This window comes from Bos javanicus, chromosome 18 (genome assembly GCF_032452875.1).
Source record: "Bos javanicus breed banteng chromosome 18, ARS-OSU_banteng_1.0, whole genome shotgun sequence".
Lineage (NCBI taxonomy): Eukaryota > Metazoa > Chordata > Mammalia > Artiodactyla > Bovidae > Bos > Bos javanicus.
The window spans coordinates 15398319-16551751 of record NC_083885.1 but is presented as its reverse complement, the minus strand read 5'-3'; the positions used below and the strand labels follow the sequence as shown (position 1 = coordinate 16551751).

At 39.7% G+C, this 1153433-nt stretch overlaps 6 protein-coding genes, 4 long non-coding RNA genes, 2 other non-coding genes and 2 pseudogenes across 17 annotated transcripts; 5 read left to right on the top strand and 9 right to left on the bottom strand.

Moving 5' to 3' along the window:
* Positions 1-113412: 113412 nt before the first annotated feature.
* On the bottom strand, positions 113413-114249 carry LOC133229842 (non-POU domain-containing octamer-binding protein-like; annotated as a pseudogene).
* Positions 114250-251175: 136926 nt separating this feature from the next.
* Positions 251176-480765, bottom strand: PHKB (phosphorylase kinase regulatory subunit beta). 3 transcript variants are annotated; one of them, XM_061385924.1, is made up of 32 exons: positions 480626-480714; positions 478375-478484; positions 446332-446418; positions 441526-441664; positions 436172-436271; positions 428308-428415; positions 425400-425480; positions 403500-403615; positions 381546-381609; positions 365523-365618; positions 364175-364372; positions 362307-362364; positions 361432-361509; positions 359360-359518; positions 341637-341731; positions 303934-303989; positions 303323-303416; positions 298106-298189; positions 297538-297642; positions 296314-296396; positions 296021-296111; positions 291417-291478; positions 291169-291331; positions 289954-290035; positions 287925-287982; positions 286741-286831; positions 282707-282909; positions 264806-264940; positions 258715-258844; positions 255046-255153; positions 252660-252800; positions 251176-252050 (listed from the first exon to the last, which is right to left on the bottom strand). In XM_061385924.1, exons 2-32 carry the CDS (start codon positions 478424-478426, stop codon positions 251913-251915), a joined length of 3255 nt encoding a protein of 1084 aa, XP_061241908.1. In that variant the 5' UTR covers positions 478427-478484; positions 480626-480714; the 3' UTR covers positions 251176-251912. The 3 variants fall into 3 exon arrangements, with proteins under 3 accessions (XP_061241908.1, XP_061241907.1, XP_061241909.1); XM_061385923.1 differs by lacking the exons at positions 286741-286831; positions 478375-478484 and adding an exon at positions 285714-285804 and having other exon boundaries at positions 480626-480765; XM_061385925.1 differs by lacking the exon at positions 478375-478484 and having other exon boundaries at positions 480626-480703.
* Positions 480766-480773: 8 nt separating this feature from the next.
* ITFG1 (integrin alpha FG-GAP repeat containing 1) lies at positions 480774-776794 on the top strand. The gene is made up of 18 exons (XM_061385926.1): positions 480774-481208; positions 483226-483298; positions 487920-488065; positions 489487-489544; positions 490739-490813; positions 511033-511127; positions 551059-551120; positions 563122-563203; positions 629444-629538; positions 633400-633572; positions 698553-698703; positions 701284-701392; positions 719482-719525; positions 727064-727142; positions 767508-767632; positions 768194-768276; positions 772871-772988; positions 776397-776794. Exons 1-18 carry the CDS (start codon positions 481001-481003, stop codon positions 776454-776456), a joined length of 1836 nt encoding a protein of 611 aa, XP_061241910.1. The 5' UTR covers positions 480774-481000; the 3' UTR covers positions 776457-776794.
* On the bottom strand, positions 567777-567883 carry LOC133231219 (U6 spliceosomal RNA). Its single transcript, XR_009731094.1, has one exon. It is a non-coding gene; the product is annotated as a U6 spliceosomal RNA (small nuclear RNA).
* Positions 712357-793883, bottom strand: LOC133229529 (uncharacterized). The gene is made up of 3 exons (XR_009730565.1): positions 793452-793883; positions 746469-746621; positions 712357-712591 (listed from the first exon to the last, which is right to left on the bottom strand). It is a non-coding gene; the product is annotated as an uncharacterized LOC133229529 (long non-coding RNA).
* Positions 793884-793962: 79 nt separating this feature from the next.
* Positions 793963-879217, top strand: NETO2 (neuropilin and tolloid like 2). Of its 3 annotated transcripts, XM_061385928.1 has the most exons (10): positions 793965-794414; positions 804681-804737; positions 807614-807754; positions 808392-808640; positions 813621-813665; positions 813752-813879; positions 833949-834177; positions 855773-855886; positions 857133-857726; positions 878805-879217. In XM_061385928.1, the coding sequence occupies exons 1-9, from the start codon at positions 794381-794383 to the stop codon at positions 857711-857713; spliced, it is 1578 nt and encodes a 525-aa protein (XP_061241912.1). In that variant the 5' UTR covers positions 793965-794380; the 3' UTR covers positions 857714-857726; positions 878805-879217. The 3 variants fall into 3 exon arrangements, with proteins under 3 accessions (XP_061241914.1, XP_061241913.1, XP_061241912.1); XM_061385929.1 differs by lacking the exon at positions 878805-879217 and having other exon boundaries at positions 793964-794414; positions 813621-813644; positions 857133-862001; XM_061385930.1 differs by lacking the exons at positions 855773-855886; positions 878805-879217 and having other exon boundaries at positions 793963-794414; positions 857133-862001.
* On the bottom strand, positions 862075-885982 carry LOC133229530 (uncharacterized). Its single transcript, XR_009730566.1, has 3 exons — positions 885588-885982; positions 883260-883349; positions 862075-862350 (listed from the first exon to the last, which is right to left on the bottom strand). It is a non-coding gene; the product is annotated as an uncharacterized LOC133229530 (long non-coding RNA).
* A 13720-nt stretch (positions 885983-899702) lies between these two features.
* Positions 899703-900301, bottom strand: LOC133230131 (large ribosomal subunit protein uL22-like). The gene has a single exon (XM_061387088.1). The coding sequence runs from the start codon at positions 900256-900258 to the stop codon at positions 899704-899706; it is 555 nt and encodes a 184-aa protein (XP_061243072.1). The 5' UTR covers positions 900259-900301; the 3' UTR covers position 899703.
* Positions 900302-906993: 6692 nt separating this feature from the next.
* LOC133230129 (uncharacterized) lies at positions 906994-908028 on the top strand. Its single transcript, XR_009730754.1, has 3 exons — positions 906994-907094; positions 907523-907689; positions 907764-908028. It is a non-coding gene; the product is annotated as an uncharacterized LOC133230129 (long non-coding RNA).
* Positions 908029-919397: 11369 nt separating this feature from the next.
* Positions 919398-957169, bottom strand: LOC133230132 (uncharacterized). Its single transcript, XR_009730756.1, has 2 exons — positions 956438-957169; positions 919398-920372 (listed from the first exon to the last, which is right to left on the bottom strand). It is a non-coding gene; the product is annotated as an uncharacterized LOC133230132 (long non-coding RNA).
* On the top strand, positions 956020-968715 carry DNAJA2 (DnaJ heat shock protein family (Hsp40) member A2). The gene is made up of 9 exons (XM_061387087.1): positions 956020-956215; positions 957652-957711; positions 958005-958228; positions 960527-960607; positions 960852-960985; positions 962535-962731; positions 967145-967289; positions 967425-967552; positions 968088-968715. The coding sequence occupies exons 1-9, from the start codon at positions 956138-956140 to the stop codon at positions 968277-968279; spliced, it is 1239 nt and encodes a 412-aa protein (XP_061243071.1). The 5' UTR covers positions 956020-956137; the 3' UTR covers positions 968280-968715.
* A 24121-nt stretch (positions 968716-992836) lies between these two features.
* GPT2 (glutamic--pyruvic transaminase 2) lies at positions 992837-1027734 on the bottom strand. Of its 2 annotated transcripts, XM_061387085.1 has the most exons (12): positions 1027604-1027734; positions 1027107-1027370; positions 1019947-1020036; positions 1017752-1017860; positions 1013303-1013436; positions 1010925-1011168; positions 1006215-1006294; positions 1004446-1004582; positions 999182-999356; positions 997545-997700; positions 996432-996544; positions 992837-995258 (listed from the first exon to the last, which is right to left on the bottom strand). In XM_061387085.1, exons 2-12 carry the CDS (start codon positions 1027347-1027349, stop codon positions 995168-995170), a joined length of 1572 nt encoding a protein of 523 aa, XP_061243069.1. In that variant the 5' UTR covers positions 1027350-1027370; positions 1027604-1027734; the 3' UTR covers positions 992837-995167. The 2 variants fall into 2 exon arrangements, with proteins under 2 accessions (XP_061243069.1, XP_061243070.1); XM_061387086.1 differs by lacking the exons at positions 1027107-1027370; positions 1027604-1027734 and adding an exon at positions 1025971-1026166.
* An 81659-nt stretch (positions 1027735-1109393) lies between these two features.
* LOC133230127 (branched-chain-amino-acid aminotransferase, mitochondrial-like) lies at positions 1109394-1112700 on the bottom strand (annotated as a pseudogene).
* A 9103-nt stretch (positions 1112701-1121803) lies between these two features.
* Positions 1121804-1121930, top strand: LOC133231206 (small nucleolar RNA SNORA11). The gene has a single exon (XR_009731085.1). It is a non-coding gene; the product is annotated as a small nucleolar RNA SNORA11 (small nucleolar RNA).
* Positions 1121931-1153433: the final 31503 nt, after the last annotated feature.

Sequence of the window (1153433 nt, the reverse complement as noted above, 5' to 3'; positions counted from 1 at the left end):
AAATTAGTGAGAGAAGCAAATACAGGGAGTCACAGCCTAATGAAGAAGAAACCTCTTCCTGAACCAACACCTAGGTAGAAAAATTTAAACTGTAACTGACAAATTGCTGGAAGTTCAGTGTGGACAAGTCTGAAAGTTAAAAACTCCAGAGGAACCCAGTCACAGAGGTTCTCCCCAATTTTGTGGCTTTTACCTCCAAAACTTGCCCAGATTTTCACAGTAAAGATCAGGGATGTTGGAATTTACAGACCAAGAATCAAAAACAGCTAAGATTAATATGTTAAGGCTCTAATGGAAAAGTAGACAACATACAAAAATAGGCAATATAAGCAGAGATGGAAATTCTAAGAAAGAATTTTTAAAATGCCAGAGATCAAAAGCATTGTAACAGAAATGAAAAATGCTTTGATGGGCACATTAATAGACTAGACATGGCTGAGAAAAGAATCTCTGAGCTTGAGAATAAGTCAGTGGAAACTTGCAAATTTGAAAAGCAAAGGAAAAAAAAAGACAAGAAGATGGATTATAATATCCAAGAACTATGGAACAGCTAGAACAGATGTAATATGTGAATCATGGGAATACCAGAGGGAGAAGAAGAGAAACAGAACATTCAGAACATAATGACTGAGAATTTCCCACTAAATCATCCCTTCATCAGATGTAAAGAGGAGAACTATATAATGATAAAGGGTCAATTCTCCAGGAAGACAACAATCTTTAATGTGTATGCATCTAACAACAGAGCATCAAAATATACAAAGCAAAAACTGATAGAGCTGCAGGGAGAGTTAGACATATCCATTATTATACATAGAGGTTTAGACATCCCTCTATCAAAAGTGGACAGACTCAGCAAACAGAAAATATTAATAGTAAGGACATAGTTGAACTCAACATCATCATCAAACAATTGGATATAATTGATATACAGAATATTTAATCAAATAACAGCAGAATACATATTCTTCTCTAGTTCACCCAGAACATTTATAAAAATAGACTATATTCTGGCCATAAAGCAGAGCTTAACAAATAAAAAGAATAAAATTATATAATATCTGTTTTCAGACCTCAATAGACTTACACTAGAAATCAAAAACAGAAAGATAGTTGACAAATCTAAAAGTCAGTTCAGTTCAATTCAGTCTCTCATTCGTGTCCGACTCTTAGCGACCCCACGGACTGCAGCACGCCAGGCTTCCCTGTCCATCGCCAACTCCCGGGGCTTACTCAAACTCATGTCCATTGAGTCAGTGATGTCATCCAGCCATCTCATCCTCGGTCATCCTCTTTTCCTCTCACTTTCAATCTTTCCCAGCATCAGGGTCTTTTCAAATGAGTTAGTTCTTCGCATCAGGTGGCCAAAGTATTGCAGTTTCAGTTTCAGCATCAGTCCTTCCAATGAATATTCAGGACCGATTTCCTTTAGGATGGACTGGTTGGATCTCCTTGCTGTCCAAGGGACTCTCAAGAGTCTTCTCCAACACCACAGTTCAAAAGCATCAATTCTTCCGTGCTCAGCTTTCTTTATAGTCCAACTCTCACATTCATACATGACTACTGGAAAAACCATAGCCTTGACTAGACGGACCTTTGTTGGCAAAGTAATGTCTCTGCTTTTTAATAAGTTGTCTAGGTTGGCCATAGCTTTTCTTTCAAGGAGCAAGCGTCTTTTAATTTCATGGCTGCAGTCACCACTGCAGTGATTTTGGAGCCCAAGAAAATAAAGTCTCCCACTGTTTCCATTGTTTCCCTATCTATTTGTCATGAAGTGATGGGACCACATGTCATGATCTTAATTTTTCTGAATGTTGAGTTTTAAGCCAACTTTTTCCAAAATCTAAAAGTACTGGAGATTAAATAACACACTTCTAAATATCACATCTCAAGGAAAAAAAATCTCAAAAGGGGTTTAAATATAGTTTTAACTACATGAAAATGAAAATAAACCATAAAAAGTTGGAAGTGCAATAGCAGAAGTGCTGAAAAGAAAATTACAACATTTAATGCATATATTTAATGCATATATCTTTTATTAGATAAAAATCTATGATCAATAATCCACAATTCTTATCTAAGAAAGTAGAAAAAGAGCAAATTAAATTTTAAAAAAGAGGAATAAAAACAATAAAAAATTAGAGCAGAAACCAATGGAATTAACAGGAAATCAATAGAGAAAAATCAACTGAACCAAAAGATCAATAAAATCAATAAGCCTGTATCTAGGCTAACTGAAAAAAAGAGAGACCACACAAGTTACTAATATCAGAAATGAAAGAATAGCTCCCCACTGGTAACCACTAATTATGATCTTTGAATCCATTTCTGTTTTGTTATATTCATTTGTTTTATTTTGGGGATTCCACATATAGGTGGTAACATGCAGTGTTTGTCTTTATTTTACTTATTTAAGTATTTATTTATGTAAAATAACTTTCCTTCTTTCTTTTTTCCAATTTGTTAAAACAATTTAGTTTTAATCTTCTCTAATTCTGCTTTAAAATTTCTTCTCCTTAAAATTTCCATCTCTCTCTCCATTTTTCTTATTTTCACTGTAAGACTAAAAGTCAAATTATCCTTTTTCCTGCTATCACTATTATTACATTTTAACATTTTTTTTTACTTGCTATCTAAGATATTTGAAGTCTTCTAATAGAAAATAATAATGTAAAATTATAAATAGATATGTGTTTTTCAAAATCACTTTCTGATGTTTTAGTGTTTCTTATGATGTCTGTAATTTTTGTACATAGGAATATAAAGTACGTAAGATAAAATGAAAAGTGATATTGAATAAGGGAGCCAGATTAATTTTTTTTTAATTTAGAAAAGAAATGAAAGAAAAGACATTATTATAGGCCCTATTGATAAAGGGTAATAAAGGAATATTATGAGCAATCCTATGCTCTTAAATTTGATAACCTAGGTGAAATGGACTGATTCCTTGAAAGGCACAAGTTGTAAAAACTCACACAAGAAAAAATAGTCTGAAAAAATCTATATGTATAAAAGAAGTTAAATCAATCACTAATAAACTCCCAATGCAAAATGCACCATGCCTAAATGAGTTCACTGGTAGATTCTACAAAATATTTAAGGCAGAAGTTATACTATTTTCTATGATTTCCTCCTGAAGATAGAAGTAGAAGAAATATTTCTTAACTCATTCTATGAACCAGCATTACCCTAATACAAAAATCCGGCAAAGAAAACTTTCTTATAAAAGAAAGAAAACTAGAAACCAGTATCTCTTGGGAACGTAGATGCAAAAATCTTCAACAAAATATTAGCAAATTCAATCCAACAAAAACAAAAAGAATTATATACCCCAACCAAGTGGAATTATCCCTAATATGCAAGACTGATCCAGCACTGGAAATCAATTAATGTAATCCATGCAACCAAAAGCCTAAAGAAGAAACGCTGCAGAATTTTATCAGTAGATGCAGAAAATGCACTTGACAAAATCCAATATCCATTCATAATGAAAACTCTCAGCAAACTAGTTATAGAGCGGAGCTTATTCAACTTGATAAAGAACATCTAAAAACTTACAGCTAATATTATACTTAATGGTGAAAAACTAGAAATTCTTCCACTAAAATGAAAATCAGGGATGTCCTCTCTCACCATTCCTTTTCAACATCATACTGGGACTCTTAGCTTTATAAGACAAGAGAAGCTAGCTTTATAAGCCTAGCTTAACAAGGTAAGTCCTAGCTTAATAAGTAAGTCTTAGCAATAAGACAAGAAAAGAGATAAAAATTATACTGATTGGGAAGGTGAAATAAAATTTTGTTCACAGATGATTTGATTGTCTATGATTGCTTAATAGGTAACTGACAAAAAAAACTCTTGAATCTAATAAGCAATTATAGCAAAGTAACAGGACACAATGTTAATATATAAAAGTCAATCACTTATATACTAGCAATGACCAAGAGGAGTTTGAAATTAAGGATACATTGCACTGACATTAACTCTCCCCCAAATGAATTATTCAGATGAGTAATACATTCAAATGAATTATAATCTAACAAAATATGTACAAGATCTATATAAGGAAAACTACAAATTCTGATAGAAGAAATCAAAGGAGGAATAAATAAATGTAGAGATATTCCATGTTCATAGGATAGAAGCACTCAGTATTATCAAGATGTCAGTTCTTCCCAACTTGATGTATAGACTAAATGTAATCACAATCAAAACTCCATCAGACTTTGTGAATACAGATATACTGATTATGAAGTTTATATGAGAAGGCAAAAAAACCAGAATAACCAACACAGTTATGAAAGAGAAGAATAAAGTCAGACAACTGACACCATGGAACTTCAAGACTTACAACAAAGTTGCAGTCAAGACAGTGTGGTGTTCATGAAAAAATGGACAAAAGATCAATGGGACAGAATGGAGAGCCCAGAAATAGAACCACATTCAACTGATTTTTGACAAAGGCATATATACACTGGTAAAAAGATACCCTTTTCAATACATGGTGCTGGAACATATGGATATCCACATGAAAAAAATAAATAATCTAGACATTTTACATCCTTCTAGACCTTATAGGGTCAAAAATTAACCCAAAATGGATCAAAGATTTAAAAGTAAAATGCAAGTGTAAAGAACTCTTCAAACCCAACAATAAGAAAATGAACAACCCAATTTAATTCCATGGGAAGCAAGGCAAAGAGAAGGTTGGGGGCCATGGTTTACAGGCCAACAGGCTAGTGGGGATCTCCAACCTCTCCCCAGACCTTCACCCAAGGTCCACATGGGTGAGCATCATTGTCTTCTTGGATTACTGTTGGATCCCAAGTGTCACGGACGATGCCTTGCGTATAGCAGACTGTCCAAAGTGGCGAGGGAGTAGGACGTGGGGATAGGAGAACATTTCTCCACATAAATGCATCGAGAAGACATCTACAAATGGAATAATTCTCACAGACCCCCTGCAGAGGACCTCAGATACCCAAAAGCACAAGAAAGATCTCTATATAACCACATAGGACCAAAAAAAAAAAAAAAAAAAGGAAAATGAAGAGGAGATGAAGCAGGATAGAACCTGCACCCCTGGCAGGGAGCTGAAGGTGAGGAGAGGTTCCTACATCTAGGTGAGTCCCCTCTCCAGCAGGGGGATGACAAAAGAGGAGCCTCAGGGGCTCAGAAGCAAGCCCAGCAGCTGGTTTGTGGCAGACAGGACAAAGTGAGACCTACACAGATAGTCCGTGCCAGACCTGCACGCCCGTCACACAAGGACTGGGTGCTGGAATGTGCAGTTTGCAGAGCAGACCCCGAGAGGGCACTGCTCTTGTCTGTGGAGAGACAACCTGAGAGAATGAAAGTAAGGTGCTCCACAACCAGGAATGCTCGTGGAGGAAGCACGGACCACCGCAGAAGGGAAGCACCATGGCTGAGTGACTTGCAAAGGGTGTGGCCACCATTGCAGCTTCTCTCCTCACACCCTGGCCCCTGCCGCCACCGGCATTAGGGAGGGATCCCACCAGAGCCAGCTCCCACAACCCTGTCATCGCCTCCTCCATTTCTGCCCTCTCCCCCACCAAGCCTGGGTGACATGCTCACCCTGATCACCAGCTACATTCCAATCCCCACCACAGTACCCTCCTGCCTGAGCAGACTGCACGCCCCATTTGCCACCTTGGTTTCTTCCTGCCTGACGGGCTCGTGTGTTCTGGCAACCTCTGAAGCAGACTCTTCTGCTTCAGAGGTGTGTGGGAGGGACATACCACACACACCTCACAGAGGTGAGGCTGAAACCACAGCTGAGCCCAGGGTCCATGAAACTTAAGGAAGAAGAGCTTAAATCTCTCCTCACAGAGAGGAGTTACACCTCTACTGCTGGCTTCCCAAATTCAGCACCTGCAAAATATTCCAAAGGGCAAACAGTGCTCCTGCAGGTGAGAAAGGTCTGGCTTTAGCAGCTGTGGGCTTGGTGGGCATGTACACATGGGAGGTGGGCCAGGCTAGAGTCTGAGGTGCCCCCATACCTCCCACAGTGGGTTCACATACACAATTACTGCAGTCCTGGGACCTGACCCCAGCGACTGTGCCAGTGGCCTGGTGAAAACCGCACCTGAGAGGCAGCAGGGCCAGTTTCCAGCATACTCCAAGTTAAGGTGGCATCAAGAACAGTGCCAACAGCAGTGGACTTTGTGATCCCACACAGGGTGAAAGGGGGCACAACCGAGCACATTCACGGTTGAACAGCTGTAGAAGAATGCTCAGTGGCCTCTCTCCCAGTGGGAGCACTCCAATCCAGCTTACCTCACACCACAGATCAGAATCACAGCCTAGAAACATATCTGGGGGCCTCTAATCCAACAACTAGGGAGCAGACCCCGCTCCTGAAAGGACAGTGACAATCGCAGAGCAAAAGGGAGGCCCTGCTCAGTAATCAGGGCAGGCTCTGATCACCACAACATCAATCTCCTGCCTCGTATCAAGGGAATAAAGGTACAAGCCTCTGAACCAACCTCACCTACTAGGGGGCAGAGGCCAGAAGCAGGAGAAACTAATCCAGCAGCCTATGGAGAGGAGACCACAAACACAGTAAGTCTGACAAAATGAGATGACAAAAAAATATGTTGCTGCTGAAGGAGCAAGATAAAAGCCTACAAGAACAACTAAATGAAGAGAAGACAGGCAATCTACCTGAAAAAGAATTCAGAGTAATGATAGTAATGATGATTCAAGATCTTGCAATAAGAATGGAGGCATGGATTGAGAAGATACAAGACATGTTTAACAAAGGTCTAGAAGAACTAAAGAACAAATAAATAGAAACGAACAATGTAGTCATTGAAATAAAAAATAGAGGATTAATAGCAAAAGAACTGAGGAAGAAGAACACATAAGTGACCTGGAATATAGAATGGTGGAAATGTCTGCCATGGAACAGAATAAAGAAAAAATAATGAGAAGAAATGAGGACACTCTCAGAGACCTCTGGTATACCATTAAATGCACTAACATTTGAACTATACGGGTCTCAGAAGAAGAAGAAAAAAAAAAAGGGCCTGAGAAAATATTTGAAGAGATTATAGTTGAAAACTTCCCTAACACGGGAAAGAAAATCATCACCAAGTCCAGGAAGCAAAGAGAGACCCATACAGGATAAACCCAAGGAGGAACATACTGAGATACATATTAATAGAACTAACAAAAATTAAATACAAAGAAAAAATATTAAAAGCAACAAGGGAAAAGCAAAAAATGACATGCTAGGGAATCCCTATAAGGTTATCAGCTGATTTTTCAGCAAAAATTCTGCAGGCCATGATATATTTAAAGTGACGAAAGGGAAAAATCCACAACCAAGAATACCCTTCCTGTAGCTATGTATAGATGAGAGCTGGACCATAAAGAAGGCTGAGTGAAGATTGATGCTTCCGAACTGTGGTGCTAGAGAAGACTCTTGAAAGTCCCTTGGACAGCAAGAGGATCAAACCAGTCAATCCCAAAGGAAACCAACCCTGAATACTCATTGGAAGGGCTGGTGCTGAAGCTGAAGCTCCAATATTTTGCCCACTTGGTACAAAGAGCTGACTCATTGGAAAAGACCCTGATGCTGGGAAAGATTGAGGGCAAGAGGAGAAGAGGGTGAGAGAAGATGAGATGGTGGGGGGGTGGGGTGGAATAAATTGGGATACTGGAATTGACATATATACACCACTATATATAAAATAGATAACTAAAAAGGGCCTTCTGTATAGCATAGTGAACTCTACTCAATACTCTGTAATGGTCTATATGGGAAAAGAATCTTAAAAAAGAGCAGATACATGTAAATGTATAACTAATTTACTTTGCCATACACCTGAAACAAACACAACATTGTAAATCAACTATACTCCAATAAAAATTTTTTAAAATAAATTTATTATAAAAATGTGCCAAAGACTTGAACAAACACTTCACCACAAAAGATATACAGATGGTAAATAAGCATCTTACCATGCAAAGATGCTCCACACCATATGTCATTAGGAAAATGCAAATTAAAATCATAAAACTTTGTTTTATAGTGGAATAGTCTAATAGTTCCACTACACAGCTATTAGAATAACCAATATCTAGAACATTGACAACACCAAATGGTGATAAGAATGTAAAGCAATAGGAACTCTCATTCATTACTGGCCACTTTGTACAGCCACATTTGTGGACAATTTGAAAGTTTCTCATACCACTAAACACTCTCTTACCATATGATACAGCAATCAAACTCCTTAGCTTTTACCCAAATGACTATAAAACTTATGTCCACACAACCCCTTGCACAAGGATGTTTATGGCAGTTTTATTCACAATTTCCAAGACTTGGAAGCAACTAAGATGTTCTTCAGTAGGTGAGTGGAAAAAGAAACTCTGGTACATTCAAGCAATTGCACATTATTCAATTCTAAAAAGAAATGGGCTATCAAGCCATCGAAAGATGTGGAGGAATCTTAAATGCATTATCACTAAGTGAGAGAAGCTAAAAGGCTACATACTATATGATTCCAACTACATGACCTTCTGAAAAAGGGTAAACTGTCTTCGTAGACAGTAAAAAGATCAGTACTAGAGGATATGGATGAGATGAATTGGTAGAACACACAGGATCTTTAGGGCAGTGAAATCATTCTGGATGATACTACAATGGTGGATACATGACACATATTTATCAAACTCATAGAATGTACAACAGAATGAACCCTAATATAAACTTTGGTCTTTGGATAATAGTATGTCAGTACCAATTAATCAGTTGTAACATACATCATTCTATTGTAGGATTTTAATATTGGGAGAGCCTGTGCATAATCTGTATATGGAACACCTTCCACTAAATTGTGCCCTGAATCTAAAACCATTCTTTAAAAAATCAATTTTAAAAAAGAAATTTTATTCTATATGATTTTTATTAAAGATGAACATATCGTAACAACCCAAAGTCCATAGTTCACTTTAGGATTCACTCTTGGTGTTGTATATTGTATGGGCTTGAGCAAACAACATATGCTGTCATCGTGATACACAGAGTATTCTCACTGCCCTAAAAATCCTCTGAGTTCTTCCTATTCATCTATCACCACCTGCCCCCACCCAGCACTGATCCTTCTACTGTCTCCATAGTTTTGCTTTTTCCAGATTGTCTTATAGTTGGAATCATATGCCATGTAGCCTTTTCAGATTGGCTTTTCCTTCACTTAGTGGTAGGCATTTAAGTTTCCTCCTTGTCTTTTCATGGTTTGACAGCTCACTTTTTTTTAAGCATTGAATCATATTAATTTGTCTAAATGTACCAGTTCATTTATCCTCTCTTCCACTGAAGGGCTTCTTGATTGATTCCAAGTGTTGGCTATTATTAATTAGTTCAGTTCAGTTACTCAGTCGTGTCCAATTCTTTGTGACCCCATGAATCGCAGCATGCCAGGCCTCCCAAAGTTTACTCAAACATGTCGAAGTTTACTCAAACATGTCCATTGAGTCGGTGATGCCATCCTATCATCTCATCCTCTGTCGTCCCCTTCTCCTTCCACCTTCAATCTTTCCCAGCATCAGGGTCTTTTCCAAAGAGTCAGCTCTTCGCATCAGGTGGCCAAAGTATTGCAGTTTCAGTTTCAGCATCAGTCCTTCCAATGAATATTCAGGACTGATTTCCTTGGTTGGATCTCCTTGCTGTCCAAGGGACTCTCAAGAGTCTTCTCCAACACCACAGATCAAAAGCACTAATTCTTCCATGCTCAGCTTTTCACATCCATACATGACTACTGGAAAAACCATAGCTTTGACTAGACAGATCTTTGTTGTCAAAGTAATGTCTCTGCCTTTTAATATACTGTCTAGGTTGGTCATAATTTTTCTTCCAAGGAGCAAGTGTCTTCTAATTTCATGGCTGCAGTCACTATCTGCAGTGATTTTGGAATCCAAGAATGTATAGCATCTCACTGTTTCCATTGTTTCCCCATCTATTTTCCATGAAATAAATTTTCATATTTCATTAAAATTTCATATTTCATGAAATAAATAGTATTAATAAAGCTTCAATAATCATCCATGTGCAGATTTATGTGTGGATATTATTTTTCAAGTATTGATGATAAACACCAAGCAGCAAAGCTTCTGGATGGCATGGAAAGAGTGCATTTAGTTTTATAAGAAATAGCCCAACTGTCCTCCAAAGTGACTGTATATACTTCTGCTTTCCTTCTTCCATGTCATTTACCATATTCACAATGATGATATATTGATTTCTCTATTGACTTAATGTTTATCTCCATAATTCTGCAAAGAGAGACACTATTTTTTGTTCACCATTCTACTTCAATTGGGTAGCACAGTGCCTGATAAAATCCACTCAAAAATTATTTGCTGAAAGAAAAAAGTTATTTTATAGCTGTAAGACACTGTAACCTACAGGTCTCTTTGGAAGTTAGTCTGGGTATATGGAGTGGGTAGCATAAATCAGGAAAACACAAACTTCTACCCATCTTTCTTTCTTATCATTCCATAACCATTGGTTTTCGTGTTCAAGACAGATCTTCTTTGCTGAGGCAGTCCAAGAAAAACCACTTTATCCATACTCTTGGCTTCGTAATGCAATATCAGTTCTTCATCTGTGAAACGGGGATACATCTTCTGTGCCTTATATCTGTGGTCATGCTAGCAGATCTCTTAAGAGACATTCCTGGCCCAGACTATAATTGTGTGATTCCCTGTCCAGAAGGCTGGTTTTCCTACCGGCAAATTTTTAACTAAGTAGATTAGTACAGAGGTTAATTGCACAGAAAATGTAATTTGGAGACAATCAACTTTTTTTCCTCACATGTTTCTGCTATTAGGCCACTGTGTGTGCTTGGATCAAAAATAGCCTTCAAATATTAAGCAATAAAGGAAAATGAGGAGAAATCTAATACCTGAAACATCCATAGTCTGCATCATCCACTGTGTAAACGGGAGAATTGATGTTGCCCTGGAGAGAGCGTGCACCCTACTTGGAGCCATCCCCACACAGGCTGATGAGTGAAACAAACCATCTCTTTTATAGCAATCCCCACCCCATAGCAGGAGAGAGATGGGTGACATACAGACAGACCTCCTCCTTAGATTCATAAACCAGCAGAGCTGGAGAGGACTTGGCGCTCCTTGGCCCAAGCACAAATGTACACGTTTGCTGAAGCAATACCATGTGCTGAGAACTTGAACTCAAGTGTCCATACTGGCAATCCAGAGCCCCTTAGGGCATCATTGCCACAACTCTGGGTAATAAAGGGTTAGAACTGATTTTGCATAATGTTTCTTTCTTGCCTACTAAACCCAAGTTTGCCCCATCAGAAGTGACAAGCAGATATATCTGATCGTGATGCTATCATCAGAATGTCAGGGGAAAGCTTCGATCCACGCATACCTGGAAAGCCTGACATTTGAATCTTACTTTGAATCAAATCAGAGAGTCAGAGGCACTCCATTTTTAAACCACACACCTACATCATGCCTTGAATCAGCAAGACATCTCACTCCTACTCCAGGATTAATTATTTCCACTCAAATGAGCAAAGACTTATGACCTCGTTTGGTCGCAAATCTCCATCATGACATATTTTTGTGCAGGGACTGGGGCAAGAAAGTGTCTCTCCTATCACCATATCCATCCAAGAGGGGGATTACAATTTACCTAGTCTCACATTTAGAAAGTAGCCAAAGAAAAAACATTTTTGTTGGTTTCTGCCAAACATCAATATGAATCAGCCATAGGTTTACATATGTCCCCTCCCTCTTGAACATCCCTCCAACAAAATTCTGTAAAGCCTTTATCCTTCAATTAAAAAATAAATTTATTAGACAGAAAACAGAAAAATTCTGTAAAGCAATTATCCTTCAATAAAAATTTAATTAATTAAATTAAAAAATCAATAAATTAAAAAAAATTTAATGACATTTTTTTCTTCTTTTCCTGGGCAAATCAAGTCAGACATTGGGGTTAGGGAAATAAATATCAGAATGACATCTCTACTGAGATCTCACTTTGCAAATAATTCTGATACAAAGTCATTTTAAATTATTTTAAAAGTATTGAAGTTCAAAAAATATGATTTGGGAACCATGGCCAGAAAGGTCCCCGACAGAAGGGCCATAGGTCCAAGTGTCTAGAGGTGAAAAGTCGCTGATGAATCATTCTCTCTTCTCTCCCTCCAATCCTCTCTCTCCTCTCTCCCTCCCCACCCTGCCACCCACACCAAGTTATTCTGACAGTATGTTAAAACCTAGGAAATGTCTGTTCCACTGAAAGAAATCTAACTTTTTTTCTCAAAAGAAATATATTAAGGTGTATGGACCACTCAGAAGGAATAAAGATATTCTAAATTAAGTAGAGTGTGTGTTTGAAAGTGTTAGTCATTCAGTCGTTTCTGACTCTTTGTAACCCCGTGAACTGTAGCCCACCAGGCTCCTCTATCCGTGGGATTTCCCAGGCAAGAAAACTGGAGTGGGTTGTCATTCATTTCTCCAGGGGATATTCCTGGTCCAGGAATCAAACCTGCATCTCCTGCATTGCAGGCAGATTCTTTACTACCTGAGCCATACCTGCCAGGGTCACTGTTTATAGACAAACAACTAGGATCCTTTATTCTGCTACAAAAACAGTGACTTCTCATTGGATTTCCTGCTGTCGATTTGTGAAAAACATTGCCTGAGTTACCAGCAGGGCTGCTAATTGAAGAGCTGAGCAGATTTTTCCCTGAAAGTCAGGATAACATGGTGAAACTGGGCACATTGCCTCTGTTCCCCAAGCATCCTTTGGAAAGCGTGCTCTTCTTCACATAAATCAAACTTGCACAGCACAGCAGACAGAAGGCTGAAGGTCAAGTGATAAATTCCAAGTGCTAAGACTTGCTTTACTAACTAAACTTCTATGTTCCACTATGCCTCTGTTTAAATGAGGCAAAACTCCAGGAGTAAAGAGCAGTGACTCACAAATTCAGGAAGAGCTAAAGAATTCAGGTCAGGATTGAGGGAAGGATACTCCCTGGCTGGGAACTAGGTACTATTTGTTGAATATTCACAATGTGCAAGATAGACAGATGATAGATGTTTAATTTCACACAGTAATGTGTACACATACATGTATATAAGCGTGTGTGTGTATGTACATATGTTTCAGTGGATCAGTTCAGTTTCTCAGTTCAGTTCAGTTCAGTCACTCAGTCGTGTCCAACTCTTTACAACCCCATGAATCGCAGCACGCCAGGCCTCCCTGCCCATCACCAACTCCCAGAGTTCACTCAAACTCATGTCCATCGAGTCAGTGATGCCATCCAGCCATCTCATCCCCTGTCCTCCCCTTCTCCTAGTGCCCCCAATCCCTCCTAACATCAGAGTCTTTTCCAATGAGTCAACTCTTCACATGAGGTGGCCAAAGTACTGGAGTTTCAGCTTCAGCATCATTCCCTCCAAAGAAATCCCAGGGCTGATCTTCAGAATGGACTGGTTGAATGTCCTTGCAGTCCAAGGGACTCTCAAGAGTCTTCTCCAACACCACAGTTCAAAAGCATCAATGCTTCAGCGCTCAGCTTTCTTCACAGTCCAACTCTCACATCCATACATGACCACAGGAAAAACCATAGCCTTGACTAGACGGACTTTTGTTGACAAAGTAATGTCTCTGCTTTTCAATATGCTATCTAGGTTGGTCATAACTTTTCTTCCAAGGAATAAGCGTCTTTTAATTTCATGGCTGCAAGTCACCATCTGCAGTGACTTTGGAGCCCCCCAAAATCAAGTCTGTTACTGTTTCCACTGTTTCCCCATCTATTTCCCATGAAGTGATGGGACCAGATGCCATGATCTTCATTTTCTGAATGCTGAGCTTTAAGCCAACTTTTTCACTCTCCACTTTCACTTTCATCAAGAGGCTTTTGAGTTCCTCTTCACTTTCTGCCATAAGGGTGGTGTCGTCTGCATATCTCAGTCATGTCCAACTCTTTGTGACCCCATAGACTGCAGCACGCCAGGTCTCCCTGTCCATCATCAACTTCTGGAGCTTGCTCAAACTCATGTTGATCGAGTCGGTGATGCCATCCAACCATCTCATTCTCTGTCATCCCCTTCTCCTCCTGCCCTCAATCTTTCTCAGCATCAGGGTCTTTTCAAATGAGTCAACACTTCTCATGAGGTGGCCAAAGTATTGGAGTCTTCTACTGATGAGAAAAATCAAAGTTCAGAAAAGTTTAGTAAGTATATTGGTTTGCCCTCAAATTGGAACTTGAAGCAAAGACTTGAGTGCAGGTAATTTGTTTCAAGGCGATGCTAGTAAATAGGAGTAAGGGAGAGGGTAGTGATTCAAGGAAGGAAGGTAGCACTAACAGAAAGCTTGTTATTGAGCTAGTTATTACTGTGGGCAACTGTGTCATACCACTGGAAACTCTATAAGGAATTGTGTAGAATGTGCCTCAGAATTATCCCTTCAATGAACAGACATTAATTCCCTGAACTTCTGGGCTCTACCTGCATGTAAGCAGAGAGAGGGTCTCTAGTTTTGGAGGATACCCAGGAGGCAGGAAGGCTGCTAAACTGATGTAGCTGGTCCTCCAGGGAAATGTTGAGTTCAGTCACTCAGTCAGGTCCAACTCTGTGACCACATGGACTGCAGCATGCCAGGCTTCCCTGTCCAGCACCAACTCCCGGCGTTTACTCAAACTCACTTCCATTGAGTTGGTAATACCATCCAATCATCTTATCCACTCTCGTCCCCTTCTCCTCCTGCCTTCAATCTTTCCCAGAACTAGGGTCTTTTCCAATGAATCAGTTCTTCGCATCAGGTGGCCAAAGTATCGCAGTTTCAGTTTCAGCATCAATCCTTCCAATGAATATTCAGGACTGATTTCCTTTAGGATGAACTGGATCTTCTTGCTGTCCAAAGGACTCTCAAGAGTCTTCTCCAGTACCACAGTTCAAAAGCATTGATTCTTCAGTGTTCAGCTTTCTCAATCGTCCAACTCTCACATCCATACATGACCACTGGAAAAACCATAGCCTTGACGAGATGGATCTTTGTTGGCAAAGTAACGTCTCTGCTTTTTAATATGCTGTCTAGGTTGGTCATAACTTTCCTTCCAAAGAGTAAGTGTTTTTTAATTTTATGGCTGCAATCACCATTTGCAAAAAATAAAGTCTGCCACTATTTCCACTGTTTGCCTATCTATTTGCCATGAAGTGATGGGACCAGATGCCATGATCTTAGTTTTCTGAATGTTGAGCTTTAAGCCAACATTTTCACTCTCCTCTTTCACTTTCATCAAGAGACTCTTTAGTTCCTCTTCACTTTCTGCCATAAGGGTGGTGTCATCTGCATAGCTGAGGTTATTGATATTTCCTCTGGCAATCTTGATTCCAGCTTGTGCTTCATAACCAGCCCAGCATTTCTCATTATGTACTCTTCATATAAGTTAAATAAGCAGGGTGACAATATACAGCCTTGACATACTCCTCTTCCTATTTGGAACCAGTCTGTTGTTCCATGTCCAGTTCTAACTGTTGCTTCTTGACCTGCATACAGATTTCTCAGGAGGCAGGTCAGGAGGTCTGGTATTCCCATCTCTTTCAGAATTTTCCACAGTTTGTGGAAAGGCTTTGGCATACTCAATAAAGCAGAAGTAGATGTTTTTCTGAAACTCTCTTGCTTTTTTGATGATGCAACAGATGTTGGCAATTTGATCTCTCATTCCTCTGCCTTTTCCAAATCCAGATTGAACATCTGGAAGTTCAAAGTTCACATACTGTTGAAGCCTGGCTTGGAGAATTTTGAACATTACTTTACTAACATGTGAGATGAGTGCAATTGTGCAGTAGTTTGAGCATTCTTTTGCATTGCCTTTCTTTGGGACTGGAATGAAAACTGACCTTTTCCCATCCTGTGGCCACTGCTGAGTTTTCCAAATTTGCTGGCATATTGAGTGCAGCACTTTCACAGCATCATCTTTTAGGATTTGAAATAACTCAACTGTAATTCCATCACCTCCACTAGCTTTGTTCATAGTGATGCTTCCTAAGGCCCTCTTGACTTCTCATCCCATGATGTCTGGCTCTAGGTGAGTGATCTCACCATAATGGTTATCTGGGTCATGAAGATCTTTTTTGTATAGTTCTTCTGTGTATTCTTGCCACCTCTTCTTAATCTCTTCTGCTTCTGTTAGGTCCATACTGTTTCTGTCCTTTATTGTGCCAATCTTTCCATGAAATGTTCCCTTGCTATCTCTGATTTTCTTGAAGGTATCTCTAGTTTTTCCCATTCTATTATTGTCCTCTGTTTCTTTGTCTTGTTCACTTATCTCTCCTTGCTATTCTTTGGAATTCTGCATTTGGGTGGATATATCTTTCCTTTTCTCCTTTGCCTTTAGCTTCTCTTCTTTTCTCAGCTATTTATAAGGCCTCCTCAGAAAACCATTTTGCCTTTTTGCATTTCTTTTTCTTGGGAATGGTTTTGATCCCTGTCTCCTGTACAATGTCACGAACTTCCATTCATAGTTCATCAGGTACTCTATCAGATCTAATCCCTTGATTATATTTGTCATTTCTACTATATAATCGTAAGGCATTTGATTTAGGTCATACCTGAATGGTCTAGTGGTTTTCCCTATTTTCTTTGCCTTTGCCCTGCTTCATTTTGTACTCCAAGGCCAAATTTGCCTGTTACTCCAGGTATTTCTTGCCTTCCTACCTTTGCATTCCAGTCTTCTATAATCAAAAGGATATCTTTTTTGGGTGCTAGTTCTATAAGGTCTTGTAGGTCTTCATAGAACCGTTCAATTTCAGCTTCTTCAGCATTACTGGTCGGGGCATAGACTTGGATTACTGTGATATTGAATTGTTTGCCTTGGTAATGAACAGAGATCATTCTGTCATTTTTGAGATTGCATCCAAGTACTGCATTTCAGACTCTTTTGACTCTTGACTACGATGGCTACTTCATTTCTCCTAAAGGATTCTTGCCCACAGTAGTAGATATAATGGTCATCTGAGTTAAATTCACCCATTCCTGTCCATTTTAGCTCACTGATTCCTAGAATGTCGATGTTCACTCTTGCCATCTCCTGTTTGACCACTTCCAATTTGCCTTAATTCATGGACCTGACATTCCAGGTTTGTATGCAGTGTTGCTCTTTACAGCATTGGACTTTACTTCCATCACCAGTCACATCCACAACTGGTTGTTGTTTCGGCTTTGGATCCGTCTCTTCATTCTTTCTGGAGTTATTTCTCCACTGATCTCCAGTAACTTATTGGGCACCTACCGACCTGGGAAGATCATCTTTAAGTGTCCTATCTTTACCTTTTCATACTGTTCATGGGGTTCTAAAGGCAGGAATACTGAATTGCTTTGCCATTCCCTTCTCCAGTGGACCACATTCTGTCAGAACTCTCCACCATGACCCGTCTATCTTGGATGGCCCTACATGCCATGGCACACGATTTCACTAAGTTAGATAAGGCTGTGGTCCATGTGATCAGATTGGTTAGTTTTCTGTGATTATGGTTTTCATTCTATCTGCCCTCTGCTGGAGAAGGATAAGAGGCTTATGGAAGTTTCCTGATGGGAGAGACTGACTGAGGGGGAAACTGGGTCCTGTTCTGATGGGCAGGGCCATGCTCAGTAAATCTTTAATCCAATTTTCTGTTGAAGGGAGGGGCTTTGTTTCCTCCCTGTTATTTGACCTGAGGCCAAACTATGGTGGAGGTAATGAAGATAATGTTGACCTCCTTCAAAAGGTCCAACGCGTGCACTGTTGCCCTCAGTGCCCCCAACCCTGCAGCAGGCCACCACCAACCCACGCCTCCTCCAGAGACTCCTGGACACTCATGGGCAAGTCTGGGTCAGTTTCTTGTGGGGCCACTGCTCCTTTCCCCTGGGTCCTGGTGCACACAAGGTTCTGCTTGTGCCCTCCAAGAGTCTGTTTCCCCAGTCCTGTGTAAGTTATGGCAGCTCTGTGGTGGGGTTAATGGTGACCTCCTCCAAGAGGGCTTATGCCATATCCAGGTCTACTGCACCCACAGCCCCTGCCCCTGCAGAAGCCACAGCAAAATGGTAGGAGCGGTGAAATCATGTTTAGAATCAAACCCCATACCTGCCAGAGACACTCAGAGGTCTCAAACATACCTTGCATGCCCCAGGACCCAGAGACCTCACAGGGAAATGTTACCCATGTGTACTGACCTGTCCACCAGGATTACAGCTAAAATCAAAGGCAGAAGTGATGCTGGGCACAAAATCTTGTTAGAGTGACTGATCTGCTGATTTTAAAACCCATGCTCTCTGCACTCTAATGTTATTTTTCTAGGACTAGAGATCAGCAGTATCAGGACACCTGTGCTTCTTAGGTATCCAGTGTTAGCCCACTCCTGCAGGTCCTGCTTTTAGGTAGATGTCAAGCTTTAGCTGAAGACAACTCAACACTTTACCCGGGCCATGAGTTCCTAAGTTTTGAGAGAGAACTCTGGAACAGTTCTTTTGAGGTATACTAAGTATGCAGCTCTTCATCATAAGATGTCCTGTAAGCCCAGGGTGAATGACAGAAAGTCATAAAAATGTGTCTGCACCAGATGCTGAGTTAGATAGTAAAGGAAATTCTAGCTTTAAGATTCTACTCCTTGTATGTGCATATATGGATGTTGACTTACCTGAGAGCAAATTACAATGTTCAGCTTGTTTTTTATCCAGTGATGTATCTTACAGATTGTCTTAGTCAGTTTGGTCTGCTGACTTATAACACAGAGTAAGTGGCTTAATGGCTTCCCTGGTGGCTCAGATGGTAAAGAATCTGCCTGCAGTGCAGGAGACCGAAGTTCAATCCTTGGGTCAGGAAGATCCTATGGAGAAGGAAATGGCAACCCACTCCAGTATTCTTGCCTGGAGAATCCCATGGACAGAGGAGCCTGGCAGGCTACAATCCACAGGGTGGCAAAGAGTTGGACACAATTGAGCGACTGAGCACAAGGTCGTTTAAGCAACATTAATTTCTTACAGTTCTGGAGGTTGGGAATTTTAAGGTCAAATTGCCAGAAAATTCAGCTTCTGGTAAGAACTCACTTCCTGGTTTGAAGATGGCAATCTTCTCCTTGTATCCTCACATGACAGAATTCAGTGAGAGGAAGCAAACCCTTGTGAATCTCTTCCTGTGACGACATTAATCCCATTGCATGAGCTCTCCCCTCATGACCTAATTACCTCCCAAAGGCCTCACCTGCAAACCATCACAGTGGGTTTTAGAATTTAACACATGAATTCTAGGCAGACTCAAATATTCAGTCCATAATGCAGATTAATCATTTTATATTAGCATATGTCTATTTCAACATTTGAATACTATTTTGCTATATAAATAGTGCATGATGTATTTAATCAAATCTTAAATTTACATTGTTTCTAGTTTTTTGCTTCATAAACATGCTTTCTTATATATGACAAGTTTATCTGTAGGATAAACTCCTAGTTATTGCTGAGAAAATTGGCCTATGTATTGGAATTGATGGATATTGCCAAATAATCTTCCCAAGATGTTGAATCAATTGATAATCCCCACAAAACTCTATGAGTGTCTATTTTATCACCTTCTAATCAAAAATACTTCTCATCAGTTTTTTTGTCTTTTGGGAGCCTTCTTTGCCTTCTGACATTTTTCAATTTGCAATGATATTAGGAATTGCTTTTCTTCACTTTGAACATCATAGATAATGACCTTCACACAGTGTCTTCACACTATTTCTATTTGTCTCACATCCATCATTGTACTAATTAGCTTTTTCTGTGTAATAAACCACCCCTAACTTACTGGCTGAAAACAGCAACCACTTATTTAACTCATAGTTCTGTAGATTGGCCATTTAAGAGGGACTTTGACTGGGTGATTCTTCTATCCTGGTGAGCTCACTCTTGCAGGTAGATTCACCTTTGCCCCACGTGATCTCTCCTGCTCCTGGAGACTAGTTTAGCCTTGTTCTCATGGAAAATAGCGCAGAATTTCAAAGAAGGAACTGGATGCATGCAAGATCTGTTTAGACTTGGTCTTACAACTAGCACAATATCAATTCCATCACATCCTATTTGCTAAAGCAAAACTCAAGGTCAGGCAGACCAAGAGAAATGGGGAAAGACCTTTACTATTGACCTTTTTATAGGAGAATTTTGAATTCCCCATTTTAGAATGAAGACATGCATGTTATCTTGGGCAACTGTCTCATTTTACAAATGTGGAAATGAGATTCAAAGTAGATGAGTGACTTATCCAATGTCACACAGCTTGTTAATGAATATATTACATCAGCTCTGTGGTGAGCTGATCCAACTGGACAGTATGGTAAAGGAATAAAACCAATGAGATAACCCAGGGAGGAGGACAAGATGAGCCATTAGTGCTGAAAATAAGGAAAATTTCTGGTTCATCTGCTAGCCCAGGATATGTATTGAAAAACTGCCCAGCCTACACATCAAGCCACATTACCATAACATTTCCTCAGTGAACCTGTTCTTTTTGAGAATTAAATGATTTATAGCACAAAGCCTGCAATTATAGACATCTTTTAAAGACTTCTTAAAGACTGATGGCACAGGTATTGAAACACTCTGCTATGAGCCAATTTGGGCTTTTCAAAACAGAAAAAGAACACAAGGGACAGCAATTTTCAGTGAAATTGTCATTTTTCATTAATCCACCAAGAAGAACGTGGCAGTTCATTGCATGCAATTCCTCTTTGTTCTTTTGTATACGTTTTGATGAGCTTTTTAAAATTCCCTCGGTAAATAGCAGATATAATGGGCTTTTTGTTAAAACTGGGGAGCAACTATGCATAAAATGAAATATGATGAGTTTCCAACAAGCCCAACATCACTGTTAATAGGAGTGTTCACTAACACAGGTTGCACTTGTAGATTTTGCTGAGTTATATTTTTCTACTTCACAGTTCTGATTTGAGATTAAGAAAAAACAAGCTACCCATTAGGAGGAGTACATAGTTCATAACAAGAAAGAACAAAGATCCTTTATGTTAGCTATTCTGCTGAACCTACAGCCTCAGCTGCTTTTGTACCTAACCTCAGGGTTGAAAGGAGTGTGCGAGCAGTTTATGATACACTTTGCCTTTTTTTTTATTTAAAATTTTACCTAGCACCTGAATTCTTATGGTAAGAATTAACACAAAGTAGAAATAGGAATAAATATTCAAAATGAACTTCACTCCTACATCCCATTTCTGTCCAGTTCAAACTCCACTCACTGCCTTAAGAGGTCAACAGGATTTGCCATTTAGTATGCCATTTTTGAGGTATTTTTCTTTGTCTTCACATTTGCAATATAAATATACAAAGGTCTTCCTAGTTTTACAGCAACAGCATTCTCCTCTACATTTTGTACATAAATATTTTTTATATTAATCTTATGTCCCACAGGTCTTTCTGTACTATTATATGTAGAAGTGCATTCTTTTTTCACTGATACATAGTATTTCAAAAAAAGGAAATATCATAATTTTACTTTCTCCCTAGTGGTGGGCCTATAGATTATTTCTGATTATTTTTTACTATTACAAGTAACACTACAGTGAATATTCATGTTGTGTGTGTGTATGAGAGAATGCTTGAGTATCTCTGTAGTCTAAATCCTTGTAATGGAATTTCTGGGTAAAGGGAATAGGCATGTTAAATTTAATAGATTTTGTCAAATTGTGTTCCAAAAAGGGTGCATAAATTATGTTTGTGTTCGGTGCAGACAAGATGGGTCTCAGAAAGCCCTGGAATCAAACATATTCCACCATGTGCTGGGTGGTGACTGTTTACCCAACTGCTGGAAGAAGCACAAGCTGGAATCAAGATTGCCAGGAGAAATATCAATAACCTCAGATATGCAGATGACACCACCCTTATGGCAGAAAGTGAAGAGGAACTAAAAAGCCTCTTGATGAAAGTGAAAGTGGAGAGTGAAAAAGTTGGCTTAAAGCTCAACATTCAGAAAACTAAGATCATGGCATCTGGTCCCATCACTTCATGGGAAATAGATGGGGAAACAGTGGAAACAGTGTCAGACTTGATTTTGGGGGGCTCCAAAATTACTGCAGATGGTGATTGCAGCCATGAAATTAAAAGATGCTTACTCCTTGGAAGGAAAGTTATGACCAACCTAGATAGCATATTCAAAAGCAGAGACATTACTTTGCCAACAAAGGTCCGTCTAGTCAAGGCTATGGTTTTTCCTGTGGTCATGTATGGATGTGAGAGTTGGACTGTGAAGAAGGCTGAGCGCTGAAGAATTGATGCTTTTGAACTGTGGTGTTGGAGAAGACTCTTGAGAGTCCCTTGTACTACAAGGAGATCCAAACAGTCCATTCTGAATGAGATCACCCCTGGGATTTCTTTGGATGGACTGATGCTAAAGCTGAAACTCCAGTACTTTGGCCACCTCATGCAAAGAGTTCACTCATTGGAAAAGACTCTGATGCTGGGAGGGATTAGGGGCAGGAGGAGAAGGGAACGACAGAGGATGAGATGGCTGGATGGCATCACTGACTCGATGGACGTGAGTCTGAGTGAACTCTGGAAGTTGGTGATGGACAGGGAGGCCTGGTGTGCTGCGATTCATGGGGTCGCAAAGAGTCGGACACGACTCAGTGACTGAACTGAACTGAACTGAACTGAACATCTAGGTAATGCTAAATGTGCTAATGCACTTTTAAAAAATATCTTTGAGGGTTTTAAATCATAGTGAATTGAAAATTCCTGGTCTGTAACAGGTATGCAGCTTTCCCTGAAAGCAGTCTAGTTTTGAATAAACTATCCCTGGGGAGCTTATTGGCAATACAGATTGTAGGGCATCGCCCTCAGAGATGTGATTGGGGTGACCTGAAATGTGGTCGCAAAAGTCACACTTTTCAATAAGCCTGCTAGGAGATTTTAATGTGGTTCGTGTTTAGACCACACTTTGAGAATCACCTCTTTACTAGATAAGTCCTATTTCCACTGATGACTTTCTCCTACCAAATAGAATCTCACTTAATATAGATAAATAGATCGCTTCCTATCCTTACTCTTAGCTGTCTGTCTCTATCATTTCCAGCAAGTAAGGGTGAATGAGCCAGGAGCAAGGATGGGTGTATCTGTGCACATAATTTGTTAACCAGGACTTGGAACGTCATAGAACTTGAGAATTTGTTTGTTTTGAGATGGAGAAAATTTTACATAATAAGGTTACAATAATAATAATTGCTCTTGAAGAGAAATAGCCCTGTGTTCAGATGGAAGAAATGCCATTTTTTATCATCACGTCTATAATTCTAAGAAAGAAAAATGTTGTTATTTTGAATTGTAACATGTCTTCTATTGTAAGTAGCATTCCAATTTCAGAGATGTTAAAATAGGAGAAAATATTGGTCCTAGAGTTGACAAAATATAGAAATTTGCATAAGCTATTTGACATGAAAGCAGAGAAATACCAAAATATGTGCAACTACAAAAGAGGATCACCACTGCATATTCTTGGAGGAGAACGTCTTCTACAGGTTATTTGGTTTGCTGAGCTCCTAAATAAGTCAGGGAGGAAAGAGAAGTATGAAATTCTGAGAGGAACACCAGGAGGAGGAAGATAAGTGAGGATTTTGGCTACTGCTTGAAGAAAGAGCAAGAATCTTTAAATACACACACACAAGCACACACATATTCATTCAAACACACACCATCCCTTTGAAATATTCCTATACTGGAAGTGCAATGATATCCCTTTCTCCTTCTTACCAGATCATCAGTGAAGCTGGCACTGCTCATTGATACTCTTTATGTGAGTGAGTTATCTAGGGATACTTCAGTTTTATTTCTCCTTAGGTAGTCAGCAAAGATGAGAAATCTCAAAATGGGTAAACTGAAAGATGAAGAAATAGCTGCTACTGGTATCAGCATTGTTTTTTTAAAGATTAATTTATTTGTTAATTTTAATTGTAGGCTAATTACTTTACAATATTGTAGTGGTTTTCACCATACATCGACATGAATCAGCCACAGGTGTACATGTGTCCACCCATCCTGAACCCCTCTGCCACCCAACTCCCTCCCAACCCCATCCCTCTGGGTTGTCCTTCTTCATACATCAAATTTGCACTGGTTATCTATTTCACATATGGTAATATACATGTTTCAATGCTATTCTCTCATATCATCCCACCCTTGCCTTCTCTCACATCGTCCAAAAGTCTGTTCTTTACATCTGTGTCTCTTTTGCTGTCTTGCATATAAGGTCATCACTACTGTCTTTCTAAAGTCCATATATATGCGTTAATATACTGCATTAGTGCTTCTCTTTCTGGCTTGCTTCACTCTGTATAACAGGCTCCAGTTTCATCCACCTCATTAGAACTGACTCAAATGCATTCTTTTTTATAGCTGAGTAATATTCTATAGTTCAAGCTGGTCTTAGAAAAGGCAGAGGAACAAGAGATCCAATTGCCAACATCTGCTGGGTCATCAAAAAAGCAAGAGAGTTCCAGAAAAACATCTATTTCTGCTTTATTGACTATGCCAAAGCCTTTGACTGTGTGGATCACAATAAACTGTGGAAAATTCTGAAAGAGATGGGAATACCAGACCACCTGATCTGCCTCTTGAGAAACCTGTATGCAGGTCAGGAAGCAACAGTTAGAACTGGACATGGAACAACAGACTGTTTCCAAATAGGAAAAGGAGTCCGTCAAGGCTGTATATTGTCACCCTGCTTATTTAACTTCTACGCAGAGTACATCATGAGAAACGCTGGGCTGCAAGAAGCACAAGCTGGAATCAAGACTGCTGGGAGAAATATCAATAACTTCAGATATGCAGATGACACCACTCTTATGGCAGAAAGAGAAGAGGAACTAAAAATCCTCTTGATGGAAGTGAAAGAGGAGAGTGAAAAAGTTGGCTTAAAGCTCAACATTCAGAAAACTAAGATCATGGCATCTGGTCCCATCACTTCATGGGAAATAGATGGGGAAACAGTGGAAACAGTGTCAGACTTGATTTTGGGGGGCTCCAAAATTACTGCAGATGGTGATTGCAGCCATGAAATTAAAAGACGCTTACTCCTTGGAAGGAAAGTTATGACCAACCTAGATAGCATATTCAAAAGCAGAGACATTACTTTGCCAACAAAGGTCCGTCTAGTCAAGGCTATGGTTTTTCCTGTGGTCATGTATGGATGTGAGAGTTGGACTGTGAAGAAAGCTGAGCGCCGAAGAATTGATGCTTTTGAACTGTGGTGTTGGAGAAGACTCTTGAGAGTCCCTTGGACTGCAAGGAGATCCAACCAGTCCATCCTAAAGGAGATCGGTCCTGGGTGTTCTTTGGAAGGAATGATGCTGAAGCTGAAACTCCAGTACTTTGGCCACCTCATGCGAAGAGTTGACTCATTGGAAAAGATTCTGATGCTGGGAGGGATTGGGGGCAGGAGAAGGGGATGACAGAAGATGAGATGGCTGGATGGCATCACCGACTCGATGGACATGAGTTTGTGTGAACTCCGGGAGTGGTGATGGACAGGGAGGCCTGGCGTGCTGCGATTCATGGGGTCGCAAAGAGTTGGATACGACTGAGTGACTGAACTGAACTGAACTGAGTATTCCATTGTGTATATGTACCACAACTTCCTTATCCATTTGTCTGCCAATGGACATCTAGGATGATTCCATCGTAAACAGTGCTGTGATGAACATTGGGGTACATGTGTCTCTTTCAGTTCTAGTTTCCTCAGTGTGTATGCCCAGCAGTGGGACTGCTGGGTCATATGGCAGTTCTATTTCTAGTATTTTAAGGAATCTCCATGCTGTTCTCCATAGTGGCTGTACTAGTTTGCATTTCTACCAACAGTATAAAAGTGTTCCCTTTTCTCCACACCCTGTCCTGCATTATTGTTTGTAGACTTTTTGAAGGCAGCCATTCTGACCAGCATGAGATGGTACCTCATTGTGGTTTTGATTTGCATTTCTCTGATAATGAGTGATGTTGAGCATCTTTTCATGTGTCTGCTAGTCATTTGTATGTCTTCTTTGGAGAAATGTCTTTTTAGTTCTTTGGCCCATTTTTTGATTGGGTCATTTATTTTTCTGGAATTGAGCTGCATGAGCTGATTATATATTTTGGAGATTAATTCTTTGTCAGTTGTTTTGCTTGCTATTATTTTCTCCCATTCTGAACATTGCCTTTTCACCTTGCCTATAGTTTCCTTCATTGTGGAAAAGCTTTTAAGTTTAATTCGGTCCCATTTATTTATTTTTGTTTTTATTTCCATTATTCTGGGAGGTGGGTCATTGGGTTTTAACTTGATTCGTAAGTAAGGAAACTTCATCACAAGAGCCAAGTGGCTTGTCCAGTATCATACAGTGACTCTGAACCCCAATTAGGATGCAGAGCCTACTTAGTCCTCTTTAAGCAGGTTGGGCTCCTTCCAGAATCAAGGAGTTGATCCTTCTGTAGCTACAAGCAATGTTTATTAAAATTAAATATTAGGTGAAAATTTCTGGACTCCAAGAGACTCAGGACATTCAATGCGTTAGTCTGTCGCCTCTCTTTCTACTCAAACCATGTTAAACAACTTTCATTCGCTGACAGCAGCTATAATCCTCCCCCTTTCCTCCATGTGTCCAAACAGCTGACCCTGGCGTAGGCATGGGTGGTCATGGAAACAGACTTTGGTCACAGTCAAGGATCTACAAAGACGGGATGGCACGCTGAGTTCTCTTGCGATCCCTTTCAGAGGAGAAATGACTGCTTATGATGAGGGTCCAACCGTGAACCTCTGTGAGGAGACATATCACCGTAACTTAGGAGTACTATAGCTCCTGGTACTCTGGGGGCCCCCAGTTTAAGACTCCAACTGTCTTAATCAAGAGGCCCACATCCATAGGTAGTGTGCTAACATTGAATGTGGCTCTCAGCATTCATCCCAAAGGAGCCAAGCCATCAAAAAAACTCCTTCTGTCTTTGCAAATTAAGTGGAATGCTTAATAGTTCACACGAGGAAAATAACAAAACCTGTAAACAGCTCTTTCAGGTTTAACAAGCTGAAGACTTAAGCTGAATGTTTTTTGCAATTTGACAATCAGAAGTGACATCCACACAACAGCGTTGCTCTTCTTAGCAGATCCATCCTTTCTCCACTAATAAATGCAAGTGTCACACGGAATGCACTTATTGTTTCATTTTCTGCAGCATAATGTAGCACTAAATCATCAGCACCCCAGCAGAGCTCTCACAGGCTCCCACAGGATGAATAGTCTCTCCAAAAGGACACGTGCTGAATCTACTGAGTCCATTTTCTTCCTGGGAAGACAGAGGGAAAGAGCAGAGTCACTACAGACTAGTCATACTAGCAGGTCCATGCCTGCTTGTTTGTTTTGATCAACATTATTGAGATATAATGCACTTTCAAAAGACTGCGTCCACTTTAAATGTTGAAGTCAGTAACTGACATGTAACCACACAGCCAGGGTATAGAACATCAGCATCGCCTCAGAAATTTGCTTTCTACCTCTTTGCAGTTAACCCCTCTGTAAGCCACAGCCCCAGGAAATCGTGGACCTGTTTCTGTTGCTATAAATTAGATTTCTCTTTTTTATAGTTTCATATAAATGAAACCATGCCACTTATTCTTTTGCATCTGTCTTTTTCGCTAGGCGTAATGTCTATGAAGTTTATTCCTTTTTATTGCTGAGTGGTTTTACTCCATAACGTGGATGTATCACAATTTGTTCATCCGTTCAGTGGATGATGAACATTTGGATTGTTTCCAGCTTGGCTTATTATAAATAAAGCTGCTAGGAGAATTTGTACATAACCCTTTGAGGGAAAATTAGGTTTTCATTTCTCTTGAGTAGTTATCTGAGAGTGGAATCACTGGGTCATATTATCCTAAGCACATGTTCAACTTTTTAAAATATTGCCCAACAGCTGACAATGTATTTGCACTACTCTATTCTTCTAGCTCCTCACTAACCCTGGGAATTTTCATTTTTCACACCTTCTAGTGGGTGTGAATAGGTATATAACTGTAGTTTTACTTTTGCATTTCCCCAAAGGCTAATGATACTGAGCATATTTTCATGTGCTCTTTGGTCATTCTTATGTAATGTTCAATAACATATTTTGCCTTTTTTTAAAAAAAAAAGTGTCTCATTATGGAGTTGTAAGAGTTCCTCACATGGTCTAGATGTGACCACTTTGCCAAATGTATATTACACATGCTTACTCCTAATGTGTGAGTTGTCATTTTTAATTCCTAAAGGTTTTAGAAGAATTGGGGTTCCTTTTTTGTTTGTAGGGGTTTGGAAAGCAAATATTTTTCCTTCTGATGATGTCTCATTTGTGAGATTTTAAAAAATATTTTGTGTAAAATCAAAACAAGAAATCTTTGTCTGATCCAAGGTCATGCAAACTTTCTCCTGTTTTCTTCTAGAAACTTTATGATTTTAGCTCTGACGTGTAAGCCTATGATCCATTTAAAACACACTTACTAGTTTCTTATATGATTAAATATATACTTTCCATATAACCTAGGAATTCCATTACCAGGTATTTACTTAAGAATAATAAAAATATATGCCACAGAAAGACTTGAATACAAATATTCATAGCAGCTTTATTTATGAGAGCCAAAAGCCACAAACAGCCCAAGTGCCCATCAACAGAAGAATGGATAAACTATTTATACATCCTCACATATATATTCAGCAATACAAAGGAACAAATTACCTGTTGAAAGGTAATTTTGAACAAAATACAATAGAGAAGAATCTTACAGATACTAGGCTGAGTGAGAAAAGCCAGATGCAAAAGATTATATACTATATTATTCCATTTTTACAAAATTCTAAAGAAGGTAAAAAATAACCTAGGGATAGAAATCAGATAAGGTTGGTAGGCAGGCAGTTAGCATTTGGGCAGAGGAAGTTTGGGAAAAGGTATGAGGAAACTTTTGGAGAGATGGAAATGTTCTGTATCTTAATTAATTGGGATACTTAGATTTGTCAAAAGTCATCAACCTGTACACTTAAAATGTGTGAATTTTATTATCAATAATGTTGACTTAAATTTGACACATTAAATTTTGTAATTGTATTAGCCAAGGGTTCTCCAGAGAAGCAGAACAAATTAGGTATATAAAGAGAGATATATAAAAGGAGATTTAATTTAGGAATTGTCTCATGTGGTTATGGAGGCTGAGATGTCCCATGATGTGCCATCTGCAAGCTGGAGACCCAGGAAAGCTCATGGTATAATTCAGTCAGAGTCCCAAGTCCCAAGAATCAGGAAGCAGATGGTTTAAGTCCCTATCTGAGTCTGAAAGTCTGGAAACCAGTGTGCAGAAGTCTGAGGACAGAAGAATGTACATGTTAGCTCAAGCAGAGAAAGAGGAGAATTTGCCCTTCCTTCACCCTTTTGTTCTATTCAGGTCCTCATCAGATAGAGTAAGGCACACTCACGTTGGGAAGGGCCATCTGCTGTACTCCGTTCACCAATTCAAACACCAATCTCTTCTGGAAACACCTCACAGATACACCCAGAAATAATGTTTTAGCAGTTATCTGGGCACCCGTTAGATCAGCCAAGTTAATACAGAAAGTTAACCATCACAATAGTTGTCTCCTTATTGGGGGTGAATTCTATTTAGCACGTCTTCCTTGCTGCTGCTGTTGCTGCTGCTGCTGGGCTGCTAACTCACTTTAGTCATGTCTGACTCTTTGTAACCCCATGGAATGTAGCCCACCAGGCTCCTCTGTCCTTGGGATTCTCTAGGCAAGAACACTGAAGTGGGTTGCCACTTCCTACTCCAGGGGATATTCCTGACCCAGGGATCAAACCCATGTCTCCTGCAGCTCCTGCATTGGAAGGTGGGTTTCTTGTCACTAGCACCATCTAGGAAGCCCTCAAACTTCGTGAGGCCAAGGACCATGTCTGCCTTGCTCACCGCTGGATCCCCAATGCCTATGAAGTAACCAGCAAAGGGAAGGCATTCAGCAAACATTTGTTAAGGGCAGGGAAGAGGAGGAACTTGCAATCTTATTCAGGAGGAACAATACAAGGAGTTAAATAACTTAGTGCAGGGAGAGGACAGTGAAAAAGCTGGCTTTAAACTCAACATTCAGAAACCTAAGATCATGGCATCTGGCCCCATCACTTCATGGCAAATAGATGGGGAAACAATGAGAGACTTAATTTTCCTGGGCTCCAAAATCGCCGCAGATGGTGACTGCAGCCATGAAATTAAAATATGCTTGCTCCTTAGAAGAAAAACTACGAAAAACCTATACAGTGTATTAAAAAGCAGAGGCATCACTTTGCCCACAAAGATTCTTATGGTCAGATCTATGGCTTTTCCAGTAGTCGTGTACAGATGTAACAGTTGCACCATAAAGAAGGCTGAGCATCGAAGAATTGATGATTTCAAACTGTGGTGTTGGAGAAGACTCTTGAGAGTCCCTTGGAGGGCAAGGAGATCAAACCAGTCAATCCTAAAGGAAATCAACCCTGAGTATTCATTGGAAAGACTGATGCTGAAGCTGAAGCTCCAATACTTTGGCCACCTGATGTGAAGAGCTGACTCACTGGAAAAGACCCTGATGCCGGGCAAGATTGAGGGCAGGAGGAGAAGGGGTGACAGAGGAGGAGACAGTTGGATGGCATCATTGATTCAATGGACATGAGTTGGAACAAACTCTGGGAGACGGTGAAGGACAGGGAAGCCTGGTGTGCTGCAGTCTATAGGGCCGCAAAGAGTCTGACATGACTGAGCGACTGAGCAACAACAAAAGGGTAGAATTCACCAAGTGAAAGAGAAACCCAAGTTCAGGGAAAAGAGAAATATATCTGTGAGCTCTAAAGCAATTGAAGAAGACACTGAAATAAGTGAGTTTTTAAAAAGTAATAGATTTGAAAAATAGAAGTATACAAGATGTGGAATTCCTAGTGGAGAAAACTTTAGGAATAAAGATGTAGAAGTAAATGTGTGATAAGTGAAGAGGAAGCAAATTTTCATCTCAAAATCTGCAGAAGAGACCCCCTCCTGCCACTCTACCCCCTACCTCAAATCCAGACCACTATCCTTCTCCACCAACCTGTGCCATACAAAGCCCCCAGGTGCGGCTGTGATAGAACATCCTACCCATGCTGAGAGCAGGGTGACTTTGAACCTCCTTGCTACTGTTCTGTGAGGCCCTGGTGCTCAACAGAGGTCCCAGGCCTGGGGCGCATAGTAGTAAACAGGCTTTCCACTACCGTGCACACCGGAGACAGCAAATTGCAAGCTGAAAATTCATTACATTTGTGAAAAACCTGAATTTATTTAGACAAAAGCAGATGGAGGGGATGGATAATCTTGTTACATTTCAGCATGCTACACTTTATTCAGAAGAAACACAACATAATGCATTATGCGTTCCTTTCTTTCCATCTGCTCCCCCTCTCTGAGTTCAGGTTATTATTAATGTAATGAATTCATCCTGCCTCCCTCTCGATTCCATTAGCCTGTACTCCTAATTAAGTTTTGTTCACACTGTCCTTTTCGACTGCTCAGAAACTCTTCCAATGTAGCTGTTTTCCTCAGATCTGAAATCATTTCTACAAATGAACCACCACTACCAGGCATGTAAAATGTCTTAATCAAATTATATTTTTTTTTCTCAAAGATAGAGAGTTAGCCAGGCCCTTCTGATCCCCCAAACAGTTCTGACAGATTGGAAAGACAGATCATTCAGAGGATTGGGATCAACTTTTGACTTGCATTTTGGGAAGACGAAGTGAGTCATCTTCCTCAGAGTTCATGTGTCTTGATGTTGCTCAGTTCACTATTAGGCAGAATGCTAGCTTTCCCACTCCCCCACTCTGCCCACAACCAGTGCATTTTTTCCCAAACAAATGGGAAATGGCTACAGAAAGTCTCTCAAGGAAAGTCCAAGGAGCAGAGACAGCAAAGACAGATGAACAGATTGTGAAACAATGCTTAGAGGGATTCAGTAACTCAAAGACTAACCCCAGTGCTTCCTATAACTCAAGTCCATGTTCAAATATTGAGTTAGCTAAAAAGTTCATTCAGGTTTTTCTGTACCATCTTCTGGGGAAATCCGAATGAATTTTTGGCCAACCTAAAGCTTACAATTGCCCACGTTTCTGATCCCCACCAAGGATTGTGGGTGTGGTATTGCCACCAACTGCTCTGGCCTGGGGACACAGGCATTTTCCAGGCCTGTTGGTACTTTTCCAAAATTCCTTTAAATCAAGCATGCCTACCTGAGAGAGGGGTCCAGGCTGGCAGCTCAAAGACCACTCCTGGAGTTAAACTGTTATTGGACTGAACATGAGTCTGCTGGAAAGGAGCAAAGCCAATCTGTTGACACCAGGCTGTGGTGAAGGAAAGTACAGTATTTATTTATAGAGCACCAACCAAGGAGAATGGGCAGCTCATGCTTAGAAGACCTGAACTCTCCCATGGCTTTCAGGGAAGAGTTTTTTTAAGGCAACATTTGAGGAGAATGTTGCAGATCCTGGACTTTCTTCTGATTGGCTGGGGTGAGGTAACAGGGTGAGGTTTCAAGAATCTTAATCACCAACCTTCTGGTTCCAGTCAGTCTGGGGTCTATGTGCTTGTGGTCAGAATTTAGTTACTCCATCTCTGAGAGGGAGTTTTAATTTCTGCAACTCAAAGACATGCATCAGATTGTTACATATACATATCTGAAACGATTTGCTTTTCCTTTGTTTTTGCATTCCCTCACATCCCTAATTACTAACTGCTTAAGTCTATTATTATTATTTTTTTTTTTCAGTCTCCGCTTTATTGCAAACTCAGGCTGCATGGTAGACAATACACTGGACACCAGGAAGAGCCTAGGCCGAGGAAGGGACAGGGCTCGAGGCGTGCGGGAGTGCGTTCTAGGCCAAAGGTGAGGGGCTCAGGGGGAGGGCCTTGGCCAAAGGTGTGGTTGGGTCGCAAGAGTGAAGTGAAGTCGCTCAGTCGTATCTGACTCTTAGCAACCCCATGGACTGCAGCCTACCAGGCTCCTCCGTCCATGGGATTTTCCAGGCAAGAGTACTGGAGTGGGGTATGTCTATTCTTTGGGTCTCAAGAAAGGCCTAGACTAAAGCCTTTTTCTACAAATAAGAAATAAGTAATGCAGAGAGATTTTGTATCCAGGAGGGCTCCACAGGGCCCTACTCAGTTTCAGTCCCCTCTTTTCTTTAGTATGCCTAAGTCCTAGGTGGGATCAGGGGCAGGACAAGAAAGGGAATAAAGCTTGGGGTAGAAAAGTCAATCATAAACTCAAGAGAGAAACTCAGTTTTAGGGGGACTTGGTTTCAAAACTCCTGCAGTCAAATCCCAGCTCCGCCCCCAGCTATTAGGGGAACCTAGTCAAGTTACTTTGTGCCTCTGTTTCCTCGCCTATAAAACAGGACTAATGATTCAAACCCACTTTATAGAATTATTGTGAAGATTAGATGCAAGAAAGTAAGAAAAGCACTCAGCACAGTGCCTGACACATCAATGCTAGATAAAGACTGGCTGTCACAACTACGGTACCTGCTGTGACTCAGGGGCTACACAGGGAACCTTTGGGGCTGCAGAATTTGACCTCAGCTCATGCTTGCTTACTCACTTCCACACCCAAAGATTTAATAAGTCAACCTACACCTAAAGCCACAGCAACTTCACCAAACATTAAAGAGAACAGCACATCTCTCTGGGGTCAGTTCCATAGTCCTTCAGCTGAGGAGCTGTCTTTCTGGTGGAGTTATTGAGGAAAATTCCAATGTCATGATGATTCTCCTCCTGGAATCCAAGTCACAAAGAAGCTGCTCTCTGTTCCCTTATTTCAATCCTCCTGGAGGTCATTTAGAGTTTTGCTCAGAACCTCCTCCTTGGGGCACTGCATTCCTTAAGGTGATAATGCTGGTGAAGTTGGTCTCCCTTTTCTTTTGTTCCCAAGTCTGAAGCATGGATCAAGGACAACAGCTGTTCATCTTCTAAAAATCAGTAAGTAAGATCTGCCCCATCTCTTCATGAAGCTAGGACTTGGATCACAGGGAAGCTGATCAGGCCTTTGGTCTTTATCTCTAATTGACTCTGAGTCCCCCATCACTGACCTCTGAAGATGCCAAGCTGAGGCCGGCCAAACGTTGCAGACAATTAAGAAGCTTTCTGGAACTCTTTAGTTGCTGTCTGTCCTGTGCCTTAAGCAAGACCCCTCTCTGACCAGGTGATGTTTTTCCTCAAAGCAGGGTCATAGCAAGCTAGCTGCGTACTGAAGCTGAAGCCAGTCGACCCTGCAGTCGGTGGATAGCAGAGTCACTCCCACCTTTATTACACCCATTGAAAGCTTCCAGAATGACCTCACATAAACCACTGCAGAGGGATTGGCGAGAGAGTTTTTTATGACTCTGCTCCTGGGCTTTTAGGAGAGAGTACATTTTCGCAAACTTAAATCTTCTAAATTGGAGTTGCCACCTTTAAAGGGTGAACTGACCCAATGTCCTTGCTTAGCCAAGAACTTCTTTCGAATGCAGAAGAAAAATTAACACCTTCCTTTTCAGACACTGGATGAAAGAGGCCACTCCTAGGTCAGAAAATTGGCTCAAATCACATCATTGAAGGAATTTGAGTTTATTTTTATAGATAGAAAAATTGCAAAAGGTCAGTGCCTTCTCCTTCCTCCCTCTGCCTCGGTCTCTCACTCATCCATCAAATGTCCATGCATTAGTGCCTCAGAATCTTCCGAGATGAACTGCCCTCAGCCACCAAGCAGGCATGGTCTGGCCATAGTGAGCTAGAAAAGTCACAAGCCTGAAGAAACGTCAGTTCCGGAGAGGACTGGGAGCAACAACTAAGTCAGGACAAAATGTCATGCTCACCCCCACTGGCACCTGTGCCTCTCTGACCCCAACCACGCGACTTGCAGCCCCATTGCTCAGGTAACAGCAGGTGTGAGCAGCACAGGTGGTGGAAAGAAAATAAGAGAATACATCTGATCTGCAAGAGTGTGTGGTCAGGTGGGAATCCAGTCCTAGGAAAACGCTGCATAGACATGGAAGGCAAAACAGCGTGAGATCTAGGGCTTTGGAGCCAGACTCTCTAGCTTTGGACTCTGTCTTTGCATGATAATGGTGTGATCTCCATCCTGAGGGCCTCGCAGATGGCGCTAGGGGTAAAGAACCCACCTGCCAATGCAGGAGATGCAGGATATGCAGATTTGCTCCCTGGGTGGGGAAGATCCCCTGGAGGAGGAAATGGCAGCCCACTCCAGTATTCTTGCCTGGAAAATTCCATGGACAGAGAAGTCTGGGAGGCTATAAGGTCCATGTGGTCACAAAGGGTCAGACACAACTGAGCGACTGATCACTCACACACACACACACACACACACTTCTTGAAAACCTCATGGGATCGTTAGGAGGGCTAAAAATTAGAACCTGTACAAATTGGTACATGCTTAATTTTAAAACTTTTATCATCATTGAAAACTTGATCATCTCATATCACTGACTCCATCAGCTTCACCCTGGGAACAAGATCCAACCACAGTTCACTGTGCCTCTCTCTGGCCTCAGTTTCCCCCTCTCCCTCTTGCTCACTCAGCCCCATGCACACGGGCCTTCTTGTTCAAATAAAGAGAACTTCCTCCCACCCCAGAACTTCCTCGTTGGCCGTTCTTCCTTTCAAATTACTGTCACTACCCCCACCCTACCCTCACTTTACCCAAATTTTTTTTTTTAACTTTACACAATTGTGTTAGTTTTGCCAAATATCAAAATGAACCCAAATTTTTTTTAATAGTGCCTTTCCTGATCATTTCATGTAAAATGAAAACATAGAATTCCTGACTCTCTACCTCCTCACCTTGCTTTATATTTTTTGATAGAATATCCTTACATAGGGACTTCCCCAGTTGTCCAGTGGTTAAGAATCCTCTCTTCAATGCAAAGGACATGTGTTCAATCCCTGGCCAGGAAACTAAATCCCACTTGGCATGGGGCAACTCAACCCTCAACCTGCAATAAAAGATCCCACATGACGCAGCTGAGATCTAGTGTTCTGCAACTAAGACTTAATGCAGCTGAAATATATACATGTTTTTTAAAAAGAATATCCTTGAAACTGTATCACTTTTTTCATTTTGTACCATTCACTGTAGTATCCTCAGAGGCCAGACCAGTATCTGACAAATAATAGGCTCTCAATAAGTGTTTCTTAGTGAAGAAGTGAATGAATGATATAAAAGCACTCGACCAGTTTTAGTGCCCCAACAGCATCTGATTAAGGCCGCTTCTGACGGCGGCCGCAGCTGGGCACAGTCCTGTGGTAGCCCTGACTCGCCGCTCGCTGGCTTTCACCTCGAGCACTCAGATTTCCTTTCCTCACCTAGGGAGGATGGCTTAGTGTTCCACCAAGTCAGAACTCAAGTGTGGCCCCTGAATGTGAGGTTAGTGCTCCAGGGGTAACCTATAGCCACAGTAGGTAGGAGCCACCACTGCTCTCTGTGCCCACGGCCCAGACAGTGAGCTCAGGGGTCTCAGGAAGTCCTGGTGGAATCCAGCCCCAAAGCATATGGTTGCTGCTGCTGCTGCTAAGTCGTGTCCGACTCTGTGCGACCCCATAGACGGCAGCCCACCAGGTTCCGCAGTCCCTGGGATTCTCCAGGTAATAGCATATCCTTATACCAACTTTCCTTCATCTTCTGCCTTGCCCCTCACCTCTGTTCCCTGGGATCACCTCCCCAGTGAGGCACCTCCCCCCAAGTCCTTATCTCAGGCTCTGCTCTGAGGGCATTACCTGACACTGAGTCCAGAAGTAACTTTAAATGTGGTACACATGTGGGGGTGGGGAGATGTTAGCACAGAGCGTGGCCAGGCTGTTGTAGAAAAGCTGAGAGGGCTTTCTGGAGGAAGTGAGCTCTCAGCTTAATTTCTGAGGAAAGAAATGTGGATGGGCAACTTGGGAAATAAAAAGCCTTTTGAGCTACAGGGTTTCAAATCCCAGAGACTTAGAGCAGAGAGCAGAGGGGGAGGCCACCGGGACCTCAGGGCTTCACCCTGGGAGGACGGTGACCATGGCTGCCAGGGTTCATACTTTTCTGTCTTCAGCCCTTCTTTGCAGAGACAGAATTTATAAGCATGCTTTTGCCTTCCTAACAAAAACGTAGTCTCTCAAATCTTATTAACTGTAATGGGAGAAAAAATACCTCTTTTCTTTTTTCTGGAGGTAAGAGCAATGATATTAAATGATCCAGTTTGTCCATTGCGAATACCACTCTGGCCTCTAATGAAGATGCATCTGTGCATAATGTGTGGTTCACACAGCGGGCATCCCTGCCTGGGTGGGGAGTGCTCAGACAGCTCCATGCAGAACAAAACGTTGGATGCAAATGAAGTTCTTGTGAATCAAATATTGCTGTCCTCAGATTCACGTGATTAAGAATCATAGTATCTAATAGGCTGGGCCTTGGCGGAAGGTTCCCCCACAGCCCACCTCCTCTCACTGCTAGGTACTGACAGCCCAGAAGGAAAAACGTGCCCACAGGAGAGGGATCATCAAGGAGTTGCACAGAGGGGACTTTGGGCAAATGAGCATTCTGAGCAGTGTGCAGATAATTGTTCAATTTAATGATAATCACAAACATGCTAAGTGTTTTGTGAGTAGTACCTCATGACAATAGTCCTATGAGGCAGATGCTTTATTGATTTCATTTGTATAACTAGGAAACCAAAGGCCAAGGGGTTAAGTGGGTTGCCCAGGGTCACACAGCAAACTGAGTTTAACATACAACCTGCACATGGATTCACTTCAGTTCACGATGAAGCACTAAAGGGGTTTGTGTGTTTACCTTACCTTTCATACTCATGAAACCATTCACCAAATATTTTTTTAATTATTTGTTTTTGGCTCACTGGGTCTTCGTTGCTGAATGCAGACTTTCTCAAATTGTGGTGAGTAGGGGCCACTCCTGCTGGAGGTGCACGGGCGTCTCACTGGGTGGCTTCTCTTGCTGTGGAGCACAGGCTCTAGAGTGCATGGACTTCAGTAGTGGTGGTGCACAGGCTTAGCTCCAAGGCATGTGGTGTCTTCCCAGACCAGGGACCAAACCCCTGTCCCCTCCACTGGCAGGTGGGTTCTTAAGCATTGGACCATGAGGGAGGTACATCCGAATATTTCTTAAACAGTTATGAAATGCTGGGTACTGTATAATGCCTGATATATAATTACTGCCTAAGTGTTGTAGATGCCTCTTCATGCTTTATGTCTCATCTCTTTTAATTCTCACAGTAACGTTATCCTCATCCCCCACTTACAGATGAGGAAACAGATGTAGAGATGTTAAGTTCAAGTGCAAACTTGCATGGTTAGTAGCTAAGGAGCTGGGAATCAAGTCGAGCCACAAAGTCCCCAGAGCCACTTTCTTGCCTTAAATCTAACTCCTTCCTAAGGAGAGATATTAAAATTCAAACCTGAGTCTTATGATCCAGAAACCTGTTCTTGCTATGATATCACACTGTGACATCGATTCACAAGCAATATTATATGCTTAAACCTGTTGCATTGCTGATCCTGTTTGTGACACCAATTGTCTTGCTGTTCATACTGCTTGCACTGTTCACTGAACCCAGAGTAGGCAAAGCTGTAGCTAAGAGGCTGGAAGAAGACATGAGGAGCCGTAGGAACAGCAGACACATTTACTCTCTACTGATTGGCTCAGCAGCCATAACACATCCTCTCTCCTGGCTGATGCAACCACAGCATAGTCATAATATAGCCATAACATAACCATAACATAACATATGGAGAAGGCAATGGCACCCCACTCCAGTACTCTTGCCTGGAAAATCCCATGGATGGAGGAGCCTGGTAGACTATAGTCCATGGGGTCTCTAGGAGTCAGACATGACTGCGTAACTTTCAAGTAGACAACCTGAGCCACTTCATTTTCACTTTTCACTTTCATGCATTGGAGAAGGAAATGGCAAGTCACTCCAGTGTTCTCGCCTGGAGAATTCCAGGGACGGGGGAGCCTGGTAGGCTGCCGTCTCTGGGGTCACACAGACTCGGAGACGACTGAAGCGACTTAGCAGCAGCAGCAGCAGCAACATAACATAACCATAATGCCTCTCCAATGTAGAAGAAGCAGCAGAAGCCAGGGCTTTTCAGGTGAAGCTTATATACATTTACAGAACAAAAGCAGCCATGTCCAACAAGTCCTTCATGATGCACATGCACAGGATCTCAGCTGTTACATTCCCCTGCAAAGTCATTGTTTACAGAACATGGGACAAGAGGACACGAGAGCATGGGGTGAGATAGCCTGACTGGCAAATCTTGTTAATTTCCCCACACCTGTTTATACTGAAACACACAGTTGTTTGAGCAGTAGTAGATGTTCAGGACATATTAAAATGGCAGTTCCATGCTTTTCACAATTGAACTCTTCTCTTTGGTCTAGTACCCTTGCCAGGGAGAACTCTGACCCCGTGTTCTTCATGTTCCATTCACTCTGTAAGCATGCTGGAAAAAATAGAAAATAATGGCATACCTAGGCAGAATTCCGGAGAAAAGACCAATTCACTTGAACCAAGGGTATATAACAAAGCTTTGACCCACTGGGGACACCAGCTTCCAAGAGAGAACCCAGTATCCCAGGAGCAAGACAAGATAAATGAGGTTTCTCTTCTTGAACTCAAGTCTTACACTTTCATCCCTGCTTTGGACAAATCTTGCTCCCAGGAGCCATCCAGCTGCCTTCGTAGTTCTCTCTTTGGTGGGAGCTCTTTACAGATTCTTCTCTAATTAAGCATCTTGTAACAAACCCCAGTGAGTGCTATTTCAAATGCTAATGTGTGAGGTGAACAAATTAAAGGAGATGAAAAAATGCATCTGAATGTATTTATTTGTAATGATACATGAAGTCTCCTATTTAAGGGAACTGTTTCTCTAAAAGGAAAGTGACCCATCATGATGTCAGTCGTCAGGAGGCTAACTCAGAAGCAGCAGCAGCTCAGGAATTTTCTGCATATAAATGCACAATCAAAGAGCCATCTGCCCCAGATGATAATGATTGAAATTGACATACAATTCCATTAAGTATAATCTTCAAATTGAGACTTTTTCAGGAACAGCATGCAAGAAGAGAGTATGTTAAAGATTTATTATGCTTATGAACTATTTTTGTACAATTATTCAAAACAGACTGGGAGTAAATTATTTTATAAAATGCACTTGAAATGAGTGTGTACATTTAGGCCTTTAAAGTATATGCATTTATTGAAGAACTCTTAACATCCTGCTATTTTATTTGGCATGTGGTTTGTGTTTTAAAATATCAGTCAAGTATTTCTTTGTTTAGGGCTACTTTTCAAGCATTTCTATAAGAAATGTAATAAAAACAAAGCATGGCTGCTAATTCAATAAAATTACATCTGGAGGGGCCCTGATCTCTGGGTGTGTCCTCTATCCATTTTATAAACTGTGCTACATCAAACGAGGGAGGCGGTTGATATAGTTTAAATGTGGATGGAAAATAAGTAAGACAGGCACTAATATCTTTATATATTATTTATAATGCCCTAATCCTCAGGCTTTCAGAAACTTTTAGCCACATTCTTGCGCCATAATTCAAGCTAAACTTCATTCACTTTCGTGTCTGTTCTCCTAGTGAGCATTCTTATCCCTTTGTTTCTCCAGGCAGATTCTGACACTTCCTATTACCTCCTTCACTCCATCACTTTGATCCTGTAGGACTTGAAGGTAATGGAGCCTATTTCTCCTTCCTCTGAAGAGCTAGCCTTAAAACATTACATTTTGATATATGCAGCTAGACTCTTGAATCTCGTCCCCCTGCATGCCTTCTGAGAGCACATCCCTTTTCACGGGGGAAGATCAGTACCAAGGTGGGAAGAGAAAAGCTGCCTGATGTTTCTGCTCTTGTGGCAAGAAATGCTGAAGGGTCTCTGGTATCTTCTACTCCCCAGTTCCTGTGTCCTCAAGGAAATGAGGAACAGTGCTCAGGAGTCTACCTTTGGCCAAACTTTTGGAAGGCTTACCAGTTGCTATCAAATAAATTCTCCTAGAATCAGACATCAGCTTGACTAAGAGAGAATGAAGAGAAAAAGTGAGTTAGGGGTTGTTGTACCACCAGAAGGCAATGGCACCCCACTCCAGTACTCTTGCCTGGAAAATCCCATGGGCGGAGGAGCCTGGTGGGCTGCAGTCCATGGAGTCACGAAGAGTTGGACACAACTGAGCAACCTCACTTTCACTTTTCACTTTCATGCATTGGAGAAGGAAATGGCAACCCACTCCAGTGTTCTTGCCTGGAGAATCCCAGGGACGGGGGAGCCTGGTGGGCTGCCGTCTATGGGGTCGCACAGAGTCGGACACGACTGAAGCAACTTAGCAGCAGTAGCAGCAGTACCACCAGAGGAAAACATGAAGAATGAGCCAGATTATTAATATTTTTCACTTAATATTTAACAAACCAAGGCTTTCCCCTTGCCAAAATTACTCCCTGGGTATAAATCTAGCCCAGATGGAATCGAGAGGTTTCTTTTCCCCACTGAAAAATCTGATTTTTATTGTCTCTTCGCAGTCCTTGAAATTGTCATATGCTCTAAATTTATTCTCGATCTACCCCCACTGTACCAAAACTCAACCTTCTCTTCACTTTACCCTTGAGTTAAATACATTCCCAGTCATTGAAATAGTTCGGAGCATTTCCCACAGAGCTAGCAAGTCTCCTGCTGTTTTTTCCTTCTCTGTCTCATGGTGACTTTAAACACAGAGAAAGAACAGGGATTTGTGACCAAATCAGAAAGTTTGAGCTGGAAGGCTTTGTAAAGAGATCGTTGAAGCCCAAAGAGGAAGTGATGTGCCAGAGTCACAAGATCCGCTTGAGGCAGGTCAGCCAGTATGGGGTAAAGGTGTGTGATCTCTGGGATTGGGCTACCAGAGACCCAAGCCTGCTGCTACCGCTTGTTAACTGAGTGTCCTCATGGAGCCTCAGTTTTTCCATCCATAAATTGGGGGTAATAATTGATACCTACCTGCTGTAAGAATTTTGTGGGGTAAGATAGAGATATAGAAAGACCCCAGCTAGTGTTAGTGGTCAACATATGTCACTACTACAGAATTTCAATTTCTCCTTTTACCACCACAGGATTTAGTGTTCCCACCTAATATTTTGTCTGTAAACTTGGAGAATAAGCCTAGACCAGCAATTTGCCATTTCTTCTGCCCCAAATGTTCTCAGAGACTTTAAATCATGTTCCCTGTTTCCCTTGGTAACATTTCAGATAAGAAAAAAAGGGGAGTGGGCCAAAGGAGAAAGGGAAAAGGAAATGCACTTTGTAGGAGAAGGGCACAGGAGCCGGAGGGGGGAAACAGTGGGCACTACAGCAGCAGACAGAACTCCTTTCTGGATAGAATTTTAGAAACCAACTAATTCAAATTCTTGCATTACATTTGGGGAAACTGAGGCATGGAAATGGGAGAGATGGTGGTGATGGAGCTAAGGACTCAGTTTCCCAATGCCCTTCCCTCTGCCTCAAATGCCTTTCATTCTGCATCACCTGCCTGTACCACCCTCTCACCTAGTTAATGCCTATTAATCTTGAAATCTCAGCTCCAATGCCCCTTCCTTTGGCAAGTCTCCTCAGATCCACCCCCCACCACTGGATCCAGGCCCCGTTACACATTCTCATAGCACCTGCCAGTGTGTTTCATCCCCATCGTCCCATTCCCACCCACCACACAGCACATGCAATCTGCACTCCATAAACACATGAGTCACTGAGGGAGCAGGAAACAGAGCATGTGCTCCATGTGGGATGCTTTTTGCTTCCCTAAAGAAACACCTCCACAATTCATTCATAAAGCAACAGATAGGAACAGCTTCCACTGAGGCATTATCTTTCAACTCAAGGTTCAACTAGGATTCATTAAAGGGAACTTTGTTAATTGTGATGTCCTCCACCCCCGCAAAATCAATGGGGCTCTTTCTCTCCAGCCTGCTGCTCCTTTCAAGGTAATCAGGGCTAGAGAGGACAAGAACTAATAAGCAATTCCATCAGTTGTTCTAGTACTTTATTTTTTTTTTCCTAACACTTGCTCTTATCACCCCAGACATACTTTATGTGGAACAAATTGATTAAAACATAAAACGAGGATTCACTTTCTGTTAGTCTCTGTGCTGTGTAGTTATTGGGATATAAAAAGACCTAAATGGCTTAACTAAATCCAGAAAAAATCCATCTCCTACTGTCTTATCTTCAGCTGTAAAGTATAAACTTCTTGCTGAGAAGGGCGGAGAAAGAGAATTGATATTTATTGAGTTCCTACTACACGCCAAGCACTGGCTGAGACAACTTCCATCATTTATTCACTCAGCAAATACTTGAGTCCTGGGCACTGTTCTAGGAACTGCGGAGTCCACAATGAAAGAGCGAAAGTCCTGATGCCTCAGAGCTTCCAATCCTGTGAATGGGGACAGACAGTAAGCAAATAAAATCACATATTGTCAGATAGGAATTACAGGTATGAAGAGAAATAAAGCAGGTTAAAGAAATAGGAGTGGTGGTAACTTTTTAGTTGTGGGTCAGGAAAGGACTCTCTGAGGACATGGCCCTGGACAGAGACCTGAATGAGATGAATGCAAGGCTTGCGACTATTGGAAAGAAGAGTGTTCCAGTCAGAAGAAGCAGCCAGCACAGAAATCCTGAGGTGGGAAAGTGTTTGAGCTGCTGGAGAGGTAGAGAGGCCAGCATGTGCGGAGCACAAAAAGTGAGACAATAAAGATCAAGACATAGGGAGAGGGAGGTGGATCGTGTCGCCACGCTAAAGACTTTGGACTCTATTCCAAATTTCATAACAACCTTTTGGCAGGTCTTGAGTGAGAGCATTCCATCAGCTGATTTACTTTTCAAATGGTTCTGCCTCATTTAATCATCAAAATAATCTTCAGAGAGAAGTAGCATTAACCTCACTTTATTGATGCAGGAATTGGGTGTCAGTTAAGTTCAGTTCAGTCACTCAGTCATGTCCGACTCTTTGTGACCCCATGAACTGCAGCACGCCAGGCCTCCCTGTCCATCACCAACTCCTGGAGTCCACCCAAACCCATGTCCCTTGAGTCAATGATGCCATCCAACCATCTCATCCTCTGTCATCCCCTTCTCCTCCTGCCCTCAATCCTTCCCAGCATCAGAGTCTTTTCCAATGAGTCGGCTCTTCGCATGAGGTGGCCAAAGTTTTGGAGTTTCAGCCTCAACATCAGTCCTTCCAATGAACACCCAGGACCAATGATCTCCTTTAGGATGGACTGGTTGGACTTCCTTGCAGTCCAAGGGACTCTCAAGAGTCTTCTCCAACACCAAGTTAAAAAGCATCAATTCTTTGGCACTCAGCTTTCTTTATAGTCCAACTCTCACATCCATACATGACCACAGGAAAAACCATAGCCTTGACTAGATGGACCTTTGTAGGCAAAGCAATGTCTCTGCTTTTGAATATGCTATCTAGGTTGGTCATAACTTTCCTTCCAAGGAGTAAGCATCTTTTAATTTCATTGCTGCAATCGCCATCTGCAGTGATTTTGGAGCCCAGAAAAATAAAGTCAGCCACCGTTTCCCCATCTATCTGCCATGAAGTGATGGGACCGCATGCCATGATCTTAGTTTTCTGAATGTTGAGCTTTAAGCCAACTTTTTCACTCTCCTCTTTCACTTTCATCAAGAGGCTCTTTAGATTTTCACTTTCTGCCATAAGGGTGGTGTCATCTGCATAGCTGAGGTTATTGATATTTCTCCCGGCAATCTTGATTCCAGCTTGTGCTTCTTCCAGCCCAGCATTTCTCATGATGTACTCTGCATAGAAGTTAAATAAGCAGGGTGACAATATACAGCCTTGACGGACTCCTTTTCCTATTTGGAACCAGTCTGTTGTTCCATGTCCAGTTCTAACTGTTGCTTCCTGACCTGCATATAGGTTTCTCAAAAGGCAGGTCAGGTGGTCTGGTATTCCCATCTCTTTCAGAATTTTCCACAGTTTGTTGTGATCTACACAGTCAAAGGCTTTGGCATAGTCAATAAAGCAGAAATAGATGTTTTTCTGGAACTCTTGCTTTTTCGATGATCCAGTGGATGTTGGCAATTGGATCCCTGGTTCTTCTGCCTTTTCTAAAACCAGCTTGAGTATCTGGAAGTTCACGGTTCACATATTGCTGAAGCCTGGCTTGGAGAATTTTAAGCATTACTTTACTAGTGTGTAAGAGAGAAGTAGGATTAACCTCACTTTATTGATGTCAGAATTAGGTGTGGGGGAGATTAAATATCTTGCCCAAATTTTAGACTTGCAGTTCTAACTCAGGACAGCATGGCTCCCAACATGAGGCTCCTTACCCTCTCCCACTCTGAGGACAGGACTTGTGTCCTGCATGATTCTCAAACAGTCACAGCAACCAGCATGTGGTTCCTGCCTGGTGAATATTTTCTAAATGAATGCTAAGACTCACCCTTTTGCTAAATCCCTGGGACACTTAGATGTTTGCGTCATTGAAGAGATAAATGCAAAGAATAAAGGGATCTCTATAATCAAAAAAGAGAATAAAAAAATAAGATGTTTTGATCTGTGCTCTATTTCAGGCAATACCCTTTCACTGAGAAACATGATTTTCCCCCCAGTGCTTCAGTGTTTGCCTATTTTGATATTTAAAAATCCATCTTCTACATAGCTCTGTACATACACATACACACACACACACACACCAGCTTTGAAATGAACTTGCTTGCTACTCAGGCCAAAGCTCTATTGGAAATGACACCCATTAAAATCTAGCTGAGTTCTGAGTTTACTCCTGGTGGAAATTCATGCCCAGAGAGCATGTCAAGACTAGAAAGCTATGACTTGGATCTGGTGCCCTTTCTCCTTCTCATACCTGCATTACCCACCATGGAGCCAACCCTTTTCCGAGGGGTGAACTGAAAGAGAAAAGGCTATTTTCAGGTGAGGACACATGATACACCCCACCTCTGACTCAGAACCCTGCACTGATATATCCCAATCCAATCCCAAAGAAGGGCAATGCCAAAGAAAGTTCACACTACTACACAATTGCACTCATTTCACTTGCTAGCAAGGTAATGCTCAAAATCCTTCAAATTAGGCTTCAAAAGTACATAAACCGAGAACTTCCAGATGCACAAACTGGATTTAGAAAAGGCAGAGAAACCAGAGATCAAAGTGCCAATATCCATTGGATCATTAAAAAAAAAAAAAAAGCAAAGGAATTCCAGAAAAACTTCTGCTTCATTGACTATGCTAAAGCCTTTGACTGTGTGGATCAAAACAAACTGGAAAATCCTTAAAGAGATGGGAATACCAGACCACCTTACCTGCCTCCTGAAAAACCTGTATACAGGTCAAGAAGCAACAGTTAGATCCAGGCATGGAACAATGGACTGGTTCCAAATTGGGAAAGGAGTACGTCAAGGATGTATATTGTCACCCTGCTTATTTAAATTCTATGCAGAGTACATCATGCAAAATCCTGGGCTGAATGAAGCTCAAGTTGGAATCAAGATTGCCAGGAGAAATATCAATAACCTCAGATATGCAGATGACACCACCCTAAAAGCGGAAATCAAAGAATAACTAAAGAGCCTCTTGATGAATGTGAAAGAGGAGAGTGAAAAAAAACTGGCTTAAAACTCAACATTCAAAAAACTAAGATCATAACATCTGGCGCCATAACTTTATGGCAAATAGATGGGGAGAAAAATGGAAACAGTGAGAGGCTTTATTTTCTTCGGCTCCAAAATCACTGCAGATGGTGACTGCAGCCATGAAATTAAAACATGCTTGTTCCTTGAAAGAAAAACTATGACCAACCTAGACAGTATATTAAAAAGCAGAGACATTACTTTGTCTACAAAGGTCCATCTAGTCAAGGCTATGGTTTTTCCAGTAGTCATGTATGGATATGAGAACTGGACCATCAAGAAAACCGAGCACCAAAGAATTGATGCTTTTAAACAGTGGTGTTGGAGAAAACACTTGAGAGCCCCTTGGACAGGAAGGAGATCCAAACAGTCCATCCTAAAAGAAATCAGTCCTGAATATTCATTAGAAGAACTGATGCTGAAGCTGAAACTCCAATACTTTGGCCACCTGATATGAAGAACTGACTTTTTGGAAAGACGCTGATGCTGGGAAAGATTGAAGTCGGGAGGAAAAGGGGATGACAGAGGATGAGATGGTTGGATGGCATCACTGACTCGAAGGACATGAGTTTGAGCAAGCTTGGGGAGTTGGTGATGGACAGGGAAACCTGGTATGCTGCAGTCCATGGGGTTGCAAAGAGTCGAACATGACTGAGCAACTGAACTGAACTGACTCTTACCTGCAGAAAAGATTAATAAATGAAGTATCCACATTTCAGTCTCTGTGATGTTCAGTCAACTGAAGAACAACAGTCCCTCTCAGACATTCATGCAATTAGATCAGATCAGTCGCTCATTCATGTCCGACTCTTTGCGACCCCATGAATCGCAGCACGCCAGGCCTCCCTGTCCATCTCCAACTCCCGGAGTTTACTCAAACTCATGTCCATCGAGTCAGTGATGCCATCCAGCCATCTCATCCTCTGTCGTCCCCTTCTCCTCCTGCCCCCAGTCCCTCCCAGCATCAGAGTCTTTTCCAATGAATCAACTCTTCGCATGAGGTGGCCAAAGTACTGGAGTTTCAGCTTTAGCATCATTCCTTCCAAAGAAATCCCAGAGCTGATCTCCTTCAAAATGGACTGGTTGGATCTCCTTGCAGTCCAAGGGACTCTCAAGAGTCTTCTCCAACACCACAGTTCAAAAGCTTTATTCTTCAGCGCTCAGCCTTTTTCACAGTCCAACTCTCACATCCATACATGACCACAGGAAAAACCATAGCTTTGACTAGACGAACCTTTGTTGGCAAAGTAATGTCTCTGCTTTTGAATATGCTATCTAGGTTGGTCATAACTTTCCTTCCAAGGAGTAAGCGTCTTTTAATTTCATGGCTGCAGTCACCATCTGCAGTGATTTTGGAGCCCAGAAAAATAAAGTCTGACACTGTTTCCACTGTTTCCCCCCATCTATCTCCCATGAAGTGGTGGGACCGGATGCCATGATCTTCGTTTTCTGAATGTTGAGCTTGAAGCCAACTTTTTCACTCTCCACTTTCACTTGCATCAAGAGGCTTTTGAGTTCCTCCTCACTTTCTGCCATAAGGGTGGTGTCATCTGCATAGCTGAGGTTATTGATATTTCTCCTGACAATCTTGATTCCAGTTTGTGTTTCTTCCAGTCCAGCGTTTCTCATGATGTACTATGCATATAAGTTAAATAAACAGGGTGACAATATACAGCCTTGACGTACTCCTTTTCCTATTTGGAACCAGTCTGTTGTTCCATGTCCAGTTCTAACTGTTGCTTTCTGACCTGCATACAGGTTTCTCAAGAGGCAGATCAGGTGGTCTGGTATTCCCATCTCTTTCAGAATTTTCCACAGTTTATTGTGATCCACACAGTCAAAGGCTTTGGCATAGTCAATAAAGCAGACATAGATGTTTTTCTGGAACTCTCTTGCTTTTTTGATGATCCAGCGGATGTTGGCAATTTGATCTCTGGTTCCTCTGCCTTTTCTAAAACCAGCTTGAACATCAGGAAGTTCATGGTTCACATATTGCTGAAGCCTGGCTTGGAGAATTTTGAGCATTACTTTATTAGCGTGTGAGATGAGTGCAATTGTGTGGTAGTTTGAGCATTCTTTGGCATTGCCTTTCTTTGGGACTGGAATGAAAACTGACCTTTTCCAGTCCTGTGGCCACTGCTGAGTTTTCCAAATTTGCTGGCATATTGAGTGCAGCACTTTCACAGCATCATCTTTTAGGATTTGGAATAGCTCCACTGGAATTCCATCACCTCCACTAGCTTTGTTCGTAGTGATGCTTTCTAAGGCCCACTTGACTTCACATTCCAGGATGTATGACTGTAGGTCAGTGATCACACCATCGTGATTATCTGGGTCGTGAAGATCTTTTTGTACAGTTCTTCTGTGTATTCTTGCCATCTCTTCTTAATATCTTCTGCTTCTGTTAGGTCCATACCATTTCTGTCCTTTATTGAGCTCATCTTTGCATGAAATGTTCCTTTGGTATCTCTGATTTTCTTGAAGAGATCCCTAGTCTTTCCCATTCTGTTGTTTTCCTCTATTTTTTTGCATTGATCGCTGAAGAAGGCTTTCTTATCTCTTCTTTCTATTCTTTGAAACTCTGCATTCAGATGTTTATATCTTTCCTTTCTCCTTTGCTCTTCACTTATCTTCTTTTCACAGCTATTTGTAAGGCCTCCCCAGACAGCCATTTTGCTTTTTTGCATTTCTTTTCTATGGGAATGGTCTTGATCCCTGTCTCCTGTACAATGTCATGAACCTCATTCCATAGTTCATCAGGCACTCTATCTATCAGATCTAGGCCTTTAAATCTACTTCTCACTTCCACTGTATAATCAGAAGGGATTTGATTTAGGTCGTACCTCAATGGTCTAGTGGTTTTCCCTACTTTCTTCAATTTAAGTCTGAATTTGGCAATAAGGTGTTCATGGTCTGAGCCACAGTCAGCTCCTGGTCTTGTTTTTGCTGACTGTATAGAGCTTCTCCATCTTTGGCTGCAAAGAATATAATCAATCTGATTTCGGTGTTGACCATCTGGTGACGTCCATGTATAGAGTCTTCTCTTGCGTTGTTGGAAGAGGGTGTTTGTTATGACCAGTGCATTTTCTTGGCAAAACTCTATTAGTCTTTGACCTGCTTCATTCCATATTCCAAGGCCAAATTTGCCTGTTACTCCACGTGTTTCTTGACTTCCTACTTTTGCATTTCAGTCCCTTATAATGAAAAGGACATCTTTTTTGGGTGTTAGTTCTAAAAGGTCCTGTAGGTCTTCATAGAACCGTTCAACTTCAGCTTCTTCAGTGTTACTGGTTGGGGCACAGACTTGGATTACTGTGATATTGAATGGTTTGCCTTGGAAACGAACAGAGATCATTCTGTCGTTTTTGAGATTGCATCCAAGTACTGCATTTCAGACTCTTTTGTTGACCATGATGGCCACTCCATTTCTTCTGAGGGATTCCTGCCCGCAGTAGTAGATATAATGGTCATCTGAGTTAAATTCACCCATTCCAGTCCATTTCAGTTCACTGATTCCTAGAATGTCGACATTCACTCTTGCCATCTTTTGTTTGACCACTTCGAATTTGCCTTGATTCATGGACCTGACATTCCAGGTTCCTATGCAATATTGCTCTTTACAGCATCGGACCTTGCTTCTATCACCAGTCACATCCACAGCTAGATATTGGTTTTGCTTTGGCTCCATCCCTTCATTCTTTCTGGAGTTATTTCTCCACTGATCTCCAGTAGCATATTGGGCACCTACTGACCTGGGGAGTTTCTCTTTCAGTATCCTATCATTTTGCCTTTTCATACTGTTCATGGGGTTCTCAAGGCAAGAATACTGAAGTGGTTTTCATTCCCTTCTCCAGTGGACCACATTCTGTCAAATCTCTCCACCACGACCCGCCTGTCTTGGGTTGCCCCACAGGCATGGCTTAGTTTCATTGAGTTAGACAAGGCTGTGGTCCTAGTGTGATTAGATTGACTAGTTTTCTGTGAGTATGGTTTCAGTGTGTTTGCCCTCTGATACCCTCTTGCAATACCTACCATCTTACTTGGGTTTCTCTTACCCTGGGCGTGGGGTATCTCTTCATGGCTGCTCCAGCAAAGCGCAGCCATTGCTCCTTACCTTGGACGAGGGGTATCTCCTCACCACCACCCTTCCTGACCTTCAATGTGGGATAGCTCCTCTAGGCCCTCCTGCACCCACGCAGCCACGGCTCCTTGGATGTGTGGTTGCTCCTCTCCGCCGCCGCCCTTAGCCTCGGGCTTAGGGGCGTGGGGTATCTCCTCCCGGCCACCGCCCCTGACCTCGGACGTGGGGTAACTCCTCTCGTCGCTGCCCCTGGCCTTTTTTATAAAAGTTACATATTTTCTTTTTCACCTTCCATACATAGAAACTTGGTACTGTTTCTCCTTTAATTCCAACAGCTGCTTCTCTACTAAACCAAACCAATCAAAAAACTTCAGGTGCATTTCTTCCAGTAATTCCAATTTAAGACAGTCAGTGCTCACACCTTCAAAGTTGTCGCCTCTTCCTTCCAACATAGCGTCAGTTCGGAGGCCACCCACGCCCTGCCCTCACACAGCTGACACTAGACCTGAGGGGACACTCAGAAGCCAGGTGAGGGGAAGCTCTCACAGCCGTTGTCGGGGGAACAGCCTTCATGCAATAAACATTAATAAATAAAGTAACTTCTGGGGTAAGGAACTCTCCATGGTGCTGGAGTGGTAGTGAGCTAAGTCAGGCTGCCCTTGCTTTCAGGAGCCTGCAGAGATGTCCTGGGGATAAGGCCAAGCATGTTGTCACATAAACATTAAGTTGCAAATGTGGAAAAGCACTGAAGGAAACAAACTAGCATTTCTAAGAGCTTCCAGCAGGTTTATCTAATCTGGGGTGGAGGTACAGAGGGTTCTATGAAAGGATGGGCAGGCATTAAGAAGATGAAGTTGAGACAGAAGGAGCAGTGTAGGCATGGAGCTTTCCCAGGCTCTGAGTCAAACCACTGGGTTTTGTGTATGGGCCTCTGAAGGGCTCAGGTCATTTTTGTCTCAGTGCAGAAAGAATTCAGTGAGAGGCAACGTGATAGATAAGAAGTGATTTATTAGAAAAGGATACTCATGAGGCTTACAAGTGGGCAGGCAAGAGGGCGCCACACCCAGAGAACTTACTGGGCTACAGTTTATAATCAAAGGAAAAGTCTGGAGGTGGAGAAGACTTTCTTTGTCTTTCTTGAGTAGATGTCACGTTTCCATCACCAGTTCCTCCACTAGGTTGGACAGGGCAGTTTTCTTGTATCTACATGGTTAAGCCAAGTCCACAAATTATTATTTTTTACGTGTGCAAAGACCATGGCCTAACTTACTCAGCTTGCTGGCCAGGGTGTGGGTCTTAAGCCACCACTGTTTTATTGTTTGGGGTCATGTCTCATGTTTCTGTTGTATGGTTTTGTTGCTAAGCAGGCCTGCCTGGTTTTGTAGTTAAGCAAACCTGCTTTCCTGAGTAACCATTAACTTACTAACCATTAATGTAAATCAATAACCTATAAGTTATTTTTTTTTCTACTTACAATACCCTAGTGGGATTAACTATTTAATCACCTACTTTGCCCCTTTACTCTATCCTTATGAGGAGGGCAGAAGCAAAGGATCCTGGAGGGCCTGGAGATGGCTGGTATGACTAGGATCCAGAGAGAACGTGGGGCACTAGAGGAGGGAGGCAGAGCCTGGGTCGAGTCTACGCACTTCCTTTGACCCCAGCATTCACCAGATTAAGTGTCGAAGCAGCTTCCAGAGGAAACAGCACAATAAATAGGCAAAAACAGGCTCAGGAAGTCCTAGAAGTTCCCAGGGCCACTGGACAGAAGGGTTGTACAATCCTGCAAGGAGATAAGGATAGAAAGGGATTTGCCAAAGAAAAAGTCATTATCATCACTTCCCCAGGGAGAGGAACTCCAGGTGAGGCTCTCAGGGAACCTGGCCTTGAATAGTCGTTTACGTGTTTACATCCTGGGGCTCCTGGAAGAAATGAGAAGCAGTCATTAGCACAGCAAGCAGCCTTCATCCTTCCTTTCCCATAAAAACACCGTCACCAGAGGATGGAAAATTACCCTGACGTCTCTATATCTCCAAATTGTACTTTGGAGACAGACTGTGTAAGGTAAACAGACCCCGAACCTCCTGGCTAGATTTCCAAGCCAAGGACTAATAAATAACCCTGAAATATACAATCTGACTGCAGCTTTGTTTCGTGGCTCATGGCTTCTGCCCTAGGGAGGACCATGAATTGCAGGGCCTGGCAGATGGGTCAGGAAAGTGGTATCTGCCTGGTGGGTTGAGGACCTGCAAATTAACCCCATAGTGGTGCTTACCTGGGGAAAGACTAACCTTTAAGTGAGGAGTGGGCTTGGAGGCAAGGCCTCCTGGGCATGAAAGAAGCAGCCCCAGCCCACAAAGTGCAGAGATGAGACATTCTCCCCCAGTGAGGGAGCACTGTGAGTCACAGGATCGAAGGAGGAAAACAAGAATTTTAGTGGTGATTGAAAATGCTCATTAGGAGAGAGCCTTGGCGGCAGTAAGTGAGCCCAATTGGAAAGTGAGAAATTTTCATAGTCTGTATTTTTTTTCCTCAGTCAAAAACACTCTAGATTTGCCAAAGCACTTTTGCAATCATTTGTAAATTGGTCTGCCAGGGTCTCCATGAGAATGTTAAATGACAAAAAGAAGAATCAATAACTCATTGCTGACTTGGGGGTAGGCATCCATGTGAAAAACAAGATTCAAAACCCTGATAGAAGGATGCAAAGATGTCAATCTCTTGGGATGAAAAATAGTTAAGCAAAAGATGCCAAATGCCAAGTTAGAGAAAATGATCTAATGCAAGTAAATTTAACATAAGGCAGCTGTAGGTGTTGAAGCCTTTCTTTTTAAATTTGATTTTGTCAGGGACTGCTGATAAGAATTACCTCAAATAAGATTATCAAGAATAAATTGATTCGCACTTAAGCAATGGCTGCAAAAAAAAATTGTGATGTGAATTATAAAGAAAAAACATGAACAACTTTGGAAATAGGAAATTTACAGAGAGTTTAGTACAAAATCTATGTACTGGAAGAGGCATTGTATTTCGGGATGAGAGACTGCTTTTTGGGAGGCAACAGTCACCAGTGTTTATCAGGCGTCAACTATGTACCAGGTACTGTTGTGGGTTTGTGTGTATGTGTATGCACACACATGTGGGTGTGTGTGTGTGTGAAGACAAGTGGCTTTTATCAACACTCAATGAGCCCTGTGCAGTATGATGGTTATTATCCCTGTTTTGCCATGAGGAAACTGTAACACAGAGAGGTTAGCTATCTTATCCAAGGTCACACAGCACATCAGAGTTGGGATTCCAGACTCAATCTAGAGCTGTTGCTATTTGATACTACTTTTCACAATTGTCTATCCATTTGGCTGATGAGAAAGGAAATTTGGGAAGAGCCTAGCTAATATTCCCATGAGAACAAGATGAAGAAATAGCTGGATAGCTTTTCCGGAGCAAACTTTTTCTGGAAAGAGAATAAAATGCTGCAGGAAGAGAGAAGACAGACATCACTGCTGGTATGGCCATCACCAAAGCTGTTTTCTTTCCCCCTGATGCCATTTCAGAGGCATTAAGCCTCTGGTTGCAACTTCAAAAAGAATCTTGGTTTTCCCTAAAAACAGTAATATTTAATAAAATAAATACAAATTGGGGAGCAAGAGAGAGTAGTAGTACTTTTGCATGTTTTTCTCAAGCTCATATAGAAAAGATGAATCCAAGTAATCATTTGAAATATTTTGAAGTAATTACACAAGTCAAAAAGCCAAAACATTCTCTTCTTTTTCAACACACTCTGGCTTCTTTTATGTTTTTACTTTTTGAAATAACAAACCATTCTCTTTTTGTTTCTTTTCTCTGTTAGAAAAGCTGCAAAGCACTTCTCAGGCTCATGCCATGGTCCTCTCAGCAAATTATCAGTGTCTCCTGAAACATTTTCCTCCAAGTTATAAAGGCTGGTACTCAAATCCTTCAAGAATAAAACAGAATATTTTCTTTTTCCTTTTTGGCTTGTGGTCTTATATCACCACTATCTTCTTTTCCCTCTCAAATAAATATATAAATAACATTTTCTTTCCAAATCACAAATGAACTCTTTTCTTGCTTTATTTTAGAAGGAGGATCTGGAGTGATTGTTGAGACAGTTCAAGCCAACAGCTTCCACCAGCAGGTGCCAATGGTCCTCTTTTCTGTGTACTTAATACTCGCATGGCTTTTTCTATGGCTCTTTTGTTATCCAGACCCGCCTGGCAGTAGATGAGGGCATTAAGTCAATTAATTGTGTTTGGATGCTGCCGGCCTTGTGTGCTGTGAGCCAGCAGATGTTTGCAAGCTTGGATGTGAGGAAAGAGTCTCAGACAGGGTTGGGGAGGGGGCCGCAGATTAGATGACTTTGTGGGGAAGGTACTGAAAGAGAACCTGTGGCCTCGGTGTTAATAGAATGGGACATGGAGAAGGCAGGCTTGCCAGAGCCCACTTGGCTCGGTGGGTTTCCTCCCCATGGCCAGCAGCTCAGCAACCCTCTCATGAGATCACGGCTCACTCTCCTTCCTGCAGAGTCATTCTTTCTCTTGCTCTTTCGTTTCCTTAGCCATTCAGAAAACCTTTCATTTCACGCCTTCCTCCCCTTTCTCTCACTTCCCCACTTCCTCTTGTCTCTGTCTCCTTCTCTCCCATCCTCCTCGTGTCATCAGTGTTTTATAGGATACACTCCGTTTGGCTGGCATTTTCCTCCAGGGAATTCATATGCAATCTTTTGTTCTTTCAAGCTGTTTTTGTTTCCAAGAGACAAAATACCAACTTTGTGTCTTTTTCTCTTGTGTGTGACTAATGATAACAGAACAGTTAAGAGCTGTGCATTTGTAGTCTTAGAAAGCTTAAATTAGTACCATTTTTAATGTAATAATTATATTAACATGAATTGTTTGCTTCTAAAAGAAAACATGTGAAAGCAAGTTAAATGACTTAAATTATAGATGTCCGTTGACTAGTAAGCTGTTAGAAAGTAGGCTAGCAATTCTCAGCTGCACTATTTCTGTTGCCTGAATGCTTCTAAGATGACTCCCTAGGCCTTCTAAAAACTAGAGAGTATCTGAGTAGGAGGAAATAGCAAATGACATCAAGGCCAATCAGCTGCATGTGCTCCCATTTCTGATCCCCACTTTCTGTGCTGATTGTCTCTCTTGAAATTTTTGATACAGCAGTTAATATTAGTCATAAGATAAAAGAATATTAAAACCACAGATTCTGCCATAGCTGAGCTAACATTTAATAAATTTTTCTCTGCAGAATGGATGGATAGTTAGATGGATGGATGGTGGATGGAAAGATGTATGAATGATGGATGGATGATGAATAGATAAGAGGGATAAATGATGGGTGGGTAGATGAGTAGATGGTAGGTAGATAAGTGGTTGGAGATGGATAGATAGATGGATGGATGGAGTAAGCAGACACCTGTTGTCAAATTAGATCATATGAAGAAAATTAGGCTAGCCTGTTTACAATTAAATGAGTGCCTTCTCTATGCAAGACATAAAGGTGGTGGATATTTTGAGATAAAGAAGTAGAAGATATGGTCTAAGCCTTCAAAAAGGTTTCACTCTAACTTGGAAATAAGACAGTATATAATTAAACTTAAAATTACATGGTACAGATTGTTCAGAGAAAACTCATGTGGAAAAAACAAAAAATGTACTCAAAGTAAGAGATGGAGTATCAAGGAAGGCCTAAAGGAAGAGACCTGATCTGACCAAGTGTTTAAAGGGCACATTAGGTTTGGACAAGTTGGGAGGAGGGGCTATTTCTAGGGAGTAAAAAATGACATTTGGTGACACCAACTCACTCATTTTTCTTTTACTTATAGTTTTCCACTTTCACAGGTTTTCAGTGAGAGAAATTATAATTTTGTCTTTTCTTTAACTGTACACTCAACCCCTAACACAGTATCTTGCACAAATTAGGATCAATTAATATAAAGAAAGCTGAGCACTGAAGAACTGATGCTTTTGAACTGTGGTGTTGGAGAAGACACTTGAGAGTCCCTTGGACTGCAAGGAGATCAAACCAGTCCATCCTAAAGGAAATCAGTCCTGAGATATTCATTGGAAGGACTGATGCTGTGGCTGAAGCTCCAATATTTTGGCCACCTGATGCAAAGAACTGACTCATTGGAAAAGACCCTGATGCTGGCAAAGATTGAAGGCAAGAGGAGAAGGGGACGACAGAGGGTGAGATGGTTGGATGGCATCACCGACTCAATGGACATGAGTTTGAGCAAGCTTGGGAAGTTGGTGATGGACAGGGAAGCCTGGCGTGCTGCACTCCATGGGGTTGCAAAGAGTTAGACATGACTGAGTGAATGAACTGAACTGAATAGAGAGTGAATGAATGAGATGAACAAATAATCAAGAGTTACATCCAAAGTCCTACCCAGACTGTGGTCTCTCCTTGAGATTTTGGCATAAAATGAAGTCCAACTACATCTAATATGGCTTCATTTGACTAGGCTTTTCCTACATAAAAGAGCCTTGATAGCAAGTTTACAATATGGTTTGCGAATAGGTTGATTAAATAAAATTTGTACTTTAGCAATAATGGAGACAAACCAATTTCTTTACACTTTTTCCATGAGGAAATTTTTCAGATTTGAAATGAAAAGCACCAAAGGGGGAAATGGAGCCATGCTTTGACACAACCTTAATTAAATTACTCCCAGCTTTTTAGAAAAGTCAAATCTATATTTTTGCCCACGGATTGTTCTTCAAGAGGATAGTAACGCATCACTCCACTAGTTTTAGCCTTGCAACCAGCAGCATGCAGTAATTTAATTAGCTGATGTGTCATATCAGCAGTTTAGAGACTGTGATTCTGCTGTCTGAACCAACCAAACAAACCAAAAACAAAAAAACAGGACATTTGATTGGAAAGTGGCAGCTGTCTCTACAGGTCCTGGGCAGTGAATGACATGTGGAGTTTTGCTAATGACTTCAGATCTACCCCAAAAAGTTGACCCCTGAATTCCCTAAAGTCCATCTGTTCTCTAAGTGCTATGCCTTTGGGAAATTCTAGCTCCAAGGCTGGAGAGAAAATTGAGAAAATAATGGAAAGAAAGGAAGGAATGTTATAGGCGAGAAGATCCTGCCTACCTCCCACGTTTGCATATATTTTTCCTCCATCTAGAAGCCTCAGCATTCCCTCACTTTCTTACTTCCCTTTGCCTCTGCTCAAATGTCACCCAGCAGTTCATCCTAGCTATTTTCACACCCTTTCTCCTAACCTGACCTCCTTTACTCCTCACTCCTTATCAGTTCAGTTCAGTTCAGTCGCTCAGTCATGTCCAACTCTTTGCAACCCCATGGACTGCAGCTCACCAGGCCTCCCTGTCTATCACCAACTCCCAAAGTTTACTCAAACTCATGTCCATTGAATCAGTGATGCAATCCAGCCATCTCATCCTCGGTGGTCCCCTTCTCCTCCCGCCTTCAATCTTTCCCAGCATCAGGGTCTTTTCCAATGAGTTGGTTCTTCACATCAGGTGGCAAAAGTATTGGAGTTTCAGCTTCAACATCAATCCTTCCAATGAAGATCCAGGACTGATCTCCTTTAGGATGGACTGGCTGGATCTCCTTGCAGTCCAGGGGACTCTCAAGAGTCTACTCCAACACCACAGTTTAAAAGCATCAATTCTTTGGCACTCAGCTTTCTTTATAGTCCAACTCTCACAACCATACATGACTACTGGAAAAACCATAGCCTTGACGAGATGGACCTTTGTTGGCAAAGTAATGTCTCTGCTTTTGAATATGCTGTCTATGTTGGTCATAACTTTCCTTCCAAGGAGTAAGCATCTTTTAATGTCTTGGCTGCAATCACCATCTGCAGTGATTTTGGAGCCCAAAAAAAGTCTGTCACTGTTTCCCCATCTATTTCCCATGAACTGATGGGACCAGATGCCATGATTTTTGTTTTCTGAATGTTGAGCTTTAAGCCAGCTTTTTCACTCTCCTCTTTCACTTTCATCAAGAGGCTTTTTAGTTCCTCTTCACTTTCTGCCATAAGGGTGGTGTCATCTGCATAGCTGAGGTTATTGATATTTCTCCCGGCAATCTTGATTCCAGCTTGTGCTTCTTCCAGCCCAGCATTTCTCATGATGTACTCTGCATAGAAGTTAAATAAGCAGGGTGACAATATACAGCCTTGACGGACTCCTTTTCCTATTTGGAACCAGTCTGTTGTTCCATGTCCAATTCTAACTGTTGCTTCCTGACCTGCATATAGGCTTCTCAAGAGGCAGGTCAGTTGATCTGGTATTCCCATCTCTTTCAGAATTTTCCACAGTTTATTGTGATCCACACAGTCAAAGGCTTTGGCATAGCCAATAAAGCAGAAATAGATGTTTTTCTGGAACTCTCTTGCTTTTTTGATGATCCAACAGATGTTGGCAATTTAATCTCTGGTTCCTCTGCCTTTTCTAAAACCAGCTTGAACATCAGGAAGTTCATGGTTCATGTATTGCTGAAGCCTGGCTTGGAGAATTTTGAGCATTACTTTACCAGCGTGTGAGATGAGTGCAATTGTGTGGTAGTTTGAGCATTCTTTGGCATTGCCTTTCTTTGGGATTGGAATAAAAACTGACCTTTTCCAGTCCTGCGGCCACTGCTGAGTTTTCCAAATTTGCTGGCATATTGAGTGCAGCACTTTCACAGCATCATCTTTCAGGATTTGGAATAGCTCAACTGGAATTTCATCACCTCCACAAGCTTTGTTCGTAATGAACAAAGGCCCACTTGACTTCACATTCCAGGATGTTTGCCTCTAGGTGAGTGATCACACCATTGTGATTATCTGGGTCATGAAGATCTTTTTTGAACAGTTCTGTGTATTCTTGCCACCTCTTCTTAATATTGTCTGCTTCTGTTAGGTTCATACCATTTCTGTCCTTTATCGAACCCATCTTTGCATGAAATGTTCCCTTGGTATCTCTAATTTTCTTGAAGAGATCTCTAGTCTTTCCCATTCTATTGTTTTCCTCTATTTCTTTGCTCTGATCACCGAGAAAGGCTTTCTTATCTCTCCTTGCTATCCTTTTGCACTCTGCATTCAAATGGGTCCATCCTAAAGGAGATCAGTTCTGGGTGTTCATTGGAAGGTCTGATATTGAAGCTGAAACTCCAGTATTTTGGCCACCTGATGCAAAGAACTGACTCATTAGAAAAGACCCTGATGCTGGGAAAGATTGAAGGCAGGAGGAGAAGTGGACCACAGAGAATGAGATGGTTGGATGGCATCACCAGCTCAATAGACACGAGTTTGAGTAAACTCCAGGAGTTGGCAATGGACAGGGAGGCCTGGCATGCTGCGGTTAATTGGCTCGACAAGAGTTGGACACGTCTGAGCAACTGAACTGAACTGAACTGAGTCTTTCCTTTTCTCCTTTGCTTTTTGCTTCTCTTCTTTTCACAGCTATTTGTAAGGCCTCCTCACAGCCATTTTGCTTTTCTGCATTTCTTATTCTTGGTCATGGTCTTGCTCCCCGTCTCCCGTACAATGTCATGAACCTTTGTCCATATTTCATCAGGCACTCTATCAGATCTAGTCCATTAAGTCTATTTCTCACTTCCATTGTGTTTTACCCTGCACTTATTGCCACATGATGTAGATGCTAGTTTGTTCATTGCCAGTCACCATGATAACAGATAGGGTAAGAACCTTGTCATTTGTCCACGGTATTTAATACTTTACCTTTGCTTGATGATAGAACAGTACCTAGCACACAGAAGGCAGTAAAATTTGTCTAAGGAATGAATTTTGGGGGTTTTCCTTGCTTATTTAAACTCTTCAAAGACCTAACCTGAAAGAAAGAGCTCTAGTAAGACTTACAGGTAGCATTTCTTGAATACTAATTATGTGCAGAACAAACTAAAGTGAACAAGCTTAACCTTAGCAGTCTCTGCCTGCCACACTTTTAGCTGCTATACAGGGATTCTGGACGAGGGAAATTATATGTCAGATTATCACCTTGGCAGCCAGTATATGTTGAAAATAAATACCCACTTGAGCTGAGTGATGATGATGATAAACTGGCATTTAAAGCACTTACTATGTGTTGGGCACTCTTCTGAGGGCTCATACATTTAATTTTCATCATCGCCCAATGAACTAGATCTTGATATTACCTTCATGTAACAAATCAAGAAAATAAGCCAGAGAGAAATAACTCATTCAAGGTCGCATATTCAAACTAATGTCAGAGTCTGGCTCCAAGGTCGTGCAGAAATTCCATTAAAGCAAAAAAAAAAAAAAAAAAAAGAAGCCCAAGGAAGAGAGGTGCTCAGGACAGGAATCCGGGTCGGTTCTGTAGGCCCACAGGCTGGGACTCGGCAGGTGCTGTCATCAGCGTGGAGTTACGGAGGAGCCAGGAACAAGAGCACTCCATTTCCTGGAAAAGCTCATGCAATATTTACAGAGAACTGCTCATTGAAGAGACTATTAAAGGTGTAGCTCTCACCAAAGGGGATGTTTATACCCAATAATCACTAGATAAGTGAAAAAATTCATGCTCCATGGAGCTAAAAACTCTCTCCCAAGGGGGATAGAAAAAGCAGTCCCTAAAATAAAAAAGGACATGTAGGATAATCATTATGCTAAATAACATATGTGAAAAAGCAAAGAAATCACCCAGTCTCTTGAATTTAGCTGAAGACTTTTTTTATTGAATGAGCTTCTTTTACTTGCATCTCAGTGATTTCTGTTTCCACTTGAACTGCCTCAAAAAGAGCAAGTCAAAAAGAAAAGGTACTGGGAATGGAATTCAATAATATTTAAATAGAAGTGAATTAAATATTATTTGATGTGCCATTTCCTGGTTGGCCACACGGAAGTTCCTGGCAGGGTGCTCACTTAGTTGAGCTTCAGGAAACATGTTCAACATGTGTGAGTGTGTGTGTGCACCCACGAGTGGGGATGGGGTAAGGAATAGAAAGGAATAACTCACTTAGTCTGAGCTCTCTACTATGGCCCAGAGGGCAGCTCAGAGGTTCTAGCTGAGGTTTCGTGTCTGTGCTCCTGTCATTTTTCTCAGTCATCTAAAATCTTACTAATTTAAATATTAAAAGTTATTATTGGCTGAGTACTTTCCATGAGCCCAGAACTATAGCTCAGGCTTCCCTGCTGGCTCAGACAGTAAATAATCTGTTTGCGGTGCAGGAGATCCAGGTTCAATCCCTGGGTCGGGAAGATGCCCTGGAGAAGGGAATGGCAACCCATGACAGTATTCTTGCCTGAGAATTCCATGGACAGAGGAGCCTGATGGGCTACAGTCCATGGGGTTGCAAAGAGTCTGACACAACTGAGCAACTAACACTTTCACTTCTCTGATTATTATATCATTTATATTCTCACAACAAATGCATGAAAGAGATGGAGAAATACGAGCTCAGAAAGGTGTCCAGGACTTGCCAAGCCTCCCAACTGTAAGGGTTGCCCTGTAGCAGACTTCACTCCAGAACCTGCATTGTCAGCCACCCCTCCAAGTAGTGTTAAGGGCCCTTTGGGGGTGGCTTTAGCTGGGTTCACATTCCACTTTCAACTCTCAGAGACTGAGGTCAGGTGAGAAGTGAGCTCCTCAAAATGAAGAGGTGGGCTCTTAGACCAGAACAGACGATGTGGGGAGAAGTGACAGATCCACCAGCAGCTGTCACTTACACGTGGCATGGGTGTGTTTGGAATCAGCCTTTCTCTGCACCACCAGCACAGAGATAATTGGAATGCACTCAAGGGACACTGTCCAGATGTGATGGTCTCCTGAGTCCAGAGCATTGCAGCAGGGTATCATCTAAGGACACAAAGACCCCAGAGACAAGCATGATGCTGCTCAGTGATGCCCAAGGTCACTTCCACCCTGGAAGCATGGTTTGTCACCTGCCTCCTTGAGCATCCCCAGAAGATGATCTTGGAGGACCCTGGATTCAGAAATACCAGATGAGTCAAGTTCAGCTACAGGGTCTTCATTTCACTTCCCTTTTGAGATGGAATCAAGCAAACCATCTTAGGTTGGGATCCCTGAGAAGTAAATCCTGAGATGATGATTTAAGTGCAAGTCAGTTGTTTGAGAGGCGATCCCAGGAATCCAGGAGGAAAGGGGAGGGAAGGATGTCAATGAAGGCGTGTATGTGAGCAGGTTCTGCTGGGGGTACTGGGGTCCAGTCCCACTGAGAACCTCAGGGACCACTTAGACTGTGCCTCCATGAGGTATTTATCCACCAACTCTCACCATCACTTTCTGAGTGCTGCTCCCAGGGGCAGCTACCTAACATTTCTACCCTCTGATGGGCTAAGAATGCTCAGGTCCTCAAGGAACACCTCTAGGGGAAGAAGCATAGGTCAGAGAGGTCAGAAGCCATCCGGCTAGGGTTTGTGGGGACTGGACAGGCCCAGGGGAGATGGACAGGGCACCGACAGTGCTGCCCCACAGGCAGAAAACCTCTCTACTATGAAAATACAAGAGCCTGGTGTCAGAGAGAAACTGCAGGACTGCTTAGCCCTGGCCAATTATTGGCCATGCAAAAAGGTAGAATTAGTGTTTAAGAGAAAATACATACCTAAATTTTATTTGAAATTCCATTTTCAAATGTGTTGGTAACAAATTCAAAAATTTAAAAATACTACAGGCTAAATAAAAACATCTGCCAGTCACAGTTTATGCTGCTGCTGCTGCTAAGTCGCTTCAGTTGTGTCCGACTCTATGCGACCCCATAGATGGCAGCCCACCAGGCTCCCCCATCCCTGGGATTCTCCAGGCAAGAACACTGGAGTGGGTTGCCATTTATAGCTTCTGGTAAATAGGTAAGGATGCTTGCTCCTTCCTGCCAAGGGATTTTCCTTCTGTCATCTCATGAGGCCTTTATCATATTCAGAGGAAGAACCCATTTTCTGAGAGAGCTTCCTGCCTAGAGCATGCCTCTGAATTGTCCCACCCAGGAGGCAGAAATCAAGGTGAAGGACTTTGCTGATGCAGGAGTCTGCCAGCTTCACTTGTCTCTCCACCAATAGTTTGTGACCCTCCCACCTCCTGCAGCTGGTTGCCTTAGATCAAAAGCTCCTGGAAGGATGAAGTGCCTCCTCTTTTTTTCACCCACCATACAGAGATGGGAATTTCTCAAGGGTGGGTAGCCACCATCGGTCGGTGCCTCTCTTTTAGTAGCTCTCATACTGGGACACTTCTCTCACGCCTTTCAGCAGCACTCTAAAAAGAAAGGTTTAACAGTCGCCAGGGGAAAAAGATAATGACAGTGGTAGCAAAAATGACTCTCCAAACACCCACAAACTTCTATGGAGGCCGTGGTCAGAAAGAGAGGGCACGACTCACGCCCTCCAACTAAACATAATGGCCGTGCCCGCCCTGTGCTGACACTCTCTGGGTTCCAGGCCAACAAGACAGCCAAGCTCTTTTCTCTCATGGCAGCTACACCTTATTGAGGGAAAACCCCATCCAGACTGGAAAAGCTGAGAAAGCAGCTCCAGCAGGGCGTCAACTAGCCCTGCGACCTCCTTGGCCAGAGGAGGGTAATAACACTCTCTGTCCTGCTCACCCAATGCATTTGTGTCAAGGTCAGACGGGACCAGGGTGTGGAAAGCATTGGGAAACTGGGGCCTTCAAGGTAAGGCACATTCATCACTTGCCTAGTCCATCTCTCCTGGATGAAGAACAATTGCATCTTGAGATGGCACAGGGAGAAGTGGGTGGGTAACATCTCCAGTATTTGCCCAGAGGTTGAACCTTGGTGGGGCGACTGCTTTATCGGTATTCAGAGTTGATAAGAAAACAGACTTCCATCCACAAAGATTCATTGTTTCACAGTAAATTAAGGTATTTCACCCTATTGGTGGTGGTGGTTTAGTTGCTAAGTTGTGTCCAGCTCTTGCGACCCCATGGACTGTAGCCCACCAGGCTCCTCTGTTCTTGGGATTTCCCAGGCAAGAATACTGAAGTGGGTTGCCATTTCCTTCTCTAGGGGATCTTTCTGACCCAGGAATCAAACCCGGGTTTCCTGCATTGCAGGCAGATTCTTTACCGACTGAGCTATGAGGGAGGCCCTCCAAAAAAGAAATTAGTATTGGGGGATCTTAACTAAAGCCTACAGTCTTGTGTTTGGTTGTTTTTAAATGACAATGGGCTTAGTGAATACTAATGCTATTCAAAATGTGAAAGTTGGAAAGCGTTATCCTGGCCACTTTCCATTTCACATCAGAAATTCAAGATCTTGGTGAGAAGAAGTGACTTGTTGGAACTTGCCAGCAAGTGAGGACAGAGCAGGACCGGACCAGGACTTAGGCCCAAGCACGCTTCATAACACATCACAAAATGACCTTCTATACTACCAGCTCCTTTCCACACAGTCCTTGGGTAAGTGCTCAGGACAAGAGCCTTCTAAATGTCAGCCTCCCAAGTGCTCTGGGGCACAATTCAGATTTCAGAGCTCTGAAGTGGGGGCTGGGAACCTGCATTGACAACAAATGCCCCACAGGTTCTTCTGGGATCCAGGCCAGCTTGTGCAACACCAGCCTAACTGGCTTGGGACATGGGTCTTAGCCACAGCTGAGCCTGACCATCTTAGAACACACATTCATGGGTTCCACCTCCAGAGATGTGTCCTCGTTATTTCACCACATTTCAAAAGCTTCCCTGGGTGAGACTGATGTGCTTGACATCATAAGACCACTGCTACAGAGGCCACACACCTGGTTCAAACCCCAGCTGCCCAGTTTCACTCCATCCCCACACCTAAACCCCATGTCTTCCTAGGTGTCCCCCCAACTGCCAGCATCCTCATAAAGGAAGAGTTTGGAGTTACCTTTGCATCCAAGGCAAGACACACATTGTGGATTTCTCAGAACATTCTCAGATATTCCAAGGTTACCCCAGAACACTGCTGAACTGATAGAGAGGCTCTGAATCAAGTCACTTTTTTTTTTTTTTTAGCAACTTCCCTGATTAGGGGTTACTGTGAGCCATCCATTTCGGTGTTCTGCAAAGAGATTATCCAATTCCAGGGGATCAGACTATTTCAAAGGAGCCAAGAAAATAAACACACTTTCTCTGTCTTAAAGCCTCTGCCTCCTTTGAATCTCTCATTTTTAGAATATCTCCACTGATAAGGACAAATGCAATTTTCACCATCAGTGGATCTGAACAGACAATTACATTAAGGCAAATAAGACAGGGTGAGGCCAATGATATAAATCATACTGTGTGCATCTCATGTACAAACAAAGCCCTCGGATGAAAATGAACACTCGAGAAGCAGTCAACAACCATTACTATTTTTTTTTGCATCTAATCAGGATGCAATTTGCATAAAAATGATTCTACCTATCACCTCCACAATTGCTGGCATTTGGAGGTCTAGAGAGAGAGGGAAAATCAATCCATTTTCAAATCATTTTCTCTAAGGAAATTGCTGGACCCTCTTGGGAAGAGGTTCCAGATACCTAACAAAAAGAATGTCCTTGCTGTTACAACACTTCAGGTACACAAGTCTCCTTTCCCATTCGGTCCTCACTGCAACCCTGTGAGCTTGACAAGAGCAATTGTTTCTGTCTAAATTATAATGGAGATCAACTCGAGGTTATAAATTGTCCCACTGTAAGTGTCAGGACTGGAACTGGAGTGTTACTTCCCTCTTCAAGAGACCAGATTTGCCTCTAAAGTCTTTACCCAGGTAAGGAATATCCACCCAACCAGTGATGAGTATCAGCCCAAGCAATGAATTCTCCAAGGCCTGGTATGCTCTGAATCCTCCAGGCAGAGCTGGATGGTGATTCAGAGCTAAGCAGGAGTTTGGAAAGGGACAGCAGAAAATGTACTCAGCCCAAATGAGATTTGCATTTTTGCAAGTGGTATTTGAGCCACCCAAGTGGGGAAGCAAAAGGTCAGGCTCGCAGAATGAACTCTGCTTCAAGCTTTTGTCTGCTGGATAAAGGAAAAGAAATGATATTCAGGAAAGGAGTGTCTGGGAGACGACGGGGAGGATAAGATGGAGTGAAGCCTGAATGTACATGCAAAGAAAGGCAGCATCCTGCTCTTTAAAGTCTCCCCAGTGCTTGGCATCAAAGAGAACAGAGGCTCAAGCTGATGGGCCTCTGAAAAGATGCTGGCGGCTCCCGGGGTGTTTCTTGCTGGCTTCTTACACACAGCAGTCAATGTTTGATGAAGGCCTGGGGTGCTAGCCAAGGTCGGGGTGCACTGGTGTCACACAGCGGAGTAGGCTGTCTGCAGCCCAGCCCACTGCTCGGCCTGTGACAGGCTTCCTCCCCCAGGCTGCTGATGGCAGGGCTGGGGCAGTCCCACTGTGGCTGTATGGAAGCGGCAGGCAGGGGACCAGCGGAAGAAGGGGAGGTTTCCACATTGGGTTTCTGGGGAGATTTCGTTTCCCCAGGGAACCAGGGAGACTCCATGTAAGGGTTCTGCTTTCTGCTGTTTATGTATCACTTCCAGCTTAAAAAATAAAAGAAGACAAAAAGGCATCTGTGGTGGCAAAGAATGCTGGCACACCACTAAGGCCCCTTCTGGCTCTGAGGGTCTAAGATTCTCCCCTTTACAGCAAAAATGGGTCTAATGTGAAGTTTTCCTGAAGTGGGATAAAATTATTCCCAGAGATTTTACATAGTACTTGGGTAAAAAAAAAATCATTGAGCAGTTATACATTAATTTTCGAGTGGTATCCCATGTTTATAGCAACTGATGCTGTTTTTGCATTAATAATATGAATATATGATAGGAAATGTCTTTTTAAAAGTCAACCTATTTATCCCTTTACAAAGTGAACTGTTTTTGAAACCATTCACCTTAGATTGGGACTTAAACCCATGTGCCAGGACTCAAATCCAGCCAAAACCCTGCTTGGGATTCTAACCCACAGTCTTTTCATTAGAATCACTCACCTGGTATCTGGACTTTCTGAGGCTCAGGTTCTTTGTGTCTGAGCACAGAAGGAATTCAGCAAGAGGCAAAGTGAGAGACAGAGACAGATTTATGAATAGAGTACACTTGTAAGAGGTGCAAGTGGGCAGGCAAGGGAGCTCTGCCCCGAGGATTAAGTGGGCCACAATTTCATAGTCAAAGGAAAATGATGAAATCTATTAGTCTCTCAGGCATGTCTGACTCTTTGCTCTCCCCACTGGCCCCCACCAGACAGTAGCCCTCCAGGCTCCTCTGTCCAGGGAATTCTCCAACAAGAATACTGGAGTGGGTTGCCTTTTCCTTCTCCAGGGGATCTTCCTGACCCAGGGGTTGAACCTGAGTCTCCTGCACTGCAGGCAGATTCTTTACCATCTGAGCCACCAGGGAAGCCCAAAGGAAAGGAGGAAGTGAAAAGATCACCTTCTTTAAGCAGACATGAGGCTTACATCACTGGCTCCTTTTTCGTATCTGTCAGGAGAGTGTCTGACCCTATTTGGTTAAACTAGGATTATCATAGCACTTACTCAAATCAGTAGATGGGTGGTGACATTTTCCTTTTACCTAATGGCCTAGGGTTTCACTCTCTATCCATAGTCCCCTACTGGGACTTCTACAACTACCTGTATCCTCTTCTATCCCTATCACTTTCATTACTGAGCCATTGTTAAGTAGCAGTACATGTTGGGCACAGAGAGGGCAAAAAGCATGCAGTCTGATGCCTAGCATTTCGGGATTTGCTGTGCAGCCCCAGGCAGTGGAGTCAGCCCAGCACCAGCATGAAGCCCTTGGAGGGCCCACAGTTCACTGAGACCAGCCGGTCATAGACCAAGTCTCCATGAAGCAGCGGCTACACACAAAGATTCACACCTCCTATCCCAGGGGCAAGGACAGGCTAAAGACATGCCACTGTAAAAGACAGCAACCTCAAAGACCCTGCCGATAAAGGGTGAAGTGGGGGAGGCACTGTAGGGGAAAGAGGGGGAATTAACCTCTTGTGAGCTTGTGTGGACACAAACTCTGCCGTCCAGCCAGGCTATCACTGTCCTATAACCCTACCATCAAATTTCACCCCGATATTTTTATGTTTTCCTGCCAGAAATGACCTCTACTGTTCTGTCCATCTCTCGGAATTCAGGCTCTGCCTCCTCCGTCAAAGCTTCCCTGATCACTCCTCCCAAATGTCCCGGTGCCTCCCATGCATTCTCCATGCACCTATCCAGACTGCTGCAGCCTGCTTTCACAGAGCAGTTATTGCACCCCACTGATGATGTGTGAGATGATTGAAGGGTAGGCTGACTCGACCTGAAATTACATTAAGCCACAGAATGGGAAAGTCTCTGCCTTCTTGCTTCTGCTTCAGTGCATCTGGTTAAGGCAAAATAAAGTCTCCTTTTGGTATTAACAAGTCTGTAACAACTATGATATTTGCTAATCTCCATATTTTTTTTTTAAACAAAGGAAGAGTTTTCTGGATGAGAACCCTCATTACCCATCTAGAATTTAGTGGTATTATTTTGTTTTCCTTATATCTATTTTTGAAGCAAACTGTTTTGTTCTTTTCACTTGAAGTCATGATTATTATTTTATTCTTTTGTCTATCTATTTATTTGGCTGTGCCAGGTCTTAGATTTGGCATGCAGCATCTTCAGCTGCAGCATGGAAACTCTTAGTAGTGGCATGTGAAATCTCTGGCCAGGGATTGAACCAGGGCCTGCTACATTGAGAATGGTGAGTTTTAGCTACTGGATGACCAGGGAAGTCTCAAAATTACGATTTTTAAATTAATGTATTTAAACAAAAATCTAATCAATTTAAAGCAAGTATTATGTGGTAGGGGCTTTCCTGGTGACTCAAACAATGAAGAATCTGCCTGCAATGCAGAAGACCTGGGTTTGTTCCCTGGGTCGGGAAGATCCCCTGGAGAAGGGTATGGCTACCCTGTCCAGAATTCTTGTCTGGCAAATTCATCGACAGAGGAGCCTGGTGGGCTACAGTGCATAGGATCTCAAAGAGTCAGACACAGCTGAGCAGCTAACACTGTTATATGATAGCACATAATAATAATAATACATCTTATATATAGGGTGTGTGTGGACCTGGCAAATATTGGGAAGGTGGTAGGCAGAGGACTGAAGGTTGGAAAATACTACCAAACTTTCTTATGGGTATGATTAATCTGTTCAGCTTCACACGACAGTGGTCGACCAGGGTGAACAGGAGTTAGAGCCTGGTATCAGCCTTCCCAGCTTCTCACATCATTCCTCATTCTTCCACTAAAAATAGTTAGAGTGCAGGTGGCAGAAATGGATACTAACTTAAACAGAAATAACCAATAAGAGCAACAGAAGACAGACAGAGAAGACAAATTTACTATAAGGGAAATGAGGCCTCACAGAACCAAGAGGAGCTTCTAATTAGGGCAGAACCTGAAGACCAAAAAGGGGACACACAAGAGTTTCTCGCAGGACGCAGCCATCGCTGCCATGAGAATCCTAATGGAACGCACAGGTGCGTGTCTCTCTGCCAAGATTAAAAGTTGGCTGCAAAGATCTCACTGGCGAAACCATGAACTGACTGCCAGACAGAGGGAAGAGGGAAAGCACAGCCCTCAGCTTCCACGTAGAGGCGAGGCACCTCCTCCTCCAAGACCGCACTCAATGGAGATTTCACCCAGCCCAGGAAGATTGGGTAGAAGCTGAAACACCCTGGATATGACAAATGTTTACAAATGTACACACATCCCTGCCCAGGCTGCGCCTCTCACCACTGCTCACTTCCCATGCTTCTTCCTCTCTCAATCACCTCTCTCTTGCAATTATATTCAACCTCTCCCTCTCTGTTAGACCTTTTCCTTTGGCCTATTATTAATAACATGTTTGAATCTCTCCTATCATTAAAAAATCCTCCTCTATTCACCAGTTAACCTTTCCCTACAAAGAGTCAAAAGTGTTCTTCACTCACCACCTACACTTCACCACCCACTGCAGTCTGACACCTGCCTCCCCAAGCCCAGCACTGCCCTGGAACCATTATGCTGTACAAAGTCAGCCATGAGCTTCGAGTTACTCACTCTAAAGAGAACATACGCATCTTGATGTCTCTCAGGTGTTAACTGCTTTCCTGAAACACTCCTGCAGCTGGGCTCGGGGCCCCTTTCCCTAACTGTCTCCTCAGGAACTGTTCAAAGCAGGCACTGTGGTCAGAACTGGAGAGACAGTAACGAGCAGGATGGCCAGAGTCCTGCCCTGAAGGCACCAAGAATCTTGTGGGAAGACAAGTAAACAGGACAACACATAACATTTATGTCCATCCATGAATTTCAGTGTTCCTTTTACATAGGCCGTATGCTTCTTTTTAGGATTGTTCTTGCTATTGTGAATGGCATCCTTTCCCCTTTATGTTTTCTAATTTATTATTAATGATATACAGGATAATCAACAATTTTGTGATTTCTGTATTTGACCATATTACTAAACACATAAGAATTAATAGCTTTTTGGCTTGTCTTGAATTTTCTAGGTGGGCAGTTAAATCGTCTACAAACTAGTGCATAAAATAAGTGCTCAAAAAATATTTGTTGAATGACTATTTGTTGAATTTCTGCATCTGTTTTCCAGGAAATATAGACAATCTGATGCAATCTGAAAGTCCTTCAGGAACCTTGCCCTATCGTAGTCTCTCAGCTTTTCTGAATACACTGTATTTTCCTCTACAAATTTTTGCTTCCTCTATGACTTATTTCACCACATTACATAAGCTATGCTCCGATCTTAAATAATTTAGGTAAGTCAGAATTCAAGCAGCATTCTCACAGATAGTAGGGCCTCCGTGGTGAACACACTCCTGTTTCTGAAAGACCTTCCATGTCAAATCAAAGCATCAGGAGTGAGAGTGTTCAGACATTCAGTCATGTCCAGCTTTTTGCGACCTCATGGACTATAACCCGCCAGGCTCCTCTGCCCATGGGATTCTCCAGGCAAGAATACCTCAGTGGGTTGCTACTCCCTTCTCCAAGGGGTCTTTCTGACCTAGGGGTCAAACCCACATTTCCTGTGTTGGCAGGCAGATTCTTTACCACTAGCACCACCTAGGAAGCCCCAAGAGTGAGAAGTAGCCCTCGCCTGCCACACTGCAGATAGATGCTGTGGGGAAATGCCCTGATTTCTCTCAAAAGGCACAGTCTGACTTTCTGGGTCCGCACACCCTTTCACACACAGACTCTTTCCACAGAGAAGAAGCAGAGAAAGGGAATGCTGAAACTTGCCCTGGTGGCAACATCAATCCAGAAGGACTTGAAAAATTTGAGAAAAGCAAACTGTCCTTCCAGAGATGAATTTGCTCTTTTCATATTTGATTTAACCAATCCAAACTTTTAAAAAAAAATCAGTGAGGGCTAGGAAATGGAAAGGAGGCAGGAAAATGAGCCCTTTGAAAAGTCCTCTGGAGAGCCAACTCAGCCTATTAATATTAACACATGGCACCTCTACCCTTGGATGCTTTTGGAGCCGCGTGGACTGGCTCTTGGGAACCCTGCTGTTCCGCGGCGCTTTTTGAATGTTAGTAATAAAACCCACAGCCTCTGAATCAGGAGGGAAAATGTCCACTTTCCTTTGTGCGCACGCTTTCACAGGAAACTGCCTCAGGCATAGAAAAGAAGAAGAAAAACGCTGAGAATTCTTAACCACAGGCTGCTTCTTGGTGAGGAAAATCCTTATTTAAGAATCTTACAGGGTGAAGGATGAACAGGAGACAATAAAATGAAGCTTAAATTCATCTTGGAAAATTATTTCTTTCCGAGAGAGACTCGGTTATGGATACTGCTTGGTGACTTGAAATCATTTGTTCTCAAAGTACGAAAGTGCAGTGAAAGCAGCGTGGCACATCAGGCTCAACACAGAAGATGACTGGGGGAAGAAAGACTTTTATAAATTAGAAGAAAGGAAAATAAGCGCCTCAGCCATTCCCTTAGATACTCGAGGTTTCTTACTAGACAGTCAGACTTGACCTTAAACACAGAGATTCTCCCCACCAGGCATCCCGAATGGAATGGGACTTATTGAGCACTGCACACTCAGCCACAGGGCTCCACCTGGAGCTCTCCAAACCAGCCTGCTTGTCTGCCAAGTTCTCCCAGTCCCTCTCAACCAGCTAATTCTTCCGTGGCTTCAAGGTCAGCTGAGACAACACTTCCTCCAAAATTCTCCCCTAATCATGCAGACCCTGGGGCCACCTTGTGGCATCATCACAATGGGTTATTATTGTCCACTTAGTCATCTGTCTTTTCCCTGTAGATACCCCATCAGCTGGCACTGAATATCTCTCACCTGACAAAGAGCTGGTACATGCTAAGAAACTCAGTAAACTTTGCTGAATGAGTGAACAGGGTATAGACCAGCGTAGCATTTCTGGGGGCAGCAAGTCACCCTCTTGCCTTAGGGCTGCATTCTGTTTGAAATGAAAGTATTTTCAAGGTTAAATATATTCTTAGAGTCACATTTAATTGGCCTGCATCCCAAACACTAAATCATTTAGTTCCAGAAGGAAGGTTTTTTTTTTTCTCCCTCAGCAAATATTTCTTAAAGAAAAGTAGATGAAGAAAATGGAACATTACCATGGAGCTGCAAAGATGTCCAAACCCTGCCGAAAATGTCCCATGGGTTTGCCCACTTGTAGAGGATCTATAAATATTTCCCTCGCTTAGGCTAGTAAGACAAAATTATCTTAAAAACACTGTCTAAACAGTAAGTCGCAAAGGTTTCCCAGTAATTCCTTGCCTTTCCTTACTCTCCTTCCCAATACAACTGGATATGAGATGTCTCTTATTTTAGGGTTACAATGGAAATATTTGGCCTTCTTGATCATCTCTCAAGAAAAGGTAAAACAGTTAAATTTAGAATTTGATTAAAAGAGTCTTTAACCTTTCATTCAGGTATATTTGCTTGCTCAGGCTGCCATAACAAAGTACCAACACCCCCAGTGGCTTAAACAACAGAAATGCATTGTCTCACAATTCTGGGCTCTAGAAGTTTTGAGGTCAAGTTGTAGGCAGGATAGTTTCCTCTGAGACCTCTCTCCTTGACTTGTAGATGGCTTTCTTTCCCCTGTGTCTTCTCTCTGTTTGTATCTGTATCCAAATTTCCCCTTCCTATATGGACATAGGTCATATTGATATAGTACTCACCCTAATGAGCTTATTTCAATTTAATCACCTCTTTATGGACCTTATCCTCAAATACGGTCACATTCTGGGGGACTGGGGGGGTTATGACTTCAACATATGACACAATTCCGCCAACATCAGGGTAGAGTTTATTTCCTTGGATATTTGTGGGCAGAAATGAAAGACACACAGCCATAGACCCATTGACTGCTTATCTTCAAGAGTGAAAAAGGACATGACACCTGTCCATTCAACGTGGGATGCTCTCCAGCAGAACATCCCAAGATGGGCAGAGCAGTGGTTTGATTCTTCTATGGTTTGAATGGTCCTCTTTCCATCACAGTAGGAACAAAATAGCTATAGACATTGGTTTCCCCTTTCCCTTCCATTTCCAAAGAACTGGGATACTGAGAGCAGAGGTAGATGTCAGGGATGGGTGCAGGGTGGACACATCTAGTCCATTCCAGGGGTTAGAAGCCCCTGTTATTAGTGCAAAGCTTTGCTCATGGTGAGGGTAATGGGTTGTTTCTCTGAGGGAAAGTAGAGTAAAAAGTGAACTTTTGGAGGGTGCAGATCACATATGCTCTGACTTTGATTAAGCATGCAGCTGACTGCTTTTAGGAGATAAACAATGTTTAATAAGATAGCCTAAACATCCCATCACTCTTCCTCAAGACTTGGAGATTTTTCTGAGCAGATGAGAAAGCCCACCAGCACCAATGTCACTTACCTTCATTTGCAGGAGCAAGAAGGCTTGGAAAGAAATACCGGAGATGTCCACACGTGTCCCTGTAGTGGACACTAATTTTTCCTTGTGTCTTCTCTCATTTCCACTTTACATGTTCAGATCAGCTGGATTGTCCTTTAGGGAAAATTCTTGATATCCCTGCTACTGAAAATTTACCATAGTTCCTAGCTTTTCGAAAGGTTTTTCTTTCAGAATTACCTTGGATTCTGTGAGCTATTTATATCTCCTGCCCAAACTTTGCTCTCAGATTCCACTCACAAACCAGCTGCTACTTATCTGCTCCTCTTAAATATTTAGCAGACACCCCAAAATCCAGTCTAACTCCTGACCCTCCCCTAACCCTGCTCTAGACACGTTCTTTCAGTTACTCAGGCTGGAAGCCCTGGAGTCATCTCTGATTCCTGTCCATCTCTCCTGTTCCTCAAGCAGCATCTGAGGACCTCTTACTGGCTCTCCTTTCAAGCACGCCCAGAATCTGACTTCTCAACCTCCTTCTGGCCACGGTCACCTTTTGCACCATTTGCTGCAACTGCCTCATACTCAGCCTCCTTGTTTCCACAGTCTCCTCCCCTAGCAGCCAGAGTATAACTTCTAAAATGAAAATCAGAGAGTATCACTCCTCTGTTCAGACCCTCCAGGCTCATCTCTGAACTTAGAGTCAATTCCAAAGTCCCTGCCATGGCCATCCAGAACCCACATGATCTGGGGCCCCTTTTTACTCTCCTCCTAACTCTCTCTGCTCCAGCAAGCACCTGGCGCTGCCTGCCGCCCTGAATCATCCCAGCATATGTCTGCCTTCAGGAGCTCTGGCAGGCACGGCTGACCCTGCAACTACCTCATGTCTCCTCTCTCAATGAAGCCTGCCCTGACAACCTTATCAAAAGTGTCACCTCATCACTCTTGACCCCTTCACCTTGCTCTACTTTTATTCACTCCACATAATAACATATCACTTCTCATGTATGCTATAACTTATTTTTCTTTAATATTTACCGTCTGTTTGCCCACCACCCTTCCCCAACAAGAGACTAATTCTATAAGCTCAAGCATCTTTATTTTTCCCGTGAAGTATCCCAACACCTAGAATACTTCCTGGCACATATTAGGTGCTCAATAAATAGTTTTTCGATGAATAACAATATCCTTTTAGTGAATCCCTTTTAATTTAGTCTAGCCCAAGTCTGTTACTTTGCTTGCAAGCAAAGCATCTCAACCAACAGAGCGCCCTGCTCTGAGCAGAGTGCCTCAAAGGAGAACCTATTATATTTTTCTGCATTGAAGAAGAGATCAAACAGCAAAGATTCATTATATAGCACAGGGAACTATATTCAATATCTTGCAATAAACTGTAATGGAAAAGAAATTAGGGACTTCTCTGATAGCTCAGAGGGTAAAGAATCTGTCTTCAATGCAGGAGACCCAAGATTTTCCAGGAAGATCCCCTGGAAAACAGAATGGCTACCCACTCCAGTATTCTTACTTGGAGAATGCCATGGACAGAGGAACCTGGGGGGTTACAGTCCATGGGGTCGCAAAGAGTCTAACACAACTGAGTAACTAATGTTAAAGTGTCACTTTCTCTTCTAGAATATATATGTATACATGTATAATCAAATCACTTCACTGTATACCTGAAAGTAACACAATATTGAAAATCAACTACATTTCATAAAAAAGAAAAAAATGGATCAAAAGCAAAGAAAAGATACAGACTTTTTGCTTGTCTCTGTAACTGAATTCAGCTCTGACAGAACAGCTGGCCCTTTCTACCTTCTCTGTTGATAGAAACCAGTAGAAAAATCTCTGGCTTTGGAGCTAGGAAACTCTTCTGTGTATCTTGATCTTGCTGTTTATGGATGATGTAAACTTGAACATCCCTAGGCCTCAATTTCCTCACCTCTAAAGCACAGTTGATAAACTCTAAACGTCAGGGTTGTTGTAAAGCTTAAATGAGACAATGAGCGCGACTCACCCAGCAAAGGCCTGGGAGTTGATGAAGGGACCCTTGCTCCTTCCAGTCAGAGTATCTCAACAATGTGACTAAGAGTATGGGCTTTGGGCCAGGCAATCTGGTTCAGATCCCACCTCCACCACTTACATCAATGAAGCTTGGGCACATTGCCTGGCCCCTCTAAGCCTCCACTTCTGCATCTGTGAAACGGGTTATCAAGTGTAGCCTGCCTCAGAGGATGAGCAGAGGAATCACTGAGTTCATGCCCATTCAGTGTTTAATGCAGAATCTGACACATGCAAAGCACTCAGTAAATATTTTTTGCTGCTCTCACTGGGCTTAGTGAATGTTCATTTTCCTCCCTGTGATGAGAACTTCAGCACCTGAGCCAGCTCACTTATTTCTTTTTCTCCTTTGATGTCAGCAATGACACAGGACTTGCCCCAACAACCTGGCTCCCTGGAATATTTTAATAGGATAACAAAAATTGTGTTTCTTGAGCTTTCTCCAGCTAGAGTCCTACAACTCCTGGCCTGGAACTGTCAAAATAAGCCTGAAACACAGGCTTTCTGCCAAATCCTCTTCGGGAGGCAGGGATTTCACATGCAGTCCTTTCTTTCTCCCCGCACCATCCCCACCCCCACCCAACCCAATTCTTCTTGGCAGCACACTGTATCAGCCGTGCTCCAGCGGCCTGGGAAAACAAGAGTTTATTTTAGCTCTCTTCGGCAGAGCACAGTGGTGTGGAGAAGACTCGAGGGTAGAGACACATGAGGATGCAGTTCAAAAATGCATGTGAGAGGCTGCCAGACTACACCGGGGCGCTGGAGGCCAGGGCTATGGCTGCTGTACCCTCACAGCTGACTCGGAGTCACAGCTTCTGAAACCCTGCATGTTGATCAGAAATCAGTGCAGCTAAGGACAGACAAGGGTGCCTCTCCACCTTGGATTCAGTCTTCCAAGGCCATCTGAGATGCTAGGGCAGCAGCCAGCTGCCAAGCCTTGTTGAGGCATCACTGTAACTCCTTTGTCACTTCTGATTTTGATATGAATATTGTAAAACAGAGACCCTCCTGCTTCCTAAGGTCTAGGAGTCAGGAATCTATTCAAACAATTTTGCCCCAGGCTCACAGAAGCACACCATTTCCAGGACATCTGCCCCCTGTTCTGATCAGGAAGGCTGGGCTATCATAGATTAGCATTCCACATGAACAAACGAAGCCCTTTTGGAAACCGCTGTGTTGCACCTATATATTATCAGATGTAAAAATGTAGACCTCTGATTGACACAGAAGTCATTCCCGCGTCACTTCCCTCCAGGCACATGCATTTAGAAATAACTCATTGTCTTCCTCTGGTCTCCTTTCTCACTTAGAGAGGACTATATTGGTCATGACTCTTGAGGGCAGATGACAGAAACCCAGCTGAGCTTAGCATAAGCAAAAAACTGGAGGCCTAGGGGACCCTGTGACTGAGAAGCTGTAGTGGTCCATCTTCAGGCACAGTTCAGCTCAGTTCAGTTGCTCAGTCATTTCCGACTCTTTGCGACCCCATGAATCCCAGCACGCCAGGCTTCCATGTCCATCATCAACTCCTGGAGTTCACTCAAACTCATGTGCATCGAGTCTGTGACGCCATCCAGCCATCTCATCCTCTGTCGTCCCCTTCTCCTCCTGCCCCCAATCCCTCCCAGCATCAGAGTCTTTTCCAATGAGTCAACTCTTTGCATGAGGTGGCCAAAGTACTGGAGTTTCAGCTTTAGCATCAGTCCTCCAAAGAACACCCAGGACTGATCTCCTTCAGAATGGACTGGTTGGATCTCCTTGCAGTCCAAGGGACTCTCAAGAGTCTTCTCCAACACCATAGTTCAAAAGCATCTATTCTTTGGCGCTCAGGTTTCTTCACAGTCCAACTCTCACATCCATACATGACCACTGGAAAAACCATAGCCTTGACTAGTTGGACCTTTGTTGGCAAAGTAATGTCTCTGCTTTTGAATATGCTATCTAGGTTGATAATAACTTTCCTTCCAATGAGTAAGTGTCTTTTAATTTCATGGCTGCAGTTGCCATCTGCAATGATTTTGGAGCCCAGAAAAATAAAGTCTGACACTGTTTCCACTGTTTCCCCGTCTATTTGCCATGAAGTGATGGGACCAGATGCCATGATCTTCGTTTTCTGAATGTTGAGCTTTAAGCCAACTTTTTCACTCTCCACTTTCACTTTCATCAAGAGGCTTTTGAGTTCCTCTTCACTTTCTGCCATAAGGGTGGTGTCATCTGCATAGCTGAGGTTATTGATATTTCTCCCGGCAATCTTGATTCCAGCTTGTGTTTCTTCCAGTCCAGCATTTCTCATGATGTACTCTGCATAGAAGTTAAATAAGCAGGGTGACAATATACAGCCTTGACGTACTCCTTTTCCTATTTTGAGCCAGGCTGTTGTTTCATGCACAGCTGCATCTAAATGTCCAAAAAATATTGCCAGACGTGAGTTTCTCTGTTTACACTCTGGTTTCTTCCATACCCACTCTTCTCCCAGGTGTTCTCTCTTCACGTGCCTCAAGGATGGGTCCCAGCAGCTCCAGTTAAAAGCCTTGTTGTTGTTGTTCAGTTGCTCAGTCTATTTGAGTCTTTTCAAGCGTGCATCTCACCAGTTTGGTTCCCCAGGAAGGAGAATCTGTCTTTGCCAGCATTTCCAGCAAAAGTCCCAACAAGGATTCTGCCATGACTCTGACTGACCCTGGCTGAGTCATACTTGCCCATGAGCCAAACACTGCAACCAGGGGCATGTAAAGTTCTCATACAACCCTTGTTTGAATAGCTGTTATTAACTATCTACTATGTGCCAACTTTAACTACATTATCTCTTTCCAGACAATGAAACATAATTTAAAATGTTAAATAATTTGCCAAACTTCAAATCCCCAAAACGGACCAAAATCTTGGCCCAGTTCTCCTATATCCCATATTAGAGTACCAGTCTCCCTGCTGCTTCAGAATAAGTGAACGCCCATATAATACACATTCCATAAACAGTTTTTAGGCATCTACTGTGTGCCAGGCACTGAGCTAAGATGCCTGTTATGGCTGGAAGGTCGTGGGAGTATTTCAGGCACTAGTTTCTTTAGAAAGCCCCAGCTGGGCCCCTCCTGGAAGACGACCTGGGAGTACCAGGATGAGACATGGCTCATCAGATACTCCCAGGGAGTAGAACTTTTCCAAAGAGGGCTAGGTCACAGTTTTCAACGTTTTCTCTACCTGTCTGACTCACTCTCAAGTTGCTCATCATCATAGGTAAAAAAAAAATGAAAAAAGTGTCACAAACGAGTTTGACCCCAACCATATTTCACCTGTCTCACAAGATATTTTGGCCTACATTGGATTTGTTGCCAATAATGAAGAGACAGGACATATCACAATCAATGTTGTTTCTTTTTAAAAAATTTTTTAAACTGAAGTATAGTTGATTTGCAATGATTCAGGTATACAGCAAAGTGATTCAATTATACACACACACACACACACACACACACACACACACATATATATATATGTTTGAATATGATGAGGGCCTTTTGCTGCTTCTCCCAGCTTCTTTCCCTGCTGCTCAGGCTGCTTCTGAACCCCTAAGACTAGACACCCCAGTCCAAGCACTAGCCTTCTCTCAGAAGGAAAGAAGTCCTCCCCCCACCCCACCCGCTGAGCCTCACTCAGTCCCCAGGGCTCTATATTGGCAGGTAGGGGGCTGGGACCAGTGAGGGGGACGAAAGAAGCACCCAGAAGCAAGTGGCAATGTGGCCAGCTGAGCTGGTAAGATTATCCCAACTTTACAAAGGAGGAAAGTGCAGCTTGGAGAAGTTAATGACTATGACCCTGGGCATGGCCTCTCTGCTTCCATCTCATCTTCAGTATAATGAGAGGAATTTACAAATCTCCCAGGTTTTTTGTGAAATTTAGAAATAGTGTATAAAGTGTTGGCCCTAAGCCTTGTATGCGTTTATTTATGTATGCTTAAGATAATTAGGGATTATCTTGTACCTCAGGCACAGTACTGGGCACGAATTGACAACACCATCGAGCAGACACAGCTCCTACCTGTAGGGAGTTACAGGCAGGGCGTGCCTGTGTGCACGTATGTGCCCATGCATGGGTGTGGGGGGAGGGTGGGGGAAGGGAAGGACCGCTGAGGGGCGTTCAGGAGGCTGACCGCATCACAGTGGCGATAATCTTGGATTCATTGGGGTTCAGGAAGGTTGTGCCATTTCAACATGGGGTTGTTATAACGCAAAGAAAATCAGTTTGACTAGAGTAAAAATGTGCCTGAGAGGAAAGACAGGAGACCGGGGAGGAACCTGGGCCTAGAGGACTGTGTAACTTGTGCTAAAGGAGTGGTATTTCTTTCTAAGGGTAATGGCGAGTTGTTTTAAGCAGGATGGGTGAGGAAGTGAAGAGAAATGGGGGATTCCCTACAATAATCTTCCAAGGAGTCCTTTGGCACCTACAATTTCTCTCAATTTAGCAGGCTAAGCAATTCTGCTGAATGTCAGTCAGATCACACCATGCCTCTACTCAATTCCCTCCAACGGCTCCCCTTTTACCTCGTGTTGAAGTCCTCGTGAGCCTTGGAGACCTGGGCAGTTACCTCCCTGCTCATTTTAGGCAACCCAGCAGCCACACAGCTCCAGCCACCCCAGCTTCCCCCTAGGGCTTTCTGTTTGGCTGCTGCCTCACCTTCAACACCATCTCCTCCTCACCTCTTTGCTCAAATCTTACCTTCCCAGTAAAGCTTACCAGGGTCACCCATATAATACCAAAGACACCCCCCTCCCAGGACCTCAATACCTCTCTGCTTTTATACCCTGCTTGGCTTTTTCTGTAGTGCCCGCCTTCTGACAAACTGTCAGTGCCCTCTGTCCATAGACCATCAGGAATACATCCACAGTGGCTCATCCTCAGTTTATCACTGTTGCAGGTACCAGGAACCATGGGCCATCTTGTTTGGTACAAAGAGCAATAAACTTATCTTGCTCAACTACTCTTGCATTCCTGGTGGTCTCTGACTGGAAGACATGGACAATAGTATAAAAATTCCTGCTTTGTTCTATTTCCTGTCTGCCTCTTCTAGTTCCATGAAGGTAGAGATTTTTGTGCTGTTCTGTTAACTGATACAGCTGAGTGCCTAGAAAATGTCTAACATACAATAGAGGCCCAGTCCATATGTACTGAAGGGATTAATTAACCCAAGAGCAAATAGGATGTGGGGACTGGTTGAGAAAGGGAGGCAGAGAGAAGAGCTACAGATGACCCCAGGCTGGCTTTGGTAATGAGATGGGGGAAATATGTCATTTTCCAAGATTGGGAAGACTAGAAAATGGGCAGATTTGCAGGATGGAGGTGGAGGTGGGGAGGAATTGACAAGCTTGAACTATTTCCAGGCACAGTGTCATCTGCTCATCTTCCTCTGTCAGCCTCTCCCACCGCACTGTGTCACCAACAATTACAACCCACACCCCTGCCCCACCTTTCCCCGGGTGTACCTCAGCCTTTAGTGAGCTTCCCCAGCAGTACAAATAGTAATGCCATTATAACATATGCCAGCCACTGGGCTGAACACTGGACACAGATAACCCTACTCAGTCAACATCCTTATGATTTTAAGGATGGGTAAACCAAGGCACAGGGAGGCTTAGGGAGTTACGAATGGCCAAGCAGGGATTTGAACATAGGTTGTCCACCTCGAGTCTGAACTACTCCAGGACATTCAGCAGCCATGAACCCAGAGGCCAGGAGGAAAACGTGGGTTGAGGAGATGACACTGCCCCAAGGCAAACTTGCTTTGGGGTATAGCAAAGGAACCCATTTTTCTGTCCATGCAACAAACACTGCTCTGTGCCCCAAGGGTAACCCCAAAGGCTGTCCAAAGCCCTCAGAGCCTCCAGGTCTCACTCAGGCCTGTCACACCCCACTACGTCAGCCCTGCTGCATTATGTAACAGGAGGGGACTGGCACCTCAGACATGATGCACCCACTGAGAAATTCACAAAAATTGTAAAAGGAGTGAAGCCCAGCCCTTCTCTCCCCACCAAAGGAGAGCAGCCGAGATCTGAAAAACAGGGTTATTAACTCCACCAGGCACCCGGGTTGCCATGGATACCACCAGCCCAGCGTGAGGCTTCTTCTGCCCCTTAGTCCTGAAACTGCTTTGCTCTTCAGTCCTGACTCATGCTGGGAAAGAGGATTTTTCTCCCCACCTCCCCAAAACCAGTCCTCAGAATACAAAAGGTATTTGAGGACTCAGAGCTGGGAGAGCTCATTGTGCTCCATTTCTTCTTTTCAATCACTGATTTCTTTCAAACTCCTTTGTGCATAAAGCTAGCTGCATTTTCATTAACGTTAGGGTATGTGCGAGCATGATCGTGCACTTAAAAAGTGTGTATCTTCATACCCATGCTGCTAACCTTGGTCTGAAGAAAGGGGACCGAGAAGCAAATTAATCAGTTCAAGTGTCTGTATGTTTGCCTATTACAAAAATGGTCCCTGGTGACCCTGAAACTATATTAAAATTTCAAAAATCAGCACCGTACAATGAAGCTTCACTTTGTTCCTTTAGTGAAGCCCCCAAGTTCCACCACCGAAGAGACAGTCATTGATCCTTGTCTCTGTGATTGATCCCTGAGACTACACACGAAACTGCTTTTGCCAAAATTCTCAATAAACATTTATTAGATAAATATATTTGAATGCTGCTTTTAACTTTTTGAATGCTTCTTACCTTATTTAGGGCTTCCTTGGTGGCTCAGATGGTAAAGAATGTGCCTGCAATGCAAGAGACCTGGGGTCAATCCCTGGGTCGGGAAGATCCCCTGGAGAGGGGAGTAGCTACCCAGTCCAGTATTCCTGCCTGGAAAATTCCATGGACAGAGGAGCCTGGTGGGCTACAGTCCATGGGGTCACAAAGAGTCAGACACAACAAAGAGCAATTTTCACTTCACTTTAATTCTTTACCTCATTTAAGCCTCACAGTTACAAGGAGTCAACAGTACAGTTGTCCAACCCAGGTCAAAGTGAGCAACATAAATGATAACCATTTAAAAGCACTACAGTAGAAGTAAAGTAGAGGATTCCAGAAAAACATCTACTTCTGCTTCATTGACTACACTAAAACCTTTGACTGTGTAGATCACAACAAACTGGAAAATTCTTAAAGAGATGGGAATACCAGACCACCTTACCTGTCTCCTGTGAAACCTGTATGCAGGTCAAGAAGCAACAGTTAGAACAGGACATGAAACAACAGACTGGTTCAAAATTGGGAAAGAAATACATCAAGGCTGTAAATTATTATCCTGCTTATTTAACTTTTATGCAGAGTACATCATGTGAAATGCCAGACTGAATGAAGCTTAAGCTGGAATCAAGATTGTGGGGAGAAATATCAGTAACCTCGGATATGCAGATTATACCACCATTACGGCAGAAGGCTAAGTGGAATTAAAGAGCCTCTTGATGAAGGTGAAAGTGGAGACTGAAAAAGCTGGTTTAACCTCAACATTCAAAAAAACGAAGATCATGACATCCAGTCCGATCACTCCATGGCAAATAGACAGGGAAACAATGAAAACAGTGACAGACTATTTTATTGGGCTCCAAAATCACTGCAGACAGTGACCACAGCCATGAAATTAAAAGATGCTTGCTCCTTGGAAGAAAAGCAATGACCAACCTAGACAGCGTATTAAAAAGCAGAGATATTACTTTGCCAACAAAGGTCCGTCTAGTCAAAGCTATGGGTTTTCCAGTAGTTGTGTATAGATGTGACAGCTGGACAATAAAAAAGGCTAAGCGCTGAAGAACTGATGCCTTCAAACTGCGGTGCTGGAGAAGACTCTTGAGAGTCCCTTGGATGGCAAGGAGATCAAACCAGTCAATCCTGAAAGAAATCAACCCTGAATATTCCTTGGAAGGACTGATACTGAAGCTGAAGCTCCAATATTTTGGTTACCTGATGCGAAGAGCCAACTGATTAGAAAAGACCCTGATGCTGGGAAAGATTGAAGGCAGAAGAAGGGGATGACAGAGGATGATATGGATGGATGGCATCGCCGACTCAGTGGATTTGAGTTTGAGCAAACTCCAGGAGACGGTGAAGGACAGGGACGCCTGGTGTGCTGCAGTCCATGGGGTTGCAGAGTCAGACACGACTGAGTGACTGAGCAATAACTAGAAGCTCACCTTAAATGCATCAATCCTAATTGGACTGATGGATGGGCAGAGGGTCTGTAGATGGAGAGAGATGCTAAATAGCTGGATGGGAAAAGCACTGTGTTGGACAAATCTCAAAGGTCCTTTTGTTCTCGCAAATTCGATGCTTATATATTGATTTCCTCAGCATTTATCAAATATTTACTATAATATAATAAGAAGATAAACTAACATTAGTCAACTGAAAACCACTTAAGATTAACCTTTGCAGCTACTCAGAACTGAGCCAGAGGGTGAGTCAGGGGCTAGCTTACACTGAGGTAGCAAATATCATTAAAATGTTGGGGCTTAAGATGACAAGGCCCCCCCCCCCCCAACAGATTAGCTGGGGGCTTTGCTCAGACATCACCACCTACATTGTCATCTTTTTTGTTCTTAGAGCTCAGTTGACAGCAAACCAATATACTTGCCTGAAGGAAAGAAGACAGTCCAGCAAAGCATAGATGTCTCTGAGGCGCCTTCTTATTTCATCAGCTAAAGCAGTAGAGCCACCTGGCCAAAGAAGAAGCGGGTATGTTGAGCCATGACATTGTCCTCAGGCGGGGTGATGCACAAACTACCCTGGGCTTTCTCTTCTATTAGATGACAAGCTCCTTGAGGTCAGTCTCCATGGGGTTTTCTTTGCCCTAATTATGCAAAATATGAAGCCTAGGAAACTTCCACCTCTCTGAAATTCAGTAAATATTTGTCATTGATAACTGAATCTCTTAATAGCTTTACCCTCTGAGAACAGTAACTCATTTTAAGTACAATAGCCTTATCCTGAGCCTGCTCCAGGATGAAATCCCGCAGATGGTATTCAAGGTGGTTCTTAGAACCTGTGGGAAAAGGGCTTCTATGGTTTTCTTTGCCCGGCTGGATCTGAGGCTCAGCAGTAGGACACCCTCTCTTTCTGGAAGCTCTCTGCCTGACGCTCTGTCATTGTGCCCTGGCAGCAGGGAGCAGGAAAGAGGGAATCATTTAAGGACCCCAGGGCTGGTGTGGAATTTCTGCAAGACAGGCGTGATAATAAAAACTCATTGGAGTGGGGCAATTGGGAGGGAGATAACTAATAGCCGGCAGCATGGAGGGGGAGGGGCTTAAAAGAAACCGTGACGTTTGTTTCCAAGGCACAGACCGCACCTTACCTGTGCAGCCCGCTCACCCCCTGGGCTCTTCCCCTCCACCGGTGTCTTTGTGGCTACTCCTTGCCGTGCTGTACAAAGCCAGCCCCCCTCCCCAGAGGCCATTGAGCCAGATGATTCATGCTGTACAATCTGGTACATTCTGACACTGGCTTCTGTGAAAGCCAGCTTGGCTCTAAAGCTGCAAAGTACAAAGCCCTGCACAGCAAAAGCCAAACAGGTACATAAATGAATCAATACTCAAACACTCAGCACATTCACACATATTTACTACAGAAACACACTGGCTCAGGCTCAATACCTAGGCTCCTAACTGTGTGAGTCAATATCACTCGTCAATTAAAAACGAAAGGAGTTTTATCACCCCCCCTGACACCCCAGACTCCTGGCTCATAAAATGGATTTCAAGTCGGTGTAAATAGCTTGCTTTGCCCAGCAGCTGTGTTCCTGAAAAGTTTCTTGTAAATCAAATCCTCTTTTAAAATGCATGAAACTTTCAGTTTAAAAGGAACCCTGTGATTAATCCTTTTGTAAGGCAAAGAATCCTTCTGTGATATAAAATCACCAGGATCATCTGCCTCCATCTCACTCTTCCTCCTCCACTCCACCCCGCCTGGAGGTCACCTGCCCCCACCCACTCCGTTCCTAAGGTCAGCTTTAGGCATAAATAACATGTTTAAAAGAGGACTTACGTTTTCGTGACTTGGAAGCAAACCAAAGCCCATCTTTTTTAACATGAATCTTACAAACACCCTGAAAGGGTGGCCTGTGGAATATATATCGCTTGTTTGCAGATACCACAATGCACAATCACCAGACATGCTGATGAGCTTGGCTATGAAAGGAACCGGCTGATATTCTCTGAGAGAATGTCTCATCATCTCTTGCTCAGCCCAAAACCTAAGGCAGCAGAGACGCAGTGAGGACACCTTTATCTCCCCACCCTAGTCCATCCCATCTCTGTGTGAAGACTGAAAAATAGATTGAATCATGGAAAATACTATTCTCCAAGAGTCATCAGAAACATCATTCTATAACTTTGCCAAAGGTAATAACCCAGCATTTCTCAATCTTTACTCATCTAAGAGTTTTACTATGCCCATGTACCTACTGCTTATAGTATTATTTACTCAATAGCTCTTGTTAAGTTGACTCCCTACTTTTCCTTAGCCTCATGAGAGGCAATGAGATTTAGAAAAGTGCAAGTTGGGATGTAGCTATATATTTTTGGATACATTAAAATAAATTTATCATTTTTAAAAAATGAGCTCACCCGTGTGCCACCTAAAATCATCCTGCCACACTTTGCCAATATCAGACTAGATGGCCTCTCCTAGGCTGAGTAATGGTGGTCTCAATTCTCTTACCACTGTTTACACACCTGTCTACATTCATTCAACAGACACTGTTGAGTAACTACTGTCTATGGGTGCTGTGCTCGGTATGGGTAATGAGAAAGGAAGAGCCTTTGTATCTCTGGAAGCTTACAAGCGGCAGAGGAACAGCCTAAATCAAAGAGAGTTGTAACACAGTGCATTGTACAAAGATCTGGGGGAGCACAGAAGAGGAGAAATGAACTCTCCCTCAGGGCAGGAGAGTGCGGTAGCTCGGCTTGGAAGGATGGATGAGATTCCCCCAATGGGAGGAGTGAAGGAAAGGCATTCCTGAAGACAGAATAGCTATGTGCAGAGACCAGGGTATGCAGCAGGACAGCGTGGGGTTTGGAGAGCTGAGTGCTCTGCGTGGCAGGACAGGGGGCACGTTTTAAGATCAAACTATAGAGATTTTTATATAGACATTATATATATGCCTATATTTTTTATATAGACATTATATATATGTCTATATTTTTTTATATAGACATTAAGTGATAATGTCTTCAAGGTTCATCCATTTTGCAGCACGTTTCCTCCCTTTTTAAGCCTGAATAATATTCCATTGTATGTTGTTTTGAACTGAATTGGACCTCCCCCAAATTCATATGTTAAATCCCTAATCCCCATGTGACTGAATTTGGAGAAAAGGGCTTTAAAGAGGTGGTTAAGTTTAAGTGAGCTCATGAGGGCAGGACTCTAATCCAATTGGACTGAAGCCCTTGAAGAAAAGAAGAGACACTAGGGAGACAAAGATGCAGAGAAAAACCATTGTGGGGACATGGCTGCTGGCCTCCTGCAAACCCAAGAGAGAAGATTCAGTACAAAGCAACCCTGCTGTCATATTGATCTTGGACTTCCAGCCTCCAAAACTGTGAGAAGATAGACTTTTTTCTTGTTGTTTAAGCCACCTAGCTTATGGTATTTTGCCACAGCGGTCCTAGAAAATCAATAGATGTGTATGAAATGCATGTTATTTATCCATTTATTTGCCAGTGGACATTTGGGTTGCTTCCACCTTATGGCTATTGAGAGTAGTGCTGCTATGAATTTGGGGGTACAAATATCTCTTCAAGATTCTGCTCTCAATTCTTTTGGATAACTAACCAAAAGTGGAATCTCTGGATCATATGGTAATTCTATTCTTAAAAAAATTTTTTTGAGACACCTCTGAGAAATGGAATATTTCCTGCTATATCAGTAAACAATGGATGTCATGCTGCTAAGTCGCTTCAGTCGTGTCCGACTCTGTGCGACCCCATAGACAGCAGCCCACTAGGTTCTGCCATCCCTGGGATTCTCCAGGCAAGAACACTGGAGTGGGTTGCCATTTCCTTCTCCAATGCATGAAAGTAAAAGTGAAATCGCTCAGTCGTGTCCAACTCTTCGCGACCCCATGGACTGCAGCCTACCAGGCTCCTCTGTCCATGGGATTTTCCAGGCAAGAGTACTGGAGGGGGGTGCCAATGGATGTCATAGTCACCAGCAATTGCAGCCAGCATGGATGGTGGGCTGGTGAGCCTGGAGGGAACTCAGGAAGGAAAGAATACCTGCCATCTAGCAGTCATCAGACTGCATCCACTCTCTGTGGTGAGCCCTGAGTAAACGCAGGATGTGAAAACACAGGACACTGGCCCCAGTAAGTTGAGGACTGATTTCAGTAAGCAGAGGAATGATCGCGTCTTCCCACATACAGAGAAGTACCAAATTCCTTAACTTGAGACATCTGGTTTTCTTTCATTTACAATAATCTTTTGATGTTCAGACTACCTTGCCCTTTATTGCAAAGCTTCTGTATAACCTGGCTCCCCAACTCCTCCTCTTTGGAGAATTTCTTTCAGGGTTACTTGAGTTGCTATCTCCCAGGCTTAAAATTCTAAAAATTCCCACTGAACAAAACATAACTCTCAACTTTTCATTGTGAATATTTTTAAGTCCACGTCTCTATACTGTTTTCCATACTGGCTGCACCAATTTACAATCTTACCAACAGTGCACAATTTTATTTCATTGTATGTGGATATCAGGTTTTCCTAACACCATTTGTCCTTTCCCTACTGAGTGGCTTTGGTACTCTTGTTGCAAATCTTTTGACTGTACACATAAAAGTGTGTTTCTGGGTTCTCTATTCCTTTGCTGTATATGCTTATCTTTATGCCAGACAAGACTGCCACTCTATTCTGATAACTGAAGCTTTGTAATATGTTTAGAAATTTAAGAAGTGTGAAATCTCTAACTTTGTTCTAATTTTTCAAGATTGTTTTGGATATTCAGGTTCTCCTGAGATGTCATATGAATTTTAGCATGGATTTTCTATTCCTACAAAACATGCCATTGAGATTTTGATAGGAAATGCATTAAATATGTAGATTGCTTTGAGGGATAGTGAAATATTTAAAAATAGAAAGGCTTCTAGTCCATAAACAAAAGGTGTCTTTCATTTATTTGTGTTTTCTTTCATTTCTTTAGGCACTGTTCTGTAGTTTCTAGCATGTAAGTTTTAATCTCCTTAATTAAGTTTAAGTATTTGTTTCAGATTATTGTAAATGGAATTGATTTTTAAAATTTCATTTTGTGATTGTTCTTTATTAGTGTATGGAAACACAACTGATTTTATGGCTTGCTTTTGTATCCTGCAATTTGACTGAATTCATTTATCAGTTCTAACAATTTTGGGGTAGAATCTTGAGAATTTTCTACAGGTAAGATCATGTTGTCTGCAAACATATAATTTTATTTCTTCCTTTCCAATTTGGATGTGTTTTATTTGTCTTTCTGGACTAATTGCTCGGCCTAGGACTTCTACTACTATGTTGAAAGAAGTGATGAGAGCACCAACGTATTCCTGATGTTAGAAGAATAGCTTTCAGTATTTCATCACAGAGTATGATATTAGCTATGGACTTTTCATATATAGCCTTTTTTATGTTGAAGTTTTTTACCTTAATTCCTTAAAAAAAATTTCAAGAATGTTTTTAGCATAAAAAGTTCTTCAGTTTTGTCACTGCTCTTTTTGTATCAATTAAAATGATTATGTGCTTTTTTTTACCTTCCTACTATTAATGTGGTATATTAAATTGATTGACTTTTGTATGTTGACCCATCATTACATTCAAGATATAAATCCCAGTTGGTCATGGTTATAATCCTTTTAAGATACTTTTGATTTAGACTTCCTAGAATTTTGTTGAGGATTTTTGCATCTCTAGTCATTAAATATATTTTTCTCTATGATTTGGAAGTTTTATGGAGGTTTTGGCAGGAGAAGTTTGTTTGTCTTATCTTAGTGTATCTTTCTCTGGCTTTGGTATCAGAGTAATGCTAAATTCATAGAATGAATTTAGAAGTGTTCACTTTTCTTCATGTTTTAAAGCCTTTATAGCTATAAATGCTCCTCTTAACATTGCTTTCATGCCATCCATAAGTTTTAATGTCTTGTGCTTTCATTCTCACTTATCTTGAGATTTTTTTAATTTCTTGTCATTTCTTCTTCAACTAATTGGTTGTTTAAGAGTATGGTGCTTAATTTCCACATACTGAAATTTCCACATGTGGATTTTTCAGCATTTCTTCTACTATTAATTTCTAATTTAATTCCACTGTGATTGGAAAAGACACTTGGCATTATTTCAAAAGGAGCGATAAGAAAGCCTATTAAGTGAACAATGACAAGAAGTAGAGGGAAAAAAATAGAATGGGAAAGACTAGAAATCTCTCCAAGAAAATTGGAGATATCAAGGGAACACTTCATGCAAGGATAGGCACAAGAAAGGACAGAAATGGTGAAGACCTAACAGAAGCAGAAGAGATTAAGAAGAGGTACAAGAATGCACAGAAGAACTATACAAAAAAGCCTCAATGAGCCAGATAAGCACGATCGTATGGTCACTCACCTAGAGCCAGACATCCTGGAATGTGAAATCAGGTGGGCCTTAGGAAGCATACCTATGAACAAAGCTAGTGGAGGTGATGGAATTCCAGTTGAGCTATTTCAGATCTAAAAGATAATGTTGTTGAAGTGCTGTATTCAATATGCCAGCAAATTTGGAAACCTCAGCAGTGGCCACAGAACTGGAAAAGATCAGTTTCCGTTTCAATCCCAAAGAAAGGCAATGCCAAAGAAAATTACCACACACTGTGCTCATTTCACATGCTGGCAAGGTAATTCTCAAAATCCTTCAAGATAGACTTCAAAAGTACATGAACTGAGAACTTCCAGATGTACAGGCTGGATTTAGAAAAGGCAGAGGAACCAGAGGTCAAACTGCCAACATTTGCTGGATCATAGAGAAAGCAAGGGAATTCCAGAACATTTACTTCTGCTTCATTGACTACACAAAACCTTTGACCATGTGGATCACAACAAACTGTGGGAAATTCTTAAAGAGATGGGAATACCAGACCACTTTACCTGCCTCCTGAGAAACCTGTATGTAGGTCAAGAAGCAACAGTTAGGACCAGACATGGAACAATGGACTAGTTCAAAATTGGGAAACGACTACATCAAGGTGGTACATTTTCACCCTGCTTATTTAACTCTATGCAGAGTACGTCATGTGAAATGCTAGGCTGGATGAATCACAAGCTAGAATTAAGATTGCCAGGAGTAGTATCAATAACCTCGGATATTCAGGGAACACCTCTCTAATGACAGATGGCAAAGAGGAACTAGAGAGACTCTTGATGAGGGTAAAAGTGCAGAGTGAAAAAGCTGGTTTAAAACCGCTGCTGCTGCTAAGTCACTTCAGTCATGTCTGACTCTGTGCAACCCCTTAGATGGCAGCCCACCAGGCTCCACCGTCCCTGGGATTCTCCAGGCAAGAACACAGGAGTGGGTTGCCATTTCCTTCTCCAATGCATGAAAGGGAAAAGTGAAAGTGAAGTCACCAGTCGTGTCTGACTCCTAGCGACCCCATGGACTGCAGCCTACCAGGCTCCTCCGTCCATGGGATTTTCCAGGCAAGAGTACTGGAGTGGGTTCAGAAAATGAAGATCATGGCATCCAGTCCCATCACTTCATGGCAAATGGAAGGGGAAAAAGTGGAAACAGTGACAGATTTTCTTTTATTGGGCTCAAAAATCACTGTAGACAATGACTGCAGCCATGAAATTAATAGATGCTTGCTCCTTGCAAGAAAAGCTACGACAAACCTAGACAGCATATTAAAAAGCAGAGACATCAAAGCTGTGTATAGTCAAAGCTATGGTTTTTCCAGTAGTCATGTATGGATATGAGAGTTAGACCATAAAAAAGGATGAGTGCCAAAGAATTGATGCTTTTGAACTGTGGTGCTGGAGAAGATGCTTGAGAGTCGCTTGGACTGCAGGGAGATCAAACCAGTCAATCCTGAAGGAAATCAACCCTGAATATTCCTTGGAAGGACTGATGCTGAAACTGAAGCTCCAATACTTTGGCCACCTGATGCAAAGAGCCAACTCATTAGAAAAGATCCTGATGCTAGGAAAGTTTAAAGGCAAAAGGAGAAGGGGGAGGCTGAGAATGAGATGGTTAGATAGCATTACTGATCTATGGACATGAATTTGAGCAAACTCCTGGAGATAGTGAAAGACAGGAAGTCTGATATGCTGCAGTCCATGGAGCTGCAGAGAGTCAGATATATCTTAGCAACTGAATAACAACAGCAGAGAATTTAAGATAATATTAAAATGTTAATTAAAGTTTTAAAAGTTGTTTGTGATCTAACAAGTGGTCTATCCCAGAGAACGTTCTGTGTGCACTTGGGAAGAATGTTAATTCTGCTGATTTGGTGTGTTCTATATGTGTCTGTTAGGTCCAATTCATCTATTGTGTTGTTCAAGTCCTCTGTCCCCTAATTGATCTTCTGCCTGGTTGTTCTAACCATTATTGAAAATAAGAGTACTGAAGTTCTCTTCATTTATTGTAGAACTGTCTATTTCTCACTTCAATTTACCAAGTTTGATTCATGTATTTAGGAACTCTGATGTTCAGTGCATATAGCTTTATAGTTGTGCTGTCTTCCTGGTGAATTGACACTTTGTCAGAAAATTCAGAGATGCATGTATTTTTAGGGTCGGTTTCTAGAGATTGGTTTCATTCTTTTGCTTGGTCTGAGTGTCCCTGTTGTTTTGTATGCTTTGTGATCTTTTCTTGAGACTTGTACATTTGACTGAAGAGTAACTTCTCCCAGTTTTTATAGACTAACTTCATGCAAGGGAGGACCTTCTCTAATCAGCCTTCCTAGAGGTTCTGGGACCTCTTAAAACTTTTCTTGGCATGTATATTCTCTGGACTTGTGCATTTCTTTTATTCCAGTACATACAGCTGCTTTTACTATTCTTAATATCACTAAGAAGCTCACCCTGCTCCATTTCAGGAGCTTTCAGTTTCTGCTTCTATTGCATTGCTCTGCCTATAATCTCTTATTCCTCTGATGCCTTTCTCCAGAATTCAGACTCCCTGCTGCTCTGACATGCTACAGTGCTTGCCTGTTTTCAGCATGGTCTCCAAGTTAATATCTCAACTATGCCACTATTGCCATTAGTTTTAATGTCATAAGACAGAAACCAGTTCCTTAGGCAGCTACCAGACAAGCCAGAATATTGAACACAAGTTCCATTCTTTTTTCTCTCCCAAGGGAGGAGCCAGGATTTGGGAGTTTTTCTCCCAAGCAGGCTGCAAAAAACTGGGCAGGAGAAAGGGCTAGAATGTGCACAATGCCACAGACTTTCCTACCATTTCCAGTGGTTTGGTTTCCCCCCTCCTTGGCTATACATTCCCTGGGTTTTCAGCTTTCCAGCTGATTTCTAGAATATTCACAATTGTACTTTGGTCAATATACTGCTATTAATTTGATGTCTATGTGGGTGAATGAGGACCTGCAGCTTTCTATTACACCATCTTGCTGATGTCACCAATTGTTTCTTGATAAAGGCAAAAAGGCAATTCATTTGAGAAATCATAGTCTTTTCATTAAATGGCCTGGAATAAATGGATATACATATGCAACAAGTGAATCTTTACCATCTTTTACACCATATACACAACTTTGCAGATGGGGTTATAGGCAAAATAGTAAAAACAAAAGTTATGAAACATCTAGAATTCATAAGGGAAAATCTTTGTGAGTTTAGGTTAGACAAAGATTTTTTGATATGATACAAAAAGAGTGATTCATAAAATTTCTTTTAATAAATCAGATGATCAAAATTCAAAACTTCAGCTCTTCAAAGATCCTGTTGAAAATAAAATATATTTAAGATGATATATTTTGTTAGTATATTTTATTAAAAACATTAGAAATAAAAAGAAAAGACATGCTATGGACTGGAAGAAAAAAATGTGCAAGGCAAATATTTGATGGAAGATTTGTTTGTAGAATACATATAAACAACTCTCAATATTCAATAGAAAAGAAAATACAGAATCCAAATCTATGGCCAAATGTTTGAACATATACTTCACCAAAGAAGATAAATTGTTGACAAACATATGAAAAGATTTTCGGTATCATTAACCTTTGGGTTAAAATTGAATTAAATTAAAACCTCAGTGAGATACTACTGTACATCTATTAAAATGGATAGAATTAAAAAAAAACAATGTCAAGTGCTGGGGAAGATGAGGAGCAAATGTAGCTTTGAGACATTAATGATGGGAATCCAAAATAGCTTGATCAATTTGGAAAATAGTTGGACAGTTTCTTTAAAGTTAAACCTTTACCTCCCATATGACCCAGTAACCCATTATTATTTACCCTACTAAAATTAAAAAACATGTTTACACAAAAACACGTACATGAATGTTTATGACTTTGTTCATAATCATCAGAAAGTTGAAACAACAGAAGAGTTCTTCAACCGATGAGTAGTTACTAAAGAATGATTCATCCATACAATAATTCAGCAATAAAAAGAATGACAATTGTTTTCCATAACATGGATGCATCTGAAATGCATTACTCTAGGTGAAAAGAGCCAAACTCAAAGGGGTATGATTCTGGGTGCATGATTCTATTTACATGACAAAAATAGGTCTGTGGTTGCTGGGGCTGGGTTTGGGGAAGAATTGCCTACGAAGCAATATAGCAGTGGTTATGTGATTGCATGCATTATTCAAAGCTCATAGGATTATACACTAAAAAGGGGGAATTTCACTATATGTAAATTATGCCTTAGTAAACTTGAGGCATATATTACATATATATATATGCATGTGTGTGTGCTAAGTCACTTCAGTCATGTCCAACTCTGCAATCCTATGGACTGTAGCCCACCAAGCTCCTCTGTTCATGGGATGCTCCAGGCAAGAATACAGAAGTGGGTTGCCATGCCCTCCTCCAGGGGATCTTCCTGACCCAGGGATCAAACCTGCATATCCTGCGATTCATGCATTGCAGGTGGATTCTTTACTGCTGAGCCACCAGGAAGCCCATATATATGCATACGCAAACATATATCTTATGGGAATGCATGCACAAATCTGTTTCATATCCTTGCCAGCATTTGGTATTATTATTATTTTAATCACTCCAGCCATTCCAATAGGTGTGTAGTGATATTTCATTATGACTTTAATCTGCATTTTCCTAAGGACTAGTAGTATCAGCCACTTTTCCATTTGCTTATCTACCTCACAAAAGTGTTACAAGCAGTGTGAAGTACATGGAAACACTCAACAAATTGTATCTGAGTTTGGAGTGGGTGGCTCTCAAGAAATTCTTCATATATGAGGTGGCATTTGAGCTGAGACTATAAGGAAGACAGAGGTTGAGTGTGCAAGAACTTGGGGTAGTAGCATTAGAGCAGACAGGCTACGGGAGTCCAGATTCAGAATAAAAGTAGTGTGAAGTGCATGTGAGAAATTAAGTTGTCAGGTTCAAGAAAACTATGGATTGCATAGGAAATCAGTAATTGTAAGCATAAAAAATGGTCTCAGATTAGGGAAGGCTTGAAAGTCAAGAAGAACATGGGGTTTTTTCCAGAGGTTTTTGAATATAAGATCTTTCTTCTGAAGGTTTTTTTAAGCAGAGTACTGGCATGGTCAGAGCTTTTACTGGCCATAAGTGGATGCCTCGAGAGCATTCCCACAGCAGGTGGTATGAGTAAGATGCTGAAGCCTGAGAGGTATGATGAAGATATTGGGAGGACAGACCAGTACAGACTATCAGAGCCCGACAGGAGGCTGGGAAGAACAAAGGAGGCATCCCAGCCCAATATGCTGAAGGATGAGGAAGGCTCCCATGTGGTTTGAGGGAAGAGCAACCTGGCATGGAGTGCTAGAGTTAGGGCAGGATGCACCTTCACAGGGGGTGGCAGCCTAGCACCAGGTGTGAAATCCTGGTGACAACAGGGCAGCGGCCAGTGTGGGGTGTCAGTGACTGGATGGGGTGAAGAGGTGCCCACGTGGGAAGGAAGGGCAGCAGCAGTGGGAGGCTGGTCACATACAGAAGAACTGGTCAATAAGGATGATAAGGATCATGGAGGCTTGATAAAAGATCCTGGATAAAGATTAAGGATCTTAGGATTGCCAGCTCTCTGCCACATTGCCCATCTCTTCTTGCATGCTGTCTACTTTACCCATTAGAGTCTTATATTAATCCTGGTTGATTCCTGGTCAGATAATTTCAACATCCCTGCCATGTCTGGTTCTGATGCTTGCTCTGTCTCTTGAAATTGTACTTTTTTGCCTTTTGGTATGCCTTGTAATTTTTTTCCTGATAGCCAGGTATGACCTACTGAGCGATAGGAATTGCTATAAATGGATCTTTGGTACTGTGATGGTGAGGTGTGAGGGGAGGGTAAGCACTCTATAGTTCAGGGACTAGGTCTCAGACTTTCAGTGAATCTATGTCTCTGGACTGTGAACTTCACAAGAGTTTCTGTTTTTTTTCTCCCTCCTTAGTAGGATAGGACGGAGAAGGCAATGGCACACCACTTCAGTACTCTTGCCTGGAAAATCCCATGGATGGAGGAGCCTGGTAGGCTGTAGTCCATGGGGTCTCTAAGAGTCAGACATGACTGAGAGACTTCACTTTCACTCTTCACTTTCATGCATTGGAGAAGGAAATGGCAACCCACTCCAGTGTTCTTGCCTGGAGAATCCCAGGGATGGGGGAGCCTGGTGGGCTGCCGTCTATGGGGTCACACAGGGTTGGACACGACTGACGTGACTTAGCAGTAGCAGTAGGATAAGATGACTAGAGTGGACTGGAGTTGGGTATCTCCCTTCCCCAGGTTAGTTAGGTTCTGCTAATACCCCAGCAGGTTATCAGATCAGATCAGATCAGTCGCTTAGTCGTGTCCGACTCTTTGCGACCCCATGAATCGCAGCACACAAGGCCTCCCTGTCCATCACCAACTCCCAGAGTTCACTGAGACTCACGTCCATTGAGGTCAGTGATGCCATCCAGCCATCTCATCCTCTGTCGTCCCCTTCTCCTCCTGCCCCCAATCCCTCCCAGCATCAGAGTCTTTTCCAATGAGTCAACTCTTCATATGAGGTGGCCAAAGTACTGGAGTTTCAGCTTTAGCATCATTCCTTCCAAAGAAATGCCAGGGCTGATCTCCTTCAGAATGGACTGGTTGGATCTCCTTGCAGTCCAAGGGACTCTCAAGAGTCTTCTCCAACACCACAGTTCAAAAGCATCAATTCTTTGGCGCTCAGCCTTCTTCACAGTCCAACTCTCACATCTATACATGACCCCAGGAAAAACCATAGCCTTGACTAAACGGACCTTTGTTGGCAAAGTAATGTCTCTGCTTTTGAATATGCTATCTAGGTTGGTCATAACTTTCCTTCCAAGGAGTAAGTGTCTTTTAATTTCATGGCTGCAGTCACCATCTGCAGTGATTTTGGAGCCCCCCAAAATAAAGTCTGACACTGTTTCCACTGTTTCCCCATCTATTTCTCATGAAGTGATGGGACCAGATGCCATGATCTTCGTTTTCTGAATGTTGAGCTTTAAGCCAACTTTTTCACTCTCCACTTTCACTTTCATCAAGAGGCTTTTGAGTTCCTCTTCACTTTCTGCCACAAAGGTGGTGTCATCTGCATATCTGAGGTTATTGATATTTCTCCCGGCAATCTTGATTCCAGCTTGTGTTTCTTCCAGTCCAGCGTTTCTCATGATGTACTCTGCATATAAGTTAAATAAACAGGGTGACAATATACAGCCTTGACGTACTCCTTTTCCTATTTGGAACCAGTCTGTTGTTCCATGTCCAGTTCTAACTGTTGCTTCCTGACCTCTAGTTAACTAGTTTTTCCTGAGGGCAGGGCTTGTTAAGAACAGAGTGCTCTGGTGTATTGCAAAATGATTTATTTTCCCCTCCCACTACTAGGAGAAAAGGGGCTTTCCAGGTGGCTCAGTGGTAAAAGAATCTGCCTGCCAGGCAGGAGACGTGGGTTTGATCCCTGGGTTGGGGAGATCCCCTGGAGAAGGAAATGGCAACCCAATCCAGTTTTAAAATCCCATGGACAGAGGAGCCTGGTGGGCTGACTCTACAGGGCTGCAAAGAGTTAGACACAACTTAGTGACTAAACCACCACCACCACCAGAAGCAAAAAGGGATTTTTTTCTAGTATTTACTGCGGGAGCTTATTCGAGTTTCTAAAGATAAATCCTCCCCTGGAGTTCAACTCTCAGAGTTGTCCACACTGGGCTTCTGCTGCTAAGTCACTTCAGTCGTGTCCGACTCTGTGCAACCCCATAGACGTCAGCCCACCAGGCTCCCCCACCCCTGGGATTCTCCAGGCAAGAACACTGGAGTGGGTTGCCATTTCCTTCTCCAATGCATGAAAGTGAAAAGTGAAAGTGAAGTCGCTCAGTCGTGTCCGACTCTTAGCGACCCCATGGACCGCAGCCTACCAGGCTCCTCCGTCCATGGGATTTTCCAGGCAAGAGTACTGGAGTGGGGTGCCATTGCCTTCTCCGACACTGGGCTTCTAGCAATTGTCAATTACAGTTGTCAGTTTTCTACCCTGGCACTTGTTCTCTCAGTGGCGAGTCTCTACTGTAGTAAGCTGTGACTTAACACTGCCTGTAATTGCCTCTCTCTCAATTTGGGGGGCAGCAGTTTGTCCTGATTCCAACCACTGATCCAAAAAGAGTTGATTATCCTTCCCATTCAGCTTTCTGCTTCTTATTAGGACAGAGTGGCAATTTTCAAGCTCCTTACATGTGAACCAAAACTGGAAGCCTTTGGAGGCAGATTTCTTATTGTCAGAGAAGGAAGTTAGAAATAGGAAAAGGAAAAAAGTTAGAATGAATAAATAAACATGGAAATAAATACACATGTTAAAGTGTAAATATCAATTCCCCAGTGCATCACTGTGAAGGTCTAAGCACAGTGACACCCTAGCATCAATAAGCACACTGAATCTGAGAATCATTTTTCTATAAAAGGATTCTAGGTCCTTGGAGAAATGATTGATTTCTGGGCTGGAGTGGGGCAGGTACAAGATAAGCCTATGTGCTCAAATATTGATGGAATCATGTCAAAAAAGCACAGAAACCAGCTTAAAGGGACCCCACTTGGATAATTTGAGCATCAAAATGAATGATAGTAACAAACTATGACAATTGGCTGAAATAAGACTTCATGAATCCATACCAATCAGTTCAGTTCAGTCGCTCAGTCATGTCTGACTCTTTGTGACCCCATGAATTGCAGCACGCCAGGCCTCCCTGTCCATCACCAACTCCCAGAGTTCACTCAAATTCACATCCATCGAGTCGGTGATGCCACCCAGCCATCTCATCCTCTGTCGTCACCTTCCCCTCCTGCCCCAATCCCTCCCAGCATCAGAGTCTTTTCCAATGAGTCAACTCTTCGCATCAGGTGGCCAAAGTATTGGGGTTTCAGCTTTAGTCCTTCCAAAGAACACCCAGGACTGATCTCCTTTAGGATGGACTGGTTGGATCTCCTTGCAGTCCAAGGGACTCTCAAGAGTCTTCTCCAACACCACAGTTCAAAAGCATCAATTCTTCGGCACTCAGCTTTCTTCACAGTCCAACTCTCACATCCATACCAATAGACATACTAAATTGAAAGTCTGAGAAGAAATAGAATCTCTACATAGTCTCAAAATATTCACTCTCCAAAAAAAAAAAAAAAAAAGTCAATTGCAAAGGAAAGAATAATAATTTTATAAAGCCTGACAGACAAATGACCAAGGCTAGTCATCAGTGTAGGATGAGTCATAATCATGTGCCATCTGATTTCACTTTCACTTTCATGTGTCATCAAATAAGATGCAATAAGATGAGATATTGTATCACTTCTGTGATATTCCTGCCGGAGATGTGTACCTCGTTTGATCACGAGGAAACATCAAAGAAACCCAAAGTAAAGGACATTTTACAAAACAAGTGGCTATAATCTTCAAAAGTGTCAAAGTCAAAGAAAGATGGTCACTCTTACAGATTGAAGACTAAAGAAATAGAACATGTAATCCTGAGCCAGAAACTTTGACTAAAAGGAACTTTGGACCAACTGGGAAAACTTGAAGGGAATCTGTAGATTAGATTGTAATAATGTATCAGTTTTAATTTCCTGCATTTGATGGCTGCATTATGGTTTTTGTAGTTACTAAAGTATTCAAGGGTAATGGAGCATGATATTAGCAACTTATTCTCAAATGTTTTTACAATTTTCTGTAAGATTGTTTCAAAAATGAAGGCTGCTTGAGTGATGGTAACAGTTGTTCAAATGAGCCCCAGTGAAAATATGAACATGGAGTTATCAGGGAGAGGACAAGAGGATGAGGATGAAACTGGGAAGACTTGGAGACTGTTGTGGGTGGGGGGTGGGCAGCAATAGCAGGTGAAGACTAGGATGATTGTCCATCGTCAGAACTCAAAGACTGAGAATGTATTGGTGCCTTATAAGAAAAGGAAAAGTAGAAATGTATGAATCAGAAAGAAGGTTGAAGGAGGACAAGAATAGTTCGTTTTTTGGATATATTAGATGAGTTGAAAGTAGTTTACAGTCTATTCAGAATCCAGGTCTCTCTGAGGATAATAAGAGATGCTAAACACAAGTAACACAAGTGTGTGTGTGTGTGTGTGTGTGTGTGTGTATGTGTTTGGTGGGGGAAGTAAAGCAGTGTTAAGCTTGGCTTGTCCTGGGTCCACCCTCAGTTACTGAATACGCAGCATTCCAACCATCATTTACCCGTTTCTCTAACACCCTGATTATCCACACCTGTGGGGAATGAGCCTAAATATATAACTGATTACTCTTGGAAGGTTGCCAAGAGTGAAAGCATAAGTCAGAAATTCCCCAAGTTATCTCCAGAGCATTAGTACCTTCTCAGCTCATGCAAATCTATTGTTGCCAAATGATCTGTCAAAGAGCCTGAATGCATTGTGGTGGCACAAATGTGTCCTTTGATTACCTTATTACCTTTAAACGTGGCTTATGGCCCCAAGACCTTATCTTGGCATTTGAGACTCTCTCCAAATGTAATTTTGTAGCCTGATTTCCTCTGCTCTCCTACCGGAGTCCCCACTCCAGCCACCCCTGTCTCTTCCATCATCAAACTTGTCATGACTTTTCCCATGTTTGAGACTTGACTTATCTCATGAGTTGAAATTCAACTCCTTGTGTCCATAGACACATTGTGTCCACTTTGTTAGGCATCTGGAGGCACTGAGTTGATAAAGACACAATTTCTATCCTCAAAGAATTTCGGTCACAGTAAAAATGAAAGATGCTTCTGTTAGGGAGAGGAGGACCTTCCTTATGAGGGCAGATGTGTAAGAGGAGTGGGCACATGGAGCTCAAGAGTGGACAGGTGCTTCATTTTATAATTGTGACTCGAAGACATCAGGCCAGCCCATCCCCAAAGCTCCCATCTGCTCCTGGCTGCTCCTATTGTCTGGAGAACACACACCACACTTTGTCACCCTCTCTAACCCTCGTTCTTTAGGCCTCAACTGAAAACAAACGTTTCCCTCAGAGCAGCCTCTCCTGATCCACCCCTGACATCAACTAGTGCACAGTGAGAGTCTCCAATTACACCTTCTTTCTCACCAGAAAAATGGACAGGTGCATTATAAAGAACTGGAAGCAAAAAATCAGAGTCTCGGAATTTCAGAACTGGAATGGACCTTAGCCTGCCTAGCCCCTTGCGAGACACAAGAAGAAAGCGAGGCTCAGACAGGGAAAGTAATTTATCAACACCACATTCAGATGCTTTGACTGCAAGAAATAGAATTTTCATTTTTATGGCTGAGTAATATTCCCTTAGATTCTGTCATACAAAGTGAAGTAAGTCAGAAAGAGAAAAACAAATATTGTGTATTATTGCATATATGTGGAATCTAGAAAAATACAGATGAACCTACTTGCAAAGCAAAAATATAGACACAGATGTAGAGAACAAATGTATGACCACCAAGGTGGGGGAGGGAAGTGTGGGGTGAACTGGAAGATTGGGACTGACATATACACACTACAAAAAAATAGATAACTAATGAGAACCTGCTGTAAAGCACAGGAGACTCTACTCAATGCTCTGTGGTGACCTAAATGGGAAGAAAATCCAAAAAAGAGGGGGCATATGTATACATACAGCTGATTCACTTCGCTATACAGCAGAAACTAACACAACATTGTGAAGCAACTGTACACCAATAAAAAGCCTTTAGAAAATAGAAATTTCAGCCCAAACTACCTTACACAAATAGAGAGCTTATTGGCGCCTGTAATTGAACAGTCCAGAGGTATACCAAGGTTTAGCTGAGACTTGATCTAGGACTCTAATGATGAGAATTGGGATTAATGTGCGGTCTCTTTCTGACTCTCGTATTATGGTATCAAAATGGGTCCTCAGACATCCCAGAAGTATATACTTCCTCACTGGACTCCGTCTCTCCAATAATCCAACTGGAGCTCCAGAAGTTGGTTTTATTGGCCCTGACTAACCTAGCTTGGTATGTGGTACATCTCAGAACTTATCATTGTGGCGCTGGAAAAGGAGATGGAGACTAACTTAAGGCAAGCAGAGCCTTACCCTAGAGCTGGTGGTAGGATCAGTCCTCGGGAACCTCGTAGCTGAAAAATTGTGGATGCCGTTGTGAAGAGGATAGGAGAATGGAAGTTATGGATGCAATCCACAGCTGACCACAACAGAGGGGTACTGGCAAAGTCCAGGCTAGCAGCCAGGTCTCCCAGCTCTGATTCAGTGGCTTGATCACATTATGGAAAAGCCAGCCAAGGTTTCATGGCACCAAGACATAGCCAGTGGAATTTAGCATTCAAATAATTTTATACTGATTCTGAAACGACAATGCTAAATTCACACCACTCCTCAGACAGAGAGAGAAACTCCTGGATCTGAGTCCAGAGAGAGATGGGATGCAAGAAGAGAGGCAATTTCTGAAAGGAGCTGCAGAACTAAATTAGGAATGAGAAGTAGAGAACTTGGGTAATAATTGTCCCACATGTGCGGCCAGTGGAATTGAATCGGCATATATAATTTAATCTACACAAAGTGAGACAGGTCTTCTGGAAAACTGCCCATGAGCAGATCATCAAGACCGTAATTGGCATATTAAATGAAAATAAAGTGAGACTAAAGGTGAAGCTTTTCCAACCTGAAATGCCCAGAACAATGCAAGGGACTGGCTGGTTGGAGGAGCAGGAAGAAGGATGGCAGGTGTGACTTTTTTCCGGGGAGCCGTGGTTCAGAGCTGGTCCTTCGAGGATCTTTGTGTATTGTATTAGAAGTGAAGCTTGCACAGAATACATTTTATTACCAATAATGTAGAATTTAAGATGTGCTTCCTTTTCCTTGGTTTAACCACAAACACACTGCATTTGCTAATCCTCTTGGGATTTTCAGAGTTCCATAACAATAACCCCTCCTGGCACAGAATACTGTCAACAAATAAGCAGGTGATGACTTACTTCCGGTGATAATTTCACCTTCATCACTGTTAAGTGTTCTCCTGGAGAAAAGGGCTGAAGAGTTACAGGACACTTCTACCTCATGAGGCCCCCCTTAGGGCACATACTCAATATGAAGGAATCTTCCAAAGCCTTGGCAAGGCTCTCCATAGTCTAATACTACGAGACTTTCCAATTCAATCCCTCAGTTCTCCTGTTTGGTCTCTATTGCAACAAATCTGGAGCTAAAAATTTTTCTATACAGTTTCCATTCTTGTTTGATGTGCTGCCTTATATAGACTGTATCTTTCACCTTCCCACACATGTATGAACTAAATGCAGATGATGGCCTCCAGTTTGTGACCTCTAGATTAAAATTCCACCTTTTTGTTGAAGCCTTCTTTGATTCTCAACAAGAGGAGGTGAACACTCCACAGACACCTTATCATTTTGCTAATGATGACCACTCATAACATGTCCTGCTTTGTATTGTATTATTGTGATTTGTGTATCCATCCTTTCCCTTTGATCTCTGTATTTCCAAGACAGAAATCATAGATGACTTATCTCTGTAATACCATGATGCCTAGATTAGATGGGTTTCTTGAAGAAAATTCTTAAAGAAATTTCTTGAAAATTTTCTGGGAGAAAATGTACACAGGCAAAAACTGTGTATGTTTTACTAACTGCAGCACCTCAAAAAACACAATCAGATTATCTCCTGAAAGCTTTGAGGGTAAGAAAATGGGGAAAGACCCTGAGTGTATTCTTTGAGAAGACTCCCTGAAACCTCCCTTTCATTGTTCCCACCCTGGGTCTTTCACAGTAGAGGCTATTTTTCATTCTCAGCTCAGAAGAACCTTCATATATTGAATTACTGTGACCCCAGGCAGTTACTAATCGATAAGATGATTTCAGGCCAGCATTCTTGGTGGCACTAATCATCTGTAAAAGTCATTGTGATGTGACATCCAGCTGGTAACATGCCCTGGAGTGGGTATTCCCAGGAAAGTTGTCTAGATTAGAAAAATAGACCCAGAAGACACTAGTCAGAGAAAGAGATTCTGGTGCTAGGCATCATCTTGGTTCTTATTTTGTTTCATTCCCTTGTGCTGCTGCTACCAACTTATGCCCAAGCTGCTGCTACCAACTTATGCCCAAGCTGCTGCTAGCCAAACTACCCAACCCTGTCCACAGTGATAGTGACACTCTCAGGAGTCAATGGCATACAGGAAAATCTGAAGACAAAATACTCGTAGCTTCAGGAAAAAACAATCAACAGGGCATGTGTGTCATTAAAAGTAAAATGGAATGCAGTGGAGTGTCAAGCACTAAAAATATGTCTGAGAGTTAAGATTCATGGTTTGAAGCTGGCTCCCTTAGTTGAAGAAACTTGAGAAAGTTATCTGACTTCTCTGAGCCTCGGTACACTCATCTGTAAAGTGATGGCAGCAATAATGTCTACCATACAGAGACATTTTGCAGTAGCTCAGCTGGTAAAGAATCTGCCTGCAATGCAGGAGACCCTGGTTCAATTCCTGGGTTGGTAAGATCCCCTGGAGGAGGGCATGACAACCCACTCCAGTATTCTTGCCTGGAGAATCCCATGGACAGAGGAGCCTGGTGGGCTATAGTCCATGGGGTTGCAACGAGTCGGACATGTCTGAGCGGCTACACACACGCACACATGCAAGGAAAGCTCCCAGCACACAATACCTGGCACATAGTAGCACTCAGAAAAATGTTACCTATTGTTTTATCAACTTTATCATCTTATTAGTAAAGTTTCTGGTGCTAAAATTCCCAGATTAACAGCTAAAGAGAGCCATAAGACAGGCTCTTGACCATCATCTTTCCTGGAGCTGAGACACACATATGATGTCCTTTTGCTGCAGGAATGCCTGTTTTCACACACTTTCGGAACAATGTTCCTCATCCTTTTGTCAATCCCAAACTAGTCCAAGAACCAGGGGTAGAACCACCAGTTGAAAAATATGGGGAGGAAGGTTTTCAACTCAGTAAGGCAGTAGAACTTTCTCACAGGACTATCTGAATATGAGACAGACTGCTTCTAGGGGAGTGAACCACCCATTACAGGTAAAGTTCAGCTGCATACATATTTGCTGGAAATACTCTGAAATAATTCAGGCATCACACACAGGAATTGAACTGGAAGACCTTTGAGAACTTGACTAACCCCAGGGTTCAGTGCCATCTCTTTTTTAATTCTTAGCTCATTACAGAAAAATAATATGATAACATTGAAAAGCATCCCAAACAATCATTTCAGCTGGGGACATGCTTTGGGAACAGCATTTTACAAAGCAAAAGATCTCAATACTGTTATCTTTGGCTAATAGAAAAGAATTCCTAGTATACACACTGACACCTATAAAAATCACACTTGAGGATTGAAAGAAAATTCTACTTAGTAAATTCTCATTTTAGAAAGCATTCACTTAATTGCTTAGCTATGTGACCTTGAGTTGAATAAAGTTCAGGAGTCAAATGTGGTCTAAAATGTGTCTGCCTTCTATCTTTTGCACACGTTCTGGCTTTGGAATGTGTCTTTTATCTTCTGGGAAAGATAAAATCGTTCATCCTAATCAGAGCACTTATTAGATGCTGTAGTTTAATAAAGAACTTGTCTGATCTTTGTCCAGGTTTTTGGCAGGAAGATTCTAAAAACCTTGAAATTTCTTGAGTGACAGGAGTGTCTTTGTTATGCTAATAAGGTGGCTAATGGTGGAGCTCAAATAGCTTCAGAATGGTGCTGGTCACCAGAAGGACCAACCAGGTGATTAAAGGGCAGTGACCTCTGGCCAGACCAACCACTAGAAAGAAGAGAAGGCACTGGGTTCAAGCACAAGGTCAAGGATTTAATCAAACATGCCGAAGTAATAAAACCACAATAAAGCCCTGGCCACCAAAGCTTGGCAGAGCTTCCTAGTTGGTAAACATGTTGATATGCCAGGACGGTGACACAGCCTGACTCCGCAGGAAGAGGGCATGGAAGTTCTGCATTCAAAACCCTCCCAGACCTCCCTACATGTATTCTTTTTAGTAAAATTATAATTGTAAGTATAGTGTTTTCCTGAGTTCTGGGAGTCATTCTAGCGAATTATCAAACCTGAGAGGGTCATGGGAGCTCCCAAATTTATAGCCAATTAATCAGAAGTGCAGCCTGGGAACACCCAAGCTGTAGCTGGTATCCAAAGTAAGCACTGTCTTCTGAAAGATATATTCCATGTGTTTAAGCTCCTTTAAAAACACAGGGTAGACCTAAAAATGTATCCACAGTTTATCAGTGGGTCATCCCAGGACAAGTGAAAAGTATAATATTCATCTGGGGAAAGGAGAGGAAGTGAGAGCTTATTTCTCTTTCAGAGATGTTACGAGGCAGATAGAGCCCAGTTGTTTTCTTAATACAAACAAGAAGAGAATGTACTGATATTAACACTGGAAAAATTGCTTGACTGTCAAGGAGATAAAAAAAGAATGGAATCAATAGAAACTGTGCCAAGAACACAATAGCAAGATTGCCTTTCTCTTGGTTATCAACTTTTTAGTGAAAGTGAAAGTCACTCGGTCATGTCCGGTTCTTTGTGACCCCAAGGACTGTAGCCGGCCAGGCTCCTCTGCCCTGTCAGTGGAATTCTGTCTTCTCCAGGGGATCTTCCTGACCCAGGGATGGAACTGGGGTCTCCTGCATTGCAGGCAGATTCTTTACCAGCTGAGCTACCAGGAAAGCCCATCAACTTTTGAGGAGTTTGGTAAAGTTCTAACATCAAGTTATCCAGTTTTTGCAGAAACATCATGTCAAAGAACTCTAAGTTGGCTTTTTACTTCTCTAAATTTAAATTAAAGTAATCTCTACCCTCTTAAATAATGCTGCATATCTGAGGTTTCATAAAATTTGAATCTAGGCATTAATCTGTTCAAAGTTACATAATAAAGCAACTGACTTAGTAGGTGCCTCTCCAGTTCTGTGATTCTTTAGTTTATGTTTAATTTTTAACCTTTTTTATAGTGATATATTTCACATATACAGAAAACTGCACTATTCAGGTTTTCTAATTCTTTTGTGTTTGTGTTCATTTTAGTGAGTTGCATTTTTCTAGAAATTTATTTATTCTTATGTTGTATTATTGGCATTAAATTGTTCATTAGATCCACATATTAACTTTTTTGTATCTATGGGATTTAATGCTCTCTTTCTTTCACATCTGGCATTGGTTACTTGTGCATTCTCTCATTTTTTTTTAATCAGCCTCCATAGGGGTATCAAATATTATTAATCTTAATGACTTAATCTCATTTAATTAACCCTTTTATTTCCTTTCTTCTACTTCCTTTGAGTTTGACTTTTTTTCCACTTCATGCATTTAGATATTTAGTTCATTGATATCAGTCTTCTTTTTTATAAGCATTTAAAGTTGAAGTAATCCCTCTAGGCACAGCTTTAACTATATACCATGAGCAAGTTTTGAATGTAGAATTTTAATTTTCAGTCAGTTCAAAACATTTTTCTCCAAATGTTACAGCATATTTTTTTCTCAATGCTTTTGGGCACCAACATTTTCTGATAATTAAATCAATACTTTAGTGAGAAACTTAACCACGGAGTAAGTACCGCAGGCCCTTGGCAAAACTGTGAAGTAAGGTAGATATATCTGTAGACTTTTCACCTTTTCTGTTTTTTTTTTTTTTTTTCATTTTTGTCTTTTTTTGTGATGAGAACTCTTAGGATTTACTCTCTGAACAATTTTCCTATATGTCCTACAGCACTGGTAACTATAGTTATCATCCGGTACATTATATCCCTAGAACTTATTTGTCTTGTAACTCTAAGTTTTTACCTTTGACCTCCTTCCTCCAATTACCCCTCCCCCCACTTCTTGCCTATGATAACCACAAATCTCTTTTTTTTTTTTAATTTTATTTTTAAACTTTACATAATTGTATTAGTTTTGCCAAATATCAAAATGAATCCACCACAGGTATACCTGTGTTCCCCATCCTGAACCCTCCTCCCTCCTCCCTCCCCATACCATCCCTCTGGGTCGTCCCAGTGCACTAGCCCCAAGCATCCAGTATCGTGCATTGAACCTAGACTGGCATCTCGTTTCATACATGATATTTTACATGTTTCAATGCCATTCTCCCAAATCTTCCCACCCTATATATGGAATTTAGAAAGATGCTAACAATAACCCTGTGTACGAGACAGCAAAAGAGACACTGATGTATAGAACAAATCTCTTTTTTTAATGAGCAAAACATTTCTAATTTCAACTGAGATATCTCCTTTAACCCACAGTCAATAAACCCATGGGTAAAATAGAAGTGTATATCTTAATTTTTACGTATATAAGTTACATTTTTGTAATTGATTTCCAGCTTAAGTACATTAATTCTGAAAACATACTCTGAATTACTTAAATCCTTTAAACTTTATTGAGACTTGCTTGAAGACCTATTAATGCAAGAGATTTATTGTAAATAGTGAATGAGTACAAATGTTTCCTGTGTGGTTTAAAACTATAAGTATCCTGTAATTATGGAGTACTGTACTTTGATTTTAATTTAAAAAGAATTAATCAAATATCTTATATTCTTATGATAATTTGCCTGTTTTTCCAAGCACTCACAGAAGGAAAAATGTTAAAACTTACCCACTATGATTTTAGATTTCTTGTTCTAGCTCTGTAATTTTTCCCTTATACATTTTGAGGCTGTGTTTTTGATTGCATATAAATTTAGAACTGTGATTTTTTTTAGTGATCCAAAAATCTTATCATTTTGAGTTATATCTTTAGTTGGGTTTTTTACTATCTAATCGTATACTTTTTTGACTGGGCTAACCTAGAGTTCATAGTAAACATACACTTGAAGTGAAGTGAAGTGAAAATCACTCAGCCGTACCTGACTCTTTGTGATCCCATGGACTGTAACCTGCCAGGCTCCTCCGTATGGAATTTTCCAGGTCAGAATACTGGAGTGGGTAGCTGTTCCCTTCTCCAAGAGATCTGCCCAACCCAGGGATCAAACCCATGTCTCATGTGTTGCAGGCAAATTTTATACCAGCTGAGTCACCAGGGAAGCCCAAGAATACTGGAGTAGGTAGCCTATCCCTTCTCCAGGTCATCTTCCCAACCCAAGAATCAAATCAGGGTCTCCTGCATTGCAGGCGGATTCTTTACCAACTGAGCTACCAGGGTTTAATGCTTATTATTCATGGATTTCATAGTTGTGAATTTGCCTATTCACTAAAATTCATTTGTAACCACAATACTTGGGGCACCTTCACAGCTATTCACAGACATGCACAGAATGATGAAAATTTTGATTCATCCAATATGTATATTCCTGACTCCATTAGAATAAGGTGATGCTCTCCCTTCTTATTTCAGTTTCATGGTGTAACCAAATGTCCTTTTCATGGTCTATTTAATGACACATTTTTCACATTTTATACTTTTTTGGTGAATTCAATGTCTCAAATGGTCCCCAATTATAGTCTTGAAATGCTATCTACTATTTCTAAGTTAAAAGGGCTGTGGTGTGCTTTACAGGAAAAATATATATGTGTGTGTATTCAGAAATGAATTATAATGCTGTCAGTTGTGAGTTCAATATCACTGAATCAACCATATAGATTAAATAGCATATCTTTAAATAAGAAACACACATCAAAACAAAGTTATCTATTGATCAGTTGATGTAAGTTTTGGCCAGAATCTTGCAGAAACCTAATCCTGTATTTACCCTAAGAACAATGATTCAGTATTTGGTAATTCAGTATTCATGGAGAGTTTATCCAACACAACTACTATGAATAACAATAACCTACTGTGTTTAACTTTTCACAGGCTACTTGGAATTACTATTTATCACTTCAGTTGGAATCCAGAAACTTTGCCATCATATAGGTACTTTACCTTCCCTCCTTTATCCTATAATTTTCATGAGCAGCATCTCTACATACACTGAAAATCCTACTAGACAATGTTACTGTTTTTCTTTTCAGTCATGCACATCTCATATCAAAAATTTACAGGGGAAATCCAGTTTATTACATTTGTCCATATATTTACCATGTCTGTTGCTCTTCCTTCTATCTTGAATTTCGAATTACTTTGGTATCATTTCTCTTCCACCTGTGAAATTTATTTTAGCACTTACTTTAGTGCAAGTATATTGGCAACTAATTATTTTAATTTTCCTCCAACTGAGAATGTCCCTTTTTCATCTTTATTCCAAAAAATTATTAATATCATTTTTGCTAGACCTAGAACTCTGGGCCTTTGAGCACCTTAAAAATGTTATTCCATTGCCTTCTGGCCTCCATGGCTTCTGAACAGAAATATGTAGTCATTCACTTTATTGCTCCTTTACAAGTGATGTCCATTTTTCTGATTGGTTCACTATTTTTCTTCATCTTGGTTTTTAGCACTCTGATTATGATGTGTCTATGTCTGTATTTCTCTGAGTTTATCAGGTTTGACATTTGTGGAGGTTCTTGAGTTTGTAACTTTACATCTTATATCAAATTTAGGAAGCTGTCCATCATTATTTCTTCAGACACATTTTTTCTCACACTATTCTCTCTTTCAGAAACTCCAGTGACACAGTGTTAGACCTTTTGATATGTCTTACAAGGTAATTTTATTTCACAATCTTCCCCCCTCCATTTCTCAGTTTGGATGTTTTCTATTCACCTGTCTTCAAGCATACTGGCCATTTCCTCTAGTCATCTCTACCTGGTATTGAAGATGCTAAGTAAACATTTTATTTCAGTTATCATGCTTTTCATTCTAAAACTTCCACTTTGGTTCTTTTCTTAGTATCTATTTCTTTGTTGAAACTTTTCATTTGTTTCAAGGAGTATTCACCCTTACTTCTTGAAGAAAGGTTTCTCTAATAATTTCAGCATCTGGATCATCTTGAAGAAAATGCTTGCTAATTTTCTTCCTCCTTGTATGTTGTTTTAATTTTTCTGCTACTTTGTATGTTAACTAATTTTAGATTGTATCTTGAACATTTTGAATGTTATATCAAGAGACTCTCCCTCCTGTTTAAATCATAGAGAGTATTTATTCATTTGTTTGCTTATTTGTTAGCTTATTATTCCTTGACAGACAGTAGACCCAATTAGGACCAGTTCACAAATTTTGACCTATCATCTTTTTCACCATAGTAAAAAATGTTTATCAGTTTTCATAGTCAATAGCCAAATAAAAAAAAAAGAGATAGTTACAATTGCAAGCCAAATGGAAAAATGATTAACCTAACAATATAAAATAATTACATACAATTTGGGGGGTTAAGTAGAGACAGACAGTTCACTAAGTTGTGTCCGATTCTTGCAACCCCATGGACTGTAACCTGCCAAGCTCTTCTGTCCATGGGATCTCCCAGGCAAGAATACTGGAGTGGGTTGCCATTTCCTTCTCCAGGGGATCTTCCCGACCCAGGGATCGAACCCAGGTCTCCAGCATTGCAGGCAGATTCTTTACTGACTGGGGTAGGGGGTGAGGGGGTATAAGAACAAGAAAGCAAATAGAACAGGGTGGACGAAGAGTGGAATGATTAAGATTAATGGGGGTCTAACTGGATCCATTCTGCCATGGCTCCCTGGCCCTCACAGGCTCTCAGCAGTCACATGAGATTTTAGGAATGCACCACACAGAATTGATTAGTGAAAGGGTATACCACATAAAACTGATTTGTTAAATATCACCCCTCCCTTACCCTCTGCCTCCAACATATTCCCTAGAGTACTACAGGCAGGGAAGACCTAAACTATTGGGAGGAATCCCTAACACTTTTCCAGAGTAGAATTTGGCTAAGTCCAAAAAGGGTCCCTCTTGTAAGGGTTTTGGGAAACTAGACACTGCAATTTTATTAGTATCGGTGATGTTTGTTTGGAGCAAATTCAGCTCCAGGAGCTGCACAGTTGAATGCAGGAGGAGTTCCACCAATTTCCCCAATTCCTTACATTGTAGCAGCTTGCCCAAAGCCTTCAGTTGTTGGTGGGGTCAATCCCAAGGTTCCATCTGGCATCATAGTGACTGGTCCTGGAGGAGCTGGGGTACCAGCTGGCACAAGAGCAGGGAGCACGGCGCCTCTGTTGTTTATGCCCACAGCACCTCCCATAGCCATCTGACCCATCTGTATCTCTTGCTCTCTCGCGTCAGGGAAGGTTCCCTTGATCCTTCCTGCTGTCGTCGCATCATTTCTTCTTGTTGCCGCCGCATCTCTTCCTCACGGCGCCTGCGCTCCTCCTCCTGCCTGAGCTCCTTCTCCTGCCTGCGCTCCTCCTCCTGCCTGAGCTCCTCCTCCTGCCTGCGCTCCTCCTCCTGCCTGAGCTCCTCCTCCTGCCTGCGCTTCTCCTCCTGCCTGCGCTCCAGCTGCTTTCGTTTTTGCACTTCTTGATTGTGCAGCTCTTCCATCCTCCGAAGTTCTTCTTGACGCCTCATCAAATCCTGCCTCATTAGAATGACCTGGTGCTCATGGCGAGCAGCCTCCATCTCCATCTCCAGCTTCTCACGAGCTTCCTTGATGTTTCGGTCCACTTGGTCCTGCTGCTGCTTTTCCATCTCAATAAGTGCCTTCCAGTGCATGGCATACTCATACTCAAAGGAGCCAGGCTGTGCAAATCTGAGTGGCTGTTCTCGCTCTTAGTGAAATTGCTGATTCTTTATAACCAGCTTCTCTGGGAGTTCCTCTTCATCATCTAACTGGTCCATGGGCTCCACAGTCACAGGTCGAGGAAATGTGGTTAGCAGGAAGGAGCCTTCACTGCATCTGTCCAGAGCTTTCCGAGCAGCTGGCTTCCCTGAGAATTCAACAATGCCTTTTCCTGAGGGCCTGCCTCGATCATCCACAATGATCGGAATAGGTGATGTTGTAAATGAAAGTGCATATATACACGTTTTCATCTACCCAGCCAGTCAATGTCTTTTGGTTGGTGCATTTAATCCATTTATATTTAAAGTAATTATCAATATGTATGATCCTATTACCATTTTCTTATTTGTTTCGGGTTCATTTTTGTCGGTCTTTTCCTTCTTTTGTGTTTCCTGTCTAGAGAAGTTTCTTTAGCGTTTGTTATAATGTTGGTTTGGTGGTGCTGAATTCTCTTAACTTTTGCTTGTCTGGAAAGCTTTTGATTTCTTCATTAAATCTAAATGCGAATCTTTCTGGGTAGTGTATTCTTGCTTGTAGGTTCTTTGGTTTAATCACTTTAAATATACCATGCCATTCCCTTCTGGCTTGTAAAGTTTCTGTTCAGAAATCCGCTGGCAACCTTATGGGAGTTCCCTTGTATGTTATTTGTCATCTTTCCTTTGCTACTTTTAATATTTTATCTTTGTCTTTAATTTTGTCAGTTTGATTACTATGTGTCTCAGTGTGTTCCTCCTTGGGTTTTTCCTGCCAGGGATTCTCTGCGCTTCCTGGACTTGGTTGACTATTTCCCATCCCATGTTAGGGAAATTTTCAGCAATTATCCCTTCAAATATTTTCTTGGGTCCTTCCTCTCTCTTTCTTCTGGGACCCTCTAATATGAATGTTGGTGTGATTGACGTTGTCCCAGTGGTCTCTTAGGCTGTCTTCTTCTTCTTCTTTTTTTTTCATTCTTTTTTCCTATTACCAATCTGGGAAGCCTTCACGACAGTAGGAGTACGTCTTTGGTATAGTTGTTCTCCAGCTTGTGCGTCCCCCACTTGGTGGATACGGGACTTGATTTTAGCGTGATTGCACCCCTCCTACCACCTCATTGCAGCTTCTGCTTTGTCTTTGGGTGTGGGGTATCTTTTTTTGGTCAGCCCCAGCGTCTTCCTGTTGATGGCTGTTCAACAGCTAGTTGTGACTTCAGTGCTCTTGCAGCAGGATATGAGCACACATCCTTCTACTTTGCCATCTTGAAACAATCTCTCTTGACCTACCTTTTGTGGTCTGTGGTTTCAATATCTGTTCTGTTTACAAACTTTTTGCAGTGTTATTCAGATATATTCTATGTGAGTGTCACCCAGGGGCCATTTGGGGACCTGGGTGGTCAACTACCCTCAAAGTTCAGTTCTCAAAGTAGTGGGTTTGCTATTAGAATTAGATCCACACGTGTGCAGCCTAGAGACTGAGCCCATATGTTCAGTCACAGCAATTTCACGGGATCCCTTCCTCAATCTTCCTCCTTTCCACTGTTTTCACACTCTCTGCCAGGACTCCCTTTCCTGCCCTTTGGCTGGAAACCCAGGGCTTTCATCTCTCTGTGAGATGTGCTGTGCACTTCTCACAATAGGGTCCACCTCAAGGGCCAAATAGCTTGAGAACAAAGAGAGAAAAAGCAGTGGGGAATACCCCCGCTTTTCAGACAACAGTTATGTTTAGAAAGAAGGACTCATCTTCCTCAGAATCTTAGATGTCTGCCTGGTCACTGCTGCTACCATCACCCCCTGACAGATTTCACTTTCAAAACTAAGGAGAGAAGGAAAAAAATATAGGAAATTTTCCCCATTCTCTGACTAATAGGGGCTCCTCTTCCTAATCCTCTGTCAAGAAAAGAAGGGTTTCTCTTGGAGCTCTTTTTTTCTTTCTGTTCAGTGAGCATTTCCAGAATTCTAATGCCTTTGAACTAACACAGAATATGATAGAATGGCAGGAAAATCACCAATATATCAACCATACATCAAGTTCAAGTTTTTTCCCCAATCAGCCTGATACCATTTACTTTTCAGAGTCTTCAGAGAGCTGCTCCATCTATTCTGTTCAGGGCTTTTAGTTATATTCAGTGGGAGAAGCAGGATGGAATGTGTTTACTTCCTCTTAATTGAAACTTGGAATGTTTTTGTATATTTCTAAATCCTATATAGATTATGTCAGACTATTTCATTCACTTAGCTTACTATTCCATTTAATTTATACTATCATGCAGGTCTTATTTATACATGTTATTACCTGCTGTACTTACTAACCTACAACTGATCAATATTTAGTTTCTAAATTTTTACTGCTATAAAAATGTTGTAGTGAATACCCTTGTACATATTTCCTCATGTCTGTGTGTGAGAGTTTTTTTTAGAATATATGCTTAGAAGTGTCATTATAGAAAAAAAATTATATCTTATACATTAGGAAATACTCTCTAAAGTAGTTCTGTCAGTTAACACTCCTTCATTCCTTCCCCACATCCTTGTAAGTAAATAGTGTTATTAGATTTGTAAAATATTTTCCATTCTGATGGATGTGAAATGATGTCTTATGATTGTTTTATTTTGCATTTCTCTTGTAAATTATTTTCTGACTGCAAAAGCACATATGTACTATAAAAGTAACATATGCTAATATAAAAAAATAGGAGAGACATAGAAGACACTTTATATAATATATCAGACTATTATAACTGATTATTTCACAGTGCTCAAAAGACATTTAGCCTTAGTGCAATATTTCAATTTTTTACATAAAAATATATTCATGTGTTTCTTATAATTAAGAATTAAATTTTAAAAAGTATGGTTCTTATTGGAATATTTATTTCCATATTATATGTTAGTATGTTTTATGTTTATGTTATATGTTATTACATAGATATGAGTAGACTACATTTGAAATTTAAAATCTTGATTGTTTCTTACTAATCATGTCATAGTGATTTTTTCATTAAAAAATCCCTCTGTAAACATCTCTAATGGTTGCACAAAGGCCCATTCATATAAGTATGTTTATAATTTACTAAATCATTCACCCCTTATGGGAGTTCAGTTCAGTTCATTTCAGTTCAGTCACTCAGTCGTGTCCGACTCTTTGTGACCCCATGAATTGCAGCACACCAGGCCTCCCTCTCCATCACCAACTCCCAGAGTTCACTCAAACTCACGTCCATCGAGTCAGTGATGCCATCCAGCCATCTCATCCTCTGTCGTCCCCTTCTCCTCTTGCCCCCAATCCCTCCCAGCATCAGAGTCTTTTCCAATGAGTCAACTCTTCGCATGAGGTAGCCAAAGTACTGGAGTTTCAGCTTTAGCATCATTCCTTCCAAAGAAATCCCAGGGCTGATCTCCTTCAGAATGCACTGGTTGGATCTCCTTGCAGTCCAAGGGACTCTGAAGAGTCTTCTCCAACACCACACTTCAAAAGCATCAATTCTTCAGCGCTCAGCCTTCTTTACAGTCCAACTCTCACATCCATACATGACCACAGGAAAAACCATAGCCTTGACTAGACGAACCTTTGTTGGCAAAGTAATGTCTCTGCTTTTGAATATGCTATCTAGGTTGGTCATAACTTTCCTTCCAAGGAGTAAGCGTCTTTTAATTTCATGGCTGCAATCACCATCTGCAGTGATTTTGGAGCCCCCAAAAATAAAGTCTGACACTGTTTCCACAGTTTCCCCATCCACTTCCCATGAACTGACGAGACCAGATGCCATGAACTTAGTATTCTGAATGTTGAGCTTTAAGCCAACTTTTTCACTCTCCTCTTTCACTTTCATCGAGTTAGTTTCAGTTTTTCCTTTGAAGGAAAAATAACATGTCAAGGGACATATTTGTCAACTAGCAATACACCAAAGCATTTTACAAATATAGGGAAATTTTGTGTTGTAACTTCTTTTTTTAATATTTTTTTCTAATTTCTTGTTTATGTTTTTCAGAGAGAAATTTCATAAAACAGCCCTTTAATTTGTCTAAAATATAGTTTCATTATAGAGAAAGAGTGTGTGTGTGTGTGTGTACGAGAAAGACAGAGACAGAGGCCACGAGGAGGACAACCTTCTCTACCCCAGCCATTTGTAGGCAAGACAACACAAGTCATTGGCTGCAGTACCTGCATTTAGTCCACTCACTCCATCCTGCAAGAATGTGGAGGAAACTGAAGCTCCAATCTTGCCCAGAAAAATTAATCCATGTCTAAAAAACACAGCATACGCAGCCCATTTTACAATGAGACATTTTAGATCCTTGAGAAATGCTGTTAGTAAAATACTGAACTCGAAATATCATTTTATATTGTATATGTAAAAAAAAAAAAAGCACTAGCTTTTTGCTCCCAGGAAATACATTTTTTGAAACTTTCAAGTCATATGAAAATCTAACACACAACATGTAGTCACAGAAAACAATTCATAATTCTAAAAGCTAGTGTTAAAATTGAACATAGACCCACTTTGCAAAGATAAAAATAATTTGTAAGTTCACTAATGAGAATCCCATTTACAATATTACTTCCAGTTTTTCTATATACATATCTTAAAGTTATTGAGATAATAGTATGTAGATAATTTTTATCTTGCCTTTTTACTTAACTTTTAATGTGAGTATTTTACCTGCTATTCATCACTCCCCATAGCATTATTTTTAATAGCTGCATGATATACTATAATTTACTACTTGCCTTTAGTTAGCTGGAGAGTTCCTCTGAGGCAGGCACTCATTATTATCCCCACTTTACAGATAAGATTGTTGCCCAAGGCCTGGTATTCCATTTCAGAGATGAAAACAATGATCTTTATTGCTGACTGGAATTTCCATAGAAAATGAGAGTCCCAATAATCAGTGTTTTTAAACCTCAGTTACTTTGTTTTAGCTGAGCTGATGTCCATTTCCATGAAGTAGAAATGATAACAGCAGTGGAGTGAGAATTGGCTTTGGTGAGCATCAGAAACAATTGCTGCCTAAAATCAAAATTGTCCCTTCCTAAACCGCACCTGCCCAGCTCAAGGCAAAAGATACGCAGCTGGAGCTTGTAGGTTATTGACTTTGGGAAGAAAAACAAAGGCCCTGCCAGATCTGACATCCAACCCCTCAGCTAAGCTTTGCCAGTCTAAATAATTCAGGCAAAATTAGATTTTTATTTTTACCCAAACTTTGCAAAAGAGCTACCTTGTAGTCTTCAATATTTTCAAGATAATTGCCAAACAGTCTACTTCATTTATTTGGAAAAGGCTTAATTTTATCAAAATGTGATTATTGTTAAGTGACCATTTGCTCTACGCACAGAAATAGAGAGTAAGAAAGCTGGAACTTGGTCTCACTCCTTAAGAAATTATCACACATAACTTTAGGCACTAATATTTTAACATTTTACTCTGGAAAATGTAAAGCATCTACTAAACTATACAGAATAATGTGTGGGTCAGCAAATTGTGTTCCATAGGCCAAATTTGGCCTGCCACACGTTTTTGCCAAGTTTTATTGAAACACAGCAATGTTCATTCATGTACATATTGTCTATGGCTCCCTTCGCACTGCAAAGGAAGAGTTGGGTGGTTGCAACAGAGACCATATGGCCTGAAAACCTAAATTACCGGCTGTCTGGCCCTTTAAAAATTGTCCTGACCTTTGATCTAGTGAACCCCCATAGATCCATCACTAAACTTCAGCAGTTATCAGTTCATGAGAGGTATTCGCTAACAGGTGAGCTTTATTGTGTCAAGTCTCCATTTGTGCTTCTTACAAGGTATTCAATAATTTATACCACATAAATATCACCAGCTAAAAACAGTTGCAACCAGAGGCATAACCACTACATCAAGCAAATGTTTAGATAGCAGCCCGGGATTGCTATCATTTCTTCTTCCCTGTTTGACTGTGTCACTCTGGACTTGGTATGGAGAGAAAGTGAGAGCAACAGAGGTCAAAGCTGAGAAGGCACACAGGGTGCTTCAGAAAGGCATGCAAGCGGTGCAGAAGTGAAGTAAGAATAGAATCCAATGAGGAAATCTCCAGTACCCTCTCTCCCTCACCTCAAGCCCAGAAGCCTGCCCAGCACACACTGCCGGACCTGATTTCAAGAATTTCTTGAAATTCCAAGTATGGAAACTTGGTTTAGACTATGGTGTGTGGAGAAAGAACACAGAGCCCGTAGCCAAGTGCTGGGCTCTGCCGCTAGCTTATTGCAGTGTCGGAGTGTCTTACACCAGTCTCGGGCAGATACGTCCATGGTAGACGCAGTTTGCTCAGAAATCAAAGAGCATCATCCCTGCCTTTCACCACCCCAGCTCTCAAAATTCTAAAGATCAGATTGGGGGCACATACATAAATGTACTTTGCAGAGCACCATAGTTCACCTACACGGTGGATATGAGGAATAACTTGTAGAAACCATCCAAATGACACTCAAGAACTGAGTGAAATGAACAGAAGAGACAACAGAGGGGGACGTCCTTCCTTTGTTTTCCCCTTATCTTTTCACTTTTTTCGATGTGCTTTCAGATGTATGCATTTATTGTCTCTTCAGAACCTGCCTTTAAGGTATATAGGCAATTTATCTAAACACACATCTCCTAGATGAGAAATATGAGGCACTGGGAAGTAGACACATTCCTCGGGGCCACACGGAGATGGCAGTGCTCACAGCGCACGTGCTCAGAGCTAACCAGCGGGACTCAGATTTCCAATTCTAACAATTTCCATCTCTGTCTCCTTGAACAAATTTCTTAACCCCTTTTTACCTCTTATTCCTCCTTTGTAAAACAGGAGTAATACTTAATGAGTACTTCAGATTTCTTTTTCCCCTAATGTGTATCCTGGGAAGAAAAAAGCTCAACACAATTTTTGCTTACTTGTTTGGAGCTTTTTCTAGGAGAGGTATGCAAGAGTGGGAGAAAAGCAGAGTTCTGTCCTCACTCTGGGTGAGTGAGTCAGCAAAGAATCTCACTGTGAATGGCAGAAAAGAATAAATATTCGGCATTTAAGAGATGCTCTGGTTCTACTCTCAGACACAAATTCCAAAACAGCAGCTCTAAAAGATAACACTACTTAGGCTATTAGCTTTGACTTTTGGAAACTTAATCTTCAACCCAAACTTAAGCTAGATGACTTTTAGATTGCCCAAGTAAGGTGATATCTCCACCTAAAAGTTACTAAGGTGTTAGGAATTCAAAGATATCCATGCCCACAGGCCGCTGATCACTGCACCTCCCCAGGCATGCTACCCTCCTTTTGGGAAGCAGAAATTCTACAGGTTCTACCATGACGACACCCAATGCCAGCAGAGGCAGGCAGACACGCCACAGCTGTGACACAAAATGAGCAGGGCTGCAGCCTGGCGCATAAATGGCTAAGCACACAAACCATCAATATCATTCCCATCAACCTTTACGGAGTCACGCCTCTGCATTCTGTTTGCTGTGGTGAGATTTTCTCCTCTTCAGCCTATTATCCTAGCGTTCATCTGTCCTGTCAACACATCATAAATTGTTTATAATGCATCGCTCCAGCACAGCACTGAAGTAATGAGAATAAATAGATCCTGATAGACATATTGCAACCCACCAAGATTGAACTGTTAAACAGCTCATGAATATTTAGGATGTGTTGACGTGTTTCTCACCTCATAAGGTGTCTGGGAAATTTTGCCACATATGAGCATCTGATGTTTGGGGAACCATGGTAAATGAATGAATAGACTGAGGTGGAAATAGATGTGTTGTAAGCTCTGTCACTAACTGGAAAAACTGGCTGTGAGGTTTTTTAAGCAAGTCCCTTACCATCTGTAAGAACTTGTAAGTTCTCTCTGAGGTCTGAAATTCTGATTCTAGGGGAAAGAGGGCCCTCTCGTATGTCACTTCAGTCCTCCCAGCCTCATCTGACTCAGGGCTGCTTGTTCCAGCCTTGGCCAGCACTGCAGTGACCAGCTCAGATTAACTCAGCATTAGCCTCACACGAATACAACCTGAGAGTGCCTGCTTTGGGGCAGGACCTCTATCCTCTTGCCCTGGGACTTCTCCCATTTGACACTGAAGTATGAATGTCCATGCTGCACAGTCTGAAAGGATGAGGTTGTTTAAGCCCTGTAGGTCAAGTGTTTGACCAATGGGAGATGGAGTCTGGCAGAAACTCTTCTCCCTTCTTGAACCAAATGGACTCTTCTAAGAAGCGTGTTTTTATTTGGCCTTGCAGAAGATGACCCCACTCTCTAGAGGGGTTGGTTACACTTACTGAGTGGCGGCCAGCTAACCAAGGCACCCCGACATTGGCCTTCCCCCCATGGCTCACTTTCCTGTCACTCACTCCTGCTCCCTAGAATTTTATTCCCTAATAAAGAAATAGCACATGAGCTTTGCCTCAGGCCTTGCTTTTTTGGGGAAACTAAGCTAAGACATTGGGAATATTTTTAGGCAATGTGCAATTTATAGTCCAGTAGAAACACCCAAGTTCTACACTTGATTTGTGACTGTATTTAGAAAGCAGAGTATCTATCTCTGGCCAATTATTTTTGCCTATCTTCCTTTATATCCACCTACCTAGAGAAAGAAATAAAATTTTCTTCAGAAATTATCTTTAAGTGAGGCAAGAAAACAATAAGACATAAACCTTCCCATCACTGAAACTTCTGAGTGGGAGAAAGCAGCCAACATTCTTTTTATTCATGACTGCCTTGCTTAACTTGAACCCAACAAGACAACTCCTACAACTGGCTCCCTGAGACTTTACTTGCCTTTACCATCACAGTTCCCTGCCCCAGTATCTAGAGTTTTGATATTGGATTTGTCCTGAAAATAATTCTTCCTAAAATCTTTATGCATTTCTATGTGGCCTCACTAGGGTCCTGGTCACAAAAAATAAATAAATAAATAAAATACAAGTTCCAAGAACAGAAAACTGAATTCTAAGATTCTATACAAAATGATCCATGTCTATATATATATCAGGTTATTCTCTTGAGCCCTGAGGACAGTCTCCAAGTTTGCAGTCACATGTGGGTACTTTCGTGTTATTGTCAACTGACCTGCTTTCTGCCTTCTCCTGTCTTCTGTCTTCTTCTGTTATAAACCTGCATTATAAAACCTTCTGTCTTCTTCTGTTATAACTCCCATCTTCTGTTATAAACCTTCATTTCCTGCACAGGTGTGGGTATAGGACCTTAACCTCCCCCTTAGGTTAATACCTTAATTTACCCCTTTTAGTAACTTACCTCTTAGTACCTTAACCTACCCCTCAAGCCAGGAATTTCTCCGGGGATCTGGTCCAAAACAGGTTGAGTAGACGCTTTGGCTGTTTTGTTTTTGGTTTTTTCCTTAACAGAACTTACAAGGAAGATTCCTTTGCCCTGGATAGAAGCTTCAGAGATGTGATCCCAGAGTTTCTAGTAGTGTTGAATGCTGCTAAATAAAGAAACGTTTTCTGGCATAGAAAAGAATGAAGCCAAGATAGAATAAACAAAGAGATGCACAGAGGGAGACAAAGTCTTAGAGTCAAGTCCCCAGGTCCAGTTTCTGAGTTTCAGATTCTCCTGCAGCTCATTTTTATTCTCTGAGATGCCCCAGTATCTTGTTGCTAAATCCCCTTCTTTGCTTAAACTGTCTGCAACGGGGTTTCTGTCACTTGCAATCAAAAGAATCTCAGCCAACATTGATGTATATAAAAACCAAAGCCCTTACTCTATTTTAATATGCCTGGCTATTCTCTTTGCCTTTGTACAAAGGAATGAACTTGGCATGGACCTTCCAGCTACCTGTGCACTAGTTTAAACTGGATTTATGAATTATTTTTAGACCTTGATCCATTACTCCTTTTTTTTCCATGCCACAGAGAGGTTTTATGTGGATACCTGCACAAACCAGAATAAGAAGCCATAGATTTAGATGACAGAGAAAAGTTAACCAAGCCAGTTTGTTCTGCCATGCTAATGTTACATTTCATTCATGCACATGTACAGCAGATGGAAGAAAAACCCAGAGTGTTTAAATTTTATTTTGTCTAATTCAGACACATTGTAAAGTAGGTAGAAAATCCAGGCTTATTCTTTGGATGGAGGATTTTCACTATGGACTTTCATGATCATTTATTTTCATATCTTTCAGAGGCACAGATAGCTGAGTAATTATGCAGCATGGAATACCTAATTGCATTCAATAATTGCATGGAGAGCTGCAGTGCAGAAAATGAAGAGTTACCAAAATAACACGTTGCTTCTGACAAAACGAGAGGAAAGTATAGGTCTGAAAAATATAGCTCCAGCACAAACAGCTGCCTGCCATGAGGCCCATGCCCTTCCTGCTCATCTGGGCAGCTCTGCCACCCATGTGCATGGATGTGAAACCACCCCAGACACTCTGAGCACTGACTCTTGCAGCTAGCATGTCTTTCTCTGAGATGTATTATTTGAATTCTTCTCATACTTGAAAAAGGCTGCATTTAAAAAATCGATTTTCAAGCATCTGTCACTCTAGCTTCTGAAACGTTTTCTTTGAAGATATAAGCACTTCAGTACAGTGCCTCACAGCTACAAAACCGGATGTCTTAGTTATCCAGCTCTGGCAGGCCTGCCAACATGCATTCAGAATCCCTGAAAGCCAAAGTGTTAGTCACTTAGTCTTGTCCCACTCTTTGCAACCCTGTGGACTGTAGCCCACCAGGCGCTTCTGTACATGGAATTTTCCAGGCAAGAATACTGGAGTGAGTAGCTATTCCCTTCTCCAGAGGATCTTCCAGACACGTGTCTCCTGTGTTCCAGGCAGATTCTTTATGGTCTGAGCCACCAGGGAAGCCCCTGGACCCTAGATGAGTCCATTTACTCCAATAAGCAACAGGAAATCAAAATCTTCTGCATTTGTATTGCATTGTCTTTTCAAAGACCTTCCATTTTAAACTTGACTTCTTCCCTATTAAGTTTATAAGACAGGGATGACTGTCATCATTTGATGGAAAAGAAACCTCAGGACCATGAAAAGGTCCAGAATTAGCTAGGACTTATCCTAACTCTAATTTCCTTGAAGAGATCTCTAGTCTTTCCCATTCTGTTGTTTTCATCTATTTCTTTGCATTGATCACTGAGGAAGGCTTTCTTATCTCTCCTTGCTATTCTTTGGAACTCTGTATTCAGATGCTTATATCTTTCCTTTTCTCCTCTGCTTTCCGCTTCTCTTCTTTTCACAGCTATTTGTAAGGCTTCCTCAGACAGCCATTTTGCTTTTTGCATTTCTTTTCCATGGGGATGGTCTTGAACCCTGTCTCCTATACAATGTCACGAACCTCCATCCATAGTTCATCAGGCACTCTGTCTATCAGATCTAGTCCCTTAAATCTATTTCTCACTCCCACTGTATAATCATAAGGGATTTGATTTAGGTCATACCTGAATGGGCTAGATCTTCAGTTTATCTGAATTTGGCAATAAGGAGTTCGTGATCTGAGCCACAGTCAGCTCCCGGTCTTGTTTTTGCTGACTGTATAGAGCTTCTCCATCTTTGGCTGCAAAGAATATAATCAACCTGATTTCGGTGTTGACCATCTGGTGATGTCCATGTGTAGAGTTTTCTCTTGTGTTGTTGGAAGAGGGTGCTTGCTATGACCAGTGCGTTCTCATGGCAAAACTCTATTAGCCTTTGCCCTGCTTAATTCTGTAGTCCAAGGCCAAATTTGCCTGTTACTCCAGGTGTTTCTTGACTTCCTATTTTTGCATTCCAGTCCCCTAAAATGAAAAGGACATCTTTTTTGGGTGCTAGTTCTAAAAGATCTTATAGGTCTTCATAGAACTGTTCAACTTCAGCTTCTTCAGCATTACTGATTGGGGCATAGGCTTGGATTACCGTGATATTGAATGGTTTGCCTTGGAAATGAACAGAGATCATTCTGTCATTTTTGAGATTGCATCCAAGTACTGCATTTCGGATTCTTTTGTTGACCATGATGGCTACTCCATTTCTTCTAAGAGATTCCTGCCCACAGTAGTAGATATAATGGTCATCTGAGTTAAATTCACCCATTCCAGTCCATTTCAGTTCGCTGATTCCTAGAATGCCAATGATCACTCTTGCCATCTCCTGTTTGATCACTTCCAATTTGCCTTGATTCATGGACCTGACATTCCAGGTTCCTATGCAATATTGCCCTTTACAGCATTGCTTGCTTCTATCACCAGTCACATCCACAACTGGGTATTGTTTTTGCTTTGGCTTCATCCCTTCATTCTTTCTGGAGTTATTTCTCTACTGATCTCCAGTGGCATATTGACCACCTACTGACCCAGGGAGTTCCTCTTTCAGTATCCTCCTTTTCATACTGTTCATGGGGTTCTCCAAGCCAGGCTTCAGCAATACGTGAACCATGAACTTCCAGATGTTCAAGCTGGTTTTAGAAAAGGCACAGGAACCAGAGATCAAATTGCCAACATCCGCTGGATCATCGAAAAAGCAAGAGAGTTACAGAAACACATCTATTTCTGCTTTATTGACTATGTCAAAGCCTTTGATTGTGTGGATCACAATAAACTGTGGAAAATTCTGAAAGAGATGGGTATACCAGACCACCTGACCTGCCTCTTGAGAAACCTATATCCAGGTCAGGAAGCAACAGCTAGAATGGGACATGGAACAACAGACGGGTTCCAAATAGGAAAAGGAGTATGTCAAGGCTGTATATTGTCACCCTTCTTATTCAACTTCTATGCAGAGTACATCATGAGAAATGCGGGACTGAAAGAAAAACAAGCTGGAATCAAGATTGCCAGAAGAAATATCAATAACCTCAGCTATGCAGATGACACCACCCTTATGGCAGGAAGTCAAGAGGAACTAAAAAGCCTCTTGATGAAAGTGAAAGAGGAGAGTGAAAAAGTTGGCTTAAAGCTCAACATTCAGAAAACGAAGATCATGGCATCTGGTCCCATAACTTTTCATGGGAAATAGATGGGGGAACAGTGGAAACAGTGTCAGACTTTATTTTGGGGGGCTCCAAAATCACTGCAGATGGTGACTGCAGCCATGAAATTAAAAGATGCTTACTCCTTGGAAGGAAAGTTATGACCAACCTAGATAGCATATAGAAAAGCAGAGACATTACTTTGCCAACAAAGGTCTGTCTAGTCAAGGCTATGGTTTTTCCAGTGGTCATGTATGGATGTGAGAGTTGGACTGTGAAGAAAGCTGAGCGCCGAAGAATTGATGCTTTTGAAGTGTGGTGTTGGAGAAGACTCTTGAGAGTCCCTTGGACTGCAAGGCAGTCCAACCAGTCCATCCTAAAGGAAATCAGTCCTGAACATTCATTGGAAGGACTGATGTTGAAGCTGAAACTCCAATACTTTGGCTACCTCATGTGAAGAGTTGACCCATTGGAAAAGACTCTGATGCTGGGAGGGATTGGGGGCAGGAGGAGAAGGGGACCACAGAGGATGAGATGGCTGGATGGCATCACCAACTCGATGGACAGGAGTTTGGGGAACTCCAGGAGTTGTTTATGGACAGGGAGGCCTTGTGTGCTGCAATTCATGGTGTCGCAAAGAGTCAGACACGACTGAGCGACTGAACTGAACTGAACTGAACTGATCTTAACTCATATAGAGAGAGTGACCTCCCAAATGCAGTATACACACACATGCATACGCACACATACACACACAGAGATACTAGTGGGAAGTGTCAGTCAGTAGTGATCATCTGCTACCTGATTATTTTCCCCTGGTTATGAGACTTTTCCCCATCTTTCTTTATCTTGATCATGGTTAATCCACCGTAGGATAAAAATCTTAGCTGTATTTATCAAAATATAGATACATCTGTGTCACCCTCATTCCTGTGATCATTAGCCCACTCAGTTAACTGTGTGTCAGTCCTCAAGACTTTGCAAAAAAAAAAAAAGAATTCATACCACTGTACTATATTCATATCACCAACTATACCAGTTATTTGAGCCTTAGAATTCCAAGCACTGGTATGTTAATTCCACAAAATTTAAAATATTAATATCAACAAAGAGTTTTAGATAGTTGTTCAAAAAATGATACAGGGAAAAGTGAAGAGAATATGGACAAAGCACTAAGTCACTGAAATAATAAGCAGTTCTCCTCAATCATTATTAAAAGAATGTCACCAAATATTGCCCAAAAGTTTTGCAAAAAAAACTTCAAACCCCCTCTCATAAAATATTTATGTCATTAAGGTGAAATCTAACTAAGGCAGAGATGGCAATAGAAGGCCAGCATCCAGGGTAAAGGAGAATATACCCCAGAAGGGTCTTGATAAGTCTTTGTGATTTTGTACACTATGAAATGTCACCACACAGTAAGAGCACTGGAGAGATGGCGTTCAGAGACCGCTGCCCGCTCTGATAAGACGTGTTGTCTACTAAGGTTCGGGGGTCCTTAGTAGGAGGGCGGGTCTACCATAAATGGTCAGTGGGCCAAGGAAGCTATAACAAACTGAATTCATCGGGTCAGCAGAGAGGAACCGTCTCTGCTGTGCAGATAGTTTCTAGCCAGCTGTTTATTTTCCTTCTGGGGACTAAGAGAACATGCCTGAGAGGCAGTTAGTAACTTCTAACTGCAGAGAAAAGGAAAATAGCTCTGAGTAATTTTGTGAAGAAAATGGGAAAATATGTTTTTGCCTGTAGAAGACAATTAAAAACAAGGGGGGCAGAAAGAGAGAGGGAAAAGAAGAAGAAAGAGGAGGAGGAGGAAAAAGAGAAAGAGCTTCTATTTTCTGCCTGTTTGGGGCATTATATTGTATATATTCAGATTGTCGTAGTTGTTTTTTCAAGTCCATGTTAAGTCAGTAGTGCCAGGACCATGAATAGATTAAGTAGGTGGTTATCCACACAGTGTGATTTAAGGGGTAGGCAGGGCCCAGACTCCAAAATAGTTCTTCCCCTGGCTTGACAGGGCACATTAAGTAGTGATTATTTCAGGTTCCTCTATTTAAATGCAAATAACTCTGGAAAAGATAATACATTATGAGAGTCATTAAGCATCATTGTGATTAGCTTCTCAGATTGCTCTCTCACTAAACTCCTAAGAGATCCTGGTTCAAGATTTACCTTGAACTAGGTACTAGTTAATCATCTTGGATAAGTGCTTTAGCCTCAAAGTGTCTCAGTTCCCTCTGTTATATCAATACCATGGTTTGCCCCATTTGCTTCTCCAAACACTTTAAGAATTGAGTAGGATAATGTATAAGTTATCAAGTAACAAAGACACTGGTGGAGGCATTACATCTAGAATTGGAAACTCTGGGAGCCTGAGGAGGAAGGGCCTGAAAGCCAAGAACTACATTTCAATCTAAGGACCAGTCTCAGACACATACTTATTTTCATTAAAGCTGTGCCATGCCATTCAAAGAAAGAGCTTTTAATTTAGAATCAGAAGACAGTTTTCAAAACTATCAAGCAGGAATATAGACAAAGATTATTAGAAGAAATTTAAGTAATAAAGATTAAAATGGCCAAAACTACTTGAAAACATATCCAGTCTCATTAGTAATATTTTAAAAAAAGAAATTAGAAAAGAAAGATGCCAATTTCACCTATAATATTTTTAAACTATGCTTTTAAATAATAATATTCAGAGTGTTTGAGCATAGAGGAAAATGAGCTGCTGATAGTTGTACAGCTTGGACTATTTAACAATATAGATCAAAAGATCCAGCAATTCCAATCCCAATTTTGGCCATTTTCTTGAAAAAAAAAAAAAAGAATAATATGCACAAACATTTATTTATGAAAATTCTTTTACAGTATGGCTTATAATCATAAAATGATAGAAATTATCTAAATGTCCAGCTAAAATGGTCATTAATTATGGTAAAACCCACAATTATGTACTATTATATACTATTTTGAAAAGCTGTAAAAATATACTTATTGACATAGAAAAAGTACCTAATAGTTTCCTAAGTGAAAAAATATCATGGTAAAACAGTGTACACAGTATTAGATTATATATCTTCTTTCCATCAATCTAATCTATATCAAGCAATATTTATCAAAATGTTAATAGTAGTTTTCTGTGGGCACGGGACTATAAAGTTTTTTTTTCTTCTTTGTTTACCTATATTTCCAAAATTTTCACAATTAGCATTTTTTAAACTTGCAAAAAATATGTTTTGACGCATCTATCAAAATGAGAGAACTTTCAATAGGAATAGAACTTTTTAGATTTGAGGCAAGTATTCCCGGTCTATAAAATGCGGGAAGAGGGCACCACCTACCATACAAAGTTTACAAAACTCTCAGAGCAAAACCATGAGGTATACATGAAGAGTTCTGAAACCCCTAAAGCCCCCTGTAGCATCAAAATGTAAGACAGCAGAAACCTTATCTTTGCCTTTGTCATCTGCTGTTAAGAAAACTTGCTTCAGCACCATGGACAGCGAGGGCACCCAATTATTTTGACCTTTTCTATCCACCAAAGCAAATGAAAGGAAAAAAGTTTTAACCAACTTTTAAGTGCAGAAGTGTGTCAATTAATGCAAGGACTTATCATTTCATTAAAGTGACTGCAGAATTATTAGTCAATTCATTCAGTCAACTGAAATACAACACCTCATAAGTATCTGCTCCTTCTACTTCTGGTGAGAATTGGTGATGGTGGCCAAGTAATCCTATTATATATGGCTTGTTCTATGTAATAGGGAGGAGAATGCTCACAAGGAACAGCAACAACTATCTTTCCTGCTTCTCAAACTTTCTTTAGTTTCTCAACAAAATTTAATTCATTCCTTACATGACCACACATGCATTCTAGAGTACAATCCAGCCACTGATATCATACAATATCACTCACTGAGGGGCCACAGGCACCTTGCAGGGAATAGCAACACACCTCAACTCTCAGACCCCAATCACAGTTCCAGTTCAGCAAGAGGTCTGGTACCAGAGCTAAGAGTAGGCCTGAGCATCTACAGACAGAGGAGAGGTGATGGGATGTCTTCAGAAGGTTATCTGACCTCTGAATCAACCGTCTCCCCTCTCCTGCTTCTATAAAGATCCAAATGTTACCTTTAAGACATTTATCCATTTTACAGATATTTAATGAGCACCGATGGGGCTTCCCAGGTGGCACAGTGGTGAAGAATCCACCTGCCAATGCAGGAGACACAAGAGACACGGGCTTGATCCCTGGGTAGGAAAGATTTCCTGGAGTAGGAAATGGCAACCCATTCCAATATTCCTGCCCGGAATATTCCATGGACAGAGGAACCTAGTGGGGCTACAGTCCATGGGGTCACAAACAGTTGGACACACTGAGCACACATACACACACACAATGAGCACTTCCAGCATGCCAGGTGGTGTTCAAGTCATGTGGGATTCCAGCCATGAAGAAGGAAGATCAGTTCAGCTCAGTTCAGTCACTCAGTCGTGTCCGACTCTTTACAACCCCATGAATCGCAGCACACCAGACCTCCCTGTTCATCACCAACTCTGGGAGTTTATCCAAACTCATGTGCATCGAGTCGGTGATGCCATCCTGCCATGTCATCCTCTGTCATCCCCTTCTCCTCCTGCCCCCAATCCCTTCCAGCATCAGAGTCTTTTCCAATGAATCAACTCTTCGCATGAGGTGGCCAAAGTATTGGAGTTCCAGCCTCAGCATCAGTCCTTCCAATGAACACCCAGGACTGATCTCCTTTAGGACGGACTGGTTGGACTGCCTTGCAGTCCATGGGACTCACAAGAGTCTTCTCCAACACCACAGTTCAAAAGCATCAATTCTTTGGTGCTCAGCTTTCTTCACAGTCCAACTCTCACATCCATACATGACCACTGGAAAAACCATAGCCTTGACTAGATGGGCCTTTGTTGGCAAAGTAATATCTCTGCTTTTGAATATGCTATCTAGGTTGGTCATAACTTTCCTTCCAAGGAGTAAGCGTCTTTTAATTTCATCGCTGCAATCACCATCTGCAGTGATTTTGGAGCCTCCCCAAAAATGTGAAAGTGAGAAATAGATTTAAGGGACTAGATCTAATAGACAGAGTACCTGATGAACTATGGACAGAGGTTCGTGACATTGTACAGGAGACAGGGATCAAGACCATCTCCATGGAAAATAAATGCAAAAAAGCAAAATGGCTGTCTGAGGAGGCCTTACAAATAGCTGTGAAAAGAAGAGAAGCAAAAAGCAGAGGAGAAACGGAACGATATAAGCATCTGAATGCAGAGTTCCAAAGAAGAGCAAGGAGAGATAAGAAAGCCTTCCTCAGTGATCAATGTAAAGAAATAGAGGAAAACAACAGAATGGGAAAGACTAGAGATCTCTTCAAGAAAATTAGAGATACCAAGGGAACATTTCATGCAAAGATGGGCTCGATAAAGGACAGAAATGGTATGGATCTAACAGAAGCAGAAGATATTAAGAAGAGATGGCAAGAATACACAGAAGAACTGTACAAAAAAGATCTTCATGACCCAGATAATCACGATGGTGTGATCACTGACCTAGAGCCAGACATCCTGGAATGTGAAGTCAAGTGGGCCTTAGAAAGCATCACTACGAACAAAGCTAGTGGAGGTGATGGAATTCCAGTTAAGCTATTTCAAATCCTGAAAGATGATGCTGTGAAAGTGCTGCACTCAATATGTCAGCAAATTTGGAAAACTCAGCAGTGGCCACAGGACTGGAAAAGGTCAGTTTACATTCCAATCCCAAAGAAAGGCAATGCCAAAGAATGCTCAAACTACCGCACAATTGCACTCATCTCACATGCTAGTAAAGTAATGCTCAAAATTCTCCAAGCCAGGCTTCAACAATACGTGAACTGTGAACTTCCAGATGTTCAAGAAGGAAAATAAGTCTCTTCTAATAGAGAGTTGGCAGCCTAGTGAAAGTGACAGACAACATAGAAACAAATAAGGTAATAATAAGTACCATACATATAAACAATGGAGTATTACTCAGCCATTAAAAAGAATATATTTGAATCAGTTCTAATAAGGTGGATGAAACTGGAGCCTATTATACAGAGCGAAGTAAGCCAGAAAGAAAAACACCAATACAGTATACTAACGCATATATATGGAATTTAGAAAGATGGTAACGATAACCCTGTATGCAAGACAGCAAAAGAAACACAGATGTATAGAACAGTCTTTTGGACTCTGTGGGAGAGGGAGAGGGTGGGATGGTTTGGGAGAATGGCATTGAAACATGTATAATAACATATAAGAAATGAATCGCCAGTCCAGGTTCGATGCAGGATACAGGATGCTGGGGGCTGGTGCACTGGGATGACCCAGAGGGATGGTATGGGGAGGGAGGTGGGAAGGGGGTTCAGGATGGGGAACATGTGTATACCTGTGGCAGATTTATGTTGATGTATGGCAAAACCAATACAATATTGTAAAGTAATTAGCCTCCAATTAAAATAAATAAATTTAAATTTTTTAAAAATAATAAGTACCATAAAAAAATGGATGAATCATGAAATAAGGAGTGGACTAGAAATGAGGGAGGGGCAATTTTGGATTAGGGGATAAGGGGAGACTTCTTTGAGACCTGACAAATGAGAAGAAGGAAACCATGGAAAATAAGTGAGGGAAAAACATTAGGAAAGGAAAGAGTGAGTGTAGGGGTTCTGAGCTTGGTATGTTCAGGGAAACAAGAAGTTTAGTAATCAGGGAGAGAGTACAGTAAGATGGAGCAGGGAGGTGTGCAGAAGTCAGATCATGTAGAGCCATATTTTGTTGTTCAATCGCTGTCAAGTCCGACTCTTTGCAACCCTATGGACTGCAGCATACCAGGTTCCCCTATCCTTCACTATCTCCCAGAGTTTGCTCAGCTTCATGTCCATTGAGTCAGCGATGCTATCTCCCCATCTTATCCTCTGTTGTCCCCTTTTCCATTGGCCTTCAGTCTTTCCCAGCATCAGAGTCTTTTCCCATGAGTCAACTCTTCACTTTGGTGGCCCACGTATGGAGCGTCAGTGTCAGCATCAGTCCTTCCAATGAATATTCAAGGTTGATTTGCTTTAGGATTGACTGGTTTTATCCCCCTGCTGTACAAGGGACTCTCAAGAGTCTTCTTCAACGCCACAATTCAGAAGTATTAGTTCTTTGGTACTCAACCTTTTTTATGGTCCAACTCTCTCATCTGTACATAACTACTAGAGTTATACAGGCCTAGTATAAAACAAATTGTATTCTACATGCAATGTTTCAAAACTAGGAAGGGAGTATGTCAGGGCTATATATTGTCACCCTGCTTTATTTAACTTATATGCAGAGTATATTGTGCAAAATGAATCACAAGCTGGAATCAAGATTGCCAGAAGAAATATCAACAGCCTCAGATATGCAGATGACACCACCCTAATGACAGAAAGTGAAGAGGAACTAAAAAGCTTTTTGATGAAGGTGAAAGAGGAGAGTGAAAAAAGCTGGCTTAAAACTCAACATTCAGAAAATGAAGATCATGGCAAATAGATGGGGAAACAATGAAAACAATGACCGACTATTTTCTTGGGCTCCAGAATCACTGCAGACTGGGACTGCAGCCATGAAATTAAAAGACACTTGTTCTTTGGAAGAAAAGCTATGACAAAGTGAAAAGCTAGACAGTGTATTCAAAAGCAGAGACATCACTTTGCCTACAAAGATCTGTATAGTCAAAGTTATGGTTTTTCCTGCAGTCATATATCAATGTGAGAGTTAGACCATAAAGAAGGCTGAGCTCTGAAGAACTGAGGCTTTCGAACTGTGGTGCTGGAGAGGACTCTTGAGAGTCTTTTTGACAGCCAGGAGATTAAACCAGTCAATTCTAAAGTACATCAACCCTGAATATTCATTGGAAGGACTGATGCTGAAGATGAAGTTCCAATACTATGGCCAACTGATATGAAGAGCCAACTCATTGGAAAAGACTGTGATTCTGGGAAAGATTGAGGGCAGGAGGAGAAGGGGAGACAGAGGATCAGATGGTTGGATGGCATCATCGACTCAATGGACATGAATTTGAGCAAACTCTACGAGATAACAGGAAGCCTGGAATGCTGCAGTCCATGGGACTGCAGAGTCGGACATGACTGAACTACTGAACAACAGAACAGCACATAATGGGAGACCAATTGGGGGATTCTAAGACAGGAAGTGGCACTCAGACTGTTGAGTGAACATATTTAGGTGACTTTAATGCCCAGTTTTCCAGATTCCTCAATGTAAAATGCAAATATCCTCATCAGAGGCAGCATTTTAATTGAAATCTATTGATCACACCCCCTTTCTCCATTCATTGCAGTCCAGGCAGGGTGAAAGCACATAGTGTCTGACTAGGAGGCTCTGAATGCATGGAGAAGTACTTCAAAAAGCAAAACCACACAAGCACCTGAGACAAAAAAAAAAAAAATTGCCAAGGGCAGACATTGAAGAAAGATCCTCCAGTGAGGCGAGAAAGAGAGATTGTTAAGTTTGGAATCAAAGAGGGCTAAATTTAAAATCTGATCCCTCTGTTCTCTTACTTACTAACATTGGGCAGTTTCTGTTCTTAGAAAATTGGTTACTAAAGCTCATTAAATGTGCATTATTTGCTTTTATGGACTGAACGTGTATGTCCTTCCAAAATATATGCTGAAATTCTGCTCCTCAATGTGATGGTATTAGAAGGTGGGGCCTGTGAGGGGTAATTAGGATTAGATAAAGTCATGAAGGGAGAGCCTGCATGAATAGGATTTGTGCCCTTGTAAGAGTCACAAGAGAGCTTGCTTCCCCTCTCTGTTCTCCCTATGTGCGGATCTAACAAAAAGTTGGCAGCCTGAAACCTAGAAAAGAGCTCTCACAAGAATTTAACTATGCTGGCACTCTGATATCAGATTTTCAATCTCTATAATTGTAAAAAGTCAAATTTTGTTGTTTACAGGCTACCCAGTCTGTAGTATTTTTGTTATGGCATCCCAAAATGACTAAGACGTTTAAAAATCTCAGTCATCTCTATGAATTTCTGAATTAACTACTGTACTATAAAAGCATATTAGGATTTAATTCAATATCATACAATATGCCCAGAACTATGCTAGGTGCTGGATTTCAAAGATGAATCAGACAGCAATAATATCCACCTGCTTTCATGCATGTTTTTTCTCAGAAAGTGATGAAATTTTGGAAACAGTCTTTGGCAAAGAAATCTGAGGCTAAAAATAACAGGATGGATATTTTTTTGGCAAAGAAATCTTCTTAAACTAATAACAGGATGGATATTGAAGCATCTGTAATTGTCTATGTGACTCCACCAATATGAAGCAGTACTGCTTTGGGGGATATCTTCTTATTCTGAATTAATTAGCAAGGTGAGTTGGAATCCACATCTAGTTCTTGGGGATTTGGCAGAATGGCAGGAGTTCTGCAGTGTAAATTGTTTACAACTGATGCTAATGCTTGCTCATTTGATTTAATGTGTAGTGTGCTATTCAATTGCTCCATGGCGGGGAGGAAAGGGGAGAAACCTCTCCTAATAGTCAATCTTATCCATAATTGCAATGCCTGTCTGCCAAATGAATTCACAAGTACCAAAAAAGCAATCGTATGAAACAACGAGCTAAGGAACCTGGAGAAAATTTGCCACAACACGAACAGGAATGTGGATGAAGAGGCAGAAGCTATAGAGGTTGCCAGAGAGAGGCTCCCAGCTGGAGCTGAGGGTCAAAAGTGAGGAGCAAGTTCCAGGAAGAATTAAAGAAAAAGGAACTGAGGTTAATTCTAAAGAGAAGAAGACATCTAACAATAACTTCCCAAGAACTCTCCCATTGATCCCATTTGCCTTTCAGTGCATCACCACAGCTATCATCCCTCCAGGAGGGGAGAGTATTGTTGGGAAGGCACATTCAGGAGCAAATACCACAGTGGTTGTATGTCTGACATCTCTGCCTTTGTTGTCTCAAATAAGCATGTTGGCACCCCAAGCCATAAATTAAAAATCTCAAACATAATTTAGCCACCTTTCCTAAACCACAGCCTTGCCAATTCTCACTAAGGTAAACAAACTCTAGCTCAACTAACTAGGAACAAAAACATGTCTGATCAAAGTCATCTTTCTTCAAAAGTTGGAGCTTTCCATAAAAGTGCAAATTCTGCTTAAAAAGTCAGTTAATGGAGATGGGGGCCAAAATTTCAAGGGCATCTGCTCCTTCATAGTTCACTGCTAAATCTATTTTAATTTCACACCTCTGTATGACAAAATATAATACGACTCAAGTCAATCACTACGAAAGAACAACGACTCAGGTCTCAGGTTAGAAAGTGGGACCATTTGGCCTTGGGGCCACTAACAACATTCCAAAATGCAAAAGGATGGTCAAAGATCTATGGAGTTGATCTTCATAGCTGTTTCTAAGAAATATTTTCCAATCTAGTGAAAACATTGGGGTGGAAATAGAAGCCCTGGAAGTATCATTTGTCTTAGATTATTCTCTGGCAAACGGATTCTGAGATGGAGATTTGCAGGCTGGAAATGTATTAGAGAGTGACTTAGGAATCAGTACCTATCTGAGAGTGAAGGAAGTGGAAACTGGTAAGGGGAGGAGCTGAACTTTGTTGAAAACACAAAAAAGGCCTCAGTTGACTCATGTGGAGCTCTGCTACTGGAATGGGTTGTCCAGTCTGGAGATAAGCAAGATGGACCTTTACACATGTCCTCAGGAGGGGACATGACCTTGGATGAGGGCTTTCTTTGGCTGAGGGCTATTTCCAGAGAGTGACTCAACTGAGAGCGATTGACTGCTTCACCCCCAGAAACTGGGGAAATGGATGCCCCAGTGCCCTCAATCAGTTGCAGAACTGGGCTGCAAGCCAGAGCAAACATACCATCCCTGAAAGCCAGCGGCATGCCTGGGCAGTCCAGGCTGGAAGTCTACCCTCATACAATGCCTTCGAATATTTGAAATTTCCATCCCGCCTCCTTTCCTTAGATTAGATCCTCTATTTTAACTTAGTCTCTGGTTACTGACTGTGTGTATTACCCAGACTGACAACAGTTCCTCTGTCCCCCCTTTCTCAAGTTTCCCTCAAAGAGGAAAAGGCTTCATGATCCAGTGTGTTTGGTTCTCTCCTTACCTCATTCCTCCACTCAGACGGCACTCACAGGGCTCTTGGTATTCTTGACACTGCACTCAGCCTGAGAACTGCAAAGAAGACCCCAGCCCTGTCCTCGAGGAGCTCACAGTCTCCTAGAAGAAACAGTGAAAACAAATTTCCAAAGAGTATAGTAAGAGCAATGATAAATGTCATAAACTTTTTTTTTTTTTTTAGAATCTAAAAGAAGGAATGACCAATTCTGCTTGAGGAAATCAGAAAAACCTGTCCTCTAGGACTGATGTTTGATCTTGGCTTTGAAAAGTGATTGAGACCTGCTGGATGGAGAGGCAGAAGATGGATATGTGAGGGAGACCTTATGCAGAGATGTGAGTAGTTTGGAGTCATTAAAGTTAGGTTAGGTTAGAGACATTTAGGTTTAGCATGGCTTGGACGTAGGATGTGGATGGTCTCATGTCAAGCTAACAAGTTTGGATTTTATTTTGTAAGAAATGGGGAACTAAATAACAAATATTATCTAATACTGCTGCTGCTGCTAAGTCACTTCAGTCGTGTCCGACTCTGTGCGACCCCATAGACGGCAACCCACCAGGCTCCCCCGTCCCTGGGATTCTCCAGGCAAGAACACTGGAGTGGGTTGCCATTTCCTTTTCCAATGCATGAAAGTGAAAAGTGAAAGGGAAGTCGCTCAGTCGCGTCCGACTCTTCGAGACCCCATGGACTGCAGCCCACCAGGCTCCTCCGTCCATGGGATTTTCCAGGCAAGAGTACTGGAGTGGGGTGCCATCACCTTAAATATAATATTAAATAATAATATTAATTTATTAAAATATGTAGTGGAATTATGGAGGAATTATGGGATGAAGGGGGACTTCCAGAAAGGAGGCCAGATAGGAGACTTGAAAGATTTTTTTAAAATATAAATTTATTGATTTTAATTGGAGGCTAATTACTTTACAATATTGTATTGGTTTTTATTATTAAATAGTCCAACTATATAGAATGTAATGAACATCTTGTTCATATCACATAGATTCAATAAGCATTAAACTTTTGGGGAAATTTCCTTTAGATCTTCTGAAAAATAAGAAATAAAAACTCACAAACACTGCTGGAGCCCTGCCTTGTATCTCTCTCCTGGACACACCCCTTCCCTCTCACTTGGCATCCCCAGGTGACCGGCCTGTGACAGGAGACAACGAAAATAATTCAGGGGTGAGAATATAAAGGGTGTTTTAAAGCAATGGCAATTAGAAAGCTGAGAGGATTCAAGAAGCCTTCTAAAGTGTAACTGACAAAATTTAGGGCAAACAGCTTAAATAAAGGAGAGGAAGATTATCTTAGTCTGTTCAGGTTGATATAACAAAATACCACAAGTTGGGCAACTTATAAACAACAGACTTATTTCTCACAGTCTGGAAGTTGAAAGTGCAGGATCGTGGATGGTTCGGTGTTTGGTGAGAGCCTACTTTCTGGTTCGTAGACGGAAACTTCTCACTGTGTCCTCATATGGTGGCAGGGGCAAGGGATCTTTGTAAAGTCTCTTCTATGAGGGCATTAATCCCATTCATAAGGGCTCCACTTTCCCAATTTAAATACCTCCCAAAGTCCCCACCTCTTAATACCATCATCCATGGGAAATACGATTTTAACAGATCAGTTTGGGGAGAGGGAACACAAACTTTCAGAAGGTAGGAAGGAAGAAAGGAGGAAAAGGCAACTCCCATGGTTTTAGCTTTGGTTACAATCTAGCCAGTGACACCACTGGTGAAAATGAAAGTGGATATGGCAAAGCAGATTTGGAGAAAGCAACGAGCAGTTTGGCCTGGGATAGCTCTGGACCTCTAACAAGAAGCGGGGGCCGGACAGTTCTCCTGGTGTTCACACAGGAATGATATTTTGAACTTTGGTCACCTGCACATTGTACCATCTTGTTTCAATTTTTTTCTTTATTGTCAACAACGTACAGATGTAGCTCCTTAGAGAGTTGATGACTAGAACTGGAATTACAGAGTTACAGGGAAAGGAGCATTTGGCACTGGGGATTTGAACATACTGAAGATATGAAGGAATTCCTCTTATGGCTCACTCTCACCAGAGTAAGTCATTTTCATTTTGACAAACATTTACTAATCTCATAGGCAAAGAATGGTTCCCTCATGGTTGTTTGAATTTGCATGTCTTTGATTATACTGGAAGTTACACATTTTTCCATATGTTTGTTTACTGCTTTGCATTTCTTATTTTGTGAATCATCTGTTCATGTCCTTTGCCCATTTATCTAGTTTGGTTTTAAGTGTTTTCATAATCAGTTTTAGGAGTGCTTTATGTAAGGAAACTATTAACCCAATGTCATGTGGCTGGCAAATATTTTTTGTTGGTGCGTTTGCCTTTTCATTTCAGAAATGGCTTTCATTTTTTAATTTAGTATTTTTCATACTTATTCCTCTGCTTCACATCTTTCTGAACTCAACTTCTGAGCAGGGGATGCAAGGCCTTTGGGGTCTGGCTTCTTCCACCTCTAACCTGGTAACTCTTCCCACAAAAATTCATGCTCTAGACACCCTCAACTACCACTTGCTACAAATGAAAAGAAACTCTCTTATGCTTCCAGGACTTAACACATCGGCCCAGAATGCCCTTCCTGCCACCATCAACCGGGATAACATTTAGTCCTTCAGAATCACCTCTAAGGTAGTGTGGTAGAGAGTCAGTGCGTGGGTTCTACAATGAGAGTTCCCGGATTGGAGTCCCGGCTCTGCAACGTGGGCATCTGTTAAGTGAGAATAAAAGTAGGAGTCCCTCAAAATGTAAAGTTATCACATGATCCAGAAATTCCACTCCTACACTTGCACTAACAAGAGAAGTAAAAACAAACCTTCAGACAAAAACTGTTACATAAATGTCCATAGCTATATTATTCATAATATCTAAAATAGAAACAACCTAATGTCCATCAATTGATGACCTGATAAACAAATGTGGTATAGCAATACAATGGAATATTACTCAGGCATAAAGAGGACTGGAGTACAGATACACACAATCATATGGCTGACCCTTAAAAACATCACGCTACATGAAAGAAGTCAGACACATCTTATGTGATTCCACTCACATGAAATGTCCAGAACAGGCATATTCATAGAGAAAGAAAATTTAGATTCGTGGTTGCCAGTAGCAAGGGGTGGTGGGAGTGGAAGGGAAGGTGACAGTTTCTTTTTGAGGTGATAAAAATGTTTGGAATTAGATACTGGTGATGGTTAAGCAACATTGTGAACATACTGAAAGCTGAATTGAATTTGCTTAAAATAGCACATTTTATGCTATGTAAAATTCGCTTCAATTTAAAAAAAGTCACACCTATGCCACAGTGAGATCACGTGGCTAAAGGAGATGATGTATGAGGCACAGAGTGTGGCTGGTCAGCTGCATCAAGGTGTCTGGGCACTTGGCATAGAGGATGTATGCAAAGAGTGAGTGCTACCTCATCTCTCCAGGGCAGAGCTGGGTCCCTAAGCCTCTTTCCCACCTCTAAGCCACCACTTATATTCATAGCAGCCTTTGCTTTACCTGCCTGGGGTCTCCTTATGAAAAGAGCTGGGTGTGTCACCAGTGCCCAGAATAGAGTTTAGAATATATCTATCTATCTATCTATCTATCTATATATATCTATATCTATATCTATATATCTGTTATTGGGCCAGTTGAAAGTTTCCCAAAGTTTCAGAGTCATATGGAAATGGAGCTGGTCTAAATCCCAAAATCATACATGTCTGTTGAGTATGAATCTGGAGGATTAGCTGGAACTCCAGCACTGAGACAGATTATAAATATCACTTTGCAATTCCACTTTTTATTACAGGAGGAAACCAAGACCTTAAAGTTTGTATAATATACTAGGCAACATGAAGGAGAGGGAAAGAGGACTGAATTCAAGACAGTCTCTGAGAATACCCCCACTCACCCCCTATAAGACCATGTTATGGACTGAATTGTGTGGCCCAAATGCAATAAAATTTTAACCGCAGTTAACTGTATTTGGAGGTTGAGCCTTTAAAGAGGAATTAAGGTTAGATGAGGTCACAAGGGTGGAGCCCTGATCCAGTAGTACTGGGATCTTACAAAGAAGAGGAAGTGACCCAGCAACACGTGTGCACAGAGAAAAACCCAGATGAGGACACAGGAAGAAGGCAGCAAATGCAAGCCAAGGAGAGAGACCTCAGGAGAGATGAATCCTGCCAACATCCTGATCATGGACTTCCAGCCTCCAAAACTGGGAGGATCAACTTCTGTTGTCTGAGCCTGTGGTATTTGTTATGGCAGTTATAGCAAACTAATACAATCACCAACAGACTCAGAGTTGTCCTGCCCACAAGAAAGAAGAAGCCCCAAATGATGGATCAAGGTGAAGGTGAGGGCAAAGGGACTGGAGTCTCCAAGCCTTCCTCACCTCTTCCTGTCCTCTTAACCTCTGCTTGGCCCTCATTGGTGTCCTCGCTGGCTATAGGAATGTTTCTCCAGCATTGTTTAGCAAAAGGAGAGCTGGTTCTGGAGAGAGCAAGGGGAAGAGTAAGATGGGACATATCTGAAGGCCCAAACAACGTCCTGCCTCATCATTCAAAGCAGTATCCTCCTTCTCCCAACCCCAGGTGACCTTTTCCTATAAATAAACCCAATAATAGTTTGAGATAGAGGCATTAAATTAAACAGATCATTTCTGCTACAAATTCTCCTTGCTGTCTTAGTAACTTTACATGCCCCAAAATCTTTTATTTTTAGTTAGCACATTTTTTAGAAAGCAGAATTAAATGCAAATCCTTGCAGAGCTTGTCCGACTCCTGTAATGCTTAACTACATAAAAATTTCAATGTATTATTTATATCCAGATATGCTGCAGCTGAATTTCACGTGTAACTGTTCAGAATTCCAAGTTCCTTAACTAGAAAAAAAAAGGCAAAACCTCTTCACTGCTTCACTTGCTTATTCTTTCATCTTTTATTAAAGAGCCTTTTAACATTTTAAAATGTGGCCCTCTTATACACCAGAGACCCCAAATCTTGCTTTAATTCACAAAAGGATGAAAATCCAACACATCTGAAAAGTCTTCAACTGTTTATAAACACTAAGAAAAATGCAGGAACTGTCCCTGTTCTGAATAAGTATTCTTGCATTCAGGAGGACAAGAAACTCTTGACTTCTAAGAGCATCTGTAGTCTGTGAATTTGTACCCTTAAAACCAATTACTTAACTCCTGAGAGTATAAGGACTCTCAAGAATAAATCGAATGGATGGATCTGAGCCTCACAGTCTTCAGGACAGTTAATATCATCAAAGCAGTGATGCTGATGAGAGGTTAACCCAACTCAAAAAGCTCCAGGATGCAGGGAAGGGAACATACCACTTTTCAAGCAGCAGCAAAGCTGTTTTCCAGCAATCATTGAGCAGGACCAGGACCGTAGGAGAGGAATCAGGAAATCCCAACCCCCTTCCCCAACCACCTTCTTTATAGTTCTCTCCATAGGCCTGTTAATGTTCTATTTGCATCTTGGACAGACTGGCCTTTGCTTTCACAGTGCAAGAGACAGACTGACAGATAAAAACAGAGTAAGAGAATCAAAGCCATGCTGCTTTTGAGAATGGACTTGCTTAGAGAGAGAATGGCTCCTCTAGCTATGTTTCTGACCAAGAGGAAGAAGACCCAACTCTAGTTCTTCTTTCTGCTCCAGCCATGTGACCTTATGATGTCACATAATATCAACAACAATATGAGGCTGTCTTCAGTGAAGGAAGGAGATTGTTTGATTTTTCTTGGAATTCTGAGTTCTAAGAATTTGCATTAGGACTGCAGAACACTGCACTAGGAAGGAGGTTAGGAAACTCTTTCCACTCTCCTCGCTGGCCCTGTCCCCTCAAGCCCCAGAAGTTTTAGCCTTTAGAGGCAGTTTCTTCCTTGGGCCCATGAAGATGAGCAGTGGGCTTGTGAGTAGGCTGAATCTCTGAGGAGAAACATCACTGTGCTATCAACTACTCAGAGAACGTTTCCTGGAGGAGGTGGGTTGCAGGAGCAGGCAGCTGTAGAATTTTCAGCAAAGGTGAATGAAAAGGAGCTGAGATGCTGCAGAAAAGCCTAAAGCTCTCAGGGGCTAAAGGGAGAGGACTTTGTTCACAAAGTAGAGAGCGTAGAGAGACTAAGATAGACTACAGCTCTAGAGGTCATCACACCCTGTACCCAGTACAGGACACCAGAGGTGCACGGACTCAGCCAGGAGCTGTCCTTGTGTGGCCAGGCTGGGTGCACAGAGGGGATGCTCAGTGCCAGGGTGGAACGTTATTCCCAAGGAAGGGCAAAGACTTAGGTGTTTCATCCCCACGGCTTAGAAGAGGATGGGCAATGAGGCTGAAAAGAGACCTTCCTGAATCATCAAAGATCATGGGTAAGGGGCAATAAAAAGACCCTATAGCCACAAACGCTCCTATAATAACACAACACTCACATAACAGCTCGTATTTATTAAGTGAATATGTGTTAAGCGGGGCTTCCCAGGTGGCGCTCACAGGTTTAATCCCTGGGTTAGGAAGATCCCTGGAGTAAGAAATGGCAACCCACTCCAATATTCTCACCTAGAGAATCCCATGGACAGAGGAGCCTGGTGGGCTATACAGTCCATGGAGTCGCAAAGAGTCAGACACAACTGGAGCAACTTAACACACACATACATGTATGTTAAGCAGTATACTAAGCACCTTACTTTGTCACCTCATTTGCTCTTCACAAAACTCCCAAGACAGAGATATTAGTACTGCACAGCTTAGATGAGAACCTGGAGGCATGGACGACTCAGTAACTTGCCCAAAGCAACACAGTTAGGAGACTGCCTGGCAGGGGTTTGATTCTACAAGATCAAAGAGAACTTGAGTTTTAATCCTTTTATAGATTTCCCAAGCTTAGTTTTGTTGTTACCTCCTAAAAATAAAAGTGTGTGGGTATCTGTCTGAAGAAACTGGAAGGTGGGAGCTAAAGAGATGCTGCCTTCAGGAAGCCTCCAGGCAAATGCAAGGTGGCGAGGGAAGCCCTGGGGAGAGAATCAGAAAGCCGGAATAGCAGGTGAAGCTGTGTCCACAGCACCTGTTTCCCCAGAATAAAATGGCAAGGAAGCACTGCTTATCACTGGGCTGCTGCAGCATACTAAGCCTGCAAAATGAGAGTTGATTCAATCCTGGTGTTTGGGGGGCTGAATGTTTATGTCCCCGCAAAATCCATATGTTGAAGCCTTAACTCCCACATGCAATGGTATTAGAAAGCGGGTCTTTGGAGGTAGCTAGGTTTAGGTCAAGTCATGAGGGCTCTAACTTTATGATTAGATTAGACCCGTAGAAGAAGAGGAAGAGACAAGCAAGCTCTATCTCCACATACACACTAAGAGGAGGTCAGGTGAACACACAGTGAGGGGAGAGCTGTCTGCAAGCGGGGTCGAGGGCCCTCGCCAAGGACAGAATCTGCAGGCAACTTAGTCTTAGACCAGAATTTTCACCTCCAGAGTTGTGAGAAATAAATGTCTGCTGTTTAAGCCACCTAGTCTGTGGTGTTCTGTTATGGCAGCCTGAGCTGACTAAGACAGGATTCTTGGCTGCAAGCAACAAAAACAAAGGGGATCTGTTGAGGATGTCAAGGCACTGGTGGAATCGGTGGAGCAGTGGGTGTGGGAAAGGGCGGGAAACACGAGGGCACGGACATCAGGAGATGGGCACTGGGAACCCTTTTCACACCTGAGCAGTCTGAGTGGAACACCAGCCATCCCCTCTGTTCATGTGTCCCCTATTCTGACTCCCAGGAAGTCCTATTCCATTGGCCAGTCCCCAACAAACCAAGGCATGGGGAGCAAAAGAAAGGTTCTCTCCTCCTAGGGTTCTGCAGTGGGAAGCAGGGCCTGGAATAAACCCGTCCCTAATGTGGCAAAGGCTGGGAGGGAGGAAACTCCGGGAAGGAATCCGAGTACCACTGGGCAGGTGACTAATTCTCGGTGGTCTAGAGGGAGAAGACACACTCTGGTGCAAATGGGAATGAGCCTGAGCTGGGTGAGTCTGCATGAAAGGAGGGCCCTGTCCTCCCTTGTCCCCTCCTTCCAGGTGCCCAGAGCCTCTGGGACCACAGGAAATCCCACCAAGCAGGGGCACTGTTGTCTGTCTTGGGGAACAGAAAGCCTGGAGGGAAAGGAAGCGAGGGCCAGGGAGCCGCTAGTCTGCAGGAAGCAGCAGGTGGAAACTCCAAGGCACCAAGATGGAGTGAATAAACCCCCTCCAGGGAAACAGGGACATAAAAAGAAATCATCAAATTACCAATTAGAGAGCAACCTTTCCCAGCACCTGGTAGGGTGCCAGGAACACAGAGGCATCAGTAAACAGCAGATCTCTTCTTTTAAAGAGCTTCAGGCAGAGAGTTCCTTCTCCTTCTATTTGCATACCTTTCTGCCCCAGCCTGAGGAAGCCACTGAGGCTTTTTTACAGCTCATTGTTCCTGTTTTCATTTCCGCTTGACCTCCCTTTGCATTTTTTTTTTTTTTTTTCCTTTTCTCTCCAAAGCTGTTAGATGTAGAAGGCAGGGTTGAGGACTGCAGGCAGAGACTGAGGCAGCTGGGGGTAGATAGGGACAAGAGGCATGGACAGACGGTGATGTTGAAAGCTTGGTCTCTGTGCATCAAATCAAATCTCAGAGACAGAATTTTAGGTGAAGTTTAAAAAATAGCTTCATTGCTTTGCAGGCAAAGGGGGACTCAGCAGGCTCCTGTCCCAAAAAACTGTATGTCCCAGTCTGGGAGTGTTTGATGAGGCGTCTTACAGCAATAGCTCAAGGATGGGAATTGCGAACAAGATCAGGTTGTGTGCAAGGACTGCATTCCTTTAATCTAGACTCAGGCAGTCTTCTCAGTGAGCGTCTCTGGTTTCTCTAATCTTGCTTCAGGTGGTTTCTTGGCTCTTCTTCCCTTGACTAGCAACTGTTCAAATCCACCCTTTGGAACTCAGGGAGGGTCCTGGAGGCTGGAGTCTACACTCTTCAAGTAAGAGACAAGGGACAGAAGGGCTTCCATGCCCAGGAGCCCTACAAGGTCCTGCTCAGTTTCAAGCGTATGATGAGCTGCAGGAGTCTGGGGACCTGGCCTCTCTTCCCAGCAATGTTATTGGCCCACCTCCCCACTCCAGGCACTGGGATGCCCCTAACTCAAATGGCACCTTCTTGTAAACAGAAAATAGTATCTTTCCTCCAGTAGATGCAACCCATGGACAGCTTGGCTATCTAGCACATGCGGTATTTCAGCTTTACACACTCATCTGCTGAGTTCATTATACAGCAAAAATCCTGCACAACTGTATACAGAAGCTCTGTTTGGTCAAAGCACATAACTTATGTGTTATGTTATGTTTCCGCTGTTTCCTTGTCTGCAAAAAATAAATAATACCAGCTGCCCAATTTGAGTTGTATATGTGAATTCTTTTACCTTTTTATTATGAAAGATAATGTATAAGCAGAAAAGTGGGTGAAATAAATGTGCAATGCTCCAAGGTTATTTCAGAGGAAAATGAAATGATGCCAGAGAAGGGACCTTGCAGAGTTTAGGTACTAAGTTAACATAACTAGTTATTAAGTCAGAGCCAAGAGTTTTCACACCTTCAGGGAGATAGTTTAGGTTGGCTGTCTGCTTCCTATTCTGAATAGAATCCCCTTTGGGCTCCTTTAAGCAACTTCTATGGCTCCTCTCACAGGAAAAGTTGCTGCTCTGTGGTGCTGCGTTCAGGGAGGAGATGCTGCAGGAGTTGGCTGGCATCTTGCCCTGCACTCCTCCTCCTCCCTTCACCACCAAGTATGACTCACGCTGATATGGGGAGCCTGAGTCTCTCACCCACTCACACACCGAGCAGCTCTCAGCATTGTAGATAAGACTGTATTTGACAGAGTCAGGTTGGCCTGACCCATTGCCTCCAAGATTTGTGACCTGCGGTAAATCACCTTACCTTTCTGTGCCTCAGTGTCCGTATATGTAAAACAGGAATAATAGAATCTAACTCATAGGCTTGCAGCAGATTTACATGTGATAAGCAGTCTAGCTGACAGCATGATCTCATGGGACTATAATTCAATTCTCTTGGTGACCAAGCTCACTGTTCTTGGGTTCCTCATTCTCTACCCTCCCTGGGAAGATGAGCTCTGATAAAAGCCAGCTCCCCACCCTTCCCCTGGGAGGGAGCCACTAAGAGAACTTCTTCTCTAATCACAAAGGTGATTTTTAATGCATATTATCGATCACTTGAGAGGATAAATAGCCATTTGCTGAGCAAAGTCACTTCTAAGCCTCTTGGAAGAACCCTCTTCCCCTTTTCTCTCAGGAAGAGGCTTTTCTCTCAATAAATGCATTTTTCTATGAGGATAAGAAACAGCTCAATAGCAATGCCTATGTCTAGGTTTTATCCAGAATCTGGTCAAAGACAATCTCTTTTCAGATTCCTGTGGAAAACTGTCAAAGACCTTAGGGATACTCCCTCAGATAGTCATGCCAACTCCCCTTAATCATGTTCTGTGTGTGCTAGGACAACCCTTTGTTTTGAGGATATGGGCACTTGACCTTGTATATGACAAATACGTGCACAGTTACATGTGGATAGCTCTGACAGAGATTTCTCCACTCCAGAGAAGCAGAAGATTGCAAAGAATCCTCCAACTCCAGTGTGCCAAAATATCTTCAATATAACTGAGGTAAAGGGGTCCGTGCATCTCAAGAAGGGGGCTCATCCCTGGATGGATCCAGGGCAGTTCTAAGTATCCTGAAATCATATATAACATTTTATCTTATGTGTGATATGTGAGTCATTTTAGAGTTTCCACTGATCCTCAAAAAGATCCACAGCCCTCAAAATATTAAAACAAATGAACAAGGAGTTAGAGGCCACAAAAAGACCACAAAGGATGAGTGAATGCGTGAAGCAGGTCAAGTGGAAAAGGAAGGGCTGAGAGGGATGCAGTGAACTGGAAAGCACACTCACGGTGAAGAACATGAGGCCAAAAACGTGGCTTCTGTGTTCAGTTCAGTTGCTCAGTCATGTCCAACTCTTTGCAACCCCACGGACTGCAGCACACCAGGCCTCCCTGTCCATCACCAACTCCTGGAGTTTACTCAAACTCATGTCCATTGAATTGGTGATGCTATTCTACCATCTCATCCTCCGTCATTCCCTACTCCTTCTGCCTTCAATCTTTCCCAGTATCAGGGTCTTTTCAAATGAGTCAGTTCTTCGCATCAGGTGGCCAAAGTATTAGAGTTTCAGCTTCAAAATCAGTCCTTCCAATGAATGTTCAGGACTGATTTCCTTTAAGATGGACTGGTTGGATCTCCTTGCAGTCCAAGGGACTCTCAAGAGTCTTCTCCAACACCACAGTTCAAAAGCATCAATTCTTCAGCAATTAGCTTTCTGTCACACGAGTGTACGTTCCTCAGTTCTTTGTCTCGTCACAACAAAGATTTGGAACAACGGACATTAAAGCCCTCGGCGCATCACAGCTCTCGGGTCTTGGACAAACCGTGTTACAGCTCTTAGGCAAATCAGTGTTACAGCTCCATTTTATTTAGAAGATAGCAGGAGAGAGGGTGAGAGAGAGAGAAAGAAAAGAGCACACGCACGTGGGAGATAGAGTCCGAGAGAAAGCTCTTTGGCTCCTCCTTTTATATGTTTTTTCCTCCACCTGGGCCTGCCCTATGCAAATTGGGCTTAGCCAGGAGTGCTGTTTGTTCTGTTTGTTCCGCCTGAAGTCTTCACTCTGGTCCTCGGACCTTCCTTGTCTTTTAGCCACCGCCATTTTGGACTCCTTTTCCCTATTCTGCCTACCTAACATTCCCCCCTCAAGAGATGGGAGGCCCAATTCTTTGGGAATAGGGGCGTTGAGGTCTTTCTGGCTACTTCCTGCTGAACTGGGGCAGTGAGGGGTATTGGGCCTCCCCCTCTTGCTAGTCTCAATCCTCAGAGTCCTTATAGCGGTGTCCAAGGCTGTGTGATATTTTCCATGGTCAGCTGTAGTTTTATATCTTTGTTGAACTGGCACTGCATGTTGTAGCTGGTTGACCTGGGCAGAGACAAAACAGGTTAGACAATTGACAGTACATAGAATAATCATAAGCATCATCAATATAGCATAACAAGGACTAGTAGGGACATTGGTCAATTTTAAATTCACATCGCCAGGATAGCTCAAGTCACTCCTTGTTTAGGGATCAGAAGATCTATCTCCTGTCTGTTTGGGAGTACAGTCTCTGTCAAGCTCTGTTGGCTCCTTAGAGTTATCCTGAGAAATCTTATCCCCAGAAACCAGATTTTGGGGGTGTTCATTAGAATGGCACTCATTGGTAGTTCTGAATAGGTATCTGAGATCTCCCAGGGGCTCACAGGTGTATTGAGTGTCCTCTTCTGTTTTCTTCCATGGCTTGACTCATGAGTAGTGAATCCAGGAGTCATGTCCTGGTACCTTGACTGCTGTGGGGGTAGAAAGTACTACAGGGTAGGGGCCCTTCCATGTGGGCTGGAGTTGAGCCTTTGGGGACCCATCTTTCCAGACTTTAATTAGGACTTGAGTTCCTGGAGCATATAGTGGTGACTCTTTAGAATCTTTTGGGTCCTGGTTCATACCCCACAAGCGTATATCCTGTTGGAATTGCCCAATGGTCATGGTATAAGACTGGAGGGTCTGAACCTCTGGATCTAGGAAGAGGTCATTGACATAAACAAAAGGTCTCCCATATAGCATCTCATAAGGACTAAGACCAACCTGTTCCTTAGGGGCAATGCAGGTGCGGAGGAGAGCTATTGGTAAAGCCTCCTTCCATCCCAGGGAGGTCTCCTGGGTTATCTTTTTTATCGCTGATTTTAAGAATTGATTGGCTCTTTCTACTTTTCCTGAAGATTGAGACCTCCAGGCACAATGGAGATAATAAGTAATGCCCAATGCTTTCGAGACTCCTTGGGTGACCTTAGAAGTAAATGATGTCCCATTGTCACTTTGTAATGACCTGGGCAGACCAAATCTTGGAATGATTTCATGGAGCAGTTTTTTTTTTTACCACCTCCTCAGCCTTCTCAGTCCGGGTGGGAAAGCCTTCAATCCATCCTGTGAATGTATCTATCATAACTAATAGGTACTTATACCCTTGAGAAACTGGCATCTGGGTGAAGTCCATCTGCCAGTCCTGGGTAGGCCCCACATCGTTGGATGGGCTGGGCCAGCTGGGGTCTTTGAGCTCCTTGGGAGTTGTTTAATTGGCAAGTGAGACAAAAGGAGACCACCTGTCTTATAGTTGTTTGGAGGCCTGTTCCTCTGAAGGACCTTTCTAGTAGTATTTGGAGGGCCTTTTCTCCTAAATGAGTAGTGGCATGTAAGGAGTTATCCAACTTCCATTGGAGGTTTCCAGGCAGAAAAAGGAGTCCCTCCTTTTGGAACCACCACAAATGATCTTCTTGAAAGCCCTCGCTCTTAGCTTTAAGAGTCTCACCTTCAGTATATGAAGGAGTTTCTGGCAAATAGTCTGTGGAACTAAGGTGGCAATCCCTATTAGGTCATGGTTCTGTAATGCTGCTCTCCTAGCTGCCTGATCAGATGCTTGGTTCCCTCGTGCCACTTCCGTGTTCCCTTTTTGGTGTCCTTTACAGTGGGAGACTGAAACCTCAGTGGGCAGATGGACTGCCTCCAAGAGTCGAAGAATCTGACCACCATATTTGATTGGGGACCCTCGGGTGGTCAAGGGGTCCCTTTCTTTCCAAACAGCCGCATGTGCATGTAGCACCAGAAAGGCATACTTGGAGTCAGTGTAAATGGCTATTCTTTTTCCTTTTCCCAGCTCTAAAGCTCGAGTCAGGGCTATGAGCTCAGCTAATTCGGCTGAAGTACCTGGTTGCAGAGGCTTAGCCTCTATGGTCTCAAAATTGGAGACTACTGCATACCCGGCTCTTCTTTTTCCATCCAAGACAAAGCTGCTTCCATCAGTGTACCAGATTTCCTCAGGATTGGTCAGAGGATCTTCTGACAATCCCTCTCGGGGTTTTGTCCAGTGGTCCAAGGTTTCTAGACAAGAGTGAAAGGGGAGAGAGCCCTCAGGGGTAGGGAGGAGGGTGGCTGGGTTAAGAACCTCACAAGGGGATATAGTGAGGCCTGGATTTTCCATCAGCATTACTTGATATCTGAGGATTCTTTGATCAGACATCCATAAATGGCCTCTCCCATTTAGGAGTTGTTTTACTTGGTGGATGGTAAAAATAGTTAGTTTGCCCCCAAAGGAGAGTTTTAAAGCATCTTCTATGCTGCAATATTTCAAATGCAGGGGGGCCAACCTCGGGAAGTTGGATCGAGCCTCTTGGATAAGTAAGCTACAGGCTGGGGCTCAGATCCCAACCTTTGAGTTAACACTCCCAAGGCTATTCCCTCTCTTTCATGGACATAAAGTTGGAATGCTTTTTCTGGGTCTGGCAACCTCAAGGCAGGTGCCTGAGTTAAGGCCTGTTTTAGTGTAGCCTCTGCCTCCTTTTGAGGAGTTCCCCACATCAGTGGGATTGAATCATCTCGTCCCTTTAAGCTTTCATATAAGGGCCGGGCAATTAGACCATAGTTGGGTATCCAGATTCTACAATAACCAGTTAGCCCCAGGAAAGCTCGCAATTGTTTTCAAGTCATGGGGGAGGGCAACTGGAGGATTTCTTGTACCCGATCAGAGGACAGCCTCCTGGACCCGTGTGTAATCTGAACTCCCAGGTAAGTGACCTTTGTCTCAACCATCTGTGCCTTAGCACGAGAGACTTTATATCCCCTTTCTGCCAAGAAGTTTAGAACCTGAATTGCATGTTGTTGGGCACTTTTCTCATCTGGAGAGCAGATTAGTAGATCGTCTACGTATTGTAATATTTTCTCATTAGGTCCCAGGTCCAGATCTAGGAGATCCCGGCTAAGGGCCTGTCCAAACAGGTGGGGGCTATCTCTGAACCCCTGAGGTAATACTGTCCAAGTCATCTGTTGGTTTTTTTCTCCTGGGGCCTCCCACTCAAAGGCAAAAAGGTATTGGGATTCTTTAGTCAGTGGTATGCAAAAAAATGCATCTTTGAGATCCAAGACTGTAAACCACTTGGCACTGGGTGGGATTTCTCCCAAGATTACATAGGGATTGGGTACTGTGGGATGGAGGGGGACTACAGCTTCATTTATGATCTGGAGATCTTGAACCATTCGCCAGGTTCCGTCTTTTTCTTTACTGAGAGGATTGGGGTGTTACATGGCGAACTGGTGGGGACCAATAGCCCACAAGCAAGGAATTTATTTATTAAAGGCTGTAGTCCCTCCAGAGCCTCTCTTTTGAGAGGGTATTGTTTCCAATTAGGAAATCGAGTGGGATCTCAGAGGACAATGATGACCGGTTCAGCTTGGTGGGCTCGTCCAGGAATCCCCTGGTCCCACACCTGGGGGTTAATCTTGTCTTCCCATAGTTTTTGGTCCCTCTCTATTGAAGGTGTAATGGGTTCTTCAGTAGTAACCAGGAGCTGTAGAGCTCTAGGGGCTGAAAAACTTCCCATCACAAGGGTGGTCCCCAGTTTAGTGAGTATATCTTTTCCCAATAAGGGGGTAGGACACTCAGGGACCACCATAAACTGGTGGGAAAATATTTGTCCATCCCAGCAACAAAGAAGTGCTCGGGTGAATCTTTTAGTAGTTGCTTTTCCTGTAGCACCCAAAATGGTACAGGTTTTGGAGGAGAAGGCTCCGGAGTAGGAGATCAAGACAGAGTAGGTAGCCCCTGTGTCAATCAAGAAATTCTCAGACCTACCTGCCACATCCAGTTGCACCCTTGGCTCCAGCCCCGTGATGGTTGTCTGTGACAGGCAGGCTGACTGGAGCGGGCCGCTTCAGTCCTCTTGAACCATCATAAGGGTAGGCTTGGCACTTGACCTTGAGGCTCTTGGGTCCCGGGGGCAGAGTGTCGCCCAATGTCCCAGTTGATGGCATTTGTGGCAAGCTGTTCTAGGAGACTTGTCACGGTTTGGACACTCTTTGGCCCAATACCCCGCCTGTCTACAGATCAGGCATCTGTCTCGTGCCTTGTCCCTCAAGGACTCGGGGTTTGCCATAGGGCTTCTCTGGAGGGCAGCCAGCATCTGGGCATGCCTTGTCTCTTTCTTTCTCTCCTTCTCCTGGGCCTTGGCCTCCTTCTCCTGTTCTGTTATAAAAGGTATTGGTGGCTGTCTGGACCATCTCATCTAAAGAGGCAGCAGGGTCCTGCTGTTGTAGCTGCTGTAACTTAATTCTGATATCTGAAGCACATTGGGACAGGAATTTGTCCTTTAAAATCACCCGTCCCTTGTAAGAGTCTAAGTCCAGGTTGGTAAACTTTTGGAGCGCCTCTTTTAGCCTCTCCAGAAAGGCAATGGGGTTCTCACTGGGCTCCTGAGTTATTGCTGAGACTGGGCACAGTCCCACAAGTAATAGGCTTCTTTATGTTTCCATGGGTGGACTTCCTTAGGGGTGAGTCTTTCTGAAGCTTATCCTACCCAGAACTGTTACAACCTGAGAGCCAGGCGTCCCTGGGTCAGGGTGCAGATCCCCAGGCAGGCTGAGGCGTGACAGCCTCCTAGAGATCGAATCCCCGGGCAGGTCGAGGTGTGACAGCCTCCTGAGGATTGGGTCCCTGGGCAGGTCGAGGCGTGACGACCTCCTGGGACCCCTGGGACTAGAGGATCCCCAAACAGGTTGAGGCGTGACAACCTCTCGAAGACCGATCCCTAGGCAAGTCAAGGCGTGATGACCTCCTGGGACCCCCGGGACTGGAGTTTGGGTGTCCCCAAGATCTCCAATGTGACCAGCATTGGGTAGGATTAGGGGTTGGATATTATAGAGTATTTCCCTCCCAAGGCCAGCTATTTTCTGATTGTCTCTTCAGAAGATTGTAGAGGCAACCTTGTGGGTCTGGATGGGGCTTAGGAAAGGAGCACGAAACAGGAGGGAAGGGGGCAGAGCACAACCTTTGAAAGAATGACATAGCACAAGGGTATAATGTAAACCAATTAAAATCAATTGGGTCCAAGATGACAAGTCAACTTCAAGTGAACCTTAATCCCCAATCTATAAGCCAACAGACACACCCAGAGGTGGCAGGACAGCTCCAAGGCACAAGGTAAAAGAGGGAGGATGGGTGGTTCCCCAATGGCTGGGATTATCCTCTCACTCATTAGCATATGAATTCCATTCCCTCACAAAACCTAGCCAGGCCTAATACCATGGCCGAAGCCCTTGCCCTCGGCAATGGTTCATACCCTGAAGGGTGACTTCTCTCTGGATCCTAACAAATCTACCTCTTATCGCTTTGTCTCTCAATGAATTTTTGCAATGAGACATCAGAGCCTGAGTTTCATTAGTTTTGGCTGGGCTTGAGTCCTGGGAGAGAGCTGAAGGACAAGAGGAAAAAGCAGTGGGAAAAACATGCCAAGGAATCCCCTTCATAGCCCGCCGGAAAATTTGCTAAATATCTGACCGGTGCTCACAGTTTCATTGGTCTGATCTTTGGCACAGAGAAGAGAAAGGACAGAAGAACCCCCACCGGCTTGGGTAACAGCTACTGGGGCTCAGCAGATAGCGCCTTTGGGACATGCTGAGGAGTAGCCTCTCCAGAGTCCCTCAGTTGTGCCCCTGCTGCCCGCCTGTTCGCGGGAGGTTTGAGGAAACAAGAAAAAGAGATTGTAAAGGTCCCTCCAGCCATAGGAGCGAGGACCTCTTACCTTAACTGGAGGTCTTCTGGAATCTGAGACTGGGCCGCATGAGCTTTGTGCTGAGTTCGGTTTTCGTTGTCCCGGTTTCCAGCACGATGGGCCTTCCCCTGCACTGAGTTTCTTCACCTTCCGCTTCTAGCGCGGGAGCTTCGCTGAGTTGGGCTCCTGCTGTGCTTGGCCTCTTCCATGCAGAGGTTGTTTCAGCCAGGTTATATCCGAGTCACGGCACCATAGATGTCACACGAGTGTATGTTCCTAGGTTCTTTGTTTCGTCACAACAAAGATTTGGAGCAACGGACATTAAAGCCCTCGGCACATCACAGCTCTCGGGTCTTGGACAAATCATGTTACAGCTCTTAGGCAAATCAGTGTTACAGCTCCATTTTATTTAGAAGATAGCAGGAGAGAGGGTGAGAGAGAGAGAGAGAGAAAGAAAAGAGCGCACGCACGCGGGAGATAGAGTCCGAGAGAAAACGCTTTGGCTCCTCCTTTTGTATGTTTTTTCCTCCACCTGGGCCTGCCCTATGCAAATTGGGCTTAGCCAGGAGTGCTGTTTGTTCTGTTTGTTCCGCCTGAAGTCTTCACTCTGGTCCTCGGACCTTCCTTGTCTTTTAGCCACTGCCATTTTGGACTCCTTTTCCCTATTCTGCCTACTTAACACTTTCTTTATAGTCCAACTCTCACATCCATACATGACCACTGGAAAAACCATAGCCTTGACTAGATGGACCTTATTTGCACAGTAATGTCTCTGCTTTTTAATATGCTGTCTAGGTTGGTCATAACTTTCCTTTCAAGGAGTAAGCATCTTTTAATTTCATGGCTGCATTCATCATCTGCAGTGATTTTGGAGCCCCCCCCAAATAAAGTCTGTCACTGTTTCCATTGTTTCCCCATCTATCTGCCATGAAGTGATGGGACCAGATGCCATGTTTTCTGAATGTTGAGCTTTAAGCCAGCTTTTTCACTCTCCTCTTTCACTTTTATCCAGAGGCTCTTTTGTTCTTCTTCACTTTCTGCCATAAGGGTGGTGTCATCTGCATATCTGAGGTTATTGATATTTCTCCCGGCAGTCTTGATTCCAGCTTGTGCTTCATCCAGCCCAGCGTTTCTCATGATGTACTCTGCATATAAGTTAAATAAGCAGGGTGACAATATACAGCCTCGACGTACTCCTTTCCCTATTTAGAACCAGTCTGTTGTTCCATGTCCAGTTCTAACTGTTGCTTCCTGACCTGCATACAGATTTCTCAAGAGGCAGGTCAGGTGGTCTGGTATTCCCATCTCTTGAAGAATTTTCCACAGTTTGTGGTGATCCACACAGTCAAAGGCTTTGGCATAGTCAGTAAAGCAGAAATAGATGTTTTTCTGGAACTCTCTTGCTTTTTCGATAATCCAACAAAGAATTGATGCTTTTGAACTGTGGTGTTGGAGAAGACTCTTGAGAGTCACTTGGACTGCAAGGAGATCCAACCAGTCCATCGTAAAGGAGATCAGTCCCGGGTGTTCATTGGAAGGACTGATGTTGAAGCTGAAACTCCAATACTTTGGCCACCTGATGTGAAGAGCTGACTCATTTGAAAAGACCCTGATCCTGGGAAAGATTGAGGACAGGAAGAAAAAGGGACGACAAAGGATGAGATGGTTGGATGGCATCACCGACTCAATGGACATGGGTTTGGGTAGACTCCAGGAGTTGTTGATGGACAGGGAGGCCTGGCATGCTGTGGTTCATGGGGTTGCAAAGAGTTGGACATGACTGAGCGACTGAACTGAACTGAACAGATGTTGGCAATTTGATCTCTGGTTCCTCTGCCTTTTCTAAAACCAGCTTGAACATCTGGAAGTTCATGGCTTCTGTTTACTTGTACAGAATTGAATCTTGGAGAGAGAATTTTGGGTGAAGTATAAATGAATAACTGTATTGCTTTGTCAAGCAAAGAGGGATATTGCAGGCTCCTGCTCCCAAAACTGTTTGTTCCAACCTAGGAGGATTTGATGAGGAGTTTTATAGCAATAAAACTATTGGGTTTTATTCAAAGGCAGGGTACTGATAAGAGTCAGGGTGTGTGGAGGACCTGCACTCCTTTGATCAGGTCTCAGATGGTCTCATGAAGGGGGCCCCGCCCTTGATGGATGGACTATGGTTTTTCCAGGAGTCATGTATAGATGTGAGGGTTGGACCATAAAAGAAAGCTGAGTGCTGAAGAATTGATGCTTTTGAACTGTGGTGTTGAAGACTCTTGAGAGTCCTTGGACTGCAAGGAGATCCAACCAAGCAATCCTAAAGGAAATCAGTCCTGCATATTCATTGGAAGGACTGATGCTGAAGCTGAAACTCCCATACTCTGGCTACCTGATGCGAAGAACTGACTCATTGGAAAAGACCTTGATGCTGGGAAAAATTGAAGGCAGGAAGAGAAGGGAACAACATTGGACAAGCTGGTTGAATTACATCATCAACTCAATAGACATGAGTTTGAGCAAGCTCCGGGAGCTGGTGATGACAGGAAAGCCTGTTATGCTGCAGTCCATGGGGTCACAAAAGTCAGACATGATTGAGGGACTAAACTGACTGAGGTGGTCTGATGAGTTTCTATGGTTCCTTTAATCTGGCCTCAGGTGGTCTGTTGAAGAGCCCTCAGTTCAGTTCAGTTCAGTTCAGTGTCCGATTCTTTGCGACCCCATGAATTGCAGCATGCCAGGCCTCCCTGTCCATCACCAACTCCCGGAGTTCACTCAAAGAAGAGCCCTAGTTTCTTTAATCTGGAATGAAGTATGCTAACATCTTCCATTGATAGGGTTTTAATTCTGTAAAGAGCTCAAAGATTTGTTATGTATATCCCTTGAAGCAGAACCAAGACTCTGCCCTATGGCTGCACCATTGTTTCCTGGTGCTCCTCCCTTGTTTCTGCATCCCCTCCCTTCCTTGATTAGCAACTGTTTGAAACTGCCCTTTGGAACTCAGAGAAGGTTGTGGAGGCTGAAGCCTCTATCCTATGAACAAGAAACAGGGGACATAGAAAGTCTTCCATGCCAAGAAGCCCCACAGGGTCCTGCTTGGTTTCACTCACCCTTTTGCTTTAATACTCCTCAATTTTGAGAAGAACAGGTGTTGGCCAAGAAAGTGAAAAATCATTGAGTATAGTGATATTAATTATATAAATTATATTAATTATATAAACTCAGCAGAGGAACTTAGTTTTAGTTTTAATCCCCACGTCTATTTCCTCTTTCCCCAAGTCTTTCAGGGAATGGGCCAATGACCTCTCTGGCTACATCCTGCTGAAATGGGGTATAATCCTGCCTCAACTGTGGGGAAATGGATGCTGCTGCTGCTAAGTCACTTCAGTCATGTCCAACTCTGTGCGACCCCATAGACGGCAGCCCACCAGGTTCCCCCATCCTTGGGATTCTCCAGGTAAGAACACTGGAATGGGTTGCCATTTCCTTCTCCAATGTATAAAAGTGAAAAGTGAAAATGAAGTCGCTCAGTGGTGTCTGACTCTTAGCAACCCCATGGACTATAGCCTACCAGACTCCTCCGTCCATGGGATTTTCCAGGCAAGAGTACTGGAGTGGGGTGCCATTGCCTTCTCTGGGGGAAATGGACACTGAATTAGAAATACTGGAATTCCAAGTTCTGGATCTGAGTCTTGTATGCTTAAGATCACAATCCCTTGGTCTGCCATTTTGGTGCAGCATTAAGAAATAGGAGTGGCAACTGAAACTTTAATAGACAAAATAGATCTCATTCCCTGACGAACTCAGAAGAATAAGCCTGAAATCCAATCTGAAACGGGCACTTTGGGGAGATTTTTAGCCAGTTGTCTAATCTTACCTAAGTAGATTTTAACTTTTATATTTATAGCATTAACATACACATAACAGGAGCTATTGACATCTACGTATATATCTCCTCTTTCTGTTAATATCTGATCTAGGGCAATTTGCATGGTCTAAAAAGTCAATAGTTACAAGAGAAGACTTTGAAAACTTAAGGTTGCAGCTACCAAGTTCCAGCAGACATTGCTTTGGAAATGGCTAGTGGCCTCCCAAGTCTGACATAGCTCAGAAAATACAAGTTTTCAAAAGTACAGGAATGCATCTGAAATCACTTCCACAATGGTCACCTAGTTTTACTTTAGAGATCTGCACCGTAGTTACTCCTTTTTGACTTTCAAGTGTATTCCACTTCTCAGTGGCCAAGGTAGATATATAATGCATGTCTGAAAGTTCACAAAACAGGCTACTTTGGTTAGTAAAGTTTACGTTAAACCATGTATAAGACACCATGACTTCCCCATATCTCAATACATGCAGATTCTTTTTCTCATTCTTTCCCTTTTGATTGTTAAGTTTTTCAATAGAAAATATTGACGATCAAATATCTGTCCTTCAATGCTGAGGTGATTCAGCTGTTTGTTCTGGGTATAGATTATGTCCCTCAGTGTGAGGCCTCCTTTATATGCACTTAGTCAAGCCATGTTGGAGAAAAACTGATCCATTATCGCGAACATGTTCAGAATTATGTTAATGAGGAAATGTTGTATAGGCCATACTTTTTTTAAATTTTACCCAATTGTCACACAAGCATTGTACATGTGCTTTTAGCAGGAGGCCTCAAGCAAATAGTGATACATCATGAGCAATTTCACTCTGATAACTTTACTAGGTAATTTTCTTTCATTGTGAACATGAGGGTAAAATTGTGGCTAACACAGTACCTTTCATAAATACAGGCTTCACTTAACAGAACTAGAATTTCATATCTATTGGACATAATCTTTTTCTCTAAAATTACTCTTATCTCCATCAAACACAGCCAAACCAAGGCTATTTTTTTCCCAAAAGAAGTCTGGTCCATTGAGCACGTAGGCTCCTTCCTATTGGCACAGAAGGAATCGCAGACTAAATTTTTAAAAGGCTTCTCAAGGATAGGAAAGCCATACCATAAGCTTGCCATCAGATTCTGCCTTGGTGGATTTCTCTTTTCTAAAAGTCCCCAAAATATTAAGATTCCTGCATATGTCAGGAGATAATCTTTACCACACACCTGATAAGACTGCTTAGGACCCAAGAGTCTCTAATTTCTGGAGGGAATAGGCAGAGAGAAAGGAAAAATATTTCATCTTATGTGAACAGATGACTCATTGGAAAAGTCCCTGATGCTGGCAAAGATTGAGGGCAGAAGGAGAAGAGGACGTCAGAGGATGAGATGGCTGGATGGCATCACCGATGCAATGAACATGAACTTGGGCAAACTCCAGGAGATGGTGAGGGACAGGGAGTCCTGGTGTGCTGCAGTCCATGGGGTCACAAAGAGTTGGGCACAACTGTGTGACTGAACAACACTTAATAAGTGTCTTTTCCTTAAACTAGCTTACAATAGCTAAGAATTTCAATTGGTAGAATAAACCACAAAAATGGTTGCTTTAAGACCAAAAGTCTTCAAGGGAATGAGAATATGGACGTGATTAACTCATGCGGTGGATTTGAAGACCCTGGAGATCTAATGACTATTAGAAGACTGTACCTAGTGGTCCTTGGCTCCAAAGGTAAAAGTGGTGTGGTCGCTTGGAATCAAAGGCCTACTGAAATCAAAACCTCAATGGACAGAATGACTGATGGGCTCAAGAAGAATTCAAGGTATTTCTCACTGGATTAGAAAACTTAAAGGAAAAAAATATATAGGCTCTGAGTTATGAATTTTTATTGCAAGGCATAATGGGAAATTTATAACTGCTACAAAAGAACCTTATTTTTTTGTATCTGCAAGGTAGACATAAGCAAAAATGAGCAACAAAGTCTGGCCCTGTGGGCTATTGAATTCATACTCATTTCTAGTCCTTTATATGAAAATTAGGACATTGAATGCCACCATGAAAACTGGATTGACAATATTTGGGAGGAGCTAGTTGACTGTGATTATTGTAAACCCCCAAATCCCACTGATACCCTGTGTGCAGTAGAAATGTGTCATTTCTACTCTATCTGAAGGTTGTGATGCCTCAGGTAAAGAATGACCCCATCTGAGGTCAGAATGACCTCACCTGAGGTGGTTACATTGCAAGAGGACAGTATTCTCCTCACATCCCATATCCAACATCTCCCATTGCATTTAGGCTGAACTCCAGGTCAATCTAGAGTCAGCTCAAACTCAAAGTCAAATCCAGGAAAAGGGTAAAATTCTAAAAATAACTACAGACTGTGGAAATTCATCAGCAAAATCCTGGAGAAAATGTATTGAATGCATTATGAAGGTACTAGGAACAAAAGGCAGAAGAAGATTTAGTTCAGGCTGCATCCGTCATGTGGATGTGCTCACCAGAGACTGCATTCTGTGCACTCTACAGCTAACTGTGGTTCTAAATGTTTGCCTGTTTGATTGAGTGAAACTGGACTAAATGGTGATCTGCACTGAATGTAGTGTAAATGCCAGAAATTTCTTGGTACAATACAAAAGAAAAAATCCATGGAGAAAGATGAGAGTGTTGGAATATATTTACCATGTATGACCTGCTCACCCAAACCTTTAGTATATTTTTCAAGATGGCACAGAGGAAACTTCCTTCAATAAGGCATTGAGAAATACACTGTAGTTCCTCGTGACAAAACTTGGAATCAAGCTCAGCTCCCCTTTCTCTCCCATCCCACATTTGACTCATCAGCAAATAATGTTGGCTTTGCCTTCATAATACATCCATAGTACAAACATCTCATCACAACTACTGCTATGTCTCCCCTCGATTACTGCACTAGGCTTCTGATTGGTTTCCCTGTTTCTTCTGTTATTTGTCCCCTTCATGCTGTCCTCCAAACAACAGAGTGATCCTCTGCTGTGTCTTTTTTCCAATAATAACTAATTCTCCAATTCTCTGACACCAACTAGATGTCCTACAATTCTATTCAATTCTGACACTAACTATCCAGAGTTAACACAGACCTGACAAGATAAGGCTTCAGTTCCACAAGACTATTTCCACTTCAGAAACCATCTATAAATGGGGTCCCAGGCCGCCTGCACATCTACCTGGCCAACTACACATTCAAGGGTTTCCATGACCCACCCACGTGCTCAGGTTTGATAACTGGCTAGAATGACTCACAGAACTCAGGAAAGCTGAACCTGGGGTTCCTGGGCATGAAAGCCTTTTCATATCCCCCATTTCTTGTGTGGGGAACAGACTCCAGCTCCATGACTTTCCCTGAGTTCCAAACGGCAGAATCAAATAGTTGCTAATCAGGGGATGGGGGGGGGGGGGGAGGTAGATACAGAGACAAGGGAGGAGCAGCCAAGAAATAATTGTGCAGCCGTGGAGTAGGGTCCTGGTTCTGCCTCAAGGGACATACTTAACAATATCTTTGAACTTTTTACAGAACTAAAATCCCCAACAAATGGAAATGTCAGCACTTTTCAATCCAGAAAAACCACCTGAGACCAGATTAGGGACTGTAGGCCCTGCACACACCCTAACCTTACCAGCAATCCCACCCTCGAACCATTGCTATAAAACTCCTCACCAATCCTCCCAAGTGGGGACACAAAGTTTGTGAGGAGCATGAGCCCACTGTGTTGCCCTTTGCCTGGCAAAGCAATAAAGCTATTCTTTTTGACTTCACCCAAAAACTCGAGCAGTTTCATTATAAAGGATACAAATGGAAGAGACGTATAGAGTAAGATATAGGGGGAGACACGAGGTGGAGTGGTATGGAGATTCTGTGCTCTGTCCAGGCACTCCATCTTCTAGGCACATCAATGTGATCACCAACCTGGAAGCTCCCATAGCCAAAATGTGTCAGAGTTTTAATAAAGGTTTCCCTATGAGGGCATGATTGATTAATGGCCATTGGTGAATAAACTCAATCTCCAGCCTCACACTGCTCTCCAGAGGTGGAGGGAATAGGGAACTGAGGCTAGAATTTCTAACCATCTAGTCATGTGGGTGTGAGCAGCTCCTATTCTGAAGGTATGTAGCCACCTCTCCCTCACCCTCACCTTTCCTTGAGTCATCTGATTAGCATACAAAAGACACTTGTATCACTTGGGAAATTCCAAGAGTTTTAAGAGAAAAAGACCAAATACACATGTATATGTATATGTATACATATATATATATATACACACACAGATATATTGTGTATATATTTGGTTTTTAATACATATTTTTTAATTTAAGTCTAGTTGACTTACAGTGTTTCAGGTGTACAGCAAGGTGATTCAGTTATACAAATGCACATATATTATTTTTCAAAGTATTTTCCATCATGGGTTATTACAAGATATTGACTGTATTTCCCTATGCTATACAGTAAATCTTTGTTGCTTGTTGCATATCTATTTTTTAGAAATCTAGTATTCCATTCATCCTAAATCAGACAAGTGGAATCAAAATGTCATAATTCTTTTTAGTTAGGCAAGAATTCATTAATTTTCTAAAATATATATATTATACATATTTATATATAAATATTCAAAAGCTTTTCTACTACACTTGATAACAGCTTGAGAAAGAACATTAAAAAAGAAAAAAAGAGATGGAGAAATTAGAGATCATAAGGTAAATGAGAAGGCAATGGCACCCCACTCCAGTACTCTTGCCTGGAAAATCCCATGGACAGAGGAGCCTGGTAGGCTGCAGTCCATGGGGTTGAGAAGAGTCGGACATGACTGAGCAACTTCATTTTCACTTTTCACTTTTCACTTTCATGCATTGGACAAGGAAATGGCAACCCACTCCAGTGTTCTTGCCTGGAGAATCCCAGGGACGGGGGAGCCTGGTGGGCTGTCATCTCTGGGGTCGCACAGAGTCGGACATGACTGAAGCGACTTAGCAGCAGCAGCAGCAAGCTAAATGAAATGGGAGCATTGAATATGAAACAGAAAAAATGAAACAAATTAGATAAAAGTGAAAGGTCATCAGACTTCCCTAATACCTCAGTTGGTAAAGAATCTGCCTGCAAAGCGGGAGACCTGGGTTTGATCCTTGGGTTCGGAAGATCCCCTGGAGAAGAGAAAGGCTACCCACTCCAGTATTCTGGCCTATAGAAGTCCATGGACTATAGTCTGCTGCTACTGCTAAGTCACTTCAGTCGTGTCCGACTCTGTGCGACCCCATAGACGGCAGCCCACCAGGCTCCCTCGTCCCTGAGATTCTCCAGGCTAGAACAATGGAGTGGGTTGCCATTTCCTTCTCCAATGCATGAAAGTGAAAAGTGAAAGTGAAGTTGCTCAGTCGTGTCCGACTCTTAGCGACCCCATGGACTGCAGCCCACCAGGCTCCTCCGTCCATGGGATTTACCAGGCAAGAGTACTGGAGTGGGGTGTCATTGCCTTCTAGAGTCTAGAATTGGATTCGACTTTCACTTTCACTTTTCTTTCTTTTCAAAAGAGCATCATATAGTTCAGTTTTTTTAAACATGACTGCTCATTAGAAACATCTGGAGCTCTGAAGAAAAAAAGCAATACCTGAACATTTGTATTTTTCAAAAACTTCCAAGATAATTCTGATGTGCATCTGAATTTTAAAAAGTGATTATAGGTTTTTCTATTAGATCCAAATGTTGGTAATATAAAGTTCTATTATTTTTCTGTTGACCAATCATGCTGCTGCTGCTGCTAAGTCGCTTCAGTCGTGTCCGACTCTGTGGGACCCCATAGATGGCAGCCCACAAGGCTCCCCTGTCCCCGGGATTCTCCAGGCAAGAACACTGGAGTGGGTTGCCATTTCCTTCTCCAGTGCAGTAAAGTGAAAGTGAAGTCCCTGAGTCTTGTCCAACTCTTAGTGACACTATGGACTGCGGCCCACCAGGCTCCTCCATCCATGGGATTTTCCAGGCAAGAGTACTGGAGTGGGGTGCCATTGCCTTCTCCGTGACCATAATACAATGGAATTAAGTGAGTAATAGTCATATAATCACAGTAAAAGATGTTTATCAGTTTTCACAATCGAAAGCCAGACAAAAGAATAAAAGATAATTATAATTGCAAGCCATAATGGGAACATGATTAACTATATAAAATAATTACATATAATTTGAGGGGGGGTCAAGCAGAGTGATGTGGTAAGTGGAAGTGCATACATGCACACGTTTTCATCCACCCAGTCAGTCTATATCTTTTGGTTGGTGCATTTAATCCATTTCCATTTAAGGTAATTATCAATATGTATGATCCTATTCATCAAGGAGAAGGGGATGACAGAGGATGAGATGGCTGGATGGCATCACTGACTCGATGGACGTGAGTCTAAGTGAACTCTGGGAGTTGGTGATGGACAGGGAGGCCTGGCGTGCTGCAATTCATGGGGTCGCAAAGAGTTGGACATGACTGAGCCACTGAACTGAACTGAACTGATGATCCTATTACTGTTTTCTTAATTGTTAGGGGTTTATTTTCTGTAGGTCAAGAAAAAGACCAAATATATTTTTTACTAGAGCTGTATCATGTACAACTCTATTCAAAATCTTCATTTCTTTCAGAATAAAAGCCAAATTTCCCAAAACATCCCATATAACAATATATTCTGGCCCCACCGTCCGACATTTAATTTCCTTTCATCCACAAAGGCCTCAGATATGCCAGACAGGTTCCCAGTACAAGCTTCTGCACGGTTGCTGTTTCCTTTGACCAGAAGTTTCTTTTCTCAAATGTCACATGAGTAGTGAAGTCTCATCTGTCCTCCTTATTTAAATTATGACCCTCCCCCAGTACTCCAAATTCCCCTTTGATATTTCACTTTCTTCTGAAATGCGTCTTACTAACTTGCATACTGTATGTCCTAATGTGTTTATTTCTTGACTCCCCCACTAGAATGCATTTATTTCTCCTTGCAGTTATCAGTTTTGCCTCATGTGCTTTGATGTTTTTTTGTTAGGCTCATCAGACACATCAAGGATTGTTATATCTTCTTGGAGAATTTCCCCCCTATTATTATATAATATGATATAATATATATAATACTGTAATATAATAAAATATTTATACTCAATAGTTTCCACTGTTCTGAAGTCTGCTTTCTCTGTAATTAGTATAACTCCCCCAGCTTTCTTTTGAATGGAGTGTTAGGTATATCTTTCTCTATTCCTTTACTTTTTCTCTTTCTATTTGCTTGTGGTGAAAAATCACAACGTAAAATTTACCATCTGAATTATTCTTAAGTATACAGTTCAGCAGTGTTAAATATATTTACAATGTTGTGCAATAGATCTCCAGAACTTCTTCATTTTCAAAACTGAAACTAAACAGAGCAAGATCCCCTGGGGATCCTAGGCAAGGAAGCCTTCCTGTGTTCCCCTCTAGAGAACAGACTCCAGCCCCCAGGACCTTCAATGAGTTCCAAACAGCAGATTTAAGTGAAAGTGAAGTCGCTCATTCGTGTCCGACTCTCTGCGACCCCGTGGACTGTAGCCCACCAAGCTCCTCTGTCCATGGGATTCTCCAGGCAAGAATACTGGAGTGGGTTGCCATTTCCTTCTCCAGGGTATCTTCCCAATCCAGGATTCAAACCCAGGTCTTCCGCATTGCAGGCAGACACTTTAACCTCTAAGCCACCAGAGAAGCCTACATGGACCGTATAGTCCATGAAATTCTCCAGGCCAGAATACTGGAGTGGGTAGCCTTTCCCTTCTCCAGGGGATCTTCGCAACCCAGGGCCCAAACCCAGGTCTCCCACATTGCAGGCAGATTCTTTACCATCTGAGCCACAAGTGATAGTTCCAAGGCCAACCATAAAAGGCCAAAATTGGATGGTGGCCCAATTCCTGGAAATCTCTGCCCCTTCTCCAAAATAGTTGTTATAATCCTTAAACTCACTTTATGAAATTTCCCAGCCCATAAAAATTAACTATCCCATATTTTGGATACTCTCACCTTCTGAGATGGCCCATACTCTCTCTATGAAGTGTCTATCTCTCTCAATTAATCTACTTCTTACCTATCAGTTTGTCTCTCACTAAATTCTTTCTGTGATGAGACGTAAAGAACCTGAGCTTTAGTAATTCCTGAGACCAGGTTTGTGATTTCAGTGAAAGGATAGTGGGTTTGATTCCCGTCTGTGGGTTCAAGTCCCGTCTGAAGTGTGCATTTTCATTGATAACTATCATTCTGCTTTCTGTTTCTATGAGTTTGACTCTTTTAAATACCTTATGTAAGTGGAATCATAAAGCATTTGTCTTTTTGTGACTAGTTTATTTCAATTAGCATTATGTCCTCAGGGTTCATCTAGATTGTAGCATGTGACAAGAATTTCTTTTTTAATATTCCATTGTGTATTCCTGAATAATATCCCATTGTGTGCTTATGCCACATTTTGTTTATATGTTGATTACTTCTCAGTATTTCATTATTTTCAGACTATCATAAATAGAACTGATTTCTTAATTTCCTTTTCTGATTGTTCATTATTAGTGTATAGAAACACAACTGATTTTTATGTGCTGATTTTGTATTCTGCAACTTTGCTGAATTTATTAGTTCTTACAGTTTTTTGTGGCATCTTTAGAATTTTCTACGTAGAAGATCATTGTCATCTGTGAACAGAGATAATTTTACTTTTTTGTTTCCAAATTGGATGACTTTTTCTTTTTCTTGACTAATTGCTCTGACCAGGACTCCAGTACTATGTTGAATGCAAGTGGTAGGGGTGAACACCATTGTCTTATTCCTGATCTTAAAGGAAAACGTTCAGTCTTTCACTACTGAATATGATGCTAGCTGTTTTATACAATTCCTTAATTTTTTTCTATTTGTGTTTTTATATTTAAAATAACTTTTTTGTAGACTACATATAGTTGAGTAGTGGTTTTTTATCCATTCTGATAGTCTCTCTTGCTTAATTGGCTTATTTAGACTATTCACATTTAAAGTGATTATTGAAATAGTTTGATTAATGTCTACAATATGTATAACTTTTCTACTTGTTACACTTACTTTTTGTTTCTTTTTTGTCTTCCACTTTTTCTGCCTTTTGTGGTTGTAATTGACCATTTTATGTAATTTTATCTCCTCTACTGGCCTGAAAAATATTCTCTCTGGAGATGGAATTCCAGATAGAATTTTCTTTTCTTTCAGCACTTGAAAAATATTGTGCCACTTCTTTCTGACCTGCATTATTTCTTTTAGAAATCTTCTGTCATTCTAATTTTTCTTTTTGAATAAGGTGTCATTTTTTTCCTCTGATTTTTAAGAGTTTTTGTCTTTAATTTTCAGAAGTTTAATTCTGGTGTGTCTTAACATGGATTTTGTTGGGTTTATTCTTTAGGGGGTTTGTTTAACTTCTTTCGTCTGTGAACTTATATGTCTTGCCAAATTTGGGAAATTTTTAGTTATTATTTCTTCAGTTCCTTTTTGAACCATACTCTTTTTCTCCCTGCTTTGGAAACTCTGATGACACAAATGTTAAATCTTTTTTTATAGTCTCACAGATCCCTGAGTCTCTGTGCAATTATATTTGCTTTAGTTTCTTTCAATCAATTGTTAGATTCAGCATTTTCTATTGTTTTCACATATTCTCTGTTCTTTCATAGTGCCATTGATACCTTACACAGATTTTTGCATTTTTTAGTTCTAAAATGTGCACTTAGCTATCTTTTTATTTCCTATTTCTTTGCTGATGGCTTCTTTTTTCTTATTAAATAATTCATAATAAATTCATAATTGCTCTTTGAAGCATTTTTTCTGGTTGCTTTAAAGTATTTCTCAGGTAATTCTAAAATTTCTATCTTTTTGGTGTTGACTTATGTCAACTGTATTTTCATTCAGTGTGAGCTTTTTCTGATTCTTCTTGGTATGATGAGTAATGTCTAATTAAAAATTATACATGATATTATTTTAAAGATTTTTTAGTTGGATTTTATGACACTGCTCTGGCAGGAGGAGTAGGGACAGTGCGTTTTTATAACCAGATAGGAAGAGAAGTCTAGATTTCCCTCTTGGTCTCTACTGATATCTGTGCATTGAGGGCTCTTCATTACTGCTGAGTCAGGATGAGAGTTTCCATTTTCCATGCAGTCTGCTTTGGCACTGCAGTAGGGATGGCTTCTTTATCACTAGGCTATAGTGAAAGTCCTGACTTTCCACTATTCCTGCCTTGACACTTCCCAATGAGAAGAGAAGGGGAGCCTTTAACTGAGTGGCTTGCAAGACCATGCTTCCCACATGGTCTCTACTGATACCACAGGGATTAGGACTCATTATCTGTTAGCAGTTATAGGTCCCACATCCCTACTTGGCTTTCCCTGACACCTCGTTTTTGCGGGTAATGGTGGAATACCTCTTTACAGCTTCATGGTGGTGGAAGGCTAGGTTCCCCACTAGGTGCTCAAAGCCTTTGATCGCATGGGTGGGGAAAGGGTCATAATTTTTTCCATGGCTTTGGCTGGAGTAGAGCAGTTACTGCCTGAATTCCTCCTGTCTTGCTTGGCTGCTCTTGTCTGGGACATTCGTTGGGGCTTTTTTTGGTATGCACCTATTATTATTTACAGGTTGCCAGATTCTTCACCTCTAAGTTTGGGATATACGAGGCCAAAGGAAAACTCAGAAAACTCATCATCATGTTTTTCTTTAGGTCCAAAGTTCCCTAACCAGTTTGTCTTCTTCACTTCATGTTTCTGAGTCTTCTTGTTTTTTGTTTTATATATATTGTTCAGGGATTAGTTGTACTTTGAAAGGAGAATATAGGTAAGTATATCTACTTGATCTTCCCAGAAGTGGAAGAACCAATTTGGTCCATTTTTAAACTTTGGTTTTCTCTTATTAATGAGTTGTGAGAGTTCTTTATATTTTCTGAATGTGTCCTTTTTTCATACTTTTTGGTTGCAATTTTTTTCTTTCATTCTCCAGTTTACCTTCTAGTTTTCTTAAGGGTATCTTTTGAAGAGTAAATGGTTTTAATTGTGATGAAATTCAATATATAGATTTTAGAGTGTTTTTTGTGACATATTTAAGAACATTTTCCAAGGTAACTAAGAGTTCATTTTAGATTTTCTTCCAGAAGTTTTATCATTGTAGGTTTTACATTTTAGTCTATAATCTGTTTGGGGTTATGATCCATTTTAATATATTTAATATATTGTGGATATCCAATTCTTCCAGCACCTTTTTCGAGAAAATAAATGGTCATAGATATGTAGGTCTATCCAGACTTTGTTCTGTTTCACTACTGTTTGTATCTGTTTTTAGGTCAGTACCATACCATTTTGAGTCCTAAAGCTTTATAATAAGTCTGGAAGTCAAATAAAGAAGTCTTTTCTCTTTGTTTTCTTCTTCAAAATAGTTTTAGTTATTTTAGGTCCTTTGCATTTTGAGATAAGCTGTTTTTACTCCTAAAAATGCTTTCATTCTAGTAAGATCTATGTAACACAAAATTTGCCATTTAACTATTTTAAGTGTATAATTCAATGTCACTGATTACATTATAATGTTGTATAGCCATCCTCACTAATCTATTAAATAAGTTTATTTCCACAAATAATGCATGCCTGTGAGTTTTGATTGTGATTACACTGAATCTATAGAACAATATGGGAAGAACTGATGTCCTAATAATATTGAGTCTTTCAGTGCATGAGGTATATAATTCTATTTATTTCTGTCAGCAATGTTTTATAGTTTTTAGTACAGAGGTTTTGTATACCCTTAGCCAATTTTGCCCTTAAATTTTTTTTAATATATTTTGATATTGTAAATGGTATCATTTTGAAATTTAATTTTGATTGTTTATTATAAATATATGAAAATACAGATTTTTCCATAGTGATCTTGTGCCCTGCAACTTTGCTAAATTCATTTATTTGCTGTAATAGTTTTTTGGTAGATTCCTTAGGATAACCTACATAGACGATCATGCCATTTGCCAATAGCAACGGTTTACTTCTTTTTCAATGTGGATTCCTTTTATTTCTTTTTTCTTGCCTTCTTATGCTGGCTAAGACCTCCAACAAAGTGTTTGATAGAAATGATGAGAGAGAACATCCTGTTTAATTTCTTATTTGGGGAAGAAAGAATTCAGTCTATTACTATTAAGCATGATATTAATTATATGAGGTGTTTCTATAGCTGTCCTTTATCATATTGAGAAATTTCTGCTGTTACTGTTTTTCTCAGAGGTTTTTGAAACCATAACTAAATGATGGACTCTGTCAAATGATTTTTATACATTTCTCAAAATTATTGTATTTTTTCTTACTTTGTTAATAAATCATACATTTTTTATTTTCAAATGTTTGCATTTTTGGCATAAGAATGTATTGATTTTGAAAATGATATAGAAACCATCTTTGCAGGAAGGAGATTAGATGGGAAAAGCTACCCTTCAAATGAAATTGTCTTTTTTCATTTAGGATAATGCTATCCAAGAGGAACAGAAGAGAACCAGCAGCACTTAAACAACTACTGTGTAATTGAGCATCATTTCTGTAATAGGCAGCAGAGTCCAGGTAGTGATTAGAAATATGTGAAATAATGTTAGATGGAAGTCAATTGATCATTGGAGTCTCTAGGACCAAAACAGATGAACAGCTCTAAGGCCCTACTTGCTCTGTAAGATTAATCATGCTATGCTTCTTGCAAAAAAAAAAAAAAAAATTACTTGAGTCACCATGGAAAGAATCACTTAACTCCTGGACCTGAATCAATTCATAGACCCAGAGCCTCTGGAATAAAGGGGAAACTAGGAAACACTGAGTATGAATACTGAAGTAACACAAATGTATGCTGGAGATCTCCTTCCTTGCCATGGCCAGTGGGACTAGAGGCCAGTGTAACTGATCTTTAAGGAAATGAAAATAGCAGGACCATTCAGAAATTACTGGGTTGGTCTGCCGTCTATGAGGTCGCGCAGAGTTGGACACAACTGAAGTGACTTAGCAGCAGCAGCAGCTGCAGTTCAGTTAAGTCGTTCAGTCATGTCTGATTCTTTTCGACCCCATGAATCACAGCATGCCAGGCCTCCCTGTCCATCACCAACTCCCGGAGTTCATTCAGACTCACGTCCATTGAGTCGGTGATGCCATCCAGCCATCTCATCCTCTGTCGTCCCCTTCTCCTCCTGCCCCCAATCCCTCCCAGCATCAGAGTCTTTTCCAATGAGTCAACTCTTTGCATGAGGTGGCCAAAGTACTGGACTTTCAGCTTTAGCATCATTCCTTCCAAAGAAATCCCAGGGCTGACCTCCTTCAGAATGGACTGGTTGGATCTCCTTGCAGTCCAAGGGACTCTCAAGAGTCTTCTCCAACACCACAGTTCAAAAGCATCAATTCTTCGGCCCTCAGCTTTCTTCACAGTCCAACTCTCACATCCATACATGACCACAGGAAAAACCATAGCCTTGACTAGACAGACCTTTGTTGGCAAAGTTATGTCTCTGCTTTTCAATATGCTGTCTAGGTTAGTCATAACTTTCCTTCCAAGGAGTAAGCGTCTTTTAATTTCATGGCTGTAATCACCATCTGCATGATTTTGGAGCCCAAAAAAATAAAGTCTGACACTGTTCCCACTGTTTCCCCATCTATTTCCCATGAAGTGATGGGACCGGATGCCATGATCTTCGTTTTCTGAATGTTGAGCTTTAAGCCAACATTTTCACTTTCCTCTTTCACTTTCATCAAGAGGCTTTTTAGTTCCTCTTCACTTTTTGCCATAAGGGTGGTGTCATCTGCATATCTGAGTTTATTAATATTTCTCCCGGCAATCTTGATTCCAGCTTGTGCTTCTTTCAGCCCAAGAAAGTACTAAATCTTGCAGACCCAGAATATACTATGGTCCACTGATCAGAGTGCAGACTTATATCATTTTTCCCCATCTCTCTACATTTGGATTTTGTTAATTCAGAAGTGAAAGGCACTCAGTCATGTCCAACTCTTTGCAACCCCATGGACTGTAGCCCACCAGGCTCCTCTCTCCATGAAATTCTCCAGGCCAGGATACTGGAGTGGGTAGCCATTCCCTTCTCCAGGGGATCTTCCCAACCCAGGGATCGATCCCAGGTCTCCCGCATTGCAAGTGTATTCTTTACTGTCTGAGCAATCAGGGGAGCCCAATTTAGATGTTTTAGAACCTGGCAGTTGCAATGATGTTTACATTGAAATAAAAGTTGAAAATTACACTATTAGTTTGAATTCTTCACATCACTGGATACATCCCTCAAAAGCAGTTGTGTTAGTTAGGGTGATTGATCCTAATTGGCAAAAGGAAATAAAAGGGCTGCTACACAACAGGAATAATATGGAATATTTCTAAAACCAAGGGATCTTGAAGGAATCCTCTGATCGATACTCCACTGCTGCTGCTGCTGCTGCTAAGTCACTTCAGTCGTGTCTGACTCTGTGCGACCCCATATATGGCAGTACCAAGCTCCTCCGTGCCTGGGATTCTCCAGGCAAGAATACTGGAGTGGGATGCCATTTCCTTCTCCACTACAGGAACGTAAATCCAGGCACACAAAGAAATTCTATGATCCTTCCTCCTTCCTCCCCAGCAGCCCCCAGTGGGTGTGTGCATGGCCTAAGCCTAACTAATCAAAATCTCTCCCCTTCTCTCTTTCTCTTTTTCTCCCTCCCTGTCATCTTTTACTGGAAAGATACTTGGATGAAAGAAACTGTTGGCACTCAGTCATTCCAACTGTGCTACCCTGCAGAAGGAACCACTAGCTGCTCACTAATATCCATGTGACCAACTTCCACAGTAATGAAGTTGAATATGGAAAGTACAACCCAGCTAGGAACCATATTTCACAGGCTCCATGGTGGCAAGTGATGAAGTTCTCATAAACAGAATGAGCAGAAGGATTCATGCCTCACATATTAAGAAAAAAATCCTCAACCTTGAACTCTTCTTTTTCCCTTTCTGATGACTGGAATGGCAGTGAGCAGAGGGAACTTAGAGGCCATCTGTTTAAAACAGAAGCATTATCATGAACCTGAATCCTTGAATACATGCATAGAGCAAAGTTTCACCAACATCAGATCACACATCTTGGACTGTTAGATGAAAAAAGAAATAAATTTATTTTTTATTATAGCCACTAAATTGGAAGGTCTCTGTTACAATCTTGATACATGGTTTGTAGTTGTTGAGTCACTAAGTCACATCCCATTCTTTGTGACCCCATGGACCATAGCCTGCCAGACTTCTCTGTCCATGGGATTATCCAGGGAAGTACACTGGAGTGGGTTGCCATGTCCTTCTCCAGGGGATCTTCCCAACCCAGGGATCGAACCCTTGTCTCCTGCTTTGCAGGATGATTCTTTACCACTGAGCCACCTGGGAAATTCTGATATATACTCTAATGGTCAATTAATTTGCTTTGATCTCAATCTGATGTTCAGTTCAGTCTTTCTATCAATTCAATGATCTCAATAACTAATGTAATAATTACAATCTTAAATACCCTTGGGGGGGGGGGAAATACTGTAATCTGACTCTAGCCATTGCATTAGCTGGAAAAAAAAAATTAGATAATAGTCCACTGAAAGCAACACTCTATTGATGAGGACTCAAGTTATGGCAGAGACTCCTGGTTGCTGCCAGTATCTGCTCTTCTATTCTCCCACAATAATAGTTCAACTGCTTTTAGTGGATCACACACTATCCAGCTTCCCTTGAAACTAGAAATGGCAATATGACTAAGTTCTAGCCAAGGGGATGTAAACATGTGCAGTGATGTGTGGAGCCCTCAGATCACATTCTTAAAAAGTGAAGATGCCCTCCCCTTACTCTGTCTGGAGTACAAATATGGTGTGTGGCATCCTACACTAGAATATCAGAAGATGAGGGCAACACAGGAGAGAGGAGAAAAATAACATAAAAACAACCTGGGTTTCTGATGCCATGGACTCCTCTGAGAGAAATAAAAGCTTCTATCTAACATAAAACACTATTTTTTGGAGGAGAGAATCTCATTAGGCCAGCCAAAGCAATGTCCTAACTGGTGCATAAATCATGTTCTGAAAGTACAACTGAGACATTGAAAGAGAAACTAAAACACGTGGATTGAAAGTCAGGAGAAGGGCTCTGGCCTCAGTGGGGTTAGTAACTTGCTAGGTGACTTGAGCAAGTCAGACCTCTTTTTGGAGTTTCAGCTTCTCCATCTAAACACACTACTAAGATTAACAGCTGATGAATAAGTTGAGAACTGTGCTGTGTTTAGTCACTCAGTCGTGTCCAACTCCTCACGGACTGTAGCCCACCCCATGGGCTGTAGCCCACGAGGCTCTTCTGTCCGTGGGGATTCTCCAGGCAAGAATACTGGAGTGGGTTGCCATACCCTCCTCCAGGGGATCTTCCTAACTGAGGGACTGAACCCAGGTTTCCCACATTGCAGGCAGATTCTTTACCATCTGAGCCACCAGGGAAGCCTAAGAATACTGGAGTGGGTAGCCTATCCATTCTCCAGGGGATCTTCCTGACCCAGGAATAGAACCAGGGTCTCCTGCATTGCAGGTGGATTCTTTACCAGCTGAGCTATCAGGAAGCCCAAGTGGAGAACATGCCTTGCCAAACACAACAAAGAAGAATAGGCAAAATCAAGTCCTGCCATAGGTAAACAAATCCTTGAAAAACATAAAAAGCAAAAAATAAGCCACCTATATTATAGGGACAGCTCTATACCCTTTCTTCTTCTTCTTTTTTTTTTTTTTCTTTTTTCCTTGGTGCTATTCTCTTAGACATTTGTGTTTTTAAATAAATCTTACAGATTCAGTGCCAAAATCCCATCTGCCTCCTCCTGCTGAGAAGTCATAATGCCATGTTTATGACACCAAGCTCTGTTTCCATGGGGATGATGTGTCAGTGTAATTCCAGCATTATGACTTCTGGGTATGTTTGAGAAGATGGGTGAAGGCAATGAAAAATCCTCGAACATACACATTTGTTGTTATTCTGATAACTTGCAGTCACAGGAATGATGATCCTGAAAATAGAGAGGAGGAACCAGACAGACATCCACTAAGGATGACATCACTTTTCTGACTGTTGAAAAGACCACTTAACCCCCTCAGCCCTTCTTCCTTGAAGTTTTTGGTCTGCTTCATTTTCAATTTTTTGCATGTAATAATTTATAATTATTTATAATGTAAGTATATAATGTAATAATTTGTATGAGGCAACTGTAAGGCTTTTATGTGCTTCATCTCATTGCCTAAATCTTTCATCTGGGTGGGGATAGCATTAAGCTCATCCTGAATAATGGCTTCTATTATTTAAATCCATTATTTAAATTCAGTTTTGCCAAGAATTTGTCACTCCTACTCCATCTGCAAATATGGAAACTTAAATGTAGAGGTTCCTCCTGAAATTTTCCATAGAAAAATGTCATCCATTTAAATGCACACTTTAAGCACTGCAAATTCCTTGAGCAAACAGCTTTAAGCAACCTATCTTTTTTTAAATATCAAAACTAGTTATTTTAAATTTTGATTGTAAAAGTAATTCATTTACTGTAAAAAACCAAACACTGAAAAATCTAAAGTAAAAAGCAGTGTCTACTCAAAATTGATATGTTCCACACAAAGTTTTATCTCCATATTTTTATAGATTTTTAAATATAAAGAAATATCAGCATTTATGAAATAACAGCTATAAAAATTGAATCATACAGTACTGTAGCAGACTGCATTTTCCCAAGAGAATCACAGCAATATCCCCACCCTGTATGCACTTCTGCAAGTGTCCTTGCCCCTTCAATCCATTCTTTCATGAAAAAAGGTTATTTCTCCACCCCTGGAATCTGAGCAAGCTTTTGAACGACTTCAATCAAGAGAATATGACTGCCTTAAGGTTATACTAGTTCTGTGCATAGCCCTTATATAGCCTGGCAACTCCCACTTGCTATTTCTTGGAAGCTGGCCACCAGGCAAGTAGTAGGACTTTCCTGATATCATCACACTCGTAAGGAAGCCCAAGAAGGCTGGAAGATGAGATTCTATGTTGAGAAGTGAAGAAACCAAAGTTCACCAAGGCACCAGACTTGCAAATGAATAAGCCATCTCGGATGTAGATCCTTCCATCCCAGCTGACCCAGCTGATACACCTGGGGTGTCAAGGACAAACCAGCCAGCTGAGTCTTTTTTGATTCCTGATCTACAAAATCAGCACAGTGGAATTTTGCTTTTTAAAATGATTACCCAGAAATTTTTTTAATGAAATGGGAAAATATTAATCATGGAATACTAAGTGAAAAAAAGTTAAGTACAAAACTATAAGTACAGAATGTTAGCCAGCCTTTGCTTGTCTCAGCTACACTGCAACAGTCACTTAAATGGGCTCCCTCAACCAGGCATGATCCCTTTCAGTCCATTTTCTATATAGCAGCCAGACAGGACTGCCTGAATTAAAATGGTTAAACTCCAAAGTTCTGGAGCTGGTTGTAACATAGCAACAGGTGACTAAAGCATATTCTTCAAATATTTTTTGTTAAAATAAGTTAAATCCACATCATCTCTTTTAGTGGTTCTCATATTGAGACAAGCCGGAACCTGGGACCCTTTGCTGAGGTACTGCAGGGCTTGCACCTGGACTCACTTCTCAAGCAACAAAATACAAAGAAACTGAACAGGACTAAAAATAACTGCACGCTTGTTCAGTTAGGGCAAATTCTGGACAAAAGATACAAAGAGACCAAAAAACCCAACTGCCACTTGTGAAGAATCTGGAGCAAAACGAGGGTGCTGAACATGCCCCCTGCACACAGCACCACCTAAGAGGCGGGCAAACCACCTAAACTGTGTCTCTGACCTGACCCCGGACATACCTCTCCCCTCTCCCCATATAAAGAATCATCTTGCCCGCTGTCCTCAGGGAACAAGCAAGCGAGGGAACCCATGGTTTGTTCTCGTTCCCCTCTGCTACAGCAGGGGCATCAATAAAGCCTTGCCTGAATTTCTTGTCTGGCCTCAAGTCAGTTTCTATTGATTGGAGAAAGCCAAGACCCCTGGTCAGTATCAATATTACATGCATTTATCATACTTTAACTCATCCCTAATAGATGTACTTTTAGATTGTTTTTCCTTCTGTTACCATACATTATGCTGCAGTGAATATTTACATATGTACTTATCATTATTTTCAAGGGTGAATGTTTGTAAGTCATATTACTGATCCAAAAGGTAACTCAAAATTCCATTTTGATAGCGTCAGCCTTATTGTATTTCAGAAATGTATTGTTATTCTCAAATAAGGGTTATATGAGAATTTCTCCATTTTTCACACTTTCATTATCTTTGGCCTTATCAACCTTTATAATCTAGCCAATCTGCTAAAACACACATAATTTCAATTTCATTAACCGTTGCTTATATTTTGTAAATTGCTTGTTCATAAAGTATAAATCATTTCAAAGTCATTTTAAAGCTGAGTTTCTTTATATAATCTTATATATAGAAGATGGAGAAGGAAATGGCAACCCACTCCAGTGTTCTTGCCTGGAGAATCCCAGGGATGGAGGAGCCTGGTGGGCTGCCGTCTATGGGGTCGCAGAGTCGGACACAACTGAAGCGACTTAGCAGCAGCATATATAGAAGTAGTCATGTAAGACTCTTTGCAACCCCTTGGACTGTAGCCAGTGAGGCTCCTCTGTCCATGTGGATTCTCCAGGCAAGAATACTAGAGTGGGTTGCCATTCCCTTCTCCAGGGGATCTTCCCAACCCAGGGATCAAACACAGGTCTTCTGCATTGCAGGCTGATTCTTTACCTATTCCTTTTCACCAGTATTTCCATTACTTCTCCCCTTTTAGAGGAGCACAGGCGGAGGAACAGATTTCCCAAATTAAGTGAACTTGTATATAACTATGTGCCTTGAATTGGACAAAAAAAAGGGACAAGGACATGCATCAAGTCCAGGAGAAAACCTTTAAATGCTGTTGCACAATTCTCCGTTAACTTCCTTCCACTACTGCATCAGTCATGAAAACACAGGTTGATAGGAAGAGTCCATGATCTAAATGGCCTGAATCTCTAAGGAGTGTTCAAGACCCTCAGAGTTTGTGTGAGCAAGAAATAAATGTTTTCTATATTGATGCACTGAATTAAACTGTTACTACTGAAGAATAGCCTAACTTATCTAACACAATACACATCTAATTATATACATGCTGTCCAAATGCAGGGTTTGTTGCTTGGCTCCACCCATACCTACATATGTACCAATGCACACAACAAGGGTTATATTGGAAGAAGAATTTAAAAATCTGGTATGAACTCTTCTGTATTTTTCCTTTATGCTCACAATACTATAGCAAATATACACATACACAAACACATGTAAGAATGTATGTAAAGTGGGATTTTACTCTTTGTTTTGCAAAAAAGAAAGTCGACTATTATCCGCTCCTTTTGCACCTTGCATTTCTTATTCAATTATAAGCGCTGGATAAAGTCACCTACTATAGCTCTGATTCACTCATTTCACCAATCGCTCAACAGAATGGAGTATGAATGCAGTAAAATGTACTCAACTAGTCCCCTCTTGACCGACATCCACTTCGATTTGGTGTGGTGCTGTAAGAAACAAGGTTGCAATAACACTTTAATGTCTATATCCACTTACATATCTGCTTTTATTTCTATTGGCATTCTTGGGAGAAGCCTGATAAGGTTAAATGATTTATGTGTTTTTATTTTTAAAATACTGCTATATTACTTTTGCCAAAGGCTATAACACTGCACATTTTCACTAGGAATACGAGAGCAAAATCCCCACACGTATTAGATGTGTAGCTCTTTCTAAAGAATGTAAACCTATAGCTCTTTAAATTTGCATTTTCCTGGCTACCAGTAAATTTTAGCATCTTTTCATGTACTTAATTTGCTCCTCTAAGATCTTTCCTTAGTTGATTATTTAAGTTATATTTTTCTTATTCGTTTAAAAAAGTATTTTGAATAATACAGAAAACCTACCCTTTTCCTGTCATTTGTATTACACTATTTTCCACAATCTATTTCACCCACTGATTTAATCACTTCTATAGCCATACAGGCATCCGGTCCCATTACCTCATGTCAAATTGATGGGGAAACAATGGTAACAGTGACAGACTTTATTTTCTTGGGCTCCAAAATCACTGCAGATGCTGACTGAAGCCATGAAATTAAAAGACACTTGCTCCTTGGAAGGGAAGTTATGACCAACCTCAGTTCAGTTCAGTTCAGTCACTCAGTCGTGTCTGACTCCTTGTGACCCCATGGACTGTAGCATGCCAGGCTTCCCTGTCCATCACCAACTCCCAGAACTTAAACTCCTGTCCATCGAGTCAGTGATGCCATCCAACCATCTCATCCTCTGTCATCCCCTTCTCCTGCCTTCAGTCTTTCCCAGCATCAGATTATTTTCCAATTAGTAAGTTCTTCCCATCAAGTGGCCCAAGTATTGGAGTTTCAGCTTCAGCATCAGTCTTTCCAATGAATATTCAGGACTGACTTCCCTTAGGATTGACTGGTTGGATCTCCTTGCCATCCAAGGGGCTCTCAAGAGTCTCCTCCAACATCATGGTTCAAAAGCATCAACTCTTCAGCGCTCAGCTTTCTTTATGATCCAATTTTCACATCCATACATGACTACTAGAAAAACCATAGCTTTGACTAGATGGACCTTTGTTGGCAAAATAATGTCTCTGGTTTTTAATATGCTGTCTAGGTTGGTCATAGCTTTTCTTCCAAGGAGCAAGTGTCTTTTAATTTCATGGCTGCAGTCACCATCTGCAGTGATTCTGGAGCCCAAAAATAAAGTCTTCATTGTTTCCATTGTCTCCCCATCTATTTGTCATGAAGTGATGGGACCAGATGTCATGATGTTCATTTTTAGAATGTTTGGTTTTAAGCCAACTTTTTCATTCCTCTTTCACTTTCATTAACAGGCTTTTTAGTTCTTCTTCACTTTCTGCCATAAGGTTGGTGTCATCTGAGTGTATTGATATTTCTCCTGGAAATCTTGATTCCAGCTTGTGTTTCATGCAGCCTAGCATTTCGCATGATGTACTCTGCATATAAGTTAAATAAGCAGGATGACAATATACAGCCTTGATGTACTCCTTTCCCAGTTTGGAACCAGTCTGTTGTTCCATGTGCAGTTCTAACTGTTGCTTCTTGACCTGCATACAGATTGCTTGACCAACCTAGACAGCATATTAAAAAGCAGCATGTAAAAAAACAGAGACGTTACTTTGCCGCCTAGGGTTTGTCTAGTCAAATCTACTATAGTTTTTCCAGTAGTCATGTATAGATGTGAGAGTTGGACAATAAAGAAAGCTGAGCACCAAAGAATTGATGCTTTTGAACTGTGGTGTTGGAGAAGACTCTTGAGAGTCCCTTGGACTTCAAGGAGATCAAGCCAGTCAATCATAAAGGACTGATATTCATTGGAAGGACTGATGCTGAAGCTGAAGCTCCAATACTTTGGCCACCTAATGCAAAGAACTGACTCACTGGAAAAGACCTTGATGCTAGGAAAGATTGAAGGCAGGAGGAGAAGGGGATGACAGAGGATGAGATGGTTGGATGGCATCACTGACTCGATGGACAGAAGTTTGAGTAAGCTCTGGGAGTTGGTGATGGACAGGGAAGCCTGGCACGCTGCAGTCCATGGGGTTGCAAAGAGTTGGACACGACTGAGTGACTGAACTGAATTGAACTGATAACCATACAAAGATTATTATAATTTCGTTTATAACATGTAAATGTCTGCGTTTAGTTGAGAAGTTCTCCTTGACTCATAAGTTGCAAGATTTTTTTTGCAGGAGTACTGTGAAGTTGTTTTTTTTTGGGGGGGGGGGTTGCTTTGTTTTATATTGAGCATTTAAGTCATGAGGAATCTATTTTAATTTTTTTCTTTGATTTTTAAAAGCTAAAATAATATGTATAAAAAATACACATTCAAAGTGTGCAGTTTGATAAACTGTAACAATTGTATATGACAAAGTTATCACAGTCAAGATATAGATCAATTTTATCATCATAAAATGTCTTCTTATACCCCCATATGTCCCCTATCCCCAGCTCTAGGCAACCACTGATCTGCTTTCCGTTACTATAGTTTGGTCTTTTTCTAGAATTTTTTTATAAATGAATCATCTACTATCAGTTCAGTTCAGTTCAGTCGCTCAGTCGTGTCCGACTCTTTGCGACCCCATGAATCACAGCACGCCAGGTCTCCCTGTCCATCACCAACTCCTGGAGTTCACTCAGACTCACGTCCATCAAGTCAGTGATGCCATCCAGCCATCTCATCCTCTGTCGTCCCCTTCTCCTCCTGCCCCCAATCCCTTTCTGTGTTTGACTTCTTTCACTTAGCTTAATGTTTCGGAGGTTAATCCATGATATTGAGTGCACTAATCCTTTCTCATTGCAGTATAGAATTTCATAGTATAGATAAGCCACGATTAGCTTATTCACTCACCAGTTTTTGTCTACTGTAGATAGCCCTGCTATAAACATTTGAGAACATGGCTTTTTTGTTGTTGCTATTCCATTGGTCTCTATGTCTATGCTTATGCCAATTTAGATTGCTACAGTTTATAGTAAGCTTTGAAATCAGATAGTGTTAAGTCTTATAAATTGATTTACTTTTTCAAAATTGTTTTAGGTATTCTAAGTCTATTGCCTTTCTATATAGATTTTTCAATTTGCTTGTTACATTTCTTCAAAAAAACCTACTGGTTTTCATCTTCTCAGACCCTGGAGCATCACAGATTGAGGGGTTATGGATACTGAAGGGCCCTAATCTGTTCTCTAATTTGCTCCCTAACAGATTTGCTTTCTTGCCTGAAACAACTAATACATCAGACAAAGTACGTTAAAGTTTCTCAAGACATTGACTATTAACTATAGAAAGACAGTGGTCTCTGAGAGATGAAGAACAAATAAAGTGAACCCTGCAATTACCCTAACTATGGCCTAGAGAGAATTCTCAGGCAGCAGCACAGGGCAGGGTGACCTGGGTGGAGCACAATAGTCTCCCTAAATTGAAGAGAGGACCTGGGGTCCAGAGGGGCACTTTAGCTAGAATTAGCAGAGCAGAGCATTGAAGAGGAGAGAGCAGACTGCAAGGAAAAAGAGCTCCAAAGATCTATGAGAGTTCCAATACTCTTCAACATGTGTGTGAGAAATCTACAAAGGATTAGAAGAGAAAGTCCTCGAGAAGTGTAAAGAGCCAGCGTAGTGCCTGGTTCACACCATCTGGAGTGAAAACTCCAAAATCCTATAATTATAGGAATTGGTAGAATGCTAAAGAGAGCTTGCCTCAGTAGTGGGGAAATTTTGACCCTAAACACTACTCTGTTCCCTGCTAACAAAGCTTAAGATATGACCCAAATTGTTTCCAAGTAACTTAACTGCATCCCAAAATGAAGAACAAATATATTCAAACAAGTACACATTAAACAATAATGTACACAAGGAAAATTTCACAAGGCGTAGGATACATTCAAAAATTAAGAAGAATGCAAAGAAGCAGAAAAAGAAAAATGTAAGCTAAAATGAGGGGGAAAGTTGATCAATCAAACTGACCCAGAAATGACACAGATGATAGAGTTAAGAGACAGACGTATTAGAATATTCATTATGGCTTCTTTCCATATGTTCATGCTGGAGGGAGATTGAGCATGATAAGCATGTGCATGAGAAATATTTTAGAAAAACAAAAATCAAACTGATTTTCCTTTGTTCTATCCTCTTTCTAGTCTCACTTTGGATAATATTTATCATTCTATCTTCATATTCACTTACATTTTCTACTTTCATATCTGTTTGGATTTTATGTCCTTCCGATGAATTTTTAAGTTCAGAAATTGTATTTTTTATTTGTAGATTTTCTATTTGCTTCCTTTTTATATATATACTGTTTTTGTTTCCTCTGCAGAGATTTTCTTTTCTAAGCTGCAATATTTTCATTAATTGAGAATATATTTTGTTTTACTTCACTGAGGATTTTGTAATCATCATTTAAACACCTTGTCTATTAGTTGCGGCAGTTGAATCATCTTGCGGGGAGGAGGGGCAGTCATACTTGATTGACTGAGCTCCTTTTGACAATGTGTCCCATTTTCTTAGTTCTTTGTATATTAGATAATTTGGGATTATATCCTGGATGTTATGAATGTTAAGTTCTGAGCATTTTGGATTCTGTTATTTTTCTCTTATGAGCATTTTTAGCAGAGAACATTCTTACCTGGCTTAAACTTCAAACTCTTGTCTTTGAGCAGCAGCTGTAGCCTCAGGTCAGACATTTTGTATCCGACAAAGTGCTGAGCTGCTTTGAGTCTTCTGCATATGCATAGTTTAAGAGTCAAAATGTGGTTCACACTCCCCCTTCAACTCTCTCCAGTGTTCACAGGATTTCAGCTTCAGTTTTCTGTTTCCCTACAGGTGCTGCGGGCACTGCCGTGTGGACTCACAGAGGAACTTGCTGAGCTTCTTGTCCCCCTTCTCCAAGTAAGTGTGCACTCCCACTTTTAGTCTGCGTCCGTCTGCTTTTCTTCACTCTCCCAAACTTTCAGATAATCACTTTTTGTGTTGTGTCCAGGTTTTATCACTGTTTTCTTCAGTGAGGGGCAGGAGCAGGCAGGTGGTGCAGTGTGGCATTACTTCGTCATAACTGGAACTCTGGGAGAGTCCAGGAAGGACTTATCTTTGGATATGGTGTCAAATAGAGTCAATTACGCTGGATGGCTAATTGTTCCAGTGCATTTAAATAACCCATTTTTCTCATAGAAGTAATCATTTTTTTCATATATAAAATTCTCAAATATTGCTACTTTTTTGTAGCTGCTTCTCTATATTCCTGATCTGTCTATTCCCATGCAACTATTGAGCTGATTTAAATACAGTAACTGTGGCATAACCTTGAAAAGCAAATTCTTCATCTTGATTATTCCTTATGGCTTTCTATGTTATTCCTAGGCATTTATTCTTTAATATATATTCTAAGATTATTCATTTAGCTTTTAAAAAGTATTTGTATATCTAATTGGAATTGCATGATGTATGTACATTCATCTGGGGAGAACTTCTGTGAACCATAAGTCTTCTTATTGAAGAACAAGTTTCTTGGGGATGTCTTTCTTTTATCAGTGACATTTTATAATTATCTTCAAATAGGTCCCATGCCTTTCTTTTAAACCCTGAATACTGTATAAATTTTCATTTATAACCAATGTTATATAACAATATCATTTACAACCAACATTTCTATGTACTGATTTCTGATTCATTGTTATAATATTTATATCTAACCACCTCACCAATTCTGATACCTTCTGAAAAAGCAAATTTTAAAAGTCCACAAAACACAACCTTTTGATTTTTTATATTTATCGATGCCATTAGAAAAAGCATTGTTGCTTTCCCCCATTGTTTGTGCCAGTTTTATTTCATGCTTCATACTGTTGCAGTTTTAGAAACTCAATACTAAATACTAGCCATAGTTGATATCCCCTATTGTCAGATCATATGAAATCAGTTTATTTGCTCTTTAGCTCATTTTTGTGGTTGTTATTATTGAACGATGATTTTGTTTCCTTTTGTTGCTATTTTATTTGCAATTTTGATAGCTACTGAATTTTATCAAATCTCTTTTCTGTATCTGTTGCTAGAATATGGCTATCTCCTTTACTGTATTATTATAATGCATTATATTGATAGAGTATTGACCTAGAATCAATCATATTTAGTCAGCGTTATCATTGTCTTGATTTTAAAATGTCCCTCAAGTGTAAGTTGATACAGCTGCTATGGAAAACAGTATGGAAGTTCCTCAGAAAACTAAAAATATAATTACCATATGATCCAGCAGTCCCAACCTTGGGCAAATATCCAGACAAAACTCTAATTCAAAAAGATGCAGGCAACCCCATTATTCATAGCAGCACTATTCACAGTAGCCAAGACATGGAAGCAACTTGTATGTCCACTGACAGATGAATGGATAATAAAGATATGGTACATTTATACAATGGAATACTACTCAACCATATAAAAGAACAAAATAATGTCATTTGCAGCAACATGGATGCAATTAGAGATTATTATACTAAAGGAAGTAAGTCAGAAAGACAAATATGAAAAACTATGATACAAATGAACTTCTCTACGAAATAGAAACAGATTAACGGACATAGAGAACAGACTTGAAGGAAGGATGGAGTGGGAGTTTGGAGTTAGCAGATGTTAACTATTATATATAGAATGGATAAACAACAAGATCCTACTGTATAGCACAGAGAATTGTATTCAATGTAATATGATAAACCATAAGGGAAAAGAATATTTTAAAAAAGAATGAATACACACACATACTCACATATGTATGTATAAATAAATCACTTTGCTGAATGGCAGAATTTAATAGAATATTGTAAGTCTGTTATACTTCAATTTAAAAATAAATATTTAATAAAATGGCTCCCAAATTTAGCAAAAAGAGCCCAACAATGCTTCTATATTCATAAGCAACATTGGTTGATAGTATATTTTAAGAAAATTATCACCATTAGGTGTTAAGATTATGCTGGTTTCATAAAGTAATGTGGGAGGTTTGCACTTTCCATGGCCTGAAACATCAAAGTACATTGGAATTATCTGTTCTCTAAAGGTTAAACTCATCTTGATAATGAAGCTCTTAATGATAGAACTCAAATAAATTTCTGGTTTTTCCCACAATCATTAGCCTATTCAAGTTTTACAATTCCTGAGTGAAATATAATGATATCTATTTTTCTAGGAATAATATATTTTCTTTAGGTCTTAAATCTAGATGTCATAGACTTTCAAGCAATGTTGCTCTGTAATTTTTAAATTATATCCCCTTGCTCATTTCAAATCTTGTCTGTTTTTGCTCTCTCTCATCTTAATTACAGAGAAGGCCATGGCACCCCACTCTAGTATTCTTGCCTGGAAAATCCCATGGATGGAGGAGCCTGGTAGGCTGCAGTCCACAGGGTGGCTAAGAGGTCGGACACGACTGAGTGACTTCACTTTCACTTTTCACTTTCGTGCATTGGAGAAGGAAATGGCAACCCACTCCAATGTTCTTGCCTGGAGAATCCCAGGGACGGGGGAGCCTGGTGGGCTGGCATCTATGGGGTCACACAGAGTCGACCACGACTGAAGCGACTTAGCAGCAGCAGCAGCATCTTAATTAAGCTTCCAAGTGTTTCTGCTTTGTTGGTTTTTTTTTTTTTTTCCCCAAAGAAACGCATTTCTGGATTTATCTTTCTCTTTTTGTTTTATTATTTAAACTTTTATTTCTATTAATTTCCTTTTCTTAGTCACTCAGTTTATTTGGTTACTTTTTCTAACTTTAAGGGTTTCCCTGATAGCTCAGATAGTAAAGAATCTGCCAGCATTGCAGAAGACCCAGGTTCGATTCTGAGTTGGGAAGAGGAAGAGAAGGAAATGACAACCCACTCCAGAATTCTTGCCTCAATAATCATATGGACAGGGGAGCCTCGTGGGCTATAGTCCATTGGGTCACACAGAATCAGACATATCTGAGTGACTTTCATTCTAACTTTACATGATTAATATTTCATTCTTTTAATAGTTTTATCTCTTTCTTATTTAAAAACTGACCTTTTCCAGTCCTGTGGCTACTGCTGAGTTTTCCAAATTTGCTGGCATATTGAGTGCAGCACTTTCACAGCATCATCTTTCAGGATTTGGAATAGCTCAACTGGAATTCTATCACCTCCACTAGCTTTGTTCGTAGTGATGCTTTCTAAGGCACACTTGACTTCACATTCCAGGATGTCTGGCTCTAGGTCAGTGATCACACCATCGTGATTATCTGGGTCGTGAAGATCTTTTTTGTACAGTTCTTCTGTGTATTCTTGCCATCTCTTCTTAATATCTTCTGCTTCTGTTAGGTCCATACCATTTATGCCAGCAAATTTGGAAAACTCAGCAGTGGCCACAGGACTGGAAAAGGTCAGTTTTCATTCCAATCCCAAAGAAAGGCAATGTCAAAGAATGCTCAAACTACCACACAATTGCATTCATCTCACACGCTCGTAAAGTAATGCTCAAAATTCTCCAAGGCAGGCTTCAGCAATATGTGAACCGTGAACTTCCTGATGTTCAAGCTGGTTTTAGAAAAGGCAGAGGAACCAGAGATCAAATTGCCAACATCCACTGGATCATGGAAAAGAAAGAGAGTTCCAGAAAAACATCTATTTCTGCTTTATTGACTATTCCAAAGCCTTTGACTGTGTGGATCACAATACACGGTGGAAAATTCTGAAAGAGATGGGAATACCAGACCACCTGACCTGCCTCTTGAGAAATCTGTATGCGGGTCAGGAAGCAACAGTTAGAACTGGACATGGAACAACAGGCTGGTTCCAAATAGGAAAAGGAGTACGTCAAGGCTGTATATTGTCACCCTGCTTATTTAACTTCTATGTAGAGTACATCATGAGAAACGCTGGACTGGAAGAAACACAAGCTGGAATCGAGATTGCTGGGAGAAATATCAATAACCTCAGATATGCAGATGACACCACCCTTATGGCAGAAAGTGAAGAGGAACTCAAAAGCCTCTTGATGAAAGTGAAAGAGGAGAGTGAAAAAGTTGGCTCAACATTCAGAAAACGAAGATCATGGCATCTGGTCCCATCACTTCATGGGAAATAGATGGGGAAACAGTGGAAACAGTGTCAGACTTTATTTTTCTGGGCTCCAAAATCACTGCAGATGGTGACTGCAGCCATGAAATTAAAAGATGCTTACTCCTTGGAAGGAAAGTTATGACCAACCTAGATAACATATTGAAAAGCAGAGACATTACTTTGCCAACAAAGGTTTGTCTAGTCAAGGCTATGGTTTTTCCTGTGGTCATGTATGGATGTGAGAGTTGGACTGTGAAGAAGGCTGAGCACCAAAGAATTGATGCTTTTGACGTGTGGTGTTGGAGAAGACTCTTGAGAGTCCCTTGGACTGCAAGGAGATCCAACCAGTCCATTCTGAAGGAAATCAGCCCTGGGTGTTCTTTGGAAGGAATGATGCTAAAGCTGAAACTCCAGTACTTTGGCCACCTCATGCAAAGAGTTGACTCATTGGAAAAGACTCTGATGCTGGGAGGGATTGGGGGCAAGAGGAGAAGGGGACGACAGAGGATGAGATGGCTGGATGGCATCACTGACTCGATGGACATGAGTCTGAGTGAACTCCGGGAGTTGGTGATGGACAGGGAGGCCTGGCGTGCTGCGATTCATGGGGTCGCAAAGAGTCGGACATGACTGAGCGACTGATATGATCTGATTTGATTTAAAAATTGTGATTTCTTTTAAATTTCTTCTCTAATTCAAATGTCTTTCTCACTAAGTTACATCTGACTGCGACCTCATGGTCTGTAGCCCACCACGCTCCTCTGTCCATGAGATTATCCTAGCAGGAATACTGAAGTGGGTTACCACTTTCTTCTCCAGGGGTTTCCTGATCCAGAGATTGAACCTGCATCTCATGCATTACAGACAAATTCTTTACTATTGACTCACAAAAGAAGCCAGTTTTCTTAAGATATGTTTGTTAATTTCCAAGTGATTAAGGTTTTTTTTTTTTTTAATCATTTCACTATTTACCTCTGATTTTATTGGATTATAATCAAAGGGTAGGTTAGAAATATTTGTTGCTGTTGTTGCTTTTCATGGTCAAATCTAATTTTTAAACATGTATGTAAACATAGAAAAACCCTGTTTTGTATCTGAAGGATGTAAAAGTTCTATATATAGTTATCAAATCAAGTTTGAGTGTAATCTAATTCTACTTTAAAAAAAAAAAATTCTTCTTCAAGGGAAACTGAAGCCAACTGAAACAGCACCCAATGACCAAAACTAGAATACTGAGCAACAAGATAAGTAAAATAGGATGGGGTTGTAACCTAAAATATAAAATAAATTTCTATGGGTCCATTCTGATATAAAGAAGTGATTGAATAAATAAATATTTGGCTACCCATTTTAAATATAGCAGTGTGTACAAAATGGATAACCAACAAGGGCCTAGTGTATCGCATAGAGAACTGTGCTCAATATTATGTAACAACCTAACTGGGAGCAGAACTTGAAAAATAATAAATATATGTATGTGCACAACTGAATCATTTTGCTGTACACAGGAATCCAGCACAACACTGTTAATCAACAATATTCCAATATAAAATAAAAGTTAAAAAAAGCCTATCAGTAAATTTTTTAAAAAAGTAAATGGGAGAAAATAGATAGCTTTCCTGATTTTAGCTGATTTTAGCTTTAGCTGAAGCTAAAATTCCAAAACTTTGGCCACCTGATGCTAAGAGCTGATTCATTTGAAAAGACCCTGATGCTGGGAAAGATTGAGGGCAGGAGGAGAAGGGGACGACAGAGGATGAGATGGTTGGATGGCATCACCAACTCAGTGGACATGAGTCTGGGTAAATTCCGGGAATTGGTGATGGACAGGGAGGCCTGGTGTGCTGTAGTCCATGGGGTCACAAAGAGTCGGACACGACTGAGTGACTGAACTGAAGATAGCTTTCCTATGCACAATTCCAAATAATTTATGTGGCCAATCTTACTTTTAAAGACATGGAACAGAGTTCCCACTTCTTAAATGTGGGTTGTGCATAATGACTTCCTTTCACAAAGTTCAGTATGGAAAGAGAAGGAAGAAAGTAACCTTACAGTGGAGAAATATGACAAGAATTACTTTATCCAGTGATCAAGGTTAACATCTACATGAAAAGTCACTTTCATACTATGTCCCCTTCATATGATGCAATGGGATTGACATTTTATCTCTGTGGTATTTCTCCCCAGGAAAGCATAGCTCCAATCTACTCATGAGAAAAAAATCAAGCAAAATCCCACTTGGGTGACACCCCACAAAATATTTGACTAGTATTCAAAGCTATCAAGGTTGAGATGTCAACAGAAATAGCAGAATAAGGACCTGACAAAGCCCTCCCTCCATAAAAGCAAAGAAAAAATACCTAGAAAAACGGTAAAAAAAATTAAATCTCATTAATTTGTGGCATTATAATTTAACATTCCCCACTCCTCAGCACTGTGGAGGACTTGAAAAATAATAGCCTGCATTCCTAATTCAAAAGGGAACAGAATGAGGTTAGACCTCTCTCTCAAAGCCTCATCATCAAAAAGGAGCCATTATATGAATACTATGATGGCTCCCTAGAAGATTTCACTCAAAAAGTTTTATTCAACTTCAAACAAATTAGTCCTGTGCTTAGAGCTTCTCTTTGGAAGGCATTTATCAACTGTTTTAAAATCTTAGTTGCCTGAGGCAGTGGATAACAGATGGAATAACAAACAACAGACTAGCCAAAAAGCTTGAAATAAAAAACAGAGGAATAAGGTATCTATAGGGGCGATGGTGTGATCACTCACCTAGAGCCAGACATCCTGGAATGTGAAGTTAAGTGCGCCTTAGGAAGCATCACTACGAACAAAGCTAGTGGAGGTGATGGAATTCCAGTGGAGCTATTTCAAATCCTGAAAGATGATGCTGTGAAAGTGCTGCACTCAATATGCCAGCAAATTTGGAAAACTCATCAGTGGCCACAGGACTGGAAAAGGTCAGTTTTCATTCCAATCCCAAAGAAAGGCAATGCCAAAAAATGCTCAAACTACCACACAATTGCACTCATCTCACACACTAGTAAAGTAATGCTCAAAATTCTCCAAGGCAGGCTTCAGCAATATGTGAACTGTGAACTTCCAGATGTTCAAGCTGGTTTTAGAAAAGGCAGAGGAACCAGAGATCAAATTGCCAACATCCGCTGGATCATGGAAAAAGCATGAGAGTTCCAGAAAAACATCTCTTTCTGCTTTATTGACTACGCCAAAGCCTTTGACTGTGTGGATCACAATAAAACTGTGGAAAATTCTGAAAGAGTTGGGAATAGCAGACCACCTGACCTGCCTCTTGAGAAACCTATATGCAGGTCAGGAAGCAACAGTTAGAACTAGACATGGAACAACAGACTGGTTCCAAATAGGAAAAGGAGTATGTCAAGGCTGTATATTGTCACCCGGCTTATTTAACTTCTATGTGGAGTACATCAGAGAAACGCTGGGCTGGAAGAAGCACAAGCTGGAATCAAGATTGCTGGGAGAAATATCAATAACCTCAGCTATGCAGATGACACCACCCTTATGGCAGAAAGTGAAGAGGAACTCAAAAGCCTCTTGATGAAAGTGAAAGAGGAGAGTGAAAAAGTTGACTTAAAGCTCAACATTCAGAAAACGAAGATCATGGCATCTGGTCCCATCACTTCATGGGAAATAGAGGGGGAAACAGTGGAAACAGCGTCAGACTTTATTTTTCTGGGCTCCAAAATCACTGCAGATGGTGACTGCAGCCATGAAATTAAAAGACGCTTACTCCTTGGAAAGAAAGTTATGACTAACCTAGATAGCATATTGAAAAGCAGAGACATTACTTTGCCAACAAAGGTCCGTTTAGTCAAGGCTATGGTTTTTCCTGTGGTCATGTATGGATGTGAGAGTTGGACTGTGAAGAAAGCTGAGCACCGAAGAATTGATGCTTTTGACGTGTGGTGTTGGAGAAGACTCTTGAGAGTCCCTTGGACTGCAAGGAGATCCAACCAGTCCATTCTGAAGGAGGTCAGCCCTGGGATTTCTTTGGAAGGAATGATGCTAAAGCTGAAACTCCAGTACTTTGGCCACCTCATGTGAAGTGTCGAGTCATTGGAAAAGACTCTGATGCTGGGAGGGATTGGGGGCAAGAGGAGAAGGGGACGACAGAGGATGAGATGGCTGGATGGCATCACTGACTCGATGGACGTGAGTTTGAGTAAACTCCGGGAGTTGGTGATGGAGAAAGAGGCCTGGTGTGCTGGGGTTCATGGGTCGCAGAGTCAGACACGACTGAGCAACTGAACTGAACAAAACTGAGGGGCTGAAAGGTTGTGCATATGCATAGGGATGCATATATATTAAACAAAAATCTAAAACTTGAAGAAAGTCCTAAGTTCTCACCTCTGGTTGGCTTTGAAGCATGTAAGCAGCAAGTTAAGATGGCAGCAGAGCTGTAAATCACCTGAGTATTGAAGATATTCCTAAATATGCACACAGAGCCCCTTGGCAAATACCCATAGACTTATGGGTTCCAGGCATTTAAGGCTATTTCTGTCCAATTATTAGCTGATCACTGAGAGACTTCAGTGTTCACACATGAGAAATATGTAGAGTTTAGAGACTTTCAGAAAGGTCACTAAACAAACAATGAAAACTACAACAAAAAGCAATAACAAAACCTGAATAATGTAGAAAATCGAATTTTCAGAGTTACCTTATATAATATTTGAAATGTCTAGTTTCAACAACAAAAAGACACAATATATGCAAAAAAATCCATACACAGGAATCCAGAGAAAATTGTCCCTTATGTAAGTAAACATTGAACTTAGTAAACTAAAACTTTAAATCAACTATTCAAGTATGTCCACAGAGGCAAAGTAAACTATGTCTAAAGAACAAAAGGAATAGGCAAATAATGTGTCATCAAATATAGAGTAAAAAAAGTTAAAAGATAGAATTTATAAAAAGAAATAAAACAGAAAATCTTGAGTTAAAAGTATCTAACTGAAATGAATAATTTACTATATGGACTCAACATAAGATATAATGCAGATGTAAGCAAGCAGAACAAGAATTAGTGAACCTGAACATTCAATTCAGATTAATTGAAATAATTCAGATCAATTGAAATTTTTCAGTCAGAGAAATAAGAAGAAAAAGGAATGAAGAAAAATAAACAGAATCTCAAAGACTTGTAAGGATGTTGTGACACCACTGAGCATACAACACACACCTAACTGGAGTCCCACAAGCCTGATGGGAAGCTAGAGAGAAAGGAAAAGGGAAGAAAGAATATTTGAAGAAATAATGAGTTGACAACTTCCAAACTTTGATAAATGAATCTACATAACCAAGAAGCTCAACAAGCTTTAAGTTAAACTCAAAGAGATCCATATCTAGATATTATAATCAATCAAAAGCTAAAGACAAAGAGAGAATATTTAAAATAGCAAGAGAGAAGGGACTCTTCGTTAACATTAGCAAGGGATCCTTGTAAGACTAACAGCTGATTTCTTGTCAGAAATCCTGGAGGCCAAAAGGCAATCGGACGGCTATTGAAAATGCTAAAAGTTAAAAAAAAAAAAACAACCCTGGTAACTAAGAATTCTATATCCAGCAAAATTATCCTTCAAAAATAAAGGAGAATTTTAGGCATCTTCAGATAAACCAAAGAGCTCACTAAAAATTGTGCTCTACAAGAAATACTGAAGGAAATCCTTCAGGCTGAAATGAAAGAACAAAAAATTTGAATTTCATGAAGAAATTAGATGGCCAGTAAAGTTAACTACATAGTTAAATATCAACGACATTTTTTTTTCTTTGTTTGTTTGTATCTGCTTTTCCCCACTCTGATTTAAAGTTTTTAAATTAATTGGGATGATGGTTGCAGAACACTTTGGATACACTCGAAATATTGAATTATATTACTTCAAATGGGTGAACTATAGGTAAGTGAATTATATCTCAGTAAAGCTGTCACCAAAGATATAATAAACCACTGTCATAGCTAGGACATATGATGACAATATAATATGGAACCCCGGATGGGATCCTAGAAGAGAAAAAGGACATTATATAAAAATTAAGGAAATATGGATAAAGTATCAGTTTAGTTCAGTCACTCAGTCATGTCTAACTGTTTGTGACCCCATGGACTGCAGCATGCCAGGCTTCCCTCTCCATCACCAATTCGCAAAGCTTGCTCAAACTCCTGTCCATCGAGTCAGTGATGCCATCCAACCGGCTCATCCTCTGTCGTCCCCTTCTCCTCCTGCCTTCAATCTTTCCCAGCATCAGGGTCTTTTCTATATATTCAGGACTGATTTCCTTTAGGATTGACTGGTTTGATCTCTTTGTAGTCCAAGGGACTCTCAAGAGTCTTCTCCAACACCACAGTTCAAAAGCATCAATCCTTTGGCACTCAGCTTTCCTTATAGTCCAACTCTCACATTCACACATGACTATTGGGAAAACCACAGCTTTGACTAGATGGACTATTGTCAGCAAAGTAATGTCTCTGCTGTCTAAGTTGGTAATAGCTTTTCTTCCAAGGAGCAAGCATCTTTTAATTTCATGGCTGCAGTCACCATCTTCAGTGATTTTGGAGCCCCTGAAAATAAAGTCTGTCATTGTTTCCCCATCTATTTGCCATGAAGTGATGGGACTGTATGCTATGATCTTCATTTTTTGGCTGTTGAGTTTTAAGCTAGCTTTTTCACTTCCTCTTTCACTTTCACCAAGATCCTGTTTATTTCCTTTTCACTTTCTGCTGTAAGGTTGGTGTCATCTGTGTATCTGAGGTTATTGATATTTCTCCCGGCAATCTTGATTCCAGCTTGTGCTTCATCCAGCCTGGCATTTCACATGATGTGCTCTGCACATGAGTTAAATAAGCAGTGTGACAATATACAGCCTTGACATACTCTTTTCCCAATTTGGAATCAGCCTGTTGTTCCATGTCCTATACTAACTTGCTTCTTGACCTGCATACAGATTTCTCAGGAGGCAGGTAAGATGATCTGGTATTCCTGTCTCTTTAAGAATTTTCCAGTTTGTTGTGTTCCCCACAGTCAAAGACTTTAATGTAATCAATAAAGCAGAAGTAGATGTTTTATGGAATTCTCTTGCTTTTTCTATGATCCAACATATGTTGGAAATTTGATCTCTGGTTCCTCTGCCTTTTCTAAATCCACCTTGAACATCTGGAATTTCACAGTTCACATACTGTTGAAGCCTGGCTTGGAGAATTTGGAGCATTACTTTGCTAGTGTGTAAGATGAGTGCAATTGTGCAGCTGCCTTGCCTTTCTCTGGATTGGAATGAAAACTGACATTTTCCAATCCTGTGGCCACTGCTGAGTTTTCCAAATTGTTGGAATACTGAGTGCACCACTTAAACAGAATCATCTTTTAGTATTTGAAATAGCTCACTGGAATTCATCACCTCCACCAACTTTGTTCATAGTGATGCTTCCTGAGGTCCACTTGACTTCATACACCAAGATGTCTGGATCTAGGTGAGTGATCACACAATCATGGTTATCTGGGTCATTAAAATCTTTTCATATATTTCTTCTTTGTATTCTTGCCACCTCTTCTTAATATCTTCTGCTTCTCTTAGGTCCATACCATTTCTGTCCTTTATTATGGCCTATCTTTGCATGAAATATTCCCTTGGTATCTCTAATTTTCTTGAAGAGATCTCTAGTCTTTCCCATTCTGTTGTTTTCCTCTATTTCTTTGCATTGATCACTGAGGAAGGCTTTCTTATCTCTCCTTGCTATTCTTTGGAACTCTGCATTCGGATGGATATATCTTTCCTTTTCTCCTTTGCCTTTAGCTTCTCTTCTCTTCTCAGCTATTTGTAAGGCCTTCTCAGACAACCATTTTGCCTTTTTGCATTTCTCTTTATTGGTGATGGTTTTGATCACTACCTCTTGTAGAATGTTGTGAACCTCTTTCCATAGTTCTTCAGACACTCTATCAGATCTAATCCCTTGAATCTATTTGTCACTTCCACTGCATAATTGTTAAGGGATTTGCTTAAAGTCATAAATGGCCTAATGGTTTTAATTCCCTTCTTTCTTCGATTTAAGCCTGAATTTTGCAATAAGGAGTTCATGATTTGAGCCACAGTCAGCTCCCAGTCTTGTTTTTCCTGACTGTATAGAGCTTTTTCATCTTCAGCTACAAAGAATGGAATCAATGTGTTTTTAGTATTGATCATCTGGTGGTATCCATGTGTAGAGTCATCTCTTGTGTTGTTAGGATTTATGTTATGACCAGTGCGTTCTCTTGGCAAAACTCTTGGACTTTGCCCTGCTTCATTTTGTACTCATAGGTCAAACTTGCCTGTTACTCCAGGTGTCTCCTGACTTCCTACTTTTGCATTCAGTCCCCTGTGATGAAAAGGACATCTTGTGTGTGTGTGTGTGTGTGTGTGTGTGTGTGTGTGTGTGTGTTAATTCTAGAAGGTCTTGTGGGTCTTCATAGAACCATTCAACTTCAACTTCTTCAGCATTAGTGATTGGGGTATAGACTCAGATTACTGATATATTGAGTGGTTTGCTTGGAAATGAATTGAGATCATTCTGTCATTTTTGAGATTGTACCCAAGTACTGCATTTCACACTCTCTCATTGACTATAAGAGCTACTCCATTTCTTTTAAGGGATTCTTACCCACTGTAGTATATATAATAGTCCATCTAAATTAAATTCACCCATTCTGGTCCATTTTAGTTCACTGATTCCAAAAATGTTGATGTTCACTCTTGCCATCTCCTGTTTGACCACTTCCAATTTACCTTGATTCATGGACCTAACATCCCAGGTTCCTATGCAATATTTTTCTTTACAGCATTGGACTTTATTTTCACAAATATACCCACAACTGGGCATCGTTTCTGCTTTGGCTCACCTCTTCTTTCCTTGGAGAAGGCAATGGCAACCCACTCCAGTGTTCTTGCCTGGAGAATCCCAGGGACAGGGGAGCCTGGTGGGCTGACTGAAGCGACCTAGCAGCAGCAGCAGCTTCTTTCCTTCTGGAGTTATTTCTTAGCTCTTCTCCAGTAGCATAGTGGCCACCTACTGACCTGGGGAGTTCGACTCAGTGTCATCTTTTTTCATTTTCATACTGTTCATGGAGTTCTCAAGGCAAGAACACTGAAGTGGTTTGCCATTCCCTTCTCCAGTGGATCATGTTTTGTCAGAACTCTCTATCATGAGCTGTCTGTCTCGGGTGGCCCTCCATGGCATGGCTCATAGTTTCATTGAGTCAGACAAGGTTGTGAGTCATGTAATCAGTTTGGATAGTTTTCTGTGATTGTGATTTTCTTTCTGTCTGCCTTCTGATGGATACAGATAAGAGGCTTGTGGAAACTTTCTGATGGGATGGACTGGCTGTGGGGAATGTGGGTTTTGCTCTGACGACCATGCTCAATAAATCTTTAATCCAATTTTCTGCTGATGGGGGGAGGCTATGCTCCCTCCCTGTAGTTTGGCCTGATGCCAAACTATGGCAGGGCTAATGGTGCAATGGCAACTTCCTTCCAAAGGATGTATGCTCCCAGGACTGTTGTAGTCAGTGCCCCTGACCACACAACGGACCACTGTCAACCCACACCTCTGCTGGAAACTCTGGGACACTCACAGGCAAGTCTGGCTCAGTCTTTTGTAGGGTCACTGCTTCTTTCTCCTGCGTCTTTGTGTGTTCAAGGTTTTGTTGTGTCCTCCAAGAGTCTGTTTCCCCAGGTCTGTGGAAGTTCTATAGTCAAATCCCACTGGCCTTCAAGTCAAATTCTCTAGTGGTTCTCAGTCCCTTTGCCCAGTCCCCAGGTTGGGAAACCTGTTGTGGACCCTAGAACTTTTGCAACAGCGCGAGGACTTCTTTGGTATAACTCTGTCCAGTTTGCAAGTCTACTCTATTGTGTATGCATAGTGTATTTCTTAAGTGTCATCCGTTAATGAGCATTTAAGTTGTTTCCATGTCTTGGCTATTATGAACAGTGCTGCCATGGACCCTGGGGTGCATGTGTTTTTTGGAATTAGAATATTTGTCTTTTCTGGGTATATGCCTAGGACTAGGACTGCTGAATCATATAGTAGTTCTGTTCTCAGTTTTTAAAGAACTGTCTATACTGTTTTCCATAGTGGTTGCACCAATTTACATTCCCACCAAGAAGTATAGGAGAGTCACCATTTCTCCATACCCTCTCCAGAATTTATTTGTAGACTTTTTGTTGATAGCCATTCTGAATAGTGTGAGGTGATACCTCACTGTGGTTTTGATTTTGCTTATCTCAAATAATCAGTGATGTTGAACATCTTTTCACATGCCTATTGACCATATGTATGTCTTTTTTGGATAAATGTTTATTTAGGTCTTCTGCCCATTTTTTGATTGGGTAGTTTTTTTCTTGATACTGGCTGTATGAGCCATTTGTCAGTTTTGGAAATTAATCCCTTGTCAGTCACATAAATATTTTCTTCCATTCTGTAGATCTTTTTGTTTTGTTGATGTGAAAAATCTTTTAAGTTTGATTAGGTCCCACTTGTGTATTTTTGCTTTTATTTCTTTTGCCTTGGGAGACTGATATAAGAAAATACTGCTACAGTATATGTCCAAAAATGTTTTGCCTATGTTCTCTTCTAGGAGTTTTATGGTGTCATATCTTATACTTGGATATCGAGACAAAAACAAACCACCTTGAATTTATTTTTGACATGGTATAAGTATTCTAGCTTCATTGATTTATATGAGTTTGTCCAGTTTTTCCAACACTATTTGCTAAAGAGACTGCCTTTTCTCCATTTTATATTCTTATCTTCTTTGTTAAAGATTAATTGATCATTGGTGGATGGGTTTATTTCTGGGCTCTCTATTCTATCCTAACAATCTGTATTTCTGTTTTTGTGCCAATACCACACTGTTTTGATTACTGTAGCTTTGTAGTATTGTCTGAAGTCTGGGAGGTTTATGTCTCCAGTTTTGTTCTCTCTCCTCAGAGTTACCTTGGTGATTCTGGATCTGTTGTGTTTCTGAGTAAATTTTCAGATTATTTGTTCTAGTTCTGTGGAAAATATCATGGGTGATATAATAAGGATGGCATTAAATCTGTAGATTCTTTTGGGTAGTATGGCTATTTTAACAATATTAATTCTTTCAGTCAACATGGGATATCTTCAATTCTTTGAATAATTTTCAATTTACCTTATTGGTGTTTCATAATTCTCAGGTTTATTCCTACTTTATTTTTTAATGCAATTTTAAATGAGATCTCTTTACTTTCAAATATTTCACTGTCAGTGTTAATGTAAAGAAATTTAAGAGGTTTCTGTATATTAATCTTGTATCCCATATATTGCTGAATTCACTTATTAGCTCTTAAAGTATTCTATATAGTATATCCTGTTATCTGCATATAATGACAATTTTATCTCTTCCCTTCCAATTTCAATAACTTTTATTTCTTTTTCTTGTCTGATAGTTGTAGCTAGGACTTCTACACTATACTGAAACAGAGGTAGGGAGAGTGGACATTCTTATTTTATTCCAGAGTGTAGTGGAAAGACTTTCAACTTTTCACCATTGAGTATTATGGATTTGCCACAAATGGGTTTTATCATGTTCCTTCTATACCGCTTTGATGAGAGTTTTTAATTCGAATGCATGTTAAGTTTTATCAAGTGATTTTTCTGCATTTATTGAGATGATCATGTGGTTTCTGTCTTTTCTTTTGTTAATGTAGTACATAATAGCATTGATTGATACTGAACCACCCTTGTAACTTTGGATTAAATCCAACTTGATAATGGTGTATGACCCTTTTTATGTATTGTTGGATTCAGTTTGCTGATATTTTATTCAGGATTTTTAATCTATAGTCACAAAGATATTGATTTGTAATTTTTTGTAATGTCTTTGGTATCAAGTGATTGTAGCTTCATAGAATGACTTTGGAAATTGTCCCCCCTCTTCAATTTTTGGAATAGCTTGAGAATGAATGAGTTCTTCTTTGTATGTTTGGTAGAATACCCTACTGAAGTCATCTAATCCTGAACTTTTGTTTGCAGGGAGTTTTTTGTTGTTTTTGTTTTCTTTATTACAGAATCTATTTTACTTGTAGTGATCAGTCTGTTCAAACTAACTGTTTCTTTTTGACTCAGTTTTGGCAGGCTGTATGTTTCTGAGAACTTGTACATTTCTTCTAGGTTGTCCAATTTGTTGGCATATAACTATTCATAGCATTCTCTTATGATTGCTTTAAATTTCAGTAGTGTCTGTTGTTTCTTCTCTTTTATTTGGTTCTTCTCTCTTTTTTTCTTAATCAGTCTGGCTGGAGGTTTGGCAGTGTTCTTTATCCTTTCAATACACCAGTTTTATTGATCTGCTCTATCGTTTTTATCACTGTTTTCATTTCCTCTCTAATCTTTATTACTTCCTTCCTTTTGCTGACTTTGGGTTTTGTTTGTTCTTCTTCTAATACTTTTAGGTGGTAGGTAGGGTTGTTTATTTGAGACTTTTCTTGTTTCTCAAGAAGGACCTGTGTCACTATGAACTTCCCTCTTAGAATACTTTTGCTGCATCCCCTAGATTTTGTAAGGTTGTGTTTTCATGGTCATTTGTCTCAACATTTATGTTTTGTCATTCATGCTTTATGATTTCTTCTTTGATTTCATTTTTGACTCACTGGTTTTTTAGCAGCATATTGTTTAGTTTCTCTTTGATCATTTTTTTCTCACATTTTTCTTTCTGTGGTCGATTTCTAGTTATATACTGTTGTAATCAGAATGCTTGAAATATTTGAATGTTTGAAATAATTTATATCCTCTTAAATCTGTGGAGGCTTGTTTTGTGTTTTACTATGTGGTATATTCTAGAGAATGTTCCATGTGTGCTTGAAAAGAATGTGTATTCTGGATTTTTTCTTAATTTATTTTTTTGATGCATCAGTAGTATCCCGTGGATATCAACTAAGTTCAACTTTTCTATCATGTCACTTAGGACCTCTGTTGCTTCATTGCTTTTCTGTCTGGAAGATCTGTCCTTTGATGTCAGTAGGGTGTTAAGGTCTCCTTTCAATATTTCTGTTGGATTAGATTTACTATTGCTTTATTCTTTTAGTTTTTGCTGCTCTGAGAAATTCTATTGTCTCTTTTTCTATTCTAGATGATAATCTTTCTGAGTACAGTATCCTAGGTTTCAGGGTTTTTCCTTTCAGGACTTTGAATTCACCATGACTTTCCTTATTGTCTGCAAAGTTTTTGTAGAGAAACCAGCTGATAGCCTTATGGGGGTTCCCCTACAACTAACTTGTTTTTCCCTCTTGCTGCTTTTAGAATCCTCTTTATTTTTAACTTTTGCCATTTTACTTATATGTCTTGGTATGAGTCTGTTTGAGTTCATCTTATTTGGGACCCTCTGTGCTTCCTATACTTGGATATCTGCTTCCTTCCTTAACTTTGGGAAGTTTTCAGCCATTATTTCTTCAAATACATTTTCAATTCCTTTTTGTCTTTCTTCTCCTTCTGGCACCTCTATTACGCATAGGTTGGCATACTTTATATTATTCCATAGATTTTGTATGTTGCTTTCATTTTTCCATTTGTTTTTCTGTCTGCTGTTCTGATTGGGTTATTTCCAATGTTCTATTCTCTACAACTGGGCTTCCCTGGTGTCCAGTGCTAAGGAATCTGCCTGCCAATGCAGAAGATGCAAGTTCTATCCCTAGGTCAGGAAGATCCCCTGGAGAAGGAAAAGGCAACTCACGCCAGTATTCTTGCCTGGGAAATTCCATGGACAGAGGAGCCTGGCAAGCTACAGTCCATGTGGTTGCAAAAGAGTCAGACAAGACTTAGTGACTAAACAACAATCCTCCATGACACTTGTTCATTCTTCTTCATTATTTAGTGTGTTATTCATTGCTTTTAGATCAGTTTTTATCTCAGCAAGTGAGTTGTCTAATTTTGATTGGTTCCTCTTTATAGTTTCGAGTTCTTTGTTACAGTGCTCTGCATTTCAATCAATTGGGAGTAGTTCCTCTGCCTTTTCATTTTACTTAAATTTCTCTGTCTTTATGAATTTGGGAAAAAACACTATCTACCATGGTTTTGAAGGGCTGTTTTTATGTATGAGCATCTCTGTGTAGACTATATGAACCCGGTATTTTTGTGTGAGAGCTGTTTTTGGTATGGATGCCTGCCGTGTAGTGTGCCAGCCATGATCTCCTTGAAAATGTGTGTAATTGGTGTTGTGGTGACCAGAGCCTGCATCAGATCTTAGGCAGGGCCTCCCCTTTTCTCTGTGGCTAGCACAGCTGTGCTAAGGCAGGGTCTGCTCCCCAGTTGTTGGAGTAGAAGCCCCAGGGGTTGGGTTCGATAAGGCTCTGTTGCCTTGTGTGCTCTGTTGCCAAGGAGGTGAGTGCTAAAGCAAGTGAGGCCTATTTAGTCACAGCAAACCCATGTGTCACCCATGCAGGTATCTGCAGTTCTGCACAGAAACAGCTGAAGTTTGCATTGTTTTCTTCCTTGTGTTTGTCTAGTGCCAAGTTGTCACTGGGGACCAGGGCATTGTGGCTGCAAGAGTTGAAGTGGTTGTGCTTTAGCCTGGAACCTATGTTGCCTCTATGGTTAGTCTTACCCAGGGCCTGTCGGCTCCAGATCAAGTTTCAATCTGCAGTGTGAATGGATGGAACTGGAGCACTCCCACTGGGAAAGAAATACTGCATATTCCTACTCAGGAGCTATCCACTGGAGACACGCGCTTCTGTGATGCTGCCCACCACCTGGTATATGCACTGACAAACTCCTCTGCAACCAGACCCACCTCTAGATCCAGTCCCATTATGGGGCATTGATAATGGGGGACTCCAATGTCAGCCCCACCCCCACAACTCACAAAGCCCACTGTTGCTAGAACCACAGGTCACCGTGAATACACTAACAATGGAGCTCCTAGGGTAGAACCATGCCCAGCCCTACACATGCTAACAATAGTTAGGCCCAGATTACACTCTAGGCCCTCCAGGCTGTCCCACACAGTTAGACTGAATTCTCTCCCAGGGCCCATCTGCTAAAGTCCAAGTTTCCATGACTAGCTGCTGTTGGTACTAGCAGCTCCATTGGAAAGGATGGGAGGTGGCAGCTGTCAGACCAGGTTAACCTCTGTCCCGATTGCTAGCAAGCCAGCAGGCACACATTTCTCATAAGCAGAGTTCAGGTCCTTCTAGTCCTTTTATCCCTCCCAGCAGACCTTACAGAAGGCAAGGGGGATTCCAGAACAAGGGGCCACTCATGTGGACTTTTCCTCTTTCACAGCTCCTTCCCAGGGATGTCAGTCCCTTTCTTATGCCTTTTTTTCTTACCTCATACCCAGTTATGTGGGAATGTTTCTTGAAGCTTTGGTTGAATAAGAGATCTTCTGCCAATTTTCAGTTGGTTTCCTGTGAGAATTGTTTCACACGTAGATATATTTTTGATATGTTTGTGGAGACAGGTGAGCTCTACATCCTCCTACTCTACCATCGTGATCTCCTCTGCAATTATTTTAAAAATCTGTACAACTCTGAGACAGGTGATTGAGGTGCTCACTTTAATTACATTTTTATTGATTCTCCCTTACTTTATGTATTTAGTTGCTAATATTCTTGGTGCACATACAGATTTATTGTGGCATAATACTCCTTATTTATCCTGCTTCGTGCTTTCACCCTTCAATCCCACTTTAATTTCAACAGGACCATTTTAGTGGGTCCAAGCACATGTGGTTTCTACATGACCACAGTAAAGTGGGATCTTTGATATACTTTTATTTATCCCCTGTACTTTTACTTATCACCTATACTCTTTCTTCATTAGCCTGTTTCATAATCACCACTGCTTTAAAACTTCACATGCATCCTTTTTGCATCATCTTCTTCCACCTCCCAGCTCATACATTTGCTGAGTATTAGAATTCCCCCTACTATACCCATTCTGTTTGAAGAATCTTTGCTTTTTTCCTACTTTATATAACAATGTCAGTCTATCCATATCCATTTGCAGATATTCGGTTGTTCACCTCATTTTTTTGTTTCCCCCAGCTGAATTTTTCTATTCTTTTCTCTTTTTTGTGGCCAATCATTTCCTTAGTATATTCTTAGCTGGAGCATATGGGTGATATACTCCAACTTCTTGCATATAAAGAAATATTTTTAGATCCATTTAAAAGTATTCAGTACTTCAGAAGCCACAAGAATCTTGAGGTTTATGAACAATTTAAGAAGTTATTAGTGGAGAGAGATAATAATTTAAACTGGCTCTCTATCCCTTGGTTTCTGCAGAAGGGTAGGAAGACCTATTTCTTTTCCATGAAAGGCACAGACTTTTCTCTTCCATGAAAGACTTAGAAGTCAACCCGTGTGAAGGCTGAAATTGGACATTGCTGGAACTTACCCGCCTGGACCAGCCAGAAAGTGATGCAAATATTAGAGCAATCAGCACAATTGAAAGGGCAGCTGGAGAAGGAGTGTTTAAGACAAATAGAGCGGAGTCTCCACCTGTACTCACTAGGGAAAGAGAGCCAGTCAAGCCTGTCCGGGTGATTGAAGAGATCTCACCAAGCAAGATTTAGTTTTCCAGATAGCCTTCTTTGTAGAAAGAAGCCATGCCTCAATAAAAATAAATTCTTTTCTGGTACCAGTCAGATTTATTTTGATAAATAAATGTATTGTTCCAAGGGCTTGATTCCAAGTAAAGGAGGAGAAGGAAAGAAAAGGGAGAAAAAGGAGCCAGGGAGAAGTTTTCATGTCTGTCTCCATGTGAATCCACTGTAAGAATTTCTCTGTAGGAATCACATCTAACCTGAGATCATTTGGAGAAGGTACCACTTTCAGTTTTCCAGAGAGAATCACCAGTACCTACAGATTTAATACAGCCAGAGAAAGATAAATAGATAAACTTTAGGCCCCCTGACAAACTTAACTGAAGATTTTGCCCCTGGACAAAGGGGGTGACTTATTTCCATATATCCTCTCTACATATTGATGTGCATTCTCTCGGCCCTTTGAGACAACATTCTAGGACCACTGATCTGAGCCCAATGCCTCATGTAATTACATTTTTTTCAGATCTCAAGGAAGAGCCCTTGAGTGTGTATTTTTAATTTTATAAGGTAAGTAAATAAAATATAAGTATTTGACTCTATGTATATGAAACATCTCGGGCAAAGTCATGCGGGTGAGTCCTAGGACCAGTTGGGAGTATTCATATAGTCTTACATGAGGCACTTCATTTCTTCTTATCCTCTAATGTGCTCTCACATCATTTGAATATACAGCATCTGTGCCATTGTTCTCAATTGCATTCTCTGATGGGAAGCTATATGACTTGATCTCTTACACATTATAGGTGTTTCATAAGGATTATCATTTAAAATAAGGGGAAAAGGCTCACTCCAGGGTGCCACATATTAAACATTTTATCTCTTCTTTTTAAAACAATCAGAACTAAATGTTTTTACAGATAATCCCAGGTCTCATTAAAGGGGAGTAAATGTTCACTCTTATGAACACTTTTCAGACTCCTCAATAACCTAACTCATTAACATTTCCCTCTTCTCTTTTCCCATTGTCACATTCCCTCTAGTTTCCTCACCTTTTGAAATTCATCTAAGCATCTCTGTCTTGTGTACCCTTGGCTATGTTCCCCTGACTTTGCGTCCAGAAATAATTTCTGTGGCTATTTATTTAATGTCACCTACTCATGTAGTATCACTAAAAAGACAAAACTTTTCCTATGATGGACTGTCAGGAGTTGATGTCTTTATGTAATTTACAAACTTTGCATTGTGTTTTGAAGAGGGAAGAAATCAACAAAGCTAGGCATTTTTGCCCTTACTTCACCTTCAGGTATTATTTTACTACTGAGAATGTTGAGTCTGCAATTAGATTCTCCTCCTTGAAAAGGTAATGATGCCTCATGAGTGCGGGATTCCATAGCACTTCCCATCTATCCCCCAGCCTACAGGATGGACTGAGATCATTCTAGATTCAGAGCATTAGTTCTTGCTCTCTTTGTGGGTGGCTTCAACTTCATGCTCAGTTCAGTAAGTTTCTTTAGTGTAGCAGAAACCTCACAGGTCAAACTCTGGGTTCCAGGATGGGCCAATTCTAATCCCTTACTTAAGAATATGGATTGGGACTGCATAGAAAGACCCTGAGCTTGAAAAATAATGCATTACTGTGGGCTCTGTCTTCTCAAGGTGACCTGGAGAACAGAAGAAGACAGGACCTGGAATGAGGGAGATGTACAGAGAGGAGCCACAGTGAAGGCAAAGAGAGGATCCTTCTTGGTGACAGCTATGCCTTTCAGCTCAGTTCAGTCACTCAGTCATGTCTGACTCTTTGCAACCCCATGGACTGCAGCACACCATGCTTTCCTATCCTTCACCAACCTCCGGAGCTTGCCCAAACTCACGTCCATCAAGTCGGTGATGCCATCCAACCATCTCATCCTCTGTCATCCCCTTCTCCTACTGCCTTCAATCTTTCCCAGCATCAGGGTCTTTTCCAATGAGTCAGTTCTTTGCATCAGGTGGCCAAAGTATTGGAGTTTCAGAATCAGTCCTTCCAATGAATATTCAGGACTGATTTCTTTTAGGATTGACTGGTTGGATCTCCTTGCAGTCCAAGGGACTCTCAAGAGTCTTCTCCAACACCACAGTTCAAAAGCATCAATTCTTTGGCACTCAGCTTTCCTTATAGTTCAACTCTCATATCCATACATGAATAGGAAAAACCATAGCTTTGACTAAACATACCTTTGTCAGCAAAGTAATGTCTGCTTTTTAAAATGCTGTCTAGGTTGGTCATAGCTTTTCTTCCAAGGAACAAGTATCTTTTAATTTCATGGCTGCAGTCACCATCTGCAGTGATTTTGGAGCCCAGAAAAATAAAGTCTCTCACTGTTTCCATTGTTTCTCTGTTTATTTGCCATGCAGTGATGGGATGGATGCCATGCTCTTTGTTTTTTGAATGTTGAGTTTTAAGCCAACTTATTCACTCACAAGAGGCTCTTTAGTTCCTCTTCACTTTCTGCCATAAGGGTGGTATCATCTGCATATCTGAGATTATTGATATTTCTTCCAACAATCTTGATTCCAGCTTGTGGTTCATCCAGCCTGGCATTTCACATGATGTACTCTGCACATGAGTTAAACAAGCAGGGTGACAATATACAGCCTTGACATACTCCTTTCCCAATTTGGAACCAGATTGTTCTTCCATGTTAATTCTAACTGCTGCTTCTTGACCTACATACTGATTTCTCAGGAGGCAGGTAAGGTGGTCTGGTATTCCCATCTCTTGAAGAATTTTCCACAGTTTGTTGTGATCCACAAAGTCAAAAGCTTTGGCATAGTCAATAAAGGAGAAGTAGATATTTTTCTGGAATTCTCTTGCTTTTTCTATGATCCAACATATGTTGGCAATTTGATTTCTGGTTCCTCTGCCTTTTCTAAATCCACCTTGAACATATGGAAGTTCACAGTTCACTTACTGTTGAAGGCTGGCTTGGATAATTTTGAGGATTACTTTGCTAGCATGTGAGATGAGGGCAATTGTGCAGCTGTTTGAACATTCTGTGGCATTGCCTTTCTTTGGGATTGGAATGAAAACTGACCTTTTCAATTCTTATAGCCACTGCTGAGTTTTCCAAATTTGTTGGCATATTGAGTGCAACACTTTCACAGAATCATCTTTTAGGATTTGAAATAGCTCAGCTGGAATTCCAATACCTCCACTTGCTTTGTTCATAGTGATGCTTCCTAAGGCCCACTTGACTTCACATTCCAGGATGTCTGGCTCTAGGTGAGTGATCACACAATCATGGTTATTTGGGTCATTAAGATCTTTTCTGTATAGTTCCTTGTATTCTTGCCACCTCCCCTCTTAATATCTTCTGCTTTTGTTAGGTCCATATTGTTTCTGTCATTTATTGCACCCATCTTTGCATGAAATGTTCCCTTGGTATCTCTAATTTTCTTGAAGAGATCTCCAGTCTTTCCCATTCTATTGTTTTCCTCTATTTCTTTCCATTGATCGTTAAGGAAGGCTTTCCTATCTCTCCTTGCTATTCTTTGGAACTCTGCATTCAAATGGGTATATCTTTCCTTTTCTCCTTTGCCTTTTGCTTCTCTTCTTTTCTCAGCTGTATGTAAGGCCTCCTCAGACAACCATTTTGCATTTTTGCATTCTTTTGCTTGGGGATGTTTTTGTTCACTGCCTCCTGTATAATGTCATGAACCTCTGTCCATAGTTCTTCAGACACTCTGGTCTATCAGATCTAATTCCTTGAATCTATTTGTCACTTATACTATAATCATAAGGGATTTGATTTAGGTCAAACCTGAATGCTCTAGTGGTTTTCCCTACCTGCTTCAATTTAAGCCTGAATTTTGCAATAAGGAGTTCATGATCTGAACCACAGTCAGCTCACGGTCTTGTTTTTGCTGACTGTATAGAACTTCTCTATCTTTGGCTGCAAAGAATATAATCAATTTGATTTCAGTATTGACCATCTGGTGATGTCCATATGTAGAGTCTTTTGTTGGAAGAGGGTGTTTGCCATGACCATTGTGTCCTCTTGGCAAAACTCTGTTAGCCTTTGCCCTGCTTCATTTTGTACTCCAGTGCCAAATTTGCCTGTTACTCCAGGTATCTCTTGACTTCCTACTTTTACATTCCAGTCCCCTATGATGAAAAGGACATTTTTTTTTTTTTTTTTTGGTGTTAGTTCTAGAAGGTCTTGTAGGTCATCATAGAACCGTTCAACTTCAGTGTCTTCAGCGTTACTGGTTGGGGCATAGATTTGGATTACTGTGATGTTGAATGGTTTGCCTTGAAAACTAACAGAGATCATTCTGTTGTTTTTGACTGCACCCAAGTACTGCATTTATGACTCTTTTGTTGACTCTGAGGGCTACTCCATTTATTCTGAGGGATTCTTGGCCACAGTAGCAGATATAATGGTCATCTGAATTAAATTTGCCCATTCCAGTCCATTTTAGTTCACTGATTCCTAAAATGTCGATGTTCACTCCTGTCATCTCCTGTTTGATCACTTCCAATTTACCTTGATTTGTGGGCCTAACATTCCTATGCAATATTGCTCTTTACAGCATTGGACTTTACTTTTATCACCAGTCACATTCACAACTGGGTGTTGTTTTTGCTTTGGCTCCATCTCTTCATTCTTTCTTGAGTAATTTCCTCACTCTTCTCCAGTAACATATTGGGCACCTACCAACCTGGGGAGTTCATCTTTCAGTGACATATCTTTTTTCCTTTTCATTCTGTTCATGGGCTTCTCAAGGCAGGAATACTGAAGTAGTTTGCGATTCCCTTCTCCAGTGGACCACATTTTGTCAGAACTCTCCACCATGACCCGTCCGTCTTTGGTGGCCCCACACTGCATGGCTCATAGTTTCATTGACTTAGAGAAGGCTGTGTTCCATGTGATCAGTTTGATTAGTTTTCTGTGATTGTGGTTTTCATTCTGTCCACCATCTGATGGATGAGGACAAGAGACTTACAGAGCTTTCTGATGGGAGAGACTGACCGTGGGATAACTGGGTCTTGTTCTGATGGTGGGGGCATGGGTCAGCAGTGGCCTGCTGCAGGGTCAGTAAATCTTTAATCCAATTTTCTGTTGATGTGTGGGGCTCTGTTCCCTCCCTGTTGTTTGACCTGAGACCAAACTATGGTGGAGGTAATGAAGATAATGATGACCTCCTTCAAAAGGTCCTGTGCACACACTGCTGTACTCAGTACCCCTGACCCTGCAGCAGGCCACCACTGACCCATGCCTCCACTAGAGACTCCTGGACATGCACAGGCAAGTCTGGGTCAGTCTCTTGCAGAATCACTGATCCTCTCTCCTGAGACCTGGTGCTCACAAGCTTTAGTTTGTGCTCTCCAAGAGTCTGTTTTCCCAGTCCTGTGTAAGTTCTGTAATCAAATTCCACTGGCCTCCAAAGTCAAATTCTCTGGGAGTTCTCAGTCCCTTTGCCAGATCCCCAGGTTGGGAAATCTGTTGTGGGTCTTAGAACTTTCTTCACTGTGGGAGAATTTCTTTGGGATCATTGTTCTGCAATTTGTGGGTTGTTTGCTCGGCAGCTCTATGGTGGGGTTAATGGCGACCTCCTCCAAGAGGATTTATGCCACAGGCTGTGTGACCAGGTACCTGTGCCCAGAGCCTCTGCCCCTGCAGCAGGCCACTGCTGACTCGTACCTCCACAGAAGACTCAAACACAGGTCTAGCTCAGTCTCAGTAGGTTCTCTGGGTCCTGTTGCGCACACAGTTTTGTTTGAGTCCTCTGAGCGGGTATGGGGTTTGATTCTAAATGCAGTTTCACCCTTCCTACCATCTTACTGGGGCTTCTCCTTTGCCTTTGGATGTGCAATATCTTTTTTTCAGTTCAGTTCAGTTACTCAGTCGTGTCTGACTCTTTGCAACCCCATGAACCACAGCATGCCAGGCCTCCCTGTCCACCACCAACTCCTGGAGTCCACCCAAACCCATGACCATTGTGTCAGTGATGCCATCCAACCACCTCATCCTCTGTCGTCCCCTTCTCCTCCTGCCCTCAATCTTTCCCAGCATCAGGGTCTTTTCAAATGAGTCAGCTCTCCGCTTCAGGTGGCCAAAGTATTGGAGTTTCAGCTTCAACATCAGTCCTTCCAAAGAACACCCAGGGCTGATCTTCTTTAGGATGGACTGATCGGATCTCCTTGCAGTCCAAGGGACTCTCAAGAGTCTTCTCCAACACCAAGTTCAAGAGCATCAATTCTTCGGTGCTCAGCTTTCTTTATAGTCCAACTCTCACATCCATACATGACTACTGGAAAAACCATAGCTTTGACTAGGTGGACCTTTGTTGGCAAAGTAATGTCTCTGCTTTTTAACATGCTGTCTAGGTTGGTCATAACTTTCCTTCCAAGGAGTAAGCATCATTTAATTTCATGTTTGCAATCACCATCTGCAGTGATTTTGGAGCCCCCCAAAATAGGAGTAAGCGTCTTTTAATTTCATGGCTGCAATCACCATCTGCAGTGATTTTGGAGCCCAGAAAAATAAAGTCAGCCACTGTTTCCACTGTTTCCCCATCTATTTGCCATGAAGTGATGAGACTGGATGCCATGATCTTAGTTTTCTGAATGTTGAGCTTTAAGCCAACTTTTTCACTCTCCTCTTTCACTTTCACCAAGAGGCTCTTTAGTTCTTCACTTTCTGCCATAAGGGTGGTGTCATCTGCATATCTGAGGTTATTGATATTTGTCCTGGAAATCTTGATTCCAGCTTGTGCTTTCTCCAGCCCAGTGTTTCTCATGATGTACTCTGCATATAAGTTAAATAAGCAGGGTGACAATATACAGCCTTGACATACTCCTTTTCCTATTTGGAACCAGTCTGTTGTTCCATGTCCAGTTCTAACTGTTGCTTCCTGACCTGTATACAGGTTTCTCAAAAGGCAGGTCAGGTGGTCTGCTATTCCCATCTCTTCAGAATTTTCCACAGTTTATTGTGATCCACACAGTCAAAGGCTTTGGCATGTCAATAAAACAGAAATAGATGTTTTTCTGGAACTCTCTTGCTTTTTCCATGATCCAGCTGATGTTGGCAATTTGATCTCTAGTTCCTCTGTCTTTTCTAAAATCAGCTTGAACATCTGGAAGTTCATGGTTCACATATCTTTTTTTTTGGTGGGATCCAACTTTGTCCTGTCAATGGTTGTTCAGCAGCTAGTTGTAATTTTGGAGTTCTCATAGGAGCAGATGAGCGCATGTCCTTCTACCCCATCATCTTGCCATGAATAGTTCTCTCAGGAGAAGATGAGTGCACGTCCTTCTACTCCACCATCTATGCCTTTGGTTCCATTCTTTTCTGAAACCCAGCTGCATCATTGATCCATGAGCTACCCTGATATCCTTATAACCAATTCCTCTTATTTGCTTTTTCTCCTTGAATAGCTCCAATAGGTTTCTGATCCAACCAGTTAGGTCCTTACTGATAAACATGTGTGTGTATGTCACTCAGTCATGTCCGACTCTATGACCCCAGAGACTGTGGCCCACTAGGCTCCTCTGTCCATGGAATTCTCCAGGCAAGAATACTGGAGTGGGTAGCCATTCTCTTCTCCAGGGGATCTTCCGAGTCCAGGGATCAGACCCATGTTTCCTGCATTGCAGGCAGATTCTTTACCATTTGAGGCCCCAGGGAAGCCCACTAATAGATATATTTAAGTTTTAATGAATTCTTCTCTCCTCCTTTTACCTTTTCCCATGTAATTGCTGGCTTTTGCCTTCATGGTTTTGCTGAGAAAGTACTTGTACATTTGTGTGTTGTATATGGATCTGTATCATTATAGACAAAAGACATATTTACCCTATTCATGAATAAGTGCAGCAAAAGGCATTTCAGAACCTCCCTTTGAAACAGGAGGGATAGGGGCAGGCACAACCTTTAAAAGAATGACATAGCCATTGAGGATATGACAAAACTGATTGGAATCTATTAGGTTCAAGATGGTGGAAGATTTGCTTTCAGTAGACCTTGAACCTCAGTATCTGCTCATTGTAATGCATTAGCATACGCTAAATGACACATCTATGAGCACAATGACAGTTCCAAGACTGATCATAAAAGGCCAAAAAGTGTGTGGTGGCCCAGTTCTTGGAAATCCCTGCCCTCTCCCCCAAATAGTTGGAATTATTTAGCCTCATTAGCCTATGAAATATCCTCATTGGCCTCCCACACATTAGCCTATGAAATTACCCAGCCCATAAAATCTAACCACCTCATATTTCTGGGCCTTTCACCTTCTGAAATGGCCCACATTCCATCTGTGAAATGTGTTTCTCCCAGAGCTACTCTTGCCTTTTGAGATGGACTGCATTCTGTCTAAGGTATATCTCTCTAAATAAATCCACTTCTTAAAACTATCACTTTGCTTCTCACGGAATTCCTTCTGTTCTGAGACATAAAGAACCTGAGCTTCATTAAGTTCTTAGACCAGGTATGCAATCTCAATTAAAAGACAGTGGGTTGAGAGCCAGCCTGTGTGTTCAAGTCCCAGTCTGAGTTTGGTTGGATTCAAATCTCATCTCAGTGTGTTGTTTCATTCCACGTGAGATGTGTGGTTTCTACTTGATGAGCCACCTGCACCCCCTTATCAGATGCAGTCCCTCATCAGCACCAATCTACGTGGAAGTGCAGACTGGTGTCAAAGAATCTGTCATGTTTTTCATAATAAATAAGAAATATGAATTTTATGAGAAATCTCTTGGTTTTGGAATGTTGACTCAATTTGTGTTTAAATATGCAATAGATCAACCAAAAAGCACCTTGCAAAAGTCTGTGGGCTGCTTGAGATCTCTACTGTAGCTACTCAGTGGCTTGCAGAACCTTGCTACTCAGAGTGTGGTGTGAAAAGCAGCAGCACTGGCATCACCCAGGAACTTACTCAGAATGCAGAATCCCAGGCCCACCCCAGACCTGGTGAATCAAAATCTGCTTCTTAACAAGTTCCCTAGGTAGTTTGTTTGCACATGAAAGACTAAGAAATCTTGGTTTAATTCACTTGTTCATAATTGGGCTGCGTTTTGAAATCATCTGAGGAGCTTAAAAAAGTACTGATGTCTCTGGGTCCTACTCCAGAGATTCTGTTTTAATTAGTTCATGATGCAGCCTGGACATTTTCCTAAGCTCCAAAGTTGATTTTAACATGAAGCAAATGTCAAGAACTGCTGCTGTACCACAGACCCCCTACTTCCTCTCACCTCCCAGATAACACACCCAGCAGTACACTCAAACCTTACCTGCTTTGGCCTGTGAGTTGATGACCCTGACTGGAGTCTTACGACTTGACAAGAGTTGCAAATCAAAGGTCCACAAATATTGCCAGAATACAGAAAAACTCTTTTTTTTTTTTTGGTCAAGAACAATGTTTCAAAAAAAATTCAATCTGATGGGCCCAAATTAGAAGACAGTACTTTCCTAAGTGCTAACAAGAAACATCAAGTATGAACATCTTAGAAAACTAAACTATTATGGCCAAAAGCCCTCAATTACACACTATAAAGATTCTAAATACACAAAGCTAAGCCAAGACCTGCACCTTAAATGATCTCAGTCATCTGAAAATTCCAGTCCTTTGAAAATGTAGTCAAATGAGCAACAATAGCAAAACAACCAAGGTTAAACACTGAGAAAATGAACACCTAAAATTAGAGTAAAGGAAATATGTGTTCTTTTCCATTTTGAGACCTAATCATGCACCTTGATCATAGCTTCCACATTCTAGCAACTAAAGCAAGCTTTTCTGTTTGTTCTGAGTGTGTGTGTATAAAGTTCTCCCAGCGCAATCAACTACAAACAAGAAAACAAGCCCACAGTTCTTTACCCTCCCTGTGCCCATGCTCTTTGCAATGTGATGTGGTTTCTCCCCTTAAAAGGGAGGATCTATTGCCACCCTTTGATTCTGGACTTCCTGGTAAGTTTCTTTGGCCATTAGAATAGGCAGAAGTGATGTTGTCCATTCCTGAACCTAAGCATCAAGAGGCTTTGTTCATTGCTTCTCTCTTTTAGGCCCCTGCTTCTGGAATGTGAGCAAGCTGAATTAGCTGAATTCAGAGAAGACCCAAGGCCTTCCTAAACCAGCTCACAGCCAGCTGACTCTCAACATTTGAGAAAGACCAACTGACATCAGCAGAGTCATCTACCTGCCCCACCACTGGACAGAGATTCATTAGCAAGCTTGTGTGTGTGCATGATAAAGTCGCTTCAGTCGTGTCTGACTCTTTGTGACCCTATGGACTGTATCCCCAGGCTTGTCTGTCCATGGGATTGTCCAGGCAAGAATATTGGAGTGGACTGCCATGTCCTCCTGCAGGGAGTCTTTGCAACCCAGGGATCAAACCTGTGTCTCCTGCAGCTCCTGTATTACAGGTGGATTCTCTACCACTGAGCCACAAAGGAAGCCCTGAGTAAGCCTAGCTAAGAGCAATAAATTAATCCATCCATCCCACAGAGTCATGAATCATATAAAAGCTTGATTTGTTTTGGAGTGCTTCGTTACACAGAAATAGCCAAGTGACATACCCACCCTGGAGAATTTTAACTAGACATTAAAATCCCAAAGAAACAACTAGAAAGCAGCTAAGCTAAACTAGAAAAGACTGAGGAAGGTGACAAAGTGAACTACACGGGAGATGATTTCTCTCTCCTTGTCAACCGGGAGTGCACAAGAGCTCCCTTCTCCACATGCTCACCAAAACTTACCTTTTGTCCTTTTGAGAGTAGGCATCCTAGCAGGTGTGAGGTGATATCTTACTGTGGTTTGCATTTCCCTAATGATTAGTGACGCTGAGCATCTTTTTATGTATTGGTTGGCCATTTGCATGGAAGATCTTGCTTACTAAATCCTCCTTGAGACACATGTTCTGGGCTTCCCTGGCGGCTCAGTGGTAAAGAATCCACCTGCTAGTGCAGGAGACATGGGTTCAATCTCCGAATCAGGAGGATTCCCTGGAGAAGGAAATGGGAGCCCACTCCAGTATTCTTGCCTGGGAAATCCTATGTAGAGAGAAACCTGGTGGGCTACTGTCCACAAGTTGCAAAGAATTGGACATGACTTAGGGACTAAACAACAACAATAGAACTGTGTCATGGACATCTGTCTCTTTGTTCACACACACACACACACAGAGTGATGATTCTATAATTGTCTTATCAAAATCATCCCCATCTCCTGAGAGTCTCAGGAGAGAGACTATAGCTCTCTGAATAGAGAGACTATACAGACCTACTATGTAATAGGTCACTGTTGACATTTCTTCACATCGTTTTGAACTGGACACCATCCAGGACAGACGACCTCCCAGAGAAAGAAGTGGTTCCAAATGTTAACAGTGAGTTGAGAGCAGCCCAGATATGTGATCAGGAACATGCAACGAAAGTAATTTTCAATAAGTTCCTGTGAATAGCAATTCTTAGAAAGCTTTCTATGGGATGCCATCTGGACGCATAACTATCACCAGGATGAAACAGCACTGGCTTCCACTCTCGCCGTGCACATGTCTTATAATTATCTATACTCCCAAGTTTTCTGAGTTTTTATTTTAAAAATTAAGGGAAACTTTATCATTTCACATTTGGTTTTCAATACAATTGTAGCACACTTTCTAAAATGCCACGTAATCTAAAAGTAATTTACATGTGAGCTAGGGATATGCCGGATTTTTAGGATATTTTCCTTCTTACTTCCCAAATTGTGCTCTGACTAATCTAGTAGTAAAATTAGTTAAATATTCAACTAGGCACAAGCTGCATGATTAGAGAGGATAGCTGTGAGAGCTGGAAGGAAACCAGGCTGATTTAAAATTTATCAAGAGATCATTTAATTCCATGCAATGAGCATTTCCTGCACTGCCAGGGAACTGGTCATCATTATTCATTAAGACACAACCCGCATGGAGCTAGATTAAGGAGTGATCATTCAGAGACCTCACTAGTTTTTACATACAAATGAGACCCCATGGTCTTAACAGCACAGACCAGCCTCCAGATGGCAATTTCACCTTGTGGGTCATTAAAACAAACCTGTCCTTGGAGCTTTATCCAGCAGACAATGCCTCACCCCACTACAATCAACCTGATATGTGCAGCACGTTGCATGTTGCTGCCTTGATTAGAGTACACCAATCATCCAATTACACGGCATGATTTCTCAAGCCTCTCTTGAAACAAGCCCCTAGAAAACCAGGAGGAAAATCAAATTGAAGGAAGCCCCAGGATTTCAATAGGCTTTAACCACAAAGGCTTTAATTTGTTTATAAGTGAATAAGGGGTGGAAGGGAAACAAGGTTCTTTATTTTCTGCCCAGTCTTTTCCGGGCAGAGACACAGCTCAGCAGCAGAAGGTAAATGTGCCATGTGGGAAAGCCTCCTCTGGCCTTTCCTTTTTCCTTTCCCTCTAGGCTGACCAAGCAGGGTGCTTTCACCTTGGTTACTAACACATAAATCGAGAGGAAGCAGCTCACTTCACTGACTGCATCATTAACTAGCAAGACTGTTCTTTACATTTGATAAAGTGACCTGCAAAATAGATCTTTTGCAGAAAGCATACATCCAAATGTCTCCTTATGAATAAAAACCAAGTGTCCATGAAAAGACTCCTCTGGAGAAACATAACTAGCACTTTTTGGATTCCTGCCCTCAGGCTGACACAACATAAAGCACTGGGTGCCAGTGTTAAATTTCCTCTCAACCTCTCTAGTGGGACCCTGACATTCAGATGGGTCTGTCCTTTGCTTATGGACAGGCAGGAGAGGCAACACAGAGTAAGAAATGATGCTGGACAATTTGATAAAACAAGCTCAGCTTCCAGTTCTTTCCAGAGGACAGGGAAACATGACTGGGAGCATGGACACTGGAAGCAGACCAATTGGAGTCTAAGTTCTAATTTTACCACATTTGGATCTTGGTAAAGCTCTTAAACTGCCCCCTATTCTGAGTCTTGGTTTCTACTGAGGTAGAGATACTCCCTTTTATCTGCTAGATGAAGTCATAATTCATGCCAAGTTTCCAGCACAGGATATGATGCATGAAGAGTATTGAGCCAATGCTGGTTATTATTATTTATCATACTATTTTCCTTGATTTATTCTCCTTTCAGTCCCTTACTGGTGTAGCTCGAGAGCTTTACCTAAAACAACTTCCAGCAGATGGAAGTGAGAAGCAAAAGGAGATCACGTGCTGTGATGATGATAAGGCAGTAATTAAACAGGAATTACCACATAAATTCAACTGGGCAGGAGGGATCAGATAGGAAATCTGGTCTATCCGTTTTTTATCAGAGGAAGAACTGTGCTTGTAGTGATGCTGGAGCTGGAGGCAAAGAGTGTGGGGTTGAGAGGAAATGGGAGCCTCAACACCTAGGGCTTTCACTTTGATTAAGACTCCATTCTTTGCACCACATCCTTCAATGAGAGGAACATTGAACACAGGCTGTGGTCCGAGAGACCCAATTTTGATCTGCTGGCTCCCAGAGGCAGCCATCTGCCACATCTGATTGGGGAGCAGAGATAAAATTACATTGCTGCGGCATCACTTCCCTACTCCCTAAGAAACCCGGTGAAGGATGGCAGGCTGGCTGGCTGTGGCCACTTAGAGGACAGTCCATTCCGTGTTAATGGAGCAGAGACAAGCGGGACAGCAAAACCGGGAGAGATGCATTTTATGTTTTTTTCATGGAGGGACCTCAGGGAGAGACAACATCCCATAGCAATGCTGGTAAAAGAAATCAGAACCATGTTAGTATGGTGACATCTCTATCAGTTTCCCAGACCAGAGGAACAAGGACAATTTTGAAAAGAGAAGAGCAGCCGGAAATAAGAAAGAAAGACTTCCGCATGAGATCACTGCCAAAACGCAGTTCGCCCACAGCACGGAGGTGAAAGCCTTAGTAGAGACAGGAGGTGAAAGCCTTAGTAGAGACAGGAGGCGCAGCTGGAGCAGGAGCAAGGGGGCCCTTGGTTGTAGTCCTTCCCAGAAGCCCTGGGGAGGCGGACAGTAGGGGTGGCAAGAGATGGTGGGTGATCTACAAAGGAGGTGCTCTTCCAGCACTTTTTTTCACACTCTATGTTGACATAGAAGAGAGACATTAGAGGGCATAAGTGTGAAAGCAAGACCACAAAAAGCACAGAGAAAACCATCCAAAGGGGGCATGTGCTTATTACAGGCCCTCTCCCCAACCAGTTCTCCCCGTGTTAGCACCTGCTGACGCTTGCGGCCCTAGCCCTGCTGTTAACCACCGCTGGAACTTATGAGATTTATTTTCATCTACAAGCTAGGGGTGCTGCTGCTTGTTCTGCCTCTGAAATGTTCCGAGGTGGATTCATTTAGGGCTTTGACAGCAAAGGTGCTGTCAGTGTGCTGTTCCTCTCCAGTGAGACACAAACAAGAGATACATAAACCCAGACTTGGGAAATGGAGATTGAGGACCACCTCACCCCCTTCTTCCAACATTTTACAAGTGAGACTGCGATGGCTCAGGAAAGCTGACTGAGTTCTATAAAGTCACACACCCTGTTCAGAGGTGGACCTGGGGCTAGAAACTACGCAGCTTTAGAGGAATAAACCTCTTCATTGTTAACAAGTTCAATACTGAAGTGCGTGTGAATTAATGGGTATCTCCTTTATTGAAGGCATGAAAATCAGGATGATTTTCTTACAGTTGTGACAGCTCGCAAGAATCAAAGTCCTTCCCATATCTGAGAGTCTACCAACCCCCAGAAAACAAAACAATGGAAAAACTGAGTGTCAAAGCCAGCAGGGTTTGCAGAACAGTGTGGACTCGGGGCAGCAGATGCAGCTGGATGACTGTGAGGTGGCTGGGCAAATTCTCAGAGGACAGCAGCTGGGGTTCCCTAGAGCAGAGAAATAAGAACTTCCAGTATGCAAGGCACCCTTCTAGGCCTGCTTAGCTCACACAAAGGTAAGAAGGGGCATGGAGGGGAGTGATGCTACAATGTTGGCACTAGATCACATGGATGTCACGTTCATGTACATTACATCACAGCAAGCCAGCTGTGTATTGCTCCCCCTATTTTACAGAGAGGAGCCTTCATCGGTGGCAGAGAAGGAGTCAGTGTAATGTGTCTGTGTATACTCTTCATCTTCCTCCCCACAATTTAGCCGGAAAAGGATAAATACATAGAGAAACTCAGGTGTGCTTATGAAGCTGACATTTCAACAAACTAAAGGTTGGGAAAAGGAAATAAACATTCTCTGGTGTTTGCACGCATTGCATAGCACAGGGATGGGTGTGATCTTGACAGCTCCTTGCTCTCCTTCTGGACCAAAGGGGCTGCTGGACTCCCTCGTTAAGCAGAGAGCTGGTCATTTGCAGAGTATAGATTTGGAAACTTTCCCAAGAGACAGTTTAAGAAGTCTGGATTCTACTCTGTAAACAGTGGGGAGTCAAAAATGTGTTTCTCGGAAGAAGAGGAGCTGGATTAGACATGATGCTTACAGTGGAGCTAGTCCAAAAGGATAAAACTCAGGTTTGAAAATCTGGTGGGAAGAGGTAGTTGGAGCATCAAGATTAGAGGTGATGAAAGTGGAAAGAGAAAATGAATGGAATTACCTTGGGACCCTACCTTTGAACAGCCTGCATGATTAATCCCCATGAATGTGGTTCTGTAACATGGTTCCATTAGCCTAGAATCTCCTAGAAATAATGGCTTTGAGCTAAAGGGCTGCTGGAGCTGGACTCTGTACCCCAGTGGGCAGCTAGTGAGGAAATCTTCCTGCGAAGGGAGGTGCTGGAGGCTCTCAAGCCCTGGAAAAGTGTCTACTGATTCCCTTAGCCAAGAAAGGCCCATCACCAGGAGTACTTCTTCCAGTCACAGCAGCCAAAGAGTGGGGAATGAATAGAGAGGTGTGCTTTACTATTTCATTATCTGAGTCCATTCCTCCGCTCATGCCCAGATTCTAATCCAGTGGTGGGGTTGAACCACTTAGGTCTGCCTTGCTAGTTTCCTGAAAAATAGGCAGAGTCAGATCTTAATTTGAAGGGACTATTATGAAAGCTCTTTGATGAGTAACATTTTTAAAGTGCAAGAATAGATTTTAAAATTGTCAGTCCTGTTACCCAGACAATCCCTGGGCTTCACTCAGGGCTAATCCCATGCCCTACTTTCTTCACTGATCACAAACAGAAAAGCTGGTTAGAGATATGTTTCTTCCTCCCATACCCAATTACTACCTTGGTTCTAGCTGTCAGGAGACCTTGCTAAAGGAAGGAATGCCATAATTCAGCATTAGCTCACAAGAAAACACGAGTGGGAGTTGAAATCACAAGTAGACAGAGAATAAAGTAGAACCAAAATTCATCATGAAGTCATTTTCGCCTCCCGCACTCCTCTGTGACCCAGACAAGAACCCTTATTTGTAAAGAACATAAAGATTTGCCCTTGTTATGGTTGGTTGATGCTATTTTTAAAGTGTTGGGATGTACATTCCTCTCCTGGAAAAGAGCAGTGTATTTAGAAATGCTCTGATCTTTTATCTACAATCAGCAGAAAAAAATTATAATTTAGCTCACTTTGAGGAAATGGTGTTTGGATCAGACTCCAAAAGCAGAAGATATGGATAATTGGCAATTCTCTGCCTCTAAGAACTGTGATAAATGTCACAGAAGAGCCTTGGCCAGCACTTCAAGAGGTCCCTGGGAAGCCCTTAGGCTTCCCCTGATGGAGACATGGAGGAGGGCAGCTTTTGGAACTGGCTAGTTGGCTTCAGGCACCCAGCATTTCGGTCATAGCAGTTTTGAAAGTGGAAAGTGAACTCTGCAAATGTAGCCAAGCCATCTTAATTAAGGCCAGAGCCTCTTCATTAAAAAGAAATAGTACTTGAGTTCAGAAATCCAATATGAGTTGCCACAATGAATTGAAAATGATGGAGTGCACTGGCTAAATATGCAGCTAAAGACATGTATGAATTTTAGTTGCCTTGTCTTCAAGCTGGTCTCAAATTAAAGGCCAAGTGGCTAACCAGAGGGGCCAAGGGCAGTGGGGTTGACGGTGAGAGCTAGCGACTCTGGCGCTCAGATCAGAAGCTGCACAAACCCTCAATGACCTTGGCCTTACCTGGGCCTGTCCCTCTTTGTTTCCAATCCTGCAATGAGTCCCCCAAATTCTTCCTGATTTCAAGGCATTCGTGTCAGCCCCCTGCCTAAAACCCTCCAATGTCTTCCCACGGCACTTAGACTGAAAGGCAAATCCCGGCCAAGGCCTGCAGGGCTCCCAGTGGTTTAGCTTCAACTCCACCCTCCCCACTCACATCTTCCCGCCCCGCTCTGTTCACCCCATCCCAGCAACGCTGGACTTGTTTCTGCTCTGTGAACACAACCAACTTGCTCCTTTCCTGCCTCACGGCCTTTGCACTGGCAGCTCCCTCCTCCTGGACTGTCTTCCAAACCTTTGCATGGTTGGTTCCCGTCCTTTGGTCCACATGTTACCTGTTCTTGGAAGCCTTTCTGACATTCCCTATATATGCAGTCCCTCCTTGACTATCTAATCACTATCCTGTTTTGGTCTTTTTTATTCAACAAACTCTGACATTACTGTGTTTGTTTATTTTTCTGTTTCTCCACATTAACATCTAAGGCCCTGGAGAACAGAGACCTCATTTGTCTCGTTCACCACTAGATCTCTAGCACCTATAACAGTGTTCAGTTGCTATGCTTAAACAAATGAATAAATCTCTTAGGAAACTCACAATAATAAAAAATCTAGAAAGCTCCACAATCATCTGAGCACATGTGGAAATGCATCAGTCTGGCAATCTTCCCAGGGAATTCTGTGTTCCATTACTGCAGCTCCAGCCTCCCCTCTGCTTAGGCTGGCACTTGACAGAAAAGAGAAGTCATTTGTAGGAAGTCACTTAATAGCAAAAAACAGGTTCTAATTTTCACTCCCCAGAACCACTTACATTCATTGGTACTTTTCACCCAGAGATGCATCCTGCAGTCAGTCCCATTAATATCTTACATAAACAAGCCACAAGAGGTATCAGTCGGAAAGTCTTTTAAATAATGTTTCAAGCAGCCTGAGCACAGACAGTAATTTCAAAGTCAGAGGGACACCACTGCTTGGGAAAGAGCAGCCTGGGATGGAAAGGAGAAACTGGAATTGGCCTCTCCTTCTGCAGTCCACTTATCTACCTGTTCTTCTTACACTTCTATTTAGATGTTGTCTAGGGTGCTGCGTACACCCAAGGAACACAAAGAAGGTGATTTGTCCAGTTAGGATGCAAATTGTGAGTGTGTTCACTGGAGCGTATTTTGTTTCATCTTGAGTCGGTGATCCAGAAAGGCAAGTAGAAAGAGATGAACTAAATGGAGCCAAACTCATCTACTGTGCTTGCTTCCCTTTAGAGTAATTCTAAAATTGTCATCGTCATTGTATTAGTTGCTAAGTAGTGTCTGACTCTTCGGGACTCCTTGGACTGTAGCCCACCACAGGATCTCCCAAGCAAGAATGCTGGAGTTCCTTGCCATTTCCTTCTCCAGGGGAATCTCCCCAGCCCAGGGATCGAACCCACGTCTCCTGCATTGGCAGGCGGGTTCTTCACCACTGAGCCACCTGAGAAGCCTAATTCTAAAATTACAATTCTAAAATTAAAAAAAAGGTAATGGTCTCTAGAAATAAGGGTGTGTGGTCAGTCTGAATTCTCTCCTATGGCTCCCTCCCTGACTAACTTATTTCTGTTGGTTACAGAATTTCCTCAAGGGTGACATGGATGTGTGTGGTACCTCTGTACCTCACACATAGCAAACAACAAGGAAACTATTCAGGAGATGTACAGTAATAGCGATGCCAAAAGTAATGACTCAGCTGTATTTTCCTGGGAATCACGCTGAAGGACAGAGCGGCGCACAGACCCTAGTGTGGGGACTGAGACCCTTGATGGAATTTGGCTGTTTCTGCAGGTATAGAGCTAGGCTGGGGCTGCCAGAGAAGGACTTCCATAGGGAAACTAGAGAACTCAAGGACTGAGGGGCTTGAAACCTCCAAATTCAGTGTCATTTCTTCCCATTGCAGTATGACAGAGGCTTAAGGGCATTTACATAAAAAGTATTAAACTAAGCCGGGTGGCTGACCTTTTTTTTCCTAAATCTAAGTAAAAACCATCTAGAAGGCCAGACCTGCTCAGAAGGGGAGCCCTGTTTTAATCCTCTTCGCCACCATTCAACTAATACTTAAGCACATGCCACATTCAGGACATTCTGTTGGGTGCTACGGACTCAATGTAAACAAGATAAACAAGTTTCCTGCCTCCTCTAGAGCTTTTGTTCTCGTGTAAGTTTGTCTTTTTCTTTTTTAATGCAGCTTTATTTAGATATAATTCACATAACATACAATTCACTCATTTTGGGTGTATAATTTAATGGCTTTTTATATATTCATGGAGTTATTCAACTGTCACCACAATCTATTCTAGAGCATTTTCATTACTTTAAAAGGTAATGTAGGTTTTAAAGGAGTTAATCTCTTAGTCAGTTATGAGCTGCAATCGGGGCCATTGCTTCTCCTTCTTTGGGAAAATGAAGTGAGTAACAGGAGGAGCTCTCTGGTCTCAGGATGCCATGGCAGCTCCCAGCAAAGTGACCCTTAAATTGTGAATTGATGGATGAGTGGGAGATAGCCAGGCAAAAGGAGGGAAATGAGGGCACAAAGTAAGAGGTTTCATGGTGAATCTGAGGAACTGAGATAAGAATTTTGAATTTCATCTTAGAAAAATTTGTTTTCTAATTTTAAAGAGTTTTAAGTCTCTCTGCTCTCCCTTCTCCCCCCGCCCCACCCTCACCATGGTCAGATTTTCATTTTAAAACTATTGATAAATCTCTTACTGATGGCTGGAGAATGGATTCAAGAGAGACAAGTGTGAAAGCAGGAAGGCAGTTAGGAACCAGCACAGAAGTCCAGACACAAGATGATGGTGGCCCAAATTAGGGTGTTGGCCATGGATGTGAGATTTTTTAGGACCTAAATTGAAAGACCTCGATAATTGATTGACTATGGGAGTGATGAATCCCAAGTAAGCTGGTACATCTAGGAATATGGTCATGGAACGAAAACTAGAAGAAAAAGGATTCTAGGATTTAGGAGATAGATCATTACAGGTTTGATATTGGATAGATTGACAATGAAGTGTCCATAGACTGAGCTGTCAAATACTTGAATATGAATCTGATATCGGAGGTGAGATCTGAGCTGAAGACACAAATATGAACTGTTGGACACCGATGCCCTCCCAGGCTGACACCACCCAGGGAGAGACCACAGAGTAGAGAAGGGAGTCTTAGACAAAGCCAAGGGGAACAACTTTTTAAAAATTGAAACATAGTTGATTTACAATGTTGTGTTAGTTTCTGGTGTACAGCAAAGCGATTCAGATGTGTGTATATATATATAGTTATTCATATTATTTTCCATTATGGTTTATTATGGATACTGAATATACTTCCCAGTGCTTGCATGTGTGCTAAGTCACTTCCGTCATGTCTAACTCTTTGCAATCCTATGAACTGTAGCCCACCAGGCTCCTCTGTCCATGGAATTTTCCAGGCAAGAGTACTAGAATGGTTGCCATGCCCTCCTCCAGAGGATCTTCCTGACCCAAGAGTTGAACCTGCATCTGCTGCACTGGCTGGTGGGCTCTTTGTCACTGGTGCCACCTGGGGAGCCCCAGTAGGACCTTCTCATTTATCTATTTTATATATATAGGTTGTATCTGCTAGCTGCAAACTCCTAATTTACCACTCCCCCTCTTTCCCCTTTGGTAAACTTAAGTTTGTTTTCTATGTCTGTGAGTCTGTTTTGTAAATAAGTTCATTTGTATCATTAAAGATTCCACACCTGTGGTATCATATGATATTTGTCTTTCTCTGTCTGACTTACTTCTCTCAGTCTGATAATCACTAGGTCCGTCCCTGTTGCTGCCAATGGCATTATTTCCTTCTTTTTCTGGCTGAGTAATATTCTATTGTGTATGTATACCACATCTTTATCCATTCATCTGTTGATGGGCATTTAGGTTGCTTCCATGTCTTGGCTATTGTAAATAGTACTGCAATGAACACTGAGGTGCATGTGTCTTTGTGAATTATAGTTTTGTCCAGTTATACGCCCAGGAGTGAGATTGCTGGATCATGGTAACACTTATTTTTAAGGAACCCCCATGCTATTTTCCATAGTGGTTTTACTAATTTACTTTCTCACTAATAGTGTAGGAGGGGGGAATGCCAGCATTTTAATGGTGGGTAGAGAAGGATGAGCTGGTAAAAGAGGGTGAGAAAGAGCTTGCAGGGAAGAGAAGGTAAACCAGGAGAGTGCGGTGACCAAGGGACAATGGTGCTTTGAGGTGGGAGAGGCTATTTGTTTAAACACTGCTGAGAGATGAGGCCTAAAGAAAATTTTTAGTGACCTTCAGTTCAGTTCAGTCGTTCAGTCGTGTCCGACTCTTTGCGACCCCATGAATTGCAGCACGCCAGGCCTCCCTGTCCATCACCAACTCCCGGAGTTCACTCAGACTCACGTCCATCAAGTCAGTGATGCCATCCAGCCATCTCATCCTCTGTCATCCCCTTTTCCTCCTACCCCCAATCCCTCCCAGCATCAGAGTCTTCTCCAATGAGTCAACTCTTTGCATGAGGTGGCCAAAGTACTGGAGTTTCAGCTTTAGCATCATTCCTTCCAAAGAAATCCCAGGGCTGATCTCCTTCAGAATGGACTGGTTGGATCTCCTTGCAGTCCAAGGGACTTGACCTTAGTGAGAATCATTTCAGTGATGGACAGGGGGAGGGGTGAAGAAAAAGGAACATGTGCAGAAAGTTTTGAGATATCTGGCTTGAATGGGAGGAGAAGGATAGTGTGGATGAAGGGTCGGGTGGGGCAAAGAAGGAAGATTTAACATAGGAGAGACGTAAGCAAAAGGCAATGCTAATAGGAAGGATAAGAGGGAGCAAGGAGAGACCTACAGAGCAGTACATGTTTCCTTAGTTAATACTCTGCCCTGTTGCCTTGGGTCTCTTAAAGAATAAAAGGAACATTTCATTGGCATAATGTATTTTAAGCAAACAGTTGCCAACTAAACTCCTGTCAAGGATATGGGGCACTGGGCCAAAAGTAGAAGGAATTGTGTTAGGATCACCCTCCACCTCCATAACAGAGAAAATTAATGGCACTGCCCTGCATACCTCTGAGAAAACCACTTAACTAACTGCTGACTCTGCCAGTTTTTGTTATTTACTTCCCTGTTTGATAGAAGTTGAAAAATCACTTGTGTTATTAATTTGTGTAAAACCTCTAGCTACAGAATGCGACTCTAAAGCTATTTTTACAAAGCAAAGTTAAATTCTCAGATTTTTGCTTTCAAATAACTATAGTCATTCATCAATGGTTCTCGTAAACACAAGCTTACAATTTTTTTTACCTTTCATTTTCTAGATAGGATAAACATGTATGGGTTTACTCTAATTCTCACTTCACAGTCATACATAAAATTACCAAAAGAGCCCTTAGTCCCTTTCCTATTTTTCGGACAATCAGACAATTACCTCTCCCCTTAAGGAAATTCTCCACTCATTTTAAATATTTATTATCCACTCTCTTTTCTGTCAATCAAGAAGCATTTATTCAACTTCAGCTACAAGTTTAGTGCTGTAGTGGGTAGTGGGTGGAGACACTCAATTTATTGAGCCCTTGATGAATGTCCTGGGTTCTAAGCAGAAGACCCTTAGTTGGACTGGGGGACTCCATTTCAAGGGAAAGGGAAGCTGCAATGCAGCAGAAGCCAAAGCAGCAGAAATGGAAGAAAATTTCCATTCTTTCCTATTTACAGTAAAAAAGATTCTTCCCCCACTGGGGATACTATTTCAGACTTTTCTTAGCCATTATTGTCATTCAAAAAGATAGATGATAGATGTTGCTGCTGCTGCTAAGTCACTTCAGTCATGTCCGACTCTGTGCGACCCCATTGATGGCAGCCTACCAGGCTCCTCCATCCCTGGGATTCTCCAGGCAAGAACACTGGAGTGGGTTGCCATATAGGCAGATAAAAAATAAAGTAAACCCAAATAAGCTTTTTAAAAAGTTGAGCAAAGTAGCAGCAAGCCCAGATCTGACAGTATGCAGATTTTTGATCTGACCCCAGCTCTGCCACTGAGTGTGCACAAGTGTTTAACCTCTCAGTTTCCTCAGCTGCGAAATGGGAGTAATAATAATGCCTTCACCATAGAATTAGTGTTAGGGTTAAATGCGATAAATCATACCATGAGCTTAGCAGAGGTGTAACCAAAGCTACTGATGGGTATCGTGGGGCGTGTCCCAGGTAGATCCATAGGCAGGCTCTGGGTACATGGCTCCTCAGATTTTCAGTCATCTCCTGGTGCAGCAGACATCCTTCTTCTGGGCTGAGATCTGAGTCTTAAACCATTTTCTCTCTTTGTTCCATTTATGATTTTGTGACTACAGACAGTGAGACAGGCAGGCAAGCAGTTCCACTCCCTGCTGAGGATCTTCCTCCTGGTTCAAGCCAGATGTCAAGTGGACAATTACAGAGAAACAAGGTTGTCAGGGTTGTGGCAGTGGGAACAGGAAGATGTCAGATTCTGAAGACAGAGTAAGAAGACAATGGGACTTGGCAATCAATGCTAAGGACAGTTAAATATCACCACAGATTTGGGGAAATTGCTGACGCCCTAGAGAAGAGAGCTTAAATCCAGAACTGGGACGTGTCCAGAGTGGGGAGGGAAAACAAGTTCTACATAATTTGGACAAGAAAGATTTTGATAAAAGATGGTAGGACAGATGAGTATAAATTTCTAGTGGACAAATAAGAGATACAGCGTATATGTATACACACACGTATGTACGAGTTACGAGGATAAAGTGATAGTTAAGGCAGGAGAGTAGAGGCACCCTTTGAAAGACAGCACTTAGCCACACAGAAAGTGAAAATTTAAAGCAAAGGGACTGATGCACTCAGTAACAGATGGAAGGTGGATTGGTACAATGGCAGATTTGTAGGGACATTCACAAATATGTAGCCCAACTCACTTTAAGGATAAAGAAACTGAGGTTCACAGAACACTGGTGAGTCATTGAATGGTCCGCATCATTCAGAAAATGGGAGGTCACAGGCCTAAGTTCTCGGACTCCCAGTTTTTGTCCATTCCCACAGTTCTAGGCAAGAGACCAGGAAATGGCTATGAGCAAGGTGAATGCTGATTAATACCACCAGAATGAAATTGGTAAGCATGAAGTTCTAAATTGGGGTAAAATCAACTTATGAGTCAAGGAATTATGAATACTAAAAAAAGTGAGTTTCCTTTGTCCTTTGACATAAATCAATGAGAAACAACAAAGCAACAAAAAGCAAAACCAGAAAAATATCTTAAAATGAAATGGAATCTTGTTATCTGGGGGCTGATTAATGATTTCCAGGGCTGAAGAATCATTTCCCTACTTTATTCAGGATAAGGAAGTGGCAGAAAAAAATTGGGTTCAAACCATTTCTTTTTTACTTGAATTCATCATGCTTCTTGTCAGTCCTGAATCATGCATGAAGTTGACGCGAAGGAAAACTTGATTTGCACTGACAAACTTCTGGGTCATAAGCTGTGACAACTTGCAACATCTCCATTAAAAAAAAAAAATTGAATCTGAAGAGCTAGTAATGCATGTTGCATGAAGGATTTCTGATTATAGCACCCATTTTCAGTCTCAGAAAACAAACAGTTCTCTAAATGATCCAACCCCTTCTGAATCAGTCAGAAGGCTCAGCCAGTATTGGAGCCAAAATTGCCACTTAAGCCTGCCCCTGTGCGTTTCCCTGGTGGCTCAGCTGGTAAAGAATCCACCTGCAATGTGGGAGTGAAAAGTGAAAAGTGAAAGTGAAGTCGCTCAGTCGTGTCCGACTCTTAGTGACCCCATGGACTGCGGCCCACCAGGCTCCTCAGTCCATGGGATTTTCCAGGCAAGAGTACTGGAGTGGGGTGCCATTGCCTTCTCCTGAGAGCACAAGAGGGGAGGGTTAATTATCCACCTCGCACTGTATTTCTCTACCAAACACAGGAACATGCCTGGGTGGACGCTTGATGGTGAGTGACTGATGTTATCAACTTTTTTCATTCTCATTTTATCATAGGCTTGAAAGAAGAGTGAAACACACTCACACAGTGAGCTTTCCTGCTTACTTGGTACCCTTCAGTGCATTCCACAAGAGGCAACTGGGACCTGCTTTTTCTGTCAGATGATAATGCCCTCAAGTAATCTTTCTGAAGCAAGGAGGAGGATTAGCCAGGTTCCAGAGTAAATGTTTCTCTCAGAGCAACAGGGGCTCCAGCTCCCTCATTTAGGGAGCTCCCTTGGGTCCACACCATGTTGTTTATAAGGTGCATCACAGAGGAACCCACGCTTTTGTGAAACGTGAAACCAAACCCACGCTTTAGTTGCAGCACAGCAAGAGTCCCCAGCCCTACCTCAGATTTCTCAAATCTTGAAAAACAGATGAGCTTGTTTTCTTCAAGAAGCATTTTTGAACCACTCAAGTAACAAGGTTGAGAATTTTCTAATGTTCATATGTATAAAAAATTTAAATCTTAAATTTCATCTGCCTCTGTGAAATAATTATTTCATCTTCTGAGTGATAATATTGTGATCTGGAATCTGATTGTTCAGACACTTACTATTTGTGGGGCCTTGGATAAGATGCCTAAACTCTGTTTCTCAGTTTCCTTGTATGTAAAATGAGGCCACAAATAGTACCTACTTCATAATATAGAGCTAAAATACTTAAAGCACTAAGCCTAGTGCCTAGGAAGTTAAATCCTCAGTAAATACAAGCTATCATTAGGACCCTTTATTACTCCATTAACCAATTAATCATCTAGTTATCTAGCACTTTCTTCAAAAAAACACCTCATAGATTTATTCTGTTATTGAATTTCTGTTTCACTTTGTCATTTTCTTTTCTCGTGCTTTATTTATGTTTAATTCAAAATTTTTATTGCAATGAGTATTTCATTCATTTATTTCCATTCTCTCTTATTTAGTAGTATGTTTAAAAATATGAATTCTTGTTTAAATATGGTTTTAGCCTTCTTATATGTAGCAATTTGATTATAGCATAGACATTATGAAATTTCAATTTTGGTTTCAAATTTAGAAGAATTTCAAAATTTCCAAGAGGCTTTTATCCTTTCTATTTTGGCTATGAAATGAGAATTTTTTCCCTTTACTTTAAATAAGTGAATGCAGTCATTATTATTTCTAACTTTGAAATGCCTGGAGGCTTTCTTTGGCACCCCAAATTTGGTCAGCTTCAAAATATTCAGGGGAACCAGAAGGTGAGATTTCTATGTTTGAATAAAAATTAAATATTTATATATTCGTCACTATACTATTCCCATGATATCATTATTTGCTTGTAGATTTCACTTGTCTACATTTTTGTTTCTCTTTGCATTTTCAGACACTTGCTTTATGTATGTATCTTGATACTTATACTGGTTAAACTGTTTTTTGTGTTACATTCTTTCTGTCCAAATACCTGGGATAGTTTCTATCTTTTGACAGAATACTGATTCAATAGTCAATGATGGGTGTTTTAGTAAGCAGAGTATGTGTGCCGGGGGATGGTCAGAGACAGCCCCACAGTTAGAACAAGACTGAAGCTCTTTGGCTAGTATATTCGCCCTAGTCCTTGTCATCCCAGTCCACAGGAAGAACACAGAGGGGCAAGAAGGGAGGTTTATGGGCCAGGTCTGTAAGTGGCATTCATTAGTTCTGCTCATAACCCACTAGGGAACATTCCGGGAATGTCGCAAGGCCACCCTCCATGAGAGAGATAGAATGTATGGTATATCTGAGCAGCCATATGCCCAGCTATAATTGTTACCATGGAAGTGAAGAATAGATGTTGTGATAGACAGCTAGCAGTTTCTACCACGATGGGATTTTTTGGTACATTGAATCAGGCCACTTGTATTCTAGTTTCAAACTTAATGCTTTTTTTTACTTTTAATTCAATGTTGTCTAGTAGTAAAGAAGACAGTTACAGTTAGTTATAATAGATCTAGAGACTGTCATTTTTCTTTTATTTTCTATCTGGTCAGTTTTCTGAACATGCCCCACCTTCTGGCAATTTAAAATTACTTTTGTATTTCAAATGGTAAACTTTAAAAAATTTTATTTCTTGATGTATTAACTTTAAAAAATGAAGTGAATATTGACATTTTGCTGTGAAAGATGAGGAAATTCACTCACTCAAGCTTCCTCCTTAGTCCCACTGAGTTTTATTAGCAAGATCTAGAATTTTTGTCCCAGTCCATTAGTCAGGGCCTTCCCTGGTGGTTCAGTCAGTAGAGAATCCATCTGCAATGCAAGAGACCTGGGTTTGATCCCTGGTTGGGGAAGATCCCCTGGAGGGGGAAAGGGCTACCCACTCTAGTATTCTTGCCTGAGAAATCCCATGGACAGAGGACAGAGGAGCCTGAAGGGCTACAGTCCATGGTGTCAAAAGAGTCAGACAAGACTTAGCAAGTAAACCACCACCACTACCATCATTAGTTATATTATGTTAAATTGTGAAGTTTTTCTTTCATCTTCACATTCTTTTCTGTAAATGCATATTGCTTTAATTTTACATTTTAATTAATTGCTTTTATGTATCAAATTTTCTACTCTACTCTTCATATTGACCCCCCCTGGTTGACTGGATTTAGTAAAATATTATTTTCAAGAAAGTGTCATAGTTGCTACAACTCCTGAGTTATTGTATATTTGAGAAAACTTCATTTGCCTTTATAACTGACCGGGAAAAAATTTAGGTTGCCTTTTTTGTGTAACATTGAACTAGTATAGAGAAAATGAGCCCTAGAAGATGATGGATTTTTTTGGTCTGAACTTCTTCAAGATGTTTCTCATTGCTCATCTTATATCAATTTTTTTCTGAAACATGGTGTGTCATCTTTGTCTTTTAATTCTTCCTTATTTATGATAGCTTTGAATTTTCTTTTTTCCTGTATCAGTCATAGCCCTCTCTACCTATGGGTATCAATTCTGTTTATATTGAATCAAACTTGTCCCCCACACCACCCCATCTCTATTCTATTTGCATTTTCGAGTGTTAACAGCCTCAGTAAGGAGGTCAGAAGTCCCCAAGTGGCAGGAGGAAATCAACTGCAAGTGGCAGACTTTCTTCCCTTCTCTGTTGATGACACCTGGTTCTGCCTGAACTTATTTTTCTCAAACACTGAGCTAACCAACTCATTTTTCTTATGGGAATGTTTTTCTTAAGCTATATTAATGAAACCATGTATTTGCTTTGGAATCTGCCTTTCTTCAAATCAGCTCTGCCTAAAACTAATCTTTTTTTTTTTTCTTTTCTCAAATCTGGGGCTGACAATGGCTCAACAAACCAGTATTCATGTCAATTGTTTTTTGGCTGGGGATGACGCACCTGTGCCATTCTATCTTAAAAATGCATATTGTGGGAGAGAGGCCCAGTGAGACTCCCCCAGCCTCAAGGTGTCTCTCTTATCTGATTGGCAGCTCACTAACAGACATAGCTTGGAGAAGGCAATGGGACCCCACTCCAGTACTCTTGCCTAGAAAACCCCATGGATGGAGGAGCCTGGAAGGCTGCAGTCCATGGAGTCCTGAAGAGTCAGACACAACTGAGCGACTTCACTTTCACTTTTCACTTTCATGCATTGGAGAAGGAAATGGCAACCCACTCCAATGGGACCCCACTCCAGTGTTCTTGCCTGGAGAATCCCAGGGGCGGGGGAGCCTGGTGGGCTGCCATCTATGGGGTCGCACAGAGTCGGACATGACTGAAGCGACTTAGCAGCAGCAGCAGCAGCAGCAACAGACATAGCTACAGTCCATGGGGTCACAAAGAGTCGGACACAACTGAGTGACTTCACTTTCACTTAACAGACATAGCAAGTGGGCACTCTTTCTGTCCCCTTCTGATGTCTATGTCAGAAGCTTTCCCAGTCTCTATTATACTTTAATAAAACTTTGCTACACAAAAACTCTGAGTAATCAAGTCTTATCTCTGGCCCCAGATCAAAATCCTCTCCTCCAGAGGTTGTGAATCCTGGCATAACACATGGCTCACAGCCACCAACTTTTACAATCACTGTGGTAATCTCTGATCTGCCAATCTCCCAGATGAAAAAAATAAAAATGCCCAATCCGAGTGTCTACTTCCTTCCTTGAGAAGCCTGACTGTGGCAGTCATGTGGTTTGCAAACTGCACAATGGTGCCTCACTGAGAGGGCAACAGAGTGCCGAAATGCAGTTTATTCTAGGTTCTCTGAGCCACTTGTCCTAGACTGGCATAGGCACATGTCCTTAGAGGAAGGATCTTCTTTGCACAAAGGTACTACTAAACCTTTGGGGCCGAATGTCTCAGAAGGGGTTCCTTTCTCTAATTCACACAGCTGTCACCTGGGCTGGCCATAGCCCTCTGGAAAATAATGTGGGACTGTGGTATGTGTGGTGGGGGAAATTCCACCCTGGAAAGAAATTTCCTGTCTTTTTTCCCCTACATACTGACTCAGCTCTCATGATTCCCTTCAAGTGCATTAGGTTTTTCATAATTTATCTACTGACCCTGTACAGCTTCTGAGCAGCCAAAGGATAGGAACCAAATACAAATTCCAATGAGTCTTTTGTTTTTCTGCTGCTTTCAGAGTTTATGGTATGAGGTTGTATTGCTTCCTTAGTCTGAATGCTGCTATGTTGTTTTGCCAATTCTTTCCTTCTCATTTTTCATTCACGTTTTTAGTTTCCAAGATAGAGTACTTTTATGAATCTGGCTGTGTGTGTTAGTCACTCAGTCGTGTCTTACTCTCTGCAACCCCATGGACTCCACCAGGCTTATCTGTCCACGGAATTCTCCAGGCAAGAATACTGGAGTGGATTGCCACTCTCTTCTCCAGAGGAACTTCCCAACTCAGGGATTGAACCCTGATCTCCTGCATCGCAGGCAGATTCTTTACCGTTTGGGCTACAGGGAAGTCCTATGAATTTGGCTGCATACTACAAATATGAAATTGAAGGAGGAAAGGAACAGGCCAAGCTGACTCCATCTTGAAAAAGAAGGAAACTCCATCTTACCTTCCCAGTGAACTTTGGACTATACGCCTGCTTACACTTTCAGTGAACTTTGGACTGTGTGCCTAGTAGCCGTGGGGATAACTTACCTATGGCCGAACTGGCCTCCTGGTCTGATAAACACCAGATTCCACCAAGATTTCCCATTGTCAAAAAGAATGTGATAATCCCCTATGTAGTCAATCACCTTTGTAATCTTCATGGCACCCATTGGTGTAGGCTACAATGTATAACCAGCTGACCCTTCTGATTATGAATCATGGTTGTAACCGACTGTATCTCCCTTTAACATTTTCCAGGCTAGGTTTAAGGAATTTGGGGATATGGGCTTGAGCATGTACACTTAAGGTATACAAAGTTTTCACAAAAGTCAGCTGGGGACCCTGGGGTCCCTGGCCTGGGGTCCCAGACCTGCTGGTGTAATAAACGACACTCCACTATCCACGCTGTCCTGAGTGAATTTGTTTCCCAAAGGGTTTGGCGATAACATTTGGTGCATTGGCTGGGAAACTCCTCACTTTGAGGAGACAAGTCCTGTTTGGGGCCACACCGAGGCCTCGGGGCTCAGATCTTCTAGAAGGGGGAAGATGCCTCGCCCTTCTGGAATGATTCTGTTTCTCGATGCCCGGACCTTCCAAGTTAAGTGGGCAGTGGATGACAGCAGGAGAATTGAGCTTTCAGCTAAGGAAGGTTCCCACCCTGCGTGGTGGAAGAGGGGGCCTGATCAACTCCTAAGAGAGAGTAGGGAATGCACAGACCATAAACGTCAAGGGAGGTAGTGCAGGTAATGTCCACACGGTCTTGAGTTAAATTTATCAGGCAGTCACGAGAAGGCTTTTTGAAGAAAATTGAATGTCACGTCGTCTTGGGACAAATTATAGCCAGACCTTTGTGAGAGGGCTTTGGGGGGAAGAAACTTGGTCTTTATTGTGTGCTCGTATTCTACTCTCCCCTAGGAGGTGTCCCATCTGCTGTGGAATTCTTAATCCCCTCAGAATTGTCAGGCTAGAAGGAGGGGGATACATAAGTGAGTACGAATTGGCTTTTCCAGAGATGGCCTGGGACGTGGGATATTTAACCCATCTGTTAAATATCCTGATCAACCCCACCAAGGCAAAGTGGACTGTAAAAGTCAAGGGGGAAACAGTCTTGGACCACATGGTGTTCTGGTTTGGTGATGCCGACCAGCCGGTGAAGACACACCAATCCCCCTCCTCCCTCTGGGATCTGGCAGGTAAGGCTCTTCTCACCCTAATTAGGAAGAAGGCAGAATGGCAATTTAAATGTTTCATTGAGTTGAAATATCAGAAGTACATAGGGTACCGAGAACTTCGTACACAGAATGAAAAGGAAAGGTAGAAGAAGGTCCGAGAAGGTAAGCAAGATGGGGGGAAGTGAATCTAAGGCAACTGTACTGGAGTGCATGATTAAAAATTTTAAGAGTACTCTTGCCTGGAAAATCCCATGGATGGAGGAGCCTGGAAGGCTGCAGTCCATGAGGTCTCTAAGAGTCTGACACCACTGAGCTACTTCACTTTCACTTTTCACTTTCATGCATTGGAGAAGGAAATGGCAACCCACTCCAGTGTTCTTGCCTGGAGAATCCCAGGGATGGGGGAGCCTGGTGGGCTGCTGTCTATGGGGTCGCACAGAGTTGGACACGAATGAAGCGACTTAGCAGCAGCAGCAGCAGCATGGGGTGAAGATGACGCCTAACGGCTTCCACATACTCTGTCAGGTCAAATGGCCCTTTATGGGAGTAGGGTGGCCATCAGAAGGCACCATGAACTTAAAAATGGTGGAAGCAATCTATACAGTAGTCACAGGAGAGCCAGGACATCCAGATCAATTTCTACTTATTGGCTTATGGCTAGGGTTAGCTCAAGAACCCCCTCCTTGGATGAGATTCTATATCAAGAAAGGGAAAGGAACAATATTAATGGCACAAAAATTGACTAACAATAAAAAAGAAATTCTGCAGGATTTGGACTGGGACAACTTGCCCCCTTCCCCTGGATGATGACGTGCCCGCCACCCAATGCTCCACCAGGACTGGAGGCCACCTTAATGCCCAATCCAAGGCCAGGTGAAGTTCCTGCAGTAGCCGCTGCTCCTATACCGACTGTCCTGGAGATCATAGAGCCACTGTTTCAGCAGGCTCCAATCCTGGCAGTGGAGACCTCTGGTCAATGCCCCCAGGATTCCAGCTCAGCCGGACCTCCTAGATTGTATCCACCTCTCCCGGTGAGTACTGATGGCAAGAGGAAAGAAAACACAGGAATTAGACAGAGGCTGCACTCCACCAACGGAGAAGGCAATGGCACCCCACTCTGGTACTCTTGCCTGGAAAATCCAATGGACGGAGGAGCCTGGTAGGCTGCAGTCCATAGAGGTCGAGAAGAGTCGGACACGACTGAGCGACTTCCCTTTCACTTTTCACTTTCATGCATTGGAGACGGAAATGGCAACCCACTCCAGTGTTCTTGACTGGACAATCCCAGGGACGGGGGAGCCTGGTGGGCTGCCGTCTATGGGGTAGCACAGAGTTGGACACGACTGAAGCGACTTAGCAGCAGCAGCAGCAGCACTCCACCAAGGAACAAGGGGAAAGAACCCCACTACAGATGCCTCTCAGAGAGCTACAGCAGCCTCCAGTTCAGGACAGAGGCGGGCACTACCATCAGCCCCCTGTAGCCTATTATTACCAGCCATTTTCCTCTACGGATATATTAAACTGGCAGAGACACACTCCACTGCACTCGGGGGAGCCACAAGTCATGGTTAGGCTAATGGAGACTATTTTTCGAACCCAGTGCCCTACATGGGATGACTGGGTCCTTTCAGCATTGAGGAAAGACACAGGATCCTAACTGAGGCCAGAAAATGATCAAGAAATGATTAAGATGGCACCTGAGGGTACTTCAGAGGTGGGCAGAACTAGCCACCCCCGATAGAAGCCCAACTGGGACTATAACACAGAGGAAGGGCGGGGCCACCTGGAGAGATATCAGGAGGCTATTTTACAAGGCCTCAAGGGGGGCCCGAAAACCTATGAATATGGCAAAACCCTCCAAAGTGATTCAAGGGAAACTGAATCACCCTCTGAGTTCTATGAAAGACTGTGCGAGGCCTACAGACTTTATACACCAGGAGATCCAGAGACCTCTGGGTCTCAGATGGTGATAAATGCAGCCTTTGTGTCTCAAGCCTACCCTGATATCAGACATAAACTTTAAAAGTTGGACGGGGTATTGGCCACGACTAGCTCACAAATCATTGAGATCGCTGACAAGGTATTCAGAAATAAGAGACGTGGAGGCTAAGAGGGAAGCTGAGAAAAGACAGAAAAAAGATAATAAGAGGGCAGACCAGAGGATCGTGGTACTGGCCACGGCTTTGGTAAGGCCTCTTCGTGAGCCTTCCCCAAAGCCCACTTCCTCTCTGAGTGGGGGCCAATATCCCAGCAAGCCCTCTACGAGAAGGCCCACAGCCACCCTGCAACAAAACCAGTGGGCCCGATGCCGGGACTTCAGTCATTGGAAAAATGAATGCCCTCAAAATAATGGGGAAAAAGAACTGGCATCGGCTGTTATAGGGCTGGCTGGACTACAGGCTGAATGGGGTGCCAGGGCTCAAAGACACAAGGTCCCGAAGAGCCCGTGGTGAAACTAAAGGTAGGGGACAAAATTATTGACCTTATGGTGGACACTGGGGCAGAAATGTCAGTGGTGACTGAGCCGGTAGCACCCCTCTCAATAAAAGCCCCTGCCATAGAAGGAGTAACCAGAGAAAAGATTATCAGACCATTGTGTTTACCCTGGAAATGCCAAATGAGGGGCATCAAGTGACTCATGAATTCCTATATATTCCTGAATGCCCAGTACCTTTTTTGGGAAGAGACTTGTCATCTAAACTGGGGGCACAAGTGACCTTTCCACCCCAAGAAAGACCCACTCTCTGGGTGTGGGTATTTATTATTTAAACTACCTATTTACTCTCCCTCTCGGTAACCCTTCAAGATGAATTGAGGTTACATGACCCTCCTGAAGGAAATCTGGATGGACTAGACAGCTGAGGGAAGGAACTAATCCGATGATTCCTTGAGGTTTGGGCGGAAAATTAACTCCCAGCCCCCACCCTGGGCTTGCCATACATCAAGCTCCAGTGGTAATAGAACTCAAACCTGGTGCATCCCAGTCAGAAAACATCAGTACCCACTGCTCGAGAGGCTCAAGTTGGCATTTTTCCACACATAAGCAGACCGAAACAGGCAAGCATCCTGATTGAATGCCAGTTGGCCTGGAACACACCAATCCTACCAGTCGAGAAAGAAGGGGGACAGGACTATAAACCTGTGCAGGACCTCAGAATGGTCAACCAGGCCACAGTGACTCTACATCCCACCGTTCCTAACCCCTATACTTTACTTAGCCTCCTTCCACCGAATGCTAATATCTATCCTTGTTTAGAGCTCAAGGATGCCTTCTTCTGTATATGCCCTGCCCCAGTGTCTCAACCCATTTTTGCTTTTGAATGGGAAGACCCAGCAGGGGGCACCAAACAACAGCTCATCTGGACTCACCTCCCACAAGGATTTAAGAATTCCCCCAACCATCTTTGAGGAAGCCTTGGCTTCCAACCCGGACTCATTCCAGCCAGAGAAGTTCAGATGCTGGTTGCTACAATATGTGGACGACTTGCTGTTGGCTGCCAAGAATGGTAAAGACTGCTGGGAAGGAACCAGGGCTTTACTAGAGTGGTTGATGGAGTCTGGCTACCGAGTCTCGAAAAAGAAGGCACAGATCTACAAAGAGGAGGTAAGATATTTGGGGTTTGTTCTGAGAGGAGGGACAAGGCTGTTAGACCAGTTCAGAAAAGAGGTCATTTTGAGAATCCCACAACCAAGAACCAGAGGACAGGTCCGAGAGTTCTTGGGAGCCACTGGGTTTTGTAGGACTTGGATTCTGGGCTATTCCAAGATGGCCCAGACGTTATATGAACTCCTAACTGGATCAAAAGGAGATTCACTAAATTGGACTGAGAGACAGCAACAGCCCTTGAAGAATTAAAGCTGGCAATCACATCAGCACCTGCCTTGGGCCTGCCAGACCCTGCTAAGCTGTTTATGTGACTGAAAAGGACAAGGTGGCTATGGGAGTGCTGTCCCAGACTATGGGGACATGGGACAGACCCGTGGCTTATCTCTCGAAACGGCTGGACAATGTTGCCACCGGGTGGCTGGGATGCTTACGGGCAGTTGCTGTGGTTGCCTTACTGGTCCGGGAGGCAACCAAGCTGACTTTGGGCCAAGATTTGATCGTAAAAGTCCCCCATGAGGTCAACACTCTCCTGTGAGGGGACCCCCATAAATGGCTGTTGACATTCCGGATTACTCAATACTAGGGACTGTTATGTGAGAACCTTGTTACTATTGACCCTTGTCAGGCCCTGAATCCAGCCACTCTCCTTCCTGTGGGAGAAGGTGGGCCCTCACATGATTGCAAGGAAATCCTAGAAGTTTATGCCAGCAGACCTGACTTGAGAGACCTGTCAATCCTGGACCCACACTGGGTCCTGTACACCAATGGCACCAGCCTGATGAAACAAGGACAGTGACTGTTAGGATATGCAGTAGTCACAGAAGAAACCATCGTTGAGGCTAGCTCTCTGCCATCACTGGTCTGCTCAACAGGCCAAACTATATGGTCTAATCTGGGCCCTCTAGCTGTCAAAAGTTAAGAAGACAAACATTTACACCGACTCCAGGGATGCTTTTGCTACTTTGTGTGTACATGGGGCTTTATATAGAGAGGTCTTCTGACAGCCAATGGAAAGGACATTGAAAACAAGGAAGAAATCTTGACTCTATTAGACGCTGTATGGGAACCTGAAAAGGTAGCAGTAATGCACTGTTGGGGTCGCCGAAAGGAAGACACCCACAAGCACAGGGAAACTGACCAGCAGATGAAGCCACAAAACATGCGGCTGAGAAATTTGGGGCTGCTGGTGGGAGGCCTATCAGAACCTTTGTGCTCTCAAAAATGCCTGAGTTAACGTTGACTCTCCCACAGTATACCCTGGCCCAAGATCAGCTGGCTGAAGCAGAAAGGGCCACCACGAATGAAAAAGGTTGGTGGGAACTGCCAGATGGCAGGTTACTGGTACCTGAGGCATTAGCCCCCCACACTGGTGTCTCAGGTTCACTAGGCAACCCACTTGGGACATGACAAAATGGAAGAATTAATTCAAAAATATTTCTTAATTCCATGACTTTCCTCCTTATGTAGACTGTTCTGCTTGCTCAGATGTCAATGCTGCCCCTGGACATAAACAAAAACCTGCAGGAATACAGTTAAAAGGCACTCTACCCTTTGAACATTTAGAAGTGGACTTTACTGAGATGAAACCATGCTGACACTACCACTATTTACTGGTCATGGTATGTACCTTCTCAGGAAGGGCAGAGGCCTTCCCCACCCGAACTGAAGAAGCAAATGAAGTGGCTTGCTGTCTGCTCTGAGAAATAATCCCCAGATTTGGGTTCCCAACCAGTATAGGATCAGACAATGGCCCTGCCTTTGGTAACCGACTTAATTCAACAGGTATATAAAGGTCTAAATATCAAGTGGAAATTACATATGGCATACAGGCCCCAGACTTCCAGAGTGGTGAAAGAACCGACCAAACTCTTAAAGAGACACTTTCAAAATGAATCATAGAGACTAACTGTTCATGGATAGATAGACTTGCTTCTGGCAGCCTTACTCAAATTAAGGGTAACCCTGCATTCCCATGGTTATTCTCCTTATGAAATTGTCTATGGGAGGCCCCCTCCCAGAAGTAAGACAGGTTTAGGCAAATCTGCCACAGGTAAGGGTGGATGGGATTTCACAGCAGATGGAACAACTGGGTCAGGTAATAAATCAGGTAACTAAGTTTGTACAAGAAAGGGTGCCGGTCCCTCTTGGGGAACAGATTCATGATTTTGTGCCCAGTGATCAGGTGTGGGTCAAGGACTGGAAACACAACTCCTTGGCCCCTCATTGGAAAGGTCCATGTACTGTTGTTCTAACCACGCCTACGGCAGTTAGAGTTGCAGGTATCACTCCCTGGATCCACATGAGGGTGAAGACAGCATACCACGCAGACCCAGAGGACATGAGTGGACTACACCAGGGACCCCACTGAGCCCCGTGAAACCAAGATCGTCTTAAAGAAGAAGAGATGCAGCTCTAGAGTCAACTACTGCTTCAAGGACTTGCCAGTATTCTCTTGAGACTACCTACAGTTTCAGCACAAGACCACGTTTTCATTTCATGGGCACATTCCTATGTTGACTTCCATACAAAATCTAACTGCTGGGTATGTGGAGCCATGCCCATGTCTGTCATGGATGGACTCCCATGGTGGGTATCACCTCTACAGAGGGGTTATATGCCTAGCTTATATGATTTTTTGCATCAGGCAAAACAACAAAAATTGAGTATAGAAACTGTAATCACAGCAGCTGCTACCCACTGGTATGATAAAAAGGCCAATGATCTGATGAATGACCATGGGATACATTTTAATTATATTCTTAGTTCAGAAAATGCTTATCAGTATTACATGACAGCCATTAAGTCCAAACGATCAGAAATTAACTGATATTTTGACCAATTTTACTAGATATGGGATGAATACATGTGGATTACCATGAAAAGGGAAACGGGACAACTTGTTAGGATAGCTAAAATTTGCTGGGAACAAGATGTACACACTATTGGATGTAAAAACCAAATGATAGCTAAAAAGATTTTAAAACCAATGGGCTTTCTATGGACAGAACAGTGCTATAAGACCTATAAAGTTACATATGATCCCAGTCAATCCACCCTATGGCCTGGGACAGCCTGGGGATTCAACCCCAGAATCAGGTGGATTGCTTCTAATGGCACCCATTGGTTATGTGGGACTAACTTATGGCCTTTGTTGCCCCCAGGATGGATAGGGAGGTGTACTTTAGGTCTGGCCTTTGCCCATGGAAACATCATGTCAACAATACAAGAGCCTTTAAGTTTACCCTCCCTAAGGGCCAGACGGTCTTGATCAGTTTTCCACTGATATAATTATTTGGCTGCTTTATTTGTTCCCTCATTGGGCACTACGGACATAATGATTAGAGTTGAAGCTCTAACTAATTTCACCCAAAGAGCCCTAAATGACAGCCTAAGAGCTATTCAAGCACTAAATACTGAACAAATACAAATGAGAAAAGTGGTAATTCAAAACACAATGGCTTTAGACATACTTACAGCCACTCAAGGAGGGACCTGTGCTATAATCACAGCTGAATGTTTGTGTATATATTCCTGATTTGTCTGGCAATATATCAGTCGCTCTAGATGACATGAAGGATCAAGTAAAAGCTATGTCTGATGATAATCTTCCTTTTTGGACTTCTGTTCTATCATAGGTAAAGGGTGATTGGTGGAAAACTATATTAACCATTGTTATAGTTGTTCTGTTGGTTCTGTTATGTGGACCTTGTATTCTCCAATGTGTTGTTAACTTTGTATTGTAGAGGATGACTTCATTTACGCAAATATATACCAGGAAGCCTAAAATCCGGTACATCTCAATCAGTGATGCTTGCACTGGAAGTTGAGAGCATCAGAAGGGGGAATGAAGGAGGAAAGCAACAGGCCGAGCTGACTCCACTTTGAAAAAGGAGGAAACTCCATCTTACATCCCCAGTGAACTCTGGACTATATGCCTGCTTGCACTTTCAGTGAGCTTTGGACTATGTGCCTAGTAGCCATGGGGATAACTACCTACTACTGAACTGGCCTCCTGGACTGATAAACACCAGATTCCATTCCAGATTTCCTGATGCCAAAAAGAATGTAATAATCCCCTATGTAGTCAATCACCTTTGTAATCTTTATGGAACCCATTGGTGTAGGCTACAACATATAACCAGCTGACCCTTCTGATTAGGAATCTTGGCTGTTAACCCGATTGTATCTCCCTTTAACATTTTCCAGGCTAGGTTTAAGGAATTTGGGGATGTGGGCTTGAGCATGTACACTTAAGGTATAATAAGGTTTTCACAAAAGTTGGCTGGGGTCCCTGGCTAAAGAGGAAACTGCCTTGGACCCGCTGGTGTAATAAACTGCACTCCACGATCCACACTGTCCTTCTGAGTGAGTTTGTTTCCTAGAGCGTTTAGCTATAACAAGAACAGTTGTAACAGTACAGAGAGACCACATTTAAATCAAGAAGAGCCTGGACATACTGTGGTAGATGAAGCTGGCTGCATACTACAATACTTCTGGGCTCTTCTTGATTTAAATGTGGTCTCTCTGTGCTGTTACAACTGTTTTCACATTGTGTTGACTCTCCTACTTGTATATGCCATCTATTTAATATGCATGCTCATGAAGAACTTTTATCTGATCCTATTCTTTAGAGTTCTGGTAAAAAAAGTTTACTTAGGTAGTCTATAAATGTTGTTTGGTATCCATTAGGCACTGCAAGCTTATCATATATTGGAGATGATATCAAGGTGATTCCACACTCTGATTTTTTAAAACTGAAATATGATCTTTTCAGACTTAAATAAAATGGAAGGAAATCTGGAAAACATCATGTTTCTCAAAATGATGTTCTGGAAATGTGGCTGAATTTGATATTCAGTGAGGAGTTTCCAACAGACATTGCTTGTACAATAAACTTACACAATAAATCTGCCATTGTGATAGAGGAAGCTTTAAATTAGATTTAAATCTTGTCATGCCTGGATAAATGTGCTAATATTTTCAGTCAGTCTCTAGTACAGCTGTTAAAACATTTTGTCTCTGTAGGCCAAATGAGACTTCTAAAATTCATGAGTTCTGTGTTCTAATTCTTTTTATTTTTTGCTCTTCTAATTAGAAAACAATGGCTTCTGTAGAGGGAACATCAAGATTTATTGATCCAAACATATCTTTCAGAACAACAGATTTTAAATTTCGTCAAAACACGAAGCCTATACTTATATCACAGATTCTGAATGCCTTCAGTACTAGAAAACTTCAGGATTCTGCATATGTAACATGTAAGCAGGAAGTTAAAACTCCTATGTGGATTTGCAAATGGTGTTTGCTTTCAGCTAAGACAGTGGCAGATTCCAACAACTTTGTTCAGCTTATCAAAATTTTTAATTCTCAAAAATACAACATAGTTCATTCCCCCTATATTTCAGCAAATATTAAACATTTCAAGTTTTTTATTTCCAGTTGCCCTAGCTATTAAGTGTTTTTTTTGTGTGTGTGTGTAGTAAAGTTTTATTAAAGTATAAAGGAGATAGAGAAAGCTTCTGACATAGGCATCAGAAGGGGGCAGAAAGAGTACCCTGCTATTAAGTGTTAGTCTCCAATTCTTTCCATGGGTTTCAACTTTAAGTTGATGCTTTTTTTTCATGCTTGTTTTATAAACTAGCTGGTTATCTTTTCATAAACTCTCTTCATATATCAAGTGTTCTTTGCCCTATTCCTCTCCTTAACATGCTCTTGACCTCGACAAAATGAAAAGATAACCTACTGAATGGGAGAAAATATTTAGAAATCATGTCTCTAATAAGGGACTAACATCCAAAATAAAGAACTCATACAACTCAATAGCAAAACAAAAAAAGTCTAACTAAAAAATGAGCATAAGATCTGATTAGACATTTTCCTAAAGAAGACACAGATAGCCAACAGCTACATAAAAAGATGCTCAACATCACTATTCATCAGGAAAATGCAAATCAAAACCACCATAAGAAATCTCACATTTGTCAGAATGATTATTATAAGAAAAAAGAAATAAAATTTTGATTCTTTTTCCTTAACATAAAAAATGGAGCTAATGGTGCTTTATTATTTACTCTGAAGAAGTACTAAATTAATTAGATTGGCATGGAGTAATCTGAACTCATTGAAGAAAACAGCAATAACAGTATTTTAGTGGGGAAAATTAGCATACATATAATATGCATGTATTAAATATACTCATAGAGTCTACTCCTATTTATACAATTTACACAATTTGTACAATATGTATACAAATTACAAATTTATAACATACATATTGTATATGTACATTGAATTTGTATACACTCTCAAATTGTAGGTAAGAGTGTGAAGAAAAGTGGATCATAATGCACTGTTGGTGGTAATATAAATTGGTGCAGCAGTCACTATGGAAAACAGTATGGAAGTTCCTCAAAAAATTAAAAATAGAACCATGATTCAGTTCAGTTCAGTTCAGCCACTCAGTCGTGTCCGACTCTTTGTGACTCCATGGACTGCAGCACGCCAGGCCTCCTTGTCCATCACCAACTCCCAGAGTTTACTCAAACTCATGTCCATTGAGTTGGTGATGCCATCCAACCATCTCATCTTCTGTCGTCCCCTTCTCCCGCCTTCAATCTTTCCCAGCACCAGGGTCTTTTCTAATGAGTCAGTTCTTTGCATCAGGTGGCCAAAGTACTGGAGTTTCAGCTTTACCATCAGTCCCTCCAATGAATATTCAGGAATGATTTCCTTTAGGATGGACTGGTTGGATCTCCTTGCAGTCCAAGGGACTCTCAAGAGTCTTCTCCAACACCACCGTTCAAAAGCATCAATTCTTTGGCGCTCAGCTTTCTTTATAGTCCAACTCTCACATCCATACATGACTACTGGAAAAACTATAGCTTTGACTAGAGAACCATCATACAATTCAGCAATTCCACTTCTGGGTATTCACCCAAGGAAAATGAAAATGCTAACTCAAAAAGATACCTGCACTCTCATGTTCACTGCAGCATTATGTACAATAGCCAAGATATGGAATATCCTAGGTGTTCATTGATGGATGAATAGATAAAGTAATATTTTACTGCATATTGGTGGTGGTTTAGTTGCTAAGTTGTGTCTGACTCTTGTGACCTAATGGACTGTAGCCTGCCAGGCTCCTCTGTTCATGGGATTCTCCAGACAAGAATACTGGAGTGAGTTGCCATTTCCTTCTCCAAGAAATCTTCCCGACCCAGGAATCAAACCCAGGACTCCTGCACTGCAGGCAGATTCTTTACTGACTGAGCTATGAGGGGAAGCCCTACTGCATATTATTCAGCCATAAAAGAAAAAAATCTTGCCATTTGCTTCAACATGGATGGACTTCGAGAACATCATGCTAAGTGAAGTCACTCAGAGACAGAGAAACACAAATACTGTATGATCTCTTATATGTGGAATCAGAAAAAAAAAAAGAAAAAGCAAGCTCATAACTACAGAGGACAGACTGATGGCTGCCAAAGGTGGGGGCTGGTAAAAGGGGTCAAAGGTAAAAAGAAAAAAAAAATAAATATGATACATTCCTGAGCAACAACAACCGAGAAAAAGAAGCAGTATATGGCTTTTTATGGATGCACAAACCTAAAAGCAGGATGTAAGTAAATTATCAATTTCAGTTCAAGTCACTTTCCTCTTTAACCATAATATTACAAGAAAACTTACATTGAAATATAAGTCATATTTTAAGTAATGCCCATGCTCACATGTTACCTGTTTCCTGCATTAGTATGGGAAGGGGGTGGGGGTAAGGAGAAAAGAAAAGAATACAGTAAAAAACACATCTATTTTACTCTAAGCCATTTTGTGTACGGTGAAATTATTTTTTCTTCTCAAGAAAATGTCATTTCTTTTTCTTAATATACATTCCAGACATTTTAACTGGATATTTTCTCAAAACTCACAAAGGAGTTTCCTGAAGTATTTTCACTACAGTAAATAAGCAAACAAAAAATGGCAAATCTATATATGCGTTTTTTTAAAAAAATTAAATACATATGTATAAATTCAATATACATACACATATAAAAGGAAAGGAATCTATATATATTTAATATATGTATGTTATATGCATGTTAATTTTCCCCAATGAACTATTTTTATTGATGTTTTTTCAAGGAGTTCAGATTATTTGATGCAAATCTAATTAATCTTTAGTACTTCTTCAAGGTAAATAATAAAGCACCATTAGCTCCATTTTTTATGTTAAGGAAAAAGAGAATCAAATATATAATAATAGAACAAGGTTTCTTGGTCACTCAAAAAAGATACAGCAAACATACAGAGTTCACAAAAAATATAAAGTGATATAGCTCTTCCATGTGTGTGCATGTATATACAGTTAGCTCTCTGTGTTCCACATCCTCAGTTTCAACTAACTATGGGTGGAAAATAGCCAAAAAAAAAAATTTCAGAGTTCCAAAAGGCAAAACTTGAATTTGCAGCATATTGGCAACAATTTACACAGCATTTACATTGTATTAGGAATTAGAAATAATCTAAAGATGATTTAAAGTACACAGGAGGGTGTCTGCAGGTCATGCTGTTTTATAAGGAACTTGAGTATCCGTGGATTTGGGGTCCATGAGGGTCATGGAACCAATCTGCTGTGGACACTGTGGGGTGATTGTACAGTCTGACTTTAGTATTCAAAACTGCCAAATGCAAGTTGTTCTAATTATTGACCATTGGAGATAAAACACTTATTTCAATGATACCACTTTTATTTCCTATCATGTTACTAGCGGAATTTTCTTAAGAGCCAGATTTATGTTCTTTATTTCATCAATTTCTCTGAATCAAATTAAAAACAGTTCAAATGACTAGTGAGGACTTCTCTTTGAGCAATAAGCACTCACAGCATTTACAGCTTGCAAAAGTGGTTTGTAATCTAGTAAGATGATGGTGCTGGACAGAAACCAGTGATTGGTTTGGAATCAGAGACAGTGCAATCAGAAAAGACAGCCTAAAGCAAGAATTCTTGCAGAACCTAGGCGAACTCCTCCTAAACTGGGTCATTTCCCATAGTCTGAATCAACAGTTGCTGGCTTCTCCCTTGTGGATTTTACCTGGAAATGTGGCAGTCTAACACTACAGTCCCATAAGAGAGAAGAAAAATCAGAGTCTGGTAGATTAATGAAATATACATAGATTCTATAATATTAGTTAAAAGTACATAGATTCTGTACTATAGAAACAAATCTCAATTCTTTTCATACCATAAAAGTGGAGGAATTTATCACATAATCTGGACAGTATAATTTATTTCTTAATATTCATTTATTTAGCTGCACGGGATCTTAGTTGTGGCACACAGGCTCTCCTTTGCATCATGCGGGATCTTCTGCTACGGCACGCGGACTCTCTACTTGTGGCCTGTGGGCTCAGCGGTGGCAGCATGTGGGCTCTCTAGTTGTGGCCTGTGGGCTCCGTAGTTGTGGTGCACAGAGATCTTAGTTTCCCAGCCAGGGATCAAACCCTGTCCTCTGCATTGCAAGGTGGATTCTTAACCACTGTACCACCAGGGAAGTCCTTGGAGCTTAGTATTCTTAACTGTAAAACTAGGATAACAATTTCTGTTTCATATGATCAGTATACAGATTTGATAGCATAATTCATGTGAATCACTTAATACATAACAGATTCTGAAAATATTTTTCTCCCTGATTTCTTAAAACAAAAAAGTTCTATAAAGTAAGATTTTACCTTATTATTCTCAGTTTTGCCAACCAGCACACTCTTTGCAAGTGTACCTCAAAGTTATGAGGAATATGCCCGACTCCAGATTTTTTCAAGTGCTCCTGCATCCATTAATTTGATATCAACCTGACTTGTCACTTAAGCTACTTGTCCTTTCTGTCTTAGATCCTTTTAAGACTTTATAAATGGGCTGCATTTTTTGTGACAAGTTTGACTTTTCAGGTGAAACTCCCGTAAGACTAGTGAGAAAAATGACTCCCTTTGGGGTCAGGGCTCAAATTAATGGGCTTCATTGTAACATTCAGTAAGGAAATAACTGATGAAATTTAAATGTTTAACCTACTTTATATGTTTATTAACATTAGCTTAAGTAAATTTGGTAACAAAATACGTGTAATGGTAGGTACCATAGATTCTCTTTCATCTCCTGATCAATTAAATGAAAATATTCAGGAGTAATAAATTCAATATTGAGAATAATGAGAACAAAGAATGTATTCAGATATATTTACTAATTCAGAAATAAAATTTAATGATTTTTAATTTTGTTTTTATGAGTACAAACTAGGTTAACAGTTCATATTATTTTTACTAAGGGCACAAAGAAAATATTTGATAAGGTATAGATTTATTACTTTAGTCCAACCCCTACAGTTAGCACAAATACAAAACCATAATAATGTTTACAAGGTAAAAATTGTACAATAGCTCTGTATTCTAAAATATTACCAATAATTCAGTTTGAGAATAAAAATACCAGCTGGTTGATTTTGCTTTTATGATGCATATTAATATTCTGTTCTAGAAGCATGTTACTTAAAAAGAATTCACCATTTTTTCAATATACTTTCATTCTCGGTATACATTATTCGTTGGAAAATTCATTTAATTGGCAGTAAGGTGGGAATTTAATCCAAAATGAGCAAAGGCCCAATTTGAAGAGTTATGTAGTCAGAAAACATGCAGTGGTAAACTTTCAATTAATAAACTATTACTACTGCTCAGTAAAGATTATTACTGTAGTTGGCATAATCATGAGAACTTATTTTCACTTGATTACAAGCATTTCTTACCATTAGATTGGTTATGGCATGCAAAAAGTCCAATAATTTCACCAAGGGTGTGGCGACCACTTCACCAGCATGGTCAGCCCACTCATTAATGGCTGCCTTGATTAAGCTTCAACACAAACAACACACTGCTGGAAAACCTGTCTTAACAAAGTCTCTACCACGTTCCTCACTAGCTAACCAGACATGGGTCATCATTGCTTGGCTTGACTTCTCCTTCCAGCAGCAGATTCATCACAACCTTTGTCAAATAGCTGCATGTTCCTCTTTTTCCCAGAGGGGGAGTGTTGTAAAAGGAAGTCATGTCATCCTACAAAGGAAAATAGTAAGTGAGTCATCTGAGTTTTTGTTTGTAAAGAGTTGACAGGTAAAATCAGTGTCAGCCGAGAGGGAAAAATAAATTCACAGGAAGATTTCCTTGTGGAAAATATGAGCTTCTTGAGTTTTTCTTTTATTTCTTCTCAGCATATAAAATGAAGACAGCATTTCAGTATTCTCTTTTTTGCTGATAATTTTTATTTACTTAGGGAACCTTTTTATGGGTGAGAATAAAATATTAAACAGACAGCCTGGAAGGAGCTATATCAGGTAGTACACAGCACGAGGGTAGCCTGTTACTCATCCCATCCTCCCAGAATTTAATTTTATAGTCTTCTGGAATCCCTGGCTTCTTCCTGGTAAAACACATTTTAACTGCTAACTACATAAAGGAAATTTATCTCTTCTTAGATATCTTTCTAGTCAGAACTTCTTAGCTGAATTGGTTGAGTAAAAAGTAACATTAATTCCTCAAATAAATCAGACTTCCTCCTGTTTTGTAATCTGTATATCTGTTTTGTAAGTTAAATTATAAGGGATTTACGGATACTTTGAAGAATTGAGAAAAAAAATTCTACAAAAAGCTATTTTCTCTACTTACTTGTTTTTCAATTTCCTTTAGTCGACTCTCATCTTTTTGAAATTCATGAAATGCTTCTTTCACCAGTTTGTCAAGATCTACTTTGTCTTGAAATTCTAGCTCAGGGTTTCTTTCCAGTACAATGGATACGACCATTAGTAACTAGAAGGGACAGACATCGAAAGCCAATTATATGAACCATAAAAGCGACATAGTCTGCATATGTTTTCATTCTTTGCTCAGATTGATGGATGGTCCTTGTATCCCACAGCCTGTTCTGTACAATGATAGGATCATCTATGGATGGAATCTTCCTACCTATACAAGTTAATAACATGAGTTCTGTTTGGAAATCTCCCTTTTTTTTTTTTTTTCATTGTCTGTATCCCTGTAGCTATATGGAAATGTTTTTTAGTCACTTAAATAAAATTGGTAACTTAGAAAAATGACTTTTCTAACCCTGTCACAGTACATAGTACCCTATAGTACCCAAAGTGTCTGAATGTCTCTAGTCTTTAGACCTTCATGTTTGGTGGCAAGCAAGCCACTGTTTGGTGGACCAAAACAGGGTCCAGTGGTGCAGAGGCTGCCTCAGACAGCAAGGCAGACGAGTACAGTGGAGATTTCGGATCTACGCTCACGATCAAATGACTTAAGGCTGCTGCTGCTGCTAAGTCACTTCAGTCGTGTCCGACTCTGTGTGATCCCATAGATGGCAGCCCACCAGGCTCCCCCATCCCTGGGATTCTCCAGGCAAGAACACTGGAGTGCGTTGCCATTTCCTTCTCCAATGCATGAAAGTGAAAAGTGAAAGTGAAGTCGTTCAGTTGTGTCTGACTCTTAGCGACCCCATGGACTGCAGCCTACCAGGCTCCTCCATCCATGGGATTTTCCAGGCAAGAGTATTGGAGTGGGGTGCCATTGCCTTCTCCTGACTTAAGTCTAGCACGCCAAAATGAGTATAATTCTCTGACATCACAGTATTTCTCAGGGGACAGTTATATTTTAAACAATATACTTAACTGTGATTCTTTATGACATGAGCACTATTTGGTTTGTATAAGCTATCTTAGTTTAAGACATCATCCTATTGCTTGGCTACCATATACTTTTATCCTAAGTAGTAATGTTCATTTTATATGACAAACTGTAATATGCAAAATTGTATCGGAGTATACAATGCTTGGTAAAGACTTTCTGATGATGATTATGGTTTCTAGTTTGTACATGAAACAGGATAAAGACATAATTTCCAACTTGGGAATCTTTCTGATATACTTTATTGAAATGTTTCCCAATTAGTACCTGAAAGAACCAAAGGAAACACTAGGAAAAAATCCAGAAGTCACACTGTGGGAGACCTTGGGGCAGAGCTTTAGCCAAAAGAATTTGAAGTTTTGCTCAAGTTCTAAAGGTAAATTTCTTCTGCAAAGAGAATGACCTCATTTTAGGGGCATCTATAGGCATGAGATACCAAAAGGTTAACTGTACAAAGAAGGCAATCACGCTTCTAAAAATCCCATCTTTTCTTCACCCCAGTCTCTGTCTTACTCCCACAAGCTATGAATCTGACTGGCTGATACTCTTACCCAAATTCTGGCCTATCATAGATGAGGCTGAATCTCACTCAGCTGACTGTAGCTCCAGACACGCTGGATTTTAGGAGGTGCCACATCCAGTCCAGCACTCACTGAGAGCTTCGGTATCAATAGGACATATTACCCACCCTCAAGAAACACAGAGTCTGATGGAGACATTCCCAGAGAAACAATGTGAGGATTAGCTATAAATTATATCCATTCAAGGGAGTCTCTATGTATTTGATATAATACTTTAAAATGGCAAAACAATATGTGTATGTGTGCATGCACAGGTGTGTGTATTTTGGCATTTAACTTTACACACAGCAATGATGAGATACAAAATTACAGGCTTTCTCTGTTCACAGAGATGTCTGGAAAGGTGTCCCTCAAAATAATAGTGACAATCTATTGCTAGTGGATATAGAGATATATTTTGGTTTTCTTTTCTATAATTTTTTCAACTATTGAACTTTTCTACAATAGTCATGAGTTATTTCTATAAACAGGAGAAAATGAAAATAAGACAAACAGTAAAAGGTCACATCCTCTCTTTTACAGTACTGTTGATGCACTTACTGTGGGGATGAGTGTGTAGCTGGGAAAGTTGGCCAGTCAGTCTTTCTACCCTGATGGATTTAAGATGTTTGAATTGTTTATGTGCCTCGACTCAAGGGTCAAGGATGGCCATCTCCTCTAGGACTCAACTGGAGATCTGGGTTAGGTGAGGAGTGAATTCCTGGCCTCTTAAGCAGTTTCCTTTATACTGGTTTTCAGGGAGCAGATAGAAAGCATTTCTTCAGCAATCTACATTTTTAAATACAAACCTCCACGACAATCTGTCTGTATTTTGGCTGGTCAATATTTCCCAACATGTCTTCAACAAGGAGAGAGAAATTCATCTCATACATGGTCATATCTGACAGGGTTGGTTGCTGAAAAAAATAACTCAACATTAAAATGCTGCATTGTTACACTCTGGTTCCCGCTTAACAGGAAAATTTTATTCGCTAGTATCTTTTTCAGCTTCTACAAAACCTTAGAGAGCATTTTCAGCTTTATGACTGGATTTTATATATGTCAAACTACTTAAGCTAACCAGCTGACTCTTGTGATAAATTAAACCTCCTGTTTTTAGTAGTTATCTTTCCTATATTAATGTATTTAGGGAAAAGAGGACTGTATTAGGAAACTACTTCAATACACAAAAGTGAAGTGAAGTCAAGTGAAGTGAAGCTGCTCAGTCATGTCCGACTCTTTGCAACCCCATGGATTGTAGCCTACAAGGCTCCTCTGTCCATGGAATTTTCCAGACAAGAGTACTGGAGTGGGTTGCCATTTTCTTCTCTAGGAATACACAAAAGGAATGGCCAAAAATTGAACACATTAAGAATACATACTGCTTTCAGAATTAACACAAGTTGTGCTTGCCATCAGACTTCAGCATCTAAGTCACTTGCTACTGAATTAACATCATTTCTGTGGCAGTCCTTCTGAGCTGGCAGCATAAAAATGCACACAAATAAGTGAAACAATATCATGTGCAGAAATGGTAAGCAAACACAGAAAAAAGCAAAACAAAAAAAATGTTCTCTAATCTCCTCTTTATATTTCATTTAAAACAAGAGTATTGTAAAAATCTTCCATATACTTTCCACAAACCAAATGAAAGCAGAAAATAAACTCAAAAAAAGAAAAAATCTTGGCATGCTGGATAATCTTCAAAGGATGGAAGGAAAGGCTCTAAATGTTAGGCTTGAATGAGGGAGAGCAGATGGAGTCACCAGAATTATTACCAGAGATGAAGAGATGATGAGTCATACTTATTTGCCTTTACCTCAGAGCATGATCTACAGTGAATTTCCTCATACCCTAGAACATGTGTATCTACCTACTATTCAAAATGGGACTAAGCCCATTGTTTCCTTTCAATTAAGTGACAGCAATATTATTTTGCTTGGTGTAATAATGCTTCAGTCCTATATGCAACATGGTCCATCTATTGTATTTTGTATTCAGTACAATCCAACATACTGTCAGTGATTATAGATAGTACCTAATTCAGGGGAAAATGAAGCTGGTGGAGGCATACCTTGTTTTATTGTGCTTCACTTTACTGCACTTTACAGATTTTTGTTGTTGTTGTTCATTTTACAAATTGAAAGTTTCTGGCAGCCCTGTGTTTTTAGATGATAGTTACCAATTTTTAGCAACAAGTACTTTTAAATTAAGGTATGTACATTGTTTTCTTAGATATAACACTATTGCATGCCTAGCAGACTACAGTATAGTGTATACATAACTTTAATATGCACTGGATAACCAGAAAAAATTATGTAATTTGCTTTACTGTGATCATCTGGAACCAAACTTGCACTATTTGAGATATGCCTGCAATTGTAACTGTTTAGATGTCTAGCAATGAGATTAATGGGGTTACAGAAGGAAAGGAAGATCTTTTCATGGGTTCACATCAATGTCCTTTTAATATATCTCATTTGAAAAGTCAGCATAGCTAGTACGCAATATGATAATTAAATCTAGAGAAGAGCTATCAGGCTACCTTATTTTCCAGTCTCTGAAAGAAGTGGAAAGTATAGCAGAGAAGTTAAGAGAAAAGGCTCAGAAGCCAAACTGCTGGGAAGAGGGTCACACTAGGTCAGGTGCTTCCTAGATGTACGACTTTGGGAAAACCACTGAGCTGTGTTTTAGTCTCCTCATCTGTCAAACAGTAGTAATACAGTACCTACCACAAAAGACAGCTGTTAAGGATTAAAGGAGCACTTAGAAAAGAGCCTGGCACTTAAAAATACTTAACACGTTGTCAGCAAGGAGAGACCAGGCGATCAGATAATTAAAAGAAAGTCTGGTAGGCATTAGCGGAGGCTGGGAAAGAAGCAACAGAAGGTTGCAACAGTCCACTGTGCTCAGACACAGGCCTAGTAGAAGCACTAGGACACGAACAGTTGAAGTGGGTCCCTGCCCACAGGAGACAGAGGCGCTCCATACAATGGTCACAGAGAGCACCTTGGGAAGGACTGGAGCACCTATACTGACAACCAACAAAACCAATCAACAGTCTGTGAACAGCATAAAAAATACTTTTAAAAAGTTCTTATTCATTTTTAGAAAAAAATAATAGATTCACAAAGTTCAAAAATCTTAAAGGTTAAAAAGGATTATCAGTGAAAAGCCCAAGCTGTACCATAGACCACAGTCCCTTTCCCCAAAGGCAAAAGAATGCTATCGATTTCTTGTGGGTTCTTTCAGAAATACCCTATGTACATATAAACAAAATGAGTATAGGTGTGTGTTTTAAGAGTATTTTATTTTCACAGCTACAGAGATCAAACTAGTAGTTACCAGTGGGGTGAGGGAAGAGTAGAGGGCAAGATAGGTGTGGGAGACTAAGAGGCACAAACTATGCATAAAATAAATAAATATGCTACAGAACAGGGAATATAGCTGATATTTTATAATAACTTTAAATGGAATATAATCTATAGAAATATTGAATCACTATGTTGTATACCTGAAACTCACATTGTATATCAACTATACTTCAATAAAAAAAGAATACGTTGATAAAGACCTTTATTACAAATAATTTGGCTGATGTTTCAACACTATAAACAGATATAGTACTCCATTTCTGCTGCTGCTACTGCTGCTAAGTTGCTTCAGTTGTGTCCGACTCTGTGCAACCCCATAGACGGCAGCCCACCAGGCTTCCCCGTCCCTGGGATTCTCCAGGCAAGAACACTGGAGTGGGTTGCCATTTCCTTCCCCAAACTCCATTTCTAGAAGGCCTAATTATTCACGTTTGTGCACAAGCAGAATGATTTAAGTGTCAGAATTAAATTAAAGAATTAAAGAGGCTGGCCAGTTGATATAACCTGGAAAACCATTTGAAGAAGGGAATACTAATTCATTCAGATCAAATATCAGTTACCTCTCAGTTAATAAGTGATTGTCTAATGACCTAAAAGTTACTGTACTTTTCATGTTCAATCCAATTTTTAATTAGTAATTTCTAGCCACAGCATTACTAAACCACCTTGTTTCTTCAGACTGATTTGGTTTTTGAACGTATGTTTTCCTGTTTGTGAGGTTCCCTGCCGCTGGCCTATTGCACTTGGTGGTATTTCTACCATCATTGCTATTATTTCTAATCCACCTGAGCAGGCTTCTTATTTTTCTCCTTTCAAGTATCTAAATATTCTTTGAAATAAGTAGAAAGGTCATTTGCAAAGCAGAGAAGGGAAGAACTCTGCTCCTTTGTAGTTGCTCAGTCACTAAGTCCTGTTGACTCTTTGTGACCCCATGGAGAGTGGCACACCAGGCTTCTGGGTCCTTCACCATCTCCTGGAATTTGCTCAGATTCATGTCCATTGAGTCTGTGATGCTATCTAACCATCTCATCCTCTGCTGTCTTCTTTTCTCTTTAGGTCTCTTTAGAAGTCCCTTTTACTGACACAGACACAGTGGGGCTGTACCTGGGGCAAATGCCTCCCGGCTACAATGATTCCATTGGGTGTGCGTTCCAGGATCTGCCATACTCTGTCATAGAACCCAGGGGGGGTTCTATTCAAAGAGCCATCGATCTGCCGCCTGTTCAGCCAACATCTGTAGACCAAAAGAAAATGCCTCAGTGTTGAAAAACAAGCTTGTTCTGACAAAAAGCAGTGCTTTTATATGGATTAATTGTTCCAACAGAATGAGCAATAAAAGCCAAAATCCATCAATGATGCATATCTACCATGTGTTATAGAGGTTATTAAATATTTCATAGTGAAAACAGAACTTGCAGGAAAGGAGAAAATCCCTAAAAAAATTTAACAGGCAAAATGTTATTCTCTAGTAAGTTTCTTACAATTCACTATGTGATCAAATGAGTTTCTAACATGCAATGCAGTTCAATTTAAAAACACAGGAACAGTCAATTTCAAAATAAGTTCACCTGGTCCTTACGTGCAATAAAATGTAAGCTCCATGAAGACATGGGCATTGTATATATAGTTTGGTTACTCCTATATACCTCTCCAAGAAAGGTGCTTAATAACCACCTGATAAGTGGGTGAGTGCTCAAAAAAGTATAATGTATCTAATAAAACTGTTGTTGTTTAGTCACTAAGTTATGTCCGACTCTTTTGGGACCCCAGGGACTCTAGCCTGTCGGGCTCCTCTGTCCATGGGATTTCTCAGGTAAGAATACTGGGGATCTTTAGGACCCAGGGATCAAACCCAAGTCTGCATTGGCAAGTTGATTCTTTACCACTGAGCCACCAGGGAAGCCCATCTAATGAAATTACCTTATTTTAAACCTTATATGCTAATTTAAACCTTATATTTAGTTTTCTACTTAAATACAGCCAAAGTACCAGTGCTAAAATATCAGCTACCAAATCTTACACATCATAATAATTAATACAGAGTCAAAATTCTAGATCCATTATTTTAATGTATTTAAGTTTTAAATCTTAAAAATATAATAGTTACTTCAATCACAAACTGCTAAAGATATAGAATTTTCACAATCTGAAAAGAATAAACAAATGACATAGTAGTATATTATTACAAAAGCTGAAGATAGGAACAAATATAATTTTTTTATACTTGGTATTAAAACAGGCAGCAGAGTAAAATGTGTCATCAACCACAAGTAATGATCAACGATATTTCTAGGTGTGAAACTCATTATGCAGGATACAGTGATCAGAAAAAGACATTGTTGTTCTGGTGAAAGAGGATCGAGAAGTTACATCACTACACAAGTGAGGAGGTAATCTCTTTCGGATGTATAGCTTCTCTTGGTAGGCCCAGATTTGTGTGGCTGGGTTCAGTGCTATGCTAAAGAAAAAAGCCAAAAAGGTTCCTTTGTGATGTTTTAATTTGGATAATGGGTATGCAAACTGAATATTTTCCATGTGATTCTTCCCCTTTCTTCCTTTGTTTGGCAACAACAAAAAAGATGCTTTCAGAGTTCTGTGAAGTTGCTTAGAACAACATAAAAGGTAAAAATGTGTGAATATTCACAGAGCAGGAATTATTTTAGAAGAATTCTCTTATTTTTATCTTTTGACTTTTTACTTAGAAAAAATTTAGGTTTACAGAAAAGCAAAAAAAAAAATGTTCCTCTACTCAGCCTCTTCTACTTTCTGTCATCTTACATAATCAATAGTACAACTATCGAAACCAGGAAATAAACATTGGTAGAATATTACTAATCTTATGGACCGTACTCAAATTTTGCCAATTTCACTGCAAATTTCCTTGTTTTGGTCCTGTGTCCCACCCAGGACCCCACACTGCATTAGTGTTCAGGTCTCCTTAGGCTCTTCTAATCTGTGACAGTTCCTCAAATCTTTATCTTTCACAACTTTGACATTTTAGAAAAGTCAGTTATTTTGTAGAATGTACCTCAATTTAGGTTTGTCAGATGTTTTCTCATGATTAAACTCAGGTTATGCACTGTTTTGCAATACCCAGAAATGGCTGTACCCTTTCTCAGCACATCGTACCAGGGGGTATGTAATGCTATCTTACTACTGATGACGTTAACTTGATCATTTGGTTAAGGTGGAGTCTGCTGGGTTTCACTGTAAAGTTACAATTTTTCCTTTTACAATTAAAAAGTATCTTGAGTGGAAATACTCTGAAATTATACAAATTCCCATTTCTCATCATACTTCCACCCACTAAATCTAGGGGTTCTTGCCTGCAATGGTTATTGTTGTACTTGCCTAATGGTGATCATTATTCCACCAACATTATCATCATTCCACCTACACTTATTAATTGGAATTCTATTGTAAAAAGAGTCCCTTCTCTCCCATTTATCAATTTATATCAGCATGGACTTACGGATCTTTATTCTACTGGATGTAATCCAATGGTATCATTATTTATTTTGTTGCTCAAAATTGTCCCAGCTTTGGTCATTGAGCCTCCTTCACATTGTCTCTGGCATCCTTCTAACACACCTCTATAGTTTTTGGAGCATTTTCTTACTTTCTGGTACAACAAGATGCTTCAGGTTTATCTTGTGTTTTTCCTGCCCCAGCCCTGCAATCAACTACTTCTCCAAGGAATCCTGGTTCTTTCCATTAGAAAGTGTTATTTGGAAATCAGTATCTGGGTACCAGGTTTGCTCACTGCTATTGGGGTTTCACTGCTTCTAGGTTCTCTTAGTGGACAGTTAGGAAAGATCAGGATGTATGCTCCCATATACATACACACATTCTCATTTATTTCTGTATCTATCCATCTTTGTAAAAACTATCAATTCACAGTGATACTTCCAATTCCAATCAAACACCACAGGGAATACTCTAGCCATTCTCCTTTCCTTATTTGTAACTATATATTTCAACATTGAAAAAAAATCTGGCTCAAATTAGCTCCACTATATTGAATTATTTATTTAATCTCAGTGTGTGTATATGTATATGCACCATCTTTGCGTTGACCAAAAAGTTCGTATGGGTTTCTCTGTAAGATGTCATGGAAAATCTCAAACGAACTTTTCAGCCAACCCAATATATAATACTATGCATGTGTGTATAAATTCCAGAATTGCTAATTCCTACCTCTGTGAGAAAAAAAAAATTACTATACAGAGTCCAGGATTTGTGTGTAGTTCTCTTTTTGTTTAGCTTTACAGTGTCTAGTCAATGTTTTCCAAAGGTACTTTGGTTAATTCTTGTCTTCCCCCCTGCTTCAGTGTGGTAATATTATTCATTTGTAATATGGTTAGGGTCAATTGTTACTGTGTGTATTCTATTTTTGGTACCTTCCACATCTGGATTAATTTTCATTAATGATTTATGTTTGGGGAATAATTATTTATGTTTTAGAAATATCACAGAAGTTGGACAGTCAGAGCTATTCAAATGGTCTGAATTTGAAGTATTGCTCTCCCCTCAACCCTACTGCTGTGATCTATTTTTTTCATTCTTTCCACCCTGTTCCCACCCACTCTCTGAAGGTAACCAATTTCACTAGTTTCTGATTTAGCCTTCCTATATTTCTTCTGCAAAAATGAGCAGATATCCTCTTCTTTCTTACATGAAGAGTAGAGTACTATACTCTTTTGTACTTTGCTATTCTCAGGTATCAATACAGCCTAGAGATATTCCCTATCAGTTCATAGAGACCACACTTGTTCTTTTTCACAACTTCATAATCTCCACTGTGTGGACATTTACCACAGTTTATTCAAATAATTCCCCATGTATGAGGACTTAGGTCATGGGCATTCCAAAATTTGCAATTATAGATGATGATGCAATGAATAACCTCGTGCATATATATTCACATTGTTGGAGGCAAATCTCCAGGGTGGGTCCTTAAAAATAAGACTAAGACTGCTGGGTCAAAGGATAAGTGCACATGTAGACTTTTTTTAAGATATTATCAAATTCTCATATAGAAGGGTTGTACTCATCAGCTGTATATGGGACTATCTGTTTTCTCCACAGCCTCAGCAAATGTTCCCCATACTCTTTAACTTTGCCAGTCTTATAGATGAGAAATGGTATCTCAATGTGTTTTAATTTATATTTCTCTAATTATGAGTTAGTTTGAACATCTCTCCAATATTTAAGGTCCATTTTTAACATTTTAAATGAATTGATCAATTGTATCTTCCCCCATTTTTCTCAATTTTTAAGAGTTAGCATTAACTCTTTGTAACACATGTTTTGCTCCAGCTTCTCAGTTGTCTTTTGGCATTGCCTATTTTTTTCTATGAAAAATGCGGGTTTTAATTTTTATATAGTTTTATTAATCTTTTATTGCCCCTAGGCTTGAGTCATAGTTAGAAAGTCTTTCTCATACCAAGGTTACAGAGGAATTTACCCATGTCTTCTTCAAGCTAGTTCAGTTCAGTTCATTCAGTCGTTCAGTCGTGTCTGACTCTTTGTGACCTCATGAATCGCAGCACACCAGGCCTCCCTGTCCATCACCAACTCCCGGAGTTCACTGAGACTCACGTCCATCGAGTCAGTGATGCCATCCAGCTATCTCATCCTCTGTCGTCCCCTTCTCCTCCTGCCCCCAATCCCTCCCAGCATCAGAGTCTTTTCCAATGAGTCAACTCTTCGCTTGAGGTGGCCAAAGTACTGGAGTTTCAGCTTTAGCATCATTCCTTCCAAAGAACACCCAGGGCTGATCTCCTTCAGAATGGACTGGTTGGATCTCCTTGCAGTCCAAGGAACTCTCAAGAGCTAAGTCATGTCCAATTTCTTTATGATTCCATGGACTATATCCCACCAGGCTCCTTTGTCTGTGGGATTTCCCAGGCAAGAATACTGGAGTGGGTTACCATTTTCTCCTCCAGGGGGTCTTCCCGACCCAGGAATTGGACCCATGTCTCCGGCCTGCATCTCCACAGGCAGGTGGATTGGCATTGGCACTGGCACAGGCATTGGCAGGTGGATTCTTTACCACTTCAGCCACCTGGGACGACTTTAGCACCAGCACAGTTTCATTTTTTTAAATGTTTAATCACTAATCTGTTTGAAGTTTATTCTTAAGTACAGTATAAAGTATGGATTTTATTTTATCTTTTCCAAGTCATTACCCAGTTGTCACATCACTAGTTATTTAAAAAGTCTATCTTTGACCCAATGATTTGAGGCGTCACCTCCATCACACACAAAACTTCCAGATGTGATCGGGGGTCTATTTCTGGACTTTCTATTCTGTTCACTAGTTCTGTTTTTCTGTTCATGTACCAGCATCACATTATTTTAATTATAAAGGCTATTAAATACTTCAACTGTCTCTCTTAGGGCAAGTCTTTATGTTTTTCTGGTTATTCTTGCATGTCTGCTTTTGCATAGGAATTTTAGTATTTACTGGTCTAAATCCATAAAACAGCTTGTTGGAATTTTACTGGAATTGTTAGACATCTTTAAAGTCTTCCTGTTTAAGAAAAAGGATGCTTTTCTGTTTGTTCACGTCTACTTTTGCAGAAGACTTTTTTCCTAGATATTTCTAGGCATATAACTATATCACTTTGGAAAGTACCAGGCACACAAATAGCGCTCAATAACTGTTTGCCTAAGTAATTACATTAAAACTGTTTTTGTAATAAAAATAACTCTTCAATTCAAAGCAATCCAAAGTATTTGCTTTACTTATATTCTAAGGTTGGTACAAGTTACATCTAAGACAGTTTACTCTGAAGAAGATTATAGTCTACTTAAAGAGACAGTTACAAGCAAGAATTTAATTAACATTATCAAACTCAAACTTGTGTGCCAAAATGTTGGGAGGAGATGGTGAGTGCTACCAAAGATTAGAAAGGGAATTGACCAAAGTAAAATGAAGTACTACATTCTACACAGAATAATAAAAATTATTACAAACTATACCTGGAAAAAGTATAAAATTCAAATCAATACAAAATTACAACTGAAGATAGACATTTTAATTAGTATCTCTATGTATGCTGCCCATCTAGTATTGACACTTTGCTACATTTTATTTCTTATTAACATCTTACTAATTCCATACACACACATGTATAAAATTTTATTGTAAATCCAGAGTGTCCTGTAAGTAACAAAGGACCGTCATTACCTTCCATTCTGTTGAGGCTGGAGAATATCCAATAGAAGCTGTTTTACTTCACTGGGTGACAGCTGATATAAGTCTCTGGCTGGCTTGTTTCCACCACGGATCTGTAGTTCATACTCCATAGCATGGATGATCCACCTGAAACAAAACAAGGGAAGCATGAATCAGTAACTCTTAAAATAAAATCACCTTGTGCTTCTCATCGCAATGCCCTTAACAGCACTGACCCATCCAAAGAAGAATGAAAAAGGCTATTTAAATTTCCTGAACTTCTGATAGAATTACTTCCATCAAGATTATGTGACATGATTAGACTGTTAAAAATGAGGCCTGTTCTTGCATATGTGTTAAGGTAGTAAAACATGAAAATAAACTTAGGTTCTTACCAAATGAGATTGATGAGTACTAGCTGTCACATTACTATTTTCTTAATAATAGATATATGAAAAAAATAAATAGGATAAAAACTCATTCTAAGAAATGAGCTGTGATATACTATTATATAAATGCTCCTTTCCCAGGAAGGACAAGTATTTCTTACCTATTACATTTATTTTGTAGTCATTCCCTTGTAATTAGAAGGGATAGAGAAGTACCTGCCTTTTAAATACAGAGACACATATAAATGTGTTAGTTAGTTATAACTTAATAGCATATTGAAAAGCAGAGACATTACTTTGCCAACAAAGGTCCGTCTAGTCAAGGCTATGGTTTTTCCAGTGGTCATGTATGGATGTGAGAGTTGGACTGTGAAGAAAGCTGAGTGCTAAAGAATTGATGCTTTTGAACAGTGGTGTTGGAGAAGACTCTTGAGAGTCCCTTGGACTGCAAGGAGATCCAACCAGTCCATTCTGAAGGAGATCAACCCTGGGATTTCTTTGGAAGGAATGATGCTAAAGCTGAAACTCCAGTACTTTGGCCACCTCATGTGAAGAGTTGACTCATTGGAAAAGACTCTGATGCTGGGAGGGATTGGGGGCAAGAGGAGAAGGGGACAACAGAGGATGAGATGGCTGGATGGCATCACTGACTTGATGGACGTCAGTCTGAGTGAACTCCGGAAGTTGGTGATGGACAGGGTTGCCTGGCGTGCTGCGATTCATGGGGTTGCAAAGAGTTGGACACGACTGAGTGACTGAACTGAACTGAACTGATAACTAGTATATTAGAGAACACACTTTATTCAACAGATTTCAGAAGAATCTATTCTTTAATAGATATTTAAATGCTGTTCATAAAGTATATTTTTATTACAGAAACAGCTTTATTATGATTATTTAGGAAAGTATTTATTGAGCACTGTTTGTGTGCCTGGTAGTCATATGCCTGGATATGCCCAAACTATTTCATCATTTTATGTGTAAATAATTTTACTCTTTAATTTGAGAAGCTTTTAGTATTTTTATAGTGTCATCTCATTTCATTTCTGTTATTCTGAGGAAAGAAGTCAGATAAATCAGTTATGCAAATTGAAGAAAACTCTGGAAATAACACTGTGCCTTAGGGAATCAAAACTCTACACACCATTAGGAAAAGCTAGGGAATTAGTTTTACACAGCAGAATCCTATACTTTATCCTTAAATCCTCCGGTGAAAACTGAATAACAGACAGGGACAGGAAAGCTTAGCATCTGGAAAGAATGTGTCTCTATTTACTCAGGTTTTGTCTCAAAAGAGGGGCTGTACAGCCAGTGCACAGGCAGAAACATTAGTTACAGCAATGAAGACTTAACACAGGGAAGCTACTGCACCCGAATATTTCAGTATCTTTCTCTTGATGCACTCCTTTGAAAGACTGCCTACAAGGCTTATCACAGGTATAGAGATGAAAAAGTTAGACGGAAATAACCAAAAATTAAAGTCTTTGTCTTTCTGCCAAGGCTGGCTTGCAAAACTATACTGCTGCATCCTTATGGAGTGACTTTAATGTCTCTCAGTGGAAGAAAATGGTAGGAAAAATGTAACAGTTTCCGGGTTGAACAGTAAGTAATATCAACCAAGCATATCGCCCTGCCCACTTAGCCAGGCCACAGGAGACAAAGCAGTGTGTCCCTGCTCTGTGACTGCTCCAATCCTTCTGATAAGGCAACTCTCACCTCTTTTTCCTATCCTCTTCACTATTCTTCATTGTTGCCATTTCTGGAAGTTAGGCATTTAACTAGCAGGCCAGTTGGATGCTGAGATAGATTATATAGCCATGAAGAAATACTCAAGAATAGGACATAATAATGTAAAATACATACTATTACCACTGACAGTACATGACCAATATTTAATACTTGCTCTTTGGTAAGAACAGTAAAGATGACAAGGTATTTACAAACAACAAAATACATGTTTGTGAGTTTTCTGATACGTGCAACAGAACTTGTGACAGAGTTAAGATGTACAATTTGCACTTCTCTAATCAGCTGAAAAGAAAAATTGGACTAAACTTATATTATTGCCAAACACTAGAATTTATTAGGACTTCTTCATAGCTCAGTTGGTAGAGAATCTGCCTGTGATGCAGGAGAGAAGGGTTTGATCCCTGGGTCGGGAAGATCCTCTGGAGAAGGAAATGGCAACCCACTACAGTATTCTCACCTGGAGAATCCCAAGGACAGAGGAGCCTGGTGGGCTACAGGTTCATGGGATTGCAAGAGTTGGACATGACTTAGGGACTAAAACACCAAACCACCAAAATTTATTTATTTGTTCATCTTCACTATTATGAACTACATTTAGTCAAAATGCTAATACAGACATAAAAGTCACAAGGATACAGTTACTACTTTGGATTTTATTTTGATTTTAAAGTCGCTTATGAAATTAATTCTTACAACATTTCACTTACTGTAAACTGTTCTGTGAACTCTTTAAAATAAAAAATTCTACTTTTAATTTTAAGGTTAGACAGAGTTGTTTTCTATTTATTATTGTATTTAACATTTAAAATTTACATTTGAGGCAGCTTAGTATAATAGAAGCAACATCAAATTTCAGATTTAAAGACCAATCTTTTAAGTCTCCCCAAGCAAGTTAACATCATGAAAAGAATAATGGGGTGAGGGGTATTGTTTTAGATTAACCGTGACTTAAGCGATGTAACAACTAGTGCCTTGTGGGGACCTTTGCAACCCTGATTATTTATAAAACAAAGTCATTCTGGGAACAACCAGAAAAACATGAATAAAAATATTGTAATATTACAGAATCATTGCTAATTGTGTTGGGTGTGATAATGGTATTGTGGTTATTAAGAAAATTTCCTTTTCCTTACTTTTGTTGTTGTTTAGTTGCTAAGTTGTGTCTGACTCTTTTGTGACTCCATGGACTGTAGCCTGCCAGGCTTCTCTGTCCAGGGGGATTCTCCAGGCAAGAATACTGGAGTGGGAGAAACCATTTCCTTCTCTAGGGGATCTTCCTGATCCAGGGATCAAATCCACATCTCCTGCACTGGCAGGCAGATTCTTTACCACTGAGCCACCAGGCAAGCCCCTTCCTTACTTTCGATATATACTTACTAAAATTATGAGGGGTAAAAGTCAAAATGTCGTAGATTTGCTTTATAATCTACAGCAAAAAAAGAAGCAAATACAGTAAATGCAAATTACTAACAATTGCTTTTACTCATTTAAATAATGAGTACATAAGAATTTACCAAATTGTTCTACTATTACACATTGTTAAATTTTGTCAGGATGAAAAGCAAAAACAATAAAGACAGACCTGAATACCAATTCTGTCACTAACCAACTAAGCTCCATTTGCAAGTTATTTTTCAAATGGGCATACTATATTACTATTACTTGTTTAGCTCATTTTATGAAAGTATTTTGAAGAAAAAATAAGAATGTTATGTTAAAAATTGTTAAAAGGCTTTTGAAATTATAGAGTTCAATTTTTATGTTCAGATGTTATGTTCAGATTATGTTAGCAAACTCCTTTTACTTGACTCTCAGACTCAGGCTGGAAGAAGTGCCACATCAATTTAACTTTAGGAGGTACATATCCTCTTTTAAAATAAGTAATTAAAAACATTTTAAAACACTTTTTAAGGTCTTCCCAAAACTTGAGCTATTAAAACTAAACAATATCTATCACATTTACCTTTTAAAACCTTCAATGCCATAAACAAAGATAGCTGCAGATCTAAAAATTTTCCCAAGACTTCTATTCACAAAGTCTCAGCAGTTCTGTGAGGAAATTACAGAAAACATAGTGCTCAGCAGCCACCAAAGAAAGGTGACTGTTTTTCATTGATTTGAGCACAAATTAATCTTATTTGTCAGACTGTTAAAAAAAATAAATCATTCACTAAAAAATATTGGTTAAGTTAATCTGTTTAGCTTGGAATTGTTCAAAAGACTAAACAGAGTTCATATCAAAACAGCTTTAGATATGAACTGTCAGAGACTTCGAGAAAGTAAAAAACCAAGACAGTAAAATCAAAGACATTTTAACCAATTTTTAGAATTACTAATACAAAAGGGCATTAATTCCTTGCATGGGAAAATCTGGTTTCTTACCCTCATTGCTGCTGACAAAGTCACCAAACCTGATTTGACAATTCCAGTGTAAAAGCAGTTAATGCAAAATGGGGAAAGCAAGCAAGCAAGCAACTGTGAAAGGTCAAAAGAATGAAGGTTATCCTTGGACAAGATCCTTATAAATTCAGTCTGTCTAAAGAACCAGGGACATGCTCTACTTGCCAATAAGCAAATGAGAAAGAGGCAGATACACATGACTGACCAGATCAACCTTCAAATGTATCATGGTCTGACTTGACAATGAATTCCTCCACACTGCTAGAAAAATGTGAAGAGGCAAACTAGTATTCCTACATAGTCCTGGGAATTAGCTTGTCCTTCTAAAAACTCTGTGGGATGTGAGGTTGGTTAGCATATTGTATATGTACTGGCATTTTTCTTTCCAACCTGCCCCAATTAAGGAGTGAAATAGAAAATAAAGTTGATGGAAATCTGACATCATTGACAAATCAGAAACAGCTGACATTTTCTGAAGAAAAAAAAAATGCAATAAACAATAGCACTGATCCATAGCAAGAAACAACATTTAAATTAATTATTTTGAGTTTATTTCAAGATACTGAGAAGTATTTGCCACGTTTACTGCTAAACAAGTGAATGACTAACTGTATGCAAGCATTTTACTAAGCTATATGATAGGAAATAAGAAAGTTGCAAGAAGGGATATTTTGTTTGATTCCTATTAATACAGAGAGGGTGACAATTTAATAAGGTAAAGTGAGCTTCCTGTCTGGTAACTGGAGAACAATCACTCACCCACCCCACCTGTGATCTAATCACAACAAAAGAGAGGTAGAACTCTATCATCTCACTTTCTTACCTCGTATCAAATGTCACAAGCAAAGTCCTGTGAATGAGTATCAAACTACACTAATGACCTCAGAGCTGCATTTACCTCCTTTTCCCTATCTCCACAGGCCTGGTACCTGTGACACCAATGGACTTCTCTAAGCACTGGATGGGTGACCCACAGATGCTCCTGTGGGCAATAGAAGACATGCAATGATCCAAGTTGCTTACAGAGGATGACCTGGCAGTATGAAAAGCAGTGATGAAAGAGAGTTGATAACATATATCCTCAAGGGTTATCTCCTGAATGACAGACCTAGAGCAGAAAACAGTTGATTGGAGGTCTTTATGGTAATGGGCCTGTCAGGAACTTGATCTATTTCAACCTGAAAGCTGGAGCACAAATCAATAACAAGACAGCAAATCAAATCATTATCAGACTAGAAAACCAATCCTGTGAGCAGGTTAATTTTCTTCACTGGAGTGCCTGATAGCAGTAATGTCAAAGAAACTGCACTGGCAGGATTAACCTTGGGAAAAAGAGAAAAGAAACATGGTGGTATTAGTTTAGAAATTGATGCAGTGGGTGATGTAAATAAATAAAATTAAAAACCGAAAAACCTGAGAGAGAAAGGGGTTAAAACAGAGAGATATAAGCATATATAGGGCAGGAGAGTTATGGGTAACACATACCATGAGCAAGACAAATATTCTTTTTTTAAAAAACTTATTTTAATTGGAGGCTAATTACTTTACAATATCATGGTGGTTTTTGCCATACATTCACATGAATCAGCTATGGGTGTATAAGTGTTCCCCCTCCTGATCCTCCCTACCACCTCCCTTCCCATCCCACCCCTCAGGGTCATCCAAGTGCACCAGCCCTGAGCACCCTATCTCATGCATTGAACCTGGACTGGCGATCTATTTCACATATGATAATATACATGTTTCAATGCTATTCTCTCAAATCATCCCACCCTCACTTTCTCCCACAGAGTCCAAAAGTCTGTTCTTTACATCTGTGTCTCTGTTGCTGTTTTGCATATAGGGTCATCGTTACCATCTTTCTAAATTCCATAAATATGCATCAATATACTGTATTGGTGTTTTTCTTTCTGACTTACTTTGCTCTGTATAATAGGCTCCAGTTTCATCCACCTTAGAACTGATTCAAATGTATTCTTTTTAACAGCTGAGTAATACCCCAACCAGTCCATTCTGAAGATCAGCCCTGGGTGTTCTTTGGAAGGAATGATGCTAAAGCTGAAACTCCAGTACTTTGGCCACCTCATGCGAAGAGTTGACTCATTGGAAAAGACTCTGATGCTGAGAGGGATTGGGGGCAGGAGGAGAAGGGGACGACAGAGGATGAGATAGCTGGATGGTATCACTGACTCGATGGACGTGAGTCTCAGTGAACTCCGGGAGTTGGTGATGGACAGGGAGGCCTGGCGTGCTGCAATTGATGGGGTCGCAAAGAGTTGGACACGACTGAGCGACTGATCTGATTTGAATACTCCATTGTGTATATGTACCACAGCTTTCTTATCCATTCATCTGCAGATGGACATCTAGGTTGCTTCCATGTCCTGGCTATTGTAAACAGTGTTGCGATGAACATTGGGGTACATGTGTATCTTTCAATTCTGGTTTCCTCGGTGTGTATGCCCAGCAGTGGGACTGATGGGACATATGGCAGTTCTATTTCCAGTTTTTTAAGGAATCTCCACACTGTTCTCCATAGTAGCTGTACTAGTTTGCGTTGCCACAACAGTGTAAGAGGGTTCCTTTTTCTCTGCACCCTCTCCAGCATTTATTGTTTGTAGACTTTTTGATAGCAGCCATTTTGACTGGCGTGAGATGGTACCTCATTGTGGTTTTGATTTGCATTTCTCTGATAGTGATGTTGAGCATCTTTTCATGTGTTTGTTAGCCATCTGTATGTCTTTTTAGGAGAAATGTCTGTTTAGTTCTTTGGCCCACTTTTTGATTGGGTCGCTTATTTTTCTGGAATTGAGCTGCAGGAGTTGCTTGTATATTTTTGAGATTATTTGTCAGTTGCTTCATTTGCTGTTATTTTTTCCCATTCTGAAGGCTGTCTTTTCACCTTGCTTATAGTTTCCTTTGTTGTGCAAAAGCTTTTAAGTTTAATTAGGTCTGATTTGTTTATTTTTGCTTTTATTTCCATTACTCTGGGAAGTGGGTCATAGAGGATCCTGCTATGATTTACGTCAGAGAGTGTTTTGCCTATGTTTTCTTCTAGGAGTTTTAAAGTTTCTGGTCTTATGTTTAGATCTTTAATCGATTTTGAGTTTATTTTTGTGTATGGTGTTAGAAAGTGTTCTAGTTTCATTCTTTTACAAGTGGCTGACCAGTTTTCCCAGCACCACTTGTTAAAGAGACTGTCTTTTCTCCATTGTATGTTCTTGCCTCCTTTGTCAAAGATAAGGTGTTCATAGGTGCATGGATTTATATCTCTAGGCTTTCTATTTTGTTCCATTGATCTATGCTTCTGTCTTTGTGCCAGTACTATACTGTTTTGATGACTGTTGCTTTGTAGTATAGCCTGAAGTCAGGCAGGTTGATTCCTCCAGTCCCATTCTTCTTTCTCAAGATTGCTTTCGCTATTCGAGGTTTTTTGTATTTCCATACAAATTGTGAAAATATTTGTTCTAGTTCTCTGAAAAATATTGTTGGTAGTTTGATAGGAATTGCATTGAATCTATAGATTGCTTTGGGTAGTATACTCATTTTCACTATGTTGATTCTTCCGATCCATGAACATGGTATATTTCTCCATCTATTTGTGTCATTTTTTCTTTCATCAGTATTTTATAGTTTTCTATATATAGGTCCTTTGTTTCTTTAGGTTGATTTATTCCTAAGTATTCTATTCTTTTCGTTGCAATGGTGAATGGAATTATTTCCTTAATTTCTGTTTTCTCATTGTTAGTGTATAGGAATGCAAGGGATTTCTGTGTGTTAATTTTATATCCTGCAACTTTACTACATTCATTGATTAGCTCTAGTAATTTTCTGGTGGAGTCTTTAGGGTTTTCTATATAGAGGACATGTCATCTGTAAACAGTGAGAGTTTTACTTCTTTGTTTCCAATCTGGATTCCTTTTATTTCTTTTTCTGCTCTGATTGCTGTGGCTAAAACTTCCAAAACTATGTTGAATAGTAGTGGTGAGAGTGTATCCTTGTCTTGTTCTTGACTTTAGGGGTAATGCTTTCAATTTTTTTACCATTGAGGATAATGTTTGCTGTGGGTTTATCATATATGGCTTTTATTATGTTGAGGTATGTTCCTTCTATGCCTGCTTTCTGGAGGGTTTTTTATCATAAATGGATATTGAATTTTTTCAAAGGCTTTCTCTGCATCTATTGAGATACTCATATGGTTTTTATCTTTCAATTTGTTAATGTGGTGTATCACATTGATTGATTTGCAAATATTGAAGAATCCTTGCATCCCTGGGATAAAGCCCACTTGGTTATGATATATGATCTTTTTAATATATTGTTGGATTCTGTTTGCTAGAATTTTGTTAAGGATTTTTGCATCTATGTTCATCAATGACATTGGCCTGTAGTTTTCTTTTTCTGTGGCATCTTTGCCTGGTTTTGGTATTAGGATGATGGTGGCCTCATAGACTGAGTTTGGAAATTTACCTTTCTCTGTAATTTTCTGGAAGAGTTTGAGTAGGATAGGTGTTAGCTCTTCTCTGAATTTTTGGTAGAATTCAGCTGTGAAGCCATCTGTTCCTGGGCTTTTGTTTGTTGGAAGATTTCTGATTGACAAATATTCTTATTTTTTATGCCCATTCAGCCTAGTGAATGTTGACATTTGGAGAAGGCAATGGCAACCCACTCCAGTACTCTTGCCTGGAAAATCCCATGGATGGAGGAGCCTGGTAGGCTGCAGTCCATGGGGTTGCAAAGAGTCAGACATGACTAAGCAACTTCACTTTCACTTTTCACGTTCATGGATTGGAGAAGGAAATGGCAACCCACTCCAGTGTTCTTGCCTGGAGAATTCCAGGGATGGTGGAGCCTGGTGGGCTTCTGTCTATGGGGTGGCACAGAGTCGGACATGACTGAAGTGACTTAAGTAGCAGTAGCCGCATGGTGTTAAAGCTGACTGAAGCTATCAATGTCTTTAATCATCAGTTCAGTAGCTCAGTTGTATCCTGCTTTTTGTGACCCCATGGACCGCAGCACTTCCCTGTCCATCACCAATTCCCAGAGCTTTAATCATACTCAACATTTAAATGACAGAAACAACAGTAAAAAGTCAATATAAATGAGTCTGAAATGCTTTAATTTATAAGGAAGTGAAAAAAAAAAGGTTTTGTATAAATCCCTTCTCTTCTTTCTTTTAAAATCATGCTACAAACAGGTGACTTAAAAGAGTAACAAATCCAACAATTTATAAAAAATTTGACACTCAAGGACTCTATAAATGAATAATTTTTCATCAATTTTAAGCAAGTTAAAACCTTTCAGGAATTAATTCAAGGTAAATTTTTAAAAGACACATAAATAGTATGTGCTTGCTGTGAGAAGTATATTAACATGCCCAGAAGCCATTCACTTAAGGAGCTGAGGTCTGAGTGAAATTTATTAAGAATAAAGAGCAATAAAAATATACTAAAAAGATACAAAAATATCTTTTATTTCTTTTTAGAGAGGCACTATCACAAGCTCCACAGACAGGATAACTGCAATTCTCTGAGGTTGTTAAGATATCCCTTGAGTAGAGACAGGGTTCCAAAACCTTTCCATTAATATGGTGGAGCAATGTGGGTAGGCACAGGAGGATTTGTGAGTGTCTACCATGTGTTTCATGAAGTCCTACCAGGTGATGGAGGGGCAAGACCATCTCAGATGGCAGTCAAGAATCCAAAAGGAATTCTGCATCATGGTTTCTATATGAAATGCTTGGGGATCATTCCATTGGGCCTTGAATGAGAATCAACTATGGTGGAAAGGGATACTTCTAGGGTGGATGTTTCTTGTGGGAGCAGGTCTTTGAAAACCTAGAACTGGAAGATGAGTATGTGTGTGTTTGTTGGTGGGGGTGGGTGGGGCATGGGATCCTCCTCCTTGGGATTTGTGGCATGCAAAAAGAAATCCCCAAGATACTTGTTCTCCAAATGCCACAAGAGGATCTCAAATTACCAAATGTCAGACCAATACTGTCTAAGTTTTATCTTTTACAAAAGACCTTCACATTTCTTGCCTAGAACCCCCATAATCTAATGAGGAAGCCAAAGCAGGGACAGCCTCCCTAGTTTATAGACATGACAGCTGGAAGAGGGATAGGGAAGCATGAACTCTGGAGTCATTCACCCTAGGTTCAAATTCTGGTTTTTGGTCTTGCAACCAAGGGCAAGTTACTTTGTTAAATTTTTATAGCATCTTAATATATCTCTTGCACTGCACAAGGGGATAACTTAGAATCAGTTTCAAATCATCCCCATTTTCTTGGTCTCATGAATAAAGGAGGCAAAATCTTATTTTTTATGGTTGTTAACTTGGAACTGTTTGGCCTCCTTAGTGTGCCTTGTACTGTACAATGCTGAACAGTACTGATCCTAGGCTGACTAATGACAAAAACCATCATGAATACTTGAATATAAAACAGGTCATGGGTTGAAACCAAGTAGAAGGGACTATATGGTCTAGGTTTTAGAAAAAAAAAACCAGCAACACAGTAAGGCCTGTTTCCAAGACAAGAGCAATAGTATATGCAAGTGAAAACATGCACAATACTTAAGAACGAAGAACAAGAACTTTGAAATCAGGCAGTATGGGTATAAGTCCCAGTTCTTTCACTTACTGATTTGTAAATAAATTATACCTACAAAAAACCATATAAAAATGTACATGGGATAGAAACCTTATAACTGAAAAACAAGGGAAACTTCCAATTTTAACAAATATTTTCAAAGTCATGTGAAAATTCTACTGGAAAGAAATCATCCATGTAAGTACTATTATGGGTAAGCTGTCAGAAAATTCACAACATGAAATAAATTTTGTGCATATATTTTCTTTATAAAAAAAAAAAAAATTAGACTTATCCCGAACTGACAATGTCCTAGTTTTTAGAGCTGACCCTGTGAGTCCACCACGTGGGGGAAACACACACAGTATTTTGGGCAGAAACCCAAAATACTTAATACCCACAATGGAATACTCTTAATACCCACAATGGAAATATAATGCCACAACTGATCCCAGGACGAGTTTCAGGACAGTGAATAAAGCTGTCTGCCAAATTTCTTCATGAAGCTTTTTTCTATCATGAGATACTAAGTCACATGCTTTGTTCTGACATTTTTATTTTGGGAGAAAGTTTAAGGAAAAAAGAATATTTCTCACAGAAGACATTGAACATATAGAACATTAGATACAAAAATAGGAAGAAAACTATTTTTAGAATAAACTGCAGAAAGTGAAGAGGAATTAAAGAGCCTTGATGAAAGTGAAAGAGGAGAGTGAAAAGGTTGGCTTAAAGCTCAACATTCAGAAAACGAAGATCATAGTATCTGGTCCCACCACTACATGGGAAATAGATGGGGAAACAGTGGAAACAGTGTCAGACTTTATTTTTGGGCTCCAAAATCATTGCAGATGGTGACTGCAGCCATGAAATTAAAAGATGCTTACTCCTTGGAAGAAAAGTTATGACCAACCTAGATAGCATATTGAAAAGCAGAGACATTACTTTGCCAACAAAGGTCCAACTAGTCAAGGCTATGGTTTTTCCTGTGGTCATGTATGGATGTGAGAGTTGGACTCTGAAGAAAGCTGAGTGCCAAAGAATTGATGCTTTTGAACTGTGGTATTGGAGAAGACTCTTGAAAGTCCCTTGGACTGCAAGGAGATCCAACCAGTCCATTCTAAAGGAGATCAGTCCTAGGTGTTCTTTGGAAGGATTGATGCTAAAGCTGAAAGTCCAGTACTTTGGCCACCTCATGCAAAGAGTTGACTCATTGGAAAAGACTGATGCTGGGAGGGATTGGGGGCAGGAGGAGAAGGGGACGACAGAGGATGAGATGGTTGGATGGCATCACCGACTTGATGGACTTGAGTTTGAGTGAACTCCGGGAGACGGTGATGGACAGGGAGGTCTGGTGTGCTGCGATTCATGGGGTCGCAAAGAGTCGGACACAACTGAGAGACTGACTGACTAAACGGAAACACACTTCATTTCCATGCAGAGAATGAAGGTCAGATTTGAATTCAAGAAAGAAAATTATGTTGGATTTTTGAGAGAACATAAATCAGCCTAAAATGCTGAATACACAGTAAAGGGAACACTACTAGAGGCTGAAAAATATAGCATTGTAAGATACTGGGGAACAGTTACTTTCACTCTAAAACTTTGCTTAAGTCACAGCAAAGATGACTACTGCTTTAAGAGTCTCCTGAATAGAACATTTATTACAGAGAATGTGTTTTGGAAGAGTTATAACCTATACTCCTAAATCAGCCTCAGAGAAATGCCTTAACTTGTGATAACAGAGTACTTTTAATGATTGTATGGATATGAAGAATCACATTTCAACTAGAGACAACTCACAAGAAGACCCATTTCTGCATCCCCACATGTAGTCAAAAGTTGAAGTGGAAAATTTTAGAGCTAATAGAGACTGAACAATTAGGATATAATTCACAGTTCTTATAACTGATTTGGAATACATCCTATTAATAATATTTGAAAGGAACTATTTTAAGGGGTAAAAAGGCAGGTCAAATTCTATGCAGAATGAGTTCAATTCTCAATTGAAAGAAAAAGGAGATAAAGAATAGGAAGCTCATCTGAAATATACTCTAATTGAAATTAGGCAAATAGTTTGAAAACTAATAACCTCAACTAAAATAATTTAAATAAAACTGAACACAACTTACAAAGTAGAAATCTCTCACAGAGAGTAACTGACAGTGATTTTATGTATATTTTTCCATATAGACATACATACATACACACATATATATATATACACAATAATTTGATAAAATATGGAAAAAATTAGCAACTTTTTTCACTTAATTTATCTTGGATACTTATAAATGCCATCACTTCATGGCAAACAGAAGGGGAAAAAGTAGAGGCAGTAACAGATTTTTTTTTTGGGTTCCAAGATCACTGTGGATGATGACTACAGCCATGAAATTAGAAGATGCTTGCTTCTTGGAAGGAAAGCTATGACAAACCTAGACAGTGTGTTAAAAATCAAAGACATCACTTTGCCAACAAAGGTCCATATAGTCCAAGCTACGGTTTATCCAGTAGTCATGTATGGATGTGAGAGCTGGACCATAAAGAAGGCTGAGAACTGAAGAATTGATGCTTTTGAATTGTGGGTGCTGGAGAAGACTCTTGAGAGTCCCTTGGACTGCAAGGAGATCAAACAAGTCAATACTAAAAGAAATCAACCATGAATATTCACTGGAAGGACTGATGCTGAAGCTTCAATACTTTGGCTACCAGATGTGAAGAGCCAACTCATTTGAAAAGACCCTGCTGTTGGGAAATACTGAAGGCAAAAGAAGGGGGTGTCAGAGGATAAGATGGTTACTTGGCATCACTGACTCAATGAACATGAACTTGAGCAAACTCTGGAAGACAGAGGACAGGGAAGCCTGGCATGCTGCAGTCCAGGCATGGGGTCACAAAGAGTCAGACACGACTTAGTGATTGAACAATAACAAAAATTTATATGTGCCAGTGTATTAACCTTATCTTGTTACTTGTAATGGTGGCAAAACATTTTATTATAGGGCTAACAACTTATTTGAACTATTTCTTACTTATGGATATCTTAGTGTTATTCTCAGTGTTTGACTATTTCAAACAAGGCTGAAATGAAGACTGCTCTTAAGTATGTCTAAATTTCAAAAATGAGAATTATTGATCAAAGAGGCTTGCAGATAATTCCCAAAAAGCAACTAGTTTTTAATGAAATTTTTTGAAGGAAAAAAATGGGTGATCATTTTACATAAAGTGCTTCAAACTCACATCCAAAATTAAAACTAAGAAATGAAAGGGTATCAACCTAGCAATAAAGGAGAAAGAAAAAAAGTAAGAACAAAAAAGCATGGTAACTAGAAAACAAAATAAAATGGCAGGAATAAGTCGAAATAGAAATGAAATGGCAAAAATATGACATATATATTTCTATTACAAGATAATCTCAGATTAGATTAAAAGTAAATAGAGCATAGATGTTAAATATAAAAGACATACCTAATCAAAATGAAAAAAGAACACTGAAGGTAAACAAATGGAAAACTATACCAAGTTAATAACAATAAAAAAGAAAAAGTAATATTAAAAAGTAATGGTAGGAACATTAAACAAAAGGAATTCATTTGTTATATTTTATACATTGTAATGGGATCATGGTTATGCTTTTTAAAAGTCTCTATGTCTTAGAGATACATACTGAAGTATTTACAGATTAAATAATATGATGGAATCAAAGGAGACTATGGATGAGATGAATAGTAGGGAGGTATGAGTGAAATAAAATCGGCTATATGATGATATTGTTGAAGCTCAGTAATAATATGGGCTTTATTACACTATTTTCTATGCTTTTGTAGATGTTTGAAATTAAAAATAACTTTTAAAAAAATAATTCAATTAGAAAATAAATGACACAAGCAAAATTGTATCATTAAAACTACAAGGTAACATGAACAAAAACAAAGCATTAAAATATAGAAAGCAAAACTGATAAAAATGCAAGGGGAAATTGACAAATTCATAATCAGGAGAACATCTTATAATTTATTAGCAATTGAAGGTCAAGTAGGACAGAAATAGTAAAGATATTGATTTAATCACAAAATTAGCACCTGTATTCCCACTTATTCACCCTCACACACAATCACATGTATTTGTGCCTGACAGAGACTCACTATTGTTCTTTTCAAAGAGCCTATGAACATAGGAGTGCATGTATCTTTTTGAATTATACCTTTGTCTGGGTATATGCCCAGGGGTGGGATTGCTAGACCATATGGTATTAATAATTCTATTTTCAATTTTCACAGGAACCTCTAAACTGCTATCCATAGTGGCTATACCAACTTACATTCCCACCAACAGTGTAGGAAGGTTCCTTTTCCCCACCCCCTCTCCACCATTTGTCATTTGTAAGACTTTTTAATGATGGCCATTCTGACCAATGTGAGGTGGTACCTCATTGTTGCTTTGATTTCTCTAATGATTTGTGATGTTGAGCATCTTTTCATGCGCCTACTGGTCATCTGTATGTCTTCTTTGGAGAAATGTCTATTATGGTCTTTTTATTTTTCGATTAGGTTTTTTTATTGTATGAACTGTTTGTACATTTTGGAGATTAAGCCCTAGTTTGTCACATCATTTGCAAATATTTTCTCCCATTATATAGGCTGTCTTTTTTTTTTCTTTAATGGCTTCTTTTGTTGTACAAAGGAAGTTTGATTAGGTCCCATTTATTTTTATTTCTATTGTCTTGGGAGATTGACTTTAGAAAACATTGGTACAATTTATGTCAGAGAATGTTTTTCCCTATGTTCTCTTCTAGGAGTTTTGTGGTGCCATGTCTTACGTTTAGCTCTTTAAGCCATTTTGAATTTACCTTTGTGCATGGTGTGAGGGTGTGTTCTAACTTCACTGATTTACACACAGGTGTCCAACTTTGCCAGCACCACTTGCTGAAGCGACTGTCTTTTCCCTATTTTATATTCTTGCCTCCTTTTTGAAGATGAATTGACTGTGGGTGTATGGGTTTATTTCTGGGTTCTCTATTCCATTGATCGGCTTGCCTGTTTTTGTATTAATATGATATTGTTTTGATTGTTGTAGCTTTGTATATTGTCTGAAGTCTGAAGGAGGTATGTGTTTTTTATTCCTAAGGATCACTCTAGAAATTCTGCATTTTTTATAGTTCCATATAAATTTTTGTATCATTTGTTCTAGTTCTATGAAAAATGTCATGGATAATTAGATAAGGAATAGCATTAAATCTGTAGATTGCTTTGGGCAGTATTGCCATTTTAACAATATTAGTTCTTCTAACCCAAGAGCATGGGATATCCTTCCATTTCTTTGAGTCCTCTTTTATCACCTTTATTAATGTTTTGTAGTTCTCAGTGTATAAAACTTTCATCTCCTTGGTCAGGTTTATTCCTAGGTATTTTATTTATTTATTTTTTGGGGAGGTGCAATTTTAAAAGGTTGCTTTCTTTTTTTTTTTTTTACATTTGCTGATATTTCATTGTTAGTATAAATGGATGCAGTTGATTCCTAAATGTTAATCTTGTATCCTGCTACTTGGCTGAATTCATTTATTAGACCTAGTAATTTTTGTGGAGTCCTTGTGTACATGTTAGTTACTCAGTCGTGTCTGACTCTTTGTGACCCCAAGGATTGTAGCTCACAGGCTCCTCTGTCCATGAAATTCTCCAGGCAAGAATATCGGAGTGGGTAGCCATTCCCTTCTCCAGGAGATTTTGTTGACCCAGGGATTGAACCTGGGTTTTCCACATTGTAAGTGGATTCTTTACCATCTGAGACACAAGGGAAGCCCTTTGAGTCCTTAGGGTTTTCTATATATAGTAACATGTCTGCATAGAGTGACAATTTTACCTCTTTTCTTCCAATTTGGATACCTTTTATTTCTTTTTTTTGTCTGATTGCTGTGGCTAGGATACATATTCAAATATTTGAGGAACAATCTCCAAATTGGCCATATACTAGGTTACTCTATATGCTCACACACTTGATTTTTTACAATTAGAACATATTTATGTGATATTTGTACAAAAATATGTTTTAAGAAATGAAAAGAAGCACTTATATGCAGTTGTGGCAGGTGTTTTAAACATATTACCTTGTTTGATCTTACATAAAACAATGAAAGTTGGAGGGAGGTTCAGCCCTCTGACCCCAGACTACTGAGATGATGAGCACAGGTCAGGACTTGCACTCAGTTCTGCCCGATCCCAGAGCCTGGTCACATACCTTACTGTGCTGCCTCACACAATGCTTGATGAAGAACATTCAAGATTACCAGAGCCTTACTTTCAACTTCTCCAAAGAGAACACTTATGATTTTAAGGACTAAAATTCAGATTTTGGTGGGAAACAGATGCAGAAGAATATTCTTAAAAGGACCAAATTTTTATCTGAGTGTGTCTTTTTGACATCTAGCTTTACTAAAAAATCATTTTACTCTTAAGGCTTATTCACTTTATAGGAATTTTTACAAGTATTGTGCATAGTGGGGAGTTTTATTTTTTGTTTTTAACATGATACAACTGTTTAAACTTCCTTGTGTTTGATTTTATCAGAGAACAGAGTTACTTCACTACTTCTCATGTGGGAGTCAAATAAACAACGGACTTTTTTTAGGCCACTAGTATTTATTTCTTCATATCACCAGATGTTTTCTCTATGACTTAGGGGAAGAAACACTTTCCTAAATACCCACCAGATCTGAGGCAGCACTTCACTCAGAGACACTGAGGACAACCTGAACAATTCTCTTTATGCAAATGGAAAGTATTTACTCACCCAATTCGTATTTTCAGCATGCCACTGAATAATTCTGGATTATTGGAGATGATCCAGCCAATATGGATGACCAGTTCTTGTTGAATTACTGCCTCCCTCTCATCATGGGTATTACACTTGTAATAGATGATGTTCTTAATCACTCCCGGAGACAAAGGATTAGAGATAACTTCTTCTTCATGCCCAAAGGCACCCAGAGTTACCTATAGGTGGCAGAATTTTATTGTAAAAATTTCCTAGCTACTAATAGATAAAGAAAAAAATTCAAGGCTCAGGATGACTGGCAGGCTGAAATTACTCTATGCAAGCTAGGGAATTAGGCAGAATAACTGCTCCTGCTATTTATTAAAATGGCCTTCAAAGCATGACTCCCATTGGAGTTCATGATGGTTCAGTCTCGTCTAAAATACAAGGGCAGGTTAGGGTCCCAGCTACGGGAATGAAGGTGAGTGGATAAAAGCAGGGAAGGAATATAAATAACTATTATGATAAAATTATTCTGAATGACTTTAGGACCAGAAACTCCTCAGAGAAAACAGTTTTACTTTAGTGAAAAGTCTATACAATTTAGTATTTGAGAGTATGTTCTTCACTTCTTTTACAGTTTCTCATGTGGAAGTTTTTGCTCTTTAACAATACTTTTTCAAAGGTAGGTACAAGGACATAGTTGTAGTGAAGACCCACTTTTCCTGGCACATAGTCAGGTACCCAGTGAGTGCTGAAATACTTTTGGATGTATCTCTGGCCTGTGGAGGGGAATAAATAAGGCTGCCCACAAGCCAGCGAAATGGGAAAGCACAGAGGAAATGGCAAAGAAAATTCAAAGCTAAAAGTGCTGCTGAGGCTGGGCAAGAGGAATAAATACTCTGCCCCCTCTCTCCTCTTGTCTTAGTACTCTGCCACCCAGAAGAGTCTGCATGCAGAAGAGTCTGCATCCCCTCCTTCCTCATTTCCTCTCTCTTCCTTGTACAGGGCACAATTATAAGAGGCAGGAAGAAGAAGAGGATATCAAAGAGTCCTTGTGTTTTCTGACATGAAAGGAGAAAGCAGAATAGAGGTCTTCTGCCCAAATTTTGTGATGGACTAAATTGCTAGTTTGCAACACAAGTGGTACCAACCAGTTAGTCCAAGTGCGATTACTTTTATTAAAATGTCAGCTTGTAAAGAAAAAAACAAACAGAAGCTAAGTACATCATTGCCTCTGGAAGCAATGATGACTAAACCACTATTTCATTCCAGAGAGCTTGAGGTCATCTGAAAGTGCAGAAGTAGAAGTGTAGAAGCAGTATTACTTCAGTTCTCAGGGTGGCATTTCATAAATGAGCAAATGCAAACTTGGAATGCTCCATTTTCATTTCCTCTTTTAAAAGGGTAAGATGCAGTCAGTGAATAAACTCCATACACTTGAAACAGGGCTCCAAACAACTCTGTAACTGACTATTTCCCTGGGAGATGTGCAGGTCTGGTGGACAATAGTCCAGTTACAGCCTCAGGACAGGTTCCAAGGTGCTAGGATTTTGATCTGGGGAATTGAGTCTCAGGATCATAGGCAGCAATCGCCCTCTAGATAGGGCACAGAATGGACATGACCAACTGTAACCACCTAACCCCTCTTCAACTGCCAGATGCCAGTGACCTCAGAGATCTCCAAAACCTTCTCATTCATTCATATGTCACAGAATTAACGATATTTTCAGATATACTACAGGGGCCTAAAATCCAAGGAAAAAATAGCTTCCCAAAGCCTGTTTAGTTTCTTTAAGAGGTGGCTCAGTCCAAGGCAAAAATATAGAACTCTGAGGCTGGATCTGAGGATTGCAATGAGAAAAGGCATCCAATAAGTTACTACCTGTGCCTTGGTCTATTTAGCTGATAAAGAAGGATGAAAATTCTTTTAGTAATTTGGAAAAAACAGAAAATAACATCTATGAAGAGACTGAAATTTTTTCTCAGGAATTTTTTTAGTACAATAATTTTTAGCTATTAAATATTACAGAATAGGATCATTTATTCTTTCAACATTTAAAACTTTGATTTCAAGATGAAATAATTTCAATTTTAATGAACTAAGAGCCCTGAGATATGAACAATGGGTTGATTCCATCAAAGAGGGTTAAAGTTTTTTGCATTATTAAAGCTTATTACATCCCTAGGTTAATTGTCAGGAAGACATGATAAAGCACACATATTCCCAAAGAAGAGATAGAAAGCACACAGCTTTTCACTCCAATCAAATGATGATTCAGCCAAGTAATCAGAGCTTACAGAAAAACAAAAACTGAGCAGCCATATCCCACTCCACATACCCACATGCACAGGCTCAATTCAGCCCACATTCACCAAGTGCCTCGACAAGGCCATGGTGGGCACAAAGGGGTGGTGCTGGACAAGACATGGGCCCTGGCTTCCAGGGCTTTGGTCTACCCTGTGAGAGACACACATTCAAATGAACCGGGATCCAGGGCAGATGGTGAAAAGTCTAACAGGCCTATTTTGAGAACCCAGAGGAGAAAGGGACTGCTAATGGTTTTCTGTGAGCAAGAGCTGGCAAGAGTTGGCCCTGGTGGGAGGGGAGAACCTGGAAGGAGAGGGGGCCCAGAGGGTTAAGAAGGTGGGGAGCCAGTGCATTTCTAATGGGGAGAAGAGTCCTGGTGAAGTAAAAGGAGAATGTGCCCTTCACTACTCCCTGTCATTGCCCCACCTATCCTAAGCCTATCTGCAGTGCTTTAGTAGGTGTCACACCATTTTCTTTGTCAGTATTTTCACTGATCTCGAGTTAACACAGGAGCTTAAAATTAAATCTCTAAGGTGCAGCACAGATATCCTATATCTGTGCTTCTTTAAGACTAGATTTTGCTTGGGGAAGGAGCCTTCTGTAGAAATGCCTGAGCCCTGTAAATGTGGTTGTGAGAGGCCTGCGATGCTGAGACTTGCCAGATTTAAAAGCCAGGGTCCTACCCAGAAATCTTTGTGACTGTGACCCAGAGTCTGAAAATCAGCTACTTACCTGTTTGCCCTGCACTAAAACATTAGTAATGGATGGGGCCAGGCTGTCCACTAGTTTACTTAAAAGACTTGCTGCATGGCGCACCACCGACCTGGGGGCAAAGAAGAGAGCACGCCAGAGGTTGACAAATCTAAATGATGAATGATTGGGCCCCTGAATGGGGGGAATTAAAAAATCTGTACAATTAGGTCCTCGCTTAATAATATGGATGAAACGCTGACCCCAAGACACTGGACCTAACAGCTGAAATCTTTCAGACTGTAGGACTATCCAGAATTAGGGAGGGAGAGCTTCACCCTCACCTCTGCCACCAGCATTATTCCTGCCATTAACAACTTAAAAAGAAAGAAAAGGAAGCCTAACTATCCCTTTGTTAGGGAGTGGTATTGGAGGAGGAATTGATTATTCTGATTTTGTATTTAAAAATTTATTATTAAGACTGTCACGGGTACATGACACTATTCCTATAACCGCTGTAAATCAAGTTTCCTTTGGTGCCTAGTAACCAAATCCCTGGATTAGGGAATTCACTTAGTACTCAATTTTAGGAAGTGATACAATGAGATACCAGTGTTTTTTGTTTTTTTTTTTCCTTGCCAGAATGTTGAAGGAAGTTAATTCACACTACTATTTTAACATTTCTGAAAACGTCTTAGACTGTAAGGAGAACAGATTTTTAAGCACAGCACATGCAATACATAAAACATTTCCCCCCATCAAAAGTAAAAATCCATGTGGAACTTTCAGATGGAGAAAATAAAATAAAAATGTAGGTTTAAAGGTGTTTCCTTGTATTTCAGGATATCCATGGAAGTTGACCTATAAAAAACACATTGCTTAATCTCAACATAGATGAACTAGTAGAAAATTCAGTCATATCTGATAAAGTTAGTGAAACAAACACTTCCTACTTTTAGAGAAGCTTTCACCCACACACTATAAGACCAAAAGACATATTTAACCCTGAGAACGCAAATAAGCCCACACGTTTCAAGCAGCTGGAGTTTCGACAATTTGTGCATGTTACCTGTTTCCCATGTACCAGAAAAGTAGTAATGTGTGGGGCTATAGAGGAAGAAAATTTCTGCGTAAATGCAGCCCCGTAGCGTACCGCCAACCTGGGTGTGTCAGTGGAAAGCCATAAAAGGGAAAATACAGTAAATAAAACTTCCAGGAGTTTGTTCTTTTAAACATAACAGTCAGGACTCTAAATGTTTGCTAATGATTTATCTAAAATACAAGTATTAAACATAAAGTAAAAGTAGGTTTGCTTAACCGAAGATTATAGACCAGCTTTGAAATTTACTGACTAAAAAGCAACATCTATTTGTTTGCATGCCTTACTGTGCTGAGAATTTACAGCAAAAATCTGAGACTTAACCACAGGGTTATTACATAATTTCTTCTTGACTGGAATAGTATATTTACTATAAATTAGAGTGGAAATACTGCTAAGAGATGTTTTGTCTAATCCTTTTATTTTAGAGATTAGAAAACTGAGGTTCATTGAAGTTAAGGGAGTTTCTTATGACATGACACTTTGAGATTTCTTTTTTCAAAATTAGATAATAATGGATGTTAGATTCTGCTAGTAAAACTGTTAGAATTGCTTCAAAAATGCAGAGGGCATGCATTTAGGCATACCTACCCCACTGTGAATGTAAACCATCTTAGCTCAACTTACCTAAATTTTCCTCAGTCTCTGGGAAGAGACTACCTCTGCAGAACATATCAGTTACTTTTTATGCAGTAACTACAATCATTAGGATTCATTAAACTTAAGCCATGAGAGAACTATCTTCTAAGTATATTATACTTTGCTTGTGTTTAAACGAAACACTGGTCTCTTCATGACCCTCTATAACGGAACGAGTTTTCAAAATACAAATTAGAACCTAAAGCACCTTGCTGGGACAGAGGAGGTGCAGGATAGGAAAAAGTCATTAGAACATCATGCCAGTGCATCCTCTCCAGGTTCTATTTCTACAGATGTCTTTACTCCCAGACATGCTTTTAATATCTTAGGAGAGCCAAGATAAAATGCAATGTAGGCAGATCCTTAGAAAGTAGGCACTCACAGTGCTGCAACCTTGGAACTTAAAAGGGGAAATTAGAATGACTAGCCACCTTTAACACTGGTCCATTATCTTTAGGATACTGAATATGATAACACAAGTAAAAAAACATAATGACAAGGACGCTAATACGAACCAAAGTTTTTTGCTGCCAGCTCTTCTATAGACTCTCTCAATGTGATCAGAAACAGTACCTAGACATCGGATAATAGAGTCTTTGTTGAAAAAAGCTTTAATTAAATGCATAACATTTATTCTCCTTAAAAAACCTGAAATAATTAAATATGTAACCCAAATATATAGTGTGAATGTCCCCAGCCCTTGTTATAACGTAGTTTGAGTATATGATTTTGATAAATATTTTATTTCTTGAAATTTATTGTTTTCTTAATATACAATCAATATATTTAACAAATAAAAATGTTATTTTAATTTACTACAGAAAATAAAAAAACAGAATATGGCAAATTGAACAAAATACTGTAGACTCTGAATATATATAACTTCTTCATTTATTTGTTCAAAAAAATGTGATGATTCTGTATATGATCAGAAACCAAACAAGGGTAAAGAACAGAATCTTTATCTTTTTACCCTGAACTTATTTTTACAGCTTTATAGCAAGTTGGATAAAATTATACTCAGATTCTGCAGATGCTTATGATTTTTAATATATAAAGTTTCACAGATTTAAAACATGTAAAGTCTTTTAAATATCTAAGTAACAGATGAATATTATTACCAAGCTTAAAAAATGGTTTGAAAAATAATTCTCTTGACATTTTCATTATAAACTATTTTATATAAATTGTTTTATTTTAAAGCACTACTAAAATACACGTGTACATGCTAAGTTTACCCTTCAGTCATGTCCGACTCTTTGCAACCCTATAGACTGTAGCCCAGCAGGCTCCTCTGTCCATGGGATTCTGCAGGCAAGGATACAGGAGTAGGTGGCCATGCCCTCCTCTAGGGGATCTTCCCGACCCAAGTGAACTGGCATCTCTTACGTCTCCTGCATTGGCAAGCGGGTTCTTTTAGCATGGCTGTCACCTGGGAAGCCTACTACTAAAAGAACCATTCTGAATTCTAAGTTCCTAATGAAATGTTTGCTTTTTAATGATCCCATTGTTTTAAAGTATAAATTCTGATCAACGTCCTCAATATAACTGGGATCCTTTTCACACTTGAGTTTCAAGATTAATTAGGAACAGGAAAGATTCTGTTTGAAATCTGCTTAGAGTTCTTCTTCTGTCTTTATTAAATTAAAAAATTAAGACTGTATAATACTCAAGAAAGTTGTCTCTTAGCTACAGTAATGTAAAAACTAAGTAGACCTTAGTTTCTTTATCTGAATTGTTTATCTGAATAAACAATTATGTTCAGTTCACTACCAGAACTATAAATCTTATTAATTACATTGTTGTTTAGAATATCAACTCAATTTCTAATTCTAACCAAATCAATATGCCTCACTGGACAGAGGACTTTCAGATGAGCCAAAAAGTTTGGGTAGTTAGATATTAAATACTTGAAATGTAGCCTACATTATTCTATATTATAAAATGCCAGAAGTAGACCAGGATGTAGAATTCAAAGATTCCTTAGTTGTAGATTTCAGGGATAACTGGGTTTCAGCCTTAATGCACAGTGGACACAAACACAGTTAAAAACAACTTATTTTCGTAAACAATCTTGACAGTGCGTTCTATTAAATGCCATGTTCCATTCCAAATGGCTGCTGCAGACCATGAAGGAGCTAATTCTTATGGCTATAATGATTCAGTATTGTTCTTAAAAACATACAGAAAATAAAAGTGGAAATAGAAACTGTCAATAAACAACTATGGAGTCATCAGAGGCTAACAGTCACAGGCAGAATCCAGGCTCCAACACCATTAAGATAATCAGACAGACAAACAAGCATTACTGCATGAAAGCAATTCAGGAGTTCATACATCAAACAGTCTATTCCATTCTAGGGGTACGAATGAACATTTTCCTTTTAAAAAACTTTTAACTTTTAAAAATTAAAGAAGAAAGGTATACTAGAGAAGAAAATAACTTGTAACAGTTTAGCGCATGTTCATTATGCATTTCTGATATATGTTCAAAAATAGAGAAGTCTTTTTATTTAAAATGTTCTCTTAGTTAGATACTCTTACCTTCCTTTGTGATGAAGTTGGGGCCTTCTCTTTTGAGCAGTATACCCAGTAGGATGGCTTGGCTAGCCAGACAACTACAGTCCTGAAAATATAAATCACTATGAGTAACTGGAATGAAATGGGTACAAAAATTACCACAGGGAGTAACTAATCATGAAACCTCATGATGCAAAGAGGAAATATTCTGCTATGCAATTGAGAAAAGATAAAATGTCATTGATATATTACCAGGCATAAGATGACATTATACAACTATTTATTTTAGCTACCTTGGAAACAGTGGGTAGACAAGCAGGCTTCCCGGGGTAGTAGAATTTAAAAATCAAATTTTCCAGGAAATAAGATAAGTAATGAATAGAAAATATGTTGTCTCTAAGCTAATTCAGGTGACACTGATGCTGTCACCCTCTGAAAGATTTGGCCAAGTCATTTATCTGCTCCTTTTTTGACTTTACTTGTTCATAAATGGGAGACCACGTTGTTACCGACCCATTGTGGAGAGGAGGATGAAAGAAGGGGACATGTGTAGGCTGCTTATTATATGTGTTATGTTTTATGCCTATTATATCATATTCATGCTTATATAGATTTATAGGTAGTAACGATCAATCACAAGAACTGATATCTGGCAGGCTATATATTTAGCCTACTCAAATTTGGATGGTCCAATAAAATGTCACTGTGCTTATAGCTCTACCATTAGAATTATATTTCCTTTGATAGGTACTATACTATACTATACATCCTCACCTGTCCTCCTCCAAAATGCAAATAACCTCAGGGAAGGGATAATACTAGGCTGCTAACCTAATATTCACATGGATGTAGTTAAAGGATTGCTTTCTTCAGTGACTGGAGAGACTCAGAGCAAACATGACCTAAACACTGAGACAGGAGAGAAGGCCCAGACTGGGAAAAGAAGAGAAAGGGCACTGAAAGAGAAACCTAGAGATCCCCAAAGCAACTATGGTTCTTTAATGGGCTATTTAATACTTTCATACACAAGACAACCCATTTTAAGCATCTTAAAGACATTCACGCTAATATTAGATCATGAGAACTACTTCTCATTACTGCCTCAGTTATAGACAGGCCATCTACTTCCAGGCTAGTTGCTACCTTCTCTGGGAGGACATAAAGCAATATGGTTTGCCCCTGGCAGTTCCTGCTCTGTCAACCTCACTCAGGGTCATGTGGGAATTGCATCTTCCTCACATTCAGTTTTTGAAGAATTTCATGGGTGAGTTTGTTTCTCCATTCAGTCATGGTAACGTCTGGCTTCTGTTCCTGTTCGGGAGCATTGGAGGTGCTGCTTTGTCGTTTGACTTTTGAATGTTTGGGAACTTCTAATTCCTCAAAACTCTTAAATTCTGGAAGCCTAGAATTTAAAAGAAAAAGTTTCATATTTCCTGCATTCCTAATGGAATCTCAAGAAACACAATAAATAACCTAAAGGAACTTACTCTTCTATTTCACTGATTCGTAAGAAGTCAAGTTGTTCAACCACAGCTCCAGATATTAGTGTCTGAAATGCAATTGAGAAAAGATTCACAACTCTTAAATTTATCAAGCAATAACGTTATGATTTATGCACATACTATTCTGTAAGTATACAATACTTGAAAATCAGACAGATTTTCACATACAACAAGCCCCCTGAAACAGAACATAAACATCCAGCTACAAGTTCATGAGTTATAATAAATAGCAGAATCAGATGAACTGTTTCTTCTTTCTATCCTCTTATTTATAAGTTCAATTAAAAACTCAGAACTTATTAAAGTGCTAAAAGACAAAAATTTGATGCTTAAAAAAAACATGAAATATTAAAACTGTATTCAGAAAATATAATGTGAAATTACTCTTTAGATTTGGCTACCATAATATATTTCAAGGCTATCCAAGGATAAGATACTGCCAAATCTCCATTTTTCAGGATCATGAAGTTATTCATTATCTAGGCCAGTGCTTCTCTGTATTCTGGCAAGCAATATTTGGTCATTTTATATCCCATTGTGTGTGTGTTAGTTGCTCAGTCATGTCCGACTCTTTGTGACCCCATGAACTATAGCCCGCCAGGCTTCTCTGTCCATGGGATTCTCCAGGCAAGAATACTGGAGTGGGTTGCCATGCCCTCCTCCAGGGGATCTTCCCGACCCAGGGATCGAACCCAGGCCCCCTGCATTGTAGACAGATTCTTTACCGTTTGAGCTACCAGAGAACCCCTTGAGCAAACTAAATGAGGCCAAACTTGAACATAATAGTTGCTTGTCAGTGGTTCATGTATAAATGAATGATAACCCACAATGATTTTTACCACTAAGTGTCACTTCTAAATATCTGATGAATTGTCAGATAAAAGTGAGAAATATACTCAAAAGGAAACAAGCCATAAATTGTTACTTTAAAAATAAGGTAATTCTTTAATCAAAACTGTGTTACATATATTACTTTTTCTATTTTCTCCTGTTCATTTCAAATGTGAAGCCACAGGATTTAGGGAATGTTACTCTTGTTGGTTAACCACCAGAGATGTGCTGCCTTCTCTTCTAGTGAAAATTCATAAAGTAGATGATCAACAAATATCCACTACAAATAGCAGAAGGAACATGTTACCAATCATACTAAAGCCTCCTTGCAGAGTCTGAATGAGACAGGCCAATATGCAACTAATTTGCACATTTTTATGTGGCCCAGCCACAGTCTGTGCCTGGGCAGAGGGCAGTGCCAAGCAAAACTGAAGTCTACAGAGTGGTATTTCCTAAGATGCAGACTTACCCCTAAACATCTTGCTCTACAGTTAACTAATTTATTAGACAAATATTTACTGAACACATATATGCCAAGCACTATGCTAGGTATTAAGGATGTAGCATGAACAAAATGCACATAATACACATTAATTCAGCCCATAAAGTAAATGCTACTCTGAATTAACAGATAAGTTGTAGATTTCATTAATAATCTACAGAGTTTTTGATTTAAAAAATTTAGTTGGTTGCAGAGGCTCCTAAATTATTTTTAAAATTGAATTACATTTGTAAAATATTATATGTTATAGATGTACAATGCAGTGATTCATAATTTTTAAAGGTTATACTCCATGTGTAGGTATTATAAAATCTTGGCTAGTTTTATAAAAAAACTATTGCAATTATTTTGCTAGGCATTAATACTTTAGTTCTGATAGTAATTAAATAAATTAATATTGACAAATATGTGTCAAATGCAATACAGTATTCAAAAAGGTATCCTGTCAGTGATATTCAATTATATCCCCCAAGGCCCTCTCCAACTGAACATACCACCAAAGACTGTTCTCCATCCCATTATTCTGAATCCCTATCTTGCCTTATCTTTGGTTTTGCTCTCCTACTAAAATAAGTCTCATGAGATCAGGAACTCTGTATATTTTTTTTTCACCATTATATCTCCACTGCTTAGAGAGGGCACTCAGTATTTGTTGAATCAAGGAACCAATATTTACATATTTCTTACAGAGAGAACAGTAGTGAGCAGAATACTCTGGGAATGCAGAGATGAGTAAAGCCTGGACTAATAAGAGTTTTCAATCCACACAGGGAAGCAGGCTTAAGAAACTAGTTCTACCTAAAATAAGAGCTATAGCAAAGCTCAAGGAAAATGCCACAGAAACACACTGGAAGGAGAAATTAATTCCAGACTTGGAGACTTCACTAAAGAGGTGAGATTAAGTTATAAAATTAAAGTGTATGACTTAGAAAGAAAAAAGAAAAAAAGCAGTTCTAGAATAGAGTAATAGCATGAACAGGGAAAAAAATAAATCACATTAAAGATTTGGAAAGTACTCAGTACTCTTGGAGTGGAAAGCAGGACTGAGAATTAGCTGCATGGAGACATGTCCTGGGTGATGAAGCTAGGAAGTGATGCTGAGGCCCAGTGATGAGAGAGACTATAGATCATGGGCTGAAGACATTTGAAAGAGCCTTAAATAAAGGCCCAGAGAAGTACACAGGTGCCATTTCCATTTCCTATACTAAAGAGAAGACAAAGGCTGGTTCGAGGGTGTGAGGGGTTGTTTAATGGGTATAGTGTTTCAGTTTTACAAGATGAAAAGAGCCTTATTCTCTGGTTAAGACTGTACTCAATGGTTTAGTGCATAGCAGAGAGCAGAAGATATAAAGATTAAATAATAGTTTAAGTAAAAGACTCATAAATGAATTGATTAAAAATTGGAAAGCTGTCATTTATGTCCAAGATGTAGATACGAACAAAGGCTTCACTGCTTAGTGATGAGAAGCTGTTATCCATTGCTCTGACTTTCAAAGTGCAGTGTTGCACAAACTCACGGTCTAGCATCTGTGCTGTTAGGATTGAGCCACTTGTGTTGCCTATGTGAAAATAATCTGTACTGTTGTAAGTATCCTATACAATCTGATAATGTACCATTTCATTGTCTTCTGAATCTGCATTGGTAGAAAGCAACAACTGAGAGATGTTTCTGATACTATACAGAACAGTGTAACACCCTGGCTCCTTAACCCAACCCTGCTCTCAGGACATGGAAGCAAAATGTACATCCTTCAAGCAGAAGGCTAGATGTTTATTTTCTGGGAACCTGAAAAACCCAGAAGAAAAAAACACCCAGATATTGGCACCTGGGGTTTTCCCCAGCAAAACTGGTCCTTGCCACTAGCCCACCTTATAAGTAAATTCACCATGACAATGATCCTTGTTCCCAAACACACAGCTTCCAATAAACTTTTTATTCTCTCACTCTTAAAAATAAAGGGACATTTGGCAAAACTAATACAATTTTGTAAAGTTTAAAAATAAAATTGTAGTTGAAAAAAAAAATAAAAAAAAATAAAGGGATAGCTGACAAATGACTCCAACATGAAAGACTGAGCCCCCTGAAAACAGAGAAAAGAAACCTGAAAGAGATAATGTACAAAAGAAAGATTTCCAAAGCTATCCTGTTAATATTCTTAGAAGGATAAGACAAAATATAATATTCAGGAAAAAAGGACAACATACTATAAAAGAGAAAATTAAAAACAAGATAGCTAAAACACAAACATCAGCAGAGGAGCTACATGCTAAATATCAAGGAAATTGCCCCAGAAAGCATTACATACAAAACGACAAAACAAAAAATAAGGGGAAAAGATAAAAACTTAGATAAAAATCAATTGAGTATACAAAACACAAGCAATGGTGAATGAGAATGTAAACATGCCATTTACCAGGTTACTTACATAGGTCCCTCTTTATAAATTTTCCTCTTTCTTACTCAATACTGTGCACCTACCACATAAAAGACTATGAAATGATCACAACTTTTTAATGGAAATAAGAAATTTAAGCCCATAATGGACTATAATTTGGATAGTTTATGTTAATGGTCATAAAAGGATATTAAAAAAGAAAAGTATCCTCTCTGGTCTGAGTGATTCTGCAGAACTCGCCTTTAATGTTTGGTAAGACTTCAAAGCCCAGTGATGTTGAAAGAAAGGAGGCTACTCCAGGCAGAGGAAATGGAGTGAGCAGAAAGGGGCAGAACCTCAAAAAGCTGAGAACACAGTAATTAAGCTGTATTGGCTGAAGCAGAAAGAATGTTTAGCAGGAGATAATTGTAGGCAGAGAGTCTGCTATGGCTAATAGGGAACCACAAAAGGATTCTGTTATTTAGGAGCTGTGAAAATAAAGCTGTAAAATCTGAATGGAACAAGCATTATCTCCAGGTTGGATGTCACTGTAGGGTAGGGAAAAGAGCACTGGACCATGGAGTCAAAGAACCTGAGATTATACAGGTCACTTCACCACTCTGGCCTCCAGCTTCCTCAGATGCAAAAGTAAGGTAAGAGATGACCTTTTAAAGTCTAAAATTCTGATGGGAAACCAGTGCAATTGCTCAAGCATCAGATGGGAAGGATCAGATAAACAGGGTGGTGACAACGTGAATAGGAAGGTAGACAGAGAATAAAACATTCAGACAAAAACCTTACAAAGAATATAATTAAGAAACATAGTTGATTCTATGGATTAATTGTGCTGGAAAAAGAAACACTGAAATTCAGAAGACTACCTGTAGACGATCAACATGAACTTTGACTCCTCCAATCATTCCTTTCTTAAACGCTGCCAGCATATCTAATATGGGATTGAATCGGCTACCTCTGAAAAATATAAACAGATAAAATGTGCATATTAACAACAGAATGAGAAATTAATAATCTAGTACTAAGTGCCCTTTATATATGCAAACCACTCTGTTACATGCTGAGATGGATATAAAAGTGTAAGGAGGCCCTGCTTCCAAAGGGTTCACAGTAACAATGGCAGCGAGATGCATGCACCTCACTTCTTTCATCAGCCTACCTTATATTGTCTTCCCGGATGAGAACAAGGAAAAGTGGACGTCCATGCATTTTCCAGTATTGCTTAATAAACTGGAGTGCATTCTGTTAAAACAAAGAATGAGGTAGGATGTAATGGCACAGTATCTGAGTTGATCAGGATGCTTAACCATTAGTGGCAAAGAGCCAACAAAACTCTTACATATCCAGATAATATCACAATCAAACTCTGGATAAGATAGACTACTTAGGGGTAGAAACGTTCTAATAACACTCAGGTTAAGCTAGAAATCATTTTGACTTTAAACTTTGTTCTTAAAAATAATCAGATCACCAGATCACACATGTCTTAAGGTTGCCTTGTTTGCTTTTTTTTTTTTTTTGAGGCCTAACAAATACAGTTCAAGAGTAGTCTCAGGGAACGAAAATCAACCCAAGGTTATCATCCAGAAGATTAATTCTCACTCCATAATTTATATTACAGTAGGTAGAAGAGATTGGGCTGAATCTATATATACCATCAGAAACATGGAGAGTTCTTTATTTGATTCAATTTCTATAAGCATCATTATCACATCAAACACACACATAACATTTCACTATGTACCAGGCACTATTCTGAGGGCTCTGCATGTATTAACTCCTAATCCTCAGGACAGTCCTGTTCAGTTACATAGATGAGAAAACAGGAACACAGAGAAGTTAACTAATTTGTCCAAGATCACACAGCTGGTAAACAGTGGAGTCAAGATTTTAACAAGTAAATCTGGCTCCAGACTTCATGCTCTAGGCCATGACTCTAAGCTTCTCTACTCTGCAAATGGAAAAGGGAATGAAGGAGATTTTAACTGACTGGGTATTATGAGTTAGATGAGGTTTTATTTGAAATTCTTCATAAATAAAATCATTTTGCTAACTCAACTTTGTTCAAAAAGAGATAAATTTACTGTTATATGAACCTGGTTTCCAAAACAGTTTCCCCTCTGCTTTTACAATATATATATATATAATCCTTTTATTCCATTTGTAGAAGGTAGAGCAAATAAAGTCATACAACTTTATATAAAACAGAATACATCTATTATTCTAAGGCTGCAAGTAGTTTACCTCCCCAAAACTATGCAGATGTTGTTTAACTTTCATATTTGATACTGTGTTAATCCAGTAGCATAGGCCCAGGAGCACTTCATTTAACATATGATAGAATCAGTAGAAACAAAACCATCCCCTTCAATTAAAAGGCTACCTTTATGTCATCTATCAGCAGCAAAACATCTTGAGACATGTAGAAATCACTAAGGTCAAAGATGATAGGGTAACAAACCACAGTCTTTCCTAGAATGCGATAAATCTGTAAGCAATAGTAAAAAAAAGTCATATATCCACACACACATATATACGAAACAGACGAAAGGCAAAGGTACAATACTACAGTCTTAAAAATTAAAACTGATGTTTATTCTGAATAAGCAAATAATCTTATAAAATCTATATAATATCAAGAAATTTTAGTTTCTTAATTGAATCAGTATGCTGATAAAGTAGTTCACCTCTATTGTAATGGAAAAAATCTGAGTAAATACTACTACAATCAGATATCTTACTATGCTTAGAAGTAACAGTGAGATGGTATTTATTTTTAGAAGAGTTCATGATAGCATACAAAACTAATTATTTACTTGTAGAAAATAATAATTGAGATAATTAGCACAAGTATGATGAAACGTGCAAATGGATGCACAACAGGTCAAACATCATTCTAGTCTGTGGTATTACAATCTGAAGACTGCTCTATAAGGAAATTTCATGAGCACCTTTGATGTACCAAGGCAGCCAATAGGTCTATCTGGCCTTCCGCAGAGTCCTAATTTTTCATTGACACCCAGATGGAAATAAGCCTGTAAGACACAAATATGTAAATCAGAGCCAGACAAATATTAATGCTTTTCGTTTTTTTTGCCCCACCTCAACTACTGCCCTGCTAATTTCTGATTTTTCCAAAGAGGCCAGGGAAAACTTTATTCAACGGACTTGCAGGAAAACAAGACAGCCAATGACATCAACTTAGATTCTGGGGCACTGGGAGATTTGAGAGTGAAACTTTTGAGATCCATTTAGCAATATTCTAAAATTCAGCACTGTTCTTATATTATCATGTCATAAATTTACAACTTGCATGGCTCTACCTGATTCACACAAGAACACAGAGAGACAGATGCTTCCTATGTGATAAAACTTTTCACTATTTAAAATTTAAAAAATCAGGGCCACATAACTTCTACTAGATTTCCACCTTCAATTATTTCCTACCAACAAGAAAATATCTTTATTGCTTTTTCTGATTATATGAATTTTATGAAAAATTTAATTCATATCCTACAAGGGAATGATCCTGTTACTCTCTCAATCCCTTAGGCAACAACTCTTTTACTTTGGCATGTGTTAAAAGGAGTGTAATTTATTGTTTGATCCCTAAGAAACACTGGAAGTATAAAATATGGTTACAAATTTTTAACAGTACATAGATAAATATATATCCAAATCATACACACACACACACGCACACACATGCATATATTTACATAAATGGGTTCATATACTATATAATCTGGTATTCCAGTTTTTTAAAATTAGTATTGTTCTTTTCTACAAAGTAAAAACAGACCTAGAATGAACTAGATGTTAATCAGTGCCAGAGGATGAGTGCTTAATCCAATTAAGAGGTCTCCTTACCATATTTAAAACTAACATGGATTCACCTGATGAAGGTAGCTCCCAATTTTTTGTTATTTCAAAACCAATTCAGTAACCACCTTTTGTCAGTGTAGTATTACTTCTGCAGGATAATTTCCCAGACTTGATAGAGTCAAAGAGAATATACATTCTCTTTCAAACATAATGCCAGGTTGGTCACCCTCCAGAAATAATGGACCAATTACATGTACATTAACAGTGCACAGGCCATTTTTGTCGCTCTCTTGGGTCACAATGATATTTCATTTTAAACAACTGTATTCAAATATTTTGTGGTTGACCATTTTCCTATATATTTAATAGCTATTTGTATGTTCTATACATTTTTTCCTTTTATCAAATATTTTACTCGATTTGCTCATCTTCAATGTTGTTATGAAATGTGAGAATGACAGCATATTAATTCAAACATCATTTCAGCATGTGGTATTTCAATCTAAACAATTTTCTGCTAGGAAATTTCACAAGCACCTTTGATGTGCTGCTTGTTTATGCCACCTACAACTAAATTTATTTAAATGTGTCAATCACTTCCTTAATGGCTTTTTGGCACTGGTGTTACTCTAAGATTGGACTTTCCCTTCCAACAGTTATAAAATGTTCTAATTTTTCTTTTAGTAATTTTATATTTAATCACTAAAAATATTTAAATCTTTAACCTGTCTGGAATTTATTTTTGTACCTGAAGAGAGGCAGAAATCTAACCTAAATTTTTTTAAATGTAAAATAAAACCAACTGTCTTTACACAATCTACTGACTATGATTTGAACTGATTTCAAGTATCAATCTCAACATACACAAAATTAACACCATCACCAGAGCTCTCTGTTCATTTTGTCATGATGCACACATGTATGTCAGAATTAGGTCTGTCTCTCTCCTTCTGCACTGACTATACCTAGAGAATAGCACCCCCTGAGTTGGCACTGTGCCTGGCATACAACTGGTGCTCAAAAAATACTTGGTGGATGAATGAGAAAGCAAGTTAACGTCCTCTGGAGCCACATGTACTGTGCATATTAATTCTGGAATAGTAGTGGTTTTAGACAAAGCCAACTAGACAGAAAAAGTTCTCTATAAAGCATTTTATTGTATAGGCTGCACTGAAACTGCCAGGCACAGCACGAGATGGAGATATCCTTCCTTTGTATTTACCTAGGTAGAAAGGAAATCTTTAAATACTACTCAATTACATTAAAAGCAGCTTCCTTAACTTCCTGAGCCACAGAAGGTCTATGACAATTAGGTAATCAGATGCAGAATGCTCTCTGTATTACAGGACGCAGATAATACTGTTCCTATGTTATATACATTCACACCATTTAATGTGCGGAAACATACAGTAGGGACAAAACCACCCAGAAACCCAGAAATACTTCATTCTCTTGGGTTGGCCAAAACTTTCGTTCAATTTTTCTGTAAGATGACTCTAGTAGCACTTAGTTGTCTAACTTCATTCAAAACAACTGCTGGATTATATTGTGACAGCTGTCATATCAGTGTGCATAAAAAAAAACAACTTAGCAAATTGGTCAATTTTTGTGTAGCCATTTTAATACTGAGGATGGAAGGGGAAAAAAAGGCAACATTTTCAGCCATTATGCTTTATTATTGCAGGAAAAGTAAAAACACAACCGAAATGCAAGAAAATGTTTGTGCAGTGTATAGAGAAGGTGCTGTGATTGATTGAACGTGTCAAAAGTGGTTTCTGAAGTTTCATGGTAGAGATTTTCACTGGCTGATACTCCACGGGTGGGTAGACCAGTTGAAGTTGATTGCAATCAAACTGAGACATCAACTGAAAACAGTGTTATACCACACAAGAGACAGCCAACATACTCAAAATATCTAAATCAAACACTGAAAATCATTAGCACCAGCTTGGTTATGTTAATCATTTTGACATTTGGGTTCCATGTAAGTTAAGCAAAAGAAAAATCTTCTTGATCGTATTTCCACATGTGATTCTTTACTTAAATGTAACAAAAATGTTCTGTTTTTAAAACAAATTGTGACAGGCAATGAAAAGTGGATATAACTGTACAATAATGTGGAAGGGAATAGACTGTGGGGCAAGAAAAATAAAACCACCACCAACCACACCAAAGGCCAGCCTTCATCCAAAGAAGGTTACACTGTGTATGTGGTGGGATTGGAAGGGAGTCCTCTATATGAGCTCCTTCAGGAAAACAAAATGATTAATTTCAATAAATACTGATCCCAGTAAGACAAACTGAAAGCAGCACTCGACAAAAAGCGTCCAGAATTAGTCAATAGAAAATGCATAATCTCTCATAGGATAATGGAAGACTGCATGCTTTTTTGATGACCAGGTAAAAACTGCTACAACTTGGCTGTGAAGTTATGATTTGCTGTATTTGTGACATTGCACCTTCAGATTTCCATTTATTTTTGTCTTTAAAAATTCTGTTAATGGAAATAATTTCAATTCCCTGGAAGACTGTGAAAGGTGCCTGGAAAAGTTCTCTGCTCAAAAAGATAAAAAGTTCTGGGAAGACAGAATTATGAAGTTGCCTGAAAAATGGCAGAGGGTAGTAGAACAAAATGGTGGCTACGTTGTTCAATCAAGTTCTTGGTGAAAATGAAAAAATGTGTCTTCTGTTTTTACTTAAAAATTCAAAGGAACTTTTTGGCCAACCCAATAAGTCTTCACTTTGTAACAGAATGCTTGCTACCACATCTGTGATTCCTCAGCACCTTGGACTAACATTTATCATAGTACAATCAAAGTGGATTGTCATTAACAATTTTTTTTCTGTCATCTCACGAGATTCAGAATTCACTGACTGAGAACACAGGCAGGGTCATTTTGTCTACGTGCCCCATATAGTGCTCTGCGTAGAGCAGGTATTGCTGATGAAGGAATAAAACGCCACAATCGTGTCATCTAGAGCCATGTTGGTCTTTTAAATCTTGACTGCATGTTGTCTGGTAGAGTATAGACTCTAACGGAAAGAGTTGTTGATATAAGTTTGGCCTGAAAAAACAGATTCAGGTTAATTTGCTTTGAAGGCATGTTTATCAAAGAATAATAACCTTTGTTACCATTCTCTGGAGCTTTCAGTGAGAGACCTTAAAAGTGTATCAGTAAATACAGCCTGTACCTGAATGATAAGTGCACAGTGTAACAGCCTTGGATTTTCAGACCTTCCATGCTGCCTCCTCTCCTTACCTAGGGGATCCTTACTTTCCTCTTGGACTCTTTTTGCCTCTTCTACCACGAAACCCAGCTTTCCACCATTTACTTCTTAGTGTGATTTTAAAGTGTTAACCTCTTCTAGGGTTCCTAGCATTTTCAGCCGTTATCTCTTTAATTACGGCAGAAAAATTCTAAATTTGTTAAGGACTTTTGAAGAGCTGGTGCTCTGGGTTACCTCTGGTTTTGTGGCCAGTGGGTAAGGTCCAGTCTGATTAGCAACAACAGTGGGGCCTTGCATTTTCCCTGCAATGTGCACCTCACTTCTCGAAACTTTTATTCTTTTTGTAAAGTCAAGGCTTTAATCAAAAACATTTATATCAACTTTATTGACTTCACTTTGATCACCTGAACAAACCAAACACTTCCACCAAACACTGTGGAAATTTTCCTGTATTGCTTTTAACAATTACCAAATAAAAACAGTCGTTTATTAAATAATTAGTGGAGATCAACAATTTCCTGTCCCTAATGAGGAGGAATATTTCTAAACTCAGGCACTTGTGGATACATCTGTAGAGCAGTGCATGCAGAAGGCCTCAAAGTCACCACTTTTAATTCAATCCAGTAGGTATGTAACTGTATCAAAGATAAATTCAGTTGTCACTTTACAATTATATTGAGAACCAGCAAACCAAAGAAGATAGGAATCACTTCAAAGAGTAAGGCAAGAGAAAAAGGGCAGTAGTTATTACCAACAATATTTAGGTGAGAACATTTCTTTAATAGTTAAAGGGAAAATCAATCAAATGTGAAGGTTAATTTGATACACCACTACTAATATTAAGGTTAATTTGTTATTTAATTGGTCAGTCCAGGTTAGTAACAACACTTTAGCAAGGAGTGGAATTAACAAGACCTACGAATATAATGCACACACACAATGCAGTTGCTTTTTAGTAACAATGTTTGATAAAGTGGGTTTCTCAGCTTAATCAAAGACTTTTGCATCAATGACCTTATTTTAGAATTGGATTTTAGCTATGCTTCTTAACTATAAGTAATCATCATGCTCTAGTACCTCTACAAAGGAGACAGTAAAGAAACAGCATCACTTACTTTCACCAGCTCCTGCTGGGCCCAGATCTGAATGGGTTCCACCTGTTGAGGAGTTTGAGTCTGAATACCATATGTGTTGAGGAAAACTTGAAGGCTAGAAAACAAAAGGAAAAAAAGATATTGCATTTATTAAAAACAATGATGAAGGGGGAGGAGAAAAGGTGAGAGACTGTGCTAGCTGGGAATGTCTTATCATGTGTTAAATACCAGCAATATGTCATCTGCACTGAAATCCACAGGCCCTCTTTGTGGGGGCGGCGGGGGAGGTTCTTCACAGAGCATCAGATGTGAGCTCTGGTGGCTGGCAGTGAGGTCAGTACTAACTTGGGGGGTGATCCCCATAATCTGTTTGCATTAATTTCTCAAAACTATATGCTGGGCAACACTGGCACAGGTCACAGACTTTAATATTTGCACCATCTAAAACAAAATTGTTTTTAAACATGAAAATGTTGTTCTGACACTTAAAGTGACATTAGTGACATCCTAGAAACCCTGTCAAGGGGTCTATGAAACTAATTTCTACCACCATACACAATATTATAAGCCTAAAGCAATCAACCCCCTTCCCTCTCTGTCAAAAGAACATACCACCCATCTGGATTTCATACCGTTGGCTTTCTGCTATGAGTGCTACATAAACAACCAAATCATTTTCCAGTGGACCCTGTAATACAGAATAAGAGAGGGGAACATTTTAAAAGATCTGATCGTCACTGACAATAAGGAGAACCAAGGACAACATTAGCCACCTCTAAGCAGTTCATTAAAATGACAGACACCAGCTGGCTCTAAGCAGTCTCCTCTCCTTCCTTCCTCTCCATTTGCCTACTAATCAATTTGATGGTGTAGACAGAGTAATGGAATACCAAGGAATGGAAAGCCATAAATCTCACCACTGCCAGAGGGCCAGAGGGGCTAGACTTTCAGGGCTATTTTGAATGATGCATAAGAGTAGTTTAGGGACTGAGAGTCATTTTCCATCATTTAACTATGACGGGAAGAGTAGGAACTAAAAATAAAAACCCAACTTACATATTCTCTAAAAAAAGTGACTGTGAGTTAAAATTGCTCATTCGACATCTTCACCGCAAAAAGCTTTCCCTTTTTTTATTAGCCAATTTTCCTTGGGCACCTTATACATCAAAATAGCTTTATTCTAATATACAGCTTCTACAGTAGAGAATGAACTACCCAGTTGACTATATAATTAACACTGTGTTTGTTAAATACAAGCTGTTGGGCTTAATAGTTCTAATCAAACATAGTGCTGGACATTTATTATTCTTTTTTGTGTGGAAAAGATTCACTGTAGCATATATTATGCATTGTTAAAATGAACCCAATTTTAAACTTGTATATAATTAACATTAAGAAGCACCAATAAACTACAGTATTAGGCTCTGAAAATACTGATCAAACATAATTTCTTTATAGTAATGAATCCAACATTCCCAATAGTATGCTGTAAAATGTTTGATTTACCATCAGTCAGCTTCTCTCTATGGTATTCAATATGCCACTAGAATTTACGTGTGACAGAACGCAAGAAACACCAGAATACATATATCAGCAGTAAATAACATACAGTAGAAGGATGGTTCTCAGAGTCATCATGAAAATGCCATTTCAGGCAGTCCTCAATGTGATTTAAAAGAACAGATGAGAGAAAATATGATGGAACAACCCCACAAAAACAAATACACATTAATAATGCTATAAATTCTATTTTTATTTGATAAAAACTTTAAAAGTTGATGTTACTCAAAAAGATGAGAAAAAGTAATTATTCAGAGTCTCAAGACTTCTAACAAATAAAAACATTAAAATTTATTTTTCTTGGATGAAATTTATTCATCAAAAGGAGAAGTAAACTTATGGTGTGCCATTATTTTGAGGACAATTGGAGTTTTTAAATAAAAAGCAAGTGAATACATCTATTTGAATGCAGACATTATTCCAAATAAAAGGTAATTTGTAGATCCTAACTGGCGATTAGGTATCTTCTTTTCGAATCACAGGCCCGTTTAGGACAATGTTGTTTCTATTTGCATGACAGAGCACTCAGATCTAAAATGCCTACTACAACATGTTGAATCAGAGTAAGCACCTGGTTAGGGAACTATTTGATGGTTGAAGAACACTTCTATTGTGAAAACAGCATTTCAGAAACTTCCAATTCACAAACCATCTACCATAATGAGCTTAGGGTTTTAACCCTAGCCCAAGTAGGACCCTTCACCCCATTTCTTTTCACAGAAAAATTTTTGCCATGATCAGTCCCACCACAACAATTCTCTTCCAAGTGACAAAGTTGGAACTACTTTTCTCTGTATTTTCATAATTCTCTTCAAATCACCAAAATTGTTGTCTAAACCAATGAAGTCTGTTGAAAACTTCCTAATAATAATTAACAGATTCTATTTCTGAATGGTATTATTCTTCATAATATTATAATACTTTCTGCTTTTAGGTTCACAAAGTATGTAAGAATACATACACACACACATACACACACACACACACACACACACACACACAAATATTCGAAGGACTCCAAGATGGCACAGAGGTAAAGAATCTATCTGCCACAGAGTAGGAAATAGCAACTCCAGTATTCCTGCCTGGACAATTCTATGCACAGGAGAATCTGAAGGGCTACAGTCCATGGTGTCGCAAAGAGTCAGACACAACTGTGCAACACGACTGTGCAAGTCAGCATGCACCCATACATACTCAGTGACTCCTCTCACATAGAATACACAATGTCCTAAAGTGATGGTTACTGTTGCCATTGTTACTTTTCAATCCTGAATGTTGCTATAGAAATGAAAAGAGATGGGACTACTTCCTAGTGGTCCAGTGGTTGAGAATCTGCCTTCCAATGCAGGAGAGGCGGGTTTGATCCCTGGTTAGGATCTATTAATAAGATCCTACATGGTACAGAGCAACTAAGCCCAAGCAAGCCAGTTAGTGAGCCTGAGGAACTAAGACCTGATGCAGCCAAAAAAATTTAAAATAATTATTTAAAAAATGAAAAGAGAAGAAGATTAAGGTATTTTATCAATTACTTTATCAATTATGGTATAAGGGAAGGGCTACAGGATTTTGGTGACAAAATTGGTGCAAATTAGACAATCTCACCCTCTTCCACCACCACCCCCACATGCATACACACAGACACCCTGTTTAAAACTCTTCACTGAATTCCCATTGTTCACAGAATAAGAACCAAGCTGCTTACAACAGCCTACAAGTCCTTACATAGTCTAGCTCCAGCCTACTATTTTCTCATTCTATTCTCTTCTTCACCACATTTTGGCCACACTGGGGTCTCTCTGTCCCTTGAACATGCCAACTATGTTCCTATCAGAGGGCCTCTGCTCTTGTTGCACTCTTGCTTGGAATGTTTTTCCTTTAGATTGTTGCATGCAGGTCTCAACTATCATCCCTTCCTTAGAAAGGCCTTCATGTTCTACCATGGCAGCCCTCCTCTGTTACTTTGCCTTATTTGTCTGCTTCACAGTACTTGTCATTTCTAGAAATTACTTGATTTTATTTACTTATATGTTCACTGTTATTCATCCCTACCAGAAAACAACTCCCTGACGGCAGGCAACTTGATCTATCCTGTCTATCGCTATGGCCCCAATGCCAAGAAAACATGCCTGCCACACAGTCGGTGCTTCCTATCTGATGAATGACTGCCCAGGCAAGTTTCTCTATGTTCTTCTATGTTTATGTAAAATAAAAAATGAGAATAATGGTATAGGAGGCCTAACACAAAGGCAGAGGATCAAACAAAAGAGGGCCAATAGAAATATTTACGAACCTTGATCTGCTAAACAAATGATATTTATACTATTATTTGCTGTATGACTATATCAATTAACCTCGCTAAGCCTCAGTTTCCTCACTGGTAAATTGGGATAATAAAAGTATCTACACGGTTTTGAGGATAATACATAACATACATAAGCACTTAACTGCATCTGACATGCTCTTTTTTCTCAATATAATATACATACTTTATTTTTTATTGAAGTGCATAACAATTTAAATAATGCATATTATTATTTAAATTATAGGTATACAATACGCTGCTGCTGCTGCTAAGTTGCTTCAGTTGTGTCCGACTCTGTGCGACCCCATAGACGGCAGCCCACCAGGCTCCCCTGTCCCTGGGATTCTCCAGGCAAGAACACTGGAGTGGGTTGCCATTTCCTTCTCCAATGCATGAAAGTGAAAAGTGAAAGTGAAGTCGCTCAGTTGTGTCCAACTCTTCTAACCCCATGGACTGTAGCCTACCAGGCTCCTCCGTCCATGGGATTTTCCAGGCAAGAGTACTGGAGTGGGGTGCCATCGCCTTCTCCAGGTATACAATATAGTGATTCACAATTTTTAATGGTCATATTCCATTTATAGTTATTATAAAATATTTGGCATATACTCTTAAGTGTTTAAAAAACATTAGCCCTTTTATCAATCCAGTAACATGACCACAATCTTGGATCACTGTTACAGGCTTTCTGGACTTTCTGCTTCACGTTTGCTTCTGCCTATCTTTTGTACTTTATGGTCAGGTTAATTTTCTTTTATCAGTGATTTTCACAAAGGAGGTGGTCAAAAAATATTTGTTGAATGAACGAAGAAAAGGGAAGGAAGGAAGGATGGGTGAGTAACAGATTTTTATGTCATGTTTAGGATATCACTTTATACTTCAAAACCAGTATTTCCCAAATAAAGCCCCAACTTCCTGATGATCTTCACAACTTCACTGCTCCCTGAAGTGCCCTGCTTGTGTCCCCTCTGTTTGCTTTAGAACACACCATTAAACAAACAAACATCATGTTCATCTCAAGTTTCTGTGCACTGTCCTATCTTTGGACTGTTCCTTTCTGCTTATCCAGTTTCTGACTCACTCTTTTCAACCTGGTCCCCTCTACAGAGTCCCACAAACATCAGGGTGCTAAGACTACAGTCTATCACCAATAGCAGATGATGTCTGTCAGAGTCACCTGTCTTCTCTCTGCCAGGGCTTTCTGCAAGCTTATGAGTGGTCTGTATCAATACAGAGTGCACCTTTGAGGACCCTCTCATGCTCTTTTCTCACTTAGCATGTACTCAGCACCTTATACCTAAAGAAGGCAGTTGGCACCTATTTGGTAATCTGGAAGAATATTTTTTAAAATAAATATTGTTACATTTTTATTAGCAATACAAAAATCTTCCCCTCAGCATAAAAATAAATATTTGCAAATTTAAACAGGATATCTCTAACTAAGGGAAAGAATCCTAACTAAATGCACACATATTTTTAATAAGCAATTAAGGAATGTATGAGCTTTCCTGGTGGCTGAGTGGTAAAGAATCTGCCTACCAATGCAGGAGATGTGGATTCGTTCCCCGGGTAGGGAAGATCTCCCTAGAAAAGGAAACGGCAACCCACTCCAGTATTCTTGCCCACATAACATAAAATTTACTATCTTTATCAGTTTTAAGCATACAGTAGAAGAGAAACTTTTATAGCATACCTTGCCCATGAGCTGGGCACTATCTATATTAATACTGCAACCCATCTTGCTCAAAATTTTAAACTATGGTAATTAAAACACTGCACATACATCTGTCTAGATTCTAGTTTTCAAATTACCCAAATCAGATCAAAGAAAGTAACAAGGCTAGATTTTCAGCTAGGAGTTATAAATAAAATAGTAAAATACAACTTTCAAAGAGTATATAGAGAAACTTAAATGTGAATGTACCCTAATGGTTTCCCTTCCCCTCTTCTTTTTCAAATTTAATTTTAATAATTAATATAATTCAATTATTTGGATCATAGAAAAAGCAAGAGAATTCCAGAAAAACATCTACTTCTGCTTCATTGACTATACTAAAGCCTATGACCATGTGGATCACAAAAACCTGTGGAAAATTCTTAAAGACATGGGAATACCAGACCACCTTACCTGTCTCCTGAGAAACCTGTATGCAGGTCAAGAAGCAACAGTTAGAACCGGACATGGAACAATGACTGGTTCCAAACTGGGAAAGGAGTATGTCAAGGTTGTATATTGTCACCCAGCTTATTTAACTTATATGCAGAATACATCATGCAAGATGCTGCCTGGATAAAGCACAAGCTGGAATCAAGATTGCCAGGAGAAATACCAATAACCTCAGATATGCAGATGACACCACCCTTATGGCAGAAAGCAAAGAAGAACTAAAGAGCCTCTTGCAGAAAGTGAAAGAGGGGAGTGAAAAAGTTGGTTTAAAACATTCAAAAAATGAAGATCGCATCCAGTCCCATCAGTTCAATTCAGTTCAGTCGCTCGGTTGTGTCCGATTCTTTGTGACCCCATGAACCGCAGCACGCTAGGCCTCCCTGTACATCAGCAACTCCCAGAGTTTACCCAAACTCATGTCCATTGAGTCAGTGATGCCATCCAACCATCTCACCCTCTGTTGTCCCCTTCTCCTCCTGCCCTCAATCTTTTCCAGCATCAGAGTCTTTTCCAATAAGTCGCTCTTTGCATCAGGTGGCTAGAGTATTGGAGTTTCAGCTTCAACATCAGTCCTTCCAATGAACACCCAGGACTGATCTCCTTTAAGATGGACTGGTTGGATCTCCTGGCAGTCCAAGGGACTCTCAAGAGTCTTCTCCAACACTGCAGTTCAAAAGCATCAATTCTTTGGTGCTCAGCCTTCTTTTCAGTCCAACTCTCATATCCATACACGACCACTGGAAAAACCATAGCCTTGACTAGATGGACCTTTGTTGACAAACTAATGTCTCTGCTTTTTAATATGCTGTCTAGGTTGGTCATAAATTTCCTTCCAAGGAGTAAGCGTCTTTTAATTTCATGGCTGCAGTCACCATCTGCAGTGATTTTGGAGCCCCCCAAAATAGTCAGCCAGTGTTTCCACTGTTTCCCCATCTATTTGCCATGAAGAGATGGGACCGGATGCCATGATCTTAGTTTTCTGAATGTTGAGCTTAAAGCCAGCTTTTTGACTCTCCTCTTTCATTTTCATCAAGAGGCTTTTTAGTTCCTCTTCACTTTCTGCCATAAGGGTGGTATTATCTGCATATCTGAAGTTATTGATATTTCTCCCGGCAATCTTGATTCCAGCTTGTGCTTCTTCCAGCCCAGCGTTTCTCATGATGTACTCTGCATAGACGTTAAATAAGCAGGGTGACAATATACAGCCTTGATGTACTCCTTTTCCTATTTGGAACCAGTCTGTTGTTCCATGTCCAGTTCTAACTGTTGCTTCCTGACCTGCATACAGGTTTCTCAAGAGGCAGGTCAGGTGGTCTGGTATTCCCATCACTTTCAGAATTTTCCGCAGTTTATTGTAATCCACACAGTCAAAGGCTTTGGCATAGTCAGTAAAGCAGAAATACATGTTTTTCTAAAACTCTCTTGCCGGTCACATCACTTCCTGGCAAACAGATGGGGCAACAATGGAAAGAGTGACAGGCTTTATTTTCTTGGTCTACAAAATCATTGTGGACGGTGAAGTGAAGTGAAGTCACTCAGTCGTGTCCGACTCATTGCGACCCCATGGACTGTAGCCCACCAGGCTCCTCCGTCCATGGGATTCTCAAGGCAAGAATACTGGAGTGGGTTGCCATTTCCTTCTCCAGGGGAATCTTCTCTACCCAGGGATCGAACCCTGGTCTCCCGCATTGCAGGCAGACGCTTTAACCTCTGAGCCACCAGGGAAGCTCCTATAGTTAAAGAGTGGACCATAAAAATCAGGTTTTACTTTTGCTTATAGAAGTAGAACAACTCAACCAAAGTCATTCAGAAGCTTTACTGCCACTGGATCAAGTAGAGCAAGAGAAGACTGTTAGCAAAGATCAGTAGGATTGGATTTTAGGAGCAGGCAGTGGGAAGAATGTGAGTCTTTTCTCGGATAATGGCACAGAAAGATGAATAGATTCTATTTACATCTTATTCATGGAAATAGCATGAAAGCCTATTAACAAGAATTACATTATCTTGTTGATTACGTTTTGTAGTCCAGTTTAGAAAGTCAAGGAATTATATCTCAAGAGTCTGCTGTATGTACTGTCACAAAAACTCCAGTTTTTAAAGATGAGGAAACTGAGGTGAAGAGAGGTGAAATAATATGTCAAAGGTCACACATCTAGTCAGGTAGAGCTTAAACCTGACTGCAGATATGTCTAAATCTAAAGTCAATGTGGTGCATGTCAGGTATGTGTTTCATGAATTATGTGCTGCTTGCAGCTGTGGTTTGTATTAGTCAGGGTCCTCCAGGGAAACAGCCAACAGGGTGCATGCATGTGTGTGTGATTGTGTGTGTAAAGAGCAGGGATTTAATGTAAAGAACTGGTTCAGGCAAACATGGGGTGTGTGTGTGTGTGTGTGTGTAAAGAGAAGAAAGACATATAAAGAACTGGCTCAGGCAATTCAGGAGTCTGACAAGTCCCTCGATCTGCCAGGTGAGTGGACAAACTGGAGACCCCTGAAAGGGATGGTGTAGTTCTAAAGGCCAGGAGGCTTAAATATCCCATTCTAATCTAAAGGCAGGAAAAAAGCCAATATTTCAGTTTGAAGGCCATGAGACAGGGAGAATCCACTCATACTTGGGGGAAGGTAAGAGACTCGTTTCTTTTCAGGCCTTCAGGGATAAGGCCCACCTACATTATGGAATGCAATCTGACCTGCTCACTCTACTGATCTAAATGTTAATCTCATCCAAAAACACCTTAACTCTTTTTTTTTTTTTTTAAATCTTCCAATTTTATTTTATTTTTAAACTTTACATAATTGTATTAGTTTTGCCAAATATCAAAATGAATCCGCCACAGGTATACATGTGTTCCCCATCCCGAACCCTCCTCCCTCCTCCCTCCCCATACCATCCCTCTGGGCCGTCCCAGTGCACCAGCCCCAAGCATCCAGCATCATGCATCGAACCTGGGCTGGCAACTCGTTTCCTACATGATATTTTACATGTTTCATTGCCATTCTCCCAAATCTTCCCACCCTCTCCCTCTCCCACAGAGTCCATAAGACTGTTCTATACATCAGTGTCTCTTTTGTTGTCTCGTACACTGGGTTTTGTTACCATCTTTCTAAATTCCATATATATGCGTTAGAATACTGTATTTATGTTTTTCCTTCTGGCTTACTTCACTCTGTATAATAGGCTCCAGTTTCATCCACCTCATTAGAACTGATTCAAAAGCATTCTTTTTAATGGCTGAGTAATACTCCATTGTGTATATGTACCACAGCTTTCTTATCCATTCATCTGCTGATGGACATCTAGGTTGCTTCCATGTCTTGGCTATTATAAACAGTGCTGCGATGAACATTGGGGTACACGTGTCTCTTTCCCTTCTGGTTTCCTCAGTGTGTATGCCCAGCAGTGGGATTGCTGGATCATAAGGCAGTTCTATTTCCAGTTTTTTAAGGAATCTCCACACTGTTCTCCATAGTGGCTGTACTAGTTTGCATTCTCACCAACAGTGTAAGAGGGTTCCCTTTTCTCCACACCCTCTCCAGCATTTATTATTTGTAGACTTTTGGATTGCAGCCATTCTGACTGGTGTGAAATGGTACCTCATAGTGGTTTTGATTTGCATTTCTCTGATAATAAGTGATGTTGAGCATTTTTTCATGTGTTTGTTAGCCATCTGTATGTCTTTTTTGGAGAAATGTCTATTTAGTTCTTTGGCCCATTTTTTGATTGGGTCGTTTATTTTTCTGGAGTTGAGCTGTAGGAGTTGCTTGTATATTTTTGAGATTAGTTGTTTGTCGGTTGCTTCATTTGCTATTATTTTCTCCCATTCTGAAGGCTGTCTTTTCACCTTGCTAATAGTTTCCTTTGATGTGCAGAAGCTTTTAAGGTTAATTAGGTCCCATTTGTTTATTTTTGCTTTTATTTCCAATATTCTGGGAGGTGGGTCATAGAGGATCCTGCTGTGATGTATGTCGGAGAGTGTTTTGCCTATGTTCTCCTCTAGGAGTTTTATAGTTTCTGGTCTTACGTTGAGATCTTTAATCCATTTTGAGTTTATTTTTGTGTATGGTGTTAGAAAGTGGTCCAGTTTCATTCTTTTACAAGTGGTTGACCAGATTTCCCAGCACCACTTGTTAAAGAGATTGTCTTTAATCCATTGTATATTCTTGCCTCCTTTGTCGAAGATAAGGTGTCCATATGTGCGTGGATTTATCTCTGGGCTTTCTATTTTATTCCATTGATCAATATTTCTGTCTTTGTGCCAGTACCATACTGTCTTGATAACTGTGGCTTTGTAGTAGAGCCTGAAGTCAGGTAGGTTGATTCCTCCAGTTCCATTCTTCTTTCTCAAGATCGCTTTGGCTATTCGAGGTTTTTTGTATTTCCATACAAATTGTGAAATTATTTGTTCTAGCTCTGTGAAGAATACTGTTGGTAGCTTGATAGGGATTGCGTTGAATCTATAAATTGCTTTGGGTAGTATACTCATTTTCACTATATTGATTCTTCCAATCCATGAACATGGTATATTTCTCCATCTATTAGTGTCCTCTTTGATTTCTTTCACCAGTGTTTTTATAGTTTTCTATATATAGGTCTTTAGTTTCTTTAGGTAGATATATTCCTAAGTATTTTATTCTTTCTGTTGCAATGGTGAATGGAATTGTTTCCTTAATTTCTCTTTCTGTTTTCTCATTATTAGTGTATAGGAATGCAAGGGATTTCTGTGTGTTGATTTTATATCCTGCAACTTTACTGTAGTCATTGATTATTTCTAGTAATTTTCTGGTGGACTCTTTAGGGTTTTCTATGTAGAGGATCATGTCATCTGCAAATAATGAGAGTTTTACTTCTTCTTTTCCAATTTGGATTCCTTTTATTTCTTTTTCTGCTCTGATTGCTGTGGCCAAAACTTCCAAAACTATGTTGAATAGTAATGGTGAAAGTGGGCACCCTTGTCTTGTTCCTGACTTTAGAGGAAATGCTTTCAATTTTTCACCATTGAGGATAATGTTTGCAGTGGGTTTGTCATATATAGCTTTTATTATGTTGAGGTATGTTCCTTCTATTCCTGCTTTCTGGAGAGTTTTTATCATAAATGGATGTTGAATTTTGTCAAAGGCTTTCTCTGCATCTATTGAGATAATCATATGGTTTTTATTTTTCAATTTGTTAATGTGGTGTATTACATTGATTGATTTGCGGATATTGAAGAATCCTTGCATCCCTGGGATAAAGCCCACTTGATCATGGTGTATGATCTTTTTAATGTGTTGTTGGATTCTGATTGCTAGAATTTTGTTAAGGATTTTTGCATCTATGTTCATCAGTGATATTGGCCTGTAGTTTTCTTTTTTTGTGGGATCTTTGTCAGGTTTTGGTATTAGGGTGATGTTGGCCTCATAGAATGAGTTTGGAAGTTTACCTTCCTCTGCAATTTTCTGGAAGAGTTTGAGCAGGATAGGTGTTAGCTCTTCTCTAAATTTTTGGTAGAATTCAGCTGTGAAGCCGTCTGGACCGGGGCTTTTGTTTGCTGGAAGATTTTTGATTACAGTTTCAATTTCCATGCTTGTGATGGGTCTGTTAAGATTTTCTATTTCTTCCTGGTCCAGTTTTGGAAAGTTGTACTTTTCTAAGAATTTGTCCATTTCTTCCACGTTGTCCACTTTATTGGCATATAATTGTTGATAGTAGTCTCTTATGATCCTTTGTATTTCTGTGTTGTCTGTTGTGATCTCTCCATTTTCGTTTCTAATTTTGTTGATTTGATTTTTCTCCCTTTGTTTCTTGATGAGTCTGGCTAATGGTTTGTCAATTTTATTTATCCTTTCAAAGAACCAGCTTTTGGTTTTGTTGATTTTTGCTATGGTCTCTTTTGTTTCTTTTGCATTTATTTCTGCTCTAATTTTTAAGATTTCTTTCCTTCTACTAACCCTGGGGTTCTTCATTTCTTCCTTTTCTAGTTGCTTTAGGTGTAGAGTTAGGTTATTTATTTGACTTTTTTCTTGTTTCTTGAGGTGTGCCTGTATTGCTATGAACTTTCCCCTTAGGACTGCTTTTACCGTGTCCCACAGGTTTTGGGTTGTTGCGTTTTCATTTTCATTCGTTTCTATGCAAATTTTGATTTCTTTTTTGATTTCTTCTGTGATTTGTTGGTTATTCAGCAGCGTGTTGTTCAGCCTCCATATGTTGGAATTTTTAATAGTTTTTCTCCTGTAATTGAGATCTAATCTTACTGCATTGTGGTCAGAAAAAATGCTTGGAATGATTTCTATCTTTTTGAATTTACCAAGGCTAGCTTTATGGCCCAGGATGTGATCTATCCTGGAGAAGGTTCCATGTGCGCTTGAGAAAAAGGTGAAATTCATTGTTTTGGGATGAAATGACCTATAGATATCAATTAGGTCTAACTGGTCTATTGTATCGTTTAAAATTTGTGTTTCCTTGTTAATTTTCTGTTTAGTTGATCTATCCATAGGTGTAAGTGGGGTATTAAAGTCTCCCACTATTATTGTGTTATTGTTAATTTCTCCTTTCATACTTGTTAGCATTTGTCTTACGTACTGTGGTGCTCCCGTGTTGGGTGCATATATATTTATAATTGTTATATCTTCTTCTTGGATTGATCCTTTGATCATTATGTAGTGACCTTCTTTGTCTCTTTTCACAGCCTTTGTTTTAAAGTCTATTTTATCTGATATGAGTATTGCTACTCCTGCTTTCTTTTGGTCCCTATTTGCATGGAAAATCTTTTTCCAGCCCTTCACTTTCCGTCTGTATGTGTCCCCTATTTTGAGGTGGGTCTCTTGTAGACAACATATGTAGGGGTCTTGTTTTTGTATCCATTCAGCCAGTCTTTGTCTTTTGGTTGGGGCATTTAACCCATTTACATTTAAGGTAATTACTGATAAGTATGTTCCCGTTGCCATTTACTTTATTGTTTTGGGTTCGAGTTTATACACCGCAAAAACACCTTAACTCTTATCCAGAATGTTTGACCAAATAGGTGAGCACTTCATGTCTCAGCCAGGGCGACACATAAGATTATCCATCATATGAATGTCTTACAATCACGAGGAGCAATTGTTGTTTTTCAGTGTCACTCAGTCCTGTCCAATGCTTTGCGACCCTGTGGACTGCAGCACACCAGGCTTCCCTGTCCTTCACCATCTCCTGGAGGTTGTTCAAACTCATGTCCACTCATGTCGATCACTCATGTCCAGATGGTGATGCCATACAACCATCTCATCCAATGTCATCCCCTTCTCCTCCTGCCTTTAATCTTCCCCAGCATCAGAGTCTTTTCCAATAAGTCAGCTTTTTGCATCACGTGGCTAAAGTATTGGAGCTTCAGCATCAGTCCTTTCAATCAATATTCAAGGCTGATTTCTTTCAGGATTGACTGGTTTGATCTCCTTGCAGTCCAAGGGACTCTCAAGAGTCTTTTCCAACACCACAGTTCAAAAGCATCAATTCTACGGCACTCAACTTTCTTTTATGGTCCAACTCTAACACCTATACATGACTATTGGAAAAAATCATAGCTTTGACTATATGGACCTTTGTAAGCAAAGTAAGACTCTGCTTTCTAATATACTGTCTAGGTTGGTCATGGCTTTTCTTTTAAGGAGCAAGTGTCTTTTAATTCCATGGCTGCAGTCACTGTCCACAATGATTATGGAGCCCAAGAAGAGAGAGCCTGTTACTTTTGCCATTGTTTCCCAATCTATTTGCCATGAAGTGATGGGACCAGATGCCATGATCTTCGTTTTCTGAATGTTGAATTTTAAGCCAGCTTTTTCACTCTCCTATTTCATCAAGAGGCTCTTTAGTTCCTCTCTGCTTTCTGCTATAAGGGTGGTTCCATTTGCATATCTGAGGTTATTGATATTTCTCCTGGCAATCTTGTTCGCAGCTTGTGCTTCATCCAGCCCAGCATTTCGCATGATGTACTCTGCATATAAGTTGAATAAACAGTGTGACAATATACGGCCTTGACTACTCCTTACCCAATTTGGAAACAGTCTATTGTTCCATATCCAGTTCTAACTTGTTTCTTGACCTGCATACAGGTTTCTCAGGAGGCAGGTATGGTGGTCTTGTATTCCCGTGTCTTTTTAGAGAAGGCAATGGTACCTCACTCCAGTACTCTTGCTTGGAAAATCCCATGGACGGAGGAGCCTGGTAGGCTGTGGTCCATAGGGTCGCTAAGAGTCGGACACGACTGAGCAACTTCACTTTCACTTTCATGCATTGGAGAAGGAAATGGCAACCCACTCCAGTGTTCTTGCCTGGAGAGTCCCAGGGATGGGGGAGTTTGATGGGCTGCTGTCTATGGGGTCACACAGAGTCGGACACAACTAAAACGACTTAGCAGCAGTAGCAGCAAGAATTTTCCAGTCTGTTGCAATCCACACAGTCAAAGGCTTTAGCATAGTCAATGAAGCAGAAGTAGATGTGTTTTTGGAATTCCCTTGCTTTTCCTATGATCCAAGGGATATTGGCAATTTGATCTCTTGTTCTTCTGCCTTTTCTAAATCCAACTGTACATCTGGAAGTTCTTAGTTCACATACTGTTGAAGCCTAACCTGGATGACTTTGCTATCATGTGAAGTGAGGGCAATTGTGCCGTGGTTTGAACATTCTTTGGCATTGCCCTTCTATGGGATTGGAATGGAAACTGACCTTTTCCAGTCCTGTGGCCATTGCTGAGTTTTCCAACTTTGCTGGAATATTGAGTGCAGCACTTTAACAGCATCGTTTTTTTAGGATTTGAAATAGCTCTGCTGGGAGGGATTAGATCTCATAGACAAGAGTGCCTGATGAACTATGGATGGAGGTTTGTAGCCTTGTACAGGAGGCAGTGATAAAAACCATCCCCAAGAAAAAGAAAAGCAATAAGACAAAATGCTTGTCTGAGGAGGCCCTACAAATGGCTGAGAAAAGAAGAAAAGTGAAAGGCAAAGGAGAAAAGGAAAGATATACCCATCTGAATGCAGAGTTCCAAAGAATAACAAGGAGGGATGAAAAAGCCTTCCTAAGTGAACAATGCAAAGACATAAAGGAAAACAATAGAATGGGAAAGACTATAGATCTCTTCAAGTAAATTAGAGATACCAAGGGAACATTTCATGCAAAGATGGGCACAATAAAACACAGAAATGGCATGGACCTAACAGAAGCAGAAGAGATTCAGAAGATGTAGCAAGAATACACAGAAGAACTATACAAAAAATATCTTAATGATCTGGATAACCATGATGTTGTGATCACTCACTTAGAGCCAGACATCCTGGAGTGTGAGGTCAAGTGGGCCTTAGGAAGCATTACTATGAACAGGGAGCAGAGGTGTGAGCAAAAGCCTTTGTGTTCTACCAAGAGTCCCTCTACATTCTCTTGAAATTAGGTTCAAAGAAAACTAAACTCCAAGTGGTGTGTACAAAACACCTATTTTCTTATCTCCTTTTTGATAGAATTTATTTCTTAAATTCTTGGCAATTAAGTTTCTTCTATTAAATAATGTGTACAGTATGTAAAAAACGTAATTCTTATTTTTGCAACATTGTATTAAGCCCTGGTATAAGCAGCTTTATTTTTAACATGCTCTATGCTGCATAAAACAATCTGTGGCTGGTTTGAATGGATCTTTTACTGAAAGAAGAGCATAGGAGGAGGGAAAGAAAAGAATAAAAGAAGCCAACAAATAAACAGGTCACACCCCACACAAGCTGGTCTTGCCTCAAGGGCAGTGCATTTGAAACATTCTCTGCCTCTGCTGCTGGGGCCTTACAGAAACTTATTTACGCTCATTAGCCTTCATCAGTAGGTCCTGCCAACATCCAGCATTGTTTCATTACACTCATTTTTCAGCAAAACCTCATTAGCTGAAGAAACCAGGCAGATGCTTTATATTAATACATCTCAATTTCAACTGGAGACACCACAGTCGCAGTAGTTTTGCCACAAGAGCCAAGTAACAGGTTACAGCAGTTTGAACACAAGGCACATCCTGACTCCAACACCCTGGCATCTTGTTCTGACATTTTCAACCAAGCCAAAGTAGCTACATGGAGAAAATTAATAGGGAAGCAGAGGAAAGGCAAGTGGAAATACCTGACAAATAACAACAATAAGCATAGTTAAAAAGCTAAACCTGGCTTAAGAGTGAAGCTGGCCAGGGATAAAATGGCCCTTTAGGACCCCTGTATTTATACACTGAATTAGTGATTATACTAGCTTTTAAGAGGAAAACTCATGAATATTAAAAAGTATTCCCAAACCTCAGACATATAGTTTCAAATGTCTGAATGAATAAATCAGGCAATGTTTTTGGAAAGCAGTCCTTTCAGTGACTGCAATTACCTTGGAAGAGAATACTAATCATCACTTTGTCACAACAAATTGATTTGTAAAACTGTTTTCACTCCTGTCTAAGCACATGCTGTAACTGGATGCTTCTGCATTTTTATCTTAAAGAAATGACCAGGCTAAAGGTCTTGTCTATTTTCTCAAAATAATGCTAAAATGACTACATGGGCCCAGGTGGAGAAACACTGACTCATGATGTTCACATACTAGAGAACTGCCAATGCACAGCTCCAAGTATGAGTGGAAATGAACAGACAGGCCACATGGACCTTCAGTACAATGTGAAAGCCACCTAAGAAGAGAGGCTTTGAAGAGTAAAAAGTATAAAAACCTGTGCTACCTTCTCTTTCAGCACTAGATGCTCTTCCCAAGGACAAAAAGACTGGGCTAATTAAACAGAGAAAGGAGAACCTGTGATAAGTTTTATAGCTGCGGGGTTAGAGATCCAACAGTTACACAGAGGAATCTAGCAAGCTCTAGAATCCCATGAGCTTTTAACTGTATAGAGCCGCCTTCACTGGTTGAGGCCAGATTATTTCTAGAGTGGATTCTCAACTGAGGACCTGACTGCAGAGGACACATGCTACCATTGCTCTCAGCAGAGTAAACCTAAATGTCTTCCATATTGATGAGATCACAACTCAGCAAGTCTGTGTACTACAAATTCTCCTGCCTTAGACGGTTTATTTACTTGTTCATTCCTCCAGGTATCATGGTAGGCACCAGGCATGGCAGAAAGACTGATGCAATGTTATTCCTATTCTTTAGGAGCTCACCATATAACAGAGAAGGCAAACCATATATGGAGTTTAGTAGAATAGTAAATACAATGCTATTAACCAGTGCTTTGAAGGCAAGGGAGGGAGTAGCTAATTTAGTCTCAGAGAATGGAGGAGAACTTTATAGAAAAAGGTATCTGAGCTGTAAGAATAAAACAGATAAATGTAAAGGGTGATACAATATAGTAACTGGAGATAGGCCTACTTTAGATTGATGGTCAGAAAATAATTCTCCTGGAGGATGTCATTAAATCTGAGACTGGCTTCAACAGCAAAAAGGAACAAGATCTAGTAACAAACACTCAGGCAGAATGAACAGCAAAGGCCCTGAGAAGAAAAGACTTGAAGTGTTTGAGGAACTAAGAGGAAACTAGTGTATTTGGAGCATAACAGGCAAGCAAAAGAAAAAGGAATAAGGGTGGAGTTAAGGCCCAAAAGGGGCTTCTAAGGCAACAAGGGATTTGGCTTTCATCTAAGTGGAATGAGAAGCCACTAAAAGAGTTTCAAACAATGAAAAGACTCAATGTAATTTACATTTTTAGAACAACAGTAATAAATACATATATAGTGCCTACTGTAGGTCAGATTCTGCCCAAGCATTTTATCTATATTAACATACATTATAATGGCTACTATATAGACATGGTTTGCAGAAGGGAGAGTGGGCACAAGGATATTCATGGAGGGCTGCAGTTGAAAGATCAGAGTGGTTGGAATGAAGGAGCAAGTGAAAAGATTTCAGGAATATTTAGGACACAGAATTGACAGGACTGGACTGGGAGGGGGACAAGTAGTGACATAGATAGGTACAGAGCAATCAAAAATTACTTCTAAGTTTTCACAAAGTTCAAAGAAGGGAGTGTTCAATGGTGTTGAATGTCTGAGGACAATGAGACTAAAATCTGAAAAGAGATCAATGGATACGTCAATTAGGAGGTTGTGATTTTAGTAGATCAGTGGTATAAGCAGTCAGACTGCATATAGGTAGTGATTGGAAGCTGAAGAAATGGAGATCATACAAATATTTTTCTAAGATGTTTGAAAGAAAGGAAGAAGAGAACATGACAGAGGGGCACAATTGAGGATTTTTTTTTTTTAAGGTCAGGGATAATTAAACATCTCTATAGTTGAGTGAGTTAATGCCTGCAATTCAAAAGAAAAGATCTATTCATTACTAGAGGCATCTCAACATTACTAGAATACATCAGTCTAGTTTTTTCTTATTGAAGTACAGCTGAATTACAATATTATATTAGTTTCAAGTTTACAACACAGTGATTCAAAATTTTTATAGATTATACTGCATTTAAAGTTATAAAATATTGGCTATACTCCCTGTGAAGTACAATATATCCTTAGAGTTATTCATTTTATACATAGTAATTTGTATCTCTTAATGCCCTATCTCCGTTAGCCTAGTTTTAATCTTTATTATCACAGACGCTCCTGAGAACTTAAAAGTCTATCTCCTACTTTTAACAATTTTTATGCAGTTGCAAGGAAGGGCTCATGCTTGGCTACACATAATTATTTCTTCATTGCCACCTTTAACTCATATATTTAGGCTAACCTGATTAGTTTCTTCAGTTTCTGATTAATGATAGAGGAGTCATAATCAGTGTTCAGTCGTCTGGCCTTGCCAGTGTTCCTTTCGCTCTCCAAATCACAGGCTCCCACGATGAAAGATGTTTTAAATAAGACTGAGGAAATAATAAAATGCTCACAAAAATAATTAAGAACAACAAAATCTGAAGGTTTTTTCATGAAAATTCATAAAATGTATCAAATTATGTGAAATTTATATGCTTTATAGGAATATTGCCTAAGATCTTGTAAGCCAATGAAAGTGACTTTCAAAAGAGATATTTCCTAGGCATTATATTCTGACATCTCTAATTTAATAGTCTGAAGAAGTATGGGATGCAACAGGATAATGTAATCTGAGAAAATGCAACAGGCACTTAAGTTTTATCTATGCCAAATCAAAACCATCAATACAGGGCTAATTTTTAAAGTGGAACTATCTTACATATTTTTTAAAAAGCACTTGTCCAAATTAAAACACTGACTTGCATGTGTATAGGGACAGTCTTAATCAAAGACATACAAAGAGATAAAAGGAATTTAACAGGTCAAATACTCAAAATTTAATTTTTTTAAAATTGGATATAATCTAAAACATATATTCAAGTGGCTCCTTACTTAATGAAGCTAATCCTTCCTTTATATTCTTTCCAACTCTTCACAAATTCAAATCTTAACTTCTGAAAAATAGCCCAATAATAATGTTTAATCCACAGACATTATAAAAGTTCATATAAGAAGTATTTTAATATATAATGAGCATTAATAAGGTCAACCTCTGAGTACTAAAAAAAAAAAAAAGTGAAAACACTTTCTAAGATAGGAGAAAACAAAGGTATGACAGAAAGTAAACGTGGTTTCATATTCCAGCTGGTGACGGGTTGATAAATGACTATCTGTTGGCCTAGCTATAGAAGCACTATGCTAGTTATTGTGTGGAAGATGCACTAGTAAAAGACATGCCTACTTCAGACTATCTCTCTTAGTCATAATTAGGGACAATGAAGACATAGGAAAACAACATTAATAAGTCTCACTGACGATGATTCTTCACTTAAACAAACTTTAGTCAAGCTCCTGAACCTCCTCGTAGGCTCATCAGTGTGCTTCCTTATAAAACTCAGTTTCAGCAAGAGTCCTAAGTCAGTTTAACTAGAACCCTCACCATCTATATCTATTTGTTTACCTTCTGTATGTGTTCATATTTCTCATCTGTTTCCATCCCCCAAGTGATATCTGATCACCCTGGACTGTCTTAAACAAAGAATCTTGTTGGCTGCTGGGTTGGGTTAGACAGAATCCCCCTTACCTGTGATATTTCCTCTGAGTAATTTTCCATCCACTGACCCCAACCCTGCTCCTTGGCTATAAATTCCCTTTTGCCCATGCTGTATTTGGAATTGAATCCAATCTCTGTCCCCACTGTAAAATCATACAGCAGTGGTCTCTATACCTGTTGTGATGGTCCTGAATAATCTGCCTATCATTTTTATTAAGTGTCACTGAATAGTATTTTCTCTAATTTTGTTGTTGCTGTTTAGTTGCTAAGTTGTGTTCTACTCTTTGCGACCCCATGCACTGTAGCCTGCCCAGTTCCTCCGTCCATGGGATTTCCCAGGCAAGAATACCAGAGTGGGTTGCCATTTCCTTTTCCAGGAGATCTTCCAGACCCAGGGATCAAACCCACGTCTCCTCAATTGGCAGTCAGGTTCTTTATCGCTGAGCCATCAGGGAAGCCCATTTTCTTTAATACCATGCAGTAAATGTGCACTTTGACCATGGTATACATGGCTCACCAGCCCACCCTGCAGGACACTGGGTTCCTTCCTTGCATATATACCTGTGTGACCTCGGACTCTCACTTTCTGAATCTCAGTCTCCTGACCTATTTTGAGGGAATAACACAAGATGCTCTTGATAATCTTACTATTCTCTTAATATACTTTAAATATTCTATCATGTATGTGGAGTACAGTCAATAAACAAAATGGTTTTACAGTTTACATAGATACATTTGAATAAAAAAATAAAACATTCCCCAATCTAGGCTAAGGTCTATAACAATACATTCAGATCAAGGGTGTGTTAGGAAAGTTTCTAGAAAGTGATTTTCATTTTTATGATTTTTATGTGGGTATGAAAAATGGTTTTATCTTATAATCTCTTGCCTTATTTTTATTAGCTAACGAATGCTACAGGATATAAAATATTTAATTTAGGAACAGAAAAGTAGGTACAGACCTTTAGATGGAAAGCAATTTAGTCATATCAGCAGTTTCTTAAAAATGTAATTCATGTCAATGTATGGCAAAAACCACCACAATATTGTAAAGTTTAGCCTCCAATTAAAATAAATAAATTAATTTAAAAAACATTAAATCTTAAACAGCCCTTATTAGGATGAAATGAAAGTCGTTCAGTTGTGTCTGACTCTTTGTGACCCTATGGACTATAGAGTCCATGGAATTCTCCAGGCCAGAATACTGGAGTGGGTAGCTGTTCCCTTCTCCAGGGGATTTTCCCAACCCAGGGATCAAACCCAGGTCTCCTGCATTGCAGGTGGATTCTTTACCAGCTGAGCCACCAGGGAAGCCCAAGAATACTGGAGTGGGTAGCCTACCCCTTCTCCAGTGGATCTTTCCAACCCAGGGATCGAATGGGGGTCTCCTGCACTGCAGGCTGATTCTTGTCTCCTGCATTGCAGGAGCTCAGTTCATAGAGTTAGTAAGCAGAAGAAATCAGTTTTAGAGTTAGGCCTGTACGACGCAAAGCCACTATACTATACACCTCCTTAAAAATAAAATCTATTACATACATATGTAGTATTCTTTAATCTTCAAGAAAATAATTCATTTAAAATTTTATACACCTGTATTTTCAGAAAACAAAGTATGAAACCCTTTTTTCTTCATTAATTTGAAAAATGAGAGATCAAGTGTATATGTTTTTAGCTCAGATCTGTATAAATATGTACATGGTATAGTAAATAAGTACTGATTTTCTTTCTAAATTTAGAAGCTTTAAGCTCTTACACTAAAAAACATTTCTTTCATATTGGTCTTTTCTCCAAAGACTGCCAAAGCAGATCAATCCATTTTAATTGGTATATTAAATGTGCTAGTTAACTTCTCAGATTCAAAGCTTGGGTGTCAATGAAAATGATAAATGTGAACCTGAATTCTCTCAAGCGTGCTTCAACACACATGATCTGCTCTATCATGATGATATGCCATAAATGTAAAATACTGCTTCAAGAGGCTGACCAAAAATACTCATATTTTATTCAGTACAATGGCAAAAATACCTGTAACTCTCTAAGGACCTTGTAAGAGCACACTGCTCCTCAGGAAGGAGGCTCCCAGGGTGGCTCCTTGTAATATGAATCATTAAAAAAGAGAGGGTTAGAATAGATACAAAGAATATACTTTTCTTCAAAGATCAAAAAGACCTTTAAAACTTTTTGAAGATTCAAAAATAAGAAAAAAGGGAAGTAGGAAAGTCCCAGGTAAATTCATAAATTTATTTATGTTTATGAATAAACAGGATTCTTTTCTCAGAGTAAAATGCCAGGAATATAAGTAGGCTCAGTGTGTTCAATCATAAGAGGGCACAAATTGATACTTGTAGTAGATTCATTAAAACAATACTAGATCATAAGTATTAGATCAAACATAAGAACTAGATCAAACAGGACCCTGCACATCTTTATTCTGGATAATAAACCTTGTTTTCTTGCTTTGGACTATTTTACTTCTTTTACATTTCAGCCATGACTATAAGAAGTTTTCATCTTGTAGATGAAATCTTTCATTATATCTCATGCCTATTATTGGAACTTTTAATTTTAACAAGTTCAGTGGGTTAATTAGAATGATGTTATTATATTTAATCTTTTTTTTTTTTAACTTGAAATTTAACTTTTCTCAGGTCTGGATGCCTTTGACAAAGCATTTAATTTTCATTGGCTCTGGTATAAATACAAGTTAATAGGAGCCTTTTATTTCCCTTAAAGACTGAAGATAGTATTCCTGAAGAGAACTCATGCAGACTAGGCTTTCAGAAGCATTTCTGATGCCTTGACTATTTTATGCTGTTTCATTATGATAATCATACGAACTTCTGTTCAGCACTCAAATTCATTCCCATGCTTGTAGATAATTTTGGGTTTTTGGTCCCACACAAGCACTTTCTTTCTTTGCCAAGCTAATGAAGTAGAGTTTTTTTTTTAATCCTTTAAGTAGAAATTATGTCTCAAACTAGTTAAACTATTTCAGAGCCTTAGAATGAACAAATAAAACTGAGCTTCATGCAAAATTTCCCTAAATCACCTTTAAAGATTAATAAACCTTTAAAAACTGTGAACATATCTGAAACAAGAATGTAAAAAAGGGAAGCAGGTATAAATCCATATTTAGGAGTGCTATATACATATCTACTAAATTAGGATAGGCTTATAACCTGTCTTGGACTGCAGCACACTTACTTCCTGAACAGATGGTCTCCCACCGTTTAATCACTCTTTAACTCCCTACAATCTGGCTTCTGAGCACACTATTTACTAAAATCACTCAAAAGTTACCAGTAACCTAGATCAGGGAAGCCAGCAACAAAAGTGCTAGGCAGAGATTCATGAATAAGATTCAGCCAAATAATTTCACAGATTAGAGAACTGCCCTTCATAAATCCTAGGAGACCTTCTCCAGATTACACTAAGGTGAATCATGCAAGGTCTAAACACCAGCACTTGAATTTCTGCCAATGCTGTGCTGTTCTCCCCAGCCAACTAGTCAGTCAGCTTTCTTGACCCACTGTCTCAGAGTTAAGATCCTTTACACTTTCAATCCAGTGACACTGTTTTACCTTCTTGTTAGATCCTTATCGGGCCCTTCCTTGAACATTCCTTTACTCAGCCATCTGCATTACTCGTACCCTGACTTTCCAAAATTGACTGCTCTCATAGTTTCAGTTCCTATCATGAGCCATGTGCAAGAGCAACACAACCTTGTAACTTTTCATTAACTGCTGGGTATCTCAACTACCATGTTTCTATGAAATCTCTACTATTTATATTCTTGAATATTAAAACAGTATTTTCAGATCACAGTGTTTTTTTCTGTGACTCTTCCTTTGATAGTAGAATGGCTTATTTATGTAACATTTCTACTGTACTCAGTATCTATTTCAAGAAAATTCAGTTCAGTTCAGTTTTTTGCAAATTGCTTTAAAAATGAAGAAAAGAAAACCAATTCCTGGCTGGTCTTATTCTATTGCCTGTTAAACATGTTAGTTTCAGACTGAATCCTGCAAACATTTAGAAAGATATTAAGTTTGCTTTCCTATTGAACCAGGAATCTTCTGTATGTTGATTAGTATAACACATACTTCAGAATAAAGCTCATTTGCTACAGAACTCCAGAAAGCCCCCAGCTGCTATAAAAGGACGTCCTTTTAGCGTTACCTTATCCCCAGTGGAAAACCATAATGCAGAATACACTGAATATGTGAAATGTACACAGTCAGCTGCTTACAGTTTCTTCCAAATATGAATGAGTAGCAAAGGTTTGAAACAAATACAGTCTCCAAGCAACTTTCCTCATGTTGACACGGTTAGAGGCTCTGTAGTGTGAACAGTCTAAGTCTCATTCACAGCTAATCAGCAGATAGCTGGCACCAGAATTACCTAGGCAACAGAAAATGATGGGCCCCCCGAATAGGAACAAGTTAGGGTAAAAGAAGGGAGGGCAAATTCTCAAATAAAGCAGCTTATAACCTCTAAATATTATTTTCCTTTGGATAGGAAGAAGGAACTCCCTAATAAAATTACTGTTAGACTTGTGGACTTGGTCTCATCCCAGTACTAACAGGGAAGAAGAAAGTGACAATTACACCTTTTAAACATGATAAATGATATATATTATGAATCTCAACATACATTTTGCACAGATATAACATCTTTCCACTTAATTTTTCAGATCATTTCCAAAAGCCTCTCAGTGTCCTACAGCACAGGTGAAATGAGTTTTCTGTGATGTGGTATTAAGCTAGGTTGTTCAGGAAGCAAAATATTTCCTCTGTTAACTCCTTCATACCATTACAAAAATCACTGTTTCCATGCTTGACACCCCTTTCACTTTTCCTTCTTCAGTTTACAACTTTGTATTGGTTCTGCCACCTGACAACTGTACGACCTTGGAAAAATCACCAAACCTTTCTGAGACTTACACTATCAATCTATAAAACAAGTATAATAATATTTATTTCAGAAAAGCATTAAGTTCTGACATAATACATATAAAACAGTTTGTACAATGCCTGTAATCATTAGATGGCAAAAATCAATAGTGGTTTTCTATTTCTCTCATTTCCTTTCTCTGCTGCTGCTGCTAAGTCGCTTCAGTCGTGTCCAACTCTGTGCGACCCCATAGACGGCAGCCCACCAGGCTCCCCCATCCCTGGGATTCTCCAGGCAAGAACACTGGAGTGGGTTGCCATTTCCTTCTCCAGTGCATGAAAGGGAAAAGTGAAAGTGAAGTCGCTCAGTTGTGTCCAACTCTTCGAGACCCCATGGACTGCAGCCCACCAGGCTCCTCCATCCATGGGATTTTCCAGGCAAGAGTACTGGAGTGGGGTGCCATTGCCTTCTCCGTTCCTTTTTCTAGCCCTGTAAAATACCAAACTAGTCTAATAGAAGACAAAGAAGAATAAGACACATGCCCTACTCTGAGGACCCCTGCCAGAGAGGCAGGCGTGTAAACCAACTACAATGACATGATACATGTTAAAACATGGAGAAAGAAATGGCAACCCACTCCAGTATTCTTGCCTGGGAAATCTCATGGGCAGAGGAGACTGGCAGTCCATACGGTCACAAAAGAGTCAAATTATTTTCAGGGAGTAATTTACAGTATGATTAGATAATATGATGTTTTGCATAATTTATCTTTTCCAAATCAAACATGACATAGGAAAGTAGGGGTAAGTAGAGCAGGCACTGTTACTCTATCTACAAAAAAAAAAAAAAAGAACAGATTAACAGTTTGGTGTAAATTATCTCTTTCACATGTTTCTTTACCAAGTTGGAAAATTTGGTATTTAATTTACTTGGTTTCTATCTACTTGATTTGCATCTACTTGGGGCTATCACAACTGTTCAGTGAACATCTACTCTGCTCAAATCCCAGTGTTAGGTTCATCAGCCAAGATCTGAAGAAGCACAAAGTGTGGCTGGAGAAAAAGATACTTAAGAGAAACAATGAGAAACTAGCATGGGAAGTGAGGCTTCTAGTTCTAGACAGTGGTGTGAGCACTTACACTGAATTCTTATTCTTCTGCAGACCCCACAGAAATGACCATATAGATGCTAAAAATAAACAAAAAAGACTAAAGCCATAGCAATAAAGAGAAAAGGGGGCAAAAAATAGGACATTTCAGCACATTTCTAGTGTAAAAGATGGCAAATAGAAGTGCATTAATGAAGAAAGCAGAGCAGAAGAAGCCTATATCGCCAAACTATTCCACTCAGAGCATCACCATAATGCTGCCAGAGGTATGGGAGCTGATCCACCAAAAACAGGGGTTCCGGAGCGGCACCTGGTTTGCAGATATAATGGAGGGCTGATGGGAGAAGTGGGGCATGACAGAGAACTGATTAAAGGCCACAGTGGCTAGCCTGAGGCCCCACACAAGAACCACCATCAGCAATAAAACGAAGTTCTTCTCTCTCTTTTTAAATATTTTACATTATCTTTTATTTATTTATTTTTGGCTGCATTGGATCTTCGTGGCTGCACACGGGCTTTCTCTAGTTGTGGTGAGCAGAGGCTACTCTTTATTGTAATGTGAAGGTTTCTCATTGCAGCGGGCCTCCCTTGTTGGGAAGCATGGGCTCTAGACACGTGAGCTTTAGTAGTTGAGGCATGGCAGGCTCAGCAGTTGCAATGCACAGGCTTAGCTGCTCTGCAGCATGTGGGATCTTCCTGGACCAGGGATCAAACCTGTGTCCCCTGCATTGGCAGTGGACTCTCAAATACTTGTTCTTTTCCTATACTAAACAAACTGGCTGGGGTGAGTTAATGCTTCCAGTCTTGGCCTCATTTGGCAAGGGTGAGGAGGGGCATGTTTGTTCCCCACCAAGATCTCCAAGAGACAAACTCTTTCTTACCTCCTGTTGGGACTGGGGGATGGGGGGTACCACTTAATACACGGAGAATAATCAGGCCATCTATTACCTAATATATCACTGAACAAAGGAGGATCACCAGGTATGTGAAAAATAGCCAACAGGAAGAAAGCAAAACACTACATCAATAAAACAAAAAATTACCTTGGGTATTATGTCTACAAATTCGCTAGACACAGAAAGACAAATATTGCATGGTTCTACTTATATGAGGTATTGAACAGACAGATTCATAAAGACAGAAAGTAGAATAGAGGTTACCAGGAGCTGGAGGGAGGGGAGTAGAGAGAGTCATTGTTTAAAGGGTACAGAGTTTTTGTTGGAGATGATGAAAAAGTTTTGGGTATAGATAGCAGTGATGGTTATACAACATTGCAAATTTAATGCCACTGAATTGTACACTTATGAATGGTTAAATTGGTAAATATCATGCAATGCATATTTTACCACAATAATAACAAAGATAAGGATCAGTCAGGAAATTCAACAAATGGTGCTCTAACAACTGGATATCCGCATACAAAGAATGGAGTTGAATGCCTACCATTAACTCAAAATGAATCGGAGGTGTAAATATAAAAGCTAAACCTATAGAATTCTTGGAAGAAAACACAGGCATAAGTCTTTGTGACCCTGGATTAGACAATGGTTTCTTAGATATGACACCAAAAGCATAGCAACCAAAAAAGAAAAAACGGATAAATCAGACTATCAAAGTGGAAATTGTCTGTGCTTCAAATGACACCATCAAGAAACTGGAATAGCAGTTCACCAAATGGGAGGGAATATTTTCAAATAATAGAAGGAACTCATATGTAGAACACATAAAGAAAAATTACAAAACAATAATAAAAATACAAAGAACCCAATTTTAACATGACCACAATATCTTGAGATACTTGCCCAAACAGATACATATACATATTCCTCCCAAAACACACAAAAAGATGCTCAATGGCTTTAGTAACTAGAGTAACTAGGGAAATGCAAATCAAAACCACATTTTACACACTAGAAGACTATAATCAAAAAGATAACAATAAGTAGTGACAAGAATGTAGAGAAATTGGAGCCCTCATACACTGCCAGTAGAAGGTCAAAATGGTGCAATCACTTTGAAAAACAGCCTGCCGTTCTCAAAATGTTAAGCATAAAATTATCAAATAACTCAGCAATTCCATTATAACCAAGAAAAATGAAAACAAGTCACACACAACTTTGTGTACCAAATTTCATGGCAGCATTAGTTACAGTAGTCAGAAAGTGGGAAAAACCCAAATGTCCATCACCAGATGAATGGATAAATAAAGGGTAGTAAATACACACAATGAAATGTTATTTGGCCACAGAAAGGACTGAAATACAGATGTACGCTCTAACAATGTTTTCTATGAACTTAGAAAACATTGTGTGGAGTGAAAAAAGCCAGTCACAAAATACCACACATTATATGAAATCATTTATATGATATACCCAGAATAGAAAAATCCATATAGACAAAAAGTAGATTTGCAGTTGCCTAGGGTTGGGATAGGGAGAGACAGGAAGGTTGAAGAAAGTAGAGAGTGACTGTGGAGAGTGACTGGGTCATGAAAATATTCTAAAATTTATTGTGATGAATATACTAAAATCCATTGATTTGTACACTTTAAATTAGTGAACTACATAGAATGTAAATTTTATCTCAATAAAGCTTCTACTAAAAATAAATGTACAGGACATCCCTGGTGGTTCAGTGGTAACGAATCAGCCTGCCAATGGAAGGGACATTGCCAATGCAAGGGACATGTGCTCGATCCCTGATTCTGGAAGATCCCACACACTGTGGAGGAATTAAGCCCGTGTGTCACAGCTACTGAGCCTGTGCTCTAGGTCCTGCAATTCACAAACACTGAGCCCTCGCGCCCTAGAGCCTGTGCTCAACAACACAAGCCTCTGCAATGAGAGGCCAGTGAACTGCAATGAAGAGTAGTGCCAACTGGCTGCAATGAGAGAAAGCCTGTGCGTAGCAACAAAGACTCAGTGCAGCCAAAAATAAAAATAAATAAATAAAATAATTAAAAAATAAATGTTTAATTGTTGTTCAATAAATGATAGCAAATATTTTTAAAAAATTATTCTACAGAAAAAGACTAAGGAACAGAACAAATCTTAACTCTAATTTTTATTCACAGAAAGACTTATGAAGATTAATTATCCATGAAAAAGGGGGCAAGAAGGAACAAGACTCATATAACTTTTAATTATTTACCCTGAACATAATCCAATGGATAATGAGTCAAGAACTGTGAGGGCTAAAAAGAAGGCAGTGGACTTGGCTGGCTAACCCAACCTCAGGACCTGAAGGATGGCAATGTGGTGAGATTTCTAAGATCCAATACATACCGGGCTGAGCACTGGACAGGCCTGCAGCCTGAAATAACCAACAAGCATAGACCCAAAACATAAACACAAAAGTCTCTTCTCCCTGTCTAAAGGACTGGGAAACAAGAACCATAACAGTGACCAAGTGGAAAGATCCAACTCTGGCTCCTCTACTTGAGGGTTATCAGTTGGCCATTCTGCCTTCACCAGTAGCATCAAAGCCCTGGTGGGCCCACCTAACCTCTGCTTTACAACCAGTGCACTTGATGGGTCAGTACAACTGCAGCATCAGCAAAGAAGCCCCAGTGAATTGTCATGACCCCTACTCCACAAATCAGGTTTTAGTGGGCAGACCAATTCATCCATGATAGCAGCGGTAAAGCTCCAAGGACCACCCCAACCCTCACTCCACAACCAGTACACCAGCATGGAGTTTTGCAGCCTATAGAAGCAGCTTCACAGCAATGACAAGACTACCCAACCCCTGATCCACACCTAGAAACCAGCAAGTGAGCTGATACATCTGAGCTGATAATAACTGCATCAGCTGAGTTAGTTATCTCCTGGTCTTCCACCCAGGGGCATAAGTAGACTTAGTCCAAGAGAAATGGAATATTATATGTAGAAGAACACAAAATTGAATTGGCAAGGGATTTCTCAACAGCTTCCCTTGTGGCTCAGCTGGTAAAGAATTCACCTGCAATGCAGAAGACCTGAGTTCGATCCCTGGGTTGGGAAGATTCCCTGGAGAAGGGAAAGGCTACCCACTCCAGTATTCTGGCCTGGAGAATTTCATGGACTAGTCCAGGAGGTCTCAAAGAGTCAGACATGACTGAGCAACTTTAACTTCACTTCACTTCTCAACTGAAACTATGGAGGCCAGAGGAAGTACACAATAATTCTTACTGAATTAAAGAAAACAACCGTCAATCAGGAATCCTGCATATAATGAAATTATCCTTCAGAAATGAAAGGGAAATAGACATTATCAGACAAAGGAAAACTAAGGAATTTGCTAAAATACCTACTCATAAATAATGTCTATAGAAAGCTGTGCAAACAGAAAGAGAATTACAGAAGAGGGCAGGGACATTCAGAAAGGAAAGAACAATGAAACAGTAGAAGTTGAGATAAGCACATGACTTTCTCTAAGGGTTACATTTACATTATTCAGATATTTAGAGTCAGAGGTGAAAATCGATCTGGTTTTGTTTTAAAAAAAGACTTTTCTGGAAATGGGGAAACTGCGAACTGGTTAATACTCCCAAACGTAACACAACTGCATTGGGATATCTTCTGTATTATTTCACTTTTTACACAATGCATCTATGTAACTTTCACATGTGGGCAAAGGAAGAGACTGTATTGGGCTTGGATTTTAAAGGACTCTGTGTGAGAGGCCAGGGTTTCAGGATGAAGGTTGTACTACGAATGGAGGCCTGGGAGTGAGTGAATAGTAGATCAGCAAGTCAGCTGAGACTGTAGTACAGGAATGGTTGGGAGACATTTGCAGAAATTGCAAGATGTAAGTGAAAAACAAGGAGATGAAGTGACTATGTGAGGATGTGGAATTTAGACTCTACCCTGTAGGCAACAGTGTGTCATGGAGGGTTTTCAGGAAATGAGATAAATGAACTCATACTTTATAAGATCCTGTGTTCTCAAGCACAGAGAATAAACAGGAGGAGTGATTAAAGACAGAGATTATTAAAACCATGCCATTGAGTAGTAATGAAGCCTGAGTGATATGTGGCAGTGGGAATAATTATGAAGAAACAAATGGAGATGCTTCTGTGAAGGCAAAGCCAATGTGATAACCACCTGAAAATAGAGCTACCGGTACAAGAAGACAGTCCTTATCCAAGACAGGGGCTATGAATACAAAGAAGATAAATTTGGCATCAAAAATGTTGGGTTTCTTTTTTTTTTTAAACTACTTTACTGAGATATAATATATAACTCAATGAGTCGGACTTAAGCATACACCCAGAAACGCTGAGTTTTGCTACTAGATCTGTGGAGTATGATCACCAGGTAGGTAAAACTTAAAGTTTAGACAGCAGGAAAGACGTCACGATTAAAGAAATAGATTTAGATATTTGCATAAGTCCACTATTTCCCATGACATACCTTCCTCCCACATACACCTTTAAGCACACACAAACACTCAAGTTCAACACTGAGAACCTCCTATATAACAGGTGTTAGGGCACTATGACAGATCCTGAAGCTACAGAAATGAATAAAACATGGTCTCTGATCTCTAGGAACTTATATTGTAAGTCTGCAAAGGTTTTCTTGTTATGTTTTCTTTTGGTCAAAATCTCACAATACTATTAAGTATATCTGCTACTGCTCACAATGCTTTTCTTTCTGTTCCTCTAAACCAGCGTTTCTTTCTACTTTTCTTTCTACTCCTCTAAAGCTGGAATTAAGATTGCTGGAAGAAATATCAACAATCTCAGGTATGCTGATGATACCACTTTGATGGCAGAAAACGAAGAGTAACTAAAGAGCCTCTTGGTGAGGGTAAAAGAGGAGAGTGAAAAAGCCGGCTTAAAACTCAAAGAAAAACTAAGATCATCGCACCCAGACCCATTACTTCATGGCAAACAGAAGAGAAAAAGGTGGAAGCAGTGACAGAATTCCTCTTCTTGGGTTCTAAAATCACTGCAAATGGTGACTGAAGCCATGAAATTAAAAGGTGGTTGCTTCTTGGCAGAAAAGATATGACAAACCTAGACAGCATATTAAAAAGCAAAGACACCACTTTGCTGATAAAGGTCCATATAGTCAAGGCTATGGTCTTTCCAATAGTCATGTACAGATGTGAGAGCTGGACCATAAAGGAAGTAGAGCACTGAAGAATTGATGCATTCGAACTGTGGTGCTGGAGAAGACTCTTGAGAGTCCCTTGGACAGCAAGAAGATGAAACCAGTCAATCCTAAGGAAATCAATCCTGAAGATTCATTGGAAGGACTGATACTGAAGCTCCAATACTTTGGCCACCAGATGTGAAGAGCCAACTCACTGAAAAGATGCTGATGCTGGGAAAGATTGAAAGCAGGAGGAGAAGAGGGCAATGGAGGATAAGATGGTTGGATGGCATCACTGATTGAATGGACATGAATTTGAACAAATTCCAGGAGATGGTGAGGGACAGGAAAGCCTGACAGGCTGCATTCCATGGGGTCGCAAAGAGTCGGACATGACTTGACAGTTGAACAACAAAAAAAACCCCTTATTTATATAATGGTATTTTATTCTTCAAGTAACATCAAGAGAAAACAGTGATTTCTGACTAGTGGGAGAGCAGTGAGGAGGTTCATCCCAAATGATACCATAGTTTCCCAACCTTGATTTTAATCCCAGCTACAAAAGCAATCCCCTTTTCCTAAAATTAATTTGCTAAGAGTAATGTTAATACAATCAACAGCTCTCAATTCAGTCCTCAATGTTTTGGATTTATAATGTGCCAATAGCCCCATGCATACTTGAAGGAGGGACCTTTCTAAAGTTCTAACACACTCCCTGCTCTCTGGATTCTGGAAAATTTCCTTCTGCCATAACCTGCTGTGAAGGAATAAGCTGGTCCAGAAGGCCTGGGTTGTCTAAATCCTGAAAATTCCCAAGAAAGGCTTTCAGGATGAGTATTCTGGCTTCCTGTAAGGTTCTGTCAGATAAGAGTGTTTCCGCATGCCAAAGGCCTTGGGTCATACTGTACCAGTGTATCTAGATAGTTTATGTCAATAATGTGATTTACAGAGAACATCTGCTGCTTCTCTGAGGGGTAACGAGAGCTTAAATAACTGAGGGCAATCATACAGGTGCTACACGTTTATATGACTGACCCCTAAAATAAAAACCCTGGACACTCAAGTCTCAGCAAGATTTCCTCAACAAGATTTCCTCAGCAAGATTTCCTGATTTGCAATACTTTGCGTATGTTGTCACACATCCTTCCTGGGTAATTATGTCTCACATGATTCCACTGGGAGAGACCATTTGGAAGCTTGTGCCTGGTTTTCTCAGATTTGATTTGTGTATCTTCACTAATTTTATCCATTCTATCCTTTTTTTTTTGATTAGGTTGGTGCAAAAGTAATGGAAGAGTTAATTCTCAGGTAGGTTGATAAGGAGTCCGGGGTCCCCAAGGAAGAGGAGGAACAGGTACGGAGCCCTCTAGGAGGAGAAAAGGACAAACTTCTTTTTTTCTACGTTCCTTGTCACACATTTTCTACATTCTTAGTCACATAAAACATTTTGTTCTTTAAGCCCAGAGTTAATGATTACACAACAAAACAACTCATCTTGCTCAAAGGTATGTTTTTCCTTAAATTCTGTACCAATGATTGATTATATAACAATAATGTATCCTGCTTAAGGACATGTTTCTCCCTCTTAAGAACCTTCTGACCAATCCTGTTATCTTAAAATCTTTATTGTGGGAGTGGGTATGGTAAGACCTTTACAACCTTGAGACATTCTTTTGATTTATTCTTAATAACCAATTGAAAAAGTATATAGTTCCCTTGCTAAGACTAGTGAGGGGCATTCTCTCTCCCCCTTCTGATGTCTATGTCAGACCTGAAGCTAAATCCTCTTCTTTGGAGATCAAGAATCCAACATCAACATCGTTCACAGTAAGCTATCAGTAATTGTGGTTTTTCATTGTTGAAATTTGCCATTTGATATTGGAATACATTGTAAAATAAATGTGGTTATGTTATACATCATTTTAATGTGCATTTCTTGCTTTTTTTTTTGTTTATGACATTACTTTCAGCTTATTTTATATTTATTTTAGACTAGGGAAATAATGTTAGACAAAAAGCAAACTCAAGTGATTTTCTCATTCAAGTTCAAAAGGGGTTGTAAACCAGTGGACACAACTCACAGCAACTGCTATGTACAGCACAGTGGACGTTCAAGAAGTTTTGCAAAGGTGATGAGAGCCTTGAAGATGAGGAACACAGTGGCCAGCCATCAGGAGTTCACAATGACAGATTGAGAGGATCATGGAAGCTGATCCTCTTATAACTACAGGAGAAGTTGACCAGCATTGGCCATTCTACAGTCATTTGGCATTTGAAGCAAACTGGAAAGGTAAAAAGCTCAATAAGTGGGGGTGCCTGGTGACCTGACATCAAATAAAAAAAATTGTTGAAGTGTGGCCCTCTCTTATTCTGTGCAACAATAATGAACCATTTTTCGATCAGTTTGTGATGTGCAATGAAAAGCGGATTTTATATGACAACCGACAAAAACCAGCTCAATGACTGCTGCTGCTGCTAAGTCGCTTCAGTCATGTCCAACTCTATGTGACCCCATAGACGGCAGCCCGCCAGGCTCCCCCGTCCCTCAGATTCTCCAGGCAAGAAAACTGGAGTGGGTTGCCATTTCCTTCTCCTATGCATGAAAGTGAAACGTGAAAGGGAAGTCACTCAGTCATCTCCGACTCTTTGCGACCCCATAGACTGCAGCCTACCAGGCTCCTCTGTCTATGGGATTTTCCAGGCAAGAGCACTGGAGTGGGGTGCCATTGCCTTCTCCAAGCTCAATGACTGGACTGAGACAAAGCTCCAAAGCACTTCCCAAAGCCAAACTTGCACCCAAAGAAGGTCATGGTCACTGTCTGGTGGTCTGCTGCCCATTTGATCCACTATAGCTTTCTGAATCCCAGTGAAACCATTACATCTGAGAAGTATGCTCAGCAAATTGATGAGATGCACAAAAACTGCAAAGCCTGCAGCCAGTATTGGTGAACAGAAGGGGCCCAATTCTTCTCCACTACAATGCCTGACCACATATTGCACAACCAATGCTGCAAAACTTGAATGAATTCGGCTAAGAAGTTTTGTCGTATCCACCACATTCACCTGACCTTTCATCAACTGACGACCACTTCTTTAAGCATCTCAACAACATTTTGCAAGTAGAACTCTTGGAGTTTGTTGAATCCTAAAGCACAGATTTTTATGCTACAAGAATAAACAAACTATCTCTCACTGGCAACAATGTGTTGATTATAATGGTTCCTATTTTGATTAATAAAGATGTGTTTGAGCCCAGGTGTAATGATTTAAAATTCACAGTCCAAAACTGCAATTACTTTTTCACCAACCTAATAATAAAACTGTAAGTGTAACAGCTTCTGAGTCCTGACAGTCCTTCCAGTGAATCACTGGGGCAAAGAGTGGTCATGAGGACCCCTAACACAGCTTCCTTTGAAGTCCGAGCTGTCTCTCTCTCTTTTTTTAATAAGACTTCCCAAGATTTAATTTTTTAAACCAAAAAATGGAGAATGATCTCTTGGTGGCTCTTTAAGGGAAATTTAACTACATAAGATTTAATCATTTAAAATGGAATCAAAACACTGGCTTCAAAGCTGTACAGGAGAAACTCTAGCTTTTTTTATATCTCTGCTTCTCATGAGGTGGAATACTTCTTGGACACTCTGGAGAAGAGGCATTTTAAGCCCTTGCAATACTTCTGTTTTATTAACAGATATTTAATATAAAGAATTAAGCAGACTTTTTATTGATATATAATTTACATATAGTAAAGGCATAAATGTTAAGTGTATTATTGGGTAAGTTTTGACAAATATATATACCTCTATAACCACCACCCAGAGATCAATGGTTAGAGTATTTCCACCACCCTAGAAAGGTTCGTTATACTCCTTTTCAGTCAGCCACTCCCCTGCCCCACTGCAAGATAACCGCTGTTCTGACTTTTAATATCTAAGTGTAGTGTTGCTTGTTCTAGTACTTCCCATAAACGTAATCATGCAGTAGGTACTCTTGTGTCTAGGAGATGATTTAACCATATTACTTAAATCAACAGTTTACAATTTTTGTTTCTGATTAGTATTTTGTTGTATGGATATACAATATTTCTTAACCATTCACCTGTTGTTTAACCATTTGGATTGTCAGTCGCTAAGTCATGTCTGACTCTGACTCTTTTGTGATCCCATGGACTGTAGCCCACCACACTCCTCTGTCCATGGGATTTCCTAGGCAAGAATACTGGAGTGGGTTGCCAGGAGATGTCTCTTATTTCTGAGAAATGTCTGAACTTTACTACTCTACATATTTTTCTGACATTTGGCAGGATCAATTCCCACAGATCAGTTAATTCCAGGATCTGACTTAGTTAATCATGATTGAAAGGCCACTGACACCAGCATTTCAAGTAGAGAGCCATGTCTGACTTCATATTTCACCAAGCCAAGTCAGCTAGTCCCAACAATGTCTATGAGCATGCTATGTCTTGGCTACTGCTTACACAGCTGAGAAAGTGGCAAAGGCACCTCACTATTTTATATACTACCACAACCAAGCTCCCAGTAGGGTAGAGCAATGACACCTCCCACCAATTTTCTGCTGCCAGCCCTTCCTATGATCTCCCTGTCAGAAACATACAACCCTGCACAGATGTAATAATCCCCACTTGGCTGCAAGAGAGAAGCCTCTGTCCTGGCCCTAGAAAAAGGCTCTTAGATAGGATGTAGCTCCACATGGGAGGCATAAATGATTTCCATATAATAAGTACACTTAGAATAAATGCTCTATAAAATTCACTCTCACTCACATGTACCCTGATTTTTTGAGTGGGCAAGAGCATTGCAAGTATATTGTATGTAAAAAATTATACATAACCCACGGCCCTCATCATATGTGGCAAGCATGAAGTAAATGTTTTAACTATTCATTATGTTAGCTGTGTGCTTTGATGTAATCTGGTTCCTGCCCCTATACCTCAAATCTGTGACCAACAGGTCACTTTATATTCTAAAAAAGGCCTTGAGATTTCATCACCCTAGAAGTGGGTCACACACGCTATGTAAATGAAACATACCAGTCTTAAAATGGCTCAGAGTCACAGCACTAGGCAATATGAAGTAAAATACATTCCCACTTTCCCATTTCTTCAGGTAAAATTGCATGTCTCAAATACATCCAGAATGTACACTTGTACTGCAGTGAGACAAGTGTTAAATAAGGACAAAGGCCAAATCTCTTCCTTATATGGGAACTAATAGATCAGCATAAAATCTCTACCACATATTAACACAGGCATTTTTATGTTCCTGAGAAAATCTTAACATTTACTTAAAAGTCTCCCCCAAAGTTTTTCATCTATAAACCACTCATAGTAACTAGATGTTTTGTTGAGGACCAGCAAAAGCAGCAGAGAAATAGTGTGAAAGAACCTACTAATGAGGCTAGGTGGCTTTCCCTTTCTCTCATTAAAAGAAGCATTTATGTGTGTGTGTTTGTGTATTATACATATATTTAAAGTAAAAGGAGCATTTTATAATGCTAATTTATAAGCATATTTTCTGTTACCGATGATGCTATTCTTATTAAATACATTTTAACTGCTTGGAATCCCAGGCACATACTCAGGTTCATTCCCTCTCTCCTCAGGCAGTTTCAACAATCCACACAACATTTTCATTTTAACAGTCGTCATTACTGGTATCATTTAATACTTGAGGGTATGCTCAAGTCAACATCAATCTTGCTGATCCTGCAAACACTTATTTTGTTGACACAACACAGTCTGAATCTATAGCTCCTAAATGTAAAAAAAATTTTAACTATTCCTTTCCCTGACATGTCACCAAGTACTAAGATCAGCTCTGTCCATCACTTAGGCCTATCACAGAGACACATCACTAGATAGACATCAAGCATGGGGTGGGGGGCGGGCGTTCATGTAACGGTGCCATCTCATCTGTCCCAGTGCTACCCACACATAAATCTTCTCAAAGACATTTGCTACTGTAAAGTCAACCACTGTGAAGGTGAAAATGTTTACCTGTGAGACATCTTGTTGGAAACATCCGACTCATACCTTCTCATTAACAAATAACCTTTACCACAAGTAAATCTTAACTAACCAGAACAGAGAAATGCCTTGCTCTCACAAGGAACAATAAAAACCCATTTAGAATAAAATTTATGCTTTAATTAAGCTTTAACTGTCTGGATGACTCTAAATCATAAAATAAAATCTCTTTACCTGATTGGAAAACCTCATGCTCACATTTCGTTGATTCTGTAGAGGGACAAAACGCTGAACAGGATCAATGTCTTTAGGACTAATTAATTCATCAGCTGAAAAAAAAGAAGGGAAATTACTAGATCAACAATGTATCTATACAACACTATAAACCAACTAGACCTAACAGGTGTTTATAGAACACTCCATTAAACAAGAGCAGAATATATGTCCTTCTCAATATGCAAGCAACATCTTTCACATACCAGACCATAAAATAAGCTTCAGTAAATATACAGGATTTAAATCATACAAAGTATATACTTCAACCACAATAGAATGAAATTAGAAATCAATACCAGAAAGAAGTCTGAGAAGTTCACAAACTAAAATTAAATAATACATTCCTAAATAACCAATGGGTTGGAAAAGAGAAAGTAGGAAATACTTTCTAATATACTTTCTGATGATGATTGAAAAAGAAGACACAACATACCAAACTGTAGGGGATTTAGGTAAAGCAATGCTCAAAGGGGAATTCATAGCTGTAAATGTATATATTAAAACAGAAGACTCTCAAATCAATGTTATATTTCACATTAAGACAACAGATGAAAAAGAGCCAAGTAATCAAAAGCATGCAAGAGGAGTATAGTATCAGATCAGATCAGATCAGTCGCTCAGTCATGTCCGACTTTTTGTGACCCCATGAATCGCAGCACGCCAGGCCTCCCTGTCCATCACCAACTCCCGGAAAACAGAAGACTCTCAAATCAATGTTATATTTCACATTAAGACAAAAGATGAAAAAGAGCTAATTAATCAAAAGCATGCAAGAGGAGTACAGTATAAATGAAACCAAATAGATTCTTGAAAAACTCAAAAGTTGACAAACCTTTAGATAGACTAACCAAGGGAAAAAAAAAAGAAGAAGACTTAAATTACTTACTCAGGAGTGAAACTAGGAACATTACTACTGATTTTAGGAATTCCAAGAGAATATTCTCAAAAAATGTATGCCAACAATTTAGATAACCAAGATAACATGAGCAAATTCCTAGAAATACATACACTACAAAAAATGATTCAAGGAGGAAAAGAAAATATGAACAGATGTTTAACAACTAGTGACTGAAACTTTTCACACAAAAAATGTCCAGGATCATGTGGCTTCACTGATGAATTCTATTAAACAGCTAAAGAAGAATTAAAGCCAATCTCCCACAAAATTTTACAAAAACGAGTAGAGGGATACTTTCCAACTCATTCTAAGAGGCCATTATTACCCTAAAACAGAAATCAAAGACACCACAAGGAAAGACAATCACAAATCAAAATCTCTTCTGAATATAGACACAAAACTACTCAATAAAAACACTAGCAAACATACAAAAATTACTACATACCATGACCAAATAGGACTTATCCTATAAATGCAAGAATGGCTTAACATCCCTAAATCAGTTATTGCAACTCCCCATATCAACTGAAAAAAGGATAAAAAACTACATGACAATCTCAGCAGACACAGAAAACATTTGACAAAATTCAACATCCTTTCATTATGGAAAAAAGCTTTCAGCAAACTAGGGATAGACAGGAACTTCCTCAATCTGATAAAAAGGCATCTATGAAAAATCCAATCACTAATGTCATCAGTTCAGTTCAGTTCAGTCGCTCAGTCATGTCCGACTCTTTGCGACCCCATGAACCACAGCACGCCAGGCCTCCCTGTCCATCACCAATTCCCGGAGTTCACTCAGACTCACGTCCATCGAGTCAGTGATGCCATCCAGCCATCTCATCCTCTGTCGTCCCCTTCTCCTTCTGCCCCCAATCCCTCCCAACATCAGTCTTTTCCAATGAGTCAACTCTTCTCATGAGGTGCCCAAAGTACTGGAGTTTCAGCTTTAGCATCATTCCTTCCAAAGAAATCCCAGGGCTGATCTCCTTCAGAATGGACTGGTTGGATCTCCTTGCAGTCCAAGGGACTCTCAAGAGTCTTCTCCAACACCACAGTTCAAAAGCATCAATTCTTCAGCGCTCAGCTTTCTTCACAGTCCAACTCTCACATCCATACATGACCACAGGAAAAACCATAGCCTTGACTAGACGGACCTTTGTCGGCAAAGTAACGTCTCTGCTTTTGAATATGCTATCTAGGTTGGTCATAACTTTTCTTCCAAGGAGTAAGCATCTTTTAATTTCATGGCCGCAGTCACCATCTGCAGTGATTCTGGAGCCCCAAAAATAAAGTCTGACACTGTTTCCACTGTGTCCCCATCTATTTCCCATGAAGTGATGGGACCAGATGCCATGATCTTCATTTTCTGAATGTTGAGTTTTAAGCCAACTTTTTCACTCTCCTCTTTCACCTTCATCAAGAGGCTTTTTAGTTCCTCTTCACTTTCTGCCATAAGGGTGGTGTCATCTGCATATCTGATGTTATTGATATTTCTCCCGGCAATCTTGATTCCAGCTTGTGCTTCTTCCAGCCCAACATTTCTCATGATGTACTCTGCATATAAGTTAAATAAGCAGGGTGACAATATACAGCCTTGACGTACTCCTTTTCCTATTTGGAACCAGTCTGTTGTTCCATGTCCAGTTCTAACTGTTACTCAATGGTAAAAGAATGCTTTGCCCCAAAGATCAGGAATCAAGACAATAATGTCTGCACTTGCCACTTCCATTCAACTTTATACTGGAAGTTCTAGTCACAGAAATAAGGCAAGAAAAAGTAATAAAAGGCATCCAGAATGAAAGGTAGAAGCTACAGTAATTAAAACAATGTGGTACTGCCATAAAGATAAGAGATCAGTGGAACAGACGAGTCCAGAAATAAACCCTTCCATTACAGTCAACCGATTTTTGACAAGGGAGCCAAAATAATTCAGTAGGGAAAGAATAGTTTTCTCCCCCACACAAAGTACTAGGAAAGGGAATATACAAAAGCAAAAGAATGAAACTGGATCTCTTTACACAAACTACAAAAATAAAGGCAAATTAGATTAAAAAGCTAAAAGTAAGAGCTAAAAGTATAAAATTGTTAGAAGAAAATATAAGAGTAAATCTTTGTAACTTTGTATTAGATAAAATTACATCAAAACATATGTAACAAAGAAAAAATGAGATAAACTGGATTTTGTCAAAATTGTAAGCTTTTGTGTCTCAAAGAATACCATCAAGAAAGTAAAACAACAGCCCAAAGAATAGGAGAAAATATCTGAAAACCACATAATTTGTAAGTGACCTGTATCTTGAACATACAAAGAACTCTTACAGCTTAACAATAAAAAGACAAATAACCTAATTTAAAAATGGCTACAGTATCTGAATAGACATTTCTCCAAAGAAGATTTACTGTAAACATATGAAAAGATGCTCTGACAGTATCAGTCATTTGGGAAATGCTTATCAACACCACAATGAGATAGATAAAACCTCATATCCATTAGGACAACACCAAAAAAAAAACAAGAATAAGGGTTGGGGAGGACACAGAGAAATTAGAACCCTTATACACTGCTGGTTGGAAGCCAAATTGGTATACCTACTTTGCAAAATAGTTTAGAAGTGCTCCAAATATTAAACATAGAGTTACTATAAGACTCAGTAATTCTACCCCTAGGAATCAGGGTAGGAAATGAAGGGAAATAAAAACATATGTCGAACAATAACTTGTTCATGAAAGTTTATAGCAGCATTATCATATAGTCCATAGGGTCACAAAGAGATGGACATGACTGACTGAATCTCACTTCACTTCACGTGGCATCAGACTTTACTTTCACAACCAGACACATCCACAACTGTGCGCTGTTTCCACTTTGGCTCAGCCTCTTCATTCCTTCTGGAGTCATTTCTTCACTCTTCTCCAGTAGCATATTGGCCACCTACTGACCTGGGGAGTTCATCTTTCAGTGTCATATCTTTTAGCCTTTTCATACTGTTCATTGGGTTCTCAAGGTAAGAATGCTGAAGTGGTCTGCCATTCCCTTCTCCACTGGATCACGTTTTGTTAGAACTCTTCACCATGACTTGTCCAACCTGGGTGGCCCACCACTGCATGGCTCATAGTTCAATCAGTTAGACAAGGCTGTGATCCATGTGATCAGTTTGGTTATTTATTACATGATTTGAGGTATATATAAAATGTCCAGAATAGGCAAATCTATAAAGTAGACTAATGACTGTCTAATGCTGGTGGAAGGATGAAGTGATTAAAGGTAATGTGGGGAATGACTGATAAAGGGTATAGGTTTTTTTGTAAGGGGTGATGAAAATATTCTAAAATTGATTGTGGTTATGGTTGCACCCCTTCTCCTGCCCCAGCTAGCTCTAATGGTAAAGAACCTGCCTGCCAGTGCAGGAGACATAAGAGACTTGGGTTCGATCTCTGGGTTGGGAAGATCCCTTGGAGGAGGAAATGGCAACCCACTCCAGTATTTTTGCCTGGGGAATCCCAGGAACAGAGGAGTTTGAAAGTGAAAGTCGTTTAGTCATGTCCAGCTCTTTTCGACCACATGGACTATACAGTCCATGGAATTCTCCAGGCCAGAATACTGGAGTGGGTAGCCTTTCCCTTCTCCAGGGGATCTTCCCAACCCTGGGATAGAACCCAGGTCTCCCACATTGCAGGTAGATTCTTCACCAGCTGAGCCACAAGAGAAGCCCCAAAATACTGGAGTGGGTAGCCCTTCCCTTCTCCAGCAGATAGCGGGCTACAGTCCATGGGGTCTCAAAGAATCGAACGTGACTGAAGCGACTTAGCACGCATGGTTGCAGAAGCCTGTGGATATGCTAAACACAACTGAAAGGTAAACTTTAAATAGGCGAAATGTTTGTAATTTTAAGTCAGCAAAGTTGTTCTAAAATCATGAGTTTGCAGTCTCAGGAAGAAAACTAGATCCTTGAGGGAAGACAGTGTTTCCTAACCCTAAATTCTGAAAGATGTTTCTAAGATGGAGCATTTTTTAGGGGGCACTGACCAGCATAAGGGCAATGTCTTTGACTGCTGTTATAGTATAATATGGAAGCTCTTTTCATGTTTTAGTTCCTTATGGTAACTCTGGATAAAATACAAAGATACATGGAAGACAATTTAGTGTGTTTGGGAGGGGTGGGTGAGAAGAAGGTACTAAGTCAATGTTCTCTGCTGTTTTCCGCTCTAATGTACCTCAGAGAGACCCAGTGACACCTGGGGCTCTCTGTAGCATGGATTCTCTGAGGGCCTGGAGGTGACTATGCTGGGAAGGAGCAGTGTGGGGGGGAGGATCCTCAAATTTAATTCTGAATAACCTCTTTGGTGTGCAAGTTGGCAGTATGTATGCAAATTTAAAGCAAGCATACTCTCTGACCCAGCAATTAGCATATCTTAAAGTTTCTGTTATGCTCAGACATGTGAAAGTTAACTGAATAATAAATCAAAAAAAAAGAATCCAACTTCTCCTAAAATGAGTCAGTAGGTGTTTATTTTTACTGCAATTAAACTATGAAAATGCTCATTTCATTTTGATCTTCAGTTCTATGCTGATTATATAAAACAGGTTGTTATGCGATAGCCTGGATGGCAGGGGGGTTTGGGGGAGAATGGATACATGTCTATGTACGGCTGAGTCCCTTTGCTGTTCACCTGAAACTATCACAACATTGTTAATCAGCTATACCCCAATAAAAAGTAAAAACATAAAATAAAAACAGGCTGAGTTTTATACATATTTATCCAAGCATAATATTAAAAAAAATTACAGCCCATCTACCATAGCTTTTTAGGTACTGTTTTTAGGCAGTGAATAATTCTGAAAAACAAAGGAGGGAGTCAACCACAAAAATGATAGTAAATTCTTTACAGCTTTGGGACTGTTTCCCACTGTATTTCTATCCTGGGGCAATTTCAGGGCACACGTACAATGTTATCTAGTAGACAAAAAACAAAGGTGTCCTTAGAAACTCTTGGAAGATATTTTTCATAGTGATAAAAACGAAAATAATAGAATAGTAAGAAAACGGAGGAGAAACAGCAGCAGAACAGCCACAGAAGCCACCACAGCCACTGCTGCCTCTGCAGCAGCAGCCACAGCATCATTTTGCGCTTACTCCATTCTTGGCATTGTTTAAGCATTTCACATACATTAATCCTCAATACGCCCTTATCTTACAGATGGCAAAACACAGGCATTGGGTGGTTAAGCAACTGGCACATGGCTAGAAAATGACAGAATTTCGATTCAAACATAATAGTCTCTTCAGAGTCTCCTGACCACATATTAATCTTGCCCTTTAAGAACAATGATATTCTATACGATGGAAAAGATAACCAAGAGGTGGAAACAGTAAACAATTTAGGCCTTGATATGTCATCCTTTTCCTACCCCAATCAGGGAGTGTATTATAGGATATTCTCTCTCTCTGAAAAAAATATACTTTTGCAATTTAAACCAAGTTAACATGGGCTTGATTATGCCAAATATCGGCATGTGATTTCAATTTATTAATATTAGTTTAGTTTATGCTGCAGGGTTGATTAATACAGTGATATTCTAAATAGTAGCATATTATTTCCCCTTCTTATTTGTCTGATCACTGAGATGTGAAAAAATTTTCATTACCAACAAGCATTTTACATAATTAATGTTTCACTGTCATTCTATAGAAATGAATTGTATCTTTATTGTTATTTATAAATGATGACAGATAAATTAAGAAATCTTAAATCCTTGGAAAGCATAAGTGCTAATTTATTAACAGTGATATGAATCAAATAGACAACCAAATCTTGAAAAAGCTTATTTCTTTGCATTTCCTTCTCATTTCTCTTTTTGTACTATACCTGTATATCTAGCTTCATGTACCAATTTATACCACCTGTTCATCTATAACCCACAGGCTGTATGATTCTTATTCATGTCTATACCACACTACCTAGCATAGCACTGGCATCTGGTAGGCGCTCAAGAGACTTATTAAACAAAATAATAAATTGGTGGGTTAACAAATCTGGATACATTAATTGCCACAATCACTAATTTCCATATGGTAAAAGTGATAAATACCTTAAAAGATCAAGTTAAAAGACATTCCTCCCCACCCTGTTAGGGGAAGCACGCTGACTGAAACCGCCCACCCTGGCCAGGCCCTTTAGTAACCATTCGCATGGGTTGTTTCATGACAGCAGAGCCTGGTAAGGCATACGGAACTAATAAGCCACCATCAACCGGAAGAGTTCTGGAAAGGTCAAAAGGAGATACCGCGTGTCTGTCCACTTTCCAGAATCCCTCTCGCTAGCATCCATCTTGGCTGAGCGATGCGTGCACCACCAGGAAAGACTCTGAATTAGAATAATTGGCCAAAGACCACGCGGAAACTAATCCCATCACCATAAAACCCGAGACTGCGAGCCATGCTGCAGAGCAGTTCTCCTGCGTTCCCTTACTCTACTGCTCTCCGCCCGGGTGCCCTTTCCCAATAAAATCTCTGGCTTTGTCAGCACATGTGTCTCCTCGGACAATTCATTTCCGAGTGTTAGACAAGAGTTCAGTTTCCGGCTCTGGAAGGGGTCCCCCTTCCTGCAACAACCCTACTGCATTGATTTTTTATCATTCAGGAGGCAAAAACAGAGCTCCTCATTGCTCCAACTATGGCACTGGTTTTCTGGTAAGATCCCTGAAAGAACTCACACCTGCCCAACTACAGAACATTTTAAAAAAAGAAACAAGGATAAAAGAGCAATGCCTTTTACATTTGACAATACAGTACCAAATCTCACAGAATCAAGTATTTCTATTAATATAAATAGGGACAGCTGTTTTTAAACCTTTAGAAGACAGATTAGGTTCATTAATATCTACATTTTTATACACAGAAAAGGTTTATGAAATATAATCTTGGTTTATCTCAAACAATAATTGTTGAGGGTAAAAACAAAAAATCCTTAGCTACAGTGATACATATTAGCAATTCATATATTAAGAAATGAGCTATGAAAAAAAAAAGAAAATGTAGATCCTCAATCTTATACATTATACCAAAAAATCCCAAATTTATATAATGTTCTTAACTCAATTAACAGGGATCTAATACATAAAGATTTTAAATTTACTTCATCAAAAAACAGCACAAGTTGGGGACTTCCCTGGTGGTCCAGTGACTAAGACTCCAAGCTTCCAATGCAGGGGGTTGGATTTAATCTCTGGCCATGGACAGAGGAGCCTGGCGGGCTACAGTCCATGGGGTTGCAGAGAGTCAGACACGACTGAGAGACTAAGCACAGCACAGGAAACTAGATCTCAAATGCTGCAACTAGGACCCAGGGCAGCCAGATAAATAAATAAGTATTTATTAAAACCACAACAGCAGCACAAGCAAAGTTTAAGGGCAAACTAGGAAAATACTGAGAGGTTAAGTATACCTAATATATAAAATATTCACACAGACTGATGATAAAAACTATAAAACCAAGGTTAAGTGAGCAAAGTAAATAGGTAACTCAGAGGACACAGAAATGACTGAGAAATATGTTTTTAACCATCAGCATGCAAATAAAAATAGGATACAAATCAGTATCTTAATATGCTAGTAAAATTTTTGCTTTTAATGAGCACACTTAATGCCACAAAGGTTATATGTGACACACTGCCGTGGAGACTTCTGCATAAATCAACAGTTTATCAGTCATGGGCTGCATAACCTTGGGTGAGTTGCTAAATTCTTCTGAGCTTCAGTACAGCATATTATACCCATCTCATAGAGAAGACAGGAGGATTTCTTAGGATAATATTTGTAAAAGGAAGAGCACAGACTATGACAGATTTTAAGGCAGTATTATCTCAGGGCAACAGTCTGACAATATATACATAGAGTCTTCTCAGGCTTGAGGCATCACTGGCTTCATGTTCAATTTTACTAATATATTCAAGGGTAGGATCAAAAACTTATATACAATTTTTCTAGCTCTAGTAGCAATTCAAGTAAAAATTTTAGTTTTAAGAAAGTCATGGAAGAAAAATCTTTCAAGGTGCAACTTTTAAAGCAAAACTCTATTACATGTACTTTCAAGATGTTAGTGATGCCTACTGCACAGAAATCCTACTTTAGGTCACTGGCAATCTCATGGATACAATGAAAAAGATAAAAAAAGTGCTAAGAAATTGATGTCTTTCTGCTTGAAGTTTCCTGGAGGGTGATAGCTGGGAAAGCTCTTAGCAACCACAATGTAGAAATAAACCTGTATATTTTTATCTCTTTATCACTAACAAAACTGTGGGTTACACTGAGCAAGGTGTCAACTGTATTTGAATTTCAACAGACCAATGAAAATCAAGACCTCAGTTTCTTATGTCCACATGCACACTAGGGGGCACTTGATCACTAACTTGAAACAGATTTCCAGGCTCAATCAGTGGTTTTTATATTTGAGGTCACTTGGTCAAGAAATATCATGAATAAAATCAAATACAAATGGACTTGTCTTAGTTACAGACATTGGGATTAGAATAAGCAGCGTATCAGAATAACTAACCTGCCCTCAGAAAGAAAGAAAAATATTTCCTAGGTTGTCACATTTGATTCTTATTGTAAAGCTACTGTGTATCAATCACAATGACTAGCAGGGAGAAGGCCTCTATAAATATCAGCTGGTTCACTGAGTAGATGAATGGTTAAGAAGCATCTAGGGATGCATTTTCTCCTTGTGATGTTCTGTGACTATCAGAGTACCTATAAAGAGAGCCCATATGCATCCTTAGTTGCCTGTTTAACAAGAACTATGAAACATGTTTTCACAAGTACTATTTTCCAAATGGTGGCTGAAAGGAGGAAGGAGGGTAGAAAGAAGGGCATGAAGTAGAAGAATCATTTAAGTATGTATTTGTCCCACAGTAAATGCTTCAGTATATTTTCTCGTCAATCCTTAAAATAAACTGATGATCAAGAAGATAAGAAAATTCAAGACACTTAAGCAGTAAGTGGTAGAACTTCTTTCCAAATCGTAAACTGTCTAGTTCCTAAGTTCATGGCCCCCAAACTCTTGATCTTTCCACTACAGTCCAAGATAAACATAAAGAAAAGGAAAGAAGGAAGTGAAACTAGAGGGAGGAAGAAGTGGATGAAAAACAAAGTAATGTCAGAGAAATAATCAGTACCACACGTTTAAAAGTTTGGTGGGTGCTACAAATCATTTAAAGTATAGTTTCTACTGGAAAATGAATTGAGTTCCAAAAAATGACTTACTAAACAACTTTAGGAACCCAAGAATTAAAGTTTGGGAACTGCATATGCATATAATATTTTAGATATTTTAAAATACTGCTTTGTCTATATCATCATTTTAAAACTCTCTTGTTGACACTTACAGGAAATTAACACCCATCCTCAAAAGAAAAGAATCCTTTGTGAAATTCAAAAAAAAATTTTACTCAACTGAATATTTTAGGACTTTGCATGCATTGCAATGGGAAATAGATGGGGAAACAGTGGAAACAGTGTCAGACTTTATTTTTCTGGGCTCCACAATCACTACAGATGGTGACTGCAGCCATGAAATTAAAAGACGCTTACTCCTTGGAAGGAAAGTTATGACCAACCTAGATAGCATATTCAAAAGCAGAGACATTACTTTGCCAACAAAGGTTTGTCTAGTCAAGGCTATGGTTTTTCCTGTGGTCATGTATGGATGTGAGAGTTGGACTGTGAAGAAGGCTGAGCGCTGAAGAATTGATGCTTTTGAACTGTGGTGTTGGAGAAGACTCTTGAGAGTCCCTTGGACTGCAAGGAGATCCAACCAGTCCATTCTGAAGGAGATCAGCCCTGGGATTTCTTTGGAAGGAATGATGCTAAAGCTGAAACTCCAGTACTTTGGGCACCTCATGCGAAGAGCTGATTCATTGGAAAAGACCCTGATGCTGGGAGGGATTGCGGGCAGGAGGAGAAGGGGATGACAGAGGATGAGATGGCTGGATGGCATCACTGACTCGATGGACGTGGGTCTCAGTGAACTCCAGGAGTTGGTGATGGACAGGGAGGCCTGGCGTGCTGCGATTCATGGGGTCGCAAAGAGTCGGACATGACTGAGCGACTGATCTGATCTGATTATAAATTATAAAATTATTCTTTTTTATCATTAGCTATTGTTGCTAACCTCTTACTATGCTTAATTTATACATTAGACTTTATCATAGCTATGTATAGAGAAAAACATAGTACATAGAGCATTTGGTACCACCCATGGTTTCAGGTATCCACAGGGGAGTGGGTCATAGAATGCATACTCATGGATAAGGGGAGGGGGGCTATTATTTATTAAAAACACAAGCTCAAGTCTGGAGGTCAGGCTTTTTTTTTCAAGGCTAAACAACTGATATGTTAGTTTCTCTTTAAAAAATATTGAGTAAGAAAATATATTACAGTTAAATAATGGTTTGGGGGAAGTTTTAAAGTTATCATTAACTGTATGTTATCTTACATTATTCTAGTTTAACCTCAAAAAATTTTCAATCTAAAGATCATGATTTTCAAATGACTCTTATGTGATAAATATTCTTAAGGTTATTTATGCAAAAAAACTCAAAAAAGTACATGGCTTTCTACAGACTCATATGAACATTTTCTAAACTTTCAAATGTAAACAAAAATTAAAGGTATAACTAATGATTATTTTATTCTAAGACAAGTCAAATGTTATATCTGAAATAACATTTTATTTGGTTTAAAACACCATGTTTGTGGTTCATTTACCTATTTCATGGCAAACATTGATTTTCTAAAAGTCTAAAAATAAAAAAAATTACTGTAATAATTAACTATTTTCTAAGAACACAGTGGGTAGTTCAGGTCTTGGGCCAGAAAATAGCATAATGAGTCTTTCTGCTCTAACAGTGAAATAAAAGTCACGTAGCTTTGTTGTATATTATTCATTAAGGTATGTGTGTGTTAGTTGCTTAGTCGTGTCCAACTCTCTGCAACCCCATGGACTGTAGCCCACCAGGCCCCTCCATCTATGGGATTCTCCAAGCAAGAACACTGGAGTGGGTTGCCATTTCCCTCTCCAAAAGGAACTAAAGAAAGAAAGAAAGTGAAGTCACTCAGTCGTGTCTGACTCTTTGCGAACACATGGACTGTAGCCTACCAGACTCCTCCATTCATGGAATTTTCCAGGTAAGAGTACTAGAGTGGGTTGCCATTTCCTTCTCCATCATTAAGGTATACATAGAGCAAAATATTAAATTTCACCTGAATTAGTGAAGGCCATATATTATAGAATATTTTTAAAGGTTTTAAAGGTTTATGTTCTATTATTTCCATAATTCCAATTAATTGCCCACAAAATATTGTTAAGCAGATATCCAACTGAGGGTCCTTTAATGAATAAATAAGACTTTGTTCGTAAATGTGGTGGCTGGGATCTTAACATCCATAGAAACTGGATGGTTCTTAGCGAGGGCACAGGGAGGGGCAAGAATACAACAGTCAAGAGCAACTAAATGATTCAATCTTCCGAGATCTTATTCATTTTAACCACTGAGTTGTTAACCAGATGACACAGAGCTAGGTCAGAGTGCTAATTAATATGCAGCATCTCTTTTTTTTTAGCAGGAGATAAGAATGTGGTTTCATAGTTTGCAACACCACTTTTGCAGGTTCTCTACTGCCTTTTTAGAAGTACAGCAGGAAAAAGAGAAATTGACTATTTCTTTAAAGATTTTCTTTTTCAAAATGGTCATGAAACAGAGATAAAGGCATGACCTGGACTATTTCTGTTCACTCTGATCTTAACAGAAGAAAATGCTATCTCCATTCAAAACCTGTCTACATTTAATACATTTATTTTGGAATAACGAAAGTCCAATTTTTTTTACTGATTGATATTTTCAATCCTCTTTATTTTTAAAGCTCAATCTGCTTATGTAGAGTATGGTCAATTCTATATTCCCAATTAATTAGCCTTCTTACTTTTATCCTGAGACTCTGCTCAAACAGCAATCTTTCTAGCTGTATCCATCCCAGGCTGGATATATAGCAAAAAGCAGGATGAAGGCAGTGTAGATCTCAAATTATAGCCAGGTACCAGTTTTCAGTCTCATATTCACAGGAAAATTTCATCATGCTCACATGTAATTTCCAAGTATAGTATACAGAAACTTATGATTCTGATGTTAAAATTCTTGTCTTAGATTTACTATTCCTCTTCCAAAATATGTTTTATTTAGCTTAATATCAACAAGGCTCCTTTGTATTCATGATAATAAGATGGAAATAAAATTCTAACTAGAGACAACCTTAGCAACTTGACTTGATTCTAAGAAAACTACTTCATGTATAGATTTTTTTTTCATGTGTAGATTTTTTTTTCTTTCAGAAACTCATAGCAAAATCTGTATAAATAATATAAATTCCTTATCAAAGAACTGTCCCTTTAGAGAAGAACAGTTTTTAACAGGCTCTTAAATTAGCATTAAGTAAATATGGAGACCCAGAAAATACAGTTAGGAAATGAGCAAACTGAAAACAGCAATAACTTAATTTTCTCTTCTTTGGTTAGCTTCTGTTTGCTCCTATAATATCATTTTTTGCATGCATGCTCAGTCACTAAGTCATGTCCGACTCTTTGTAATCCCACGGACAGTAGTTGACCAGGCTTCCCTGTCTGCGGGATTTCCAAGGCAAGAATACAGGAGTGGGTTCCCATTTTCTTCTTCAATATATCATTTGTGTAAAGCTTAAATCGGGAATCTGGACTTTGAAATATTTTCCCCTAGTGGAATGTAAAAAAAGAAACCAAGATGATTACTCTTACAGCACCAAGAAATTCAGGTTTTAGGCAGTAATGCTAAGAACAGCAGAGACAATAACAGTGTTTGACGCAGTAAGCGTTTCTTCTGGTGCAGGTGTTTACAATCAGCCTGCTTCACAGACTGTTTGCCATAAAAGAATTCTGACTAATATGATCACCTTTTTAATGGAAACACTAATAATGTTAAAAATTTTATCAAGGAATGGCACAGGCAGATGCATAAAGCCTTTCTGTGTTCATTAAATTAACCTTCATTTCAATGTGTCCAAAGATGCTTAAGCTAAAGTTTTAGGACAAGCTGAAAAATAATTCTTCAAAAGATTATGAAGAATGGCCCCATTATGCCTCCCCCTTACTGAGTAAACTGCCAACATGTATTTATTGGAAAGAAGAGAACTTTGATATACCTGATTTCTTTTGCAAAGTGGATGATAGAGCTATGACCAAGCATGGTTGTTATACTAAGTCAGAATTGTATTACATTTACAAAAGAGACTACAAGTTTCCATAGCCTTCTGCTAGGAACCTATACAGTAAGCTAAATGCAGCGCCTAAATGATCATAGTGGTACCCACACACCTATTTGATTTTCTTCCCAGAAAATGTCCATCGTCATTCAGTGCAATAGACATATTAATATACTTTTACACGATAAGAAACTCCAAGATGAAAACTCCCAAACTCATTCTATAAGGCCACCGTCCCTTGATACCAAAACCAGACAAAGATTTCACCAAAAAAAGAAAATTACATGCCAATATCACTGATGACCATACATACAAAAATCCTCAACAAAGTTCTAGCAAACAGAATCCAACAACACATTAAAAGAATCATACACCATGATCAAGTGGGGTTGACTCCAGGGATATAAGGATTCTTCAATATGTGTAACTCAATCAATGTGATAAATCACATTAACAAATTAAAAGATTAAAAACCATATGATCATCTCAACAGATACAGAGAAACCTTTCAACAAAATTGAAGATCCATATACAATAAAAACTCTCCAGAAAATTGGCATAGAAGGAACCTACCTCAACTTAATAAAGGCTATATACAATAAACCCACAGCAAACATTATTCTCCCTGGTGAAAAAGTGAAAGGGTTAATCTCTAAGATCAGGAACAAGACAAGGGTGCCCACTCTCACCACTATTATTCAATATAGTTTTGGAAGTCCTAGCCAAGGCACTGAGCAAAGAAAAAGATATAAAAGGAGCCCAGAGTGGAAAAGAAGAAGTAAAACTCTCACTGGTTGCAGATGACAAACATCTATACATAGATTTTTTAATATATTTTTTATACATGTATAGATGTTTTTCTATACATAGAAAACTCTAAAAAATGTCACCAAAAAAACTACTAGAGTTAATCAATGAATTTAGTAAAGTTTCAGGATATACAATTGATACATGGAAATCCCTTGCGTTCCTATACATTAACAATGAAAAGTCAGAAAGAGAAATTCAGGAAATAATCCCATTTACCACTGCAACAAAAAGAATCAAATGCCTACAATAAACCTACCAAGGGAGACAAAAAAGCTGCATATAGGACACTATAAGACAATAATGAAAGAAATCAAGGACAACACAAATAGATGGAGAGATATACTGTATTCTTGAACTGGAAGAATCGATATTGTCAAAATGACTATGCTGCTCAAAGCAATCTACAAATTCAGTGTAATCCCTATCAAACCACCAATGGTATTTTTCACGGAACTAGAACAAAAAAATTCACAATTTGTATGGAAACATAAAAGACTGAATAGCCAAAGCAATCCTGAAAGAGAAAAAGAGAGCTGGAAGAATCAACCTTTCTGACTTCAAGCTATACTACAAAGCTATAGTCATCAAGATAGTATGGTACTGGCACAAATACAGAAATACAGATGGATGAAACAAGATAGAAAGCATAGAGATAAACTGATGCACCTATGACTATCTTATTTTTGACAAATGAGTCAAGAGTTTACAATGGAAAAAAGACATCCTCTTCAATAAGTGGTGCTGGAAGAACTGGACAGCTACATGTAATAGACTGAAATCAGAACACTTCCTAACACCATACACAAAAATAAAGTCAAAATAGATTAAAGATTTAAATGCAAGGCCAGAAACTATATAGTTCTTCCCTGATAGTTCAGTTGGCAAAGAATCTGCCTGCAATGCAGGAGACCTGGGTTCAATTTCTGGGTCAGGAAGATCTGCTGGAGAAGGGCTAGGCTACCCACTCCAGTATTCTTGGGCTTCCCTTGTGGCTCAACTGGTAAAGAACCTGCCTGCAATGCAGGAGACCTGGGTTCAATCACTGGGTTGGGAAGATACCCTGGAGAAGGGAAAGGCTTCCAACTCTAGTATTCTGGCCTGGAGAATTCCATGGACTGTACAGTTTATGGGGTTGCAAAGAGCTGGACATGACTGAGTGACTTTCACTTTTATTTTTAGAGGAAAACATAGGCAAGAAGATTCTCTCTGACCCACCTCCTAGATTAATGGAAATAAAAACAAAAATAAACAAACGGGACTTAATTAAACTTAAAAGCTTTTGCACAGCAAAGGAAACTATACACAAGATGAAAAGACAACCCTCATAATTCAAGCAAATAATTGCAAATGAAGCAAGTGACAAAGATCTCAAAAATATATAAGCAGCTCATACAGCTGAATATCAGAAAAACAAATAATCCAATCAAAAATGGACAGAAGACATAAACAGACATTTTTTCAAAGAAGACGTACAGATGGCCAGTAAACACATGAAAAGATGGTCAGCATCACCCATTGTTAGAGAAATCCAAATCAAAATTACAATGAGGTAATACCTCACACCAGTCAGAATGGCCAACATCAAAAAAAACCCCACAGAGAATAAATGCTGTAGAGGATGTGAAGAAAAGGGAACTTCCTGCACTGTTGGGTGGGAATGTAAACTGACATAGCCATTATGGAAAGCAGTAGGAAAATTCCTTAAAAAACTAGGAGTAAATCTACCATATGACCCAGCAATCCCAGTACTGGGTATATACCCTGAGAAAACCACAATTCTAAAAGACCCATGTGCCTCACTCTTTAGTGCAGCAATATTTACACTAGCCAGGACATGGAAGCAACCTAGATGTCCATCAACAGATGAATGGATAAAGAAGATGTGGTACATGTATACGATGGAATATTACTCAGCCATTTAAAAGAACAAATGAGTCAGTTGTAGTGAGATGGATGAACCTAGAGCCTCTGATACAGACTGAAGTCAGTCAGAAAGAGAAAAACAAGTATATTAATGTGTATATATGAAATCTAGAAAAACGGTACTGATGGACCTAGTAGAGAATGGACTTGTGGACACAGCAGAGGAAGGTGAGAGTGTGACAAACTGAGAAAGAAGCACTGACACAGGTAAACTAGCATGAGTAAAACAGTGGGAAGTTGCTATACAACACAGGGAGCCCAGCTTGGTCCTGTATGCTGACCTAAAGGGGTGAGATGGGGGAGGCGAGGGAGGCTCAAGAGAGAGGGGTGGGTGTGTGCTAAGTTGCTTCACTTGTGTCTGACTCTATGTGACCCCATGGACTGTAAACCCCCAGACTCCTCTGTCCATGGAATTCTCCAGGCAAGAATACTGGCGTGAGTTGCCACACCCTCCTCCAGGGGATCTTCCCCACCCAGGGATCCAATCTGCATGTTATGTCTCCTGCACTGGCAGGTAGGTTCTTTACCACTAGTGCCATCATATATAATTATGACTGATTTGTGTTGTATAGCAAAAACCAACATAACATTGTAAAGCAATTTTCCACCAATTAAAAAAAAAAAACTCCCTCTTAACAAGGCCTCTTAACAGCATGATACACCACCCAAATCCAAAAGAAAATGCCAACAAAGACATACTTATTTCTAAAATCTTGATAAGGGAAAAAAATAAATTCCCAGTCTTCTTCACTTACCCAGGAGTTTTGCAATGACATAAAGGGCTTGTCCCCAAAGAAACAGTTTTCCATCACGGCCACAGTTGCTAGGGAATCGCTTCTGACTACCAGGGTTTCTTTTTTCATGCTCTACAAAATCAGCTGGCACATAATAGTACTTTGGTATGACAGGATAACCTATGGAATTTAAAAAATAAGTATTTAAAGTATAACAAAATCAGTGTCCTCCCCAAATTTTCCCTTCAAAGACAGAAAGGTTGTCCAATAGAGTATAGGAAAATTTGACTCTTTTCAGAAATTCTCAGTCAATAATGTGGGAAAAGTTTCTTTACTTTAATTGGAACAGCATATGTTATAAGTTAGTCAACTTATAATATAAGTTGTACATAATCTCTTCTAACAACATTTAACACCTTTAAGTGAATCAATAAATATAAAGTATGCAAATATTTAGAGCTACAGAAGAAGCTATTTGTAATAGGATTAGTCTGTGGAAGCTTTACAAATGAGATACTATATAATCTTAAGTGAAGAATTATAACCCCAGCAATTGCTGAGAGCAAAGAAATCCCCATTTTAAACATTAAGCCCATTATTTACCATTCAGTATCATTGAAGAGAAAAAAATCCATCTTCCTCCCATGACCAACCCATTTAAAAACATTTTTTGGTAGAAACTAAAAGTGATTTAAGACTAGAATCTCTGTGGATGATTTCAATAGGGGGAAAACCAACTTTCTAATAGTGCTACAGAAGACTTCTTGTATCATCAGCCCACAGTGAACTTAATTTTTCTAATAATACTGCACAGATTTCTGTAAAATTTGCTTCTCTATTCATGAACCAATCAACAGGGATACCTCTGTCTAAAACCAGTAAAAAGGTCTAAGAAACACAGAGAATAGTTTCAACATCACCCTTTCAATAGGATGAAGCCTAAGTGTGATACACAAACTATTACCTCAATGCATCAATGATTTTTCACTGAATACTAAAAGACCTGATTCAGGGATTTTAAATATATTCATTACAACATTCATTACATTATGTCTCACATTGGACTAGAGGTTATTTGGAGCATAAAGACAAAAATAACTTGTTTTAAACATTAATATTTATTTGAAATTCAATGTTTTCCATAATCATTTTACTACCTTAACATTATAAATATCTTAAAGGGTGAGCACATAATATAATGACTCTAAGATATTTGTGGAAAACCCCGAAGAATATCATAAACTTCATGTAAGACAGGAATGGGGCCTACTGCTGTGATTGCCAGTTTTTGCATCATGTCTGCAAGACCATCCATTTTTTTAATCAACACACCACAATTTTGAAGTTCCAGATGTTGTTATTTTAATAATCCATCCAAACACCAAAGATATCTGGAACTTTTCCTTTGGAATTTTTTTTGAGAATTAGTTTTTGATTCATACAGAAAAATCACTTATGTTCCTTTATGGTCCCTGCTAGTGCTTAACTGAAACCAATACATTACTCATAAGCCTGGACCTTCTGACCATTTCTAAAATAGTAAATCCATTATCAAAGAATGACATTTAGAACTATGGCAGACATTTATTTCAAAATAATGTGTAAAAAGCCCTGAAAAAATCTCCAAAGAGGAGGCCAAAATACTCTTGGCAGTGGTAGGACTGTTAGGCCAGAGCGGAGCCTCCCTAAGTGGCCCTCTAAAGGGGGCAGCATTTGTGAACAAAGTATTTCTGGTGACATGGATAAAAATTAGTCACTTTTTATTATCATCATATTACATACAGTGAAGGAGTTTCACAGTAGGTAACAGATGAAGAACCCTGCGCACCTGGCAAACCACTGGGTAGTAACTATAGCCATGACCTCGTAAAATTCATCTCCATCTCCATCTTTTGTCTAATGAGCTCCTTTTATAAAAAACAAGTTTATTAAACAAGTTAAGAGATTATTCATTCTAATCCATTTGCAGTCCCATTCATTTTTTCAATTGAATATATACTGTTTTGTTTAAAAGGCAATCATTTATATACTTCAAAGGAACATTAAGGAAACATTGGTAGAAAGACTGTCTTGAAAAAGCATCCCAACTATACCTTCTGTGGTGTGATGAAGTACTGGAGTCAGAAGATCCTGATACTCTTTTACTTGCTTGGGATTGCCTCTAAAAACACCTAAAATGTAAAATATAAAATCCAATAGCATTTGAGCTCAATAAGCACCACAGAAATTTTGCCTTAGAAAAATTACCCCAATTGGAATTATTTTGGTAATTTTATATGTAAATAATAAAATGGAAAAAGGTAAAGCAAATAAATATATATGATAGTTTTCTGGGACACTGATTTTAGAAGATCATGTTAGCATTTAGAACTAAAAATTGAATTTTAATTGCAATTTCTCTGTTCTTCAGTGTAAATATTATAGACAGACACTCACAATGTCATAAATTGCACTGTTCATAATTCCTATGCATAAAAATTATTTGTAAAGATGAAAATATATTTATATCATTTTTAAAATATTTCAAATATTTTTTAAATTCCTTAAATGATTTAACATTAACTCAGAAAGCAGAAAGGTAAGTGAAAGTGAAAGTGTCAGTCACTCAGTTGTGTCTGACTCTTTGAGACCCCATGGACTGTATAGCCCTCCAGGCTCCTCTGTTCATGGGATTTTCCAGGAAAGAATATTGGAGTAGATTGCCATTTTATTCTCCAGGGGATCTTCCCAATCCAGGGATCGAACCCAGGTTTCCTGCATTGCAGGCAGAGTCTTTACCATCTGAGCCACTAGGGAAGCCTTAAATGATTTAACATTAACTCAGAAAGCAGAATAGCATATAAAAATGTAAAGTAGTTAACATCACTAAGTGCAGTCTATTTTGCTAGCTGAAAGGAGTCATACTTTATTTCTGCTCTTCTTTAAACTACTTCTATCCTACAGTTTAAATTTCAGGAGAAAAACTCACCATCAATCATCATGTAAAGGAAAAATATGGGAAATTCACATTCAATGCCATCAAACAGCTAAAACAGAAAACAAAACATTAAAAATTTCATGAACAATTATATTAGAACAATGACATTAATTAGAACACTTGCATCATAGGAAAGTTTCTTGTAATAAAAAAACTGGACTGATTTTATAAGTACTTCTTTAAAAAAAAAATTTCTCAGAATTCTTATTATTCAAAAACTCATTCATTTATTAATCCATCACACAGTAGTCATTCATTCAGTAATATTTACTTAGTACTTAGTAATGCCAGGCATCACTAAACAGAGGGCTATGGATATAAAAAGATAGAAAATCTGCCCTAGTGGAGAAACAGGCATGTAAATAAAACAACTGCAGCACATTACAAAATGTCTATGTATGGTATATATCAAGAGTCAAGAGCATGAAGCATCTGAGCCTGCCCAGGGTGTCAGGAAAGGGTTTATAGGAAAGGAAATGCTTCAGTTAATGCTTGATGAGTTTCTCTGGGGAGATGAGCTACAGGAACTCCACAAAGAAAAAAGAGCAGTACAAACTAGAGATGCATTAAAGGGCAATGTTTGTTAAAGAAACTAACAGCAATTCTGTTTTCCTGGAACAAGCAAAGAAAAAGTAATGAAAGCTGAAGTCCAACTAGGACTAGCTCAACTAGTCCACAACTAGAACATACCATGCTCTTTAGAAGTGACAACAAAGACAGAGGCAACAGGAGGCAGGTAGGGAGGGGTTTGGAGTTTTTTTTTCTTTTTAATGATTTTCAACCTACCCCATGAAAGCATAGTCTTCAGCAATGTGAATGGATGCTTACTTTTCTGGGAGGTTTTATAATCTTCTGGGAAGCTTAAAAACAGCTAGAATAAACGCAGATGTAGGGTATGTATGCATGCTCAGTCACGTCAGTCGTTTCTGACTCTTTGCTACCCCATGGACTGTAGCCCAACAGGTTCCCCTGTCCTGGGATTTCTCAAACAAGAATGCTGGAGTGGGTTGCCATTTCCTTCTCCAGGGGATCTTCCCAACCCAGGGATCAAACCTGCGTCTCCCATGTCTCCTGCATTGCAGACGGATTCTTTATCGTTGGGGAAGCCTCACTTTGGTGGCGGTGGAGGAAAAAAAGGAAAGTGATTTACTCTGAGATATTTGAGGCTTGAGGCTACACTCATGCAATAGAATCTCCCATCTTGAAATATCTTCATTCTTTGAGAACTTGTCCATGTTCTCAATGGAAAATGATGGATGAGGGATCAGAGGACATTTGGCAAGTATTTAAGAAACGGACTCCCCAAGGGTCTTTTACTGAAGTAGCAGGCAGTTACTACTGTATATGTGTTTGAAATACAAAATCTTTAAAACTAAACGTTTAGAGGAGTGTATTTTAGAGGGAAGTGAGTAAGTGAAATAGAAAAAGAGCATCTGCTTAACAGATTGAAAATTAGATCACAAATAGATATTTTCTATTATCTTAGACAAATGGTATAGTAGGCAGGCAAAATTTGAAAGCTCAAAAGAAAAATTACTCACTCAATGAATCAGCATGGCCCAGTATGAGCAAATGGGCCTTCACACTAATGTTTATCAAGAGTTTACTACGTGCCAAGCACAGTTCTAAATACTTTTATATACATTCATTGATTTAATTCTTATAAAACCTCCATAATATAGGTACTAACATTATTTTTACCAATGAACAATATTATATACAGAGAGGTTAATTAACTTGCCCAAGGTCAGACAGCTAATGAGTGGCAGAGCCATAACTCAAAGCCAAGAAGTCTATCTCCTGAAACAGTGTTTTTTGATCATTCTGTTATGCTACCTGATATGGAATATTTTTGATACCTTAATTTCAGCTGGTTTGTAGTAGCGTCTGTTGGGATCTTCCAATGATGTTCTATATCCATCTCTCAAGAAACGCTTAAATCCATATTTTCCTTTTAATTTTCTAATCACTTTATCAAGCGTCTGGCTAAAGAGAACTTCATCATCCAAGGCAAACGCAGGATAACTGATGCAGGGGAGCAGGGCAGCATCTGTGTTCTAGGGGCAAGAAGAAAAAGAAGGGAATAGAAGTGCCTATAGTGATATGATCAGCACAGCCCAAGAAGAACCACAGAGATGAAAAGCCACGAAGGTTATCTAACTGACAGTGAGACTGCTGTGCTTCAAGGGACAGACAGGTGTTTATATGGCATGGTTTAGTGAACCTTACGAAGGAGATAAAACTTCATGCAGTTATAAGAAGTATTTTCAAGGTTCAACACTGGACTCAAATTTTAGTATATTACATCACTGTGTAAAAATTTTCACCAATAATTAATCATTACAACTAGTTTGTCATAACAATTTGTTCATAATAGTGAAAACCAGAAAACAATCTAAATGTCCAACAATTGGCTGAGTAAAGTAGCAGCCAATAAAATTTATATTATAGAAATGGTTACTACACAGAAACTTGTCCATTCAAAGAAACAGGTTATCAAGCATTATGAATAATATTCCTCCAGTTTTGTAAAATAAAAGTATTACATGTGTATATAAAAATACATACAAATCCAAATGTATCACCCTAAGATTATAATTGAATAGTGGAAAATGAGTGGATATATTCTTATTATTTGCTTGTTTGTAAACTCTATTTGTCTATCATAATCTTCTATTACTTCTATAAAATAGTTATCTTAAAATAACTAAATTATTCCATTTGGGGTGTTTTCAAGAATAGAGCCCTGAATAATCCCTACAAAAATTGGCAATCAGGTACTATATAGGCATATAAGAGTTTATCAGATAAAGAAAAAGGTGAGTAGAATGAGAGAAAAGAAATAAGGAAAGCAATTCTATTCAATAGAAATTTAACTTAGGAAAAATATCTTTCTACATTTCTAATATATAATAAACATGACCAAAAAAAAATTCATTTTGGTATAATGTTACTACTTCCTCAAAAAGAAAAAATACATATATAGTTCTCTACAGCTCTACAAAAACTGAAAGAACAGAGCAGCTTTCTCCTCTGCTCTGCTCACTTCCTGAACACGATCTCCACAGGCCAGAGTAGTGAGTGGCAACACTCTCTCTTCTTACCTCTTCTACCAACCTCCAACACTTTGGAGCACTTTCTTGGATAAAGAAAAAAACTACACAACAATCATAAACAACGGTTCATATTATTATAAAAATATCTCACATGAGATCTTGATTCTCTGGGTAATAATGAGCACAAAGTCTGCCGGTTGCGATTGTGGGCATCGATATCCACAAATATAACTGACCAAGAACAGCCCTGGAATGAGAGAGAAAAAAATTGTCCTATATTAACATAAAAGAACTTGTAGACAACTGGGCAATCTGACTGAACTAAATTTCACATTATAAATCAATCTTACCTTAATTTACAAAAATAATAAAATTAAAAATACAAAGACAAGCAAAGAAAAGTTTACAAAAATATTAACATTGGTTGCATTTGAGAGTGGCATTACAGAAGATTTTAATTTTTTAAATACCATCAAGTATTTCTCAGATTTCTTGCAATAATATACTACTTTTATAATTATAAAAAATAAGTGTTATTATTTTTTTTATATGCTCAATAGAATATTTATATGAAAGGAAAAAATGGGATGCAAAACCAGGCAGTATGGCTCCAGAATCCACATTATATTTTCCCCATCCTGTCAGTTTTCTTATAAACCAAAATGTATTTATTACCAGATAACTAATAAAGGATATTTCTTTTAATAAAAATAAAAAATAGTTTAGCTAACACTTGTAACAAGGAATTAAGAACTAATTTGGATTCACAAAATCTGAATTGTACAGACCTAACAAAGAATGATCAAACTAAATGAATTTAGGTATCTAGAATTTCCGATATAAAAACTACTTGATTAAAATATGAAGACAGAAGAATCTCAAATAAAAATGTACATAATACTTGCCGTTATTCACTATGTGTAAGGCAATGTGTTTTGTGCTTCACATGGATTATCTCGTTTAATCTCCTTATGTGGACATTAGTGTCCTCATTTTACTGAAAATGATGCTAAATCTTAGTATAACAGAAACAAAGGTTCAAAATTAAGTCTCTGACACATAAGCCTTCATCTTAAGTTCTACATTAGGTAATTTCCCACACTAAAAATTATCTTTCAAGTAAGAACCAAAAACCTGAATAAAAAAAACCAAGTGAACATAAGAACCAAAAGCTTTAATAAAAAAACCAAGTGTAACAAAAATGGTAACTGGTCTCCTAACCAAGTTAAAAAAAATTTACTCCTTAGCCATTAGTGCTTTCCATCTTCAATAGTACAGCAGTTAAGTAAACATGGCTTTGTCCTTTTATTAAGAACCTAGATATTTTGAAAACACAGAGAATGAAATTGGAACACAGAGACTGCTTCCATTATAAGAGAATACTCAGAAAAAAACATGAGAAGAGGAAGAACACTATCACAAATTTTATGTTGCTTCATTACCTTGCTCACCAATTTCAAAGATGCATTTGCCGTGAAGATAAAATACACTGACTGAAATACAAATCTAGCTCCTAGAACCAAATATCACACTCACTCTGTGTATGAATATGGGTTAACAGGAAAATGTACACAGTATTAGCTCACAAACCAAAACGATTTCTCAATCCTAATATTATTTCTTAAATTTCTCTTAACTCTGACAATAAATGAACAAGGAATGAATGAGGCTGTCTCTCAACCAGATCAATGCTAAACTGTCTTTCTATTATTTCCAAGTCCCTACTTTTCATCCCTACTGTCAAAATTGAGTCCAACAATCCTTCATGCAGTAGCTGCCACTGTCAAGAGTAATGTGCCCTCTGCTTTGAGGGCACGAGACAGAACGCGACCTCTGATACCAAGGAGCTCACCCAGGTGACATACAGCCGTAAATCAGATGAATACCAAACAAAATAGCACTGCACATGGCAATACATGACTAAGTACCAGGTGAGTGAACAAACGCTAAAGTTTACAGCAGAAAACAACACAGCGAGCTTGGGGTACTTCATGCAAAAGGTGAGGACCAGAACCACGATCTGAATTTGGGGGCCAAGGGGAGCAAGTAGAGCAGTTAGAACAAAAGTATAGAGAAATAAATGTGTATGAGACGTTGGGAGTCAAATGAATATACAAAAGAATGGGATTTATTTATCCTTAGGCTGATAAATAAAGTTAATTCCATGTCAAATCAGTCTACCTTGAATTGAATTTTTTTAAAGATGCAATCTAAGTAGGATAATTTATAAGTAAGGAAGTGAAATGGCAAATTTGGCAATTCTTGTCATCATTTGATTCATATAAACAGCCAATTTCTATTCTCTCTCTCTCTCTTTAGTTGCTAAGTTGTGTCCGACTCTTGCAACCCCATGGATTGTAGCCTGCCAGGCTCCTCTGTCCATGGAATTCTCCAGGCAACAGTACTGGAGTGGGTTGCCATTTCCTTCTCCAGGGTTCTATTTTCTAGTCAGGAATAAATCGTTTATCTACATTCACCAAAGCACTTGTTCAGACCTCTTCATCTGCCAGCCTCTAAGAAATGTGTGCAAAAGGAAAAATAATCCATAATGCAACCATATTTTTACACTAAGATCAAAGGCTATTAAACGATATTATTTGATTGTCATTTAAAAACAGCACCACAGCTTTTAGGTATATGGCCTGGATTTACAGAAGAATAAAATTCACCTAAAAAACCATGAGCATCTATTTCTATTCAGAAACAAATTTTTAAAAAACTCACCAAGGAGGTCTACATATGGAATCAATTATCACCTACTTTAAATTATCAGACACATTAATTTTAGGCCTGCAAATTTCAAAGGAAGCTAGGTATGTCGGTATTGCTTTGAACACTCCACATAATATGAGCAGTCTTTTTAATCATCACCTCTGAGATTCTGACCTCAGCTCAATTTGTCAGTCTCTTGATCTTTCCAGTTAAAGACAGGAATACGAAAGGATGCTTATATATATATATATATATAAACTCCCGAGTATCTGATTAACTTGGGATATTTTATTTTCATCTTTCACTTCCTGAAATTAAAACTATGCTGTAATATCCTGACTCTATTTAAAGACCATAGTTTAAGACTGACAGTTCAAACTTTACTTCAAAACTGAGTTTCTCTAATTGTTTTCTACTATACACATTACACAATGATTCAACCTGACTTGAGTTCCAGTGGTTCCAGTGTACTAAACCATCTATTCAGGCCTCCATGACCACAACAAACACTTCTGAGATGGTACCTATGACCAAGGTGGCATCTAAACTAAAACAGGCTGGGACCTGGGACCTATGCTGCAGTGCTGGGACCTGGACAAAAATCTCCTCAAGCAACAAAACACAAAAAAACTATAAGAGACTAAAAATAACTGTGCACAAACAACTGGGATAAATTCTGGACAAAAGACACAAAGAAACCAAGAAACCCAACTGCTACTTCTGAAGAGCTTGGAGCAAGATTAGGGCACTGAATGCATGCTCCCTGCAGACACCACCACCAAAGGGGTAGGTAAACCACCTAAGTCACCCCTCAGGCCTGATCCCTGGACACACCTCTAACGTAACCACATATAAAGAACCAGTTTGAGGCCCCACAGGGAGTGAGCAAGGGAACATGTTACTTGTTCTTGCTCCTCCCTGCTGCAGTAGGGAACCCAAAAAAGCCTTGCCTGAATTTCTTGTCTGGTTTATGATCAATTCCTATTGATTAAGGAGGCCAAGAAACCTGGTAGGTAACATGACCATAAGATGATCCCTTTATTTTCAATTGAAAGTGAAATGATTTAAAGTACTGCCCAGGCCTTTTTTCCCATCATTAGCCATTTCTCTGAACCTGATCTAATGCGCATACTATCCTCAAAGATAAACCAAGATGAAACTGATCAGTATATGTACCATACATGACCTTATCTATTCTCCTGGAGATAAAACCACATCACCATGATCAGGAAACTTTCTTATCTAGTTCAGCATTATAGGCTGTCCTATAGCTCTTTGGCACAGCCTAGAGACATATTCTGCAGAAATGACTTTTACTGATGGAAACTGCCCCTCTCTACTATGGCTGTGGTGGAAGTGGGCCTGTAAATAGCCAACTTTTACTTATAGGCCAAACAATAGATTCCAGCAACCCCTCTCACCGGAGGAAATCCTACTCACATATTCTTAAAGGAATTTTCAGGCTATAGAGGGAGATGAACCTGAGTGTTAATTCTTAGGGTTTTAGAAGAACAGAGCTGAGACTCAGACTCAAGAATCACAAAAATGTTGCTGATGTCTGTGACATCTGCTAAGTATAAATTATGATTTATTTAAGTACTGTCAAATATCTATATATCACTATATCCATTTATATATCACTACATATATGGTCAAATACGAATAAATTTCTAAATGCTCAGTTCAGTTCAGTTGATCACTGTGTCCAACTTTTTGCAACCCTGTGGCCTGCAGCATGCCAGGTTTCCCTGTTCATCACCAACTCTCAGAGCTTGCTCAAACTCATGTCCATCAAGTTGGTGATGCCATCCAACCATCTCATCTTATGTCATCCCCTTCTCATCCTGCCTTCAATCTTTCCCAGCATCAGGGGCTTTTCAAATGAGTCAGTTCTTCGCATCAGGTAGCCAAAGTATTAGAGTTTCAGCTTCAACATCAGTCCTTCCAATGCATATTCAGGACTGATTTCCTTTAGGGTTGACTGGTTTGATCTCCTTGCAGCCCAAGGGACTCTCAAGAGTCTTCTCCAACACCACAGATCAAAAGCATCAATTCTTTGGTGCTCAGCTATCTTTATGGTCCAACTCTCACATCCATACATGACTACTGGAAAAACCATAGCTTTGACTAGACAGACCTTTGTTGGCAAAGTGATGTCTCTGCTTTTCAATATGCTGTCTAGGTTGGTTATAGCTTTTCTTCCAAGGAGCAAGCGTCCTTAATTTCATGGCTGCAGTCACAATCTGCAGTGATTTTGGAGCCCCCAAAATAAAGTCTGTCACTGTTTCCACTGTTTCCCCATCTATTTGCCATGAAGTGATGGGACTAGATGCCATGATCTTACGTTTTTGAGCGCTCAGTTTTAAGCCAACTTTTCTACTCTGCTTTTCCACTTTCAGCAAGAGGCCTCTGTTATAAACTTACTACAAAAATTAAATTGATCAAATTTTATTTTCTCCCAAACAAAAATATGTTTTGAAAATAGTTTCAGAGTAAAGATTTAAATGATGAGTCCTTTTTCTTTAAACTAAGGCAAATCTGATAATTTTTTTAAAAATTATTTTTTAATTGAAGGGTAATTGCTTTACTGAATTTTGTTGTTTTCTGTAAAACATCAACAGGAATCAGCTACAGGTATACATATGTTCCCTCCCTCTTGAACCTCCATCCCATCTTCCTCGCCATCCCATACCTCTATGCTGATACAGAGCTGCTGTTTGAGTTCCCTGAGTCATACAGCAAATTCCCATTGGCTATCTATTTAACATAGAGCAATGTAAGTTTCCATGTTACTGTCTCTATAAAAAGAAGGAAGGAAGTGTAGAAACACATAATAATGAAAGTTAAAGGCATATTCCATCCAACAATTCCCAAAAACAAAAATTAATTTTTGTCTTTACTCAAACACCAAAGCACACAAAGGGCAAGAATTCATGAAGTAGATACCTCCTTCAGAAGATCAATAATTAAGAAGAAAATGGTGTGGTAAAAAGGTAGAAGTTTCCATTTATAAAATAAATAAATCCTAGGAATGTAATGTGAACTAAATGGACTGGAATGGACAAATTGAATTCAGATGACCATTATATCTAACTACTCTGGGCAAGAATTCCTTAGAAAAAAAGGAGTAGCCCTAACAGTTAACAAAAGGGACCTAACTGCAGTACTTGAGTGCAATCTCAAAAATGACAGAAAGACTCTGTTTCCAAGGCAAACCATTCAGTATCACAGTAATCCAAGTCTATGCCCCAGCCGCTAATGCCTAAGAAGCTGAAGCTGAATGGTTCTATGATGACCTACAAGACCTTCTAGAATTAACACCAAAAAATATGTTCTTTTCATCACAACGGATTGGAATGCAAAAGAAGGAGGTCAACAGATAAGTGGAGTAATAAGAAAGTTTGCCTTGGAATACAAAATGAATCAGGGCAAAGGCTAACAGAGTTTGGCCAAGAGAAAGCACTGGTCATACCAAACACCCTCTTCTAACAACACAAGAGGCGACTCTACACCTGGACATCACTACATGGTCAACAGCTTTATGGGCTTCCCTGGTGGCTCAGAGGATAAAGTGTCTACCTGCAATGCAGGAGACCCAGGTTCGATCCGCGGGTTGGGAAGATCCCCTGGAGAAGGAAATGGCAACCCACTCCAGTATTCTTGCCTGGAGAATCCCACGGACAGAGGAACCTGGGGGGCTACAGTCCACGGGGTCGCAGAGTCGGACACAACTAAGCGACTTCACTTTCTTTCTTTCTATATTCCTTGTAGTTGAAGATGGAGAAGCTCTACACAGTTAGCAAAAATAAGACCGGGAGCTGACTGTGGCTCAGATCATGAACTCCTTATTGCAAAATACAGACTTAAACTGAAGAAAGTGGGGAAAACCACTAGGCCATTCAGGTATGACCTAAATGAAATCCCTTACGACTACACAATGGAAGTGACAAACAGTTTCAAGGGATTAGATCTAATACAGTGCCTGAAGAACTATGGATGGAGATTCCCAACATTGTACAGGAGGCAGAGATCAAAACCATCCCCAAGAAAAAGAAATGCAAAAAGGCAAAATGGTTGTTGAGGAGGCCTTACAAATTGCTGAGAAAAGAAGAAAAATGAAAGGCAAAGGAGAAAAGGAAAGATATACCCATCTGAATGCAGAGTTCCAAAGAATAGCAAGGAGAGATATGAAAGCTTTCTGAAGTGATCAATGCAAAGAAATAGAGGAAAATGACAGAATGCGAAAGAGCAGAGATCTCATCAAGAAAATTAGAGATACCAAGGGAACATTTCATGCAAATATGGGGACAATAAAGGACAGAAATGGTATGGACCTAACAAAAGCAAAAGATTTTAAGGAGAACTGGCAAGAACACACAGAAGAACTACACAAAAAAGATCTTAATGACCCAGATAACCATGATGGTGTGATCACTCACCTAGAGCCAGACATCCTGGAGTGCAAAGTCAACAGGGTTTTAGGAAGCATCACTATGAACAAAGCTAATGCAGGTGATGAGATTCCAGCTGAGCTATTTCAAATCCTAAAGGATGATGCTATGAAAGTCCTACACTCAATATGCCAGCAAATTTGGAAAACTCAGCAAAGGCCACAGGACTGGAAAGGTCAGTTTTCATTCCAATCCCAAAGAAAGTTCAAAATACTGCACAACTGCACTCATCTCACATGCTAGCAAAGTAATGCTCAAATTCTCAAAATTCTCCAAGTTAGGCCTCAACAGTACATGAACTGAGAACTTCCAGATATACAAACTGGATTTAGAAAACGTAAAGGAACTAGGGATCAAATTGTTAATATCTGCTGGATCACAGAAAAAGCAAAAGAATTCCAGAAAAACATCGACTTCTGCTTCATTAAATATGCCAAATCCTTTGACTGTGTGGATCACAACACACTGCAGAAAATTCTACAAGAGATGGAAATATGAGACCACCTGACCTGCCTCCTAAAAAAATCTGTATGCAGGTCAAGAAGGAACAGAAATGCAGATGGAACAACAGACTGATTTCAAACTCAGAAAGGAGTATATCAAGGCTGTATATTGTCACTGTGTTTATTTAACTTATATGCAGAGTACATACATCATGAGTAATGCTGGGCTGGATGAAGCACAAGTTGGTATCAAGATTGCCATGAGAAATATCAATAACCTCAAATATGAAGATGACACCACTCTTATGGCAGAAAACAAAGAGGAACTAAACAGCCTCTCAATGAAATTGAAAGAGAGTGAAAATGCTGGCTTAAAACTCAACGTTCAAAAAACTAAGACCATGGCATCTGGTCCCATCACTTCATGGCAAATAGATGAGGAAACAATGGAACAGTGACAGACTTTATTTTCTTGGGCTCCAAAATCAGTGTGAATGGTGACTGCAGCCATGAAATTAAAAGATTCTTCCTCCTTGGAAGAAAAGCTATGAGCAACCTAGACAGCGTATTAAAAAGCAGAGCCATTACTTTGTCGACACAGGTCTGTATAGTCAAAGTATGGTTTTCCCAGTCATCATGTACAGATTTGAGAGTTGGATCATAAAGAAGGCTGAGCGCCAAAGAATTAATGCTTTTGAGCTGTGTTGTTGGAAGACTCTTGAGCATCCCTTAAACTGCAAGGATATCAAACTGGTCAATCCTGATGGAAATCAGTGCTGAATATTCATTGGAAGGACTGATGCTGAAGCTGAAACTCCAATACTTTGGCCACCTGATGCAAAGAGCCAACTCATTAGAAAAGACTTTTATGCTGGGAGAGATTGAAGGCAGGAGGAGAAGGGGACCACAGAGGATGAGATGATTGGATGGCATCACTGACTCGATGGACATGAGTCTGAGTAAGCTCCGAGAGTTGGTGATGGACAGGGAAGTTGGGCATGCTGCAGTCCATGGGGTCACAAAGAGTCGGACACAACTGAGCGACTGAATTGAGTAATGCTAAGTTACTTTTTATTTGCAAAACTACTTTCTGAGTTAGTGCCAATATCTCTATCTTTTTCAGTGAGGAAGCTAAGACTTAGATAAATATCTAGCCAAAGTCACAAGCTCACTGGAGGAGTAGGAGCACACAGTGATCCTGTCTTGACCCTGAATACAATTCCATTCCTTTATGCCAGATTCCTACTCCACTCACACAACTCCTTTCATCCATCCTTATCTGTCTGCTGCTGCTGCCGCTGCTAAGTCACTTCAGTCATGTCCGACTCTGTGCGACCCCAGAGACAGCAGCCACCAGGCTCCCCCATCCCTGGGATTCTCCAGGCAAGAACACTGGAGTGTTGCCATTTCCTTCTCCAATGCATGAAAGTGAAGAGTGAAAGTGAAGACGCTCAGTCGTGTCCAACTCCTAGCAACCCCATGGACTACAGCCTACCAGGCTCCTCCTCCTCCTCCTCCTGGCAAGAGTACTGGAGTGGGATGCCATTGCCTTCTCTGTTATCTGTCTCTATATATATAAACATATATTCTTTAAATATTTATACACACATATTATACTCACACACAGATATTTAAAGAAATATACTGAGAGTAAGTCAGGGGTAAAAGGAAATTAAAAGAATTGAAGGATACATGTAGGATTTCCATGAGTATGGTGACTCTTAAGAGAGAGAGAAATGTGGTTATAAGCCAAGGGATCAAAGCCAGAGGACCAAAAGTCTCCAGAAGAGGCATAGTATTAATTCTCATCATTTTCAATAGGCTCATACACCCCCACATTTTTATGAGCTCTTATCCCTCCATTTCTCTAGCCACAGGTCTTGAGAGAAAAAAGAATGTGGAAGAGAGTGATTTAGAGTCATGTCTGAGGCACCCAGAACAAGTAACTGCTTCTGTCTAACTCCAACTTGAAACTTTCTTAAATGCAACATTTGAGGTACATAGTATTATAATTTTCATAACAAAATCCATGTCACATTTTACATGTCTAAGTTCCTAAAATGTATCTTCATTGATTTGATTAGCATTGAATAGCTTAAGGTTAATTATGATATTAGTTGGACACTTCTTCTGCCCTCCCATTAAAAAAAAAAATTATTTCTAGTTGAAGGATAATTGCTTTACAATATTCTGCCATATACTAACATCAGCCACAGGCATGCATATGTCCTCTCCCTCTTGAAACTTCCTCCCACCTTCTACCACATAAGACACCTCTATGTTGTCACAGAGCACCAGTTTGAGCTCCCTGAGTCATACAAGAAATTCCCACTGGCTATCTATTTATTGTTCAGTAACTCAGTAGTGTCTGATTCTTTGCGACTCCATGGACTGCAGCACGTGAGGCTTCCCTGTCCTTGACTATCTCCGGGAATTTGCTCAAACTCACATCCATTGAATCAGTGATGCCATCCAATCATCTCATCCCGTCATCACCTTCTCCTCCTGCCTTCAATCTTTCCCAAAATCAGAGTCTTTTTCAATAACTTGGCTCTTCACATCAGGTGGCCAAAGTATTAGAGCTTCATCTTTAGCATCAGTCCTTCCAATGAATATTCAGGGTTAATTTCCTTTGGGATTGACACGTTTGATCTCCATGTGGTCCAAGGGACTCTCAAGAGTCTTCTCTAGGATCACAGTTCAAAAGCATCAATTCTTCAGTGCTCAGCCTTCTTTATGGTCCAACTCTCACATCCAATACATGACTATGGAAAAACTATAGCTTTGACTATACGGACCTATGTCAGCAAAGTGATATCTCTGCTTTTTTAATACGCTGTCTAGGTTGGTCATAACTTTTCTTCCAAGGAGCAAGCATCTTTTAACTTCAGGGCTGCAGTCACCATCTGTAGTGATTTTGGAGCCCAAGAAAATAGTTTGTTACTGTTCCATTGTTTCCCCAACTATTTGACATGAAGTGATGGGACCAGATGCCATGATCTTAGTTTTGTGAATGTTGAGTTTTAAGCCAGATTTTTCACTGTCCCCTTTCACCTTCATCAAGAGGTTCTTTAGTTCCTCTTTGCTTTCTGCCATTAGGCTGGTATCATCTACACATCTGAGGTTACTGATCTATTTTACATATGGTAGTTTATATATTTCCATGCTCCTCTCTCCATTTGTCTCACCATCTCCTTCACCTCTGTGTCCACAAGTCTGTTCTCCATATCTGCATCTCCACTACTGCCCCACAAATAGGTTAATCAGTACCATCTTTTTAGATTCCATATATATGTGTTAATATACGGTATTAGTTTTTCTGATTCTGATTTACTTCATTTTGTATAATAGGTTCTAGGTTCATCCACCTCATTAGAATGGACTCAAATGTGTTCCTTTTTACGGTTGAGTAATATTCCATTGTATATATGTACCACAGCTTTTTTATCCATTCATCTGTCAATTGACATCTAGGTTGTTTCCATGTCCTGGCTATTGTAAATATTGTTGCAGTGAACACTGGGGTACATGTGTCATTTTCAATACGGTTTTCTCAGAGTATATGCCCAGTAGCAGGACTGTTGTGTCATATGGTAGCTTTATCCCTAGTTTTTTAAGGACTCTCCATATTGTTCTCCACAGTTACTGTATCAATTTACATTTCCAGGAACAGTGCAAGAAGGTTCCCTTTGCTCCACACCCTCTCCAGCATCCACTGTTGATAGATTTTTTGATGACGGCCATTTTGAGGTGTGAGGTAATATCTCACTGCAGTTTTGACTTGCATTTCTCTAATAATGAGTGATACTGAGCATATTTTTATGTGTTTATTGGTCTTCTTGTCTTCTTTGCAGAAATGTCTGTTTAGGCCATCTGCCCAACTTTTGATTGGGCGGTTTGTTTTTCTGGTATTGAGTTGTAAGAGCTGCTTTTATATTTTGGAAATGCTTTGTCAGTTGTTTAATATGCAACTATTTTCTCCCTTCCTGAGCACTGTCTCTTCACTTTGTTTATATGCTTCCTTTACTATGCAAAAGCTTTTAAGTTTAATTAGGTCCCATGGTTTATTTTTATTTCCATAACTGTAGGTGGTGGGTCATAGAGGATCTTGCTGAGATTTATGTCATGGAGTGTTCTGCCTATGTTTTCCTCTAAGAGTTTTATAGTTTCTGGTCTTACATTTAGGTCTTTAATCCATTATGAGTTTATCTTTGTGTATGGTTTTAGGGAGTGTTCTAATTTCATTCTTTTACATGCACCTGTCCAGTTTTCCTGGCACCACTTATTGAAGAGAGTATCTTTGCTTCATTGCATTTTCTTGCCTCCTCTGTCCAAGATAAAGTGTCTGTAGGTGCATAGGTTTATCTCTGGGCTTTCTATCTTGTTCCATTGGTCTATATTTTTGCTTTTTCTTCTTGACATTATCATACTGTCTTGATGACTGCAGCTTTGTAGTATAGTCTTAAGTAAAGAAGGTTGGTTCCTTCAATGCCATTCTTTTTTCTCAAGTTTGTTTTGGCTATTTGGGGCCTCTTGTGTTTCCATACAAATCGTGAATTTTTTTGTTGTAGTTTTGTGAAAAATGCCATTGGTAATTTGATAGACATTGTACTGAATTTGCAGATTGTTTCTGGTAATAAAGTCATTTTCACAATATTGATTCCTTGTACCCATGAAAATGCAGTATCTCCATCTTTTATATCATCCTTGATTTCTTTCATCAGGGTTTTATAGTTTTCTGTACACAAATCTTGCTTCTTTGGTAGGATTATTCCAAGGCATTTGATTCTTTTTGTTGCAATGGTGAATGGGATTTTTCTTAATTTCTCTTTCTGATTTTTCATTGTTAGTATATAGGGATGTAAGTGATTTATGTGTATTGATTTTGTATCCTGCAATTTTACTAAATTCACTAATTAGCTCTAGTAATTTTCTGATATTTTTAGGGTTTTCTATGTATAGTATCATGTCATGTGCAAACTGAGAGTTTTACTTCTTTTCTAATCTGGATTCCTTATATTTCTTTTTCTTCTCTGACTGCTGTGCCTAGGACTTCTAAAATTATGTTGAATAACATTGGCAAGAATGGGCACCCTTGTCTTGTTCCTGATCTCGGAGGAAATACTTTCAGATTTTCACCACTGAGAATAGTGTTTGCTGTTGGTTTATCATATATGGCCTTGACTATGTTCAGGTAGATTCCTTCTATGCCCATTTTTTGAAGAGTTTTTGCCATAAATGAGTGCTGAATTTTGTCAAAAGCTTTTTCTGCATTTATTGAGATTATCATATGGTTTTTATCTTTCAATCTGTTAATACAGTATATCACATTGATTGATTTGCATATAATGAAGAATCCTTGCATCCCTGGAAAAAACAGAACTTGATTATAGCATACTACCTGTTTAATGCATTGTTGGATTCTGCCTGCTAGAATTTTGTTGAGGATTTTTGCATTTATGTTCATCAGTGATACTGGCCTGTAATTTTCTTTTTTTGTGATGCCTTTGTCTGGTTTTGATATCAGGGTGATGGTGGCCTCATAGAATGAGTTTGGCAGTGTTCCTTCCTCTGCAATTTTTTGGAGCAGTTTGAGAAGGATAGGCATTAGCTCTTCTCTAAATGTTGAATAAAATTCACCTGTGAAGTCAGTTGGCCCTGGGGTTTTAGTTTTGGGGAAATTTTTAAATCACAGTTTCAATTTCAGTACTTGTCATTGGTTAGCTGATAATATTTATTTCTTCCTAGTTTAGTCTTGGAAGTTTGAACTTTCCTAATAATCTGTTCTTGTCTTCAAGGTTGTCCATTTTGTTGGCATATAGTTGCTCATAATAGTCTCTTATGATCCTTTATATTTCTGTGTTGTCTGCTGTAACCTCTCCTTTTTCATTTCTAATTTTGTTGATTTGATTCTTCTCCCTTTTTTCTTAACCATCTCACTAATGATTTGTCCATTTTGATTATCTTCTCAAAGAACCAGCTTTTAGTTTTATTAATCTTTACTATTGTTTACTTCATTTCTTTTTTATTTCTGCTCTGATCTTTATGATTTCTTTCCTTCTACTAACTTTGGGGTCTTTTTGTTCTTCTTTTTCCGGTTGTTTTAGCTGTAAAGTTACATTGTCTATGTGATGTTTTTCTTGTTTTTTGCATTGCTATACTTTCATCTTAGAACTGTTTTTGCTGCATTCCATAGGTTTTCCATCACTGTGTTTTCATTGTCATTTGTTTCTAAGAATTGTTTATTTCCCTTCTTATTTCTTCAGTAACCTGTTGGTTATTCATAAACATATTGCTGAATCTCCATGTAATTGTGTTGTTTAATCTTCATGTGCTTGTGTTTGTTAGTTTTTTCCTGGTAACTGATATGTAGTTTCATAGCATTGTGGTCAGAAAAGATGCTTGACACAATTTCAATTTTCTTAAATATACTGAGGCTTGACTTGTGACCCAAGATGTGGTCTATCCTAGAGAATGTTCCATGTGCACTTGAGAAGAAAATGTATTCTTCTGCATTTTGATGGAATGTCCTGAAGATATCAATTAGGTTTATCTGATCTACTGTGTAATTTAAGGCTTGTGGTTCCTTATTAATTTTCTGTTTTGATGATCTGTCCACTGGTGTTAAGTGGGGTGTTAAAAGCCCCCTACTATTATTATGTTACAGTCAATTTCCCCTTTTTTATCTGTTAGTGTTTGCCTTACATACTGAGGTGCTGACGCCTATGTGTTAAAACAATATTTTAAATTGTTATGTGTTCTCCTTGGATTGATACCTTGATCTTTATGTAGTGTCTTTCTTTGTCTCTTTTAAGATTCTTTAGTTTAAGGTCTGTTTTGTCTGATATGAGAATCGGTGTCCTGTGTTTAGTTGCTCAGTTGTGTCTGAATCTTTGCAACCCCATGGACTGTAACCCGCCAGGCTCCTCTGCCCATGGGGATTCTCCAGGCAAGAATACTGAAGTGGGATGCCATGCTTTCCTCCAGGGGATCTTCCCAACCCAGGGATTGAACCCAGGTCTCCTGCATTGCAGGCAGATTTTTTACCATTTGAGCCACCAGAGAAGCCCATGAGAATTGTTACTCGGGCTTATTTTTGATTTCCATTTGTATGGAATATCTTTTTCTACCCTCTCACTTTAAGTCTGTATGTGTCTCTAGGTCTGAAGTTGGTTTCTTGTAGATAGCATATATATGGGTGTTTTTGTATCCATCCAGTCAGTCTGTGTCTTTTGGGTGAAGCATTGAATCCATTTGCATTTAAAGTAATTGCTGATATGGGGCTTACCAGATGACACCAGTTGTAAAGAACTTGCCTGCCAATGCTAGAGATGTAAGAGATGTAGGTGTAATCATTGGATTGCGAAGACCCCCTGGAGAAGGGCATGCCAACCCATTCCAGTATTCTTGCCTGGAGAATCCCATGGCGAGAGGGGTTTGGAGGGCTACAGTCCATAGGGTCGCAAAGAGTTGAATACGAATGAAACAGTTGAGCAACTGACATTTTCTTAATTGTTTTTGGTTTGTTTTTGTAGGTTTTTTCCTTGTCTTGTGTTTCCTACCTATAGAAATCCCTTTAGCATTTGCTGTAAAGCTGGTTTGGTGGTGCTTAAATTCTCTTAATTTTTGCTTATCTGTAAAGCTTTTGATTTCTCTACCAATTTTGAATGAGATCCTTGCCAGGTAGAGTAATCTTGGTTGTAGATTTTTCCCTTTTGGTACTTTAAATGTATCCTGTCATTCCCTTCTGGCCTGCAGAGTTTCTGCTGACAGATCAGCTGTCAACAGCATGGGATTTCCCCTCTATATTACTTGTTGCTTTTCCCTTGCTGCTTTTAATGTTCTTTCTTCATGTTTAATCTTTGTTAGTTTGATTAGTATGTGTCTTGGTGTGTTTCACCTTGCATTTATCCTGTATGGGTATCTTTACAAAAATTGCTAAATAAAATTAGTCTACTTCTTGATCCAGAGTAATAACCAGTATTACTGCATATTATTCTTTCCATTTACAACTCAATCCATGATCACTTGATTAGGTGCAGAAATCAGTTAAAAATTTAAGGCAATCCTCAGGGTTTCCCTTTTATCTCAGAGAAAATGAGATTTAGACAAATGAATACAGTCAGTTGAGGGTTAAGCTAGTATCCCAATTTCCAATTCCTTGGCTGCACATCTGAAGCAAATTTCCCCTCTGCATGAAATATACATCTATATACATTAAATTGAAACCAACAAGGGAATTGACAAGTAAAATATTTAGTACCTAATGCAAGGAATATATAAAAATGTTGAAAGTTGAACAAAAGACTAGAGAGAGAAGCTACTGAACTTGGAAAATGAAAATTCTTCATCAAGAGTTTTATTGTTAAATTAAGCAATCTTTTTTGTTAGAAAACTAAAATTTAAGAAGCAAATTATATTCAAAGGAAAGGTTGTTCAACCCTGGGCTGCTACATAAATTTCAGACATTCTCTGATCATGATGAATGAATTGGTTAATAAATGGCCAAGTTAATTAAACATGCAAATCAAAAAATGAAGTTTGTTGTTGCTACTGCTGTTTTTTTACCTGGTTGCCAAAGAGGTTGAATCCATTAATTGCTTCTAGAGCTGCTTTTGCTAAGCCAACAGAGCTAGAAGAGAAAAGGGAATACTTTATAACTCTGATGTATTTGTCTATAAAAGAATAACTGTTATATGATGAATATTCACAAGCAAGTATTTTTATTAACACTTATAACAACTTCCCAAGAATAATGTCTAATAGACTTCAGTCTGACATTTCACTATGTTAATTTTTCTTCCTTATAGTTAGTGATCTCCAAGGAAAAATATTTCTAAGTTCACCATGATCTACACAAATGTTCATACTATTGATGGGAGTAGTCTTAATTCCAGTATCACTTATATTCAGTAACTCAAGGGAAAACAATGATTATGTTTAGAAGAAAGTGTAGTATGATGATATTTGCATGGTAATATCAGGCCGGGCATCATCATTCAGATCAATGAATAGAGCTTTTGTCATGTCAATTCTGAGCCCTAGAAAAGATTTTGTATATCACACACTAGCCACAGAGTATGGTTTAATATACCCATTCGAATGCTCTTTGATTAAGGCCCAATGAAATGGCATTATTTTATGCTCACAGATCAAAGGATCATCATACCTCTGATTTTTTGCTATATTCTTCTCTTTGTAATAAAATGTATACTTCTTTGGCCTCTCAGATATCTAATAGTGCTGAAAAATGGGAAGACCCAAATTTCATTAAAAATATGAAACTGTCATCTTATAAATATCAACCTTTAAATATTTTAGATCTAATATCTAGTTTACTTATTGCAATTTTTTGTCTTTTTCTCAAAGCAACTGCATATTCCATTAATCATTTTTTTAATGATTTTTTAAAATTTTATTTTATTTTTAAACTTTACATGATTGTATTAGTTTTGCCAAATATCAAAATGAATCCACCACAGGTATACATGTGTTCCCCATTCTGAACCCTCCTTCCTCCTCCCTCCCCATACCATCCCTCTGGGTCATCCCAGTGCACCAGCCCCAAGCATCCATTAATTATTTAAAATTAATGATCTGTCATCATTTCTTTAAAGCAGTGATTATTAAAGTGTAGTTCCCAGAGCAACAGCATTACCTGGAAGCTTGCCAATTCTCACTGCTTTCTGGGAATGGGGTGTTAACAAGCCCTCCAGGTGCTTGAATGCACTTTAAATCTGAGAACCACTATCCTAAGCTATTCGTGTTATCACGATCTACATTTTCTATGGGCTGTTTACATGAAATGTTTTCAAGTAAGCATTAATTTTACTACAGAATAGTAACTATTTGGGAAACGTTTTAAAATATGTGAATGGGAAGGAATATAGCTAATGTTTTATAACTTTAAATGAAACAGAGCCTTTAAAAATTGTGAATCACTGTGTTGCATACCTAACACTTACATAATATTGTACACAAACTATACTTCAATTTTTATAAAGGATAATTAATGTATGGAGATAGTGATCAGGTGGAAGGTACAGTGAGGAAAACAAAAAAATTGTAATTCAGTGTCCTACCTAATTGACACACCTAAGAAAATTTTGACACATTAACTCTCAGGGGCCTATTTTAAGTATTAAAACATCTTGGAATTGATAAAACAACGCAGTTTATAGCAATAAAGTGAAATCCAGAAACTCAAAGATGAGCTAAGAGAAAGAAAAGATTTTTTTTTTAATTATGTAAGTTAAAAGTACAAAGGTAAGTGACTTAGACTACAGGATTTTATCCACAGGTGATATAATCACAGATACAGAAAATCCTTCAGTTCAGTTCAGTCACTGAGTTGTGTCTGACTCTTGGCGACCCCATGGACTATAGCACACCAGGCTTCCCTGTCCATCACCAACTCATGGAGCTTACTCAAACTCATGTCCATTGAGTCTGTGATGCCATCCAACCATTTCATCCTTTGTCGTCCCCTTATCCTCCCACCTTCAAACTTTCCCAGCATCAGGGTCTTCCCAAATGAGTCAGTTCTCTGCATCAGATGGCCAAAGTATTGGAGTTTCCACTTCAACATCAGTCCTTCCAATGAATATTCAGGCCTGATTTCCTTTAGGATGGACTGGTTGGATCTCCTGGTACTCCAAGGGACTCTCAAGAGTCTTCTCCAACACCACAGTTCAAAAGCATCAATTCTCTGGTGCTCAATGGCAACCCACTCCAGTACTCTTGCCTGGAAAATCCATGGACGGAGGAGCCTGGTAGGCTACAGTCCATGGGGTCGTGAAGAATCGGACATGACTGAGCGACTTCACTTTCACTTTTCACTTTCATGCATTGGAGAAGGAAATGGCAACCCACTTCAGCATTCTTGCCTGGAGAATCCCAGGGACGGCGGAGCCTGATGGGCTGCCGTCTATGGGGTCACAGAGTTGGACATGACTGACACGACTTAGCAGCAGCAGCAGCTTTCTTTATAGTCCAACTCTCACATCCATACATGACTACTGGAAAAACCATAGCTTTGACTAGACAAACTTCTGTTGGCAAAGTAAAAACTCTGCTTTGTAATATGCTGTCTAGTTTGGTCATAACTTTTCTTCCAAGGAGCAAGCATCTTTTAATTTCATGGCTGCAGTCAAAATCTACAGTGATTTGGGAGCCCCCCCAAATAAAGTCTTTCACTGTTTCATTGTTGCCCCATCTATTTGCCATGAAGTGATGGGACTAGATGCCATGATCTTAGTTTTTTGAATGTTGAGTTTTAAGCCAACTTTTTCACTTTTCTTTTTCACTTTCATCAAGAGGTTCTTTAGTTTTTCTTCGCTTTCTGCCATAAGGGTGGTGTCATCTGCATATCTGAGGTTAGTGATATTTCTCCCAGCAATCTTGATTCCAGCTTGTGCTTCTTTCAGCCCAGCGTTTCTCATGATGTACTCTGCATATAAGTTAAATAAGCCGGGTGACAATACATAGCCTTGACGTACTCCTTTCCTGATTTGGAACCAGTCTATTGTTCCATGTCCAGTTCTAACTGTTGCTTCTTGATGTGCATACAGATTTCTCAGGAGGCAGGTCAGGTGGTCTGGTATTCCCTCTCTTGAAGAATTTTCCACAGTCCTTAAGAATCAACAAAAATATACTATGTAGATGATACCACTCTAATGGCAGAAAGCAAAGAGGAACTAAAGAAACTCTTGATGAGGGTGAAGGAGGAGAGTGAAAAAGCCAGCTTAAAACTCAGTATTAAAAAAACTAAGTTCATGGCCTCCAGTCTCATCACTTCATGGCAAATAGAAGGGAGAAAGGTAGAAGAAGTGACAGATTTCCTCTTCTTGGGCTCTAAAATCACTGTGTTTGGTGACTGCAGCCATGAAATTAGAAGATAATTACTTTTTGGCAAGAAAGCTATGACAAAACTAGACTGTGTTAGAAGCAAAAATGTCCATATAGTCAAAGTTATGGTCTTTCCAGTAGTCATGTACAGATATGAGAGCTGGACCAGAAGGAAGTCTGAGTGCCAAAGAATTGAAGTGTGGTGCTGGAGAAGACTCTTGAAAGTCCCCTGGACAGCAAGGAGATCATACCACTTAGTCTTAAATGAAATCAACAATGAATACTCATTAGAAGGACTGATACTGAAGCTCCAGTACTTTGGTCATCTGATGCAAATGGTCAGTTCATTGGAAAGACCCTGATGCTGGGAAAGGTTGAAGGCAGAAGGAGAAAACAGCAACAGAGGATGAGATGGTTGGATGGCATCACCAATTCAATGGACATGAACTTAGGTAAACTCCAGGAGATGGTGAGGGACAGGAAGTCTGGCATGCTGCAGTCCCTGGGGTCATGAAGAGTCGGACATGACTTGGAGACTAAGCAACAACAAAGTCCCAAGAGACAAATTCACTATCAAAATTAATTTTATTTCTACATACTAGCCATAGACACTTGGAAATTTAATGTTAAAAATAAGTATCACTATAACATGAAATAACTCAAAATATTTTAGCATAAATTTAACAAAATATGTGCAAGACCTGAACACTGAAAAACATTTCTGAAAAAATTAAAAAGACCTAAACAAAGAGATGTCGCACATTCATGAATTGGAAAATTGAAGATCATTAAAGTATCAGTTATCTTCAAAATGATCTATTGATTCAATGCAATCACAGTCAAGTATCAACAGGCATTTTTTGGTAAAAACTGACTAGCTAATTCTAAAATAAATGTGAAAATGTCCTGGAACAGTAGAAAGGTTTTCTTTAAAGGAGAGCAAATCTGAAGGACTACTTCAGAGGTAAAAGAGCTCCACGATAATGCTGGTAAAAGAAGACATTTCTGAAAAGATACAAAGAAACTGTGTAGGGCAGAATAGTTTTTCTTGGACTTAAATAAAGCAAGTTGTTCCTTAAAAAAACATGTTGAAGGACATCTTGATTTCATGACTTAGCATAAAGCAACAATTACCAGTGCAATATAGTACAGATCAGGGCAGACATGTAAATCAATAAGACAGTCTAGAAACAGACCCATATACATGATCAAACAGCTAGGTAAGTCAATGTGGAAAGAATAGCCTTTAATGGTGCTGGAATAGTAAAGTATCTATATGGGGGAAAAAATCTCAATCATTGCTTCATACTACACAAAAGTAATCTGAAATAGATCATAGACTTAAATGTAAAAGCTAAAACTATAAATCTTTTAGAACAAAACCTAGGAAAAAACTCTTCACAATCCTGAAGTGGAAAAACTTTCTAAGACACAATAACTAATCATAAAAATTTTGATAAATTAGACTTCATCAGAATTAATATCTGATCTTCAAAACATGCCATTAATAAATGGCATGCCATTTATTACCTGCCATAATAAACATGCCATTAATGAAATTAAAAGGCAAGTTGAATTCTGTAAAAAAAATTTGTAAAAAAAGAAAAAACCCATATCTCACAAAAGAATCTAAAATATATAAAGAACTGTTACAACTCAGTAAGAATACAAACAACCCAATTTAAAAATGAGAAAAAGATTTTAACAGACACTTCAAAATGCAGATAATGAAAGTAAATGGTACATGAAAAGATGTTTAATAAAATTAGTCAACAGAAAAATACAAAAAAAAAAAAGAAAAATACAAATTAAAATTACCACATACTCATAAGAATAATTTAAAAATTACGAACAATACCAAGTGTAGATAAAGATGTGGAGCAACTGCAGTTTCTGCCATTTGATGGCAGGTATGAATGGTAGGAATGAAATGGTAGGAATGAAAAATGGTAAATTCCTTTCAAAAAACAGTTTGGCAGTTTCTTAAAATGTTAAAACACTTATTATACAACTCAGGAATTCTACTCTTATGTATTTTCCAAGAGAAATAAAAATATATATTAACAAAAAGAGCTGTATTGAAATGTTCACAACAGCTTTATTTTAATAGCCCAAACTGTCAATAAACCAAATGCTCATCAACAGAAAATAAACCAAAGTGTGGTTTATCTGTATAATGGGATACTATTTGACAACAAAAAGGAACAAAGAACTGAAAAAAATAAATAAAATATATGAAAGGGAAGTTGGAGTAGACATAATTTTCCCTATTCCTCTAAGTACAATTAAGAACCCCAGACATAAAATAAGAGACTTGCCTGTAGCTCAGACAATAAAGAATCTGCCTGCAATGCAGGAGACTCAGGTTCGATCCCTGGGTTGGGAAGATTCTCTGGAGAAGGGAATGGCAACGCACTCCAGTATTCTTGCCTGGAGAATCCCATGGACAAAGGAATCTGGTGGGCTACAATCCATGGGGTTGCAAACAGTCACATACGACTGAACAACTGCTACTATTACCACTAGACATAACATAAACAAATATAAAAAGGCTCCAAAAGATAGTGAGAAGGCAGCCTGCCTAGGAACCTCAGGATTCCAGGAACAGCAGTATAAGGAGTCTCCTGAGTTTCCCTTTTGCATTTTTTTTTTTTTTGCCTCATATATATACCAGACTTAGAAGTGAATAAACCAACAACTAGGAAATACAGGTAGATACATATAGAAAAATACCCAGCAAAAGCCAATGGACCAGGAAAAGAGCAACCTAGCAAAATGGAAAACTTTTAGACCATAACCAGTCAAAAAAACTGTGACTCTATCCCCACCCACTCCGGCACACACTGAGTGGGAAATTCAGATTTCTATGCTCCTGAGACTATAATGAGGAACTGCACTCAACATCCAACCACCTCAATTGTGGTGGTGTCAGAAAAACCCAAGGACGAAATCAAGACCTGCATTCCCAATGGATGGTAAAAAGTCTCCATTCTCACATCTCAGTGTCAGTGGATATCACATGGAGAGCCTAGACTTTCATTCCTACCCACCAGTAAACAGGTGAATTGCCCCTTCCTCTGGGGATGGCACCAAAGGAAATCCAGTGGACAATTAAAACTCACATGAATGCCCAACTATAAAGAGGCCACACCTTTTTCCTTGTCATGTAAGTGGAGGTCATCTGGAAATTAGTACTGAGGTAATAATACTTCTACCTCCCAGACAGGGAGGTTAATTGAAGCCTACTGGGGAGCTAGACCTGACGACCCAGATCCAGCAGTAATGCAGAATCTCTATCTTGGGTGTCAACAACACACAAAAAACTGGCAGTAATGTGGTGATGTGTTTACCTTCTTCCCCTGCCAGAGTGGTGTCAAAAAATACAACTAAAATAAAAAATAAAACCCACAGTCTTATAATATCTTAAACGTTCATCAGTTCAGTTCAGTCACTCAGTCGTGTCCGATTCTTTGCGACCCCATGAACCACAGCACACCAGGCCTCCCTGTCCATCACCAACTCCCGGAGTTTACCCAGACTTATGCCCATTGAGTCGGTGATGCCATCTAACCATCTCAGCCTCTGTTGTCCCCTTCTCCTCCTGCCCTCAGTCTTTCCCAGCATCAGGGTGTTTCAATAAGTCAGTTCTTCGCATGAGGTGGCCAAAGTTTCAGCTGCAACATCAGTCCTTCCAGTGAACATCCAGGACTGATCTCCTTTAGGATGGACTGGTTGGATCTCTTTGCAGTCCAAGGGACTCTCAAGAGTCTTCTCCAACACCACAGTTCAAAAGCATCAATTCTTCAGTGCTCAGCTCTCTTCATGGTCCAAGTCTCACATCCATACATGACCACTGGAAAAACCATAGCCTTGACTAGATGAACCTTTGTTGACAAAGTAATGTCTCTGCTTTTTAATATCCTGTCTAAGTTGCTCATAACTTTCCTTCCAAGCAGTAAGTGTCTTTTAATTTCATGGCTGCACTCACCATCTGCAGTGATTTTGGAGCCCAAAAAAATAAGTCAGCCACTGTTTCCACTATTTCCCCATCTATTTGCCATGAAGTTATGGGACTAATTTTAAAAAATCACTCATCATATCTAGAACCAGAACTATTCAAAATGAATAAAATCTATCTATCTGTATCAATACATACTTATACTGAGACAAGAGAGATGTGAAAATTAACAAAGACTTTAAAGCAGCTGTGATGAAAAGGCTTCAGTGAGCAATTATGAGTATGAGTGAAACAAATGAAAAGAAAAAGGCTCAGCTATGAAATAGGAAATCTCAGCAAAGTCTTTAGAACTGAAAAATACAATAATCAAAACAAAAAGCTTAGTGAACAGGATGAAGGAGACAGAAGAAAGAATAGCTAACCTGAAAGATAAAACAATAGAAATTATCTAGTCTGAACAAAAGAGAGAAAATAGACTTAACAAAACAAATAAAGAGAATCTCAGAGACCTGTGGGAGTTTAACAAAGGTTTATCATTCATGTCACTGGACTTACTGAACAACAGGAAAAAAAAAAAAAGGACAGAGCTTTAAAAAAAAAAAAGCATCTGAAACAATGGCAGAAAATTTCTCAGTTAGCAAGTGACAAAAAGCTAAGTGAAACTCAAACAAAATAAAATAAAAATACCCTTTCAGGACACATCATAACTTCTAAAAACTAAAGAAAAATCTTGACAGTATCCAAAGAAAACATGTCTACAGGGGAAAAGCAATTAAATAACAGTGAACTGCTTATAAAAAAACAAAACCCAAAACCCCACAAAGCTAAAAGAATGTGACATAAGAGATTTTAAGCATTAAAAGAAAGAACTGTCAACCCAAAATCTTATACCAGTAAATATATTCTGTATATTTATTTATTTAAGCAAGACATTCCCAGATGAAGGAAAAGTAAGAGGTCTGTCATAAGCAGATTTACCCTAAAAATATGGAAGTAAGTTCTCAAAACAGAAAGGAAATGCTAGATAGTTAGAAAATGGTAAATAAAATTACTGGCAAATACAATAGGCTTTTATCCTGTTGAGTTTTATTTTTTTTACTCTATTTTTAATTTAAATTTATTTATTTTAATTAGAGGCTAATTACTTTACAATATTATATTGGTTTTGCCATACATCAACATGAGTTTTATAAATTATGTTTGATAGTTACAGCAAAAGTTATAACACTGTGGTTCTAAATGTATATGGAGGAAATATTTAATATAATTAGATTATAAATGGGGGAGGGTAACAAAACACATATGAAGGTAAAGTTTCTATAATCCCTCTACCTGATAAAATGATGACATTAATACACTGAGTACATATGTGTATATAATAATACCTAGAGCAACCACTGAAAAGCCATAAAAAAGATCATTCAAAACCGGTATAGATAATGTTTTAGAACAGGAAGGTAGGAAAAAGAAAACAGAGAAATGAAAAAAAAAAAAAGAGAGAATAAATACAAAAATAAAATGGCAAATGTAAACCAAAACATATCAATAATTACATTCAACGTAAAAGTCTAAACATGGCAATTAAAGATTGGCAGAGTTGACATAAAAACATGACCCAACTGTATACAAGAAACTCTTTTTGAATATAATAATGTAGACAGGTTGAAAGTAAAAGGATTTAAAAAAGAAGTATCATGTAACCATCAATCTCAAATGAAAGCATATTTTCAAGTCCCAACCCAAAGAGACAGTATTTGGAGATGGGGCCTTTGGAAGGTAATTAGGCTTAGATTAGGTCATGAACTAGGTCATGAATGTGGAGCCCCTATGAATGATGGAATTAGTATGCCTGAGTCACACAGCATGTGGGATCTTAGTTCCCTCACCAAGGATGGAACCATGCCCTCTACAGTGAAAGCATGGAGTCTTAATCCCTGGACCCCCAGGGAAGTCCCAGGATTAGTATTTCTTTAAGAAGAGAGACCACAGAGCTTGCTTTGTCTCCCTCTCTGTCATGAAAGGACATGGCAAGAAGGTGATGATCTGTAAATCAGAAGAAAGTCCTCACCAGAGAACAGAGATGTCTGGCAACTTGATCTTGGACACTTTAGACTCCAGAATATATAAATTCCTGTTGTTTAAGCTTCCCAGTCTATGGTACTTTTTTTTTAGCAGGACAAATCAATGAATACAAGTCTATATAACAGGAGTATACATTTTTTTTTTCAAGTGCTCACATCAACATCAAGAGATCCTATCTTGGCCATAAACAAAATCTCAAGACTATAAAAGAACTGAAATCCTACTGTACTCTTTAATCACAATGGCATCAAACTAGAATCAATAATAGAACAACAACAGGTACATCTGCCAACACTTGTAAAGAAAACAATATATACCTGTCTACATAATCCACATGAATGAAAGAAGAATCTCAAGTGAAATAAAAAATACAATGAATAGAATGAAAATGAAAATATAACATCAAAATTTATGTAGTATAACTAAAGTAGTACTAAGGGAAATTTACAGAACTAAATGTATGTATTAGGAAAGAGAAAAGCCTCAAATCAATTATCTAATCCCAATGTAATTGAAGCCAGAAAAAGAGCAAAATAAACCTGAAGCAAACAGAAGGAAATAACACCGATAACAGAAAACAATAACAATTGATACACCCACACCCACACACACACAAAAAAAAAACAGAAAAAAATCAGTGGAACAAACAACTGATCTTTAAAGGGCTAAAGAAAATTGACAGAAGCCTGACAAAGATATAAGACACAAATGACCAATATTAGGCATACAACAGGAGATAACACTACAGACATTGTAGGTATCAAAAGGATAATGAGCAAATACTCTGAACAATTCAACATACATAGATTAAAAGGAATGAATCAATTCCTGGAAAAGCACAAACTTATCACTACTCACTCAATATGAAATAATTTGAATAGCCCCATTACTGTTAAGAAGTTGAATCCATAATTTTCAAATGGTCAAGAAAAACCCTTTCCATACCTATATGATTTCATTGAAGAAATCTATCAAACATTTAAAGAAAAACTGACACCAATTCTACACAATCTCTTCCAGAAAATAGAGGGGGAAAATAACACTTCAGAGTTCATTTAATTGAAGCTAGCATTACTCTGAAACTCCAGTACTTTGGCCACCTCATGCAAAGAGTTGACTCACTGGAAAAGACTCTGATGCTGGGAGGGATTGGGGGCAGGAGGAGAAGGGGACGACAGAGGGTGAGATGGCTGGATGGCATCACCGACTCGATGGACATGAGTTTGAGTGAACTCCGGGAGTTGGTGATGGACAGGGAGGCCTGGCGTGCTGCAATTCATGGGGTCACAAAGAGTCAGACACGACTGAGCGACTGAACCAAATTGAAGCTACCACTACAGAGTAAAGTGAAAAATAGTGATAACACCAAATGCTGGCAAAGATTCAGAGAATGACATCATACATTGCTAGTAGGAATGTAAAGCAATATGGGACTCTCAAAAATAGTCTTGCAGTTTCTTTAAAATCTAAACATGTAACTACCCACCAACTGAACTACTGGACATTCATCCCAGATAAGGTCATAGTCATTTACAACTATGTTTTCTTCTAAGAGTTTTATAGCTTTAGTTCTTACTATAGGTCATTGATCCTTTTCCAGTTAATTTTTGTATTATATACTGCACAAAGGAGGGACCCAAATTCATTCTTTTGTATCCAGTTGTCCCAGCACCATTTGCTAAAAAGACTATATTCTTCTCTATCAATTATCCTTGCAACTTTGTCAAAATCAACTGACCATACATGTATGGGTTTCTTTCTAGATCATCAATTCTACTGCACTAATATCTGTATCTCTTGTTATACTTGTACCACACTATTTAATTATTGTAGCAGATTACTGTAACTATAGGAAGCTCATTACTGTAGTAAATTTTGAAGTTGCAAAGTGTGGATCCTCCAACTTTGTTCTTTATCAAGCGTTGTTTTGGCTATTCTGAGTCCCCTGCATCTCCATGCAAATTTTAGGATTAGTCTGTCAAATTCTAAAAAAAAAAAAAAAAAAGATTTCTGAGATGGATTACACTGAACACCCCTGGAGTAGGAAATGGCAACCCATTTCAATATTCTTGCCTGGGAAATTCCATGGACAGAGGAGCCCGGTGGTATAGCGCTATAGTCCATGGGGTGGCAGAGAGTCAGATGTGACTGAGCACACACTGAACACAGGATATCTTTCCATTCTTGTATGTGTTCTTTAATTTTTTTCAACAATATTTTATTGTTTTTGATGTACAAGTCTTGCATTTCTTTTTTTAATCCCCTCTACTTTTAAAGTGAGGAATCTTAAGTTCTGAGAGATTGAATGTAAGTGACTTTCAAATGCATCCTTATTTTCTCTTTGGTGAAAACTCTGTTCCCTACTACAATATATGCAGACCATTTTACCCTGGTTCTCAAGAACAACTAAGCAAATGATCTGGCATTGTTTCCCAGGTGACCCTAGTGATGAAGAACTCACCTGCCAATGGAGGAGATCTAAGAGATGTGGGTTTGATCCCTGGGTCTGGAATATCCCTGGGAGGAGAGCATGGCAACCTACTCTAGCATATTTTGCCTAAAGAAACCCATGGACAGAGAAGCCTGGAGGGCTATAGCCCAAAGAGTCACAAAGAGTCAGACAAGACTGAAGCAACTTAGCACGCACACACTGTTGACTCAAATCTGCAGTCCAGCATTTCACTTTCACTGAAGAAGTACCTCACACTTCCACAGGTTGAACAAATTTCAAAACAATCCACATGGTACTTGCTAGTATACTTTAGAGAAGGGGCATGGTCTCTTTTCATAGCCAAAGTCACTTTAGAGAAATGACAAGGCCTACAACCTGGAGGAAAAAAGTCCAAATGAAGAGTATGTGCTAGTTTAAAATATGTCTGCCAAATCTTTGCCTTCTATCAAAAGGTGGAGTCTAATTCCCCTCACTTATCTTATTGACTCTAACAGATAGGATGTAGTGAAAGTTATGCTGCATGATTTCCAAAGCTAAGTCATAAAAAGATACAGCTTCCACCTGGCCTGTGGGTTTTGGGATACTGAACCTTGGAACCTAGCTACCACAATGTGCAGAATCTGTATGGAAAAACTTCATATAGGTCTTCCTGCTGAAGTCCCAGTCAACACTCTGATACCCAAGTAAGGAAGTCTTCAAAGTTGACTCTAGCCCCAGCCACAACTGATGGCATGAACATGAGACCCTAAGGATGAACCACCATAGTTAGCCTAGTCAACCCCCTGAACCATGAGAGTTAACAATAGTAAAAGATTGTTGTCTTGCTGTTTTATGCTTCTAAGTTTGGGATGCGTTACTTGAAACAGTAGGTAGCAAGAAAAGAACCTAAGGCAGGTTTCTTACCGTACATGCACCCAGCACAATCATACCTAGCCTTGAATAGTCCAAATGGAAACCAAACAGTACCTGCATAAGAATTTTAATTTCTTAGAACCTAAGGGTTAGAAGAGCCATAGGAATCATATACTCTGACAATGCACGCAGAAACATCGCTGCCAATTGATTTTATTGCTTAAGGACGTGTTCTCAATGCCCAGGGAGCTCTCCCTTAGTCCCCAGTGCACAAGGTTCTAGGTTTAAAAACGGTGCAGAAAGACAGCGGAGGGATGAACGTGGAAACTGTCCTCTAAATAAGGCAATACAAAAGAAAGAAACATTGGATCTGGATTATAGTAAAGGTCAAGTTCTCACCATTTCAATTTTCTTTACCAATGCAATTGGTTGAATAACTGGACTTAATTGAAATTCACAAATATGTTAATTCATTATTGACTGGTTATTTAAATCTTTGGCAACAGCAAGCTATTTATGTGACTATTACCAACAGAGCATTCACCAATTTGGTTCTTTAAATGTGTTACCTTACATTTACTTACAGGAACTAAAATAAAGTGTTTACCTGGGAGATAGTTTTTAATAAGGTGATTTATTGCATAAATGAAAGCTTCTCTAGAAAAGATAATGGGTTTGGACTAGGTGATTTAAAACCCACCATGGAATCCAAAAAATTAACTGGCAAGCGTGGAAATTAAATTCACAATCTCATATTCATTAACATTATGCTTTAACTCCCTGAGGTGCCCAATCATACTTCCTGAAAAAAAAAAAAAGACTTTACAGTACTATGGTTTTAATAGATGTTCATGAATTGTTCACTACAGGAAAAATACATAAAATGAAGCAGAATGGATGGATAACTGCCTGTATTATAGCTCAATGACTAGAACATCAGAAATGACTTAAGAAGGGTAAGTAGTTACTTTAAATAACAAGTACTATATGAAATAAAATGGTCACCAAAAGAATCTTAAACTGAGTAAAGTGGTGCTATGATGGTTACTTATCAGATATTTTAGCGATAGCCTTCTTTATTGGAAAAGCCTAGAGAATAGAATATAAAATTGTATTCCTCCCTACAAAACCCCAATAATCTTTCCTTCTGGATATATATCTATTATGGGCTTCCCTGATAGCTCAGTTGGTAAAGAATCCACTTGCAATGCAGGAGACTCCAGTTCGATTTCTGGGTTGGGAAAGATAGCCTACCCACTACAGTATTCCTGGGCTTCCCTTGTGGCTCAGCTGGTAAAGAATGTGCCTGGAAGGTGAGAGACCGGGGTTTGATCCCTGGGTTGGGAAGATCCCCCGGAGAAAGGAATGGCTATCCACTCCAGTATTCTGACTTGGAGAATTCCATGGACTGTATGGGGCTGCTAGGAGTCAGACACGACTCAGCAACTTTCACTTTCATATGTATAATAATCTTTCCATTTGGGCATTGTTGTTCAGCTGCTAAATCGTGGTTCAGCTGCTAAGTCATGTCTGACTTTGCAACCTCATGGACTATACAGTACACCAGGTTTTCCCTGTTCTTCAGTATTTCCCAGAGTTTGCTCAAATCATGTCCACTGAGTCAGTGATGCCATCCAACCATCTCATACTCTGTCGTTCCCTTCTCCTCCTGCCCTCAATCTTTCCCAGCATCAGGGTCTTTTCCAACAAGTCGGCTATTCGCATCAGGTGGCCAAAGAACTGGAGCTTCAGCTTCAGCATCAGTCCTTCCAATGAATATTCAGGGTTGATTATATATCTGTATTACTATGTTATTACAACTTTCCTTTTTGCTTTCCAATAGCCAAAAAATTTAAAGTTAGGTTTGAGATTCAATTCATATTTTATAGAGGACTCATCTCTTCTCCACCTGTAATGCAGGAGACCCCAGTTTGATTCCTGGGTCAAGAAGATCCCCTGGAGAAGGGACAAGCTACCCACTCCAGTATACATGGGCTTCCTTGGTGGCTCAGACAGTAAAGAATTGGCCTGCAATGAGGGAGACCTGCGTTTGATCCCTGGCTTGGGAAGATCCCCTGGAGGAGGGCATAGGGACCAACTCCAGTATTCTTGCCTGGAGAATCCCCATGGACAGAGGAGCCTGGAGGGCTACAGTCCATAGGGTTGCAAAGAGTCAGACATGACAGAGTGACTAAGTGCAGCTCATTTTCTTCTCCAAAACAGTTTTGGCTTAAAGTGTTTAAAGGTAGCCCCAAGGAGTAAAAACAGCCTTACTTAAATGAGGAAGGGAAATTTTTAAATTAAAATACTGAATTTAACGTGAACAGCTAAAAAGACCACCTGGATATGTAACTCTGGGGATTAAGAATTAGTGTTATACTTTTTGCCTGTGGATACCACTGAGTAAGCATCATTGACGTCTTCCCCCTCCACTGCCACCATGTCTAAGTCAAAGCCTCTCAAAGAGCCTGAACAGCTGTGGAAGCTCTTCATCAGAGGACTGAGCTTTGAAACAAATGCTGAGAGTCTGAGGAGCCATTCTGAGCAATGGGGAACACTCACAGACTGTGTGGTAATAAGGAAGCCAAACACCAAGTGCTCCAGAGGCTGCGGGTTTGTCACACATGCCTCTGTAGAGGAGGTGGACACAGCCATGAATCCAAGGCCACACAAGGTAGATGGAAGAGTTGTGGAACCTAAGAGACCGTCTCAAGAGAAGATTCTCAAAGAGCTGGTGTCCACTTAACCATGAAAAAGATTTTTGTTGGTGGCATTAAAGACACTGAAGAACATTACCTGAGAAATTTTTTTTTTTTTTTACCTGAGAAATTATTCACAATAGTAGAGGAAAACTGAAGTGACTGAAATCATGACTGACCGAGGCAGTGGCAGAAAGAGAGGCTTTGCTTTTGTAACCTTTGATGACCATGATTCCATAGACAATACTGTCATTCAAAAATACCACATTGTTAATGGCCACAACTGTGAAGTGAGAAAAGCTCTATCAAGGCTTGCCTAAGCAAGAGATGGCTAGTGCTTCATCCAACCAAAGAGGCCAAAGTGGTCTGGAAACTTGATGGCAGCCATGGTGGTGGTGGATATTGGTGGCAGCGGGGTGGCTATAACAGGTTTGGTAATGATAGAAGCAATTTTGGAGGTGGCGGAAGCTACAATGATTTTGGCAATTACAACAATCTATCTTCAAATTCTGGACTCATGAAAGAAGGAAACTTTGGAGGCAGAAGTTCTGGCTCCTATGGTGGTAGAGGCCAATACTTTGCCAAACCAGGAAACCAAGGTGGCTATGGTGGTTCCAGTAGCAGCAGTACCTATGACAGTGGGAGAAGGTTTTAATTACTGCCAGGAAACAGAGCTTAGCAGGAAAGGAGAGCCAGAGAAGTGATAGGTTACAACAGATTTGTGACCTCAGCCAAGCACGGTGGTGGCAGGGCCTAGCTGCTACACAGAAGACATGTTTTAGACAACACTCATGTTATGAGCAAAAACCTTGGGGACTGTATTTGTGATTAATTGTGTAATTGGTTATTTTAGTTTCTGTTTTATGGAAAGTATAAAGTATTTCAATAAAGGGTTTTAATGTAGCTTTTTTTTTTTTTTTTTGCTGTTGATTGCTAAATGTAATAGTCTAATCATCATGCTGAATAAATACGTTTTTTTAAAATGTGCTGTGTAAAGTTAATCTACTCTGAAGCCATTTTGGTAAAGTATCCCAACAGTGTAAAGTCAGAATTCTTTCAGGGTGATGCCAGGTTCCACTCAAATTTATTTACAACCTGCTTTGGTAGAGAAGCTTTTGTCTTCAGAACCTTGTTGTAGTTGAACTGACAGTTACTGTGTTGTGACCTGGAGTTCACCTTTAAAAGAGTCACCCATGCAAAGTCATGGAGTTTTTTGGTTATTAATGACTGCTGGCACATCCTATGCAATATATCTAAATTGAATCATGGTACCAAATAAAGTTATAGATGGGAATGAAGCTTGTATATCATCCATTATCAGGTATAATCAATACAAAATTTAATATCTTCAAAAAAAGAATTTCTGTTATAATAAATAGGTAACTAATACATGAAGGAAAATGAAATTAAATCAAATAATATTAATATAAGATTCTGAAATGTAAGGAAATTTATTAAAAGACTTAGAGAATAAACAGAAGAAAAAAGGAGAATTTAGTGCTAGACACCCTAGGAGAAACTAAAAGGAGTATGTTGTTCAAGGAAAAGTCAGATCAACAGAAAAATCAGGAGAGCAGGGAATGGTTCCTCAGGAAACATTCAGTTACACTGAGTTTGGAGCAATGGTTTCTTTTACCAAATCCTAAAGAGGACGAGGATGCTGCAAGAAATGGGTTAAATGGTTAAATGTAATGAGATCACTTTTTAGAAAAAAGTTCTGAAGCTTATCTAAGAAAGGCTAAATAATTCAAGAATTTGGACTAAAACAGATACAGGCAAACCTGGGGCTGAAAAGGGCAGATTAGGAAGCGAATGACAAAGGCATTAGGCTAAATCAAGCTTTACTGATTGCTAAGCAAAGATATCCTTGAAACTTAGCAAAACGTCACCAAGGTGATACACCTTGCTGTTCTTTCAAACTTTAGGAAAACTTTTTAAGACATTAAACTACAACATGATACAGTAAAAATCACCTAGAGCCAGACATCCTGGAATGGGAAGTCAAGTGGGCCTAAGCAAGCATCACTACAAACAAAGCTAGTGGAGCTGATGGAATTCCAGTGGAGCTATTTCAAATCCTGAAAGATGATGCTGTGAAAGTGCTGCACTCAATATGCCAGCAAATTTGGAAAACTCAGCAGTGGCCATCGGACTGGAAATGGTCAGTTTTCATTCCAATCTCAGAGAAAGGCAGTGCCAAAGAATGCTCAAACTACCACACAATTGCACTCAAATCACACGCTAGGAAAGTAATGCTCAAAATTCTCCAAGCCAGACTTCAGCAATACGTGAACTGTGAACTTCCAGATGTTCAAGCTGGTTTTAGAAAAGGCAGAGGAACCAGAGATCAAATTGCCAACATCTGCTGGATCATCGAAAAAGCAAGAGAGTTCCAGAAAAACATCTATGTCTGCTTTATTGACTATGCCAAAGCCTTTGACTGTGTGGATCACAATAAACTGTGGAAAATTCTCAAAGAGATGGGAATACCAGACCACCTGACCTGCCTCTTGAGAAACCTATATGCAGGTCAGGAAGCAACAGTTAGAACTGGACATGGAACAACAGACTGGTTTCAAATAGGAAAAGGAGTATGTCAAGGCTGTATATTGTCACCCTGCTTATTTAACTTCTATGCAGAGTACATCATGAGAAACGCTGGGTTGGAAGAAACACAAGCTGGAATCAAGATTGCTGGGAGAAATATCAATAACCTCAGATATGCAGATGACACCACCCTTATGGCAGAAAGTGAAGAGGAACTCAAAAGCCTCTTGATGAAAGTGAAAGAAGAGAGTGAAAAAGTTGGCTTAAAGCTGTCTGATACATATATGCATGACATTGAAAGTAAATTCTAAGATTATCACACACAAAAAAAGAAAAGTTATTTATTTCTTTTTATTGAATATATATGACAGGATGGATACTAACTAAATGTATTGTGGTAAGCATTTAACAATATATGTAAGTCAAAGCTTTATATTGTACACCTTAAACTCATAGAGTGATTTTGTCAATTACTATATCTCAATAAAAGTAGAGAGTCTACAGAAAAAAAAAAAAAAAAAAGCTCAACATTCAGAAAACGAAGATCATGGCATTTGGTCCCATCACTTCATGGGAAATAGATGGGGAAACAGTGGAAACAGTGTCAGACTTTATTTTTGGGGGCTCAAAAATCACTGCAGATGGTGACTGCAGCCATAAAATTAAAAGACGCTTACTCCTTGGAAGAAAAGTTATGACCAACCTAGATAGCATATTCAAAAGCAGAGTCATTACTTTGCCAACAAAGGTCCGTCTAGTCAAGGCTATGGTTTTTCCAGTGGTCATGTATGGCTGTGAGAGTTGGACTGTGAAGAAAGCTGAGCGCCGAAGAATTGATGCTTTTCAACTGTGGTGTTGGAGAAGACTCTTAAAAGAGTCCCTTCGACTGCAAGGAGATCCAACCAGTCCATTCTAAAGGAGATCAGCCCTGGGATTTCTTTGGAAGGAATGATGCTGAGGCTGAAACTCCAGTACTTTGGCCACCTCATGCAAAGAGTTGACTCTGATGCTGGGAGGGATTGGGGGCAGGAGGAGAAGGGGACGACAGAGGATGAGATGGCTGGATGGCATCACTGACTCAATGATGTGAGTCTGAGTGAACTCTGGGAGTTGGTGATAGACAGGGAGCCCTGGCGTGCTGCGATTCATGGGGTCGCAAAGAGTTGGACACGACTGAGCGACTGAACTGAACGAACAGTAAAAATAACTTTGGATTTTGAAGCTGTCCACTCGGAATTCAGTTCTGGCTCAATTACCTTTTGTATTGTATCACTTAAGGAATGGAGGGGGTAAAAAATCACAAAGTCTTCTAAACTTAAGTTTCCTCCTGTGTAAAAAGGCAGTAATGCTTCCTGCCTGGACTAAATAAAACTTACCCTGTAACTGTAGTGCCAGGGTTTAAAATCACTACAGAACCACTGGGCATGGATGCTGAAGGGGAAGCCTCTATGCTTAGAACACTATGTGTATGGGTTTTCGGGACCCAGGGCAGTAATCATTTTTGACCAAGATGCAGTTTAGAAGGGACGTGCACTGTGTGTGGCAAAGGAGGAAAGGGACATTTACCAAGTCAGTGAGCACAAGACCCTAGTGATCGTCAAGGCAACAGATTGTGCTCTGAGTCCTGCTAAGGAGAACTGCACAGCACAGAGACAGAGATTGGCAAAGAAAGTTAGAAGGCAAAGGGCCATATGAGTACTTTTAGCAAGAATTACTATATACCATTTCAGGCTTTTCAAAATTATGAGAATAACTTAAGAATATAACAAGGATATCACATTAAGCAGTCCTTGGATCAGACCCAACTAGGCACTAGGATCAGATAATTAACTAGGATTGGATAGTTCTGGGAAGTCTTACAGTTATAGACTAAGGTTGGGACTTAATCCCTACTGGTAGCAGCTCTACATTCGACTCCTGGGCATAAGCACAGAAAGATACTGGCCTCCCACCACTACTGCCAACACTACATTCCATGAGAGCCATAGGGCTCAGGTCTCCTGCAGTTTCAAACTAGATACTGTGTCAGCAGAGGTGACAGATCTGAAACAGGCCTGTGAGTATCTGAGCTAAGAAGCATTGTGAAAAAAAAAAAATTTAAGTTATTTACAGCATTATACCATGGAAAATTAGAAGATGAATGTTAAATATATAAAATGCACCATCCAAAGCTAAATAGCAAACTTCATTTCCCATCCGTTTGATAATTGCTACAATTAAGGTTAATTTTGCATGCAAAAGGTAGCAAAGAACATCACTTAATGATTTTCCAAGACTTGAAATAAAATCCTTAATGATTCAATTTAAAGACTGGAACCTCAGTTACAGGAGAACAAGTTGGAGTCTCTCTTTTTTCACTGTTGTCGTTTAGTTAGTCCTGTCTGACTCTTTTGTGATCCCATGGACAGTAGCCTGCCAAAGGACTTCCCAACACCCTCACTTTCTAAGATTAATGCTAACTTTTACCCAAGAGTCTTTCTGAGTTTAACAGCTTTTATAAACAGAAAAAACTGTACTCTAAATATTTTATACCGAAAATGTCAGTGGGACCACACTGGCATATATTAAATAGTTATTAAAAAGCAGAAAGGGACCTGATAAATAACTACTGAAAAGGTAAATTTTTAAAAAATTACCTTTTCCAATCTTATAAACTTTCTGTCTTGAATTTGACTGATAATTTGAAATGCTGAGAACTTACAGCTGAAATATAATATTTTCTTGCTATATTTAGTATTTGCCTGAATTTAATGTCTGAATTATTTCTCTCCTTTATTGTCTTCCTTACACATTGTTACTATTCTACTCTGTATAAACATGCCTCATATGAATCATAAAACTTATAGAAAGTTGAATGTTAGTTGACCACAGTTAAATGAAAAATCCTTTTTATTTCAATCTTTGTTATTAAAGTATTCTTAAATGTGTGAGTGTACTTTCATTTCAATGTTTACTTATGCATTGTTCAAATGCTTTATAAATATCAATCATTACAACTTCATCAAGTAGAATGCATTATCATCTTCATTTTATACACGAGGAAAACTGAGGCAGAGACGTTATACAGCAAGTAATCTGGAGCAGATTTTAGTTTTCTAAATATCTTAAATCAACTTAATCTTTTTGTGTGTGATTAGTCCTTCTATTCTGGAGAAGTCAATGGCACCCCACTCCAGTACTCTTGCCTGGAAAGTCCCATGGACAGAGGAGCCTGGTAGGCTGCAGTCCATGGGGTCGCTAGGAGTCGGACACGACTGAGCGACTTCACTTTCACTTTTCACTTTCACGCATTGGAGAAGGAAATGGCAACCCACTCCAGTGTTCTTGCCTGGCGAATCCCAGGGACAGGGGAGCCTGGTGGGCTGCCGTCTATGGGGTCGCACAGAGTCGGACACGACTGAAGCAACTTAGCAGCAGCAGCAGCAGCAGTAAATATACTAGCGGGCAGTCCTTCTATTCAAAAAAGTTATTGAGCTGCAGATTCCTCTTAACCAGTGTTTCGTAAACTGTTTCTCTACTTCATTTAAGTCTCGATGATCTAAACTGACCTACAGCTGATAACCTTTAGATTATTAAACGTTTTAGTGTGAAATGGATAGGACTAACTGAGCTCTACTTTTTAGTTAAAACAAAATATAAAGGGTGTGAGTATGTCTTGTTGGGATAAAAATCAGCTCTATAACACAAAAAGGAATTTTAGATGCGATGCATTTACAACTGCTGTTTGGCAATTTTAATGTACTTGACCTTTCAAACAGTGTCATTTAAAAGAGGAAAAAGAAAATGACTTGGTTGAACAGAAAGGTCAAGTCTTAGACTGAATACTGATATGCATGTCCTGACACGTTGTGAAGCTGGCAAAAACACTCATATGCTCTTTTCCTGCATCTGTTAATGGGTACTGAGAGGAGACTCTTCCTTTAATTTTAAGTGAATTTCACTTGAATTATATTAATATGTAGAAAAATAGAGAGATGAAAACTACACAGAAACCAAAGTTCCAACCTAGTTCTTTGATTTTTATTCACATTCCACACATTCAAATTAAAAATAGAAAACAAAACACTCAGAAATCGGCAAATTACCTCGAATGCAGCTCTGTGCTGCCATTATTATATTTGCTTCCTCTTTCCCAGACACCGAAGTCAGGCACCCGGTAAACTCTTTCTACACAAAATACAAGGTTCTGAATAAAAGAGACCTAAAAGAAAAAAAATGAAACATAAGGACACGTGAAATAACAGGACCTTTAGATACTGATATTCAGATAATAATACTTGGAATCTAAAATGTCAGATGTTAAATAAGTCTAAAACTTTTGAGATAAAAAGGTATTTCTCAGTTCTAAAATGAGTCAATCTCATGTTAGATCAACCTAGAGTCTTGAGTCTATTACTCCTAGAATCTAATCTTCCTCCTGCCTTTCCTATATAGCTATAAATACCCATTTTCACACACTGTAAAGCTTACAGTTCGAGATGGGCCCAACCAATAAGCTGGGAGTCACAGCTTTTATGTAAAGATTTCAGACATCTGATTAAATTTATATTTTCAATAGTAACTATGGAAAGCAAAGATTATAATCAGTTCTTACTTAATAAAAGTTTATTCATGTTAATAAAAACACTATCTTATGTGGGCTACTAGTCCTAATTACAGGGTTTTTAATTTAGTCATCATGTTTGATTCAATAGAGAAAAATGAATATGTGCACCTGCCTACCCTTTATCTCATTATCCCTTTTAAGTGGCAATACATATTCCTCCACCTCCACCCTACACACCTAATAAATAACATGTATGTACTTTTAAGAATGACACAATAATAACACTAAAAACCAAGGTAAGGTTCCATCAGCAGACTAGAAATGACAAATCATAGGAAGAGAGAAAGCAGTAGGAAAGAACTGATTGAGAAATCAGAGCAGAGGAAAGAAAACATAGCCTCTTAAAATGATTCTCCCCTGTCTCTAAGTCTCTAAGCCCAGAGTCAACAAATACATTGATCAAGAGTAGATTAGGAAGCAGTCTAACCTAGATCCTCTCACAAGGGATGAATGGCTGAGGCAGCTGAATCCATGACCTTTTCATTCTCAATCCCAACATAGAGGTATCTGCCCTCAGAGCCTAGAACGGCTCACACGTTTCAGTGAAGGAGAAAGCACGAGGATGCTGGAGCCTCACGGAAACATAACAGAGCCATCTAGGTTTCAAAACAAACACATCTATCCCATCACTTCTCTATCAAAGAATGGAGCATTACACGCCTCCAGTAAACTTTTTCTTACTTCAAATATTGGGGAGGGTCTTCCCAGCTTTCCCAGTTTCTTGTTACCTTACCTATTTCCCTGAGGTAATAAAAAACTTGGTGTACTTTCCTAAAACCAGGTGTCTTCGGTTTTCCCCTGGTCTTTAGAGTTATTCAGATTCTATAAAACTTATAGGAAATACTTTATACTTGTCAGGTCCCCAGGTTAAAAGCTTTGAAACCATCTAAATCCTCCTTCCTCTGATGACAAATTTCTCAAGTATATAGTCCATATATCTGCTTCTTTCCCATCTTAGGAGGATGTCAGGACCAAGACTGGAGAGACCCACAAGCAAAAACAGGTAATCATGGTTTCCTAGAGCAGAGACTCAAGAGCAGAAACTGCTAAGGAATTAGTGCTGGGGTATTAAAACCTGTACTATAATCGATGACTTGCTAGAAGCTCACTTAAAAACTCGTGAAAGTTAAAAAACGCCCAGGGGATCCAGTTTTAAGGGGGGGTCCCCACAATACTGTGAGGTTTACCTCCAAGAGCTCAATCAAGTTCCCATAGAAAATATCCTAGAAAAAATCCCCTCTGGTTTGCAGCAAGCAGAGAGGATAAGGAACAATTTTGAAATACACCAAAACATTCTGTTTTTCTTAAGACAGTCTTCGCTCACGGGAAACCCGTTAACCAAAGCCAGACCTGCTGGGCTATGAACCCTCCTGGGGTTATTACATAAATAAGGTACCCTATAACCTTTTCAAAACACACAAAAATTGATATCTAAAACTTATTTGGTCTTAAACCTTTCTTCAGATAAGGAATTATGGACCAGCATAACTTTTATGAACTCAGAAATAAATATTTCTTGTACTTCACACACATTTAATACTGTGCTTTAGTAAAGACTGGACACTTAGAGGAAATAAGCATTGGCTAGAACATGAAAATAAAGATCACAACCATTTCCAAGTCAGGGTATTTTATGTACTAATTTCAATTCTGACTCTAGTTTATGTACCTAATGTTGTTAGTCCTTTGCTCTGTCTTCACACCAATTTCTAATTTGTGCTACCTTGCTTTGAAGGCATATATCTTTTGGATACTTTTGGGGAAAAAAAACTGTAGAGAAAGATTTCTAATCTGAAACATGTTTTCTGTGGTATTTTCTGAATAAGTTTAGCTTATGTATAAAATAATAAATCAAATATCTGAAATAGTCTCAAAACAGATCTAAATGTCACTGAAATGTAATTACATTTGGGAGATAGTGAACTGGTGTAATGATGTGTTAACAGAAAATTCTTAATGGACTTCATAAAACTTAAGGTATATGCAGTAAAAAAAAAAAGTAACAAATTAGCAATTAAGATGGTCTCAAATTGATTATGCATTTCATCTATGTGAGCATGACTGTGTTGTTTATGGCCACCAAAAAAATTTAAACCTTATAAACCACAGGATAGTGGGGAAGTTAGTTCCACGGTGGCATTTATGGACCAAGGTTTCTTCCACCATTTACTCTATAATTCTCTGGGGGTTTTCTGAGGATGAGGGAAGGAGCAGGCAAGAGAAGAGAATTTACTTTTATCTACTATCCACACCAATTCATGTTTTCCTCAATTCACATTATCAGTCAAAATTTCTTCAAATACTGCCTTTCCTCAATTCTCTCTATCCTTTTCATCCTTGGACCTCATTCTATCAATTATTCTCAAACTTTCTTTCATATTTGCTATCTTTGGACATTCTGGATAATTTCCCAAGAATTATTTTCCAGTACATAAATTTTTTCTTCAACAATGTCCAATCTACTCTTTAATATGTTCATTAATGTTTTAGTTGTTCATATTTATCATTTCTAAAAATATTATTTCTCTCTAGTATATTTTTTATTCCAGCACTTCACCCAGCTAATTCATACTACATTTAAATATCAATCTCAATGAGGATATTTCCTGGAAGAAAAAAACCTCCTTGATTCCCTAAGTCTGGATGAAATATCTATCTTATTCATCATTTTACCCTAGCATCTATCATTGTTTCTTATACATAGAGGTTCTTCATGAAATATTTTAACAAAATTGGCATATAATTTACACATCTGTAAACACTGACAGAAAAGCCACTGATGAGTTATTCTTGTAACGATGTTATACTATTACAAGTTATAACTGCAGGCACATCCAGTTCTAAAGACCTTTCATCCAGAGATTTCAAAGAAAAGATAATTTACGTCATCCTAGTAAATATACTCGGAGAAGGCAATGGCACCCCACTCCAGTACTCTTGCCTGGAAAGTCCCATGGACAGAGGAGCCTGGTGGGCTGCAGTCCATGGGGTCACGAAGAGTCGGACACGACTGAACGACTTCACTTTCACTTTTCACTTTCATGCATTGGAGAAGGAAATGGCAACCCACTCCAGTGTTCTTGCCTGGAGAATCCCAGGGACGGGGGAGCCTGGTGGGCTGCAGTCTATGAGGTCGCACAGAGTCGGACACGACTGAAGCGACTTAGCAGCAGCAGCAGCAGCAGTAAATATACTAGCAGGCTGCTTGGCTCAGATGGTAAAGAATCTGTCTGCAATGCAGGAGACCTGGGTTCAATCCCTGGGTTGGGAAGATCCCCTGGAGAAGGGAGAAGACTACCCACTCCATCATTCTTGCACGGACAATTCCATGGACAGAGGAGCTTGGTGGGCTACAGGCCATGGGGTCACAAAGAGTTGGATATGATTGAGTGATTAACATCTTCACTTTTAGCAAATATACTGAAATAAATTACATAATCTATGCTAGTCCAGAATACTGCAACCAACTGAAAAATAATAGCCATTTTTCAATACTGTTATAAACCAAATAATACAACTTGATTTAAAATACCCATAAAGGCCTTTACAAATTTTTAAGTGAGCAAAGTAGAATTCTCATGATACAGTAAGCAGAAAAATACTAAACTCTTAAGATAACCCAGGCAGGCAATGTGGAGACACTGAATAAAAATAAAGGTATTTCAGAACTGGAAACCAATATCCTCAAAGAATGTTACTCACAAATCAAATACCTGAATGCAAAATTTAGCACCTCATCATTAGCGACTTCATTTCCACAGTAATTGAGAATCTGTGGCTAATAGTAACAGAATCAAAATGTACTAACGTTGTAGAACTATGATTAAGGAACAAAAGAGATAACAGGTTACTGCAAAGGTTATTCTGTCACACTGTGGAATATTAATGGCACTTTTATGTTTAACTCTTAATGAGAAATATAGGAAGATTATATATCCTAAAGTGAAAGTAAAGTCACTAAGTCATGTCCAACATCTTGCAAACAAATGAACCGTAGCCCACCAAGCTCCTCCATCTATGGGATTTTCCAGGCAAGAATAGTGAAGTGAGTTGCCATTTCCTTCTCCAGGGGATCTTCCTGACCCAGGGAAGATCCTTATGTATCTTAAGTAGCACTTAATTACATGGAAAAGGAACTGTTCAAAATTTTAGTTACTTTCTCATGGAAACTTACGTTACCATATGTAAAATAGATAGCTAACGGGAAATTGATATATGTCTCAGGAAACTCAAACAGAGGCTCTATATCAATCTAAAGAGGTGGCATGGGGAAGGAGATGGGAGGGAGGTTCAAGAGGGAGGGGATATATGTATACCTGTGGCTGATTTATTCTGACAGAAAACAAAATTCTGTAAAGCAATTATCCTTCAATTAAAAAATAAATATTTTTTTAAAAAAGAAAATAAAGGAAAAAAATTTAATTACTTTCAGAAGTTCTTGCTTTCCGCTTACAGTGTTGCTGTTGTTCAGTTGCACAGTCGTGTCTCTTTGTGACTCCATGGACTGCAGCACACAGGCCTCCCTGTCCTTCACCATCTCCTGGAGCTTGCTGAAACTCATGTTTACTGAGTCTGTGATGCCATCCAACCATCTCAGCCTCTGTCATCCCCTTCTCCTCCTGCTTTCAATCTTTCCCAGCATTAGAGTCTTTTCCAGTGAATTGGCTCTTCACATCAGGTAGCCAAAGAATTGGAGCTTCAGTCAGCATCAGTCCTTCCAATCAATATTCAGGATTGATTTCCATCCTTTGATCTCCTTATAGTGAGGGGACTCTCAAGAGTCTTTTCCAACACCACAGTTTAAAAGCATCAATTCTTCAGCACTCAGCTTTCTTTATGGCCCAACTCTCACATCTATACATGACTACTGGAAAAACCACAGCTTTGACTATACAGACCTTTGTGAGCAAAATGATGTCTCTGCTTTTTAACACACTGTCTAGGTCTGTCGTAGCTTTTCTTCCAAGGACCAAGTATCTTTTAATTTCAAGGCTGCAGTCACCAGCCATTTTGCAGTCACCAGTGATTTTGGAGCCCAAGAAAATAAAGTCTGTCACTACTTCCACTTTTTCCTCTTCTATTTGCCATAAAGTGATGTGACTGGAAGGCATGGTCTTAGTTTTTTGAATGTTGAGTTTTAAGCCAAGCTTCCTCACTCTCTTCTTTCACCTTGTTCAAGAGATTCTTTAATTCCTCTTTGCTTTCTGTCATAAGGATGGTTATCATCTTCATATCTGAGGTTATTGATATTTTTCTTGGAAACCTTGATTCTAGCTTGTGCTTCATCCAGCCCAGCATTTTGCATGATGTACTCTGCATATAAGTTAAATAAGCAGAGTGACAATATACAGCCTTGATGAACTTCTTTCCCAATTTGGAACCAGTCCATTGTTCCATGTGCGGTTCTAACTGTTGTTTCTTGACCTGCATACAGGTTTCTCAGGAGACAGGTAAGGTGGTCTGTTATTCTCATCTCTTTAAGAATTTTCCAGTTTGTTGTGATGCACACAGTCAAAGGTTTTGCCATAGTCAACGAAGCAAAAGTAGATGCTTTTCTGGAATTCTCTTGCTTTTTCTATGATCCAACAGATGTTGACAATTTGATATCTTGTTCCTCTGCCTTTTCTAAATCCAGCTTGTACATCTGGAAGTTCTTGGTTCATGTACTACTCTTGAAGCCTAGCTTGGAGGATTTTGAGCATTACTTTGCTAGCATGTGAAATCATTGCAATTGTGCAGTAATTTGAATATTCTTTGGCATGGCCATTCTTTGGCATTGCCCTTCTTATTTCAGATTATTACAGTAATTTGGACTAATTATGAAAGTTAAATTTTATGCTATAACTCAAAAATGATCACTCAAAATGTGCTTTACAGCAAACACAACAATGTATTTTTTTTCATTTCACCAATATGAATAAATTCTACTTCATAAGAAGTCATTTTACTGTTCAAAAGAAATCTTTTCTAAAATGGATACTTTCCAAGGAAGCAAGACATTCCTTATATGTAATTCTAAAGTAATTGTAACACTGTTTAACAGATTAAATATATTATTATAAAAATTACTGATATTATATTCCTTTCTTCTAACACTTCAAATAAAGAAGTAAATTCATATTAAGCAATGACCATTTTATGAATTTTAGATAACTTGTATTTTCCAGTAATAAGTAAAGAAGCCATTCCAGCTTGTTGTTGTTCTTGATTTGCTAAGTCATGTCCAATTCTTTGTGACCCCATGAACTGGAGCGCACCATGCTCTCCTGTCCTTCACCATCTTCCAGAGTCCTGCTTACTATGCCTCATAAAATTGTCATTTGAAAAACTTTATCAGCTTTACTACAGTAACAATTAGCACTTGTGAGTATGTCTGATGGTGACTCTATTTTTTATTTGGGTAAAGAAATCTGCACCAATATACTATAGTCACCATTATAATATATATATATTATCTTGAATTGAGAGGCTATCACAATAACAATTAAAAATCCATTTTAGTCCTATGACTACCATTTAAATATCCCATCTCTTCTATATCCTATCAAAACCACACAAGCAGGACTTCTCTGGTGGTCCAGTGGTTAAGAATCCACCTGCCAATGCAGGAGCCACAGGCTCTATCCCTGGTCTGGAAGGATGCCATGTGTCCTGGGGAAATTAAACCTATGCTTCACAACTACTGAAGCCCATGTGCCCCAGAATCCGTGTGTCACAACTACAGTGTCCACACCGAGAGCCTGTGTTCCCCAACAAGAGAAGTCACTGCAATGAGAAGCCCATGGACCACAGTGAAGAGTAGCCTGCTACAACTAAAGAAAACCCACACACAACAACGAAGACCCAGCACAGCCAAAAAGAAAGTTTAAAAACAAAAATTTATTAATTAATTAACTTAATGGAAAACACTTAAAAACCAAAACTAGCAAACAAAATTCAATTTTAAAAATTTCAGAAGATAAATATGAACCAGAAACAAATTTTTATGTGTGGGAAACATTTTTATTTGGTCAATAAACCATTATTTTTAACAATTCAGAGAGTGGCTTAGAAAAGAGATCAAGAGATCATCTATACCAAATATGTTTTTTCAGGTATGTCCATTTTTAGCAATGATCGGAAATCATTTATATTAATAAAAGATCTGCAAGGCCCTCTTTTCCAAATACTAAATAAAAAAAATCTGAATCCTCTCCAATGCCTGGAAATTCAGCTTAGATCACAGCAACCCAAACTAGGTATAGTACTTCAAAAAAGGTTTACCCATCTGTGAGTAATAATTTGCATATTAAATAACAAGTAATGATAATAAATCATAACAAAAAATCATAACAAGATACCTCTAAAATAACTTTAAAACAGTTTAAATTATATATACATAAGAATGACCGAGAGAGAGAGATGGATTATCATTTGAGGTATGAATAATGTGAAAGTTTTGAGAGAGAAAGAGAGCATGGGATGGGAGTGATATGTGGCACACAGAATGGTAGCACTGAGTTTGAGTTAAGACAGTGAATTTGACTGGACTAGTCTTCTACAGGACAATCTTCCACCAACAGGTCAACATTTTGTCTATTTTAAAATATCTGTATTTATCAGTGACTAAGTGACTAAACTGAACTGACTGACTGATCAATCTATATATTGGTTGTGTATATGGTTGGCTTGTTGTTCAGTCACTAAGTTGTGTTCAACTCTTTGTGACCCCATGGACTGCAGCACACCAGGCTTCCCTATCCTCTACCATCTCCCGGAGTTTGATCAAGTTCATGTCCATTGAGTCAGTGATGCTATCTAACCAACTCATCCTCTGCAGCCCTCTTCTCCTTTTGCCCTCTATCCTTCCCACTATCAGGGTCTTTCCCAATGAGTCAGCCCTTTGCATCAGCTGGCCAAAGTATTGGAGCTTCACCTTTAGCATCATTCCTGCCAATGAATATTTAGGAGATTTAGTTGATTTCCTTTAGGAGTGACTGGGTTGATCTCCCTGCTGTCCAAGGGATTCTTTTGAGTCTTTTCCAGCACCACAGTTCAAAAGCATCAATTCATATGTGCTCAGTTTTTTTTTATGGTCCAACTTTCACATCTGTACATGACTACTGGATAAACTACAGCTTTGAATATACAGACTTTTGTCAGCAAAGTGTTATCTTTGCTTTTTAATATACTGTCTAGGTTTGTCAAATCTATCGTTGGCTTGCTGCTGCTGCTGCTGCTAAGTCGCTTCAGTCGTGTCCGACTCTGTGCGACCCCATAGACGGCAGCCCACCAGGCTCCCCTGTTCCTGGGATTCTCCAGGCAAGAACACTGGAGTGGGTTGCCATTTCCTTCTCCAATGCATGAAAGTCAAAAGTGAAAATGAAGTCGCTCAGTCATCTGACTCTAGTGACCCCATGGACTGCAGCCCACCAGGCTCCTCCGTCCATGGGATTTTCCAGGCAAGAGTGCTGGAGTGGGGTGCCATCGTTGGCTTAGGAGGCATTAAATCTCTTTAAGACATGACCACCACCACAACAAAACAAAATGAGGTAAAATAGACTTTCTTTAATCAAGAAAAACTGAGTTATGGGGTGAGAGAAAAGGGTAAGAGAATATCTCAAGCAAAGTAATTTCCTGATTCTTATACACTTACACTGTGAAAACTCAACACACTGTAAATGAACAAGCAAAGAAAGCAAACAACCATGTACAATAAATAAGGTGGCTGATAGCCACACGTGGCTGACTGCCATCAACTAGTCCCAATTGAGATGAACTTTCAGGGTAAAAATTTTGAAGATCTACCACAACATAAAGAATATATAAAATATATCATTAATCATTTCTATTTATTACACATTAAAATAATGACATCATAGATATATTGCATTAAATATATTATTGAAATAAATTTCATCTGTTACTTTGATTTTAGCTACTAAAAATATTTAATTACATATGTGGCTCACATTCTATTTTGATTGGAGAGCACAACTATACAGACTGGAAAAAGAAATAAATGCTTTCCCCATCTGCCTGTTCAGCTGGAGGTGGCCTTACAATAGTTCTGACCAACAGGCCTAAGTTGATGTCTCTTGGGGACTTTTGGAAGGCTTTTGATGTTTCTGACAAAAACGGCTACTTCTGATTAAAAGTAGCTAATACATCAACTTTATCAACCTTCCCCTCTGCTTTCTGCCATGATGCCAGTAGTTAGAGGAGCCATTCTGAGATGATGAAGAGAAGAGAAACTAATGGACCAAGGAGCTAACCATTTCCAACATTGCATTATATGAGAAAAACAAGCACCTTTCATTTAAGCCACTGCAGTAATCCCCAACAGACATAGGATGAAACAGTCTATTATTTTATAATGAACTATGATGTTAGAAGGGCCAAGATGAAAGAAAAATTTCAGATATTCATATGACAAGCTTCATTAAATATGACAACCTTAAATTTATTCAATAACAGCCATATAGCCAAAAAAATTAAAAGCATTTCTATGTAATCACTTCATAGTTTTGTGTTAGTTTTTTAAAAAAGTCAGACACTAATTTGGACATAACCAAAAATTCATTGATTGTGAAATCAGTGAAGTGACAAGCAAATATCAAGGTAATAGCTGAATTCTAAGAACTTCTCAAATATACCATTAAAAATGAGTATAAATATTCAGCAAAACAAACTGTATATCAATACTACTGTTATAAAAGACACAATGCCTAAGCAAAGTCCTGGCTTACAATAGGTGTTCACTCAGTATTTGAGAATAAGTGAACAGTAGGCATTTAGTCCCACATTTCTGATACATGGTACAGAATCTCAGATGGCCACTAAATGTGCTGTTTACAGATGTTTAAATGTGATTAAATGTTTGCAGAATATTGGAGCTTCTTTTTTAAAAAACTGAGGTATAATTGATGTAACAATATTATATAAATATCAGATATACAATTGAGTTATTTTTTATTGCAGTTATAAAAATACATTAGGGTTAACTGAGTTTATAGAAAGAGTAAACTGCAGGATAAAAAGCTTTTGGGGGGAGTGAGGTATGAATAGAAAGTTACATTAAAAATAATCACAAATGGGAATTCAAGTCAGAGAATAGCAAAGATCTCAGAAAAACTAGTCATCCATAAAAGCAATAGGAATACTGACAAAAATCATACAAATCAACTTTTCCAGAACTCTGAAACTTAAACAAGAGCTTGTCACAATGCAAGGAGCATTAAATAAAGAAAAATGACTGAAATCTCATGTAAGTAGACTAAGCATAGGAATGTATTGAATTGCTTTATTTTCTATTCCCTCTCCCTTGCTTTATTGTAGCCTCATAGTAGTTGTGAAAATTAGCAGACTAAAGCCACCAGAAGGAACAAAAAAGGTATGGAACTCACCCAAATCACTGCCTTGGTAAACTGTCACTATTTGAAGAGTCTGACAGCTTCCTGGATACATTCACTCAGAGAGGTTTTCTTTAAATGATCTGACCTGGAGCTTGTACAATGCATACAGCCTTTCCCCTAGGCATATATTACATAGCTGCCTAGGCATAATGAGTGCAACAATTTAATATTTAAACTATCTAAAAACTTTCTTTTTAAAAGATGGGCCATGAGAAGTCCACAGTGGGCTGTGTAAATCTCCAGTACATTCCTGGGAAGCCGTAAGGATATGCACGTGTGTACAGCTGTGCTTCCCTCGCAGCTTATCTGGTAAAGAATCCACCTGCAATGCAGGAGACCCCAGTCCAACTCCTGGGTCAGGAAGATCCCCTGGAGGAGGGCATGGCATTCCACTCCAGTATTCTTGCCTGGAGAATTCAATGGACAGAGGAGCCTGGTGGGCTACAGTCCATGGGGTCACAAAGAGTCGGACATGAATGAGCGACTAAGCACAGCACACAGTTGTGCTTATAATTAGAAAAGACCTGAGACATAATCTCACACCTCCATCTGAACTTAAAGCTTTGCAAAACTAGGAAGCAAAGGTTAAAGGAGAGTTACACATATCTACAAAGAACTAAAGATGATTTGGTGAGAACAACATCTCACTAATAGGGAGAATCAGTAAAGATGTACAAATTACAGTAAGGAACCAAAATTTTAAAAAATGAGTTGAAAAGGTTAATAATAAGAATTGTATTCAATAATTATATCAAATTATTGAATTCCATAATTATACTAAAATCACTCCAAATTATTCTTGAATTACCATGGAATGAAATTACAAATCAGTAACAGAAGAAAATTTGGAAAATTCACCAATATATGAAAATGAAACAATAGCCTGCTAAACAACCAAGGGGTCAAAGAAGACATCACAAGGGAAATTAGAAAATATATTGAGATGAATGAACATAAAACTGTAATATAACAAAAATAATGGGATGCAGCTGAGCAGGCTGGAGAGGGAAATTTATAACCACAAATGTCTGTATCTGAAAAGCAGAATGATCTCCAATCAATAACCTCATCTTCTACCTTAAGAAGCTAGAAAAATAAGAGCAAAATAAACCCCTTCAAACCAGAAGAAAGGAAATAATAAGGAGCACAAAGGAAATAAATAAAATAGAAAACAGAAAAACAGTAAATCAGTAAAACCAAAAGTTGATTCTTAGAAAACATCAATAAAACTGATAAATCTTTATCCAAACTGACCAAGTAAAAGAGGAGGTATGATTTAAATTACTAAAGTAAGGAACGGAAGAGGAGATATTAAAGCCAACTTTGGAGGGAAAAAAAGGATTCATAACCTAGATGAAATGGACAAAGTCCTGGAAAGACACAAACCTCCAACACTGACTCAAAAAAAAAAAAATCTGAATAGACACTGAAACAATGATCAAAAATCCTCACAGCAAGGAAACCCAAACCCAGTCAACTTCAGGCTTCACGGTGGCTCAGATGGTAAAGAATCTGCTGCAATGCATGAGACCTGGGTTTGATCCCTAGCTCAGGAAGATCCCTTGGAGGAGGAAATGACAATCGACTACAATATTCTTGCCTGGGAAATAACACTGGCAGAGGAACCTCAGAGGCTACAGTCTAGGAGGTTGCAAAAGAGTCAGACACAAATTAGTGACTAAACAACAATAGCCAGCTTCATCAATGAATTCTACCAAATGTTTAAACAAGAATTAATACAAATCCTTCACAAAATCTTCTAAGAAAGAGGAAGAAATGCTTCCTAACCAATTGAATGAGGACTTTATTAAACTAATACCAAAGTCAAAGATGTTATACAAAGAAACAAAAACAACAAAATATACACCAATATCCATTAAGAGCACTGATGTGAAAATCCCCAACAAAAACTAGAAAATGGAATGAAGCAGTATAAAAAAATTATCTTACATGACAAAGCAATATTTACCCACCACATATTTTAGGTTGATTTAAAATAAGAGAATTTGGATTACAGTCAATAAGAACATATAAATGATGAATGTGAAGATAAAAAAGCAAAAAAATTCCAAATCCAAGTTCAGTTCAGTCGCTCAGTCGTGTCCAACTCTTTGCAACCCCATGGACGCCAGGCCTCCCTGTCCATCACCAACTCCTGGAGTTTGCTCAAACTCATGTCCATTGAGTCAGTGATGCCATCCAGCCATCTCATCCTCTGTCATCCCCTTCTTCTGCCTTCAATCTTTCCCAGCATCAGAGTCTTTTCCAAGGAGTCAGTTCTTCACATCAGGTGACCAGAGTACTGGAGTTTCAGCTTCAGCATCAGTCCTTCCAATGAATATTCAGGACTGACTTCCTTTAGGATCGACTGGTTTGATCTCCTTGCAGTCCAAAGGACTTGCAAAAGTCTTTTCCAACACCACAGCTCAAAAGCATCAATTCTTCGTAATTCAGCTTTCTTTATAGTCCAACTCTCACATCCATACATGACTACTGGAAAAACCACAGCTTGGACTAGACAGACCTTTATTGGCAAAGCAAAGTCTCTGCTTTTTAATACACTGTCTAGATTTGTCATAGCTTTTCTTCCAAGGAGGCAAGCGTCTTTTAATTTCATGGCTGCAGTCACCATCTGCAGTGATTTTAGAGCCCAAGAAAACAAAGTCTCTCACTGTTTCCACTGTTTCCCTATCTATTTGCCATGAAGTGATGGGACCAGATGCCATGATCCTAGTTTTCTGAATGTTGAGTTTTAAGCCAGCTTTTTCACTTTCCTCTTTCACTTTCAGCAAGAGGTTCTTTGGTTCTTCTTCACTTTCTGCCATAAGGGTGGTGTCATCTGTGTATCTGAGTTTATTGATATTTCTCCCGGCAATCTTGATTCCAGCTCATGCTTCATCCAGCTCGGAATTTTGCATGATGTACTCTGTATATAAATTAAATAAGCAGGGTGACAAAATACAGTCTTGACATACTCCTTCCCCAATTTGGAACCAGTCTGTTGTTTCATGTCCGGTTCCAACTGTTGCTTCTTGACCAGAATACAGATTTTTCAGGAGACAGGTAAGGTGGGCTGGTACTCCCATGTCTTTAAGAATTTTCCACAGTTTGTTGTGATCCACACAGTCAAAGGCTTTGGTATAGTCAATAAACCAGAAGTAGATGTTTTTCTGGAACTCTCTTGCTTCTTCTGTGATCCAACGGATGTGAGCAATTTGATCTATGGTTCCTCTGCCTTTTCTAAATCCAGCTTGAATATCTGGAAGTTCTCAATTCACGTACTATTGAAGCCTCACTTGGAGAATTTTGAGCATTACTTTGCTAGTGTATGAGATGAGTGCAATTGTGTGGTAGTTTGACCATTCTTTGGTTTGAACATATTTATAAAAATAGTAAAAGGGATAAGGAAAAGGACAGAAAAAAAGAGATAAAAAGATATCGGACAAAGTGTAAGGGTTGAATATACAAGTAGCTTGGTAAAAGAAAAAGAAATGCAGCACAAACAATATTTCAGTAGACCCTAGGTGAGAACTTCCCAAATCTTATCAAAGATATTAAACTAGAATATTTGAAAACTTCCACATGCCCCATGGAGGATAAATACAAAGAACAGCACAGCTAGCACATCTTAGTGAAACTAATAAAAATCAAATACAAATTTTAAAGCAGCCCGAGTAGACAATATTTTCATAAAAACAATGGAATTCAAGCTGATTTATTAACAAAAACAACGGAAGCCTAATAACAACATATTTAAAGTGTTGAAAGAAAATATCTGTCAACCTAAAATATATTTAAAATTAAAATGGAAACAAAGATATTAAAAAAAAAAAATAAGGAATGGACAATGATCCCAGACAGAATATCCCAGGAAAGAAAGGTGATTGTCATAATGGTACATGGGTAGGTATATGTACAGTTGTAAAGAGTCTGTCTGCAATGCGGGAGACCTGAGTTCAATCCCTGGGTTAGGAATATCCTCTGGAGAAGGAATTGGCAACCCACTCCAGTATTCTTGCCTGGAGAATCCCATGGAAAGAGGAGCCTGATAGGCTAACAGACCATGGGGGTCACAAAGAGTCGGACACAACTGAATGACTAACACACAGGTATATGTATATGAATGAATATACAGTTCAATATTGATGTAAACATCAATAATATTGAGATTCTGTTCAGTTTAAAAATACATGTAGTATTAAAATAAATGCAAACAAAACCACAATAGTAGGTAATAAGTAGGTACGTAGAGCTAAAATGTGGTAAGGTTTTTAAATCATCTGTAAAGCAGAAAGCTAAGAAGAACTAAAGAGCCTCTTGATGAAAGTGAAAGTGGAGAGTGAAAAAAGTTGGCTTAAAACTCAATATTCAGAAAACTAAGACATGGGATCTGGTCCCATCACTTCATGGCAAATAGATGGGGAAACAATAGAAACAGTGAGAGACTTCATTTTTTTAGGCTCCAAAATCACTGCAGATGGTGACTGCAGCCATGAAATTAAAAGATGATTGCCTCCTTGGAAGAAAAGCTATGACAAACTTAATAGTGTATTAAAAAGCAGAGACATTGCTTTGCCAACAAAGGTCCGTCTAGTCAAAGTTATAGTTTTTCCAGTAGTCATGAATGGATGTGAGAGTTGGACTATAAAGAAAATTGAGTGCCGAAGAATTGATGCTTGTGAACTGTGGTGTTGGAGAAGACTCTTGAGAGTCCCTTGGATGGCAAAGAGATCAAACCAGTCCATCTGAAAGGAAATCAGTCCTGAATATTCACTGGGAGGACTGAGGGTGAAGCTGAAACTCCAATACTTTGGCCACCTGATGCAAAGAACTGACTCCTTGGAAAAGACCCTGATGCTGGGAAAGATTGAAGGCAGAAGGAGAAGGGGACAAGAGAGGATGAGATGGTTGGATGGCATTACTGACTCTACAGACATGAATTTGAGTAAGATCCAGGAGTTGGTGATGGACAGGGAAGCCTGGTGTGCTGCAGTTCATGGGGTTGCAAAGAGTTGGATACGACTGAGCAACTGAACTGAACTGAAAGCAGTCAAAGTATAAATTTGAGTAGACTCTGAAGTTGCTGTCCTTTCCTAGCCACTATAAAATAACAACTGGCATAACAACAAATTCAATAAATCAAAAAAAAATGTAAGAAGGAAAAAAGGGTACAAAGAATATATAAGGCCAATAACAAACAGAAAGATAAAAGACTTAAACCAAGATATATCAATATTTACATTAAATGTATATGAATTAAGTACTCCAATTAAAAGAAAAAGATTGCCAGACTAGATTTAAAAAATAATAACTATATGATGCTTACAAAAGATACCAGATACAAATAAGAACACAGTTTGAAAATAAATGAAAGTTTTAGAAATGCCATACAAACACTAATGAAAAGAAACTGGTCTCTCAAGATAAATTTTAACAAAGAAATTTAATAGGAGTTAAAATGGGATATTTCCAGCTAAAAAGTACAATAATTTCAAATCATGTGCCTGTAATTTTATAAAAACAAATACACATACATATGTGTGTATATATTATACATACTATAGATACAACATACATATTCATGTACAAGTACACACACATACATACATACTAATAAATCAGAAAGTTACAGAACTAAATGGAGAAAAATAAATTCACAATCACATTTGCAAACTTAATGAACATATCAGACAAAAAACGTACAACATGTAAAAGATGAGATGAGCATAACTAACGCAGTTTACCTAAGAAATGTATAAAGCAATTTAAACCTAGTGGCATTTTTGCCATGTTTCTATGACACATTAACCAATAACTACCATAGACTGCATAACCTGTTTCCTTATTTCATCCAGGTATTTGCTCAAAAGCTCTTTTCCAGAAAAGCCTGTCCTGATAAACTCTACTTAAAACAGTTTTATGGTTTTATTTTCTATTTTCCCCCTTACATGCTTAAAAAAAATTAAGTATCACTTCTGGACATTATAGCCTATATTTAAATATTTATTAATTCTGTTTTCCTTATTATAATACAAATTTCATGGCATTATAGACTAATATCTTTTTTCACTGCTATATTCTATTTGGTCTATTTTAGAAACTCAATGTTTGCCAAATAAGCATGGTTCATGCAAGAATGCATGACTGAGTGAACGTGCAAAACATGAATAAACAGGCAAACTCTGAGTCAGCCTGGTTGCCCTCAATACTTGAACATGAAGATGTCACATGACATGTGTCACTCATATCTGTACAGAATAAGCGGAGATAGAACACTTTCAATAGAATGAATGGACTCTGGCGCCAGACCACATAGTTTAAATCCCAGAGCTGTCAATGACTATTTGTGTGATCCTGGAAAGTTACTTCTTGACTCTCCATTATTTTCATCATTTGTGAAAGGAAGATAATAACTATACCAAGTCGATAGTTTTGTGACGATTAAAATTGTTTATATGTGCAAAGTACTTTGAACAATGATAGCAAGTAATAAATGCTATTATGTAAGTGTTATGTTATTATGTTAAGAGTTAACTACTACTATTATCATTGTTATTACTTCCTATAAATTAGAGAAACAAGAATAATAATACCTTTTTATTCTTAGAGGAAAACATCTATAAGTAGTTTTGAGTAACCTATTCATTTTTGTGTGTACATTGTTGAAAAGCACGAACTAAGAATACCTTGTAACACCTTAATAATTATAGAGATTTATTCTATTAAAAGACAGAAACCCTCAAGTTCAGCTTGAAAACCATTTCACATCAAAAGATAGCCTGTAACACAAAAGTACCCACACAATAAACAGAAGCAAAAAAAAAAGGTCTGCAGTATTTTAAGGAGAAAACATGCAAAAAAAGCAAAAGTCAAAACTCACTAAATAATAAGTTAAAAACCTATCTTTAAAATTAAAGTCTCAATATATAAGAGAAAAAAACATATCTTAAAGTATCTAACAAAGGTCACCTAGAAATCATTGCTTAGTATGCTGGCTCCCAATCAGACCCAATGCCTGCTATTTATGCCCTGTGCAGTCCCCTCTCACGTTGATTTAAGACTGACCAATGTAATAAAGGATACTGTAAAATGATGGAGGGTGACTTCTGAGACTAGGTCGTAAAAAAAGCACTGTACTTCCATCTTGCTCTTTGGAATCACTTTCTCTGAAAAAAGCCACCTGACATATAGAAAAGGCACTCAAGCAGCTCTATGGAGAGGCTCTGGCCCACAACCATGTGAGCGAACCATCCTAGGGCCTTCCAGGCTCAGTAAAGCCTTCAGTTAACTGTAAATCTGGCTGATTATTTGAATCCAACTTATGAGAGACTCCATGTCAGCAACACCCTGATTAGTTTCTCCTGAATTCCTGACTCACTGAAACTATGAGATAATAAATGTTTGCTCTTTTAAGCCACTAAGCTCTGAGGCAATTTGTTACTCAGAAATAGGTAGTTTATATAGTAAGAAATTAATTCCACATGTCATCCAATCTAAAAGCATTTGAAAAGATCTTCTGGGTTTTGATGGTAAAGGCATCTTTGCAAAATAAAAAGGAAATGGCACATGATACACAGTTGGCAAAAAAGATTTTTCCAGGTTTCATGTTAAACAGACACCTACAGATTTGTATAGTATTTTTATGTAGAAGGCTTACAACCTACACACTTCTACCAAAGAGCTAAAGAAATAATCATCTGACCATTCTTGAAAAAACAAGGCTTCAAACATATTTATCTAAAGGAACTGGACTTCGCAGGATCATTTGACAAATTTCCATCAGTACAACTGGTTCTATGACCACTCCAAATGTTATCCCCAGTTAGTTAGTTATGCCCTGTTAGTTATCCCCAGTTAGTGTTATCCCCTATTTCCACTTAAATTTTAAGCTTGTAGAAAAATGTTTGAGGTTTCTGTTTTTAAAACTGACATGATACTGTGACTTGTGATCAATCATTCAGTTCAGTTCAGTTCAGTTCAGTCGCTCAGTTGGTCCAACTCTTTGCGACCCCATGAATCACAGCACGCCAGGCCTCCCTGTCCATCACCAACTCCCGGAGTTCACTCAGACTCACGTCCATCAAGTCAGTGATGCCATCCAGCCATCTCATCCTCTGTCGTCCCCTTCTCCTCCTGCCCCCAATCCCTCCCAGCATCAGAGTCTTTTGCAATGAGTCAACTCTTCGCATGACGTGGCCAAAGTATTAGAGTTTCAACTTTAGCATCATTCCTTTCAAAGAAATCCCAGGACTGATCTCCTTCAGAATGGACTGGTTGGATCTCCTTGCAGTCCAAGGGACTCTCAAGAGTCTTCCCCAACACCACAGTTCAAAAGCATCAATTCTTTGGCTCTCAGCTTTCTTCACAGTCCAACTCTCACATCAATACATGACCACAGGAAAAACCATAGCCTTGACTAGACAGACCTTTGTTGGCAAAGTAATGTCTCTGCTTTTGAATATCCTATCTAGGTTGGTCATAACTTTCCTTCCAAGGAGTAAGCATCTTTTAATTTCATGGCTGCAGTCACCATCTGCAGTGATTTTGGAGCCCCAAAAAATAAAGTCTGACACTGTTTCCACATCTATTTCCCATGAAGTGATGGGACTGGATGCCATGATCTTCGTTTTCTGAATGTTGAGCTTTAAGCCAACTTTTTCACTCTCCACTTTCACTTTCATCAAGAGGCTTTTTAGTTCCTCTTCACTTTCTGCCATAGAGTCATATAATAGCATAATACTAGAAAAGGGACATTAAAAACATACAGGCATTTTCCCATCTCCATTTACAATGATTTAGCAGATATAATCTAACACACAACATACAATTAACATTTTTTAATAGTTTAATAAAAAATAAGAGCAAATCCAAAATGTAATAGGAAAGACAAAATTTCACCCTTTGTAAATCTTTACTTTCAAAGTGTTCTTTAAGACTTAATAGTTTTGGGGACATCAAAGTCTAAAAGGTCCCTTATTTTATTAAAGAATTATGAATCTTTTCATATAATGAAGCCTTTCCACAAAAAGGAAGGAAAAATTAAACACAAAATAAAATCTCATATTTTTCCAGTAGTCATATATGGATGTGAAAAAGACTATAAAGAAAGCTGAGGGCCGAAGAATTGATGCTTTTGAACTGTGGTGTTGGAGAAGACTCTTGAGAGTCCTTGGACTGCAAGGAGATCAAACCAGTCAATCCTAAAGGAAATCAGTCCTGAATATTCACTGGAAGGACTGATGCTGAAGCTGAAACTCCAGTACTGTGGCCACCTGATGTGAAGAACTGACTCATTGGAAAAGACCCTGACGCTGGGAAAGATTGAAGGCAGGAGAAGGGGACGACAGAGGATGAGATGGTTGGATGGCATCACCGACTCGATGGACATGAGTTTGAGTAAGCTCCGGGAGTTGGTGATGGACAGGGAAGTCTGGCATGCTGCAGCCTAAAGAGTCACAAAGAGTGGGACACAACTGAGTGACTGAACTGAACTGAACTGATGGGGGTATGTGAGGTTCTTTAATGTTAAATAAAATAAGTTTCTCGGGAGCCATTACGAATGATACAGTTCCTGCTTCTTTTAATCGACTTTTAGGTTATTTATGGAGTATGTCATAGAATGTAACATAGAATACCATGTGGTAGTTCATTACTTTGCCCCCTCCAACAGATATAAATGAGTTCTCTCTATTAATAAACAGAAGGACTGACTTAGGTGAACTTTGTATTTAGTTAATAGATATATAAGATTGGTCTGATTCCCAACCCCTCCCCTACCCAAAATATTTGAGCACCACTATTTCACAACACTATAAAAACTGAGAACTAGTTGGATGAAATAAAAACATGCAGTTCTTTGATAAATAAAACAGAAGAAACCATAAGTAGTTACTGTTATTATTATTATTGCTTCTTTATTATTTAGCTATATTTCTAATTAGGTTTTACTTATGTGTATTAAAAAGGCACAGTGGATGTATAAGATTATGAACTACTGGTGGGCAGGGCTACATGTACCAATTTCATAGCACCCCGAGTGCAATCCAGCGATGACTTTACTGTTTAGTATGATAAATTGTTCTTCGTAGGAAAAAATAATAACTAATATATAACTATATAATATATCTACTCTTTGATAGAATTCTCACTGTATATGTTGGTGGTTTAGTCACTAAGTGGTGTCTGATTCTTTGTGACCCCATGGACTGTGGTCCGCCAGACTCCTTTGTCCATGGGATTTCCCATGCAAGAATATTGGAGTGGGTTGCTATTTCTTTCTCCAGAGGATCTTCCTGACCCAGAGATCAAATCCATCTCTCCTGCATTGCAGGCAGACTCTTTACCGCTGTGCCACCAGGGATGCCCTTCTCAATGTATATACCATCTCAATAATAATAGCTTTTTACTTCAAATGTGACACAATTCAAAATATGTTAGCATATGGGTCTGTCTGTATGTTTTTTCAAGCATTAGGGCCTATGAAAAATTTCTCAACTTTGTGATAGAGTTATTTTCAAATTTCCTAATAAGAATAAGAACATGATATTTATCTTTTGAAAAAAATTAAGAACTCTACTGAAGTCAAACAAAAATAACAAAACATGATAAATGAATTTTTACTATTAAAAGGATGGGTTACAAAAAGCAACAAAAGAAGAGAAGACAATAATTCTGAGAAAATCTGGAAAGGCTTTTATTTTTATAGCTACTAAAATTTCTGAAAGTTACAAGGTTTTATTTCAGAATACCTGAAATAGAGCCTTCACAGTAGAGTTTTACAACTGTTACATATTTTGTTTATTTTTTAAAGTGCTTTGCATTGATAATATAAAGACTTTTCAGCTGAGCATTCAAAATCCCTTATCTGACTATATGAATTTAAGAATAACCCAATTTACACAATTAAAAATAAGTTTTAAAAAGTAAAAGAAAAAAGGTATTCTCAGAGATGAAATTTAGCACTACAAAATTTGGGAAAATCATACCTCATCAGTGTTGTAGATAATCTGGAGTCCTGAGGAAATCATTTCCACAAGGTAAAGGAGATAGAGGGACACTGCATTTATCTGAAAACCAACAAACACTACAATAGGTTAGAGAAAACCAAAAAAATACTACAGTACAAAATTAAATGTAAAAGCTAAAATTACAAGTCATTTGCTCTTGTAGTAGCATATCTAACTGTTTTCTTTCCTATGAAAAACTAAAGGAGCTGTGGATTTAGGTCATAATAAAAATCTCAGCTTTGTATATAAAACTCTAAAATCCTCAAATTCACTGTGATGGTTAAGCTGATCAGGGGTATTTTTATGACATTTGCTTTCTAAGATTTATATTGAAACTGTAGATTTAAGCACTTCTACTCTGAAATAGTTTTGTCCCTTGGGCAGCTATGTAATGTGAATCCAATTTAAGTGCAGGTAAATGAAAAATTATTGGACAGTAAGACATTAGGACTATGCCACCATAAACAACAGGTAGCACATCCTGTATTCAGAGAACACAGAACTTACATCAGCAACTGTAGGAATATATTAATCAAACATTTAAAATATATTTATGAAAAAAGTATTCTAAAAATGAGGCTCTTTCTTTTAGTTTATTAGTCTATTAAAGATAAACATTATATGCTCTAAACAAAACAAACAAAAGAAGACAATAATGTCCCCTTTAACCAAAAATAAATACTCTCATAGAATTCTGAATGGGCTATATACATTTTCTCGAGGAAATAAGCAGTGAAAGATAAATAGCACAACATGGACAAACCTTGAAAACATTACACTAAAAGAAAGAAATCAGTCACATTAGACCACATGGCATATGATTCCATTTATATGAAATGTACAAACTAGGCTTGTTCATACAGACAGAAAGTAGACTGGTAATTGCCTACAGTGGCGGTCTTTGAAGGAGTTGAGGAGTGACTGCTAACAGGTACTGGATTTCGCTCTGGGGTGATGAAGATGTTCTGCAATGTTGAAAGTTGTATACTTTACATAGGCAAATTGTATATTATATGAATTATATCTCAATAAAGTTATCCAATAAACAAATACATGAGAAGCAGTGAAAATTTTTTATTTAGCCAGGAAACAGTTAACTTGAGGTAAAAACAAAGAGGAGGTAAGACATAATTTTCTTATCATACAATTCTAACCCAGAAGATTATTATCCACTAACAGCCTTGCTGCCTTGTGCCTTCGCTGACTCTCCTCCAATCCTTTCTGAAAAACGGACAGAAAGTTGGGGCAGAAAATTATTTGTGCCCTAGATTCCTTGGATAAAGCAGCTGTGTGCCACCGGGGCCTGCCAGTGGGGGTAACTCTCTCAGGAATCAGGACTATCCTGAATGTCTCTTGACTTCCCAGCACTCAAAGTCCAGTTGGTTTCAGGGTCTTGTCAAGGTCCAAGTGGGTCACATAAGAAAATGTAGGATTCTAGTTTAAGGCGTTTTATAATAGACCAACATTAACTCTTAAGTGACTTTTCTCAGAACATAGTAAGCAAGAGCTTCATCCCATTGGGTCACCCAAATATTCTCATAGAGCACTGACACTGGCCTGTCAGAAATGATCTCAAAGAAATTTCATTTCCATGGGGAGGGAGGACAAAGGAGGGTTCAGGATGGGGAACACATGTATACCTGTGGCAGATTCATTTTGATATATGGCAAAACCAATACAATATTGTAAAGTTAAATAAAATAAAATTAAAAAAAAAAAAGAAATTTCATTTCTATTGACAGCCAACTACAGCAATATCTCAAAGAACTCTCTACTATGATTTTTAAGAGGCTTCTGTGAGAAAATATCAGTAAGTGGCAAAATGTATGGGGCTTCCAAATAACAGGTTGACCAGCATTTATTTGAAACCTACTATGTGCTAGGCACTAAGTTTAAATTCTGAAATACAAAAATAAATGAATTGTTATCTTCTAAAAACCCTATGTCAAACAGCAAACATATCTGTGAAAGCAAAAGGTATAGAAAACCTAATTATTTGAAAAATTATGAGACAGCTGAGCAACTACATATTTATATAACATTAAATCTCCATAGAACTGGTTACAAATAACCATTAAGAGTTTCTGCTGTGTAGAAATGGGGACACTGAACTTTCTGTGTTTCGAGGAGTCATTCTAAAGTAAGACATTTCAGATCTCTAGAGAGAAAGGAACTCTAAAAAGGAGATACTCGTATTTTAGTAAGGAATATATGAATAGTAAGTATTCTATTCTAAAGACAACAGAACCAAACGCTGAAGAGGAAGAAAATCCATTAAAGATAAATAGCATATATAATACTTGTATACTAGAAACAAGGCAAAGGGGTACACAGATGTGAGAGAAAAAATGAAAACAAAATATGAACCTTTACAGTGTATTGTTAGCATATAAAATTTATATATATATATATAAAATGTCTTTTGGAATTATCATTTCAGTGGTATGTTTTTTGCATCATTGAAGGCTGATGTATTAGAAATGGACTGTCACGTAACAAAGAGTTCTGATTTGTTGTTATATTACTGTCAGTTGTCTTTTATTCTCTGGTTCCTAAATATTGAAATTCCTCTAAATTTGATAATGAGCACAAGCTTTTGTCACTGAAAGAGCTGTAGGATCCGTTCTTCTAGAGAGTAGTATTATAATCCCTCCAGCTGCCCTTTTTGCTTTTGGACCAAGAATGCAATAATATTTAATGTGCAATCACAATAACTAATTCAGTTCCACTGGGATTTCTTCATTTCATGGCTGATTCTCTACTTCCATTTTGAACAATTTAAGCTTTAAAAAATGTAAATCTAATTTTTAAAAAATGTAAATAGCCTCAAACATTCTATGATATAGAGTAAAAATGCAGAAGAAAATGTGTAGTCTTCTCTTTTTACCTGAAGATGACCGTATTCCTCATAGGAGAGGATCTCATCTCCTGTATGTACATTGAAAATGGAGTGAAGACATGTTGTTGGGCGTGGATCCTGCTTAAATTGCTGGACCTGGAATAAAATATAAAATTTAAATGATGCTACTAATTCACATTGTAATCCAAAATCAGAGATTATATATTTTTCAAGAGACTTTTTAATGGGGAAAGCTACAGCTTACAGACAAGGATACAACAAAGCAGAATGTTACTTTTTCTAAAGAAACAAAATAGATAAAATTCATGATTATTAATGTAATATAGTTAACATGACTGTTAAATACTTAACTGATACTTCACAAACAACTGACGTATAATAGGAAGCTTGTTAATGTATTAGCATTGACTTTTGTAATGTTTTCCATCTTATTTTAGAGTCAAATAATGGTTTCCTCTATGGGACTGGATTTCAGAGACTGTATCCCACTGTACTGCGCTTTGGAAATGCTTCCATGACATTCAATGAAAGAGAGCTTAAGGCCACATTCTAATTCAATAAGTTTTCAAAACACCAAATGCTTTTTCTTTCTCCAAGATTTACAAATTGATACCATGCTCCTGTCAACATGTTTTCATTTCTTTCACCACACATACTGTCATTACTAAGGCACCAATTCCAAGAGAATATAGGCCATATTTTTACTTATTAACTCAACATAAAATTTAATCATTTTTGAATACTCATTAAGTATTAAATGACAAAAGGAGACAAACTCCAAAGACAAGCAGATATTAATTCAATTTTGCAAAAATCTGCTAATAAAGTTATATGCCAAGTATGTCTACTACTAGTTCCCTGGAAATATAAGATGAATAGGAACAAAGAATGAACAGAATGACACATCGGTTCAGTTCAGTTCAGTTGCTCAGTCGTGTCCGACTCTGTGACCCCATGAATCGCAGCACGCCAGGCCTCCCTGTCCATCACCAACTCCCGGAGTTCACGCAAACTCATGTCCATCGAGTCGGTGATGCCATCGAGCCATCTCATCCTCTATCGTCCCCTTCTCCTCTTGCCCCCAATCACTCCCAGCATCAGAGTCTTCTCCAATGAGTCACACTTTGCATGAGGTGGCCAAAGTACTGGAGTTTCAGCTTTAGCATCATTCTTTCAAAACAAATCCCAGGGCTGATCTCCTTCAGAATGGACTGGTTGGATCTCCTTGCAGTCCAAGGGATTCTCAAGAGTCTTCTCCAACACCACAGTTCAAAAGCATCAATTCTTCACCACTCAGCTTTCTTCACAGTCCAACTCTCACATCCATATGTGACCACTGGAAAAACCATAGCTTTGACTAGACGGACCTTTGTTGGCAAAGTAATGTCTCTGCTTTTCAATATGCTGTCTAGGTTGGTCATAACTTTCCTAGCAAGGAGTAAGCGTCTTTTAATTTCATGGCTGCAATCACCATCTGCAGTGATTTGGGAGCCCAAAAAATAAAATCTGTCACTGTTTCCACTGTTTCCCCATCTATTTCCCATGAAGTGATGGGACCAGATGTCATGATCTTCGTTTTCTGAATGTTGAGTTTTAAGCCAACTTTTTTACTCTCCTCTTTCACTTTCATTAAGAGGCTCTTTAGTTCCTCTTCACTTTCTGCCATAAGGGTGGTGTCATCTGCATAGCTGATGTTATTGATATTTCTCTCAGCAATCTTGATTCCAGCTTGTGCTTCTTCCAGCCCAGTGTTTCTCATGATGTACTCTGCATATAAGTTAAATAAGCAGGGTGACAATACACAGCCTCGACATACTCCTTTTCCTATTTGGAACCAGTCTGTTGTTCCATGTCCAGTTCTAACTGTTGCTTCCTGACCTGCATACAGGTTTCTCAAGAGGCAGGTCAGGTGGTCTGGTATTCCCATCTCTTCCAGAATTTCCCACAGTTTATTGTGGTCCACACAGTCAAAGGCTTTGGCATAGTCAATAAAGCAGAAATAGATGTTTTTCCGTGATCCAGCGGATGTTGGCAATTTGATCTCTGGTTCCTCTGCCTTTTCGAAAACCAGCTTGAACATCTGGAAGTTCACGTTTACGTACTACTGAAGTCTGGCTTGGAGAATTTTGAGCATTGCTTTACTAGCGTGTGAGATGAGTACAACTGTGCGGTAGTTTGAGCATTCTTTGGCATTGCCTTTCTTTGGGACTGGAATAAAAACTGACCTTTTCCAGTCCTGTGGCCACTGCTGAGTTTTCCAAATTTGCTGGCTATTGAGTGCAGTCCTCTCACAGCCTCATCTTTCAGGATTTGAAATAGCTCAACTGGAATTCCATCACCTCCACTAGCTTTGTTCATAGTGATGCTTTCTAAGGCCCACTTGACTTCCCATTCCAGGATGTCTGGCTCTAGGTCAGTGATCACACCATCATGATTATATTGGTCGTGAAGATCTTTTTTGTACAGTTCTTCTGTGTATTCTTGCCACCTCTTCTTAATATCTTCTGCTTCCATTAGGTCCATACCATTTCTGTCCTTTATCGAGCCCATCTTTGCATGAAATGTTCCCTTTGTATCTCTAGTTTTCTTGAAGAGATCTCTAGTCTTTCCCATTCTGTTGTTTTCCTCTATTTCTTTGCATTGATCTCTGAGGAAGGATTTCTTATCTCTCCTTGCTATTCTTTAGAACTCTGCATCCAGATGCTTACATCTTTCCTTTTGTCCTTTGCTTTTCGCTTCTCTTCTTTTCACAGCTATTTGTAAGGCCTCCCCAGACAGCCATTTTGCTTTTTTGCATTTCTTTTCCATGGGGATGGTCTTGATCCCCGTCTCCTGTACAATATCAAGAACTTCAGTCCATAGTTCATCAGGCACTCTATCAGATCTAGTCCCTTAAATCTATTTCTCACTTCCACTGTATAATCATAAGGGATTTGATTTAGGTCATACCTGAATGGTCTAGTGGTTTTCCCTACTTTCTTCAATTTAAGTCTGAATTTGGCAATAAGGAGTTCATGATCTGAGCCACAGTCAGCTCCTGGTCATGTTTTTGCTGACTGTATAGAGCTTCTCCATCTTTGGCTGCAAAGAATATAATCAATCTGATTTCGGTGTTGACACTTTGGTGATGTCCATGTGTAGATTTCTCTTGTGTTGGTGGAAGAGGATGTTTGCTATGACCAGTGCGTTCTCCTGGCAAAACTCTATTAGCCTTTGCCCTGCTTCATTCCATATTCCAAGGACAAATAAAAGCAATGAGTTTCTTCTCCCTTTGAAAGATATAAATGATAGTATCTGAGTATTCATGATCTTGACTTGTTTTACTTCGCTAAGGAAGCGCATAGAACCATACTCTCTTTTCCATCTTCAAGTTTCTTTTCATCCTTAAAGTATTGTCTTAATAAGATCTTCTCTAATAAAGTCCCTTCTGAACCAAAACTAAAATTCTTTCCTCTGGACTCCCATACCAGGGTGTTTATCCTTTATTTATTTCTCTAGTGTTTCGTTTTTATTAGTTTTCTGTATCTCCCACTATCTTTCAAGCTTCAAGAAGTTATACTCTCCAATATGGCAGGCACTAGCTATATGTGACAAACTGAACTCAGTTCAGTTCCGTTGCTCAGTCACGTCCAACTCTTTGAGATCCCATGGACTGCAGCACGCCAGGCATCCCTGTCCTGCACCAACTCCTAGAGCTTGATCAAACTCATGTCCATCGAGTTGGTGATGCCATCCAAACATCTCATCCTCTGTCATCCCCTTCTCCTCCCACCTTCAATCTTTCCCAGCATCAGTGTCTTTTCCAAGGAGTCATTTTTTCACATCAGGTGGCCCAAGTATTGGAGTTTCAGCTTCAGCATCAGTCCTTCCAATGAATAACCAGGACTGATTTTCTTTAGGATTCATTGGTTTGATCTGCTTGCTGTCAAAGGAACACAGGAGTCTTTTCCAACGCCATAGTTCAAAAGCATCAGTTCTTCAGCACTCAGCTTTCTTTACGGTTCAAATCTCACATCCATACATGAATACTGGAAAAACCATAGCTTTGACAATACAGACAATTAAATAAAATTTAGAAATTCAAGTTTTCAGTCACAATGGCCCCATATCAAGTGCTCAAAAGCCACATGTGACTAGTGGTTTCTCTGTTTTCAATACAGTAACACAGAACATTTAGATCATCACAAAAAAATTTGACAGTACTGTTACAGAGGGCTAACACACCTTTCCACCCCTCCAAGAACCCTACATAAACACATGTTATGTTATGCATGCGTGTTCAGGTGTGGCCAATTCTGTTGGACCCTATGCACTGCAGCCCACCAGGCTCCTGTGTCTGTGCGATTTTCCAGCTAAGAATATTGAATTGTGTTGCCATTTTCTCTTCCAGGGGACCTTCCTGATTCAACTCACATCTCCTGCAGCTCCTGCATTGGCAGGTGTTTACTTTTACCACTGAGCTATCTGCAAGCCCTCCCTAAGGTTGAAATCAACAAAATTAAAGTCAGGAACTATCAGCAGATAATCAGAAATGAAAGAATGAGGGTAAAGGTATGGATGTACACACTCCACCTATGTAGTGACCAAGCTATCCTATGTTAACTCAGAAAAGGTGAGATGGCTACCCCATCTCAGTGTCTGAAACTGCTGGTAACTGTCTCAGGGTACACAAATATAGAAATCAATGTGGTCATTACTTTCATAGTACCATGACTATTCTCAAAGCATTGAACATTTTTCTGGGCTCTTAAGACAAAAATGTTGTTAAATTAAAACAGAATATATTTTGCCCACTTGATAAGTATCTAAATGGATAAGGTTTTATTAGTTTAATAAAGTGATTGCTGCAGGTGACAAAGCAGTGTTTGTCATTTGTCTTTAAGACACACAAGTACCCAGCATGAGAATTTATAATCAATGATTGTGCCCGAGGAAAGGTAACTATTAAATGATCAAAGATGATCAAACAGTGAATTATATAATTATGCTTTGAGTTTTAAAGCTGTAATAAGACAATTTAAAATTTCAGGGGAAAAAAAGACCCACATTCAATAAGCTTTGAAAATTAATGAAGCATATTGTATACAAAATATAGACGAAAAGTACTCTTGAGAGCAGCCAAAATCAGGAGGATATTAATTAGTATTGTATGATATCTGGCATATGGCAAGTAAAAATAAAGAATTATTTATTGAATTAAGAATTTCTAGATTAAAAGAAATCTGGAATAATGTTTTTTCCTTCTTGCATTTTATTTAGACTTTTCCTCAAAATTTTAATCACTGTGAATAAGCAAGTTTATCATTCAGGAAAAGGTACTGAGTATTTTGTGATGACAAAATACTCTTAAAAACATCCTTAATTTATAGACTTAAAATATACACTGAGGTAGGAAAATCATCTCATAAGGGAATCCAGGAAGAATAAATTTTATAAAAATTTAATGATTTCTCATGAATTAGAAAGTACTTAGGAAGCATTTTCAGGAAATAAATTTTTTATGCAGACAATTAGGGACAGCAACATTCATAGCACACTGTAAAGCAGATCCCTATTTTCTGAACTATGAACTGTAAATTGAATCCATTTTGAAATCTGAATGCTCCTCTTTAAGAAATATTAATAAAAATAGGTATATGAACACCTAGAGGTAAAAAATAACTAATGTTAATAGTAGAAATTAATACAAGCACAAAGAAAATAATAGAAATTAGATTGCTCTATATTCTTCAAATCAAGGAGAACTATTCACTCAAATAAATTAAAACATCCCATTTAGGTAGTATTATTAGAAAATACATCAGGAAGCATGCTTTACAATGAGAAGCAAAAAATTTTCACTAAGTCATTATTTTACGTCAGAAGATGAGCTTTAAGGTCAAACAGCACATGAACATTACAAATATGCTTTACTTTAGTTTTAAGGGAGGGCCAAAAGATAAAAGTACACATTTAAAAGTATGGTAACAATGTCTACTGCTATGAAATCATGAAGGAAATAGTGAGCACCGAGGTGAAGGTATGCTGCTGCTGCTGCTGCTAAGTTGCTTTAGTCATGTCCGACTCTGTGCGACCCCATAGATGGCAGCCCACCAGGCTCCGCCGTCCCTGGGATTCTCCAGGCAAGAACACTGGAGTGGGTTGCCAGTTCCTTCTCCAGTGCATAAAAGTGAAAAGTGAAAACTGAAAGTGAAGTCGCTCAGTCGTGTCCGACTCCTAGAGACCCCATGGACTGCAGCCTACCAGGCTCCTCCATCCATGGGATTTGCCAGGCAAGAGTACTGGAGTGGGTATGGTGGGAGGTAATTAGTTGCGTACATGGTTTAGTCTTACTGAGTCATATGTGCATTGTAGCAATACCTTCTATTCCTACTGTAAGGTTATGGGGTTCAAGAAAGATTATACCAATAACAGTGTTTTAAAATTTGTAAAATTCTACATTATGTAGTATGCAGAAATACCAAATGTGATCCTAATGTGATCTGTACCTTCTTACAACTCACGTAAGTCAAAAAAAGATAATCCTTTGTAATTTAAGGAATTCAAAGATAGCTTAAGTTACATTCAAGTTGTATTCAAAAGAATACCAAACTATGAATACTTGTTAGTAAAGTTGAATAATATTTAGAAAAGGACATTAACAAGATTAAACAAGTCACAAAGAAAAAACTTTATAGTACATCATTTTCTTCCTTTTCAAAAACAATTATAACTTAAGTATGTCAACCGGGTTAGCAAGCACATGAAATTCATGGTTCACACAATGTTTTCTCGAGAGAAAAGGTGAATTCATACACATTAAGCATTCATGAAATGATAAATGTGAAACAAATAGTAAACTTCTCACACTTAGGAAAAAAAACTTTAATCACAATTACTTCAATATGTTATACAAATTTAATTCAAATATTAAATGTCAATATGACATATTACTTTATTTCAAGCATTGAAAAACCTTTATAATAATGATTTGCAAAGTCAAATCTCAGAAGACAAATTATGGGTTTTTCATATATCTCTATTATCAACTTGTGAATAAATTTACTTTCTGCAAACTAATTTTTTTTGTTGCTGTATTTTGGTGACAGAATATATAGGATTTTTTTTTTTTTTTTTGCATTTTTGACTTCAGGTCAGGTCTTAAAAAATGTGCTATCACAAAAACTTAATATAATATCCATATGATACAGATATACAAAATATTAAGTGATTAAAATTGCCTGTATTAACTACTGAAGTGCATCTTTACTAATAAATCATCAAACCTGGGAGTGGTCGTTGAGGAACCATGATGTAAATTTATTAACGTACTACAATATATTAGGACCTGGAAACACAGAGATGTAGGTAAGTAGGGGGAATATCACATTATATTTGTATAGAGCTTTATAGTTTAAAAAGTTTTATTATGTACATTGTTTAATTTCCAAAATAATCCTGTAAAGTCTGCTGTTTTCTAAGCCTTTAATTCCTGCCCTCTTTATATATAAAAGTGAATGAATTATTATATTTCTAAACTAAAGTTCAATTAGAGTAATGACATGTACAAAAGGAATTTTGATAAGGATTTTCTTATTTAATACAATACTGGTTAGAATTATGCATATCATGAGGTTCTTGGGAAACTATTTGAGCAAACACCAGATGCAAAATACAAATTTAAGCCCATATAACAGTTGCCAATCAATCTTGCTTAAGCTATTTCTTCAATTTCAGTATTTCAAAACCCTGGGCTGGGAAGGCAGAGCTGTTTTAATCTATCTAGACTGCCCCCAGGATGTGGCTTTACCTTTTGAAAGTACATCCTTCTTCAGAAGATGCTATTGCTATACTGGTTAAATTAATCCCTCAGGACGATGTGAGAATTTCAGTCCATACCACAGTGTTTTACCTTATCGGCCTGACGCATGTAGCAGTAGAGAATTCCTCTCATACATTTTATAGCCGAGTGCTCCAGCTCATGGGTCCTTCCCTTGTCATCATCAATGCGCCTGGGTGAGAGAGATAACTCATGAAACAAATTGGAAATGCATTTGAAAAGGAAGCAGAGCTTTTGATAATTAAGTATTTATCTGGCTAATCCTATGTTCTGGTAACAGCTACTAATTCTGTAACAGTGAAGCTTCATTTTCCCAGCAGATGTAGAAATGTTTAAAAAAAAAATCTCATGATGAAATTGTACAAATTTCCCCTTGTCTTAAGGAAGTAAGTCAACTGTGTTAAAAATAGTGTATAATATTTTCAACACTGACTTGGCTGAAACTTTAAAGGATATTTCTATATTAGAAAAATCTACCAATGGATTTTTTAAATTCACCATTTACAGAGCACGGGCAACTTAAAATACCAATCCCTTTAGGTTATGCAATGATCACTTGGATCCAAAGAAGTGTAGATTAAGGTAGGCCCATGTCTCCTTTCTCTGCTATGTGCTTAACAATGCCAGAATGGGCACTTCAGTCAGCAGTGCCTTCAATCAAATGCATCCAGGACGATACTGATGTATTTGGGCATCAAGTTTTACATTCTCAGGTCTTAGTTTAAAATCAATTGACCACAGTTTACAACTCCTGCTTTTAAAAAACAAAAAACAGCTGACACTTAAATATTAAATCAGGTTAAGCTGTTTTTCAATCTTTAAGTTCCTTTTTTATTATTGATCAGCGGCCTTCAAAAAAGATGTTATCCACTCTTGAAAAAATAAAAGTAGCTTATTCATTATTTTACTAAATCATAAGTAAAATATCTAACTATCATCCTCACTTGACAAAAAACACTACCTGTTCCCCATAAAAAGTAAACTATCATTACTTCCTCTTTCAATTACAGATCTCATATACCAGCAGTGGAAAGAACGATGATCATTTTAATACAGTATGGTGAATGTCAGTAAAAATGTCTATTTGTCACTAGAACATAATTCTTCTTTTCACATGCAGGCATTAAAGTATAACTAGTGTGATTCTGCTCTGTGATCTTTTTTCCCATGATGTCAGAACTAAGTGTTAACAGGCAAATTATGGAGTGGATAACTTTGGACTTGGCACTGATAAATGAAGGAAATAGCACATCTGGAGTCAAATGAACTCAATGAAATGTTCTGCATATAATTCCCACTTCATAAAAAACAAAGAAGTAATTCAGAAAGAAACAAAATCCAATTTTTCTAAAATTACCTTGACTGCAATTTCTCTGCCCCTAATTTCCACAAGCATTAGACCAAGACTAAAATATCCCACAATAATTTAGCCACAATAAAGAATTCTTCTATTTTAATGATGTTTTTATTTCTCCTTTCCTTAGCAAATAATAGTGGTAACCAGAAGAATATTTCTTTTCTGACTTAGCAAATGAAAGAAAAGTTGCATTTGAGTAAAAACATTTAGGCAACTAGCATATATCCATTTCCTCTCCTAAGATTTAAAATGAACCTTTTCATCCAAAATAATTCCTCTATTTTCCACCAAGAACTAGTAGGCTTTACTGATATACATTCAAGTTTTAATATGATCTCAATAAAATGTTTAATTTAAAAAAAACAGATACGTAATTTTAACTGATCACAAGCCATGTGGAGATGTTGACTGAATATTTCTATAATATTTAAGTCTTAAGTTTATATTTAAATCAAAACTTAAAAATACGTAACTAGTGAAAAACTAAACACTTAAATCCTATCACTGGTGCATTATTTCCCCACAGCCAAGTTTCAGGGAAAATAAAATGAGAATACTGTTTGGTCATGTGACGTGACTGTTTACAAGGACTAAGCTAGGGCCACCTGTTATATTTAACTCCTAAAATAGCAATAAATCTGACACTGAGAGGGAACAGGCCAACATCTTGCATGAAGTATTCCTCTCTCTCTCTCTTAGACAGTACTGCAAAGTATCTTACCAATACCTCTCCTTGAGTTTTTCTAACATATGCACATTTAAACAGTCTAAAGTGCTTTTTCAAATCAATACTCTTAAAAAAAAAAAAAAAAGCTACTTTTCTCAAACATAAAAAGTAAAGAAAACTAAATTCCATATTTAAACTCTAAATTAAAGTCATGCTTTTTTTCTAGAAGTAAGAACAAAAAATGCAAAAACTTAATATAATACTTTTTAGTATAGCATAAAGTACAGGTTTGGGGCTTCCCAGGTGGCTCAGTGGTAAAGAATCCACTTGCCATGTAGGAGCCGCAGGAGACATAGCTTCAATCCTTGGGTCGGGAAGTTCCCCTGGAGGAGCAAATGGCAACTCATCCCAGTATTCTTCCCAGAATACTCCTATGGACAAAGAAGCCTGGTGGGCTAGAGTCCATGGGGTCATAAGAGGGTCGGACATGACTGAGCAACTGAGCACACATGCAAAGTATAGGTTCAAATTGGATGAAACTGGAGCCTATTCTACAGAGTGAAGTAAAGCAGAAAGAAAAACACCAATACAGTATACTAACACATATATATGGAATTTAGAAAGATGGTAACAATAACCCTGTATATGAGACAGCAAAAGAGACACTGATGTATAGAACAGTCTTTTGGACTCTGTGGGAGAGGGAGAGGGTGGGATGATTTGGGAGAATGGCATTGAAATATGTATAATATCATATATGAAATGAGTCGCCAGTCCAGGTTCGATGCACGATACTGGATGCTTGGGGCTGGTGCACTGGGATGACCCAGAAGGAGGGTATGGGGAGGGAGCAGGGAGGAGGGAGGAGGGTTTAGGATGGGGAACACATGTATACCTGTGGCGGATGCATGTTGATATATGGCAAAACCAATACAATATTGTAAAGTTAAAAAGTAAAATTAAATAAATATATAAATAAAGGTTTTGTACAATTGACTAGTTTTAGAAACAATTTTAACCTAAATCATGTAAAGCAATATAATTATTTATAAAATAAAATAATTATAATAGTTATAATTATATAACTAAGTATAAATTTTAATTATATTAATTATTATATTTATACAGAATTATAATGCAACATAGATATAATTATAAAGTAATATAAATAGATATAATTATAATTAGAAATAATGCAATATAATTTTAAACAAAGGTATATTCAGTACTACAACTTGATATGTGTAAAAGACATCTTAAAAAGTAAAACATACTAGTAAGCATTTCTTTCCTCCTCTAACATAAAACAAAATTACAAAGTGAAACTATAATATTGCCTTTAAGAAAAACAAACTATGTCAAAGTCTATTTTACAAATAAGCTATTTCAATGCCTCTTGCTTTTATCCAATTATTTAATTAAATCAAACCATACTCCTAATGTAAATGAAATACAAATGTGCATAAAATAATTATTTTAAGTCCTCAGTACACATGTACATACACACACATTCAAATAGAACTGAGGTTTCAAGAGATTGTTTACATGACTGATTGAAAACTAATGCAATTAGAAAAATCAAATTACTTCCATTTTAAAAAAATTAATGACTTCATATTATGCATTCATTACCAATAAGAGATAGATATAAATCCTAGCTTAATTTTTGACAAATTTTTCCTAATGTTATCTATATGATTTCATCAGCATTTATAAGTAGAATTGGAAACAGAATTCTACTAATTTTACAACATGGGGATTATCTAAACAAATCATCAAAAAAAAAAAAAAAACCACAAAAAACAAAAAAACAAATCATCACAGCTTAATACTGTGGATAAAAACGGCTTCATCCTAATTCTGTGGTATGTACCCTTGTGTTTCTCCAAACAGAAGACATTTTGTTTGCTAGTAAAACAAAAAGTTGTTACTTTAACTATATAAGATAAATTATCCAGGGAGTTAGTAAATAGATAGTGTCCCCAGCAAAGATCGGACTTTAAATTCTCTATCAGATTTTTGAAGGCTTCTGGGAAACGGCCTGTACTCTTGTATTTTTTTAAGCAATTTTCCCTGAACACTTTATTCAGAAAAATTTCAAATCTATATAAAAGCTACAAAACTGCTACAATGAATAAAACTCTGCTCTTCACATGGATTCAAGAGCTGATAAAATTAGCTTGAATTCTTTATCTATAATTTATTCTCTGTACTAACACCATACATATTTCAGAAGTATCCCTTAAAAACAAGGACATTTGCCTATATGACCATAATATCATTATCACGCCAAGGAGCTAATAGCATGGACATAGTGTCTAATATATACTGAATATCAAATACAATCCAATTATCCCCAAAATATACTTTGGTTCTTTTTAATGCATGATTCAATCAAGGTTCACACACTGCATTTGATTCTCATAATCTAGCCATCTTCATACCTATTTTCTAATCTTCTATGATTACATTTTTAAGAGACCAGGCAAGTTGTCTTATAAGTAGCCACAATCTGGCTTTGTCTGACTTTATTTACGGTAGCGCCATCTACACATTTTGATAAGAAGTAGATATGGGTGATGTGTTGTATCAGGAAGCACCTATCTAACATCAGTGAAACACATCAATGATTTAAGACGGAGTAATCATATTCATGTTAAGGATACAATCTTCAAATCAGAGGCACATGCATTTACTACCTTCGGAGAATTAATATTCAGAAATCCAAGTTTTTAACAGTTAAAATGTATCACTACTGACTACAAGTCAAGACCCACATCGGATGCTATCCATATATATTATTATATATTATAATATAATTATACAATATTATATATATTATAAATAAATAATGAAATAAAATAGATATTAATAATGAAAAAAGAGAACTTCTGTATTGTGAAAAGGTTTATTTTTCTTTTACTTTATAAGAATTTTCTGACTTAGTGATATCCCAATGAAGTGCAGTTAGAAAAACACTAAACTGGGGGAAGGAAGGAGAGGAGTTTTGGTCCTGGCTCTATCATTAACTAGGTGTGTCATTTGGGACTACTCTGTTAACTACTCTAGGCTCTAGTTTCATCATCAATCACTATCAATTTCCTCTATGGTCAAAACAAATCAATTCAATGAGAATGGGCAATTCATTCTATTAAAGACTAAAGCTGATTTACAAACCTAGAGATGAGAAATGTTAGTCACAAAGTCATAAAATGTTACAATTTATCTAATGTAAACGCTCAGGAAAACTGAAGGGTTTAGAGGCTGAAAAGAGATGTGAACAGCTTCAGGTTACACAGTGACTCAGAAGCAGAGCCAAAAGATAGCTGTCCAGTTTGTCTTGGGCCTACAAAACCCTATTACCCAGACTTGGAGTTACAAGGAGAAGACATACCAGCTTACCTGTATGCAAGAGCCAAAGCCCAGGCACCAGCAGCACAGTACAGACTGTCATGAATCTTGGCCTTCTGATCATTACCACATGTTTTAGTGGGAAAGAGACCTGTGGTTGGACTTTGATACAGCAGCAATGTTGACTTGACTGCAATTGAAGACAAGAAAAAGAATGAAAAAAAAATCTATTTCCCTTGAGCTGAAACTCCTGAACTTTTTTAGTTTCTTTATCCTACAATTTTGTTCTTTCTAAACTTAGCTGCAGCATAAAACTTTTGAAAACGTAGAAACAACTCTGGGTAAATAATTCCAGCCTAGGTAGGGATCCACCTGGCATGAAGGGGTATTTTCATTTTTGAGTAAAGAATTCAGCTAATTGGCACATAAAAAGTCTTTAGCACATCCCTGTTAATGTCAGTAAGTGTTATAAGGCAATATCAGATACAGAAAAAAAAAAAAATTAGCCAAAAAACTAGGTATACTCTCAAAAATCAGTTCAATAGGGAAAAATAAAGCAAATATATAACAAAGAGTTGCATACATTTGCTAAATCCAAAGATACCTCAATTCTAAAGAGGCCAGAATCCTGGTTTTCACAGATGACTAATTTGTGCCTGGCCTTCAGAGCAACGTATTCCTCTTATATATGGCACAGGTCAAAGATATGTTTAACATTTCAAAATTGAATTGCATCCTAATATGACATGAAAATAGTAAACAAGTAATTATTTTATGAACATTCCACTTAAGTTAAAGAAGTCTGGAATCAAAGTTTTCTAGTCATTGCTCAATCTGCACAGGGATATTTCCAGGGCCTGCCATGCATGCCAAAGTTCTCAAATCCTCAAGTCCCTTATCTAAAACGGCTAGTACAGTAGGCCCTCCATATCTGCAGGTTCCGCATCTGCAGATACAGAAAACAGACTGTATTACTCTTTATAAAAGAGTCCTAAAATAGAAAAACAGTCACACTAAAATGACATTTCCTAAAACCTATTTTATTCCTGTCTAACTATAAATGGATGAGCAATATTTTTCTCTAAAATAAATTAAGTTACTCTAATCTAGACTGGCATATGTCAACCAATTTAGAACAGTTTTTCAAAGGTTTAAAGTACTCTGTTCCATCAGAGATTAAAGAATTAAATTTCTTTTTCTTTTTCTCAGACTAAACTGACATAATCATTATCATGTCTTTCAGAATACCTAGGTATTTATTATTTTTCCCAGAGAAAAAAAACTGGTCCTCACACTGCAAAGTAAACAGCTGACACTTCTTTTAAAAGGCAGTTTAATTTCTTTAGTTAGTTATGGCTACAGAGATAAGTGGGTAAGAATCTTGAACACAATAAGCTGAACTAACGTTTTTAAGATTTTTTTTAATGCGGACCATTTTAAAGTCTTTATTGATTTGTACAATATTGCATGTGTTTTATGTTTTAGGTTTTTGGCCACAAATAACGTAGAATCTTAGCTCCACAGTTGTCCGCTAGCTATATGTGACAAATTAAAATTCAGTTCAGTTCAGTCGTTCAGGGTGTCCAACTCTTTGTGACGCCACGACCCGCAGCACACCAGGCTTCCCTGTCCTTCACTATCTCCCGAAGTTTGGTCAAATTAATGTCCATTGGCTCAGTGATGCTATCTAACCATCTCCTTGCTCTCTAAGGGGCTCTCAAGAGTCTTCTCCAGCATCACATTTTGAAAGCATAAATTCTTCAGTGCTCAGCCTTCTTTCTGGTCCAGCTCTCACTTCTGTACATGACTACTGGAAAAACCATAGACTTGACTATACAGACCTTTGTGGGCAAGTGATGTCTCTACTTTCCCTATCTATTTGCCATGAAGTGATGGGACCAGATGCCATGATCTTAATTTTTTGAATGTCAACTTTTAAGCCATCTTTTTCACACTACTCTTTCACCTTCATCAACAGGCTGCTTAGTTCCTCTTTGCTTTCTGCCACTAGGGTGATGTCATCTGTAAATCTGAGGTTATTGACATTTCTCCCAGAATCTTGATTCCTCCTTAAGCTTCATCCAGCCCAGCATTTTGCATGATGTACTCTGCATAGAAATTAAATAAGCAAGGTGACAATATACAATCTTGTTTTACTCCTCTCCCAATTTGGAACCAGTCTGTTGTTCCACATCTGGTTCCAACTGTTGCTTCTTGATCTATATATAGGTTTCTCAGGAGGCAGGTAAGGTGGTCTGGTATTCTCCTCTCCTCAAGAATGTTCCACAGTTTGTTGTGATCCAGTCAAAGGCTTTTGTGTCAATGAAGCAGTAGATGTTTTCCTGAAATTCCCTTGCTTTTTCTATGATCCAGCGGATGTTGGCAATTTGGTCTCTCATTCCTCTGCCTTTTCTAAATCCAGCTTGAACATCTGCAAATTATGAGTTCATGTACTGTTGAAGCCTAGCTTGAATCATTTTGAGCTTTACCTTGCTAGCATGGTAAATTAGCACAATTTTAGCAAATTAGCACAAAATTAGCACTATTTTGCAGTAGTGTGAACATTCTTTGGCATTGCCTTTCTTTGGGATTGGGATGAAAATTGACCTTTTCCAATCCTGTGGCCACTGTTGAGTTTTCCAAATTTGAGGTATATTGAGTGCAGCTATTTCACAGCATCATCATTTAGGATTTGAAATAGCTCAGCTGGAATTCCATCACCTCCACTATCTTTGTTCGTAGTAATGCTTCCTAAGGCTCACTTGACTTCACACTCTAGGATGTCTGGCTCTAGGTGAGTGATCACACCACTGTGGCTGTCTGGGTCATTAAGGGTTTTTTGTATAGTTCTTCTGTGTATTCTTGCCACCTCTTCTTAATATCTTCGCTTCTGTTGGGTCCATACCATTTCTATCCTTTATTGTGCCCATCGTTGCATGAAATGTTTCTTTGATATCTCTAATATTCTCGAAGAGATCTCTAGTCTTTCCCATTCTATTGCCCCTATTTCTTTGCACTGTTCACTTAAGAAGGCTTTCTTCTCTCTCCTTGCTATTCTTTGGAACTCTGCATTCAGACTGGTTTTCTCCTTTTCTCTTTTGCCTTTCACTTCTCTTCTTTTCTCATCTATTTGTAAGGCCTCCTCAGACAACCATTTTGCCTTTTTGCATTTCTTTCTCTTGGGGATGGTTTTGATCACCATCTCTTGTACAGTGTTACAAACTTCCATCCATAGTTCTTCTGGCACTCTACCACATTTAATCCCTTGAATCTATTTGTCACTTCCACTGTATAATCGTAAGGGATTTGATTTCGATTATAACTGAATGGCCTAGTGGTTTTCCCTACTTTCTTTAAGTCTGAATTTGCAATAAGGAATTCATGATCTGAGACACAGTTAGCTCCAGGTCTTGTTTTTGTAGACTGTGTGAACTTTTCTCCATCTTCGGCTGCACAGAGTACCAATCTGATTTCAGTACTGACCATCTGGTTGATGTCCATGTGTAGAGTTGTCTCTGGTGTTGTTGGAAGAGTGTGTTTGCTATGATCAGTGTGTTCTCTTGGCAAAATTCTGTTAGCCTTTGCCATGTTTCATTTTGTAATCCAAAGTGAAACTTGCCCGTGTACCTGGGGACTTCCTACTTTTGCATTCCAGTCCCCTGTGATGAAAAGGACATCTTTTTTGATGCTAGTTCTAGAAAGTCTTAAAGGTCTTCAAAGAACCATTCGACTTCAGCTTCTTCAGCATTAGCAGTTGAGGCATAGATTTGGATTACTATGATACTGAATGGTTTGCTTTGAAATGAACAGAGGTCATTCTTTGATTTATGAGATTGCATTCAAGTAGTGCATTTTGGACTCTTTCGTTGACTGTGAGAGCTACTCCATTTCTTCCAAGGGATTCTTGCCCACACTAGTAGATATAATGGTCATCTGAATTAAATTTGCCAATTCCCATCCATTTTAGTTCACTGATTCCTAAAATGTCAATGATCACTCTTGCTATCCTGTTTGACCACTTCCAGTTTACCTTGATTCATGGACCTAACATTCCAGGTTCCTATGCAATAGGAACAATAGCTCCACAACCAGGAATCAGAGCCACACCCTGCGCACTGGAAGGCAAAGTCTCAACCACTGGACCACCAGGGAAGTCTCTGAAATAATGTTTCACATGATGCAGACACAAACAAAAAAATCCTTCTCCTCGGTGAGAGAAATCAAATTTTATATTTGACATACTAGGCCACATAAATGGCATAAGAAGCAAACTAACAAAAAAAAGCATCCCCACCTTACCATCTGATGAACAAAAAAGAGCCCTATATATATGTATCTCTAAGCTGCTTACTCATATTAAAAAACAGAACTCGCCAGGTTGATCTTGACAAAAACAAAAGAGCAAGCAAAACAAACAAACACGGACCTTATACCAGTAACAGTATTGAGACTGCCTTTTGCATCTCATGAATTAGAAATGGATACAAAAGATTCAGGACTACACTGTAACTTTGTATAGGTAAATGAGCAAGGAATACTTCTACAAAATCTTTGTGTAAGAATTATTCAAGAAACAGCCTCTAGTTCTCAAATCTGTTAATGTTTTGGAAGGCTAAAAGGACACAGAAGACACTAGCAGCAGTTTCAAACTTATTCAAGGGACAGATATGACTTGCCAGATTCCATTTATAGTCTCCATATCAATATGCAATTGGAATATACAGCTGTCCAAGCACTGAAACTATCCCAACACTCAAATGAGAGGTCATCATCCATATAATGTATGTAATTTAACTAAGGCAGAATAGATGTTAATCATAGCTACCTAAAGACTTGCTTTCCTCAGGTTTAGCTTACCAATTCTGTAATAGTGATCCAGTTTATCCCACAGAGTTTCATCAGATCTCGGAAGATTAATGCTTTTCAGAGGTTCATAAACTGAGCCTGAAGGAAAAATGAAAAACCCATCAAGTCCAGTTATTCTCACCCAGGTAAATGAAAAAACTTCTAAACAAACGAAGAGGCATTATTTAACAATCTAATCTTCATTTTTATAGTGAATTATCATATTTCACTGTTGTCAAATTTTGGATGAGGAAAGGAGAAAGAAAAAAATACTTGTAGTTTTCCTAAATGCTACAGGATATCCCCACCCTCACTCCCAGCTAACTCATGTGCATACTGGTCCTAGCAGCTCAAATATAACCAATACTCCTATGGAAGTATAGTAGAACAATAGCTCCAGTTCCTTCTGAGAAATATATCTACTTAAATGCCCTGAAATGCAAACCTTACTCCTTATGCTCATGCTTTACCAGGAAGTTTTCTGTCCCAGGATAATATTCCTGAACCCCCAAATCATCCACTTCATGAGTATTCAAATATTGTTCATACTGAAAGCCTGAAACTTCCACTTTCTCCTAGACAGATAATACCTGCCTTATTATCTAGATTGTAAGCAGAAACCATTTCTACTTCTCAGCCATGGGAACTACAGCAAGGCGATAACAGAGCACACTGCTCAAAAGCTACAGAATACCCATTAATCATGATAACCTGTCATAAAATGGATACAGAAAATTGTTCACTTGACAAGGGCACTTTCTCAACTTATGACTGAAAGGCAGACATTTGACCCTTCAGCCATCAGAATAAGCAGTGTCTCATTCTTGTTATAAGTACTCAGAAATTATAAACATCTCAAGGTCACAATTAATCCACCTTGGGATGCAGGTAATGCATGTCATATAGCCTAACAAAATACTAGAAGACTGAACCTATAATTTATTGGGGCAGGGGAGGGGGTCATGTTGGTAGGCATTAAGAATCAATTTTTGAAGAAAATTAAAGCATTTATGTTTGCAAAATTGCTATGTTCAGTATGCTAGTTTAAAGCCAAGTTATGTTTAAGGGAGGTTTAAGTTTTGTTTAGGGCAGGTAAGGGTTCTCTGGTGGCTCAGATGGTAAAGAATCTGCCTGCAATGTGGGGACCCAGGTTCAATCCCTGGGTCAGGAAAATCCTCTGGGGATATCCTCTTCAGTATTCTTGCCTGGAGAATTCCATGGAGAGAGAAGCCTGGTAGGCTACAGACTACAGGGTTGCAAAGAGTTGGACACACCTCAGTAACTAACACTTACTTTTTCAAAGTAAAGAACTACACATTCAGGCAACAGCCCCATTACCTTTCGTTAAAAATAGAGATGTGGATGAAAACAGGGAATATGAAATGACTTGCATGAAGATATTTTTCTAAAATAGTATTCATAATGACACCAACCAGAATGGTCCCATAGTGAAATATGGAAAGGACTACTAACGTAGACAGGGAAGCATCAGGACTGCAAAGGAGGCAAGGGTCCAGACATGCTCTCTGCCTTCCCACATTCAATTAGCGCTGCTGCTGCTGCTGCTGCTGCTGCTAAGTCGCTTAGCTCTAGGTAGGTTTAAGTATACTGGCAGTAATGGGCAGCGTGGCAGCTAGGGAGGAATGCTGGCCTGGTAGGTGATAAGCTCTGGGGGCAGGGGAGGTCTACATATTATCCATGAAATTCATCCATAATTAATAAACTAAAATCAGGTCCAAATCATCACATTTAAACTTTTGCATATGGATACACAAAGACTAAAGGGAACACATTTGCTAGACCAGGATGATGTTGGCTCAGATGGTAAAGGAACCATCTGCAATGCAGGAGACCCAGGTTCAGTCCGTGGGTTGGGAAGATCCCCTGGAGAAGGTAATGGCTACTCACTCCAGTATTCTTGCCTGGAGAGTTCCATGGACTTGGTAGAGGGACACTGGCGGGCTACAGTCCATGGGATTGCAAAGAACTGGACATGACTGAGCAACTAACACTAATGACAGTGGAATGATTTGTTTTTACTTAGATTTATTTCTATTTAACTTGTGGTGAAATGATTTGCTTTTATTTAAAGCACTATTATATAGCTAATGTTGTGCTTTATATAAGAAAAATAATCACCAGAAGATGCATATATATTTTCATTACAATTAGGTAAATAATACATGTGCATATGGATAAGGATTGAAACAGAATATGCAAAACTGAAATCTGCATTATAACGTAGATGAATTTATTTTAAAAGATTATTTTAATGACATTGTATTCATGGTTTTTAGAGTGAAAGAAGAAAAATTTCCCTTAAAAGCCCCTTCAGTTCAGTTCAGTTCAGTTCAGTAGCTCAGTCGTGTCCAACTCTTTGTGACCCCATGAATCGCACCACGCCAGGCTTCCAGTCCATCACCATCCCTGTCCACTCCCGGAGTTCACCCAGACTCACGTCCATCAAGTCAGTGATGCCATCCAGCCATCTCATCCTCTGTCGTCCCCTTCTCCTCCTGCCCCCAATCCCTCCAGCATCAGAGTCTTTTCCAATGAGTCAACCCTTCGCAACAGGTGGCCAAAGTATTGGAGTTTCAGCTTTAGCATCAGTCCTTCCAATGAACACCCAGGACTGGTCCCCTTTAGAATAGACTGGTTGGGTCTCCATGCAGTCCAAGGGACTCGCAAGAGTCTTCTCCAACACCACAGTTCAAAAGCATCTATTTTTTGGTGCTCAGCTTTCTTCACAGTCCAACTCTCACATCCATATATGACCACTGGAAAACCCATAGCCTTGACTAGACAGATCTTTGTTGGCAAAGTAATGTCTCTGCTTTTGAATATGTTATCTAGGTTGGTCATAACTTTCCTTCCAAAGAGTAAGCGTCTTTTAATTTCATGGCTGCAGTCACCATCTGCAGTGATTTTGAAGCCCCCCAAAATAAAGTCTGACACTGTTTTCACTGTTTCCCAATCTATTTCCCATGAAGTGATGGGACCAGATGCCATGATCTTCATTTTCTGAATGTTGAGCTTTAAGCCAACTTACCTCCCCCCAAAGACTAAAATGATTCTATCATCTAATGTTTCTCAGTAAAATCATCCATGGAGATTCTTAGAAGCAACATTAAGTATACAACATTGTATATACTTAATGTATGAACAAGTATACATTAAGTATTACGTCTGGGAAATTAAACTTTCTAAGAAAATAAATACCCATTCTGTAAGACTGAAAGAGATGTTCAAAGCAAAGCAGAAAAGTGTAAAAATAAAAATCACCTAATTCACTGAGAATCTATATATTCTTCTACAGTTCCTTTCTATATCTTCAAAGAAAGCCCACAGTGAATTAAAAATAGCTAAGTTAGACAAATGTCAACACTTTAGTGATCACCACTGTAATGTTTCTGAAGTAACTGCATAAAATTAAGTAAGGATGTTCCACAAAATTTATGGTGTCCAGTACCACAAATCTGAAGTCAAAGGAAAAGTCATGAATGGAAACATTTTAAACAAGAATTAGACATCTGGAAAGCATCAATACCAATAAAAATATGAAGGAGAAAGCAATCAACAGTGGAGCACCAATTCCCAAAGTCAATGAAAAAAGATACAAAATAACAGAAAAAATTCTAACAAATGCTTAGAGTTCAAAATGAAGTGAATTTTTAAAATATAAATATTTATTTTCCTAATTTTTCTTATTTTAATTTTGCCTAAATCCAACACCACAGAGGAAGACAAAACTTATCAGTTATCAAGTATGTAAAATGGGTTTAAACATGTCAACCCGATTTTTTACCTGTCAGTTCCCTTTGTATTAGAAAAATACAATCTACCTCTTCATTTCATAAGACATTATGTCAAAGAGACAAAAGATAACAAAGAAGATGAAGCAGAAATTGTTATTTGAAGGGACATATTACAGCTTTATGATGAAAGAAGAAAGGACTATATACTAACAAGATTAAAGAATGAGTTGCCTCAGACATTTCTGTGAGAAATGTATAGTATTATAGAAAGAGTATAAACTTAACAAAGGTATAAGCTTTTTGAATTTTGAACTATAAACTCAGAAGGTTTCTGAGTGTTAACTGAGAAGTTTTCAAAATCACAAAATAAAACTGGTAGTTCAAAAACAAACTCTTAAAAGAATAAAAAAGATGACTAAAAGGAAATCAAGGTGGAAAACTGAGCCGCAAACCAAGACAACATCAAAAGTGTATTAATTGAGCATCTTACTTTTCTATTATTCAAAGAACTATAAGATATATAAATTATTATTAATCAAGACTTTGATGATCCCTAAAATAGCTTTATCATTTTTCCATGTAAGATGGTAGACTAAGATAGATACCATTATTTATTCATTCAGTTAACATATACAGTGAATACATAAGACTCTGGGGCATACATCTAGCAGGCTACAAAGCCTACAGATTAGGAAGAAAGGTAAAATAATGTTTTGAATAAGATATATATATGTGTGTAAGATACATATGTATATAAGATATATTATACATATATATGAATAACAAGGTAGAGTGGTAAGTTCCTTAAAAGACAAAGGACAGGAAAATTCAAGTCCCCTGTGGGCCTCAAAGAACAGAGAACTTCTGCACTGCAGTTGATAAAAATAACTAGCAATTACAAATAATTACCAAAAAAAAAAAAAAAGCTCCAGAGGCTTCCCAAGTGGCTCAGTGGTAAAGGTCCGCCTGCCAAGCAGGAAACACAGTTCAATGTGTTGGGAAGATTCCATGCAGAAGGAAATGGCAACCCACTGTAGTATTCTTGCCTGGGAAATCCCATGGGCAGAGAAGCCTGACGGGCTACAGTCCAAGGGGTCACACAGTTGGGTACAACCTAGTGACTAAACAACTACAACAAAAATTTTAAGGTGTGCATTTTTTAAGGTGTATATATTTTTAATGTGTATATATCACATATACACATAATATTTAACAAATAAAGGATACCATACTGTATTTCTCATGGAAATACGTCCTTTTTTCCCCTACCTCATCCCACTTGCCCTCTTCTGTCCTCAAAACCGTACATTTTCCTATGTCTCAAACATGTAGGCAAAAAAGGAGTTTGTCCTTGCTTGTTTTATAAAAGTGGGATCTTGACAAAGTCTATCCTTGCATCTAGCTCCTTTCATTTAACAAAACACAAGGAAATCGCTAACGGTGATGGCTCTTTCTCATGGATGCTATATATTCCAAGGCGTTGATATACTACAACTTATTCCACTAACTTCTCATCAGTGGGTATATAATTTGTTTCCTATTTTTACCATAACAACAATAATGCAAAACACAGATACACAAAGATATAGCCAGGAATATGCTAGAATAGTTAGAATTGGCTGGAGAGTTAAATTTTATAGGGATTTTGGGAGTAGTTGTGAAACATAGCTATAACTACATATTAAATTATATAAAATTAAAATTATTAAAAACAATAGTGATAATTAAACCTCATCACTTCCTATTTACTACATATGTGCTTTTGAGGTTATTTATACCTATATAACTGTACACTGGAAATACTATGTAGTAGCATGTTAATTACAATATATCTCTTCCAAACTCTGCATTTAGTGATGTCACATAGAAAAGTAGTACTGAATTAAATGATTAATGAACTTTTTACAATAAATGACAAATTGCATCTTTTAAAAGTGCTAAAATAATTCACATTTGTACCAGAAATATAAGTACTCTATTCTATTAAAAGCTTTTCCAATTGGATAGAAGTAAAGAAGTAGCTGACTTTTACTTAATTTTCATTTCCCAGACTGTTAGTGAGCTTGAGAATCTTTACAAACTGGCCATTTGGATTTGCTCTTCTGTGAACTGCCAACATCCTGTAGCCATTTGCTATTGCTTTATCAGTGTTTGGTCAATTTCTGAAAGCTCTTTGTATACTTTGTGTACTATTTTACATTTTCATTTCATATATTTTCCCCTGATCAATCATTAGGACACCAATATTAAGATTCAAAGGTGTATACACACACACACACACACACACACGTAGATATATAACAGTCAATCTATCTCTTTCCTCATTTGGTTCTAGTTTTCTTTTCTTTTAAAAAGCTTTCTGCTAATACTGAGGTGACAAATATAGTCACTGAAATTTTCTACTAAGTTTTTCTTAAGGTTTTTATAATGTTGAAAAAAATAAATTTTCCCACTTAACTACTTTATCCATTGATAAGTTGGTTTCTGAACTACTTCTAAAGTGAGCAGTAGTTCACAGCAGCACTACTTACAACAGTCAGGATGTGGAAGCAACCTAGATGTCCATCAACAGATAAACAGATAAAGAAGTTGTGGTACATATACACAATGGAAGCAAATGTGAGTCAGCTGAACTGAGGTGGATGAACTTAGAGCCTGTTCACAGAGTGAAGTAAGTCAGAAAAATAAATACCATATGTTAATGCATAATTAATGTGTGTAATCTAGAAAAATGGTACTGATGAATCTTCGCAGGCAACAAAAGTCCTTAATAGTCAAAGGGACAGTTTTCCCAGTAGTCATGTACAGATGTGAGATTTGGACCATAAAGAAGCTGAGCACTGAAGAATTGATACTTTTAAATTGTGGTGCTGGAGAAGACTCTTGAGAGTCCCTTGGACTGCAAGGAGATCAAACCAGTCCATCCTAAAGGAAATCAACCTTGAATATTCATTGGAAGGACTGTTGCTGAAGCTGAAGCTCCAATACTGTGGCCACCTGATATGAAGAGCTGACTCACTTGAAAAGACCCTGATGCTGGGAAAAGACTGAATGCAAAAGGAGAAAGGGGCAGCAGAGAATGAGATGGTTCCACAGAATCACTGACTCAGTGGACATGAATTTGACCAAACTCTGGGAGAAACTGGAACCTAGCACATTACAGTCCATGGGGTGGCGAAGAGTTAGACATGACTTAGCAACTGAACAACAACATCCAGAACAAATAACAAAGATGCAGACATAGAGAATGGAATTGTGGACACAGAGACGGGGAAGAAGAGGGCGGGAAGAATTGAGAAAGTAGCACTGACAGTATACACTACCATGTGTAAAAATACAAAGCTAGTTGTAGCTGTTGTTTAGTTACTAAGTTGTGTCCGACTCTTTTGCAACCCCATGGACCGCAGCCTGCCAGGCTCCTCCTGTCAGTGGGATTTCCCGGGGGGTTCCACTATGTCCTTCTCCAGGGGCTCTTCCTGACCCAGGGATTGAACCAGTGTCTCCTGCATTAGCAGGAGGATTCTTTACCACTGAGCCATCAGGGAAGTCCGATACAGTTAATGGGAAGTTGCTATAATACACAGGGAGCCCAGCTCCATGTGCTGTGATGACCTAGAAGGGTGGGTGGGGGGTGAGAGGCAGGCTCAAGAGGGAGGGAATACATACACGTTGTTGTACGGCAGAAACCAACACAACCACTGTAAGGGAAATATCCTCCAATTAAAAAAAAAATGATTACATGTGGCACACTCCCCGAAATAAATAAATAAAGTAGTAAATTCTATTATTTTTAAAAAGATCAAATTGGTCCAATTTTTTTTTTTTAGGTTACAAAATATTTGATAGAAAGAGCCATTTGTCCTAAATTATAAACAGAGAACATTTCAAATTATGGGATTAAAATAGACCATTTCCTCTTGAAATAATACAACTTAATTTTCAAAAGCTATAAAGAAACTCTATTATCTAATAATGTAGCATTTGGCCTACTTACATGCAAGATTTCAAACCCATCATGGACATACGATATTTAAAAGCAGCTTAGCAATAATCAGCTTCATGTGCAGTTACATTAATGTCTCTAAAACTCTCCATTACTTGAAATAACATATTGATTTTTTTTTAAAAGTAATGTATGTGGCACTCAATACTGCATACTGACAGAAAGTTAAAATGACTGAAAATGCACGACTGACTGAGCATCATTTATATATATTTTCAAGCAACTTTGAAATTTAAATTAAATCATTAACTTGAGATGGTAATTTTTCATCTTACCATTTCCTTTTACTCCTCCACTGATAAAAACTAGAAGGTGCTACTATACAAAGGGCAGGTTATTCTAATAACATTCTCACCTTTGTATCCCTAATGTCAGTACTAGTAAGTTTTCAATCCAAATATTTATAGAATTGAACTAAGTGACCCACATGATTAGGGGAAGGCCTTCTTGAATTCTAGAGGCATTCTTACAGTACCTGTAAATACCTTAAGTACAGTTCTTCTTATGACATTTTATTTTCACTATTAGATTACTATGTTATACTACACTGGAAGCCAAACAAGAAACAGGGGCCGTATCTGCTGCTGCTACTGCTGCTAAGTCGCTTCAGTCGTGTCCTACTCTGTGCGACCCCATAGACGGCAGCCCACCAGGCTCCCCCATCCCTGGGATTCTCCAGGCAAGAACACTGAGTACATAGTAAATAGTAGTGAGAGTTTGATAAGAAGGAGGGAAAACAGGAAGAGAAGATGACCAAAATAATTTTCCTGAAAAATGTGTTTTCAGAGAACTTTTGATGACTAGTTTACATTATTCTCATGGGCTACACTATTTCTTGGAACTATTCCATCCAACTTGGAATACACTATACATAACTCAGTATTTTGAGCATCTTCAAGATCACCAACATCACCTTCTAAAACAAAGAAACAAATTATTTTCTTTATTGTTCAGTTTCAGCATGCACAGAAATTTCAATGTGTCCCCAGCAGAGGAATGAATATATTATCACACCTCCATTCAGTGAAGAACCTTGAAAGAGCCTGATCTGTTTATAATATCACTAAAGATCAAAAAAACATGCTATGAAAAACTAATGTCATAGAACAAGACGGTATAACATATTCCCTGTTGCAAAAAGAAACTTGCATGTGTGATGTTTACAAATGTACACGCATATGTATTTTTTAAATATTTTAAAGAATTTTTTAAAACCTTTAAGAATATGCACCAAAATGTTAAAAATGATTAGTACTAGGGAGAGGACAGTGACTTTTACTCTACTTCTTAAGAATGTATTTATCACTTGTACAATTTATGATAAGAAAGGGACATTTTGAATGCACACTATTGATACTCTGCATTGTGAAAGATACTTTATATACATTGTCCAATTTCATTATTCTCACAAAGGAATGAGGTTGGCATTAAATTGAAGCACAAAGCAGTTAGTAAAAGGCAGTCCAAATCTGAACACGGGGTTCTCTAAAGAGAAACTTTTTGTGTGCTCTTCATCCTTTACCATGAAACTTCATAAAAATGCTTGGCTAAGAAGAGTTAAGAGCTCTTAATCGGTGTTTTCATTTTCTGCTTTAAACAACAGATTATTCCAAAATTAGATGTACATGTATATACACATACATGTATTCTTTAACTTACATAACCCCAACTTATTATCACAGTTCATCTGAAACCTCAACTTTTTAAGTCTAAGTTTCTGCATGGAAAGTTGGGTAAGAAACATATTTTAAAGGTAAAATAGTAAATGGCAAATGTAAAATAACAGAACTTCATAAAAATAAAGTAAAATTTGCCTCTTCAACATATCCAAGTAAGATGTGAAAAGGCCACTCCACTGTTCCCACTTTATTTTTAATAAAAAGGTATTAAGTTCTTCCAGTGACCTTTAAGGAAGGAGCACAGCCTATAAAATCTATTTAAGGATATTAAATCTGGTTGATGTTTCAGGTGTTGACCTTATGAATACCAATCTCTCAATTAGCTATTTCATTTTCCTTTCTTATTTATAGTCTAGTAGAGTACCTCACCATAATATACCATGAATGTGTATGATTTCTGTGAGGTCAAACCTGTATTCCAACAGTTCTAATGTTTCTGAAAAGTTTCTGGAATTCCTTTTATGAAAAAAATGCATTCAGAAAAGGCACAGTTATTAAAATTTTTCAACAGTAGTTGTCTCATTCACTGTTATAACCCCAGTGACAACAGTGCCAGGACACAGTGAGCACTCAATAAATATTTACTGAACAAACAGAATTAATATCTTTTGATATCTAAAATATGCTGAGTTACTAGGAATCCGTTGCAATGAATAAGGTGATTCATTACAACAGATGAAGTAAAGTAAAACTCACTGGTCAATAACCTAAGCTGTGACCATACAGTAATTCAATTTGTTCTATTCTTCTATTTTAATTTATTCTGTTCTATGATTCTATTGCTCATAAAGAAGGATCTCAACGAAAACATAAAAGGATATGATTTAAAACTGAACAAATGTATACAGCTTACAAGTGAGTCACTTTATAAAGTATAATACTTAAAACTGAACATATAAGATTTCTCAAGAGACACCTATCGTCATTATTTCATGCTTATGTTACAAGTAAAATTTTTCAATTCCAAGCCTCTAAGTCTTAAGTGATAGCATCTTAGATACATATGAATTGAATTATAGGGAGGGGATGAAGAACTTCACTATATACCATTCCCAAACTCCACAATATTTAATTTTATTAAGTCTTCTGTTATTATAGCAATAAAAATATATGTCATTAGGCATTTTGATGTGTCATATGTTATTCAAAGCAAGTCTTAACAGAAAAAATAATTTCAAACTATTCAGAATTTGGAAAGATGGAAATGAACCATTTTCCTTTATTATTTCCACTTTGGTGAATCCTGATCTGCATTTTTTGTCTTGGCAGATATGAGCAATGCATTTAATATTAGTGTTGCTACTACTAATTATAAATTGCCCTGATAATACTTCACAGGGGAAGTTTGAACAGAGGAAGTCTTGAATGTTAATTGAAAAAAATAACAATAAACTATAAATTAGCAAAGTAAGCTAACCATAATAATAAAAATATTCTAACCAGAAATAGAAAATTAGAAATACTTCTGACAGTATAGAGTTTGTCAACAATGAATGCTAGTTAATTTTCTTCTCAATTTTCTTCTCATCAAAATGCAGTAAAGTTTAGATCACTGGCTAAGTAAAAAAGGGCAGAGATATTTTTACCATTTTCTATACTATACCATCAGACTGGTAATTTGATCTAAAGCTGTCTTGAGAGTCTGTGTCAATAAACTGTCTTCTGTGAACACTCACATATAATAAAAACATAACTGATGAAAGGTTCTTGCATGGAATTCAATCACACTTTTTAGAAGCCAACTTTTATCAAGTGATATATGATCCTAAGATTCAATCAAGTAAAAAATGGGGTTTCCCAGCTCTCCATTGCCCTTCCTTCTCTTCCGCCTAGAGTGTAAGGAAGCTCCCGGAAAGAGACTGTCATAATACCTAGGAGGTTGTGGAAAGAACATGGGCTATGAAAACAGACAGACCTTGGCTACAGTCACAGCTATGTCCACAGCTTTCTACACTTGGGCACTCTCTGAGCCAGGTCTTCTCATCTGTAAAGTGGGGGGAAAATTACTTAACCTCATTGGATTGTTGTGAGAATAAATGAAATATGTGAGGTATAGCACTGGCATAGTGTATATTAACCACTTATTGTTTTCCCTTCTCCACTTTTAAACTTTTGAATCTCCTCCAGCACTTAGCATAGTATTAACCACAAAATTAGAAATCAAAGAATTTTAATTAGTTGGCTTTGTCAGGTTAATATTAGAATCCTCTTGATCAATGCAAGGATGGATGCCCCACAGAGTGATTTTAAATTTTCAACTTAAAATCAGTAATTAAGAAATGGCGAAAAGCTGAGTGAAATTTGAGCTGTGTGATATTAAAGTACCCTTGGATTGCTATACATAATTTAATGTCTATGTGCAGAAGCCATAGGAAACCAAGATTAACACTTTCTCTAACAATGCTGGAGGAAAGAGCATAACTGAGAGTGGAAGAGCAAAAGCTCCCCTGAAGTATGACCCTGTACTACACAGGAGTGATGCTAACAGGTCTTCAATAAAATTTCATATCCAAAACCAACAATTATTTCTGAAGCATGATTATTCAGTATTAACTTTAATTTCACTAACAACCTCCATGGCCAACTGTCAAACATCCCCCCAAAACATGCCATTTATATAGGGAGACAAAACAAATTCAAGACCCTTGGCAGCAGAATCAAATCTGTCATTAAGATGTGGGGCTGGCTCAAGATGGCAGAATAGAAGGATGTGTGCTCATTGCCTCCTGCAAGAGCACCAAAATCACAACTAGCTGTTGAACAACCATCCACAGAAGGATGCTAGAACCCATCCAAAAAAGACACTCTACATCCACAGACAAGTAAGAAGCAGCAATGATATAGGAGGAGAGGCAATTATGATAAAATCAAACCCCATACCTGCCACGTGGGCAACCCACAAACTGGAGAACAAAATATCAAAGAAGTTCTCCTACTGTGGTGAAGGTTCTAAGCCATATGTTAGGCTTCCCAGTTGGGGATGAGGAAACAGAGACCCCACTCTCGGAGGGCAAAAACAAAATTTCGTGTGCAGCAAGACCCAGGGGAAAGGAGCAGTGACCCCATAGAAGACTGAACCAGACCTGCCTGCTCATGTTGGAGGGTCTCTTGTGGAGGTGTTGGTCAGCAATGGCTTGCCATGGGGACAGGGGTACTGGCAGCAGCACTCCTGGAAGGTGCCCCTTGGCAAGGCCCTCTTAAAGGCTGCCATTAACACTACCATACAGCCCACAGGCCCCAGGGCTGGGTTGCCTCAGGCCAGACAAATTACTGGGAGGAAGCACAGTCCCACCCATCAGCAGATAACTGGATTCAAGTTTTACTGAGCAAGGCCCTGCCCAGAGCAAGACCCAGTTTTTCCCATTAGGAAGCTTACATAAGCATCTTAGTCTCATCCACCAGTGGGTAGATAGAAGAATAAAGAAGAACCACAACCCCACAGCTGCCAGACAGAAAAACCCCAGAAAGTTGATCAGGATTAAAAAAGCAGAGGGTTATGGAGCAGATAAAGGGACAACATAAACCCCCCAAAAAACAACTAAATAAAGTAGATATAGGCAACCTTCCAAAAAAAGAATTCAGAAAAATGATAGTGAAGATGATCCAAGATCTAGGAAAAAGAATGGAGAAGACATAAAAAACGTTTATCAAAGACCTAGAAGAACTAAAGAACAGAAATGAATATACTAGAAGGAATCAATAGGAGAATAACTGAGGCAGAAGGAGAGATAAGTGACCTGGAAGACAGAATGGTAGAAATCACTGCCACAGAACAGAGTATAGAAAAAAGAACGATAAAAACTGAAGACAGCATAAGAGACCTCTGGGACAACATTAAATGCATCAATATTCACATTATAGGGGTCTCAGAAGGAGAAGAGAAGGACCGAAGAAAATGTGTGAAGAGATAATAGCCGTAAACTTCCCTAACACGGGAAAGTGAAGTGAAGTCGCTCAGTCGTGTCTGACTCTTCGTGACCCCATGAACTGTAGCCTACCAGGCTCCTCCCTCCATGGGATTCTCCAGGCAAGAGTACTGGAGTGGGTTGCCATTTCCTTCTCCAGGGGATCTTCCCGACCCAGGGATCAAACCCAGGTCGCCCTCATTCCAGGCAGATGCTTTAACCTCTAAGCCACCAGGGAAGCCCTCAACATGGGAAAGGAAAGAGTCAACCAAATCCAGGAAGTGCAGAGAGTCCCAGGCAGGATAAACCCAAGTAGGAACATACCAAGAAACACAGTAATCAAACTGATGAAGATTAAAGACAAGGATAAAATATTAAAAGCAACAAGGGAAAAACAACAATATACAAGGGAAACTCCTATAAGGTCACCAGCCGATTTCTCATTAGAAACTCTATAAGCCAAAACAGAATGGCACGATACATTTAAAGTGATGAAAAGGAAGAACCTACAACCAAGAATACTCTAATCAGCAAGACTCTCGTCCAGATTTGACAGAGAAATCAAAAGCTCCCAGACAAGCAAAAGTTAAGGGAATTTTAGCACCACCAAATCAGTTTTATAACAAATGCTAAAGGAACTTCTCTAGGCATAAAACATTAAGAGAAGGAAAAGAACTACACAAAATAAACCCCAAACAATTAAGGAAATGGTAATAGGATCATACATTTTGATAATTACCTTAAATGTAAATAGATTAAATGCACCAACCAAAAGACATATACTGGATGGATGGTTAGATGGTTAGATGGATGAAAACATGTGTTCAGTTTTCAGTTCCACTTACCACATGTGTTCAGTTCCACTTACCACATCATTTTTTGTAACCCCCAAATTGTATGTAATTATTTTTATATTGTTAGGTTAATCATGCCTCCATTATGGTTTGCAACTGCAATTATTATTTATTTTTTGTCTGAATATTGATTGTGAAAACTGATAAACGCCTTTTGTTGTGACTATGTAACTATTATTTGCTTAATACCACTGTATTATGATTGGGCAACAGAAAATAACAGGATTCTATATCACTAAAACTACCATTTAATAGAAAAATCTGTAATCACATTTAAAATCCAGAATATCAGAATTATCTTGGGATTTTCTGAAAAATATAAGTGCTTAGGTATTGCTTCTTTTTCTCCAAAGCTCCAGATGTGTTTCTAATGAGCAACCATGCTTAAAAACAACTGGATTATTTATATGATGATATTTTACTTTTATCTAGTTTCTTTCAAATGGGAAGTGCTCCCATTTCATTTAGTTTGTTTTCCAATTTCTCTATCTCTTTTTTGGTTGTTTTTTTTAAGCCTTTATCAAGCTTCTGTATATATAAATACTTAAACAGTATGTATAATATACATGTTTTAGAAAATTAAAAAAAAAAGACTTCTCCAACAAATTAAATGTGATTTGGTTAAAAAAAAAAAAAAGAAGCATAGGATGCATATTAGGCTATTGAACTCACGTTATAATGAAGATATTAAAACACAAATTAACCAACTTTCTAATACATACATTTAAAATTATAGACCTGGAATACTATAATAGGCATCCTTTAAGTACTAAATGTTTTCATCAAGAAATACACTATTCAAACTATCTAGTTTGGCTTAAATGTTTCATGTCTATTCTAAGCGTAGCTTAGCTGTGCGGTATTTTTTATGGGCTATTAGTTTTTTATGGAATACAAAACTGAAAGAATGTAACTCTGGGTGAATATTAAGCCTATTAAAATTGTGCTGAACTTTAATTTGCATTATAATTTAGTTGTAAGAATTTTATAGTAAAAAAAATGGAAATGACAACTGGAGTCATGACAATGGATATTTAGGTATTCGGTATAAGATATTCAGCTTATACTATTACAAATGGAACTAAACTATACTGCAACATGAAACCACAGTAAAAATCAGCTTTGAATTTGCTAGTTTTTTGCAGTTAATTTGAAGACCATTTGCTGTTTCCTCTCCTTTTCAAACAATTATATCTATTACTTAGAGCACCTACCCTCAATTTTTTGTTCATTCTATAAGAATGAATCCTATGAATCTTATCTTATAAGGATGCCTAGAGGAAAAAATACTTTTCTAAAGGTATTATAAATTCCCTGTCTACTGGTATTATTCTGCTTGAAATGATAGACTACATGAGATATGAAAGAGGCCAGATCCTGGACACATCACGACTCCCACAACCATCAGACAGGGGCCTACGCGAAGATCTTCAAGTAATCAGCACTTCAGTTTATGAAAGAAATAGCTGTGGAAAATAAACTGGACTGAAGAAAATAAATTTAACTTCTACGGCTTACTAAATATGCCTCTTAATTTCATTCAGTTGGCTAGGCAATTCCCTGAAAACAGAAGCAGTCATTACATCCTGAAACAGAGCTGGCCACTGAAATGAAGACTATAAGATCCCCTGGACAGACAGTATCAACTAATATAATATAATAATCAACTTTCTATAATTAAAGAAATAAGTAGGACTCCCCTGGTGTCCACTAGTTAAGAATCTGCCTGCCAATGCAGGGGACATGGATTTGACCCCTGGTCCAGGAAGATTCTACATGCTGTGGAGGAACTAAGCCCACGCACCAAACTACTGAGCCTGCCTTACACAAGAGAAGCCACCGCAATGAGAAGCCTGAACTTCGCAAGGAAGAGTAACCTTCACTCCTGCTGCGGCAACTAGAGAAAACCAGAGCACAATAATGACTCAGCATAGCCAATAAATAAATTAAATTAAGGAAATAATGTACGGTAATAACACTAGACAGAAATATAAATAAGATCCACTCACCTCCAATAACATTTGCTGTAAAATTTAACTTTTGTTAATGTATAGCAACAGGCTCAAACAAGAGTCCCAAACCAGCAACCCAAATGCCCTGCAAAGCTGAGTAAAAAGGATTTGGTCCAGGTAAAATCAGGTCAGAAGTCAGAATCTGGAGAATACCAACAAACTGGTAAAAGAGACCCATTAGAGCAAAAGGAGGGCTTCCCTCATAGCTCAGTTGGTAAAGAATCTGCCTGCAATGCAGGGACCCTGGTTTGATTCCTGGGTTGGGAAGATCCCCTGGAGAAGGGAAAGGCTACTCACTCCAATATTCTGGCCTAGAGAATTCCATGGACAGTAGTGTCCACGGGGTCGCAAAGAGTCTACATGACTGAGCAACTTTCACTTTCACTAGCAAAAGGAGGCTGTAGAAACAATCACTGTCACACATAGGAACTGCAGGGTCATGCCAAACAGGAATCAGTGATGCCAATGATAACAAATTTATCCAAAGATGATGTTTAAGATTGGGAACATGACAGACCTAATTCAGCACCCAAGATTCAGAGCCTAAAATATAACACAGAGAAGACATGAGGACTGCTGCTGAACAAGTATGGTGCTATTGAGAGACATTTCCCCCCAAAGTGTAGTCCATCCACTAGCACACTAGCAGAAGGGCCTCCCTGGGAGGTTGCTAGAACTACTGACTCTCGCGACACATGCCAGACCTGCTATACCAGAATCTACATTTTAAGGAGATCCAAGGCTCTAAGAGGTAGTTATTTCATCTTGTAAAAATCATGAAAGGGGAGGGGAAAAAAGAGAAGAAAATGGGATCAAATAGCAACTTTATTGTCTTAGGAAAATCCAACTCCACACACCCTTGAATCTAATGATGCAAACCAACTAAAATAGCTTCAGCGGAGCTCAGTCGCTCAGTCGTGTCCGACTCTTTGCAACACCATGGACTGCAGCATGCCAGGCCTCCTTGTCCATCAGCATCCCAGAGCTTACTCAAACTCATATCCATCAAGTGAGTGATGGATCCAGCCATCTCATCCTCGGTGGTCCCCTTCTCCTCCCGCCTTCAATCTTTCCCAGCATCAGGGTCTTTTCAAATGACTCAGTTCTTTGCATCAGGTGGCCAAAGTACTGGAGTTTCTGCTTCAGCATCAGTCCTTCCAATGAGTATTCAGGACTAACTTCTTTAGGATGGACTGGTTGGATCTCCTTGCAGTCCAAGGGACTCTCAAGAATCTTCTCCAACACCACAGTTCAAAAGCATCAATATTTTGGTGCTCAGCTTTCTTTTAGTTTAACTCTCACATTCATACACGATTACTAGAAAAACGATAGCTGCGACCAGATGGACCTTAGTTGGCAAAGTAATGTCTCGCTTTTAAATATGCTGTCTAGGTTGGTCACAACTTTTCTTCCAAGGAGCAAGCGTCTTTTAATTTAATAGCTTCAGTCACCATTTGCAGTGATTTTGGAACCCCCAAAATAAAGTCTGTCACTGTTTCCATTGTTTCAATCACCATCTGCAGTGATTTTGGAGCCCAAGAAAATCAAGTCAGCCATTGTTTCCACTGTTTCCCCCTCTATTTGCCATGAAGTGATGGTACTGGATGCCATGATCTAAGTTTTCTGAATGCTGAGTTTTAAACCAACTTCTTCACTCTCCTCTTTCACTTTCATCAAGAGGCTCTTTAGTGCTTCTTCACTGTCATTAAGAATTGTGTCATCTGCATATCTGAGGTTATTGACATTTCTCCCAGCAATCTTGATTCCAGCTTGTGCTTCATTCACCCCAGCATTTCTCATGATGTACTCTGCATAGAAGTTAAATAAGCAGGGTGACAATATACAGCCTTGACGTACTCCTTTCCCGATTTGGAACCAGTCTGTTGTTCCATGTCCAGTTCTAACTGTTGCTTCCTGATCTGCATACAGATTTCTCAAGAGGCAGGTCAGGTGCTCTGGTATTCCATCTCTTGAAGAATTTGCCACATTTTGTTGTGATACACACAATCAAAGGCTTTCGCGTAGTCAATAAAGCACTAGCAGATGCTTTTCTGGAACTCTCTCATTTTTTATATGATCCAACGGATGCTGGCAATTTGATCTATGATTCCTCTGGCTTTTCTAAATCCAGATTGAACATCTGGAAGTTCTCGGTTCATGTACCGTTGAAGCGTGGCTTGGAGAATTTTGAGCATTACTTTGCTAGTGTATCAGATGAGTGCAATTGTGCAGTAGTTTGAATATTCTTTGGCATTGCCTTTCTTTGGGATTGGAATGAAAACTGACCTTTTCCAGTCCTGTGGTCACTGCTGAGTTTTCCAAATTTACTGTCATATTGAGTGCAACACTTTCACAGCATCATCCTTTAGGATTTGAAATAGCTCCACTGGAATTCCATCACCTCCACTAGCTTTGTTCATAGTGATGCTTCCTAAGGCCCACTTGTTTTCACATTCCAGGATGTCTGGCTCTAGGTGAGTGATCACACCATTGTGGTTATCTGGGTCATGAAGATATTTTTTGTATAGTTCTTCTGTGTATACATGCCACCTCTTAGTATCTTCTGCTGCTTCTGTTAGGCCATACCATTTCTGTCCTTTATGGAGCCCATCTTTGCATGAAATGTTCCCTTGTTATCGTTAATTTTCTTGAAGAGATATCTAGTCTTTCCCATTCTATTATTTTCCTATATTTCTCTGCCTTGATCATTGAGGAAGGCTTTCCTATCTCTCTTTTCTATTCTTTGGAACTCTGCATTCAAATGCGTATATCTTTCATTTTCTCTTTTGCCTTTCATGTCTTTTCTTTTCTCATCTATTTGTAAGGCCTCCTCAGACAACCATTTTGCCTTTTTGCATTTCTTTTCCTTGGGTTATTCTTTTCACTGCCTCCTGTGCAAAATCACGAACCTCTGTCCATAGTTCTTCAGGCACTCTATCAGATCTAATCCCTTGAATCTATTTGTCACCTCTACTGTATAATCATAAGGGATTTGATTTAGATCATACCTGAATGGTCTAGTGGTTTTCCCTACTTTCTTCAATTTCCGTCTGCATTTGGCAATAAGGAGTTCATGATCTGAGCCATAGTCAGCTCCCCATCTTGTTTTTGTTGACTGTATAGAACTTCTCCAACTTTGGCTGCAAATAATATAATCAATCTGATTTTGGTATTGACCATCTGGTGATGTCCATGTGTCTCTTGTGCTGTTGGAAGAGGGTGTTTGCTAGGACCACTTGTGTTCTCCTGGCAAAGCTCTGTTGGCCTTTGACCTTCTTCATTTTGTACTCCAAGGCCAAATTTGCCTGTTACTCCATGTATCTTTTGTATTCCCGTCCCCTATAATGAAAAGGACATCTTTTGGGGTTGTTAGTTCTAGGAGGTCTTCTGGGTCTTCACAGAACTGTTCAAATTGAGCTGCTTCAGCATAGACTTGGATTACTGTAATATTGAATGGTTTGCCTTAGAAATGAACAGAGATCATTCTGTCATTTTTGAGATTGCATATAAATACTGCATTTCGGACTCTTTTGTTGACTATGAAGGCTACTCCATTTCTTCTAAGGGATTCTTCCTCACAGTAGTAGATATAATGGTTATCTGAGTTAAATTCACCCATTTCAGTCCATTGGATCATCCACTGGATCATCAAAAAAGCAAGAGAGTTCCAGAAAAAACATCTACTTCTGAATTATTGACTACACCAAAACCTTTGATTATGTGGATCACAACAAAATGTGGAAAATTCTTCAAGAGATGGGAATACCAGAGCATGTGACCTGCCTCTTGAGAAATCTGTATGCAGGTCAGGAAGCAACAGTTACAACTGGACATGGAACAACAAACTGGTTCCAAATCGGGAAAGGAGTACGTCAAGGCTATATATTGTCACCCTGCTTATTTAACTTCTATGCAGAGTACATCATGAGAAATGCTGGGGTCGATGAAGCACAAGCTGGAATCAAGATTGCTGGGAGAAATGTCAATAACCTCAGATACGCAGATGACACAATTCTTAATGACAGAAAGTGAAGAAGCACTAAAGAGCCTCTTGATGAAAGTGAAAGAGGAGAGTGAAGAAGTTGGTTTAAAACTCAACATTCATCGCTTCTCGGCCTTTTGGCTAAGATCAAGTGTAAAACTCAACATTCAGAAAACTTAGATCATGGCATCCAGTACTATCACTTAATGGCAAATAAATGGAGAAACAATGGATACAGTGACAGACTTTATTTTTGGGGGCTCCAAAATCACTGAGAAGGGTGTCTGAAGCTATGAAATTAAAAGACGCTTGCTCCTTGGAAGGAAAGTTATGACCAACCTAGACAGCATATTTAAAAGCAGAGACGTTACTTTGCCAACTAAGGCCCATCTGGTCGCAGCTATGGTTTTTCCAGTAATCGTGTATGAACGTGAGAGTATAAAGAAAGCTGAGCACCAAAGAATTGATGCTTTTGAACTGTGGTGTTGGAGAGGACTCTTGAGAGTCCCTTGGACTGCCAGGGGATCCAACCAGTCCATCCTAAAGGAAGTCAGTCCTGAATATTCATTGGAAGGACTGACGCTAAAGCAGAAACTCCAATACTTTGGCTACCTGTTGCAAAGAACTGCTGCTGCTGCTGCTATGTTGCTTCAGTCATGTCCGACTCTGCGTGACCCCATAGACGGCAGCCCACCAGGCTCCCCCATCCCTGGGATTCTGCAGTCAAGAATACTGGAGTGGGTTGCCATTTCCTTCTCCAATGCATGAAAGTGAAAACTGAAAGTTAAGTTACTCAGTCGTGTCCAACTCTCAGCGACCCCATGGACTGCAGCCTACCTACCAGGCTCCTCCGTCCATGGAATTTTCCAGGCAAGAGTACTGGAGTGGGTTGCCATTGCCTTCTCCAGATGCAAGGAACTGAGTCATTTGAAAAGATCCTGATGCTGGGAAAGACTGAAGGCAGGAGGAGAAGGGGACCACAGAGGATGAAATGGTTGGATGGCATCACCAACTCAATGGACGTTGAGTTTGAGTAAGCTGCAGGAGTTGGTGATGGACAGGGAAGCCCAGCACGCTGCAGTCCATGGTATCGCAAAGAGTCGGACACGACTGAGCTACTGAACTGAACTGATAACTTCTATTTTTATAAAAATATAAATATGTGATTTCTTCCATTTTCTGCTCAAGGGAAGCAAACATCAGTACACAGAAACTGCTCAAGATATTTAAGCAAGGGGCAAAAGGAAGTCAGAGACAATGCAGTTTGGCCCTGGATATGCTGTCTAAAGTCAAAGACCAATCAAGAATGCCCTAATCAAGTCCTAAACTTATTAACACTAGGTTCACTATTTTCCTTCATTTATCATACTACTTTTTTGAATTTGAACTTTGTACCTTTCTGGACTTGACCAGTGGGGTAAATATGTTTGGTGTGAAAATATGTTCTATTCAAAAATAAATGGAAAATAAAGCACTGAAGCAGAGTGGTACATCAGAGAAGAAGGTGGAAAAGTATCCAACAGTGAAATATGCTTAACAGTAGAATCCAGGTTTGAATTTTATCCTTTGGATAATGGAGAACCACTGGGGAGGTTGATGTAACGGCTTCCAGTGAGATGATCCAAACTTTAGAAAGATAACTGTTGGCAGTATGAAAGATTGCAGAAAAGTGGTGAGTCCTAGACACAAGAGTCCATTTTGGGTTAAAACATTCATCCTAGAGCCTTGAATTAAGATAGTGACAGCAGGGATGCAGAAAAGAATGAATATTCAATAAATATTTAAAAGGTAGAAAAATTTGACTGAGGAAAGGCTTATATTTGGTACACATCTTAGGCACAAATATCAAGATCATATAGAGTAATACAGGAGGAGAATCTAGTGATAAATTTCTTATCCTTAGTTTTTTATTCCTTTAAATAATAATAATTAACCTTATATCCTGCTAGGATTTTTTTTTTAATCCTTGCAGTCATTGAGCAAATGCTTATTATCAAAGCTACAAGCCTATTGAGAATTGGGATTAGGTGAGTATTAACAAGTTAATTGTGCTTTATTGAGTATTTTCATGAAAACAAGATAATATACCAAACATGAGGATCTCAGAACTGATAGAAAAACAGATGAAAACTCATAAAAGGATTCCACAAAGCAAAGACAATTACTGTCAGAACTATGTAAATTAAGAAAATAAGCAAGTATTTTGAATACCTCTTTATTACAGATATTTAACATGGACAATTCATTGTTATCAGGAGACCATTTAGAAGATGTTTAACACAAAAAAAGGTAAAGGTCTAAAATCAACTCGCTTATATGAGCCATATTTAAAAGGCTCAATCTGAATGGAATAAATCCTTTCAAAGCAAAAATTATATGTATCAATAGAAATGATCAATGCTTTCTACCAATGCCTAGCATAATACCAAATGACATGTTTAAAAAGTAAAATCTTTAGAAGTTATTTTTAAATAAGATATATTTTTAAAGTGTCCTTAGAAGTATGAAAGTTGGAGATGTCATGCAGTGGGACATAAATATTACACTACGTCATAAGCAAAGCCTAACGAACGATTAATGATGAACAGTGCATTTTCTCTAGAGCTCCAGGTTTCCTACTACAAATTCCTAGGTGAAGTCACTGAACAAACCCATAGCTCCAAAATGGTCAAAACCTAACAGTGTTGCCCAGTTTGGAATCAATCAGCCACGGGTTGCTTTGTTGTTCAAAACTTATCTCATATATTGTTTTTGCTTAAAGAGAGAGAATATATAGTAAGGCCACCTACATTAAGATAGCATGGTCTACAGTCAAATCATATACATACAAACACCACACACACCCCTGCACACAGGCTGCTTGATACCTGAGCCAAATTTCCATCCTTGAAATAAATATAACAGTAAATGCTTCTATCAAAATGTTTAAAATCAAACATCACAGTAAGTTTATCAGTGCAGTTCACTGACCTTAATTTTTAACCTGATTTGCACAACTGTCATTTGTTTACACAGATAAAAATTCATGACAGAAACATATTCAGAATACATGAAAAAAAGAACATATGAAACCGAAATCAGCGTAAACTAGAAGCTGTTAAAAAGCTTAGAGATAAATTATTAAAATTAATAATCAAAAAGAATAATCTGCCCTATATGTTACTGAACAACATAAGTCCGTGTGCCTGACACACAGTAAGGCCAAATAATACTAAAACACTGGAGTCCGGAAGAGAGAAAGGTTTATTACTGGGTCATGCAAAGAGATGGGTGGCTCATGCCCTAAGAATCTCAAACTTACTGAAAGCTTTCATCAAAGAGCCCTTTAAAAATCAAAAGGTGAGAAGGGCATGGTTAGTTGTTTTGCAAACTTCTTGGTGTCATATTTGTTCTTGAAGTTAGGTCACTGTCAGGTAACAATGTTTCTGTAAACCTCTACCAAAGAATGTTACTCTCTGTCCTAACAAGAAAGGGCCAAGTCTCAAGGCACAGCTTTCACCTTCCAAGGTCCTAGTAGTGGTTAAGAGGAGGCGGAGCTCAGCTGGGAGCTCCCTCAGGGCCAGATACCCAGACTCTGCCCAGCAGTCATCTCTGAGGGAGCCAGGTGCCCAACATAACTGGCCCTAGGCTCCTCAGGCCACCTGTATACTGGGGACCAGGTCCCACAGACTGTGACCCAGCCAGACTGCCACTGCTATTAGGCAGCAGAGATAGGGATAGGGGAGAGGTTTACCACTGTCTCAAGGCCTGGGCCAAGACCAGTGGATGGCCTAGGTGAGGGCTCTGAAGCCCTACAGAACACAGCCCTAAGCTTGTTCTCTGGGCCCCCAAGCTCACCCACTGGCCCAAGTCTGGGTGAGCTGGAGAGCTTCCCAGAGAAGGTCAGGATCCTCCTCTTACCTCACTCTCCACCTCACAACCACCACTCCATTGTTGTCTAACTCCCCTCACTAACTCATTCCTGAACAGTTGGAGGCTTGTAGGTGGGGCCCACAGCTGTGCTGTCCAATAGCTGAGCAGGACCACTAACAGTCGCTCACTGACAGTGGCTGCTAGTGGGCAGGACGCACTGAGGCAACAACCAATGGCTGAGCAGGACCCACTGCCTGGTGACAGGGTGCAGAGTAATGAGGCACAGCAATGGCTGCTGTACTAAGGGCTGAGCTCACTGTGCTCTGTTACATACAGACTAAAAACTCCACAGAAAAAACAGTCCACTGACTGAAGCAGCCAAAGTCATCTTTTCAGCATACTAGTGATTTATAACCATAATCAACCATCAGGTATCTATGATCCAAATTCAAAAGTTAATGTAACCACATTGAAAAAAATACAATTTAAATATATAAAAATTTCTTCAGTGGCTCAACTGCTGGAAGAGGATAGAAATGCAATTATGAATACAAGTCAAACACCTGAGAAGAGTATGTTTTCAAAACATACAAGAAAGAGAAAGAACACATATATGAAGGACTATCCAAAGCTCAACTGCCCAGCCCAACTGCCAACTCTGGGCCTGTTCTTGCCAGTCTACATTCACAGCTTTAACCACAGACTAAATCTATCACACCAATAATAACATGACAGTTCATCCTAAGACCAGGGCTTATATTTGAAAAAATTCAAGTCCTATAAGACTTGAATCTTAAATGGTTGAAAAGGAAGGCCATGGAAATGGTATGAGGTTATTGATAATGAAGTGCAACAATTAAAACAATAAGCTTTAAAAACTTTTATAACAAAAACTAATTGATGTATATTTTCAAAGACAAAACTAATTATGTAAAGTTTGAAAGACGACAACACATATATCAGAACCCATAAAAATAGCCAAATTCAATTATATACATAAAAAGATTCTCACTGATTCTGGAAGTCCCTATATCATATCTGTTCATCAATAAAAAGCAACGTCCTCAAGAAATTTGTGAAATATGAACTGAAAGAGAATCAAGAAATTAAAAATAAACTAGTTGTTTTCAAACGACTAAGATAAAGTCTCATCATTGTTGGTAAAAAGAAACAAATAAAAGCTATAGAAAAAAAAAAAACTAAAACAAAAACCACCAACGTTTTCACCTTTTTAAAACAACTGCGAATCAAGGCAGCCAAGGCCAATTGTGACAAAAATAAGAACAAGTGCAAATTTATTAAAAACATATCACAGAAAATTACAATTAACAATCAAAAAAGTGTTTATTGAATTTTCAAGACTAAGTATATAACATGTGAGTTACAGTTTTCTTTTATGTGTTTTCTAGTCTAGGATTACTTTCAAATCTCTTTGGGTCTATCTTCAAGACTCAAAAAAAAAAAAAAAAAGACATATCTTAATGATATCTTAATTTTGTAAGTTTTACCAGTAAAAACAAAGAAATATTTACATCTCCTACAAACCCAATATCTTCTAACAGGTGAATCAAATGTTTATATCTCTTTCAGCCTAAACCGAGAAAGATATGGCAGCTCTTAGTGTGGTCTTCAGAAACAGAATGGTTAACCTCCACTTTAAAATATGTACAAATAATGTAAAAATAAGATGTAAATCTATTTGCTAGACATAGACACAGAAAATTTTCCTGTATTAAATTTGGCCACATTCTAAAAGTTACTCTGCTGAGTCAAAGATACATACAAAAATGGTAGATGATCAAGGTGGCCACAGTTTCTGAATCTAGACTGAATCTGTTCTGATGACAGTCAGTATTTGTGCTTTCACTGTCATTTATTATCAAAGGACTGAGTGTCCCATATGCCTAACATTGCTACTCTTAATTGCTAAATGTAGAGATAGGAACAGAGAGCATATGACTTCCACCATGAGGCTGCTCCCTGCCTTCTTACCACTTTCCAACTTATTTGCATAATAGCCAGAAGATCTTCATAAAATATTACTCAAGTCTTATCACTCTGTTATTTCAAATTTTCCATCGTTTTCCCTTCCAATTACAGGAAAATTCAGGTATTTTCAAGCCTCCCAGCACCCTCCCCCTCACAGTCATCCTCTCTTTCCCATTATTGTCATTCATAATGTTTTGTCCTTTAAGGGTATTGTTCTCAAATATCCAGCTCTATCTACCCCCAAGATCCTATACTAGGACACTCTTTACCCCAACTTCTCATTTGACTCCTATATCCTCCAGCTGAAATGTCACTTTCAGAGATGCCTTCTCTGAAGCCCCATGCTAATCCTGCAGAAAACACAGAGCTGACAAGTGGTGCTTGTCATCCAGTCGGAGGAATAACAGGATCAGTTCTTTATTTTAGAAAAATAAAAGCTTGTAGAACAGACTAAGTAGAGAGGTGGTACAATGGGAGGTGATGGCTATACGTAGCAAAGTTAAGTAGGAAACAACTACTTGTTAGAGACTATAGGCATGCAAAAGCACTGAAGCCACCTTTAACTTTGCAAAAAGTTCCATCAGGTTATAAGCTCCTCTTTAAGACCTTTATCATTTACCAGTATCTCTAAGACTAGAATTAAGACTGTCCTTTGGTATCCACCAGTGATTGGATCCAGGACCACATCACCCCTGCCAATGACACCAAAAACCGTGGCTGCTCAAGCCCCTTAAATAAAACAGCATGGCTGTGTCGGCCTTCTGCTTTCTCAGACTGTAGAGCCAACAGAGGGCCAACTCTATTACAGAATTTCCACAACATCAGAGAGGTCCACTAAACATTAGTTAATTTGACATGAGTGAGTGAGAGAAGAGCAGTGAACATTTCCAAGATGCAAGCAATAATCATTCTACCACCCTAATGGCAGGAAGCAAGGAGGAACTAAAGAGGCTCTTGATGAAGGCGAAAAAGCTGGCTTAAAACTCAACATTCAAAGATCATGGCATCTGGTCCCACCACTTCATGGCAAATAGATGGGGAAAAAATGGAAACTGACAGAATTTATTTTCTTGGCCTCCAAAATCACTGCAGACAATGACCGCAGCTATGGTATTAAAAGATGCCTGCCTTGGAAGAAAAGCTATGACCTAGAGAGCATATTCAAAAGCAGAGGCATCACTTTGCCAACAAAGGTCCATATAGTCAAAGCTATGGTTTTTCCAGGAGTAATGTATGGATGTGAAAATTGGACCATAAAGAAGGCTGAGCACTAAAGAATTGATGCTTTCAAAATGTGGTGCTGAAGTAGACTCTTGAGAGTCCCTTGGAAAGCAAGGAGACCAAACCAGTCAATTCTAAAGGAAATCAACCCTGAATATTCCATTAGAAGGACTGATGCTGAAGCTGTAGTTCCAAAGAGCCAACTCATTGGAAAAGACCCTGATCCTGGGAAGGACTGAAGGAAGGAGGAGAAGGGCGCAACAGAGGATGAGATGGTTGGATGGCACCATCGACTCAATGGACATGACTTTGAACAAATGCCAGGAGATTGTGAAGGACAGGGAAGCCTGGCATGCTGCAGTCCATAGGGTCGCAGCGGACACCACTGAACAACTGAACAACAAATGACAGAGAAAGAGAATGAGCTTTAAGGTCAATAAGATTGATGCCAAGATAGTTAAATAATATCATATGGCTTCCATTTCCTAAATCTTATAAGATGTCAGGGCAGGACATAGTAAGAAGAGATCAGAGATCAGGCAGGAAACAATTTACAAGTGCTCCTCAAAATTCAATCCTACATGAAGGGAACCCATAACATACCCAATATAAACCAAATATCTCTTCTAATTGTATATAATGATGGCGCTCCTTGCTGTCTGATAAGAGTTTCCATGGAAACGCTCAGAAACAATTTCTTTAGAGCTGCAATGATTACTGACAAAAATGAACAGACTTAGATTAAAACAAGTGGTAGATTCTGTTTTAATCTGATTCCATCCAATTGTATTTTATCATGACTAGCCTTCTTAATCAAGTAACTTCCATGAGTTTATGTCAAAATAAGGGAAAATGATAAGCAACCATGTTTGCTTTTGTAAAATCAGTCTTAAATACCAAACCAGCAGTATTGTTAAACACACGTTTTTAGGAAAGATAAAAAATAGAATTTATTGGGCAGCTACTAAATATCAAGTGTTTTTTTAATTAATTTATTTTAATTGGAAGCTAATTACTTTACTTAGCTTAAAGCTCGACATTCAGAAAACTAAGATCATGGCATCTGGTCCCATCACTTCATGCCAAATAGATGGGGAAACGGTGGAAACAGTGGCTGACTTTATTTTTCTGGGCTCCAAAATCACTGCAGATGGTGACTGCAGCCATGAAATTAAAAGACGCTTACTCCTTGGAAGGAAAGTTATGACCAACCTAGACAGCATATTAAAAAGCAGAGACATTACTTTGCCAACAAAGGTCCGTCTAGTCAAGGTTATGGTTTTTTCAGTGGTCGTGTATGGATGTGAGAGTTGGACTATAAAGAAGGCTGAGTGCTTAAGAAATGATGCTTTTGAACTGTGGTGTTGGAGAAGACTCTGGGGAGTCCCTTGGACTGCAAAGAGATCCAACCAGTCCATCCTAAAGGAGATCAGTCCTGGGTGTTCACTGGAGGGACTGATGTTGAAGCTGAAACTCCAATACTTTGGCCACCTCATATGAAGAGCTGACTCACTGGAAAAGACCCTGATGCTGGGAAAGATTGAGGGCAGGAGGAGGGGATGACAGAGGATGAGATGGTTGGATGCTATCATCAACTCGATGGACATGGATTTGGGTGGACTCTGGGAGTTGGTGATGGACAGGAAGGCCTGGTGTGCTGCGGTTCATGGGGTCGCAAAGAGTCAGACACGACTGAGCAACTGAACTGAACTGAAGTGAATTACTTTACAATATTGTGATGCTTTTTGCCATACATCAAAATGAATCAGCCACGGGTGTACATGTTTCCACCCAATCTTGAACCCTCTTCTCTCCCCACCCTAACCCTCTGGGTTGTCCCAGAGCACCAGCTTTGAGTGCCCTGCTTCATGCACTTAATCCTCACAATAATCCCTTCAGGTAAGTTTTATGACCCTTATATTTATAGAGAAGGAAACCAAGTCTCAAAGATGTAAAGTAAGTTGCTCAAGATCAAACAAATAGTAAACAGAGCCAGGATTAGATTCAGGAATAGTTGAACACAAAATGTGTATGCTTTCCTTAGGCTCTTAGAAGGTGCCACAACACGTAACAGTTCAGGAACCTAAGGCCAAACAAAAACAAAAAAACAAAACAACAACAAAAAGAAACCCTCATTAAGTAGTTGACTATTATATTAGGCTGAAAATAAGCCTGCTATATAAGTGACCAAAAAGAAGAGAGTGTCAGACACACAAAATTAAAAATTGAGTTCTGCCCAGAATATACAATAAAATTTGACCAGGTATTGATATGCCCTTCAAAATGAAATGAAATTAATCAAAGAGCCCAGAAAGAAGTAAGTAATGAAAAAAACTCAAGTCACATGCTGATAAACTCCTTTAGATGCTGATAAACATACAGAGCCAAGATAGAGATAAACCAATGATTCATTGTAGGGTATGATTTTTTAAATTATCATCTAAGAATAAAACTAAAAATGCTGAGACATTTCTTACCTCATCACAAAATGCCATAACAATTACTACAAATACCTGAACTGTAATGTCAATTACAGTGATTGCTCTAGCCGACCAACTCTGCTAACCTAATATAGAACTGCAGTAGTCAAATGAGAAACGGAAGCAGTCTAAGTTACTGGATGCTACACTCTTTACCTAGTAATTAATTAATTCACTTTGGTTGTGGAATTTGCCTATAAATTCATTGACCTGTATGCTTTGCCCAGAGGTTCTTTAAAGAAAAACCTGGACATCGAGATCCAGTTTTGGATTTTAGCAGTCAAAATAAAGAAAGCATCTTCAAGCACAGCACATACTGACACATTAGCAGTCACAGCACAACTCAAGCACGCACACACAGAAATGAAGGACACACTAAATTCAATAAAGAGTAGAAATAAAAAGAAACATAGCAGAAACAAATCCAGCAGGAATAAAGAGGGTTGGAATGCATAAAATAATCTAGGTATATTTGAAACTAATTTTCCAAAATGAAGATACTAGCTTTCACTTTTGGCAACAGTGAATAGTTTCTAGCCAAAGGTACTAAGGAAAAGCTCAGCTATAAACCCAAGACATGCTTTAAAATGATTGTTAAATGAAATCACACCATTAAACACTCTCCCACAATGATAACATCCAATGAACTACAATAGCAAAAAAACAAGTCATTTCCAACATATATGCAGTATTTCCAAATTAGTAAATAAACTATGCAAACCACTCTATTTAACAGACAAAAGTTTTTAAGTTTTGGTTAGAGAAACCCCAAGTGCCACTATTGAAAGTAATTTTTATGGAATCCATCTTCTAAAATGGTTTATAATGATTAAGTTTGGTATTTTTCTATTTTGTTTCTTGGTGCATTCTATTTCAATTTAATAATATGGTACTAGAAAAACTTCTTGTATATGGCTTTAAACACTGTGTAAGTTGCATAGTTCTTAGGTTTTGAAATTTTCAGGTATACTGATACATAAAAGTATACCTTTAGCATTCTATTTCCCCATAACTATTGAATGACTCTGCCAGTGCTGAAAATCCACCAGCTCTTATTAGGAAAGCCAAGATGAAAAACAGAGCCTGGTGCTTAAAAGAAGGTGCAGTTCAAAGATAGATGTCCTGATGTTCTCCTAGTTCAAAGATCAAATCAGAAATCAATTGGTAATGTTACATATTTTGTCATTTAGCAGATGACAACTAAAGACATGGATCATTTTCCTTCCTTAAAGTATAAGCTTTGTTTTCTTCTATTTGTGATTCTTCTCTAAAGTATTTTCTATCTGTTCTTCAAGAATTTTCCCCTTCATCTTGCCAAAACAGGATTTGAAATACAAATCTAAATAAGTGTGTGGGGGGGGGATGGGGGGGAGAGGAGGGAGGAACCACTTCTAAATGGTTATAGTGAAGTCAAAAACAATTTTTCACTGCTAACTGGCTCATCTCACATCTACCTACCTGTTCATAAGTCCTGAGGCTTGAATATTCTGCTTAAGGCACACTAAAGACAAAGCTGTCTCTAGCCAATGGGCTTTACCCAGTGTTCAAGCACAGAACAGGTTTCAAATGGCCCAAGGTGATTCAGTCTTCATTTCAGCTCCATGGCCGCTTAACAAAGTTCTATTTAGGATACATTCAAAGGCCTGGGTTCCTAATGGGAATCCATATGTAGTATTTTCTGACTGCGTAGACCTTTTCCAGATTTTTTTTCAAAACCCAGAACATTCACCTGGGAAACAATTCCCCAGCTTTAATCCAACTTGAAAATGGTCTCTAAGAGCCTGTGCACCAACACCCCCTCCAAGCTAAGGAAGCCATGGGATAGAAGACAAACCACAAGGCCTTAAAAGGTAATAGTTTCAGGACCTGGGCCAACTGCTTCAATTCTGTGGGCTTCTCTTTCCTATGAAAATGCATATAAAAATACCTACTTCACAGGGAGTTAATGAAGAGAAAATAATTGGAACGTTGATCAAAAATTTCTAATTTATAAAATTTATTTTGTTATGCAAGAAGACAAAAATTACTGAAGAAGCATTTTATCTACACAGGTGACAATTAAGGCTCCCAGATACTGAGGAATGGCCCCTGATCAAACAGTGTTAAGGCAAGGGCTCCACTCTGCACTTCCCAGGCCTCTTACAGCACAGACCACATTCAACACACAGTGCAAACTTGAGCTCAACAATAACAGAAATGGTGCTCAGGCTTGGGCCCTCCAAAGAGAAAATAAAACCAAAATGATATCATATGGTGAGAGCAACCTTCAGAGACAAATATATTTAAAATTACTGAATGACCCTTTCGGGGTCTACACACTTACCAGACCTTAAGAAAGCTGGTGAAGGGACGACTGGATCAGGTGAGCTGGCCATTTCAAATTGTTGACTCTAATCATAAGCGTCGCAGGCTAAACTATAGCAATTTTCAAAACTGTTTAGTGAAGGTTAGAAGCAATCAGCGTTAGATTAATTGAAAGCAGTGTGAGCAGTTATTAACATGATGCAGTGTGCAACAAAGGCAATAATTGAGGTTCATTATAATTTTATTTTCTCCTTTATGACTAGAAAATTTGATTTTCTTTGCTTTGATAAATTACATTTGCTTATATGGATGAGGCAGGAAATATATAATGGCCACTTATTAAACATTACATAAGAGCAGCATCCTCTCTTGAGCAGTGAAGTGATTATGCTACTATGTAACAATGGCTCAGAACTTTGCAGTGGTGTATATATCTGAGTCAGGTTAGTCCAAGCTTCAAACAAAACTCAGTTTATATGCTCCTCTAAAAGTAACAAACAGAATCTGGAGAACTCAATGATTCACTTAAGAAACTTTACAGTCTACACAGTTATAGAAGACTCTGAAACCTCAACTAATTTGGAGGGATCTCCAATGGTATCTTTTACTGCTATGATGTAAACATATAGGAACATCCAACATTTATACAATGTATTCAGCTACTTTGTACATGAAAGTGGATTTAAGTGACCACATTCAATAATAGTTAAATTTGAATTTTTTTTTCCTCAGTAAAGACAGAGAAGTTGGTTTTCAAAGCTGACTGTTAAGACATGCAGTTCAGAGGAAATTAAAACTGGAGAAGAAAATAAACCCTATACGTGTATTAGAGGAAAAGAGAAACGCTGCAAAAATATACGTTGAAGGTAGGGCTCAGTTTCCTGTAAAAAAACTTCAGTTACTCTCTTTGATGGGATATTATCAACCCAATAAAACTTTTTATAGCCCAGACTCATTGCTAGTGGTCAACTAAATAATTCAATATGACACAAAAAATTTGAGATAAGTTATTAGTTTTAAACTTATTAGTTTTTGAAAAATTCTCTCATACTTCAGTGGTAGTTTTGCTATAACCCTAAGTAAATATGTGCAGAACTATTTTTAAGGTTTAAAACAGAATGAAATAAGCAAGAAACCCTGAATTTCTCCTGTATGATTTATTAGACACTTCAAAAAAAAAAAAAAACAAGCTAAGCACTCTGTTGTTTGCACAACAGACAACTAAGAACTTCATAAATGGGAAAAGCCAAAACATAATGGGGGTGGTATTAGCTGTAAAAAATAACAACAAACTTCTGAATACCAATGCAAATGCAGAGTTAGCTTTCCTAGAGCTGTGTTTTACAGTTATTAGATTATCAACTTTGACCTTAGCTAACTAATTTATATAGTAACAACAATAACTAACAACTAGTAACAACAATCCTTCAAAGGGAAGATTCTTAGTTGAAGATTTGGTCATTCCACCATCTTTCCTGTATACAGGGGCACTTCTTAGCTCGAGATTACATCCAGCCAGCCAGGAATAAGAAGTTTCAATCCTGGCTCTCAGATGAGTTACCAGCCACAAGTGCTAACTTCAAAGTCGTGACTTTGCAATTTGAACAAGTCAGTTCAGGACACTCGAACTGTTATAACTGCCTGCGCAGCGTCTTCTGATCTAGGTGGCATCGGGTTTGGGAGCCACAACTGAGAACTAGGTGTTCTGGGGCCACTTGCCCAAGGGAAGGGGCCCACTTCCTTCTGAGCCTTAACTATGCTCAGCGTGACATCCTTCATTGCCTGAGGCCCCGTCCCCCTCAATTTCTGCCACGAAGGTACCTGGCTAGAGCTCAGAGCTTGTGATGTAAAAAGGAGATACAATATAAGGCAACAAGCAACCGCCGGTTTTCTAGGATCAGACCCTAGTCATAAGAATGAAACGCTCTGACTTTCTTCTGGGAGGATTACAGGCACGAACAGCAGGCTGTCGAATGTGGTCGCCGTCTGATTTCTAAGTAAGAAGACTCCAAACTAAGTCGGCACCACCACCTATTTTTCGAGGGGGAGCACACGCGAAATATAGCTGGGGAAGCAAAACGGAGTAAAGGTGGGGCCACCACCTAATGGGGGAAGACATCAAGAGGAAGTCAGGGACCACCGTCTGCTTTCTAAGGAGAAACTCGCGGGCACAGGTTCATTCTAGGACCCCAATCTGCCTCCCGCCCAAAGCGCTAGAGGGGAGCACCCCTGTGGTAAGAGGGAAGGGGTGGCGTCCCAGCCAGCCAAACCTGAGCGCTTGGTCCGGGCTCTTCGCTCCAAGACCTTCCAGCTCACTTCGGCCATGAGCCCCGCCATCGCGCTCGGGCCGCCGCCTTGGCCACCACCCCCGGGGCCGCCTGTCAGCTCCGCCCGGCCGGCCCCGCCCCCCCGCGCGACACTGTCGGGAGGCGCACCGGCCGGAAGTGAGCTGAGGGCCCGCTTCAACCTAGCTCCGCGGCCTCCCAAGCGTCAGAGGGGCAGCCCTAGGGCAGAGTAAGAGGAGAACCGGCCGCGGTCGTACGGGCGTCGGAGCTGCGCTCTTTCTCTCTCTGCCGGCGGCACGGTGCTTTCCGGCTGCCGTTAAGCGCGGCAGTGGGCCGGCGGGCTGGGGCGGAGGGGCTGCCATGGCGGCGGCGAGCCGGCTGCCGGACTCTTGGGTGCTTCTGGCCCTGCTGCTTGGGAGGCTCGCGCTGCTGGGAGTCGGGCCGGTCCCGGCGCGGGCGCTGCACAACGTCACGGCCGAGCTCTTTGGGGCCGAGGCCTGGGGCACCCTGGCAGCCTTCGGAGACCTCAACTCTGACAAGCAGACGGACCTCTTCGTGCTGCGGGAAAGTCAGTGCTTGCCTGGCCCCTCTCTGTCCGCGTGCCCCTCCCGGTGTTCCCCACGCCCCTTGCCTGGGGGGCCGGTTCTCCTGCTTTTCCCGGCCCTTCTGTGGCAGCCCTATCTTTCTCCCTTTATCTCCAATTTCCTTGACAACCGCCCCCCCCCCCCCACCTTTTTTTTTAAACTGTCTTTTCCAAACCCGGATCTTGGCTTCACCACTCCACAGTTTGACCGCACTAGAAACACCCCAATTTTTTTGTTTTGTTTTCTAGAGAAGACCGCGGCCTTCACTCAGGCACCCCGCCCCCTTCATAGAATCACCTGCCTTCCTGAGTCCTTCCTGATCCCCAGGAGTCTTTCTAGCTTTCTGTACGTTCCTTCTCAAGGCCCCTTCATTCCTATCTGCCTTACTTCCTCCAGTCTCCCTTCCTCTTTGATGAATTGGAAAAGGTGCAACTTGATAATTTCCTCTGGTAAAGAACTTCTCCCTACCTCCTAATTAATCTGATTCACCCTTCACTCCCTTTGTCTGGGTCCCAGCTTTCTTTGAAACTACTTTTCCTTCCCAAGAACTAAACACTCCACAATTAACTCACGTATTTTGCAGGCACCACTAATAAATAAACCCAGTGTCTCTTTAGAAGAGGATTCTCAAACTGCAGCTTTTTCTCCATTCTGAGCTGCCTAGTCTTGTGTGCGGAAGACCTCCTTGCTTTGGCCACCACCCTCCTCTTCCAAATCTCTGCTTTATTTTCCAGCTTAAGGTTCTTGGGAGTTCTTCGCTTTAACCATCACTAAACTATTTTTTGGTAAATCTTGATGCTGACAGTGGGCAGTAGAGGGTCTCAGAATTCTTGAGTACCCAGAAAACAGGTTCTATTTAAGGTCAAGGCTGTGAAAGAAGGAAGTGAAGCACTTATACAAAGCTTGACAGGATCTTGGCCCAGATCTCTTGGAGTCCTTTCTGGGACCCCAGAGCTTCTGGTGGACCTTGGACTTTGGGTATTTCCCCTATTTTTATATGACTCCATTTACTGCAGGAGGGGGGCAGACTGCCTAACCCATAGCTACTCCATCCCAAGTGGAGAGAGACTCTCTGTTTAACTTTAAAGATGACATGTGTTTGGCTAAACAGTTTGAAAAGTGTGTTCCAATGAGTGCTCACTGAACTCCAGAAATGCTTGGCTGGGGGGTGAGGGGTGGATCTATAGGAGCCAGAAGGGACTGGTCTTGGAGGATTCAGGTTTTTTTCTGCTTAAATATGAAATCACACCCTTGTTACTAGTCAAATGCCTACAGTAAGAAGTTACTGTGTTCTTGGTGTGACGCATCTGTGCAGTGAACTAAACAGCCTTATAAGAGGTCGAGTTGTTATGTTTGGGTAGGGTATGACTTAACACAGGCATATTCTTTATATGCTTCCTAATTTAAGTCAGTTGATCTGACTCCTAGGAGGAGGGAGGACCAAGTTTATTTTCCATGTTCATCTTTCTAGTTTCTCTGCTGCTTTGAATATTGAATTTGTTGTATACTATTAGGAATCACCTTTCTGTTAGTGTGATAGGACCATCCTTGGTAGGGCAGACAAACTGGAGTAAAATAAAAGTTTTCTTGTTGAAAACAAGGCCCAGAAAGCTTCTTGTGACCACTGATTGGATGTCTTAATGGGAAGCATTTTTCTTTTTTTTTTTTATTTATTTATTTTAATTAGAGGCTAATTACTTTACAATATTGTATTGGTTTTGCCATACATCAACACGAATCCGCCACGGGTGTACACGTGTTCCCAATCCTGAACCCCCCTCCCACCTCCCTCCCCATACCATCCCTCTGGGTCATCCCAGTGCACCAGCCCCAAGCATCCTGTATCCTGCATGGAACCTGGACTGGCGATTCGTTTCTTAAATGATATTATACATGTTTCAGTGCCATTCTCCCAAATCATCCCCCCCTCCCTCTCCCACAGAGTCCAAAAGACTGTTCTATACATCTGTGTCTCTAATGTTACATATTTGCCTCTTTTAGGAAATGACTTAATCGTCTTTTTGGCAGACCAGAATGCACCCTATTTTAAACCCAAAGTAAATGTATCATTGAAGTAAGTACAGATGTGTGTGTTTCTGTAAAATTGTCATTGTTGTAATAACATGCAGTAACCAATTGCATTGTTTTGAAATCAATTTTACTCTAATACGATGTCATGATAGAAAACCACTAGTTATGAGGTATGAAGCAAGTAACTTGTTAGGAAAATTAGTTAACATACAAAAATTTAAAGTTAAAAAATAAATAATTTTGAGTGGATCCAGGTCTGTTCCTACATAAGCACCTTTCAGACCCTTGTGATCTGACATGCTTTCTTAAATGTCTTAGGGATTGTCCCTCATCCTGAGTGTGCCTGTGGGAACAGCCTGCTCACAGGCTCTTCAGGTCAACTTTGCGGTCTGAAAGAGGAGTTTGCTATGGGGTCAGTGACTTCTGTTTTAATTTTTTCCTTTATTGACTGGTAGGTGGTGACTGCTAGGGGACTAACTGGTTACTTTTGAGGAAATTCCAATCAAACTGAATTTTTTAAGTTTTCAAATAATAGCCCTGTTTTATATATATATACATATATGACTGGCTTTGCATGAAACACAGTGACTCATTCAAAGTGAGCCAACAGTTTTGAAATTACAAGAAGCAAGGATTGAATCGCTGTCTGGAAGAAGAGATGAGTCAGTTCAGGCTAAAGTGGCAGCTTCTAGAAAGTTATGGAACTTGAGCTTGACCTTAAAATAGGTAAAATTTAGCTGAGGGCTTTCAGTTTTCAGGATACAACATTAACAAGAGGTGGCAGTAAAAAACAGTATGTTGTGAAGAAAAGATGAAAAGATTTGCCTGACAGAAGTAGAGGGTACACTTTGGAGAGAGATGGACTAGGAAGATGAGATCAAGTCAGACTAAACCATCATAAATATCAGAATTGACCTCAATCCCATGAAAAATGGAAAATCATTACAGGTTCTTGTCTGAAGGAAAGATGATGAAAACGGTATTTTAAGTTGTCTGATTTACTTGTAAGTCATGTGCAGGATGAATTGGTATGTAGAAAGATCAGATATTACTTCAGAAACTATTCCAAAAATTTAAGAAGTTCCCATATGGCCTAATGAGTCCTGAAATTCTTTAATATTTAACTTAAATTCAAACATGGAAGATTAGAAGTTAAGGCAGTTTATGGGCTGTTAAAGACTTGGGTTCCACAGAGTGTTGTTGTTGTTGTTGTTGTTTTATCCCAATTAATTTCTTTTTTTTTTTTTGATTAATGTCATTTTATATACTTACAAATTTAGAAATTCTTGTATTTATTTAGTATACTTTTCAAAAAATAACTGTCCTTCACTGATTTTTCCCCTACTCCTCTGTTCCTCTCTCAAATACAACCACATTTAAAACTTTGAGCTGTTTTGGTGTTTATTTCCATGTTTCGGGGCTTTCCTAGTGGCTCAGAAAGTAAAGAATTTGCATTGTTGCACTCCTTCCCAATCTGAACTCTCATGCCCTACGCCTTCTTCAAAGTCACTGTTTGGAGATTTTTCCCTTTGTTATTCTTTGTTTGATCCCTATTTCTTAGATCGTGTACCATTTTGTTCTTTGCTTCTTCATTTACTTCACTGGAGTGTATCCTTCTAGAAGTTTGAAAATGGGTATGTCCTTCCATTTCCAAAACCTTTTTCTATTCACTCTTCAATTGACCTATAAATCCATTGCTGTTCTTTTTCCTAATCATTCAAATATAGCTTGTTTTATTTTTAATTTTAGAAGCTATTAGGGTGTCTTCTTTATCCCTTTTTTCTGAAATTTCATAGTATGTATTGGTATAGACTGTTTTTCTTTTATTATTCTGGGCAGTAGGTGGGCCCCTTCAAGTCTGCTCTACCTGGGAGATTTTTGAAATGTTCTTATTTCTCTGATTATGTTTTTGTTTTCTCTTTAAGAAATCCTTTCTAGTTGGTTACTGGATTGCCTAACTCCATCCTTTATTTCTTTATTTCATTTGTGTCTGTCATTTTGTGGGTTTCCTCCCACCCCGGCATTCTTAATTTTATCTTGGGCCTTTTATTGGATATTTTTATGTTAGCTGTCACTTGAAGTGCAAGAAGGTTTATTCAGGGGGGAAACACAATCCATAGGCAGACGGTGGGCTGCCTCAAATCCAGGAAAGGCCGTCTGTTATATTTCTTAATCTCCAAGAAGTTTTCTTTGCTCTCTTATTATTCTTTTGTCTTAGCATGCTGTTCTTTTTTTTTTTTTTTAATGGATATATTTTCTTCTCATGTCCTTAAGTATAGTTTTGAAGCTTTGTTTTGTTCACTATTATCTGTTTGTTTTTTTCAGATTCGTTATTGCTGTTTGTTTGGCTCTCTTTAATATTCAGTTTTCTTTAAAAGGCAGGTAGCTCTTTATTAAACTTTATTAAGAATAAAGTACTAAAGAACTCATTGGAAACTCTGCATGGTGGGATTTGTCTCTTGCCCTGTGGATATGTTCCTGACTGACGGGCATCCTAGGGATTTGGCAGAGCTGGGATCAAAGGTCCATCTATTCCTTTTGTTGACTTTCCATTAACTCCCTGTTTTTAGCCTTAGACCAATATCTTACCATCTCCTGCAACTTAAATCTCTGACATCTGAAACTTTCCAGAAATAAACTAGTTGATGCCTTGCTGAGAAAGAGGGAAAAGGAACCATCACAGACCTTCAGTTAAATCTCTTTTCAGCCTTATGCTTTATTTTTGTCATCTGGTATTTCTGATGACTCCACATTCTAAGCTTTTCAAAGGTTCTTCAAGGCAAAAAGCTTCTTGAGCCTTTTCTCTAAGCACTTCAAGCTAAAGTGTATGTAAGCTATACAGTTGACCATTGAATGATATGGGTCTGAAACACATAGGTCCACTTATATATATATTTTTTCCACTAAATCCGTACTGCAATACTATGCTGTCCACAGTTGGTTGAATCTGTGAGCACGGAACCGAGGGTGTGGAGGACCAATTGCAAAGTTATCTGTGGATTTTCAACTGCAGCTGGCCAGTGTCCTTAACCCCACGTATTCTTCAAGGGTCAGCTCTTGTTTCCTTGCCCCCTGTTAAGTCAATTAGCATCTCTCCATCTGCTGTGTCCTTTCATGATCTCTTTGTCTTTGAGGGTTATGCTTAAAAAAAACAAATTTCATTCTGTATCATTTTAGTAGGTTCTTTGGAAAAAAGAGATCAATGCATATCACAATCTGTTATTTTTTAAAGTTCAAATTCCTATTTTTAGAGCCATAAGTCAATTTTAGGAATAAAACTGGTTAGGATAAGTTCCCATCTAGTCCTTTGTAATGTATTCCTGTCTATTTCAGGGTAGCTTTTGACTGTAAATCATGGATTTATTTGAACAAGTATTCCTGTCAAGTATGTGCAGCGTATGCATGACTGCACATCGTATATACACAGGTACACAACAGGGGTGTGCACTTACATACAGCTTGCCGCATAGCAGCATGTGCAGTTACAGTGTCATCAGTTTTAAAGACCAGCTATTTTTCAGGGAAAGCTTAAAGTGTTTTCAGAATACTTTGAGGAAACTGGCATTACAAAAAGTATTTTATCATAATGAGAATCCATTTTAGAGGACAACACAACTGAATTTGAATTCCAGCTATTCCATTTAAGTAGCTCTTTAACTCAGAAAGCAACTTAATTGCTCCAAACCTCAGTTTCTTGGTCTATTCAATAAGAAGAACAAGACCTATTTCAGGTAATGGAGATTATCAGATAATAATAGTAGCTGTTAAGCACTTGATATAATATCTGAGACATAGTAAGTAGCTGCATTAAAATAAAGCTATTATTATATATTTTTTCTAAATCTTATAATTATCAGTATTTTCCTCATTTCACCCTAAGTAAAACCTGTTACAAATTTTTTATATTCATGATGTCATTTTGAAAATAATTATTCATAGACTATTTGGAAACTGTCTTGCTATTTGTTCTTAAGTAGAATTAAATGTAAATTGAATTTAAGGCCTAATTTTTGGTTGAGTCACTCAAACAACATTATGACCACACTCTAGAATGTCTTTTTAAAATTTTTCAAGGTTAATATAAGCCATTCTAGAATATTTTATTATTAAAGATGTAGAACTAGGTATGTATGTCTTGATAGTTTATTGCCAGGTTTGGTCAAAAGGAACATATTTTTCATTATGAATCTTGAAGACCTTTCAGAAATAAAATGATTATTTCAAATCTGCATTGAAATCCAAAATTAAGTAATTTTTAAATAATATCTTGTATAAAATGACAGTGCTACTCATTGGTGCTTTAACAGTTGATAATCAGCCTCGGTTTGTATAAACACCATTCATGGGTCCTGGTATCTCTGACAGAAGAACTAGGCGAAAGGACTAAGTCAGTGCTTACACATAGAACTGCACTTCCTCTTAATAAATATTTCAGCTTTTTCTCATTTCTTAAGACTCTCTGCATTCATCCTGAATTCTTTCATAGTCCAAGGAAACCTACCTGCATGAAGGATGATAAGCTATTAAAGAAGACAATGAAATTAATCAGTTCTGTAAATTTTTGTATTTTGCATTGAAAATATTTTTGCATAGTATAAAAGTGTCCTATTATAGCCCTACTGGAATGTTTGTTTATTAAAATGTTTGTTTGTTTGTTTGTTTAGTAATTACAGTGCATTGATAACCAGTGTAGTCCCAGGGGATTATGATGGAGATTCACAAATGGATGTCCTTCTGACGTATCTTCCCAAAAATCATGCCAGTGGTGAATTAGGAGCTGTTATCTTCTGGGGACAGAATCAAACATTAGGTGAATTTGTTTTAAGTGTCTTTAATATTTGTCACTGGATATTAAAGGAAAAACATGCCTGGTATTCTTAGGTAAATGTAACAAAAATAATGTTCAAAAATTAGTTCAAAAATACAGTTCTTGTGTGTCAGTAATGGCCTCTAAAAATCTTCTTAAAAGTCTGTTTTCTGATTCTCCTTTTTCAGCCTAGAAGTGATCTGCAGTCAACTCCAGGGAACAAAATCCATTCTTGTTAGCTTAAGGAAGAGAAATTTATTAAAAGGTTTTTATGCTTTACAGAGTTATTGGGTTGGCTGAAGAACACACACTAAGTTGAACTTTCAGGAACAATTCTCAAAGCCTTTGAAGAAGCTACTGCCCTTTTACCATCAGAAAGCAGTCAGTTGCACAACAAGTGCTCCCTCAGTACTTAGAATTCAGTGATCAGACGTTTAAGACAGAAATGGCAGGAACACAGCCTTCACGCCATTCCTGCCTTGCAAAACCCGTAGTGTATCTAATTAGCAGGGCTTACATTTTATTCAGAATCTTAGATGCAAGGATGTCTGAGAAATGCTGTTTTTGGTTTCTGGTCTCCCCAGTACAGGAAAGCACAAAAAGGTTAAAGGTTGAGAGTCTGTCTACCATGCGTGCGTGCTAAGTCGCTTCAGTCATGTCCAACTCTTTGCGACCCTGTGGACTATAGCTCCCCAGGCTTGTTGTCCATGTGATTCTCCAGGCAAGACAGTCTACCCTATCTTCCCATGAATCTTCAAATCTTATCTGAAAAACCAGTTAATTACACCTGAATGGGCAAATTTTTTCATAGAACCAGATTTCAAGGACTGAGGAGAGGAGAGCATGGACATTTTAGAATCAAGTAGTTTTGCACATATTGGGTTCTTTACAGCAAAGTCTTAATTGACAGTTGCTCTAGTGGTAAACCGTATATAAAGAAGACTCATGTAAGAGATTTGCAGAATGAAGACTCAAAAGGAAGTTATTATAGTGCTGATATCTTCACTGTAGTATGAAATGAAAGTGGTAGTCTCTCAGTCGTGTCCAGCGCTGCGACCCTGTGGACTGCAGCCTGCCAGGCTCCTGTGTCCAGGCAGTTCTCCAGGCGAGAATACTGGACTCAGTTGCCATTCCCTTCTGCAGGGATCTTCCATACCCAGGGATTGAACTTATGTCTCCCATATTGCAGACAGATTCTTTACTATCTAAGCCATCAGGGAAGCCCATAGACTTTCCCAATAGTTTATCTTTAAAAACTTGATGTCCACTTAAGTTATAGTGTCTCATTAGTGATTAATGGTGAAAGTTGGAATTAGTTAGAGATGAATCTTGGAAAAAGTGAAAGATTATTCTCGTCCCTGAGTGCAGATATAAAAAAGAATATAAAATGCCTGTTCATTTATGTATTTTCTTTTCTTTTACAGATCCTAGCAATATGACCATACTCAATAGGACTTTCCAAGATGAACCACTAATTATGGAGTAAGTATGTGCTTGCTTCCCTTTAGGTGATTTTAAAGTTAGAAACATAAAATCTTTCACGTAGGAAACTACTTTGCTCATTCGTATTGGCTCTGTGTTCATTCTCCCTTTAAAGCTGATAGGGGCCTGCCCTCTTAATTATATGATATTTACTTGCCATGATGGAAGAAAGAGAAAAATGAAATTCATTATTTTGGAAAAAGAAAGAAATTTGTCTTTTTGGTAATAGCTTTGAATGTGTCCATGATGGATCTTTATTGATCCTAGCCATGTCATTATTCAGAGAACTAAGATAACTGTTTTTGAATAAAACTGTTAGTGGTTGATTGGCAGATATGAAGGGTAGAGGATTTCCTCTAGTGACTTAGAACTATTTCTATATTAAGGAAAAACTTTGTCCTTTTTTACAGCTCTTGCTTAGTATTATCATTTATCTCCTTGAAATAGACTCCTGTACCAACATAAGGTTAATTCAAATAGCTGTTAGGATTCTGATAATGATATAGATACTGTCTTGGGGACTAAACAATGTACAGCCACATTCTTGCTTCCAGTGCTGCCTTTTGTACAGGTTTTAAAATCATAGTTGTACATCAATAGGTCAGTGACTATTAGAAGTTTGAACTTTAATCCATGGATTAATCTTTGAAAGGTTCTCAGCTTGATTTATTTTATAATTAGGTGTTTTTTCATTGTTGTTAAAATATTCAATGGCTAGTATAAATTTTTACACCATCTTAGGGATTACTTTTGTGGGTTATTTCCCCTAAGCCCATCTGACTAAATAAGGAGGAGGGTCATGATTCTGAAATTAGTCTCCTTGTTACTCAGAGATAGGCTAGACTATGCAGAGGCTACAGACAACACCAAAATCTCACAACAGAAGTTTATTTCTTGCTCATACTGCATGTCCATTGTGTGTCACTGATAGTCTGTGCTCTTTTGCTAGAGCTCAAGAGTGTCTTACAGGCCCTGTCGTCTGTGGAGCTGGGCCATCTGAAACACATTTTTAGTGCCAAGGTGGCTAGAGGGTCCACTAACAAAAGTTAAACTCGTCACTTCTGACATTCAATTGACTAGGCAACAGATACTGTTGTATGTTTACCACACCTACGCAAAGTTTGTTTTCTAATTAAATTGGAAGTGAGAATTTAATAGAATAGCTGCTTAATGTTTTTAATGTTTTCTTTTCAGCTTCAATGGTGACTTAATTCCTGATATATTTGGTATCACAAATGAATCCAGCCAGCCACAGATACTATTAGGAAAGTGAGTAAATATGATTATAACCATGTAATTAATTGTACATGTTGGTGATAGAGGGACTGTGTGTCTGTATGAACTGATTGCTTTTACCATTGGGGAGGAAACCCTATCTTATTGGAGACCTTAATTTTTAAAAGGACATTTGGTCAACATATAAATTTCCTCAAACAGTATGGATTTGATCTGTCACTGGTTTCTGTGTAGAGCCAGTTTAATCATTTTATCCCTCTGGAAATTAGAGATATGAACTTTGCAAGTCCCCATTTAAATATTGGTTCATTAGATGTTCTTAGAAATGGAAAGATTTAATCTGAATACTATGGATAGCTGCCATCTTGATTGATTTTCCACCTTACTCATGTTAACTCCCATATGTTTACTGATAAGCCTTGTTCCTTCTGTGTTCAAAGAACAATTAATAATTGCCTGAAAATGTAAACATTTCTCTCTAAGCTCTGGAAACTTTTCCATGTATACTCTATCCTTGACCAGTATGTGTGCTTGTGTATATCCAAGAATGCCACTCTTAGGGAAAACTGCCTGTTACCTTGTGATTTGAAGATTTCCATTATAGTTCCTCTGGATTTGAATAGCACTGTCCTCCTAACACAAGAATTGATGATAGCAAGATACTTTTCATGAGATACCTTCAACTTGGTTAATGTTTTCTATATTTGATGAAGTACACATTTTAAGAGTACAGAATACTTTTTTTTTTCACTTTCCAGCAAGTGCAGGGAACCATCTTTATCAATTTGTCTTCCCAGGTACTATAAATCTAATGAATTTTCCTTCTGTGTTTTGGAGAAGTAATGTATTTTTATGATTAGTTTTCAAAATGAGATTCACAGGCACAAAGATGAGTAAATTGTGGAAATTTGAGCTATTCTGAGACGAAACGATCACATTTTCTGTCCCTTTTCTTTTAAAGTTCTCAGTAAAGAATAAAGAATATGAGTGTTTTTATGCTAGTCATAGTGACCTTTTAAAGACTTACTGTGACTCTTTAATGAGAAACCCGTTTTTCTCCTCAAACTTTGAAAACTGTCTGGAAGAGCACACTGCTCAAGAGAGCAACCGAATGTGGCTCTTGCTTTGCCTCTGCAGCCACGCCTGAGAGGCACTGAGTGTGCGTGTGGCGTGGGAGCCACAGGCCATTCCCTGCCTGTTTACCTTGGGTAGGCGTGTGATGGAAAATGTGGTGGTGATTCTGGTCTGGTGTATTTTATGGCAATCTGTTATTTTATGACAGTCTCCATTTTAGTGACAGAAATACTTGGAATATCTTTAATATGATATGGCTTGACCTTATGAAATTTAAACTTATGAAACAGTTATTGTAGATAATTGAAAAATAACAACTGCCTAGAAAAAAATAACTACCTGGATATTATGTGATAATGTCAGAAATTATTTATTTGTTCTGAATTCTACATAGTGTTTTTGTCCTCTGATGCTTCTTTAAAAACTTATTCTGCCTGAACATATATTCACTTTTACTCTTTTACACATTATACTCTGATATACTACAGTATACTGGAGTAGTACTCTGCTGTTTCAAGATATTTATCATTTAAACTTCAGTTACAGATTAAACAATAGTGGCTAACCCTATTATAGGTAACAAGTTTGTGTCCAAGATTTGTCCTGATACGACCTTTTAAAATGAAGTTATGTAAATTAGCAGCAAAGAATTTCTGTCAAGAGCATTGTTAGGATGACTATAGCTAGCATTATCATGATTTAGACAAAAGAAAGCTGAAGATTTCTGTATTGGGGCAAGCATTAATATGTTACTAAAATAAGATACATGTATTTAGTCATATCCATTTTATAATTTATAGACATATGATTAGGTGCATAAGTTAAAAAGCCATTGGTATTAACATTTTGGACTATTTGTGTGACTTCAGTTTGGCAGTGCACTCCTATCTATCAAGAAACCTAATCTACCTTTTGCAGCTTAAATATTGTGCTTATTTATGCCTGACCCCAAGATTATCTTAATCAAATTTGACTCGAACCTAAACTTCTGGAAAATTTTGCAGGGATCTTTGAATAGAGCGCTAAGTATTCCCATGGGATTGTGCTGAAACGCCCACGGCGTAAGTGGCCCAGTATAGGCATGGAACATGGAAAAAGGAGACTGCCCACGGATAAAACTAACATGATCTGGACCAAGCATGCAGGTGGTCAGTCTAAGCCAGCAACAGAGAGAGGTAGAAGAATCCCTTTTACTTGGTACAGTGGGGTTATCTGATAAGGACAGAAATGGTGCTAAATCTCCTATGTTAAATGTGCAAAGGTGAGGCTTCAGTTTGCCCCTCCACCTCACTTCATAATGACTTGAAATAATGTAATAATGTGCCACATTATTTAGAAATAACACCTAGCTAGTAAGTGTTAGAGCAGCTTTTGCAATGATGTGAGGTTATCGTTATTGAGCATTTTCTGTAAAAGGGTATTTGAAACTGATGTTGCATAAGCATTCAGAATGTTGTTTTTAGTACTGACGTGCAAACACTTGAACCTGTGATTTTAATCAAAGCCAAATGTAATGTTGGTCTGTTCAGATTTTCTATGATTCATATACAGAATTCAAACACATAACTGGGTCAGACCCAAGGTGTACACCTGGGAATATTAACGTAGGTATGTGACAGACTTTTGCCATACTCTTTACTTCACAAGCATCTGCTTGAATATTTTGAATGAAATATTAATGGCACTGGAAGCAGCCATTTCTAACTTAGTTATGTGGGTGGATATTTTTCCTCCATTAGCAGAAAAAACTATCTTCTATTTAAATATAGGTATTTAATCTCAATTCAGAAATCCCTTTTTTGTATGTAACCGTGTAATCTTCTCACATTATAATCAATGACTGATTTATTAAATCACCATTCATTTTTACTGCTGATTTTGTTTGCTTGCTGGAGCATTACAGAAAATACTGCCAATATTTATCTTAATGAAATAATATATTTTTCATGTAAATCTATTATTTAGAAAAAAATATGAAAATTAAGAGATTTATAACACAAAAGGAAACCAAGTAAAAGCTCTCAAGAGAGCTTTTAACTTTATTATCAGCATCAATACTCATAATCCTAACAGAAAAGCTAGCTCTGATATGATTCATATTTTCTTAGAATTCCCCTACCAGCCCCTTCTCTTTCTCACCTTATACACCGTTTGTATTTTGAACATCGTTGTTTAAAGAAATCTATTAGGACTTGAGAAATAAGTTTTTTATTGGTATTTGCATAGAAACAGAGCATCGGTTTTCTAACTTTTCTCTTTTCCTAAAGAAACTTTGCTATTGGAGATGAATTCACTAATTCTCTCTTTTCTCTTCTAGACCTTTTTTTTTTTTTCTTTCCTCTCAAAACTAAGCCACAGAAATAGTGAAGAGCTTTAGCCTGATGCCTTAGAATTGTACATGCTGTCATTATTTCCAGTGACATGTTACTGAAGGATCCATAATTTTATTTCCTGGAGTCCTATCAGAAGCTTTGGGGAGTCAGTTAAATGACCCCTGATTCCCTGGTGATTTATCATACTGCTTTGTTTTATGTTCTGGTTGGCAGTGTTGTGTGTTAAGTGAACTTTTGATTTCTTCTAAGCGAATTTAAGATGTTAGTCTTAAGATTTACTCACTGTTTTTAGTTAAATATTACATTTTTTAGATGTGTTTCCTTTGTAGTAGTCTTTCAGAAAAAGAGCTTCTTTTGAGTTTCTGTGTGAGTAAATTCAACAATAATAGTTCATGAATATTGATGAATTTAAAAGTGTTTTGAATTCAACATATTTCTATTAACATATATCAAAAAATGTGTTTCCTTCTTTGAGATGAAAGCATTTTCTTTTACTTACTACTTATTGCATATGTAACGAGCACAGTTAGAGCACCTTATGTATAGAGCAAATTTTGAGTAAGCTTGGTATATATTACCATTTCAAATTTAGGTTAAAGTGAATCAAAATAATTTGTAATTCCTGAAACTGCAGGTTAAGTCCTCTTTCATTAGCATCCTGTTGCATGATTTAAGTATGCATATGCTGTTGAGAATGCCCTACAGGTACTTGGTTTTTAACAGCCTAGGCTCTGAGCTTCATGCAGTTCCCTGAGTTCCATAGTAGTCCTGAGTAGAGATGGGAGCCTGTGGTTCTCCTCAGACTTCCAACTCTTCCGTTTCCCTGACCTAGGATTTCTCTCAGGTATAATATTACCCTATGGACGTAGGAACTTTTGGGCAAAGTAAGGATATGGCTCAAAGAAATCTCCACGTTCTCTTTTACGAATGTAAGATGCTGTTTCTTAGAGGTCCTAAAGATTTATCTGGTCCATCCCACGCCTTTGATTCTAATAGAGGTCCAAGAGTAAATGAATAACCCATCAATCATTTACCAGAGTAATTCTGTTCTCCAGAGATGCTTCTTTTCCCACTCCTCTCTCATGTATCCAACTGTGCACCATGCCCCTCCTGAGGAGGCGTACTTCAGGTTGTACAACTTACTGTGCTCTGTAAGGCTTGGGGTTGGATGGGGAGCAATGAGAAGAAAGAAAATCTCAAACAAGCCTATTTGTATTTTTAAATAACTACTTAGTAACTCTGGAGTTGGCAGTTTGCATGAACTGTCTCATGTTTTTCTCACAACAGATAGCTATGTAGCTCAAGGAGCCAGGTAATTCAAAGGATAAGTGACCATCGCAATATATAAATAAATGGCAGATTTGGCATTTGAATCTTGGTCTTCCAAGATTGTGCTCTTGGTCTTCCAAGTTTGTATTCTTGCCTTCAGTTATGTACAGCCATTACCATTGTTCTCATTACAGGGGGCCTTGGTGGTGCTCCAGCATGGTTAGCTTAGAATTCCTCATAGCATAGTGGTTGTTTTCCAAGAAGGAGCAATACAAGCGGTGTAGACAGAAGCTGGAGATCTCTTTAAGGTCCAGTCCTAGCAGTAAAACAGCATCACTGCTGCATTCTAATCAAAGAACTAGCTAATATTCTAGGGAATTTGAGGATTATGGACTCTACCTGTTGATGTGAGCACGTCTTAATTGAAATGTACAAGAGTATGTGGGATAGGAAATACTCTGGCCATCTTTGGAAACACAGTATAGTGGGCTGTGTTTATTTACTTTTATGATAAGTGAAGACTTGCAAAGGAACTTGCAAACACAGATCATTTAAGCAGTTAGATCCTCAGGTTTCATAGGCACTCCTACCTAAAATTGATGAGCCTGAGTATGTACCCATTATCACAATAACTTTCTTCTTTTTCATATAAGAATGCCATATTCCTTGAGGCTTCCCTAGTGACTCAGCAGTAGAGAAACCACCTACAATGCAGGAACCTCAGGAGACATGGGTTTGATCTCTGGGTTGGGAAGATCCCATGGAGGAGGGCATGGCAACCCACTCCAATATTCTTGCTAGGAGAATCCCATGGTAAGAGGAGCCTGGCTGACTATGGTCCATAGGGTCACAAAGAGTCAGACACGACTGAAATGACTTAGCACACCATACTCCTTACCCTTCCTAAATCTCACAAATGGTACATTTCCAGGGGAGTAAAAACCCATAGAGCACCAAATACAGATACGGTAAACTAATAGAATCTCCAGATTTTCCTCTTTCATAATACCTTCAGATGAAGCTTAGTAGCAAAAAGAGCACTTTGATCCACATTTAAGATGTTCTGAACTCAGGCGTGCTAGAGAAGGGTTGTGGGAGTATGACAGCTTTTGTAAAAAACTTGGCCTCCTCCATTCCCTAACTACTGTCAAAGAATCTAATAATTACTGAGAGAGGGTCCTGGGAGAGCATAGCAAAGAGTATCCATGCTGCTGCTGCTGCTAAGTCACTTCAGTCGTGTCCGATTCTGTGTGACCCCAATAGACGGCAGCCCATCAGGCTCCCCGTCCCTGGGATTCTCCAGGCAAGAACACTGGAGTGGGTTGCCATTTCCTTCTCCAGTGCATGAAAGTGAAAAGTGAAAGTGAAGTCGCTTAGTCGTGTCCGACTCTTAGCGACCCCATGGACTGCAGCCTTCCAGGCTTCTCAGTCCATGGGATTTTCCAGGCACGAGTACTAGAGTGGGGTGCCATTGCCTTCTCTGAGAGTATCCATAAGAAACGCCAATTTCAGTAGAGCCAACCTTTTAGCTATTCTTAGTACTTTGTCCCTAAGACACATAATTAAATGCAAAGAAGGTACTTTTCATGCCAATGTAGTTTTGGATCATGACCATGATTGTTTCAGGTGTGACTGGAATGTTCTCAAGGACCACTAAACCTATGGATAAAACTTTTACATAATTTATTTCATTTTTGGTACCCATTTGTTGTAACATAGTAGCTAAAATCTATTTTATCAAATCATATCAAGAAAATTCCATTTAAAGTCAGATATCTTATTTTGTCTTATGAAACGTTTATTCTTTTCTTTCTCGTATTGATAGAAAATAAGCTTACATGTTGGTTCCATGAGTGAAATAATTTTTGGTAGTGTATACCTTTTTCCCTTATTAAACTCATGGGGGAAATGTGGTATGTCTAAAGAAATAAGAAATAAATGGTATTATTTCTCATTTTTATAATTCAGTTCAGTTGCTCAGTTGTGTCTGACTCTTTGCAACCCCATGAATCGCAGCACACCAGGACTCCCTGTCCATCACCAACTCCCAGAGTTCACTCAAACTCATGTCCATTGAGTCGGTGATTCCACCCAGCCATCTCATCCTCTGTCGTCCCCTTTCCCTCCTGCCCCCAATCCCTCCCAGCATCAGGGTCTTTTCCAATGAGTCAACTCTTTGCATGAGGTGGCCAAAGTACTGGAGTTTCAGCTTTAGCATCATTCCTTCCAAAGAACACCCAGGACTGATCTCCTTTAGAAAGGATGGATTACTTTTCTCCAAAAAGCCAGATTCCAGAGTTCAGTATTCACATAAATTTAATCAACTAATACATTTTTATCATACTACTATATTATAAATTATTTTAGCTGTACTTCACATTGCATTGCTTTAAGTTCATTAAAGATAAAAAACATGTTACTTTACTATCTTATAACCTGTTATGAAAGTTGTTAAATCAATTTTATCAAAATTACCTTGTTTTAATTTTGACTGCTTTTAGTAATCTTTCCTATAATATATGTGTACTTTTCTCAGCAGTTTTTACGTTATTCCTTGAAACACGTGTTAACATATTTATTTTAATTGAAAAAAAGAGATCAAACTCTTAACACAAAATAACCTTCATTTGGAGGTTGTTTTGACAGTGAGGACTGGATTTGTTGGTTGTATCTTACGGCAAACATTTTCCATAAGTTGAATAAGGTAAATTAGCAGCTCTAATTTTTTTTTTACTTTTCTTATGGAAAAATTTAAACATATTGAAAGGTGGAGCATATGGACAGTGAATTTGCAAGTAATATACCAACTAAACTCAGCAATTCTTGCCCAGTCTTATTTCCGTCACAACTTTTCCTTCATTTCCCTCTCTCACTCCCTCTCCTGACATTTTTTAATCTATAAATATTTATGTATATACCCCTAAAAAATAAAGGTGTTTAAAAAATACATAATCACAATGTATTTATCATACCTAAAAAACTAAGTTTAATTTAATATTAAATTTCCAGGGAGGTTGTAATGAACACAGATGAACAAGATTTCTTAATATCTGTATCCAATAAAGATGAAAAAAATATAGACTTTATGCTGAATATAGACTTTATAGTCTTTATAGACTTTATACTGTCTATAAAATATAGACTTTCTACTGTCTCATTTTAGCAATGTCATGCTATTTAAAGATAAGTAAAATTCTGAAAGAGATGGGAGTACCAGACCACCTGACCTGCCTCTTGAGAAACCTATATGCAGGTCAGGAAGCAACAGTTAGAACTGGACATGGAACAACAGACTGGTTCCAAATAGGAAAACGAGTATGTCTAGGCTGTATGTTGTCACCCAGCTTATTTAATTTACATGCAGAGTACATCATGGAAAACGCCGGGCTGGAAGAAGCACAAGCTGCAATCAAGATTGCTGGGAGAAATATCAATAACCTCAGATATGCAGATGACACCACTCTTATGGCAGAAAGTGAAGAGGAACTAAAAAGCCTTTTGGTGAAAGTGAAAGAGGAGAGTGAAAAAGTTGGCTTAAAGCTCAACATTCAGAAAACGAAGATCATGGCATCTGGTCCCATCACTTCATGGCAAATAGATGGGGAAACAGTGTCAGACTTTATTTTTTGGAGCTCCAAAATCACTGCAGTTGGTGATTGCAGCCATGAAATTAAAAGACACTTACTCCTTGGAAGGAAAGTTGTGACCAACCTAGACAGCATATTAAAAAGCAGAGACATTACTTTGCCAACAAAGGTCCATCTAGTCAAGGCTATGGTTTTTCTAATGGTCAGGTATGGCTGTGAGAGTTGGACTGTGAAGAAAGCTGAGAGCCAAAGAATTGATGCTTTTGAACTGTGGTGTTGGAGAAGACTCTTGAGAGTCCCTTGAACTGCAAGGAGATCCAACCGGTCCATCCTAAAGGAGACCATCCTAAAGGACACCTTGGCCACCTGATGCGAAGAGCTGACTCATTGGAAAAGACCCTGATGCTGGGAGGGATTGGGGGCGGGAGGAGAAGGGGATGACATAGGATGAGATGGCTGCGTGGCATCACCGACTTGATGCACATAAGTTTGGGTGAACTCCGGGAGTTAGTGATGGACAGGGAGGCCTGGCGTGCTGAGGTTCATGGAGTCACAAAGAGTCAGACAGGACTGAGCAACTGAAGTGAACTGAAACTAATATTTTAAAACTCCATTCATCTCTTCAAAAAATGGATTTCCAGTAAAGTTTTACCTTTAAGAAGCTATCAAAGCATGTGCATTTTCATCAGTTGTACAGTAGTACTTAAAATAACCTCAAGGAGAATTTTTTTTAAACACCTGGATACATGAAGCCAATTTAAATACCAATTTGAAGACGTACATTTCTTGGAGAGACATGATAGAGTGATCACTGAGAACACCAGATATAAAAACATTTTTACATTATCATAAAATTTTGTAAGAAAATTTAAAGTACAAGCTCAGGGATAAAAGGAAGAGTTTTTTTATGTGGTTTATGGGGTATGTGTGGATGGTGGTGGGTAGCAGTCAGTATGGTATCTATATTCCATATTCCACTGAATACATTTTTAAGGATAATCATTTTTATTTTTTTATTGAAGTTTAATTGCTATACAGTATTGTATAGGTTACACATGTACAATATAGTGATTCGCAATTTTAAGTGTTATATGCCGTTTATTGTTATTATAAAGTATTGGCTCTATTCCCTGTGTTGTGTAATATATCTTCGCTTTATACTTAATAGTTTGTATCTCTTACTCCCCTGCCACTGTATTTCCCTCCTCCTTTCTGCTCCCCACTGGTAACCACTAGTTTGTTCTCTGTTATATTTGTGAGCCAACCTCCTTGTTTTTTATTATATTCACTAGTTTCTTATATTTTTTAGATGCCATATACTAGTGATATCTTAACATTGTTTATCTTTTCTAACACATTTTACTGGGCATAATGTTCTCTTAAGTTTCGCCTTTTATAGATAAGTAGGTATTCCATTGTGAGTATATGTGGTTATGTGTGTATACCTCTCTCACACACACAAGCACACATAACATAGATCATATCTTTATCTGTTCATCTGTTAGACACTTGGGTTGCTTGCATGTCTTGGCTTTTGTAAGTAATGCTGTTATGAACATGTATCTTTTTGAATTAGTGTTTTTATTTTTTTAAGATGTATATATATCTAGGGGTGGAATTACTGGATTATATGGTAGCTCTATTTTTATTTCTTTATAATTTTTTAAATTTAATTTGTTTATTTTAGTGAAGGCTAATTATTTTACAATATTGTAGTGGTTTTTGCCATACATTGATATGAATCAGCCGTGGGTTTACATGTGTTCCCCATCCTGATCCCCATCCCTCAGGGTCATCCCAGTGCACCAGCCCTGAGCACCCTGTGTCATGCATCAAATCTGGACTGGCACTCTATTTCATATATGATAATACACAAGTTAATAAATTTTATGTACGTGTTTATTTATTTTTGGCTGTGCAGGCTTTTCTCTAGGTGTAGTGAACGGGGCTGCTCTCTAGTTGTGGTGTGTGGGCTTCCCTGCAGCAGTCTCTCTTGTTGTGGAGCACAGGCTCTAGGTGCTCGGGCTTCAGTAGTTGTGGCTCTTGGGCTCTAGAGCACAGGCTCAGTAGCTGGGGCACAGGGGCCCAGCTGCTCCATGACACGTGGAATCTTTGCAGATCAGGGATCAAACCCATGTCTTCTGCATTGGCAGGCAGGTTTTTCACCACTGAGCCACCAGGGAGGCCCAACTCTGTTTTTAATATTTGAGAAACCTCCATACTGTTTTTCACAGTGGCTATACCAATTTACATTTCCACCAACAGTGTGCTAGGCTTCCCTTTTCTGCACATCCTCACCAACATTTGTTATTTGTTTTCTTGTTGATGATAACTATTCTGACAGGCGTGAGGTGATGTCTCATTATAGTTTTGATTTACATTTCTCTGATAATTAGCAATTTTGAGCATCTTTTCATGTGCCTTTTGTCCATCTGCATTTTCTCTTTGGAAAAATGTCTATTCAGTACTTCTATCGCAGTCAGACACGACTGAGACACTTTTACTTTTTTTTTTGTCTTTGATTAATTGACTGTCAGTACGTAGTTTTATTTCGGGGCTGTTTTGTACCATTAGATATGGTTTTAGAAAAGGCAGAGGAACCAGAAATCAAATTACCAACATCCGCTGGATCATGGAAAAAGCAAGAGAGTTCCAGAAAAACATCTGTTTCTGCTTTATTGACTCTGCCAAAGCCTTTGACTGTGTGGATCACAATAAACTGTGGAAAATTCTGAGAGAGATGGGAATACCAGACCACCTGACCTGCCACTTGAGAAATCTGTATGCAGGTCAGGAAGCAACAGTTAGAACTCGACATGGAACAACAGACTGGTTCCAAATAGGAAAGGGAGTATGTAAAGGCTGTATATTATCACCCTGCTTATTTAACTCATGAGAAATGCTGGACTAGAAGAAACACAAGCTGGAATCAAGATTGCCGGGAGAAATATCAATAACCTCAGCTATGCAGATGACACCACCCTTATGGCAGAAAGTGAAGAGGAACTCAAAAGCCTCTTGAGGAAAGTGAAAGAGGAGAGTGAAAAAGTTGGCTTAAAGCTCAACATTCAGAAAACGAAGATCATGGCATCTGGTCCCATCACTTCATGGGAAATAGATGGGGAAACAGTGTCAGACTTTATTTTGGGGGGCTCCAAAATCACTGCAGATGGTGACTGCAGCCATGAAATTAAAAGACTTTACTCCTTGGAAGGAAAGTTATGACCAACCTAAATAGCATATTGAAAAGCAGAGACATTACTTTGCCAACAAAGGTCCATCTAGTCAAGGCTATGGTTTTTCCTGTGGTTATGTATTGATGTAAGAGTTGGACTGTGAAGAAAGCTGAGTGCCGAAGAATTGATGCTTTTGAACTGTGGTGTTGGAGAAGACTCTTGAGAGTCCCTTGGACTGCAAGGAGATCCAACCAGTCCATTCTGAAGGAGATCAGCCCTGGGATTTCTTTGGAGGGAATGATTCTGAAGCTGAAACTCCAGTACTTTGGCCACCTCACGCAAAGAGTTGACTCATTGGGAAAGACTCTTGATGCTGGGAGGGATTGGGGGCAGGAGGAGAAGGGGACGGCAAAGGATGAGATGGCTGGATGGCATCACTGACTCGATGGACGTGAGTCTGAGTGAACTCCCAGAGTTTCATGATGGACAGGGAGGCCTGGCGTGCTGCGATTCATGGGGTTGCAAAGAGTCGGATACGACTGAGCGACTGAACTGAACTGATAATCATTTTATTTTAAAAATATCAATAATTCTAACAGATTCAAGTATTTACATATTTTATAGCCATTTGTGGTTCAGATATTCAGTCTTGTCTGATTCTTTGCAACCCCTTGTATTATAGTTTGCCAGGGTTCTCTAAACATGGGATTCTCTCAGCAAGAATACTGGAATAGAGTGCCATTTCCTCCTCCAGGGAATCTTCCCGAACCAGGGATCAAACCCACGTCTCTTATGTCTCTTGACCTGGGAATATATTTAAGACAATGAAAATATTTACATTGCTTTCTTAGAAATGAGCTTAAATGTATTAAGGGATATATCTGTGTTTAGTTGCTCAGTCGTTCCTGTACGAGTCTTTGCGACCCTTTGGATTGTAGAATGCCAGGCTCCTCTGTCCATGAAATTTCCCAGGCAAGAATCCTGGAGCAGCTTGCCATTTCCTCCTCCAGGGGACCTTCCCGATCGAGGGATCGAAGCTCCATCTCCTGTGTCTCTTGCATTGCAGGCAGCTCTTTACCTGCTGAGCCATCAGGTTTTTCCAAATTCTTTTAGAATCTGTTTGAGCAAAAATGTTTTAAAACGGCTGGACTAGGCAGCTTAGAGAAGTGTACTAGACCCATACTGACAGTAGAGCCATCTCCTAGTAACTGCTTTTACCCGAGTATCATAAAACGACTCAGTATAACCTGATCGTTGAAAAGTGGGTGGAAAAAAAAAAAAAGAAAAGTGGGTGGATTAGCAGTCATTTCTAAGAGTTGTTACTATAGGCAACTAAAAGCTACAGTTGACATTAATTACATTTAAATTCATTCTTTGACAAATGCTATTCTTTGAAATTGAGGGTGATGATGCCCAGAAATTAACACTTTGACATAATTATGTTTCCTGTGTGGCGATGGCAGGGAGGAGGGTGGGGGACAAATAACTGAAATTTTCTACACAGGTTGAGACATCTTAACAGATAGATTCATCTTGGCCCTCAGAACTGCCCACTTTTTCATCTCTGCTGTTTTTTTCTTTTGTCATCAGAGCAGTTTGCATCTGTGACCTTGCCCTTCAAATGGAGTTGAGGAAATTACAGTTTATTTGGGTATAGTTGCTTTAAAAATATGGTGTCTGCTTTTTTGTTGTTGTTGTTTTGTTTTTACTATGCTGGGTTTCTGTTGCTGTGCAGGTTTTTTCTGGTTGCTGCCAGCAGGGGCTATTCTCTAGGTGCAGTACATGGGCTGCTTATTGTGGCAGCTTGGCTTTTTGTGGAGCCTGGGCTCTAGGGCACATGGGCTTTGAAAGTTGTGGCATGTGGGCTCAGTAGTTGTGGTTCCTGGGCTCTAGACACAGGCCCAAGCAGCATGTGGAATCTTCCCAAAGTGTTGAACCTGTGTTTCCTGCTTTAGCAGGTGGATTCTTTTCCACCGAGCCACCCGGGAAGTTTCCTTGTATCTCTCTCTTAGTGAAAAACTATGTTGTGTACAAAAAGCAGCATTAAAGGCAAGAGGAGAAATGAATTTTATTTTCAGCTACTTAAATTTTTAAAAAATTTAATTCTGTTAAACAACTGCAGATACAGTTTTCAGTAATCTTAAAATGTACCACAAAAGAAACAGAAGCTCTTTCTCTCTCCCCACACTTAGGTTTGATAAGTCATCAGAATGGTAAATAGACACTATTTGTAAAATAGACACTTATGGATAAAATAAACTATAAGGACCTGCTAACTGCCTTTTAAGAGATATTAATGTAAAAAGTATAAAATTTAAAATACTGTCAGGAACTTTAATATTGATTTGAAATGTTCAAGATAGCAATATTACAGTTGATGTTTGAGTAGGGGTTGCAAACTCAAATGTCTGATGGGACCCAGAAGGAAAGCAAAGTGAGTGAACAGTTTGGAAAGGCTGGACCTTGACCTGCCTCCAGGCACTCGCTATGTCTGAAAAGGACCAGTTGGTTGCCAGACTTTATATTTCAAAAGAAGCTGGAAACCTTAATTTTTATTTGAAATGTGATTTTTAATTTGTTATACTTCTGAATTCAAACTTTTTAAAATAATGTGTAGGTCAAATAAAATATATCTTTAATCTGTATTTGGCCCATAGTCTGCCATTTTATACTGTTTGCTGTATCATTACTCTACATTCTTCATTTGAAATGTATGTTTTGTTAAATAGCTCCTAGGAGAAAATGTCAAAAATTAGTAATTGAGGTTTTCCAAAATTCTAGGTATAACTTATTTCAAAGCAAACCTATGAAAAATTCTGTGATAAATTAAATCAATAACTGTTTGTGTTTTAATTAAAAACAGCCACATGATTAGCCTCATAGAGCTCATCTATGTAAAAGTTGTGTTTTGTTAATTTCCTTTTGGCCTATATTTACAAGCTTGTTGGGAACCTGAGAAAACTCTTCTGAAATGACTTTATGTTTAATTTTTCATAGACTGTCTAGCCTGAGTCTGATATTTTTGAACGTAATTAGAACAGTATAAAAAGACAAAAAGAGATGACACTGAAAGATGAACTCCCCAGGTCAATAGGTGCCCAGTATGCTACTGGAGATAAGTGGAGAAATAACTCTAGAAAGAATGCAGAGACAAAGAAAAAACAACACCCAGTTGTGGATGTGATCGGTGATGGAAGTAAAGTCCTATGCTGTAAAGAGCAATATTGCATAGGAACCTGGAATGTTGTTACATCCATGCTGCTGCTGCTGCTAAGTCACTTCAGTCGTGTCCGACTCTGTGCGACCCCAGACCTCAGCCCACCAGGCTCCCCTGTCCCTGGGATTCTCCAGGCAAGAACACTGGAGTGGGTTGCCATTTCCTTCTCCAATGCATGAAAGTGAAATGAATCAAGGCAAATTGGAAGTGGTCAAACAGGAGATGGCAAGAGTGAACATTGACATTTTAGGAATCAGTGCACTAAGATGGACTAGAATGGGTGAATTTAACTCAATAACCATTATATCGACTACTGTGGGCAAGAATCCCTTAGAAGAAATGCAGTAGCCATCATAGTCAACAGAAGAGTATGAAATGCAGTACTTGGATGCAGTCTCAAAAACGACAGAATGATCTCTGTTCGTTTCCAAGGCAAACCATTCAGTATCACAGTAATCCAAGTCTGTGCCTCAACCAGTAACGCTAAAGAAGCTGAAGTTGAATGGTTCTATGAAGACCTACAAGACCTTTTAGAACTAACACCCAAAAAAGATGTCCTTTTCATTATAGGGGACTGGAATGCAAAAGTAGGACGTCAAGAAACACCTGGAGTAACAGCCAAATTTGGCCTTGGAATACAGAATGAAGCAGGGCAAAGACTAATAGAGTTTTGCCAAGAAAATGCACTGGTCATAACAAACACCCTCTTCCAGCAACACAAGAGAAGTCTCTACACATGGACATCACCAGATGGTCAACACTGAAATCAGATTGATTATATTCTTTGCAGCCAAAGATGGAGAAACTCTATACAGTCAGCAAAAACAAGACCAGGAGCTGACTGTGGCTCAGACCATGAACTCCTTATTGCCAAATTCAGACTTAAATTGAAGAAAGTAGGGAAAACCACTAGACCATTCAGGTATGACCTAAATCAAATCCCTTATGATTATACAGTGGAAGTGAGAGATAGATTTAAGGGCCTAGATCAGATAGATAGAGTGCCTGATGAACTATGGAATGAGGTTCGTGACATTGTGCAGGAGACAGGGATCAAGACCATCCCCAAGGAAAAGAAATTCAAAAAGGCAAAATTGTTGTCTAAGGAAGCCTTACAAATAGCTGTGAATAAAAGAGAAGAGAAAAGCAGAGGAGAAAAGGAAAGATATACCCATTTGAATGCAGAGTTCCATAGAATAGCAAGCAGAGATAAGAAAGCCTTCCTCAGCAATCAGTGCAAAGAAATAGAGGAAAACAGTAGAATGGGAAAGTCTAGAGATCTCTTCAATAAAACTAGGGATACCAAGGGAACATTTCATGCAAAGATGGGCTCAATAAAGGACATAAATGGTATGGACCTAACAGAATCAGAAGATACTAAGAAGAAGTGGCAAGAATACACAGAAGAACTATACAAAAGAGATCTTCACGACCCAGATATTCACAATGGTGTGATCACTCACCTAGAGCCGGCCACCCTAGAATGCGAAGTCAAGTGGGCCTTTGGAAGCATCACTAAGAACAAAGCTAATGAAGGTGATGAAATTTCAGTTGAGCTTTTTCAAATCCTGAAAGATGATGCTGTGAAAGTGCTGCACTCAATGTGCCAGCAAATTTGAAAAACTCAGCAGTGGCCACAGGACTGGAAAAGATCAGTTTTCATTCCAATCCCAAAGGCAATGCCAAAGAATGCTAAAACTACCACACAGTTGCACTCATCTCACACACCAGTAAAGTAATGCTCAAAATTCTCCAAGCCAAGCTTCAGCAGTATGTGAATCGTAAACTTCCAGGTATTCAAGTTGTATTTAGAAGGCAGAGGAGCCAGACATCAAATTGCCAACATCCGTTGAATCATCAAAAGCAAGAGAGTTCCAGAAAAACATCTAGTACTGCTTTATTGACTGTGCCAAAGCCTTTGATTGTGTGGACCACAAGAAACTCTGGAAAATTCTTAAAGAAATGGGAATACCAGACCACTTGACCTGCCTCTTGAGAAATCGCTATGCAGGTCAGGAAGCAACAGTTAGAACTGGACATGGAACAACAGACTGGTTCCAAATAGGAAAAGAAAAGGAGTATGTCAAGGCTGTATATTGTCACCCTGCTTATTTAACTTATATGCAGAGTACATCATGAGAAATGCTGAGCTGGATGAAGCACAAGCTGGAATCAAGGTTGCCGGGAGAAATAGCAATAACCTCAGATATGCAGATGACACCACCCTTATGGCAGAAAGTGAAGAGGAACTAAAAAGCCTTGGTGAAAGTGAAAGAGGAGAGTTAAAAAGTTGGCTTAAAGCTCAACATTCAGAAAACGAAGATCATGGCATCTGGTCCCATCACTTCATGGCAAATAGATGGGGAAACAGTGTCAGACTTTATTTTTGGAGCTCCAAAATCACTGCAGTTGGTGATTGCAGCCATAAAATTAAAAGACGTTTACTCCTTAGAAGGAAGGTTGTGACCAACCTAGACAGCATATTAAAAAGCAGAGACATTACTTTGCCAACAAATGTCCGTCTAGTCAAGGCTATGGTTTTTCCTGTGGTCATGTATGGATGTGAGAATTGTGCTGTGAAGAAAGCTGATGGCAAAGAATTGATGCTTTTGAACTGTGGTGTTGGAGAAGACTCTTGAGAGTCCCTTGGACTGCAAGGAGATCCAACCAGTCCATCCTAAAGGAGATCAGTCCTGGATGTTCATTGGAAGGACTGATGCTAAAGCTGAAACTCCAATACTTAGGCCACCTCATGCTAAGAGTTGACTCATTGGAAAAGATTCTGATGCTGGGAGGGATTGGGGGCAGGAGGAGAAGGGAACAGAAGACGATGAGGTGGCTGAATGGCATCACTGACTCGCTGGACATGAGTTTGGGTAAACTCCGGGAGTTAGTGATGGACGGGGATGCCTGGCGTGCTGCGATTCATGGGGTCGCAAAGAGTCTGACATGACTGAGCGACTGAAGTGAACAAACCATGAGTATGTGCTTAAAAAGAATGTAGAAGTTTATTGGGAAGAAGTTACTGTTTGTACAACACAGACCCTTTGCATAGAGAAAATATTCTCCTGTTGAATGCTTATTCTTTTCCCCTGATTCCACCTGCAAATAAGAAATTGTCCAATTATTTCCATTTCCAAACTTGGCAAACTAAATTCACAGGTGAACATTGTTTGCTGTCTCCTTAATCGGATATTGGGTTGACAATTAAGGTGGACTTAAATACCTTTTAATTGCTCTTCAGAGGCAGCTTGTCTGGGAGTCCATGTTGGACTGGAACATAGTACTGTGAAAAAATAGCAAATTCTCACTAGAAGTAGAGAAGAATAGGACATGCTACTTGAGACTACAGTTCCGTTCAACGAGTATTTGGGAGCCAGGTCCTGGTTAGGCATCAATTCAAACTATGAAATCAGGATACCTTGGATACACTCTCAGAGAGTTTCTCTATAACTTTGATCCAAACCAAAGTACTGTTAGTGGAGAAACATATAATAATGAAACAGAGAAGAGTAAAGACCTTTTGGAGGAAGCTGATTTATTTAGAGCCTTGACCAATGGGAATGCCTTTGACATTGGAATATTCTTCATTGATGGGGAATTATGGGGGCATGATTTTGTTTAAACTTGCTCTTCTTTCTATAGTTCCCAATAGTCTACAAGTGTGACCTTCCTGATTTTGACAAATGTACTAAGGTTATATTAGATGTTAACATTGGAGAAATTTAATGAAGGGTATATGTAAATTTTGCACTGTTGGTTTTTTAGTGAGGTAAAATTCACATCACATTATTAAAGGTAACCATTATTGCGTACAGTTTAGTGATATTTAGAACATTTACAATGTTGTGCAACCATCACCTGGTTTCAATGGCTTTTCAGCTCTCCAAAAGAAAACCCTGTATCCACTGAGCACTCACGCTCCCTTTCACATTTACGCCCGCACTTAGTAACCACTAATCTGCTTTCTGTGTCTAGAATTTTTATTACAGGTATTTCATATAAACAAAATCATAAAAGATATGACCTTTTGAGTTTAGTTTCTATCACATAGCATGTTTTAAAAGTCCATCCATATTGTACCATTTATCAGCACTCTGGTTGTTTTTATGACTAGATATTATTTTCATTGTATGGCTATGACAGTTTGTTTATCCATTCATCCATTGGTGGATATTCGGTGCTACTGAGATCATTCATGTATCAGTATTGGTTTGAATACCTCTTTTTCAATTCCTACGGGTATATACCTAGATATAGAAATGCAGAGTCAAATGGCAATTCACTGTCTGACTTTTTGAAGAACTGCCAAACATTTTTCTGTGACTAAAGACCGTTTTGTAGTTCCACCACCAATGTTTAAGAGTTCCTATTTCTTTTAGCATTTTGACTCATTTGAGTTAATTTTTGGAATATGGTATGAGGTAGGAGATCTAAACTCATTCTTTTGTGTGGCTCAAAACTTTGGAATTAATATTTTTAAAAAATAATTATCATTCTCCACAGTCTTGGGAAAGTATCACTCATGAAAATATCAAGTTACTTTTCTTACACTTAAAGAATTAAAGATAGTAATAAATGTAAGAGCTGAAACTATAAAACCCTCAGAAAAAAAGCATTTGGAAATGGATTCTTATACCTGGTAGTAAAAGAAAAAAGCTACACAAGTTAAATTGGATGAATTGGATATATCAAAATAAAAAGATTTTATACAGCATAGGACACTGTCAAGAGACTGAAAAGATAGTGTACAGATTGGGAGAAAATATTGGCAAATCATGCACCAGATAAAGATCTAGGATCTAGTCTACATAAAGAATTCTTATAGCTCTAAGCAATAAATTACTCAGTTTAAAAATAGGCACAGAATTTGATTAGACATTTCTCCAGAGAGATACAGCTGTCCAGTAAGCACATGAAAACATGCTCAAAAATAGGCAAAGAATTTGATTAGACATTTCTCCAAAGATGTACAAATGGCCATTAAGCACATGAAAACATGGTGAACATCACTAGACATCAGGAAAATAGGAATCAAAACCATAAGAATCTTTCAGGATACCTATAATAAGAGGAAGGGATAGTAATAAGTGTTTACGGTGGAATGGAGATCTTGCAGCACCCATACATGGCTAGTGAGAATGCTGGATGATGAAGCCACTTTGGAAAATGGTTTGACAGTTCTTCAGAAAGTATGGAGTTGCCATGTGACTCAGGAATTCTACTCTTAGGTATACTCAGAAAAATCAAAAACATATGTGTATGTCCACAGAAAAACTTGTACATGAATATTCGTAACAGCATTTACTTTTACTAGCCCAGAGAGGAAACAAGTCAGATGCCGATCAACATTTGCACACAGTAACAAAAAAATGTTTTGAAATTAGATTGTGGTGATGGCTGCACATACTACACATGGTGAACATACTCTAAAACCACTAAATTGTGCACTTCAAAGGAGTAAAGTTTAGAGTATATAAAAAAACTAAGAATAAATAAATTTTTAAAATATCTCGCTTGCAGAAATTTTTGTTTTAAAGCAGTACTCATTTGCTGTTTACCCTAAGGAAAAAAAAATTTCTTTTTTTTTTTTTAGAAATTTATCATGGCATCCTGCATTGACCACTAGAAACAAAATGCGAATTCCACATTCTCATGCATTCATTGATCTGACTGAAGATTTTACAGCAGGTGAGTTGCACATAAATGTAAAAATGTCTTTTTGGATGCCAAAAACTGGTGAGATATTTGCTGTGTTCCTAGTAAACATTTTCTGTTGAATTGAACATTGAAAACAAAATGTGAAAAGGGTACAAGGAAGTCAGTGATATCAGGAAAATGTAAAAAGTACTGGATATAATAAAATATACCTGTAGTTCTTTTTTGCTATTTGTTAATCATATAAAAATTTGAATTACTGATTAATAAACGCTGTATATTTAATTATGAGAAAAATGTTTAGCTTATGTATTAAAAATGGCAAAGATTGATTTTAATTTTTATTACAAAAAATGTTGAACACAGAAAAGTAGGCAGAATAGTATGATATACACATATTTAATCATCACCTAGCATCAACAATAATCAGCATATGGCTAATCCTGTTTCATTTGTATAATCACCCATGATCCCCTCCCACCTAAATAAATTTATCATTTCAAACATTTTATCATTTCATTTATAAATATTTCGATCTGTAGTCATGTCCATCTGTTTGCAACGACGTGGGCTGTAGCCGCCAGGCTCCTCTGTCCATGTAATTCTCCAGGCAAGAATACTGGAGTGGGTAGCCATTCTCTTCTACAGAGGATCTTCTTGACACGGGGATCAAACCTGGATCTCCTGCATTGCAGACAGACCCTTTCCTGTCTGAGCCACTAAGACAGGTTGTTAATTTTTAACAACCACAAGATCATTTTCGAACTTAGAAAAAAAAATGAACAAAATTCTCTTAATTTTTGTTGTTCAGTCACTAAGTTCTAAGTCGCTATGCCTTGAGACTCCTTACACTGCAGCAGGGCAGGCTCTTCTGTACTCCACTGTCATCTCCCAGGGTTTGGTCAGATTCATGTCCATGGAGTCGATGATGCCATTCAGCCATCTCATTCTCTATCACCCCCTCCTCTTCCTGCCCTCAATCTTTTCCAGCACCAGGGTCTTTTCCAGTGAATCAGCTCTTTGCATCAGGTGGCCAAAGTATTGGAGCTTTAGCTTTAGCATCAGTCCTTCCAATGAATGTTGAAGGTTGATTTCCTTTAGGATTAACTGATTTGATCTCCTTATAGTCCAAGGGTCTCTCAACAGTCTTCACCAGAACCACAGTTCAACAGCATCAGTTCTTTAGCATTCAGCCTTCTTTATGGTCCAACTCTCACATCCGTACAGGACTACTGGGAAAACCATAGCTTTGACTATGCAGATGTTTGTTGGCAAAGTGATGTCTATGCTTTTTAATATGCTGTCTAGATTTGTCATATCTTTCTCTCCAAGGAGCAAGAGTCTTTTAATTTTGTGGTTGCATTCACCATCTGCCCTGATTTTGAGCCCAAGAAAAGAAAACCTTTACTGCTTCCACTTTGTCCACTTCTATTTGCCATGAAGTGGTAGGACTGGATGTGATGATCTTAGTTTTTTGAATGTTGAATTTTAAGCCAGCTGTTTAGCTCTCCTTTTTCACTCTCATCATGAGACTCTAGTTCCTCTAGGATTTTTGCTATTAGAGTGATATCTGCATATCTGAGGTTGTTGATATTTCTCCTGGCAATCTTGATTCCAGCTTGTGAGTCATCCAGCCCGACATTTCACATGACGCACTCATCAGTTCAGTTCAGTCCCTGAGTCGTGTCCGACTCTTTGCTACCCCGTGAACCGCAGCATGCCAGGCCTCCCTGTCCATCACCAACTCCCGGAGTTCACTCAACTCATGTCCATCGAGTCAGTGATGCCATCCAGCCATCTTATCCCCTGTGGTCCCCTTCCCTCCTGCCCCCAGTCCCTCCCAGCATCAGGGTCTTTTCCAGTGAGTCAACTCTTTGCATCAGGTGGCCAAGTATTGGAGTTTCAGCTTCAGCATCAATCCTTTCAATGAACATCCAGGACTGATCTCCTTTAGGATGGACTGGTTAGATCTCCTTGAAGTCCAGGGGCCTTTCAAGAATCTTCTCCAACACCACAGTTCAAAAGCATCAGTTCTTTGGCGCTCAGCTTTCTTCACCATCCAAGTCTCCCATCCATACATGACCACTGGAAAAACCATAGCCTTGACTACATGGACCTTTGTTGGCAAAGTAATGTCTCTGCTTTTGAATATGCTGTCTAGGTTGGTTATAACTTTCCTTCCAAGGAGTAAGTGTCTTTTAATTTCATGGCTGCAATCACCATCTGCAGTGATTTTGGAGCACAGGAATATCAAGTCAGCCACTATTTGCTGACTTGTTTCCCCATCTATTTGCCATGAAGTAGTGGGACCAGATGCCATGATCTTCATTTTCTGAATGTTGAGCTTTAAGCCAAGTTTTTCACTCTCTTCTTTCACTTTCATCAAGAGACTCTTTAGTTCTTCATCACTTTCTGCCATAAGGGTAGTGTCATCTGCATATCTGAGGTTATTGATATTTCTCCCAGCAATCTTGATTCCAGCTTGTGCTTCATCCAGCCCAGCAGTTCTCATGATGTACTCTGCATATAAGTTAAATAAGCAGGGTGACAATATACAGCCTTGATGTACTCCTTTTCCTATTTGGTACCAGTCTGTTGTTCCATGTCCAGTTCTAACTGTTACTTCCTGACCTGCATACAAGTTTTTCAAGAGGCAGGTCAGGTGGTCTGGTATTCCCATCTCTTTGAGAATTTTCCACAGTTTATTGTGATCCACACACTGAAAGGCTTTGCATAGTCAATAAAGCAGAAATAGATGTTTTTCTGGAACTCTCTTGCTTTTTCGATGATCCAGCAGATGTTGGCAATTTGATCTCTGGTTCCTCTGCCTTTTCGAAAACCAGCTTGAACATCTGGAAGTTCACAGTTCAAATGTTGCTGAAGCCTGGCTTGGAGAATTTTGAGCATTATTTTACTAGCATGTGAGATGAGTGCAATTGTGCGGTAGTTTGAGCATTCTTTGGCATTGCCTTTCTTTGGGATTGGAATGAAAACTGACCTTTTCCAGTCCTGTGGCCACTGCTGAGTTTTCCAAATTTGCTGGCATATTGAGTGCAGCACTTTCACTGCATCATCTTTCAGGATTTGAAATAGCTCCACTGGAATTCCATCACCTCCACTAGCTTTGTTCATAGTGATGGTCCGAGGCCCACTTGACCTCCCATTCCAGGATGTCTGGCTCTAGGTGAGTGATCACACCATTGTGATTATCTGGGTCATGAAGATCTGTTTTGTACAGTTCTTCTGTGTATTCTTGCCACGTCTTCTTAATCTCTTCTGCTTCCATTAGGTCCATACCATTTCTGTCCTTTATTGTGCACATCTTAGCTTGAAATGTTCCCTTGGTATCTCTGATTTTCTTGAAGAGATCTCTAGTCTTTCCCATTCTGTTGTTTTCCTCTATTTCTTTGCATTGATCTCTGAGGAAGGCTTTCTTATCTCTCCTTGCTATTCTTTGGAACTCTTCATTCAGATGAATATATCTTCCCTTTTCTCCTTTGCTTTTTGCTTCTCTTCTTTTCACAGCTATTTTAAGGTCTTCCCAGACAGCCATTTTTCTTTTTTGCATTTCTTTTTCATGGGGATGGTCTTGAATCCCTATCTCCTGTACAATGTCACAAACCTCTGCCCATAGTTCATCAGGTACTCTGTCTATCAGATCTAGTCCCTTAAATCTGTTTCGCACTTCCACTATTTAATCATAAAGGATTTGATTTAGGTCATACCTGAATGGTCTAGTGGTTTTCCCTACTTTCTTCAATTTAAGTCTGAATTTGGCTATAAGGAGTTCATGATCTGAGCCACAGTCAGCTCCCGGTCTTGTTTTTGCTGACTGTATAGAGCTTCTCCATCTTTGGCTGCAAAGAATATAATCAATCTGATTTCAGTGTTGACCATCTGGTGATGTCCATGTGTAGAGACTTCTCTTGTGTTGTTGGAAGAGGGCGTTTGCTATGACCAGTGCGTTCTCTTGGCAAAACTCAGTGGAGTTTTCCTTGTAACATTTATTTAAAAGACTTGTCATTTCCACATTGAATAGTCTTAACTACTCCTGTCAAAATTCATTTTACCATATACTCAAGGGTTTATTTTGGGGTTCTGTGTTATTTCACTGATCTGTATGGTCCCCTATCTTTATGCTAGTACCACACTTTTATTTACCAAAGCCTTGTAATATATTTAATAATCAGAAAATGTGAGTCTTCCAGCTTCCTTCTTTTTCTGCATTGTTTTGACTCTTTGAGGTGGTCCCCTGAGATTCTACATGAATTTTTGGACAGGTTTGTTTTTTTTTTTTCATATATATAAGAAGTGCCATTGGAGTTGTGATAAGGATCATTCTGAATCTGTATGTCACTTTGGGTAATATTGCTATCTTAACAACATTGTTTTTCAGTTTATTAAAATGCAATGTGTTCTCATTTATTTGTCTTCTTAATGATTTAACATTGTTTTGTAGTTTTTATTCTACAAGTCTTTTACCTTCTTGGTTAATTCTTAAGTATTTTATTCATTTTGACCTATTGTAAATGAAATATTTTCTTAATTTCCTTTTTGGATTTTATGTTTTAAGTGTATAGAAATGCAACTGATTTTTGCATGTTAATTTTGTATCCGGCTACTTCTCTGAATTCATTTATTAGTCCGAACGGGTTTTGTTGGGTTTTTTTTGTAGAATTTTTCGGGTTTTCTACATATAAGTTCATATCATCTATGAAGAGAGATAATTTTGCTTTTCTCTTTCTAACTTGGGCACCTTTTGTTTCTTTTTCTCTTATTTATTGTTCTTCCATTTTTTTTTAGCCAGTTTTCAAACAGTTCTAATCTGCTTTTACAATTTTATTTTTATATAGTATACTAATTGCAAATGAGTGAGGCATGCCCGGTGGTTCCTAAAAGTAATAAAATTTCCTTCCTTCAAAAGTATTTCATCATTAATCTCCTAAAATTTATTTGAAAAGCAAATAAGCTAATAATATTTTATAACTGAAACTTCTTATTATGGATGACTATAAACTTTATTAGAGTGTTTTCATTATTAAGATATAGTTTGCAAAGTTAAGAAAATTTTAGTGTTTGAACTTACTTTGGATTTCACTTTTTGAAACATACTAGGTCACAGATTAAGCCTTTTGCTCTGTAAGTTTTTCATGGTTCTAAGAGTTTAGGTTCCTGAACAAGAGCTCAGATTGGAAAGAGGAGACTTTAAAAAAAAGAGGTTACTTTTATTGTGGCATATAAGTATGCTGAATCATGTGAAAACACAAAAATAAGGGATTTTGTACGTTGTCCTGGAAATTGTCTTAAAAGCTTGTTTTTTCAGTATAAGGATATTCTGTAGTTATCGGCTCATGTTCTGTTATCTCCTTCCATTTAATATTAGACTTCCCTCAACATACTGACTCTGCCTGTAATTAATTTTTTAATTATTTATTAGTTATTTTCAGCTGTGCTTGCCTTCTTTGCTGCACTTAGACTTTCTCTCGTGGTGGTGAGTGGGCTCCTCATCACTGTGGCTTCTCTTGTGGAGAGTGTATTCTAGAGCATACAGGCTTCAGCATTTGTGCCTCATGGGCTTTAGAGTGCTGGCTCAGTGGCTGTGGCACATGGATCTTAGTTGCCTTGTGGCATATGGTATCTTCCTGAACCAGGAATTGAACCGATATTCAGTTCATTGTAAGGCAGATTCTCAGCCATGGAAGCCCAATAATTTTTTTTTTTTTATAAAAGAGTAATTATGGTTATTGTCAGATGTTGGAAAATATATCCGAAAAGATAAGATATCTCAATAGATTTTTGTTTTATTTTAAAATGATGTGATTACAATTTATTTCATTACAGCAATTTGAATATCCAAAAGTAAATGCATATAATTTCTGTAAAGCATATTTTTACTTACTGAACTACTGGTGAACTTCACTAATTTATTCAAAAAAACTGTGACTGCTCTGGTAATGTGAACACAGATATGTGATTTCAAGATGTATTCTTCAAAGAAATAACACCAAGACATTTTTAGTTCTGCTTTATTCTCCCATCCTGCAATCAATATCCAAGAATGAGGAATGAAAGGGACTATGGATAGAGCTGCTGGCCTTAAGTACAGCTGTAAAAAAGGTGAAACCTTTCCTGAGGTTCCTTCATCCATACTATTCTTGGCCTCTGACCCTTAGGGCCTCTGGTGACATTATTCTCTTTCCTTCAGTCAGCTGATGCTCTTAATCTGACCCCCAATTGCCCTGAATTTTTCACAACATTGATTTCATCCTTTGCAGTAAACTTCTCTCTTACCATTTATCCCCAAAAAATCTTCTGCTGGGTATCTGCATAGCCTGAGTGGTAAACCAGTGAAAACAGGATACAACTTTGCTGCTGCAGATTTTCCCTGGCCACAGCACATGAATTTCAAAAGAGGCCTCAAGTCGCATGAACACTGAGTGATATAAAAATAATTACCACTTTGTCAGAGTCAATGGGAAGATATTTTGTGAGGGGCGGTTTTCTCCTCTGCCACTTAAATCAGACCTCCTAGATGACTACAGTGCTACTTGGTTTCCACATAGAACCAGAGTAGACAGGATGAACCCGCATATTTCAAAGCCCTCCTAAGTGGGTCTTTGTCTTCTTCTCTTCTTTGGATTCATCCTGTGCATTCTGCTGAGGCCCTGGCCACTCTTCTATCAGAAACCTTCCCTGGTTCCTCATTATTTATCAGATGCTTTCTGAACTTCAGTTGTATCTTCTAAATGTCCTGTCCTGCCTTTCTGGTCAGTTGTTTGATTACACGCAAGATGAGCTGAGGTTGTTTTGTTCTGGTTGGTTGGTTTTACATTCCACATATAAGAAATCATATGGGTATTTGTCTTTATCTGTCTGACTTATTTCACTTATCTTAGAAAATGCCATTAAAATAGTTTTGGTGCTTTTATGTTTTTGCACTGAAATCTTTGATCCAGTGGAATTTTCTTGTTATTTTTGTTATATCTTTCGATGCACGTCTCTCTGAATTGATAGTGGTAAAAAGTCTACCTGGCAAGGTGGGAGACACGGGTTCAATCCCTGGGTCAGGAAGATCCTTGGAGGAGGAAATGGCAACCCACTACAGTATTCTTGCCTGTAAAATCCATGGAACAGAGGAGCCTCAGGGAGCTATAGTCCATGGTGTCACAAAGAGTCAGACATGACTAAACATGCACTGAGCCAGAGGGTTCTTTATTCAGTAGCACAGACCTCTTTCTAATTTCTGCCTTGTTATTGAGGAATTAATTTCTGCACTTACTTACTTGTGTCCTGCCTTACAGAGCATGTGTGCCATCAAATCCTTCTTACAGGTTTGCTGTAAATAAAAGGAACTGTTTGAATCATTGGTCATTTAAACAAGATATATTTATTATAGTTAAAAGTAGACTTTCTTTAAAAGAAATATCATAAATAGTGGCATTAAAATTTAAACAAATTACAACATAGGAAACATAACCTTTGTTTTCTAGAATCAAAACTCTATGCCTTGGGCAGGTATTGGAGAAACAGAATTTAAACTTCTCAGTCAAAAGTTTTTATCTTAGTCTCTTGAAGGTTTTAATTTATTAGTTAAATATTCAGTTTTTCTGGATATTAACGCATTTCTCTTCTAGCAGAAGTGGCAACTGGGACAGCCTAAGGATAAGCTTGTATGTCCTGAAGGATTTGGAAGGAAAGCTCTTTCTTTGTGTCTTCTCTGAGGTTTCTACACCACCATGTTGATGGCCCTTATATATTAGGTGCCTTGCTGGTATTTGGCAGCTGGGGACCTCCTGATCTCTTCTGGCTCAGTCAGAACTTCATAGTCTTCCCTGGCTGACTTGATCGCCTTGAATCTAATCTTGTTTTAGTAGATCCCTCTGAAGCTCCACCTCTTCCATTCAGCCTTCTCACTTGAATTGTCCATTGTTCTTCCTTTACTATTGAGTTCATTTACTTTGCACCATAGTGGCCCATGAAAGATCCCCTGGCCCTCAACTTGATTATGGTCTGTATTCACCACAAGTGGTCTTAAGTCCCTTTGCTATGCGTGAAAATCAAGGGAAGTTTGAGAGTACTAGGTTAGACCCTGTATAATTTGTTTCTCTTCTGTGAGAATAACCATTATACATACCCCTGTCATCTCAAAAAGACAGGCTCCTCCCTGAATTCCAATAGGAAGCAGGGACTTTAAATTCTTTCTAGCTAATGACTCAAAAATTGCCAGTTTTAGAAATAAGCTGAATATTGGCGCTTTTTTTTTTTTTTGCCATCCTATTTGATAACCCTAATGTTTGCCAAGGCCAGCAGTTCTCTAAATGTGATCTCATTCTCTCCCAAGTGCGCAATAGAGTTTTTCAGAAATTTTAAAATATAATGATTTTATCATTCTGACAGCATGTGTGTGCTTATGTACTCTTATGTTTTAAAAATGTTTCAGTATTAAGGTTTAATATAGTAAATCATGTCAATATTGTATCAATTAACAAAACATCTTTGGGGTCCCCTTTAAGAGTGTGGAGAGATCCTGCCACCAAAAAGCTTGAAAACTGCTGCCCTAAGCAAATGGATGCTTCTAGCTGACTGGGGTCACTGTGCAAAGTAATGAGAAAGAGTAATGTAATATCCTTCATACATACATACATTTATCAAACAAAGATAAGATCTTGGTTGTGGCAAGTGAGATAGATCATAACAATCCCTCTAAGCATTCCCCACCCCTCCTTCTTATTCCTGCCAAATAATTATTAGGGTTCTAGCGTCTGACATGCAGCCAAGTAGAGGAATTCAAAGGCTGATCTATTGGTGAGGTGTTCACTTCCTTCAGATGGATTCTCAGAAGTAGAATTGCTGAGTCGTATGGTAGTCCTGTTTTTAATTTTTGAGGAACCTCTGTGTATTTTCCATAGTGGCTATACCAATTTATAGTCTTACCGGGAGTGCCCAAAGGTTCCTTTTTCTTCACATCCCCACTAGCATTTGTTAATCTGTTTTTGATGCTAGCCATTCTAACAGGTATGAGGTGATATCTCACTGTAATTTTGATTTGCATTTCAGTGTTTCCTGGAAATTTCTTTAATATCACAAATACTTTTTCACTAATTCATCAGTTTCAGTAGTTATTTACTGAGCCACTGCTCTGTGAGGCGTTATACCAGAAACCACGGGTTCAAAGATAAAAAACATTGCATTCATGCTGTATTTAGAAGTTTAAACTTGATTTTTAAGCACATTAATTTCTGTCTTAAATGTTTTAAAATTCAACAGAATTTCAGACCCAGATACACTTTAACACTTGAGAGCATCATTCATTTGTAGTGCATTTATGGAGCTGTACAAGATTCCTATATTTCTTTCCTTGCACACCCATGCTAGTCTCATCACTCCAAGAATCATCTGCATTCTGATGACTCCCAGATTTATATCTCCAGGTGGTACCTCCCTACAAATTCCAAAATCACATATCCAAATATCTACCAGCCATAACTACGTCTGTGTCTCATAAGACATTTCAGACCCTGTTTCCCAGACTTCTACCTCCTCAACCAATAATCTTCCCATCTCCCTCAGTGGCAACCCTGTCTTTCCAGTTCCTCAGTCAAAATGCTAGAGTCATCCACACCACCTCTTTCTTTCACACCCAACATCAAGTCTGTCTTGCAATATTCTTCATTCTACTTTCTGAATAAATCCACAACCTGACCACTTTCACCACCTCCACTGTAACCATCTTGGTCCAAGAAAATGTCATTTCTCACCTGTATTATTCTAGTTACTGTTCCCGTGCTTCCACCCTTGTCCTCCCACACCCTGTTTTCAACATGTGAACTGCTGTGATCCTTTAAAAATGAAAATCAGGTCATATGACTCTTCCTAAAGTTTCCCAGTGTTTTTGTTGTTGTTGTTGTTGTTTTTACATTTAAAGAACTAGCCAAAGTCCACAAACTGGCCTAATAGGCCCCACATACTTCGGCCCACAATGACCTTTCTGACTTTCTATTTTATTTTCCCACTTGATGCCTTGCAGTGAACATGTAAACTCCTTGCTGTTTCTTAAACACTGCAAACAAGCTTGGGATGTGTGGCTATTTTCTCTACCTGGAATATTACTCCTCTAGATATCCATATCACCTCTTTCAACTTTTTTCTCCAGATTGACTTTAGTGCCGTCACATCTTCACTCACCTGTCATTTTGTTTGCCAGTAAGGCCTGCTGTATCTGAAATTACAACTTTCAAGCACTCCCCTTTGCTCTTTTCTTTGCTTTCTTTTTTCTCAAAAGCACTTTCACCTGCTGAAATACTATCCACTTATCTTTGCTCTGTCTTCTCATACTGTATCATAAGTACCATGAGGGCAGGGATTCTTTTGTTGTTCTGTTCACTGTTGTCTCTTCAGTGCCTGGAACAGTACCTGACACCTCATAGGGGTTTGATGGATGTCTGTTGAATAGTAACAATTTGGGCAGCAGATCAGAATCTGAAGACAGATAGCATGTTTTTAGCTGCTCATACTATCCCTAGTTGGTAGGCCTCATTCAACTAAAGATTTAACAGCCTACAAAGGAAGCTCTTGATAAAAATTGTGTTTGTTTCCAAAAATTCAACTGTGTATGATTAAATGGGTTTTTTGTTTTTATTTTTTAAACACCACAAAGGATTTCTCAGAACTATATATAAAACTTAAGCACTTTGGCTCTGGGAATTTTATCTAAGCAGATGTAGAAAATAATGAATACATTTCTCAAGAGTTTTGTCCATTTTTCTAAAAACACAAATTAAACTGTTTGAACCCTTGAGATAACATAAGGTTATTTTATAAATTGCTTCTTAATGTATCAAGTTAGAACTGATTCAAATCTGTTCTAAATCATGGTTGATCTTTATCAGCAAAGATGAAGAGACCTGTTTACTAAAAACTGAAGTTGTCTTTGATACTATCTGATAAGGATTGAGAGCACAACAGAGACATAGTATTAAGAAATGTCTTTTTTGTAAGCCTCCTGTAACTTCTCTGATGCTTTCACACATTTATACCTGAATATTTCTGAGAGAAACTTTTCAGAGATATTTGTCTTTTGTAACAATATTGCACTTGCTTATCTTATAACTATTAGTACCTATTATTTGTACCTGGTCCTAATCCAGGGATGTCCTGGTAGCTCAGGTGGTAAAGAAACTGCCTGCCATTCAAGAGACCCGGTTTCAATCCCTGCATCGGGACAACCTTCTGAAGAAGGGAGTGGCAACCCACTCCAGTATTCTTGCCTGGAGAATTCCATGGACAGAGGAGTCTGGTGGGCTGTAGTCCATGGGGTCGCACAGAGTTGGACACAACTAAGTGACTAACACATCACACCATCCCTTCCTCATCCCTCCCTGCAAAAGTCTATCAAATCTGCTGTAATTTTATTAATAGTTTTTATCTGAAAGTCAAGAATTAATAATAAAAATAAGCACTACCACTTATTTTAGTACTTAAAATGAACTTGACCCTAGTCTAAGCAGTCTATGTGTATTCACTTATTTAAATCATCATAACAACATGATAGAACAAAAAAACCCCAGTGCTTATTGATGTAAGCGTTAGTGACATTTTATTACTTACAGGAAGAATTCCATGCTCCTCATTATGGCACAAAAGGATCTTCTTGGTCTGGTTTCTGCCCAGTACTCCATTCTTAGTTCTCACAAACCCCCATCTCTTTATGCATCATGCCCAAAATGCTCTGAATTCCCCTTGCCCTCCTTTCATCTAGCTGACTTTTACATACCCTTTGGCTCTCAACTGAGACCTCTCTTTTTTCTGGGAAGCTTTCTCTGAACCCCAGTGTAATGGCTACTACTCTGTAATAATTGTTTGATCACTTGTGTATTTCTTCTTTAAAAGCATCAGCTCTTAAGGAGAGTGACTCCTCTCTTCTCCGTTTTAGTGCCTGCTTCTGACACAATCCTGGTGTCTAGTGATACTTATTTGAATGACTAAGGAGGGAATGAAAATGAAAGAAAGCCAGTTGCTAAGGAAGACAGTGTACTATTTTGGTTAAGAATGGGGGGTTTGGATCCAGTAAATCTGGACTCCAGTCTGGCTCTTCTACTACCCAGCTAAACAAATTCTTTTGCCTAAGCTTCAGACTCATCTGTAAAAATGAGAATGTAAATATTAATAGTTCCTACCTTGTAAGGAATAAAATTAGAGAACACACACAGAGTATCCAGAACAAGGCGTATAGTATAATATGGTAATGTGCTCTGTCTCTCAGTCCTGTCCAACTCTGTGGTCCCATGAGCTATAGCCTACCCAGCTGCTCTGCCCATGGAATTTTCCAAGCAAGAATACTAGAGTGGATTGCCATTTCCTACTACAGTGGATCTTCTCAACCCAGACGCGGGCTCGAACCTGTATCTCTTGCATCTTCTTCCTTGTCAGGCAAATTCTTTACAACTGGTGCCACATGGGGAGCCCATAACACAATAAAGCTAGCTGTTATTTCATTCCATTTTAATATATGAACACGTAAAACTAAAAAGCTATCTGCTTATCACTGTATTGTTTTTGACAATAAAAGCATGCATACATACATAGCTACATAACCCACTGACAGATTGCTTAATATCAAGAGATACAAGGCATACTATTATATGTGGCCTTCAACCCCTGAAAATATTAGAAAAAGTAACTGGTGTAAAACAGTTGGATAAAAATACAACTGTCATATGAGATAAAACAAAATCTGAACTTTTTATAGAACTGTGAGCCTAAGTATAGTGTATTAAAAATGTAGTTTTTAAGTGTATGCTGCATGAAATGGAAAGAGACTTTATTATAGCTGGTAACAGACTGAAAGAATGTGAGGTCTCTGAACTTGTTCTGATGGAAACTAATGTCTACTGATGTATGTCTCGAAGTGTTTTTTCTTAAAGAAGGAAAATGTGGTGCTCTGTTAAAATTCACTTAATAGTATTGCTCCATTTACCCTTTGTCTCATTTTTACTGAATCTATTATCTATTAATAGACAATACCAATTAGTTTGCTTGCACCTTGGTAACATTTCTCATACTCCCTGCAATCTGTCAGAGTAGGCCTGGCCCTGAAAATTTGATCTGTGAAGCAAGGGAAACACTTAGCTGAGCTGATTGAAAGTACAGGAAGAGAAGCTCTTTCCTTCTTGATGTTAAAAAATTTTCCCATTGTAGGTTTTATCTAGCCTGATCCATGCATGTGGTTTGGAGAATTGAGCTTCTCTTTCATGAATGTTCACTGAAACCTTGGCGTATAAGCTTTCCATGAGTATAGAAAGAGCACCAATGAAATCATATTAGCTCTTTAATGTCACTAGGGCTCCATTTGATACACTGGAGAAGGAATAAGTGGGACTTTGATATTATGGTTATCATTCTGAACAGAATGCTTGCCTGCAGATTAAATTCTTTACCTGTCAGGAAGAATCTGATTTATTTGAGGGCATTTTTGCCTTGGTTACCTTGTTCGGTATCTAATTTGTTTTCAGGGAGAGGAACAGGAAAGGCAAACTGAATCAATTTAGTATTTTCTTCTTAGAAATATATTGGCTTGGTTATATTCAGGCTTTTATAAATTATCATTATAGAAAGTAACTGCTAACTGAAATGAGCAAATTTATGTAACAGCTAAGAAAAATGGTACAAATTTGTAAGCTTGAGTTATTAATGATTTCCTTCTTAAAGAGGAAGACTTAAAATGATTGAAGAAGTTTAGTGACCTATGTTTTGCTTTCATGTATTTCCAGAATTGAACTGTACAATTTGTACTCTCTCCAATATTCTAGCCTGGAGAATTCTATGGACTGTGTAATCCATGGTGTCGGCAAAGAGTCAGACACAACTGAGCGACTTTCACTTTCACTTTATATTATTAATTCAGATCTTTTTTCTTTTCTTGCCTCATGCTTTTTACCATTTCTTTGTTCCTCAGCATTTCTAAACATACACTGGGAATGACGAGAGAGGAAATTAAAGTTTTTCATGTTTTCTCTATTTTAAGTAATTGAAGGGGATGTGTGGCAATGCTGTTAAGAGCAGCACAGCAAAAGTCTGAATTTCAGGCTAGCCAACTGTGTACGCTTTGTTAACTATGGGATCTGATGTCTCTTATCTAGGGACTTACCAAGATAAGTAAGAAGGGACTTAAGAAGATAAGACATCAATGAAGCATTAAAGAGTGATGAAACTTTTACTTAAAAGTGCTTCTAAACTGAAAAGACAAGTCATTGATAAGACTGCAATCTTATGTAAAGCCTCCCACCTCGATGATGTTTCAGTTCTTTGCTCAGTGTTTTCCTTTTATCCTCTAAATTATCCTCTAAATTAGTTGATAGTTTCTTAAGCTGAGTACAGTGTGATCTTAGCCTCCTTTCCAACTTTATCTTCTGAAGACCTCTGCTGATATCCACCCTTAATATCCACCCTGCTGAAGCTAAACTAAAGTCATCTTTTTCCTGAATGGGCTTTCATTTTCCTCACTACCATGGCTTTGCTATGCTATTTCCTCTACCTAAGAGTTTCTCAGTCATGGCATTACTGACATTTCGAGCTGGTTGATTCTTTGTTTTGGGGAGCTGTCACCATCTAAATAGTAGTGATAACCAGAAATGTCTCACACATCGCCAGATGTCCCCTGGGAGACAAATTTCCCCTGTGAATTATTTCTGCCCTGTGTTTCTGTAGTCTCCTACTCTTTTGAGGTGTTTACCACTTAGCTACACCCACCGTCTTACAGTTTTCATTACTGACACATACCAGATTTCTGGTTTCTTAGAGACATAATTCCTCCCAAGCAGTTGTCTAGCTCCTGCCATCATTTTAGCTGATTTCATTGTCAACAGAGATGACCTAGCCCAACATAATGACCTCCTCACCTCAGCCACCTCAGTTCATTCCCTGTGCCTTATAAGTACCAGAAAATAAACTGTCCCTCAAATCACTAAGCAGATATCCCATTCCCCTACCCCACTTCCTATCCTTCTAGGATGCCTACCCAATAGGACCTTGGGTTCTTGGACCTTGTTCTTGTTCTTGGACCTTGTTCTTGGACCTTGCTGAGACTCCTAGCCACTAACTGACCCGTCTAATTTATGTCCACCCATCCCCTTTCCAGCTTGGGCTTCCCTCTCTCTCCATGCCACATCATTACAAACATCTCTAGCAAACAACACTTAACTTCTCTTATGCTGTGATGCTCAAACCCTGCTGCTGCTAAGTCACTTCAGTCGTGTCTGACTCTGTGCGACCCCATAGATGGCAGCCCACTAGGCTCCTCTGTCCCCGGGATTCTCCAGGCAAGCATACTGGAGTGGGTTGCCATTTCCTTCTCCAATGCATGAAAGTGAAAAGTGAAAGTGAAGTTGCTCAGTCTTGCTCAACTCTTAGCGACCCCATGGACTGGAGCCTACCAGGCTCCTCCTTCCATGGGATTTTCCAGGCAAGAGTACTGGAGTGGGGTGCGACTGCCTTCTCTGGCTCAAACCCTAATCCTAAGTAAACTCAATCATCTACAGTCTTTCTCCAAGAACAACACATTATAGTCACTGAGTTAAGAGATTGTCCCTGATCTCACTTTCAGCATTCTAAAGTCAAACCCTCATTTTACTCTGTTTCATAGTTGCTGAACTTTCTTTTCACATTGTCACGCTTTGAAATTGAAGTCTCCTTTCTCATCTTGATACATGTCAGTGGTCTCTCTGTCTCCCTTTCTTCTCTCATTCTTCCCTCCATCCTGCTACCCTTGGAGCCAAAACAGCACACACATTTTAAGAACCACTGACAGTTTTTATCTGTGCCCGTTTTGGCGTTTAGCAGTGTACTTCCTCCAGATGCAAATGTAGCCCACTCTTTTCACCCCTGCCCCCACATAGTTAAGAAAATAAAAAGGGACAGTTAGTTCAATCGCTCAGTCATGTCCAACTCTCTGCAGCCTCATAGACTGCAGCACACCAGACTTCCCTGTTGATCACCAAACCCGGAGCTTGCTCAAACTCAAGTTCATCAAGTCGGTGATGCCATCCATCCAACCATCTCATCCTCTGTCGTCCCCTTCTCCTCCTGCCTTCAGTCTTTCCCAGCATCAGGGTCTTTTCCAGTGAATCAGTTCTTTGTATCAGGTGGCCAAAGTATTGGAGCTTCAGCTTCAGCATCAGTCCTTCCAGTGAATATTCAGGATTGATTTCCTTTAGGATTGAGTGGTTTGATCTCCTTGCAGTCCAAGGGACTCTCAAGAGTCTTCTCCAACACGACAATTCAAAAGCATCAATTCTTCAGCGCTCAGCTTTCTTTAAGGGACAGTTGAGTGTTTTCTAGTACTATCACATGAACTAATGAAATATCATTAGGAAAACCAAATAAATTGAGTCAGTAAATATCTTAAACTTTAGGCATTTACCAGAAGACTGATACAACAGTAACAGATACAATAGTAACAGATTATGTTGCATGGTTTGATATTTCATCACACCTGCTTTCTGAATATAGTATGTTCTTAATTTGATATCCAGGGTTGGATACTACTAATGACAAACACAGTACAATAATGTGTAATATTTTCTGCAAAAATGGAAAAAATTTTTTGAAGCTCAGCTTTTCTGACAACATTTTGAAATAGAATATTTTCATTAATAGAACTCTGCTAAGTCACTTCAGTCATGTCTGACTCTGCGCGACCCCATAGATGGCAGCCCACCAGGCTCTGCCGTCCCTGGGATTCTCCAGGCAAGAACACTGGAGTGGGTTGCTATTTCCTTCTCCAGTGCATAACAGTGAAAAGTAAAAGTGAAGTCGCTCAGTCATGTCTGACTCTTCGCGACCTCATGGACTGAAGCCTACCAGGCTCCTCCGTTCATGGGATTTTCCAGGCAAGAGTACTGGAGTGGGTTGCCATTGCCTTCTCCTAATAGAACTCTAGAATTTCATTTTAAACAATAGTCAGTGCCATTAGATACTCAGCTCTTACTGACTGTGTAATAATGAAAATAGAAGTACGTATTTTGCTTCTGTTAGAGTGCTTTACTATACTAATAAACCTCAAATAGTAATGCTTAATCACATAAAAAAACAGCTTTCAGTCTTTGTTAATAATTGACAGAATTATAATGACAATTTAACTGTTAATAGTTACTTTTTCATGGGTTTAGGTTGTAATGTAGACTTTTAAATCAAGCTTGTTTGCTAGGGCACTTCACCTGATTTAGAATGTGTGTGACCTCCTATGTCTTTTAATCTGAGTGACAGTTTATGACATCCTTAGGCAGCACACACATTATCCCGATAAGCTTAAATGATTGTGGTTAGCTATTCATATTTTTAGTATCCAGTGCAGTTTGATGTAGAAATGGTTTGTCTGAATTACTATCTAGTCACATTCAAGATGAACTAAGTCAGTTACTATCAATTATAGTTCGTTTATTATGAACTGAAGTCTGTTAACAAATGTTCTGAACCTTGAAACTATTACATTGGTTCAATTTAAGAATAATATAAAATTAATATTCCACTTATATCATTTAAAAATCTTCAGGATGCTTATGTTTCTCTTAGTTGAGATTGTCTGTGATCATAAGACTGTTACTTCTTACTGTATGTTAGCATGCAAAACAAAAAGGTCTGAAAGGAAATGGTCAGTTGCACTGTTCCTACCTCTTCCCCTAAAACCAAGAGAACTAAGTTTCCATTAATCTTTTTTTTTTTTTTTTCCATTTTGGAAGTCTGGCTGAAATCATGGAGTAAGAGGAAGCTTAAATTTTTAATAACTGGAGATCTAATTTTACTCTTACAGCACCTGGGATCTCAGATATCTTTCATAGGGGTCAGGTGCCTTGAGAGTATTTAGAGTGCTTTTAGTATCCATGTTGAGAAATACAAAGTAATTAAAATGAGGGGTAAAATGAGCTAAAAGCACATAAGATGACTTTTTACAAGTTAAGAGATCATCTTTTACTTTTCCATTTCCAGTTTGATTTTTTGAAGAGCTTCCGTAACAGTGCTTCTGGCAAGTAGTGAGACTTGTGCCATTCCACTCTAAGAAAACACACAGTGCCAGGGACCTGGGATCCTGTTGGAATTCCAGAAGAGAATGTGGGCTCCCCACCCCTGGAGCCTTTACCTGAAGTGAAATGCAATTTCATTTCTGAGATAAACCAAAGTGAGATTAGTCTGTGTCACTGAGTCAGGATATTATAAAACAAAGCATTTTATATACCAAAGTATGTAAAATGTTTAATATCTCAAAGTATGAATCCTAATCCATTTTCATAAGCAAGCTTATAATTTACCTTGGAGTCAGTTTAAGAAACTTAAAAGCTATATATTTTAAATGACACTGACCTGTTAATGATGTTATAGTTACCTCTAGCTTTATGAATTCCCAAAACAGAAAACAGCCAGATTTTTGATGATTTGTCATTATCTTACATTTAGTGACTAACTTTCCATTTATAGTAACATAAAGTTACTTTTTCTTAACAAAGATTTTTAAAGTTTTATTTATTCATTTTTCATTTCTATACATAACATAAAATATACCACATAACCATTTTTAAGTGTACAGTTCAGTTGTATTAAATGCATTCATAATGTTGTCCAACCATCACCATGGCCTTAACTCTTAACCATCTTATAAAATTGAAACTCTATACATATTAAACAGTAACTTCCCTGTCTCCTCTTCTTCCAAGTCCTTGGCAAGCACCATTCATTGGAGAAGATTAATTGGAACAGACCTTGATGCTGGGAAAAATTGAAAGCAAAAGGAAAAGGGGCTGGCAGAGGATGAGATGATTAGATAGCATCACTGACTCAATGGACATGAACTTGAGCAAATTCTAGGAGTTGGTGAAGGACAGGGAAGCCTGGCACGACATAGTTCATAGAGTTGCAAGGAATCAGACGTGACTTGGCGACTGAACAACAACAAAATGATAATTCTGTTTTTAATTTTTTGAGGAGCCACCATCGCAGCAGCTTTATCATGTTTTATTCCCACTAACAATGCATAGGGTTCCAGTTTCTCCACATGCCTGTCAGTATTTGTTATTTTCTGCTTTTTTCCATAGCTATCTTTTAGTTGCTAAGTCATGTTCAACTCTTGTGCCCCCATGGGCTGTCCTTTGTGCATTTTTCAATCAGATTGTCTGTGTTGTTGAGTTTTAGGAGTTTCCTATCTATTTGCTTTACTATATCTTTTTTTTTTTAATATTATTTTTAATTGAAGGGTAATTTGCTTTACAATATTGGGTTCATTTCTACTGCTTTACAGTATTGGGTTCATTTCTACCATACATCAACATGAATTAACCAAGAGTGTACATATGCTCCCTCCCTCTTGAACCTCCCTTCCACCTCCCACTCTTTCCCACCCTTCTAGATTGTTATAGAGCCCCAATTTGAGTTCCCCAAGTCGTACAGCAAATTTCCATTTGTGCACAAAGTCATTAACACAGTGTGTGAATGAAATGGTGTATTTCAAACAGTTATGAAATACCAATAAAATACAAAAAAAAAAAAACCCTAAGAAGTAGCCACAAAGAAATTTTGGAGCTAAAAAGTACAATTACTGAAATGAAATTCACTAGAGGAATTTGAAGGCTGATCTAAGCAACAGAGGAAAAAACAGGTAACTTGAAGATAGGGCAATGAATATTACTGAATCTGAAGAACAGAAAAAAAAGGACTGAAGAAAAGTGAACAGAGCATAAGAGACCCATGAGACATTATAGGAGTCTCAGAGGAAGAAGAGAGAAAGGGGCAGAGAGAATATTTAAAAGACCAAATGGCAAAAACTTGCCAAATCTAATGAAAGATGTGAATATAAACATCCAACAAGCTCAATAAATTTCTAAAAAGATAAATTCAAAGAGACTCATACCAAGACATTATAATCAAAACTTTCAAAAGACAAAGGCAAACAGAGAGTCATGGAGCTATGTGAAAGGAAATTTTAATGCATTTAGTATGTACTTTTCATGTTTAATCATTACTGATTTCTACTTTAAGAAAAATATATTTATAATTTAACATGTGAAGTTTAGAGACTCCTTTAATTCTGTAATCTTGAGGAAATTTATTGCCCTCTCAGAATTATTAGTTACTTCAAATTTCATATGGCTAGAATGGGTATATGAACAGTTTTTGTAACTGTCAGTTGTACTTTATGTATTACATTAATATGCTTTACTTAACATTTATTTTTGAATGAGATAGAGGCCTTGAATATGTCTCATTATTTTAAGAAGTTGCTTTAACCTAAAATTTCTTAGTGACTTGATTGTTTGGTTTTAACTTACTCTATATAAAAAGAGCTTTATATACTATAAAATAACATGTGTTGGTAGTGACAAAAAGTTCTCAGAGACAAGGAGCTCGGCTCATTTGTGTTTATCCCATACCTAATTGAATGCCAAGCACATAGGGGAGGCTTAAAAGGTTTTGAATGAGTAGGTAGATAGACATGAAAGAAATTTTAAAGATCATTTAGTCTTATCATACCATTATAAAGGCAAGGAAATGAAGCCTGGGGAGGTTCATATTTTGCTTTACTTTTTCCAATTTATTGGAATTATTACACTTCAATCATTTTATCACTACACTGCTCTAGATTCAGCAAAAATATTCTCTTCCAGTATGTCTCGAAAATGATGCATAAATACCATATATATGGATTATCTCATTAAGTCCACTTTTATTCTAGTCTGCAGAAAGTTCCTGACTGGTGCTTAGAAAAACAAGTTAAGAATAGAAGACAATACAGAAATCAAGAGTTTCTAGCCTAGATGGGGAATACTGCCTACTGTTTGCTTTTGAGTAGCTATGAGTTTAAATAATCTTAAATAACTAATTTTTATGTTTAACTGTTCTGCTCTTGGACTTTTAAGAGGAATAGTCTGCTAAACCCTGCTGACCGTATATATTGTTTTGCAGTTCAGTCTGACATAGCAGTTACCAGACAGACTAACAGCTTCTACTCATAAATTTTAGATTATTCATCACCATGATTGAATTGTCCCACTTAAGAAATAAATTACTTTCAGGTTGAATTTGATTTTAAATGTCTAGCCACTATTTTTGTGAGCAAGATTGGGGTTTCTTCTCTAACCTGGGTCCTTAAATATGAGCCCGTCATGTGATGAAAACTAAGAATTCTGTTAAAAATGAAACAACTAATTAGAATTCCAGAAAAGATACATTTGGTGGGAAGGTCCTTTAGCATCAGTATAGATACTCAGAAATACTAGATGCCATGTTTCACTTGCCAGAAGAACTGGTTTTGGATAATAGTGATTGTGAAGGCAGCTTCTAAACAGCAAGTATGACATCTTTATAAGTTTGTAATATACACTTAGTGTGTGTATTATATTAATAATATAAACTTTACCTAACATTTGTTTTTGAATGAGTAGACATGATAGGAAAGTAGACATGATCCTTTCTTAAGATTAGAAAAAATCAGGATTTGGAAAAGGGACTAATGGAAGTAAATAGCTTTATTGTATAAACCGAATGTATGCAGGTTAACTTCATTGCTCTAAGAAAAATCGTCAGGCCAAATGTAGTTCTAAAATTTGTATTATAAAGCCTTCGTTCAAGAAAATTAACTTTAATGAGAGTTAATGGAAAAATCTGAAAATCTTAGTGATGATTAATGCCAAGCTCCTGCACTCCAGTTTTTTTCCATTATTAAGTATTATCATCTCTAATGAAATCTTTACCTTCTGGAATCTAGAGGATTCTTCTGGAAGGTGGAGTGTGTTCTCATATTGGAATTTTAAATTAATGTGTGTTAACGCATAGAAATACTGCAAGATTGGAAAAATTAAAACTGCAAACTCCCCCAGATTCCTTAAGACCCTGATCTCATAGGAGTAGAGGAAATACGTGTCTTCAACTGAGATATTCATAAAACAGAAGATAACTAACTTAACCATAATTATCTTCACTATATTTCTCTTAAAAATTTAACATTTAAGTTATAAAAAATAAATGCCCTATAATAATAAATGCCTTATGATAGTAATCTGACCCAGCAAATCCACTACTGGGTATAAACCCTGTGTCTGTGTATGTGTGTCTTTGTGTGTGTGTACTTAATTGCTCAGTCATGTCCAACTCTTTGTGACCCCACGAATGTAGCCCGCCACGCTCCTCTGTCCGTGGAATTTTCCAGGCAAGAATACAGAGTGGGTTGCCGTTTCCTACTCCAGGGAATCTTCTGACCCAGGGATCAAACCTGCGTCTCTTGCATTGGCAAGTGAATTATTTATTACTACCTTGAAAAAACCATAATTCAAAAAGACACACACCCCAGTCTTCATTGTAGCACTGTTTACAATAGCCAGGACATGGAAGCAACCTATATGTCTAGTTTACAAACAAATGGATAAAGAAGGTGTGGTACATATATACAATGGAATATTACTCAGCCATAAAAAGGAATGAAGTTGGGTCATTTGTAGATACATGGATGAACCTTGAGTCTGTCATACAGAGTGAAGTAAGTCAGAAATAGAAAGACAAATATCATATTAACACATGTATGTGGCATCTAGAAAAAACAGTACAGAAGAACCTATTTGTAGGAATGAAGGTACAGATGTAGAGAACAGATGTGGACATGGAGTGGGGGTTAGGGGAGTGAGCTGAACTGGGAGACTGAGATTGACATGTACACTACCATGTGTGAAATAGCTAGTGGGAAAAAACTGCTGTACAGTTTAGGAGCTCAGCTCGTTGCTCTGTGGTGACCTAGTGGGTGGGAATGTGGGGGCTGGGTGGGATCGAGGTCCAAGAAGAACAGGGACATATGTATACATATGGCTGATTCACTTCATTGTACAGCAGAAATTAACACAACATTGTAAGGCAACTATATCCCAGTTTAAAAATAATAACATATCATGTTCTCTCTTGCTAATCTTCATCAAATGAAAATTATAACCCCCTTAAACTCAATTTCAGGACGCTTTCAGGCTCTCATCAATCTAACTTTTTTTTTATCTTACAACAAAAGTTCTTCTGATAATGATTTGACTGATAAGGGAAGCAGGGTGGGAGTAGGTTTGTTTACCCAACATTAAGGTCCTTCAGTCACATATTAATAATAATGTGTGTGTGTGTTCCAGAGTGTGGTGTCTAAGTCTCTAGTCAGAGCTCTGCTAAACATGGAGAATCTTCATGTAGGGACCAATGTTTCAGGATAGGAAAGAGAAAGAAAGGGAAAGGAAGTCTAGATAAAAGTTTATAAACTTAAAAAGTGAAATTTTAAAATGATTTCTGGAAATTTAGGCTTCTTCTTTAGGATAGTATCTTGTGAATGAGGACCCATTCAAATACATTCCTCATATCATCTACTAAATTAGTGCATTTGTACAGAATATTACCTGGCAGCATTGTTTGATATAGGGAATCTAGGAAATAGGGTTGGTTCTTTGTGAACAAATATGTAATCAAAGTAATAATCTCTCAGAGGTTTTAATCTAGTACCTGAAATTAACTCTGCAGACATGTTTTAAATTTTTTCCTCATGCTGCTTAAAATATTTTGAATTGTTTTTCAATATTTTTCAAGTGTGATTTTCCATATTTAAAAATTATATTTCTGTAGCAACAACAGTTGGCTGGAGCTAACTAGTTGCCATCCTCTTTGGTCAGTAGTGACCTGTTTTTCATTTCAGTTCAGTTCATTTCAGTTCAGTTCAGTTGCTCAGTTGTGTCCGACTCTGCGACCCCATGAATCGCAGCACTCCAGGCCTCCCTGTCCATCACCAACTCCTGGAGTTCACCCAAACTCACGTCCATCGAGTCGGTGATGCCATCCAGCTGTCTCATCCTCTGTCGTCCCCTTCTCCTCCTGCCCCCAATCCCTCCCAGCATCAGGGTGTTTTCCAGTGAGTCAACTCTTCACATGAGGTGGCCAAAGTACTAGTGCCTCTCAGTTCCCTTCCTCCTACTCTTTCTCCCATCCAGATAGCTGTAGACAGTTTGTATGCCCTGTGCCCTTCTACTATTTGATGATCTCAGTTGTAGCGGAACCTCTTAAGTTAGATCTTCATGCCTCATAGCATTTGAGTTGATGACCTCTCAGCTTCTGAATGCAATTAAACTCCTGCTATGAAAGGGAAGAGTTGTTGGCATTAGCTGGTTTATCTTAATGACTTCAGCAATCTGATGGCTCAGATGGTAAAGAATCTGCCTGCGATGCAGAGACCTTGTTTGATCCCTGGGTCAGGAAGATCCCCTGGAGAAGGGAACAGCTACCCACTCCAGTATTCTGGCCTGGAGAATTCCATGGACAGTATAGTCCATGGGGCCGCAAAGAGTCAGACACAACTGAGCGATTTTCACTTTCCAGCAGTCGTATGTCCTTTGGTACACTGTTTTATGAACAAGTGGAAGCAGATGAAAGATAATTTTATTCTATACTCTTATGCTGCCCTTTCACTAGTGTAACTGGAACTAAGAAAGACAAGACAGTACTACAGAACAGATGTAAACATGAACTTGGCAAATTCTCCTTGTTCAAACATTCTTTGTGAAAATGTCTGATGGTTCCAGAAAATACCAGTATTTTATTACCTGTGTTTTTTCCCAAATGAACCATGAACTTCTTTGGAAATACAGTGACTCTCAACATTGAAGGAGAACTTCTTCATGTAGGAACTCTAAATGACATTATGAATATTTCTTTTTAAAAATTTCCACTGTAATATTTGTCTTAAAAGATCGAAATGTACTGAAAGAATACAGTGCCAGAAATCACAATTTTTAATCTCTTCCTTCATACCACAGTATATCAAAAGGATTTTAGGTGCCCATTATTAATGATTTATCTTTGTTTTGATTTTTCCTAACATGGTTTAGTTCGCGTAGTTAAACTTACAATTCAAGTTTCTAAATTCCCAAGGCTTCCTTTGGATGCCAGCATTAATCAAAGGGTTCTTCATTTGAAAGGAAGACTGTGCTGCACTTGGCAATGATTCAAATGCAGTAAAGCTTGGTCCTTTCAAACTATGAGTGGAGATAATTGAAGCATAAACCATTTAATGTTTTTGCACACACTTGACTGTGTATTTTGAGGAGAAGAAAGTGCATGTACATTGACTATTTTCACTATTTCACTTGTTAAAAGAATCTAATGAACAAGGATTCAATTGACTTTGGGACTTATATCTTGAATTTTTCACTAACTCATAATGCCGTCTTTTGATACAGCTGATTTCTTCAAATGAATGCCAGTGATGTCAGCTATCATCATAATATTTCTGTTAGCATTTTAATATTAGTTTTCAAAATGAGAAAGGCAAACCCATATCCAGAATATATAGCTTTACTCCTGTAAACTGAGTTGTTGCCACTTCTACAGTAGATGAGATCCAGTGTAATCGCCATATCCCCAACTCCTTATTGTTTCTCATTCTGCACCCCATCTTTTCTACCCACTCCTCAACCCCTACCCTCACAGTATAGTCTCATACTTACTGTCCTGGTTCCTGTCAGTGCTTGTTAGCTAGGTACTGCACTTAATTCAGGCTGTAGTCCCTTTCTCCCTCAAATGACCATCACATTCCTAGTCAAGTTATCTTGTACTGAACCCATTTTTGGTTTAATGGCAGCAGAGAAGATGGGACAGACTGCAGGAAGTGAGAGCAATGTTGCCTAATGGGGTAGAAAATTTTTTCAGCAAGAGAGCTAGCCTTTAGGGGTAATTTCTCCATCATCTTCAAATGAGAGAATGTTAGCCTTTAACAGTCCACTTCTGAAGGCTCTGAAAATCCATTCAAGTGAATCTGGGGATTCAGGATTTTCATATTATCAACTAGGTGTTCCTATCCCATGGGTCTAGTATCATTTTTTACTGTCTAAGGCTCTAACCTTAATATAGCAGACCTGCTTAAGTTGAGAATTTAACCTTCTTGTCTATAGCCATACCATCGTGAACACACCCCATCTTGGAAGATTAGCTAACCTTGATACTAATCTTAATTATTAAGCTAATCTTAATACTAATCTTGATTAGTACTTGGATTTAACCTTCAGAGCTCTTCTAGGCCCTCACTCAGAGTTCTTCTGCTCTTACCATTAAGACCATTAACTTCTGGTCTTATTTCCTTGCCCTTCAGGATAGAGGTAAAAACCTCTTGTTTTGCTCCCCAAGAGGCTTTCCTTGCCCTTTAGGATAGAAGTAAAAACCTCTTGTTTTGCTCCCCAAGAGGCTTTCACACTTAGCTTTTAATATTTATTACTTATGCTCAGGCTTTGTATCTTTCCTGTTTCCTGAGTTGAGCTTTGCAAAAGCCATCTTAATTCTACTGTCTTTATTTGTCGTTGTGCAGTCTTTAAATTGTGTCCAAATCTTTGCAGCCCCATGGACTACAGCATGCTAGGCTCGCCTGTCCATCACTATCTCCTGGAGTTTGCTCAAATTCATGACCATTGTGTCGGTGATGCTATCTAACCATCTCACTTTCTGCCACCCCTTTCTCCTTTGGCCTTCAATCTTTCCCAGCATCACAGTCTTTCCAGTGAGTTGGCATCAGGTGGCCAAAGTAATAGAGCTTCAGTTTTAGCATCAGTCCTTCCAATGAGTATTTGGGGTTGATTTCCTTTAGGATTGACTGATCTCCTTATGGCCCAAGGGACTCTCAAGAGTCTTCTCCAGCACCACAATTCGAAAGCATCAGCTCTTCAGCACTCAGCTTTCTTTATGGTCCAACTCTCACATCTACACATGACTAATGGAAAACCTATGGCTTTGATCAAATGGACTTTTGTATACAATGTGATGTCTCTTTTTAATACACTATCTAGCTTTGTCATTGCTTTTCTTCCAGGGAGCAAGTGTCTTTTAATTTCATGGCTACAGTCCCCATCCACAATGATTTTGGAGTCTAAGAAAATGAAATATGTCACTGCTTCCACTTTTTCCTCTTCTGTTTACCATGAAGTGATGGGACTAGTTGCCGTGATACTAGTTTTTTGAATGTTGAGTTTCAAGCCAGCTTTTTTATGATCCCCTTTCCCCCTCATCAATAGGCTCTTTTATTCCTCTTCACTTTCTGCCATTAGGGAGGTATCATCTGCATACCTGAGGTTATTGATATTTCTCCCAGCAATCTTGATACCAGCTTGTGATTCATCCAGCCCAGCATTTCATATGATGTACTCTGCATGTAAGTTAAATTAAGGAGGATGACAATATACAGTTTTGAGGAGTCTCAGTGACATGTCATAGCATCCGTTAGTTTTATTGAGTACATTTCCTTTAATTTTATCGTGTACAATACTCTTAACCGTATAGGATGGTAAGAACTTTATTGCTTTGTTGACCAAAATTTTTTTCAAGCTGTTATTCTCATTCAGTCAAACTCTGAGGCATTATTCTGCATATTGAGTTGTTATTAAATAATTGTCTCAATTTTTATTTCTTTGCAAAATGAATTATTTTTCTGTAACTCCTTTATATAATTGAATGATGAAATGAATTTTTTAAAATATCTGATTTATAAGGTACTTCCAGTCCCTCATCTTACTTTACTATTTTTCAAAGTCTTATTAAATAACTAGTGAAGCTGTGAAAATAGAATCAACAAACATCGTGGGAGTAGCAAGAAATGAGCCTAGAAATGTAGGTAGGTAGGCTTTCACCTGACAGATGAGATTTACCCTATATCCTGGAAGAGAAAGAATGAGATCAAATTTGCACTTTTCTATTTTAATCATGCTGATGACAGTGTGAAGGATCCATGGGTGAAGGAGAGAAGATTGATTGTAGGTATGTCATCTTGCAAATCACAGATACTGTTTGGGAGTTTTCCTAGTGGAGTATGGAAATAAACACTTCATTAGGAGTATATGATTAAACAGATTAAAGAAATTACCATTACAAAAGACTATATTTCAGACTTTCCTTATGGTATAGTGGATAAGAATGCACCTGCTGATGCAGGGGACATGGGTTTGATCCCTTACCTGGGCATATTCCACATGCTCCAGAGCAACCACGTATATGTGCCACAGCTACTGAACTGTTGCTCTAGAGTCCGAAAGCTGCAACTACTGAGACCATACGCTCTAGATCCTATTCTTTGCAACAAGAGAAGTTCATGCAACACAAAGAAGAGTAGCCTCCACTTGCCCCACTTGCAGCAACAAAGACCCAATGCAACCAGAAATAAATAAAAAGTCCAAATTAACCAAAGATTAAAAAAAAAAAAAACCCTACATATTTGTATTCATAGGCAAAGCATCTTTAGTGTGGTGAAAATAAATGTAGAGATATTTGCTACATTGACATAGACAATTGTTCCACTTTTCAGAGTTAGTTTTGGGTTCAGCTGGGCTTCCCAGGTGGTGCTAGTGGTAAAGAACTCACCTACCAATTCAGGAGACTGAAAAGATGCAGGTTCCATCCCTGGGTTGGGAAGATCCCCTGAAGGAGGATATAGCAACCCATTCCAGTATTCTTGTCTGGAGAATCCCTATGGACAGACTAACCTGGCTGGCTACAGTCCAAGGGTTGCAAACAGTCGGACGTGACTGAAGCAGCTTTAGCACTCAGGCACGCAAGCAGCACACACAATAATAAAGTTAACAAGTTACTTAGCCTTCAGAGGGTTCTATGAAAATCTTTATCATTATGATTATTACATAAATCAGCTTCATTAAATTCGTATGAAGCCTTTACAGAAAACATATGAATGATAGTTTGCTAAACGTATTTAATGGGATGAAAAAGAAAACCTTTTCTTTGAGATAGTCATGATCTTTATAACACTTTCATCTTTTAAAAGTGTGGAAGGATGTCATTTTAATATTCCTTTGAGTCAGCTCATCATTCTAAAACTTCCATATTCATTAAATAAAATTGGCATTACACAAAGGTAATAAATGATGCTGCTAGAGTAGACTTGCAGATTACCTGGCCTTTGCATTAATAGGTTGTTTGATTTGAATGTCAACCTACTGTTTTTCAAACCATCTTTTTTAAATTCTTGCACTTTTTAATAACACTTTTTAGTTGAAATATATGGAAATAATTGTACTACTTAAAATTTGAAATACAATTTATTGCTCAGTTAACATGTGTGCTAATGATTGTAGGTGCTGTAATACTATTATTTAAAATAATGCTGAAATTCAGTGGAGACGCAGACATAGAGACCAGACTTGTGGACAAAGTAGAGGAAGAACAGGGTGGGATGCTTTGAGAGAGTAGCATTAAAACATATACATTACCATATGTGAAATAGATTGCCAGTCGGAATTTTCTGTGTGACACAGGGAGCTCAAACCCAGTGCTGCATGACAACCTAGAGGGGGTAGGATGGGGTAGGAGGTGGGAGGGAGATTCAAGAGGAAGGGCAGATATGTATACCTATGGCTGATTCATGTTAATGTATGGGATTAAACCAATACAGTGCTGTAAAACAGTTACTCTCCAATTAAAAATAATAATTTTTTAAAATAAATTAATAATACTGAAATATGACTATGATAAATAGTAAAGTGTTGCTTTTAGAGTGAGAAAGCAAAAATGTGATTATGATTAGACTATCTTTTAAAAAAATATAGCCTGTCTTAAAATGTGTAAGATATAAAAGTAGTACACATAATTGTTTTTAAAAGTAAAGAACAGAGGAGGAACAAGATGGCGGAGCAGTAGGTGGATGTGGAGTACATTTCTCTCCACGGATACATCAGGAGTACACCTTCAGACACAGAAATGCATGCAGAACACCAGCTGAGAGTGGACAGGAGTACCTGACCAGTGGAAAAGAATATATAGAACCATGCAAAACTTGGTAGGACAAAGGAACTAGGGGGAAAAGGGAGTGAGTGTTAGTAGGACTGGACTGCCCTCAGTGGGTGGGGGAACTGAAGCAGCAGTCCGATCCCCACATCGGGGCAAGTGTCTGAGTCAGAGGAGAAACATTTAAGGCTGAGAGTGAAAAAGCTGATCTGTGAAAGCCTAAATGGAATGAGAATCAGAGTACTTGCTGCAGCCATACATAACCCCGGACAAAAATGCTGGTCCCCTGGAAGGCGCAGCAGCTGGGAGCTGGAGTTTAGGGATTGTGGATCAACCCCAGGGTGAGGGCTGCTGTTGACTGCAGAGAGACAGATTGAGGGGATGTGAAGTAGGAGTTCGTGGTGGGAAATGCTAGTGGAGGAAAGCCAGGCAGTCATGGAAGCAAGGCAGTACTGCTGAGTCACGCATAGGGGGTGAAGCCATCACTATAGCCTCTCTCTCCCCACATGCCAGCATTGGCAGCTGAACAAGAGAGAGGCTGGCCTATTAAATGCCTGATGCATTTGAGTACAGAGTAGGACCCCACCCAAGGTGCTCCTCCAAGTGACTGATGCACCAAACTACAGAGTAGGGCCCCACCCAGAGTGCCCTTTTAAGTGCCTGAAGCGCCAGTCTACAGAGTGGGACCCCAGCCAGGAGGGCCCCCTCTATGTGCCTGACTCGCGAAACTACAGAGAAGGACCCTAGGCAAGGGAGCCCTCTAAGGGCCTATACAGGCAGAGCTAGAGAGAAAGTTTGGCCCAAGAAACCTTCTGATCACCAGCTACAAGAGGCTTGGAAAAAGACCATAGGGCCATAACTCCTGTGGCGGAGGCAGTCCTTGTCCCTGCACAGTTGGTACCGCCAGAGTCCCCATGAGCCAAGCAGCTGCACCACCTGCACGCTCAACTCTCACTGAGGCAGAGCTGCCACAGGCAAAAAAGTCTTGCCTCTATGCACGCAGGATAGCTTTGGTCGTGTCCAATTCTTTGCGACCCTGTAGACTGTGGCCTGCCAGGCTTCTCTGTCATGGAGGGGGCTTCTCCAAGAAAGAATACTGGAGCATATTGGCCAATAGTGATTGCCATACCCTTCTAGAGCACTATATTTCCTACTGCCCTAGCTGCCAAACCCCCTGAATACCTGGTGCTGCCAGACCCCTGCAACCCAAGCAACTGTAGCACATTTACACCTGGCTCTCACAGGTTAAACCCAAGTCCTCTGGAGCAGCCTTAGGAGGAAACCGCTGTGGACGACCCACATGTAGAGGTGGAAATAAAACCACAGTTGAAACTCAGGGGCAGTGTGGCTAAGGAAGAAGACCCAAAACATTCCCATCAGCTGTACAGTTCGGTTCAGTTCAGTCGCTCAGTCATGTCCTACTCTTTGCGACTCCATGGACTGCAACACACCAGGCCTCCCTGTCCATCACCAGCTCTCGGAGCTTACTCAAACTCATGTCCATTGAGTCAGTGATGCCATCCAACCGTCTCATCCTCTGTCATCCTCTTCTCCTCCCGCCTTCAATCTTTCCCAGCATCAGGGTCTTTTCAAATGAGTCAGTTCTTCACATCAGGTAACCACAGTATTGCAGTTTCAGCTTCAGCATCAGTCCTTCCAATGAATATTCAGGACTGCTTTCCTTTAGAATGGACTGATTGGATCTCCTTGCTGTCCAAGGGACTCTTAAGAGTCTTCTCCAACACCATGGTTCAAAAGCATCAGTTCTTCAGTGCTCAGCTTTTTTCATAGTCCAACTCTCACATCCGTACTTGACAGCTGGAAAAACTATAGCTTTTACTAGACGGACCTTTGTTGGCAAAGTAATATCTGCTTTTTAATATGCTGTCTAGGTTCAAGCCGCACATTAAATCCACACAATCAACTAGGTAGACTCTCTGTCCATGGAATATATAAAAGGCCATTGAGAGCTCCTACAAAAGAAAACATACTAGTTCTGATAGCTGTGGACATTGGCGGCCGAGAACACACAGGAGTAAGACCAGATTAGAATCTCAGCTGCGTCCACAGCAGGTCCAGGGACCAGCACAGTATTGGAGGTCATCCTAAGGTGGACTGTGACTCCCAGCAAGGCAAAGAACTCTGACAGCAGTGATTGAACAAAAATATTTATTATTCCTTTTTTTTTTTTTACTTGTTCTGTAGATTCTTTTGTATTTTTTTTCCCTTTTTTCCCCTTCTCTTGTAGTTGTCGATTTTATTAGCACTAATAAACCCAGTTAAACTTTTGAGCTTTTTTTTTTTTTCTTTTTCCTCAGTCACATTTTTATTGTTTTCATAAACCTCTGCTTCTGTGTTGGGCTTTTGCAGGTCTCTGCAGTTTTCCTCTTTTTGTTTTTCTTTTTGTTTTTTTGTTTTTTTTGATCTCTTTTAAAAATTTTAATTTTTAATTTTTTAAACCCATTATTATTTTTTCTACATTTATTCCTAGTGTTCTTTTCCCCTTGCAGTTAATCTTTAATGTATAGAAATCTTCCTCTATGTCTATTTAATTTTGCGTATCTATTCTTTCCTTTCCTCTCAATGTATTTGTTAGTTTTGTTTGCACTGCTTTATTCCCCACTTGGCACCTTGCTTTAGTTTTGTTTTCCAATTTGTGCTTTAGTTAGTTTTGTTTTTAACTGGTAAATATAATTTTTTATTTCCTTTGTTCACTGGGTCAACCTACTATATTTTTGTTGGACTGTGTTGACTTTGCTCTTGGGTGTATATGTGTATATTCCATTATTTTAATTCTAATTTGCCTGATTTTCTAACTGCCATTTGTCTGTGGTTCATCTTTGGTTTCTCATTTTTGGATATTTGTTTTAATCTCACTTAATGCCATAACAAACCACTTGTGGAATCTTTGTTCCCAACCAGAGATCAAGCACTGAGCCTTTGGAATGGTAGCACTGACTACAAGACCCTAGACTACCAGAGAACTAACCCTAGGGAGTATCACATAGTGAGAACTCACACAAAGGAAACCATGTGAATACAAGAACCAGCATCACCCACCCACCAGTAGCACCCTGTGCAGTAGCCCCTCATCTGAACAACAAACAAAAATACAAATCCAATATCAGCAGACAGGATTACCACATCACTCAGCCTTGCCCATCAGAGGAAAAACAAACAAAAACTCAGCACAGATCTCACCCTATAGGAAGCTTACACAAACCACTGCACCAGCTTTAGGGGGCAGAAACCAAAAGGAAGGAAGAATTCAACCTTGAAGCCTGGGAAAATTAGACCTCAAACACAATAAGTTTAAAATATATGTAATAAAATAGCAGAGAAATACTACACACATGAAGGAACAAACTAGAAACACAGAAGTCCAAATAAATCAAGAGCAAATAGGCAAAAAAGAATTCAGAATAATGATAGTAAAGATGATGAAAAACCTTGAAAGCAAAATGGAGAAAATGCAAGAATCAATTAACAAAGACCTAGAAGAATTAAAGAATAAACATGCAGAGACAACACAGTTACTAAAATTAAAAATACTCTAGAAGGACTCAATAGCAGACTATCTGAACCAGAAGAATGAATCAGTGAGCTGGAAGATAAAATGGTGGAAATAACTTCTGAAGAGCAAAATAAAGTAAAAAGAATGAAAAGAGCTGAGGACAGTCTCAGAGACTTCTGGGACAATATCAGATGCACCAACATTGAAATTATAGGGGTCCCAGAAGAAAAAGAGAGAAATGGTATGAGAAAATTTTTGAAGAGATTATAGTTGAAAATTTCCCCAACATGGAAAAGGAAATAGTCAAGCAAGACCAAGAGGCACGAAGAGTCCCATACAGTATAAACCCAAGGAGAAACATACCCAGACACATACTAATCAAACTAACAAAGACTAAACACAAAGTAAGAATATTAAAAGCAGCGATGGAGAAGCAACAAATAACATACAAGGGAAATCCCATACACTTAACAGTTGATCTTTCAACAGAAACTCTGCAGGCCAGAAGGGAATGGCAGGATATATTTAAAATACTGAAAGGGAAAAATCTACAACCAAGATGAATGTACTCAGCAAGAATCTCATTCAGAATTGATGGAGAAATAAAAAGCTTTTCAGACAAGCAAAAGTTAAGAGAATTCAGTACCACCAAACCAGCTTTACAACAAATGTTAAAGGGACTTATATAGTCAAGAAATACAACAGAAGAAAAAAGATCTACAAAAGCAACCCCAAACAATTAAGAAAATCACAAGTAATCAATAATTACTTTAAATGTAAATGGATTAAATGCTTCAACCAAAAGACACAGACTTGCTGAATGGCTACAAAAACAAGACCCATTTATATGCTGTTTACAAGAAACCTACCTCAGACCTCATGACACATATAGACTGAAAGTGAGAGGATGGAAAAATATACTCCATGCAAATGGGAAGCAAAAGAAAGCTGGAGTAGCAATCCTCATATCAGACAAAATAGACCTTAAAATACAGAAGATTACAAGAGATAAGATAAAATGATAAGATCATTACACTACATAATGATCAAGGGATCAATCCAAGAGGGAGACAGAACAATTGTAAATGTCTATACGCCCAACATAGGAGCACCTCAATACATAAGACAGACGCTAACAGACCTAAAAGGGGAAATTGACAGTACTGCAATAATAGTAGGAGACTTCAACACCCCACTCTCACCAATGAACAGATCATCAAAACAGAAAATTAATAAGTAAACACAAGTCTTAAATGATACATTAGATGAGCTGGACCTCATTGATATATTCAGGACATTCCATCCAAATGCAGAAGAATACACCTTCTTCTCAAATGCACATGGAATATTCTCCAGGATAGACCAAATCTTGGGTCACAAATTAAACCTCACTAAATTTAAGAAAGTTGAAATCATTTCAATCATCTTCTCTGACCACAGTGATATGAGACTAGATATCAATTACAAGAAAAAAACTGTAAGAAACACAAACACATGAAGATTAAACAACATATTTCTAAATAACCAACAGGTTACTGAAGAAATCAAAAGGAAAGTCAAAAAATCTCTAGAAAGAAATGACAATGGAAATACGACAACTCAAAACCTATGGGATGGAGAAAAAGCATTCCTGAGACGAAAGATAGCAATACAGTCCTACCTCAAGAAACAAGAAAAACATTGAATAGACAACCTAAATTTACAGCTAAAACAACTGGATAAAGAAGAACAGAAAAGCCCCAAAATTAGTCGAAGGAAAGAAATCATAAAGATCTGAGCAGAAATAAATGCAAAAGGAATGGAAGAAACATTAGTAAAGATTAATAAAACTGAAAGCTGGTTCTTTGAGAAGATAGACAAAATTGACAAACCTTTAGCCAGACTCATGAAGAAAAAAAAAAGACAAAAATCAAATCAAAATTAGAAATAAAAAAGGAGAGATTACAACAGATAATTCAGAAATACAAAGGATTATAAGAGACTATTATGAACAACTATATGGCAATGAAATAGATAACTTGGAAGAAATGGACAGATTCTTAGAAAAGTTCAATCTTCCAAGCCTGAACCAGGAATAAATAGAAATTATAAACAATTACAAGCACTGAAATTGAAGCTGTGATCCAAAATCTCCCAAAAAACAAAAGCCCAGGACCACATGACTTTACAGGAGAATTCTTTCAGATATTTAAAGAAGAGCTATGCTGGATCATCGAAAAAGCCAGAGTTCAAGAAAAACATCTATGTCTGCTTTATTGACTATGCCAAAGCCTTTGACTGTGTGGATCACAATAAACTGTGGAAAATTCTTTAAGAGATGGGAATACCAGACCACCTGACCTGCCTCTTGAGAAACCTATATGCAGGTCAGGAAGCAAAAGTTAGAACTGGACATGGAACAACAGACTGGTTCCAAATAGGAAAAGGAGTACGTCAAGTCTGTATACAGTCACCCTGCTTATTTAACTTCTATGCAGAGTACATCATGAGAAACGCTGGGCTGGAAGAAGCACAAGCTGGAATCAAGATTGTGGGAAGAAATATCAATAACTTCAGATATGCAGGTGACACCACCCTTATGGCAGAAAGTGAAGAGGAACTCAAAAGCCTCTTGATGAAAGTGAAAGAGGAGAATGAAAAAGTTGGCTTAAAGCTCAACATTCAGAAAACGAAGATCATGGCATCTGGTCCCATCACTTCATGGGGAATAGATGGGGAAACAGTGGAAACAGTATCAGACTTTATTTTCTTGGGCTCCAAAATCACTACAGATGGTGACTGCAGCCATGAAATTAAAAGACACTCCTTGGAAGGAAAGTTATGACTAACCTGGATAGCATATTGAAAAGCAGAGACATTACTTTGCCAACAAAGGTCCGTCTAGTCAAGGCTATGGTTTTTCCAGTGGTCATGTATGGATGTGAGAGTTGGACTGTGAAGAAGGCTGAGTGCCAAAGAATTGATGCTTTTGAACTGTGGTGTTGGAGAAGACTCTTGAGAGTCCCTTGGACTGCAAGGAGATCCAACCAGTCCATTCTAAAGGGGACCAGCCCTGGGTGTTCATTGGAAGGACTGATGCTGAGGCTGAAACTCCAATATTTTGGCCACCTGATGCAGAGAGTTGACTCATTGGAAAAGACCCTGATGCTGAGAGGGATGGGGGGCAGGAAGAAAAGGGGTCGACAAAGGATGAGATGGCTGGATGGCATCACTGACTCAATGCACATGAGTTTCGGTGAACTCCGGCAGTTGGTGATGGACAGGAAGGCCTGGCATGCTGCTATTCATGGGTTGCAAAGGGTGGGACATGACTGAGCGACTGAACTGAACTGAAGGAAACAAATCAAAGAAAACATAAATAGTTGGAGAGATATTCCATGTTCCTGGGTAGGAAGAATCAATATTGTGAAAATGACTGTACTACCAAATGCAATCTACAGATTCAGTGTTCAGTTCAGTTCAGTTCAGTCACTCAGTCATGTCTGACTCCTTGTGACCTTTGTGACCCCATGAATCACAGCACGCCAGGCCTCCCTGTCCATCACCAACTCCCGGAGTTCACCCAGACTCACGTCCATCGAGTCATGATGCCATCCAGCCATCTCATCCTCTGTTGTCCCCTTCTCCTCCTGCCCCCAATCCCTCCCAGCATCAGTCTTTTCCAATGAGTCAACTCTTCGCATGAGGTGGCCAAAGTACTGGAATTTCAGCTTTAGCATCATTCCCTTCAAAGAAATCCCAGGGCTGATCTCCTTCAGAATGGAGTGGTTGGATCTCCTTGCAGTCCAAGGGACTCTCAAGAGTCTTTTCCAACACCACAGTTCAAAAGCATCAATTCTTCAGCGCTCAGCCTTCTTCACAGTCCAACTCTCACATCCATACATGTCCACTGGAAAAACCATAGCCTTGACTAGACGAACCTTTGTTGGCAAAGTAGTGTGATCCCTATCAAATTACCAATCACATTTTTCACAGTACTAGAACCAAAACTTTCACAATTCATATCAAAACACAAAAGACCCCAAATGGCCAAAGCAGTCTTGAGAAAGAAAAATGGAGCTTGAAGAATCAACCTTCCTGAGTTCAGATTATACTACAAAGCTACAGTCATCAAGACAGTATGGTACTGGCACAAAAACAGAAATATTGACCAGGAGAACAAGATAGAAATCCCTGAAATAAACTCATGCACCTATGGGTACCTTATTTAGACAAAGGAGTCAAGAGTATACAATGCGGCAAATTCAGCCTCTTCAATAAATGGTGCTGGGAAACCTGGACAGCTACGTGTAAAAGAATGAAACTGGAACACTTCCTAACACTATACACAAAGATAAACTCAAAATGGATTAAAGACCTAAATGTATGACCAGAAACTATAAAGTTCTTAGAGGAAAACATAGGTAGAACACTCAATGACATAAATCTCAGCAAGATCCTCTATGACCCACCTCCTAGAGTAACAGAAATAAAAAACAAAAGGAAACAAATGGGACCTGATCAAACTTAAAAGCGTTTACCCAGCAAGGTGAAAAGACAACCCTTAGAATGGGAAGAAATAATAGCAAATGAAACAACTGGCAAAGTATTAATTTCCAAAATATACAAGCAGTTCATACAACTCAATGCCAGAAAAACAAACAGCCCAATCAAAAAGTGGGAAGAAGACCTAAACAGACATTTCTCCAAAGAAGACATACAGATGGCTAACAAGCACATGAAAAGATGCTCAACATCACTCATTAGAGAAATGCAAATCAAACCTCACACCTGTCAGAATGGCCATCATCAAAAAGTCTATATACAGTAAATGTTGGAGAGGTTATGGAGAAAAGGGAATGCTCTTGCACTTTTGGTGGGAATGTAAATTGATATAGCCACTATGGAAGATGGTATGGAGATTCCTTTAAAAACTAGGAATAAAACCACCATATGACCCAGCAATCCCACTCCTAGGCATTATACCTTGAGGAAATTGAAATTGAAAGAGACTCATGTATCCCATTGTTCATTGCAGCACTATTTACAATACCTAGAACATCAAAGCAGCCTAGATGTCCATCTACAGATGAATGGATAAAGAAGTAATGGTACAATGGAATATTACTCGGCCATAAAAAGGAACGCCATTTGAGTCAGTTCTAATGAGGTGGATGAACCTAGAACCTATTATACAGAGTGTAGTAGGTCAGAAAGAGAAGGATAAATATCGTATTCTAACACATACATATGGAATCTAGAAAAATAATACTGAAGAATTTATTTACAGGGCAACAGTGGAGAAACAGAGAATAGACTTATGGACATGGGAAGAGGGGAGGAGAGGGTGAGATGTATGGCAAGAGTAACATGGAAACTTGCATTACCATATGTAAAACAGATAGCAGCAAGAATTTGCTGTATGGCTCAGGAAACTTCAGGTCTGTATCAATCTAGAGGAGTGGGATGGGGAGGGAGATGGGAAGGAGGTTCAAAAGAGAGGGGATATATGTATACCTATGGCTAATTCATGTTGAGATTTGACAGTAAACAGCGAAATTCTGTAAAGCAATTAGCCTTCAAAAAGATAAATTAATTAAAAAATATAAAATGTTTAAAAAGATGCGTTTAATTGCATCATTGTGTAGGGTAGCTGCTGCTGCTGCTAAGTCACTTCAGTCGTGTCCGACTCTGTACAATCCCAGAGACGGCAGCCTACCAGTCTTCCCCGTCCCTGGGATTCTCCAGGCAAGAACACTGGAGTGGGTTGCCATTTCCTTCTCCAATGCATGAAAGTGAAAAGTGAAAGTGAAGTCGCTCAGTCGTTCCCGACTCCTAGCGACCCCGTGGACTGCAGCCTACCAGGCTCCTCTGTCCATGGATTTTCCAGGCAAGAGTACTGGAGTGGGATGCCATTGCCTTCTCCAGTGTAGGGTAGCACTGATCCCTAAAACATATTTTTGTTGTTTCATTCTATGATTGTTACCACTTTCAATCTACCAGAAAGAATATGCAGGTGGTCTTCAATTGTCTTGTTTTCTTTGCTTAGGATGACATATTCATTAGGAAAAGTGGGACTAGCTGTGGAACTATCAATTATCATTATAGAAAAATATTTTTTTTAGCTTAAGAGACCTATCTGAGATTTTAATGGTACTTGTAAAAACATTGCTGTAATAAAATGAACTAGAATTATGAAAGAAAAAAAAAGTAAAGAACGCCTTTGAATGACTAGTACTAAATGCTCCCTTTAAATGCATTTTCTTTAATTGTATTAATACAGGGTCATCTGCTTTATTTTCTTTGATGGATCAAGCATGTTAAAATAAAGTTTACAGACTTTGCTGGTGTCCAGCAGTTAAGACTCCACAATTCCACTGCAGGGAGCACAGATTCCATCCCTGGCCAGGGAAATGAGATCCTACATGCCATGTGCTTAGGCAAAAAAAAAAAAAAAAAATACTGATAGCATTCCTTGTTGAACTTGCAAGGAGTCACATCACCCATCATTGATGTTGCTTAGATCTAGATCTTATAAACTGTCAATAAGCATCATTTGATATACATAAATATGTGTATATATATAAAATTTAAAATATGTTTAAATACAACTGTATAATTACTGTTTTATGTATTGTATTTCTTCCGGTTTAAATGTACACATCAGTAACAAAGCTTACAATTCTGTTATTTTCCTCCTAGATTTATTCCTCACGACATTGTCTGCTTCTAGTACCTTCCAGTTTGAGATATGGGAAAATTTGGTAAGAAATCTTTTCTTTTAAGCATTTTTAAATGATGGCTTTCAATGAAAAGCACACAGTTTTAGAAAATAAAATGAAAGTAATCACTTGGTCGATTGATCTCAACAATAAATAGAACAGTTTTAAGAGCTTTTGGTTGCATTGCTGCATTCAAACTGCTGAATATTGCTGAAGGAAATGATTCATTCAGCATCAATTCCTCTGCAGGTTTTTAAGCATGACTGCCAATTAAACCAATCAGTCTGCCCTAATGCGCATGTTAACAGGGACCCTGCTAGGCTGTCAGCTGGTGAGAGAGGTGCCTGTCATTTAATTTGTCAGCATGATGGTTTGTTGAAGAAAACCCCTTTTAAAAGACTTATTTTTCCTCTTTGCCTTCAGGCTTCTATTAAAAAAAAAAAAAGAACAACAGTCACTAAATTTATTGCCAAGTTGACCAGGATTAACGAACCTTCCCCAGTAATTTTTTGAATTGCAAGTAGAATATTCCCAAACTGTTGTCATGGTTTTATTTTATTTTTAGCTTGAGGTAGATTATATGAAAGATGAATTAATGCAGAATAGACTACCCCAAGTTTTAAAATTCAATTATGGGTACAAAATAGAGGATAGGATTTGAGGACAGGCCAAACTGGCCAACTGAGTGACATTCATGAAATAATGGTCAAGTATTAAACCTCACTTTTCTCATGTGGGAAACAGAAGTAGAATGTCTGCTTCATAGACTGTGAAGATTAAAATGAAACAGTGTTTGTAAAGTACCTGGCACACAGTAGACACTTGGCGAATTTTAGTTTGAGATCACTTGATTTCCCAGCTTTTTACTCTAGATTGTCTCTTATTCAATCCAGATTAAACCCATTGCATTTTAAGAGATTTTTGTTAAAGTACTCATGAACAATAAATAGATCTTAAAAAATGTAAAGCACAAGCCCATGGAAGAAGATTCATTATTTGCCATCTCTTATAGCAGAGTCATAACTCAGATTTCTTCATAGGAGGAAACTAGGAAGAGGGAAAGAGCTTTGTTTAGATAAAATTAGGGCTTTTGAATATTACTAACTACACCCCAACTAAGCAATCTGATCTTTCTTTCTCTTTTAATGAGGCAAGGAGAAAGAAGAAAGACTTCTACACTGGAAAGATTTATCTTTGTTTAATGTACATCTTTTAAAAATATAGTTGTATTTGTGTTTCTGATGATAGATATATGGTTGTTATATTCTTAATGGTTACTGTATATGAAATCTTCCACTAGTAGGGGATATTCATTTTTAGGTGACCTTGAAATCAAGTGAATCTTGAGGTTTTAGAAAGTGAGAAAATCAGTCATTTTGATGGATTATTAATATCCATCTGGGAGAGAAAAGCCTCATTATTAATAACTATATATTTATATAATCAGGGACTATTAAGTATTTTATTTCCTCTCAGCCTAGGCTGATTTAAAGGTAATAAAATGAAGCAACTTTCACTGGAGAAAAATCATGAAGAGACTAGATTTTGGAGAGGGGATCTTTTTTCCCTTTGTTATTTTTTTTAAACAAAATTAATAAATTGTCTATTTGCCAGTAGAGACTAAGGATTCTTCTTGTGGTAAAATAGCTGGATCCACACGGTATTTGTGTTATCAGTAATATAAAACTCATTAGTACAAATTAAGGAGAATGTAGACTCAAAATTAACTAGTTCAGATTAAGTTTTGTAAAATGGGAGAATCATTTTTTAATTAGTGACTGGAGAAGTTGCAGTAACACATTCGTTGACCAAAAAGCCTTCAAAACATAAAAAGTCGTATTAGCTAGTAGAGGAATATGAGCTGCAGCACATCTTTTTAGTCAGCTGTGGTGTGCACAGCCACGGTAGATGCTCTGGGAGATCAGAAACTAACCGAAGACGAGGACGAGGGCGAAGATCTGAGTGTAGGCAACTCTGACTGATGTGATGAGATGTACTAACTCCATGTTACAAGGAGTTAAGAAACAGAGCAGTTGCTTCCATTTGGTAGCAATAACCATAATAATTCTTCTAGCTATGAACCATAACAAAGTTCATACATAACTCACAATTGCCAAAACATGGGAAAAACCTAAATGTCCATTGACAGATGAATGGTTAAAGAAGATGTGGGGGGGAGGGGGTGTGTGTGTGTGTCTGTGTATATATATAATGGAATCTTACTCAGACATAAAAAAGAATGAAATACTGCTATTTGCAGCAACTGGAGATTCTCTACTAAGTGAAGTAAGTCTGATAGACATACATGATATCACTTATATGTGGAATCTAAAATGCGGCACAAATGAATTTACCTATAAATCAGAAATAGACTCACAGACATAGAGATCTGACAGAGTGTGGTTGCTAAAGGGGAGGACTGGAAATTTGGAGTTGTTAAATGCAAACTATTACATTCAGAGTGGATAAACAACAAAGTCCTACTTTATATAGCTCTGTCTAATCTCCTGGGATAAACCAAAATGTAAAGAATATTAAAAAAAGAATGTATATCTGTATATAATGGAGTCACTTTGCTATACAGCAGAGATTGGCACAATACTGTATATCAATTCTACTTTAATTAAAAAAAAAAAAAAGAAGGAAGAAGAAAAATCATCCAGCCTAAAAGGGCCAAGACTGAAAATTTCTAACGTAAAGGGTGGTGGGTGTTTATTCATGGGTTTTGATTTGCCTTTCTTCTCTTAACTCTTTCTGTTCATGATACTTCTCTGTTCTCTTCCTTGTTTCTAGTCCTACATTTCTAATCATTTTCTTGATATATCTCTTATCTAAAATAATTTCTTTTCCTGCTCCCAATTAGACCTTCCTTTGTGTTTTCTATTACCTTTGTGTTGGTAGGCATTCTGTGTTCTCATATCTATCCCTTATCTGTCCCTAGCATTCCACTCCTTTAATCATCCATCTGTTTCCCTGGATATAGTAAATTCTACTTTTTTCCCCACCTCCAGATTTTCCATCTGATACACAGTATCCAGAGTAATTGCAACAATGAAAGCTCTATTTATCTCACTCTCAGTCCTAAAACCTTTAGGACTTAAGCTTCTCAATAAATTTTTAAAAGATCAAACTACTTAGTTTAGGAGTCAAGGCCTTTGCTGATCTTGTGTAAAGCTATTCTAATCCATATTCTGGCCCAAATCAGCCACTTTCTACTCTATGTCCTCTATTTCCTGTGCATATCCTTTCCCTACTCTTCCTTTTCTTTCAGCCACTAAAATCCTGTTCATCTGCATTAGCCATTTCAAATACCACGTCTTCCTTAAAGCCCTCCCTGATGATCCTGAGTGGACCAAATGGAAGCAACTGCTCTGTTTTTTAACTCCTTGTAACATGGGGTTAGTACATCTCATCACATCAGTCAGAGTTGCCTACACTCAGATCTTCGCCCTCCTCCTCATCTTCCGTTAGTTTCTGATCTCCCACAGCATCTACCGTGGGGCTGTGCACACCACAGCTGACTAAAAAGATTTGCTGCAGCTCATATTCCTCTACTAGCTAATACTGTTTTATATGTTTTTAGGGCTTTTCGGTCAATTAATCTTACTGCAAATTGTCCAGTCACTAATTAAAAATGATCCTCCCATTTTACAAAACTTACACTTATGACAATTCTTACAAAACTTACAACAATCATTTTATTGTTACAAGAATTGTTATGAACATAGGAGTGCCTATATCTTTTTAAGTTATAGTTTTGTCTGGGTATATGCCCAAGAGTGGGATTGCTGGATCATCTGGAGCTCTGTTTTCTGAGGAACTTCCATACTGTTTTCCAGTGGCTCTACCAATTTACATCCCACCAGCAGTGTAGGTGGGTTCCCTTTTCTCCACGCCCTCTCCAGAATTTTATTGTAGACTTTAATGATGGCCATTCTGATTGGTGTGAGGTGGTCCCTCATCATAGTTTTGATTTGTATTTCCCTAATAATTAATAATGTTGAGCATCTACTGGCCATAGGCCAGATGATTCTTTATTGTGGAGATCTGTCCTTTAACTTGTTTACCAGTATCCCTGGCCTCTGTTCCCTTAGATTCTAGAAGCCACCTCCCACTTGAAACAGTCAAAATATCTCCATACGTTGCCCAGTGTCCTCTGGAGAATAAATACACCTCAAGTCAAGAACCATTGCTTTATGAATAAAGATGTAGATACAATGATAGTCATCATATGTTGCTTCGTGATCATTTTTAACATTATAAATATGGCAGTCTAAATACTAAATATTAAAACCTGCAGGCCAAAGCATAGGTGGTCATCCATGAAAGGATACTTATTACAACATAGCACCTGTGATTAGAATTCAAGCACAAAATGTCAACTCTCCTGTCAATGGCAGTGTGTTTAGCTGCTTCAGTGATGGATAGCAGATATAATAGTATTACTACTAGCATTCCTGGTCAATAATTGTTAATGTTGACTAAGTACATATTTGTGCATATGCTGAACTAGTAAGCACTTTATATGCATTATTTTCCTCATCTTCACAAAAACTTTGTAAAAGTTCATTTTATATAAAAGTAAACAGATGCTTGGAAACGAACAGAAATCATTCTGTCGTTTTTGAGATTGCGTCCAAGTGCTGCATTTCAGACTCTTTTGTTGACCATGATGGCTACTCCATTTCTTCTAAGGGATTCCTGCCCACAGTAGTAGATACAATGGTCATCTGAGTTAAATTCACCCATTCCAGTCCATTTTAGTTCGATGATTCCTAGAATGTCGACGTTCACTCTTGCCATCTCTTGTTTGACCACTGCCAATTTGCCTTGATTCATGGACCTGACATTCCAGGTTCCTATGCAATATTGCTCTTTACAGCATTGGACCTTGCTTCTATCACCAGTCACATCCACAACTGGGTATTGTTTTTGCTTTGGCTCCATCCCTTCATTCTTTCTGGAGTTATTTCTCCACTGATCTCCAGTAGCATATTGGGCATCTACCAACCTGGGGAGTTCCTCTTTCAGTATCCTATCGTTTTGCCTTTTCATACTGTTCGTGGGGTTCTCAAGGCAAGAATACTGAAGTGGTTTGCCATTCCCTTCTCCAGTGGACCACATTCTGTCAGACCTCTCCACCATAACCTGCCCATCTTGGGTGGCCCCACACAACATGGCTTAGTTTCACTGAGTTAGACAAGGCTGTGGTCCGTGTGATTAGATTGACTAGTTTTCTGTGATTATGGTTTGTGTGTCTGCCCTCTGATGCCTCTTGGAACACCTACCTTCTTATCTGGGTTACTCTTACCTTGGACATGGGCAAACCATTGAATATCACAGTAATCCCAAGTCTATGCCTCAACCAGTAACACTGAAGAAGCTAAGGTTGAACGATTCTATGAAGACCTACAAGACCTTTTAGAACACCCAAAAAAGATGTCCTTTTCATTATAGGGGACAGGAATGCAAAAGTAGAAAGTCAAGAAACACCTGGGGTAACAGGCAAATTTGGCCTTGGAATACAGAATGAAGCAGGGCAAAGGCTAATAGAATTTTGCCAAGAGAACACACTGGTCATAGCAAACACCCTCTTCCAACAACACAAGAGAAGACTCTACACATGGACATCACCAGATGGTCAACACCAAAATAAGACTGATTATATTCTTTGCAGGAAAGATGGAGAAGCTCTATACAGTCAGCAAAACAAGACCGGGAGCTGACTGTGGCTCAGATCATGAAATCCTTATTGCCAAATTCAGACTTAAATTGAAGAAAGTAGGGAAAACCACTAGACCATTCAACTATAACCTAAATCAAATAGATTTAAGGGACTATCTCTGATAGACAGAGTGCCTAATGAACTATGGACGGAGGTTCGCGACATTGTACAGGAGACAGGGATCAAGACCATCCCCATGGAAAAGAAATGCAAAAAAGCAAAATGGCTGTCTGGGGAAGCCTTACAAATAGCTGTGAAAAGAAGAGAAGCAAAAAGCAAAGGAGAAAAACAAAGATATAAGCATCTGAATGCAGAGTTCCAAAGAATAGCAAGGAGAGATAAGAAAGCCTTCCTCAGCGATCAATGCAAAGAAATAGAGGAAAACAACAGAATGGGAAAGACTAGAGATCTCTTCAAGAAAATTAGAGATACCAAGGGAATATTTCATGCAAAGATGGGCTTGATAAAGGACAGAAATGGTATGGACCTAACAGAAGCAGAAGATATTAAGAAGTGGCAAGAATACACAGAAGAACTGTACAGAAAAGATCTTCACCACCAAGATAATCACAATGGTGTGATCACTCACTTAGAGCCAGACATCCTGGAATGTGAAGTGAAGTGGGCCTTAGAAAGCATCACTACAAACAAAGCTAGTGGAGGTGATGGAATTCCAGTTGAGCTATTTCAAATCCTGAAAGATGATGCTGGGAAGTGCTGCACTCAATATGCCAGCAAATTTGGGAAGCTCAGCAGTGGCCACAGGACTGGGAAAGGTCAGTTTTCATTCCAATCTGAAAGAAAGGCAATGCCAAAGAATGCTCAAACTACCGCACAATTGCACTCACCTCACACACTAGTAAAGCAAGGCTCAAAATTCTCCAAGCTGGGCTTCAGCAATACGTGAACTGTGAACTTCCAGATGTTTAAGCTGGTTTTAGAAAAGACAGAGGAACCAGAGATCAAATTGCCAACATCCACCGGATCATCGAAAAAATAAGAGAGTTCCAGAAAAACATCTATTTCTGCTTTATTGACTATGCCAAAGCCTTTGACTGTGTGGATCACAGTAAACTTTGGAAAATTCTTTAAGAGATGGGAATACCAGACCACCTGACCTGCCTCTTGAGAAACCTATATGCAGGTCAGGAAGCAACAGTTAGAACTGCACATGAACAACAGACTGGTTCCAAATAGGAAAAGGAGTACGTCTAGGCTATATATTGTCACCCTGCTTATTTAACTTCTATGCAGAGTACATCATGAGAAACGCTGGGCTGGAAGAAGCACAAGCTGGAATCAAGATTGCCGGAAGTAAATATCAATAACCTCAGATATGCAGATGACACCACCCTTATGGCAGAAAGTGAAGAGGAACTAAAAAGCCTCTTGATGGAAGTGAAAGAGGAGAGTGAAAAAGTTGGCTTAAAGCTCAACATTCAGAAAACGAAGCTCATGGCATCTGGTCCCATCACTTCATGGCAAATAGATGGGGAAACAGTGGAAACAGTGTCAGACTTTATTTTTGGGGGGCTCCAAAATCACTGCAGATGGTGATTGCAGCCATGAAATTTAAAACCTAGATAGCATATTCAAAAGCAGAGAGATTACTTTGCCAACAAAGGTCCTTCTAGTCAAAGCTATGGTTTTTCCAGTGGTCATGTATGGATGTGAAAGTTGGACTGTGAAGAAGGCTGAGCGCCGAATCATTGATGCTTTTGAACTGTGGTGTTAGAGAAGACTCTTGAGAGTCCCTTGGACTGCAAGGAGATCCAACCAGTCCATTCTAAAGGAGATCAGTCCTGGGTATTCTTTGGAAGGAATGATGCTAAAGCTGAAACTCCAGTACTTTGGCCACCTCATGCGAAGAGTTGACTCATTGGAAAAGACTCTGATGCTGGGAGGGATTGGAGGCAGGAGGAGAAGGGGATGACAGAGGATGAGATGGCTGCATGGCATCACCGTCTCAATGGACATGAGTTTGGGTAAACTCTGGGAGTTGGTGATGGACAGGGAGGCCTGGCGTGCTGCGATTCACGGGGTCGCAAAGAGTTGGATACGACTGAGCAACTGAACTGAACTGAAACAGATGCTTACATTAGAACTAGCTTGCTCAGACCTCAAAACTGGAAACAGTGAAGCTAGACTTTGAACTAGGTAGTCTTGTTTCTAAAACTTGGCCCTTTAAATCATTGCACAGACATTCCAGAAACCAATTAGGTGAAAGAATAGGCAAAGGACATAATTGTGGCAGTGAGTTGACCCAGTTTTGAATTGAAGGACTACAGTGAAGGCCAGTAAGAACAGCACAGTACAGAACAGGACACAGTGTAGTAGATGAGTCTGAAATAGCAGCCCATGAAAAAGTATTTGCAGCTCAGAAGCACAGCACTGACATTATAAAATACCTGCATAGAAGTTAAATAAATAAGGTGACAATATACAACCTGTCTTACTCCTTTCCGAATTTTGAACCAGTCCATTGTTCCATATCTGATTCTGACTATTGCTTGTTCATCTGCATACAGGTTTCTCAGGAGACAGGTAAGGTGGTCTGGTACTCTAGTCTTTTAAGAATTTTCCACAGTTTGTTGTGATGCACACAGTCAAAGGCTTTCATGTAGTAAGTGAAGCAGAAATAGATGTTTTCCTGGAATTCCCTTGCTTTTCATGATTCAAGGAATGTTGGTAATTTGATCTCAGGTTCCTTTCCTCTTCAAAACCCAGCTTGTATGTCTAAAAGCTCTCCATTCACCTACCCTTGAATCTTAGCTTGAAGAATTTTGAGCATAACTTTGCTATCACATAAAATAGGTGCAGTTGTACAATAGTTTAAGCATCCTTTGATATTACTCTTCTTTGGGATTGGAATGAAAATTGACCTTTTCCAATCCTTTGACCACTGCTGAGTTTTCCAAGTTTGCTGACATATTTGAGTGCAGCACTTTAACAACATCATCTATTTGGGTTTAAATGGCTGGAATTCTATCACCTCCACTAGCTTTGTTCATAGTAATGCTTGCTAAGCATTGACTTCACCCTCCAGAATATCCAGCTCTAGGTGAGTGACCACATCATTGTAGTTATCCAGGTCGTTAAGACCTGTTTTGTATTATTCTTCTGTGTATTCTTGTCACCTTTCCTTAGACTCTTCTGCTTCCATTAGGTCCTTGCCATTTCAGTCCCTTATCATGTTCATCCTTGTGTGAAATGTTCCCTTGATGTTTCCAATTTTCTTGAAGAGATTGCTAGTCTTTCCCATTCTGTTGTTTTCCTCTATTTCTTTGCATTGTTCACTTAAGAAGGCTCTCTTATCTCTCCTTGTTATTCTCTGGACTTCTGCATTCAGTTGGGTATATCTTTCTGTCTCTCTTGCCTTTCACTTCTTTTCTTTGCTCAGCTATTTGTAAAACTTCATCAGGCAACCACTTTGGCTTCTTGCGTTTCTTTTTGTGGGGGGTGGTTTCAGTCACTGCCTCCTGTACAAACTTACAGGAGTTTGTATAAACTTATGTCCATAGTTCTTCAGGCACTCTGTCCACCAAATCTACCATGTGTGCAAGCATACCTTATTTTATTGTGTTTCACTTTATTACACTTCACAGATAATACTTTTTTTGTTTTCCATAAATTGGAAATGTGGCAGCCCTGTGTCAAGTATATCAGCACCGTTTTTTCTGATAGCATTTGGTCACTTCATGTCTTCTATGTCACATTTTGGTAATTCTCACAATATTTCAAACTTTTCCCATAGGATTTAATTTGTACTATTGTTCTTTGATGTTGCTATTACAAAAATATTACAACTTGCTAAAGGCTTGCAATGATGGTTAGTATTTTTTTTAACAGTAAAATATTTTTTAATCAAAGTATGTACATTTTTTAGGCATAATGCTATTGCACACGTAATAGAGTACATTGTAGTATAACTTTTACATCCACTAGGAAACCAGAATATTCTTGTGCCTTGGTTTATTACAATACTTAGCTTATTGCAGTGGTCTTAACCAGAATTTGCCTGTATTTCCAAAATATCCCTGCATCTGGAAACATTTCTAAATATATTTTATTATGTTTAACAGAACTTCACAGGAGTAATTTATTCACTTGAGCCAGTAGAATAGGTTGATATTCAGCTTTATGTAATATGCGGCTGATGTATTTTTAGAGTGGTTTTTCCATTCATTCAAGAAGAATTGTGTCTTCTTTGTACCTGATGCTGCAATCTTTCTAGAATGCAAATTCATTTGACACTTCATTCATAAATTTGGCGACTTTGATGCATCTTTAGTATAACATCAGGTACTCGGCAAGACTAGAGGGGTATCCTAAGTTTTAAGACACTTACATATATAAGATTTCCATAGAAAAATCTTTTAAAAATGTATCAGATACTTTAATAATGGTAGGAGAAACATGTTTCTGCCTGTGAATGATGAAGAGTTAAAATGGCTGGTAGACTGCCTGTCACAAGACAAATGTTACTTACTCATGTTCCTCAGGCATTTAGTCTTAAGCTTTCTGGGTAGCATTGCTGGTCTCTGAAAATTTGGAGATGATTTCTTCAGAAATAACTTACAGATCTGCAGTATCTTTAGAGGAACAAAGGAGAAAAATATTTTAAATTTTTAAAATATTTTTAAATCCATAGTTTTCTATATGAAGCATGTAAGAATCAGGGTTAACACATCAAATAGTTAAAAGAGAAATCAGTGGTGGGAGAAGAGCTTTAAAACTAAGAGCTCAAAACCCAAATGCAGTGTTTTGGTTTATTTTTCTTATGTTCTAATATAAAATTATAGAAAGGAAAGACAATAATTTAAAGAATATTTTTGTAAGCCAGACGGTCTGTTTTGGTAAGAGGACCTGAAGCAAAAGATCTCTGATGAGTTCTTTTTTGTTTAGCTTTAGCTTAGCCACCTCTGGTTTGGACACATCAGCTATTGTACTCCTTTGCTCCCTTTCTGATAGTGTTGGTAATGAATGCACCATTAAAGATGAATGTAATTCTCATCTAATTTGAATATCTTTACCTAATTAACCCCTAGCAAAATCTTCTTTCTTGAAATCTGTAAAATATAGTATCTTTCCTACTTACTCCTACCACTTATAAGTCTGACTTATATTTTATCTTCCAACTGGACTGTCAGCTCTTTCTGGTAGAAACTATTTTATATACTTCTTTGGACTTCCCTTGTGGCTTAGCTGATAAAGAATCCACCTGCAATCCAGGAGACTAGGGTTTGATCCCTGGGTTAGGAAGATACCCTGGAGAAGGGAAAGGCTACCCACGCCAGTATTCTGGCCTGGAGAATTTCATGGACTGAATAGTCCATGGAGTTGCAAAGAGTCGGACATGACTGAGCGACTTTCACTTATATTCCCAAAACCTTCCTTGGTACTTGAAAGTAGGAGACACTCATTCTGTCTGAAATTATGATGATGATTTAGGAAAGAGTGCTTCCCAAGTGGTGCTAGTGGTAAAGAACCTACCTTCCAATTCAGGAAACATAAGAGATCCCCTGGAGAAGGAAATGGCAACCCACTCCAGTATCCTTGCCTGGAAAATTCTATGGACAGAGGAGCTTAGCGGGCTCTGGGTCTCAAAGAGTCGGACACAACTAAAGTGACTTAGCACACAGCACACACACATCATACCTGACGGTTTCACAGAGGCTCATTGGTAAAGAATTCACATGCCAAGTAGGAGTTGCGGGTTCAATCCCTGGGTCAGGAATGTCCCCCAGAGAATGAAAAGGCAACCCACTCCAGTATGCTTGCCTGGGAAATCCCATGGACAAAGGGGCCTGGTGGGTTACAGTCTATAACGTCGTAAAGAGTCAGACCCGACTTAGTGACAGAGAGTAAAGAGAGAGAGAGAGATCATACCTGAACTGACAACATGGAAAGCACATCTCCAGATGCGCATCTTCAATTCACAGCAGTTTCTTTCATCTTATGATAAAAATGGAACAGAGAAGTGGGATAATTTTTTGGAGTACAGAAGTCTTAAGTTGTTTATTTCCCTGCTTTCATTAAAATACTTTGTTTCAGAGGACCTACTGTATAGCTTAGGGAACTCTGCTCAATGTCGTATGGCAGCCTGGATGGGAGGGGAGTTTGGGAGAGAATGGACGTATATGAATGGCAGCGTCCTTTTGCTGTCCACCTGAAGCTATCACAACATTGTCAATCAGCTATACTCCAATATAAAATAAAAAGTTTTAAAAATAATAGTAAAATACAGTAGTAAAATTTTAAAATGCTTTGTTTCACATTTGAAAAATGATCTAATCCATAACTTTCTGCCTCTAACAGGATGGAAATTTCTCTCTCAGTACTGTTCTTGAAAAACCTCAAAATATGATGGTGGTGGGACAGTCAGCATTTGCCGACTTTGGTAAGATTGTTTTTGTCTTTGAAAGTCTCCGTGTCTCTCTGACCTAGTCATATTAATTCTCTATATCTGAAAATAACTTTAGTATCTTCAGATCAATTACAGATATAAAAAGATGCCTATCATAGGATTGGGGCTTCCCAGGTGCTTCCCAGGCACAGTGATAATCTACTTTCTAATTCAGGAGACAAAGGAGATTCAGGTTCAATCCCGGAGTCGGGAAGATCTCCTGGAGTAGGAAATGGCAACCCACTCCAATATTCTTGCCTGGAAAATCCCTTAGACAAAGGAGCCTGGCAGGCTACAGTCCATGGGGTAGCAAAGAGTCGGACACAACTTAGCAACTGAGCACACACATACACGCATTGTAGTATTATAAGTGACATATTTTCAGGTCTTTCCTATTGGGCTGGCCAAGTTCCTTCAGTTTTTAAGTAAAAACACATTGCCGTTTTTACCAAGAACTTATTGAACAGCATATTCTCCTTTTTGTTCCACTACCTTCTGCCACTTTTCAAGCAACTTCATAATTCCACTTTCCCAAAACTTTTTTTTTGAACAAAGAACTCTTCTATGTGCCTTTTACAGTCTTCCAGGGAATTGAAATTTTTTCCTTTAAGAGAATTTTGTAAAGACTGAAATAAATGGAAATCCAAGGGTACAATATCTGGTGGATACAGCAAATAAATCAGAACTTCCCAGCCAAGCTGTAACAGTTTTTGCTGGGCCTTCAAAGAAACATGTGGTCTTGCATTATCCTGATGGAATGTGTGTTTTATGCTGACTAATCTGGATGCTTTTCTTCAAGTGCTGCTGTCAGTTGGTCTAATGGGGAGCAGTACTTGTTGGAATTAATTGTTTGGTTTTCCAGAAGGAACTCATAATAGAAGACTCCCTTCCAATCCCACCACATACACAGCATCACCTTCTTTGGATGAAGACCAGCCTTTTGTGTGGTTGGTGGTGTTTCCTTGCACTTGCTTCATGATCTATTCTGTTCCCTGTTATTGTACACTATCCACTTTTCATTGCCCATCAACAGTTTGTTTTAAAAACAAAACGTTTTTGTTATATTTAAGTAGAGAACTGCATGCAGAAATATGGTCAGTGTTTTTTTTTTTTTTTTCACGTAGATGGAACTCAAACATGAAAGCAGTAACCACAACCAAGCTGGTGCAAATGATTTCCAGTGCTTGATTTGGATTATTATTTTTATTTATTTATTTATTTATTTTTTGGCCACCTTGTGGAGCATTCAGGATCCTGGATTCCCACCCAGGGATCAAACTCATGCTCCCCTGCTTTGAAGTGTGGAGTCTTAACACTGGACCTCCAAGGAAGTCTTGATTTGGGTATTTTGAGTATGTCAGTTATCTCACGTGAGGTATTACATTGATTGTTCTCAGTTAATGTCTCTATTTGATTGCTGTCAGTGTCAGCAGATCTACTAGACCATGGCTCATTGTCCAATGAGAAATCTCTAGCATGAAATTTGCAAACCACTTTTGACGTGTTCAGTCAGTCACAACACCTCGATACACTGCACAATTTTTTTTTTTTTTGCTTTTCAGCTTGTTTTTACCTTTCTTGAATTAATAAAGCATGATATACCAAAAATGTTGCTTGTTTTCTTCCATCTTTAATATTAAAGTAGCTACACAAAAATTCACCAATTCTGATGTTTTTTAAAATGCACACTGATGTGACAACTGTCACAATACAATTTAACAAAATTGTTTCAAATGAAGTTAATGATAACTAAGAACTACTAGACCCATCTTATGGAAAAAGCTGAAGGACTATTTTGGCCAACCCAATACAATAAAGAACAATTTATGATGTGTGTTTAAATTGCAGTTTGAATTTAAGGGTCTCCTCTTTGCAGAAGTAACCTGCACGGGCCGGCTTGTCGACCGGCCGCGCCCGAAAAAAATTTAAAAAAAAAAAAAAAGAAGAAGTAACCTGCAAAACAAGAATACCTACTGAACGTTCTCAACTAGTGATTACCATAACATTTTTATGTAGATCCACGTTATGAAACAATGAAAAAAAAATGGAAAAACTTAACCTGACCTCTTGAAACTACTGAATATTAAAAAACATTTGTGATTTACATCTGAATTCCAAAGAAGAGTACTATTTGTTATAAATCTCTGTATTCCATAAGAGTCTACACAATACATCAGGTTTAGAACTTCCAAAGCATACGTGGCTCTTTCATAATTTGTTAGGGTTATCATCAAAAGGATTAGTTAGATGAAAAAATGGTCTAGATAGCCACTGCTAAGAATCCACAGCTCACTCCCATCCTGTTTTTCCTTCATTCTACAAACAAACACCTCAGCCTGTTCCTCAAAATGCAAGTGACACCTTCCTACCTAGAAAGGCTTCAGTTTCTTTATTTATAAAATGAAAATGAATGTAACCACCTCACGAGGCTACTGTGAATAACGTAATGTGAGTAAAGCACAGTGTCAGGCCCACAGTAAATACACAGAAAATTATTGTATAATCTGAGTCTTTTTGTTGGAGATGTTTGGTCTTATTGTTGTTGCTGCTTTTTGCTCAACTGACTAAATCAACTCATTGTTTGGTGTCATAGAGATGTGTCCCATGGCAATTAAAGCAGGAGGTTTGATAGTGTTACTTGATGAAAATTTCAACATGAATCTTTCTATTGTACTGTATTTTATTATTACATTGAACATTACTTTGCTCTTGAGCAGATTTCTGGGGCCTGATTTATTATCTTTAATGCAAATAGTCAAGTGATAGGATACATGCATTTTTCTTTTAATTTGCTGGTAGACTTGATTAGATGGATTAATGACAGGTCTCTAGGGGAAAAAGTTTATATGCACTATGTAATTCTCAGAAGACTAATAGACCTCCCTTAACCTGCAGTTAGGATCCTCCAAATCACAGATATTTATTTTCTGACTCTATGTTTTATATGATGAAGTGCTTTGCCTATAACAAAGTTTTAAGTAACTTTAAAGATTTTTTTAAATTGTACTAATGATAAACATAGACATTTACCTGTTTGTAGTGTTTCAATGTGCAGAATATAGGATATAGTTAACTAAATATAACTTTCTCCCCTGTTTTTCTTAACTTTATGTTGTATATCAGTAAACTTTTAAATATATCAGTAAATTTTAAATAAAGAGCCCACACTGTCTTCTTAAATCTTGAAATATCTTTAGCTGGGTATTATCAAAAACAAGACTACTTTTGACTCCAAACAGATGGCGTTGAATGAGGTTATGGACATTAATATATAAACATAGGCACTTTCCTGTACATTTGAGTGTCTGTGATTTGCATCCTGCCCTCCATCCCCCACCCCTCCCACTCCTTTTGAACCAAGGTGCAAGGAAACTTACTGACAGCCAAAAAGGCAGCAAGATATCAGAAATTTGCCATTTCATAGGGGAAAAAAGAAAAGCACATGCTTTAATAAATGATATAGCTCACAGGAAGAATCCTATGCTGAAAGGTTTTTTGGGTTTTTTTTTACTTTTTTTTTTTAATGTTGATTTTATTTTATTTTTATTTTATTTTTTAACTTTACAATGTTGTATTGGTTTTGCCATATATCAAAATGAATCCACCACAGGTATACATGGGTACCCCATTCTGAACCCTCCTCCCTCCTCCCTCCCCATACCATCCCTCTGGGTCGTCCCAGTGCACCAGCCCCAAGCATCCAGTATCGTGGATCGAACCTGGACTGGCGACTTGTTTCATATATGATATTATACATGTTTCAATGCCATTCTCCCAAATCATCCCACCCTCTCCCTCTCCCACAGAGTCCAAAAGACTGTTCTATACATCAGTGTCTCTTTTGCTGTCTCGTATACAGGGTTATTGTTACCATCTTTCTAAATTCCATATATATGCGCTAGTATACTGTATTGGTGTTTTTCTTTCTGGCTTACTTCACTCTGTATAATAGGCTCCAGTTTCATCCACCTCATTAGAACTGATTCAAATGTATTCTTTTTAATGGCTGAGTAATACTCCATTGTGTATATGTACCACAGCTTTCTTATCCATTCATCTGCTGATGGACATATAGGTTGCTTCCATGTCCTGGCTATTGTAAACAGTGCTGCAATGAACATTGGGGTACACGTGTCTCTTTCAATTCTGGTTTCCTCAGTGTGTATGCCCAGCAGTGGGATTGCTGGATCATAAGGCAGTTCTATTTCCAGTTTTTTAAGGAATCTCCACACTGTTCTCCATAGTGGCTGTACTAGTTTGCATTCCCACCAACAGTGTAAGAGGGTTCCCTTTCCCCCACACCATTCTGACTGACGTGAAATGGTACCTCATTGTGGTTTTGATTTGCATTTCTCTGATGAGTGATGTTGAGCATCTTTTCATGTGTTTGTTAGCCATCTGTATGTCTTCTTTGAAGAATTGTCTATTTAGTTCTTTGGCCCATTTTTTGATTGGGTCATTTATTTTTCTGGAATTGAGCTGTAGGAGTTGCTTGTATATTTTTGAGATTAGTTGTTTGTCAGTTGCTTCATTTGCTATTATTTTCTCCCATTCTGAAGGCTGTCTTAAAAATATGGAATGCTTCACGAATTTGCGTGTCATCCTTGCGCAGGGGCCATGCTAATGTTCTCTGTATCGTTCCAATTTTAGTATATGTGCTGCCGAAGCGAACACCTGAAAGGAGTTTTTAAATGGCTCCCAGCTCCCTTAAGTTGTCTAGGAACAGAAGTTTTTTGGGTATTTTTTTTAACCTATGGTGAAGTTTTTAGCTTCCAATATAAAATACTTTTTAAAAGATATCAAAAAACCTACTCTAAACTTAGGCTGTACTGGTACAGTAAAAGAGAGGGAGAGAGGGCGGTTTGAAATCAAACAAATCAGGAATTTTTTCAAATAAAACAAGGAAATAGGTACTCATACTTATGATAACATTATCTTTTCCCTTTTGTAAGACAAAGAAATACTTTCCCAGAAATTAAATAAAACTATGAAATTTTACACAGGCAATAAAAATAATTATCGAATTCTTTTAGGAGGAAAGAGCAGAAAAGTATGTTGTGCAATATGATTATCTTAAAAAAATCAAACTAAGGACTTCCCTGGTGGTCCAGTAGCTAAGACTCTGGGCTCCCAACGCAAGGGGCCTGGGTTTGATCCCTGGTTTGGGAACTATATCCCACATGCCACAATAAAAGATCCTGCATTCCGCAGTTAAGACCCTGTGCAGCCAAAGAAATCATAAATATATTTTTTAAATAATCAGAATAGTATGGAATATATCAATATAATAATAATGGTTGTGTTAGAAGTAGGATGATAGGTTATCTTATTACCTGTTTTCCAAATTTTCTGTTGTGTGGTTAGAATAAGCCCTCCAAGAAAGAGAGTATGAATAGAGTTTTACAAGAATAAGGACGAAGTAAAAGGATCACTAAAAGGTGGTCAAAAAGTTTTAATGATATTTAAAATGTGATGCCCAAAAGGTGGCATTTATAGAGCTCTTTAGCAGTTCTTGAGTCATAAAAATCAGCCAATAAATAATTGCTGCTGGTGGTTACTAGCTGGGCCCTGGCCTCACGCTTGGGATATCTGCAATCCATAAATGCCTCTACTAATAGTTAATCGGTCATCTTCTAGGAAACATGTTTTGTGTCAAACTATTACATCACCCTTTTAAACTGTGTGTTAAAGTTAAATGTTTTTCTAGGTACACTCAGAATATCAAAGTCTAGAATTTCAACAGATAAGGTAATAGTTCTTTATTAAACTACATAGGACAAAAAAGTCAAGAAAAGTAAGGGTTATTTTTTCTATCAAAATATTACATACAACCAGATTTAGAGAAAACATTAATTTTGTATGCAGTGCCAAATATAGTAGAAATCAATGAAAATCTATAAAACTGAAGGGGGAACAGAAACGTTAACAGAATGTCAGAATTTCCTATAGATTGAATCATATTTTAAATTTCACAATATACATGGATTTATATATCCAAATCTAACTCTTGTGTACTGGCTTATCATAAAGGGATCACACTTTATTCTTCAAGTGTGGGAAGAATACTGGCATGTTGACAAAGCCTGGGAATTATCAGTCAGGCCTAAATAATCCTAAAAATAATAAAGACGTTAATGAAAACAAAACTTTGTCGTCTATGAAAGTAACTAACATATTTGCAAAGTATTGAATCCCTTAAATTGTGCCATGTATGATTGAAACCAAATCTTATTCAGTTGAGTATCCCAGTTGCCTAATACAGTAAATAATGAACAACATATAGTAAAGTAAAGGAGAAAGGGAGCAAAACCCCACAATCAGATTATTTTATAAAGTTTTTATGCTGCTTGATAAAAATTCAGAGTTTAACTGCAAATTAACCATAAGGTGTTAGTCGCTTATTCGTGTCCAACTCTGAACCCATGGGCTGTGGCCCGCCAGGCTCCTCTGTCCATGGAATTCTCCAGGCAAGTATATGGAGTGGGTAGCCATTCCCATCTCCAGGAGATCTTCCCAACCTAGGGATTGAACCCAGTTCTCCCACACTGTGGGCAGATTCTTTATGGTCTGAGCCACAAGGGAAGCCTAGGTATTTTATTATTTTTGATGTGATGGTAAATGAGATTGTTTATTTAATTTCTCTTTTTTGTTGTTGTTTATGTATAGAAATGCAAAAGATTTCAATATATTAATTTTGTATTCAGCAACTTTACCTAATTCTTTGATGAGCTTTAATAGTTTTCTGGTATCATCTTTAGGATTTTTAGGATTTTCTATGTATTTTCTATGCATGTCGTCTGCATACTGAAAGTTTTACTTCTTCTTTTCCAATTTGGAATCCTTTGGTTTCTTTCTCTGATGACCATGGATTTGCCATGCCTTCCGAATCTACGTTGAATAATAGTAATGAGAGTGAATATTCTTGCCTTGTTTCTGATCTGAGAGGAGTACTTTTTGTTTTTCACCATTGAGTGTAATGTTTGCTGGGTTTGTTGTGTATGGCCTTTATTATGTTGAGGTAGGTTCCCTCTATGCCCACTTTCTGGAGAGTTTTTATCATAAATAGGTGTTGAATTTTGTTGAAAGCTTTTTCTTTATCTGTTGAGATAATCGTAGTTTTTATTCTTCATTTGTTAATATGATGTATAACATTGGTTTGCAGATATTAAAGATCCCTTGTATCCCTGGGATCTCACTTAATCATGGTATATGATATTTTTAATGTATTATTAGATTCAGATCACTGGTATTCTGTTGAGAATTTTTGCATCAATGTCATCAGTGATACTGGCCTGAAATTTCCCTTTTTTGTAGTATCTTTGGTTTTTGTATCAGGCTGATGTTAATCTCATAGAATGAGTTTGGGAGTGTTCCTTCCTCTGTAATTTTTCGGAAATCGTTGGAGAAGGATAGGTGTTAATTCTTCTCAAAATCTTTGATAGAATTCACCTGTGAAGCCTTTTGCTTCTGGACTTTTGCTTGTTGGGAGTTTTATAATCATAGTTTCAGTTTCAGTGCTTGTGATTGTTCTATTCATATTTTCTATTATTTCCTGGTTAAATCTTGAGAGATTGTACCCTTCTAAGAATTTGTCCGTTTCTTCCAGGTTGTCCATTTTATTGGCATATAGTTGCTTATAGTAGTCTCTTATGATCGTTTGCATATTTTTGTTGTCCATGTTAACTTCTTTTTCTTTCTGAGTTTATTGATTTGAGCCCTCTCCCTGTTTCTCTTGATGAGTCTGGCTAAAGGTCTATCAATTTTATCTTCTCAAAGAGCCAGCTTGTAGTTTCATTGATCTTTTCTGTTGTTTTCTTGGTCCTTGTGCCTGCCTTTAATTTCTGCTCTGATCTTTACTGCTTTCGAGCTACTAACACTGGGTTTTGTTTTTTCTCTCTCTAGTTGCTTTAGGTGTAAGATTAAGGTTCTTTATTTGAGATTTTTCTTGGTGTAGGGTTGTATTTACATAAACTTCCCTTTAGAAAATTGCTTTTGATGCATCCCATAGGTTCTAGATCATTGTGTTTTTGTTATCATGTGTCTCTAGGTATTTTTTAATTTCCTATTTGATTTTTTCAGTGCTCCATTATTTGTTTAGTAACTTACTGTTTAGCCTCCTTGTTTCTTCTTTTTTACAGTTTTTTTCCAGTAATTGATTTCTTTTTTTTTTTTTTTTTAACTTTACAATATTGTATTGGTTTTGCCATACATTGACATGAATCCGCCATGGGTGTACATGTGTTCCCCATCCTGAACCCCCCTCCCACCTCCCTCCCCATCCCATCCCTCTGGGTCATCCCAGTACACCAGCCCCGAGCATCCTGCATCATGCATCGAACCTGGACTGGCAATTCGTTTCACATGTGATAATATACATGTTTCAATGCAATTGTCCCAAATCGTCCCACCCTTGCCCTCTCCCACAGAGTCCAAAAGACTGTTCTATACATCTGTGTCTCTTTTGCTGTCTCACATACAGGGTTATTGTTACCATCTTTCTAAATTCCATATATATGCATTATTATACTGTATTGGTGTTTTTCCTTCTGGCTTGCTTCACTCTGTATAATAGGCTCCAGTTTCATCCACCTCATTAGAACTGATTCAAATGTATTCTTTTTAATGGCTGAGGAATACTCCATTGTGTATATGTACCATAGCTTTCTTATCCATTCATCTGCTGATGGGCATCTAGGTTGCTTTCGTGTCCTGGCTATTGTAAACAGTGCTGCAATGAACATTGGGGTACACGTGTCTCTTTCAGTTCTGGTTTCCTCAGTGTGTATGCCCAGCAGTGGGAATGCTGGATCATAAGGCAGTTCTATTTCCAGTTTTTTAAGGAATCTCCACACTGTTCTCCATAGTGGCTGTACTAGTTTGCATTCCCACCAACAGTGTAAGAGGATTCCCTTTTCTGCCACCCTCTCCAGCATTTATTGCTTGTAGACTTTTGGGTCGCAGCCATTCTGACTGGCGTGAAATGGTACCTCATTGTGGTTTTGATTTGCATTTCTCTGATAATGAGTGATGTTGAGCATCTTTTCATGTGTTTGTTAGCCATCTGTATGTCTTCTCACCCTAACTCATTCTATGAGACCACCAGTAATTGATTTCTAATCCAATAGCGCTGTTGTCAGAAGGGATGCTTGATATGATTTCAGTTTTCTTAAATTTACTGTGACTTCATTAGTGACCCAAGATCTGATCTATCCTGGAGAATGTTTTGTGTACACTTGAGAGGGAAGTGTATTCTGCTGCTTTCGGATGGAATGTCCTATAATTATCAAGTCTGTCTGGTCTAATGTGTCATTTAAGGCTTGTGTTTCCTTATTAATTTTCTGTCTGTCCATTGGTATAAGCGGGTGTTACAGTGCCCCACTCATAATCTATTTTACACAAGTATTTTAAAAATCAAATGCCTTCAAAGAAATGGATGACTTTATTACAAAAGAGGTTGTATAGGGTAAAGTTATAGGTATTGTGCTTTCTGGGCTTGGTTTCATTTTTTTGTTTATTTAAGACTACTTTTCATTCCAAAGACTTAATAATGAACTTTTGGTTTTTGTTTTCTATAGTTGAAAATTGGCTGCTCTTTTGTGAAATAGCCTTATTTTTTCACTAAAAGGGACCCTGAATTCCAGCTGACATTTAGCAATAAAAGAAGTTTCAGATTTTCCCTCTTAAATATACTATAGCACCTTCAGAACCAGTCAGAAATTATCAAGTAGATGTAAATACAATATACTTCAATATATGAAATATGGTTAACTAGATGTAAGTGCTGGATTCAAGGAATTTGAAATATAATTCATAAAATATCTTGACTTTTATAGTACAGACATATCAGCTCAGTCAAATAGTTGATTCTGTTCTTTAAAACTGTAGGGATCAGTTTTTCTTCCATTCAGCTTTTTTCCTGTTTTGTGCTGAAAGATGTACAAGATGTTAACCAATTCAAAAATACCTTTTTTTTGAGTGCTTACTCTTTAGAATATTCTAGATGCTTGGCATGTAGCCATGAATGAAGCATATAAAAACCTTGCTTTCATGAAGTTTAAATTCTGTTGGAGAAGGAAAACAGTAAGAAGTTAGTATTTTTATAAAGTGTTAAAAGAGTTTTGAACAGATAAAAGTAGTGTAAGAAACTGAGAAGGCCTATTTTCTATAGCTGATTGGAGGTCATATTTGACCTTCAAGTTAATTGAAGTCACAAGAGATCTTGGAAGAATGTTACAGAGGAAACACCTAAATGTATGTTCAAGGTACAAAGAGAAGAAAGGCATTTGGCCAAGTCTTAGGGAATTGAGAACCAAGGTAAGAAATTTGGGTTTTATTCTAGATATAATTGGGAGCTTCAGGGGAACTTAATAGGACATGTAATTAATCAAGCAGTATTTTGGACATAAGTTTGTGATGTCTGTTAGACACTAGAATGTTATTCATGTGGGAAATAGAAGCTCTGAAGAGACAGAGTTGGATATCAGTATGTCCTTGTTTAAATACCTTTTAGAAGGTGGTTAATGGATAAAGAAGTACCTTACCAGAGTATCCCACCTTTCTTCCTAAAACTAAAATTGTTACTTATTCCAGCCACAGTGGCTGAGTGGCTTCTTTGATGTTCCTCAAACAGGCCAGGCACAGTTTCCCCCTAAGGGCTTTTTCCTTTGCATGGAATGCTCTTTCTCTGGATATTCCTCGTGGTTCAACTCCCTTACCACCTTCTAGTCCCACTTAAATGTCACCTTCTCCGGACCTTCCCTGACCACTCTATTTAAATTTGTAACCCCTGCTGTGACACTCCTGACCCCTTTCTCCCTTTACTTTTTCCATTGCATTTATCACTATCTGACATATCACGGATCTGACATCACATCTACTTTTATTTATGTACTCCATTGGTGTGTTTTGTTCACTGTTATATCTCTTGCCTTGGAACAGTTCTAGTCACATTGTAAACACTCAATGAATAATTTTGAACATGTAACTTAATTTTTAAAATATCTTAATTTATTTCACCATTTAGTTTTTAATAATTGATCCCAAATTTAAGACATGTCTTAAATATCTTCAGCCATAATCCTAAGCCCAGACTTCTTAGTGCCATTCACATGATGAGGACAGAGCTAACATTACTTTTGCTCATTCTGATTAAAGTTAGGTGATTGAATTAAAAATTGTTCTAAATCTCTAAAATAGATGGATGTTGATTTCAGTAGGAGACTTCCTAGGTCCTTGTAAATTTTAAATATCAGTCTTTGTGTTTCCATTTTTCTAATTCCTGAATGCTGACAACATACATTACCTGTACTGTTTATATTATTTAACATTTAAAGAGAACATTGTATATGCACGGTTTCTGAATCTTCATAGTGTCAATTTGTTCTGACATGATCAGAGTAAGAGCAACCAATTTAAGTAGTTCTCTCTAACCTGGCAGCATGACCTACCCCTATTTCACCAAAGAAAAACAATACAATTGTAAATTTTTGATAAATCTGAAATATTTTCTATGCACACATTGCCATATGACATGGGAAGTAAATAGGCATTCTTAGAATACTCTTCTAATGTGCATCTAGTTCATTAGTGTTTCCTTTTCATTCCATGTCACTGTGGCTATTGCCTTGCAATGGTTGCCATAGCAAAATTGATTAGTCCCTGAGTTTTATTTGTGACAAAGACTATAAGACATCTATCATTGTGAGTCACAGATGCCAGATGTGATTTTGATAAATATTTTGAATGCTTTTTGATTGGAAATGGTAATTTATATACAAATTATAAAATTGCTACTTCTGAGTCTTGATTTTATACATACTCAGTATTCAAAGCAGACTAAGCTGTACTCCTTTTATTTAAGATTACAAATATGAGGAAAAACTAGGACCCTGAGTCCATGAATTTTTTTTTGTTTAAATTTTATATGATAGATTCTTGCCTTTCTAGGTAAGGGGGTTTGGGGGGTTTTTTTTTTGTACAGCTATCTTTCTTTCTTACTAATTCTCAAAGTTATACTGTTCTTTTAATTTTTCGAAGGTGCATGGTATTATGAGTATATAATTATTTCTTTGAAAATTAAATTTAAAGCACTTAAAGAGTCCGTAAGATAGTGTTATATTTTACATTATCACATTACTGTTCTGTAATTTAGCAGGTTTTTTTTTTTTTTTTTTTTTTAAATTTAAGCTAATTGGGACGCTTGTCTCTCTAAGCCTGCCCTAATTAATAGAATGGATCTCTGATAACTGGAGCAGTCCATGTAACTGATCTGTGAACTTCATCATGCATTTATCTCTTTGTTGGTTGATTGCCACAATATTGGGGAAATGGTTACTGCAGGATCTTTCCAATTCTTAGACCTTCCAGTTACATACAGCCTGGGAAAGACTAATAGTGAAATTTATTCCTCTCTGATATCTTACTCTGGGGGGAATTCCCCCAATCAGAGCAGTAGAGAGTAATATACCATCAGAGCCTGAGAATAAATTGTGAAGATCCCCTTTCTAAATGTCCTACGATATTTTCAAGTAACCCAGGCTTCCATTTCAACCTTATTTTCTTTATATCTCTGCATTTTCATTCTGTGTAAATACCCCATCCATAGATAAGCAAAAGCAGAGATGCACATCTTGGATATAGGTACGTATACAGCTCTCTGTGCTTAACCTTCACCCCTAAAGAATTGAGTGATGGGTTGGATGGATCAATATGTGGTGGATAGATGGATAAAAGCACCGTTTGCTACTTATTCCTTGTCTGGAGCAATCCATTCCCTTAATGAGTCTCACAAAGTCATCAGTTTTTCTATTCTGTTCCATGATAGCAAGTCAGTAGCCTTTTATTTCTGTTGTACTAATAGACAAATGGACATTATCTATACCTAACTTGCCCCTGCCTATAATTATACCCCAAATAACTAATGTATTCTTAGTTAATCAATAGAAAAGTTTCAAAGTTTTGTTAATCAAGGACATTAAGGATTTAGTAGTTAGTACTTTTCAAATATTTGTTTACTTCTTTTTCATAATACTTAACAGTTTCTTATTATTTGGCAGGAACTCTTTTACACATTGTGTGTTTTACCTTCATCTCAGTTAATCTTCCCAAAACTCGCTGAGGTGAGCAAATTATTTATCCTTGATATACAGGTGTGGTAACAGTGGTTCAGATGTTAAGAAACTTGCCTAAGGGGACAAAACTAAGAAGTAGTAGAGCTGGAATGTGATCTTTGGCTCTATCTCACAAATGGTGAGGCACTCCTTCTGCGTTAGTTCTTAAAATGTGTGAGCATCCTTTGTTGATGTTCTCCAACAGTGACCTCTTGGTAAGCCCTTTTTGGTTTTTTAAAACCATGTATCATGTTGATAGTGAATCTTTTCCTTCTGCTCCCTGCAAGATGGCTTTTCCCTTATTACTTTCGGAATTTTTATACTGTCTGACATTTTATGATTATCCATCTCAAAAATTTAGTTTTATATATGTGTGTGTATATGTATATATATGCGCATATATATATCAATAATTATAAAATATATAATATTGTGGATTCCAGAAAATATCAAAACCAGGCATTGGTAATTTTGATATAGAATTCACTATGTAAAAATATCTCTTGTATTAAGACAGCTCTTCAGAATATTTCTTTATCAACTAGATAAACTTATAGTTTTTATTCAGATGAAGTCATTCGGCTGTTGAGTTCTGAGAACATGTGGGAGATCATTTCCTAGAAATTAGCTCCTTGATTTCTCTTTGATTTTTTTCCCTACCCTGGATGTTTGCAGTTTTGCAGCCACATATTTGTATTTTCAGACAGTTTTTAGAACTCTGGCTCACTTCCAAATTGTGACTCATCATTTGAAACCAGGATCTCTCCAAATTTATGTGAACAAATTCTTTCTTAAACATTCACTAATACAGGTATAAACATTCTTTACGTCATATCCTAGTTCATATTTTTTTAATCAAGATTTTTTTTGGCCTTATACAGATTTCTTTTTCTATTCTCCTTTGTTTGAAGTAGCAGTCTTTATTTGAAAGATCTGCTTATATCTGGGATGTGTTAAAGATGTCAGTTAAGTCTCCTGTGTCTCATACTTCTTATAATCTTCTTAAAATAAGCTGCTAGTTTTAAAAGTGACATTTATCACAATGAAAAGTTAAGGCAGCAGAGAAAGGAATGTAGTAGATGGTTTAAAAAGAACCTCACTGTTTGAAATCAACCACCAGTAAAAGTGGTTGAGGGCTTATAGAGTAAGTATATTTTTTACTTTAAATCTATTGCAATGTTTATAGCAATTAGTACTATTTTCCTACTGAAGATTTGTCATAGGCTTTAGATCCACATAGATCTAGATTCAAATTTCATTTCTGGGTAAGTCATTCAAACTCTTTAACGAACTATTTCCTTATATACTGTGAGGTTATCACTAGGTTGTGGTAAACATAAAATGGTCTTGTAGGTGCTTTAGAACCTTGGCATTACATGCTGAATAAATGTGAGCTCCAACAATAATAATGTTTTAGACCATTTACTTAGAGTTTAATATCTTCTTTATTCAATATATTCTTTAAAAGATGAAAGAGTAATTCACAGTCTTCCTGTAGAGCCTTTCTTCTTAGCACTCTGCCACTTCCAGTACATCTATCTAAACTTCTTCCTCTGCACTGCCTTATACTCCTCAAACCACTAAAACTCATGGAGTTTTAACCTCCTTCATATCTCCTCAAACTGTCTTACCTCATGATTATTTCTTTAACTCATCTCTCTCCTACCTTACTGTGAGATTACTGACCTAACTCCATTCTTGTACCTCTCCAAACCATTCTTCACTCTGTAGTGCTGCTTCTACACAATCTGAAATACTAAAAGCCTTTAATAGCTCCCTGTATCATTATGATAAGGTCCAGTCTTTGCTATGGTACATAGGCCATTTTGGATCTGGCTTCTTATTACTTATCTCTAACAAGATTTCATTATTTCTGGAGTTATTTCTCCACTCTTCTCCAGTAGCATACTGGGCACCTGCCAACCTGGGGAATTCATCTTTCAGTATCATATCTTTTTGCTTTTTCGTACTGTTCACGGGGTTCTCAAGGCAAGAATACTGAAGTGGTTTGCCATTCCCTTCTACAGTGGACCGTGTTTTCTCAGAACTTTCCACCATGACCGGTCCGTCTTAGGTGGCCCTACGCAGCATGGCTCATAGTTTCATTGAGTTAAACAAGGCTGTGGTTCATGTGACCAGTTTAGTTAGTTTTCTGTGTTCTTCAGTATTCTTCCTTTGAGAATTCAGTATTTTTGCCTTGAGAACCCATGAACAGTATGAAAAGGCAAAAAGATATGATACTGAAAGATGAACTCCCCAGGTTGGTAGGTGCCCAGTATGCTCTGGAGAAGAGTGGAGAAATAACTCCAGAAAGAATAAAAACACAGAGCCAAAGTGAAAACAACACCCAGTTGTGGATGTGACTGGTGATGGAAGTAAAGTCTGATGCTGTAAAGAACAATATTGCATAGGAACCAGGAATGTTAGGTCCATGAATCAAGGTAAATTGAAAGAAGTAAAACAGGAGATGGCAAAAGTGAACATCGACATTTTAGGAATCACTGAACTAAAATGAACCTGAATGGGCAAATTAATTCAGATGACCATTATATCTACTACTGTGGGCAAGAATCCCTTAGAAGAAATGGAATAGCCCTCATAGTCAACAAAACAGTCCGAAATGCAGTACTTGGGTGCCATCTCAAAAATGACAGAGCAATCTTGGTTCGTTTCCAAGGCAAACCTTTCAATATCATAGTAATCCAATTCTGTGCCCCAACCACTAATGCCAAAGAAGTTGAACAGTTATATGATGACCTACAAGACCTTCTAGAACTAACAACAAAAAAAGATGTCTGTTTCATCATAGAGGACTGGAATGCAAAAGTAGAAAGGAGATACCAGGACTAACAGGAAAGTTTGGTCTTGGAGTACAAAATGAAGCAGGGCATAGGCTAACAGAGTTTGCCAAGAGAACACACTGATCATGGAAAACACTCTTCCAGCAACACAAGAGACAGCTCTACACATGGACAGTACCAGATGGTCAATACCAGAATCAGATTGATTGTATTCTTTGCTTGATTGTATCCTTTGCAGCCGAAGATGGATAAGCTCTATACAGTCAACAAAAACGAGACCAAGAGCTGACTATGGCTCAGATCATGAACTCCTTATTGGAAAATTCACCTTAAATTGAAGAAAGTAGGGAAAACCACTAGACCATTCAGGAATGATCTAAATCAAATCCCTTATGATTATGCAGTAGAAGTGACAAATAGATTCAGGGATTAGGTCTGATAGAGTGCCTGAAGAACTATGAAGAGTGGCACATGACATTGTTTAGGAGGCAGTGATCAAGACCATCCCTAAGAAGACGGAATGCCAAAAGGCAAAATGGTTGTCTGAGGAGGCCTTACAAATAGCTGAGAAAAGAAGAGAAGCAAAAGGCAAATGAGAAAAGGAAAGATATACCCATCTGAATGCAGAGTTCCAAAGAATAGCAAGGAGAGATAAGAAAGTCAGCAAGGAGAAATAAGAAAGCCTTCTTAAGTGGTCAATACAAAGAAATATGGGAAAACAATTGAATGGGAAAGACTAGAGATCTCTTCAAGAGAATTAGAGATACCAAGGGAACATTTCATGCAAATATGGGCACAATAAAGGACAGAAACGGTATGGACCTAACAGAAGCAAAAAATATTAAGAAGAGGTGGCAAGAACACACAGAAGAACTATACAAAAAAGATCTTAATGACCCAGATAACCATGATGGTGTGATCAGTCACCTAGAGCCAGACATCCTGGAGTGTGAAGTCAAGTAGGCCTTAGGAAGCATCACTATGAACAAAGCTAGTGGAGTTGATGGAATTCCAACTGAGCTTTTTCATATCCTAAACAATGATGCTGTGAAAGTGTTGCACTCACTATGTCAGCAAATTTGGAAAATTCAGCAGTGGCCACAGGACTGGAAAAGGTCAGTTTTCATTCCAGTCCCAAAGAAAGGCAATGCCAAAGAATGTTTAATCTACCACACAATTGTACTCATCTCACACACTAGTAAAGTAATGCTCAAATTCTCCAAGTGAGGCTTCAACAGTACATGAACTGAGAGCTTCCATATGTTCAAACTGGATTTTGAATAGGCAGAGGAGCCAGGGATCAAATTGCCAACATCCACTGGATCATAGAAAAAGCAAGAGAATTCCAGTAAAACACATATTTCTGCTTCATTGTGCTAAAGCCTTTGACTCTGTGGATCACAACAAATGTGGAAAATTTTTGAAGAGATGGGAATACCTGTCCACCTTACTTGCTTCCTGAGAAATCTGTATGCAGGTCAAGAAGCAACAGTTAGAACCGGACATAGAACAACGGACTGGCTCCACATTGGGAAAAGAGTACGTCAAGGCTGTATATTGTCACCCTGTTTGTTAATTTCTGTGCAGAGTACATCATGCGAAATGCTGGGCAGGATAAAGTACAAGCTGGAATCAAGATTGCCAGGAGAAATATCAATAACCTCAGATATGCAGATGACACCACTGTTATGGCAGAAAATGAAGAAGAACTAAAGAGCCACTTGATGAAAATGAAAGAGACGTGTGAAAAAGCTGGCTTAAAAATCAGCATTCAAAAAATGAAGATCATGGCATCTGGACCCATCACTTCATGGGAAATAGGTGAGAAAATGATGGAAACAGTGAGAGACTTTATTTTGTTGTGCTCCAAAATCACTGCAGATGGTGACTGCAGCCATGAATTTAAAAGACGCTTGCTCCTTGGAAGAAAAGATATTGCAAACCTAGATAGCATATTAAAAAGCAGAGACATTACTTTGCTGACAAAGGTCCTTGTAGTCAAAGCTATGGTTTTTCCAGTAGTCATGTATGGATGTGAGAGTTGGACCATAAAGAAAGCTGAGCAGCGAAGAGTTGATGCTTTTGAGCTGTGGTATTAAAGAAGACTCTTGAGAGTCCCTTGGGCTTCAAGGAGATCAAACCAGTCAATCATAAAGGAAGTCAGTCCTGAATACTCATTGGATGGACTGAAGCCAAAGCTCAAGCTCCAGTTTTTTGGCCACTTGAGGTGAAGAACTGACTCCTTGGAAAAGACCATGATGCTGGGAAAGATTAAAGGCAGGGGAGAAAAACAGGACAACAGAGGATGAGATGGTTGGATGGCATCACCAACTTGATAGACATGAGTTTGAGTAAGCTCCAGGAGTTGGTGATAGACAGGTAAGCCTGGTGTGCTACAGTCCATGGAGTTGCAGAGTTGGACACACGATTGAGCATGAGCAACTTAACTGATCTCAACAAGATTTTACAGAGACAGTACAGTTCTCGAAATATATCATATTCCTTTTTCTATTTTACTTCCAGGCCTTAGTATGTGAGATTCCCTTTTTCCTCCAAACTCCTAATCCCTAATCATCTTTCAGGTTTTAATTGTTATTTTTCTAAACACTAACCGCAGTGCCTGGCACATAGTAGGCTCTCTGGAAGTGTTTGTTAGATGGGTTTAAAAACAGCCTCTCTGCTTGATTAAATGATTATATCAGATGCAGTTTCAAGTTCAAGTCACTAATACATTTTTGCTCCTGTTGCATGTACTCTGTTTTAGTACTTTCCATATTCTGTTGCGAGTATATATATGTTTTTTTGTTTTACTTTTCTTTTCACCCATAACTTGATTTCTTTGGAGACAGAGAACATGGTTTTCCACATTCTTATTTGAATGTCTGGAATATTGGTTGGCACATTAGTAAATGCTTAATAAATGTTTAATGAATAATTTCTTCAAAAGGAGTCTGCTTAAATACTTTTAAATTTTTAGCAGTTTTATCAGAGTATAACTTGCACACTGCGAACGTCTCCCATTTTAAGTGTAGAGTGTAAGCTTTAATAGACTGTGATAAAACTGTAACCGTGACTACGATCCCAATTTTAAAACACTCTCATTAATCCAGAGTTTCTTATGCCCATATTCTCCTAGACAATCCAGCCCCAGACAACTACCAATATGCCTTTTTTTAAATTGTGGTATTAATAAAATCTATATAAACATGCAATTTGCTACATTAACCATTTTAAATACACAGTTCAATGGCATAAATTATATTCACACTGTTGTGCAGCTGTCTATATGTGCTGTTTGCAACACTTTATCATCACTGCAAACAGAAACTCTATGCTTATTAAGCAGTCATTGCTCCCTTCCGCCAGCCCTTAATAACTTCTAATCTACTTTCTGTGTCAATGAATTTGAGTACTCTAGATACTTCATGTAAGTGGAGTCCTACAATATTTGTCCTTTTGTGTCTCGTTTATTTCACTTAGCATAATGTTTTCAAGGTTCATCTAGATTGTAGCAGTTATCAAAATAAATTAATTTCCCTTTTGATTATCCATTCATCTGTTGATAAACTTGAGTTCTTTTCTCCTTTTAGCTGTCATGAATAATGCTGAACTGGAGCTTGGCATATTATTCTACCATTACTTCCTTCTTAAATTATGTGAAGTAGTATGTCATTGTTTTTTTCATTTGCATTTCTCTTATGTCTAATGATGTTAAGCATCTTTTTTTTCCTTTTCATGCAAGATCTTTACTTGCAGCATGTGGCACCTTTAGTTGCCAGCTGTGGAATCTTTACTTGCAGCATGTGAACTCTTAGTTGCCACTCATGGGATCTAGTTTCCTGAACAGGAATCGAACTCGGGAGCCCTGTGTTGGAAGCTCAAAGTCTTTGCCAGTGGACCACTAGTGAAGTCCCTTGAGCATCTTTTCATGTGATTTTAGAGTATTTGTGTAAATTCTTTGGAGAAATGTCTGTTCAAGTGCTTTGCTCAGTTTTTAATTAGATTGTCTTTTTGTTGAATTGTTGGAATTTATTATGTATTCTGGATGTTAAACCCTTTGTATGAATATTTTAATATGCGTGTTTAAATGTGTATGATTTGCAAGTATTTTCTCCCTGGGAATTAACTTTTCACTTCATAATAATGTCTTTCAGTGCATCAAATGTTTTAATTTTGATAAAGTACAGTTTCCCTGTATTTTCTTTTCTTCTTCTGTTTTTATTTTCATATGTAAAAATCACAAATAATCTGGGCAGTTACTGAATGAAGATTAGGAATAAACAAACACTCGATAAAACAAGAGGAGACTGAACCAGAAAACTAAACCATTCCAAGCACAGCACTGAAAAATTCTACTAACAATACTTGGTTCACTCTCCTGCTTCCTCTCTATGCTCTAGGCTCTCCACTGAGCCAGGACACCACTTGCCTTTCTTCGATGCTGCTCCTGTCTCTTCTGCTGAATTCAAGCATTTAACTTTGAGATGGTACAAATTCCCCAGATAAAGTCTTTGATTCCCCTGGCAAGGTCCTGCAGAAAGATTTTGACACTGTCAGTCATCTCTTTACCACCCAAACTATCAAATACACAAAGGAGTGAGAAGTATGCTCAGATCTTTCATCAGGAAGGACCCTGCAGCTTCACTGCCACGGCTCTGGCTCCAGCTGGGCCCCTTGCCCACTGCCTGCCGGCTCAGTTCCTCTGAGCCCCTCCACGCCTGGGCACGGTCAGGATCAGGGCCGCTGCACCCACACTGAATCCCGATTATTTTAAGCTTCCTGTGAAAATGGTTTTCCTTCCCAGTATTTGATTTAGGAGTAGGCATGTGACCGGCTTTTGACCAAAGAGACACCTGGGAAAATCTGCTGGGAGACTTCTAGGAAAAACTTCGCCACTCTTGACACTCAAGGTTTCTCTTCTTTCACTAGACATGCACTGTCTAATATGGTAACCACAAGGCACAGGTGGCTATTTAAAATTAAATTAATTAAAATAAAGTGAAATTAAAAATTCAGTTCCTCAGTCACACTAGTTACATGTCAAGCACTCGGTGTTCGCCAGGGGTAGTGGCTGCCATATGGGACAGTGCAGACAGAGTATTTCCATCATTGCAGAAAGTTCTGTTGGATTATTATCCTACTGGATATTATTGGATATTATCCAATATTATTCTATTGGATAAGTGCCTGGATATTTTCAGTTTGAATTTTAAACAGTGGTAGCCATCTGAAAAGCACTGAAATGGGTTAGGGATCGCAAGTGAAAATGGAGATAACCTGAGGTTTTGAAAGGTTGGCATCCCTGATAGTTCAGTTGGTAAAGAATCCACAATGAGGAGACCTGGCTTTGATTCCTGGGTCAGGAAGATCCGCTGGAGAAGGGATAGGCTGCCCATTCCAATATTCTTGGGCTTCCCTTGTGGCTCAGCTGGTAAAAAATCCACTTGCAATACAGGAGACCTGGGTTTGATCCTTGGGTTTGGAAGATCTCCTGGAGAAGGGAAAGGCTACCCACTCCAATATTCTGGCCTGGAGAATTCCATGGACTGTATAGTCCATAAGGTCGCAAAGAGTCAGATAGGACTGAGAGACTTTCATTTCACTTCAAAAATCTGTTATCAAATCCAAGTCACAAAGATTTTCCCCTCTACTAAGAGTTTTATAACTTTAGCTCATGTTTGTTTGAATAATCATCTAGTTTATATTCATTTTTCCACTTTGGTACAATATATGAAGCACAAACTAACATATAGAGTTCAACAACATGAGGTACCTTCTCTGCACTGTGAAAAATATGTCACTTTTTGAAGTGTTAATAGTTAATTATTTCACCATATCTTTTATTGGGAATCCCTGGTGGCCCAGATGGTAAAGAATCTGCCTGCAATGTGGGAGACTGGGCTTCAATCCCTGAGTTAGGAAGATCTCCTGGAGTAGTGTGTGGCAGTGCACTCCAGTATTCTTGCCTAGAGAATCCCATGGACTTGAGAAGCCTGGCAGACTACAGTTCATCGGGTCGCAGAGTTGAACACAACTTAAGCAACTTAGCATGCACGCATCTCTTAATACCAGATAGAAAGGAGTCTTATCATTCAGTGCTACCCAATATTAGAAGTGAAAAAAAATTGACTCATAACTTAAAGGAATCTTTTAGCAACTTTATAGTTGATCCTTCTATCTATAGAGAAAAGTATGGTTAAACAGTAAAGTTACGAACCATAAGGACTCAATTGACAAACTTTTTAGACCTTGAGTGAAAAAAAGGTTGAAATTGTCTCCCATTTTTATGATCAGAAATCCTTTTCTCTGTATCACAAGGGGACTTTAATCTTTAATTCACTGTTCATTAACTTACTTTCTGTTTGGGATTATGTTGTAAATTCTATCACAAATAACTCAGGAACTGTAATTTTTGCTATTTTACTCTCTGAAACATGTCAAAATAATACTGATCCTTCATATTTGTACATATAGACTTCTGAGAAATGCAGGCTCTCCCTCAGACGTTGTTGTTCAGTCCTTAAGTTGTGTCTGACTCTTTGCATCCCCATGGACTATAGAAAGTCAGACTCTCCTGTTCTACATTATCTCCCAGATATTGCTCAAATTCATGTCCATTGAGTTGATGATACTATCTTACTGTCTCATCCTCTGCCACATCCTTCTGCTTTTTCCTTCAGTGTTTCCCAGCATCAGGGTCTTTTCAAATGACTTGGCTTTTCACATTAAGTAGCCAAAGTATAGCTTCAGCTTCAGCATCAGTCCTTCCAATGAATATTCAAGGTTGATTTCCTTTAGGATTGACGGGTTTGATTTAGTTGAGGGAAGGACTTTGGACTACTGTGATGTTGAATGGTTTGCCTTGGAAAGCAACAGAGATCATTCTGTCATTTTTGAGATTGCAACCAGGTACTGCATTTCTGACTCTTTGCTTGACTATGAGGGCTACTCCTTTTATTCTAAGGGATTCTTGCCCCCACAGTAGTAGATGGTCATCTGAACTAAATTTGCCTGTTGTTGTTCATTTTAGTTCACTGATTCCTAAGATGTCAGTGTTCACTCTTGCCATCTCCTGCTTGACCACATCTAATTTACCTTGATTCATGGACCTTATATTCCAGGTTCCTGTGCAGTATTGTTCTGTATCACATTGGACTTCACTGTCACCACCAGGCACATCCACAACTGAGCATCATTTCCACTTCAGCCCAGCAGCTGCATTGTTTCTGGAGCTATTAGTAATTGCCCTTCACCCTTCCTTGATAACATATTGGATCCTTCTGACCTGGGAGGCATATCTTCCAATATCATATCTTTTTGCCCCGTTATATTGTTCATGGGTTCTTGTGACAGGAATACTGCGTGCTTTGCCATTCCCTCCTCCAGTGGACCACATTTTGTCAGAACTCTTCACTTTGACCCATCCATTTTGGGTGGCCCTGTATGGCATGGGCCTCATACATTATTTTATTCAATTCTTAAGCAGTAGGTACAATGTTGTTTTACAGCCAGCCTGTCTCAGCCTCTAAGAGCTGATTGCTAAATTTTCAGATACAAGTTTAATAAAATTAGATACTAAGTTTCATAACTTAAAATCACATAAGTTATGTTTGAAGCAAAAGTAATAAAAAACTTTAGGTATCATATCCTATTTACCAGAAATTCTGTCAATCAAAGATTTTCCTCTACTTTATAGCTATTATTAGTCTAACTTTAATTTTTATTTTATGTTATAGTTGATTAATCATGTGTTAGTTTCTTATGTATCTGTTCCTTTTCAAATTCTTTTCCCATTTAAGTAATTACAGAATATTGAGCAGAGTTCCCTGTGCTATAGAATAGGTTCTTATTGGTTATCTGTTTTAAATATAGCAGTGTGTCCCATGTCAATACCAATTTTCAACCCATCCCACCCCCACAACACTTCCCCAGTAGCCATAAATTCATTCTATCAGTCTGTGAGTCTGCCTCTATTTTACAAATCAATTCATTTGTATTATGTTTTTTAGATTCTGCATAGTCATATCATATTATATTCGTCTTTTTCTTTCTAACTTAGTATGATAATCTCCAGGTCCATCCATGTTGCTGCAAATGCAATTTTTTTTTTTTTGTTAATGGCTGAGTAATATTCCATTGTGTGTATGGACCACATCTTCTTTATCCATGCATCTTTCTGTGGGCATTTAGGTTGTTTGCATGCCTTGGTTATTAGAAACAGTGCTGCAGTTAATAATATTCTGCATGTATGTTTTCAAACCATGTTTTTCTCTGGATATATGCCAAGAGGTGGGTCTACTGGATCATATGGTAGTGCTATTTTTGTTTTTTTAAGAAACCTCTGTTCTGTTCTCCATAGTGGCTATACCAATTTACATTCCTGCCTACAGTGTAGGAGGGTTCCCTTTTCTCCATACACTCTCCAACATTTATTGTTTGTAGATTTTTTTTATGACAGACATTCTAACTGGTATGAGACAATATCTTATTGTAGTTTTTTATTTGCATTTCAGTAATAGCAACATTCAGCATCTTTTCACATGCCTCTTGGCTGTCTGCATGTCGTCTTTGATGTTTATTTAGGTCTTCTGCCCATTTTTTGGTCTTTTTTTATACTGAGCCACATGAGCTATTTGGAAATTTTGGAGATTAATCCCTTGTCAGTCACATTATTTGCAAATATTTACTTTAATTCTGGGGTTCATCCTATCTGTGGTTTCCTTTGCTGTGCAAAAGCTTTCAGTTTAACCAGGTCCAATTTTTTATTTTTGTTTTTATTTCCATTACCTGATACAACAGATCAAAAAAGATACTGCTGTGATTTCTGTGAAAGAATATTCTGCTTATGTTTTCCTCTAAGAGTTTAATAGAATCCAGTCTAACACTTAGATCTTTAATCCATTTTGAGCTTCTTTTTGTGTATAGTATAAGGGAGTTTCCTAATTTCCTTCTTTCACATGTAGCTGTCCAGTTTTCCCAGAACCGTTTGTTGGAGAGACTGCCTTTTCTTCATTGAATGCTCTTGCGTCCTTTGTTGTAGATTAATTGACCATAAGTGTGTGAGTTTATTTCTGGACTTTCTATCCTATTGTACTGATCTACATTTCCTTTTTTAGTGCCAGTGTTGTACTGTTTTGATAGCTGTAGCTTTGTAGTATACTCCAAATTCAGGGAGCCTAATTCTTCCAGCTCCGTTTTTCTTTCTCAAGATTGCTTTCTCTATTTGGCGTCTTTTGTGTCTCCATACAAGTTTTAAGATTTTTTTGTTCTATGAAAAATGCCATTGGTAATTTGATAGTAATTGCAGTGAATCTGTACACTGCCTTGGGTAGTATAGTCATTTTCACAGTGTTGATTCTTCCAATCTAAGAACATGGTATATCTTTTCATCTATGTGTCATCCTCAATTTCTTTATCAGCACCTTATAGTTTTCTGAGTGTAGGTTTTTTGCCTCCTTAGGTGGGTTTATTCTTAGATATTTTATTGTTTGTGATATGATGGTAAATGGGATTGTTTCTTTAATTTCTCTTTCTGAACTTTTGTTGTCACTATATAGAAATGCAGTAGATTTCAGTGTATCAATTTTGTATCCTGCAGCCTTAACAAATTCATTGATGAGCTCTAGGAGTTTGCTGGTTGCATCTTTAGGACTTTTGATGTATAATTCCTTTTCTTTCTTTTTCTTCTCTGATTTCCAAATCTATGTTGTATAAAGTAACAAAAGAGAACACCTTTGATTGTCTTGTTCCTGATCTTAAGGGAAATGTTTTTCAGCTTTTCACCATTAAGCACGATGTTGTCTGTAGATTAGCCATTAATGGTCTTTATTATTGTTGAAGTAGGTTTCTTCTGTGCCTACTTTCTGGAGAGTTATTATCATACCTGGGTGTTGACTTTTGTTGAAAGCATTTTCTGCATCTTTGAGGTGATCATATGCTTTTATTCTTTGGTTTGCTAATGTAGTGTATAACTTGCATATATTAAGAAATCCTTGCATCCTTGGGATAAATCTCGCCTGATCATGGTTTATGAATCCTTTCAAAGTAGTGTTAGATTTGGATTGCTAGTATTTGTTGAGGATTTTTGCATTTGTGATCATCAGTGATACTGACCTGTAATTTTCCTTTTCTGTTGTATCTTTGGTTCTGCTATCAGGCTGATGTTGGCCTCTTACAATGGGTTTGGGATTGTTCCTTCCTCTGCAATTTTTGGAAGAGTTTAAGAAGGATAGGTGTCAGCTTTTCTCTAGATCTTTGATGGAATTTGCCTGTGAAGCAGTCTGCTCCTGGACTTTTGTATGTCGGGAGCTTTTTAACCACAGTTTCAGTACTTCTGGTTGATCTGTTGATATTTTCTACTTCTTCCTGGTTCAGTCTTGAGAGATTGTACCTTTCTAAGAATTTGTCCATTTCTTCAAGGTTGTTTGTTTTATTGGCATATAGTTGCTTGCTGTAGTCTGTTATGATCTTTGTATATATTTTGTGTCCATTATAACTTCCCCTTTTTCTTTCTGATTTTGTTGATTTGAGCCCTCTCCCTGTTTTTCTTGATAAGTCTATCTGAAGGTATATTGATTCTGTTTATCTTCTCAAAAAACCAGCTTTTAATTTTATTGATCTTTTCTATTGTTTTCTTGGTCTCCACGCCATTTATTTCTGCTCTGATCTTTATGCTTTCTTGGCTTCTGCTAACTTTGAGTTTTGTTTTTGTTCTTTCTCTAGTTGCTTTAGGAGGGTTTTGTTATTTTTCTTGTTTCCTGAGGTAAAATTGTATTTACATAAGCTTCCTTCTTAGAACTACTTTTGATGCATCCCACAATTTTTGGATCATTGTGTTTTTATTTTCATTTCTCTCTAGGTATTTTTTTATTGCCTCTTTGATTTCTTAATGATCCATTGTTTATTTAGTAGCATAATGTGTAACCTCCATGTGTTTGTGTTTTTTACTTTTCTTTTCTTTTCTTTTTTTTTTTTTTACTAGTAGTTGATTTCCAATCTCATAGTGTTACTGTAAAGAAAGATACTTGATACGATTTCAGTTTTTGTAACAGATTATTGACTGGAGATGTATTAATACATCTTTTGTTATTCAAACATTATTGACCAGAGACATATCAATACATATTTAGAGAGTGATACAATTAATATCACCTTGCAAAGTTGTTAGAGCTTAAAATCTTTAAGGTTCATTATACAACTTAGAATTTTCATTATCATTCACAGTTTGCTCCATTAGATTTCTGTTTCAGCCTTGAGTGCAATAAATGCATTTTTGCAATAAATGCAAATTTATTACCATAAAATTTTCAAAAACTGACACATTGTGAAATTTTTTGTGAAAAACAATTTTTCAGTGAATTTTATGCAGATACTTTCACAGATTATCCAGTCAACATATATACTAGACATACTAGACTTTATTTTTCTGGGCTCCAAAATCACTGCAGATGGTGATTGCAGCCATGAAATTAAAAGATGCTTACTCCTTGGAAGGAAAGTTATGACCAACCTAGACAGCATATTAAAAAGCAGAGACATTACTTTGCCAACAAAGGTCCGTCTAGTCAAGGCTATGGTTTTTCCTGTGGTCATGTATGGATGTGTGAGTTGGACTGTGAAGAAGGCTGAGTGCCGAAGAATTGATGCTTTTGAACTGTGGTGTTGGAGAAGACTCTTGAGAGTCCCTTGGGCTGCAAGGAGGTCCAACCAGTCCATCCTAAAGGAGATCAGTCCTGGGTGTTCATTGGAGGGACTGATGTTGAAGCTGAAACTCCAATACTTTGGCCACCTGATGTAAAGAGCTGACTCATTTGAAAAGACCCTGATGCTGAAAAAGATTGAGGGCAGGAGGAGAAGGGGACAACAGAGGATGAGATGGTTGGAAGGCATCACCGACTCAATGAACATGGGTTTGGGTGGACTCTGGGAGTTGGTGATGGACAGGGAGGCCTGGCGTGCTGTGGTTCACGGGGTCGCAAAGAGTCGGACATGACTGAGCGACTGAAGTGAACTGAACTGAACTGATATATACTAGTGTCTCAGAAGTAGATGGTTCTTCAGAATGTAGTTCTGATACAGACGATATGAATATTAGACCAACAAAAGGACAAAAAACCTTTGTGACCGATTCTAATATGGAAAGTGAAAATAAAACTCAGTCTGGAGAAGACTTTACAGGTGTTTTAGGTTAATGCTGAGTCTATTTAGATGAATACTGAATGTATTAACCCACAAGTGTTAGTGAAATAACAGAATTAATTCTGGGCTGGCCAGTATAAAATTCATCAGCCACAGGCATTAGTTTCTGCAGAAATCTCCCAGTCAATAATGAGTTAAATTTAATGAATCTCACATTGTGGCCCAGCATGTGATCAATCCTGGAGAATGTTCCATGTGTACTTGAGAAGAATGTGCATTCTGCTTCTCTGTAAATGTTGGTTAAGTCCAACTTAATGGATTGTTTAAGGCCTGTTTTTCCTTATTAATTTTCTGTCTGGATTATCTATCCATTGATGAATGTGAGATGTTAAATTCCCTCAGTATTATTGTGTTACTGTCAATTTCTCCTTTTACAACTGTTAGTATTTGCCTTATGCACATGTACTCTATGTTTGGTGCATATATACTTACAATTGTTATATCTTATTGGATTGATCTCTTGATCATTATGTAGTGTCCTTTGTCTCTTTTAACAGTCTTTATTTGAAAGTTCATTTTGTCTGATATATGAGTATTGCTACTCCCACTTTCCTTTCATTTCCACTTGAATGGAATACCTTTTTCCATCCTCTTACTTTCAGACTGTGTGTGTCCCTAGATCTAAAGTGGGTTTCTTGTACACAGAAAATGTATGGCTCTTGCTTTTATATCCATTCCACCAATCTGTGTCTTTTTGTTGGAGCATTTAATCCATTTCATCTAAGTTAATTATCAGTATATATGTTCCTCTTGCCATTTTGTTAATTGTCTTGGCTTTGTTTTTGTAGGTCTGTTTTTCACCTTCCTCTTTTATTCTCTTCTCTTTTGATAAGATGACTAACTTTAGTTTTATGTTTGGATTCTTTTTGTGTAGGTATCTTTTGTAGAGTTTTATATTACCATGAGATTTGATACAGCAGTCTGTATATAAATAATGGTTTTAATTTGCTGGCCTTTAATGTCAAATGCATTTCCAGTATCCTTCATCTGTGCTGCCCTCTTCTCACAGTTGCTAGTTTTGATATCATATTTGTATGGAGATGATTTCCTACCTTTATGTTTGCCTTTACTGATAAACTTTTCCATTCATAATTTTCTTGTTTCTAGTAATGGTCTCTTCTTTTCCACTTAGAAAATTTCCTTCAGTATTTCAAGCAAACTTGGTCAGGTAGTGCTGAATTCTCTTAGCTTTTGCTTGTCTGTAAAGCTTTTGATTTCTCCATCGAGTCTGAATGAAGGCCTTTCAGTGTAGAATATTCTTGCTTGTAGGTTTTTCCCTTTCATTACTTTAAATATTTCGTGCAGTTGCCTTCTGGCCAGCAGAGTTTCTGCTGAGAAGTCAACTGATCCTTATGGGAGTTTGCCTGTAAGTTATCTGTTGCTTTTGCCTTGTTAATGTAAAAAAAAATTTTTTTCTCTTTAGTATTTGTCAGTTTGATTGCTATGTGTCTCAGTGTATTCCTCTTTGGGTTTATCTTGCTAGGCACTGTCTCTGCTTCCTGTACTACGGTAACTATTTCTTTCCTGTGTTAGGACAGTTTTCAGCTATTTTCTCTTCAAATATTTTCTCAGGTCTTTTCTTGCTCTGTTTTCCTTCTGGAATCCCCATAATGTGAATATGGGTGCATTTAACGTTTTCCCAGAGGTCTCTTGTGGGCTTCCCTCATAGCTCAGTTGGTAAAGAATCCGCCTGCAATGCAGGGCAGCCTGGTTCAATTCCTGGGTCTGGAAGGTCTGCTGGAGAAGGGATAGGCTACCCACACCAGTATTCTTGGGCTTGCCTTGTGGCTCAACTTGTAAAGAATCCACCTGCAATATGGAAGACCTGGGTTTGATCCCTGGGTTGGGAAGGTCCCCCAGAGAAGGGAAAGGCTACCCACTCCAGTGTTCTGACCTGGAGAATTCCGTGGACTGCATAGTTTATGGGATCTCAAAGAATCGGACGCAACTGAGTGACTTTCACTTTCAGAGATCTCTTAGCCGGTCTTCGTTTCTTTTCACTCTTTTTTCTCTAGTCTGTTTTGCAGCAGTGCTTTTGTGATTTTGTTGTTTTTGTAGGAAACTCACATCCTTCTACTCTACCACCTTGAGGCCACTCCTTAGCTCCTGTATTTAGATCAGTTCATTTTTAGTCAATTTTCGCACATGATATGAGTTAGAGATCCACTAGATTTCTTTGCATGTGGAAATCTAGTAGCCCCAGCATCATTTGTTCAAAACTCTTATTCCCCCATCAAATGGACTTAAAATGCTTGTTCAGTTGTCCTTGGATATGTGTTTATTTCTATATTCTCAATTCTATTTTGTTGGCCTGTATGTCTGTCCTTATGCCTGTACCACACTGCAGTGTTTTTTTGTTTTAATTGAGATATAATTGACATATAACATTTTATTAGTTTTAGGTATACAACATAATAATTTCATACACACACAACACACACACATTGCAAAATATTTATAACAATAACTTTAGTTAACATTTATCACCACACATAGTTATATTTTCCTGTGTTGAGAAGTGTTAAGATCTATTCTCTAAACAAATGTCAAATATACTATATGTCAAATATATATATATATATATATATATATATATACAAATGTCAAATTGACTATATTCACCATACTGCACATTACATTCCCAGGACTTATTTGTAACTGAAACTTTTTATCTATTGAACACCTTCACCCAATTTGCACATCCCCTACCCTTGCAACCACCGGTCTGTTCTCTGTATGTCTGAGTTCAGCCTTCTTTTAGATTCCACATGTCAGTGAAATCATATGATATTTGTCTCTCTCTGTCTGGCTTATTACACTCAGCATAATGGCCTCCAGGTCCATCCATGTTGTCAAAAATGGCAGAAATTTCATTTTTTTAATAGCTGAAAAACATTTTATTGTATATACAGTAAGTCCCCTCCATATTGATCCTTCAAGTTGTGAACTTTCAAAGTTTACGATTCATGGGGTCGCAAAGAGTCGGACACGACTGAGCGACTGAACTGACTGACTCATTCTTAGAACATGAATTGTTCAACCATTGGTACAATTCTAAAAAACAAGGACAAGATCATGGAACATGGGAAGTTTGTTATGCCTGTGGTCTGTGGTATAGTCAATAATGTCAAAAGAACCTTGAAAAACTGACTGAGGAAATGGAGAAATTTTTCAGTGTATGGATGCAGGATCAAATTAAGTAGAATCCCAATGAGCTTAAAGCTGGATTCAGCAGAAAGGTAAAAGCCTTTCAGTTCAATTCACTTCAGTCGCTCAGTCGTGTCTGATTCTCTGCAACCCCATGAATCACAGCACACCAGGCCTCCCTGTCCATCACCATCTCCCAGAGTTGACTCAAACTCACATCCATCAAGTCGGTGATGCCATCCAGCCATCTCATCCTCTGTTGTCCCCTTTTCCTCCTGCCTCCAATCCCTCCCAGCATCAGAGTCTTTTCCAATGAATCAACTCTTCGCATGAGGTGGCCAAAGTACTGGAGTTTCAGCTTTAGCATCATTCCTTCCAAAGAACACCCAGGGCTGATCTCCTTTAGAATGGACTGGTTGGATCTCCTTGCAGTCCAAGGGACTCTCAAGAGTCTTCTCCAACACCACAGTTCAAAAGCATCAATTCTTCGGTGCTCAGCTTTCTTCACAGCCCAACTCTAGACGGACCTTTGTTGGCAAAGTAATGTCTCTGCTTTTTAATATGCTGTCTAGGTTGGTATAGCTGTGCTTCCAAGGAGCAAGCATCTTTTAATTTCCTAGCTGCAGTCACCATCTGCAGTGATTTTGGAGCCCCAAAAGATAAATTCTGTCACTGTTTCCATTGTTTCCCCATCTGTTTGCCATGAAGTGATAGGACCGGATGCCCTGATCTTAGTTTTCTGAATGTTGAGTTTCAAGCCACTTTTTCACTCTCCTCTTTCACTTTCGTCAAGAGGCTCTTTAGTTCTTCTTCACTTTCTGCCATAAGGGTGGTGTCATCTGTTTATCTGAGGTTTTTAATATTTTTCCTGGCAATCTTGATTTCAGCTTGTGCTTCATCCAGCCCAGCATTTTGCTTGATAGATTCTGCATGTCAGTAATTAAATAAGCAGGGTGACAATACATACCCTTGATGTACTCCTTTCCCTATTTGGAACCAGTCTATGTCCAGTTTTAACTGTTGCTTCTTGACCTGCATATAGATTTCTTGGGAGGCAAGTCAGATGATTGGTATTCCCATCTCTTGAAGAATTTCCCACAGTGTGTTGTGATCCTCACAGTCAAAGGCTTTGGCCTAGTCAGTAGAGCAGAAGTAGATGTTTTTCTGGAACTCTCTTGCTTTTTCAATGATCCAGCGGATGTTGGCAATTTAATCTCTGATTCCTCTTCCTTTTCTAAATAAGGCTTGAACATCTGCAGGTTCACGGATCACATATTATTGAAGCCTGACTCGAAGAATTTTGAGTGTTACTTTGCTAGTGTGTGAGATGAGTGCAATTGTGCAGTAGTTGGAACATTCTTTGGCATTGCCTTTCTTGGAGATTGGAATCAAAACTGACCTTTACCAGTCTTGTGGCCACTGCTGAGTTTTCAAAATTTGCTGGCATATTGAGTGCAGCACTTTCACAGCATCATCTTTCAGGATGTGAAATAGCTCAACTGGAATACCTACGGCCCACTTGACTTTACATTCCAGGATGTCTGGCTCTCAGTCAGTGATCACACATCGTGGTTATCTGGGTCATGAAGATCTTTTTTGTATAGTTCTGTGTATTCTTGCCATCTCTTCTTAATATCTTCTGCTTCTGTTAGGTTCATACCGTTTCTGTCCTTTATTGTGCCCATCTTTGCTTGAAATGTTGCCTTGGTATCCCTGATTTTCTTGAAGAGATCTCTAGTCTTTTCCATTCTATTGTTTTCCTCTATTTCTTTGCATTGATCACTGGGGAAGGCTTTCCTTGCTGTCCTTTGGAACTCTGCATTCAAATGGATATATCTTTACTTTTCTCCTTTGCTTTTCACTTCTCTTATTTTCTCAGCTATTTGTAAGGCCTCCTCAGACAACCATTTTGCCTTTTGCATTTCTTTTGCTTGGGTATGTTCCTCTCACTGCCTCCTGTGCAGTGTCATGAACCTCCATCCATAGTTACTCAGGCACTCTGTCTATCACATCTAATCCCTTGAATCTATTTGTCACTTCTATTGTATAATCATAAGGGACTTGATTTAGGTCATACCTGAATGGTCTAGTGGATTTCCCTACTTTGTTCAATTTAAGTCTGAATTTGGCAATAAGGAGTTCGTGATCTGAACCACAGTCAGCTCCTGGTCTTGTTTTTGCTGACTGTATAGAACTTCTCCATCTTCGGCTGCAAACAATATATTTAATCTGATTTCGGTATGGACCATCTGGTGATCTCCATCTGTAGAGTCTTCTCTTGTTATAGATCCTTGATTGCCAGCATTGGGAGTTGGAGGCTTGAATTGATAGAGCACCAAGGATTATTAGAGCAGTGAAAATACTCTGTATGATATCATAATGATGGCTATATGGCATGATACCTTTGTCTAAACTCATAGAATATACACCAAGAATGAACTTTAATATAAACTACAGGCTTTGGGTAATTCTGTGTCAGTGCAGGATCATCAACTTTGACAAACGTACTGAAAAGGGCGATGTTAATAATGGGAAGGCAGTGAACATGTGAGGGCAGGAACTATGTGGGAAATGCGTGTATCTTCCACTCAATTTTTCTGTGAACCTAAAACTCTTTAAAAAAAAAAAAAAAGGTCATACTTCCTGCCGTTGTGGTTCAGAGTGTTTTATACATGTCAGTTAGGTCTAGTTGGCTTTTTATTGTTGTTAAAGTACTCTGTTTTGTTTTTTATCTTCTGTTTAGATGTTCTGCATTAGACAGTGGAGTGTTGAAATCTCCGAGTATTATTGTAGAGCTCTGTTTCTTTCAATTCTTTGAAAAATTGTTTCTCCTACATTGAGACTCTGTTTTGGGGGTAATATGTGATTACATTTGTTTCATCTTCTTGATGAATTGACCCTTTTGTCAATATATAATGTCCTCTTTTGTGTCTTGCAACAGAATTTTTTTGTTTATATTGTTTTACTTAAAGTCTGTTTTCTCTGATACTAACATAGCTCCCCAGCTCACTTCCGTTAGTATTTGTATGGAATGTCTTTTGCAGTTCTTTCCCATTCAGCTGATGTGTGGCTTTAGAACTACATTGTGTCTCTTGTAAACAGCTGTACGGTTAGACCTCTTTTTTTTAATCCATTCTGCAAATCCTTTTGATTAGCGAGTTTAATTGATGAAGAAATGTCCTCATTTCTTTCTTATTTGTTTAGTTGACTTGTACTGAACTATTTTGCTTCCCTTCTCATTTTCTTCTGCATATGTTTTATAGATTTTGTGTGTTTGTGTTACCATGGGGATTACATTTAAGAATCTAAGGTTGTAACATTATAACTTGAATTGAAACCAACTTAACATAGCATAGAAATAAATTGTGACCCTCAGTGGCAATTAAAACTGCTTTACAGTTGTGAAGGAGATTAAAGATGTTTATCTTCTAAGGAAAAAAAATGCTAATTAGCTCATTAATTGTACAGCTAAATTACTAAAATTTGAGATACTTTTTTCCATGGAAATTTCAAAGTAATCATGTCTAGGGTGTTTATTTTTCAAAAGGATATTTCAAATTAGTCTATATATTTCTGAAATGTGTCCTTTTTAATGATTTTAAACTCACCTGTTTATTAATATTTAAAATATTACAAGTTATGAAATAATCTTAAAATGAGTCTCTCAAAAATACATATTTCAATGAAAGGTGAGTACAGACAGAAGTTGCAGAATACCCTAATTAGTGGTATTATCGATGTCCATTTTAATTGGAACTAATTTTCATCTTCTTTGGAAGTAACACATTCATTCATACATTCCCGAAGAATCTAATTGACCATTAGCCTTCCCTGCTTTCAGGAGTGATGTGTCTTGGTTTATGTAAAAGCTTCTGTCTTTGACATTGTAGCATCAATATTAAACTCCTTTGAGTATTCACCATCCTTAAAAAATTGCCATTTATTGATACAAAAGCTAAAAATATAGTCTCTGGAGTCAGGCTGCCTGGGTTGTAGTCTGGTTCTGCCTCTCACTAACTCAATGATTATGGTCAGATTACTTAACCTCTTGGTACCTGTTTCTTCTGTTAAATGGGGTGGGGGTGGGGAATAGTATAGCATAGTGACAGAATAGGGGTTTTATGACGTTTAAAAGAAATAATACAAGCATAAAACTTAGTTTTTGTTCAGCTGCTAAGTTGTGTCCAACTCTTTGCAACCCCATGGGTGGCAGCACAACAGGCTTCCCTGCCCTTCACTGTCTCCCAGAGTTTGCTCAGATTCATGTCCCTTGACTCGGTGATGTTGTCTAACCATCTCTTCCTCTGCTGCCCACTTCTCCTTTTGCCCTCTATCTTTCCCAGCATCAGGGTCTTTTCTGGTGAGTCGGCCTTTCTCATCAGGTAGCCAAAGTATTGGAGCTTCAGCTTCAACATCAGTCCTTGCAGTGAATATTCAGGATTGATTTCCTGAATACTGGAAAAACCATAGTTTTGACTATACAAACTTTTGTCCGCAAACTGATGTTTCTGCTTTTGAATATGCTGTCTAGGTTTGTCATAGCTTTCCTTCTAAGGAGCAAGCGTCTTTTCATTTCATGGCTACTGTCACTGTCCGTAATGATTTTGGAGCTCAGGAAAATAGTATCTGTCACTAGTCCCACTTTTTTCCCCTTCTATTTGCCATGAAGTGATGGGACCAGATGCCATGATCTTAGTTTTTTTAATGTGTTTTAAACATAGTAAACACTCAGTTCTTAGTAATATCATTATCATCAAAATTTAATATTTACAAGAAAATGTTGGGTTAATGTGTACATTTTATAGATAAAGAAACTGAGACTGAGAAATGGTAACTTGCCCATAGTCACACTGTTAACAAGTAATAGGTGAAATTTGAACCAAAGTCCTTCTAACACCTAAGCCCATGCTCTTGAAAACTATACTCTGTCCTTACTGAAAGTAGTCTCTTGTTAGCCTTTTAGAATGGCATATGTGGAATCTAGCCGTTTCATTTCATGGATGGAAAAACTGAATTATCCAAGCACCTTGGTAACTGAACAGTCTTACAAAGCCAAATCTTTCCCATTCGTAATTTACTGTCCTTTTTACTGCCTTCAGACATATCTATGTTGACTGAAAAAAAATACACAACCCAGTAGTTGAGAATTATGTTTTATTTGGCAGACAAAACTAAAGACTTGAGCCTGGGACATAGAATATCAGATAGCTCTGAGAGACTGGTCCAAAGAGGGAATGGAGGAGCCAGGATATATGAGTTTCTGCAAATTCCAGATAGTCAGTATCTTCAAAAGATTACTGTTAATTAAAGAAAACCAGATATCGCAAGTTAAACAGTTTAGCACTTTTCTATATATGGGAAGATGCAAAAAGCTGGGCTCACTAAAACCATTCCTTTGTTAGGAACCACAGCTATCTGGGGCCAGTATCCTTTGCTTTTCTCATCTTGTATCTCCTCAGGGTACACCCTTGGGGGAGGCTGCAGCTTCTGACTGCTAGATGGTGGGCTTCTGGTTTCTATCCTGAATTCCCTCAGGCCTCACCTCCAGGGTGACCATATTGTGATGGCTCCATAATTGTAGCATCATTTGTTTACCTATATGGCAGGCAATACTTTTTTCACTGATATCTTCCTATTCTGAGAATTCTTTAGAACAGATTTCATCATATACATTTTGATTGTGATATATGCCCAAATTTAAAATGCTGAATATTTGCATCTACATAAAACTTCTGAGTATAAAGACTTTTTCTTGATTAATGAAACTGATTTTATTTGTACTATCATTTTATGTTTCCTTATTTTTACCAAAACAAGAGTTTGAGCCATTTGGCTGCACTTTTTGCTTAAGTGTCGATTTTCATGTTTAAATATATTTCTGTTCTTTTGATGTTAAGGCCTTATTTCAGATGCAGGATTTTACTTATGGAAAGAGGCTAGCACCCTCCTTTCCCTAATGTATGGAGTGGATGTTAATAATTGTATAATTCAAAAAAATAGGATTTTTTTTGAATTCTTATTTGTTTTTGAATTTCAAATTATAGTTTTGACTTACTGGGAAATTTATCTTAATAGGTTATTTTATATTTTTCTGCATTTTACCAACATGGTGTTAAATAAAATACAGTTTAATTTTTAAATATATATTCTAATTTTTAAAACATTATTAATATGAATATTCATTTAATATTCAGGAACATTATAGAAAAATTATACTGTGTCCATATATAGTTAAATAACCATACAGTGTTTGTCAGACTCACAGACATAGAGAAGAAATTTATGTTTATCAGAGAGTGGGGTTGGGGGATGGGATAAATCAGCACCTTCAGTCAGTTCAGTCACTCAGTCTTGTCCAACGCTTTGCGACCCCATAGACTGCAGCACACCAGGCTTCCTTGTCCATCACCAAGTCCTGGAGCTTACTCAAACTTATGTCCATCAAGTTGGTGATGCCATCCAACCATCTCATCCTCTGTCATCCCCTTCTCATCCTACCTTCAATCTTTCCCAGCATCAAGGTCTTTTCCAGTGAGTCAGTTCTTTGCATCAGGTGGCCAAAGTCTTGGAGTTTCAGTTTCAACATTAGTCCTTCCAGTGAATATTCATAACTGATTTCCTTTAGGATGGACTGGTTGGATCTCCTTGCAGTCCAAGGGACTCTCAAGAGTCTTCTCCAACACCACAGTTCAAAAGCATCAGTTCTTTGGCACTCAGCTTTCTTATGGTCCAACTCTTACATCCATACATGATTACTGGAAAAACCATAGCCTTGACTAGATGGACCTTTGTTGGCTATAATGTCTCTACTTTTTAATATACTGTCTAGGTTGGTCATAGCTTTTCTTCCAAGGAGCAAGCATCTTTTAATTTCATGGCTGCAGTTACCATCTGCAGTGATTTTGGAGCCCAAAAACAAGTCTGTCACTGTTTCCATTGTTTCCCCATCTATTTGCCATGAAGTGATGGGACCAGATGCCATGATCTTTGTTTTTTGCATGTTGAGTTTTAAGCCAGCTTTTTCACTGTCCTCTTTCATTTTCATCAAGAGGTTCTTCAGTTCTTCTTTGCTTTCTGCTTTAAGGGTGGTATCATCTGTGAATCTGAGGTTATTGATATTCCTGCCTCCAATCTTGATTCCAGTTTGTGCTTCATCCAGCCTGGCATTTCACATGATGTAGTCTGCATATATAAGCAGACTGACAGTGTACAGCCTTGACATACACCTTTTGAATTTGGAACCAGTCTGTTGTTCCATGTTCAGTTCTAACTCTTGCTTCTTGACCTGCATACAAATTTCTCATTCAAATATTTCCATCTCTTTAAGAATTTTCCACAATTTGTTGTGATCCACACGAAGGTTTTGGCATAGTCAGTAAAGCAGAAGTAGATGTTTTTCTGCATTTTAGGATTAGCACCTTAGGATTAACACCTTAGGATAATTAGCACCTTAGGATTGACAGATGTACACTTCATATCAAATAAATAAATAAGTGCTACTGTATCACAGGTAACTATATTTAATATCTTACTATAGCCTACAATGGAAAAATCTGAACAAGTGATATGAATCACTTTGTTATATTCCAGAAACTAAGACAGCATTGTAAATTAACTATACTTTAATTTAGAAAAAAAAATGGATCAAGAAATTTATGATTAGGAAAGCTAAAAGAATTAATTTTAGAGCACAGTTGATTCATAGACTTTAAATTCTGTCTTAAGAATACAGCTCCCAAAGTACAGTAAACAAAGCATTGCCTTGTAGAATGTTTTAGAAACATTTCTGTCATCATGTACCCTCTGGTGAGTGGGCTAATTTGGACCCTCTTTATTCTTATCTCCCCACTCACCAAAACAGTTGGCATTTACCTCTTATTTGCATAAAACAAAGGGAGATTTCAGAATGGGAAATTTAATAAATAGGTCATTATTTTGTTTTCTATCCTTAACTAGGGAAAAATTATTAAAAATAATAATAATGAAGCTGTTCAACATCACTAATTGTTAGAGAAATGCATATCAAAACTATAATGAAGTATCATCTCACACCTGTCAGAATGGCCTTCATGAAAAAATCTGGAAACACTAAATGCTGGAGAGGATGTGGAGAAAAGAGAATCCTCTTGGGAATGTGAATTGGGAATATAAAATGTTGGTGGGAATGTAAATTTATACAGACACTATGGAAAATAGTATGGAGGTTCTTTAAAAACCTAAAAATAGAGCTACCATATGACCTAGCAATGCCACCCCTAGGCACGTACCCTGAGAAAATCATAATTCAAAAGGCCACGTACCCGAATGTTCATTGCAGCACTATTTACAATAGCCAAGAGATGGATGCAGTGTAAATGCCCATCAACCAGTGAACGGATAAAGAAGATGTGGTACATGTATACAATGAAATATCTTTGTTATTTAGTCACTAAGTCGTGTGTGACTCATTATAACCCCATGGGCAGTACCCCACCAGGTGCCTCTGTCCATGGGATTTCCCAGTCAAGGATACTAGAGTGGTTTGCCATTTCCTTTTCCAGGGGATCTTTTTGACCCAGGGATTGAACCTGCATCTCCTGCATTAGCAGGTGAATTCTTTACCACTGAGCTACCAGGGAAGCCCACTACAGTGGAATATTACTCAACTATAAAAGTTAGGAACAAAATTGATCCATTTGTAGTAATGTGGATAAACCTACAGTCTATCAATACAGAGTGAAGTTAGAAAGGGAAAAACAAATATCATATATTAACACATATATGTGGAGTCTAGAAAAAAATGGTACAGATGATCCTGTTTGCAGCATAGGAGTAGAAATGCAGATAGAGAATGGCCATGTAGACACAGGAAGGAAAGGAGAGGGTGGGACAAATTGGGAGAGTAGCTTTGACACAAATACAATCAGTCAGAGTGTTAATCGCTTAGTCGTGTCCGACTTTGCAGCCTTGTGGACAATAACCCACCAGGCTCCTTTGTCCTTGAAATTCTCTAGGCAAGAATACTAGAGTGAGTTGCCAATCCCTTCTCAAAGGATCTTTCCGACCCACAGATTGAACATAGATCTTCTACATTGCAGGCAGATTCTTTACCACCTGAGCCACCATGGAAGCCCATATATATAGTACCATATGTAAAATAAATAGCTAATGGGAAGCTGCTCTGTAACACAAGGAGCTCAGCTCGGTGCTCTGTAATGACACACAGGGGTGAGATGGTGGGGTGGGAATTGGGAAGGAGGCTCAAGCATGAGGGGATATATGTATACATAAAGCTGATTCACTTTGTTATACAGCTGAAACTAACACAACATTGTAAAGCAGTTATATTCCAGTGATAATTGTTTTTTTTTTAAAGCACATAGTAATCAAAGAATCAGTATATTCAGCAAAGCAGAAAATCATCAGTAGATAAATATCCTGGAGACACTATTGAAACTTGATAGATATTTAAGCACTGAAATGACAAGGAAAAATAATTTATCATTTCTAAAAGAAAATTATTAGAATTGGCAAGAGAAAAAGAAGTCATCATGAAAGTTTATAACCTATAACCTGACCAGCTACTCACAAAGCCTAAATCTATGTTAAAGCAAATTTAGTTAGCTTTCTATATCCTTGACCCTATCTTGTAATCTCCAGCATTACCCTGTCTGTTAGGAACCACCAGTATCTTATTAAATAATTATAGTTTTTCAGTTCTGATCATGTTCATATTCTTTCACAATATATCTTTATCACTGAAATTCTGTGAAGGCCCTGGTACTTTGTAGGCTCATCTTTAATCACCTAAGTATTTTAATGCATATTTATAGGAACATAACTTGAAAATCAACCTGGATGCTGTTTAACATCTGAGGAAAAATATGTAAAGTTATATATATACTCATAAATTTGCAGTTTATGTTATTTGAAAATGAGTATTTTGAAGAAACTAAGTGTATACTTTCCACGTGATAATGTGACTTGTTCTTTTTTTCCTATGTGTGTATGGGTGTGTTTTATAGCACCTGTGTCTTCTTACCACAGTTTGGTTCATGAGCATTTCAAAAAAAAAAAGAAATCAAATATTTCCATGCATGCCACCTGTTTTTTGTACTATGCATTCATTTTAAAATTCTGAATTTTCTTTCTGTAAAAAATGTAATCTTGCTATTATATTATAATCATTTTGTATCATACTCAGTTTATTTCTGTGCCATGATGTCTCTTACATTAATGATGTGTTCTTCTGAAAAATATAAAGTGGTATACTTCATATACAATAAGTCCCCCACATGGAAATGAGTACCATTCCAAGAGCATGTTCATAAGTCTGATTTGTTCATTAAGTTTGACAAAGTTAGCCTGGATACCCAACTTACACAATTGGTTATATAATACTGTACTGTAATAGGTTTATAATACTTTTCAAATAATACATGAAAAACAAACACAAAAATTAAAAAAAAAAACAAAACACATTTTTATATAGTACTATGAAAAGTAATAGAGTACAATAGCCTGCATACAGGGACTGGCTTCCAGTCAACACACAATAAGAATTACTGACTGGAGGAGAGGAACGAGGTGGGTGGAAAATAGTAGAACTGAAGGATCATCAGTAATAGGAGACAGAGGACATACTGTTGTTTCACACATGCCTGACATTGTTGGAATGGAGAGTTGCATCTTTGGAAATTCATAACTTAAAGGCTTATAGATGTATGGGATTGTATTGAAATGTATGTATTATAATGGAAGTGATAAGGAAATGTTTTTTCTATTTTAGCATGTGTATTTCCAGCTTTATGTTGATAACAACAAAAATATATAAACATGAGTACATTATCTGATGTATGTCTCACATGTTTTTTGACAAATGTGATGGAAATGGTGCTACTTCTACCTATATTCTGGGTCTAATTTAGCAGGAAATGCAGTTTTAGAAATTTCGTATAGGAATCGTTCAGCATTGGGTCCCACATGTTAAAAGTTAAGGAAAACCTTGAATTCTGTTTAGACTCTTCTGCCATTAATTAGTTGTGTTACTTATAATATTTATATCTTGAGTATGCTGTGGCCATCCATGAGTAAATTTTCCAGATGATGGAAGGAGTCATTTTGACTTACTCCCCTTTTGAGCTGTCATGACATGTTCTACTGTGTAATTCAGAAATCACTGATTTATTTTTATTACTGAACTCAGAGTTCCAGGGTATTGATCAACATATTTAGTAATCTACTTACCGTTTTTTTTTTTCCCCATCTATAGAGTATTATTCATCAGATCCTAAATTACCGCTTTCATTTTTCATGATCAAATGTTTCAGTTTCCTACTAGAAGCAGTAAGTGAGTCTTGAAAGTGAAAACTCTGAAGATAAAGCACTCTGTTCTTCTGGTAGTTATGCATGTTTTACTCTCTTGCCTATCTGCTACACCAAATATACCACTGTCCTAAGTACATACAGCGTACCACAGTGATAGAAGGGGTATATATAAAAAGTGTACTCGTTTAGGATTGTTTACTGCTCTGTCATTTTTCCCAAGTTATTTCCCCAACATTTAATTCTCACAATGACCCCTTTCTATGTTCCTTTTGATCATTTTACAGATAAACATAAATAAAACAAGAGACATTGAGATTCTTTTCTGAAAATGATGGATCATTCACTAAGTTTTGTGAGACAGCTGGATATAACCATTTGTAAAAAAGAAAAAATAAAGTACTGTAGGATCATTGTTGTTTAGGCACTACGTCCTGTCCAACTCTTTGGTGGACAGACCCCATGGACTGCAGCACTCCAGGCTTTCCTGTCCTTCACTGTCTCTCAGAATTTGCTCAAACTCATGTCCATTGAGTTGATGATGCCATCCAACCATCTCATCTTCTGTCACCCCCTACTCCTCCTGTCCTCAGTCTTTCCCTGCATCAGGATCTCTTCCAATGAGTTGGCTCTTTGCATCAGATAGCCATAGTATTGGAGCTTCAACTTCAGTCCTTCCAGTGAATATTCAACGTTGATTTCCTTCAGGAATGACTGATTTGATCTCTTTGCTCTCCAAGGGATTCTCAAGAGTCTTCTCCAGTAACACAATTCAAAAACATGAGTTCTTTGGCACTCAACTTTCTTCATGGTCCAACGCTCACATCCCTACATGACTACAGGAAAAATCATACCTTTGACCATCCAGACCTTTGTTGACAGAGTCATGTCTCTGCTTTTTAATACATTTTCTAGGTTTGTCATAGCTTTCTTCTAAGGAGAAAGTGTCTTTTAATTTCATGACTACAGTCACCATCTGCAGTGATTTTAGAGCCCAAGAAAATAAAATCTGTCACTGTTTCCACTTTTTGCCCTTCTTTTTGCTGTGAAGTGATTGGACTGGATGCCATGTTCTTAGTTTTTTGAATGTTGAGTTTTAAGCCAACTTTTTCATTCTATCTGCATTTCCAAGGTTATTGATATTTCTCCTGACTGTCTTGATTCCAACTTGTGAGTCATCCAGCCTGGCATTTTGCATGATGTACTTTGCATGTAAGTTAAATAAGCAGGGTGACAGTATAAAGCTTTGTCGTACATCTATCCCAGTTTTTAACCAGTCCATTATTCCATGTCCGGTTCTGACTTGCTTCTTGACCTGCATACCAGTTTCTCAGGAGACAGGTAAGGTGTTCTGGTGTTCCCATCGCTTTAAGCATTTTCCACAGTCCATTGTGATCTACACAGTCAAAGACTTTAGCATAGTCAATGAAGAAGTAGACAAAATAATAATGTTCTTTACATTAAAAGGATTCATACAAATTGGCAGCAGGAAAAAAAAAAAAACCAACAAAGAGTGTTCGTCTGTGTTCTCTTCCAGCAGTTTTTTTGTTTCAAATCTTATGTGTAGGCCTTTAAATCCATTTTGAGTTTGTTTTTATAAATGAAGTGAGGAAATGTTCTAATCTTATTCTTTTATATGTACCTGTCCAATTTTCCCAGTACCACTTATTAAAGAGGCTCTCTTTTCTGCATTGTATATTTTCATATCCTTTGTCTTAGATTAATTGACCATATATAGGGGGTTTATTTCTGGATTCTTTCTTCTTTGCCATTGATCTGTGTCTTTTTTTAATGCACTGTCATGCTGTTTTGATGACCGTAGCTTTATGGTATAATTTGAAGTTAGGGAGCATGACACCTCCTCCGATCTTTTTTTTCTCAAGATTGCTTTGACCATCTTTGTTTTTTGTGGTTCCATATAAATATTAGGACTATTCTATGAAAAATATTACGGGTATTTTGATAGAGATTACATTAAATCTGTAGATTGCTTTGAGTACTATGGATATCTTAATATTCTTCCAATCCAAGCACATGAAGTATCTTTCCATTTCTTTGCATCATTTTCAAATTCCTTCATCCAGTGTTTTATAGTTTTCAGAATACATGTCTTTTATCTCCTTGGGTATGTTTCTTCCTAGGAGTTTTATTCTTTGTGACATGATTATAAATGCGATGTTTCCTTAAGTTCTCTTTCTGATAGTTCATTATTAGTATATTGAAAATTGATTGATTTCTGTATATTAGTCTTGTATTTTGCAGCTTTACTGAATTCATTTATTTCTAATAGTCTTTTGGAGGAGACTTTAATGTTTTCATTATTTAATGTTTTTCATTATTTAATGTTTTCATTTATTATTTAATTATTAATTATTTATTATTTAATGTTTTCATTATTTAATGTTTTTCATTATTAATGGTATCATGTCCTCTGTGAATAATGTCAGTTTTACTTATTCTCTTCCAATTTGGATGCCTTTATTTCTTTTACTTGGGAGAAGGCAATGGCAACCCACTCCAGTACTCTTGCCTGGAAAATCCCATGGACGGAAGAGCCTGGGTAGGCTGCAGTCCATGGGGTCACTAAGAGTCAGACACGACTAAGTGACTTCACTTTCACTTTTCACTTTCATGCATTGGAGAAGGAAATGGCAACCCACTCCAGTGTTCTTGGCTGGAGAATCCCATGGACGGAGAAGCCTGGCAGACTACAGTCCATGGGGTCACACAGTCGGACACGACTGAAGCGACGCAGCAACAGCAACAGCAAATTTCTTTTACTTACCTGATTGCTGTGGCTGAGACTTCCTGTACTGTGTTAAATAGAAGTGGCAAGAGTGGGCATCCTTGTCTTGTTCCTGGTTTTATGAGTATGATGTTAGCTTTGTGCTTGTCATAAATGACTTTTATTATGTTGAAACATGTTTCCTCTATGCTACTTTGATGAAAGTTTTTATCATGAGTGGATATTGAATTTTGTCAAATGCTTTTTCTGTATCAATTGAGATGATTGTGTGATTTTTACACTTTTCTAGTGTGTATTACACTGATTGATTTGTGAATATTAAACTATCTTTGCATACCTAGAATAAATACCTCTTGATCATAGTATGTGATTATTTGTATATATTGTTGAATTTTATTTATTAATATTTTGTTGAGGATTTTTGCATCTATATTCATCAGAGATGCTGGCCTATAATTTTCTATTGGAGTGTCTTTCGTTTTGGTGTCATGTTAATGGTGGCTTCATAGGATGAATTTGTGAGTGTTCCACAAACAAATTCTACTATTCCTCATAGTAGTCTCTTATGATTCTTTATATTTCTGTGTCGTCTGTTGTAACTTCTCCTTTTTCATTTCTAATTTTATTGATTTGAGTGTGTTCTGTTTTTCCTTGATGTCTGGCTAGCAGTTTGTCTATTTTGTTTATCTTCTCAAAAAGCTAGCTTTTAGTTTTATTGATCTTGGCTACAGTCTCCCTCATTGTTTTTTCATTTATTTCTGTTCTGGTTTTTATAATTTCTTTGCTTATACTAACTTTGGGTTTTTTTGTTGTTGTTGTTGTTGTTGTTCTTCTTCTTCTTCTTCTTCTCTTTCTAATTGCTTTAGGTGTACAGTTAGGTTGTTTATTTGATGTTTCTCTTGTTTCTTGAGGTAGGCTTATATTGCTCTAAACTTCCCTTGAGCAGTGTTTTTACTGAATCCCACAGGTTTGGGGGTTTTGTGTTTTCATTAACATTTGTTTCTATGGATATTTTTATTTCCTTTTTTATTTCTTCAGTGATCTGTTGGTTATTCAGAATCTTGTTGTTAGCCTCCATGTGTTTGTGTTTTTTTTAATGGTTCTTTTTTTCCTGTGGTTGATATCTAATCTTACAACATTGTGATCAGAAAAGATACTTGAAATTATTTCCATTTTTTTAAATTTACCCACACTTAATTTGTGACCCAAGATGTGATCTATCCTGGAGAATGTTGCATGTGCACTTGAGAAAAACATTAAATCCATTGCTTTGGGGTGAAATGCTCTGTAGATATCAGTTAGGTCCAACTGGTCCAATAATTTAAAGCCTATATTTCCTTGTTTATTTTCTGTCTGGATGATCTGTCCATTGGTGTGAGTGGTATATTCAAGTCCCTCACTGTGATTGTGTTACTGTCATTTTCCCCTTTAATAGTTGTTAGTATTTGCCTTTGGAGAAGGCAATGGCAACCCACTCCAGTATTCTTGCCTGGAGAATCCCAGGGACTGCGGAGCCTGGTGGGCTGCTGTCTATGGGGTCACACAGAGTCAGACACGACTGAAGCAACTTAGCAGCAGCAGCAGCATTTGCTTTATGTATTAAGGTACTCCTTTGTTGGGTGCATATATATTAATAACTGTTATGTTTTCTTCTTGGATTGATCCCTTGATCATTATGTAATGTCCTTGTTTGTCTCTATTTTAAAGTCTGTTTTACTTGATATGAGTATTGCTACTCCCAGTTTCTTTTGGTCTCTATTTCCATGAAATAACTTTTTCTAGACCCTCAGTTTCTGTTTGTATGTGTCCCTAGGTTTGAGGTGGGTCTCTTGTAGACAAAATATATAGGGGTCTTGTTTTTGTATCCATTCAGTCAATCTGTGTCTTTTGGTTGGAGCATTTAACCCATTTACATTTAAGATAATTATTGCTAAATATGATCCTGTTACCATTTACTTTGTTGTTTTGGATTTGCTTTTTATAGGCCTTTTCTGTGTTTCCTGTGTAAAGATCCTTTACCATTGTTGAAGAACTGGTTTGGTGATGCTGAATTCTCTTAGCTTTTGCTTGTTTGTAAAGCTTTTGATTTCTCCTTCGCATCTGAATGAGATCCTTACTTGATAAAGTAATCTTGAATGTAGGTTTTTCCCATTCATGACTTTAAGTATATCCTGCCATTGCTTTCTGGCCTGTAGAGTTTCTGTTGAGAGATCAACTGTTAGTCTTATGGGGATCCACTTGTATGTTATTTGTTGCCTTTCCCTTGCTTCTTTTACTGTTCTTTGTGTTTAATTTTTGTTGCTTTGATTAATGTGTCTTGGCATGTTTCTCCTTGGGTTTATCTCATATGGGACTTTCTGAGCTTATTGGACTTGAGTGGCTATTTCCTTTCTCATTTCTCACGCCCTTTCCTTTTGTCTTCTTCTTCTGGGACGCTCATCATTCGAATGCTGATGTGCTTAACATTATCTGAGAGATCTCTAAGGCTATCCTAATTTCTTTTGTTTCTTTTTTTTTTTATTTCTTTGGCTCTGCTTTATTTATTTCCACCATTCTATATTCTGTTTTTCTGCTTTAGCTACTCTATTCTTGGTTCCCTCTACAGTGTTTTTAATCTTATTTGTTGTATTATTCATTGCTGGTTGACTATTCTTTATTTTTTCTAGGTCCTTCTTAAACATTTCTTGCATCTTCTCAATCCGTGTCTCTAGTCTGTTTATGTAGATCTCCATTTTGTTTTCAAGATTTTGGATCATCTTTACTATCATTATTCTGAATTCTTTTTCAGGTAGGCTTCCTATCTCCTCTTTAGTTTGGTGAGTTTTTATCATGTTCCTTCACCTGCTGAATATTTCTCTGCCTTTTCATTCTGTTTAGTTTTCTGTGTTTGAGGTCTACTTTCTGCAGGCTGAAGGATCGTATTTCCTCTTAATTGTGGAGTCTGCTCCCTATGGGTGATGTTGGGTCAGTGCCTTGTGAAGGTTTCCTGTTTTGGAGAACTTGTGTCTGTTCTGGTGGATGGGGCTGGACCTTGTCTCTCTGGCAGGCAGTGCAATGTCCAGTAGTGAGTTTGGGGGTATGTGTGGGTTTGGTATGGCTTTGGGCAACCTATCTTTTAATTTTCAAGTTTGTGTTCCTGTTTTGCTAGAGAATTAGCATGGGGTATCTTTCACTGGAGCTTGCTGGCTCTTGGGTGGAGTTTGGTCTTAGTTTAGGTATGGAGGCTTTTGGGCAGGCGCTCATCTATTAATGTTCCCCAGAATCAGGAGTTCTTTGATGGTCCACAGTCCTGGAGTTTAGCTTCCTGCCTCTGGCTTTCAGTCCCAGCCTCATCAAGACTTCTTAGTCCACACAGCACAGAAGAAAAAACCCCTAGGTTAATGGTGAAACAACTCTCCACAGCCAACAACATCATAGAGATTTGCAGAGTATAGAGAAGAGAAGAGGGAGGTAGAAGAATGAAGTGTCAAGGAGAAAAGGGACAGTCAAAAGGGAAGGGAGCAATCAAGACAATAATCAAATCCCTAAGTGAAAATGGATACTAAAAATTAGACTATTAAAGATTAAAAAATTAATAACAAAAGATCAAAAAGAAAAAATTAAAAACCCAGAATAAAAATTAGACTCTCAAAAGTGCAATATGAAAAAAGAAAGATCAAACACAAAAATTAAAGAATATGAAATTTATTTCAAAAATAAGGGTTATTTTTTTTTAGGAAGGTAAAAGTAGGCTATAAAAGTAAAAGTTAAAGTAATAAAGGACCATATTAGGACAATAGTAGGGTAAAAGCAAAAAAGGGAGGGAAGAAAGGGTGGAAAAATAAGAATAAAAAATTTTTTAATCTTAAAAATAATAATGAAAAATTTTATAGGAGGCAGGGAGTATATATACAGTGGTAATGAGATGAATGTTCATGTGATTCCTCCATTTTTCTGCCCCAGTTGAGTTGCCTACTCAGAAGGTCCTCCAGTATATTTAGGAAGGTCTCTGGAGCTGTTCTAGGCAGTGGGGAGTCAGTTCAGTCTCACATATACCCTTGTTCAGACTTGTACTTGTTCTCAAAGCCTACTGTTGCCCCTAAAGTGCACAGACTCAGTTTAACTGCAGAATTTTAATCTGTTGCACCTGCCACTTTCAGGACAGATCCCTCCCACCTTCTTTTCTTTGCTCACCTTGGGCTCCTCTGCTTGGAAGTCTCCAGGGTCTATCTCTGCCCTAACCCTAGGGGGCAGAAGTGGCCATTTATTCATGCTTTCTTGCTCTGTTGTGCTGTGGAGAGGGAGGGACACTGTAAACTCTGCTGGTGCATATGGGGAGCACTCGCAGTGGCTGGACCAGGTGGGAGTTGCCATAGCCCAAGTGCACCTCCCAGGGCCAAGCTGCTCAGGCTTCCAGGTACGCCATGAGGGCACAGTCCCAGGTGAGCCATGTGTCTCCTCAGGGGAGTTGGTCTCAGGCTGTGACACTCCCACCAGATTCAAGCCATCCAGGATCCCACGAAGATGTGAGTAGTGACTGGCATTCAGCTCACACTTGATGACAGATGCAGTTTCTGGGGCCAAGATTGCAGCGGTCCCTTGCCTTTTACCTCTCTGCCTCCAGGTCTGTAAAGGTCAGCTGACTTACCCCACTTTGGTATTTGATAGAGTGTGATCCTTTGTTCAGTTAGCACACCAGGAGTCAGCATGCAGCATTAGAGCCTTTCTGCAGGAATGGTCTTTTATTTCTGTGAGAATCCCACGGTTTTCCCTGTTCTATCTGTGATATGACATTCCCCCTCAGAGTGTACTACTCATGGCATTCCCCGGGACAACCCAGCCCTCGCCTCCACACCCATCCCCTACTTGCTTTGGGCACACTCAAGCATGTGATGCACTTCTCGTCTGGAAATTGCCATTTGGTGATTTCTGTGGTGCATTTTTTTGATTTTGCTTCCTTCTGAGCTTCTTAAACTCACCACTGACCCTACCTGTGAGACAGTTTCCTATTATGTGGAAACTTATCTTTCACAACTCCCTTCACAAAACAGATCTATTTCCTGAAAACCTTTGTCATCCTTTTTGTCTTTATCCTTTGCCCTACCTCATTCCAAGGAGATTGGCTTCCCTCTCTGGACATCTGGAGTCCTCCGCCAGCATTCACAAGTTGTTCTCTGGGAGTTACTCCACATGCAGATGATCTTTGTGGAGGAGATGTATTAGTGGGAGAGAAAATGGTCTCCCCATGCTATTCCTCTGTCATCTTGGAACCGCCCCCTGTTTGTAGACGTTTTGATGAAGGCCATTCTGACCTATGTGAGATTATTCCTCATTGAACTTTTGGTCTTCATTTCTATAATAATAAGTGATGTTGACCATCTTTTCATGTGTTTATGAGCCATCTGTACGTCTTCTTTGGAGAAACGACTGTTTAAGCCTTCTGGCCACTTTCTGACTGGGGTCTTTGGTTTTTTTGATATTTAGCTACGTGAGATGCTGGTACATTTCAGAGATTAATTCTTTGTCAGTTGTTTCATTTGCTATTATGTTCTACCATTCTGAGGGTTTTCTTTTACCTTGGTTTTAGTTTCCTTTGCTGTACAAAACCTTTTAATTAGTTCCCATTTGTTTATTTTCATTTATTTCCATTACTTTAGAAGGAGGTTCATAGAAGATCTTGCTGTGGTATATGTCAGAGAGTATTCTGCTTATGTTTTCCTCTAAGAATTTTATACTTTCTGGTCTTATATTTAGGTCTTTAATCCATTTTGAGTTGATTTTTATGTATGGTATTAGGAAGTGTTGCAGTTTCATTCTCTTATGTGTAGCTGCCCAGTTTTCCCAGCACCAGTTAATCAAGAGGCTGTCTTTTCTTCATTGTATATGTTTGTCTCCTTTCTCAAGGATAAAATGCCCATAGGTGCATGGATTTGTCTCCAGGCTTTCTATCTTGTTCCGTTGGTCTATATTTCTTTTTTCTTGTGACAGTACTATACTGTCTCAATGACTGTAGCATTGTAGTAATGGGTGAAGTCAGAAAAATTGATTCATCCAGGTCCATACTTCTTCCTTAAGACTTTTGCTATTCAAGGTCTTTTGTATTTCCATACAAATTGTGAAATTATTTGTTCTAGTTCTGTGAAATACCATTGGTAGTTTAATAGGAACTGCATTGAATCTATAGATTGTTTTGGGAAGTATAGTCATTTTTACAATATTGATTCTTCCACTCCGAGAAAATGGTATATCTCTTCATCCGTTTCTGTCTCTTTAATTTTTTTCACCAGTGTCTTACAGTTTCTGCATAAAGGTCTTTGTCTCTTTAGGTAAGTTTATTCCTAAGTATTTTATTCTTTTTGTTGCCATGGCAAATGGAATTATTTCCTTAATTTCTCTTTCTGATTTTTTACTATTAATGTACAGGAATGCAAGGGATTTCTGTGTATTAATTTTATATTCTGTGACTTTACTATATTAATTGATTAGTGCTAGTAATTTTCTGGTGGCATCTTTATGGTTTTATATGAAAAGAATCATATCATCTGTGAACATTGAGAGTTTTACTTTTTCTTTTGCAATCTGGATTCCTTTTATTTCTTTTTCTTCTCTGATTTCTGGGGCTGGGACTTCCAAAATGATGTTGAATAATAGTGATGAGAGTAGGCATCCTTGTCTTGTTCCTGATCTTAGAGGAAATGCTTTCAGTTTTTTACCAGGGAAAATAATGTTTACTGTGGGTTTGTCGTACATGCCTTTATTGTGTTGAGGTATGTTTCTTCTATGCCTGCTTTCTGGAGAGTTTTATCTTAAAATGGGTGCTGAATTTTGTCAAAAGCTTTCTCTGCATCTGTTGAGATGATCACATGATTTTTATCTGTTTGTTAATATGGTTTATCACATTGTGATTTGTATATATTGAAGAATCCTTGCATCCCTGAAATAAAGCCCATTTGCTTATTTTATATGGTCCTTTTAATGAGTCTGTTTGCTAGAATTTTGCTGAGAATTTTTGTATCTATATTCATCAGTCATATTTGCCTGTAATTTTCTTTTATTTTTATGGTTTCTTTGTCTGCTTTTGATACCAGGATAATGGTGGCTTTGTAGAACGAGTTTGGGAGTTTTCCTTCCTTTGCAATTTACTGGAAGAGATTGAGCAGTTTAGATATTAGCTCTCCTCTAAACTTTTGATAGAATTTGCCCTGGGTTTTTGTTGGAAGATTTTTTATTAAAGTTTCTATTTCCATGCTTCTGATTGGTCTGTTCTTATTTTCTCTTTCTTCCTGGTTTAGTTTTGGAGGCTATACTTTTCTAAGAATTTGTCCCTTTCTTCCAGGTTGTCCATTTTAATGGCATATAGTTGCTCATAGTCATCTCTTATGAGCCTTCGTATTTCTGTGTTGTCTGTTGGAAATTTTCCTTTTTCATTTCTGGTTTTATTGATTTGAGTCTTCTCCCCTTTTTTTTTCATGATGGATCTTGGTAACAGTTTCTCAATTTTGTTTATCTTCTCCAAGAACCACCTTGTAGTTTTGTTGGTCTTTGTTCTTGTCTCCTTCATTTCTTTTTCATTCATTTCTTCTCTGAACTTTATGATTTCTTTTTTCTACTAAACTTTGGGGGTTTTTGTTCTTTTTGTAGCGGCTTTAGGTGTAAGGTTAGGTTGTTTATTTGATGTCTTTCTTGTTTCTTGAGATAGGCTTGTATTGCTATAAACTTCTCTATTGGCATTCCTTTTACTGCATCCCATAGGTTTTGAGCAGTGAGGCAGTGGCACCCCACTCCAGTACTCTTGCCTGGAAAATCCCATGGACGGAGGAGCCTGGTAGGCTGCAGTCCACAGGGTCACTAAGAGTCGGACACGACTGAGCGACTTCATTTTCACTTTTCACTTTCATGCATTGGAGAAGGAAATGGCAATCCACTCCAGTGTTCTTGCCTGGAGAATCCCAGGGATGGGGGAGCCTGGTGTGCTGCCGTCTATGGGGTCGCACAGAGTCGGACACGACTGAAGTGACTTAGCATAGCATAGCATAGCATAGGTTTTGAGTGGTTAGTTATTTACATTTTGATTTCTTCAATGATCTGTTACTTATTCAGAAGTGTGTTGTTTAGCCTCCATGTGTTTGTGTTTCTTACCTTTTTTTTCTTCCCCCTGTGGTTGATGTGTAATATTACCACATTATGACCAGAGAAGATGTTTGAAACGATTTCAATTTTGTGTGTGTGTGTGTGTGTGTGTGTGTGTTTAATTTACCAAGGCTTGAATTGTGGCCAAAGATGTGATCTATCCTGGAGAATGTTCCGTGTCACTTGAGAAAAAAGTGAAGTTTGTTGTTTTTAAATGAAATGCCCTGTAGATATCAACTAGGTCCAGCCAGTCGGTGTATCATTTAAAGCTTATGTGTCCTTTTAATTTTCTGTTTGGATGACCTGTCAGTGCGGTATTAAAGCCTCTCACTATTATCATGTTACGTCAATTTCCCCTTTGTCAGATGTCAGCATTTGCCTTGTGTGTTGCAGTACTCCTGTGTTAGGTGCTTATATATTTATAATTGTTATATCTTCTTCTTGGATTGATCCCTTGATCATTATGTAGTGTCCTTCTTTATCTCTTTTAACGGTCTTTGTTTTTAAAGTCCATTTTATCTGATATGAATATTGCTACTCCTGCTTTCTTTTGATTTCCATTTGTGTGGACTGTCTTTTTCCACCCCTTCACTTTCAGCTGTTTATGCGTCTCGAGATCTGAGGTAGGTTTCTTGTAGACAGAATATATAGGGGTCTTGTTTTTGTTTCCATTCAGCCAATCTGTGTCTTTTTATTGGAGCATTAATCCCATTTACATTTAAGATTATTATTTGTATGTATGATCTTGTTCTAGTTTATTATTTGGGGTTTATTTTTGTAGACCTCTTCTTTTTGTGTTTCTTGTCTAGAGAAGTTCCTTTAGGGTTTGTTGAAGAGCTTATTTGGTGGTGCTGGATAGTCTTTAACTTTTCCTTGTTGGTAAAGCTCTTGATTTTCCCTTCGAATCTGAATGAGATCCTTGCTGGATAGAGTAGTCTTGGTTGTAGGTTTTTCCCATTCATCACTTTAAATATGTCCTATCATTTCCTTCTGGCCAGTAGAGTTTCTTTTGAAAGTTCAACTGTTAGTCTTATGGGGATCCCCTTGTATATTCTGTGTTACTTTTCTCTCACTGCTTTTAATATATGTCCTTTGTGTTTAATTTTTCTTAGCTTGATTAGTATGTGTCTTGGCATGTTTATCCTGTATGGGACTCTAGGATTCCTCGACTTAGGTTTGTATTTTCTTTCCCACGCTAGGGAAGTTTTCAACTACAATCTCCTCAAATATTTTTCAAGCCTTCTCCTTTTGTCTTCTTCTAAGACCTCTAATGATTCAAATGTTGTTGTGTTTAATGTTGTCCCATAGGTCTCTGAGATTGTCCTCATTACTCTGTGTTCTTTTTTTCTTCATTGTGTTCTGTATCAGTTATTTCACCATTCTGTCTTCCAGCTCACTTATCCTTTCTTCTGCCTCAGTTACTCTACTGTTGATTCCCTGCAGTGTATTTTTAATCTCAGTTATGGCATTGTCCATTGTTGATTGTTTATTCTTTAATTCTTCAAAGTCCTTGTTAAACATTTCTTGCATCTTCTTGATCCATGCCTCTGGTCTGTTTATACATGCCTCCATTTTATTTTTAAGATTTTGAATCATCTTTACTATCATTACTCTGAATTCTTTTCCAGGTAAATTGTCTATTTGATCTTCATTTGTTTTAGTCTTGTGGGTTTTTACCATGTTGCTTTATCTGCTGAATGTTTCCCTCTCTTTCCATTTTGTTTAGTTTACTGTGTTTGGGGTCTCCTTTCTACAGGCGGCTGCTGCTGCTGCTGCTGCTAAGTCACTTCAGTTGTGTCCGACTCTATGTGACCCCATAGATGGCAGCCCACCAGGCTCCCCCATCCCCGGGATTCTCCAGGCAAGAACACTGGAGTGGGTTGCCATTTCCTTCTCTTAATACGTGAAAGTGAAAAGTGAAAGTGAAGTCAGGCTGGAAGGTTGTAATTTCTAATTGTGGAGTCTCCCTCCCCTTGGTGAGGTTAGACCAATATCTTATGAAGGTTTCCTGGCTGGTGGGGTTTGTGCCTCTGTTCTGTGGATGGAGCTAAATCTTGTCTCTCTGAAGGGCAGTGCCTTATCCAGCAGTGTGTTTTCGGATGTCTGTGGCTTCAGTATGCTTTGGGCACCCTGTCTGCTAATGTGAAGGGTTGTGCTCCTATTTTGCTGAAGGATTGGCATGGTGCATTCAGCACTGGAGCTTGCTGGCTTTTGGGTGGAACTTGGTCTTAGTTTTGAGATGGAGGCCTTTGAAAGGGCTCTCACATATTAATGTTCTGTGGGTTTGGGAGTTCTCTAGAGGTCCAAAGTCCTGGAGTCAAGTCTCCCACCTCTGGGATTCAGGCCCAGCCCCTTACTTTAGGACCAGTATTTCACAGGCCACATAACACAGAAGACAAAACCCTTAGACTCGTGGTGAAATAACTCAACAGCCAAGATCACCCAGAGAGATTCACACATTTATAAAGAGAATGAAAGAGGGGAAAAGGAGAAAAACAACCAAACAAAATAAAGATAAAAAGAAGAGAGAAGAGAGAAATTAAGCCAATAACTGAACCCCTAAATGAAAATTTATACTAAAATTTAAGACTCTGAAAAATTCAAAGACAAAAGATTAAAAAAATCAAAAACTTTAAAGAAATAATGTAGACTCTTGAAAATACAAGCTCAAAAATAAAACATCTAAAAGAAAAATCAAAAACAAATCAAAGCCATGGAATTTATTTTAAAAATAAAGTTTCTGTCCTTTTTAAAAGAGGAAAAAGTAGGTTATAAAATATAAAACTTAAAGGAATAATAAAGAACCACTTCTGGACAGTATGATAAAAAATAAAATGGGGGCAAAAAGAGGGGAAATATATAAAAAGTGGTACTGAGAGGAGTGTCCAAGTAATTTGTCCGTTTTCCTGTTCTAGTAGATTTGCCTACTCAGAAAGTCCTCCAGTATATTTAGGAAGGTCTCTGACCCTGTTGTAGTCAGTGTCGTGGTCTGCTCAGACTCAGCTCTTGTCTTCCTCCAACTTGTATTTGCTCTCAGAGTCTACAGTTGCCCCTAAAGCACAGTCTCAGTCCAAATGCTAAAATTTTAACTGCTACAGCTGTAACTTCTGGGCTTGTTTTTCCCTTCCTTCCTTTGCTCACACAGCCCTTGGTGTTCCACTTTGGGTTTAGGCCTACCTTTGATTTTAAGTCTGTCTCCCACGTCTGTTCACTGCCTAACCATGACTGGGCAAAAGCAGCCGCTTATTTGGGTTCAGTTGCTCAGTTGTGCTGGGGTGAGGGAGGGGTTCAGCAGACACCACTAGAGTGTGTGGGGAGTGCTTGGTGCAACTGGGCCACATAGGGTGTCACCACAGTCTGGGGTGGGTCGTGCACTTTCCCAGGGGAGTTGGTCTCAAGTTGTGGGGCCCCTGGCAAAGCCAAGCTGCTTGGACTCCCAGGAAGATGTGTGTGGTGACCCACATCCACTCACAGTTTGGTGGTAGTTGTAGTCTCTGGGACTGAGATCATAGTGGGCCCCTGCCTTCTCGCACCTCCTTCTCTGCTTCTGGGGCTTTAGACTGCAGCTGGCTCGCCCCTCTTTGGCATCTGCTTGGGCATGGTCCCTTGTTCGTGAGCACATAGAATCAAAGTATAGCATTTGAACCTTCCTGCAGGAATGATCCTTTGTTTCTCTGCCAGACCCAGAGTTTTCCTGGCCTGCCTTTGCTGTGCTGCTCCAGCCCCCTCAGAGTATCTTCATGGCAGTCAGCCCCGGCCGTCTCCCTGAGGCCCAACCACTGAAGCCTAGGGCCTCTGCACCAGTCCGCCACTCACTGCAGGCAGACACGAGCATGTGAGCCACTTCTCATCAGGGAAGTGCCACTTGCACAAACTCTGTGGTGAATTTTCTCTGTTTTGCCTTCAGAGCACCTGTCTCACTATTCTGCACTCCCCTCTGAGGTTCCGAAGCTCCCCCCTGATCCCACCTGTGAGGGACTTTCCTAGTGTGCAGAAACCACCCCCCCTACCCCCACCCCCCCCTGCTTCACAACTCCCTTCCTCAGGGTGCAGGTCTCTATCCTGAAATCCTTTGTCTCCCTTTTAGTCTCTATCTGTTGCTCTACCTCACTCCAATGAGATTAGTTTGCCTTTCTGGAAGTCTGAAGATGTTTAGAAGATGTTCTGTGTGGACTTGTTCTCCACGCAAGTGATTTTTTTATTTGTGGGGAAGAAGGTGTTCTTCATGTCCTGTTCCTCCACCATCTTGAAAGTCCCCCCTACATATTTTCATACTTGTCAACCAAAACAAGAGATTGAATATAAAAGTAGTATGGAAATCAAGCTTTTCTATATTACCAGGCCAGATAGTGACAGTCTTATTGCAAAATGTTTTTATTTCAGAAAAGTTATTTTTTTCCTGAAAATATTAGTTATCTTTACATTTAACATATTTATGGTTTGTATTTTTACTTAAATATTTAATTATTTTTTAGTCTTAGTGTCAAGTATCCTCATAGAAATACTCATACATATAACCCACGTTAACAAAGCTTGTTGGGGTTACCCACTCTTTAAGAATATAAAGGGTTCTTTAACTAGTTTGAGAACTACTCCTCTATGGAGATTAAAATAAAAACTTTAATCATATATAATCTATGAATCAGTAATTTCCATTTTAGGAATTTATAACCTCTTAAAGATGAGACATTATATGTGCAAAGTTATTCGTTGTTGGATTATTTTGATTACCAAAATATTGAAAACACATCAGTAGCACCACTGACTCGATGGACATGAATTTGAGTGAACTCCCGAAGGACAGGGAAGCCTGCCATGCTGCAGTCCATGGGGTCGCAAGGAGTCCAACATGACTTAGCAACTGAACCCACAACAACAAGAGAATTAGCTATACTGAGATACATGCATAAAATGTAATACTACATTATATATGAGGCAGATATAAATGTATCAGTGTGTAATGTTCTCAAAGATATATTAAATAAAAAATTCAGGACTTCCCTGCTGATCCAGTGGTAGAGAATCGACCTATGAATGCCAGGGACACAGATTCGATCCCTGGTCTGAAAAGATTCCACATGCTGTAGGGCAACTAAGCCCATGTGCCACAACTGCTGACCCCGTGCACCCTAGAGCCTGTGCTCCTTAACAAGAGAAGTCACAGTGATGAGAAGCTTGCTCAGTGCAGCTGCAGAGTAGCCAAAACTCACTGCAACTAGAGAAAACTCACACATGGCAACAAAGACCCAGTGCCGTCAAAATAAATATTTTTAAAATTCAAGGTACCAGAAAGTATGTAGTGTATACTACTGTTTGTACAAAATTATTTATATTAATGGTATATGAATATGCACAGCCTATGTGGTAAAGAATACACAAGATAAACTGCTTTGGTGATTGCCATTGTAGAGGGATGCTGGGGACAAGAGGTGGAAGGAGAATTTCTGAAAACCTGACTGCATGTCACAATCCTAAAAAAATATACAGAAACAGCTGTACCTATTCCCCATCAATCCTAATATTTTAAAATATTTTTCAGTTTTTTTCCCTAAAAGTATATGTCTAATTACTATTTAGGAGTTAAGCCAGATTTAAAATCTAAATCTAACTGCTCTTAGTTCTCCCTTTTTGCCATTACATTAAAATCTCCATATACTCTCACGAAGTGCCAAGACATTCACCAAAAACAATTATTTTATGTATAGTAGTAATTGTTTCACTGCAGTCATGATTTGACCTGCCCAAGAGATACACAGCTTCCCTGGGAGCTCAGACAGTAAAGAATCCACGTGCAGTGCTGGAGACATGGGTTCAATCCCTGGATTGGGAAGATCCTGTGGAGAAGGAAATGGCTACCTACTCCAGTATTCTTACCTGGAGATTTCAAAGGACAGAGTAGCCTGTCAGGGTGCAGTCCATTGCGTTACAAAGAGTCGAACACAACTGAGAGACTTTCACTTCACTTCACTTCAGTCAGTTCAGTTCAGTCATTCATTCATGTCCTACTCTTTGCGACCTCATGGACTGCAGCGCATCAGGTCTCCCTGTCCATCACCAACTCCCGGAGTTTACTCAACCTCATTGAGTCGATGATGCCATCTAAACATTTGATCCTCTGTCATCCCCTTCTCCTGCCTTCAATCTTTCCTAGCATCAGGGTCTTTTCAAATGAGTGAGTTCTTCATATCAGGTGACCAAAGTATTGGAATTTCAGCTTCAGCATCAGTCTTTCCAATGAATATTCAGGACTGATTTCTTTTAGGACAGACTGGTTGAATCTCTTTGCTGACCACAGGATTCTCAGTAGTCTTCTCCAACACCACACAGTTCAAAAGCATCAATTCTTCAGCGCTCAGCTTTCTTTATAATCCAGATCTCACATCCATACATGACTACTGGAAAAACCATAGCTTGACTAGACAGACCTTAGTTGGCAAAGTAATGTCTCTGCTTTTTAATATGCTGTCTAGGTTGGTCATAACATTTCTTCCAAGGAGCAAGTGTCTTTCAATTTCATGGCTGCGTCAAAATATGCAGTAATTTTGGAGCCCCCAAAAATAAAGTCTGTCACTGTTTCCCATTTATTTCCCATGAAGTAATGGGACCAGATGCCGTGATCTTAGTTTTCTGAATGTTGAGTTTGAAGTCAACTTTTTCACTCCCCTCTTTCACTTTCATCAGGAGGCTCTTTAGTTCTTCACTTTCTGCCATAAGGGTGGTGTCATCTGCATATCTGAGGTTATTGATATTTCTCCCAGCAATCTTGATTCCAGCTTGTGCTTCCTCCAGCCCAGCGTTTCTCATGATGTACTCTGCATAGAAGTTAAATAAGCAGGGTGACAATATACAGCCTTGACATACTCCTTTCCTGATTTGGACCAGTCTGTTGTTCCATGTCCATTTCTAACTGTTGCTTCTTGACCTGCATACAGATTTCTCAGGAAGCGGGTCAGGTAGTCTGATATTCTCATCTCTTGAAGAATTTTCCACAGTTTTTTGTGTTCCACACAGTCAGAGGCTTTGGCATATTCAACAAAGCAGAAATAGATGTTTTTCTGGAACTTTCTTGCTTTTTTGATGATCCAACAAATGTGCAATTTGATCTCTGGTTCCTCTGCCTTTTCTAAAACCAGCTTGAATATCTGGAATTTCATGGTTCATGTACTATTAAAGCCTGAGTTAGAGAATTTGAGTATTACTTTGCTAGCGTGTGAGATGAGTGCAATTGTGTGGTAGTTTGAGCATTCTTTGGCATTGCCTTTCTTTGGGATTGGAATGAAAACTGACCTTTTCCAGTCCTTGGCCACTGCTGAGTTTTCCAAATTTGCTGGCATATTGAGTGCAGCACTTTCACAGAATCATCTTTTAGGATTTGAAACAGCTCAACTAGAATTCCATCACTTCCACTCGCTTTGTTCATAGTGATGCTTCGTAAGGCCCACTTGACTTCACATTCTAGGATATGTGGCTCTAGATGACTGATCCCACCATCGTGATTATCTGGGTCATGAAGATCTTTTTTTGTATAGTTCTTCTGTGTATTCTTGCCACCTCTTCTTAATGTCTTTTGCTTCTGTTAGGTCTGTACCATTTTTGTCCTTTATTATGCCCATCTTTGCATAAAAAGTTCCCTTGGTATCTCTAATTTTCTTGAAGAGATCTCTAGTCTTTCCCATTCTATTGTTTTCCTCTATTTCTTTGCAGTGATTACTGAGAGAGGCTTTCTTATCTTTCCTTGCTATTCTTTGAAACTCTGCATTCAAATGGATATATGTTTCCTTTTCTCCTTTGCCTTTCACTTCTCTTTTTTTGGTAGCTATTTTTAATGCCTCCTCAGACAATCATTTTGCCTTTTTGCATTTCTTTTTCTTGGGGATGGTCTTGATCACTGCCTCCTGTACAATGTCATGAACCTCCATCCATAGTTCTTCAGGCACTCTATCAGATCTTTTCCCTTGAATCTATTTGTCACTTCCCCTGTATAATCATAAGGATTTGATTTAGGTCATACCTGATTGGTCTAGTGGTTTTCCCTACTTTCTTCAATTTAAGTCTGAATTTGGCAATAAGGAGTTTATGATACATGTACCGGTCACTTCACTTCAAGCAACACACAAATGGGCAAACGACAACTTTGATTCAGTCTCAAGAGCTTGAAGCAAGACACAGACTGAGTCCTAAATGAATAGTGGACTATGATTAGCAAAAGTAGTTTGTTATTAATGGAGAACGTGATCAAGACAGACATAGGCTATGTGTAGCAACCTCTGGTGTTAGTGAGGACTAGCAGAAGTACCTGAGAACAATGGTTCAGTCAGAGGGCATAAGCTTTGCCCCACCCTCAGAGGTTCTTACAGAGAAGGCAATGGCAACCCACTCCAGTACTCTTGCCTGGAAAATCCCTTGGACGGAGGAGCCTGGTAGGCTACAGTCCATGGGGTCCTGAGGAGTCAGACACGACTGAGCGACTTCACTTTCACTTTTCACTTTCATGCGTTGGAGAAGGAAATGGCAACCCACTCCAGTGTTCTTGCCTGGAGAATCCCAGGGATGGGGGAGCCTGGTGGGCTGCCGTCTATGGGGTCACACAGTTGGACACGACTGAAGCGACTTAACAGTAGGAGCAGCAGAGGTTCTTATTCATTAGTTCTGGACAGGGGCGTAACATTTCTAGTAAGTTCCTAGGTGATGTTGAGTCTGTGGGACTGGGAGCCATACTTTGGGAATACTGCATTAAAGAACCTGTGGTTTACAGTGTTAATGGGTAATCTGGGGCCAGAACAATGAGTTGTAATTTGATTAAATGATTAAATGATACCACAGGTCAGTTAATTTCAAGATACTGAAAATGTTATGAATGTTTAAGAGGAAACATAAATGTCACCTTGCTCATATCTATCTTCTTTGTCCTCTGCTTAATTAAAACCAGAAAAATTATTACATCAAAATTCATTATAGTCCATTTTGATGGAACCTATTTTAGTGTTTTCTTGATTTTTAAAATTAAAGTTTTGGGGAAAGTCAGTTTGAATCATATCTATCTCATTAAAACTATCTGTTTCAGAGAAGAATTTCGTTTGAAATTTGGTTAAGGTTAACATCAGATGGAAATTAACATGTGGTTAGTGTGAACTTTAGTCTCTAGCAGTCCTGACATTCAAAAGGCCAAATTTTATGTCACATTTTATAAAATGAGTGAGTAGAAATGTAATTCCTTCTGTTACAATTTCACTTGAACCTTTGGGAAGTAATTTATCTCTCAAAGAAACCTGAGATATGTAACATGCTGAAATCCTAAGGAGAAGACAGTCTGAAGTTAATAATTCCTGGGACTTCTTTAAGAAATGCATGCTAAGTTCGCAGAGTGGTACCTCTATCAGCATGACTTTCCTCATAGTCACATTATTTTTCAGAGAATTTGCGTATTACTAGTTCTTAGCCTTGTGCCTCTGACTCATATGAATCATTTTCCTGAAACTACTTTCTTCCTCAGGCTTATTAAAAAAGTAAAAAATTCCTGTCGTCTGAGGTTTAAAAACAAAAAAGATACATAGATTGTAAAAGACACAGGCTGTGAAAATATTCTAGATTAAAGGAGACTAAAAATAACTGGAAGGAGATCCAACCAGTATACTAGAAGGGCTGAATATTAATTGGAACAACTGATGATGAAGCTGAAGCTCCAGTCCTTTGGCCACCTGTTGCAAAGAGCCAACTCCATGGAAAAGACCCTGATGCTGGGAAAAATTGAAGGTGAAAGGAGAAGAGGGCAGCAGAGGATGAAATGGTTAGCATCACTGAGTCAGTCCATGGACATCAATATGAGCAAACTCTGGGAGATAGTGGAGGACAGAGGAGCCTGGCATGCCGCAGTCCATGGGGTCGCAAAGAGTTGGAAATGACTTAGCAACTGAAAAACACAGCAAAAATAACAACTAAATGCAATTCTACCCCTAGACTCTGGATCCTATGTTAAGAGGGTCAAAAATGCTACAAATGACATTATTAGGTCAATGAATGAAACTGGAATATAGATATAGTACAATAGATATTGTGTGAATTAATAGTTGTACTATGGTTGTTTAAGAGAATATCCCTATTCATAGGAAATGCACACTCAAGTATTTATGGGTGAGAGGCTATAATGTATATAATTATGGTTCAGAAAAAACAATGATTTCACAGAGCACACAAATGATCAAATAAATGGCATAAAATGTTAACAGGTCAATCTGGTTAAAATGTGTTCAGGACTTCTTGTACTACTTTTATTATTCAAGTTTAAGTTTAAATAACTTACAAATAAATTTTTTTTTAAATGTAGAAAAGTGAAACGTGGAATTTAAAAGTTTGTTGCCTTTAAGAGAGAGAAAATTTCCTTAGGACATGAAGTTGGAATCTCAGAAATCTTTTCTATCACTGAGGAAGTGATGTGTCAAAAAATAGCGCTTAAAGAGTCAACATAAGGAGCACCTTCTTTGATAGAGTTCTAGATTTCTATGGCCATATCTATAAAATATTACTGATAATTCTTACAAAAAGGCATGTTTATGATGTTATGATATGAGTTAGTTATATGTTTAACAGAGGTTATTTGCCAGTATTAAATTTCAGCCAAGTCATGGCCAAAATACTTGGGGGAAATAGGAAACTACTTGGAAGAAAGAGAAACTAGGAGAAAAGAAAAGTGTAAATCAGGATCTAATCTGAGTATTTTGCCTTTGGGGTAAAAATGAAAGACAGAGACTTGTTAACTGTCTTCTGATTAGTCCCAGAATAATCACAATAAATGATTTGGCTTTTAATGAACCTATGATAGGAAGACCCAGTTTATAAATCACATTTTGCATTTAATTCTTACTTGGTGAGCTCTTGTTGTTTTTTTGGTTTTTTTTTTTTCTAACTATGATATATGTTTCTGTCCTTGGAAAGCCTTCTCCTTTCCAAGTATTCCTGCCTAGAGTTGCATCTCTCTTTCAGTAGCTTTCACAATAATTCAGATGTACTACTGTCATATCACAGATGTTTTCTATACTTCCGTTATTAATTCAACGGTTTTATTTAGTGTTGTACTCCTATAAGTAAGGGTTTGTTATCACACAGAGTATTACCTATGAGAATCATAAGTAAACCATGAAATTAAATCAAAGAAACTCATTTTTCACTATGCCTTTTCCTTGCTGAGGTCAGCTTCCATTGGCTAGCTTTTCATCTCACACAACCTAAATTTTTTTTTCCTTTTGAATACATTATTGGATACTTGATAGACTTGTTTTAGTTATATATATCTCTTAATATTGGTACTTAAACCTACACAAAGAAGGACTTCTTTAATTGTTAACCCTTATATAGCCATCCAAGTGAAGGAACTACCTACCTTGGCACACATTAAATGATACATTAAACCATTGCACATAAATCCATATTTATTCCAAAGAAAACAAAATAAGGCCCTAAATTTAAAAGCTACATGATTACTTCGTTGTGTGAATGTCCCTGTAGAGATTTAACTCTATGACATCAAAATTTGTAAGCTTCCATCAGGTAGGGGCGGTAGATAGGAGGGAGCACTAGAGGAAATGACTCCAAGTTCCTCAGTAACATCATCTCTGGAAGTCTTTGCAGACCATTGTACAGCTGTTTAAAAATCAGCCGGTTGGAAATGACGAGTGTATTCCCTTCATTTGCTTTTGTGTGTGTGTGTGTGTGTGTGCGTGTGTGTGGTTTTAATATTTTTTTAATTTAAATTTATTTATTTTAATTGGAGGTTAATTTGGTTTTGCCATATATCAACATGAATCTGCCGTGGGTGTACACGTGTTCCCCATCCTGAACCCTCCTACCACCTCCCTCCCCGTACCATCCCTCTGGGTCATCCCAGTGCACCAACCCCAAGCATCCTGTATCCCGCATCGAACCTGGACTGGCAATTTGTTTCTTATATGATATTATACATGTTTCAATGCCATTCTCCCAAATCATCCCACCCTCTCCCTCTCCCACAGAGTCCAAAAGAATGTTCTATACATCTGTGTCTCTTGCTGTCTCACATACTGGGTTATCTTTACCATCTTTCTAAATTCCATATATATGCGTTAGTATACTGTATTGGTGTTTTCCTTTCTGGCTTACTTCACTCTGTATAATAGGCTCCAGTTTCATCCACCTCATTAGAACTGATTCAAATGTATTCTTTTTAATGGCTGAGTAATACTCCATTGTGTATATGTACCACAGCTTTCTTATCCATTCATCTGCTGATGGACGTCTAGGTTGCTTCCATGTCCTGGCTATTATAAACAGTGCTGCAATGAACGTTTGCTTTTTTATTGATAAAAATATACTGGTTCTTTTTAGAATCTAGATTGCAGAAAGCTTTATAACTCTTGAAATTTATGCTGTATAAAAGACACTTGAAAGTATATGTAAAGACATCCAAAATAAGGCAAATAATAATGGGTTACTATTGACATACTTAGTTTCCTCCCATGGCAGCAATGATAATTGTCTGAGTCACAAGCTACATTTTTTTAAGTGATGATTTTAACATTAAAGCCCTGAAACAAGGTGTTTTTCCAACATTGGATAAATATTTAACCAAAGAAAAGTGAGCAGTTTAAAACCAGTCATGTCCAGGTAACAGATAGCAAGGGCCAGAGTAATTCTTTAATTGAATCACATAAACTACAAAACCATGCATCAGTCAGATTCCTCAGTTTATCTAGAGTGATGCAGACTTTGAACAAATAGGAAATTTAATCTGTTATGTAAGAGCACCATTTTGTGGCCATTAATGAACTTTTTATGTTTCTTTTGGCAGATGGAGATGGAAACATGGATCACTTGCTGCCAGGTTGTGAAGACAAAAACTGCCAGAAAAGTGTCATTTACTTAGCAAGATCTGGAGCAAAGCAGGTATATCTACTTGTTTTTTAATGTAAGTAAGGTTACAATCTTGGAAAACAATTTCAGAGGTTAGAAAAGTATTTGAAGAATCAGAAAAGAGAAAAAACAAAATAAGTTTACTTCCTCATTTTAACTTGTTGTTCAGTCACTAAGTCGTGACTGACTCTGCGATTCCATGGACTGCAACATGATGGGCTTTCCTGTCCTTCACTGTCTCCTAAGTTTGTTCATACTCATGTCCATTGAGTCAGTGATGCCATCCAACCACGTCAGTTCTCTCCTGCCCCCTTCTCCTGCACTCAGTCTTTCCCAGTATCAGGGTCTTTTCCAATGAGTTGGCTCTTAGCATCAGGTAGCCAAAGTATTGCAGTTTCAGCATCATTCCTTCCAATGAATATTCAGGACTGATTTCCTTTAGGATTGACTGGTTGGATTTCCTTGCAGTCCAAGGGACTGCCAAGAGTCTTCTCTAGCACCACAGTTTGAAAGCATCATTTCTTTGGCATGCAGCCATCTTTGTGGTCCAACTCTTATCATACATGACTACTGGAAAAACCATAGCTTTGAGTATACTGCCCTTGTTGGCAAAGTGATGTCTCTACTTTTTAATATTCTGTATAGGTTTGTCATAGCTTTTCTTCCAAGGAACAAGTCTCTTTTAATTTCATGGCTAAAGTCACCATCCCCAGTGATTTTGGAGCCCAAGAAAAAAAAAATCTGTCACTGTTTCCACTTTTTCCCCTTCTATTTGCCATGAAGTGATGGGACCAGATGCCTTGATCTTTGTTTTATGAATGTTAAGCTTTAAACCAACTTTTTCACTCCCCTCTTCCACCTGCATCAAGAGGCTCTTTAGTTCCTCTTTGCTTTCTGCCATTAGAGTGGTATCATCTGCATATGTGAGGTTGTTGATATTTCTCTCAACAATCCAGCTTGTGAGTCATCTAGCCCAGCATTTCACATAATGAATGTACTCTGTGTATAAGTTAAATAAGCAGGGTGACAATATATAGCCTTGACATACCTCTTTCCTAATTTTGAACCCAAGTAAGGTCTTCATTCTCCTTAGGAGGACTCTTGTGTTCATATCAGCTTTTCTCCCATTAGTCTGTCTTTGAGTGTAATTCTCAGGCTCAGACGTGGCACCTTACTTTCTATATGACAACCAACACTCTGCCTCCATTTTAACTTAATAAAATGAATTTAAATCTATTTTTGTTGGTTTACTGAGAGAAAAAGTACTGCAATTGGAATGTATTGCAATGATTTCTCATAAAGAAAACCCATTCCTGTTTTTAATATTTATTTATTTATTTGACTGTGTGTGGTCTTAGTTGTGGCATGTGGAATCTTTTGTTGCAGCGCACAAACTCTCTAGTTGTGAAATGTGGGCTTACTTGCTCTGTGGCATGTGGGACTTTACTTCCTCAACCAGGGATTGAACCCACGTCCCCTGCATTGCAAGGCAGATTCTTAATCAGTGGACCACTAGGAGAGTCCCAAGAAACCCATTATTGATCCTGCAGTTATATGGTCTGTTAGCCATTTATATGCTGGGAATATGGTAAGATACACGATAACTATAATAAAGAATTATGTAGAAGAACACCATTTCTAGTTTCAAGGCTAATCTTGTTTTTATTTGTGATGTCTAGATCTATTTGGTTCTTTTATGCCAACTATTCTTGTAGCTTGTTGAGAAACAATTCAGTATCTGATAGTCCCAGCAGAGAATTAATGTGAGAATGATAAAAAAAAATTTTTAATGTGGGAATGATAGTTTATGACATTGAGAATTTTTCCATATTGATAACACCTGAAAGGAAACCAGTAATACAGTAGTAGAATTAATTATATTTTCTATTTGGGGGTAAAAAAATGATAGAATGACATCTTGATTTTTATAGCCCTTATGGGTAGGAAGTATCACCTTTCATACTAAGACACTAGAGAAAAAAAATCTTCAAATCTTCCTATAGTCAACATTCTAAAAACATTTAACTCTTAAACCCATAATCTGTATTATCTTGAACTTTTTGAAAGTTTTGAATCGCTGAAAATATTAGGTCAAGAAACTCCTCATCATTGGTTCATAGCTGTAAATATACCTAGTAATTGCAGCCTGTCTTCAAGTGACAGACTACTATATTTTCAAATTATGCAGTCATCTCTCTCTGGGAAGATAAATGTCACAGTTCTTTGTTGACTGTTAAGAATGTCACATTAATGAAAAATCTTTTTACTTCTTAGACCTTAATACATTTACCTTAACAGAAGTACTTTATCTTCATTAATAAACTGTCATCCTCTTCAGAAACTTGAGATAACTCTACATTTTGTGAAATTTCTCATCCTCTTCCAAAATAAAAGCAGCGATTTTTTTCAGTCATGTGAAATGTTAAAACATTTTGATGATATACAATACTTCTGCTTTAAGAAAGATTGAAAATTTCATTAGATGCATATCAGTTTTTTAAGCTGCTTGTTTTCTGTACATTTGCCTTTATAGTTAAGCCATATTTTTCCTTTTTCCTTGGCAAACTGTGCTTTCTTTGAATACATAGAAAACGTTTGGGATGTTCTATATACTAAACACTTTTCAAGAATTCACTTTTTATGTAGTTTGGCTTGGAGCCACGTATATGAGCCACCTGCTTACAAGGAAAAAAATATCTGTGGGCATGTTTGACCTCCTGTCATTTCAAGCCAGCTGCACCTGCTTCTATTTAGACATCTTTAGGTTATGTGCCAGTATCTAGCAATAGTAACTATTGTTAGTTGTGGACACATCTCTAATTTTCATGTATTGATTTCCAGTCTTCAGATTTTTAGTTCAGCTAGGTTATTAAAAGTAAAGATTTGGGCATTCAGAAGAGAACAGGCTTTACCAAAGCTCATTTTGAAATGAACCTATTTTCTGTGTTTTCTTCATTACAATCAGTAGAGAAATAAAGAATTTATGTAAAATGTAGCTTCCAGCTGTTTTGGCAACAAAGCTCATTCTCCTGGGCTGGGACGGCTTGTCAGGGCTAGTATTGTTTGGAAAGCCTCAGAGCTGCTTGTTTCTGAGTATGGTGACTAAACTCATCATCATGTATAAGAGGCAGAGCAGAACAAGGGAGACTCTGTCATGTTCTAATTTTCTTCCTAAACTGGTCCTTCCAAAGGATATCAGTATTAGATATTACGATTTTTTAAATATTCATTTATGTTTATACTTTCACTCATCATATATTCTGTTTATTCATTTGTTTAATTTTATCTTTTTCTGAGCTGCATTGGGTCTCCATTGCTACACACAGTCTTTCTCTATTTGCAGAAAACGGGGCCTACTTCTCTAGTTGTGGTGCATGGGCTTCTCATCGTGTTGGCTTCTCTTGCTGCAGAGCACAGGTTCTGGAGCATACAGGCTCAGTAGTTGTGGCTCACAGGCTTAGTTGCCCTGCGGCATGTGGGATCTTTCCAGACCAGGGATTAAACCAGTGTCCCCGCATTGCAGGGTGGATTATTAACCACTGAACCACCAGGGAAGTCCCCAACACACGTTTTTAAATGGACAGTTCAACTAAATGTTTGATAATATCATTTCAATCCTAAGATTCCATATTCTGTGAAAAACTTTTTAAGGTTCTATATGCTAGTTCAAGGAAAGATGACTACTGATAAATTTTAAGGTAGACTTATTTTTTTTAGAGTGTCAGTTACCTACTTATCAAAGTAAATTATAGTACTCTGCCATTTTACAGAGATACAACTTAAGAAAGATGATACATATCTTGAGGATTTTTTGTGGATCATTTGTTTTACAAATGGTGATTTTTTTTTTTCTAAAATGACTATAATGTCTAATTTTTTTCTCTTAATCCACAGTGGATTCCTGTCCTACAGGATTTTAGCAGTAAGGGTACACTCTGGGGCTTTGTGCCATTTGTACATGAACAGCAACCAACTGAAATACCAATTCCAATTACCCTTCATATTGGAGATTACAACATGGATGGCTATCCAGATGCTCTTGCCATACTGAAGAATACATCTGGAAGGTATGGAAATTAAGTCAAAAGGAGAAATATGTGTAAGATACCTTCACTATGACACATTATACCTGAATAGCACCTAAATAAGGTACAGTCCCTTAAATAAGGAACACAGTGAATTCAGTTTCTGTTTTTCACATGGTCCCTGAACTTCTCCCAGCTGCTTAGAATACCTGTTCTTATTCTATTTTATAGACCAGTGAAAGGCATATTTTCACTCAACAAGCTTGGTCTTTAAAAGGTCAAAATTTTTATAAGCAAATGACTCAGTTACATTTTGAGTCTAAAGACTATGGATGTCACGAGTTCAGCCTAGGCTTAACTCGGTCCAGCCATTTAGCACCTGTGTGACTTGGGCAGCTTACCTAAACCCCTCATTGAGAGTAATAATTGCACCTCTGTCATGGAGTTATGGTGGAAAAAGGTGAGTTAAAAATAAATGAAGCAATTAACAAGATACTCATCATATGCCGACTTATACTATCAGTGAATGTTGCCTTACTGTTACTTGTTTTATAATGGTATCCAGAATTCACACATGACTGTTGATAATATTTGTAAATACAAAATTGTTTAGTACATTTATTGCATTATCACTAATTTTGAATGTTGTTGCTATTTTTTCACCTTAAATAGAAGTACCAGTAGCTAAACCAATGTAGTTAAATTCACAGTCTGTTCTTGGCAGATTCTATTAATATGACTCTTCTGAAATTTTAATGCCTTATTGTATTTTTCATATTGCAGTTAGTTGTGTTTCTTACTCCTTATTCTTTCTTGCCTCTTAAATCATACCTATCCATAGTTTTCCTTCTGAGCATTAATTCATTTTTTGACTCTGGAATTTGTGATAATTCAGCTCACATTTACTACCAGGCTCATAATGTAATACAACTGTCCTGGGGAAAGAAACTAGACTATTGTTCATTTCAACATAAAACAATGTTATCTAGAAATGTGATTTTTAGGAAACCATACATTATCAGTGATTATCCCTAAATATTTATAAAATATTATGACGAATTGTACTTTAACTTTTCTGAGGACCTTGATTTGAATTATAGTCACTCTGAGTTGTATTTACAGAATTTTCCACAGATATAAGCATCATGCTCTGTAATGCAGAGTAGTATATACCACTCATCACCTATGTGTGAAGCACATCTGATAGAACCAAAAGAAATCTCTGAGTTGAATGTGATTTTTCTTCCTTTTAAATATATAGTGCCCTATAAAAGCAAAGAAATGTAAAAATCGCTTTAATTTGAACATTTACCCTATTCAAAAGAATAAGAAATTACATCTCAAATTCATTTAAGTCCATGATTACTTATTCTTAGAAAAACATTCAAACAATTTATATTTTGTCATAAAAGTTTTTTTATCAACATTTTCTCCTTCAAGCCATCAAATATTTAACTTACCTTTACCATTCAGTAATAATGACAGTGAATTGAATTTGCATGCGTTGTGTCCAACTCTTTGGGGCCCCCATGGACTGTAGTCCACTGGCCTCCTCTCTCCATGGTATTCCCAGGCAAGAATACTGGAGTGGGTTATCATTTCCTTCTCCAGAGGATCTGACCCAGGGATCAAACCCACATCTCATGTGTCTCCTGCATTGGTAGGTGGATTCTTTGCCATTGAGCCACCAGGGAAGCCCATAAATAATAATAATGATATCAGCAGCTAATTCAGTAGTGAACACTATGGCTCTATAAGAAACATTAAGTAAAAGGCAGTCATAGATTCTTAGAGCTTTTATAAAAGCAGCTGTTTAAAGCCCGGGGTTTCTTTTTTATTCCTTTGGGATAGATGAGAATTGAAGGATAGATTTCATTGCATCTCAGTGTTCATTAAATCACTAGATGAGAAAGAGTCCTATACTTGAGAGATGCGTGTCTAGGAGAATTCAGCATAATACATTCTTTGAAACATAAAAGAAGGAAAATAAGACATAGTGTGCATTATAATCCTTTTCTACTATTCAAATTTTGTTGAAAAAGCATTTTATAACTTTTAACTGATTTCAGGACTGCTGTATTGCTAAGAAGTCTTACAGGGTTGCAGTTTATATTTTTAAGGGCTGCTACCTGGAGAATTCTTCTTTTTTTCTGCAGATTTTGAAAATTAGGTAGAGATTAACTACACGGATGAGACTAAAAATCCACAATATGTGTTTCATGAAAAGAAGTTCTAAAACTGTGGCTTGTAAACTTGTATTTTTTTGTTTTCAGAGGAGAGTTGCTGTTTGGGCCTATGTTTGTTTTTTATTTTTTATTAAAGGTCTTAATTGTTTAAAGTTAACCTTTAAAATCATATTACATGAAAAATCTCTATTAATGACATTTATAGAGGCAGCAAGTGACTCTAAACAAAACAGTGTGGTCTGAGATCAGCCATTTTATCATCTGTCATCAGACACCACTGACTGAAAACCGTGGTTTTTCCCTTGGATGCCCTACTGCCGCTCAGTTGCCCTGTGTTTACTGTAATCTTCTGTGTGTAGTCATCTTATCTTACTTGTCTGAATTTTCTTCTGTTTTTTTTTTTTTTTGAGAGAAGAAGAGCAAAGTTAGAATGAGATTATTCCATACTGTGCTGTTAAGCTAATAATAATTCTGTTTTTATAAGTTTTTAATTTTGTATATAAGGAAAATTAATAAATGCAATATATTCCTTGTCAGTTAATGCCAGGAATAAAAAAAAAAGGGCTTTAGTTTATAAAGTGTTTTTCATGCATATTAGTTCACAATAATTTTATAGGATGGTATTATCTGCATTTGGTAAATACTGGAGTGGGTAGCTGTTCCCTTCTCCAGGGAATCTTCCCAACCCAGGGATCAAATCCAGGTCTCCCACATTGAAGACAGATTCTTTACCAGATGAGCCAACAGGGAAGCTCAAATATGGAAACAGTCTCACATAAGTCAGATTGCTTGTCCAAGATCACACATTTGCAGTCAGGACTCTAAGCTTATAGAATCTAAATCGTTTTCCTTTCCCTGTAAGAAAAAAATTTAGAAGGAAGTAGTAGATAACCAAAATAATACATTTTTAGCAGAGGTTGGAGATGATGATTTGAGCAGACAGTAAAGGTCACTCTGACAAGAGAAAGAAGAAGCAAGCTAAGGACAAATAAATAAAACCCATAAACTTTCTGAGAGTCACTGTCAGAAGGGCTTCCCAGGTGGCTCAGAGGTAAAGAATCAGCCTAACAATGAAGGAGACATGGGTTCAATACCCGGTTTGGGAAGATTCCCTGGTGAAGGAAACAGCAACCCAGTCTAGTATTCTTGCCTGGGAAATCCCATGGACAGGAGAGCCTGGCAGGCTGCACTCCATGGGATCGTAAAAGAGTTGGACACGACTTAGCAACTGAACAGTAGTAGTTAGAGGAGATTGATCATGTACAAGCATGTGTTCTCTTTTGTTAGTTAATTTGTGTTTTGTTAATTCGGAAACCAGAGGTATAATTTGGGTGTGTTGGTGGTATACATTCAAGCTACCCTTATGAAAGACTGAAAGATAACCAGAAATAGGTTGGGATCTGGAACTCTGTCAAAAAGAATTACTGGGCACTTTTGCAGATATTAGCTAATTACCCATTCAATATAATCTGCATTTTCATCTTGACCCTCAGGTTTTTAGAATAATTTAAGTTCATATTGATACCCTGAGTCACCAAAAAAAAAAAAAGGCTCTATTTTGTTTCAGATGTTCTGCTTTAGTAGGTAAGGAGATTGATGGTACAGATGCCTTATCCACTTCTCCGTTTCTAGCCACTGTTATTTTTCATTTTTATTATGAAATGTAACAGGATTTATCATGCTTTTTAATTAAATCCAATATGTTACTAATTTTATGTTTTACACTTCAAATGCTTCACCATAATCTTTTTTAAATGAAGTTAATCACAGTCTTTTCCATGAATGTGAAGATGTAACAGACTTCCTAATTTACAATAAAAGAAAAAACTTACACAGAATAAATCTTGATAGGCTAAGTCACATATTTCCATCTCTTCAAATGATTACTTCAAATGGGAGGACAGCCTGTTTCTAACATTACAACCTAGATTACTAAATCTTAGGATCTAAATCAGTAACTAACCCTTAGTTAATGAATAATAACACTGGGTAGGGAAGTTATCTGCATTCACAGCTTATTGAAGACAAGAATATTTTAATAAATTTGCTTAGGGTGTTTTATAGAATTATACATAGGGGTAGAGCAAGGTTGATTTTTTTAAATGTTTCTTTTTCAAAATTAATAAAGATACTGAATACAAGGATCATATTCACATACTTTGGACTTAATATATATATAATAATATATATAATATATTTATATTACTTCCTCCTAAGCAAATTATTATAAAGCCTCCAGAAACATTCAGTATGTGATTTTTTTTAAATCAGTTTTTACAATATAGAATATCTTATCAAGCTTAAATTTACTTTCATTTTTACACTATTTCTGATTGCACTGTCTTATTCAGTAGATTCTATACCTCAAATGAAGGAGAATACTAAATTAGTCCAAAATTATATGGCAGAATAAGAAATTTACAGTGTGTTTGAAATCGTACCCTGGATACCTCATCACTGAAGAACTCACACTATTTAATCACTGAAGAACTCATACTATATTTACTCACAAACCGATTTTAGCTTCAGTAGTTGAAATTTGTAAAGATAAAATTTTTCTACAATAAGGTTGCCTATTCTTCTGCCCTAGTGAATATCATATTACAATTTTTCATCCCATACTAAAATGAAACAGGATTTACTAATTAATTATTAGGGAAAAAATTATGTAGATGATAAAGCACTGGCAGTCTCTGTTAATTCCTAAAAGAATATATATTAAATATTATTTATTGGCAATCAGTTTTAATCACTCTCTCAATAATTACTCCTGCATATTGAGTTTATTGTCATGATGTTGCATTCTTCTATAATTTTTACATTTCCTTTGAATCCATAGGTGTAGGCCCTTTGTGTTTGTAATTTTATTTACCTGTTATATTTTATTCATCAGAATTAAGGCTATTCTATTTTATTATTTCATTAATATCTGTGTTTTTGTTGTTGTTATAGTTGCTTTTAAAATTACTCCTATTTTCAATGATAACATGGGTTTTTTCCTAAATATTTTATTTCTGGTTCTGTATTTAATTCCTTCCCTTTTTTGCTTTCTTTAGATTTATTTTTGTTTTTCTTTTAGTTTATTTCATTGAATACTTAAGAGAATTTCTCCCATTTTCTTATTTTTTAATAAATGATTTTAAGACTATTTTCTATGTACTTTGCCTCAAACCACGTATTTTGATAATTAGTGTTTTTATTGTTCTCTTCTTTTGTATTTATTTGAAATTTCTCTTAACCCACACATTATTCTGGAAGGTTTTTCAAATGTTCATGTAAATATGTTCGGGGAGTTGTTTTGTGTTGTTTTCTTACTGTTTGAGTCTGTTGTTTATTGTTCATTAAGGTTATTGCATTGCAGACATGGAACTGTCTTGTGCAATACTTTCTAACCTTCTTGAGAGCTTTCTGGTAGTTTGATAGATAACTGAATGAATGGTTATTTGAAATATCATTTGTGTTAGTTGTGTTATTTAAGTCTTCTATATACCCTTATATATTTTTATCTATTTTTAAAAGTATATTAATCCTCTGCTATGGAAGTATATGGTTGTCAGCTTCTTTATCAATTTTTAATTTATGGACTGCAACCTTGATTACTAGGTGCATAAGGGTGTGTCCTCTGACTTCTTTTGTTAATTGTGAACTATCTATTTTTTTTCTTTCCTTTTTTCTTTTTCTTTAATGCTTGCTTTGAATTATTCTTTGTGTTTTTTGGGTTTTTTTGTGTTTTTTTTTTGTGTTTTTTTGTCATACTGTAATCTCTGGGCTTCCCTGATAGCTCAGCTGGTAGATAATCCACCTGCAATGCAGGAAACCCTGTTCAATTCCTGGGTCTGGAAGATAGCCTGGACAAGGGATAGGCTACCCATTTCAGTATTCTTGGGCTTCCCTCGTGGCTCAGATGGTAAAAAAAAATCCAGCTGCAATGCAGGAGAGTGTGTGAGTGAAAGTCACTCAGTCATGTCTAACTCTTTGCGACCCATGGACTGTAGCCTCTCAGGCTCTTCTATCCCTGGAATTCTCCAGGAAAGAATACTGGAATGGGTTGCCATTCCCTTCTCCAGGGGATCTTCCCAACCCAGGGATCAAATCCAGGTTGCTATGCATCGGACCTGGGTCCATGGGGTTGCAAAGAATCTGACATGACTGAGCAACTAACCATAGCACAGCACATAATCTCTATCCTGTTTCTTTTTCTTAGCATTTACTCTGCATACATTTCTACCCATTTTAGCTTCTATATGGCATTTTATTTTGGAAAATTTTGCACTCAATAAAATGCAAAAATGTTAAATATACAATTTGATGAGTTTGGCTAATGTTTACACCTGTGTACCCGGTACTCCAGTCAAAATGTAAAATGTTTCTATGACCCTAGTTAATACCCAGCCTCGTCATACCCAGTGTTTTTGATTTCTATCAACAAAATTCAGTTGTACCTGTTTTTGAATCCCAGAACATTACTGAGAGTAATTTAAAAAGGCCCCCTCACAAAAGAGAAATATCATATTTACACATCAGATACTCAATATTCTCTGTAGAGAACAGACTTTCTTGATCTTTCAGCTTGATCTATATAATTATATGTTATTTATCTGATCTATAAATTGGACACAATTTCAATCAAATTCCCCATTCACTTCAGAAGAAATTTATATTTTCATTCTGATATTTATATGTCAAAAACTAGATTAGCTCGATTTTGTTGTTTAGTCGCCAGGTCATGTCCAATTCTTTCATGACCTCGTGGACTATAGCCCACCAGGCTGCTCTGTCCGTGGGATTTCCCAGGCAATAATACTGGATTGGGTTGTCATTTCCATCTCCTGGGGATCTTCCCGTCCCAGGGACCAAACCTGCATCTCCTACTTGGCAAGCAAGTTCTTTACCACTGAGCCACCAGGGCAGTCCATTAGCTCAATTAAAACCTGGGTTAGTCAGAATGCTTGAAGAAACAACAAGGTGGAGGAATCATTTCTGCCTGACTTTTAAGACTTCTTGTGAAACTGCAGTAATGAAGACACTGCGGTATTTATGTAAGAATACATATAGAGAGCAACGTCTGAGTCCAGAAATACAGCTGTACATATTATAATCAACTAATTCCTTTTTTTTGCATAGGCACTAAGGCAGTTCAGTGGAAAAGGTATACAGATGGCCAGTAAACATATGGAAAGATATCCAATATCACTGATAATTAAGGAAATGCAGTTAAACCCATATGATACACTTGATAATACCCCCTAGAAGTGTTGCAGTTAAACAAGGCAATAACACAAATGTTGGTAAGGATGTAGAACAACTGGAACTCTTACACATTTTTTATTAAGAATGTAAAATTGCACAGTCATTTTGGAAAACTTGCAGTTTCTTATGAGGTTAAACATGTACCTTTCCTGTGATCCAGCAATTCCATTTCTAGGTTCTTTTGTGAAAGAAATTAAAACTTGAGTTCACAAAAAGATTCTGAAAGAATATTCACAGTATCTTTATTCACAGTAGCACCAAATTGGAAGCAAAACAAAGGTCCATATCAAGAGAATAAATAAACAAGTCATGGTGTATTCATACAATTTAATAATGCTTGGCAATAAGAAATAATAATAAATTGCTGAAGAAGGATAGTTAGCAGCGTGGATGAATCTTCAAAACCGTAGGTTAAGTGAAGAAAGGACCATATGATGGGAATTTTAAAAAACGGAATGTATGAATCTCTGTCTTAGTGGATAAAAAGCATATACTGTGGAGCCTAGATTCAAATTCTGTCTCTGTTATTACCTGTGTGATCATGGCAAATAACCTATCTCAGTTTTAATATCTGTTAATGAGAAAAACAATAATACCTACCTCATGAGGTTATTGTGAGAATCAAATGAGAATTTGCATCACACATGGCATAGCATAGCATGAATTCTATGTAATGTCTGCTATTATTTTAATTATTAGTATATTATTATATGGTCAAATATACCTTGATTTATCCTTGCCATTTTATCATTGTATTCATCATTTTCCTTATTTTTTGCCTTCTTTTGGATCATTCAAATTTCTGTTCCTTTTCTAGTTCCTAAGATGATTTGTATATTATAAATCTTATTTCTATTATAGTTGTTACATTTCTTAACAAACTATTAGAGACAAACTGTCCTTAAGATTTTTAGCATACATTCAATTCTCTTTCACCTACCCTTTCTTTCATTCAGTGATGTCATCACCATGTTGATATCATTTAGGACTCATCTGTTGATATGTGTGTTTATTTTCACATTTTATTGTTGCCATTATTTACAATTGGCTGCAAAGTTTACTGGTTTCTTTGATCACCATTGAACACATCCATCTTCCATTCTTTCTTTGATTCATCTGTTATTTTTCTGGGTATGTTGGCAAGTAATTTTATCAAGGAGTTTGTAGGTTTTTCTGAGACCTTGCAGATGTGAACATTTCTTTATTTTCCTCCAGCCTGCCTGCTAATCTGGAGAGTATAGGATTCTAATTTTTTTGAGTGTATGCTATGTTGATAAATTTCATTACTTTCATTACACTGTTGCTACCAAGATAAATTCCAATAAGCATTTCCTATATAATTGATGAGTACGTTGCCAACTTTGATTTTATATAAAATTATACTATTATAAGTGTGAGGTTGAGACCTATAAGTATGATATGAGACCTATAAGATCTTCTAGAACTAACATCAAAAAAAAAAGATACCTTTTTCATCATAGGGGACTGGAATGGACAAGTAGGAAGTCAAGAGATACCTGGAATAACAGGCAGGTTTGGCCTTGGAGTACAGAATGAAGCAGGGCAGAGGCTAACAGAGTTTTGCCAAGAGAACACACTGGTCGTAGCAAACACCCTCTTCCAACAATACAAGGGACAACTCTACACATGGACATCACTAGATGGTCAATACTGAAATCAGATTGATTATATTATTTGCAGCCGAAGATGGAGCAGCTCTATACAGTCAGCAAAAACAAGACCAGGAGCTGACTGTGGCTCAGATCATGAACTCCTTATTGCAAAATTCAGATTTTAAATTGAGGAGAATAGGGAATACCACTAGACCATTCCATTATGTCCTAAATCTAACCCCTTATGATTATACAGTGGAAGTGATAAAAGATTCAAGGGATTAGATCTGATAGAGTACCTGAAGAACTATGGATGAGGTTCATCACATTGTACAGAAGGCAGTGATCCAAACTGCCTCAAGAAGAAGAAATGCAAAAGGCAAAGTGGCTGTCTGAGGAGGCCTTACAAATAGCTGAGAAAAGAAGAGAAGCAAAAGGCAAAGGCTAAAAGGAAAGATATAGCAATCTTAATGCAGAGTTCCAAAGAATAGCAAAGAGAGATAAGAAAGCCTTCCTAAGTGAGCAAAGAAATACAGGAAAGCAATAGAATGAGAAAGACTAGAGTTCTCTACAGGAAAATTAGAGATACCAAGGGAACATTTCATGCAAAGACTGACACAATTAAGAACAGAAACAGTATAGACCTAACAGAAGCAGAAGATATTAAGAAGATGTGGCAACAATATACAGAGGAACTATACGAAAATGATCTTTATGACACACAAAACCATGATGGTGTGATCATTCACCTAGAGCCAGACATCCTAGAGTGCAAAGTCAAGTGGGCCTTAGGAAGCATCACTACAAACAAAGCTAGTGGTGATGGAATTCCAGCTGAGCTATTTCAAATCCTAAAAGATGATGCTGTTAAAGTGCTACACTCAGTATGGCAGCAGATTTGGAAAACTCAGCAATAGCCACAGGACTGGAAAAGGTCAAGTTTTCATTCCAATCCCAAAGAAAGGCAATGCCAAAGAGTGTTCCAACTACTGCACAATTGCACTCACCTCACATGCTAGCCAAGTAATGCTCAAAATTCTCCAAGCCAGGCTTCAACAGTATATGAACCATGAACTTCAAGATGTTCAAGCTGGATTTCGAAAAGGCAGAGGAACCAGAGATCAAATTGCCAACATCCGCTGGATCATCAGAAAAGCAAGAGAATTCCAGAAAAACATCTACTTTTGCTTTATTGATTACACTAAAGCCTTTGACAGTGTGGGTCACAATAAACTGTGGAAAATTCTTCCAAGAGATGGGAATACCAGACCACCTGACCTGCCTCCTGAGAAATCTGTATGCAGATCAAGAAGCAACAGTTAGAACTAGACATGGAACAGCACTGGTTCCAAATTGGGAAAGGAGTATGTCAGGGCTGTTTACTGTCACCATGTTTGTTTTACTTACATGCAGAGCACAGCATGCAGAATGCTGGGCTGGATGAAACACAGCTAGAATCAAGGTTGCAGGGAGAAATATCAATAACCTCAGATATGCAGATGACACCACACTAATGGCATAAAGCAAAGACGAACTGAAGAGCCTCTTGATGAAAGTGAAAGAGGACAGCAAAAAAACGTTCAAAAAACAAAGATCATGGCATCCAGCCCCATCACTTTATGGCAAACAGATAGGGGAACAATGGAAACAGTGACAGACTTATTTCCTTGAGCTCCAAAATCACTTCAGATGGTGACTACAGACATGAAATTAAGACACTTACTCCTTGGGGAAAAAGCTATGACCAACCTAGACAGCATATTAAAAAGCAGACATTACTTTGCCAACAAAGGTCCTTCTAGTCAAAGGTATGGTTTTTCCAGTAGTCATGTATGAATGTGAGAGTTGGACCAAAAAGAAAGCTGAGCACTCAAGAATTGATGCTTTTGAACTGTGGTGTTGGAGAAGACTCTTGTGAGTCCCTTGGACTTCAAGAAGATCAAACCAGTCCATCCTAAAAGAAATCAACCCTGAATATTCATTGGAAGGACTGATGCTGAAGCTCAATCTCAAGCTCCAGTACTTTGGCCAACTGGCCAATGGTTAGAACTGACTCACTGGAAAAGATCCTGATGCTGGGAATGATTGAAGGCAGGAGAAAGGAATTATAGAGGGCAAGATGGTTGTATGGCATCACCAACTTGATGGACATGAGTTTGAACAAGCTCCAAGCTGGTGATGGACAGGGAAGCCTGTCATGCTGCGTAAGTCCATGGGGTTGCAAAGCGTCAGACACAATTGAGCGGCTAAAATGAACTGATACTTTTATAAAGCAGATTAAGCTTCTTAACTTTTAAATCATCAACGTATACAGTTACCTCTTACAATTTTGGGGGAGATACTAGAAAAAGAAAAAGCATTCTGGAATATGTACTTCCAGTCTATGACATTTCAATCAGCTTCCTTCCTAGAATAACACCCACAAAGTTTTATCACCTCTCAGTAGCAATAACAGAGTTCCTTTACAAGAGCATGGAAGATTTTGAACTTCTATGTTTGTAATTCTTACCAGCTGTATAAATTAGACTAATGGTGGTAGAAACTGATAGTATGGAATCAATTTCCCAACCTGACAGAATCAAAAATGCCTCTTCATGAAAAGGATAAAACTTTAATTCAGACCTCTCTGTTACGTTATATACTTGCAGTCAGGTATATTAATTAAAAGAGAAATAAAACACAAGTGAATTTTCCTTTTCAAAAAAATTTTTATTGAGGTACCATTGGTTTATAACATTGTACAGAGTTCTTGTGTACAAAATTATATTTCTGTTTCTGTGTACACTATAGTATGCTGCTGCTGCTGCTCCTAAGTCGCTTCAGTCGTGTCCGACTCTGCGACCGCATAGACGGCAGCCCACCAGGCTCCCCTGCCGCTGGGATTCTCCAGGCAAGAACACTGAAGTGGGTTGCCATTTCCTTCTCCAGTGCATGAAAGCGAAAAGTGAAAATGAAGTCACTCAGTCGTGTCCAACTCTTAGCGACCTCATGGACTGCAGCCCACCAGGCTCCTCCGTCCATGGGATTTTCCAGGCAAGAGGACTGGAGTGGGGTGCCATTGCCTTCTCCACACTACAGTATACTCACCACCAAAAATTTAGTTTCCATTTGTTATCCACCATAGAATTGATACCCTTTAGCCATGTTACCTTCTGCCCTCCTTGCTCCTTCCCCTTTTATAACCACTACTCTATTCTTTGTAGCTACATTTTTGTTTGATTTGGTTTGACCACTTATCTCCGTCTTTTGTTTGTTTGTATATTCCATATGTGGTGGGTGCTTTTGTGCCTTTCCCATGTCTGTGATCTCCTGAGTCACAAGCTTCATCACCACAGAGAAAGAAAGGCTTAAGGGAGCCAAGGTCGTGGGCATCCGTTCTTTGTCCCTTGTTTTCTGGTTCCTGGGCACCACCTTTGCCCAAGGAGATGGGCTAGAGTCTTGGGTGCCTCTACAACTAAAGGGGTGGGATTCTAGGCCTTTTGCCACTGCCGCCCAGACCACCACAGCAGCCAGGAAGCCAGAGTCATATGTGCCACTTCCCCTGCTACTGCTGGGTTCCCTGGTGCTGTGGTCTCCACTTCATTTTTCGCCCTTACTCACTTCCTCTATGCATTCTAGTTCACCCACCTTTACATCTACAGATGTGTGAAATTCTCTAGAGTCCTGGTGTGTTGGGCAGAGGCACCTTTGTTGAATTGTGGATGTTTTATTGGTTTTTGGTTGAAGGGTAGAAATAAGGGAGCATTTCAGTCCATCATAATGCTGATACCCTTTTTTTCCAATTTTTGACAGCATTTATCCCAAACGGAATTTGAGTTTAGGGTGCATTACAAAATACATTTCTTACATATCACATGAGGTTAAAAGAAAAGTTTATTTCTAAGTGCAGCTTAGCATGGAGATTAAAAAAAGAGCATGGCCTTTAATCTTCATTTAAATGCCAGTGCTTAGGAGCTCTGTTTCCTTCAGCAGTGTATTTAGCCTGTCTGTATATCTGTACATCCATAAAATAAGAATTAATATACCTACCTGCAAGTTTCTTGTGTGATTAAATGAAATACTATTCCTTCCTCTTCCCTTCAAAGCTTACCTTATTAAGAACATTTAAATTAGAATGTCAACAACATGAATATCAACTTTAATTCCAAAAGATCTATGACAGCTAAGTGACTTCTTACCACTAAGAGAACACAGATTGTCAGAGAAAGGACTGATGGATATTTTATTCCTGTTAATTTTATACCACAGCAGCTTTCAAAGGAAACTTAAAAGATATTAGCAAAAAGTTTTCTTGTGTTGATTTTAGGAGATAACTTAAAATAGCCCAAGTCTGATACTCATTTTACAGGCTTTGTCCCTAAAGCTGAGAGATTAAATGCTACTATTTTCAGTGGTGTTACACATGAATTAAACAAAAAACATAATAGGTCTCTGGTATAACAAGACCTATCTTTTTATAGATAAATGGATTCGTGTATTTTGGTCTTCACTGACTTTTTTCACTTATTATAGTGTTTTCAAAGTTTACCTTTTTTGTAGCTTATATAAATACCTCTTTCCAGGTATGGATATACCACATTTTATTTACTCAAGCTTCAACTGATGACTGAAACAGTATTGTAGAAGAGTATTGAGAATAACAGTGGATTGTATATTAGTGTATTACCACAGACATAGCATCACATAAAAACACAAATTCACTCTTGTCACAATTCTGGAGGTCAGAAGTCTGAAATCAGTTTCACAGGCTACAGTCAGAGTACTGGGAGTGCTGGTTCTGCTGTTAACTGAATTTCTTCATTTGTCTTTTCTAACTTCTCAAGGCTGCCAGCTTCCCTTGACTCATCGCCCTTTCCTTCGTCTCCATTGTCAAAGCCAACTATTAGCATCACTGTATTATTCAGAATTCTCCAGAGAAACAAAATCAACAGGAAATAGATAGACATTGGGGGAGGGGAGAGGAGAGATTGAGAGTTTTTGGTTTTTTTTTTAAGGAATTGGCTCACATGATTATGGACTAAGAAGTTCTATGATTGGCAGTTAGCTGGCTGAAGACCCAGGAGAGCCAATATGCAGTTCCAGTTGATATCTAAACCAGGAAGGTTGATAGTTTAAGTTCCAGTCCAAATTCCAGCAGGCTCAAAACCCAAAAAAAGTCAGTTTTTCAGTCTGAGTCCCAAAAAGCCAAAAATAAACCAATGTTCTGACTCAACAATGGCACGAAGAGTTTCACTCTTACTCAGCTGTTTTGTTCTATTCATGTCTTTAATTGATGGGATCAGACCCACCTACATTAGAGAAGGTGATCTGTTTTAGGAAGCCTATCAATCTGTATGTTAGTCTTACCCAGAAACACCCTTAAAGACATGCCCAGAATAATGTTAAACCAAATATCTGAGCATGGCCCAGTCAAGTTGATATATAAAATTAACCATCAAAATCTTTTCCCTTTTCTTAGCTCTGCTTCCATTCTTCTACTCCCTTTTATAAGAAACATTGTGGTCTCTGTAGAGTGAATAACATGGCTTCTCAGGTGGGCCCAGTGGTAAAGAAACTGCTTGCCAACACAAGAGACATAAGAAACAAGGGTTCGATCCCTGGGTCAAAAATATCCCCTGGAGGAGGGCATGACAACCCACTCCAGTATTCTCATCTGGAAAATCCCATGGACAGAGGAGCCTGGTGGGCTTACAGTTCATGGGGTTACAAAAAGTCGGGCATGACCAAAGCAACTGAGCATGCACATACCATGATCTAAGACCCTCTGACTCCCTAAAGATAAAGTCTCATACTGCATGCAAAATACACTCCATCTCATCATCCCCCAAAGTCTCAATCCATTAGTGTATCAACTCAAGTCCAGAATGTCTTTTAAGCTTATCAGCTCAAAAGTCGAAGTTCTCATCATGTAAATTATCTAAATTAGGCACAGGAAATGGCAACCCACTCCACTATTCTTACCTGAAAAATCCCATGGACAGAGGAGCCTGGCAGAGGAGCCTGGGAGGAGCTCCAGGAGTCTAAGAGCTGACTCATTGGAAAAGATCCTGATGCTGAGAAAGATTGAGGGTAGTAGGAGAAGCGGGGGACAGTATGAATGGTTGAATGGCATCACCCACTCAATCAAAGGACATGAGTTTGAGCAAACTCCAGGAGATGGTGAAGGACCGGGAAGCCTGTTGTGCTGCAGTTCATGGGGTCACAAGGAGTTGGACATGACTTAGCATCTAAACAACAGCAACAAGGCTACTGGGGTAATTAATATTACGGCAGAATTACTCTTCATTTATGGATCTTTGAAACTAGTAAACAAGTTATTTGCTTCCTGAATACAGTGGTGAGACAAGTAATAATTACAGGTATTGCCATTCAAAATGGGAGAAAACTAAGGAACAAAGGAGTTAATGGTCTCAAGCAATTACAGAATCCAGCCACACACATACTGCTTTTGGTTTTAGGGGCTGAGTCTAATCCTCTATGGCACTCAGCTCCAACCAAGGGCCTATGGCTCATCTTCTTTTCCTAAAGGGTAGTTCATGTTTTCAACTGAGTAATTGATCAGCTTCTTTCCTGCCTGTAGAATTTGTAGACTCTTAACAACCTTCTTTCATTTCATTCTCTCTCTGTTCCTTTCCGTGCAAGCTGGCAGTATTTCTGGTAGCATAGCATTCTAAAAATCTTGGTGAGTCTTCTGCATGGGTCTAAGCAATTCTCTCCATCAGACAAGAGCCTTCTCTCCAAATCTTTCTTAAATAAACCTGTCTCCATTTTTGGCTTCTGAGATGGCTGATGGATCCATGAGTTATAAACCTAATCTCTTCAGAGAGCACTATTTGTAATTGAGTTCTTTGATTTTTTGATCCTTCCAAGACATTAACAACATTTTATCCATATATGTCTTTGACACTTTCTCCTGAACATGTTTTCCTGACTGAATTTCCTAATTTTTATATCTTTTCAACCTACATAGGCTGATGATTTCCCAAATCATCAAGTTCTGGTTTCTTTGTGATTAACAGTCCTCCCCTCAGTGTTTTTCCTACCTGTCACATTTTTTTTTTTTTTTTTTACAAACAGTGAGACCAAGTTTTTCCTTCAAAAGTCTTCTTCAAAATCTTTTCAGTTAAGTGTCTACATTCATCACTTACAGTTCTGCCTCCCATATAATTGTTGGACACAAGTCAGCTAAAGCTTTCTGTTTCTTTATAACAAGCATCATCTTTCCTCCACTGTCCAACAGTAAGTGCCCCCTCTTTTTGAGCCCTTATCAACAGAACTTTTAATATCTTTTTCTACCAACAATCCGTTTATGATGATTTAGGTGTACTCTGTTAAGGTATAGTGTTTTTTTTTATTTTTTATTCTTACCCTTCACCATCAGTCTTTAACATCCATATTTGTACCAACCACAATCTCCTCAAAGCAGTTTAGGCTTTTTCTATTGTGTTCCTCAAAATTGTTCCAGCCTCCACTGGTTACCTAATTTCAGAGTCACTTCATGTTCTTAGACATTTGTTACAGCACTACACCACTTCCTGCACCAAAATATGTATTAGTTTCCTATTGCTATTGTAACAGACAAATATAATGGTTTAACAATGCAAATTTTGCAGCAGAGCTAGAAGTCAGAATTTCTGTATAAATCTTATAAAACTAAAACCGAACTGTTAGTAGGGTTACTACTTTCAGCTTCTAGAAGCTGTCCTTGTTCTGCAGAGACCCACATCAGCTATTCTGTTGGTGCCACACACATCACCTTTTTTCCCCTCTGCTTCTGCCATCACGTCACCTCTGACTATCTTTGCCTTCTTCCTCTTGCTCATAAGGACCCTTGTGATTACATTGGACCCACCTAGATAATCATGTAAAACACAGGAAAATCTCCATACTTCAAGATCCTTAATTTGACCCCTTCAGAAAAATTCCTTTAGCTATGTAAGCTAAGATATTCAGAAGTTCTAGGAATTAGGATCTGAGCATCCTTGGGTGGCCATTATTCTGCCACAGGTTGTATTGGTACATTTTTCTCAGGATAATTGATAATGCTTACTGAGCATTGCTAATGTATTCTGGTATTTTTCTCAGTTTTAAATATGATATTTCATATTTGATCCTCACTACTATCCCAGTAAGCTGTTACTACTATTATGCCATTTTGCAGATAAACTGACGTTACTATAGAATGAACTAAACACACAAGATGACATATTAGAGATGACAGATGTTCTTTAAATGCTATATTTTCAAAACCTAGTAGAATAGCCAAAACAATCTTGAAAAAGTAATGGTGGCAGTCTCAGACTTCCTGATTTCAAATTTCACTAAACCATAGTAATCAAAACAGCTTGAAACCTGGTATAAAGACAGACAATACAATAGAATAAAAAACTTAGAAATAAACCCTCACATATATGGTCACATGATTTTTGACTGAGATGCCAGACTATTCAATAGGAAAAGGACACTTTTTTCAATAAATGGTGTTGGCAAAACTGAATATCTATATACAAAAAAGAGAAACTGACCCTTTACAATATATATAAAAATTAACTCAAAGTCTATCAAAGACTTAAATGTAAGTGCTAAAACTATAAAACACTTAGAAGAAAATCTGGGATATCTTCATAGCTAGGTATTTGGCAGTGATTTCTTGCTTATGACACCAAAAGCAAAAATAGACAAATGGAACTACATCAAGATGAAAATTTCTTGTGCTTTAAGGGATACTATCAACAGAATGAGAGAAAAATTTGCAAGTCATATATCTGTTAAGGGGTTAATACCACAATATATAAAGAATTCCTACAAGTCAGCTACAAACCACCACCATCACCCTCCCCACAAAAGACAATTAAAAACTAGGACTTGGATCCATATTCCTCCAAAAAAGATATGGTCAATAAGCACATGAAACAGTGTGGTAGGGAAATGCAAATCAAATGCAAGATACCTCTTCTCATCAGTTAGAATAACTATTTTTTAATAAAATAAATTAACAAAAAAAGATAAATAAAATTAACAAATTTAGGTAAGGATGGAAAGAAATTGAAACTATTGTGTGTTTCTAGTGAAAATGTAAAATGGTGCAACTGCTACAGAAAATAAGGTGGTTACTCAGTTAAAAATAGAGTTGCCGTATGATCCGACAATTCGCCTTCTGAATGTATAACCAAAAATTTGAAAGCATGGACTCTGTTCACCATGTTCATAGAAGCTTTATGCACAGTAGCCAAGATGGAAGCAGCCCATGTGCTCATCAGCAGATGAATGGATTTTAAAATATGATTTTTACATATGTTGGAATATTATTCAACCTTTGGAAGGAAATGTTGACACATGTTACAATATGAGTGAACCTTTAAATATTATTCTAAGGGAAATAAGCCAGTCACAAATGGAAAAGTACTATATGATTCCACTTATATGAAGCACCTAGAGTAGTCAAATTCATAAAGATGAAAACTAGAACAGTGATCATCGGGTTGGGAGGAAGAGGGAAAGGAGGAAATAGTGTTTAATGAGTACAGAGTTTTAGTTTCTGAAGATGATAAGTTTTCTGGAACTAGAGAGTGATGATGATTGTACAACAATATGCATAATGCCACTGGACTGTACACTTTTTAAGTTGTTAAAAGGTAAATTAGGTATATTTTCCACAGTTAAAAAACATCATTGAAAGTTAAGAGGGTTTTCTTCAATTGCAAAAGTGGAGGCAGTAAAATATGTTGTCTAAGAGAAAAAAAAACCATCATACCATGCGGTGGTTTCTTCCGTAATAACCTTGAAATACCTAAAATATTCTTTGAAGCAACTAAACTTTTGTCTGTTTTCATTTTCTTATATCCTTATCTTCCTTTCATATCAGTTCGTCAAGTATTTTTTTTTTTTCTTTTAAGCAAGTTATACTTATTCATGTATTCATTCACTTGGAAACTAACTAGTACTGGACATTTTTTTCAGATGCTAGAGATACAAGAGAAACAAGAAAAGATAAAGCCCTTGCTCTCATTGACCTTTATATTCAGTGTTTAGCACTGAGGCCAAGATGTCTACTTTAACATGTTTGTCAAATAAGGCATTGCCAAAGTAATAACATTTGAGATTAAGCTAAAATGATAAGAAGGAGATAGCCACATAAGAACTACTGACTGCATCATAAAACTTGGTCATTAATTTACTCATAGAACAAATTTTATTAGGGGTATAACATGTTCATGGCCCAGTCTGGAAATAATATCAGCCGAGAGCTGATACTGTAATGGAAAAAAATACTGCAGACAAATACATGTAGATATAAGCTGTAAGAAATAAGTGCCACGAAAACAAAATTAAGCAAGCAGTTGTGTAACCAGATAGGAGTGGAGGACAGCTAAGAGGTGGTAGATAATTTGGGATAATAGAAATCAGATGAGACTTTTCTATGGCCATGATATTTAGCTGCTCACTGAATGCAGTGGTCAGGAAGCCTTGGGAATATCTAAGAACATTCTAAGTAGAGGGAAAAGGTCCTGAAAGATCATGTTCAAGTGTTCAGGGAAGTGACTGGCTGGAGTCAGTGATCCAGAAAATAGTAGGAAATGAGTCCAGAGAAGTAGCCTTGGGACAGACCATTTACAGTTTATGGGCCATGGAAAAAGGCTTTGGATTTTACTTGAGGTATCATTGGAAAACACTAAAGGTTTGGACAGAAGCAGGATTTGAATTTTTAAAAATCATTCCTAATTATTCTTGTTGCTGTTTGGAGAATGCATTTGAGGTGAATTTGCTGAAGATTTGAAAAAGGGAAACCAGTTAGAAAGCTGCTGCAGAATTCTAGACAAGAGATAATGGTGGATTCAGATGGTATCACTGAAGTTGTGGGAAAGTGATACGTTTTGCTGTATACTTAAAGGTAGATCCAATAGGCTTTCCTTATGAATTAGATGTAGAGTCCAAGAGAATGAGAGGAGTCAAGGGTGACTCCTTGGTTCTTCCCCTGACTGAGTGAGCAGGAGTACCATTTCCTGAAGTGGAAAGCAGTAGAGGAGAGGCAGTTCGGACACTGAAAAAAAGAATGTGTATAATCTGCTTGGAATGTGTTTAGGTTGCAATGTTCGTTACTCATCCCAGAGGAGTTGTTGCGTAGGTAGTTAAATATGCAAATATGTAGTTCAGGAGTGATGAAGTGAAAAAAAAAGTGAGGAACAGTCCGCTTATATATAGTATTTAAAACCTTAAGGCTGAATTAGATATTTTAGGTAATTTGTGTAGATAGAGAGGCAGACTGATAGCTGAGCTATCAGGCCCTCCCACATTTATAAGAAAGGAACAAAAATTAGCCAGCAAAGGAGACAGGAGATCTGGCCAGTGAGGAAAACCATCACAGTGTGGCTTTCAAATGAAAGTGTGTCAAGGGGTAGTAACTGATCTACTATTAAAAGTTGCTCAGAGTCTGGATAAAACGAAGCTTGAGAATTCACCCTTAGATTTAGCAACACAAAGCTCTTAGTAATTTGGACGAGACTGTTTTTAAAGTATTAAAGTCCAGTGGGAGTGGATTCAAAAGTAAATGAATGTTTCCAATTTCAGATAAGATAGGATAATCAAAGTGCATCTTTTATCTCCTAAAAATTAAACATAAAAATATATAAAGTATGAAAAACAGTTATTATAAGACTCTGAAAGACAAAAGGAGATAAACTGGCTAGGACCTATTTGTAGTTAGTTGGGAGTTTGGGTTGGTTTTTCACTTGTTTTTTTTATTTCATAAATATATCGTGGCCTGCCTGACACCAGAGTAACCTGAAGTTCAGAAATGCCATTGAGCAAAGGCAGAACAAAAAGCCCTAAGACTCTCAAACCAGAGGACTGGGAAGATGGAGAACTTGGACAATAGAAATTCCCAAATATGTTATTTCTCACAGGTTAGGAGGCTGGAAGCCTAACATCCAGGTGCAGTCTGGGTTGGTTTCTGGTGAGACCTCTCTCCATTACTTAGAAGCAGCCACCTTCCTGCTGCACTGTCTCATGAACTTTTCTCTTTTTCTAGTGACTCTTCCTCCTTTTATAAGGATACCGGTCTCCTATAGGGTTAGGGTAGAGACCATAAGACATCATTTTACCTTAATCATCCCAAAGGGTCTATCTCTAAATTCAGTTGCATTTTGTCTTAGGGCTTCAACATACGAATTTCAGGGGTGAGGGGGACATGATTCAGGCTAAAACATCTGCTCTACTCCAAATGAGCACCATGACAGAGCCACCACCCTCCTCACTGGGTGCCATGGAAACTGGAGAGTGGAGCTTTCTGAAATATGTCGAATGTGCATTACGAGAGGCATTCCTCTGCTTCTACTCATTTGGTAAACAGACTGAGGCAAACCCTGTAGAGCATTCCCACCCTCCCTAAATGAAGTGGTGTACCACTCTCTCGAGTGCATTAGCAACTTAAGAATGGAGCGTTATTGACCATTCCCACCCAACTATAACAAATGTCATCAAAGAGTCAGTGCCCTGTCACCTACTAACAACAGAATGGAGAAAGGATTAAGGAGAGGAGAGAGCTGGAGAGATTCTTTAAATCTGCGTTTGAAGTCATGGGTATGCCTGTAGGTAGCCATGTGTGAAAATGACAAGGGTCAACACAGGGTAACTTGATAACTGAACTACGATGTGCAATACTGCCTAGGTTCAAAACGGCCCCTGGTAGCAAACAACACAGCCCAGGAGAACAATGCAGTAGTAGTTTCAAAATCTAAGTTGACACTGACATAAAATTCCACAAAAGTGAATTGAAACATTCATTCTGATTAACTTCTATAAAACGATTTCCAAAGAAAGGCAATGCCAAAGAATGCTCACACTACTGCACAATTGCACTCATCTCACACGCTAGTAAAGTAATACTCAAAATTCTCCAAGCCAGGCTTCAGCAATATGTGAACTGTGAACTTCCTGATGTTCACGCTGGTTTTAGAAAAGGCAGAGGAACCAGAGATCAAATTGCCAACGTCCGCTGGATCATAGAAAAAGCAGGAGAGTTCCAGAAAAACATCTATTTCTCCTTTATTGACTATGCCAAAGCCTTTGACTGTGTGGATCACAATAAACTGTGGAAAATTCTGAAAGAGATGGGAATACCAGACCACCTGATCTGCCTCTTGAGAAATCTGTATGCAGGTCAGGAAGCAACAGTTAGAACGGGACATGGAACAACAGACTGGTTCCAAATAGGAAAAGGAGTACATCAAGACTGTATATTGTCACCCTGCTTATTTAACTTATATGCAGAGTACATCATGAGAAACGCTGGACTGGAAGAAACACAAACTGGAATCAAGACTGCCGGGAGATATATCAATAACCTCAGATATGCAGATGACACCACCCTTATGGCAGAAAGTGAAGAGGAACTCAAAAGCCTCTTGATGAAAGTGAAAGTGGAGAGTGAAAAAGTTGGCTTAAAGCTCAACATTCAGAAAACGAAATTCATGGCATCCGGTCCCACCACTTCATGGGAATTAGATGGGGAAACAGTGGAAACAGTGTCAGACTTTATTTTTCTGGGCTCCAAAATCACTACAGATGGTGACTGCAGCCATGAAATTAAAAGACACTTACTCCTTGGAAGGAAAGTTATGACCAACCTAGATACATATTCAAAAGCAGAGACACTACTTTGCCAACAAAGGTTCATCTAATCCAGGCTATGGTTTTTCCTGTGGTCGTGTATGGATGTGAGAGTTGGACTATGAAGAAAGCTGAGCGCCAAAGAATTGATGCTTCTGAACTGTGGTGTTGGGGAAGACTCTTGAGAGTCCCTTGGACTGCAAGGAGATCCAACCAGTCCATTCTGAAGGAGATCAGCCCTGGGATTTCTTTGGAAGGAATGATGCTGAAGCTGAAACTCCAGTACTTTGGCCACCTCATGTGAAGTGTTGACTCATTGGAAAAGACTCTGATGCTGGGAGGGATTGAGGGCAGGAGGAGAAGGGGACGACAGAGGATGAGATGGCTGGATGGCATCACTGACTCGATGGACGTGAGTCTCAGTGAACTCTGGGAGTTGGTGATGGACAGGGAGGCCTGGCGTGCTGCGATTCATGGGGTCGCAAAGAGTCGGACACGACTGAGCGACTGATCTGATCTTATCTGATCTGATACTATTGAACAAGGAAAATCTCAAAAAGACAATTGATAGCTGCCAACAAGAAGATAACACAGATATTGGAATTATCTAAAATGTTTTACCAATTGCCTTAAAAATGCTTCATCAAGCAATTACAAAGCCTGTTGAACTAAATAGAAAAAAAGCAAAGAAAGGGAAGTGGTAAAGTAGACCAAAATGGGAATTTTAGAATTCAAAATTACATTCACTGAAATTTAAAACTCACTGAATGCTTCAATAGCACAATGGGTATTACAACATAAATAATTATTAGTAGACATTATCTAGCCTGATAACAGAAAATATGGATTGAAGACAAGATGAACAGAGCCTTACAGTTTTGCGTGATAGTAATAAAATATATAGCTTTCATGTCATTGGAGATCCAGAAAACAACAGAAAAGGATTCAGGACTGAAAAATATTTGAAGAAATAATGGCTGAAAACAACCCAAGTTTAGTGAAAGATACAGACTGAAGAAAGTAAGCAGACTTCACACGCGTTGCGTGCATTGCATGCATGCTAAGTCACTTCATTTGTGTCCATTCTGTGTGACCCTGTGGACTAGCCTACCAAGCTCCTCTGTCCGTAGGATTCTCCAGGCAAGAATACTGGAGTGGGTTGTCATGCTCCTCTCCAGGGGATCTTCCCTACCCAGGGATCAAACCCACATCTCCCGTGTTTTGTGCATTGGCAGGCAGGTTCTTCATCACTGGCACCACCTGGGAAGCCCCTCATAAACAGCTTACACCCAAAGAAGTCCACATATCATATTTAAACTTTTGAAAACTAAAGATGAAGAAAAAAATCATGTAAATGATCAGAGTAAAAGGAATCATTACCTTTAAAGGAACAGTAATTCAACTGACTATAAAAAAGATGGGAATACCAGATCACCTGACCTGCCTCCTGAGAAATATGTTAGAACTGGACATGGAACTACATACTGATTCCAGATTGGGAAAGGAGTACGTCAAGTATTGTCACCCTGCTTTTTTAACTTATATGCGGAGTACATCATGAGAAACGCTGGGCTGGATGAAGGACAAGCTGGAATCAAGATTGCTGGGAGAAATGTCAATAACCTTAGATAGGCAGATGACACTACCCTTATGGCAGAAAGTGAATGAAAGTGAAAGAGGAGAGTGAAAAAGTTGGCTTAAAACTCAACATTCAGAAAACTAAGATCATGGCATCTGGTCCTATCACTTCATGGCAAATAGATGGGGAAGTAATGGAAACAGTGAGAGACTTTCTTTTGGGGGCTCCAAAATCACTGCAGATGGTGACTGCGACCATGAAATTAAAAGATGCTTGCTCCTTGGAAGAAAAGTTATGACCAACATAGACAGCATATTAAAAAGCAGAGACATTACTTTGCCAACAAAGGTCGATCTAGTCAAAGCTATGGTTTTTCCATTAGTCATGTATGGATGTGAGAGTTGGACTATAGAGAAAGCTGAATGCCAAAGAATTGATGTTTATGAACTGTGGTGTTGGAGAAAACTCTTGAGAATCCCTTGGACTGCAAGGAGATCCAACCAGTCGATCCTCAAGGAAATCAGTCCTGAATATTCATCAGAAGGACTGATGCTGAAGCTGAAACTCCAATACTTTGGCCTCCTGATATGAAGAACTGACTCATTTGAGAAGACCCTGACGTTGGGTAAGATTGAAGACGGGAGGACAAGGGGACAACAGAGGATGAGATAGTTGAGCATCACTCACTCAATGGACATGAGTTTGAGTAAACTCCGGGAGTTGGTGATGGACAGGGAGGTCTGGCTTGCTGCAGTCCATGAGGTCACAAAGTGTCAGACATGACTGAGCAACTGAACTGAACTGAACTGATATATTTCTTATCAGGAAGCATGGAGACTAGGAGGAATTGGCACAACATTTTTGAACAGCTGAAGAAAAGAATAGTAAACTTATAATTCTATGCTTAGCAAAAATATTCATAGTGATCAAGGTGAAATAAATATATTCTCAGTGGACAAAAGTCTGAAAATTCAAAAGCAGCATACCTTATGAAAAACATTGTTAAAAGAAATAGAAATGAGATTATTTTCTTAATTTGTCTTTATGATAAGATTGTTGTTAATGTTTAGAAACAATATATTTTTGTAATTTTATGTCCTACATCTTACTAAATTCGTTAGTTCTAATAATTTTATGCCATTTTTAGGATTTTCTATATGTAGTATTATGTGATCTGCAAACAGTGAGTTTTACCTCTTCCTGTCCAATTTAGCTGCCTTCTATTTCTTTTTCTTTTCAAATTACTGTGGCTAGGATTTCCAATCCTCTGTTGAAAACAAGGGGCAAGAGTTGACATCCTTGGTCCCAATCTTAGAGGAAATGCCTTTAGCTTTTTGCAACTGAGTATTATATTAGCTGAGGACTTCTCATTTACAGCCTTTATTATTTTGAAGTATGTTCCTTCAGTACCTACTATTTTTATTTTTTATTAGCATAAATGGGTTCTAAAATTTGTGAAAAGCTTTTTCTGCACCTATTGAATGTTCATTTGATGTTTATTCTTCAATTTGTTAATGTGGCATTATCACATTGACTGATTTGAGCATCACTGACTCAATGGACATGAGTTTGAATAAACTCCAGGAGTTTTCATCCCTGGGATAAACTCCATCCTTTTCATCCCTGGGATAAATCCCGCTTAATCATAGTATATGATCCTGTTCAGTTCAGTTCAGTTCAGTCGTTCAGTCATGTCTGACTCTTTGCGACCCCATGAATCGCAGCATGCCAGGCCTCCCTGTCCATCACCAACTCCCAGAGTTCACTCAAATTCACGTCCATCGAGTCAGTGATGCCATCCAGCCATCTCATCCTCTGTCATCCCCTTTTCCTCCTGCCCCCAGTCCCTCCCTTTTAGTTATTGTTAAATTCAGTTTGTTAATATTTTGTTCAGGTTTTTTGCATCTGATCGTCAGTGACACTGACCTCTAATTTTATCTGTCTGATTTTCATAGTAGTGTAATACTGGCCTCAAAGAATGAGTATACGTGTTCCTTCCTCTTCAGTTTTTCGAAATAATATGAGAAAGATAGGTATCAACTCTTCTTAAATGTTTGGTAAAATTCACCTGTGAAGCCTTCTGATCCTGGACTTTTGTTTGTTGAAAAATTTTTTAATCACTGATTCGATATAATTACTGGTGATTAGTCTGTTCATATTTTCTATTTCTTTCAGTTCAGGTTTGATAGATTGCATGATTGTAGGAATTGGTTCATTTCTTGTACCTTGTCCATTTTATTCCTATATAATGTTTATACTAATCTGATCCTTTGTATTTCTGAAGTGTCAGTTGTAACTTCTTCCCTTTCATTTCTGATTTTTTATGTGTGTGTGTGGGCCTTCTTTTTCTCATGAATGTGGCTAAAACTTTGAAGAAGAAACTTATAAAGACAGAAATTGCAAGGCCACGGTGAGCTGGCAAGAAGTGTGCTTGTTAAGCAAGGATTTGTGGGGTCTGAAATTGTTGCATAGTTACAAGGGGGAACCTTGAAACAATAAAGTTGCTACTTGTGGTGGTTCCAAATACATCAGGTGGTGTCCTTGGTTTTGATACATTTCAAAGAAAATTTAAGTTATTAGTGACACAGGGATATGTTTCAGATCCTCAATGAACAAATGACTCCATTTTTATATGCCTGAACTATGATTATTTCATTATAATTTCAATGTGTCATCAGATGTAAGTGGGGTATTAATGTCCCCCAATATTATTGTTACTCTATTACTGTTTCTTCCTTTGTCTTTGTTAGTATTTGCTTTATGTATTTAGTTGTTCCTATATTAGGTGCACATGTAGTTATATATTCTTGTTGGACTGATCTTTTGATCATCATGTAATTCCCTCTTTATCTCTTGATACAGTGTTGGTTTAAAAAGTCTTTTCTGTCTGATACAATTTCTGCTACACGGCTTTCATTTCACTACCATTTCCATAGAATACTTTTTGCACCCCCTCCGTTTCAGTCTGTGTGTGTCTTTAGATCCAAAGTAAGTCTCTTATAGGCAGCATATATGCAGGTGGTGTGTTTTTTATGCATTTAGCCACTCTGTGTCTTTGGATTGCAGCACTTAGTCCATTTACGTTTCAAGTAATTATTGATAATGATGTACTTACTGGTATTTGCTCATTGTTTTGAGGGAGGTGGAAGAGGGTTGTTGTAGTTTTCTTTGTTTCTGTCTTTATTTGTTCCCTTCTCTTGCAATTTGATGACTGCTTTTTATGTTAGTGATTATTTTATTATTTTATGTTGCTGATCTCTTAAGTTCAAACACATTTTAACAATCCTACATTTTCATTGCCCTTTCCCACACTGACTGTTTTTCACATCATATATTACATCTTCTTGTGTGTTTATCCCTTAACTACTTATTATAGAGATAGATGAATTTACTCCTTTTGTCTTTTAAACTTCCGCTATCTTTGTACATTGATATACTACTACCTTTACTGTACATTTGCCTTTCCCAAGAAGACTTTTCCTTTCGTAGTTTTCATACTAGTTGTGCTCTTTTATTTCCAATTAGTAAAAGCCCTTTAACATTTCATGTGAGATCAGTTTAGTGGTGCTGAACTCGCTTTGGCTTGTCTGTAAAACTTTATCTCACCTTCAAGTCAATGATAGCCTTGCCATATAGAATATTCTTGGTTTTAAGGGTTTTTTCATATTTACTTTGAATATATCATGCCATTCCCTCTGGCCTTCAGAGTTTCTGCTGAAAAATCAGCTGATTTTCCTTGAAGCCTCATATGCAACTGGGGCTTCCCTGGTGACTCAGATGGTAAAGAATCTGCCTGCAGTACAGGAGACTCGGGTTTAATCCCTGGTTCCAGAAGATCTCCTGGAGAAGGGGATGGCTACCCACTCCAGTATTCTTGCCTGGAGAATTCAATGGGCAGAGAAGCCTGGCAGGCTATAGTCCATGGGGTCATAAAGAGTCAGACACAACTGATCGACTAACACTTCATATGTAACTAGTCCAAAATTACATATACTTTGTATGTAACTAGTAGGTAAAACATGCTTTGTATGTTTTAACTGATTAAAAACAGTCCCTTGCTGCTTTTAACATTCTTGATCTCTAATTTTTGCATTTTAATTATAGTGTGCCTAGGTATGGATCTCTTTGGGTTAATTTTATGTGGTACTTTCTGTGCTTCCTAGACCTGATATTCACTTACCAGGTTAGAAAAGTTTTCAGCTATTATTTCTTCAAGTAATTTCTCTGCCCCTTTCTTTTTCTGCAACCCCTATAATATAAATTTTAATATACTTTATGTTGTCCCAGAAGTGACCTTGTATAGGAGTTCTAGCAGCATACATCCCTCTATGTGTCTTAGGTATATGTTCTAGGGATACCCCATTTATGGACTTCACGGGCCCTTCTCTTGTGGCAGGCTGACTGTTATGGGCATGCTTATGGACAGAGCTGTCCCCTAGACCAGTTAGCTGTCAGACCCTGCCTCCACGGGAGGCTGCCTTCCGCTGGTGTGCAGGTCCACATTTTGGAACTGCTGGCTGTACAGCCTGGAGAGTCCTGTGGCTAGTTCCAATCTGGTTATTTGTGGGTCCCAATCCCTGGGTGGCTGGCTTCAGGATTCACATTCCCATGGTTGGCACCAGCCCACTGGTGCCAGGATGGCTGGCTGAAGGGCCTACTGTTCTCAGATTTAGGGCCAGCCTGCTGGTGAGCAGAACCAGGTCTCATGGCAGCTGTTCTGGGACTGGAGTGACCTGTTGGTGGCTGTAGCTAAGTCCATGGGTGGCTGTCTTCAGGGTCTGGGGTGTCCTGTGGCTGCTACTGGCCTGCTGGTGGGCGACACTTGTTTCTGGGATGGCTGGCTTGTTGGGACTTGGAGAGACCTCAAGTTGTGCCAGCCTGCGAGGGCATGAGGCTGTGTCTCCACATAGCTGGCTACTTGATCTGTGCATTCTTGACACTGGTGCTCACTAGCTGGTATGTATGTAACCCCGAGCACTAATATATTAGTTGGAGTAAACAAATGATGCTTTGTCAGCACCATGTTATCGTAGTACTAGCTTCCAGGAATGACTGCCACCAGCATCTGTATCCCCAGGACTAGTCCCATTGGTGCCTACTTGTCCAGGAGGCTCTCTAGGATCAGTGAGTATGTATAACCCAAGCTCTTTTCAAATTACTGCCTCTGTGCTGGGTCTTGGAACATGAGAGATTTTTTTTGCACCCAAGAGTGGAATCTCTGTTTTCCTGAGCTCTCCAGCTCTCTAGTATGGAAATACTACTAACCTTCAGTGCCAGATATTCTAGAGCAGGGGTCCCCAACCTCTGGGATCTAATGCCTGATGATCTGAGGTGGAACTTACGTAATAATAATAGAAAGAAAATATACAATAAATGTAATGTGTGTGAATCATCCCAAAACTGCCCCCCACCAAGTTTATGGAAAAATCGTCTTCCACAAAATCAGTCCCTTGGTGCCAAAAAACTTGGGGACTGCTGTTGTAGGTTATCTTCTCAGTGCAGTTTCAGTCTGGGGAGCCCACCTGGAGCTTGGGCCCTTCCCTCCTTGTGGAGAACCTCTGCAATTTTATCTTTAAATTTGTGGGTCATCTGCCTACTGCATAGGTCACTACTATACCACGTCTCTGCCTTCCCCCTAATCTAGTTTTTCTTTCTTTGTATCTTTAATTGTGGAAAACCATTTTTGCTAGTCTTCAGGTCATTCTCATTGATACTTGCTCTGTAAATAGTTCTAATTTTTGCTGTGCCTCTGGGAGGAGTTGAGCTCTTCATCTTCCTACTCTGCCGTGTTGGCAACTCCCCTCAGAATACATATTCTTTTCACGCAAACACATGGGACACTTACCAGCACAAAACAAACCTTACCATATTTACTTGTACAGCATAGGACCATAGTGAAATCAAAACTAAGAATCAACTAGTGGTAACAAGAATATCTCTAAACACTTGGAAATCAACCACACTTCTAAATAATAAGTGAGTCAAATAAAAAGACTCAGGAAATTTTTAATACATGTTGAACCAAATGAAAATGAAGTTACAACTTTTTCATGGGATTGTTTTTCTGCTGTTGAGCTGCATGAGCTGCTTATATATTTTGGAGATTAATCCTTTGTCAGTTGCTTCATTTGTTATTGTTTTTTCCCATTCTGAGGATTGTCTTTTCAGCTTATTTATAGTTTGCTTTGCAAACGCTTTTAAGTTTAATTAGGTCTCATGGTGTATTTTTGTTTTGATTTCCAGGTCATAGAGGATCTTGCTATGATTTATCTCAAGAACCATCCAGCCTATGTCATCCTCTAAGTGTTTTATAGTTTCAGGCCTTACATTTAAGTCTTTAATCCATTTTGAGTTTATTTTTGTGTATGGTGTTAGGAAGGTATTCTAGTTTCATTCTTCATTCACGTAGCTGTCCAGTTTTCCCAGCACCACTTATTAAAGAGCTCTCTTTTCTTCATTGTATATTTTTTATTCCTTTGTCAAGATAAGGTCTCACAGGTACATGAGTTTATCTCTGGGCTTTCTATCTTGTTCCAATAGCCTATATTTCTGTTTTTGTCTGTTTATGTTCTGTTTTTCCATACTGTCTTGATGACTGTAGCTTTGTTGTATAGTCTGAAGTCTGGAAGGTTGATTGCTCCAACTCCCATTTTTTCTCAAGATTGCTTTCAGTTCAGTTCAGTTCAGTTCAGTCACTCAGTCGTGTCCAACTCTTTGCGAACCCATGAATTGCAGCTTGCCAGGCCTCCCTGTCCATCACCAATTCCCGGAGTTCACTCAGACTCACATCCATCGAGTCAGTGATGCCATCCAGCCATCTCATCCTCTGTCGTCCACTTCTCCTCCTGCCCCCAATCCCTCCCAGCATCAGAGTCTTTTCCAATGAGTCAACTCTTCGCATGAGGTGGCCAGAGTACTGGAGTTTCAGCTTCAGCATTATTCCTTCCAAAGAAATCCCAGGGCTGATCTCCTTCAGAATGGACTGGTTGGATCTCCTTGCAGTCCAAGGGACTCTCAAGAGTCTTCTCCAACACCACAGTTCAAAAGCATCAATTCTTTGGTGCTCAGCTTTCTTAACAGTCCAACTCTCACATCCATACCTGACCGCTGGAAAAACCATGGCCTTGACTAGACGGACCTTTGTTGGCAAAGTAATGTCTCTGCTTTTTAATATGCTGTCTAGGTTGGTCATAACTTTCCTTCCAAGGAGTAAGCGTCTTTAATTTCATGGCTGCAGTCACCATCTGTAGTGATTTTGGAGCCCAAAAATATCAAGTCTGACACTGTTGCCGCTGTTTCCCCATCTATTTGCCATGAAGTGATGGGACCAGATGCCATGATCTTCGTTTTCTGAATGTTCAGTTTTAAGCCAACTTTTTCACTCTCCTCTTTCACCTTCATCAAGAGGCTTTTGAGTTCCTCTTCACTTTCTGCCATAAGGGTGGTGTCATCTGCATATCTGAGGTTATTGATATTTCTCCTGGCAATCTTGATTCCAACTGGTGCTTCTTCCAGCCCAGCATTTCCCATGATGTACTCGGCATATAAGTTAAATAAGCAGGGTGACAATATACAGCCTTAATGTACTCCTTTTCCTATTTGGAACCAGTCTGTTGTTCCATGTCCAGTTCTAACTGTTGCTTTCTGACCTGCATACAGATTTCTCAAGAGGCAGATCAGGTGGTCTGGTATTCCCATCTCTTGAAGAATTTTCCACAGTTTATTGTGATCCACACAGTCAAAGGCTTTGGCATAGTCAATAAAGGAGAAATAGATATTTTTCTGGAACTCTCTTGCTTTTTTGATGATCCAGCGGATGTTGGCAATTTGGTCTCTGGTTCCTCTGCCTTTTCTAAAACCAGCTTGAACATCTGACAGTTCACGGTTCACATATTGCTGAAGCCTGGATTGGAGAATTTTGAGCATTACTTTACTAGCGTGTGAGATGAGTGCAATTGTGCGGTAGTTTGAGCATTCTTTGGCATTGCCTTTCTTTGGGATTGGAATGAAAACTGACCTTTTCCAGTCCTGTGGCCACTGCTGAGGTTTCCAAATTTGCTGGCATATTGAGTGCAGCACTTTAACAGCATCATCTTTCAGGATTTGAAATAGCTCAACTGGAATACCATCACCTCCACTAGCTTTGTTCGTAGTGATGCTTTCACTTGACTCCACATTCCACGATATCTGGCTCTAGGTCAGTGATCACACCATTGTGATTATCTGGGTCGTGAAGATCTTTTTTGTACAATTCTTCTGTGTATTCTTGCCACCTCTTCTTAATATCTTCTGCTTCTGTTAGGTCCATACCATTTCTGTCCTTTATCGAGCCCATCTTTGCATGAAATGTTCCTTTGGTATCTCTGATTTTCTTGAAGAGATCTCTAGTCTTTCCCATTCTGTTGTTTTCCTCTATTTCTTTGCATCGATTGCTGAGGAAGGCTTTCTTATCTCTTCTTGCTATTCTTTGGAACTCTGCATTCAGATGCTTACATCTTTCCTTTTGTCCTTTGCTTTTCACTTCTCTTCTTTTCACAGGTAGCTATTCCTATTCAGAGTCTTTTGTGTTTCCATACAAATTGTGAAATTATTTATTCTAGTTCTATTTTAAAAAAAATAGGTAGTTTTGTGTGAATTGTACTGAATCTGTAGATTGCTTTGGGTAGTATAGTCATTTTCAAAATATGGATTCTTCCAATCAAGAACGTAATATATCTCTCCATTTATTTGTGTCATCTTTGATTTCTTTCATCAATGTCTTATAGTTTTCTGCATACAGGTCTTTTATCTCTTTAGGTAGGTTTATTCCTAGTATTTATTTTTGTTGCAGTGGTGAATGGGATTGTTTCCTTAATGTCTCTCTCTGATTTTTCATTGTTAGTTTATAGATATGCAAGGGATTTCTATTTATTAATTTTCTACCCTGGGACTTTACTGTATTCATTGATTAGCTCTAGTAACTTTGTAGTGGCATCTTTGGGGTTTTCTACCGTATACTATTATGTCCCCTACAAACAATGAGAGTTTTAATTTTTCTTTTCGAATCTGGATTCCTGTTCTTTCTTTTTCTTCTTTGACTGCTGTGGCTAGGACTTCCAAAATTATGTTGAATAATAGTGGCAAGAGTGGGCACCCTTGCCAAGAGTAAATTCCTAATCTTAGAGAAAATGGTTTCAGTTTTTCACCATGGAAAATAATGTTTGCTGTGGGTTCATCATATATGGCCTTTATTATATACATAATGGAATATTCAGTTCAGTTCAGTCACTCAGTCATGTCCAACTCTTTGCGACCTCATGAATCGCAGTACGCCACACCTCCCGGTCCATCACCAACTCCCGGAGTTCACCCAAACTCATGTGCATCAAGTCAATGATGCCATCCAGCCATCTCATCCTCTGTTGTCCCCTTCTCCTCCTCCCCCCAATCCCTCCCAGCATCAAGGTCTTTTCCAGTGAGTCAACTCTTACTCAGCTATAAAAGGGACACATTTGAAACAGTTCTAATGAGGTGGATGAACCTAGCTTCTGTTATTCAGAGTGAAGTAGGTCAGAAAGAGAAACACAGATATTGTATAGTAACACATATATATGGAATCTAGAAAGATGATAGCTGATAAACCTATTTGCAGGGCAGCAAGGGAGCCACAGACACAAAGAACAGGCTTGTGGACAGTGGGGAAGGAAAAGGCAGGATGGCTTAAGAGAGTAGTATTGAAACATACGCATTACCATGTGTAAAACAGATAGCCAGTGGGAAATTGCTGTTTGACACAGGGAACCCAAAGCAGATCTCTGTGAGAACCTGGAGAGTGGGATGGGGAGGGAAGTGGGAGGGAGGTTTAAGAGGGAGAGGACATATGTATGCCTATGGATGATTCATGTTGATGTAAGACAGAAACCATCACAATATGGTAACGTTATTATCCTCCAATTAAAAATAAAATGTAAGAAAAAAGAAATCTCCAGATCCAGATAATTTCACTGGCAGAATCTATCAGCCCTTTTTAAGAATAAATAACTCTACACAATCTCTTCCAGAAAACAGAAGGTAAGGAACACGTCTCAACTAAATTCATTTTAGGAGGCTAATATTTTCATGATACCAAACAACACAGAGACTGTACACATACACACAAAGAAAGAAAACTACAGAGTGATATTCTTCATCAACAAAAAGGCAAAATTGCCAAAGTATTAGCCAGTTGAATCTGATGCTCTGACACCAAATAGGTATCCAACAATTCAGTCCTTTTCTGACAATACTGTTCCAGGTAGTTAGTATAGCACAATACATATTTAAGGTTTCTCTTAGGTCAGTATCTAGTCCCAGATGTCCAGGGTGCCTGGCATTCTCTCTGACTTGGTTATGAATTTAAGTTTCGACAACATCCTCACCTTTCATGTTTGATAATTTTGTAGAAACTAAGCATGCTGCTGCTGTTGCTGCCAAGTCACTTCAGTCGTGTCCGACTCTGTGCAACCCCATAGATGGCAGCCCACCAGGCTCCCCCGTTCCTGGGATTCTCCAGGCAAGAACAGTGGAGTGGGTTGCCATTTCCTTCTCCAATTCGTGAATGGGAAAAGTGAAAGTGAAGTCACTCAGTCATGTCCGACTTTTCGTGACCCCATGGACTGCAGCCCACCAGGCTCCTCTGTCCATGGGATTTTCCAGGCAAAAGTACTGGAGTGGGTTGCCATTGCCTTCTCCAAGAAACTAAGCATAGAACTCATTAACATTTTATTTTCACTGTTACAGGTTATTATAAAAGATACAAATGAATGACCAGATAAAAAGGCACATAGAGTCCCAAAGGGTCCTAAGCATTGGACCCTCTGCCCCTGTGGAATTGTGGTACGCCACCTTGAAAGCACCCAGATGTGTTCAGCAACTTGGAAGCCCTCTGAATTCAGTTGTTCAAGGCTTTTATGGAGGTTTCGATTTTTTAGGCATGATTGATTAAATCACTAGCCATTGGTGGATGAGCTCCTGTCCTTCTACCCTTCCCTGAATTTCCAAGGCTTTTTCTTTCTCGAAACTAGTCACCATCCTGAAGCTATTGAGCCTCACCACCACCACCACGACCCCCCAGTCATCTTATTAGCATTAACTCAGATATGGCTGAAAGGGGTTTGTTTGAATACCAAATGGCATTCCTGTCATGCAGTCCAAAGGTTTGAGGAGCTCTGTGCCAAGAACTGGGTTCAAAGGCCAGATGTATATTTCCTACTACAACAAAGAATTCCATCAGTGTAGCAAAAGAATAATAACATCGTGACCAAGTAGAGTTTATTCTATGAATTCATTGTTTGTTGTTGTTCAGTCACTCAGTCATGTCTAACTCTTTGCGACCCCATGGACTGCAGCATGCCAGGCTTCCGCCTGCTTCACTGTCTCTCAGAGTTTGCTCAGATTCATGTGCATTGAGTTGGTGGTGCTATCTAGCCTTCTTATCCTCTACTGCCGCCTTCTCCATGTGCTTTCAATCTTTTCCAGCATCAGGGTCTTTTACAGTGAGTCGGCTCTTCACTTCAGGTGACCAAAGTATTGGAGCTTCAGCGTCAGTCATTCCAGTGCATATTTAAGATTGGTTTCCTTTAGGATTGATGGGTTTGATCTCCTTGCAGTCCAAGGGACTTTCAAGAGTCTTTTCCAGCATCACAATTGAAAAGCGTTAATTCTTTGGCACTCAGCCTGCTTTATGGTCCAACTGTTACATCTGTATGTGACTACTGGAAAAACCATAGCTTTGACTAGACAGACCTTTGTCAGCAAAGTGAGGTTAGTTTAATATTTTAAAAATTCTTCTATCCCATTTAATTCTCTAAATGAGGGGGAAATAGTATCAATTAACATAGAAAAGTTATTTGACAAAATTCGTGATTAAAATAAACACCTCCTAGAAACATGAAAATACAGGAAACTTCATAAACTTGGTGAAGAACTATAAAAATATCTATAGCTAACTTTATACTTAATGGTAGAAGGCAGACTCATTCTGTTACTGTGTCCAGGCTCACTCTGCTCACCACATGATGGGCAAGTAAGTCAGGAGATGAGGTGTTGAGGCAAGGAATAATGACTTTATTCAGAAAGCCAGAAGACTGAGAAGATGGCAGACTAATGTCACAAAATAACGAGTTTCTTTCATAGAACATAGGTTTGGGGGGGAGGTGAGGAAGTAAAGTAAAAAGGCCATTAATCTTGCAAACATGTCCTGGAATGGTCAGCCTCAGGGAGGGACTGTGTTAATTTCTTCTTTCTTGCAGCCATTCACAGGTGGACAGGATCAGGATGTCTCCCTGAACAAGGGCACTTTGTTCTAACATTCAGCCAGAGAAGCGGGGTTCCCCAAGGCAGGATATTATGTATAGATAGTATCTGTTTACTGAACAAAAGCGAAGGGAACCAAAGGTTAAAGTAAAAGAAACAGATTCTCCCCTATAACAACCCTTTGTTTTTAAGATTGAAAACAAGACAAATATGTATACTCTCTTGTCATTAAACATAGTACCAAAAGTCTTACCCAGTGCAGTTAGGCAAGAGAAGAAAATAAAAATCATAGACACTGGAAAGGAAGAAAAAATTCCCTGTTGCAGGTGACAGGAGTGTGTAGAAATTACAGAAATTTTAGAAAATAAAATTTAAGTGAGTTTTGTAAGGTTGTAGAGTGAAAGATCAATACAAAAAACTAATCTTATATATTAGCAATGATTGGATGGAAAGAAATTAATAGCACAATACAATTTAAACTAGAAAAATGAAGTACTTAAGTACAAATTAATTTTGTAAATATATGCCAATGACTCCAAATGCTAATGAAAGAAATCATAGAAAACTGAAGAGATAAAACACTCAGATCAGTGGAACAGATTAGTGTTATACAAGTACATGTAACTGATTCTTGATGAGAAAAGCAGTAGCTTTTCAGTCTTCTCAATAAATGGTGGTGTTAGGGGAGGCACACTGACAAACCACCAGCCCTGGCTAGGCAACATAGTAACCATTTGCATGAGTGGTTTTAGAACAGGAGGCCCTGGTAAGGAACATGAAACTAATAATCCACCACCAACTAGGAGAGTTCAGGAAAGATCAAAAAGTGACACCTCCCAGAATCCTTCTCACTGGCATCAGCATCCATCTTGGCTGAACAGGCACCACCAGAAAGGACTGAGTCAGAATGATTGGCCAAAGACATCCCGAGAACTAATCCCATCACCATGAAACCCTAGCCATGTGGCAGAGCAGTTCTGGGTTCCCTTACCCTCCTGCTCTCTGCCCAGGTGCCCCTTCCCATGAAAATGTCTTGCTTTGTCAGCAAAGCAAGATGTGTCTCCTTGAACAATTCATTGCCGAGTATTAGACAGGAGCCCACTTTCAGGCCCTGGAAGGGGTCCCCCTTCCTGCAACAGCGCTGGAACAATTGGATGTCCATAAGCAAAAAAAAAAAAAAACCTCAACCTAAACGTCACACCTTATACAAAAATTAACTCAAAATGGATTACAAACATCAATATAAAATGATGTAAAGCTTTTGAAAAAAAACATGGAAAATCTTTGTTAATTGAGGAGCTCTTAGATATGATATCACATATGCAATAAAAGGAAAGAATGGTGATTAATCTTTATCAAAAATTCAGATCTTTTGCTTATGCAATTAAAAAAAAAACAAGCCACAGACTTGGAAAAAATATTTTCAAATCCTATATTCAGAAACAATTTGTATTCATAATGTATAAAGAACTCTAAACAGTACAAAAACAAAATTGAGAATGTAGCCTGATGCCTAAGTTTTTATGAGGTTTAAACTGGGAATAAACGAGTTATGATTTAAGACTTTCATAAGTATTCACCATTTCTGAAGTTACTCTCTTATTATGGATTGGACATAGCTGTGTTGTCAGTAATATTTAGTGTGATGTTAATTCCTATTAGCTGATAATAATCACTGTTTCTACTCTAGTTGCTGGGTTATTTTCTCCTCACATATGGTAGGTATCTCCCTTCCATTGCCACTACTGGTTTTTTCCCTGCAATCGCATCATTAAAGATTCTGAAATGAGTTTCACAAGTATTTTCTATACAGAAATAACATTTTTTTATCTAAGCCTGAGTGTTACAGAAAAGCAGTCAAATTGTTTTCCAGGCAGGAATAGAAAGAACAAGTGCGCTTGCCTCATGCATACTCTTCTCTCAGCCCCTCTCCCATTTCGGCTCTGGGCACCAGTGTATGCCATCTGAAATATGGAGCAAAGCAGCAGTAAGTTCCTGGTCTGATTATGAACCTTACTAATCCTAGTCATGATGTCTGGAAAGGAACATTTGTAAATGACTTCTTCCATTCAATTGGCAAATTTCTACCACTCAAAGAAATCCAAACTTTTTTCTCATTTTTGCTTCACATCATTTAGATACAGCTGAGACCTCTGAATACTGGGTTCTACTGTCTCATCTTTGTGTCTCTTACTGACATGTAGTATGTACTAACACTCCTATACACAGAATCTCCATTTGTAATCTCTCTTAAATAGGTTTGTTTGCTTTAAACAAAGACTGGAAACAGTACTCAGGACCCACAGATGAACAGATTTAAACTGTAGCTCCCTTCTAGACAATAGGAGTATCAGGAAGCAAGGAGAAGATAATTTGAATAAACACTTGTTATAAAGTTGAAACAAATTTCTAATTTTGTGATACACTTTAAAGGTGATCTATTTGCCTAAGATATTCTTTCCGATTATAACAATTCTTAGCTTGAACTGGAAACATAATCTCTCTCCTAAATCTAAGAGCTAGAATAAATACACTACATATCACACAGAGCCATCTCTTTACAGCATAGGAAATGTAAGTAACATTCTTCAAAACACTGTTTTGTTATTGTAGTCTGTGTTTCATGCACGTGTGCTAATTCTTCAAAACTCACCATGTATTTTACATTATGCACATTTGAATATGATCTAGCCACATTTCATTTGCTCAGTAGCCATAGGAACCTAATGGCTACTATATTAAATAGCACAAGTCATCACATTCTTTGCAGCTTGAAAATTCAAGTTTTTAGTTATAAAGCCAATTTTTTTATTAGCATTTTAAAATGTATGTTAAACTGCTACTGCTAAGTCGCTTCAGTCACGTCTGACTCTGTGCGACCCCAAAGACAGCAGCCCACCAGGCTCCCCCATCCCTGGGATTCTCCAGGCAAGAACACTGGAGTGGGTTGACATTTTTTTCTCCAACGCATGAAAGTGAAAAGTGAAAATGAAGTCGCTCTGTCGTGCCTGACTCTTAGCAACCCCATGAACTGCAGCCTTCCAGGCTCCTCCGTCCATGGGGTTTTCCAGGCAAGAGTACTGGAGTGGGGTGCCATTGCCTTCTCCGATGTTAAACTGGTCATATCTAAAATTTTCTCTTTAAATTTCTAGGTATTATGTTCATTATAAATATATTTTTGTAATATTTAAATTTTGTACTTGGGAAATAAAAATACATGGATTATGTTTCTGATAAAATTAGCAAACTAGATTTAACACAGTTTTATGTCCATTACAACCTATGTAGCTCAGTTGAATATACTATAGAATGAGTGTAAGCTATGACAGTATTAGTGATAACCACCAGCATTCAGTAGACTCTTATTGTGTTGACAAAAGATTCCAAATAATAATAATTCTATCCATTTTAATATTAGAAGTGTATACATAGAATCAGTGTACATTATGTTATATGCAGTCTAAGTTTTCTTCATCTTATTTTGGTAATGCTAGTAATATACTGTGGTCCTAAAGATATTTTCCTATATTTTATCATAAAAATTTAAAAGTTTTTCCTTCACATTCAGGCTCTTAATGAGCCTGCTGCTGCTGCTAAGTCACTTCAGTCGGGTCCGACTCTGTGTGACCCCATAGACGGCAGTCCACCAGGCTCCCCCGTCCCTGGGATTCTCCAGGCAAGAGTACTGGAGTGGGTTGCCATTTCCTTCTCCAATGCATGAAAGTGAAAAGTGAAAGTGAAGTCGCTCAGTTGTGTCCGACTCTTCGCGACCCCATGGACTGTGGCCCACCAGGCTCCTCCGTCCATGGGATTTTCCAGGCAAGAGTACTGGAGTGGGGTGCCATTGCCCTCTCCTCTTAATATGCCTAGTTATTTTCTAATTATATTCTCTTATTCTTGGGTAAAAGAATTGTCCACCGCTGACAGTAACACCCCATTTGTCATCTACCAAGTTTCTCTGTGTACATGGTTCTGTTACCTTGCCTTCTATTCTAGTGCCATACCTGTCAGTCTCTATACTCATTTTGCATTGTATTAATTATTATAGCCCTAAAACAAGTTTGATATCTGATAGAGAAAATCTTTCCATGTAATTTTTTATCTAAATTGTCTTGGCTATTCTTGCTCCATTTTTTATCCACATAAATTTTAGAATTAATTTTTCTTATTTGACCATAAAAACCTCTGTTAGGCCACTGATGGATTTGATTTCATTGTACTTAAAGATTAACTTGTGAAAAGCTAGCATATTTGTGGTGTTGATTCTTCTAGTTTATCCATATTTTCTTTAAAAATTGTTTAGTAATGTTTTTTCATTATCTTCCTAAAACTCCTACACATCTTTTATTGGATTAACCCTTGATAACTTACAGATTACATTGTTACTGTGAATGAATTTTTTTCTTTTTTATTTGTTTTTTGGACATGCCATGTAGCATGCAGAATCTTAGTACCTGACCAGGGATGGAACCCATGCCCCTTGCAGTGGAAGCCTAGAGGCTTAACCAGTGGACTGCCAGAGAAGTCCCTGAAGTAGATTTTTTTTCTATAGATGTTCTTTTTCTAGGCCTATTATTTTTTTTTATTTTTGTATTATAATTGGTTTACTGTGTTGTATTAGTCTCAGTTGTACTATAAAGTACCGTCAAGTGATTTAACAGTACATGTACAGATATCCATTCTTTTTCCGATCCTTCTCCCATAGAGGTTATCACAGAATATTTTCCTGTGCTAAACAGAAGGTCCTTGTTGATTATCTTTTTTTTTCTTTTTTTTATAATTTGGCTGTGTAGGGTCTTAGGCATGTGAGATCTTCATGACTGCGTATGGGATCTTTCATTGCAGTACGTGGGCTCTAGGCTGTGGCACTCAGCTTCTCTAGTTGTGTTGCACGGGCTTCCCTCTAGTTGTGCACAGGCTCCAGAAAGCATGGATTCAGTAGTTACGGCAAGCTAGTTTAGTTACCCTTCAGCATATGGGATCTTAGTCGCTCACCAAGGGATCAAACCCACGTCCCCTGCATTGGAAGACAGATTCTTAATCACTGGATCACCAGGAAAGCCCCAGATTATCTATTTTATATATAGTAGTGTGTATATGTTAATCCCAGTCTCCTAATTTACCCGCTACCTTTCCCCTTTGGTAACCTAAGTTTGTTTTCTAAGTCTGTAAGTCTGTTTCTGTTTTGTAGATAAGTTCTTTTGTATCATTTTTTTAGATTCCACATAAAGTGATATCATATTATATGTGTCTTTCTCTGACTGACTTCATGTAGTATGATGATCTCTAGATCCATCCATGTTCCTGCAGATGCCATTATTTCATTGTTTCCATGGCCAATATTCCCTTATATACGTGTACCGTGTCTTCTTTATCCATTCATCTGTCAGTGGACATTTTTGTTGTTTCCACGTTTTGGCTGTTGTTAATAGTGCTGTGGTGAACATCGGGGAACATTATCTTTTTGAAGTATGGTTTTCTCCTGATATATGCCCAGGGATTTGGATCATGTGGTAGCTCTATTTCTACTCTTTTAAGAAACCTCCGTGCCATTTTTCCTTAATGACTGTACCAATTTCCATTCTCACTGGCAGAGTAGGAGAGTCACCTTTTCTCCACATTCTTTCCAGCATTTATCATTAGTAGCCTTTTTGTGAGGATGGCCATTCTGACTGGTATGAGGAAATACCTCATTGTAGTTTTTTGAAGCGACTTAGCAGCAGCCGCAGCAATGCTTAGCCACCTGGACTTCCCAGGTGGGACTAGTGGTAAAGAATCCACCTGCCAATGCAGGATGTGCAAGAGATGTGGGTTTGATCCCTGGATTGGGAAAATCCCCTGGAGGAGGCAATGGCAACCACTCCAGTATTCTTGCCTGGAAAATCCCATGGACAAAGAAGCCTGATGGGCTACAGTCCATGGCACTGCAAAAAGTTGGACAAAACTAAGTGACTAACACAATGCTTAGCCATGTTGAGCACCTTTTCATGTGCTTTTTGGCCATGTGTATGTCTTTGGAGAAATGTCTACTTAGATCTCTTACCCATTTTTTGATTGGGTGATATTTTTTTTTTGATTGAGCTGCATGAGCTGTCTGTATATTTTGGAGATTAATCCTTTGTCAGTCACTTCATTTGCAAATATTTTCTCCCATTCTGTGGGTTGTCTTTTCATTTCCCCTATGGTTTTCTTTGCTGTACAAAAATATTTAAGTTTAATTGGTTCCCATTTTATTTTTGTTTTTATTTTCACTATTCTAGGAGGTGGATTAAAAAAGATATTGCTGCATTCTGTCTATGTTTTCCTCTAAGAGCTTTAGAGTATTTGGTCTTATGTTTACATTTAGGTCTTTTACATTTTGAGTTTATTTCTGTGTATGGTATTAGAGAATGTTCTGATTTCATTCTTGTACGTGTAGCTGTCCAGTTCACCCAGCTACATATTGAAAAGACTGTCTTTTGTCCGTTGTATATGCTTGCCTCCTTTGTTCTATACTGATTGACTATAGGTGCATAGTTAATTTCTGGGCTTTCTATCCTGACCCATTGATCTATAAGTCTGTCTTTATGCCAGTATAATACTGTTTTGATTATTGTAGCTTTATAGTATTGTCTGAGGTCAGGGAATCTGATTCTTCCAGCTCCATTTTTCTTAAGATTGTTTTGGCTATTTGGGGTCTTGTGTTTCCATACACATCTTAAGGAACTTTTTGTTCTGTATCTGCAAATGATGCCATTGGTAATTTGACTGATATTGCTTTGAGTCAGGAGATTACCTCAAGTAGTATAGTCTGTTTTTTCTTTTTTTTTTTTAACTTTGTATATAGTCTTTTGACAGTATTGATTGTTCCAATCCAAAAACATGATATATCTTTCCATCTATGTTATCATTATTTCATCACCATCTTACAGTTTTTGGAGTACAAGTCTTTTGCTTCCTTAGTGGGATTGTTTCCTTAATTTCTCTTTCTGATTTTTCATTGTTAGTGTATGGAAATGCAATGGATTTCTATGCATTAATTTTAACATACTTTAACTTTATCAGATTCATTCATGAGCTCTAATAGTTTTCTTGTAGCATCTTTAGGATTTTCTACATAAAATATTATGTTAGCTGCAATTAGTGACAGTTTTACTTCTGTTGATTTTCTAATCATTATTGGTATGTGAGCAAACTGCTGAATTTGCTACATGGATCTTGTATTCACCAATCTTATTTTATTCTCTTATTTTAATAATTTGTATATTATCTTGGGCTTCCCATGTATATTTTCATTTCATTTGAAAATGAAGATAGTCAAGGCTCTTAGTATACAATTGTTTTTTCTCTTCTTTCTTTTTCTGGTCTTATTGCATTGGCCAACTTTCATTATAGTGCTGAGTACTAGTGGTGTCATCTGGAATCATTGATTTGTTCATGATCAAACATGTTTTATCCAGAAGAGAAATTTATTTTATAATATGTAACAGAAGCTGGCATGATTTACTGGAAGGCTAATATGGCATTCTCTGATTTGGTAGAATGTATTTTTTCTAATAAACACAAATTATAGATATTTCAAAAATAAAAATGTTTTAAATATCCATAATCACTTTTCCCAGAGATGATCACCATCTGCATCCTGAAAACGGCAAAATTATTCTGAAAATCCCTTAAATCATATGGAAGTTAGAAGAGCTATGTGAAAGTCGCTCATTCGTGTCCGACTCTTTGCAACCACATGGACTATACAGTCCGTGGAATTCTCTACCCACTGGAGTGGGTAGCCTTTCCCTTCTCCAGGGGATTTTCCCAACCCAGGGATCGAACCCAGGTCTCCCGCATTGCAGGCAGATTGTTTACCAGCTTAGCCATAAGGGAAGCCCAAGAATACTAGAGTGGGTAGCCTATCCCTGCTCCAGGGAATCTTCCTGACCCAGGAATGGAACCAAGGTCTCCTTTATTGCGAGAAGATTCTTTACCAGCTGAGCTACCAGGGAAGCCCATAAGAGCTATAGAGAGAAGTACATGGATCTGGGCAGTTCTCTCTGTACATTTATACTGTGAAATGAAATAACAGAAGAATACATATGAAAATATAATTCTTTAGCCTGTTTTCTATACTTTTATTGTTGTTACTGCACAACAGATTATATAGCATTCTCTCACAATGCACCAAGCATTATACACATAGTTGAACTCAGGATGTTAAATGTATATGGATCAATTGCAGTATTTACATGATTTACTGACTTGAGCACCTGTGCTTCTGTAAGACTCAACTCCTTCATATAAAATGTACTATATTTTATAAATACCTATTACTATATATTTACTTAATAGCATTTTTGTTTATATTCATATTTAACATTTCAAAAATGGTATACTTTGTAATAACAAAAATTAAATAAATATAATAGCAAGGGAAAGACCTAGGATTCTCATGTTCCAAGAAAATATATTGTCTATTCTAAATCTTTTCAGAAGATGGACAACCAGTGTCAGCTAAACAGTAGAATAATAAATTGATACATGCTCAATTTCATGTGGGAAATTTAGCAAAAAATTTTTGAACATGAATCTAATCAAGGGAAACAAATATGATATATAAAATCTATGTCAGCCAAGCTTTTAAAATGCTGTCGTTCATAGGTCTTAGAAACTCCTTCCTCCTTTCCACATAAGTGAACCTCAGAAACCAAGTAAAATACCAAATGAGAGTGATACATAATGATCATTTTTCATATACTGTAGAGTTTGATATGGTTCTGAAGAGTGAAAGAGAATCATGGATTGCCTGAATTCAAATTCCCTTTGCATATAGCCATTATAGTTAGGGTATTTAAACAGACTTACTCGGGTTTTTTTCCTACAGTACATAAGCTGAACTCATGGCCTTTCCCACAGTAGATACAGTCTCTCTACATCTTCAGCAACTTATTGTTTGTTAGCATGAGAATCACCATTTATTAGTGATATTTTCTATAAATTTTCATTATCATAGGTATGCTATTACTCCGATGTTTTAAATCCATCGTTATCCCCAAAAGAAAATTTTGTCTCGAATTCAGTAATGGTAAAGTAAATTTGAGTAATGAGCTTAAATCTTAAATTGGGTCACTTCAGGTCACTCAAGGCCAAGAAAGACCTGACATAAGAAAAGGTTTTAGCTTTATAGAAGCACTAACTGTTTTACATCTGCTTTTTCTTTCAGAGTTTTAGTTAATTATCTTTATTTTTTGTCCTCTGCTTAATAAAAGGTTTAATAGGTGATTATGTATACATTCCTGGTTTAATCTTATTTTAATTATTTTCACTGATGGGATAATTCCCTTTTTTTAAGGTATGTAATTACCTTAACACAGCATGTTGTCAGGCTTTTCCTAAAAATGAAACTGTAGTTGGTTCTTCTATCTCACAGGTATTCAAGTACAGAGGATTTCTTACCTTTCATGAACCAATGAATATTTCATAGATTTTAGAATATGGTATAAACATGAAATATAGCTGGTGACAGGACAATTTGTTTTCCTTGATTGAATTTTATTAGTATCCCCAATTCTAAATGAATCTGACTGGTATTTATCTAAAATACTGATGACTCAACTTATCCAAAGGAGTCACCTTGTTAGAAGAAACATTTCTTTTTTTTTTTTTTAATTGAAGGATAGTTGCTTTACAGAATTTTGCTGTTTTCTGTCAAACTGCACCATGAATCAGCCATAGGTATACATATATCCCCTCCCTTTTGAACCTGCCTCCCATCTCCCTCCCTACCCCACCCCTCTAGGTTGATACAGAGCCCCTGTTTGAGTTTCCTGAGCCATACAGCAAATTCGCATTGGCTATCTATTTTGCATATGGTAATGTAAGTTTCCATGTTACTCTTTCCATACAGTTCACCCTCTCCCTCCCTCTCCCCATGTTCGTAAGTCTGTTCTCTATGTCTGTTTCTCCATTGTTGCCCTGTAAATAAATTCTTCAGTACCATTTTTCTAGATTCTGTATATGTGTGTTAGAATACGGTATTTCTCTTTCTCTTTCTGACTCACTTCAGTTTGTAATAGGTTCTAGGTTCATCCACCTCATTAGATCTGACTCAAATGTGTTCCTTTTTATGGCTGAATAATATTCCATTGTGTATATATACCACAACTTGTTTATCCATTCATTTGTCGATGGATATCTAGGTCGCTTCCATGTTCTAGTTATTGTACATATTGCTGCAGTGAACAGTGGGATACATGTGTCTCTTTCAATTTTGGTTTCCTCAGGGTATATGCCTAGGAGTGGGATTGCTGGGTCATATGGTGGTTTTAGTCCTAGTTTCTAAAGGAATCTCCATACCATCTTCCATAGTGTCTGTATCAAATTACATTCCCACCAACAGTGCAAGAATCTTCTCCATGAAAAGATGCTCAACATTGCTCATTATTAGAGAAATGCAAACCAAAACTACAATGAGATAACACCTCACACCAGTCAGAATGGCCCTCATCAACAAGTCTACAAACAGTAAATGCTGGAAAGGGTATGGAGGAACATTTCTTTAATAATGTTTAAAGCACTTGAGAAGTTCTTCTGTAGGAATTGGCTATATGGAGAGTGGTTGCTAATGGGGATGGGATTCTTTATGAGGATGATTGGAATTTAGTAGGGTTGATGATTGTACGGCTTTGTGAATGTACCAAAGACTGCTAAATTGAACACTTTAAAATGATGAATTTTTTGGTAAATTGTCTCAGTTAAAAATAAGTCAATTAAAGAACCAGACTCACAAAAGTCTCACTGTTTTATATATACTTTTTTTTTTTTTTTTTTTTTGGTATAAATATTCCAACTCTTTGCAGCCCTATGGACTGCAGCACACCAGGCTCCCCTGTCCATCACCAACTCCCGGAGCTTGCTCAAACTCTTGTCCATAGAGTCAGTGATGCCATCCAACCATCTCATCCTCTGTCATCCCCTTCTCCTCCTGCCTTCAACCTTTCCCAGCATCAGGGTCTTTTCAAATGAGTCTCATTGATTCTTTGCATCAGGTGGCCAAGTATTGGAGTTTCAGCTTCAACATCAATCCTTCCAATGAATATTCAGGACTGATTTTCTTTAGGATTGACTGGTTTTTTCTCCTCAATCAAACCAGATCAAACGAGATCAAATATCTCACTAACCAACATATTTACTGACCTTAACCATAATACTAGGGCTTCCCAGGTGGCACTAGTAGTAAAGAATCCGCCTGCCAGTGCAGGAGACATAAGAGTCATGGGTTTGATCCCTGGGTCAGGAAGATCCCCTGGAGGAGGAAATGGCAACCCACTCCAGTATTCTTGCCTGGAGAATCTCATGGATAAAGGAGCATGGTGGGCTACAGTTTATAGGATTGCAAAGAGTCAGACACAACTGAGCATCTGAGTACATATAGCACACAACTGTAACACTTAAAGTTTACACTTACTGCTCACACTGAAGAGTCACCATCACTGGGAATGTCAGAAGATTCAACATCTTCTGAAGGCATCCTCAAAGAGGATCCCAAAACTGTCCTCAACAATGACATTGAAGTAAGTATAGAGCATCACGAGGAGCTTGCTTGGAGGACACAAGATTTGTGCGTGCTGTGGGATGATTCTTTTATAAAAATCAGTTGTAGTAACTTATTACATTCAGTTTTTCTTGTGCAGCAATCCCAGGCTACTCTGGGCCTTGTGAGGTATCTCACGAGGCAGCGCAGAAAAGTATTTGGCCCTCCTCAGAGTCAGGCTCTTCACAAGGGTGCCAGTAGACTGCATCTCCATTTTCCTGTGCTTCTAACACGTTTGCTGCTACTGCTGCTGCTAAGTCGCTTCAGTCGTGTCCAACTCTGTGCGACCCCAGAGACAGCAGCCCACCAGGCTCCCCCGTCCCTGGGATTCTCCAGGCAAGAACACTGGAGTGGGTTGCCATTTCCTTCTCCAATGCATGAAAGTGAAAAGTGAAAGTGAAGTCGCTCAGTCGTGTCCGGCCCTCAGCGACCCCATGGACTGCAGTCTTCCAGGCTCCTCCATCCATGGGATTTTCCAGGCAAGAGTACTGGAGTGGGGTGCCATTGCCTTCTCCGCTAACACATTTGATTACTTCAAAAATAGAGGACCTGAGGAGAAAGATGACCGTGCTTAACAATAAATTAAGCTTTTAGTGTTTATTTTCTTGTTAAAAAACATTACCTATTATCTTTTACTTTAAAAATATTTATTGAGGGCCCATTCTACTGAAGCAGATTCTGAGTGCTGAGGATACAAGAGTGAATGAGAGAGATAAATTTAGGAAGAGTAGATAGTCAACAAGCAAATCATAAATAAAAATATAAAGTATTGCTAAATCTGCACAGTGAATTGAAGTAGGTGATGTAGAGTGACTGGTAACTACAAGAAAATGTTGTTTCCTGCCTACTACAAAAATCTACATACAAATCAAACTACTTAAAACCCTGCCCACCAAGAGATAAGCACTGTTACCCTGGCTGCGTATCCTTCCAAACCCTGCTCTGTGTGCTCAGGAGTATGTATAAAGATGTATGTGACATTTTGTATATATTGTAAAACAAAATCATACTGCTTTTTTCATTTAACATATTATGAACTATTTTGCATGTCAGTAATACTACTTTTATAATGCTGTTTTATAAAATTATAAAATATAATTATAAAATATTCTATTTGGTTGATTTAATCAGTTTTCAGTTATTGGATGCTTGGAGTGTATTGCATAACTCAAAAAATCACATGAGAGGATGTCGTATTTAGCTGATGCATACATAATTAAAAATATTATTCATTTATAATGTTGAATGATACAAGTTTCTCTCCATAGCTGCTAAGATACATACTTTTCATTTTTCTGGTTTGGTTTGTTGTTTGGGGTTTGTTTGGTTTTTGTTTGTTTTATTGTTGTTTTGACTGCATTGCAAGGCATGTAGGATCTTTAGTTACCCGACCAGGGATTGAATCTAATACTCAAGCAGAAGTGTAGAGACTTAATCCCTGGACCACCAGTGTAGTCCTGGGTGTTTTTTTTTTTTTAATCTTCTATCTACCCCCTGGGTACAAGGCAGAATCTTCAGCTGTTGACTTCTTTCCCCTGTATTTCTTTCCTCAGCTATTGCATTCATATTTACAGCACAGGTTTCTTAAATTCTAGTTGATAAACCCCTAGATCTTTATCTCAAACCTTGTAATCTCTGCCACATGGCTGTCTGACCATCCCCCAAGTCTTGTCAGAAACCAAACTTAATCATACCTGCTTGACTCTTCAAATCCAACTCTTCCTCATAATTTCACTATTTATTACAAAGATATCATCATGGCCCCAATCATTTTAGCCTAGAAAAGTTCAATTACCTTTGACTCCACGAAGCAGGAACAGTCTTCTTTCATAATGTAATTTTCAGGCATCTTTTCCATCAACACTGCCACCTCCCTAGTTCAAGACACTTTCTGCTTAGCCTGAATTATTATTTTAACAGTTTCCTTCTTGATTTTTTTTTTTTTTAATTTGGTAACTGCTTCCTTTCAATTCTGCCTGTATCCTCTGGATCTTGCTCCATCAATTATCCCCACTTTGTCTTCAGAATCTTCTCATACTACCCTCTTTTCCCTCCAATCTTTATTTAAATATGTACAAGTCTCCCTAACCTTAAAGATGTTTTTGTGACTCTGGACAGCTGTCTCTACCTTATTACCTGTAATTTACCCTTAATCTGCCACAGTCTGGCTTCAGGCCATCCTACTCTACTAAACCTCTCATTCTGTCCCTCTAATTGATAAATCCAGTAGATACTTAACAGTGTTTGTGTCACCCAGTTTTTGTCCACGTTTGCTGTTGATAACTTACTCCTAAAACTTTTCTGGTTCTCTCTATATTCTAACTATTCCTATACCATCTCTTCTGAAAACTCTTCTTCACCTTGGCCACTTTAAATGCTGATATTTCTTAGGGTTCCATGCTCAGCCCTAGTTCTCACTCTGCATATTCTTCGCCTACTTTGGCCACTTCAGTTACCGTTTAGAAGCTGAGCACTTCTACATCCTGGGGTCTGGGCCTCACGTGCGTGTATTACCGCCTAGTGCATCTTCCCCTGGGTGCTCTACCAATGGCACCGCAAACCAAAAACTATCTTCTCTTCCCTAAAACTGTTCTTAGTTTTCTGTTTATCTCAGATGGTGTTACCATCATTCACCCAGTCATTCAGATCAGAAATATTGGAAGCCATTTTTCATTTCCCTTTCATTTCATCCTTCCCTTTCCCCTCATCTAGCTCATCACTGCATTGTACAGTATTCACAACTAAACAAGAACTAGTGTAATTTCCTAACCAGTCTTTGTTCCTCTGTGTATATACCTCATAAGTTGTGCTGTGTCCATGAATTCCTTACACTGAAAGTCTCAATATTCTGTTTATATCATTACCCAACTAACAAACAAAAGGACCATTATATTTCACTTTACATAATTTAAAACACAAATATAATACATGGAAAGAAAAATGTTGCAGTGGCCACCAAATTAGCTCATGTAAGGAATGCCTTTGACTAAAGATAAAGTAAAACATGACAGGATCTTTTCTAGCCACTTATTTGGCAGGAGCTTACCAGTCAGTCTTTCATCGTATTAAGTTTGGCCTTTTCAGTTGGCCTTGCTCTGCTGAAGATGCTTGCTTCCTCTTTTCATTCAAGAAATGTTTACTTTTTGCCCACTGACTCTCATAGCTTAGCTGCTATTAGGGCAATAAAAGTGTTGCTTTGCCCAGAGCTCAAGTGAACTTTACTCTGGACATTATCATCTCTTTTCATATATGTATATACACATCACCTATACATATTACCTTAGCTTAAGATTTAGCGTTTAGCATTTACCTTAGCATTTAGCAATAGCTGGGCAGCATGGATTTCAGAGCAACAAATCATAAAAAGAAATATTTCATTCTTTTTAGAGAATTCTTAATTGACTTATTTGTATCTCTTCTTAATTTGTTTTTTTTTTCTGTGTGTAGAACTGCCTTTCTTAATATTTACACAGAAAGACAGACATATCCCCAAATTGAAGCTCCTTTCCTTCCTTGTGAACCTAGGCTGATAATGAAATTGGAGAATTAAGAGAAAAAGAGTTATGGACCATCTAGAAACGCAGAATTCACTGGGTATAGAAATGACTAAAGTAGACCCACAAGCTCTTAGAGCAGCCAGGAAGAAAATCAAGCTTAAAAGTTAAATGGTCCGTCAGCTACCTTTCTTAATGAGAAATAAGACAGATGCACACAACATATTAACAGTAACAGCTTAAAATAACCCAGTTTTTCAAGTGGTATCCAGTTTTATAGCCATGAAGAGACATTAAAACCAACCTCAAGGCTGCACACTCAAAGTGTAACTATTGGCCTGTTCAGAGAAGAGGCATCTGATACTGTGCATTTTGCATATTATGTCACTTAAACATTTCCTATGGATATTTTTTGTGGTTTAAAATTTTCTGCACACATTGTGTGAAATGGAGAAGACAAGTGTCAAAACCATTGAATTTGTACTTTTTTTGGGGGGTGGGGGTGGTTTGTTTTTGCCGTGCCGTGCAGCATGCAGGATCTTCATTTCTGACCATTGCTCCCTGCAATGGAAGCACAAAGTCCTAACTACTGGACTGCCAAAAAACACCTTATTTTTTATTAACAGCTTTACTAGGCAGTAATTCACTTACTGTGTACAATTCAGTGGCTTTTAGTGCACTCACAGAGTTGTGCATGCATCACCACAATTTTAGAACATTTTCTTTGTCCTAAAAAGAAGCAACCTGCCTTAGCCATAACTCTCCAATCTCACTAGCCCTAAGAAATGACTCATTTTATCTCATATTTGCCTATTCTTAGCATTTCATATAAATGCAATCATATAATATTATTACATAGTAGTCTATACCTGGCTTGTTTGACTTGGCTTGTGTTTTCAGGGTTCAAGTATATGGTAGAATCTATCAGTACTTCATTTGTTGTTGAATAATATTTCATTGTATGGATACACCACATTTCATTTAGTCATCAGTTGGTATGTTTTCAAGTTATTTCTACTTTGGGGCTATTTTGAATAACAATGCTGTGAACGTTCATATACAAGTTTTTGTGTGGACATGTTTTTGTCCTATTAAAATATACATAGAAATGGAATATACTTAGAAATAGAACTCTTTGTTGAACCATTTGAGGAACAACCAGACTGTTTTCTAAAGCATTTGTACTGTTTTACATTCCCGTCAGCTATGTATGAATTCCAGTCTTTCCATAAACTTACCAGTGTTTGTTATTACCTGTCCTTTCTATTGTCGCTATCCTAATAGGTATGAAGTGTTCGCACACTGTGGTTTACAGTTTCCTGGTACGTGATGAGGTTGAGCTTTTTGTGTGCTTACTGGCCATTTGTGTATCTTGCTTGGATATTTATCCACTTTGATCCTTTACCCATTTTTAAAATTGAGTTACTTGTCTTTTTATTGTTGAGTTATAATAATTCCCAACAATATGTGTGTTGGTGAGTATACTTCTTCTCTGTCTATTCTGTTCCAATGATCTGTTTCCCACCTTTGTGGCAGTACTACATGTTTTAATTACTGTTGGTTTATAATGAATAGTGAATTAGTGTAGTATAAATCCTCAAACTTTATTCTTCTTTACCAACATCATTTTGGCCATTCTAGGTCATTAACATTATCTGTAAATTTCAGGATCAGTTTTTCAATTTCTCAGGGAAAAAGTCTCCTGAGATTTTGATTGACATTACATTGAATCTGTAAATCAATATGGGGATAATTAACATCTTAATATCAAATTTTCTGCCCAATATCAAGTCTTCTGCCCATAACTGCTATGTGTGTGTATGTGTCCTTTTTTTTAAATTTAGGTCTTTAATTTTCTCAGCAGTATATTATAGTTTTCAGTTTACAGGTCTTGTGCATCTTATATCACTTTCCTAAGTATTGCATTCTTTATTGCGTTCTCATTCATACATTTGTACTGAAACTGATGATTGTTGTTTGCTAGTGTATAGAATGGAGAAGGAAATGGCAATCCACTCCAGTGTTCTTGCCTGGAGAATCCCAGGGACGGGGGAGCCTGGTGGGCTGCTGTCTATGGGGTCACACAGAGTCGGACACGACTGAAGTGACTTAGCAGCAGCAGCAGTGTATAGAATACAGTTGACCTTTGTATATTGATCTTGTATTCTGCCACCTAGTTAGCCCTATGTGCTTATTATTTCTAGTAGTTTTTTGTAGATATTAATAGGATTTTCTAAATAGGTGGTGAGAAAATTTATGAGCAAAGACAGGTTTTTTTTTTTCTTTCTTTCCAGTCTTGTTAGCCTTTTATTCATTTTTCTCACCATTTGCAATAGCTAGAATGCAATACAATGTTGAATGGACGTGGTGAGGGTAGATATCTTTGTCTTGGAGGAACAATGCTACTAGGAGAACAGCATTCAGTCTTTTTTTTTTTTTTTTTTTTTTAATTTTATTTTTAAACTTTACAATATTGCATTAGTTTTGCCAAATATCGAAATGAATCCGCCACAGGTATACCTGTGTTCCCCATCCTGAACCCTCCTCCCTCCTCCCTCCCCATACCCTCCCTCTGGGTCATTCCAGTGCACCAGCCCAAGCATCCAGTATCGTGCATCAAACCTGGATTGGTGACTCGTTTCATACATGATATTATACATGTTTCACTGCCATTCTCCCAAATCTCCCCACCCTCTCCCTCTCCCACAGAGTCTGGAGAAAAGGGAACTCTCTTACACTGTTGGTGGGAATGCAAACTAGTACAGCCACTATGGAAAACAGTGTGGAAATTCCTTAAAAAACTGGAAATAGAACTGCCTTATGATCCAGCAATCCCACTGCTGGGCATACACACTGAGGAAACCAGAAGGGAAAGAGACACGTGTACCCCAGTGTTCATCGCAGCACTGTTTATAATAGCCAGGACATGGAAGCAACCTAGATGCCCATCAGCAGATGAATGGATAAGAAAGCTGTGGTACATATACACAATGGAGTATTACTCAGCCATTAAAAAGAATACATTTGAATCAGTTCTAATGAGATGGATGAAACTGGAACCTATTATATAGAGTGAAGTTAGCCAGAAAGAAAAACACCAATACAGTATACTAACACATATATATGGAATTTAGAAAGATGGTAACAATAACTCAGCATTCAGTCTTGAACTGTTAGTATGATGCTCATTGTATGTTTTCTGTAGATGCCTTTTATCACATTGAGAAACTTCCTTCTGTTCCTAGTTTGCATTGGGAATGGATATTGGATTTTGTTAAATATTTTTCTACTTTTATTGAGATGATCATGTGGTTTTCCTTTTTTTTGTTTATTAATCTGCTGAATTAAACTGATTTATTTTAAAATATTAAAGCAACTTTGCATTCCTGCAGTATATCCTACTTGATCATGATTTTTTTATCTTTTTACTCTGTCTGTAGTCCTCACTTTGAGAGATACTTAGTTCACTGAAACATGTCCATGTCAGAATCATGTCGTATCTTTTCATGGTTCTTTGGATATCATGAAGCAGAGACATGATTTCAAAATGCATGAATTTGAGTGAACTCTGTATCGGGCAAAGCATAATCTGAATCTACTGTTGAATTTGATTTTCTAGAATTTTGTTAAGATTTTTTATATCTGTGTTCATGAAGAATATTGGTCTATAGTTCTCTTCATAATATCTTGGTCTAATCTGATGTATATAATGTGGCTTCATGGACTATTTTCTCAAGAGTTTGTGTAGAACTGTTATTATTTCTTCTCTAAATTTTTGGTAGAATTCATCATTCAAACCATTTTTACCTGAAGTTTTTCAGGGTTTTTTAGAAGGCTTAAAATTACAATTCAGATTTCCTTATCTTCTGAATTAGCATTGGTTGCTTGTGGCTTCCAAGGAATTTGTTCATTTCATCTAACTTATCTATTATATTGGCATGAAATTTTCATAACATTCCTTTATTATCCCTTTAATATCAGTAAAATCTGTTGTGATGTTAACTGTCTCATTTTTGTTATTTGTAATTTCTGTCTTCTCTCTTTTTTAAAAAATAACCATTCTAATTGGAAGTTTATTAGTTTTAAAACTGTTCTTCCCAAAGAAACTGACTTTTGGTTTTATTGATTTTTACTGTTTTTCTGTTCTTTACTTCATTGCTTTCCTCTTTGTTACTGTTTCCTTTCTTCTACTTATTTTAAATTTTATTTGCTCTTATAGGTCGAGTTTCTTAGGATCATTCATGTGAAATCTTTCTTCTTTTCTAATAAAGTGTTTAGTGCTATAAATTTCCCCTTAATACTGGTTTAGTGACATACTGCAGATCTTGCTGTGCTGTCTTTATTTTCATTCACTTCAAAGTACTTTGTGATTTCTCTTCTGCTTTCTTCTTTTGCTCATATTAATTTAGTGGTGTTAAATTTCCAAATATTTGGAGATTTTCCAGATATCTTTTATTGATTTCTTTTTTTTCTACTCTTCCAGTTTTATGAGACATAACTGACATATACTGACATTATGTAAGTTTAAGGTTTATGGTATTATTTGATAAATGTATATGTTGGAAAATGTTTACTACATTGAGGTAGTTCAGTTCAGTCACTCAGTCGTGTCCAACTATGCAACTCCATGGACTGCAGCACACCAGGCTTCCTTGTCCATCACCAACTACTGGAGCTTAATCAAACTCATGTCCATCAAGTCAGTGATGCCATCCAACCATCTCATCCTCTGTTCTTCCCTTCTCCTCCCTCCATCAATCTTTCAAAGCATCAGGGTTTTTTCCAGTGAATCAGTTCTTCACATCAGGTGGCCAAAGTATTGGAGTTTCAGCTTCAACATCAGTCCTTCCAGTGAATATTCAGGACTGATTTCCTTGAGGATGGACTGGTTTGATCTCCTTGCAGTCCAAGAGACTCTCAAGATTCTTCTCCAACCACAGTTCAAAGCATCAATTCTTCAGTGCTCAGCTTTCTTTATAGTACAACTCTCATATCCATACGTGAGTACTGGAAAAACCAAGGCTTTGACTAGATGGAACTTTATGGACAAAGTAATGTCTCTGCTTTTTAATATGCTGTCTAGATTAGTCATAACTTTCCTTCCAAGGAGTAAGCGTCTTTTAATTTCATGGCTGAAATCACAATCTGCAGTGATTTTGGAGCCCAAAAAAATATTCTGTTTCCATTGTTTCTCCATCTATTCGCCATGAAGTAATGGGACCAGATGCCATGATCTTAGTTTTCTGAATGTTGAGTTTCAAGCCAACTTTTTCACTCTCCTCTTTCACTTTCATCAAGAAGCTCGTTAGTTCTTCACTTTGTGCCATAAGGGTGGTGTCATCTGCATATCTGAGGTTACTGATATTTCTCCCAGAAATCTTGATTCCAGCTTGTGCTTCATCCAGCCTGGCATTTCACATGATGTACTCTGCATGTAAGTTAAATAAGCAGGGTGACAATATACAGCCTTGATATACTCCTTTTCCGATTTGGAACAAGTCTGTTGTTCCATGTCCAGTTCTAACTGTTTCTTCTTGACCTGCATACAGATTTCTCAGGAGGCAGGGAAGGTGGTCTGGTGTTCCCATGTCTTGAAGGATTTTCCACAGTTTGTTGTGATCCACACAAAGGCTTTGGCATAGGCAATAAAGCAGTAGTACATATTTTTCTGGAACTCTCTTTTTTGATGATCCAAAGGATGTTGGCAATTTGATCTCTGGTTCCTCTGCCTTTTCTAAATCCAGCTTGACATCTGGAAGTTCACGTACTATTGAAGCCTGGCTTGGAGAATTTTGAACATTACTTTTCTAGTGAGAGATGAGTGCAATTATGCGGTAGTTGGAACATTCTTTGGTATTGCCTTTCTTTGGGCTTGGAATGAAAACTAACCATTTCCAGTCCTGTGGCCACTGCTGAGTTTTCCAAATTTCCAAATATGGTGGCATATCGAGTGCAGCACTTTCACAGGATCATCTTTTAGGATTTGAAATACTTCAGCTGGAATTCCTTCACCTCCACTAGCTTTGTTCGTAGTGATGCTTCCTAAGGCCCATTTGACTTGGCTGGCCAGGATGTCTGGCCCTAGGTGAGTGATCACACCATTGTGGTTATCTGAGTCATGAAGATCTTTTTTGTATAGTTCTTCTGTGTATTCTTGCCACCTCTAATATCTTCTGCTTCTGTTAGGTCCATACCATTTCTGTCCATTATTGTGCCCATCTTTGCATGAAATGTTCCCTTGGTATCTAATTTTCTTGAAGAGATCTCTAGTCTTTCCCATTCTGTTGTTTTCCTCTATTTCTTTGCATTGATCACTTCAGAAAACTTTCTTATCTCTCCTTGCTATTCTTTGGAATTCTGCATCCAAATGAGTGTATCTTTCCTTTTCTCCTTTACCTTCCACTTCTCTTCTTTTCCTAGCTATTTGTAAGGCCTCCTCAGACAACCATTTTGCCTTTTTGCATTTCTTTTTCTTGGGAATGGTCTTGATCACGCCTTCCTGTACAATATCACAAACTTCCATCTGTAGTTCTTCAGGCTCTGTCAGATCTAATCCCTTAATCTACTTGTCACTTCCACTGTATAATCGTAAGGGATTTGATTTAGGTCAAACCTGAATGATCTAGTGATTTTTCCCTACTGTCTTCAATTTAAGTCTGAATTTTGCAATAATATATTATCTCCATAATAGCCATTTTCTTCTTAATATGGTTAAAATGTTAACTCATAGCAGCTTTCTTGATGGCTCAGATAGTAAAGAATCCATCCATGCAGGAGATCTGGGTTTGATCCCAGATTGGGAAGATCCCTTGGAGGAGGGTATGGCAATCCACGCCAGTATTCTTGCCTGGAGAATCCCCATGGACAGAGGAGCCTGGCAGGCTACAGTCCATGGGGTCTCAAAGAGTTGGACACGACTGAGCAACTAAGCACAGCACAGCACATAGTATTATTAACTGTAGTCACCATGCCATATGTTGGATCCCCTGAACTTAATCATCTTATAACTGAAAGTTGGTGCCCTTTGACCAACAGCTCCCCATTTCCCCCACCCTTCAGCCACTGGCAACCACCATCCCACTCTCTGTTTCTGTAAGTTCATACCACATATAAGCAATATCATACAATGTTTGTCTTTCTGCATCTGATTTATTTCACTTAGCATAATGTCCTCTAGGTTCCTCCATGTTGTCACAATGGCAGAATTTTCTTCTGTTCTTTAAGGCTTAATATTCCAGTATATGTGTATACCACATTTTCTTTATTCATTCCTCCATTAATGGACACTTAGATTGTTTTCATATCTTGACTGTTTTTGCTACAACAAACATGTGAGTTCAACTCTCTTTGAGTTCTTGATTTCAATTATTTTCAATATATATCCAGAAGTGGGATTGCTATATGGTAGTTCAGTTTTTAGTTTTTTGAGGAAACTTTGTATTTTACATCTGCTTATGTCATTAACAGCATATTGAAAAGCAGAGACATTGCTTTGCCAACAAAGGTCCAGTATAGTCAAAGCTATGGACATGACTGTTTTTCCAGTAGTCATGTATGGATGTGAGAGTTGGACCATAAGGAAGGCTGAGTGCCGAAGAACTGATGCTTTTGAACTGTGGAGTTGGAGAAGACTCTTGAGAGTCCCTTGGACTTCAAGGAGATCAAACCAGTCAATCCTAAAGGAAATCAATCCTGAATATTCATTGGAGGGACTGATGCTGAAGCTGAAGCTCCAATACTTTGGGCACCTGATGCAAAGACCTGACCATTAAAAGAGACCCTGATGCTGGGAAAGATTGAAGGCAGGAGGATAAGGGGATGACAGGACAGAATGGTTGCATGGCATCACCAACTCAATGGACATGAGTTTGAGCAAGCTCCAGGAGATGGTGAAGGACAGGGAAGCCTGGCGTGCTGCAGACCATGAGGTTGAAAAGAATAGGACGCAACTGAACAACAAAATATCATTAACAGGCCTTCAAGGTGGCTCACTGGTAGAGAATCCACCTACCAGTACAGGAGACACAGGAGATGAGGGTTTGTTCCCTGGGTTGTAAAGATCCCCTGGACAAGGAAATGATCACTCACTCCAATATTCTTGCCTGGGAAATTCCATGGTAGTGGAGCCTGGCAGGCTACAGTCCATGGGGTTGCAAAGAGTCAGATATGACTTAGCAACTAAACAACAATGTCTTTAACACTATACTGTGTTGTTTAATTATCAGTTATCTTTAAAGAGACTTAAATAACAGGAAAATCTTTTCTATTTGCCTGCATATTTCACATTTTCACTGCTCTTCATTCATTTTTGTAAATGCACATGCTCCTCTGATGTTTTTTTCTATCTGCCTGATAGATTGTCTTTAACATTTATTATAGTACATAAGAAAAATATTGGCATAAATGAGTATATATGTATTATTATAGGGCTTCCCTGGTAGCTTAGACAGTAACGAATTTGCCTGCAATGCAGGAGACCCTGTTTTGATCCCTGAGTTGGGAAGATCCCCTGGAGAATATGATCCACTTCAGTAGTCTTGCCTAAAGAATTCCACAGACAGAGGAGCCTGTTAGGCTACAGTCCATGGTGTCACAAAGAGTCAGGCACGACTAAGTGACTAACACTTTCACTTTCATGTATTATTAATCGTTTAGTTAAAGAAACCATACATTAAAAAGCAAAATAAAAGGCTGGAGTGACATGTTTGGAACATATCAGAGTAATAACATCACATATAATAATAACAGCAGATATTGAAAATATTCTTTGCTATGTTCTGGGCACTATATTAAACCATAAACCATTTATCATTTATTTTCTCGTTTAATCCTTACAACAGCCATTTTAGGTAATGTACTGTTTTTACCCTCGTTTTACAAGTAAAGATATGAGAATCCCAGGTAGGGGCTAATGCTCTTAACAATCAGAGATCTAAATACCAATAATTAAAAAAATTAAAGTGCCAGTTCTTAAATATGAATAGATAATAAACATAAAGGTAATACTCAGCATCTCTCATAATCAGGAAAGTGAGATAATTTTTCATTTACCCAATTGGCAAAAATAAGCAGTGTTACTAATATTGGCAGGATAAGAAAGATACACTTATATACTACTAGACGTATAAATTGGTACATTTTTTAGAAGACCATTTAGCTTTCCCCATTGATATTTAAAATATGCATATCCTTTGACTAGATGACTTTATTTGGAAACCCTTATACAAATTTTCAATGAAAAATAATGTGTGTGTGTGTGTGTGTGTGTGTGTGTGTGTAAGCAGTATCAGGGTGTTAAAACCAAATGATGACTTAGCTATATAATGGAGTAAGCATTGAAAAGGACACGCATGTGTGGAAACAGGCAGCTTGATGTTCTGCTGCTGAGGAATATAAATTGGTACAACTTGTCTGGGGGGAATGTTCAAAATAGACATCAAAAGTCCTCATTCGGATTGTATCCCTTTTCCCCATGTGTATGCTATATTATTGAGTAGAAAGAAAAATACTGCAGAATCATACATATAGTAGAACTCAATTGGGATTGGTTTTTGTTGTTGTTGTTGTTTTTGAAGGATATATGTACTTAAATTTTCTATGTTCCCAGAAGAAGGTTTGGAAAGATGCTCACTACATTATCCCTGTAAAGAAAAGATCTCAACTTTTTTAATGCCTCTATTGCTTAAATTTTATAATAACTTTTGAAATAGTCTTTTTTTTTTTTTATATTGGTTGTAAGTGTGTAATTGCCAAAAAACATAGAGCAATTGACTCAAAGAAGCAAGACCATTTCCCCCGAAGGGTTTCCAAACCTAATGAATCAGTATTGTGTCTTCCTGGGCTTAAATGGAATTTTATTTTTTATAGATGTGGGGCTCTACCTATAGGGCTCAGTAGAGCTTAAAAGAACTGAAATTTTTCAGACCGCATGTTGCTGAATATAAGACAAACCTGTTTAGTGAGCATGTAGCCAAGAACTGTGATATGTAGCATTTGTAATCTTTGCAAATTCATATCAGAAGTTAAAATGACATATTAAATTATTCAACTGCGATTAGAGTTTTTGTTGCAGGTTACATTGTGTATTTGAAACTATGGCTAGAGTTGTAATACAATAATGAAATCCTTGCATCCCATTTTGAAAAGGGAAACCAGAGGCAAGTGCTCACTCAGAATGTTGCCAGTGTGATGCACTGGTCACAGAAGATTGTAGAAAGGCTGCACTGGCTCTCCAGTGGTTAAGACTCAGTGCCTTCACTGCCATGGGCCCAGGTTCAATCCCTGGTCAGAAATCTAAGATCCCACAAGCTGCATGGCGTATCCAAAAAGAGAAAAGTCACCTTTATCACTGGTTCTAATGTTTTAATATTATTTAATAACAAAATAGAGTAGTCTTCATTTCTGTGAAATATACAGTAAAATTGTTTAGCTAGAAAGGTAGGATGGGTAAATACCTGTAAAAAGGTATTACGCTGGTGCAGAAATAATTGCAGTATTGCATTGTTGAACTTTGCCATTTGATAGTGGAATATATTCTTATGGAAAAGAAATGCAAAAAAGCAAAATGGCTGTCTGGGGAGGCCTTACAAATAGCTGTGAAAAGAAGAGAAGTGAAAAGCAAAGGACAAAAGGAAAGATATAAACATCTGAATGCAGAGTTCCAAAGAATAGCAAGAAGAGATAAGAAAGCCTTCTTCAGCGATCAATGCAAAGAAATAGAGGAAAACAACAGAATGGGAAAGACTAGGGATCTCTTCAAGAAAATCAGAGATACCAAAGGAACATTTCATGCAGAGATGAGCTCGATAAAGGACAGAAATGGTATGGACCTAACAGAAGCAGAAGATATTAAGAAGAGATGGCAAGAATACACAGAAGAACTGTACAAAAAACTTCTTCACGACCCAGATAATCACGATGGTGTGATCACTGACCTAGAGCCAGATATCCTGGAATGTGAAGTCAAGTGGGCCTTAGAAAGCATCACTACGAACAAAGCTAGTGGAGGTGATGGAATTCCAGTTGAGCTGTTCCAAATCCTGAAAAATGATGCTGTGAAAGTGCTGCACTCAATATGCCAGCAAATTTGGAAAACTCAGCAGTGGCCACAGGACTGGAAAAGGTCAGTTTTCATTCCAATCCCAAAGAAAGGCAATGCCAAAGAATGCTCAAACTACCGCACAATTGCACTCATCTCACACGCTAGTAAAGTAATGCTCAAAATTCTCCAAGCCAGGCTTCAGCAACATGTGAACCATGAGCTTCCAGATGTTCAAGCTGGTTTTAGAAAAGGCAGAGGAACCAGAGATCAAATTGCCAACATCCTCTGGATCATAGAAAAAGCAAGAGAGTTCCAGAAAAACATCTATTTCTGCTTTATTGACTATGCCAAAGCCTTTGACTGTGTGGATCACAATAAACTGTGGAAAATTCTGAAAGAGATGGGAATACCAGACCACCTGATCTGCCTCTTGAGAAATTTGTACGCAGGTCAGGAAGCAACAGTTAGAACTGGACATGGAATAACAGACTGGTTCCAAATAGGAAAAGGAGTTCATCAAGGCTGTATATTGTCACCCTGTTTATTTAACTTATATGCAGAGTACATCATGAGAAACACTGGACTGGAAGAAACACAAGCTGGAATCAAGATTGCCAGGAGAAATATCAATAACCTCAGATATGCAGATGACACCACCCTTATGGCAGAAAGTGAAGAGGAACTCAAAAGCCTCTTGATGAAGGTGAAAGTGGAGAGTGAAAAAGTTGGCTTAAAGCTCAACATTCAGAAAACGAAGCTCATGGCATCCGGTCCCATCACTTCATGGGGAATAGATGGGGAAACAGTGGAAACAGTGTCAGACTTTATTTTTCTGGGCTCCAAAATCACTGCAGATGGTGACTGCAGCCATGAAATTAAAGACGCTTACTCCTTGGAAGGAAAGTTATGACCAACCTAGATAGCATATTCAAAAGCAGAGAAATTACTTTGCCAACAAAGTTTCGTCTAGTCAAGGCTATGGTTTTTCCTGTGGTCATGTATGGATGTGAGAGTTGGACTGTGAAGAAGGCTGAGCGCCGAAGAATTGATGCTTTTGAACTGTGGTGTTGGAGAAGACTCTTGAGAGTCCCTTGGACTGCAAGGAGATCCAACCAGTCCATTCTGAAGGAGATCAGCCCTGGTATTTCTTTGGAAGGAATGATGCTAAAGCTGAAACTCCAGTACTTTGGCCACCTCATGCAAAGAGTTGACTCATTGGAAAAGACTGATGCTGGAAGGGATTGGGGCCAAGAGGAGAAGGGGACGACAGAGGATGAGATGGCTGGATGGCATCACTGACTCGATGATTTGAGTCTGAGTGAACTCTGCGAGTTGGTGATGGACAGGGAGGCCTGGCGTGCTGCGGTTCATGGGGTCGCAAAGAGTCGGACACGACTGAGCAACTGATCTGATCTGATCTGATCTGAATACTCCATTGTCTATATGTACCACAGCTGTCTTATCCATGTAACATAAAGGGACATGAAGGAATGTAAATATTAGAAAATGCCTAATACAGGAGTATAATCTCACTATTTACTAAAGTTACTTCTGTATTTAAAGAAAATATTTTTACATGGCATGGTGTTGCACTCCATAAATAAGAGTGATGATAGTATAAACACTTTTACTAAGATTGAACTGGATGGCAGGAATTGTTGTAAGTGCTTTGCAGTCAGTATTTCATTTATTTTTTATAACAATTCTATAAGTACTTATTACTCAGCTTACAAATAAGGATCTGAGTCTTCAAGAGGTGAAATAACTTTTTTGAGGTCACATAACTGCTAAATGACAGAAACATAATTTGAATCCAGGTAGTCTGATTCCAAATCCAAATTAATAAGCACATTGCCTATAAAATAAAATTTTCAAAAGGGAGGACTTCATAGCTATGCAAAATACAATACTTTTTTTTCCCCTTTTATCTGAGAGGTGCTCAGCCTACTATCCATCTGGGAAGCTAAAATTCTATCATTGTAGACTTACTGCTTTGGGTTTGTAAGACTTCAGGATGTCAGGAATCTCCAGTTAAAATGCAAGTATTCACCTGAGAAATTATACACATCTAATGGGATTATGATAGTGTCCAGGAACTCAGTAATGAAACATGGGTTCACTGGCTGTGGAGCAGCAAAGGAGAGCAGAGAGATAGACTTGGAAACCAAACAAGGAGAGAGAGAGGCCAACAACTGACTAACCTGAGGATTTTTGCCAAAGGCTGAAAAAGGATAGCCAACAATTTAAGCTTTTTATGGCTCGGGACAGCAATTATTAAGACATTGAGGTTTTTTTCTTATTTCTTCAGTATAGACCATTTACCATCTCTTTGATTCTAGGAAATACAGCACAGCTGATGCTAGTCGGCATTGATATGTTTTATTATTAACTAAATACCTCTCCTTTGTCTCACAGCAATCAGCAGGCCTTTTTACTGGAGAATGTCCCTTGTACTAATGCAAGCTGTGAGGGGGCGCATCGTATGTTTAAAGTCTACTGGGAGCTGATGGACCTAAACCAAATCAGAGATGCGGTGGTTGCCACCTTCTTTGACATTTACGAAGATGTGAGTTCAGAGCTCTTCTGTGTGTTCAGAATCTAATTGCCTTCTACCTTGTCTCACTCTCACTTCACCCTATTTAACCAGACAATAGATGCGATAATGAAAGCAAACGAGTTAATTAAAGAAAACCCCTTTTAATGTTAAATGACAGAAAGAACAAATTAATTGATACCACTGGCTGATCAGAACAGTGAAATATGAAAGCGTCTTTATCTCATTTTATGCCTGTTTAGATGAAACCACTAGAGAATTATGCCCATGGCAGTTGTGCGTGTGCTCAAATAGAGAAAACAACAGCCGACAGATGACAGACCCTTAAACCTGAGCAGGATCACAGAAGGATGAGTTCAGTGTGTACTCTCTCTTAACCTTGTGAGCTAGAGGTGGCATCTATTGCCCCAGATTCTTGTGACTGTCCTCAGTTCCAGGTGGCCTGGGAAAGGCACACAGGGTCCTGGTTTTCTTCTTTCTAATGTCAAAAACCAGTTTTGGGGGAAAAAGTAAATTCTGATAAAAATGCGTTAAATTCCAGAGTTAATATGTCACAAAATATCTTTGTAAAATAACTTGATTATTTTAAAAAGTTAAATCTCCATCAGGACAATTATGTCCAACACGAACCCAGTTGGTTTTGTTTGGCTTTTTGTAGGAGGCTGATCTTCAATTACAAGTATCTTCCAGGTGCTTGTTTTCCTCTGTCTGTCTGCTACCAACTCTTGTATTGTTTCACTTTTTATAAGCAATTTCCAAGCATAAAAGTAATTGGGTAAAAATATAATGAGGAAAAATCAGTAGAATTAACTATAAATCAGCTTTTAATTTCTGTACATAAAACCACAGATGAAATTTAAAACTGCATCTAAATCTAGGAGATAAATTAGCTATGAAAGAGTTAAATAATTAACATTCTTAACATGCGTGTGTGTGTGTGCTAAGTGGCTTCAGTCAGGTCCAACTCTTTGTAACCCTATGGAATGTAGCCTGCCAGGTTCCTCTGTCCATTGGATTCTCCAGACAAGAATACTGGAGTGGGTGGCCATGGCTGCTTCCAGGGGATCTTCCCAACCCAGGGATCAAACCCATGTCTCTTATATCTCCTTCAGTGGCAGACAGATTCTTTACCACTAGCACCACCTGGGAAGCTCACATTCATAACAGGCTGTGCTGTGCTTTGTCACTCAGTCGTGTCTGACCCTTTGCAAGCCCATGGACCGTAGTCTCCGCCAGGCTCTTGTGTCCTTAGGGAGTCTTCAGGCAAGAAGACTGGAGTGGGTTGCCATGCCCTCCTCCAGGGTATCTTTCCAACCCAGGGATTGAACCCAGATCTCCAGCATTGTAGGTGGATTCTTTATCATCTGAGCCACCAGGGAAGCCCACATCCATAACGGAAAAAGGATTTATTCAAACTGATACAAGTCACCAGAAACTCCCACTGGAAAAACAACATGATTAAGTCAGTTTACAGAAGAAAAAAAAAGATGTGAGTAAAAAAAAGCTAACATGAAATATGGATCCTCCCTGTAGCTCAGACGGTAAAGAATCCGCTTCTAAAGAATTCTATTTAGAAAATAGAATCTGTTTTCTAAATCCTTAACAATTACAATGCAGGAGCCCTAGGTTCGATCCCTGGGTTGGGAAGATCCCCTGGAGAAGGAAATGGCAATCCACTCCAGTATTTTTGCCTGGAGAATCCCATGAATAGAGGAGCTTGGCGGGCTACAGTTCGTGGGGTCGCAAAGAGTCAGACACGACTGGGTAACTAACACTAACTAACTAACATGTGAAAAGATATGATAAATGATTGATCTCATTAAGAGTTAGCAGAATGAAAGTTTAAATGAGCACCTTTTTTACCCCCAATAAAATTAGCAAAGCTTTCCACTTTTTTAGGAAAAAACATAAGAAGCAGCGCAAATGAAAAGTAACCTTCTTTCCCTGATGATTGGAAACACTTCGGTAGTTCATGTCAAAGGCCTTTAAAAATTAATACATGGGGCTTCCATAGTATATCAATGGTAAAGAATCCTCTTGCCAATGCAGGAGACATGGGTTTGATCCCTGATCTGGGAAGATCCAACATGCTGTGGAGCAACTAATCTGAAGTGCCACAACTACTGAGCCCATGCTCTAGAGCCTGGGAGCACAAGTGCTGAAACCTCACAACCTAGAACTTGTGCTCCACCACAGGAGAAGCTACCACAGTAAGAAGCCTGTACACCGCACGCGACTGGAGAGTAGCTGTGTGTGCAGGCTGTCTGCAGTGGGAGAAAAGCCCACACAGCAACGGAGACCCAGCACCATGAATAATAGAGAAATAAGTTTTATTTTTTTTTAATTCATGCAGATATGCCTGGAAGGAAATACACAAGAGTAACATTTATCCTCAGAGATTTAAATTACAGTTTTTTTTTTAAATTTTATTTATATTTAATATTCTAGGTTTTATATTTTTAATAGTATCTTTATTTTAAATATCAAGTTGAATAAGTAAGGTCTGTATTTACATGATAAACATGTCATACGTTTTCATCATTTTTTTCAGTCAGTCCAGTAGTTTCTTACCATTTTTATGTTTTTTTCCAGGGAATCTTGGACATTGTAGTACTAAGCAAAGGGTATACAAAGAGTGATTTTGCCATCCATACCCTAAAAAATAACTTTGAAGCAGATGCCTATTTTGTTAAAGTCATTGGTGAGTATTTGTTTTATATGCTTTATTATTAAGTATTAACATCTGATTTTGTATTCTGTCAATGCACATTTTCCAAAGAGTAAAACATGCTTCTGTGTAACAACTCTCCAAAGCAGACAGATCAACTTCAGTACAACACGACCACCCTGTTCAAATTTGCCATCTGTCCCACCAGTGGCTTTTTCCTTTCTGATCCAGAGGCTGTTCAGGAATACTATTGTCACATCTGCTCCAGTCTGGAACAGTTCCTTTTCATGCCCTTAGCAGTTGTAAAGAATACAGGCCTGCGTTCTGTAGTGTAATCCTCTTTCTTCCTTACCCAGTTCAAGATACACATTCTTTACAGAAACGTCACTACATGGAATTTGGTGGAACCTATGCTGTGGCCTTTCGATGCATCATGTCAAGAAACACATGACGTTGCCCTGACCCACCACCATGATGATACCCTTGATCATCTGGTCATCTTGATGACTGCTAGTTTTCCCACCTTAAAGTAACTTTTCCCCTTTATAATTAGTGTTTTGTGGAGAGGTATTCTGATACTTAATGTACTTTCTGCATATCAAATTTTTACCAGTTTTAGAATCCATTGACAACTCCTGCCTAAATCAGCCTTCTATATGACTGTTGTCAATGAGTAGTTCTCTGTTTCCAGGGCTCCTGCATTTTTCAGTTGGCATTCTACTCTACATCTGCCATCTCCTCCACCTAACACTTACGTTCATCATAGAGATCCTGAACATGTTGTGTTAAGTGTGTGCCTGGGTATTTTATTTTCTTTGACATGATTATAAATGTCACTGTGTTTTTAAGTTTAGTTTCCACATACTTCTTTTTAGTGTATAGAAACACAGTTGATTTTTGTGTGTTGATCTTATACACTGCAACCTTGCTCAACTCACTTATTACTTCCAGGGGGATTTTTAAATTTTTATTCTGTGTAACTTTATTTTTTTCTAAACTTTTTATTTTGTATGGGGTATAGCTGATTAACAATGTTGTGATAGTTTCAAGTGAACAGCCATGGGACTCAGCCATACATACACAAGTATCCATTCTCCTCCAAACGCCCCTCCTATCCAGGTTGCCATAGAACATTGAACAGAGTTCCCTATACTATACAATAGGTCCTTGTTGGTTATCCACTTTGAATATAGCAGTGTGTACATGTCCATCCCAAACTCCCTGACCCTTCCCCCACATCCTTTCCCCTGGCAACCATAAGTTCATTATCTTAAGTCTGTGAGTCTCTTTCTGTTTTGTAAGTAAGCTCATTTGTATCCTTTATTTTTAGAGTCCATATAAGGAATATATGGACACATATAAGGCATGTCATATGATATTTCTCCTTCTCTGTCTGACTTACTTCACTTAGCATGACACTCTCTAGGTCCATCAGTGTTGCTGCAAATGGCATTATTTCGTTCTTTTTAGTGGCCAAGTAATACTCCGTTGTATATATCCACCACATCTTCTTTATCCATTCTTCTGTCGGTGGACATTTAGGTTGTTTCCATGCCTTGGTTACTGTAAACAGTGTTGCAATGAACACTGGGGTATATATATCTTTTCAGATCATGTTTTTCTTCAGATATATGCCCAGGAGTGGGATTGAAGGGTCATATGGTAACTCTGTTTTTAGTTTTTTAAGGAACTTCCATACTGTTCTCCATAGTAGCTGAACCAATTTACAGTCCCACCAACAGCATAGGATGGTTCCCTTCTCTCCATACCCTCTCCACCATTTATTGTTTGTGGGTTTTTTGATGATAGCCATTCTGGTAGGTGTGAGGTGATATCTCATTTTAGTTTTGATTTGCATTTATCCAATAATCAGAGATGTTGAATATCTTCTCATATGCCTCTTGGCCATCTATATGTCTTGTTTGGAGAAATGTCTATTTAGGGCTTCTGCACAGGCAGAAGGATATAAAATTATCCTTCTATCTGTGCCCTTACTGATTCCCACAACAGCACAGATCCATAGAATGCTCTTCAGACAGGAGACTTTCTGTGCTACAGAACTGGAGGGGTTCCCTAGCTCCCCTGAATCAGAACTAGCTCCTAGCTCTAATTGTTTTCCTCTTATTCCTGTCAGCTTTTAGAGCTTCTCATTCTGATTCTACTAATACTTAGCACAAATTTCTAACAAACATATGTGAACCGGTATTTCCTTGGATTGTTAAAATTTTAACAGTATCTTCACCTTTCACTTCCCAAATAAGATGAGACCTTTCAAAAGCTTTTGTCCCCTGCCTCCTTCCAGATTTTGTTGAAATAATGTGGAAATTTATTTCTGAATGATTGACTTAGTTTTACCTTTTTTTTTTTGAAGGATAATTGCTTTACAGAATTTTGTTGTTTTCTGTCAAATATCAACATGAATCAGCCATAGGTGTACATATGTGCCCTCCCTCTTGAACCTCCCTTCCATCTCACTCCCCATCCCACCCCTCTAGGTTGATACAGAGCCCCTGTTTGAGTTCCCTGAGACTTCACAGCAAATTCCCACTGACTATCTATTTAATATATGGTAATGTAAGTTTCCATGTTATTCTCTCCATACATCTCACCCTCTCCTCCCCTCTCCCCATGTCCATAGTCTTTCTCTGTGTCTCTTTCTCCACTGCTGCCTTGCAAATAAATTCATCAGTACCATCTTTCTAGATTCCATATATATATATGCGTTAGTATGCAATATTTCTCTTTCTCTTTCTGACTTACTTCACTCTGTATAATAGGCTCTGGGTTCATCCACCTCATTAGAACTGACTCAAATGTGTTCCTTTTTTAAGGCTGAGTAATATTCCATTGTGTATATGTACCACAACTTCTTTATCCATTCATCTGTCAGTGGACATGTAGATTGCTTCCATGTTCTAGCTATTGTAAATAGTGCTGCAATGAATATTGAGGTACAAGTGTCTTTATCAACTTTGGTTTCCTCAGGGTATATGCCTGGGAGTCAGATTGATGGGTCATATGGTGGTTTTATTCCTAGTTTTTTAAGGAATTTCCATACCGTCTTCCATAGTGGCAGTATCAATTTACATCCCCACCAACAGTACAAGAGTGTTCCCTTTTCTCCACACCCTCTCCAACATTTATTGTTTGTAGGCCTTTTGATGATGGCCATTCTAACTGGTGTGAGGTGATACCTCATTGTAGTTTTGATTTGCGTTTCTCTAATAATGAGCAATGTTAAGCATCTTTTCATGTGTTTGTTAGCCATCTGTTTGACAAAATTCAGCACCCATTTATGATTAAAACTCTTCAAAAAATGGGCATAGAAGGAACCTACCTCAACATAGTAAAGGCCATATATGATAAGCCCACAGGAAACATTATTCTCAGTGGTGAAAAACTGAAAGCATTCCCACTAACATCAGGAACAAGACAAGGGTGTCCACTCTCACCACTGTTATTCAACAAGTTTTGGAAGTCCTGGCTACAGCAATCAGAGAAGAAAAAAAAAAAAGGAAAGGAATCCAGATTGGAAAAGAAGAAGTAAAGCTCTCACTGTTTGCAGATGACATGATACTGTACATAGAAAACCCTAAAGATAGTATCAGAAAATTACTAGAGCTAATCAGTGAATTTAACAAAGTCACAGGATACAGAATCAATACACAGAAATCACTTGCATTCCTATATAGTAACAATGAAAAATCAGAAAGAGAAATTAAGGACTCAATCCCATTCGCAACAGAAAGAATAAAATATCTAGGAATAAACGTACCTAAGAAGACGAAAGAATGTATATAGAAAATTATAAGACACTGATGAAAGAAATCAAAGACAACATAAACAGATAGATAGTCCATGTTCCTGGGTAGGAAGAATCAGTATTGTGAAAATGACTATACTGCCAAATGCAATCGACTCAGTGCTATCCCTGTCAAATTACCAATAGCATTTTTCGTAGAACTAGAACAAAATATTTCACAACTCATATGGTTTTACCTTTTGTACCTTCTATTTTCTAAATCCTTAACAATTTATAGCCGTGTTAGCAATGATCGTTTATACTTAACAAGTTACTAGCTTTACTGTCACCTTATACTTATATACTACATGTTTGCTGCTGCTGCTGCTGCTAAGTCGCTTCAGTCGTGTCCAACTGTGTACGACCCCATAGACGGCAGCCCACCAGGCTCCCCGTCCCTGGGATTCTCCAGGCAAGAACACTGGAGTGGGTTGCCATTTCCTTCTCCAATGCATGAAAGTGAAAGTGAAGACGCTCAGTTGTGTCCGACTCCTCGTGACCCCATGGACTGCAGCCCACCAGGCTCCTCCATCCATGGGATTTTCCAGGCAAGAGTACTGGAGTGGGGTGCCATTACCTTTCTTCATTCAAATTCTGGAGTGTTTCTTCAAGAGATTTTCAGAAAGGTATACATAGGTTAATATATTTTCAGAGTACTGGTATGTTTTAAAATATCTTTTATTAAGCATAGAATTTTTTAATTTAAAAATTTTAATTTAAATTTTTAACTTAATTTAAAAAATGAATGAAAGATAGGTAATCAATAACAGATAAAAAGTTTTCTATATACAGTCTAAAATAATGTCTAAATGACAAGAATGACTGAAATGGGAGTCTTTATTTCACATGTGCTATTTGATTATGACATTTGCTTTGTATTCATGTGTTTTAAAGAAACAAAAACTAAAGACATTTTCAGAGAAATGAATGTGAATAGCCACCCATAATCCAGGCAAGGATTTTTCATTTCAAATGTTACTAAAACCATTATACAGTATTGACCTTTAGTTTTGACTTTCTATCATTCTTCTCCCCACCTGTACATTTATCTAGTGTGACAGTATTTATGCACAATTACTGCAGTTTTCTTTGAGTTTTGGCATTTGTGTAAAGTAGTTAATGTAAACTGAATCACAAAACCAGAAGTGAAAGTTTTATACTTGAAATATCTTTAAGTATACAAAGACATAATGTAAAGTGTGGTTTGGCATGAAATGTTAAGGTCCTGAGCATTGTTGTTTTAAGGAAAACTTACAGATTTTACATCCCATTGGTCATGTTTTAAGCTAATTTAATGCACATAGCTCATTAAACATTTTAATTGCAGTTTTTCATTTAACTGTGACTAGGCTGTCTTCTTCATTTAACTGTGACTAGGCTGTCTTCTTAAATTTCATTAATCTTTGGTTTTTAAAGTCTAGGGGTATTAGAAATTACTTTTTAGAACAGTTTATTCAAAGGGGTATTATAAAATGCTATAATAAATCTCTTTAGACCTTTATGATGTGGTTATAAATACTAATAAATTATAAAAGTTGATGAAGTTGTTAAAAATCCTTAAACTAGACCTGGATCAACCAAGGTCACCTAATTAGTAGGAAAACATTTATTGACAACTTAAAATGAAAAACATTATGTTTAGATTTGACAGGAAACAACAAAATTCTATAAAGCAATTATCCTTCAATTAAAAAATAAATTTTAAGAAAAAAAAATGAGATACTTCAAAACTAAAGAGTTAAAAAAGAATTCTTGATATCAAGAAGCTCACAGTGGCCAAAAAAAAAAACCACACAAATAGTAGGAGGCTGAAATTACATACCGGTATCTGTCCTGTTGGGGCTTCCAAGTTGGCTCAGTGGTGAAGAATCTGCTTGCCAATACAAGAAACATGTGTTTGATCCCTGGGTCAGGAAGATTCCCTGGAGAAGGAAATGGCAACCCACTCCAGTATTCTTGCCTGGAAAATCCTATGGACAGAGAAGCCTGGAGGGCTTCAGTCCATGGGGTCGCAGAAGAGTCAGAACACCAGCTTGTTCAGTCGCTCAGTCAAATAAACTATCAATAAGAATCGATTAAATTATGTTGTATCCATACTGTTTTGTTGTTCAGTTGCTAAGTCATGTCCGACTCTGCAATCCCATGGATTGCAGCACGCCAGGCTTCCTTGTCTCTCACCATCTCCCAAGAGCTTGCTCAAACTCATGTGAGTGATGCATTCCAACCATCTCATCCTCTATCGTCCCCTTCTCTTGCCTTCAGTCTTTCCCAGCATCAGGGTCTTTTCATTAAGTAAACAACAACAACAACAAAAGCTATGCTGTTAAATTCCCCTTTCCCATAATGGGCCCTTTTATGTGTTTTAGCTGTTCCCAGTTTTTGTTACAGTTGCTTACGAAAAATGTTTTACTGTACTTATGTGTGCTCAGACACTCACTCAGCAATGTCAGACTCTTTGCGACCTCATACCTGATGTGAAGAACTGACTCATTTGAAAAGACCCTGATGCTGGGGAAGATTGATGGCGGGAGGAGAAGGGGACGACAGAAGATGAGATGGTTGGATGGCATCACCGACTCAATGGACATGAGTTTGAGTAAACTCCAGGAGTTGGTGATGGACAGGGAGGCCTAGTGTGCTGTAGTCCATGGGGTCGTAAAAAGTCGGACATGACTGAGCAACTGAACTGAACTGAACTAAAATGATCAGCCCCCAGGTTCCTTTGCCTGTGGGATTCTCCTGGCAAAAATACTGGAGTAGGGGGCAATTTTCTTCTCCAGGGGATCTTCCTAACCCGACATTTCCTCCTCCAGGGGATCTTCCTGACACCAGGATCAAAACTGCAACTCTTACATCTCCTGCATTGGCAGACAGATTCTTTACCACTGGTGCCACCTGGGAAGGCCTTTATTATACTTATAGCCATATGTTTTAAACAAAAAATTTAACTGTTCCACTTGTAGGAATTGAGCTTTTACTATAATAATAACTTCTACCTTGGAACATTTAGGAGTTGTTTGTTTTGTTTTGTTTTCTAACTAAAGCAAAAAGGATGGAATTTTTGTTTTGATGTCACTGAGGAAATTACATTCTTGCACTGATTTAATTCACTATTGGTACTTTTTAGTTGTTCCTCAGCTTGACATTTGGAGTCTTAAAATAGTAATTTCAGAGTGACGTTTATAAAAACATTTCCTTTTGATTATGTAAGAGACTTTTAAGGCATTATTCTTTTTTATTTGTAAATTTTTAATTTGGTATTTATTTTCCTTTTTCATTATAAAAATAAGGCAGCCTATTGTGAAAACATTTGAAAAGTCTGGAAAAGTATTAATATTTTTTAAAAGCTATGATCTTTTTACCACTTATTAGATACAACTATTCTGAACACTGAGCATTCTGGTAGTTCCTAAAGTTTCAAAAGTACCTGCAACAATGAAAGCTGATGCTTTTCAATCCTGGAATCCATAATGATAGAATCTATAATTTATTTTAAAAGACAAACAAGAGTAGCTAACATTTATTGTTTATCATGTGCCAGGTCCTCTGTGTATTTTGCATGTGTTATCTCATATACCTATACATGATCATTTTTAATGACAATATATGTGAAGTATAACTTTTCAAAATATTATAATCTTACATATTCTATAAGGAGAAAGAGAAAGTACAAAATTTAGCTTACAAAACAACAAGTTATACCTCTGGTTCTTTTCTTCATTTCTGAGTTTAGAGAGCATGTATCATCCATGATCCAGCCTCATTCATTCAGACTCTGCCTGTTCAAGGCTCCCACTTTTCTAGATAATTTTCTTGTATGTGAGCAGACTTATACAAAGTGAAAGTGAAGTTGCTCTGTCATGTCCGACTCTTTATGACCCCGTGGACTGTAGCCTACCAGGCTCCTCAGTCCATGGAATTTTCCAGGCAAGAGTACTGGAGTGGGTTGCCATTTCCTTCTCCAGGGGATCTTCCCAACCCAGGGATCGAACACAGGTCTCCCACACTGCAGGCAGACGCTTTACTGTCTGAGCAACAAGAACCCTTTAAAACCAGACTATTTCCCTCTGTGCCAGGTCAGAGTATTAAGCACCCGAAGCAAGATAGATCCCGTTTGGAATGATAGGATTTGGAAGCTTTTGTAAACCTTATAAATTATTTTAAAACAAGGAAAGGTGAAGTGATTTGCATTGGCTCACACTTAATGGAATATCCTATACTGCATGATTAGAAAGCCTAAAAAGAGCTGAACTTCAGGTTTTTAGCCAGTGTTAGTATCAGGTAGTTACTTTCGGATTTGTTCTTGGTGAGTACTAATGACCTGTATAGATTTTAGTATGATTAATCTGATATGTACTGAAACTGACAACAACAAAAATCCTGTTAATAACAGAAGATGAACTACTAACACATATAAAATGTAGGCTGTATTGTGTTTCTCAGCAACATTTGATTCAGTTCTTTGTTTTTGAAGAAATTACATCTAATTATAATATGTTTAAACATTAAAGCTATGTTTAAACCATACTGTGAACCTGTCACATTAATATACTGACAAAGATGAGAAGAGAAATGAAAATAAAAATTTTCCTTTTATAGCCTATTATTTGAAGAAACCTAATGCTTTTCAGGCTTTTTAAAAATTGTATTAGTTCCAGGGAGAAAGACAGTAAGATGTATGTATGTGAGTAGGTGTGTTCCTTTTTTTCTAATGGTAAAACTAAAGGAGGGTCACAGAGGGATTTAGAGAGAAAGCCAAAGCTAAGTAAAATTTCAGTGTTCCTTAACAAAAGCAGTAGTATAATGGCTGAAAATAGCCAAAGACATTTTTTTTCCTGCCTTACGTCAAACGTACATAGTGAGTGCAGCCCAGAAATGATACAGTCTAAATATGCCTTTCCTGCTGCAGTGCCCATATGGATGTCCCTGGAAAAAAAGTCAGGTTGTTTCATAGTGAAATAATAATTTCAGGCTAAGAACAAGTTAACCTTTGTTTGGGAGTTCTGCATTCCTAATTAAACAGTTAGCAATATTATCAACAATATTAAACAATAAACATTCTTAAATAGTAACATTAAGTTATTAACAATAACATTAATTAATTGTGTTAATTAACACAATATCTGAAGGAATAAGTATTATTCCTTCTTGTGTCTTTAGTTGCAAAACCCAAGGAAATGCATATTCTATCTGTATTATGTAGACAATTTTTTATAAGACATATATGTGTGCAGACACACCTCAGAGATACTCAGGTACTTGGTTACAGATGGCTGCAATAAGTGAGTATCGCAATAATGTGGGTTAACAAGCTTTTTGGTCTCCCAGTGCCTATGAAAGTTATGTTTATATCATGCTTTATTAACTGTTCAACATCATTATGTCTTAAAAAATTATAATTGTAATTTAAAAATATTTTATTGCTAAAATATGCTAAGCATCGTCTGAACTTTCAGCAAGTCATAGTAATAACATCAAATACCGCAGATCATTGTAATAAATGATAAAGCTTGAAATATTGTGAGAATTACCAAAATGTGACACAGAGACACAAAATGAGCAAATGCTGATAGAACAATGGCCCTGACAGATTTGCTTGACACAAGGTTGCCGCAGATCTTCAATTTATTTTATAAAAAACACAATATCTGAGAAGTGTAATAATGCAAAGCTCAGTAAACCAAGATATACCTATATAATATATATGACATATGTATGATATGTATATCTATGATACATTTAAATCTTCTCATTATGACCCTGTTTCACACTATTACAGTGTGAAACTTCAAATTTAATAGAGGAAGTCTTGTTAAAAACAAAAATAGATACAGGAACTCAATTTTTATCTTGCTATATATAAAATGAAAGAGACTCATGTAATTTCAAATAAATACTCTCAACTGTGCTAAACAAAACACAGACATTTTATCTTGTACAGAAAATAAAATAATTCAGTGGTTCATTGATTTCCCATCTTATATAAATATAGGAAAATGTGTTTTTTAAATGAGTTAGTGTCTAGTGACCGCATGGTCTTTCTAAAGAGTGTCATTCCCTTTCTGACCTTGAGTAATGTACTGGCCCAAGCTTCAGTTTCTGCTCTTGAAGAAAAATGGGTGGGAGGAGGAGGGTAATTAGACTTACTTCACAGCCTTGCTATGAGGATTAAGGTAGAGCATATATGAAACTTCAGCATATGAACTTTGGGGGCGGGGTGGTACACACATTCAGTCCATGACAGTGGATTATAGTAAGTTGGTAACAGTATCTGGATAGTTCGGTTAAAGTGATTTTTATTTTCTCCTTTTTCCTTCTCTATATTTTTAAATTTTTTCTCGAATAACATATGTTATTATAGAAAAGTATTCACAAATATATATAGTAAGTGAATGGTAGATTAGTGGTAGCTTTGGGCCAGGGGCGGGAATGGGGCATGACGGCTGAAAGGTACAGGGTTTCTTTATTGTGATGAAAACTGATTGTGTTGATGACTGCACAATTCTAGGAATTTACTAAAATCCACTGAATAGGACCCTTTGAACGGGTGATTGCTCTGGTGTGTGAATTATATATATCTCAGCAAAGTTGCTATAAAAATGAATGTATGAAGGGAGTTTTGGAAATACTGTAGATCTGTTTATTAGCACTTACAGTCACTATATCCAGTATCTTCTCCCACATTTGCACATTATTGTCTTCACTTTGACTGCTACTTAGTTTTTCTCAGTGAGGATCTATCTTATGTAGCAAGCATCTGTTGCTGTCAACTTGGAAGAGGAAGATGTACGCATGTAAAAATATCTAAAGAACAGTGAAAAGAACTTTATACTCAAATGTTAAATGGAACTATATGTATATAAGATTATTAAGATCAAAGAAGTCTTCTGTGAAGATGATAGTTGAGAACCTAGATCCTTGACAGATGGTTAAGGTTTGGAAAAACCAAAATGAGTAGTGGTATAACATTCTAGGAAGGAGAAGCCATGATCATAGTAATAAAGAATGAGCAGATAGAAAGAAGTAGAAACTAACTCACCTCCATGTACTGTGTTGAAGATTAATAAGAGAGAATATTGATAGTATCATTGATAAATGGGCACCTATGGCAAAGAAAAGATTTTGTCAGTGACCCAATAACTACAGAGACTTACTGAATTAATCAAGATTCTCCAGAAAAACAACATCAATAGAATACAGAAAAAGAGAAAGATTTATTGTAGGAAATTAATTCATAAAGTTATGGAAGCTGACACGTCCAAAATCTGCAGAGCCAATGCCCATTTTGAGTCACAAGGCCAGCAGGCAGCTGTAGAACCAGGAAGAATGGTGTCCAGTTCATTGGGCAGGAAAAGGTGGTGTTCTAGTTTGAAGACCCATCAGGCAGGAGGCTTCTTCCTCAGGAGACGTCAGTCTTTTGTTCTGTTCACCTGGGTGGATGAGGCCCGCACATTATGGAAAACAATTCGCTTTACCCAGTTTACTGATTAAATGTTAATCTTATCTGAAAACACCCTCACAGACACACCTAGTTGGCACATAAAATTATGTCACACTTACTATTTAAATTCTTCATCAAAAAAGTCTGTGATCAAGTGTGCTGATAAAGAAGATGAATTTTACAGCAATGTTCAGAAGGAAAAAATAGATGTTCATTAAAAAAATTGATGTTCTGACCTGAGGGCTTTGACAAGAGTAACCACCTAGGAGTACAGACATCTAGGTGTGAGCTGACAAGACAGTGGAAATACAGTTGTAGCAATAGGTGTTCAGGTGTATAGCTTGATAAGATTTTACACAGGTACCTTCCCTTATAGCCACACTCCAATCAAAATAAAATATTTCCAGTACCCAAGAAGGGCCCCTTCCTTATATTCCCTGCAAAAGTATAACCACTGTTCTGATCTCTGTCACCACAGTTTTTCCTTTTCTAGCTGTCACATAAATGTAATCATATAGTATATACTCTTTGTGTCTGACTTCTTTTATTTAATATTATATCTCTGAAATTCAGCCAACATATACATTTGTAAATGTAATCTTACTGAACATATTTGCCTTTGTCTTTTTTTTTTTTTTAATTTTAGCAAGAGAGTATAAACCCTCTTTCATGTCAACACTTAGAGGTCTCTCATGCTTTAATAGCTCCATGTCATTCCATAAAACTATAGATGTTCCATAATTTATTTAGCATTTTCACTCTTAGTGGACACATAGGTAGTTTCTAATATTTCATATACATGAATTTGATGAGTTGAGAGGCTGTGTTTTTAGTGTTAATAGACAATACTAAGTTACCTTTCCCAAAAATCACAGACATTTATATCCGACCAGCATAACACTGTCCAGTTTACCACATATCATCTGAGCGCACTGAATTTTTATTTCACTAAGAAATTTGGTTTTTTAAAATTTTTCACCATGCAAATGGTAAAAAAAATACAGGAGTCTATAATAGTGAAAAGTAAGTCCCTTTTGCACCAGTGTTTCCCAGTGGTCCAATTCTTCCCGCCCAAAGCAACCTCTTCTTTCTGTCTGTCCAAGATATTTTATGCACTTAAACAAGCACATGTGTTTATATGCTTTTATTTTACATAAGTGGTAGTTCTAGACTTTGCTTTCTCCATTTAACAATGTATCTTAGAGATTATGCCTTAACAATATAGTCTAGAGCTACCTCATTGTTTTAACTATCAAACAGTATCATGTAGTATGGATACTGTTCATGTTCATGGGTTCTCAAAAAATGGAGAAGAGGGCCGCAAAGGATGAGACAGTTAGATAGCATCACCAACTCAGTGGACGTGAATTTGATGGTGAAGGACAGAGAAGCCTGGCGTGCTACCGTCCATGGGGTTGCAAAGAGTCGGACATGACTTAGCAACTGAACAACAACACTATGAATACAACATAATTTAATCAGTTCTTATTGATACCAGTTTATTTTCATTCTCTTGTTATTATAATTAATACCTGTAGAATAAATTCCTAAAAATGGAACTACTAAAAAATAATATATGTACACTTTTAAAATAAACTCTGTTGAACTCTACATGTAGAAAAGTGTACATAAGTACGGAGGTCTACACGTTTCGACAAAGTAAATATACACATGTAAATACACCCAGATCAAGAAAAGCATGATACCAGCAACCAGAAGCTTCCTCATGCCCACCCTTTCTGCTAAGCCCAGTTCACCTGAAGGTAACCAGTAATTTAATTTCTAACACTTCAGATTAATTCTGCCTGGTTTTGAATTTGTAAGTATTTTTTATTTTAACAGATGTCCCTTCATGAAAATTTGATGTTGACACTGCTACTTCTATATAGGAGAATTCATATTTCCTAACACCTTTACCAACCCAAAAGATTATTAAACTTTTTGAGTTTTGCCAACTATAAAGTGAAAAGTGTTGTCTTATTTCACATTCTTCTTACACTGAGTAAAGTTCTGCATCTTTTCATATGTTCAAGAGCCATTTGTACTTTTATTTCTATAAATGGGTCTGTCCTTTTTCATTTCCTTAATGATTTATACCATAGTATATATTAATCTTTTGTGATATATTTTGTAAATATTCTTCATAGTTTATCATTTATCTTTGCTTTTGTTTTCCCTACAGACATTTTTATTGGTCTTTCATTTTTTCCTTTCTGTTAGGGTATAAAATTGATTTTTTTTTCCTGACTAGTGAGGCTGAGTATCTTTCATCCTGGTTTTTTTTATTATTTGTACTTTCTCTTCTGGATATTGCTTCTCTATATCCTTTGTTTTTATTAGATTATCATCTCGTCATCCATATCTAGAAGCTCTTTGTATGTTAGCAAGTATCTCTTTGTATTTTTTTTTAAAGTTCATAGCCCCTTGTCATTTTTTTAATTTTATGGTATCTTTTATTTTGTAACAGCTTTATTGAGATGTAATTTACATACCATACCGTTTGCCCATTTCACGTATACAATTCAGTGGCTTTTTGCATATTAACAGAATTGTGCCAATATCACCACAAACATTTTCATCACCACAGAAGAAGCCTATACCCCTTTAAAAATTTTTAATTTTATACTAGAGTATAGTTGATTAACAGTGTTGTGATAGTTTCATGTGTACTGCAGACTGATTTAGTTACACATGTATCTATTCTTTTTCAAATCATTTTCCCATTTAGGTTGTTATACAATATTGAGCAGAGTTCCTGGTCTTAGACAGTAGGTCCTAGTATAGCAGTATGTACATCTCAATTCCAAACTTTCTATCCCTTTCCCTCTCTGCCCCGCCCCGCCCCCCCCCCACCCTGCTCTCCTGGTTCGTTCTCTAAGTCTGTGAGTCTGTTTCTGTTTTGTAAATAAGTTCATTTGTACCAGTTCTTTTTTGATACTGCATATAAGCAATATCATATTATGTTTCTTTCTCTGACTTCACTCAGTATAGCAAAAACTAAAAATAGAGCTACCATATGATCCTGAAACCCTGTACCCTTTAGCTGCGACCATCAATCCCCCAGCCCCAGCCCTCGGCAACCACTACTTTCTGTATTCATAGATTTATCTGTCCTGGATATGTCATATAAATGGGGTCATATAATATGCGGTCTTTTGTGACTGACTTCTTTCACTTGCCATAATGTTTTTAAGATCCATCTTTGATGTAGCATGCATCAGCACTTTATTCCTTTTAATTGTCAAATATCCACATGAATTGTCAAATATCAATATGAATATTCCACATTTTGTTTATCCATCAGTTGATAGACATTTGGATGATTTCTACTTTTTGGCTATCGTGAATAATACTGTTGTGAACATTCATGTACAAGTTTTTGTGTGGACATATATTTTAATTCCTCTTGATATATACCTAAGAATGGAATGGCTGGGTTAAATGGGATTCTTTGTTCACCTTTTTAAGGAATTGCCATTTCCAAAGCAGCTGAACCATTTTGCATTCCCATAGAAATGTATGAGTATCCAGTTTCTCCACATCTTCACCCAAATTTGTAATCTGACTTTATAATCATACCCATTCTAATGGGTATGAAGCCTGGTGTGCTGCAGTCCATGGGGTCGCAAAGAGTCAGACACAACTTGGAGACTGAACAACAACAAAATGGGTGAGAAATGGTATCTCATTTGTTTGTTGTTTAGTTGCTAAGTCTTGTCCAACTCTTTGCGACCCCATAAGACTGTAGCCCACTAAGCTCCTCTGTCCATGAGGTTTCCCAAGCAAGAATATGGAATGGGTTGCCATTTCCTTCTCCAGGGGATCTACCCAGGGATCAGACCCAGGTCTTCTGCAGTGGCAGGAGAATTCTTCACCACTGAGACACCAGGGAAGCCAGTATCTCATTATGGGTTTGTTTGTTTACAATCTTAACCTTTTAGTGTGTGCAGTTAAAAAAAAAAACAACGTAAAATTTACTGTCTTAACCATTTTTAAGTGTTCAATAGTGTTGTCTATTTATATTGTTGTGAACCAGATTCCAGGACTTTTTCATCTTGTAAATTTGAAACTCTGCACCCATTTAACAGCTGTCCCCTCTCCCTCCCCCTAAACCCTGGCAACCACCATTCTACTTTTTTTCTCTGAATTTGACACTTAGATACCTCATGTAAGTGGTATCATACAGTATTTGTCTTTTGATGACTGGCTTGCTTAGCATAATGTCCTCAAAGTTCATCCATGTTATAACATGTGACAGGATTTCTTCCCTTTTTAAAGTGAATAATATTCCTTCTGAGTGTATACCAAGCTTTGTTTGTTCATTCATCTGCCGCTCTTGTTATTGTTCAGTCTCTCAGTCAGGTCTGACTCTTTGCAACCCCATGGACTGCAGCATGTCAGGCTTCCCTATCCTTCATTACCTCCCAGAGTGTGCTCAGATTCACTTATCTGCTAATGGACATTCATTTGGGTCGTTTCCACCTCATGGATATTGTGAATTGTGTACATTTCATTGTGATTTTGCTATACATTTCCCTGATCACTAATGATGCTGAGCCTCTTTTCATGAGCTTTCTGTATCTCTATATCATCTTTGGAGAAATTCCTATTCAGATCCTTCGCCCATTTTTTAACTGGGTTGGCTTCTTATTACCGAAGCACATGTGTGAAGTCACTCAGTCATGTCCGACTCTTTGTAACCCTGTGGACTGTAGCCCGCCAGGCTCCTCTCTCCATGGGATTCTCCAGGCAAGAATACAGGAGTGGATTGCCATTTCCTTCTCCAGGGGATCTTTCCAACCCAGGGATTGAACCCAGGTCTCCTGCATTGCAGGCAGATGCTTTATCCTCTGAGCCACCAGGAAAGCCAACTGAAGCATAAGAGTTCTTTATTAGTACTGTCTTTGCCCAGTGTAATTTTCATGTTATGAATCAAAGTCTAACTTTATTTTCCTCCAGGTAGCCAACTATCCAGTACCATTTATTGAATAATCCATCTTTTACCTTTTCTAACAAGCATTTATTGAGCAAATACATTTGGCTAGGCCCTAAAAACATGATAAAAATTATGCAGAACTTTCATTCTGGTACAAAGACAGACTTGTGAGTAAATAGTGTACTGTTTAGCAAGATGTTTTAATGAAGGCTTAGGGAAATCATTTTAGGACAAGTGAAAAATAAGTACTAATGTCTGCCTAGAGTTGAACCCATGGCTGATTCATGTCGATGTATGGCAAAAACCACTACAGTATTGTAAAGTAATTAGCCTCCAATTAAAATACATAAATTAATTTTTAAAAAGGAGAGGGAGAATTAAGGTCATAGAGTGAGAATAAGAGAGTGAGAACTAGGCACTGTGCTGGGGTAAGGAACTTAAACATTAAAAACTGATTTGGAGGTATAAAATATTTTTTTCACTGGTTCCTCAGGTCATATTTAATATAAACGCTCTGTAGTAAATAAACAGGTGATTTCCTTTGTGATGAAATATGTCATTCATTGTTTAATGCCTTTGCATTTTATATACCCTTCCCAAGTATAAGACTTCTGTTAGAATGATTATCATTTCACATTTGTGGAATATGAATAAACATATAGAACCATTTTCCTATGGATATATTTAAACTAGCCAGTAATCACAATTATTATTCATACAGTTCATTACTGAGCGGTATTATCAGTTATTTTCCTTTAATTTATAACATATAGAATATTTACTAGCACATAAAGTGTGCCCTCTTATAAAGAAATTAGTTTGCATGAGGTGCTAGTAATATAGTCATGTTTCAAAGCTTATATTAGTTATAGAAAGAATATTCAGATATCCTTTGTGGTGGTGGTTCAGTCACTCAGCTGTGTCCAACTCTTTTGTGTCCCCATGGAAATAAGCAAGTTGACAATATATACAGCCTTGACATGCTCCTTTCCCAATTTTGAACCAGTCCGTTGTTTCATGTCTGTTTCTAACTATTGCTTCTTGACCTGAGTACAGGTTTCTCAGGAGGCAGGTAAGGTGGTCTGCTATTCCCATCTCTTGAAGAATTTTCCACAGTTTGTTGTGATCCACACAGCCAAAGGCTTTAGTGTAGTCAGTGAAGCAGATGTTCTGCAATTCCTGTGCTCTTTCTATGATCCAGTGGATGTTGGCAATTTGATCTCTGGTTCCTATGCCTTTTCTGAATCTAGTTTGTCTTGTACATCTGTAAGTTCTCAGTTCACATGCTGTTGAAGCCTGTCTTGAAGGATTTTGAGCATTACCATGCTAGCATGTGAAATTAGCACAATTGTGTGGTAGTTTGAACATTCTTTGGCATTGCCCTTCTTTGGGATTGGAATAAAAACTGACCTTTTCCAGTCCTGTGGCCACTGCTGAGTCTTCCAAATTTGCTGGCATATATAGTTACGTTTTCCATAAAGGTTATCAAGGGTGCCTAAATTCTTTGACCCAGAAAATTTGAATAGATAAATGGTAACAATCTGGTTTGAGATATGAAATATTAAATGTTCTATTTGGTTTTTTTCAATATAAGTTTTAATTGGTTTGTACTTCTCTGTCAGATTCTAAGTCATCCTTGGAATGTAGCTAGCCAGCTGGGAAACAGGGCCAACAGGTATCTTATATATCCATGATTAACTATATCACCTATATATTTCAAAAATGGCATCAGCTTAACTGCTTAATAAAGGCTTTTGAAATAACTGGCATAAAGTGAACACAGAAATTTAACTTACTCAGATCTAAAGAAACTGGGTTGATTTTTACTTGTGATCATGAATCAACAGGGCATATTAATAGATTTTAGGGGGAAATTAGAGCTCACTTTAAATATAAGCTTACGTTATAACAGTAATAACAGGCTTTTTTAAATTTTTCCACAGTTCTTAGTGGTCTCTGTTCTAATGACTGTCCTCGTAAGATAACAGTAAGTAACCTTAATTCTTAGTTGTAAATATTTCTGTTAAAGTTCTCTGCATGATAGATACACACAAAATAGTTGTTATAGGCTAAATCAAATTGATGTTACTTTTAAAAGTGATTAAAATGTCCTTCATTGCTCAAGTAAAGTTTACTAGGAATAAAGTTCCTTTCCTAAAAACTTTCTCACCTCAAGGTTTATTTCCTTAATGAGTCTTCTCTGATACACTTGGAAAAATGACCACAGCTCCCATCATTTCTGGGCATCCTGCTGCCGTTTCACATGTGTAATACTTGGTCACACTTTATCTGTTCATATTTAATGCATTTCCCCAGACTGTAATCCCTTGAGGTCAAGAACCATGCCATCTTTGAATACCTCATTCATAGCACAGGGTCAAGCATATAGTAGATAAGTAATGAATTTTTGGTATAATCTTAATATTGACTTGCTGTCTAGTGGAATGTTTCCATGAAATAACAAAATGTGAAAATAGTAAGAAACTGTCAATTCACTTAAATTGTAATGAGAATACTAAATTTTATTTAAAAGCATGAGTGCATTCACAGGTGTGTGTATGTGTGTGTGTGTTGGTATATTCTTGTTTGAGTCCTTGTAGTAACCTTTGTTACATAAGGAATTACCCTGAATTTAAAGATGAGAAAACTTGAGGCTCAGAGAAATAAACTGTCCAAAGTCATAGAGCCATTAAATAGTGTAACTAAAACACAGAACTAGGTATTCTGATTATAGCCTCATATTTTTAACACACCTTTAAAGCATTGCTTCATCATCAACGTCCTGTGTATGGTTGGGAAACGTCCTATATTTAACACATTTGGAATCCCTGACCCAGAGATTTGCATGCAAAGATTTAATCTAGACTCTTCTTGAGAGCAAGACCTCTGGAGAAATGAAGACTGTCAGAAGAAGTTGGTCTGTGAGTTGTGAAGCAAAGATGGCCCAGATTGAAGCAAAAGGGCCATGCCTTTGTATTCTGCATCAATCAGACATTGCATGCAGGCAGTCCCCAGGAAGGGGTTATAATTTGTACAGGCCAGCTCCCTTTGGCTGAGAACAATTTTTAGGTTAAGAACTCAGCTGTGAGCTATCCTCAACCAATACTTGGAGCAGCTCAGGGAATACTGTCTCACTCCTAAAGGGGACGTCTGTCACCACAGCCACTATGAGTACCACATGAGTACCTGGTCAGACATATCTGCTTTCATATCAAAAATGTGGACATATCAAAGGGGAGGTCTGAGGAGGAGAGATGCAGAGGGTACATGGGAATTCTTGGTACTTTGCACTTAATTTTGCTGTGAATCTGAAACTGCTAATAAAAATAATGTCTTTTTTTTTAATTAAGTTCAAGTCTGACTAACTGGAGGCCAAAGATTAACTTGGCTGTTCAAGAATTGTCTACCCAGTTTGTGAAACATTCAGACCCTTTGTTCCTCTTTTCTCTGATAGTCCCATCATGTGGCTCTTTCATTACCCTAGTCAAGCAAAGTTTTAGCAGAAAAATTGGTAGAAAAGGCCGTTCGCTTAAGGCAGGTTATATTTCTGAGATCACTAGTGCTCCCATTCTCCATATCTTAAATTTAGGAGAACAGAGTCATTGAGAAAGTCACGTAAGTAAAGTGCAGCATGCAAAGCGGCTCTTACAGTGGTCATCTTAGCAGTCCAGCACCTTTGGGCTTTTCTGCAGGTGATACACCTGCCTCCCACTCACTCATTGATTACTTTATTTGAAGTTCAGATCCTGTTGAACTGCCCTTCACATCTATCATTTTCCTTCCCCACTTATCAGTGATCACAATTTTGTGGCAAACTAAAAGAAACAAATATACACTATTCTACCCCAGTTTTCCATATATCAAACGTATGCCCACTTGTGAAATTATTTATTTCATGATAAAGGGGGCCTTCTTGATATTGCTTTGATATCAGATCCACTTGATCATAGTAGAAAATGTTATGATAGATATGACCCAGTATGAGACTAAGAGGAAAAGGTGCATACCATATGGTATTCTTACCACTTGAGTTAAATCATGAATTGAATAAATACTGTTCTGCTGCCTATATATTCCCAGCTGCTACAGGCAACCTGTCTGATACATGGAGAGAGGAAAGAATATTTAAGTCAGCAATTAGTCTCACCCAAATTTCTTTATTTCCAGATTCCTTCATTTTCATTCAACTTTAGCTACTCACTCCCATGTCTAACCTTGTGCTTTGTTTGCTTTGTGTTCAGTCGCGCAATCGACTGATGTCCAACTCTTTGCAACTCTGTGCGCTGTGGCCCACCTGGCTCCTCTGTCCATGGGATTTTCCCAGCAAGAATACTGGAGTGGGTTGCCATCTCCTCCTCTAGGGGATCTTCCCAACCCAAGATCAAACCCGTGGCTACCTGCTTCTCCTGACTTGCAGGTGGATTCTTTACCACTATAATGATAAACCTTATCTACCAGAAATGTTTTACTTTTGAAATCTCAGTGCCACCATGTTTAACTCCCATAAAGCACTATGCTTTTACTCTACCTGCCTGGCAAAGTTACACCCCTGGGTTAATCCAACTGTCTGTTTTGTTCACTCCCAGCTCTAGGCTATTAGGCATTTCTAAAGAAAAATATACAGCCCTGAATGTTGTCCCCACCACTGACTCATTGTCGTGAACCTCAAATGAGTATTTCTAATTGTATCATAGTGTTACATGGATTTCTGGACACCTTTTCTTAGGGTACTTTCAGGATTTTCTCTTTGTCTTTGATTTTCTACTGATTTGAGTGTGATAATGTATAGATATAGGTTTTTAGGTATTTTTCCTGTTTGGTATTTTCTAAAAACTTCCTGGATCTGTGGTTTGGTTTCTGTCACTAATTTTGGAAAATTCTTATATTATTTCCTCAAATATTTCTTGTTCTTTTTTCCCGTTTCCTTTTGGTAGTCCCACAATACATATGTTATACTTTTGATAACTGTCCCACAGTTCTTAGATAGTCTGTTCCAAATTTTCATTGGTTTTTCTCTTTGCAATTCAGTTTTGGAAGTTTCTATTGATATATCTTCAGGCTTGCTGATCCTTTCCTCATCTGTATCCAGTCTACTGATGAGCTCATCAAACGCATTTTTCATTTCTATTGCAGTATTTTTTTGTTTGTTTGTTTGTTTCTTCCAAACTTTAAAGTCTTTATTTTTTATTTATTTATTTTTTAACGTGGTTTGGATCTATTTTTTTAATTTTATTTTATTTTTAAACTTTACATAATTGTATTAGTTTTGCCAAATATCAAAATGAATCCGCCACAGGTATACATGTGTTCCCCATCCTGAACCCTCCTCCCTCCTCCCTCCCCATACCATCCCTCTGGGTCGTCCCAGTGCACTAGCCCCAAGCATCCAGTATCCTGCATCGAACCTGGACTGGCAACTCGTTTCTTACATATTATACATGTTTCAATGCCGTTCTCCCAAATCTTCCCACCCTCTCCCTCTCCCACAGAGTCCATAAGACTGCAGTATTTTTTATTTCTACCATTTCCTTTAGATTCTTTCTTGGCATTTCCATCTCTCTGCCTATATTAACAATCTTTTATTGCATATTGTCTACTTTTTTCCATTAGAGGTGTTATCATATTAATCAGTTATTTTAATTTCTGGTCTGATAAATCCAGCATTCCTGCCATATCTGAGTCTGGTTCTGATGCTTGCTTTGTCTACTCACACTTTGTTCTCTGCCTTTTAGCATGCTTTGAAATTTTTGTTGAGAGCCAGACATGAGGTATTGGGTGAAAGGAACTGTGGTAGATCAGCCTTCATGATGAGGATTTATGTTTATCTGCTAGGAGCTAAGACTGTGTTACTGTTTGCAGTAGCTATGCTGTCAAGAGACAGAAGTTCCCTCTAGCATCTTTGTTTTTGTCTCTATTGTCTTTGTGTCACCCTACAGACTTCTCTTAAAGGGATCAGAGGTCTTCAGATCTTTTAACTGTAATCTCATTATTAGCAACCCAATTGATGTGGTGGTGAAGTATAAAACTATGGTAGGAAAAGCATCCTATAATCCTCTGATTAAATCTCAGACTTTAGTGAACCTGTGTCCCTAAGCTGTGACTTGCACAAGTGCTTCTCAGCTTGCCCTCCTCTACAGGTTAAATAGGAACTCTCAAACTAGTTCACACTGATTCTCCAGCAATGTTTCAATCACAGTTTAAGTGTTCCTCCCAGTACTGGCTCTAATTTCACTCTTCTGCTTCTGGGCTTCTGCTCCCAATAAGCTGTGATTCCTAAAACATGTTAAATGCTATGATATAAGGGGTAAGAGGGCTTTCCCAGTGACTCAGTGGTAAAGAATCCTCCTGCCAGTGCAGGAGATGCAGGTTCAGTCCCTGGGTCAGGAAGATCCCCTGGAGGAGGAAATGGCAACCAACTCCAGTATTCATGCCAGGAAAATCCCATGGACAGAGGAGCCTGGTGGGCTGCAGTCCATGGGATGGCAAAGAGTCAGACACAACTGAGCAGCTGAGCATGCATGCCTCCCAAAGGGTAAGAAACCAAACACATAGGCTCAGGTATCAGTCATATCATATCCAATGGTAATGCAGAGTAAAGATTGAATTACTCATATGTACATAGTACAGAGCAGCAGTTCTCAAAACTTCTTAATCTGAAGACTCCAAATAGTTGTTCTTATGTGAGTTTTGTTTATCAGTTTTCTATTTGAAATTAAAACTGGAACAATTTTAAATATTTCTATTAAATCATTTTAAAACAATAAAACCATTACATGTTAACCTCTGTTTTATTAAATAATAATTTCCTGAAATTCAACAGTGGCAGTTACTTAAGTTAGTTGTAATGTGGAATTTGAAGCTATATCAGTGAATTTTTCCAACTCTGTCACATAACTTACTGGTTATTTAGAAGTCTGTTGTTTAATTTCCACTCATTTATTAATTTCTCATGTTTCTTTCTGTGGTTGTTTTTGTTTTGTTTTGTTTGGCCACACTGAGTCTTCATTGCAGTACAAAAGCTCCTCATTGTTGTGTGTGGGCTCTGTTACTGATTTCAAGTTCAATTCTGTTGTGGTGAGAGAACAAACTGTAAAAATTTCAGTACTTTTACATTGATTGGAACTTGTTTTATGGTCTAGTGTATGTTTCCCCTTAGAGAATGTTCCTTGTATGTTTGAGAAGAGTATGTGTTCTGCTAAAGTTGAGGAGTGTTCTAATCTACAAAATCTATTCTAGTGTTGGCCAAGTCTTTGCTTCATTGGTCTATCCATTAATGACACTAGTGAATTATTAGTAATTATAAGAGTATCCCCTATTGTTATCTATTTCAACCATCAATACCTCATATATTTGAGAACTCAATTAGGCACATTTATGTTTATAATTTTGTCTTCTTGATGCATTGACTCTTTAGTCATTATAAACTCCCATTTTATGTCTCCAATAACATTTTTATGTTAAAGTCTGTTTTGTCTGATATTAATATGGCTACTCCAGCTCTTATTTGGTTACTGTTTCCATGGTACATCTTTTCCATGCTTTTACTTTCAACCTATTTGTTGTAAAAACATTTGTTTTTAAAGTGTGTCTTTTATAGACAGCATATACTTGGAAGATGTTGTTCTATCCTGCTCATCTCTGCCTTTTGATAGCAGTGTTTAATCTATTTACATTTACTATAATTACTAGTAAGGTAGGTTTATGTCTGCCATTTTGCTATTTTGTTCCTTAGTGTTGCTGCTGATTACCCACACTTGTTACCAATGGGGTTTTTGGACTCCAGGGGTCCTTGTGCCACACTTTGAGAACTGTTATATGGAGGAATCATGTCTGGATTTCTGGATTCTTGTTTTTCAATGTCAGAGTGACTGGTGCATGGTGGGAAGTTAATTTCAGCTCTAGGCCTCATAACAGAGACTTGTTTATATGATTTTTTTAAATTGACTGTAGGAAAAAAGAAAAAACTTATAAAATCTGTAAAATAAGATATTATAGATAGGAGTATGAAATTTCCAAATGTGAATTAGAAAAAAATATTCAGGAATTTAATTGGGAAGGTTCACAAAATACAGTACTTATAGCCTAAGATACCAGTCTTCCAGTACAGAAACTAGACCATGGGTAATAAAATGAATCTGAGGTTACAACACTGTGATGAATATAGTCTCACGAGTATTATCTCTAAGCCTCACTGCAATGAGACAGGTTTAAAATATTAAAGGGTACCATAAATATCACATTTCTCTGACCACTGTATCACAAGAACAAGAATGTTTCCAAATGCTTGTAATCTGTATTTTGATCTAAGATTATACAGCAAACTTTGGAAAGTTTTATTTAGATTATGTGTGAACTTACTATATGTTAATCAATAAAAGTGAATGGCTTTTCATATATTAAACTTGATGTATATTTGAAAAAAAATAAAATAAAATAAAATATTAAAGGGCATTCACCATTCCAAAGAAACAAACCCATAAGAGATGAAATATTTTGCGTTAAGTATATATCACATTAGTGATGTTTGTTACTAAGCATGTGAAGTAATTTACAGCTAGTAGAAGTGATAAATGTTTGTATTTATGCATTGGGTGACATATATAAGAATGCCATGTTTATCATGGCAAAAAAAATGGAAATGAGTGTTGATCAACAAAAGAATGAAAAATATTTGTGCTATAATCATCCAGTGGAGTACTCCCCACCTGTGCATCAGGTGACATACATAAGAATGCTATGTTTCTCATGGCCAAAGGAAATGGAAACAAGTGTTGATCAGCAAAAGAATGAAAAATATTTATGCTATAATCATGCAGTAGAATACAACCTTGAACTATAGTACATGCTTAATCATGGATGAGTCTCACATTAATGTATTTTTTAAACAGTCACAGAAGGATACATAAAGTATGGTTCCATTTACATAGAAATTTAAAAGAGGCATAACCAAATATATTTTAACATTTATATATATGATAAAACTCACATCTTCCTTAACTGGAAAAGAATGTATTCTCTAAGTCTAATGCAGGATATAAAATGTTTTAGAACAACTCATCAGTATTTTTTATTCTATTAGGATTACAGTGGATGGATTTTATTTATATTTACTGGGAAAATATAAACTATTCCAGTTCATTCCTGAAGGGAAAAGCAATGCTATAGTCAACAGAAATGTCATAATAAAACTACTTAAGGTGGGACCAAAAGTAGTAAAGAAAATTCTTCCTAAAATATTCATCTTTATGTAATAAGGAAGAGACATTATTAGATTTTAGAACTATCCAATAAAATCAATGAACTATATAAATAAAATTATCAAATCATTTAAAGTTAAGCATTTTCTACTAATACAAGGTTTTTAATAACCATAACACTGGTTATCTATTTATGAACATGTTCTCTAACTGCTATCTAATATGTAAGAATTTTATATAGAAGTATTTACTTTTTGTAATAGATTTGCCTGAAACTTCCGATGATGCACTTACTTTCCAAGGCTTAACTATTTCTTTTTTATTGTAGCCCTTTGGAGTAAATCAACCTGGACCTTACATCATGTATACAACTGTAGATGCAAATGGCTATCTCAAAAATGGTTCAGGTAAGACTAGATATGCATAACAGTACATTTAATCAGTATATTGGGTTGGCCAAAAATTTTGTAACATCTTCCAGAAAAACCCAAACAAACTTTTTGGCCAACCACATATTAACAAAGTAAACTGAATGGCAAAAATTTCATTGTGTTTTCACACTCTTTATAAAATCTTCACTTTTTATATTATACTTTGTCTTTCTGTATACTTACATAAGTAGATTACAAAAAGTCCTCATGACAAATATATTAAAACTAAATTCTTTATATATGCCTATTGTATGGAGCCAAATCATTGTCCTTATTTTTCAGTTGAAGTAACAGAGATTAGGAATGATTACTTGAGACATCTTGATCAAAGTGGTGAATTTGTTAACAGAGCTCATCTTAAAAGAAGTAAAAATTAGGAATTCAATCTACTATATTAATCCTAGTTTTTTTTATATGTCGAATAGAAACTGGAATATTATACAAATTTATATAATATGTAAATTGTTTTGATATGTGACTATAAAGAAAAATCTTGTTTTACATTTGAATAAAGGGAAATGCAATCAAAGCAAATGGGAAATAATACAAAGCAAAGGATGTCTGATCTTAACAGATGGCTTAGCTGACTGAGATAAGGTCCAAACATTTCAATTCTCTAAGAAGGAAAAGGAATCCTAACATACACGTATGCTTCTTTGAGACTGCTAAATTCCTAACCGTGAAGAAGTACATGTAAACAGAGTTATTGTTACTCCTCCATTTTTAAATGAACTAAATTAAAAAGAACTCAGTATATGGCAATTTTCATTTTATATAATTTTATTAAATATGCCAGAGTGTACTTCATTTTAAGCTAATTGCACACATTTAACACTGTCATCATGCTACTTCATCAGCACAGAAACATTCCATAAAACAAGAACTGAAAAAGTCAAGGAGAAACTGACAAACTCAATCACAGTCTACCCTTGGACAACACGGGAGGTCAGGCGCGCCGACCCTGTGCGGCTGGAAACCCTGCCTGTGATCTATAGTTGGGCCCAATTCCTCCATATCCTTCAGTTCAGCCAAGTGTGCATTCTGTAGTACTGTAGTATTTACTATTGAGAAAAATCTGCATATGAGCAGACCTGAGCAGTTCAAACTTGTGTTATTCAAGAGTCAATTGTATAGTCAAATATGTTGATACACCACTGTCAGTCAGAGAAACAATCTGGATATAGATGATTTGAATAAATTACTTATTTACACTTTAAAACATATGTATATTAAACTATACAATAGATTCCAGGACAAACTGGTTTTATTTTTTATCAGCAAACTCTTTTAGACTTCTTTTTTAAAAAGTATTTATTTTACTTTTGCCTGCACTGGGCCTTGGTGTGGCACACCGTGGTGCACTTGCTCCAGAGAGCATGGGCTCTGTGATGGTATCACAGCTGCCCCACAGCATGTGCGGTCCTGGTTCCGTGATCAGGGACTGAACCCATGTCCCCTGCACCAGAAGGCAGATTCTCAACCACTGCACCACCAGGGAAGTCCCTCTTTTAGACTTTCAAGATGCTGATAATTTCAGTTCTAGATTAAATGTTTCAGAATGCAGAAAAAGATGAAGTTATTCATTCATGTTATGAAGCTAATATAACTTCATAAAGCTGATATAATTTTATAGCTAGTTTACAAAGCCACTCCTGTATGGATCACAGCCTTGTCATGGCAAAGGGGCTGCCGTAACTCAATGAAACTATTACCCATGCTGTGCAGGGACACCCAAGATGGATGGGTCACAGTGAAGAGTTCCGACAAAACATGCTTCACTGGAGGAGGAAATGGCAATCCACTCCAGTAGTCTTGCCACTCCAATCCGGAGACTACTGGAGTGGATCAAAAAGCAAAAAGATATGACACCGGAAGATGAGGCCCCCAGGTCAGAAGGTGTACAGTATGCTTCTTGGAAAGAGCGTAGGGCAATTACTAATAGTTCCAGAAAGAATGAAACGACTGGGCCAAAGCAGAAAGAATGTCAGTTGTGGATGTGAAAATGATGGTGGTGAAAATACAGTCCAATGCTGTAAAAACAATACTGCATAGGAACCTGGAACATTAGGTTCATTAAACAAGGTAAATGGGATGTGGTCACGCAGGAGATGGCAAGAGGGAACATCAACATCTTAAAATCAGTGAACTAAAATGGATGAAAATGGGACGAATTTAATTCAGGGGACCATTGTATCTACTACTATGGGCAAGAATCCCTTAGAAGAAATGGAGTAGGCCTCAGAGTCAACAAAAGAGTCCTAAACACAGTACTTGGGTGCAGTCTCAAAAACAACAGAATGATCTCGGTTCATTTCCAAGGCAAACCATTCAGCATCACAGTCAGCATTACAAGTCTGTGCCCCAACCATTAATGCCGAAGAAACTGAAGTTGACCAGTTCTCTGAAGACCTACATCAGTTTCTAGATCTAACAATAAATGTCCTTTGGTGTCCTTTTCATCATAGGGGATTGGAATGCAAAAGTAGTAAGTCAAGAGATACCCAGAATAACAAGCAAGTTTGGCCATGGAGCACAAAATGAAGCAGGGCAAAGAATAATAGAGTTTTGTCAAGAGAACATGCTGATCATAGCAAATACACATTTCCTATAAGCCAAAAGATGACTCTACACATGGATATCACCAGGTGGGCAATACAAAAATCAGACTGATTATGTTATTTGCAGCTGAAGATGGAGAAGCTTTATATAAAGTCAGCAAAATCAAGACCTGGAGATGATTGGGGCTCAGATCGTGAGCTCTTTATTGCAAAATTCGGCATTAAATTGAAAGCAGGGAAGAGCACTAAGCCATTCAGGTATGACCTAAATAAATTCCCTTTCGTTTATGTAGTGGAGGTGATGAATAGATTCAGGGGATTAGATCTGGTAGACAGAGTGCCTAAAGAACTATGTATGGAGCTATGTAACATTATACAGGAGGCACTGACCAAAGCCATCCCAAAGAAAAAGAAATGCAAGAAGGCAAAGTGGTTGTTTGAGGAGGCTTTACCAATAGCTCTAGAAAGAAGAGAAACCAAAAGCAAGGGAGAAGGAAGATATACCCAACTGACTGCAGAGTTCTAGAGAATAGCAAGGAGAAATAAACAGGCCTTCTTAAATGAACAATGCAAAGAAATAGAGGAAAACAATAGAATGGGGAAGACTAGAGATCTCTTCAAGAAACTTGGAGATACCAAGGGAACAGTTCATGCAAAGATGGGCACAATAAAGGACAGAAACAGCAAGGACCGAACAGAAGCAGAAGAGCACTGAAGGCTGAGCACTGAAGAAGTAATGCTTCCCATCTGTGGTGTTGGAGAAGACTCTTAAGAGTTCTTGAAATGCAAGGAGATCAAACCAGTCAATCATAAAGGAAATCAACCCTGAATATTCATTGGAAGGACTGATGCTGAAGCTGAAACTCCAATACTCTGGCCACCTGATGTGAAGAACTCATTGGAAAAGACCGTGATGCTGGGAAAGATTGAAGGCAAAAGGAGAAGGGGGCAGCAGAGGAAGAGGTGGTTAGATAGCAACAACTCAGTGGGCATGAATTTGAACAAACTCCAGGAGACAGTGGAGGGGAGAGGAGCCTGGCGTTCTGTAGACCATGGGGTCACAAGGACTCAGACACGACTTAGAGACTGAGCAACAACAACAATACAAACTCAGCATATCTAAAACCCAAAATTTAGCCCACTTGCAAGCTATCAATCAAAAATGCTATCAAAAATACTATTCATTTAATTACATTTTGAAAGAATTTCTTAAGACCATCAATCAGGTGATTATCACAGGAATGCACTGATGGTTTAAAATGGGGGAAATTTCTTTATTTTCATAACGGTAGATCAGTTTTTTAAAGACCTGTCTTTTTTTTTCATATAATAATATATTATTTAAATATTTTCATGTCCATATAGCTAGTTATGGATTAAAATTAGGATTTTTTAAATTTTTTAAATTGAGGTATAGTTATAAGTCAACTATACTTAGTGTTATATTAATTTCAGGAGTACAATATAGTTATGCAGTGTTTTTATACATTATATTTCATTTAAAGTTGTTCTAAAATATTGGTTATATTTCCTGTGCTGAACATTATATCCGTGTATCTTATTTGTTTTATACCTAGTTGTTCTTAACTCTTAATTCCCATCCCCTCTATTGCCCGTCACCTCACTGCTCTTCCCTCTGGTGGTGATAGTGGTTTAGTTGCTAAGTTGTGTCCGACTCTTGTGACCCCATGCACTGTAGCCCATCAGGCTCCTCTGTCCATGGGATTCTCCACGCAAGAATACTGGAGTGGGTTGCCTTTGCTTCTCCATGTCCCTCTGGTAACCACTAGTTTGTACTCTGTATCTATACATCTGTTTCTCTTTTGTTGTATTCGTTTGTTCTATTTTTTAGACTCCATATAAGTAAAAACACAGTATTTGTCTTTCTATGACTTATTTCTTTTTTTTTTTTATTTTCCTTGTTTATCTCTTTTATTTTTTTTAATGAAGATTTTTTTTTTGATTTTTATTTTATTTTTAAACTTTACATATTTGTAAAGCATAATACCCTCAAAGTCCATCCTTGTTGTTGCAAATGGCAAAATTTCATTCTTTTTAGTTCTAGTTTCCTGTGAAATTGTTTTACGTATGGATACAGTAACTGGATAATTTGCTCCTTTTTTCCCAACTGTAAAGATAACTAAAGATATATTTGATATATTTTAGTGTGCTTAAATGAATAATACTTCACAGGAAAAAATCTAGAAAGATACTCATCAAATTGTTAACATTTATCTTGGGAGAGCAAGATTTCAAGAGATTCACGTCCTATTTGTTAGATTTTCATAACTATTTACTACTTTTAGTGCTTTTTTTTTTTAAGGTAAATTTTATGCAAATTTAAACCTACCAAAATACTCTTAAAATTAGATACAGAAAAAAAATTTTTAATAGGGATTGTTGTTCACAATATATATTTATTGAACTTCTGTTACAAGCCAGGCATTGATACCTAGTAATATATCTAATTAGATGTTAAAAACCCATTCAGTGATATTTACTACTCCTTGCTGTTTTTTTAAGCGAATGGAACAGTATTTCCCTAATGTGATTGCCCAAAACAAAAATGGAACTTCGGGTTTATTCTCACTCCATTAAATATTTACTTCTTCCCTACACTGGGAAGGAATCTGTAAGCATAAAAACAAAGGAGAAAATATCTATAGAAAAACAAATACAACTGAATGAATAAGTCAAATAAATGCATACATTTTCATGGCCAAAAATAAAAGGCTGTAGCAAACTGGGAAAATCTAAATGTCCAAAAATAGAGAAATAATAAATTATGACATTTTATTATAGTTTCCAGCCTATGAAATATTTTAGAATAATTTTTGATGAAATGAACAGATGTTTAGGGTCTAACACTTGGGAAGGAGGCATATCTGTGTGCATAATCTAAATTGTATGAGTGTAGATGTTTTTAGTATACCCATGTGTAGGGAAAATATAAAAATAAAATGACATATAGAAATGTTACTAGGATTATCTTTTGGTTGTGGGATTTTCTTTATATAGTTTTTGCATTTTAGTTTAGTACACTGATCATATGTTGCTATGAGAAATATATTTAATTTGAGAAATATGTTAATAAATAATCATAAATATTTTAACCATATGCTATATTTCATGCATAAATATACATTCTAAACAGGGAAGTAGCAGTTAATTAAGGAAGTACTATTGTGAAAACCTATGCCAAATTTTAAAGGATGAAATTTCTACTTTAAATGTTAATTAAGCATGTTGATGGGCTTCTCTGATGGCTCAGATGGTAAAGAATCTGCCTGCAGTGAGAGAGACCTGGGTTTGATCCCTGGGTTGGGAAGACCACCTGAAGAAGGGAATGGTAACCCTCTCCAGTATTCTGGCCTGGAGAATTCCATAGACAGAGGAACCCGGCAGGCTACAGTCCATGGGGTCACAGAGTCAGACATGACTGAGCAACTTTCACTTTCACTTTTCAGGCATGTTGGAATCTAAAGAAATTGGTTAAGCCATACCTTCCAACCCATCCTGCCCCACTTGTAGAGTACTTTCTACTCTAGGAAGAGAACGACCACATAAATAGCCCTGGTTTTCTTAAAGAGCAGCTAAGGTCACTACTCACTAGTGGGTCATGAAATGATTTTAATGACTTTTGATAAGGACTTTATATTTAATAGAATAAAAGGTAAAAAATATCAAAAGTATCCCACATTAGTGTTGTTTCATGAAAGTTTTAGTATGTGTTTGTGTTCATAAGTGGTGATGACATGAAACTTAGTTTTTATTGTGGACTGCGGTCAAAAATGTTTGAAAGCCACTGTCAGAAACAGTAACTTGCCTTAGTGTTATTCAGAAAAGGCCTGGCCTAATTATCCTTTTTGCTTATAGACAGATTTTATCATTATTACCAAGTATTCTGTGGTCCTACTCTACTTCCTGGCAAAGTCAATAGCTAAATGTTATTAGACAATTATATTACAGAGGAGTCGTTAATTTTTTAAATAACTGTTTACTACTTTTATAAATTAGCTAGAAATCTACAATAAGGACCCAAATTTCTTAAATAATATTAAAGAAGAACTTAGTAGATAGGAGCATGTAGGCCAGATTGTGTGCATTAGTGAGTTGTTGGTCATTTCTAAATAATAACATTATTAGACCAACAAGTATTTTTCTACCTCTTAAATTGCTTATTTAGCCCTGCTGTTATAAAATTATTTCCCGTTAACATATCTGAGAAAAGCATTAGTAACCTTTACCTACTATACACCCTTCATCATAAGCCTCAAATATAAGAGCAGTTAAAATATATAGCAGACTGATGTAAAAGAAGCACTGAGAAAAAATGATTTGTTGTAACACATAATAAGTAAGCACTTTGTCTTTCTAAAATTTTAACCTTTCAGGTTTCTCCATTTTAATAAATAGCTGTCAATTAATTACATCTTCCAGTGTCCAAAAAAATGTATTATTCTTTATGTCCATTTCTCACCTACATATTTTCTGAAATTATCTCCAGAGTATAGTCATGTTCCATTTATCCACAGGTAATTATCTATAAAAGAATTTTTTAGTCCTAGGTCATTTTATTTTAATCATTCATAATATTTTAAATTGTCATACCCAGAAATTTTAGCTTGAGTAATACTTAATCAGGCATATTTTTGTGTCAAAAACTGTAATTCATAACAAAAGAGAATGGAGTTATTATGCCCTGCTGGGTTATCCATGACACTCTTCTTATCTTAAAGAATGAATTCTTCTTACAAGAAGAATCATTCCCTTTCCTTAATCTTATACCAACTTAAGATCTGATAGGGACTGTCAATTCCACAGAGATTAAGATGAGAGCATGGCTAATAATGATTTTTTTTTCAGTGGAATGAAAGAGAAAAAGGGAGGGAGGGAAATATGAAATAGCTCGTAAACAGTACTGATATATCCTCTTTATTTAATTGTAAGTTGAATTTATAAGTTAATTAATTATAAGAAATGCAGAAAGTCTGAGAAACTGCAAGGGAAGTTTACAAATTATTCAGCTGTTGAGCAGTTAAAAATCCCATCTGCACAGTACAAGTGAGTCAAAGTCATATTCGGGGAAACCAAAAGAAAGAAAATAAGAAATTATAGTGTCAATGAAACCAAAAAATTTGGTTCATGAAATTCTATTTATGAACTGAGTTCTAGTATTATAGATACTAGACTGTAATACTAATACTAAAGGGAAAACTACCACATAACAGCTTTGAGAACAGAAAGTGGGGGAAAGAAGATAATTTGTCTATTCTATGCTTTCTGCTAGCAAACGTTTTGTCATCCTACAATGTGTAAATTACTCAGCAAACTCTGTCTACATGTCAGTATATTTGGTAAAGGAATTTAATTAAAATCTCACTCATTACTCAGTAATACTATTCCTTCTCATTCCTGAGTCTTACTTAAGGACTATTGTCATTAGCCATGTTTTCCTCTAACTTCAAGTTATGCACAACAGGAACCATAGAAAGCTGCTAAGAGCTACAGTGAAGATTTAAATTCACAAATATATTATGTATACAATGGCTGTTACATAAGAACCACTCAGTATATCCTGAACAAATGCAAGAATGAAATAAAATTCTGGAGATGAAATAGAATGGCATTTGGTAAAAAGGGGAAAAAAAGAAGGTATTTGGGGAAAAAAAAACTAGATTTTGCATCTCCTTAATTAATTTTTCACCACTCCCTATCTTAAATTCATTAGAAATACAGTATAAGGTAAAGTCAAATAAGTAAATTTAAAGAAAGTACTAATTTAATCACAAATTATCTTTTTAACAACTTCCTCATAAGTATTTCCCTTTTTAAACTAGCTCTACCCTAAAACAAATTGTAAATTTTTATCCTCTCATATGTTTTTTCCATTATTGATCTGGACTTTCTAGACCACAAAAAAACAAATGTATGTTACAGACCCATAATGATAATGCGCATACTCAACATAATGCCTCATAGGTCCCCACACTACTCCCACAAAGACCTAAATCATGGATCAATATTTTCTCATCTTCCCATAATCTCTTGACATTGCTCTCTGTAAATTTAGATAGCAATTGCCTGAACAGTTGTGCTCAGTAACATAGAGATTAGTTTCTAGAATGTTGAGATCTCTTAGAAATCTAGTTTCTTGCTTTTATATCCCAAAGTGGCTTCCTACTGCCTAAGAATCAAGGGTTTTCATAATTGAACCCTAAATTACCTACCAGCCTTATCTTTTCCCTTTATGCATCTGGTACATATCCAGCTTGGTTTCCCATTTATCCAGCTTCAGAGACATTCCAAAATAAAGGCCTTTGTTCATGTTTTCAATCTCTAACTCTTCCCCATTCTTATATCTCAGAACTTCAAATGTGACAATATCAGCACCATCCCATTGGCTCTCAAAACTGGAAATAAACTCTCTTTCCACCAAATGTCAATAGAATATTATCTTGTACTTCTCCTTACAACACCTACCACACTCTACCTTGTATCATTAGTTTTGTCTTATCTCCCATGTACTGTAGGTACACTGAGGAGTGTATTTTGTATTTATGTGTGTTGCCCATTCTAGGACATCCAAATAGTTGTTGAATGAATGATTACATAAAGTCAGTACTAAGACTTCCATTTCTTTAAAATAAGATTTAAGGCAGAAAACTTTACCAAAATCGATTTAAGTGACAGTTCTTAACTGATTATAAACAAATTTTTAAAAATCTAACATAAAGTAGTGGGATTAGTTCATAAAAACTGAATTAAGATTACTAGAGCTATGGATGTTTATTATAAAGCCCCTGCCTTGTGCTGGACACTATTCAGACCCACTACATGTCATCTCATTGGACTTCACAGTAGCCTTACTAGGCAGTCCTCATTCTACAGCTGAGACTCTGAGAACTAAAGTAATTTAGCTGTGTCATTCAGCTGTTAACTAGTCAAGCTAGATTACTCAAGACTAACTACAAACCCACACATTCTTAACAGTACTCCAGTATTTTTAAATGTCATCTTGTCCAAAGCTTAGCATATTCTAAAAAAGGAAATCATCCCTAACACTTTGTTTCATTTCTATTTAAACTATGGTAACTATGTAAAGTGAAATGGTGGCTACAATTTAACAAACACAGCTTTGTTTTATGATGCTTCTGTTTCTTTTTTATTGCTATGGGCTTATGATTTTTGTACTTCATGATCTTTTATTTTTCATAATGATTTCAGAAACAGCACTTGGGTAATGGGTACATTCCTTGCTTTCTGGGATGTTGCTGAATTCTTCCCTGCTCAATACCACCTTACCACTACACATAGGCTGAAGAAATAGAGCAAAAATCAGAACCAGACTCAGATAAGTCACAGATTTTGGAATTATCAGATGGGAAGGATACAATAATTATGATTAACATGTAAGGGCTCCAATAGAAAAAGTGGACAACATGTAAAAACAGATGGATAATGTAGGCAGAGAGATGAGAATTCTAAGAAAGAATTGAAAGGAAATGCTAAAAATCAAAATAGTGGTAACAAAATTAAAGAATGCCTTTCTTTGATGGGCTCATCAGTAGAGTAGACATGCACAAGGGAAAAATCAGTGACCTGAAGACATGTCGATAGTAATTCCCCAACCTGAAATGGAAAAACAAACCAAAAAAAGAATAGGGGAGGAAAACTACAACAGAACATCCAATAACAAATTCAAAGTGAAATATATATATATATAGTTGGAATATAAAAGGAGAAGAAAGGACAGAGCATAAAAAATATTTGAAGAAATAATGTCCAAGAATTTTCCAAAATTAATGACTTACACCACAGTCCTAGGAAGCTCAGAGAACATCATACGGGATAAATGTCAAATCTACACCAATGCATATTATAATCAAACTGCAGAAAACCAAAGACAAAGAGAAAATCTTAAGAATAAGCCAGAGGAAAAAAATACCTTACATCTAGCAGAATAAAGGTACAAATTACAGCCAACTTTTTGTCAGAAACCAATGCAAGCAAGAAGGGAATGAAATATTTGAATTGTTGAGAGAAAAAGCTATCAACCTCGAATTCTATGTATAGCAAAATTATCTTTTCAACATGAAGGAAAATAGACTTTATCAGACCAACAAAAACTGAGGGAAGCATCCTCAGTACATTTGCTACCTAAAAATAGTTAAAGAGGTTCTTCAGGGAGGACTATGACAGGTCAGAAACTCGTATCTACATAAGAAAGGAATAAATATACTCCGAGAAGAAATAAATGATGATAAAATAAGCCCTTTTATTTCTTCGTTGATGTAAAAAATAACTTTTAGACTGTTTAATGATAGTAACAGTGCACTGGGTGATGACAGCATATGAAGAAGTGATATGAATGACAGCAGTGTCGGAAGAGATCGGAGAGGGAATTGGGAATACTCTGGTATTTATTTAAATTAGTCCTTTCCATTTATTTAAATGACAATCAGGATATCCTTACCAACAGATTTGCATAATAACCTCTTTCAGAGAAACAATAGTAGGTTATAAAACTTAAATATACTTTATCATTATATTTAAATTTACCACATTTATTTGTTCACTACATATATTTATCACAGCCTCCCTGGTAACTCAAATGGTAAAGAATCTGCCTGCAATGTGGGAGACCTGGGTTTGATCCCTGGGTTGGGAAGATCTCCTGGAGGAGTACATGGCAATCCATTCCAGTATTGTTGTCTGGAGAATTCCATGGACAGAAGAGCCTGGCAGGCTACAGGCCATGGGGTCACAAAGAGTCAGACACAATTGAGCAACTAAGCACAGCACAGCATACTTTTATTGGTGCTTCCTTGGTACCGATTTACCGGTCCAGGGATAAATGCAGGGGACATGAGTTTGCTCCTAGTCAGGGAACTAAGATCCCATGTGCCACAGAGCAACAAGCCCCCGCACCATTACTACTGGAGCCCACGTGCCACAACTAGAGAGTCTGTGCACCATGAAGATCCTGCATGACACAACGAAGATCTCACATGCCACAACTAAGACCCAATGCAGCCAAATAAATATTTTTGGAAATTGTAATTATAATTATGTATATTGTCTGAGAATGGGGGCTATGCATACAGCAAATTGCACAGTGATAGTGGTTTGCTGTATGAAGATTTTTTATTGTTATTCAAAAAATATTTATTAAACATACAAGTACAGCCTATAACCCTAGATACTTTTAAAAAGTATGAAATACAGTCAGGGGCTTCCCTGGCGGCTCAGTGGTGGAGAGCCTGCCTGCCAGTGCAGAGGACACAGGTTTGGTCCCTGGTCTGGGAACATCCCACATGCAATGGAGCAACTCAACCCGTGCACCACAGCTACTGCACCTGTGCTGTAGAGCCCAGGAGCTGCAATTATGGAGCCGTCCTGCCAAAACCACTAAAGCCTGTGCACCCTGAGCTCCTCAGCAAGAGAAGCCACTACAGTGAGAAGCCCACAACTGGAAAGGAGCTCCCACTCACCACAACTAGAGAAAAGCGTGTGCAGCTACGAAGACCCAGCACAGCCAAAAATAAGTAAAAAGATTCACAGTTCACATTGAAATATATACGTATAGTCATTATCCTCAAAAAGCCTACAGTTTATTTGGGGAGTAAAATCAAGAAAAAATAAAATGATAAAATACTAATGAAAGATGAAATATTTGTAGAAGACTAATAACTTTCTGGAAGATGACTGACTTCAGTATTCACAGATGTCTTCTATGAGACTTAGGTGTCTAGAGTACAATAATGAGAAAGGACTACAACTCCATATCATTACCTACAAAACTAACCAGAAATCTGATATTCTTCTCCTTGGTTTGCCTGAATAACTTAAGATGATACTTTGCCAAGTGCTGTGAATGTGCAAAAATATTAAGACATGGTTACTTTATATTTCAAATATCAGGAACTTTATATTTTAAGAACTAGACATATGTTTTAAAATATCTTAAATAGGAATTACAAAGCAATAAGCATCGAATTATTGGCAACAATAAGTGTGACAGGAACTCAAAGAAGGAAGAGGCCATTGTAGACTGATTTACAGGTGACATTTTTGTGAGGGAAATCATTTGAAGAATTGATGTATAATATGGATAACACTAGAAAAGTCAAAACGTGAAAAATGTAACTTTATTAGTGAAAGTGAAAGTCGCTCAGTCTTGTTCGACTCTTTATAACCCCATGGACTACATACAGTCCATGGAATTCTCCAGGCCAGAATACTGGAGTGGGTAACTTCCCTTCTCCAGGGGATCTTTCTAACCCAGGGATCGAACCCAGGTCTCCCACATGGCAGGTGGATTCTTTACTAGCTGAGCCACCAGGGAAGCACAAGAATACTGGAGTGGGTAGCCTATCCCTTCTCCAGCGGATCTTCCGGACCCAGGGATCGAACCGGGGTCTCCTGCATTGCAGGCGGATTCTTTATTAGGAGTGACTCAAAAAGGATTTGTCAGTCAGTCAAGAAAATCTTATTCTATTTGTTAAAATCTGTTTTGTACACACAAAAGCTATCATATCTTTGAATATTTCCTTTTTATTTTCATAAGTGCATTGAGGAAAACTCTAGAAGCCTAGATAGATGTTCCCTCTGGTTTTATTTAGTTGCTTCAGTGTTTTTGTGTCACTTGGCAAATGGCCTGGAACTTAGTTCAGTCATTGGTCTTTACACAAAATATTTATTATTTTAAAATTTAATTCAGTGAGCAGTTTACTAACCATTATGATACATTTTACTTAATTGTGTATGTTTATAAAAAGTATCCGAAAAAGGCAATGGCACCCGACTCCAATACTCTTGCCTGGAAAATCCCATGGACAGAGAAGCCTGGTGGGCTGCAGTCCATGGGGTTGCGAAGAGTCGGACACGACTGAGTGAATTCCCTTTCACTTTTCACTTTCCTGCATTGGAGAAGGAAATGGCAACCCACTCCAGTGTTCTTACCTGGAGAATCCCAGGGACGGCGGAGCCTGGTGGGCTGCTGTCTATGGGGTCGCACAGAGTCAGACACAACTGAAGTGACTTAGCAGCAGCAGCAGCATAAAAAGTATCAACTTAGAATATGAATGCTACTTATTTCAAGATTTTATATTGTTTTAAAAATCAATGAACAATGTAAAATAGACCTGATTGCCCATTTGCTAAAATATATTTTAAAATGAACGAGAAAGAAAAAAAGTGAATGAAAAATCTCCATTTAACAAGTACAGTATTGGAAACTTGTGGTTTCTGGACCAGCATGTAAAGAGCTTAGAAATCATACTCCCATCCTCCCCTTCCACCTCACCCCACTCCCCCTAACACCCACCCCCACCTGCCAAAAGATGACCAAAATGAAAATCAATAACTCATGTTAGATCCATTAGAGAATTGAAGACATGGGGCAAACCCTGCCCCAACACTAGAAAGACAGACAAATGCAGAGAATGACAGCTTACCAGAGCAGAAGCTACAGCTAGGACCAGCTACAGGCAGGAACACTTAAAGTGTAATTCTGGAGACTCAATTTGAGAGGTTAAAAAATCCTGCCCTTGGGGACCCAAACTTTCATGATTCTTACCTCAGTGAGCCACACAAAGTTCTCAGGGTCAATATCTAAGAAAAATTCCCTTGTGTTTCTGTCAGAAAGAGAGAAAATTTTGTTGTTGTTGTATAGTCATTAAGTCGTGTCTGACTCTTTGAGACCCCATGGGCTTCAGCATGCCAAGCTTCCCTGTTCTTCACTGTCCCCTGGAGTTTGCTCAAACTCATGCCCATTGACTCGGTGATGCCATCCAACCATCTCATCCTCTGTCGCCCCCTTCTCATCCTGTTCTCAACCTTTTCCAGCATCAGAGTCTTTTCCAGTGAATCGACTCTTCACATCAGGTGGCCAAAGTACTGGAGCTTCAGCTTTTGCATCAGTCCTTCCAGTGAATATTCGTGGTTGATTTCCTTTAGGATTAATTGGTTTGATCTCGTTGCTGCCCAAGGGACTCTCAATAATCTACTTTAGCATCACAGTTGAAAAGCATCACTTCTCGGCGCTCAGCGTGTTTATGGTCAAACTCTCACATCTGGAAAAACCATAGTTTTGACAGTATGGACCTTTGTCAGCAAAGTGATGACTCTGCTTTTTAATACACTGTCTAGATTTATCATAGCTTTTTTCCCTAGGAGCATGCTGCTTTTAATGTCATGGCTGTAGTCACCGTCCGCAGTGATTTTGGAATCCAAAAATTAAGTCTGTTGCTGTTTCCATTTATTCCCCATCTGTTTGCCATAAAGGGATGTAACCGGATGCCATGATCTTGGTTTTCTGAATGTTGAATTTTAAGCCAGGTTTTTCACTCTCCTCTTTCACCTTCATTAAGATGCTCTTTAGTTCTTCTTCACTTTCTACCATTAGGGTGGTATTATCTGCATATCTGAGGTTGTTGATATTTCTCCCAGCAGTCTTGATTCCAGCTTGTACTTCTCCAGCCCAGGATTTTGCATGATGTACTCTGAATATAAGTTAAGTAAACAAGGTGACAATATACAGCCTGACATACTCCTTTCCCAATTTGGAACCAGTCTTTTGTTCCATGTCCGGTTCTATCTGTTGCTTCTTGATTCGCAGGTTTCTCAGGAGGCAGGTAAGGTGGTCTGGTATTCCCATCTCTTGAAGAATTTCCACAGTTTATTGTGATCCACAGAGTCAAAGGCTTTAAAGTAATCAATGAATTAGATGCAGATTTGTTTTTGGAATTCCCTTGCTTAAGTTGGAAATTTGATCTCTGGTTCTTCTGCCTTTTCTAAATCCAGCTTGTACATCTGAAAGTTCTTAGTTCATGTACTGCTGAAGCCTAGCTTGAAGGATTTTGAGCTTTACCTTGCTAGCATGTGAAATGAGTGCAACTGTATGGTAGTTTGAGCATTCTTTGGCATTGCCTTTTTTGGGACTGGAATAAAAACTAACCTTTTCCAGTCCCGTGGCCACTGCTGAGTTTTCCAAATTTGCTGGCATATTGAGTGCCATGCTTTAACAGCATCATCATTTAGGATTTGAAATAGCTCAGCTGTAATTCCATCACCTCTACTAGCTTTGTTCATAGTAATGCTTCCTAAGGCCCACTTGACTTCACTCTCTAGGATGTCTTGCTCTAGGTGAGTGACCACACCATCATGGTTATCTGGATCATGAAGATCTTTTTTGTATAGTTCTGCTGTGTATTCTTACCATCTCTTCTTAATAGCTTTTGCTTCTGTTAAGTCCTTGCCATTTCTGTCCTTTATTGTCTTTGCATGAAATGTTCCCTTGGTATCTCCAGTTTTCTTGAAGAGATCTCTAGTCTTTCCCATTCTTTTGTTTTCCTTTATTTCTTTGCATTGTTCATTTAAGAAGGCTTTCTTAACTCTCCTTGCTGTTCTCTGGAACTCTGCATTCAGTTGGGTATATCCTTCCCTTTCTCCTTTGCCTTTCGCTTCTCTTCTTTTCTCAGCTATTTGTAAGGCCTCCTCAGACAACCAGTTTGCCCTCTCGCATTTCTTTTTCTTTGGATGGTTTTGGTCACCATCTCCTGTACTATGTTATAAATCTCCGTCCATAGTTCTTCAGGCACTCTGTCTACCAGATCTAACCTGTTGAATCTATTTGTCACCTCTACTGTGTAATCATAAGGGATTTGATTTATGTCATACCTGAATGCTCTGAGATTCCCTGGTGGCTCAGATGGTAAAGAATCTGCCTGCTATGCAAGAGACCTGAGTTCCATCCCTGGGTCAGGAAGATGCACTAGAAAAGGAAATGGCAACCCACTCAGGTACTCTTGCCTGGAAAATCCCATGGACAGAAGAGCCTGGTGGGCTACAGTCCATAGGGTCACAAAGAGTTGGACACGACTGGGTGGCTTCATTTTCACATGCATACCTGAGTGGTCTAGTGGTTTTCCCTATTGTCTTCAATTTAAGTCTGAATAAGGGGAAAAATAAACATTTTCAAATACTCCCAGAGCTACTGTTCTCCTTAACAAGGGCCTGCCCTCGAGTGTAATTATTTTACCAAAATGTAGGCAACTTTGTTTTTACCAGAGCCTGACTGACTTGATGGAAATGAAATATGCAGCTTGAGCCCTCTCCAGTCTCCCTGCCTCACCTATGAGGATGGACTGGAGGTAGAGAAGCACTAGGAAAGTCACAGCCCAGGGCCATAGATTCACAAAAAAACTGAGACCTAATCTTAGGACTGGAGAGCACTTATCCTCCCTTTACATCTTACCACCACATCAATCAGGTTCCTGTATAACAACAGGATTACAGCTGAGCAAGGTAAAGGAAACCCAAAAATAACAGAAGAGACAATAACAAGGACATGAGAGGAAATTTTAGCCTCTGACACCTACAGTTACAGTAACCAGTAAATGCAATCCAGTTCATAGTCAGGTAAACATAAAAACTAAAGGCCTCTTTATCTTAGTTCTTTTTGCTCGAAACATCAGCTCCAGCTTTCAACAGAAAATTACAGGACATGCTAAAAGGCAAAAAAAGAAAAACTGTACTTTGAATAGACAAAACATTAGACCCAGACTCAGTTATGACAGATTTTGTAATTATAAGGCTAGGAATTTAAGATAATATGATTAATATCCTAAAGGCTCCAATGGAAAAAAACTGAAATGCTAGAAAGCAAAAACACCATTAACAGAAATGAAGAATGCCTTTGATTGGCTCAGAAGAAGCTTGGACATGGTCAAGGATAGAATCAGTGAGCTCAAAAATGTGAATAGAAACTTCCCCAAAAAAGGGAAGTGAAAAAGGAATACAAAATATAGTACATCTTAATGAATATTCAGGTATGAATTGCTACACTAATGGCCACAATGACTCATAATAGTCTTGTTCCACATTCACTCTGTTTAACCAAGGGGACATCAGCAAACATGACACAAACAGATCCTTGATAAACTCTTAGACTTTGAGACCTACCTTTTTAGAATGCCGCCCTGAAGCCTGCCCAGTCTAGTCAGCTTAAGAATGAAAGATTGTAAAGAGAGAAGCCTACTCAGGCATTCCAACTGACCTACCAGCTGAATGCAACCATGTAAGTCCAGCCAATCCACAGAATCAAGAGAAATAAAATGGTTAGGGTTGTAAGTCACTAAACTTTGAGTTGGCTTGTTATACAGTAATAAATAATCACTAAAAATAATGTATTGTTTGCTTAAGAGCCAAATATGAAAGAATTTACAGAAATGGACCTATCAACATTATTAAAAAAGTACGTTTGGGAAGTACAGTAAATACTAGTACATTTGAATAGACAGTAAAAGGAAAGAAGTATGGAGAAGGAGAAGATGAAAACTTAAGAGTTTAAGAGAACATGCTTACTGATATTCACAATTTTAATCACATCCTCTAGGGAAAAGGTACATGTGAAAAAAGTGACTTTAGTAAAGGAAAATTTATAAGGTATTTTGGGGCTTTGTGTCTATTGATACCCAAGAATTGCATCTATACCTCTCTGCAAGTTGACTAACATGTGACATCTACCTACTCTAATAAACATTTACTTTTAAATCACATTTCATTAAATAATAACCTATCTTGCAATTTGAAACTAAAAAATGGCTGCCTCTCACCTTTGGTTTATAAAGTAGTCATGTGTCGTTTATCCCTATATCAGAACTAAACAGTTTTACTCCCTTCTGGTTTTCATCACCACCAAAAAAGAGTTTATAGCAAAACTCTGTGGCCTGTTGGTTTGCCTCTCAAAGGGGTATAGATCTCCAACTTGAAAAATAAAATGCACTAAAGCACAAGTCAAGCTATTCCCATTAGCTCATTTATACCACATTGTCCACTTTGGAAATCAGAGTTTTATCTTTTTATTCCAGAGAATGACAGCTGAAATATAATAGCACATAATCTCAGGAAGGTTTACCTCCTTTATACAACTCTGTAAAGGAGAGCAGACCATTAAATTAGACCTCCACAGGCAATAACACCCAATGCAGTTCAGCTTTATGAGAGCTGTGGATATGTTTTATTTTTTCCCTTTGCATTCTTTTTTCATGCATTGACAATGGCTTTTATCATTCCTTCATTAGATGCTTATGTGCATTAGGTTCTAGAAAAGCAGTTATCAAAATCAAACTACTCAGTTACTTAAGAAGCTAATGAACCATTAATTCTACTCTTTCATATATTCCCAAAAGAGTCTAAAATATATGTCACACAAAAATTTCTACATGGATATTCATAGCATAATATTCGTATTCATAATAGCCAAAAAGTTCAATAAACAAACCAAATGTCCATGAACTAATAAATGAATAAACAAAATGTGGCATATCAGTAAATGGAAAATTATTCCATTAAAAACATGAAACATGCTATAACCTGGATGAACCTTGTAAAACATTATTCTAAGTGAAAGAACTGAAGTGAAAGAAACCAGATACAAAAGGCTTCATATTACATGGTTCTGTTTATATTAAACGTCCTAGAAAAGGCAAATCTGTAGAAATAGAAAGGAACTGGCAGTGTGGGGTACCAAGAACGGGGCTGGAGAAGAAATGGGAAGTGACTGCTAATGGGTACAGGGTTCCTTTCTGGAGTGATAAAAATGTTCTGAGACTAGTGGTGACAGTTGTACAACCTTGTGACTAGAGTAAATACCACCGAATTGTGTACTTGAATCTGGTGAACTTTATATGTGAACTATACATCAGTTTAACAAAAGAAAAGGAACGAAAATACTCACATTATAAATTTATAATTGGAAAGCAGGTTGACAGGTAAAGCTTGAATCAGGATTTTAGCCTTCCTCATTTATTCCAAATGAGAAATCAAAAACTTCTATGAAAAACCGGTGTTACGGTGTTTTTCAGGAACTAATATCAAGTTGAAATTCAGCCTAAGAAAAAAACAGAAAATATGAGGAATGAATAATCAAAATAACAAGTAACATTAGTACAGTGCTTTGCAGTTTTTAAAGCACTTTTATATACATTAAAAGTCAGTTCTGTTGTTGTAATTACCTCATAAAACTGTTCAGTAAGTGGTATTGTAATTCTAATTTTATAGATGAGGAAACATTCAAGTTACATTTTTCTGTTGCTATATCTTTAAGCACCCCCAAGTCAAGATTTGCCTTTTTCATCTCTGTTAAAGGCCTACAATGTACATTCAACAAATGTTAAGGTGAATGAATAAACAGGTAAATTAAGGCTTAGAGAAGGCAAGGAACTTTCTAAAGATCAAACAAAGCAGGGTCCACTACTGTCTTTGGCATTCAAATCCTGTGTGCTTTCCATCATATCACATCACAGGTCTCCTCTGTTAAGGAAAATATCTGTTCAAGTTCCAACCTTTAAGCTGGTATCAAAGTTATTTTAATTCAAAGCCAAAATGGAGGTCTTCAACAGCAATCATTTATATGGCATATTAGTAAACCTCAAGAAAAACTAAACAGTTGTACACATTATATTTTGTTATTTACTATCAAACCTTCAGGTAAGTAAAGCAGACATTTACCAGATGCCTGATATGTGTCAGCCACTATGTGAGCCCTGGTAATGGGGCATTCAGTTCAGTTCAGTTGCTCAGTCATGTCCAACTCTTTGTGACCCCATGGACTCAGCATGCCAGGCTTCCCTGTCCATCACCAACTCCTGAAGCTTGCTATAATGGTTGCCATCCAACCATCTCATCCTCTGTCATTCCCTTCTCTTCCTGCCTTCAATCCTTCACAGCATCAGTATCTTTTCAAATGAGTCAGTTCTTCGCATCAGGTGGCCAAGGTATTGGAGCTTCAGCTTCAGCATTAGTCCTTCCAATGAATATTCAGGACTGATTTCCTTTAAGATTGACTGTTTTGATCTCCTCACAGTCCAAGGGACTCTCAAGAGTCTTCTCCAATACCACAGTTCAAAAGCATCAATTCTTCAATGCTTAGCTTTCTTTATGGTCCAATTCTCACATCCATACATGACTACTTGAAAAACCTCCAGCAAAGAAATGTCTCTGCCTTTTAATATGCTGTCTAGGTTCGTCATAGCTTTTCTTCCAAGGAGCAAGTATCTTTTCATTTCATGGCTGCAGTCATCATCTGCAGTGATTTGGGAGCCCAAGAAAATAAAGTCTGTCACTATTTCCATTGTTTCCCCATCTATTTGCCATGAAGTGATGGGACCGGATGCCATGATCTTAGTTTTTTGAATGTTGAGTTTTAAGCCAGCTTTTTTACTCTCCTCTATGGGATGGGGCATACAAATGAAGAAGTCACTAGATTGGAAACACCTAAGCACCTGTTCTTTTTATTCTTTTTTTTTTTTTTCATTTTTAAATCATTTTACTGTTTATACCGTAGTCACACTTGAATTGGCAGAACTGTTTCCATGACAGACCAGAAACCTGTTATGCAAGGAAAAATAAGTGAAGGTTTTCCTAAAGCTTAAGGAGAGACGTCCCATAGTAACTAACACAAGAATGGCTATAGCGATCTCAGACAATGGTGCCAAGGTGTGTGAGCAGGTAGGAACAAAGGGTGCTCCAGAGTGGCTGGCCTACAAATGTGTGTTGGCCTGAGAGCACTGCTGCTTCCTAATGGGATTTTCTTATTATGTTATTTTTTAAATAATGAAAGTATGATAATACATTTTCAGGAGATTTGGAAAATACAGAACAAAGTTACATATAGTTTCACTGTATATTACAATTATGTTCTAGGTAGATAAATGAAGGTTTTTAGTTGGAGTTTCAATATCAAACTCTCAAAATTAATAGGACAAATACACAGAAAAGTAGAAAGATATAGTAGGCCTGAAAAGCACCGTGAACCAATTCAACATCATTAAGACTTCTACAGCTTTCACACAACAGTAGGATGCAAATTCTATTCAAGTCCCCATAGACTGTAAACCAGGGGACGCTGGAACGTATCCAGGGACATAAAACAAGGTACCACGTTTGATGGTCTAAAGGCTGAAACCATACAGAGTCTGTCCAGTTATCATTGTGGAATTATGTTAGAAATCAGTATCAAAAGACATTTGAAAATAACTTACATATTTTCAAGTACAATGTGACATTTACCAAGAGAGACCTTTGATTTAGCCATTGAAAGCCTCAATAAGTCAGAAGACTGAAAAAACACAGAAGGTGATTGCAGAGAAGAAAGCGTTTTATCAAAATGTGAAATTAGTATCAAAGATACTTTTTTAAAACCCAGGTATTTGGAAATTAAATGTCCACTTTTAAACGATGGGTTTATCTAAGAAGCCAGAACAAGGAAAATTAGAAAATATTTGTAACAGAATAAAAATAAAAAGAGAGTTGACCAGAATTTTTTGCATGCAGCTGAAGCTGCTCAATGCAATTAAATACCATTTGGAGTCTTGAATAAGGTATGAAAACAAATAATGGACTCTAGCATAGAAGTTTGTGAAATTTGAATAAAATCTAATAATACTGTATCACATGGTAATTTACTTTTTTTTTTTTTTAACAACATAGTATTTCTCCATATTCTCAGAATTGGACTAGAAGTTTCAAGCCTCATTCAAAAAAAAATTTTTTTAAACCACTAAAATAAACTTTCTAGGCTTTCAGCAGGGATATTAGATGCCAAAATACATGGAACTATATCAAAGTTTTGAGTGAATATAATTTAGAAATCTAGCATTCTATTCATTCTAAGTCAAACAATTGGAATTCTAAATGTCATAAATTTTTTAAGTTAGGCAAAAATTCATTAAGTTTTCTAAAATATATTATACATACTATTTATGTATATGTGTTGTGTTTACAAAAGCTTTTCTACTATGATTGATGAAGACCTAAGTACCTGTTCTTATGGAGCTATTTTCAGCCTAGTAAGAGATTCTTCTACGTGTTTCATCACTTTATCTTTGTCAGTTATCTAGAAGCTGGGTTCAGAAATAAGTCAGAATACTCCAAAGGATAGTCAATGGATTCCTTTACTCGCCATTAAAAGCCCCCCATTGACTACAAGGAAAAGAAGCCAACCACTATTTTAAGAAATTTTCCATAAATTGCTACAATACTGACTTCTGAAGCCCAGGAATTCAGCATTTAGGCATGTAGCTTCATGAATTCTCGATGCAGTGTTTACTTACTGAAAATACAGGCTCTTTCTTCTGGATCTACGTTCAAGAGTGCCTGGTAACACCACATACTTTTTAAAGATCTTAACTACTTTCTATACATGGATTATGCCTTTTTATGAAGACACCCTATTTCTTATTTTTAAGATGATTACTAAGTAGGACTATTAAAAACCAAAGAGTATGTATACAGTTACATTAAATTAACATGTGTCTTAGATTTATAATTTGATCACAAATTGATTAAGCTGATTCTCCAGTCAACAGAGTACCTGATATATAGCAGGTGCTTAAAATCTATAGAACAAACAAGCTAATTAATTAATCACAGGCTTTAATAAGTAAGTGATTAGTGAGAATCCATTTACACTCTAAACTAGGTTTTCTAAAAGTAAAAAAAAAAAAAAATTTGTCTTAGTCATATAAACCAGTTGAAGATTTTACCATCAAGCAGAAAACTGCTTCATTTATATTTTCTGTATGAGTTGCCATACATTTAATTTAAATCAGTGAATTTTAAGACAGAAATAAGAAGACAAGCTATGATTTAGTGAATGTTTTAAATGTCAAGTGTCTGTAGCCAAATTTTAAAATTAAACACCAATATTTTTATTATTCTCAGTCAAAATTTTTTTGGCTTCTCTTTCCAAATCTATGCTGTCCTCTTTTTTCCCCACTTCTGAATTCTGGTGTCACATTAGAATATGATGTTAAGAAGCACAAGTAAGTTTAGCCTGTTGACAATAAGTAGCCTTTCTTATGACTTTTCTATATATAGGAATTAGCTGTCTCCCTAAAACTGACTAAACACTTCAGCAATGAATTTAAATATTCAAAGTTGTCACTGTTTTAATACATTTTATCAGTTTTCTCTGACTGCTATTATTTGTTGATAATTTATTATTTAAAAAGTGATCATCTGTATATTACTGGAAATCATCCTATTATAACAGCTATGGTGTTTTAAATTTTCCAGAAATTTGGGACAGTGGGGTCTCAGATCAACTCAAATATTTTTTAAGCCACAAAGGTCACCTCAGATTTTGTAATTAATTTCACATAATTAGAATATATATATATATGTAACATCTGACATACAGATTCTTTTTCTGTGAAGTTCACATATAAGTTGTTTGAAACTTTTAAAATATCAGAAAAAAAGATTATATTATCATAGTAGATTATAAATAATTTCATTGCTAGACTTTTTCTGGCTAGGATATCTGATCTGATTAACATTTACAAATGCCATGTTGACTGGAATGACTACGTAAAAAATGTTACAGATTTCCAGATCATATCCTAGGACCCCACAAATACAGAGATCCAAACAGTAAAAGAAATGAGCAATGGGCATTGGTGGTGGAGGGGGTGCTATTTTGTCATTATATAGAGCATTTTATACAGCAGTAAGGCAAATATCAGTGCTTTTCTTCCAGCTGAATAAAAAGGATCACAGGTAATGATAAAGAGTGTGGAATTTGGAATTAAGCTGCCAAAGTGAAAATTCCAGCTCCATCATTTAGTAACTGTGTAGTTTTGATCAAAACATTTGACCTCTTGATTTCCTCACAATAAAGATAATTGATACTATAAATGCTTTTTATGTATTATTATAAAATTGCTCAAAATTCTTATTTATAACTGATACTTTACCTTTAAGTAGACTATCTTTCTGTACTGGTATCTATGTGGTATAAATTGATACAGTATCTCAGGTTTGACACATTTGGAGGGTAAAAGTTCTTTGATTCCTTCATTCATTGAACAAATATGTACTGAGGGCCTAATATATGTTAGACCAATTCTAGACTCTTTAGGTAGGTTAATAAAACAGACCAATTTCTTGACCCTCATAGAGATTACATTCTAGTAGGTGAAAAGAGGCAATAAATCATATAAATAAATAGTTACGATAAGTTATTTAATACTATGTAATAGTTAAGAGGTGATATCTACTCTGGGGGGAATAAAGCAGGGTAAGAAGGATAGAGGAGTCATCAGATTTATGTATGGTGGTCAGAATGGGCTTCTTTGAGAAAATGTCATTTGAACAAAGATTTGAAGACTATAAGGGAATCACACATGGTTATTTTAAAGAATATTCCAGGTAGAGGAGAAAGCCAGAGCAGAAGCCCTAAGGTATTCCTGGAATCTCCAAGGAACAGTGAGTGAAGAGACCCATGTCTTGCAGTAGAATGAAAGAAGGGGATTTAAGGAGTAGAAAATAAAATCTGAGTTAAATGAGGGAATGTAAAGTGAAACAGTATAGGAAGAACGACAGCTAACACAGGGAAACTGATCAGAAAACTATTAAAATAATTGTGGTTAGAAATGATGGTTAATAGCCATGGAGGTAGAAATAAGTGTTTGGATTGTGGATGTTTGGGGATTGTGTATGGATCAGTGGTAAAGAATCTGCCTGCAATGCAGGAGCTGCGGGAGACTCGGGTTCTATCCCTAAGATAGGGAAGATCTCCTGGAGGAGGACTTGGCAACCCATTCCAGTATTTCTGCCTGGAGAATCCCACAGACAGAGAAGCATGGACAGTTACAGTCCATAGGGTCACAAAGAATCTGGCACAACTGAGCACGCACACACAGTGTTTTTAAACCACGGAAGTAAGAGATACTGAGCTTAAAACATGGAATAATAGGTTGGATATAAGAACTTAGAGTTCAAGGATTGTAATTCTAAGCTGGAGTTATAAATTTGGGAGTATTAGGGACTGACCTAAGTTAAGTTGGCCACACAAACTCTTAGGTTCTTTTTGAGGTAAGTTTAGTCAAGGAATTCATTGTCACCAACGATTAGCAGCAACTTTCCTTACATGAAAGAAAATCTCAAACCAATTTTGTGCAAATAAAGATGTTAAATATAGATTCATTGCCAAGTAGACACAAAATTGTTACTATAATCTTTTACATTACTTTGGATGAATGGTTTGCTCATGGGAGATGAGACTATATATTAGTGAAATTAGAAATTTTTTGGAGAAGAATGAAAACAAATGTAGCATACCAAAACTTACGGGATGCTGCAAAAGCAGTAAGTACTCAGAATTTTATGGCTGTAGAACTATGTTAAAAACAAGGAAGAACACCATGTCAACAACCTAACTTTAGACTTTAAGGAACTTGAAAAAGAAGAGCAAACTAAACCTAGAGCCAGTAAAAGGAAGGAAACAATAAAGATTCAAGCAGAGATAAATGAAATAAAGTGCAAAACAGTAGACAGAATCACAGAAATCAAAAGTTTGTTTTTTGGAAAACCAACAAAGTTGACGCTCCTTTAGCTAGGCTGAATAAGAAGGAAAAAAGACACAAATGAACAAGGGGACATTACTACCAACCTTGCAAAAAATGAAAGGATTATAAGTGAAACCGTGAACCAATTAATACATCAACAAACTAATTTAGATGAAATGGGAAAAAAATTTAACAGACACTCACTGGAAGGACTGATGCTGAAGCTAAAACTCCAATACTTTGGCCACCTGATGTGAAGAACTGGCTCATTTGAAAAGACCCTGATGCTGGGAAAGATTGAAGGCAGGAAGGAGAAGGAGAGGACAGAGAATGAAATGGTTGGATGGTATCACCGACACAATGGATGGACATGAGTTTGAGTAAGCTCCAGGAGCTAGTGATGGACAGGGCAGCCTGGAGTGCTGCAGTACGTGGAGTTGCAAAGAGTCAGACACAACTGAGCAACTGAACTGAACTGATGCCTATGTTGACTCAGAAAGAAATAGAAAATCTCAACAGACCTAAAACCAGTAAATAAACTGAATCAGTAATCAAAAGCCTCCAAACAGAAAAATCAAGGATCAGATGGCTTACTGGTGAATTCTTCAAACCATTAAAAGAAAAGTTGGCATGAATCCCACCCACACTCTTCTAAGAACTAGAAAAGGAGGGAACGTTTCCTAACACATTCTATGAAGCTTATATTACATACATATCAAGCCAAATAAAGATGCCACAATAAAACAAAAACTACAGACCAGTATTGTGCATGAATATTGATGTAAAAATCTTCAGCAAAATGCTTACAAGCCAAGTCTAACAGGACATTATCATAAACTGATCAGTTGGTCCCAGGAATGCAAAGCTTGTTCACATAAGAAAAATCAGTTAATCCATCCCAGTTATAGAACTGAGGGAAAAAAACAAATGATCCTCTCATGTGTTTTCATTGGAAAACCATTTAACAAAATTCAGTACCATTTCTTGATCTAAGAAAAAAAAACTTGGAATAGATGAAAACTTTCTTATCTTTCATAAATATAAAGGTCATTTATGAAAAACCCACAGCTGACATCATCCTCATTGGTAAAAAACGGAAAGTATTCCCCCTGAGATTAAGAACAAGACAAGGATGGCCACCTTCACGACTGCTATTCAACTTTGACTGGAATTCCTGGATAGAGAAATTAGGTGAGAAAAAGAAATTAAAACCATCCAAATTAGACAACAAAAAGTGAAACTTTTTTCACTTTTTGCAAATACTATGATTCTATATAGAAAACCTCTTAGAATGCACACACAAGAAAAACCTCCAGAGCTAATAAATGTATTCTGCAAAGTTGTGGGGTAAAAGGTCAACATCCCTAAATTAGCTGTGATTCTGTACACCAGTGAGCAATTCAAAATGGAAATCTTTTTAAATTGTTCAATCTACAGCAACTCCAGAAGAATAAAATACCTAGGGATAAATTTAACCAAGGAAGTGAAAGACTTATCCACTGAAAGCTATAAAACATTGCTGAAAGAAATTAAATAAGACCTAATAAATGGAAAGACATCCCATGTTCATGGACTAAAAGACTTAATAATGTTAAGACAGCCATATTCACCAAAGTGCTCTATATATCCAGTGCTATCCTTATCAAAATTCCAGTGTTCATTTTTGCAGAAATGTAAAAGGCAAAGTTCAAACTCATAAAGAATAACAAAGGGCCCTGAAAAGTCAAAACAATATTGAGAAAGAAAAACAAAGGGGAGGAGCTATACTCCCCAAGTTTAAAACTTACTTAATCAACTGTGTGGTGCTGGTGTAAAGGTAGACATACAGACCACTGGAATACAATTGAGAATCCAAAAATAAACCCAAACATCTCTGGACAATTAACTTTGACAACAATGGTGCCAAGGCACCATTAAATGGATATGATGCCAAGGCAGGTAAAAACCCAGGTAAGACAGTAGGAACTGAGAGAGGGAATCAGAGGGCAGACAGACTTAAACCACAATCACAGACCACAGCCTTGTCTAGCTCAGTGAAACTAAGCCATGCTGCGTGGGGCCACCCAAGACAGACAGGTCATGGTGGAGAGGTCTGACAGAATGTGGTCCACTGGAGAAGGGAATGGCAAACCACTTCAGTATTCTTGCCTTGAGAACCCCATGAACAGTATGAAAAGGCAAAAAGATAGGACACTGAAAGAGGAACTGCCCAGGTCGGTAGGTGCCCAATATACTACTGGAGATCAGTGGAGAAATAACTCCAGAAAGAATGAAGGGGTGGAGCCAAAGCAAAAACACCACCAGTTGTGGGTATGACTGGTGATAGAAGCAAGGTCCAATGCTGTAAAGAGCAATATTGCATAGGAACCTGGAATGTTAGGTTCACGAATCAAGGCAAATTGGAAGTGGGCAAACAGGAAATGGCAAGAGTGAACATTGACATTCTAGGAATCAGCGAACTAAGATGGACTGGAATGGGTGAATTTAACTCAGATGACCATTATATCTACTACTGTGGGCAGGAATCCCTTAGAAGAAATGGAGTAGCCATCATGGTCAACAAGAGTCTGAAATGCAGTACTTGGATGCAGTCTCAAAAACGACAGGATGATCTCTGTTCGTTTCCAAGGCAAACCATTCAACATCACAGTAATCCAAGTCTATCCCCCAACCGGTAACGCTGAAGAAGCAGAAGTTGAATGGTTCTATGAAGACCTACAAGACCATCTAGATCTAACACCCAAAAAAGATGTCCTTTTCATTATAGGGGACTGGAATGCAAAGTAGGAAGTCAAAAAACACCTGGAGTAAAGGCAGATTTGGCCTTGGAATACAGAGTGAAGCAGGACAAAGGCTAATAGAGTTTTGCCAAGAGAATGCACTGGATATAGCAAACATCCTCTTCCAACAACACAAGAGAAGACTGTACACATTGACATCACCAGATGGTCAACACCAAAATCAGATTGATTATATTCTTTGCAGCTAAAGATGGAGAAGCTGTATACAGTCCGCACAAACAATACCAGGAGCTGACTGTGGCTCATGAACTCCTTATAGCCAAATTCAGACTTAAATTGAAGAAAGTGGGGAAAACCACTAGACCATTCAGGTTAACCTAAATCAAATCCCTAGAGTGCCTGATGAACTATGGACGGAGGTTCATGACATACTACAGAAGACAGGGATCAAGACCATCCCCAAGAAAAAGAAATGGAAAAAAGCAAAATGGCTGTCTGAGGAGGCCTTACAAATAGCTATGAAGAGAAGAGAAGTGAAAAGCAAAGGAGAAAAGGAAAGATACCCATTTGAATGCAGAGTTCCAACGAATAGTAAGGAAAGATAAGAAAGCCTTCCTCAGCAATCAGTGCAAAGAAATAGAGGAAAATAGAATGGGAAAGACTAGAGAACTCCTCAAGAATATTAGAGATACCAGGGAACATTTCATGCAAAGATGGGCTCAATAAAGGACAGAACTTGTATGGACCTAACAGAAGCAAAAGATATTAAGAAGAGGTGGCAAGAATACACAGAAGAACTGTACAAAAAAGATCTTCACGACCCAGATAATCACGATGGTGTGATCACTCACCTAGAGCCACACATCCTGGAATGTGAAGTCAAGTGGGCCTTAGGAAGCATCACTACGAACAAAGTTAGTGGAGGTGATGGAATTCCAGTGGAGCTATTTCAAATCCTGAAAGATGATTCTGTGAAAGTGCTGCACTCAATATGCCAGCAAACTTGGAAAACTCAGCAGTGGCCATAAGACTGGAAAAGGTCAGTTTTCATTCCAATCCCAAAGAAAGGCAATGCCGAAGAATGCTCAGACTACTGCACAATTGCACTCATCTCATACGCTAGTAAAGCAATGCTCAAAATTCTCCAAGCCAGGCTTCAGCAGTACATGAACCATGAACTTCCAGATGTTCAAGCTGGTTTTAGAAAAGGCAGAGGAACCAGAGATCAAATAGCCAACATCTGCTGGATCATGGAAAAAGCAAGAAAGTTCCAGAAAAACATCTAGTACTGCTTTATTGACTATGCCAAAGCCTTTGACTGTGTGGATCACAATAAGCTGTGGAAAATTCTTCAAGAGATAGGAATACCAGACCACCTGACCTGCCTCTTGAGAAACGTGTATGCAGGTCAGGAAGCAACAGTTAGAACTGGACATGGAACAACAGACTGGTTCCAGTAGGAAAAGGCGTACATCAAGGCTGTATATTGTCACCCTGCTTATTTAACTTATATGCAGAGTACATCATGAGAAATGCTGGGCTGGAAGAACCACAAGCTGGAATCAAGATTGCCAGGAGAAATATTAATAACCTCAGATATGCAGATGACACCATCCTTATCGCAGAAAGTGAAGAACTAAAGAGCCTCTTGATGAAAGTGAAAGAGGAGAGTGAAAACGTTGGCTTAAAGCTCAACATTCAGAAAACTGAGATCATGGCATCCAGTTCCATCACTTCGTGGCAAATAGATGGGAAAACAGTGGCTGATTTTTTGGAGGGGGGACTCCAAAAACACTGCAGATGGTTGATTGCAGCCATGAAATTAAAAGACACTTATTCCTTGGATGGAAAGTTATGACCAACCTAGACAGCATATTAAAAAGCAGAGATATTACTTTGTCAACAAAGGTCTGTCTAGTCAAGGCTATGATTTTTCCAGTGGTCATGTATGGATGTGAGAGTTGGACTATAAAGAAAGCTGAGCTCCAAAGAATTGATGCTTCTGAACTGTAGTGTTGGAGAAGACTCTTGAGAGTGCCTTGGATTGCAAGGAGATCCAACCAGTCCATCCTAAAGGAGATCAGTCCTGGGTGTTCATTGGAAGGACTGATGTTGAAGCTGAAACTCCAGTACTTTGGCCACCTGATGCGAAGAGCTGACTCATTTGAAAAGACCCTGATGCTGGGAGAGATTGAGGGCAGGAGGAGAAGGGGACGACAGAGGATGAGATGTTTGGATGGCATGACCGAACAATGGACATGAGTTTGGGTAAACTCTGGGAGTTGGTGATGGACAGGGAGGCCTGGCATGGTGCGGTTTATGGGGTCGCAAAGAGTCAGACATGACTGAGCGACTGAACTGAACTGAAGCCAGGGCACCGTTAAATGTATATGATGCAATCTCAAAATGTCAGAATGGTCTCAGTTTGCCATTCATCCTCACAGTAATCCAGGTCTATTCCCCAACCACTGATGCCAAAGAAACCAACACTGACTGGTTCTATAAAGACTTACAACACCTTCTAGAACAAACACTAAAAAAAGATGTCCTTTTCATCATAGGGGACTGGAATGTAAAAGTAGGAAGTCAAGAGATACCTGGAGTAACAGGCAAGTTTGGCCTTGGAGTACAAAATTAAGTAGGGCAAAGGCTAACAGTTTTCCCAGAAGAACACACTGGTCATAACAAACATCCTTTTCCTCCAACAACTCAAGAGATGATTCTACACATGGACATTACCAGATGGGCAGTACAGAAATCAGATTGATTATATTCCTTGCAGCTGACGATGGAAAAACTCTATACAAGATCTGGAGCTGACAGTGGCTTATTGCAAAATTCAGGCTTAAATTGCAGAAAGCAGGGAAAACCACTCAGCCTTCAGGTATGACCTAAATCAAATCTCTTATGATTTTTCAGTGGAAGTGATAAATAGATTGATGGGATTAGATCTGGCAGACAGAGTGACTGAAGAACTCTGGATGGAGGCATGTACACTGTACAGAGGCACTGACCAAAACGACCCCAAAGAAAAAGACATGAAGAGGGCCAAGTGGTTGTCTGAGGAGTATTTACAGGTAGCTGAGGAAACAAGAAATGTGAAAGGCAAGGGAGAAAGGGAAAGATATAGCCTACTCAATGCTTGGGAAAGCCCAGAATGGTGAAGTAGAAGGATATGTGCTTATCTTCCCCTTTAAGAACAAAATCACAATTAGCTGTTCAACAGCCATCAACAGGAGGACGTTGGAACCCACCATAAAAAATACCCCACGTCCAAGAACAAAGGAGAAGCCACAACAAGATGGAAGGAAGTGGGTACATTCACATTTAAAGTCAAATCCCATACCCACCGGGTAGGTGACCCACAAACTGGAGAACAATAATACCAAAGAAGTTCTCACACTGTTGCAATGGTTCTAGGCCCTGCATCAGACTTCCCAACCTAGGGATCTGGCAAATAGACTGGGAATCCCCAAGAAATCTGACTTTGAAGGCCAGCAGGATTTACTTATAGAACTTACATAGGACTGGGAGAGAGACTCTTGGAGGGCACAAACCAAACTTTGTATGCACCTGTATCCAAGAGAAAGGAGCAGTGACCCCACAGGAGAATGAGACAGACCTGTTTGTGCGTGTTTGAGGGTCTTTTGCAGAGGCATGTGCTGCCAGTAATTTGCCACCAGGACAGGGGCACTGGCAATAGCAGTCCTTGGAGGCACATGTTGGCATAAGTCCTCTTGGAGGTTGCCATTAGCCCTACAATAGAGCCTGTAGACTCCAGGACTGGGTCTTCTCTCGCCAAACAACTAACAAGGAGGGAGCACAGCCCCATCCATCAGCAGGCAAATGGATTAAAGATTTACCGAGCATGGCCTTGTCCACCAGATCAGTTCAGTTGCTCAGTCGTGTCCAGCTCTTTGCGACCCCATGGACTGCAGCATGCCAGGCCTCCCTGTCCATCACCAACTCCCAGAGTTTACTCAAACTCATGTCTTTTGAGTTGGTGATGCCATCCAACCATCTCATCATCTGTCATCCCCTTCTCCTCCTGCCTTCAATCTTTCCCAGCATCAGGGTCTTTTCAAATGAGTCGGTCCACCAGAGGAAGACCCAGTTTTCCCCACTTCCCATCAGGAAGCTTGCACATGCCTCTTATCCTCATCCGTCAGAAGGCAGACAGAAGAAACAAGAACTACAGTCCCACAGCCTCCAGAATGAAAACCACAATCACAGAAAACTAACCAAAATGATCACATGGATCAGACGTGGGTACTCAATGAAGCTATGAGCCATGTCATGCAAGGCCACTCAAGATGGAGAGTCATGGTGGAGAGTTCTGACAAAACATGGTCTGCTGGATAGGGAAATGTCAAACCACTCCAGTGTTCTTACCTGAAGAACCCTCATGAACAATATGAAAAGGCAGAAAGGCGTGACACAGGAAGTTGAGACCCCCTCCCCTAGTTGGTAGCTGTCCAGTATAATACTGGAGAAGAGTGGAGAAATAGCTCCAGGAAGAATGAAGAGGCTGAGCCAAAGCAGAAATGACACTCAGTTGTGGATGTATCTGGTGGTGAAAGTAAAGTATAATGCTGTAAAGAACAATATTGCATTGGAACCTGGAATGTTAGGTCTACGAGTCAAGGTAAATTGGGATGTGGTCAATCAAGCAGGACATGTTAGGTCTACGAGTCAAGGTAAATTGGATGTGGTCAATCAAGCAGGACGTGGTCAATCAAGCAGGACATGGTCAATCAACGTCTTAGGAATCAGTGAACTAAAACCAAAGAAGAAATACAAATGACCAACAAGCAAAGACATTCAACATCATTGGTCATGAAGGAAGTGCAAATCAAACCACAGAATTACCACTTTACAATCATTGGGATGGCTTTAATGAAAAAAGAACAAGTGTCAATGAGGATGAAAATATAAGAACTCTGAATCATTGCTAGTGAACATGTAAAATGGCAATTTCTTAAAAAATTAAACAGAATTACCATATATTCAGCAGTTTCATTGCTAGTTTAATAAATACCCAAAGGAAATTGAAATCAGGGTCTCAAAGTGGTATCTGTACATCCATTTTCATAGCATTACTCAGCCAAAAAGTGGAGTCAAGCCAGATGTCTATATATGGATAAATGGATAAGCAAAGTATTTTAATATACAAGGAATATGAGGCTTCCCAGGTGGTGCTAGTGGAAAAGAACCTGCCTGCCAATTCAGGATACATAAGAGATGGAGGTTTGATCCCTGGGTTGGGAAGATCCCCCGGAGGGGAAGATTCCCTGGAGGAGAACATGGCAAGCCACTCCAGTGTTCTTGCCTGGAGAATCCCATGGACAGAGGAGCCTGGTGGGCTACAGTCCATAGGTTTGCAAAGAGTTGGACACAACTGAAGCCAACTTTGCATGTGCACACACACATAAGGAATATTATTCAACCATACAAAGGAACAAAGCACTGATACTTGCTATAGTTTATATGACCCTTGAAAACATTACTATAAGTGAAAAAAGGCAGACACAAATGATCATGTCTTACATGACACATGTGGAAGAGACAAATCTGTAGAGACTGAAAGCAGGTTTGAGAATACCAGGGGAGAGGAAATAAGGAGTTATTACTTATGTGAGTATGGAGATTAATGAGAGCTGTGGTTATACAATATTGTGAATACACTAAAGGCCACCTAATTTTATACTTTAAAATGGTTAAGTGTGTATTATATGAATTTCACCTCAAAAAAACAAAGAATAGAATGAAAAGGGTGCTTTCATTAAAAGCTAGTGTTTGTGTAAAGTAGTACAATCTATTTTTAGAAATCAGGTTTTCCCTTGCATGTATTCATCCCCATGTCCCAACACCATTTGTTGAAATGATTTACCCAATAAATGCTCCATCCTCTAGTATTCCGTGTATAGGAATGTTAAGAAAATAATTTGGAAGCAGACAAATATTGGGATGCAGAGATGTTCACTAAAGCATTATTTATAATAATGAATATTAGGAGAAATCCTTAATATCCATCAGCAAAATGTTAATTTTAAATTATGGAATAAGAGGATACTATGTAAACAATGAAGTTATGTTTCTTATAACATCTGTATAGATACACTTTTATAAAAATAATTTTTAAAGGCTTGTGTATTGTCTGTCTTTTAACTGTTATCTTTGGTTTTCTTTTAATGGGATTTCAGTGTTCCAATAATCTTTCTCTCCGCATATCTATTTTTAAAAAATGTTAATAACATGAGAATATTTATGAAATAACATTGAGTGAAGGGCAGTAATACTAAAGTGTGTTAATGTGTTTACTTGTTCATGCACATGCCTAGGCAGAAAATTACATGATTAAAAGTATGCTAAAATTTTTTAAAAGTATGCTAAAATGTAACTATGTCTTCATTTTGAGATTTTTTGATAATTTATTTTCATTATTCTTTTTAATAGTTTTTAAGTTTTCTTAGGAAATATAGTTTTATTTGGAATTTATGTTCTATGATCTTCTTAACAGAGTATTGATAAATGTTTTTATTTGGTTCTTTTCAGTGAGGTAGTTATAGAGAAACGGTTTATAAGTCTAGTTTGATGTCTATTAAGTCAGTCTTTGCTAAGTATAATGAAATATGTATATATTTAACATTTACTTTAACAGTGTTTACTATATTTGAAGCACTCTTTTAAGCATTTTCATTCAATCAGCTAAGTCTACAAGGCAAAGTAATTCCATACCCCTTGCAATAACTATATTGCTTTATAGTTTTACATACATAAACTTTATTAACAGTTATCCCTAAATTTACTGTTCCTTTTCATTATACCTTTCTCTTACTAACATAAGAATTATATAAAAAATTAGATATATATACTTTCCAATGATTTCATATTTCTGGGTAACATTAGTAGATGTTTAGCAGATTCCATAGCAGATTATAGTATTTAGATATTAAGTAACCCTGTCATTTAAATAGTTTGTTTAATTATGTTGAAAATACCTAGCAAGTAAATAACAGTCTTTAAAAGTGAGTTATAATAGGAGAGATTGATTTTTGGAATGCCAGTGTAAGGACTTCATGAACCTGCTGTCCCCTCCCCCCACCAATAAGCAAACAAAAAAAAAATGCTGGCTAAATAATATTAACTATTTCAGAACTCTGGAAATTAACCAAAGCCACAGAATGTTCTGAGCACTGTCTATCCGGGAGGAACTCCTGATTCTTAAGACGGCAGGGTCTGGGGCATTTTAACGTGAACTGTTTCCATCCCACCTCCCCTGTCTACTAAATGGTGCAGCAGCCATAAATAGCTAGGAGCCTCACAGTCAGTGGACAAGACTGACCTTTGGAGCCCCATTAAAATTCTCATCCCTATAACACTATCAATATTTGTCTAAACTAGCAACTCCTTAGGAAATCTCCATTCTCAGAATGTTGGGGCTATCAGATTTGACTCAGAGTTCAACCTAGCACGGGGGAAAAAAAGCCCAATCCCTCCAAAACATTACCAAAAACAATAGTGTGTTGGCAAAATCCCAGATGTAGTAAACAAAAGCCTGGCCAAAACATAAAAGGAGGTCCCAAGGCACTCGACAACCATAGGCAACTTGAAATGCTGGAACATCTTCTTGGACATCTAAAAACGTGCCTAGAAGGGAAACTACCTCATTTAATACATAGCTTGATTATGCTACCTTGAGGCACTGCTCAAGCAAGAAATGAAAGCAAAAGCTATCTTGTAAAAACACATACACATTAAAAAAAAAAAAACAGACAACAGAAAATGTGCACAGTGATGTTAGACTTAGTTAAAAGAACCTGTGAATTGGCTATTATAAACATGCTCAAAGACCTAAAGGAAACTAGGATTAAAAAACCTAAAGTAAGCATGACAACTGTGTCTCACTAAAAGAAGATACAAATAAGAAGTAAAGATCATTTTTAAAAATCAAGTAGAAACTCTAGAGTTGAAAAGTACAATAACTGAATCAAAAATTTCTGTAGAGTACGCAACAACAGATTTGAGCTGGAAAAAGAATTGTTGTTCAGTCGCTAAGTTGTGTCCAGCTGTTTGTGACCTCGTGGACTGCAACACACCAGGCTTACCTATCCTTCACTACCTCCCAGAGTTTGCTCAAACTCAAGTCCATTGAGTTGGTGATGCCATCCAACCATCTTATCCTTTGTCATCATCCCCTTCTCCTCCGACCCTCAATCTTTCCCAGCATCAGGGTCTTTTCCAGTGAATCAGCTCTTTGCATCAAGTGACCAAAGTATTGGAACTTGAGCTTCAGCAACAGTCCTTCCAGTGAATATTCAGTTCACTGGTTTCATCTCCTTGCAGTCCAAGGACTCTCAAGAGTCTTCTCCAGCACCACAATTAAAAAGCATCAATTCTTCAGCATTCAGCCTTATTTATGGTCCAACTCTCATATCTGTACATGACTACTAGAAAAATCATAGCTTTGACGATATGCACCTTTGTCTATATGCATCACTATATGCAAAGTGATGTCTCTGCTTTTTAATATGCTAGTTAGGTTTGTCATAGCTTTCCTTCCAAGAAGCAAACATCTTTTTAGCAATCCTAAATATAGGTTAATTGCAAGTTTACAGAAAGAAAAAAAACCCCTCAGAACCTGTGAAACCACCATCAAACATACCAATGTATGCATAAAGCAAGTCTTAAAGAGAGAGAAAAGTGAAAGTGGTAGTCATTCAGATGTGTCCAACTCTTTGCAACCCCATGAGCTGTAGCCCGCCAGGCTCCTCTGTCCATGGGATTTCCCAGGCAAGAATACTGGAGTGGGTTGCCATGCCCTTCTCCAGGGGATCTTCCCTCCCCAGGGATCAAACCCAGGTCTCCTGCATTGCAAGCAGATTCTTTACCATCTGAGCCACCAGGGAAGCCCAAAATAGAGAAAGGGGCAGAATAAATATCTGAAGAAGTAATGGCTGAAACCATCCAAATATGATGAAAAACACTAATCTGCACATATGAGAAACTCAACAAACTTAAAGTAACTCAAAGAGTCACCACTGAGACACGTAAAGTATGAAAAATAGAGACAAAAAGAGACTTCATAGCAGCAAGAAGGATGCAGTTAGTTACATGTGAAGGAGCCTCAACAAGATTAACAGCTGACTTCTCATCAGAAACCACAGAAGGCAGAAGGGGATGATACATTCAAAGTGCTGAAAGCAGCGGGGGGGGGTGGGGGGGGAACCTGTCAATCAAGAATTCTGTTGGATTGGCCAAAAAGTTCATTTGGGTTTTTCCATAAAAGCAGAGAAACCCAAATGAACTTTTTGACCAACCCCATATATGTGCCAAAGCTATCCTTCAAAGAAAGGTTATGACCAACCTAGATAGCATATTGAAAAGCAGAGACATTACTTTGTCAACAAAGGTCCGTCTAGTCAAGGCTATGATTTTTCCAGTGGTCATGTATGGATGTGAAAATTGGACTGTGAAGAAAGCTGAGTGCTGAAGATTCGATGCTTTTGAACTGTGGTGTTGGATAAGATTCTTGAGAGTCCCTTGGACTGCAAGGAGATCCAACCAGTCCATTCTAAAGAAGATCAGTCCTGGGTGTTCTTTGGAAGGACTCATGCTACAGCTGAAACTCCAGTACTTTGGCCACCTCATGCGAAGAGTTGACTCATTGGAAAAGATTCTGATGCTGGGAGGGATTGGGGGCAGGAGAAGGGGACGACAGAGGATGAGATGGCTAGATGGCATCACTGGCTCTATGGACATGAGTTTGGGTGAACTCCGGGAGTTGGTGATGGACAGGGAGGCCTGGAGTGCTGCGATTCATGGGGTCGCAAAGAGTCGGACACAACTGAGCGACTGAAATGAACTGAACTGAGATAAAAATAGAATTCATCACTAACAGCCCACTCTTCAAAAATACTAAAGGGAGATTTCCTAAGTGATTTACAAAACAACTGCATAAAGTAATTACAGATTTGTGTTGATGGGCTGAATATATAAAAACATAAATTTGTATAATAACAATAACACAAAAGGGTGGGAACTTTGGAGCAAAGTTGTTGTTATGTGCTAGGTATTAAGTTATTTTGTTAAGTTAATATGCTAGTTGCAGTTCCCAGGGTAACCACTAAGAAAACAGCTCAGAAAATATATAATAAAAGAAACTACAGAATTAAAATGCTGTAATAGAAAACAATTAAAAGAAAGCAGCAATGGAGAAATAGAAAAGTTAAAAAGACATACAGAAAACCAATAGCAAATAGCAGGCAAAAGTCCTACCTTATCAGTAATTACATCGAATGTAAATGGAATAAATACTCATATCAAAAGGCAGAGATCAGCAGAATGGATATTAAAATATGACTCAACTAGGTGCTACCTGCAAGAGAAACACTTAATATTTAAAGATATAAAAAGTTGAAAGTTTTAAAAAATGGGATAAATTGTACCATGAGAGTAACCAAAAGAGTTGAGTTTCTCTAGCTGCAGACTTGCCCCCTCTCACTGAAACTAGAGAAAGCCCATGCACAGCAAAGACCCATTAAATATAACCCATTTAAAATATATATCTGGAAATGAAACAACACTCCTAAAAACCCAGTGGGTCAAAGAAGAAATCACAATAGATACTAGAAAATAGGTGAATGAAAAAAAAAAACAGCATACCAAAATAAATGGGATGCAGCTAAAGCAGTTCTTAGAGGGAAATTTATTATACCTAGAACAGTCTGAAATCAATAACCTAACCATCTATTTCAAGAAACTATAAAAAGAACAGCAAATTAAGCCCAAAGGAAACAGAAGACAGGATATAATGAGAGAAATATGTCGGGGACAGGAAATCAGAGAAAACCCAGCTGAACCAAAAGTTGGGTTTTTTAAGAGTAACCAAATAGACATACCTTTAGCTAGACTGTTCAAGAAAAAAAGAGAAGACTCAAATTACTAAAATCAAGAATGAAAGACAACTATAAACTTTGAGACCTAAAAAGGAAGCTACAAAAATGGCCAATAAGCACATGAAAAGAAAACAACATTAGTTATTAGGTAAATGCAAATGAAGGCCACAATGATATACCACTTCATAACCACTAGAATGGCTGTGATCAAAAGATAGAGAAAATGTTGATAAGAATATGGAAAAACTGGAACCCTCATATATTATTCTTACAACTGTGGAATGATACAGCCATTTTGGAAAACAGAAGTTGACACAAAAGCTTGTATGTGAATGTTCACAGCAGCATCCTTCATCAAGAGCACACACTACATGATTGCATTTATATGAATCTCCAGGATAGGCAAATGTATTGATATAAAAAAGTAGACTAATAGTTACCTGCATCTGGAAGAGCAGGGGTTAGAAATAGGAATAATTGCTAATGGTTATGGCATTTTTGGGGATGATGAAACTGTTATAAAATTTGATTGAAGATACTCAGAATCACTAACTTATACTTGAAATGGGTGATTTTATGAAGTGTGAATTATTTCTCAATTAGCTGTTATCTTTAAAAAGTGAATTATTACTATTTATTATGAACCAGGCATTTCATTTCACATTTTTATCCTTATAAAGGTAAGTTATAGAAACCTAAATTTTTAACATTTTATAATTTTAATATTTGATAGAACAGTGTCTCCAAAGATGTATTGTTCTTTTTTCTTTTTTAAAAATAAATTTAGCTGGACAACTTAGCCAGTCGGCACATTTAGCTCTCCAACTACCATATAATGTACTTGGCTTAGGTCGAAGTGCCAATTTTCTTGATCATCTTTATGTTGGTATTCCACGTCCATCTGGAGAGAAGGTGAGTAAAAATTTACAAGTAATCTGTTTTTTAATATTTACTGTTCAAATATTGAATCTAAATATTTTCATTTCCTTTAAAGAATTTTAAAAATTCACTGGTAGTGACTGATCTAAGCTTATCTTACATACAGAACATTATAATTTGAAAATATACCTTAAGACTTCCTACCCCTCTTCCCTGCTTTTTCTCATCATTTTCACCATCTAACATACCAAATATTTTTATTTTTATTACTGTCAGACTCCACCTCAACTTGAATTTTAGTTCCAAAGCAGCATTTGTACTTAACACTTTGAACAGTGCCTGCTACAAAAGAGTGTTCTATAAATACTAGTTGAATTAATGTATCCATAAGACAGAAATATAATCCTTCCCTGAAAAGATGAAGAAATTTTTGCAAATAGGAGCCCTATTTGGAACCTTATATATATAAATTTAGCTTAATCCATACCTAGGATTTCAATTTATTAAAGAATACGTAAGCTTTTTCCTTATTTAGAATAATCATGTTTTTAAAGTGTACTGAATGTTAAATGTTCTTAAATATTCTTTTTCTAGTCTGTACGAAAACAAGAATGGACTGCAATCATTCCAAATTCTCAGCTAATTGTCATTCCATATCCTCCCAACGTTCCTCGAAGGTAATGTCCTTGCTTGAATTGAACTTGGTAAAAATACTGTCAACTCTGAATCATAGACATCTTTTTAAAGCTCTGTTTCTGTTGTGTTCCTATGAGTGTCATCAATTAAGTTTGCTTACAGCAAACTTTAAATGGCTAAACATACCTATACATAAGATCCCTGACATTTTCCATGAAGAACAAATTAGACCTTATTAGAAAAACAGCAGGTTAACTAGGGATTTATACATGTTCTGATTAAATAAGCTGGTCTTCACTTATTAAATAAGCTGATCTGATGCGAAGAGCTGATTCATTTGAAAAGACCCTGATGCTGGGAAAGATTGAAGGCGGGAGAAGGGGATGACAGAGGATGAGATGGTTGGATGGCATCACCAACTTAATGGGCAAACTCCGGGAGTTGGTGATGGACAGGGAGGCCTAGCGTGCTACAGTCCATGGGGTCGCAAAGAGTCGGACACGACTGAGCAATTGAACTGAACAGAACTCAGCTTACTGGCCATAAATTCTACAATTTTAGGCTGCTGAACTTCACAAGCAATGATCTTTTTAGCAAATGCTTTGAGAAGTGGTTTATGTCCCACAGTGGTTAGGCAGAAATTTTGAAGTTCAACACACCCAGGCAAGAAACTCAAATCTACTGCTAGCTGACTAAAACAGGAAGCTATTCCTTGTTGTCTCTGAAGGACTGTACAGTCCATGGAATTCTCCAGTCCAGGATACTGGAGTGGGTAGCCTTTCCTTCTCCAGGGAATCTTTCCAACCCAGGGATTGATCCCAGGTCCACTTGCAGGCAGATTCTTTACCAGCTGAGCCACAAGGGAAGCCCTTCTACACTGTAGAATGGGAGTAAAATACCTGCCTTACAAGGATGAGGATGAAATGTGCTTAACACAGTACCCAGCATATGTTGTTTTCGGTGAATTATAGGTATTTTTAGCCTTACTAGCAGAAGGCAATGGCACCCCACTCCAGTACTCTTGCCTAGAAAATCCCATGGACGGAGGAGCCTGGAAGCCTGCAGTCCATGGGGTCGCTGAGGGTCGGACACGACTGAGCGACTTCACTTTCACTTTTCACTTTCATGCGTTGGAGAAGGAAATGGCAACCCGCTCCAGCGTTCTTGCCTGGAGAATCCCAGGGACAGAGGATCCTGGTGGGCTGCCGTCTGTGGGGTCCCACAGAGTCAGACACAACTGAAGCAACTTAGCAGCAGCAAAACATGTTCCTTTTATAATGTAGCATTTAATTCTAAATCTTTATCTGTTCATTTTTCTTTAACTTATTAGGTTGATTCCATTATTTCAAAAAGTAGGTGATAAAGGTATTCATTAACACTTAAATTTCATTGGGAAAAATAGAACTTGTTATTAAGGTCATTCTGATGTCAATATGAAAAAAATAACCTATGTGCCTAGTGGCTTATTATATTTCTTCTCAAAATACACGCTACACTGTTTTCTTCTTCCAGTTTTATTGAGATACAATTGACATACAGCACTATGTAAGTTTAAGGTATATGGCATTATGATTTGACTTAGTTACATCATGAAATGATTATCACAGTAAGTTTAATGAACATCCATTATCTCACATAGGTACAAAGTTAAAAAAACAGAAAAAATATTTTTCTTGTGATAAGAACTCTTAGGATTTACTCTTTTAACAAATTTCATAAATAACATGTGGCAGAGTTAATTCTGTTTATTGTGTTGTACATTACATTCCTAGTATTTGTTTATCTTATAACTGGAAGTTTGTAACTTTTGACTGCCTTCATCCAATTCCCTCCCCTCATACCTCCCATCCCTGGTAACCACAAGTCTGAGCTTTTTCTATGATTTTTTAAAAATAATATAACTGACCTACAACACTATGTTAGTTCCTGTTACACAGTATGTTGTTGTTTAGTCACTAAGTCATGTCTTACTCTTTGTGCCCCATGGACTGCAGCATGCCAGGCTTCTCTGTCTTTTACCATCTCCCAGAGTTTGCTCAGACTCATGTCCATTGAGTCAGTGATGCCATCCATCCAACCATCTCATCCTCTGTCGTCCCCTTCTCCTCCTGCCTTCAGTCTTTCCCAGCATCAGAGTCTTTTCCAGTGAGTCAGTTCTTTGTATCAGGTGGCCAAAGTATTGGAGCTTCAGTTTCAGCATCAATCCTTCCAATGAATGTTCAGGGTTCACTTCCCTTAGGATTGACTGGTTTGATCTCCTTGCTGTCCAAGGGACCCTGAAGAAGCTTCTCCAGCACCACAGTTTGAAAGCATCAATTCTTCCACACTCAGAATACAGAATACAGTGATTCGATGTTTCTGTACATTTCAAAATGATCACCACAGTCAAGTCTGATTACAGTCTGTCATCAAAGACATTACATAATCATTGACTATATTCCCCACATTGTACATTTCATATCCATGACTCATTTACATTGCACCTGGAAGTGTGTCCCTCTCAGTCAACCCCACTCATTTCTCACCTTCCCTCTCCCCTCCCTCTCCCCTCTGGCAAACACTTATTTATTCTCTGTAACCCTGTTTTGTTATGTTTGTTCATTTGTCTTATATTTTTTAAATTCCATATAAATGAAATCATACAGTATCTTTCTCTTTTTTCACTTAGCGTAATACCCTCTAGGTCCATCCATGTTGTCACAAATGGCAAGATTTCATTCTATTTTATGGCTAAGAAATACTCCATTGTGTGTATGTGTATATGTATAAATGTGTGTATGTGGAAAGAGAGTGAGGACTCACGTTCTTCTTTATCCCTTCATCTATCAATGGGTACTTAGGTTGCTTTCACTATCTTGACTATTATATATAATGTCGCAGTGAACATAGGGTTGCATGTATTTTTTCTAATTAATGTTTTCATTTTCTTTGGATAAATACCCAGAAGTGGAACCAAACTACTTAAGAAAACAACTCTATTACAGCATTATGTTTGAAATAAGATAACATCAATAATGCCAGTTACGGTCTGAGTTCAGACCTTTTTAATGAGTCTATTAAAATTTTGAAATATATAACAAAATGAATCTACACAAAAAAACTATATGAATTATAGTACTTCTAGATCATGTAATATCATGACGTAGAACAATCTCTTAAAAAGAGTGGTAAAATAAAAGACAATAAAGGGAAAATGCACTTAGAATATATATAATAAGCAATGATTTGTGATTTTAGAAGATAACTATGCATATACATTTATATATATAGATAGATACATAGATAAGAAACTGAGAAGAATGACTGCTTCTGAGTAAGAAACTGAGTATTGGCCTTTTAGTATTTTTTATTACCAAAATTCCTTTATTCATTTTTAATCTATTTTTAAATTAAAACCACCCAAAAAATCTCATGAAAGGACTTTTTCTTAAGTATGAAGTAAGGTACTGAGAATAGTTAACCTCAACTAATTAACAGTATTTAAGGTTTTCTTCCTCTGAGTTTCTGGGAAATTCTGTTATAGCCTTTATTCAATAAGCTCAACATTCTTCATGTTTCTCTTGCTCTTTCTGAAAAACAAATGTTCCTTTCAAATTTATGTACATAATAAAAACCAAATTGATTTTAGTTTGAGGTATACTTTGAGATTTATTGACGAGAGGCTAACTTACAGATCAGTAAATTTAATTATCCCCAAATAAGTCAATCACTGCTTGCAATTTATCAGAATAATTCTTACCTTTATTAAAATTTAAAATGAAAGTATATCCATTATCTATTTTCAGAGAAAACAAAAAGTTCTTTACATATAACCACCTGCAGTGTTGGTGATACAGACTTCAGTTTTAGGTTTTTCATGGTTTTCAAGGGTTTTGAGGGTTTTATGTGGACTGTTTTAGAAGAAAGAGCTAGTTATATTATTTATGCTAATGCTTGTATATTGCCATTGAAGGACTAAAATCATTTTGTAAGAAGTCTCACAGTGCCATTGTAATATTGTAAACCTTCCAATATGACACTTTGCACAAGTACTTATCTACACCTGGGGGACATAGGGTTATTTTACTTAGTCATAGTAAACGTGAATAGGGGTCAAAAACTAAGATACAGAAATCTTATCAAAATCATGTGACAATTTAACCTTAAAGTTCAAGGTTTCAAATTCAGCAAGTCAAACAAGACATAAAAAGAATGTCTAAAATTGCCCAAAGTACCCTTAATAAGTTTGTCATAGAGGTGCTGGTGGTTGTTCAGTCACTAAGTCGTGTCTGACTCTGCAACTCCATGAACTGTATGCAGCACGCCAGGCTTCCCTGTCCTTCACTATCTCCTGGAGTTTGCTCAAGAATAATTCTCACAGGAGCAAGGAAAAGTATCAAAGCATCTCAATCAAAAATTCTTTTCTGTTTCATTTCTTTAAGTAAAATCTGAACTCTGCTGGTTTGTCAATATTCTTAACCCTATATAATTTTAATTGCTTTTGTTTTACTTGTAATGAATTGGATATAGGTGGAAGAATTAATGAATGACTGAACTGATTATTAATTAATAAGAACTTTTGCTTTTTGGTCACAATAGAATTTTGTTATTTTTAAGTTAAATGTGTAATTTTAATTCTTCTCTTTTCATCTGCAGTTGGAGTGCCAAACTGTATCTTACACCAAGCAACATTGTTCTACTTACTGCTATCGCCCTCATTGGTGTCTGTGTTTTCATCTTGGCGATAATTGGCATTTTGCATTGGCAGGAAAAGGTTTGTTCACTTAAATGAAATTTTGATTATTTATAATAGTAATATGTTGCTTTTTTAACATTTTTTAAATTAAAAAACTATCTTCAACTTTTTCACATGACTAAGATTTTCTGATTTTTCAAGTTCTGTCCATATTATTGATGATAATTTCTTTCATCTCCTTAAGTTACTAATGTCTCAGTGATTCCTACAAATCAAAGAAAACTATGTATTTTAAAATTTTGATACTACACAAAAGTAATAAAGTGAATACCCTCAAATCAACAGGTATATCAAAATGCTTAATTAGAAGTAATTTCATAATGGCCTTAAAAACAATAATCATTTCTTAAATGAACCTGTGTTCATTATTTACTGTTAATAATAAAGCCATGGACTTTTCTTCCAGGGAATAGTAGCTATCTGTTTATAAACAATTAGAGCAGAGAGAGTTTACGTGGGAAGTATCAGGGTGATAAACATCCTTGCCATCTATTAATAGCAGGCATGCTTTGCATTAAACAAGACTGATTTCTGTTCTATAGTATAACACCATAAATAATAATTAAAAACAAAACTCCAGACGTATAATTTTATATAATGTTAATGAGGAGAAACAAAAGGCTTTCATATAAATTTATTAGTTATTTAGATATAAAGAGGAAAAGTTAATTTCTATTTGTATATGAATTCATTACACAACTAGGAGGTTCCAAAAATGTTCTCCAAAAAGGGCTTCTTTGTCACAAAGATGTCTTCCTTTTTTGCACCTATTCCCTTTAGACTGTTATGCTTATAATGATCATTTTTTAACTAAAATTACCATCTGTTTTATGTTACCAGTTTTAACTATGAAAGAGAATATATTATTGTTCTAATAAATGTTCATAGGTTTGTCTGTCCAAAAAAATCACTCCTTCCATATAAAAAATGATAACAAAGTTACATATTCAGTTGCAACTTAAGAAGATAGATCATGGCAGAAACCAACACAACACTGTAAAGCAATTATCCTCCAATTAAAAATAAATGTTTAAAAAAGAAGAGGTAAGATCAGAGGTGACCCTAATTTACTTTCATCTGAAGTTTCAGAACATAGTATGAAATATTATATAGCTCTAGACCTATGAAGGAAAAGAAATTAATTTTATTAATTTTACAATAGGTCTGATTACAGTATAAACAGACTCACAATGATGATACAGTGGCTAAAAACTAAAGTTTTAAATACAAGAATGGATCGAAATACATATTTGTAAACTGCCTCTTCCTGTGGTACTGTGGTTCTTCTTCCCCTTGGACCACTTCTCTTTCACCTATTGGCTGTTCTTTCTGCCACAGTGTCTGCCCTATGCCCTCTTCTTTATACACATTCCCCTGCCACTTTCAGCGCACTTCAGTCACTCAGTCTTGTCCGACTCTTTGCGGCCCCATGAACCCCAGCATGCCAGGCTTCCCTGTCCATCACCAACTCCCAGAGTCCACCCAAACCCATGTCCATTGAGTCAGTGATGCCATCCAACCATCTCATCCTCTGTCGTCCCCTTCTCCTCCTGCCCTCAATCTTTCCCAGCATCAGGATCTTTCCCAATGACTCAGTTCTTTGCATCAGGTGGCCAAACTACTGGAGTTTCAGTTTCAACATCAGTCCTTCCAATGACCACCCAGGACTGATCTCCTTTAGGATGGACTGGTTGGATCTCCTTGCAGTCTAAGGGACTCTCAAGAGTCTTCAACACCACAGTTCAAAAGCATCAATTCTTCGGTGCTCAGCTTCTTTACAGTCCAACTCTCACATCCATACATGACCACTGGAAAAACCATAGCCTTGACTAGACGGACCTTTGTTGACAAAGTAATGTCTCTGCTTTTGAATATGCTATCTAGGTTGGTCATAACTTTCCTTCCAAGGAGTAAGTGTCTTTTAATTTCATGGCTGCAATCACCTGCCACTTTAGTTTTATCTAAAATCATGGCATGAGCTATCCTCAGATATGCCCAGCCTTCAGTTCAGTCGCTCAGTCGTGTCCGACTCTTTGTGACCCCATGAACCGCAGCATGCCAGGCCTCCCTGTCCATCACCAACTCCCAGAGTTCACCCAAACCCATGTCCATTGAGTCGGTGATGCCATCCAGCCATCTCATCCTCTGTCGTTCCCTTCTCCTCCTGCCCTCATTCTTTCCCAGCCTTCATCTCTCTCTAAAGCTCCCTCCTTCCAACTGTCACCATGACACTTCTACCCAGATCGATTACAAACAACTTAAAACTAGTTTCTTTCTTACTCACTACAGGATTTACCAGTTGCCCTCCTGTATGTGCCTTCATACAATCTCTGAAGCTGACTCCACTTCTGAATTCCTTACATCAGTACTTTAATTTAGTTGAGTTCAACTCCTTGTTACATCCTCCCTGTCCTCCCAAATTCCATTCTCTCCCCTCCACTCCATTTATCACAATGCTGCCAGATTACTCATCTTTTAGTCTTAATCATGTCACTCCTCTGCTCAAAAACCTTTGGTGCCTACCCCCTGCCTAAAATGTGTAACCCATTAGCCTAGCCTTCATGGTACAGTCTTCTTGTGACTCCACCATACACTTTTCCAACCTTTCTCTTACTAGTTGCTTCCATACATCCCATGCTCCTGCCAGATTTCCCAGGATTTTCCTGCTCTTCCCCCATCTTATAGTGAATGTCCCTCTTAATTTCCATAAATGCTGTCTTTCAAAGCTTTCCCTTTCATCATGCCAACCAAAAGTAATCTCTCAGAATTTTGGTAACATTTTTCAGCTTTTATCCTGAAAGAGTTACTGCTTATGTTTTAGTAACATTTTTCAATTTTTATCCTGAAATAGAGTTATTTAGTATGTTTTTAGTATGTTTTTCATTCTAGGCTTTAATAAACTCCATGAGAGCAAGATATAAAACTGAGGAGTTTTCTAATCCCTCAAAATTCCAAGTACATGGGACTTAACCTAGTGGTCGAGTAGTTAAGAATCCATCTTCCACTGCAGGGGGCACAGGTTCCATTCCTGGTCAAGGAACCAATATCCCAATGCAAAATCAATAGGTTAACCCCAAAATAATTAATGCACTTTAATATAATTAGATTCAGCAGTATTAAGAACGGGAAAAATGTAATAGTTGATTCCATTCTTAAAAATCTAATGTTTACTCCTACTTTCAAATAAATAATATATAACAAACTAAGCTTTTAAGGAACAATGCTTGTTGGTTTTTTAAATTCAATTTAAGAGATCATTAATTATAGAATAACTAAACTATAAAAATATTTCATAAGATTATTGCATAATAAAATCACACTTTTACCTACTAATTGCTGAGGGCTTTTTTAATTAACCATTTCATATTTCAGAAAGTCTTTGACATTTTCTTATCATTTATAAACCAGTCTAAAATTCTTTTTCAGAAAGCAGATGATAGAGAAAAACGACAAGAAGCTCATCGATTTCATTTTGATGCTATGTGACTTGCCTTTACTACTGCATAATGGAACAGCTATTCACTTGATTAACTGAAATGCTAAACTTGGCTTATAGAATAAAATAGGAGATTTTGACTATTACTGATAAATGATACATCCCTTGGTAATTATTGGAAAATGTTCAAATAAATATGGCCTGAATGTGTTACAAGGTCTTTTTTTAAAGTACTTTGTTTACAGTAGTTTGGTTCTTTTTTCACTTGTGCTGTACATTTTTTTCCCTTTGTGGAATGTGTTGCATGTACTCAGGTGTTTATGTATTTATAATCTTATTAGAATAATGATGATGGGAAAAGACGTGTAAATAAAAATTATTTAAATGAGCAAGGTTTTTTGTGTTCCACTTGAATCAGTCTTGCTTCTTAGTCTAACAATGCAAATTATACTTCTGTGACTGTATCATAGGTAAGTTCTTAACCGTTCACCCTCATGATAGCAGGTGAGGGGTCTTTCACTGATGTCATACAATATAGTGGTTGGGTACTCTGGCTTTGGAACCACAGTCAGGCTTGCTTTAAACTCTTGGTCACACCATTTACAAGCTGTTTGCTGAACTTGGCTAACTGCTTAAGCCTGTTTTCTTGTTTATAAACAGAGCTAATACTATTACACAGTTGAGTTATAATATACATTAGATAGGATAATGTATACAAAGTACATAGCTTGGTGCCTAGCACAGAGTAAGGTTTCAATACGTGGTAGTTGTCGTTACAATTATTCTTAAATCATTTTTTACAGACTTCTGCAACTAATTATCAAAATATATAGACTTCATAGGATTTTCTTTTCAGGTATTTGGAAATCATAGTCTTAGGAAAGCCTAAATTCTTCATGGTTGACACCCTATATAAAGGTTTATTACTTTCTTATATTAACTGAAAATTATAATACCCTTCAAGAATTAATGTGCCCCAGTAATTTTCATTTGAACATAGATCCTTATCACATGGTAGTGAAAAGCATTTGATTTCTTGAAACATCTGGGAATGCAAATCTTCAATCACATTTCTATTCTCAAACGCTTGTAAGAGTCTGTAATTTACATTCAGACTTCAATGCAAATTTCTGTGAACTTCATCAAAAAGTTGCATCTAAGTTTATATGTCAGTGCTAATAACTTCCTAACATGCAAACGAACATATGATGGATATAAAATATAAAAACTTGTTTGAAAACAATTTTGTTCGTGTTATTTTTTTTTCTTACAGTTTACTGAGAATGGCGTGTGTATAAGTGGTTTACTTTATGTACCTAAGCATGGCTTTGTTCACCTAAGTCTTCTAATAAATATTCTGTATTGAAACAAAGTAGTTTGGGGAATGTGTAAATAATTACTTTGGCCCATGATAAGCCTTAGAGGTTATGAGGTCCACGCTAGACAGGCATCTCCCAACTATAATACCCAGTTAAATTCACTAAACCTTCATCAGCCTATAACACTGTGCCAGGCTCTGTTTTACACTGTCCTTAAAGACAGGTAGGTTTAGTATCTATTATCTGATACAGCATGAGTTTTAAAACTCATTGCAGTCAGAGTCTATGAGGAATAGTGTTACAGGCAAATGAAATATTAATGACAAAAATACAATCAGTGACTTTTTGTTTCTGTATCTTGATACTAACCTTCAATGCAACATCAATGCCACTCATTAAGGGACAGCAAGTAAATGTCACAAGGGTCAGCTGAATTAAATACAGCTGACCCTTGAGCAAAATGGGTTTGAACTGCACAAGTCCTCTTAAAAGTGGGTTTTTCAGTACTTATGTACTGCAGTAGTACACAGTTGGTTGAATCTGCAGATGCAGAACCTCAGATACAGAAACCCAACAAGAAAGTTACACTTGGATATTTGTGTAGAAGGTCAGCACACACACTGTTCAAGAGTGTAGTGGAAAGAGCACAAGACTTTGAGGTCAAACTAATCAGGATTCAGAGCCTAACTCCCATTTTGTGACTTTTAGTCAATCACTTTACCTCTTTGAGCTCTGGTTTCATACTGAGTGGTACCCACCCTAAAAAAACTGTTTTAAGTAGCAATATGTGCACAGAAGATACTTGAAAAGTGCTGGTTCTTTTCTTCTCTCCCACTTCCCATTGCAGAGACAAACAATAACTTAACATTTTGACTCTCTTCCACTGACCTATACTTACATAATCCTCCTCCTCTGGGGAACTAGGAGTAATCAAGACTTAATAACCATTTGAAGATAACAATCACATGCAAACTTTTTTTTACTGTGCTTCAGTTTACCGCATTTCACAAATATTTTGTTGTTTTAAAAACTGGATGTTTGTGGCAACCCTGCATTGAGTAAGTCTATTGGTGCCATTTTCCAACAGCATTTGCTCACTTGATGTCTCTGTGTCACATTTTGGTAATTCTTGCAATATTACAAATTTTTACATTATCGTTATAGTGACTTGTGATCAGTGGTTTTTTTTTTTACATTACTATTATAACTGGGGTTTGTTTTTTGTATTCTTAAGGTATGTACATTGTCTTTTTCTTTTTTGCTGTTTTTTTTTTTTAATTTATTTTTTGCCACACCATGGGGTATGTGGGATCTTAGTTCCCTGATCAGGGGTCCAACCTTCATCCCCTGCATTGGAAACATGGAGTCTTAACCACAGGGAAGTCCCTAGGATGTACAGTGTCTTTAAAAAGACATAATGCTATTACATAATGCTATACTGTATAGACTGCAATATAGTGTAAACAATGAGAAACCAAAAAAGTTCATGAGACTTGCTTTACCATGATATTCTCTTCATTGGGGTGGTCTGGAACCAAACCCATAATATCCTCAAGACATACCTATACTTGCAAATACAATAAATACATTGTTGTTAACACACCATTTATTTGGGCTAACCCTTTATATTTCTCCATCTACCAGCCAAAAAAACTATTTATTTTCAGAAACTTAATTCTCAAATAGTTTCTCCAAGAAGGCCTCAGGATTAAAGATAATAACTTATGAACATACTTTTTATACTCTCCCTACTCTTGATACAGTAGGAAGCTATTACAACTAGATATACCTAGAGATTCACCCTCAGATTAAATATCCATAAATCTGTGACGTGCATCTCTACTAAAGACAATGGTTACTAAACCAGCAAAGGTAAAAATGAACTGGCATCAAAGATACAGCCTTTTCAAGCAGAGAAATCCAATAGCAAAATGTTTCAAGATAGAAGAAAAATAAAATCACTAAGGATACTAGATTAAGTTATTTTGGAAAAACTAAAAATAATTTTACATATCACTAAAAATAAGATCACCAAGATAAATTAAGACAGATTTATACAAAGGTCCAGTGAATTCATATAGTAATTGCAAAAAAAATGAGTTTTATTCCATGTTTCAATTTTTTTTTCCTTTTGTTCTTTAGAAGATCTTAAAGAATAAAAGTCAGGAAATATTAATTTTTACAAATAGCTAGAACTGACTACTCAAAACTCAAAAACTTGAAATGTGTCCAAGAGACCCTGATTACTGAGGCTTAAGTTATGATTTTTGTTCAGCTGCTAAGTCCTGTCCGACTCTGTGACCTCATGGACTGCAGCATGCCAGGCTCCCCTGTCCCCTACTATCTCCTGGAGATCGCTCAAATTCATGTGCATTGAGTCAGTGATGCTACCTAACCATCTCATCCTCTGCCACCCCCTTCTCCTTTTGCCTTCAATCTTTCCCAACAGCAGGGTTTTTTCTGAGTCGGCTCTTCGCATTGGTGGCTAAAATATTGGAGCTTCAGCATCAGTCCTTCCAATGAATATTCAGGGTTAACTTCCTTTAGGATTCATTGATTTGATCTCCTTGCAGTTCAAGGGACTCAAGAGACTTCTCCAGTACCACAATTGGAAAACAATTCTTTGGTGCTCAGCCTTCTTTATGGTCCAACTCTCACATCCAAACCATAGGTTTGACTCTACAGACTGTGAGCAAAGTGATGTCTCTGCTTTTTAATACACAATCTAGGTTTGTCATAGCTTTCCTTCTAAGAAGCAAGTATCTTCTAATTTCATGGCTGTCACCACCATCTGCAGTTTTTCTGCAGCCTAGGAAGATAAAATCTATCACTATTTCCACTTTTTTCCCCATCTATTTGCCATGAAGTGATAGGACTGGATGCCATGATCTTAGTTTTTTGAATGTTGAGTTTTAAGCCAGCTTTTTCACTCTCTCCTCTCTCACCCTCATCAAGAGGCTCTTTAGTTCCTCTTCACTTTCTGCCATTAGAGTGGTATCATCTGCAGATCTGAGGTTGTTGATTACCTCCCAGAAGTTTTGATTCCAGTTTGTGATTCATCCAGCCTAGCATTTTGCATAATATACTCTGCATAGAAGTTAAATAAGCAGGGTGACAATATACAGTAGTCCTTTTCCAATTTTGAACCAGTCAGTTGTTCCATGTCCAGTTCTAACTGTTGATTCTTGACTCATACAGATTTCTCAGGAGACAGGTAAGGTGGTCTGGTATTCCCATCTCTTGAAGAATTTTCCACAGTTTGTTGTGATCCACACAGCCAAAGACTTTCACATGATCAATGAAGTAGATGTTTTTCTAGAATTCCCTTGCTTAGCAATTTGATCTCTGTGCCTCTGCCTCTTAAAAACCAGTTTGCACACCTGGAAATTATCTCAGTTCATGAACTGCTGAAGCCTAGATTGAAGGATTTTGAGCATAACCTTGCTAGCATGTGAAATGAGAGCAACTGTACACTAGTTTGAACATTCTTCGGCATTGCCCTTCTTTGGGATTGGAATAAAAACTGACCTTTTCCAGTCCTATGGCCATTGTTGATTTTTCCAAATACGCTGACATATTGAATGTAGTACTTTAAGAGGATCATCTTTTAGGGTTTTAAATGGGATTTTAAATAAGCTAGGATCAGATCAGATCAGTTGCTCAGTCGTGTCCGACTCTTTGCAACCCCATGAATCGCAGCACACCAGGCCTCCCTGTCCATCACCAACTCCTGGAGTTCACTCAGACTCACGTCCATCGAGTCAGTGATGCCATCCAGCCATGTCATCCTCTGTCATCCCCTTCTCCTCCTGCCCCCAATCCCTCCCAGCATCAGAGTCTTTTCCAATGAGTCAACTCTTCGCGTGAGGTGGCCAAAGTACTGGAGTTTCAGCTTTAGCATCATTCCTTCCAAAGAAATCCCAGGGCTCATCTTCAGAATGGACTGGCTGGATCGCCTTGCAGTCCAAGGGACTCTCAAGAGTCTTCTCCAACACCACAGTTCAAAAGCATCAATTCTTCGGCGCTCAGCCTTCTTCACAGTCCAACTCTCACATCCATACATGACCACAGGAAAAACCATAGCCTTGACTAGACAAACCTTTGTTGGCAAAGTGGTAACTCCTTAGTATAACAGTGAACTAATGAGCTTCCCTGGCAGGTCAATGGTAGAGAATCTGTCTGCCAATGCAGGGAATATGTGTTCAGTCCCTGGTTGGGGAAGATCCCACATGCTACAGAGCAGCTAAGCCACAACTATTGAGCCTGTGCACTACAGCCCAGGAGCCACAATTACTGATACCAACATGCTCTAGGGCAGTGCTTCCCAATGAGAAGCCTAAGCACTGCAACTAGAGATTAGCCCCTACTCACCGCAACTAGAGAAAAGCCAGCGCAGCAATGAAGACCTAGCACAGTCAAAAATAGTGAATTGGGATGACCCAGAGGGATGGTATGGGGAGGGAGGTGGGAGGGGGTTCAGGATGGGGAACACATACACCTGTGGCAGATTAATGTTGATGTATGGCAAAACCAATACAATATTGTAAAGTAATTAGCCTCCAATTAAAATAAATTTTAAAAAAAGACCTACCACAGTCAAAAAATAGTGAATTAAAGTTAACCAGCCCTTGTGACGACTTGCAGCCTATTTGCATCACCTAGCCAGTTATTTTAAAATACTAATAAAACAGATAATAGATTAGGAGTGCTCTTGGTCAACACTTGTACTGAAGAAAGGAAGGAAGCAAAACTGGGCAGAGGTAGAAATCAAGTTGTGATGCATTCTCAGTGAAATGCCTCATACAGTGCTACAGTGAGTATTGAGATAGGATGCCTACCTCTGTTTCCTAACCTGTCCTAAGTTAGGGTAAGAAGGCTGGGCATTTATACCCACCACATTCATCAGTTATTGGCTATAGGCTGTCCCAAGAGCCTCTGTCAAGGAAAACAAAGCAGGCAGAAATAACAAACATCAGAAATGATAAAGAAGATCTAACTATAAAGTATACATTAAAAATCGGAAGAGGTTAAGAACAATTTTATACCAATGAATTTGAAATTTAACAAAACAGACCAATTCCTATGAAAACATACTAAAACAGATTCAAACAGAAAACCTGATTACTTCTCTGGTAGGTGCTATGATGTCCAGATCCTCCTTCAAAAATAAAGAATTTATTATCCTAATTTCTGAGAGTGCCTTCGATAGATGGCTGTCAGCCCCTTTGGGGCACTGCATTAGCTAAAGAGAGTAGACTCAACTAAGATCACTCCTCTCTTCTTGACACAGAAATCCTAAATGTGTATGAAATAAATATATAAAGCAAAACAGACACATAAGGAGAAAGAGACACACCCCAATTTAGGTTGGAAATGTCAATTCCCTTCTATAGTGAGTAATAGAAAATGTAGGCAGGAACTCAGAAAATTTAGAGATGACCTGAAAAGCATTACCAATCAAGTTAACCTAATGAAGTAGAAAACACTTCAACAAGAGCAAAATACAGAGTTGCCGTACATGCACACTGAACATTCACTAAAAGAGATACTAATCTGGGCTATAAAAGAAACCTCCCCAAATTTAAAAGCACAGAAATTATACAAAGGTCCTCAGACTAAAACTGAACTAAATTAAAGAGACACCTGGAAAACACTCAAACATCAGAAATTAATGCACTTTAAAATAACCATGGGATTAATGAAGAAGTTGCAAAGGAAATTTTTTAAAGTTTTTAACGAAATAAAAATACAACATAAAATTTGTAGGAGACAGAGAAGGCAGAGCTTAAAGGGAAATGTATAGCATTAAATGCATATATTAACAAAGAAAAAAGATCTAAAATCAGTAACCTAAGCTTCCACCTTAACTAGATTAAAAAAAAAAGATTAAATCTAAAGCAAACAGAAGATAGAAGAAAATTATTAAAGCAGAAATCAATAAAAAGATGGCTCTTTGAAACGATCAACAATATTGATATACCTCAAACCAGGGGAAAAAAGGAATAGACACAAATAACCAATATAATGAACGAAATGGAAGACATCACTACAGATTCCACTGACATTAAAAGCGTACTTTTTTAAAAATATGAGGAATTATCTATGCCCATGAATTCAATAAATTAGATTAAATGGACCAATTCCTTAAAAGATTTGTTGTTGTTCAGTCACAAGTCATGACCGACTGACTCATTGTGACCCCAACAGATTGTAGCATGCCAGGCTCCTCTGTCCTCTACTACCTCCCAGACTTTGCTCAAATTCATGTCCAGAATGTTGGTGATGCTATCTAGCCATCACTTCTCTGCTGCACCTTTCTCCTTTTGCCTTCAATCCTTCCCAGTATCAGGCTCTTTTCCAGTGAATCAGCTCTTTGCATCAAGTTGCCAAAGTACTGAAGCTTCAGTTTCAGCAACAGTCCTTCTAATGAATATTCAGGCCTGATTTCCTTGAGGACTGACTGGCTTGATCTCCTTAAAGTCCAAGGGACTCTCAAGAGTCTTCTCCAACACCACAATTGGAAAGCATCAATTCTTCAATGCTCAGCCTTTTTTATGGTCCAATTCTCACATCTGTACATGACTACTGGAAAAATCATAGCTTTGACTATATGGACCTTTGTTCGCAAAGTGACGTGTCTGATTTTAATATACTGTCTAGGTTTGTCAGAGCTTTCCCTGAGTAAACATCTTTTAATTTCATGGCTGCAGTCACCATCCACAGTGATTTTGGAGCCCAAGAAAAGAAAATCCTTCACTGCTTCCAATTTTTCCCCTTCTATTTGCCATGAGGTGATGGGACTGGATGCCATGATCTTAGTTTTCTGAATGTTGAGTTTCAAGCCAGTTTTTTCACTCTCCTCTTTTACCCTCATCAGGAGGCTTTTTAGTTCTTCTTCACTTTCTGCCATTGATACAAACTACCAAAACACACGTAAGCAGAAATCAATAAACACTATATCTATTTTTTAAAGTTAAATTTTCATATTAAAAACAAACTTTCCACCAAAGAAAACTCAATGGAGCAGATGGTTTCACTGGCAAATTTTACAAACATCTAAGAAATAATACCTATTCTATCCAGCATCTTGAAGAAAAAGAAGAGGAAGGAATATTTCATAACTCTTTTTAAAAGGTCAATATTTTCCTAATGCTAAAACCAGACAAAGACATTATAAGAAAATAAAACTACAGGCCAATATCCCTCATAACACCAATATAAAAATCCTCAACAAAACAGTAGCAAATTTTGTGCACAAATACATAAAATAGATAATATATCATTACCAAGTGTTTTTCATCCCAGAATGCAAAACCAGTTCACTGTTTGAAGGGGAAGAAAGCAATATAATTTACCATACTATTAAGTCAGAAAAACCGTTTTATTCTCTCAATAGACACAGAAAGATAATTTGACAAAATCTAACATCCACTGTCAATTTTTTTTAAAAAACTAAGTAAACTATGAATAGAACCTCCTGAACCTATTAAAGGGAATTACTTAAAAAAGAAAAATAAACTACAGCTAACACATACTTAATGGTGGGAGACTGAATGCTTTCCCTCCAAGATTAGGAACAAGGTAAGGATGTCCTCTCCCACTGATAATTTTTACCATAATACAGGAAATCTTTTTTTTATATCTGTTTTAATATAAGGTCTTCTGTGTACGAGACAGCAAAAGAGACACTGATGTATAGAACAGTCTTATGGACTCTATGGGAGAGGAGAGGGTGGGAAGATTTGGGAGAATGGCATTGAAACATGTATAATATCATGTAAGAAACGAGTTGCCAGTCCAGGTTCGATGCAGGATACTGGATGCTTGGGGCTAGTGCACTGGGACGACCCAGAGGGATGGTATGGGGAGGGAGGAGGGAGGAGGGTTCAGGATGGGGAACACATGTATACCTGTGGTGGATTCATTTTGATATTTGGCAAAACTAATACAATTATGTAAAGTTTAAAAATAAAATAAAATTTAAAAAACAAAGAAATATAGTTGATTTACCATATTGTGCTAGAAACCTTAATTAAAGTAATAAGCCAAGAAAAGAAAAGAAAAGGCATACGGACTGGAAAGGAAGAAATAAAACAGTCCCTATTAGCAGATGACACAGTAGTCTAGAAAATCTATACACACACACACACAAGCTCCTAGAACTAAGTGAATTCAGCAAGTTCAGCAGGATACGAGGTCAACACAAAAAATCAATCATATTCCTATATAAATGCCATGAGCAACTGGAAATTGAAATTCTTTTAAATATCACTTAAAATAGATCCCCAAAATGAAATTCTTATGTATAACAAAGCATGCATAGGATCTATATGCTGAAATCTATGAAAGAGCGATGGAAGAAATAAAGGAAGACATAAAAGTAAAGACACTGCGTTCATAGACTGGAAGATCCAACCTAGTAAAGACGTCAACACTCCCCAAAGTGACCTATAGATTTAACAACATCCCTATCAAAATTCCAACAGTATTTTTTGGACATAGATAAGATGATTATAAACTTTATATGAAAGAGTAAAGGAGCTAGAACAGTTTCAAATAATTTTGGAAAAGATGGCAAAGTTGAAGGTCAAACTCCTGATTTTAAGACTTATTATGAAGCTATAATAATCAGGATAATGTGGCACTTGCAAAAAGACAGACACATAGATCAATGGAACAAAAAAGAAAGTCCAAAAATAATCCCACACAAATAAAGCTGTTTGATCTTTGACAAAAGTTTAAAAGTAGTTCAGTGGAACATGGTCTTTGAAATAAACATTACTGTTAGAATATTTGGTCATATGGCAGTTCTATTTCCAGTTTTTTAAGGAATCTCCACACTCTTCTCCATAGTGGCTGTAATAGTTCGCATTCCCACCAACAGTGTAAGAGGGTTCCCTTTTCTCCACACCCTCTCCAGCATTTATTGCTTGTAGACTTTTGGATCGCAGCCATTCTGACTGGCGTGAAATGGCCCTAACCCTAACCTTATTGTGGTTTTGATTTGCATTTCTCTGATTATGAGTGATGTTGAGCATCTTTTCATGTGTTTGTTAGCCATCTGTATGTCTTCTTTGGAGAAATGTCTACTTAGTTCTTTGGTCCATTTTTTGATTGGGTCGTTTATTTTTCTGGAATTGAGCTGCAGGAGTTGCTTGCATATTTTGAGATTACTTGTTTGTCAGTTGCTTCATTTGCTATTATTTTCTCCCATTCTGAAGGCTGTCTTTTCACCTTGCTTATAGTTTCTTTTGTTGTGCAGAAGCTTTTCATTTTAATTAGGTCCCATTTGTTTATTTTTGCTTTTATTTCCAATATTCTGGGAGGTGGGTCATAGAGGATCCTGCTGTGATGTATGTCGGAGAGTGTTTTGCCTATGTTCACCTCTAAGATTTTTATAGTTTCTGGCTGGGCATACACACCAAGGAAACCAGAATTGAAAGAGACACATGTACCCCAATGTTCATCGCAGCACTGTTTATAATAGCCAGGACATGGAAGCAACCTAGATGTCCATCAGCAGATGAATAGATAAGAAAGCTGTGGTACATATACACAATGGAGTATTACTCAGCCTTTAAAAAGAATCCATTTGAATCAGTTCTAATGAGGTGGATGAAACTGGAGCCGATTATACAGAGTGAAGCCAGCCACAAAGAAAAACACCAATACAGTATACTAACGCATATATATGGAATTTAGAAAGATGGTAACGACCACCCTGTATGTGAGACAGCAAAAGAGACACAGATGTATAGAACAGTCTTTTGGACTCTGTGGCAGGGGCATGGGGGGATGATTTGGGAGAATGGCATTAAAACATGTATGATATCATATAAGAAGAAAAATAAATAAATATAGCAGCATGTAAAACAAACAAACAAAAAAAAAGAATATCTGGTCATCCGTATGCAAAGAAACGGAGAAGGCAATGGCACCCCACTCCAGTACTCTTGCCTGGAAAATCCCATGGATGGAGGAGCCTGGTAGGCTGCAGTCCATGGGGTCGCTAAGAGTCGGACATGACTGAGCGACTTCACTTTCACTTTTCACTTTCATGCACTGGAGAAGGAAATGGCAAACCACTCCAGTGTTCTTGCCTAGAGAATCCCAGGGACGGGGGAGCCTGGTGGCTGCCGTCTATGGGGTCACACAGAGTCGGACACGACTGAAGTGACTTAGCATAGCATAGCATAGCATAGCATGCAAAGAAAAAAAAGAACCTTGACCTAAACCTCACACCTCATAAAATAATTAACTCAAAATGTATTATAACCTTAAATGCAAAACATAAAACTATCAAACTTTTAGAAGAAAACATACAACAATACCTTCATGAACTACAGTAAGCAAAGAGTTCTTAGAAATAAGACCAATAGTATGATCCATAAAAGAAAACAGTCTAAATTTAAAATCATTTTCTTTGCCAAAAACACTTTCAAGAGAATGAACAAGCTACATATGCAACGGAAATATTTGCAAATCATATATTCAACAACAGACATATCCAGAATGTATAAAATGTAAAAGAACTCTCAAAACTAAATAACCCAGTTTAAAAGTGAGAAAGAATTTGGACACTTCCCCCAAAAAAGATATATGAATAGCAACTAAGCTCATGAAAAGACACTCAACTTCATTTGCTATTAGGGAAATGAATATTAAGACCATGGAAAGATACCACTACATGCCTATTACTGTACCAAGAGACTTGCATTTGTTTCAGTTTTAGTAAAGAGGATTAAACATAAAGTAAACATCTTTCAAAATGATATTCTGGCTTTTAAGAAAAAGATACATATACGTTAACAATGTTATTCTAAAATATATCATTACAGCCTAAGTTTCTCAAGTAAATGGATGACCAGAAATCTTCCTGATAAAGTTGAAATACTTAAGCACTGTTAGAATATAACGTTTCTTAAAATTTTTCTTGCTTTGCAATTATACTAAGCAGAAATTTGAAAACAAGTTTCAGTTCAGTCGCTCAGTCGTGTCTGACTCTTTGCAACCCCATGAATCACAGCACGCCAGGCCTCTCTGTCCATCACCAACTCCCGGAGTTCACTCAAACTCATGTCCATCGAGTCGGTGATGCCATCCAGCCATCTCATCCTCTGTCGTCCCCTTCTCCTTCTGCCCCCAATCCCTCTCAGCATCAGGGTCTTTTCCAATGAGTCAACTCTTCCCATAAGGTGGCCAAAGTACTGGAGTTTCAGCTTCAGCATCAGTCCTTCCAATGAACACCGAGGACTGATCTCCTTTAGGATGGACTGGTTGGAACTCCTTGCAGTCCAAGGGACTCTCAAGAATCTTATCCAACACCACAGTTCAAAAGCATCAATTCTTCGGCACTCAGTTTTCTTCACAGTCCAACTCTCACATCCATACATGACCACTGGAAAAACCATAGCCTTGACTAGACGGACCTTTGTTGGCAAAGTAATGTCTCTGCTTTTGAATATGCTATCTAGGTTGGTCATAACTTTCCTTCCAAGGAGTACGCATCTTTTAATTTCATGGCTGCAGTCACCATCTGCAGTGACTTTGGAGCCCAAAAAAATAAAGTCTGACACTGTTTCCACTGTTTCCCCATCTATTTCCCATGAAGTGATGGAACCAGATGCCATGATCTTCGTTTTCTGAATGTTGAGCTTTAGGCCAACTTCTTCACTCTCCTCTTTCACTTTCATCAAAAAGGCTCTTTAGTTCCTCTTCACTTTCTGCCATAAGGGTGGTGTCATCTGCATATCTGAGGTTATTGATATTTCTCCTAGCAATTTTGATTCCAGCTTATGCTTCTTCCAGCCCAGTTTCTCATGATGTACTCTGCATAAGTTAAATAAGCAGGGTGACAATATACAGCCTTGACGTACTCCTTTTCCAAATTGGAACCAGTCTGTTGTTCCATGTCCAGCTCTAACTGTTGCTTCCTGACCTGCATACAGGTTTCTCAAGAGGCAGATCAGGTGGTCTGGTATTCCCATCTCTTGAAGAATTTTCCACAGTTTATTGTGATCCACACAAAGGCTTTGGTATAGTCAATAAAGCATAAATAGATGTTTTTCTGGAACTCTCTTGCTTTTTGCACGATCCTGCAGATGTTGGCAATTTGATCTCTGGTTCCTCTGCCTTTTCTAAAACCAGCTTGAACATCTGGAAGTTCACGGTTTAGGTGACATCATTACCACATGACCCGGTTTTGACTCCCTGGAGATAAGCCTTCTTCAATATCATTGGCACAGGGATAATTTTGGTCTATGACTGTATGGACTGAACTGCCTTTCCCCCCACCCAAATCCTTATGTTGAAGCTCTAACCCAAAATGTGATTATATTTGGAGATAGGGGCTTTAAGAATGTAATTAAGGTTAAATGAGGTTATAAGAGTAGGATCTTAATACAATCTGACTGATATTCTTATAAGAAAAGGAAAAGACATGAGTTTGTGGCTATGTGAAAACATAGCAAGAAGTCTGCAGTCTGCAAGCCAGGAAGAGAGGTCTCACCAGAAACCAACCCTACTGGTACCCTAATATTGGACTTCTAGCCTTCAGAACTGTGAGAAAATAAATTTCTATTGTGTAGGTCACCTAGTCTATAACATGTAGTTATGAGAACCCAAGCCAACTAATTCAATAAACTAAAAAATATCTTCCTCTTTTCCTTCCTTTAAAAACCCCACTGAAATCTTCATATACTGAACTCTTCATACAATGAGATTCTATATGATTTTGCTTTTCACTAAATTTCATCATTGTAGTCATACGTGCACACTGTATGTGCACATACAAAAAAACAGTATAAGACAACCCCCCCCCTTTTTTTTTTTTTTACTACAAATAGATTTTCTATGTATCAGTTTGGTTATGTGTCAATTCCTATATCTTCCTTAGTTATGGTATATCTCTGTATTAGTCTGCTCAGGCTGCAGTAACAAAATGTTATAGATTAAGTGACTGAAGCAACATTTATCTTCTCACAGTTCTGGAGGCTGGAATCCCTGATTAAGGCTCTAGCCAATTTGGTTTCTTGTAAGAGGGCTTGCAGGCTGCTGCCTTCTCATCAGGTCTTCACCTGGCACTTCCTCCATGCCTGTGCTCTCCGCTGTTTCTTCTTATAAGACACTAATCCCATCGGGTCAGAGTCTCACCCTTATGACTTCATTTAACCTTAGAGGCCTAATCTCCAATACAGGCACACTGTTCAAACCACAACACATGTATTTTGAGGGAAACATTCAGTTCATAACCATCTCTAAACATAACCTGCCTTTCTACGCTATCATTTAATAAAATATAGAGCTCCCAAACTCCAGCAATAGAGAGAGACAATAAAAATCTGTTTGGTACATAAACACGGAGATAAAATGCAGCATTTTTAAAGTAAGTCAATGCTCCACAACACCATTCAAGTGCTACAGAAGACTTGGTCAGAGAAAACAAAATGTAAATTACAGGAATGATCTTGAGGAGTTTCAGAGGCTAGATCTATGCCTGAAAGATCAGGCAAGGTGCAATGAAAGCAGAGTTCTCAATCACCTGGGCACTGGACGTAATCTGGGAACAGATTGGGTGCTACTGGGTGGTCTTCCGGGGAAATAATATTTCAAAAACAGAACTCCCCAGCTGAGAGAGATGCAAACGGCTTTCCTTTTAATTTAGTCAACATATGGTCACACGGTAATCTCAGCTATGATCTGTGCTTTACCACATTCTGTGGAAAATCTACTGTAGACAATTACATCCAAAAAATAGGTGTCTTAATAGGTAGCCACAAAATGAACATTCCCAAAACATTCCTTGGGAATCTACTCCCCAGCCAACATACTACAGAAAAGACTTCTTGCTGCTGTTGCTGCTGCTAAGTCGCTTCAGTCATGTCCGACTCTGTGCGACCCCATAGATGGCAGCCCACTAGGCTCCCCCGTCCCTGGGATTCTCCAGGCAAGAACACTGGAGTGGGTTGCCATTTCCTTCTCCAGTGCATGAAAGGGAAAAGTGAAAGTGAAGTCGCTTAGTTCTGTCCAACTCTTAGCAACCCCATGGACTGCAGCCTACCAGGCTCCTCCATCCATGGGATTTTCCAGGCAAGAGTACTGGAGTGGGGTGCCATTGCCTTCTCCAAAAGACTTCTTAGGTTTCACCAAAATGTTACTACCGGTAAGAGGTACTAGACTAAATAAAACAGTACTATGTATATACTTTGTTTTAACTACAGTTGATTTAATCTGTCCCCTTTTATCTTCAACTCAACTGCCAGATTTATCTTTCCAGAATTCCACTGCTGCACTATTAAAAACTGCCCCTCTGGCCTCCTGAGTCAGGTATAAACTCCTTCACCTAGCAAATAAGTAAAATCCCCATAGACAAAACCCACCATATTCAACTTTATCTTCACTACCAATCACCACATTTGCCCCCAAAAAGATGCTTGCTGCTGCTCCTTGCCTGATGTGAAAGCTCTTCTTCCCTCTCTCCTCTCCACTTGGCATCCACAGCCTTTTCATTCTTTGTGTGTTACCTCCTTCACGAAGCATTCTCTGATGACATCATACACACATGGATTCTTTCGTCAGGCAATAATTATGCATTCAGAACCATTATTCCAAAGACTTCCCTCATGGTCCTGTGGTTAAGAATCTGCCTTTATTGGCAGGGGCCCCGGGTTTTTGACTCCCAGTCAGGGAACAGGGGAACTAAGATCCCACATGAAGAGGGGTAACAGAAGGCTGCTAGCCACAACTACCGAGCCCTTGCAACGCAAGGAAGACCCAGCAAAGCCAAAGAAAAAGAAAAAGTGCATTTAAAAAAAAAAAAAAAAGAACCATTATTCCAGAAGCTGAGAGGGCTCCTTCCTCCTAATTCTTTTTGTCCACCACTGTCTGTGACTTAGGTTTAATAATCTTAATACTGTCCTAGTCTCTCAACGAGTCACTTTATTCTATCAGTGGAAAAGGCTCCTAAAATGCTTTATTTACTAGTTGGTTCTTGTGTGCAATATCAATTTAACTGTTGGTAATTTGTCCTTAGGAAGCCAAATATACACATCATGTATCTTTCATGGCACATGGTGAAGGGCTACCTTAATATTAACTGATGTTAAATATGCTTTCACTTGTAGACCTTGTTAATACTTTCTGAGGGATAGAAGGAAAGAGTTTCAGTTGCCACAATTTGTCCTTAACTTTAACTTGTTAGACAAATATTTATGGAGTTCCTACTATGTGTCAGATACAGGTATAAATATTCTTTTACTCTAGGGCCTTAATCATGGGCGTTTCCCCAGCACCTGTCACAAGCAACTTGTTTAAATAGTGCGGTAAATGAGACTCAGGTGATGAACAAATTAGTAGTAGATGGGCAAGGTAATTTCAGAGCATGATAATCACTACGGAGAAAATAAAACAGAATTAATACCACATACTATGCAGCTGTTTACAAATGTGGAGATTTCGTTATCAGCAGAGTCAAGTGACACTATCCGCATGGCTTGGTGGTAAAGAGAGTATTTCTGTAGTCAGATGTGTTGGGCTCACCACCCTGCCTCCCTCCCTGTGTGGCTCTGAACAAAGAACTTAACCTCCCCCGCCTCCTCTTTCCCATCCCGCATGAGGTGAATCGAGGATTACAGAGTTGATACGTGAAGAGTTTGGTGCTGTGCCTGGCAACTCGGGAAGCGGGTCGGTAACTGCTAGTAAACATTACCGTTGGTCACGTTAACTCACCTGATGCTAAAGGCAGGTGAGAACCTCAGGCTCGCTCGGTCCCGAGCCTCGCCCAGGTGCGCGCCCGCCCGCCGAGGCAGGTAGTCGAGCAGGGCTGAGGAGGGCGGAGTTCTGACCTTGAATTGAGGTCCTAGGAAGTTGAGGGGTCAGGGCCTCCTCTCCGTCTGCCAGGGCAGACGGAGGTGGGCAGGCGGGCCAGGGCTGCCGAGTCCAGTGGGCGGCAGAGCCCCATCCCTCCCTAAGGCGGAAGGCCTCGAGGACTCGGATCTGCTCACCCCGCGCCCCGCGGGGGCAGGGGACAGGCCGAGCTCTCCCTCCGCGCCCGCCTCTCAGAGCGCGGGCGAGGCGCCGGCGCCCCAGACCTCCTGGCCCCGCCCCCAGCCCAACGGCGGCCCGCGGGGCGCACCGCCCACCCAGGGTGCGAGGCCGCGGGCGGGCTCGCCTGGCGATTGGCCGGGAGGGGTGCGAGGGGCACACGGGCGGGGGCGGGGGCGGGGGGCGGGCACATGCGCGCTAGCAGCGCGGCCGGCACGCGGCGCTCGCGCTCCCAGCTTAAATGAGCCTGGGATCCCAGCGCCCCGCACTTCACCCGGGTCCGCGCTGCGGCCGCAGGCGGAGCGGCCGGTGCCGGTGCTGGCCCTCGCGTCCGCGCTCTTGGGCTCCCAGGCGGTCGATGGGACCTAGCGCCGTGAAGCAGGAGGCGGCGGCCGTCGGGGGGCTGGGTCAGCGCGAGAGCCCGCCGGGGGGCTCGGGCATGGCGGGCCGCAGGACCTGAGTCCTGCCCCGCGGGGAGCAACCTGGTGGCGGGCGATGGGGACGGAGCGGGGCTGCAGCCGCGCCGAGCCGTGAGCGCCCCGCTGCCGCCGCCGCAGCCGCCGCCGCCTCATCGCCGCCTCGGCCCCTCGCGAAGCGCCGGGCCTCTTGGGATCATGGCCCTGGAGCAGCTCTGCTCGGTCCTCAAAGGTAAGCGCCCTGGGCCGCGGACGGCGCCCCCTGGGGGCGAGACCGGCCTCTTCGCGTCCCTGCCCGGCGCCGGGCGCCCGACGCGCCCCTTTGTCTGGCACGAGCGGACCGCGGATCCCCGCTCCCGCCGGGATCCACTTGTTCCCCGAGCGCTTCTTCCCAGCCCTCTGCGTGTGCCTTGGCGGGGGACCCGGGAAGCGCATCGGGACTTGGCGGCCCGGCCGGCCCTGCGAGCCGTGCCCTCGCGCTTCTTCCTCGGAATTCCGTACATCGCTTTGCAAAGTTGTAGGGTTCGTGTGAGTGGAGCGAAGGCCGCTCTTTTCAGCATTAGTAACAGAAAGTCAGTCCCAGCGAACAATAAAAAGCCCAACTGAGGCGTCGCGGAGCGGTTCGAAAAGCCCCGCGGTAGCGGGCGGCGAAACGGCCTTGCCCGCCGGCCGGGTCCCACCTGCTGTGGCCACGGAGGCTGCGGCACCACTGCGGGCGCCGCGACCCGGCCCGGGCCGGAGACGCTGCTCTGGGCTGCGCCCCGGCGCTTCCCGGGACCTCAGATACCCTGCCGCCGCTGTCTGATTCTTTCTGATTTGTTGTACCGGGAAATAAAACAGTCGGCTTGCCAAGTACACAAAGCTCCAAAACATACTACAGCTGCTTTGCATTTTCCAGGAGGTGTAATATTAGATTAAAATTTATGTACATGGATAATTAAGATTGTGATTCAAAGTTGTTTCTGAAAATCGAACTGAATAAATCCTTTTTTTCGGCCCTCGGAGGAAAACACCACTACCAATAAAGGGCTTCTCTTTTCTGCTACTGACTTAGATTGAAAACTGAATAGCTGTGTATTTGTAATGTTACGAAATATTCTCTTTTTCAAAATATAAGGTAAGGCGTTAAGGCATTGACTAGCGGTACTATATATCGCTTTTTATTGTGTCTTAATGTTTGTACAGTGAAAAATGTTGCGTTTTTCCCACCCATTAACACTTTTGAATTTTGTTTTACTGGAAAATTCAGTTTAATTTCCATTAAATTTTAATTGCAAAAATTACTCCATATATTTCTAAATTTATAATTGAGATATCAGCAATTTAGCTATCCACTGTATATGTATAATTTGTACAAAGGTAACCTAGGACTTTGTTTGGCAGTCACTCCATAAATCATTAATGATTTCCTCATTATATTAAAATGTTAAAACTCTAAAATTAATTTCTGTAGTCTTTCCTGTCTGTAATTCCCAATTTACATCGCCATTCCTTGGAAATTAAGATTTTGTTTTACTTTTTCAAAATAAATCATTCGCACAGTAGGGTTTGTGATAGTGCTCCTTATCTGAATTTGCTTCGTTGTCCTCATTCCCTTAGGATGTTCAGTATAATAAGCACATTCTATCTGAGTAGCCCCCTCTGGGGAGAAATCACGTAGATCTGTTATACAGCTTTACCTGCAGAACTTGACGAAACTGAGCTGGATAGGACGGAATCTCTGATACTCCTGGAATGGTGAAGGGTTTTGCAGCTTTTCTGCCTTTGCGTTTGTCGTTGGTACACACTGCCCTCTCTGGCCACCAGCGTGAAGCATTTAGTGTTTGCACCTTTCAGGAAAGGATTCTGTGGTTGATGGCAGAGCTACAGTGGAAACAATGAATTTCAGTAATACCTGGCTTTTCTTTTCTTCATGTTATGCAGCCTACTATTTTTACATGCTGGTGTATTTTTAAAGCTCAGACTAACTTGTTGTTAGGCTTACTAGAGAGAAAGCAAGCTATTTTTAAGTCTTCTAAAGTTCATGGATATGTGCTTGTACATAGGAGGAATCCCTCTGGAAAGATTCAAGAAATTAACAAAAGTTGATTCTGAGAAAAAGATCTAAGAGACTGAGAAATAAGAGTAAAAGAAAGACTTTCGTTTCACTGCCCGCCCATTTGTATCACTTTTTTTTTTTTTAAACCAAATGCATGTGTTACTTATACAAACATTGGTGTTTTTAATCTTAAAAAATTACATTTTAAAAAATACTGGCTTTTTCTGGTGCTTCCATTCATTGTGTGCACCAGTGCATGAAAAAGTAGCTCTTAAGGTGTAAATTGTTTCAACTTTGAAGAGGTTCTTATCAGAAGCAGTTATTTAACATCTGCATAATTACAGATATTACCTACCAAAAGCCTTGTTTTGGAATATTATGGTCAGTTTCTACTAAAACAAATCAGCCATAATGGGTGTGTGGAATTTTAAGTAGAAGGTAATTTTCTTTAAGATGCCATTGATTCTTGGTTTTACTTTCAGCAGTAAGAACAAAAGGATAACTCTGCTAGGCTTTTAAACCTTTCATATATTGTTAAAACTGAATAATTCACTTTTAATGGTTTATGATCACTCCAAGTCTAATAAAATTTGACTTGTCTTTTATCAAAATTAAGTATCATGGTCACATGAAAATATTAGGCTTATAAACCCATTTTTCACTGTTCATATTCATTCTGCAGACTTGTGTCAGGAGAATCCTATACTCAGTTATATTTAAATGTGTATAAACTGTGGTTAAATTTATGGTGTTACAGTGTGTAACTGGCACTGTATTTTAAAAATCTTATTTGAGACTGTGACAATAACTCGTGTCCTGCATGCTTAAGTCTTTTTCAAGAAATTAAACAATACAGAAAAGTACCATAATGAAAAGTTATCCTTTAAAGAGGGAAGTTTTTAAAGATAGATAGCCTTGATAAAAGCTAACTTTATTCCCCCCTCACCAGGAGTTAGAGAAAATGTTTTATTAGTATAGTTGAGAAATCTGACTAAATGATGGTTTTATTATAATTTGATAGTTTGATTACTTGAATCCAATTATCTGTTTTGAAACCAAACTGACCTTTTAGGAAAAACATACAGTGCTGTAATACACACACATGCACATTACAAGTTCAAATCAAAGCCATTTTTCAAAGCCCATTTAGGAATAAGATAGAAAAAAGATTATTATATAAGTAAAGTTCATTATCTAAAATTCTGAAGAATAATTCAAGTTCTGCTCTTGGTTACTACCCATTCAGCACAATCCCCTGTCATTTTAAAATGTATGATTCTTCAGAATAATTTATTATTTTTTTAATGTGTCCCTGGGGCATTTTGAGATCCCACTTAGTGTGATCTTTAAGTTGCAAAGGGGAATCCTAAAAGGTTTCCAAACTCTCCTTAACGGAACTCCCTCAAAGGAACTCTTGGTGGAGGGAGGAGAGGTAGGTCTCAAAACTCAACACAAGCGAACAGGGTTGCTTTGATTGCTGTGGGGCCTCACCCTCTCAGTCGCTCATCAGAGTGACCCAGATTAACTGACACGTATTAGCATATTTGTTCATAATTACAGGGTGTACTAATCTGAAGGTTCAATTTGTCCTAGTCAAAATGAGATTAAAATATATTGGTTTAAGCATGCCCAGAATAATATATTGGAAATTACAGTGTTAGTGGGTGAGAAGACATCAAAAATACTCATCGAAATGTGACCTGGTCATGTTAAAATCCAATGGTAGCTGCTGTGGATGTCTGAGGAAGATTCCAGTATGATTAGAGCATACAAGTATACTGCCATCTCCAGAGCGTTTTGACTAACGAGAAGGTTGTCACATTCTGCAGGCAAGAAAAAGCATTTCTGCAGTGATGCTTTCTTTGAAGTAATTGGCAGTGTGATTAGCATGAAGAGGTTGGAGTGATCCCAGAGTTCTTCAAGCTCCATCTTCCTTCTTAACTAAAAAGTAAAATTGAGTTTGATTAAATTAAGGTATTTTTTTGTTCTTTGGAACAAAAAGTTACTACTACCTCAAGTATATGGACTCCAATTGAACTCCATTCTGCTTCAGAAAACAGATGCAGGGAGACCAGGTAGGCAGTTGTTACATTATGGGATCTCATGATAAGTTTACCAGACCTTACCTTTACCGCTTAGATGCTGAAAACAGGAAAACTTAGAAAGAGGTATGTTTAATTACTAACAAAGGTAAAGGGAGTTAGCTTGATAAAAGTAAGAGAAGTAGCATATCTGAAAAAGAAAGAAATCGATTGTTTTTCTGTCCCCTCATGCTCAAAAAAAAGAAGCTGGGTCACCTGTGTGCCTATTCTTAACCAAGTTTGTGGTTGTTCATTTGTTAGTGTGGCTATCTGTGCTGTATGTTGTAGTGACAAAGGAGGTATAACCAGGATTATGCTTAGTCACTTCATATATTCATCTAATTTTGAGTGCTGTTGTGGGCCAGCCAGTCTTCTAGTCACTAAAGATGCATAAGTGAATCAGACAAGTCCCTCTTTCTAGTAGGAAGAGACAGATAATAAGAAAATAGTGGATAATATAAGTAGTAATTGAAATGCTATTTATGCATTTATTTATTATGTATTATTTATGTATTTATGTATAAAACAAGATGAAGAAGAAAATATGGAGCTTCTTTAGCAGTCAGAGAGCCCTCACAAGACTCGAATAACAGGAAGGAACCAGCCATGCAGAGTGTGAGTCTAGGCAAAAGGAATAACTAGTCCCTAAGGCAAGAATTAGCTTGGTGTGTTGTGGAAAGAAGGCCTGTGTAGCTGTAGATAGCAGTCGGAAGGTCAGCGGGATGGTCAGGACATAGGACTTCTGAAGTCAGAGTAAGAAGTATGGATTTATTCTAAATGGAATGGGACTCTGTTGGAAGATTTTATGAAAGGCTGTGATGTGATCTCATCTATGTTTTGAATTGATCACTGGCTGGTGGATACAGAGTAGATTATACGGGACTATGGCAGAAGTAGCCAGTTTTCTTCCAATATCCATTTTACCTTTCAGTGGATCTCTGAACTTTAACCACACAATCACCCAAAATAAATACTAGATTTTGCAGTTTTCCTTGGGATTAGGTGTGGCCATGTGACTAAGTCTGACAGTTACGTGTGTGTTCAACTTTGGGGGAGTGGTGGTGTTTTTGTCACTCAGTTAGAATTTTTATTTTGACATCATGGTAGATTCTAAGCAAATGTTTTTAAAGGAAGGAGGAATGCCCTGTGGCATTTCTTCATTCTTGCTAAGTGTAATGCAGGCATGGTAGCTGTAAAGATACAGTACCTGGCACTCCAGCATCTGTACTGGCCCATCAGATGACCTTGGGAATGAAGTCATATACAACTGAACAGTAAGATAGAAGAAGCTTAGCCTCTTTGTTTCTTCCAGTAGACTATCACTCTCCTGTTGAAGTTGTCTTTAAAGTGTGGTTCCAGGGCCAACAGCTTTAGCATCACTAGGGAATTTGTTATAATGCAAGTTTTCAAACCCCACCCCAGAATTCCTGGATCAAAATCTCTGGAAGTAATGCCACCCCCACACACACAAGTCTGTGTTTTAATAAACCTTACAGATGAATATGATCCACGCTAAAGTTTGAGAACTACTGTCCTAGTGATTTATTTCTCAAACCTGGAAGAACTGCTGAGTAGGATGTGGACATTTTTAATCCTTGATATATGTTACCAGATCAACCTCATCAAAGCTGTGACAGTTTACAGTCCAGTGACAACATAAGTCAGTTTCCTATATCCTGACCAATACTAGAATCTGTATTTTTATATTAGAAAGGCTGAATTTTTCCATTGTTTTTTCTTGGCACTTTAGTGGCATAATCTTTTTTCCCATTTATTTGTAGTTTTTATTTATGTTTTGGTCTTTTGTGAATGAAGTTGTTCCCTACCCAAAAGTATGAATTCACCTTTCTTTTCATTCTACTATTAAATTTTCTATTTAGCTTGAAAAGGGGATCTACTTTTTTCCAAATAATTAACAAGGTATCCCAGAACCATTTATTAAAACTGCCCTCTCACCAAGTATTTCAAATATTATATAAATCATAATAAATTCTGGGATATATATGTCTGTTTGGGGCTTTTTTCTTTTCTTCCATTTTCTAACCTAAAAGCCCGTTGAGAATAAGGACCATGTCTTTTTGTTTCACTGTAGTTCCAGGGACTGAGTCAACTACCTGTAATGCAGTGAATGCTAGTAATGTTTGTTGACAGATACCAGTTTCTTCCTCTACCATTGCTACATTTTATAATTCTTGTAGCTTTATAGTAAGCATATTATTTTTATGAATTTTTTAATATTTTCCTTGGCAAACATGGAAACGTCTTTAAGATGACCATCAGAAGCATTTTAAGTATCTAGAGAAAAGCTAAGATTTTTATTAAAACATCATTAAATATTATCTGACTTACTGGGAAGAATTGTTACCTTTACAATTGTTTCATTATCCAAAATGTATTCTCTATTGTATTACATTTATTTACTTGTTTATTTTAGTCTTATGCTCTTCCCTTAATAGGTGTAATAGTTTCCTGGTAATTCTCTTGGGACTTGTGGGTTTTAAAATAACATTGTCTATAAGTAATAGTTGTGCCTCCTTTCCAGTATTTATTGCATTGGCCAGAATTGCCACTATTAAGTAACAGTGAAGAGAATAGACCTGACCTTGATTTTTATTTGATTGAAAAGTACAGCCTTAAACTGGAAGGTCTGGAGACAAGATTGCAGGTAGAATGCTAATAACAGTGATTTCAGGGTTAAAAGGAGTAGCTTGGAGGATTTGTGTTTAATACCTTGAATAGCACCTGTCTTTATCATTTAGGCCTTCAAGTCAGATCTGTATAGTACCCTATGCTAAACTCCAAAGTCAGAGGTGAGAACGTACATGGTGGGTACGACTTTTTTCAAACATGAGATCACAAGCAATTCTCTGCGTGACTATACTTTGGGGTTGTGGAGTTTAGAATCTTTATTTTGGCATGGATTTCTTTTCTTTTTTTTTCTTGGCATGGATTTCTGCTTTAAAGAATCAGTGCTTCCTGGGTACGTTGTTTTTGAATTCGAAGTGTGAAATTTTTCTGGATTTGAGAAATTATTGACCCTTTGGTAAGATATAGACGGGAACAAGTGACACATAGATCGGGACTAAGGACAGAGCAGAGCGCCGCAGCACTGCTGCATGTACTAGGTAGTGCCAGTGTTTGGCATCAGTGGAGTTTGTTTTAATATCTCAGCCTGATTATAGCAAGCAATTTGCAAAGATCCTATTGTACAACTGGGAGAAACTATGTTTATTATGATACAGAATTTAGAATGATTAATCGTTAGAACTGTATCACCACAGCTATCACTATATATTTCTATCCCCAATTGTTCAAACTTGCCTTATTCATTCCTTTTATTTAGTGGCATAGTTCATTTGGTTGTGAGTAGTAACATTTGGGGAGGGGGATTATGAGCAACACCCTATATAAAGTAGAAGGAATAAAAGGTTATTTGGTCTAATTTATTTTTAATATGATTTTTCTACCTCAGTTGTATATTGTGTGCAAATTACCTAAATCATGTTTTAAAAAGACATGCTCTTTTAAGTCATTATATAGTGTAATTTTCCAGGCACAATTCATCTTTTTGCCATAGTTTTACTGTTCTCCTGGTTTTGATTTATTGATTTCTTACTTTCCCTTTCTGCCTGACTTTGTATTACTTACATACTGTGAATTACAAATGTGAGAACTGGTAAATTGTTGTGCCTGTGAATCAGGAGGAAAGGTACAATGAGCACAAAATTTTGACCAGTTGTATACCATCTGAATGGGATGATATTCCTTGCGAAATAGTGTCCTCTATCAAGATTCATTGATACAGTTGTGGTATTTGCTGAATTGTCAAATATCTGTTATTATTCTAGTTTGTTTTTCTTTTTTTGGCCGTATCTCACAGCTTGCAGGATCTTAGTTCCCAGTCCAGGGATTGAACCCAGGCCCTCAGAGGAGAAGGCTCAGCATCCTAGCCACTGGACCACTAGAGGATTCCCTAATTTTTCTTTTTGGTCAGGAATCTTCTGTGTTTTGTTTTTGTCTTTTTAAATAGTGTTTCAAAACTCCATTCTCCTAACTCTGATCCAGTACAAAGATGTGAAGAGTCTGGAGGAAGGAGTGTTCCTACATAGCGTGAGATCTTCAGTACGACTAGCAACCAGAGAGAAGGAGGAGTAATTAGAGTTGTTGCAAGTTGACAGAGGAGACAGAGGTCAAGGAGGATACAGCTAAAATGAAGATGTATATGCTTAGATTAGAAGATGTAAACAGCACAAGATCCCAAGAACTCTGTACATTGGTGACTTTGGGGGGTAGATGCCTAGTGCATGGTACTGAGTGAAGAACGGCTTGGCCATCTGCCAGTCCCTTCAGTAGCCATCTCTTCTGTGCCTCCATCTCCATCACCCCTAAACATCCTTTAAGTTACCAAATGCAGTTAACACTACATCTGAGTCGTAATCATGTCATAAATCTCTCCTCCTTCCCATTTATATTACCACTGCTCTGCTTCAAGACCTTAGCGTCTTTACTTCCTAAATGACCTCTCTTTTTAAAAATTTAGATTCCACACCATCATCAAGATAAGTGATCTGAAACACAAATGTGATAATGTCACTGTCTAGTTTAAAAAATGAAAACTCAGTTATTTCTCCTTGTAGTCAAAGGTTTAAACTCTTTAGCATGGCATTCAAGGCTTTTTACAATCAGATTTCATCCTACTGTTTGTTTTTTTTTTTTTTTGCCTTCACTGAGTCTTTGTTGCTTTGCTTGGACTTTGTCTGGTTGCAGCAGGCTGCAGCCACTCTTCATGTCAGTGCACAGGCTTCTCATTGCCGTGGTTTCTTGTTGTGGAGCACAGGCCCTAGGCATGCGGGCTTCAGTAGCTGCAGAAGGCAGGCTCAGTAGTTGTGGCTCACGGGCTTAGTTGCCTTATGTGTGGAGTCTTTCCTGGCCAGGAATCAAACCCATGTCTCTTGCACTGGCAGGCAGATTCTTACCCATTGCGCCACCAGGGAACACCCTCATCCTATTTCTAACCTGATGTATCCCTTTTCCCCTCCACATGCTATCTGTACTATCCTACTCAGAATTCACTAACACTTCCTAGGTAAGTTTTCATTGTCTAAGCTGTTTCTTTCTCCCTATCCTGGGTAGAAGTTCTATTAGGTTTCACTAGAATAGATCTTTTTTCCCTGAAGTTTTCCTCACTCTGTTCCTCTTAACCCCCAGCAGAATGAACAAATGGTTCCCTTTTCTGCTTCCATTGTGTTTTCCATGTAACCCCTGCTAAATTCTTTTTCACCTTGTAGATTGTCTTTGACAATACGTTGACTCCTTAAGGATGAAAGTTTGTCCTAATATCCATGGTTTAGCAGAATGCGTAGCACATATAAAGGGTTCTGTGCAATGTGCATCATCTCATTTCATTTTCACAACAGCCTGTGTGGTTGGTGTTATTAGTACAACATCCCCATTTTACAAATAAGTAAACTGAGCTGAAAAGGTCTCACAACTGGTAGAAATCAAAACTTGAACCCCAAACCTAGATCCACCTAACTCCTGAAGTCCATTCTCTTATAACTGTTTTGCTTTATCTCCTACTTTATCTTTTGCTTTATCTTTGCTTTGTCTCCTGCCTTAATCTGTGCATCCTCTGTGCCTGCTATCCAGTAGGTACTCTGACATGCTTCCTGACTGATTGAATGAAAAATAAAAACTCCAGTTCACACAGGAGGCTGATAATGTGGCTTTCATTGAAAGAGTGAAAGATACCAGTACACCATTCTTAAAAAGAATGTGTTATCGTCAAAACACAAACATACAAAACAATATATTATTCATTGGGGATCAGAAATGTTAAACTTGGGGGGAGGGGAGAAGCTCCATTTTCTAAATAGTGCTAGCTTTTGTAATGAAGGACACAGCTATAGAATGTCTTGAATTGATTTCTAGGAGACTGCTGCCCCCTTACTTCTATTTTTATTAAGAATGTTCTCACAAGTCAAATAATCTAATTGAACTTTTACTGGCATAACATATTGCAAAGCTAGCCATAATGCATGTAAGGTCTGAGGAGGTAGAGTGCAGTAAATATAGAATAATTGGGATCAGCACAGTTCGTTGTACAAGAAAAAAATGGTATGTATTTTTGCATCCATCATAAATTGAAAATGTACTTATTAGTGCTTGTATAAATGAGTGTGATATCAATTGTATTTTTTCTTGGGTTGTCTTGTCAAATAGTAACTCAGAACATAACAATTAATAGTATTCAGTGTGAATGTTAGTAAGAAATAGGGGGGTTTAGTATTTTTTTTTTTTGTCATCTGATTTTTCTCATAAACTTGGTAAAATCTAATACAGATTCAACTTTTTAACTTATCTTCTCTTATTTCTCTAGTGTTGTTAGTAACAGTACTTGTAGTGGAAGGAATTGCTGTGGCCCAAAAGACCCAAGGTAAAGAATTTACAATGCTAATTTACTACATGTTCAGAGCAGTAGGATGGCTTTTTGGAAGGATTACAACTTTTGAGTACTATTTCCATAATCCCTCTGGGGTGTTTCAGTGACCTAAGGCTTTCTGTCAGTCTATCAGCTTTAATTCAGCCAGGTTCAGCTGCAGTTAACTAGAGTAAATTGTTAACATAAAATCTTAAACTGATAAATTTTAAAAATTGACATAACTAGTGACTCCTAGAACACTATGGATTATGTCCAAAAATAAGATTCATGCTTTATCACCAAGCAAAAACAAAAATCCCTTTTTTCCAGTGTAGACAAATGAAACATTTCCATCAATATCTTATTCAAACCCCTGAGGACATGTTCCAGTTATTGTTTATGAAAGAGGATTAGCTAGAATGATGTTTGAGCCAGATTTCTATTTCAGAGTTTAGTACATTTCCTAAATAACCTGACTTATTTTTATTTTCATCAAAGTTATACATACACCTGACAAAAATTAAAGCATTCTAAAATGTTAATTAGGAAAAATCAGTCTACCAGCCTCCCAAAGCCCACTTCTCCATGGTAGTCTACCAGCCTACCAAACTGCTCTTTTGGCTGATTCTTTTGGTATTTTCCTGCATATTTCTGAATAACAAAGTATATGGTTATTCTCAGTTATTTCAGTTTGAAGTAGTAGATAATTTTCCCACCATGGAAGATAAGAATTTAGCTCTTTTTTGCACCTACTCTTCACCTAACTTTTGCACCTAACTACACATAAATGTTCTTTTTAACTTTGCACCTGCAGTACCCACGTCAGTATTTTTACAATTCTGGTTACATCTGTTCAAGTCACCACTGGGCTTTTTCATATGAAAATTTTATCTTTGGTTGTAGGTTGTAGGAAATTTTTCTTTCCCTTTTTTCTTGTTTAATTTTTAAAATTCTCTTTTCTCCATTTTCTCTCCTGTCTTTAAGGAATTCTTATTTGGTTACTTTTTTTTAAAAAAAATCTTTTCTATTTTTCCATTTCTCATTTAACTGTTGTCTTCTCAGTAGTCTTCATTGAGACTTCTAAACCAAGAATTGGAAAACTTTTTCTATAAAGGGCCAGATAGTAATTGTTTAAGACTTTGCAGGCCATTATAGTCACAGGAGCACCTACTCAGCTCTGCAGCTGCAGGGTGAAAGCATGAATGGGCATGTATTTATTCCACTAAATTTGATTTTCCAGTAACAGGCAGCAGACCAGATTTGGTCCAAGGCCATAGTTCATGGAAAGTGAAAATGTTAGTCGCTCAGTGGTATCTGACCCTTTGCAACCCCATGGACTGTATGTAGTCCACCATGGAATTCTCCAGGCAAGAATGTCCATTCTCCAGAGAATCTTCCCGACCCAGGGATCAAACCTGGGTTTCCTGCATCGCAGACAGATTCTTTACAGTCTGAGCCACTTCTGCTCTAAACTTTTTTTTTTTTTAATTCTATTTTTAGAAACTTTCTTTTGTTTTCTAAATAATCTCTTTGTTTCAGAGTATGCTGTGTTCTTGTGTTATAGATATGCGTTTGACCCTTGAACAATGCAGAGGCTAGGGTAAGAGTTTAGGGTTAGTCAGAAACCTGCCTGTAGCTGCTGGCGCCCCTCCGTGTTTGAGGTTCTGCATCCTCACATTCAGCCAACCACAGACGAGCACCACGTGCATCCACGTGGTCCAAAGGCCAGCTACTCCCTTGTTCTCTGAGAAGATTAAAGGGTAGTTTTGTTTAGTGCTTTTTTTTTTAAGTATTCTATAATCTCTGCTTCTCAGAGTCGCTTTTTTATTTGTTTTTAATCTGTTTTTCATATTGGAGGCTTCCCTCTCATGTCTGGTGCTCCTTGAGTGTCTCTCATAGTTATGAAAGGAGCACGCAGATCTGCTTGTTAGCCATCTGCAAGTGTAGACAGGGCTTCTTTACTGCTACCTTTCCTGGTGAATGATTGAATCCACCTATGAATCTTTTTCTTTGGACTCATTAGTTTCCCCAGAAAAGGTTAAGATTCCATTTCCTGCTTAGAGGCTCTATATCTGACCAACAGGCCTTTGGGGAGTTGAGTGGGGGAGGAGAAGGGGAGTGTGGTTCAGCATGTTAACATTCACCTCATCTCCCTGTTTTCTTGTTGGTATTTTCACCCTCTGCTGTGCCTGATGTTCCCTGGTCCAGCAACCCTGTTCACTTTCTCCAAAGAAATAGTATTATTTTCTGATGCGGTGATAGAGCATCATCTACCTGGTTTGTGGAGTGGGAGGGGGTATTAGGAGTCAAACTGATTGCAGACTTTTAACCAAGCCTCATGTTTTTAAAAATACCCAGCTTCACCACTTCCACCCCCACTTCTAGAGATACCTACCACTGCCAGAAGTTATTATTGCAGCCACCTATTTGTACTTACGGGTTTATGCCCTTTAAAAAATTATTTACTGTTGTTTAAGTGGGCTTTGAAGAAGGAGCAGAGCTAAATGCATGTGTTCAATCTACAAGCTTTAACTAAAAATCCCTTTGCAATCTTTGAATCTTATTTCACCTTGAGTTAAACTAAATACAGAGGTACCATACCTGAGAGAAACTCCTGGAATTCTTTTATTTTGTGTCAGAATTGAATTTTATAGAGTTTTACTAATTTATCAGATTCTCCCACATGGTTTTGCCTTTGTAAAATCTAAGCATTTTATTTCCCTGTTGTTTTACATGGCAGACTTGTCCTCTAGAGCAAATGCTTCTGCTGTATTCAATCTGTTATGCTAAATTTGACAATAGTTCTTAAAAATTGCTTGTGTGTGTGTAACTCAATTGGCAGTTGTTTGGGGAAGTTGTAGGGGAAACTAACGTTTTAAATTTTCCATAAGATGGACAAAATATTGGAATGAAGCACGTTCCTGCAACCCAGTGTGGCATTTGGGTTCGAACCAGCAATGGAGGTCATTTTGCTTCACCAAATTATCCTGACTCATATCCACCAAACAAGGAATGTATCTACATTTTGGAAGGTATTTGACCAATTTCTATCTTTCATTGGATGAATGTTAACTTTTTTTGTAAAACTAAATAATTGGTTAAATGCTCTTTTTAAACCAATTTGAACAAAATTTAAACATGTATTTTAATTAAATCCTAGTCATTATAAATATTTCTTAATACTGCCAACATTAACAAAATAATGGTTGAAGTTTTATAAGAATTTTTAATCTCCTAAAATAATAATTAACTAGATGCATCAGTATATATGAGAAACTTCTCTGATAAGAAACTTACACTTACTGACATCTCTTATTAGGCTTTATGAAATTTATGTCCATGGTTATATTTTATGTTTCTTTCATTTCTTGTTTCATCATGGTACATTGTATCTCATGAATCAAGCATTAGCTTCTCAACTCTTAATTTTGAGCATTCCGCTACATTTAACTAATTTAATATATAGCATATGCCAAAGGGAAAGATTACTATAATTCTACAGATAGCATTAACATACAATATAACAGTTATTATGAATTTTATATATAATAACAGTATAATCCTCATCTATAAAACAGTAACAGAGCAGTTGTGCTTTTCTCACTGTGTCAGGACATTTTTACTTTTTCTTGTTCACATTGCCCTGATTTACTTACTCTTTCTTTCTAGCTGCTCCACGTCAAAGAATAGAGTTGACCTTTGATGAGCACTATTATATAGAACCATCATTTGAATGTCGGTTTGATCACTTGGAAATTCGAGATGGGCCATTTGGTTTCTCTCCACTTATAGATCGTTACTGTGGTGTGAAAAGCCCTCCATTAATTAGATCAACAGGGAGATTCATGTGGATTAAGTTCAGTTCTGATGAAGAACTTGAAGGACTGGGATTTCGAGCAAAATATTCATTTATCCCAGGTAAATAACTTATTGTTTCAGTAGCAAGATCTCACTCTGGTTTTAGAATCTTAAGACTAGAAAACAGAAAATCCAGTCAAGTTTATCAAATAAAGGTTTTTTAAAAATTACCAAGATCAAAGGGAAATCAGCCCATGAATAAATATTTAATAAAAATTAGAAATAGAGCTGTATCACTTGAATTTTGAGGCACATCATATATGGTATTACATTATTTCTTAGATTTAAGTTTTATAGCATATATCAAGGCCAAAGACATCATAATAAACACATTTTAAAAGTAATTCAACAAATTTGTCTTTTCATGATCTCTACCAAAAATTATTTTGGCAGGTTTTTTTCCTTTGGAATGGTTGAATTAAACACTTATTTGAATAAACAGTCCCTAGAAAATACTGAACAGTAGAAAGAATAGTGCTCTGTACTTGGAGGCAAAAGATCTGGGTTTGAATCCTTTCTGTGCCACCTGCTAGCAATAAAATTTAGTATTAAGCTTGGACTTGTGCCTGAGCATTGCTGTTGATAAGACAAGAATATCTTCGTGAGGCTGCCATAAGTAATTACCAGAAACTTGGCAGCTGAAAACAGTGGTAATTTATTCTCTCAGAGTTCTGGAGGCCAGCATCCAGCAGGGTCACTTCCCTCTAGGAACTCTAGGGGAGAATCCTTTCCTAGCCTCTTCTTCCTCTGGTGGCTGCCCCAGCATTCCTGCACCTGTGGCCTCATCACTCTGATCTTTGCCTCCATCTTCACATCCCCCCAATCTTCTCAGAATGCTTAGCTTAATCACACCCTTTGCCTTAGAATGTAATATTCACTTTTTCTTAACCTTATAAGGTAATAAGGTAGCCTTTTAACCTTATAAGGTAATAGTCATAGGTTGTGACAGTTGTAATGTCACATATCATCATATATTTGGGTGGTGGGAGAGGGTCTCCATTCAGTGCAGTCTACCCTTCTTACCTACCACAGAGTTATGTGGAAACACTTTGTAGTCCTCAGAGCCTGTCCACTGTAAAAGTATGCATATCCCTAATGCAGAAGCCCAAAGATACACTAGTTATTACTCCTGTCTTCAGAGAACTCACAGACTTAACAAGATGAAAAAGTAACAATGTAAGAATCATATAATCTTTGATGTTTTTATGCAAGAAATTTACTAACTTAAAAAAAAATTTTAATTACAACAGCCAAATGAAAATATCATAACCATATCACCCTATAAATAAAAACCAATATAAGCAATATGGTATGTATCACTTCAGATGTCTTTATCTTTTTATTTTATTTTATATAACAGAGATCATGCTATTCTTTCAACTGTGTTACCAGTCTTTTTTTTTTCTCCTGAACAATATATTCAGCTTTTTTCCCCCTGTTTTAAGTGTCACTTCAGATTTAAGTTCTTAATGTCAAAATGATAACATTTTCAGAAAGTGAAATTTATACTTTTTTTTTTTTTAGAAATTTTAGGCTTATAGCAAACTGAGTAGAAAGTACAGAGTTACGGCATACCTTCTAACCACCCCCGCACACACACAGGCAGTGCTGAAACCTAAGATGAACATCCAGCACCCAGGGTACATTTGTTACAACTCAGGAACCTGCAGTGACACACATCATCACCTAAAGCCTGCAGTTTACATTAGCGTTCACTCTTGATGTCGTACATTCTGTGACTTTGGACAGATATAGTGGTGTAATGATGTATCTACCAGTACATGGTCATATGGAGTATTCCAGCTGCCCTAAAAGTCCTGTGTGCTCCGTGTATTCATCCCTCCCACTCCAGCCCTGGCAACCAGTGATCTTTTTACCGTCTCTATAGTTGTGCCCTTTCCAGAATATCATGCAGTTGGTATCCTACAGCGTGTAGCCTTTTCAGATTGGCTTCTTTCACTTAGTAATATTTGTTTAAGGTTCCTCTGTATTTTTCATGGCTCAGTAGCTTTTCTTTTTTTTAGTGCTGAGTAATATTTCATTGTATGAATGTACCACAGTTTGTTTGTTTATTGTGTAGAAGGATATCTTGGCTGCTTTCAGGTTTTAGCAACCACAGATAAACCTGCTATAGACATCCATATGCAGCCATTTGTGTGGACAAGTTTTTAACTCATTTGGCTAAGTACCGTGGAGTGCAATTGTATCATATTAAAATTTGTCTTAAATTTTTCCTTAAATGGAGAGTGGTGATGTTTGCACAGCATTGTGAATATACATAATGCCACTGAACTGTACACTTAAAAATGGATGAAAGGGTAAATATTTTACTACAATAAAAATAAATTTTTAAATTACAAACAGGTGTCTAAAAAATTTGAAAATTCAGATAGACATATAAACTTGTCAGAATGAAAAAATTGCTAGTCTAAAATATCTTAGACTAATTAGCCTATTTAAACCTATTTTAATTGACAGTTTTTATATGTAACTGATTGCTTAATTCTTGTTCTTTTTTTTTTTTTTTTTGCCATGCTGCATGGCATGTGAAATCTTCATGACCAGGGATTGAACCCATGCCCTCTGCAGTGGAATCTTAATCTGCACCAAATCTTAACCATTGACTTTCAGCATGATTATCAAAGTACATGTTGAAAAAAGTAGGAAAAATTTTAGCCTAAATTTAGAATACATCACAGAGACTATTCTTTTTTAACTAAACCCAACCTCCCTAAGTAAAAGAAAGTAACAACACTTCACCAATTTTGCAGAGATGTGTCAAAGATAAATCTAAATCTTAACCAGCATTAGAGTAAAAAAATCATAGCAACTATCTGGCAAGTGAATCAGAACTTCACACGTAGGCAAGAATTCTAGGGATATTGTCATTGCACTAAAATTGTCAGAGTTATTCCAGTTACTTCCAGGAAGTAGGAACCCATTACGAGCCTCTGCCTCAACAAATATCACCAGTAGCTCAGAGAATTTCATGTATTTAAAAGATACTAGTTTCTCATCGTTAGTAGGTTTCATCCACATTCACAAATCCCTGGACAAAATTTATTTTATAAATATGGCTTAAATAACTAGACAGCCATGATTTAGCTATTTATGAATTACCTATTTATTTTGACCTTTTTTTTCCTTTAGTAGTAAGATTGTGGCATCCTCACCCATGTTATAAAAGTAACACAATAGAGAAAGAAAAATTGTCTAGAGAATTAGAGCTAGTCCTGATTTTGCCATTATATTATCCAAAATAGTCATCATCTCTCTCTGATTCAGTTTCCTCATCTATAAAATAAAATATTACATGATCTTGATGTTATTGTTATTAGCATAATATTAAACATAAGTATGTAGAAACTCTGAAGTACTATAAAATGCAAATGTAAGGTAATTAGTCTAGAAATCTTAAACATTTTCTTTTTATTTTAATGTGTCTATATTTTAACCATAAACCATATGAAGTTGCTCTCATGATACATATAATAGAAGAAAAAGAGCTGCTTTTCTTCCAAGCATCTTTACATATAAAGATGCCTGGCTTTGTTTTTTAATATTTTTAAAAGCATTGTTCAAATGATTAAGATACCTTTTTTTTTCTTTCAGGTAGTCTAAACATATTTGCAAAAACCTGACTCTATGTAAGACTTTTTTATATAATGTATTTTTGGTGCTGAAGTATCAATTCAGTTAATTGATTTAGTTATTAAAAATCAAATACCTGACCAATTTAATTAAATCAGTTATTTTAATATAAACTATTGATTGTCAACTTTCTGTGAACTATTTCACAGGGAAGAATATACTGTATATCATTTAGTCTTCTTTCTTTTTACTGCCATTGTGAAAATACAGCTCATTAAGCTACTACAGTGGGCTTCCCAGGTTGCTCAGTGGTTAAGAATCCACCTGCCAATGCAAGAGACGCAAGAGACATGGGTTTGATCCCTGGGTCAGGAAGATCCCCTGGAGAAGGAAATGGCAACTCACTCCAGTATTCTTGCCTGGAAAATTCCAGGCAAGACAGGGGAACCTGGTGAGCTACAGCCTATAGCTTAGTCACTCAGTCTTGTCCAACTCTATGACCCCATGGACTGTAGCCCACCAGGCTCCTCTCTCCATGGGGATTTTCCAGGCAAGAATACTGGGTTGGGCAAGCTGCCTTGCCCTTCTACAGGGGATCTTCCCAAACCAGGGATTGAGCCCAGGTCTCCTGCATTGCAGGCTGATTCTTTACCGTCTCAGCCACCACGGAAACCCAAGAATCATAGAGTGGGTATCAGGCCTACCTGATTCCCTGAGTTACCAGGGAAGCCTGGGCTACAGCCTATGGGGTCACAAAGAGTTGGACATAACTGAGCACACACACACACAGCTACTACTATGGTGAGGAGGAGTAAATTATGTGTAACATAAAATTCACTGTTTTAACCCTGTTAAGTGTACAAGTCAGTGGCATTGAGTACATATACAGTGTTGTGCAACCATAGCCACTGTCCATTTCCAAAACTGTTTTGTCATCCCAAGCTGAAATTCTGTCCCGATTAAATACTTAACTCCCATTACCCTATCCCTACAGCCCCGTGAAAACTATCTCTATTAATTTGACTAATCCAGGGACCTCAATAAATGGAGTCTTACACTGTCCTTAACTGTCTGACTTATTTTACTTAGCATAACGTTTCAAGACTCATCCATGTTATATAGCATGTGTTAGAATTTCATTCCTTTTTAAGACTGGATAATATTTCATTGCAGTCTGTATCTTTCTACTAGCTACTGCAGTTGAGAAAGAGTTGTGAGTTTCAGGTAGCATAAATAAGTTATTAATTCATAATGTGATCAAAAATGTAAGCATTATCATTTTTAAAAACATCAATCCTATAAGTGAGCAGTGCTTTGTAGTATACACCAATGAAAGCTTTCTCTTGCTTTGTTGTTAAATGCAGCATTAGATATAACATAAGACATTAAGCCTTAAATTAACTCTAAAATATCTCGGTGCCAATCACTTTCTTCTTTTCTCTGTTACAGATCCAGACTTTACTTACCTAGGAGGTATTTTAAATCCCATCCCAGGTTTAGTATATTACCTCTTTTTTTTTCTCTTGGCATCTTTGATTAGTCTTATTTTCCTTTGAACATCATTCATCTGTTCTTTCTAGACTGCCAGTTTGAGCTATCAGGAGCTGATGGGATAGTGCGCTCTAGTCAGGTAGAACAAGAGGAAAAGACGAAACCCGGCCAAGCGGTTGATTGCATATGGACGATTAAAGCTACTCCGAAAGCTAAGGTAGTATTAAGTACGCAGTCACTTCTGAGGATGATATAATAAGATGTGATTTGTACATTGTGTTATTTGGTTCATGCAGATACCTACTGGTTAGTTAAACTGATGTTGCAACTTTTTTTAAATTTTATTTCAGTCACATTATTGAACACCTAACATAAGCATTGTTGTAGTTAAATAAATTACAATATAAACTTTAGGAATATTACACATACATTAATATTCTTATTTTAAGATTCTTAAAATCTGTGTATTCCTAACCAGACAGTACAGGTATTGATCAGTGTGATCATAGATTCATAAACATCTTTATGAGGAGGTAAAACAGGCCATAAGAGGTTGAAGTGTCTTGTCAGAGATCTCAGTATTGGTTATAACAGTGTCAAAACCAAAACACAAATTGTCTTAGTTCTTAGAACATTGAACATTAGAACTTAGAACATTGTCTTAGTTCTGTGTTCTTATCATGCTGTCCTCTGCTAATCGTGTAGAATTTTTTTTGGAAAGTACCACAGGGAAGGATGCTTTTATATAACTGACAGATTGAGACTGGTTCCTAACTACTACTGCTTTTTGCTTTTAATTTGTACTTCTGGGAATAGTAACAGTTAAAATTGTATTTATTGTATGTATAATGTAAAAAGAGGAAAAAAAAGTGAGGGTAAGAGAACAAACCTTTAAAGAATTAACAAAAATTTAAAGTTGCTGGTAATGTGATGGATTAGATGACCTGAAAACCTACCTGTTACAAAACACCTAGAAACATTAAATAATATGTAATAGACATCCTTTTTAAAGCATAGATAAACCCCCCAAAAGAAGATAATTCTTATTAACTAGAAGTGCAAGAACTATAAACCAGAGCAATAAGCTGAAAACTGCAATTGATGGTACAAATGCCAAATGCCCCTTGCTGATTTCAGTAACCTGTGACTACTCAGGTGAACGTGCCAGGAGCCTGATATTACCCACACGGAGACAAATAAAAGGCCTAGGGTTCATGTGGCCTTTGCAAGGTTCACCACATAAAGCTGGAACCCACAAAGGGAGATGGTCGCCATGAAATGGTAAAAAAAAGTCTTCCATGAGCACAAGTTGTAACAAAAGAAGCTTATCTTTTGGGGCTCAGTCTCAGGATGGGGGTGAGGCTGAGGTCTCCCCTGACAGTTGATACCTAGAAACCTATCTTTATTAGTTTGGAGTGCAAATTTATGTTCCATGCTCAGCCCAGGAATCACTTAGCCCCAAAATGAATAAAATGGTCCTGGGCTTATTACACCTTTTGACTCATCTGGCACAGATAAATACAAATAGCCATGTAGGCCACAAGATTGCCATAGATAAAACAATAGACCCCCGAATTAGCGTCTAGGTGAACGACTCACCGCAGGTTGAGTTAGCAGGCGTAACAGCAGGAAGTTCCTTAGATCCCCAAGATCTGAAGTGTTTTAAATATCCAACAAGTAGGTATCAAAATATGAGAAAGAAAAATACCAAGGAAACTTTAAAAATAACCGAAAAGATCTTCCTCAAGTAAAAAGTACAGTATTGAGAGATAGATTTGAGAAAATAACCCAGAAAGTAGCTTGAGGATGGGAGACAGTGGCAATTTATTAAGAAAATTGTAAGAAATAACAAAAGGCATTGACATATAGTGATTCTCAAAGCAAGGAAAAAAAGTGTTACTTGACCCTGAGTTACAATCGGCATCACAGACAATACAAATATCTCCAAAACATCTAGAGGGAGAAGAGACTGCCTAGAAAGAATAACAAAGGAATAACCAATAGCAAAATAGAAGCCAGAAAGCAATAGAATAACATCTTCAAAGTGCTAAGGGAAAAAATTAACCAGCAATCTGAAATTCGAACATTCCATGTCCAACTAAACTGTCTTTCAAGAATGAGGGCAAAATTAAGGTATCGGGGGCAAAAATAATCAAACCAAGTGCTACGGTTAAAATCCAAATGTATCTGTTTTAGGTTAACTACAGAAAATTTTGAAAATACAAAAACCAGAGAAATAGATACTAAAAGAGCTAGTATAACTATTAAAATTGAAATCAAGATGGTCACTAATTCATAAGGAAGATATATTTTAAATTTTATGTATTAATATAGCCTCAAAATACACAAAACATGAATTGACAGTTGTCAAGGGAAAATTGTGACAAATCCACAATTATAATGTGTAATTTTTTTAACCTCTCAATAATTTAATCAAACATGCAAAAAAAATTGTCAAGGCTTAGGTTTAAACATCACAGTGTGCCTAATGAAACATGGTATCCTAACTCCCAACATTCAGAGATTTTACATTCTTTACAGGCATGCATGAAACATTTATGGAAACTGATCCATACACTGGATGGAAAAAGGAAGTCTGACATACACACCAGTGCTTGGTATCATACAGAGCATTCTCTGACAAAAGTACAATTAAATTAGCAACCAGAAACCAAAAGATAACTTTAAAACCCCATATGGTACTAGTAAAGTTGGATAGTTGCTTGTAGATCAGTGAAGTTAGAACCATCTTCATACCATACATACACAAAAATAAACTCAAAATGGCTTAGAGACTTAAAACAAACTTTGAAACTCCTAGAAGAGAACATAGACAAGCATTCTCTGACATAAATCGTACCAGTGTTTTCTTAGGTCAGTCTCCCAAGGCAATATAATAAGCAAATGGGACCTAATCAAACTTACAACCTTTTGCACAGCCAAGGAAACCATAAACAAAATGAAAAGACAAGCTACAGAATGGGAGAAAATATTTGCAAATAATGCACTAACAAGGGCTTAATTTCCAAAATATTCGAACAGCTCATACAACTCAACAAAGAAACAACCCAAGCGAAAAATGGGTGGAAAGCCTGTATAGACATTTCTCCAAAGAAAAAATATAGATGGCCTGTAGGCTTGTGGAAAAGTGCTCAACATTGCTAATTACTAGAGAAATGCAGATAAAAACTACAATGAGGTACCACCTCACACTGGCCGGAATGGCCATCATTTAAAAGTCTACAAATAACATATACTAATAAGGGTGTGGAAAAAAGGGAACCCTCCTACACTGTTGGTGGGAATGTAAGTTGGTGTAACCACTACAGAAGAGTGTCCTCAAAAAACTAAAAATAGAACTACCATGTGATCCAGCAGCCCCACTCTGGACATATATCCAGATAAAACTATAGTGGGTTCCTGTGTTCCTGCTGCTGCTGCTAAGTCACTTCAGTCGTGTCCGACTCTGTGCAACCCCATAGACGGCAGCCCACCGGGCTCCCCTCCCTGGGATTCTGCAGGCAAGAACATTGGAGTGGGTTGCCATTTCCTTCTCCGATGCATGAAAGTGAAAAGTGAAAGTGAAGTCGCTCAGTCGGGTCTGACTCTTAGTGACTCAATGGACTGCAGCCCACCAGGCTCCTCCATCCATGGGATTTTCCAGGCAAGAGTACTGGAGTGGGGTACCATTGCCTTCTCCGTCCTAGCAGCACTATTTACCTTAGCCAAAACATGGAAACAATGTAAATATCCATCAACAGTTGAAAGGATAAAGATGTGTTACATGTATGCAATAGAATACTACTTGGCCATAAAAAAAAGCAAAATAATGCCATTTGCAGCAACATGAATGGAACTAGCTATTATCATACTAAGTGAAGTAAATCAGAAAAAGATAAATACCATAGGATATACTTACATGTGGAATATAAAATAATACACAAATGAACCTGCCTGCAAAACAGAAACAGACTTACAGACATGGAGAGCAGTGGAGAACAAACGTTTGATTGCCTAGGAGGAGGGACAGTGGGGCAGAGATGGAGTGGGAGTTTGGGGTCAACACATGCAAACTATTACATGTAGAATGGATAAACAACAAAGTCCTACTATATAACACAAGGAACTATATTTGATAGGTATAGTTGAGTTAAACCATAATGGAAAGCAGTGTCTTTAAAATGTGTATGTCTACATATACACACATGCCTATATATGTGTATAACTGAATGGTACAGCAGAAATTAACACTGTAAGTCAACTTCAATTTTAAAAAAATGTTCAGAAATAATAATATATCATCTAGTAATTGATACATCACAGAAGAAATTAGAATGAAAATTTGAACACATTCATAAAAAAAAACTTAGCAATAGTGAAAATACTACATATTGTAACTTGCAGGATATCCCTAAGTGTACTTTAGGGAATTTGTGATCATAAATACTGATTTTAGAAGAAGAAAAAGATTTAAATTTAATAAGCTGAAGAATCCAAAGAAAGGATAATAACAGAAGACCAGAGATAAATGAATTTCAAAATTTACAGAAAGGAAGACTCAACAAAACCAAAAGCTGGCCTTTTGTTTAAAAAAAAAATAGCAACAAGCATACTTCTGGCAAGAGTAATGTAGAAAAAAGACAATATTAGAAGCGGGAAAGGTCATTCACTCAACTACAGCTGATTTAAAAAAGAAAAAAAGCATTGTAAGACAAACTATGAAGAATACTTGCTGAACAACAGCAGCAAAGAATAGCATTTCCTCAATAAATAACAAAGGGAAAAAGAAAACCAGCAGGGGAGTGTACAGATTAAAAAAGTACAAGTCAAATGGGTTTGGATTCAAACAAACTACAAAAGGCAAGGAACATTAAGAGACAATTAGAAGTCTGAACACTAGAATTTGATACTAAGAAATTATTCATTTGGTTAATAATAGTATGAAGTTATTTTTTAACATCTTTAACCTTATATATGAAACTAATTACACATAAAATGATATCTCTAGAATTTGTCTTAGAATAATATGTGAGGCAGAAGTGAAAGTATGAAGGGTGTGAATGTGAAAGTTGCTTAGTCACGTCCAACTGTGCAACCCCATGGATTATACAGTCCATGGAATTCTCCAGGCCAGAATACTGGAGTGGGTAGCCTTTCCCTTCTCCAGGGATCTTCCCAACCCAGGGATCGAACCCAGGTATCCCGCGTTGCAGGCAGATTCTTTACCAACTGAGCTATCAGGGAAGATAAAGCTAAAGTTAGGGAATGGGTAAAATGAGTTTATGACACTATTTTGTCTGCTTTTGTGTGTTTGAAATTTTCCGTAATCGAAATACTTTAGATTGTTCTTTGCTAATATATTTGTGAACAGTCTAAGTGAACAATTTACTGAAATATATAATGTATGTGTATGCGTACATGTTTACATACATATAATTTATCAAAGTCAAAGAAATAGAAAAGCTAAATAAACTCTTAACAAATTGACAAAACTGATTTTGTATTAGATTGGTACAAAAGTAATTGTGGCTTTGCATTGTTAAACTTTGCCATTTGATACTGGAGTACATTCTTAAATAAATGTTGTATTATAATCATTTTAATATGCATTTCTCACTGTATTTTTTGCTAATGACTTTATTACTTGCTGTTTATTTTAGACTATAGAAATGATATTAGACAAAAAGCATTTTTGAGCAATTTTCTTATTTTGAGTTCAAAATGGGTCAAAAAAGCAGCAGAGACAATTCTCAACATCAGCAGTGCATCTGGCCCAGGAACTACTAATGAGCGTACAGTGCAGTGGTAGTTCAGAAAGTTCCACAAAGGAGATGAGAGCCTTGAAGATGACCATAGTGGCTGGCCATCAGAAGTTGATAATGACAAGTTGAGAGCCATCATTGAAGCTGATCCTCTTAGAACTACACAAGAAGTTGTCCAAGAACTCAACATCAACCATTCTGTGGTCATTTGGCATTTGAAGCAAATTAGAAAGGTGGAAAAGCTTGATAAGTTGATAGCTCACGCTGCTGCTGCTGCTGCTAAGTCGCTTCAGTCGTGTCCGACTCTGTGTGACACCATAGACGGCAGCCCACCAGGCTCCCCTGTCCCTGGGATTCTCCAGGCAAGAACACTGGAGTGGATTGCCATTTCCTTCTCCAATGCATGAAAGTGAAAAGTGAAAGTGAAGTCACTCAGTCGTGTCCGACTCTGTGCAACCCCACGGACTGCAGCCTACCAGGCTCCTCCGCCCATGGGATTTTCCAGGCAAGAGTACTGGAGTGGGGTGCCACTAACCACAAATCAAATGAATTGTTGTTTTCTCTTATTGTACTCAACAACAGCAACCATTTCTCAGTTGGATTGTATATGACAACCAGCAAGGACCAGCTCAGTGATTGGACCAAGAAGAAGCTCCAAAGCACTTCCCAAAGTTAAGCTTGTACCCAGAAAAGGTCATGGTCACTGTTTGGTGGTCTGCTGCCAGTCTGATCCACACAGCTTTCTGAATCCTGGCAAAAGCAATCCATCTGAGAAGTATGCTCAGCAAGTCAATGAGATGCACCGAAAACTTCAATGCCTGCAGCTGGCCTTGGTCAACAGAATGGGTCAATTCTAATATATAGTGGAACTACATGTAATCTTGTTCTGTATTTTCCAAGTCTACTGTAAATGTGCTATCATACTTTCATAACGTAAAAACATAAAAATTTTATAAAAATGAGCCTTGTTTTTCTCCATAATATCTGATTCTGACTACATGTTGCACAACGTGCTTCAGAAGGTGAATGAATCAGAGGTTTTGCCTCATCCAGTGTATTCACCTGACCTCTAGCCAATGCACTGCCACTTTTTCAAGCATCTTGACAACTTTTTGCAGGGAAAACACTTTCATAACCAGCAGGATGCAGAAAATGCTTTCTGAGAGTTTGTTGAATCCTGCAGCATGGATTTTTATGCTACAGAAATAAACAAACTTGTATCTTGTTGGCGAAAATGTGTTGATTGTAATGGTTCCTATTTTGTCTAACAAAAATATGTTTGAATCTAGTTATAATGATTTAAAATTCACAATCCAAAAATGCAATTACTTTTGTACCAAGCTAATACTTAAAATATGATAACAGAAAAACTGCCCTAATTAGATTTTACCAAATATTTAAGGAACATGCTATATAAAACTGTTACATAAACTGTTTTAGAAAACTGAAGAAGAACTTTCCCCAGCCTGTTTTATCAAAACTAAATAGATAGCATGAGAGAATTTTAAAACAGAGACTTATTTGTAAAATGAAGGAGAGAGAAAAAGACCCAAATGACTAAGTAGCAACAAACTAAACCTAACAAGTATTTTTTAGAAAACTTGACCAAAGATGGGCTTATCTTTGACATTTGTGGACAGCTTACTGTGAGAAAATAGAAAATCAAATGATATGGTTTAGCATATTGACACATTAAAGGAGATAAATCCACATACATCAATAGATGCAAAAAATCAATAAAACTTAAAATCTATGGATGAATGAAAATCAGTAATTCCAACATAGGATATATCTTCAGCATGATGAAAAATATCTTCTAAAATCCTATAGCAAACATCATAATGGTGAAACCTTAAAATCATTTTCTTTAAGCTTATGTCTATTGCCAGTACTTTATTTGGTGGTGGTCAGTGCAACAAATGAATGCAGTGACGGATTTTATTTTCTTGTCCTCCAAAATCACTGTGGATGCTGACTGCAGCCATGAAATTAAAACATGCTTGCTCCTTGGAAGGAAAGCTATAACATACCTAAAAAAGCAGAGACACCACTCTGCCAACAAAGGTCCATATAGTCAAAGCTATGATTTTTCCACTAGTCATGTACAGATGTGAGAGTTGAACCATAAAGAAGGCTGAGGACAAAGAATTGATGCTTTCAAATTGTGGTGCTGGAAAAGAGAATCCTTTGGACTGCAGGGAGATGAAACCACTCAATCCTAAAGAAAGTCAACCTTGAATATTCATTGGACAGACTGATGCTGAAGCTCCAATACTTTGGCCACCTGATATGAAGAGCCAGCTCATTGGAAAAGCTTCAGATGCTGGGGAATATTGAAGCCAAAAGGAGAAGGGGCAGCAGAGGGTGAGATGCGTCACAGACTCAATGGACGTGATTTTGAGCAAACTCCGAGATAGTGAAGGACAGAGGAGCCTGGTGTGCTATAGGCCATGGGATCATGAAGAGTCGGACATGACTTAGCGACTGAGCAACGTGACAAGAGAAAAAAAGTTCATCAATTATAAAAATAAATTGCTTTCCAAAAGTAATTTGAAAGTAAAACACAAAATCATACCAGGAAGTAATTTTTCAAATTATATTGAAATACAGAAAAGAAGACCTACAGAAATGGGGGAAATCAGAGAGACATACACCATTTTCATGTATGAGAAGATGGAAATGTTTATTCCCAAATTAATCAATTTAAAATTACAAGCCAAATCCCCATAGGGCTTTCTGAGGGAACTTAGCAAGCTAATTCTGAAATTCACATAAAGAGGAAAGGGTCCAGAAGAACCATGACAATTTTGAATAAAAAGAAAGTGAGAGTACTTAACCTTTTGAGATGATACTGTGGTGGTTGGATAGAATGCATTTATCACTGGGGTATGCAAACTGATAAAACTGAATAAAGTATCAAAACATAGGACCTCGTATGTATGGAAGCTTAGTATATAATATTATAGCATGCTAGATCAAAAGGAAACACTTAATAATTGATGTTACAACAATTGACTATTGATGTGAGATAACCTGTTTTGCACTTGGCATAAATGTTAAAACTAAAACTTCTAGAAGAAAATACAGGAGTATAGTTATGTAACCTTTGGCTGGGAAACAGTTTATTAAAAACAGAGAAGACACAAAGTACAAACCATAAAGGTAAAATTTATCAATTTTATTCCCTTAAAATAAGTGACTTATAGAATCAGCCAAGATACTATAATCCTACTGTAGCTTATGGCTCTTATTATAACTGAAAACTAGATCGAGTACAGAAAGCAATTGCATGAGGATTCTGAAAAGTAACCATTAGAAAGTGGGTTGGAAGGGAAGTATTCAAAACTTGAATACTAATACCCCCTTTTGGGGTTAGTATTCAACTAACCCAAACAACAAACTACTTGTGGGTTTTTTCTTTCTCTTTGTAGAACAGACAGCAGGTATAGACACAGAAAGTTTGCTAGCCAGAACACTGAGAGAGGGGCCCCCACAAACTGCATGGGGCTTCCCTGGTTGATTTGTTTTTTTCCCCTTACTAACTCTGCCCAAGGTTAGCACCAGTCACAGCAGCTATAGTAACAACTAAAACCCCGAGAGAAACCCCATGTCCTAACTGGTGGACTTTAGGAGAACATAAGGTGATGTATGGAGGAAATTCCCATTGTTCTTGTTTTTTTTCCTCTTTGTGCTTAGTCACTCAGAACTCACAGCAAATCGGGAGACTAAAAACTGAGGAAAATTTATCTTTCTAGCCAGCAGAGGAACCAGGAAGAGGGAACCAGGTTATCCAGAGAATGAGAAGGAAGCCTTGGAGAGCAGGGAGCTAGAGAAAGGAAGGTACTAATTCTGGCTTAGCCCTGAGCTACATATGCACGCAGCAGGCCCGCAGAAACACGGCAAAGGTATTGAGGACCACAGTGCATTGTAAACACTGCCCAGGTGCCTGAGCAGGGTATGCCTCGGGCAAGTCTGCATGGCATAGCAAAGGCCTTGACAACTGAACCAGCACGTGGAACTCACACCCAGACAAAGAGGCAGTACATGCAGCCTGAACCGCACTGAGTAGGCGTCCTGAAAAGCAACAGAACTCAACATTTTCCACAGGTTTTTAAGGACCCAGAGTCTCAATATTATATTCAAAATGTCCAGGATATAATTTTTTAATTACAATATAAAGAACCAGGGAAATGTGATTATTTCTGAAAGGGGAATACAGGAGATCCCAACCCTAACAGTAGTCAGATGACAATTATCAAAAGATTTTAAATCAATAATGTAACCATGTTCCATGAGATAAAGGTAAACATTCCTGAAATGAGTGAAAAGATAGAACTTAGCAGAGAAGTAGAAACTATAAAAAAGAACCAAGTGGAAATTTTAGAACTGAAGAAATACATCTTAAATTTTTGAAGAAATTATTCAGTGTGTGGGCCAATATAAGAATGAAGGAAAGGCAGTAAACTTCAAGAGGGTTCAGTAGAAACTACCTAATCTGAATTGAGAAAAAAAGATTGAAAATAAATTATGCAAAAGCTTTAGGGACCTGTGTGGACAATTTCAAAAGATGTAGAATTCATGTAACTTAAGTACCAGAAGAAGAGGAAAAGATGTTACAGAAAAAACATTTGAAGAAATAATTGCAAAAAATTTGGTGAAGGACATAAATTTACAGATTCGTGAAGCATAGCAAACACTAAACAGGATAAAAAACAAAATACAAAGCCTAGTCATATCAAATCAAATTTCTTGAAACCAAAGGTTGAAAGCTTTGAGATCTGACAGAAATTATGCATTATATAAGGGAACGACAATTTAAATATTCAGACTATGGATTTCTCTGCAGAAATTATCAAACCCAAAGACTGTGTATCAAAACCTTTAAATGCTGAAATAAAGAACTGTAAAATTCAGAATTTTATATCCAGCAGAAATATCTTTTCAGAAATGAGGGCGAACGAAGACAGAGCGCCAGCGAAGACAAAGAATTCATTGCCTGCTGTTGCTGTGAAGTTGCTTCAGTCGTGTCCGACTCTGTGCTACCCCATAGCAGACATGCTATAAAAGAAATGCTAAAGGAATTTCTTTAGATAAAAGAGAAATGGCACTAGAATGAATCTTCAAATATCATGAATGAAAGTGGCGAATATGGTAAATAATTATGGTAAATGTAAAAATACAGTGTACAGAAATGGTAAATAATCTGATATAAACCATTTTACCAATATCAGGAACAAGAGAGGATATCATTATAGACCCTCCATTAAAACAGTGGACCTTTCTGTGCCCAAATCGAATGTCTCAAATGAAATGACAAATTCCTTAAAAGCCTCAAGCTGCCCAAACACATCTAAGAAGAAATATGTAATCTGTATGACTATATATTTGTAATGAATTCACAGTTTAGAACTTTCTTACAAAGAAAGCTCCTAAATGGATACACAAATTACATCAAATATTTAAAGAAGAAATGATGCTGATTCTTCTTAGTCTCTTCCAGGAAGTAAAAGAAGAGGAACACTTCTAAACTCTTAAGACAAGCATCACACTGAAACCACCAAAGACATTATATGGAAACTACTGATCAGTATTCCCCCTATGATGTTTTGCTTGATAATAGGAAATACATATATTTGGTGTTCATCCCCATTTCTGGCACAGAGCTCACAAAACCCTTGAAATTTCCTGAATGGTAAGAGCAGTGAGAGCATCTTATGTTAACAACATTTAGTCTCTTATTCTCAGTTTCTGAAAATGTTTCAGAGCCTTTATAAACCTGAAGTGGGTGTGTTGTTATTAATAACAAGCTCCTTTCAACTACAAGTGAGTTTATTTTAACGAGGTGACTTCTGGAAATCCATTGAATATGGAAGCTCATTACCAGGGTAGCCAGTAATCTTGTAAGTAAACTGATGTTCTAAGTCCTGTAAGCCACTTTATTAAATTAAATTAAACTTTTAAATTTAAACTATTAAACACTCTATTAAACTAAATTAAAGGAATCCAGAAATTAATGCTTTTGAGCTGTGGTGTTGGAGAAGACTCTTGAGAGTCCCTTGGACTGCAAGGCGATCAAACCAGTCAACCCTAGAGAAAATCAATCCTGAATATTTTTTTTAGAAAGGCTTATGCTGAAGCTGAAGCTCCAATACTCTGGCCACCTGATGCGAAGAGCCAATTCATTAGAAAAGACCCTGATGCTGGGAAAGATTGAAGGCAGGAAGAGAAGGGGACGACAGAGGACAAGATGGTTGAATGGCATGACTGACTCAATGGATGAGAGTTTGAGCAAGCTCCAGGAGATGGTGAAGGACAGGGAAGCCTGGTGTGCTGCAGTCTGTGGGGTCACAAAGAGTCAGACACAACTGAACAACTGAACAGCAAGAATGAGACCTTAGGAAACTCAGACTTGTAGTGAGTCAGTATCACGTGACAGCCTGACCTTGTGTTTGGCCTCTGAAGTGGAGGCCATTACCCTGGGAGTAAGCCCTTAACCTTTGGAATCTGATGCTGTCTCTGGATAGCTGGAGTCATCACTGGATTGAATCGTAGGACACCTAACTGATATTTGAGGATTGCTGTTGTAGTGGGGGTATGCAGAGCAAAGACCCACATGTTGGAATTGGCATCATAATTGTTACTCCAGAAAATAGATACAAAAATCCCTAACAAAGTATTGGCCAGTCTAAATCAATATATTAAAAAGTATAATACGTTGAAAAACTATAACCAAGTGTGGTTTATCCCAAGAATGCAAGGCTGATTCACATTTGAAAAATCAATATGATTCAATATGTTAAGAAAGAATGCTACATGATTATCTCAGTTTGTTAAAAGAATCAACACCCATTCATGATGAAAATATCAGAAAATTAAGAAGAGTGGAACTTCTATAACCTGATAAAGGATGTCTACCAAAATGTACAGCTGACACCATACTGAATGCTTTTTCCCCTCAAAATTAGCAACAAGATAACTGCCACTGAACACCATACTGGAAGTTGTAGACAGTGAAACGTGGCAAAAAAACTATTTTTCCAGATGACATAATTATCTATGTAAAAAATTAACATGAAATGTACCCTCAAAAAACTCCTGGAATAAAGAAGTCAGTGTAGCAAGGTTGGATAAAAGGCTGATAGATAAATGTCAGTTGTATTGTTTTATATGTAGTTGATACTTGAATAAGATGTGTTTGAACTGCACTGATCCGTTTGCACAGAGATTTTTTTTTTATGGATAAATACCTACTACTACACCATCAATGGTTAGTTGAATCCACAAATGTAGAACCAAGGATACTGTGGGATGACTGTGAAGTTATACATGGATTTTTGACTTCAAGGAGGGTCCACGCCTCTACGTCCCATGTTGATCAAGGGTCAGTTGTATTGTCTGATTGAATATTTGAAGAATGAGCAATTGAAGTTCAAAATTAAGAAAGCAGCAATACCATTTAAAGTAGCCCTTGCCTCCCCCCACCCAAAAAAAAAAAAAAACACAGTCTCTATAAACTGCAGAACCCTGATAAAAAATTAAAAGACGTGAATAAATATGTGTTTTCATTCCAATCCCAAAGGCAATCCCAAAGAATGTTCAAACTACCATACAATTACACTCATTTCTCATGCTAGCAAGATGATGCTTAAAATCCTTCAAGCTAGGCTTCAGCAGTACATTAACTGGGAACTTCCATATGTGCAAGCTGGATTTAGAAAAGGCAGAGGAACCAGAGATCAAATTGCCAACATCCATTGGATCATAGAAAAAGCAAGGGAATTCTAACAAAACATCTGCTTCATTGACTACACTAAAGACTTTGTGTAAATCACAACAAACTGGAAAATTCTTCAAGAGATGGGAATACCAGACCCCCTTACCTGACTCCTGAGAAACCTGATTGCAGGACAAGAAGCAGCACTTAGAACCAAATGTGGAACAACAGACGTTCCAAATTGGAAAAGGAGTACTTCAAGGCTGTATATTGTCACCCTGTCTGTTTAACTCCTATGGAGAGTACATCATGCAAAATCCTGGACTGGATGAGTTATAAGCTGAAATTAAGATTGCTGGGAGAATTATCAACAACCTCAGATATGCAAATGAAACTACTGTAGTGGTCTAAAGTGAAGGGGAACTAAAGAGCCTCTTGATGAGGGTGAGAGAGGAGAGAAAAAGCTGGTTTAAAACTCAACATTCAAAAAACTAAGATCGTGGCATCTGGTCCCATCACTTCATGGTAAATAGATGGGGAAGAAGTGGAAACACTGACATTTTATTTTCTTGGACTCCAGAATCACTGTGGATGGTGACTGAAGCCACGAAATTAAAAGACAACTTGCTCTTTGGAAGAAAAGTATGACAGAGCTAAACAGCATATTAAAAAGCAGAGACGTCACTTTGCTGACACAGGTCTGCATTGTCAAAGCTATGGTTTTTCCAGTAGTCATGTACAGATGTGAGAGTTGAACCATAAAGAAGGCTGAATGCTGAAGAATTGATGGTTTTGAACTGTGGTGCTGGAGAACACTCTTGAAAGTCCCTTGAACAGCAAGGAGATCAAGTAAATCCTAAAGGAAATCATCCTTGAATATCTACTGGAAGGACTGATGCTGAAGCTTCAATACTTTGGCCACCTGATGTGAAGAGCTGACTCATTGGAAAAGACTGATGCTGGGAAAGATTGAGGGCAGGAGGAGAATGGGGAGACAGAGGATAAGATGGTTGGATGACATCACTGACTAAATGGACATGAGTTTGAGCAAACTCTGGGAGATAGGGAAGGACAGGGAAGTCTGATCTGCTGCAGCTCATGGGGTTGCAGAGTTGAACAGAACTTAGCAACCAAACAACAGCAATACTGTGTATACCTATTGAGGTGGACTCAGTGGTGTTAACAGAAGTTCTTCTGAAATAGATCTGTATAAACAAGCACAGTTCAAATTAAAACCTCTGCTATGTTTTTGTAAATGTAGACAAACAGTTTTTAGAGTATAATGAAAATGCGAGGAATTACAAAAGCCAAAACAATGTTCAAAAAATACAGATACTCACTACCTGATTTCAGATCTTCAGTAACCAGAACAGTGTGGTACTGACAGATGACAGACACAGAGATCAGTGGAACAGAACAGAACTCAGAAAAGGATTCACACAAATATGATTTATTTTTTTTAGAAATACAATGTCAGTTCAGTGGATAGTCTTGTCTTCAACAAATGGTGCTAAGAACAACCAGATAACCATATTTAAAAAAAAAAAAAGAATTTTAACCTATACCTGTATTTATACCTTATATTAAAAATTAACCTAAACTGGATTATAAACACAAGTAAATACTGTAAAACTTTTAGAAGAAAACATAGGTGAAAACTTTGGGTTAGGGAAAGAGTTCTTAGATAAGACATCAAAGAAGAATCTCTTTTAAAAAAACTATAAATTGAACTTCATTAAAATTAAAGCTTTTCCTTTTCACTGTTGAATGAAAAGAAAAGCCACTAAGAGAAAATATTTGTAAATCACTTGTCAAAAGATTTCTTTAATCCAGAACTCAAAACTCAACTATAAGAAAAGTACCTAATTTAAAAATGAGTAGGAGATTTTGAACAGGCACCAGAGAATATTTCAGCATTTGAAAACTGTAAATTAAAACCACAATGGAATAGCTCTCTACCTCTATTACAGCACTAATATTTTAAAACAGACAATACCAGGCTCTGGGAGCTATATAGAGCAATTGGGAATGTGGTAAGACTCCTGGTAGGAATACAGAATGATATAGCCATTTTGGAAAACAGCTTGGTGATTTCCTATAAAGTTACCATGTGAGTGAGCAGTCTCCTGGCAGGGTAGCCAGGAGAAAGGAAAACATGTTTACACATAAAAAAACTTGAATGTAAATGTTTACAGTAGCTTTATCCATAATAGACAAAAACTGGAAACAGTCCAAATACTCTTCCGTTGTTAATAAACTGTGGTACATCTGTGTAGTGAAATCTATTCAGGAGTAATGAGATACAGACTGTTGGGGAGGCAGGTGCATAGGAGAATCTCACATGCATTGTGCTAACTGAAAGAATCCTGACTCAGAATATACTATGATTTTATTTATATGAAATTATAACATTTATGGGAAAGGTGGAAATATAGGACAGCAAGAGACTGGTTGCCAGGAATTAAAGTTGAAGATGGATTTGGACTGCTGAGGAGCTGGAAAGGATTTTCGCAGGCGGAGGGTGATGGAACTGTTCTTGATTATGGTGTCTGTCACTTGACCCTGTGCATTTGTCAGAGAATTTTATATTACTTGAGATGTGATTGAATGTCTTGATGTGACCAAGTATCAACAAGGATTGAAGAATGGAGATGCTCTCAACTTGCTTTGGGAGAATAAATTGCTGCAACCACTTTGGAAGGCCATTGGGCATGCCCTGGTGAAGATGAAGATGGTCACGTCCTATGACACAGCAGCCACGCTTCTAAGTGTACCCAGGTGCTCACTGTGTGAGAGCACAGTCAGAACGCAAGCATGTTTACAGCAATATTTAATATTTTAAAAACTGCAAGCAAGCTAAATGTCCAAAAGGAAAATGGATAAGTAGTGACTTATTTTGACAATTGATACAAGATTTTAAAATACACAAAAATATACAAAAATACTATATGTTTTTATAGATACATAAATTTAAACGGAGAAGGCAATGGCAACCCCACGCCAGTACTCTTGCCTGGAAAATCCCATGGACGGAGGAGCCTGGTAGGCTGTAGTCCATGGGGTCGCTAAGAGTCGGGCACGACTGAGCAACTTCACTTTCACTTTCCACTTTCATGCATTGGAGAAGGAAATGGCAACCCACTCCAGTGTTCTTGCCTGGAGCATCCCAGGGACAGGGGAGCCTGGTGGGCTGCCGTCTATGGGGTCATACAGAGTCGGACACGACTGAATCGACTTAGCAGTAACAGCAGCAAATTTAAAAGTCTAAAAATGTACATAGTAATTATAAAAATTATACTCAAAACAGGGAATGTAGGAAAGATAGTAGGAACATAGATGGCTTTAGTTGTACAATTGACCCTTGAACGACATAGAGGCTAGGGTCACTGACCACTCGCAGTTGAAATTCTGAGTATAACTTTATAGTCAACCCTTGGTATCTGAGGTTCCACATCCTCAGATTCAACCAGCTACAGACTGTATAGTACTGTGAAAGAAAGTGAAAGTGTTAGTCACTCAGTCATGTTCATCTCTTTGCAACCCAATGGTCTGTAGCCCTCCAGTCTCCTCTGTCCATGGAATTCTCCAGACAAGAATACTAGAGTGAGTTGCCATTCCCTTCTCCAGGGAATCTTCCCAAACCAGGGATCGAACACAGATCTCCCACATTTCATGCAGATTCTTTACCATCTGAGCCACCAGGGAAGCATAGTGTAATACTATAGTCTGTGATTACTGAATACCACTTAAATGGACCTGCATATATGAAACCCATGTTCAAGGCTCAGCTGTACACAGAACTGAACTGTACAAGTCCACATATATAGGTTTTATTTGGTAAATATTATAGTGCTATAGAATCTGCAGTTGGTTGTGTCTGTAGACACAGAACCACAAATACAAAGGTTGCACTATAGGACTTGAGCACCTGCAGATTTTGGTATCCAGAGCAGGACCTTCCTAGAGCCAATTACCCATTGCTACTGAGGGATGACTGTGCAGAGGTGAGGTGGGTTTGTGGGTTTTGGGGGTTTTTTAATATGTAATAATTATTTAAATACTTAAATTAATACTTTCAATGTGGCTCTTTTATAAAATAGCTCATGAAGAAATGATTTTATATGCATATGTTTTTTAGGAATGTAACCTAGAATGTTAAATATTGAAGAAGGTTACTTTTAATATATAAAAGTAAATTAATTTTTTAAAGTTAACATAAAAAACACTTGACATGGAAATTGGATCAAAATTTTTTAATTGGGTTCAACTAAAAGAGTAAACATGATTTCATTTTAAAAGAGAAAATGTTAAAGACCACAATAACCCTTGAATACTCAAAATGGGGTAAACTAGTTTACAGGTGATATTCAAGAAAAATTCACTTACATATAAAAATCGGTATTCGCATTTAAGTAGTGTTTTAGTTTTATCAGTGGCCTTTCCATAAAAATAACAGCTTTCTGAGGATCTCATTGCATTTCTTTTGCAGTCTTTGGGGCCTCTAAAAAAAAGCGTCCTTTTCCCCATTGGAGTTATGAACCAGTTGAGACAGTGGAGCTTCAGAATAGCCCTTTTATTGTAATAAAGGCTAGGAAGCAGCTTATAGTGAGACCTGCTAATTCCCTACCCACGAGGTCCACCTCCTACCTAAGCCTAGGCTGGAACATCCCACCCGAGGAAAGTGCATCTACAGAAGAGACCCGCTTACCCAGGTCACTGTTATTCTCATTCATTGGTCCAGGGAAGGAGGAGAGGAAAAGTGACCAAATACCATCCCCGATCCAGGGGACTCTCTCCACTTCCCTGGGAGGGTGTAGGAGTAGGTAGGAGGCCAAGAGTGTTTATGTTTAATTAAAGATCTTCTGCAGTCTGGATGAGAGAAGAGTAATTTGTGCCCCGATCCACCCATTTCAATTTGTTAGCCTCATAATGTTAGAAATATTTTCTGAAAATTAGTTGAATTAAACTATTAATGTCAATATTTAACTGTATTCACAATAGGAAAGAATGTTATTTTTGTCACATGACTTACTTAAAACTTTGATTTTTAAAAGTTACATATTTAAAGTGCATTTACTATGGCCTTACACAAGTATGGTGTTTCTTTGGATTTAAAAAAAACAATAGAGAGTAAATACTTCAGACTTCTTGATGGTCTTCCTGATATTCAGCTCTATCAAAACTAGGTTTTACAAACCTGTTCACTTTTTCATTGATTGCTCTTCCTAAGCAAGAATTATACTGAATAGCACATTGACACTCTCATTGGAAGACCATACAGTCCAACGGAGAAGACAAACAATAACGAATATTAGTGATATTCACCACCAGACAACCATGAGCAGAATGTCCTGGTTATATAAATGATGGAGACAGGAATGAAAACAGATTGTATATTTTAAACAAACATATTACTTCTGTGTTAAAATACATTTATGAGGTTTTGTGAAGTTTTGAAATGGAAGTACATTACCAGTAATTTTGCTCATGAAAGTGGCAAATTGGTCATTTCAAATAAGCCAGAGTTACTGGTCAAAATTTAACTCAGATATATTTTTGAGTTTTTGTTCTTAGTTTTATGTCATCAAGGTATTTGTGGGGCAGGGGGGAATATGGTTTTGTTTTATGAAGCCCTTTAAATTACAGGGTAGGTGTGTCATCATACTGCTGCCTCAGAGATAGCAATCAGCAAGGTGAATACCTACTAGACATCTCCAGTGGCAATCAAAGAAATCTTTATTCTTCATTCATTAAAGTTTTACTTTGGTTGTAGAGTCACATATGAACAAGCTTTAGGTTCCTTATGAGCACTATATCCAGAAAGGAACCATGTATGTGAAGAGTGTGTGTATGTGTCGTGCATGCGTGCACACACATGAAAGGCATCCCAGGGAATGTGAAGACCACACATCTTAATAAGATTCAGACCAGCTTAGGTTCACATCCTCACCCTAAGTAACCTTGGGCAAGTTCCTTAGTCCCCGTGAGCCTTAATTTCCTCCCAGCCCTTAAAGAACAGTACCTGTTTCACTCTGTTCTTTTGGAGATTTTGCTCAAGGTGTTTCTAAGCCTAAAGTCTAATGGAACTCTTCAAATAAGAATGCACATTTTAAGAAGACTTGAGTGCTGGGTAGCAGACTGCCTATGAAATTTGAGGAAAGGGGATACTAGGCAATAGAATGCTAGTGCTTATTTTGAAACTCCAGTTTAAATCTTTGCGACTAAAAATTTAGAAATTGTTAATCTATGGAGTAAAATCATAAAACCACTTACATGTGCAACAGTAGGATAGTGGGTAAATAAATGACATCATAGGAATGATTACAATTATGAAGCGATAGGTAAGTTCTGATGTGTTACAGCAAAAGCAGAGTGTGTGTATCTTAAAATTAAGCTCAGATTTTAAAAATGTGAAAAACTAAAAAAAGTTAATAGTAATTGTCAGAGTGAAAGAATTCTGAATGTTTCTTTTATTTTCCCAGTTTGTCAGTACCGTAAGATTGTTTTTATAATAAGGAAAATATGTACGATAGTCATGCCTCGTGAAGCAAAAAATTTCTCTTTATAGACAAAACGTTTGCAAGCTTTAGGTTCCTTAACGCTTGGTTCCATTGTTAAGACAATCAAAGAAACAGAACATTAGTCTTAGTTCTTTTACCTTCTTAGGCGTCAGCCTTGTATCTATTGTTTTTTCTGTCAGCTGTTATAATTCAGTTCAGTCCATGTTACATATTGATTGGATAATAGGACTAGAAAATTAAAATGAATGTCTTTTTAAAAGCACTGTTTTTCTTTGTTTTAATGCTACAGATTTATTTGAGGTTCCTAGATTATCAAATGGAGCACTCAAATGAATGCAAGAGAAACTTCGTTGCCGTCTACGATGGAAGCAGTTCTATTGAAAATCTGAAGGCCAAATTTTGCAGCACTGTGGCCAACGATGTAATGCTTAAGACGGGAGTTGGGGTGATACGCATGTGGGCAGATGAAGGTAGTCGGCTAAGCAGGTTCAGAATGCTCTTTACTTCCTTTGTGGAGCGTAAGTAAATACTTTCTATAGCAGTGATGTTTTTATATACTCATTTACTCAAAATACAGTTATTGAGCATTTCCTTTTCACAAAGACTGCTAGTCACAGAATGTAGAAGTAAGTAGGTCTTAGTGTGTATTCTTAAAGAATTGACTGTCATGGGTGAAAAAAAGCATAGTAATGCATAAATTGCAACACTACCAGTTAGAAAGATATATAGTAGGGACTGCAAAAAGTGGAGACTTCTCTCAGGATTTTCAAAATTAAAAATAATTATCAGTAGTATGAATTCATCTTGGTAAATAATTGTGAATCCACCAAACCATGCTCCCCAAAGATTTAGATAGACTGTTTTCTTTTTTAAATTTTTTAAAGTAATTTTAAGCTTATAAAAAGTTGTAAAATAGTAGCGTTCTCCTGTGCCCTTCACTCAGATTCCCCTAATGTTAACGTCTTACAATACCATAGTAAAGCTGAATGTTAACACTGATGCAGTATTATTAACCAGTATATAGACCTTACTCAAAACCCACTAATTTTCTCATTAATGTCCTTTTCTGATCCAGAATCGCACATTGCTTTTGTCATGTCTCCTTTAGTTTGCTCTGTTTGTGGCACTTTCTCAGTGTCTAATGACCTGAATGCAGTTGAAGAGCACTGGCTAGCTACTTAGTAGAATGTCCATCGGTTTAGGTTTCTCTGATGTTTTCTGTCTCGTGAACTGAGGTTATACGTGTCTGTCAAGAATACAATAGAAATCACATTCCACCTTCCTCAGTACATAATGTGGGTTTGCCTCACACTAACTTGGATCATCTGCCACATTTGTACACTATAAACTTAACAGTTTTTCTTTTCAAATTAATAACTCTGAGAGTATGCAAATACCCTTTTTCTCACTAATATTAGCATCCATTAATGGTTTCTGCCTGTAACAACTACTACTATAGTATTTACTTCAAGGTGGTTTTCTGTTTGCATCATTCTTTCTACATTTGTTAATTACAATTTTGTGAGGAAGAGCTGTTCTTTCTCCCACATTTATTTATTCTATTTGTGTCACTATGAGCTCATGGATATTTATTTTACTCTATTATATATATATATAAAATTCTACAATAGCATTTACTTTGGTGCTAAACATCCCAGCTTTGGCTATTGGGAGCTCCTTCAGTTTGCATCCTGTACTCTTTGGGTAAGCCTGTTATTTTTTAATCGCTTCCTTTTCTGATACAGAAGGTAAGAATGAACCAGGCTCAACGTTTGTTTTCTCTTTTGAGCCTTAGAATCAACCATGTTTCCAAAACACCCTTTCCTTCTCTTCCAGTGAGAAATCTGACTCTGATTATCTACAGTATATTTACTTGTTCAATTCTAGAATATACATTGGGCTTCCCTGGTGGCTCAGACAATAAAGAATTCGCCTGCAATGCAGGAGATTCAGCATCAATTCTTCAGTACTCAGCCTACTTTATGGTCCAGCTCTCATATCTATACATGACTACTGGAAAGACCGTGGCTTGTTGGCTTTGTCAGCAAAGTGGTGTCTTTGCTTTTTAATACGCTGTCTAGGTTTGTTATAGCCAAGAAGCAAGCGTCTTCTAATTTCATGACTGCAGTGACCATCTGCAGTGATTTTGGAGCCCAAGAACAGAAAATCTGTCACTGCTTCCACTTTTTCCCTTCTATTTGCCATGAAGTAATGGGACCGGATGCCATGATCTTAGTTTTTTAATGTTGAGTTTTCAGCCAGATTTTTCACTCTCCTCCTTCACCTTCATCAAGAGGCTCTTTAATTCCTCTTTGCTTTCTGCCATTTGAGTGGTGCTAATCTGAAGTTGTTGGTATTTCTCCCAGTAATCTTGATTCTAGCTTGCTACTCATCCAGCCTGGCATTTTGCATGATGTACTCTGCATATAAGTTAAATAAGCAGGGTGACAATATACAGCCTCAGCGTACTCCTTTCCCAATTTGGAACCAGTCTGTTGTTCCATGTCCAGTTCTAACTGTTGCTTCCTGACCCTCATACAGGTTTCTCAGGAGACAGGATAGATGGTCTGGTATTCCTATCTCTTAAAGAATTTTCCACAGTTTGTGATCCACACTGGCAAAGGCTTTGGCATAGTCAATGAAATAGAAGTAGACGTTTTTCTAGAATTCCCTTGCTTTCTTTATGATGCAGTGAATGTTGACAGTTTGGTCTCTGGTTCCTCTGCCTTTTCTAAATCCAGCTTGTACATCAGGAGGTTCTCGATTCAAGTACTAGTGAAGCCTAGCTTGAAGGATTTTGAGCATAACCTTACTAGCATGGGATGTGAGTACAATTGTCAGGTAGTTTGAACATTCTTTAGCCCTGCCCTTCTTTGGAATTGGAATGAAAACTGACCTTTTCCAGTCCTGTGGCCACTGTTGGGTTTTGCCAAATACCCTTCTAGAATGGTTCTATACATTTTTAAATTATGGTAAAATATACCCTAAGCCGTTTTTAAGTGTACAGTTCAGTGGCATTAAGCACATTCACAACATCATACAACCATCACCACTATCCACTTGCAGAACTTACGTAACATCCCAAATTAAAACTCTGTACCCATTAAATAATAACTTCATTCCCTATTCCCCCAACCCCAGGTAACCTCTATCTTACTTTCTGTTTCCATGAATTTCCCTATCCTAGAGACCTCATATAAATGGAATATTTGTCCTTTTGTGTCTGATTTATTATACTTAGTATGTTTCTAAGAATTTCAGTCCTTTTTAAGGCTGAATACTTTTCCATCTTACATATACATTTTTGTTTATCATTTCGTCTGTTGATGAACACTTCGGTTGTTTCTGCTTTTGGCTGTTACGAATAAAGCCACTGTGGATACTGGCATAGAGTTATCTCTCTGAATCTCTGATTTCAGTTTTTGCATATAGGTATTCAGTTTTTGCTTCTAGGTATATAGTATACCTAGAAGTGGAATTGCTGGATCATATAAATAGTGTTTATTTTTAAGTTTTTTATTTTTCACTGGAGTATAACCAGTTAACAATGTTGTAATAGTTTCAGGTGAACAGCAAAAGAATTCAGCCATACATGTACATGTTTCCATTCTCCCCCAAACTTCCCTCCCATCTAGACTGCCACGTAACCTGGAGCAGAGTTCCTTGTGCTGGACAGTAGGTCCTTGTTGGTTATCCTCTAAATACAGCATTGTGTACATGTTGATTCCAAACTCCCTAACTAAATATGGATATTCTATATAGAATATTAAAATTTAACATCAGAATATTAATGGCATCCCACCCCAGTACTCTTGCCTGGAAAATCCCATGGATGGAGGAGCCTGGTAGGCTGCACTCCATGGGGTCGCTGAGCGTCGGACATGACTGAGCGACTTCACTTTCACCTTTCACTTTCATGCATTGGAGAAGGAAATGGCAACCCACTCCAGTGTTCTTGCCTAGAGAATCCCAGGGACGGCAGAGCCTGGTGGGCTGCTGTCTATGCGGTCGCACAGAGTTGGACATGACTGAAGTGACTTAGCAGCAGCAGCTGTTTTCACAGCAGCTGTTCCATTTTACATTCCCTCCAGCAATGCAATAGGGTTAGTCCCCATCCTCACCAAAACCTTTTTTTTTTTTAACAGTAGCCATCCTAATGGCCATATGAAGTGTGATTTTTTTCATTTGTGATTCCAATTTGTATTTTCCCTAATGATGACTGATGTTGAGTATCTTTTCATGCTTCTTGGCCACTTGTATACCTTCTTCGGTGCATACCTCATTTTATTGCACTTCACAGACACTGCATTTGTTTTTGCACGTTGAAGTCTTGTGGCTCCTCTGCCTTGAGCAAGTTGGTCAGGACCAGTTTTTCAACATTTGCTTACTTCATGTTTCTGTGTTACATTTTAGTAATTCTCACATTACAAACTTTTTCATTATTGTATGTATTATGGTGATCTGTGATCAGTGATCTTTGATGTTATTATCGCAAAAAAATTATGACTTCCTGAAAGCTCAGATAGCAGTTAGCATTTTTTAGCAGTAAAATATTTTTTAATTAAGGTATGTGCATTATTTTCTTAGACATAATAGTATTATGTACTTAATGCATTACAGCATAGTGTAAGCATACCTTTTATATGCAATGGGAAACCAGAAACTTTGTATGACTCGGTTTGCTACAATACTTGCCTTATTGCAGTGGTCTGCAAGTGTGGCACGCTTGTATTTAGTCCTTTACTCATTCTCTAACTTGAGAGTGAAAGTGTTAACCACTCAGTTCATGCCTGACTCTTTGTGAACCCATGGACTGTAGCCCACCAGGCTCCTCTGTTCATGGAATTCTCCAGGCAAGAGTACTGGAGTGGGTAGCTATTCCCTTCTCCAGGAGATTTTCCCAACCTAGGGATAAAACCCAAGTTTCCTGTATTGCAGGCAGTTTCTTAACCATTTGAGCCACCAGGTAGGTTCTTGGTTTTTTGTTAAGTTGTAGAAGTTCTTTATATATCCTGGATATTAATCGCTCATCAGGTATATGATTACAAGCATTTTTTTCCCATTCTGTGCATTATCTTTTCACTGTCCTGATAGTGTACTTTGAGAAAACAAAAATTTGATGTTATCCAGTTTGTCTATTTTTTCCTTTTTGTCTATGCTTTTGGTGTCATAATCAAGAAATCATTGCCAAAGACAGCATTATGAAGCTTTTCCTCTATTTTTAAAAATATTCGCTAGCAAGTTTTTATAAATTTCTAGTATTATATGTCTTGTGTATACAGTGTTATATTTTTATTTTTGTATACACTGCAGCATCGTCACCACCAAAAGTTTATTTTGCGCCTGTCACTGTACAGTCGGCCTCTTTTACCCAGTTATCCTCCCCACCCACCATAACCACTGCTGTGCTTTCTGTAACTGTATGTTTGGTTTGGTCTGCTCTTTGTGGTTTTTTTTTTAAATAATCCACATATGAGTGAAATCCTGTGGTGTTTGTCTTTTTCCATCTGATTTATGTCATTTAGTGTAATACCCTTTGGGTCTATCCATGTTGTTGCAAATGACAAGCTTTCATCTTTTCTTACAATTGAGTACTAGTGCATTTTATATATACATATAGACCACATGTTTATCCATTCATCCACCAGTGGGGCTTTGGTTCTTTGGAGATCTTGGCTATTGTAAATAATGCTGAGATGAGCACAGGGGCATAAATCTTTTTAAATTAGCATTTTCTTATTCTTTGGATAAATACCCAGAAGTGGAATAGCTGGATCATGTGGAAGTTCTGGTCCTTAATTTTTTGAAGAGTCTCCATACTGCTTTCCATAATGTCTGCAACAACTTACGTTTCCACCAAAACCGTATGAAGGTTCCTTTTCTTCACATCCTCTCTAGCACTTGTCATCTCTTACCTTTTTGATAATAGCCCTTCTGACTGGTGTGAGGTGGTATCTCATGATTGTTTGGATTTGCATTTCCCTAATAATTAGTGAAGTGTTAAGCATTTTTTCATGTGCCTGTTGGCCATTTGTATGTCTTCTTTGGAACAATGTCTATTGAATACCTCTGCCCATTTTTTAAATCTAGTTCTTTGTTTTTTGGTTGTTGAGTTGTATGTGTTATTTCTATTATTTTATATATTAACCCTATATTGGATATATGATTTGCAAATATTTTCTCCTATTCACTAGGTTGCATTTTCATTTGTTGATGGCTTCCTTTCCTGTACAAAAGCTTCTTAGTTTGATGTAGTCTCACGTTTTATTTTTGCTTTTAATTCCTTTGCCTGAGGAGACATATTCAGAAAAATGTTTGCAAAGACCAAGAGCAAAGAGTGTACTGCTTGTTTTCATCAAGGAGTTTCTGGTTTCAGGTCTTACATCCGAGTATCTCATCTGTTTGGAGCTGACTTGTGCGTGGTGCACGGTAGTGATCTGGTTTCATTCTTTCTCATGTGGCTGTCCAGTTTTCCTTGAGCCAGTTATTGAAAAGACTCTTCTGTCTCATTATATGTTCTTTGCTTCTTTGTTTTAAATTAGTTGTTCATATACGTGTGGGTTTATTTCTGGGCTCTCAGTTCTTTTCCATTAGTCTCTGTGTCTGTTTTCTGCCAGTAACATGCTATTTTGAATACTGTAGCTTAGTAATATAATTTGAAATCAGGGAGTGTGATACCTCCAGTTTTGTCCATTTTTCTCAGGATTGCTTTGACTATTTGGGGTTTTTTATGTTTCTGTATAAATTTTACAGTTTTTTGTTCTGTTTCTGAGAAAATGTCCTTGGAATTATGATAGGAATTGCATTGAATCTATAGTTTGCTTTCGGTAATTTGGACATTTTAATAACGTTAATTCTTCAGTCCATGAGCACAAAGTATATTTCCATTAATTTCTGTCTTCAGTTTCTTTCAACAATAATCTTACAGTTTTCAGTGTACGGGTCTCATACCTCCTGGGTAAGTTTATACTTAAGTGTTGTATTCTTTCTGTTGTGATTGTAAATGGGATTCTCTTAACTGCTTTTTTGTTAGTTCATTGTTAGTATATAGAAATGCACCATATTTTTTATATTGATCTTATACCCTGAAACTACTATATTCTTTTTATTATTTCCAAAAGTTTTTTGGTGAGTTTTTTAGAGTATTCTGTGTATAAAATCTTGTCATCCACAAGTAGTTAGTTTTACCTCTTGTTTTCCAATTCAGGTACCTTTTATTTCTTTTTCTTGCATTATTTCTCTGGTTAGGACTCCCAATACTGTGTTGAATAAGAGTGGCAAGATTGGGCATTCTTGTCTTGTTCCTGATCTTAAAGGAATAGCTGCAAGTTTTCATCACTGAGTATTGCATTAGATATAGGTTTGCCATATATGGCCTTTATTATATTTTTGGCACATTCCTCCTATACCAATTAAGAGTTTTTTATCATAAATGAATATTAAATCTTGGCAGATGCTTCTTCATCTATTGAGACAATCATGGTTTTTATCCTTCATTTTGTTCATGGGGTGTATCTTATTGATTAGTTCATGGATGTTTAAACACCCTTGCATCCCTAGGGTAAATCCCACTTGATCATGTTGTATGATCTTTTTCATGTGTTGTTGTATAGTTTGCTAACATTTTATTGAGAACTTTTGCATCTGTGTTCATCAGAGATACTGGCCTATAATTTTCTTTGAAGCATCTTCCCTGGTTTTGCTGTCAGTGTAATGGTGGCCTAATGGGATGAGTAGGAAGTATTCTCTCTTCTTCAGTTTGTTGGAAGAGATTGAGAAAGATAGGTATTAAATCTTGAATGATTGGTAGATTTCACATATAAAGCCATCTGGTCCTGGAATTTTGTTTTGGGGGGGAATTTTTTATTATTTTGACCTCTTTACTAGTGATCAGTCTATTAAAATTTTCTGTTTCTTCATGGTTCAGTCTTGGAAGGTTGGATGATTCTAAGAATTTTTCCATTCTAGGTTGTCCAATTTGTAGTCATATAGTTGTTCATAATATTCTCTTGTCACCCTTTATATTTCTGTGGTATCCTTGTTATTTCTCCTCTTTGATTTATCAGATCCTTCTCTCTTTTTTTCTTAGACTAGCAAAAGTTTTGTCAGTTTTGTTTCTCTTTTCAAAGGCGCATCTCTTAATTTCATCTATCTTTCCTGTTGTCTTTTTAGTCTCTATTTCACATATTTCTGCTTTGGTTTTTATTACTTCTTGGTTTCTACTGACTTTGGACTTCGTTCATTCTTCTTTTTACAATTCCTTTAGACATAAGGTTAGACTTGAGACTTTCCGTGTTTCTCAGGGTAGGCCTGTATAACTGTAACTTTCCCTTTCAGTATTGCTTTGGCTGCATCCCCATAAATTTGGTATGTCATATTTTCATTTGTCTTCACGTATTTTAATTTTTTGTATGTGATCTAATTCTTACACTGTAGCATTTGTTTAGCCTTCACATATTTGTAGATTTTCTCAGCTGTCTTCTTGTAGTTGATATCTCATCTCACACTTTTGTGCTCAGAAAAGATACTTGATATAATGCTATTCTTAACTTTATTGACATTTGTTTTGTGTCCCAGCATATGGTCTGTTCTTGACAATACTTCTTGTGCACTTGAGACGAAAGTGTATTCTCCATTTGGATAGAATGTTCTGTACAAATCTATCTAGTCCTTCTGGTTTAATGCGTCTATGTTAAGTGCATATATATGAATAACTCTTATTATGTCTTCTTGATGAATTGTCCCCTTTATCATTATATGATGTCCTTATTTGTCTCTTGTTACCTTTTTTGGCTTGAAGCCTGTTTTTTCTGACGTGAGTTTGGCTACTGCTTTTGATGGCTACCATTTGCTTGGAGCATCATCTTCCATCCCTTCACTTTAAGCCTACTTGTCTTCAGAGCCGAAGTGAGTCTCCTGGAGGCAGCACATAGTTGGGTCTTGCATTTTAATTCACCCAGCCACTCTGTGACTTTTGCTTGGTAAATTCAGTCCATTTACATTTAGCATGAATATTGATAAATGAAAATATAGTACTGCCATTTCATTTTCATTTTTCGTTTCTGGTTGTTCTGTATGCCCATTGTGGTTTTTTCCCTTATGTTTCTGTTTGGAGCTTTTCTGGGATATTTTTTCAGTTTCGTCTTTTTATGTTTTGTTGTTACTGTAAAGTTTGTATAAAATGTCTCATAGTTAAAATATCCTTTTTTCTGTTGACAGCATCTTGTTTTTACTTGCCTATATGAGTTCTGACCTTTTCCTTCTCCCCTTTTATGTTTTAGGTGTCCAAATTTCTCAATTATTTCTTGTTACGAGTTTGTTACCAAATTGAAGCAGCTATAAATTATTTTTATAAATTTTTTCCCTTTAACCTTTTATCTATGATAAGTTTAATATTCTGATGTTAGAGTTTCAGTTTTCCCTGTCACCCTACTCAAAGTTTTGTATACTTTTTCCTTCTCATTTCAGGTAGAAGAGGTCATTTCCTCGTTTTTTTGTAAGGCAATTATAGTGTTGATGAACTCTCTCGGGTGTAGTTTGGGGGAAAGCTTTTATTCTTCATATTTGAGTGATAATTTTGCTGAAAAGAATATTTTTGGCAGTTTTTATCTTTCAGTATCATGTGTAGGATATGCCACTCCCTCCTGACCTGTGGAGTTTATTCTGAGAAGCCTGCTGATAGCTTACTTTGTAAATTAACATCTTTCCCACCCGCCACCATCGCTGGCTGGCTGCCTGTAAAATTCTTTCTCTGCCACTGAGTTTCAATAGTTTTAATACAATGTGTCTTGGAAAAGGTCTTTCTGCATGGGGTAATTAAATGTTCTCTTAGTTTCATGAAATTATATATCCAGTTCCTTCCCCAGTTTGGGGAAGTTCTCAGATATTATTTCTTGAAATAAACTGTTCTTTTCTCCCTCTGTTCTCCTTCTGGTATACCCATTATCCTAATGTTGCCCTTCCTAGTAGACTTAGTTCTCATACAATTTCCTCATTTTTTTAGTCTTAGTTCCCTCCTTTTCTACCTGTATCATTTCTAGATTTCTATCTTCAAGCTTCCATATGGCCTGCTGTCTTTCCAGTACTTTCTTCATCTCATTTGTTAAGTTCTTCAGCTCCAGAATTTCTTTTCTAGAGTTTCAGTCACTTTTATAAAGTATTACTTCTGTTCATTAAGTTTATTCCTGAACACATTGAACTGCCTTTCTGAGTTTTCTTGTAGCTGGTTGAGTTTCTGTCTGACGGTTCATTTGAACAGTCTATCAAATCTCATTGTTCTGAGGCAGAGTTTGGTTTCTGGAGACCTTTCATTTTCTTTTTGTGATACCATGTTACCATGGTTCTTCATTGTGCTTGATGAGTTGTTCCCCTTCTGGCACATTTGAAGTACCAAACATCTTTCTTTTTCAGTAAAGCTTCCCCCAGCCCACCCTACTTGATTCTAAGAATTCTACAGGTTGGAAATCAGAGGCCTTTCTCTGGTTTTTCAGTAGGTGGCGCTATAGCACCAATTTTGGTTTCTCTACCTGAGCTGCCTCTGGTTGTATTTGAGAGTTGGCACTTTCCTTGTCATTTTCTTTGTTGTCATTGTGCCTCAGTGGTCTTTGGTGCCTTGATGCTGCTGGCATTGACGCTCGGGGCACAAGGATCACAGGCACTTCACGTTTGGGATCTACCGAGTTGCAGGCTTTTTTACTGTGGGAGTACGGGGAGGGGAGAAGGGGAGCTGGAGTGCAGGTGTCTCTGCTGTGACCAGGATTGTCTGGTTTCCAGGCAACACCACTGCAGGCAAGAGGAATGGGGTAGCAGACCCCCATGCCCTTGGTTCCCTGTGGCTGTGAGTGCCACTGCAGCCAAAAGGCTGGTGGTACGTGGACCACCTCCCCTGCTGCCACCAGCTTCTCTGGGGTTGCTGGCTCTGCCGTAGCAACAAAGTGGTGCAGGCAGTGATTCTGCCACTGCCTGGATTCCACCTCCTGTTGGTGTTCCATTGTACCCACCTTTAGGTATAGACATGTACAATTCTCCAACATCCTGGTCTGCTGGGCACAGTTGAGTTATGGATGTTTTACTGGTTGTAGACTGAAGGAAGAGACAGAGGGAGCACTTGAACCATCATTAAACTGACTGTCTCCATGTTTTCTTTTAAAAATTTTATAGTTTTCACTCTTACATTTAGGTCTTTGATTCATTTCAAATTAATTTCTTCAGCTTCATTCTTTTGCATGTGAATATACAGCTTTCCAGAACCATTTCTTGAAAAGACTGTCCTTTCCCCTTTTAATCGTCTTATAACCCTTGTCAAAAAATCAGTTGACCATATATTAATACATGTGACAGTTTATTTAGAGGCTCTTTATTCCATTGATCTATTTGTCTATCCTAATGCCAATTACTTTGATTACTGTAGCTTTGTACTAAGTTTTGAACTTAAGAAGAATCTTCCAACTCTGTTCTTTTTCAACTTTGTTTTAACTATTCAGGGTCCCTTGAGATTCCATGAATCTTACAATAAGTTTTTCTATTCTGCAAAAAATACTTGTGGAATTTAGATAGGATTACAATGAACCTGTGGATTGCATCATCATTTGTTCCTTTCTAGTGTATAGATATGTGACTAATTTTTGTTGATTTTTTGTATCCTACAATTTTGCTGAATTAATTTGCTCTAAATATATGTCTGTGTTGTGGTCCTTATTTTAAGTTTACCATTTGTAAGATCATGTCATCTGCCAACAGAGATAACTTTATAGTTTCCCTTCCAATTTGAGTACTTTTGTTTCCTTTTCTTACCTAATTGCTCTGGCTAGTACAATATATTAAACAGAAGTGAAAACAGACATTCTTGTCTTGTTCCTGATTTTAGGGGGAAAACTTTCTACCTTTACCATTGAGTATGATGCTAACTGTGGGGTTTTCATATATAGCCTTTATCATATTGAAAAAGTGGTCTTGTGTTCCTTCTTTATTGAGGTTTTTTTCAATCATGAAATGGTGTTGAATTTTGTCAAATGCTTTTTCTGATTCACATGAGTTGATCATGTGAGTTTTTCCTCCTTCATTCTATTATTGGGGTGTATTACATTAATTGATTTTTATATGTTAAACTATCCTTTATATCCCACTTGATCCTCACATTAAAATGTTGCTGAATTCAGTGCTAGTATTTTGTTGAGGATTTTTGCATTGATATTCATAAGGGATGTTGGGATATTGGTCTGTAGTTTTGTTTTCTTGTTTCTTTGTCTGGCTTTGATATCAAAGTAATGCTGGCCAATAAATGAGTAAGAATTGATCTCACCTCTTCAACTTTTTGGAAGAGTTTGAGGATTGTTGTTAATTTTTCTTACGTGTTTGATAAAGAAGGCATCTCATCTAGGGCTTTACTTTGTTGAAACATGTTTGATTACTGATTCAGTCTCCTTGCTGTTTAGAAATCTCTTGAGGTCTTTTTTCCTTTTTGTCAGTTTTGGTAGATTGTGTGTTTCTAGGAATTTGTCTGTTTCATCTAAGTTAGCCTTTTTTTGGTATACAAACTGTTCTTAGTATTCTTTTCTAATCCTTTTTATATATGTAAAATTTATACTGATATCCCAACTTGCATTTCTAATTTTAGTAATTTGAGTCTTTAATCTTTTCCTTAGTCATTATATCTAAAAGTCTGCCTAGTTTGTTGATCTTTTCAAAGGGCCAAGATTGGTGTTTTTTATTTTCTCCAGTTTTTTCCCCCTCTATTTTATTTTTCTCTAATCTTTATATTTTAATCCTTCTGACAAAGACATGGAACTTTTGAGTTTGGGGAGTCTGTTAATTTATTGAGTAAAATCAAAATCATTGTCAGACATTAAATTTGGTTCAAATTTGGCTGATGTCCATTTGCAGCAGAGATGAATGGAGGGGAAAGGAGGACAGTGATGCTGGCAAGGGGACACTGAACAAGACTATCTTCCTTTAATTGTAAAAGCAGGTGTCACACAGCCAGCATGAGTCACGTAGCACAGAGGGGGACGTGAAATTTAATAATCAGTGATAAAACCAACATAAGTGAGAATTTGGAAGAGAGAGGCCACAGCTTTCAGAGGACAAGATGCAGCAGAGGCTGTGTGGAAAACAGCATTGGGTACAGAACTGCTGGCTCATTCGGGGAGCACGGTGATCACAGCGTAGCCCTCTGGTGGAGTGACTTGCTCCTGGGTGTGCTTTCCACAGTAGATCTGATCCTCCACAAAGAAATGACCCTTCTGTTTCAGATTGGTGCCGTAGTTGGTGCACACGTAACACTCGGGGTGGCGGTGACGGTCCCGCAGCTTCACAAACACACTGACAGTGCCGGTGCCACGTTTGTCGTACATGAGCAGCTTCTGGGCATTTCTAGTCAATGTAGCCACTTTGGTGACTGGAGCCTTAACATTTCTGAGTCCTGAGGGCTTGTTGGGATCCCCTTTCTCCTCAGCCTCCAGGGTTTCCTGCAAAACCAGGAATGAAGTGGGCTGTCTCAGAGGCTCATTTAACTCATGTTTCTCCAGAAGCATCTTGTAAACTTCAGATTTTTGCCAAAGACAAGTCTGCTTGGAAGCTGAGAATGGTCTAAAGCTCTGCGTTCATCTGCCTGCTGGCTGCTCTTTGACTCCAAGGTGTTGTTAAAGTTTTAGATATTTTCAGAGGAGTAGACGCTAACTGGGTTGTTGCACTGGTTTGTGACGACCCTGGGGGAGAGCTGGAGGAAGGTGAGGTGGTAAAGGGCAGAACTCTGGTTTGGGGTGCTTCCTATGTATAGGATCTCTTGGGGTTCAGAGGCTAATTCATCTTCTTTGAGTGATGTTTCCCTTCCTATGTCACCAGAGGAGACCATATTTCTGTTCTGTTGCTACTGTGAGAGTCATGTTGTCTGTGCAGCCCTTGATTTTGTTCTGAGCTTCTAAGTACAACATATTGCTGGTATTTTCCCCATCAGTGGCTGTGGTTACATCTCCAACACATACATTAGCTATTGCAGCCTTGATTCCAGGAATGACCTGGGAAATGAGGAACACCTAGTTTGCTCTACTTTTTCTGGTTCTCTATGATTTGAAGTCTTTCTCCTTAATTGTCTCTTTTTTTAAATGTAGGCATTATGGCTTTAAATTTCCTTCTTATCACTGCTTTCACTGCTTTCTATAAGTTTCATATGTTGTATTTTCATTTGTCTCAAGGTATTTTCTAATTTCCCTTGTGATATCTTCTTTGAAATGTTGGTTAAGAGTATGTAGTGTAATTTCCACATATTTGTAAATTTTCCAGTTTTCCTTCTATTACTAATTTCTTGTTTCATTTCACTGTGATTGGAAAAGATACTTTGTATGATATCAATCGTTTAAAATTAAGACTTTCTGTGGCCTAACATATGGTCTGTCCTAGAGAATGTTCCATGTGCACTTGAGAAAAATATCTTCTGCTCTTGTCAGGTGGGGTTTTTATGTCTGTTAGGTTCAACTGGTTTATAGTACTGTTCAAGTCCTTTATTTCCTTATTGATCTTTTGAGGGTGTGGCCCTCACAGCTTGTGGGATCTTAGTTCCCTAATGGGAGACTGAACCTGGGCCCTTGGCAGTGAAGAGTGCAGAGCCCTAACCACTAGACCACCAGGGAATTCCCTCCTTATTCATCTTCTGTATGGTTTTATTCATTATTGAAAGTAGAGTATTGATGTCTCCAACTGTTATCATAGAACTGTCTAATTCTCCCTTAAATTCTAACAATGTTTACTTCTTATATTTTAGGGCTCTGGTTTTTGGTCCATATACGTTTATAATTATTATATCTTCTTGGTGAATTGACCCTTTTATCAAGGTACAGTGTCCTTCTTTGTCATTTGTAACAGTTTTGACTTAAAGTCTGTTTTTGTCTGATACAGGCATATCTTAACAGATACTGCATTTTTTACAAATTGAAGGTTTGTGGCAACCCTGTATGTGTTCAGTTACTCAGTCACGTCTGACTCTTTGCAACCTGGACTATAGCCCACCAGGCTCCTCTATCCATGGTGTTTTCCTGGCAAGAATACTGGAATGGGTTTCCATTTACTCCTCAAGGGATCTTCCTGACCAGAAATCAAACCTGTGTCTCCCACATCTCTGGCATTGCAGGCAGATTCATTCCTGCTGAGCCACTGGGTAAACCCTATGGCAACCCTGTGCTGAAAAATCTACTGGCAGCATTTTTCTAACAGTTGCTCACTTCACACTTTGATAATTCTCACAGTACTTCAAACATTTTCACTATTATTGTTTATGGTCATCAGTGATTGTTGATGTTATTGTTTTAAAAGACTTGCTTAGATAATGGTTAGCATTTTTTAGCAGTAAATGTTTTTAAATTAAGGTATGTACATTGAGTTTTTTAGATGTACTTGTGCACTTAATAGTCTACAGTAAAATATAAATGTAACTTTTATATGCACTGGGAAACCAAAAAATTCATGTGAGTCCTTGAATAATTGCTTCATTGTGGTAGTCTGAGGCCAAACCAGCAATATCTCTGATATGCACCTGTATTTATATCACCATCCCAGCTCTCTTTGGTGTCTATTTGCATGGAATATCTTTCTCTGTTCTTTTCCTTTCGACCTAATTGTGTCTCTGGATCTAAAGTGAATCTCTTATAGAACATCATATAGTTGGATCTTGGTTGTTTTTGTTCCTTTTCTGCTAACCTCTGCCTTTTAAATGGAACGTTTAATCCATTTACATTTAAAGTAGCTACTAAGGAAAGACTTCTACAATTTTGCTATTGATTTCTGTATGCCTTACAGCTTTGTTATCCCTCATTTCCATCATTACAGTCTTTTGTGCTTAGTTGATTTTTGTAGTGACACATTTGCATTTCCTTCTGTGTATATATTCCTCAGACATCTTCCTTGTGATTACAATATATTCTTTAGACATCTTCCTTCTGATTACAAAGGAGATTTTATCTTTTTTCTGATTGCTAAAGTCTTTAAAGGTATCTTTATTATTTTATGAGCATGTGGGAGCTTTTTCACATTAAAGGATGTTGTAGTTCATGTGTAGACACACAGACCCAGCTTATAAGTGGAGAAACTTTGAGAACAGATTTTAGAATTCTTCCCTTAAAAACTTGATATGTGTGTGTGTGTTTTAGTTGCTCAGTCATGTCCGACTCTTTGCGACCCCATGGGCTCCAACCCACAAGGCTCCTCTATCCATGGAATTCACCAGGCAAGAATACTGGAGTGGGTTGCCATTCCCTTCTCCAAGGGATCTTTCTGAATCCAAGCCGGGTCTCCTAAACTGCAGGTAGACTCTTTACCATCTGAGCCACCAGGGGAACTCTTGTTAATTCAGATGAATTAATCCTCACAAGGCAAAATGGTTCTGTGTTTTGGGAAGTGACTTATCAGCAGTTCCTAATAATTATTTTGTTGACTTTGCTTGTAAGTGCAGATCATATTGCATTAGCTTTGACAGAAAACTGCTTTCACACCATCATGTTTTTGACTTGGTTTTGAATGGCCCTTAACTTTCGTGTACATTTAGGCAGGACTGATTCGCCTGTTTAACAGGTTGCTTTCCTCATAGTCATCTCCTGAATGAAGAAAGTTGGCATATGAAAATTCACCCAAACTTCCTGGATATAATTACATGTATATGTTCACATTATATATATATTTTAAAATAAGTGGCATATCTTATCTGTTGTCCTTATGGGACAAAGATATTTTGTATCCTGACTGATGAATATGGTATAATGGTAACCTATATGATTTCTGCAACTTCAAAGTTAATACATATTTCAGTACCCTAGTAAGATATTATCAGTTATTTTTCTTGAGAAATGTGGGAATTGATAATTTTACCCTTTAGTTATAATTTCAAGGTATTATATTAGTACTCCCTGGATTCTGTGTTAAAATCATGTTGTATGTGACCATATACAGGCTTTATTATAGCTGAGCTCTTCTAAGATCTTTTTGAATTGCCAAATGGTCAGTTGGATTATGAAGTTAATTTAGCCAACCAGCCTTCCTACCTGCCTTCCATTCATTTATTTAACTTTTACCATATGAAGTGTTTGCTATGAAGATACAAAAATGGATGATACAATCCCTGTCCTAAAGGATCTTACAGTCACTTAAGTGAAGTGACATATATGCAAATAAAATAAATATAGAATTGACTACAACAAAGACCATTTAAGACAGAAAACAAAGTGCTTTCTTATTAAATAGCCAGGTTACTTCGGCAATATTGTTTATGGGCAAGTAGTCCTTGCAGAAAGGTCCTTTGAGTTTATCCTTGAGGGTAGGTTGATTTTTTACAAGGTAGAAATGTTAAGTGAGGTTGTTATTTTCAAACAGAGTTGCTGTAATGGAAAAGGTATAGAACCAGAGCTAATTTGGGCCACAGGAAGTAGTGGGAGAGAACAGAGAAAAATGAACCAGGAATGGTAGATTAAAGCTAGAGCTTGAAGACCTTTAAGCTAAAGGCTGAAGTTAGACTTCATGTTAAAGGCATTGGGGAGTTTTGAAGGATGTTATTCTAAAAAAAGACCTATGCTTTTATTGGGGCATGGAGGCTATTTGGGAGGTTACTTCTATGGTTGAGGTGGGAAACCAGGAAGTTCTGAATCAAACAAGTAATGGGTTGAAAGAAGAGTTGGGGAGACACACTCCACAAGGATGCAAAGTCACAAGAGAGTGACTCAGAGGTACTTAAAACATGGGGCCTCACTGACTTGGAAAATGAAAATTGAACAGATAAAAGGAGGAAATGGTGAGTTATTTTGAGTGTAGTGAATTCTTCCAGCAGTGGGGAGTCAAGAGTTCAGCGGTGGTGTTTGCCGCAAGTAGACCGTGCTGTTGCTTCTGTTTGACCTATAGATACGACCTCAGTTTGTTTCTAAAAAGTGTTTTATTTTGAAAACTTTCAAGCTTGAAAAATAAAAAGCAGTCCAACAAAGGTCGTTTCATTGTTTCAAGTAACTACAAGTCAGCACTTGATACAAGGATGTAGTTAGCAGGAAAACCTTTTAGCCTTCTTACTTTCTCCTCAGTGCCTGTACTCCCAGCCTCTGTGCCCACGCTGCCCAGGACAGGGTCCAGCAGCCGCGTGTGGCCGGTGAGCACCTGTAGTGCAGCCAGCCTACACCGAAATGGGCTACAGTTACAGAGATATATACCAGATTTCAGAGACTTGGTGTGAAATAAGAATGTAAAATATGTTCTTAAGAATGTTTTATATTGATTACATGTTAAAATGATAGCATTTTGGATATTGTTTCAGGTTTCCACAGCACCACCCATATGTTAGCTGATTTCTAGGACCAGCATATATTCATTTTAGCAGCTAAGATTATTACAGTGAAAGGGAAAAGACTGCCTTTGAGTTTGGAGAAATCCTTTCACAGGGATTATGCTCACCCCTCCCAGGAGGGGCACACCGAACATGTTCATTTCTCCAACAACCAAAAAATACAGTAACCTGTTCAATATTTCTGCCCAGAAAAGCCGACTTTAGAGATTCAGCACCCAAGGTTTTTACTGGGGACTGTTCACATAGGCACTCTCTGCCTTGAATATACCAAAAGTCTAGACTCACAGAAGGAAAGCAGTTGTTAATATTTGGCATAAATGATATTAACACAAACTAGGCACCACGAACTACCCTTGTCAGTCAGGGAATGGAGGAAAGCCAAGTTTCCAGACGCCAGCTAAGGGCCACCCTTGCACACAGACCCTTCTAAAGGCAGCAGCCTTGGTCCTGCTGTATCAACTTTCTGCACAAATACATTAGGTTAAATAAACTATCAGTGGCTTCCCTGATGGCTCAGAGGTAAAGAATACACCTGCTAATGCGGGAGCCACAGGTTGCATCCCTGGCTCAGGAAGATTTCCCTGGAGAAGGAAATGGCGACCCACTCCAGTGTTCTTGCCCAGGATATCACCTGGACAGAGGAGCCTGGCTGGCTATAGTCCATGGGATCACAAAAGAGTCAGATAGGACTTAAAGACTAAACAACAGTCAGTAGAATTAATTCCACCTGTTTCTTTTTAAAGACTAAGATGGCTACTTGCTCTCATTCTTGACTCACATTATATTTATTTTGGGTAGCAGTTGTCTGAATCTTATATGTAAAGTTCTAATCTAATGTGTTTTAGTTGTTTTCTCTGTAAAACTAATGATTTCTCTTTAATACAGATCTAATAAGTAAACAGGTGACACACCTCCTTCAAGTGCTGTGTTTATCCTAATCATTAAAGTCCAGACTAATTGAAGGCTACAGTGGGCTTAACTCCATATCCCACGGGTAGCTTTATTACCCAAGAACAAAAAGAAACACCCCTCCAAAAAAATGTGTGTGATCAAAAGAAAAGAATTTTGTGAACCCTGATAAAACAAAAGTTTCCATTTTAAAATGTCCACTTGATAAGCACATTTGAGAGCTTCAGTATTCTTTTCACATACTTGTCATTAATTCACATTGTTAACTGTCTTTTGTTATTCTCCAACTTGTTTAGTTGCTAAGTTGTATCTGAGCTTTTGCCACCCCATGGACTGCAGCACACCAGGCTTCCCTGTCCTTCACCATCTCCTGGAGTTTGCTCAAACTCTTGTCCATTGAGTCAGTGATGCCACCCAACCATCTCATCCTCTGTTGCCTGCTTTTCCTCCTGCCCTCTATCCTTCCCAGCATCAAAGGTCTTTTCCAATGAATCAGCTCTTCGCATCAGATGGCCAAAGTATTGGAGCTTAAGCATCAGTCCTTTCAATGAATATTCAGGATTGATTTCTTTTAGAATTGACTGGTTTGATTTCCCTGAGGTTTGATTTCCTTGTATTAACTCTAAACTGTTAATGGTTTGTAATTACTATGAATCCATCCATGAATATATTTCCCAGGAGATTTATATAAATGCATTAATTCTGCATTAGAGGTTCTCCTATCTATTCATTGACTGTAGACTGCAGATGTGACTAAAATAGTACAACTTGGCCAAAATGCATAATACAGAATAGCAACCAGGATATGTTTGACTTCTTCCCAAGCACTGAGTTCTAATATATACCTTACTCTTTAAGGAAGGGAATGGCTTTAGGAACGTGATTTCCAGGACTAAAACTGTGAAAGCAGCAGAAGATATTTTTGTTAGAATAAATCCATAATGTGATTTTCAGTGACATATTGCCCTAGGTCCCCTGCAGGCTTAGTTGGAGGACAGAACCATCTCTCAGCATCATTGCCACATCTCATCAGAAGTAGAGGGAAGCTAGAATGGCAGCCCCCTCCCCTCTCCTGCACATGACCCAGCAGTGAGTACAGGGGAAAGGAGAAAGTCCTCAGGCTGCAAGCAGAGAGCAGTTCATAACTGGCAGTGTTTTTGCTATTCTCTTTGTCCTTTATTTATGTAATTCAGCCATTTTATATAGTTTAGAATTGAAGCATGTCATTAGCAACCCATGTCAATAACTGATACTTGCATTCTCATCAGGAACAGTTATGCTTGTCCACTGAAAATCCATAAAGCTTAATACATTTGTGATTTTCAATATAACTCGCATTTCTACAAAACAAAAGCTGACAATATCATTGTTTGCACTGCTTTCTAATTGCTTTAAATAATGTGGAGAGCAGTTATAAAGAACTCTATGATTAAAGGAAAAAAAGGGTACTTTCCACTCACTATTCAATCAGTAAGAAACACTGAGCAGGAAACCTGGCTTTTTGCCACTTTTGAAGCTGTGAAGAGCCATCAAGGTACTGTCACATAATGTTTTGTTGATAAACTATAAGAACGAATAATAGTTTGACTCAGAAAATCAGAGTACAATGCTGTTTATAACTTAACTCACTTTGTCTTGAAAACAGCTTCCTTGTATTCCCACTTGTGAACTGGATAAAATAGATAAAATAAGAGCTCAATGTGTAATATGATCTAGTATATAATAGAATTGTGGTATGATAATTAAACAACAGAAAACTCCAGTTTTTAGAAATGAAGAATGTAAAAATACTATATATTCTTTAGGACATCTGTTATATTTTAAGGTATACACATTTGTGTGATACAGTTTTATGACATATATGTCACAACAGAAGTGGGTACACCTGCTAATTTTGTAATTGACTAAAATACCACGCTACATCTTCATTGGCTTTTCTGTCCATCTAACAGCTTATTTCTGTATCTAATATTTATTGTCCTTGTGATAAGCTTTGAGACCATTAAGGATTTTTAAAGAATTATACCAAATATGAAATTCAATGGCATATATTCTATATGTCTACTGTTTAAAAACTTTTTTTTTAATTCCAAGGAGTGCTTTTTTATTTTGTCTGTGGTCATCCATTCATCCTTCAACAGACTTTTGGGTTGCTTTCACCTTTTGGCTCCTCTGCATTATATTGCTGCAGTGAACAGCAAGTATCTGAGTCTCTGCCTTCAGTTCTTAAGACTATATACCTAGAAATGGAAATGCTGGAGCTTATAGTAATCTATATAAATTTTTGAGAACTATTTACCATTTGCAATACTATTTACCACAGCAGCTGCACCATTTTACATTCCTACCAGCAAAGCACAATGGTTCAGTGTCTCCATGTCTTCACTAATATTTTCTTTTACATTTTGAAAAAAATGTTCTGTGTACTAGTTTCATAGGACCTGTATCAAATACGGTTGAGCCCTGAGTAACAGGAGTTTGAACTGTCAGGTCAGGTCCAGTTACCATGACATTTTTCAGTAGTGAATACTGCAGTAGTGCACGTTCCACGATTGATGCAGAGGGGCCGCCTGTGGGCCTTGAGCATCTGCACATGTTGGTGTTGGCCACAGGTCCTGGAACCAATGCCCCACCGATACCGAGGGCTGACCATATATTCATATTGTTATTACACTAAAAGCAATCTTTTGGTGCCCGACCTTGGTAAAAGTTTACATGAGTCAGCATCAGAGAATACGGGGCTTTGTCTTATTGTTTGTGTAGTACAGAGTATATTCACAGAAAAGCCTTTGAGATAGGATATTGACTTTATAAGAGCAAATGCAAAATAAATCAGGATGTTACCATCTGCATGCTTTCTCTTCTTAGCAACAAAGTTTTCTTTTTTTCTCCAGCTCCCTGTACGGGCAGCACTTTCTTTTGCCATAGCAACATGTGCATCAATAATTCTTTAGTCTGTAATGGGATTCAAAACTGTGCATACCCTTGGGATGAAAATCATTGTAAAGGTGAGTCTGCTGGTGAAGGATAGCCCTTAGAGGTGTGGCCATAGCCTTTCACTAAGAAAAAAATCTCTTTTTCTACAACTGTACTTGGCATAACTGCTTTGGCAGAAGACGTGTAAAATCAAGGTTATCCTTAATGAAAAACAGACCCCTGGCATGTGGTAAAACTGAATATTATTCTCAATAAAAGCAATTTTTATAGACTGTATTTTTTACCTAAAAGTTGTCCATAAGTTAATTATGGTCATTTATATTGTAAAGATACCTTATTGTCATAATAATGTAGATTGTAACCTACAATATTCTTATTTTTAAAATTAAATGGAAATACTATTTAGTAAAATTCAACTGATAGATTCAGTCTTACAGTGTAAAACAGACTCCTTATAAGGACTGCATTTTTTATTCCATGAATTTCCTATGCTGTATTTCAGTATATATTCCCTGAAAGAGAAATATGCCTTGGGGTAATGCTGGTTATCACTGTTTCAGTACTACAGTTTATCTCCCCTTTATTCTCCCAAGAGTTCAATAAGTAACTATGGAAAGTTAATGTATGATATTGCTATCGTAAGTACTTGAGAGGAAGTATTTTCAGGTAACCATTCAAAAACAGTGGACCATGGTTGTAAACATATCTGAGTGGGTCAGTGAAATAATTTTTGTTCTCCTTGCTTATGGCCATCAGTAGGAATACTATGGGTTAACTCAAATCTGCCATAGAGCAGAAAGCAAAACTTGATACAACAAGAGTGTTTTGACATTTTCTATATTCATGTATTACTTTGATTTGCAAACTGTATGTGCTTACGTGTTATTGTTGTTTAGTTGTGTCTGACTCTTTGCGACCCCGTGGACTGTAGCCCACCAGGCTCCTCTGTCCATGGGATTCTCCAGCCAAGAATACTGGAGTGGGTTGCCATCTCCTTCTCCAGGGGATCTTCCTGACCCAGGGATCAAACCTGCGTCTCCTGCATTGGCAGGTGGATTGTGTGCCACTGAGCCACCAGGGAAGCCCGTGTACTCACATACCTTCTGAGTAAAGAACCAAGTCCTTTTCCTTTTTTTGTAGTCTGTCTGGCTGCCTTATGATTGGTTCGTTTTATTTTGTTTAAAAACCTAATCTTAAATTGCATTTTCTGTGTTGTATTTGACCCAGGTGTTCTGCTTTACCTAAAAATATTTTGCCAATTTGTGACAGGAATCATGAATGAATTTTCAAAGTCTCATTGTTTTTCTTTTTCTGCAGAAAAGAAAAAAGCAGGACTGTTTGAACAAATCACTAAAACTCACGGAACAATTATTGGCATTACATCGGGGATTGTCTTGGTCCTTCTCATTATTTCTATTTTAGTACAAGTGAAACAGCCTCGAAAAAAGGTCATGGCATGCAAAAGTGCTTTTAATAAAACTGGGTTTCAAGAAGTATTTGATCCTCCTCATTATGAACTGTTTTCACTGAGAGACAAAGAGATGTCCGCCGACCTGGCCGACCTGTCGGAGGAACTGGACAGCTACCAGAAGACGCGGCGCTCCTCGACGGCGTCGCGGTGCATCCACGACCATCACTGCGGGTCACAAGCACCCAGCGCCAAACAAAGCAGGACCAACCTCAGTTCCATGGAGCTTCCTTTCCGAAACGATTTTGCACAACCACAGCCAATGAAAACGTTTAATAGCACCTTCAAAAAGAGTAGCTACACTTTCAAGCAGGCACATGAGTGCCCTGAACAGGCCCTAGAAGACAGAGTAATGGAGGAGATTCCCTGTGAAATCTATGTCAGGGGGCGAGAAGATTCTGCACAAGCATCCATATCCATCGATTTTTAATCTTCTACTGAAGGTGACGTTAATTATTAAGTATGTACGTATGCAGCCTACAGAGCATCCATATTGTTTTCAACAGCCAACCCTTTTCTCCTGTCAGAACTAGAAAGACCTTCATTTCGCAGTAATGTAATGGTGAAGTTTTTATTATCTCAGGCAGTCTATATGTTAACCCCACCAAGAAACTTGGTCCATGCAGTAAAAAACAAAAAATAAGCATCTCTCGCTCAGTGTCCTACAAACAAAGCTCCAGTTACATAGTAGCATCTGGAGAGGGGAGCCGTGGTGCTGCGCCAGGCTCAGCCGCCTGCTGGTGTTCGCAGCAGGAAGACGCTTCTTGATTGATTCAGCTCTGTCAAAATTTTGATCCCACAATAAGTTTAAACATAAGATTTTTCTTCACATTCCTTTTACTTTTTCTTTTCTCTAAATTTAATTTGTTTTAGAAGCCAGTAATGTTGCCGTTTCAGTTTCTTATATAAATGGTTAACGTTTCACATGTATTTCAGTATAGGCATTTGTTCTAGAATTTGTCAAAATATAACTAGTTACTGTTGTAAGTGCCAGTTAAGACACAGAATTATGTTTCATCCATCTGTTTCTTGAGTAATTTCCATACTGCTGCCTTTTAATTACTGGATCCTTAACCTTTATTTTCTGTGATATGGTTTAGCACCTTTAAGTCATATTTTGTTTTGGTTATATTATACTAGAAAGTTTCATAATCCTGGGATGTATGCACCATTGCCAGTTACGACTAAAAACTTAATTAAAATTTTTTGAAATTTCCCAGGTTTTATCACATTCAGTGATGGCCCATTTTTTCCCGTGAGTAAAAAGTCATTTAATTCATTTTGGGGGCGGCCTATCATATTTATTTCCAGTGTTACTCATTACTAGATCTGTGTTTCCTATTTTTATAAAAAGGTTATTTTACTCCCTTTGTATTGGTTTGTCCTATAGCATATGGTAACCAAGGTTGTATGAGAGTTAAAGGAAAATGCCTAAGCAACTGTTTAAGCCTTTAGATTGCTTCTTACTTGGGACAATACATTTTTCTAGTTCTTACCAAGAATAACAATTTCCACTTTTTTTTAAACTGCACTTTTGACCTTATTTTTCTTATGGTATATAAACAATAATTTATAAACATGATATACAAAAATCATTGTGTTTTTTTAGACTTTTGATATTATTTGATACTGTACAAACTTTATTAAATCAAGGTTAAAGACCTCCATGACAGATTTCTTTTCAGTGTTCACAGTAGCGGCTTTGTATACAAATATGCTGTGATGGAACTGCACACTATAATTTATTGTAAAAATCTTGGTAATGTGTACATAAGCTTTTGTTTCCTCTTGTTATTGCACTTAGTTTATGATAAATTTTTCACTGGTATCTGTTGATCTAAATCACTACACAAATCTGATAATTAAAATATACATTGTTACAAGATTCTTCAATCATATTATTTATAGCACTGAGATTTAGGATCTTAAGATATATGTGGAAAGGAATCCATTTATTGAATTATGACTAATACAGGCATGACATTTAAAAGATAAATTCTCATGTTTGATATTTTGTGTAGTTAAATTTTCCATGAAACGAGAAATTAAAGTTTCACTGGATTTCGTTGACTTTTTAAAAATATCACATCTTTACATTTTCTCAGATTAATGAAAACTGTGACCTTAAATATGATATATATATATATAAAATACTCCTTCAAAATGCTTATTATATCACATTTTTTTAATAAGTATATACTATCCAGAAGATAGGAAAACTTACACATAGTATTGTCTTAAGTTTTTTTAAAACTCAGTATAATTTCCAATTTTAAAAATACAACTTGGGAAGGTAAAGACTTAATGAATGTAGTATTCAGTGAACTAATGAACCAGAGCCAGATTAGATAGTTAAATCCTTTCAGTAGTTTTGTTGAATAGGCATTTTAGTAGATAACATGCCAGACAACATTTAGTAAATCCTTAATATAATAACAACTGTGATCTCATTCTTAGTGAAAGGGAAATTATCACATTTCCTATGTAAAATTATATTCATTAAGAAAACAAATACATCTCTAACATCTGTAGTAGTAAATAATACAATATGCTTAAGTAACACTTGTATTTTTATTTTTGAAATTTGTGTCCTACTCTCTTAAAAGGGCATGAAGGGGCCTACAAAATACAAAGCTGTCAAGGAAGACATTTAACATTAAAACAGCACAGAAGTACATGGTTTCAGACCACTAAGAAAGTAAAGCTTGGACAAAAAAATTGTTTCTAAATTTTCCTGCTTCTAAAGCAGTTTTTGTTTTTCATAGTAGAAAATTCAAACTTACCTGCAAGAGGCTAGTTTTCTCTTAAACTAAAGAAAGGAGGGTCTTAATAGTGAATGACATTTCTTTGTAATTTAAAGAAAATGAAAAATACACAGAGAGGCCTTAATGGTAAATACTAACCCAGTGAAGGCACATCTCAGTGTGGCCTAGGGACACTGGTTTCTCGTCAGTTCACCTGCAGGGATAGAAGTAAAGAACCAGAGCATCAGTAACCACACCAGCCTGAGACTGCCATATGTTAGTCTCTGAGCTGTGGGTGGTATCAGATCGCATTTATTTCTTAGTCAAACATTTGGCAGTATACAATATGAAGAGAATGGAACTAATAAATTTTAGGCATTATTACCAGAATAATGCTCATTGCTGTATATATAATCTTTCGTCTTTGACATCAGTGAAAAAACTGCAGATTGTTTACTAATGTGAAAGCCATAAATTTTAGTAATTTAAGAAAAAATTTAGCCATCTTGTGGAAGTTATTACACCCTTCACAGAGAATATGGTGCCCAGTGTTAAACACAGAACAAAAAAGGTGAATCTGGAGGAGTGTGTGCAGCTCAGGAGCACATCTGTTAGGCTGTTGATCCCAGATTTACCACAAGGTGTCAACCCCCAAGTGCCCTCAGATTGCAGGAACCCTACTAATCCCAGCATCTAAAGTACGGAGGAATCAAGTGCCATGTACCTTTTGTGAGGGGAAACGTTTGACAAAAAGCAAAGGATTTTTCCACGTTTCCAATCACAAAAGAGATCAGAAACACTTCTTTGACTTGGACTTGTTAACAGCTTGTGTCAGTGTCTCTGTCACATTTCATGTGATTATTAGGCGTTAAAACAACCTCCTAAATGCCTGAACATTTTTATAGCGGTGCTGTTGTCTGGTGAGGATGCTTCCTTGTTTCAGGAGTGTGTCAGCTGATGAACAGGATAGGAAAAGCCTAGTTGTGATCATAGGAATAATTCTCAATCCAAGGAGAGTATGCTTTCTTCAGAATGTTGTTCATGATCAGAAGGAATCTTGAGATTTGGGTTTTTTTAAGATTCAAGAAAGATTATCTGCCCCAGTGTTATTGATGAGAATACTGAAGCCCAGAGAAAAGAAAGTAGTTCCCCGTGTCTCAGACCTCGATCAGCACCCTTCCCTTGCTCTCTGCTGTCTCCCTGCTTTTGCTTGCTGTACGTTTTAAAAGCCGCTCCAAACAGCAGCCCAGATGATTCTTGTAAGCTTGTCAGTTATTCTGGTTTAAAATGTAATTTATTCTACATTTTTTTCCAAAGCATTATATTTTACTTTTTTTTTCCTGTAATACTTTGTTATTCTTCAATTTTGTTGCCATGATTCCTTGGCACCTGCAAATTCTGGAAAACAATTACTCTTTATTCTTAATAAACAATGTTTGTTAACAATTTATAGCCTTGACACTAGACAGAAAGAGCTTTCACTGGTTTGCTTTTGTGATCTTTTCTGAATCTAAAGGAAACAGTGTACAATCTAGAAATTAAAACACGTGTGTGTGTGCGCTCTTTGTTGAGTTTGGAGAATGATTTGAGTTGTGAGCTAAATAATATGACAGGTTGATCTTGGATATCTTTTTTTAGCTTTCTGCAAAACCAGTTGTCCATGTTTTATATACCTCTACTAATAACAAACTCATAATTCTGAATGTGCTTTTTTTTAAAGCAGCTTTTACTTATATTTCTGTGATTGACTTAATGACTACAAAAGCCCGAGAAACTAATGACTGAGGTGCATGTTTAGTATGTGCTGTCTTGAGTATATTCTTCTGAGGCAATGATTTTTCTTTAAGAGGTGAACTTCCAGACCGTATAAGACTTCTTATATGGATTAATATAGTATTAACTTATTACTGGATTTGATACTTCACAGTAAAGAATTTGGTCCTTAAACTGGAAATAAAACTTGTTATTTGATTCTTTACTTGCCTCAATTTCCAAAATCTCTAAAAGTGGCAAAGAATCCTAATTTCCTTCCCAGGAAAAGTTGGCATTTCCTATCCAGTCACATCCAGACTAATCATAGTTATGATAAAAAATAAAATCATTATATTTTCAAGTGAATATTCAAGGGAAGAACGAAAAAAGACACGTTTAGTCTTAGCTTGCCTGCAGGTTCCAGGCTGCTGCCTCCAGTCACTGCAGTGACCGTGAGGTCTTTCGTAGTACAGTGGGCTGTCAGAACACGCTGTCTGTTGAGGGACAGGATGCGTCGGTAGTGGCCACAGCTTAGTGAGGATGGGGGTGTGGGTCTCATGAAAGGGGCACCCTGAGGAGAAAGCAAAGGAAGGCAAAACCTCTTGAGTTGTGCAGTCACACAGATCAAGGAGCCAAAGAAGAAGAAAAGAAGGGTAGTTATCACTGCAAATAGTCACAGAGCAATTTTAGTGTTATTTAGGATCAGGAAACAGCTTTTATCTAAAAGTTGTCTCACTCTCCAAGCTTTGTCATACTCTGTAACATCTGGTGCCTGCAGGTCACTGAGCTGGTACATTCCTTCTTGAAATATTTGGAGTATCTGCTGTTTGCTAGAAGGAATTTCCATCAAAAATCTCGATATTGAACCATGCTTTTCAAATCGTGTTCAATGCTTCCATTGATGACTTCATCTGGGATTTGTATTAAGCTTTGTATTAAGCCGTGTTTTGGAGAAGCGTTCACAGGTTTTGAACCCAAAAATAGTTTTGTCAGTCTGTTACGTGTCATGCCCCAAGGACAATTTAGCTCCGAAAATGTGCACAAGTACTCGCTGCAACTAACTCAAATGTATGGCCTCCGCCTTTCGCATTCATTGTCTGAAAGCAGCCTTGCATTCTCAATCAGTTTTTAATATTAAAAAAAACCTTGTGATAGGAGAAAAAACCTTCTAAGGTGGCTCGCATGGATCCTTGCTTCCCAGTATTCACAATCCTGTATCGTCCCCTCTCCTTGAACGGGAGCTGGAGCTAGTGACCTGCTTCTAATGAATAGAATATGGCAAAAGTGACATGTCTCTTCCGAGATTAGGTGACAGAAAGACTTTGTCTTCTGTCTTGCTTGCCTTCTATTTCTGTCATGCTTTCCTGCTCTGATGGAAGCCAGTTGCCGTGTTCTGAGATGCTCTGTGGAGAGGTCCATGTGACAGGAAACCGGGGTTTCCTGGCAACAGCAGAGTCCCCCAGTCTAACCACATGCAAAGAACTGAATCCTGCCAGCAACATGTGATGGGTCAGGAAGGGGATCCTCCCCTCACTAGAGCCTTGAGATGACCACAGACAACACTTTGATTATAGCTTGTGTGGGACCTTGATCCACACCCAAATTACTCAGAAACCCGAGATAAATAAGTCTTGTATTAAGCTGCTTAACTTAGAGGTAATTTGTTATGCAGCCATAGATAATACGAAGCTGGAAAAGACAGTGGCGGTTCCCAATTTTCACTCCTGGGGTAAAAGTATTGATGAAATCTAACATGATGTTTTATGTTTGTGTAAGAACTATCAGTGCAGTGGGCACATCTTAAACCTGGCATCATGGAATGAGGAGAGCTGGTGTTCCTCTTGCATGAGTACAAGTCAGCCATTTTAGCCTCCCAACCACCAGTAAAAAAACTTAGATCCATTCCCTCTCAAGTATGGCAGAAGATACTGCAATTTGATTCTGCATTTGAAATGTAAATAAAATTACATTAAACCCTAACTCTTGAATAGTGTCCCTTTTAAATCACTCATCAAGTCTCCTTTGAGTAAGGTGAATCTCTCTTAAAATGAATAAAGGATAAAATTCTATTCAACGTCTATATAGTAGTCCCATAATTTAATCAAAATCTTTCATATTTCCAATCATATTCACACTCAGTTTCCTAGACTGCAGAGTTAGTATCATTAGCCCACTTGCAAATGTGATCCTTGGGAAAACTGACTAAGAAAAGCAGTGGAGCCCCACTTTGAAACTTTGAAAAAAAGTTGGAGGGGACTGCACTAAGAAATAAATCTTTCATGTCCAGAGCCACCCTACAACCCAAATTGAGAAATATAACCAAAACATTTGGTTATATTTATTTCTCTATACAGAGATTTTTCTGTTGTGATGAAAAATAAACTGATTTCCTGGAAGAGAATACTCTTTTTTTTTTTTTCCCCACTCTGGTCAAAATGATGGAAAGGCCAGACCAACTCCACAAAGTTTTTTCTTTGTGAAATTGTTTTCACATCTGGCTGACAGCCAGCCACAGCTACCTGCTACAAAGATAAAATTGTATCTTTTATTGTATCTGTGTATAAATATTTCCTTTGAATTGGAAGCTGCTATTGCTGATTTTGTTTTGCCCAGTGGGTAGAATTATGTCCTAAATCCTTTTCTAATGTGAATGCGTCAGACCTTAGCCTCCAGAAATAGGGTAGTACCTGTTGCTTTGGAAGCTTGACGTTTTACCCTAATCTCTGCAAGAGAGGCACCAAATGAATCTAGTCTTCCCGTTTGCCATTCTTAATTGCTAGATGGCAGACACTGACTAGGCTTGAAGTTTTATGGCTTTTTCTGCAGGATTGGGAAAAGGGCCTACCTTTCTGCTAGGAGCCTGTGGTTTAAAGTAATCTACCACACACATGCTGTCCAAAAACTCCCCTCTCCTGCTATAGCTCCCTCCTTTCGTGAGGATACAGTGTTTGGTTTTATCTTCCCATTACCCACACTCACAGATTTTTTGAGGAAATACTACAACACCAAACCAGGTTCTCTGAAGAAACTCCCAAAGTTTGTCCATGAAAATGAGGGAACTTCTCTGATTGGTACAGATCAGTGCTAGGCTGAGAGGTGTACAGAGCGACTGCCTTTATCAAAAGCCACGTCTTAAAGGATATGCCAGGGAATGCTTCTATTATTTTATAAATATATAAATATATATTTTAATATTTACATATATTTTACACATGTAAATATATATGTAGTTTGTCATGCAACATGTATCATGTGTCAGCCATGTCACACAACATGTGAGGTCCTAGTTCCCCGACCAATTGAACCCACACCTCCTACATTGGAGGCAGAGTCTCAACCACTGGACTGCCAGGAGTGTCCCAATACTTCTGTTTCAGGCTGACACTTTCACCTCTCCACCCTAGAAAAACAGCTCGTTTCTCTTCCTCTCATCAGATAGGCAAAGAAAGCGCTTGCATACTTTTTAATTACAGGCAGACATAAACCTACAATTCTAGAGTATTGATTTGTTGGACCGTAATCTACACACTGAACTGCATTTGGCAGCATGCCGGGTGTGTCAAGTTGGAATTTAATGACAACGTCTCAGTAGCAGCCCCAGAATTTTGTACAATACCACTGTCGAATACTAATGTAACAGTAGCCAGAAAACAAGTAGAGAAAAAAGCTGCTTTCTCAAGTTACCTTTTTTTCTCTTTCTTGGATATGGAGCAACTGAAAGCAATTAACTATTTCATGGAAACTTCATCTCATAAAGAAACTTCAGTCAAAAGCAAACCGTGGTCATTGTTGCTATGTTCATGGAACTTTATCAATCAACCAAAGGCAAGTTCATTTTTGACACTTTAAAACATTAATTATACTGCCTACTTATGAAGTTTTTTCCTGAAGAAGTTATCAAGCAATTTTACCTTCTGAAAATACAGATGTCAGAAGTATTGTGAATGACATCACCATGTGATCACATTTCTGGTTCTCATCATTTTCAAAATGGAGTTCCATTTCCTTTTAATTAGAAAGAAGAGTAATAAAATCTAATTTTGAAAAAATGACCTTTCTTATCCTGAAGAATGGGATTTCTCAAACTCAATACTGTTAACGTTTTGGGCCACATGATCCGTCATTATAGGGGAACCACTCTGTGTGTTATAGGATGTTTAGCGGTGTCCCTGACCTAGGTTCCAATAACACCACCCCCATTTGTGACCATCAAAAGTGTCTCCAGGTATGCCCAAGTGTCCCCTGGAAAGAGGAGTCAAAATCAACACAGGTAAGAACCACTGCTATAAAGAGACTGAAGGGCTTTTAAAAAATAACTAAAAGCTGTTGAATTCTATGTTGAAGAAATACTTCACCTACTCAGCCATAAAAAAGAATTAAATTTTGCCATTTGCAATGATATGGATGAACCTATCAAACTCAATGGCACCCCACTCCAGTACTTTTGCCTAGAAAATCCCATGGACAGAGGAGCCTGGTAGGCTGCACTCCAGGGGGTCGCTAGAGTCGGACACGACTGAGCGACTTCACTTTCACTTTTCACTTTCCTGCATTGGAGAAGGAAATGGCAACCCACTCCAGTGTTCTTGCCTGGAGAATCCCAGAGATGGGGGAGCCTGGTGGGCTGCCTTCTATGGGGTCACACAGAGACTGAAGTGACTTAGCAGCAGCAGCAGCCATCAAACTCATCATTGGTATAGAAGGTATGATGCTTAGTGAAATAAGCCAGAGAAAGACAAGTACTCTATGTTATCACCTATATGTGGAATCTAAAAAGTAAAAATATAACAGAAACACGCTCCCAGATACAGAGAACAAACTAGTGGTTTCCAGTGGAGAGAGGGATAGGGAAGGGGCGTGACAGGTAAGGGATAAAGAGGTACAAACTACTATGTATAAAGTAAGCTCCGAGGATATGTTGTACAGTGCAGGGAATATAGCCAATATTTTATAATAACTTTAAGTGGAGTACAAAATTTAAAACTTTGAATCACTTTGTTGTACATGTGAAAGTAATATTGTAAATCAACTATGTTTCGATTAAGAAAAAGAAATGTTTCAGACTTCTGAAAAGAGGTGAAGAATAGTGAGCACCTACATGCCCAGAACACTGCTTAACACCCTCCCGGTTTTATTTCCTTCCTTCCTACCTCATCCCCCAGAGGTGCTGAACTGGGTGTTTATGCATACTGTGTATGTATTATACATATACTATGTATATTATTAGTTAGAAGTTGCATACTCAGGGGACTCCCTGGTGGTCCTGTGGTTAGGACTCCACACCGCCAATGCAGGGGCTGCGGGTGTGATCCCTGGTTGGGAACTAAGATCCCACACGCTGCACAATGCAGCACAGCCAAAGAAAAATAAATAGAGGAAGCTTAGTTGCTCAGTCATGTCTGCCTCTTTGTGATCCCATGGACAGTAGCCCACCAGGCTCCTCTGTTTATGGGATTCTCCAGGCTCCTCTGTTTATGGGATTCTCCAGGCAAGAATACCGGAATGAGTACCCATTTCCCATTGCATGGGAATCTTCCCAACCCAGGGATTAAACCTGGGTCTCCTTGCAATGCAGGCAAGTTCTTTACCATCTGAGCCCCCAGAGAAAGTGGTGAAATAAATAGCTAGGTAAATATTTAATAATAAATAAAAGCTTCCTGCTCTGGTCACTTCTTCAGTTCTTCATTGTCTTGTGAAGAATCTAATTAAAAACTTTTCTTTAAAAAGTTACATATTCTATTTCTCACTTTTGTGGTTAACATTCACACTTTCTCATGTGTATGTAAGTCTAAAATTATATTTCTACTGTCTTTCTGAAAAGAACAAGAGTCTGCCTTATCTGCATAACTCCTTTTCCATGTTGCATGTTATTTTATTTCTGTGCTGTTCTTTATGTCTCAAAAAAATGGTCCATAGTGACCAATTTTTATAGTGAACAGACTTCTCTCCATGCCTCCTGATTCATTTGCTCTTCATATCTTCTTGCATCCCAGACCTTACTACTGGAATCACTTCCCTTCTGCTTTCCTTTTGAAGTTATTTACTGACACTCTGCCTAGTAATCTGTCCGATTTTTACTTTTCTAAAAGAAAAATCAACTTCTTCCTCATGATTTGTATAATTTATCCAGGTATAAAATTGATATTGACAGTAATTTTCTCTCTGTGTTTATTTTGTGAGTATCTGGCTTCCTTTCTAAATCTAAATTCCTTTATCTATCAGTATAACCTGTCTTTTGCCTCTTACGTGAAGTAAAGTGAAAGTCACTCAGTCGTGTCTGACTCTTTGCAACCTCATGGACTATACAAGTCCATGGAATTCTCCAGGCCAGAATACTGGAGTGGTGGCCTTTCCCTTCTCCAGGGCATCTTCCTAACCCAGGGATCAAACCCAGGTCTCCCGCATTGCAGGTGGATTCTTTACCAGCTGAACCAGAAGGGAAGCCCTTTCCCTCTTAACTAATTTTATAATATTCTCCACTATTTTGCCATCACTGTGATGCATTATGTCTACATACGGATTCATTTTTGTATTATTTTTATAATATGTGGGCTTCTTGAATCTGAACATATATGTTTTTATCATTTATAGAAAATTCTTTGTCTCTTAATCTCTTAGTACTCCCAGTTCTTCATATTTTCCATATGCTACATATTCTATTTAGCCATATCTATCTTCCGTTTAACTCATGGTAGTTGGTTTTCTTGGGTTCCAATGAGTCCTTAACTTGATTATATTGCTTATTTCTAGAAATTCTATTTAGTTTTTTTCTAAATAGACCTGCTCCTTTTATGGTATCTTTTTCTTTTCCTTTGTTTTTATTCTCTTTTCTCTTTTTAACAATTTCATACATATTTTATATTCTGTATTCCACAGTTCCACTACCTAAATTTCTTGAGGGTTCTTGTTGCCTCTGTTGACTAATGCAAATAGTAGTTGGTTTGCTTGGGTGATTGTTAATTTTCTTTTTATTGTCAGTGCATCTACGAAAAGGCATTGTATCTAGGAATTTGATGAAGGCTGGTGTGAGGTATATTTCCTCCAAAAAAGATTTGCATTTTGCTTCTCTGAGATACTCCCAGAGTACTTTCAACCAGGATAAATTTAGATTAATTTTGCATATTGGGATTTTCAAAAAAATTATAAAATTCTTTTTTACTAAAATATAATTTACATTCAATAAAAAGCATATGATTTGTGTCTAGTTGGATGAGTTTTCATAAATATATGCACCCATATAGCCACCATTCCAGTCAATATATAAAACCTTTTTGTTAGGAATTTGCTGGTGGACCACTGGTTAAGACGTGGGCTTTCACTGCCAAGGGCTTCAGTTTGATCCCTGGTTGGGGAACTAAGATCCCACAAGCCACTCAGTGTGGCCAAAAATAAATAAAACCTTTGTTCTCATCCCAAAAGACTCCCTTGAGCCCTGTCTCCTAACCCCTGCTAACACTGATTTACTTTCTGTCACCATAGTGTTGATTCATATTTCCTAGAGTTTCATATAAATAGAATTGTGTGTTAAGTATTCTTGTGTGTGTACATTTTTTTAATTCAAAATAATGTTATTCCCATTCATCTATGTTGTTATATATATCTTGCTGCTGCTGCTGCTAAGTTGCTTCAGTCGTGTCCGACTCTGTGCAGCCCCATAGACAGCAGCCCACCAGGCTCCCCCGTCCCTGGGATTCTCCAGGCAAGAACACTGGAGTCCTACCAGGCTCCTCCGTCCATGGGATTCTCCAGGCAAGAGTACTGGAGTGGGGTGCCATTGCCTTCTTGGTGAATACTTTTTATTACTTAGTAGTATTCCAGAGTTGACTATGCCCCAATTCATTTATTCTTTTTTTGATGAATGTATTGATTTCAATTTTTGGCCATTATGAAGAATGCCTCTGTATACATTCATGCACAAATCTTTCTGTGGATGTATATGTTTATGTCTCGGTCAGTGTCAAAGGGAGTTTCCAGGATGACACTAGTGGTAAAAAACAAAAAAACCTGCCTGCCAATGCAAGAGATGTAAGAGATGGGTTCGATCCCTGGGTCAGGAAGGTCCCCTGAAGGAGGAAATGGCAACCCACTCCAGTAGTCTTGCCTAGAGAATCCCATGGACAGAGGAGCCTGGCAGGTTGCTGTCCATAGGGTTGCAAAGAGTCGGACATGACTGAAGAAACAAACACAGTATCAAAGGATAGGATTGCTAGATCATATGTAAGTTCACATTGAACATTTAAAGAAATTGGCAAACTGTTTTCCTAAAATTGCTGCACCATTTTACAACCTCACCAACAATATATGAGTGTTCCATCTGCTGTACATGCACATGAACACTATAATGATTAGCCATTTTAATTTTAACCATGTTAATGGGGATGATATCACACTGTTTTAATTGGTATCTCCCTAATGACAATTGATGTTTGCATCTTTACAAACACTTGCATATCTTCTTTAGTCAGCTTTTATATAAATATTTTGCCAATATTTTAATTAGATAGTTTTATTATATGTAATATATATGTATACACACAAACATACATATATCCCAAATATAAGTCCTAAGTCAGATGCATGTATTATAAAATTTTCTGGGTTTTATTCTTTTTTTCTATAAGTATTTTAAACAGAATAGTTCATATTCTGTGTTCATGGATCCCGTTATCTAAACTTTCAGTTGATTGCTGCTGCTCAATAGAAATGCAGTTGATTTTTGTGTACTAACTTTGTAACAATCTTGTAAAACTCATCCTAGTGGTATTTTATAGATTCCTCTTGATTTTTTATGTATACAAACATAACATCTGTGAGTAAAAGCAATTCTAGATCATGTCATTTTATCTTTTTCCTGCCTTATTACACTGGCTAGGACCATCAGTAAGATTGAAATAGAAATGGTGAGACTGGATATCCTGTTAATGGTTTTCATCTTAGGAAGAAAGCATTCAGTCTTTATCAGCATTTAATTTTATTTAGATATACATTTTTCATAGATGCCTTTTATCAAGTTGAGGAAATTCCTTTTATACCTAGTTTGCTATGAGATTTCGCATACATAGGTGTTGAATTTTATTAAGTATTTTCTCAGCATCTATTGAGATGATCATGTTTCTCCTCTTTTTATATGATAAATGACATTGCTTGATTTTTCAAATGTTAAACCAACTTTGCATTCCTGGGACATGTTTACTTGGTTACAATATATTATACTTTGCACATACAGCTAGATTTAATTTCTAATACTTGTTAAGAAGTTTTTGCATCTGTATTTATGAGGAATGTTTGTTTTAAGCCTCATGATATGAGTTGGGAAGTAATTTACTTTCTTCTGCATGTTCTAATTACATGTTAGTGTAATTAGAATTAGTGTTGCTGCTGCTGCTGCTGCTGCTAAGTCGCTTCAGTCGTGTCCAACTCTGTGCGACTCCATAGACGGCAGCCCACGAGGCTCCGCCATCCCTGGGATTCTCCAGGCAAGAACACTGGAGTGGGTTGCCATTTCCTTCTCCAGTGCATGAAAGTGAAAAGTGAAAGTGAAGTCACTCAGTCGTGTCAGACTGGTAGCGACCCCATGGACTGCAGCCCACCAGGCTCCTCCATCCATGGGATTTTCCAGGCAAGAGTACTAGAGTGGAGTGCCATTGCCTTCTCCGGAATTAGTGTTATTCATCCTTAAATGTTTGATAGACTTCACTAGTGGAGCCATCCTGCCTGATGTTTTATTTGTTTAAGGATTTTTAATGGGAAATTTATTTTTTTAATTGAGATAAGGTTATTTAATTTCTTGTTTCTTCTTAAGTCAGCTCTAGAATTCAAGGAATTTAAGTATTTAGGTTGTTGATTTTTTTGGCATAACATTTTCTTATTATTCTTTAAATATCTGTAGAATCTGCTGGGATGTCTCTTCCTTCCTTCTTGATAATAGTAATTTGCATCTTTTCTCCTTTGTTTTAATCAGTCCAGTTAAAGGTTTACAACTTTCTTCATGTTTACCAAGGCCCAGCCTTTGGTTTATTTTATTTTCTCTCTCATTTGTCCATTTTCTAATTTCATTGATTTCTATTTCTGTACTCTTGTTTTCTTCTTTCTATTTAATTTGGGTTTATTTTGTTATCTTTCTAGTTTCTTAAGGTGGAAGATTAGATCATTGATTTTAGACTTTTCTATTATTAGTGATGTTTCTACTACTGATTTCCAATTTAATTCTTCTGTGGTTAAAAAACACATCTTGTATGATCTCTGTCATTTTAATTTTTAAAAACTCACTTTATGGCCCAGCATAGGTCTCTCTTGGTAAACATTTCATGTGAAATTTAAAAGGATATATGTTCTGTAGTTGTGGGTATATTCTAAATCTTAAAAGCAATCAGAAAAAGAGGCTGATTATATATACACATATGTGTAATGGTCTAAACAAATAATTAGATGGTTATAATCTTCATTACATCATATCTATTGCTTTTCAGTCATTATTAAGATAGGTGTTTTGAAATCTCAAATTGTAACCTAAGACTTACCTATTGCCCCGTTCACTTCTGTCTGGTTTTGCTTCATGTATTTTGAAGTTCCCTTGTAAGTGTACTCATTTAAGATTGTCTTCTTGTTGAATTATTATAAAGCTCTCCACTTTGTGCCTGACAACATAACCACTGTTGTCCTCTACATTGTAACCCTGGCAGTGTAGACCATTTACATACAATGTAATTTTTTGTGGTTAAGTTTTAATTTACCATCTTGCTAATTTCCTGTGTGGCCCATCTGTCCCATATCCTCTTTATTATTTTTCTCTTTTTCTGATTTCAGTGGAAGTCAGAAATAGATTTAAGGGACTAGATCTGGTAGACAGAGTGCCTGATGAACTATCGACAGAGGTTCCTGACATTCTACAGAAGACAGGGATCAAGACCATCCCCAAGAAAAAGAAATGCAAAAAGGCAAAACAGCTGTCTGAGGAGGCCTTACAAATAGCTGTGAAAAGAGAAGCGAAAAGCAAGGAGAAAAGGCAAGATATACCTATTTGAATGCAGAGTTCCAAAGAATAGCAAGAAGAGAGAAAAAAGCCTTCCTCAGTGATCAGTGCAAAGAAATAGAGGAAAATAATAGAATGGGGAAGACTAGAGATCTCTTCAAGAAAATTAGAGATACCAAGGGAACATTTCATGCAAAGATGGGCTCAATAAGGACAGAAATGGTATGGACCTAACAGAAGCAGAAGATATTGAGAAGAGGTGGCAAGAATACACAGAAGAACTGTACAAAAAAGATCTTCATGACCCAGATAATCACGATGGTGTGATCACTCACCTAGAGCCAGGCATCCTGGAATGTGAAGTCAAGTGGGCCTTAGAAAGCATCACTACAAAAAAAGCTAGTGGAGGTGATGGAATTCCAGTTGAGCTATTTCAAACCCTAAAAGATGATGCCGTGAAAGTGCTGCACTCAATATGTCAGCAAATTTGGAAAACTCAGCAGTGGCCACAGGACTGGAAAAGGTCAGTTTTCATTCCAATCCCAAAGAAAGGCAATGCCAAAGAATGCTCAAACTACCTCACAGTTGCACTCATCTCACATGCTAGTAAAGTAATGCTCAAAATTCTCCAAGCCAGGATTCAGCAATACATGAACCATGAATTTCCAGATGTTCGAGCTGGTTTTAAAAAAGGCAGAGGAACCAGAGATCAAATTGCCAACATCTGCTGTATCATGGAAAAAGCAAGAGAGTTCCAGAAAAACATCTATTTCTGCTTTATTGACTATGCCAAAGCCTTTGACTGTGTGGATCACAATAAACTGTGGAAAATTCTGAAAGAGATGGGAATACCAGACCACCTGACCTGCCTCTTGAGAAACCTGTGTGCAGCTCCAGAAGCAACAGTTAGAACTGGACATGGAACAACAGACTGGTTCCAAATAGGAAAAGGAGTACGTCAAAGCTGTATATTGTCACCCTGCTTATTTAACTTCTGTACAGAGTACATCATGAGAAACGCTGGGTTGGAAGAAGCACAAGCTGGATTCAAGATTTCCAGAATTATCAATAACCTTAGATATGCAAATGACACCACCCTTATGGCAGAAAGTGAAGAAGAACTAAAGAGCCACTTGAAAGTGAAAGAGGAGAGTGAAAAAGTTGGCTTAAAGCTCAACATTCAGAAAACGAAGATCATGGCATCTGGTCCCATCACTTCATGGCAAATAGATGAGGAAACAGTGGAAACAGTGTCAGACTTTACTTTTGGGGGCTCCAAAATCACTGCAGATGGTGATTGCAGCCATGAAATTAGAAGACACTTACTCCTTGGAAGGAAAGTTATGACCAACCTAGACAGCATATTAAAAAGCAGAGCCATTACTTTGTCAACAAAGGTCCGTCTAGACAAGGCTATGGTTTTTCCAGTGGTCATGTATGAATGTGAAAGTTGGACTATAAAGAAAGCTGCTGCTGTTGCTGTTAAGTCGCTTCAGTCGTGTCCGACTCTGTGCGATTCCATAGATGGCAGCCCACCAGACTCCCCCATCCCTGGGATTCTCCAGGCAAGAACTCTGGAGTGGGTTGCCATTTCCTTCTCCAATGCATGAAAGTGAAAAGTGAAAGTGAAGTCACTCAGTTGTGTTCGACTCTTAGCAACCCCATGGACTGCAGCCCACCAGGCTCCTCCATCCATGGGATTTTCCAGGCAAGAGTACTGGAGTGGGGTGCCATTGCCTTCTCCGAAAGAAAGCTGAGCACCAAACAATTGATGCTTTTGAACTGTGGTGTTGGAGAAGACTCTTGAGAGTCAATTGGACTGCAAGGAGATCAGTCCTGGGTGTTCATTGGAAGGAATGATGCTAAAGCTGAAACTCCAATACTTTGGCCACCTGATGCGAAGAGCTGACTCATTTGAAAAGACCCTGATGCTGGGAGGGATTGAAGGCAGGAGAAGGGGACAACAGATGATGAGATGGTTGGATGGCATCACCGATTCAATGAACATGGGTTTGGGTGGACTCCGGTAGTTGGTGATGGACAGGGAGGCCTGGCATGCTGCGGTTCATGGGGTCGCAAAGAGTCAGACATGACTGAGTGACTGAACTGAACTTATTTCTTTTGTTTTAGGTTTTTCCCCACCATTATTCCTTTTTTATCTTGACCCTGCCTGCCAATGCAAGAGATGTAAAAGATGCAGGTTCGATCCCTGGGTAGGGAAGATCCCCTGGAGGAGGACATGGCAACCCACTCCAGTATTCTTGCCTAGAGAATCCCATAGACAGAAGAGCCTGGTGGGCTACAGCCATAGGGTCGCAAAGAGTCGGACGCAACCAAAGTGACTTAACACACACACAATACCTTATTAGCTATTACAGCTTTGCCATTTTTTAATGGCTTGCTCTAAGGTTTACAATATACATTGTTAATTTATACAGTCTATCTTCAAATAATTTTATTTCATTTCAGACCTAATGTCAACCTGACACCAGAAGCATTTATTTCCCCATTTCATCTTGTCTACTCTTATTATTATACATTTTATCTCAGTAAGGCCCACAATACATTATTATTACTTCAGCTTAATCAATCATGTTTTTAAAATTTTTTTCAGAAAGGGAAATCTCTTGTATTTACCCACACATTTGCTATCTCCTACACTCTTTCTTCCTTTTTAAAGATCCAAATGTCTGTCTAATATCATTTTTCATCTGCCTGAAGAATTTCCTATGCCATTCATACTACATCTCATAGCATTTACTTGTCTAAAAATCAGTATTTTGGAAAATAAGTTTGCTGGCTATGTAATAATTCTAAGTTGACTGATTCTCCTTGTCTTTTAGCATTTTAAAGATGGATTATTATTGTCTTCTGGCTTGTATTGTTTCTGACAGGAAGTCTGTGGTCATTCAGTATTTCTGTATATAATGATCCTCTTTTTTCTGACTACTTTTAAGATTTTTCTACTTTTCACTTAATCTGCATTCTGGTGGAGTCCACAACCTCTGCTGACCCTGTGGATCTCTAGAGAGGCCCAGCAAAGCATCAGTTGGAAGTCTTGGTTACTTTTGTGTTTAAATATGACTAACTGACTTGGTCTGTAGTAAACTTGTCACAGTATCATTTACATTTGCAAATGCCAATAAATCAAGCCAAAAGGCTGGGCACTGCACATTATTGTTTATCTATGTGAATATTCAAAAAACCTACTTCCCTATATTAAAGAAACACAGAATCTGACAATTATTAAAGTAGTAAACAGACATTTTATTAGGAACTGTTACAATAGAGGAAAAGAGACTTCAGTGTAGAACTGGGCTCAACTCCAAATACAGCACGATATAGTGGTGATTTGTAACTATGGAGTAGGTTGAGGCTCAGTGGATGAAAAATTACTAAAACATCAAGGAGAAGGCCTAGTTAAACAGACTTAAACAGGATTCTTTGTGAGGGCAGGGTAAGGTGATAAGACATCATCTGGAAAATGGTGCAGATGTGAGGAATTTGATCAGAGATTGAGAGTGATCAGATATCAAGGATGGAAGGTTTTCTCTAAACTAGCTCAGAATGATTCTTGAGACAAGCAGGTGATGCAGACCTGACAAGGACAGATGCCAAGTTGGGGCCTAGAGATCTTAGAGGAGACTGAATAAAATTTAGTCAAGGAGGGAACCTCTGTCATTAACAATAGCAAATACACATCTCAAGTATACACAGAACTTTTTCCAGAATAGACCACTTACTAGGCCACAAAACAACTCCTAACCAATTAAAGAGGCTTGAAATCATGCAAACAATCTTTTCTAACCACAATACAATGAAACTAAAAATCAATAGCTGGAAAATCTACAGAAATGTACAGATTAAACAACACACTGTTAAACAACCAAAGGGTCAAAGAAGAAATCACAAGAGAAATTATAAAATGTCTTGAGACAAACGAAAATGAGAGTACAACCTACTAAAATGTATGAGATGCAACGGAAGCAGTGCTAAGACGGAAGTTTATAGCTATAAAAGCTTACATTGAAAAGGATCTCAGATCAACTACCTAACTTTACACCTCAAGAAGCTAGAAAAAGAAGAACAAACTAAACCCAAAGGTAGCAGAGAGAAAATAATAATAAAGATTAGAGCAAAGGTAAATGAAATAGAGGGTAGGAAAAAATCTTTTATTTCTTCTTACAAATTTTGTGAAACTAAAAACCTTAAATTGGTCACCCTCTCTCAGCCTTTCTGTCCTAGAAAATTCACACCACAAGTATATTAGCTCTGTTTGCTCAACTTGATGATGAAATACTAGACAAACCCCAGAATCTATTAAACTGCCCTTGAGCCCCTTACTCCTTGTTTTTTCTGTGATGTTCATAGGACACACTGCTCTTTTCTACTAGTACTGTACTGAGAACTCAAATAAAAGGGCACATGTAAGAAATAACAAATCCCAGATTTATCAGCACTGAAAGGAACTAAGCCAGAAGGCTTCTTGTAGTGCTCTGGGCAGTTTTTGGAAGGAGGAGGAGAAGGACAACCTGATCAGAAGGTAGGCAGACTTTCCGAACAATAGGAAGACTTGAATCACAGAGGGATTCCTGAAGCTGGCAATGAACAAGGAGCCTGCTTTGTGTTTGAGTAACTGTGAGCAGCCCTCTTCTTGTAGCTCCTCCAGGCAGGAAGGACTGCACAAGCCTCCTTGGAAGGTCTCACTCACCCAGGCATGTTTTTTAAAAAATTCTGTGATGATAAAGGGAGTAGAATGTGGGTGCCACATTATTAATTCTGATTGCTCAGAATATGCTTATATACTTTCATACACATCCAGAATCTAGGATCTCACACCATCACACCTTTTCATAGTGCTGAGCTGGAGATGAAAGGGAATAGAGCAAGTGCCAAGGAAGCCAGAAGAGATGAAAGGATTCATTTCTTCAAATAACTCCAAAGACTTGAGAGACTCAAATTCCGCTTGATGGAGTGAATGCTGCAGATCACATCAGCAATCAATAAGACAGAGTGTATCTCCAGAGAGCTTTGAATAGGAAAACAATGAGCCCTAGCCCCGCAAAGTTGGGGCTTCTTTGATCTTGGTCATTATGTTGGGAGTGCTACCCCACTGGGGAGACTGTTCCTTCTCAACCAACAGAATGGGCAAAGTTTTACAATTGATCACACAACCACCTTCACACCTTTACAAAGAAAGCAATTGTATTAGTCAGGACTCTGACTTGGATATAACACAGCCTGATATAAATCAGTTAAGTAAAAAATGGAAATTTATATGACTCACATGGATGGGAAGAATATAGGAAAACGTGCACAATACAGAAGTTCTGCAGGAACCTGGCTTCAGAGGCAGCAACCTGGGACCTGACACTTCCGTCTCTACACACAGCTGCTTCCCAGTGTTAATCTCATTCTCTCTTCCTGTAAGCAGGCTTCCTGCATATGGCAAGTACATGCTTACATTCTCTCAGCACCTTTGTTTCAAAGGTAAAAATGTCCCAGGAAGGAATGTCATGGGCTGATTATTGTACCACTTCCTGAAGCCAGTGGGTCAGCATATTCTAATGGGCTCGGTCTTGGTCACTTGCCTGCCTCGTGGTGTGCATGGACACCCTCACCTGGAGGAGGAGGAGACTTTCCTAAAGGAAAAGGGTGTGTGGGTGCTTTTACTGGGAGAGCAGAGCAGACATACTGAGTGGCTGTGGTACAACATGATGCTCTATCTGCTCTTGGGTGCTTTTTGTCTTTTATCTTCCCCACACTTCCCACACAAATGGCATTAAATAATGTCCTGGATGCTTCATTTACTACTTAGGGCATGCGGTTGGTAAAAAAAATTATTCCCAAGACAAATGGATGGTAACCCAGAAGCCCAGAATTGAGATGAGAAGTTGCCTAAGGAAATTCAGGGAAAGGGTTGAGAGAGAGGCATGGAAAAAGCATAAGATCAGGGCAAACTTTAATATTTATTGAGCACTTACTAAGATTTATTAAGTGCTTACTCTGTTATAAACTTTACTCTGCCTTTTCTTCACACCTCTATTTCACAGGTGATATAACTGAAGCTTAAAGAGGTTAATCAACATTCAGAGGCCACACAGCTCCTACCTGACTGTGTAAGGGGTTCCAGAGCCCATTCTCTCAATCAGTTTTCCACATTGCCTCTCAGGTGAACTAGATGTCAAAAAGACTGGAGGTTAAGCAACGAATGGGTGGGTTATTGGAGTGGGTGCTTTTTACTTTCATATATTTTCTAGATTTCTTTTCATGAGTGTATATTACTTCCATAATTAAAAGCACCTTGTGCAGAAAACAGTGGCACTTGGGCTATGGCTGTGAATCTGCTCTGAACTCACTTCCAAACCCTGACAAACTTTCTTTCCCTAGCTCTGGGCCTCAGTCCTAGATCATATCTGTGGCTGCTGACAGCTCAGATTTCCTGGGATCTTTGTCTGACCTCCACTCCCAGGCTTCCCTGGTGGCTCAGATGGTAAAGAATCTGCCTGCAATTCAGGAGACTCAGGTTTGATCCCTGGGTCGGGAAGAGTCCCTGGTGAAGGAAAGGGCAACCTACTCCAGTATTCTTGTCTGGAGAATCCCATGGACTGAAAAGCCTGGTGGGCTGCAGTCCATGGGGTTGCAAAGAGTCAGGTACAACTGAGAAACTAACACTTCCCAGGCAAGCAAGGGGACCAGTTTCTGGAACTAAGTTAGGTGAAAAGACTGGATCCATGGATGCAGAATCCAAAACAGAAAGGAACCAGATCAGATGGTCCAGGAAGCCAACAAGTTCCAGGCACAGAGTCCAAGGCATGGGACGAGGACAACCACCTGGGGTGAAGGAAGGGCTGACAGAGACCAGGTGAGACAGCCCAGCTGACGCAGGAGAGGCTGCCACTCAGCCAAGCTGAGGCAGAGAGCTCCAGCATCATGGACACTGCCCTGCCTCCATCTGCACCCTTTCCTCTGGGGAACTACCCCTTGCCCACTGCACACAGTGTCAATAGGGCCTGTCCCTCCCGAGCAGAGTGTTAGAAGGACTGAGGACAGATGAAGCGCATGCTTGCTCATGGGGACACGTCACTGTTTCTGATGTCACAGCCCCAGAGCTGTGCTCCTTCCCATCTGACCCAAAGACTGCTTCTTCCACTTTTCCCTCAGTTTGCTTAAGTTCGCCAAAGTCAGTCTCTCTTGCTTGTAACCAAAGAACCCTAATAGATACAACTCTGTTTGAATAATATAATTTTGCTCTGACAAATTAATAATCACTTAGTCCCACTGAGTGCCACGATCTGTGCTGAGCACTGCCACACGTGCAGTCGCTTCAGTCTTGTCTGACTCTTTGAGACCCTATGCACTGTAGCCTGTCAGGCTCCCCTGTCCATGGGATTCTCCAGGCAAGAATACGAGTGGGTTACCATGCCCTCCTCCAGGGGATCTTCCCTACCAGGGATTGAACCCATGTCTCTTAAGTCTCCTGCATTGGCGGGTTCTTTACCACTAGCGCCACCTGGGAAGCCCCAACACCCTTCTACCGAGGTCCGAGCCAGTGCCCAGGATCCCACAGGACCTCGTGTGTCCTCGTGGTGTCCCCTTGAATGTGAAACAGCCACATTCGGGTGTCAGTTAGTGACAGCATCGGTGAATGGTGCTGCAGGATTCGTGGTCGCTGAAGATGTAACTCCAGAACCAAAGACAGTTTCAGTCACTCAGAGCTTTGTGTGGATTTTTATTTAAAGTGAAAATGAGAGAAAAAGCTCTGACCTAGATATCAGAAGGGGACAGGAGAGCACCTGCCTCACTAGTTTAAGCGGGGCTTGTATACTTCTCAACTGGCTGCTGAGAATAGATAAAAAGAATACCTCAAGGTTGTAAGAGTTCCAGCAGAACTTTCCCAAGGCATGCGTCCTGAGATAACTTTGGCACAAGATTAGCCAGGGAGAACAGTTCCGGCAACGTCCCTCGGCTAGATATACTGTTGCCGTGTAATCAGGGATCTGAGGCTTGAGAAATAGGTTCCCAGTCAAGATTTGTTACAATTATAATCATTAACACAGAGCCCAAGAAAAGCATTTCCATGAGTAAGACATTGTGCTGTGTGATTATTAGTTCTGCCACCTAAAGAAAGGCCAGTTCTTGGACAAAATACATTGTTGCACAAGGCTTAAAGGAAAGCATGAGCGAACATGTTCCCCTCCTCCTTAAAGGGGCCTAAGCTTTCACTCAGGATGTCCAAGACAGCTGGAGATAGGACTGTGGGCCCGGCAGAGGAGACACTTCCTGGGGCGGTGCCTTAAGGTGTTAGAGAAGTTCAGCTGAGTCTTGAAGAAATCTTCATCCCAGCACCTAGCAAACAAGATGGAGGTGGGAAAATTTTGCCGATTGATTGATGATTGCTCCCAGGGCTGGCCCACAAAAACAGAAATTTCTCCTCACCTGAGCCAGCCAGTCTCCAAGCAGCCCTGGCCAAAGAAAGGGGTGAGGTGCCCAGACTGAGAGGGTGGAACTCGAGCTTGAGAGGCCGCCCCGGCACTGGAACTCAATTTAGAGTTCCTTCCTCTGGCCTGATTTTAACCTCCATTAGCCAATTTGTCTCCCGTTTCCACCTCTCTTCCCTCAGACTTTTCTCCTTATGCAGATGCTGATCCTGCCTCCTCCTGACTCCCTGGCAGAGAGACCCAGCCCTAGGCCCTCCCCGAGTCCTTTCCTTAAGGTTGGTGCCAGCTCACCTGAGCCCGCCAGGTGGGCCTTGGGCCACAAAGAGGGGAGTTCTGAGGAAGTCATTAGTCTTCCACAGGGAACATTTAAATGTAATCTTCCCTTAAAACGTGTCTTACTGAGAAAACTGGTTCAGACTGAAAGTAATGTGACCAAATGGAAAAAACTTTTTTAAAAAACAAAGGTTACAAAAATATCAGAACTGATAGTTGCACAATGACACTCAAGAGGGGTGGGAAATTCAATTTTAGATGTAACTCAAAGTAATACTCACACGTTTCCCCCCATGCCAGCACAGCACTGGAAAGTGAAAATGTCACATGGCTGGTGGCCATAAACAGACTCTGGGTGCCCTGAACCAACAGCCAGCCCAGCATATCCACCAGCAGGTCAGCCCCATCTGGTGCCCAGTGGTCGTCTCCCATCAAATGATCCCATTTTTTTAAGCCAGTATCATTTCAGTCTGAGGCTGAAACAGCCAGTGGAGGAAGGGACACTATTGAGATTTTAATCTCACTCACTGGGGGTAAGGAGGAGTTGGCCCCCTTCTCCAAGGCACTGCCCTCTTGGACCAGAGGGAGGCTCACCTTTATCTCTACCATAGGCCTTTATGAATTATCTTAATAATCATTCATTACATAAGCAAAACATGTGAGTTTTAGCAAATGAAAATGTTGACAAGCAAAAGTGTCCAACCACTTGTCCAACCAAGCACATGTCCAACCACTCTGAGATTACCACTCTAGCTCTTTAGTGTGTAGCCTTCCAGATTTTTTTCCATGTACGGAAAAACTACAACAAACCTAGACAGCATATTAAAAAGTGGAGACATTACTTTGCCGACAAAGGTCTGTCTAGTCAAAACTATGGTTTTTCCAGTAGTCATGTATGGATGTGAGAGTTGAACCATAAAGAAGCCTGAGCACCGAAGGACTGATGCTTTTGAACTGTGGTGTTGGAGAAGACTCTGGAGAGTTCCTTGTACTGCAAGAAGATCAAACCAGTCCATCCTAAAGGAAATCAATCCTGAATATCCATTGGAAGAATTGATGCTGAAGCTGAAGCTCCAATCCTTTGGCCACCTAATGCGAAGAGCTGACTGACTAGAAGACCCTGACGCTGGGAAAGATTGAAGGTGGGGGGAGAAGGGGACGACAGGACAAGATCATTAGATGGCATCACCCATTCAATGGACATGAGTTTGAGTAGGCTCCGGGAGATGGTGAAGGACAGGGAAGCCTGGCATGCCACAGTCCATGGGGTCGCAAAGAGTCGGACACGAGTGAGCAACTGAACAAAAACAACAGCAGATTTGTACATGAATTGTTTTTACCGAAGTGAAGTCACATTTCACATTGATTCTTTCTCTCAACTTTTGTTTTGAAAAACTTTCAAACCTTTAGTAACTTGAAAAACTAATATAACAAGGATCTGTAAGAATTTCATCTAGAGTCATAAGTTGGCACCATTTTGCTACATTTGTTTTGTCTCTGTCTCCCATACCGATATCCAGATGTAGATAATGTATGCCTCTATATACAGATATCTAGTTAGTGAGATCTATATAGATAAATATAGCAATGCAGATATATAAATACATGTTAACCGTATGGAGTAAGTTGCACACAGCACAACCCTTCCCCCCTAAATACCTTAGCATTTCTCCTAAGAACAAGGATAGTCAGCTACACCACTGCCATACAATTACCACACTCACAAAATTTAACACTAATATAATACTATTAACTAATATATAGCCCATAGTTCCCTAATCACCCAATACTGACCTTTATAGTTAGTCACAGGTTGAGTTCTTTAGAAACCATACATATCGAGATGGAGTTTGGGGCACAAGATGCTTATCAGGCATCTTACACCTGTGAAAGGGAGCAGGCAGAAGCAGGATCAGGCAGAGGAAGAAGTTGAACTTCACAGTCCTGGCAAAGCCTCTTTCTACTCTACGGGGAAACTCTGGAAGGAGAACTGCCCAACAGCGTGTCCTGTATGGAGCCAGTCACTCCACAGGGCTGCCCTGGGAAGGGCCTGGCCTGGGGGCAGGAAGCTCTCTCGATGGAGCAGCTCCAAGGTGCCAGCTGCTGGCCACCCTCTGTGGTTGGGGAGCACACCTCCTGATCTCCTAGAGATGGACCTGTGATTCCCTTTAAAGTCTGGATCCAGTCAAAGGTCACTTATTGCACTAACTTGTCACGTCTCTTGTGTCCTTCACTGTAACACTTCCTCCACTATTTTTGTCCTTTAGGATATTAACACTCTGAATGGCCCAGTCAGTTGTGTTGTAGAATGTCCTTCAATCTGGATTTGCCTGCTACAGAGTTTCCCAACCTCCTTTGTTCAGCCAGCAGTCTCCTTTTCATTTTAATAAATTTCATGTCGTGTAACAGCCAAACTGATCAGCCGATTCATCCAACTGGTATCCAATCCTGGACCACAAACTGCATCTGGTAGTAACGGTCCTTAGGTCTCTTTCCATCTAGCACAGTAGTCTTTTCATGTGAGTAAACCTCGCGGAGAGACCAGACTGCATGGCCTGCAGACCCCGTCCTCTGAGCTGTCTGACTGCTTCCGTGTGGATGCTCTACCCTCTGACTTCCAGTGATCAACCCATTGGGCTATCATAGGTGGTGATGTGGACTTTGTGAAATACATATTATTAATACCTGATCAACGTGCACTCTGAATCTTGAACCAGGGGTCTCTCACCAAGCTGCCAGTGCTCACCGTCCCCTCTCCTGTTTTTACAGCTCCCTGTCCTCTTTCAGTATTTACAGACACTGATGTGCCCAGTCACACCCAAGCTCCCAGTAGGGAGCAGCAGAGTAGGTGTCAGGGAGGAGGGCAGCCGTGTTCCCACCCTGAGTCTGTCCTCACCGTTGTGTGTGACTCAGGTAACACCCCTGACCTCTCCTCTCATGGAACACACAAATACTCCTTGCCCAGATTAAGCCAACTTTCAGAGAAGGTCACACAACAGCCTGCTCCTGCCACCCCTGCCCAGCTCGCCCTCCCTCCAGTGACTGGCAGGCCTGAGCTCAAACGGCAGGAACAGAAAAAAGGCTTCAGACCCCCAAGGCTGAGCTCCAGGAGCCTCAGCTGGAACCTGCCACCGGCAGACTGACTTGCGGTCAGGCCAGGCCACCTTAGATTAGAAGAGGCCCCTCCAAGTTCAGAGGAAGCAACCCGCACACGCCAAGGATCCCACACAGACCAGGTGTGAAATGACTGAGAGGAAGCCGCAGTGTCGAGCTCTGGGGCCCAGGGGAAGTCCATTCCTCTCTCTCCCCAGAGTTTTAGGGGGTGGGGAGACTTGAAATGAGGAGCTACTGAAGTCTCATAACCGGGATTCCCGTGGTTAAATAGTGTGAATATTTTCCCTGGTGGAACAGCCCTTTGCAGGTTTGCCGACCAGAGGCCCTGTGGCCTGGTCAGATCTGTTCGTTTAGCCAGTAGCGGGTTGCTGCTTCCATGGGAGCATTAGTGCCATGTACCTCCTCTCCAGTGGGCCACAAACACCACCACTCTCTATTTTCTCAGTTCAGTCCTGTGCTCAAGTTCACTCCCTGCCCAGTCCCTGGAGGAACTGAGATTGCAATCCCAGAGGCAGGCGCTGCTCATTTTAACATGTCCTCCAGGCAGCAGGTGCTGGCCCCAGGCTGAGAATGGAGACTCCGGCCCCCAGAAGGGGACTGCTGCTCAGGACTGCAGCCTGAGTGCCCTCAGCTGTCTGCACCACCTGTGGTCTCATTCCTGGAGATTCATCCTTGAGGTTAAGTGCTGATTCCCTCAAGAATGGAGGAGACCTATTTCCTCACTAACAGTGTGGTATAAATTGGTTCATCAAATATCAGGAGAGAAAAAGGAAGGACACTGGCATCTATTAAGAGTTTGCTCTGTGCCAGGTACTGGGTATACCATCCCAGTTAGCTTCCCTGACACTGTAAGATAGATGTTATCACACTGTACAAACTGGAAAACCAAGACAAATTCGCTTCCCCTGAATTGCACAGACAGTAAAAACACAGCCAGTTTTGAACTCTGATCTACACGAGAAGCTGTGCTCCTTCCTCTCCCCATACCATGCCGCCCTGAGCACCTACCGTGTGCTGGACACAGAGCGAGACACAGCCTCTGTCCTCAGCCAGTTCCCAGCCTGGCAAGAGGAGTGTTAGCTTGTGAGTGTGGCCTGCACTCTGCCCTTTCTCCTTCACCCGAAACTCAAGCCAAGGTTTTTCAAAGACTGGCAGCTACCATTGGCAGGACATGAGGTGATTTTAGGTGAAACATAACATGAACTATTTTGTTTCAGAAGCTACATATTCAGTATAAAAATATAGGTACTTCATAAATACATGTTTTCCAGACATTGCTGCAGATGAGGCCCCAGGGGTTGGCCCTGTGAGGTCCATGTAAGGCCAGAGACAGGAGAGGAAATTGCTGCTTGTAAATCAGTGGGACACTGTGCCCCTTCCGGACAGCGGGTCCTCACCATCTCCTCCAGGCACCTGCCCCTCCCGAGGTTGCTGAAAACAAGACTTCCTCTTCAAGTCCAGGACCCCTGCGGCTCACTGCGGGCCACATCTGGTGACCTCTCTCCCGGACTTGTTCCCCAGCCTGTTTCAGCTCAGGGAGTTGGTTTGGGAGGGCAGCCAGGTCTCTCGGGCACTGCTTCAGACCCAGCACAGCCAAGGGGGGAGTGACAGTGCAGGAAGGACTCGCCACTGCCCTTTGCCCAGCTTAGAAGGAGTCACTGAGAATTTACCACTCCCAGTCCTGGGACCCTAGTCATCAAACATGTGTGCACACACATGCATGCAACACGCATGCACACACATGTACATATGCACTCCAGCCCTGCCATCATCACTCTTTAGCAACCACAATACAACTAGGACAGCATTCTGGGAATTCAAGACTCCTTGGAAAGGGAAATAGCTATAAATGATTGAGAGCAGTTCTCTTGATAAGAACTCATCAGGAGGCAGAGATGTCAGTTAATTAAAAGAATAAATTGGGGTCTTCTCTGGGCCAGGGCATCACCACCAAGCCAAACCAGTGCCCCACAAACTGTGTGATTCCCAGAGCCCTTTGCAGACACTTCCTTTCCGGAAGGAAGGGAGAGCTGTGCTCCCATTGCCAGGGTTAAGGAGAGGAGAGAATAAAAGAGACAGTCAGAAGGACAGAAAGACAAGGCAGAGAGAGATGCTTCTTAAAAATTCAGCTCAGAGGAGAGGCCATGTAATCAGACTAAGAAGGGCTGACATTTCTCAAGCACTTGCCTTACAGCCCCCAGGTCCTGTTCTAAGCCCTATAGCCATATTATCTCATGTAACCTTCACAACCACCCTGTGGGTTGGTTCTGGTATTTTCCATTCTCTATTTTACAAACAAAGTAACTGAGACTCAGATGGGATAAATTATTTGCCACAGGTCCTACTGGTGAGAAGTAGAGGGAAGGTCTACTTTCTGTGGAGACTTTGGAAACTCTAAAAAGGGCCTAACCATGTTGTTTTGTTTGAAATTGCAGCATTAAAAAGCCCCATTCTTTAAGACCAAACTCGTCAAAAATATCTTACTAAATTACAAACAAGAAGGCTGAGTGCCGAAGAATTGATGCTTTTGAACTGTGGTGTTAGAGAAGACTCCTGAGAGTCCCTTGGACTGCAAGGAGATTCAACCAGTCCATCCTAAAGGAGATCAGTCCTGGGTGTTCATTGGAAGGACTGATGCTAAAGCTGAAACTCCAGTACTTTGGCCACCTCATGCGAAGAGTTGACTCATTGGAAAAGACTCTGATGCTGGGAGGGATTGGGGGCAGGAGGAGAAGGGGACAACAGAGGATGAGATGGCTGGATGGCATCACTGACTCGATGGACATGAGTCTGAGTGAACTCTGGGAGTTGGTGATGGACAGGGAGGCCTGGCATGCTGCGATTCATGGGGTCGCAAAGAGTCGGACACGACTGAGCAGCTGCTCTGATCTGAACCCCATTTTCAGTGCTGAAGACCTCCAGGCTGAGTCTGTAGGACTGAGTTGGAGCACAAAAGCAGAGACACCATGTGATCTTGGGGCTTCACATGGCCTAAGAAGAGCAGTCTGTACCCTGGGGTACACCAGGGAGGGCTGCAGGGCTCCCAAAGGGAAGGCGAGCCAAAGGCCCCCACACCCCAGGATGCCACAGCTGTGGCCCCACCAATGTCCCAGTGGTGCGGCAGGAGCCTCCCCGCTAGGCCCATCACAGCTTCCACTGGCCACCTGCATCTCTGCAAGCAGTATGCCTGCCGGGAGCAGGGAGGGTGCAGGGAGAGACCCTGTCTGTGAGCTCCGTTCCTCCCAACTGCAGGAAGGCAGGGACCGCTGTTTGTTTCCGCAGCCAAGGGTGGGGGAGGGGCACCGGCACGGTGCGGCATGGAGCGGGGCGTGGTGCGCTGTGGGGGAAAGCGAGGAGGACGGTCGCTTTTGGAGACAAACTACGAAATGAGCTCAGAGTAAAGCAGAACCATGCATTGTCACCCAAGGGAGACGCACCCTCAGTCCACAAGACCAACCCTGAGTACTAATAACATGTCTAAAGACAGACTGTCTCTGTCACAGCAGGGTGGCCAGCTCTGAAAGCATAGGAAAAGGGAGTCACCGACAGACCAGCCTCTCCTGAGCAGTGTCCAAGGGAAATGGTGGCTCCATTTCAGCTGATCAAAAATAGAAATGGTAACTAAGTCAAAAAGAGAAAGACAACATACGATATCACTTATACATGGAATCTAAGAAATGACACAAATAAACTTATTTATGAAACAGAAACAGGCCCACTGATACAGAGAACAGATCTGTGGTTGCTACCGGAGTGGGTAGCCTTTCCCTTATCCAGGGGATCTTCCCAACCCAAGGATTGAACCCAGGTTTCCCACATTGCAAACGGATTCTTTACCAACTGAGCCATCAGGGAAGCCCTCAAAAAAAGGGGGGGAGTAGGGTGGGGAATTTGGGATTAGCAGAAGCAAACTATTATATGTAGGATAGATAAACAATAAGGCACAATATAGCACAGGGAACTATATTCAATATCCTGTGATAAATCTTAATGGAAAAGAATATGAAAAGAATGCACGTATAACTGAATGACTTTGCTGTATAGCAAAAATTAACACAATATTGCAAATCAACTATACTTCAATAAATATTTTGGAAATAAAAAGTCATTACACAAAAAAAAAAACAAAAGTAAAACAAAGAAATGCTTGACTTCAGAGGTTCTGGAGGAAGGTGGGGCCACATTGGGAATGGTGGCTGACTCAGACCACCATTGACCACCCAATGTGCACAAGTCATCGCTGCATGCCCACTATGACCCTTTCTGATAACCAGGCCTGCCACATGACTGGCCAACAGAAGGAAAGGCTCTGGTTCAGGCCCCATAAACCTCTGCCAGGCAGTTATAATTCTCACCAGTGACTAACCAGTGGATGTGTATGATTCTGCCTCCCTCTTCTGTGGCTTTGGAGGTGTGGGTCAGCTTCCCTGAGTCCTATGGGCTTGAAGACGCTGACCAGATACAGATTCTGAGCTCTGAGGGCGTTGGACTAGGGGCTATGGGAAGTCCACCAAAGGAAGAACTACCCTATAGATTCAGCCTCTCCCCCAGTGTCTGCAGGCACATTCTCTACCCAAAGTGGGTGCTTGGTGTAGGATGGATGAGAGACAGATGGACACACAGAAGAACATAAAAGTTACTGCAAGATTAACTAATCTCCTGGCCTCAAGAGCTGAGACTTGCTCACCATGTGGGACAGCTCCTTGGCTGTATCTTTGTTCTTTCCTCTCCCCAATGTGCCCAGCCCATTTGATCTGGAATCCAGCAGCAGGGTTGGGGCCAGTGAACTTCACAGAGTCGGGAGAGGAGACTGTCCTCCTCACTGGAGGTCACCCCTGTCCAGCTCTAGAAAGGAGGAGTGGGTGGGATAGGAAACCCATTCCTCAGGACAGTGCCCTGCTTGAAACCATGCAACTCAGATTGGGACTTGAACCCACAGACTTTTAACTGAGATCACACACCTGGTCTCAGGACTTAGTAAAGCTCATGTTCTTGCTGTCTTATTACAGAAAGAATTCAGTGAGAGACAAAGTGATAGGTAAGAAATGGATTCATTTAGAGAGAAACACACTCCACAGACAGAGTGTAGACCATCTCAGAAGGTGAGAGGCCCTGAGACATGGGGTAGTTAGTTTCTAGGGACTGAGTACAAGCTTCCTCTGTCCATGGAATTTTCCAGGCAAGAATACTGGAATGAGGGCCATTCCCTTCTCCAGGGGATCTTCCTGACCCAGGGACTGAACCCAGGTGTCTGTGCATTGCAGGCAGATTCTTTACCATCTGAGTCACCAGGGAAGCCTCAAATAGGCTAATGGGTTGGGAGGATTATTCCAACTATTCTGGGGAAGGAGGGATTTCCAGGAATTGGGCCACCACCTACTTTTTGGCCTTTTATGGTTAGCCTCCGAACTGTCATAACTCTGGTGGGTGTGTTATTTAGATGCTAATGCGTTACAATGAGCAAATAATGAGGATCAAGGTCCACTGGAAGTCAACTCTTTTGCTTTCACGGACCTCGTTGGTTTTAACCAGTTTTGTCATGTCCTCTGGCTATGTCATTCTTTTAAAGTTGTGCCCTGCCCCCTTCCCTCCTGTTTCATCCTGAGAGCCACATTTCTTGGGCAGCCATCTTCTGGGACCGTCTGTGGCTAATAACACAAGAGATAGGAGTTTTTTAGAATTTGTTTGTTTTGGTATACAGCATGAAGAAGTCTCCACCAAGCTCTGGACATTGTCCAGGCAGTCAGCATGGACATACGGCAAATGGTTCTGAAACAGGAGGGAAGAGGGCAGGGCACATCCTTTGAAAAGATGAACATAGCTCAAGGACAAAACAAACTGATTAGAATCAAATGGGTCTGAGATGGCAGACAAGTCAACTTCCACTAGACCTTGATCCTGAGTATATGCTCATTGTAACACATCAGCAAGCTAAAAGACACACCGAGAGGCACCGTGACAGTTCCAAAGCTGACCATCAAAGACCAAAAATTGGGAGTGGAAATTGGGCCCAATTCCTGGAAATCTCCACCCTCTCAACTGCAAATTGGCACTTACCAAGAGCACTGCCCATGACTGAACAACAAAGGCATTTGCCCCCTGCTTCTACGGAGATTGAACCCCATGCTGCTCTAGCTGTTGACCTTCAACAACCCCTGAGGGAGTTCAGGGTGGAGTGAGGCACTCTGTGCTCCAGGGAATCTGGTGGGATAGGTCTTCAGACAGTTGGATGTTTTAGGAACAGATTTTATGATCTCAATCCTTGCATCTCCTCATATCTAGAGAAGCACTAAATCCCTTCATGGTGACATCAGACCCTCATGACTAACAAAAAACCTTTTGTAAATTGAGTGCTTCATGGTATTGAACTCCCCCTTCACCAAAACCTTATATATTGACCTTTCCATACTGCTGCTTTGGAGCGGTCTCTCAGAGCCATCTGAGATGCTGCCTCCCGGGCTGCAGTCCTCATTTTGCCCCAAATAAAACTTAACTCACAACTCTCAAGCTGTACATCTTTTTTCAGTTGACAACCGCTTCCCCAAAACAGTTGGAATAAGCTTCTCATTCATTAGCCTATGAAATTACCTGGCCCATAAAAACTAACCACACCACCTGCTGAGGCCTCGTTTGCTCTCTGGAATGGCCCACACTCCTGTCTGTGGAGTGTGCTTCTAAGGCTGCACTTGCCCTCTGAGATGGCAAACTCTGTCAGCAAAGTGTTTCTCTCTAAATAAATCCACTTCTTACCTATCACTTTGTCTTTCACTGAATTCTTTCCCCAATGAGACATCAAGAACCTGAGGCTAGGTCCTAAAACCAGGTCTATGATCTCAGTTGGAAGACTGTGGGTTTGGGCTAGCTTTGAGTACAGGCCGCATGGATTCAAATCCCAAACTGAGGGAAATGGTTTCAGATTCTGCCCAAGGCAGTTCTCAGTCTGTACCTGACAACACCTTACCCAGAGCAGAAACAGGCACCCCAGGACCAGAGGATAGAGAATCAAACTTCTCAAACCGTGTTCACTTTCATGATTACCATGGTGTTCCCCACCCTTCCCACTGCCCCATTTTTTTTCTGGACTGTTCTACGGGTGGAAGGAACTGGGAATTTGGAGTTCAGAGACCATGGTTCCAGACCAGTCAGGGCTTCTGGGTACATTTGTATGCCTTGTACCCCCAAATAACTGGCAGATCGACTTCTGCTGCCAGCTGTGTGTCTATAGGACTGAGTTCATCCAAAGGTACTGATACCAAGCTGGACCCTTTGACCCCCATTTCTTGATTACAGGAAATACGCGTCATTCAGCCTCTACGACCTTCCATGAGTTCCAAGGAGCAGGTTCAAACTGTTGCTAACCAGGGAAGGGAAAGAATGTAGAGATAAGGAACAGTCAAAAGAGATAATAGTGCAGCTTTGGGGCAGGGTTCTGACTCCCCATCAAGGGATACACATATGAATATCTTTGAGTTGTTTGGAAGATACTGAAACCCCCACCAGTTCAGTTCAGTTCAGTCGCTCAGTTGTGTCTAACTGTTTGTGACCCCACGAATCACAGCACGCCAGGTCTCCCTGTCCATCACCAACTCCCGGAGTTCACTGAGACTCATGTCCATCGAGTCAGTGATGCCATCCAGCCATCTCATCCTCTGTCGTCCCCTTCTCCTCCTGCCCCCAATCCCTCCCAACATCAGAGTCTTTTCCAATGAGTCAACTCTTGGCATGAGGTGGCCAAAGTACTGGAGTTTCAGCTTTAGCATCATTTCTTCCAAAGAAATCCCAGGGCTGATCTCCTTCAGAATGGAGTGGTTGGATCTCCTTGCAGTCCAAGGGACTCTCAAGAGTCTTCTCCAACACTACAGTTCAAAAGCATCAATTCTTCGATGCTTAGCTTTCTTCACAGTCCAACTCTCACATCCATACATGACTACTGGAAACTATAGCCTTGACTAGACAGACCTTTGTTGGCAAAGTAATGGCTCTGCTTTTCAATATGCTATCTAGGTTGGTCATAACTTTTCTTCCAAGGAGTAAGCGTCTTTTAATTTTATGGCTGCAGTCACCATCTGCAGTGATTTTTGAGCCCCCAAAAATAAAGTCTGACACTGTTTCCACTGTTTCCCCATCTATTTGCCATGAAGTGATAGGACTGGATGCCATGATCTTTGTTTTCTGAATGTTGAGTTTTAAGCCAACTTTTTCACTCTCTTCTTTCACCTTCATCAAGAGGCTTTTTAGTTCCTCTTCACTTTCTGCCATAAGGGTGGTGTCATCTGCTTATCTGAGGTTATTGATTTTTCTCCCAGCAATTTCAGCCCAGCATTTCTCATGATGTACTCTGCATATAAGTTAAATAAGCAGGGTGACAATATACAGCCTTGATGTACTCCTTTTCCTATTTGGAACCAGTCTGTTGTTCCATGTCCAGTTCTAACTGCTGCTTCCTGACCTGCATATAGGTTTCTCAAGAGGCAGATCAGGTGGTCTGGTATTCCCATCTCCACCAGGTGGGAGAAATTAACAAAATGCTGCCCACAAGACCAGTTGTGGGTACTTTCCTCCCGCTTACCTCACCACCATCCAATCAGAAAAATGTCCTCAAGCTGAGCATGCCCTCTTTGAACCATTACTATTGATATAAAACCTCTCACTACACGCTCCAGGTTAGGACACAGGGTTCTGAAGGTATTAGCTGCTATACCTCCCTTTGCCTGGCAAAACAATAAAGCTATTCTTTTCTGCCTCAACCAAAACTCTGTCTCTGAGAATTAATTTGGGCTCAGGGCATAGAAGCGGATTCAGCTTCAGTGCCATATGAGCTGGTAGGGGTCAAGGCCCTCCCATTACTCAGCTGTGAGGGTTTAGGAAAGCCATGGCATCTTCTCCAGGTCTTAGCTTTCTCACCTGTAAATTGGGGGTAATGTTGATACCCTGACCAACTCCAAATTCACTTTCCTTGCTGCACAACAGGTCAATAAATCCTAGAGACAGAGTGTTAAGGCAAGGAGTGTGACTTTATTGGGAAAGCCAGCAGACCAAGAAGATGGCAGACTAATGTCTCAAAATAACCAAATTATCAGGGTCTGGATGCCAGATTCTTTCACAGAAGAGAGACGAAGGGAAGTTGGGAAATAAAAGGGCAGACTAGAGGAAGAGGTGGTGAGGAAGTAAGTTAGAAAGGGCTATCAATCTTGAAAACCACTTCCAGGAATGGCCAGTCCATGGAAGGAATGTGTTAATATCTTCTTTCCCGTTCAGTTCAGTTCAGTCACTCAGTTGTGTCTGACTCTTTGCAATCCTGTGGACCGCAGAATGCCAGGATTCCCTGTCCATCACCAACTCCTGTAGCTTGCTCAAACTCATGTCCATCGAGTCAGTGATGCCATCCAACCATCTCATCCTCTGTCGTCCCCTTCTCCTCCTGCCTTCGATCTTTCCCAGTATCAGGGTCTTTTCCAATGAGTCAGTTCTTTGCATCAGGGGGCCAAAGTATTGGAGTTTCAGCTTCAGCATCAGTCCTTCCAATGAATATTCAGGGCTGATCTCCTTCAGAATGGACTGGTTGGATCTCCTTGCAGTCCAAGGAACTCTCAAGAGTCTTCTCCAACACTACAGTTCAAAAGCATCAATTCTTCAGTGCTCATCTTTCTTTATAGTCCAACTCTCACATGACTCCCAGAAAAAACATAGCTTTGACTATATGGACTTTTGTCGGCAGAGTAATGCCTCTGCTTTTTAATATGCTTACTAGGTTGGTCATAGCTTTTCTTTCAAGGAGTAAGCATCTTTTAATTTCATGGCTGCAGTCACCTTCTGCAGTGATTTTGGAGCCCCCCAAAATAAAGTTTGACACTGTTTCCACTGTTTCCCCATCTATTTCCCATGAAGTGATGGAACCAGATGCCATGATCTTAGTTTTTTGAATGTTGAGTTTTAAGCCAGCTTTTTCACTCTCCTCTTTCACTTTCATCAAGAGGCTCTTTAGTTCCTGTTTGCTTTCTGCTATAAGGGTGGTGTCATCTGTGTATCTGAGGTAATTGATATTTCTCTTGGCAATCTTGATTCCAGCTTGTGCTCCATCCAGCCTGGAATTTCACATGATGTACTCTCTATAAAGAAATGCAGAAAAGCAAAATGGCTGTCTGGGGAGGCCTTACAAACAGCTGTGAAAAGGAGAAAAGGAAAGATATAAGCATCTGAATGCAGAGTTCCAAAGAATAGCAAGGAGAGATAAGAAAGTCTTCCTCAGTGATCAATGCAAAGAAATAGAGGAAAACAATAGAATGGGAAAGATTAGAGATCTCTTCAAGAAAATTAGAGATACCAAGAGAACGTTTCATGCAAAGATGGGCTCAATAAAGGACAGAAATGATATGGACCTAAGAGAAGCAGAAGATATTAAGAAGAGATGGTAACAATACACAGAAGAACTATACAAAAAAGATCTTCACGACCCAGATAATTACGATGGTGTGATCACTCTCCTAGAGCCAGACATCCTGGAATGTGAAGTCAAGTGGGCCTTAGAAAGCATCACTACGAACAAAGCTAGTGGAGGTGATAGAATTCCAGTTGAGCTATTTCAAATCCTGAAAGATGATGCTATGAAAGTGCTGCACTCAATATGCCAGCAAATTTGGAAAACTCAGCAGTGGCCACAGGACTGGAAAATGTCAGTTTTCATTCCAATCCCAAAGAAAGGCAATGCCAAAGAATGCTCAAACTACCGCACAATTGCACTCATCTCACATGCTAGTAAAGTAATGCTCAAAATTCTCCAAGCCAGGCTTCAGCAACATGTGAACCATGAACTTCCAGATGTTCAAGCTGGTTTTAGAAAAGGCAGAGGAGCCAGAGATCAAATTGCCAACATTTGCTGGATCATTAAAAAAGCAAGAGAGTTCCAGGAAAACATCTATTTCTGCTTTATTGACTATGCGGACTATTTCTGCTTTATTTGACTGTGTGGATCACAATAAACTGTGGAAAATTCTGAAAGAGATGGGAATACCAGACCACCTGACCTGCCTCTTGAGAAATCTGTATGCAGGTCAGGAAGCAACAGTTAGAACTGGACATGGAACAATAGATGGGTTCCAAATAGGAAAAGGAGTATGACAAGGCTGTATACTGTCACCCTGTTTATTTAACTTATATGTAGAGTACATCATGAGAAACACTGGGCTGAAGGAAGCACAAGCTGGAATCAAGATTGCTGGAAGAAATATCAATAACCTCAGATATGCAGATGACACCACCCTTATGGCAGAAAGTGAAGAGAAACTAAAGAACCTCTTGATGAAAGTGAAAGAGGAGAGTGAAAAAGTTGGCTTAAAGCTCAACATTCAGAAAACAAAGATCATGGCATCCAGTCCCATCACTTCATGGCAAATAGATGGGGAAACCGTGGAAACAGTGTCAGACTTTATTTTTGGGGGCTCCAAAATCACTGCAGATGGTGATTGGAGCCATGAAATTAAAAGACGCTTACTCCTTGGAAGGAAAGTTATGACCAACATAGACAGCATATTAAAAAGCAGAGACATTACTTTGTCAACAAAGGTCTGTCTAGTCAAGGCTATGGTTTTTCCAGTAGTCATGTATGGATGTGAGAGTTGGACTATAAAGAAAGCTGAGCACCGAAGAATTGATGCTTTTGAACTGTAGTGTTGGAGAAGACTCTTGAGAGTCCCTTGGACTGCAAGGAGATCCAACCACTCCATTCTGAAGGAGATCAGCCCTGGATGTTCATTGGAAGGATTGATGCTAAAGCTGAAACTCCAATATTTTGGCCACCTGATGCAAAGAGCTGACTCATTTGAAAAGACCCTGATGTTGGGAAAGATTGAAGGCAGGAGGAGAAGGGGACAACAGAGGATGAGATGGTTAGATGGCATCACGGACTCAATGGACATGAATTTGAGTGGACTCCAGGAGTTGATGATGGACAGGGAGGCCTAGCGTGCTGTGGTTTATGGGGTTGCAAAGAGATGGACACGATTGAGCGACTGAACTGAACTGACTGAACTGAACTCTGTATATAAGTTAAATACAGCCTTGACAAATTCCTTTCCCAATTTGAAACTGGTCTGTTGTTCCACGTCCAGTTCTAACTGTTGCCTCTTGACCTGCATACAGATTTCTCAGGAGGCAGGTCGGGTGGTCTGGTATTCCCATCTCTTGAAGAATTTTCCACAGTTTGTTGTGATCCACACAGTCAAAGGCTTTGGAATAGTCAATAAAGCAGAAATAGATGTTTTTCAGGAACTCTCTTGCTTTTTGATGATCAAAAGATGTTGACAATTTGATCTCTGGTTCCTCTGCCTTGTCTACATCCAGCTTGAACATCTGGAAGTTCACAGTTCAGATACTGTTGAAGCCTGGCTTGGAAAATTTTGAGCTATATTTTGCTAGTGTGTGAGATGAGGGCAATTGTGCACTAGTTGGAACATTCTTTGGCATTGCCTTTCTTTGGGATTGGAATGAAAACTGACCTTTTCTAGTCCTGTGGCCACTGCTGAGTTTTCCAAATTTGCTGGCATATTGGTTGCAGCGCTTTCACAGCATCATTTTTTACAATTTGAAATAGCTCAAGTGGAATTCCATCACCTCAACTAGCTTTGTTCGTAGTGGTGCTTCCTAAGACTCACTTGACTTCACATTCCAGGAAGTCTGGCTCTAGGTGAGTGATCACATCATCATGATTATCTAAGTCATGAAGATCTTTTTTGTATAGTTCTTCTGTGTATTGTTACCACCTCTTCTTAATATCTTCTGCTTCTGTTAGGTCCATACCATTTCAGTCCTTTATTGTGCCCTTCTTTGCATGAAAACTTCCCTTGGTATCTCTAATTTTCTTGAAGAGATCTCTAGCCTTTCCCATTCTATTGTTTTCCTCTATTTCTTTGCATTGATCACTGAGGAAGGCTTTCTCATCTCTCCATGTTATTCTTTGGAACTCTGCATTCAAATGGGTATATCTTTCCTTTTCTCCTTTGCCTTTCTCTTCTCTTCTTTTCACAGCTATTTGTAAGCCCTCCTCAGACAACAATTTTGCCTTTTTGCATTTCTTCGGGATGGCCTTGATCACTGCCTCCTGTACAATATCATGAACCTCTGTCCATAGTTCTTCAGGCACTCTATCAGACCTAATCCCTTGAATCTATTTGTCGTTTCCACTGTATAGTCGTAAGGAATTTGATTTAGATCATACCTGAATGGTCTAGTGGTTTTCCCTACTTTATTCAATTTAATGATCTGAGCTACAGTCAGCTCCTGATCTTGTTTTGGCTGACTGTATAGAGCTTCTCCATCTTTGGCTGCAGATACAATCAATCTGACTTCAGTATTGACTATGGTGATGTCCATATGTAGAGTCTTCTCTTGTGTTGTTGGAAGGGGATTCTCTTCTTCAGGATCCTGACTTGCTGAGAGATCAAGGAACAACTTTCTCAGCTTCCTTTTCCTTGATCCCAAGTTTACAAACTCCTTTCCTGCAGCACTGATGGACAGGGTCATATTATCTCCCTGGGAGCTGAAGAAAGGTGAGTGACTGTTAACTTTTGTTAACACTCATGCAGGTTCTCTGAGGCAGGCCATTACGTATAAATATATTTTCAAAAGCAAGAAACAGTTCCAAGACAGAGTCAGAATTGGCTCTTCCCTGCAACAATACTTGTTCTGCCCACTTGACAGGCATAGGTCAGTGACACGTGGGACCTCAGTGTTTTGTGAATCATGAGGATGCTGGCCCACTTGGGCAGGCCCTCCTCCAGCGCTCTCCTATGATCCCACCCTGGCCTCCTAGTGTGCCTGGACCCTGGTCCAGCTCCCCTCCGGAGACCTGGCAGGGCTCTGGGACCCTGCCCCTGTTGTATCTGCTCACATCCCTATCCTTTTATTTCTCCTTCAAGACATCTTCTCAGTTTACTGTTAATTTTCTTAATTGATTCATATTTTCTTAATTATTATAAAAGTAATCAAATGTCCTGGTTAAAAAAAAAATGCAAACAGCTCACTGAGATAGAAGATGAAAAGGAGAGGTTTTCCTTTTCCAAGCTTCTCAAGCCCCTCCTGTATCAGTAGCTTCAGTTCAGTTCAGTTCAGTCACTCAGTCGTGTCTGACTCTTTGCGACCCCATGAATTGCAGCACGCCAGGCCTCCCTGTCCATCACCAATGCCCGGAGTTCACTCAGACTCACGTCCATAGAGTCAGTGATGCCATCCAGCCATCTCATCCTCTGTCGTCCCCTTCTTCTCCTGCCCCCAATCCCTCCCAACATCAGTCTTTTCCAATGAGTCAACTCTTGGCATGAGGTGGCCAAAGTACTGGAGTTTCAGCTTTAGCATCATTCCTTCCAAAGAAATCCCAGGGCTCATCTCCTTCAGAATCGACTGGTTGGATCTCCTTGCAGTCCAAGGGACTCTCAAGAGTCTTCTCCAACACCACAGTTCAGAAGCATCAATTCTTTGGCGCTCAGCCTTCTTCACAGTCCAACTCTCACAGCCATACATGACCCCTGGAAAAACCATAGCCTTGACTAGACGGACCTTTGTTGGCAAAGTAATGTCTCTGCTTTTCAATATGCTATCTAGGTTGGTCATAACTTTTCTTCCAAGGAGTAAGTGTCTTTTAATTTCATGGCTGCAATCACCATCTGCAGTGATTTTGGAGCCCCAAAAAATAAAGTCTGACACTGTTTCCCCATCTATTTGCCATGAAGTGATGGGACTGGATGCCATGATCTTCGTTTTCTGAATGTTGAGCGTTAAGCCAACTTTTTCACTCTCCACTTTCACCTTCATCAAGAGGCTTTTTAATTCCTCTTCACTTTCTGCCATAAGGGTGGTGTCATCTGCATACCTGAGGTTATTGATATTTCTCCTGGCAGTCTTGATTCCAGCTTGTGCTTCTTCCAGCCCAGTGTTTCTCATGACGTACTCTGCATATAAATAAGCAGGGTGACAATATACAGCCTTGACGGACTCCTTTTCCTATTTGGAACCAGTCTGTTGTTCCATGTCCAGTTCTTTTTTTTTTTTTTTTTTTTTTGTGCTAACACGTGAAATACATTTACTAATTAAGACAACCAACACTTTTATTTGCATTTATTTTTTGCGGCATTTATTCCTGGGCCATAAGTTTTTGTTTCTTCAGTTTCTTCTGGGATATCTTTTTCTTCTGTGCAACCTCCTCTTCTGGTTTAGGAACAATCTGTTCTTTTTCAGTAAGGATCATCTCAATGTGGCATGGAGAGCTCATGTAGGGGTTGATCCAACCGTGAGCTCTGTAAGTCCTGCGCCGCATCTTGGGGGCTTTGTTCACTTGGATGTGCTCAATGACCAGAGAATCTACATCTGAGCTCTTAAGTTCAGCGTTACTCTCTGCATTTTTGAGCGTGTGTAGTGAAAATTCAGCACTCTTTTTGGGCCGCCGACCCTGCGTCCAGCCCCACTGTTTAGCCTGTGCGCACCTACCAGCTCCACCGTTGTAACGACGGAATGGCACACATTGTTTCTTTAAAGTGACATCCTTCAGATACTTGGTGACTTTTCGGATATGCATACCCTTTATGGCCTGGGCAGTTTCACGAGTGTTCTTAAAGTGAACATGAAGATTTGAACATCTTGATTTGCATGATTTTGTGGGGTTTTCTGGGTCAAGTGAATAGCGCACCATTTTTAGGGGTCACCTCAGGCCGCTTACCGGAAAAGCCATGTCCAGTTCTAACTGTTGCTTCCTGACCTGCATACAGATTTCTCAAGAGGCAGGTCAGGTGGTCTGATATTCCCATCTCTTTCAGAATTTTCCACAGTTTATTGTGATCCACACAGTCAAAGGCTTTGGCATAGTCAATAAAGCAGAAATAGATGTTTTTCTGGAATTCTCTTGCTTTTTTGATGATCCAGCAGATGTTCGCAATTTGATCTCTGGTTCCTATACCTTTTCTAAAGCCAGCTTGAACAACTGGAAGTTCACGGTTCACATATTGCTGAATCCTGGCTTGGAGAATTTTGAGCATTACTTTACTAGCGTGTGAGATGAGTGCAATTGTGTGGTAGTTTGATCATTCTTTGGCATTGCCTTTCTTTGGGATTGGAATAAAAACTGACCTTTTCCAAAAAAAAAAAAAAATGCAAACAGCTGTCTGAGATAGAACATAAAAAGGAGAGGTTTTCCTTTTCCAAGCTTCTCAAGCCTCCCCTGTATCAGTAGCTTAGCATCCCAGCTAACTCCTTGTTCTCTCCATACAGCCCAGGGCATGAGACAGTCTCTGCTTGCAAGGGCCCTACCCTGCCCTACTCAGGGAAATTGGCTTGCACAGGCAACCTCACCAGATGTTTGTGGGGATGGAAGGCATATACACCACTAGCCCCTCAGCACAGAAGTCTGAGCCCCCATGCTCATCTCTGGGCAGCAAGGTGACCAGCATCTGCTGGGTGCCTGGTGCTGCTGCCCATACCCCAGCACTGGGGGGAGAAGGAGTAGGAGAGGGGGCTCCTGGCACTGTGCCTGCAAGGGAGTTGCTGACTGGGGTGGTTGACAGCTTTTTCTGAAATGCCAATAAATCACCAATCTCTGCCTGGCTCACTAGGATAGATTCCGTCACTTAAAAACTCTAATCCTCAGAAGCTCATCACCCCCTATCCAGTGTCTTTATGTTCCCATGGCAGTTGACAAACATAAGACCTCTGGTTGGTGGTGTCAATTATAAAAATATATGCACAACCTAAAAGTTGAGTTATATTTTATTCAGTGGAAGTTTCTAGGACTTCAAGCCCAGGAAGCAGCATCTCCAAAAACCCTGAGAGAACTGCTCTGAGAAGGCTAGTTGTGCAGCCAGGTTATAAAGAAGTTTTGCAACAAAAGGCAAGTAGTAGAAACAAAAGATTAATTAATTAAAGCTAACTAGTTCCAAAGAATAGCAAGAAGAGATAAGAAAGACTTCCTCAATGATCGATGCAAAGAAATAGAGGAAAACAACAGAATGGGAAAGACTAAAGATCTCTTCAAGAAAATTAGAGATACCAAGGGAACATTTCATGCAAAGATGGGCTCGATAAAGGACAAAAATGGTATGGACCTAACAGAAGCAGAAGATATTAAGAAGAGGTGGCAATAATACACAGAAGAACTGTACAAAAAAGATCTTCACGACCCAGATAATCATGATGGTGTGATCACTCACCTAGAGCCAGACATCCTGGAATGTGAAGTCAAGTGGGCCTTGGAAAGCATCACTAGGAGCAAAGCTAGTGGAGGTGATGGAATTCCAGTTGAGCTATTTCAAATCCTGAAAGATGATGCTGTGAAAGTGCTGCACTCAATATGCCAGCAAATTTGGAAAACTCAGCGGTGGCCACAGGACTGGAAAAGGTCAGTTTTCATTCCAATCCCAAAGAAAGGCAATGCCAAAGAATGCTCAAACTACCACACAATTGCACTCATCTCACATGCTAGTAAAGTAATGCTCAAAATTCTCCAAGCCAGGATTCAGCAATACGTGTACCGTGAACTTCCAGTTGTGCAAGCTGGTTTTAGAAAAGGCAGAGGAACCAGAGATCAAATTGCCAACATTTGCTGTATCATGGAAAAAGCAAGAGAGTTCCAGAAAAACATCTATTTCTGCTTTATTGACTATGCCAAAGCCTTTGACTGTGTGGATCACAATAAACTGTGGAAAATTCTGAAAGAGATGGGAATACCAGACCACCTGACCTGCCTCTTGAGAAATCTGTATGCAGATCAGGAAGCAACAGTTAGAACTGGACATGGAACAACAGACTGGTTCCAAATAGGAAAAGGAGTCCGTCAAGGCTGTATATTGTCACCCTGCTTATTTAACTTATATGCAGAGTACGTCATGAGAAACGCTGGATTGGAAGAAGCACAAACTGGAATCAAGACTGCCGGGAGAAATATCAATAACCTCAGCTATGCAGATGACACCACCCTTATGACAGAAAGTGAAGAGGAACTAAAAAGCCTCTTGATGAAGGTGAAAGTGGAGAGTGAAAAAGTTGGCTTAATGCTCAACATTCAGAAAATGAAGATCATGGCATCTGGTCCCATCACTTCATGACAAATAGATGGGGAAACAGTGGAAACAGTGTCAGACTTTATTTTTGGGGGCTCCAAAATCACTGCAGATGGTGATTGCAGCCATGAAATTAAAAGACACTTACTCCTTGGAAGAAAAGTTATGACCAACCTAGATAGCATATTGAAAAGCAGAGACATTACTTTGCCAACAAAGGTCTGTCTAGTCAAGGCTATGGTTTTTCCTGTGGTCATGTGTGGATGTGAGAGTTGGACTGTGAAGAAGGCTGAGCGCCAAAGAATTGATGCTTCTGAACTGTGGTGTTGGAGAAGACTCTTGAGAGTCCCTTGGACTGCAAGGAGATCCAACCAGTCGATTCTGAAGGAGATGAGCCCTGGGATTTCTTTGGAAGGAATGATGCTGAAGCTGAAACTCCAGTACTTTGGCCACCTCATGCGAAGATTTGACTCATTGGAAAAGACCCTGATGTTGGGAGGGACTGGGGGCAGGAGGAGAAGGGGACAACAGAGGATGAGATGGCTAGATGGCATCACTGACGCGATGGACATGAGTCTGAGTGAACTCCGGGCATTGGTGATGGACAGGGAGGCCTGGCGTGCTGCGATTCATGGGGTCGCAAAGAGTCAGACACGACTGAGCGACTGAACTGAACTGAGATATCTAATTAAAGTTAATTAAAGAAAACTAGATATCTCAAGGAATTTAACAATTTTCTACACATGGAAAGATGCAAAAGTCTGGGCTTACTGAAATCATTCCTTTGCTATGCACCTCAGCTATCTGGGTCCAGTATCCTATGACTTCACATCCCGAATTTCCTCTGAGATCACCATAGGGAGTGGCTACAGCCTGGTGGCTGCTAGATGTCAGGTATTTGCTTCCTTCCTAAGTTCCTTTGGACCCACCAGCTCACTGTTGGTGGTGGCTGAAATTGCTGATGACTGTGACATCCTTTGTTTACTGATATGTCAGGAAATATTCCATTTCTCAGAGGCATCACATCTGCAGACCTTTGGCCATGGGACTGGGCATGAAGGGTGAGTGTACTCTCTCTGGGTCTTTCTAGGATATAACCACTGGCCAGATGTGCCTGATTTCTGGTCCCAATCTGTCCTGGCTGCAATGAAATCTTGAATGGAATGCTTTCCCTGGGAGAATGGCATTGAAACATGCATAATATCATATATGAAATGAGTCGCCAGTCCAGGTTCGATGCATGATCTGGATGTTTGGGGCTGGTGCACTGGGACGACCCAGAGGGATGGTATAGGGAGGGAGGAGGGAGGAGGGTTCAGGATGGGGAACACATGTATACCTGTGGTGGATTCATTTTGATATATGGCAAAACCAATACAATATTGTAAAGTTAAAAAATAAATAAAAATTTATAACTCAAAAAGAAAGAAGAAAAGTGAAAGTAAAATAAATAAATAAATAAATTTACTTAGAAAAAAAAAAAAAGAAATGCTTTCCCTTTCTTTATCTCAGTTTCCCCATCTTTACTAATCAACATTGATTGAATTCACTGTTTTACTTGTAAATACAGTTTATTTGGGAACTTCCCAGTGGCTCAATCAGTAAAGAATCTTCCTGCGACGCAGGAGACATGGGTTGGATCAGGAAGATCCCCTAGCGAAGAAAATGGCAACCCACTCCAGTATTCTTGCCTGGGAAATCCCATGGACAAAGGAACCCAGAGGACTACAGTCCATGGGGTTGCAAGAGAGTCAGACACAACTTAGCAACTAAACCCCCATCAGTGGCTCAGAGGTATAGAATCTTCCTGAAATGCAGGACACCCAGGTTTGATCCCTGGATTGAGAAGATCCCCTGGAGAAGGAAATGGCAACCCATTCCATTCAGTATTCTTGCCTAGAGAATTCCATGGACAGAGAAGCCTGGCAGGCTACAGTTTATGGGGTCTCAAAAGAGTTGGACATGACTTAGAGGCTAAACAACACTTTATTTATAATATCTTTGAGTCCTGATACTCATTCCTTAAGGCAGGTACTCACTTTGTCCTTGTCCTCCATGTTGTTACAAATTTTACAACCTGAGGCATGGAGAGGTCAAAGGGCATCCCTATAGGGCACAAGACCAGTGGGTGGCAGAGCTACGGTTTGAGCAATCTAAGCACAGCCCCCATGTTCTGGCTTGCCGACTCAGGAGGCCAAAAGGGGAATTCTTCAGTCCAGCAGGAGCCCCAGGTCCTCTTTTCACAAGGGACTTGGGGGATGAGGAGAGAGAGCAAGCCTTGGAAAGCACTTGCCAGCTTCATACCATTCAGGGAGGCCCATGAGTAGACGAGGAAGGCTGGGGACCCTCCAAGCTGTGGAGTGAGAGCCCCCAGGGGCTTTCACAGACAACACAGGCTTGGGCCCGGAGCAATGGCCAGAGGCTGGTTCGTAGACATCTTCACCTCCCCCACCCCTCACCCCAAGATGGCTGTGGCCACCTTCCTCTTAAAATCTCAAAGCCCCAAAGTGAAACAGGAGGGAATGGGGCAGGGTACAATCTTTAAATACATCTAAGATGGTAGATGAGTTGATTTCCACTAGGCCTTAAGCCTCAGTATACTCTCACCGTGACACAACAGCAAGCTAAGTGATACACCCACAGACGACATGACAGTTCCAAGGCCAACCATCAAAACCCAAAAGTGGACAGTGCCCCCATTCCTGGACATCTCTGTCTCTTCCTCAAAATAGTTGGAATAACCCTTCCACTCATTAGCCTATGAAATTACTCAGCCCATGAAAACTAAGCACACCATATTTAAGGGCCTTTCACCTTACAAGATGGCCCACACTCTGTCTGTGTAGTGTTTCTCTCTAAATAAATCCACTTCTTACCTATCACTTTGTCTCTCATTGAATTCTTTCTACAACAAGATATCAAGAACCTGAGCATCATTAGGTCCTGAAACCAGCTATGTAATCTCATTTGGAAGACTGAGGCTTTGGCTTAGGTTTTGGCGAGGTCCAAATCCTAATCTGAGGTGAACAGTTTCAACAGGGCCAGCCCCGCCAGTCACCTGAGCATTTCCCCCTAGTGCAGTGGTCTGGGGCTTCAGCTGAGGATGCAGCCTTTGCTCACTTGTCCTTCCCTGGGGCTCTTTTGCAGGCAGGGGGACCTACGGGCCCTGCTGCCGAGGAGGGGGGTGACAGCAAGAACTAGTGGCCCATCAGGGCTGTCCCCATCCCCCCAGACATGTCTCGAAGGGAGAGGCCCAGGAGGCCCTGGTCACTGGTGCAGATGGAAAGGACTCCAGTCCCTGTCACATACACACCTCCTGGGGGAACCACGCTGAGGACTGTGGTTTCAAGAGAGAGAAACCTGAATCCAACAAGCTCCAGAAGAAGGGGGTTTGTTGGAAGCTACTGGGGCTTCTCACCACTCATGCGCCTCAGGGACAACTAGAATAAAAGACTCAAATACTACAGGGTGGGGCCCACCCGGCCCTGCCCTGTTGCTACATCTGTCTTCCCGACTTCCTCCACACGGGAGTGACCTCAGATGGCCTCGGCCAGCAGCGGCCTGAAGCAGGGTTTCGATTCCTGGCCAGAGGCTGAGTCCAGGCCACAGTGGTGAGAGCATCATATGCTGGTACTAGACCAGTGGTCAGTGATCAGGCCTTGGCTCTTTGGCTTTAAGGAAAAGAATTCCCACAAAGACAAAAAGGAGTGAAACAAAGTATTTATTAGGACAAAAAAGAGTACAGCACCTCTGGATAGACATACAGGCAGACTCAGAGAGAGCTGGGCCCTCATGGAGGTTTAAATCACTTTCTTTGGGGTTTCCTTTGGCCAATTATTTTGATTTGCCTGGTTCAGAGTCCATATTTGGAATATCTCGATCTTCCCATGTGTGTAGGTGCATCTCTTAGCCAACATGGATTCTTCTGAAGAGGCCTATGGGTAGTCATCATCACTTGCCTTTTGACCATCAGGGAACATTCATTTCTCCACATGTGTAGTCAGGGAGGTCTTCTGATTTTGAGAAAGAGAAATACGTGGTCTCTTATCTTCTATCAGAGCAGGGCCCAGACTCCTCTCCCAATTTTCCTGCTATTCTCATCTTGAAGTATTAATCCATAGGGAACAAATCTCCAATTGCTCCTCTAGGGTGAGGAGGGGGCCCGTCAACCCCCAGCCACAGGAAATACAAGGCTGCCACAGCTCCAGCCATCACCAGAGGGGGACTGCTCCCTTGCCTTACTTCCAGCCTGTCAAATCCAAGAAAGGGGCTTTGATTGGCCAAGCTCGTGTCAGTAGCCCATTCCTAGCCCAATCAGGTTGCCGAGAGGGCAGGACAACATGACATAGGCAAAGCCATTGGCTAGAGAAGGAAACTGGAGAAGGAGACTCACTGAGGGCCAGGAAGTCAATTCAGTTGTTTGTATCTGTTACACCTCTGTGAGATTTCATTTCCTCACCAGTGAATTGATGCCGATGTCAGTGACCACTTCATGGGTGGTTGTGGTTTAATGATAAGATAGTGAAGTAAATAGTTTGGTGCCTAGAAGTAATCCACAAATATTGGCTTTATTATTGTTGATGTTAATAGGATTTGCTGTAGCTAAGTGAGGAATAAGGTTCCCACTGAGAAGGTTGTGGGTGGAGCAGGGCCTCAGCTGTCGGTCCTGCCTGAACCCCAGTATTCTTGACGTCACTCGCCCATTAACATGCCCCAGGCAGCAGAGAGGAGGGCTCCCTCCCCAGCTGAACCCCACCCCACCCCCATCTCAGTTTCTTGGTCATCAAACGGACAATAATCCAGACTTGTTTTCCTTTGCTACAGTTGCGAGCAGCAAGCATGAAAGCCTGCGAAGGGAAAACTGCAACGTCTTACTAACAGTTTATTGTTGTTATTAATTATCAGCTCCAGAAAACTGCTGGGATTATGAGCGGGTATTTTCCCCACGTTTCCTCTAAAGGCCATTACAACGAGGGAAGCCAAGCAGACTTAATTTGCTAATGCCAACCACTAAATTATGCAAAACCAGATCTGCTAATGAATTTCTCCCCTCTGGCTGCCAGTGCTGATTAGTTTGGGGTGCCTTGTTGGAGGGAGAGGCAGGGAAGGGGCCCAGTGCTCAGCTCCCTCTTCCACACCCAGGCAGCCTGCACACACCCCCTGGATGAGGGCCTCTTAAGATGTGACTCCCTACCCGAGAGGCCTCGAGGGGGCTGAAGAGCTTCTTTGGTAATTCAAGATGGTTTTCGGTTTCTTCGGTTTGAAAAGAATCTCATAGCTTATTTCAGAGGAAGAAAAAGAACACCTTTGAATTAAATGTGAGCCCACAAATGACTTCTCTCTTTCTCTGCTTTATTTCTGACGACTATTTATAGATCTGAGTCCATCACTGCAAATGAAGGACCTTTTCATTCTCCCTCAGCCTCCACTGCTCCCATCCCAGCTTGTGAGGATGATGGTCATTGAGGGGCTCAGCTGAGGCTCCCCTCCTGACAAGGAGCTCCTCCAGGAGAGGGGTGGGGCTGCATGCCCAGGGCCAGGTGAGGCAGGCACAGGCCTCATATCCACCTGGTAAGTCATGGCAAGCTAAGGAAAAACTCTTGGCTTACTTAGGCCAAAGAAGGTAGTTTATCAGAAGGATGCAGGCAGCTCACAGATGAAGAGAAAGGCCTGAATGACCTTTCCCAGCCTTGGAAAGGGCAGGAGCGGGGCAGCCTGGGGACCCAGGTGACAGGGACTGTATTTTCAAGGCGCAGTTCTTCCCCAAGGAAATCCAACCAGTCCATCCTAAAGGAAATCAGTCCTGAATATTCATTGGAAGGACTGATGCCGAAGCTGAAACTCAAATACTTTGGCCGCCTCATGCGAAGAACTGACTCACTGGAAAAGACCCTGATGCTGGGAAAGATTGAAGGCAGGAGGAGAAGGGGACGACAGAGGATGAGATGGTTGGATAGCATCACCGACTCAATGGACATGTGTTTGAGTAAATTCTGGGAGTTGGTGATGGACAGGGAGGCCTAGCATGCTGCAGTCCATGGGGTCGCAAAGAATCAGACACGACTGAGTGACTGAACTAAACTGAACTGAGATACTCCCCAGTTGTTCTTAACTGAAGTGGTTCAAATCCCTCAGTGCCAACCCCGTGTGTGACCTTGGCTGGGTTTCTGACTCTGTCTGGGGCTAATTTATTCTGTGAAATGGGGCTCACAGAGCCTTTCTCCCCACCTCTCACAGTTGCTGTGTGTATAACCCAGATGCCAGCTGCAGTTAGACACTGTTCTTTGAAATTTAAATTAAATTGGCTAGGACTTCAATCCCTTGTGAACAGGAAATCCAATATTTTCCCCCAAGATTTCTGTGACTCCCTGGGGACGGCTGCACTCAGGGCCACCCCCTGCCCCTGCTGGCCTCTCCTGCTCATTTGTATCTCACTCCTGTGGCTGTTTTGGCGTCTGCTCAGCGCTGATCCCCACGTGCAACTCAGCACCTCCCTAAAGGCTCCCAGGAGACATTTACGTGTGAAATTTACTGAAAATGGGGGCTGGGGAAGAGGAGGTTTACTCGGTCAATCACAAACAACCACATATAGCATATTAGACTGTTTTCAAAGACACAGAGAGGCAACGTAGCCTAGTGGTTAATAGCTCAGGCACTGGGAGGGGGCCCGTGGAGGCTCAGATCCCAGCATTGCCACTTACTGGGCATGTGGCCTAGAACAAGTGACCTCATATCACTTCCCTACAGAGTGAGGATTAGAAACTTCATGATGCGTGTGTGTGTGTGTGTGTGTGTGTGCATGCACGTGCACCACTTATGACACGCCCAGGACACAGTAAGTCGTATAAGGGTTACGGACTCTTGTGAAGAATCAGCCTCCTGCCCTCTTGCCTGGCACTGCCCACCCCACCTCCTTTCCTCTCCTCTGTCCCAGTCCCACCTGAAGTCTCCTTGCATTTCTTATGTAGAGCAGTAGGATGCCTCTTTGCTTCACTGTCACCTTCTAAACCAGGATATCACCTTCCACCTCTGAACTGTTTTATCAAGGGCTTTCCTAAAGTTGGTCTCCTCCTTTAGCAGTGCCAGTCGTCAAAATAATTGTTTCATATTCAATGCATGAAGAGTGTATAAATGTGAAAACGCTTTGAAAACCCCAAAGTACAGCCCACAGATGAAGCGTCATTTACCTGTTTCTACAAGTACCCATTTTGTGGACAAAGCTTCCTCGGAGGTACCTAAGTTTCTCTTGGCTCATGTTACTGACATCCATCTCTTCCCATTGTTGGTCATGAGTAAGATGGTAAGGATTTTTCTGAAAGAATCCTTTTCGGGCTCAAAATGAACTCAGTCCCCTGAAACTAAACAAATCTATCTCTAACCACCCCTTCCCAATTTTTAAACTTCTTACTGGAAAATAATTTACATAGGGAAAGTCATGTCGTCAACTTTCACACCTGCACCACCAGCCCTGCGCTCAAGACACGGACAATGACCCACTCCCAGAAGCATCCCTGTGTTTCCTTCCATCTGACCCCAAAGGGAGCCCGCCAGCCATCCTGACTGCTACCAGCTCCCTCAGCTCTGCCTGCTTCTGACCTTTACATGCACGGAGTCTTACCTTGTACATGATACTGCGTCTGGCTCCTTCCCCACATGGCTGTGAGATTCACGAATATTCCTGCAGGTCCCCGTTGCTGCACAGAACTCTCTCCTGCGCAGTGTCTACTGCTGATGAACACTGGGGTAGTTCCCACTGCTTTGGACATTCTAGTTGTTTTTCAGCACACATATGGATGTATTTCTGTTGGGTATATACCTAGAAGTAAAACTGTTGACTCACTGGTACCCTTGTGTTCATTTTAAATAAAAGTTGCCAAGTATTTTTCTTCCCACCTTCTTTTCTGAGCATCTGCTCTCAGACCACATTCTGTGGGTCATACCCTAAACAGCAGTGCTGGGATTGGAGTCTATGCTCAGAGGCTGACCTCCTAACCAATAGGCCACACTGCCCTCCCATGTTTCTGAGAACAAAGACTGTAGTATACAACAGAAAGTTGTGTGTAGATTGCAATGTAAACCTCCATGTGCAGTGGGCATGTCTGCTCTTCACTCCAAAAGGAAACACTACCACTCTCTTCTAAGGTTGTTTGCTATTCAAACATCCTGGAAATGACCATCTGGAACGTGCAGTGGGCATGTCTGCTCTTCACTCCAAAAGGAAACACAACGTGCAGTGGGCATGTCTGCTCTTCACTCCAAAAGGAAACACTACCACTCTCTTCTAAGGTTGTTTGCTATTCAAACATCCTGGAAATGACCATCTGGAAAGAACGCAATCAGTGCCTGTGCTCACGAAATGTGCAAAGTACGAGAGACCCTAGAGGATTATCTCTAACACCCGGCTCCTCGGCCTGGAGGCTGGGCTCTGGCCACCTGCAGCATCTGCTGCCTCCGTCCCCAGCAGAGGTGCTCGGGGTGTAACACAGCCGGAATGCCTGGGAGCTAGCCTGGAGGGGTTGCAGTGCCATGTGGAAGACACCAGCTGCTGCCACACTTGGGGGCAGGGGGCACACCAAGGCCTCAGCCCGGGCCCTGCAGGGCTCTCCCCATCTCTCCTCTGCCCTCTGCCTCCCCCTCCTTCATCTCTGCTCCCCTGACCCTCTCTTTCTCCCTGTACTATACCCTCTCTTCATTGCTGCTTCTCCTTCCCTCCTTCTTGCCTTTCATGTATCTCTCTTACTTTCCTTCTCGTGCTTTCTCTCTGGATGATTTTATCTCAGGGACTGTGAGACTTTAAAGGACAAACTTTAAAAAACAAATTAAACAAACATGAACCACAAATGTGAGGAAGCAAGAGAGACTCACCCACAATCCCCCACCGTGAACACCAACTCCAGAGTTTTATACACACACATGTCCGCACCTATCAACACACTTCCTACCAAATTGGGATCCTAAGTAGACAGAGCTCACACTTCCTGGCTACTCCAGAGAAGAGGAGGCTTGTGGAAGGAGCTAAAGGAAGGCTTTCTTCCCCTTGAGAAAAAGAATGAGAAGGAATCCAGGACCACTGCAGACTGCCCAGAGCGTTGAACTTCCAGGGCCCAGACAATCCTAAGCCCCCTCTCCCAGCCCATTCCTGTCAGCAGGGTGAGGCCAGGGGCAAAGTCAGAGAGAGGCCTTGGCAGTGGGGGGTCCCAGGACTGGCCTGGGGCAGAGAACCACATGTGAGCCCTCAACCCAGAGCAGAGGCCAGATCAGAGGCGTGTGTTGGGGGCAGGAAGGTAACAGGTCTGGTACGTGTGTGTGCACATGCTCACACAGCAGCCACTGGGGTCCCTGCCACGGCCGCACAATTCTCTTTTCTTTGACTCAACTCTGGACTGATTCCCACCCTTTGATGTGTCTCACCTTCGACCCTATTGCAGGCTGGGCTGGAAGGGTAGCCTGACTAAACAGACCGGGGAGACCTCCAGGGTTGGCCTGGGGCCTTTGGATTGTCTCTACATTTTCCCTGTTACAAACGTTCCATTTCCAACGTTCCTGAAGGATAAGGATTGTTACAAGAAACTCAGACAGCAGCCAGTATCACAGAATGTTGGACGTTCTCCCTACCCTCCCCTTCTTCAATTCCACTCCCCATGAAGGTGACCACCAGAGACAGCGGTTAATACCCTCTCAGAGTTATCCCTCACAGAAACCAAAATATGAGCCCACGGGACATTTTGTTCCCAGCGCACTGGCCTGCAGAGTTCCACAACTTCCCTTTCACTCACTCATCAAGGCTTCGGAGGCATTTTGCCAGGTCAGCACACACAGAGCTGCTTCGCAGTCGAGAGGGCTGCTTAGAGAGAGAACCCCGTCAAGATCTGGCAGGTAAGAACTATCAGTCTTTGCACATCTGCGTGTCCTGGGCACTGTTCACAGCCTGAGCAAGACGCAGACAGCCCCATGCTCACAGTCCCCACCTTCCAGCTGTGCGGCCCTGGAGAGGTCACTCGACCTGAGGGCCTGCCCGTGGTGCTGTGGGGATTAAGTGATCCTCTGTGTGGGAGGCTTGGCAGAACCAAAGCGTGCACGACTGTGGGAACCACGACAGTTACCCCAGAAACAGACAAGCGAGGGGAGGAGTGGCTGGAGGCATGCAGCCTCTTCACTCCGCTTGTTTCCAGTTTTCCACAGTGTTCTCATTTATTCCACAAACAAGATCACTTTCCTCCTGATGCACTTATCAGATCACTACGTTTGGAGTGTTAGTCTGAAAAAGGCTGTTAGTCTGACCACTCTCTGTGGTCACCTCGGGCAGCACTTGGGGTCCCTGAACCTTGCCTTCTGTCTCTAAAATGGAGAAATGGAGAAATCAATCCCATCCCTCAGCCGCCTAGATGACAGGAGAAACTTCCTATAGAAGTGCTCTGTAAACTGAGGTCTTGTGGACCTAGGGGGGAATTGTGTGGGGTACAGGCTGTGCCCCACTAGAAGGTTCCCTCTTGTGAGGATAGAAACATGGACTCAGTAAATGCTAGCTGCATAAACGAAGAAGTCCCTAGAATATTTAGCAAACGGACAGGAGGGAAGAGGAAATGCTGATCACACCTAGAGTGTGTCTCCTGCCTTCTCTCCTCTCCCTTCACTCTTTCCTCCTTCCCTCCCTCCTTTCCTCCTTTTATTCAACACAGTGTCCTGACTTTTTTAGGGGAAGAAGAGATTAACAATGACACTAGCTGACAGCTCCTCCATATCGCACACATTTTGTGGTTTACAAAGCACTGTCACATGGTCACATGCTTTCTCTTTTGACCACTGAAATTCAAATTTAAGTAGGCCATCCAGTGTTTTGTCTGACAACCCAATACCCAGCCTCTAGGAGACCTCCCCTCAGCTCCCACAGGCCCGACCCAGGGCCTCCCAGTGAGATAAACTCCCCTTCCTGGTTCATCTGGAGTTCATTGACCCTAAATATTCATTGGAAGGACTGATGCGGAAGCTAAAACTCCAATACTTTGGCCACCTGATGCGAAGAACAGACTCATTGGAAAAGACTCTGATGCTGGGAAAGATTGAAGGCAGGAGGAGAAGGGGACGACTGAGGATGAGATGGTTGGATGGCCTCACTGACTCGATGGACATGAGCTTGCGCAAGCTCTGGGAGTTGGTGATGAACAGGGAAGCCTGATGTGCTGCAGTCCATGGGGTCGCAAAGAGTCAGACACGATTGAGCAACTGAACTGACATTGACCCAGGCTTCAGAAATGGCCCAAGCATCCCCCACCTGCCCAATGGCTGTGAAGACAGCCCTGTGCCAGACTCTTCGGGGTGAGATGACCTGGCAGGGTCTGCCCTGGAGAACCTCAGTAGGAGAGGAAGGATGCATCTATGAGCAACACTGTTAACAGGCGGCAAGTGCCAAGTACATCCATGATGTGGAAACTGAGGTCTGAAAAAGAAGTTACACAGTCTAAGTGTGAAAGCCATGCTATGATTCCTACACCACTTTCACTATGCCTCTCTCTTTCTGAAACGTTCCCCTTCCCTCCTGTGCCCTCCTACCCCTTCTCCTTCCCAGGCTTCCCTCTAGACCACCATCGGCACCCCAAATGCTTGGTTCTCAGTGCTTCCCTTCCTGGAGGGCCATTCGTTCTCTTTGAACCCGTGTTTCATCAAGTGTCTTTCGTGTGTCAAGCCCTGGGCTGGACCGCTGAGATCACCACGTGGGTCCTGACGCAGCGAGAACAGCGGCGTGTCCTCTCTCCTTTACCCTTCTTCCCTCCCGCCTTGCCTTTCCTTCTTCTTTCCTTCCTCCCTCCTTTCTTCTCTCTTTCCTTTCTCCATCCTTCCCTCCAACCCTCCATCCAGTCCCGTACTCCCTGCCCACCGCCTAAGTGCACCTCTGAGCCCCTTGCTCTCATGAGGCTTTCAGGAAGACCCCTCGCTGCCACAGAGGAGGGGATGTACCCTCGGTTTTCTCTCCTCGTTTAGTTTCAGAGCAAAGAAAGAGAACCTCTAACCTGAATGAAACGAAGGGCGTTTTCCTCCTGGTGGCGGAGAATCATTTCACAAGCCAGCGCGCCCTCTGGTGGCCAGAGTCGGGGCCCAGCCGTGGTTGCGTTACCCCGACGAGCTCCTGAGGCTGGGCTTCCCGCGGCATCGCTCCGCCCTCGCTCCGCGCCCCCGCTCTCCTGGTCCCTAGGTGCCACCCTCCCGCGGGGTGTCCCCCTCCGAGACCACCTCCTCCTGGAGCCTTCCGCTGCAGCCCACCTCAATTCGGGAGTCAAAGGCGGCACTCGTACTTGGAGCTTCCCACGTTGTAACAGTGTTGCGCTCCCACGGAACTGGAACCGGGGGTTCACCCAGGCAGACCCTGCCAGGTCGTCTCACCCGCCAGAGAGTCTGGCACGGGGCTCTGTTCACAGCGGCTGGGCTAGGGGTCGGGGGTGGGGGATGCTCGGGCCATTTCTGAAGCCCAGATCAATGAATTACAGATAAACCAGGTACCAGGCGTCACTGGGAGGACGTGGGCCAGGGCTTGCTGGAGCTGAGGGAAGTCTCTCAGAGGCTGGGTATTAGGTTGTCAGATAAAACATAGGACATCCCAGTTAAATTTTAATTTCAGATAAACATAAATGAAAAAAACATTTTTCCCCCTTTGGTTTGTTTAAGTTCCAAATACTGTAGGGTGCACACATACTCAAGCTAAAAAATGTTTTTGTTGTTCGTTTGAAATTTGAATTTAAGTGATGTCCTGTAATTTATTTGCTAAAGCTGGCGACCCTACTGAGTGTAATGGCCATATGGAGCCCATCTGGACAAGGTGGGGGCGAACTAGAGGGAGGCTGGGCAGACAGATCCCCAAAGGAGCCTGGGGCAGGTCAGGTGTGGGGGGGGGTGGGGGGCAGTGGTCTGAGTCTAAATCCTGCTTGGGACCACACAGAACAGTAATGCAAACTTCACATTTTTACATGGAATTTACATCCACATCATGGTGGTGAGGTGTGGGTGAAAACAAGGAGAGCCTTGTCTGTTCTCAAGGTTCTGCTCAAATGCTGACCTTTGCAATCCCCCCTGCTTCCCTGGGACTGTAATCACACACCCATTAGCAACATTGTTACCAGCCAAATACAGATAGACTTTACCCATGTGGGACTTGAGGACTGAAAAAAGTTATACAATGTAAAAGCATCAGTTCAGTTCAGTTCAGTCCCTCAGTCGTGTCCGACTCTTTGTGACCCCATGAATCGCAGCACGCCAGGCCTCCCTGTCCAGCCCTATCATTCCTCCACTACTTTCGCCATTCCTCTCTCTTCCTGAAGTTTCCCCTCGTTCCTGTCCCCTCCCACCAGTGGCCCTCCCTTCAACATCTTCAAACTTGTGTCTGCTGGGCACACCAGCACATACCACAACCAAAATCACCTAGAGCGTATCATCAATAATTGGTGTGAAACGAATGGATGTCAAGAGGAAAAGTTGTAGCATGGGAGGGCTACCTCCAGGCCTACCTTGTAAGGCAGGTAATTGGTGTCAAGTCCCTAGAATGATACCTGGCAACCCAGTCAGTGCTCTGTAAACCTCAGCGCCTTCTTCCGTGACAGCTGTTAAAACACTGATTCCTTAGGGGCGTAGCCACTGATTTTTCTCCTGGAATAATATTGCATTCCACTGTTTTCCCACCTTTGATGGCACCCTTTCACAAGACATTCTGGGGAGATTTCCTTTGCTTTCTGAACAAGGTGAGTCTTGAGAACACAGTGTGATCTCACATTCCCTCAGAGAAACAATCTCCTGGCCTCATTTCCCGGTGACCATGGCTGTGCATCTATGTTTCTAGCAGTATTAGAGCTCGTTTATAATGATTTACAGTAATTACATTGGACAGGAGTTTGATGGCCATTAGGCCTCTTTATTTGGCTGAAAAACATTTGAAGCGTGAAGCTGTGTGAAAGAATCAGCGCCAGCACCATCACGAAACATCCTTGTATTTGGAACCAATTTAGAGTGTCATTTTTGATATCGCAAATTATCCATCTTCGGATTCCAAGTCCTTGGTACCTGTGCTCTCTTGCTCTGGTATCGGGAGGACAGCCAGCGGCTGCAGGCCTGCCCCGGGAGTGAGCAGACAGGCCAGCACCAGCCCTGGGAGCTGAGTTCCCAGGGGACGCTGGGTCACCTAACACTCGGCATTTTCACCAGCATCATTCCACCTCCCGTGAGCAGCAAGGCCCTAGGATAGCTGGAAATGCCATCTAAAGTCCTACTTCAGTGTCCGCTCCTCTTCCCTCCACTCACAGAGTGAAAGGGTAGCCAGGACTGCCACCGGCTGGTACACGTCGATGCCGGCTATTTGGGACTGGCATTCATGCCAGACCTGATGCTCAGTATTTGAATATCACTCAAGCAGAATGGCCATGGAACTGGCTGTGAAGAATCTCTCAAGCTGTGACTATACCATGCCAAAAATGCTGGTTTGAAAAGTGAAAAATTAATAACAGGCCAGATGTTTAATATTCCACAATGACAAATAGAATGTATTTCATCTAGATGTTTCTGTGTAAATATACTCTGGCTTTTTTTCAGATCACTGCAACCTGCCCACACCAACACCTAAGAGATAGTTTCATATGTGTACATTCTTATAAACACAGGAAAAAAGTGGATTCTGCCCAGGAAGAATTGAAGTAAGGCCATGAAAGTGCAAGATTGACCCACGGCCACTGCCATTATCGTGACTGCCCCTGGAAGGGCGCAAGGGCCCCTCCACTCTCTCCAGGGCCCCATGGGAAAATGTCTCTTTCTAAAAGCAAGAACAGCAAGTGCCATATGGTTTGTTTTACCATCATTTTAATGGGAAAGAACAATAAGGGAGCGATTACTGAGCTGAGGAGCTAGCTGCCTGGGCCTGGCAGGTCCGATTCATTTATCCTCCTTTTTTTTTGGAAAACTCAGACTGACTTTAATGATGAGAAATAAAGTGGCTTCCAGCAGCCTCTCTCCACACTAATGGAGCCTGGGCACCCTTTCTTTAAATAGACATTGAAATATGCAAGCGTATCTATGTCATATGAACACCCCTGGACCGAGTTTTGGACACTTTAACTGCTCTTGGTAATTGGATTCTGTACAACTTCAGCCATTTTCCTGTCTCCATTTGCTGGGTGAAATTCATTGTTTTAATATTCACAGTAAACTTAAGGTTTCATTTCACAGAGAAAACCTATGAAACAGAAACTGGAGATAAGGATGGGAAAACTACTTTAGTGTTTGCATGGGTGACTTTAGCATTTCCCTCTCTTTCTGCCTCTGCCTGGGCTGGGGGAGTGCTTATGGGGCCAGCAGACATTGATGGTTTCAGGTCATCTGCTCCCTGTTTCTTCCAAGGCTGAGACGGGAAGCCATTTACCTGAGCCTGGGGAGGGTGATGGCTTCAGCCTCCCTCCAGAGAGATGGCACAAACCTGCAGGCAGGTGTCCACCTGAGTGCCCTGGTCCGGAAGCCAGGGTCCAAGGAGCAGGGACCAAGGGTTTAGTTAACTGCGCACCCTCAGTGCTGACCACTGTCCTCACCCCAGCTGTGGACAGTGGATGCCTGGCTTCCTAGAGCCCGCTACTCTCTCTCCCTGGTACTTTCATCTCCACCCACAGCCAGACATTTCCTCTGAGCCTAAGAGGCAAAATTCCTACTGCCTTCTTGACATCTCCACGTGGATGAGTCAAGCTCAACACGTGCAAACCAAACTCCAGTGCTTCCCCCACCTACTCCCATTCCAGTGCTCCCTGTCCCAGGGAACTGAAAGTCCCAGAAACCTGAAAGTTCACCTGTGTACTTTTGAAATTATCCTTGTCCAACCTGTGTCCCTAAGAACAGATCATGTTGTAATGACGCTGGCATACTTCCAACCTCCAGGATCTACATGAAGAAACCAGGGAAATCCATTCTTCTAGGCAGGGCAGGCTGGAAATGCCAGGAAGGTAGAACACTCCAGGAGCAGCCTTTAGCCACTAACTGATGACACTCTGATTCTTCTGAGCTGTGTGTTTTATCTCATTTCACCAAGCTTCCTGCAGGATTAAGCTCCAGTTGCCCAAAGGCAGGATGGGCTTCACCGACTTGCAATGTGCATGGGACTCCGTTGTTTAAAGGGCCCTGCGCTTGACTAAACACTCTGCTGCTTTCATTCTGAATTTCTCAATAATTTATGATTACAAGGCCTCACATTTTCATTTGTACCAGCCCTGCAAATTGCACAACTGGTCCTGCTAAAAAGGTAGCTGGCTTGAGAAGACACTGGCTGCATTCCCTCCTTCCTTCCATGTCTCTCTTCCCTATTCACCTGTTTGTATTTCCTGAGCCCAAATAAACTACTTGACATGAAGTCCTTGTCTCGGGGTCTGCTTCTGGGGGGAAGCTGACACTGACGTATTCATTTCTCCAGAGTCTGTCCACTGCCCTTGGTTTATCCTCACCTCACCATGACACTGTCCCTCCTGGACTACTGCAGTGGCCTCCCAACTGGTCTCTCCATGTCCACTTCATTCCCTCCAACTCCTTCTCCACAGTAGCCAGAGGGCTGGTTGGTGGGTGGGTTTGAATATAAAGTTAATCATATCACTTTCCTGCTTGAAACATTTTAAGGGTTAATTGCTGAAGCTGGGTGATGGTATTAGGTACCATAAAAGTAATTATGGTGCCAAACCATAAAAGTAATGAAGGTTTCATACCCTGAATTTAAATCATTATAACTAGGCTCAACACATTTAATTAATCAAAATAGGAACCATTACAACCATCACATTTTTGCCAATGAGAGATAAGTTTATTTCTGTAGCATAAAAATCTGTTTCAGGATTTGATGAACTCTTAGAAAGCATTTTCTGCCTCATGCTGGTTGTGGAAGCATTTTCCCTGCAAAAAGTTGTCGTGACGCTTGAAGAAGTGGTAGTCAGTTGGTGAGAGGTCAGGTGACTATGGCAGATGAGGCAAAACTTCATAGCCCAATTCATTCAACTTTCAAAGCGTTGGTTGTGCATTGTGCGGTCGGGTGTGGTCTTGGAGAAGAACTGGGCACTTTCTGTTGACCAATACCAGCTGCCGTTGTTACATTTATCAGTGCATCGATTTGCTGAGCATGCTTCTCAGATGTAATGGTTTCTCTGGGATTCAGAAAGCTGTAGAGGATCAGACAGGTAGCAGACCACCAAACCATGACCTTTTTTTTGGTACAAGTTGGGCTTTGAGATGTGGTCTGGAGCTTCTTTTGGTCCAACCACTGAGCTGGTCATCAACAGCTGTCATATAAAATCTACTTTTCGTCGCATGGAATGGTTTATTGTTGTTGCATAGAATATGAGAAGACGACTCTGGAAAAGGACTTTTTTTTTAAATTTGTGGTCAGCTCATGAGGCTCCCACTTATTGAGCTTTTTCACCTTTCCAATTAGCTTCAAATCCCAAACAACCATAGAATGGTCGACGTTGAGTTCTCGGGCAACTTCTCATGTAGTTGTAAGAGGATCAGCTTTGATAATGGCTCTCAATTGGTCACTGTCAACTTCCAATGACCAGCCACTATGCTCCTCACCTCCCAGACTCTCATCTCCTTTGCAAAACTTCTCAAGCCACTGCTGCACTGTACATTCATTAGCAGTTCCTGGGCCAAATGTGTTGTTGATGTTGCAAGTTGTCTCTGCTGCTTTGCAATCCATTTTGAACTCAAATAAGAAAACCATTCCGATTTCCTTTTTGTCTAATATAATTTTCATAGTCTAAAATACATAAACAGCAAGTCATATTTCATTAGTAAAAAAACATAAAGCAAGAAATGTACATCAAAATGATGAATAACATAACCACATATCTTTAAGAAGGTATTCTAATATCAAATGGCAAAGTTCAAAAACAACAATTACTTTTGCACCAACCTTAATATATAGGAATCTGTGATCTTTTTCTTTCTACTTCTGCATATATTTTTAAAACTCTATAATAAAAGTTAAATGAAAAATAAAGTCTCAATCACTTCTCAATGCTATTATGAGAATAGACAAAATCACAGTGCCCTATGAGGCCTGATGGGCTGACGGCCCTTGTTTTTTTGCAGTCTGTACAGTAGCTGTCCTGGCCTTTCCCCTTACATGTACTGTGTTCTTTTTGGCCTCAGGGCCTCTGCCAGGAATGCCTTCTCTCATAATCTGTACTCCCAACAGTTACCCAGCCCCTCTATTTCTCAGATTTTCCTCATATGTAAAATAAGAATGATACTAGCTTTTACAGCACAGGATTTTCTCATAGTAGTATTATTAGGATAAAAGTGCCTGGAACAAAGAAAACACTCAAAAAACAAAACAAAACAAAAAACCACCAGCTAGTAATATTGTAAAAATGATGCTGCTTCCTCTGGGATTTGAGTAACACTGACGATCCAGGAAGCCTGGTCATGTTTATTCTGAGTTCCCTCAGTGTCTGCACCTCAAGAAGATCGTAGGCCTGCCAGCTGTTGTCTGCCTCCCACTCATTATGGTGAGAATCAAGTTAACTTTAGAGATATCGAGGGCCTACATGCATGAGGCATGATTATAGCATGCTTAAGGGACCCAAGAGGAGTTATATCACTCAGTGAATCAGAAGCCCCAAGGTTCTGCCAGCCTGCTTAACTGGTTTCTTCTAGCTGCTGTTGGCCTTTGATTGGGCAGCCACACTTCCAATCAAGTTCAACCTGAGATTATCAGAATTAACCAGATGTCAAACACTTCCTGTCTGATTCAGCCAGCTTCTTGACCTTCTACGTGGCTCTCTGATTATGAGATTGAAGTGAAGTGAAGCGAAAGTCACACAGTCGTGTCTGACTCTTTGTGATCCCATGGACTGTATAGTCTGTGGAATTCTCCAGGCAAGAATACTGGAGTGGGTAGCCTTTCCCTTCTCCAGGGGATCTTCCCAACCCAGGGACTGAACCCAGGTCTCCTGCATTGTGGGCAGATTCTTTACCAGCTGAGCCACAAGAGAAGCCCAAGAATATTGGAGTGGGTAGCCTATCCCTTCTCCAGAAGATCTTCCCAACCCAGGCATCGAACCGGTGTCTCCTGCATTGCAGGCAGATTCTTTACCAACTGAGCTATGAGGGAAGCCCTGAATGAGATTGATACCCTTATTAAAAAGACCCCAGAGAACTCCCTTGTCTGTTTGGCCATGTGCAGTTACAGGACAGCTGTCTATGAACCAAAGAAGCAAATCCTCACCAGACACCAAATTTACTTTAATCTTGATCTTCTCAGCCTTCAAAAAGGTGCGAAATAAATGTTTATTGTCTAAGCCAGCTAGTGTATTGTTATAGCAGCCTAAATGGACTGACACAAGTACCAAGTGCCTAATAATGTCTAGTTTCTGTGCAAACCTTTTGAGATCATCCCAAAGTTACTATTCTTAGAGGTTCTAAGGTTCAGAAGAGTCTGGAAACCTGCTCCAGGTCCCACCAGGAAGATTCAAAACCAGATCTATCTGGCCCTAAGCCTAAATTCTTTCTCCAGGGTTCAGCAATTCTCAAACTCAATATTCCTAGGCTCCCTACACCCACTGCTAATTCAGTAAATTAGGAATTTGTATAAATTCCCAGGCCTGGGTATTTGTATTTTTAAAGTCCCCTGTGTGACTCTGAAGATCATCTAAGTTTGAGGACCATTTGTGGGGGCCACTGTATTCCCCCAAATCCAAACAAAATGGCCCCATGAGGCTGTTCATGAGCTGGGCCCAAGTTCACCATTCACTGTAAACAATTAGTTAGCCACTGTATTTTACATCATGCCTGTCTTATTTCAAATCAAGTCTTTCGACATCTAAACAGAAAAAGTCCTTTATTTATTGACCAAATCCCTGTCGTAAGACAGCATTTGTTCTGTGACTACATGCACTGCAGACCCCTCTGGTGCTGTGCCCTCTCTCATACTGTAGCTGCCGAGAAACAGAAATTGAGCATCTTTCATCTTATCTGTACAGAAAGACACATAATACATGCCTCAGCCCAGCACACGTGGCTTGATAGGAAGAGATGTCTGCCTTGTCATCCTCCAAGATTAGTTCCTGGAGTTCTAGAGGCTCCTTTCTGGCATGGAAGTTAGAGCAAGAGCAGCTTTAAAGATACAGTTTTATGCCCTCAAAGGCATTAATAGACTGGAATCATGTAGGAGCTTTCTAGAACAGAACCATGTCTGCAGTCAGAGCTGCGAGTATGAACCAATTCAGGAGAGAAGTTGCTGCTTATGAATAGGGACTTGCTGAGTTTATAAATGGATTTTTTAAATGAACTTCTTGTCCCACCTCTGATTTCAGGACTGGAGCGTGCTAGATTATGCTTCTAATGCCTTTCCCAATTCAAAAATTATGTTTACAATAAGAACCACTTTTAATAAGTCAAGGAATTTATCTAAAGACTTATTTCATGCAGACTGCATTCCTCTCTATTCAAACACTATAACCCTCTTGTTCCACTACCTTCTACAGAAAGCCTCAAGGAGCAATCACTAACTTAATAGCTAAAATAAATGTTTAAATTCTCTGTATTAAAAATAATAATGTTGCTAAATTTAAACTTTAAAAAAAATTATTGGCTCTCCTGATAAGTCTCTTTCCTTCAGAGTTGGCCAGAAAATATATTTTAAATGCCCCCACAGAGTTAAAAAAAACTCACTAGGAAAGGCAGACACATGATTCTGACAGTATAAATGATGATAAAACTTTTTAATGAAGAGCAAAACTCAGTCAATTATCTCCTGTCTGTTCTATGCCAGGAAATGTGTTTGATCTTTTCCCGGTGATTTGTGTTGCTTCTTACTAAACTAATTCGGTTTGCCTGATCAAGACTGTATGTTTACCACCTTCATCAGTGGAAGTTAACTTAGTTCCTACATGTATGGGGATGTCCCTGGTGGCTCAGTGGTAAAGAACCTGCCTGCCAATACAGGAGATACAGGTTCAATCTCTGGGTCAGTAAGACCCCCTGGAAAAAGAAATGGTACTGGGAATACTCCAGTATTCTTGCTTGGGAAATCTCAAGGAGCATGGTGAGCTACAGTCCACGGGGTCACAAAAGAGTCAGACATGACTTAGCAACTAAACAAGTACAACTCCATGTATGGTGGAGACGAATAATGTATGGAGTGTGGTTGGCCTTGCTTGTCTGGACATCATATCACTTGGACTTGGGGACCAGCGACACACTAAGTACTAGCCCCAGGTTTTAGCCACTGTGACCTTTTCGCTAGGGTCACTAGACTGCCACTATATGGACATAAACCAAAGGCACATTGAGGAAGGGACTTGACTGAGCTAGGGATGGGGAGACGTGGAGGCGTTTCACCGAGAGGGGACTTTGCAGCCACACCTTGAAGGATGACTAGACCAACTGGCTGATCACGTCTCAGAGACTGAATAGCCAGCCAACTGCGGCACAGCCAGTGCAACCATTTCATGCTGCAGAGCCAGTGCAGTTGAATTCTCTCTCCTTGCAAAAGTCCTCTCCTCTGAAGGAAAATGTTACTGGCAAGAGATTTCTGCTGGCACACATCCTCAACTTTCTAATTCCCAGTCTCCATGATTTCCTTTGCTCACCCAGTGGACTGGCTCAGGCAGCACATCCGTGGCTGTGGTGACAGGGAGCACTTCCCTCCCGTTCTCCTTGTGATTGTCCATTAGCACAATCAGCCCCCAGGCAGGACAGGACCCTGCGGGCAGCTCTCTTGTCAGCTTGACTGTGTCCCCCTGCCCAGTACTCATTTTCAGCTACTCGAATCTTTCTTAAGTCTACCTACAACCAGTGTCCTGTGCAGACTCGGGAGAAAAGACGTCCAGTGGGCCACCAAGGTCTTAGGACTCGGGGCTGAGTCTTGGTCCAGGCATCTGAAAAGTGGTGATCTCTTTGGTCAAGGCTCCAAAACCATTTCCAAATGGTACTCCTTGTGTGTGATGGGCTCCATTTTAAGAACACTCAATTTATGAAAACCTGAATTGACAAAACAAATACCTCAAAGGCACATATGTTTGACTCTACATTCAGGCAGCTTCTTCAATCTGAGATTCTTGTATTTCATCAAGTCTGACTATTCTTTTTCTGTAGGGTCATTTCTCTTGTTGCTTAGCTATCTCAGATTCTCAGGGGTACTAATTTTTTTGTGATTGTGTCTGCTGATATTCTCTAATGGTCTATGAATTTCACATGTGAGCTCATCTTTCCCAGGGGAGTTGTGTGTGTGTGTGTGTGTGTGTGTGTGTGTGTGTGTGCACATGCGTGTACACACACACACACACATTTTCTCACATGTTATACCCTTGTGTGCATGCTCAGTCATGTCTGATTCTTTGCAAATGTCTGTGTGTATGCCCTCACACATGTTCTATGGACTGTGGTATGTGAAAATGGCCAAACAGAGCAAGTCTAAGTTCTTCTTTGCTGGACACCCAAGTATTTCACCTGTCTGTGGTTAGTTTCTCTCAATTTATTGGCTCTATATTGCTAAAACAAGCAGGAAGAGTAAATTTGGATTCCACATCCTTGCATGGAGAAGGTTTGGGGTTTCAATTTCTCAAGAAGCTCCCTTTTTTCCATCCAGAGTCTTGACAAGATAAACCCCCATGCTAGGGCATGTGTGTAGTGTTTTGGGTTCCCTAATCACAGAGATGCTGCCATTTCAAACCCAAGTTTACACAGGTGTCAATTCCAGGTCCCCACCACTTGTGGTTGAAGGCCATGTCCCTGTCTGACTGTGACCAATGAACTGTTTCAGTCAGTATCAAGGTCCACTGTCCCTGGGCCATCATGGCACTGACTTTCATGAGCAGCAATCTCGTGTGAACTCCTCTTCATTGCTGGCACCCAGGGAAATCTGTTTATTTTGTGCTTGCCCTTGAATTTGAACTTTTCAAAAAATATTTTATGTTACTATTTAAAGTGGGCTTCCCTTGTGGCTCAGCTGGGAAAGAATTCGCCTGCAATGAGGAGACCTGGGTTCGATCCCTGGGTTGGGAAGATCCCCTGGAGAAGGGAAAGTCTACCCACTCCACTATTCTGGCCCGGAGAATTCCATGGACTGTATAGTCCATGAGGTCACAAAGAGTTAGGCACAAGTTAAAGCAAGAGGGTGGACTCCACATTAGTTCATCATACTGTATACTGAAATCCAAACCAGAAGTAATACGTTAATGGTAAAATAGTTCAACAAACAATTACAGAGGGCCAGACAGCTTCACTGATGAATTCTACCAAACACTGAAAGAAGAATTAATACCAATCCCTCTCAAATTCTTCCAAAAAATGGAAGAGGAAGGAGTACTTCCAAACTCATTTCTCAAGGCCAGCATTACTCTGATCTCAAAACCAGTACATCACAAGAAAAAAATTAAAGATCAATATCCTTCATGAACATAGATCCAAAAATCTTTAGCAAAATATTATCAAACTGAATTCAACAATATGTTAAAAGGATCATATGACAGAAGCAGAAGATATTAAGAAGAGGTGGTAACAATACACAGAAGAACTGTACAAAAACGATCTTCACAACCCAGATAATCATGATGGTGTGATCACTCACACTCACCTAGAGCCAGACACTGTGGAATGTGAAGTCAAGTGGGCCTTAGGAAACATCACTGTGAACGCTAGTGGAGGTGATGGAATTTCAGTTGAGCTATTTCAAATCCTAAAAGATGGTGCTGTGAAAGCACTGCACTCAATATGTCAGCAAATTTGGAAACCTCAGCAGTGGCCATGGGACTGGAAAAGGTCAGTTTTCATTCCAATCCCAAAGAAAGGCAATGCCAAAGAACGCTCAAACTCCCACACAACTGCACTCATCTCACACACTAGCAATGGCACCCCACTCCAGTACTCTTGCCTGGAAAATCCCATGGATGGAGGAGCCTGGTAGGCTGCAGTCCATGGGGTCGCTAAGAGTCGGACATGACTGAGTGACTTCACTTTCACTTCTTACTTTCATGCATTGGAGAAGGAAATGGCAACCCACTCCAGTGTTCTTGCCTGGAGAATCCCAGGGACAGGGGAGCCTGGTGGGCTACCATCTATGGGGTTGCACAGAGTCAGACACGACTGAAGCGACTTAGCAGCAGTAGCAGCAGCACACACTAGCAAAGTAATGCTCAAAATTCTCCAAGCCAGGCTTCAGCAATACATGAACCGTGAACTTCCAGATGTTCAAGCTGGTTTTTAGAAAAAACAGAGGAACCAGAGATCAAATTGCCAACGTCTGCTGGATCATCGAAAAAGCAAGAGAGTTCCAGAAAAACATCTATTTCTGCTTTACTGACTATGCCAAATCCTTTGACTGTGTGGATCACAATAAACTGTGGAAAACTCTGAAAGAGATGGGAATACCAGACCACCTGACCTGCCTCTTGAGAAACCTATATACACGTCAGGAAGCAATAGTTAGAACTGGACATGGAACAACAGACTGGTTCCAAACAGGAAAAGGAGTACATCAAGGCTGTATATTGTCACCCTGCTTATTAACCTTATATGCAGAGTACATCATGAGAAATGCTGGGCTGGAGGAAGCACAAGCTGGAATCAAGATTTCTGGGAGAAATATCAATAACCTCAGATATGCAGATGACACCATCCTTCTGGCAGGAAGCAAAGAAGAACTATAGAGCCTCTTGATGAAAGTGAAAGTGGAGAGTGAAAAAGTTGGCTTAAAGCTCAACATTCAGAAAACTAAGATCATGGCACCCGGTCCCATCACTTCATGGGAAATAGACAGGGAAACAGTGGCTGGCTTTATTTTGGGGGGCTCTAAAACCACTGCAGATGGTGATTGCAGCCATGAAATTAAAAGACGCTTACTCCTTGGAAGGAAAGTTATGACCAACCTAGACAGCATATTAAAAAGCAGAGACATTACTTTGTCAACAAAGGTCTGTCTAGTCAAGGCTATGGTTTTTCCAGTGGTCATGTATGGATGTGAGAGTTGGACTGTGAAGAAAGCTGAGCACTGAAGAATTGATGCTTTTGAACTGTGGTGTTGGAGAAGACTCTTGAGAGTCCCTTGGACAGCAAGGAGATCCAACCAGTCCATTGTAAAGGAGATCAGTCCTGGGTGTTCATTGGAAAGACTGATGTTGAAGCTGAAACTCCAGTACTTCGGCCACCTGATGTGAAGAGCTGATTCATTTGAAAAGACCCTGATGCTGGGAAATATTGAGGGCAGGAGGAGAAGGGGATGACAGAGGATGAGATGGTTGGATGGCATCACCGACTCAATGAACATGAGTTTGGGTGGACTCCGGGAGTTGGTGATGGACAGGGAGGCCTGGCGTGCTGCTGTTCTCGGGGTCACAAAGAGTCGGACACGACTGAGAGACTGAACTGAACTGATACCATAATCACACGAGATTTGTTTATGAAATGCAAGGATGGTTTAACATTTGTAAATCGTTGTTATACACCACATTATCAAAATGAAGGATTAAAATTATACAATCATCTCAATAGATACAGGAAAATCTTTTGAGAAAATCCAGCATTCCATTTATGATAAAATCTCTGAACAAGTAGGTATAGAGAAAATATACCTCCATATGATAAAAGCTATGTAAAAGACAAGCCTATAGTTAACATCAAACTCAGTGGTGAAAAGCTGAAAGTTTTTCCTCTAAGATAAAGAATAAAACAGGGGTGTCCATTTTGCCACTCTTATTCAATGAAGTTTTAGGGGGGAGGAACAAAGTATTGGAAGCTCTAGCCATATCAATCAGAAAAGAAAAAGAAATAGAAGATCTTCAAATTGTAATGGAAGAAGTAAAACTGTCACTATTTGCAGATGATATGATACTATATGAGGCCATCCCTGGTGGCTCAGTAGTAAAGAATCCACCTGCAACGCAGGAGTCTCAGGAGACAGGTTCGATCCCTGGCTTGGGAAGATCCCCGGGATAGGGGCACTCCAGTATTCTTCCCTGTGGAATCCCATGGACAGAGGAACCTGGAGGGCTACAGTCAATAGGACTGAAAAGAGTCAGAAGCTACTGAAGTGTCTTGGCATGCACACATGCATGATACTCTACATAGAAAATCCTAAATATGTCACAGAAAAACTACTAGTGCTCATCAATAAAGCCAGAAAAGTTGTAGAATATGAAATTAATATGCAGAAATCTGCTGCATTTCTAAACATTAATGACAAACTATCTGAAAGAGAAATTAAGGAAACAATCCCATTTACAAGGTATCAAAAAGAATAAAGTACCTAGGAATAAATCTACCTGAGGAGATAAAAGACGTGTACTGAGAAAACATTAAGACACTGATGAAATAAAATGAAGATGACATGAACAGATGGAAAGGTATACGGTATTCATTAATTGGATTAGTTAATAGTTTAAAATGACCATACTACCCAAGGCAATCTACAGATTCAATGCAACCGCTAATACAATATCGATGGTATTTTTCACAAAAACCCAAACAATCCAATCAGAAAATGGGCAGTAGATCTGAATAGACATTTTTTCCAAAGAAGATATACAGATGGCTAACAGATATATGAAGAAATGCCCAACATCACTAATTATTAAAGAAATGCAAATTGAAATAACAATGACGTATTACTTCACCCCTCAGAATGACTATCATCAAAAAGTCTACAAATAACAAATATTGGTGAGGATGTGGAGAAAAGAGAACCCTGGTTCACTATTGATGGGAATGTAAATTGGTGCCACATAATGGAAAATAGTATACAGCTTCCTCAAAAAACTAAAAATAGAACTACAAGATGATCCAGCAATTCCAACCCTGGGTATATATCCAAAAAAACCCCACTAATTTGAAAAGATATATGCACCTCAATGTTCATACATTTATACATACAATGGAATATAACTCAGCCACAAAAAGGAATGAAATCTTGGGACTTCCCTGGTGGTCTAATGGTTAAGAATCAGCCTTGAAATGCAGGGGATGCAGGTTCAAACCCTGGTTGGGGAACTAAGATCCACCATCCCACATGCCACGCAACATGGCCAGAAAAAACAATGTGTGGACCTGGGAGAGATTATGCTCAGTCAACAAGGAGAGACAAATGCTGTATATGTTCACATATTTTTAACATAAGAAAAATTAAAATATAAATATAATAGAGCAGAAGCAGACTCTTCGAATAAATTAGTGGTTACCAGTGGTGAGAGGGTTTCTGAAAAGAGACAATACAGAGAAAAAGGATCTTAAGGAACAAACTACTAGGTATAAAATAAATAAGATACAGGATGTAATGTACAGCACACGGAATATGACCAATATATTCTAATAACATTAAATGCAGTATAACCGATAATAATATTGAGTCATTATGTTGTATATTTGAAACTAATGCAACATTATAAATCAACTACACTTTGTAGTTCTACCAAGTTAGATCTTAGGGTTGTGATAGATTTACCACGGCAATGTAGGATATTAAGAATAGGAGAGATGAGGTGAAGGGTTTGTGGGAACCCTCTGTAGTATCTCTGTAACTGTTCCGTAAATTTAAAACTCTTCTTAGTTTATGAAGCCCATCTTCCCCTCTAAAAAGGATGGCCAATATATGCTTTCTTCTGGATCTCTGATCAGTTAGAGACTAGGCAGAGTCTGCTCCTTTTTGGATGTATGGGTAGATCAACCTTGAGTATCCTTATTTCTCAACATTTTTGCCCTTTAAGTCATTTTTCAGTTCAATTCAGTTCAGTCGCTCAGCAGTGTCTGACTTTTTGCAACCCCATGGACTACAGCACACCAGGCTTGTCTGTCCGTCACCAACTCCTGGAGCTTACTCAAACTCATGTTCACTGAGTGTGTGATGCCATCCAACCATCTCATCCTCTGTCGTCCCCTTCTCCTCTCACCTTCAATCCTTCCCAGTATCAGGGTCTTTTCAAATGAGTCATCTCTTCCCATCAGGTGGCCAAAGAATTGGAGCTTCAGCCTCAGCTTCAGCATCAGTCCTTCCAATGAACATTCAGGACTGATTTCTTTAGGATTGACTGGTTTGAACTCCTTGAAGTCCAAGGGACTCTCAAGAGTCTTCTCCAACACCACAGTTCAAAAGCATCTATTCTTTGATACTTACCTTTCTTTATAGTCCAGCTCTCACATCCATACATGACTACCGGGAAAAACACAGCCTTGACTAGATGGACCTTTGTTGGAAAAGTAATGTCTCTGCTTTTTAATATGCTGTCTAAGATTTTCATAGCTTTTCTTCCAAGGAGCAAATGTCTTCTAATTTCACAGCTGCAGTCACCTTCTGCAGTGACTTTGAAGCCCCCAAAATAAAGTCTCTCACTGTTTACATTGTTTCCTCATCTATTTGCCAAGGAGTGATTGAATGGGATGCCGTGATCTCAGCTTTTTGAAACTTTTAAGCCTGCTTTTTCACTCTCCTCTTTCTCTTTTATCAAGAGGCTCTTCTTCTTCCCTTTCTGCCATAAGAGTGGTGTCATCTGTGTATCTGTGGTAACTGATATTTCTCCTGGCAATCTTGATTCCAGCTTGTGCTTCATCCATCCTGGCATTTTACATGATGTACTCTACATATAAGTCAAATAAGCGGGGTGACAATATACAGCCTTGACATACTCCTTTCCCAATTTGGAACCAGTCTTTTGTTCCTTGTCCGGTTCTAACTGTTGCTTCTTGACCTGCATACAGATTTCTCAGGAGGCAGGTAAGGTGGTCTGCTATTCCCATCTCTTGAAGAATTTTCCACAGTTTGTTGTGATCCACACAGTCAAAGGCTTTTGCATAGCCAATAAAGGAGAATAGATGTTTTTCTGGAACTCTCTTGCTTTTTCGATGATCAGATGCTGGCAATTTGATCTGTGGTTCCTCTGCCTTTTCTAAATCCAGCTTGAACATCTGGAAGTTCACGGTTCACGTACTGTTGAAGCCTGGCTTGGAGAATTTTGAGCATTACTTTGCTAGCGTGTGAGATGAGTACAATTGTGCGGTAGTTGGAACATTCTTTGGCATTGTCTTTCTTTGGGATTGGAATGAAAACTGACCTTTTCCAGTCCTATGGCCACTGCTGAGTTTTCCAAATTTGCTGGTATATTGAATGCAGCACTTTCACAGCATCATCTTTTAGGATTTGAAATAGCTCAACAGGAATTCCATCCCTTCCACTAGCTCTGTTGGTAGTGATGCTTCCTAAGGCCCACTTGACTTCACACTCCAGGCTGTCTGGCTCTAGGTGGGTGATTACACCATCATGATTATCTGGGTCATGAAGATGTTTTCATATAGTTCTTCTGTGTATTCTTGCCACCTGTTCTTAATATCTTCTGCTTCTGTTAGGTCCATACATTTCTGTCCTTTATTGTGCCCATCTTTGCATGAAATGTTCCCTTGGTATCTCTAATTTTCTTGAAGACATCTCTAGTCTTTCCCATTCTATTGCTTTCCTCCATTTCTTTGCATTGATCACTGAGGAAGTCTTTCTTATCACTCCTTGCTATTCTTTGGAACTCTGCATTCAAATGGGTATATCTTTCTTTTTATCCTTTGCCTTTTGCTTCCCTTCTTTCTCTGCTATTTGTAAAGCCTCCTCAGGCAACCATTTTGCCTTTTTGCATTTCTTTTTCTTGGGGATGGTCTTGATCACTGCGTCCTGTACAATGTCATGAACCTCCGTTCATAGTTCGTCATGCACTCTGTCTATCAGATCTAATCCCTTGAATCTATTTGTCACTTCCACTGTATAGTCATAAGAGATTTGATTTAGGTCATACCTGAATGGTCTAGTGGTTTTCCCTGCTTTCTTCAATTTAAGTCTGAATTTTGCAATAAGGAGTTCATGATTTGAGCCACAGTCAGCTCCCAATCTTGTTTTTGCTGACCATATAGAGCTTCTCCACCTTTGGCCGCAAATAATATAATCAATCTGATTTTGGTATTCACCATCTGGTGATGTCCATGTTAGTCTTCTCTTGTGTTGTTGGAAGAGGGTGTTTGCTATGACCAGTGCGTTCTCTTGGCAAAACTCTGTTAGCCTTTGCCTTGCTTCATTCTGTACTCCAAGGCCAAATTTGCCTGTTACTCCAGGTATTGCTTGACTTCCTACTTTTGCATTCCAGTCCCCTATAATGAAAAGGACACCTTCTTGGGGGTGTTAGTTCTAGAAGGTCTTGTAAGTCTTCATAGAACTGTTCAGCTTCAGCTTCTTCAGCCTTTTTGGTCGGGCCACAGACTTGGATTACTGTGATACTGAATGGTTTGCCTTGAAAACTAACAGAGATCATTCTGTCGTTTTTGAGATTGCATCCAATTATCTTTTCTTAATTTTCATATTTCTGTTGTTGGTCTTTACTGCTTAGAGAAGTCCCTTTAGTATTTCTTGTAAAACCAACTTAATGGTGCTGAAATCTTTCAGCTTTTTCTTGTCTGTAAAACTGTTTGTCTCTCCTTCAAACCTGAATGACAGCTTTTCTGGGTAGAGTATTCTCAGTTTTAGGCTTTCTCCTTTCATCACTTTGAATACATCATGCCACTTCCTTCTGTTCCACAAAAGTGCTATGGAAAAGTCAACAGAGAGTATTTGGGAGTTCTCTTTTAAATAACTAGTTGCTTTTCTCTCCTGCTTTAAAGATTCATTATCTTTAATTTTTTCCACTTTAATTTTATTATGTCTTGGTGTTGACCTCTTTGTGTTCATTTTGTTTGGGACTCTCTGTACTTCCTGGAGTAGATGTCTGTTTACTTTCCCGGATAGGAAGTTTTCAGCTGTAATTTCTTCCAATAAGTTCTCTGCCCCTTTCTTTCTTTTTTCTTCTTCTGGGACCCTTATAATGTGAATGTTAGTATTCTGACATTGTCTCAGAGGTCTCACAAACTATCTTCATATTTTTTAATTCTTTTTTTTTCTGTTCAGCTTGGGTAGTTTCCACTACTCTGTCTTTCAGTTAGCTCATCTGTTCCTCTGTATTACCTAGTCCTTCTAGTGTATTTTTACTTCAGCTATTGTACTCTTTATCTCTGTTTAGTTATTCTTTATATTTTCTAAATCTTTAACTTCTCACTGTGTTCATCTATGTGTCTCTTAGTTCATTAATCATTTTTATGGTCACTACCTTGAACTCTTTATAAGGTAGATTTTTTATCTCCACTTCATTTAGTTCCTCCAGGATTTTGTCTTGTTCCTTCATCTCAAAAATATTCCTCTGTTGCCTCATCTGGCCTGGTTCTCTATGCTTCCTTCCATGAATTAGGTAGTTCAGTTCCATTTCCTGACCTTGGAGAAGTAGCCTTAGTAGCAGACACCCTATGGGGCCCTAGAGCACTCTTCCCTCTAGTCAGCAGAGCTATATGCCCTAGGAGGGTCCTCTATGTGGGCTGTGTGGGCCCTTCTTTTGTTATGATGGGGCTGCCTGCTGTAAGTGTCCTGGTAGACAGGACTGGCCACTGACCTGGTTGGCTGCCAGGCCCTGCCTTTTGTGATGGCTTCTGGCCCATGGGTGGGAAAGACCAGGTTCCACCACAGCTGACTATATAACTCAGTGTCTTGGGCCCGATGCTGGCCTACTGGTGGGTGGGGCAAGGTTTCAAACTAGATGACTAAGCAACTCGTGAGGTCCCAGGACTGGTGCCAGTTCACTGATAGGCAGGGCTATGTCCTGGAGCAACTGGCTGTAGGGGCCAAGGGAATCTTGGTGCTAGTGCCATCCCGTTAGTGGGCAGAGCCAGGTGTCAGGATGGCTGGCTCTGGCACCTGGGGTCCAGGAATGGTACTAACTCACTAGTTTGGGGGGGGGAGGCTCGGTCTTGGGGTAACTGCTTATGGGGTCCACTCGTGAATGAGGTTGGGTCCCAGGACTGCTGCTGGCCCATTGGCAGAAGGACTGGGTCCTGGGCTCATGAAGACCCACTGGAAGGTATGCAAGCCCCTGGAGATAATAGGCTAGAGGGAAGACTCCAAAATGGCACTTGTTAGCACAGTGCTGTCATGGCAGAACAAATCCCCCCAAAATGGTTGCTGCCAGCATCTGTGTCCCCAGCGTGAATCCCAGTACCCTCCTATCTCTGCAGGAGCCTCTCCAAGATGAGCAAGTAGGTCTGACCCAGGCCTCTTCCAAAGCACTGCCTCTGCCAGCACTCAGAGGGTGTGAGCTTTGGGGAGTGTCCTTTCAGAACAGTGTGTTTCCTGCAGCCCTCCTGCTCTCCCACACACTCCTGCTGGCCTACAGTGTTAGAAGTCCTGGGGGCTTGTCTTCCTGGTGCAAGATCCCTGGGCAGGGGAGCCCAATATGAGACTTGGGCCCCTTACTCCTTGGGGACACCTTTGCATTTGTGATTATCTTATTTGTGGGTCCCCTACCTGGGGGCTAGTGTCTTGACTATGGTGCGTCTCTGTTCCTTCTACCTGTCTCACATTTCCTTCTTTATATTTTTAGTTTGGAAAATCTTTTCTTCTAGTCTTCAGGTAGTTCTCATAGAGGGGGTCTCCATAAATAGTTGTAATTTTGGTGTGCCTGTGGGAGGAGGTGAGTACAGGCCCTTTCTACTTTGCCATTTGGTGATGCCTCTGTCACATCCTTTTCTAAAAGACATTTTCCCCCATGTTCAAATTCTTTTAGTGAAATTTTTTTGCTCTATTCTTATTCTCTGAAGAAAGATGTCAAAATTGCCACTATTTGGAGGGAGTTTCAATTTCTCACTCTCTTTCCTGGATTAAAAATATGTTCTCTAATGTCTGTATTGATTTGGCAAAAATCAGCCAAGATCTTCCTTATGGAGTCTCATAGTTTAATTTTAATAACAGAAGTATTATAAACCATAATGTTGAGAATAGAAGTTTCAACCAAGTGACCCATAAGCCAAATCTGGCATGAAGGTTTGTTTTGGTAGGCCCCACGTAATTTTAAAAAAAGTTAATTTCTCATGAAAATTTGGAATTTCACATTGTCTTGAAATAGTAATTCTGTCAACATAAGACTCATATTTTTCTTCTTTTTTTTGTTTTTGGCCATGTGACATGTGTGATCTTAGTTGCCCAATCAGGGATTGAACTCATGTCCCCTACGGTGGAAGTGTGGCATCTTAACCATTGGACGACCAAGGAAGTCCCAGGACTCTCATTTCTATCTGGTTACAGCTAGCTGGACCTGAAAAAGGGCTTCTTCATTTTGTTGATATTTAAGTCCTTCCCATTCCAGAATTCTTGCCTGGAGAATTCCATGGAGGAGCCTGGTGGGCTCCAGTCCATGGAGTCACAAAGAGTCAGACACGACTGAGTGACTAACTTTCACTTTCACTTTTCAAGTCCTTCAGAATGCCACAATCCTCATCTACCCAAATTGTAGGACCCTCCTTGGAAGAAAAGCTATGACCAAACTAGACAGCACATTAAGAAGCAGAGACATTACTTTGCCAACAAAGATCAGTCTAGCCAAAGCTGTGGTTTTTCCAGTAGTCATGTATGGACGTGAGACTTGTACTACAAAGAAATCTAGGCACCGAAGAACTGATGCTTTTGAACTGTGGTGTTGGAGAAGACTCCTGAGAGTCCCTTGGACTGCATGGAGACCCAACCAGTCCATCCTAAAGAAAGTCCTGATATTCATTGGAAGGACTGATGCTGAAACTGAAACTCCAACACTTTGGCCACCTGATACATAGAACTGACTCACTGGAAAAGACCCTGATGCTGGGAGAGACTGAAGGCAGGAGGAGAAGGGGATGCCAGAGAATGAAATGGTTGGATGGCATCACTGACTTCATGGACATGAGTTTGAGCAAACTTCGGGAGTTGGTGATGGACAGGGAAGCCTGGCGTGCTGCAGTCCATGGGGTCGCAAAGAGTCGGACACAACTGAACGACTGAACTGAACTGAACAGTTCACCCCATTTGCGCCTCTCTGCAGCTGATTAAATTTCCAAGTCCTGACCTAGAATACCAAATGCCTTCTTGTCTAAATGATTTTCTTTGGAGTATCATAAAGAGAAAGAGAAAATAGTTAAACATATGAAGCAAAATGAGCCCTGTGCAAACCCTATAAAACCAGGTTAAAATAATCAGTTTACACATTTGTAGAATAAAGTAATAAAGAAATTAGCAACTTATTATAAATGTACTAATTTAGGGATAGTACTATTGAAGCTGCCAACCAAAGTTTGGGGTTCTTGGTACTCAAGGCAAGAAACAAAGTCAGTTCCCAGGATTCACCTTTGCACTTGCTGTGGGATTCAACACAGTCCTTAGACTTTAAATTACATGCTGAATGTTTTTCTAAATTTGAAGTATAATTATGACTGGAAAACATCAGTTCACAGATGATGAAGTAAGGTCAATGGTGTTGAAAGAGGGAAAGAGAATGAATGAATTTTCTGCAGCCTTTACCATAGTGACAGTACACTTATAGACAAAGCCTGCTCGGGGCGGAGCAGCACAAACAACGCAGAGATGCGTGCTGCCAACCAGTGTCTCAGACCATGTTGGACACTGGCTTTTTAATGTCTATGTCATGAACAGAACTTTACATATTTTCACTTCTTTCCTAAAGGCTTAATCTTTGCTAATATTATGGGCTTCCCCAATGGATCTGCAGTAAAGAAACCGCCTGCAGTGTAGGAGACACAGGTGACATGATCCCTGTGTCATCCCATGTTCGATCCCTGGAGAAGGAAAGGGCAACCCCCTCCAGTATTCTTGCCTAAAAAATCCTGTGGACAGAGGAGCCTGGTGGACTACAGTCCAAAAGGTCGCAAAGAGTCAGACACGACTGAGCACACACATGCACACATACACGTGATAATACTACATAGTAAACACAAATGGAAAAAAGAAAGAAACTGAGTTTTTCAGCCCAATAGAATGTATATACTGTTTCTTGTTTAGTGCAATGAAATTAATTTTGTCTTAAGCATTTCTAAATAATTCTGCCACATCTTAGAGCCCTGAATCAAGAGTCATACACACTATGTATTGGACTTCTCTCTAAAGCAGGAGTTGGTAGAGATGTATCTGGAAAGGCTTGAAAGAAGGAAACCACAAAGCCTAGTTGTCCCAAAGATAGATAGGACCAATAATGAGCTGGGGAGACATAGGTGGTTGCACTGCCCACACCCCAAATCGTTCATCTCCTGGGACCAAGACTTGATCCAGCTCACTTTCTGGGCCTTCTCAGATGTTCGCTTAGGGCATTACCCTCCAGGAGCAGACAAAGAACAGATTTTACTGTCCTTGGGTTCAGGTTTGCCAAATACTCTGCCCCCTTTAACCCTATGAATTCAGATACAAAGAGGAAGACTGATTAGTCTTTAACTGAAAGTTAAATGCTGACCAGGTAGAGCACTTCTAATGGATTTTCCTTTATACAATGTAATAGGAGGAGGCTGATATGCTGGGGCCAGAAGGGAGGGGGCCAGATGTAGATGGAGGGAGGGCCAACTGAGAAATGTCCCAGAACAGAAGCCTAAAAGAAATGCTAAGAGATTTTACCATAGCAGAATAATGACCCCTTTTACCTCTTGGCTCTTTATCCCCTCCCCATCTACATCTATCCCAGACTAAAACAAAAGACACCCTGATTGAAGACTGGTAGCTTGTTGGGGAGACAAGAGAAATGGAGAGAAACCGATGAAGGTTTAGACACAGTGAAAACCGAGGGAACGGGGCTGAATGCTGTCTGATGAACAATGTGGAAAGAAACATGCTAAAACCTCAGAGTCTGAGAACAAATCCACTTGCATCCCCCTATGTGGAGAAAGTTGCAAAGCCCCAGAGAGGCAATGACTGCAAAGGAGTCTGGGCGTATGTGGCTTCAGAGAGGTACAATTCCTGCCCAAAGCCCAAGCACAACAATGAAAGCAGCAGCAACGCTGCCATTCTCTACAGGGTGAACTTGGCTACATGACCTGAAGGGACCAGCAGACGGGGGAAGCATGGTTTCATGGACACCTAGTAGGCAACAAAGAGGGCACCCCAACTTTGTGGTACGACAAAAGCCCCTAGAGCTTAGACGTAACCACAGGAAAAGGAGGAACTCCATGTTTCCACAACCTTGGTCAAACAGAGGTCTCAGAGATTGAGTTATAGAGCAATAGAAAAAGTTCTGTTTCTTGCCCACTGCAAAATGTAAACTGCTCTGGTCTTGGCCAAAAATGATAGCACTGCGAAGCTGAAATCATAAAACATTTGTAGCAACACACAACCATGGTCAATGTATCTGAACTGAATAATGTGTGGTGTTGCACTGCTTATCGGGAATGAGTGATTTATTTTATGATCCAAATTTTAAATCCCTTAATACGCCCCCGAAGGGGTGCTCTGGTATGGAAAATTAAAAAGGAGTGAATAACTAATGAATGAAAAAGACTACAGAAAAAGTAGAAACTGTTTTATTGAATTTTTTTCTAACATGAATTGCTTTGACCAGAGAAGGTAGATTAGTAAACCAATCTGTTCCTAGGTACAATTTTTATTAAGATTTGGTGGAAAAAGAAAACTGCATTCTATGCAATTATTTGTGAATAAAATGTATATATGGTTACATGTACATAGAAAATGCCTGAAATTATGCATGAGAGTGTTATTAACAGAAATAGCCTTCTAAGGAAAGGCTCCGAGAGTCTGGAGCAAAGGAAAAGTAATATTTTATTCGTGAATATATCATTTTAATTTAATTTTAAAGTAACCTTTTTCCCTTCTTTTATTTTTTTGGTTGTGCTGGGTCTTTAATGTGGCATGTGGGCTTTCTCTAGTTGAGACATGTGGGCTTAGTATTTATGGCACATGGGCTTAATTGCTCTGCAGCATATGGGATATTCCTGGACCAGGAGATTGAACCCATGTTCCCTGCACTGGCAGGCAGATTCTTAACCACTGGATCACCAGGGAAGTCCCCCCAAAGAGTTTAAAATTAATTAATATGGGAATATAACATATTTAGAAAAATCTATTCACTTACTAAATGTGTATTTAGTGTCTACACTATGCCAGGTTCTTTGCTAGGAAATAGAGAAATAAAAACATAAGTCACAAACCTTACCCATTAAGAGCCTAAACTCTGTGGAGTTTAACATTCAAGTTAAACATACTCTAGTGTGGTAAATGCTAAGCAGATGCACAAGTCAAGAAATTGGTGGGGCATGCTGTTTTCCGCTACCTGTTTTTATGGAGCATTATATTTTTGCTTTACACGTGTGAATAATGTTTCAGTGTAACATACAGTGGTCCAACTCTACTCAGCACCAACTGTAAGCATTTGCCCGTGGTTCTCACCCTTCCCTTTTTTTTACACCTCACAACAGATCGGTAAGCTATTACTTTCTTTGTTGTCTGCAAAAATCAATCTAGAATTCAGCCACTGATAAATATCTGGCACCAATAACACCCTGGACATCTCTTGCCTCAGTTCAGTTCAGTCGTTCAGTCGTGTCCGACTCTTTGCAATCCCATGGACTGCAGCATGCCAGGCTTCCCTGTCCAATATCAACTCTCGGAGCTTGCTCAGACTCATGTCCATCAAGTCGGTGATGCCACCGCCAACCACCTCATCCACTGTCGTCCCCTTCTCCTTCTGTCTTCAGTCTTTCCCAGCATCAGGGTCTTTTCCAAGGAGTCAGTTCTTTGCATCAGGTGGCCAAAGTATTGGAGTTTCATCTTAAGCATCAGTCCTTCCAGTGAATATTCAGGACTGATTTCCTTTAGGATGGACTGGTTTGATCTCCTTGCAGTCCAAGGGACTCTCAAGAGTCTTCTCCAACACCACAGTTCAAAAGTATCAATTCTTCAGCACTCAGCTTTCCTTATAGTCCAACTCTCACATCCATACATGCTGCTGCTGCTGCTAAGTCGCATCAGTCGTGTCCGACTCTGTGCGACCCCATAGATGGCAGCCCACCAGGCTCCTCCATCCATGGGATTATCCAGGCAAGAATACTGGAGTGGGTTGCCATTGCCTTCTCCATCCGTACATGACTACTAGAAAAACCATAGCTTTGACTAGACGGACCTTTGTTGGCAAAGTAATGTCTCTGCTTTTTAATATTCTGTCTAGGTTGGTCATAGCTTTTCTTCCAAGAAGCAAGCATCTTTTAATTTCATGGCTGCAGTCACCATCTGCAGTGACTTTGGACCCTCCAAAAATAAAGTCTCTCACTGTTTCCATTGTTTCTCCATCTATTTGCCATGAAGTGATGGGACTGGATGCCATGATCTTCATTTTTTTGATTGCTGAGTTTTAAGCCAACTTTTTCAGTCTCCTCTTTCACTTTCATCAAGAGGCTCTTTATTTCCTCTTCACTTTCTGTCATAAGGGTAGTGTCATCTGCATATCTGAGGTAACTGATATTTCTCCCAGCAGTATTGATTCCAGCTTGGGCTTCATCCAGCCCAGCATTTCACATGATGTACTCTGCATAGAAGTTAAATAAACAGGATGACAATATACAGCCTGACATACTCCTTTCCCAATTTGGAACCAGTCTTTTGTTCCATGTCCGGTTCTAACTGTTGCTTCTTGACCTGCATACAGATTTCTCAGGAGGCAGGTAAGGTGGTCTGCTATTCCCATCTCTTGAAGAATTTTCCACAGTTTGTTGTGATCCACACAGTCAAAGGCTTTGGCATAGTCAATAAAGCAGGAATAGATGTTTTTCTAGAACTCTGTTGCTTTTTTCATGATCCAACAGATGATGGCAATTTGATCTGTGGTTCCTTTTCCTTTTCTAAATCCAGCTTGAACATCTGGAAGTTCATGGTTCATGAACTGTTGAAGCCTTACTTGGAGAATATAAGCATTGCTTTGCTAGTGTATGAGATGAGTGCAATTGTGTGGAGTTGGAACATTCTTTGGCATTGCCTTTCTTTGGGATTGGAATAAAAACTGATTTTTCCAGTCCTGTGGCCACTGCTGAGTTTTCCAGATTTGCTAGCATATTGAGTACAGCACTTTCACAGCATCATCTTTTAGGATTTGAAATAGCTCAACTGGAATTCCATCACCTCCACTAGCTCTGTTGGTAGTGATGCTTCCTAAAGCCATCTTGACGTCACATTCCAGGATGTTTGGCTCTAGGTGGGTGATCACACCATCATGGTTATCTGGGTCATGAAGATTTTTTTTTTTTTTTAGTTCTGTGTATTCTTGCCACCTCTTCTTAATATCTTTTGCTTTTGTTAGGTCCATACCATTTCTGGCCTTTATCGAGCCCATCTTTGCATGAAAAATTCCCTTGGTATCTCTAATTTTCTTGAAGAGATCTCCAGTCTTCCCCATTCTATTGTTGTCCTCTACTTCTTTGCAATGATCACTGAGGAAACCTTTCTTATCTTGCCTGGATTATTGTAATAACCTCTTAACTTCTGCCCTTATTGCTCTTCAATCCATTTGCAATGCGAGAATTGATGCTTTTGAACTGTGGTGTTGGAGAAGACTCTTGACAGTCCCATGGACTACAAGGAGATCCAACCAGTCCATTCTGAAGGAGATCAGCCCTGGGTGTTCTTTGGAGGGAATGATGCTAAAGCTGAAACTCCAGTACTTTGGCCACCTCATGCGAAGACTTGACTCATTGGAAAAGACCCTGATGCTGGGAGGGATTGGGGGCAGGAGGAGAAGGGGACGACAGAGGATGAGATGGCTGGATGGCATCACTGACTCGATGGACGTGAGTCTGAGTGAACTCCGGGAGTTGGTGATGGACAGGGAGGCCTGGCGTGCTGTGATTCATGGGGTTGCAAAGAGTTGGACACGACTGAGTGACTGAACTGAACTGAAAATACCCTTTGAAAATGTCCATCCCAGCACCTTGCTTCCCTGCTCAAAATCTTTCAATGTCTTCCCATCTAATACTATGTAAAGGCCAAAGTCTACACAAGGAACATAAGGCTCTGTATGTCCTGTCTTGCTTTACCTTTCTAACTTTGGCACACTCCTTGGCACACTCCTGTCACAGGATTTGTACATATGCTGTTCCTTCTGCTTGAACTGGAATGTTCTTTCCCCAGATATCTGGCAGATCCTTCCTTCTTCATTTATATCTTGGCTTTACTTAAATGTCACCATCTAGGGAGGTCTTCTCCGGACATCATATCTACAATTTCAATACTATATCCTTCTCCCAACATTTCTTATTCTCTTTCTCTGCTTCTTCTTCTCTGAAGCACTGGTCTCTATCAAACTTAATATATATTTTACTTACTTATCTTGTTTACAACTAGAATATAAGTTCCATGAGGATAGAAGTTGAATCTGGGTGTTGTTCACTGACTTTTTTTCCCCAAGTGCCTAGAACGGTGTCTATATAAATATTTCACTTAGGTATTTGTGAAATGAACAAATGGGTGAATACATGAATATTTTATACAAGGAATTCATTGTTATTCATTATCCATTCCACAGATAATTGACTGCTTTCTTTTGAAAAATATTCTCTCATTGACCAAACTTTACTCAGATTCCCCTGAACTTTTTTCAGCTCAACTTGACTTCCAGACTTCTATGTTCATCTACTGCATTGTCCAATTTAAACAAGAATCCTGATAAATCAGTTTAGCCAGAATCTTCCATCCTGCATACCTCATCACCCTCTATATCTTAGCAGCTTCCTCAACCACTACGATCTCTCAGATGATGTCTGATCACCCTAGGCTGCCTTTACCAAGAAGCCTGTTAGGTCAGTTTAGCAGAATCTCCCGTTACCTCTGATGTTGTTTCCTAGTAATTTTCTACCCACTGATCCCCACTTTGCTCCTTGACTATAAATTCTCACCTGTCCATGCTATATTAAGAGTTGCTATGTCCCATCTTTCTCTCTCACTGCAAATTCTACCCAGTGGTACAATACCAATTACTACATTGCTCTCCCCTCCCTTGCCCCCTGTAAAGTTTTTCTTACTATGGCTAACTGTCATTTTAACACTTTACCACTATGTACAAAGCACTTTTTAAAGTAGAGGAAATAAAACAAGCAAGAGAGATATAATTTCTGCTCCCATGAAACTTACAGAAAAGTAGGAAGTGATCTTTAAATTACTTTCACCCTCAGAAAACTTACTGCACAACAGGACATGAGAACCATGACTTTGGTCTTTGCACAATCTACAGATGGGCATTTCCTTTAGCCTAATAGAGCATCCTGGAACCTACAATTACAGTATTTATACAATTATAGTTATAGTTGCATCTCCCATCTCCAAAGAGCAATTGAAATCTTTTTATTAGTGATAAACCACATTCACATCTCAATGTTCCTCCAATTGTGGAATCCAACTGCTGGAAAACACAGCAGTGTTGAAGCTATCTTCATGATGATTTCTTTGAGGAAAGAGGCCATGACTATGGTACCTGGTAGGAGTGAGCGCTCAATAAATGTTAGAATGTTAGTTGCTGTTACTGAGGACCACTTCAGCAAAGGAGAATAGCCACAACTCGTGGACTTTTTGAAGTTGTGGAGCAATTTTTAGAGGACTAACAACTAATTTTTAAAATTTAATTAATCCTGCTAAGAAAAGAGATAAAAGAACTCTTACAAGAAATTCTTGCAGGAGTTGAGGTGGGGCACTTCACTTCAAGTCACCATTGGCTTTTTAGATAACGAGAGCTATTCATTCATAAACCTTATTAGTCTGCAAGCCCCCTAATCTGGCTGGGAAAAAAAATTAAATAGTTAGATTTGCTGAAAGAAAATTTCAGCATGGAATCTTCTTTCCAAGGAGACACAGACTTTAACAACAATCATTTCAGTGAGTTTTATTGCTCATGGAGATCCCCCTAAAGAGTATTCTATTGTGATTTCTTTTAGAGCAAAAAGAGGGCTTCCATCGTCAAGGCCAACAATCTTCTGGATTTCTTCTATGTATTTTTCCAGTTGGACCTGAGTAGTTTGTTTCTTTAGAAGAATAAATCTGCTAGCCAAGTTCACAGCTAAACCACAGCTGAAGAAATGTCTCCATTACGTTGACCTAGAATTCTAGGATATCTGAAAACAATACCTTCTGTTCTTAAGAAAATTTGAATTTTTCTTTTGATTAAAGCAACTTCCTTTAAAAATTAAGCTATCAAAAATAAACTCAAGACTTTTTACACCCTTGTAGAATACTGCTGAAGAATTTGATCCTATTTCCTGAAATTGGTAAATAAAGAATAACTTCTAAGGTATTTTCATCTCTGGGATAGATACATATCTTAGTTACCAGATAACAGGTCAATTGTCCATCAAAAAGAGCTAATTAAATAAATCATGGTACGTTCTCACAATGTATGTTGCTACAAAAAAGAATGAAGAGTTCAAGATGGTTGAGTAGAAGGACGTGTGCTCATCTCCGCCTGCGAGAGCTCCAAAATTGCAACTAGCTTTGAACAACCATCAGCAGGGGGACACTGGAACCCACCAAAAAAAGATACCCCATCTCCAAAGTCAAAGAAGAAGCTGCAGTGAGAAGGTAGGAGGAGCGCAATATCGATAAAATCAAATCCCATACCTGCCAGGTGGGTGAACCACAGACTGGAGAATAATAATACCAAAGAAGTTCTCGCACTATTATGAAGGTTCTGAACCCCCTGTCAGACTTCCCAGCCTGGGGATCCGACAAAGGGACTGGGAATCCCAGGGAATCTGGTCTGCAGGGCCAGTGGGTTTTGATTATAGGCCTTCCAGAGGACTGAGGGAAACAGAGAGCTCAGTCTTAGAGGGCACAAACAAAATTTTGCATGCTCCTAAACCCAGAGGAGAGGACCAGTGATCACAGGAGACTGAACCAAAACTCCCTGCTAGTGTTGCAGGGCCTGGGTTGGCAGGGGCTCACCATAGGGATGGGGGCACTGACAGGTCCCTCTTGGCATAAATCCCCTTGGAGTTCACCATTAACCCTACCACACAGCCCTAGGCCCCAGCGCTGGGTCACCTCAGGCCAAACAACTACCAGGGAGGGAGTGCAACCCCATCTATCACCAGATAATTGGGTTAAAGCTTTACTGAGCAAGACCCTGCCTACCAGAGCAAGACCCAGTTTTTCCTACCACCAGTCCCTCCCATCAGAATGGTGGAAATCACTGCCAGAGAACAGAATATAGAAAAAAGAATGAAAAGAAATGAAGACAGCCTAAGAGATCTCTGGGACAACATCAAATGCACAAACATTCGCAGTAGAGGGGTCCCAGAAGGAGAAGAGAAAGAGAAAGGTCCTGAGAAATATTTTTGTTTTCTAGGAAACTATTTGAAGAGATAATAGCTGAAAACTTCCTGAATATGGGACAGGAAATAGTCAACGAAGTCCAGGAAGCACAGAGTCCCAGAAAGGATAAACCCAAGGAGACACACACTGAGACATATAGTAATCAAACTGACAAAAATTAAAGACAGAGATAAAATATTGAAAGCAACAAGGGAAAAATGATAAATAACATACAAGGGAACTCCCATTAGGCTACCAGCTGATTTCTCAATAGAAACTCTACAAGCCAGAAGGGAATGGCACGATATATTTAAAGTGATGAAAGGGAAGAACTTACAGCTAAGAATACTCTACCCAGCAAGACTCTCCTTCAGATTTGTTGGAGAAATCAAAATATTTCCAGACAAGCAAAAGTTAAAAGAATTCAGCACCACCAAACCAGCTTTACAACAAATTGCTAAAGGAACTTCACTAGGAAGGAAACACAACACAAGGAAAGGAAAAGCCCTAAAGAAAATAAACCCAAAACAATTAAGAAAACAGTAATAGGATCATACATATTGATGGTGGTTTGGTGGTTTAGTTGCTAAGTCGTGTCCGACTCTTGCGAACCCATGGACTGTACTCCTCCAGGCTGCTCTGTCCATGGGATTTTCCAGGCAAGAATACTGCGGTGGATGGCCATTACCTTCTCCAGGGGAATCTTCCCAACTCAGGAATCGAACCCAGGTCTCCTGCATTGCAGGCAGATTCTTTACCGACTGAGCTATGAGGGAAGCCCATACATATTGATAACTACCTTAAATGTAAATGAATTAAACGCAACAACCGAAAAAGACATTGGCTGGGTGGATGAAGCGCATGTATGCACTTCCACTTACCACATCACTCTGCTTGACACCCCCTGCCAAATAGCATGTAATTATTTTATATTGTTAAGTTAATCATGTTCCCATTATGGCTTGCAATTGTAATTATCTTTTATTTTTTGTCTAGTTATTGATTGTGAAAACTGATAAACATCTTTTACTATTATGAGAGAAAAAAAGAATGAGGAAAATCTCTATGTACTGATGTGGAAGGATTTTGAGGATTTTAGTTCAAATACAGTACAGAGCAAAGCATATATTTATAGCATTATACTTCTATATTAAAAAGAAGTGGAGATAAGAATATAAATTTAAATTGCTTGACTTGTATAAAAAAATGATGGAAAGACAAGAAATACAGGCAATTGGTATGAGGTAAACAGGGGTGAAGAGGACAGGGATGGAAGCAAGATTTCTCCTTGTATAATTTTGAATGACATAAATATATTAATTAAAATAAATTTTAAAATAACTTTATTGTCACCAAGATGTCTACATTCATAAATTCATAGGTATAAGAACATTTAAGTTGAGATAGATGAAACTGAAGAATAGGTGATTTGAAAATCATCTAATGAAATGATTAAATGATTATAATCATTTAAGTCTACTCATTCAGCCTACTCTAAGGTAGGCTGAATCAAGTTTTCTTTTTCTTTCTTTCTTTTTCCTTTAAGAAACTGATAAATCCTTCAGACCTAGATATTTAAAGAGAAAGTGTTAGGACTCTTGATTACGCTAGAATTGGAAAAATAGCCAACATCTTTTGATTTAATTAAAGTTCTGCAATAAACCGTCCTGGAAAACCATTTTCCATTCTGGAAAAACCAAAGCTATGGTTTTTTTCCAGTAGTCATGTATGGATGTGAGAGCTGGACCATAAAGAAGATTGAGTGCTAAAGAATTGATGTTTTTGAATTGTGGTGTTGGAGAAGACTCTTGAGAGACCCTTGGACTGCAAGGAGATCCAACCAGTCTATTCTAAATGAAATTAGTCCTGAATATTCATTGAAAGGACAGATGCTGAAGCTGAAACTCCAATACTTTGGCCACCTGGTGCGAAGAGCTGACTCACTGGAAAAGACCCTGATGCTGGGAAAGATTGAAGGCAGGAGGGGAAGGGGATAACAGAGGATGAGGTGGTTGAATGGCATCACCAACTCGATGGACATGAGTTTGAACAAACTCCGGGAGATGGTGAAGGACAGGGAAGCCTGGTGTGCTGCAGTTCATGGGACTGCAGTGTCGGACATGACCGAGTGACTGAACAACAACAACAATAAACCATTCAAGAGTTTTCATAGCCAGATCACACCAGATTTGAATTGGAAAAAATTTGAAGTAGTAAAAATTTAAATTCCTGTCGATTGGGTCTAAACTAATTAAGTCTGAAATTCTTCCTCTCTGCCCTCTGGAATTCACTGCCCATCAAAATTCCCATAGCCTCAACTCCTATGAACTTTGCCTTCTTATTCAGATTGAAAGTGAAGCCCTCTTAAACTGTGACTGTTTTTCCTCCTTTCCCCTGGGCCTAGAAGGTGACTTCAACCACTCCCCAGACTTTGAAAGCCACCTGGATAACTGTTGCAAAATTTCTATCCCAGCCTTGACCTCTTCCTTGAGCTCTAAGTGATTAATTAGATTTGATTCCTTAGTCTACATTTCTAGTCAGATACTGGAATTTCAAATTTAACTCTGCCAAAATATTTAATAGTCTTGATTCATACAACCACCAAATCTGCTCCTTCCTTAGCCTTTTTCATCTCTGTAAATGATTTTACCACCACTTTCATGCCTCAAATAAAAATATGAAATCATTTCAATTTTTCTCATCTTTCAAACATCTATTACTATATCAAATCCATCCCCCTATAGGACCAGGACCCCATAATCCATTGATAGTACTACATTCTGATATCCACAATCAAACATTATCATCTCTCCACTATACACTTTAAAAGTCCTTGTTCCATTATCATAATGGTCTCCACTTTGCTAAATCCAGTCCTGGTGTGGTTGAAAGATTGTTGGGTTCAGAGTATTAGAGGGAGTGGAAAGATAAGTGGTAATCAGTGAATGAGATTAATGAGAGTTTGGCAATGACAAAGTTATAAAACCACCAGAGTAAGTAGCTTCATGGCAATGGAGGACAAGACCATTGAATGTGAGTTCAAGGAAGTGAGAGGCCAAGGTGTTAGAAGGGTCATTTACACATGTTTCAAGCTAAAGATTAAGACAGAAGTGAAGCTGGAGAGTAAACAAACCAAGAGCTACAAGAGAAATAAGAGGAATAATAAGGGTCAATAAACTGACAATCAGGTAGTAAATGATGTTATCTGGTGACTAAAAACTAAAGGCTTTATGTTTTCAGGAATGTGGGAGGGAGAAATACCTGGAAATAGCAATGAGATTCATCCATATTATCTGGGAAAGATTGAAGGCGGGAGAAGGGGACGACAGAGGATGAGATGGTTGGATGGCATCACTGACTCAATGGAAATGAATTTGAGTAAACTCTGGGAGTTGGTGATGGACAAGGAGGCCTGGCATGCTGCAGTCCATGGGGTCGCAAAGAGTCGGACACAACTGAGCGACTGAACTGAACTGATACCAAATTCATTCACGCCTCTCCATTTTTACCGTTGGCATCCTAGTCCATACTGTCTGAATTCCTGCAATTGAGCTTCCTAATTCCATACCTAACAGGGAAGCCCTGATCCTTGTGTACCAACATTTTATACTGTGTGTCTTTGATACTGTGATTTGTTTTAACCTGATGAAATGTACTGAGAAAAAAGGTATCTGATAAGAAAATTAAGCTGACTTCCAGATTGTGACTACCTTAATGACTAAGTCAGAATTGAATGAACTTTCTGGATTCTGTTCATTTACATTGTTTAATTAGAAGAAATTCTTAGCAACAATTTATTCTGATTAAACAATGTTAAGACCTTTAAGTACTATGTCTAGGAAAAAGATTTGACACTTCAATGTCACTATAGATTTTGGATGATTTTCCTAATTTATATTATCAATTGTTTAATAACAAATTGATGCTTTTGAACTGTGGTGTTGGAGAAGACTCTTGAGAGTCCCTTGGACTGCAAGGAGATCCAACCAGTCCATTCTGAAGGAGATCAGCCCTGGGATTTCTTTGGAAGGGATGATGCTAAAGCTGAAAGTCCAGTATTTTGGCCACCTCATGCGAAGAGTTGACTCATTGGAAAAGACTCTGATGATGGGAGGGATTGGGGGCAGGAGGAGAAGGGGATGACAGAGGATGAGGTGGCTGGATGGCATCACTGACTTGATGGACGTGAGTCTGAGTGAATTCCAGGAGTTGGTGATGGACAGGGAGGCCTGGCGTGCTGCGATTCATGGGGTCACAAAGAGTCGGACACGACTAAGTGACTGAACTGAACTGAATGAACTAAGGTATGGAAATTTTATTTTTAAAAAACCCACACTTTTAGAATATTTTCAAGGCTATTGCCAAGCCCTTTGCTAATTTTTCTGCCCTCCTGCTGAGTATTAGCCAATCATTCCACGTCCTTTTCCCATCTCAGCAGTGAAGTGAAAGTGAAAGTTGCTCAGTCATGTCTGACTCTTTGCAACCCCATGGACTATACAGCCCATGGAATTCTCCAGGTCAGAATACTGGAGTGGGTAGCCTTTCCCTTCTCCAGGGGATCTTCCCAACCCAGGGAACGAACCCTGCTCTCCCGCATTGCTGGCAGATTCTTTACCAGCTGAGCCACACGGGAAGCCCAGAATATTTTAAGATTTTATGCCAGAACAAAAGCATGTGTTCTTCAGGAGTAAATTGACAAAATGAAAATATTAACAATATTCTAGAAATGTATCCTATGAAAGCAACTAAGAATACGCACAAAAATTAGACTATAAGGCAGTTCATAGAAGCATTGTTTACAATGTTAAAAAAAAAAACATTGTAATGTAAAAAAACATTTACTATGTAAAAAAAAACTATAACAATCTAAGTATTCAAAAATAGACTATTTTAAAAAATGTAATGCCTTCCTCTATTTCTGATCAGTTCAGTCAGGACCTCTGGGAGGACATTGGAATCTTTAAAAAGTTCCTCCAGGGGTTCTAATGTGTAGTTACTGAGTAAACTATCATAGGTGAGATTAGCAAGTCTTAAGTTATATACCATCAATGTGTTGAGGGAGTCCTCAATTTACATCTAAACTGCAGCCTAAACTGCAGCCCTTCCAACTCCATTCTTATAAACCCACTGCTTACTCAACATTGCTCCTTGAATGTATGATAAGCATCTCTAATTTAACATGAATGCTTATTTTTACCATTACACCCCAGATTTAACTCTATCGGTTCCAAATTCAAAATATATCCAGAATCTGACCTTTCCTCAGCAACTTCCACCTCTTCAACCTGGGCCCAAGTCATTCCTCCCTTGGGTTTTATTAGAATAGATTCTCAACACAGTTACTGGATGCATTTATTTGTTTAATATTTATTTATTTGGCTGCACTGGGTCTTAGTTGCAGCATGCAGGACCTTCGGTCTTTCTTTCAGCATGTGGGATCTAGTTTCTTGACCGGAAGCCAGGCCCCCTGCATTGAAAGCTCACAGGCTTAGCCACTGGACCGCCAGGGAGGTCCCACACCCCATTTAAAATGTCACTTAGTTTGTTTCTCTTCTGGTCAATCTTGTTAAAGGCTTCCCATCACACTCAGAGTAAAAGCCAAAGTCTTTACAATGGACCTAACTGGGTCTTTGACAACATCTCTGACTTTAGCTCCTTGTACTATCTCCTTCACTTGCTGTCACCCAGCCATCCTGGCCTCCATCCTCTATAAAGAACATGCTTTACAGCAGGCATGTTCTGCCTTAGGGCCTTTTCTTGCCCACTGCCTGGAAAGCTTTCTCAAATATTCCTGTGGCTAACTCCATCACTTCCTTTAAAGTTCAAATGTCACCTTATCAATGAAGTCTTCCCCAAATATTGTAAATAAAAATACTGTCCAACCCCAATACTTCCTTATCTTTCTTCTTTTTCACCTGTTATACCATGTATTTACTTGTTAGTTTACCTCCTGTCTTCACCACTAGAATGTACGTTCTGTAAAGGAAAGGATTTTGTTTTGTTTATGATTGTATCCCTTACCCTAAAAAATGCCCAACACAAAATGGGTCCATAATACATATTTGTTGAATGAGTGGATAAATATACAGACATATTTTCCCCATTATTTGTCCCTAAACAAATGCTTTAACTTTCCAGTTTGTCTGCTTACTATACCATTGCAATGATATAAGCAAACTGAAAAGTTAAATGTGCTAATTGACAAGAAAGGTTTGACGTGACAGGGTTTAACAGGTTAGCTGTGGAGCTATACAATGATGTACACCATATGTATATGTGTGTGTATATAAATGTATATATGTGTGTGTATATGTGTACATACACACATATATATTTAGATATAGATATATTTGATACTTAAATGTCAGTATAGATTTTGGATGATTTTCCTAATCTATATTGTCAATTGTTTATTAACAATTGTTCTAACACTTAAGGTATGGACATTTTATTAAGCAAACCCACAACTTCAGAATATTTTAAGATTATATGCCAGAACAAAAGCATGTGCTCCTCACATGCAAATTGACAAAATGAAAATATTAACAGTATCCTAGAAATGTATCCTATGGAAGCAACTAAGAACATGCACAAAAATGAGACTGTAAGGCAGTTCATAGAAACACCGTATTGTGTATGTACAATATACACACACATATACATATATACCCTATATAACCACGCTGCACTATTACTAAACAATCTAGTTCAGGAACTGCAAGGAATGCAGATTATCCAGCCATCCAAACTCCACAATTTTTTTTCTCAGAGTACCAACAATCATCAATTCTAATTGTACTAACATCCTCATGACAAGGGTATGTCTTCTGTATACCCTGACAAATATTTCAACTGGCATCATCTGCTCTGTACATTCAAAACTAGTTAGATTAAAAAAAAAATTAAAAAAAAAACAAAACTAGTTAGATTTACAGAACATTCCACACAATAGCAGAATAAACATTCAAGTGCACACACACATGCACACACACACACACACTAGTTAGGTAAAAGGCAGAAAGCAAAACTACTGTCTGAACTGCCTGAACCATATATTTACTGCTGCTGCTGCTGCTGCTGCTAAGTCACTTCAGTATATTTAAGACTATTTAAAAGCATGGACCTCATGGTACTGTATTCACTTAGTTGTGAACAATATGAAGGGCCTTTCTGGTTCCTACAGTCTCTCCCTAGTCCTTCTCCACCTCCACCCCACTCCCAATCCCACATTACACAAGCACAGTAAATTTAAAAAAGAAAAAGAAATTGAACAACAATATAAACCTGGCAGAAATCTGAAATCACTCCAACTTCAAACTTTAAATCACTTGCCTAGTGAGAGCAGCCCTCAGATGCACTGTGACTCAGCATTTTATGATGCCTGAAACATGAAATGAGATAAAGATCTTGTTCCCTTCACGGCATTAGCTAAATATGGAGCTAAAATAAATGAGCTATCTTAAAAATACAAAGTCAGTGGCTGAAAATGTTACAGTGCTCACCCTGACCCAGGTTTGACTCAGTATGTGATGACAGGGAGGAGAGCATGTGTCAGCTGAAGCACACAGAACTCTTCTGAAATAACTTGTTGACCTATAACATTAGCAAATAACAATGCTGACTACAATTAATGCTCAGAAATGGAGGAATTATTGTAAGTAAATGAAAATAAAAATATGAGCTGTGACAACTGATTTAAGTCAGGTAGTAAAGTAAATCTGACCTGGGTGGGAGTGGTGGTGGTGGTGGGACTTACCCAGCTATTCTTCACTAGAAAACAGAAGCTAAAATCTAACCAAGGGAAAACCTTTGCAAAAAAAAAAATTAAGTAAAACTGAAACAAATAGAAGTTTGACTCTTTATGGACAGAAAGAAAATAAGATGAAAATAAAATAATGAACTATACAAAAGTTGCAATTCAGACAAAGTTTTTAGTTCATAATCTCATGTGGAACAGGAATGGATGAAGGAAGGAGAGAATCTGGTAATCAGCAAGCAGGGAGAACTGGATAGCCGAGATCACCAAGAAGGACTGAGGACTATTCCACATAGGCAATGAAGTTGGGAAATGAAGTTGGGAAATCCCACTTGGAAAGCCAAGAATTTAGATAAAGACAATGAATAGAGATGTGGTGACAGTTTATAGGCAAATGGGCAAAAAAAGTTGCTAATACTTACTTGGTTTTAGCTCCTGTTTTCAGTACTGTATATCAACTTTTTTAATCATCAGAATAAGTCAATGATATAAAAACTATTAAACCCCATTTTACATGTGAGGCAACAGCCTCAGAAAAGTTAAGTAACTTGCTCAAGGTCATGTTGTTAATAAATGGCAGAGCCAGGCTACCAGCCTACGTGTTTTAACTCCTCCACAACTTTATATTGCCTCTTATGAACCACTCAAAATGTGAAAAGGAAGTGGAGGAATTGAAATTATCGGGGCCTTTACTGCATTCAAAACTAGACCATCTGCATTCAAAAACAGAAGAGTGAATTTCCCCTAAGGAACCTACTAATGGAGCTCAGACTCACAGCAAAATACCATTCAAGTTCCACAAGCCACGGGTAGTGGGGATTCAAATAAGAAAGCAATGTTCAACTGGTTATGGAGTCAAGAAGGACTTCACTCAAAGAGCAGCATTTTGGTCAGGATTTGAGAAAAACAGAAGAGTTAGGTGAAAAGAGAATCATGACTTCAATTACTCCCCAGGGTTTTCAGGATAAATTTCAACTCCTTGGCTTGGCACTCAAAGCCCTCCAAACTAGGTCTGGAGGAATGCCAGGGAGAAATGGTTATCCTAAATGAGATGCCTATGCTGGAGTCTTTATTACTATACTAGATCAGGTTCCAAAGGATCGGAAGATGTTGTTTTTTTCTATCTTCATAAATCATTAGTGAGTTTAAAAGCTAGGCATTATGACTTATTCTTCTGTAACACTCCCCTCCACCAGGAGACCATACATCTTAGCACGTGGTAAACAGTGAAAGTCGCTCAGTCGTGTGGGACTCTTTGCGACCCCATGGACTATAGAGTCCATGGAATTCTCCAGGCCAGAATACTGGAGTGGGTAGCCTTTCCTTCTTCTTCAGGAGATCTTCCCAACTCAGGGATCGAACCCCGGTCTCCTGCATTGCCGGCGGATTCTTTCCCAGCTGAGCCACAAGGTAAGTCCATGGCTAGGTGCATGGCAAACATTTTCTGAACCTAAATCATGGGCAACAATCATCAGATGACTATGCGCCCAACCAGGCTGCTGCTACCATCTAGATCTCTGACTGACTAATTTTAAAGTTATTATACACCAAGTAAGAGACTTAGGCACTTGATCCAGATGCAAGGGGTGGAACTTGTGCATCTAGATGCTACGAACCAACTGTGAAAGGACATGGGACAATGGTGAAAGTCTAAACAGTCCCTTAAAAATTTGCCTGCAATGCAGTAAACCCAGGTTCCATCCCTGGGTAGGGAAGATCCCAAGGAAAAGGGAATGGCTGCCCATTCCAGTATTCTTGCCTGGAGAATCTCATAGACAGAGGAGCCTGGCAGGCTCCAGTCCCTAGGGTCGCAGAGTCCGACATGACTGAGCCACTAGGCTCAAATGCAGATTAGGAATTAAATGAATTCATTTCATTACATGTGGGGATGTGACCCTGCCTTAAAAAATTATATGTATACACACACACAGAGTATTTATAAACGAATGATTTCCCTTAAGAGACTGTAAGTAGGGGGTATGGGGGAATACATTAAACAAAATCGGCAAAATGCAGCTAACCGTTGAACAGTTTAATACACTACTTTTGGTGAATGCTTGAAAATGCCCTAATAGAAAACACCATTCAAGTCCTACAAGATGTTTTTTATCTTAAGCCCGGAGGGAACCAGACCCACAGGGTCCGCGCGCGGCATCTTTTAACTCTGAGGACGACCTCCGCGAGCCCGGAACAGACTTTCTCTACGGCGGGACTGGAAGTGGACCGAAGGGGCGGGCGTGGGCCGCATCGGCTTCTTCATCCTTTCAGTACCCCCAATAAATGCCTCTGGAGAGAGCTAATGTCCCTGAGAGCCCCATGAAGAGTTAGTTCTCCGGGTTTCTACTCTGGACCTCATCTGGCGGCCCATAGCTTCAATCTAGAAGAGTACCCAGCATGCTTCCTCACCACCCACGACCCCAACGGTCCCCTGCGCTCGCGGCGGGCTCTGCGCAGCGACGTCACGGAGCGCCGTGCGTCAGGTCAAAGTTTAGCCCCACCTCCGCTTCCTCACTGTCTCCGCCTGCGCTGCCGCCACCTCTGCCGCTGCTTAGGGCCCGGTTCCGCTCCTCCTCCTTCTCCGCCTTCTTTCCTGAGCGCTGCCCGGCCGGCCGCCATGGCGAACGTGGCCGACACGAAACTGTACGACATCCTGGGCGTCCCGCCTGGAGCCAGCGAGAACGAGCTGAAGAAGGTATTGGGGCGCGGGCCGGCTGGGCAAGGTGTCAGGGGCGCGGGCCTGCGCGACTGGGACGGCCAGGCCGCGCTGCGGGGCAGCCCGCGAGCCGGCAGCGGCCGGCCCAGGCTGGGGGCCGGCGGCGAGACCGGCCCGCGTCGTGCCGCGCACTCCGGCCTCGGCTGACCTTGGGCCGCCGTCCCCGCCCGCCCGCCCGCAGATGCAGCAAATAAAACCCACCTCTGCGCAAACACTACGAAAATGCTTCCTTCCTCCCTCCCCCGGCGAGCGCCGGAGGCCGGGCGCTCCCGGGAGGCAGCTGCCTGCCTGGCCTTGCTCATGCGGAGGTCACCACCCTGGAAAAACAGGTTGGACCAAGGCGCCCAGCGCATCCTAGCCCCAGGAGAGGAGCTGACCACGCCGCGGACGTCGGCGCCCGAGCCGCATTGGGACTGATTTGGGGCCTGGTGGAGGGGTCGAGGCCGCCCCCGCTGGCTGCTTGGGGAAGCTTAGGGATGTTTCCTGGGAGCCGCGGCTGGGGAGCTTCTCCGGCTTCCTCCCTCGCTTGTCGATCCGGAGGTGGCGTGGGTCTGTGTTTGGGTGCATTGTTCTGTAGGCAGGTAACCCAGATGTTCTCTACCAGCTTCAGGAAGAAGCCATGGGTCCCAGCCAAACACCTGAGTGTACACTGACTAAAAATAAATAGAAGGCCTCATTATCGCTCTTTGCAGTGCTGCGACTCTTTCCTCGCAGGATTTCAAAGCATTTGAGACGTTTAAGCCCCATAGCATCTTCACGGGGCTTAGAGTATCCGGATTTGTAAGCTTAGAAAAATGAGAATGCTTCTTAGGCAGTGGGACGGGTGCAGTTCAGAGTAAAAGGACTTCCTGTTACCTTACCGGAAATGCTGTTCTCTATTACATAATTCATCTATCTGTGAATGAACGCTTAAGTGGTTTATAGCTCAGTCACCCAAATGTATGCAGCTTCGCGAAGACTGAAGTCACGCCAATTGAGACCACAGTCAATTCACCGTATGAAAATAAACATGACATAGGAGATTGTCTTGGATTTTTCCTGATACTACAATTAGAGGAGCCATCATGAGCCTGGATTCTTACCTTAGCTTAATTTTTTAGAGTTTATTGGAGTCTTCTTGGTGTGGTTACTGGCCATCAAAGACGTTTGACAACAGTAAAAATATGGGATGTTTCAGTGTTTTGTTTTTCTCTGTGGTTTTGTTTTATTGTTTGCGTCTGTCTTTAGTATAATGTGTTTTCTAATGTAACTACTGTTTACTTTGTTATTAGTGAGTAAATGGTATTAAGATGGGAATGTCCAACAGTGCCGATGGAAGTATTGCTTCTCAGAAATTTGGATGTGAAAGTTAGTACTCAGCAGGTCTTTAAACTGGTCTTTATATGTAACCTTTTTTTTTAAATCTTTTATTGAAGGCATACAGAAAGTTAGCCAAAGAATACCATCCTGATAAGAATCCAAATGCTGGTGACAAAGTAAGTTATTCGAGACTTTTTTCCCCCTGAGATTTTTGTTTTAAACTTAAATTGCCCTTTTTGGACAAAAAGGGAATGTTGTAAGGAAAGTCCACTTATGCCCGTAGAGCACGTTTTTATGTTAATATTTTGGACTTCATAATAGGGATACTAACATTCTGGGTAGTGGCAGTTGGTAAATAGGACCACCTGTAACTTTTTTTAGAATTCAATGAATTCTAGATTCCTGTAGCCTTTCCCTAGTCCTTTATTTGAAAATCCAACTGTTTTCCTTTTTCCCTTTTTGTTCATAGTTCAAAGAAATAAGCTTTGCATATGAAGTACTATCAAATCCTGAGAAGCGCGAACTATATGACAGATATGGAGAACAAGGTCTTCGGGAAGGTAGCGGTGGAGGTGGTGGCATGGATGATATTTTCTCTCACATCTTTGGTGGAGGATTATTTAGCTTTATGGGTAATCAGAGCAGAAGTCGAAATGGCAGAAGAAGAGGAGAAGACATGATGCATCCACTCAAGTGAATATCTCTTTTTTTCTTTAAAAATACTAAGCACTTTCTTTCCAAGTAGAAGTATTCAGTACAGGAGAGGAAAAGTATCAAAAAATATTCTGTCTTTAATCAGAAAAAAAGTCTTCCATTTGCCATACTGTCCTCATAGGATGACTAAGTTGAATTTAATAACCTGGGTGTTGGTATTTGGTGACAGATCTTAAAGGATGGTTAGTGTTTTTACAGAATGGGAAGGTGGTTTTGGTATATGCTTCTGAGGCTTCTTGTTTTTAAAATTTCAATTAAGATTCTTTTCTCTGAAGTATTTAAACCTTCTGAGTTAGTTTTAATTTAAAAACTTAGAAAGTGAGTGACCATCCGACTGGTTGGTTGACATGTTACAGTCACGTATTACTTGATCCACAGTGTGAGCTCTCCTAAATTGATTTTCATGGAGCTTGCTGGCTTCAGGCCTGACATTAATCTGCCAGCATATGAATGGTATCTTACCTTAATCTTAGACTGTGAACCCAAGACGAAAATAGCTATTTTACTTTGCACATTCTGTGAAATCTTTTATCTGTTAATTTTTCATGAACCAACAATGGTTTTACTAGCAAATGCATGACACTGAAGTTCAAGTGTGTATTTAAAATGTTTCGTATTATCTAGTTTATACATTTGAGTAGATAAGGGGACTGTAAAGCATGATTTGTTAAAATTTTCATTACAGTGTTTCATTTTGGATGTCTTTATAATATTGCATTCCGTGATTTATTTATTCATTCCCTTTTCTATAGGATGTTACCAGTTTTTTCCCTATAATGAATAGTGCTGCCGTATCTTTATATACAGCTTTGTCTCTCGTTGGTAGGGATTCCTGAGGTGTCAGTGTTTTGAGGCTGATAGATAATACAACTATATTGTCTTTAGAGGATGTGTCAGTTTAGCCCCACTGGTGGAGAGTGCCAGCTTCCCTAGACCATTACCCGCATTTTTCTTTCTTCGCCATGTTTATTGAAATAACGATTTTTCTTGCTGACCTCTTATGTAGTGATGTTGCATACTAATTGCGATTTAATATGTAAGGCAAAGAAGACCTACCTATCATGTAAATGGTTAAAGGTTCTTAGGAGGAGGAAGATAAAAGGCTGATGGAACCAAGTACTTTGGTCTAAGGTCTAGATATGCCGTAGTTTAGAAGTGTTGGTAATGTTTTGACCTTAAGTGCTTTATTCTTACACTATTTATAATGTACAAAAATTTTAGCTTCCAATGCTGCAGAATAATGTAGGTGCTTTGCCAGGTAGTTTTAACTTTTTTGTTCCTTTATTTAATTTTTTAAAAAATATTTTTGTTCCTTTGTTTTAAAGTAAATTGAGCGACTTCACTTTCACTTTACTACTAAAGAAGATTTTAAAACACTATGAGAAAAAAAAAACACACTATGAGAAGGGTAAAACCAAGTTAAATGCAAGCTGTTTTCAAGTTGTAAATGAATATTTTTGAGACTTTGATGTAAATAGATTTTTTTTTTTTTTTTGAGGTTTATTTGAAAATGAATGGTCCTGCAGTTCAAATATGTTGTGTGAATAAAAGCAAGTTGGGGTTTATCAGTTGGGATTTTTAATAGGCTTTTTATCTGGACCATTTGGGGGTCATGGACCCCTTTGAAATTTTTGTAAAAGTTGCTCAAATTTTGCTTGTAATTCTTTGGGTTTTTCAGACATTGAAAGCTTGTAGGCTTTCTATTTGGAAACCCATTCTCTATTACAGTATAATAAAGCCAATTTTTTTTTTTTTTTTTTTAAAGAGATAGCCAATCTGAGCGTCTCCCAGAAATTGTAATATAACTTTGTAGCCTTTCTGAATTGTCCTTGAAGGAGACAGAGGCTTACAAGTAGAGCATGGACTCCGGAGCTAGACTCCGTGTGTGATCTTGGGCCAAGTTACTTAAGCTCTCTGTGCCTCAGTTTTGTCCTCTAAAATGAGGATAATAATTTTGCTTCATTCAAAGGGTTGGATTAGGTGAAGGTTTTGTCTAAAGCTAGAAGAAGGTGTAATGTTTTGAATTTGTGTAGTTATCAGCTTTATCAGAAAATACAGCACAATCAATTATTGGCTTGATCCTTTACATTCTGGCTTTAAGTATTTATAGCCATAAACAATTTGAGCTACAAAATAAAATCTCACTCAGTTGACTTAATGTAAGGTGTTCTTGAATTCTTTGTTTAAAAGGTTATAGTGAAATTAGCTGTATCAGCTAATGCTTTCTTGTATTTAAGACAACTTGGCAAAATTTGGATCTAATTCTTTTCTCCACAGAGTATCTTTAGAAGACCTGTATAATGGCAAGACAACCAAACTACAGCTTAGCAAGAATGTACTCTGTAGTGCATGCAGTGGGTGAGTGTGTTTCCTGGTTATGAAATACATTTCCTCTGTTGTTTGAGTAACTTGTTGAGTCTATATCAAATAAAAATTATTCATGATTTCAAACTGACTACCCAACCCAGAACAGTTTCTGATACCTCTGAAAGTTGGTTAAAATTCCAGTCTTTGGGGGTTGAAGATGAAGGTGAAAAGCACAATTCCCATTTTTCATGACCTAGGGGGGAAAACGTCTAATTTATACTTTTGCTTGCTTTAGCCAAGGTGGGAAGTCTGGAGCTGTTCAGAAGTGTAGTGCTTGTCGGGGTCGAGGTGTCCGCATCATGATCAGACAGCTGGCTCCAGGGATGGTGCAGCAGATGCAGTCTGTGTGTTCTGACTGTAATGGAGAAGGTACGCATGCCAGTGCTTCTCTGCCCTTCTGTTGGAATGGATTGGGGGTGCAGAAATTGGAGAGGCTTACAGTTTTTCTTTTTCAACGTGTTTTTATATTCATCGTATTGTAAAAGGTAGAGAGTTATTTCTAAAAATGCAAAGATATTATTTCCTTTTGCATAGGCCCAGTGAACACCGATAAACAGTAAATTTATATTGTGTTGAGTGGAATGTTAGTCTTTTTCCAAAAAGATGGGCAAAATTTTTTGTCCTTTTGGATTTTGTTGTTGTTGTTTACTTATGCTTTATGTATTAAAAGGTAAAAGGGAGACAGCAAATTGTTTAGTTCTCATTCTGATAAGTAGAGAATTTTACTGTAAACTTTAGTTAGCTTTTGAGGATAGATTGTTATAATTGAAGCTTATTTTACAGAAGTAAATATTTTAGGTTTTTGTAGGTTAATGGTTTTTGAAACTGCTACTCTTCTACCCTTTTAGCCCTTTTATAGCCACAGACAATATGTAAATAAGTGGGCATGACTGTCTTCTGGATAAACAGTATTTACACAAACAGGCGTGCCCAGTTTGGCCTGTGAGCCTTAGTTTGCCAGCCCTGTTCTAGAGCGGTGCTGTCCAAAAGGATTTTTCTGTGCTGGAAAGGTTCTGTGTGTGTGATGGCTACTGTAGTCGCCACTAGCCACCTGGATGTGGTTGAGGAACTGAGCTTTTAATTATTTTAAACTTAAATAACCTCAGGTGGCTAATGGCTGCTATATTGGACAGTTCTAGAACACCCTTTTCCAAATTGCTTCTGAAAGTGACAAGATAATTTTGAGAAGCCACATATTATATTTCCCTCCTGAAGAGTCTTAGTGCATTTTACCTTATTAAAGTTGCTGACATTTCCCACTCAAGAAATTGGAGTTGACTGAAATCTTTTCCCATGTGCCATTACCATTTTAAGGAACTGGTGCTTTGCAGAACATACCTTGCAGAAGCAGTGTTCCTAAAGTCATTTATATGTCACCTAAGCATTAAAGTGTGCCAATAATCAGACATTAGAAATTGATGGTATTTTTTTCATGATATACTATTGTATGACTTCAGTTTTATTTTCTTATACCACTGATCAAATATTTCAGAATACATGGAAGAAAAAACTGTTGGAGTCATAAAGGATGTTTAAATTTTTATTTGGGTTGTCGCTCCATTGTTAAATTTAAATGAAACTAAGACAAAAAATGAAGCATTTGTAGAAGTTCTAGTGTCTGACCACCCATTTTGTTTGCTTGATCCTCAGGCTTTGTTTTAACTTTAGGAAGTAGTGTCAGGAGGTAAGATAATGTTATTTAAGATACTTTATACTCTGGAATAGAGTAGCTGGGTCCTTTAGGTAATCTGCAGTAAGATGTGAGTTCTGTTCCTAAGAACGTTCATGAAAAGTTCAGGTAGCAGTTTAAAGAAGTACAGGAAATTTATTTAGTGAATAAAGGTGTTATCAGGACCTGTCTTACTTAAGAGTGCAATATAGTACCCTTGCTGGAAGTTTGAATGACCTCTTTTTCCAGGAGAGGTAATTAATGAAAAGGACCGCTGTAAAAAATGTGAAGGGAAGAAAGTGATTAAAGAAGTCAAGATTCTTGAAGTCCACGTAGACAAAGGCATGAAACATGGACAGAGAATTACGTTTACTGGGGAAGCAGACCAGGCCCCAGGAGTGGAACCAGGAGACATTGTTCTTTTGCTACAAGAAAAAGAGCATGAGGTAATTTCCTTTTTGTTTTATTTTTGCCTCAGAGGATCAGAAATGGGTCTTGTATGCAAGATACAGGTTGGTGATGGTTTTGTTGCTAAATCGTGTCCGACTCTTGCGACCGTGTGGACTATAGCCCCCCAGGCCTTTCTGTCCATGGGATTCTCCAGGCAAGAATACTGGAGTGGATTGCCATTTTCTTCTCCAGGGGATCTTCCCAACCCAGGAATCCAACCCGGATCACCTGCATTGCGGGCAGATTCTTTACCTACTAAGCTATGAACGAAGCCCAAGATACAGGTTAGATCAGTTTGAGTTCCCTGAAGTAGCATTGAATATAGATGAAGTTGTTAAGTGGTTTGGCTGAGTTCATAAGAACTGACTTGCTTAGTAGACCAGCAAGACAGGTGCTGTCAGAAGGAGGAGCTGACCTTAGTCCCAGCTCTGCCGTTGACTGGCACTGTAACCTTAAGTAATCCTGCTGTGTCTGTTCCCCCGTTTCCTTGTTTATGAAGATAAGGCATTGGACCAGATAACGTAGGCAGCTTAGTTTTCACCGTGAGCTCCTTCGACGGTCGGTGAGTTGGTGACGGTGTCAGTCCTCAGTACTGCTTTGTTGATTTGTTCTACATAACTGGGTATCCATGTGAGCTTTTCTTGAAAAAAAAGTTCTTCAGTTTTAAAAACATTGCATTTTAAATTTCTCGTTCTCTTTTTGGGGGTAGGGGAGGGCAGGGGCGTCCTGTGGCTTGTGGGAGCTTAGTTCTTTGACCAGGAGTTGAACCTGTGCCCGCTGCAGTGGAAGTACTGAGTCCTAACCACATGACTACCAGGGAACTCCCTGTTTTTAAATTTCTGACTGACTCAGTATTGTATCTGTTAACGAAGGGTCTTCAACCCCTGGACCTTGAGTGGGGCTGTATATGCTGCTCCCTATCATTCCCCATGCTTGCATTACTGCCTGAACATTGTTACACCACCTCCACCCCACAGTCCAGGAAGAACTCACAAAACTGGTGCCCAAACGTTTGGGGACTGCTGTGTTAATGTACTTGGGAAAATGAACTGAGCTAACAGTGTGGTCTGGAGTATGTTATTTTGATTACACCATTGCATCTGTATGTTTCACATGTGCCGTGGAGTATATTATAGACCTTTTCATTCATGAAGAACATGCATGGAGCTTTGGTGCCCACCTAGTTCTTGAATGGCTTCCCTGGTGGCTCAGACGGTAAAGCGTCTGCCTGCAATGTGGGAGACCCGGGTTCGATTTCTGGGTCGGGAAGATCCCCTGGAGAAGGAAATGGCAGTCCACTCCAGCACTCTTGCCTGGAAAATCCCATGGACGGAGGAGCCTGGTGGGCTACAGTCCATGGGGTCACAAAGAGTCAGACACGACTGAGCGACTTCACTTTACTTCACTTAGTTCTTGAATATAGAAGCATTTGACAGAATCCTGGCTTTGTATTTGATTGCGTTGCTATTTTGAGTTCCTTTGGAAGTCTAGATCACAAGTCAGCCACCTTTTTTAGTTCACAATAAAATTTTCTCCCATATGATGGTGATTTCTACAAATAAATTTTTAAAATTCCTCAGAATCCAGTAGAGAATAAAGCCATATTGAGATGCAGATTCTGGGAATTTGATTAGATTCATTCCTTCACTAGACTGGCTTACTACTACACTAGCCTTTCTCAAGGAATGGTAGTCAAATTTATTGCCTCAGCAAATATGTGAAAGTGAAAATCTATGAATTGCAATATATCTTGTCCTTTTGTGAGTATTGCCAAACCTACCAATGACAAGGGTCCCTAGATTGCTTTTTTTTTTTTTCCAAGGAATAATTTCTAGAATTCCATCTTATGGGTTGAAATATTCTGTAAGTATATTGGGTTTTACAAAATAGAAATCACTGTTCTTAGAGACAAGAGACTTAAGTTCTGGCTCCCATGTACTACTAGTTTTGATTTCCCTGGACTTGGCTTTGCATACTTAAAAACAAAACTCATCCGTCAGAAAGATAGTGTAGAATCAAATGAGATAAAGAATAACCTGCTCTTCTTTCTGGGAACTGTGAGGAGGCATTTGGAACTAAATCAGCCTCTAAAATTATTGGCTACAGTGGAATTGCATGGAATTTCTAACAAATAGCAGATGCTGCTGCTGCTAAGTCACCAGTCGTGTCCAACTCCGTGCGACCCCATAGATGGCAGCCCACCAGGCTCCCCCGTCCCTGGGATTCTCCAGGCAAGAACACTGGAGTGGGTTGCCATTTCCTTCTCCAGTGCATTAAGAAAGTGAAAAGTGAAAGTGAAGTCGCTCAGTCGTGTCTGACTCTTTGCGACCCCATGACTGCAGCCCACCAGGCTCCTCCGTCCATGGGATTTTCCAGGCAGGAGTACTGGAGTGGGGTGATAGCAGATGCTACTGGTTGTCTAAAGTAGAAAATAGACGATGATAAAGGCTAGAATGGAAGTTCATCTAGTAAGAGGTCAAAGATTTTTCCTTCTGGGTTTTATTGACTGGTAACGTAAATTTGAACCCAAAATGAGATTTAAGCATCTTGTTTAATTTATACCACTGAGAATATTCTAAACCCTCTTAAGAAAAATTGACTAGTTTGAACTAGTTCATGAACAAGCTTGTATTTTGCTTGGGGCTTTTTGTTTAAAAATTGTCAACACTTGTAGGAATTGTGAGGCCATGAGATCAGGGTGGCTTCTGTAGCTTGAAACAGAATGTAAATCTTCTGATAAAAAGTAGTGCAATTTTGAGAGTAATGTGTATGCATGTGTATCATTTTTCAGTATAGGTATGTGTTTGTTTTTGGTAATTTTGCTGTCATAATGAAGTTGTACAGCAAAGAACCACAGTGGTGGGTAACATTGGGTGATACTAGTCTCTCCTCTATTTTTCAGAAATTATTTCAGCTTTTAAGTGTTTTATTGTCTGGTCCTTGGTAATCTCATTAGTCTTGTTTTTCAAAAATTTCCTGGCCATGTGCCTGTTGATTTTCTGTTTGAATTTTAGCATCTAATTGTCTAATCTAACCACCCTTGCTGCTGGCCCCCTACCTCACAAGAATCAACCCTAATACCTTTTTTTTTTTTAATTAGTTTGAGTTCCTCTATCCAAGAACATAGTATGTCTTCTTGCTCCTTCTAATATTGCTTTAACAAAATGATACTTGGTTAAGGATGGTTCCTGGAACAATAATATAATGAGATGTTCAGAAACACTTTCATTTTACAAATTTGCAAAAGCATGAAAAAGTCCTGCATTAAAGAAACCTTACTTAAATCAACTTTTCCTCCGATTGTAAGAAAGACGTCAGTAAACTCATTGTAGGTAATATAAATTCAGTGGTTCTTAAGCTTTAGTATACGTTCTAATCCCCTGGAGGGCTTATTAAAATGACAGATTGCTGGGCCTCACCTTCATAGTTTCTGATGCAGTGGGTATTGGATGGTGCCCAAGAATGTTCATTCCTAACCAGTTTCCTGGTGCTGCTGAGGCTTCTGGTCCAGGACCAATTGTCAAGATAATGGTTTGAGATTAACTTTACTCGTAGGTAAGTTTAGGAGGATAGTTTAGGAAAAGAGTCTATCTTTCAGATTTCCTTTTCCTCTGAATTAACCAGCCAGCCTTACTCTTTGGAAGAGAGGCTATTGAAAAAAATCTAGGTGACTGTTCACTGCAGTTAAGTTTATTTCAAGTTAAATTTCAAAAGTTAGTATAGATATTTGAAAATTCTAAGAAGCAGAAGTTGTAAGTTGGGTATGTGTGAAATTGGATGTATTTTTTCCTGCATGTTGAATGCTCAGAAACATTTTTTAAAATGCTTGTTGAATAATCTTTGCATTACATAGTCCATAGGCTTATAGTGCATTAATAAGCCAACTTCCATTAGCATTTGGTTTGCATTCACCTAAGCAAGTTTTGTATCTTAGGTTAGGTAAAACTTGTTCGTACTTAAACGAAGTGTGGGATTTGAGCCCTTTTACTGGTTGAGCTGTTTTAGTTGAGCTTGGGCCTTCCCCTTCCCCTCTTAGAATCATGTCTGGAGGAAATTCCAGGTGAACCTGTTCTACAGAATCCCACTGGGCCTTGTACACCTTTTCCCTCATGGTTCAGAAATGGGCCATAATTGTAAAATATACTTGGTTCTGTTTTTTAAGCTTCAGCTGTGCCTTATGAGCCATTGTATTCCCAATTCCAATTCTTTCATGATCGAAGTTTCTAGCGTATTACTTCTGAATAGCTAGATTTCCTTATATATATTGATACATTTAGAGAACTTAGGGATGGTGGCAATTTGACCTTTGCAGTAAATGGTAGAATTAAGGTTTTGAATTGATTCAAGTAACACAGCACAACAGAGCATGCCTCCATAGTCCCGCTATTTCTTGTTTGCTTCATTTGTAGGTGTTCCAGAGAGATGGGAATGATTTGCACATGACATATAAGATAGGACTTGTTGAAGCTCTTTGTGGGTTTCAGTTCACATTTAAGCACCTTGATGGACGTCAGATTGTGGTGAAATACCCCCCTGGCAAAGTAATTGAACCAGGTAAATCTTGATTTTTGTCTGATCTAAGATTCTCTGTAATCTTCTACAGTGGGTGACTCTCAAAAAACATTTATTATTGAGCACTTTCTTGGGTAAAATTCTTAATATCTTCCCCTTTATTTACTCAAATAATAGGATGTGTTCGTGTAGTTCGAGGTGAAGGAATGCCACAATATCGTAATCCCTTTGAAAAAGGTGATCTTTACATAAAGTTTGATGTGCAGTTTCCTGAAAACAACTGGATCAACCCAGATAAACTTTCTGTAAGTATTAGGCAACAGATGACTTAAAGGTTAATGATAGTTGTTTCTTTGTCACTTACCATTTGTTTTGGGTGCTAAGATTAGATCACATAGTTTATTAATTTGAGTGATTGATGGTCTGGCCTCATTGTTTTCTAAAATGGAAATAGCTGATGTGAAAGTTTATGGGGCCAAGTCGGGAATAGTGAAGGCATAAGCAGACGGTGTGAGATGGGGGTAGGAGGATTGGGACTCTGGAGAGCAGATCTCTTACCCCAGCTTAGCATCTCCTGGTCGTTCATGCAGGAAGACATGTCTAATGTGAAGTTTTCCAGTGTTTAAATGTTAGCGATTAAATCTGTTTATTGTTTTCTAATCAGTAGATGGGCTGCACAAAAGATGTCTTGATTTGGTCTGTGGGTCATCCATTTGTGATCTCTGGCTTAAAGTGCAAAGGTTTTAACTGTCAAACATACACCTTGGATTGTATCAAAAGGGAAATTGATAGTAGATAATGATCTTCAAGCTAATCTTATTTTTGTTCATTTTCATGAAGGAATTAGAAGATCTTCTGCCATCTAGACCAGAAGTTCCAAATATTATTGGAGACACTGAGGAGGTAGAGCTTCAAGAATTTGATAGCACACGGGGCTCAGGAGGCGGCCAGAGGCGTGAAGCCTATAATGATAGCTCTGATGAAGAAAGCAGTAGCCATCATGGACCAGGAGTGCAATGCGCCCATCAGTAAACTCTGCAGACAACTTGCACAGGGGGGTTTTCTCTCCACATTGGCCTGGTTTGTTTGCCGCAATCCAGCTGGAGGGTCTGGTCAACCCAGATGAACTGATGGACATCTGTTGGTCTATGTGTAACTTTTAAAATTGATATAGTATCTACAGAGTGTATAATTTAAACTAACCACAAAGCTTTACATCTTCATTTTGACTGTTCTATAGCAGAATAAAGCACTTGAAAGGAAACAAGACTCCCTTTCACACATGGGTTATAAGTTTCAGTCCTGATATTTGTGCTTGATTTTTATCAGTTTTGTGTAGATTTTATGTTTCATATTTTAAATTCAATTCCCACATTGTAAAGTTTGTGTACAGTTTGTCCTGAAGCTTTGTGTTTGGCTGCACCTGCATAAGCTGCTACAAATAGAATAAAGAATCTCATAGCCTGTGTCTATCATTTAGATGCATGGGAAAATGGGCTTTGCACACAATGGGTTTGGAGCTGACTGGGAACAATGGAAAAAATATCATTAGCTGAGCTGTGTTTGTAAAGTTTTGGGTGGGGTCGGGGTGTTTCTTTTTCTTTCTTTCTTTCTCCCCCGCCCCCACCTGTTTTTTTGGTTTTTTTTTTTTACCATCTTGTGAAAGGTTTCTGGAACTGAATAATAAAAAGCAGTTGGTGTAAATTACTCTTTGTCTCAACATTTTTAGAAAGAAGAACATATTTTGAACTGTAAAATCTTTCCTTAAGGACATAATTTGAACTGTAAAATCTATCCTTAAACTGGAGAATGTATCCTCGTTTTGGTTCTTAAACAGTATTTAAAAACCCATTGGCCTGAAGCTTATGCCTCAGGCTCATGCCCATTTTATAGTTTCAAAAGACAAGAGAAAGTTTGATATATTGGTAGAAACGGGCTTTATTGGCTTCAATTAATGCTTTGTAGAGTCAAGGACATCTAAGTTATGTAACTCATGATCCTGAGTACTGGGGCCAAGTTAACCTGGCCTCTGTATTTCCGCACCCAACTCTGTTTAAAAAAATAAGGTAACAGCAAATCAGTATTAGAACCATGTCTGCATAGAACCTGTTAAGATGCTCTGTTTTCATTAAATGTTAAGTTAAAGATTCTCTTGTCTCCATTAAGTTGAATATTTGAGACTGGGGGAAGCATTGATTACTACTCTTTTACAGAAAGGTAAGACTCTTAGGCTGGTATGAGAAAAATCAGGTAAAACTACTATGAAAAGGATGTACTGCTTTTTCATTTTCTATTATCTTCTTTTCATTTCCAGAGTAGATATTTTTAGAACACACTTAGGGAAAAAATAGATGAGTTGTAGATACGTTTGTAAAAGACAAATGGGAGAAAACTGAAAATTAAAAATTTTAAATATGCCATCCCTGAGCCTATTTGTAGTACTTGTAGTCTATTTCTAGGTCTTCTAGAACCTGAAGAAAGAAAAAGGTCCTGACATTAATCAAGGCCTGTGAGGTTTAAATTATTGCCCTATCCACTCTACCTCCATTGTACAAAAACTTTCACAACCAGCCTGGGCAAGATGCAACAGCGTAGTAGTTTTGTATCCAAGGTTACTTCCCCCACAACACTTTAAGCAAAAGAAATGCAGTGGCAATACAAAGTCTGTAGCCTTTCCAATAAAGGTTTGTAAAACAGTTGTACAGTGTAGTCTTTCTTTCAGTTCTATCCAGATTTTTGAATTGTAGTAGTGAACTATGTGAAAGTTGCTACAGTCGTGTCCTACTCTCTTGTGACCCCATGGACTATACAGTCCACGGAATTCTCCAGGCCAGAATACTGGAATGGGTAGTTCCCTTCACCAGGGGACCTTCCCAACCCAGGGACTGGGCCCAGGTCTCCCACATTGCAGGTAGATTTTTTTACCAGCTGAGCCACCAGGGAAGCCCAAGAATACTGAAGGAGGTAGCCTGTCCCTTCTCCAGGGAATCTCCTGACCTAGCAATTGAACCAGGGTTTCCTGTATCACATGTGGATTCTTTATCAGCTGAGCTACGAGAGAAGTGAACCATGTAGAAGGGGAATAAAACCTTGTTAAGGTTATTTCACTGAAGCTACTGGCTCTGTTGTAGAGCATCTGTCTAAAGAAAAAGCATGTATCATCAGTACAAAGAACCTTTTACAACAGCTTTATTGAAATACATTTTATATACCTTTAAATCTACTTTTTTAAAAAAAGTACAGGGAATTCCCTGGCTGTTCAGTGGTTAGGACTCCATACTTCCAGTGTTGGGGTCTTGGCTTCAATCTGTGACTGGAAACATATCCCTCAAGCCACATGGCCAAATAAAAGGTGTGCAATTCAGTGGTTTTTAGTGTATTCACAGATTTGCAACCATCACCACTGATTCCAGACCATTTTCATTACCCCAGGAAAGGAATCTTAAGTCTGTTCGTATTTGCTCCTCATTCCATTCCCTGCCCCTTTGGTGCAATCTCTAGTTTCTAAGTATTTGCCTGTTTCAGACATTGTCTCCAAAATGGAATAAATAGTATGCGGCCGTTTGTGACATGTTCATTTAGCAGTTGATCGCTGTCATAGCATGTATCCATATTTCATTTTTATAGCAAAGTAATACTCCATTGTATAAAATACCATGTTTGTTTACCCATCCATCAGTTGGTGAACATTTGAATTTTTTCCATTTGGAATAATGCTTCTATGAACATTAACATACAGATTTTTGTGGGGGCATGTTTTTAAGTTCTTTTGCATAAATCTAGGAGTGTAATTAGTGGTTCACGTGGTTTAATCTTTTGAAGATCTGTCAAACTTCCAAAAAGTATGCACCATTTTACAATACAATATTTGAAGACTTCAGTTTTTCCATGTAACAACCAACATTTGCTATATTTTAGTATAGCTGTCCTAGTGGGTATGATTTGCATTTGCCTAATGATGTTATATTTTAAACATCATTTCATGTGCTTACTGACCATTTGTGTTTTGGGAGAAATGTCTATTCAAATCCTTTTCCCATACTTTATTCAATATGTTTTCTTATTCTAACATTTTTCTGTTCCAGGACACGATATTACATTTAGTCATATCTGCATAGGCTCTGCTTGGCTGTAACAGTTCTCAGAGTTTCTTTATTTTTGATTGATGACTTAGAAAATTTTGAGGAGTCAAGTATTTTATAGAATGAACAATATAATATTAGTATTACATATGTAAAAGTTGATTCTAACAGTACTAGTTGCAGGAATGAATCAGTGTAATGCCTAAAAGAAAAACCTGTTTCTTCTATTCAAAACACTCTGACACTACCTGGAGTTAGACTCCACAGGTTAAGGGTTCAGGTCCCACAAGACTGCCTGATCTTCAGACACTAATCACAGTTCCAGGTTGTCATTTGTACTGACCAAGTGGTTATAAATCATGGGTACCCAGAACCCTCTCCTCAGTTCAATAATTTGCTAGAATGGCTCATAGAACTCAGGAGCACCTACCAGATTAGCGGCTTATTACAAGTGATACAACTCAGGAACAGCCCAATGGAACAGGACATAATCATTGTTCATTGACGACTGAACTGTCTCAGCCCTTCTCTTTCCCAGAGGTCTTGGGGCGAGATGGAAAGGTCCAACCTTCTTACCATATTGTTGGTTCCCTCTGGTAAGCCCCATCATTAACATAAACTCAGGAGTGATTGAAAAGGGCTTGTAATAAAAAGATACTCCACTAACTCCTATTGGAAAACTCCAAGGGTTTAGGGAGCTCTGCCAGGAACCAGGGATGAAAACCAAATACATTTTTCTTATTCTATCACAATATCACAGTGTTATTTTGTGAAACAAAAGCTGCATATTACAAACTCTGTCAAGGCACATGTGTAAAAGTTATTTCTAATAGTTTTGCATGAATGAATCCATGTGGTATTACTTTGGTAGAAACCTTGCTTTTATCATCTGCCAACTTTCTGCTGAGTTGTTCAATTCTAGTATAAATGAATGGTAATATCCATTGTTAACCCATACCCACGTGGGAAAAAACCTAGGTCAACTAGTGTACAGTGCTAAGCATCGTTTCTTTTGCCTTTAATTTTACAGACTCTATTTTCAAAGTTATTTAGGCCAACACCTTTGCCCCACCCCCTTCCTTGAGAACTGTTTCGTATGTTTGTAATACCGTTAAATTATGTGCTTGCCTTCTACGAGCATTCTGCATTCTATCCTAGGTGCCACCCCACCACCACCTCCTAAATGATTTTTAGAAACCTCCATACAGGGATACCCTGGTTGTCCAGTGGTTTTTAGGACTTCACTTTCACACTGAAGACATGAGTTCATTTCTTGGTTGGGGAACTAAGATCCTGCAAGCTGCATTGCATAGTCAAAAATAAATAAATTCTGGGTTCCTCCCTGGTGGTACAGCGGTTTAGAATCCACCTTCCAAAGTGGGGGACATGGGTTTGATCCCTGGTCAGGGAACTATGATTCCACATGCTGCAACTAGAGAGCTTGTATGCCACCACTAAGCCTCTAGAGCGCGTGTGCCACAAAAGCCCGTGTGCTGCAACTACAGAAAGCCTGTGCCCTGCAACGGAGAGCCCACGTAGTGCAGCAAAGACCCAACACAGTCAAAACGTGTGAAAACCTGCATACATTAAAGGTCACTCTTTGTGCTGTGCAGTTCAGTATGTTTTGACAAGTGCATAGTGTCATGGATTTACTGTTATGCTATACTGAATTAAAAAATCCTCTGGACTTCGCCTATTCAACTCTCCCCACTCCTGAACCCATGACAAACATCTACTGTTTTACCTTTGCCAAAATTTTATAAAATTAGTCATATAGTATGTAAGCTTTTCAGTCTTTCACTTACTTAAGGTGTGTTCATATCTTTTTGTGGCCTGATAGCTCACTTAATATTATTTTTTTGTTGGAGGATGATTGCTTTGCAATAGTGTGGTGGTCTCTGCCTACATCAGTACGAATCAGTGATAATTACATATATATACATGTATCTCCCGTCCCTCATGAGCCTTCCTCCTCTCCCCTAATCCACCCGTTAGGTCGTCACAGGGTGCCAGGCTGGGCTCCCTGTTACACAGCAGCTTCCTGCTACTTGTCTGTTTTACACATGATAGTGTATATATGTCAATGCTACTTTCTCAATTTGTTTAATTCTTACCATTGCTGAAAAAGTTTTCATTGTATGGATGTATCAGTTTATTCATTATCAGATATATGATTTGCAAATATTTTTCCCATTCCATGGTTGTCTTCACTTTCTTGATAGTGTCTTTTGAATTTAACACAAAGTTTTAAATTTTTCATTAACTCCAGTTTATTTTTTCTTTTGTTACTTACATAAAATTTTCAACCAAAGTGTGTTAAAACTGTGTTTAACACTGGAGATGACCTTACCAAAGGTCATCTTCGTTGCGAAACAGTAGCTTCTTTTTTACATACAGCAGTCATCTGGCTCTGGCTGGGTGTATGTAAGACATTGTAGATCTTATTTGGTAATTGATAATTTATTTGGGAATCCACATGAAGGTACCGTTCAACAGTTACATCAATTAGGTCTTGAGTATTTTGCCCCAAGTACTGATTATACTCACTCATTTTCTTTGTTTTTCCTTCTAGTTTTATTGAAATATAATTGACATACAGTACTGTATAAATTTAAGGTATGACAACATAATGATTTGACTTTCATACATTATGGAATGATTATTACAATAATTTTAGTGACCACCCATCATCTCATATAAATAAAAACAGTAAAGAAATGGACAAAAATAATTTTTTCTTGTGATGAGAACTCTTAGAATTTACTCTCTAAACTTTTATGTAATGTGTAGCTGTGTTAATGACATTACATCCCTAGTACATTACAACCCTACTACTTATAACTGGAAGTGTGTACCTTTTGACTGTCTTCATCCAATCCTTTCTCCCCACACCTCTGCCTCTGGAAACCACAAATCTAATCTCTTTGTCTATGAGTTTGTTTGGTTTTGAAGTATAATTGACTTGTAACACTATGTTAGTCCCTGGTATACAACATAGTAAGATGTTTCCATACATTTCGAAATGATCACCATGATAAATCTAGTTGTCATGTGTCACCATACAGAGGTGTTACCACATTACTGTCTATTCCCCACATAGTGCGTTCCCCGCAATGTACATTTCCTATCTGTATTCATTTATTTTGTAACTGAAAGTTCATTACCTTCCTCTCCTTCATGTATTTCTCTCATCTCCCAACCCCTTCCCCTTGGCAACCAGCTGTTTATTCTCTGTATCTATGATTCTGTATCTGTTTTGTTATGTTTGTTCATTTGTTTCTTAGATTTCACATACAAGTGGTTGCTGTTGTTCAGTTGCTCAGTTGTGTCCGACTCTTTGCGACCCCATGAACTGCAGCTCACCAGGCTTCCTTGTCCTCCACCATCTCCTGAAGCTTGCTCAGACTCGTGCACTGAGTCAGTGATGCCATCCAACCATCTCATCCTCTGTCGTCCCCTTCTCCTCCCGCCTTCAATCTTTGCACATGGTGTATGATTCCATGTGTGGAATCATACACTATGTCTTTTTCTGTCTGGTTTATTTCCCTTAGCATAATACTCTCTAGGTCCATCCATGTTGTTGCAAATGACAAGATTTCATCCCTTTTAGTGGCTGAGTAATATTTGTATATTTTAATACCTATATACATATATATGATATATATACCATATCTTTATTCATGAATATATATTCTATAGAATATGAATATACGTATACCAATCTTTATCTATTCATCAATAGATAGGCACTTGGGTTGCTTCCATAGCTTAGCTATTATTTTTAAAATGTTAAATTAACATAGGGGTACATATATCTTTTCAATTTAGTGTTTTTGTTTTCTTTGGGAAAATTAATTGCTGGATCATGCATATGGTAGTTGTAGGTTTATTTTTTTGAGAACTCTTCATACTGTTTTCCACAGTGGCTAGTAAACTTATTCATTTTTCTGCCTTTCTTTGCTTATGCCACACATAGTAAGTTATCCATAAACCCAATCTTCCTTTTTTTGGCTTACTAGCTCACAAGTTTTTATAGTCTTTTATTATTAAGTAAGCAGAGTTTATATTAATATAAATAGCTGGAGTTTGATTACAAAAAGATGCATGTTCTCTAATAATAAACACTTCTTGGAATTCCCTGATGAGCCAGTGGCTAGCACTACGCACTTTCACTGCCAGGGTCTGGGTTCGATCCCTGATCAGGGAACTAAGATCCCATAAGCTGAGCAACTCGGCCAAAATAATAATAACAGTAAAAACTCCCAAAGTCTTGTGATTAATTCATCTCCAGTTGCAAGGGATTTGAATAAATTCTGAAGCCCACATAATCTGATGCAGGCTTCTAGAGAATATTATTAGCATAATTCTTGTCTATAATTTCTGAAAGTTCAGTTAAATCTCTATCAAAGTGGGACAGTTGGGTCAAGCTAAAGATGCCAGAAGACTTGACTTCTCAGCTCTAGGAAGGGAAGTGCCTGAGAAAGCTCTTTAGCCAGGGTAGGTTAACCTTCCATCAATGATGTACTTTAGTCTGTGTGTGAACAGCTAATTCCTTCTTGTGAACCACAAATTATTGTCTTTTCTGTTAGGAATGCAGTACATAACCATTAAAAAAATCAAACCTTACAAAACTATGTGACTTAGGAAAGTAAGTAATGCAGCGCTCCCATCCAATCCCGTGTTTATGAGACTACGAATACAAATGGAGTTATCTTTATTCTTCAAGATTTTTAAAAATGCATATAGAACCAATTGTAATTCCCTGGTGGCTCAGCTGGTAGAGAATCCACCTTCAATGCGGAAGACCTGGGTTCTGATCCCTGAGGTGGAAAGATCCCCTGGAGAAGGGAACAGCAACCCACTACTCCAGTATTCTGGACTGAAGAATTCCGTGGGCTATACAGACTATGGGGTTGCAAAGGGTCAGACACCACTGAGCAACTTCCACTTTCACTTTTTTCATAGAATCAAATCTCCCATCTTTAATCCTCCTCCCAGATGCAACCGCTTTTTACCATTTTCTCATGTGTTTATATAGAAATTGGATATAACTTATTTTACAACTTTCTTTTGGTCTTATTCCTCCTTTGCTACATTTGCATGTAATACATAAAGATCTATGTTTTCTTTTTAATGATCTCAAAGTTCTATTGTTTGAACCTTTATTCATTTTCCTACTGATAGATAATGAGATGGTTTCCAATTATTTATTACAATGATATGCATAGGATCTTCATAAATATGACTTTGTGCATTTGTACACAATGCACAGATTATAAAGTTAAGCTTCTAATGCAAAGAGCACTGGCATATAGTAGAACCTAAATAAAAATTTACTAAATGAGAGGTGTGCCTCTGGATCTCCTGAACCATAAGATCTGAAGGATCTAAAATAATGACCTAAATCCCTGAATAGGAACTCCAAAAAATAATATATCCTTGTAGGAAGTAGATTTCATCTATAAAAGATCTCAGCTGACATCCTTTTGAAACTTACTACTACTCTTCTGTGTTTTTGATGGGCTTCCCTGGTAGCTTAGACGGTAAAGCATCTACCTACAATGCGGGAGACCTGGGTTCGATCGCTGGGTCAGGAAGATCCCCTGGAGAAGGAAACGGCAACCCACTCCAGTATTCATGCCTGGAAAATCCCATGGACTGGGGAGCCTGGTGGGCCTGGTGGGCTACAATCCATGGGGTCGCAAAGAGTTGGACACGACTGAGCGACTTGTGTGTGTGTGTGTGTGTGTGTGTGTTAGTCGTACAGTGTTCACACTATCAATTTCTCAAACAGTTCACCACCAAGGACCTTATGCTGAAATACTATTTTGCTTGCCAAATTAGTCATGATGACCCACATTTTTACTTTATTAAGGTGCAATTTTCCATCTTGAAGGCTATAATGTAACTCACAGTAAAACCAAATCTATAAAATATGAATGCATATTTTAAAACATCTACTTGAGAGGACACAAGTTTTAGTTAAGGAGAAAGCCTTTATATACCACCTGCTGAGGCACGACAGGTACTCCTTCAAGGACACATTCCACTAAAGACAGTCCAGTATGTCTTTAGCCTCAGGTACTAATCCCAGTGCCTTTGGGAACCGGACTTCCCATGTGGGTAACTGGTTTCAGCTGGACTCAAGTCTTAAAGGTTCTGGCCTTGCTCAGGCATCTGAAAGGTGGATTCTACAGAGCTCACCAAGAGGGTTGAGCTATTTCCTCAAAGGCACATCTCTTGTCCTCAAAAGCTGATCTCTGTCCTCAGTGCTCTGAATGACCAGGCTCTGCAGACAAGCCTATCAATATGGATGGCTGTGGCTGAACAGGGCAACATGGTGACACCCCGGCCCATTAACCTTCTCACCCTATCAATCCAGGAATGTCTTATGTAAAGCTCCTTAGGTTCTAAGTCCTCTCTCACTTGATCCTAGACATCAGTCCGTGGCTAATTACCCAGAATGGTCATCCTAGGAAAGACAGGCAGTGTTGGATAGTCCCTGTATATCCCAACAGTCTAGAGATATCCACTATAATGACCTGCTTTGAATACTTCATTTCTTGTTATCAAAAAAAAAAAAAAAAGATTCAACTATTGGTTAGGCGCTTGTCTTAGCTGATTGCTTCAGAGATGGGAAAGTTCGAGGATCAATTATGAAGAAGCAGTGCTCCACTGGCCATCACTCCTTTAGAAGCCCTCTGATTTCTCATTTTGAGAATGGCTCTGGCCTCAAAAAGTTTGTTCATAGAGCTTCCTTGTTCTTCTTTGTATTTATTCACAGAGGACTATTGACTACATTTTTTCAACACAAGATTCCTTAAATTATTTAATGTTTGGTCCATGTATAATCTTTAGAATGCCTTTGCCAATGGTATACATTTTTGTCTGACCAAGACATTTCAGAACAGGTTGATTAACTTTCTGCTTACACTGATTAGTACACATTTGCATCTAAGACACCTTGTGGTTGCAATGAACAAAACAATACAGTTGTAAGAAGCAGTGAGGAACACCTGAAGGAGGGAGAGTCCATAATATATAATATATTGTATTGTTTAAGGTCCAAGAGTCTTGATCTGTGAACAATCATGGGTCCAGGGGTCTGCCTGTTAAGAGTTAACATAAAGAAATCAATGCTTATAAAGAAGAAAAACGTCAGCACACAAGCTTCCCAGTGTGATCTTTATACTTTTTCAAGGTCTTGAATTTGAACTCCTGGTATAGTAGAGAAAAAATTTTTCCTTGTTCTGTCCATGTAGACTGGATTCCAGGCTGCTGTTCCTGCTGCTGCTAAGTCACTTCAGTCATGTCCAACTCTGTGCGACCCCATAGACAGCAGCCCACCAGGCTTCCCCGTCCCTGGGATTCTCCAGTCAAGAACACTGGAGTGGGTTGCCATTTCCTTCTCCAATGCGTGAAAGTGAAAAGTGAAAGTGAAGTCGCTCAGTCGTGTCTGGCTCATAGCAACCCCATGGACTGCAGCCTACCAGGCTCCTCCATCCATGGGATTTTCCAGGCAAGAGTACTGGAGTGGGTTACCATTGCCTCCTCCAATCAGGAGTGTTAGGGACTTATAAAAGGATTTTTAGGTATTTTGGCTACCTTCTTTCAATCTTCTCCCTCTGGGTATTTATACACTGGTTTTCCTCTAAAGCCAAGGGTCAGAAAACTATAGCCCATGGGTCAAGTCATCGACCACCTGTTTTTGTAAATAAAATTTTACTGGAACACAGCAATGCTCTTCTTTTCCATATTTTCCATATTGCTTTTGTGCTACAATAGCAGGGTTGAGCAGTTACAACAGAGACCATGTGGTCTGTAAATCCTAAAGTATATACTATCCTCCCCTTTATATGTAAAATTTCCTTACTTCTACTCCAAGGGGCCAGTACCTTCTTCACCCTCAGTTCTTGTGAATTAGAGCTAACGGTGAGTTTTTTTTTCACTTGGCAAACCAACTGAGTCCTACCTGACACAAGGCTGGCCCAGTTCTAGAATCACTCTGCTCCCGGAATGGCCTAAATCACACACCCAGAGCAACGGCTCTAGTTCATCCCCTTCAGAGAAGGACAGGAAGTATGTTCTTCTGACCAGAAGCTGCAATTCGTTTTCTGTCAACAGGGTCATATATTTGAAATTGGGAGTTCCCAGAAAATCCCAGATGCACGGTCGTCATCTGATGATGCCTCATTTTATATACATGTTGACAGTGGAATATATATGTGTGTATATGTTTGATGAGAGGGAGGTAGTGCTGTGGACGAACAGGCTTAGCAGGATGGAAGCTTGCTGTCTCTCTCTACATCTCAGGGTACGGATGGTGTCCTAACTGCCAAACAAAAGCTTGGAATGACTGATATGTGCCTGGCTTAGGGCTTAGTGTTTTGTATGTGTTACATCACACGAACCCTACAATAACTCTGTAAGGTGGAAATTATTACTGCCCCGGTTTATGAGTGAACCAACCAACCAATGAGCACTCAGTCATGTCTGATTCTTTGCGACCCTATGGACTGTAGCCTGCCAGGCTCCTCTGTCCTTGGGATTCTCCAGGCTAGAATACTGTCATGGGTTGCCATTCCCTTTGCCAGGGAATCTTCCCAACCCAGGGATTGAACCTGGGTCTCCTGCATTGCAGGCAGATTCTTTACCATCTGAGCCAAAGGGAAGCCCCAAGGAAGCCAATTCTTAGAGATATAAAGAAATTTCAGAAAGGTCACATGGCCAATAATGAAGATAGGATTCCAATTCAAGTCCAAACTCCAACACCCAGGTTCTTCAACATGATGCTCTACAACCAAGTCAGCAAGCCTGTAAAAGCAGCAGCTCCCTCTCCACCCTCCCACCGTAAGTCCTGGGTGGGGCACCCACTGGGCTGGTGTTAGTCATGTGCCATCCTTGAACCAATCACTGGGGTTAGGGGCACAACCTGGGTCCCATGCTCACCTGTGAGCCTGAGGTGGGACCATTCTTACCTAAATGACATAACCTGGCCTGTGGCAGTAGCATATTTTCACACTGAAGGGTTCAGGACTGGAAGGTGATAGCATTTGTGTGATTGAGAAACATCAACTGTCCACATTTTTGGGGAGGAGGGCAGGGAGAGGCCGGGAAGGAGTGTGCTGCCTCCACTTCTGGTTATTGTGCTTCTGTCCATTGTCATCTGTGATCAGCTGAAATGTTGGGAGGTCAACCCTAGAGGACCCTTCCTGACAAAGAGATGTGTGTCTGTCAGGGATACAGCCTGTGCGGCAGCACCCGCATTAGGATCTTGACAACCTCCGAGGCAAGTCAGTGGTTAAATGTCTTGGTCTCCTTCCCTGCAATCTGGTGAGAATCTGATCCAGCTTTCAAAGCTAGTCAAAGGGTCAAAATAACTACAAGACAGCCTACAAAATAACAATGTAGCAGAAAGAATCACCTGTAGGCTAAAACCTGCCAGTGAGTCATAAGGAAACAAGTTTTCCCCTAACTAGAGTCTGATGTGCAGGCCCATCCCTCTGCCCAGCACCCAGCCCAACCTCCCACTGCACAGAACCTCTAGATTGACACAGTTATCACTGGCACATGTCTATAACTTCTATTTAATCTATCGTGGTCTGTCTTGGTAAGAGGGTTTCAAAGATTACAGGCTCAGTTAAATGTTCCTGGGTGTCAGGCATTAAACAATGGGGCTGTGTGCCCAGCTGTTTTGTACTTTCATCGCAGAAAGCTGAAATATGAAACAAGAGATGGGCTCAGCTGCTAAGTTCAAGGACGAGGGTTGCTTTCCAACACACACACACACACACACACACACACACACACAGGCTCTCGGTAGTGGATAGGTGACCAGCTCCCCCTGGTGCTTAAACATTTTTGCATCTGGAAATCCCTTTCTGGGCCTCTATCTTGGGAAAATTATGACTGTGCAAGAGTCAGTGTAAGAATATTCATTGAAAGATTCTGATTGTAAGGAATTGAAAATAACCTGAACGTTCTTCCATTAAATTTTGATGCATCTATTCAATGCATAGCATGTAGTTGCTAAAAAACAATGTTGTAAAGAGTGTTTTATGGCTATGTTAATTATATAATAGAAAATGATGTTTCACTATGATATTTTTAAAATATATGCCTGTTGATATATGTCAGAGACTAACACAATATTATAAAGCAATTATCCTCCAATTAAAACCAAATTTCAATTTAAATAAAATAAAATAAAATAAAATATATGCCTGCATAACTGTTCTGATAGGATGTACATGAAACCGAAAATAATTATTTTTCTCTGCATTTGAAGGTTGCAGGTGTTTAAAAAGATTTTTATTATGAAAATATACAGAAAACTCAAATAATAAAATGAACGTCTCTACATCTACTATTAATTATCATTAATCCAAATCATTAATTATCATTAATTATCATCAATATTTGGCCACACTTGCTGCACTTATTTTTTCCAATAAAGAAATACATTTAGTCTTAAAATTTATACTACTTTGTTGAATAGTAATATTTTCACACCTATTTTTTTTTCACTGGCCTCTCTTTTCTAAAGTATTTTAAAGCAAATGTCAGACACCACTGAATGTTATTCCTATATACTTCAACATGCATCGTGACATTTCTGGGACTTTCCTGGTGGTCCAGAGGTTAAGAATCTGTTTTCCAATGCAGGGGATGCGGGTTTGATCCCCAGTTGGGGAACTAAGATCCCACATGCCCCGAGGCAACTAAGCTCCCAGGTCATAACTACAGAGCCTGTGCAGCGCCAAAACTGAGCCCGCACGCTCTAGAGCCTGTGCTCCACAACTAGAGAAGCCCATAGGAGAAAGCCTGCGCAAGGACAAAAAAGGGAGAGGGGGACATTTCTTATGCGTTTGCAATGCTGTTATCACATCTAACAAATTAACAATAAACCCTTCCATTTCTGCATTATCTGCATTATATTCTCATTTCCATGAGTGATTTTCTTTTTCTTTTTCTTACCTGTGTTTTCTAATTTTTTACAAACCAATATAAGAACACTTATTAAAAAGCAACCATTAAAAAAATTAGAAATCCTTTGATTTACACATTTTTTCTTAGGAACATAGATTGCATTCAGCAACTAAATGTGAAATCTGATGAATACAGCAAAGCTCTAAAGACAAATAAGGGTTTGCAACTTTTTAGCAGCTTGATGATTTTTTAAGAATTCTTCTTAAGAATTTGCTAGCTTAAGTATTTTAGGGCAGAAAAACATTATGAGGGAAAATCCTTCATCTTTAAGAGAGAGACAGAGACATGGAGACTGAAAATTAGACACAGAGCAAATGAGAGAGATTGATTTCCATAATCAAATACTAGTCAGGTACATCACTATCTCAAGGTTAGCCAGGAGACTCCTACTCCTCACTCAAAAATCACATTCCTACCTTTAAACAAAACTAGCCCCAGCCTCACTTACTGCTCTGATGAACCGGGCAGCAGTTGTGGATAGCTGTGGTTGCACCATTTCCTCCTCCAAGTTCCCTTTACTAAAAAGTAAGCTGAGTGAGCATCTGTAGACCATACATGTGTATATATATATATATATATATATATACACATGAAACTCTTTCCCCCTAGTCTTTCCTTATGTGTACACTAACATATGCTTTGCCTGCAGCAATAGGAACTTAACTCCAGCTAACTTGGCCAAAAGGGAGACTTTATTGGCTCCTAGGATCCAATAGCATGGCGATCCACTCCAGTACTCTTGCCTGGAAAATCCCATGGACAGAGGAGCCTGGTAGGCTGCAGTCCATGGGGTTACTGAGTCGGACACGACTGAGCAACTTCACTTTCACTTTTCACTTTCATGCACTGGAGAAGGAAATGGCAACCCACTCCAGTGTTCTTGCCTGGAGAATCCCAGGGACGGGGAGCCTGGTGGGCTGCCGTCTACGGGGTCACGCAGAGTCGGACACGACTGAAGCAACTCAGCAGCAGCAGGATCCAATAAATTAGATAACCAAGCCACGGGAGCAGTGGGGATGTAGCTGGGGACACTGAAAGCAACTGAAGCAAAAGGGCAAAACCCATGAAGGCCTTTGGACTGTGAATTCTCATCCCTGATTCTCTCTGAATGTCAGTTTTATTGTCTCATTAATGAGCACTTTCCTCTATGAGACAAGATCCATGTTTACCTTTAGGGCTTGAGTTTTCTTTTATAAAAATAATTTAGCCTTTCAAGAATTAGACTCGGGGTTTCAACTTGGACAATCCTGTGAATGGATTTACCCACCTGCAGTCTAGGGGTTGCGGAATCACCTTAGAAGGCGCAGACTCACTTTAGAAGGAGGGAATCCTCTGATGTAGGGGGAGAATATTCCCAGGATAGGGTGAGTCTGATCAGACAATACCAAGACTGCCCTATGGATGGCGATTGCAATTCTACTTCAGTTTAAAAGTGGACCTTAGATGACTCTTCAGGGCAGTAGCTACAGAGGTACTAATCTGGATTAACAGTTGCATGACATTCTTTTGGAGAGATACACAAATCCTTCATCAGTGTGTGTGTAAGTTCCTCCCCTCTTTTGCTCTGCTGGCATGAACATTCTTGAACACAGTCGTAGAAAAGTCAATTAACTACCAAGTTAAGAAGAAAAAAGGGGGAATTTTATTCAAGCCAAACTGAGGATTATAACCTGGAAAGCAGATTCTCAGAAAGCTCTGAGAAACTGTATACCTGCTAGAAGTTGAAGGTGCAATCATATACATTTTTGATACAAAGGAACTGTAAGGATGTACCTGGGAACTTTGAAAATTACATGCTATTTTACATAAAGTTCACCAAGGATACAGAGCCCTTATACAAAGTGAGCAGCAAGTCATGGTGACCCCTTACTGATGCCCTACAGAGCTGGAAAAGAACATGATTCTTTTAAGAAGTTACACTGCTAGTGTCAGAAGGCAGGGGAGAGAAAAAATCTTTCCAGTTGAGCCTGCTCTCCCATCTTTGAGGAGCTTTAGTTAATGTGCAGTGAAATGCACACTGCACATCAGGGAGGGAGGAGGAGGTCCAAACAAACACACAGAGAATTGTGTTTAATTTTTCTTGTCCTGCCTTAAAATAGAAATTTTACTTCATATATATATATACACATCTTTCACAAGTGGGAAAATGTCCAAGGATAAATTCCTAGAGGTGAGATTTCTGGATCAAGGGATGCATGTATTTCCCGCTAATAAGTTTTTGTTGAGTTATAATTTATTTGCAGTGAAATACACAGATTGTAAGTGGACAGCTGTATAAGCTTGGACAAATGTAACCCACAGCCCTCTAGAGATACGAAACAGGAAACTTTTGCTCCAGGCTATGATGGATTAACAGGCACTAGATTTACTCAGAACCTGGAGGAACAACCCCACGTCCGAGGTCAGGGGCAGCAGCCAAGAGGAGCTATCACACGCCCAAGGTCAGGGACGGCAGTCTAGAGGAGCAACCCCACGTCCAAGGAGCGGCGGCTGCGTGGGCGCAGGAGGGCCGAGAGGAGCTACTCCACTTTCAAGGTCAGGAGGGGCGGTCGTGAGGAGATACCCCTCATCCAAGGTAAGAGAAACCCAAGTAAGATGGTACCTGTTGTGAGAGGGCATCAGAGGGCAGACACACTGAAACCATACTCACAGAAAACTAGTCAATCTGATCACACTAGGACCACAGCCTTGTCTCACTCAATGAAACTAAGCCATGCCGTGTGGGGCCACCCAAGACGGGCAGGTCATGGTGGAGAGGTCTGACAGAATGTGGTCCACTGGAGAAGGGAATGGCAAACCACTTCAGTATTCTTGCCTTGAGAACCCCATGAACAGTATGAAAAGGCAAAATGATAGGATACTGAAAGGAGAACTCCCTAGGTTGGTAGGTGGCCAATATGCTACTGGAGATCAGTGGAGAAATAACTCCAGGAAGAATGAAGGGATGGAGCCAAAGCAAAAACAATACCCAGTTGTGGATGTGACTGGTGACAGAAGCAAGGTCCGATGCTGTAAAAAGCAATATTGCATAGGAACCTGGAATGTCAGGTCCATGAATCAAGGCAAATTGGAAGTGGTCAAACAGGAGATGGCAAGAGTGAACATCTACATTCTAGGAATCAGCGAACTAAAATGGACTGGAATGGGTGAATTTAACTCAGATGACCATTATATCTACTACTGTGGGCAGGAATCCCTTAGAAGAAATGGTCATGGTCAACAAAAGAGTCAAAAATGCAACACTTGGATGCAATCTCAAAAACGACAGGATGATCTCGGTTCGTTTCCAAGGCAAACCATTCAATATCACAGTAACCCAAGTCTATCCCCCAACCAGTAACGCTGAAGAAGCTGAAGTTGAATGGTTCTATGAAGACCTAGAAGACCTTTTAGAACTAACACCCAAAAAAGATGTCCTTTTCATTATAGGGGACTGGAATGCAAAAGTAAGAAGTCAAGAAACACCTGGAGTAACAGGCTAATTTGGCCTTGGAATACGGAATGAAGCAGGGCAAAAGCTAATAGTGTTTTGCCAAGAGAACGCACTGGTCATAGCAAACACCCTCTTCCAATGACACAAGAGAAGACTCTATACATGGACATCACCAGATGGGTCAACACCAAAATGAGATTGATTATATTCTTTGCAGCCAAAGATGGAGAAGCTCTATGCAGTCAGCAAAAACAAGACTGGGAGCTGACTGTGGCTCCAATCATGAACTCCTTATTGCCAAATTCAGACTTAAATTGAAGAAAGTAGGGACAACCACTAGACCATTCAGGTATGACCTAAATCAAATCCCTTATGATTATACAGTGGAAGTGAGAAATAGATTTAAGGGACTAGATCTGATAGACAGAGTGCCTGATGAACTATGGATGGAAGTTCGTGACATTGTACAGGAGACAGGGATCAAGACCATCCCCATGGAAAAGAAATGCAAAAAAGCAAAATGGCTATCTGAGGAGGCCTTACAAATAGCTGTGAAAAGAAGAGAAGCGAAAAGCAAAGGAGAAAAGGAAAGATATAAGCATCTGAATGCAGAGTTCCAAAGAATAGCAAGGAGAGATAAGAAAGTCTTCCTCAGCGATCAATGCAAAGAAATAGAGGAAAACAACAGAATGGGAAAGGCTAAAGATCTCTTCAAGAAAATTAGAGATACCAAGGGAACATTTCATGCAAAAATGGTCTCAATAAAGGACAGAAATGGTATGGACCTAACAGAAGCAGAAGATATTAAGAAGAGGTGGCAAGAATACACAGAAGAACTGTACAGAAAAGATCTTCACGACCAAGATAACGATGCTGTGATCACTCACCTAGAGCCAGACATCCTGGAATGTGAAGTCAAGTGGGCCTTAGAAAGCATCACTACGAATAGGGCTAGTGGAGGTGATGGAATTCCAGTTGAGCTATTCCAAATCCTGAAAGCTGATGCTGTGAAAGTGCTGCACTCAATATGCCAGCAAATTTGGAAAACGCAGCAGTGGCCACAGGACTGAAAAGGTCAGTTTTCATTCCAATCCCAAAGAAAGGCAATGCCAAAGAATGCTCAAACTACTGCACAATTGCACTCATCTCACACGCTAGTAAAGTAATGTTCAAAATTCTCCAAGCCAGGCTTCAGCAATACATGAACCGTAAACTTCCAGATGTTCAAGCTGGTTTTAGAGAAGGCAGAGGAACCAGAGATCAAATTGCCAACATCTGCTGTATCATCGATAAAGCAAGTGAGTTCCAGAAAAACATCTATTTCTGCTTTATTGACTGTGCCAAAGCCTTTGACTGTGTGGATAACAATAAACTGTGGAAAATTCTGAAAGAGATGGGAATACCAGACCACCTGACCTGCCTCTTGAGAAACCTATATGCAGGTCAGGAAGTAATAGTTAGAACTGGACATGGAACAACAGACTGGTTCCAAATAGGAAAAGGAGGACGTCAAGGCTGTATATTGTCACCCTGCTTATTTAACTTATATGCAGAGTACATCATGAGAAACGCTGGGCTGGAAGAAGCACAAGCTGGAATCAAGATTTCTGGGAGAAATATCAATAACCTCAGATATGTATATGAAACCACCCTTATGGCAGAAAGTGAAGAGGAGCTAAAGAGCCTCTTGATGAAAGTGAAAGAGGAGAGTGAAAAGATTGGCTTAAAGCTCAACATTCAGAAAACTAAGATCATGGCATCTGGTCCCATCACTTCATGAGAAGTTGATGGGGAAACAGTGGAAGCAGTGTCAGACTTTATTCTTTGGGGCTCCAAAATCACTGCACATGGTGATTGCAGCCATGAAATTAAAAGACGCTTACTCCTTGGAAAGAAAGTTATGACCAACCTAGACAGCATATTGAAAAGCAGAGATACTACTTTGCCAACAAAGGTCCATCTAGTCAAGGCTATGGTTTTTCCAGTGGTCATGTATGGATGTGAGAGTTGGACTGTGAAGAAAACTGAGTGCCGAATAATTGATGCTTTTGAACTGTGGTGTTGGAGAAGACTCTTGAGAGTCCCTTGGACTGCAAGGAGATCCAACCAGTCCATCCTAAAGGAGATCAGTCCTGGGTGTTCATTGGAAGGACTGATGCTGAAGCTGAAACTCCAGTACTTTGGCCACCTCATGCGAAGAGTTGACTCATTGGAAAAGACTCTGATGCTGGGAGGGATTGGGGGCAGGAGGAGAAGGGGATGACGGAGGATGAGATGGCTGGATGGCATCACCGACTCAATGGCCGTGAGTCTGAGTGAACTCCAGGAGTTGGTGATGGACAGGGAGGCCTGGCGTGCTGCGGTTCATGGGGTCGCAAAGAGTTGGACACGACTGAGTGACTGAAGTGAACTGAACTGAACCTCATGAAGAATCCTGTGTAACTGGACCCAGTGTATTTTTATTTCAGAAAATGTGTGACTGCAAAAATAAAAAGGTTACCACTGACCAAAAAAATATCCAAATAACTCACCTGTGTACTTTGTCTAGCAGAATATATTCAGCAGTCCTGGGAAAGAGGCCTCACTTCCTCTACATGTCATTTTCATACTGTATCTAGCGTGCCAAGAGCGTAATTTCCCCTTGATTTAAACATGTATTGAACATGTATCATATCAGCACTGCTCTAAAAATTAATCAGACTATCAAAGAAAGTAATCAATAAATAAACTACTTGCCTTGAGCTACGCTAAGTTACACACACACACATGCAAAACACCCACATTTTCCTGTTCGGTGCTCACCGTCATCCCATTATTCCACAAGCGGGTACTATCAGCCCTGTTTTGCAGACGGCAATACTGAGGATGAGTGATCTCACAGCTGCTAAGTGCTAGAGCCAAGGTCAAGGTGCGTACCATGATCTGCTGAGCTCTGAACTCTGCCTCAGAGACAAAGTCCCTGGAGGTTCATGGAAAAAACCTACTCCTGAGCATGTTCCACAATAAGCCATGACACAGGAGCCAGGGAGGAGAATACCCTCTCTATGCACAGATGTATTATGTGGCATTATTTTTAAAAACCAAGAATTTATGTTATCTAAATGTTTAAGCGTGTAGCTAACCAATAGTTAATATGGCTATTTATCCATAGAACTCATGAAGTAGCCATCCAAACTGCTCATCAGGCACTTTAATCATGTTCTAATGTTGAAGGGGAAAAATTAGGATCCAAACACACAGCCATAAAAAATACCTTCAGGAAGAGGACAGTAAGGAATGTTAGGGGAATTCCCTGGCAGTCCAGTGGTTGGGACTCCACTCTATCATTACTGAAGGCCCAGGTTTGATCCTGGTCCCAGAACTAGGATCCCAAAAGCCATGCAGCACAGCCAACAAAAATGAATGTCAGGCTTGATTAATTCTGGAGGATTATAGGGGATTTAAAAAATTTCTTCCATGACTTTATTTTCTAGTTTTTCCACATGAATATCTTTACTTTGATAATCAGAATATTTTTTGTTTTAGGCTTATTTAATGTATACTTCTGTGCACTGACCTAAGCATCACTAGGATTCTGGACGTTTTTACAGTTTTGAAATTGAATATCGTCCAAAGGACTTCAAGGTTATGCACTCAGAGCAAAGACAGACAAAACTGGGGAGGAGACAAAAGAAATCATGAGAGTCAACCCTCATATTTATGAACTGAACCAACCTCAGATAATTTTTTTTTCTAGAAAATTCCAAAAAGCAAAAGTTGAATTTGTTACACACCAGCAACTATTTACGTTGTATTTACAACTATTCACATAACATTTACATTGTATTAAGTATTATGAGTAATGTAGAAATGCTTTAAAGTATATGGGAGAATACATGTAAGTTATATTCAAATACTGTACATTTTATATAAGAGACTTGAGCATCCCCAGATTTTTTGTATCCTAGGGGATTCTGCAACCAATCCCCCCTTGGATACCAAGGGATGACTCTTTATCTTCTAATCTTTTTACTGATTGATTTTTAAAAATTGTAGTTAACTTACAATATTAGTTTCAGGTGTATAGCATAGAGGTTCAGTATTTTTATAGACTATACTCCATTAAAAATTATTACAAAATAATGGCTATAGGTCTCTCTGCAGTACAGTATATCCTTGTTGCTTATCTATTTTATATGTAGTAGTTTGTATCTTTAATCCCATCCTCCTGTCAAGTCCTTTCCCCTACCCTCTCCCAGCTGGTAACCAGTAGTTTGTTTTCTATTTTGCTATGCACATTCACACATTTATATGTATATATACCATATCTTCTCAAGCCAATCATCTTATCATGGGCATTTGGGCTGTTTGCATGTCTTGGCTATTGTGAACAGTGCTGTAATGAACATTGGGGTGCATGGATGTTTTTGAATTAGTGTTTTCATTTTTTTCCAAATATTATATCTAGGAGTGAGATTGTTGGATCATACGGAAGTTCTAGTTTTCGTTTAGTTTTTCTTTTGTCTACGCCACACATCTTGCAGGATTGGACCTACAGCAGTGAAAGCACGGAGTCCCAGCCACTAGGTCACAGGGAATTCCCATTTTCAGCTCTTTGAGGACCCCCCCCGCCCCCTCGCACTGTTTGCCATCGTGGCTGCACCATTTCCATTCCCACCAACAGCGAGCAAGTGTTCTCTTTTCTCCACACCCTCTCTAGCATTTGTCCTCTGTAGACTTTTTGATGATAGCCATTCTGACCAGCGTGAGATTTTTTTTTTTTTTTGCTTGCTTGCTTTTATCAACATAGAGAGCATATTTTCATGTATCTGTTGGCCATCTGTATATCTTCTTTGGAAAAATGTCTATTCAGGGTTTTTGCCTATTTTTGAATTTTTTTTTTTTTTTTACATTGAACTGTATGAGCTGTTTATAGATTTTGGATATTAACCCCATGTTGGTCAAGTGATTTGCAAATATTTTCTCCCATTCAGTAGGTTGTCTTTTCATTTTGTCAAAGGCTTCCTTTGCTGTGCAAAATCTTTGAAGTTTAATTAAGGCCTATTTCTTTTCCTTTGGGACACAGATCCAAAAAAAATTGCTATAATTTATGTGAAAGAATGTACTGCCTATGTCGTCTTCTAGGAGTTTTATGGCTTCGGTTTTACATTTAGGTTTTTAATTCATTTGAGCTCATTTTTGAATATGGTGTGAAGGAGGAAATGTTCTAATCTTGCTGTTTTACATTTTCTCCTGCATCACTTATTGAAGTGACCGTCTTTTCTTCACTGTACATTCTTGCCCCTTTGTCAGAGATTAATTGACCATAGGTATGTGGGTGTCTCTTATTTTTTTTCAGTAGGAGAATGAAATCTCAATAGGAAACTCTAGCTGACCTGTTCCTCTTAAGGAAAAGAACTGGTTGGGTACCTAGCAGTAAGTTTCTTTTCCTTTTTCTTGAAGAGTCTCCTGGCTCAGTGGCAGGATGAAGGCTAAAAGCAAGACCTCAGAAGGCACTGTGGAAAGAGTAGGGGTGGGTAGAGGCACCCCAACTTGGTAGAGAACAGAGTCAGCCTCTCCCTCCTATGCATCACCCATATGCTTCTATTAAGCCCAGCACCACTAGGTGGATGGGATTTGAGCAATGAACCATTCAGTGGTCATTCCATCCATAGGTTTTTTGAGGACAGTGACCACCTCTTATTAGCTTCTGATTCCCCATTCCCCAGCAGTCTGTGGGCTTATGCTAGGTCCTTATCAAACATTCAAAAGCTTTCTAGATGTGGTGAGAGCAAACACTATACCAAAATAAAATTTAGAGCATGGCCCCCCGACCTGTTAGGAACTCGGTCACACAGCAGGTGAGTGGTGGGTGAGGGATGGAAGTTTCATCTGCCACTCCCCACAGCTTGTATTATCACCGGAACCATCCATCCCCATCATCTCTTGCATTACCGCTAGAACTTTCCCTCCCCTACCACACATCCGTGGAAAAAGCGTCTTTCACAAAACCAGTCCCTAGTGACAAGGGAACTACTGCTCTAGAATAACTGTATCTCCCAATATTGTCTATTTAATAAACCCTTTGCATAATGCACTACACAAAGTTTGCTCACCAGACAAGATGTACACTTCCTGGGGTATGTGTGCAAGGACAGTGTGTGTGTGTGCAGAGCATCTCAGTCCCCTGTGTTACCAACTAGTAATGACTTTCAACCTGCCTTGAACACACCTCCCCCAGCTTCCCTCTGAAGAGCCACCTGTGGTAAATGAGGTTTGTGGGTGCAGCATCACCTCCACCCCTCATTCCTATGGGTAGCAGCTTCTCCTCCAAAGGCCCTCATGGGGCTGGCAATTCTAGGCCCTTCTCTACCTCTGCTCATACACAGGGCCAGCCAAAACACTCTATTCTCAAAGGCCACAGTTACTATTGAGGGAAAGGCATGTGGACCAAGGCAGAGCCCTTCTATGATATTTTTCAATATAGCCGGACAGGCAGGCAGGCTTTGCTCTTAACAGTATACATCAAAACTAAAGTCAGCATCCCTCCAGGATTTCAATAAATTCCTTTTACATGACCCAATAAATTCTCTTCCGCTTAAGCTACTTTCAGTAAGTTTCCAAGCCTTCCACCCGAAAGAATCTTACTTTTTAAAATTATATACATTTCCAGACTATCTTTAAAAAAGAAGTTTCAGTTTTAAGTGAAAAATAAAGTTTTGAATTCCAGAACCACACATTAAAATTGATGTGGGTCTGGGAAAGCCTGGGGCAATGAATGAAACCCCTTGTCTGGGCAGCTGCTCCTTACCCCCGGCCTCAGGGCTGTTTCTCCAGCTCCCCCTGCCTGCCTGGGTTCCCCTGCGAAGCTGCTGCTAGTTCTAGTTCGTTTCACTCCCATGAGAAAATCAAGGTCTGTTTTCATTTGAACAACATTCTATTTTAAAAGAATACATAAGCAATAGAAAGTAGCCCAGGGTCCTTAGGGTTGATGCCTAAGAAGAAATGGAAACCGAAGGGCTGTGACTTAGCAACATAAGACTTCAGGTGTAAAATCAGTGACGTCCGTTTGGTATTCAAAATACAAAGAAAGTTAAACACAGTCACCATTTTGGACATATATTTTATTGTTTAGAAATTTCCATCAGAGCTATCATGAAGTACCTTTGTCAGGAGATGCCTATGAGAATCCAGACTGGAAAACGGACATGTAGGCCTGTCAGCTCTTCCTGCAAATTCACAAACACGGGGACAACCGGTCTGGCCACAAGGTCATGGACTACCACAGTATAGCCCAGCATCCCCCCAACTCCTGTGCAGACCTAGATGAACAGCAGAAAACCTTACACGTACAGATTTAAAGTGCAACCTCAAACGACAAACAGCTTACTCTGGTGGTGCCCAAACAAGACACCACAATCTGCAGAAAATCACATCTATCATGATCAGAGTTCCTACCTGAATCAAGTTAATCTCCTAAACCAGCTAGCTGACCTTATTAAGTATTTACTTGTTTTTAAAAGCAAACCAATGTATATGGCATCTTTTTTAAAAAATCATGTAAACGTTGCAAAGTTTTTAGGGGTTACTTATAATCTGAAGAGATTCATTTAAAAAAACTACTGGACTTGTTAAAACTACAAATACTAACCCCAACTCCCCCCCCATGAAAAAAGCAATTGTTACAAAAATATAGAAAATATACTAGCATCTACTATTTAACCTTTTCACCAGAAATCTCAAGCTCTGGGATACATCCTGGCTTATATACCATCAACAAGCACAAGTGCAACTTTCTCGAAGTTTTAAGGAAGAAAAAGTTCTAAAACATTCCCTTTGTTATTTGAGATTGTGGCTACTTTCTTCATAGGGGCTGTGATGCTAGTGGACAGGGGCAGTCTGAAATTTCCTACTGCATCCCATGCATGGACCTGGCGTGGAGATTACAGGACAGGAGGCTGCTTTCAAAGCTCACTCCTTTAGCCTCTTCAGATTTCTCTCTTGGGTCCCTTCAATTCCACTTTAGGACTTGCTGGATCCCCTGACTCCTGAGCTGGCCTTGGCTTCTCAGGGAAGCCCACCAGGGACGGCCCAGAGAAGAAGGCATAAGCCTGCTGCGGCCTGAGGTGCCTACTTCTGGGGAGTGTGGGTCAGGCTCCCCACCCAGGTTTGCTCATGGCAGGGAAGCTGCAGGCTTGGGGGATCATCCCCCACCCCTACCCCCAAAAGATGACTGATGCTATGAGCCTGCATATGAGCCTGCTGGAGGGGAGCCAGCAACAGATGTGGAGGCAAAATACTTTACTTATAGAACACTTTTATAAACTTTGAATCGGATCACATGTTCAGAGCAGCCATGCTACCAGGCACTTGGACCAATTAAGAGCTAGGATAGGGACCAAATTCCGCTTGGTCCAAAGAACAAACACTACAGGAGGGGCATGTGGTTTAACTGTCTTCATGTCTCTAAGGATACCCTCCTTCACTAGGACATTTTCTGAGTTTCCTTGTTCTACTATTGCCTAAAAGCTCCCTGAAGCCCTTGGGTGAGGCTGGCTGTTGGGTAACAGTGGGATAGATCCACACACCATCAGGCAGAATCCCCCATGACTGAGATATTGCTGGGCTGATGAACCCCGTGCTCCTGGAGCTCAGGGAGACCTCAAGATGGGTGTCCCAGCCTAAGAAAGCTCAAGAGAACCCTTCACCTGCAGCTCCCCTGTGGGCAGAGTCCTCACTACCTGCTGTGTGCTCCCGGATGGAGGCCTGGTTCACCTTGGAGCCTGGCTCACACCCACGCCTCCCCGGCAGGACCTTCTGGCCTTGGCCATAATCCCCACACCCACCACCCCCTAGCCTGGCATCTTGTGCTGCTACCCTCACCATTCCTGTCTGAGAGCAGGATGCCTGCCTCCAGGTCAGAAGGATGGCCCTCTCTGGGCCTCCAGTGGACTCCAGGCTCTCCTGTTTGAAGGAATAGATTTTCACACCGCTAAGGGTTTTATTTCACAGATCACAGCGGTGAGTTTGGGATTTCCAGTCTTCATCATGGTTAAGTTATACATTTCCTAATGCCTTGTTTCTGCAAACCTGAAGCAGCTCACCCAACACACCCAGGCTGTTTTAAACCCCAAATGAATTTTCCACAAGCAACAACAACAGACTCACATATGCTGAGTGAGTCCCCTCTACTTTGGCTGCATCAAAGAAACAGGGCTTCTGAGGCATCCCGATTCACATTTGCTCAGAAGAGAGGTGCTCCCAACATCAAGGCACAAAGAAAGAAGTGTCCTGGGGAAAAATGACGATGAAAGCGACCAGTGACCTTCATAAGGCCTGAGGCGGAGTCGCTGCAGGAGGCGAGTCTGGGCTGGGCTGGGCGGGCGTATCAGGAGGCAGGCCGAGGGCCCAGTCTCCCTCTGGGGCCCGAGGAGTCCTCACGCATACTCCTCCAGGAACTTTATGTGAAAGTCCTTCACCTTCTGTAGAACCGTCTTTAGTTTCTCCACCGGAGGAAGAATGGTCATTCTGTCAGGAAGGAGAAGAGCATAGTCGGACACGAATTGCTCTGGAGAAGGGGACAGGGGTGAATCTGGCAGGTCCCTCCTCTACCTGCAGCTGTGGAAACCCACAGTGCAGGCAAGCTTCCTGGGGAGGGACAGGCCCTGGACAGCACCTGGCACTCGTTGAACCACTTTCCATCATTCACATATTTTTTTAGCCAACTCATACATGTGAACAAATGCAGTAAGCTGGTGGCGGCATCTCAGCTTACTTAACCCATCCACCCATAATCACAGGAGGCCCACCCAACACTCTGAAAGGTACACAGAACTTTTCTCTGGAGCCGCCCCTACTCCAGCTAGACAAGCCTTTCCCGTCTCCACTATCAGTCTCATAGTGAGAACCTTCAGTCACAACTTCCCTCCAAACGAATCCCCAAGTTGCCATGGTAACTAACTCCTCCCTCCAATGCTGTCAACCTGCTTTCCATCCCTAAGGGCAGCTCTCAAGAAGTAACCACTTCTTGAGTGAGCCACAAATTGCCAAGATGAACCCAACTAGGGTGGAAAGGCTATCCACACACATTTGTCCATTGAGGGGCACTGCCCATGACCTTCACTGACTCAAAACTCGGCCCCAGGTGCTAAGCCCAAGACATTTCTTTTTTTTGACACCTGCTGCAGGAAACATTGGAGAGGCTTTTCAGAAACAGACCTGGCCTTGGTGGGAAGCCCTGGCTGAGCTGTTCAGCTGACCTGGTAGAGTCCTGTGCCTGTGAAAGGCGGCACAGCAATTTCACCGTATCTCAGAGGCAACATCTCAGCAGGTTTTTGGCTCAGTGGACAAGCTACTGAGCTCCTGGATGCAGACTGATACATCATGGAGTTGAAAAGGGACAAGGGGAGAAAAGAAAACACAGCACTGGGAACACCGCAGAAAGCTTGTGATAGATGGAAGCAGTGGAGGGGGAGACAGTGGTCAAGGAGATGACCGTGGAGTCCACCCACAGTCTTCCTTAGTCCCTGGGCAGGGTCTCGGCTATCTCTGCGGCAGGACAGATGGGAGTGGGATGAGTGCACAGGGGCTTCACACATCTCAGTCTCTGAAGTTGCCTTGCTGTTAAGAAGCCCAAGTTTCCCAAGACAAACCAGGACCCACCCCTCAGGGGTACCTGAGGGTGGAACCAGGCAGTGGTACCTGAAGTGGTAGGTGCCTTCCCTCTGCCCGAAGCCGCTGCCAGGCACGACACAGATGCCCGTCTCCTCCAGGAGCTTCATGCAGTAGAACATGTCAGGGGCCATCTTATGGGCCTGCGGGGACAGGGCAGAACTTAGGAGTCATTCCCGATTTCACACTGCACAGACACACCATTACAATCTCAAAGCCCAATATGCTTGACATGGTGGGTTCTTTCCCAGGGCAGGGCCCCTCCGCCCTCTCTTCCTGCGAGAAACAAGGCAGGACCCTGGGTACGCAGGCAGCTGGGGCCGGGAGCAAAGAGCCCAAAGGCCACTTTGGGACAGCTGTGGGCTGTGGGGCTCCTGCTGTCCCCTAGGGAGTGCCAGCCCGAGTCCTGTGTGCCGTACCCCCACAGAGTAGCTCCCCAAGCATTGGCCTTGGCCTCCTACACACCAAGCCAGGGCCCTGCGGTCTGTGCCCAGGGGAACCTTAAGGAACAAGCCTCTCGGGGCCCTGCTGATGGTGCTTCTCACACTTCAGTTTGCACAACCAGGCCACCTCTTAAATAGATTCTTGGGCTCCAACACCAGGGATTCTGATTCAACAGGCTGAGGGATGGGGCCTGATTTTGAATGTTTAACAAGGTAGGTTAGGGGGTGTGAGGACACTTTCAGAGATACGGCTCTGGCCCTTGATCCTCAAACCAGGGTCAGTGGCACCACCTGAGAACTTATTGGAAATGCAGAACCTTGGGCCCCTCCACAGACTTCCTGAACCAGAACTGCCATTTTTCACAGGGCCTCGGGTGATCCATGTACACATTCGAGTTTGAGAAGCGCTACTGTAGGGTACGGTGGCCAGGCAGAGGAGACAGCTCTTGATGCTTCTCCAGTTTCTATTCAGTTTTAAATGCATCACATCACACCTGGGTCTGCCCTCACACCCACCCCATCACCACAGCGGCTGCAGGGCTGGGTCTCCGGGAGCCCGTTATCTTTATCTGTTAAGTACCATCTGACCAATGGATACACCAAGTTCAGAGCCTCAAGGGTCAGCACTCATGCTCCTCAAGTCAAGAAAGAGTTCCAAGTGAACCTGCTGAGAGAGCCAGCCCGACCCGGCACCTCTGACCTGAGCTGCCTCCATGGCTTTCGCAGGGATGAAGATTCGAGGAAAGGCGTACATGGCCCCCATCAAGGGGTTGCAGTGAATTCCTGGGACTTGGTTAAACATGTCTTCTGTCAGTTTAGCTTTTTTGGCCAAATTACCCAAGACGGACTCTTTTTCCTAAGGAGACAGAGAAAGCATAAGAGTCAGCATCTCCAGATACCATGGCTCCAGACACTGAAAACCATCCCTTCAAACTAGGGCGTCCGGGCAGACTGGTGAAAGGCAAGCTGATGTGTGCTTGAGCAGCAAACCAGGGAGGCCGGCAAGACACGTGTCCCTCTGCAGAATGTCCTCCACAGACACTCAGCCCATGGGGTGGCCATGGGCCCTGGGCAGGGGCACATGAGTCACAAGTAGGTCCTAAGTAGCTTGTGTCATGGGTTCTACTCTCGTACCAAGACGTCATTTCCGAAAACAAGAAAAACCAGCCCCTCCCCATCAGCCTGAATGAACTTGGCCCTGGACGGAACATCCTAGAACATGCTTCCAGGAGACAGCCCCACCATCTAATTCTGGGGAGCTACCCTTCCCCCAATCCATGTGACGTGCTGGGGCCATGTGAAGTGCAGGCAGAGCACATCAGGGACAGGCTGGGAGCTTGGCACGCGGCCAAAGATGCAGCAGGCAGCCCAACACTTGTGCAAGCACTGCTGGACCGGGGGTGAAGCGGTGTGCCCTGCGGATGAACGAATCACAGAACACAGCATGTACACGCAGTGGGACGTTGCCCTGCCTTCCAAAGGAAGCACATTCTGACACACGCCATGGCAGCGACAAACCTCAAAGACACCGTGCCGATTGAAATAAACCAGCCGCGAGATAAATGCTACACATGAGCTGCCTAAAGCAGTCATATCCGCAGAGACAGAAAGTAGATGAGAGGTTACCAGGGGCGGGGGAAGGGGGAAATGAGGAATTCTTGTTTAATGGGTACAGTTTGAGTTTGGGAAAGGGTTCTGGAGATGGATGCGGGTAATGGTTGGACAACGTGAATGTACTTTATTCACTAAACTGTTCAGTTGAAAAAGATCAGAGTGGCAAATTTTATGTTCTGTGTAATTTGCCACCATTTAAAAAGAAAGATTTTGAATCTAAAAGAGCTGGGAGCTGACTTCTTCAATAAGTTCCATTTGTGTTTAAACTCGTTAGAGTTGGGTTTTTGTCACCTGCGGTTGAAAGGGTCTGTCTGCATCACTTCAAGCTACAAGGACATCTGGTTAAGCCACAGGCAGGTCTGCGGTCTAGAATCAATGGCATGCTCATCCATTCCCCCCTTTTACTTTAGTAACAGAATCATCACCCCCTTCCCTGCCCGCTGTGTCCTCAGGACATGAGGCCATTCCCTCTGAGCGCCTGCCCTTCCGTGGTGCTCACAGGTGAGGAGGAGGAAGAGGTGCCCACACCCACCATGCGCACAGTCCTCCCACTTCAACCAGCTACACCCTGAGACTTAGCCTTACTGGGGTGGGTCAGGCACCATGTGGAACCACAAGCGTGCCCTGGAGCTCATCTGGAGACAGGCTGGCCACGGAGACTATGTATGGTGAATGCCGGCCACAGCAGTGATACGGACAGGCCATGGGACGCAGCCGACTCACCCTGCTGAACTGCTCGAAGGATTCCTCTCCTGGCACCGGGGGGTTCACAACGATGTCCATGGCAGCCTGCCCAGACACTGGCGGGCACAGACGCACCGAGAGCAGCTTCACCAGCTGGCCCTTGATTTCAGGGTGCAGGTTGATCACCTCCATGTAGCCTCCTCTGTAGCCACACCTAGAATGTCGAAGCGGGAGAGAGGACCCACCAGTCACAGAGAGACCTCTACTAAGTGCACCCAGCCGGCCAGAATCTCCTGTAACCAGCCCCATGCCCAACACTGAGCTGCCAGGTATGGCCAAGTTCTTGCCAATGGAAAGTGAATATAAGTGACATGTGCCAATCCCACATCACTTCCTTAAAAGCATGCAGTCTTGTTCCTTTCTCCCACTTCCTAAGAAAGGCAGACACCAGAGCAAGAAGCCTCAGTGCTAGAGATGATGCCACATGTTGAGAAGACAGAGCCAGCCCAGCAGCCTATCTTTGAATGACTTCGTGGGGTAAAGCCAGTCCCAGACTCCCCCTGCCTCTGAACTGTTATCACAGAGACACACTTCCACCTTGTTTGAGCCACTGGAGTTTTGTTTTTCTGTCATTTTCTTTCACCCTTCTAGATTGTCAAGCCCCTGCTTGAGTCATATAGCAAATTCCCATTGGCTATCTATTTTACATATGGTAATGTAAGTTTCCATGTTACTCTCTCCATAATCTCACCCTCTCCTTCCTCCCCTCCCGCCATGTCCATAGGTCTGTTCTCTGTGTCTGTTTCTCCACAGCCACACTGAAAATAAACTCATCAGTACCATCTTTCTGGGTTCCATATACACGCATCAGTATGCGATATTCACATTTCTCTTGCGATATTCACATTTCTCTTTCTGACTTACTTTGCTCTGCATAATAGGCTCTAGGTTTGCTCACCTCATTAAACTGACTGAAATGCATCCCTTTTTATGGCTCACTAATATTGTATGTATGTACCACAGCTTCTTTATCCATTCATCGGTTGATGGACATCTAGGCTGCTTCCATGTTCTAGCTGTTGTAAATAGTGCTGCAATGAACATTGGGGTACATGTGTCTTTTTCAATTTTGGTTTCCTCAGGGTATATGCCTAGGAGTGGGATTGCTGGGTCATACGGTGGTTTTATTCCTAGTTTTTTGTAATAAGCCATTATCAGTTCAGTTCAGTCACTCAGCTGTGTCCGACTCTTTGCGACCCCATGAACCGCAGCACACCAGGCCTCCCTGTCCATCACCAACTCCCGGAGTTCACTCAGACTCACATCCATCGAGTCAGTGATGCCATCCAGCCATCTCATCCTCTGTCGTCCCCTTCTCCTCCTGCCCACAATCCCTCCCAGCATCAGAGTCTTTTCCAATGAGTCAACTCTTCGCATGAGGTGGCCAAAGTACTGGAGTTTCAGCTTTAGCATCAGTCCTTCCAATGAATACCCAGGGCTGATCTTCAGAATGGACTGGTTGGATCTCCTTGCAGTCCAAGGGACTCTCAAGAGTCTTCTCCAACACCACACTTCAAAAGCATCAATTCTTAAGCGCTCAGCTTTCTTCACAGTCCAACTCTCACATCCATACATGACCACTGGAAAAACCATAGCCTTGACTAGACGGACCTTTGTTGGCAAAGTAATGTCATTATACTTAGGGTCTATAAGTCTTCTATAGTGAGCCGCTGTACTTTGGGGCCTTTTGGTTATAGCAGCTTAGCCTGACTGCTAACTAGTATCATACTAGCTCTGCTCGAAAGGGGCATATGATTCAGGCCAGGCACCGCTTGCACAGGTTCAAGAAGTGGGCATGTGAGCAGCAACCTGAGGATTTTGCTTCAACTTTCTGATGCCTGACAAAGCGAATCCAAAGGAAAGCAGAGCAGGGAATTCCCTGGCAGTTCAGTGGTTAGGACTCTGTGCTTTGACTGCCAAGGGCTCACATTCAATTCTTGGACAGGGAACAAGATCCCATAAGCTGCATGGTGTGGTCAAAAAAAGGGAAAAAGAAAAAAGAGGAAAAAAAGGGAGAGGGGGTAGGAAAGCAGAGCTGAGAAAGAAAACAGGACAAAGCCAGGAGTAGAGAGAGAGACCCACTGACATTTTTAAGCCCCCTGATTCAACTTTACTCCTTGACTTTTTACTGATATGGATTTTTTAAAAATTCATTTATTTTTAATTGAAGGATAATTGCTTTATAGTATTGTGTCGGTTTCTACCAAACATCAACGTGAATCAGCCACAGGTCTACCCATGTTCCCTTCCACTGGAACATCTCTCCCACCTCCACCCCCATCCCACCCCTCTAGGTTGTCACCGAGCCCTGGCTTGAGTTCCTTGAGTCACACAGCAAATTCCCATCGGTTATCTACTTTACATACGGTAATGTATGTTTCCATGTTACTCTCTCCATACATCCCACCTCTTCTTTCTCCCCCTGACCCTGAGCTGCGTCCGTAAGTCTGTTCTCAATGTCTGTGTCTCTGTTGCTGCTCTGCAAAAAGGTTCATCGGTACCATCTTTCTAGATTCCGTATACACGTGTGAGTCTATAATATCTGTTTTTCTCTTTCTGACCGACTTCACTTTATATGTGTTTTTTTTAAACCCTCTTTCATGTTGAGCTTCTGTTACTTATTGCCAAAAGGATCCTGACTGATACAGAGTCAGATCTCATGAAAATAAGCTGAAATCATTAACAAAAGCAACAACAACAAAAAACAACTTTCAGAAGCAAATCCGCTCCATTAGCCATGCTTCCTTCTCTGGACTGTGACTGATAACATTCAGACTAATGACCACAGAAATAATGGTATCAGCTACCTTCTTCTGTATGTGCACCACACCCACCCAACTTCAGACCAGCTGATACGATGAGAACTCAGCAAAACACTTTTGGGATCAGGCTGTAGAAAGAACTGGCAAAGACTGAGCCCCATCTGATCCATCACCTGGCCTTTCCAAGGCAGGAAGATAAATTCTGGCCTCTTGGAAGGGATTTTCGTAACAAAAGTTGAAAGAAGAATCTTCCTGCTTTACCCTCTGCTCATAAGCAGAAAATCAAATTGGGTAAATCAGTCCGAGCCTAGGAAATCAGGATCTAAGGGCAACCAACTCGGGTTACCAATATCCAGAGTAATCAATATCACAGATGGAGCGATGGGTAGGTATGTAATAAACACACTTGAGTTTGAAAAATGAGTTAATAGAGAACATATTTGTTTAAGAAAAGCAATATACAGCACATGAAAGTTTAGCAAGGAGGCACCACAGCTACCAGGGTAAACCAGAAAGAACAGCATAAACCAACTCCTGCACACAACAAATACAGCCAAGAACAGCTGGGCAGCCATCCCAGGGGATAGCTCCTTGCGTGTGTGTGTGTGTGTGTAAGTCACTTCAGTCATGTCCGACTCTTTGCAACCCTATGGACTGTAGCCCAGCAGGCTCCTCTGTCCATGGGATTTTGCAGGCAAGAATACTGGAGCGGGTTCCCATTTCCTCCTCCTGGGGATCTTCCTGACCCAGGGATCGAACCCGTGTCTCTTACATCTCCTCCACCGGCAGGCAGGTTCTTTACCACTAGCACTACCTGGGAAACGCCCTTGACCTGGTCAATATATTTCTTGGAGCTTCATAGTTACACTGGCCTCCAGACCCTCTCCCCTACCCTGACACCTGGCACACAGTACGACTCCCACATGCTGGGGAATGAACGTCCTTGGCTGTAAATGCACGGGCCTGGCCATCTCAGTCTAGTTTGCAGCTTCCTCCTCTCTGCCCCTAACTTTTGAGCAGTGACGGCCGGGCCCAGTCCCTGGACCTCTTCTCTAACTATACTCCTCCCAATGAGATGTCTAGGCTCGGAGATCTAACTAACAACTCAAACACTGACATCTCGTAAACTTCAATCTCCAGCTGGGTATCAGCCCTGAGCCACAGACTCACATATCCACCTCCATCTGGACATCCAACAGGCATCTGCAAATTTTACACATCTAAAACCAACTTCCAAATTCCACCCCAAAACCTGCTTCACCCACAGACATCCTCATCTATTGAGGGCAACTCTATGCTTCCTGTTGTTTGAACAAAAAACTTGGGAGTCATCCTTGACTTCTCTCTCTCACACCCTCCTTTTCGTCAGGCAACACCCATCAACTTCACCTTCAAACATACCCAGGATCCAACATCTCCCCACGTTTACCCTGGCCCCAAGTATCTCCCCTGGACTCTAACAGCCTCCTGACTTGAGTGCTTGCTTCTTTCCTGCCCTCATCACGCAGCAACCAGGAGAAGTCACACCTCTGTGCAAACCCTCTAAGGGCTCCCATCTCATTCCGAGTAAAAGATGACCTAAGTGGCCCAGGCGCTCTGGCCTCCTGTGACTTTTTGGTCTCAACTGCGCCACTTTCCCTCTCACCCTTTTCTAGTCTCCTTGCTGCTCCTCGAACAGCTGCTCCTTCCACTCAGGGCCTTTGCAGAAGCGGTTTCCTTAGACGTCTGCATAGCTCCCCACCTCCCCTCCCTGGGTCCAACTCTTTAGTGACCAGACGCCGCCTCCCTGCATTCCTACCTCTTCTCTGATTATTTCTGTCTTTGACACATCGTGTTCATTTGTCTATTGCCTCTGACCTCACTAGAGCATGACTCTGAGGGCAGAATGGGTGTGGTTTGCTCACTGCTGTAACCTCACTGTTGAACTTCTGAACTCATAGCAGATGCTCAATAAATATTGGCTGAATGAAGAAAGGGTTGAAGCTGACGCTCTGGCCCCACAGGTCACAGGGTGCTCAGGCAGGGTGCATACAGATCTCCCACACACACAGCTTGGCCACTGGCCTGACAGCATTTGTTCATTCAACCTGCCATCCCTGCCCCTCAGAGTTCAGTCACGTGTCAGCAAGGGTGACAAAGCTGGCAGAAAACACTAGGGCTGGAAGCCGCTGCAGGTCCTGTATTCATTTTCGTCACAGCCTTATTTTACACGAGCCCTTGCATAGGGGATGCCCTCACACCAGTGCACTCCCCGTGGGGAGACATGGCCTGCCTCCTCCTGCTTCTTAGACCAGCTGCGGCTGTAGACGAGAGTAGCCACCTCTGTCCAGCAGGTTGAGGCGGGGCAGGGTGGAGAAGCAGTGGGACCAGGCAGCCCCGGAGCAGCGGGAGGGAGGCGGGCAGCAGGTTGAGGCGGGGCAGGGTGGAGAAGCAGCGGGACCAGGCAGGCCCGGAGCAGCGGGAGGGAGGCGGGGCACATACTCGCCCATGTAGCCCTTGGAGGTGGAATGGAAGGAAGCGAGCTCCACGTTGCTGGAGTACTCAGGCCCCATCTCATAAAGCACCTTCTTAAAGGAGTGGAATTTGCAGTCCGAGGAGTACACGTTGTCCTGGTACACCTGCAGGAGGGGACAGGACAGGGACAGTCAGCCACGTGCCCCAGAAGCTGAGCCACCCGGGCTGCAGCCTGGGCTGCCTGCAGTGAAGCTGGCCTTAGATATCACATCTAAGCCAGATGTGCCCAAGGGAACCTTCCAGAACAAGCAAGGGCTGGGGGGGGAGGGCACGGGCTGGATGCCCACTGGATTCTCCCACATTAGCCCCACATAGTCTCCAGATCTCCTTTCTGCCTCATGTGCCAGTGACACCCGGCTGGCCCGAGCAGGCTTTCCTCCCAGAGCGTGACGCTCACCCTGTCAATAAGATGAGTGCTGAAAGCAGTTCACGGACCCGTCCTCTGACCTCCCCATCCGAAGAGCTAACCGTGCTCCTCAGTGCTTCACGGCACTCACCCAGCTTTCCATCCACCATCACCGTCATTCTCTCCTCCCTGGACTGAGCAGCGCCTACACCTCTTGTCCCTCCCCGTCTATACAGTCTAGCAGGCACGCGCTCCATCTGCCCCGGGAGATGAACTTCCCATGCCCAGTTTGGAGATCAGGGAAACCGAGGCTCTCTGAGGCACTGTAGGTCAGCAGGAGGGTCAGGCCAGCTCAACCTTCAACAAGCCAGGCAGAGCTCCCTCCCCTCCCCAGCTCCTCCATGGCCTCTCCCTTCCCCATTCACCCCCCCTCGCTTCCCAGACCCTGAGTGAAGAGGTTCGTGCACCAGGTCACTCTACTGCCTCTTCTTTCCTTTAGAAATGAAGACTTAAGTATCTGCTATTGATCACAGCAGTGATTTGGTGGATAACCTCTGTGGTGGGGGGCTGCTAAGGAGCACAGAAATGAAGCTCACGTGCTAGAAGCTATGACTAACCAGAAATCACGCAGAAATGAAGTGAAAATAGGATTTGACAGGTCTTTAATTGCTTCTTGCAAAGCAGGAAAAGAATGGGCAGGTTTGTCTCCAGATCTAGGGTTCAGGAAGCAGCGATTCTGGGGTTGATAAGATTCCCCTCCTCACAGGACACAGCATTCAGCCCACCCAGCACCCACTCTCCCTTCTTGAGAAAGGGGCCCTTGATTTGCTTCAAGGAACATCCTCCCCAGCTCTCTATCTGCACATTTGGGGGCATAGGGGGAGCCCCCAACCCTTGCCTAGGGCCTGGTCAGTCTGCATATTGCAACCACTGGGCCAGAATAATCAGTTCAGTGATGGGTGTTTGACCTAAACTGCACCAGTGAAGCTCAGTTCTGAGCTTCGTTGAAACGACCAGGAAGATAAATTCTGTTTCTAGGCTGGGAAGATAGCAGGCCCGTGTTTGAGGCCAAGGCAGCAGGATGGAACAAGAGGAGCTGGAAGATACGATTCGAGTCCCTGGATCCAGCCCCAATCCTGAGATCCCACCACCGCGTTAAGTTTAAAGTAGTTTGGGCTAGATTTTTGAAACTTATAACCAAAATTCCAAACCAACATGGGATGATTTCAGTCACAGTCTCACAGGTTGTTTAACACTGAACATCCTCAACCTTGTTAGAATCTCTCCTCCGATATCTAGAAAGTTCTTTTGTCTATAGAACAACAGACCTGGTTCCCTCCCCCAGAAGAGAAAGCACACCCTCACCTCTGAGAGCCCAGGCTGCTCTTACCTCATCAGCCAGGAGAAAGAGCTTCTCCTCCCAGGCAAAGTGAATCACATCTTCTATGCACTTTCTGCTCTGCACCTGACCTACAAAGTCCCAAACAAAAGCAGAAGGAGGTTGTCAGGGTGTTTCATTTGTCCCTAGGTGAGAATTCCAACCAGAATCACTCAGATGTCTGTGTTCCCTCGTGATCTTACAGGACCACCCTCCCTAGCTGCTGTCAGCCTCCAGGGAGCCCCTAGGGTCAGCTCCGTCCCTCTGACTCACTTAAGCCAGGTATGTGTAGGGAGTTGTGTTTCACACCCAACTTTCTTGTTATTCTTCTCAGAGGTATGTGTGTGGAGGGGGAGGAGGATATATGTGTATTATTCTGTGCTAGAGGACAAGAAGACACGGACGTATCATAAACAGCAGGAAAATAAAACCAAAGGAGCTAAATCATCCAGCCCCGCTCCCCTCCTCCCCCCTCAGCAGCCACACCATGAGAAATGCACCGGCCATACCTTCTCCCCACACAAGCTCCGTGAGGCAGGGACAATGTCTCTGGCCCAGCACCGACCCTCAAAGCCGGCATCCAGCAGGGCCCTCCCTAGTAAGCACAGGGGAAGAAGTTCTAAATGAATGAATGAGCCTGCCTACCAGCTCTGGCTTCTCCAGTGACCATGTGGGAGCTGTGCCTGCTGAGGACGCTGGCAGGCACCCACGGTGTCCCTGCCAGGGTCTCCCTTCAGGGCTGGACTCATCACTCCATCCACCTTAGAGAAATGAGTGCCGGCAGCAAAATATTCACCCACCAGCTCACAGGAAATACTGCAGGTTTCAGTGGGGAAAGGAACAAATGCCTCAAGGTAGAAAGGAACCCTTTCCCAGACTTCCTGGGGCCCACAATGATGTGGCCCTGGGATGGTGGACTGGCTCACACAGCTTCTGGAAAAGTACTAGGCAGGCCTGCTGATGCTCACAAGGACATAAATGTGCACCTATGGGTGTTACATGTATGTATATTATCTACGTATGTCCTACGTATGTATGTATGTGCACATGTATTACTGACATATGTATCTACATCTTCATGCAAAGCAGTATGGAGAGTATATTACCTTTCTGTTAAAAATAAAAATAACTATATTCTTACCCATGTAAGAATAACAAGACTAAGTCTTAGAAAAATATATTGATGTATCTTATAAGAGCATGGTATGATTCAGCCAGGATTTCAGACATAATCTAAGCCACAAACCAGTTCCTTTACTAAGGGACCAACCTGTCCCTGCCAAACAAAGGCCGAGCAGGCTTCCTATGAAGCAAGCTCACGCTCTGGGAATTAGGAAGGGCAGCGCCCCTGGATGCTACAGGTAATCAGCTGCTGTGCCCATAGACACAGGGGCTGTCCATCCTGGCAGCCTGTCTGCCTACCACATGCTCCTGGTCTTCCCTTCCAGGGCTGCGATGCCACCAAGTGTACCCTGTTAGAATGCAAGCAAAGGTGTGAGCATCCAGAGTATCAAAGGTGTTGAGCAGGGTACATAATGCCAGTTTAGTTCAGTTGCTCAGTCATGTCCAATTCTTTGCAACTCCACGGCCTGCTGCACACCGGGCTTCCCTGTCCATCACCAACTCCCGGAGCTTGTTCAAACTCATGTCCATCAAGTCGGTGATGCCATCCAACCATCTCATCCTCTGTCATTCCCTTCTCCCCCCACCTTCAATCTTTGCCAGCATCAGGGTCTTTTCCAAAGAGTCAGTTCTTCGCATCAGGTGGCCAAAGTATTGGAGTTTCAGCTTCGGCGTCAGTCCTACCAATGAATATACAGGACTGGTTTCCTTTAGGATTAACTGGTTTGATCTTTCAGTCCACGGAACTCTCAAGAGTCTTCTCCATAACGCCAGGGGGAGTGCAAGAGCCGGGCCTCAGGAAGCCAGCAGCCCAGGAGAGGAAACGAGACCTGCTGTGCACAAATAATCCCCCATGTGACAGATGCAAACTGTGGGACAAGGACAGAGCTTATTTCTCTCCAGTGCCTGGGACGAAGCAGTCACTCAGAACAGGCCTGTGGAGCAGAAGGAGCCACATAATCTCCAGAGGGCAGGGCATGCCTGTGCCCAGCAGGGGGAGACGTGTGCACACCACAGAGAAGACGCAGCTTTGCTAAAGGCCCCAAAGGCTGCGGAGGGGTCTTCCAAGTGCCCCTTGCCAGAGGGTGGGCCAAGGGAATGTCCCACACACTAATGGGGATACCTGTTGCTTACACCAGCCCAGAGTCCTGCCCTTCTCTGAGCAACAGCACACAGCTGTCCTAGGGGAACTCCCTCTCTTTAAACTCCACCAGGGACAGAGACCCAGCCAATCAGTCTCAGTGATTTAACTAGGTCAGGCACGGGCAGGTGTCCCAGTGTGGGCCAACAGAATCTGGCCCGGGGCTTCAGTTGAAACCAGGGGTGAGGCGCCCTGTGGGGGACGCTCAGCTGCTGGGCACTGACTGGACCTGTGGAAGGCCACTCCCAGGATAGGTGCTTCCTGAGGATTCCAGCCCAGAGCAGAGCTGGGTCATGGCCTGAGGTTCCCATGACGACGACGTTGATTCAAGCATGCTGCTTTACCCTGGACTTCACAGGTCCACTCCCTTCAAGCCTCAAGGTGAGTTTCTGTCTCGAATCCCAAAGAGCCCTGTTAGCCACTAATATCCCACTCCATGTCGACACCTTTCAGACAAAGTGGTCACAGTGTGTGGTCCAGACGAGATACATGGTCATCACAGGTAGGTCTCCATTTTCCATCCTCCATCCTCCAATAGCTGCTTTTCACACATTAAGACCCCAGAGGGGAACTGCCTGGTGGTCCAATGGTTAAGACTTGATGCTTTCACTGCTGGGGTTCAAGTTTAATCCGTGGTCAGAGAACTAAGATCCTACGGCTGCGTATCACAACCAGAAACTAAAAAAAAACCTCAGAGAGCAAAACTAGCCTAAGCCTGCTTGTAACTTATTTTTTAGAAAAACTGCTTGTTGTTGTAGTTCAGTCGCTAGTCTCGTCCGACTCCTGCAACACACCAGGATTCCCTGTTCTTCACTATCTCCCAGAGTTTGCTCAAACTCATGTCCATTGATGCAGTGATGCCATCCAACCATCTCATTCTCTCATTCTGTTGCCCCCTTTTCCTCCTACCCTGGATCTTTCCCAGCATCAGGGTCTTTTCCAATGAGTCAGCTCTTCACATCAGGTGGCCAGAGTACTGGAGGTTCAGCATCAGCTTCCAATGAATATTCAGGGTTGATTTCCTTTAGCATTGACTTATTTGATCTCCTTATAGTCCAAGGGACTCTCAAGAGTCTTCTCCAGCACCACAGTTCAAAAACACCAGTTCTTCAGTGCTCAACCTTCTTTATGGTCCAACTCTCACATTCGAACATGACTACTGAAAAACTGCTTATATTAATACCACACTCACATGACCCCCACTTTGACCCCAAATAGGAAAGTCTCTGGTGCAGTTACTTCTCCCCAGACAGCCAGAAGATATATGTAAGCTTCTGGTCAAGAAGTTACCAAGCCTACGATATAAACTAGGTATACAGAGTATTTCCTAAGATATAGGATCTACTACTCCAAGTTTGGGGCCAGTAGCATCAGCATCACCCAGGAGCTTGTTAGAAATGCAAATTGTCAAGTCCCACTCCAGCCTGATTATATCAGAATATCTAGATGTAGGGCCCAGCAGTTGTGTTTTTAACAAGCTGAAGTTTTAGAAGCATCATCCAAGGGCAGTGCTTCTCATCCTCAGTTACACAGAATATCGATGCCTGAGCCCCTTCTCCAGGGATTCTGGGGTGTGGCCTGGCCTCTGGCATTTTTAAAAGCTCCCTTTTTGATTCTAATGTGCAGCCAGGATTGAGAACTCAGCTCTGTCATTTTCCTACAGTACCCTGGTTAGGTCCCTCATCCCTTCCCCCAAGCAGTCGGTGTGAATAAACCAGGCGAGCAGCTGCGCCCATTTTCTGCACCCAGGAATTCAAGTGGAGCTTTCAGCTGATTGAAGCATCATTTGATGTTCCCAAGGAGCAGATTCCACAATCAACTCCACCACGCTTTGGCCCTGACCCAGTTTATCTCAACAAAGGAGGAGAGAGGAGCCCTTGTTCTCGGCATCCAAATAGCATCTGGGGCACATGAAGCCAGCAGCCTGGAAAGATCAAAACAGCCAGAACTGTGCATTTTTTTTGTGAAGAAAAATATGCAAAATTAGGAGAGCTTTCCAACTTCTGGAAACAGGTTTTTTTGGTTTGCTTTTGTTTTTAATATGGCATTTCCTTTTCAGGCCTCAAAGTACACAGTAATGCTGTGTCAAAGAAAAACAAAAACGCACACACCAGCAAATCTAAAAACTGGTTCAGAAAAACAAGTAGGAGTAAGGGTAAAATTAGGCCTATAATTAACGGTGATGATTTGTGTGTGACCTCAAAGAGTAGGTTCTTTGTACATGGACGAACAGGAAAAAGAACTGGTCTTAATTACAATACAACCCTGCCCAGGAAAATGCCTGTATTCCTAAGATGGCTGGCAGCCAACTTTATGATCTTATGTTAGCAAATCTGGAGTTGGATTGGGAACCTGGGAGCAAATAAGACTTCATTATTTCTTAGCTCTTTAGTGTCCAGACATCCAATACACCAGCCACCCTGCTCCCCAAGAAACTGGCGAGGAAGTAAAGCACAGACCTGTGGGGTTCCCGGGGTTGATGATGCACAGCACCTTGGGGTTACAGTGCTCTTTGGCCTGCTGCACGGCCCGCCGGAGCTCGTTCACATTCAGGGCCCAGCAGTTGTCCTCATCCAGGTAATAGTTCACCTGGATGGCATCGAGTTCGGAGATGACCGCTGAGTAGAGTGGGTACTGCGGGATGGGGATCATCACGCCTGTCCGTGACTTGCCGCCCCCGGAGACCAGGATCTTCAGGATTGTCTGCAACAGAGAAGTCACGTCTTACAGGGTCACTGCTACTTTCCACGCCCAGGGGCTGAACAGCGGCAGAAGCCAGAAGACCCCAAACCCCGCCTTTCACCAGTCACCCAGCGCCTGCCTCCAGCACAGCCACACGTGGGTTTCTGAACTCCCCTGAGTCTACCTCTCCTCCTCTGTAAAATGAGGTCTGCTACGAGGAATAAGCAAAATGTTTTAAAGCTTTTAGCACAATGCATGGTACCTAAAGACTTAATACCTGTCAGTATTTTTAAAAGAGGTCTTTTAAAGAAGTAGCCCAAAAACTAGACCTGCTCAGAATTATTGTGACCTCACCCCTGAAACTCATTATATATGTCTGGGGTGCAGCCTGGAATCTGTCTGATCACTAACTTATCAGAGCCCAAGACTTGGAAAGACCAGTGAACAAAGGAGTGTGAAAATGGGATAAAATACCCAGCTTCTGCCACCAGGTGGCGCTTCAACCTGGCTGTTTCCAAAATTGAATGAGCCCTAGGTTTACAGGATTCCTGAGAAATCAGGCCTGAGGAGTCCTGTGGGGCATTAGTGGGGGTGGCAGTAATTCACTGAATTAATAAGCCCAAACTCTTCTGGGTGAGTTTTACTTTTCTAAGCCTTACATGAAGACTTAGCGCCTTTCTCAGGCTCAGTTCCTTGCTACAACAATGCCAGTGTAACGGCTTGATTCTTTTCACTAAATCTTGAAGACTCTTCCCCACACCTGCCTCTGGAACCTCTACCCATACCTGGGCTTCTCTGGGAATGGAGAGGCGCCGTGATGGCAGTGTACAGTGGAAGATGCCGTGGCTGGGGGCCTGAGTCCAACACTAGAATCTCCAGTGCCTCGAGAGGCTCTTAACAGCAGGCAGACCACCTAAGGTTTCTGGGCCTCAGTTTCCTCCCGGGCTCAAGGAAGAGTTTAATGCACTTGAGAGGCTTCAGCAAAGAACGAAATCATTTAATAAACATCCAAAACAAGAGCCTTGGAGGTCAAGAGACACAGACAAACATAACTTATTAAAAGAAGGGAGGACAAGTGAGCGGATGGCCCCCAGCACTGACTGGGCGTGGGGGGAGGGTGCTGGAAGGAAACAGGCTGCAGGTGAACCTCAGACCACAGGTTCAGCCCCTTCTCCTATCGACCCCTTGATACCAGCCCCTCTTCACCTCATCCACGGCTGATGCCCAGCCCAAGCCGCCTCTTCTCTTGTCTCCTAAACACTCTCACATCTACTATGCTCCCTCCTGCCACAGTTTAAGCTTAAGAACCTAAATCTAATTATGACCCTGTCTGCTTCAGATCCTTCAGTGGCTCCCACGGCTCTTAGGACAACAATACCTTAGGACTCAGGCTCCACCTGCCTCCCAGCACGTTGCTGGTAACTGCCCCTCCCCACGTGTGCTTGCCCCGCAATGCCCCATTTCCAAACATGCAGCCTCCTTCCAGCCCAAGGCCTCGGCACATGTTGACCTTCTGCCCTGAATCTGTCCCTCCCTGCCTCCCTGAGTTCACATCTACGCAGTCTCCAGATCTCTATCTGCTCAGCCTTCCTTGGAGAAACCTTCCTGCCCTCACCAGCCCAGGTCAGAGTTCCTGCTGCTCCCTTCTGTTAACACTTTGTCCTCATCCAGAAGAGAAACTGAAAGCTTGCGATCTGACATGTATTTATGTGCTGTTAGTGCTAGTCGGATCCAGTACTGATGTCTAAGCAGAGACCAAATGTGTTTGGTTCCCCATGACTTCCCCGCACCTGGCACAGTGCCTGGCAGAGGAGAGACAGCATATATGCTGAGTAAGAGAAAGGCTGATGCCAGGAAGATCACTCTCAAGTGCCCCGTGACTTCTCCCAGCTGGAGGAGGGAAACTGAGGCTGCAGGAGTGTCCAGGTTCACAAAGACTGAACACAGTAAGGAAAGCAGGCTACCATTTCTCTAAAAGCTGCACCACTTCTCTAAAAGTTCAGGTGGGGCAGACAGCAGGGAGCAGAGGGTGACCAACCTCTCTGCCCAGGCCTGTCCCCCCTTTCACAGCCCACAGGCTCACGCATCGGCCCTAACGCGCAAGGCTGTTCATGTGGGTGAACAGTGAGCAACAATGAGCCGCTCCGACACGTACAGAGATGCCGTCACTAGCTCCAGTGGTCAGGTAAATGTTATCCGGGTCTGCAGGCACACCGCCATCTCTCCTGGTGATGTAGGCAGCTACATCTTCACGGATACAGTTGACGCCCTGGCTAGCACTGTAAGAGCCTGTAAGACAGCAAGCAAGACAGTGACTAGAGGGAAGATCTGGCTCCATGCAGTCTGAGATATCCATATAATTAACTGGGGGTGGGAGGCTGGGGGAGGTCAAGGAGTCTCAGTGGTGCCCTATTCCCACGGCTCTAGGTTCTGGAATTGTGGCAAGCTGCTTAACCACCTGTCTGGGCTTCATCCACCCATCCTGTCATCCCTCCACCTACCCAAGCGTCTGCCCACTCATCCAACCATTCGCTCATCTGCTATCCATCCATTCATCCACACACCCACTCACCTGCCCGCCCACTCACCCACCCATCTGCCCGTCTGTTCATCTACCCACCCGAACCTACTTATACTTCAAGCATTATTCCAGGCCCTGACTTCTAACCAGTTAAATGGTGCTCATACCTGCTCTACCCACCCTGCTTGGCTTTACATGCCTTCCGCGACAGCACGAACCATTACAGCTGGGACTGCTATGGTTTTATCACTGCTGCCTACACACGGTTCCAAAGAACTTGACAGAAGGGTCACCCCAAAATGGCACCACCTGCCATCCCAGGAATCTAGAGCCCTGACAGGCACTAACCACAGGTTCTTTGGGGCTGCTGGGCATGACGCACCTACCCTCACCCTATGGCAACAGCATGCTCAGGCCGCCAGTTAGGAGCCAAATCCAAACCACCAGTTAAAGTGAAGTTCAAAAACAGCGGTGACCACTTTGGGCTTGGGAGTATTTTCGGCAAAGGGGCACACAGGGGCCTTTTGTGGCGCTGAGAGCGTTCGTTGTCATGATCTGGGCACGGGTTACACAGGCGTGCACGCACAGGTGCTGTACATTAGTATCTGTGCATTTACTGTAGGCATACAAATGTTTTCAGGATGTCAGGCCACTACTTACGTTTTTGAAAAAAACTGAAAATAGGTGCCTGCACATGCACAAAATCTTTCTAGAAGGAGACTCAAACTGGCGAGGCGAATTCTCCGGGGACATGAACCAGGAGGCTTGGGCTCAGAAGTGGGAGGCAGATCTTTCACTCTATATTCTTTTATCCCATTTGAGTTTTATACCACATTTAAAGAAAACCAGCCAACTTCCTCCTAAGGACTGCAACAGCACCACCAGGAGGCGCCCGGTTTAAGGGCCTGTGTAGCACTGGGCTGGCCTATCCCCTCGGATAATTGTAAACTAGGGGCGGGGAGTGTAGCACTGGGCTGGCCTATCCCCTCGGATAATTGTAAACTAGGGGGGAAGTGTAGCACTGGGCTGGCCTATCCCCTCGGATAATTGTAAACTAGGGGGGGGAAGTATAGCACTGGGCTGGCCTATCCCCTCGGATAATTGTAAACTAGGGGGGGAAGTGTAGCACTGGGCTGGCCTATCCCCTCGGATAATTGTAAACTAGGTGGGGGAAGTGTAGCACTGGGCTGGCCTATCCCCTTGGATAATTGTAAACTGGGGGGAGCGGCACCACTCCTCTAAGAGTTCAGGTGGCAAACATTAACACGCACCAAATCTGGGTGGAGAGTAGAGTCCTGTCACGTTCTTTGGGGGCACTCGAGGGCATCTGCAGACGCCACTGTTAGAGAACCCTCCTTCCACTGGGTGTCTTGATATTTCCTGGGCTCCCGAGCCCAGAAAGCTTCCCGTGCTGTTTCCCTCTGCCTTCTTTCACTGCCCTCTGCTCCACTCCATGGGGCCTGGCCACTTCCACACCAGCTAAGCCTCCTCTTCTTCCTGCCTCTAGTTCATCTGCTTCCCTGCATTCCCAGGCCTTTCCCCACTAGCAAGCTCTCTGTTCCCGCCGGCCACAGGCTTTCCATCTTCTGTTTTGTTCTGAGGTACCCTGATTCTTCAGAGCTCAGATCTAGACTCTCAAGAAGTCTGAGAAATGGCTTCACCCCAGCCTTTCTGATTTCTCCAGTTACCTTCCACAGATGAATCCTTGCCTCCCCATGTTGACTTGCAGGCAGGAACCATCACCTATTTCTTCTGTGCATCTCTGCAGCACCTACCCCCAGCTAGGCCCGCCCCACCACACTCCTGTGTAGGACACTCTGCCCTGAACCCGACGGCAACCTGCCTCCCACAGTCCACAGATCAGCGACAGCTGCCAAATCACCCAGCGTCATCGCATCCAAACCCCTTCACTCAGTCACACTCAGCTCCTAAGCCTCAGGGCCTTTGCACACACCATTTTCTCTGTCTGGGATTCATTAGCAGATACTCTTACTCATCCTCTACATGGACTTGAAACACTTTCTCCTTAAACCCTCCCTCTCTATTAGAATCCCTTGTTCAAACCCCATAACTGTCTGCTTGTTCACCAGGAACTCATGAAAACTGGGAATTATGTTTTTGTCTTAATTCTTTTCCATGTTTGTTTCTCCCAAATATGACAGCGAGTCATGAGCACAGAAACTCCACCTGCCTTCCCCAGTGTCCCTCAGGGCCTAGAGCAGTGCCTGGTCCACAGCCCGGGCTCCAAGAGGGGCTGGAGGAGGGCGTTCTCTCCCATCTCCCGCCACCCCCAGATGTGTCTAGGTTTCACCTCAACCCCACTTAAGATTCAGGACACAACCTGAGAACTGGATTACTCAAACAAAAAATAAATGAAGCCCCAATAAAAAATAACTTTAAAGGGCATGATAAAAACACGTCCAGGTGAGCCCCTTTATAATCCTTCCTTGGGTCAGGGTGGCCCTGGGCGTAGCTTCCGTTTCCTTCATTTTTGTGGACAGTGCTCAGGTTACCCAAGCCTTCGCTGACAGAGCGCCACTCCCATTGTTCCACCCTCTGCCAGAACACTGCCCTTCCTCCCACAATGGGCAGAAACAGGTAGTGACCGCCAGGGTGGGGCTTCTCCACACGTGACGAGCAGCACAAACAGCAACTTGCCTGCAAGCCCAGGAGGTGGGTACAAAGTATCTCCTAGTTCAAGGATGAGGAAAGAGGCTCAGAGAGCACTTCCCTCACCCATCCTGCTGAGCTCCTCATACAGAACGCAGACAGGCCTGACTCACATGGACATGGCCTCCCCACATCATTCCCCCAGCCCTGCCTGGCTGACACAGAAAAAACTTGTTGATGAGGCTTGTCCCTGGAACAAGATCCCTTCCCAGTTCCCCAGACATTCGCGCAGACAGCAACCCCCCTCCCCCCACCTCTGGGTTGCGCTTCCTGGAGCCTCAGGCCGAAGGCCACGGATCTCTGAGAAGCGCCTTTGTCCTCTGGGCCGGGCAGAGGGTGCAGAGGGAAAGAGCCTGGAGGCCGGGCCTCTGAGCTGTGGCGCTGCCCTCTGCCAGCTTGTGGTTTAGGCCTTGCCCCACAAGGTGTTGGCCCACACCCCACCCAGGCTGGCTGGCAGGGAGGCAAAGGGCGGCGGGCCCCTTCCTGAGAGGGACACACGAAGGACACAGGCTTGGACGGAGGGCTGGTGGGGTGATCACAGCCAGGAAGGCTAAGCCTAGTGATGTCCATAAAGGGACAGAGCAGAAAGGGGAGGGGAAAGGCGGGGAGGTGACGGAGAGGCCGAGGGCAGCTGATACCCTGCTGAACGAGCCACAAGAATCCCTGTCCCAGGTTTTGGAACATTCAGGCAAGCTTCCTAAAAAGCCCTGTGGACAACTTCTCCTCAGGACAAGGGGAGCCGGATTCCCTATATATTCCACTGGGCAAAGGAATGAGGCAAAAATAAACAAGAAAGAGAACATGAGATGAGAACAAAGAGCCAGCCGCCCAGGGGCTGGAAATCCACCTCAGCAGGGAAGGGAGAGAAGATGCCTTCACATCCACAGGGCCTCCCCACTCAGAGCCCCCTGGGGCCGGGCGTGGGCTCCGGGCACAAAGGGGCACAGGCCGGTGTCAGGAACACAACACACACGTGGTGGGTAAAGGGGGGCACCTCCACAGCAAGGAAGCCACCAAAGGGGGCCACAGCGGAGTGAGAAGCCGGACCAGCTGGGCAACGTACATCCTTCTGGCCTCCCGGCTCAAGCTCAACCTTCTGCCCTGAGGGTGCGGTGGGCTCAGCGTCACAGCTGGCTCCCCCTGGAAACCCCAAATCCTGCCAAATGCAGACTCTCGAGCCTGAAGTGCCCCCAATCCACCAAGAGACAGCACTGACCCCATCAGCTCGGCAAACAGGAGGCTCACAGAGCACGGACAAGGAGAGTATTTTTCCCTGACTCGGCCTGTCGGCCACCCCACACACACTCACACACTCGCTCAACGCATAACCCGCCGTGAGGGGCCCGGCCAGGCCCATGCTGGGAACACACGTTCTTTTCACGCCCGCTGGGACCTGGCAAGTCGGGGCCTCACCCAGGCTGTTCCCGCCGCAAGCCTGTAGGATGCGCCGGGCTCGTTTCTTAGCATCTTCTGGGAAGCTGGGGCTGTCCAACAGGTTCGGGTAGGTGCACAGTGCCATTACCTGGGGGAACAGAGGCGTGGGCTGGGCTCTCCGCAACCTCCCACCCCAGAGGGGCACAAAGGATGTCTCTGAGGGGCAGTGTCACCGCCGGACTCTCCACGAGGGCCCCCGCCTGTGGGGAGGGTCTGGGGACGGGTGGGGAGGAGGATGCTCTGCAGCGGAAGGGAGATGGTGAGAGGCAGGGTCCCTGATGACCTGGGCTCGGGCCAAGGGTGGGCCACCAGAGGAGCCAGGGAACAAAACGAGGCTGCTACTCGGCCCAGCTCCTCCATAAAGGCCAGCGGCTCACATAGCCAAGGCCATAGAACCAGGGGTTCCAGAGCAGGGAGCTGGGACTGAGCAGGCAGGTACACCCCAGCTGACAAGACTGCAGAGACCCCCCTCCTTACAGGCTGAGCGCCCCCTCATGCCCCGCCCCCACCCCTGCTCACCATCACCCCCTTTCCTGGCCAGAAGTGAAAACCGAGTCAGCTTTTTCACCTCTGTAACAGAGAAAATCACCCTAACCTCACAAATTAAGAGGATTACGCAAGGAAATGTTTGCAAAAGTGTCAGTAAACCCCCGCTCAGCAGGCAAGTCTAAGCTGGAAGCTTAGGAGCAGTGCCAGGAGCAACGAGATGAGGTGGGGCTCACGGCTCTGACACCAGCTGGGGGCTTCGGGCAGGCTCAGGCTTCTTGGAGCCTGGCTTTGCCTCAAATAAATTTGTGCAACGGGTGGTGACCTGGCTTGCCCTCCCGCTCTGGGGCGCTTATGAAGGCTGGAGGAAGCCAGCACCAGGTGGCAGAGGCTGGGTCCGCTGTGGCCAGCAGCAGGGCTGGATCTGGGAGTGTGCCAGCCAGTCAGAAAAGGCTGAGGCAACAGGAGCCTGTTCACACCCAGAGCCCCAGGCACGTGTGGGGAACCTCTGCAGAGCGAGGCCACTTTGGACCTCTCCTCTCCTAAGCTATGTGCTTCCAGGACAAGCTTTCAGGACAAGCAGGATGCTCTAACGTCCTCCCACCTCCACCTCCCGCGCAGAGCCACTCTGTCTGGTCTGATCCACTTCCTCATCATGGGCCCAGCTTGAGGCCTCTGACACTCACAGGCAGCTGGCACACTCCTGAGTCAGCAGCAATGCCACGGGAGTCCATTCAGTGGACGTTCCTGAGGTCATCACCGGCCTCAGTTCTTCTCCCCATACCCTGTGTGAATTCCCTGAGGGCCTGCAGGCTGAGGCCCTGGGGCCCCCAACACCTGCCATCCAGAGAGCAGGGCAAAGTTTGCCGCTCCTGTGTGCCAGCCCCTGCAGCAGGAAGTACCGGCAGGAAAGGAAGACCGGGGTGTTCAGCACTCAGCTTTCCTGCCGGCCTCAGCCTACGAACCTTAACCACACAAAGACCGAATTTTGCTCCAGTATTGGCCCCATTTCCTCTCTAGGAAAACGCCTTCCCCACAGCTGGTCTCCAGCCTCTATCTAGCAGATGCTGTGGCACTCTCCCACCTTTTCTTTCCCCCAAGCCCACCAATCTCACAAGTTGGGCCCATGCAGCATCTTTGCAGTTGGCACTCAAACTGAAACACGGAAATGTGCCTCTTGAAGGCCGTCATGTTCATCATCTCATGGAGGTCCCCAGAAGTCCTCTGTGGCAGTGCTCTGGTGACTTCCACTTGTCCAAAGCCACCCAGCTGATCAGCAACAGAGCCAACACTCAAATCTGGGGATTCTCACTTGGGAAACCATATCTAGATCCCCACGCACCACCTCCCAGCCTTCATCTACTCTCTGATGCCCTCAGCAACCCAGGTCCGAACGCAGCATCCAGGACCATTCACCTGGGAGTCTTGTACACTACAGCGACCTCAGAATGGGCTTAGGGATTTTAGACAGCCTTGGAAGGAAGGGGAGGAGCCTGCTGGAGAGAACCAGAGGAGCCATCAGGCGCTGGAGGGGGTTGCTGCTTCAGTGGCATCTCCCTGTGGGATTCTAGTGCCTGCTGGGTCTTGAGGGGCTGGACAGGCAAGGAGGAAGAGGCAATTTAATAGGCTTGGCTGTCAGGTTGCCTCCCTGCTACCCCAGGGGCCTCGGTTCCTGAGGGCCAGCTCACCTGTCGCAGGAAGGTGATTGGCTGCTGGCCCATGGCCTGGGCATCCCCGATGTTGGCACGGATGACCTCAGTGAACGGTTTTTTGATACCCTGAGTAGAGAGAATGCAATAGGTGGTTACTTAGGGATTCTCAGACCCTCGATTTCAGAAGCCGAGCAATGGTCAACAGGACATTAGTAAGCAGCCCTATTCTGAGCCTTGCCAGGTGCCAAGCGCTTCATATGCTTGGTCCCATTTAACCTTCACAACCACCCCCATGAGGAAGGGCTTGTATTAATCCCATTTTATAGATTGGGAAATTAAGGCTTCAAAAGGTTATCCACTTTCTGAGAAGGCTAGAAGAACTTCCCTGGGCTGCCAGAGAACCCTGAGGCAGCTATAGGTCCATGCTGACCCTGGGGCAAATGCGGTGGGAAGGAGGGAGGGGGTCAGCAGCAGAAAGCATCAGGAGAGGGTTCCACAGCTGCCAGCTCCACCTCCACCCCTAAGTGATTGATGGGACACTGCAGCCAGCCTTCCTGCCAGAAGACACTGATCCGCAGGGACCTCTCGGGGGTCATTCTCTTGCAACCCTGTCTTTGAAAAATGAAGAATGTGGACTGAGCTTCATACTGAAAAGAAAAAAAAAGCATCAGGGATAAAGATGTCTGGTTGAAGAGCAAAAGTGAGGCCACTGCCTGAGCAATGTGTTTACACAGAGCAGAGATGGCAGAGAGAGAAGGAACTCGGAAACCGTAGCAACAACATCGCTGGGAAGTGACTATGGGACACCCTGGCTGCTGCAAAGGAGAAAATATGGTTTGGAAGGAGAACTGTGGGGATCTGGAAATATGGGAGCTCCACACAGTTCCCTGATAAATCCAGAATTAGCCACTATAAGAGAATCAACCGCAGGTTCAAGAACCTCCCAGAGCAGCTGAAAGGATTATCTGAGACAAACAGTATGAAAGCACTTGGCAGAGTACAAATATCATGTTACAAAGCTGGACCAGGAGCAGGACTGCAAGGGTCACCGTGGGGGAAGAAGGCGGTGCGGCAAGGGGTGGCCTGCGCGGAATGGCCACCTTCCCATCTCCAGCTGCCCTGTTCCCAAAGGCATGCTAAATACAAATTTTAAGGGTACAGTTCTATGATTCTGATACTTGTCTTCTCCGTTTCACATGTGTGAATAAAAGCAACTTTAGAAAACGTTCCCCTTTTTAACTCAGTAAGACACACCTTAAAGTAAAGACCAGTGGGCTTAAGGAATGAACGCAGCTGCCAAACAAGCTTTCTTGACTCTCATTTGCCACCCCTAAGCCCTCCCATATGGAATTCTCCAGCTGCTTTAGGAGCCAGGAGGCACAAGGGGCTGAGGAGGGCACCCCAGAAACAGCCCTGTGCTGTGCTCAGTCACGTCGAACCCTTTGCAACTCTCTAGACTGTAGCCTGCCAGGCTCCTATGTTCATGGGGATTCTTGAGGCAAGAATACTGAAGTGGGTTGCCATGCCTCCCTCCAGGGGATCTTCCCAATCCAGGGACTGAACCCACATCTCCTGCACTGCAGGCAGATTCTTTACCATCTGAGCCACCAGGGAAGCCTGGAGGCAGCCCTGGACTTCCATAAACCAGGCCTAATGAGTCGAAAAGCTCTGTTTGGGTTGAAGGGGGTAGAATTCCCTTCTGTCCTTTTCACCAAGTTCTTCAGGGCTGGCAAATATGGAAAGACATCTCGGGGTAGGGGGTGGGGGGTGGCAAGGAAGGGGGTAACACTGCCTACTGCCCAGGACTGGGCCAGGGGTGAAGTCAGACACCCTGGAGACAGGCTGCAGGGCGTGTGGCCTCAGGGCTCATCCCACAGGCTGAGCAACCCAGGCCACTGTGTGCAAAGGGTAGGACTCCCCCACCCACACTGGCCTGAGCTCCTGGCGTGGGACCCTCTGTTAGTCTGACTCCATCGCCATGGCCCCCTAGCCTGGCCAGCTGAACTCAGGTGATTTCCATGGTGTGGGCACAGTCCACTCTTTGGTGGGGAGTAAATCTGTTCACGGTCGAGGGTAGGACATATACCACAGCTGTGGGCCCTGGGCCAGCCCCATGGAGGGAGAAAAATAATCAGATCCCTGGATGTTCCTTGTCCCCTCCACCCTGCACTGCTCAATCAACTCAAGCAGCCTGGGAGTATGGAGCATCTCCTTTCTTGGGTCTGGGTACCCACAGGCTCCAGATACTTTGCTATGATGGATGAGCTAGTGGGTGGGAAACTGCCTCCTCTGAATGGACTGGGCTGCCCAGCTAAGGGCCACCATACAAAGGAGACTCCTGTATCTATGTACTTGAGTTCTACGTGGGTTGGGAAATACCAAGGAGCCAGGGGCAGACTTCTGCCCACAGTGACTCATCCAAGTCTGGCAAGCACACCCAATGGAGACCTCACCTCAGCCCTGCCCCCAGGAGCCAGCCAGGGCAGCACGTAGCTTCTTAGTTCCAATTCCTAGCATCCTAGAGCCCACGTGTCTAACTCACCCACACACATCCTGCCCAGAGCTGCCTCACCGGAGGGCACTGAGATGAGATCCATCGCAGGGGGGCTCCCTTCCCACCATTCAGGTCAAGAAAGGCTCAGGGAGCAGGCCCCCAGGCTCTGGAGATGGCATATTTCAGAAGGTGTTATTGGGAAGGAAAAAGGAAGGACAATGATAACGCCTTTATCATTGTTATGACTGTCCGTCCCAGTTCATAGGTGCAGCATTCGAACAATGGACAATTCCAACAGGCACAGGCATTTTCCTCAAGGTAGGGGTGGCTCCTGTCATTTCATGCGACATGCCAGTGGGGAGGCTTGATAGGATGGTTACTCCCCAGAGAACCTCCCTTTCATTCACGAAAACTTATGAATCATGCTCTGTGACAGGAGTGGGCAACATTGGAGAGGCCACCACTTTCAGAGTGCTGGCTGATGAAGAAGCAGGCTCAGAGAAGGGAGAGAGGGCACAGCTGGCCCCAGGCCAGAAAGGCCATGTGAAAAGACCTCAGGACCAGTGAGCAGCACTGGGGCAGACATGAAGTCCCCCAGAGGGCTCCAGAAGGAAGTCTCAGAGACAAACCCGACTAGCCTCCAGGGTCCTTGAAAACAGCTGCGCTGCATAGCAGAAGAAACGAGACTCAGCACAGGGTCTGGCCCTAGCCAACGTGACAAACAAACCTGGAAGAAACTGAGCCAAACCTACACAGGCCTGAGATTAAGAGAAGGTGGGAACTCCAAGGGCTGAATTTTCTAACCACGGAAGCGGGGAAGGCTGGACGAAAGGCTCCTGAACTGTGGGAGTCTGTGGGAGGGTCAACCGTAGAAGCAGAGATTTGCAGGGCAGAGCAGGGATGAAAGGTGAATGAGCTCCAAACAGGATAATTTAAGGCAGCAAGCCTAAGCTGCAGGCAGGAGGGAGCCAATCCTACAGAGCGCATTCCTAAACCCAGAGACTCAGAAGGAAGGCAAGGAAAGAGGGACCCTCGGCACCTCTCCTCCAGGCAACTCTCGTCAGCTTGAAAACAAGACCCTGAAGAGTTCTGATTGGGAAATTCCCTGGTGGTGCAGTGGCTGGGACTCCACGCATACACTGCTGAGGGCATGAGTTCAATCCCTGATTGGGAACTAAGATCCCGCAAACCACACAGCGCAGGCCAAAAAAAAGCCACAAAAAAAAAAAAAAAAAAAAATGAGAGCAAAACTAGCCTTTGCTTTCTCATAAAGTTTTTTTTTTTTTTTTAGAAAAACTGCTTATATTAATATAAACTCACATAACCTTTTGACCTAAAACAGGAAGTCTCTGGTGCAGTTATCTCTCCCCAGACAGCCAGAATCCTGATAGGGTTCTAGCTATTCAAACCATCATCACTAACCATCTCCAACTCGTCTTCAGTGGAAATAAATTGGCCCTATTTTACAGAGGAATAATTGAGGCCAAGGTGTTCTGAACGATGCGAAGCCCACAGCACATAAAGGCAAAGCCCAGGATGCAGGTCCCTGGTGACTTGGGCAAGGCGGATGGATGGAGGGTTCATCCAAACGGAAGCCTATGTTACAAATTTCTTTTATTCTACGCTCTAAAGAAAATAGCCTATGAAATTTGCTTGTGCCTCACACATCCAGAGTTTCCACTCTTAGCTAACTATCAGCAGGTGCTCCAGCATTCTCCATTTTCATCTGTTTCTCGGTGCAGCATTCAGTGATTTTAATATATTCAGTGTTTTCCTTCATGAATGTTTTGCCCTGACTCTGTGTACTTTTTACAAACAAAAGCCATTCCTGTCTCCACTTATGTCAACCTCCTTTCCTCCTCCCATAAAACGAGGGAAAAGGAAGTAGGTTGAGGAAGAACTGACAGATCTTTTCAAAACTCCTACTAATGGCAGTTTATTTTTAAGTGCTGCTCCCAGGGAACACCAGGATCTGAAAAGCTGATAGGTACTCCCCCTTGGAGCTGCTGTCAGGGAGAAACAGGGCCTCCCTGACAGCACACAGACCAGGCTGGAGGAGAATGGCCCCTTTCACACGCTCTTAGCCAAGTGCCCCTCCTCCTCAGGCTCTCCTGAGCATTTTCCCCCTCTCCTACCACAATGGACGGGACTTGTCTGGCATGCCACGCCACAGGCAAAAACCAGAGCCACGTGTCCAGCCAAACAGCCGGTACTGTTAGCATAGCACCTGGTGAAGTGATTCCATAAGGCAGTACAAGGCCTTCAAATGGAGAAAGAGGCACAGAAGTCAGGGCCTGGGGAAACCCTGGGCCCCCCAGACCACTGCTCTTCTTTTATAGACTAGGGAAACCAAAGCCCAGAGAGGACAAGAGATTTACCCCCAAGTCACTCAACTCCCTACATATCCCATCTCTAACCAAGTCAAACCCTTTAAAACAACATCAGTCCAGTTTCGATCATTAGAGTTCAAAACAGAAGTCAAAACCTGAAGCTGTGCAAAGCTAAGCCAAAAAAAAAAAAAAAAGACTGAGAAACCCTGAGAAAACATGGCTCTCTCAGAAGAGGACATGCTTAAGCTAGCAAAATGGAGAGGCTGTCTTTCAAGAATGAAAGATTTAAGCGAGGCTATACTGGCTTGGCTGGGGCTATTATCTCCAGCACCAAGAGTCAGGCAACTGAGACTCGAGGAAGTGAGGAGAGAACAAGAAGGGATGAATTTGAATGAAAGTACCGGAGAATGTAGATGGACAGAAAGAATGTCTCAAGTTATTCAGGGGTAGGACATGGCAGTGAAGCCATCTGTCCTAGAAATCACAGTGTGTTTCCAGCCCAAATGACCAAGAAATTTCTCTAGCTCAATGATGGAGTCATACCCTATTGGAACATCTTCTTAGTTGCCCACTGCACACCAAACTTTGAATTATAAAGTCCTAAGCCCAGCACACCAGACTCCAGTCCCTCCTTTCCATCTCATTCATTTAGCATATCCCTTGCCAGACAGTGCTCTCCAAACAGCACCAGTCCCCTCCCCTATTTGCCCAGAACTTCCCAACCTTGTTTTTGCTCCCGGCCCTCCTTCCACCTAGAATGCTCTCACATTTTCTCTACCTGCTAAAAATAATAATAATAATAAACCACCAATCCTTAAAGAATTGGAGGAAGAGAAGTTCAGGCCCAGAGAACAACATGGCAATCAGTTCGGTGAAGGCAAAGACAGTGTCTCCCTTCTATTCTAACCATCCTCATACTTCATGGAGTCCATGCTATTTAACAGAAGGTAGAGATAATCCCTAGAACCCCTACCAGCTCTGGAACCAGAGAAATCAGTTGTAAAGTGCTAAACCGGAAACAATTTAATCTCAGGTTTAACAGGGAGACTGTTGTCTCAAGGAGGGCCAGCTCCAGTCTGCCAGATATCAACAAGGAGCAGAAACCTTTTTTCTGCCTGTGGTCCACTTTTGGGACAGGGAGGCACAGAAACCAAGCCAGCCTTTCAAGGACCAAGCTTTAAACTTAGCCTTGCAAGGAGTCAGAGGGAGACACTGGACTTGACTTGTTCAACTCACTGTTTTGAGTCAGCAGAACTGGGTGTCCCAATGAAGTCTCAGCAAGCCGTGAGCTCATCAAACGCCCCAAAGTGCCCATGTTACAGTCATGGTCCCATCATGGCTTCTTCTCAAGCATTCAAGGACCATTAAGTGACCAACTCACCCCCAAGGACGTTCAGTTCTGGTGCCTATGAGAGTAAGATCAAAGAACCCTTCCCCCTTCTGGGTTAGGTCTACCTTGAGCAAGCAGCTGGGTGACTACTTCATCTGCTCATATAAATCTTAGGAATATATACATTTTTTACATTATCCTCTGGACTCTGCCTCCTGAATTCCACCAGCGTTAGAACTCTGGTAAACTACAGAGGTATTTCTTTCACCCACCCGAGCCACCTCGTTGTAGGGGGACAGGAATCACTACCAGGTGTGTGGTCACTTTACACACAGCTGTGAACTCAAGATTCCAGTCTGCCGGCGGCCAGGGGGAAGAAAGTCCCAGGGCCACCCTGCCAAGGCCCCAAAGGCCCAAGCCTCTGCTACCCACTGTGGGCGACTGTATCCTCAGAGAACAAAATAGGGCTGTCAGTCAAGGTTCCAAAGGGGATCTAGGGGAAGGAACTGTGCCGGACCACTTTTGTCAGGGAATCATTACTGGAAGAATGACAGAGAAGGTCTCAGAGAGAGAAAAAGCTTCGGGAGAACACCCAGGTCTCTTCAGAGCCTTCACGGCACCTCTGGTACCTAAGGTGATGTCTGAAATTCTCCTTTATGTCTTTCCTGCCTGTCGTTGTCCTCACCCTCACGCCCCAGTGGATCTTGGTTCCACTCAAGTAGGACAGCCACATAGCAGGCAGTGCCTGGCACTAAGGGCCACTCGATTATAATTGATGAATTCAGTTCAACAAGTGAACCATATCTGAGGGCCTTACTTTGTGCCAGGTGCCGGGGACTAGTGAGGGAAGGGTTGGGGGGAGGGCATTCTCTCATTTCAGTCAAGACTGGCCGAATGAAGGAGCTTGGCCACGCGGCTGGAGGAAGTACAGCAGTTGGACCCCAGGAGGCGACAGCTGCTACTCCTCCCCCCTCGCCCCCACCCGTGCCCCCTGGCCTCCCGGGGCCCTCCCGCCCCACGCGGGCTCGGGGCCCGCGCTCACCCTCTGCAGCTCGAGCTCGATCTCGCCGGCCTTGAGCACGATAGGTCCCCGCACCGCGTACTCCACCGCCTTCACCTGCGGGTTCATGGACTCGAGCGTAAGGATGCGCTCGCGCCGGCTCCGCTCGGGCCGCACTTTGAGCACCGCCGAGGCCTCGGCGGCCGCGCTGCTCTGACTGCGGCCCCAGGGGCCGAGGGGCCGGGGGCAGCAGCCCCGCCGGACCAGCGCCGCCGCCCGCTGCATCGCGCGGCCGCCGAGAGAAACCTTGGGACAAATAGGGAAAGAGAACAAACACGTCGCGCACAGCCCAAGGCAGGCACGCGGGCACCCGCCCCCAAGCTCAGCCAAGGGCTCCTTCAGCGAGAGGTGCCAGCCTGGCTTCGGGGACGGGTGCCCATCCCCCGGCGACTCGGACCCTGCACCTCGCCGCTGCATAACCAAAGCGCTGCACAACCGGATTTTGCAAAGGCTGAGCCCAATGCATGCATGCAACGTGCCTGTCGCCGCCTGGTCACCCCTTCGTCGAGTCCGGCTAGAAAGCTCGCCTATAGCAGCTCCTCGGCTCAGGCGCCGGCAGCCGCATCCCAGCTCCCGCACGCAGCACCGGGCCCCCAGCGCTCACACACCCACAGCCCGCGAGTCCGCCCGGGCCTGCCCGCTGGCTCCTGGGCCTTGTAGTTCCCTTGTCGTTTTTCAGAACAGGTGTGGCGAGCTGGTTTAACTACAAGTCCCATAGTGCCCCGCGCTGGCCTGATCTGGGGGCGGGGCTGGAGGCGGGAGCGAGGGTCTGGCTCTGCCTTGGGCTGGGCGGGCTCTTTGTCTGGCTGAAGAGTCTGGGATCCCGGAGGGGTCTGGCGGGGGCTCTTCTCGCGGCTTTCTGCGAATTTAGAGCTATTTGGTGCTTCTCCCTGGAGGCGCGTCGCTCATTCCCCCACACAACCCTTTCCCCAACATCTGCAAGGACACCGGCGGAGAGATGGTGCAGTCCTCGCCCCAAGTTTCATCATCCAGGGTTCAGTGGCCGCTCAACAGGGGCTGGTAGGAAGCAAGGGTGGGGTGGGGGTTAGGAGTTTGCGACTTGACTGCCAATTTTACCCTTCTCAATGTCAGTTTTCTTGTCAAAAGGGACATCAGCTCTCAGCCTTTAAGGATTGTCCTGAAAATTAAAGGACCAACAGCTGGTATATACCAGGTGGTCAGGCTTTCTGACAGCTCCGTTTGAAACGCTACCCCACCTCCACTACCTCTTTTAATTTCTTTTCTAGCATCAGAAATTTAGATACTTTTTACTGGCTCCCCCGTTAACCATGTAAGCTCCAGAAGACAGGAGCAGCGTTTTTCTTGTTCATTGTATTCACAACGTATTCACCTAACGTCTGAGTGTTAGCAGCACATAGTAAGAATTCAGTAAACGTTTGTTGAGAATGGATGCTCAGCTCTTTGTAGCTTTTTTTTTTTTTTTTTTTTGTAAAGGTACTTGCTGTTGACTAAAAAAAGATGTACAACTTGAGAGTTGTGAGCTAAGTTTTATTTGAGGCAAAATGAGGACTGCAGCCCAGGAGGCAGCATCTCAGATAGCTCTGAGAGACTGCTCCAAAGCGGCAGTGGGGGAAAGTCAACATATAAGGTTTTGGTGAAGGGGGAGTTCAATACCATTAAGCGCTCATTTTACAAAAGGTTTTTTGTTAGTCATGAGGGTCTGATGTCACCATGAAGGGATTTAGTGCTTCTCTAGATATGAGGAGACGCAAGGGTTGAGAGATCAGCCCTGGGTGTTCTTTGGAAGGAATGATGGTAAAGCTGAAACTCCAGTACTTTGGCCACCTCATGCGAAGAGTTGACTTATTGGAAAAGACTCTGATGCTGGGAGGGATTGGGGGCAGGAGGAGAAGGGGACGACAGAGGATGAGATGGCTGGATGGCGTCACCGACTCGATGGACGTGAGTCTGAGTGAACTCCTGGAGATGGTGATGGACAGGGAGGCCTGGCGTGCTGCGATTCATGGGGTCCCAAAGAGTTGGACACGACTGAGTGACTGAACTGAACTGAAGGGTTGAGATCATAAAATCTGTTCCTAAAAACATCCTACTATCTGAAGACCTGTCCCACCAGATTCCCTGGAGCACAGAGTGCCTCACTCCACCCTGAACTCCCTCAGGGTTTGCTGAAGATCAACAGCTATGGCGGCATTGGGTTCAGTCTCTGTAGAGGCAGATGGCAAATGCCTTGTTCAGTCACTGGCAATGCTCTTGGTAAGTGCCAATTTGTAGTTGACACGGCCCCCTCGTGGCCATAAATCGTACCATACTTTGGGGTCTTTTCATAACCACTTTGTCCCGCGTTGCTGGGAAGGCTCATCCCCAGCATCATCCCTGAAGAAGGTTCCCTGAAGAAGATTTTTGTTGATAAGACACTCAATGTGCTATTACTGGACTAGGTCTTAATAGTCAAAGATCTCCGGACACCTGTCTTCTAGTTATGGTCCAGGAAAGTATTCCCTCTCACTGCATCTTTTCATACCTGCTGCTGCTAAGTCGCTTCAGTCATGTCCGACTCTGTGCGACCCCATAGACGGAAGCCCACGAGGCTCACCTGTCCCTGGGATTCTCCAGGCAAGAACACTGGAGTGGGTTGTCATTTCTTTCTCCAATGCGTGAAAGTGAAAGTGAAGTCGCTCAGTAGTGTCCAACTCTTCGGGACCCCATGCACTGCAGCCTACCAGGTTCCTCCATCCATGGGATTTTCCAGGCAAGAGTACTGGAGTGGGTTGCCATTGCCTTCTAGAGTTACACTATTACAATCATTGATCATATATTGAACTGTACATTTGATCAACTGCTTCAAGTCTAGTCTTCATTTCCATTGAAGGCTCAGTCATATACTTGGTAATACAAGAAATAATAATCTTGTGAAACAAGCAAAATACAAATGGTATAGTTAATAACATTAGTGGAATTAAAAGTAAATATTTTAGCCATGAGCCTCCCATACCAGATTTTTTTAAAGATTGTCAAGACTAGGGAATGGGTCACTTAGAGCAGAAATCTGATTTTTCATGTGGTTCAAATGTGTTACATTAAAGGATTTATCGGGTACAAAAATACAGCATTCAGTTTGAATTATAGCACAGATATCTCCCAGAGATGCTGTAAGGTGTCAAGGGTCTTGCAGTAGTGTAACACTGCCTTTCTCATCATAGAGATCTCAGAATTCAATAGGCTAATAGCCCAGTTACTATCATTTAAAGCTTATGAAAGTTGTCGAGGCTTAGATATGGTCAATTACATCCTCTAACCCCATTGAAGGCAAACACACACACACACACACACACACACAAGCTGCTAAATGATCATACCAGTAGAATACAGATCTTTGACCCACTGAGATCATACCAATGGTAGATTGGTTGGGTACCTGTAATTTGTTAACATGTATGACCTTAACTTCATGGGAATCCCAGGCTACACCTTCCTATCATCTGTGTAGATATCAAGGCCATAAATTAGTGCCACAAATCCACTGAGTTCCATACCAATCACTCTCTCTAAGGGTAATAACAGGCATAGTTCATAGAGCACCCAGCCTTGTCTCATAATTACCAGGTTGATCATTTTTAGTATGATTTAACCATTCCCAACCTAGAGGAGCCTTTAAACTTAAATGACCATAGCCTGTGTTAACCATGTAGATCCTCCCCATAATTGTAGGAGTTTTCCTTTTAATAGATGAGAAGTAAATTTTTTATTGAGACTTAGCTCATCACTCCGATTGAGTTTAAAAGACCCTAAGAGAAAACTTAAATTTATGGCCAGCCTCAGAGCAGGTATTTTTAATTGGCCAGGTGAGAGGATCCCATCTAGAATTATTATGAATAGATAGAACAGGACTGAACACTCATATAAAACAAATTTCCCAGGGGGTATCCAATCAGAGCCTTAAAGAACAGAAATGCACCAAGGTAACCCAGAATAGGCACAGGTAATTGGCCACAACCCAACAATTGGACTGAGTTTTAAACTAGCAGAGAATCATGTCCATGATAGAAAACATGGGATTGATAGGCATAGGTCCAAGGAATCAAGAAAACATTATAAATGATCATACAAGTCAGATCAGCATCTTGGGCAAGCTGTCTGCTTCTGATGTCATCTTCTTCTCCTCCTAGTTTCCTGTTTGAGCATCGTTTTAAGGTGAGTTTGAGGTCAGCAGGCCTCTCTATGGACCAGTCCAGCTTAGGGGCCTTTGGAAGTGGGAGTTAACTGAAGAGTCAATTTCCCTTCAATTTCACTGGGCATGAGCTAGTTAAGAGTACCTGATAGAAAGGTCCTTCCATCCAGGTTGGAGACAGTTCCTTAAATTATGTCTTCTTCCAGTCTTGGTTGAAGATCATGTGTGAGGCATCTGATCTTCATCCAAAGAGAGATTTCTGCGATAAGCTTCAGAAACAACCTTAGAGTGTCCTTTAATAATTCAATTAAATTTTACATTAATATACCCTAACAGCAAAGAACTATCCTGGAAATAAGTCTTAGTAGATACAGACCTCCATTAACAAACTAGGATTTAACATTCATCGAAACATCTCTTTCTAAAATCACCATTATCTTTACCAAATTTAACCTAATTAAGACCTGTTTGTAATATAGGTCTGGTCTCAAGAAACTTGGCCTGATGATTTACATTAACCATAATTGATTGTAGACTTTTTTGCTTCGCAGAGACTTGTTTTGCCCAGACTGAACTTTTAAAATAAAACCTTTCAGGGCTAGGAAAGTCATGCCAAAGGCTTATCACAGATTTTGCCTAACAGATCTAAGTAAATTCATTCCTTCTCAAGGTTTCCAAAATTCCTTGAGATTTCTATACCTGTTCTTGAGTAACCTTCCTAACTTATCTGATAAAATTACTGGAAACTAAGCTTCTAATCTCTGGAGGGTTCAGATAGAGAAAAAAGATAAATGTTTCAACTTGTTTATAAAATGTAATTTTACCAAATTACTGTCATAATTAGTTTGAGGGGAAGGTTTTTTTCCCTTACACCTGAAAAACACAGATTCAAATCAGTAATTTTTCATATATAAACCATAAAAGTTATAAGCATATTCACCAGTTCATTCAGTCCTTTAGTTAACCTTTGTGAAGTCATCAGGTTTTCTATTAGAATCCTCACTCAGTTCAGAAACTGGTATTTATCCAAAAGTCCTTTTTATAAATCTACTTGAAGAGGTGAAACTTGGTTAGTGCTATGACAATATGGAGATAGTAACTAGAATTATGCCTGGTAACATTTTACCCAAACATATCAAAATTTTAGGAACTCCATACAGGTTTCTAGGAAATCTATATTAGTGATATTTACCATACAATGTAACCCAAGACTTATTACTCACTTGACAATACCCCTCATGTAATTCTGCATACAAAATGAACCTAATTAGTGTAATACCCACTCCAGTGTTCTTGCCTGGAGAATCCCAGGGAGGGGGGAGCCTGGTGGGCTACCATCTATGGGGTTGCACAGAGTTGGACACGACTGAAGCGACTTAGCAGCAGCAGCAGCAGTGTAATATCTCTCCTTGGGATGTTTCAGGGGCCCTCTGAAGCATCCCAAAGTTAGCTAGAAATCTTTTGTGAATAAGATAGAATGATTTAGGAAGCTTTGTTAACAAATCAAAAAGGTTTAGAACACTCAGTCAGATAGGATCATAGGTCATTGTGAAACAATAGCTATTCATTTAGCCAAAGTAACAACAAGGGATTTTAGAGCAGATCATTTAAGAGATAAAGAAACTTAAATCTATTATTAAAGGCAGTTCGATATCTGAAGAAAAGGTGTCCTCTTAACAGAGAGAAAAGCTAAATTCAAGTTTTTGCACCAGCTTAGAAAGAAAGTGAAGTCGCTCAGTCGTGTCCAATTCTTTTCGACCCCATGGACTGTAGCCTACCAGGCTCCTCTGTCCATGGGATTTTCCAGGCAATAGTACTGGAATGGATTGACATTTCCTTCTCCAGGGGATTTTCCCAACCCAGGGATTGAACCCGGGTCTCCCGCATTGTAGACAGACGCTTTACCATCTGAACCACCAGTCAGTACTTTACTTAAAAGGTAAACTTCATTAACTTTATTTTAAACTTTGTCCTAACCATATACAAAACTCTTTCCTCATGGTTCACTTTTCACAAACCTTATCACTTTCTGTACCCATTACTGTGTTCTTACACCCTAAAAAGCCACCTGTAAGGCAGGCTTACTTCCTTTTCCCTTCACAGAATGCAATTCCATTCCTCACACCTTCTTTACTGAAAACACATTTCCTACCTCCCTTAAGCAACCAAGAACTGACTTTTATATTAGCATTTTATAGATTGATGAGCATAAATATCAGTGATAATTTCTAAAATCTTTGTTTTCTTAGAACATTTTAGGATGGCACCAAACATCATTTCTTTTTAATCCCAAATCTCTTTAGTTTCTCTGTAAGAGGTAATTAGTGTTTAGTAGTAAATGTTTCTGGAGAAGGCAATGGCACCCCACTCCAGTACTCTTGCCTGAAAAATCCCATGGACGGAGGAGCCTGGTGGGCTGCAGTCCATGGGGTCGATAAGAGTCAGACACGACTGAGAGACTTCACTTTCACTTTTCTGCATTGGAGAAGGAAATGGCAACCCACTCCAGTGTTCTTGCCTGGAGAATCCCAGGGACGGGGGAGCCTGGTGGGCTGACGTCTGTGAGGTCGTACAGAGTCGGACCCGACTGAAGCGACTTGACATTAGCAGCAGTAAATGTTTCAAAATCTTACTTTATTTGGAAATGACTTAGCTATTCAATAGACTTCCAACACTTAGCTTAGCACAACCCTTAGAAGTTCTAGTTACCCCAATCTGGATAGACTATTTTAGACAGACATTCCTAAAGCATAATTATTCCTAATAGAGTTTATCTAAAGGCTCATATCTCATTTACATTTTTTTAGAAGTTTCTTCACTCAGCAAGAGAATTTCCTTGCTGACAAACTTGTAACAGATATAGTAATATTTAACTTAGGTACTATGAAAATATTCTGCTTAATGTTAATTACTCTTAGACATGTCTACATTATTTAGATCAACAAATAAATATTAATATTAGGTATTTAACACTGAATATTTCCCAGTTCACATGAACCTGAAAGTCATTTAGGTTAATTTCTCTTGTATTTAGAATTATTTGATTTGTAAGCACTTTTTTTTTTTAAGGCCAATTAGATTAGAGCTTATTTACAAACTGATCTCAGCAATCAGCAATATTATCAAAAAAACAAAAGACACACCCTGAGACATACATACATCCAAATAGACACAAGAGATCCTATAGCTTTGTTTTCCAAACTTAGTTATGAATAAAAAATGGTTGGAGTAAGATTTTAAAAGGGTTTGTTCCCCTTTTGGGTTTTTTGTTCCTTTTGATTTCAGGAATTAGATATGGTCTAGATAAGTGATCCAGAGAGCTCTGGTCTAAAGGTATAGGAAGAGTTGTTTCCTCAGGGCAAGAATCCTTAAAGAGGTAATTTTTTTCCTTCAAGCTTCCTCTGGAGTCTAAAGAATATTGTGACCACATTGTAAAAAAATTGTGTGTGTGTTTTTTTTTTTGTGACCATAGTTTATAGCCAAAATTTAGACCAGATAGTGCTCAACTTGGCCCTGATAACAAGGGCAGAATGGTCCCAGCAGGGATTGTCCCTCTGGGGAAGTAAGGGGTCTTAGTTTGATCAGCCCCAGGCTGTTGATTACAGGAGGAAGTCCTGGATATAAGGGAACTTAACTTGATTTTCCTATCCTATGTCAATAAAGATCTAATATTTTTAGGCCATTTTTCTTGTCATTGGATCATAGCAATAGATGACTATTTAAAAATTTTTCCCAAGGGGTTCCCGGGGGCGGGGGGTGTGGAAACTTAGAGTGAGCAATTCACATATTAGCTCGAACAGTTTGTACCAGATGTCTGTGCACTCAAACCAAACCAACAAACCAAACTGAATCAGAACTTCACCAGCCAGGAGTCACACTCCAAATGAAACAAAAGGCAAAGAGATGCCCCCAAATCAAAAGCCAAGTAGCAAGGGTGCCCCATAAAGATGATAAAGTGATGCCCTAAAATCAAAAGCCAAATCGCATAAATGCCAAACATGACTTCCCAGTTCAATTAGAACTACGACCTGGCAAAGTTAGTGCTAGCAGCCTTTTTTCAGTTTTGATATAGTTTCAAGCAATTCCTTGCCGATTTTCTGTGACATTAGTGTATTGAAGGAGGAAACAGACAGAGCTGGACTCCATTTTAGGCCAGCCTGCTAACATTAGGCTACACGCATGGTCACCCTCCCAGTGGACTCTGAACTTTGGGCCCGGTGTCTATAGAAATGGCATACCAATGGAAAACCAGACCCCCGGATGAAAGAGCCTCAGGACTTGTACTTGGACTCTCTGTTGCCTAAAAGAATATGCTAATTATCTCTGTAACAGAACAAAGTGGTAAATTCCATTATGTTTATTGGGATATGACCACAGGCCTCTTGATAAATATCCACTGTTTATCTAGGCTTGTGACACATGAATCATGGGTTAACTTTGATTGTATCTCTCTTTTACCTAGTCCAGACTAGTTTCAAGGAATTGGGGAGGTGCATTTGAACAAGTACCCTTAGGGTATATAAGGTTTTCACAAAAGCTGGTCAGGGTCCTTGGCTAAGAGGAGACTGCCTTGGGCCCACCGGTGTAATAAACCGCACTCCACTATCTGCATTGTCCTTCTGAGTGAGTTTGTTTCCTGGAACACACGGCTACAACACTATCATTTCCTGTTTTAGAAGTTTCTAGATACCAGTCAAAGCATGGCTGACCTTGTCTAATTGTGCATGTAAAAAATATCAGTTTTAGAATATCAAAAGAACCCAAATCTGGCCATTTTAGATTGAGATCTCTTTCAGTATAATTTCTCCAATTAACTTGCAAGTACTTGCAAGTGCGAGCTCTGTATGTATTGTACATGAATCTGGCTCGAGTGTTAGTCAGAGGCTGGCTTTCTGACACCCCTTTGTTTCTGTTGAGAGATTCTGTTTCCCATTTTAAGCTGAATTTGTCAGGGATAAAAGTCACTAGTGAACCTGTGTAGTGGGCCCATGTGCTGCTTGTGAGTTTAACTCCCCTAGGAGTCACCCTCAGAGAAGGCAATGGCACCCCACTCCAGTACTTTTGCCTAGAAAATCCCATGGACGGAGGAGCCTGGTAGGCTGCAGTCCATGGGGTCGCTAAAAGTCAGACACGACTGAGCAACTTCACTTTCACTTTTCACTTTCATGCATTGGAGAAGGAAATGGCCACCCACTCCAGTGTTCTTGCCTGGAGAATCGCAGGGACGGGATGCCGGGTTGGCTGCCGTCTATGGCGTCGCACAGAGTCGGACATGACTGAAGCAATGCAGCAGCAGCAGCAGCAGCAGGAGTCACCCTAGAGTTATTTCAGCTCCTCTTACATGTCTTGGAGTCTGTGTCCGGCAATCTAAGACCACCGTGGCTGCTCAGGTAGCTGAATGGCCAGTGTGACCCCTGGACGAGCAAATATTTTAATTAATGAGTGGGTTTCCCTATGGGACCACCGCACGATATGAGGACTAGGCCTCCATCACTCCTGTAAATTTCTCAGTCACCTGAGAAAACCGAAACTGGCCAGGAGGAGTCTTGTCCCTTTTCATCAGAACAAAGCTCTCATGTATTTCCCTCACTTTTATCCTGAAAAATTCTATAATGGCAGTCAAATTGAAAAAAAGTGTCAGATCAGCCTCTTAACCTCTCAGCCAAGACCATTCAGTCCCCTACAATGGAGTGACCTCAGCATCTTTCAGCTGAGCCCCGCGTATTCCTCGATTTTTTCCAGTCGAGCCCTCCCTGCCCAGTACCTTTCCACTGGGTGGGCAATTCTCCTGGCATCTTTCAGCCAGCCCCCAACCAAGGATCTTTTGACTAGGTGGGAATTTCTCAGGATCTTTCAGCCGAGCCCCACTCAGTGTCTAGACCATGAGTGGATATGCCCCGGATGCTTCACCCGGAGCCCCCCGGTATCTTTCCTACTAGGAGGGGGCAGGTAACCTGCTCCACTGCCAAATAAATATCAGAATCTCAACCAATACGGGAGATTCAAGAACCAAAAGAGACCCCAAATTTTTCTGCACTCCCCAAGGAGACAGATGGGCGCACGGGGCCGCTGCTGGTACCAAAGCTCTGGTTCCTCTTGGAGTCCAGTCGAAGGAAGGAAGTCCACTCTGGGTCCCTTCGTGGTCACCATAAGTGTCAACTAAAAAAAGATGTACAACTTGAGAGCTCTAAGTTTTATTTGGGCCAAAAGGAGGACTGCAGCCTGGGAGGCAGCCTCTCAGATGGCTCTGAGAGACTGCTCCAAAGCGGCAGTGGGGGAAAGTCAATATATAAGGTTTTGGTGAAGGGGACGTTCAATACCATGAAGCACTCAATTTACAAAGGGTTTTTTGTTAGTCATGAGGGTCTGATGTCACCATGAAGGGATTTAGTGCTTCTCTAGATATGAGGAGATGCAAGGATTGAGATCTTAAAATCTGTTCCTAAAACATCCAACTATCCGAAGACCTGTCCCACCAGATTCCCTGGAACACAGAGTGTCTTACTCCACCCTGAACTCCCTCAGGGGTTGTTGAAGGTCAACAGCTAGAGCAGCATGGGGTTCAATGGGGTTCATCTGCCTCTGTAGAGGCAGATGGCAAGTGCCTGGTTGTTCAGTCACTGGCAATGCTCTTGGTAAGTGCCAATTTGTAGTTGACACTGCAGGCAAAGGCATCCTGGCTTCCCCAGAGTAAGTGCAGGGCAAGAGCAGAAATGGAAGACACCTGTGCTGAGACGCCGACGTCGACAGAAAGGATGTGGGAGAAATCACTTCCCTCTCAGGGCCTCAGAGTCTCTATCTACAAAATAAGTTGGATTAACTGACTTGTACGGTCCCTCAGGGGCTTGGAAGTTGTGTTGTAGGTGTTTTCAGGCAGATGAACAGTCCAGAACTCCCTCACCCCAACAAACACCCACTCACATTAGCTTTGTGAAGGGTCGGGGCAGGGGCACTTAAACCCAGCTGTACCGGGGAGAAGGTACTAGAAACAATGGGTTTGAATATAGGTACATGTAGCCACTTATCACTTGGCTGACTGAGCATGTTTCTTAGCCTTTGTAAGCCTAGTTTCCCCATCTGTGAAATGAGATAACACACCTATCTCATGGGACTGTGGGGAAAGTTCAGTGAGTTAACTAAAAGTCAAGAGTTTGGAACCTGGTGCTGTGGATCACTCTTATTCCTCTTTGTCAAGAGAATGCCGTATACTTTGATTAAATAAATTGATTACCAGTGGAGGGGAAAGGAGGATGGGGAGAGCAATAGAAACCAAAGGTGGCGCTGAGTATTCCTTTGTTAGCAAACTGAGTTGGCCGTGGAGGGCTTTTCATCACTGGTTCCACCCTCAGAACCTGTGTCTACACTAGCTCCTTCCCAGCCTCTGTCTCAATAGATAGGTGTTCAGCCTCCAGGTAGAAGATTCTCCCCCAGGGAACTTCGCTTCTCTAAGGATGCCACTGCCTTCAATGTCATATTCTTACCTGCTCTGCTCAGCTGGGGAGATAGCACACCCATGCATTCCTCTCCATCTCCAAAACTCACTTAACCTTGACCTGCATAGACTGTAAACACAGTCCCTTCCTGCTGTCTTCACCCTGATCAGGAGGACAGTGGGCTGGGAGGCAGGGTGAGTTTAGGTGAGCATAAATCCATTTGTGCAACTGAGAAAAGCAAACTTCCAGGGCACAGTCCATCTACGTGGGCTCCCATGTCATCACTGCAGAAAACAAAATAGTGTTCCAAAAATGCCTTTTGCCAACCTGCCAAGATTGCGTGAGAAGAAAGTTCCCTTGCATTCCTGTAAACAACACTATAATTTGCAGAGCACTTTCTTGTCTATTACTGCATTTTAACCTGACTTCGATGAAAGAAAAAGGACAAGCATTATCCCCATTTTACAGTTGAGGTTCCGAGAGATTAAGTGACTTCTGGTGGCACAGGTAAGAGTGCAGCAGGAAGTGGGATTCCTAACACAGTGCTGCAGCCTATACATGCGGGAACTGGGCTTACGTAGGTCTCTGGGTTTGGAAATTTGAGCTATCCATTGCAATGCACTGAGCCCTTAAAAGCTTTTGGGTGATAGTTGTGATGATGGTGGTGGTAATAGTGTGAATTCTGCCTTTATTTTGCCTTCTAGACCAGGTCAGGGTGGAACAGGAGACAGGCTCCTAGATATTAAAAATAAAACCTGATTGAAATGGTCATAAATGCCCTCCCTGTGAGCTGAGAGCTCCAAATAAACAGCAAGCTCTTGATGACACACAGTTAAGAGAATCATACTGTGCAAGACATGGTACCAGTCTTTAATCCTTTCCTCAACAGGTTTCTACTGGGCACCTACAAGGTGCCAGGTACTGGCTGAAGTCTGGGTCTGTAGTCTCACAGACCATCCTTGCCTATACAGAACGTATAGTTTCTTAGGGGAAGCAGATGTTGATTAGATAATTGTACACACAACCATGATTACAAACTGTGATAATTGCTAAGATTTATGAGCACTTATAAATCTCCGTGGTGACCTCAGAACACCACGTCCGAGGTCAGGGGCAGCGGCCAAGAGAAGCTACCTCACGCCCGAGGTCAGGGGCCGCGACCGGGAGGAGCAACCCCACCTCCAAGGATCGGTGGCTGCGTGGGCGCAGGAGGGCCTAGAGGAGCTATTCCACATACAAGGTCAGAAGGGACGGTGGTGAGGAGATACCCTTGTCCAAGGTAAGGAGCAGCGGCTGCGCTTTGCTGGAGCAGCCATGAAGAGATACCCCGTGTCCAAGGTAAGAGAAACCCAAGTAAGACAGTAGGTGTTGCAAGAGGGCATCACAGGGCAGACACACTGAAACCATACTCACAGAAAACTAGTCAATCTAATCACACTAGGACCATAGCCTTGTCTAACTCAATGAAACTAAGCCATGCCCATGGGGCCACCCAAGATGGGCACGTCATGGTGGAGAGATCTGACAGAATGTCGTCCACTGGAGAAGGGAATGGTAAAGCACTTCAGTATTCTTGCCTTGAGAACCCCATGAACAGTATGAAAAAGCAAAATGATAGGATACTGAAAGGGGAACTCCCCAGGTCAGTACTGGGGCCCAATATGCTACTGGAGATCAGTGGAGAAATAACTCCAGAAAGAATGAAGGGATGGAGCCAAAGCAAAAACAATTCCCAGTTGTGGATGTGACTGGTGATAGAAGCAAGGTCTGATGCTGTAAAGAGCAATATTGCATAGGAACCTGAAATGTCAGGTCCATGAATCAAGGCAAATTGGAAGTGGTCAAACGAGATGGCAAGAGTGAACGTTGACATTCTAGGAATCAGTGAACTAAAATGGACTGGAATGGGTGAATTTAACTCAGATGACCATTATATCTACTGCTGTGGGCAGGAATCCCTCAGAATAAATGGAGTAGCCATCATGGTCAACAAAAGAGTTTGAAATGCAGTACTTGAATGCAATCTCAAAAACAACAGAATGATCTCTGTTCGTTCCCAAGACAAACCATTCAATATCACAGTAATCCAAGTCTATGCCTCAACCAGTAATGCTGAAGAAGCTGAAGTTGAACGGTTCTATGAAGACCTACAAGACCTTTTAGAACTAACACCCAAAAAAGATGTCCTTTTCATTATAGGGGACTGGAATGCAAAAGTAGGAAGTCAAGAAACACCTGGAGTAACAGGCAAATTTGGCCTTGGAATACGGAATGAAGCAGGGCAAAGACTAATAGAGTTTTGCCAAGAGAATGCACTGGTCATAGCAAACACCCTCTTCCAACAACACAAGAGAAGACTCTACACATGGACATCACCAGATGGTCAACACCGAAATCAGATTGATTATGTTCTTTGCAGCCAAAGATGGAGAAGCTCTATACAGTCAACAAAAACAAGACCAGGAGCTGACTGTGGCTCAGATCATGAACTCCTTAATGCCAAATTCAGACTTAAATTGAAGAAAGTAGGGAAAACCACTAGACCATTCAGGTATGACCTAAATCAAATCCCTTATGCTTATACAGTGGAAGTGAGAAATAGATTTAAGGGACTAGATCTGATACACAGAGTGCCTGATCAACTATGGAATGAGGTTCGTGACATTGTACAGGAGACAGGGATCAAGACCATCCCCATGGAAAAGAAATGTGAAAAAGCAAAATGGCTTTCTGGGGAGGCCTTACAAATAGCTGTGAAAAGAAGGAAAGTGAAAAGCAAAGGAGAAAAGGAAAGATATAAGCATCTGAATGCAGAGTTCCAAAGAACAGCAAGAAGAGATAAGAAAGCCTTCCTCAGCGATCAATGCAAAGAAATAAAGGAAAACAATAGAATGGGAAAGACTAGAGATCTCTTCAAGAAAATTAGAGATACGAAGGGAACATTTCATGCAAAAATGGGCTCAATAAAGGACAGAAATGGTATGGACCTAACAGAAGCAGAAGATATTAAGAAGAGGTGGCAAGAATACACAGAAGAGCTGTACAAAAAAGATCTTCACGACCCAGATAATCACGGTGGTGTGCTCACTCACCTAGAGTCAGACATCCTGGAATGTGAAGTCAAGTGGGCCTTAGAAAGCATCACTAGGAACAAAGCTAGTGGAGGTGATGGAATTCCAGTTGAGCTATTCCAAATCCTGAAAGATGACTCTGTGAAAGTGCTACACTCAATGTGCCAGCAAATTTGGAAAGCTCAGCAGTGGCCATAGGACTGGAAAAGGTCAGTTTTCATTCCAATCCCAAAGAAAGGCAATGCCAAAGAATGCTCAAACTACCGCACAATTGCACTCATCTCACACACTAGTAAAGTAATGCTCAAAATTCTCCAAGCCAGGCTTCAGCAATATGTGAACCATGAACTTCCAGATGTTCAAGCTTGTTTTAGAAAAGGAAGAGGAACCAGAGACCAAATTGCCAACATCTGCTGAATCATGGAAAAAGCAAGAGGGTTTCAGAAAAACATCTAGTTCTGCTTTATTGACTATGCCAAAGCCTTTGACTGTGTGGATCACAATAAACTGTGGAAAATTCTGAAAGAGATGGGAATACCAGACCACCTGATCTGCCTCTTGAGAAATTGTATGCAGGTCAGGAAGCAATAGTTAGCACTGGACATGGAACAACAGACTGGTTCCGAATAGGAAAAGGAGTACGTCAAGGCTGTATATTGTCACCCTGCTTATTTAACTTCTGTGCAGAGTACATCATGAGAAACACTGGGCTGGAAGAAGCACAAGCTGGAATCAAGATTGTCGGGATAAATACCAATAACCTCAGATATACAGATGACGCCACCCTTATGGCAGAAAGTGAAGAGGAACTAAAAAGCCCCTTGATGAAGGTGAAAGAAGAGAGTGAAAAAGTTGGCTTAAAACTCAACATTCAGAAAACGAAGGTCATGGCATCTGGTCCCATCACTTCATGGGAAATAGATGGGAAAACAGTGGAAACAGTGTCAGACTTTATTTTTCTGGGCTGCCAAATCACTGCAGATGGTGACTGAAGCCATGAAATTAAAAGATGCTTACTCCTTGGAAGAAAAGTTATGACCAACCTAGACAGCATATTGAAAAGCAGAGACATTACTTTGCCAACAAAGGTCTGTCTAGTTAAGGCTATGGTTTTTCCAGTGGTCATGTATGGATGTGAGAGTTGGACTGTGAAGAAAGCTGAGCACCAAAGAGTTGATGCTTTTGAACTGTGGTGTTGGAGAAGACTCTTGAGAGTCCCTTGGACTGCAAGGAGATCCAACCAGTCCATTCTGAAGGAGATCAGCCCTGGGATTTCTTTGGAAGGAATGATGCTAAAGCTGAAACTCCAGTACTTTGGCCACCTCATGTGAATAGTTGACTCATTGGAAAAGACTCTGATGCTGGGAGGGATTGGGGGCAGGAGGAGAAGGGGACGACAGAGGATGAGATGGCTGGATGGCATCACTGACTCGATGGACGTGAGTCTGAGTGAACGCTGGGAGTTGGTGATGGACAGGGAGGCCTGGAGTGCTGCGATTCATTGGGTCTCAATGAGTCGGACACAACTGAGCGACTGAACTGAACTGAACTTATAGCCCAAAGGTCTGAGCAAAGGTTTCCCAAAGGAAGTGGCCTGCCAGCTGGAGCTGCCTGGCAGATGATGAGGGATAGCAGTCCTGGCAGGTGAGGTAGACACAGCAATGTGCCCTGACCTGTCAAGAGAGAACTTGCCTTCAACCAAGGGGTGCAGTCAGCAGACAGCCTTGCATAGCATTTGCACAGAACTGCCTTGCCTGAGGTCACTGCCACACCCTAACTGCAGAAGCCCATGGGAGGTGCTGGAGCAGTATTTGTTCCAGGGCTTCCCCAGGATGTTGGCTGAAGCTTTGGCAGGCCTGCTTATGGGTTTTCTTTCTCTGCCTGATCATGCTTCCTCCTACTTCATCTTACAGCAGTGGATTCTTCATATTCATCTTGCACCTCACATTCCATCTTAGCATTGTTGGGACGTAGACAGCATCACAAGCCAGGGATCGCTGGAGGCTGAGATGTCTGAAGAGCATCAGGAAGTCTAGGGTGATTGCAGTTCAGACGTGAGGGAGGGGCAGGACTGGAAGACAAGGGTCAGAGATGAGCTGTGGTAGGCCAGGTAGGCCAGGTTCTAATTGTAATAATTTTGGTTTCATTTAAAGAACTATTAGAAGCCCCTGGAAGGCTTAAAATAATAAGAGAATTACATGATCATATTTATATTTAAAATTCTGGTGATTGGAAGATGAATTGGAGGAGGGCAACGGAGGGTGCAGGAGGATTACCTATGGCACAATAAGGTCCAGGGTTGGCCTGGACTAGAGTGTGGGTGATGGGAAATGGACGGGCATCCTGAGGACCTGGTATAATACCTGGCACATGGAGGTTTTCAATAAATTTTCATTAAATGAATGTGGAAGTTGATTCTACAAGGCTCCCAAAGTACTTGCAGTCCAGTAGGAGTTGGGCAGTTCATGGTAAGTGTGGTACAGCCAGCTCTTGGAGTAAATGAGGGCCATTCCACTCAGTGAGGATGATTAGAGACGTTCATAAGTAACCACAGAACAGAACAGAAGGTGAGAGGTTCTTCCCAGAAGAGCAGATGGGCACTGTAGTGTTGTAGGGAGAGGTAGATGACCTCTCGGAAGAATGTCAGATCATGCTTGGGCTGAGTGCTTAGGTAACTCGAGGGTAGCTCTGAGTCCTTTGCTCCCAAGGACTCTTAGGAAGCTGGTAGAAGTTAGCACTCTCAGCAATCAAATACCTTGACTTGCCCCTTGGAAGGAAGGCTATGATAAACCTAGACAGTGTATTAAAATGCAGAGACGTCACTTTGCCAACAAAGTTCCAGATAGTCAAAGCTTTGGTTTCTCACTGTAGTCATATAGTTGTGAGAAGTGGACCATAAAGAAGGCTGAGCGTCAAAGAATTGATGCTTTTGAATTGTGGTGTTGGAGAAGACTCTTTTGAGTCCCTTGGACTGCAAGATCAAACCAGTCATACCTAAAGGAAATAAACCCTGACTATTCACTGGCAGGACTGATGCTGAAGCTGAAGCTCCAACACTTTGGCCACCTGATGTGAACAGCTGACTCACTGGAAAAGACCCTGATTCTTGGAAAGACTGAAGACAAAAGGAGAAGGGGGAAGCAAAGGATGAGATGGTTAGATAGCATCACCAACTCAGTGGACATAAATCTGAGCAAACTCGGAGAGATAGTGAAAGACAGAGGAGCCTGGTATGTTGTAATCTATGGAGAGGTTGCAAACAGCCAGACATGACTTAGCAACCGAGCAACAAAGGTCTAAGCCAGTGATTCTAAAGTGGTTTCCAGAGTTTTGGCTTAAAATGTAAATTCCAGAGCCTTCGTACAGACTTGCTGGTTCTGAAACTCCAGGGATAGTTTTACCCAGAGATTTTCCTTTACTCAAGATTCTGATGTGCACTAAAATTTGAGAACCACAGGTGCAGGGCAAGGCAGGGTACTATCATGGTGGGAAAAGTCCAGATCAGGAAAGTCTGGATTCTGGTTCCAAATTTGTCACTAATCAGATGTATGACCTTGAACCAATACTATCTCTTCTTGAGCCTTAAACTCTTAATCTGCAGAACTACTTGCATTTGTATGTGATTTCTAAGTTACTGGCTCTTCTGAGAGCTTAAAGACAGTCAAGCTTCCCCCTCCATTGCAACTGACTCCCCCAATCACAGCTGCAGCCTCTGTTCACTATGGTTTCCTTACCTGTTGGCGAGGTGACAACATTATCTGCCTCAGAGAATTACTGAGAGGATTAAAATGACATTTTAAAAATTTATTTTCCTTGTGGATATTTGGGTAGATTAGAAAGTCCGAAAGGATATACACTCTATTGTTAAAGATGCTTATCTTTGAGTGGTGGGATTATTGGTGATTAAGCTTTCTTTTTGCTTAATATATTATCAATATTTTAATAAATGATAAATTTAAAAAGGAATGTTAAAAATAAAAATAAATTAATTAAAATTAATTAAATTAAATTAAAAAATAAATTAAAAATTTTATTATAAACATGGAATTAGCATATAATCCAGCAATTCCTCTTCTGGGTATATACACAAAAGAGTTAAAGGCAAGCAGGGACTTGAACAGATATTTGTGCACCAGTGTTCAAAACAGCATTATTCACAATAGTCAAAAGGTGGAAACAACCCAAAGCTCAGATGAATGGATATACAAAATGTGGATAATCAAAATAAAATGAAATATTACTCAACCCTTAAAAGGAAGGAAATTTTGACATACCCTATTACATAGATGAAATTTAAAGACATTATGTTAAGTGAAAAGAATATAGGCACATTATACAGACACAAAAGGACAATTATTGTATTACTTTGTGTTTAAAAGAGGCAACTATAATAAGAAAATTATAGAGACAAAAATTAGAATAGATTAGCAAGGGCTGGATGGAAAGTGGAATGGGGAGTTACTTTTTAAGAGGCGCACAGTCTCCGCTTGGGAGGATGAGAAAGTTCTAGAGACGGATGGTGGTGATGGTTGCACAACAGTGGAAATGTACTTAAACTGGACACTTACAAATGTTCGGAATGGTAAATTTTACATTATGTATATTTTACCACAAAAACTAATGACCAAGGATTTCCTATGCCATGCAAGAACGTTTAAAGAAGGAAACAATATAAATGCTGATGGTTTCAGACACGGCTACGGAGCTGCTTCTGGAGGCATTTGTGTACGTTTCTCCCTTTTCCTCCCCACCCCCTCTCTCTTTCTGCCACATACCAGTCAGCTCCCATCCTTGGTCCTTGTACTTTCCTTTCTAAATAAGAACCTCATTTTTGAGAAGTCGAGCTTCAGTTTTTAGTGGAAATTTAGGGGGAGGGTTTCTTTGAGATCCCACTTGCTCTGAGTGTCTTTGGAACAACTAATTTCCTCTCTAACAAGTAAATATTAGTTGAGGTGAGCTGATAGCCAGGACACATGTACTAGTAAGCTTTCAAAATGACGTGCAAAGTAGGTTAAAGATAAACTTGTGATACACAGCCAAGCTGGACACAGGCAACTGGTGCATTTGACACAGTGGAATTCGTGGAGATTGGGACTGAATAGAGACATTTCACAAAAGCCATATTTGCAGTTCAGTATTGCACTGATAACATTTCAAAACGGAGGCAGACGTGTTGTGGTCTTAGCAGCTGACGCAACAAAACCAGGTAACAGAGAACAGGGGTAGGGCAGGGTAGAGGAGTGGAAGAGAGCAATTGTATAACATTCAGGAGCAAACATAACCCCCGTCAATCAGGGGGTATTTATTGTTCCACATCCTTTGATTTCCTGCTCCCTGGATTTTACTTTTTCCATGAAGGGCACTTGGGAAAAATTTCAGAAATAGCTCTAGGGATTAATATAAAGAGAATTCTTAGCAGGAAACTCAATGACTTCAGCTATTCAATGCCCCCAAATAGGCACAATATTAAGTAAGCAATGGCTCAAATCAATACTTTGACTGGTTTACTCATTCAGTATCCCAGATATTTTCTTCATGAAGCCACAGAATCTTTCACCTACAGAAGCTTGCAAAATAGTTTTGGGACCTCAGAAGTTAGAAGAAAAAATATTTATGCAATATCATAAGCTGTTGTCATTTGTTGTTCTCATTTACTACTTTAGTTTTGGGGGGTTTTGGATTCTAATTCTGCGTGCGTATGTTTGGTGAAGGAAAATGCAGCATTTATTGTAAAGGCACCAGTACAAGGAGGGTGGGTGACTAGTGTTCTAAAACCCTGCCCTAGGGAACCTGGACCTAGAGAGGTGGGCTGGGGGAAGTGGGAAGGAGGCTCAAGAGGGAGGGGATATATGTACACTTACAGCTGATTCATTTTGTTGTACAGCAGAAACTAACACCACATTGTAAAGCAATTATACGCCAACAAAACAATACAAAAACAAGAAAGGGAATCTGTTTCCTATTTTATGCCTGGAGAAACAAGCATAAATTATCTGTGATTTGGGTTTAGCATCAGAGTGACCTGGGAAAAAGCTGTCTTCACTAGCAATAATATTATTATGATAGGGACAGAGTAAAGGGACAAAGTGGGTGATTAAATTCCACTAGGGGATTGTAAGTATAAAAAATACAGGCTATCCCTGTAAGTCAATGATTACTCAAAAAAGTAGGTTTGCTTAACCACAAAACAGGTTGTTTAGAAACAAAATCTTACAACAGAAGTGTGAGAAACGCTCCAAAACAATATAATAACGGTGGCATGAGACCCACATCCTGCCCAGTGAGCTCAGTAAGTTAATGATCCCTAGGGCATGCTCTTTGCACACATAAAAATAATAATTTGTAGACCTAGCTTGACCATGCCAGGACAAGAAAACTCCTCTGCCCAACCTGGAGGAGGAGCTGATGGTGGAAGCATGATGTCTACTCAAGAAAGACAGATTTTTCTGCCTCCACTTTTATTTTGATTATAAAACTGTGGCCCACAAGTTCTCGGGCATGGCATCCTCTCACCTGCTCACTTGTAAGCCTCACAAGTATCCTGTTCTAGTAAGTTATTTCTTATCTATCACTTTGCCTCTTGCTGAATTCTTTCTGTGCTGAGACATAAAGGCCTATGACACCAGAGCTCTTCAGAGCCTCCAAAATGACACCAAATGGTTTCAATATAGCTAACATTTTTATTAAGCATTTTTAATGTGTCAGATACTGTGCTAAGCACTTTACTGCATCATATCAAACAACCCTCAGAACAACCTTATGACATATTTACTATGATCCCTATTACACAGATAGGAAAATTGATATTCAGAGAGATTGGGCTACTTTTCAAGATCACATAGCTAATGAGTGGCAAGACCTTCGCTAAGACCTGAACTTCAGATCTCAAAGGTTAAAGGCTCAGTCCCACAAGACTGCCCCTACTTTAGATACCAGCTGCGACTCTTCACTCAGATTCAGTAATTCTCTCGGATGACTCACAGAACTCAGGAAGGTTCTATGCTTATTATAATTTTATTATAAAGGATATATCTCAGGAGCAACCAAATGGAAGAGATGCATAGGGTGGGTGTGGGGAGGGGAACAGCAGCACGAGACGCAGAGGAGGGCACACCATCCTGCTAGCAAATGGATATGTTTGCTAACTAACCAGCATCCACCTGCAGACACACAGCAAAGCCAACCTACGGATACCAGGTTGTGGTGGAGGAAAGTATAGCATTTATTATAGGGCACCAAAGCCAAGGAGTGGAGAGAAAAGCCACAGAACCATTCCAACTTGATCTTTGAAGTTTGGGTTTTAAAAAAAATTTTGTTTTAACTTATACGCAAATATTCTTTTCTGATTTTGTATTATTGTTATTTTATTTTTGTTTTTTTGTCCATGCCATGTTGCATGTGGGAATCTTAGTTCTCTGACCAGGGATCAAATCAGTGGCCCGTGCATTGGAAGCACAGTCTTAACCTCTGGACTTCCAGGTAAGTCTCTGGGTTTTTTTCTTTTTTTTTTTTTAAAGGGAAGAATGAAGAGGCTGGGATTAATCATCTTCTGACATTTCTGTGACATTTCGTAATCAGAGTTTTGGGGGTAGGGATGTCTCTGGTTTACAGTTCTCTGGCCAGGAGATCCAACAGATAGGAGGGCTCATCTTGCCCTGGAGAAAAAATCTGAATTTGTACATTAATGATGATACCTGTAATAGCAATGTTACTACAATGACGATGTTATCTTAATGATGTAGTTGGCTCAGCAGTGAGGAATCTGCTTGAAATGCAAGAGATGCCGAACACTCAGTTTCGATCCCTGAGTTGAGAAGATCCCTTGGAGAAGGAAATGGCAACCCACTCCAGTAGCCTGGCAGGCTACAGTCCATGAAGTTGCAAAGAGTCAAACACAACTGAACACAGCACAGCTTAATGATATTATTGACAACAGCAATTTTAGTCATCTGGCTGTTTGATTAGTGTTCCGTTAGCACAGAATTGAGGTCAGAGGGGATAAGAAAAGAATAAAGTTTTGGATAGACAGATTAATCATAAACTCAGTAATGGGGGGACTTGGTTTCATGTTCACCAACTCATAAGTTCCCCAAGGCTCCTTGTTCAAAAGTTTTGAACTTTTGATTGTTGATTACATCAATCAATGTAAGGTAGGCACGATTGATTACATCATTGACCACTGGTGATTGAACTCAATCTCTAGACTCATTCATCTCTCTGAAGTTTGGGAGGTGGGGCTCAAATTTCTAATCAAGTGTGTGGCTGGCTAACTCCTCTCTTGAAACTATCTAATGGCTCATGTTGAGCCACCTTGTCACCAGAAAATGCTTTTAAGTGTCTCACTCTGCTTTTTAAGGGGCTCTAGTGAGTGTAAAGTTGGCTTAAAGCTCAACATTCAGAAAATGAAGATCATGGCATCCGGTCCCATCACTTCATGGGAAATAGATGGGGAAACAGTGGAAACAGTGTCAGACTTTATTTTTGGGGGCTCCAAAATCACTGCAGATGGTGACTGCAGCCATGAAATTAAAAGACGCTTACTCCTTGGAAGGAAAGTTATGGCCAACCTAGATAGCATATTCAAAAGCAGAGACATTACTTTGCCAACAAAGGTTCATCTAGTCAAGGCTATGGTTTTTCCTGTGGTCATGTATGGATGTGAGAGTTGGACTGTGAAGAAGGCTGAATGCCGAAGAATTGATGCTTTTGAACTGTGGTGCTGGAGAAGACTCTTGAGAGTCCCTTGGATTGCAAGGAGATCTAACCAGTCCATTCTGAAGGAGATCAGCCCTGGGATTTCTTTGGAAGGAATGATGCTAAAGCTGAAACTCTGGTACTTTGGCCACCTCATGCGAAGAGTTGACACACTGGAAAAGACTGTGATGCTGGGAGGGATTGGGGGCAGGAGGAGAAGGGGACGCCAGAGGATGAGATGGCTGGATGGCATCACTGACTCAATGGACGTGAGTCTGGGTGAACTCCGGGAGTTAGTGATGGATAGGGAAACGTGGCGTGCTACAATTCATGGGTCACAAAGAGTCGGACACGACTGAGTGACTGAACTGAACTGAACTGAACTGAGTGAATGTTAGTTACTCAGTTGTGTCCAGCCCTTTGCAACCCCATGGAGCATAGCCTGCCATGATCCTCTGTCCATGGAATTCTCCAGGCAAGAATACTGGAGTGGGTTGCCATTCCCTTTGCCAGGGGATCTTTCTGACCTAGGAACTGAACCCTGGTTTCCTGCACTGCAGGCATATTCTTTAGCCTCTGAGCCATGAGGGAAGCCCTAAGGGGATCTACGTGGTCTCTTGAATTTCTCAATCAGTAATCTTCTGCTCCAGGAGTATATGGGTCTGTAGTCCCCTTGTGGCTTTCATGAGCTACGTCCACTACTTTCCACAGCTTTTCCCAACCTGAGATCTGAGCTGTGTCATATTTGGCCATCTGAGCTCCAAGTTAGGCAACACAGGGACCAAGCAGACAGCTCCCACGCTGGTTAAAATGTTGAAAATTAGGTCCACTCTTCCTTCTCTAGTTCACAGAAGAAAACTGGGAAATGGGTAGCTACTCCCCTAAACTACTATCTGCCATGATGAGGAAAGGGTGGGGCAGGGACAAGTAAAAACACCATAAAACTTCTTCTACTTTGCATGTGGCTTTTTTGACTGATTTGTAGAGCTCTTATTAAGCTAGTTTACCCAATCTCTGATTGTTGATTTAATGTTTACATGGGGGAAATGAGGGCCTAGAGCCTACTAATCCACCGTCTTGCTGATGTCAGTCTGACAGAAACAGAGTAAATGGATAAAAACAGGTAATTAAATAGTTAATCCCACTAGAGGATTGTAAGTAAAAAAAAATATGGGACACCCCTGTAAGTTAATGATTACTAAAGACAACAGGTTTGCTTAACCATGAAACCAAGCAGGCTTGCTTAGGTATAAAACCATGCAACAGAAGCATGAAACATGTTCCCACACAAAACAATGGTGGCATGAGACCCGCATCCTGCCCAGTGAGCTCAGTAAGTTAATGATCCCTAGGGCATGCTCTTTGCACACATAAAAAACTATAATTTGTGGATCTAGCTTGACCATGTAGGGACAAGAAAACTCCTCTGCCCAACCAGGAGGAGGAACTAATGGTGGAAGCATGATGTCTACTCAAGAGAGACAAAGATTTTTCTGCCCCCAACTTTTCCTTTGATCATAAAACTGTAGCACAGTGAGTTCCTGGGCACAGCATCCTCTTGCCCCTCTGCTTGTTAGCCTCACAAGCATCCTATTCTAATAAATCATTTCTTATCTATCACTTTGCCTCTTGCTGAATTATTTTCTGTGCTGAGACATAAAGGACTATGGTACTGCAGCTCTGTGGAGCCGTGAAATGACACCAAATGGTTTCAATTCAAAAGGTCTTTTAGTATTATGTGACCATAGCAAATTCCCTGTGGTCTCCACCAGGTAGATAACAGGTGAAGTGGGACAAACCAGGGCTCTGGTAAAAACACGGCGAAGCTGGTGTCTATATTTCCTCCATACTGAGAGAAGGCCAGAATGTCAGAACCAAAAGGGCCTGCGATTATCCAGTCCCCACCCCCATGAAGATAGGGGCCAATGAGGGTTATCACCGCCCCCCATACCCTGAGCCAATTGAGATCTGAGATGAAGTGTGTGAATGAAAAATGTCATCTGCCAGATCAGTAAGCAAAGCATGCTTCATCCATCAAACTAGTAACCATTGCAGCCACCTCCCACTGTGTGCCCTGAGGGAATTCAGAACGGAGAAAGCAGGACACTGGCACTGGATAGCTAAGATGCACGTGAAAGGAAGGATTTCAATGAGCCCAGATTCTTGCATCCTCCTAAACATAGAAAACCGCTAAATTCACTAACTTGAGGTGTCTTGTTTTCTTTAGTTAGCAGTAAACTTCTAGTCAAGGCTATGGTTTTTCCAGTGGTCATGTATGGATGTGAGAGTTGGACTGTGAAGAAAGCTGAGCACCGAAGAATTGATGCTTTTGACTGTGGTGTTGGATAAGACTCTTGAGAGTCTCTTGGACTACAAGGAGATCCAACCAGTCCATCCTAAAGGAGATCAGTCCTGGGTGTTCATTGGAAGGACTGATGCTGAAGCTGAAACTCCAATACTTTGGCCACCTCATGCGAAGAGTTGACACACTGGAAAAGACTCTGATGATGCTGGGAGGGATTGGGGGCAGGAGGAGAAGGGGACAACAGAGGATGAGATGGCTGGATGGCATCACCAACTTGATGGACATGAGTTTGGGTAAACTCTGGGAGTTGGTGATGGACAGGGAGGCCTGGCGTGCTGCAATTCATGGGGTCACAAAGAGTTGGACATGACTGAGCGACTGAACTGAACTGAATCTTTTAATGGGCTTCCCTGGTGGCGCAGACGGTAAAAAATCCTCCTTCAGTGCAGGGTACCTGGGTTCAATCCCTGTGTTCGGAAGATCCCCTGGAGAAGGAAATGGCTACCCACTCCAGTATTCTTGCCTGGAAAATCCCATGGACAGTTCCAACTACCTGCTTTTTATTGCGGAAACTCCTTTATATCCTGGTTCCTCCCTGACCTCTTCAGAGCAGTCCCTCAGAGCTATCTGAGAGGCTGTTTTCCAGGCTTAAGTCCTCAGTCTTGTCTGCCAAATAAAACATAATTCTTAACTTCTAGATTGTGTTTTTATTTTTCAGTCAACAAGTGTTTTTCTCTCCCTTCTCAGGAAAAAGTTAACTGCTCACGTTGAAAGTAATTTTACAGTCTGCTAAACACTTTCCCTTTTGTTTTCTTACTCAATTTTCAACCACCCTGAGAGATGGGTGCTATTAACCCATTGTACAGATAAGGCAACTGGGAGTGGAAGAGCTGCAGATTTCTTCTCGGCCACATAGTTTATCTAATGACAGAGTCAGAACTTCCCTTTGAAAACCTATTTCTGTAGGTTTCCCCTTGCTGAATTCTTTTCTGTACTGAGACATAAAGGACTACGGTACTGGGGCTCTTCAGAGCCCTGAAATGACACCAAATGGTTTCAACTCTAAAGATATTTTAATAATATGTGACCATAGCTGTAATTCTGCCAGTGGCTAAAGTGATATATGCAGTGTGGAGTCCCCTTCTCTTCCTCCATGAACAAAGAGCCTGTGGGTTCTTCCTAAAGGTGACAGAACTGGGAAAGCCAGATTCCAGGACAATAAAGGAGTTCTGATATTCAGGGTCATTTCTGATGGATGATACAGCAGTGATGCAAGTCCCACATGATGAGGACAGGGTCTAATGGTCACAGGCTTTGTCCCAGTAAGTGCAAAGAAAAGTGTCAGCTCTCAAGCCAGAGGTACCACTCACAAGGAGCAACTGAAAGTGTTTTTTTACTTAGAAGACCAGCACCTAGGCCTTCCAGCTTCAAGGCTCTGATTCTGGGCTCCCAACTTTCTTCTCTTGCCACAGGCTCAGGCATTCCACTTGCCGGGTTAAATGCTTGATTAGACCCTCTGGTAACAAGTACAGAGCTTCACTTTCTCACTGCCTTAGGACACAGAGGACAGAAACTCTGGGCTTTTGAAAAGTTTGGGAAAATAGAGGGAAGAAAAGTAATACATGTGAGAAAAAGGCAAATCTTACAAAGACCTGATAATCACCTGTTACTTTATCTTGAGTGTCCAGGTCCCTGCTATAATCAGGGCCTTGCAGAGGAGAAGGAAGACTCCAGCCCATTCCATTAGCTAAGGGTCACTTTACCTAAGGGGGAAAAAAGGTCAAAACAAGATATCACAATTGTGGTATCATTTGCTTATATATTCAGTAAACTTTTTTATATAAAAATTTTCAGACTCAAAGAAAAGGACACCCATATATACCACCAACAAGCTTCAACAACTGTTAATATTTTTGCCATATTTGCTTCAGTTCAGTTCAGTTCAGATCAGTTGCTCAGTCGTGTCCGACTCTTTGTGACCCCATGAATCGCAGCACACCAGGCCTCCCTGTCCATCACCATCTCCCGGAGTTCACTCAAACTCATGTCCATCGAGTCGGTGATGCCATCCAGCCATCTCATCCTCTGTCGTCCCCTTTTCCTCCTGCCCCCAATCCCTCCCAGCATCAGAGTCTTTTCCAGTGAGTCAACTCTTCGCATGAGGTGGCCAAAGTACCGGAGTTTCAGCTTTAGCATCATTCCTTCCTAAGAACACCAAGGGTTGATCTCCTTCAGAATGGACTGGTTGGATCTCCTTGCAGTCCAAGGGACTCTCAAGAGTCTTCTTGAATACCACAGTTCAAAAGCATCAACTCTTTGGCACTCAGCTTTCTTCACAGTCCAACTCTCACATCCATACACGACCACTGGAAGAACCATAGCCTTGACTAGACAGACCTTTGTTGGCAAAGTAATGTCTCTGCTTTTCAATATGCTATCTAGGTTGGTCATAACTTTTCTTCCAAGGAGTAAGTGTCTTTTAATTTCATGGCTGCAGTCATCATCTGCAGTAATTTTGGAGCCCCCCAAAATAAAATCTGACACTGTTTCCCCATGTATTTTTCACGAAGTGATGGGACCGGATGCCATGATCTTCGTTTTCTGAATGTTGAGCTTTAAGCCAACTTTTTCACTCTCCACTTTCACTTTCATCAAGAGGCTTTTGAGTTCCTCTTCACTTTCTGCCATAAGGGTGGTGTCATCTGCATATCTGAGGTTATTGATACTTCTCCCGGCAATCTTGATTCCAGCTTGTGCTTCTTCCAGCCCAGCGTTTCTCATGATGTACTCTGCATAGAAGTTAAATAAGCAGGGTGACAATGTACAGCCTTGACATACTTCTCTGTATATAATACACTTCATCAAATTAAAGGTGACATTGACTATAAGACACTCCATTATTTTATTTTAAAAAAAAGAAGAAAACACTGCCATTTAATTGTTAAAACACCACCAATTTCTAAGATACATTCCAATTTCAGGATATTAAAAATGTAAAAAAAAAGTGTGTCTAAAGAGTACGTATTGCATGATTCCATTATGTGACGGTCTAGATTAAGTAAAACTAATCTATGGTGAAAGAGATCATCAGAACAGTGGTTCCCTCAGTGGGGCAGGAGAGGGGATTCATTGTGAAGAGCCAGGAGAAAATTTCCTGGGGAAAATATTCTGTATTTTGATAGAGTAATGGCATTTGTCAAAAGTCATGTAACTGTAACACTTAAGGTCTTTATGTAATATATAATATATTTTATACCTCAATTAAAAATTAAAGTAACAAATTGCATATAATCAGTTTTGTTTTACTAGAACATTACAGTAAATTTTTTAGCATGCATCTCCAAAAAATAAGAACATTCTACTACATAACTACAGTATTATTGTAGCATACCTAAAATTTACCAATAGTTCCTTGCTGCTGCTGCTGCTGCGAAGTCGCTTTAGTTGTGTCCAACTCTGTGCGACCCCACAGACGGCAGCCCACCAGACTCCCCCATTCCTGGGATTCTCCAGGCAAGAACACTGGAGTGGGTTGCCATTGCCTTCTCCTTAGCCCATATTCAAATCTCTTGAACAGTAATTATTTTATTTTCTTTGCTTTTAAACTTAATATAAAATAAAACACATTTGAAAAGTGAAAAGTATGGGCTTTCCTGGTATCTTAGACAGTAAAGAATCTGCCTGCAATGCAGGAGACTCAAGTTGGACCCCTGGGCTGGGAAGATGCCCTGGAGAAGGGAATGTCAATCCACTCCATTATTCTTGCCTGGAGAATTCCATGAACTAAGGACCTGGTGAGCTATAGTCCGTAATGTTGCAAAGAGTAGGACAAAACTGAGCAACTAAAACACATTTACGGAAAGCTATACCAAACATACATATCAGTTCAGTTCAGTTCAGTCACTCAGTCATGTCCGACTCCTTGCGACCCCATGAATTGCAGCACGCCAGGCCTCCCTGTCCATCACCAACTCCCGGAGTTTACCCAAACTCATGTGCATTGAGTCGGTGATGCCATCCAGCCATCTCATCCTCTGTCGTCCCGCTAACCTCCCTCCCCTAATACCTCCCAGCATCAGGGTCTTTTCCAATGAGTCGACTCTTCTCATGAGGTGGCCAGAGTATTGGAGTTTCAGCCTCAGCATCAGTCCTTCATTAGTGATTATTGTAAAGTGAATACTCTTATAGCCACCACTCAGGAAAAGAGATGAAACTTTGCTGGCCTCCATCTGTATGACTCATCTCAATCACAAACACCACTTCTTCAAAGAGACCGGAAATCTAAGCAAGATTCCCTGAGTTTTTGCACGTTGATAACATGTGGTTCGTTTTTTTGCCCCTTTACCCGGTTGGATACTCAGTTCAGTCGGATACAAAGCCTTTGATTTATGTTTTCTTTCCTTGATTATCTTATATATATGACTTATCATTTTCTTTTGGCATAAAGCACTATTGTTGAAAGTTTAATGAAAAATCTACTTTTCTTTCCATCAAAGTTCACTTGGCCCTCTTGCCTTGGTGCAAAAAAAAAAAGGGAGGGTGCAATTTAATTCTTTTCCTTTAAGGTCTAGAATATTTCTTGGTGTTGGTCATTTTGGGTCAAAGGTGTGCCTCTTCAATATGTAGTTTCAAATCTTATTTCAAGACAATTTTCTTGAATTACAGTTTTTAGTACTTGTCATATTGTTCCCTTGTTTCATTTTCTTTCAGAGTTGTGCTTAGTCACAAGGTCGTGTCTGACTTTTTGCTACCCCATTGACTGTAGCCCTCCAGGCTCCTCTGTCCATGGGGATCCTCCAGGCAAGAATACTGGAGTGGGTTGCCATGCCCTCCTCCAGGGGATCTTCCCAATTCAGGGATCGAACCCAGGTCTCCCACATTGCAGGAGGATTCTTTACCAACTGAGCCACCAGGGAAGCCCTGTTATAATATGTTGGATCTCATTTACATGGCTTCACTATTTGTCAATTTCTCTTGAATCCTTTTTCTTCCTTTATTCTTTTAATTTAAAACTTTTTTCACTTTCTACTTCTCATAAGGCAATATCTATGATATGTATTCACTCTTTTTTCTTTTTTATTTAGTTTCATTCCTGAGATAACTTTTATTCTTAATTTTTCCTGAGATTTATTGCTTAACTGCTATAATTGTCTAGTTCTTATGTTAACTTTTGATATCTTGTATCTTTTGAATTGAGACCCTTTGTACTCATTCAATATTGGAGCTGGCAAAAGGCCTGTTTCTTCAACTGCTTTGCTCAAATCAGCCCATTCTGCCTTTCTATGAATACCCTTTTGCTGGCCCATCAGATGCCCTGTTTCTTCCCTGTGCTTTCTTCTGCATAAATGTAAATATCCCACAGATCTTGTAGTGCTGGTGAGACAGGAGGGAAAGGGACAGGTCATAACTTTTAAAAGAATGACATAGACATAGGACATGACAAAACCTTATTAGAACCAACTGGGTCCAAGATGGTGGAAGATTGGACTTCCATGGGACCTTGTTGATCCTCACTGTAATCTCGCTGTAAAACATTAGCCTGTGCTAAACAACACACCCACCAGTGTCATGACAGTTCCAAGGCTAACCATAAAAGACCAAAAAGTGTGTGGTGGCCCAATTCCTGGAAATCTCTCTGTCTCCTTCCCCAAAACTTTGTATAATACCCCCACTCGTTAGCCTATGAGACTACCCAGCCCGTGCAAAACTAATCGTGCCATATTTTGGCACTCTCTCACCTTGGGAGATGGCCCGTACTCTGTGGAATGCGTTTCTCTCTAAATAAGTCCACCTCTTACCTATCAGTTTGTCTGTCACTTTCTGAAATGAGACGTCAAGCACCTGAGCTTCTTTAAGTCCTGAGGCCAGGTGTGTGATCTCAGTTAAAAAGCCATGGAAATAATAAGCTACCACCTACTGGAAGAATTCAGGGAAGGTCAAAAGGAGAGGCCGCATGTCCTACCACCTCCCAGAATCCTTGCCGGTGTTCATCTTGGCTGAGCAATACGTGCACCACCAGGAAGAACCGAGTCAGAATGATTGGCCAAAGACGACCTGGAAACTAATCCCACCACCATAAAACCCAAGACTGTGAACCATATGGCAAAACAGTTCTTCTGGGTTCCCTCATCCTACTGCTCTCAGCACGGGAGTGCCTTCCCAATAAAGTCTGTTGCTTTGTCGGCAGATGTGTCTCCTCAGACACCTCATTTCCAGTGTTAGGCAAGAGTCCATTTTTGGGCCCTGGAAGGGATCCCCCTTCCTGCAACACTGCTGCTTTGTATTTCCAGTATTGTTAGGGAGGGAAAAAGCCAGGAGAGTTCAGGAAGAAAATATTATATTTGCTTCCATGGCCAGACCAGGACCAAGTACCAAGTACCTGACTCACATTTAGGTGTGAAGAGGAGAAGGTGTTTCCCAGAAGACAAGCTACCATGTTTTTAAAATTCTATACCAAAGAAACAGAAACCCAACAGATGCTCACTACAGTGTTCCATGTAATATTTCATTTGACGAGTTCCATTATTAAAAAAAAAAAAACGAACCTAAACACTCAGTTCAGTTCAGTCACTCAGTCGTGTCTGACTCTTTGTGACCCCATGAATCGCAGCACGCCAGGCCTCCCTGTCCATCACCAACTCCCGGAGTTCACTCAGACTCACGTCCATCGAGTCAGTGATGCCATCCAGCCATCTCATCCTCTGTCGTCCCCTTCTCCTCCTGCCCCCAATCCCTCCCAGCATCAGAGTCTTTTCCAATGAGTCAGCTCTTCACATGAGGTGGCCAAAGTACTGGAGTTTCAGCTTTAGCATCATTCCTTCCAAAGAAATCCCAGGGCTGATCTCCTTCAGAATGGACTCATCTAAGATCATGCAATTACATGACTTGTCCTTTAAACCTATTTATTGTTTTTTTTTTAATTTTTAATGAAAAAAAATTTTTTGGCCACACAGCACACAGCATGCAGGATCTTCTTTCCCCAACCAGAGAACAAACCTGTGCCCGTTGCAGTGGAAGTGTGGAGTCTTAACTACTGAACTGTCAGGGAAGTCCCTAACCCTATCTGTTTTAAAGTTAATTTTTATTTATGAACAAATAATTTACAAATGCATTCCTTTACAAGAGATCCACACATACATAAGGTTAAAGTCCTGTTTGGACACTCCTCACCAACACAAGTCTCCTGGCTTTTTCTTCTTGATGCCTGGTTGACTTTGCCCCTTCTTCAACAGACTTCTGATCCATGACTCTCTGCCTTGCTGAAGTCATTTTAACATTAACCAGAGTTCAATGTAGTTAGAAAAGTGAATCCATTAACAACTATTTTGGAGAATTATTTGAGCTGCTCTTGTCCTCCATTTGTACAAAAATGTAAAACTTGAGAACGGTTGGGAATGTTAGGAATTTAGCCTTTTCTCTGTTGTCTAGCGGGGTGGGCACCTTGAGGCATGATTCATCTCTGATCAGCAAGACTACTGTTTCATCATAGCATTGGTAACTAATGGACGTTTTGACCTAGCCAACACAAGGTTTATTGAGATTGTTTTAATTAGGGTGCATTCTGACTCAAGTTGCAGAAAATCATCCTCACATTGACTTTTTATTTATTTAAAAAATGTTTATTTATTTATGGCTATGCTGGACCTGTGTTGCTGTGTGCAGGCTTTCTTTAGGTGTAGTGGGGGGGCTACTCTAGTTGCAGTGCTCAGGTTTTTCATTGTGGTGGCTTCTCTTGCTATGGTGCATAGGCTCAGTAGTTGCCGATGGGCTTAGATGCCCCGTGGCATATGGAATCTTCCCCGGCCAGGAATTGAACCCATGTCCCAAGCATTGGCAGGCAGACTCTTAACCACTGGATCACCAGGGAAGTCCCACATTGACTTTTATTTTTTTAATTAAAAAAAATTTGTGTGTCTGTTATTTATTTATTATTTTTTGTTTCCCTGGGTCTTTGTTGCCACAAGCAGGCTTTCTCTAGTTGTGGCGAGTGGGGCGGGGCTGCTCTTCATTGAAGTGCAGGGGCTTCTCATTGGTGGAAAGCGTCAGCTCTAGGGTGCACAGACTTCAGGAGCTGTGGCTCTCAGGCTCTAAAGTGCAGTCTCGTGTACCTGTGGTGGATTCATTTCGATATTTGGCAAAACCAATACAATATTGTAAAGTTTAAAAAGAAAATAAAATTTTTTAAAAAATTAAAAAAAAAATAAAGTGCAGTCTCAGTAGTAGTGGCACATGGGCTTAGTAGCCCAGTGACTTGTGCTATGTTCCCAGACCAGGGATCAAACCCATGTCCTTTGCATTGGAAAGCAGATTCTTAACCACTGGACCACCAGGAAGGGCTTCCCTGATAACTCAGTTGGTAAAGAGTCTGCCTGCAACGCAGGAGACCCTAGTTCGATTCCTGGGTTGGGAAGATCCTCTGGAGAAGGGATAGGCTACCCACTCCAGTATTCATGGGCTTCCCTTGTGGCTCAGCTGGTAAAGAATCTGCCCACAATGAGGGAGACCTGGGTTTGTTCCCTGGAGAAGGGAAAGGCTACCCACTCCAGTCTTCTGGCCTGGAGGATTCCATGGACTGTGTAGTGCATGGTGTCGCAAAGAGTTGGACAAGACTGAGCGACTTTCACTTTCCACCAGGAAAGTCCGTTACATTGGCTTTTTTAAAAAGGGATATATTGACTCATGGAACTAGAAATTGTAGAGGTACTTGGCACTTCAGGAGTCACTGGATTCAGGGCTCAAATCAGGTCTTGGCAATATGCTTTGCCAACTCCGGAGGGCCTCATTATATTGTGTGGCATGAGTCCAACGCTGTGTACTTTTGGCAGTGCCCCTGGAGTCCTGTGCTTTGGGTCCCTCTCTTTGTTCTGTTTTCTCTGTTTGTCGACTCCCCCTTAAAGACCTCCCTTCCAGGCCTCAGGAAAGTCTGGTCAAGACTCACTGACTGATCCGGTCACAGGACCAGCCCTGAGCCAGTCACTGAGGCAGGAAGGTGGGTGATCGGCTGGTGCCTGGTCAAGGTCAGCATCTTCTGCAGAACCCCTTGAATGAAGAGGGAAGGAGGAGGGAATCAGGTGTGGTTAACAGAGTGGGTTATGACAAGGCTAGCTCAGCTCTGCTTACTTTGCACCCCTTCTTATGAGGCATCATAGTGGTTGAGAATGTGGGCTATGGAGCCAGATGACTTTGGTTCTAATATTGGCTTTGCCATTTAAGGGCTGTATGACCTTGGGCGAGTTAACAAACCTCTGGCCTCAGCTTTCTTATCTGAAAAGTAGGGGATGATAGCATATCCCCCACAAGATTGTTGTGACATCAAATTAATTAACTATGCATACAGCACTTAGAGGCTTCCCTGATAGCTCAGATGGTAAAGAATCTACCTTCAATGCAGGATACCTGGGTTTGATCCCTGCAAAGAGTTGGGCACGACTGAGCAACTAACTTACAACAAAACAACAGCAACACTTAGAAGAGTGACTGGCTTGGGACAAGATCCAGAGAAGCCTTTGCTCTTACTGAGAGAGATTTAATTATCTGGAGGGAGAGTGAGAAAAATTCTCTGTATAGCAAGTACTGAACAAAGAGGGTAGGGTTCCTTGGCCTAAGGCTGTGATGCAGTAATTGGAAGAGGTCCCTTTCAAAAGCTTAGTTTGGAATGAGGAGCTTCCAGGTTCAGTGCATTTGGATACTTGGGGCTGGTTCACAGAGATCTGGAGGTAAGGGCCTCACTGCTGAATGCCAGGGGGAACGATTCATTGTGAGATTCACAACGAGTAGACTCTGATTCATGATTTTGCTGCTAGCCTGGGGAGCAGCAACTGCTTCAATTTGTGACAAAACAAACTGATTTTATTTATAATTCTCCTCTCCTCTTAACACAGCCATTCCACAAACGATTCAGGTTGCAACTATAAGCTGATGGGGGGTTCCCTGGAGAAAGAGAACCAGGCATGGCTTTTTTGACACAAGGGAAACCATTTTTGGCCTAAGTCATTTTGTTATGTGCGTCCCATGTGGCGCAGTGGTAAAGAATCCGACCGCCAATGCCGGAGATGTAAGAGACACGGGTTTGATCCCTAGGTCAGAAAGATGCCCTGGAGTAGGCAACAGCAATCCATTCTACCCACTGCAGTATTCTTGCCTGGAAAACCCCATGGACAGAGGATCCTGGTGGGCTACAGTCCACAGGCTTGCAAAGAGTAGGACGTGATTGAACACACACACACACACATTTTGTGATCGAATCCTGGCCACAATGCTTGTCCTTGAACAGATCTCTAATTAATGATCTTAAAGGAACAAAAGAATGCAGAAACAAACAACTGTTGTCTGGCAAGAGAATCTTGGCAATAGCAAAGATATCAGTTGCAAAGAATCCCAATTCTGTTTCAATAGTAAAGATTAGCCTGAAGTGCTCAATCACCAGGCAAACTGGAACCTGAGGGATGATGATGTTGACCTTTTCTAACCCTTGTGACTTCATTCAACAGAAACTTGGACTCTGCTTATTTCCCAAGCCCCTTCATGAATATGCATGTATGCTTAGCTTAAAACTTCCCCAATTTTGCTGTTAAGGGAGACACTGCTCTGGGAAAGAGCCCTGGAGTTCTCCCTACTTGCTGCAAGCAATAATAAATCCTTCCTTCTCCCAGTCTTTGGCTTTGTTGTGTCTTTTGGCTGGACACCCACTGGTTTTAAGCTAACACAACTTATGGGGAGTCTGGGGACTGTGACTGAACTTTCTTTATAATGAGTGAAAAGTGTCATTTTGAATAGCTCTTCCATCATAAATCCCAGATCTCAAACATGGCAATTAAGAGAAGCCTGAGGAACAAAAGAGGCTTGTGTTCCAAGCCTTCTCTTCAAACCCCTAAACGTTGAATTCTCTGTCCCTGTTTCTTGGCTTGGCATGTGATTTCCCCCCACAGCCTCCTCCCACCCCTTTCTCAGCAACAATCTCCAATCCTGGCAGCAAACGAATGGCATGTGAAACTGGGCACATTTTTATTCCACAGATAGGGTTATATAAATCTTGTTTTACAGTATTTATTTTTGCCTTTTATTTCATTTGTTTCATTCAGCAGTTTGCTTGGATTCTTAACAGGCCATATCCTAGGTTGGTTTTGTTTTCTGTTTCAAGTGAAATATACCAATTCCAAGGACTTTCATCCCGGTAGTCATGTATTTATCGAGGGCCTACTACTGGCAGTTGCCCTGCCAGGTGCTATTATAATCAGAGGGCTTCTCCATAGTCTTTTAAGCTAGTTTTTTGTCCAAAAAATTCTGCTTTTGATGCCATCCTCTTTTATTTTCTTTCTTTTTAAAAAGGGGTTGGTTTAGCTAAAAGAGATAATTCTGATCCGGTTACCCCCTGTCCTGAAGGGTCAGTGCTCTGAGACTGAGACTACATCAGACTGTGTCACACTTTCTCGTCTTCCAATGTGCTTCTGAGGGCATCTTCATCTTGCTGCATATGTCTTCTTTTTTTTCCAAAGTTAACGCAACACAATGACTCTTCAGGGAAATTTCCTGGACTACTCTGATTGAGACGTTTCTCTCCCAGGCTCCCTTGAGTCCACCACTCTTGCAGAAATCATCGCAGTTGACCTGTGAATACTGCTTTACTTGTCTGACTCCATCATTAGGATAAAAGCCAGGTGGGGGCCATGTCTGGTTGGACTTGCTATCCCCTAATAGGAAAGGCAATGGCACCCCACTCCAGTACTCTTGCCTGGAAAATCCCATGGATGGAGGAGCCTGGTAGGCTGCAGTCCATGGGGTCGCGAAGAGTCGGACACGACTGAGCGACTTCATTTTCACTTTTCATTTTCATGCATTGGAGAAGGAAATGGCAACCCACTCCAGTGTTCTTGCCTGGAGAATCCCAGGGATGGGGGAGCCTGGTGGGCTGCTGTCTATGGGGTTGCACAGAGTCAGACACGACTGAAGCGACTTAGCAGCAGCAGCAATAGGAAATATAAAATCAATGAATGAGCACATGTTTACTGAGTACCTACTATGTGTCAGTCACTGTGCAAGGATCTAGGGGTACCAAAATCTAAAGGAAAGATACATACTAGATTAATAATCATACATGTCACTACACAATCTTGAACTGATCAGTGCTTTGAAGGAAAAGAACAGGATGTTAGAAGACTGTGTGGTAGGAGTCCTTGAATACTCAGGACTTTCAGCTTGGCAAGAAAGGAGAGGGAAAGTTAGCAGGTGTACTGGATGAGTCAATAGATAAATGAGGGAGTGAAGGGGAACTTCATAGCTGCCTGGTCATCATGCGCTTCTGCTGACTTGGTTTGTCCTATGTACCTTGCTCAGGTGAGAGTACTTCAACTTTTTTCTTGGAAATCCAAGTCTCTTTCATTTTCATCCTGACCTATGCCTCTTTCTAGCAATGGGTGCTTGACCTAAACAAATTGGCTATGTCATCTCTCAGGCCCTGTCCCATGTGATTAGTCTAGGGATCTTGGCAGAACTATGGAGAAATACATTTCTTTCCTTGAGCACTTGGGAGTTTGTGCTCAAGAGAGAAGAGAAAAGATGGATTGAGACAAACAGATTACTAATAATTCTTTTCCTTAGCACCTGAATCCAGACATGCCTGAAACTCATCATGTAGATACAGCTGTGAGTAAATTCACATATGTATGGCTCTTAAGTCTATTGACTAAACAATTCTCTTTATTTGGCTTAAGCTCATTTTCATAGGGCTTCAGTTAGTTGGCAATTTAAAGTGTCTCTCTCTCTCTCTTTTTTTTTTTTTGGCTATACCATGTACCTTGTGGAGATCTTAGTTCCCTGACCAGGTATTGAACCCTGGGCCCTCAGCAGTGAAAGTGCAGAGTCCTAACTACTGAACTGTCAGGGAATTTCCTAAAGTGTCTCTTTTAATACAATGATTTTAACTAATGTCACTTGTCTGCTATATCCAAAGGTAGTAGGGGAGGCCTGCTAAAGCAACTGAGGAGGTCACTGAGCCAGGAAGAGCATAACCCAAACACACCAATATTTCCTGCACCAGGAGGGATTCCTCCTCAGGTTCTACATTCTAGAGTCTCTTTCCCATAGACCCAGACCCTTGGGTCTGCATCAGTGTTTGAGTGTTATAGATGTGAAAGTCGATCATCGTGTCTGACTCTTTGCGACCCCATGAATCGCAGCACGCCAGGCCTCCCTGTCCATCACCAACTCCCAGGGTCCACCCAAACCCATGTCCATTGAGTCAGTCGGTGATGCCATCCAACCATCTCATCCTCTGTCGTCCCCTTCTCCTCCTGCCCTCAATCTTTCCCAGCATCAGGGTCTTTTCCAATGAGTCAGATCTTCGTATCAGATGGCCAAAGAATTGGAGTTTCCGCTTCAACATCAGTCCTTCCAATGAACACGCAGGACTGATCTCCTTTAGGATGGACTGGTTGGATCTCCTTGCAGTCCAAGGGACTCTCAAGAGTCTTCTCCAACACCACAGTTCAAAAGCATCAATTCTTCGATGCTCAGCTTTCTTTATAGGCCAACTCTCACATCCATACATTACTACTGGAAAAAGCATAGCCTTGACTAGACGGACCTTTGTGGACAAAGTAATGTCTCTGCTTTTTAATATGCTGTCTAGGTTGGTCATAACTTTCCTTCCAAGGAGTAAAAAAGTGAAAGTTGCTCAGTTGTGTCCGACTCTTTGCGACCCGTGGACTAGTCCATGGAATTCTCCAGGCCAGAATACTGGAGTGGGTAGCTTTTCCCTTCTCCAGGGGATCTTCCCAACTCAGGGATCGAAACCAGGTCTCCCACATTGAAGGCAGATTCTTTACCAGCTGACCCACAAGGAACCATCTTTTAATTTCATGGCTGCAATCACCATCTGCAATGATTTTGGAGCCCCCAAAAATAAAGTCAGCCACTGTTTGCACTGTTTCCCCATCTATTTGCCATGAAGTGATGGGACCAGATGCCACGATCTTCGTTTTCTGAATGTTGAGCTTTAAGCCAACTTTTTCACTCTCCTCTTTCTCTTTCATCAAGTGGCTCTTTAGTTCTTCACTTTCTGCTATAAGGGTGGTGTCATCTGTATATCTGAGGTTATTGATATTTATCCCGGCAATCTTGATTCCAGCTTGTGCTTCCTCCAGCCCAGCATTTTTCATGATGTACTCTGCACAGAAGTTAAATAAGCAGGGTGACAATATACAGCCTTGACGAACTCCTTTTCCTATTTGGAACCAGTCTGTTGTTCCATGTCCAGTTCTAACTGTTGCTTCCTGACCTGCATACAGGTTTCTCAAAAGGCAGGTCAGGTGGTCTGCTATTCCCATCTCTTTCAGAATTTTCCACAGTTTATTGTGATCCACACAAAGGCTTTGGCATAGTCAATAAAGCAGAAATAGGTGTTTTTCTGGAACTCTCTTGCTTTTTCGATGATCCAGCGGATGTTGGCAATTTGATCTCTGGTTCCTCTGCCTTTTTAAAAACCACTTGAACATCTGGAAGTTCGTGGTTCACGTATTGCTGAAGCCTGGCCTGGAGAATTTTGAGCATTACTTTACTAGCATGTGAGATGAGTGCAATTGTGTGGTAGTTTGAGTATTCTTTGGCATTGCCTTTCTTGGGACTGGAATGAAAACTGACCTTTTCCAGTCCTGTGGCCACTGCTGAGTTTTCCAAATTTGCTGACATATTGAGTGCAGCACTTTCACAGCATCATCTTTCAGGATTTGGAATAGCTCAACTGGAATTCCAGCACCTCCACTAGCTTTGTTCATAGTGATGCTTCCTAAGGCCCACTTGACTTCACATTCCAGGATATCTGGCTCTAGGTGAGTGAGCACACCACCGTGATTATCTGGGTCTTGAAGATTTTTTTTGTACAACTCTTCTGTGTATTCTTGCCACCTCTTCTTAATATCTTCTGCTTCTGTTAGGTCCATTTCTGTCCTTTATTGAACCCATCTTTGCATGAAATGTTCCCTTCGTATCTCTAATTTTCTTGAAGAGATCTCTAGTCTTTCCCATTCTATTGTTTTCCTCTATTTCCTTGCATTGATCACTGAGGAAGGCTTTCTTATCTCTCCTTGCTATTCTTTGGAACTCTGCATTCAGATGCTTATATCTTTCCTTTTCTCCTTTGCTTTTCACTTCTCTTCTTTTCACAGCTATTTGTAAGGCCTCCTCAGACAGCCATTTTGCTTTTTTGCATTTCTTTTTCTTGGTGATGATCTTGATCCCTCTCTCCTGTACAATTTCATGAACCTCAGTCCATAGTTCATCAGGCACTCTGTCTATCAGATCTAGTCCCTAAAATCTATTTCTCACTTCCACTGTATAATCATAAGGGATTTGATTTAGGTCATATCTGAATGGTCTAGTGGTTTTCCCCACTTTCTTCAATTTAAGTCTGAATTTGGCATTAAGGAGTTCATAATCTGAGCCACAGTCAGCTCCTGGTCTTGTTTTTTCTGACTGTATAGAGCTTCTCCATCTTTAGCTGCAAAGAATATAATCAATCTGATTTCAGTGTTGACCATCTGGTGATGTCCACATGTAGAGTCTTCTCTTGTGTTGTTGGAAGAGGGTGTTTTCTATGACCAGTGCATTCTCTTGGCAAAACTCTATTAGCCTTTGCCCTGCTTCATTCTGTACTCCAAGGCCAAATTTGCCTGTTACTCCAGGTGTTTCTTGACTTTCTACTTTTGCATTCCAGTCCCCTATAATGAAAAGGGCATCTTTTTTGGGTGTTAGTTCTAAAAGGTCTTGTAGGTCTTCATAGAACTGTTCAACTTTAGCTTCTTCAGCATTATTGGTCAGGGCATAGACTTGGATTACCATGCTATTGAGTGGTTTGCCTTGGAAATGAGCAGAGATCATTTTGCCATTTTGGGGATTGCATCCAAGTACTGCATTTCGGACTCTTTCATTGACTATGAAGGATATTCCATTTCTTCTAAGGGATTCCTGTCCACAGTAGTAGATATAATGTTCATCTGAGTTAAATTCCCCCATTCCAGTCCATCTTAGTTCACTGATTCCTAGAATGTTGACGTTCACTCTTGCCATCTTCTCAGATACCCCACATCCAAGGTAAGGCAAACCCAAGTAAGATGGTAGGCACTGAGAGAGGGCATCAGAGGGCAGACAGACTGAAACCACAATCACAGACAACTGGCCAATCTGATCACGTGGCTCACAGCCTTGTCTAACTCAATGAAACTAAGCCATGCCGTGTGGGGCCACCCAAGATGGACAGGTCTTGGTGGAGAGGTCTGACAGAATGTGGTCCACTGGAGAAGGGAATGGCAAACCACTTCAGTATTCTTGCTTTGAGAACCCCATGAACAGTATGATAAGGCAAAATGATAGGATACTGAAAGATGAACTCCCCGGGTCGGTAGGTGCCCAATATGCTACTGGAGATCAGTGGAGAAATAACTCCAGAAAGAATGAAGGGATGGAGCCAAAGCAAAAACACACCCAGTTGTGGATGTGGCTGGTGATAGAAGCAGGGTCCAATGCTGTAAAGAGCAATATTGCATAGGAACCTGGAATGTCAGGTCCATGAATCAAGGCAAATTGGAAGTGGTCAAACAGGAGATGGCAAGAGTGAACGTCGACATGGACTATACAGTCCATGGAATTCTCCAGGCCAGAATACTGGAGTGGGTAGCCTTTCCCTGCTCCAGGGGATCTTCCCAACCCAAGGATCAAACCCAGGTCTCCTGCACTGCAGGTGGATTCTTTACCAGCTGAGCCACCAGGGAAGCCCTTGAGTGTTGTAAGCAAACAGCAAATTAGCCAAGATAGCGGTGGTGGTCAGGCTTTCTCACCCCACAGCCTCTCGCCCCACGTTTTGTAAATACATGGTTATGTAACAGTTGAGATCACTTATAGCACTGCATATGCGCGTCACAATGTACTCACTTGGCCACAGGCCGCTTTTGTTCTGTTTGCCTATATAAGCTCCACCTGAAAAGCCCTTGTGACTGCATTATGGCTGCGTCTGCTGGGTCAACTGTGAGAGAACACGGCATGTCTGCTGCTACAGCTGCTGTGCTAGTCAGGAGAAAATAAACACGTTTGCCGTTCCTACAGCTCCTTGAGTTTTCTTCCAGCTTCTCCGCTCTCGCCTTGACTACCGTGGGTTCAGCAAACAGTGAGATACAGCAAGACAAGCGTCCAGCAATAGATGTATTGAGGGACGGCCGATAGAAGGAGATACAAATAGGAACCTTCCCAGGCCCTGGTCCAAGGTTCTGAAAAACCTCAAGCTGCTTCTATGTTGGAAGAATGTGGAATAACCTTGATTTAAGAGTGGAGAGCTGGCCGGTGAACTGGCTTTTGCTGGACTGTGTGACTCGAACCTGCAGGCTTCTGTGAGCAGCAGTGCTGGTGGGTGTGGCTGCCATCTAGTGCCAGATGTCACCTTCTGCAAGTTGTTTACTTGCTGTTTCTAGCTGAAGGGCATTTGGGGAGCCAAATGGAAGTAGGAGGTCATTACCTCTATCATCAGGAAGATGATAAAATCAGGCTTTTGATATTGTCTCTAATTTATCTTATAGATACAGTCCAGAATCAAACTGATTGGATGGGATAAAAGGGCAATCATTTCACAATATAAAATTTGTGTCTCATTTCAAACCTCTAGGTTACTATGAATTTCGTAGATGCTAGATAATCTTTTTTATAAAGAAATCCTGGAATGGTCACACTTATGATTCAGGAGTCTTGTAAGAAACAGGTAGCATGCTTCAAAGGGGTGGCTGGGGAGAGTTTAATGAAAGGGCTACTCAGAAAGGATGGGAAGGGACCCAGGGAAACAATCAAGACCAGGAAAGCACTGTGGAGTTAGTGACAGTCGGAAGCAGCTAGCACTCACAGGCCAGATGGAGCAAAAAGCAGAAGAGGACCCAGAAGGACCGTTCCACAGGAGAGAGCCACTTGGCAGATGCTGTGGCCTCAGCTGTGGTTCTTGGTCGGGAAGCACACCCTTAGAGGAGGATTCACGTGAAAGCAGTGTAATAAGGAATCCTTGGACAGATGGGAAGGGGTGGGGGTGCAGAAGCAGGGCAGAGAAGGAGAGATCAGCAAGATGTTATCTCAGGCAGAGTTCTGTGGAAGGCAGTGTTAGCCTGACCCCTCAGAGGAACTTTGAGAGGTAGGTTGTTTCTCAGAAGGTCTACCTGGAGGCAAAGAGGCTTGGCATTGAGACTCTTAACTTGCCAGTCATTGGTCAGGTGGATGGGGATGAGAGGAAACAGGGGATTACCCAGGACCTGGACATTCTAAATATTCAGTTAGGGTGAAGCTCTAACTCCGGGGCTCTGTGAGCACTACCTGGGCACAGCTGAAGGTTCTGGGTGTTAGAAGAACATGCTGAAAATCACTACAAAGGCATCCAGAGGGATCTGTGTGAAGCAAGAGCATCTGTTTCTACTGGGGATTAAGCCAGTGAGACATGATGGTTCAGTTAACTCCTGAGGGAGGAAGACACTGAGATGAATTTGGAGTACCAGAGGTTTATTTAGGGGAGAGGGTAGTGTCTGATACAGGGGGGCCTCAACACAATCTGAGCTGACATTCTCAGCCAGTCCCACAGAAACTCTAAAAAAAAGATTGTCCATTAGAGGAGTTATGCAGTGGGCAGAAGTGACCAGGCCCTCGTACCCCTTGTATGCCCAGGAATTGATCAGACCAGGAAGGGCACGGATCCTGAAGATGGTACCGCTGGAGGCTCTTGGCTAAAGGTGCTCCTTGTGGCTGAATGGCAAGTTCTTTTACAAGGGAGGTCCAAATGGAGCACTCCCTCAGCTGCCACACTTAATCAAATGCAGTGTTGCTGTTGTCTCAGCCACCTCCCCAACACCAGGAAAGAAGAGCTTCCTGCACGGAGTAGAGAAATGAGAGGCGGAGGGACCTCCCTGGTGGTCCACTGGTTAAGAATCTGCCTTCCAATGCAAAGGATGTGGGTTCGACCCCTGGTTAGGGAATTAAGACTGAGTCTACATGCTGCAACCAAAGTCCAAACATCACAAAAAAGATCCCATGCCCTGCAACTAAGACCCAGTGCAGCCACATAGATGAAATAAATAAATATTAAAAGAAAAGAAACAATAGGCCCAGAGAGAAGTGTTGTCTTGGTGGCTCACTTGAGTACATAGATTCAGCTACAGCTGAAGCCCAGTCGCGTGCTTGGCTTTTTTGGTTATGTGAACCAGTGAACAGTCTTTCTGCGTAAGCTAATTCGAGTTTGAGTTTTCTTTTTCAGCAAAAGAAACCTTCCTGATTAATATGCTCTCTGAGCTTTACTTTCCTTAACTGTAAAATGTGACTTGGGGTTTGAGAAGGAAGAAGGACAACTAATATAAAGCACAGGCGCAGAGTAGATGTCCCCAGATAGTATTTAATACTATCAGAGAAAAAGCAAAAGGAGGCAAAGCAAGGCAAGGGACACCTCTGGAGGGCCCTCTGTGTCCAGGGCCGGCCAGTGGGCTAAGTTCGGTACTCAGCAAAGGCTGGTACCTGTCTTGAACTTCCCAGAGGTACTCAGCTATCAAACAGGGCTGGCCTCTTAAGTTGCTTTGAGCCTGTGACTTTCCTGCGGTGAATGCTCCCTGATCCAGTGTGTTACCGGCCTTATAGGAAGATAAGAAAAGCTCTCTTTCAGGACACTTCTCTGTATTTATTTTTGTTACTATTATTGTTTGTAGACTATTCCTTTGTGGAAATATGTGAAGTTTATAGCAAAATAAAAAGAATAAATATGAAATGACACCTTTGCAGTGTTGTGATGATGTCAACGCTTTAGGGGGAAAAACCAAGAAAGCACAAAGACCTATAATTTATAACTCAGGAGTTATTTTTAGTTTTCCAAGAGGAATAAGAAACTTTATATTTTAAAGATCTGCTGAGCTTCCCACTGTTCTTCTTCTCCTCTCCTGCCAAAATTATAACAACTTTGACTCCCCAGTAGAGATTTTGTGTTCTGAATATTAAAACAATGACAGGAGTTGGGGAGAGAAGGCGCTGTTACATCTAAATTCTCCCGATCTCCCTGAGGAAGCACGTGTTCTAATTACAGGAGTGAACAAAAAGTGGCTTTGCGTAGCCATTTTGGTTCACCAAGTACTTAATACCTATTATTAAAGAAGCTTCTGACTGTCTAATTGCATATTGTGAGACTAGAGCAACTACAGGTACTTTAGCAGCACACATAAAAGATCTTGAACAAAGTTAGAAATAGCATCAAAAGCCAGTGGAAAGTGGACTTCTCTGCCATCTGTCCTGGTTCTTTCTTACTTTCTGTCTTTAAGTCAGGGATAAACCAGATAACCTTTACCGATCCTTCTCATTTTTCTCAGTATCTGTGAGACCCCAGAAGCCCACCTCTATATCATTTCTTTACGAAACCCACCCCAGAATGCCCTGGCAGAATTAGTTATTACTTCCTGGATACCTGTGGTTGCCAGCACCCAGGATGGCTCTCAGTCATGTTCCTGGGATACACGCCCTCATTTACTTTCTTGCCTCCTTGGATAAAGCTGACCTGTATAACCAATAGGAAACTGCAGAAATGACAGAGTGTAGCTTCTGAAGTTAGGCCATAAAAGGTACTGTGGATTTCTTATTGTTCTTCCACCTTCGTCCACACTGAAAGATCAGCTGCCATGTCATAAGGACACTCAAGCACCCAACGGAGAAGTCCACATGGCTTTTCAAGAACTGAGGCTTCTTGCCAGTAGCCAGTGTGGTGGCTTTAAAACACGTCCACCATTTCTTTTATACATCTCTCTTAAGAGGTAGAGCTTAATTCCCTTCTTGAGTATGGACTGGACTTGTTAACTCACTTCTTTTTAAAATAATTATTTACATTGTCATACTGTTTTTGCTCATTTTGAGCTTTTTTTTTTTTTTTTTGGTATCCTGAACTAATGGGAATGGAATTTTTATTCACCACAGTAGTTTAATGAAGGTAAGAATTACAACTCTTATTTTGGCCATGCCTTGCGGCATGAGGGATCTTAGTTTCCCGACCAGGGATTGAAACTTTGCTCCCATTAGTGGAAGCACAGAGTCTTAACCACTGACCACCAAGGAAGTTCCAACTCACTTCTAATAAATAGAATATAGAAGACAGGATGGTTTGTGACTTCTGAGACTTGGTCATGAGCGAAATGGCAACTTTACCCCAGCTCTCTTTTAGATCACTTGATCTGGAGGGAATCTGCTGACATGTCATGAGGATACTCAAATACCCCTGTGGATAAGACCACGAGGTGAGGAACCGGGGCCTCCTGCCAACAGCCACATGTGAGTCACCTTGGAAGCATATCCTCTAGCTCTAGTCAAGTCAGATGGCTGTAGCCTTGTTGACAGCTTGATTGCCACCTCCTTATGAGAGATTCTGTGCCAGAACCACGTGGTTAAGCTGCTCCCAATTTTATAGTCATTTAAGTTTTTAATTAAGTCTTAAAACTATATATCTAATTTAATATTGATACCATTGGCTAAATTAGAGAAGGAAAATTTATTTATTTTCACTCCTAATGTGTCAAAACAAACTTTATTATTTCTGGGTTATTTTTGTCAATATACATGCCAAACTTAACAGTTAAGAGCTAAGACTGCAGTGTATTATTTGTGGAAGTATACTGACCAATGAAACAATGAAACTGTCAAAACTTAAATAGCATATACAAACAAAACACAAATAAATTAATTAAAAATAAATATAATCTTTTCTAAATTGAAGTACAATTAACAAATTGTTTCAGGTATACCACACAATGATTTGATATTTTGTAAATACTACTAAATATCAAATCATTAAATTATTAGATATTAGGTGAGGCTCTAGATAGCTTATGATCACCACAATAAGTCTAGTTAACATCCAATACCATACATAGTTACAAAATCTTCCTTTCTTGTCAAAATAACCTTTCAAAAGAAAGATTACTGAATTAAGGAGGCAACAGAAAAATAGCTGAACTGCTTTGAAAAACAGGTTGGCAGTTCCTTAAAAAAGTTAAATGTAAAGTTACCGTGTGTGCTTGGTCCCTCAGTCTTGTCTGACTCTTTGTGACCCCATGGACTGGGCCTGCCAGGCTCCTCTGTCCATGGGGATTCGCCAGGCAAAAACGCTGGAGTGGGTTGCCATGCCCTCCTCCAGATAAAGTTACTACATTATCTTGCAATTCCAAACCTAGGTATATACTTATGAGAAAAGAAAACATGTCTACATAAGAGCTTTTGAATGTTTATAGAAACATTGTTTATAATAACTAAAAAGTGGAAACAACCCTTTCATCACAAAAGATGTCCATCAACTGTGAATGGATAAACAAAATGTGGAATACCCATACAAGGGAATATAATACAGCTATAAAAAGAAACAAAACAGGGGTACTTTCTACAACAGAGAAAAACTTTGAAAACATTATGTTACATAAAAGAAGCTAGTCATAAAAGACGACACACTCTATGTGATACAATAAGATCTTCTCCCCAGTTCCTGTTACAGAGTTTCAAAAACCCTTGGAATTTCCTGAGTGGTAAGGGCCACAGGAGCAGCTTTTGTTATTCACAAGCCCCTTTTGACTATACCAAGCTTTATGCTAGTCAGATATCTCTTGGTGAGGCTCTAGATAGCTTCAGAATGGAGGCTGGTTGCTAATGCAACCTAGCATATGAATCAGAGGGTTGGAACTTTCAGTTCATCTCTGGACCTCTTGGGAAGGAAGAGGGTTGAACACTGAGTTTAATCACCAATGGCCAATGAATTAATCAGTCTGCTTATGTAATGGAACCACTATAAAACCCCTAAATGATAAGGTTTGGAAAGCTTTCCCATTGAGGTGCCAGGAGGATGGTGTGCCCAGAGAGGGAGTGGAAGCCCTGTGACCATAGCCCCATACCTTGTCCTATGCATCTCTTACATTTAACTGTTACTGAGGTGTACCCTCTTCTAACAAACTGGTAATAGTAAGTGGTATGTTTTTCTGAGTCCTGTGAGCTTTTCTAGAAAATAAAACTCTGGAGGGGATCATGGGGACTCTGGATTTATAGTGGATTGGTCAGAAGTACAGGAACTTGCAACTGGTATCTAAAGCTGGGGTAGTCTTATGGGACTAAATTCTTAAAATGTGGGTTCTGGGCTAACTCCAGTTAGCATCAGTAATGTTAGTGTCAGAAATGTATTGTCCTATCCACTTCCCTGGTAGTCCAGTGGTTAGGAATCTGCACTTTAATTGCTGAGGGCCTGGGTTCAATCCCTGGTTGGGGAACTAAGACCCCGCAAGCTGTGCAGAGTGGCCAAAAAGAATAAATGTATAATTGTAGGACACCCAGTTAGTGTCTAGTGAGCAAGGGAATTGGTTAATGTGGGGAAAAAACTCCCCTCATACTCGGTGCCAGAAGGGGTGCTGGAAAACACTACAGGCTATATGATTTCATTTATACAAAGTCATCAGAAAAGGTCTAAGTTCACAGAGACTAAAAGAAGATTAGTGATGGCCTTTATTAGTCCGGTAGTCCTCAAGAAGAGTGTTGAAGTGCTGTCTGGTGTTTGAGTGCTGGAGCTCAAGAAGTCTGCAGTTGTCTTATGGAGGAAATAAGTGTATTAGAAAAGCTTTGTTCTGGTATGAGTTAGAGTGCCATTGGCTGTTAGATTAATGCAGAAGGATCAACAATATATAGTAAATAAGGTGTCTTTAAAAAGGAAACAAGCATAAAAATAAGTTATGGATTAATCAGTTGGCAAAAGTGTTGTGACCAGAGGCTTGCAGGAACCCAACTTTATATTTCCTCTGGAAGCAATGGTTCAGTATTCACAAATTCAGTGTTCATGGTGACTTTGTTGAATTCATCTATTTATTTAAATTTATTTTTAGTTAATTAAGTTAATTTAGAAAACTTGGAGAATTTAAATACTACAAATAATGACAACTGATGATATGTCCTTGTATAGTTCCCTTTCATAGTGAATATGGCCCAGCCCTGTGTTACCAACAGAATACTGTGGAATTAATTTCCCCATTACTTTCTGAGCCCATAAAAGATTTGCATGCCCAATCTGCTCAAGGACAATACCAAGTGACCCATCTAGAACCCCAAGCTAAGCTGACTGGTGAAGAACTGACTCTGCCAAAATGAATCTGTGAAGTCTGAAAGAGGAGACAGTTTACACAAATGGGCTTATACCAACTAAAAGGAATCAAGGACCTTGAAGAATCAGGTAAACATGAAAAAAAAAGAAGAAAGCCTATGGGACTTATGGGACACTATCAAGACAGACCACATTCACATTATGGGAACCTTAGGAGAGGCGAAAGAGACCAAAAATATATTTTAATCAGTAATGGCTCAGAGCTTCTTTAACATGGGAAGAGAAATTGACATCCAAAAGAGGCCCAAAGAATACCCCAAAACTGAATGGAAAAGGACCACACAGAGACTCACTAGATTTAAATTATTTGAAATCAGAGAATTTGGGGCTGTACCCGCCCTCAGCAATGGCCTGCACTCTTTTCTGTGGAGTGTGTTCTCTCTAAATAAATCTACTTCTTACCTAAAAAAAAAAGAGAGAGAGAATTTTGAAAGCAACAAGGGAAAAGCGACAAGTTACAAACATATAAGGGAATCCCATGGAACTGTTGGAAGATTTCTCTACAAAAGCATTTTAAGCCAAGAAAGAATGGGATGGTATATTCAAAATATTGAAAGAAAACAAACAAACAAACAACAACATCAGCCAAGAATACTACACCTGGAAAAGCTGCCTGTGAGAAATGAAGTAGTGATAAAAGACTTTCTAAAGTAAGCAAGAAGAAAAAAAAAAGAAGAAGAAAAAAATAAATAAATAAAGTAAGCAAGAGCTGAGGGAGCTCCTCGCCACTACTCCTTCCTTACAAGAAATGCTCAAGAAGGTTTTTCAAGTGGAAATAAAAGGACACTAACATCATAAAAATATATGAAGGTAGTTGTGTAAAACTCATTGTGAACAGTAAATATGAGGTCAAAGTCAGATTTTCTAATATTGTGACGGTGGTGTGTAATTCACTTCCAACTCTAGTTTAAAAGTTAAAAAACAGCAACTTCCCTGGTAGTCCAGTGATTAAGACTCCACACTTCCAATGCAGGGGGCAAAGTTTCAAGCCCTGGTCAAGGAACCAAGATCCCACATTCTGCACAGCATGGCATGAAAAAAAGTTAAAAACAAACATATTAAAAATAACCATAACTAAAATAATTTGCTTTTGAATACACACTATAAAAATGTAAACTGTAAAATCAAAAACCTAAAATTTTAGATGAAAGTGAAAGTCGCTCAGTCATGTCTGACTCTTTGAGACCTCATGAACTATACAGTCTATGGAAATCTCCAGGCCAGAATACTGGAGTGGGTAACTGATCCCTTCGCCAGGGGATGTTCCCAACCCAGGGATCAAACCCAGGGGCCCTGGATTCTTGAACAACCAGGGAAGCCCAAAAATACTGGAGTGGGTAGCCTAGCCCTTCTCTAGGGGATCTTCCTGACCCAGGAATTGAACCAGAGTCTCCTGCATTGCAGGCAGACTCTTTACCAGCTGAGCTCCCAGGGAAGCCCATGTGTAAAGTAAAAATGTCAAGTTTGGGAATGCTATCAAAGTTAGGCTGTCTTCAGTTTAAAATAGAATGTTATAAATGTAAGATATTTTATATAAACCTCATGGTAACCACTGGAGAAGGCAATGGCACCCTACTCCAGTACTCTTGCCTGGAAAATCCCGTGGACGGAGGAGCCTGGTAGGCTGCAGTCCATGGGGTCGCTAAGATTCGGACACGACTAAGCGACTTAGTAGCAGCATGGTAACCACAAAGGAAACTCTGTCATAATAACAAGAAGATTATGGTAACAGAGTCAAAGTATACTGCTACATAAAAATATCAGATCATAAAAGACAGCAAGATAAGAATCAAGGAATAATGGATCCACAAAGCAGTAAACAATTAACAAAATGGCAATATTATGGGAATACCAGACCACCTTATCTGCCTCCTGAGAAATCTGTATGCAGGTCAAGAAGCAACAGTTAGAACTGGATATGAAACAACAGAATGATTCCAAATTATGAAAGGAGTACGTCAAGGCTGTATATTGTCACCCTACTTATTAAACTTATATGCAGACTACATCATGTGAAATGCCAGGCTGGATGAAGCCCTAGCTGGAATCAAGATTTCCAGGAAAAATATCAATAACCTCAGATATGCAGAGGACACCACTCTTATGGCAGAAAGTGAAGAACTAAAGAGCCTCTTGATGAAAGTGAAAGAGGAGAGTGAAAAAGTTGGCTTAAAACTTAACATTCAGAAAACGAAGATCATGGCATCTGGTGCCATCACTTCCTGGCAAATAGATGGGGAAACAATGGAGACAGTGGCAGACTTTATTTTTGGGGGCTCCAAAATCATGACAGATGGTGACTGCAGCCATGAAATTAAAAGATGCTTGCTCCTTGGAAGAAAATCTTTGACAAACCTAGATAGCATATTAAAAAACAGAGACATTACTTTGCTGACAAAGGTCTGTCTAGTCAAAGCTATCGTTTTTCCAGTGGTCATGTATGGATGTACTAGTTGGACTATAAGGAAAGCTGAGTGCGGAAGAATTGATGCTTTTGAACTGTGGTGTTGGAGGACTCTTGAGAATCCCTTGGACTGCAAGGAGATCCAATCAGTCAATCCTAAAGGAAATAATTTCTGAGTATTCATTGGAAGGACTGATGCTGAAATTCCAATACTTTGGTCACCTGATGTAAAGAATGGACTCACTGGAAAAGACCCTGATGCTGGGCAAGATTGAAAGCAGGAGGAGAATGGGACAACAGAGGATAAGATGGTTGGATGGCATTACCAACTTGATGGACATGAGTTTGCGCAAGCTCCAGGAGTTGGAGATGGACAGGGAAGCCTGGCATGCTGCAGTCCATGGGGTCGCAAAGAGTCAGACAGGACTGAGCACGACTGAACTGAACTGAAATCCTTACCTACCAATCATTGTTTGAAACATAAATGGATTAAATTATCCAATCCAAAGATGATCCAATGAAATATTGTCTATAAGACATCTAGTTTAGTTTTTAAAGATACATGTAGATAGACTGAGAATGAAGAGATAGAAAAAAATATTTCAAGCAAATAGTAACCGAAAGAAATCAGGGGTAACTGTCCTTTTTTATTTTTGTTTATTTACTTATTTTTTACAGCGGACTATATTACAGCTCCCTGGTGGCTCAGAGGTTAAAGCGTCTGCCTGCAATGCGGGAGACCGGGTTCAATCCCTGGGTCGGGAAGATCCTCTGGAGAAGGAAATGGCAACCCACTCCAGTATTCTTGCCTGGAGAATCCCATGGACGGAGGAGGCTGGTAGGCTACAGTCCACAGGGTCGCAAAGAGTGGGACATGACTGAGTGACTTCACTACCTATGTTACAGCTTGGTTACAGCTCAGCGTTTTCTTTGGCAAACAAAGGATAGTATACCCTCGAGGTGTGAGGACCCCAAAGGAGAGGCCTTTTTTATTTTTATCTTTTAATTGGAGTATAGCTGCTTTACAATGTTGTGTTAGTTTCTGGTATACAATGAAGTGAATCAGCTACATGTGTACGTATATCCTTTCCTTTTGGACCTCCCTCTCATCCCCCTCCATCTCACGCATATAGGGCACCACAGAACCAAGCTGAGTTTCCTGTGCTATACTGCAGGTTCCCAGTAGCCTTCCATTTGATAGCTGTTCTTATGAGACAAAACAGACTTTAAGCTAAAAATGATCTAAAGATACAAAAGGTCATTTTTGGTTGCTATGTCATGTCCAATTCCTTGCGATCCCAAGGATTGCAGCATGCCAGTCTTCCCTGTCTTTCACTAGCTCCCGGAGTTTGCTCAAATTCATGTCCATTGAGTCAACGATGCTATCTAAACATGTCATCCTCTGGTGGTCTCTTCTTTTGCCCTCAGTCTTTTCCAACATCCAGGTGTTTTCCAATGAGTTGGCTCATCATGGAGCTTCAGCTTCACCATCAGTCCTTGCAATGAATATTCAGGGTTGATTTCCTTTAGGATTGATTGGTTTTTTCTCCTTGCTGTTCTAGGGAATGTCAGCAGTCTTCTCCAGCACTACACTTTGAAAGCATCAATTCTTTGGTGCTTAGAATTCTTCATGGTCCCACTCTGATATCCGTACATGACCACTGGAAAAACCATAGCTTTGACTCTACAGACCTTTGTCAGCAAAGTGATGTCTCTACTTCTTAGGACACTCTCTATGTTTGCCATACCTTTCCTTCCAAGGAGAAAGTATCTTCTAATTTCATGGCTGCAGTCACCATCCATGGTGATTTTGGAATGCAAGAAAATGAAATCTGTCACTGCTTCTACTTTTCACCCTTCTACTTGCCATGAAGTGAAGGAACTAGATGCTATGATCTTAGTTTTTTGAATGTTGAGTTTTAAGCCAACTTTTTCACTCTCCTCTTTTATCCTCATCAAGAGGCTCTTTAGTTCTTCTTTGTTTTCTGCCATTAGCATGGTATCATCTGCATATCTGAGGTTATTGATATTTCTCCCAGGAATCTTGATTCCAGCTTGTGATTCATCCAGCCCAGCGTTTCACATGATGTACTCTGCATGTAAGTTAAATAAGCAGGGTGACAATATACAGCCTGTTGTACTCCTTTCCCAATTTTGAACCAGTCAGTTAGTCCATGTAAAGTTCTAACTGCTGCTTCCTGACCTGCATACAGATTTTTCAGGAGGCAGATAATGTGGTCTGGTATTCCCAGCTCTTTAAGAATTTTTGACAATTTGTTGTGATCCACACAAACGCTTTCACATAGTCAATGAAGCATAAGTAGATGTTTTTCTGAAATTCCTTTGCTTTCTCTACAATCCAAAGAATGTTGGCAATTTGATCCCTAGTTACTCTGTCATTTCTAAACCCAGCTTGTACATCTTGAAGTTCATACTGCTGGAGCCTAACTTGAAGGATTTTGAGCATAACCTTACTAGCATGTGAAATGAGTGCAATTGTACAGTAGTTTGAACATTCTTTGACACTGCCCTTCTTTGGAATTAGAATGAAAAGTGACCTTTTCCAGTCCTTTGTGGCCACTGCTGAGTTTTCCAAATTTGCTGCCATGTTGAGTGAAGAACTTTAACAGCATCATCTTTTAGGATTTTAATTAGCTCAGATGGAATTCCACCACCTCCACTGGTTTTGCTTGTAGCGATGCTTCCTAAGGCCCCCTTGACTTCACACTTCAGGGTGTCTGGCTCTAGGTGAGTGACCACACACACCTTCATGTTTATTCTGGTCATTAAGACCTTTTTTGTATTTTTGTATTTTTGCCATCTCTTCTTAATCTCTCCTGCCTCTGTTAGGTCTTTTACTGCACCCATCCTTGCATGAAATGTTCCCTTGATTTCTCCAATTTTCTTGAAGAGATCTCTAGTCTTTCCTATTCTATTGTTTCCCTCTACTTCTTTGCACTGTTCATTGAGAAGACCTTCTTGTCTCTCCTTGTTATTCTCTGAAACTCTGCATTCAGTTGAGTATATCTTTCCCTTTCTCCCTTGCTTTTAGCTTCTCTTCTTTCCTCAGCTATTTGTAAAGCTTCCTCAGACAACCACTTTTCCTTCTTGCATTTCTTTTTCTTGGAGATGGCTTTGGTCACTACTTACTATTATTCACCTCTGTCCATAGTTCTTTAGGCACTCTATCTACTAGATCTAATCCCTTGAATCTTTTCATCACCTCCACTGTATAATCTTAAGGGACTTGATTTAGGTCATACCTAAATGGCCTAGTAGTTTCCCCTATTTTTTTTCAATTTAAGACTGAATTTTTCAATAATGACAAAGGAATCAATCCATCGATAAGATAACAAAATTTTAATTTTTTATGTACCCAATATTAGAGAACCTAAATATGTAAAGCAAATACTAACAGAACTAAAAGAAGAAATATACAGTGATATAATAATAATTGAGGGGAATCAGATGCCATGGGACCAGATGCCTTAAATAATAATAGGGGACTTTAGTACTCCATGATTGGAAAATTCTTAAAGAGATGGGAATACCAGACCACTTTACCTGCCTCCTGAGAAATGTGTATGCAAGTCAAGAAGCAACAGCTAGAACTGGGCATGGAACAACACACTGGTTCCAAATTGGGAAAGGAGTACAACAAGGCTGTATATTGTCATCCTACTTGTTAAACTTATATGCAGAGTACATCACGTGAAATGCCAGGCTGAATGAAGCTCAAGCTGGAATCAAGATTCCTGGGAGAAATATCAATAACCTCAGATATGCAGATGACACCACCCTTATGGCAGAAAGTGAAGAGCAACTAAAGAGCCTTTTGATGAGGATGAAAGAAGAGAGTGAAAAAGTTGGCTTAAAACTCAACATTAAAAAACTAAGATCATAGCATCTGGTCCCATCACTTCATGGCAAATAGATGGGTGAGCAATGGAAACAGTGGCAGACTTTATTTTTTGGACTCCAAAATCACTGCAGATGGTGACTGCAGCCACAAAATTAAAAGATGCTTGCTCATTGAAGAAAAGTTATGACCAACCTAGACAGCATATTAAAAAGCAGAGACATTACTTTGCAACAAAGGTCCATCTAGTCAAAGCTATTGTTTCTCTATACAGAAGCCTCAGTTCAGTTCAGTTCAGTCGCTCAGTCATGTCCGACTCTTTGTGACCCCATGAATCACAGCACGCCAGGCCTCCCCGTCCATCACCAACTCCCGGAGTTCACTCAGACTCACGTCCACTGAGTCAGTGATGCCATCCAGCCATCTCATCCTCTGTCGTCCCCTTCTCCTCCTGCCCCCAATCCCTCCCAGCATCACAGTCTTTTCCAATGAGTCAACTCTTTGCATGAGGTGGCCAAAGTATGGAGTGTCAGCTTTAGCATCATTCCTTCCAAAGAAATCCCAGGGCTGATCTCCTTCAGAATGGACTGGTTGGATCTCCTTGCAGTCCAAGGGACTCTCAAGAGTCTTCTCCAACACCACAGTTCAAAAGCATCAATTCTTTGGCTCTCAGCCTTCTTCATAGTCCAACTCTCACATCCATACATGACCACAGGAAAAACCATAGCCTTGACTAGATAGACCTTTGTTGGCAAAGTAATGTCTTTGCTTTTGAATATGTTATAGGAATATGTATATTTTCTATAAATTTTTTTTTCTAAATTTTTTTTATTGGAGTGTAGTTGATTTAAAATGTTGTGTTAGTTTCTGCTGTACAACAAAGTGAATTAGGTATGCATATACAAACATCCACTCTTTTTTAGATTCTGTTCCCATATAGGGCAATATAGAGTATTGAGAAGAGTTCCTCGTGCCATATAGTAGGTCCTTAGTTATCTATTTTACATACAGTAGTGTGTCCATATCACTCCCAATATACCAATTTATCCTTCCCCCTTTCACTCTGGTAACTATAAAGTTTATTTTCCACATCTGTGTCTGCTCATTTTTAAACGGGATTATTATTTTTTATTGCTCTTGAGTTGCATAAATTCTTTAAATATTTTGGATATTAAGCCCTTAACAGATATACCAACAAATGCCCATCTAGTCAAAGCTATGGTTTTTCCAGTAGTCATGTATGGATGTGAGAGTTGGACTATAAAGAAAGCTGAGCACCGAAAAATTGATGCTTTTGAACTGTGGTGTTGGAGAAGACTCTTGAGAGTCCCTTGGACTGCAAGGAGATCCAACCAGTCCATCCTAAAGGAAATCAGTCCTGAATATTCATTGGAAGGACTGATGCTGAAGCTGAAACTCCAATACTTTGGTCACCTGATGTGAAGAACTGACTCATTTGAAAAGACGCTGATGCTGGGAAAGATTGAAGGCAAGAGGAGAAGGGGAGGACAGAGGATGAGATGGTTGGATGGCATCACCAACTCAATGGACATGAGTTTGAGTAAACTCCAGGAGTTGGCAATGGACAGGGAGGCCTGGCATGCTGCAGCCCATGCTGTCACAAAGAGTTGGACACGACTGAGTGACTGAACTGAACTGAACTGAACTGAATTCACAATTGCCCAAATTTGGAAGTAACCAAGAAGACCTTTAATAGGTGAAATGGATAAATAAACTCTGGTACATCCACACAAAAGAATATAACTCAGTGCTAAAAAGAAATAAGCTATCAAGCCCTAAGAAAAAGACATGGAGGAAGCTTAAATGTATATTACTAAGTGAAAGAAGCCAATCTAAAAAGGCTGCATACTGTATGACTCAAATTATAAGAAATTCTGAAAAAGACTAAACGATGGAGATAGTGGTTGTGAGGTGTTAAGGGAGAGGGAGGAATGAACGGAAGATTCTTAGTGCAGGGAAACTATTTTGTATGAGACTATAATGGTGGATGTGAGTGTGTGCATGCTCAGTCACTTCAGTTGTGTCCAACTCTTTGTAACCCTATGGACTGCATCCTGCCAGGCTCCTCTGTCTGTGGGATTCTCCAGGCAAGAAAATGAGTTAATTGCCATACCCTCCTCCAAGGGGTCTTCCCAACCATGGATTGAAGCCATGTCTCCTACATTGCGGGTGGATTCTTTACCACTGAGCCCCCAGGGAAGCCTCATAATGGTGGATACATATCATTATACATTTGTAAAAACTCATAGAATATACTTCCCTGTGGCTTCCATGGTGGCTTAGATGGTAAGGAATCTGCCTGCAATGCAGGAGACCCGGGTTCAATCCCCAGGTTGGGAAGATTTCCTGGAGAAGGAAATGGCAACCCACTCCAGTATTCTTGCCTGGAGAATTCCATGGACAGAGGAGCCTGGTGAGGTACAGTCCCTGGGGTCTCAAAGAGTTGGACACAAAGTGAGCAACTAACATTTTCACTTTCACAGAACATACACCAAGAATGAACCCTAATCTAAACTATGGGCTTTGGGAAATAATGATATGTCGATGTAGGTTCATTGATTATGACTAACTATTCTGTTGCCCTCTTTTGATAGTTGGGGAGGCTGTGCATTTGTGGGGACTGTGTATATATGAGAAATCTGTGTACTTCTGTTTAATTTTTTGTGAACCTTAAACTGATCTAAAAATAATCTACTAACAAAAATTGTATTCTCTATGTGCTGTAAATGAAAAATCAGTGTTAGTCATGAACAGAAGGTAACCCTTCCTCCCTCCTTTCCATCCTTCTCTCTTTCTTTCCTTCCTCCTTTCTTTCCTTACTCTCTCTCTCCCTTTCTTCCTTCAGGGTTAATTCCAAAAGCCATCAGGTGGTTCCAAGCAACGTAAGTCTGTGTGGGCGTAAAGCAGCTCAGCTGTCAGTCAGTTCAGTTGCTCAGTCGTGTCCGACTTTTGCAACCCCATGAATCGCAGCACACCAGGCCTCCCTATCCACCACCAACTCCTGGAGTTCACTCAAACTCATGTCCATCGAGTCGGTGATGCCATCCAGCCATCTCATCCTCCGTCGTCCCCTTCTCCTCCTGCCCCCAATCCCTCCCAGCATCAGAGTATTTTTGAACGAGTCAACTCTTTGCATGAGGTGGCCAAAATATTGGAGTTTCAGCTTTAGCGTCATTCCTTCCAATGAACACCCAGGAATGATCTCCTTTAGGATGGACTGGTTGGATCTCCTTGCAGCCCAAGGGACTCTCAAGAGTCTTCTGAAACACTACAGTTTAAAAGCATCAGTTCTTCGGCACTCAGCTTTCTTCACAGTCCAACTCTCACATCCATACAAGACCACTGGAAAAACCATAACCTTGACTAGACGGACCTTTGTTGGCAAAGTAATATCTCTGCTTTTTAATATGCTATCTAGGTTGGTCATAGCTTTTCTTCCAAGGAGTAAGCGTCTTTTAATTTCATGGCTGCAATAACCATCTGCATTGATTTTGGAGCCCCCAAAAATAAAGTCTGACACTGTTTCCACCGTTTCCCCATCTATTTGCCATGAAGTGACGGGACCAGATGCCATGATCTTCGTTTTCTGAATGTTGAGCTTTAAGCCAACTTTTTCACTCTCCACTTTCACTTTCATCAAGAGGCTTTTTAGTTCCTCTTCACTTTCTGCCATAAGGGTGGTGTCATCTGCATATCTGAGGTTATTGATATTTCTCCCAGCAATCTTGATTCCAGCTTGTGCTTCCTCCAGCCCAGCATTTCTCATGATGTACTCTGCATATAAGTTAAATAAGCAGAGTGACAATATACAGCCTTGATGTACTCCTTTTCCTATTTGGAACCAATCTGTTGTTCCATGTCCAGTTCTAACTGTTGCTTCCTGACCTGCATATAGGTTTCTCAAGAGGCAGGTCAGGTGGTCTGGTATTCCCATCTCTTTCAGAATTTTCCACAGTTTATTGTGATCCACACAGTCAAAGGCTTTGGCATAGTCAATAAAGCAGATATAGGTGTTTTTCTGGAACTCTCTCCTTTTCCCGTGATCCAGGAGATGTTGGCAATTTGATCTCTGGTTCCTCTGCCTTTTCTAAAACCAGCTTGAACATCTGGAAGTTCACGGTTCACATATTGCTGAAGCCTGGCTTGGAGAATTTTGAGCATTGCTTTACTAGCATGTGAGATGAGTGCAATTGTGCAGTAGTGTGAGCATTCTTTGGCACTGCCTTTCTTTGGGATTGGAATGAAAACTGACCTTTTCAGTCCTGTGGCCACTGCTGAGTTTTCCAAAATTGCTGGCATATTGAGTGCAGCACTTTCACAGCATCATCTTTTAGGGTTTGAAAGAGCTCAACTGGAATTCCAGCACCTCCACTAGCTTTGTTCATAGTGATGCTTCCTAAGGCCCACTTGACTTCACATTCCAGGATGTCTGGCTCTAGGTGAGTGATCACACCATTGTGATTATCTTGGTCATGAAGATCTTTTTTGTACAATTCTTCTGTGTATTCTTGCCACCTCTTCTTAATATCTTCTGCTTCTGTTAGGTCCATACCATTTCTGTCCTTTTTCGAGCCCATCTTTGCATGAAATATTCCCTTGATGTCTCTAATTTTCTTGTAGAGATCTCTAGTCTTTCCCATTCTGTTGTTTTCCTATATTTCTTTGCACTGATTGCTGAGGAAGGCTTTCTTATCTCACCTTGCTATTCTTTGGAACTCTGCATTCAGATGCTTATATCTTTCCTTTTCTCCTTTGCTTTTCACTTCTCTTCTTTTCACAGCTATTTGTAAGGCCTCCCCAGACAGCCATTTTGTTTTTTTGCATTTCTTTTCCATGGGGATGGTCTTGATCCCTCTCTCCTGTACAATGTCATGAATCTCTGTCCATAGATCATCAGGCACTCTATCTATCAGATCTAGTCCCTTAAATCTATTTCTCACTTCCACTGTATAATCATAAGGGATTTGATTAAGGTCATACCTGAATGGTCTAGTGGTTTTCTCTACTTTCTTCAATTTAAGGCTGAATTTGGCAATAAGGAGCTCATGATCTGAGCCACAGTCAGCTCCTGGTCTTGTTTTTTCTGACTGTATAGAGCTTCTCCATCTTTGGCTGCAAAGAACATAATCAATCTGATTTCAGTGTTGACCATCTGGTGATGTCCATGTGTAGAGTCTTTTGTGTTGTTGGAAGAGGGTGTTTGCTATGACCAGTGCGTTCTCTTGGCAAAACACTATTAGCTTTTGCCCTGCTTCATTCTGTACTCCAAGGCCAAATTTGCCTGTTACTCCAGGTGTTTCTTGACTTCCTACTTTTGTATTCCAGTCCCCTATAATGAAAAGGACATCTTTTTGGGGTGTTAGTTCTAAAAAGTCTTGTAGGTCTTCATAGAACCGTTCAACTTCAGCTTCTTCAGCATTGCTGGTTGGGGCATAGGCTTGGATTACTGTGATATTAAATAATTTGCCTTGGAAACGAATAGACATCATTCTGTCATTTTTGAGATTGCATCCAAGTACTGCATTTCAGACTCTTTTGTTGACCATGACGGCTACTCCATTTCTTCTAAGGGATTCGTGCCCACAGTAGTAGATATAATTGTCATCTGAGTTAAATTCACCCATTCCAGTCCATTTTAGTTCGCTGATTCCTAGAATGTCGACGTTCACTCTTGCCATCTCCTGTTTGACCACTTCCAATTTGCCTTGATTCATGGACCTAACATTCCAGGTTCCTATGCAATATTGCTCTTTACAGCATCAGACCTTGCTTCTATCACCAGTCACATCCACAACTGGGTATTGTTTTTGCTTTGGCTCCATCCCTTCATTCTTTCTGGATCTCCAGTAGCATATGGGACACCTTTCAACCTGGGGAGTTCCTCTTTCAGACATTATAGGGAAATTCTCCTCTAATTTGTGAAACCTCAGCTGAGCTGTTCATGGGGTTCTCACACCATGAACAGTTTGAGAACCCCATGAACATCTCAGCTGAGGTTTCACAAATTAGAGGAGAATTTCCCTATAGTGTCTGAGCCTGTGTGGGGGATTGGGGGAAAGGAGGTAATGGCCCAAAGCAAGCTGTTGAAGCCTGACAAGAATGAAGAATATATCCACCTGTTGGAGAGGGGGCAATAAAAGGAGGGATGGTGGAGTGTTGGGCTCAAGTGGGTTAAAGAAAGCAAATATGGAGAGTTGGAATTCCAGGTGGGTAAGGAGAGCATGCATAGGGAAGAGTGATAGCAACTAGGCCAAGGTGTCAGGTCCAAGAAGGGGGAGTAGGGTAGTCGTGTGTATTGTAGTGTGTGTGTTTGTGGGGGGGTGTGATGGAGTGGCAGTTGACATGAAATGGTGGAGCCATTGCAGAAATACAACAGGGATGGAGAAGGTATGATCTCACTTACATGTGGCATCTAAAAAAAGCTGAACTCATTGAAACAGAACAGATTGGTAGTTACCAGTGGTAGGGATAGGAGATGAGAGAAATGTGTGAAGGCAGTCAAAAGTAAAACTTCTAGTTATAAGATAAATAAGTTCAGGGGATATAATGTAAATTATGGTGACTATACTTAGCAGTACTGTATTGTATATTTTAAAGGTGCTAAAAGAGTAGATCTTAAAAGGTCTCATCACAAGAAAAAAATGTAGGGACTTCCTTGGCAGTCCGGTGGTTATGACTCCAAGCTCCCAATGCAGGGAGCACGGGTTGGACCTCTGGTCAGGGAACTAAGATCCTGCATGATGCATGGCATGGCCCAAAAGAAGAAAAAAGCTGAAAATATGTGGGGTGATGAGATTAATTAAACATGTAATCATTTTGCAATATATACATATATCAAATCAGTATGTTGTACACTTTGAATTTATACAATGTTGTATGTTGATTATATTTCTATAAAACTTGAAAAAATAAATCTATTAAAAAATTCTCCCCCTTCTCTCCCAGAAGCACCTGGTAACTAACCACTGCTCTGCTTTCTGTGTCTATGAATTTGACTACATTAAGTATTTCATACAAGTGGAACTATATAATATTTGCCTTTTTGTGTCTGCTTTATTTCACTAAGCACAATGTTTTCAAGTTCTATCCATGTTGTAGCAGATATCAAAAGTACATTCCTTTTAATGCCTGAATAGTATTCTATAGTATGTATAGACCACATTTTGTTTATCTGTTCATCTGTGGAGGGGCATTTGGGTTGTTTCTACCTTTCAGCTATTGGCGATCCATGGTGCTATGAAAACTGCTACACAAATATCTGTTTGAATCCCTTCTTCAAAATATTTAGTATATATCCACATGTGGAATTGCTGGATCAAATGGTAGTTCTTTATTAAATGTTTTTAGGAATCTCAATGCTGCTTTCCACAGCAGCTGTCCCATTTTACATTTCCACTACATTTCCCCAGAGGTTCTGATACCTCCATGTCCATAACACATCGACACTTGCTGTTTTCTGTTATTGAGTGTTCTTACCATGAGAGGGTCTTGACCATACACAAAAATAACCTCAAAATGGTTTGAGGACTTAAATATAAGACACGACACCATAAAACTCCTAGAACAGACCATAGGCAAAACAAAACATTCTCTGACATAAATCATAGCAGTGTTTTCTGAAGTCACTCTCCCAAGGCAATAGAAATAAAAGCAAAAATAAATAAGCAAGACCTAATCAGATTTATAAGCTTTTGAGCAGCAAAGGAAATCATAAACAAAATGAAAAGACAACCTACAACTGGGAGAAAGCATTTGCAAAGAATGCAACTGACAAAGGCTTAGTTTCCAAAATATACAAACAGCTCACACAACTCAATAACCAAAAACCCCCAAACAACCCAAACAAAAAATGGGCAGAAGACCTAAATAGACATTTCTCCAAAGAAGTGGAACAGATGGCCAACAGGCACATAAAAAGATTCTCATCCTTGTTTATTACTAGAGAAATGCAAATCAAAACTACAATGAAGTATCACCCCATACATCAAAAAGTCTACAAATAATAAATGCTGGAGAGGGTGTGAAGAACATGGAACCCTCCTACACTGTTGATGGGAATGTAAATTGGTGCATCCACTATGGAGAACAGTATGGAGATTCCTTAAGAAACTAAAAAATAAAGTTACCATATTTGGAGAAAACTCTAATTCAAAAAGATACATGTACCCCAACGTTCATAGCAGTACTATTACAACAGTGAAAACATGGAAGCAACCTGAATGTCCACTGACAGATGAATGGTAAAGACGTTGTGTTATACAGTTAAGTCTCCTGCAGGCTGCGAACTTTCAAAGATGTGAACCAGCGTTTGCATGTCCAATCATGCAAGTTAATGCAGGGGTCTGGTGTACATTGTCACATGCATGCATCCTATAATACAAGTGGTTGTACTTTTGTGTACTTTACTGTGGAGTACTGTATAGAGTACAGCAGTACAGTATCTTTATTTCAAGGCCAGGATATCCAGAAGCAAGAGTAAAAGCAGGAGTGATGTAGCTGGTATTGCTAAGAAGTGCCAAGGGATAATGATGAAATGGCAAAAGCCAACACAATATTGTAAAGCAATTATCCTCCAATTAAAAATAAATTTTAAAAAACGAGGAAAAAACTGAAAATAATTGAGAGACCAAAGAGAGGTGAAAAGATGGCAAACATTGCTCATTCTTATAACACTGAACTTGCTGTGCAACAAGTGAAAGTGTTGGTTGCTTCAGTCGTGTCTCTTTGCAACCCCATGTGCAACACGAGGCTCTCACCAATGAAGACCTGATGGAATTGGAGGCCCAGAGAAAGGATGAAGAGAGACAAGAGGAAGAAGTAACTGAAGAACCAGAGATTCATGATGCAAGAAACGGCATGGGGATGTTCTTTATCTGAGGAGGCACTGTTGGTTTTTGAGACACAGGATCCGAACGTAGTACAGTGCATGAAGTTTACAGCAGCCGTTCAGAATGCAATCCAGTGCTACAGTATCACCTATGATGAGGAAAAGAGAGCTAATGCACAGTCAGCACTAAATGGTTTTTTAGACAGAATTTAATCCAACAAGGAACTAGAACCTGTGCCTCGACATCAGGCATGAGTGAAATTGCAGCTTGCTCTCCATCTCCTGTTGCTGATGATCCTTCAGCTCTACTATCTCCCACATCGTCTCCCTTCTCCAGTCAATAACTCTTCTTGTCTGTCCACTTGATGCCAGCCCCTATGTGCCAGCTGTTGTACTGTACTATTTTACTTTTCAAGGTATTGTACTGTAAGATTACAAATGTCTATTTTTTTGGTTTGTTTTTATGTATTATTTGTGTGAAAAGTACTATCAATGTATTACAGTTCAATATTACATAGCCAGTTGTGTTATTTGGGTACCTAGGCTTACTTTCTTGGATTTACAGACAAATTGAATATGAACAGGCTCTTATAATAGAACTCATTTGTATGTAGGGAACTTATTGTATATATACAATGGAATATTACTCAGCCACAAAAAAGAATGAAATAATGCCATTTGCAGCAACATGGATAGACCTAGAGATTATCATACTAAATGGAGTAAGTCAGAAACAGAAAGACAAATACCACATGGTATCACTTATATGTGGCATCTAAAACATGACACCAATGATCTTGTTTACAAAACAGAAACAGACTCACAGACATAGGAAATAAACTTTGGTTACCAAAGGGGAAAGTGTATGTGTGGGGGAGAAGAATGAACTAGGATTTGGAATTGGCAAATGGAAGTTACTAAGTTTGAAATAGATAATTAGCAAAGTCCTACTGTATAGCACAGGGAACTATATTCAATATCTTAAACTATAATAGAAAAAAAATTTTAATGGTGTTGAGTTTTGTTAAATGCCGTTTCCACCTCAGTCAAAATGGTCATGTGATTCTTTTCCCCTTAGTTCTATTAATCTGGTGTATTACTTTTTTCTTCCAACTTTATTGAGGTATAATTGACAAATAAAATTATATATATTTAAAGGGTAAACATGATTATTTCCTATATGTATACTGTATGAAATGATTATCACGAACAGATTAATTAACATATCCATCATGTTACATAGTTGTCTTTTTTGTGGCAAGAATGCTTATGATTTACTCTCTTGGCAAATTTCAAGTATACAATAAAGTGTCATTAACTAAAGTCACTATGCTGTACATATATTAGATCCACAGAACTTATCCATCTTATGATTGAAGGCTTATATCCTTTGAACAGCATCTCGCTACTTTCCCTATTCCCTGGTAACCACCATTCTACTCTCTGTTTCTATGAATCATACCTTTTGGGGTTTTCTGTTTGTTTGTTTGTTTTTTAAATTACACATAAATATTTATCTTTAGGTAAGATGATAAATATTCATCTTTATGTATCTGACTTATTTTACTTAGCATTATGTGTTTTAGGTTCATTCATGTTTTAACAAATGGCAGGATATCCTTCTTTTTCATGATTGAATAATATTCTAGTGTGTTTATGTGTATGTATGGAATTTGTCAAGCCAAGTAGGCCTTAGGAAGCATTACTACAAACAAAGCTAGTGGAGGTGATGGAATTCCAGCTGAGCTATTTCAAATCCTAAAAGATGATGCTGTTAAAGAGTTGCACTCATTATGCCAGCAAATTTGGAAAACTCAGCAGTGCCCACAGGACTTTTCATTCCAATCCCAAAGAAAGGCAGTGCTAAAGAATGTTCAAATTAGGGAGAAGGCAATGGCACCCCACTCCAGTACTCTTGCCTGGGAAATCCCATGGATGGAGGAGCCTGGTAGGCTACAGTCCATGGGGTCACTAAGAGTCGGACACGACTGAGTGACTTCACTTTCATTTTTCACTTTCATGCATTGGAGAAGGAAATGGCAACCGACTCCAGTGTTCTTGCCTGGAGAATCCCAGGAACAGAGGAGCCTGGTGGGCTTCCGTCTATGGGGTCGCACAGAGTCAGATGCGACTTAGTAGCAGTAGCAGCAGCAAGCTATTTAGACAAAGAATGGAATGAGCTGAAAGCAATTGCTTAAGTAAATAGGAAAGTACATCTTTATAATATTGTTTATCACATGGAATTGAATATATATAATACTCAGGTACCCTGATTTTTATCATGGAAAAGTCACATGTTAATCCCATTAATCATGAAAAAGTAGCATTTTAAATTACAAGCTTTCTATGAGGCTCTTGAAAGTGATCCCATTGTTTTACTGTTTTAGAGTAATATTTATGTTCTTTAATTCCACTTCTGCCAATGTACTATTCCTCTTTTATTATGTTACTGAACAAACTTACTACATAAAATTCTTGGCAATTAAAAAAAAAAAAAAGAAGGTTCAAATTACTGTACAATCACACTCATTTCACATGCCAGCAAGATTATGCTCAAAATCCTCCAAGCTAGGTACGTGAACCGAGAACTTCTAGACGTACAAGTTGGATTTAGAAAAGGCAGAGGAGAGGGACCAGAGATCAAATTGCCAAAATACTCTGGATCATAGAAAAAGCAAGGGAATTCCATAAAACATCTACTTCTGCTTCATTGACTATGCTAAAGCCTTTAACTGTGTGGATCACAACAAACTATGGAATATTCTTAAAGAGATATGAATATCAGACCACCTTACCTGCTTCCTGAGAAACCTGTATGCAGGACAAGAAGCAACAGAATTGGACATGGAACAATGGACTGGTTTCAAATTGGGAAAGGAGTACATCAGGTCTCTATATTGTCACCCTGCTCATTTAACTTATATGCAGAGTACATTATGTGAAATGCCAGACTGGATGAATCACAAACTGGAATCAAGATTGCTGGGAGAAATATCAACAATCTCAGCTACGCATATGATACCACTTTAATGGCAGAAAGTGAGGAGGAACTAACTAAACAGCCTCTTGATGAAAGTGAAAGAGGAGAGTGAAAAAGCTGGCTTAAAATTCTACATTCAAAATACTAAGACTTTGGCATCCATTCCTATCACTTCATGGCAAATAGATGGGAAAATGTGGAAACCGTGTGAGATTTCATTTCCTTGGGCCCCAAAATCAATGATGGTGACTGCAGCCACAAAATTAAAACACTTGCTCCTTGGAAGAAAAGCTATGACAAACCAAGACAGTGTGTTATAAAGCAGAGGTATCACTTTGATGACAAAGATCCATATAGTCAAAGCTATGGTTTTTCCAGTAGTCATGTAGGGAAGTGAGAGCTGGACCATAAAAAAGGCTGAGTGCTGAAGAATTGACGCTTTTGAACCGTGGTGCTGGAGAAGACTCTTAAGAGTCTTTTGGACAACAAGGAGATCAAACCAGTCAATCCTAAAGGAAATCAACCCTGAATATTCATTGGGAAGACTGATGCTAAAGCTGAAGCTCCAATACTTTGGCCACCTGATGTGAAGAGATTTCTTATTGGAAAAGACCCTGATCCTGGGAAAAACTGAGGGCAAGGGAAGGGGGTGACAGAAGAACTGACTCAATGGACATGAGTTTGAGCAAACTCAGGGAGATAGTGATGGATAGAGAAGCCTGGCGTGTTGCAGATCATGGGTCACAAAGAATCAGACATGACTTAGCAACTGAACAACAACAATAATATGTATGTATTGCATATGTGTAATATATATGTATATATATGTACATTTATGTATATATATATATATTCATCTTCTTTATCTATTCATCCATTTGCAGATGCTTAGGTTGTGTCCCTATCTTAGCTACTGTGAATAGTGTTGTTGAAACATTGTTGTGAAACATTGTTGCTGTTGTTTAGTGACTAAGGTGTGTTTGACTCTTTTGCAACCCCATGGACTGTAGCCTTCCAGACAACTCTCTCCATGGGATTTCCCAGGCAAGAATACAGGAATGGATTGCCATTTCCTTCTTCTGGGGATTTTCAATCCCAGGGATTGAACCTGTGTCTCTTACGTTGGCAGGTGGATTCATTATCACTGTGCTACCTAGGAAGCCCTCAACAAATATGGGAGTAGATAATCTCTGCTGCTGCTGCTGCTGCTAAGTCGCTTCAGTCGTGTCTGACTCTCCCCATAGATGGCGGCCCACCAGGCTCCCCCGTCCCTGAGATTCTCCAGGCAAGAACACTGGAGTGGGTTGCCATGTCCTTCTCCAATGCATGAAAGGGAAAAGTAAAAGTGAAGTCGCTCAGTCATGTCCGACTCTTCGTGACCCCATGGTCTGCAGCCTACCAGGCTTCTCCGTCCATGGGATTTTCCAGGCAAGAGTATTGGAGTGGGGTGCCATTGCCTCTCTGAGCCAGTGAGTTTATTTCCTTCTTATATATGCCCTGAAATGGAATTGCTGGATGGTATGTTAGTTACAGGGCTTTCCCAGTGGCTCAGTGGTAAAGACTCTGCCTACAATGCAGGAGACACAGAAGACTTGGGTTTGATCTCTGGATTGGGAAGATCCCCTGAAGGAGGGCATGGCAGCCCACTCCAGTGCTTGCCTGGAGAATCCCATGGACAGAGAAGCCTGGTGGACTACAGTCCATAGGGTTGCAAAGAGCCAGACACACCTGAAGTGACTTAGCACCCATACATGCATGCATGCATGGTAGCTATAATAATTTTCATTATTTCAGGAATGTCTATACTATTTCCAGAGTGGTTGTACATTATGCACATTATTTTATTTACACAACCAGTGACAAGAGTTCCCTTTGTTCCATATCCTCATCAATACTTCTTAATGCTTGTCTTTTGATAAAATCCATCCCAACAGCTGTGAGGTTATAGCTCACTGTGGTTTTGATTTGCATTTCCCTACTAGTTAGTGATATAGAGCACATTTTCTTATACTTGTTGGATATTTGTATATATTTTTTGGAAAAAATGTCCACTTGGATCCTCACTAATTTAATTTTATTTTTAAAATTTTATTTGTTCAAAAGGAAAGATGTTTAAAAATTGTCATTATTTTCAGAACATAATTTTCTATACAGAAGCCTAGAAATATGTATATTTTCTCTAAATTTTTTTTACTGGAGTGTAGTTGATTTAAAATGTTCTGTTAGTTTCTGCTGTACAACAAAGTGAATTAGGTATACATATACAAACATCCACTCTTTTTTAGATTCTGTTCCCATATAGGGCAATATAGAGTATCGAGAAGAGTTCCTTATACCATATAGTAGGTCCTTAGTTATCTATTTTACATACAGTAGTGTGTCCATATCACTCCCAATATACCAATTTATCCTTCCCTCTTTCACTCTGGTAACTATAAAGTTTATTTTCCACATCTGTGTCTTTGCTCATTTTTAAACTGGATTATTATTTTTTATTGCTCTTGAGTTGTGTAAATTCTTTAAATATTTTGGATATTAAACCCTTAACAGATATACCAACAAAAGTCCGTTTAATCAAAGCTATGGTTTTTCCAGTAGTCATGTATGGATGTGAGAGTTGGACTATAAAGAAAGCTGAACACCAAAGAATTGATGCTTTTGAACTGTGGTGTTGGAGAAGACTCTTGAGAGTCCCTTGGACTGCAAGGAGATCCAACCAGTCCATCCTAAAGGAAATCAGTCCTGAATATTCATTGGAAGGACTGATGCTGAAGCTGAAACTCCAATACTTTGGTCATCTGATGTGAAGAACTGACTCATTGGAAAAGACCCTGATGCTGGGAAAGATTGAAGGCAGGTGGAGAACCGGATGAGAGGATGAGGTGGTTGGCTGGCATCACTGACTTGATGGACATGAGTTTGAGCAAGCTCTGGAAGTTGGTGATGGATAGGGAGGCCTGGTGTGCTGCAGTCCATGGGGTCGCAAAGAGTTGGACACGACTGAGCGACTGAACTGAACTGAACAGATATATAGCTTGCAAATTTTTTTTTCCCATTTTGCAGTTGCCTTTTTGTTTTATTGACTGTTTCCTTTGTTGTGCAGCAGATGTTTTAAAATTAGATGTATTTTCATTTATTTTTTATTTTGCTGCTTTGCTTTTGGTGTGATGCCCCAAACATCACTGCCAACATCAATGTCAAGGAGAACTCCCTCTATGTTTTCTTCTAGGAGTTTTACAGTCTCAGGTCTTATACTTAAGTGTTTAATCCATCTCAAGATAATTTTGTAGTATAGTTTAAAATCAAGATGTTTGGCATAGTTTGGGGGTCTAGTGTCATTCTTTTGCATGTTAATATCCAGTTTCCCAACACCATTTACTGAGGAGATGATCCTTTCTCAGTTGTGTGTTGCACGGTGCCCTTGTCAAATATCAGATGACTGTATATATGTTGCTTTATTTGGGGGCACTCTATTTTTTAAAAGATAATTTATTTATTTGATTTGTGGTTGCACTGGGTCTTCATTGCTGTGCGCAGCCTTTCTCTAGCTGGGGAGAGAGGCGGCTACACTCAGGTTGTGGTGCACAGCCGTCTCTCTGCAGTGGCCTCTCTTGTCACGCAGAACGGGCTTTGGTGCAGAGGTTTCAGCTGCAGCACACAAGCTCAGTAGTTGTGGCTCGTGGGCCCTCGAGTGTTCAGGTTTCAGTAGTTGTGGTTGTTGTATAAGTTGTGGCTTCGTCGCTCTGTGACATGGACATGTGGAATCTTCTTGGACCAAGGATTGAACCCATGTCCCCTGCATTGGTAGGCAGATTTCTATCCACTGTACCACCAGGAAAGTCCTGGGCACTGTGTTTTGTTCCATTGATCTATGTGCCTAATTTTATGGCTATACCATACTGTTTTTGTTTGTTTGTTTTGTTTTATTTTTCATGCACATGGCTTGCAGGATCTCAGTTCCCCAATCAGGAACTGAACCTGGGCCATGGTAGCGAAAGCTTGGAAAACCATAGGCGACCAGGGAACTCCTGAACCATGTTGTTTTGATTACTGTATCCTTATAATACAGTTTATTAAAATTTTTTCATGGGAAAAGCATTTTATTTTAAATATCATAGATTGCACATGTCAATCTCAAACTCCAGTCTATCCACCCTTCCCCTTGGTAACTATAAGTTCATTCTCTAAGTCTGTGAGTCTCTTTCTGTTCTGTAAATAAGTCCATTTGTATTATTTTAAAAAAGATTCCACGTATAAGTGATATCACATGATACTTCTTTGTCTGACCTACTTCCCTTAATAAGATAATCTCCAGGTCTATTCATGTTTCTGCAAATGGCACTATTTCATTCTTTTTTTTAAACTTTAATTTTTAAAAAATTTTTATTGGGGTATATCCAATTAACAATATTGTGGTAGTTTTAGGTGAATAGTGAAGGGACTCAGCCATACGTATACATGTATCCATTCTCCTCCAAACCTCACTCCATCCAGAATGTCACATAACATTGTGTAGAGTTCCATGAACTGCACAATAGGTCCTTGTTGGTTTTCCATTTTGAATATAGCAGTGTGTACATATCCATCCCCTGCTCCCTAACTATCCCTTCCCCCTGGCAACCATAAGCTTGCTTTCTAAGTCTGTGAGTCTCTTTCTGTTCTGTAAATAAGTTCATTTATATCTTTTTTTTTTTTTTTAGATTTCATATATGAAGGATGTTATATGATATTTCTCCTTCTCTGTCTGACTTACTTCACTCAGTGTGACCCTCCCTAGGTCCATCCATGTTGCTGCAAATGGCATCATTTCAGTCTTTCTAATGGTTGAGTAATATTCCATCATATATATGCATCACATCTTCTTTATCCGCTCAGCTGCTGATAGACATTCAGGTTGCTTCCATGTCTTGGCCACTGTAACCAGTGCTGCAATAAGCATTGGGGTAAATGTATCCTTTCAAGCCATGTTTTTCCTCTAAATATATGCTCAAGAGTGAGATTGCAGGATGATATTGTAGACCTATTTTTAGTCTTTTAAGGAATCTCCATACTGTTCTCCATAGTAGCTGTACCAATTTACATTCCCACCAATAGTGTAGGAGGGTTCCCTATTTGCCACATCCTTTCTAGCATTCACTATTTGCAGCTTTTTTGATGATGGCCATTCTGTCTGGTGTGAGGTGATATCTCATTGTAGTTTTGATTTGCATTTCTCTAAAAACTAGCAATGCTCTCGAAAAGTTGAGCATCATTTTATGTGTGTCTTGTCCATCTGTATGCCTTCTTTGGAGAAATGTCTCTGTAGATTTTTTGCCCATTTTTGGACTTTTTTTAAAATTTATTTTTTTTATATAGAGTTACATGAGCTGTTTGTAAATTTTGGAGACTCATCCTTTATTGGTCACATTGATTGCAACTGTTTTCTCCCATTTTGTGGGTTGTCTTTTCATTTTGTTCATGGTTTCCTTTGCTGTGCAAAAGCTTTTGAATTTAATTAGGTCCCACTTGTTTATTTTTGTTTTTATTTCCATTTCTCTGAGAGACAGATCAAAAATATAGTGTCAACATTATGTCAAAGAACGTTCTGTCTTTGTTTTCCTGTAAGAGTTTTATAGAATCTGGTCTTACATTTAGGTGTTTAATCCACTTTGAGTTTGTTTTTGTGTATTGTGTAAAAGAATGTTCTAATTTTTTTTTTTTTACATGTAGCTGTCCAGTTTCCCCAGATCCATTTATTGAAGAGACCTTTCCCCCATTTCATAGTCTTGCCTCCATTGTCAGAGATTAATTGGCCATAGGTGCATGGGTTTATTTCTGGCTTTTTTATTCTGTTACCTTGATCTATATATCTGTTTTTGTGGTAGTACCATACTGCTTTGATGACTGTAGCTTTGTAGTGTAGTCTGAAGTCAGGGAGCCTGATTCCTCCAGCTCTATTTTTCTTTCTCAAGATTGCTTTGGCTATTCGGAGTCTTTCATGTCTCCATACAAATTAAAAAAAAATTTTTTTTTGTTCTACTTCTGTGAAAAATGGCACTGGTAATTTAACTCAAATTGTACTGAATCTATAGATAACCTTTGGTAGTTTAGCCATTTTCACAATATTGATTCTTCCAGTTCAAGAACATAGACTATCTCTCCATCTGTCCATGTCATCTTTGATTTCTTTCATCAGTATCTCAAAGTTTTCCAAGTATAGGTCTTTTGCCTCCTTCAGTTCAGTTCAGTTAAGTTGCTCAGTTGTGTCCGACTCTTTGTGACCCCATGAATCGCAGCACGCCAGGCCTCCCTGTCCATCACCAACTCCCGGAGTTCGCTCATACTCAAGTCCATGGAGTCAGTGATGCCATCCAGCCATCTCATCCTCCCTTCTCCTCCTGCCCCCAATCCCTCCCAGCATCAGGGTCTTTTCCAATGAGTCAGCTCATTGCATGGGGTGGCCAAAGTACTGGAGTTTCAGCTTTAGCATCATTCCTTCCAAAGAAATCCCAGGGCTGATCTCCTTCAGAATGGACTGGTTAGATCTCCTTGCAGTCCAAGGGACTCTCAAGAGTCTTCTCCAACACCACAGTTCAAAAGCATCAATTCTTTGGCACTCAGTCTTCTTCACAGGCCAACTCTCACATCCATACATGACCACAGGAAAAACCATAGCCTTGACTAGACGGACCTTTGTTGGCAAAGTAATGTCTCTGCTTTTGAATATGCTATCTAGGTTGGTCATAACTTTCCTTCCAAGGAATAAGTGTCTTTTAATTTCATGGCTGCAATCACCATCTGCAGTGATTTTGGAGCCCCAAAAATAAAGTCTGACACTGTTTCCACTGTTTCCCCATCTATTTCCCATGAAGTGATGGGACCGGATGCCATGATCTTAGTTTTCTGAATGTTGAGCTTTAAGCCAACTTTTTCACTCTCCACTTTCACTTTCATCAAGAGGCTCTTCTTCTTCGCTTTCTGCCATAAGTGTGTTGTCATCTGCATATCTGAGGTTATTGATATTTCTCCTGGCAATCTTGGTTCCAGCTTGTGCTTCATCCAGTCCAATGTTTCTCATGATGTACCCTGCATATAAGTTAAATAAGCAGGGTGACAATATAAAGCCTTGACGTACTCCTTTTCCTATTTGGAACCAGTCTGTTGTTCCATGCCCAGTTCTAACTGTTGCTTCCTGACCTGCATACAGATTTCTCAAGAGGCAGGTCAGGTGGTCTGGTATTCCCATCTCTTTCAGAATTTTCCAGAGTTTGTTGTGGTCCCCACATTCAAAGGCTTTGGCATAGTCAGTAAAGCAGAAATAGATGTTTTTTTGGAACTCTCTTGCTTTTTTAGTGATCCAGTGGATGTTGTCAATTTGATCTCTGGTTCCTCTGCCTTTTCTAAATCCAGCTTGAACATCTGGAAGTTCATGGTTCACGTATGGTTGAAGCCTGGCTTGGAGGATTTTGAGCATTGCTTTACTAGAGTGTGAGATAGTGCTACTGTGCAGTAGTTTGAGCATTCTTTGGCATTGCCTTTCTTTGAGATTGGAATGAAAACTGACTTTTTCCAGTCCTATGGCCACTGCTGAGTTTTCCAAATTTGCTGGCATATTGAGTGCAGCACTTTCACAGCATCATCTTTCAGGATTTTAAATAGCTCAATTGAAATTTCATCACCTCCACTAGCTTTGTTCGTAGTGATCCTTCCTAAGGCCCACTTGACTTTGCATTCTAAAATGTCTGCTCTAGGTGAGTGATCACACCCTCATGATTATCTGGGTCATGAAGATCTTTTTTGTATAGTTTCTATAGTTCTTCTGTGTATAGAGGAAAACAATAGAATGGGAAAGTCTAGAGATCTCTTCAAGAAAATTAGACATACCAAGGGAACATTTAATGCAAATACGGGCACAATAAAGGACAGAAATTGTATGGACCTAACAGAAGCAGAAGATATTAATAAGAGATGGCAAGAATACACAGAAGAACTATACAAAGAAGATCTTCATGACCCAGATAATCACAAGGGTGTGATCACCAGCCTAGAGCCAGATATTTTAGAATGCAAAGTCAAGTGAGCCTAAGGAAGACTCAGGAGTTGCAACTCACAGACTGGAGTTCAGGCTCAATAGTTGTGATGCACAGGCTTAGTTGCTCTGCAGCATGTGAAATCTTCCCAGACCAGGGATCGAACCCATGTCCCTTGCATTGGCAGGCAGACTCTTATCCAATGCATCATAGGGAAGTCCTTATAGTTGATTTCTAATCTCATAAGAGTTGTGGTTGGAAAAGATACTTGATTTGATTTCAGTTTTCTTAAGTTCACTGAGACTCACTTTTTAGCCCAGGATATGGTCAATTCTGGAGAATGTTCCATGTGTACTTGGGAAGAATATGTATTCTGCTGCTTTTGGAAGGAATGCTCTATAAATATCCATTAAGCCCATCTGATTCAATTTGTCATTTCCTGCCTTTGTTTACTTATTGGTTTTATGTCCAGATGATCTCTTCATTCATGAAGTAGGGTGCTAAAGTTCTCCACTATTATTGTGTTACTGTCCATTTCTCCCTTTAAACTCTTAGTATTTGACTTAAATATTGAGGTTCTCCTATGTTGAATACATATGTATTTACAATTGTTATATATTCTTCTTGGATTGATCCCTTGATTATTGATTGTGTAATGTCCTTCTTTGTCTCTTGTAATAGTCTTTATTTGAAAAAGTCTATTTTGTCTTAAATGAGTACTGCTACTCTAGCTTTCTTTTGATTTCCATATGCATGGAATACTTCTTTTCCATTACCTTGATTTCAGACTGTATGTGTCTCTAGATCTGATGTGGGTCTCTTATAGATAGCATATATATATGTGTCTTGTTTTGTAACCATTTAGCCAGTCTGCTGGGACATTCAGCCCAAGCCTGCCAGGACTGCTGGTTTCCCTGCACTGTGGAAAGGAAGAGAGCAAGGGCCAATGACTGACCAGGCCCTCTGGCCCACACTTGCACCAGTGATGGTGGAGGACCCAGGCATGGATTAGTATGGTGGCATGCACATACCACCACCATCTCCTGGCCCTGAATTCCCTCCATGGGAAAGGGGCCAACGGAGTCACCCACCAATACCGTCTCTCATCTTCATCTGCCTCTCCCCTTTCCCCAGTGCCACCAGCTTTGTTCTTTTTCAGGGTTCATCTGGCCATTCAACATCTTTTGTGATTGCATGTGAATTTTTGGCAAGCAGATTCTTATCCACTGTACCACCAGGAAAGTCCTATAATTTTTATATCCAGTGGTAAAATATCTGCTTGCAATACAGGAGACCTGGGTTTGATCCTTGGGTCGGGAAGATCCCCTGGAGAAGAGAATGGCTACCCATCCTAGCATTCTTACCTGGAGAATTCCATGGACAGAGGAGTCTGGTGGGCTACAGTGCGGTGTCACAAAGAGTCAGACACAACTAAGCAACTAACACTTTCACTTATAATTTTTAATGTAGAGATATTTCACCTCCTTGGGTAAAATTATTCCTAAATATTTTATTACTTTTGATGCTATTATCAATGGGGCTGCTTTCTTAACTTATCTTTCTTGCAGTTCATTGTTTGTGTTTAAAAATACAACTGATTTTTTAAAATATTTATTTAATTAATTTATTTGGTTATGCAGGGTCTTAGTTGCAGTACATGGGATCTTCAATATTTGTGGTAGCATGTGGGATTTAGCTTCCTGGTTAGAGATAGAAACTGGGGCCCCTGCATTGGGAGCACAGAGCCACTGGATGACCAGGGAAGTCCCCTGCAATTGATTTTTTATTTATTGAATTTTTTTGTCCTGCAACTTTATTGAATTAATTTACTAATTCTAATGGCTTTTGTTGTTGTAGTTTTAGCTACAAAAGATCATGTCATCTGCAAACAGAGACAGATTTTCTTCTTCCTTTACTATTTATTTTTGTTGTTCAGTCTCTCAGTCGTGTCCAACTCTTTGTGACCCCATGGACTGTAGCACGTCAGGCTTCCCTGTCCTTCACTGTCTCCTGGAGTTAGCTCAAACTCATGTCCATTGAATTGGTGATGCTATCCAACCATCTTATCCTCTGTCATCCCCTTCTCCTCCTGCCTTCAATCTTTCCTAGCATCAGGGTCTTTTCCAATGAGTCAGTTCTTCGCATCAGGTGGCCCAAGTATTGGAGTTTCAGCTTCAGCATCAGTCTTCCCAATGAATATTCAGGGTTGATTTCCTTTAGGACAGACTGATCTCCTTGCAGTCCAAGGGACTCTTAAGAGTCTTCTCCAACACCACAGTTCAAAAGCATCAATTCTTTGGTGCCCAGTTTTCTTTGTGGTCCAATTCTCACGTCCTTACATGACCGTTGGAAAAACCACAGCTTTGACTATATGGACCTTTGTTGGCAAAGTGATGCCTCTGCTTTTTAATGAGCTGTCTAGGTTTGTCATAGCTTTTCTTTCAAAAAACAAGTGTCTTTTAATTTCATGGCTGAAGTCACTGTTCGAAGTGATTTTAGAGCCCAAGAAAATAAAGTCTGTCACTGTTTCCATTGTTTCCCCATCTATTTGCCATGAAGTAATGGGACCTGATGCCATGATCTTCATTTTTTGAATGTTGCATTTTCAACCAGCCTTTTCACTCTCCTCTTTCACCTTCATCAAGAGGCTCTTTAGTTCCTCTTTGCTTTCTGCCATTAGGGTAGTGTCATCTGCATATTGGAGGTTGTTGACATTTCTCCTGGCAATCATGATTTCAGTTTGTGCTTCATTCAGCCTGCCATTTCACATGATGTTACATAACTTATTTAAGTTTATATTATATATGTTAACTTATGTAACTCCTCATATAAGTTAAATAAGCAGGGTGCAATATAGAGCCTTGACATACTCCTTTCTCAATTTTGAACAAGTCTGTTGTTCTTTGTCCAGTTCCAGCTGCTGTTTTTGACCTGCCTACAGGTTTCTCAGGAGGCAGGTTAGGTGGTCTGTTATTCCCATCTCTTTAAGAATTTTCCAAAAATAATTTCTATTTATGTAGGCTATATATCTTTTTATCATTTAATTGCTCTGGTTAGGACTTCCAGTACCATGTTGAATAGAAGTGGTGAGAGTGGGCACCCTTGTCTTGGCCTGGTCTTATGGGAAAAGCTTTTAGCTTTTCACTGTTGAGTATGATATTAGCTAGCTTTGATGCAGATGGCAGATTAGAAGAATGTGTTCTCATCTTCTCCTGTGAAAACAACAAAATCACAACTAGCTGGTGAGCAACCATGTACAGGATTATGTTGGAACCCACCAAAAAAAGATACCCCATGTCTAAGGACAAAGGAGAAGCCACAACAAGATGGTAGGAGGGCTTCAATTACATTAAAATCAAACCGCATACTTGCCAGAGACTCTCGGAGGGGACAGATAAAAACTTGTGCTCATCAGTACTCAGGGTACTCACCAGTACCCAGGAGTATGTCAAGGCTCACCAGTACCTAGTATGTCAATCCAAGTATGCTCATCAGTGACCCCCATAAGAGACTGAACCAGACCTGCCTGTGAATGTTTGAAGGTTTCCCACAGAGGCATGGGTCAGCAGTGGCCTGCTGCAGGGATGGGCACTGGCAGCAGTAGTCTTGGGATGCGTGAAGTGGTGGCATAAGTCCTCTTGGAAGAGGTCATCATTAGCTTTACCATAGAGCCACTGAGAGAACAATTATACCCAAGAAGTTCTCGCATGGTTGTGAAGGTTCTAGGCCCCACCTTAGACTTCCCAAACTAGGGCAAAGGGACTGGGAATCCCGTTTTGAAGGTCGGTGGGATTTAGTTACAGAACTTCCATAGGATTGGGGAAAACAGAGACTTTTGGAGGACACAAAACCTTGTGTGCACCAGGACCCAGTGGAAAGAGGAATGATAAAAGTCCATACAGTTAAGCTATAGTTTTTCCAGTAGTCATGTATGAATGTAAGAGCTGGACCATAAAGATGGCTGAGCACAGAAAAATAGATGCTTTCAAGCTGTGGTGCTGGAGAAGACTCTTGAGAGTCCCTTGGACAACAAGGAGATCAAACCAGTCAATCCTTAAAGGAAATCAACCCTGAATATTCATTGGAAAGACTGATGCTATAGCTGAAACTCCAATACTTTGGCCATCTGATGCGAAAAGCTGACTCACTGGAAAAGACCCTGATGCTGGGAAAGATCAAAGGCAGGAGGAGTATGACAGAGGATGTAATGGTTGGATGGCATCATTGACTCAATGGACATGAGCTTGAGTAAACTCCGGGAGCTAGTGAAGGACAGGGAAGCCTGGGGTGCTGCAGTCTATGGGGTCACAAAGAGTCAGACACAACTGAGTGGTTGAACAATAACAGCAACAAAGTTATTAGCTATGGGCTTATCATATGTGGCCTTTATTATCATTATACCTAATTTGTTGAGAGTTTATCATGACAGACGATGAATTTTGGCAAATGCCTTTTCTGCATCTGAGATGATCATATGATTTTCCTCCTTGAATCTATTAAGGTGGTGTATCAGCATTATTGATTTGTATATGTTGAATCTCAGGGTTAAATTCCAATTGCTCATTACCATATAATCCTTTTACTATGCTGTTGAATTCATATTCCTAATATTTTGCTGAGGATTTTTACATCTATGATTTCAGGGATATTGTACTGTTATTTTCTAGTTTTCCTTTCTTGTTTTGATGTCAGGGTAATGTTGGCCTTCTAAAATAAGTTTAGAAGTATTCCTTTGCCTTCAATGTTTTTGCAAGAATTTGAGAATGACTGGAATTAACTTTTTAAATGTTTGGTAGAATTCACTAATGAAACCATCTCATCCTAAGCTTTTCTATTTGAGAAGTTTTTAAAATTACTAATTCAACCTTCGTGCTTGTTACTGGCTTGTTCAAGTGTTTAATTTCTTCATGATTCAGTCTAGACCCTGAACTGACAGAATCAATTTTACTTTTCTTAAGAAAGTGAAAATCGCTCAGTTGCTCATGACTGTTTGCGACCCCATGGATTATACAGTCCATGGAATTCTCTAGGACAGAATACTGGAGTGTGTAGCCTTTCCATTCTCCAGGGGATCTTCCCAACCCAGGAATCGAACCGAGATCTCCTGCACTGCAGGTGGATTCTTTACCAACTGAGTTATCGGGAAATGTTGAAGTTTGTTTGCTTTCTCACAGTCTTGCAGAGTTGGGCCAGCTTTATGCATGTACTCACAAGCTTTCTGCCAATGCTTGTACTTGCCACCTCAGGGGCACACACAGGACGCTGGTTGCAAGGCAGAAGACTGTGTGGGTGAGGTGTGGAGAGTGTTGGGAACGCCTTTGGGCCAGTTGGGGGGATCTGCTGGTAAGGCTTCTTCAGAGGTTTGTGGGTGATCCTCTAATGGAGTCTACAAAACAGAATTCACATCTCTTTGATGCATTTCAAGCACTGCCTACTGTGTTCCCAGCCTCTCCCCACTCTTAGCTGTGTAACTTACCTCATATTCTGGATAGGGCCAGAAAGAAGTGGGCCTCTTTGGGAGTGTCCTGCACAGCTGGGGGAGAAGCTGGGCACTCACTCACATGCTCTCACCTGCTGCTGTGAAAGAAATTCCAGCCCTAGGAGGTCTCTTTTGCCTCTGAGACGTGCTACACTGAGGGAGGAATGGCACAAATAATGTAAAACTGCTTTTTTGGTCTTTAGTGGGTCCAGTCTTGGATTTGCTTTTTGCTCCAAGGATGTGCTAGAACTTCTTCACTGGACTCCTGGACTTCCACAAAGATACCCTTACTTGTGCATGTTGTCAAAACTAGTGTTCTTTGAAGGGAGGATGGTAGAAAACTCCTACTCCACCACTTTGTTGCTGTTACCCCTGTGGGTTATTCCATTGAATGGTTTTTGTAGGTTGAACTTCCCTGAATTCTGAGAATAAATCTCATTTGGGTCATGACATATAAACCTTTCAATATGTTGCTAAATTTGGTTTGCTACTATTTTGTGAAGGATGAAAGGAGTGAAGTGCAAGTGTTAGTAGCTTAGTTGTGTCCAGTTCTTTGTGACCCCATGGACTGTAACCCACCAGGCTCCTCTGTCCATGGGATCCTCCAGGCATGAGTACTGGAGTGGGTAGTCATTCCCTTCTCCAGGGGATCTACCTGACCCAGGGATCAAACCCAGGTCTCAGATTCTTAACTATCTGAGCCACCAGGGAAGCTTTTTGGATTTTAATGTATCAGTGGAAGGGAGGAATGCAAGTACAGCAGTTAAGACTGAAGAACAAAAATTTAAGTTAGAAAGTTGGAAGAACATGTATTGTTATTTCATATTCTAACAATAATTATCAGTGAAAGAGACTATGAACTTGACATTGCACATATGTGAAAAATTATAATGAAATATTATACAAATGTTATAGAACAGTTTGAATTCACTTTACCTCAAAAGAAGATCCCCATACAGGAAAATCATGGATCTGGAATCAATTTATTTCACTGAAAGACATTTTAAATTCTAACCATTACTCTCTTGGATAAATTGTCAGATCTAGCTACTCATTAGGATTGAATATGAATTTCTTTTCTTGTTCCTTGGCATTTTTTTTTTTTTCCCAAAATTGCAGCTAAAGGAAAAAACTCAATGGCAGCCCTGGGGAGATCCAGCTTGAAAACAGAGATGCAGATTTGGAGTCAAGGTGTTTCCTAAACATCTTGGCTCCACAATCCTTGACCACACAATACAGAGCAGAGGGCAGTACAGGTCCCCAAGGCCTGAGTGGCAGGGCTAGAGGCCAAGATGCCTGAGTCAGGCCCTTATGACTTTGGGAGTGTAATGTGGGGGCACCAGAGTCCCAGGTTCCTCCATCTTTTATTTCATATCACTTCAGGTGAGTCATTGGTATGGAGGTAAAGGTCCAACTGGGCTGGATGCTACAGGTCGGTGGTCCCTGGAGTGAGTGGTTCGGCATAGCCTGCAGCACTGCACCGGGAACATCCTTTTGTGGGCTTTTGATCCCTACTGGATCGCCTTCAGCTCCTTGTGGAAGTGGAGGATAAGCTCAGCCCATTTTCCTTAGTGGGAATGTGGAAATGCTTGCCTTGGTACAGGATTTGATGCATGTGGCAGACCTGACAAGCAGTTCCTCCAGCGCCTGCAGGAACACATTCATGGTGATCTTACACTCCACAGTCTGGAACTCACCCCAGGTCCGAGCCAGGTCCGGCAGACTCTGTCGGACTAATCAAGGCAAGATGACACGGTCCAGTGGTGGGATCACCAGTTCCAGCGCCCCATAGTTGTGGGTTCAGAAGACAAAGATGTTCATGGTGCCCACCTCGATGAATTGGAGGTCAGGCCCGTATAGCCAGAGGACCTGTTCGCAGTCCTTCTTTTGTGCTTCCTGCTGCACGAACACAGTGGGCGCTTAATTTTCCCTCATCTTGCAGTCGCTGACCCCACCTACCCAGGCTCAGATGAAGGATGGATCCTCCAGGAGGGAGCCAGGGCTCAAGGCATAGCCAGGGGAAGATTGCAGACATGTAGTGAGGGCTCCTTCTGGATTACCACTGGCAGCACATAGAGGCTGGAGCCTACGTCCTCAGGAACCCAGTCCTTGTCTTCTTTCATTAGCCGGCGGATGCACTCCAACAACTCAGCTTTGTCAAAACTGCAGGCAGAGGCACAGAGCTGAACACAGCATGAGTTCCACGTTGAGCCAAGGTCGGAAGAGGCGCACGCGCTGGTCCCCGGTCTTTGAACGCGTTCAGGTCTTCGAAGAGCTGCAGGGAGTAGTGGAGAGCCGAGCGGGCTGAGAGCAGAGTGAGGTTTTGGAAGGGCTGGATTTGGGGCTGACCCCAGCCCTTCTCCCTGTTCCGTCCCACTATCAGCATGGAATCGGTGAACACCTTCCTGAACAGCAGGGGCTGGCTGGGGTCAGGCTTCTTTTGAAGCTCCTGTGTCATTTCCAGCTGCCTGTCAGCAGCCTTGAAGCTGGATGAGGCATATCGTCTGGGACCACACAGAAGCCAAAGAACAGAGAGAAAATTTGGGGTCCAAATCTCTCTCCCTTCATCCCCTCTAAAGCCTCGTGCTCCTTTCTGAGGGGGCTCCTCCTCCTTCGAATATGAATTATGAAACTACATCATCAGTTCATTTTGGAGAAAGGGTAAGAATGAATCATGAATGTACTAAAATTGCTTTAAAATCTATTCTTCCATCACCATTAACATAGTTTAATGGTTTAAGATAGTTTTCCTGCCACAAGAACCCAGAGACAGTTTCAACGTAAATTTTTCTCTACAAGTGGTGCTTTTATCAATCCAAACTCATTTAGGTGAATGAGTAAACAAGAAACAACCTTATTTGTCACACTGAAAACTTTTTTTATACATTGTCTTTTTATATGCATTGTCTTCATTCGAAGTGTGCTTACAGACATTAACATGTAGAATAGAAATTTCACTAATGCCTTTGCTTTCCTTAAAATTGTAGAACAGATATCAGTGCAATACCCATTGTAATAAATGCTCATTGGCAAATTTTGTCAGAATGAAGTTTACTTTCTTAAATTATTTTCTTTGTTATGTTTGCTCCAATTGTTGAAATGTAATTTTTTAAGTGTAGTTTTATGGCTGTTGAATTCCACATTTAAAAAATGAACTTGTATTTTGTATATTTTTTTTTTCACTTCATTTTACGAGTAATTTTTTTTTTCCTAAAAATACATGATGAATTTAAAACAAACTGGTCTTTCATTGTGGGCTCTTAAGTAGTAACTGGAGAAGGCAATGGCACCCCACTCCAGTACTCTAGCCTGGAAAATCCCATGGACTGAGGAGCCTGGGAGGCTGCAGTCCATGGGGTCGCTAGGAGTCGGACACGACTGAGCGACTTCACTTTCACTTTTCACTTTCATGCATTGGAGAAGGAAATGGCAACCCACTCCAGTGTTCTTGCCTGGAGAATCCCAGGGACCGGGGAGCCTGGTGGGCTGCCATCTATGGGGTCGCACAGAGTCGGACACGACTGAAGCGACTTAGCAGCAGCAGCAGCAGCAGCAAGTAGTAACAGATCTAAACAGCTAGATGGTGTTTGAGGGCAGACAAATTGCATATTATTCAAATTTGCCCGATAGTGGGCCTTAGGCAATTATTCGTTAAACGAATTTTTAATCCCCAACCCTGGGTCCAGGGCATTAATGACATCTCTACTCCAATTCCTCAGTGATTAGACTTGCGAAACGGAAGTTTATCAAACATCAGGATCTGTGCCAAGCACCTCACTCTCCACCTGCTTTTCACCCTCTCTTCTTCCTCTCAGAGACGGGGCGTGCACAGCACCATGATCCTGCTGCTGCTGCTGCTGCTGCTGCTGCTAAGTCGCTTCAGTCGTGTCTGTGCTCAATACCACGACCCATTCGTTGGTCGAGCCCGACGCCCTTCACTGCGGAGTCGCAGCCAAGCCACGTCCTCATGCCGGCCTAAGAGGGGGCGTACCCATTGTTCAGCCAGAAGATCCAGGCCAAGTAATCTTGCGAGGAGCCGATCCCTGTGAATGGGAGCTGTGCCGCAGACCCTCAGAGCCGGCGCACGTCATGCCTCGCCCCTTCGGCCCGCAGGCTCTGAGAGAGCTTGCGGACGCTCCCGCTCTTACTCGTCAGAGCCTGGGTCCGGCTAGCCTGGACCTGGCGGGCTGAGGCTGGGCGCCTGAGGTACAAGGGGCGAAGCCCGAGCCGCCGCAGCCGCTGCTGCTGCCGCTGCCTTCAGAGAAAAGCATGTCTGCAACTCGAGCTAAGAAAGTGAAGATGGCCACCAAATCATGCCCCGAGTGCGACCAACAGGTGGGCGTCGGGGGCCGGGCACCGAACACGCGGGCCAGCGGAGCGGGTGCGCGCGGGCAGGCGGCCGTTGCCTGTGGCCGTTGGCTGTGGAGAGGCCGCCTCGCCGGGGTCCTGGCGGCCGAGCGAGTGGGCCGGCCCTCGGGCTCTGTGGCCACCGCGGGAGCCCCGAACCGGCCCGGCCGAGCCGAGGGGTTGCCGGGGAAGCGCCCGGAGCCGCGGCCCGGCCGGTGTCCACCTGGCGGCGGTCAGACGGGCGAGTGTCATGCCCTGTGGCTGGGCTGCGTGAGAGGGGGCGTGGGTTTATCCTGAGCAGACGGGGCGCCCTGTCCGGAGCCTCCCCAGTCGCCTGGCCGGCTCCGGTGACAGCGGCAGGAGTGGGGCAGCGGCCCAAGTGGACGAGAACGGTCCCTCAGCCCCCTCCTGCTCCGACGAGAGTGCCTGATGTGCAAACTCCCAAGTCAGGGCTCCTGGCTCCCAAATCCCCCTCCTACCACTCAGGGTTGCTTTGTTCCCATTTCAGATGTGTACGGTGGACCCCCCAAACTGTCCCCCCGCCACTTGGGCGGATGCTTAAATGTGACAGTAAGGCCTGCAGTACAATGATGCTTTCCTCTTAGACTTAAATAATTGGTGATCTATATGCTTTTAAATAATTTGCATAATAGGAAAAGGAGTACGTCAAGGCTGTATATTGTCACCCTGCTTATTTAACTTACATGCAGAGTACATCATGAGAAACATTGGGCTGGAAGAAGCACAGCTGGAATCAAGATTGCCAGGAGAAATATCAATAACCTCAGATATGCAGATGACACCACCCTTATGGCAGAAAGTGAAGAGGAACTAAAAAGCCTCTTGATGAAAGTAAGAGTGGAGAGTGAAAAAGTTGGCTTAAAGCTCAACATTCAGAAAATGAAGATCATGGCCTCTGGTCCCATCACTTCATGGGAAATAGATGGGGAAACAGTGGAAACAGTGTCAGACTTTATTTTTTGGGGCTCCAAAATCACTGCAGATGGTGACTACAGCCATGAAATTAAAAGACGCTTATTCCTTGGAAGGAAAGTTATGACCAACCTAGACAGCATATTCAAAAGCAGAGACATTGCCAACAAAGGTACTCTTGCCTGGAAAATCCCATGGATGGAGGAGCCTGGTAGGCTGCAGTCCATGGGGTTGCTAAGAGTCGGACATGACTGAGCGACTTCACTTTCACCTTTCACTTTCATGCATTGGAGAAGGAAATGGCAACCCACTCCTGTGTTCTTGCCTGGAGAATCCCAGGAACTGGGGAGCCTGGTGGGCTGCCGTCTATGGGGTAGCATAGAGTCGGACACGACTGAAGCCATTTAGCAGCAGCAGCAGCAGTCAGGGCTATGGTTTTCTCCTGTGGTCATGGATGGATGTGAGTTGGACTGTGAAGAAGGCTGAGCGCTGAAGAATTGATGTCTTTGAAGTGTGGTGTTGGAGAAGACTCTTGAGAGTCCCTTGGATGCAAGGAGATCCAACCAGTCCATTCTGAAGGAGATCAGCCCTGGGATTTCTTTGGAAGGATGATGCTAAAGCTGAAACTGCAGTACTTTGGCCACCTCATGCGAAGAGTTGACTCGTTGGAAAAGACTCTGCTGCTGGGAGGGATTGAGGGCAGGAGGAGAAGGGGATGACAGAGGATGAGATGGCTGATGACATCACTGACTCGATGGACGTGAGTCTCAGTGAACTCCAGGGGTTGGTGATGGACAGGGAGGCCTGGAGTGCTGCGATTCATGGGGTCGAAAAGAGTCGGACACAACTGAGCGACTGAACTGAACTGAATAGTCATTAATTTGGTCTAGTTTTTAGTAGACGCTTTAAAATACTAAGTCCCCATTAAAGTCCTATTTTTCTGAGTTCTCTCCTTTTATAATGTCGCATATTCTTCTAACTTTTTAAGAGGTGAATTTGCCTTATGTGGTTTCTTGAACTTTTAATATCTGCTTTCTAAACTAAATTCATTAGGTCATGCAGTGGCTTTATGATTGCTGTTGATCTGGGGTTCAGATCGACATTTAAACTTAAAAGCTCTCAGCTGTGACAGTAAACACTGCATGTGGTGAGAACAGCATTAGAATCGTGGTCAGTAAGGATCCTCACAGCATTCCTGAGGCTTTCTCTGCTTTCCTAAATGACAGCCCAGGTGTAAAGAAGAAGAAAAAAAGCTCATGCCAGTGGTTGCAAATTGTCATGGCTTGGTAATTTCATGTTTCTTAGCCCATGAGCAAGGCCTTGACTTCCAAGGTTTTCCAAAGAATGGAATGATTATACTGCATTTAGGGAAGCCCAAAGCTGTGGCTTCTCACCAGGAGCCTTCCAGTCCAGATGCCAACAAAGGGTCAGTTTTACTTTAAGCAGGATTGCTTATTAACACTGCTGCCATTCCATCTTTATTGGGCTGATAGGGTTAGAGGGATAGAAAGGTAACCAAAGGTATTTTTTCTCATGATGCAGTTTTGTTTACCCCTTACTAATGTGTTATACATAACCTAATGGAAAAAAAATTTTTTACTGACTCCTATATGTATAAAATTTGATTATTCTTAACTAGAAAAAGTAATTCATTTCAAGCTCTCTCAATTAAAACCATTTGTAAGACATCTTTTATGCCAAAATGCAGACCTTAATATATGTTTCTTTTAAAATTATTACTTCTTTTTTTACTTTCTCTCTGAGCAAGAGAAATTTACTGCTTCTATTTTCTCTCAGCAGTGCTTTATTGTTTTCAATGTATAGATTTTGTACATATTTGTGAAGTTTATCGTTGTGAATTTAATTTTTTGGATGCTACTATAAGTGGAATTGTTTTAAATTTTTCATTTTATCAATGTTCATTAATTATATATAGAAATAAAATTTATTTTTTTATTGGAAAATATAAAATTCACCATATAAACCATTTTAAAGTATATATATACTTCAGTGGCATAATATATTCACAGTATGGTATAACCATCACCACTGTCTAGTTCTAGAATATTTTCATCATTTCAAAATGAGACCCTGTTTTCAATTAAGCACTCGCTTCCTGATTCATGCTCCTTCTAGTCCCTAGTAACTACGAATTTGCTTTCTGTTTCTGTAGATTTGCCTATTATTGATATTTCATATAAATGGAGTCATGCAATATGTCCTTTGATATCTGACTTCTTTCATTTAGTTTATCCATATTGTACTATGGCCAAATGACATTCCATTGTATGGATAGTTCACATTTTGTTAATCCATTCGGCAGTTGATGGACATTTTGGTGGTTTCCACCTTTTGCTTATTGTGAATAGTGCTGCTGTTAATATTCATGTCCAATTCTGTGTGTGTTTAATATATTCTTTCTAGGGCATTACTACTCAATTTTTGTTTTTTGGCTGCGCCGTGTGGCTTATAGGATCTCAATTCCCCAACCAGGGATTGAACCTGGACCATGGCAGTGAAAGTGCTGAATCCTAACCAGTAGACCACCAGGGAACTCCCACAAGTTTTAACATCTGTTTTCATTTATTATATTCCCATGAATGAAGCAGCATGATCATACTGTAATTCTGCATTTAACTTATTGAGGAACTGCCAAACTGTCATTCACAGGAGTTGTTGCATTTTATATTCCCACCAACATCATATGAAAGTTCTAATTTTCCCACATCCTCACTCATACTTGTTATTTTTCATTTTTTAAAAGAATTAGTGTAGTTTGACACCAAAAAAAAAGAAGGAAAATTGTCATGTTCAAAAAGCTTTAAGCTGCAGTGTTGGCTCTTTACAACCATAACCAAATCCAACAATGGAGAAAAATGGATACTATGATATTTTCCTAGTTCTGGAGGTTCCTCTGAAATGTAATTTCCTAGAGCTTGTTATTAATTTAACAAATATTTATTATGTACTTGCTTTGTGTCAGAGACTGTTCCAGTTCAGGAAATAAAACAGTGAATAAAAGAGACAAATAGTCCTTTCTGCTTGGGGAGGTGGGATTAGAATAGTCATCCTAGTACATGTGAACTGGGATGTCATTGTGGTTTGCATTTCCCTAATAAAGACATTGAACATCTTTTCATGTGTTTCTTGGTCATTTATATTTGTTCCTTGGAGAAATATCTATTCAGGTTCATCGCCCATTTTTTTTAAAATTAATTTTATTTATTTTTGGCTGCACAGGCTTTTTTCTAGTTGCAGCAAACAGGGACTACTCTTCAGTAGTGGTGCTCAGGCTTCTCTTGAGGTGGCTTCTTGTGGGGCACAGGCTCTAGGGTGTGTGCGCTTCAGTAGTTGTAGCACATGGGTTCAGTAGTCGTGATTCCCAGGCTCTGGAGCACAGGCTCAATAGTAGTGACACACAGGCTTACTTGCTTTGCAGCATGTGGGGTCTTTCTGGATCAGGGATCCAACTTGTGTCTCCTGCATTTGCAGGCAGATTCTTTACCACTGAGCCACCAGGAAAGCCCTCATTGCCAATTTTTAAATGACTTGTCATTTGGGTTGTTTTATTTGAGTTCTAAGTGGTTTTGTATATCCTGGATACTAGATCCTTTAGTTCAGTTCAGTTCAGTTGCTCAGTCATGTCTGATTCTTTGCAACCCCATGGACTGTAGTACGCCAGGCTTCCCTGTCCACCACCAACTCCTGGAGCTTGCTCAAACTCATGTCTATCGAGTCAGTGATGCCATCCAACCATCTCATCCTCTGTTGTCCCCTTCTCCTCCCGCCTTCTATCTTTCCCAGGATCAGGGTCTTTTCCAAAGAGTCAGTTCTTCGCATCAGGTGGCCAAAGTATTGGAGTTTCAGCTTGAACATCAGTCCTTCCAAATAACACTCAGGACTGATTTCCTTTAGGATGGACTGGTTGGATCTCCTTGCAGCCCAAGGGACTCTCAAGAGTCTTCTCCAACACCACAGTTCAAAAGCATCAGTTCTTTGGTGCTCAGCTTTCTTTATGGTCCAACTCTCACATACATGACTACTAGAAAAACCATAGCTTTGACTAGACGGATCTTTGTTGACAAAGTAATGTCTCTGCTTTTTAATATGCTGTCTAGGTTGGTCATAGCTTTTCTTTCAAGGAACAAGTGTCTTTGAATTTCATGGTTGCAGTCACCATCTGCTGTGAATTTAGAGCCCAAGAAAATAAAGTCTATCACTGTTTCCATTGTTTCCACATCTATTTGCCATGAAGTGATAGGACCCGATGCCATGATCTTCATTTTTTGATTGTTGAGTTTTAAGCCAGCTTTTTTACTCTCCTCTTTCACTTTCATCAAGAGGCTCTTTAGTTCCTCTTTGCTTTCTGCCATAAGGGTGGTGTCATCTGCATATGTGAGCTTATTGATATTTCTCCCAGCAATCAATTTCTTGATTCCAGCCTGTGCTTCATCCAGCCCAGCATTTTGTATGATGTACTCTGGTGCTGCTGCTGCTGCTATGTCACTTCAGTCGTGCCTGACTCTGTGCGACCCCAAAGACGGCAGCCTACCAGGCTTCCCCGTGCCTGGGATTCTCCAGGCAACTGGAGTAGGTTGCCATTTCCTTCTCCAATGCGTCCCTATGGACTGCAGCCTACCAGGCTCCTCTGTCCATGGGATTTTCAAGCTAAATAAGCAGGGTGACAATGTAGAGCCTTACTGTACTCCTTTCATAATTTGGAACCAGTCTGTTCCGTGTCTGGTTCTAACTGTTGCTTCTTGACCTGCATACAGATTTCTCAGGAAGCAGGTAAGGTGATCTGGTATTCCCATCTCTTTAAGAATTTTCCACAGTTTGTTGTGATCCACACAGTCAAAGTCTTTAGTGTAGAAGTAGATGTTTTTCTGAATTCTCTTGCTTTTTCTATGATCCATTTGATCTCTGGTTCCTCTGCCTTTTCTAAATTCAGCTTGAACATCTGGAAGTTCTCGGTTCATGTACTGTTGAAGCCTCACTTGGAGAATTTTGAGCATTACTTTGCTAGCGTGTGAGATGAGTGACTTATCAGACATGATTTGCAAATATTTGCTAATACCCATTATGTGGGTTGTCTTTTTACTCTCTTGATGGTACCCTTTGATGCACAAAAGTTTTTCATTTTGATGTAGTCCAATATGTGTATTTTTTCTTTCATTGCTTGTGCTTTTTGGTGCCGGCACCAAGAAACTATTGTCTGACCCAACATTATAAAGATTTACCCTTTCTCTCATCTAAGAGTTTTACAGTTTTTGTTGTTATATGTATGTCCTTGATTCATTCTGAGTTGATTTTTGTATATGGTGTGAGGTAAGAGTTCAGCTTCATTCTGTTATATGTGCATATTTCACTGTTCTAGCATCTTTAGTTGAGACTAGTTTTTCCTCATTTTGCGGTCTTGGCACCATTGTCGAAAGTCAGTTGACAGATTAATGCATTTATTTCTGAACTCTCAATTCTATTCCATTGATCTATATGTCTGTTCTTATTGCCAGCATTACACTCTTTAGTTTTTCTTTTCTTACTGATACACAGGATTCTTTTAAAGACTGTTTAAAAAAATTGAAATATAGTTGATTTACAATGTTGTGTTAGTTTCAGGTATACAGCAAAGTGATTCAGGTGTATGTGTGTGTATATTTATATATCTTTTTTCAGATTTTCCCATTATAGGTTATTGCAAAATATTGAATATAGTCCTTGTGCTATACAGTAGGTCCTTGTTTTTTTTTTTATTTTATATATAGTTATGTGTATCTGTTCATCACAAACTTCTAATTTTTCCCCCTTCCCTTTTTGGTATCTTTCAGTTTATTTTCTACGTCTGTGAGTTTGTTTCTGTTTTGTAAATAAGTTCATTTTGTATCATTTTTTTAAGATTCCACGAATAAGTGGCATCATATAGTATTTGTCTTTCTCTGATTTACTCTACTTCATATGATAATTTTTAGGTCCATCCATGTTGCTGATAATTCTATTTTAGGAGGAGTATTACCACATCTTTATCCATTCATCAATTAATGGACACTTAGGTTGCTTCCATGTCTTCACTATTGTACATAGCACAGCTATAAACATAGGGGTACATGTATCTTTTCGAATTAGAGTGTTGTTTGGGTATGTATGCCCAGGAATGGGATTGCTGGATCATATGGTAACTCTAGATTTTGAGGTCCCTCCACACTGTTTTCCATTATGTTTACATTCCCACCGAAACTGTTAAGAGGGTTCACTTTTCTCCACATCCTCTCCAGCATTTATTGTTTGTAGATTTTTTTGATGATGGCCATTCTAACTGTGAGGTGTTACCTCACTGTAGTTTTGATTTGCATTTCTCTTAACACTTAGCAACGCTGAGCATCTTTTCAGGTGCCTGTATTGGCCATCTGTATATCTTCTTTGGAGAAATATCTATTTAGGTCTTCTTCCCATTTATTCAGAGAAGGTGATGGCACCCCACTCCAGTACTTTTACCTGGAAAATCCAATGGATGGAGGAGCCTGGTAGGCTGCAGTCCATGGGGTCATGAAGAGTCAGACATGACTGAGTGACTTAACTTTCACTTTTCATTTTCATGCATAGGAGAAGGAAATGGCAACCCACTCCAGTGTTCTTGCCTGGAGAATCCCAGGGACGGGGTAGCCTGGTGGGCTGCCATCTATGGGGTTGCACAGAGTTGGACACGACTGAAGTGACTTAGCAGCAGCAGCCCATTTATTAACTGAATTGTTTGTTTTTTTGATATTGAGCTGTAGGAGCTGTTTATGTATTCTGGAAATTAAGCCCTTGTCAGTCACATTATTTGCAAATATTTTCTCCCATTCCATAGGTTGTCTTTTCATTTTGTTTACAGTTTTCTGTGCAAAAGCTTGTATATTTGATTAGGTCCCATTTGTTTACGTTTGCTTTTATTTCTATTGCCTTGGAAGACTGATCTAAGAAATGTCAGAGAATATTTTGCGTATGTTTTCTTCTAGGAATTTTATGGTGTCATGTCTTATATTTAAGTCTTTAAGCCATTTTGAGTTTGTGTTTGTGAGGGAGTGTTCTAACTTCATTGATTTACGTGTGACTGTCCCGCTTTTCCAACCCTACTTGCTGAAGAGACTGTCTTTTCTACATTGTATATTCTTGTCTCCTTTGTCTAGAATTAATTTTTAAAGACTTTTTAAAAATTGAGGTGTAATTAAGGGGGGATGGGCAATATAGGGGTAGGAGATTAAGAACTACAAGCTGTCATGTATAAATAAGCTAAAAGGATATATTGTATAATGGCATATAGACAGTATTTTATAACTACTGTAAATGGAGTACAACCTTTAAAAATTTTGTATCACTATTTTATTATATACATGTAGCATATAACATTGTACATCAACTATAATTCAGTTTTAGAAATTAAGGTGTAATAGTGTATAATATACATAATTATGATTACATGTTGTTTAGTTGCTAGGTCGTGTCCAACTCTTTTGTGACCCTATGGACTGTAGGCTGCCAGGCTCCTCTGTTCATGGGATTTCCAAGGCAAAAAGACTGGAGTGGGTAGCCATTTCTTTCTCTAGGGGATCTTCTGGACTCAGGGATCAAACCCCTGTCTCCTGCATTGGCAGGCGGATTCTTTACCACTGAGCCACCAGGAAGTCATATATATTACAAACATAATTATAAATTTAATATATAATTTTGGAGAAAATAATTGCAAATGATATGACTGACAAAGGCTTAATTTCCAGAATATATAAACAGCTTATCCAACTCAAGAACAAAAAAAGAAGCAACCCAGTGAAAAATAGGGAGAAGACCTAAGTAGATATTTTTCCAAGAAAGACATACAGATGGCCAATAGGCACATGAAAAGATGCTCATAATCACTAATTATTAGAGATGCAAATCAAAACTATAATGAGGTACCACCTCACTTTAGTCAGAATGGCCATCATTTAAAAGTCTGGGGTAGGGGACTTTTAGCTTTTAGCTACTCTGTAGCTCAGAGTAGGGGGCCTGAAGAAATGGCTCCTTTGTTTACAACACACCCAACAGGAATCTGAGTTCATTGTAACAAGAGGCACAAAATTTGTGGCCTTCTATGAATGAGCATCCAACACATGTCCCCCTGTACCTCCACGTGACTGCTGGGCAGGACCAGTGGGACAGGGCTCAATATTTGAAGGAAAGCTACAATATTTAGTAGGTGAGTTTGCCACCTAGAGTCTATTTGGTCCATACATGGGTATGCCATGAGCGATCTTACAGACATAAAAGCTTTAAACCTCTCTGTTTAAGGGAAAAGAAAGAAAAAAAAATAGGTTCTATATGCTATTCTGGAAAAGACAAAACTATGGAGACAATAAAAAGATCAGTGCCAGGAGTTTGAGGGGAGTGAAGGGGAGATGAATACACAGATACAGAAGTTTCTATGAGCAGTGAAAATACTTTGAGTGACATTATAATGATGGTTATATGTCATCAAAGTTTTGTCCAAATCCATAGAATGTGGAACACTATTTGTTTCATTAAAGGGAAACCTAAAGGTGAATTGTGGACTTTGACTTTGGTGCTATGTGTCAATGTAGTTCATCCTTGTTTTTTTTTTTTTTTTTAAAGGTACTACTCTGTTGATACTGGTTGTGCATGTGAGGAGAGGGGTGATATGGGGAATTTACCTTCCTGTCAGTTTTGTTGTAAACCTAAAACTTCTTTTAAAAAGTCTCAAAAAAATTAACATTCAGGATAGAAGTTTTTGGCAAAGCTTTTGTTTCACTTTTATAAATATATGCATATTATATGTGTGTATGTGTTTGTTGGATTGTGATTTTTTTTTAAACATCAAAAAATTTCTAGGCCACTGTAGTTAAATTATACTGGCAAATAAAAGCACAAATTAACCTAAAAAAAAGTCTACAAGTAATAAATGTAAGAGAAGGTGTGGAGAAAAAGGAACACTATGGTTTGGAATGTAAAGTGGTACAGCTACTGTGGACAACAGTGTAGAGGTTCCTCAAAAACTAAAAACAGAATTACCATATGATCCAGCAAGCCCACTCTTGGGCATGTAGCCAGATAAAACTATAATTTGAGAAGATACCTGAACCCCTATGTTTATTGTAGCACTATAAACATGGAAGCAACCTAAGTATCCATCAACAGATGAATGGGTAAAGAAGATGTGGTATATCTATACCATGGAATATTACTCATTCTAAAAAAGTATGAAATAATGACATTTCCTGCAACATGGATGGATCTAGGGATTATCATACTAAATGAAGTAAGTCAGAGAAATACAAATACCATATGATATCACTTGTATGTGGAATCTGAAATACAACACAGATGAACACATCTATGAAACAGAAACAGATTCACAGACATGGAGAACAGACTTATAGTTGCCAACAGGGGTTGTACGGGAGAAGGATTGGGAGTCTGGAATTAGCAGGTGCAAACTGGTGTATATATAATGGATAAACAACAAGGTCTTCCTGTGTAGCACAGGGAGCTATATTCAATTTCCTGTGATAAACCATAATAGAAAAGAATATGAAAAATAATGTATATGTATAACTGAATTACTTTGCTGTACAGCAGAAATTAACATTGTGAATCAACTATAATAAATATTTTAAAAATTGACGTAATGTTATATTAGTTATTTGTATTAGTAATAGCACTGGGTTAGTTTCAGGTGTATAATATAATGATTTGGTATTTGTATATATTTTGAAATGAACACACAGTAAGACTTTATTTATAGCAGTTTTAGGTTCAACCAAGTTGAGAAGACGATACAGAGATTTCTTATATATCCTTTGCCCTCCCACATGCATAGCCTCCTTCATGATTGCATCTTCCACTAGACTGGTAAATTTGTTAAAATTGATGACTCTACATTGACACATCATTGCCACCTGAAGTCCATAGTTTACATTATGGTTCACTCTTGGTGTTGTACATTCTGTGTGTGAATAAATATATAATGACATGTACCACCATTACATATATAATAAATATAATAAATATATAATGACATGTACCACCATTACTGTGGAAAATTCTGAAAGAGATGGGAATACCAGACCACCTGACTTGCCTCTTGAGAAACCTATATGCAGGTCAGGAAGCAACAGAACTGGTCATGGAACAACAGACTGGTTCCAAATTGGGAAAGGAGTACGTCAAGGCTGTATATTACCCTGCTTATTTAACTTATATGCAGAGTACATCATGAGAAACACTGGGCTGGAAGAAGCACAGCTGGAATCAAGATTGCCAGGAGAAATATCAATAACCTCAGATATGCAGATGACACTGCCCTTATGGCAGAAAGTGAAGAGGAACTAAAATGGCTCTTGAAGAAAGTGAAAGTGGAGAGTGAAAAAGTTGGTTTAAAGCTCAACATTCAGAAAACTAAGATCATGGCATCTGGTCCCATCACTTCATGGGAAATAGATGGGGAAACAATGGAAACAGTGTCAGACTTTACTTTTTTGGGCTCCAAAATCACTGCAGATGGTGATTGCAGCCATGAAATTAAGACGCTTACTCCTTGGAAGGAGAGTTATGGCCAACCTAGATAGTATATTCAAAAGCAGAGACATTACTTTGCCAACAAAGGTCCGTCTAGTCAAGGCTATGGTTTTTCCAGTGGTCATGTATGGACGTGAGAGTTGGACTGTGAAGAAAGCTGAGTGCCGAAGAATTGATGCTTTTGAACTGTGGTGTTGGAGAAGACTCTTGAGAGTCCCTTGGACTGCAAGGAGATCCAACCAGTCCATCCTAAAGGAGATCAATCCTGGGTGTTCATTGGAAGGAATGATGCTAAAGCTGAAACTCCAATACTTTGGCCACCTCATGCGAAGAGTTGACTCATTGGAAAAGACCCTGATGCTGGGAGGGATTGGGGGCAGGAGGAGAAGGGGACGACAGAGGATGAGATGGCTGGATGGCATCACCGACTCGATGGACATGAGTTTGGGTAGACTCCAGGAGTTGGTGATGGACAGGGAGGCCTGGCATGCTGTGATTCATGGGGTCGCAAAGAGTCGGACACGACTGAGCGACTGAATTGAACTGAAAAACCATTACAATATCACTGAATATTTTCACTGTCCTAAAAATCCTCTGTGTTTTGCCTGTTCATCCCTTCTTCCCCGTGATCCCTGGGAACCACTGATGTGTTTACCATCTCCTTAGTTCTGCCTTTTCCAGAATGTCAGATAGTTGGAATCGTACTGGGTGTAACCTTTTCAGATTGGCTTCTTTCACTTAGTAATATCTCTTTAAGCTTCCTCCATGTCTTTTCAGGGCTGGATAGCTCTTTTTTTTTTTTTTAGAGAATAATATTCCATTTTCTGGAAGTTCCACAGTTTATCCATTTGCCTACTGAGGGACATCTTGATTGTGTCCAAGTTTTGGCAACTATGAATTAAGCTGTTTTAAACATTGTGTTCAGGTTTCTGTGTGGATATAAGTTTTTAACTGTTTCAGTTGAATATCAGGAAGCATAATTTCTGGACTGTAAGATAAGAGTGTGTTTAGATGTGTAAGAAATTGCCGAACTGTCTTCTAACGTGGCTGTAGCATTTTGCATTCACACCAACAATGAATAAGTGTTCCCATTGCTTTATGTCCTTGTCAGCCTTTGGTGTTGTCAGTGTTCCCGATTCTGGCTATTCTAATAGATGTGTACTGGAGTCTTAGGAAACATTACTATGAAACAAGTGAGACAAAATTCCAGCTGAGCTATTTAAAATCTAAAAAATGATGCTGTTAAAGTGCTTCACTCAGTATGTCAGCAAATTTTGAAAACTCAGCAGTGGCCACAGGACTGGAAGAGATCAGTTTTCATTCCAGTCCCAAAGAAGGGCAATGCCAAAAGTGTTCAAACTACTGTACAATTGTGTTCACTTCACATGCTAGCAAGGTTATGCTCAAAATCCTTCCAGTTAGGTTTAAGCAGTACATGAACTGAGAACTTCCAAATGTACAAGCTGGGCTTCAAAGAGGCAGAGAAATCAGAGAACAAATTGCCAACATTTGTTGGGTCATGGAGAAAGCAAGGGAGTTCCAAAAAACATCTACTTATGCTTCAATGACTATGCTAAAAACTTTGACCATGTGAATCTCAACAAACTGTGGAAAATTCTTAGAGATGGGAGTGCCAGATCACCTAACCTGTGTCCTGAGTAACTGTATGTGGGTCAAGAAGCAACTGGACATGGAACAACTGACTGGTTCAAAATTGGGAAAGGAATACAATGAGGCTGTATATTATCACCCTGCTTTATTTAACTTACATGCAGAGTACACCATGCAAAATGCTAGCTGGATGAATCACAAGCTGGAATAACGATTACTGGGAGAAATATGAACAGCCTCATATTTAGGTGATACTACTCTAATGGCAGAAAGTGAAGAACTAAGAGCCTCTTGAGGGTGAAAGAGGAGAGTGAAAAAGCTGTCTTAAAACTCAACATTCAAAAAACTAAGATCATGGTATCCAGTCCCATCACTTCATGGCAAATAGATGGGGAAAAAGTGGAAACAGTGACAGAGACCATGTTCTTGGGGTCTAAAATCACTGTGGATGGTGACTGCAGCCACGAAAGTAAAAAACACTTGCTCCATGTGTAAAGTTGTCTCTTGGGTTGTTGGAAGAGGGTGTTTGCTATGACTAGTGTGTTCTCTTGGCAAAACTCTGTTAGCCTTTTCCCTGCTTCATTTTGTACTCCAAGGCCAAACTTGCCTGTTACTCCAGGTCTCTTGACTTCCTACTTTTGCATTCCAATCTCCTATAGTGTAAAGTAGATCTTTTTTTGGTGTTAGTTCTAGAAGGTCTTGTAGGTCTTCACAGAACTGGCCAACTTCAGCTTCTTCAGCATCAGTGGTTGGGGCATAGACTTGAATTACTGTGATGTTGAATGGTTTGCCTTGGAAACAAACAGATCATTCTGTTGTTTTTGAGACTGCACCCAAGTACTACATTCCGGACTCTTTTTTGTTGCTTATGAGGGCTACTGCATTTCTTTTATGGGATTCTTGCCCACAGTAGTAGATATAATGGTCATCTGAACTAAATTCACCCATTCCCATCCATTTTAGTTCACTGATAGGTCCTAAGATGTTAATGTTCAATCTTGCCATCTCCTGCTTGACCACATCCAATTTTCCTTGATTCATGGATCTAACATTTCAGGTTCCTATGCAATATTGTTCTTTACAGCATCAGACTTTACTTTCAGCACCAGACACATCCATAGCTAAATGTCTTTTCTGCTTTTGCCCAGCCACTTCATTCTTTCTGAGCTGTTAGTAATTGCCCTCTGCTCTTCCTCAGTAGCTTGTTGGATACCTTCCAACCTGTGGGGCTCATCTTCCAGTGTCATACCTTTTGCCTTTTCATACTGTCTCTGGGGTTCTCCAGGCAAGAATACTGGAGTGGATTGCAATTTCCTTCTTGAGTGGACCATGTTTTGTCAGAACTCTTCACTATGACCCATCCATTTTGGGTCCCCTGCACAGCATGGCTCATAGCTTCATTCAATTATGCAAGTCCCTTTGCTGTGATAAGGCTGCAATCCATGAAGGGGATTGACCCTCTTGGCAGTGTTCAAATAAGCATAATATCGTTTTGGCTCTTTGAGCTTTTGAAGACAACACATTTCTCATTTATAAATTTTACTTAAGCCTATTTATGCTATCACTTACAGATACCTTGAATGGAGATCTTATAACAAAATGCTCTGAAATTTTGTCCAGGTTGAAAAAAACATGCAGTCCCCTTATGTCTTGGTGCTCGCATGGTTCACTGAACCCAAGGTAGATAAGGTGCGACTGGGGAAGCTGGAAGAAGACTCGAGGAGCTGTGGGGACTGCAGACATGTTTATTCTCTCTGGGCAACAGCAGCCAGGAGTCCTCAAATAGCACTGATATACTAAGAACAAAAGTGGTCCATGGTCAAGTGGGTGCGCAGGCACAGTGCTCCAGCTGCTACGTAACCATGCAAGGTCAGCAACATTGTTTACAGAACACAGGTAAGAGGGCGTGAGGGAGTGGGGCAGGGGAGCCTGACTGATGCCATGTTGTCTAGATACTTTCCCCACACCTTAGTTCCCCCAAAGACTTCTTCACTGCAGAGGCTTTAGCAACTTCTTCCTTTGCTGCCTAAAGTCTCTCGGCTACCCGTTATGGCCATAAATTGTCTGGAAACTTTTGATGCAAGAAGTTGCCCTCCTTGATCCCATGCTATACACCATTAGTAGTAATTGTTGGCTACATACTGATTTTCCTGGAAAATCTGATAGGTCCTAAGACCATGACCCTTCCTCCTCAGATGCCTATTATGCCTTAGGTCATGGAAGTACTCAGTACGTCATCAAGGCTTCCTTCCCAAAACAAAAGCAGTACAGTATAGTTAAACCTGAGCCTCTGGCATATTCCACCTAGAGGGGGGATTGGTCTCCCTCGTCCTCAGTCCTTTGCTAGATGCCATAGTGCTGGAGGATGTCGCCCTTCTATTGGACCTTTTAGATGCTTGGGGAGCCCCGAGAATCAACTGAGTGAATGTTAAAAGGAGTTTGTACAATTTGGATGGCATCACAGTTGATGGAGCCCATGGGAAAGCTGTTGCTATTAATTCCTTAAGCAGGATGTTTCCTGATCAAGGGCAGGATCTGAGGGTTGGCACTCCTGGCCAAACTCCACACAGTTATCTTAGCACTATATGCTCTACTCAACAGTCAATTCTCTCTCACATTTTTTCTGACTCTTGAACCATGGCCAATAGTTGGTTGTCTGGTCCTGCCAGTGACAGCAACAACAACTTACCCAAGGTTAATCCTTTAGGTAAAAAGAACTCTGGGAACCTCTTGCCTTACAAGACACCCAGTATTAACCAAATATTTCTGTGCATGTGCTAAAGCCACAGAAGCCTCATCAAGACATTCTTTATCTCTTTTGGAGTTCCAGATATTATCCATAGTGACCAAGGCACTCATTTCACTTCTCAAAATATACAATGCTGAGCTGCTGAACGTGGCATTCAGTGGAACTCTCATCTTTATTACTCTCAAGCTGCCAACCTCATATAGTGCCAAAATAGCTTAATTAAAGAAGTTCACATTCAATTAAGTGAAATGTCACCAGTTAAGTATGAGGAGTGAATTGTAATAAAACACCTGACTTTGCTTTTGATACTTGATCACTAACACATTTGAAACCCTAGCACTTCTATCCATTTCTGTCCTATATCTGGGGAAGTTGATGAGAAAGCTCAGATGCTTTCTTCTTTAATGAACAGAAAGTTCAAGCCATGTAAGCCACAGCTGCTCACATACAGAAACCCTCACCCCAGTCCCTCTCCCTAACTACAGTAAAAACAGGACCAATTTCTTTGCCTTGCTCTCTCAAACCATTTTAGACCTCCTTAGGAGCCTTCCCTGCTCTCCCCAAAAAGACACATTATGAAACCCTTTACATACCTTCCAGGTACTGGACGGTATCATCAGGGTCAACATCTGAACCAAATTTTGGATAATAGGTCCTTTCATCTCTGTAGGGTAAGCACAGTGCTAGAGAGAGGATTTTTTTCAACAAGTGGTGGTGTAGTGGATAGAACATGCAAAAACTAAAAAAAAAAAAAAAAAGAACATTTTTCCCCACTTGTTTTTGTTGTGGTGAGATACATATGACATAAAATTTATCATCTTAACCATTTTAATTATAACTGTACATTTTAAGTTAAATTTTAAACTATGAAGCTTCTAGAATAATGTTTATGAACATAAGTTAGGCAAATGTTTGTTAATTACACACCAAAAGCATGATCCATAAAAGAAAAATTGATAAAATGATAAATTTGACTTCATCAAAATTAAAACTCCTGCTTTTTGAAAGACACCGATAGAGGACTTATATCCAAAATAAAGGACTCTCAAAGCTCAATAATAAGAACATCTAATTAAAACATGGGCAAAAGTTTAAATAGATGTTATACCAAAGTAGACATATAGATGGCAATAAGCACATGAAAAAAATGTTCAACATAATTAGTCGTGTGGGATATGCATATTACCATAATGAAACCCCACTACCCCACTAGAATAGCTGAAATTAAAAACTGAACCTACCAAGTGTTGCTGAGGATGCTGAGGAACTGGAACTCTCATACACTGCTGGTGGTGATGTAAAGTAGTACACTTTCGAAAGTAGTTCTGCAGTTTTCTTAGAAAGTTAAATATTTACCTACTATATAATCCAGGAGTAGGAAATGGCAACCCATTCCAGTATTCTTGCCTGGAAAATTCCATGGACGGAGGAGGTGTGCTCCAGTATCCTTGCATGGAAAATTCCATGGACAGAGGAGCCTGGCAGGCTACAGCCCTGGCGTTGCAAAGAGTTGGACACGACTGAGTGACTGAGCACACATATAATCCAACCACTAGACATTTATTCAAGAGGAAAGAAAGTATGTCTGTACAAGGACATGTGTTTGCTGTATTCATAGCAGCTTTATTTGTAATAGCTAAAAACTGGAAATAGTCTATATGTACATCAGCAAGTTGATGGATAAACAAATGATGATATATCCTTACATGGAAGAGTATTTACCAATGAACTTATTACATGGAACACTATGGATAAATCTCAAAATAGTTATGCTGAGTGAAAGAGGCTAAACAAAAAAAGAGCATATACTTATGATTCCACTTATATATAACTTTAGAAAATTCAAACTAATCTGTAGTGACAGAAAGCTGGTCAGTAGTTACCTGGGGATGTCCTGAGGTGACAATGTATGATAAAAAGTAGAGCTAGTGAATTAACCAATTTATAAATATCTTTGTTATAACTGATATGAAAAAACAGCATCTTGGACATGGAATTGTTAAACCATGTCTGAGAAATGTATGTCAGGACTTGTCCATTTAGTTTGGCAGCAGAGGGGCAGAAGGAAGTATAAAGGGAGAAATGTATGTGGATGTGTTCTTGTTTATATTTTAATGAAAACCACTGTTGTGTGTGCATCTCTTGGCTGTACTGTAGGAATGCACTTTTAAGTAATTCGGTGGAAACACCTGTTTGCTAATACTTGAATAATTTAGATTGGATAATGAAGCATCTTAGAAGCATTTACTTTATGTACTCTGTTGCTTTATGTCTCATTTTTAACTGAACATTCAGGGAATGCGGTATATTAATAACAATTCTGCCAATATCTTTATCTAGAGGCCTGTTGTCATTTTTGTCTTTTCTGAAATTTTTGTCACTAGAAGGCAGGAAATGCAGGATTACAATTTTTTTCCTTCCAGGTTGACTTGATGTAGTGTAATCTTGGTTATCGAAATACTCATAGCTTTGGGACTTTGAAATGATAAATATTCACGATGTGTGAAACAGCATGATACATAACTATAGGATCTTAATTACATAAAAATGGATGCTTAGTTGTGAAAATACACAGTGAGACCCGGAAGGACACGTCAAATGGTAAACTGCTTGTGATTATGAATGACTTTGTTTTTTGTTTCTCGTGTTTTTTTATTTCCTATTATGCACATGTTACTTTTAAGAAATGTTATTTTAAAAACTTTAAAAAAAGGGAAGGGCAAGAGGGGAGGTTACAAAGGGACATGAGGAAACTTTTGGGGATGATAGATACATTTATTGTCTTGATTGTGATGGCTTCATGGGCAAATACACATGTCAAAACATATTAAACTGTACATTTTAAATGTATGTATTTTATTGTATGTTTGTTATACCTTAGTGAAGTTGTTAAAGTGATAGGTTTTTTGTTTTTGTTTTTTTTTTTCACTTAAAAAATGTGTAAAAATCGAGGCTGGCAGGAAGACTGTGGAGCAGCTGGGAGCTCGCCTGACTCCCGGGACTGCCTCCATCATCATTCAGCACTCTCATCTTGAACTGTAAACTCTTTCCTGGAAGAAGATCAAGTCTTCAGAGAGAACAAGATGGCGGAAGAGTAGGTGGACATGGAGTACATCTCTCTCCACAGATACATCAGGAATACACCTTCAGACACAGAAGTGCATGCCGAACACCAGCTGAGAGAGGACAGGAGTACCTGACCAGTGGAAAAGAACCACTCAAAACTCAGTAGGATGAAGGAACTAGGGGAAAAACAGGAGTGTTAGTAGGACTGGACCTGCCCTTGGTGGGTGGAGGAACTGAAGCAGGGGTCCGATCCCCACATCAGGGCAATTGTCTGAGTCAGAGAAGAAACATTTAAGGCTGAGAGTGCCACAGCTGATCTGTGGCAGCCTAAATTGAATGAGAATCAGACAGTCCTTGCTGCAGCCATAGATACTCCGGACAGGAACGCTGGTCCCCTGGAAGGCGCAGCAGCTGGAAGCTGGAGTTTAGGGATTGTGGAGCAATCCCAGGCTGAGGGCTGCTGTTGACTGTAGAGAGACAGGTTGAGGGGATATGAGGGAAGAGATCCTGGTGGGAATTGCCGGTGGAGGAAAGCCAGGCAACCATGGAAGCAAGGCAGTACCGCTGAGTCACTGTAGGGGGTGGCGCCATCACCACAGCCTCTCTCTCCCCGCATGCCAGCATTAGTAGCTGAACAGTAGAGAGGCTAGCCCATCAAATACTTGATACACCGAACTACAGAGTAGGACCGCACCCAGGGTGCCCCTTTAAGTGCCTGACACACCGATCTACAGAGTAGGACCCTAGACAGGGGGGCCCCCTCTATGTGCCTGATGCCTTGAACGACAGAGAAGGACCCCAGGCAAAGGAGCCCTTTAAGTGCCTGAATGGGCAGAGCTACAGAGAAAGACCAGCAAAGAGGCTTTCTGGTCGCCAGCTAAAAGAGACTCAAAAAAAGGCTCTGATCGGGCCATAATTCCTGCAGGAGACGCAGTCCATGTCCCTGCACACTTGGTGCTGCCAGGGTCCCCACAAGCCAAGCAGCTGCACCACCTTCACACTCAACTCTCACTGGGGCAGAGCTGCCACAGGCAAAAAAAGTCTTTCGTCTAGGTGCACAGGGTCGCTTCAGTTGTGTCTGACTCTTTGCGACCCTGTAGACTGTGGCCTGCCAGGCTTCTCTGTCAGAGAGGGGTTTCTCCAGGCAGGAATACTGGAGCATATTGGCCAATACTGGTTGCCATACCCTTCTGCTGCTGCCACTAAGTCGCTTCAGTTAAGAGGAAAGGAGAGAAAGGAAAGAAAGAACAGATATGCAAAGTTAAATAGAGGTAGATAAAGGTTACTGCTGCTGCTAAGTTGCTTCAGTCGTGTTAGACTCTGTGCAACCCCAGAGATGGCAGCCCACCAGGCTCCCCCGTCCCTGGGATTCTCCAGGCAAGAACACTGGAGTGGGTTGCCATTTCCTTCTCCAATGCAGGAAAGTGAAAAGTGAAAGTGAAGTCGCTCAGTCGTGTCCGACTCTTTGTGACCCCATGGACTGCAGCCCACCAGGCTCCTCCGTCCATGGGATTTTCCAGACAAGAGTACTGGAGTGGGGTGCCATCACCTTCTCCAGCCATACCCTTCTAGAGCACTATATTTCCTGCTGCCTTAGCTGCCAACCCCCTCGAGTGCCTGGTGCTGCCAGAACCCCTGTGACCCAAGCAACTGCACCACCTCCACACCTGGCCCTCACAGGGGCAAACCCAAGCCCTCCAGGGCAGCCTCAGGTGCAAATCTCCAGTGGATGACCCACATGTAGAGGTGGAAATAAAACCACAATTGAAACCCAAGGGCAGTGTGGCTAAAGAAGAAGACCTTCCCACCAGCTGTACAAGCTGCAGATTAAATCTACATGATTAACTAGGCAGACTCTGTGTCTATGGAATATATAAAAGGTCATTGAGAGGTTCCCACAAAAGAAAAAGGACTCTGATATCAGTGACTCAAGAAAAACATTTATTATTCTTATTGACTTGTTCTATAGATACTTTTGGATTTTTTTTTCTTTTTTTTCCCCTCCTTTTCCCCCCTGTTGTAGTTGTTGATTTAATTGGCACTAAGAAATCCAATTAAGCTTTTGAGCTTTTTTTTCCCCTCAGTCACATTTTTTATTGTTGTCATAATCCTCTGCCTCTCCACTGGGCTTTTGCAGTTCTGTGGAGTTTTCCTCTTTTTTTTTTCCCCTATGTTAATTTTAATTTTCAATTTTTTCTACATTTATTCCTTTGTTTGCTTTTCCTACTGTGCTTTTCTCCTTGCAGTTAACCTTTAATGTATAGTAACCTTTATCTCAGAGAAGGTGATGGCACCCAACTCCAGTACTCTTGCCTGGAAAATCCCATGGATGGAGGAGCCTGGTGGGCTGCAGTCCATGGGGTCACAAAGAGTTGGACACGACTGAGCGACTTCACTTTCACTCTTCCCTTTCATGCACTGGAGAAGGAAATGGCAACCCACTCCAGTGTTCTTGCCTGGAGAATCCCAGGGACGGGGAGCCTGGTGGGCTGCCGTCTATGGGGTCACACACAGTCGCACACGACTGAAGCGACTTAACAGCAGCAGCAGCCTTTATCTGCTGCTGCTGCTGCTGCTGCTAAGTCGCTTCAGTCGTGTCCGACTCTTAGCGACCCCATGGACTGCAGCCCACCAGGCTCCTCCGTCCATGGGATTTTCCAGGCAAGAGTACTGGAGTGGGTGCCATAGCAGCAACCTTTATCTACCTCTATTTAACTTTGCATATCTGTTCTTTCTTTCCTTTCTCTCCTTTCCTCTTAACATATTTGTTAGTTTTATTTTCATTGCTTTATTCCCCAGTTGGCACCTTGCTTTAGTCTTATTTTCCAGTTTGTGCTTTAATTAGTTTTGTTCTGGTAGATACAATTTTTGGTTTCCTTTGTTCGCTGGGTCAATCTATTGTACTTTATTTTTGTTGCACTGTTTTGATTTTGCTTATGGGTGTATATGTATATGTGTATATTCAGTCACACTTTCTATTGTTGTTATAAACCTCTGTCTCTACATTAGACTTTTGCAGGTCTGTGGAGTTTTCCTCCCCCACCTCTCTTTCTCTCTTCTTCCTTTTTTTTTCTTTTCTTTTCTCTTTTTTATGATTTTAATTTTTAATTTTTTTAAACCTATTATATTTTTTCTACATTTATTCCTTTGTTTGCCTTTCCTGCTGTATTTTTCCCCTTGCAGTTACTCTTTAATGTATATAAGTCTTCTTCATCTACCATTAGTTAACTTTGCATATCCTTTCTTTCTTTTCTTTCTTTCCCTTCCTCTCAACATATTTGTTAGTTTTGTTTTCATTGCTTTATTCCACACTTGGCACCTTACTTTAGTTTTGTTTTGCATTTTGTGCTTTAGTTAGTTTTGTTCTTAACTGGCAAATATAATTTTTGATTTCCTTTGTTCACTGGGTCAATCTACTGTACTTTATTTTTGTTGGACTGTTTTGACTTTGCTCATGGGTGTATATGTATATGTGCATTATTTTGATTATTATTTGCCTGATTTTGTAACTGCCATTTGTCTGGGATTCATCTTTGGTTTCTCATTTTTGGATATTTGTTTTAATCTGACTTACTGCCATAATAAACCACTTGTGGAATCTTTGTTCCTGACCAGAGATCAAGTCCTGAGCCTTTGGAGTGGGAGCACTGACTCCAAGACCCTAGACTAGCAGAGAACTAACCCTAGGGAGTATCAAATAGTGAGAACTCATACAAAGGAAACCACATGAATACAAGACTGGGCATCATCCAGTAGAACCCTGTGCAGGATGCCTCATCTAAACAACAAACAAAACAAAAATACAAACCCAGTCATCAGCAAACAGGATTATCACCCCACTCAGCCTTGCCCATCAGGGGAAAAACAAACAAGCAAAAACTCAGCACAAATCTCACCCCATATGAAGCTCACACAAACCACTGGACCAACCTTAGAAGGGCAGAAACCAAAAAGAAAAAAGAATTCAACCTTCTTCAAGAAAAGAATTCCACTTTCCTCGAAGCCTGGGAAAAGGAGACCTCAAACACAGTAAGTTAAATAAAAAAATAATGTAGAGGTAGAGATATACTGCACAAATAAAGGAACTAACTAGAAACACAGAAGTCCAAATAAATGAAGAGGAAATAGACAAACTACCTGAAAAAGAATTCAGAATAATGATAGTAAAGATGATGAAAAACCTTGAAAACAAAATGGAAAAAATGCAATAATCAATTAACAAAGACCTAGAAGAATTAAAGAGTAAACATACAGAGACAAACAACACAATTACTGAAATTAAAAATACTCTGCTGCTAAGTCACTTCAGTCGTGTCCAACTCTGTGCGACCCCATAGATGGCAGCCTACCAGGCTCCCCCATCCCTGGGATTCTCCAGGCAAGAACACTGGAATGGGTTGCCATTTCCTTCTCCAATGCATGAAAGTGAAAAGTGAAAGTGAAGTCGCTCAGTCGTGCCTGACCCTCAGCAACCCCATGGACTACAGCCTTCCAGGCTCCTCCGCCCATGGGATTTTCCAGGCAAGAGTACTAGAGTGGGGTGCCATTGCCTTCTCTGAAAAATACTCTAGAAGGAATCAATAGCAAAACATCTGAAGCAGAACAACGAATCAGTGAGCTGGAAGATAAAATGGTAGAAATAACTTCTGAAGAGCAGAATAAAGTAAAAAGAATGAAAAGAATTGAGGACAGTCTCAGAGACCCCTAGGACCATATCAAATGCACCAACATTTGAGTTATAGGGGTCTCAGAAGAAGAAGAGAAAAAGAAAGGGTATGAGAAAATTTTTGAAGAGATTATAGTTGAAAATTTCCACAACATGGAAAAGGAAACAAGTCAACCAAAGAAAGGAAAAGTCAATCAAGTCCAAGAGGCACAGAGAGTCCCATACAGGATAAACCCAAGGAGAAACATGCCAAGACACATACTGATCAAACTAACAAAGACTAAACACAAAGAAAGAACATTAAAAGCAGCAAGGGAGAAGCAACAAGTAACATACAAGGGAAAACCCATATGCTTAACAGTTGATCTTTCAGCAGAAACTCTGCAGGTCAAAAGGTAATGGCAGAATATATTTAAAGTACTGAAAGGGAAAAATCTACAACCAAGATTACTGTACCCAGCAAGGATCTTGTTCAAAATTGATGGATAAATAAACTTTTCAGACAAGCAGAAGTTAAGAGAATTCAGTACCACCAAACCAGCTTTACGACAAATGTTAAAGGGACTTATATAGTCAAGAAATACAAGAGAAGAAAAAACATCTACAAAATCCAACCCAAACAATTAAGAAAATGGCAATAGAAACACATATATCAGTAATTACTTTAAATGTAAGTGGATTAAATGCTCCAACCAAAAGACATAGACTGGCTGAATGGATACAAAAACAAGACCCATATATATGCTGTCTACAAGAAATTCACTTCAGACCTAAAGACACATATAGACTGAAAGGGAGAGGATGAAACTATATATTCCATGCAAATGGAAAGCGAAAGAAAGCTGGAGGAGCAATCCTCATATCAGACAAAATAGACCTTAAAATAAAGAAGATTACAAGAAATAAGGACACTACATAGTGATCAAGGGATCAATTTAAGAGAAAGCCATAACAATTGTAAATATCTATGCACCCAACATAGGAGCACCTCAATACATAAGACAAACACTAACAGACATAAAAGGAGAAATTGACAGTAACACAATAATAGTAGGAGACTTTAGCACCCCAGTCACACCAATGGACAGATCATCAAAAGAGAAAATTAATAAGGAAACACACATCTTAAGTGATACATTAGATGAGATGGATCTCATTAATAGCTTCAGGACATTCCATCCAAATGCAGAAGAATACACCTTCTTCTCAAGTGCTCATGGAACATTCTCCAGGCTAGACCACATCTTGGGTCACAAATTGAACTTCAGTAAATTTAAGAAAATTGAAATCGTATCAAGCATCTTCTCTGACCACAATGTTATGAGACTAGATATCAATTACAAGGGAAAAACTGCAAGAACCACAAACACATGGAGATTAAACAACACGTTTCTAAATAACCAACAGGTTACTGAAAAAATCAAAAGTGAAATTAAAAAAATTCTAGAAAGAAATGACAATGAAAACATGACAACTCAAAACCTATGGTATGCAACAAAGGCAGTCCTAAGAGGGAAGTTTATAGCAGTACAATAGCACCTCAAGAACCAAGAAAAACATTGAATAGACACCCTAACTTTACACCTAAAACAACTGGAAAAAGAACAAAAACCCCCAAAATTAGTAGAAGGAAAGAAATCATAAAGATCCAAGCAGAAATAAATGAAAAAGAAATGAAAGACACAAGAGTAAAGATTAAGAAGATAAACAAAATTAACAAGCCTTTAGCCAGACTGATCAAGAAAAAAAGAGAGAAGAATCAAATCAACAAAAGTAGAAATGAAAAAGGAGAGGTTACAACAGACAATGCAGAAATACAAAGGATTATAAGAGACTATTATGAACAACTATATGACAATAAAATGGATAACCTGGAAGAAGTGGACAGATTCTTAGAAAAGTTCAATCTTCCAAGACTGAACCAGGAAGAAATAGAAATTATGAACAACTCAATTACAAGCACTGAAATTGAAGCTGTATCCAAAATCTCCCAAAAAACAGAAGCCTAGGACCAGATGGCTTCACAGGAGAATTTTATCAAATATTTAGAGAAGAGCTAATGCCTATCCTTCTAAAACTCTTTCAAAAAATTGCAGAGGAAGGAACACTTCCAAACTCATTCTATAAGGCCCCCCATTACCCTGATACCAAAACCAAAGACAACACACAAAAAGAAAACTACAGGCCAATATCACTGATGAACATAGATGCAAAAATCCTCAACAAAATTTTAGCAAATAGAATTTAGCAACACATCAAAAAGCTCATACACTGTGATCAAGTTGGTTTTATCCCATGGATGCAAGTGTTCATGCATGATTTATCCCATGATAAAATCATTTATCCCATGATTTGCAATATATGCAAATCAATCAGTGTGATACACCATATTAACAAATTGAAAGATAAAAACCATCTCATTATCTCAATAGATGCAGAAAAATCCTTTGACAAAATTTAGCACCCATTTATGATTAAAACTCTTCAAAAAATGGGCATAGAAGGAATGTACATCAACATCATAAAGGCCATATATGATAAGCCTGCAGCAAACATTATACTCAATGGTGAAAAATTGAAACCATTCCCTCTAAGATCAGGAACAAGAGAAGGGTGTCCACTTTCACCATGTTATTCAACATAGTCCTGGAAGTTCTAGTTATAGCAATCAGAGAAGAAAAAGAAATGGAATCCACATTGGAAAAGAAGTAAAGCTCTCATTGTTTTCAGATGACATGATACTGTACACAGAAAATCCTAAAGATAGTATCAGAAAATTACTAGAACTAATCAGTGAATTTAGCAAACTTGCAGGATACAAAATCAATACACAGAAATCACTTGCATTTCTATATACTAACAATGGAAAATCAGAAAGAGAAATAAAGGAATCAATCCCATTCACTATTGCAACAAAAAGAATTAAATATCTGGGAATAAACTTACCTAAGGAGACAAAAGAACTGTACACAGAAAATTATAAGACACTAATCAAAGAAGTCAAAGATGACATAAACAGATGGAGAGATATTCCATGTTCCTGGGTAGGAAGAATCAATATTGTGATAATCACTATATACTACCAAATGCAGTCTACAGATTCAATGTGATCCCTATCAAATTACCAATGGCATTTTTCAAAGAACTAGAACAAAAAATTTCACAATTCATATGGAAACACAAAAGACCCCAAATAGCCAAAGCAGTCTTGAGAAAGAAGAATGGAGCTGGAGGAATCAACCTTCCTGACTTCAAATTATACTACAAAGCTACAATCATCAAGACAGTATGGTACTGGCACAAAAACAGAAATATAAACCAATAGAACAAGATATAAATCCCAGGAATAAAGCCAGCATGTATAGGTACCTTATTTTTGACAAAAGAGGCAAGAATATACAATGGGGCAAAGACAGCCTCTTCAATAAATGGTGCTGGAAAAACTGGACAGCTATGTGTAAAAGAATGAAATTAGAACACATCCTAACACCATACACAAAAACTCAAAATGGATTAAAGACCTAAATGTAAGACCAGAAACTATAATAATCTTAGAGGAAAACACAGGCAGAACACTCGACATAAATCAAAGCAAGATCCTCTATGACCCACCTCCTAGAGTAATGGAAATAAAGAGAAAAGTAAACAAATGGGACCTGATTAAACTTAAAAGCTTTTGCACAGCAAAGGAAATTCTAAGCAAGGTGAAATGACAGCCCTCAGAATGGGAGAAAATAACAGCAAATGAAACAACTGATAAAGGATTAATTTCCAAAATATACAAGCAGCTCATACAACTCAATACCAGAAAAACAAACAACCCAATCAGAAAGTGGGAAAAAGACCTAAACAGACACTTCTCCAAAGAAGACATACAGATGGCTAACAAACTCATGAAAAGATGCTCAGCACCACTCATTATTAGAGAAATGCAAATTAAAACAATGAGATATCACCTCACACTGGTCAGAATGGCCATCATCAAAAAGTCTACAAACAGTAAATGCTGGAGAGGGTGTGGAGAAAGGGGAACGCTCTTACACTGTTGGTGGGAATGTAAATAGATATAGCCATTATGCAAGGTGCTATGGAGATTCCTTAAAAAACGACGAATAAAACCACTGTATGAACCAGCAATCCCACTCCTAGGCATATGCCCTGAGGAAACCATACTTGAAAAGACACATGTATCCCATTGTTCATCACAGCAGTATTTACAATAGCTAGAACATGGAAGCAACCTAGATGTCCACTGACAGATGAATGGATAAAGAAGTTGTGGTACATAAAGTTACTCTGCCATAAAAAGGAATGCATTTGAGTCAGTTCTAATCAGGTGGATGAACCTAGAACCTATTATACAGAGTGAAGTGAGTCAGAAAGAGAAAGATAAATACCATATTCTAACACATACATATGGAATCTAGAAAAATGATACTGAAGAATTTATTTACAGGGCAACAATGGAGAAACAGACATAGAGAATACACTTCTGGACATGGGGAGAGGGGAACAGAGGGTGAAATGTATGGAAAGGGTAACATGGAAACATATTACCACATGTTAAATAAATAGCCAATGGGAATTTGCTGTATGGCTCAGGAAACTCAACAGGGACTCTGTACCAACCTAGTGGAGTGGATGGGGAGGGAGTTGGGAGGGAGGTTCAAAAGGAGGGAATATATGTATACCTGTGGCTGATTCATGTTGAGGTTTGACAGAAAACAGCAAAAGTCTGTAAAGCAATTATCCTTCAATAAAAAATAATTTTTTAAAATGTGTAAAAATCATGGACCACTTCAGGTAGTAAAGGAATTTAGAAAAGAAACAGAAAACTGCAGGGCTTACAGGATTTGTTCAAAGTCTTTCCTCAAGCAGAGACTAGGAAAACCTATGTCTCAACACCTTTTTTGTAGTCTTCCATGTTATTTACCCTCAAATTGGCTGTTGTGAATGATCCTTTTTCTATAATTGGCACTAACCCTCTTCTCCTCTCATGTTTGAATTCTTACATTCATTTTCAGTTCTGTTTTATTATCAGTAATTTATTTGTCTAAGTCTTACTCCTTACTCCCTTTTGAAGTCTGTCAAATGTTATCTTTTTTTTTTTTAATACATTCTATCAGCACTGCAGAACAGGCCAACAACTTCTCATTCTGGGATTAATGTAATAATTTTCTAACTAATTCCTTTCTTCTCATCTAATCCATGTTGTAACTATTCTGAAATTGACATTTTAGGGAATCCATTTTTTGTATTTCACATTCTTCCCCTGGCTGTTCACATATTAAACATTTACTAAATATGTGCAATTCTAAAGGACCTGGAGAATGGGAAGGACATGATTCTTAACTCTTATGAGGAGGCATTTAAATATAAATGTGATTTTTACCTTCAAGTTACTATTGTTTAGTTGAAGGTACCACATAAATACTTGAAAAATTTAATAAATAGTAAAATAGTGATTTTTTTTCATTTCCCCCCCATGTTCCTATTGCATATAAATCTTGTCCCTATGGTAATGTTTTTATTAATCAGATCAGATCAGATCAGTTGCTCAGTTGTGTCCAACTCTTTGCAACCCCATGAATCACAGCACGCCAGGCCTCCCCGTCCATCACCAACTCCCGGAGTTCACTCAGACTCACATCCACGGAGTCGGTGATGCCATCCAGCCATCTCATCCTCTGTCGTCCCCTTCTCCTCCTGCCCCCAATCCCTCTCAGCATCAGAGTCTTTTCCAATGAGTCAACTCTTCGCATGAGGTGGCCAAAGTACTGGAGTTTCAGCTTTAGCATAATTCCTTCCAAAGAAATCCCAGGGCTGATCTCCTTCAGAATGGACTGGTTGGATCTCCTTGCAGTCCAAGGGACTCTCAAGAGTCTTCTCCAACACCACAGTTCAAAAGCATCAATTCTTCAGCGCTCAGCCTTCTTCACAGGCCAACTCTCACATCCATACATGACCACAGGAAAAACCATAGCCTTGACTAGACGGACCTTTGTTGGCAAAGTAATGTCTCTGCTTTTGAATATGCTATCTAGGTTGGTCATAACTTTCCTTCCAAGGAGTAAGCGTCTTTTAATTTCATGGCTGCAGTCATCATCTGTAGTGATTTTGGAGCCCAGAAAAATAAAGTCTGACACTGTTTCCACTGTTTCCCCATCTATTCCCATGAAGTGATGGGACCGGATGCCATGATCTTCGTTTTCTGAATGTTGAGCTTTAAGGCAATTTTTTCACTCTCCACTTTCACTTTCATCAAGAGCTGTTTTAGTTCCTCTTCACTTTCTGCCATAAGGGTGGTGTCATCTGCATATCTGAGGTTATTGATATTTCTCCTGGCAATCTTGATTCCAGCTTGTGCTTCTTCCAGTCCAGCGTTTCTCATGATGTACTCTGCATATAATTTAAATAAACAGGGTGACAATATACAGCCTTGACAAACTCCTTTTCCTATTTGGAACCAGTCTGTTGATCCATGTCCAGTTCTAACTGTTGCTTCCTGACCTGCATACAGATTTCTCAAGAGGCAGATCAGGTGGTCTGGTATTCCCATCTCTTTCAGAATTTTCCACAGTTTATTGTGATCCACACAGTCAAAGGCTTTGGCATAGTCAATAAAGCAGAAAGAGATGTTTTTCTGGAACTCTCTTGCTTTTTCGATGATCCAGCGGATGTTGGCAATTTGATCTCTGGTTCCTCTGCCTTTTCTAAAACCAGCTTGAACATCAGGAAGGTCACGGTTCACATATTGCTGAAGCCTGGCTTGGAGAATTTTGAGCATTACTTTACTAGCGTGTGAGATGAGTGTAATTGTGTGGTAGTTTGAGCACTCTTTGGCACTGCCTTTCTTTGGGATTGGAATGAAAACTGACCTTTTCCATTTTTATTAATAGGAAACCTCTAAAAATAAAACACTCAGAGAAATTATCACCTTGTACAGGTAGTTGTGAGAGTTTACCATCTTTCTATCTTTTATGTGTCTATTATTTAAATTTAAAACTAGTTTTTGTGAGTTAAAAAATTTTTTTTGCTCATGAAGTTATAATATTGAAGTACATTTTTAGCTTTTACTGAAACAGTAAATCAATTTATGATGATTTGTTTTTTATCCAATTTAAATGTTAACTCCTTCACAATACTGATAAACTTTGTAACAATTTTAATAAGAATTTTAGTTTGAGAGTGTTAACTGGAAAAAAGAGAATTTTAGTTTTATTATTAATATAATTTTCAAAAGTACTATTTTGTCCAGTTTGCTGATTTAGATTATCTAAAAATTTGCTTATTTTAATTTTGAGTTTATAGCTTTCTCTTTAAAGTTGACAAACCTAGATTTATTCAAGAAGTGCATTCAGAGAAGGTGAGTTTTTGTTTTTCTTTTCTTTCTGTGATAAGATCAGATTTCTGACAGTGAACCCCAAATGGGAGTATATTTATTACAAACACTTATTGAGGCTAACATGTGCCAGGTATTCTGTCTCTTGGCAAAAAAAATCTATTCCCAAGACAGATTCAGTGCTATCACAATGGAAAAAATATATATATAGGAATGTACATATGGAACATATAGGAAAAATAGCAGCTAGTAATAAGTCTAGGGAGGAAATTAAAATAGGGTACTGTTTTAGAGGATGACTAGAAGATAAATTTTGCTTGTGTGTCAGGCAATGCATATCTTGAGGAAGTAATATTTTAGCTAATATCTGAATAGATAAAGGGGCTAAACATGAAAACCAGGGAAGTCAAATTTTAGGCAAGGGGAAAACAAAGGTAAACATTCTAAGGCTGGATTTATTCCGGAGTCCAAAGTTGGTACTATGGGGGAAAGGAAATTTCCCCTCCATTTCCTCTTTGTTCTTTTTGCTTAGCAATTAAAATGACATAAGGCAGATTAACAGGAGAAAATCAAGTTTATTACATGTGCATGGTAATCCATATAAGTATAGAGAATTTCACAGAAAGCAAGGAGAGGTCTGTAAATATATATTCTGGACTAAGGAGAAGGCGGTAGGGGTCTGAAGCTTCAAGGGAAAATAAAGTAATTCACAGGAAGAGAAAAAGAGATAATGTTTGGTTGACAAATGTTTGCTGGGCCGTCCAAAGCTAATGGGACACAAAGAGGACTTTGATCAAATGGGCTTTGCTAGGTTCCTCCCTCTACCACACCTTATACTTTTCTACAGTTATATATGGTGATAGCTTCTTCCTAGGACAGAGCTCCTATCTTAAATTCCTTTAGGCAGTTAAGAGGGAAGTTCAAAGGTTCTTCCTGAGTCATTTGTGCTTTGATTGTTTTCAGCTCAAAATAATCCACAAGTCAGAGTGGCAAACTTGGCCCCATCAGTGTAATATAAGGAAATCTATTAATAGCATATCAACACTGATAAAGTCTTTGGCAATATTCAGTGCCCATTCATGATAGAAACACTCAAGAAAATAGGAATTGAAGAAAAATTTAACAAAGTATATGTTGTGTGTGTGAAAGTTACTCAGTCATGTCTGGCTCTTTGCAACCCCATGGACTGTCCTGGAATTTTCCAGGCCAGAATACTGTAGTATTCTTTGTAACTGGGTTAACTGTTCCCTTCTCCAGGGGATCTTCTCAACCCAGGGATTGAACCCAGGTCTCCCACATTGCAGGTGGATTCTTTATTGTCTGAGCCACCAGGGAAGCCCAAGAATACTGGAGTGGGCAGCCTATCCTTTCTCCAGGGTATCTTCCTGACTAAGGAATCATACTGGGGTCTCCTGCATTGCAGGTGGATTCTTTACCAGCGGAGCAACAAGGGAAGCCCTTAATAAAGTATGTATTTTAGTGTTCGTGTCTTACTTAAATGGGAAAATATTATGAAAGTGAGAGTGAAAGTGAAGTTGCTCAGTCATGTCTGACTCTTTGCAACCCCATGGACTGTAGCCTACTAGGCTCCTCCGTCCCTGGAATTTTCCAGGCAAGAGTACTGAAGTGGGTTGCCAGTTCCTTCTCCAGGGGATCTTCCTGACCCAGGGATCGAACCCAGGTCTCCCACATTGCAGGCAGACACTTTACCTTCTGAGCCACCAGGGAACCTAAGGAAACACTATAGGCATATCCATTATATTGGGAGCAAGGCAAGCATCCCCACTATCTCCACTACCGTTCAGTATTATATTAGAGGCAAGTTAGCCAAGACAGTTAAATGAGAGAAATCAGTAAGAGGGATAAGAATGAGTAACAGAGAAGTAAAAACCAGTAACTATTTGTAGATCATAGTGTCAGGCGAGTGTATGCTCCTCGGTTCTGTCTCATCACAACAAAGATTTGGAGTGATGGACATTACAGCTCTCGGGTCTTGGACAGGCAGTGTTATAGCTCTTAGACAAATCAATGTTACAGTTCTATTTTATTTAGAAGATAGCAGGAGAATCCATCCTGGAAGTGTGAGGGCATGCCAACCCAAAGACGCGAAGACAAGAGAGTGGAGGAGCGCACCAGCGCATGGGAGAGAGAAAGGGGGGTGGGGGCGGGGGTGGTGAGGAAGAGACAGAGGGAGAGAGTGGGAGAGAGAGGAAGAAAGAGAAAGAGTGCACACACGCAGTGGGGAGAGAGAGAAAACGCTTTGGCTCCTCCTTTTATATGTTTTTTCCTCTGCCCTATGCAAATTGGGCTTAGCCAGGAGTGCTGTTTGTTCTACCTGAGGTCTTAACTCCGGTCCTTGGACCTTCCTTTGACCTTCCTTTCTTCTATTTTCGCGGGCTTTTCCCTTCCTTGTCTTTTAGCCACTGCCATTTTGGACTCCTGTTTCCTATTCTAACTGTCTAACATAAGGTCACCCAAGGGGTCTCTAAAGCATTGGGGATTACTTATTATCTCTATTGTACCTGGAGGTCTCAGTCTTCAGGAAAAATAGAAAGAGCCAACCAATTCTTAAAATCAGGGATAAAAAAAATAACCCAAACCTCCCTGGGATGGAAGGAGGCTTTACCAATAGCTCTCCTCCACACCTGTATTGCCCCTAAGGAACAGGTTGGTCTTAGTCCTTATGAGATGCTATATGGGAAACCTTTTGTTTATGTCAACAACCTCTTCCTAGATCCAGAGGTTCAGGCCCTCCAGTCTTATACCATGGCCTTTGGGCAATTTCAACAGGATATATGCTTGTGGGGTATGAACCAGGACCCCAAAGACTCTAAGGAGTCACCACTATATGCTCCAGGGACACAAATCCTAATTAAAGTCTGGAAAGATGGGTCCCCAAAGACTTAACTCCAGTCCACATGAAAGGGCCCCTACCCTGTAATTCTTTCTACCCCTGCAGCAGTCAAGGTACCAGGACATGATTCCTGGATTCACTACTCGCGAGTCAAGCTGTGGAAGAAAACAGAAGAGGACACTCAATACACCTGTGAGCCCCTGGGAGATCTCAAATACCTATTCAGGACTACAAATGATTGCCATTCTAATGAACACCCCCAAAATCTGGTTTCTGGGGATAAGATTTCTCAGGATAACTCTAAAGAGCCAACACAGCTTGACAGAGACTGTACTCCAAAACAGACAGGAGATAGATCTTCTGATCCCCGAACAATGCGGGACTTGAGCCATCCTGGCGATGTGAATTTAGAATTAGCTAATACCCACTCCAGTGTTCTTGCCTGGAGAATCCCATGGACAGAGGAGCCTGGTGGGCTGCCATCTATGGGGTCGCACAGAGTCGAAGACGACTGAAGCGACTTAGCAGCAGCAGCAGCGATGCCCCTACTAGTCCTTGTTACACCATACTGATGCTGCTTATGATTGTTCCATGTGTTATCAATTGTCTAACCTGTTTTGTCTCTGCTCAGGTCAACAAGCTAAAACATGAGGTGCCAGTTCAACAAAGATACAAAACTACAGCCGACCATGGAAAATATCACACCCTTAGATGGACACCGCTTTGAGGACTCTGAGGCCTGAGACTAGCAAGAGGGGGAGGCCCAATACCACTCGCCATCCCAGTTCAGCAGGAAGCAGCCAGAAAGACCTCGACGCCCCTATTCCCAAAGAATTGGGCCTCCCATCTCTTGAGGGGGGAATGTTAGGTAGTTAGAATAGGAAACAGGAGTCCAAAATTGTGGTGGCCAAAAGACAAGGAAGGGGAAAGCCTGCAAAAATAGAACAAAGGAAGGTCAAAGGAAGGTCCGAGGACTGGAGTTAAGACCTCAGGTAGAACAAACAGCACTTCTGGCTAAGCCCAATTTGCATAGGGCAGGCCCAGGGGGAGGAAAAAACATATAAGAGGAGGAGCCAAAGCACTTTCTCTCTCTCTCTTTCCCTCTCTCCTCCCCACCCCACCGCCCCCCTCACGCTGGCACGCTCCTCCACTCTCTTGTCTTCACGTCCTTGGGTTGGCATGCCCTCACGCTTCCAGGATGGAGTCTCCTACTATCTTCTAAATAAAATAGAGCTGTAACACTGATTTGTCTAAGAGCTATAACACTGTCTGTCCAAGACCCGAGAGCTGTGACATGCCGAAGGCTTTACTGTCTGTCACTCCAAATCTTTGTTGTGATGAGACAGAACTGAGGAGCATACACTCGCCTGACAATAGTATACCTGGACCCTCAGAGAATCAGTAATAAAACTAACTCAAACTGAAAGAATTCAGTGAAGGAGCAGGATTTAAAATTAACAAAAATTGGCTTTCATAAGGCAGGCATACCATATTTTGCTTCACTTTATAGAGTTTCACAGATAACTGCATTTTTTACAAATTGAAGGTTTGTGGCAACACTGCATCAGACAAATCTTTATGTGTCTTTTTTCCAATAGCATTTGCTTACTTTGTGTCTCTATCACATTTTGGTAATTTTCGCAAAATTAGAAGTGGAGTTTGAAGATGTGACTGAATTGCTGCAATCTCATGATAAAAACTTTACAACACTCAAGGAGTCTCAGAGAAAGTGATTTCTTGAGATAGACTTTATTCCTGGTAAAAATGCTGTGAAGATCATTGAAATGACAACACATAATTTAGAATATTATATAAACTTAGTTATTAAAGCAGAGGCAGGGTTTGAAAGGATTGGATCCAATTTTGAAAGAAGTTCTCCTATGAGTAAAATGCTGTCATACAGCATTGCATGCTACAGAGAAGTCATTTATGAAAGTGTTAGGGGAACCACTGACTGCAATCACCCACCCTGGCTAGGCGAGATACTAGCCACTTGCACGAGTCACATTACAGTAGGAGGTTTTGGTAAGGAATATGGAACTAACAAGCTACCATCAACAAGAATTTGGGAAAGGTCAAAAGGAGGGAGGAGACGCCAGTCCATATGTTCTACCGGCCTCCCAGAATTCTTCTCGCTGGAATCCACTTTGGTTGGACGATACGTGCACACCACTAGGAAGGACCCTGAGTGTCAGAATGATTGGCCAGAAACAATCTGAAAACTAACCCCATCACCATAAAACCTGAGACTGCGAGCCACAGGGCACAGCAGTTCTCCTGGGTTCCCCTACCCTGATGGTCTCTGCCCTGGCACTCCTTCCAATAAAGTCTCCGGCTTTCTCAACACGTGTGTCTCCTCAGACAGTTCATTTCCAGGTGTTAGACAAGAGCTTACTTGGGCCCTGGAAGGGGTCCCCCTTCCTGCAACAAAAGAATGAGTTAATTGATGTGGCAAACTTCCTTTTTGTCTTATTTTACGAAATTGCCACAGCCACCCCAGCCTTTCAGCAACCACTGCCTTGGTCAGTTAGCAGCCATCAACAGCAAGGCAAGACTCCACAGCAAAAAGAGAATGACTGAAGGCTCAGATGATGGTTAGGTTTTTTTTAAGCAATAAAGTAGTTTTAAATTAAGGTATATACATTTTTATACATAAGGCTATTACACACTTAATAAACTATAGTATAATATAAATATACTTTTATAAACATGCACTCGGAAACCAGAAAATTTGTGTCACTTGCTTTATTGCAGTATTCATTATTGCCATGGTCCGGAACCAAACCTGCAATATTTCTGAGGTTTGCCTGTAGTAAGCAAAACATAATGTTAGAGAAAAGCCCATTTACAACAGCTAACTAGAAGATTAAATACTTATGAATAAATTTAATAAGGTGCAAAACCTATATAAGGAAATTTAAGACACCCCTGAAAGACATTAAAGCAAATTTAAACAAATAGCAAAACATGAATATGTCAATCCTTTCTAATTTATAAAGTCAATGCAGCCTTACTAAAAATTCTAAGAAGTTATTTTACTGAATTAGACTGATTTTTTTTAAGTTCATATGGAAAAACAAATATGCAAAAAATAACCAGGAAAATTGTCAATTGACTTTCAGTAAGGGTCCCAAGGAAACTAAATGGGAAAGAAAAGTTTTTCAGCAAATAATATTAGTACACCCTGCTGGATATCTACATCTGAAAGAAAGCAGTTGGGCCACTATGTCACAGCATTCACGAAAACCAATTCAAATTCTATCATAAGCCTAAATGCAAGAGCTAATCAAGCTGTTGAGGCAGTCTGAGTGCAGGTTGAAAAAGAATTTCCAGATATAGAGAATTTCAGAAGGGAGTGAGTTTATTAAGAGCAAGGAGCAGAGATAATGAAGGCACTGACCTCCTGACAGACCAGGGAGAGTGGACAGTTTCTGTGGGTTAGTGGCCAATTTTTATAACCTCAAGACAAAGAAAATTCCTGCTGGAAGGTTGGCCCTAGAGGACTGGTTAGGGCGCTATAGAGTGACTACTGCAGTGGGCATCTTTGCCTAGTTTGGAATCAGGAAGCCTGCTGGTGATGATCATAGAGGCTTTTGGTAATGGTTACAAAGGGGCTTAGCTTTGGAGTGACCTTGATTCTGGGCTCCACTTCTGTGGCCTTGGTACAAGGTCTTGCCCCTGTGGCCTTGGGGCAAGACTCAACATTTCCCCCTCTTCTTATTAAGGGGCCAAATTTTTGACCCCTTAATCCCTGCTCATGTCTAACTACCTGCCTATCCTCATCTCAGATCATGGGGAGCCAGGTCATTGGGGAAAGGGGTGGAGACTGCTCTGGCTTCTTCCTGCTGGACAGGAGCATCATGGGGTCCTGGGTTCCAAAGCCTGCTCTCTGTCAGGGTGCATTTGAGGAGGAAGATGAGAGTCCATGGAATGATCATACGGCTTGTTCCAGTGTAGTCTGTGTGCTAACTGGCTGCTATCCTTGTTGTAGCATCATCTGGAGATTTAGTTATATTCTAGAAGAAACAAACTTTACAAGAAAGTTAGATATACATGGCCCAAAGATCAATAGAAGCAGAAAAGCTACCAAGGGGCCTGGAAGAGGGGCTAGCCTGGAGAACCAGGACCAGATAGACATTGGTTTGTGATGTTAGTGTTTCTCTCGGTAAGAGAAGATGAAAGAATTGGGGCTTATGAAAATCTTTGTTTGAAAATACCTCATTTCCCAGAGCACAGAGTGCCTTATTTCTGATTTCTACCCTGAATTCCTTTCAGAAGATGTTGAAAGTCAGTAGCTGCAGTGGCTCCTGATTTAATCTTTGTAGAGGCAGACAGCAAGTGCCAGTTCCAGGTTAGCAGGGCTCCTTCATGGCAGTAAATTTGACCATCTGTGTGGGGGCATTTTATGATCATTTTGTCCCATGATGCTAGGAATGCTCATTCCCAGATCTAGTGACGATTTTTCTGATAGATCACTTAATATGCTGTTACTGGACTTCGTCATGAAAATAGTAAAAGTTCTGGACCATAGCTTCCTTACTGCTACTGCTAAGTCACTTCAGTCGTGTCCGACTCTGTGCGACCCCATAGACAGCAGCCCACCAGGCTCCCCCGTCCCTGGGATTCTCCAGGCAAGAACACTGGAGTGTGTTGCCATTTCCTTCTCCAATACATGAAAGTGAAGTCGCTCAGTCATGTCTGACTCTAAGTAACCCCATGGACTGCAGCCTACCAGGCTCCTCCATCCATGGGATTTTTCCAGGTAAGAGTACTGGAGTGAGTTCCATATGAGGTCAATGATCATAATTATGTAACTCATAATTATGGGAAGAAGCAACAAGATGGAATAGTAAGGAAGCTAGTAGTCTCTTATAGTCTAGGAAAATATTCCATCTTGTTGCTTCTTCCCATATTTAGAGTTACATAATTATGATCATTGATCTCATATGGAACTATATATCATCATTTTATTAGAGACTCAGTCACACATTTGGTAATATAAGAGACAACAATTTTATAAAATAGGCACTATAGATAGCCATATAGCTAGCAGTAATAGTAACTTCACAAGTAAGAATTTAAGAATTTTTATTAGGTGTAGCCCAGTATATACCTAGGTTAGCTGACTTAATCTGTTAAATGACTATAGCCAGTGTTAACCTGGTTGTTGATCATGGTGCATCTGATCTTTACCTAAAGATTGATTATGAAGTTAGGTTTCAAAAACAAACTTAGAGTGCCCTTTATTAACTCGGTTAAATCTTATAACAGTATAACAGCAAAGGACTATCTGGGAAGTGAGTCTTGGTAAATATAGACCTTATTAACAAAACTAGAATTTAATATTTGGGCTTTCCAGGTGGCACTAGTCGTAAGAACCTGGCTGCCATTGCAGGAAATATAAGAGATGCGGGTTCAATCCCCGGGGTCGGGAAGATCCCCGGGAGGAAGGCATGGCAACCCTTTCCAGTACTCTTGCATGGAGAATCTCATGGACAGAGGAGTCTGGCGGGCTACAGTCCAAAGGTTTTCGAAGAGTCAGACACAGCTGAAATGACTTAGTACAGCATACAGAATTTAATATTTAGTGAAACTCTTTTTTCTAAAATTATTCCCATTTTTATTAAACATAGCCAAGACTGATTTGTTTTTTAAATAAGTTTGGTCCATTGACTACAGATGTCATAAACCTGTCATCAGATTTTATCTAAGTGGATTTTTTTTCTTCTAGAGGTCCCCAGTATACTTTGAGATTCCTGTTTATATCAGGAGACAGTCTTTTTATTTACCTGACAAGGCTCTTCAGAACCCAAGTGTCTCCAGTTTCTGGAGAGACAAGGCAGAGAGGAAAGATTAATGTTTATTTTACCCACAGGTATAAATTGCCAAATTGTTTTGAACCATAAGTAGCTTGAGGAGGAAGAAGCTCTTCTCCTTAAGATTAGAAGCCAGTAATATATCAGACAAAAGGTCATGAACATTGTAATCTTATTTAGCAGTTTATTTAATCCCATGTAATTAATTGTTCTGTTGTCCTTGCCTGATGATTGAGGATGATAGTGACAGTGATAGTTTTAAGAAGTTTGTGAAGTTTTTGTTAAGATTTATATATAATTTGTCCGATGAAGTGGGTGCCTTGATCACTGGAGATTGTAGAACGTATACCCAAGTGGAAGACACACTTTTAATAATTTTTTCCTCCATTGTGAGAGCATCAACCCTGCAGCCAGAAAAGGCTTTATCCCATCAAATAAAAGTGAAGTTTGTCAGGGAGCCAAAATCCAAGCAGCCACCTTGGATTTCCTATGGCCCTGACTGACTGATTTACAGCATGGAGGAGGAAATGGCAACCCACTCCAGTAGTCTTGCCTGGAAAATCCCACGGATGGAGAAGCGTGGTACGCTACAGTCCGTGGGGTTGCAAAGAGTCGGACACGACTGAGCCACTTCATTTATCCATTTTAAATTCCCTGATTTATGAGTAGATGAAGGGTTAATTTTTGTATAAGCAGAATGAGCTTTGCCTGTGTGCCATAGTCCTCACAGATCATTTGAAATTCTTATTTATCACAACAAAAGTTGTAACAGTAAGTTTTAAAAACAAATATAAATCACTTCAAGGTGAAGAAATGTACATAGTCTGTTATCAAAAGCTGCCTTCCAAGAAAACTTTGTTCTTTTAACAGGGAGAGAAAACCAAATTCCAGTTTGGTACCAGCTTATATTCACTGTGGAACAACAGTTATTCACTTAGCCAAAGTAACAATAAAAGATTTCAAAGGCAGTTTAATATCT

Excerpts from the sequence above, each read along its gene's own strand:
- GPT2 (XM_061387085.1), bottom strand. The coding sequence starts at position 1,027,349 with ATGCAGCGGGCGGCGGCGCTGGTCCGGCGGGGCTGCTGCCCCCGGCCC. Across the intron at positions 1,020,037-1,027,106 it reads TCGAGCTCGAGCTGCAGAGG|GGTATCAAAAAACCGTTCAC; the intron begins GTGAGCGCGGGC and ends CTCTCTACTCAG. Across the intron at positions 996,545-997,544 it reads AAGCCATGGAGGCAGCTCAG|GCCCATAAGATGGCCCCTGA; the intron begins GTCAGAGGTGCC and ends CTGTCCCCGCAG.
- LOC133230131 (XM_061387088.1), bottom strand. The coding sequence starts at position 900,258 with ATGGTGCGCTATTCACTTGACCCAGAAAACCCCACAAAATCATGCAAA.
- ITFG1 (XM_061385926.1), top strand. The coding sequence starts at position 481,001 with ATGGCGGCGGCGAGCCGGCTGCCGGACTCTTGGGTGCTTCTGGCCCTG. Across the intron at positions 629,539-633,399 it reads CAAGATCTGGAGCAAAGCAG|TGGATTCCTGTCCTACAGGA; the intron begins GTATATCTACTT and ends CTTAATCCACAG. Across the intron at positions 767,633-768,193 it reads CACGTCCATCTGGAGAGAAG|TCTGTACGAAAACAAGAATG; the intron begins GTGAGTAAAAAT and ends TTCTTTTTCTAG.
- DNAJA2 (XM_061387087.1), top strand. The coding sequence starts at position 956,138 with ATGGCGAACGTGGCCGACACGAAACTGTACGACATCCTGGGCGTCCCG. Across the intron at positions 960,986-962,534 it reads TTCTGACTGTAATGGAGAAG|GAGAGGTAATTAATGAAAAG; the intron begins GTACGCATGCCA and ends CTCTTTTTCCAG. Across the intron at positions 962,732-967,144 it reads TACAAGAAAAAGAGCATGAG|GTGTTCCAGAGAGATGGGAA; the intron begins GTAATTTCCTTT and ends CTTCATTTGTAG.
- NETO2 (XM_061385928.1), top strand. The coding sequence starts at position 794,381 with ATGGCCCTGGAGCAGCTCTGCTCGGTCCTCAAAG. Across the intron at positions 813,666-813,751 it reads TATTTTAAATCCCATCCCAG|ACTGCCAGTTTGAGCTATCA; the intron begins GTTTAGTATATT and ends TGTTCTTTCTAG. Across the intron at positions 813,880-833,948 it reads AAGCTACTCCGAAAGCTAAG|ATTTATTTGAGGTTCCTAGA; the intron begins GTAGTATTAAGT and ends TTAATGCTACAG.
- PHKB (XM_061385923.1), bottom strand. The coding sequence starts at position 480,692 with ATGGCGGGGCTCATGGCCGAAGTGAGCTGGAAGGTCTTGGAGCGAAGA. Across the intron at positions 428,416-436,171 it reads ACATGCGTCAGGCCGATAAG|GTCCAGCAATTTAAGCAGGA; the intron begins GTAAAACACTGT and ends ATTTTATTCCAG. Across the intron at positions 252,801-255,045 it reads ACAGACAGATTGTCGTGGAG|TTACTAATGGTCGTATCCAT; the intron begins GTTTGTATTTAA and ends TGTCCCTTCTAG.